Source organism: Zootermopsis nevadensis, unplaced genomic scaffold, assembly GCF_977971745.1.
Source record: "Zootermopsis nevadensis isolate Lab colony 2312 unplaced genomic scaffold, Znev_1.0 Znev_ptg000018l, whole genome shotgun sequence".
Taxonomy (NCBI): domain Eukaryota; kingdom Metazoa; phylum Arthropoda; class Insecta; order Blattodea; family Termopsidae; genus Zootermopsis; species Zootermopsis nevadensis.
In genome coordinates, this window is record NW_028259150.1 from 4409818 (window position 1) to 5563250 (window position 1153433).

Consider the following 1153433-nt stretch of genomic DNA (forward strand, 5'->3'; position numbering starts at 1 on the left):
ATGACAAATGTAAAAAGGAAAATAAAAACCACTTAACTAAAACAAGAATTAAAGACTATTTACAATAAAGTTTTGACTTGTCTGCCAGACTCTATTATATCTATCTTAATTGTATTGAAATAAAATGTATGAAGATTATTTAAAATGAATACACTATTTAATATTTTTATGCAGAAAATTGTTTCTTAAGGGTGGATATGTGTTTAATAGCAGTTTTCCCCTCCATTAAACATAACCTACATACGAAAAATGTACTCATGCATTATTAACTTTTAAAACCTTAAAAGTATGGATTATTTGGCAGGCCTATGACATTAAAATGATTGAGAGAAAGATATAATGAACTGCAATTTGTAACAAGAATTCAAGCCAATGAAGTTTATGAAGATTTCTGCAAACTAGGTCCTAGTTTTGTAGCTTTAAAATGTGATGTGCAATTATGTTAAATAAATATGTAATTCTCATACTGATAAAACAATAATATAATCTATTTTATACTTACAGATTTTGGGCAAGTTCCTTTATAAATTCTGTAGTATAAAGTACACAATATACAGCCCCTTTTCAACCTTTCTTTAAAAATGTTATGTTACACAAATCACCTCTTAAAGCAATATAAAATCAAGTACCATGGCACATTTAGGTTGACCTGAATGAAAATAACATTGTGGTGAAACAATGTAGAAAGGAAACGTTTCGTTAGACATATATAAGAAATGTGTGAATTACTACTACCTTCCAGGGCACAGCTCAAAACACACTTTTAATACCAGTACATAAAGGAAAAATGTTTTACTTATCTGACTGGTGCCCGACAACATATTGTAGGTTTTTATAGTAAAATACTTCATAAATGGATAGTTTCGTACACTTAAGAACTTCCAAGTTACCATGCTTATGCGCTGATAACCATATACACCACAATCATTGCTTCAAAGACATAAAATACAATCAACTGGTTAAAAAGAAACTAGAGAATAACAATTATATTGCTGGTGATATATACAAATGCTGCAAACCATCACATTCAAGCTGCACCTTGATTTTTGTAAAACTGTTTTTCCTTGAAGTTACAGGACAGGTTTTTCAAAAAAGAAAGAACTCTCATTATTTTTGGTTTACATTATGTTTTAGCAAAATAACTTGTGCCTAATAAACTAAACAAACCAGAATCTACATTTAATGTCCCTTCAGAACCTCATTTAGGTATCTAAAGAACAAAATATTCTATCCATTATGTAATAACAGTAGATAAAACATCATTCAGGAAGCATACTGTCAGCATAACCAAAAACTCTTAAAACAGTTCTGGGTAAATAAATGAATCAGCCTAAAAGTATGAAATGTTAAAACATTCCAAAATATATTGTCACACTTTTCATTATATTTCAAAATCAGTTTAGAACTTTTTTTCCCACTTCATGTTTAACCACCTTCTGTTAAGATGACATACAATACACATCACAAAATTCAAGACTTGATTAAAAAGAAAATTTCTTATGCTGCAGTACATATAAAAAACTGATCTGAAAATGATAAAACTTGTTGCACTATCTCCCAATAAATTGATTCCTGTGCACATTTTAGCATGTTATGCAGCAGACATACAGAAAGTAGCTGACATCATTTGAGCCTGGATCAAATTTTGCATGTGTCTGGCCAAAAATTTCTATGGCGACTGTTCATAATGTAATAAACTGTGAAATCAGTGGTGCAGCTTGAATGAGTAATTAATAGGTAATAATATTTAACAGATGACAGGAGGACCGTAAATTGAAAACTACTATTATCAAATACCCACATTTAATAAAGAAAACAGTTTTATGTGAACTTGACTGTACATAAAAAGTTGGTAATGAGTAAAACCTTGTACTGAGATCAGTTTGACAATACTAAAATAAAAATACATTGGATTCTGGTCAATTGCAACACATCAGGACTAGAACACTTTGACCCAATTAAATGCCTGCCCCAATTATACAAAGTTTCACGAAAAGAGTTAAAAAGGTTTGTTCTTTAAGATTTGTCCCAAATAAACAGCTGCCCCAATTAACAAATGGCCCAATTAGCCAGAATCTATTGTACACCATTATAGAAGTTGATTTCAAAGTCTCCTCTTTCAATCCCTATAGGACCAAAAGTTTTTGACAATGAACACACATCAATGCTTTTATTCTGTTCATGTTAAAGTAAGTATGTTGCCAAGAATACTCGTAATTTATCAGTGACCTACTTTTGATTTTCTTTATATCTTAACATCACCTCACTCAATTTTGAAACTGTTAGCCAAAATTGAAGTACTTGTTATAATGTAAGAATGCATACAATATTGGACAAGAAGTTTTTTGTAATATTTTATTTTATTTTTGGCTTTGGGCCAAATTGTTAATATTAATATGATTTGAAAAGTGTTACATATGACTACATGATAATTTTGCTATTTCTACAGAAAGAAATTAACACTATTTAAATTTGTATGTAATAATATTAAGCATCTGGGCATATTTCTCTAGGCTATTTTTATTTACATCAGTATTTTGAGCAATTATTATTATTATAATTACTGTAGTTTTAATTTTAAAAAAAAGTACCTCCACACATTTAAGTGGAAAGAAACATCTGGCCAATGCATGCTTTCTTTTCTGACTAAACACACAAATTTCTGCTCACTTTCTGAAAATGACTCACTTTCAAAATAGGAATAATATTTGTAATGCCTGTGCTACATATAATTTTGATGTTAATATTAACAATAGAGACAATTCTTGAAAGAAAACAGTTGTTTGCCTTGTGCTGATTAGGATCCCTAAGAAGATATGAAGGAAACATGTATTGCTGGTTAATTTAAAACAGAGTTAAGCAACCTGTAACCCATGGGCTGCATTTGACCCTCACAACCTTTAAATGCAGCCCTACACATGATTTGGGAATTAGCCAGAGTGAAAACAATTTTCTGCTGACTCACTGCCCTGATGATTGAGGCAGCAAGAACATCTGAAAGGTTCATAAACTTCTATCAGACTACACAGTGCTACAACCCAGAAGACAGTCATCAAGGGTACATTGTTCTGTTGTTAAAACCATGTAACATTTCACAAAATAACATGAATATTATTGTGGCATTAATAATTGAAGTTTTATAAAATTAACAGTGACTTGAAATCAAAATTGTCTGAAAGCTAACAAATGTCTTTACATTATATGCAGTTGTATGGAGAAATACAGTAATTATCTATACATTTTCAAGTAACAATTATGCTCTTTAAGTTTAAGAAATACAGTTTCACTTACTGCCCACAACAGTATCAACCGTTTTTCCTGCATCCCTCAACACAGATATGAATAGCCAATGAGGTCTACAACAAAAATTGCTGACCCCTGATTTCAAATATAAAAGTAACAATATGCCATCCTAAATCTGCCACAGTTACCTTAGATACAAAAAATTACAATTCTGCAAGTTGTGTGGTGGTGTATGATAACAGTCCCAGTATTTTGGACATCAGAGTATGAAGACAATTTAATTTTGAAACTACCTGTAAGAAAATCATGCTACTAACTTTCTACAGTAACATAAGTTTTATTTAAATAAGCCTAAACAATAAAAATAATGTAGTATGCAATTGTGCCTTCAACATTTCGATGCACAAACCTGGAAAGTGAACATTTAAGGCATGTAGCCAGTTACTTTATGGATTGAGCTATCCCACCTCGTAAGTTAAACATAACTGTAATTGTGTTCATAATTGGTTGGTGAATGTTTGGAAAATTCATTTTCACCACTGCATCTGTGCATATTATTACATGCACAGAAGCAGTAGTACTATTCAGCCACATGTTACATTCCACCTTAAAAAAATTAATGGGAGACCACTTTTTTCCTTCCAATTGATTTCAACAATTCTTCCACCAGTAATAAAGGTTTGCATGTAAAATATGTGAGTAATATTATTATTAATTATACAATAAATTGTAATCACACTAAAAAGTTAAACCATTCAAGTGATACTGAAATCTAAGACATTTTGAATTATGCCAATATATTCTTATCTCAAATACCTTTCACTGTTTTTCATTCCAAGAAATATGACTGACAAGTAGAAGGTGGTCAGGATAAGATAATGTGATGTAAAGTACCAATTAACAATAGCAGCATAAAATGTTCTAACAATGGACACACTCCAATGTTAATATAAATTCTGCTGCTGTTAAAGGTAGAGATGATCTTCATACTATGTAAAAGACTAGTATGACTAGAAACAGTACGATGGGATCTGGAGATTCATTTATGAACACCACCTTGCAAATTCCAGTCACAGAAGATTTGAGAAAATATTAATTATTTAAAAGTTAACTTTCTCTGCTCCAGTAATATATATTTCTACTCATTTCTTATGCAAAATTACACACAAAATATTACAACATAAATAAATTAAAAAGTAAAAAATAAACAAAAAAATAAATTACACAAAACAAATTACTTTACACCCAGTAATTTTAAATAAAAATAATGCACAAAAAGGCTCAAAATGTTTCAGCCAGAAAGTGATGAGAAATTTATGGTGGTGGGGTTATCCCCAGAACACATTATTTTCAGTACTATATACAACATTTTTATATTAAATTATATTCAATTTATGCTTTTTGCAAGACTGATACATGAATTAAATTTTGATTCATCATAATTTTCAAGATAAATTTAACTTAACATCCCCATCTGCTTTTAGTATAAGGAGGATTAACGTCATTCAAACACTATTTAATGTTGGTCTCATAATTACATAAGACCACATAATATCAAACATCACTATTTAATGAAAAATTATTTTATTATTGAATTATTACCAGTTTTTTCAGTTTAATATTACACGTAAATATGAATTGATTTTAACTACTTTAAATTTCAGAACACTTCATTCCAGACGACGGCATCTTGGTGGTTTATTTCTTATTAATGTATTTAAGGGTAAAATAAATTGCAATTCCATTATGAACACTGTTGGTATTCGTGTGCAGTCAAGGCAAATAAGAGAATTTTCTATGTTTTGTGTGTGCAGTGCGCTTAGACATAGCCCTTCAGCCAGGTGTGTCATTGCAGCAAATGATGTACGTAAATTTTTGGACGTATTTGGCATGAACATTGTTTCTTTTGAGGGCACTTTCTCATTAATAGAAATGATCTAGATAGTGACCTAGATTGGATCTAGCTTGGTTATTTGTTTCAATTTGATTATTGCTTTTATTTTATTTTTTGTATTGTTTTAGTACTATTTAGTGTTTTACATTTATACTAGTGTTTGGTAGTTATTTGTTTTTGTACGTAATTTGTATTTTTTGTTGTATTTTTGTTTTAGTGTTTGCCTGTCATAGGCTCTTTGCTGTTGGCAAACACTGTAATAAAGAAATTGAATTGAATTATGTTAACACCAAAATGTCAAGGATAATGCATATTTTTAGATTATAACAAAAGCAGAAACAAGTAGGAGGAGAATCAATAGTAAAAGGATGGAAAGTTGAGTCATGACCATTAAACTTCATACAATTTTATATAATTCTCCAGATGATCATCTCCACCTTCTAGCTGCTGAACAGAAGTATAGCATGTTTCTAGTGAAAATGTGAATAAACTTCTTTAACACAAAAGCATGACCAATGTCTCTACAGAACACAAAGTAAGGTTGTTTCTTCTTCTCCTTCTTCTGAAACTGACAGATACCTATCTAAATTCTACACAGCTCTGTATACATATTCTCATGTTCCTGCTTGCTATCAATAAAACAATGATTTTTTTTAACATCGTTCTTTGGCAGTGACTTTTCTTTTAAATATTTTCTTTCAAAATTGTTTCATGGTTAGGAAACAATTATTAATCACATCTACATATATTCTATATACTAAACGTTCACCATAATATGAACCCAGTTCATTAACAGACTGTGCATGGTGCCATAAGGAAAACTTTGGAAATAACTCCATATCAATAAATATCCTTAAATGCATTAAGTGATCACAGCCAAAACTGGAACAAAGGTTTGATGTCACCCTGATTTAAACTAGTTACCAACTGTTAGAATTCAACCCCTCTTAAATATTATGGACCCACAAGGAAAATATATTATCACTTTCTGAGTATCAAATACAAGACCCTGATCCAATATGAAAGATTGCTTTTGGCTTATGCCTATCAGTCTGGAAACAGCATAGCAAACCAAGAGCACTAGGAAGCAGTTCCATTTTGCTTCACAGCATCAATTTCCTCTTGAGGACTTTAAAAATCAAGCCTCAGCTACATTATTTTCTTTGTAAGTGAAAATGACAACTTATAATGGTTCCACAACAAGACTTTCAAGTCAGCTATTCTTGTTTTGGGGCCCGAGAATTTAAACATTCATAACAACATCCATAACAGATTTCAAACTACTATGATACGATGCACAATCTTTTACAGTTATTCCTGGAATCCAATCACATTTTCACACTGCTGCTAAAACAGGTTAGGGATCTACTAAATTACAACATGCAACAATGACTTCTTTCATATGTATCATGTAATTTGATTTGCAATTATATAGTAAGTGTAACAGCCAACTGGAGTTAATATTTTCCATAAGAAGCAACCAACAAGACACAAACTGAAGACACGTGTCTTCAGGTTGTTGTGACATGTGATCTCATAGACGTTTACTGAAATTTCAAAGGTCCCTGCTGCCTTCATCAACAGCACTCAATGCCCTGATAACAGAGGTAGCAGATACCTCTGAAATAATGGTAAACTTCTAACAGACTACATAGCACAATAACCCAGAACACAGCCATCTTTTTACTCACCGCCATGAGAATCTCAAATCACAAGTTACGTACTGTTCCTTCCAAATATGAATGTAGCTTGCGGGAACTGTGACAGCTTTTCCAGCTAAAGTAAAGTCCTTGAATGAAAGTATATACAAGTCAAGCACGTTGTAAAGCAAATGATTTCCCAAAATCATTTTAAAAAATCAGTGACTGCAGGTTTAGCTATTAATACTGTCTATGCTATGCTAGCTAAATTATTTCTATTAAATACAATTCAAAAAAGCACCTTGTTTTCTGTTTCTAGGTTACATTTAGTTTTCTTCCATTCCTTAAAATAAAACTGTAATATCCAATGAATTAGAATACATTACTTGAGTTAACTTTGGTGTCTGGCCTTATTATGAAATTTAAATGTTATATACTGTGTTTCAACTATTATGAATAATGTGAGGTGATGAGTTTGAGATAATCTTGGCACACAGTTCATGAAATAAATATCAATACAGCCTACATAACAAACTAGGCTTTAAAATAAAAGGAAGATAAAATATGAAGAACAAAATAAATGAGAAATAAAATGTACTTTTTCATCCAAATGAATATGTATAACAGTTTCTGTTAATGCTTGATAATAAAAGAACTACTCCTTCCTGAATGGTACAATAACCAGCCCAACAACTCAACAATCAGTAAAATCAAGAAAATGTAACTGTGGAAAATAAATAAAAAGATGAAAATAATCTAAAGAACATAACATTTAATGTGATCTATTTTAGCCCAAGCAAAATTAAAATTCTCAGAATACACATTCATGATAGCTCACTCAGACTCTAGATCCAAACGAGTTCATTTGCAAGCTTCCACTGGCAGGAGCATGAACTTGTATTAAGTAATAAATAACAAATTCCAACCAGGGCAATACATAACAATGGAAATACTTCCAAAGTCAACAAACATTTTAAACTGGTCTTAATAAGTCAACAGCATATGAGTAATGCAGTGATAGGCCTCTATCATCACTTAACTGTTCTGTGCAATTATTTTTGCTTTTGCAAAAACATAATGTACTGATCAGCTTTTCTAATAATTATTTTAAATTGTTCATAACTAGCTATAACAGGCTATCCCTCAAAGCAAAATAGTTATTAGCATCCCTTGCACAATTACATTAACATGTTGTCCCACATTTTATTTATATCAAGGGCCTCAATATGGTGCAATTCAGTACCTGCCACATAATCTGAGGCCAGACTATACATTAATAGATGCATGCAGCAGCTATACCCTTTAAAAATTATCTCCCCTTTATGAGTTTTTTTATTGTAACAACACTTCATAATTTTGACTGTCACTCTTAAAGTCTTTGTAACAATATGATCTGAATTGGGAATTGCTTATAGGTTGTGATGGATCTTTAATATGTCATAAAAATGACTAAACAAGTTGTATACTGCAAGGTATGCCCTTTCTAAATGCTTTTTAAGCCTTCTACTAGCTTCTGGAGTGTCTCCAATTATCCTGGTGGTCTGTAAGAGGTTGATGGGAAGCCACAGCTGTCCTCTTAATTCTCACATATGCATCCTCTTAGTTTCCTCCTCCACCTTGTTTTGGTTGACTTTGCTTCCTCTGCTGCTGCAAGTGTTGAGTTCTTGTTTCTTGAACTGCAGCAACAAGTGTCCGTACTGCCTCCTCATGTCCTTCAAAACTGTCCGCCTTCTTTAAACTCCCCACTTCTCCCCTCAATGAACCCAGAGCTCCCTGACTTCCAGACTGAACTGGTCGAAGCTCAAAACCACCACGAAATGCATCTGGATCTCTGCAGAATTTTCCAAACCCTTCACCCCGTTCATCTACTCCTACACCCCTTTTTTTTGGTGGAAAGGTCTCCCATGACCGCTGCTTCTGCATTAACCTTGCTTTTGCACCTTTACTACTAGTACCAATCACAACAACAAGAGTTTTTCTATCTCCTAAATCAACAGATGACCGTCGACTATTTACAGAAACCGTACTAAGAGTCAAACTCTCACATGAATTCTGTTTTCTTGCTTTATCTGCTGTCCCTTTTTGATTTTCTGTCATATAAATAACACTGTCCTCAGTATCTGAAGCTGGGTATAACCTCACCATCTTACCCTGTTGTTCACCACGATGCCTATGTGGTGATGTAGGTGTACTAGCAGCTGTGCTTGGTTCCCGGTGAATCATTGCCCTTACTGCTTGTTTTGTAACACCTCCCCCATCTTGTCCTCCTACAGGGGATGTTGTAGCTTCAGATATGCGCTGATACTCACTTTCCTCTGCCCCTTGACTGTCAATACCCTTTTCTCCTACAGAACTTGGCTGAATTAACCGACGTCCAACAATTTCATGAAGCTTTTCCTTTAATTGAGATTCAAGCCTTTCTCTCACATCTAGGCATCCTGCAACCTCTGACTGAATATCTTCATGATGAGACTGTGGTCTGCGAGATGTAGTTGGTGGTGGTGGAGGAGGCAAGTGGTGGTGGCTAGTACTGGGGCCTTGTGCTGACATCTCAAGGCCAGGAACAGTGTCAGCCCGATCAGAAGACTCTCGAGATCCCAGAACCTTTCCACTGATGGTATGATAAAGAGATGCTACTTTCGATGAAGAACTATCTCTTGAAGAAGCAGCAGAGCTGTAACGCTGAGCAGATGCATCGCCTTTGCCTACAAGATATATCCCCAGTCACAGAATACAGCATCCTGAATTCTGAACTACACAAATGGGATCATCAAGTTATAGAATTACATGAGATTGTGGGCAGCAATAATGTTGTCATCTAATAAACAAATAAAGTGAGTGATACTAACTGCAATCATGACAAATATTAAAGGCAGATTAACTATCATTTATTTGTTCCTTTCATACAAAGACTGAACTTGCCTGTTAATCAAAACTTGGACTAACTTAAATATTATTGTTTTTTTTAACTAGACCTAGAGGAAAACAATTTTCGAAACAGATGTACCTTATTCTTAACTTCAAAACAATGATTCACCTTAAATTTTCCAAGTGAGAAATATAAGACATAATATATAACTGAAAATAAAAAAATGTATTTCAAGTTTTGTAATGTTTACATAGTTGAAATGCATTAAACACATTATGTGTCATGCATATCACCCCAACTCTCACTAACTATATGGAAGGAATCCTCCTTCAGAAGATGAGTCACTCACCTAGTCAAGAAATTCCCTACCTTTTTGGAACCCAAAGGTTCATTACAGTTTCCACAACAGCCAGCCACCAGTCCCTATCCTGAACCGGATGACTAGTGAATACCATCTAACATTATTTCATCATTTATCAATGCAATTTTTAATTGTAAAAACAACTATGAAACTTACTTGTTCTGAAAGTAGCACTCTTTCCTCCTCCAACTGCTGCTTGAGGCTTGGTTTCATCTACGTGATGCCCCAATGCTAACTTGGTTCGACCACCTTCAACTGCACCAGAACCACCACTGCTCCGTCCATCTGACTTACTTCGTTCTCTTCCAACCAATACCCTTGCTTCTTCCTGGACTGGAGATTTCTTGCGATCCTCTTTTGTACGAACCTGTTATTCAAAAGAAACTATGTTATACTAGCAAGAAGATTATGAAACCAATGGATGATTACCAAAATAATACTGCATAACCTCCAGAGATACTATAGAAAAAAATATTTTAAGCCTAAGCTATAACCTTTTCAATGCTATGCATAATACAGTATTATTCATAATTCCCTGACACATTATAAAAAAATGCCAGACTTGAATGGTGCAAAGGATGGTAACATGTGACATGCCGATAGAAAGATAAACTCTTCAAATTTGTCTGTACGTGCCACAGGCGCTTAGTTTTGTTGGTGGCCGCCAGGGAAGAGGTTAGTATATCACCATATCGTATGGGGTTTAGTTGAGTGAAAATGGTGATGCTAGCAACAGAGAAGCATTTTGCGTGCTTGAGTATGTTCGGACAGAGTCAATCGTTATGGTGCAGCAAAGTTTTCGAACCAAGTTCGGAAAAGACCTGCCGGTGAGGAACAGTATAAAGGAGTGGTATGAAAAATTCTGGCGCAAAACGATCAGGCCCTTCGGAGGAGACAGTGGATCGTGTGAGGGAGTTGTTTCAACACAGCCCCCGTAAGTCCATTCTTCTTTGCCGAGGCAATTGTCACTGGCACGTCCTATCTTGAGATGATGCAGGAATGGCTAATGCTGCAGCTTCATGAACACAGCGATAACTTCATTTATCAGCAAGATATGGCTCCGCCACACTACCACCGCCTCGTCAGCCCACATCTACCTCAATCAGCATTTGCCACAACATTGGATTTTTTTAATGTGTCAGGGAATTATAAATAACCCTGTATATCTTTAACGGCTGAAACCAAAGTGTAGTGAAAACCACTTTACATGTCAGAAAGTTCACAAATTTCCTTCTAACATGAATTATTGTAACTTAGTATTTTTCAATCATCATCAATCTCCCAAGATGGAAAATTGTCAGCACAGTAACTGAAACAGGTCAAAAATGTTTCCTACCACACATATTTTGCTACCAACTACCTAACTTACTACCCATCATACCATAATAAAATTAAATTTGCAATAGTCATTAAACACGTGAAATACTGACAGAACTAGAATGAGGTTTTGTCCAGAATAAATTTCTGACTCCTATGCTAAATTCAACTGTTTTCATTACTGTTATGTATTACAGTTCTGTTCAATGCTTTACTCAAACTGCAGCCAAATGCCAGGTCAGGGGCGAAGTACCAAATTTCATTATAATCTAATAGCTGATAAGACTTAAGGGTGATGTATGAGCATGGAGCATTGATGACAAGATAACTCGAAGCAAAACAACTGTCAGTCTCACTTCATCCATCACAAGCCCTACATTGCACTGTCATGCGATTGAATCAGTGCCTCTGTGGCAAGAAACATACATCTAGCCATATGAGCTATGTTTACAGAATGAAAATTAAGAGCATGTCACTAAATGAAGAAAAAATACAAATTTAATAATCTCTTAACTACTTATCAATCTGACTGAATCTGATCCATCCCTTTAACTTTATTGCAATGTGAGATATCATATAATGATTTGCCAAACAAGCTGGTGCTGATAGATCAAAATGCAGGAGCATACGGTTCCATATATCTGTACATGTTACTCTCACTGACCTTCTCGATTAGCTGACTTAGAACACCTCGTTTCCCGTCTCTTCCTGTTTCAACATTCTGCAAACTCTGGCTTAATGCAGAAGCTTGCTGCTGTCGGCTGGCATAGATGCCGGCACCACTACCACTAACATCCAATGTAGCTGCAGTTACTTGCTGCTGTTCCCGGCCAGATGAACTTCGCACTCGAGACACCTCCCTTACTGGTACCTCCTTTCCATCCACTGTGAAGGATCATCTTAAAATAGTATTCTGTATATTTTGAAATGTCAGGATTTCTTAAAAAAGAAAAGAAAAAAGAAATGCACTTTATCATCACAGATCACACACACATCAATTCAGAAACCAACTGAATTAAATAGCCAAAAAAGTGTAAGTAAATATTGACACTGATTTCATTTCAGGTGATTTATGTTTAGCTGAGTAGAGCATATTCCATTCTGAGAATAAAAAGCCTGGATTTTTCTCCCCACATTCCATTCCCAACAACAAAGATAAACCTTTTGGCAACATTAACCCAACAGACATATGAAGAAGTGCTCAAATCCTCACTTCCCAAACAAAAATGCTAACAAGTAGAAGATTAAATGGTCTGTAAAATTTATGAACAAAAGCATTAAGGTCTTCCATTAAATTTTCCTTTTCAATTAAACATTACTAACCTTTCATATACATAATATTTTCAGCGGTAGGAGAGGTAATTACTTGACCAGGATGCATGCGGCATTCACCCTTCTGTGCTCCTAATGAATCCAACCTGTAACTGGTTTCAATTAAAAGTAAACATCATTCACATTTGTCTATTAACACGTCCAATATCATACGAGGTGAGATCGGAAAGTTTCCAGACTGCGCCTATAAAAACCCGTACACTTATCTCAGGTATTAAATTCATCCATCACCCTCGAAGTAGTTCCCCTGGGAGTGAACACAACAATCCTACGCTGCTGCCAAGCCTGGAAGCATCCCTGGAAATCTTTCTTTGTCAGCCTGTCAAGCAACATCTGCGATTCTGCCTGAATATCTTCTATCGTCTCAAATCTCCTTCCCTTTAGCTGAATTTTCATCTTTGGGAAGAGGAAGAAGTCACACGGAGCTAAATCCGGCGAATAAGGAGGGTTCTGGATGACGGCCATGGTGTTTGAGGCCAAACACTGCCGAACTTTGAGGGCAGTGTGCGCTGGCGCGTTGCCATGATGCGTCGCATGTGGAGTTCTTCCTTTAGAATCAGCTGACAGGTCCCATAGCCTATCCCAACAATGTCGCACAAGTCGTTGATGGTACGACGTCAATCTTCGTTAATGGCCTGCCGAATCTTTGTAACATTTTCGGGCGTTGTGCTCGAAGATGATCGTCCAGAAAGCTCGTCATCATCGACAGAGGTTCGGCCATTTTTAAAACGTGAATGCCACACAAAAGTTTGTGCACGACCCATTGCGGACTCTCCAAATGCTTGCTTTAGCATTTCATAGGTTTCCGTAGCCGTTTTGGCGAGTCTTTGGCAAAATTTGATGCACACTCTTTGTTCATGAAAATCCGCCATTCCGAAATCGCAGGAGGGTCGGTGTAATGCACTACCAAAACGCCCGTAACTAAGAAACAAATGCTAATTCGATGATGCCGGCTGGCACACTGATTCGCTATGAATGTAGGCCGCACCCCCTAGCGGCAGAAGCTCGTATTACATCCGGTTCGCCCTCTATTGACACAGTCTTGAAACTTTCCGATCGCACCTCGTACATCCCAGTCGGGATTTAAATAACCTCTGCCAACCATTTTACAGTTTAGGAATGTGTCTTAACATAGGTTGAAAAACCTAAGTATCTTAGAAACTAAGTGAAGTAGAATAATTATATGGAATTTTCAGGTTTCCTTTATTAATGCTGTAGAGTGTGATATTCTGCATAGCAATTAACTTCCACATAAACATTTTGCTTTTACACACTTTGCAAGTCATCTTTGTACACTGAGGAAACCACATGTTTACATGGGAACAGGAATCTGTTTTGCAAGAGAATATAAATTGTGAATGCATAAATTAACACATCAAAGCTTCCTTCATCATTTGTGAAAGTTTGACTGCATTTGCGTGACATCTGTAGGAGATATGTGTACATAAGCACTAAAATGTTAATGGATATATTTGCCATTGGTGACATGAAATAATAAAAATATAATTGACACATTTGGCAGTAAACATGTTAATTTTTATTATATGTTAAAACAACTTTCAAGTAAGTCAGAATTTGAAATAAAATGATACTACAATATTGCACTTAATTTTCACAAAAGTTAGAACTTCTATGGACAACTTTAATACCCATAAAAATAATATCTGATAGGTGGGACTTCATATCATGCAGAACACTCTTTGATCACAACATGCGGTTATGAGTTTTGTACTAACAAACTGAACATACCTACATATGATGCAGACTTAGCTGTAATGCAGCCCTGTGATATGGGAACTAATGGAAATTTTAGAGTAAACCTTAGCACCTTGTATTAAGTGGCTGTTCCTTTAATATAAATTCAGTCTTCTGTACACATATTAAAAATTGCATGATGGTAAACTGTTTTGAAGTTAAATAAATGAAATTTATATCTTTTCATAACTGTGAAGCAGATGTGATCATAGTACTTTCATACAAAAAACCCACTTTAAATAGGTAGCTTTGTCATGATCTTGTCATTTTTGTTTCTTTTAAAACACTGTCCATATAGAAAACATTTTCTATTAGGCTAACATATTCAGAACAAAACATGACAGAAACTTACGAGGAGGCTGCATCAAGCTGTAGCATACTGATATGTTCAAGCAGGCTCTGAAGCTGTTGATGTGATGAAGTTGTTTCATGTTGATGCTGCTGCTGTTGTACTGAATCAGTAGGAGTTTGATTTCTTTCAGCTGCAGCCAATGATTTTACATATGGTTCCAATTGATGTGCTATAAGGCTTAGATGTTTTACTTCAGCACGCAATGTTAGGATATCATTCATCTAGAAGGGAAATGAAAACAAACACATCAAAATCAATATGGTACAGTGATGGTTATCTTGTGGGTTGTAGTGTCATTTAGTCTGGTAGAAGTCTACCAACATTTCAGAGGTTTTTGTTGCCTCCATCATCACGGCGGCCTGATAATGGAGGCAGCAAGGACCTCTGAAACATTGGCAAATGTCTACCACACTGCATGGCACTACAACCCAGAAGGCAGCCATCTTTGTACCCACTGCCATGAAAACCTCACAACCTACTTAACATGATTAAGTGTTTGTAAATCAGTATGAATGCAGTGATAACAAATTCATAGTGATTACACAGTATATAACAGGATTTCTTGATTTTAAAAATGTCTTTCAGTATTCTACATGTCTGTTTGTAATGCACCACAATGATCAATACACAATAAATCATCACTGCCATATGGAATTTTCTTACATAAAAGCATGGCCTCTATCACTGGACCTTGAAGAAAGGTCAAAACCACTTTCATAAAAAACCAAATGTATGACATTTCACCATAGTATCCTACATTTTTATGCAGTGAACATGACCCATTATTACCTGTGACTGGAAGATCTCTTGCTCTACATGTATTCTACATAACTGTTCTTCCCAGAGAGTATCAAAAACATTCTTGAGTCTCTCCAGTTCCACCTGATGTCGTTCCAACTGTTCCTCCAGAACAGCACATTCTCTTGTCACGTGCTCATAACGTGCAGATAATGGAGGAGTATGTGCTCTCCGCAGCAGTGTTACATCACGATGAAGTTCTCCAAGACGTTCTTTTACCCCACAGAGCTGCTGACTCAGTTCCTGAATAAATAAAATGTATTAAAAGTACTTGCTTTTGGCACAGTGCATTTTAGGGTTCTGAAGGATTATAGTGAAGATTTCAACTAGTAGCTATTTTTGTAACATGTCACCAGACATGTTTTGAAGGAATTTAAATTTTTCATCTTTAGGGCAAAGTGACCAAATCTTAAAATGTTGGCACTATGCAGTTGGAAAGTGCATAGTTCAACATTCTGATAAGTGGATCCAAAATGATGCATCTACCAATGAGAAAACATCTTGAACCTAGAACCTCTTTTGAGGGCTATAAAATTCCACTGCCCAAAAACTTCATAACTGCAAACATGATGATTAAGTTCAGCCACTCTTCCCTGGAAATATAGGCTACTGATTTACCTGAAACACTGATAAACCAGCCCACAACATGGTTTCATCATCCACAACAGGAAACATGAGTCACAGACACCAGAGTGGAAATTAGATTTCTTTCTGCCATGGGCTGAAGAAAGTATACAAATATTGCACATATTTTCTTACATACTTTCTGCAGACAATTTATACCTTAATTTGAGTATCAAAACTACGGCAGTGGTTTGAGAATGGCCCCTCTCCTTCAAGTGCTTTTGCTCTTAGTGCTGAGTGCTGTCGTCTGGAGGGAGGCGGATGGAAATGTGTGGCAGATGGCTGTGGGCCAGTATGTTGCTGTTGTGAGGGTTCATACAAACCAGGTCCTGCAGAATAATGTTTACCATAAGATGACTAATCATTTGCTGGGCCAGCTGAACTTATACTGTATTATACTGCCAGTGGTACAGCAATTCAGAACCTTACCCTTGACTACTGAGCTCCTGTTCAATGAAATGAAATGTAAATGCAAATTTATATGAGGCATTTCAGAATAACACACCATGTTTTACTAAAAAGAAGAACATTCATAGACAGTGTGCTTTTCACCATGAATTTCAACAACAAAGTGGCACTCCTTAGAGGGTGGTTTTTCAAAATATCCATGCTGCAGTGTTGTTCTTAGATTAATTCACAAAACAGGATGCGGCAAGTTATTATATAAAGATTATTATACTGCCCCTAGGTGTCACTAAGTAAGAGAGAAATATGTTTTATGATGTAGTCTCCCATCAACCCTGAAATATCTAGCATCATATTTATTTTACTTTCAACAATATTAATGTATGTTTTATAAAAATAATCTTATGATCATGGCAGTAATTCAGTATTTATGTCACCCAGTAAGGGTTAAAAGTGCTACATCTTTCTTGATGCTTATAAACATTTGTAATATAGAAAAGTGCATAATAATTTCTCATTCAGATATGTTTACTACCCCACGTTTGATCTAGACTCCATAGTCACATCACATCCTGTAAAATCCTGATACATAAGTGTATGTTGTCTTACAAAAATGATTCAAAGACTGTAATTTCTCTATTAAAACACACATACTTAGTGACAACTGACTATGTGACTATGGTGTAAATTCTGTATGTGAACTTCATCTTTATCTGTATTATATAAAAAATCATAATTTGAAAGTTTATGGCACTATACACACCATATTAAGGGAAACATACCAGAAGGGCATATCAATATATTTGCATAATTGGAGGTATTCGGTCTGACAAGACAAAACAATGGGATGTCATGTCAAAAGGGCTTAATACTGATGTTGCTCTACACATAGATACAGTTACATTTGGGCATATAAACATTAACAATGCACATTTAACAAACCAAATAGGCATAAGAATTTAGTAACCTGTAAATCACCCATTTTGCTGATATATCCATCCAGCATGATGCTCTCAATATGATGTTTGGCTTGTGTTATACCATATACTATAGTGGAAGAAGCATATTTAAAATATTGCTGAAGTTATTTAAAAGATGAATAACCAGACAAAACAATTTACTTCTCTCTTATGTGCATTCCCAGAATCCCTTCACAGTGTATATTAGGTTCACTATATATCTGCCTGTCCATGTGCCCATATACATCAATGACAATGGCTGAATGGATTTTCATTATGCCACTGAAGGTTACTTCAAATTCATAGTTTTTACTTATAGTTTTTTTTGTGATGTAGGAGAGTGATGCTGTGATGAAATCATTCCTCGTGATCATCTGTACCCATGATTATGTTATTGCATGTGATTATGTCATCAGTCATAATGAACTCTTCTCCCTGATGATGACATAAAGAATATGTATAACTTGGAAAGGACTGAACAGATTTCCATAAATTAGGTATGAATTTTTCTACCCATAATTCCAAGTATAAACGTTAAGTGACAAGAGCATGGAGTATGCGAGGAGCACGAGATAGCAGAGCTAATTTAATATATAGAGGTTTATGAAAATCATTGGGCTTGTTTCCTGAGAGTGCAAATTCAATAGATGAAAATCATGGATTTAAAATTAGGCAAGTTATGACTTCAGACTCCAAATAAAGACTAGACCACCATATTATGGGTCATCATCCACCAATACCAAAATCCTTCATTATCTCCAAAAACACTTTAAAAATGTGGCTTACAGAATAACAACAAATCATATAAACATTTATATTCAAGCACTTTTCAACATAAAACATGCAACACAGACAAACCCCAATACAGCACTTCTGTGTACACCACTACCCTTGCAGTGTGCCCAAGGAAGACTCAGACAAAAACTCCCTATAATATTGCAAAGGGAATCTCCTGATAAAGTGCCATCCACAGGAGATGCCAACAACCAACATATGTGGCAATAAAAATGTTTCACTAGGAATTATAAAAAAGTCCAGTACAACACCCCACCCCCCCTCAACTAGCTATACACACAACTCCATGGAATATTCAACAATAAAAATAACTTATACAAAATTCTATGTTAAGAAATAAAACATATTCAAGTAAGAAATCAGTTATAGCATCTTGGGGAGGGAGACAGGTTGTTACTTGTGTTCAGCATTATAAATGGCACAACTCTAGATCCAGGCAGTTACAGTAAATTAACCTGCTATTGAAAGAGCTACTGATTTGAAAACAGAAACATTATCAATATTAAGCTGCATACAGTAACAGGTAAAATTCCATGAATTCTGGTAGACCAGTTATGTGCATGGGAATAAAGAAGGCATGTGACACATAAATCAAATCTTTGGAAAAGTGGAAAAAATAAGCAGGATTTGAAGTTTTCATGGTGGTGAGTCCACAGATGGCTGTCTTCTGGGCTGTAGCACCACATACATGCTGCTAAAACCCAGAAGGCAGCTGTCCTTGGAAAAAACTGTTACTATGTTTAAGAGAAGTAAAAAATCAACTAACAATCTTTTTCAAGCTGCAATAAACAAGAGTGGTACATTTAAGTTACATTGACATGGCTTATTTTTTAATAGCCCAAAGAACATAACTTTTATGGCTTATTTTTTAATAGCCCAAACAACATAACTTTTGCCTTTAGAATATGTTAGTTATGAAAAATAGGAACAGAAGTTGATGAAGTCATTAAAAAACAAGCAAAAGTATTTGAACATACTTCATACAAAAACTGGTATTTTGCAAAACATGATATTATAGTAGATATAAATAGACCTACTGTATAAGATGGTATCATTACAAAGTACAGATATATACTCCACAATTTTGCATTTGCTTTGGTCCTCAAATGTAACAAAGTATTTCACACACCATATGGCACAATAAATAAAAGTACACCCAAAATTAAAACATGTCCATTAACCACCATCCCTGCTTTAATGCCAATACTGATGGTAGACAACAGTGGCACTCTAATGGGGTTTGACTGTATACATATATAGCAAGTACATCCTACATAATGATGACAAAGGTTTTGGTGCCATATGGATTTATTAGCAGACGCCAACATATTAGAGAAATGTCAGCATCTACTTACGAGTCTATACAGTCCCAAATCCAGAAGAACACTGTCATCCTCAGTGGCATGAAAACCTCAAATCTCACCTCCTACATAATTTTCTTCAGGACAAAAGTGTTGCTCCATGATAGATTTTACAACATTCCACAACATCTCACCTGGCACTGGTGGCCCCATTTCCCCACCTGCTTGCTGCTGCTGTGTAGCTGTGATGATACTTTTCCCAACCCATGGCTCTAAAGCATGAGAGAATTCACTACGATAGTTGGTGCGAATCTGACTTGACTGAACAGGCCTGAAAACACAGATTATCTAAATAGGTCAAAGAGAAAGAATTCTTTGCATTTGGTACCTGTTTACTAAAGAACAAGAAGTTCTGGAAGAAAGTTAAAATGCCTGCATTCTTTCAAATTCTTCAATCTATATTATGAGAGCAGAAAGAACACTAAATTAATAATTATCCATTTATATACATAATGTCCATTAGCAGATTCCCATTATGTTTGAAGTTCTGAACAGCAGCCATGTCTGTTATTATCAACACACAAAAATGATTTCATATAGAATTTGTAGGTGACCCTACACAATGTCATGTCTGCCTCCAATAACAATTACTGTTAAATCAAATGCTAAATGTGAATTCCACATCACCATAATGTTGTTTTACAAACTACACGCCCTCCCCAACAAATGACTCAGCAAAAGTTACACAACTTCCAGAGATCTAAAACTACACAAAATTCCTGAACCCTATGTTTAGTGACGTTAGTATCACTCCCACCTCACAAGTTCACATGACAGCCACATTGTTATTAATGGTAGTAGAAAGACAGTTGGGTCTATAGTGCCATGATGTTCAGACAAGTTTCATGAAAACTTGTTAATTCTTGGAAAGTTATTGGGGGGACAACATTATAAATACATGCCAAAATTAAATTCATTGAACAAATTACAGTGCAGACCTCCACACACATTGAATTTTATCAAAACATATCAAGTAGTTTCAGAGATGAAACACATGGATGGGTACACACAGTCACTTCTCTAAGCATTCATCTTGCAAAGAATGTATAAAAACTATGGACAATAGTAAAATTGGACAACAAATTGAATATATTTCCATAACTTATTACATGACCATCCAAGAATCTTGCTACTACCTCTGACTTCCCACAGCAGCACCACTCTTGTAACTGACAATATGTTTTGAAAACCGAATTGTAACTTCCATGTCCGAATTCATTTCAGCCCTTTTCATTCAGTGCTATTTCATATTATATGACAGACCGCAACATAAACGTTGTTAATGATGGACTGAAATGATTTACAGGATACAAAGTATTTAGACCTCTTTTGCTGCAAAAACCATTTTAAGGAGTTTTAGAATGGGTCTGGTAACTTGGTCTAACCTAGGTGGTTGACTAAGCTGAGAAACAGCTGCTAGTCGATCCATCATTGGGAAAGCCAGATCCAGGAACTGATACTTATTAGCTGCTGAGGAGAACAGTGAGCACAGAAGCAAATGAAGCTGAAGAAGTGGCAGAACTGTACCCAGGTTGACCAACTGTCCTCGAAATTGACGTTCCTTTGTCTCAAACTGCCTGCAAAAATACAAAGCTACTATTAGTTCTAGTCTTTATAATAGAATTCTCACAGCTAACAGTAAATTCACACTACAAGCACATCACAGAAGTCTTAAAATTGTTCTATAGGCCAGAAATTAGCAACCTTTTTTGCCTGCAGAATTCGTATGGACTCAACAAATAGTGACCAAAACTTAAAATATTTCTGCTCTATGTATTCTTGAATCAAACTTTAAAAGAAATTCATAAACTAAGTTTAACAGATTATAACTTTACTGCAGAATCAGAAGTACCATATCTTCCCAGAATACAGGATACACTTTCTTTCCTGAAAATTTCTGCCTGAAATATCAGGGTGTTTTTACAATCTAAAGTATTTCCAAATATAAGATATAAAGAATGCTTATGAAAATTTCCCCTCTAAAATCTGAGTGAATCTTATACTCCTGTGTTTCTAACAGTCTGAAAAATAAGCAATTCCAATCATAATCCAGTTCTCTTACCAGTTTTTGCCTCACTGATATTAGAAGTTTTTGGTTCCAAAGGCAGAGCATAATGCAATGAATCACTTAAATTCTATATAATATGAGATTGCAAAGGTATAACAAAATACACAAGTTTCCACATGCATTATTTTAACCTTTGTATTCTAGATGGTCCTAATTGAAAAAGAAAACTACAGTATTGCATATGGGCCTAATACACAAGTGTTATCATAAGTAGTGTCCACATAAGCATAGCAATTGATCACATGATTTAAGAACATATGCTTATGTTTTTAATGTAGGATACAATTTATTCATAAACTCTAACCTACTTAACTCCTTATTCACAAAAGAAACTGAAGGGAATTTAACACACATCCCACTACCAATACCAGAAGTACATAAACACATTTTAAATGTAGTTTTCTTTCATCTCCACTGGTTAATTCATTTAATGGAAAATGACTGATGAGAGAACAGCAGTTTCAAACAAAGGGCTATGACTTTGTTTTTACCCTACATACTATTAAATATAAGCAATATATTCAGCATACATCAAGATTTATATTAACCTCTGAATTTTTAAAAAAAAGTATTCAAAATAAAATGTCTATTACCTTACTTAAACAACTTAAATTTGTAACTCTGCAAATCATGTGCTCTTAATGTCTCAATAAATATAAATGTTCAACCCCATTATACAATGTATTTTCTGGCAGTCAGAATATATATTACTGTTTCTTGCAACAATCATGTTGTTTTACATTGTACAAAGTATTATCAAAGCAAAAGTTATATATTTTTCAAAGATCTGTTATATACATCATTTAAGAGCCCTACATTAAGTGGTCCAAGCATTACTCCCACTACACAAGTTCATGCATCTATAATGTTAGCATTACCAATTGCAGGAAATTAGTAGACAGACTTATCAGCACTACTTGCATTCTTTTCATGCACACTGTGGAAAGAATGCATAATGAATGAAAACCTCTGTCTCAGGCTCACTTTCCATTTTTGTTACAATTAACTACAACCACAATGTAACCATAATTCTCACATTCCAAGCTCTCAGACCTGAACTCTAGCTTGAAGGGTTTGTCCACAAGAAAAACATATTTTGAAACTGTAATTTTAATATAAATTCTATCATGAGAAACATTTTTATATGGAACTTCTGGAAACTAGATGCAGAATCTCGTATTCCAGAGAAAAAAGTTTTGAAAACAATTGCTGTAGCTTAATATCTGGCTCACCTTTGCACTTCCATGATCATACTAGCATGAGTCTTAGCTATAGCCTCCTGCATCCCCTGGCAGAAACTATTGATGGTATGTTTCTCGGACTCCATGTTTTGTCGCAGCTCCTCCAGGAGTGTCTTGAACATAAGCAGGCCTTCACGGACTGAATTCTGCAGGTCACACACTGACTGCAACCAATGCCAATCAATAAGCAAGAACTCTTCACATACCATATGATATGATGACTCTTCCTCCACGAGGAGCTGATTTGCTTCCTTGCATGCATGTATGATCATGGGACTGATCCTTACTTGGGTCATGTTATTCCTTGTAAGCTAGAATGTTGCAAGGAAAACTGAATCTTATAGCAGCAGCATATCAATGTCTGCAAATCTTCACTTTCAATCAGAAATACTGATTTGATTATACCAAAGTTTGCATTTCTAGTGACAAACTGAATAAAATAATGGTTTGGTTTATAAAAACTGTGGAGTTCAGTTTGGTTTTCAGTTAGTGATATGGTTCAGTTCTAGTACATCTATATTTGAACCAACTTAAATAATGGATTAGTTTGTTATGGATTAAAATTAAATAATTTTCTGGATAGAGTTCCAAAGAGTTGATAGTGGTACACAATCATACCTTTCTATATGCCTTCAGCAAGATTTAATATTGCTTACACCACTCTGTCTTACTGTGGATCTTATATAAACATCCTCATGCTCATGCACAGCACCTTCAAGACCGAATAGAGTTGTCATTAATGCAATGTTTCTAAGCATGCTTCAATATAACTTCATATACTGTAACAACGATTAGAAGTTTCAGATCTGGCAGGAATTCACCCACATTGGTTAAATTACCTTCAGCCATCACACAAAGAAAAAAAGGGTTATAAAAAATGAAGTTTGATGTATTTTGGTTTCCATTTTCTAAATAATTTTAACAGCATAATATTGAAGATATAATTGGTGAATACTAATACAGCAAGACACCATGAGCATTTAAATTCAAAATACAGTAAACTCTGTAATTATCTGCAGTAATGGTGAGCAAAACCAACACAAATAACACAACAGAGAATAAATAATAATAACAAAAAATAAGAATAACAATAAAATAACAATGTGATGATGGAGGCAGTATGACCTCAGAAACGTTGGTAAACATCAACCAGACTACACAGCGCAACAACCCAGAAGACAGAAATCTTCAAAATAACAGATTAGTAAAATGAAAACAAGCTTGACAGATCACTTCTTTAGACAGGATGTGTACCATAAAGACTATGAAAAAGTTTACAAACAAACAAACAAACAAACAAAAAAAATAAAAATAAAAAAAAATAAAAAAAAAATTAAAAAATAAAGCAGGTACACTAATTGTTGAATGCATTTTCAAAACACAGAAAAAAATATTCCTGGTGATTATCAAGGGGAAGGGAGAACAATCTCTATTTTCTTGTAAAATGAAATCTGCAAAAAGCATGGAACATCAAATTTAAAATAAACTAATTGTTGAATGTAATTTAACCTTAATCAGCCATGTGTCACAGCACAGCACAGTCTAGCTTGCCACATGTCACAGCAGCATACTGCCAAACCCAGAACTTAAAAGTCTGGCTGGCATCCCTATAGTATGGGGCTTTACATGTTCTATTCTCATATGACAGAGGCTAAAATATGGAAAAACATGCTTTCTAGAATAGCTAATTTGAAAAATTATAATCAATCAAGACTGCTGGCAGGTGTGAAGTTACAGAGAGAAAGAGAAGGCAATTAAGAGACTATGGTACTTATTTATGACTGTAGAAATGTTCATAAATATCATTAGCAAAAATTGCTGGCCTTAAGAGAAAATCAGTGAGAAAATTTCAGACACTGCACTACAATCAAGAACTAAAACAACAAAGTATTAAATTAAATAACTTATGTAACTAACAAAGCACTGGCCATAACAACTTATTTTTATTCTAAAACTACAGCAAACTCTTGATTATCTGGGCTAATAAAGTGGAGAAGACACACAAATAACAGAAAAACATGAATAATGAAAAACATTCAATTCGGTGAATTCATAAAATGTCACAAATTACTTTACATTTTTTACACAATAGCTATTTATTATGAGAAACAGTTTGTAATGGTGGCTTGTTTCTGTAAACTGTTTAGACTCCTTCTTACAGAAGCACAAATTTTTCTGGCTGCTGTAATGTCACTATATTCAAACCCTCTGACCCATGTAGTCTATTAGTGTCAACACCCTGTAATGCCAAGCTGGGATCAATGAACTCATTACTTTCCCCCTCTTCTTCAAACCTCATCCTCCCCATCCTCTTCTTCTCCCTTTTATTTCATGGCAGCACTAGACAATGTCCATGTCCGTCATGTGCTGGAAGCCCAGTTCACAAATACATCATTCTGTAGCTTTCTTCATTACCATTCTGAAATTTCTACAGCACACACCATGCCAAGAATTCATACTAGCTGAAATCTTAGTTAGGAAATCACAAATCATCTTCTTCTAGATCTAGAAGAAATTTCACCAATGATTAAACCTGCATTACTGGATTCACAGAAGGCCATGCCCAAGATACACTGTATATAGCACCCAACATTGTCATTTTTTCCCACAACACTATTATGTCATCACCTTCATTGGTAAAAATTCTGAGAAGGTCAGCCCGGTAGCATATTTCATGGACACAGTCACTCCTTGGTCCATGGGTTGTATATAAGCTCCAAAGGTTGTAATAATTTGTAATTATGAACAGAAAAACTACCAGCTTTGACACCCTTGAGTTTTTTTCTCTTTTGCAATTACTACAAGTTTCTGTTTGTAATTTTCAGACACATTTTCACAATATATATGACCATAATGTGTTCTGCATAGGAACAGACAGATGTGCCTTCTGGTTACTTCTGATTGAACCATACTCTTGGGGTTAGAATGTCCAGCACCATTATCACACTCCCTTACAAATTTCATAAAAATAAATTTTGTTATTCTTCACGTCACACGCACTTTGCATCCCTATCCCTATTTTGTCTCTGATTCCCTTTTCCAGAAATGTTCAACTAACTCAAGCTTTTGTTTCACTTTCATAATAATTTTATGTTTTTCAGCCACTTTACTCAGGATCCACAAGTGTTATGAATCACTTTCAACTGACACACAGTACTGACTGTAAGACACAAATATTGAGAAAAAAAATCAAACACCTGAAGCATTCCCTCTCCCCATCATCATGACCAATGAAACAAACCTCCTGGCCCTACTGCAACTACTGACCACAATGCAACCCCCCTCCCCAAAAGACAGAGAAGTACTGGAGTACAGAGCAGTAAGAGAATGAACATTTAGTTCATATGAATCAGCATTTGAGGGGGGGGGGGGGGGGAAGTTGTGCACATGAACAATCCATAAACCAGATAATCCACACACAGACAATCAGGAGTTTACTGTGGTATACAAGCAATGACAAAAGAATGTATCTACTACTAGCTAAATATAAGGAACACATGAAGGATACCACCTATGGCTTCCATAATGGCATATGGCAGCAAACTTACCAAAACTGCTCGATCAAGTTTTTTACATCCCTGTGTATATGCAGTGTCGATATCAACACAATGTAACCTGGCTTCTGCTGGTGTATCCCGGAAGCAATTAACACACAGCATATTCTTCTGTGTGTTGGAAAACATAATGTACTGCTCCCCATGAACTGCACACTGAATTACAGAAAAATAAGGCATCCATTACCAATACAGGAAAAGAGGACAGCTTTGAAGAAATTCCAAAATCTAATTCCTAAGTTTTTTCTATTTGGTGCCACATGTTTAAACATCTTAGACCCATCATCAGACACTTTCAGTGTGACACAAAGCTTAACATTTCTTCTTACAGGTTATGTTATAACTGGTACATAAAGCATTAGTAGTTCATAAAACATGTACAAATATAATGTCTCGTTGAAATACTGACATTTCAAACTGTGTTTGAAATGTAAATGAATTGTAAAAACTAGCTTCTTTGGTAAAACATAAACACTGCATGAATGCTATAATATATTTATGGTCAGGTGTGGTTGTGTTAATACTTTGGGCCTGGAATTTGTATCAGTGCTAGCTATTTCATTAGCCAAGATTCCAGAGATTGTACTAGTACAACCTCAACTTTAAAAAAACAGCTATACAAAAACTAACTACAATATTGTCATGAACTTTTCAGTGTCCTGCGGATCAATGCTTCCAGTATGACTTAATCAATGTGAAGTGATGCCACCCAAGGTAGACCACTACCAATGTACTGCTTGTGACTCAACACTCAATAAATATTTGTCTTCCCTATGTTGTCTTATAACCAAGGCCAAGGGAATGATACACATCATAACAAAAGTTTATCATGTGAGAAAATAAATCACTGAAGTTAAACAATAGATCATGTAGCGCAATTCATGCAAGACAAGCTACGTCCAAGAACCAGCAAAACATATCATCTGAGACTGAAAACTAGGAATACTGATGACAGTGCAGTATCTAAATTAGTGAATGAATCTTATACAGATCAATATTAAAACTGGTAAGTAATGAAACCGTTGATAACCTTGAATATTCATCTAGCAGCAGCAGTGAAGAACTAATGCGAGTTTAACTTCATCAGCAGAGAGGGCAAAAGTGAGCACAACGTTTCACAACAACAACAACAAAATGTCAGAGAAAAACAGAGAGAGACCCATAGATGAAATTTATTTTACTCATATGCACATAAAATAAAAGAATGTGTAATAGGAGTGCTAGAATTGTGACAGAAGTATCAACTTTCACAGCACTAAATTTTGTGGAAATAATATACAAATACTCCATTCTTACCACTCCTGAATATTTCTGTAATACATATACAGTCAGGAATGAACAAATATTTTTACAAACACAAAACTCACAAAAATGGTGCCATGTCTATCATATTATTTGATTTCCTGCCATTATTTAAATGTCCGGGATAAAATTTCTGGACACTTAATTGTCTGGGAACAAGCTGTTAACTACAGAAGAAGCAGAGTCCTTGAGAAGCTACTTACTGTGCCATTAAAACATTTGTGCAACAAATCTCTTCTAAACAAACAAAATCTGACTTGGCAAGATCCAATACAATATACTTACATATGCTATACCATCTCCCACATAAATAAAAACAAAAACAAGTCCCTAAATTTTGCTGTAACTTAAGAAACCATGAGGCAACATGTTTTTAAAAAATTATTTAATATTTATGGGATTTAATGCATGTATAATACCACATTCTTCAGATGGACACTGTCTACTTTGGCTATATACCCACAGAATCAATTACCATTGGCCCACTTGACACAAGTCATAATTTTTAGTAAAGCAAATAAATTCCAATCCTTTGCAGAAGAATGCAGCAAGTGTAACTGACAACAATAAAATATAACAGCTATTATCTTCCATCAGTGCCTTAACAGATCTTGTGTAATCCTTGCTGATCAAGTATCTTCTCCTCTCCCCTACAACAAACACATTTAGGACATGTTATTACAAGTTTCTGAAATGGTTGCTGCCCTATGGGATGTGCTGTACTTGTTCTGTGGTTGTTAATAAATGTCTGAATGACATTAATTGAACTTACCCGACGATGGCCTTCCTTTGAACACTTAGACATGTGGACAACTTCATGTGTAGAGAACATCTTGGCTCGATGAGTGTTCTCACGACAGTGGTTACATAGCGCTTGGCCTGATAAAAATCACACAGCAAGGTTTTAATCATTTCATAGTAATTTATACAATATAAACAATTTATTATGATATATTTTTCAATTAAATACCAAACAGTTTGTTCATATATGCTGTATGTAACAAGTATTAAAAGGTACTAAGGTGCTGAAGGAATGTCACCATACAAATGTCATGTGTTAATTTATAATGTATCATCAGGTACCATCAACAAATGATACTTCACATTCATGTTGATGTTATTTCTCATTTTATTAAAGAATGTTTGTAACAATAATATTTTTCAAGGATCATCACCAAACAATACTTTTGGATTCTATACTGAATGGCATCAGTATTGTTCCACCTCACAAACTTTAGTATTTGGTATTGTTGATAACATTCAATTAAACTTTACCAACTTTTTTGTTTCAGAACACTGTGATTCCTTTCTTCTGTCTACAAAATGATATCCTGCACACTTATGTCACTGCCTGTACTTTTTGTACACCCTGCATCTATTATTAAGATACTTCCTTTAAAGTACTACTGTTCACTACAATTATCAGATGCCTTAAATATAAAGAACTATGATAGAAGAGAGCCAATGAAAACAAGTTCTGTGTGTATATAAAATATTTGTTCAAACATTTCTTAGCAACAACGAATTTGTTCTGTCCTCTAATATATTCATATATATGCCCCACAAAAATTTCCCATTTCTTAAAATATGATACAATTATTTTGTTTTGTTTTTTAAATAAATAAAATTCAAAAAACAAAACAAACTTGGCAAAAAAGGGTCAAAGATAAAATTCTATGTACCTTCCATTTGACATAAATAATGTCTTTTTAATATTAATATCTTACTACTTTAGCAATTATTATGCTAATTTACTAGGGATAATTATTTAATTAATAATTACAAAAGATAAAATGCAAAACTTCAACCAGTGCTTTAACATTAATATGCATAAGTAAGATTTGAGGTTTTCACAGCAGTGAGTTCAAAGATGGCTGTCTTCCAGGTTGTACCACTGTGTAGTCTGGTAGAAGTTGACCAACATTTCACAGGTCCTTGCTGCCTCTATCATCAGGGTGACAATAATCATCATCATCAGGTCTCATCGCCCTGATGACGGAGGCAGCGAGAATCTCTGAAATGTTGGCAAACTTCTACCAGACTACACAGCGCTACAACCCAGAAAACAGCCATACGTATTCTTGGACTGGAAATTTTCCTTTGCTTCTTAGTTGTCTATATGATTCTTTAACAGGGATATATTAAAACAACAGAATGGAAACTCAGTTTTTAACAAACTGCATGAAGCAGACTTATTGAAAATATCAGTGTTGCTCAGCTAGTAAAAAAATTCCTTGACTTTTATGGAACCTGAAAGTTCATTACTGTACCTTTATCACATCAGTACTATATGATGTTTTAATTTATGTAATTTCAAACTTGACTTTCAATTTGTCTTGAGATTTTAGAATAATTGTAAAGAAAATATTAATTACTATTTAATGATGGCAAACAATCCCATGTGTGTGTGTGTGTGAATTAATTCAGGAACCCACAATTGTAAACTGCATCTAACAGAAGTGGTACTACGAAAAGAAAGCCTAATAATGACACTGTGTATGTTGAATCATGTAGCTTACCAGAACCAAAATAAATAATTCACAGTTTTTTGAGTAATGCTGTGTACTAACTTAACTTTAAACTATTTTAAAGTTTAAATTATATTTTTCAGTTCCAATTGCTACCACTTCACCTCTTATTCTGTATCAGTGACAGCAGATGGAACTGAAAGATATAATTTGAATCATAATATAGCTACACAAAATTAAACAGACACATGAGTGCTTGTGTAGATGTTGTTTATTACCAATTAATGGAGCACTTTGTTACATAACTTTCTGTATCTTTCTTTTGATTTTTCTTTCTTTCTGGTCAAAATATTAGTACTCTCCATACAATTTTGTTCTAGAACACACTCATTCTTTAGTGCAAGAGACCAAGTACCCATTTTCTTATATATTGAATATTTAATGACAATGTCAACAGCGGAGACTACATTGTGTCAAATGATAGGATGATTAATGAGTAATGAATTGGGAAAAATATGAAAGGAAGTGGTGTGATTCAAAACTCTGACCTCCCAAATACAAAGCAGGAGTACAAACTATGCAGCTGCAATGTTTGGTTCACAACCATTTAAAACAACAGGTAAAATTATACAGTGAGATTATTTTCTGACATATAGCTAATCACTGAATCTCTGAAGCAGACCCATAATACTGGCCCCCCAGACATTTAAAGTGCTAGTGGAACTGACAAACCTACAGCCTAAACACATGAAAAGCAAAACTTACCCCAATTATAGAAAATGCTGGAGACACTCTGTTGTACCTCACATATTACTAACATTACCATACAAAATTTGCATTCATCATAAACAGACAAAAGAATCCAAATATGAAAGATTTCTCTGCTTGCAGGATCATATGGTTAAAATTCATGCACTGCTATTGTCTTAAAATGTTTCATTTTCAGGGGGTCTTATGACAGTTTGTGCTGACAGTTGAAACTCTCGTCTCTATTGCGAGGCATATGAGAAATTTCTGGAATATTCAAGCCTACAATCAATTTCACACAATTTTTCTTCAACAATCACAGTCATAATATATCAAAATTCTATGAATAATTCTTCCATGAGAATCAAAATTTACACCAAAATCTTTATCTTGTTTTTATTATAGAACATTTCACATGAACACTCACTCCAATGCTTATTACAGTGGTCAAGTACAGTTGCGGAAACTAAAGCAAAATGGGACCCAATATTAAGGATATGGCTGGCCCATAATGCATAGGCCAATTTCACAGTAGTTGTTCTGAGATTTGCTATGGTGCTCAGGAAAAATACCTCACTGCAGTTTAGTACATATTATTTGTTTTTAGATATGAGACAGCAAAAAAGACTTTAAACTCAATGACAGCACTAGAGTCAAAATTTTATTTGCTCTTTAATTTATTTGTAAATGTAATTTTAATTTGTTACATTCATTATTATGTACTTTAAATCATCACATTTTCAGAGGAATATTAGCTGTCTTTATATTATGTATTCTGGTGGTCAGATATAAACATATACTTAGTTTCCTCTCAATTTCTTACTAGATCAACTTTCATATTAAAATCTAATAAGAGTTCCAGTACTTTGTAATGGTGTATTCCAAAAATTGAAAATCAATGGTAATAAAAACATCCCCTTGTTTAAGATATTCTGAAAGGAAATGCATCAGACAAATATCTGCTGCCTATACATGCCTTACTACAGGTTTTACAAAAACATGTTTTAATTAGAGTAACTTGTGAATAATTACTAAATAAATAAAATATGCACAACAAAAAAATTAAAAACAAAACAAAACCTTAAGCAATATCATGCAATATGTCCGCCTTCATTCCATTTTTCTTCATGTCACACCAAACAGCCAATTCTTGGATCTAGTCAGTCTAAAAAGAATAAAAATATACAATTACTACAATATCACATGAAAATATTCAACTTAACTGCACAAATTTACTACCAAAATACACCAACTGTAAACAGGCCACATAGCATAAGAAGATAAAAGGCACAATAAAATGTACACTTAACCTTTCTACCATATTTAGAGTGGCACCATAACATGAAATGCCTAACTGTGAGTCAATTACAAAAGTTTCAGTGTAAATAAATTTCTGGTTGAATTCAGACCATAATACAAAATTAAATGTAAGCCAGATCTTTCTATCATAAAACATAGCCCATAAAATCTGACAATAAGTACCACATATTTGATGGTATAAAGATTAAACAAACACATTCAATGAACAAATGGAAGCATTACTAATGTAAAATTCCTACTACAAAAATTAAAAAAAAGTAGTGGCTCCAAAAACAGCTACCTTTGCTTTGTAATAAACTATTTTAAATGCTGAAATAAAAACCCAATGACCAATTCATCTTACTGCATTTCTGAAATAATTCAGGCTTGCAATATCACAAATAACATAGATTAACATACCAGCACACTGATGAGTGGCTGACACGTGATAACTTGGGAATGTACAAACTTACGCTTTAACATCCTGTTATGTGACAGTTTTAGATTTGATAACATTATTTATCCTTTCATCTACATAACTCTATTCAGTACAGTTTCAAGGTGACATGTTTCAACTATCATCTTCAGGTCTCCTTTGTATGAATTAGCATCACACTACTTTTTCACAAATCATGCACATACCACACAACAGAAAGCACACTGCACACTGAAAATACACTTAATTGTTTCTGGCTAGGGTTTTACAAGGTTAATAAAGATAATACTAAAGGATGAACATGATAGCAACAATAATGTTATTATCTTTAACAGTTAAACCAAAGATTAGACTTACCAATTAAAATACATAATTAATCTAAATACCCACTATTTAATTTTAGTGAAACTCACCCATGTACACAGTGAAGTGTTGCTTTGTCTGCAGCAATTAAAAGACAAAATGTCAAATGGCTGCTTCTGTATAACAAAACTTCACTAATTGTCTTTGATTTGTTGAGAGGCAATGCAAAAATTTCTCACACACCTACTGAGAAACAGTCAGTAAAATTCATCATGACTGCAAGTTTATTTAAAAGAACAAGTACAAGCTCATATGTTTTAATTTTGCACTTTTGGTGACATAGAGCATGTAGGACATTTCTGTATCCATTCTAAAAGTGGCTCAGTAAAAACTTTTAATATGATAATACGAGGTGCGATCGGAAAGTTTCAAGACTGCGCGTATAAAAACCCGTACACTTATCTCAGGTATTAAATTCATCCATCACCCTCGAAGTAGTTCCCCTGGGAGTGAACACAACGATCCCAGCGCCGCTGCCAAACCTGGAAATCTTTCTTTGTCAGCCTGTCAAGCACCATCTGCGATTCTGCCTGAATCTCTTCTATCGTCTCAAATCTCCTTCCCTTTAGATGAATTTTCATCTTTGGGAAGAGGAAGAAGTCACACGGAGCTAAATCCGGCGATCCGGCAAGATCTTTGAGCTCCTGACAAACGAGAAGTCGATTCTGCTTCTGGTACTCAGACAGGAGCCTTGGCACAAACTTGGCTGCGATGCGTCGCATGTGGAGTTATTCCTTTAGAATCAGCTGACAGGTCCCATAGCCTATCCCAACAATGTCGCACAAGTCGTTGATGGTACGACGTCGATCTTCGTGAATGGCCTGCCGAATCTTCGTAACATTTTCGGGTGTTGTGCTCGAAGATGGTCGTCCAGAACGCTCGTCATCATCGACAGAGGTTCGGCCATTTTTAAAACGTGAATGCCACACAAAAGTTTGTGCACGACCCATTGCGGACTCCCCAAATGCTTGCTTTGGCATTTCATAGGTTTCCGTAGCCGTTTTGGCGAGTCTTTGGCAAAATTTGATGCACACTCTTTGTTCATGAAAATCCGCCATTCCGAAATAGCAGGAGGGTCGGTGTAATGCACTACCAAAACGCCCGTAACTAAGAAACAAATGCTAATTCGATGATGCCGGCTGGCACACTGATTCACTATGAATGTAGGCCGCACCCCCTAGCGGCAGAAGCTCGTACTACATCCGGTTCGCCCTCTATTGACACAGTCTTGAAACTTTCCGATCGCACCTCGTATAGCAAAGATGAAAATTAAAAACATTGTCTTAAGGTTACTTCAGCGTATTCACAGATCCACAGTTAATCTGCAGGCCTACTTTTGTGTTTTCTAAAATATTCTGTAGCCCTTTTTCTTAAGACCTGTCACCTCTGGGCATGTACTTGAACTTCATGAAACTACTTGTTTTCTAACCAAACAAAAATGTCTCATTAATGCCTAGATCAGCATTTCTCAACCTATGGTATGTGCACCGCTGGTGGTATGCGAGCAAATGTTGAGTGGTACGCGACTAAGTAAGAAAATCAAAAGATAATATTAACATAAATAAGTTTTCCTTAAACACATTTGGTTAGTGGTACATTTAATGTGTTAAATTAGAATTAGTGGTACACCAGCGAAAAAAGGGTGAGAACTCCTGGCCTAGATGATTCCAGTCACTACCTTTCAGTAGTAATTTACCTGGTGTTTCTGAGCTGTACAATCTGCAGGAGAAGCAAAATATGACACCAGATTTCTCAGAGTAAATTAGGCAATTTCTATGAACCCTCTCTCTGCTTGGCAACCTCCTCCTATAAAAGTCATCAGGAAAGTGTCTGTTGCCAACATTCTATAGAAAATCATAGTCTGTGCCTAATATTTGCATAAGTACCCTTTCCAGTAATTCCTATCATCTGGTAGTCTAGTCATGTGTCAATGTGACCAAGTGGATGTCGTTTTCCAATTTCAACAGAAACATCAGCCCTGGCATCAGAACTGTTTGTTTCAACTACTGAATTTTCATCTTCCTTTGCAATGACACAATTGATTAATTCATCACAAAGAGTCTACATGTAAGTGTCCAACACTGTCACACAACCAAATGTTCTAAATTGCTCATATCTGGTTATGTTCTTACTGTTAATTACAGATCTGATATTTGATGACACTGAATATCATTCATAATTTTATTCAGAAGGTCTCAATTTCAAACCTCAGCAGAGAGACAGGATATCCTTACTGAGGACTTTTATAATTTCCCTGTGACCTACCACCCAAATAACAAGGAAGTATCCTAAAATAGGTCATGGATGCTTCCTCTGAAATCCTTACCAGTTCACAGTGTAAAATAAATCTAACATTTGATGCTATCCACATTATGCAGTTCACAGTGTGTTAAAAAAAATAAACTTCTGATAGTGAATGAAAGAAATCACAATACAAGTATAACTCAAGTTCAGTTATGTGTTTCTAACTCTATTGTATAACGCATCAATTATACCTAGAGACTAATACTTCCCATTTTCCATTGCTTAGGTCATTCCAAAAAGTCTATTCAATACTTACACAACATAAAATCAAAACTTTAGTTTTTTTAACTCCACTGTGTTCACTCTACTGTGCCTCTGGCAACAAGTTTATAAACAAACTGCCCATAGCCAATTAATGCTTGCCTGATGTACAGTCCTAATAACATAACACTGAGTTTCAATTCTTTTCTTTCATTGATACATATAATGAGGTGGAACAAGGTACTACTGATGAACTTTCAGGCATTCAATATTTGTAGTTTTGAAGTTACAGTCAGATGTCACAATACAAATGGTATGGCCATGAAACATGGACTAATGTTTTTCATACAGCACATAAATAAGCTACTAGCACCTTCCCAGTTCTTTTCACTTCCCTTATATGTGACATCACATACTAGCATAGCTAGACTGAAAGTGGAACAGGTTATGTAGAGATTATGAAACGTCAAACTACTGACCTCCTGCCATAATTAATAAATTTCTGTGAACTACTTTTCACAAAATTTATTTTGTTTTGATGCATTCTTTTCACAAAATGAGAAAATAATGTACAGGTCATGTCCATCTATATGTTGCAACTCTGAAACTGCAAGAGATTTTGATTATATTTAGTTCTAAAGATATGCTCCAAATTTCAAATAGAAAATTTAATTTTGGTTCATACCAGTCCAATATATCACCTACCTTACATAAAACTGAACTCACATAGCTCACTGCGCAAAAAATGTATATGTGACAAAACACCTGTTAATTTAAAATCTTTTTACATAATGAATATTAAAAGAAATATAAAGAAATTTATTTCTATGCAGTGTGAACAGCTTCACAACAATGTACTAGTATCTGCAGTTTAATGGGATGAACTACTAGTGTTAATTTTGTTGATAAAGAAGATGCAAAGATACAACATGGAAAGAAGTTCATAATAGTGTCATGATAAATAACTTACTGAAAGGAATCAAACACAAATTAATATCAATACCAATTATGTTTTACAAAAAATATATTTAAATATGATGTGATTCAACACAAGGATTAAATACTACCATGTACCATGAACAATGGTAGGACACTGCAACAAAAAAGTAAATACAGAAAACCAATGAAGAAAAGAAGTCTGACCTACTTCGGAGAATTATCTTACAGACGATCTGAATTTTCCTACTGCAAAATTTATTTAGTACTAAACAGACATCAAGGTAAATGATGCATGCAAAATCACAATAAATGCACATAGAAAATATGTGTATTCCAATTCAGAGTACACATTCTACTCTCATACACATGCTAGCTTTTAAAAATGTAGTGTTTGCCTCATATGGTTTACAAGATTAAGAAGGAAATGCCATCTACGTTCCATGAAAGATATGTTTATATATATTCACAAAGTACACATACTACTGCAATATGAATTTAAATGCCTATATTTGTCTATTAAGAGCCATGATAGACTGGCAGACTGTAAACAAATTTTTGATTAAAAGCAATAGGTAGCACGAAAACTGCATAACTGATTCAGTGTGTAAAGTTGTCACAAAATATACATTTTATTCATTATTCTTGATTCCACTAGAAAATTCTCAAATTTATCAGTTTGGGAGGAAAATGGTCTAAGCAAAAACACCCAAACTATAATATGTAAGCCACAAGAAATTTCTTTAAATTCTGGTAGGCCATGACATTAAAACAGTTGAAAAAAATGTTGTGTAACATATACTCTCTTTCTTGTTATGTAGTTCATGAACAAATCAGCAAAAAAGACACATTATTTCAAAGTAACTGAAATTCTATGTTACTTCATACAATTTAATTGTCAGGAGAAGCTAATTACTTCTAAAATTAAGCCAAAGCAAACAACTCTTAAGTTCACACAAGCATAAGAAACCTACCACATGTTGAGCAGAAATACATTGAAGCCTTGTCTCGCTTGTCACAGTTGGCACAAGGAGGATTCTCAGCATTGGACAACTCAATAAGCTGCCGCATCAGCATATCCACAGGTGGAAGGGAAGTCCCTTCTTTTAGTGTTGTTTGCTGCCTGGAAATGAAAAACTGCAACTAAATTTGATAATTTTAATACACATTAGGCCATTTTTTATTTTCAGTTTTCCATATCTACAGTACTGTATCGAGGTTTTAAATAAGTATGTTTTAGGTATCAACCTTCCCTAATTCAACACACTCCACCCTGCAACAATGTCTGTTTGCATGTTCAGTTTTTTCTGAATATCCCATAAATGACTATGATATCCAGCAGATTCACTTGGATCAAAAATATGCAACACATGTGAGATGGTTCAAAAGTATTTTGAACTCTCATTCATTTCAATTACAAATGATCTATTTACATATTAACAAACCCTATTACAACAAGATAAATATGTATCATGAAAAAGTAATCAACTTGAGTTGTTTATTACCCTCAATACATTCTTCTATATTAAAAACAGTGCCCTATTAGCAATCTTAACTATTATTGAAGCTATGATGATGTACACTGTGGAGGAAGGGAATACACAGCACAGTTTGTCCACTACTGACATTAAGTGTATGTATGGCCCAGAAATCAAACTTAGAATTTGTAACATCAGAATTCTATGATGCAATATCTACAATATCCCTATCATCCAACCAGTACTACAAACTTCTGTATAAGAAAGGAGGAAAGAGCACTTGTCAAGCAAGGATTAATTGATAGTCCTATGACAAATATTTTTCAATGAAAAATTCATGTATCCTATGAAGAAAACTAGAGTACAACTTGGATTATATAAATTTTATGAGCACATCTGAATTTGATTATTTATTTACTGGAAATTATGTCCATGCATAAATGTCAATTACCAACATTTGGTTAATTGAAATTATGTTACATACAATTATTGGTTAACTGTGTGCAAAAATACAGAATATGACTCTTTGCTAAAGAATCTTCATCTTTTGTTTTTTCTAATATCTTCATGTAATGCGAATGTTTAACAAGATAGCATAAATAGTATTTACAGTACAATAAATTATGTAAGATCTATTAATGTAATAGCCCGGAAATGACAAATTCATAGCTGTAGCTAAGGCAAAGGAGGACCTCAACAGTAACGTTAAAGCAATAAATATGTATGATTTTGAAACATGATATACTTAATTGCTGTGGGTTATATTCCTCATCCATCAAATCTATACTCAAAAAGTCAGCTATATACAAAAGTAACAATATAAGCAACACAGAAAACAACAACAGTACTTGACCTAAAGAAATTTCTGCATTGTATGACTATCATCTCAGCTTGTTACAATACAACCTGTACAAGGTTTCAAGGATTAATTCTTCCAAACATTCTGAATGGTATACTGAAGACAGAACCCTTGACATAGGAATAAACAAATTTCCTATCATAAAAAATCTTATATCTGTAAATATGGATATCTTTTGTGTACAAGATAAAATATCAGTGTCAGTAAAATGAGTTTACAAGTAAAAGAAATGATAAAGTAATATGCAAAAGAGTGAAATACTACATACCCACATAGTGGACAGTTTAGCTTTCCATCGACATCCCTCCCTCGTAGACACCGAGCACAGAAACTATGGTAACAAGCAAGTAAACAAGGCTCCGAATAGTAGTCATCACACAGGAAACACAGCAGAGGATTTCGTGGCTGAGAGGCGTTCTCCCCCGGTGCCCCCTCAGCCCCAGGGCCCTCTGAGGGGTGGTATGCACCCCCTGACATCATCCAGAAACCTCCACGCAGTCACCAAAGGTCACTTCAACCGACTATCACCAGCAGAAATCATCTTACCATGAAAACACTGAAATCGACCAAATGTAAGAAAATCAAATAAAAATACTGCAATACATCGAACTCAAATGAAACAGTAAGGCCCTACCTTTGTATTTTAATCATTGAAGTACTATAAAAATTGAGGGGCAGATGCTACCACCGATACCATTGCTTCACAACACATAAATAATAAAAACTGTAAACAGGAACGTGACCTTTTACATCTGCAAGGCCCTTGGCAAACCCCTGAGCAAGCACCAGATGATTATCGATGAAATTAATTCTTACTCGGTATCCATTTTATGTCTAAATTTCGGAGCTGTTTCTATGACTTCATTGGCAACTTTAATTCATATCATGCTGCCGCTAAGTAAAGTAGTTCGTGGATGATTTTCAAGCAAATTTTCATTCCTTATTTATAACATAATTACAAAGCTGCACTATACATAAAAGAAGATACTGCAGATTGTGTTACTCCGCTGTAACGTTATCTACACCTGGAGAAATGTACTTCCCTGCACTGTTGGCGTTATAAGTATAAGCAATTATAATTTGGTTTTTGTATTTTAATGTACAAATTGTTCATATACATGGTATGACATGACCCGCATACTTTGCTTGTACTATAAAGAATCTACTTCCGTGTTCGTATCTGTGCTGAGTAGTGTCATAATTCCCCATATTACAGGTTTAACCTTTATTATTAATTGATTTTCATCGCTGGTTTGATTTAAAATAAAATATCATGTATACTATTACAGGTTCTACTAGTCCCGCTTACAAATAATGACTAATCCCAACCTATATTGTGAAAAACTGAGATCTAGACAAAGGTGTATTTCATGGTAGCCATTTTAAGTCGAGGGTGTAATTAATTCTACATGTAGGTCAAAGGTCGAATGTCTCTTGTGACCCGACTTGACCCTTGGAGAATTACCACTGATGAACTTACCAAACTGGACATCCATGTAGTAAAAATTTGCAACTTTCATATGAAGATGCAAAATGCCTGGTGTTTTTTTAATTTACCATTTCCATATATAATGACTCGACACTTTCATGGGTAAATAGGGTTGAAGTATACAGAACCAATAACACAGTTTTCAGTTTTATACAAATATATTATCTCATAACCACAAGATATTTAACATCATTGGTCGGTAATGCACAAATTATGCAGTGATATTGCACACAATTACATGAAATTCCATTCAAAATTGGACTGGGATTATTTTATCGAATCACAAGCAATATATCTCACAGAAACTTATCATATACACAAAATAAAATTATTAGAGCCATTTCCTGTGCATCTACAGGTTAGAAAGTTTCCTATAAGATGTGAGCAGCAATTCCTATGTAATAAACCCTTCATGGATAATTTAATGGGAGTAGTTATACAAACGACAAATATTTTTGAAATAATAGCTGGTCATTATTCAATTCCTACTAGCATCAGTGTCCTGAATTAACAATGATGCTTTTCTGATCTATCATTACCAGACACACAAATTAATCACTCAGCTGAAAAGTAACACAATCAGTCCCACAGAATGTATTTGTTGGCAAATGAGTGGAATTCATTTATACCACTTTCACACTTAGGGACAGGAATGACTACAACATACAAATGAAGACTGGTTGACGTCAAACTTTGGAAATGTGAAAACATTTGGAAATTTGAGAAAAACAAGTCTTTAGCTCCATTTTATATGTCTTATAACACTATTTTATGCTAGTCAGTATAACAATACAATTCCAAGTTAAAAGTTAAACTACTTTTTTTAACAACCTGTTGAACCCTGAATGTGATATAGCTGTCATTGTACTGTCTATGTTTTAACATGAGCAACAAATGCAAATGTTACAGAAAAGCACCTCAGAAAACCAACAAAGACTAAACGTAACACCGCAAGTGCATCACTAAACGTTGAAAAATTATATCGCTGTAATTTTAGGCTCTAAAAGAATTGAGTCAGATCACAAGTGACATTCTTCATTAAATCACTATAAATGGTTGCCATCAAATGAAGGAAGAATGTTAAGTGCTGAAGCATTTTTGCCATAAGTTCATCCTTCTGATACACACACCTCCATAAGCAGTATCAGCAAACTCTTGATGTTGACTCTTCATACATAATATAGGCGAACTCTTGATGTTGACACCAAAAGGTCATCATCAAAAAACTTAGTCTCAATAACAACATTTCCACTGTAAGATAAATGAGGAATATTCTATTACAATTCAGTTGCTAATAATCATAATCTTATTTTAATATAAATGCAAGTTTCAAGCTAAGATCAATTTCACAGTTCCAGAAAATATTTATTTTATCTTCATGTATCAGAATTAAACACTTTTGGTAACAGAAGCTCTTGGAAAACAGATGGTGATGGAAGGATAACATTAAAATGGATCTCACGATACAGATAGATGGAACTGACTCTACATCAAGGCCAAAATATGCAATGAATTTTTAAGTATCTACACCACAGTGTTAATTTCATAATATATTTTTAATTATGGTGAGCAGGAGACCATTATGAGTTATTTTGCTCTGCTCTAAAAAAGAACACTACCTAGCCTTTTACTGTGTCCATAAATGAGATAAAATAATCCATTTGACGAGATGAATTAACATGATATAATCCTGCAACTGATAAAACATTCATAAATAATCATTTAATTATTATAATTTAACAAAAACACAAGAAAATGTGTTCTGAAGACATATTTGGTAGAATGATGCTAAAAATATAAATTTTACACAATTTCAAACTGACCATTTTCTTCTTCTAACAAGAAGAAAAGATTTCAAATTCAAATACGAATTTGGGTATTGTCAGTTTCCTTTGCCACTTGCTGAACAAAACTAAGAGTAAACATACACCAAATCAAACAAAGGAAGAAACAAAGAGAGCATAATTGTTGAAAAGAACTTGGGGCACCTACCTTTTATCAAATGCTACTTGTACATGTATATCCAAATGAGAATGCAATATCATATGCCATAAAGTAATTATCTAGTTATACAACAGACAATTGTTGGTTGGAGATGATTTTTATAACAACTATTTGGACTACATTAAATGATGCTATATTTGTTAATTACACACAGATAAGCAATGATTTTAATTTTGAATTTCTTTGCATTCCAAAATTCTTTAAACAATGTAATAAAGAAATATTTTCTATCATCCTGTATGGAGTCCACAAACTCTTGATCTGCGATCTGCACACTGGATACTATGTTGATGTACCATACTTTACTACTATATATTTTCCCATCATTTTTGATGGGTAATTTACTAGCAAGATAAAAAAAATCCACATCTCAAATTAATTCCTTGCATGCAGCTTACTCATTAGCCTAATAATATTTTATACCAGAAGCATACTACAATTCCAGGACTTCCACATTTATAAAACATAATTTGTATGTGTAGCAACAACTTTCTTGCTGTTATTTCTCTAGGCTAAAGTCAAGAGAGATGCTGCACATTTCTAAACTACTGCTGAAAACTAAAGCAGACAGCTTACAGAAGTTTTAATACTAAGTTTACTGGTATATCACACATACATTCTTATAAACAAGAAGAAAGTTAAAATAAAATGATATGCACTTAAAAAAAAGCAATTCATTGAAATTTCTTGGCATTTTCTTTTTTTCCTTTTCCAGTCTTCTGTAAACTCAGCACATTTGTGGATGTAATGTGCATGTCTCACACAACCACCTGAGGCATACAACACACTGAATCCAATCTGCTGTAGACTTAGTTTCCTCATAAAGTTCCAAACATTCCACACACTTGTTTCCATCTGAAAATTCAGGTTCTCCACTATCATGTGGAAGAAATGTGCCATCATTTGATGAAGATAATTATATTTTCCTGTTTAGAGGATATTCTGCATTTCATAGGTTTCTTACTGCTGTTTCTGGTAACAAGTAGAAGCCTGTTTTCCTCATCCTCACTGAAATCAGTCTTGTTATGAATGCTTGCTGCTTGCTTTCTGCCGACATGCACTGCTTTGGTTATCTAAAATATATGGGCGATTCTGGTTGAAGGACCTTGTTAGGAGTGAAAGGATTTACTTGATGACTGCTTGTTATGATGATTACTCAACACCACTTGAAGAAATAGCTGATTTGTTGATTTTTCAGGCTTATTTGGACAACTGACCCCGAAGAACTATCTGGAAATAGAAAAGCATGATCTGAAATTGCTGGCTTCTCTAAGGGATAAACTCCAGTTGCTCAAAATCCAGACACTCCAGTTGAAATGGTTGCTACATGTGACCAAGCATAAAAAAGGAGCTTACCAAAGTGCAAGCAAGTTATCTTCCATTTCTGATCTGTCAGTATCAAATGTTGGCAAGCATGACATATACTTTTTAGTGGTTTATAAAACAAAAAAGGAGTAGTTTACAGCCTGAAAATAATGTGTCCAGACACAAAAGGATTGTCTTTCTTCACCGCAAATTCCAAACATTCCAGCAGGTTTTCATCATGTGAAATAATTTTTAAACCAGTCCATAAACATTTCAGAAGTGACATTCTGATTTTCTGTTCATTGCCACAACAGACTTCACAGGTATCCCATCTGAAAATTTGGCTTTCTCAGTCAAGCCCTTGAATATGCAATATATTGGAATGTATTGTGATGTCAAATTCCAGTTTTTGAACTATTTTTCTACTTGGGGTAAACCCTGCTACTTGTAGTCTTCCATTGTGCATCAGTAAATGCCATCTAGATCCATCATCAAGTTTTGAATCTGAAGCAGTGTGTAAATTAGTCATGTTTTCTTTTTAAATCAGCCATCTACGAAGAGTTCTTTCTGTAATATTAAAGCTTCTGCTAGCTTCCATAATTATCTTGTTCAACTACAGCATTCATGCCCAGTTGTAATCACAATGTCCAGATACTTTTTCATATGTACACTCAAGATATCTTCATTGAAATAAAAGTAAATAATACAATTTTACTGCTATGCTGTGTTGCTACTCTCTCCTTCACATCAGCTACAATGAAATGCAGCATCTATCCACCTCTAAGGTGTGGCATCTATCCTGAGCCCAGATGATGGATGCTGTACCAAGCCACAGTGAATAACACATGCCTGATGGACTTAGAACATAAAGCACATCAAGAACACTACGTTATAAAACCACAACAAATGTATTAATCATATTGTTTATTTACATTTTACTGCATGAAAATTTTATGTTAAACATTTTTGCTGCTTGTCAAATAACTTTTGACTCACAAATACAGCTAACTCTTCAAACTTTGCTTGTGTGCCGAAAAAAATTCAGTATTCCAGAACCTTCACTTTCACCACTGCCTATTCAACTGGCAGTGCATACATTTCCTTGTGACCTTCAATCTAAATCACAGTGTGGCAACTCTCCCAATGCATCATACTTCTGGACTTCACCTCATATATGAAAGATGTTCAGTAAGCAACTTCCAAAGATGTGTTTATAACCTTCAAACAGATGTCACAAAGAACAAGGAGTAATAGGCAAACCCTCTATTCTTCCATACAATGGACACTGCAATTAAGATGTCTGTCTTCGCAATGTGCTACCTGTTCAATTTCAGCATATAAGTCAACTCTTTCACTCTCCAATGTACCTTTTCCTTCAAATCATAAAAACTGATTTTCTTGAAAGTGGTTCTTCGGGGCTCTGCTCAGGCAGACGTCAGGTGCAAAGTATGGATTGTATGGTAGATGAGCATGCATATAGGCTATATAGCCATTCCCAGTGAAACTGTTCCTGGTGTTGCACTGGGTATATAGGAATAGGCACTGTTCTTGAGGAAGATCACATTCTCTGTGAGCAAAGTACAGTGTTTCCTCTAGATGGCATCCTTCAAGTACACAGTGTTGTGCAATAGCAGTCTGTATTCACTCTTGCCTTGTGGTCCAGGAACTCAAGGAGAAGAATGCCCCTGTGCATCCCAACATGTCATCAATACCTTCTCTGCAGAGTGCATGGTTTGAACTTCTTTTTCATGGGGATGTGGTGTTTTCACTCCAGCGATAAGCAGTGAACCCATGTTTTATTACTGGTGATGATATGACCAAATAACTCTGAGGGAAATAGGGAACAGTGAAATATTCTTAAGTGGACATAGTGTGTTGGCTGATGAGGTGTGCAATGACAGGCTATCAACCTCCAAGGGCTAAAAAGAATGTGATTTTCACCACAAGATAGACTCTAAAGGTCTTTATATGCTACATGTTGTACTAAGAGAGTATAGAGGTGTGCATGTGCCAAACTCAGTGACAGATTTTGGTGGCCAGACAGCAGCTGCTCTGAGGATAGCATCCCGATTTAAGCCCCAAGGACTTCTTCCTCTGGGGGTATATAAAGGACCATTACTCCATAAAGCATTGACCATGCAAAAGATGGCAATGCTTTCCAGACATTCAAATACTGAATGGACATTTGCATAGGCAAAAAAGAGGGTCCAGGTTGAAGTTTATTAAGGTGAAAAAACTCCAGGAATTTCTCTCAGGTGGTTATATTGATTTTCACAATAACATTTTTAAAATGTCAGTATTTCTCAGACATACTGAATTTTAAAATTCTGTAACTGTTGGACTCCATTCTCATATGACCACTTTCAAATATAAGGGGAGATCTTGTGATTGCTCATACATATGTATCAGCACATTTTTTAAAATTACACAACTTGTAATTTTAAACTACCATGTGCTGTAAATGTTAACTTAACAAGATTTTTAAACTGACCATTTTGTTTGACATGAAGAAAAGATTGTAAGTTCAAGTGAGGACTTTAGATTCTGTTCAACAAGTGGCAAAGCACACTGTCAAGCCCTGTTATATCTACATGCTCACTTCAAAACGTTTGCAGGCATCATTTGTGATTCTGGTGCTGCTTCTATTAATGACTGCCATGTATTTGTAGAATTTGGTATAACAAAACCAAATTCAAAGAACCATTCTTCAAGACATCGTCCCTGCAACAGAAATATTTCTGTTAAATAACAATCAATACGCTATATCAAGAAAATATTTTTCATGCTTTCTTAACCATACACAGTCATTATACAGGGTGATTCTAAAAGGACATTACAACTTTGAAAGTGTATAGAAATTTATTCAGAAGGCTTACAGAATCGGTTGAGGTGTCATTTTGTAGCAAAACAAATCAAGTTTTACCTCAAACAGTCATTTTGGTTTGATGTGATTGCCATTGGTGATACGGCAGACATCCAACCTGAAATCAATTTCTTGCCAAACACGATACATCATATCCGGTGTCACTTCTGCAACTGCGGCGGTGATTCTAGCTTTGAGCTCAGTGAGATTGGCAGGTAAGGGTGGAACAAACACACGACCTTTAATGAAAACCCATAAGAAAAAATCGAGAGGTCTGGAGAACGAGGTGGCCATGCTATCAGCCCTGTTCGACCAATCCACCGACCTGGGAACGGTTACTGAGGAAATCCCGGACTTCTGTGAGGTAGTGAGGTGGTCCGCTGTCTTGATGGAAGTGAATGCGTCCTTCTTGGTCATCTTCATCTAACTGCGGTATGAGGAAATTTTCGAGCATATCCAGATACACGATACCGTTGATGGTTCTCTCATGGAAAAAGAACGGGCTGTACACTTTAGCTTTGCTAAGGGCACAAAGCACATTCACCTTTGGGCTGTCACGAACATGTTCCAGAGATGGACGTGGATGTTCGCTGCCCCAAATCCTGCAGTTACAGGTGTTCACCTTACCACTGACATGAAATGTTGATTCATCACCAAAGATTATGTAGTCGAGTAATGTTTCGTCTTCCCCTTTCCGATGCAACATTTCTGCACAGAATTCCTGACAAGCCACTTTATCTTGCACAATGGTAAATCTGTATGGCTTTAAGTGGAAACGTTTCGTAACACGCGCCAAACGGTCGGTTGTGGAATGCCAGTCTCACAAGACGCACGTCGCGTTGATTTCGCAGGACTACGGACAAAGCTCTCCCTCACTCGTTCCACATCATCAGAAACACGCGGGTGACCTGAAGATTTGTCATGGCGAACAGAACAACCAGTCTCAACAAAATTCTTGTGCCAAGAGTAAATTGTAGGTCTTCTGGGAGGATCCTTGCCATACTGGGTGCGAAAATTCCGTTGAACCAGTCGCACATTTCGTTTCTTTAAATCAAAGCACACAGCGAGCGCGCTCCGCACCTGTGAATGTAGCCATTTCAAAATGCACTGCCGCTTGCGCTCGCGGTGACGGAATTCGGTACTACAGCACAACATGAGTCAAACTTGATTTGTTTTGCTACAAAATGACACCTCAACCGATTCTGTAAGCTTTCTGATTAAATTTCTATACACTTTCGAACTTGTAAAGTCCTTTTAAAATCACCCTGTATTTTGTTATATGGTAGCCAATACATGTTTTGACATAATGTGTTCTATTGTTTTTTAGCTGTATTTATATTTATTTCTGGATAATTTTGTAATGGTTTTTATTTTAATTTCCACCCAATAAATAAGGCACCTCAAACATAGGTACTCAGGCTTCTAGCACTTGCAGCTTCATAATACATGTGGCTAGTAAGCAGAGATATGCAACCTTTACTGTACTTGTGTCACATATTATATGCAGTCCAGCTTCACATGTATTGAACTAGCATACTATTAACCTGTTAAACAAGGGGTTAAGATCCAGCCAGCAGTCCTGCCATACTCGGGTTTAAATCACCTATTTTTATACAATAAGGCCTAAGACTAATATTTCTATTTATATTATATTATTTAGTGTTCTGTCTGATGACAGGTCCATATGAACAGGATCCTTCCATCCTTTTCTCGGACTGGGACCTGTTGTCAGACAGAACACTAAATAATATAATATAAATAGAAATATGAATGATTAACTACAAACAGTAAAGAGAAACTTACCTTGGTTTCTCAATTCAGAATCAGATATTTTTATTCTGTATTAAATTTCAAACTCAAACTTTCATAATAAAATTACAATTCATTATATATATATATATATATAAAGTATGAACTAGATATTACCTTAAATAACACTTTCTGTTCCAGTCTAAACTTTTCCATTGGTTCAACTGAAGAGAAGTTTATTTCTCTTGACACTGCTCGACATTTCAGCACCCTTTTTGGAACCCTTGCTTCATGCTCAATTTCAGGAACAGACCTGGGAAAATTTGTTTCCATACAAATAGACATTTTAAATTCCATAAATTCTAGGCTCAGTAATAGTTACACAATTGGGCGCAATATACAATTAACCCTCTAAATGTATTATAAGGCCTTGCAACACTATTTTATAACTGCTTTACTACTCACAGGTCTTCGTTCAATTGCCATAAAATTTTTCCAGTGTCGGCATCTCGCAAGTTCATCCAATTTCTGTATTTATTCGTTAAGACACGTACCTTATGCGTGCGTTAATGGAGACAAATTAACCTAGCTATAACAAAACATGAAAAAAGGTAAGCTACCAAAGGTAAATAAATTGTTATACATTACTACAAATAAAAGGATACACTTGAAAACCTTTCAAAATATCTTCACCCTTAGGTGCCATTTTAAAATCACTATTTCACTTTTAAAACGATACTCCAGGCCTTAGACACGGCCGTTACCACAAATGACTCCTTACTTCTGAAAACACAAACTGCTGTATGTCCTAAAGGATTACCAACCACAAATACCAACATACCAATTTAATGTAATGTACTGTAGTATTTGTATTACGACATATTATACATTCTATATATAAGTAGCTGTTAAAACAATGTATTTCACCGATTGTATTGTATTTGTATTATTACATATTCTACATGATAACTTAGGCCACTGAAGGATCTATGGAAGGAACATGAATTCTATTCTATACCAACATACGTACACATACGCCATAACAACATAGGTACCTATGTTGGTATTTCCTGTACTACACTAAATTGGTTATTATCACATTGCAGCGTTTGTTTGGATTTAAATTTAATTATTATTCACCTAATAAAATTATGAACACCTTAAACTTCCAGTAAAATTTATAAACACAATATGTGAATACACCAATAAAGAGAAATAACATTTCAATAATATAAGTTATTAGGTTGCATAACTTATTTTCATTATCTTGATTCGTATAGTATCTGTATCTAGCAGACGACAGATGTTATCACGTCAGTTACGTTGCTGAGCTGTGAACATAGATTATTTGGCTTAGTATTTTTGTAGTTTCATTTCTTCAGAAATAATTACAATAAAGTGAACTTTCAGCTGATATATTTTACATAGTGTTATGGCTACTTCAGATGCAGTTGTAAAAACCACTGATGCAAAATTCAATATTCGTGTGGTACATGATACTTTTTCAGCTTCTCTTCTCGACGATGATGATGTCGAAATGGATAATTATTTATTAGCATACAAAGAACTGTATAAGTGAGTGTGAAAGTTTTCAAAACTACTGTTTAAAGTACATCCATAATATAATGGCTTTTTATCTTGTATGGTACAAAATGTTGAGGTTGTTGTATTCCTATCATTATATAGGTAACAACACTGAAAGACAGATCTCACACATAGATGTCAGTCATCATAAAATTAAAATGATAAAATTAATGGTGGCATCAGCAGACTGAAATCCTGTGTTTCTTCTCTGTTTAAAAGAAAATACCACTTATTAGGTTTGGTGTAATGATCCCACACCCAAGACGAAGTTTCTCTCAGGTGCTTCAGTAACAACTAAATTGAATTGTATTAGATCTAGTAGGTTGAGTATAAGAGAACTTTTATTCCTCACTCCTTATTGACATACTCTTAATAACAGCCTGAATAATTGGTTGTGTGTGCAGCTACAATCTGGATAATTGAGGTTCATTTCTAGGTAGGAGTAGACTTTTCTTCTGTCCCGATCAGAACTATATCTGGGGTTTACACAGCCCTTTATCTAAGAGGTATATGGGGCCAAAGTATAAGTTTTATTATTAACCTCTATCTAGTGAAGAGGTCTGGAATATATAGTGCTTTATTTTTTTACCATCATGCTGCAGTGCACAAAACCTTATGCCTGTAAACTTTACCATTTGATTTAAAAGTATAAGTTTGGTCATTTAGTTCATACTTGTGCAATCTATAGTAATGTTTAGTAGCATACATTATTCTGAGGAAAACCTTTTCAAAAGATTTTTGAACATGAGGCTAGAAAGGGGTCATAATATAAATGACCTTCCTCCAACAATAAAACAAATATTTTAACAGAACCCATAATATTTGCTGATGACACAAGTGTCATAATTTCTAATAAAAATTGTGATGATTTCTGTTCAACATCAAACATAATTCTGTCTCATATGAGCAAATGGTTTACTGCTAACAAGCTGCCCCTAAATCTAGATAAAACAAATATAATAAACTTTATAACAAATAACTCACCACAATATGTCTTAAGTATTGGTTATAATGGAAAGTATATACAAGAGTCAATAAATTCAAAATTCCTCGGTTTGAAAATTGATAATCACCTAAATTGGAAAAATCATGTTGATAAATTGATACCTAAGTTAAGTGGAGCATGTTATGCAGTTAGATCTCAATTGCATGTCAGCAACACTGACACACTCAGATCAGTATATTTAGCCCATTTTCACTCTATAATGAAATATGGAATAATTTTGGGGGGTAATTAATCAAGCAGCAAAACTATATTTTGATGTTTGTCCGCATTTTTCTGTGTTGTGCTGTCTTGTGTACAAGTAGAGGCCTTGCGACGGACCAATCCCACGTCCAAGGAGTCCTACCGAATGTCTATAGATCGAGCCAATGAAAAAGTTGGGTACCGGAAAAATGTATAAACATTGTGAAACTGGAAATATATATATAAAAAGATACTCTCTTTACAAAAGAAAATTGTTAGATTAATGGCTGGTGTCAAACCTAGAAGTTTATTTAAGAGATTAGAGATCTTAGCATCATTACTTTAGGTGAACCCTTTGTTTGTATTATGTGAAATTTATGTAATAGTATGAATTGTACTTTATAATATGTATTGTATTATTATTATTATGACTTTTTCCATATCCTGTTTTCATCTGACTATCTTCTGGATCCATGGAATGTAATAAAGATGTATGTATGTGTACATAGTCTAGGGTGTGGTCCTTGATTGCTCAGACACTGGAACCATGTGTTTGAATCCCACTCAAGGCATATACAGTATGTGTGTGTACTTATAATACAATTAAAAATATGTATTTTTTCCAGTTTTTTCCAGCTTATGGGAAAAGTATTTGGCTTTGTTGCATCAGATGTGAAAAGCAAAATAGAAATTCTTGAAGACCTCCGTAGAGGGGAAAATGGAGAACATTTTTCAACTGTAAAGAAAATGATTAAATATGAAAGTGAAAATGGGCTTTTAAATAAATCTGACTACACTTCTGGTAGCCGTACCTTGCTGCGACTACACAGAGGATTAGGTATGACCCTGAAGATGATGCAAACTTGAGTAATAGTAAGTTATGAATGACAGCTGACCAGGTTTTACATTATATATATATATTACAGTTTCTGAAAGAAGAAACATCAATTTATTATTTAGTTTAAAATGATTGTAAAATTGGAGTCAATGAGAAATCATTCAGTGATTTGATGGCTAATGAAAGAACATAACATCATTTTGAATCTGCCTTTATCAATTCTTTAAATTATGTCTGGCAAATTATTATGTGTTACTTGCATTTCTATTAAAGATTTCATCAGGCTATTCCTGCAAAAAGTAGGTGATCTTTGTGATGAAGATAAGACATGTGGTGTTTGTCAAGAAGCTTACAATTCTACATTAGCCAATTTTCATCCTTGGATAGTACGTAAAGGAGCAATTATGGCAATGTATGCTCTTCCCACCAGGGGAGGCTTACTGCAGAAGGTTTGTTTTACATATCAGACTAATTTAGTTAAGTTAAATTTGTGTTAATATGTTCTAAAACAGTTTAAGATTGAATGCTATCACTGACTGGTTAGCACTTCTGCATGCTGTGTTAAGTTCACAGCCCAGAATTTTTCCCCAGGTCCCAGGTGTTAGGTTAGTATGTTAAAAAAGTCATGATTGCTTGTCTCCACAGAATAAATTAGTTAGAAAACCTTGTGGTGGCTCATCACCCAAGGTCAAATTACATACATTTTAAAAAAAAAATGTTATCATCAATTTTACGAACTTATTAAAAGTACTCAAGAACAGAGTAATCTTCAACTATTTGATATCAGTTTAACATATAAGTAACATTTTATGTATTTTCACAGACGTTAAACTCCTTTGCAGGTATGTGGTCCTGATGAAGTGCAGCATGCAATAGATATACTGCCAAAAATGTTACAAGTGACTGATGATGCCTATGATCGCACTCAAAGACATTATACTGAAAATGATCTTCATGACTTGCCTTAGCTTGCCCATCTGGTTTACTGACATTCTGTAAAATGGGTTATTTGATATGGAACAATGCAATAACAGAATGTTAAAAGCTGAACCCTTTAAAGCCAAAGCTCATGAAAGTAATATTTAAAAATTTATTCTGTATCACAAAGTAAATACAACACTTCACCATTACAAAGATCAACTGGTTATTGCTGTGTGAGGAAATATTCCTTGCTTAAAGTGACAGTTATACAAAACCCATAAATACAAAGTGAAGTGTTACTGACTTTTAAAGCAGATGGTACATATAGTTACCATTCAGCTTTAAATAGTTAATTGGGTTATTTGTGTGGAAATAATGAAAGCAGGATTGTGAAAAAATTAATATTTTAAGCATTTATAACAAAATTAAGGTACAAAAGATTACTTTAATTAAAGATCTATACATTTTAATTAAGTTTTTATTCATCTTATTTGGGCAGCTTTGAGAGAAACAATGGGGAAATACCCAGTAACAAAATCTGTGTGAAGTGAAGGACTTTAATTTATCAGTAAGCCATGAATTTTAGATTACAAAAATAATATAGTTCTTTTGCAGAGGGACCACAATTTCTGTATTAGATAGTCCTTAAGATGGTTTCCTTAGGTTAAGTAGAACAATTCACCCAGTTCATGAATGCTCAAATATGTTAATTTGCTTCTTAAGATTAAAAGAGATGGAAAATAAAACAAATAATGGAACTATTGAGTTATGAATTTTGGTGCTCAAATAAGGGGTTGTAATATTTAGAGAGTTAATTTTAGTGACCTTGGAGTTCAGATATATTCATAACACTGACATGGGTCATAATAACTGTAGCTGTTTATCCTGCAAGTAGTTATCCTTCTGAAAGCTTAAGTGATTCAGTATTTCTTGAGACAAGTAACATTTAAAAGGTTCTTTCATAGGTGCAATATATCATATGCTATAACTGATAATCCACCATTTTTCAGATTCTTGGTATTTTAATATTACCCAGTTTCTCTTTTTGTACAACACCTTTAAGAGAATAGCATGGTATACAGATTACATTAACAAAAGTAATTATAAACTTGTCCCTGTGCTTGTATGAAATATGGAAGAGTGAAGGTAAAAGTCCATACATTCTTAACTTCAGCATTAGATGGAGATAATGTTCAGCTTCACATTCCAACCATTATGCTCTTGAGGAAAGGTTACCCATTAGAAAGGAGGTTAGATGTATCCCCATAGTTCATGTGCTTGCAGTTTAAGGAGGGAAAATTCTTGCCCCTGCTTAGTAAAAATTCTGCTTCCATGTGAGCATTTATCAGTGTGGGCATTCATCCGTGTGAGCATTTATAACAGTGGGCTTTCTTCTGTGCTGAATTTTCATGTGAGCTTTTATCATGTGCACATTTATCTGGTCACCTATTTTCTTATGTATGCCATGTCATGAATGTCTCTCAGAACAGCAAAAGTGCTTGTTACAAAAACAGAAATTCCCTCTTTCTTATCAGTGAAGTGGTATTAGTACTAAAATAAAAAATGTGCAATTGTTGGTATTATTTCCTAATGTACATAACAATTTATAATATGTCCTTGGAAACATCTGTAAGAAAATTTTAACAGCTTTAAAGTAATGATTAGATAAGTAGAGAATATGGTTATCAGTTACCATATCACATGGTTAGTAAACAGTTATCAAGGTACTTTGAAGCTTATATATTAAATTAATTATTACTAACTGTTAAGATTATATTTTATCTGTATGAAACTGTACCTGGAATTACTTAGTGAATGTACTTGCTTCCTGTATTATGATTTAGTATGCCATTGCAGTTTATAAAGACATTACCTAAAACACCTGATTTTAGGTTAACTTGGGGGTTATGGTGAGATTGCAGGAAGGAAAGAATGCAGTTCCTATCTTATATGTATGGTTTCAGATATAAATCTGGTTTTCATGTGCCTGCCTGTAATATTTTCAAACATTTGGTTGTTGAATTACTTTAATACTGTTTGAGTAACACACCTGCCATATTTTTCATAGATTTTTGTTGAATATTTAAAATCCCTCCACTTCCCTTTCAAAAGCTAGTGCATTTAATTTTTGTGTATGGGAAATCAACATTCTTGGTAGTATTTTTTGTTATGCAATACCAAAATAAAATATTTGATGTAAGATATATGTGTGTGTTATTTTCTGCTGTATTTACGTTAAAGATCATTGGTAAACTTCTACCAGACTACATGGGTCAACAACCCTGAAGACAGCCATCTTCAGACTCAGCACTGTGAAAACCCCAAATAGTACAATCAACTTCTTACTTTACTCTTCCTTTTCATGGTTTTCAATCAAAGTGTTTCATATTCTTGTTCTTTTTATTCATATTCAGTGAAATGAAATTCATTTATAAATTATGGCACTTCAGTTGATGCATTATGAACTTGCGTAGTGTTATCAAGGACGTAGTGACTTGGCATTAGCATTCCTGTAAATAAAAAATAAAATATGTCAATACTGTCTTAGGTCTGCATAGTATGAAAGTAATATTTTGCATTCACTTACATTCTGTTTATATATACACATACATGCATGTGTTTGCATGCACGCGTGTGCGCACACACGCACACACACATCCTCTCATTTACTCTCTTACATAACACAAAGGTTGCACATTGTCATACATGTCATTATCAAGAAAGGAGAACAGAAGTTAATGCAAACCTTGCAGGAATGTTTATTATCTACTATACCACATAGGTGGTCCATAATTTAACATAATTGTCAGTTCAGGGGATTTAAACTAATGAGTTGTGATTACATAACTACAATATTATTTATTTCACAATCATGTTTCATATTCTATTGAAATATCACTGTTTCACCATGACAATTCAAGAAATAAGTATACTTTGTACAGTCATGTTCATGCTTTAAAAGCAAGGATTCATGTAGACAGTCACTGAAAAGATACTAGCCATTGTGTAACATTAGAAGTCTGTGTTAGGATTGTGCATCCTTACATCATTCTGCACTGTTGTCATGAATATTCTGCTGTAGACTAATATTGAAGTAAAATTTTCCTTCCTCCCTTTCTTATTTACTTTGGTACAATTTTAAGGAAGTTTGAACATGCCACATTTCTACATAAAATAGTAACATTGTCGCTATCTCCTCAAGAGTTCATAGTCACTGAGCTGCTATTAATGGTTCAAGCAAAGAAGCCTTGAAAATGTCCATGATGCCTGAAGAGGTAATACACATGCTCCTCAGAACAGTAATGTTGAAGATAGGGAGTTGGGTGGATAAAAGTAAGTAAATATGAATAGTGTCACTTAACAGTACGACGCTAATGTAAGGGTGAGTTCTAGACAGCATTGAACATTGGTCTGCCTTGTCAGAAATTTCAGTAAGGAAAAAAGGTCTGTAACTCAGAAAGAAAGCTTTCTCATGCATATTTGCCAGACCTTAACTTACACCCTGCATAGAATAAATAAAGTGAATTAATATTATTCTGTCTAGGATGGGACATGTTCCACACAAAACTAGGATCAGAAAATGTGGTTTAATTTAAGTAATATTTGCTGGTAATTTAAACTGGATTGTGAACAATATATAAATTTAAGCAATTAAATCCTGATCATATACCCAATGGAACACTATATAAGAAATAATTACATTTGCAACGTACCAGCTATGCAAGCAGTAAGAAAGCAGGTTGCACTGCCCGCAATGAAAGCTCGAAATGCTACTTCAGTTATAACTTTCCTCTGACTGGGAGCCAATGGTATCAAAGATCCAATTGAAATAGCAATTGCACCAAAATTTGAGTATCCACAAAGAGCATATGTTGCTATCATTTCTGATCGTGGCTGCAATAAAGATTAATTTTATATCAGCTCTCTTAATTCAGTATTAAAAACCTATAAGCAACATTCAAATTAGATTCACACATGACATAATTTTCAATCTTAAATGTTAACATTATAAGAAATTCAGAAAAAATTTTCATTAGCAAATCAAATGGGAGGAGAGCATTTGGAAGACCTAAGCACAGATGGGAGAACAGCATTAATATGGAAAATACATAGAGTTTGAAAATGTGGACTGGATTCATATGGCAAAGGATAGGATACACGTAAGCAATAACATACTTTATCTTACAGGATTCAATTCAGTGCCTACTGATGCACGAGTTCAACATGGTAATGAATAAGATAAATTGCATTTTTCAGTCAGATTACAAATTTGAATTATGAAGTACAGAATAAAATTAACAACATAAGATTTGTAGTTTTGAAAGTCCATGCAAGAGGAAAGCAGGTTTTATGAATTCAGCACTTATCACCTTGTTGTTAGTTTTATTGATGTAAAAGAAAATAAAAAGTTAGACGTGACGCAAAGTTGTACGGAGATCTAAACAATAAAATGAAGTTCTCTCTTACCGAAAGTTTCTTGTCCAACTTAAGTTTCCCAAGCTGCCCATAAGCTACAAACTCATTTATTGCAGTCTTCACTCCAATGAGTTGAGCGACATCCTCACATTCTTTCCATTCTACACCAATCACCCACGCCAATGGGATAAGAACTTTCCCCATAAGATACTGAAACCAAGATTTTCATATATAATCCAAAATGTTTAAGAACAGGTTTTTAAATTTTAAGTATTTCTTTGGTACTAAGAAATAAGTTGTTTTGAAGCTAGAAAAGAACATATTTATATAACAAGAACAATATGAGTATGTAACTGTTCCTTACCTCAGACGTTAATCCTTCTATGCCCACAAGTATGCCAAGCCAGGAGAGAACACCATTCACGAATGTAATAAATGAAAGAAATCCAATAATATTGGCAATAATTGCTAGCACTAGTTGGAGAGCAGTCATTGTTCCTTTCGTAGCTGCATCCAGCACACCATATTCATCACTGAAATAAGTTACCATAGTCACTCATGCTCTGAAGTATGTATTCAGGCACTCAAATCTGGACAATTCTTTAAGCATATATATTTTATAAACTTATGATGAAAGAATTTTTGACCCAATGACTGATAGTTAAGACAATGTTATATCTTCCATGCTCCCTAGTGTCATGTTTAGATACATCTTTTAAGGGAACCATATTCAGCAATCTGTTATAGCATGGCAACTTCATTCTGAGCCCTGAGGGCAGGGCTTTTGCAGGAGAATCCTCGCCCCTGTCAGGGATTAAACCCTGATCACCCAGCCTGTAGCCAGTCACTATACAAGTCTGAGCAAATCAAAGTGCCATTTTACAAGGAAATTCTAAGATTAATGGAAAATAAATATGGTTGATGCATACTGTTTCTATTACTATATATTTATATCCCAGATTCATTTTTATAAAATGTACTGCCTGTGGGTTTATAGACTTACCCCTTTTCTAGTGTAATGTTTTCAGCTTTGTTCTTGCTCTCTTCTGTTTCAGGATATAAGAGTTTAGAATAACACAGGGCAGCTGGAGCAGACATAACTGATGCTGTTATGAGGTGAGCAGATGAGATTCCATAATTAATATATGCTGCAAAAACTGTACCTGAAATATATGTATAGATATAACTACTGAACAGATCAGGAAAATTCAAGACTGACTCTTGTCAGTCCAATATATCCCATACTTTACATAAAACTCAAATTTTCTTAAATTGTTAAAAATGGTTCACCACACATAAAGTTGGTACATTATACATCACAGATACACAACTTTTAGTTCTTTAATATAGTGAATATTTAATGAAATACAAGGAAAATAATTTATGATTAGGAAGTGTGAAGACTATGCAACTATACATTAATATCTGCAATGTAATAGAAACAACTAATATGGACTAAGTGGTCTTCTGGGTTCTGACATGGTCTGAAAACTTTGATATGTTCCTTCAACACACCATTAACTATGTACATGATTTTATGAAGTTACAACTTGTAAGACCACAATCCACATTTTTACTGCCATAAAAACCTCAAATTTCAAACTAACTACTGCTTCTCAGTTGTACTAGGAGATCCAAGTCTCATCACCAGTCAGTATTTTTCCAGAAGCTCAACATAATCCAACACCTTGCTGAAAGGTCTGAGCAAATTTCTTTTCTTCTCATGTTTTGCTTGCCACTGACATTCTTCACCATTTTATCATTAACTTTCTTCATGTTCTCATCACTGTTCAAAATTAGTATCACAATTTCTTTATTCATGTTCAATTATTCTGCTATTTTTCAGAGAGTCAATTGATGACCATTTCAGTAACTTTTTCCATACATAGATCAAATCTTGAAGGTCTAATGCCGCCAGATTCTTTTTCTATAATACCTTCCCTACAGTCTTGAAATCAGTTCACCCACAAAAACCTGTGTCCCACTCATTCTTCCATTTCCATAGACTTGCTGTAACATTTTATAAATGTAATATTTTTCTCCAAATTAACTGAAAATTTAATGTTGATTCTCTGTTATAATAATGCATTTGACTGTCTCCAGAAAAAGTCAATTTGTTCTCAATTTAATGAACTGACAAACACCACTTACAATAATTAAGTCTTGGTACTGTGTCACATGGCTGCAAGGAATGCACAGCTGTGGTTCTGCAAGGCTGTAGTTTTAATAATTTTACTAGAGCTCTCATGATCTCTTGAAGTTCCCACTACCTGTGCAAGGCATTTAAGAGGCTTATGACGACAATATTCAATCCAAGCTCTGATACTCGAATCTTTCTCCTATGAAAAGTCAAATTGGACTTTTTTGTTTCCTGGCTAAAAGAAAAACGTTTGTAATTGACATGAATCTCAATAGTGTTTCTGTGGGTAACTTGAAACCTAAGACAATCTTCTGAATTTTCTATGACCTTTCTTATTGGTTCTCATACCTCAGATTAGTGTATACTTGTCCATGTCAAACACAAAGGAGATCTTGCACATACTGAACCATAAATGAAAATGACAAGGGAGTACAAGAGACCACAACTTCCTATTGCCACTGCAGCTGACCAGGAGGAAAGTCAGCAAGCCATGAAGTGACTAGTGACATAGGCCAAAGGCCATGCCTACAGCATGGCCACCAAATAACCTTCCTGTACAAGATACAATATCAACCATCTCCCTTGCCCTTTCATTTCTACAGTAAACAAAATCTGGCAAGGTTAGATGACATGTTCTAGGGATTAGTGTAAATATGATACTAATTGTTTATTTCCCAATGGTACATTCACTTGTGAGAGACTGTCATTATTTAAAATATTATTTATATACTGACAAAAGTTTTTGTTCATATAAACCCTATGTGTTTCTATAAAACTTACCAGCAATAGTACCAAAACCTGCTGTCATTATGGCATGCATCTCAGACTTTGTAAGATCGTTGAGATATGGTTTCAACAACAGAGGTCCCTGGGACTAGAATAAATTCAGAATGCAGAAAATTAACTCCATTGATGCATAATTAATTTTCAGGACTGTTTTCTAAAATATGATATAAGCATAGCTTAGAAACTGGTGTGATGATGGTACAAGATGGTAATGAAGTGCTATCAGTCCCTCATTTGAGACTAGCTTGGATCTCTTGTAGCTAACTTATTAATCTACAGATTCATTTTTATATTACCATTCCATTAATAACCTTTTCCCCAAATCCTTTTTTTTCCAAGCTTGCAATCACAAATTGGTATTTACTTATAGTTTCATCCATGCCCACATCAAGTTTCTTGATTTAATAACTGTACTAATACCAGATGACGAATGCTAATGCTAATGCTCCTCATAATGTAATGAACAACTGCTTGTAACAATATACTTACTATGCCAAGAAAGACAGATGCAGCTGCGTTGACTGATTCACAGACAGTGGTTCCCATTAAGACTTGAATAAGCCATCCAATCTTTATGACAATCCATTGCATGATACCGTAATAGTACAAAATATGCACCACTAAGCTCAGAAAAAATACAGATGACATTGACTGGAATGAAAGAGAATATGATAAACTGCGGGAGTTCATGGACACATCCAACTGTTATTAAAGTTGTTAAATATATCTGAAAATGTATAATTGACTGGATAAATTTCACTACCATCAAAATCTGTTTCAATGTAAAAGTAAACTTCATGTCTGGCATCTTTAGACTTATTTTGTAAACATTTACCTTGATATCCTTACCAAATATGTTAAGTCAAAGATAAGTCTGAATGTTTCTATCCTGAGTTTAGTATCATCTTTAGATGGGAGTGAGCAAATGTTGTAATTTATGAATGTGGACCTGTGAATGTTGAAACACTTTAGAATACAACAAAATGTACATTAAAGAGGGAGAAAATATTAGTAAATGAAAAGATTAATTTAAATAAAACTTATGTTATAACAGTGCTGATTATTGAATCAAAAGATGCATCTATTAAAATATAAATGGCAAATAATCATAAACATGTGGAACCAGATTCCAAGCCGCTATTGTCACTGTTAATTGTTCTATCTACAGTTTGTTGCTGTAATGCAGTAGTGTTATTTATCATGCGTTATCACTAACATTCTGGAAGACAAGTAATATCAATGTGCAGGTTTTGTTCAACAGAGCATCTGTAATTGGGAAGCACTCAGGTTATAACTTAGCCACAGACTACCTATTCTGAGAGGGGGTTCTCACGCTTCTCCTTAGTTATATTCAGAAAATAGCTGGGATAGTATTTTAGAATAAACAATAATCATGTCCATATATCTTCCACCCAATAATTTATATTCAAATTACTATTTCTAATTAAATACTAATAACCTCTGTTGTGACACAGTTGTTATATAAGTGAAAGCAAATATTTCATCAGTTTTATCTCTTCTGTAATAATTTACTGTAGCAACTATAAATTTATTCAAACTCTAACTTACATTTTTCTGGAAATTTTAAATTTAATTTAATGAGCTTGATAAAATTTATCATTCACTACTTTTAAACATGTGCCCATTTGTATCCTTTATGAAACCAATATTAGTATTTACAGCAGCATACAATATGATAAAGGAAAAACTAAAGCTGTCTGAAGCATACTCAATGGGACTATCAGAGGGCCTGCCACTCAAAAGGTTATCTGTACAAACCAGGATTAGCTGATGATTCCATTTGCAGTAGCTGCCCTACTCTAACGAAATGGCCATACAGGTATTATGTCAATGTATGACTGGTTTTGTCACTTTGGTGCTTATTTATTGAAACCCAGTGACTGTAAGAAGGTCCCACTGGGCAGAATAATGCAATTTATTCAAGATGCAGAGCTGCTGAGAGAACAAATTATTAAACAAAAATTTGGAACTTTTTCCAATTGAGAAAACCATGTCTTAAATTCATTACCATCTTAGTAACCACATTACAGATTAGGGCGAGAAAACAAAATGGAAAATTAGATTCTGACTAAAATTACAAGCCCTCAAAATGAATTCCCTTTACTTTGTTACTGTTACCACAGGTGGCACAAAGACCTGGTCCTTAACGTACCCCCATAAGAAAAAATCACATGGTGTCAGGTCAGGTGATCGGGGTGGCCAACAAAGCAGCGCATGGTCATTGACAGTCATGCGTCCAATCCAACGTTGTGGCAAATGCTGATTGAAGTAGCCGCAGACGAGGCGGTGGTAGTGTGGCGGAGCCCCATCTTGCTGATAAAAGAAGTCATCATTGTAAGTTGCGGCATTAGCCATTCCTGCATCATCTCAAGATAGGACGTGCCAGTGATGGTTGCCTTGGCGAAGAAGAATGGCCCGTACACCTTCTCTTTGGATATGGCACAGAAAACGTTCAGTTTCGGTGAATCCCAAATGTGCTCAATTGTGGCATGTGGGTTTTCACTTCCCCATACCCGCACATTGTGTCTGTTCACCTTCCCATAAACGTGAAACGTAGCTTCGTCACTGAAAATATTTTTTTCAGCGAAACCGTCTTCCTCCAAGCGTTGCTGCAAACTTGGAGAGTTCCTCTTTCTATCGGCATGTCACATGTTCCCATCCTTTGCACCATTCAAGTCTGGTGATTTTTTGTACTGTGTCAGGGAATTATGAATAACCCTGTATGTTATAAAGTAAAACTTCTTGTAACCCAAATTATAACATATATAATGAGAGTGAATCTACAAAGGAAGTCAGTGTTTCCTACACAGAAACAGAATACACATACCTGAAATGCAAATATGCCTTTATCAATGAGATCACTGCCATAAACAAATCTTGCTCCCATATTGCTATAGTCAAGGAATACAACTACTCTGTCACCAATACAGTGGAAGATATTGCGACCAATAGACCAACGAATGGTGACCAGACCAAGTAAAAACTGGATAAGTAGACCACTTAAGACTGGATACCATTGTATCTGCAACATTACATCACATTTAATTCACTAACCTGTACATTTGCTGTTAATTTTCAGTTGCCAATAAATCCATATTCTTGTTTATTAACCACCTAATGCCATGGATCATAGTCCACCTTGAAAAGCTTATAGTATGGTCAATTGATCAAAAACTGTCCACCTTTTATGGAACCAAAAGGTTCATTACCAAGTTCACAAGAGCCCACTGCCAGTCTCTAAAACCAATCCAACCCTTATTTCCCTAGTATACATTTTATTACCTTCCCATTTATGTCTGTATATATTGTGATGTGCCAAAAGAGCATATGGCTTGCAATGAAGGGGAGGGGCTGCCTAACTCCCCTCCCTGGCTAGTGGATGCAGGCTGTAGGTGTGGCCGCAGTGGAATGTTCCATACAGCATATTCCCCTCCTTAAAAGTACCTTCAAGGAAGCGAATCTTCTAGGTCCTAGGCCTGGAACATTTCACGGATGAGCCAACGGCTATAAAGAGTCACCTCCCCGAGTGCTAGTGGTCTATGGCGAATGAAGCGAAGAGTGTAAAAGAGTGAAGTCAATGGTGGGACAGAAACGAAGAGCGTGAAAGATGAAGTCTTAAGTGAAACAGAAGTGAAAGCAAGAGAGTGCAGAGCCATTGAGTGGTCTGATGTGGTGCTGAGGGCTGAGAAAGGATTGTGCATGTGTGAAGAGCACTGGGTTCATGGACCGGGGTGATTAAGGAGCCAGTGTGTCCAGTGGGTTGCTGAGAGCTGAAAGCTGCGTGCGAAGAGCACTGGGTTTGTGGACTGTGGCAGCTGAGGAACCAACGTGTGTTCAGTGGGGGTGCTGAGAGCTGGAGGCTGCGTGTGAAGAGCACCGGGTTAGTGGACTGTGGCGGCTGAGGAGCCAGCATGTGTCCAGTGGGGTGCTGAGAGCTGAAGGCTGCATGTGAAGAGCACCAGGCTCGTGGAACATAGCGGCTGAGGAGCCAGCATGTGTTCAGTGGAGTCCTATGAGCCGAGGGCTGTGTGTGTGTGTGTGCAGAGAGCACTCAGCTTGGGGACTAGGACAGCTCGACAGACAGTGTATGTGAGCGGAAAGTGTGTGCAAGTCACATACCGGTGGAGAGAGACCTAGAAACTGTATTAAGATAATCACCTGAGTGGGTAGACTTTGTAAACTGATTTATTCTCAATAAATCAAGGTTGACATAGAGTCAATAGTTGATAGACGATAGGCATCAACATCACAATATTGATAGGATAATATTCTGCCACAATATTCTAAGGAACATACCTGTGAACGAGATTTTGAGAATATAAATCCCAGACCCATGATCACAACTATACCAAGACATGATATAAGTCTTTCACTGTCTCCAATAGTATCAATACCAAGAAACACACCTATTGCAATGAATGGCAAGAAGCATATCACTGTCTTTCTGTATCTGAAACAGAATACAATGAACAATTAATTATACATGAATACTAAAAAGAGTTAACTGTCTAGGTATCTCCAATGTGAACACAAACTGCAGTGGTTGAATGGTCAGCACTCCCACTTACCATATGGGAGATTTCAGATTAAATTTATTGACTTGGAGGCCAGCTGTCCACACTAAGACTGTCCTCAGTCCACACAAGTAAATGCTAAAATAGTGCCTTTAAAACATGTCATGACTGCATTCTCTTTAATCTTTCCCACCATTCATTATCATTTTCCCATTCAACATTACAAGAAAACATCTTCAAATAAACATAATAAAATCCAATGTGGATCCCCAGTGTTTCTATGGGAATAATGGTTTCAAACAATAATGCTTTTCCTGGCACACTCAACATTAATTTAAATTCAACCCTTACTTCTCAAGATTTATGACAAATACTTTATCATTACAAATGAAATCAATTTTAAAATATCAAAACATCTCCAATTTAAAAATAGGACTATTTTCTATCTTTACTTTCACACTGTTATTGTTTAAATACCGAGTTTGACATGGCAGTATCATTTAAAAAATCCCCTGAACTCGTGGCATAAAATCATGCTCAGGCCAGGAGGCTAATGGCCACACTTTGGCATGATTTCATGCAAAGGAAATTTCTCATGTTCACTTACCTATGTTCCATTGCAGGATTCAACCACCTATGCACTAGTTTAAAAACATTATTATACAAGGCATTTCCATAATGACTTTTTATGTGGAAATATGCAAGTCCAGAATATATAAGCACCACAATAATGATAAGCATCCCTAGTCCATCACACCATTTCAAACAACGGTCCTCTGCAATACAATAATTCTAATTAGCCTTCAAAATATACACTTAATTATACTGATCTTGAAAAGAACATTTCACATAACAGTTAAATTTAATTTGTGTGTGTTTGTCTTTGCCTTGAAAATAAAGACAAACTGGTTCTCAGAAACAATGAAAGATAATCACAACAAAAAGTCATCACCCAAATATGGAAATAAGATTAGCTAAAATATGAATATGGTTTTGTAAACATATTTTACTACTTCTAAGAGACAAATGTGGGGTCCATAGGGGCAGTGAAGTGTTGCTACTAGATGGCTAATAGAACCTCTCCTCCCCGAATATCAATCCCACCTTCTTGTGGTGGACCCTGTTATCACAAACGAGGCTCTGGTGACCAAGTATGGGTGGGATAACCTTACCATATAGTGTGGAGAAAATGCCTGCTACAATCGGCAGGCCTGGTGTTGAGTGAAGGTGGCAGCCCCACCTCCAGGCTAGGGTGTGTTAGGCCAACAACCTGACCATTCTGAATTTAAACATGTTTTTATAATGTCTACAAGGAAAATAGCCGAATCTGTAATTTGTTGATGACTCAATGCTCACGTAGAAGGATATGAATAGGACAGTACAATGTGAGGACTTTATATCAAAAGGGTAGGCTGGCACAACTTAACAAAGAAATGAAGAGATACAAGCTGGAATTTGTTGGAGTAGGGAAGTACGCTGGAATGGAAGTGGACAGACAATAACTACAAATGGAAACTTGTTCATATATTCTGGAATGCGCACATTAGGGGGGTGGGGATCCTATTCAACAAAAGAATTAGAGATGACTTGTTGGACTGGAACCCTGTGTCTGAAAGGATTATCACTGCCAGAATAAAAACAAAATTTAGAAAGATGTTAGTTGTTCAATGTTATGCACCAACCGAAGATGCTGAAATTGAGGAGAAAGAACAATTCTATAGTCTACTGGAAAGAACACTGATTAACATACGTAAGAGTAATATAATCCTCCTGATGGGCGATTTCAATGCCAAAGTGGGGAATAATAACGAGGATGTTGAGCACATTATGGGGAAGCATGGTCTACCTAATCATAATGAAAATGGTGATTTGCTAATAGAACTGTGTGGGAAACATGGCCTGGTTATAGGTGGCACACTATTTCCCCATAAAGATTGTCACAAGGTGACTTAGGTAGCCCCTGGATCGGGAGGAAACATTCAAAATCAAATAGATCACATCTGTATCAGTAAAGGATGAAAAATGTCACTCTTAAATGTTGGAAATAAGAGAGCTGCAGAAATGTAATTTTATATCCATTATAAAGTAACTTAGAAGTTCAATGATCTTTTAACAAGAATTATGGTCTTGTGATTAGCACTTCAATTTTGTATCTGGGAAATTTGTGTTTGAATTTTAGCTCAGAGAATACCTAGTATGACTGAGACACTACAATTTAATACGTCACAACTGCTTCCTTCCTGGTTATTATCAAATCATGACCATCCTATTAGTCAACTCCACTATGCAGGTGTTAACGCATTGTTAAATCAAAATAAAAACTTCAAGGCTATTTATTTTTAAAATTTAAGCTCATAGTTTACATGTGAGATTAAAATTCTCTTACCTTGAAATTTCCAAAATATAATTGCAGATATGACATAAACAAATACACAAAGATGTGACATCCAAATCATGAATCTGTGTGCAGCACTTTTATAGTCTGAGAAATGGCAATTCCAGAATCCACTACCTCCGTTTTGTGACATACTTGCAAAGTTATCTTCGCCAGGTTCTCCTACAGGAATTTCATTATTCTGAGGATGGAAATATAGAAAACATAAATTACTTGATCTACAAACTGTAATTCATACATTATGGCAAGAGGAATGTTAGAGCTAGTAACATTAACAAACTTACACATATAAAAGTTAATGAAGTTCATAGCATATCACAAACAAATGAGTTTCACTAAAATATATTTGAAACATAAAGTTAAGCTGAGAGATGTTCATGTAATGCTGTAAAATATACCAAAAAATGTCAAGTATATGTATGAATTGTTTAACCCTTGCTGACAGTAGAGTACAACTAATGCGCAGTCCAGCTGGTCATGTATCACAGTAGCACACTGCTAACTGTTAAATCCTGGCTAGAAGTCACATAGTAAAGGATTCAAATCCTCCATCCATACAACAAAGACTGAAGTGCTTGCTCTACCTTAAATGACATCTGTTCATTAAATTCTGCTTCATTATTGTACATTTCAGGTTTCAATAATGTAGTTCTTCTATGATGAGCACTTATTGTGGGCTGGTCTTTATTTATTCCTATGTGATGGTCACCAGAACTACTTCCTGAGTTTAGTGATTCCAATGATACAGATTCTGACATCTTCTGCAAAAAAGATTATAAATACTTCTAAGTTCCTAAAGTCACTTAATGACACAGTTATGCTGTCAGCACCTGGATGATGGAGAACAGAACGCAGGGCCTTATGAAAACAAAGCAGGAGCCCTGACCACTCATTTAAAACATTCGGTCTTGATCTCTGTTCCTCCCTCCCACATAAACCAACAAGAAAATTCATTTCTTTATACACTTTAATCTTTGCCAATAGATGGTGCACAGAGAGTAAGTTATGAACTGAAACAAGGAAACATTTCATTACAGTCATACAACATATTTTACAAAAATATGTTTTCTGATGCTTACCTCATGGGAAGAATTTAGTTCACCAGAGCTTATTTTCTTTTCACAAAGTTCTTGACCACTTACAGACTCATCTGTTTTATCTCTGTTTATTTATATGTTGTGACCACCAAAGACAGAATCTAAGTTGGATAATACTGGCTGAATTGAATTCTGAAAATAATACACACTAGATACAAGGAACGTGATAACAGAGTGGACACAACAGATTCCAGTATTTCTTCAGCCATAAATATAAATCCAACACCAATAGGACCTAACTCTCAGACTCTCTAGAAATTTCTCAGTGTTAAAAAAAGCTCTGTTTACCTGTTGGCAATCACAGTACCATGTAGGTGACCTGGTTAGTCCTGTAAAACTAGTCTGCATACAGGTTTAACCTGTTTCTCAGTAGGTGAGAGAGAATTGAAAGCCTGACAACTGGTACAAACATTCTTACGTCTACGAGAAATGAATTGTGCATGAAACAAAACAGAGAGGGAAAAAATAAAGCTGTACAGTTATCATTGGGTGGCCATACACGCTGCGAGTTACCGGAAGACTTACGTCTGTGCAGACCAACCTTCCGGAAAACCGGAGCGTGTGTGTTGAATTTATCCGGAAATCGAGCCTCCGATAAATCTGCAGTCGCTTGATTTTTTACCTGGAGGTTTACAGAATGTCTACAAGTCGTAACGTGTGTGGGCAGAAACGAGGGTAAAGGCAAGACTTGTAACATTTAGTCATCTCAATCAGTCAGCACAGCACTATACAGCCCTGTTTGTTTCGTCAGTTTCTAGATTACCATTTTTGGCGTGATGGCTGACATAAGATCGTGGCCGAATTCATTCCAACAAACACTTGAGAAACTGCGTATTTGAAACAAGATGTGGATAGTACTGCAAAAAAGATACTGTAGTAAAGAGGATAAACAATATGCGCAGTTCTTAAAGAAAAGAGTTGAAGAAAGTGGCACAGTGTAAAACAAGCGGCGCGAACGAAGTATACGATCCATCTCTATGCTAATTCCACGTTGGATTTTCTATACGACCAGGTAGTTATGCCAGTCCGTCGGCTCTAACCGAATTCCATTCAACACATTTATGCGGGAATGTTTTGGTCTATCTAACAAACTTCTAACCCACTTTGAATGTTTTAGCTTTCTTTTGTTTTTTGGACATTAAAGTAACAGCAAGACCGATTACAATCGTATCGACTTCACTGAACATGTTGTAACATAAACTCAAGAATGAAAGACTGAGCACAAACCTGCCACAAAGTCTCTACGTGTGTGGGCTCACAGAGGTTTGAGGCTTGCCTTCCGATTTTAATCTTCGAAGGCAGGCCTTCCGGTGAGTCGTAGCGTGTATGGCCACCCATAGACATATAATGACAGGCTGCCCTTGAAAAGTACAATTGCGTTCACTATAACTTGCGACCATTGCAAAACAATGTTCGGCTTGTTCATACATTCAAAACAGCATAACACCGATTTCAGTTTTGATGCAACATTCAAAGTGTGTCTGTTATTTGTATACAGTACCGCTAAATTAGATTTTCCTCAATAACCAGAATTACTAACATCATTATTAATAATTCAATCTGAAAATTAAGAATGCATATATTATGAAATTTGGATAACTACGTATTTTAAACTTTTCTTGATTTTTCACTCAGACAATACTAATTTCCATGAGTTATTTTTGAAGTCGTCAACAAAGTTGGTTTGATCTGCGTGCAAAACAGGGTCCATATTAAGCCTGTAACTAATGAATTACTAACTCCGTGGAGCAGAGTTCTTCTTATGAAGCTGACAGCCATTCATCTAGTCAAGAAATTCCACACCACATTTGAACCCGAACATTCCTTATTGTATTCAGAGGAGCCCACCACTGGTCCCTATCCTGAGGCAGATAAACCCAGTCCACAACACTGCGCCTTATTTTCCTATGATACATTTTAGTATTACCCTTCAATCTATACCTATGTCTTTAGAGCGATCTTTACCCTTCAGGATTCCCAACTAAAATGTTTTTAATTTCTTAACTCCCCATGCAAGCTACATGTTCTGCCCCCTCATCTCTCAGCACCCTGTTCTGTTTTTTCCCTTTCTGTGAGAGACCAAGTTTTGCACTCATACAAAACAACCAGTAAAATTATATTTTTGTACATTTTAATATATAAACTTTTAGATAGCAGGTGGGTAGACAAAAGATTCTGAACTAAATGGCAGCAAGCATTCTCTGGATTTAATCTCATAATTTCTTTGTAAATTCAATTTTGATTTGTTACTGTAATTCCTAAATATGTCAACTTTGCCATACATTCAAAGGATTTTTACCTTTATGTTATCATTTTGTTTTGCAGTCTGGTGACAAGTTGTAAACTTATTTCTACATTTACTTGTTTGATATTTTTTTACTAGGACCTTCCTAATGGTGTATTCTAAAGTAACGTTGAAGAGCAAGGTGTCCCACTGCCAAATCTCACATAAACTGCCCGGAAACAAACATGGACCTCAATGGTTGGAAGCTGGTCACAGCTATGGCATGGCCTATTCTGATACATTTTAATCATCCTAACTAATTAAATCAGTATTCCAAATTCAGTGAGAATGCTGAGTAATACTTCTTTGTTAACCAAATCGTAAGCTCTTTTGAAGTCTATAAATAGCTGATGTATCGTACTCCTATTTTTTATCCAATAACTGTTGAATACATATCCTGGATATATGCGAATCAGAATGAAATTCAAATGACATTTTTGGTAAAAACTCCAGATACCAAATGTCATCAAGTTGTGTTCATTCCAGAGATATATAATATACAAAATGACACACAGACAGATCCTCCGTCATGCCTTCATTTTACACAAAGGACACACAAACACCATCAGAAATTCAGTGTTCTTGTAAATAATTTCAGAACTATCTTTACCTAAATATGACCAAAAATTACAACATATATGTAAAGTACATCCTGTAATAGAATGTAACATGACCCAAGATACAAGTGCATCCACAGATAAGTCTCATTAATAAGGATTCAAAAGACCATAAATTTGTCCCCTTTTTGTACAAAAGTCCCTGCAGTGTTTGTCATACTTTATGAATCATTAATTGATACAGTTCCATGTACTTAAAAATACACTAAAATTTAAAATATAAGTTTTATCAACTAACAAATTTTATGGTGGAATGCATGAAAAATATATCATGATACAGAACAATGTAGTATTATACAAATTATTTAAAAAACCATATTCCTAGTTACATAAATTTTCATATATTGAATAGTTTTTAATACAGCACTTCTCATACTATCATATTACCAATAAAATGTAAAAATTACAAAACTTTATTGAAATGTGAAATGTTTTTATGCATTTACTATATCAGATTGTAACAAGTATTAAAAGAGTGACTCACCATTAATGTGACATTTAGAATTACGCCTTCATTATACAAAGAGGTGGCTTGCTGATGATGAGGCACAGTGAATCTTCAGCATCCAGTCTGCTTATCTGTGTACTTTAAAGTAGGTCATTATGGCAATTTCACAAAGGTATGTGGATCCAAAAGGATGGAGTACAGGTACTTACTGTGTTGTCACCAATGTTCTTATATTCTCTTCTAATTACACCTAGCCAGAACAAAGCTCTCATCTGTCAGTTGTGGCATGCACTTTGTTGTGTATTTCACCTTGACAAAAGTACTTCAACAGTCAATAGATTTTGTCACAGGGTTCATAACAGTTAATGTCAGAACTGGAAGCCACTTCTATGCCTCCTTACTTTACAGGACAGTGTTGTCTTTATCCACCCTCATGACATGTGGTAACACTGTATGTCCAGTCATCTAGCTCTCCCACACTCGCCCACGCGCTCCCATTGGCTCGGGGCAGGCTACACCTCTCACATTCCGGCCCTATAAACCTAGCCCCACACACCCTATTGGCATATTCATCACCCTGATGACGGAGGCAGTATGACCTCTGAAACGTTGGTTAGCATCGACCAGACTACACGGCGCAACAACCCAGAAGACAGAAATCTTCAAGCTCTGTATTCCTCACTTTTGTTACTTGTCTCATGACCAGTTGCTTACCCACTTCTACCATTATTACTGCATGAGTGCAGCATTACATGCACATGATTGAGGAAAGACTCTCGGATTACGGGCCACATCAGGTGGTTGAGTGGTGAATAAACCATATCTTCCGCCAACGTTTCAAGAAAAATCTCTGCTCTCATCCTCGGGACTGCTGCATAACAAATATAAACCCTTGTAGTGCACTCACGAACTGCAGTTACCATCGGCAAGCATGCTACAAAGGATCAGACTTATTACATAGCAGCCCTAAGGATGAGAGCAGAGATTGTTCTTGAAACGTTGACAGAAGATATGGTTTATTCACCACTCAGCCACCTGACGCGGTTCATAACCCGAGAGTCTTTCATCAACTTCATTTGCCATGAAAGCTTCACTTTATACATTACATGTACATGCTTTGAAAAGCACAAAATAATGAAATACTAAATCCTAAAGCACACAGCTCATATTTCAATATATACATGTATCTATCTTCAACTTTTATATTTTATGGTTATTGTATTTTAATGGGTTTTTATATTCCATGTTTTAATGTTACTTCTAATACAGTACCTCTTACTTCTAATGACCAGCACATCAGACCACACATATGTGATAGGTTACATATAGTACTGCATGCTACCTGAAGATGGCCTATAGAGGCCAAAACATGTCATAACTATATGTACTTATATTTGTATCAGCAGCAATTCTAATAAAGTTGGTGTTAATAGTGGTATGAAATATATTATTTTTGTGTATTGATGGACTATTGAAGACAATGTTTGACAAGTCCTGTTGTTGAGAAAGTTACTCAGCATAAGAGGAATAAATTTATTTTTTGCACTCTGTTAACTTTCATATCTAAATTTAGGTCTTAATGATATACACAAACATACTTAGCAAAACATTTGACATTTAAGTTTCATGTAAATAAGATGGGTATTCAATTGAATTTAACCCACCAAACTGAAATCTTCCTAACATTTAGTGTGGACTCCAACAACAAATTTCACTTAAATGCAGAGTAGCTCATTCCTTTCTTTGCAACCTTATTAATGTGTGACTGTAGTGCAAGAAACCACCAGTTAAGAGTTCACTTCCATAATATAATCACAGGCTACTGCATAATATAACTGATGTACTGTCCTCATTCAGAAGGTGATTTCAGTAAAACCAATTTACTTGCCTGATATTACAATAACTTCTGAAAGTGATGTCCTTAAATATCCTAGAATATTTCACACCATGTAACATATTCTGTGGCACAAACTGAAGTTCATATGAGTTCTATAATAATACAACATATATTGATATATAAAGCTTCCAAAGTGTGTATGTTATTTATGCTTAAACTTTATGCACAGATAAAAATCACACACATTCAGCCATAGTCCTTTTTTACTTATTTGTTCACTGACAAATTTCTGAAGTGCCAACATTAAATGTTTTTTAATGTGTGCTAGTGTAGTGTCCTTCTGAAAAAATATATAACTGTTTTCTTCTTCAGTTATTTCTTCGAAGGGCTCCAAATTACTGTTCACATATTGCTCTGAATTGACAGTGTCAGAACAGAATATGGAGTCTATAATTCTTATAACATTTACAGCACATTATACTTGTCATATAATAGGATCTTGTGAATAATATGAGGTTTTCAGTATCCCAGTGACATGTGTGCTGGGAGTTTATATAACCAATGAGATAAAATCAGGATTCAACCATCATGAACAGAAATGGACAAGTACAGTACTGTGAATATTTCTAAGTAGCCAATTAGAAAAGTTAACTATTCAAATTAGGTACGTAAATTGAAGATGGTGCACCATAGACATTCTCTGTGGCCAAAATTTCAGGATATTTATGGTTCAATTTTATTATGCTATATCTGAATCTCACAGTGTCATAATCTGGTTGATACATCCTCATATCAGCAATAAACCCATTTCATGTCACTTCTTATATAATTTTGAAACATATGGTTCACTGAGTAATGGTGAATCCTGATGATGCCAACAAAATTTACAACTACATGACGTTTTTTCTAAGGAAATCTTAACAAGAAGGTACCTCACTGTAAGTGAACACAAATACAAGAACCCTCACAGATGACTGATCACTAGAACAAATCACAATATTTAATGAGAATGATGTATATGTCCAAAGTTGCGGCAAACTCTTTGCCCTATGCAGAGACTTACTATGCTGTGGCTAATGAATGTCCAAGCAGTACCTTTGAATAAAATACCATGAACTAATCGACGAGTCACTCTGTGTTCTGTAGAGTCATTTCATGCACCTTGTGTGAACACTTAATAAAATTCTCCATTCCCACCCCCACACTGAAACCATCACCATATGTGGTCTCAAGCCATAATATAATCTCTGCTGTTTTAAAATATCTATTTCACTATGCACTAAACTGTTTATTTGATTTACCACTGATTTCTACTAGTTGCTTCAACTTCATTAAAATATTCAAGTATGCAATACAGTACAATCTGCAGTCAATTTAGGATCCGAGGTTCCCACGACAGTGAGTACGAAGACGGTTGTCATCTGAGTTTTAGCACTGTGTAGTCTGGTATAAGTTTACCATCGTTTTAGAGGTACCTGCTGCCTCTGTAATCAGGGCTACCAGACTGCATGGTGTTATAACCCAGCAGACAGCCATCTACAGCCAATGTGACCACACAATCTCACCTATAAAACTTATGTATCAAAAACAGCCATTGTTACAGGTGAGGATAAGAGATCTTCATCTGATGTTAACATTCCTGGAAAGGAAAGAGTCAGTCCAAGTACAGATTAATAATGTTGTAAATGGATTTTGAGAATATTATACTTTTATAAATATCCCTATTGTAACTAATGAGTGGAATTCTCGGGATATATTTTGGTTGACATGAATGTGTAGGCTTTGTAGTTATTTTGCATCACTAAAATGTATATAAATATTTAATGAGAAATTACTGTTCACACATAATTACTTCTAGAAATTCAAATAAGCTAGAAAAATAAAAAAAATAACAAATGTTTTGAATGATTTGTTTGACTGCTTCAGTCTGTACTTATGAAAAAGAATATGATCAAAGGTGTCGATATCACATTACCATGAGAAATACGTGCATCTTTATTAAAAATACAGTGGTATCCAGAACATAATTCATATTTTCTTGTAATTATGTATATACACATATTCATGCACACCACAGTAGCAATTAGATTGTAATTTGCAAACAGTATTGAGAAAAGCTGAAATGTTTAATGATGAATAATACTTTTTAACGTTTCCTGAATTAATTATTAATGAAAAAGGAAAGTTAAATTGTTTTTAGAAACTGCTAAGTGTAACTACAGTATAAATGTAAAGAATGTCTTATAATTTATAAGTTAGTGATCTACTTTGTCACAGAAGGACTTTCTTTGGCCATTACCTGTTGCCTTGATTAATCATGATGCAATATGTTTCAAAGGTTATGGTGAAAGGAAATTACATCTAATTTGTCAGGCCAAGAAAGAGCCCCTCCTTAATTTTTTTTAAACTATCTATCTATTGATCTACTATTTTTTAAAAAATGTATTGAGGTTAAAACCTGTTCACACTGGAAAGACACTAATACATCCTACACAATGATTCTTACCAGTTTTTACCCTCACTTTCCTAACTGAACACAAATAATGTATGTTCATCATGAGAAAAATGAACAAACAAACTCTTTCAGAAGCAGTATTGACACAAGTTAATAAATCTGACTTTTAAATTAAACATTAAACAGTATTAATAATACATAATTATTGTGACTTTACTAGACAAGGGTTTTTCACATGATTTCATTAAAACTAATATTCACTCTTAACTAGTTGAAGGAAACAGATTTATTCTATACTGTATTAGAATGTGGGCTCAATCATAGTTTTATTCCCTGTATTAAATATGTAATTTAACTTGTAGCCAAGAAGGATTGCCATTCACTTTTATAACACTTGCAGGATATGTTTTGTTTGTACAGAATCCAATGCAAAAAGAAGACAAGATGAACACATCATTGGGAAATTCATTATTTTCATAATTGTTTCTGAATTACATTCAGATATAGGATAAACACATACAAACAAATTCCAATATCAATGAGTTAAAAATATGCTTAATGAAATTTTACTCCATATATACAAAGTAGATAGACAAATAATGGAGCATTTACAAGAATAAAAGTGCACTCATGCATATAATAAAATATGGCACAAAATATACTATTGACACAAAGGAACTTTACACTTTCAAAATGATACAGAAAACAAAGAACTTCACACCCACGTCAGGCAACAGAAATACTCTCAAAGTTTTGTTTCAAGGACCCGGGTGATTGTTGTTGCACATCTCCACTACAAACCAATAGTTTTGAAAATGGTACCCCACAACAGAGGAGTTGGTGTGTTCTAAAGGCAGCAAAAGAAGAATCTGAAACAGCTGTGCAACATGCACTTCATACACAATTTCACATGGAAACACCCAGCTAAGAACCAATTTAGATTGCAATCTTTAGCAGAGTTGAGGCAGTGAATCACAATTGTCATAGCTTTGATCATAAGGGACACTGCACAAAGTTTGGGATGGGTTGGATTATTGTCTCGACATCTGCCACGTGACTCATGCAGCACATACTGAGTGCCTGTGAGTTGTATACAGAACTTTGAGAGTTTTTCTATCAACTGACATATTTGTAAAATTCTAATTATATCACTTTTTTTCTGTATCATTTTGAAAGTATAAAGTTCTTTTGTACTCGCCTGCTATATACTGCCACTTTCACTGTGTTATCCAATTTGCATATGATGTGTACTTTATTCTGATAAAAATCAATAAATGGGCATACCTTCATAAGGAATGTTTTTTGATACTATCATGATTAGTGACATATGTGAATGGGATGTGGACCTTGATACAGGTACTCTTAAATTTAAGTCACAGTTATATTCCAAATTAAAGCTGTAGAGGGTAAATTCACATAAACTGAAGAGAGAACCTCCCTTCCATCAGATAATCCTCCTCAGCCAAAAAAACAATATTCTACTCCCCTTCCTCACCACTTTATTCAATTGGTCAGCAAGCAATTCAGATTAAAACGAGTTCTATTAATTGAAATCAATGTAGTTAGTTGCATTAAAATGAAGCATGCACATAACAAGGAGTAAATGTATATATGTAATCGTTTCATGAATTTTGTAATAATGCCTCCTTCCTCACTCATTTTCTTCATTAAGCTGAATATAATTTCCAAAGCAATTATTTTTCTGTTCAATATACCAAATAAAAATGGTAATGAAATTGGTGTTATTATTCTCTTTCCATCTTATGAGCCGGGATAGCTCAGTCAGTATAATGACTAGCTACGGGCTGGACGACCGGGGTTCGATCCCCGACGGGGGCAGAGGATTTTTCCTCTAGCCTCTGCGTCCAGACCGGCTCTGGGGCCCACCCAGCCTCCTCTACAATGGGTACCGGGGTCCTTTCCCGGGGGTAAAGCCGGCCGGGGCGTGATGTTGACCACTCACCCCCATCTAGTGCCGAGGTCAAGGAAGAGAGGAGCTATACCTCCACTCACCCCAAACGCCTACAAGGCGTATAGTGGGACAAACTTTACTTTACTTACCTATCTTTCTTAAAACAAAAAACAATGGGCACATAAAAAAAAGCTTAACTTCATAAGATGTTGCCCTGGTACAACAATGAGGTGTGGGCTGAGGCAGACACTGACAGGCTGCACAAGGATTATATACTGAGAAACTGTACAAAACTTGCAAAATACATCACAGAAAGTCTTCTAGGAAAAATTGTGATAATGTATTGCTGCGACCTCAGTCACAAATAAATAAAAGGGTGAATAGTAAATTTACAAATATGGAACAATGACTGTTGAAACAACAGAATCTGAAACCTACCAGCTATGCTTGCAGTGAGGAAACAGGTTGCACTGCCTGCAATGAAGGCTCGGAAAGCTACTTCAGTTATTGCACCTCTCTTCTCAGGAGCCAGTGTTATTAGTGCTCCAACAAAAATGCCTATAGATCCTGGGTTTGAGAAACCACAGAGTGCATATGTTGCTATCATTTCTGATCTGGGCTGTTGGAAAAGTGCATTATGAGAGCATTACTCTGATATATGCAACATGAAAATCAACTGATAATCCTTTTAAGGCTGATTCACACATTCATGAGTTTCTTACATTCATCTTCACAAGCAGTCTTGTTTATACTCTCTCCATACTATCTTTCATTCTTGCTAGCTTTCTCATGCATGTACTCACACACACACAGACAGACATCTGATTAAGTGCACAACAGTAGCAGCAGAACCACCAACACATACTTTCTCTTCCTTTAATCACATGCAATTTGAGTGCATATGTCATAACTCACAGTATGTTAAATTAAACAATAATGAGATCAGACAACACTGCAAAAATCATTAAGAACTGATAGAAAAATATATTAAACTAACTCCATAGTACTTTCTTCAGTAATTCAGTTAGCAAGATATTACTTGCTTTTATAGAATGTGAGAAGTTTATTCACTTTCATGTTAACAAATGTATATTTCTGGACTACATTCTGAGTCAGACAAATTCAAATGTCACTGTATATCTCTTAAGATCCTACCATCTATGCCTAAGGTATAAAATTCTAAGGCTATGAAAAGAAGCATGTTTACAGTGAAACTATAAGTTGTAAAATTCCTGCTGCTCACATGAAAGATTTATTTTACTTGGAATTGTGGTATATATATTAAACTCTGATTTCATTATTTTACACTGATATGGACATAATATTATACTTCAAGACACTAAAGAAACTGCACAATAGTTATGTGAAATCTTAGTTCAAAAAGATATTGAAAGGCAGTCTATCTTAGTAAAGCTTGCCTTATGCATGAAACCTTTAGGATTTTACCTACATTGTTTTCCCTAAATATTTTAAAAATTACAATACTTACTGACAGCAACCCAGCACGTTTACTCTCACCCATCTGCTGATAAGCGACAAATTCATTTATTATTGTCTTGATACCAACAAGTCTGGCTACCTCATCACATTCCTCCCATTTAACACCCATTATCCATGCCAATGGGATGAAAACTTTCCCGGTGATAAACTGAAGCCAATCATAACATACAATTAAAATCACTTCATAATGAAAATTATTGGCCTTTTTCTTTAAATTCTGGTCATAAAGTTAGGCTAATAAGTGATCTACTTTTGTCTCAACATTATAATCATCAGGCTTTTCAATGGCCATACAGGACCTTTTTTTTCTGATGGTCAGAAGTCAAGAAGTTGACTAAATGCAACTTCATGTCAAGGCTAATGAGTTTTAATCTGATTGACAATGACATATTAAGAACAGTATCTGAACTATGAAGACATGGACATGAAAAGATGAACATTTATTGTATAGAAGTTGAATTTTTATTGAAATTCATTCATACTGATAAAAGAATTATAATAAATGTTTTACCGAAATGATCTGCCAGGCTAGAATGGGATTTATACACCCATTGTACTAGGACAAGTGATACAATGTTTACAATGGCATAGCACATAGTGTTTCAGAAGACTTGGTCGCCTGAATATTGTAAAGTGATTTGTTTTTTCTACTTATCATATTTTAATTATAACGTTTCCACTTTTTCATATTAATATTGGTTTGGAAGCCTGAGGGAAAGATACCGCTGGGGAGACCTGGACGTAGATGGGAGGATAATGTCAGGCAGGATCTATGGGAGATATGAGTTGAAAGAGACTGGAATTTGTTGGCCCAGGACAGGGTCTGGTGAAGGGTTTTGGTTAATTTGGTGATGAACCTTCAGGTTTAGTAAGCCATCTAGTTAGTTAGTAAATATAATATAAAAACATTTACAGACAAATGAAAGTGGACTAAACAGACTGTTTAAACACATGTAATTTCTACAAACTCTTCTTGGAATCAGATGAACATAAACTTATACTTGTTTTCTTCAGGATATGTAACATGCAGCTATCTTTAATTATTTAGTGGAACTGAGACTGTACAAATTTCTTGCTGTGAAGTAAGTAGAACAAAGTACAAAGTACAAAGTAAGCTATCAATGTCAGCACAAAGAAAATTAAGAAAACTAACCACTGAAATATCTGTGAAATTCTTACCAATTGTCAATGGCTGATACAGACAATGTTTAATAAAATGTTCTGTACCAAATTTCATTACATTTATTGAGACAGTCATAATGTGGGGAAACCCCAGTCCCTAGAATATGGAGACATGACAATGAAGTGTTAACTGCATATCAGTAATGGTGGATGCTTACTCAGCTTGAAGCCTGAACATATTTTCATGTTACAATTCATTGTTGGGTTTTAAAGTTAATGTGGTTGTAGAGCACTATAAATGTGGATTATCATATTGTACTTTCCATGATAACATATCCAGTCAACATAATTGTACACTTACAATATTTACTACAATAAAAGTGTATTCCTTTACAGTTATTTGAGGTTTATTAATTTTTCCTCATAAATACAATAGGATTAAGTTCACTCCTAGCAGTTTTATAACTCACCTCCAATGTCAGAGCTTCAATACCCACAAGCATGCCAAGCCAAGAGAGCACTCCATTAATAAATGCAATGAATGACACAAATGCAATAAGGTTGGCAGCAATTCCAAGCACCATCTGTATCCCTAGTAGTGCCCCATTTGTTGCAGCATCCAAAACACTGTTTTCATCGCTATGACATGGAATGCATAATGAGTGTGCCAAACAGGATCATTAGTGTTATAAATGTAATACAAATTAGTTTACCTTTGGACAAATTTTGCAAGATTTTGAAATTGTTTTTTAATTCTGTATTTCATAAAATATGTTCCAGCGCAACATACCTGCATACTGTCTGGAAGAAATTCAGATTTTTATATGCTCCCTTTTTTGACTCAAATTATTCCTGCTTTAACAATTCTGAATAAAACTATGCAATGTGTATCAATAAAAACAAAAACAAAACTCAATACCCTTCCAGAAACTGGCACCCCAGTCATTAGTCAACTTTTTAACTGTTTTAGCTATTATGTCTCTTCTTTATCCCCACAAGGTTGAAGGTCTTCACGATCACTGCTGCAATATCATCATCATTCACAAACCACTGCCCTGATAAATTTTGTTTCAGGGACCCAAAGATGTAAAAGTCTGAGGGTACCAAGTCAGGACTATGTATACAAAGCTGCAGCACCTACAGCCTGTACTGATGGAACCATTTCTAGGTCTGAATTGGAATGCTGTGCACCATACAGAAACTTGTTTCTTGCTCATAACGCATTTCCCATAAATTCCTGATGAATTGGCTTTGGTTTGTTGCCCTTTGCATGCAGAAAACGTATCAAACTTCTCACCTGTATACTTGTCCAAATCTCCACTCTTGCTACCATTTTGATTTGGATGTCACATGTGCATGCACCAACCTAGTATGCTCCTTTCACTGTTCAAACAAGTATCCATATTTCTTTAGAATCCATTTATACTTATATATGCCAAGCAGTTTCTTCTCTTCAGGCTTTTCAGTAAAAATTTTTGTATGCAGTCTACATTTCTCCCATGCATTCTACATGTTATTCCCATCTCTTTGATTTGATCACCCTGATATTTGAATATTTGGGGAAGAGTACAAATTATGATTTATTGACAGAATACTGACTTACCCTTTCACTGCAACCATATGTTCTACTGCTGTTTTACTCTGTTCGATTTCTGGATAGAAAAGTTTTGAAAAACAGAGAGCAGCTGGGGCAGACATGATAGATGCTGTCAGGAGATGCATTGGTTCCACTCCAAAATTGATGTATGCTGCCATTACTGAACCTGGAATGTGCACACTGAATGTTCACATAGATACAGCAATAATCACGAAGTTTCCAACTGTGATAATAAATACGTATATGGTGTTGCCATATTCTTTGTTGCATCAAGGAATAAACTTATATGATTACTATAAAGAGAACATGAAATTTGTATATTTAAAATTGGAAACACTGACTTCGTATTAGAACTATCTTTTTAATGAACATACGAGGTGCAATCGGAAAGTTTCAAGACGGTGTCAATAGAGGGCGAACCGGATGTAGTACGAGCTTCTGCCGCTAGGGGGTGCGGCCTACATTCATAGTGAATCAGTGTGCCAGCCGGCATCATCGAATTAGCATTTGTTTCTTAGTTACGGGCGTTTTGGTAGTGCATTACACCGACCCTCCTGCGATTTCGGAATGGCGGATTATCATGAACAAATCAAATTTTGCCAAAGACTCGCCAAAACGGCTACGGAAACCTATGAAATGCTAAAGCAAGCATTTGGGGAGTCCGCAATGGGTTGTGCACAAACTTTTATGTGGCATTCACGTTTTAAAAATGGACGTACCTCTGTCGATGATGACGAGCGTTCTGGACGACCATCTTCGAGCACAACACCCGAAAATGTTACGAAGATTTGGCAGGCCATTCACGAAGATCGACGTCGTACCATCAACGACTTGTGCGACATTGTTGGGATAGGCTATGGGACCTGTCAGCTGATTCTAAAGGAAGAACTCCACATGCGACGCATCGCAGCCAAGTTTGTGCCAAGGCTCCTGTCTGAGGACCAGAAGCAGAATCGACTTCTCGTTTGCCAGGCGCTCAAAGATCTTGCAAGAACCGATCCCAACTTCCTTTCTAAGGTTATCACAGGTGATGAAAGCTGGGTTTACGGGTACGATCCGGAAACTAAGCAGCAATCTTCACAATGGAAGAGCCCATCGTCACCACGACTGAAGAAGGCAAGACAGGTCAAGAGCAATGTGAAGTCAATGCTGATCTGTTTTTTTGACCAGGAGGGGATCGTCCATAGGGAGTTTCTTCCTGCAGGTCAGATGGTCAATGCTGAATTTTATTGTGGGGTCCTGAGGCGGTTGCGTGAAGATGTGAGATGGAAGCGGCCGGCAAAGTGGCGCAACCACAACTGGCTGCTGCATCATGACAATGTGCCAGCACACACCGCCCTCAAAGTTCGGCAGTTTTTGGCCTCAAACACCATGGCCGTCATCCCGCACCCTCCTTATTCGCCGGATTTAGCTCCGTGTGACTTCTTCCTCTTCCCAAAGATGAAAATTCAGCTAAAGGGAAGGAGATTTGAGACGATAGAAGAGATTCAGGCAGAATCGCAGATGGTGCTTGACAGGCTGACAAAGAAAGATTTCCAGGGATGCTTCCAGGCTTGGCAGCGGCGCTGGGATCGTTGTGTTCACTCCCAGGGGAACTACTTCGAGGGTGATGGATGAATTTAATACCTGAGATAAGTGTACGGGTTTTTATAGGCGCAGTCTTGAAACTTTCCGATCGCACCTCGTATGTGTTCATAAAGGGATCAGTCAATCCTGACTAAAATCTCAGTGTTTAATTTCATGTTCTAACCAGGATCATTCCTACTGACTTACCAGCAACTGTAGCAAAGCCTTCAGTCATGACAGCATGTATTTCTGACTTGGTAAGATCCTTAATGTATGGCTTGAACAGTAATGGAGATTCTCCCTGTAACCAGTAAGCCACAGGAATACTGGCTGATAATTTACTGTGGATTCTTTGCACATCAAGCATAAAATGAACACATGAATACAGAACACGTTTCATTTCCAGAACTACTCAGTAGATTTTGATGAAAACTTGTATTTTGGATCTGCACTAAAGACTGTTGGGAAAATTTAATCTTGGTCAATAATTAGTATAATATAACCACTACTTTACATGATGCAAATCAAACTGCCATTTTCCTAAAAATTGCTTCAATGTATGAAACACTGACACAACACAAAGTGTAATGTAATATTTAAAACCTTTTTATGTGGTATATACTAGTACTTAATAAAATATGAACACAAATGGTTCATAATTATGTTCCACAATGCATTCAGTACTAAAGTCTGATATGTACATTCCTGAAAATATTAGTTACAGACATCAAATTCATGATGATAAGGTTAATAATATAAAAACATCCATATTACAAGACAAAGTGAAATGCTGCTAAAAATAGCCTCATTATTCCAATGTTATTTACTTCTTCATGTTTAAATACTTGCCATGCCAAGAAAAATACTAGCAGCTGCATTGACAGATTCACACACAGTTGTCCCCATTGACTTCTGCAGTAACCAGCCTACTTGCATCACAGTCCATTGCATGACACCATAGTAGTACAGAATCTGCACGATGAAGCTCAGGAAGAAAATGACTGAAAGAGACTGCAAAACATAAGTATATTTCAGATGTGAGGAAAGAAATATTCAGATGAAGGAACTGTGAAACTATGATTGTTATGTATTTTGCCACTATCTCCATACATTCCAAAGCAAACAATTAGAAACAACTGAAACACCATTTTGCACAGTACTTCAGTACACATGTTAACTTAAGTGTGTATTCATAAACTAGTCACTAAGTTTCATGCCAATCACTTTCTTTACTCATAGATTTAACAATTAATGTTATAACTGTTGATGTTATTGTGGACTCAACTGTAAAACACAGAATTCATACATTTTCTCTAATAAATATAGCAGATAGTATTCTCTACCATGACATCTTCGAATGTAAGCATTTTATTACAAGATTCTTTCCTAGTGGCATGCAGTACCAGCACCTGCATAGAACAAACACACACACACAAACAGAACAAAAAATCTGTACCAAAAAGAGTTCAAAATAATGATTCTTCTATTTTAATGCAAGCTTTTAACTTTCATTACAATCTGTTATGAGCTTTAAAAAGTTTGGATCCCTGAGTACATTTTTAACATTATGCCCATTTACTTACATGCACACAAATGTTATACTTTTAAATTAATGTATATATGTTGACATAAAATAAAACAGCTATCTTTAGTATACATACCTTGAATACAAAAACACCACTGTCAATGAGAAAATCACCATACACAAATCTTGATCCTGCATCACTGTAGGCAAGAAGTGTAGCAACCTTGCCACTAATGCACTGGAAGATGCTACGACCAACAGACCAACGAACGCTGATCAAGCCAAGAACAAATTGGATGCCCAAGCCACATAGAACTGGCCTCCATTGAATCTGAGACAATGATGCATAATTTTAATAATCCCTTACTACAAGATACATATACTTCAAGACTGCATTATTCAGAACATAATAATCAAGCCGTTTTTAGGTGAACCCTCTGCTTATTTTCCTTTCCTCCTTGTTATATTTTTGTTTTATATTTATCAACTATGTTAATTAAAACTATATCACTGTCATCAAAGCATTAAGATGTTCAATTTATTTTATAATTATAATTCAGTAGGCTTACTACAATGAATTCCTAACATTTATGCAGAAGTTGCACTATCTTGGAATCAGCAATAAACACTTGAATATTGAATGATATGAAATCTACCTGTCCAGGATGCCGTGAAAATGCAAATCCTAGTACCATGATCACAACCACCCCAATACATGATTTTAGTCTCTCAGTGTTGTCAGCTGTATCCAAAGCAAGGAACACTATTACTGCTATTAATGGCAATAAATATATTGTTAATTTCAAATACCTGTAACAGAAAGACAGAATAGTTATAAATTATTAATATGTTTTGTTGCCAAAACAATTTCATTTTTCTTAAAAAATAACTTTGAGATACTGATTAAGACTTTATCTGAAAGCTAACTAGTAAATTGACATGTATCACAACAAGAAAGGACAAATTCATCCTTTTGAATGACATTATAAGATGTATTTTATTTACACATGAGGCTTGTCTCCTCTCTGTATATGCATTCTTCTCACAGTAACAGCAATTTCATAGTCTTTACTCATGAAATAAAAAAAAAGGTAACTCTTCTCATTTATTTATGATTATGGCCTTAAGCAGAAATTACTTATTTAATATATTTCAAACAGCCCATTGGGTATTCACCAAGTCTTCATCAGCTGGTGTAAATGGTAATTCAAATGTAGCAGCTTGGTCAATGTTTTCAATATCACACATGTTATTATCATCATCATGATCATACTGATAGGTACCATGATAGACATGATGAAACTAATACATGCTGTAAGAATTTGTAAATACAGTGAAAATATATTTTATATATGCTTCGCCTTTCTTTAGGGTGTAAGGAGCAGTGATGCATCATATACAGCCTCTCCTGCTTTAAAGTCAACCTTGCCTGCTCTGAGGACCGAGTATTGGGCGGTATAACCATAACACTATTAGGGGAGGAAGAAAATGTCTTTCCCTGCCATCAGAGAACATCTTAGGTGGGAGCCAGTGCTATTGACTCTGAGGTTGCAGCCTTACCGTAGCAATCAGAGTCTGTGGGCCAATCCTCTGCAGCTCTTAAATTTCTATGACTGAAGTAACCTTCACCTTTCTTTATTTCTCCTCTGTCATAGTAACAAAATAGTAGCAAAATGAGTAAGGAGCTGAGAAATACAATGTACACCATCTTGTACAGAAAACTGGGATTTACAAGGTCTGACAAATAATCAGTCTGTACAAATATATATATTGTGACTACCTTATCTACATGTCTCTCTGCCTACACAGGATGACATAGAATAATGCAGACAGGCATTTATGCCATTACCAGGATTCAAACCCAGGATCCCAGTGATCAAGTACTTGAGGTCTCTGTAATGGATAAGCTTTAAATAACCTGTGCACTACAGAATATGCATGATCCAGTTGGCCACACATTACACCAGCATATTGTCATACCATTCACCCCACAGTTAAAGTCCAGACAGCAGCCATTTAGTTCAGGGTGTTTAAATCCCCTATTCATGTACAATAAAGTTTAAATTGCATGGCTATTTGAATTGACTTTAAAACTTGTTCACCTGTATGCCATAAGCCTGTGCCACTGATTATGGATTGGTATCAATATGTTCCTTTCTAAGAACATGCCAAAGAATTTCTTGATGATGTGATAATATAGAAGTCCCAAATATACAAGACCTAGTATTATGATGAGGATTCCCAGTCCATCACACCATTCTAAGTCACAGTCTCCTGAAAATAAAGCGAAACTAGTTTAGAGAGAACCTTCTTTAACATGACTGACTACATTTTATAACTTATTCTGGAGACTAGTAAATCACTTCCGTTAATTCGAAACACATTTTAAACTTGTATCTGGACTCAAGGTAAAATACACATAGCATTCACAGCTCCCTTTTCTTTTCTTCAAAAATGAATCTTATATGTTCAGTAACAGATATTTCTCTGGCAGAGGATGGCAGAAATACCTGTCTGTTTTGTCAGCAGTGATCTTCAGCAGCAAGATACTTGAAAGAAAAATCAGAAAAGTTATTGAAGGGATTAGAATTTATTGTGATATTAGGAACAGTCATGCCAGAAGTAGGACTTCTGAATGGCAGTGTAGCATGTGTAGAATTGCTGCTGCTGTTCTTCTGCCACTGCCTAGATTTGGCCTCTCCCCCTCATCACTGCTGTCCTCAGTGTCCAACTGAAGTGAGAAACATCATCATAATTGATTTTCTCTTACAATGACTTCATTTTCCAAATTAGAATCTCCTTACAACTGATGCTTGATTTGGTGAGATTTCAGATTCTCACACCAGCGAGTATTAAGATAGACTGTCTTCTGGGAAAATGCCATGTAGTCTGCCAGAAATTCACCAATATTTCAAAGGTGCTTACAGCCTTTTATCATTACCCTGATGATGGAGGTAATAAGCACCTTCAAAGCATCAGTCAGTTTCTACCAGACTACATGGTGTAACATACAGATGACAGTTATCTTTATTTCTTCTAACTTCTAGCTTCAGCTCTGTCTTCCAGCTTGCTTTTCAAGAAGTTTTTCCATCAAAATTTTGTGTGTTTGTCTCTCTCAAATAATTATTATATTTGTTTACCGTCAAATCACAATAAAATAGTAAGTTAAGATAATTAAAATGATTAAAATATCATCTTATGTTCCATATCGAGCATTCGATTTTCATCGGAACATTCACAACATGTTTCGGTTTATCAAACCGTCATCAGGTGTAAATTATAAACTTTTAAACTCAAATTACAATTATTTATAGTTTTTACAATTTTATAATTTTATCATCTTTCTCAGTATATTTTATGAAAGTTGTGTCTAGATATTATTAATATAACATTATTGTAACAATAACATAATAAACATATTAAATAAAAACCATATCCAATATTATAGCAGATACGTAGATGATATAATAATAATTTACAATACAAAAAAGACAAATATCCAACAAGTACTTAAAGATTTCAATAACATAAATCAAAATATTCAATTTACATTAGAACCTGAACAAAACAACACACTAAATTATTTAGATTTAACTATAATAAGAAAAACAAAAAACTTTGAATTCAAAATTTACAGAAAACCTACAAACACAAGCACCATAATTCATGCCTCATCTTGCCACCCCTTTGAACATAAACAAATGTCCATCAATTACTTACTAAACAGAAAAAATCTATATCCAATATCTACAAACAACAAACAAATAGAATTAAACATCATCCAACAAATTCTTAATGAAAACGGATATAATAACCACAAACTAAATAAAAAACCTAATAAAACAACAAAACCTAACGAAAATGAAAACATACAAGATAAATGGGCCACTTTTACATACATAGGTAAAGAAACCAAATTCATAACTAAACTATTTAAAGAAAACAAAATAAAAAATTGCTTTCAAAACAAAAAACACAATAAAAAACCTCCTAAAACAAAAACCACCAGTAAACATAAACAATCAATATAACTTACCGGGTATATACAAATTAAAATGTAAAGATTGTCCATTAACATATATAGGTCAAACAGGCCGCACTTTCACACATAGATACAAAGAACACATTGCAGCCATAAAACACAATAAAGACAATTCTGCATACGCAAAACATATTCTAAATACAGGACATGCATATAATACAATAAATGAAACAATGGACATTATAAAAATAGTAAAAAACAAAAGACACAGAGATACAATAGAAAAATATCACATACAACAAACTTATAAACAAAACATCTGCCAAAACGACAATAACATTTTTCTTAATAACCCCATTTTTAATGCACTCCAGTACCTTGACCCCAACCCTGACAAACCACCTTTCACCCACTTACACCGCAGTCAATAACGAACCTCGTTCTGAGATGATAACACTTCTGGATCTCTCCTCTGAATACATCTGAACCGATTGCTATTTCATATATGGTATGTTTATTTGCTATTATTTATTATTTTAGTTCATTTTGTTTTCTATATTCAATCATATTTCATTAATGTTTTCGAATCTTTTACTTCACAGACTGGTATAAACATCAATAACACCACCTCAACAATAATGTTATATTAATAATATCTAGACACAACTTTCATAAAATATACTGAGAAAGATGATAAAATTATAAAATTGTAAAAACTATAAATAATTGTAATTTGAGTTTAAAAGTTTATAATTTACACCTGATGACGGTTTGATAAACCGAAACATGTTGTGAATGTTCCGATGTAAATCGAATGCTCGATACGGAACATAGGATGATATTTTAATCATTTTAATTATCTTAACTTACTATTTTATTGTGATTTGACGGTAAACAAATAAAATAATTATTTTAATTAATATCACAATATGACGCATGAATAATTGTCTCTCTCAGTCTGTACCCCAGCCTCTGATAACTGCTCCCATTATTCTGAGTCCCTCATCTTTCATAGGCTGAGGTTGGACCTTGTTGTGGGAACAGCTGGCCATGAGGTCTGAGGACTGAAATTGTTATTCCTGGCCACTGTACTTTATTGAAAATGTAAATTACAATAAGTGATAAGGTATATTAGTCCTTAAATAGATAATTTCATACGTTGATCATTTCTTCCCTGTAGTCTGTGCCAAAGTCAACTGGTTTTACTGACCATGTTGCTGCAGTTGTGCTTGATGCATGTCAGGTGTGCTGGATGTATGAAATAGCATGAATTGACCTCTTTTACTTCTTGCCTTGGGCCCAGCAGGTTGTCTAGCATCCTAAAAGCTGGGAAACTGACAGGGCCATCCTGGGATGGGGTGCCTGGCTGCCACTCCAGAAGTTGGGAGCAACACCAACAAACTCGTTGGTGCCTTGTTGGTCATAGAGTAATGTAATGGACCAGCCTTTGGTGATGGCATAGATGATGTGTAGCACAGTGCTGAGCTCGTTCAGTAAGATGGGACCAATGCACCAGCAGGTATAAGATTGCCTAAACATTATGGAGATCTTGTACAGCAGTCACGAGTGAAGCTACACATTTCACTTCCTGGGTCAAAGGTTTCTAGCAAGAATTTTGGTGTCAAGTGCAGTCCAAGAGGGAGTCCATCCTGTAATTCTGTGTGTCTGTCCCTGAGCCTCCAATGACTGTTCCCATTGCTTCGAGGTCCCCGCCTTTTATAGACTCAGGTTTGACCTTGTTGTTTTGGGAAGAGCACACTGTGAAGTCCAAGGCTTGAAGTGGTTGTTCTTGGCCACTGTACTTTATTGAAATTAAAGTTACACTATTATTATGATAAATTATAATGGCTATTAGACCTTAAAAAGACAATGGCATAATGTCCTCATGTCCTAGCTGCATGTTCAGTTCATCGTAAGATTCTTGATTAAATTATCCTAATAATATTAGAACAAGATACAAATAAGAAACTTCACCACTGATTAATTTTTTTTGTATTCTCTATTGTTCAGTTCATGTTTATTCGTCCCTATGGTATGAGGCCACAGACTGCTTTGTAAGGCACAATTAGCTGCTTTCAAAATGTTTCCATATCAAAAGTTTGTATGTACTTCATATGTTTTATCCATATCAGTAACACATTCAGCCCACCATCTTACTTAAGTCAATTATTTTCCTTAACATTTTGTTATCAGATACTTTCAGTTCACATTTTCTCCCAGAATACATGACCATATTTCACCATTTAAGATTTTGGGAAAAACATAATCTTTTGTAAAAAGTAGTGATTGCTTATGAGACTAGTATCACCCATAAACAAAACACCAAGACTCCAATGGTAAAGTCCAGAGCCCTACAGATCATAAACTGCAAACATCAAAATACTGCTTATTTCCTTTTTTGAGATCAAAGAAATTAATCCTCATGAATTTATTTGCTCAAAACAGTCAACTGAGCATTCTACTTTAAGCTTATGAATGTTTATGGCAGCACATTTATTAACATGGACCAAATCTAAGTTGACCACAACAATTTTACATTCTACAATACTATCAGTGCATCAATCTCTAGAAAGAAAGAGAAGGGGGGGGGGGGACACAGACATGTAAAATTTGAGGTTTTCACAGCGGTGAGTATGAAGATTGCTGTCTTCTGGGTTGTTGCGCTGTGTAATCAGGTCGATGTTAACCAACGTTTCAGAGATCATACTGCCTCCGTCATCAGGGCGATGAATATGCCAATAGGGTGTGTGTGGGGCTAGGTTTATAGGGCAGGCTACACCTTTCACTTTCCGGCCCTATAAACCTAGCCCCACACACCCTATTGGCATATTCATCGCCCTGATGACGGAGGCAGTATGACCTCTGAAACGTTGGTTCACATCGACCTGACTACACAGCGCAACAACCCAGAAGACAGCAATATTCACTTACAGACATGATTTCCATGGCTATTTACAGGCAATGCAGAAATATAACAATGCATGTAATGCAGTCAAAAGGAAATACATTGAAGGTATTCATATTCGCTAAATATTAATGACAATGTATACAGATTTAATTCTTCAAAAACAGTCCAGTTACTTGTAAAGTCTTGTAAGATGCAATAGAAGCTTAATTTGGTTTATAATGTTACCACCATTCACTGTAGATACACTACATTAATTTTTGGTACAATATTTAGTATTGTAAATATTATTAGCTGTCAATTCTAAACCTATTTGAAAACTGAGAATTCATGTTGCAAATACAATATAATATCGAGTATAATATAATATGTTCGTGATATTGTACTTCAAATGTCTTACCTTGTGCTTTAAAAAACATTACAGCAGTTATTAGATAGCCTAATATACATGCATTGAAAATGACAATGAAGACTGTTCGTAATGCATTTGTATGCTGTGAAAAACATTTGCTCAATTTGCTCCAAAATTCTGCATATCTGGTCTTTTTGTCACATTCTTCAGAAGTGTCCATCTTTCCAGAATTTCTTACTGAATTCACAGGTTCCTGTGAATTTGTAAATTGCAATCAGCTCTGAAACTAAAGTGTAAATTAATGTGTCACAGAATTATAAAACTAACTGTAAGCTGGCTCACATTATGGTCTAGTTGTGAAATGTTGTGAATATGGTAATAATAATTGGATTCTTATGAGATGAGAAAGATCTTAACCAGCTAAGTGACTATCAGCTTCTCATAAAAGACTGTTCAATAGAGTTTTGATACTATAGCGTTAAGAACAGTATGTATTGTCTAATGTGCTTTCACTTCCAACACTGCAAGCATACAAAATCAATGTTCCAATCCTGACATTGGACTCTTGGTTAAGTTCTATAATATGATAATAGAAGTGAAATCACATTTCTTTGTTCAGAGAGAAATCACAGTTCCTTGTTCCGAAAACAGATTCTTTTTAGCTTTAATAATAATGTATTTTATTTTTACTGCACAGCTTGCTAAACATAACTTGTCTACAATGTCGTTCAATTCTCTAACATGGCCAATGCAATGCATGACAAAATACGAAAAACAAACTTAACCTCCAAACTGAACTCCACAAACCTCACATCATGGATTACCTATATTTCAATGAGAGATCGTCAAGGAGAACAGTGAACAGGTACTCTTTCAGACAGATCAATACGGATTCCACCCTAAGGGGGACAACTATCAATAAAAATATGAAAAAATTACACACTTTTGTTTCCTTTTGCCACAAATCCAGAACCTGTTGAATTGCAATGAAAAAATTCCGGTCCAATACATATAAGTTCACATACCTTCTGCCACATAAGACTTGTAGAATTTCAAACCAGTCAAGAACTTATATCAGCCCCAAAAAATCATTAGATTGCTTCAAATGGAGGGAAATTGTGAAACTGTGTGTGAAAGTACGAGTCGGGAGAAAGTACACCAAAAAAGGAAATGTGTCAACAGAACAAAGTGCAAGTATATGGCAAAAAAGTAAGTAAAGTGTGTGTATAAGGGGCTGGAAAACCAGAAATAAAGCGAGCACAGCAAGTTGAAATCGTTTTTCAGTATTATATAACCTCAAAGAACCGACAGAGCAATCAAAAGATCTGGGGTAAATGTGGAAGGCAAAGAAAACAGAAAACCTGTTGGAAGGAAGGGCATAAAATAATTGTCAGAGATAGCCATGCAAGAGGCTGTGCTGAAAAACTGACGAAAAACCTTGGTAAAACCTTTGAAGTTGCAGTGTTTACAAAGCCTAAAGCTAGTTAAGAGGTTATTACTGCCCACCGACCACGAGAAAAGCCCTGCGGGGTGGAAGTCGGTTCTGATGCTGTGCAGGGGGAATGTTTCTTATCAGGTGGACTATAGGGCTATTGGTGGGATGTGTGACATGCCATGCCTAATTATTATCATTGTACTGCTGGTCCATATTCACTTATATATTATCTGGGGGTTGAACAATGGGCTTGTTAGTAACCACACTTGTATAAGAGATAGTCATTCCCCTTCACAACATTAACAATATGTAGGTTTCCATATACATCACTCTTGTAGTCTATGGACATTGCTTGATAAATGCAGTTGCTGCCTTAGAATATTTGTTACCTGTGAAGTGTCAGTCACATAACTTGTCTCATCCCTCAGTATGGTTGCATCATTAGATACATCAAGCTTTGTTGGAGCATGTCTTCTAAGAAGTACATTTGTTGACATCTGATTATCACTTATTTCTGCATGACATTTATCTTGACTGAGATTATTTTTTTCTTCTGATGACCCATTCTGTATTCCCTATAAGAAAATATTAAATTAGAAAAGCAAGTTCTCAAGTGCACTGCTGGCTTTGAATAAAAAATTAAGATGGCATTCATTTGTCAGCATACTTTGATCAGGTAGTGGTTTACTAGTAATCTCATCTTTACTAGATGTCAACCATCAGCCACATCTTCTCCACATGTCCCAGATCCAGAAGAGTCCCAAACATTACATGAGGTTATTATAAAAAAGGATGGGTGTATTAATGATCCTTGCATGGTGACTGTGGTAAGTCTGGATTGAACCCTCTAGTAGTCACTGAAGGAAATGCAATACTTTTTTTCATAGAGCCTTGTGGTAGTCATATGGTTTCATAAAGTGGGTTTCCAGGTGATGCAATTTTAATTCAGCCAGGGCCTCAATATTGTACAGGATATGCAAGGCCATTTCTTCTTCATTGTCACATCTTTCACAGGTGGGGCTATTTACTAGTCTAAAGTTGAATAGATGTCCATTCAAGTGACGGTGACCAGTTAATAGCCCCATCCCTTGTTTCATTTGCCTGAAATTCAAGCTCATTGGTTCCCTTGTTCTTGCAGCAGAGGGTACTTTGCATGCTTTTGTTCAGGTATTCCTGTGTTTCTTGTTCATCCAGTCATTGGTGGTCTACTTAGATGTCACAGGATTCATGTTCCTTGAAGGTCATTCAGAGCTGATGTTGGACGTGATACATTCATAACTTTGGTAACCAACTTCAAGAATACACAGAAGACCACAGTAAAAATTATGTTTGTTCAGTGTACAACCTGAAAGGGGACACACATCCCTAGATAGATGGAGACATGCACAGTCTGCCAGCATAAACCTATATTTCTTGCACTTAGGAAAGGTCAGCTTTTTTAACAAAGGAAGCAGCAATACATAAAATGGGATACATGTGAGAAGCCATCTTAACATATATCAAACCACGCTCTATGCATATGTGTTGGACTGAGCTATTTTTTAAGTAAGCCAGGCCCTGGTTTTCTCCTAATGTCTTTGCCAATGGTGTCAATGCATAAAGTTCAATACAAAGAAAGTAGTAAACCAGGCCTGGACTGAGAAAGTTCTGAAATACACTAGAGTTTTAAACAGTCAAATACACAAGACTGAGCCATTCTTCATTGTCTTCCTCAGTCTACCTAATAAAATGCTGGGAGAGTACTTCAAAAATAATCTATGACTGCTTCCTGCAACATCCTTCAGAATTCATCATTCATAACAGTCCTCCCACTTGACAGTACGAGGTGCGATCGGAAAGTTTCAAGACTGTGTCAATAGAGGGCGAACCGGATGTAGTACGAGCTTCTGCCGCTAGGGGGTGCGGCCTACATTCATAGTGAATCAGTGTGCCAGCCGGCATCATCGAATTAGCATTTGTTTCTTAGTTACGGGCGTTTTGGTAGTGCATTACACCGACCCTCCTGCGATTTCGGAATGGCGGATTTTCATGAACAAATCAAATTTTGCCAAAGACTCGCCAAAACGGCTACGGAAACCTATGAAACGCTAATGCAAGCATTTGGGGAGTCCGCAATGGGTCGTGCACAAACTTTTATGTGCCATTCACGTTTTAAAAATGGCCGAACCTCTGTCGATGATGACGAGCGTTCTGGACGACCATCTTCGAGCACAACGCCCGAAAATGTTACGAAGATTCGGCAGGCCATTCACAAAGATCGACTTCGTACCATCAACGACTTGTGCGACATTGTTAGGATAGGCTATGGGACCTGTCAGCTGATTCTAAAGGAAGAACTCCACATGCGACGCATCTCAGCCAAGTTTGTGCCAAGGCTCCTGTCTGAGGACCAGAAGCAGTTCGGCAGTTTTTGGCCTCAAACACCATGGCCGTCATCCCGCACCCTCCTTATTCGCCGGATTTAGCTCCGTGTGACTTCTTCCTCTTCTCAAAGATGAAAATTCAGCTAAAGGGAAGGAGATTTGAGACGATAGAAGAGATTCAGGCAGAATCGCAGATGGTGCTTGACAGGCTGACAAAGAAAGATTTCCAGGGATGCTTCCAGGCTTGGCAGCGGCGCTGGGATCGTTGTGTTCACTCCCAGGGGAACTACTTCGAGGGTGATGGATGAATTTAATACCTGAGATAAGTGTACGGGTTTTTATAGGCGCAGTCTTGAAACTTTCCGATCGCACCTCGTACATTAACTTTCACAGTTAATAATGCAATTTTTTTTAACAAACTAAGAAACTAAACTGAATCAGGTTGTAGCACAAACCTTTAGAGAATGATTGTTTTTATTTTACAATATTATGATACTACCCAGACATATAGAACATGTTCATATAACTCACCTGTGGAATTTGGCTTATTTCATCCTCTGAACTAAAAGTAGGATATATAGTCGCTTCCATATTGTGAACTGTAAAAACAAACAAGTAGGCCTACTGTTATATCAAATACATTAACTTCGTTTTGTGTATATCGTTTTCTGTGGCCATATTGCTTTTTACTTATGAACATCGTATGAATTTATTGAAGTTTGAAACGAACAAAGAATGACATTTTAGGCTTTTGATTGTTAGCCAGACAGAAAATGGTGGCTAAAGGGCTGTGCTCTGTTTTAAGCTGTTTTCAATCTTAAAATCCGTGTAATGCATATTATTATAGCAGAAAATATTGTTCTAGTTGATAAAAGTCTTCCAGTGTTTATGATTAAGTACTCCTCATCTAAGAAAAAAAAATTCCAAAACAATATTTTCTGTTCAGACTATGAGGTAAATGAGAAAGTCCAGAAACCAAGTGATATCAACACTTTACTGTAATCATCAAGAATTATGCAGGATTTGGCTTACTGCATATTATCAAAATATGAATGTTTACTTGGTATTTCCTTCTATTCTTTGGGTGTCCAGGACCTATGTGTTCCAATGGTTTATATTCCAGTGTATGTTGTTATATTCTACTTGTCTTCATTCTGTGTATGATTCTAGTTACTTCTTTTGGTAGTCCTCACTATCACATATAATATTTCAAACATTAAAACTGTTTCTGATGCCAGAATTTCATTCTTCTAATACCCAGTAAAGTTCATACAGACCTTTTTGTACTGAGTATGATTTCACGTTCTCATGGCAGCAAGTATAAAGATGGCTGTATTCTGAGTTGTAGTGCCATCAGGGCATCTCTGAAACATCAGTAAACTACAGCCAGGTTATATGGTGCTACAACCCAGAAGACATCCATTTTAATCCTCATCTGTGCCACTTCAAGTGTTTCTGTGTCAATTTTCCAGTTTAATACTGTAAAACAAAGGAATAATACCTTAACACATATAAACATTCTATTATACTTACAGTTTTTCTTTAGTGAATCATTATATACTTCACCTGCTTCAAAGTGTAGTATTAAATCATGAACAACACACCTAGCACAGTATCACCACACGTTATCTAATCTGACTGATGATGATATTACGTAATTGTCAGTAAAATCTAGGAATGTTTATTTTGAAGATATTCTATCATGTGAAGGCTTTAGATTAAGCTATCTGCATTATATGTTTCTTTCTTTGTTTCCTTGTGTGTTGCATGCAGAATGGGCAAACATGTATTGTTAGGTGGCTTACATATTCACTCAGTTCTCTTAGTCAATCTTCTGATCATTTAACTTGTTCAACATAAGATTGGACTTACTGGGTGGGAGATTTAACCATAATCGATTAGGATAACACAGAAAAATATGAACCAACATCCATTCTATTTTGGATTTGAGTTTTCACAGCAGTGAGGCTGAAGATGGGTGCTTCTGGGTTGTTGCACTGTGTAGTCTGGTAAACTTCTACCAGACTGCATGGCGCAACAACCCAAAAGACACCCTTTTTCAAACATCCATATTCTAAATATGATTGAGTGTTCATATAGTTCAAGATTATGATTTCCCTGTCATTGGCTATGGATGTTTATATCTGGGACATTTTATCATGCATAATCAATATAACAGTATGAACAACATCAGTGACAATGGTCAGTTAATAGCATTTATTAACAATAGCAAAACAAAAAATGAAACAAAAATCTTCTTATCTCAATGGATTAGGGTCAAAGCCTGTTCCAGCTATACAGCAACAACAAGAAGAAAACAGAAATATGAGGAAAAAATATTAACTTTATTGAAATATCAAACAAATAAAACAAACAAAAACAAATAATAGTGAAACAAAATTACAGAAATCAGCATAAAACATAACATAAAGCATAACAGAAAAAATCAAAAAGTTTTGAAAGATCTCATACACCATTGTAAAAGGAAGTTCTTTTGAAATGTATCATATGACTAATATTCAAAAGCTCTTAAGTAATCCCATATGCTGCTTCAACAAGTTAAATATGTGGGTAAGACATATCTTAAAATATGTTTATTGTACTGTGACTGTAGGTGCTTGGTGTTACTGTCTGAAATAAGTTTTTTTTAATTTATTTAGGCTCAAAAGTTGATCCAGCCTCCCAGCTAAGCAGCAAAGGATTTTTTAAATGTTCAGTGTGTAAACAGAATGGTTGAGTTAATAACATCATCATAATGAAGGATGTTGCAACAGGTGTAAGCTCAAACACTGAAGTGAAAAAATATTTACTGGTTTCAGACTTCTTCAGAAAACAAGTGTCAAAGTAATCTACAGTAAAACAGAAGCATACTGGATACAGAGACATCATTGTAGGGTGGAATATGTGCTGGCTTACAAAAAATCTAAAACATGTGTTATTTTTCTGCATTAAGTGCCAAGAATGTATTTCCATAAGCAAATGAGCATCAGTCCTGCAACGTGCACTTAACTCTATGTGATGCAGCAATACAATGCACAGTACAGATTTTCATGTAAAATTCCATTAATGCCAAACCTGCAGTTTCCTACCTTTTGTTTCTTAAAATTGTATATTAAGGCCGTGAATTGCATAACATAGTATAACACATTACACTTTGCATTCTATACATGAGATAATGTGGTTATAAACTTTTCTGGATTTATTTGGTGGAAAGAAATCTCTGAATAGGTGAAGTTACCTATTTGACACTTTTCATTAGTATGATGTAAATGTATTAAGACATTTTAAAATAAAAATGGCTAAATGTAATATTACTGTAGCTTATACATGTTTTTAAGGAGAAATGTAATATTTCATACTGCAAGAAGCTGAAATTCTAAGATGGGAAACTAGAGCTGCCAAATTGTTAATCATGAGCTCTAATTGAACATTTAATCACTTTCTCTGTCTAAAATTATTGCTATAGCACTCCCTTGTTTAAGCAGCTGTTATGCACACTCAAACTAATATGAAGGACCCTTACCTTATGACAAGGTTAATGCCAATTAAAATTATTTGTGTATGTTAGGTCAATGAACTTCCTCACATTTGTTTGAAATACTGGCATGTTCTTTAGTGTCTGGTATAAATCCAAAGTTGTCAGTCCCATTCTTGTCTTGTATTGTCACCTGCAAAGAATATTTTAAAATAATTATTATAAATCTGAAACTATTCATTATGAAAAACTGTTAACCATTAAGTACTCAGGTCTGGTCTATGAGACTGTAGTGGTTTGTCAAACTGTATCACATTATTGTTTCAGCTGATACCTGATTGATTCTGTTTATGTAATTATTTACTGCCTCACAATAAAATCACGAAAACTTTATAGGTGCATACTGCTTGCTTATTAGACTGCATTGTTATGCATCAATAATAATGACAAATATACAATATGAAACTCAGCATAATTAAATAACATTTACTTAAATCTACAAAGAACACTACATGCAGTATAAACTGAAAATTGTATATAAATATCCATTGTACTTTATATACTGAAACTGGATAGGACCACAAAGAAGAAACAAGGGCCTTTTGTAACATAATGCCAGGTATTTAACCCATGATATGAAATATCAGTGAAATTTAGATTAGAATCATTCCTTTGTAGCATGGTGGTGTTTGGAATTAGTTTAAAAATTTAGTATGAAAGTTATGCAAAGTTGTTTTATGTTATTTTCTCTGAACTCTTGTTGTGTCAGTAAAATTACTATTTTTTAAAATCTTCATATGCATGACTGGAACCATGGATGGTACCAAATATTTCAACAACCGATGTTTTTTAATTCTGAATTATTTTAATTCTTGTGAAAAATGACACAAGCCAGTATGGTATGAAGTATTATAAGCACAATGAAAATTAGTTTTTAAGCCATATTTGAGATATATATTCATGCACATAATAATTCTTCAGATGATGCAACTCAAGGTTCAAGTCTTGGCCAGGTCATTGGATATCTCAAGGCATTATATAATTTTCCTCCTCACTCCAGGCGAATTGCAGGACAGTACCTTGAAACAGGTCATATCTGCATCCTGACAAATTCTTACTTGCAATTCATGACCTCCAGCCTACCTCATTTGTGCTTTTTTGACACTGCAGTTTAAACAGTGCTTTAGACAACCTATGAATCAATAAATCAAACATGGTAATTTTGAACCTTGGCAATGAACAAAATAACATATAATTACTGTGCCCCTATTATAATGAGGGATATAGTCTGTTTCAATCATATCAATCACTTTACAATGGAATGGCTTGCTTATGGTAAAAGCTTATCATAAGCAAGCCCCGTTGAGAAAACTGTGTACTTACCCACATAGGAAACGACACTGATTACTGGCAGGAAATACAAAATGCTTGTGGCACTGGACAGAAACAAAGACTAACACAAATATATAACACAAGGTAAGAAACAAGTGCTTTACTTCCAAGGATGTCAACATCTACAAATTAAAGTTCAACATAAGACAAAATAGTTACAGGTATGACATAAAGCAACACAGAATACTTCAACATATGGTTTTATGCATGTGAAAAACTGAAAGGAAGCTAAGACACAGCATACAATGAAAAATGAAATGCATAACTATGACATTCAGGGATTAGGTGTATGGAATTTTGAAGGGTTTCTACCATTTCAGCAAACACTGCAGTTATCATCTTAAGGGTTAATGTCTTTGTCAGGATCTTGGAAGCCTTTAAATAGATTTAGCAGTGAGCAATGAGTGGCATGGATTGGACAAACAGAGCAGTGGGGGTGCAATTTAATAGGGCATGATCACATAAAAAACTGATGAGGCTACATATTTCCATGCTGAGAAATATTAGCACTTCATTTTTATATAAGCAAAGTCATTTGATTTTATATATATATGTGCATGTGTGTAAACTATACAATCATTTCTTATGAATTATATGCCACATTACCTATCTGCATTTCTGAAAGACATTTTGTTCGCATAAACTATATGTAAACTAATACTTGGTGCTCTAAGATGCATGTATTTACCTTGAAGACCATAAATTAAATATCATAAAAATAAACCTTGTACATTGCAAATAAATCACACTGGATGTTGAAAATACCCACACACTCCGAACTATGAACACGATTTTAAGCTCATTCTTATTTCTTCAGATGTGTATAGCTGGAACAGGATGGAATAGAACAAAAGAATAACAGGATAGAATACACTAGAATAGAACAGAATAAAGTAAAACAGAGTAGAATAGAATATAACAGAATGGATTGGAACAGACCAGAACAGAAGAGAATATAAAACAGCAGAAGAGAAAAGAAAAGATAGAATAATTTGTCATGACTGAGACTCAATGGATTTGTTCAGATGGTAATAATACTAAAAAGATTTCTTCAATATTTCAGGTAAATATACCTCAACTCCATTCTCAATATTAAATTTTCTGAAAAAACATTGTGGCCCTAAGAGCAACAATTATTTATTTGTACCATTTTCCCCATAAAATTCTTGTATATATAAAAGTCTCATAATCTCTTTGGAGGGCTAGTAGCAGAGAAAAATGTACACCAACTTCCATGCCATAACAATATTCATACAGATCATCATGTGAGTCAGAGTTGGAAATATCGTGCGTGTGTGTGTGTGGTCAAGCCTACTACAGCTGGCTGCAAGGTCATGCCTATATATTTATATGTACTACATTACTAAATTACTGCTGTGTCTGAACACAATTAAAAAATACACATATATCACATTCATTTAAAAATTAACTGAACAGGGGAGGCATATGCCAAAACATGAAAGTACAAGTTTTCTCTTCCCCCCCCCCCCTTCCCGCCGCAATGATCAAAGATTTGCCCACCTATGAGTAATATGATGCATCCATGAGCTTCCTTCCTTAAATTTTAGATACTTTTAGTGTGGCTGGATGAATACACACCAATACTATAATTTCATTGTAGGCTTCTTGATACTATATATTCTGATGAGATTATATAGTGTCAAATTTTTGGTCTGTATCCATTAATACTTGCAGAAATCACCGTTAATTACACTAATATTTAACAGAATTAAAAAAGGGAAAAATAAATATCATGTCGCTATAAAATACTGTTCATGAAAGTACAACAGTAAGTGTACAATATATGTACAGTGCACATCACGCAAGGACCTACCAATATGTCATTTGTTTCTTATTGTCTACATTTAATACTGTATAAAATGTGATTATATATAACCTCTTTGGACATTAGTGGAATAAGAGGTAATCAATCATAGATTGTACAGGTATATTTAAAATACTGAAACTTATAGAAGGAACAAAATACTGCAGAGTGAAGAGTGTAATAATCTTCACTTCACTTAAAAATACTTATGAACTATGTAAATTTTGTAGTCCATCTCATGGGCTTAAAAGGTATTCAGGGGTTCATATGAAAATTACTGAAAAATGAGAGACATACTTGTCTTGCCATAACATTGAAAAGTCTTGTTCATTGTTATAGTTCTGTTTCATCAGAATTAAATAGGGGAAAATAAAAATTCAAACCTTTCTTGCTTTAAATTTTAAACATAAATCATACAATAATTCTTTAAAAAGTCACTCATGGAAATTAATACATGCAGTTTTCTCAGAAATGCATAAATATGTTATTTTATCTCATATTTTGAGTTTTACTTGTGCCATCATAACAGTTTGATGAAAATAATAGAAGTTTCACAGTTCCTGTCTTAATAGTGGCAAATAATGGGCATTACAATATAATGATCTACTCGAGAACTGGTTTCCTAACCTTTATTTTACAAAAATTGGGGTTTAAACCTTCATACTACAGGGCTTTAATTCTGGAGTTCCTAGTTTAGCAATGCTCTACTGCAATGCATATTATCTGGACAGCACATAAGCCAAGATGCAAGATATATGGTCAATGAAGGTTACAGTTTCTGTCATTGTTTTGGCACTAAACAAATTTCATCAACTTCCATTGTTGTCATTATTATCGGTTTTTCTGATGCCATCATTATAAGATAACTAAATAAACAATTTATACTTCATTTTCATCTTACAGGGGCCATCTAATGGTCTTCAATGCACTGATGATGAATATTGAATGGGACTTCTCCTGACAAAATCTAGGGTCACAGTAACACAACATGAAAATAAACCCTCTTCAAAGTAAAGGTCTCCATTGTAAATTCATGTAGAATAACGTTATTTGTAAGACATATAGAAGAAGTTATGATTATTTCTAACACAAATTTGGTTACAGCACTTTGTTAACAGCTCCAGTTTGTGACACTGTATGCACTGCAGCAATGTTTCTCAATGGCAGACCATGGATGCTGTAAGTACACAGCCAAGTTTCTGTTCTGCAAATTCTAATTCATGTTATTTTACTACTAACTCTATGGTGCAGGAATTTCTTTGAAGAGTTTATTGTATACTTGGCTTGTCAAAGAATAGCCTACTTTTTTTAAGGAACCTGAAGGTTCACCACCATGTGCAGAAAAGCCCACCACTGGACTATATTCTGAGCTAGCTGCATCCAGTTTGCTCAATCGATTTCTATCTCCTTAAGGTCCATCTTAATGTTACATTCCCGCCTACATCTAGGTCTTCCCAGTGGTCTCCTCCCTTGAGGCCTCCTAACCAATACCCTGTAAACACCTCTCCCCTCCCTCACATGTGCTGCATGTCCTGCCCACCTCATCCTCCTCGATTTAATCTCCCTAACAATATCAGAAGTATGGGCTGTGAAGCTCATCATTATGCAGTTTCTCCATGATTTGTCTCCCTCCCTTTCAGATCCAAATATGTTCCTCCTTGTTATTTTACCACAGCTAAAAATTGCTATTTTACAACTAATAAAATTTCCCTGTTTCCTCTTAGTGATTAAATAGTTTGTGTTAAGCATCACTACACTGTTAGCATAGATTCTCACTAGGTAAGTAAATTGCAATTACTTCTCTTTCAGTCATATACCACTGGGAAATTCTGGCAACTTATATTTTTTTCATATATCCTCATGCATAATTTTCAATTATGAATGTTCATTGAGGTAGAATATTGTATTTCTTTGATTCTAATACAACATATGTCAGTTAAAAGCATCAGTAACATGTTAACTGGTAATAATTTAAATGACAGCTATCCAAATATGTTCTATTGCATAACAGCTTTTTACTGTAAATATTCAGTAACTTATGTATAACTTATGGGTAAATTTTTCTTACTTACCTTTCAGAATTTCAGCATGCATATATTTTGAGGTAAATTAAAATCAAGCAAATACAATCAATTCTGAACACAATTAAAAACAAGCATATCTTCACCTGTTATGATGTGCTACAAAATTGTTACAACACAGCCATGCTGAAGAGCAAATTATTGTTGGCAAATACATTTAAAAAATGAAAGTAAAATGAAAATTATCATGAATGACAATGTAAGAGAAATGCCCATAGAGATAAAATCACTGTGAGTAAGTGTAGCCACCAATTTACATTCACATGTACATGAACTCATACAAGATTGTATTCAAAGTGATATATTTTAAACAATAAAACATGTTTAGCATCACCATATTTTTAAAAACATGTTTATTGAGCAGGATTATGTATTAAGTATTATGGTTTACTAATGTATGTTTTCATAAATGTATTTACCAATTAACTTTCAACTGAATACTTGCTTTATTGCGTGTTTTATTAATATATTAATAGTTCAGTAATAATTTTAGGGTACCTTTTGAAAAGCTGCCATTATAAAGTATAATCTCCCCACAATGTTTAAATTTCTGAACAATTGGGTTTTGATTCTCAGTTTGACAATACTCTTTCTTTAACAGTATCTACAGGCTGACATAGAGGCACACAAAACCTTCTGTAGACTCTTTCCTTGGGGGTGAAATAATTGCATCACGAAGCTGACCACTTGAACCCATTTAGTGAGGTTAAGAATATGTAGAATTTTACTTATACTTTCCTGTATATATTTATGATGTGGCATTTCAGCATAAGAACAACTTTTCTTTTACTATTTCTTTGTGTATAAAACTATATAAGAGCCTTCTAGTTCATCTGCCATACTTCCAACTCAACAGCTCATATGTACATTAAGTCAGTCACAACACATATAACATAGCACACCACCACCAACACCACACTATACATCCCTACTAGATAACAGCACTGGAGGAACTTTGCCCTTAGAACTAACCTTTACTGCATTCTCATCCTTCATCTCTGCTTCATTCAGAAGCAACTTGCATGCTCCTGGATTCATGCTGATGTTCGTGACAGCTGTTGTTAGCTTGAGCACAGGAGTACTGTGTGTCTGGCTTTTCATTTTGTCTTCAGGTTTCCTTAATAGCAAGCTATACAGAAAGCTGATCAGCATTCCGACTCCCACAGTTAGAACAAGGGACAACAGAGAATACCACAAGAATGACACTCGATACAAAACAAATGCAAGCTGAATGGGCCTAAAAAGAGATAAAAGAGAAAATTGTACATATTAGTCTACATGGGTACTAATAAACAACACCCAACTAGAAGATAATGACTTGAATGCTCTCTTAAAAGGTTACTGGATGACATGAATGCTGAAAATGAAATAAGCGTTTCTAATGGCCTAACTTCACAAATTTATGATGTTGTTAATACATGTAATTTGTAACTACAATACAGAATTAAACCCCTACTTTCCTGTTTCTATAAACTATTTAAAGAGATTTGGAGATGTTCTTACTTTTTTAAGTTTAAAAAATGGTATAAAATGTGTCAGAGATGAAATTTTATTTATACTATTTCTAACAGTTGAAACTGTTGGGATACATCAATTAAAATAATACATACAAATACACATGGCACTGGCTCTAAGTTTGGACACATCTGTTTAAAAGTTTTAACTACATTGTAAATTGTATTATTATTTATTTTATTAGTCCTCAGATACACATTTTTAAGGTGAAAACAATAGCATAATTACTTCTGTACCGAAAAGTTAAGTGGAGGGACAATGTCAAAGCAGCCAAAAGTAAAGATGTGTATTCTAGTTAATGTAGCAGCCATTCTTTTATGGTTTTACTTTCCTATCTTGTAAGATGACCTCTATGCCACTAAAGAATATTCAGTCTTAAACAAAGTCAAGAATAGTGCCTGTTTTGCTGTGGCTGCCAGAGCCAGTTTGTCTACAACTTCACTAAACTGAAGATCTTTTGCCTATAGAAAGAGACCACTGAAATGTAGGTACCTACATTCTGACAACTTCAACAGGGATATGGGATTCACTTAAGTTGATCCTGGAAGACAGTCACCAGCATACTTCAAAGAATACAAACCATAAGATAAAACAACCAATAGGATCCACGTAAAGAATAGTTAATGCCTGATAACATTCACAGACTTTCCCAAGACAAGCAACACTTAATGTTGTGTAGGTTGGCCAGTCTGCCTGAATCTGTCCACTCCTACTGGCCTACCCCCAGACAAGGAGACTGGTTTCCCAGGAATAATTTATTGTAATTTAAATGCCCTTTATATATTACATTTTAGTACATTAATTTTGCCAGGGGACATACTCTATTTTGCATGGGAGAATGTTAATATTCTAGTAGGTCTTCACAGTATATACTGAAAATTATGCTTCAAATTATGGACAACAACATTAGTTATCCTCTTGTAGGTAAGACATAAGGGTTTCAGTCATATGATGGACAGGTCAGCTGAACAGTAACTATTGAAGGGTTAAGCAATAGTGACTCACTTGCTGTCATCTGCTAACACTGTTGTGTTCACAATGGAGCAACCCTCAGTTGATAGTGGCAGAGGTGTGTAAATTGCCTGACCCTTGTCTGACATCATTTGGGCTCCAACAGCCAGCCAACCAACAGCTCCAATTCCGACTGTCAGGCCACACGCTGCGCCCTGTCACAGAATATACATATGTTCTGTGTAGTGCAGAGAAACTCACAACTGTAATCTCCAAAGCACTACACTTAAACTCAACATTAAATTGAAGGAATCCTTAAATGGAGGTATATAATGGGACTATACAAACTGATCATGAAGTGGATGAAATCATTAAACAAATATGTACTGACAGAAGTATATTTTGGTACTTACAGCAGTATTTGCCCATGGAACAAAAATTCCCAATATAAATAATCCCAAGAAAGAGCCTGAGAAAAAACTTGACAAAGAAATGGCAACCTGGAAGAAATTAATGCACAGTTATAAATATAACATATAATAATATGACACAATATTCACATTAAACAATACTTTCAATTACTACCTTTAATACAACTTACAGGAACTAGGCCTCCCATATATGGCACAACATATACCAGTGCATAAGAGAGCAATCCAAAGAACAGCGCCAGGAATTTGACAGTAAGTCCAGATCTGCGCTGAGAGAGAGATTCTTTCAATGCAGTTTCATCTAATTCAGCCCACCATATGGCAGCTAATGAGTTCAGACCTGTTGACACAGTACTGAAACAGATGAGAGGAGTGACAAATTTACTGCTATAATCTACCTCTTTCCTATCAGAAAAGTTTGCATATTGAAACTAATCACAGGTATCATCACTGAAAATGAAATGGTATACGGAGAGTAAATAGGACTGCCACACACTGATTAATCAAGTAAATTAGAAATCATGCTCTGTTAATTTTTCAAGATACATGACATTATTTCCTTCAGTTTTGAAACTTTGAAACAAAACTAAACCTAGAATGTTTGGTACATCCTATCTGAGATTACTTTAGACACTGGTATAGATGGGATGATAATATTAAAATGGATCTTATAAGATTAATGTATTGAGAATGTGTACTAGATTCATCTGACTCAGAAAAAGGTACAGTGGCAGGCTCTTATAATCATGGTAATGAACCTGTTCGGTTCCATATAAGTGCAGAATTTCTTCAATAGCTGAGTAACACTTGCTTTTCAAGAAAGACTGCTTCTTTGTTACGTAAATTTCCTATTGTCATTTTTAGATTCCACATTACTAACTGTATGACTTATCTTAATATCTGTTGATCAGGATCTAGCTGTATTGACTAAGCAGGTTAATTTGACAATTAATGAAACAACTAAAGGTAAATATTTTATTCACTGGAAACAGTTCTAGTAATAAGAAATTCAGAATAAAATATTTTAATACCGTACTCCTATTAGGATTTCAGAAGGAACTCGACTAACCTCAAGCCTGCACTGAATATTCCTGCCACAAAAAGACCTGGGAAACCAACATAGTCTCCTAGTGAGTCCATGACATACAGAGGAAACAGTTGGTCTGGTTTACTCAGAACCTAATAAAATATAAATACATACATTATTTAACTAAAAACTATATATTTCGAGAGTCACCTCTCACATTCATGTTTACATACAATATAGGTCATGGCAAAATAAATTAATCCGTCCATCAATCAATCATGTAACAAATTACTATTCAATTTCATTTAAAAGATGAACTATACCCAAGAGTTTTACCATGAAATTCAATTTCATGTTTATATAACCTAAAACAACTTGAGAGACTGATTGTGCATCATGAACTAGAAAGCAGCAGGAAGGAATTGGATGTAGTTTAATTCTAATAACTAAGCTTAGACTAAGTAGTAGTTAGCAGTTTTAGTCTGGAGGCCCCAGGTTTAAATCTTGGTCAAAAGACCAGCTGTGCTGACAGGTTTCTTTTAGTTTTCCTAAGTTTCTATAGGAAAATGCTGGAATAGGACATGACTGCTTCCTTCCACATCCTTTCTAATTCATCATACATGCTATCATGCTGTCATTCACTGCTGCCTAAATCAAGCATTTGAAAAATGTCACTAGAAACTAATCAATTAGTCATTTGTTTGGAATGAGGAAAAACACAAAATGTCTCACTCCTGCCAGTGTTTTGGTTTATATTAAAATCAGGTAGGCCCATTGCTCAAACATGAAGCAGCAGTGAAACATTGCCACAACATTTGATGTCACTTTAATTCCAGTATATTAATGACTGAGTGAGAGATGAAACCCACACATGGACTGACATGCCCCTGGAGCAGTGACAGATGAGCATGGAGCATCAGTGGATTAGTGATTACCAGTGGAAAACTGGTCTTCATACAGAATAATACATTTGAGTGTCGTTTAGTGAATTCAATAATAGAGATAATACATATTACATGTCCATCTTCACACAACAAAAAGCTGTATACTTCACAACTTCACTCATTTCACTTCACACTTCTTATTTGTTTATAGTTTACTTAATGATGCTAAATTCAGTAGCTCAAAATAACATCAAATGAGAGAATGACAGTAAATAATGAATTGGCAAGGATGTGAAAGGAAGCTGTCATGAGCTAATTTAAGGTGCATTCCTGGAATTTGACTGGAGAGACATTCGGTGTTCACACTATTGTGATTTGTGCTATGATATGTTCTACATCCTTGACTTGGAGATATGAAGGATCTATAAAATGTAAATAAGTAAATAAATAAATAAATTCAGTTTTATTCTATTCTACTGGGTGACTCATTAGTCCATCTTTTGGCCCCTAACGATATAGTCAATTATATGTTTTATTAATATGCTAAGGGCAAGAAAATGGACAAATGAGTCCAAAATATGTTGCCCAGCAGTGTGAAGTGACTAACCAACATAGTGACCATGAAGATTTTTCAAAATTAAGAAAAAAATTTAATTTAATAAAATATCTTTACTCACACCACTTGAAAGAGGATCACAGTCATAGTATCGTGCAAATATCAGCATCCCTGCGTATACTGTAAGAATCACCACCACAGTCCAACCAAAAGTGTTGATCCAAATCATCCTGTGAAAGACATTTTGTAAATGTACAGACACATGCACTTCTTCTATTAGCCCAATGAACATTAGAAATATAATTCAATGTCTTAAAATATTCTCAAAAAGTAAACAAATAATGTAACTAATGATCTCACTCCACAACACAAATTATTTCATAAAACAATGTTCTTATCTGCTTAAGAAATTTCACACTTTTATTGAATGCTAAGGTTAATTACCATACTCACAAAAGCCCATTAATTAGACCAGTGAGGTCAAACAGGAAAATTATTCTGGCCCGAGCGAGGAAAAAGTTGGACCACCCTGAATTAGACATTACCTTGGGTTAATTCAGTCTTGTCCACACCCTCACACCTTATTCCTATATATTTAAAAACCACAATATGTGTTAAGTGTCTGTCAATTCTGTGACACTGTGGAGTTTGTACTAATTACTTTTCCACAAACTGTAGATGAGCAAACATGATGGAAAGACATTATTTGCAATTGCTTAAAGTAGCTGGTATTCAATATGTTAAGTCTTGTATCTATACAATTGAAAGAAGCTATAACAGCTCAAAGAGTAAATTGATTGGACATGGATGGTGGATTGTTTGTTTCCCAGTAGCGACAAATGGAATCTCTCTTTTTAACGTGATGTCCAGAATGGCTCTAAAACTGAACAAATCTTCATAATAATAAGTATAACAATGAAAATACTGACCATATGCTCTAGAAACATAAATGTTTAACAATGTCAGCAGAGATATACTTTTCTTACCATCTTTCCACATTAAAGTAATGTGAATATTTTACACATTTCAATCACTTAACCATTACAGTACCAACTGTGCATAAGAAATATCATACACAATAATTTTTAATATGTTATCAAGATACTATACTAAAAGATCAATTCTTCACTTACTGGCGTGCTTGCTCAATTGTGGCCACTGTGCGATACCTCTGAACTTGCAGCTGATTAGCTCCATACACTGATACATGAAGAAATGCAGAACCAATTAAGGAACCCCACAGTGTATACCGTTCTGTAGGATCAATGGACCAACTGGAAGAAGAATAATCATATACCAGCTAAACTCAGTTTAACAATAAATTATGATAAAATGTATGATACCTACTTTTCCTCAAATGTTTCAGCTTATACAAAGAGAAATTTCTAGTTTAGGATTAAAACAGTATCCTAATCACAATATTATTTCATGCTCACAGACCATTATATATATATATATATATATATATATATATATATATATATATATATATATATATATATATGATAATTACTTTAATTCCAAATTTACAAATTGTAGCTTTAGGAACATACAAGATCATCATCACAAGTATGTTCAATAACTGGACAAATCTGTCATAGTGTATATGTGTGTGTGTGTGTATTCACCTTTGTAAGCAATGGCTATAGTTAAATTAGTAGCATCTAGTACAATAAATCAGAAACATATGAAGTCAGTGAGTGAGACAGACTGGCAAAGATGCACCTCCAATTCTGTCTTTATAAAATGTATTGCCACATCCTACGTCTGACTCTTGTCACTGTCTGTATTGCATACATACTGTTTCTGATACGTAAGATTGTTTATTTTGATGTAAATACGTCTATATGGAAGGGTCATTCGGCTAAAACAGCGTTACGAAGATGTGTTAAGATCCATACCAACAATGTGTAAATATGGACAGACAATGGTCAGCTTTTATATGAACTCCTGCGTGCATAACAATGCAAGAAAAGGATTTGAATTTCTAACACACGCCTGCAACAATATTGGCTGAGCATGCCGTAAGGCTCTTTTCTCATTTTTTGTTTCCTTATTGTTCATTTCTGATATTGTAGGGACTATTTACATGACAGTTACTGATTTTGATGCTAATTAGAAAAATAACATCAAATGACTGAAGATGGTGGGATGGGGATGTGATATTGAAACGTGAAAGCTTGCCACCAGTTATTTCACCAATAAAAACAGAAACCACTGACTCATGCAATATAAACAGCAGTAGGTTCTAATCACTTACAAACTTGCAAACTGGCAAAACAATATGAGGGTGGCAGAAATTATTATATTTCTCACTTGATCTGAGTGTAAAGAACCACTAAATTGATATAACATAACCTCAGAAATTGATACAGCATTGGTAAATAACCTATGAATAAATGTTGACTATATGCTTCATGAAACGTTGATGGGTAGGAGTTGTAAGATTCAGTTTGTTCCTATGTCACTGTGAAAGGTCTGCAAACAGGATAGAGTGAAAACATTAACACTGTGCTATAAGCTATACTTTGCATTTTCATGGATTTGTAAAATTTTGGTAAAAAACTAGTGCCGGTCTGTGAAAATGTAACCGAGAACACAAACAAAACAGTACTGGTACAACACGGCAGTATTGATAGATAGCTTGATTTTCAAGTTTTTATAACACTGTTTCAATTGCAAAGGTTATACAGCATTGAATGTGATGGGAATATGATTATAAATTATAAATAAGTGAAGATTTGGAATGATGTGATCATTTCTTAATTCAGTTTAATATTCCATTCAATCAGAATTGCCCATAACCCAGCCAAGATCTAAAGAAAATACATCCCAAATACATGTCTATAAACATTACTGCTATACCAGCACTGCAGTGCATGAATACCATTGATTGAAACATTGATAATCTGAACAGAACTAGATACTGGATTCTTAACACAATGATGATGTGGACCAGAGGTCACATTCATTTGGCTAAAGAAGTCGGGGTGACTATCTGATTACCACAACGTACTTGAAGAAATCTGAACGTCCCGACTGAACATTGCGTTCCCAGACTACGGCCAGTCCGCCAACATCTATAGTTCCTTTCACCAGCACACCAAACATTGATGAGTAGAGAATCAGAACTTGGAAACAGTCTGTCCATATCACGGCTTTTATTCCTCCCTGTCAGTAACATAAGCAATATTCAGTTTTATCTACAAGGGGTATAAGAGTGTGATTACAGAGAATTTTCAATGAAGTCTTCTCAGGCAATCCTGAGCCTCCAGTACATTGTAAACTAAATTCATGCTCATTAAGCTGATCAACTTTAAAGGCTTCTCTTCACAAAATCTGTCACAACTACAGGGAATAATACATGCTCCTTACAAAACAATACTCACAACTGTTGTGTATAAGATGACAACAATATACATCATGGTGACAACAGTATTAGTATCAAGACCAGTCACTGGAACACAGAATAATTCATTTGGTAGACCATTCATATAAATAAGCTCAAAAAAGATTAAACACATAATTATATAGATATAGATATAGAACCACCACGGTGGTCTAGCGGTTAGAACGCTGGCCTTGTAATCCTGGGGTCTCGGGTTCGATTCCATATGCAAATAGGATATATTCTGGCTGAATATGTAAGGGGGTTACTAAGAGACTGGCTGAAAGGGTTTCTTGTTACCCATCCTACAGGAGGCTCAATGGGTCCTGCAACTGGTCCAAGTGTGAAGGCAAAGTTAAATTTTTGGCTGCCCAGGAATCAAACCCCATTTAAACAGAATGCAACCAGTTACTGCTCTGGGTTATTTTGGCTTCTTCAGGAGAACTTGAGTGCCTCATCACTTACCTTGCTGGAGTGCAAGGGCTGGTGCATACAGAACTAAGGCCAAGTAAATAACCATTTGGATGGAGAACATTGCAGACGCAAATAACTGAAGCCAGCGATTAAAACGCTGTCCAAAATACTGAAACCAAACACAAAGAATATAATGAATTAATAATGAACCTATTAACATTTTGAGAAGTATAACAAGGTTTTTCCTTGTTGCATGGCCAGTCGTGTAAAAGGCAAAGATATTTGACAACAATGTTGTTATCAAACAAATAGAAGAATTTTTTTAACAATTTAAGAGTGGAGTGAAGTGCAATTCATGAAAGAAGTAAGAGATACCTTTCTTAACGAAAGACAAGAGGCCCTGACAAACTGCATAAGTGGAATGATTTACACTCAAAACAAAAGGCTTATTAACCTGTGGAGAAGAAGAAAGTCAAAGACAAGGAGTAAAATAAGGGAAAGAATAAGTAACGTGTGGGTAAGTCCAACATCATGCACTTAGTGACATCTACTGTATTTAGATCTGTTAAAGATCTGAAGTAGATATAACAAATAACATCTTGACAAGTACCAACCTTATAAGCTGAGGTGTACTGCATTTTATGGTAGAATGGAATGAAGATATAGCCAATGATGGGAATGCAGACGAAACTAGATAAACCGAACATCCATAACTGTGGTCCAAACAGATATACTTCTGCAGGTTGACCCATAAGAGTTATAGAAGACAGGAATCTGAAAAACAAACAGTAACACAAGTCTTGTAAATAAAAAGGCACAATTTAATGTAGCATTAAAAACATACTTAATTACACACTCCTTTTACACTGTCAATGAATTTATGTTGTTTACAAATAAGTGATAAATTTTTCTTGTGTGTAATGGGTAGATCTATTTGTAATTTATCATTACTTTCGGTGAACCCTTTGTTTGTATTATGTGAAATTTATGTAATAGTATGAATTGTACTTTATAATATGCATTGTATTATTATTATTGCTACTATCGTCTCCTCCCCCAAGTGCATTACAGCTACACTGATGCTTTAGAGTATTTAAAACTCCAGACCCTGCGTAAGAGAAGGCATTGCAGTGATGCACTGTTCCTTGCGCAGGTTTACCGCGGTTTTAAATGCTGTCCTTCCCGTCTGGAAGCTGTCGGTATCCGTGTCCCTGCTCGGAATCTGAGAGATTTTTCTATGTTCAGTTTTAGCCCTTTGATCAAAAACAGTCCTTCTGCTAGATGCGCATCAGCTGCTAATGTCGTCTGCAGGGATTTGGACATATTCGAGACGAAAATTGTCACACTTTAATTTACTTAATTGATTTAAATTATTATTACAAATATGCTAATATATTTAGATGCAATTTTCTTGTGTATTATCGTCCTCCGTATTAGTGTAGTTTATATTCTGCTTGTTTTGCCTTTTGTTTTTATTGTTTTCGTGTGCTCATCTGTGTGCTGTATCTGTAATTGGCATTCAGGCTGTTGATACAGCACACAAATAATAAAGAATTGAATTGAATTGAATTATTATTCGTCATCTGACTGTCTTATGGATCCATTGAATGTAATAAAATATTATATTATATTATTATTATTTGTATATACCAGTATGAATGAACTTATGTTAGAAAACAGATCATTTTATGATGCATAGCATAATTACTTTCCTTTCAGCTAAACGATTGGCTCTTGAGAATAACATAATTTGAAATATTTCAGCCAAATTGAATATGGCTTCAGGAAATCCGTTTTTACGTAATTTACTTTGCACACTAAAACGTCACCAGATTAAAGTTGTGGTGGTTTATTTACTAGACCTTAACTAGACCATGGGCTGGACAACTGGGGTTCAATTCTTGGCAGGATGGTTTTATTTATTTCTTTGCCACAATATCCAGATCAACTCTGGGTCCCACAGCCTCCTATCCAATGGGTACTGGGGTCCTTTCCTCTGGAGTAAAGTTGCTGAGGCACTGCATCTAGTGCCAATGTTAAAAAACTCTGTTCCACCATATGTTTGCATGACGTGGTACTTAGGTAAGCAACCAGGAGCAACTCTTCCTTCCACACACTGTATGCCGAAGTTTATGAATTTTGGGGGATTTGTTTCAAAACCTTTGGATTAATTTTACATAGCGGCAGGTATTCTGAGCAGACAATTGGCCTATAAATAATATTCCTGCGAGTAACGGAACAAATGTGTGTTTAATCTGCAAAACCACTACAAAACAGGTTGAACAGAATTTTACTTTCACGTTTTATTACACACGAACAGTAACAAACTGAGGTCTACGACCAAAATATAAAATGACTTAACGGCCGATTTTGGTGGTAGCGTGTGCATAAAATTTATTTCATTCAAACGGAAAATATCGAATTACTGGTTAGGAATGCTGCAAGACCAATACACCACATGGGAGCACATTTACACACAATTCATTCTATTCATCTGGTCTTTTTGCTTTAGGCTGCCGGTTTCTCATGTCTGAAGGTTCTTTCTTCTCTGTTGGCTGGACGAACGGACGGACGAACGAACGAGCGAACGTTGAGCTTTGCAGTTCTGTATATCGGTCAAGCCATCTGACACATGGTTTAGTTTATTCATTAAACGGTCCAATCCATTTATATGAAGGATTTGAGTGACGGTTAAAGAATGTTAAGGTCAAGGATGTCTCTACCACACAAACCAGAAACAGCTTCCGAAACAAACTTTCATTAACTTCCACGGATTATGCGCTCGAGCCTAAATCGACTCAGAATTAGTAAGAGCCTAAAACTATTTCAGATAACTGACAAGATTGCTCGTGGTATGTCTGCTTCCTAAGAGTAAATATTTCGACATACACAGGGCGTAACATTTGAAACGCAACTCAACATCAATCACATATTATCGTATAAAAATTAAATCAGAAGCAGGTCCACCCTTGTGTGATGAACTGTCCCAACCGCCCTTGTAAAACTCGAGTCAAGGTCATCCGTATTGCTAGGCCGCCACTCACACCAGTTGTGCAAAAGTTGTGCAGGTGCAAATACGGTGTTCATTATCGAACATTACTTCGCATCAAAATCGCTTGCTACTGTTCGTGAAGCATTTAGCAATGCGTCTTACACCGAAAGTTAGCAAAATCTGGGAACACAGGATGTCTGGCGTCAGACAGTGTCGACAGGTGAGACATTCCGAAACTCCACACTGGGAACACAACTGCTTCGCTACAAAAGATCATTGGTAAGAATAATTTTCGGTGTGGTATTCAAGGCTTGACTAGTCTTCGAGAAGGCAATGGACATTTTCAGCATCAGCTGTAAAGGTGTTCTGGAAGTTCTTCCTAACAGAAAACTCATTTGTCTTGTTATACTGATGTAACAGATAGGCCTAATTGGTTAGGGTTGCCTTTTAAATTAAACGCTTTGTATGTAGGATCTGAGGTTTTCACGGCGGTGAGTTTGAGGATGGCTGTCTTCTGGGTTGTTGATGATGGAGGTAACAAGGACCTCTCAAACGTCGGTAAACTTCTACCAGACTACACGGCGCAACAACTCAGAAGACAGCCATCTTTATACGCTTTGTAGTTTACTGACGAAAATTTATCAACTCCCTCCATTTTTAGCGAATGGCAGGATGGTCGCGAATGATAAATTCTGTAGGAGGAGACGGCCGTGGTCTACTTTAACTCTGTGTTCCAGCATTTGCCTGGGGGTACTCTAGATGATTATGAAAACGAGAGTTGTTACAGACGAAGCAGGAGTGCTTAGCACTTCACAACGAAGTTCCATATTCCTAACATTGCGAAGTGCTTCATTTAACAACTTTTATCAACTTGCATCTTACATAGCATCGGACAGTATGGTGATCAAGGGATGGACTGCATACTTTCCATGCAGAGGCAAACACAGCGGTACAGTGACTAACAGAGTTCCACCATGTTTTTTGAGGTCTGATATACTAGTACTGACCGGCAAACCAGAGTCCCTGATTTGTTCACGATTGTTTAATTTCTAATTTTTATATCATTAGCGAGACATTTCATTCGTAGCCCAAAAATGGTTAACGAGTGTTTTAATATAACGTACCAAATTTAATAATTAGTGTTGGCTAACAGACCTAAAGTTGAAGATTTCTGTCTTCTGGGTTGTTGTGCTGTGTAGTCTGGTCGATGTTTACCAACGTTTCAGAGATCATACTGCCTCCGTCATCAGGGCGATGAGTATGAAGATTTCTGTCTTCTGGGTTGTTGCGCCGTGTAGTATGGTCGATGTTTACCAACGTTTCAGAGGTCATACTGCCTCCGTCATCGCCCTGATGACGGAGGCAGTATGATCTCTGAAACGTTGGTAAACATCGACCAGACTACACAGCGCAACAACCCAGGAGACAGAAATCTTCATACTAAGAATCGTCCTGATGACGGAGGCAGTATGACCTCTGAAACGTTGGTTAACATCGACCAGACTACACAGCACAACAACCCAGAAGACCGAAATCTTCATACTCACCGTTGTGAAAACCTCAGACCTAAAGTTTCTACTTTTTATTCGCTAAGTGTCATATTGCACTTACCCTGCCAACATGGATACTGCTACAGGGATTGGACCCATCTGCCCATTGGCCGTCAAGAATTCTCCAGAGTCGCTCCTTGTTGGTCCACTGTTCTTGTCACGTGTGAATCTTCCGTTGCATCCATGGTAAAGGCCAATAGCAACAGAACCAAGTAACATGGCGCCAAACACTGTGTAGTCTACCCACGAGAAATACCGCACCTCCTGAACTGTTTCCATGTTGCATATGCACTATACTAAAAATCAGACAAGTCTGAAGGTAGACAGAGAGATCAAACAGCGTCCATCAGTATATTATTGGTAATACTCATCAACAAAACTAATTGTAATAGGCAATTATTTTAATTCATTGACGGCATGTTTAGATATTACAGAAATAGCTTCTGGGTTGATGGTTGCAACGAAGCGAGCGAAGCGGCCAAGTCCGAGATCAAATATTTTGATATTTTCGCGCGAGTCGCTGCGCTGGCCAGTAAGGCGCATGCGCAACAAAGCTCTGACCATGCAGTACACGGAAGGTGCATTCTCCGCTTCATATGACACCCCATGCTGCTTATGCAGCTCGCATAGCTCGCTTGTTATCGCTTACGTAGGACATTGCCTTATGCTGCTGCTTCTTGCGAATACTCCAAGTCAAAAAGTCATACTGAAGGCCTGATATCTTGGACCTGTGACAATGAAGCGCGTTTTTATCGAGAGCAAATCTGACTAATTCTATAAATGCAACAAAAATGTCATGGGAACACAATCCGCTGCACTGTGCTTGAGAAATCGAATGTAAAACCGTCACTCACCAGCACTGGCAGCTGGCATTCCTTTGGTATTCGGTAAGAAGGGCTGAAGTTGAACGTAATTTGTGTTGACTTGAGTTCTTATTACCGAACACCAAATATTTAACGGCCTTATTTAAACTGCAGACACAGAGAGAGTTTCTGAGAACAAAATACTGCGATCAAATCTGCGAACTTACATTGTTTCTCGCAGAATTAATTTTCATTTAGCAGTGAAACATTTTATGTTCAAATACATATTCTAAAACGACGGTGTAAAATCGAAATTACATTCAGGAAGAAATTATGAGCAGATTAATCCAAGGAATGCTTGATACCGTTTAGTTCAGGATATTTTGTCTTCCCGCCTACTGTTTAAAGAGAAGACAAGCACATGCCATCTTGAAGTAGCCTCAGACGGCATCTTTCCCATCATGGTCGTTCATAATTAAATATTACCAGTAGTTGGAAAAAATGAAGTCCGAAATCGAAGTTAGTACAATGATTAACCAAAATATTAATCTGTCAAAGTTAAAAACATAAAATACCTTCTTATTTTACACATCAAATAGACTACAGTCGTAACTTAAATCGTATGTTAAAGAAATTGTAAAACTTTAAACTTTAAAACTTTGTTGCTCATGTCAGAAGTAAATATTACAGCATTTAAAATCGTGATTTTACTTGTTGTTCTTGTACGCCTGTGGAATTTTTCCCACTGGATTAAAGGAAAAACATATTCTGTGTTCGAGAACAGAGGTGGTGGGGATAATAATTATTTGGACTTGAGTAGGAGCAAGTTTGCAGAAAGTTGGAGAAAACTGCATACTGAAGACCTTTAGAACCTTGTTCGTCTGCTATTATTAGGATGAACAAATTAATACGAACGAGAAGGGCGGGATATGTAGCACGCAAGGAAGATGCGAGAAATACACATAAAATGTCTCAGTGCCAGAATTTCAACGAATGAGATAATTTGGAGATCCCAGCTGTGGATGGGAGTTTTATATTAAATTAGATTTAAAATATGAAGCACGAGGTTGTAAGGTAGAATAATTTCACTTACAACAGAAATCATGGCGGCCTCTTGAGAACACTGTAATGAATTTCCTGGTTCCATACAGGGCAGGGTATTTCTCGACTAGCTGTACGACTATCAGTTTACCGATAAAGATTCATCTCCATGGTAATAAACACGTAATTTTGTAGAGGGCCTAATGGCATAACCTATAAAACCCTTACTCGGCAGAAATGAATGTCTTCAAAGACAGAGTTATTAATGTCAGGGAACGCAATCTGCAATGTAGGTCAACACGTCAGTGCCGTGAAGGTCGTGTGTATCATGTTTGAAAAGGCGTATATGCAAGATTATAACTCTCGCAATACAATCTAATTCCATGCTGTGAATATGTTACGGATGAACCACATTTTCTGACTGGCTTATCCAAATAATTCATTCCTCGGAGTAGCGTTTTTGAGAAGCTGAGGCTTTCTCAGTTGCATAAGAAAATCCCCAAAGAACCAGACGGTCCATTGACGTGTCCACAGGGGTTCAACTGTGAGCCCATCTTTGCCTAGTCTAATTTAGTTCGCACACTTACGTTCTTTCTAACTACAACTTTGTATGCATTCATAATTTCAATGCGTGCTACATGTACCACAACTGTATATGATTTGAGGTTTTCACAGCGGTGAGTATGAAGATTTCTGTCTTCTGGGTTGTTGATATATCGCCCTGATGACGGAGGCAGTATGACCTCTGAAACGTTGGTAAACATCGACCAGACTACACAGCGCAACAACCCAGAAAACAGAAATCTTCATACTCATCGCCCTGATGATGGAGGCAGTATGACCTCTGAAACGTTGGTAAACATCGACCAGACTACACAGCGCAACAACCCAGAAGACAGAAATCTTCATACTCACCGCTGTGAAAACCTATTTAACCTTTTAAGTTCAAAAAACTTCGTTAAATTAACCAATAAGCTAGAATCAATCATCCATGAACACCCGACGTTCTGCTTATCAGTTACGTACAAACCTTAAAATTAGCTACCTGTCAATACATACGTATACAATTAAGATTAGATCTGTCGATACTGGTGTTCTGGGTTGTGGAGATGAATGGTCGTGTACGCAGATACCAACACTCTGGAGATAGTCTCCATCTTGAGCCCTGACGACCAACACTGACATCTTTCCCTCCACACATACCTACAGTACGCGGTGCAAAGGCGTCGAGTAGGCCGTCACTGACTCGCAAGTCTTACTACTGGCCGAAGCAAATGCAGTCGTTTTAATTTTCATGGCTGGAGATCTTGCATCAGCGCCAAGATGCTACTTTATTAACTAAGTTTGTTTCAATGCCATTTGTATTTACTCTGCTTACGGGATACGAGTCAGGTGGTACTGTTCTCACGAATTCCGTGACAAATAGAATATGTAACTGTGTACTTGTAAGCAAACCAGGGACACCGTCAGTGTGGCGGATATTAGGGTTCGGAAGGATGAAAGGACGCAAGCATTAAAACGTTACAGTTTCTAGCCAAATACTTTTTCTTCTGCGACGATCAGTTTTAACAAAACGGAGTGGGTTGGCATCCAAACACGAACGTCTGCTTTTCAAGTCTTTTTTGTGTAAATTCACAGTTATAAAAGGTAACAAACCAATTCACAAAAATATTTTATACACACTTTCTATATTTCTGAAAAATGCCAGCCTGCAAATATCACAAATCGCTTTAACAAGACTTCTTAGTCAAATGGGAGAATTCTGTGAACGGTGAGTGAGGAAGGCGAAGGTACTGACCTGTTTATGTTACTATCTTTCCGCTTGCCTGGACGAACTAAAGAAAACTTCAGTCAGGATAGTTGACCTCGAGGCGAGAGTTTCTTTCATGTCGTCATTAACGTCAACAACATCAATCATATAGTTTCCAAAAAAATCATTAAAAACTACAAGCTTTCCAGAGATAAGTCACATACAAGACTTTATTTTGGTCGTGATATTTCGTATTACTCACTGGGCAGTTGAAAGTCTAGAAGAATAACGGAAACACTGAAGCAAGTCATTGTTTATAGGCGTGTAACTGATGTTGTAGTGGAGTGAGACAATGGATAAGCGGCGGCTAACGCACCCACTGCTCGTCCTCCGGATGATTAGTGAATATAGAGCAGCGATGGAATGGCACTGACAGAGAAGCAAGTTCTGTTATGTACCCCACAGGGAAATTTCGCGGACCTAAAATTACCACACCTTCATACTCTCTATCCACACATTTCATTAATTGTCATCACGAGAAAATACTTCAGCAAGAATTTCATCTTTGATATCTTAGAATAATTCAGCTTCAGAGTGCAGTACCCATATACAGTAAACCCTCCTCTAACAAGAGTTCGTCTGACGTGGATTCGATTACAAATAAATTAGATTATTTGCCGAACGCGGAAAATTCGATTATACGCTGCTGTCTAAGAAAGCTAAAGACGGTTTAGCTTGTGCATATGTATTTGTACAACCAACTTGGTTTGTTTTATTCAGAATTTGTAAGAGTGTAAATGTTCAGCTCAACCGTTATACCGCGATTTTTTCCTCCGTCTTTCATCCCCTCTTCGTCTCAAAAACTATATGAAACACGCAATTCTGTCATTTGCCGTGTTGACTTGTGTGGTATTTTATAATTTATGATATAACCTTTGGACAACATTACTGAACCAGAACTTAATTGTAAAAGTGATAATGAAGCAAATAAAATAAGTATTCTAGGTTGTGTGGTGGTATGAGCGCCACAGTAGTTGACCTAGCATTACGTTGACACTTTAAGGTCGAAGTTTCCGTCGATCTAATCGTACCTGCTGTCCTGTGTACAGGCAGGGGCCTTGCGACTGGCCGATCCCTCGTCCAAGGAGTCCTACCGAATGTCTATAGATCTAGCCAACGAAAAAGTTGGAGCCCGCAGTGCTCAGGCACTTGAAGAACGGGTCATCTCATTATCCCCAGTTCTGAATTCAACTGAAACCGTTATTATCCCCAACCGGGCTTCAGATTCGTCCTTGGAACCTTTCCAAGGTCAATGACCTAATTTTCAGGGAATGATGTTCTGTGTTACAACGGGTAACATTTAAATTGTCTCCAAATGCAATTTTAATTGTCTACACGAGAATTATTTCATCGAACTTAGAAAAATATAAATAGTTTTCTATCGAAACACGAAGTGGGTTTGATTTGTAACTAAATTTATTTTTCAACGTAGGCCCGCATATAGGATTTGTTTTTGCATTAATATTTGGAGTTTATTACTTGCAAGAGGGATCACTGGAAAGATTCAGAATAATTTTCAACTGCAATTTAGTTAAATTTATATCGTTCGTGTTTTGTGAAAATTGTTTCATAACATGTACCACATGCAGATCCCAGTGTTGTCTAGACAAACGCAGTTTGTGTACGACAGATAGTGTTTATTCTCCTTATGTTACGTCACATGCTATTGCATCGTGACGTCAGTAAGTCAGAGCAAAAAATCTTAAACACATAACAGATCCTAATCTCACAATAAGGAGCGTCCCCCATAAAAAGTGGAATAAACGGATATTCCATTCAGAAAAACACACACACACGCACACACTTTCCAAACAATTAACTTATGATTTTGCTTAACTTCCTAAGCCTTTACGATAATTTACTGCACATATATCTTTTGTTGAAAAACTTACCACACTACAGATACGACACTGAATACATTTATAGCTCGCAGATTTCGTTCAACCCTTCGAAGCACAAAGCTCATGTAAATCGCATTTACAGAATTCAGTTCCTACTACAAAGAGAACTCAGCGTTCTCCAGTACAAAGATAAAGTTGATTAAAGCTATCAGATAAATAATCGTTATTATAAAAATAAAGCGTTACTGGATGATAAATCAGGTGGTACTACTGCAAACACTGTGCTTTGGGTTAGGAATAATAGACCACTATAAGTCATAGAAAATTATCGTGGACCGTAATTTTCTTATAAATATGCATTTGTCCGGTGAACAGTTATTGGCACAAACCGACAAATGGTTCAAAGTGGGCTTCTTGTAAAGTAGGGGTCATACTGAACCGACAAGGATAAAAATTAAGAACGTTTAGTGTAAATACTGAATACCACATTTCGTTACGATGCAATGGGTAGCAATTTCTCAGACGAAATTTATTTTATGACATTTGTTCTAAATAATATTTAAAACGAGTACCATCAAGGGAGAGAAAATCTTTCTTGTGTGCCCAAGTTATGACGAATCCAATTTTCAACACAGCCTATCCTTCACTACTTCTAAATTACTTCTATCTGCTACAGAGTCGAAACACGTCATCATGAATTATCTAACTGTACAAACTTATAACGCTGCACTGATGAACGAATTTTGACGGCTTTTGGTACTACAAATTCTTAATGAACTGCATCTACAAAACGGAATTCGTGCCCAATCTGAACAATTTGTTCTACCATTTTACTAAGAGGCCTAAATTTACACACACACACACACACAAATATATCATAGGGCATTTACTAGACTGAAAAACGTTCGTGACAAAAATTTTAGCGCTTACCGGGTGGAACGTTTTATGTTAATCATCTTATTAAAATAGCGTTATTTTCTAAATAAAATACGAGTTTTACAATTTGTTCTAAACACCTCATATTATTAGGGTAATTAACAGAATAAGATGAGCTGGACATGAACTTCGCAAAAGACAAATATATTATACAGAAGGTTCCTAACCCTAAAGCCAAGTGTAACTTCCCCTATTTCCGCTTCTTCATTTTATCCTCAACTCCTCGTGTTATATGATTTCCCTGTTGGTCCCTGGGCGGCCCTTCCTTGCAAGCACCTGTAAAACGTCGGTAAACTTTTGCCAGGCTTCATGGCGCATCATCCCAGAAGACTGTCATCTTGCTAAATTTTGTTTTCATTATAACACTCAACCTCAATTTAAGAAATTTTGTGATAACACCTTTCCGAAAATATTAAATTAGTCTATATAGGACTATTATTTACTTATTTCGAACATGTGTTAACTAAGTAACACGACTTTGTAGAAAAGCTCTAGGACGGTTTAGAAAAGCAATAAGTCGAGGCAATGCATCATTTTTTACAATAACTGAATAAAACCGCGACAAATCCTCATAAGAGCCGATCTCCCTGTCGGAATCGAACTGATGGCTTACCATAAACAAAACAAAATTGCTAAGGACTACACCCCACTCTTCAGTTATTTCACCTAAAAAGTAAACACACGTAAGCTGTGTGCACTGACAACAATACACAAGGAAGTATTGTGTGAACACACATACCTACAGCTACTTTAAATACTAGTTACGTAAACAGAACTTCCAAAAATGTTGCACAACTTCGACAATGTAGGGTCTTTACTCACAATAGTTCAGTTTCCTTGACAGGATTGCGTAAGTACGACGACATGACGCAGGGTCTTCTTTGAAAACTTTCACTTAGACGGTGAAGGAATTTCGCTTTAAATGATTTTCATTAACGAGAACACAAAAGCCCGCCAGGAGAATTTACCTGAACCAGTTCAATAAAGTCACAACCTTCACACTGTATTTACAGAAAATAAAATTTCTTATTATTCTCCAAACTCCGACTTTCCCTTAAAAGAAAGGACGAGAATAATAATAATAATATTTACATTCTCTAAAGACATTAACTCCGGAACAAATTAATTCTAATTTACAGTCTTCGACCATACAGCTAATGGAGTGACCACTGTCTTGAACGGTTTAATCAGTTTTTGCTTTCCAAAATAATTAAGTCTTAGTTACTATCCGATATATATGAAAACCACACAATTTGAAATCATATCACGAAACAACCAGTTCCTAATACCATAAAAGAAAAATAATATCATTCGAAAGATTTGGTGCAGGGCCTACTCTAACAATGTCTGCAGTATGTTTCACGCGATGGTTGCATTCCGGTCTAACAATATAATGGTTACAAGCAGTCTAGAGGCATTGATTTATATTGAATAAACCTCAGATAACGAATAATTTCGTAAGTAATTATAAGCACTGACACATTTTTGTTAATTAAGTAACTCGTTAATGTCTCTATAACTACGCTGTAGCAGAAACACTGGATGCGATACCGAACAAGTTCGTTCCATCTTACAGCCTCGTAACCTTTATCCCTTAGATGCATTTTAATCTTATCCTCCTGTCTTTTCTTTAGTCCTCAAAGTGGGAGTTTGTTGAAGACGTGCCCACCACCATTTTATATCCTTATCTCTTCCATCTGAGCGACATGCCCAGCAAATCGTAGCCTAGATTTTCTACCCTAACAGCATCAGGTGACCTGTATAATGTAACGTTTCGTTACAGGATATCCCTTGGCTTTGGAGTTAGGCCTGTAATCGAGTGCCCTTCCCAACAAAAATTTTGTGGATTGCAAAAAGTTGCAAAGGTATCAGAATTTTTTTATAATAATTAAAAATAACAGACGATGCTATACCCTAAATAATTTCGTAAATGTTTAAGCGAGGATACTGTCGAAAATATGTTAGTGTTCATTATACTCGGATATGTTACAATAAATTGCATTCTAAATCTATTCAGGAACAAATTTATGAATTAGATTGGATATACATTAACAATTTGAAGACATTAAAGAATTTAGTCCATACCAGAAAGAAAATAAATCACTTCACAATCACAAAGACTAACTGGTCAATGCTGTTTAAGGAAATGATCGCTGTTTACTCTGAGAAAAACACGAAACCCATAAATACACTCTGCACAAAATGCAGCTACTGAACGTTAAAGCAGACGGTACATTTGATTACCATTCAGCCTTGACAGGGTGAAGTACTTCAGTGTGGACATCAATAGGGAGCTTGAAAAGAACTGCTGGCGTTAGAGAAAGGCGGTTTGCTTTACAGATATGCATAAATCAAACTTAAATTACCTTACTTATCTACAATGATACATTTCGGCGTATGGTGAAAAAAGTCTGATACTGAAGATACAGTTTAAGTACATTAAACGTACAGAATGAAACGCAATATATTTTATCATTATAACAATGAGTTTGATCAGAAACATAGTAGGTGACTTGACTACAGCATGTTCCTTCCGCCTCACGTTTATATGCTGGTTTCAGTAGGAAGTTTTACTGCTTAGGGTTCGATCAGGGTTTTTCTATCCTCAAACCACTTTCTCTGGACCGCTCACATAGCGGGAACTAACATACCGCAAGCAGGTAACTTATTTCCTGTGGTGAAGTGATTATTACTCCAGTTACTTAATCGGAAACTCCAAGGTTCTATCTCCGAGGTTGGAGGTTCCGAGTTTTTATGCAAGTGTCCCACATATTTTCATTTGAATACGCTAAATTTTCTAAATATTCAATATCATTTAGCTATTTAAAAATATATTAATAGCATTTAATAATATCGATTACCTCACATTGACTGAAAACATCGATTACTCTATCCCTTCATTCGTTCTGGGCAGGGTCCACATTTGAATCTCTGCCCACAGGCTCGCTGACTCGGTATTTTATTAAGCCTAGATAACGTAGGATTCCATTCAAATAGGCCTACTTCCAAGTTCAACATTCACAACTGTAAAACACAGTATATTACCCGTGCAGGTGAGAAAGACTGGTTAAATAATCTGTTTATCTTGAGCAGAGTTACAGAAATGACAAGTCAGTAAATAAATAAAATTTAGACTTCTCCTGAACACTTATGTGGTCTGATAATTCAAATTCGGTGCTTAACTCTTTAAAGCTGAGTGGTAACTACGTGTATCTCTTCCGTTGACAATCAGACTATTTAATGGTTTCATGCGATTATCAGATTAAATAGCGATTTCATCCATAAACAGCACTAACCAACAAATCATTTTTAAAATTATATATGTAAATCAGTTCTACATAACCACTAAGGATTACTTGTATCATTAAAATAATACACAGACAAAATTATTCTCAAAATTTTTTATTTGTTTTAACTCCAAAAATGATTCCTTGTGAAATCATCATGGCACTGAATCAGAACGTACCTAAGCGAATCATAGGCTAAATCTAATTAGTAACTGCTTTCAGAATGCATACTGATATTAGATATAAATCGAGTGATTTGACGCTTAGATACAAACACACCGTCACAATAGTACTCTGAAGAACAGACAGTTTGCAATACACTTCATTTCTTCTTCTTCTTTTTTTGCAATTAAAAAGGCGTCGATGGCCTTGGAGTTTATTACTCACGCAAATGTTGTAACAGACCAATTAAAACATTTTCACGATATATTAAATGTTTAATGTTGTCAACTTACGTCCTAGGGGGTCACAGCAGGAGCGTTAAATGTCGCGGTCCCGATTGAACCCATGTACTGATGGATCGTGAATCCTGCTAACCACCAATGCACACCATGCTGAATAGTGTGTACTGGACACGAAATAAAAAAACTTACGTCCTTTATCTCTCTGAGTTAGGCTGAATCTTCTTACTTAAGTAGTGTTCTTTAAAGACTATTTTTGTTATCGGATCTTATCATCATTCTAACGACGCAATACTTATCCACTTATCTCTTTCTTAGAGGTGTAAACTACTCTTTATATCCAAGAGTACTTTAATGTATAAATTTAACTATATAAGTGACCGAAATTAATTAATTAAATTCAGCCTGTCGCACACAGGTTAATCTAACCGATGTACTTTACCAACCAGAAAATAAATAACAGTCCTCTCCACACAGTAACACAACGTCCTTACCCAGTCATCAATCACAATTATCTCATTCTTGGATTGCAACACAGAAACAATTAAACCGGCATAATATAGAATAAAAGAGGAACTTAAGTCAATTAATTTAACACACAAATTAAAAACAAATTATACGCACAACCTACGCTGTCACCCCAATGACTGCACCAGCCTTGCGATGGAGTCGAAATGAGGAGACGGGACTGGACTTGCCCTATTTATAAGGAGCCAAGAAGTGGGCAATTTCAACGACAGTGTAAAGTACAGTTGGATCAATCCTTTCTGCATCCATCAGGGACAGATGGATGCTATTGGAAATATTCAGAGTGGGGAAGGGGGGGGGGACGCATGTGGACGCACCAACGATCCTTCTGATAAACTACAGGACGTTGCAAAAATCACTCTGCAGTCAACCACGACTGCCAGTAACTGAAGGAAGACATAACCTTTTTGGAAGAGCGACCTTGGCACGTCAGTGACGACAGTCGATAAGCAGACAAAGATTCGAATCCAGTACTTGCTGAATACATGTTACGAGTGTAATCGCTACATCAAGCTGCTAAGTGTGACGTCGTCATTTACGTAAATGTGAAAGGCCTTGTTCAAACCTTGCCGCCCTAGAACCCAACCTTAAACTTGGAATTCTCTTTCACCCTCTGAGATCAGACATCCAACCAGCAAGACAAAAAAAAATTCCAACGTCTGTCATTGGCGAAACAATTGATTCGTGGAAAACGCAACTTCAGCTGTCGACACGCGAGGGATTTTGTCACGTAGACCACTCCTTTGTTAACTTTTCATTATAAATTGTACTGCACAATCAGAAGCAATAATAGCGTCTAGTCTTATTATTATTATTGTTTTTGTTGTTTTTGTTTCTGTCTGTTGTTATTATTATTCCATCTTAAAATTATTCGTTGTCAGGACTTTTTTCCAGTGACAGAGACTAGCTCTTTCTAAGGGACCCAACAGAGTAGGTACCTCTCACCTGAAGACGGAGACAGAACCAGCCTCCGAAACGTCGTGATTTTAAAAACAGACGATGGAAAAGTCCTGACAACGAATAATTTTAAGTGTAAACTACCGTCGTCAAAACCCTTTAAAATTTAATTATTCCATCTATTCACCACTTTATAGAATATTTATAAACCTTGCCCTTAAGGTACAGACTGCAGCAGCTATTTCCGAAATACATTATTATTATTATTAGTACTACATGTCACGTGATCCCTTTGTCACCACGACAAAGACATCGGGGCGCTTGCTTGCACGTAGTTCAGAATATTCCGTCCTCTCGTCTACTATCTAAAATCGCGAAAACTAAAATATGCAAGCCCACAATTTTATCTGCTGCACTGCATGGGTCTGAACCTTGGTCTCTCATGTTAAGGGGTGAATACAGTTTGACGGTTTTGAGAACAGGATGTTTAAGAGAATATTTGGATTTAGAAGTAATGACAGGCTGCACAAAAGGGCACAATGAAGGAGTTTCATAGTTTGTACTCTTCACCAAACATTAACCAAGGAGGATAAGACAGGCAGGGAATGTAGCACGCGTAAGGGAAGACGAGTAATATGTACGAAATTCTGGCTGGAAATCCTGAAGGGAAGAAGAGACCACTCCTAAGATCTAGGCGCAGATGGAAGGATAATATTAATACAGATTTTAGGTAAATCGGGCAAGGGGGTTGATTGGACTCATCTGTCTCCGGATAGCGAACGGAGGCGAAATCTTATAAACACGATACTGAACTTTCGGATTCCGTAAAATGTGGGAAATTTCTTAATTGGCTGAGTGTGATCTATGTTTCTCCAGACTTCACTCACTGCAGTTGTTGTTGTTATTATTGTTATTATTATTATTATCATTAGCATCATCATAATCAAAACTTACGTAAGAAGAGGCATTGCATTGATGCACTGTTCCTTGTACAAGTGGTTTTAAATTCTACTTTTCCCTTCCGGTAGATGTTGGTCTCCAAATTTCTGCTCGGAATCTGAGAGATTTTCCTATGTTCAGCTACAGCGCTTCAATTAAAAACTTCTGCTAAATGTGCATCACCTGCTAATGTAGTCTGCAGGGACTTCGATATATATATATATATGGAACAAAAATCTTTTCTCTTAATCACATTCTACAATAACCGTGTTGCTATTCATAAATTACCTATTAATTACACTCAATATAAATGTTTATACAGTGGATTCCGGTTAATTGGGACACATCGGGACTAGAACACTTTGGCCCAATTAAGCGGCTGCCCCAATTATGCGAAGTTCCGTGTAAAGAGTTAAAAAGGTTTAAAACAAAAGACAAAGTCCAGTTTATTGAGATGATTTATTGAGCAACAAATATACTGTAAATGAATTCTGGAACAAATGGTGCAGATAAAAGAAAAATATTTGCGCTAAAAACAATTTAAATTTAATGTATGTATCAAACACGCATGCATGTAGTACTTAACAGTTAATGATGTTGGGGGAATTTATCGAGTGTGCCATGCCGTGTTCTCTTGATTGACTGCAACTGAACAAAACACGCGCAGGTACCTAGTGCATATATAGGACTGCCTTCTGCCTTCCTGCATGCAGTAGCGTCGTAATCCAACAACAAATTTCCTTGCATCCTGGTTAGTCGCTCGCTTAAGCTCAGGTGTGTCGTCCTCATCACTTTCCTGGTCTTCTGGAGGCTTTTGGTGTTTTGCTGCAATTTGTTCAACAATTGAGTCCTCATAATCTTAATTTTCATTGTAATATTGAAGACTATTGTCGATGCATGCAAACTCTACATAGTTTCTGACGTGTTGCGCTTCCAAAATGGCGTCATAACCACTATCGGTCGTATCTGGCATGTAAAAATGTTCCCTATACTCATGTAAATTTAAATAATCTCTTTGTTGTCACCATTCTGTATTTTTATCGTGTTCTTATGTTCTTCTCTTGCGATGGATCTGTAATTGGCAGCACACTAATCATAAATAGATGAATTGAACTGAATTGAATTGAATTGAATAGTCTATATATTACACTGGGTTTTAATGTGCATTTGTAACCAAAGTGACCCCACATGATTTACAGATTGACAGAAAATTGGATTAAATGCTTCAAACAGTACATCTTTCCGAAGATGGTCCTTGGTATGACGCACACTGACGAGCTTTGGTATGACTATTACAAAGGGAAATACTGTCACAGTTTTCCTGCCTACCAGTTTAAGTACTGTACCTACCTCAAACGCTAAATCTGCATTTTTCCTTATATTTATAACACAGGCCCTAGTTTTCATTACGTCATCCAAAGGTATCTATTGTAACCATCGTCATCCTAATAATATGTCTCAGATATCTGTGAGTGTGGTTTATATCAACTGCCTTCAATTGAGCTACGAGTTTATGAAGAATGTTAGCTGGAGTACAGCTGTCATGAATGAAGGTTGTTGAATAAAGTGACGTACGTAATAAGTGTCTAATATTTCGATATTGCTAAGTAAGCCTAAAATCTCTATAGTTTATAGTATAAGCGAAATATGTACCTACATATTTTCTGATACCCAAGGTTTTTAAATTTATTTCATAGTTACACAAATGTACAAACCATTTATTTTAATTTCACTCGCATCAAGTCCACATGTCTAATTTTCTAGAGAGTGTCCATTTTACGGAAAAGTGGGTCTTCGGAGAATTCTGTCTTCCTCATATTCTAAACCGAAGTCGGCGAGAAATATAGTAAATGACAAAAATATTTATTTTTGCCATCGTGTTCCACTCAACGTAAATAAGCTGTACACTTTCATTAGTAAGATATGATGGCAAAAAAACAAGTGCCGAAGAATATTAGGTCCATACCCTAAAATGAAAACCGGAGAAATTTTTGAATAAAACAAACTGTTAATTCTTTTCTTGTGGTCTACCTAGTTATGACACAGTGTAGTCTTGCACCCACCTCCAGAAGTACAGGTGTCACAACCCAGAACACCACACTCTACATTTTTGGCGTCGTGAAAACCCCAGATGTTTAAAATTTTATTCACCTAAAACATGCTAAAATTGTTCAAGTTGTAAAATCTGGCAGAAAACCTTAAAATGTATTTACAATAAATTAATCTTTTACATGGTGAATACAAAAACAAAAAGAACAAACATTTTAATACTTATTTTATCGCTGCTTGCAAATTTTAATTATCGAGCTTCCTACAGACACAATATGTATATTACAAAATTCAATTCAAAGGAAGATGTTTAATCCGTAAGTGGGGAAATGGAATGCCTTTTAAATTGTAATCAAGCATAATTGACCTCACCACCTAGAAAACCTGAAATCATGGAAATTTTCAGATATCGTGCCACTAATTAAATCTTGTGCGATCTTCCTTCAATAAATTGAATCCTTCAGTTCAGAACTCCTATTTACAGTATATTCCGCATATCGACTCATCGTTTATAAACATAAATGACCGTTGATGATTTGTTACAATTATCATATGATGTTGATCTTCATGTACGATACAAATATTAAACTACTTACCTTCTTCCCTGAAAAATTTCCTTCAAGACATTTAAATATCCCGTCGATAATAAGTGTAAAAAATGAAAGTTAACAAAGTTCCATTGTTTGTTCCGTTACAGACAGAAGGTTAACACGAACGTACATTAGTATTAAACTAAAACAGTTAAAGAAACAATATACTGAATAACGGGACCTATTTCGACCGTTTCCGCACACACGTAGTACATTGCGTAAAATTCTGCAAGGATATTTGTAGGTTGTAGCAATTCAGCATCCGCCCGCGTCTCCAGACTGAAAATTCAGGCCACTTAGATCATGAGCCTGATGTAACGCCGATCAGGCACACAACTGTGACTGTTTACTCAGCCTTAGCGGCACAACATAACGATTTTCGGCCCTAAAGCCAACAATCCTGAGGATTTCCATGATTTTTTTTGGCAGATTCGCTACTAAGAACTACAGAAACGCGAGAAAGTGACAGGTTGCTCTGGTTATCATGCTTACCTGTACTACAGTTGCCTTGGTAACCATGATGCTGAAATTATCAGAATGCCCCTAAAACAGAGCAAAACTGTTTACAACCATTTCCTTCCCAAATCGTCGATTATAATCATCGGAACATTCGACGCTTTCTGGTTAAAAACGCGCAGTTACATTAGACAAACAACACAACTCATGGTATGTGAGATAAGAACAGACATAAATGGCCTGGCGCTTGTGAAGTCTTGTCATCGCAGCTAAGGTTCGATTATGTGCAAGACTTTTTTATTCCTAAATCAAAACATACGAATTATGTCTGGGTGGTACAGACCCCGATCTCATGTTCCCTAAAATCTATGGCGGTCGATGATTTGGACATTTAAAGTTGCTAGTATCACAATGCCACTGCTGTAACTTACAAGCCTAGCCCGCAGCACTGGCTACCTGTTTTCTTGGCTTGCCTGCACTAAATACAGGCTTGCTTACATTACACGTGATGTCACATGTCCTTATCAACATGAAAAACGCCGACCTGCACAACCTTCCTCAACATAACCTTGGGAACAAGCATTTTCATTAACCAAAACCAGTTAGTTCATTAAATTTTTCAGAATAAGTAGACCAGAATACATACAATCATAAATTTAGACTCGGTGTAATTGATGTGAAGAGCTCTATAAAATGATTTTATGTTTATCGCGAATAATCAACAGAACCATAAATCTGAAATTTTATTTGGTGTAGGATATAAGAATTTAATTTCCTAGAGAGAAAGAGTAAAAGTGCGAGAAATCTCTACAGCACAGTGGCATGTCAGACTAGTTTTGAAGGTCTTGCACCGTATAGTAACATTCAGTTCTATGCGTAGTCGTTAATTATTCTCTTCCGATGTGTAACCTGCTGTCCTCGGACAGCATTTCAGTGCATTAAGCTGCATTTTTAATAACATTGATTATATAATTTAGCAGGCTAGAATTCAACAAGAAGAAAAGGTTTAATGAAGAAGAGAGAATCCCTAAACTACTAAGTCAGTGAGCAAGACAATTAAACAAAAGAACACCGGACATTTGTATGACATACCAATTCAATTAAGAAGTTATACCAATTGGTGAACACTTCGTTTCGACGGGAATAGTTACGTGCTTGCAAACTCTCAAGCCATTATAAAAGTGCTAAAAAAATTACCTGAAGGTCACTACTAAATATTCACGCAACTGACAAGCTTATGTACACCTACTGCTAAAACGACAGTCACAAACTGAAACGTTACAGACCTCGAAGTATATATTCAATTCCATCTGAGCTACCCAAACCAGATGGTAGGACACTACACTCTAAGATCGTAAACTTTCAATGGAAGGTATAAATTTTTTGAGGTATGTTCGTACTTTGGTATAGATGTAAGACAGTAAAAGCGAAAAAAGTCACGGATTCGACCCAACCACAGCAATTCTTAAAGTACTCTGCTTAACAAATCTACAACTTCTGCTTAAGCTGTACGTCAAGTAGTTTATAGATTCAACCTAGACACAGCCACTCTCTAAGCCTTTACCTTGGACGTCCAGAACGGTAGTCAGCGAAAAATTAACTGGGTCTAGGTCGAGATCGAAAATGTTTTGACTGTACTGAAATGGGAATTAGCTGCAGTAATTTAATTAGAATCTCCATTTTCTCAACTTCATACAAAATTGTATACAATAACCTTCTAGAATCGTTAGCATCATTCGAACATTATATCATCAACGCGTATTAAGATGTAATAAGTAAAATATTTATTAAAATGTTTGAATTCCAAAAACATTAAAATAAATGTTGAAATAATAGATCAGTACATCAGATGTTTATCAATTTTAAGAAAGTGTGATTCAGTTCGGGAACTCTGAATTGTAATACATGTATTAATTGCATACGTAATACCCAATCAACGTGTTAGCATGAGTACGAACGATGCGCCCACTACATGTGAATGCCTATGTTTCTAATTCCTGTAGGATTTGAGGTTTTCACAGCGGTGAGTTTCAAGATGGCTTCTTCTGGGTTGTAGCGCCGTGTAGTCTGGTAGAAGTTTACCGACGTTTCAGAGGTCCTTGCTGCCTCCATCATTAGGGCAATCATCGTGTAACATATGAGTTACAAAAGTAATGCCTGGCATTTACGCCGTGTTATACGGTACTGGCAATAAAACGCTTTAATTTCCCGTGAAAAATCTAAAAGTTCACATTTTAGGCATTTAAACCATTCTCAGTGACATACCAAGACGGAGAACGTTTCAAGACCTGAGCACCTGAGAACAACATCGACAAATATGAGTGAGATTCATTATGAAAGTATAAAAAGAATAAATTCTGATGAGTATTCAGATAGAAAATTCGTCTACTTTCAAAAACAATGAAGATCGTGATATACAAAACTAATTTTGTCAGAAGTTTTGCATGACTGTGAAATTTAGATTCTGTTTTGATGGGGAAAGATAAATTACAGGCCATTAGAAATAGACTGCACAGGAAAATATCTGGCCTTGTGAAGAACTGCGTGAATAGGTTGGGTGTTACGTAACGAATGACTTCTTTGTGATATATATACAGGCGATCGTGACTCAAACCTTCTCGTCCCTTATTGTTGGGGCAGCGAAGTCAATGCGGTTACGATGGGATGGGAGATACAATAAATAGATCTAAGATAATATAAAACGTTCAATTGGAAAGCCGAGAAGGAAAAGGTAGGATAACATTCAGACGTATGTTAGGGTAATAAGTTGTGAGGATAAGAAACGGATAGAACTGGCTCAGGAGGAGACGTTTAAACTTCGGAGTCTGATATCTATCACAGTGTTAGTTACTTAGGAACTCTTGAATTAGCCAAGCTCAGCACTGGAAGATGGCTTTTTCCATACTCCGAGCGTGAACCGAACACTCTACAAGGGATTCTGCTAAAATTTTAAATCGTAGATTTTCGTTTTAACATTTAAGACGAGTGCGAGTTTAACGATGTGACTGTAGATAATTATGACGATAACAACAACAATAAAACACTCCTTCACCTTCAAGATTTGGAATTTCATACCCGAAATAATAATATCCCTATATATTATTATTATTACCATCATCATTAACATCATTTTGTTGTCTGCAGGGACTTTGATATATTTGAAACAAATTTTTTTCTCTTAATCACCTTCTACAATAACCGTGTTGCTATTCATAAATTACATATTAATTACATTCAATATAAATGTGTATTTTTCCCCTTCTCTCTTCCTCTACTCACCACTGACTGTGTGTTATCACTCTAATGACATAAATTCTCTGATCTAGTTCTGACCTTGCTTGTTTTGAATATTTTCTTATCATTTTAATCTAATTGCTTAATTTATTGGAAATATTATTTCGACGATATTGATGATTTCAGTAGCAAGTTGTCTTTATGTACAAATGATCCTTACACTCATGTAATTTTAGATAATCTCTTTGTTCTTACCATTCTATATTTTTATTGTGCTCTTTTGTTGTGGTAATTGACCTTCTGGCTGTTGATGCAGCACACTAACAGTAAAGAATTTAATTAAATTATTGTTATTGTTATTGTTGTCGTCATAATTAAGGTAAATCCGGGAGAGATGTCGCGGCGGGAGAGACGCCGCATTTTTTAGTTCGGTGGGTTCCGTTAATTCTAGGCCGATGTCAGTACATGTCCTTGTTCAGTGAGCCAAGAGAAATGTTGTGAGTGGACGCAATGAAAATCAGCGCTGTTTTGCAAGAGTTATAACTGATTTTATGCGGTGAGTTTGTTAATTTTATGCTCAAAGTTATTTCTATTGTTCATAAAATGTGTCCAGTCGAAGTAACTATGAAATCACGATACATTAGAGGTTTCCAGCGTTGCTGGTCTTGACTTCGCACGACGTGGCCGCCATGTTGGTCATTGGGTAAGGCAAGTTGGAGGGCGCGGCGTCTCTCCCTGAAGATAAGGAGAGACGCCGCAAGAAATTAAGGGAGAGATGCCGCACTTAAAAAAATACCACATCTGATTGAAAACATCATACACATACATTATAGAGTTCTCAAAAATGCCTGTTCTATTGCATTATCTTATCTTATCTTATTGAGGAAGATTAGTCCAGTATTGAAAATACCTAGAAAAAACTCAACTGCAAGGAGGCGACTGGCTTTTGTCCTCACTGAAGCAGCCAACATAGAGGAAAGGCGAAAGAAGCAAAGAGGAAATGAAGTCAAAGAGCAGAGGAAAAAGGCAAAGGTGAACAGTCCGAGTACTTCAGGTCTACAAGGTTGAAAAACTTTTAAAAAAAGTTCTAATCAAGAGACCCCTGAAAACTGTAACACCAACAAGTGCTGTGAGTACTGGGAAAACTGTTGCAGAAACTGGCTGCATGAGTTCTGCTCTCCGTACAAATTTCATTGACTAACGCTTAGACTAAATTCACTGGTTTACACTTAGACTCCAAGCAACCTCTGGAACATTTATCTTTTAATTTACTTGATAATTTAACATTCATTTGATATTCATTAACTTTTCAATTTTTATTGGTATTCACATATTTTTTCCATGTTAATGTTCACATTAATTCATTAGTTTGAATGAAGTTCATCAGTTTTCATTTACATATGTTTCTCTTTGAATTCAAGGATGTTTTCAAAGAGCGGCATCTCTCCCGGCATGTCCGGGAGAGATGCCGCAAAGACAACTTTTTTTTATCGCCCTGTATCTCTGAGAATTAATTTGCTTGAGATATTTTGTTTACGGATTAGTATAATAGAGATCTTAAATATAATATCTCTGAATTTTCAGCCGTTTTGACCATTTTCGGATTGAGTTAGAACAAATGTTGCAAAAAGTGCGGCATCTCTCTCGGAATTACCTTATCATCATCGTCACAGGTTTCTATTTTCCTGGTATTTCTATTCTTTGGCCAATTGTAAACCCCACGACTCATACTTCAGGTTTCAGAACGTTGCATTTTCCTTGTTATGTGCAATGTTCCTGGTACGGCAGGCTTTTGAACGGAATCTTCCAAATGATTTCCTGGAACTGTTTCCAGATATTTCAGTAATAAGATTTAAGAGAAGGTATTGCATTGACGCACTCTTCCTTACGCAAGTTTACCTGTTTTGAAATTCTGCCTTTCCCTTCTGGAAGCTGTTGGTCTCAAAATTCCTGCTCATAATCTGAGAGATTTTTCTGTGTTCAGTTACACCCTTCAATTGAAAACTCTTCTTCTATTACAGCTCGTTGTTTGTAACGAGAGTCGTTCACAGACGCCATTTTAACAGTTCACTACAGCTCCGCCTAAGTAAAGTAAAGTTTGTCCCACTATACGCCATGTAGGCGTTTGGGGTGAGTGCAGGTATAGCTCCTCTCTTCCTTGACCTCGGCACTAGATGGGGGTGAGTGCTCAGCATCACGCCCCGGCCGGCTTTACCCCCGGGAAAGGACCCCGGTACCCACTGTAGAGGAGGCTGGGTGGACCCCAGAGCCGGTCTGGACGCAGAGGCTAGAGGAAAAATCCTCTGCCCCCGTCGGGGATCGAACCCCGGTCGTCCAGCCCGTAGCTAGTCACTATACTGACTGAACTATCCCGGCTCATACAGCTCCGTCTACTGTTGGAATCATTTGAAACTCCGTACACGAACGCGGGAAACATCAAATTTCAAGCATGTAAAAGTACACTTTTCTATCTTCATTATTGGCTGAGAAAAAATGTGGGCATTATTTAATGAGCGTAAGATAGCATCCTTTACTCATAGAACTAGCGCTGATAGCTTTAATTATAAATTGTGTAACTTCTTGTATCACGTTCCCTTGTGCATCGAATATCTCTGGTTATATTTTCATCATATCAACTATTTTTTTTTCTCTCTCAAGATTTAAAATGTTTGGTTATATTCGACACGTTACGCCTTCCTTCGCCCCACTACTGACAGACCATGCATGCTACACTGTTTTACACAGACAGTCGTGCGGTCAGAAGCCGACTAAGCATCTGAGGGCTGCTACCTCAGTTACACTGACCGTTTCGTCTAAACCCAAAATAATTGAAAGAATATTTGCAGTCTTGTGCTATAGCAGATTTTGTAATGTTCATACATGTTAATATATATCATAGGCAATTTTTTCGGCATTACATTTGAGGCACTGGCATAATTATTCTGGCATTCTAGTTTCGGCTAATGCACGCGTTTCTAAAGGTTCAGTTGAGACTACTCTATTTGTAATGAATACCGCCACTCCAAGGCCAGTCCTTGAGATATATGAGTTTTTGCTGCTTATGTAACTTGCAGGAACACTGACATGTTCAAGTATTTAATCCAGATACTCATTTACTCTATATCGATTATAGAAAAACTTTTGAACGAATCATATTCCTAAGATTATGGGATGTATTAAAGAACAACGGATCCCTTACCAATTAATTAATGCACCCCGAAGTTTAGATCGAAATATCCGAATGGTTTATACAAAGAAACAAGTAGGAAAAGTGGCCACAGAAAGCAAGACAGGTGTAAGACAAGGTTATCCCACCTTCACCCCAGTCTTTCAAATAACAAAAAAATTATATATGATTTTTTTAAGAAATAACTGAAAATTCAGAGGACCTACTTTAGAATGCTACAAACATTATAAAAATAAATTAATTTAACTTAAAGATAACGTCGCATAATGTTAAACCAATGCCACTTACAGGAGCCCATCCCAAAAGATCCTAAATAGTCACAGGATCTAAAGCGATTGACCGAATTAGCAGCTTTAGTTACCTTGATACGTATATTACATCATACTTAAAAAACACGGATATGAGAAGATGGTGATTGTACTTTGAATTACGAAATTTGAGGGCTAAGGAAGGAACTGATCGACATACGTTACTATTCCGACATCTGCCAGTAGGGCTAAGGAATACCACGAAGAGAGTCATGCTGAGAAAAGAGGCTCCCAAATCTGGGGCGTCCACAATAGTAATAATAAGCGCTAACGATTACATCCGAACTCAGATTTATTTAATAAGGCATAAATTCCTCCTTACTACGAGTAAAATAGTCGCTATAACACATCCGCGCTTTCTCGACATTGGAGTGAGTACCTTTATCATGTGGTGCTGACCGCAATTAAATTAGTTACCTTCTAATATATTTCGGCCAGAAAAATGACTGGCTACACGCTATATAACCGGGTTTCGACTCATGGCAGGATTAGTAGTTACCGATAAAATGTAATTTTGACAGAAATTGTGACAATGAAACTCGTAATCTACATGCAGACAAATCCAAAGAGAAACGAATGCATTTGTTAGTCTTATACACACTTGAGACAAGGGACAATGACGACAAAATTATTGTGAAATATTCTTTAATCACTCGCTTTCCCCTTATGGTAATTTCACAATTCCGTTACTTATAGAATGTCTTTGCCACATACTGTCTCAGAGGACAATAAGCAGACAGTGAGAGAAACGAAGGACAAATGGGTAGAACGGCAAAAAATAAAAATTAAACAACAGAGCATCATTACTAAGCATAACTCTTCCCAAATTCCTCCTTTTCATAATAAAGTTTCATTCTGTTTTCACTTCAACTTAGCGTGCTCTGTTATAGTTCAATTTTTTAAACCGTTATAAGTAGTAATCTGGTACTGACAGGGCTGCAAGGCGTAGAATAGACAATATTAAGTTTATCGTACTTTAATGCCAATTTCATCTTTACATAGCCGTCCGCGTTTACATGAATCGGAGCTGGATTCATGTAAACGCATAATCATTGTTTCCAGTGCGGATAAAAATAATGCATAAAATATAAAAGGCCGAGTTTTGGCAGCATAAACATTTCATCCAACGTGTTAGAAATGCAGCTGACCAAAGCAGGGAGAATCACAGCTACAAAACCGACTATCTTGAATTAAGCTTTGCAGATGAGAAGAGGCGTTCACGTAAAGAAACGTGAGTAAGGAAGACTTAATCATGGTTGAATAACCGTTATAACTGGTAGGCCTACTGAGAAACTGCCAGTAATAAATTCAAGATAAACAAACAGTGCAGTACGACAATTAAGAGTGATCAAAAAACGCCAATATAAGTGTGCGTCCCTTAAATCCATTAAACAAACAGAACACTGAATAGTATAATTGTGAATCAATGATGATTCATTAGTTGCACCTGTGGTCATAGTTCCAGAAGTATTTCTACAAATTACATTTTATATAACATCCAAAGATCATTTTATAAATATTTAAATAAATTCTGAGTAGATCGAGATTTGTTGAATAATTAGGACAAACACTATACATTAAGTGACATTAATATTTTATTTCATTTAATGTTCTTCAGATATGACCTTCGTCTGAAATAATAGTAAAATGTCTGTCCTGCCATTATTTTGAACGAAGGACATACACGAAGATCAATAAATGAAATAAAATATTAATGTCACTTAATGTCTAATATTTGTCCTCAGTAGTCGACAAATCTCGGTCTACTCAATGTTTATTTAAATACTTCTAATTATTATTATCATCATCATCTTTATGGTTCGATTCTGACGAAATTTAACGCCTAATTTCAATTCAACATCATAAATATCAAACTTCTGTTTCCAAAATTATGAGCATAAGTGACGGTCTTTTCAACTCATGTCTATTGTATAATTTATTAAAGTCTACTCCTTCCGCAAAATTACGAATAAGCGTTTAACAAGGAATTAATTAACCTAAACGTTTTCCCTGTGCTCAGGTACAAGTGTGTTTGCCCACAGTCCATCTACGATATTGTGTGCTAATTATCTAATATTTATACCTGTTCTTATTGGCTACCTACCTATCTAGGTACCCATTTCATTTAAATGTCCACTAATACCAGGCAGCTAGTGCAACTCATTGTCAATTCACCTCTTACGATTATCTAAGATCCATTTTGAAATTATCTTCCCATCTACACTTACGTGTCAAACGTGGACTTCTCCCTTAAAGGTTTTCAGACTAAAATTTTGTATACGCTCTTATCTCCCTATTATTACATTCCCCGCTGTCATAGTTCACCATTTAATTACTGTAGTGCACAAGCAAAAATTAAAGCAAACAACGACCCAGCTAAGGCCCCGCGTGAGAATCCAGGAGCTAACTACTGTTCTTACGAAGGAAACGGCCGACAGCCAATAAGGATAAATGGATCCAGTGAAGTAAAATCATCCTCTACTATGAATAGCACTCGCCAGGCCAAGTATGGTTGAAGGTCAAACCATTAAATCACTCTGTAAAGTCACAACAGAAAAGGCGATCTTTTAATGATGATGGCTAAAGACAATGAAACTAGTTTTGTAATGATACACAAGCTTATGTCAACAGTTAGATACTCCTATGAATTAACTCTAAAGGTTTCTGACGATGGTGGATTACACTTAAAATTATTCATTGTCTAGACTTTTTCGATCATCCTTGTTTAAAAAGAAGAAAACCACGACGTTTCGGAAACTGGCTCTGTTTCCGTCTTCAGAGAGGTACCTACTCAGTTGGGTCCGTTAGACAGAGCTAGTCTGACGCTGACGCTGTCTAACGGACCCAACTATGTAGATGCCTCTAGCCTGATGATTGTGGTTATGTTAATGATGGCAATGGAAATTATTAAGAAAAAATAGCCTGGTAATTCCTAATACAAATGTTTGATGCAAAATTCAGTAACCTATAAGCCCATATTCAGTACAGTAAGTCTACTAACAAAAGTAAAACTACATGAGTCACTGTCAAGCGCTACAGCATTTCGATACGATTCAATTATCACTCCTTAAAACCAAAAACATGAACTTGCCTATGTTATGAGATGTTTTGAATACGCTGTCCCTGCATAAACACACACTCTCTAGAACTCAGTACCACTTATTTTTGGAAGCATCAAGTGACCCAGTAAACCTGACTGTTTTTTTTTTTATAAATTTAACCGTGCAAATGAAATCACGCCTCATCAGAACAAGGAAGGCAAATCAGAGTCAAATTCACCATCATGAAGTGACTGAAAATACAGTTTCAGAAATTAATCCTACTAACCAGGGCAAGCGGAAACAAAGAACTGAAGTGGCCTTGTACGACCGAGGTTAAAGCAGCTATGTCGCTTTGTTTGCTGAAGACGATTTCCGGATGCCAGTTTCTTGTCCAAGGCATCTACGATTAGTGCATGAAAACACACTTTTTATGGGTCTATCGAACCATATCCGCACAAACACAACAATAACCAGTAATTAACACTATGTTAGATTGTTGCACTGGCGTGTGAACAATTTTAGCGGCACTGCTGTTATGGATTTGCGGTGAGTCATGCAGTTACAGGCGGGAACCGAGAAGTGACAGTTGCATTTAACTTTGTTAGTGGACACACTACATTTCCGAACTGCTATAACACTGAAATATAAATACTACTATATTTCGTATTTATGCCAACTGTTTTACATTATACAAAAAATATCTCAGTTGAATAAAAATTTCCTTGGATATTATCCATCGTCTAGTAAATATAAAACGTAAAACGACGTTTCGGAGATGGGACTCTATCTCCGTCTTCAGATTCCTACACAGTTGGGCCCACTAGATAGAGTTAATCCCTATCTCCGGAGATAGCTCTATCTAGTGGGCCCAACTGTGTAGGAACCTGAAGACGGAGATAGAGTCCCATCTCCGAAACGTCGTTTTACGTTTTATATTTACTAGACGATGGACAATATCCAAGGAAATTTTTATTCAATTGACTCTTCACCATCGTCAAGAAGTTTTAGATTTGATAAAAAATATCTCAATATAAGTTGAATATTTTTCAAATATATATTACCAAACAAAATATCAAGACCCTACACTGTGTGACGATGCAGTAGCTCCCTTTTAATAATATTCACGCGGTCGCCATTTTACTTCTGGCTGTGAGAGCCAATTAAAAGTGCAATGATGAGATGGTCTCCAGTTTCATGGTTTTGCACCTCGTTTTATGAAGATACAATTCGATTGGTCCAGTATTTACTAGGTATGGACAGACCTCTGAACACATGACAAATATTTTCATGACATAAGCCTGGTTTTCACTATAAAATACGGGAAATAGGCTATAAATGCAACTCTTTAAAGCGCTGAACACTGAACTTCCACATAACAAAAAGTTGTGCACGTCAGGAAACGGTGGATGGCAGGATGGATAGACACTGCTAGGCAACAGCTTTGCGAAAAAGGACATAAGAACAAATTGCTTAAAAAATTAATTTATCTACACCTAATATAACAACCAATGTCCGTCGGACTTGGCTGTACGAGTGCGTTGTCCGTGCGATACAGAACAAATTTAAATTAATTTCTGACGGTGGCGACTGGAAGCCACAAATGCAAACGAGGCTATGGCGGCGTCTATGGAGGGGTCTGGCGGAGTATGCATTTGGCGAGAGTCTGGAGGCGGATTCAAGCGGTCGGTTTTATGCTGGTGAGTTTGACAGGCCACCATTTAATTAAAGAAAGGAATTTAACAGTTTCACAGTTTGATCTTTAAAAGGCGATAAACTACAATCACAATATTTCTGAATTCATTATTACGTTTGCATAGAACAGAATGGCTGACCTTGGCCTTGCAGAATGAATTAATGGACCGTGCAATCATGGATCCCCACTAACGTTACCACATGCCTCTCACCAACAAAACGTGAGTGTCAAGGCTAATGAATCAGGAGATGACGCGGAGCGTATGCAGGTTTGACCCAGAAGCGAAGCGTTTATGCATTCAGGTGCTCGCCGCGAGCGTTAACTTCGACAATCTGACCAACGATGCGTTTTATCTAATCAGTTCTACTGTCCTGTGCATGGAGTACCACTGAACCACAAAAGCGATACAGAAGACTTTTTAGTTTTAGTTTTTCAAAGTGTTAGCCAAGCTAACACGGTTAACATGAATGTTTCGCTCTAGGTTGATCCTTTAATGTGTTTATCAAAGATCTAATATAAATCTCTGTAACTCTAAATACAAATATTCTTCATATGTATTATTATTATTATTATTATGATTCCATCTGTAAGACTTGAGGTTCTCACAGCGGTGAGTATGAAGATTTCGGTCTTCTGGGTTGTTGCGCTGTGTAGTCTGGTCGATGTTAACAAACGTTTCAGAGGTCATACTGCCTCCGTCATCAGGGCGTTGGTTAACATCGACCAGACTACACAGCGCAACAACCCAGAAGGCAGAAATCGTCATACTTATCGCTCTGATGACGGAGGCAGTATGACCTCTGAAACGTTGGTTAATATCGACCAGACTACACGGCGCAACAACCCAGAAGACCGAAATCTTCATGATTCCATATATTCACCATTTTCCAGGGTATTTACTTCTATGTACCTGAGACAAACGTTGCTCCTGAGGTACATAGTGCAGCAGCTATTTCTGAAAGACATTTTGTTTTTTAATACGTGTTACGGGCATTAAACAAATTTCGCGTGAGGCATTAAGTATTTTACATGAGCGTCTTTCGAATGATGTATGATATTCCTAGAATGGCGGTTTTCCGAAGTTCCCTAATGTTGTGTTCGCCCGAGACGTTGGTCAAATATTTTTGAGTGACTTGGAAACAGTTCCAGTTGCTCTTACAATTATTAGAATTACTTTTACTTTTACTTTACACATTAATATTATTATTATTATTATACTCTTAGTTGCTAAACAGGTACATTACATACATATACACGGATTTATGCCAAGTATCCTTATCGTTTAAGATGGCCGATTAGGATCGGGTAATGATCTTCTCATCATGCAACAGATTATAATTATAATAGCAGGATATTTATTAGTTCTGAGTGGCTTCATTTGCTCTCCCATGTATCTACGAACAGCACAAGATGATGAAATTATAATTGGTCTGGAGTGTACAGACTTCAGTACCTGTTAATATAGGATTTGAGACTTTCGCGGTGAGTACAATCAATAAAATCTTCTCGGGCAATCAGCCGCGTTAACTGGTTACCGTAGTAAACCGACGTTTCGGGAACCAACTCTGTCCCCATCGCACAGGCGACTTCCGAGGTACCCAGTCACATCAGAACCCTGATGATGGGGACAGAGTTGGTTCCCGAAACGTCGGTTTACTATGGTAACCAGTTAATGCGGCTGATTGCCCGAGAAGATTTTATTCAGTATCTGTTTTAGGCCTCTGCTACTTCCTGTTTCTTAAATTGTTGTTAAGTGGAACTGCGATATCGATTGACTGCACAACCATCTTGATCTATTGTCGTCATCGTAATCGTCATGCTATTGTTACAGCTGCATACAAGCCCAAGTATCACCGATGCTATTTTTTTTACCATTCAATCAGAACAAAAATGATTTTACTCGAACTACTACATTCGGAATATAACATTTCGCTTAAGATCATTTAAAAGTCTTTTGCCTACCAAACACTAAAGACAAGACCTATGGAACAATCATTATATTACAATAATTTTATTCACCGTCTTTTACACAAGCTTATAGATTGTTAAAATCACATAAAATTATAACATTTCAACATTTGATATTGTTACATTTTAAAATGACGACATGTTTCGATGTTCATTCCATCATCGTCAGGTCTATCAATTAAAATTAAAAACTGTTGCCTGGAGCTTAAACAAATAAAATCTAACGGGTAGAACAAATCAGTATACGCAGGGCAGCAAGTGCAACAGTTTTTAATTTTAATTGATAGACCTGACGATGATGGAATGAACATCGAAACATGTCGTCATTTTAAAATGTAACAATATCAAATGTTGAAATGTTATAATTTTATGTGATTTTAACAATCTATAAGCTTGTGTAAAAGACGGTGAATAAAATTATTGTATTGAAGAACACAAGCATGACGCAATTAAGATATAAATCATTATATTGTTGCGTGTGTGAATAAAACCCAAGGGCGTCAAAGAAACCGGTAAGTGAAGGGAAAGCAAATTGCACGTACTTTAATACAAGTTATAGGAATCAAATATAAAAGAAAATATCGTGCGCATGACGAGAACCTTCGTGTATTACACAGAATTATTATTGGAAAATTAAGAACCGCTCAGCGGATAGAGAATCTGTCCACTTTTATGGAGCCCAAAGTTTCAATACCGTGTTCACAACAGAATGCCGGTGGCTCACTGCAAGAAACGCTACGTAAGGCCCGTTTCACACATACACGGCGACCGTCCAAACGGCTCCGTTTACACGGTTAAAGGTCGAAGATTATACGGGAGCTTACACATGCACCGGTGCCGTCTATACGGTAACGGTCTACCGTGAAGTCGCCGTGTCTTCCCACTACAAAACCCGGAGCCGTGACCGTCCTAACGGCGCACCACTTGGTATTCTAGTGAACAGTTTAATGGCTTCCTTCACACGTGCCGTGTATAATGCCCGGTTTCGTAACTTATGTACCAACTTTGTGAATTTATATCACGCAATATGACAAATGTACATGTTGACATTGATTATCTAATTTCTTTAATTGAAGCGATGCCAGTACTTTGGGACAAAACAAGTGTTTTGTACAAAGACAGAAACGAAACGAAAAATGCTTGGAGGGAAGTTTTCCTAGAACTGAAAAGTGATTTTGAGGAGCTGGAAGACAAAGAAAAAAATATCTTTGGTAAGTTTTATTCTTTAGTTTATTGTTGTTTGAATTGAAATGTAATGAAAAGTTTTATTACACAATAGTTGCAATTTGTTAACAATTTTTTATCATTATGTTGACCATTGTTAAAACTAAACTTTCTACAATGAAATGAATTATGAATTGTTCTACAATTAAATATAGGTATAGCTATAAAGATATGATTAACGTTCATGAAATTAAATCTTTGAAAGCTGCCATTTCAGAGATCCAACAGGTGTTAAGAAGTAGTCAGGTAAAAGATTTCTCACATTGTTTGCTGATATTCCTCAGCACACTACGTCTTCACCACGTATTTTATCAAGTCCTGTGATTGTCAATGTATCCTCTGGCTCGTAGTCGTCTCTCTCCTGAACAAAGTTGTATAAAACAACACAAGCCTTGACGATGTCTACAGCAAAATCAGGTTACAAGTTTATAGCTCGATGAAAGATCCTTCATTTATTATTTAATATTCCAAACGAGCATTCTATGTACCTTCGGGCTATAGACTTTTTGTTTTACTGTCAAGTTATGTTGGCAACAAAAAACAGAATAACCGGCTCCGGGTATGATCAGTTGTGTGTGAAATGTTCACCGTTCCGTGTAAACGGTGCCGTTTGGACGGTCGACGTGTATGTGTGAAACGGCCCTAACAAACGTGCACTCGGACCGGCTATCCTGACAAAGGGTTTCGTGCACCTCAGCGGTTTACCTCCTACTTACTTTCAAGGACAAAATAAAGACAAACAATATTTTCAAAAAATACTTATGTACTTCATTCCTGGAAAGCCGTTTCTGCTAAGTAATCAACTAGAACAGAATACAATTCAAAAAGCTGAACGACTACAACTTGCTTTGCCACTATACACAAAGCTGCCCTCCAGAACCAAAGGCTATATTAGATTTGTACAAAGGTAACCTTTATTTTAGATTCGTATAGGAGAAGAACTTCTATTATTCGAGTACTTTAAAATTATTTATATTACTGTTTTACAAACTTCTGGCTCCAGAACCTATCTGGTTACAATAAAATAATGATAAACAGCCACGCGAAAATAAAATAAATTGTGAAAGAACATATGACGGCATCTGTACGCGAATACTGGTAAGAATTATAAATTATCAATCTCATAATTTTGTGATTCTAACCTAACCTATCCTAAATGTCAAACAAAATGGCCGCGCAGTCTATGGGCATGGAAGGGGGGGTGTCTATCGAGTAATGACATCGTGGGTTCGAGAACCACTCTAACCATGACTTATGCCCACAACACGTCAAGCATGAGCCATCGGATTCCATACAAGCCTGACTGAATTTAACGCTACTCATCAGATACTGCTGTTATTATGCACCCTATAAGTGCTACTCATTGTCCTATAAGTTTCGGCCACTGCAGGAATTCTCAGGCCCCCTTTCGGTCAGCTATGCGTTCACATAAAATTACTGATCTTACTACGTCCTGCGTTTTATATTTTTGGACGTACAATGTAAGATAGTAATTTTATGTAGGGCAATAAACAAAATTTAGTGTACGTAACAAATTTGTAACTAATGATTCAGCATTGGTTTTATTTAAATTATGTAAGGGCATAAACCACAAAACCAATATTATGGTAATTTCTTGCCTAGCTGAGCAACTGTTAGCTTGACAAGGACTCTGTTTCGTGGAATTAGGTTAAAAATTATTGACTAATGTCTTCCGGTCTGTGTGCTCGTAACTGAATCACATGGATCTTCCTTTTCCCGCTATCCCAACTACAAAAGTTATAAGGCGTCGAATGAAACAGCAAACTAATTATCAAAAACAAATAGGGAAGTATCAGTTTTGATAAATTGTCAAGGATTTGATTGAAAGGACTGAGAAATACCAAGAAACCCCTTAAAACTGCTGGTCTTTGGGCAGAGAATTTGACCCTGGAGCTCCTAAATATGAAGCAATAGTAGTCTATTTTACCACTGGTTTCGGTGTGATTCAGGGAAATATCAAAGGCTAAGTCACGTGGTTTGGATACAGCAGGCGCACTCCGGATGAAATAGAGAAAGTAAAAGTAGGATCAAGAGCATTCGTACGCATTGAAAGTACTTGAAATTTAAAACAAATTACTTATGCTTTGGTAGAAAATTATGATTGTATTCATCTCAATTTGTGCTGGATGCCTTAAAGTTTGTTAACACCTGCAATGGGATTTGACACAGGGAGCCACATATCTTCCAGGTGTCTTTATACACCCCTGTTTGTTCATAAAAGTATCAGATCCTTTCACATTGTCACAGCATATAATTCAATTTGATGCGTAAAACACTTTCAAATCTTGAACTGAAGGTCGAGAATGTTTATGTGATTTCATTACTTAAGTAATAAGTATGGAATTTTAGTTCAGCCTGCAGGAAATACGTAACCGATAGAAATAACCCTTGCGCATGAATATGGCAACATTGAAAAGTTATTGCTTTAAAAATATTAGTTTCTACCACGAATATTGATTTAATTATCACCACTCGCCTACCGTTTTACAGTTGCTTCTGTCAGAAGTATGTTAAGTAGCGGATAAAATACAAATATCGGGTCTAACTTTGTGGTAACAAGTTTAACCTGTTAAATTTTGCTAGTTTTCTGGACTCCATCCGTCGTTTAATTTTCTGAAACAAGACACTACGTTTCGGGTGTTGGCTCTACTTCCGTCTTCAGGTGAAAATCCATTCTGGACCAACCCAATCCCTGGACACTTCAAATCAACTAACTGAAACCTGATAATCACTGAAGCCAAGTACTGTCAGCAAGAAATCATAGGACCTGGAGCAAACAATTATGGTGTTACGTAAGAAAACATAAAACCAGACATACTACACAAGCATAATTACATAATCCAATTTAATTTCTAGCCCAAACCCCATTGTGGTTATCAGGTTCCGATAAATTTACTTAAGGTGGCCAAAGACTGGGACTAACCCTTTCTATCTGACGCACCAGAATAAGTTTTCCACCTGAACGTGGGAGCAGAGCCTGCTCACGAAACGCATTAGTCTTGATTTAGAACACTGAACGAGGCGTGAAGTCAATAAAACCAGAAATGTTGAATGCATTACAACATTGTTTGAACCCTTGAAAATTTAACTTGTGTTAAGATTAAATTTTGGCCGATAAACCGGCTGGCATTACTTACGGTTCGCACAGCTGTCCTCAAAAACATTTAAAGTTATATTAATATGTAACAAAATATGATTCCCGACATTCTCATTCAGTAATATTAAAATAAACCCAAATTACTGCAGAGTAATAACACATTTGAGAAAAGAAACTGACTGTTTCCTTAAACAAAAGGTCCAAATACTAGGCCGAGATACGGTTAGTTCTGATTCGTATTCGGGAGTACTGGATTCAAACCAAAGGCTGGTGCCTGGCTATCCTAACAGGCATTTAGTGATTATCCTCAACGCCTCCTGGAAAATGTCGAAGAAGTACTTCAATGGAGTACAAATCTGCTCTAAATGCATGATTTGCTATTATTATTCATACAACATGGGGCTTGATGTTCATTTACTGCAATTAAATTTACTACAAAACTAATAGCAGTTGCAACAATACGAAATCCATAAACACTATCGCAAAACGCACAGTTTCTGAATTTTCGAGCAGGTGACACATTTAGTTATCAGTATTTCAACTACAGGGTTCTGACGATGGTGGATCACACTTAAAATTATTTGCTATCTAGACTTTTTCCATCGTATTTGCTTAAAATAAAAATCACGATGTTTCGGAAACTGGCTCTGTTTCCGTCTTCAGGCGAGAGGGAGGTACCTACTCAGTTGGGTTCGTCAGAAAGAGCTTAATCTCTATCACTGGTCCAGTGATAGAGAGTAGCTCTTTCATATCGGAACATTTTTTAAATACAACTGTTAGGAATTAATTAGATGTTTTATGGCTTATACTAACTTTCGTATTTGAGAGAATCGATTAAGTTCGATTTCAGTTTAAATTAGGAGTAATAATGGATGTATATTAATAAAAACTTGTAAAGTCAATAGATTTCATGACTGGATTTAAATTAAATCCATTCAATATTTTGAGATGGGCAGACAGGCAAACATTACGCTGTAGAACTAAAAAGAAGTCATACACTCACGCAGCAACTAATAATGAAACTGATTACACTGCGATTAATAATTTCACGGTTAATACCGTTCGTTCACTGTATATAACAAATTTGGTTCTATATCCTGAACTGATTACTATACGTGTAATAGTTCGTCTCTTCGTACAGAATAAAACTGCGATGTAGGGATCCAGAAGACGCTGAACAAAACGCTACTAACAAAAGCAAACAAACAAAACATTCAACCACATATAAACGTAAGAAAACAATTTTCCGGACTATGCCGTGACTAATTGCCAAGTTTGTTATAAGAACACGTACCTACTAAATCAAGGACACTGACAGAAGCAGAAACGCTCAAATCCGGTGACCTTGAGATATACAAATCCGCCAGTCGATCGGATAGCAAAGTGGATTAAAATAGACGAGTTCATGGCCGGACTCATAAAGCCTATTTTACTATTCTACAGACTTCTGGTCATATGATAACTTACCTGATTAATTTTATATTTCAGTATTTCAGCTTTATAATATAACAATGTAATTTAGCTCTACGGAGATGGTCATACGATCGAAACCGTTTCAGTGCAAATCTATACGTGCGTTCGCAGCTAGGAGTTGCTGTACTTTTAAACAAACCCAAGTCTATAGCCTTAAGAGCACGAAAAGTCTACTGAATATAATTTGTACTGATGTGGAAGAAAATTAGTTCAAAAATTCACTTAACAAGAGACATAATCTACACTGTTCAATTGTGCGCCATTATGTATTAACTTGCTTACAATTAGGTCTATAAAAATATACAATTCCATCTTGAATAAGTATTCATATCAGTGCATGACTTGATCTGAATTTGGAATTAAACAAACTGTAAATAATTTATGTTACAAACGTCTTAAATGTGACATTCGTGCGTGAAGGTTGATTTTACAGAAACGTGTTGACATTACAAAATTTTTGATTCTCTTCAGACCAACAGGTATGGCGAAACAAAACTTGCGTGTCTTATAAAATATGGAAAAAGGTTGTAAATGGAATGCCGGTAAATAAACAATTTGTACTTCAATAACCAATACTAAGTCTGAAAGGAGTTACGTAATACGGGAACACTAAATAGGTTACTTCAATGCCTTGTATTTCTTATGTTCCCCTTATATGAGAGTTTTATCACACCCTGCTTTCATTTATCAAACTCTTCCCGTGCCAAAAACTATAACATATCAGATATTCGAATGAACTTAGCATCTGAAACAATTATCTTATTCGAAGTTATAGACTTTTCTTATAATGGCCTTTATGCTGAACAATAAGACGACAAATAAAACAAATTAAAAATAACCCACCTCACGTTACCGGGCTATCTTCAGTACTGCACGGAAGACGTAATGAGAAAAAGTATTAAGTGCTGGGTGGGATAAAGTTCACTTTCCTAAGGATAAGAAATATCCTTGAAATACGAGGTAAATACATTTAAAACTCCTCTGAGCAAAACCATTATACTCAAGGAATCGTTTTAAGTAACGGCCATTATATAGGGCAAATTGTATATATGTGCACTACTTACATGATTCCTGGAGGGCACTGTGATCGAATCCATGCATTCCACCAGATTCCACCCTGAAATTAAAGAAAATGTATGTAAGTTGCTTACAAAACACGAACTCCATACGGAACTTTCTACGACCATCACGCACACCCCAATTTTAAGAGTTAAACAAACCACAGGATCTGAATTCAATTAACGCAGGAATTATTTGGGCAGAGACGTAAATTCCTAAGTAAAAATACTGGTAAAAGCCTGTAACTAACTTCTATAACCCTCCATTCACCTACGTACCGAATCAACGGACATGCGGCCCTCGAGTAGTCGATGAAAATTCAGTGTGCATGCAATTCCCTTTTTTCAGGAGACCATAATCTTTATCGCAGATTTACTAAAAGGCCACCAGAGAACATGTTCTGAACTAGCTGAATCCACGAAGTTGGCTTCTGGAATACAGCGCCGCGTAGTCTGGCAAATTACCGAAGCTTCACAGGTACTTCTTGCCACCATGATCACCGCGATCAAGCTACCAGACTACACGACGTCACAACCCAGACAACAAACAACTTCGAATTCGCCGCCATGAGAACTTCAAATCAAATTTAAATCTGTAAAACCCTGCCGTAATAAATTTGAAAGTTAAGACTCGTAGACGTTTAACTTAAAACGTGGAATTACATTACAGCGAGGTATACAAAATAGTATCTGTTTCTAAAATACGAACGCAATAAAAACAATTAAGGTGTTTTGAAACCACTACGTTTGCTTCTCTAAGCCACTGTATAACATAAATACAACGGTTCCGTTATGTTTTAAACTTTTGTAATTTGTGACTGAGAGTGGAAACAGTTCCGCGGATCTCAGTTTCAAATTCAAATTCGAATACAGATACCAAGGTATGTGTCCTTCGACATTCGTGTTCTCCCGTCAGTATTCCTCTAAAACGTCACTGCCCTGAAACCGTGCTCACTCTAAAATTCAAACTGAATGGGCGTCACTCATTCCGCGAGCCGGGAAATTACAGTCGCATTTGATGTCGTCAGTGTACACAATGTACAAGAGTTCTCTGTTACACAAAGCCAATTCTTTCGAGACAAGAATGTAATTTACAGGAATATGAAAAGAATATGAAGTATTTTGATGTAGGACGTGGGAAGTAAACAAATGATAAAGGACAGGCATATCAAGCATACTCAACTGGCTGCCCAGTAATAGCATTTTATTGAGTTTAAATCAATGAAGTTTACAATGACCGAAAACTATAGATTAGCTTGGTGCAGTCAAGGCAGATAACAGAATTATGATGATAAACATGTTGGAAAGCAGCCACAACGAAGAGGGAAGAGGAAATGGAACAATGACATTAAGACATCCTATGATGCAGACTCCGAGCGAGTACGTGTAGTATTAGGTAGGCACTGGCTCAGAACTGTGTTCAGTACTGAAGCACCGAACAGAGGCTGAGAGTGTTCGAGAACAGGGTGCCTAGAAGAATGCTTGGAATAAGATGAAATGACAGAAGGTTCGAGACAAATTCTTCGTAATTTGTGCCCCTTAACAATTTTCAGGGTCATCAAATCAAAGAGGGTTGGATGGGCAGGACATGTAGCACATAAAAGGAATAAGAAACGTGCACAAAATTTTAGTCGAAAAATTTAAGGGAAAGGTGAGAGGTGAGGGACTTGGGTGTAGATGAAAGGAAAACAGAATCAGTCTTAGTGAAATAGTGTGGGCGTGTACTGAACTCTTCTGGCACAAGACGCGGACCAGCAGCGGCCTTTTGTGAGCATAACAAAGCTGCTTGTTCCATAAAAAGGCTGGTAATTTATTGACTAGCTGAGCGACTATTAGCTTCTAAGTAATGAATTTTAACCAAGTTGAAACCATTGTGTTTCAAGGTAAACTGCAGTTAACGTGTTTATTCCAGGAGTTCTAACTCCTCTCGTCTATTCCTTACTCTTTCAGCGAAAGTAATTTCGCTTATCCAAGACGTGGAGAACAATGGGCGTATTATATTCGGTTCTGTGAACGATGCGAGGCGACAAACGTCCGCAACATAACCTACAAACTGATGTAATAAACGGAACGTTTTAAAACCTTCAGTGGTTGACGATGCTTTGGAATTCAATCTATCAAGTATTTATACGATAGGCATTTTAAGTAGAGATTAAAAATAAACTGATAAGCACACAGAAAAAAGCAGCAGACAACTAATGAAACGAATTTTAATAAATAAAAATAAAGGGAGACAGAGATACTGAAAAAAAGAGAAGGACGAAAAAGGGAAACAAATTAGGAAGTGTACGCACGGCTTAAGTTTGGCGCGCTCCCCATAATCTGACCTTCGTAATAACAGGGGGAATCTCCAGCTGGTGTCACTTTCCCGCAGAATAACAGGCGCTCTACAGAGATGCCAACGCGCCTAAAACGCATGTAGGTCGTTATATAAATCCTCTTCATTTCTGTCTGATCTTTACCAAAGCTGAAATGTGTCAACAATTTTCAGTGAAAGCCCCCAATATCAAATTTCGCTAAAATACATTCATCCTCTCTAGAGTTGTTACGTGCGAATAGACAAAGTTATTTTGTTGGCTGTTCTACAAGAAAAGAAGAGAAGGAAGAAAGATCAGAGAGAGAAATATATAAACAAAAAAACAAAGAAAGGGAAGATAAAAGACTGAGGATCCAATCATTGCAAGAAGCCAATTGTGATCTACTAATATGTATTAGATAATTACATGTGTATGTTCCGACTACAGTTCGCCGTTTCTAATACACATCTTACGTACGGCATGTACAGTCACAGGATAACCTTTAGTGCCTGTCTGTGCGGCAACTTCTCCTGCTCTTGCGTAGTGCGTGTAGTATATACTCTTCTCGTAATTTTGTATCTTCACGTGTCAGCTCGGTGCCTAACGCGTTTAAATCGCATGTTTACTGGAGTCTTTCCACCGTTTAGGTAAACACTGCAACATCTCTGTTAGAAACTTGAAGTAATGACTCACAATGCCTTGCACATTCCAAGTTTTCGCTGTGAATGTCTTCTGGTCCGTATTACGAAGGATATGGGTATGTTCTCCTTCCCTGGAGACGTCTTTGAGATAAAGATTCAATTTATGGTTGCAAGCAGACGAGCTGTTTTAGTTATGAGATGATTCTATTCATTAGATCCAAATATTAAAACATATTGCAGATTTTCCTCTTTTCAGTATTCATATAATTATAAGTCTAAGCAATAAGTAATTTTATTTACTTTTATTTAAAAAGAAGTGAAAATCAATAGATAAACTGCAGATAATAACTCATAAACTAAACAAATAAATATTAAGGTAATTATGAAAATTTAAGAAAGTAAAAAAGTAGTGGCATTTTGTGAATCAGAACCCAACAAGAAACAAAACAGTAAAAGAAAAAATAAACAATATATTAATACAAGTCATTATAGTTAATTTAATTCGGAAGAGCAATGTCATACAAATAAGAAAAGTTATAAAGTTAAAATTTCAAATTCCTAAAATTCACAGACTTTATGAACAATTTTTTAAATCATCAAAATTCCAGAAACACTCTAAATTAAGAATGTACAATACCCTAACTTTACTGACACATTTATATCGGAGTAAAGACTAAAAAGTGAAAGCAGAAGACAACCAGAATTAGAGACGCTAAAATTAAATTCACTACTTTAGCTAAATGCACTTGAATGTACAATAAAATAAATTAAAAGAACTAAAAATACTGTTTATACTGGGCAAGATATTTAAACCAGTAAAATTATGCATTTTGACAATTAGGACCCCGACATAACAAAGCTACAAAAACTTAAAACCATATGGATTAGGAAGAAAGGGTGGCCTTCAGAAAGTTTTTTGACGAACTAGACCGGAACGGGCTCAATGTGATCTAATTCTTGGTCTGTTTTATGATGATGATATACTTTAACAAAAACATTTCGGGAGGACATTCTGACGCCTACTTGTCTTCAAATACGCCCATCTGTACAGAGACCGCCAGGAATTACAACTGACTAGTTAGTAATGTAATTGTTAAATTCGAATTTCATTAATTTTTCTTAACGTCGCGTCGTTAATTTCAAAAAGGTGGGCGAAGAGGTGATCTTCGCCTGGTTTAAGGTATTACACCAGCATCTGCTTCAAGGCTAAGAAAAACCATGACGAACTGCAATCGCGATAATTTGGGGACATTTACTTGAGAAAACCTGTTCAACAACGATTTTCATATTTTGATTCCTTACCGGCGTTTAGGGCAGAACTGTGGAGTCGGAGACGGAAGCAACTTTAGGTAGAGTCGGAGTCGGTAAAAACGTCCCGACTCCGATTCCGACCTCGATATAAAATCTTAAGAACAATCTCTATACAGAGTGAGCCGCCGGCGGCCTCATGCTTAGGGAGATTCAACGACGCGTTGAGCAACATGGTGTGGGAATAATGCTTTGTAACTTTGGCTCTGGTACCTTAAGAATACAAACTGTCTACAAATCAACCGATTTCTGCAATAACCATTAGACGTATATTTAAATATAGGTTAAAATTCTAAAAAGTAGGCTGATGATTCACGTGGTGGTGATGAAATCTCTTATGGTGCTATTTACCATTTTAGTTGGTTTACCCTTATTAATAGATATACAACTTTTATGAAGAAGTTGGGGTCGGAGTCGGAGATTTTAGTACCTACTCCAGTGAATTCTTGATGAGTTTGTCTGCTTAGTTTACCGGGCGGCCTTTCACTAGTGTTGTTTTTGTGGATCAGAAAATTTAATTTTGCTTTTTATTTGTTAGCAGACTGAATGCGATTCTGATCGATAGTAATTGTAGATAAGCATTCTTAAATCTAATAAAATAGCAGCGGAAGTCCTAATAATTACCTGTCTAATAAAACATAACACAATTTATAAGAAAGAAACAGGCTTGTGTCACTAGTCCCCCGCCTACTACAAGCTGACCGTAACGTCACGCAACCCATATTAAAATATTTATTGATGATTGCAATTCTATAACATTTGATTAGATTAATAAAGAGATACATCGCTCAAACTATATAAGAGCCTGCGCAGGTCAGGTCATGTTGCAACCTGCTCGCGCCAGTCCGTCAGTTGACTTTAACAATCGAAATGCAAGGATGTATTTTTCATAGGCGCAAAGAGGGTGCACTGTCAAACACTACCCGCCATATTATTCTCACTTAACTTGCCAGAATAAGTTAGGGGTATATTTCCCGATTCTCCTGAGTCAGACAAATGGACAACCGCTCGTCTGGTGAGCCGTTTCCGTGACACAGAACTCTTCAGGAGGTAGCATCAAACACGAGTAAAAGAGTGAAAGCTTCACCGAACGCGGAGAACATTTCAATGCTTAATATACGATAAATTTTTGTTTTCTAATTTCAATGTAATTTATTGTTTGACAAATATAACATGTGTCGGGAATGGGTTGCGTGACTTTTCAATCATCATCCTATATAACACAACTTTAATCTGTTATTATTTTATGTGAAATCTGAGACCCCTGAAGATGATGGCGATGCGTTGTTGAATTGCTTCGTAACGCCGGTAACTGCTTACAAGACTCAAAGGCGTCACATACTAGAAGGCCACACAATCAACCTACTATTTTGTGGTTCTGCCAAAAAGGACACACAGAAGTTCCTATTTATCTCAAAATAAAATAAGAAACGTTCAAGGCCTGTGTAACCAACAAATCTGGTTTGTGCATAGTTCCTGGCAATCTAAGTCTCTGTACTTTCATATGAAATTGTCAACAAAACTGATTACACTTACTTAACTGTACCCAACATTTAGAAGAAGAAAAAAACAACAAATGCCAGGTTTGTTTCTTGGGTTATTTAAACACAGCACTTCAACTGTATAGATTATAGTGCCCAATGGAATGGAAAAGGACATAAGTAGCAAGTGTTAATAATTTTGAGGCAGGACATTTCCAGGGGAGACTCAGGAGTATTACGATAAACCTCGGTCTGAATTGCTAAAAAAATTCCTCTTAATCCAACGAGGTTGTTATAAACCCCTTTTCCGATAACAAATAGATCCATGAAATAGAGTAATTACTTATATAGAAGCTGATAGTTGCTCAATGGGCCAAGGCACCTACCATACGTAAAAGAACAGTCAAATTTCGGCTGGTAACAGAACAAAGCGAATAACCCGTGGTACTGAATAATGTTTTACAGTTAATGGTTTTATCGTACCTTTTATTTGCCTCTTAATTTCGCTGTTGTTGGCACTTTGGTGGATTTTAACGAGAGGGAAATCGTGACACGTCATCTCACCGTTAGACTGAAATATTTCTAACCAGAACAGATCGGTTCGCCGAGTCAAGGTGTTATAAAACAACATTCGGGCCTTCATATAACGTGTTAATCAGATTAATAGTCTGCAGAAGGTGATACAGATCACAGACACATACTGCCTTAATCAACTGATATATTACATAAGTTTATGTGGGCGGTCCGTGACGAAATATTTCAATACAAAGCGGAGTAAATTATATTATATTAATTTTCAAGCTAACCTTGAAGTCTACATTCCCTCAAAGCGGTATTTTTGTTGACTTACCAAAATCAGAGCGTGCAATTCTGCCAGTATCTGCTGTTGCGTAACTGTGTATGTTTATGTCATGTACATTTTATCAAATACAAATCTATTTTTTAAGCAGCTAGTCTCACAGGAACTGTATATGATTACTGATTATACAGTCTGTTACAATCAACTGTAATTCATATAGTAGGGGTGTCGTGTGCAGTGACGAATTAAATTAAAATTGTCCCGTTTAAATTACGATTTTAAACATGCGCTGAATTTTAGAAGTACAGGATAATAAGGAATCTTCAATTCGGTTGAAGAGATATTTTAATATCTCGTGTGGTTTATGAGGAATAACACTTTAGAAACAGGAAGTAACACACCATACACTCTGTACACTGTATTCGAGAATTTATTCTGTACGAAACTATACCAGGTCAACGGCTGTTCTGAAAGTTTTCGTAGTAACTATAGTTTCTCAAGATCAACCCAGAATAATATCTTCATATAAGCCACGATTGTCCTCACCATTCACTAGTGCGTTTCCTATTCCATTCTACAGTTTATAAATTCTGAAAATTAATCAACGTCATGAAAAATGCATCTCTGAGCGGGAAAAAGAAGAGTACTGATCATATACCTACACCACATCGCTGAGATATACAGGTGAGTCAGAAGTATGTTTACAGACTTTGTGTGCGTCTTCCGGGATCAAAAATAAGACAAAAATGTTCCTATGAACATGGGCTCGCAAATATTTCATTTTCGAAACAATAGCCAAAAATAAGTTTCAATGAACGATTTTATATCAAAGTGAATCCACCTTCCAGCAAAGATTTTCAATTAACGTTTGGGCAGGAATTGTTGGCGACATGCTTGTTGGTCCACACTGCTTCCATCGCACTTAAGAGGGCCTTCATATCGGCGATTCTTAAGAAGACACTTGCCATGTTTCCTGGAAGATGTACCACTAAATACAAAAAACAAATGTGTTTTATGCACAACGGAGCCCCAGCACACTTCTCCCGACACGTCAGAGATCATCTCAATGAAGAGTACCCTCAGCGATGCACTGGACGCGGTGGCCCAGTAGCATAACCACCGAGGTCACCGGACATGACTCCATTGCTACCCAAAAGTTCGGGGAATTTGAATTCCACGCGCGAACCGGTTATGGAATGGCCTGCCGCCGCTAGATGGGGCGAGCAGTACCCTTTGTGAATTAGTGTGCCAACAGCCATGAAGGCGAGGCCGCGATCTTGAGTCTCGTGCGTTTTTGTAACGTTGTGTTGTAGTGGTTCGGCGATTTTTTTAACCGCAGATTTTAAGGAGCAAAGAATCTGCATCAAATTTTTGCTTTAGGCTTAAAAAACTGCTGTAGAAACCCACCGCGTGCTTGTGGAAGCATTTGGTGAGAATGCTATGAGTCAAAGTAAAACTTTTTTCTTGTACAAACGCTTTAAGGATGGACGAACGTCTGTCGACGACGATGAGCGTTCAGGACGACCATCGACAAGCACAACACCGGAAAACATCGCGAAAGTGCGAGAGACTGTGGTTGCAGATCGTAGACGAACAATCCATGATGTTTTGAAGTGGCTACGGGATAGCATTAGGCTCCAACGTCCGGAAAAGTGGGAGAACAGCTGGATTCTCCACCACGACAACGCGCTCGTTGTTAGGCAGTTTTTGGCTTCCAAAAACACGACAATGATTCCCCACCCACCCTATTCGCCTGACCTCGCCCCCCTGCGACTTTTTCCTGTTCCCCAAAATGAAATTTCGATTGAAAGGCCGTCGTTTTGACACAATTGCGGAGATCCAGGCAGAATCGCAGGAGGTGCTTAAAACACTCACACTTGAAGACTTCCAGGGATGCATGGAATCATGGGAAAAAACGCTGGGATCGCTGTATCCATGCCCAAGGGGACTACTTCGAAGGAGACGGTGTATACTAGGAGTTATGATAAGCATTTTTATGGGCAAATTCCCTGAAATTTTGGGTCACATGAAGTCCGTCGTTCATGCACCACTCATAAACAATGAAGACGACCTAAGGGAACGTGTGCAGAAAGCATGCCAGATGATTCGGGGAAACCCTGGTACGTACGAACGAATCCGTCAGTCTTCTGTACGTCGTGCTCGGGCATGTGTGGAAAATGTAGGAACAACCTTTGAGCATCTGTTATAAAGAAACATCCCTGTCCTTACACTTGGCAATAAAAGCATTAATTTAAACTTATTTTTGGCTATTATTTTGAAAAAGAAGCATTTGAGACCACGTGTTCAGAGGGACATTTTTTTCTTATTTTGGATCCAGGAACACGCACACAAAGTTTGTAAACATATTTTTGATACACCTGTATATTACATTTTCATAATTTGTTTTAAATAATACAAGCAATAATTCAACAAATGCCACTGCAATCAATCGTAGGCTGTTTAACTTTCTTAAAATCATTACTATTATTTCAGGATGGTCCTTGTTCAATATTTTTTTTTACATTTGTCAAGGAATTCCGTATTTTTGTGGATCTGAAAAGTTTGTCAACATAAATAGGCCAGAGTTCTGGAATGACTTTACAGATGAATTCGACCCATAGGCTATATGCAAATTATTAGGTCATTTAGTATTCAGACGAATATCTGTCCCATTGTGTATTTAGATTACTAAGAATTCAGATTCTGAGTAAAAACCTTCAACTCAAGTTAATACAAGTTTAACTGTACGTAAAAAGTTGACTTGCTTGTGGTTTCACTGAAATGATCGTAATGAGTATTTTACGTAACCAGATGAGTACCAGACCAGTCAAGTATCAACTACACCAGTATCCTGATCAAATGGTTATGCTGATGGGCAAATTCTGGGGATTGCATTTTCTCCACGGTTTTTCAGTTCGACAACTGTAAATATTTTAATGTACGATTTATTACATTCCAGAACTCACTCAATAAATTGTTGGATATGACTTGGCGACCGTAATTCGATCCATGGCATGAACCATCTGTGTGGCTTATCCAGCCAACAGGCATCAGGAAATCCTTTCCCATGGGTGATATGCCTGGAGCTTGAAGCTATCCACTCAATTTCAACAAGTACCGAGACCTACAATGCGTTAAAATTTGCCTCCACGCTATCTACAGACTGACCTAAAAACATCGTGTTGATGGTGTGTCGATAGTGGTCGTCTGGCTTATTAGAGCTGCTCCATGGCATGCACATGCTAGCGATGCAAGTATGTCCAGAAATCGCCCCATTCTTACTTTTCTAAAGCACTCTTGATCTATGCTACTGACAGACCTTCAACTTCCGTATTGGCGGCAGAACATCACAACATTGTTGCTCGAAAGATGGCACCACTAAACGACATAGACTATCAAGACCTTACTTTCGGCAACAGATGGCGGACAATGTATTTTCTGCCTGCGAGAGAGTGTTGATGACGTCATTATATCGTCTCCTTCAGACAACCAAATAATGCACGGCATAGACGAAACAAATTTGTTTGGAAACTGAATGAAAATATGTACCCGGTGGCCTTCTTTGTACTTTAAATTATTTAACATTTAAATATAGGTGGTTCAACCTTAGAAAAGTCCAATTATACATAATTACTAGATAACTTTGTCGTCGATTTTGTTCGTGAGAAAACTTCATTGTTGCATAATTAAATTGTCGTTTCAAGGAAAAAAAATTTCTTAATTCTTTGGCAATGGTATATTTTATTGAATCATTCTGTGGAACTCCAACACTGCTGCCAACTTTACACCCACCAATGTTTCTATGACATTTAAATATTCACCTGCATTATATTTGGACAGCTCAGTAGCAGTGGTTATTCAAATCATCGCACACAATCACATACGGCGTTTAGTTTCAAAAACAGTTATACGATAACTTTGATAACATGTCCTCCTTAATGGTGTATATCTCAAAATTATCATCAAATGACTTGAGACCTGAGATTTTTTATAAACGTAAAAAACACGACATAAACTGGGTTTCTTGGGTAAAAATGAAGTTCTGGAAGAAAATTAAAATCCCCTAATTTATAAATAAGTATGCAGTCCTAAAGAAATTATGAATGTATGAAGCGTGCAGTTTAGCCATCTTTGATACAAGAAACATTATCCAAAAGCAAATAATACTGGCTTGGCGTTGTTAAATACGTAAGCGTTTCCTTCATATGACTGATATGACAGGTTTCCTAAAATTGCTACTTCACAGCTGCTCTGGCAGTGTTCTAATGGCGGCGGGAGGCAACACATTTAAAAGGCGAGCAGGGAAATTTGATGCTCGCGTGCGCAAGAACACAAACACGCCCGCGCAAAAAAATGATCCTTTAAAAGTATTCCGATAAGTTTCACCACATGCCGAGATTCATCACCTAAGAAACAGACTAAACTTGCAGATATAAATAAGTTGCTACATAAACAAACATGCATACCTAGTTGTAGTCAAGATAACATCCTACACTGCTACAGAGCATTTTTCCAGCAGAATTTAGATACAGGCTCACCTTAAAACGACAAATTTACTTCGCCGCGATAAACTGACGCCTCCAAGGAAAAGAACGTGAGTAAAATTTCTTTTGATCTTTCGCAGATTACAACCAACTGCCAGCTTATTAGAATACGTAGTATTGAATAAAGTGAGAAGAAAGAAAAATAATAAAAGAAAGAGAAAGAAATGAGCTAATGAGTAGATACAGAAAGAAGGAGACAGAAAAGAAGAAAGAAATAGAAAAGGAAGAAATATACGACGAATGAAAGAATCAACGCCGAGGCGGAAGAAACCCCGAAACGTCGAACAGAGCTTCGAGACATGGGAATCTTAAGACACTTTGCCTACACATATTACTATTTGCTACGCATTAGTCGTAATAAACTACCCTTGGCACGTGTTGTGTGGCGAAAGACAAGTGACATATTCGGACCATCCAGCTGGAAAGAAACAGTCACTATTCCCAGAAATCTTACAGCATCAATAACAAGTTTGGAAAACCCGCAGGTTGGCACACTCAAACTTACTTTTCAGGTCCAACAGCTTCGTCTCAATTGGCCTGTCTTCTTAATTTGTTCCGCTGCTCTTGCTAAATGCCCTGACATCATGGCGTAATGGCTGGAGGTGTCCCGGCTTCGAATCTCTTGGCCCGGAGACCAACTACCGTGACGGAAGATTTTCATCGGTTTTTCTTTCAGTTTCTTCAGGCGATTTTACATTGTTTCTAAACAAATGGCGTAGGTGCGAGGTGTCCAGATCCCTTTTTACAGAATCCTATAATCTAATTATATTTCACAGTATTGTATAGAAACTTCCTCCAACACTTTATATGTGCTCATGCATGTATTGTACTTACAAGCGCTTCAGCTTCCCGTATTATTTCCACATTTCGACCATTTCGTCACCCCCCCCCCCCCCCCGGTACCGTGGGCAAAATTCAGCGTTACTGACCATTAAAGCATGTGGTACACATAGTTAACACTGAGTTTCAAAGGGTTGTTTAAACAATTATTCGCACTTATCAGTACACTAATCTTCTAAATACGAAAGAGCACACATTTTCAACTTGGCGCTGGATGGTGATAAGATTACGCGTTAAGTTGCTTATTACTAACAGCCGTTGGAATGGTTTGCTTGTACATTAAAGCTGACCGGTTGCTAAGTAGCGAAACAGGGCAGAAATTGAATACTTTATACATTAAAGAAACCGCATGATATCGTAGCACCAACAGGACGGCAGGAATATTGGGGGATACTGAGGGTTTGTTTATAACACGCTAGATTCTGTGCACTTCCTCTGAAAGCAGAACATTCAGGAGAATAATCCGTAATTTGATATCAATGTTGAGGAACATGTGGAAACGCTGGTATTCGGTAACGTGAGAGGGCCGAGGCACAAGATGCAAGTCCTCCGGAAGAAATGCACAAAGATTTCATCAAAAATGCGTTCTGGTATACCCGAATGTCAATTTTTTTTAGCGCTGCCTTAAATGTAGAAAAAAAGGAAGGTCAGCTAAGCGGAGTCTCGGCTGACTCTCATTCCGAGAGAAGATAACTTTGCCCATGTACACATGCGTTACACCACAAGGCACGTGTGAAGATAAAGCCCAAAAATGCTTTTCTTCCGTGCTAAATGGAGGTAAATGGTTGACTTCACGCTCTGACCAATCTTCTGAGGAAAAAGCCTGAGACACCGACTAGACAGCGCCCAGACGCCATCTGGGCACGGCGAAGGAGACAAGAAACCCCGCCATTTTCTTCTAGTACCAATTGTAGTTACTGGCTAAATTAAACCGTCTCTCCACTCCGAGACTACCGGTCCGTATTGTTTGTTAATTATTAATAAACGTTTATTTAACCGTGTTGTACAGGCCGGTTTTGGGACCCACCCAGCCTCCTATGGAATGGGTAACGGGGTCCTTTCTCAGAGGTAAAACGCGACCATGACTGCTCGCCCCTATCCAGTGCCTAGGTTAAGAATGAGTATTTACGAGCTATTCACGGCGGTGAGTCCGAAGACGGCTGTCGTCTGGGTTGTTGCGCCGTGAAGTCTGGTAGAAGGTTACAAACGTTTCAGAGGTCCTTGCTGCTTCCATCATCAGGGCGGGCGATCGCCCTGATGATAGAGGCTGCAAGGACGTTGGTAAATTTCTACCAGACTACGCGGCGTAACAACCCAGAAGTCAGTCATCTTAAAATTTATTATAATTAGGATATATGAGCCGCACATCGTCTGTAATTCGAAAACTGAGTCAGACGCGTTAGGCGTTCCTGCTATACAGTGTCAAATGCTATCGCATCATTAATTAATAATAAGTAGGTATTGATATGGATGGAAGCGGTCGTGGCTTAAATTAAGGTACTATTTTCTGGGCGTGAATGAGAAAATCACAAGAAACCTCACGCAGAAGCCGGTCGCCGGGTCAAAATTTAAACCCGGCACATGCCGAATATGAGGAAGGAGTGGTATCCACTCAGCCGCGACGTTCGGCTCCGGCCATCTTGAAAAATGTTTTGTGGTTTGTGTGAATGCGACAGAGGATTTCCATTTGAGTCGCAACCGAGTTCTTCATTCGTTATGCAATCTGCAGCAAATCGCATAAGGTTAGTGCTCGTATAGTAACGAAATAAGCGAACCACGTGCAGCATGAATGTCATAATAATGATCATGCTTAAGATGACAATAACTTGAATGCGTGCCAGGGTGCACCTTGCAGCATCCAACACCAATGTTTCTAATAGACAAGGACGTAACCTAACAAAAAAATGTACTACGTTACAAAATGAAATCATAAACAGGCCCCACTCCCGTGACACTAGAGTCAAGGTCACCTTGTTACTAGGCCGCTGCTCACGCCAGTTGCGCTGAAGCTTTAAGGTACAATTTGGCTGCACGCGACAGAGACAAGCGACCGAGGCAGGCTACAGAGTTACGAGACCGAGACTGGTCGCTTCCTGTCTGTTCTCTGTACAATCGTATGAAGTACAATTACGAGCGCGAGACAAAGCACAGGAGACCGCTCTCGGACCAGTAGTGTCTCGCGACGGGCTCAGGCAGCACGTGTGTTGTTGAGTAAAATAATGGCAGAAATTAAATTTTCTGGTGACCAAGATGAGCAACTGGTAGAATTAGCACATCATCATCTTCTTCTTCTTCGAGTGACCTTTTTAGAAGCATTTTTGTACTCATTTTTCACAGAATATGTGCACGTATGTCTCAACAAAACAAAGAAAACAAACACTTTGCCGCATGTCTCGGTCGTCACCCCAAAAGTGTGTGGCGACTAGCTGCGATGTGTCCGTCTCCCGTCTCTGTCGCCTGCTTCGGTCGCTTGTCTCTGTCGCGTGCAGCCAAATTGTACCTTTACAGGTGTGAACATGGTGTGCAGAACACTGCTTCACGACGAAATCGTTTGCTGTTGTTTGCGAAGTATTTTTGACAATGCGTATCCTGACCCACTACACCGAATGGTAACAAGTTTTGGGACACAGGGAGTGCTCATTGAGCGAGAAAACAGGTGAAACTACGGAAATATCGATTTTAAGCAGTGCATCAGCTGCAGCAACAGCTTACGGCAACAAGAATATAATATTTCCATTGGTTTCGTCGTTATGGGCGTGGAAGTGTTCATGTGTAAAAGTTAGGGCTGCGTTTTAGATGAAACACCCTGCAACATACTACCACTATAAAAGCCGATCCCAATGAACACCTTATTTAAGACCCACGCACGGCCGAGTCTCGGGTTTGAATCCCGCTCCGAGCGACTATTTCCATCTGTGTTGTTTTGCGCCGCCATAAAGATATCCCTTGCCAGGAGTTAATCGAAGTTAGTCATTCGGAACAGAAAAGGAAGTTTCGTGCATCAGAAAAGAAGAAGTAGACATAAAACATCAACACCGTAAAGGAAGGAATCATAGTGTATTAATTTTTGAACCGAAGATAGATCTTCAGCTTCTGTCTCGACCTCCTCAGAGATATTCTGCCCTAAGTATGAATCACGTTTACCCAGAAATGTGCGTCAGTTTCTGACACGCGCAGTGGCTTAATATCTGTAATTTCCCAAACCCCTGATGTAATTTAAGTACTAACTACTGCAGACGAGTACTTCGAAACTAAAAGGCTTTCAAGTAATCAAGAAATTCTCTGCCTTTTCTTAAACCACAAATTCAGTACCGTGTTCAAAAGAGCCGGCCACCGGTTCCTATCCTCAGCTCTACAAATCAGTCCATGCCTTATTGCTTTAAAATTAATTTTAACGTTTCCCTCATTACATTATATTACATAGCTACAAACTGGCACCAGTCCGGCCTCGTTAGCTCATACACAGTTTGAGTAATTGTCCGTTAAATTGTGGCACATTTCTCATGTTTGTTTTTTACAAAGTTCCAAAACTAATGAATGTGGTGAACAATCATAGGACAATTGTTTTGTAGAGATCAATTTTATTTGTAAAAGTTCCTCACATCACAATGAACTGAAATACCAAAAGTGATTAAAATATTCCTTATAGTTTAATGGCCAGATGTAGCCGAAAATTAAAATATTGTGGAATTTTCCTATACTTTGAAATGTTGAAAATATTCATAACTTCTGAATGGTATGACATATTTTCCTGATCTTTTTTGTAAATGATAGCTGTAAATGAACTTAATAACTAGTGCAAAAAGGGGAAACTTTCAACCAAAAGTTTGAAACCTGTGGAAGGTTTACTAAAATAGCATGGTGGTCTTAAATTTTTGGTTGACACTGTATTACAATTCTGGTGAGCGTTCCTAACATTATAACTTTCAATTAGACGTATTAGTCTTTCTGGCGTCTTTCGATTAGGAATTGACTCTGAAACAAGAAATCTTCAGACATTTGACTAGACGTTTTGAACGGGGGAAAAGCCTCTACCTGCACAACACCACACAGAAAAAAGCCAAAATACGTCCACACATGTTATAAGTACTTCTGAATTCTCTGTGCAGAAAATTTGAAAAGTTATACAATATAGGTTTACATGCGTATAGAACGTACCTCCAGAAAATGCAATGTAATACTTTCTAAAGTCAGTTTAAATATTACGGTCTCTCATTTTGATGGGCGGTCCTAAATTACAAGTGTCTGAAAACAGAGTAACAGTGATAATGTAAGTTGAGAATTTGTATTACAAGGGTGTAAAATACGTAACTTCGATGCTTGTACAGGTCACCTATTCTTATTATTACCAAGGAGGTTGCGAAAAGTGGGACACACAGCTCTTATGGAAAAGATGACACACAGAATTTTGGTGTCTAAACCTCATGGAAAAAGGAGACTTGGAAGACCAAAGCGAAGAAGGGGAGATTATTTATGTATACTAGGAAATTGTAAGAGCCGGATGGAGTTGACTATACCGCGTCCAATGGCGAGGTTTTTCATTTGAGCGGTTTTGAAACTTTAAGTCATATATAGCCACAGTTGTTTGCTGCCTTCATGTTCTAATCTTTTGTATTAGCAGCTAAGGAATCGATCCCTTTATATTAGTTACGTAATTTAATGAACGTGGGATTAAAAATATTATGGTGTATAAGACAAAGACGGAAAATAAAAAAAGCATAAATAATGCAGTTCTCATGCACTCAGTTGAGAAATAGCGTTTGATAACGTAAGTATGTATTGGCAATTCACTTTGCAAGTAGAATAGCATTAGCATAGAAACGAGACATAAAGATCTTGATAATGAAGTTTTCTGCTAGTGACTATTTTTCTTTCCTTTACGTAATCGTCATCAGAATGGCATAGGCTATCAAGTTTCCTGGTTGCTGGCTATACCTGCCAGCCAGACGGCAACATGTGTGTCTGCTTTCCCACGCTCCGTCTGTTTCCTGCTTCAACGCATTCAATGCATTTGTTGCTATCTCTGATGATGGTCTGCTGAGTCTAGCGAGAATTGTTCGTACTTTGGTCTATCACTTGTCTTCGGAAGGTCAACTACGGTTTCATTTTCCATCCAACTGAATTTATTTCCCTTGTTTTGAACTCATACCAATCAAGTACACTCATCCCTCGATTTACGAACATAATTCGTTTCATGGCAACTGTACGTAAGGCGACAATTCGTGAATTGAAAATAAAATTCTCATTGATTTCAATGAAAATTCTGATTCCTGACGCCCAGAAAAGTCATCCAACAATGTTCCCACGTTACAATATTATACAATCATAAAAATAACAACAGTATTTCTTTTTATGTTATTACCTATTTAACCCTGTAAAGCATTATTAAAAGCGTTACACCAAACGTTTACATTGTACAGCAATTAATGTAGTTCCAATATAAACATCAGAACTTACGTAAACAAAGAATAAACAACTATATTTATTAAAATATTAATAACTGAAAATATTTAAAGATATGTATAAACTGACATATTCGTAAATCAACAGACAGGTGTGCTTTAATCATACTCAGAATTAAAACATGAATGGAAAGTGCACTACAATGAAAGGTTAAACTGAAGTTATTGGTGGTGGTGGTGGTGGTAATTAAATATCACGACACTAAGATGTGGTGATTAATTAAGAACAATGCAACAAAGAAGTATGGGAGTGTGACTATATGGTTCCATGCAATCTTAACCTCTGAATAAAACAGAGGCCAGTGGTCAGCTTCAAGCCCCGCCCGTATCACCGCTGGGGAAAGATGCACGACATTTCAGAAATCGGTCTTTGTTATTAGAGCTTGATGTCCATTTATTACAATAGAAAATTACTGCAAAATGTTAATGATGATGCCGTAGGATGCACACTGCTTATAGCCTAAAAATATTTTGCACTGCACTTCGGTAAACATTTACCATAACCAAAAAGATTTAAATAAACATTATGGGATCTATATTTTATGACATTCTGTAGATACATTCGTGTATTATGTGCATAGAACGCATAAAATGATAAATGAGAAGAGATTCGACAAGAAAAACTCGATCTTTCGATTTCATCTAGACACCTGTTTCTACAAAATTCTGCCCCCCTTTTCAAACTGGGAGGTGCGATTACTGTGACATATCCAAATTGTTTCTTCTGTTTTCAACCCCTCATTCTCTTTAATATTTTTGTATTAAAGGTACACGTTATTAAACATTTAACATGAAGGCATAATGAATAACACAGCCTCCTTACGCCGAAGCGTAAGAAACAGTTTTCATTTTTTGATGCACATTTAATACATGCCTACACCATTACTGTGTTCACAATGGCCTGGAACTAGTACCTATCGTGCCAGCTCACATCCTGTTTGTCCAAAATCTATGTCAACAGTATCCTCCCAACTAAACCTAGATCGCGCAAGTAGTCCCTTCCCTTCACGTTGCTGGCGAAACTTATGTTAGCACTTTTCCAGCACTCCAAACGTGCCACATTCCCCGCTCCCATTTCATCCTCCTTAGTGTGATCAAATTACGTATATCCTCTTTATGCAGTTTCCTCCAAGTCCTTGTTATACTCTCCCTCATAGGTTCAAACATTCTCCACATCAGCCTGTTTCCAACACCCTCAAATTGAAGACAAAGTTTCGCACCCATACAAAACAGCACCTAGTGTTAATCTAGTCCCTTCGTTTGTAGACGGGATGGGACGGGAAGACAAAGATTCTAAACTGAACCGTAACAGCATTCTGCAATTCAATCTGGTTTTAATTTCTTTGCAATTATTTTCATATGTCAATGTCGTTCAAACGTATTTTAATTTTGCCACATTTTCGGAAGATTTGTTACTCATTTTTATATTACTTAATTATTCATAACAACTTGATTAATCTGCCGATGCTGAGTATTAAATTAAGTGTACGTATAAAAGCGCCTTTAAATGCACCGAGAACAAACCAACTAAAACATGTGAAGTAAACGAAATGCAGCAAAAGCATATTTAAATATGGTTTACCGACGTTTCAGATAACCTTTTTGCCTCGCCCTGATTATAGAGGCAGAAAGGACCTCTGAAACGTCGGCAAACTTCTACCAGACTGCACAACGCAACAACCCAGAAAACAGCTATCTTCAAACACATCGCCATGAAAACCTCAAATCCTACAAGGTTTATGGGAATTTTACCGAGTTCTGGAGCATTTTCCTGAATAACAATATCTCACTGTAAAATATGTAACACTAAGCTAAAAGTTCAGCATCAGGCCATTTACTTAGAAACCCTATATTTTGCCGGGTAGCTTTCATTACTTAAGCTCACAAGGGATAAATAAAGGACAGGCTTAGCGACACATATTTGAATTTTCTGCTTAGTCTTACAGTCTGAAGCTCGTAAACATGAAACAATACAGGAATCTGATACAGCAGAAACACGAGAGCTAAATCACATATATCTAAATTTAACGCTAATTCAGAGCCTAGTAAATATCGTGTTGCCACTACAAAAATACAACATCATTCTTTTAAATTCAATTCATGCACTAGTGTCAATAATTTACCGAAGAAGCGACACTTTGATCAAATACGAAGCCACAATAGGCTTTAACAGGTCTAATACATGATGGAAATTAATTATTCCTATTGGGATAGTAGTTTGAAATAAAACATAAGCACTTTCTTCTACGTCATTTCAGATTCATCATTCTGTCATTTGAAAATACATTTTATATGATGAATGCAGTTGATAAAACACCATTAATAAGTTAAGAAACAAATAGTAAACATTTTTTTTACAAAGGCTTTATCTGAGCTTCCAATACAGAGCGAAACGCGCAAAATAACAAAGTTATTTCTGATAGATGTAGGCCTACTTCATTTCGCGCAAAATACCGTCTACAACGGTGAGCAACTTTGTTTGGGCGGCAAGCCAAATCAAAATAATAACATATATGAAGATTTCTGTCTTCTGGGTTGTTGCTCCGCGTAGTATGGTAGATGTCTACCAACGTTTCGGAGGTCACACTGCCTCCGTCATCAGGGCGATGAATTCAACAGAAATCTTTATACTCACCGCTGTCAAAATCTCAAATCATACAATAATATATATATAAGTATATATATATATATATATATATTTCACAAAAATTAGTTTCAAAATGCATTTCCAATTAGAGTACAATTTAACAAAAATTTTGTTTTTGTATCTTGAAAAATAAAACATGACAACAAATACTTCTAGAGCCAGCCTTTTAATTTCATGGATGGAAGAACGTTTTTAATGGTTTGTTTATACTGTTATTTCACTTTTCTTTCGTGAAATCAACACAAACGACAAATGCGGTCTGAATGTAGATTACAAATGATATAATAGATCAGGGGTTAGCAACCTGAAACCCGCGGACCACATATGGCCCTCTTAACCTTTCTATGTGGCACATCATATATGATTTGGTAAAATGGTTCTGCTACCAAGGACAATTTTTTCAAACAAAACATATTATCTAAGCCAAAGGTAAACAATTATAGAAACATATAAAATTAAACAAAAACATTAAATTTGCTGTGGTATTAATACCTGAAATTTTGACAAATTAACAATGACTTTAAACAAAAACTGTCTGAAAGCTGACAAGCAGTGTCTCAGCTGTATGGAGAAATACAGCTGTTATCCGTTTTCAAGTGAAAACCTGCTATACGCTTTAAGTTAAATAAATACACTTTCGCTTATTGTCCACGATGTTATTTTTTTCCGCGATCCTCGACAAAGATACGAATAGCCAATGCGTACCGTAACAATAAAAAAGTTGCCGACCCCTGTAACAGCTGAATATAATTGGACTGTCACCTTGTTCTGCTGAGACCAGACAGGCAAACGAACTGATTGAAGAATTGACAGAGAGACACAGAGACAGCCGGATGGATGGTTATTTAGTTAGTCGTAATAATCTGAATGTAACATAGGCTAAGCCTGTTGTGGAGAGAAATCTGTAAGAATTTCTAGTTGTTCGTTTATTTACCACTATAAAATAATATAATTCAACATGTAAATGTTATCAGTTTTCTTGAACATAAAGTTAGATTTATAGTATATTCTGAGTACACTCAAGAAGAGTCGAGAAAATAAAAAGTGTCCTTACGAGATGTACAGTGTGTACCATTTTAAAAACAACCCAACATCAACGACGTACAATGGCAGACAAATAAAATCAGAAACAGGCTATCCCCCGTGACATTCGAGTAAATGTCGCTTTAGTTGCTAGGCCGCTCCTCACGCCCGATGGGCAGAAGCTGTGCAGGTGCGAACATGGCGTATTCACGAGCACAACGCGTATTCATTCTCGAGCATTTATTCGCATTGAAATCGTTCGCTGTTGTTCGTTAAAGCATTTAGCGTGTCCTGAGAAGGAAATACAGAGTAAGACAACACACGACGCCGACTGCTTACAGTTTCGGGTGGATCCTTGTCTTCGAGGCGGTGGTGGACATTATCAGCATCTGTTGCTAGTTCCGTAATTTTCCCCAACAAATAAATCAAAACATAAAACAACTCTTTTTGTCTTTTTGTGGTGATATCGCGAAAGCTGACAAATACTGTTCTAGTTAGGATTGAATTTCAAATGGAACATTCTGTACTATTAAGTGCGTGGTGGCACTGTTAGATGACGGAAATGAAACGTGAAGGAAACTGCCACTTAATACTGGAACAAGTCTGTCATAAAGAAAAGAGAAAAGTTGTGACTTGGAAGACGGCCCGAAGGAATGAAGGAGTAGACGGTCTCGGGTTCTCTCCCAGACAGGGTCAGGAATGCGGAGTGCACCTAGACAACATGTATATTTTAACATTCAATCACACGTGCCAATTCTGCAACTTGCTATTAAAAAAGTGGCATAAGTACGAGTAATCTCACATACCGTGCATACTTTCAAGCTCCTTGTGATAGAAGCAACAGTGGCACACGTCTCTTCCAGGATTAAAGATGAGTGAAACTCCCTCTGTGCTTTAATACAACTCCATGGAGAACAAAAGCGAACGTTCAAGTAAATAACCACACATTCTAGACCACGGTTAGTGGTGAGCTTCACACTAAGGCAGTCTTATACCCGAAAAGAGTCCTCAGTATCAATTGGATGAGTGGTTTCGTGAGTTACAGAACCCTGGTCACTTTACTATGTTCGCAAGTACTGAAGACAAATATATAGAAATAAACTAGCACTAATATTTTACATAGGCCACAGCCCCTAGCAGCCTTGCCCTCCTGAAGCTACCGACACCCTCTATTACACGTTTTAAAGAGGGGGGGGGGGTTTAAACCCGTCGCAAGTCCTCTACCTACACAGCACAACATAACACAGAAAGACTCTAGCGTAAATAAATGCTGGGAGAGGGATTCGAACCCACGGCTGGAGTGTTAGAGCGGCCACTGTCATAGGTACTAAGAGAAACATCGGTAAACTTGTGTATTATAATACACGGGGCAATAGACAACCATCTTAAAATATTACAGTTCACCGCAAAGTATAAATACAGATTTGGAACTGAGACCGTCCACATTAACGTTACAAAAATTCATTTTACAGCGAATTTATGGCATTTCGTGACTAATGAGCGAACAGTTTAGTTTCTCAAAAAGGACTCTTGAGGTCTTATGTTGATTTTTCTCTGAGACATGTATGTGTGTCACAAATAAAATGTCGTATAAAATACACAAAATTAAAATTGTATGTGAAAACACAATACCGGTTTGATTTCTTCGTTGAATCCTAATATTGTAGAGATAAAAAAAGCGTTTCTGAAAAATTGTGTTTATGTGTGTGTAAATAATTACTTTACGATCAAAATAAACGTCTTTACATATAATATGTCAAATTTAATACCGCGTTCTTATCAACCCAAACTATAATAAAACCAATTCAATGCAAACAGCAAAGAATTTAACAATAGGGACTTATGAATCACAAATAATTACAGCAAGTAAAATATACAGTCCAGGGTTTTAAAATGCACCACACTGCACAGAAGTTACGTTCCTTTCTCATGTAAGGTGACTAACACTGCCATTTAAAAGCTGGTTAAGCACTGCTAGCACACGTCTCACTATTCATATAACACAAAACATTCACAACCAGCTCTCACGGCTTCATCAACAGAACCAGCTTCTACAATTTTATCGCATCCATTAATTTGAGACGAATATATTTATGATTTTATTTACCGATGCTGTCAGTATAGAGCGGTAAATGATAGGATGATTAATGAATAACGAACCGGAAAGGCTGTGGATGGGAGCGATTTTGGCACAATTTTAAGGTACTGCCCCGACATTTTCCTATACACACAGGAAACCAACAAAGACCTATCAGGATAGCCAGTCCCCGGGTCGAAATTTGAACCCAGGGCCTCCTGAATAAGAAACAGGACTGATATCCACTCGGTCGTAACGTCCGGGGGTTTGAGCTTTCGATGCATATAGTAGATCTTTTACTAATTTTATTTCAAAATCGATATAATCAGATGTGTGACTTCCGGTGATCGTGGGCCAATTCACAATTTAAAATTAGGATTAAATGAGTATTCATGTAGGAAATTTGCATTCCCTGATTCACATCTTTTGTCTAGTCTCTCTTATTTAATTTTTGTAAGACAAATGTGTCTCTTCCTATGCTTTTCAGCCCTTCGTGCCGTGCAGTTTTGAAAGTAGTCATTCCACACACTAACAATTCTTACTGCGTCTTCCTCAGTTCTGTTACATTTTATTAAAAATGTATTCTTTACAGTATTATAAACACTGGTGTTTTATTTTAAGTTCAGAACTTTAAAATGAAATATTGCAATTTTCAAGTTTATAAATTTAATTTAATACTTAGATTTTCAAGTACGAAACTTAAAAGAAACATCTAATTCTAATATCTATAATGTTGTCAAGAATTAGTTTTTAACCAAATGTTAAAGCACTGAGGAAGACTGATTGATGGCCTTATGAGGACTGAGACGCGTATGTATAATAAATATGGCACTACAATTACTATAAAATGATTTTGGTATGTGGAGTTACTATTTATATTTCTCTTTACATTTACTCAGAGTACTTAATTTCTGGTAACCACATGAAACAAAGAAGAAGTTCTGCGCAGAATTAACAAGATTAATATTCACTAAGCACTTCCATCTGTGTACAGATGCTAGAATACATTACATATGAATCGCTATACAACACAGCGATGTATTCCTGTGCATACAAACGAGTAACGTGCAGCTTTATAATTTGATTCTGCTATTCCTTTTACCTCAAAGTTGTCAGACAAACGCAAAGTTATGAACCGTCGCCATGTTTATGATTTTTAACATACAATACAAGCACGTATAGTTCGCGACTGTAATCTTGAGACTTGCGGGGTGAGGCCTTTAACGCTTCGGACTCCCTGTATTCCTTGCAAGTCTCAAGATTACAGTCGCAAACAGTACATGTAGGTATGTTTATAATCTGTTTTCACACTACATTTCACGGGCTTGCCTGCAGCAGTTCACCAGTTCATTATAAAAGCAAAGTCTAAATACACATTTCGCGAACTGCAAGGTTATTTGTTTACTTGTTCCAAAAAAAAATATATATATATATACTTATCAAAAAGTGTTATATTTTTTTCGAAAATCGAAGACAGAAACTTTTTATTTTAAGAAGTAACATGAATGACATGTTAGTATTACTTATGACAGATAATTACGAACTACCAGCTTAGGACGTCTTGAACAATAACAGTTCAACTTATTTTTCATGAAAATCACATAAATCATTCCAAAGATATTAGGTAGTATGGATACACGGTATAAATCACACTTGCATACGGTACATGATGATACTATTAATATAAATCGGATTAAAATAATTATTAAAATTGACACAGACTTTCAAATCCAAAGCATACTATACTTCGTAAGGGATGATTACTTCTATTCCCCGTGTTTAATATGAGAAAATTATTAATGACACATATATTAAACATTTAAATACATTGGATTTGAGACTTTCGCGGCGAGTACAATCAATAAAATCTTCTCGGGCAATCAGCCGCGTTAACTGGTTACCGTAGTAAACCGACGTCACATCAGAACCCTGAAGATGGGGACAGAGTTTGTTCCCGAAACGTCGGTTTACTACGGTAACCAGTTAACGCGGCTGATTGCCCGAGAAGATTTATTGATTTAAAGACATTGTCATATGACTTCATTGTAAGATGCGCGTATGAACTTTCGATGCAAGCATAAAATCTGCATTCCGATGAATAGGCTACCGATCTCTTCCCACTGCGTTTCCACTGCACTGCTAATCAGACATGCAAATATCCCAACATTTTCAATTAACCGGTGTCTGTTGCTAGTAAACTGAAGGCAGAGGACAGTAAATATGCCATGAGTGTGGGATTATCCTGTACTTCTTCAGCATGTTTATTTAATGCAAACTAAATAGAAACATCTAACCTCTTCCTGTTCACTGTGCAGTAACGGATTTTCTTACAGGTTTCATGATGATCTTTGACGTTCCTGATAGAGGTGACGCGACAGGACAAGTTAGCGACTCCCATCACAAAGGGCATCTTCGGGAACCGAACCTTTGTGCCAGTTAACAGTGTGACTGACCTCAGACTGCCGTATGTCATGATAAACAACTTCTACCACGAAATAAAGATTTCCGACTAAATATTATAGGTGGTTGGTGGTTTATATGAGAGTGTATTAACAGTGGAAAATACTTCAAGGGTACGCTTAAAACCTCGATTTAAGAAAGGCATACGTTGTTACTTAAACGGAAATTGGACTACCCGTACCTAGAGGCGCAGCAGTGAAGGATTCTTTATTCTGTCACCTGGTAAAGGAAATAGTGCCAATTTCGGAAGCGTGGACGATGAACAAGTTGAAAAATTTATTGTTACACCAGTCAGAAACATTTAGGCTTCGAATTCAATGTAGGTCTCAAGAAATGAATATGGACGTACTCTGGGATATTGCACCGTATAGTCTGGTATATAGTGCCTAACGTTTCAGAGGAACTTGCTGTCTCCACCATCAGGGTGATAATTACCCTAATGGTGAAGGCAGTACGCTCCTCTAAAACTTTGGTTAGTATCTACCAGAGTATATAGTGCAACATACCAGAAGACGGTCATTTTCACAGTTGCCCTTAGAACCTCAAATCTCACCTCGGCTTTAAAATTTTGTATTCATTTACGGGGTCCGCAGTGGCCGCGCGGTCTGAGGCGTGAGCCTTGTGCCGCTTGGTCCCTGGGACCGTGAGTTCGAATCCCACTCAAGCCATGGATGTTTGTCTACATTTTTCTGTGTTGTGCTGTCCTGTGTACAGGTAGAGGCCTTACGACGGGTCGATCCCTCGTCCAAGGATTCCTACCGAATGTCTATAGATCAAGCCAACGAAAAAGTTGGGACCCGCAATGCTCAGGCACTTGAAGAACGGGTCGTTCCCAGTATCCCAATATTCATTAACATTAATAGTGGCAAAATTAAAACTTATAAAGGCAAATCTTTCGGAGACCTAAAATACAACAAGCAAGAGGTTTGATTCTACTTCGATGTGCACAAAGTTTTGAATGTTACATGCACTAACAGCGATGGTGATGCACTGGTCACCCACTGAAACAAAGCTAAAAGAGAACACAGCGTTGTGCTTTTATATAGGAAAAATTGTTTTAATCAGAAAAATACACAATATCATAAGCGAACTAAATGTTGTTTTTGTCGCTCACGAAAAAACATAACATAAACCGAGAACTATCTCAAAGCGAAAAGTAACAGGAAGGCGATCTCATTAGGTCCATGAGAGTGACAATGAAGCAGCGAGCGAGGCCGGTTAGCACCATATATCACTGGTAAGCAAACTTCTGACGTATATTTGGCACCAGGCTGAGAAGATGTTTGCCATCCCCGACCTAGGGTGGTAACTAAAATTGTTAACCTATGTACTAGCAACAGATAACATCAGTTCTTTACATGCCAGTATTTACAACCCACAACACTGGACTATTACATGGAAGGCCCTTATCTTGAAGCTGTATACAAGACAGTATCAACAAATATTCTAATTTGGGTTGTGTGCATTATCAACTCGTCCAACTGCCTCAGTAACTGATAAAGTGGTAATGCAGCCGTTAACCAATAGGATTTGGGCATAAACTCACTCCATCTTGGCAGACAGAGATTCTGACAAGGAATTCCGACGGCAATTGTCTAAAAGAGGCTGCGCGTATATTGTAATCGTGGGCAGGGGAACCTAGGAAAAAGTTCTGTAGTTCAATAACTTTAAGATTTCTTATAAGCAATGTTTGAACATACTTTATAACCAAACAGAGGTGTTAAGACAATAATTAAGTGGAATTTTGATATGGGAGGGGGGAGGGGTTAAATTACCTTTCTCATACCCGATTGTGGACACGGTCAACGTAATTGCCATTGCACGTGAACACAGAAATACCTCGCCAACGGCATGGACTACATTCCTGTAAAACACAGTGGCTGGTAACACCAGGGCATTATGGGAAACTGGGGGTTACGGAAACAGCGACCGCTCTTAACAATTATCAACCCAAAGAATGAACAAGCAAATAGACCAATTAAATCACGTGTTCCTATAAACAATAGACACATTTCTAGTTTACGTCTAAACTGTCACAAACTGGCTCTCTACAATAGGAAAGTGAAAGCTAGAAAACTGGTTTCAGATTACATTGCAGTCTTACTCCCAACAAACGTGAATCTCTTTATGCGGAAGCCACCGTCCTTAGGGCTAGAAATGGAGGCAGTACGTTCCTTCAAAAACTTGGCATAAACCCAAGATACTACACGTCACTATAACCCAGAAGACGGCAAACCTAAAATTCTACCAACATGAAGATATTCAACTTCTTAACACAGTGAAGTACAGCTTCATATTTTTCACCTTGGCACGGATGCAGTAGTCGTGTCATTCTGATCCCTTTATCCATTATACAGCCGTCTAGGTTGGCCCTAGAACCATTCAAGAGGTAATAGTATAGTGAAAAATATCAATGACCCACATCCCGAGTTTTCACTCCGTAGACTGGAAAGTTAGAAAAATACCATGACAAATTACGGACACGATGTGTAATTTCAGGTTCTCACGGCGGTGCGTCTGAAAATGGTTGTTTTCTGGGTTGTTGCGCCGTGTAGTCTGGTAGAAGTTTTCCGACGTCTCAGAGGAACTTCCTGCCTCTACCATCAGAGCGATCGTAACAACCCAGAAGACAGCCATCTTCATACAGATACGACTTTCAACTCCTCGAGTAAGAAGTGCAGAGGGAGGAGCGCTCCAACATCAATTACGAAACTGGATGTCGTTATGTAAGATCCCAAGGCAATCGTCTGAAGTCATCACAGCAAAAGGGACCACCAACACTATAAATATGATGGAACCATCTGAAATAGAAATAGTAGTTTCATTGGTTTTCTTTGGCTTGTATTCAGGTGAAAAGTATTTTGGCCTCACAAACTCTGTTCAAGTGCACGAATTTTGATGAGAGGCCAACAATATAGAGCTTAAACACCACACGGCGGCCAAACAACAGAAATGTAAACTCACGTCTCAGTTAAGAAGAATCAGACAAATTTGGGTGGTAATAGGTTATTTATTTGCGCTATAGTAATGACTATAACAAGGTATTAGTTACAGCATGAGTAACACGCATTCCTTATAAGTACTAAAATTTAACTGCTAGATAACGCATTCAACAGACTTACTAGAGGCCTATGTGTTTACATAAATAAGAACAGAACGTGCATTAAGTAAGCAGAACTACAGGTCCAATAAATAGTTTATGTAAGCAAACTATTTATCAGAAACCTGCCGTTTGGCACAACTTCAAGCAGGCTCTATACAATACCCAAGCACGTAGATCCGTCTTAATTCTGCTCATTTCCTTCTAGGTCTTGTAAATAACCGCTTCCTAAGATATATTGTCGCCAAAATTATGCATGCATTATATTATTCTACTCTAGCTACATAACCAGTTCATCGTCGTCTACTTGCTTTAACTAATAACAAAACTACGAGGTCTGTATATATCACACTATTCCTCGTTATGTAATATCATCTTTCTGAGGTACAAATATTCTTATGGGTAATTTATTTTCAAACACTTGTAAATAACGTTCTTCCCTCAAAGTGAGAGGCCATGTTTCACACCTATTCCGTATGCCGAGAAAGAGAGAGTAATTTTTCAAATACAATACCGCGAAAATCCATTAATTGAAAGTTAAAAAAAACGACAACTTATTCTACGTTATGAACGAGACCAATGCATCTTTTTTGAGAAATTCTACAAAGTAGACTTATTATTATTATAAAGGACTGAAAATACAGCAAAACTGTTGGACATGAAGATGACGCAGCCTTACATATTCACAGATCAGGCGAATAAAAGGGGACATTTCTGTCAATCACCATTATTCTCAAACTGACTATTCTGCAAAAGATATTCGAGAAGTTCCGGTTATGAACGAGCATCTCTTGTTTCCAAACAGTGGTTAATCTGCTGGCAACACGCAGTCTAGCCATAGTCTGCATACTCACGTATGCTGCTATCTTTACACTTGAAATAAAGGGTCTAGCTCCGTCTCTCTCTGTCATCCTGTAGACGGCGATAAAGCTGAAACGGAGTGATAGTATCCAGTGCTACGGTGTGGAAGCTGTGCCCAGGACGCTAGGCAAATGATAAACGTGCTTTAATGAATAAATTGTTTTTGATGTATTCAATTTAAAAAATTACTAACAAAACGTACTTTCGAGGCTTTTAAAGGTTTCAAAGTGGTGTTCACTGCAAAACCTTCTACACATCATACCGATTCTGAAGAAGGAAGCAGCACGTTCCTTCGAAACGTCGGTAATGTGACATTTCAAAGCGGTGCAATACCGAGAAGGCTTTACAATAAATATGAATATTGTTTGTTTGTTGGCTTATTTAACTACACTTTTCAACTGCAAGATAAAAGGCTACATTACACGTGGTTATAACCGATGCATTGGAAAGATTTGATGAGAAGGGGTCGTAACCTATTTTACCGTATTATTCCATAATATATTGGAGGGAATGAGTAACAAATCTAAGGAATCAAGTAGCCGACCTCTGGGTCTACTTATGAATGATACAATAAATCTCAAATCATTATATACATCATCACATTTAATCAAAGCCACACAGTTATTCTATGGTCTACGAGAAGACGAAAACCTAGATTGTCCAAACCATTTATTATTCCCTAGACCCGAAAAAAAAGCAAATCGCCAAGCCTCGGTGGGCCATTTTATTCAATTTTGTGTAATTGTAAGAGTTGCAGAGTTTAAACAGCATTCGATGGGATATGAAAATGAAGAGGCGCGGACTCGAAAGCAAGTGACCGTGTACTATACGACGTCGTACTATTTCCGAATTCTCCGATAACAAAATCGGAAACCTCACAAAAACACAAGCTAATTATCGCACAGATAAACGTGCTTGGCTATGCCTTGAGGGGACATAAAATATCGAATTTATTAAACATATTTACTCTTTTGAAATTGTGCGTAATTTTGAAGGGTGATGTCATACTTCTGTTTGCGTCAAACAAAACAACAAAGTAGTTAATGGCCTCCGATAGAGACTTCGTCAATTAAAAATGATCAGTAGGCCACTACTGTCGCAAACCCAGAGGGGATAACCATTTAACTTCTTGGAGGAACGATGCCCTCGAAAGGTCATGACCTGTTCATCATACTGATGTGGGGCCACCAACTTTCATTCATCGTCCTACCAAACTGGTCATCTTCACATAACAAGAAGTTCCAGAAAAAAACTTATGATGCCTACATTCCTTTAATGTTTTCATGTGCCTTGATAAACAAGTTTGGAAACGTACGCAGATCGTAACAATTCAGGCGCGTTCGCCTCAGTTTGACCTTTGTGAATGGCGACAGTGACGTTATGTTTATTTGGGATCAATGACCATTGACCCCCGTATCATAGTATCTACGCCCCTGCCAGCAGCAAACAAAGTCTCATTTTTCGGTCAGATGTAAGTATAGGATTTCGACAAATTAATTTTGCTTTACAGATTAGTTGCACCACTACCTTAACCATTTGGCAAAAAGGACAAAGATTTTAATTAGTATGAATTAGGCCCTACTAAATCAAAATCTCAACTTAAAGCCTGATAACTGAGGGAATAGGGTGCCCAAAAATATGTGCTGTATTATAGAGGAAACAAGCTCTATAATGTGCGCTTAGGCTACTTACCTTCTTACGTAATGTAGCCGCTTAAAACGTCGGACACTATTAAATAAAAATAAAATGGTTAAACTTTTTTGTAAAATTCTCCAGTTTCAAATTTAATAAAATCAGGTTTACCCGCTCCCGAACTATTTCAAGCGTACGGAATGATTATAATAGGCGCTCCACAGAGTGGCAAAACGACAGAAAGGGATAAATTATAAATTAGTATAAACCTCCTACGATTCATAACTCAGCGTGCGGATGTTGTTCCGGCCTTAGCATATTTTCCTTAATTTTATAAGGAAAGATATTCACAGCATCTGTTTCGAAACAACTGACGGATTTTCACGAAACTTGGTACAAAAGTAATATCACTAGAGGCCATCTGAACTTCATAACCTACCTTCAAATTTATTATAATCAGTAATATCGACATGGCGTGTGAAGGTGACAGCAGTGCCCCTTAACGTATAATCTCATAACTGTACGCCTATGTAGCAATACACTCTCCAAGAACATGAGACTACTCTTCAGATAATTATTTTCACAATTAATAACACGGTATACAAGCGAAATATACATCAACTTTTGAATTGACGGTAACAACTGATGAGACATGGGGAATTTGGTACGGAAAGAGGTCAAAAACGGTAACTACTCCTTCTGAATTTAAGTACATGTAAGGAGTCAACATTTGCAAGCATGGCACAAGCATTGAACTCTGAGGTTATATGTGACAAATGTAACGTAATTGAAATCTGAAATTACGTAAAGAAATGGATAAATAAATAGTATAATTATTAATTTATGAATCTTGCGTATCAAATCATAGGCCAATACAGTGAAACATTTGGAACTTCTTATTCCGTGTTGTTTTGTCCTGTATAGATAAAACACTTCAAATGGACAAAACCCTTGTCCAATAAATTGTACCAGATATCTGAGCAATCGAATTTGAGGTTTTCAAGGCGCAACAAACCAGAAGACAGCAATCTTCCCGCTCGTACCTACTTTCAAAATGGGCCTGGAGGTGTAGGCAGAGGGAGCTGATGATAAGAGTAGGAACAAGACAAACTGCCACCGCGTTACAGTCGATGAAGCACAAGAGACATGTGAGATCATGAGGTTCTCTCGAATCAACGCGGAATGCGGGAGATGTAGCCTTGTGTTACGATACAGCGGTACGAAGTTACAACGTTAAGTGCATGCCTGTATTTAATGCTTAATAACTTCATACCGCTGTATCGTACCACAAGGCTACATCTCCCGCATTCCGCGTTGGTTTGGGAAAAACTTTATGCGTGTGCCTGGTAGTAACTACCTAAGATGGTTAGAGGGAGAATATATGTTATTAATTAAAATTAGATTCTAGTATGGATACACACAGCTAGCTTTAATTGACACACTTTGATAACAGAAGTTAAATGATAAGACGATTAAATCATTTGTGGCCGAGTTATAAATATTGTGAACAGCGATAATTATAAATACATTATAATGCATTTACAATCTATCAGGTTGAGTTATTGAATAATAAGTTAACCCTTAAATACATGCATCTAGTAAATGTGGGTTTAAACAGTAGCCTAATTACGTTATGATAAATCAGTATTAAAGATTATAATAACAGTATTAATTTATTTTCCTGAGGAAAACTCTCATATCCGGCACACAGTTGATGAGCATAACTCAAATAAATACTGTAAGTGTATCGAAGTTGTGAATTTTAGGATTCCGATGGATATAGCGTTTTAGGTTTCGACACCTCTGGTACTAAAGCATGCCACCAGAAAAATGTCAGGTGTCACGTGACAGAACACTTTGCAAGGTCGGGATACTGTTGATGTCTATTTTCAAAATAATACTTTATCAAAAATTTATAAAATTTAAAAAAAGGCTGTCACTATACAAAGCTTCTGGATCCTGCACTAAATGGCCCTAGTGTTATTTTCACCTCAGAAGTTTACAGATTTGGCACGTTAGTAATGGCAGTGATAAGATATACAGTCTATAAACTGTGCGCAGAGAGTAAAAATTCTGACGCATTCTTTACTATTTGGTATTTAATAGTCGCGAACTGCAGAGGAACTTTTAACGCAGAGAAACGCATGTAAGTCTTCACACAGAGCGCCCATCTCCGGTGTCCAACCGTAATCAAAACTTGAATGTGGCACCAAATTTTAATAAAATTTTAACGGAAATTCTTTCAGCCGTTTTCCAGTTGTTGCTTATTGATGCGTAAAGACGGAACGAGTGATTTTAATACAAGCCCCACAGGGATGCAAAAGCGCCTAAAAATTATCAGCTTTCAGTAACTCCAATGGTATTATGTTCATGTTTAGTTCAACAAAACTATGCCAGTTTGTGTCATAATTGTTTCAATGTTCGCCTGCCCAGTGTCGGTCAGTGGTCAGCGGTCAGGTCATTCCTGGTTCATCGCAGGATACAAACCAAGTAGACGAGCTAGATTATTCAGACAAACTATCAACAGTATTCCACTTTATCGTACAGGTCTATAATAAATGTTCCGTATTTTATAAGTCTTCTTGGATACCGTCAATTTTACTCTTTACTAACACGTACTGTATTAACACAGCAGAGAATTACATAATTCGGAAGAATTAAACACAGAAAGATTTACAACAGCTTGTATTTATAACATAAGAGCCCGCTACAGGTTCCTATCCTAAACCGAATAAATTGAGTGTACACCGCCTATTTCCTTAAGAGCCATCTTAATATTATCCTCCCATCTATGTCTACGTATTCTGATTGGTCTGTTCCCTTCAGGCTCTCCAACTTTATATATATATATATATATATATATATATATATATATATATATATAATTTATTGCATCTCTCATTCTCCGCCCATCTCGTCCTCCCAGATCCTATCATCCGAACAATAAGAGCACAAATTACGAAACTCTTCGTTGTGTAATTTTCTCCAGCCTCCTGACATCATTCTTCTCAAGTGCAAACATTCTCATCAGTGTAATTCCATGCATCCTAATATTTTCCTCCGTCTCTTTCTCAGTTTACCTTGTGGCCGTTTTCCAAGAAGTTTGCACTCCAAAATTCTGTACTTACTTCTTATCTCTCTTATCCCAGTTACATGCCCAGACCTTCATAACCTCATAGATTTCGCTTTCCTAAAAGACCAGGTTCTGATGACAATTTGTTGTTATAAAATATTTTAAGTTATCCACATACTTCATTTCTCTTAACAAAGAAAAACTGTTTGTGATATCGATATCTGCAAATAAATCGGGACACGGACATACAAAACATTTCATTGAGAGAGTCCCGAGTTAATTCCCACCTTGAAGTTGGCGTGTTCAGCGAAAAGCTTGCGCTTCATATTTCGTCGGCATGACAAAGCCCTCGTTCGTTAACAGACTATCGAAAACAAACCCCGTTAAGCGCTACATATCCTAATTCTCGCCGACCATGGGACGCATGGTCCTGAACATTATTATCTGTACCATTAGTTTTGTTTTTGTTTTTGTTTTTGTTTTTTACTGTCTGGACGGAAAAGACAGGTGAGGTTCAGCGGACTCGACTGCCCTCTATGAATAAGCTAAGTAATTCTATTAACATTGAAACGACTGGGAGTAAAAGTGTTCTAAAAGCTGTAATCTCTATTGACGTAAATGTATGATTAATAATTTGAATCCATGCATACCATAAGTTGCAAACGTTGTATAATGAAGTTACTGGTAGTGGCCTGTAAACTTACAGTAAAATCACGGGTTTGTATACGAATACTTCACGTGAAAAATGGGCATTGTAATTTACACTTGGAATGCTACTTGGATCATTGTGGTCCAGAGGCGAAAATGTTATGTGACCGAATGACTTCAATTTTCTTGTATCCGTTCTATGAATAAGTAAAGTCACAAACATGTCAACGTATGGCAATGTAATTAGCAGGTGTTCAAATTAAAAAAAAACACGCTGCATGTCTGAGTAGGTCGGAGACTGGCTCAAAATATAAAAGATTCCTAAATCATAGGCCTACGTATATTTTGTACATTATTTTCACTCAGTGCATAATGGGAAGGCCAAGTATATTTATTTATTTATTTATTTATTTATAGTTTATTTAACAAGGCTTTGAGTATCTCAGACAAAATACCGTCGAATGAGAGGATAACAGTGAATAGTGAATTGAAAAGGATGTGAAAGGAAGCGGTCGTGACCTAATTTAAGGTAGTATCCCGGAATTTGCATGGAGGAACTGAGAAAAACCACGAACAACTCAGTGAGGGTAACCGGGATAATATTTAAACCTGGGAGATCCCGAATACAAAGCGGTAGTGATAACCACCCGATCACGACGTTCGGGGGAGGGGCCAAATCGTCTGTCTTTCTTCCCATTCGGGTGTTTCGCCAACAGATTGCTTTAAAGGGTTTCTCTAAAGCTGGGAATGATGCTCTACATTAACAGCTCAGGAAACCATGGTTTTCAGCCGTATCGGTCTTCTATAACTCTAATTTTTGACGATGTAATTAACATTTAAAAATGTCTCGGCCTACAGAAAGTCAGTGTGTGATATAAATTACATATTTCAAGATGATTAGATGAGATTTGTATTATTATGAGTATCAGTACTAGCTCGTTTAACCAATTTTAATAAAATACAAGGAAAGACTCATTTATACCTGTAGATTAAACATCGTACTGTCTACACTGTTAGGCTCACGGATCGTTTCAGCGCAGTGTGTCTGCTGTTGACGATCTTTGTCAGACAGTAAAATATTTGTATCAGAAATAAAGATCAAGATAACTGAGGTATACAAAATCGCAGAGAAGGGCACCGAAACCCTGAATTCTCCAATTTGAAATGCCCTACGCTATCAACGCCTCGCAAGACGAACGGTCGGTTAACGGATTCTTGAGTTAAGACGTGTGCCGAGCTTGCGTTACAGGGAACCTCAGCCACCAGCCAACTTCTGAGGGTAATTCAGTCACTGCCCATCAATGTCCAAAAGCATCTCTTCCTTTTCTATTTTCATTTTCCGTTCATTTTTATGCAGCAATTATTAATTACTTCTGATCTTCTTAAATAAATTACCATTAATTATGATAAATGCAGAGGCTGTAGGCTGTGTGTACAAAAAGTCATAATGGAGCGGCATGTTTTGCTCATAAATAAATTATTATTAAGTAGCACCTTAGGTTTATTATTATTATTATTATTATTATTATTATTAAACTTAGAATCTTAAATTAGGCCAAGACCGCTTCCTTCCACATCCTTTCCAGTTCACTATCATTCTCTCATTCGACGCTACTGAGCTACTGAAAAAGGCGTCGTTAAATACACTATAAGCAAATAAATAAATACAATTAATATAATTAACTAGACGACAGATTTCAGAGATACATGCATGTAAGTTTATGAGTACATGAGTTTACTCAGAATTCTCCTGAGGAGACTCACAATTTAATAATATGTGCACTATGGTCTACACTTGCCTTTACTGTTATCTACATAAGCACTCGTCCGAGGGAGTCCTACCAAATGTCTAAATACATCAAGTGACCTCCAAAACAGGCGGCCAAGACCCACAATAGTTTGTAGAGCCAGAGATGATGAGATTATCCAAATATGAATTATCCCAGGCCACCGCATATCGAATTTATTGAGTTAAGCCTTAAAGAACAACTTTCATGAAATACAACCCTTTCCCAAAAAAAAAACCTTTCCACTTCTGTTCCATTACTAACCACACCGGATTACTGCAATGGCACTAAAGAAATGAGGAAAGATCCAGCAGTAATAAATGTATTAGTATTTCACAACTCTTTCCTACCCAGCAAACTTGTTTTGATCTAAACAAACATCCAGTTATTTAATCTCTACCGGGTTCTATACTTTAGCAAACGGCGTCTAGAATGTAAATAAAATTATGACTTACAAGTACTTTTCCATTAAAATAAATTATTGGAATGTATTTTTCCTTTATTTCTGCAACCCAGCAACAAACAGGTTCGGGTTCATATTCTCTAGATTGGCTTGCTGTATCTGGCTGGTCTTTGACGTCATACTGACGTAATAATATAGGAAAGTCCACTAACCTTCATGGTATATGAAGAGTATTTACTTGAATAAAATTGTACCGTATAACGGGCACATAATATAAAACTTCATACGGAATAAGAAGTTGGATTTTATGTTTGTGTCGTCTTTACTTCATGAAATAAAAATGAATCTTGATGTGAAACGCTGAAACACAACTCAACTTGAATTAGGCCATGTAAAATGGCAATCTAAGTATATAAGAAAGGAAGAGTCAGCTTATGAACCATTAATATTCCGAGTCCTTATTTGCGACTTATATAGTTGTAATATTCATATTTATATATGAAATTAAACCTCTGAGATCTGGAAGAATAATATTAAGCTCGATTCAAACACGTTACCGAAAACTTAAGATGCTTCATTGCATAAAAATATCTCTCTCGTGATAAACCAAGTAAAGGGAGTATAATACTTCACGGCTCATTTCTACATGACTGAACAGTATACAGGCGTATAAACTGCAATTATATAGAATTTCACACATCTATGCATCAATAATTTGATAATGAAACTCCTTCGCCAATCCTGAATTCGTCTGTTCATATGAACGTAAAATTAAATATAGAAATGTAATCCATTTTATATACAAATCCCACATCTTGTATGAAACAGTGATTATGTAAGATCTGAGACTTTCACGGCTACTGAATGCTATAAAATCCTCTCGGGCGATCAGCCGTGTCAATATTGAATTAAAAACCAGCGTTTCTGAGACTGACTCTGTCAATGACCCTGATGATGGAGACAGATCCAATCTTCGAAACGTTATTTTTAACTCTACTTTGACACGGCTGATCGCCCAAAAGGAGTTTATAGCAAATAGTTATTATGTCTACAACATTTATAGGAATTATAATTACATAAAGTTTAATATGTAGTGTACTTTTGAGTGAATTACTTTTACACAAAACTGTTAAACACTGTGTTTTCCAGAATTAATCTTTTACTTATAACCATGCCACTAGAAATATTAAGGACTAAGTAATTAATAAAACATTACATGATTAAGTATGTATATTCCACATTCCAATAATAGAGTTTACAAAGGTAGAGTTCTGTTTTAATAGATCTGTACAGTAGAGACTACTCCATATAACTGTGCGTATTCGTAAATGATGCCGTAACAAACGAGATTTGTACCCCTCACACATAACGCCATTTCTCTAGCACCCGTTTCATGCGGCAGCTTTCCTGGAGCGTCTACAACCAAACCTGAATATGTATGTAGACTATTTCGTGTTTCCCTTCAATCGTACCAGCGTCCTATGGAAACCCCTCTGGGTTATCATTCTAAGAATATTACATGGTGAGTACGATTCATAAGACTACTTACAATATGGAGTAAATGTGATCAGGCAATGCTGATTTAATGTAAATAATTAGCATGAATGTCCACGTTTTCGGTACATGATGTTGAATATTTCTAAGTGGCAATCTGTGACAAAGTCTTTTTTATATTCCGTAGAACAGAACACATTTTTATCTATGGATGTTATCGGCTTTTAGGAATTCTAAGGAACCGATTTCATGCATCGGAACCATTGTAACGATCTGAGTTTCATCCGCCCCGATTCAATTACGGACATCAATATAAAATACATCATCAATTTAAAGGTTCTCATGAAACGTGGTAAAAATAGTATTCCAATGGACGCTAAGCTGGTCTGGATGCTTCAGTCAAACAATAGCAACAGTATCTGCCGTATGAATTTGTAAATGTATGAATAACACTGGCGTCATTGCATATTTCCATGAAACGTTTCGAATGTTATAAAGTAAACCATTTTCTCATTCATCTTGCGAAAATAAACTTTGTGGGATATTTTAAGTAGTGTTTTGGGTGTGTATGCCAACTAACGTTTGGAAGGAACATAGTGCTCCAGCCCTGAAGATGGAAACAGCATGCTCTGATAAATCGTTGCCGCACTACAAGACGCAACCACCCAGAAAACCAGCGTCTATACTAAATAAACATTTCTGGTCTCGAACGTCTTTCCTTAGCTGTGCCGTTTCTGAGTTAAGAAGTATGTGGGGCTGCCCGAAGAAATGTTCCGAGATTCATACTCACAAAACTTTCCATAACTCAAGTTGTCCTGGGGTTTCGTAACAAAACCCATAGCAATTACTAAGCTATTCAAGAAACTGTAAACTTGAATGACCACCGTGTTAGATCCTTTTCTAAACAAGCAGACTCAAGTCCTCATCCTCAGAAACTGTTTCTCCAAGATCTTCGATATTTCATACATTAGGCATAAATCACACCTGCAAGGCTAAAGAAGGCGTGGCAGACAGACAGACACTTGTAAATCAATATACAGACACATTCGTGCCTTCAAAAGGAATAATCATTGCTCGTTTCAATGACTAACATTATAACAGTAGATTTAGCCTTTTAATTATGAAGAAAAAACGTGAGGTATAAGCCATTTCCGTTCGAAATAGCAATACTCAGTGCAAACAACGCAAGGGTGTAGAGCCAATAGCCTTAATCCTAACCTAGACGTCGCGACAGTCTGAGTACATTAATATACTTAGAATAATTTAATAAATAAGTTGCAAGCCTACTCAGTCATGCGCATAGCGAAATGAAAGTGATTCAAAATTAAGTTTTAGGCCTGTACAAATAGTGTATGTGAGAGTAATAAATTAACCGTTGTAACCGTCCACTGCTCAGCTTCGAAGGTGCCGCTGGTTGAACACCGTGGAGTTGTGGGTGTTTGCTTCAAGGATAATTTTTTAATTTCGGAGCACTGGCGGAGGTTGGATATCTCAGGGTGAATATGTTGTTGGGTCCTAGCTCGTCGGTAGATGGACTCTGGATCTCAGGTGGTGTTAACGGCCTCTTCGTAACAACTAATGATAACACTGGATTGATTTCGAGGAAATTACCACTATTTATTCGCACACGTACAACACTGGAGTTACAGATAACGATCGGTGGTAAATGATAAATTTATAAAATATATCAGTGGAGCTATTAATCACTTACGTTGCTCTTGGTAGCTTCGATACTTTAAATTTAGTTGTGTTTGGTAAAGTTTTCTAATTAAGTTTCCAAAATGTGCCAAGTGACAATTCGAAGTGAGAAGTCGAAGTGAAGTCTGTCATCCCCACATTCACAATAAAACAACTCATTCCTGATTGGATAACAAACTTACAGACTCCAACAAAGAATGATACAACATTAATTTCAACTGGCGTAAAGAATCACCCCTTTCTCATGAAAGAGAGAGACTCTTACAACATCTGTGGAGTAATCAACAGAATTTAGTTAAAATCAGGGTTGTTTAGATGTGAGATCGAAAAATAAGCAAATCCCCAAATATGTTTTCTGCACACGTAGCGTAAGGGTTACTTCTAGCACTTAGAAGCGGATGTCCGCTTCCGTTCTAAACATGTGGTGCTAAACCTCCAAGTAGTTGTTAATACAATAAACAACTTGAGATGTGTACTGCAGAAACAAGGGCTAAATTGAACAATCGTGTGGTAATTAATGTGAAATATAAAAATATTGATAAATTGATACAAAAGACTAATAAAGAGATAAGATTAAATATACAAAATTAATTAAATAAAACTAACCTAAAGTCGGATGAGCGGTTACACAGTTGTCATTAAATACAACACAGTGTTCACATTGAACTCGTCAAGACATGTTAACTAAAGTAATAAAAACCTAGACAGAATTACATTTCTCTATTTCCAAAATCTCCAAGAGATATTCGAAATTTATGCTATTAAATGGTTCCATCCCATGTTTCTTATTCTCTTGGAATTTAAATATAAGGCAAATATGTATATTGATGTCATATCTGTTAACAACTCGTTTCACTTTTGACAAAATGCAAATTATCACTAGACTTATGTCTGTGGAAAATAACCCTATATTCTTTACCACTAATGCCATAGTCCGCAACATGAAGTTGTTAATTTAAGTCAGGATAATGGCGAGGCACCACTGTACGCTGTAGTCATAATTGTGTGTTTCATGGTGCACAAGAAAATAATAAAACACTGAATTTCATATCTTACAGTCAGTTTTAATTAAACAAATAAATTACGTACGTTATGCGAAACAAGATGCGTATTTTTCGAAAATCTGTTAAAGCATTCCTACACTAAGCACCGCTATTGCCACATAAACCTTCAAAGTTTGTAATGCCTCCATTTTGATATTACTAGTACAGTTCTATAACGTTTATACGAAGCGTCATATTGTGACGGACAAATGATCAGTCTCGAGGACTTGGTATCACATTCCTAGGCCTACCTTCGTTCATGAAATATAAACTGTAGTTTACAAATCGGCATAAAAATATTGAAATATAGATTTCAACTTGTGTCCTGATTTTAACAAAATTGTACTACAAAACTGAAATGCCATAAAATAAGTGTTTAGGGAAGACAACAGAGTCACTGGTAAGAGTTAAAATACGAACAGAAATGTCGTTGACTTTTGAAATGTATCTGAGTTTAATTAAAACGTCCAAGTAAATGTAAATATTACGACAATATCATTATACACAACCGTCTCCAGACGAAATAAACTTAGTATGAAATTTGCAAGTGTCGGAAGTCTTCAAGAACGGATCAAAACAGTGGTGTCACGTGGTCAAATAATTTGACCGAGCTATTTGATGTAACAAGTTTTGCCCATGTGTTAGTAGACAAGGAGCTTTGGAATGCAATTGATTGCATTATGACGTCACTATAACGTTCCAGTTATTTTATATCACTTTAAGGTTATGCACGCGAGGTTGTGCTAAGCTACGACATTCAACTTAGCTCAAGATTTGTTTATTCTACACAAAGCATGCAGGTGTTGTTTCCTCCTGTAAAACACATTTTCCACACGTTACATTTATTTATTTATTTAGTGTTCTGTCTGACGACAGGTCCATATGAACAGGATCCTTCCATCCTTTTCTCGGACTGGAACCTGTTCATATACGTTCTTGGCAGATGATCCAGAAGTGGTTTGCCATTGCCTTCTTCTGTGTGAGAATGGAGTAATTGTTGGGATGCCACGGAGGAAAACTCCGTGTTGCCTAGACCACGGCCTTGCCCAACACAAGTTATAAATTCGGGCACCGCCGGGAATCGAACCCGAGACCCCAGGATTACAAGGCCAGCGTTCTAACCGCTAGACCACCGTGGCTTACACATATGGTGTAATAAATATGTCTGTTACTGCAGATAACATAGTGAAATAAATCTGCAACAGTTGTGTTAAGACACAAACAAACGAAAGTAAACTCGTCCAAAAATATTTAATTTCCTCGCTGTCGTTCAGCAGTTCCCGACCTGTAACACATGGACGGATGGACACACCCCTCTTGATCATGACGGATCGTACGAAGAGGATAAAAGAGCTTTAAAAGTTTTCATGAATGTATTAGAAAACGAGGTTGGCAACAGCGAAGAATATCTGGCGGCCCAACCGGCAGTTTCATGAACTGGAATTTGAGGACTCTGAGAAAATATCGGTTTATTACTGAAATTATGAATTTATAAAAATTATAAACAACAAAATCACTGCAGCCTTTCCATCTGGAGCTATAAAGGTTAGATTGTTATCAGAAGTAAATCAAGATTTGGGGGTAGATTCTAGCAAGTGCCCGGATTTCACAGGCAGATCTGTAAATACAGTACAGGCCTAAATATTCATTGAAAAGGGTTTCAAACAGCTGTGACGTGAACGATTTCTCGAGTCTCGCTGAATACTATTGATAAACATATTCAGTAATTGCTCAGTGACTGTCTGCTTTAACAAATATTCAACTTTGACAATAAATATTCATATTCAAGAAGCTAAAAAAAACGGGATATATAAAATAATATTTTTGATATTTGCGTCTTCTTTCCCAGGAGGTAAATTATCAGAACGCGAAAGCTAACCACTCACCTCCATCTGAGCAGGGGTTAGCTAATCTATGGTATACCAACGTTCTCCCCATTATTTTAGGACGTCGTGCTTAATGAAGCACAGAGACAACTTTTTACATTAGACCTTTCTATTCACCGTCTTACAAAGCAAGCAATAGTCGTGGCGATTACTTCTGAGGGTTGGCTTTGTTTAAGTTAAATTAGTTTCTACTAATATGATGCACGTAATGTGTCAGTCAAAATGATGCTTTCTTTAACGGTTCGACAGTTCGTGCATGCTATGCTAACCGCACAGATTTCTATGGTGTGTCCAATTAAAACGAAACTTAGTATTTCACGTGTCCGTGTGTTAAAGGCCTGATAAAACTCTAAACATCGACCAGCAGCGGAAACGCAATAATTGACATCGAAACAAACCAATAAAGGGGGCGGGGTTCAACCCCAGCCCCTTAGTCCAAATAGTGAATAATTTTAAGTGCAATCCACCATCGTCAGAACCCAAGAAAATTTAATTTACTTCATTAAGAAATGTCTGGTGCAGGTTATAAACTTCGTAAGGCTGGATTATCAAATTAGATGCTTATGTTGATCAAATGTTTGTTGGTATTTCTGTGGCGTAGTTTCGTCCGTGTTAGGAATTGATGCTGTGTCGTGAGACACTTTCCTACTGACGCCCTACTGCGTGAGAAATTTCGCACCTTCTCGCTCTCCACAACAGAAAGACAATAAACCTATTACAATTTTAAATCATCTGGATTCTCCTTTGAATTGTCCTCGATCAGACTCAACAGCTGGATGCATTCTTAGAATTATTCCGTGACTTTGTTGAGCGGTGTGTAAGTTACGCACTTGTGCGTCATCATTTTTAAATTCAAATTAGGTTTAATGAATTCGTGGAACAGGACTTTGTTTTGTTTTTTCTGCCACGACCGCTAACTTGTAAATCAGATGGATTTCAGCTGACCCCAGTTATCAACATATTACCAATTAAACAACGGAGACAGTCAACAGATAAGTCCGACTGTGTCACGGGAAAGATTCCTAATGCACCGGTAAGTTTAGTGTGGTCAATGCATTAGCAACCCACTGTCTAGGCTCTCTGCTTGTTTACACATCAGAGCAACACGTTTTATAGACACGAGAATACCGTCAGAACCTAGCATTCGAACAGACCTTGTGGGACCGTGGGTTCTAATTCCGCCCGAGGCAAATACATTGTTATGTGTTGTCTGGTGATTAGGGATGTCAGGCGTCTTGAGTACAGAGGAACTTTTTGGGCCCAATTCAAATCGCTTCACAGACCATGACCATGTGTGACCCTCGGCTCGTGAAATTTCCCACCATTGGCTTATATAAACTGAGGAAACCCTCGGACAACCACTCAATTGGGATACCCAATTGCAGCTAAGTTTCAAACTAAGGACTACTTCGTTCTGACATAGTTTCGTTCACATCTGCTCCTACACAACGTACTCTGAATAGGGGTTTCCAGTGTAAACTCCCAAAACAAGATGACTCCGTTTATGGTTGCACTGTTTTACGGCGTGTTAATAGAGCAGTAAATTGCATGAATTACCGATATTATGAGTCGCCACTGACAGGTTTAAAACTTTGAAACAGTCGAACCTTTCATTAACTTTTCTGCTTTTTCTACAGAGACAACATTTGAACACACACAACAGATAAAATATTTGACACTGTTTGATGGTGGATTTAGAGCTAGCTTGCTCTGTCGAACACTTCGGGGTAATTACCACGTTAAACGAGCGGCAAAGATAGCTTAAGTAGACAGTAATATGAGCAAGTTTTAACCTTCGGAAGTCAATTTAATTTCGTATATGAAAACCTTCTAGCTAGGTCCAATCTGTCTGGTCCGAAGTTTGAAATTATTGCAGTCTGGTTCGAAACTGCAGTGAAGAACTCAAGCCAACTTGCTTTATTACGTACCACGAGCTACAGATTGGGATGGGCGATCAAAATCCATATTGTGACTGGCAGCAGATGGATGGCCGGGGTTTGATTCCCGGTAGTTTTCCACCAAGACCAGGTGTGCTCTGAGACCCACCCAGTATCCTATGAAGTTGTTACGGGCATATGATGTCCGAGTTCGAGTCTCGTGGAGCCAGGCGCTAAAGTACAGCCGATAATAAGAATGTATGGCATTTGAATTTCACTCCTCATAGACGCTTTCATGACGCAGTGATAACACAGAGCGACAACCTTAGTTTCTACAATTACCTTCTTCTGGTACGAAAATTAATATTTTTTAACATTTTATTTTGATGCTCCTGTCTTACAAAGTGCTTCTTGTATTTATACTTTCCTGACGTTGAGTGCAGACTTTGTCCAACCCTGAACTAGACATATATTCTTTGTTTGTTTTGTTAACTGGAAATGATTCATTTCCGGTAGCAACAACAACAATAGTGTCTGGAGTTCGATTCTCGTTCAGTCTGTAGTCTTATAAGGTTCGTCTGTTCTATTAATTCCATTTAAGATTGACATGCACAAACAGTACATGCCTTCCACTGGATGACCGAGAATGACATCTGTAATAAAATAATGCTTCACGTCACCCTTTGAAGTTGCTTCTGGAAGTTTCAACATCCTGCTCTTGAGGCCGACTGTTTGTACTTGTCTGCTAATGACTATATTTGCAGCCAACGCAGTAGCGCAATGCATTCGAGAAGTAATGGTAGGCCAAAGTTTTGGAGGTAATTTTATTTGTGCTTGCCTACTGTCTGAATAAACATCATATGCGACGTTTCGGAGTCTGCTTCTCTCTCCGTTTAACGGATCCCACAGAACAGGTAACCTCTCCTTCTACCTGAAGACGGACACATTCGCCGAAAAGTCGTTTGCGTAGTTTAACAAGGCAGTGGGTACAGATCACACACAAAGTTCCCGTAATGACACTAAATCATTGTCACAGCTCTTTCAAATCACAAATCAACAGAACTGCTCTTCTAATATCTTTGTAGAGACACCAGTTATCTGAAGACTGTCCACAGAAAATACATTTCATAAGTCTCATATCACATACACTGTACGAAACATAAAATTGTCAAGTTACAATGAAAAAAAAATCTACTGACGCACGTGAGAAATTTAAGGTTGAAAATATTTTTGAGTGAAAGGCCTTAAACATAAAATGGGTAAAGACAACTGACCCCAAATAACACAACCTACAAAGTAATGTAAAGAACGAGGAGACTGAAAGATTATTTCGAAGCTGGTACAGGCATTCGGTTTTCAAACCAGCGAAGAAAAGACGAAAATAATTCAAATATCATTACAACGGTATATAGCGACATTACCTCTACTCACGAGTGTTTGTCGCTTTTATTTACGAACTTGCAGACAGTTGCACTTCCCGAGGTCAGCTTGTTGGACTTGTTCACAACTGCAGTACAGAATGCATACGTTAATACGTTTTCACAATCAATACCAATTACGACATATTTCGTGTCAAATATTAGCCTACAAACAATCTTTATATGATTTCCGCCTTATTCCTCAACATATTCAACATGGAAATTAACTATTACTAGAAAAACGATCTGTTCCGGATTTAATTTAAATATATGAAGTGATTTCGTTAAATCATTCTCTGTAAGCTAAAGTTGACGAGTTTTAGCATTCAATAATAAGGGAGTTCTTCTCTGATCGGGATCGGAAATAACTCGGTTTACAGGATCAAAGGGAATATGTGCGCCCTCCCCAATTTATAATACCCGAAGACTAAGTAATCTCCATCATTCGAAACGTATCGATTGTTTAAGGTTTCATAGTTTTCCACAACTTTTTAAAAAACAGACTATGAATAAATTCTAAAACAAACAAAATAATAACGGAACATGTCGTTTTATGGGGATGAAATATCTCCAGTAATAAAGAATCAAGGCCGCTAGCACCGAAACACACCAACGGAAATAATCTAATTTAATATTAACTTTGGAGGATTTAAGGTTTTCACGGCGGTGAGTCTGAAGATGGCTGTCTTCTGGGTTGTTGTGCCGTGTAGTCTGGTAGAAGTTTGCCGACGTTTCAGAGGTCCTTGCTGCCTCCATCATCACCACATAATATTAACTTCACACACTGTTAGGCTTACAGGGTTCCCAAACAATTCGTAAACATTTTTGTTTCCCAGCCAAGTTAAGCAATACTACGTCAGCTGTGGAAATAATGAAGATCCTTGTTATGTGGGCCAACATAGTCCATTATCAGCTTCATGCCCTTGGTACAGAATAATAAGTGGGGCCTGATGTTTATGTTTCTTCGGGTCATTGATAATTGCACTTCATTGATTTAATTCACGATATCAGAAACACTCAAAGGCAGGGAAATTATTTACCCCAAAATTCCCTCTACAACAGGATAAGGTGTGGGGAATCCTGCAGTACTGCACTTGTATCATGGAAGGGGTTTTTTCGGACACTGTCCATTGTCAGGGAAGAGAGACTATACATGACGTTTCGAAGACCGACTCTTTGAAAGTCTCCAGGCAGAGAGAAATGGCACTTATGTAAGATTTGAGGTTTACACAGCGGTGAGTATGAAGATTTCTGTCTTCTGGGTTGTTGCGCTGTGTAGTCTGGTAGATGTTTACCAACGTTTCAGAGGTCATACTACCTCCGTCATCAGGGCGATTCTTAGAATGAAGATTTCTGTCTTCTGGGTTGTTGCGCTGTGTAGTCTGGTCGATGTTAACCAACGTTTCAGAGGTCATACTGCCTCCGTCATAAGGGCGATTCTTAGTATGAAGCTTTCTGTCTTCTGGGTTGTTGCGCTGTGTAGTCTGGTCGATGTTTAACAACGTTTCAGAGGTCATACTGCCTCCGTCATCAGGGCGATTCTTAGTATGAAGATTTCTGTCTTTTGGGTTGTTGCGCTGTGTAGTCTGATAGATGTTTACCAACGTTTCAGAGGTCATACTGCCTCCGTCCTCAGGGCGATTCTTAGTATGAAGATTTCTGTCTTCTGGGTTGTTGCGCCGTGTAGTCTGGTCGATGTTAACCAACGTTTCAGAGGTCATACTGCCTCCGTCATGAGGGCGATGAGTATGAAGATTTCTGTCTTCTGGGTTGTTGCGCTGTGTAGTCTGGTCGATGTTAATCAACGTTTCAGAGGTCATACTGCCTCCGTCATCAGGGCGATAGAAGATTGCTGTCTTCTGGGTTGTTGCGCTGTGTAGTCTGGTAGTGATAAAAATAAACTCAACCCCCCTGTACATAAAGATGGAGACAGTCACCTTCCCCGAAACGTCGTCTAATCTACATAATGAGCAATATTATAACAAAATACTCATATTCCACAAATATTCTACAGAGATAGATCACGTGGTGTAGTGGTGATGGGTGACAGGCTTTTCTCCACTTAATTTCCTTTCCTTAAACAGAAAATTGTAATTTTATTGCATTTTAAATTTGTATTAGTGCAACAAAGATTACTCTCGGTAGCAGCTGAACAAGTTTTTTTGCATTTATTGAGTAACTTGCAGAATGTTCGCAATGTTACTGCAGTAAAATTCAACAAATGCTTTCATTTCTTACCGGTCTTTCTTGATCGAAAGTTTGTCCGAAACGTATCGTTCAATACCATAAGAAAAATTATCTCAAAATCCAACTCTTGACTTTACGGTAATATCTGCAGTAATTAGTTTCAAATATATTTGTCACCATTTGGCCCATTCCTTGTCTTTGAGTAGAAACAGCAGCTGGGCCCGTTCTTCCTCCTCAAGGCAGTTGCACTATAAATTTATTGAATTATAAAATGTATTATATAGCAGCAAACTTAGAGAATAAATTAAATATTCACGCAGTAGTTTAATTTATTAGAACATTTTTGGAGGAGAAGGCTGATTCTTAACACAAGAGACTTTAAAATCAATTATTCTTGAGAATTCAAAATTCGATCGTCATACGTTCTTATGACCAAAGAAAGAAGGAAAAACAGTACTTCTTTTTCAATTATATTTGTTGTTTTTCCTACCAATATTAATGGGACCCGCGGTTAACTGCACTTTTATTTAAAAATAACATTAAACTGCGAACCGGTCAAACGTCTATATTTTCCCATTTTAGCCTCAATGGAATCAATAGACTTTCATTAACTCAAATCATAAGACCAGGACTCCCTTAACGAGATAACCATGGCAACGGTATGACAGAAACAGACAGTCCTACAATCATTATCCTATAAGGTCGAAAACCGCTTAGCGGCGTCAATGTGGCAACTGCTACAATAACAGTACACACGAGCGTGGCAGACATCGCTCATTATATTACATGTGGATGACCTTCATTTGGAAGTGCATTTTCGTTGATATGAATGCACATTTGCTTATTTCTTCCAGAAGGCCACCTGGTGGACAGCGTAACCCTGCATTGCAGAGAAATGCAAAGCCGCAATATGAAAAAAACTGCAAGAATGCGAGTGGACTCGGTAATGTTCGTACAAGTTTTTCTCAATGTCGAAGAAACGGTACCAGCTATAAAAATAAAAGAGTTGTTATATTTTGTGCGATCCACTCTTTCTTCGCTGTTGCCCTTGAATGCCTCGTTGTTTCGTAACATTAACTGATAATTTAAAAGACACTAGAGCCAGACTACATCAGAAGCGAAATTCCGAAGGATATCACACATTACCATATTTTGAAACCTTCTGCTGACATTTTACGTAAGTTCTATGAAATAATTGAATCAATACATATTTATGCAATACAATTCTGGAGGTCACACCAAGCACATCACCAATATATTTTTTTATTCCTGCAGTAGAGTTTGATTTTTTGGTCGCGTTCGCAACCAAAAGTTCTGTCTGTTCGTCCCCGTGTGACAAGAAACTCGATAACCGCTGCCTGACACCTGGCACAGGGAAAATGCCAATGCCATGTTTATGTTCACATTATTTCGTGTCTTATAGCATTCTTAAATGAACATGCAACCCCAGCAGATAACTCGACCGTGTGCCCACCAATCGAAAAATTAACCACTCACTTCACATGTACGTCAGACGCAGGTTAGTGGGCGGCTGTACGCCCCGCTGCCAGAAAATTCTTTTGAATATAATCTTTGCCTTTTAGTAAAAGGTTATATATTTCATTCAGGTTCAGTCTGTATAATGATGAAATCAAGTAACAAATGCGTAGATAAGAATAAAAGCCATAGGCGATATAATTCACTGAAGAATGTGTGCAGTTACACCTCCATTCCTTCACATGTCTTCAGACGGTCGTGCATAATTAAGTACCAGTGGCCTTTGTATTTCTTTACCTTACTTCCAAAGAAATTCGACAAAAGCCAGTGGACATCTAGCCTATGAGGAATCTGAAGTCTGCGGCTAATAAACAGAATGGTGTGATGGCACGTGGACACATTGCTGAATGAACAGTTCCATTTTTCGTACCATAACCATTCGCCTTGGATGGGATTGGGTTACATCGGCGAACATTCTGATTGATGTCACAAAAATGTACCGCTTTTTAGAAGAAAAAAGAAAGGATGATGGGAAGGAAGAGAGAAATAAGAAAAAAAGACGGGAATGAAGTGGCTAAATAATTGCCGAACTACATTCGAACGGGAGGAAAATGGACGCGTGATGTACAGATCGATTGGTATGCGAAATACAACTCGCACGTCTTGACTCACGACGACACGTTGTACGTGCTTCTTAACACACGTCAATTAGCTGGCGCCCGATTACCTGGTAATTCGCGATCATACTAGTTAGGCAAGTAAAATGACTGAGCAGAGTTTTTACACTGTGCTGGAGCGTCTACCGGACATCTGGCAGAACAGACACGCTTGCACCGTTCAGTAGCTTCACTGACGCATAATTTGTCGCCGTCAGGAGTAATTGAGCCGGTACATGACTCAGAGGTTCGGTGCTTATTATTAAGTCTCACTTCTGTCACTCGGAACAACGTCATTAAAAGTAAACATTCATAATTGCAATTTGTGCATTGAATTCACTGTTACATTTGTTCATCAAGGATGAGGGAATAGTGAATTTGATCAATGTAGGTTTTCGGACATTTGAACCACGCATACATTGTTGTGAAGGGACATTTATCCTAGAAACAAATAATTAAACTAACTTATTTCTGTCTGAAAAGTATGCAATTTATAGAAACCTCAATATACCAGTACTAAGTTACAAAATGTACGCACAGCGTTACAAATTCTGAAGCGTCCGCCAGAACATGGCCTATCGATTTTGTGAACGACCTGGCAGTCACCCGGCTGAGAATTCCCCATCTAGCAACTTACTCGCAAGAAAGGCATAGGTCTTTATGTAAAGTATTCGTTACTGTTGACCGATCTGAACAAAAGTTCAAAGGTTTCGATTTCAAATCTTAGACCAGGGACCGATAATTAAGACTCCTTCATTAGTTTCCTTATTTCCCCCATGCAACCGCTTAAAATTGGAACCTTAAAACAGGCCACGACCACTTCCTGTCACACATTTTTAATACTTTATAAACTGTGCCACCATTCGACGCTAGTCGCACAGGCCTATTAAGGCCGTCAAATACAATACGAATCAGAAATCGGTAAAATGAGAATCAACGATAATTAGAGGAAGAAGAGGAAAAGTTACTAAACGGGCCTGCTGTCTGCAGATGAATTTGTAGAATCCATCGATCATCTATTAAAATACGTAGGACAAACCCCCTCCTCTCCCATATACACACTCTTGGCGTCTTGGCGTTTTTTCACGCAAAATCATTATCTCTACCCTCTCCAGACACGCGCCCTACCTGCCGTCTCATAAAAAATCGTCTGTTGCTTCCCGCCTACCCCCACCAACCCTTCAGAATTTTCTTCATTCCTTTCACTCCGAACCAGCGAACAGACGAGAACAAATTCAGACAGACAAGGGTAAAAAATTTGTCTGAGCAGGAGAAACGCACAAGCAGTCTGCAATTTTTGAGACAGCATCGTAAACTGCTTTTCTATTCACTTCCGAACAGAACAAATACCTGATATTTTCTAAGTGCAATTCTTTCCCCATGAGACACTGACGGAAAGCAAGGCTTTCTTTAATGACTACGCACATGGAAGAGTGACGTACAGACGCACCTTTCCAAAGCCTCTTTACCAAGAAATAAATCTGGGATCAGGACAAGGAAGCGTTGTAACGGAGGAAGTGGAGCACACAGTGAGTCATACGAGCAGAAACACGTTCAAATTTAACGTGCTCATCCACGTGAAACATTAAATCAACATAAACGTACCTGAGATCGTGACACTGAACACTAAACTATGGAACAGCGATACACATTGTATATTGCATTGCACTTGCGATAAGTTATGAATGAAAGCCAACGTACTTGTTAACGTTTCTTTGATTGGTTGTTGGGTTATTTGACGTTTGTATTAATTCTTCACAATCTGTGTACCATCAAATTTGTGAATCTTGTTGATGATTTGCTAACTAAATGGACTCAAACAGTTACTGTCCTATTTCAGAGGTCGTCGAACTTTTTTTAGGTGAACGAAATTAGGAAAATATTTCAATTCAAAACTGACACGAAGAAAACCTATTTTGGTCTATAACAGCTAACAGCAATATATTTCCCCATGATTCAGACACTCAAAAAGGCGGAGGGTCAAATGAGTTTCGAGCAACGTGAATTCACTGAATGTGTGTATACATCATTTTTGGGACACTCTGTATAACGTAAGAATTTTGCATATTTTTAAACAACCCGGCTTCCCAAATACAGGAAATGGTTCGGTGCAAGTGTTGACCGAACTTCTTCTCTCGGTTTCTTACGTAAATTTTCTCGTGGACGGTCGAAAACACTCCGCAAGCATAGGGCTCGCGATCCCTAGCCAATTTGGAGAACTATTCCAGCATATTCGTGACGGGCACAGCGGAACCAAGAATATCTCAGTCATGGTACCCGGACTGCGAGTCTAAATTCGACCACACACCTTTCAAATATCAAGGAGGGTGGATAACTACACAGCCACTACGTCCGTGGCATATGTAAAGGTACTAATCCGGTGGTCGCCTGAGAAAAATGAGAAATACCACGAAATTAGTTGCCAGGATAGGTGGTAACTTGGCCAAGGGCCTAACAAGGTCTATAGCATCACAGCCTACGCTATGTTATTGCTAACGTGCCGTACCCAGTATGTTTCCTGCTGTGCCAAAACGCGTCCCAATTAAACTGTAGCGTATTATGAGATGACGTGGTAAGGGAAATTAATCAAATGTCGATGTTGGTGTTCTCGGTTGCAAGTCCATGTGGACATAAAGGTAATAACCAACATTTCGGAATATAATACTTCCTCAAGCTTCAGGTAACAAAGCGCCGTGTCATGCAGACGTACGGGGGAGTAGACGTATAGCACCCAGCGTTCTTAACCTATGCACTAGATGGAGATTCGTGATTCGCTTCACGCCGAGACCGCTTTACTCCAAGGGATACGATGCTGGGAGGCTCCAAAGTCGGTCTAAACATTTTGCGAAGAGGAAAATCCTGCCCTGATAGGACTCGAACCCAGGTCGTCAAGCCCGTAACCTAGTTACCAATATCCCGGCTCCTAAAGACACGTGCAGCAAGAAAATACAGAGTGTCTCAAAAATATGTATACATATTATAATACGGAATATTATCCTTGTTATTGATCCTGCATGTTATGTTTACTAAAGATGTGGACGGTGGTCATTTTGAACACCTACACTAGAATCACTAATTCATTAAATGCCAATGCTGACGTATGTAATGGTTTGGTATATTAAATGTATTTATTTAATTCATTGAATGTGTATATACTTCCTTTTGGAACACACTCCATATCCAAAATAAAAGGTACCGAAAGGTCATACTTCCACAGCCATGTAACAAAGAATTTACACTGGAAACTTGTAGTAAGCCTATTGAGAGGATGTTGATTAGAAACTGTCGAAGTAGACAAGCGTTGCTTTCCCGAGAATTTCTTTACCCTTGACTGTGAAAACGTATTTGCTAAACTTACTGATGTCACAGATTACAAATGTGCAACAAAACATGAGCTACCAGACTGTCTGTAGGCCTATACCCCAGCCAAGGCTAACGACTGTGTGGCTAGAAACGTAACTATTCATTCAGCAGAACGTGTTGCTATGCCACCTCATCGTTACGTTCATTAGCCAGACTTGAGCGCCATCACACGCTACAGCAACTGTCCTTTTCCGGGATATAGGCCCAAGCGTTACCTACGACTCTGCTACGTCTCATGGTGCGTTCTTGCCACTGTGCGTGCAGACTGAATGCAGTGGAAAGGCTGGTCGTGTCTTTCCGCATGTTTCAACTCGAGAATCGCTGGCAGGATTTTCATTAAATTTAGTATAGACACTATACAGTGGTCAGCCCTATGTTCCCAAGAGGAATAAAAGGAATTAACTAACTAACTATAACAGTGGAGGCCACCCCAATTAATTTCCTACCAACGGAAAAACCAACACGTAGAAAGCACTAGCTTTTTAGGTCGGAATGACATCTAATATAGGATCACGAAATGATATCTGGTCTTAAAAATGTTTGCAACCATTTCTGAAGTTTTTTCAGAATGTACAATAACATGTAATTTGCATGAAATCTACATAGCATAATTAAGCTTTCGTTTTGATGGCGATAACTAATAAATCATTCGACCTAGGCATTTGAATTAAGTAAAGTGACAGTCCCTGTACGAATTTTTAGAAATGTGGCGAGTGTGCGAATATTTGAGATCGTAGCCAAAAATTTAACAAAGTCAAAGGTTTTTGTCCACTTAAAAAGTTCTTCCCCGTAATAAAGCAAATGGATGATGATGATGATGATGATGATAATAATAATAATAATAATCTAGCCTAGCATAAAGAAATCTGGGGTTATATCCCAACCTTTGCCAATAATAAGAAGAAATATTACAAAATCTGTCAGTACAACGAGATGGAGTACATCCAACAATCGAAACATCATGTTGCATGTGTCGTATGTACCTTAGGCAAGGCGCAATGTTCAATGTAATATTGGCATAATGAATCAATCACTGTCACCAACCTTTTGAGAATCATTAGTATTCATACGCAATGATTGTTGACAGGTTATACACCTGAACATTGCGGTCAGCAACATGTGTCATTAACAACACACAGTCATCATTACAATTTTACTTTTGTGTATGTCACATGAACTGACATTTAGATCAGTCATGTAAGTCATTATTAGCAGACCAGTATTTAAAGCGAATTCCACTTGTACTTCATAAATGTCGAAACTTATGCTCTTCAGCTTAGCAGTTTTGTTGCTACAACTAAGTTAATTGCAATATGTAAAATTCTTCTTCTTACTGGATTCTGCCATCGTCTGCAGATTGAGTAGCCTCGGGTTACCAGCAGTTAGGATTCCCCTTTTTACCTGAAGACGGAAGCAAAATCCAGCTACCGAAACGTTGTAATTTTATTATTTTATAATTCAGACGACGGACAAGTCGAAAATAATAATTTTTACATATTATAACGTACCATCGTCAGAAACCTTCAGACTGTGACTGCAGTTAATTGCTTTAAAATAAATCACAATCTTCAGCAGAAACACGAGTAAGTCAATTAGTGATTATCAATTTACTTTCATCTGTCTAAGTAAAACTACGATAAGATAAAGAGAAGTATTACTAGCAGGCTACTGTTTAAAATATAAATAAAACTAAGATTACCAGGGATGGATTTTATAAACCATAGGCCTACTTCTTTTAGCACAGCAATACAATGACTGCTTGACATGACAGGGTATACCATTTTTCGTTTTCTGTCATGGACGTGCTATAAATAAAGGAGGACGAAAGCAGAAAAAAGGGGTAACATTATTCTGGGGCAGTCTTTGCTAAAGGTCAATATCTAAGACTATATAATTAAAGAGATCGTGTGTGGCCACTAAGGGATGGAAGGACGGACAATTGCAATGAGCGATTGTGCACAAAAGTGTAAACCTCTGCACATACTTCGCCGGATAAACAGTGCATTTTGCCATATCTCGCAATGTAATAAAGTTACCATCACTATTATTCTGAGTTCGTGCACAGACAGACTGAAAACTGTAATGACTTTCTTGGAAAGATGTCTGACTTCACACGTACAGCGCTAGGCTTGTCATGACTATTAGTTACATGCATGTGATGCAGACTTTCCTGGGGATAAAGCCTGAAATTTATTTCAGTCTAACAGTTAAAAAGGAAAATGATATATTCTTGGGCTGCTTCAACAATGGATCGTGTGTTCGAGTTCCGTTCCTCGCGTGTTGCTCTACACTGGTAGAGGTCTTGCAACACGCCAATGTCCCATCGAAGGAGTTTTACAAAACAGTTTATGGATTCATAATATCGCATAATTAATTCTAAACTAGAACAAGGCATAGCAACCGGCGTCTCGTGCAACATTGTATAAAACCGACAGGCAACTAAACTGAGAGACACTTAAACAAGTCCAAAATGGAAATGTTTACTGTATTTTATTAAGTTTCATAAACAAAACTACTTCTACGGCTTTCAACCGTATATTTAAAGATATTCTTTCATCGTACGAACAATCTTCACACCGCTAGGACCTGATATTCCTGTGGGTATAATCAGTTACGCGTAATCCCCACTACCGTTACACGCTCCAGAATATACTGTTGTCAGCACCATAAACGTTTTCAATCCTAAATCATAGGATTGATAAAGACCCTATCAAAACAAGTTTCCATATTCGATTTGAAACTTTCAGAAATACTGTACTATTTTCGGGGGGGGAAAGAAGCCAACCTTGAAACGTAATGAAATAGTAAAGTATTCTTCTTGAAACCTCGCCAGTTGTAGACGAACTACTTTCATAAAACGAAATAAAAAAGTTTTACTAGCCGAGTGAGAATAAAATTCTGTTATTTGTTTTCTTCATTTGTATTATAATATCTCCATTATTAAAATGCGCTGACCTATATTTAGGTAAACAAATAACTTGTGTACACGAATAAGAAATTTATTTGGAGATTAAAAGATCATTCAAATAAATTAAAGTCCCAGTTGGCTTTGAACCAATTATGGCCCAATCTGTTGGTCATTCTATGACATTTCTTCGTTGTTTGTTCGGCATTCACTTCGCCGTACTCCATTTATTATTTTTTAATTTTTAAAGTAATTGCGTCGCTCATTCCTTCGCTTGCTGTTCAATATTACCTGTGAGGGTGTTAGTATCTTGCAATGAGTGTTTAAACAGTTTATGACGAATGCAATTCGTCCCCCGAAAACTACCATCAACCAAAAAACGGTGACAGGCAAGTCAAATAATAAAGTTTCGTTCGCTCTTTTAAATTATTAACAGTTTTGTGTAAACAATTAATTTCATACTGTGGAATGTTAGAATATTAGGTATTTAAAACTGATTCAATTCGACATATATGAAAAAAGTTTTAAGACTAAAACACAGATGTCAAAGCAACTGCCACGTACTTCGAAATGGCTTATTTTCTATTACTGTTCTTAACTATAAGCTCCGTGAACTGCGTTTCTAAGTAACTTCACCGTGGAGCACTTATCCTGACTGTGATACACCCATATGCATGCGCCAATATATAAAATAGTGATGTTTATTAATTCCAGCCCAGGCACTTGGGTCGAACTAATAGCATTTCCCAAGAAGGAAAAATAGCTCATGGAAACATCATTGAACTAGAAAAAGGACAATCAAGTTACTCAGGTCTGCTGAACCAACAGCAGCGAGTAAAACTCTTCATTACAGTGTTAGTGTTAGTGGTAAATATGTTTTACTCTTTATTGGCTGCTATAAAAACACATAACGTCATCAGTAATATACGCAACTGGAATTCTGTTTCTACTAGAAAACTGCCCGTTAAGAATGACGGAAAAATAGTAAGCAGTGAACATTTACATTGTAACATGGTTATCTCGTTCTTTATACGACCTTCGAATCCTTCAACAGACGCGTCTGAGGGTAAAAGAACTAAAAATAGTGATTTTAAAGAATCATCAGCAACCAACCAGCACACATTTCAACCTATATCACAGGCTACGCATTGCACTACTTGTTCAGTTTCTAATACGACGTGAATGTCCTCTGAATCTCTGCTGTTCAGTCAACAATCCGTTTTCGATAAACAGAACTAGCAGAGAAGAAAGAAAACAATGTTTAAAACGTACGTTCATTAATTTTGGTGAAACATATAGAAAATACATACATTACGTTGTAATTCGCTCGTTTACTTTGTTAGTAAGAATATAAATAGGTAAGAGTCATTAACTATCTTACGTTGAAAAGATACACTTATATTTCTTGCATTGCTTGCAACCCAGAAAAAACTGATCACCAACCAATTTTTCTACAAACCAACTAATTTATAAAATTATTATATATCGATAGCGAAGATTGCTGTCTTCTGGGTTGTTGCGCCGTGTAGTCTGGTAAAAGTTTACCAAAATTTCAGAGGTCCTTGCTGCCTCTATCATCAGGGCGATGATGGAGGCAGCAAGGACCTCTGAAACGTTGGTAAACATCGACCAGACTACACGGCGCAACAACCCAGAAGACAGAAATCTTCATACTCACCGCTGTGAAAACCTCAAATCTTACATCGATAGTGCCCTTCAGGGTTGTGACGTCGTAGGTGGGTACGAACGTTCCGGAGGAACATGCTACCACCATCCTCGAGGCAAACGTGAGAGCTGTTATGAATTGGAGGGTTAGAGTTAGGGTAAGGAGAGGTACATGGTCAGAGGTGACTAGAATAATAAACGTCAGTTCCCAACCAGCATCGACAACTTCACTGCGGTGAGAATCTCGAGGATCATTTTTTCCGCTTTCTAATTTATTTTTGTAAGCTCAAGGAGATATTCTACCTCAGTACTGAGTAACTGTCTTTATGTGAATAATAGCTATTACACAAAACTTCAATGAATTCTACAGTAGCGTGGAAAATTTTTAATATTTCGAAGAATATGGCATTGTGTTTATAACATGGCAACCATTTAAAACGGAAGCTAAGTTACAATAACGGATCACTTACCCCCATCAAACAAAAATAATACACGCTGCCCCGTGTTTGTTCTTCCTCTTTCATAAAAATGCAGCTAATGTAATAAGGTTCCTCAAATACTTTTCAAGATATGTCCTCGTACGAAAGTTCAAGTCCCTGCACTAAATGATAGTAACGTTGGACGACGGCTGCCTTCTGGGTTGCTACGCCCTCTGAAACGTTGGTAAACATCTACCAGACTACACAGCGCAACAACCCAGAAGACAGAAAGCTACTATCTCTTTACCAAAAAAGGAAAAGTGTAGGAGAGATAAGGAACCATGTAATGTGTGAAATTTCAGCGTCTCACGGCGATGAGTATGAAGATGGCTGCCTTTGGGATGTTGCGCGCAGCAATGAGAACTTCTGAAACGTCGCTCGTTATGTACCAGACCACGCGACGTAATATACCAGAAGACAGCCATCTTAAACTATTTAATAGGCCACTCACACCCTCACCATATGTGGGGGCAGTCATAATGAATGGAAGGGTGTGTCCACACTCTGCCCGCCTACTACTCCGTCATCACCGTAGTGGTCGTCAGTCTCAAAAACCAAAAAACCGTCTGAAACCAAGGTCGATGGCCTGGTAAGTGCCTTGCTAGCTGGCTGGCTGTGTCTGTCTGTCTGTCTGTCTGTCTGTCTATGTACCCCTACCCCATCTGTTTGTCTGCCTACCTGCCTACCTACACGGTGAACGTAAAGGAAACAGCGAGTTTTATGGTACTGGAAGGATGAAGCACCTTCAGTTTTACGTGCTCTGACTGGAGAGTGGGTGTGATCTAAGTGTCCAAAATTCCCGATAAAAGCACATAAATTTATGCTTTTTATCATGTCTTCTTTTACAAACTTTCACCAACCCAATTTCATGCAATTCGGTAATTAAACGAACTACGTATTTAAAATATGCGATTATTTCTATTGATTCAGTAGTATCTTACTTATATCTTCATTAAACGCCAAACAAGTCTAAATTAATTATAAAATATTACGCTATTTTCTTAAGAACTCGACTGACCTACAGTGCTAAGTATAAAAGGCTTATCAGTACAATAATTTTGAAAGACCAAAACAGGTCATTCCAATTACTGACATTTTTCTCAGAATATTAAAAGACGTGACAGTATAGTCGAATGTGTCGACTATTAGCCTTGTAAGAAACAATATCTTTCGTAACTCACTGCCACTGTTTGTCGTGTATGCATACTATTTAGTGGATGTGATATGACAATAGTTTGTAACTGTTAATAGACCTTCATCTTTTGGAACTGATGACAAGCGAAATGAGTTCCTTGCGATATGTTATACATCACTGACCTTAACATTACTTTATTTTATACAGAAATCTATTGCAAATAATAACAGTCATTGTAAACAGTCAGAAATCACTTACTGTTTCAAGGGCTTACAAAATACAGCTACCTCACCACACAGATCAATAAAACAATTTTTCTTGTGTTTAAGTAGGCCAAAGACTTCAACAAGAAACGTTTAAAATAAAAACTGTGGACTATATGTTTCTGATTATGTTATCACAAATATGGTTATGATTTTAGATACTGTCCATCGTCTTAGTTATTACTTTAATCACGACGTTTCTGAAACTGAATGTTTAAGTCTTCAGGTGAGAGGAGGGGGGAGGTTCCCACTCCTCTGGACCCCCTAGAAAGATCTAGTCTGGATCTCACAGAAACAGATCCAGTTTTTGAAATGTCATGTTTTAAAATACACAAGGCGACAGATGTGTCCAAAATAATAGCCGTGTATCAAAGGCTGTGGGTCTTAACGAATATGTATTAAAATTTCCTGGTTTGTAGGAACGTGCCAGCAAATAGACCCGCACAAACCGCTCGTTGTTTGCAATAAAGTTCTGCAGCAGAACAGACTGCATGTTGTATATGATAATGGTTTCGTCTGTTGTGATATGAACCTACGCTAAAGGAGTGAGTGGCCGGAATCGGGTCTTCGCGATCCCAATTCACAGAGACATTTTCAAAACTTAACCATAAATTAGGCTATTAATGATACTGCACCAGACGCTTGACAAGGCGTTCTTGTGTTATAAAACTGAATACCTGATCAAACCGAGAAGTTATGATGTATGCTTCAATGGAATATAAACGGTTTTAAGGGCACAACTCGTTCTGCAGTACGACGCTTACAGTTGGTGTTGGGGCTAACGGAGGCGCCAAAATGTCTATCAGATTTGATCGAGATGGGCATGTAGCCTACTTTAATCAGACTATGCAAGGAATTAATCATGAAAAGCATGCCGTTCAAACAGTGGAACAGCGGGTTCGAATCCCACTGAGGGCATGTTTGCTTCTTCTTGCGTTATCTTTCACTGTACAGCTACATGAAACCACCGAAGAAGCGTGACAAATATCGAAATTAATTACTGTCTCAATCTAAACACCATGTAGACAGCTGAAGAGAGATCCTCTGGTTACTGCAGATTTTTAGCATTAAGAAAAAATCAGAGGATCACAATAAACAGTAATTTGGTGAGAATATGGCAGACAGCTGGCGGCGTCTATTTAAGGTAAAGGCAATACGCCAGTATCTGTCTGGAGGGACTGAGGAAAACCATTACAAATGTTACTGGTTACAATCGGTCTTCCTGCCGTAATTCTAAATATTTCTGGACCACGACGGTCTGTTCTAAACATAAAACTCATAATGTTATTAGATTCTTCCTTTCAACAGCTAATAGCCTTTAAAAGTTAGAAATTGGCAGTTCATTAAGGAAGGCAAGGAAAGAACATGTATTAATAGAATATATTCAAATTTTCAGACTCTGTAACCACCAAAACAAAATATCGAGATAATTTTATGTCCTAATCCTTCGTGGCTTCAACCCAATTTACTGACGTCCTCACAACACGTGGGCTCGCTCGTCCAGTATCACTTGATCACTCCAAGAAACCTTCCTTCGTGCTGGTATAATCATGGGCAATTATGAGGAGACGTTTATTCTATCGCAGACAGTATCAATCAGGTGTGAGTAAAATCAATGCTTTAAGAGCACGATGCATTCCTTGACAAAATGAACAGGAATCGCGCGATCAGTGCATTGGCTGAGCTTACTTTCTTGCCCACTGATTTTCCTCACAGGTCTCCAAGACTCTGTCAGCCAGCCAACTGCTTCAGTGTAAACACAGTGGCTGTGGTCGTGTAGTAAAAATAATATTTGGCACTACTTTGCTACAGACACAACAACATTCTTGCAATTTTGCAGCTCGCAGTAAGCGAGACGCGTGATCATGTGGGGTGTGAAAGCTGCCGGTGGAGGGCAGGACTAGTTCCTTTTCACCTCCTAAAGAAGCATCAAGCAACCTTTTTGTATGAGGGCCCAAGGGTCGCAAGCCGGTTTACAACAATAACATTTTATGTTAATGAATACATTTAAACGCCTCCTAACAAATTAATAAAAGTTATAAGTATTTATCACAACAATCTCAATTTCAAGGATTTAGTCCAGTTCCATTCTCCGCCCCAATAAAACGTCGTTCTTCTAGAATTATTTTGTCGTCCATAGTTAAAGAACTGTATCTATAATGTGGTTTTGTTCAATCTTTTCAACGTGTCAACACCGCTTAACAGTAAACCTCATTCTAGAGTTTCAATTTCTGGCTTCCAATTTCTCCCTACGTCTTCAGCCCTCTTTTGAAATCTTGAGTGCAAATCCTGCTACGTAGCTCAGAAAAATAATTTCTACAGCTTCAAATATCCCTATATTATCTTTAGTTATTATTCGTATTTCCGCCCGAAAGAGCATGTGACAACACAAAGAACAATTACTACAGCGAACATTCTATTACGATTTACAATTTTAGTGTTACTGATACAAGAAAGTTTGTGACAAACTTGGCCTGCAACTGTCTCTGGCATCAACTGCTTAACATCTAGGCGTCTTTAAATATTAATATGTCATTCGCAACATTACCACAAGGGCATGCTGGAAGTCCCGCGTCCCGTGAACCAATGTCGTAAAGAAATCTTTACGTGGCCTTGTTACGCTATGTGCGATTTTTGGCAGAAATTCATTGTAGAAATCTGTTGTGCAAAACTATATGTACCTAGCACATTTTGTATGCCATAAAAAAGTAACGGCAAATTTCTAATAATATTTCTTAGTAGCATAAACATACTTGGTATTAGGGACTAAACGAAACGAGACAAAAGTAAACTTATTCCTGATAATTAACTATGTACCGCGCCATGCAGACGTATAGGTTGGGGTGAAGGTGGAAGAACAGCTCCACAAATCCTTAATCTCGGCAAGAGGAGGTAAGAGGCCAGCTTCACGCTCCGACTGGCTTACCCCCGTCCCTGGATTTAAATGCCGTGTGGACTTGCAGGTAGACACCAACTTTTGGAGGACTATGTGTCTATCTTCAGAGCCGAAAATGGAGACAGTATGTCGGTATTACAACTCAAAAGACCAACATCGACGCAACATAGTTCACGTTCCAAAGAATCCGTCCATATTTGAGGACCTGTGTCACATTTCGTATTATGCTGAGACGAGGAGTCCTTAGCTCTACGCCCAACCTCTAAGTTGGATGACTATCCATTGTCGGCTGTTCGCAACTGCGTTATATTTGCAGCTGTCGGCCGTCTCCCAGATCGCAACCTGGGGACGAGCCATGCTCTGTTCTTCGAGGTATTTTATTCTGTTCCGACGAATAAGAGTACGTGGCAGGGGACCCACTTTTGTGTTTATTAAAAACACCACAGCAAGTGGAGGTACGCACCCCGCTTCTTAACCGTGGCGGTGAAATCCATTAAAACAACATACTTAAAACGGGCGTCTGAGATAACTTTATTCTGTAGGCTGTACACTACGCCCATCTACACGGCGGAGTGTCTTCCTTGAAGCTTTGGCAGTTACCCAGACCCACATTTTTATAAGTTTTTTACTATGCTCCGTTTTAATATTATCCTCCCGCCTACGAGTACGTTGCCAAGTTGTCTCAACTCCTGATATCCGACTGGGTGACGGTCACAAAACTACGTTTCTTATGTTCTAGACCTTAGGCAATTGTACTGAACGACAGAAACTGAACACTTTGTCCCCTCCTCACCCTTCCCGACCCATTAATAATATTCGTCTTAATAACCTATGTCCATAAACCTCACAGCGAAAGATTTGATGTAAGATTAAGACACAAATAATAATACGAGAGATAGTCGATAATTATTTTTCATGGCTGTTTCCATTCAATACGTTGATTCAGAGAGTCATTCCTAAAGCGAGACAAGCAGACAAGCACCAAACTAGACTAGCCATAGACCACGCTGTTTTTACACGGGGCAGTCCAAACGCGACAGGTTAGGAAGGGGGCACCAGACGGCCAAAAGTATCAAAGACGAGGGAAATCTCTATATACCTCCCTCACCCAAGATGTTGTTGCTACCAAAAAGAGCAAACGCCTCACAAAATTCCCATATACCTGGTTCCAATGTCGGCCTTTCTTTCTTTCTTTCTTTGAAAACGCATGAAAGATTGTTGGACGGTTCTATAGTATTGGCACATCGACCCTCAACATATATTGGTCGTTGTTAAGGGGTCGTGGGGAGGGGTTGAGGATGTTCGCCATTTTAACCCCCCGTCTAGACGTAGGGGGTAGGTTTTATATGTCTGCTCAGCAAACAGTCTAGTTGTCTGGTGGATACATGGGAGTGTTCCAGTCTGCACAGAATATCGAAACTTTCGCGCCACGGGTAAGTCAGTAACAACATCATTAAGAGATTAAGCTTTAATTAGTCCCCTGCAAATGAATATTGAAGCCAAAGTGTTTTAAGAATCGCATGACAGAAATTCAGATAAGGGTAAGTAACTAATATTTAGGGAGTAACATGAAATCTGTGTTAATGCATTCCTTTATTCCTTATTTGTGAACAAATTAAAAGTGGTCTAAAATGTGTGGAATGTACCTCCACACCCCTACACAAGTAAACGCGTTGCGCTGAAGCAAAGGAGCGGCTGGACCTCTCCAACTCTGGAGCAATTTAGAATAATTTATGTGAGGTTAGAAGTGTTTAAATATTAGGCCTATATGACAACACATTTATAACCGTATTAGGCTTCGGCCATGGGATCACTGGTGATCGTGAGGTGGTAATTTAAAAACTGATTCGTTTTAGAATAAAACAACAAAATTCTGTACACAACAGTTTCCAGATTAGAAATACGTCTGAACAAATGTCTAAGGCGAAATTCAGTTTATGGTGTATGGGCTGTAGAACTGTAACGTAGCATTTTTTGAGGAGGTTTGTGACAATAATTGATTCATTACATAACTTGTTGGACAGTGAAGATAACTGTCTTCTGGGATGTTTCACCGTGTAGTCTGGCAAAATGTTACTGGCGTTTCAGAGGTACTTGCTGCCTCTATCATCATGGCGATCACCCTGTAACGTCATCTTTCGTATTCTATCTGTAAACGTTATGATTACAAACTAACTATTTGGTAAGGGCAGAGCACAGATTGTTTTAAGGCAAGTGCTGATGAGAATATTTACGAGGTGCGATCGGAAAGTTTCAAGACTGTGTCAATAGAGGGCGAACCGGATGTAGTACGAGCTTCTGCCTTTAGGGGGTGCGGCCTACATTCATAGTGAATCAGTGTGCCAGCCGGCATCATCGAATTAGCATTTGTTTCTTAGTTACGGGCGTTTTGGTAGTGCATTACACCGATCCTCCTGCGATTTCGGAATGGCGTGTGCATCAAATTTTGCCAAAGACTCGCCAAAACGGCTACGGAAACCTATGAAATGCTAAAGCAAGCATTTGGGGAGTCCGCAATGGGTCGTGCACAAACTTTTGTGTGGCATTCACGTTTTAAAAATGGCCGAACCTCTGTCGATGATGACGAGCGTTCTGGACGACCATCTTCGAGCACAACGCCCGAAAATGTTACGAAGGTTCGGCAGGCCATTCACGAAGATCGACGTCGTACCATCAACGACTTGTGCGACATTGTTGGGATAGGCTATGGGACCTGTCAGCTGATTCTAAAGGAAGAACTCCACATGCGACGCATCATGACAACGCGCCAGCGCACACCGCCCTAAAAGTTCGGCAGTTTTTGGCCTCAAACACCATGGCCGTCATCCCGCACCCTCCTTATTCGCCGTGTGACTTCTTCCTCTTACCAAAGATGAAAATTCAGCTAAAGAGAAGGAGATTTGAGACGATAGAAGAGATTCAGGCAGAATCGCAGATGGTGCTTGACAGACTGACAAAGAAAGATTTCCAGGGATGCTTCCAGGCTTGGCAGCGGCGCTGGGATCGTTGTGTTCACTCCCAGGGGAACTACTTCGAGGGTGATGGAAGAATTTAATACCTGAGATAAGTGTACGGGTTTTTATAGGCGCAGTCTAGAAACTTTCCGATCGCACCTCGTATACCTAGCAGTAGGAAGTAAGGGGAAGTCTGGGAAAATTTCCAAGCGAGCATCATCATAATTTCTATTCAAACAAATGTTATAAGGGTGTTCAAATAATAATTATTAGACGGGTAGATGTAGAACAAGTGGGGAGAGGAGAAATGTATTTTACATTACAATTGTACATTTTAGTTCGAAAACCCAAATATAAGTGACCAACTGGAGACCTGCGGGCTGATAATATTAAAACTAATCTTAAAGAAAAGGGATACGAGGATGTGAGCTGGATTCATCTGATTCAAGATGGTGACCAGTAGCGGGCTATTAAGAGCAAGGTAATAAACTTTGTGGTTTCGCAAGACGCAGGGATTTTCTTGACAATCCTAGCGACTATCAAATCAAAAATAAGTCTTGTCGATCACTGGTTTCGTGGACTGAAATCCACTCGAGGCACGGATGTTTGTACAATTTACAGCCATATTTACTTCCCAAGATGGCTGTCATCTGGGATATAGCTCGTGTAGTCCGGCAGATACTGGGTGAAGTTTCAGAGAAGCTTACATTACCCAACATCACTCTGATGATGAGGGCAGTAAACTCCTTTGAATTATCATCAGTATCCACCTAACTACAACGTGCTCCACCCCAAAAGACAATATTTACAAGAGGCCTAGTTATAGAGAAAATTTCTTGTGTACGCCGTATTCATTTGATAACTACACGAGCGGATTTTTTTTAAAAAGAAGCTAGTAGTCATTCAGCTAGGCAAAGAATGTTCCATAGATTAACGACAGGATATTTTAATTGGGACGGAACAAATCATTGGTCTAATCCTTGAAGCTGGTATTGCTAAAATAATAATTTTTATTCGTGTTGTTTTTGAATGTGAATTGCAAAATCCCCCCCCCCCCGACCCTTAGACAGTTTTACGCACAGCATTTATGAAGACCACCTTGAAGTTCCACCTAGACCACTTAACCTTTCCCAATGTAATATAAAGATAATATGAGCGTATTTACGCCATCTGCTGGCGAGTGTCGGTTGTTTCTGTGCGCTGTCACATTTTACGATCGACACACACACACAGACACAGAGAGAGAGAGAGAGAGAGAGACGCAATACCGTTAGTGTAATCAGCTCGATCTGTGGATTCAGGTTGCCAAGTGAAACGCCCAGACTGCCTGTGGATCACTTCAAATGGACAAGGGAAAGAACGTAGCCCCCTCAATTTTGGTTCTAATGAGAAAGATTTATAGTGATTTATAAATTCCAATAAGCAGTCCTTTTTCGCCTTCTTCAGCTTTTACGGATTCAGAAGTCCTCCCGGCAACTACGTATCTTCTTCGACATTTTGTAGGGATCCTTAGTGTTTACCTTCACTTTACAAATTCTGACAGAAGAGGCCCAATGGAACAGGAAAAAGGCTTCTTATTAGTCAAAGATTCTTCATACTTGTTAAAAATAAAATCCATACATTTTGTACAACTGTTCTGAAACGTAGCCCTATCACACGAAAAGAAACCTCTCCAGAACCTCTTTCATAGGAGTTTCCCGAAATCATTAATATTCTTATTTGTATTTGTCATCGAAAACAAGGAGTGGCCCAGAATTTGGTTCATGGCTAGGTGTGCCGCCAATAAATGAGATGGGTATCACCGTGTTCATTCTGTCCTTTCTAGACCGCGCCAGAGAGGAAGAGATCACGATCCATTCAAGTTTTCTTTTTTCGCTTTTCTAATACATGGTTAGGATTTTCTCTAGATGCAACCGTATGTAATACATTCAAGCGAGTCTCCGTTCAATCAGTATAATATGCTTAGCGCGTACTGTCTGCGCCGACGTCACAATTCGAAACGGAGGAGCCGGATTTGCTTATAAGAAATGCATAGTAATGTCCATGACTTTTTTTCTTAAATTATAAACCTACGCACTTTCTCGTTAATACGGAGCACGTGACGAAGTAAGTAATGTCAGTAAGTCTCACTAAATCGTGAGCGGACTATAGGAAAGTTTTCAAATTTGTATAGGAATAAAAAGATTCTACGAAGCCCAATGATCCACTTTTCAGTCTTGCACTTCATCTACATAAAAGACGAATAACAAAGAGTTTGAGATTCTCCGAAGATGGCTGTCTTCTGGGTTGCGGCACCGTGTAGTCTGATAGAAGTTTACCCAGACAACACGGCGATACAACCCAGAATAATATAAATTCTTACGTTGTTTAACGACGGACTTTCAACTATAGAAAATATATAACTTACAATGAGGTGTCCAAAGGAATACAACAGCATTCTGGGATATTCCGCATGTAGTCTTGCAGAAATTGACCGAAGATTCAGAGGTGCGTACTGCCTCAATCATCAGGGTGATGACTCATCGCCCTCACGATGGAGGCAGCTAGAACCTCTGAATTGTCAGTAAACTTCTACCAGACTACAGGGTGCAACAACCCAAAAGGCAGCCATCTTCGGACTCACCGCCGTGAAAACCTCAAACCCTACTATCAGCTACACTGCACCCAAGTCCCGCGAGAGAATAAATAAATATCATCCTAGAAATAAAGGTACGTATGGACTCAAGAGATAAATATCAAATTTTTCAATTCACTGCCCACTTAGGAACTGACAAACACAAGGTGCAGTGGTTTGCGTGCAATTATACTGCTCGGTGAATGAGCTGTATTAAATGTTTAAATGTTTATTAGTACACTCCGGAATTACCAAACAGGCTTCAGTTTTACTGAAGAACCAAAGTGAAAACGACAGTAGGGCTGCACGATAATCCAATGGGTTACATCCGAGATAACCTGCCTACAAGAAATACAATATGGATTAGCCTGGAACAGAGCCCAAGTGAATAATAATACTTAGTTGTGTGTCATATACGATTAGACTAATCAACTAAATCATTGAAGCAGAGTCTTTCTTGAAAAGCTGGCAGTCGCGATTTCACATCTTTTATGAAAATCGAAGGTTCAGTTGTGTGTTCACTGGTCCCTACTCAAATCCCCGTTTCCTTTTAATAAAGTTCCTCCCCCCCCCCCCCCCCCCCACCGACCTGGGCGTAAGGTGGTCTACGTGGTCTCTTCCCTTCAGGCTTTAAAACCAAAATTTTATATGCAGTTTTAACTTTCCCCATGCCCCATGCCCCATACATCTTATCTACCTTGAGCAATTAAAAACGTTGGTGCAGATATCTTGTATATTCACCCCAGAGAAAAATATTCTGTGCGCAAAATACATGTTACATCTAATATAATACATTTGTACGCTAACTATTTTCGAGAAAATCATTAATACAGTAACTGCATCTACCTATCAACACTTTAAAGCCCAGTGGTAATTACATGTCCCACCTGCTTTAAAGATCTGTAACTTCATTTTGTATTTATGTGTTTTTATGATTTTCAGTGTTAAAGAAACTTATTCTCTTCAACGGCTTTAACAAGTCGATCTTGTAATGGCGAGGTGTTTCGTTTTCTTTGAGGAAACTGACTGGATTCTTAAATATTATTTAGATGAAATGCCTGTGAGCCCGAACATTTTATCTGCCCTCCATCCCCCGTTAAATGCAGCCGGTGTGTCTCACTACTCTCTCCCATTTTCTCTTCTGTTTCATTCATTCGGCTTTTTAAAGCGTGAAGTGTGGACTATGGAATCCATTTCCGAATGCACTGGGATGCATGTAACAGTCGCCTTCCGATTTACATGACTTGTGATTCAAAGACAATAAACAGACACCCTTTCTAGCACTGTGCTCAAGGGCGCATTAGAGCACTGCTATTAAAACTACTTTCACAAAACAACAAACAGTTCTGGCGGGTCTTTCTTATAAAACTCTGATATTTCGTGATTTTTAGTTTTATTTCCAAACTGTTATTTTTTAAGAATGATCTGAGGTTCTCAAGGCGGCGGTTGAGTTCAAAGATGGCTGTCTTCGGGGTTGTTGTCTGGTAGAAGTTTGCCAACGTTTCAGAGGTTCTTGCTGCCTCCATCATCAGGGATATAGCCTACATCGTACGTGTTCATAACTTACTATTTACAGTACACCGACCGGTAACTTTTAGGGTCACTGGAAGTGTTTTACAACTCAGGAAAGTAGTATACATCGAACGCACGTCAGCCAATGGGGAAGGCCCAACAGCTGTGGTTCAACTTCTCTCCGTTATAGAAAATGGGGGGGGGCCTTGCATGGCGAAAAGGGGAGATGAGAAATACATAACATTTTGGTTGAAAATACTGAACTGATAAGACCACTCAAAAATCTTAAGGAAATTGGGATTTCGTGTGTGGATTGGATTTACGTGGCACAGGATAAGAACCGGTGTTGGGCTTTTGTAAATACGGTAATGAAAATTCCGGTTCCGTAGAATGCGGTAATTTCTTGACTAGCTGAACGTACTATTATCTTTTCAAGGACTCTGCTCCAAGAAATTAGTAAGTTAGTATAGTGTAGGAAGTTCGGAGTTTCAGCAAAGCCTGAATTAAACAAGCAGGTGTTTTCTTACTACGTATTAACATATCCGTGTATGTAGCAGCAACTGGAAAGCACTGACTATGCGCCACTCTTCCCCGCATGTTTTGAAGCCCTTGCGTGAGTTGTTTGCCGATTGGAAGTAAACGTCAGTGATACCGAAGACCCAGACAAGCATACAGGAGTGGCTAGTTGTGAACTGTTCACAAACCAGTCTGGAATGTCGTTGAATAACGAAAAAGAAAAGCATAAACTTTACAACTCAATTATGTTTTTTACAAATATTTACATAATATCATGTTCAGCTAATGGGGAAAAACGTTCCAGCCATTATCAATGGGCAACTCCCTTTCAGTCTTTCTGAGCAACTTACGCACTTGAATAGGACGATTTCCAAAACGTAGCAACTAACCACAAAATAAAATAAATCAACCAAAGACACCTGAAAATTCAAACGATGTTTACGTAATCTGCATTATTTAAGATGAAGACTATACTTAAGGAATATGAAATTTGAAAACAAGTTTCTTTGATTCGTTCATCTGAAAATTCTATAATTTTAACAGACCGGATCTGTATTTTAGTTTCAATTCAAAACGATATTCTGACATCTTTCCTATAGAAAATAAAACCTAACAGCTACTTGATTTCAGAAATCTAGACATAGTACCCGCATTGAAATATCGGCGAATCCCGTGATTACTGGATCACTACCTCCCCGAATTCCATCTAAAGGGAACAGACGGGACATAAGACGATTCTCGGGCCATTTAACGCTGTCTTTCCAGTTGTGTAACTTATATATTGTTGAATGGTATGATGACTACGAATGATGAATGCAAAAGTATGCGGAAGAAAAGCGGTACAGAAATTTGCATAAAACTTTTGTGGAAAGCAACAAAAGATACGTCAGAATAACGGGTCACCGGAACGACATTTAAAATAGGAATGCAACTTAACCGCAAAGTCCAGTAGCACTACTATTTGCAGAACCCGAAGGATCGAACTTAAAGTTACTTATAGGTGTCCTTAACTAGTACACTGTAGTGATGGTCCAAACGCTTGTGAGATTATCGGAGACTATCTCTTTATTCATGACCAGGGAGTTAAGCGCGTTATTTAACAAAATGTATAAAAATACATCACCGGTAGGTAGCATCTGTATCTCACACCTTTTGTGCACCAGTCCGTATGTTTCGTCCCCGAGAATACTCAACAAATTTTAAATGAAATTTGTCCCATCAGAGATGGTGGAAATCTACCAGACTACACGGCGCAACAACCCAGAAGTTCTATTTTGGTACACCATTTTGCGATATCTTAGTTTTCCCCACCAATGTTTCGACAGTCTGACAATAAAAATGCCAATGTTAATGTATTTCGTTGTGAAAGATATCTTATAAGTGACTGAATTCCAAAGATTAGACCGTAAGAACAGAATATTACCGAGTGCAACAGGATTTCGACGACAGATATCTACACCCTTCGCAAATTGAAAAACGTCGTGAAATGATTTGAATTTAGGATTGTGCATTCATAACTGATTTAGAAAAACTCATATGTGTCGCTCTTCAGCTTTCATTTTTCAACCTCAACACTAAAACTCTCACAGCTAAAGCGAAGGCGCATTGTAAAGAAAACAAATCTATTTCATGTCAAATTGGTTTTCTTCTGGACTTTGTCCATCGTCCAGGTGTTATAAAACCAAAACGTTTCGGATGTTGGTTATACTTCCGTCACCAGATAAAAGAAGGACATAACTTAATCTGTTGGGCCACCTGACAGCTATTCTCAAACCTGGACTTCCGAAATGTTGTAGCTTTAACAACACCTGGACGATGGACAAAGTCCAAAGGAACAATCCAACATAACGTATCGAACCATCGCCACAAACCTTCAAGCTTCAACAAATCTACTGCCTGCATAATCTCTCTCGTCTTATTCAGGAAGTCTACTGGGAATGGTTCCAAAAGGCGTGAAACGCTTCCAAGTCGTAAAGACACGCTCACAATGTATCTAGGAATCACGACCATTTCGTGTATTCCACTTCAAGAATTCGGCGTCATTTATTACAATGACATGTAAAAAGAACGCCTCGCCTGTAACACTTTGTACTCAACCTGAGGACACAGTTTTCAGAACAAGATGGCGATGACTGTGGTGTTCTGAGGTTGTCCCACTTCCGCCGTCCCCTATTAACAACAGTCTTGATCAATAAAATCTTCTCGGGCCATCAGCCGCGTTAACTGATTCCGTGGATCCAGTCACATCAGAACCCTGAAGATGGGGACAGAGTTTGTTCCCGAAACGTCCGTTTACTACGGTAACCAGTTAACGCGGCTGATTGCTCGAGAAGAATTTATTGATTGTACTTGCCGCGAAAGTCTCAAATCCTATAACAGTCTTGATGTTACAATCACATATCATGCAAAGTGTTTCTGAAATAAGTAACCTCTACTTGTATTTTTCAGTAACGCTGGAGGTTCCAAACATCTGGCCCATGTCCCCCTCTCAACGTCTACAACCATCGAGTAACCTAATCCCTGTATTCGTACTAGGTCTATATCGAAACAAACTGTTGGCCTTTTAAAATAAAACACCAAGTATTAAAAAATGGGCTATTTTGCTATCTCCATAACTCACGGCTCTAAAGTACCATCTGAAGTTGCACAAAACATTCTCGACTCCAATATGATTGCCAGGCGATCGTAGCTGGTTTAGCGCAAACGGGTTCTATATGCATCGCGTTTCGACTGTTTAATGCATAAAGCGATCAAGACAGAAGTAATGTACATGTTGTAGATGCCAATTTTTTGTCGGCTGGTATAATCCTTTAGGGTATATTTATAAGATTAATATAACAAATGAGTAAATTAATTATGTCAGTATAATTTATTTCAAGTAAAAGCCTAAGCGTAAAAAGGGAGCGCCCATTTTCATGTCGCTTACACGTGGCCCAGATCCTTACAAAAAATGCGAAGCTGTTGTACAAGTTTTGAGTCACAGTATATTTCACGGTAGAGGCTGATGAAGAAGCCCTGTGCCCAATCGACAAGCTGCCCCGCCAGCTGCTTGCGACTGCTTGTTCAATACATTTGCACCTACCCTCTACATCTGGAGGAAGCCGTCTCCTCCATCCACCCGCTAGCCCCATTGGAAGAACAGTGGAACCTCTGAGACTGTCATCGACAGCTCAAGAATAATTTTTTTTACTTATCTTTATCCTCAAATCAAAATTGCGTCTCAAATATAATCAGAACACATTAAAGTCAGAAAGTAATTGCTAACATTATCTTCCTCCCACCTCCCCAGAGCCGATAACAGTCGCATCCAACACTGTAGCCGGTTATTTCTGAACGATGACTTTTAGGTGCGTGTGCAACAAACATGTATAATGCGCTTATTAGCTTCGCTTTCTCTGTCTGTCCGCATACAAAAACTCGAGAACTGCTGAATGTTTTTTTTTATAAAATCTAATTTTGAAAAATTTTGCACAAATTCATCGACACATTACAAATTGATAAATATTTTACAAAAATAACGGTCAGTTTACATGAAGACCTACATACATTTTTGCATGGATCAAGAATGTGCCTGGATAAATATTTATAGCAGGAAGTAATATTCGAAACAAAAGCTGAACACAAAAATTTAACTTATGTTACGTCTAATACATCTTTCCCCTATGTCTTAAGACTTTCGAGATAATTAAACAGAAGGGATTTTTAGGCTGTGACTCGAGAACGACTGGACAGATTTTGACAGTTTTATATTGGAGGTAGCTGCTGGTTTTTCCCGCCCGTTTAGTGCGATTTATAAGATATAATCAAAAGGTAGCATTCACGAATTGAAGATGTAAAGGCAAATAACACAGTGAATGCACCAGACTTGTTACGATATGCGTAAATTTCCCAAGTTGTTGATCTGGTCCTTCGAGCTCCGCCGAATGGGTTCGTAACTACTCGTACACAAGAGAGGTATAGGTTATTGCCAAATACATGTTTAAATCCTTCAGCTCCGTAACACTGTCACAAGTTCTCTAGCAGCGAGGTTAGTACAACTGTTGTGCGGGTTTAATTTTGGTTGACCTGGACAAAACCCTCGAGCTGCCGCCCAAAGTTCAGTTATTTTATAATTCTAATCTAATTAATACCCTAACAACCGAACAGCTATTATTCTACCTAGGTAGAAGTCTCCAATTTTCGGAGTGGTAATCACTACTGCTTCGTATTCGGGAGGTCCTTGGTTACTATGACTGGAATTTTCGAGGTTCTCCCCAATCAATTAGGTTTTCTGAACCAGTATTTTGAAATATGCTAGAACTTTCCTTCCATGTCCTTGCCAACTAATCATTACAGAGCCTATTCAGTATGTACCAGGAGCTCATTATCCGGGTTAAGGCGATGGCACTGTGAAGCTAGCCACTCAGATCCATCCAATGCCGTGGTCTCCTATACTCCTCAGTGACGTGAGACAGCTTTGTAACCAATTCCACGTCAAATTGTCAGAGTGATTGGGATTAAGTTACTAAGCCAGTTAAGAAATTCCTTGATCAAAAGGCACCTGAACGGTCATTACTCTATTCATAAAGCCCAGCCAACATACCACATCCTGCGCAAGATAAACTCAGTCCCAGTAGCTTAATTTTAATGATCGAAATACTTTATCAAAAAATACGTGGGTTAACATGACTGCTCGGTGGGGGGGGGGGGGGGGGGGGGCAAAAAGGCAAGCATACGCCTCGTTGTGTATTTATTACTCATGTGAAAAACAATATTCCAAGTGAAATTTGAATTACGTTGTGAAGGCAAAAAGATTTACAGCCTTCATGGCACGCTGGTGCGAGAATCGCCAAAGTTTTCGAAATTTTTAACCGTTTGCAAAGTGAGGCGAGTTTAGCGGAGTATGTGGTCGAAACTGCACCATCCATTCTTGAAGGGTTTTTTCCTGGGTTGGAACCGGCCAACGTTGCTCTAAGAAGCTGTGCCTGAACTATACGAAAGACAAGAAAACAGGAGTAATACTTCTCGTACATAATTTCTTCAAGACCCATTTTAATATTTTACTCCCACCTACGTCTAGATCTCCCACACAGACTCTTCCTCTGAGGTTTTCCAACAAAGAAGTGATATAAGTAACTCCGTGGAACAGAGAAACTAACAGTTCGCTAGTCAAGAAATTTCCCACCTTTTATGGAATCAGAAAACATGACGTACATTTCTCACTTCGTCCATGTTTACTGCACACCCGGTCTAACTAATAGCCCTTGATTTAAACACTCTAACAATACTAAGGGAAGATTACAAGTTAGAAAATTATTCATGCTTTTTTACTGTTCGTTTCATATTGTAATATCGCCAGATTACAAGCTAGACAAATACTCTAAAATGTTAGCTCCCTAATCCTGTCGCTAACACACAAATCTCCAAATTTAGTGTCGGTATTGCAATGTAATATGATTATTTGCTAGTACGTATATTTTTGAGAACGAACTAAAACAATGTGGACGGTTATTTTAGCACAACGAGGTGTGACGTCAAGTGCAAGCACACTGCAAGAACCACGGCACATCTGGTGTCTCTCCAAACTCTTTTACAGCTGTCTGCTGCATATATCAGAGGTTCACAAATGATCGTTAAGGCCAGTTAAAATAAGGTACGGTACTTTAAAACATTCGACTCATGCAATGTCTGACTGACAAGCTAACCGGTACAAACATCGAAGTGAGATTTTAAGTTCTCACGGCGGTGAAAATGGCTGTCATCTGGGCTATTGCGCCGTGTAGCCAAGTAAGAATCTAACGACGTTCCAGAGGTCCTTGCTGCCTCCATCATCAGGTGATCGCCTTATAATGGAAGAAGAACCCAAAGTCCAGTAGCTTTAATATCCAGCTCTTCCAACGGACACAATACCGAGCCACTTCAATTCACATTCTCATAATTCATTTCCCTAGAATCCACCAAAATCTCCTTCTCGAACATCCACGATGTTGCTCAACGAGGGGTACCCGGAAATACGATCTTTATGCTTTCCTTGTCTCCCTCATCAGACGTAAATCTCCAGCGCATTGTAAGTTCTTTGATTTGACTAAGCTAGTAACAATGGCGAGCAGTTCCTTATGCAATAATCTTCTTCCCACATTTTATTTATCATAAAGGCAAATATGTCCCTCAAATATGAATCAAACTAAGAATTAAAATATTTAGACTACAAATTAAGCTCAGATGTGTTATAATAAATAGTTATTTAATTCAAGCAAATAATAATGTTATTAATCCAGAACATGATATGCGTACTGCATCAACTGAGAATCTATCTGGACACGGTCGGTCCGTTATTGTTCTCATTTGCATTAATAAATTATTTTTATATTCAAGAAGTAATAATGTCAAACATACGAGTGAATAAATTCTTGATATTATGCTGGACAGGTTAAAATTTTAATGCGCATTCTATCGATTACGGAGATAAACAAAGGTAATAGCTGAGTCGAATCTGAAGTCATATCTAATATTACTTTACTCTGGATTATTACTGAGGTGACGAATAGCATTATATATCGCCCATAAGCCACAATTCATCGTATTATTTTGCAGCTCAACACGCTTTAAATAACAGGAGACATGCACGGATACAGTTTACTAAAATATGTCATATGATGTTGTTGGAAATGCGAATTCAAGACGTAATGCATACATATAAAATGTCAACATGGGTTAGCCTATAGTTCCATATCACATCTCTCTAACACGACTTTATTTAACATTTCTACACGATCATTATCCAGGTGCACACCTAGAACCTAAAATCCCGTGACAACACTGTGCCGAGGCACAACGGTTGTGAATCATTGTTCTAGACTAAAAAGCCATGGCAATATATGGCATTACCTAATTCTAAAGTATCAAGTCAAGGAGAAATTTCCATTCCATCTGCTTTGGGGAAAATGCAAATACCTTAATAAGACGGCTACAGTCGCGGCGACAAATCTGTATTTGATAAAATGCCGCTGCATAATTCCAGTGTCCACGTCAAGTCACCGTGGCGTGGATACTCTATTTTATCACTACGCTTACACCTGTATTGGCGCAAATGCCTTACGGCTACAATTTCGAGCGGATTCCAATTATTTGATGTGTTTAATAGCCACGTGCAATTAATTCTATCCAGTCAATATAAATCAGTAGCAAAAAAAAATATATTATGCATCTGTACAAGAATAAATTATACCAAGACAGGCAAAAGAGAGAAGCTTGGCTGTTTCCATCTCTATTACTCTTTTAATTTGCGTCTCTTCTTTGTAGTTTTCGCTTGGTGTCGTACATAATTATGGCATCAAGGACTTTCTAACTCGTAGAACTGGCTTTACCCGGCCCGTTTCAGTTTTGGCGGACCACCCATTTAACTACAAAATATATTGTAATGCATTACTACATATCAGCTTAAATTAATGAGTTCTCGCAAAGCGAAGTTTGGAGGCAAAACCAATCATGTGGGAGCGATATGATCAGATTAGACTGTGGCACGAACACTGGCCATATCACCGACATCTACAGACGTTTCTTCTCAAGCAAAAAACCTGATTCTCTAAAGCTGGAGTTCTTAGCAAAATGAGCTCGCTCGACGCACAGCGAAAGAAGGAATTCCAATAGGAGACAAACGGGCGGATATCTCTGGGTTGGCCAGTGGTAGGACTAAGAGGATACGAGATATAAATTTGTGGCAATGGAGATTTGGCCTACCTTGAAACTCTTCATGATCACTCCCTCTCAGCTGCATCGCAGAGAAAGCATGTGGCGACACCTGCGGAAAACAATCGAAATAACTATAAAAATACTAAAACTACAATATCAATAATAACATAACTTCATAACTGATTTATCTTAATGCATGTAACTACTTTTTATAGTCGCGTTCGCATCCGTTGAGTGCCTAAAATCGCTTCGTCCGTCTGTCTACCTGTCTCCCTGTATGTCAGAACGAAACAACTAGAACTCAAACTTCAATTTAAATTATACAATTCTAACAACTATTTTACCTAACAGCATTTTTTATGTAACGATATTTAACAACTAATCTTCGTAATTTTAACACGTTGTTTAGTTTCAAGTAGAACTGAATTTTTATTTAGAAATTCTAGTTGCTATGACAACGTCAAACAGTGAAAACTGAACTGAAAGGACGTGGAAACAACCGGTCATGGCTTCTCTTAAAGTACCAGTTCGGCATTTGCCTTGAGGGGGAAAAAGGAACAACCTCTGTCATTAATAATTTGTACTCTTCATTTAATGGTGTAATGTTAGATTAATGAGACAATGCAAGATGAAATGGGCGGGACATAGTCTATCAGTGCAGCTGTAATCATGGGTAAATGAAAAATCTACTGGTGTACAGTTCTGTCGGGAACCCTCAAGGACAAGATTACGTCCGAAATCTCAGCACAGGCTAGAGGATAATACTAACAATGATCTTAGAGGAATGGGGTGTAAAGTTGTGTCATATGGCGGACTTTTATAAACAAGGCACTCTAAAATTTTTGGTCCCTTAAACGCAGAGAATTTCTTAACCTAACAGACAACTTTTCAAGGAAGACGCTGCACCATAAAGTTACAGTTTTTTGTCCCTGCGCAGTGAACACACACAGAAGTAGCGGATGAAAATATTCGTGAACTCTCACATCAACAATGAATTTAGGTGGACGGTCAGTTTCACGTTCCGGTCGTCTTACCCCTGTTAGTATTGGTCTTGTGGCTTGATATGCGTACAACTCACCGTACAATTCATAGGTAACTATTCTGAAACTTTCGATAATAAACCTCATATAACACACACTTAAAACTCTGCACTGAAACATTATTACGTTCTCACCGTTGTGATGATTGTAACTGCTGGCTCACAGAAAATATTCCAAGAATAATTTGTAGGAATTGTTACGATCTATCTAAATCTTCAACGGTTCATTAGTTTGCTGTCAAAGAAAACAATAAATAAAATATTTTCATAGCCGTCATATTGTTTTTTTTATATTCTATAAATAAGTTGCGGTTACTTTAACAAAAGATGCACATTTTTCAATTATCTATTACCATATATTATTTCACGACTCTATATTATGTGGCAATGTCGCTCCCACCTCAGAAGTTAACGCGTCCGACGTGTTATAGATAGGAAATCAAATTAAAATATACGAGGCTGGGTAGTCTCAGTTTCATGCCTAACTTCTTGAAAATCCGTCCAGCCGTTCTCGAGTTGAAACATGCGGACAGACACAATCACCCCTGTATGTGTTAATTTAAGCACGTAGTGCAAAAATACATAATAACTATACGTATTAAGAACAAGCCATCATAAATGATATAAGATCCTATGAGCTCCCTGCCATCTAGACGACGCCTCCTGGTTTTGCAACACACGGCAGCCTAACCTAATGTCACATATGCCCAAAGAGCAGACAGGCTTCATGCATAAACAAAACACCATATTTTAATGTCACCACCAAGGACGTATTTGCCCTTTGTTGTTATTTTGTGGGTCGGGCATACGCTTTAAAATCTGTAAAGCTGGCACTGTCGGCATTTCCCGTGCGGGTATATCAAGAACCTTTACAGCATGTGCGTTCATCGACTGGCTGGATGACGTTGACTGAGAGTCGTAAATCAGTTTCCAACGTTAATTAATGCCGCTGATATCCTTATTGTGAAGAGAGAACAAACACGGAATATGAGACAGACAGAAACGCACGGAATTCATGAAACGTATGTTGGTAACAGATTTCGAAGTAAATTCAGAGATTCTCAAACTTTTACACCCAAGCTTAAGACATGGTAAAGTCAATAAGCGTAATACTGATCAAAAATTATTGCGGTAATCAAATATAAAAGGACAAGATTGGCGGGGCATTTAACACGCATCAAAAATATGTGAAATGCGCTTAGCATTTTAGTAGAAAAAACTGTAATGATCCAGGCGTAGAAGGGAGAGTCATACAAAAATAAATCTTAAATAAATTGGATTCATCTGGCTTACGATCGAGACCAGTGACGCAGAGTTCTGAGGATATTAATGAACATTTGGGTGCCACAATAAGTAGTAAATTTCTTGACTAGCTGAGTGACTATTAGTTTCTCAACAACGATACTCTTCTTCGCTTCGTTAGTGTTACTCCCGAGGTAATTCAATATGAACGTCAGATCGTTTCTACATTTAGTCCAATTATTAATGGTAATAACATTTCAAAATATACTTTCTCGAAGAATATGTATTGTGCAAGCATACATATGCGAATAAACAAGGCTAGAACTGAAACAAAGAGAAGGGAATTATTGTGGTGTCTGCAAAAATCTTTTAAGAAATTATTCCTGAGTATTAAAAATTATACAACTACGGCAACAGCGCGATTTTATGAGGTTTGGTCTAAAATTTGTTTGTTTAGTGAAAACACATATCCAATTAGTGCAAGGCATTAATTATTAACTAGTAACTTCCACTAACTAATTTACCACATGAAATTGTTCGAGTTCTGAGCTAATTTATGAACTAGACCTACTTGATAAAAGAGAAATAAATCTCAAGTATATATAAAGCGCCATCATTCCAGAAATATTGACACATGTTGCTCAACTGCCAGAAAGGAGCCAATGCTCGTCTTAAGATGAACAGTTGCCATATCGAAAAGCAAGTCTCCAATAACAGAACACCAAAATTCAGTACTGCTAATACAGAAGCCTGTCACTGGACTTGATTATAGGCCAGTTCAGTCCAATTCACAACCTCACAAGGCACATTTTAATATCTAACTACCTTCTTCTTAGTGGCCCATGTGGCTGCTTTCAAACAAATTTATACATTAAGATACTGTGTATTTATTGAATCGCAGTTCGTGCATTTCTCGATTTGACTACGTTAACAGTACGAAATGAGGCGTATCAATTACAAACAGCCAACGCATGTAGACATAATATTCTTAATTCAAAACCTACTTGTTCCTTTTTCTGCTCACTATTTTCCGGAGTAGTTTGTTTTTAAATGAGCCGGAATAGCTGATGAATTCGAGCCGAACGTAGGCATGTATGGAAATTATTTAACATGTCAAGGTCGACGACTCGAACAAGCAGAGCGACGAGCAAAATTAATAAAAAGAAAAGATCCAAACGTTAGTTATTTTCTTTCCCCGAAGCATCAAAACACATTTAACGTCGAAAGTTGTTTATAGTATGTATGTATGTACATGTACGAACTACTCCGGCAGATCACTTAAAGACCACGGAACTGGGTACGGGAACTACGCACCAGACACCGGCGGCTGTCCACACAGGGCACAGGAGGCGTGTTGCGAGGCATAAGATTCTCAAGGCGGCGATAAATCTCTGAGCTTCATGCTCAGTACGACCAATTTCATCTGACGCCATCTCGCTCTTCGCAGAAGAAGACAAATTCTTCAAAAGAGACAGCAAGTGGGACTCATGTCTCTCTCTTTCTGAGATTTGAGATTCTCACGACAGCGAGGTCGAAGATGGCTGTCTTCTGGGTTGTTGCGCTGTGTAGTATGGTAGAAGTTTACCGACGTTTCAGAGGTGACTGCGGCGTCCATCATCAGGGTGATCGCCATATCGTACTACACGGCGCAACATCCCAAAAGATAGCCATCTTCATATTGACATTTAATCTGTAACGTACATAATTAAAATAACCAGTTTCGATTTCCTTCCATGTTTTGTAGTCGCGTTCTCTTCTATTTTTCATGCCTTGGCAACTTCACAAATCTTCCCCAGTTTCTAAGAATCACTTAAATCCCCGGAAGCATGACGAAATATGTTAATGGTAAAGTATAAAGGCGAGTCTGATGTCTGGAAACTCGAAAACAAATGGCTCTCCTCTTTTTCCCTATAACTACAACCCGTATACCTACAATTAATGGACTGGTTTTACCTAATGATTACTTTCACAACAGATTATTATTTTAGTACAATAATCCGTAAGCAGGAATAACATTTTCATATCTAGAGTAAATAAAATGTAAATAGATTTGCTACAAACACAGTCAATGGAGCAATATTTCTTGAAAATCTAGTAGTCGTTCAGCTACAAGAAATTTCCCACGTTTTATGGAATCAGAAGGTTCACAGTCATGTTCACAGTAGCCCGTCAGTTGTCCCTATCCTGAGCCAGATAAACCCTGTCTACATTCCCACCCCCTAAGTAAGCAATAGTTTGTACAGGCCTAACTAATACACTCATTGGCACAAAAGACAGGCCTTTTCGCTGGCAGCGGCGATCTGATGCTGCCACATCGCGCCCCTTAGACTCGGTATTAACACGAGTAGGAGTACGTCCCAAATAATTATGTAAGATACCTGGTACCATGGCTCAGCAACGTTTTAACACGTCGAAGCACGAAGCACATTTTGAGGGAGAGACATTTGCTGCTACATCAGATGCACTGCTTGACGTTTCCCAGGATCTTAGCAGGCTTAAAACTCTGAGTTTAAAGTTAAAAAACAAGCTGAAGACCCCGTTCTTCGCGCGGAATTTCCCTAAAGAGTACTACTGATCGTATAACGAAATCGCTTCCTCATAATACACACACATAAACTGACATTTATGTTAAGCGCATATGATTGTTACTAGATTAGTGTGTTCTATATGTTTACTTAATAAGCTTTATGAACAATGTGAGCAATAACGAGACACTTAGACTCTTCAACGAATTCATAAAAGTTGGTGTACTGCAAGAAACACCGAGCTATCCTTCTCTGTCACAAAATAGAGGTTGTACATATGAAATAACGTGGTTGCCTAGAAACGAAATCGCTTTACGGTTTAACGCCGTATAAGATTTCCCGGTAACGATCAGGCAGACAGGATGGAAGGAAACGATCAACACGGAAGAACTGTGTACCACACAGACGGAGACACGTTAAAGGCGTCGCGAAGTTGGGGAACGTTTGACGTTTTAATGAATGACAAAGCATGGGGAAGAGATTCCTCTTTTAGTACGGGAGTTTATATTCTCAAGGTCGTGTTATGGAAGTACAAGAGAGGCCTAGGCCTGCCTTTCGTCACTCATTTACGTTTGCAGAGGTGCAGGCTTATTAAGCAGGAGATCTAAAATATTTTAAATTCGGATCGTACGTCCGAGAGAGCATTTCCTCTTGTCTACAGGTCAGTCGTTTACTAATAGCTATACTCAATAAAATAGTCACTGCGTAGTCTATGAACGATACCACACTAATAAACACGCTACGTGGACTAAATTAAGAGTACGTTAAACAGTTTTGTGGTATGAAGACGAATACTCACTCTTTCGCTTAACATTTACACATTAAGAGTGATTCATAATTTAATTCTTAATACAGGAGGCAACTTTGTGAAAAATTTGGGGACTTGGTTGATCAAATGTTGGCATGTTGCGACTGCATGTGTGTGTGTGTGTGTGTGTGTGCGAGATCCCACAATTCCTTTACTTTCCAGTGCCTTAATTTCTTGTACCTCAGACATTAGACTGTCAGTATGTATGAAACAAATCTGCTGGGCCTGAAATGTATTTATGACAATTCTTACTAAATTTATCACCAACTGCAACTGGGAGGACGTTACTTATGAGCCTACAGAAGAGAGCTGATTATATTACGTGGATCTTACGGAAATGGACTATGAGGTGCCTCAGGACAGCTGAAATGCGGCGTTTCATGGCAACAACCTGTATCAGTGACATAGTCTCGGCAGCCAGAGAAGGCGGAGGGTCGAGATAGCTACACAGATTACACGGCGGCGGCCTGGTCTCGTCTCCTACTTAGAAACCAAAAGATTGAAATATACAAAAGCGCAATGTTAGGCCCACCTCTTTCTGTGTGGATATGGAACTCTGTTTTTCTCCGTCCGGGAAGAACACAGACTGAAGTGTTTAAGGAGAAGGTGCTGAGGAATGTATTTGGACCTAGAACGGAGAAGGCAACAAGCAGGATGGAAGAACCCATACAATAAGGAGTTTCATAATTTGTACTCTTGGCAAAATATTACAATGATGACAATGTCAAAGAATATACGGAAAGTAAAACATGTCGCACGAATGGAAAATACGGAAAATGTGGAAAATATACATCAAATTTGTCGGATATTTTGAATGGAAGACACCCCTTGTTAGATCTAAGTGCAGATGGAAGGTCAACACTAAAAATATAAGGAATATTTAAAAAATACTACGTCATTATATAGACTAGAAACAACTGGGTCAACACTGGGTCCAATGGCGGACTGCTGAGAACACGGCGACAAATCTTCGACTATTTTACGGGAATTTCTTGACTATCTGAGCGACTATAGCTTCCGAAGAAGAGATCTGCTCATTGTCGTTAATAAAACTGCTAACTGCCCATCGGCCACAACAACTACCCTTACGATCGGAGAAAAACACAGTTTATTTACATATCTCACACGTGTGTGCTGATTCTAATGTTTCTACCGTTAAATTTAATAGCGCGGTAACAGAAGTAACAAGACTCACTTAAATTATTCACATTTTATAGCCTATATACTTCGTTACATACTCTGTACTATTATAAAGAACTCAAGCATAAAAAACGTCCGACAATTCTTTCCGTGAACTGGTATTAACGAAGTAAGTAAAAAGTTTAAACAAATTAGTGGCCCGACATTCTGCCTCATGTACTTTGGGTAATGACTCCGGGCTGAGCCATAACACAATACGAAGTCGTTGGACCTTCTTGTATAGTAATTACATACTCAATTACCGTCTTCTGGCATACCAGACAGATAACTCAACAGACCAGACTTATTTATGATGCGCCCAAAAAGTAATAATAAAGGAGCGTATAAACCTACATGAATACACGCGTAGTTAGTGTACAAGACACTTGGACTAGACCAATTTTCTTCGTAATTTACATAACACACAAAGTCATTGTGGAGATATCGCGAAAAATGTAGAGGCCTATGTACTTCCATTCGATGTTGAAAAGTTGCATGATTATATGCAGTGACACCCATAATATATAACCTGAAGCCAAGAATGGAATAATTAAATAACGTCCCTTCACTGAATACATTGTGGTGGCTGTCTGCCTCATCATAATTAAATGGGCTGGGGATTTCGAACATAGCATTATTACAATCCAGCATATTTAATGTAAGTCCAATGGAGACTAGTAACACATGTTGCAGCTAGCAATGTATTCAAAAGACACGCCTTTCCAACAGAATTATTCAATTACATAATTTATCAAGCGTAAATATAAGGCTCAGATTAAAGTCATTTAGAAGTAAACATTCTCTTAAACTTCCACCGGTATAAAATATGGCACACTAATTTCTAGTTTAGGACTTCGAATATTTTTGGGCAACCTATGTCAGACGTTTCCATTTGCTGTACTCGTGAAAATAAACGATTTGGTTATTATCTGCGTTCTTCATACAAAGTTCACATAATTAGCACACAGAGAGGAAATCGTGTCTGTTGGACCGAATGTTTCATCACCGAAACTACTAATCGGATTGCGATTAACTTTGATACTGGACGGAATGGCCTTATTCCTCTTCAATTTTAGTTGGTAGCCTATGGGTCAGATATAAACCCTGCATTCCATAAAGCTCAGATCGAACTTAGGTTGCTTCTCAGCGATGACTCGAAGCAGAAAACGTTTTCCTAAAACGTAAAGTACAAGTCTCATCCATCTCTGCAGCTTTTATTTGAAACGCTGGCAGAAAAAGCCCGTTGAAATTGTTTCTTAAGTATCTTCATCCCTTGCCACTTTTCTTCCTTTCAGTTATCGCCTTCGTACCTTTGTCTCCTTAAATTAGAAATATAAAAATATTTGTTGCTTTGAAGAAGATAGAACTTGGTCTCTCACGTTGTTGGCAAAACGCACATTGAGGGTGTCTCAAAAAAGACAGCTGAGCAGAATATATAAACCTAAGAAAAGTGAAGTGATAGGAGGTTGGAGGAAATTAATTATAAGGAGCTCGGCAATTTGTATTTTTCACTAGATATTACTAGGATGAGCAAGTAAAGAGGATCAGATCGGCGGAGCTTGTAGTACGTTTGAGAAGATGAAAAATGCGCACAAAAGTTTGGTTGGAAAGCATGGAGGAAGAGACCATTCGGAAAAATCAGAAGTAGATGAAAATATAATTTTATGAGATGATAATGTTGCGTCATATTGTGATGATTATAATTGTTTAATATTAACCGTCTAATCACAATAAAATATTTTATTAAATATTAAAATATTGTTACTACAATTAACATTTAATATTTAAAATATATTAAAATGATGCTCTTTCTATCGAAATGTTCGATTTACAATTAGAGCGTCATCTTTTTCACGACATGTTTCGGTTTTCAATGAACCATCTTCAGGTGTATAATCGATATAAATTCAAATGTAATATTCTAAATGCAATCCTTTGTCAGATGTCCATTAAATATTAGAAAGTTATCCTCTTCTAGATCAATTGTACTTTGTTATCACATTCAATGTTGTTTCGTAAATGTATGTCGCGTATAGCGTAATCTTGCGTGGGTGAAATGTTTGTACTGGTTTTTTATAATCGGTCAGATATGAAGAGTGGAGGAGGTCAGTCTAGAAGTAATGTTGTGTTGTTAATATTAAACAATTATAATTTTATATAGAATGGAAATGCGTGGAATTACATTCATCTGGCTCAGGATATGAACCACAGCTGGACTGTTTTGAAGACGGTAACGAACCTTCAGATTTCATAAAGGCGAGGAATTTCTTGATCATAATACTCACCTGATTTGATCCTATGTGACCTTCTAAGCTCTCAAAATTACAAATATATCTGAAAGGGTGTAATTTTAAATCACTTTAAAATATTCATGGTAATGCGACAGTGGCGAAATTTACCATTCGATTTGTTGCCAGCAAGGTTGCCATGCACGGCAAAGACGCCAAAGCGGGTGAATATAATCCAAAGAGGACGACGAGTATGCAAAAAGCGACTGGCCACACTAATGCCTAAAGTTTAGAAGTTCAGTTCATTATGTACAGACCATACATACATACTTTTATTTATTTATTTATTTATTTATTTACGTAACCGTCTGGTTACTTAACTAACGAGCAGTTTCATAATTTATATTCTTTACTATATATTATTAGGATAATTAAATCAAGGGTGATGAAATGAAAGGCGTCTATAGCAGTAGGAGAAATTCAAAATACATACAAAGTTCTGTGTCGGAAAACCAGAAGGGAAGAAACCATTTGGAAGACCGATGCTTAAACGGGAGGATAATATTAAAGTGAAGCATAAAAATTGGCATAGGAGGGTTTGAACTGAATTAATTTGGCACAGAAAAGGAACCAGTGATCAAATCTAGTGAACACGACAATTAAATTTCGGCTGTCATAAAAAGTTGAGCGACTATTATATTGCCAAGAATAACTCTAGTCCATGAAGTTAGTTGTTTAGTCAGCCTATAACACAACAAAGTACTTGCGCACAAAAACGGCATAAGATAGTCAGCCAGGAGAATTCAGCACAAAATAATCGTGCGCTATGGCGTCGGAGAAAAAACAGGAGTTTGACCTGGAGCTGGTAGACGCGGTCTGCCTGTCATATGGTCATTCCGCAGTAGCTCATACATATTAAATTTTGTACATTTTTGAAAACAACTGACGTAGTAAGAAAGTTCCCGTTCCTTGCCCGATTTAAAAGGGTCAAACAAAAATACGTGGGAATATACAGCTAAATCTAGTCCACGACGTAGTATCTCTTACGTCAGAAGGGTGAATGATAGATGATTTCAAGAGAAGATCTAGTCCCGATTTGAATTTCAAAGCATGAGTGACATATGTTTGCTACGAGACAATTCTTTTGTATTCCCATGATCTTATGATGTCAGGGATTTTACACAGTCCACACGTGGAACTCTGGTTATTCGGTCTGGTGATAAACGTCTTTTTCAAATGTCAGCATAGCCGAGATGCAGGTTGAAAAACGACGCAAGTCAGTATCCCATGAAAATCATTTTCCTCTCAGCAGGATAAATGATAAAAGTTAATTGCTTTCAATGATTTCAAAAGCGTGAAACAATGACAGTGAAATCCCCATCAAAGTATCTCACCTGCGAACGCAAGCAAACACACCCACCCACAAAAGTGAAACCAACTTTAAGTAACATTTTCAGAATTCAAAATTACTTCAAGGTCACTGATTCATAAACTCTGAAAATTTTATTTCCTACGTTATACTGTTGTAAATTTGGTCACCTACACTGAGGTAAAAACATACACTGAAAATCTTTTAGAAGAATACCGAGGAGCACACTTCTGCTATGTTGAGAAAACAGTTGTCATCAAACATCACTTCTCCGGAGGAGAAACAACTTTAAAATTTATGCTATGATGTACTTACCTCAGTACTTAACTTTATCACTGAGTGAAAAATTCTGTGCTTAATTATGTAACGCGGAGTTCACTTTATCCTTTTTAAAAAAGACAATTTTGCAATTTACATCTAATTTTTGCCAGTTTCTCACTTGACTCCATTTTCGTATCACGTTATATTATAGCCTAATATAGACTTAACAGGGGAAAAGGAAATACTACGTAAGGAGCAGCTTCATAATTTGTATTGTCGATGGAAAATTATTCGCGAGGTTAAGTTAAAGAAAGACAAGCGCGATACGTAGAATGCACAAGGAAAACAAAGAAAATAAGAGCTCAGATGAAGAACCTCATGTGACAAGGCCACTTTGGAAATGTACGCGTAGGTAAAAATGTAGACCCTGCTGTTAATACTGATCATCCAGAAACAAGAATGGCTCAACTTACTCAGTATAAGTAAAAACTGTTTGCTTTTGTGAACACGGTAATGCGCCTTCGGTATTCATAAAAGGAGGGTAATTTCTTGATTAGCTCAGCGTACTATCAGCTTCTCAAGTTTTCTAGTTAATAAACTATAAACTTCTTTATAAACCCGTAGTCGTTCTTCTGTAAAGTTAGATTTCTGTCTTGAATATATTTAATCCGTCATCAGGACGATTCATCGCAGTATGACCTCTGAAACGTTGGAAAACATCTACCATAATACACGGCTTAACAACCCAAAAGACACAAATCTTCATACTTACCGCTGTGAAAACCTCAAATCATATATTTAATACAAATTATGTTCTTGTAAGGCATACCAGTGCCACGGTGGTCTAGCGGTTAGAACGCTGGCCTTGTAATCCTGGGGTCTCGGGTTCGATTCCCGGCGGTGCCCGAATTTATAACTTGTGTTGGGCAAGGCCGTGGTCTAGGCAACACGGAGTTTTCCTCCGGGGGCTTCCCCGGTTTCTCCGTGGCATCCCAACAATTACTCCTTTCACACACAGAAGAAGGCAATGGCAAACCACTTCTGGATCATCTGCCAAGAACGTATATGAACAGGTCCCAGTCCGAGAAAAGGATGGAAGGAACCTGTTCATATGGACCTGTCGGCAGACAGAACACTACAAAAAAAAAGGCATACCACCAACATTTTTCCTAACTTTCCAAAATTAATAGTACATTCATACTCGCAAAATATTTAGCGAGCTTCAAAAGGTCCTAGCACTTCAACCAGGTTCTGCAAGGGACAGAATAAGAAGCGTAAAACCCTTTTTATCTTGGTCACGTGGTAGACCACACCTCGTTATCACGAATGAGGGTGTGAAGACCGAGTCGCAACATTATAACTGTACCTGCCACAGATTTCATCTCCTAATTCAAAAAATTAAGTCATGGCATAATAATCATTAAGCTCTATTTCTATTGCGAAGAGAATGTTGCTATTTCAACGTAAGTCAAGTCTGTTTCAATTTGAGGTTTTCGTTTCCGTTTCATCAATGTGTTTCGACGAACTTTTATGCCGCTGAAGAGACATGAACTAAGTAAGCAGCTAGACGCACACTGACGCAAGGGTGTGCAGTGTCAGACTGGTATCTCAAGATGCTGATTATTTCTGTTGCTATGAAGCGCATAATTTATATGAATACTGGATCGGGAAGGAATTGAGAGGAAGAGACTAAATTTTTAAGTACCTACTACCAAGGAAATCGCCAGGAGACTTTAATAAATATTACAGATACTCATTAATAGGATTTTAATTGGACCACACACATAGAAATTATCAGAAGAGAAGACAAAACCATAACATAAGAATTATTAACAGCTAAATAGTTTGAAAATGTGGAAGTGTTTAAAAATGTGGAAATGTGAATAACATAAAAGCATTATGTGCATAATGAGGACATTAAATTCGGGGAATTCATGCTATTATCACGGCAAAATCTTCTATCTTTGTAATCCCATCTTAGAAGCCTACGATTAAAGTGTATAAACCTATCATTTTACCAACCTCACATGTTCAAGAGAAACAAGGAAATTCTTGATCAGTTTAAGACATCTGAATTTTCCAAGTAAGGTCCTCTAGCGTGCAGTTAGTCACATGCGTTTCATATGTGCTGACCTAACACGCTCGGCAGCGTTGAGAGGTTGGCACTCCTGCTTTGTATTCAGAGACTAGACGTTAGATTATCGACCCCAATGGTGGTTATTTTTACTGAATTTTTTTCGTGTTCTCCCTCAGTCCCTCCAGACTATTTCTAGGACAGTGTCTTAAAACAGAATATGTCCGCTTCGTTGCACAACTTGCTTCTATCACAATTAACAATAAACTACATATTTGACAGTGTATAAACTTAAGTATCAGAAAACATCGGTAAAGAATCAAAGGTACAGGACGTACCATTTACGAATTCGGCTGAAAGGAAATGGAATACACTATAAAGCACAATCCAGATACCCAGAGTCCTGGCGGAGATTCGAACCGGACAACTCAAGTCATTAATGCTAAGAAAACCTCCTCACTAATATAAAAAATGGTCAATTCTAAATATCCAAGTTTGCAGTTTGCATCCTTTGAAAAATTTGAGGCAGCAGGTCGATTTGTTGAAACCACATATTATCTTTTCTTGCCTTGAATCTAGCTAAAATCGTTGACATTTGAAGGATAATTTTAATTTTCAGAGTCCAATGCAAAATGCAGCCGAAGTGGACACAAACCTGAGTTCCTACTATGAATAAGCCAAACACTTCATTACAAGACAGCCTATTATGAAAGCAGAAGACATAGATTCGTATCACATGTTCTCGTTATCTGTTCGAAAAAAAAATTGTTTGTGTAAAACCGTTATTGCATTTGTTTTCCACGCAGTGAAAATACCGAATTATATTTCATTAACATACAAAGACCGAAAGAAAACATTCTCGTCATTTATTTCTGGAATGCCTACAGTCTGAATATGGAGCGTCGTAACAAAAGCAAAACACAGGCTAGTTGTTTCGTAAGCCGTTTACGCATGTATAAACCGACTTGCATACGTCATCTCAGTTCACCGAAAGAACACAAACATCTACACGAATTACGTTAATACATTTATCTCATGTCTGCATCTTCTCTATCATAGCGCTCCCAGCACTAATGCGTTATTTATTTATAGGTTGAAGTGGCTCATCATATATTATTAAAATCAATGTCTGGACGACGACTGACTGTGCACTACTGCAGACAGACATTAATTATTAATGATGAGAAAAAGAATAAATTGTTTCCACATAACATAGGTCATTACCAACTGCAATGTTTATCTCTTTCGGTATCAGACAGCGGTCGATTTTGAATCGATTAAAATACTATAAATATTAGTCTATTAACACTCTGAAATTACTTCCTTTCTTAATAAATAAGGTCAAAGTTTGTTACGCTGATCGCTTGACAGTTGCTACGATGGAAGCAACAAGAAAGTCATGCAGAATTTTGCTAGGAAAACAGATTGGAAGACCGAGAAGGAGGAGGGGTGATAACATTAAGATGGATTTCAGGGTGGTAGATGGATAAAACTAACTCAAAGATAGTGGCCAATGGCAAGTTTTCGTATTGACAGCGTTGATCCTTCGGAGTCTACCACCTCATACTTATGTTTTAACATCATGCATCTTACTGTTCAAAGACAAACTATGGTAATGTAACAAGAATGAATAAGAGCATAAATGAACAAATATAATTCGGAGAACATATATTTTCAAACTACATACTTTGTTACCGGCATTTCTAATCTCTTTCTGATCTTAATCTTAATTTCCTGCATATAGGAATGCATTTTCACAGTTAGCAACAACAATCATTAAAGTCTTTATACAGTAACACTACATAAAGTAGAGTAAAACCGGGCTATTTTGTCTCATTAAAATGATTTTAAGGAATTACATTTTAATAGACAAAATTACCTACCAAAGAGGTAACAGTGGCGTTTACCATTATAACAGATTCTATATTAAATAGTGACTGCTTGCTTCTAAAATGCTAATCATCAAAATGTCCTTTGAAATGCTGGGTTAAAGTTACTCACGCATGAGATTTCATTGTCCCACGCACACTTTTCTTTACAATAAACTCAGGGAACATTGCACTAGGCTAAAGTTATAATATGCCAATTAGTAATTAAAGAACCGTAACTGAGGTTAAGGCTGAAGTACCATTATTTTTAATTGGTAACAGCAGAGTACGAAATTAATTGCTCCCTTATTTCCTCAAACATATTAATGACATCAAAACTGAAAATTAAACCACTGCCAAATAAATAAATATGTGAAATTAATGCTGAAGAAAGTCAATGTGACAAGATCTGGCGCCCTGAAGTGTATGCACACAGAACAAGGGGCCTTACAGTAGCTTAGTATTTGTCATGCTGTGACGTGCGGTTCACAGATGCAGAATGAAAGTGCATGTTCCGTGTTCACGCATTGTCAAGTTCTATGTTTATTCACGCTGGCTGCAAAGATCGTAGGTACGAATGATGAATTTTCATCTTTGGGAAGAGGAAGAAGTCACACGGAGCTTAGAAAGGAAGTTGGGGTCGGTTCTTGCAAGATCTTTGAGCTCCTGACAAACGAGAAGTCGATTCTGCTTCTGGTACTCAGACAGGATGCGTCGCATGTGGAGTTCTTCCTTTAGAATCAGCTGACAGGTCCCATAGCCTATCCCAACAATGTCGCACAAGTCGTTGATGGTACGACGTCGATCTTCGTGAATGGCCTGCCGAATCTTCGTAACATTTTCGGGCGTTGTGCTCGAAGATGGTCGTCCAGAACGCTCGTCATCATCGACAGAGGTTCGGCCATTTTTAAAACGTGAATGCCACACAAAAGTTTGTGCACGACCCATTGCGGACTCCCCAAATGCTTGCTTTAGCATTTCATAGGTTTCCGTAGCCGTTTTGGCGAGTCTTTGGCAAAATTTGATGCACACGCCATTCCGAAATCGCAGGAGGATCGGTGTAATGCACTACCAAAACGCCCGTAACTAAGAAACAAATGCTAATTCGATGATGCCGGCTGGCACACTGATTCACTATGAATGTATGCCGCACCCCCTAGCGGTAGAAGCTCGTACTACATCCGGTTCGCCCTCTATTGACACAGTCTTGAAACTTTCCGATCGCCCACAGACTACACTACACTACACTTTGGTCACTCCGGACACATGGCAAAGACAATTTTTTGTCGATAGTTTAAACTGTTGCCTTTTAAAATACAATAGTTCGAAAGAACGGGGTCCTTGGGATTCTAAAAGGCACTCAGCCAACCAAAAAATTACCCGTCTTTTATGGAACCCGAATGTTTATTATGACATTCACGAAACCCCACGACTGAGCCCTATAATGTACCAGATAAATCTAATTCCTTACATTAGCATTTCTCAGCTCTTCCACGCGTGCTACATGCCTCGCCCATTTCATCATCCTTGATTTGGTCATCCTAATTATTTTTGTTTGTTATAAATTACGAGGTTTCTCATTATGCACTTTTACTGGTGTCATGCTGTAAAAAACATAAAACGTTATGCGGTTAATATTGTCCGGGACAAATTAAAACCAAATTTATATTTCAGACCATTTTCAACGTACGGAATCTGATAAAAGTGACCATAAAGTCTTTTAAAGAAAATGAACGTTTTAAATAAAATATATTATAAAAGATTATAATTTTTTTAACAAACTGTATGCAGATGCATTTAAAGTTCATGCAAATTAGGAGTCATGTTAGAAAACACTGTACATGCATGCAATTAAGATATTACCATAAAATACAGATATAATTAAGTTCTACAACTTTCATTTTAAACATTTCATTAGTAAGTAGTAAACTAAATACGATTGAAATAATTTCCGACCTTATTAAGTGTGATCAGCTTCGCAACAGTAAATATGCAATTACAATAAACGAACATCAAGGCCAATGACGTATATAAAGTAGTGACAAACGAACATGGCACTTGTACTCCTGCTTTCACACACACAGCGTCGAAACTTTGAGACAGACGGAAGGCAATATGTTGTAAAAACAAACCTAGACTTATCCTTGAACTTGTCACTAATATATCTCTCGCAGGTCCAGTATTAGCTGTGTCGGCCCTTCTAAGTTACACAGTATTTATATAGTAAAACCATTAAGAAAGTGCGGCCCCTACCGGAGGGCTTTCAAAGAGCAAGATTGGTCCTTCAGGGACCGACTGGAGTTCGATCCATTCGGACAGCCGCACATGTAGGCTTCTGCTGACAGAAATAAGACTGGAAAGTTTAATATCTGTGTACACACATGCATTCTTTGCAAATTCTGAATGTCTCTAGATGAAATAAAGAAAATCACTTCACACAAAAACAACGTAAGCGTCACTTTCAGTATCGTCCACATAAGAGTAGAAACATTGTAAGCGACGTAGAAACAAAGCGTATCTCGTCAACAAAACATTTACTCACTTGAAGATGGCTATCTTCAGACTCACCGTCGTGAAAACCTCAAATCCTACATTTACTCATCTAAATATTAAAAAAAGGAAACAAGCAAAGTGCAATCTGGTTGTGACTATATGTGTCCCACAACTTTCACCAAAATTCACGAGCTTTAAATGTCGTTCTCTTTCTTCTCTTCTGATTCATGTGTTTATCGAAAACTGACTATTGACAGAACAGCATAGATTCAGACGCCCTTCACGTTCTGTTGCGAAGTGATCAACAAATGCAATGTATAGCCTGGGATATGAGTTGAAATATCTCTTGACCTGTTAGTTTTTAAAAAAACATTAATAAAAGATAACGTCAAACAACATTAACATATGTGCGGTAGCTCTTTGGTAGCGCAATCAACTAGTACATACAGGATCAATGGATCGAATCCCGTTAAATATTTTCTTTTGTTTAATAATGCCTCCGTGTTGTTATTTTACATTATACAAAGAATTATTGTACTAATGTTTTATATTTTCCGAAAATCGTTTACCATACATCATTGTAAGACCGTAATGCAAGTGGAGCTAGTGTCAATTCCACCTCACAAGTTCGTACGTCCGCCATGTTGATACTCCGATTGTAGGAAATTGAAAAGTGCGATTCTAGAGTAGAATCTAACGGCATAGAGTTCATGTCAAATTTCGTCCAAATCCGTCCAGCGGTTTTCGAATTCAGTCATGCAAAGAGAGACTAAAGGACAGAAAGTCGTGGTTTATTTCATGCGCATTTTGCAAAGAACGCATCATAACAAAACACGAGGTGGGTGTGGCTTAAGTCAAACAGGCGCGTGTATTGGAACAAATACACATGAAGTACGTGATGCATAGAAGTGTTATCACTTTGCTGTGATTGGAAGTCATTTTTCAATGTGGAAAGAATGGGAAATGACACTAAAACAGCCGCGTCATATTTCACTTGTAAGCTTTAATATTTTCACTGTGCCAGTGATTTTATTTCATAACTGGTTGCAGATTAAGTATATTTATTTCCGAAGTTCTTATCCGGATGGACTCAGTTACACTTCTTTCATCCAGTGTGTTGTGGTTACGACTACAATTTGAACCCATTATTTAACGCTATCAACTTAATCCGCATTCCGTATAACCTGCAGTCCCTTAAGTCACGTCATTGTCAAAAATGGGAGTTCAGAAGTTTCTAATGTTCTCAAGTTGTTAGGGTGAACGAAACAAGGATGTGGAGACGAGAAATTAGAAATGCATACACATTTGTGCATGGGAGAGTGCTTACTTGAAAGATCAAGTCAGATATTGAAGATGATAATAAAACTGAAGAAAGGGACATGAATTATATTTAATTTCATCGGAATAACGTACAATGGTGGTCCTTGTGATGATGCAAATGAACTAACAGGAAAATCCTTGAAGATGTAAAAAAACTATCCACTGTTCTGGGAAGATCTCTTACCTGGAAATTTGTCTGAGCTACTTTCTTCAGCGGAAGCTGATAACAGTCATAGCCTTGACCATTCCATGAAATGGTTACGTATGATATTTCCCTATATTTTTTTAGACAAAGAGTTGAAATAGTACGATGGTACGTTTTAACTGATTTCAAATAAATCTGTTACACAAATCTAATAGCAAACTAGGTGACCATGAGACTAAGATTTTATGATCATCTGGCGCTTGTTAATAAAATGACGACTGTCGTAAACTTTGTAGGTGAAACAAGGACACCTGTCGACAATACAGACTACCTTGTCAGCGTGGCCATAAGTCTCTACTGACCGCATAACAATTTCTGATCAAATTATAAATGTCGATAGATACATATGAATGTGTACTCGAGACAAACTTTCTTTAAATTAGTCACTGTGCGTAATGCTATTAATTATAAACAATTAATGGAGAAAAGGAGAAAGAAAGAAAGAAAGAGAGAGAAAGACTAAAGAAAAAGTGAAGAAAGTAAATTCATAGCGCTGCGCTCAAATTCTCAGGTATGTTTCACAAACTTAAAAGGAACCACCTGCTTGTCATAAAATAAATTCTGAAGCGATGGGCGCTAAACACTGCTATTTGGGACAATTCTTTCAAATAAAAAAAGTAATAAAAATCGTTATGTCAGTTTTCAATAAACTTTTCTGAGGACATTTTGCAAAGTAGTTCTGTAGGGACAGAATGGCAGCCATGGGAAACAAAGAAAGCAACGGAAATTCTTCAGGCAATATAAAATGTTTATGCAATACCGTATAAAAAAACAAGTATATTAATCCGTAAAATGTACATTCAGTACATTTACTCTCTCAGGTCACAATATAGTGATGTACTCGAAAAAATGTACGTATTTAGGTCATCAAGTATGATACTATAGTTGTTACAACAAATTAAGGCTTCAAGTGACTCGTGTATAACGTAAGTGACATGTATCACGTTACATCAAAATCTGTCGAAGGTCTCAAAAGATGTTAGACCTAATGCAGTTCAGTAGAGGCCACTGCAATAAACTGAAGTGAAGGAGACCTGCGCATGCAGTAGAATTTTCATAAAGATTCTGTCAAGGACGCAAACGATAAACGTAAAGGTGCGTTTAGAACCTTATGTAAAGTTGCCTTTAAAGCGGGTTAAAGTGAAATAAACGTACGCAAGAGGACAGGCTTAAGTGTCGTACATTTCAGTCTTCCCTTACCAAATCACGTCACATCTGTGTACAGACAATCAGAATGCTTTTAGGTACTTTATATCACTTTCCTAGCGTTATCCGTCTGCTTGCGTCTTTTCTCAATGACGCGCCACGAAACAACGTGATCTCCCTATGCTCAGTGTACAATAATGAAACAACTGAGGTGTTCAGGGCGGCGAGTATGAAGACGTCTGTCTCCAGGGTTGTAACGCCATGTAGTAAGGTAGAAGTTTGTGAGCATTTCAGATATCCTTGCTGCCTCCATCATCAGGGCGATGAATGTTGATGGAAGCAGCAAGGACTTCTGAAACGGTGGTAAACTTCTACCAGATTACATTCCGTTATAACCATGCAGCAACTAGTGGCACAGCGGGTTATTTATTGATGTAATTCTATACCGGCATATGCAGCATTTTGTTAATTCCTATTACCTTCAAGATTTTACCATATACTTTGTCCTATCCAAAAATATATTTTATAAAAAATACTTTTGCTTTAGTGCAATATCCTAAGTTTTCCTGGACCTCGTTGTCCGGACACCCAAAAATAAATGGATGCTAAACTTCTCATTCTTGACTAACATAATTCACAGCCCACTTAAGTTTTGAATAAAAATTATCATCTCTTAACAAACCACCGAAGCTTGTAAATAGTTTTCATCGCCCTTTGTTCCTATATGTCCATTTGTACCCAGCGCAAATTTGTACTTTCCGAAGTCCTCCCTTTAAATTTGTACTTACAAAGCAAAGCGTCTGTTCTGTCAATAAAACCAACTCCAAAAGAGCATTCATGAACAGCAAACGCCAATTCTGTTGTAAAACACTCATGACATGAACAATGCCGACCGAAGCATATCCTAATGCACTGAAACAGTACGCATACAATCAATCACGAAAGAGCTGAAACTTTTAAATAAACACAGGTACCTTGTAATTAAACGTTTTAATTCTCTCATTACAATAAACCTATAAAAAGCGACGTTCAACGCGTAAATCATGTCCAAGTGAGAACTGAAGTTTCTAATGAAAAAGCTCTTTGCGTTCTTTGCAACGTGCTTAGATGCATTATAACCGCCTTATTCGACAGTTGCCACTTTGGCCACCAGATCGCAGCACCCCAATGTCTACCCCACGACTTTCTTTATCCATCATTTTATCGTCACCGCTCGTAAGATATTCACAATAAGATTTTGAGGTCGTGCAGAATAGCAACCCACCCACATCAAATTTCATTCAAATTCGTTCATTGATTCTCCAGACTGTTGAATCCGTAACTATTCACATTACTGACAGTCTAAACAGGATGACTACAGAAAGTTAAGTTTTCACGAATTATATCGCTCATATACAGTGATGATATTTGGCGGCTGTGCCACTAGGTCTATGAGACGCGGCAACCGAAGCAATAATAACGCTAAGAGGAAACGCCGTGCCATACCACCGGCACAGCCGCCAAATACTATCACTGTAGGCTTAACATTGGTTATATATCCGTTAGGTCTACTATTACTGTTGTTATTGTTACGATGGGGTGAGGCTACGTTTCTGTGGAACTGAGCCGCTAATAGACCTATTGGCCAATCCCCAGATAATATAGGAGTTAATATGGAGCAGCGGTGGAATGATAATGACGGAGAATAATTGAAGGACTCGGAGTAAACCCTGTCCTAGTGCCACTTTGCCCACCGTAAATCCCACATGAAATGATTAGGGCGCGAACCTGGCCCTTTGCGAGAAGTATAGAACTAAAGTATATGTAGCTGGATAAAAAAAAAGTAAATGAAAACCTGACTTCGACTGGCGGTTGTAAAGAAACAATTTAGACATCGACGGAATGGAAGGTACGGGAATAGGTTTATGCGTGTGAATCAGAATGAAGTGGTTGATTATTGTGTCTGGTGGACAGCTTATCGTCAATGTTGAACTCGTGAGCTCCATTACCAGAGTTAATAGTTAATCAAAACAGAGAAGGCACCGAGAAATGTCGAGTAATATTCTCGACTATCCCTCAACCAACATTCATACGAAGTTTCTATTAGGTTAATTCGGAAGATGACTGTCCTCTTGTATGTTGCGTCCTGTAATCTCGTAGAAACTGAAAGGAAATTGTCATCATCGCCCTGACAATGCAGGCACTAAGCACCTTAGAAACGTCTGTCAATTTCTACGAGATAAACGGCCCAGAAGACAGTCATCTTCACATTCGCTGAGGTGAGAACCTGGAATCTCACTCTGGCTAATTTTGTTTGCCTAATGATATATTTGTCACAAAACAACAGAAACATCGTAATTAGAAGTATTTCACTCAATGAAGCATAAAACCGACATAAGGAGACAGTAACTGCCACATATCCAAAGTTCGTTGACCTTAATATTGTTCCGGAATCAGTAGGCTATATTAACGAAGGCAGTTTTAATGATCACTTTATGTAGTACTGCCTCAACGCCAAATTCTGTTTTCATCAGAGGAACAGGAGCGTCATTATGAGAATACACACGCGCAAATTTTGATCTAAGGGTTTATTTTCGTTTCGTATAAAAACCCAACAGCATATGCTGCGAGGAAGGTTATGCTTTAAATGAATTAGGTATAAAGTTTTCATTACAAAGTTCCAATCTCAAACAAACATACAGAGCAGACGTCTTACGACTGCACATAAAAATCGTATAAAAGTGAATAGGCCTACAAAAAATTACTTATTGGCACGATAGTGCGTCCAGATTTTCATTACGGAAAGAATTTTTAAAAATCGATCAACAGAAAAGAAGTTATATTTAAGTTTCACAAATCAACTAAGGTACTGGGACAGTCTCTTCATCGAAAAAATTACCTTCTGGCTACATTTTGCAAAACAAATAGTCTTATTTTCTGACGTCATACCAGACATTTTGAGAGAAATTTTATAGCGGAACGTTTTCGTCGTTTGATTTATTTATAGATCTATATTTACACATCGACTATTTTCAAAGGGTCTAGTTTTTGTAAGTAATTTTTAATGTAGATTTCGTAGCAGTGGAACAGTTTGGTCAGTGTCTTGTTATTCAGGAGGGGTTCTTCGCTTGAAAAGTTTGTTATTTTTCCCCCTTCTCTCTTTTTTAATTTTATTTCTAGAAATTTGAACCCCGCTATTTGAATCAGCTGTACTCTTCAATCTGATGTGCAGTCCGTCAGTTTATCTGACTTTCGCGAGACTTAAGTGAGGACAAAATGAATATGTCATATATTATCAAAAGTGCCTATCAAAGGAGTACAAGCGAATAAACTGCGTCTGGTGTACTGGATCTACTTTCAAACATCACGACAGAAAACCGTAACTTGAATTTTTAATTTAATTTATATACGTAGTCATCTTATAGACTGAATTCGCAACCCTTCCCCGCTCCCATACTTTTGTTTAAATACAGCTGTCCTGGAAGATGTTCGCATAGGAAATAAGACGCAGTGGTTTTTTAAAGTCTGTTCATTTTCATGTATGAGAGGAACTGACGCTGAGTGCCAGGAATTAGGGCTACATTTAAGACATCGCGTTCTAATTAGCCCAGGTGTTTCAGGAAGAGAGATTTATCATTACCCAAAATGGGTCTCCCTGTTCAGTCGGACTGTCTACATCTTCCATCTCTTTGTGTCTGGCCTTGTTTGTCTGGACACTGTCTCGTCCGTCTCCCGAGAATTCGACCGAACGGCCGACCGCCTTCCTTCATATCCGACGTTGCGCCTCATGAACAAGCAATAGGTGTGAGAGGAACCACTACTCCGCCTCCCATCTACAAGTTGTAGGGAGAGGGGGGCCGCCCGCCCCGTGACCCCGCGCAGGGGAGGGCGGGGAGTTACATCAACATCCCCCCAGCGTTGAAGGCAGGCTGGTAGACAAGGGTATAAATTCGTTGCACCACTGGCAAGTACCGGTATTGGAACATTATATGGCGACTTTCAACTACTGCTGTTCTATTGGGAAGAAGCTGACTGACGCACGCCAATTTCTTATATGAGGGGGGTTCGCTATTTGTGCAAGTTGGTATTTCGAAGACAAAGTAAGTGTACTACAGAGTATTATAATTTCAAAATTGGAAATACAAAGTATTTTAGAACATTTTGTGCAAAGTACTTTTCAGGTAAAATATATGTAGCCTGTGTTCTATGAGTCAACGCTGATAGAACATATTTACTGTGTTACGTTTACAAAAAAGCAAGAGCATTGTTGTAATTAACAATACTAGTAAAGAAATTAGTACAATATCAAGTCTAAAGGTTTCTAACTATGGTGCGTGATCAACTGTAATTCTTTTCGTCTTTGTCCATCGTCTCAGTTACAAATGGAATCAAACAAATCGTTTCGGAAGCCCAATCTTCCTCCGTCTTCAGGTAAAAAGGCTAGCTCAACCTGGGGGCCCAACAGCTAGGGTTTCTGTCCTTTCCTTTTTATCTGGACGGAAGAAAGTACAGCTTCCGAAACATCGTGTTTTATTCTATTTGTAATTCACACAGACACAGCAAAAGAAAAATATATTCTCTCAGAAGTCAACACAAATTTCATGTGTCAACCTGGAAATTCGTTGGCTTCAATGGCGCGTCCACATTTAAACGATCTGGTACACAGGAACGCAATAGTACCGATCGGGGGAAAATAATTAAGTGGGGTGGGACTCACGTACTATGAAATTTAATGGTTGTATTTCAAAGCATTCCTAGGTTAACAGAGCAAATCAATCAGACTGAGCGATTTCAGTATTTGCTACGAATTTAGTGCAAATACTGTACAAATCAGTTTTAAAGACTATACAAAAATTGGACTGGCAGTTCACGTGTCATTTTTAAGGTCGTAATTGTAAATTTACGGAGGTAAGAAAAGAACACAACGAAGCTGTAATTGTTTTTCCGCCAAACATAAGGAGCAGGTTCGGAAATATATTCACCTTTCATCATCTGTTAACCCTTTCATATGTTCCTGTCGATCTCTTTGGGAGATGCCATTATGTAGGCCTATGGCTGATCCCAAATGAAATCGCTTCATATAAGACGATCGGTACGGAGTTGCGGAGTCAGGAATAATACAGCGCGCGGAGCGAAAGCCTGCACGCACGCACACTCAACACACGTATATACATACATACACAAACTCATTTTCGACACTATCTACCGCAAGAGGGCGGGAGACAGTGAGCATTTGGTGGCAGCGCGTGCGGGCGGCAGACAGACAACTTGCGAAGTAAATCGGTGTACATATATAATCATAAACCATTATTTACTCTGATGCGTGTGTTCTTTTCAAAGTGCTGTAGGTTCAGTTCTTGAAATATACATCAAATAATTCGACTAAAATAATTCATTTTATACTAAAATTCTTTCTTCAAATAATCATCATTTAATATTATTTGATTTTAGAATCATAAAACTAAAAAGTGTAAAATAAATATTTGATATTTCTTACAGGTTATTCGAACTACCAGGTGAAGGAAGTGACAATCACATTATAAAGAATCCTATCAAATTCTGAACTGAAATCGGGCTGTTGAACAACATAATTAAAAACAATAAAACTTGGCTACTGTGCTGATGTGAATAAGTTTTGCTTAAGTTGCTAATCCTTTGCGTTAAATCGCTTACAAAAGTGCAACAGCATTCCAAAAATTGCAAAGAAATGTCTATAAAACCGCCTTTTATCATTCCAAATCCTGACTTACAATTCATGTTCTTTGCCCTCATGTTGTTACTTTCATTTACCACATGTCCTGTTAACACGCGTCCATCACCAGTCGACAATCCTCACCATCACCACGTTCATCACGACAGCACAGACATTCTGCTTCAGCAGTCGGAAGATATGAGCAATGAAAGCCAAGAACAATTTCTTACTGAAATAAAAATATCAGAAGAGCAAGATTTTCAAGATGAGTTTGAAGACGTCGACAATGACCCAGCAGATACTGAGGACTATCCACAGCAAGACATGCCTGCTGAAGCAATGGGCGATGCTGCAGGTATCACTGGTGGTCGGAAAGGAGAGACGAAGCTCCCCAAGACGCATCTTAACAACGGAAAAAGTGGAAAAAGAAATGCCGCGGATCATTCCGTCGCGAAGCCTGTACCAGAGGGGAACGACACTAATGACGGGATACCGGAAGACGTGAACTTGGACGAGCTCAACAAGACTCTCAGCAACAGCAGCGTATTCAACACGACCACGAGTGACGAGAATTATATCAAGCTGTCGAAGAATAACAGAGAAAGGTAAGATCTGTCACATGTTTTGAAATGTTTGATGTACAAATTATCTGTCATAGTCCTAGCACATAAGAGGGTGCGCCATACCTTTGGAATCGACGCCTTTTAAAATTTAGAATATTTGTAAAACACACTGGCTGTGATAATAGTAATAGGAAACAACAAATCTTTTCTTTTTTCAAATGTTACAAAATGTGAACAAAGATAAACTATGTATGATTTGAGGTTTTCACAGCGGTGAGTATGAAGATTTCTGTCTTCCGGGTTGTTGCGCTGTGTAGTAGATTCGTCGCCCTGATGACGGAGGCAGTATGACCTCTGAAACGTTGGTAAACATCGACCAGACTACACAGCGCAACAACCCAGAAGACAGAAATCTTCAAAGATTAACTAAACAGGCCGACGACTAAAGACGTATGGCTGTTTCCAGAACAGAGTTCTTGAAATCTTTGTACCTGTCAGTATAAGTTAATTAAGTTAACTGACGTTCATCTTAAGCGGATTAGCTCTCGTCTACACTGAACACACTCATGTGTATGTATATTAAATATAAGTCGAATGCAAGTCTCTTACAGAGAAATGATATGGCACACTCTTACGAACTGCAAAGTATTTAATAAGCAATATTTCTATTATAGCTCTGATTTTCTTCCGTTCTTTGTGTAAGAGACATAACTTCCGCCTAAATGCATGACAGAACGAAACAATTTCTTGCAGCACCTTTCTTCTGATAAGTTCACTTATAATAGCCCATTATTATAACAGCTCTATTAAAGTTTATTGTTACGCGTCGCTATAGTTGAGCGAGCACAGACACTGGTTACGTGCTGGAAGTCTATGGTTCGATTTCCAGCTAAAGCAAAGACTTTTCTCTTCCCACCACGCCCACATAGGCTGTGAGACCTGGTAGGACTTCTCTTCAATACGTACCACGGTCGCCTTTCCCGTTAATAAATCTGCCAGATGTTCACCAATCACTTCTAATGTGAGGTTTACCTCCGATGCCCCTATGCCCCGTATTAATTGCTGCTCAGGCACAGTGATAACATTTTTAAGGGTTCGTTATTACTCCATATAGCAGTGTTGGTAATGAAAACAGGAGACAAGGAATTTTGCTCATTATAACAAAACACTATAAATCTCTTTGCTGCTCATTAGAGAATGCAAGATGATAGCAATTTCCAGCTCAACAGGGTGTCTAGAACTATCAATGAGAGTAGAAAGAAATACGAATTGAGAGTTTGGTAATGGAAGCCGAAAACAAATTATGTTTCGGATTCCTTGAGGCCTGTGATTAAACAGGCTTTATTACATTTTAATCATTAGAGTTTCCATGCCACTGAAGACCGACGGGTATTCTTTCAAAAACTGTATCTAACTAGACCGTTCGCCACTCATTTTATTTGATGATGCTGTATCAAATGCTGAGATTAAGTACAGTCGAATAAAGTATGGTATGAAGATTATAAATAATTAATAAGGAGGGGTATAAATAAAGCGGGCATGACGAATTTAAACTGCAGACACCATAATATTGACGGGGTCCGGTGGAGGGCTTTGGTTAATTCGGTGATGAACCTTCGGGTTCCGTAAGCCATCTAGTTAGTTAGACAGCATAATATTAAAATAGCCCGGAAAGAAAAAAGATACGAGGGTGTGAACTTGATTAATACGGGTCAGGATAGATTACCAATGGTGTGCTCTTGTGAACACGCTAATTTACATTTGGGTTCTATATAAGCAGGGACATTTATTAAACAGATGAGCAATTATTAGCTTCTCGAAAAGAATTCCGCGTACTTGAATAACATTGTGACACTACTCTGGAAATAATGAAGAAACGAGTAAGTTCCAGTCATGACATCCGGCACTCAGCCAATACTGGAAATGGTGTGGCACAACGTCGAGGCAAGCTCGTCACAGCTATGCTAACGTGTTCAGTTCATTAACTGCATTTCAAACTTTACGGCATGAAACCGACCAGCTACTCCCTAAACTTATATTCGGGGGGGGGGGGGGGGGGGGGGGTTAATCTTTGCAAGTTTTCCATGAATACAGACAGTTTTCTAGTCTCTCCAGGAGAATGTTGAGATAGTACACTGAAACAACCACGACCGTCCCCGTTGAAATCTTTATCTTTTCGCCATTCATGACCATCATTCGACACTAAATAATCCTTGCATCTTCCAGATGCAAGGATAGATAACCTACAAGGCAATATAAGGTAAATCCAACTGCTACTTGTGACTACCGCTTCAGCTGATAAGTGTTTCTCAGACTGTGCCCCACAGATTTCACGGTTCGGCAATGGGGCGACAAACCTCTGCGCCGAAGGTTACACAAATATGCATCCTAATTGTTAGTTGAAAAATTATTACATAAATAAAGTGTTGTACGCAATCACATGACATACCATTTATGGCTGACAGAGTTTGGTGGATATGCTACAAAAATCATCTTTCACTTATCACTTACAAGTCATTTGTAGGGAGATCAACACAACGTCCTGGAAGTCTTAAGGCTACAAAATTGGTAAATTATATCGTCGATTACCTAACTACGTCAAATCAAGTGTTGAGTTTATGTAATGCCGAAATAGTTCAGGCTACGTGTACAGTGAACCGAAAGAAGTAGTTTGGGAGTGGGGGAGCCATCTTCAGATCCACAAAAGTTCGAACAGATGGGAATCCTATTTTAATTCATCAGACTATAAGTGTTTCGTGTTTTCTTCAAATCAACACTTTTAACCAAGATTCCACTGAATCCGAAAGCTACAAGATTGTCCAATCGGCCAATAACTTCTTTTGTGGGCCAGACTGAGGTATTTCGAAGTGAAAAGGGGAAGTCTAACGTAAAAATCTTAAGTTAAAAAAATACCTGAAATGATTAACACTTTACAGATATACCAAAGAAGCCTATACACAAATATTAATAATTAATGCTGAATCAGCATCGTAAACTGTACGTGTTTAGGTAATCATTAAACCAATTACAGAACGGATGTTACCGTGTGCTTCGTATTCAATTCGTACCGGAGGCTCTTTCACTGTGCGCAAAGTGGCCGAAGCTGATCACTCACCCCCGTACTCAAGGCATGGAATTTAGGCACCAAGGAAAAGTTACATTTATATCCCAAACTTCTTCAATCTCACAGCCATTTATGTCAGGAGGGTCGGATTAGACCGGAAGGTTTTACTTTCCCAGCCTCACCGTCCGTCTTAACTTAAAACCGGCGTTGTCTTATTGATGGCGTAGATAAATGAACGATCTTACAATGAGCGTAATATGGAACTGGGATGGGCAAGACAGTAAATGACTACACGAGAACATATACACAAGGTCGATACAGGTTGTGGGCCTAAACTGGATTGAACTGCTTCATGACAGCGTCTAATGGCAATATTTGTTGCAAACGGTGTTGAAATTTTAGTAAATAATTACTCAACTGATTATTTATTCACTTGCCTAAATAGTTGTTAGTAATCTTTCATGAAATAGTATTAGGGTAATCAAATCAAAAAGAGTATGAGATGGAATGAGCATGGAACATGTAGATAATAGAAAAGCACAAATTATTTTAGCAAAAAATCTGAAGACTTGGGCGTAGATGGGAAGATAATATTTAAATGGACCTTAAAACAATATGGTGTAAGAGTGTAGACTTTATTCATCTGGTTCTACGTAGCATCTAGTGGTGGACTGTTGCGAAAGCCGTATGCACGGGATTTACTGAATAGTTAAGCGACTATTTTATTCTCAAGGATTCTGCCCCATGGAGGTATTAATTCAGCAAGATAAATACGAATATTCTTTCTTAATACACGTAGAATTTATTTAATTAGTGGCAGATGTGATGATAATTATATTAGTATTAAAGCTAGATTCCAGATATTCCAAGAATATACCCAACAATTATGTATGCGCAAAGCGTTTTAGAGGCTAATAAACCTCAAACTCCCATAGCAAATCGCGACAGTATAATACATAAAATTATAATTTTACCTGTTGTTTTGTTCTGTGTGAAACCTGGTCAATAACGTTAAGCGAAGAACACAGATTGAGGGGGTTTGAAAACAGGGTACTTGGAACAATATTTGAAGTGACGAAAGGGTGCAGAAAACTGCATAATGAGAAGCCTATAATTTCGGCCCTTCACCAGGTATAATTAGGATAATCAAATCAAAAAGGGTGGATAATGTAGCGCGCATGAGGGAGATAAGGGATGTGTATGAAATTTCGGTCTACAGATTCGAAGGAAAGGAACCAATCAGAAGACCTAGAATAAATGTTAGGATGGATGTTAGAATAACAGTGTGGGAAGGAGTTGATTAGATTAATCTGGCTCAGGATAGGGGCCGATGTTAGGCTCTTGTGAACATGGTAGTAAGCCTTTGTTTCCATAAAAGACGACGAATTTTTTGATCGTCTGAGAGACTGGAACTTTGGTGGAGAAACCTGTCTGAAGGCGTTCAAACGGGAGATCGAGGAGACGGAAAAATAACATCAAGACAGATTTTAAGAGTCAGGTTCCATGTTCAAATCTTGGCACGGATACCTGCTATTCTGACTAAATTGTTTCAATATATTCCTCAGTCCCTCCAGACAAATGCCAGAATATCTTAATTGGATCACGACCACTTCCATCCAAATCTTTTTAAATTCGTCAATCACCAACCAATCATTCTTCCATTCGTCTTTAAGAGTGTATAATCTTAACAATTGAAAGTTCGTTAAATAAATAAGGAAATAAATACATTAAAGAAGAAGTATTTTCCATCGTGTTCATGTTATCTAAATAACACACAGTTATCATAATGATATACATGTTTCGGCTCTACATGTATCATCATCAGTACTTACGTACAGTCATACCGAATGTTTGTTTACAATTAAATAATACAGATTTTTATTATTACAGTACTCGAACAAACTGTCCGTGTATGTAATATGCTATAAACGTGGCCTCTTTACATCTGTAGCACTTTAAATAGAAAGGCATTTTCAGTCAATCAGTCGACATTTCATTATGATAATGCCTCTTGTACGCTGCTCATTTAAGGTTGTGGAAAGTATTCGTAACATCCCAAGTAAGTCGTAATGCGAAAATTGTCCAGTGACGGGATCTCTGTGAACTTTCCGGCAGAGTTAATTCATTTTATATGGCTGCATGAAGTACTGATGCTATGATGTGTCAAATGACAAATAACAGAGTAATTATATATAATTCACTGGAAGGGTTTATGTACATTTCACTTATTTTCCTGGAGGTAAATCACGAAATAACAGAGTAACAGCAGTCAGCAGGCCTTCCCTACATAGATTACAGCCGGGCACCTCGCAAATAAAATCATACAACTTATTCTTAACTCGTTAGAGCCGGTTTTGACTCAATTTTAATCGCGAGATACTGAATGGGGGCAACTGGCCGAAAAGGTGAACCTGTTTTCTTCAAGAATTAGATTTCCGGTGTAAAATTCTGATTAAGTAAATTGCATAATGCTTCACAGAATGCCCGCGTTGAATGATACAGAGAACATTCTAACAACTAAGAAACAAGGTTGGAATTTTAATATAAATTAATAATATTTCCCACAGTGAACCTGTGATAGGCCTAAGGATAAAAAGTTTAAGACATCCAAGCAACGGGAATTGAAAATCTGTTGAGCAATGTAGTACTTTGGACAGTCCTGAAAATGGAAACATTCGGTAAAAAGATGAACAGACGCGAAAGGAAAGTAATCTACCTTCACAGAACACGCAGTAAGAAGACTCTTGACTATAAAGAAAGCATATAATGAGAGAATAAGACTACTCAACAGCTGGCGAAGAAACCGGAATACGCTCGAGCCTAATTTAATGGAAGGAAGAACAAAAGTGTCCTGTTCATTGCCAACTGAAACAGTACCACTACTCCGAGAAGAGCCTATAAAACTGATACAGTTTTTCAATGGACAGTCAATATGCCGGTCACGCCGTGAAGTTCCAAGATGATGATGTAAGCTCTCGAATGAACAGCGTCATATGTTCTGTCTCTGTCTGACTCTTGCGCGGCCGACGTAATAATTTGGTTCAATCTGTGAGTGGCCTGTCTTGTCAATAGGTCGCAGTACTGATTTCGCCACCCGAAATCAAGATCTCCTGCCTCCCACACGCGTGGCGGATCAAATCATAACGTCACTACATCATTTCCTTTCACAGTCAATTTTATTCCTGCCACGAGGGAGCTTCTGCAACGCAGTTTCTATAAACGACGTCGCAGTTCATGAGGTTCGTCGCAGTAGTATCTGAGGATGGCATTTAATAGGTTTGTTCTTCGCGTGTTTGACGAGCGTTGTCAGATGCGAAGGTTACAAAACCATCGCATGAGAAACAACACGGTGATGATGAAAGTCCAGTTCATGGTACTGCTTCAGATAAATTTCAGATTTATTCTCAAATCCAAATGATTGGTTTATTTAATTACGCGTTCTCAGCTGTTGTTATTCGACGTTGAATGATAATTATGATGGTTCTCGGTGATGTAATGAATAGGAAGCGATGCGGAAAGGCGCAATCATAGCTTATTTTCAGGCAATGTCCCAACATCTTCATCGAGGGACTTAAAAACAAACACGAAGAATCAGGACAGCCGATCCTCAGACCGAGAATGCAATCTGGAACCTTCCGAATACAGAATATGAGTGATCACTGCACCTCGACGTTCAGAAACAATGTTTCACCATCCTCTTTACTTAAAAACTATTTATAACACAGTTATTAGTAATTAAATGGGTCAAGATTAATCACAGAAGTATGTCAGTGGGCGGTATATTTTGATATATTTGTAACAAGATAATTAGTTGTGGCAACGAATTTTTACCTTCAATAAAAGTGCAATACTCGCGAATTAACTTGTGTCGCGCTCTGCGCCTTGTTACAGTAAGAAGGTGAATATTTACAAACAGAGCTTGACACATCATGCTTCTAAATATAGTCTGTGGAGACATGGATGATGTTGGTGTGTGAATTATGGTGCGAAAATTCTTCACTTCTGAATCTCTTGTTTATCTGTGTCCTACTTAAAAATTCGATGAGTAAAATTACTGTAACGTGATTTGCCAGGGTCGAAAACTTCGTCTCTCACTCTAAGAGAAGAGTGTGTTCAGAGCAAAGTGCTAATGAAATGTTCCGTTTCAAGCAACAAATATGTATAAAAATAAGTAATAAATTTCACGATTTGCACTCTTCTTTTAATATAATTACGGCAATTAAATCAATAAGATGGGATACATGTAGAACGCACTGGAGAAATGAGTAAATATTCACTTTCAATCAGAAAGCTTCAAGGAAAGTCGGTGGTAGCAGAAGGCCGGAAATAATGCAACTTAAAGAAACAGAGCTTGAAGGCATGAAATGTAATGATCTTGCTATGGACAGGATCGTGGGTTTTTGTGAACACAGGGTATTGCTTGACTAGCTGAATACTACAACTTTCGAAGAAAGACCTCGCACTGTAAAGTCAATGTTAACGAATAACATTTTCCTATTCTATTAATAGGAAACTGCGACTTTTCTTTCAGTAGGCGAAAACATAATGAACCCTAAAAACGATAGTCTACATCTATCCCTACGTGATCATGACTTTCCTAACACAAACACGATAGTCGATTACTTTCCATGCTTCGGTTATAATCAAGTTTGAAAGTTCAAAGAGCAGCAAGTTCCATTGATCCGAGAGTCGGGGTATAAATCGTACATTAGTAACAAAATACTGGCACAAATCCAGTGAAGTGGAAGACTGGGATTCGACACGTTCTTCTGGTGGGTGATTTATGCGATTCTCTAAAGGTTTGTGTCGATGGTTGATTCATTATGCTTGTACTATGTTGGACATTGTCCATTATCGAGTGCCACACAAGTAGTGGTCTAGTGATAGTAACGAATCTGTTAATATGGCAATCAATCAATCAATCAATCTCCTGAAGACGAAAACAGAACCAATCCTCGACACTTCGTGTATGTCAAATGTACCTCAGACAATGGACAATGTCCGAGACAGCCTACCGGTATAATAACTAATAAGAGTTACCTGATTATTAATCCAACGACGTTCATAAACAAAGAAAACTGAACTTGAAATGTTTTCGAGTCTTTGTCTTATTGGTTATTTAATGGCGTCTTCCAACTGCACAGCGTCGATTTGTGTCTAAATTACGATGGCTTGGAAAAGTTGTGAAGGAAGCGGTCGTCGCCTATTTTAAGGCGACATTTCAAATTTTTATGAAAAACCCGATTAGAACATCGTCATAGCCTTTCATGTCAGGAATTCGAAACCAGAATATTTAGATAATTTTGTAGTCATGAGTGTAGAAATTATAAGCACCACTGCCTTAAACCATACTGGTATTGACCGTTACACTTCAGCAGAGTTCGACGTTCTCTTTATCTTAAATTCTGCATAATTAGCATTGCCTTCGCCTGAGGAAGTACCGGTGAAATTCAATAGTGTATTCAAAAGCAATCTAAGCACATTTATAAAAAGAAATGTCAATTCGGCCATGAAATTAGAGTTGTTTTGTCTGTAACGTTATACCCAATCAACCAACGTTAAGCGAAATGAAAGATCGGTTGATTTTCTAAAACTGGCTGAAAAGTTGCCGAGAAATGTTAAATTAAAATGAAATACCTATGAAGTTTGGCTGTATTCAAGCAACAATAATATATTTCTGTTGTTCTTATATTTATAGATGATGGTCGAATGAGGGCAAATCAAATACATCATTTCTTGTTAATAACTGTAACTAATACATTCAACATTTAACATCGTACTGTGTGATCTAAACTATTTTGGCCACAGCCCCGGACTAATCTACTCTGGATAGAGCAACGAAATCTGGTCGAAGTGCTGGTGTGGGTAATCAGGTTAGCGTATACAAATTCTAAATCATACGATGCAGGAAAATTAATGCTGAGTTTCTGTTTTCGCGCTTCCTGCACAGAGACGTCTCTCGAAAGCAGTAGAAGTAGTAGTCTCGCCAACATGAATCTTGATCAAATTTACATCTGATTAAACTGACACTGCTTTTAAATTCAAAGTTCGATCATCCCGTTCTTGCTTAACCTTTGATCTACATTTCTGCATAGCCTTATTATGTGCCGGTATCAATTTTTTTAAGCGACCGGTCAGGTATCTGATTGTACAATAACTGTCGCCGTCGACTGACTGACTTCTCATAAAGCGAAGTTTAAAACAGAACCTTAACTTCGTTTTCGATCTTAAATACACGCTATTTTGAATGGGTAACTGGCCAATTTTCTACTAAAAATATCGTTTATATAAGCCCATAAAACTCAAACATCAGTCATTTCTCGCTCTTAGAACATTTGCCTCTGAAACACAGAAGCCCTCTGGAAAACATATTTAGGCCATTTTTATGTTTTCGGTCAAATTGTAGATAAATGCATATTTTGGTTATATTTTGAGGATAAAATTCATATTTTGGTTATATTTTGGGTATAAAATTCTTACTTTTAACTACGTTTCTCAGGCATTTACGGTGAATCCTTCAGTTGGTTAAGATGCCGAAAGTGAAGTGTTCTGAAAGTGTGAAGTTAAGAGGTTTAGTTAAAGATTTTGGCGAGGAATATTTTAGTTCTGATGGAACAATTCTGTTCTGTAAACTTTGTGAAGTTAAAGTTAAAGCCGGTAAGCGATTTAATGCGCAACAACATTGTGTTATGGCAAAACATAAAAATAATTTGAGCCGACAAACCTGTCATTAAAGCAAGCAGTGACTTCTGTTCGATAACACTGCAACAACTTCACCATCAAATAAATAATCGGAATTTTCAAAGGACCTGTGTGAAATGATGGTGTCTGCCAACATACCACTGAACAAAGTGAACAATGGGCAGTTCAAAACTTTCTTGAATAAATAAACGACTCAGTTAATTCCAGACGAATCAACACTGCGAAAAGAAACTATGTACCTGCCTGTTATGAAGATGTTCTAAAAAGAATTACATGCACTGTGGGCGACGATAAGATTTGGGTTTCGATTGATGAAACAACGGATGTCTGCGGCAGATATGCAGCAATGTCGTTATTGGCACGCTCTTTGCTGACCGACATGGTGACTTATTCCTTCTTGAAACAGTAAACCACTCCATCCTCTATCGCTGTACTTTTCGATAGCGCAATGAAACGTTACAAGACCATATTGTGCGACAATCTCAGAAGATTTTCGTTTGAGACCTTGAAATTGCACATCGTTACATACTGTAATGCTGCCAAGAAAGGTACTTAATATTTTGAATTTTGTTTATTTATTTATTTGTAATTAATGAATTTGAAATGCTCGAAAGGCTGTTTCTTAAAATTTATCATATTTTCATAGGAGCACGTATTCTCAACATCTGATGCTGATCCAAAACGAGGCACTTGCAACTTAAATGACTGAGGTTTTTGATTAAAATTACTAGGAAATCAAGTAATGTAATAGTTGCACATGCATATGTAAATAAATAGCATGATTGAAATACAAAACGCTTTTTTTAAATTTTAGCGAATGGTCATCACCAACATGGCCTCCGGTCGGCTTTCTCTTGTACCAGTCTAGAAAACAAACGCGTCGGGTTTCGACAAGGGGCTTATCCGCTTACAACCTTCTAACTGACTCAAAGAGCATCTAACTATCAGATAGAGAAACCGAAGGTTCAACAGTGCACGTCACTGGACATGATCTGGGCCCACTTCAATCGACACAGCATCCTCATAACATAAGCCAATTTGAATAGAAATCTACCGTCGCAAAGTACCTTTTACCTGGTTGAGAAATCAGGTTCTCAAGGCGGCGAGTATGAAGATGACTGTCTTCTGGGATGATGCGCCATGCAGTCTGATAGAAATCTTCCAATGTTTCAGAGGTGCTTGCTACCTGAGGGCGATTCGCCCTAATGATGGAGGCAGCAAACACCTCTGAAACGTCGGCAATCTGCTACCACACTACATGGTGTAACATCCCTTATGACAATCATCTTCTTGCCTCTTTCATATTTACATTCTGTAAGCATTGATTTCTTTATCAGTGTTCAACACATCGTAACCGCCTTGGTTTAACTAACTGCCTTAATTGTGACAGGTAAGCTATAGGTGATGCATTAATTCCTCTTGAATTAATTAATCTCATGTCCCGCAGTATCTCCTTCATTTAACAGCCCTAACTCTGGCAGGCGCTATATAAATATCACGGGGCAGCTTGCTATGAAATGCCCGTATCCTATGTCGCACTCAATGCATAGCTCTCAGGGCCAGTTAGTCCCCTCAACTTCTTTGTTTTCAGACACTTGCAAACATTTCCCCCCTCATAGTAAGAGGTCAGAACAACAAAACTATTATTTTTATGCCTTTATTTCACATAGTACATAAAATGAAAGCATAATAAGAACTGTTTTACGTCACTGCTGAAATATAAAATTGCTAGCATTCACATGATTTAGAACCTTGCAGACTAATGCTGAAGAGGTACGACTCATCAGTGTAATGGCTGATAAACTAGAAAGAGCTCTTGTACGTTCCTTATATTCAGATCACAACATGAAAGCCTAATGTGGAGGTCACGTGTGTCCATCTGCATGATTTATCTCCAAAACCAGTTTAATAATTTCCATTAAATTCGTCAATAGAGGTCTACGTGAGAAGTCGTCAGGTAACTTCAGTTTGGTTTGTAAGGATTAAATTTCATTTCTAATTTAAGTAAGTTCAAATTAAATGTAATAATATTTATCAAAAATTGCTGGTTGTACACTAATGGTAGCATTATGAAAATACACATCTGTGGACAATTCGGGAATAGATCGGTCTACCGGAACCACCAAAATAGGCGTGTCCCCTACCCTCAACTCTTTTTACCTGGAGACGAAAGAAAATGTATTCTTTGATACGTAATGACTTTTCAAGTTTTTAAAAAATTTAAGACTTTTTTAAAATTTATGATGGATGAAGTCTAAAACAAAGAAAGTAGTACCACAAGACCACTGCCGAATATATTCGTATGATCGCATAATGTTTTGTAAAAGAAAATGTCAGTACGATGTAACCTAGCAGATTTAAACAAACACAAATAAAAAATAACGACCGACTATTGATTAGCTTTGTGGACAATAAGATTTAGGGCACTGTGCAGTTGACAAGCTATCGACGTTTTACGGAGAAACGAATTCACGTCATACCCAACAAGAGTCGGAAATGACAAAGAAAACGTTTGGGAATATTGTACACTCCTGAGTGAGTACCCTTTGCCACTCTTGTATTCTGCCGATATAAGCAGCGATGAGTCAACTCGTCACAAAAATATATAATTAAATCGAGCCCTTCACTTGCTGGGGCGGCGACAAGCGTTATTCTCTCATTGAGTTACGGCGAAGCAGCGTCAACACTTCGAAGTAAAAATAGAGCTAAGGCGGTAGATATCTTGGCCACAAAGCTAATAAAATTATGTCACATTGTAACTCATCTCGTTCTATATTGCTTAATACAACAGTCGTTTGTGACATCAGCCCCTTTTCGTCGTAGCCAAGTTTAACTGCGTATGCTCTCAGATAAATTTTCCATGACATTTGGCATCTAGCAACGACACTTTTTTTCTTGCTTTACGCATTCTGTGAGTTGATTCTTAGTTTAACGAAGCTGTTTTAACTGCAACTGTAACACAGTGTGGATTGCGAAAGTTGAGTTGGTAAGCATTTGAATGAAAGTTACGTTGTCCTCCTTCAATGTATTATTTTGGCATTTGCCTTCAGGAAGTGAGAAATACTGCGAAACAAGTAAGGATAGAGGGCCTCCGAGCCGACAACTGAAACCAGGGATCTCCCGAATACGAAGCATCAACTGACCCGCGATTGCATATTGAACTAGATCATGCCGTACAAGCACACGGCACGTTAGTAATCTGTATTTATATACCAGTATAAACCCCAATATGGCGACTATGCGAACTTCTGACGCAGAAGCAACACTAGCGTCGAAATTTAATAATGTATATAATAACATATTTTTAATAATGTGCAGAAGCAGTTAAAGTAATTTTAGTGAAAAATAAAAATAACATGATGACAAAAAGAATCCGTGTTTGTTGTCGGTTTGATAACGATAAACAGATGAACTAAGAAGTTATGTACGAGATGTTTTCATGTTAAAAATTATAAACATGGTGACCCAGAGTGGTATTCAACCTTTTTTGTTAGCGTACCCCCAAATATAATTCCTCTTCAACTTTGTACCCCCAAAGTTGTTGGTGTATAATTCAAGTTATACATAGTGTATAATCTACATCTAAAATAAATTAAATAAATTACATTACTGATTATTCAGTGTTTATCACAACAATTTTTTTTTTTAAATTTCACTTACCTACTAAGATGTATTCGCTTACCCCCGGGGGTACGCATACCCCAGGTTGAATACCACTGACCTAGAGAACCTCTGAGCTTACGCGTAATAACTTTCACACGTTGATAATCTAGTCACAGATTTCTTTTTAATTTTTGTAGCTACCACCTCGCAAAATGCGATTTGGATGTCATGCATACCACAAACTTTACTTGAACATTTTTTTTTTAATTTAGACTTACTAAGGGGCAATAACGACATGAGGCGACAGACATCAGAACACGATGTCTCTTATAATAATAGACTTTTCCATACATTCTCCGCTGTTTCAAGCTACACATCCTGAAGTCGACACCAAGGCTGTGTCCTGATATGAGTTCTTGTTGTGAAAACTCTGTGTCGCAGGAGTGCTTAAATACTGCGTCCAACTAGCACTCACCGTTTTGAATATCGATATCCTTAAGAACATATGATTCTAGCAACAAATATAAAATCTAAAGAAAGGAATACAATGTTTTAACCAAGCCGGTGTGTAACATTCAAAAATCCCGCAATATAAATGTCTCAGTGATTTAAGTGTTCCGCTGAGTTAACTTCATATTATGCTGTCTTCAGACGACTGGAATCAATCAATATGCCAGCCAGCATTGTTTAAACAACGCTCGTAACACAGAAAGAAACCAAATTTATGTTCATATCTCGTAACCACATTCCTATATCAAATCATCATGTAATAATATCTAACAAATCCTTTCAAAATATGACAATTCTACTCGCACTTAGAAATAACAGTAAGAAATCGGAATGATTTTCTGAAAAAGAAGAAAATCGGGAAATTCTTAATACCATTCAGTTCAGAATATTTATATTATCGTGTCCTATCTACAACACTAAGGATTCAGATATGAAAGACCATATTCATAATTTCACCTTTTGTTTTACGCAGGTCTAGGTGCATGTGAAACTAATCTCTTACACTGAGGCAATAACATAAATTGTGGGCATTTGAGAACAAGGTGCTGAGGAATGCATTTGGACTCGAAAGATGAAATAATAAATGAATGAGAAAATTGCACAATGAAGATGTTCATAACGTGAACTCTCAATTTAATATTGTTCGGGTGTTTAAATAAAACAATGTGAGTTGGGCTGGGCATGTATAATTGACGGAAATGAGAAACATACATAATCTCGGTCCTGAAACCTCAATGGAAAAGGTCATTTGGGAAACATAATCGTAAACAGAACGACAATATTAAATTGAATCTTAAATAATGGGCCGTGAGGATGCGTTCAAACAGAATTTGTTTATCACATGAACAAATATTAACTGCAAAAAGAAAAAAAATCATTGCGAAGGAAACAATACATGATTCAAATACCTTATAAATAGAATAGTGTAGTTCAAAGTACGACATTCGAACATGACCCCGCTGTCTGGTGGCCTATTATAGATATAAAACTCTCACTTCTACAGACACACTTGACACTCCTAGCTCGTCCTAGACGACCGCTACTTCAGCTAGACAGACTCGTCGGGTCAAGGTACTTTTCGTCTAGGACTATCACGCACGACCTACTCTTGGATTTCATGGGGGAGAACACAAGCGCAATCAGCAATCTACCCCATTTCGTCCAAAATAGACCGCACTCGCTATATAAATAACTGCGACGATAAATAGTCATATTTATGCCTAGCAGCACGCTATAAACCGGGCGTGAAAGAAAGTAATGCATTTTCAACCTTGGGATGTGATCACATCGACACTGCGACGGCTTTACTTTCCACGAAAGAGTCCCCAATAACTTCATCTCCACTCCCTCTATGCGCCTTCTTGTCATGGTTCTCAGACACACGGACACATTTTACCGAAAATAATCATGTCTAATAAGCACGACTAATTGATAGGTACGTATTCAACAATGTTTTAAGTAGATGTTGAGGTTCTCATGGCAATGAGTACGAGTATGTCAGTCTTCTGGGTTGTAGCGCCGTGTAGTCTGGTATTAGGATGGAAACGTTTCAGAGGTCCTTGCTGCCTCCATCAGCAGGGTTTTAAGCTCAGATTCTCTCTTGGCCCGACGTAAGAACGAAATAGCCTCATCCGGCCACAGAAAAAAATCATTGTAGGCTGCATCACAATTTTATCCAGCACAACCTGGGGTCCAATTGGCCCGTTCCAGCCCCGGCCCCAAGTTTTACCCATACCCCACCTAAACCCGACTTCCTTTTATTCCAGCCCGAATGAAGCCAGATCTATTTACAATCTGCCCTGACTGTCGTATCAATAATAAATGTTACTTTTAATGAATAAATGCTAGTAATTATTGAATAAATTATTTAATGACTTTCTAAAACATCTGAGGTAATTTTGGCGTTTGAGGAACGGTACAAAGATACTGGATGCCAGGTTTGCAAGGCGTTATCACGAACTATTTCTAGAGCGCGGCTACAAAAATCCCCTAGAATATGAAGTCAGAAAAATTTGATTCTGGAGCCCGACTAAGTCACGAGCATAAAATGAGCGCAACTCTTTGCGAATAACAAACAGCCCGAGTAAGCCCTAAATGTTACATATAATGTTCGATTGCTATCATATAAACCAGGCCCGAACCCAGTCCTGACCCGAAAATTGTGTGTACCAGGCCCGGTCTAGTGCAGACCTCTATTACCGCTCCTGACGAGAGAAATCACAGTTATCACGGTGACTGAAGGTGTGCGAAGAAGAACATTGTGTCCGAGAGGGTAGGTGCAGAAATGTAACAAAAAGAAATGATAGGATGTCACTTGAGGTGTTGCATACAACAGACAAGTCTGCTAACACCCGCTGTGTGGAAGTGGTACAGACAGGTTAAAGTACACGTACACACACACACACACACACACAAAGTGCTGACGTCATTGTCACAAATAACGTCCCGGTTCCGCAGTCTGTTCATTCTGCTCGGTACAATTCACAAAAATATTATATTAGGGCGGTTTGTAGTTCATCTTGTTCTCATTCTTAGCGATGATATGCCATGCTGTAAACTGCTTAACCGAAGTTTAGTAGAATCTGCCAGTCTCCGTCCGTCAAAGTGAAAGAAAGAAAGAAAGAAAGAATGTACTTCGTCATTCGTAATCTTGTGGGTCATGACGTCATGTGGATTTGTACGTGGTTACAAACGTTTCACAGGAATTTAATGCCTCCATCTTCAAGGCAAAGACCACAATCGAAATCTTCAACATCGTAAAAATCTCAAAATTCAGACTTCGCTAGATTCTCCGAAATGTCTGAAAATCAGTCCATCACATCATGGCATCATGAACTAAGAATACAAACAACGGCGCATTAGTCGCTGTGTAGTGGTTAGCGCGTCTGTTTCTATCAGGACGTCCTTGCTTAGAACTCCGTCGGGGAATGGCTTCCCTCACTACGATTTTTTGTCTTTATCTTCAGCTCATCCATGAGAATTCCGGGATATTTTAAAAGAGACTATCAACTGTACCGCTCAAGTACCCGTTCGCATTTCAAAAAAACGTTGCTATTTATCATTCGACGTTCTGGCCTTTCAACATCACAGCTGATTAAACGCTGTTAACAAGAAATTAAACAAACTCTGCGAACTTACTAAGCAAAGTGACTGGCTAAGCGACTGATCAGTATTCGAATCCGAAATACGGGATATTTCTCTCCGTCCGTGACCGTCTTGGGCCCAAACACTCATAACTAGTACCATCACCAGGAGTAAAGTGGGCAACGCTTGGGGCTTAACTTCCACTTCCCCACACGCTTTCATGGCGTAGTACTTAGGAACAGGGACTTTTCCGTTCGTTTTACATATTACTTTTAAACGTTTCAAAATGGGATAGGTATGAAACAAATAAAACTACGCTTTCTTCTTCGGTTACTTGGAGATCTGCATCAGCTATAATAGTTGTTCATTGTCACCACTGAAGATAAATGTGAGTGGAAAGGAGGGGGATGTCTGAAGAGACAGACAAGACAAATTATGAAACATCTGAGAGAGTAATGCAGGTTCACCGGCCAAGATTCGATCGGGGTACGTTCAAGATACGAATCAGACGCATTATCATTCAACTAACCGACTCGATGTCACGCCTTATTATCAGATATCGAAGGAAATTTTCTATTTTGTATCCTTATTAGAATTAGGCATTATGATTCTACTGGGAAATGTGAACTAGCACTTCTCGTGATTTCCTGATTGCAGCTGTGTAGTTGATTAAAACAGTCCCTATGTGTAAACACCACGCCACGTAGGTGCAGACTTACTTACATACAGGAGGAGGTGAAGGTCCATGAATGTTTAATCTCGGCGCCTCGTCAACTTCACACCCGGGCGAAAAGAACAAATTAGGAAATGAAAAGGTAGCGTTTACAATTCGGAGAGCTCGCCAATATTGGACCTTTGTGAATGATGGGATTTCCTCATTGGTGTCGAATCTTAGAAAAAACTCCAATGTGTCGACAGATATTAGTATAATTCCCCCCAAATCTAATTTAATAGAAATTCATTCAGCTGTTTTGTAGTTGATACATTCTTAGATACAGACGTACCAACGGACGGAAAGATTTTAACAGGCATTCCACAGGGATGCCTTCGGGCATATATATGCCGCGATTTCCGTAAATCGAACTTCTATCTTCCAACCGAAAGCCAATCAATTTACTAGCTGAGTAATTCCGATCCTATATGGGCATATATGAAATTACGACTGACACTGATGAAAAACATTTCTGACAACTGTATCTAAAGCATTTACAGATGTTTAAGTTCTTGCTTTAGAGGCGACTAACTGATGCTGGCACAACCGAAGCGCGACTGTTCGAGTCATACCTTGCGTCTTGTTAATCTTTCTTATATTAGAAAACGAACGGGTGCACAGGGAAAACAAAAAAGACGCATCTCTGTCAGCGGAACTCGAACCCAAGGCCACAGTGACTAGACCAGGGGAAATGTTGACCTTACTGGATAGTAATGCGCTTCGTTTTAGGTTTCAGTGATTGGAACACGTACATTGGCTGAGTTTCCTGTTTCTGTAGCACAGTTTGTCGTTACTGGTACAATTCTTAGTTTATTTAATGACGCTGTCACGACTGAAGAGGTTATAAAACGCCGATGATTATCGTGAGAAAGTAAGAATTTTTAAGAAAATTGTGGTGGCCTATTTTAACGTAGTTTTCCGTCATTCGCCTGACAGTCAGAGAAAAACCACGGAAAACCTCTGCCAGTACAGTCTGTATCCGGTCTAGCATTTACCCGACACCTCCGACATGCGTATAGTGTCACTGCTTCATCGACATAATATGCTCGGTAATAGCAGACGATATTTATCAAAAAGAACAAGATAGTGTGTGAATGGCGAGCATGTAAGCACAAGCCTCTTTAGATACCAACTCAGCATTTGTCTGGAGTGACTAGTGGTGGAACTGAGTAACGCGTGTTCATGCGTAGCTGACGTGACGAAAGTGTGATCATCAACAGTACGCACGAAAGGACTAGAGAACGGACAAACTGAATTCAGTAAAATACTGTATTATATTGGGAAATTTTACCGCATCATTTCTATTTTAATTTAGATCTGACAATTCTGAGGACTGCTTTACACAAGAGCATGCACATATATCTTTAACTAATTTCAAACACTTGCGAGTGAAGTTGCGTAAACGGATTTTAGTTCATTTCCACAAACAGTCGCTGCACTACTACGTATTTAACTGAAACTGATCATTACGGTCAAACGGTGACCTCACACGCAGTCCAGCTAAATTTCTGACCTCCGTTTGGATACACCTTATTTATTTCTACCACGGGAAACTGGGGAAAATCTTGAAGAACCTCATTCTGAATAATGGCTAATCCTGCTAAGATTCGAACTTGGTACCTCGAGAATACAAGACGACAGCATTAGCGCTACACCAACCCACTCGATAATTCTTAGCAGACCACATGCTGAATAGCTAACACTATCGTTATCTGTCGACTCATACTCACGGTGTGTTTGCACTGTTACGTGCTACACAGACCGCTGATAGGGCACACACAAGATATAATTGAACGTTATTTCACTTTTAAAACACTGAAATTTAAAAAGACTATTTACAGTGGAATTAAAGACACGTCACAATTTTTGTAATGTGGAAGGCTGACTAATCCAGAAAACCATCTTTCAAGCCGTTGTTCTTCTACTTTCGTTATAATAAACAGGTTTACTCATTTTACACCATAATCCGTATTACTGATAAATCATAAATTAAAAAATCCGAAAACTGTGATCTACAAGAATATCCGAGTAAATGAACGCTACATACAAACAGTAGTGACGCATTCGGTAAAGTTGGCATAATTGTAGAAGAAACAAATCGAAAGTATATATTTTTACCAAGTAATTTACTTGATTCAAATACTCCCTTTCTGGGACTCGTCATCACTAAAAATAAAGTCCGTCTTGAAACGACGATAGTTACCTGGTAAAGAAATCCCCTGCTTGTATGGTACTCGAACGACGTGCAGTATGTGCGTAAGTGTGAATGGTCAGGACGGATAAAAATACGACTCCAGCAGCAACTATTTAAAAACACGAGGTCTTAACCCTTTGAAACACGAAGTTCATCTAAATATTTAAAAATCCAGTTCTTACCCCAAAGAAAACACGAAGCGTCTATCATAAAGATCAACTGGTTAATGCTCTTCGAGAAATAATCGGTCTTTATTCTGAGGATCGTAGGAAACCTATAAATACAATCTGTGGGCAACATGCTCAGCTACTGAATGTAACAGCAGATGTTATGTTTAGTGACCACTGTACTTTAAGGGCTGACACGTATAATGGAGAATCAACAGCCTTGAAGATCGTTGCAAATTGTTCACCCAGTTGTGTTACCCTTCCCTAACTACCCCTTATAAGAAACCTGTTCATTAAATTAACCAAAGATACTCGATTAACTGCTGTACGCTGTTTTTTTACGTGTAAATGTTTTCTAAATAACTTCAAATACTTATTACATCTTTCATGGAAATAAAGATATCAAGCTACAAATGAACAAACTGTAGTTATATTATCATGTATTATGTTTCTTAAGTAATATTTGGTTTTATAAATTGCAACACGGGAAATTTTTCGGATTTAATTTACATGATCTTTACTTTTTGCAGCCAAGAATTCGACCATGCCGACAGGTAAGGAGGCGAATTTTTGAAGTCTTGGCGTGCTAGGAATGTTGTTTTGTTTTGTTTTGTTGACTTGCAACTCGCCTGCATTTGTATTATAATGTTCAAGGTCATGCTTACTACCTTCTTGGCACCATTTTGTTTTGTTTTTGTAAATTTTTTTGTGTGTTTAGTTGATGAGCGCGTCCATATCACTGATGACAATCAAAGCAGCGCTCGTACTTACACCTGTCTCGTTCTTATTATTCGAATTATCAGATGTTGGCACATGATACTTTGAAGCTCTGCTTTCTCCCTTCACGAAATATCCTCAAACATCGGTCCTTAAGATGGATTTTTATAAACTGAGAAGCCTGTAATTTTAAGAGATGAATAATGGTTCAAATTCGTAACGCTCGCAAATAAAATGTATTCAGTGATCAGTACCGTGTGCATAATTCCATTTCGAGAAGTGAGAAGTCATTATTAAACACAAGTTCGTAAGATATTAAAAATCTAGCACTTTAAATTACATTCAAGATTAACTAATACAAACAAGTATTAACAAAAACTAAATGTTATTACAAAGGCAAAATCAGCACTGCTGTTAAAAAACGTACGATCTCTTCAATGCCAAATTGTTTTTTACCTTCACTTGTCAGCAAATCACACTTCTGTGTCATCACAAACGTTAAGACGAACCCATAAACTGTCCTATAACATAACATGATAGTTCGACTTTTTCTCTACGTCTCCCTCTGTGTCTATTTTTACACAAGGCTCACACACACCTCAATGTTAACTGCTATTCATACTCCAATATGCGAGGCTTCTTTATATTAATAGCTGTAACGTCCATACTCTGCCTTAGGACTATCGGCCGTCCATTTATTCGAATAAATCGCACATATGGGCTCATTTCCACTTGCAATTTTAAGTAATTGTACGCAGAAATCTAAAATCAGTTTTTTGAAATACAATATTTTGTAAAGTTTGTTATTTACGATTTCCACCAGTGTGGACTGGATAGGATTATATATATATATATATAGATAATGCAATAATAATTTTTTTTAATACAAAACATTGTTTAATTGCCCTTTACATGTTATGAACTTAAACATATCACAAATCTGTCTGCATGCAAATGATTTCAAAAAGAAATTAACCGAATACGCTGAATTCTTACACAGGGTCTATACTTTAACTAGTCCACAAAGAAGTTGTCTCGAATCTATAGGGTTTATATAATCGTAGATAAAATATAAAGCCTTTAATTCCCAATTTCAAAGCAGCTATACACATATCAAAGCCTGTCAAAGTTTCATAGCTCCTTGTAAGTAGGAACTGGGGCGGAATAAGTGGGACAGCTGCCGAGGAACAGATAAAAAGGGGACGCATTGACCACAGACATGAAATATCGGGGCATTGTTAAAGAGGGGCGGAAAACAACTTAACACTCTTACATTATACGAATTCTTATCAATATTTGTTTCATATTCCAATCATCCTGAGGGCCATGTTTTAAATTTATCAATATTCGGTAAAATTTCTTAAATTAGTTTCTCCTGACTTGTAACCAACAGGGCGAATATTTACATTCAGAACTCAATATAACTGATTCGTATAAATAATAGCCAATCACTGGTTACAAATGTTCATGAAACGTCGGAAGTAGTAGAAAAATATCATTCTTTCCTAACGCGTCCGAAAGAATTAGTCTAGACCTACAAAACATATGGAACTACACTTCACTATTTTACGTCACAAATTCACGCAGAGGTAAGCATGACTTCATCGAACACAGCTTCGATAACGCACGATAGTAGTACAATTTTCCGACGAATGTTGTGTCGTCATTTGCACTGTATAACTGAGTTGTTGCTCGAGTTATGTTAATGTATCTTATGTTCATGTTGTGGTAAGATGTAGCTATTTGTGCTTTACTAATCAACTTCTCTTTGAGGATCACTAACCCAATAGGATTTGCACATTGTATAATTAACTATTAGTATGTTTTGTTCCTTAACTTATATTTTCATAGCAATCTTCGGCTGTCTTAGATCATTACTAATAAGTTTCAATCAGATTTTTATTTGTGATAATATACAATCCTGTTCATATATGTTTACAGAAATTGTTTTAAATTTATTAATAGTTAATACGAATTGTGTCCATTAAAATATAAAAAAAACAATTCAATGTTCATTGCTTTCCATTAAAGCATTGCCATATAACGATTGAATATCCACTTCTTTTTCATGAACATATTCCGACAGACGATTCTATAGTTATCGCTTTCTATTGAAACAGTCCGACAAATTATTTGTTGCCTAGTAGTTTATATTAAAATATCCTGATAAAATTATCAAATATCCTTTAGGTTCCATTGAAAGAGTTTGATAATTGATTCAACAGTCTACTTTTCATTCAAATACGGTATCCGATAAAACGATAACACCAGCTTCAACTGAAATATTTTGATAATATCGTGCGATATTCACTAGTTTCTATTCGAATTTTTCGATAAGACACCTTTTAACATCCACAAATTTCGACGTAAATATTCTAATAAATTAGTTTTCGTTTTAGTATTTCGATAAAATTATTCCACACCCATTAGTTTCCACGGAAACATATCAATGCCCATTTTGACCTCCAACAGAACAAATATTGGCGTACACCACAATAACAATGAACAATAAAAATTGAGTTTCCAGCTGTCATATATTTGAGACAGAAAACGCCATTGCCGAAAGAAGTAGACAGATACATCATGCGATGACAATGTTGCAATCGTAGATGAATCATTTGGTGACTCCATGCCAAATATGCAGTCGTTTCTCGAAAAAAAACCTTTCGATTAGTTTCTTTCCTTTAACATTAACTAAAATGTTGACTGCAGTTCAGTGTGAACAGATGTTACAGATAATAGAAACTATGTTATATTTAGGCATCACCTTCAGTTTGCCACAAATGCTTCAGCAAGAAATGACAAACTGACAATGAATTATGTAACCTTGTATTTATAGAACCCACGCGAATAGTTTCTATAGGCCAAACAGGAGAGACAAAGCAAAAACATTACCTAAGGAATCAACAAACTTAATTGAGTAATATTGGTAGAATCACACGACATCTCACGTCAGAAAGAAAGAACGTAAATGCACTGGAAGCAGCGGTACAGTGTATTTATTCTTTTGCGAGTTTTCAAGGCATAAAATTTATTCCTGGGTCGATCTATTTAATTTCCATAGCAGAATCCTGTAAACGGTCTTAATTAAAATATACCTATAGAAAAAGTCTACATACAGAAGATAGGGAAGGAAAGACGGCAAAATCTTTCAATGAGAAAAAATTGTAAACGTGTATTGTCTTCATGTTAGTTCCTTCGATGCATTTTAAAATCAGGCTTGAAGAATGCTACATACCACAGTGAATAGAGCAAGGACGTTGGAGCCAGGTTCTGAGCGCAGCTAGCCAAAGGGTCCAAACCGAGTTCGTCCACCTTCCTTGTAACAGTAGTTTTACAATCAAAACAAATATCTTAATTCTACACGGACACAATTGTCATCTCCAATAAAGATTTTTCAAGGCAAATTAACTATGAAGTAGCCGGTGGTAGAAAGAAAGTCCCAGTGAGGAGAAATGCAATAGGCCTATAAGGGACACAGATCCTTTTTTCTCTTACATGTGCAGTTTATGGAGTGTGTGTGTGTATGTATTTGTGAATATTCATATACACATACGCCCCAATATACATACGGGGATTTCAAGATTGGAAAGTACACATATGGTCTCCAGATAAAACACAATAAGGGAACTTAAATGAATTTAGGTTTTTAATTCATCCATGTCAATTCACTTATCGAGTGAATTAGCTACTTTATTTTTACCGTTACCTAAATACACATAGGCTTAGTAACTACACTCAGTAAAAAGACAAGAACCGAAAATGATACTTTTGTAGCATGGTTTGAATATTATTATCATTTTAATTTATGATATTAGTATAAACACTGGTTTGGGATACGATTCAACGGTGAAATTTTGTGTGCATTGAGGTACCATACGAGCAGGAAAGTTTTTTATTAGATGAATAACTATGAACTGCTCAAAGATCACGAATCAGTGAGTCAGTCAACTGACCTGTCGTCATGGTTCACATGTTGGCGCTACTGTTTCGCAATTTGGAGATCGCAGGTTGTTAAACAAACTAAGGAAATTGTTATCGTAGTGTTACATCAGTAATAACATCCTTAATTCTATTATACTTTCCCATTTGCTATGCCATAAAAGCTACGTGGTTTCGTTTAATTACGCCAAGCTCATTAGAAGAACACGACAGAAGGTTTCTTTTTAACTCGTTCTAATTACAGAAGGAAACATTTCTTTCAAATAGAACTGCAATCGAGTTTTGCGAGACTCGTTCTTGTACCTATCTGACTGATGCCTGACAGGAATAATGATTCTATAAATAACTTAATAGCACCATCTGCCTCTTCCCCAGGAGAATCTAAGCCGCCCACTCCAAATTACTTCAGGCCTGTTTCACAAGTTCCAAAAGACCTGTACCGTAATTCTATTCATTCAATTGAATCGTGTACTTTGCTACAACTGTATCAATCGGTACGGTAAACCTAGCAAGAACTCTACATACCAATGTCATGAATACTCGTCCAATTCAGCCAGTCAGTTTATGCCTAATTTTTATCAGTAGTCTGCAATCACCGGCACGTTATACTTGTCACGCATAAGTTCAGTTTCACACCGTTGTCATGTTTGTTATTTTTAACTATGATTTTGTTGGAATGTTTAAGATCATCTCCAAACAAAATTGTTCCTGCTAGCTGAAGCTGTTAATTATTTATGGCCATTGATCGATTTTACAACGCTTGCATAATTTTTAAATTCAATTATTGCACATAATATCAATATTCTGTATTGTTAAGTTTGGTATTGAAACCTACACCTCATAAGTTCGTACAATCGCCGTGTTTAAATAACAATGTTGTTGTTCTGGGCTGCGACGTCGTGGAAAAGCGTAGGTGGGTACTAAATTTTCGGAGAAACATACCGGCCCTGTCTTCGGGGCCTCGGCATCTTCTTAGCAGCCGTTAGAACCTCAAGTCTCAGACACGTACATATTACACGATGTTCTTACTGTTGCAGTCAAACACAACTTGTTATAAAATAGTACTGTAATGTAGTATCGAAGGTTAGACCCTACATGTTTCGGTACCCACTGCACGCCATCATCAGACCTTCTTCAAGAATAACATTTGGTATGTAACATAATCACATAAAGTGCTAAAATATGTAGAAATCCCTAAATGTATTGACAGTAAAACATTATATATTAAAATTATAGCTGTGAATGTGCCGATAAGCTATTTTCCACATATATGTTCTTTACGTACGCATGACCTAGAATTTATTACTTTTCTTGTTCGTATGGAAACTGGCCCCAAACTGTGATTTCTGAATGTGGTTTGTGCACTTCTATTGGCATGGATTTTATTAGCCTACTCTATAACAGTAAACGGGTTTGTTTATGCATTTTTAAAATACTTCATATTATGATGTTGTTTGTGTGTTTGCTAGGTGCACATTATGTTGGTGCTGAGTCTTTATGAACGCAAAGGTCACTGGCTCTGGTGTTCCAGCGTGCTGTTCGTTGTATTATGCAGTGCTGTGACGTCTAAGCTACATTAGCAAAACAGACTACGTATTATGTAAAAGCGTTAAATATGATGTTCTGAGAGTTCTTCGCACAATTTAAAGTGAATACATATAGAAGAGGCCTGTCTCTCTGTCTGCATGTTTAATCTGCAAAGCTACTCTTTGGATTTCAATTAAACTGTCTACCATCTGGGATGTCTGTATTATTAGCTGCTGGGAGAATTTAATGTTTAAATGTCATTAATATCTGAAAAACATATTTAAAATATCTTTCGATGGGGTGAATATTTAACGAAATACAAAGACAACTAATTTCTGACTTTGTGCGGGACGATGTCTGAAATGCGGTTAGCTTTGGAACAATAAATTTTACATGAAATAAATTTGCACAAAGACAAATGAGATATTCATACCTAAAACATAACGTATACTGAAAGCGCTCGTAGTATTACATTTGAACATACCTTATAGCTCCTGTTAAATTCAGACCAAAGTTGTCGATATTTAGAACTATATTATACTAAAATTCAAATAAAATTAAGTAAATGTTTTAAATTAAAGAGCAAAACAACTATTACACCTGTAAACATGATATAAAATCGCACTGCACAATACAAAGTTTCCCAGCTTCCGCAACGAAATAAAGTAGGCCTACTGTTGTTCTCTGAGCGGAACCAATCCTGGATGACAGAGTGGAATCCTAATCCGATAAGAACGAATAGCAAATGGCTTAAAAAATGGTATTTACACGAACCTTTAATTCTGCTAGCAAAACTCACTGCAGGAAATAGAGTGACGACCCAATAGCCACGAATCTAAGGCGCTACGGTTCTGGACCTCTGGCACACTGGAACTGCAGTTTCCATTCTCAAAACTTGAACGTATGTACGTCCGCGTGTCTCTGAATTGTGACGTAATGGCTCTTCAAGATGTCGTGTCAAATGTCTAAAAACGGTGATTTCAACCCTTCTGATATACTACAGTGGGCGATATTCTGACAGAAACAATAACCGACCGAGCCGAGAATTGTGAAATTTCAGATTCTCATGGAGGAGTGTGATAAGGCTGTTCTCTGGGTTGTTGAGCCGTGAATACTCATCACCCTGATGATGAAGACAGCAAGCACCTCTGAAACGTCGATAAATGTCTACTGACTCCATCATCAGGTCGCCCTGATGATGGAGGCAGCAAGTACCTCCGAAACGTCAGCAAACCTCTACCAGACTACACGGGGCTACAACCCAGAAGACAGCCACCTTCATGTAATTAAAGGTTTGTGGTCTCACATACATCCTATTTCAAATCTTTAAAGAGAGACTGACTATCTGAAAACGAAAGTGTTGTCCGTCTGTCTGTTCGGCCTGACCGCCCGTGTTCCTGGGTAATGAGTGTATCCGCGTGTCTGTCCTCTGTATAATAATGATATGTCTGGCTAGCAAGGACGAGCGAGCTATTATTGCGTTACATCAGTGCTAGACACACTGGAGCAGTATTATTGTGTAATGGTGCATGTCTAGCTTTCTCCATCTCTGTCTCGTAACGTCCGTCTACCAATTAAATATTGTCCTGCATGACAAGACTCTTCCGTAACCAGATGAAAATCGTAGGCCGAAGATATGAAGCTTTCACGGCCAGTGAATACAATGAAGTTCTCTCGAGAGGTCAGTTGCCCTTCTCTCACGGCTAGGTGGTCCAAGAAGTCTGGAATATAAGCCTACCTTGCTTCAAAATATATTGTTTATTGTATAAAAGGCAACTCACCAATGAACCTCGACAGAATGTGCATAATATGCACATTAACACATTAAAAACTTCGGCTACATTGTATTTTGAGTGACAGGGTTATGCGGCTAGGTTCCTGAAAGTGGGGTCGTGCAAACTTACTCAAAGTTAGAGTCGAAATTATGTAAATCACTGAAGGCAGGAAATATAACATTTTCAGTGATCTATCAAAAATCAAAATCACTACGTTTCACTGAAAGTGGCCATTCGTCGGTAATTTTCATAATCTATCAGAACACCATGGGCATCTAATTTAATTAGGCCTGTATCCAATAAATCAAACGTGACTTGAAATTCCAAACTAATTTGATTTGCAAAGCAGTCTACTGCTGAAATCATATTCCTGTTGAATTCAATCTATATCAATCATTTCCATGCATCATAATTCACGAGTAAGATATTCGTGGAATTGTGCACTCCAGTGGAGTAGGATTACAGACACACGCCATACTTTGCTGTTCTGCATACTTCATTGGACTTGAAGATACAAATACACTGTCGCAAAAATTAATCACAGCTGCCAAAGTCGCAACTTATTTTCTCTTACATTTTGTAACAAATTAACCTGACCTAAAATCATCACAGAACGTTTTAGTACTTAAAATCGTTGTAGAGAAAATCTGTATAATTCGATCATCACGTAAAACAGGTGACTTTCTGGGGCTATATGAGACACAATTAAATTCGTAAGATGATTATCAGTGTAGACCCTAAACGCCAAATTCCATGCAAATCCGTTGGATAGTTTCGGAGATTGGACATGCGGACAGACAGCTCTGCGCGACCTACTGTATATGGGTTCACTTCATGCACACTTAAATAAATTGCATGTCGTAATACAGTAAAGGACATGCAACGTGTCAAAGCGAGGTAGACTACTGATGATTAATGACTTTCACGGGCTGCATCCAATTCTGTGACATCAAGCTCCAAATAAGAAGTGTGCTTCACGTCAATCAAACCCACAGACCCATGTCTCAACTATTATATGACCGCACAAATAATGAATCCCACTTGTCCTGCCTGATATTTTGTATTTTTAGACAAGTGCGCTCACGCAAACGTCCCAGACATTGAAATTACATGATCGGCCGTTCTGAAGGAACACATTCGTCATGGGCATTTCTTTGACAGTCAATAAAACGTATTTTATAATCGCGCCTTATCAGTATCGGAGACCCTGGACTTCATTGTAAACTTCGGCGTTTTGTTCCTAGTCGCAGTGGACGACCACGTCTCAGAGCGAGTCACTACGATATTGCACAAAAAAATCGGGATCTTCTTACACTCTAGCTAAAGTTTTGATCAAATTTATTTTCGTTTATTTTTTGACTAACAAGTTAGCAAGCAAACAAACAAAAAAGACGCCGCGCTAATAAAACATTGCAGCCACAAAAACCGAACCTCAACATAACTAATTGAGACAAAAGTGCTGAATCATGTAGTCACACGCTCGAGCACGCGCCAACTCACCAGTGTTGCCAGCTGCTGCACAAAATGTCAGTCAGATTATTTAGTTATCACATCTCATGTGTCGCTAAAAATTGTTTAAATCAAATGATAACATAAAAATGATTTATTTTTGCCAAGCAAGTCTTCTTTACTTGGGCTCAATTGGCTACAAATTTTGCAAGAAAGTTCTTTTGTTACCACAATTTAGTATTCCTTCATCTTTTCCAAGTATCGTGCAGTGTCTGTTATTCGCTGGCAGCAGGCAATGCCGTCGCCCTAACGTATTGGTTCCCGCAAATTTAAAATGCTCCTGACGTCACTACTTGTCAGTACGACACATGGTCTTCCCACTACACACATTTAACTACGTTATTACCAACATAAATATGTCCTCGGACAATGCACCATCTGACGCACAAGACATAATTAGATGTTGAGGATCTGCCCTCACGCAGTCACACCCTGCAAACTGTTTCCTTAGATTAGTTAGAGCTATCTGCTGTACAAATTAGACCATCAACATGGGAAATCTTTATTGTGAAAGTATTTAGATACATTTAAGAAAGCGCGTGTAGAAACCTCTCTTCAGAACAGGGTCCAGACCCATGTAGAAGAGGGTTTTACAAAAGGCAGGCCATAACATGAGTAGCTAAGCGATTATCAGCTTCTGAATAAGAACTTTACTCCGTGAAGTGTGTTAGAAACTTGTTAAACACATTTTAACCTTTGGCTTTTTTATACTCGGGATAAGCAATCACTGTCGTAAAGATTGCGTAAAATGTCAAAAGCCCCTTCCATCCTTATCAACTCTAATTCAAAACAACAGCTCATCGTAATGTGTTGTCGTCTTCCATTTACCTAATGTTTTATTGGGCATTCGCTATACGATACATCAGCAAGCAAATTAAAACACTCATATAAGGAATTCGTACTCTTCATCATTGCCGTCAACACCGTACAGCCAATTATAAGAAAACACAGTCCTCTCCATTTGTTTAGCAAAAAGAACGTAAAATGCGAGGAGCTTATCTACGGCAGCCAAAAAAGCAACGAAGCTCTTGGTAGTAGCCGTTATAATCCAAAAGGTTCAACATCGCTAATAACAAAGCCGTCACTGGACACGAACCTCGGTCTATTGCATCTACCTTTTACCCTTGCGACCCATCTTCCTAATAACAGTCTAAAAGTTAACCTCGCATATGTCCAACTTAGGTAGAAGTGTTTACTTTAATTATTATTACATCTTCTTCTTGAACTGACACTAATTAGACTTACTAAGCCTGTGATTCTTCAACTCTCTTCCAAGAACTGGTCTTACTGTTACAAAAGAATAAAATTACTACAGGCTGGAGAAAATTACGTAACGAGGAACTCCATAAATTGAATTCGTCTCCAAATATTATTAGAATAAAAAAAATTAAGGAGGATGAGATGCGCGGCACATGTACCACGCATAGGGGAGATGAGAAATTAATACAAAATTTTAGTTAGAAAACCTGAAGGGAAGAAACCTTTGGGGAAGGCTTGGGTGTAGTAGGTGGGAGGATAATATTAAAATTATATTATAGGGGATTTGGAGGTTGTAGAATGGATTAATCTGGCAACAAACTTTGAGGTTGTAATTTCAGGCTCTCATCGCGGTGAGTACGAAGATGGCTGTCTTCTGGGTTGAAGCGCCCTGTAGTCAGGTAGAAGTTCACTTATTCAAACAATTAACGTATGCACCAGTTCAAACACAGCTCCTTAGAAACTGCTACGGAGAGTCCTGGATTATAAACCGATAGTTTCTCAGCTGGCCACGAAATTACCATGGTCTTAGTGGAACCAAAAGTTCCTTTATCGTGTTCAGAAAAATCCGACCATATCCTGAATAGCTGAATCCAGTCCACATCCAATCAGTCAATCTCTTTAAGATCAACTTTAATATTTTACTCCCGTCTTCTCAGGTTCCCCAAACGTTATCCTGCTTCTCACTTCCGTATGCCTTCTAGAGATCACAACCCATGTTAAAGTGTACATTCTCAGCATCTGGCTGGAGAAACCGAAGAAAACAAAACTTTCTATCAGTAGGCCCAGTTACATTTGGTAATCCGATAATTTTTCACGGGTCCTTCATCAAGTGGCGGGCACAGCCTACTATTTCCAAATCTTTCACTCGATATGTCTGCAGTGGTTGATGCAGTATCATTTTGGTTTTCGGTTTTCCTCAGTCACTCGGACTAAATAATAGAATGTAACCTTAAAACAGCCGATGAACATTTTCTTCTTCGTGAGATTTCTGGTTCTCACGACGGCGGGAACGAAGATTACCGATTGCCTTCTAGGTTGTTGCACCGTGCAGTCTAGTGGATGTTTACCGACATTTCGGAGGTGATTGTCGCCTCCATCGTCAGGGTGATGAACGCCCAGACTACACGGTGCAACAACCCAGAAGACAGTCATCTTCTCTTTCACAGTTGTCCTTGTGTCGACGCCGAAAAGCGTCGTTAAATAAATACAGAGACAAACAATATAGTTAAAGTATTGGACTGTTGTTGCACAAAGATTCTACATGTGGTAGTGGTCGGCCTTGGACTACTTGGGGTTTGAATGACCAGACTGTCTGGCTGGACAGACACACATGCGGTGTGTGACGTGTCTCCGGCACCATCAATGAATGGAGCCGACCAGACTGCAGTAGCAGCAGCCAGAGATGAATGAATTGAGACAAGAACAGAGACAGACATACACACAGACAGGATATCAGACGAAAAGTCGCCACTGGTTCATCCCCCTTCACGGATGAGGTTTTAGCAGATTAGACTTTATTACTCAAACGTTAGATGTGTAGCCAATAGGGTTGCAAGGCTGTTACTGTAGCAGACTATGATATTTTAGCTTTAAATATACGAAAAGTGCATTTCACTTATCTATGTTTTTTTTTAAACTGCTAGCAGCTCAGATTTAAAAATATTTAAATTTGAGGTTCTCAAGCTGGTATGAAAGCCATCTTCATACTCGCAGCCGTGAGAACCTCAAATCCCAGGTCTCCCTGATGATGGAGACAGCAAGTAGCTCTTAAACGTCGACAAACTTCCAACAGACTACACGGCGCAACAACCCAGAAGATTAGCTATCTAAATACAGACTGTTAAGATAACTAATAAATAATTAATTGGGAAAGATATGAAGGGAAGCAGTCGCGGAATAATTTAAGGTGTTTCTTGGGGGAATGAATGGAACGACGAAAAATCTCACCCAGGCTAGCGAAAGGAGCAAAAGCATCAGTTCTGCAGAGCGTCGGTGTGTTGTAGTTTTATTCGGTTCTTCGTTGTCACGGTAAATATTGCTACGTGGTTCACTAATAGCAGCACACGATTTTGAAGCAAAGAAATGTTCAAGAACGACAACACGATCTGCTCGTAAACACACTAATAGCATTTGCACAGCTTTTGCGCAACTGGCATGAGCAGCGGCCTAGAAACCAGAGTGACCTAAACTCGTGTGTCGCGGGGGAGACTGGGACAATCTATAATCACAAGGGGTGGACCTGCTTCTGATTTAATTTTGTGCCATAGTACAATTTTGTTGTTTGGTTACGTTTTAAATGGTACGCTCTGTAGAAACCAAATACAATGTTTACATCGAACGGCTTGTGAAAGCAGAAAATATAAATTTAACGAAAGTTACCTCAACAAAACCGGAGCGTCTCTAGGCTGATACCCCTGGGGCAAATTATATGTACAGACCACAAACGTAAACATTAAAGTGCTGATACTGCAGCTATGAGCCTGGGGCTGCAGTCTTTCGCCTTAGACGTGACGAAGAACCTGTACGTTCCATATTAACTTCTTAGAAGCTGGTGTTATTACTTCTTGATCCTATTCAAGCTCCAAGAATTGCTGATGCGCGTAGATGCCATTGGCACGTATTACATTGCATTCGTATGGTATTACGTCAACTGCAGTACTGAATTACTGAATAACAGCTTCTTTAATGACGATGTATCAACTGCTGGGGTCATGAGATATGAAGGTCTTTAAAAAATTGGAATTTTGTGTGCGCGCGCGTGCATGTTCGCTTATAGCTCCAGACTTAGCATGCATATTCTTTGAGAACAGGAAGAGATTTTAGAAAGGTCAAACTCGGAAAAATTGCCCTGAGTTCAAGTCCCGTGAGGGCGTTTCCTGTACCTCGGAAACTAAGCACGATAGAAGAACGGTGCCAAGAACAAAGTTGTCCGTCTCGGGGAATAAGAGCGACACATCCGAAAACTGCCTTAGATTCGAGTATCGGTAAAGATATCATGTTTATGGATGATGATGATGTTGACTATTTCCTGTGATGTTCAACGATATGTATCGAATGAGCAGACCCATGGTAATCTTTTGGGCAAGGAAGACTGATAAGAAATGTAGCCTACGCATTTGCCGAATTTCCCTATAGTAACAATGCTAATATGACTACAAAAAGACTGTCAAGGTGAAGGGCATGCCCTATTTGAACAGGTCTTTGAATATATGTGTTTGTCTTACAGGAACAAGGTGCTGCGTATTAATGCAATTAAGGAGATGATACAGAATTATCGCCAAGGATCAGTACCAGTCGACCCTAGACCTACTAATGTCCCAATTGATGAATTAGTAAAACTGGTAAACCTCAACATCTCTCATCCATCGCCCATAGATGCCTATCCCATGAAGAGACGAAGCTTTCATCCATCATGTAAGTTCAACTAAGTAAATAAAAGCCAGTATCCCACCATCAATCATTTTCTGTGCCAAAACAAGAAGATAAACTTTGTAGAATGTGTACATTTAATATATAATTCTTAGCTCGCTCTCAAGGTATAATCGCGGGATCAAATCCCGAACAGAGCACGGCTGTTTGTACTCGTTCTTCTGTTGCGTTGTGGCGTTAAAGACACTGCAATTTGTTGTCCCGGTTGGGACTAGGTGATAGGGGCATTACCAATGGGCACCCCCTAGGAGTCGATTCCCCCGAAGTGGCCTAGTCCCGTGGATGGCGAAGCCCCTCGTGGGTAGTCTCGGTCCACCTGAAGTCTGGATAATTTAACCTCAGATGGTAGAGGCAAAGGGGTGTCCAACCCGGCGAAGGCAAAGCCATGGAATAACATTGACAATAGGGATGATAATAATAATCCGTGGCGTAACAGCCCTCTGAGAGCCAAAGCCGACTAGCTGGCTGCTGGCCTCACGTTCACATGCCTAAGCAGAGGTGAACGATCATCCAACCAGATACAGAGTGACGTGTGGTCAGCACGACGAACCCCCGGCCATTGCTAGCTTTCCTGACCTGATTACGCTACCCATTGTAGCTCCCCAATTTCCTCACGATGCTGGGTTGGCACCGATCCCATACACCGGTCGAAAATCTCATGAGAAATTTCTTTCCCCGAGAATATGTACCCGTTGTTGGGCAGCAATGCTCCCTTGTCATGCAAGCTGTACATCCAAACGCGGCAGACAGCAAAGGCGGACCGATAAGCGTTCTTCGCTCCGCTCACGCTTGAGCGTGAGGAACACCTTAATACCTGACATGAGACCCTAACCCGGGTCAGTTCAAACCAAGTCTGATTTCACAATTTCTTCTCAAACATTCGCTTGAACATTGTCTATATATACAAAATTAAAGCGTGTTAAAAATATTTATTCCTTCAATAGACGGCTGTTGAGGGAATGAGCATGTTTCGTTTCAGGCAATCTTCCAAACAACACCGACGTTGACATGTGGGTCGATGGGAACTCAATGAACCTCTTGTTCAACCTGACCTACCCAGCCCAGCAGAATGTAACCATCACCATTATCGCGGCCACTCTGCGTCTTTACAAGTTTACTCAGGTAAGATTATTTATTTGTCTGCAGAATCAGCGGCAAAATGCTTTTGTTTGTTTGATTTTCTTTTAAGTGGACAACATCTATGTGTCAACAGCGATTCTTACACAGTGTACATTAGAAATGACAAAATAATACACAACGGTTATTTGGTGGGGTATGCGGGGAGTGGCCATCGTCTTATTTTAACACACTGTAGGCTTACCATCCCAGAATTTGCCTAAGGGTACTGCGGAAAACAAACTTTTCAGTAAGGACAGCCGGTCTCTGAGCCAAGATCCGAACCCGCAACCTTCTGCAACGTGACTTTATAAAAACTGCTCGCGGAATGTCTCCAGACAATACTTGAAGCGCTTGTTAAGGTACTAAAAGATGTAGTGCTCAGAAAAACACAGCTGTAAAGCTGTGATATTACGACGGCTTCCAATTGACTTCGACTGCCACCAGCAGCAAGTTCTTCCAGCATCGAAAGCTACGCGCAGAACCACGTTTCCTGTCTCTAACTTGAAATAATTAGCCACCTTAAAAATCATATGCTTATATTTTAAAAACGCAGCAAATAAACGTCATTAAAACGAAATAACCACCTAACACTCTGTTTTCATATGTACACAATTACGAACGCTGAGAGATAAAGGGACTAGTATGAGTATCGAAGACTGGCACCACGTGACAATCTCTGCCAAACTAATCACCATTCTCTGTTTTAATCGATCCTTAGTGTACTGTAAAAGAAGTCTATTAAAATACTGATACGGCTTGTATTAACGCGTACACTTTAGTTATTCATCACGAAATTCGTAAAATATTGTTTTTTATCATCCAAGAGATGAAACTACTTGTCCACTAGAGTAGTAGCTGCTGAATAATATTTACAGCATTGAAGTAAATACGAAATTCATACTGTTAATATCTATTACATATGTACAAGTAACTGCACAAAGTACTTACCATTTTCAGGGTAACCACACAGTAGTGGACCACTCTTGCAGTGCTGAACATGAAAGTGAGGAAGAACAGGAACACCAAGAAGACAATCCTGTTGTCGCGGAAGTCCCTGTGCTTCCACAAACACCAGGAACCGTCATGGCAGACGACGACAAACAAATACGCGTGTCCGTGTACTGGTACACACGGTCCCTAAAGAAAAATAAAGGTCAGTCATAACACATACAACGATAATGATGATGACAGTGATAATAGTAATAGCAATAAAGTTTTCATCTTTATAGAGGCGTACATGATGAACAACATGGGGACCCGCAGACCTGTAGTTAGCTTTGCAGTCTCTCAGATTTTGGACCACAGTCTGCTGAAAATGAGTTTTGTCTCTTTACTCTGTCAGATTTTGCAAAAATTTTGGAATGTCTATATTATCTGGCCCCTTACGTTTTGCTGCTTAGACGTATCAACAGCACAGGTTAGATAATTGTAGTTACGTCTGCAATAAAATGGAATGTTTTACCATTTTATCTTCGTTAAGAGATATTAATATGGGCCAAATGCACATAAATGACAGATACATCTGGCCGTAACAAATCAACACATAACACATACTGTTTTGACAGCAATTTTTATCCGGAAATAATGGCTTTCATCAGTGATCCTCGACCTTTTTTGTGGGTCACAGACCGGTAAAAGAGTAACAATTTTCCGAGGACCTATACAGTATTTGCCTCAAACTGTACAATATGTAATAATCTTATAAATATAATTCTGAGTAGCATGTCTAAATGCGTTAATTTACACTAATTTTACAACGTTAAGTAGTATCAATATCTAAGAGATGTCACAGAAGCCAAAGAATTGTTGCAATCACGCGCATTGAATATTGTCACAAAAAATTATGCAAATAATGTCAGGAATCTCCCATATTGTCACGTTGGTACACAACGGAAAGAAAAGTGTGCTCGGTTCCTAGTTTAATAAACTATAGAAACCTCAGTCTAAACAACGTCAAAACATAAAAAAAATGCTACTTGTATAACAGTTATTTTTTAGACTGAATATTTATTACGGTAAAATGACCGACAATTATTATTAATAATAATTGGCGATTATATGTAATCCCCTACAAGTGATTCTGTATAATGACCAGTTATTATTCCTACAAAACATTATGCCGACTACAATTTGCAGGCTGACAGCAATCATAAGACGACTGGCTGAAAAACAGTTTACACGTGGCGAGACGATGGGTTATTAGCCCACAGAAATCTTCCGATGTTGGAGATTGATTTCTTTGTCGTAAATAACAGATCAATTCCTGTCGTCCAAATTATTAGTTTTAGACAAAAAACAGCTTTAGGTAAAACTGCATAGCTGAAGACCCTGGAATAAACGTAGTCTTGTCAAGTATGTGGAGAAACAGTTTGTGCAAAAGTAAAGCTTCATTATTCAAATGGTAATATCATAACAATGAGACTACCATTTTGAGGACATAATCCCTAACGTCAATTTTCTTTTATTGCTACAAAACTAAAGATAAAATCAGTTTGCACAAATCTTAAATTTATCGAGAAATTTAAATCACATTAATCATTTATCGTTGTTTCACATACAACAATTTGTAATTTTAAATGACAGTGTAAAGGAGAATATAAACCTTTTATATATACATAAACATTTTATGACAATTTGGAACATGGGCCTATATTTGCTACAGACAGAATTCTAGTGTTGTCAGAGACAGTAAGCGGTACAGATACTACAACGTTACACAGAGTTTTAACACCTTTAGTTGGTAATACAGATACTACAATATATAAACATTAATTAATATACCTTTTATTTTGTTAAATATTTTACATGTTGAAAAGTTTTTCAAATAAACTTGGGAATCTTAGTAATACCTATACTGTATGAAATGAGTAGGCAATCTTAGCTCGTACGAGCAGTTACATTCCTAGAAAGAATTCGTAAAGCGAAATTTCTTACAGCAAATCGATATTTCCCTTCAGCATTGTGTTATAACTGGGGCTTACGTTCCGGAACGACTGAAGAATGACCAAAACAAATTACTACTCGTAACTACTTGCACAAATGTTTCCTTTTATCAGCCATGATTGATGGGGTGTAAACCACAAAATTGTTACAGAACAGCAAAATCTTTCACAACTTGCACGCCAAAACAGATGGTAAGGCGAACTGACTCTGTCCTTCCCTGGTTTTTCGAATTTGAAATGTGTTCAATTTTATTCGGCGGATTTCGGATGAGCCCGTTCGGAGGAGGGTGCACGCTTCATTATAAAAGTTCGTATGAACTTAAATTTCATAATAAAGCGAGGACTGACCCTACTAGTTCTAGTTCACCAAGAAACTTGAAACTTTCGAGATGTGAATTATGATTTTTGCGGGTCGATCGAGATCATCCGTCTTTGTAGACTCCCCTAATACCAAAGTTTATCGAAATACCTCGAGTTGTTTTGTAGTCGAATCGTTCGGACGGTCATTACATTCCCTTTTACAATACGTTCCTTGTGTTAACAGTGAAGCGAAAGCTGCTGGACTCTAGAATGCTGCCGATTTATGGTAAGGGAGGATGGATCGAGTTCAACGTGAGGCACGCCGCCCGTCAATGGCGTCTACTGGGCAAGAACTTCGGACTTGTGGTCGAGGTAGAAAACGAGGACGGAGACCTGCTAAAGGCATCAGATTATTTCACCGCCATGAACTGCTCTAATGAGGCATGTGAGTGAACGACATTTGCAACCCGGAGTTTTTAACCATTAACAAGCACTTTCCGCTCGACTGTTCCAGCGCATGTGCTGTTTGCATTGAATTCGAGTTCCATTACCAAGTGGTGGCGCCTCATTAAGCCAAAATGGATGTTGAAAGGCAGAACATTTTACATTATTAATTCTACAATGTCGAGAATTCTGGTCAAGGTACAGCGCTGTCAATCGCTTCGATTCAAGCCGTGCCATAGCTCAGTCTTCTCACCGCGGAAGCTCGGGTTCGCGCCTAGGTTAGGCCTTACTGAATTTGTGGTAGACAAAGTGGCACTGGGGCAGGTTTTCTCCGAGTTCTTTGTATTTCCGATGTCAATATCATTCTATCGCTGCTCCATATCCACTCATACATTACTAGGAATGGTCAAGACCCATTTTCACATAGACATAGTCTCACCCCGTCACAATGATGATAGTAGAGGCTTCAATGTAGTCACTTGGTAATGGTGCGTTGTTTTACGTTTGCATGTCTAATCTGCTACGTTGTAAAATTGACAAATCCTTCAAGATTACCCTGTGTGTCTTCACTTCGCCTCTTCTAATACGTAACAATTCAGGCAGATGACGACCGAATTCATTAAAGGGGCAGAAAACAATTAGATGCCATATGTGTGGTCAACTTGTCTTTTTGCGTGTATTTATACTATTAATAAATACAAAGGGCGGTTTTTACAAGACTGAATAAAACCATTATGTGATTCGGAGTCAATGTTTGATATGGTGTAAGATCTGAAAAAGGAAGACATATAAGTGATACGGATTGTACTGCAGAACCATCTAGCTTGTACCACCCACAGTGTGCTTTAAGAAACAATTTCCGACGTCTCGGTATGAAATGCCGCCGAATCTTTCAGAAATGTCTTCACACATCTTTCGATGGTGCAGTTGGAAGTAACATTGTATCAGCATCAACTTAAAACTTAAAATACGGTGTATTTAGCTTCCTTTATACCACACGGAAGGAAACGTGGTTCTAAACATTTATAACCGGACGTCACGGCCGGGTGATTAGCAGTCCTGTTTTATATTCGGGAGGTCCGGGACTCAAATCACGGCCCGAAGATCGGCTATCGTTAATAAGTATTCGTGATGTCTCCTCGGGCCCTCCAGACAAACGCCGGGATAGTATCTTAAATTATGCCGCCACCATTTTTTTCCATACCGTTTCCAATCATTATATCATTAGACGCTAAAATTTGTCTGCTGACTTTGACGTTAAATAAAACATAAATATATGAAGATTTGTGACAGTGGCCTATTAACATCATGAGCGTATTTTCGTTCGACGTCGTCCAGTGTCTGAACAAAAAGTTATGTGACGTTTCGGAGTCAGGTTGTTAGTGCCTTAGTGATAAGGACTAGCTTCATCTAATTAGACACAGACATCAGGTAAGTCTGTCCCATCTATGTACCTGAAGGCGAAGACTGAGGCAGTATCTGAAAGTCCGTCTACTTTTTATCCAGACAATGGACAACATTGTCCCATAACCGTAGGCTATACAAAACACTAAGGCCTCATCATAAGAAAATCACGTATACGTAAGAAACATTACAATACACCATACCCGCAGAACGAATTTGGATTGTGCATGTTATGTTCCGGCTCCACTTACCACTACATAAAATTTATATCGTAGTGAAGCATGCTTCAATGTTAATCAAATTATTTGACTCACCAAATAGACTAACAAAAGGAAGTCTGCCACTCAGAGCACAATGCGCAGTTTGGCATTAAATCTGTTAATAAGTAAATAATAAAACAACTCCAATCTAGTCAAACAGTAATACTACCAGCATTACTACAGATTGTCTGTTATGCCCTGTAGTTCAGACGCAGACTGACAAAATAAATCTTAAAATAAAACTCCATAAACCAAATACATTTGTCGCAATGTATTGCTATGGAAAACAATTAAATAACGCAACGCACCGACGTCACGGACGAGGGTTTCTGTGGTTTTCCTCAATCACTCCAGGCAAATTCCGGGATAGTACATTCAAATACGCCACAACCACTTCTTGCCACATCCTTTTCAAATCATGAATCAACCTATAGGCTACAGTCTGAGCACCTAACAACATCGTTAAATAAACAGCAAACAAAAAAGTATGTTTGCGAATTTATGGGTGCCTAAACGTTTTAATAATCGTAACCAGTTTCATAAATGTTTCTCTCGGTTATGACGATCATGAGAAAATGATGGTCTGTCAGCAGAACGCGGCTCTCGAAAAGTTCTTGGCCGGATCATAAGTGACCTGTACAACAATTATCACTCAACACAACAGTTCACGGCTATTATCTTTATTCCGAACCGTGTAAAATTTTGAGTCCCACACTGAAAATGTAGCTATTTATGGCGTTGACCCTACACGCATCAACTCTGCTATATGGTAATAAGCCATTCTATGATCGTGTTAGACCTAACACCTGACCGTGGAAGCCCGGGTTCAGTATCATAGCAGCCCACTTGGCATTTGTGATGAATGAAGTAGCACTGGGACAGGCTTCTTCCTCCTAGCATTCCACTTTTCCCCTGCCAATCAATATTTCATCAATGCCTCACTCTAATCTACCACCGCACCTGAGAAGTACGGTGGCCCGACTGTCACCACGGCCATTAGCTGGAGCATCGTCTCTGAACCAAAATTTGACCGCACTAAGAATGAGGACGTCTTGGTTAATTTAATTTAGTAATTTTGTTTCCATCAACAGCGACAGCCCGACCGCTCCCTGGAGTACTCTTGCAAGCAGCACAGACCTATCTGGAAGCCAACTATGCCTCAGCAAGAGCAGGCTTCGATATCATCGCCAGTGGGCCAGAATTCACTTACACCAACCCCAACAGCAACAACAAAGGAGAAACCGACATCAGAGATGAAGACGATTCAAGAAATACTGGTAGTTCCACATATGTTTATTCGTTTCTGTTTCCCGTGATCGACATGTGTACGATTGAAGTGTCGGCTCAAGAAGCCGCTAATGCAGCCTTCCTTCAACACGCACAGTACCTACTAACACAACAGTTGGCAGCTTGCAAAAACAGAAACACGCAAAATCACACAGATCTCATACTAATGCACGGGACCCCGATTCATACAACCCAAGTTTATCCTATGACAATTGAAGAAAACAAGACCGGAACCCTTGAAGTTAACAATAAGACTGAAGAAGTTGATAACATTAGCCACGAAGGCCACAGGAAGGACCATCGCCACAACGGCCATCATGCATCTCGTCTCGACACACCGGAAGAACTACTGCCCTCGATGCAAGACTCACCACCACGTGCTGTTAAGATCCGGCACTCGAGACATCATCACCTGGACGAGAAGCACAGGCCGAGGAATCAGAGTGGCAGCCATCATGTCGAAGATACGGTGAAGAGACGAGTAACAAATGGAGAAAATGAGAAAGAAACCGAAGAAATCAAACAAGTAACATGGGCAGATGAAAGCGGCCGTGAATTTAGTAAAGAAATCATCATTCAAGAGGTTATCCGTTCAGCAAATCCCCTTGACTCCAGCGCGTTGCCACAGCAAGACAGTGACAGATAAAATACGAAGAAACAAAACACGCAGATCCAACGACGTTAATTATTTATCAAAATTCTGCTTCAGTACACATGAATACTGACATTTGTTTATGAAACAAATGACGTGAAAATACTTAGGAACAAATCGCTATTTTAATAATGTAGGGCCTACTTATCAACAGAGTCTTCGAACATAAAATCTGGAACTGAGAGTATTATAATTATGCACAAATAATAATGACGTTGGTTCGTCAGCAAAATATCAAGGGCATAAAATCAAAGAATCGCCTCGGGTTTAGGGTGAAGGGATGTGTAGGCAACTGCACTATAATAAAATGGCGAAGTTCAGCGAAAACCTGAACGATATATTCTGTAAGTTTATATAGTACTTCTTAGTATATTATATAAAGAATCAAAATAAGAATGTAAGTCTAGGGAAAGAAGTCGTACAAGAATGGAATTCAGACAACACATCTGTGACATCCAAATGCGGATAAAATATTCTGTAGCATAATATGAAAACATCAACTGAACTTAAAAAGTTCAATGAAACAGTGACAGAAGACTGATTAAAATGATACCATGAACTGTCTTAGAGCTACTAACATCGTTAAGGAGTTTTGAGTAAACAGTATACAAACTGAATTCTTTAAATAGATGGTAAAGCAGTGCTGGAAGGACCCAGAAGTATCAAGGATTAGGTAGTTTTGGAAATCATTTTGGCAGAAATATAAAAACAAATGGGGATAAATTAGTTGTGTAAGATATAACATTACAATACCCTAGCTGGCAGAATTATTAAAACTAATGTTATTTTATGAATAAACGGTAACATGTACAGCTTCTACCAACCTAAAAAAACTTTGTTTGAAATCGGGGTTACCGGCGAGTTCTTTCTACTGAGAGAGAAGAAACACCTACATTGTTGTCATTAGTGCTATTACTTTATGTATATACAATATTTGCAAGTAATTATTTTTAATATTATTATTAACTTATATCTAGTATTTCCCTTTATTTTGTTATATAAACCACGTGTTGAGGCTATGAGAAGTCAATAATGTGCACGATACTTCTCTCAAAGTAATTTAATTTTCTGAATGGTTGTAGCGTAAATGCATTTTAATTTGAAAACTGGTCTTGTATAGGTATAGATGATAACGGGCTGAGTTCAGCTTATAATTTTAAGTGTATGGTATAGAACACAACCACATGGCAAACCTAAAAATGTTCCTCTGTTAGTTTTATAATTTTGTAAAGAAATTTACACAGCCATACTAAGCTTATTAGCTAGGAGCCGAGGATTTGACGGTAAAAACAAACTCTGGTGGCAAACATATTTTCAAAACCAGAACATGATAAGATGCTTTGATTTCTCAAAGCTTGTTTTATGATCTATGAAGGTTTTGCAGAAACTGGATGAAGCTACTTTAAGAAACCAGCAAATGATCAGAAGTAGCTGTGACATCACAAGCTGTTACTGAAATCCTTGAACGTGCTTTTTTATGTAAATTGCCATCTTCGGTAGAAAATGTGTTAAATGAAAAACTCACATGATCACTTATTATAATTTAGGGATTGTTTGGCTTAAATGTGTGAGGACTTATATGCAGGTTCAAAGGCGCCTTACGAACTGTTCTCAACACATTCATGGCGGACCACAATAAACATTTAATAACAAGTGTAAAATCGAAGATTTCTGTCTTCTGGGTCGTTGCGCTGTGTAGTCTGGTCGATGTTTACCAACGTTTTAGAGGTCATACTGCCTCCGTCATCAGGGCGATGATGACGGAGGCAGTATGACCTCTGAAACGTTGGTAAACATCGACCAGACTACACGGCGCAACAACACAGAAGACAGAAATCTTCATACTCACCGCTGTGAAAACCTCAAATCATACAAGTGTAAAATCACTGATGGCGCCAAATTGTAATCAGACATATCATACGACATACATATTAGCTGTAAGGTTGATTCAGAAATGTGTACAAGTTTCACTGCACAGAAAACTGATAAAATTTAAGTTGTTGTAACAACAATTTATGTTAGACTGAAACATAACAGGGATGATAACACAAATGACTGTTAGAGGTTAGAGGCTAGAACTGTTCTGTAGTTTAGGAAGTGGCTGATCGGTAGTGAGAAGTACAAAACCTGTAAATATGAAACATCTCCCTGCATATAATAGTGTAATACTATTTAAGAGGAACGAAAGTGGAATCTCTGCTGATGACAGAATTTGGATTGTACAATTCACTTTAGCTTTATTGTTTCTTGTCCAATGATTGTAAATAATGTGTACATTTTAATTTTTGTACTTTTGCTCGTTTTTCTATAACAAACGAGAGAGAATTAATAAAAGACGTGACTGAAGAATCTCTGTGTCCTGCTAAGCTATCCAAACTGACATTCCTCCTTCAACTTCTTTAGATGTGACGTGTTTTGCGTCAAACACAAATTGCACGTGTGAAAACCACTGGATCCAGAAATATACAGTTTTTTTTGGAGTTAAGTATGTAAACTTTGAAAAGTATAGCCTCTGTGAAAGATCTCGTTGATTTGCTCAGAAGCATAAACTTCTTCACCATTTGTATTCAAACATTCTGTATGCAACGTATTTACCAAAATACTTCATATATATATATATATATATATATATATATATATATATATATATATTACTGACCTTGAATGTGTCATGTGTTAAAGAAATTAAGAAAGATTTGGGGAATGTTTAACTATCAGTTCAGTTCTCTCTGTCTTACATCTAGGAACTTAAAGATTAAAATACACTATGTGTATAATTTTATAACTAGGCCTGTCACCTGGAGGGAGGAATGTAGCAGTGTTTGAAAATAGGGCGCTAAGAAGAATATTTGTACGTAAAACACAGAGAGTACCAGGAGGTTTGGGAAAACTGCAAAATAAGAAAATTCACAATTTGCATACTGCTCTTCGCCAAAGATTATCAGGGAAATCTATTGAAAGAGGGTGAGATGAAAGAATATTAAATGTTACTATAGAGGAATTGAGTATGGTGATGTGGTCGATTGAATTTAAGGGATCCACAAAAGCCGAGAGGTTCCCTGACCAGGTGTGCAATTATCAGTTTCTTAAAGTGAATGTTCTATCGTGTTTATTTTGGTTAAACATGGCTAACAAAGTATAATTATATTTATATTTAAATTATATTTATAAAAAAATTAACGCAAAAATAAATATGGAGTTTTCTTTCCAAACTTGTGTTTACTTCAAGTAAGAGGCCGTAGTGTCATCATGCTTGGGTGTGTGTCCGAGCTCACAGATTTTTTTAAAAAAATGACCGACTTTCAAGAAAAGTATCCGAACGTCTACCGTTTTCGGACTACCCTTTTTGGTCTTCAGCCTTCTGCTGATAGATTCCGAATATCTTATCTACAATAAATAAACTTACGTTCTAAATTTCAGTTCTTCGTTGAAAATTTTATGGTTATGCAGCTGGTTAAGAAATTCCCTGTATGGTATCCGAAAGTTCACCACACTTTTTCGCAACTCAACTTCCACTTTAACCACTTTAGATCGACGTTACGTTCCCCAAGTCGTCTTTTTATTTGAAGCTTTCTAACCAAACTCGTGTTCTTATCATTTCCCCAAGGGATATAACTAGTTCCATCCATCCTGTCGTCCTTCATTTAATCACCCTACAGTTTTTCTATATTACAAATCATGACGCTTTTTATTAGTTAATTTTCTCCATACTGCTATTCCTTCCTCTTAGGTCAAAACAAAACTTATCTTTCAATGAAAGTTCTACTTTCTCACCACATATAAGACATAATTTCTACGTTTAATAGTTTGTTTGTAGAAGGGATAAAATATTATATTTGAATTAGTGACATTATTCATAGAATTTATTCGTTCATCTCACATGAATAGACCATAAGCTGCCATCTTCTGGTTACATGCAAAACTACGTCACTCCGCAGCAGTGAAAGTTCTAGTAACCATGCATTGCCATCCTTTACATAAGTAAATCATAGTTACATATATTAGAGTCAACAACCAATAAGACTGTTATTAAGTTGCTTTACGAACATTACAAAATTTAAAGATGCAAAACGGCTTTACTAATTGGGATGTTCACTACTGACAAAATCTATATTCCAAAGGAAACCATCCCCCACCCAAATCAGTTTGGACTGATATCCACCGACACCTATTGGAAATAAAGGAATACAACTGAAGTTTATAGTAAACAGTGTTACGCACAGACGTCAATTTCTTATTGTCAAAAGCACTTGATACAAGGTAAACAATGCATGCATTTGATACAGTGCTTCGGATGAGGTTTCACTGTGAACCCAGTTTAATAAAACTGATGCATGACGTGGGGAAAACAATAAACAACATTACTTACTATTTCTGAAGCCATCTTCATTCTTTGCCTGACAAGGTCAACAAGTCATTTGAGGTCACATGCCCTTTTACGAAGCTGGTGTATGGTTTTTAAAATGTTACTGTTATCTAATACTGTTATTCACACACTGTTTAAAAGATAAAAATGAAATGTAACAGTCCTGAAATACTGTAAGGTTCATGAAAATATACATTTCTCACATTTTTGTTTACATATTTTCATGTCAGCATTCAAAGTAACGGCATATAACAGTCTTGGACTACTAAGCAATTGCCAGAATCAATCTTGTTTCCAGCAGTAAGGATTCGATTTTTTTAATTCAGTCAAGGATTGCATTACCAGTAGTACTGTAACTGGCTGTATGGAAGTGCAGTTAACATGGCAAACCTCTAAATAGGATTTCAGAGGTTAAGAAACAAAATTAATCTGTGAATACTAAAAGCAGTAGATACTAAAATTTGCAAAATACTGCTACAGTATTTCTCAGATTGTGGGATAATGTAATGATTGAGAAACTGCCTGTTTTCAAAAGGAAAGTGTTTTAATATAATACCATTGGCATTTTACTTTATACTAGAATATTCTAATACGTATCCTCTCATTTACATGGATGCCAGTTATGTAGATATGTAGGCACTAGAAAGGTTAAAATAATGTACTGTTGCAGCACATAACACAATGCTATTTTGCATCTGCCATTGTTACTTATAACGAGGAAACAGAATCACAAATATATCAGCACTGAATTCTATATCTGTTCTCTTTGTAAATATACATGTTACAGTATTAGTAATATGCACAAATCGAACCAGGAAGGAGAAATTGAGTTTGATACAAAAAGTGGCATGCAGAGTGTGGTGGTGAGGGGACAGGTACAAAAATATTGCACTTTAACAGTTTCTTTTATGCTAAAACAAGCTATGGTGAAATTAACATTATGAAATCATACTGTATGCTTGAACAGTCAAACGTTTACTATGTATACAAAGGACAGCATGTAACATATGGTTCTCTTGGATGTGTTCTTTGCTATTTTACATGGCATTGGCCATGGTTTTTATTTTATTACAGATACAAATTGGCTGTTACAAAGCTAATCACACTATAGATATCAGACTGCGTAACAACATATTATATCTTATGTTAATGTTAAACATACTAAAATTGTTTCAAATGAAAGGTATGGTCTTAACACCATGTATAACTTTTTGTTTATTGAGTCATTTCAGTGAAAACTGTTTAAGTCTGATCTGAGCTTCATGTAAAGTAGGCATTGTATTGGACAGATCTGGACCAAAATTAAATTTATATGGCAACTTTTAATATAGCCTCCAATACCAAATCCGAATCTGACCAACACTTTTGGAAATGAAGCATGTATGCAGGTGGACATACAAAGCTTTACCATTGCATTAATACTTTGCACATCCTGCAGATAATAAAAAAAAATATATACAAGGTTTCAGATTCTGTCTCTATTTTCAGATTAAAAAATTTTTACTAACTCTGTAGGAAGTGTTATATAAATAAAGATACTCATTATTAGGCCTAATGGCAATACTTTAACACTGTCACAGACCTTTTCAGCCACACATGTTTACAACCTCAACATTTCCATTGTGAAGTGACTTTCACATCAGACATATGTACTTGTGTACACACACACACACACACACACACACACACACAAAGAAACATACAAAGGCAGTCAAATTCATTAACACTTTTAGGGGACAGATGTAAAAGTGGTTCCCAGTGACAAAGAGTTCTGTTAGATTAAGAATTTATATTGTTTTTGAAGGGCCTTTAACACTTTCAAGGTCTAATTATTGAAAATGTGAAGATGGTATAATGATGGAATTTTATTTTTTTCCATAACCAAAAAAATAGGTAGTTGCTATTTATGATGTGGGTAAAAATTTAAAAATAAAGTTAATGCTATCTGGTTTAATTTGGAGGCATTTAAGTGACCCAATAACCATCCAGGGTTTTGATTGCTGCACATAGTACTTCATAATTGCACTGATGATAAAACTGACTCAACTGAACAGCCCTTCAGATATACAGATATGGAATAACTTACGAACAAGTCAGAAAATATATGTGCAGTGTAACAATACAGAAGATATGACATGCATATGACACAAGTGCATTATTGTTGCTTGCTATGGTGTAACTGACAATCCATTATGAATACATTAAATTATTAAAACTATGTCTCAAAGTAAATAGACTCGATGGAAAATGTATCTGTAAAATTATTTGAGAAGTATTGTGGTAGAGAAAACAAGTTATAGAAAATAAAATAACTTAAGCTAGGTCAGACTAGCCTAACCAGAAACCACTTGGATCAAAATACACCCTGGTAACTTTGACATTGTGTTGGCATCCTCGGGTACTGTCTTGGTTTCATATGCTGTCATAAATAGATGGCATGATAGGGGCAGAAGTGAATTTTGCCAAAGCTGAGCTTCTTATCATAATCCAACAAATTATCCAGGAGTTATAAAACTAGGATTTACAATAAGATATTTATCTTCTTAAAATGCTCTCACTATGAACACATCTTCTTCTTCTTAAGGTGCGGTCTCCAAACAGAGGTTAGCTATCATTAAGGCAATTTGATTTCTTGCCATAATTTTGACTAGGGATAATAATGAGGTAGTTTCCTGTGGCTTTTCTCGTGGCAGTATCACAACCGGTTAAATCAAGATGTGATTACCGCTTGTGAGTATCTGGTGTCTAGCCTTTAGGGAAGTCATTCTTCAATAGCCTCAGCCCAGTAATACATAGCTACTGCCCTATGTTATCTACCGTAATCCTGGTAGAGGAACCCTTACAGGTTGCTACCCCTCAGGTTAAGGGGAACCTGGAGTTCATGTGGGCAGGGGCTCTCACTTCCCTGAAGTAGGACTGTCTCCAAGGAGAGTTCCTACCTGCTGCCAAATGTGAACATGTGTATAAGCCTAAATAGTTTCTAATACAGAAAAGTACATATGGTCAAAATTCCTTCCAGGGGGGAAAAAGTCTCTTAAAAGGAAAGTATGTTATTGTTTAATGAAAAATAGTACTTGATGAATCTTACCTTCTAAGTCATGAGTTCTGCTGAAAGGTCTCTTATTCAAACTATTAACACTATACTCCACACACTACACAGCAAAGTGATGTGAATTGCATCTTCTTAGCACAGTTTATTTTTGTGTATCATGACCCACACACTGTGATATACAAAGGACTGATTACATTTGTATGTACCCACAGTAGAAAATCAACTGTGTTTACATACTTCACAAGCACGAACTTTTACTTGTTATTTGCAGTGTTACCACACAAAACATAATTGCCTGATAAAATACCAGAAATGAAGGCACACTTCTTATGTAAAAATGTAAACCCACTAAAACACTTTTGGAAATTTAAATGAGTAAATTTAATTCCAAATATACTTTTTCTGATTCACTATGTCACAGAGCCAAATGTTATGTATGTAATGTTATTTTATGTGACTGATAATTACCACATTAAACAGCTATTCTGGGCTCTTACTCAAAACTGCGTGCGTTTTTCGGAACACTACAAAACAGTCCGTACGTTTAGAAAACTTACTGGATAGCCTTACTTTCAAAAAAAGTAAAACGTACTATCATGTAAAACATGATTGATGGGTGAATTTGTACGAACACATTCATTACGTAGGCCTAGTAGAGTGGGCTTAGATTGCATTACCTATTGTGCGTTCCGTGGATCGCAGTTCAGGATGAACAAGTTAATGTTTTGTTTTCTGAACGTATTTCCAGAGGTCGCCAGACCCTTGTTCCCAGGAATACTGAAAAGGTGGAAGGTGAGTTGTGACGATGGATGAAACAAGTTCGGAAAGTGTATTCCGTACAGGAATACACTTATCCTCATGCTTCTTTGCAACGTGCGTTTAATTTTTTTTTTTCCGTACGCCATGCTCAATAGTACCCATGTTGGCCTCCTGATTGCAGCACGTCAATATCTACCTCACTACTTTCCTCATCTGTCATTTTGTTATCGCCGCTGGTAGGGCTTTCAACAGCGTGATTTTGAGGTCGTTCAGAATTGCCGAACCTCCACATCAAATTTCATCCAAATCCGTCCAGTGGTTCTCGAGTTGAATCGACTAGACGGACACGACCAGCCCAAAAAGCGTTTTCGCTCTGCACTCCATGCAAAGTACGCAAAAGAGCGAGCAGAAAAGTTCTAGGTCGACATATCCGTCTTCGTTTTCGCTTACGGCTGCACTTTACCCGCACGGCCATTGGGTTCGACAGGGTTGTATACTAACATGAATTGTAGGCAAATTTTGCAACAATATAAGGCCTTGCTTCGTGCATATTTTGGTCATTGGCAAATCCTGATTTAGGTCGTGCGCAAAATGAAATATTAACCCCTCCCCTTACAACAGTCGCGCCACATGGAGATGAAGTCATTGTCAAGCTCCGACTGCTTTGTTTTCTGATCATTTTTCCTATTGTACGTGTACTGACTGGGTTAAAAATATGTTTGAATTTCCCACTGCAGTTCGTTCCAACACAGTCCAGCAACCTGAAAACTAAACTAATGAAAGATACATTTCAGACAAAAGTTGTGTCCTATAAAATGCAAGCATTTTGTTTCTCAAAGCGTGCCATCATATACTTGTTATCCAAACAGCTGTAAAACACTTAGGTATACTTTGAGAATACAGTAATTATAAACGAATTTTCTAAATTTTTAGGTGTTATGTCTTGGCGTGACCAAAGAACATAATTTGGGGCAGTTAATATGTGTATGTCACGGTTTTCAGTGGCGATCGTTCTGCCATCTATCGGTGTTCTTACAAACTACGTGTCATTGTAAATGGTAGAGCTTTCGCGGCGACCGAAGTTGATGAAAGACTCTCGGGCAACAACTCGCGTCAGATGGCCGAAACCATTTCTTCCGCAAAGGTTTCGAGAGCCATCTCTGCTCTCATCCTCAGGGTAGCTGGTAGAAACCTATTAGATGTAAACAGAATCAATGCAAAATGTTGGCCCAGAAATTTGGTATGGTGACATCTTCAAAACATGTAGTTTTTATTGGGATATCATTTTGTTTTGAATAAATAAAAAAAAATTTGACCAGCATAAACTGTTCAATGCTCCCTAACTGATTTCTGGACATATACATGAATTTCGTATAGCCATAGAAGACGCTCACAACTAAGAGTTGCAAGGATGTGCCTGTTAGCTTCACCATGTTAGTCTGTGTGAATGCAACAACTCGAAGAACCCCAAACCATTTTTAGGAAATTTGGTATATGAGAGGTTTACTAGAATTTGTTGACAAAATCCAGTTTTGTTAAAAGTATCTGGTACTTTACATGAAGAGCTACATGTATTTCTGTAACAGAAGTGGGGAATCAACAGATGGTAAATTCCAGCATGGAGTTTGCCCAGTGAGCCCTGCAACCACATGACAGAATCCCTGTATTAGCATCACCCAGACAGATGCTGGATGCCCTAGACAATGCTTGACTGTCACTACCACTACCTGTTAAGACCAAAGGCCAAATTCTGGCAAAGGCACCTGACTTATGTTATGTTATGCATACATTTTCAAACACTGATGATCCACATTTTTTATCTTTTAGTTAACACAGTGACAATGGTGGATGATTCCTCATACAATAAACTTCAACTATGTCTCACATGGAATAGTTTCACTGACAACATAATCAACTCCCTCGAATCTTCTTATGGTGATGGTGACTTTGTGGATGTCACTTTGGCTTGTGAAGGAGAAAGCATCAGAGCTCACAAACTAGTTTTGTCTGCTTGCAGCCAGTACCTGAAGAGGCTACTCAAGGTTTGGTACTATTGTCAATATCAGTATTGATTATCATATTTCATAAGCACAGTACCAACATTCTGACATGCTGTGCAGGATGTGTATTACAGTGATATACAGATTAAGTTTAAAATAATATCACTCCTTATCAGAATGGACTGAAAAGTTGTTGATTATGTGAAGAACTGCTTACATTATTTTTACAAAAAGTGTTGGATTAATGTTAAGTAGTTCGGTGCTAATTCCTTTGTTAAGAGATGTTATAATAAATGTAAGGAAATTCTATTATTAACATTGGTGGGCCTGTAGTAGGGGTAAATAAATGTACTTATTCTTTGGTTCTTTAAATAATACTTTCACTTTTTTATAGGAAAATCCATGTCCACATCCAATTATTATTTTAAAGGACGTTGGGGTGGCAGAATTGAAAGACTTGCTGGTTTATATGTACCATGGAGAGGTACGGGTTGAACAAGACAGAATTGCCAAACTACTTCACACAGCACAGATCCTTGAGATACGAGGTCTGCAGGACATCAACCAGAGACTTGATCAGGAATTGGACAGTGGAGTAAGTACTCACTCAAGTTGAGACAGCAAAATATTGGTCTTTCAAGCTGGATGTAACAGTACTGTTATATTTTTCCTGCTCCATTATGTCATAATAGTCCACTGTCATATTTTATGTAAGAAGTTGAATCTTTTCTAACATTTTTAAGTTCCAAATTATACCTCTAACAATATAGTTAAAAATTTTCAGCTCTGTAAATACTCTTTGGACTTTTCCATCTTATGTATTTATTTACATGTATATAATGAAATTATATTTTGCTGTAACAGATAAATGAAACAAGCAGTTTAATTACACCTATGGCTGAAGGGGCTCAGAATCAAGATACAGCAGCATGTGAATATAAAGGCAGCCAACAGAACAATGCCAGCAATGTAACTCTCCTAGGAAAATCAGTGTCTCTGACAGAGAAAACTGAAACAGCAGTACAAACAAGATCAGTAATGAAATCTTCACTTGGAAGAAAGCCCAGACCCATCCCAATGTTACAATGTATCCAGCAGCCTGGAAAAGTGGATGGTAATGTTGTTATGCCCATGGCAGTAGACAGAGATGAAGATGATGGTGGAGGAGAAGAATCTAACAATTCATCCCTAGCACCAGATCATGTGAGTAAAATAAAGTAAAGAAAACCTATCCCACAGCACACCACGAAGGCACTTGGGGAAGGATATATATAACTATTATTCATCCTTGACCTCAGCACCAGATAGAAGTGAGTGGTCAGGCCCAAAATTCAGTCTGGGTGGCAGAGGCTAGAAGAAAAATACTTTGCCCCTATTTTGGATCAAACCCCAGTCATGCAGTCCATAGTTAGACACTATACTAACTGAGCTATCAGCAGCTCATAGAACATGTGAATGAATATATTTTTTTGAGTGCACTGTGTTATGTGTTCTTTGGTATGCATTGCTGACAGTCAACCAGACTGAAGTTTATCAAAACGCAGCTCTGTTTATGTACACTAAAATCCCTTTACTGCAGAATTCACCAGATTGAATTCTTTTAATTTTGTTAAATGTAAATCTCATAGGTCATTTGGCAAAACACAAAAATAAGTAATTCTGGCTTAGAACATGAAGATTCAATAGCACTAATACCAAAGCCTACCATAGGACACATTCCTGATCTAATTCCATCCATCATCCATCCTCACCATCTTAATATTAATATGCTATCTTCTTGGTCTTTCCAAGTGGCTCTTTCCAATGGGTTTCACTGTTAACATTCTCTATGCACTTGCCACTTTAGGTGGCAGAACCAAAGAATCTGAATGCTTAACTTCATACTACAATCCCAAGTCTTCAAGGTCATTAAAGTCCTGAAGGAGCTTATATGCTTGCAAACAGCCGCTTGCAGAAGTGAAATAAATTGAATGGTACCATTGTTTCTGGAGGTAGTTCAGGAAAATGGAACTTTGCATAGAATGAGGAAGACACATGTATTGAAAACATGTAATTGTTGAAATAAAAATATATCAGAACTTTTCTAGTTTTATATGTAGATTTCTCTATCCAATGAAATCTAAGAAGTTCCAATTGACTTGGCCTTTAGAAGGAACTGAGGAGTGGGGAGGGTACATTATCACTCACTCACTCTTTCATTGAAGTCAGTTCAGTCTGTATAGATTATTCCAGGATTCAAACAAGGTGGTAGGTGTTAGCTTGTTGTGTGGCAGCAAGGACTCTCAATCATCTGTGATACACGTGCCATATGATTTCCCTCATAGCTTCATACTGTTAGTATAAATTGTAGCTTTTTTGTACTTATAATATTTACAATTTATGTTAGTATCCAGTAGTAGTGTGCATATATAGCCCAAAACAAGTTAATTAATTAATATGAGAATTTTATTATTTACCTAATGCCTAAAAACCACTAAACTTTGTATTCCCCACCTGTCCTGGATTTTGCAGTCAGTCTTCCTAGATGATGTCAGAGTGAAAGAAGAGACCACAGATGTTTCAGAACAGTTTGAAAACTTTGCAACCAATCAGTCATCAACTCTGGATGAAAACTCGTCTGATACAGATCAACATGATTTCAACAACGGCTATGCTAATCCCTCAATGATCCTGACAGCAGGGCCTGGAAGGGGATCTCTAGGCATTGGTCTTCTGGCAGCACAAATGCTGAAGAGAGTTGCAACCAGAGCATCCAGCAGTAAGCTTATATTTTCACACAGCCCATATTATATGAGATTTGAGGTTCTCACATTTGTGAACATGTCAGTGTCAGTTTTCTGGGTTGTAACATGATGTAGACTTGTTGATAGATGGAGGCAGTATGTTCAGCTGAAATGGTGGTATCTACTTACAAGTCCACCCGTCATTACAACCTAGAAGACCGATGTCGACAGCCTGTTTGTGTTCTTGGGTAAAGAATTTTGTGCCGACAGAACACGTCACACATTGCAGAAATAAATGTATACAACCTTTCGATTGGATAAACTTGAGGTGATAGGTTAGTAATATTTCTGTTAGTATTAAAATAAGTGTTACAGAAATTAACTGTGAAGATGTGAGCTGGAATGCATTGGCTCATGATAGGATCCACTGGCAGATTTTGTTATCTCCAGGTTTCATATAAGGGAATTTCTTGATAAGCTGAATAACTACCAAATGCTCAAGTAAGCCCCTGTACATGGAGTTGGTTAGGCATGTGCTAAGTTATTAAAGTGTAAAATTTTGGTCTCTGGTCTTTCAGTTGTGCGCTCCAGTCGCATTAAGGATTCACGCATGAAATTGTACGAAGTAAAATAATCAATTCTTGTTATCAATTGCTATAACTTTTAATTTAAATATAATAAACTGTGTTGTCTGTGACTGTTTAACTTTTTGCAGATGAAGGAGTATCAACAGGAAAGGAGGCTCCTTCACTGGGAAACATACTTCTGAACTCATCTGAGGCAGATCAAGGTAAAAATATATGACTGTTACATATTATTTGTTGCACATTCTTTTACTGCTGAGTTCAAATATACTCTGGTCTACAGGACCTGCATAAACTCGTTGCCACACTATTGAAATTCGTTCCATCTTAACACTAACAGATTACTGGCCCTTTCAATTCAAGTGAGACGGGATTTTTAATTTTAGTATACAATAGATTCTGGTTAATCATGGCAGCGGTTTATTTGGGACAAATCTTAAAGAACAAGCCTTTTTAAGACTTTATGTGGAGCTTCGCATAATTGGGGCAGCCGCTTAATTGGGCCAAAGTGTTCTAGTTCTGATGTGTCCCAATTAACTGGAATCCACTGTATTTCACTGCATTAGATGTAGCAAAAGCTTACTGTATTACAAATAATGCACATAGATTGCCTTAAGTTGCAGAATTCTACTGTCGTTGGTCAGTGGTATAGTAACAAAAATGCCATAGAAACAATCACACTCTCTTTACCATAAAACAGGAATGTGAGAATGAAGAGTCATGTATATACAGTTCCTCTAAAACTTAACACTGTGCTGGTACAAAATCCTGTTGCACTACCAACACCATCCCACACTGAAGTCATCAGTGATATTAGACTATTCATTCATTGTACATTTACAAACCAATATGCGATCATGGAATCACAAATGGTTATCCATTCTAATTAGAAATGTTATTTGTAATGATGTAATAATCTTATATGATTCTTGCCAAGAGTTTTTACATGAAGTTTGTAAAATAAATACATAATGAGGAGGTCATGCCTGTCCACTTGTTTCATTTTCAAAACTGTTCACTTGATTTCAGTGATATTTGATATTGAATGTACACAATAAAAGATATTTTGCAGATTTCATCAGCCCAGTATAACATCTATTTAACAAGAAACTGAAATTCAACTGTGTAATTTCTTCTCAGAAATGATTTCATGGCTCTATGCAGTGTAATTAGTTTTGCAGCAATACATTATATTTACCATTTTGAACATAAAAGCCGATCAGGTATGCAAAATTGTAGGAGGAAATGTGATCTGTTCTTTCTATGCTTGTTACAAAATAAATTAGATCCATGAATGCATAGACTCCACATTCTTAATGAACTGACAAGTAACAAATTATATGTATAGAAGCTATCATTTGGTTGGTAATTGTGTTGTGGATTATTTCTTTATCTGTATCACTTTTTTACTCTGATGGTATTCACTCACTGAAACCCAAAAGTTTTGCTGATACAACCACTTCTCGGTCCTATTTAATGTAGTCTGAAATGTGGTAACCAATAGAAATTGCACATTAACAGGTAAATGCTACAGTACATCAGCAGGAAGCTGTATTAGTACTGAGTTATTTAAAATAGTTTTATTATTAATTATGTATATTTAAAACATAAAACTATGGCTTTATGACCACAGGTGTTAAACACTGTTTCAGTGATCTAGACACATTTGCCCTACCTGAATGTACAGTCCAATGATTCCACTCTTACTGAAACTGCTGTGAAGATATTCAACAGCAATGAACTTATGTCAACTGTACCATTTAAAAGTATGATCTACAAGATGTCAGTTTACCTTAATAAAACACTGCAAATTTACAAAGATTGTGTATATCCAATCCCTCTGCTTCCATATCCCAATATATAGGTTGAATAATTTAACTGCCAGTAGCATATGATCAGTTACAAGAAAAAGTAACTTTGTATGTCATCTATTTGTACTAATGAAACCAATTATTTGTTCCTTTCAAAAGTCTATTCCAACCATATGGCTCTGACACTTCTATTTTGTCACATATTTTCAAGAAAGTTTTGCTTTTATCATTTAGAGTAAAAGTAGGTAGTACAGGGCTATGAATACAGTAAAATAATAAGAGCTGAAATGATAATTATGTATTCATATATATGTATAGTCCATGAGGTTTGAATTATTTTATAAAATCTAAGCCCATCGGCAGATGACGTTTTAAACCTAATAAACTATTGTACCTCGTACCACACTTCTTTCAAGTGGCAAAATATACAGCATTTACTAGCCCTGGAAAATAGCATCTGAAAGGAACCTTAGTTTTAATTTTCATAGTGCATTAACAGCCATCTTTAAAACTGAAAAATTCAGTTCCTCTAATTCAATGTGATATGCGTGTCTCTTGAAATAACCTTAGAATTATTTAGATTTACTGAAAGCAGTGTCATGCACTAACTCAAGCAGTTAGATTATGATTTTTCACCATGGAAACCTAGGGAAATCCATGTATGTTTTGTATTGGACCAAGTTGTAGAGGATATGTTTCTCTCCACCATCATAATTTTAATAATGCCCGATACTTATTTGTCGCTACATGCGAGGTATGTGTTAGGCCCATCCAACCATTATGTTATAACAACTTTAGTCTGCAAACTGGGACTCTCCAGCTAATCAGACAGATGCCTTGATTCAGTATGAAAATTAACTTTAACACAATAAGCAACAGATCATGTGATTAATTCATATTGGTGCAAAATTAAAATGTTAGATGAGATTCTCCTAAGCCTGTTGTTGGATGTCAGTGTGCAGCTTTTGCTTCCCAGCTTTGTTCTGTAGTTTGTAAACAAGCTGTCGTAGTGCTGCATTTATTTATTTATTTTGCCATATGTAAATGTGTTGTACTTATTTTTCTATAAATGCAATAAAGTATGATTTGCATTGATATACTTTTAAAAGCCATATTTGATTGATAAAACACAGCTATCAAAAGTTCTTCCAAAGTAGCATTTTGTTTTAAACACTTTATTTATGATTTATTTTTTATGTGAAAATGTTATGTTTCATTATTTAGAAGAAAGCTTGGTTGAAATATAAATTCAATCTGGAAACCAGAAGCTACTAATTACAGTAAGGTAAGTGTTCTTTTGTGCATTATTATTATTATTATTATCATCATCATCATCATCATCAGTCATCACCATGTTGTCATTGCCATTATCACAACCTTCTGCTTCACATTCACATTTATTATTATTATTATTATTATATTTAGTTTTGTTCATATAATATTTATATTTCTTATTTTATACTTCTGAATTTTTATTTGCATGGCTACAGTACTTTCTTAAAATTGTAAAGACAATCAAGTATGGCAATATTAGAGATGTGCAAAATTCTAAGGCCATAAATCATATTTACTTCACTATAATCTTTTGTCACACTCTGTTTATAAATTTCAAATGTTTATTTCTGCTACAAAGTTAACAAGACTTTTAGTTACAAGTGCATGACATGAATAACAGGGGTTGATATTATACAGTGATCAAAAAGTCCCTTTTACCATAAAAAATTTGTACAGAGACATTTACATCTTAATCCACAAGTGAAATAAAGTATTATCACAATAACCATAATCCATAGTCCAGGTTGTTACCAAATAAAGTGATATCTATCTTTTTCCAAATTCTTCTACATGTACATTCATTTGGTGTCATGTTTGAAAGAAGTTTACGGTTTTGCACATCCCTAATAATAGTAAATGCAAATCATAAAATTTCCCACTGCAGAATAATTCTAGAATGATAATCAGATTGATTTACTGTATTAGCAGGGACAGTCACCAAAACACAAGAGGACTCCAGGTCTGATGAAGTGACAATATCATTATTCAACAACAAAAACCGACAATGGAAAATGTCATCTGGTGCTACTGCTCAGAGTTCATCCTCATTAGGATCTGACACACAAAATCAATTGAAGGGTCTCAAACCATGGGAACAACTGAAATTAACTCATACAAATGACAGACAGCAAACTGCTGTAAACAAAGATGTGTCTTCAGACAAGTCTCGTGAAAATCCTACAGAAAATATGGACTTGGATGCTGCACAATTTTTGAGAAAAGATTCATTCCCTCACAACAGTGACCAACACACATACAGGAATTCAAGACAAACATCAGAAACAGAATTTATGAGGCCAGGAGAATATGTGCCAAAAGAAGGGAAGACATCTTCAAGATTCCAAGGCATTGAGCATATGATCAACATATCTCCACAACTTCGACTCCAAATGTTAATGTGCAGAGAATATAAGAAATACACCAATATATTGCTGGTGGCCATGTTTGGACGAGAGATGCTGGCAACACATAGTCTTAATGGGACTGGAACTTCAAAACCAAGACTGGACATTCAGAAAGTTAATCAAATTATAGGTAATATGACCAGCTCAGTTGTCACCTCATACTGTTATCTATTTAAGTATAATTGCCATATTTCATTATAATTTTTTATGCAAATTATAATAAAATGCAGGTTCCTTCCATTCTTCCCATTTCAGTCTGTTTTATTGTAGATTTTATTCAATAAAAATATATGTAATTCTTTTCTTAAACCTTCATTTCTTATTCTATTGTACTACAATATTTCATGTATCCTAAATATGTCATTTTTTTGCTTGTATCTGTTCTGATCTTTCATTTTTACTGTCCCATGATTCACTACCACATAATATGGGGCACCACCATAACTTTGTAGAATTTCACAATTGTTTTAATTCTAGTATCTCTTTTTAATGTGTTATACAGTTCTACATTTGTATTGAAATTAATGTATTTCATTATTTGTATCTGCATCATTAGTGTATGTCACATCACAGCCAAGTTGTATAAACTTTAAGTATCAATGAGTGAATACAGTTTATTGTCTTTACATTATACTTCAACACAGAAATTAAATTAGCATAAATCTACCTATTTTTCAAGTTTGACAGATAATTCATTTAATTTTGATTGAATGCCTAAGACAGTTTACATTTTCCCTTTGCTTTGCAGATGCTGTGATGACCAAATTTGGTGTGGATCAGCATCATGTCAAGGAAGCCATAAGAATAAAACTGAATAATGAAGACAAGCTGAAGAAAAGACTAACACAGAAAGCATCCACTGGTATAGGTGGTCTACAGTGATAAGAAAGATCAACTGTGGGCCAATACTATAGCCATTTAAATTAGACTTGTGACCTGTACAAACATATGAGGATAACTATAGTAAAATGTATTAATGAAACCAGCTGCCACTCAGTAAATAATTTTGAGGATCTGGAGGTTTATTACTTAGTAATCCAATCAGTTTCTTTTATTCTATCAAGTTAATCTATTTCAAGGAGTGCCTTGACATCACATTTTTCAGAGGGAGTGATGACCAAGTTACACCTGCTTCCAGATAGTCTATTTGATGTTAAGACTTCTGATAGTTTATGTGAGTCAGTAACCCAGAATAAATTAAATGATCAAGTAGAATGTGAAAACAGTGCCATTAGATTTTTTCAACCTTTTAGATTCACACTTGGTCACTCAAATGCTTCAGTTCAAAATGTGTCACTCCATAATAAACAATTGAGTGAGCATTTATGAGTTACAAGATTGATGCTTTAAGATCTTGATACATGCTTCAACAAGTTTTCCTCCAATTAATGTAATAGATTTGGGTCATACACTGAACCTTAATGGTTAGTCACTTTTTAGAAAACTTATCTTCACACTGGTATTACTAATGAAATATGGGCAGCATGGGTCAGTGATAAAAATTTAACATTGCTAATACACAGTGATCTACTGATATTACAAGAGTGCATCTTGTTTATTGGAACATCCTCATATGTGTCTTTATCTTATAGAAATATTTAAACAATAAAACCTCAATCTTACTAACTTACCAAACTTACTATAACAAAGAAAATATTGGGCCCTTACAGCATATAATGTAATACATTAATACTGGGTGTCACTGAGTGATGTGCCATCAATGATGGTGGAGTATTATGACCTTAGAATTCAATTAAGCAGGTCTGGGTAACACAAGTACAAAAATTCTTCCTTGAAAAGTCCATCCATCTGTAGGTTTCATTTACAAAACTGCTTAGTGGGAAATAGCCCCACTGAAACACATGAAATGTTTTGAACAGCTTATGGCGATGAGGCTCTGTCCTCAGCACAAACATTTCGATGATTTAAGAATTTTCAAGAAGGCAGAGAGGATGAGGAAGATGAACCTCACAGTGAATGATTGAAAATGATCTCCAAATTAGTGGACAAAGTGAGCAATTTACTCACAAGAGACCACGAATTAACCCTCTGAATGATGGGAAGTGAACTAAATGTGAATAAGGAATTGGTAAGATCCATACTTATCACAGACTTGGAACATTCTGGTTGGTGGCTTTTGCATGACAACACGTTGGCTCATACAGCGATCAATGTAAGGACATTTCTGACCAAAAAAGGGATTGCAGTGCTCAGTCACCTCTCATATTCCTCCAACCTGGCTCCATAAGACTTTTTCCGTTTCCCAGGTTGAAATTGAGACTGAAAGGTAACTGATTTGATACTATCAATGGCATTCAGAAACACGATGGTAAAACCAAATACCATCACAGTATCTGGATTTGCCAAGTTATTCCAAAGTTTATATGACTGCTGTAATAAGTGTATTCAGTCTGTTGGGGACTTTTGTTTGTGTCGTTACTTTTTGCCACACTAAGATGGACATGTAGCATGCATGGAGAGAATAGAAATGCACACATTTTAGATGTAATACCTGAAAGGAGAAGAACACTTTGGAGACTTAAGCTTGTGTAGGAGGTTAATTTCAAATTGAGCTTACAGAAGTGGGTATATTCAAGTTGACTTGCTTAAGGCAGGATACATCAGCAGACTTGTGAAAACAGTAATGAGGCTATTGGTTTCATAAAGGCATAGAATATCTTGAATGGCTGAACAGTTAATAGCTTGTTATGAAAGATTCTGTTCCTGTCAGATATAGGCCTATTATCTTTATGAAATTTACTTGAAAACTTCCAGTGGAAATTTCATTTCATTGTGTCAGTTCAATAGTTTTGGAGATAAAACATACGGATATATGAAACTTTTAACTTAAACCATAATGTCTTTAATCCCCTTTAGTTTCACTGTATGGAGGTTTTATTGTATGTTAAACTAGACTGCAAAGAAGTAGCATGTATAATAGGAACTTTTACTTTTAAATAGTGCTTAGCATATGATATAATTATACACTTACATTTTTGTATATCTTATATGTGAAATAAATATAACCAAGTATGATGAATTAATAAATGCTATGGTACATTATTTGTACATAAATATTTGATGAAATTATAAAGTGGATTTTCATAAAAAACAGACTTGTTTAAAAAAAAGCAAGAAAGTTCTGTGTAGGATTTGAGGTTCTCATAGTGATGAGTATGAAGATGGCTGTCTTCTGGGTTTAATGCTGTCTCCATTGTCAGGGTGATAATCACCCTGATGATGGAGGCAGCAAGGAAAACAATGGCATTTCAGATGCTGGTTCTACTCCCATCTTCAGGCAATCAGTGGGAGGTCAAAACCCTACTTTGTTGGGCCCCCTGGTTGAGCTAATCTTAACAAATTGTATAATTAATGGAACAATCATGTATTATGTGTAAGACCAGATTGTCAGAGTGACTTTTCCAAAGGGAGAAGTTATCTGTGAGATGAAATAACTCATTCTGGAAATAACAGATTATCATCAGTCTGATAACACAGAATTTGGTTTTATGTTCACAACATTAAATTAACTTAAGGATTATTTATTGCTGGATGAGATGAAAAGAATGACTGTATTTGGTGAAATGGAAAGGACTGCAGAGGATGCAGTCATGACTTATTTTAAAATGTTATCCTGGTATTCACATGGAGGAGTTGAGAAAAACACAAAAATTACCTGGCTGGATAACTGCCATCAAGATTCAAACCAGAGACTCCCCAAATATATGTCAAACACGTTATTATCTGCTCAGTTTTATAGGCTGCATGTGGACTTTGACTTTCTGAGAGATATAATTCTGAAGATAGGTGTTAAATTGTGCCTTACTACTATGTGCTTGTTAAATCTAAAGGAAAATCATGATCCAATGACACACAAAAGTTCACTGATTTCAGTTAAAGTAAAGTGAGTATCTTAACAGAAAGAGATATGAAGCAGATTGAAATTAATTTTTCTTCACAAGAAGACTAGGAAATCTGTGGTGGTATAAGCACAATTTTACAATGTAGATCTTTTCTTTGGGCCCAGATTAAAGGGTGATGAACAGATGCTGTGCATACACTTTAGCAGCCATTACTGCAACAGCAATGCTTAAAAAATAAGACAGTGTGTAAAGAATTATCAGTTTTGATTAGGATGAGATGAGTAGGAAACAAGAACTTCACATAACATTTTGGCCTGTAAATGTCATGGGAAGAGCCAAGTTTGGAGGCTTAGGAACAGAGAGATGATATTAAAATGGATCTTGAAGACGAAGGCTTGAAGGGGTGAACCGGATCTAAGTGGCAAGCTTATGTGATACCAATTATGAATCTTACTGAGTACAAATTGCTTCTGGGAGATTCTGCATCATGAAACTAGTAAAAGCTAACAAAGTTTCACTAACAAGAATACTTATGAATTGTCTACTGCCACTGCCAGAAATGTTAAGAAACTCAGTTTTACTGAATGTCTTACAGCAACATGGATAAAGTGACCACGTCAAATGTCACACAGGTCGTTACAATTTGTACTAAAGGAATGTGACCAATCTTCCTCACTATTGATTATTTTCAATTTCAATGTATCTGTGGTTACATCCACAAAACCAGATCAAATTTTCAGTGCTCTATGTGGTATGTGATGTGATATGCTCATATGACATCAATACCTCATGTTATTACTTATCAGTTTTATTATGTTGGTTGAGGTGTAGCATTTTCAGTACTTTCTATGATAGTAAGTTATTTAGCCTGGGAATATTTTCTTTGGACATCTAAATAACAAATGATATAACACACTGCATAGCATTATCTTTCTCCAGATAGAAGGAAACAGTGGCTATATTCTGGGATGTTGCATCATGTAGTCTGGTAGATACTGACATTTCAGAGCTTACTGCCTCTACCATCAAGGTGATGAGTGACTCATCATCCTGATGATGGAGGCAACAAACTCCTCTGAAACATCAGTCAATATCCACCAAAATACATGGTGCAACATCCCAGAAGACAGCCACCTTCGATTCTAGCTTGATCTAAGGTTGGCAGTGCCAGGAAAGGTCCCTGGAGGCATTAGAAATCAACCAGCCATAAACAGATGTTATGGGAACTGATTCTCAGAATAAAGAATGTTTAATGAAGGATGAATTTTATTTTTTCTTGGAGATATCCAAGTTTTACATATTAAATATTACTTGTAGTTCAGACTCTTACGGTAACTTCATAGTTGATGGTAACTTTCAAAATGTTCCACTTGTTGGCCATACAGTAACAACCAAAGAAGGTACATAATTTGTTCTGTAAAAACCTAAGATAAGAGTTGAAGTCACCTTAAGCAATTTACCAGTCCATCCTTAAAGTCATTATGTTATTTTGAAAATAATTCACACACTTCATCACACCACAACAACCACATGTTTATATTACTTTTCAAATAAATGTACACAGGCATAAACATGTGCTGTCATTCCTTCACACTGTTCCAACCAATTCTATGTATTTGTCTTTACAGAGCCTAGAAGTGGAGGCAGTCATAAGCGTAAGCTAGCATTTCATGAACCACGACCTTGTCCTCAGTGTCGGAGGATTTATCGAGATGCAGCAACTCTCAGGACACACGTTACCATCATGCATAAAGCTGGTGCAGAGCCTTTTGTTTGCACCTGTGGAGCCCTTTTTGACACAAAGTACCATATGTATACTCATCGCAAGAATGGTCACAAGTAACGACAAAACAGAAGCTTATCACACAGATTACTGAATCTTAAATGAGGTAAGAAGGTAAACTGTGCACAATGGCCCAGACAGAGAGATGCATAGCGATAGACCACCAAGAAATGCGAGACAATCAAAACAAAGTATTCTCATTTCCATTTCCATGCTACACATAAGGTATCTTGCTTAAAAGTGCAGGCCCTTCTGATCAGTAATTTTTGGTGCCTGAGATGTGTGAAAGAATTGTGTCTTGGAGTTAAAGCTGGCTATTTGCAGCCATTCATCAGTACAAATTTTGTGTTATCTTAAACACTTTTGGACAGAGGTTTCTTTAAATAAAAGCCAACATGGAAAGGCTTTCAAACACTTCAATCTTTACATGTATATTTAATGAAATACGGTGCAATACAATGCATAAACTATGCATCTCTCTAATATCTGTGCTGTTGATTATCTTTGTCAACAATAGAATTTATGAGTAATATTTCTACTGTTGTAGCCCTTCACTTTAAATAATGGGTTATCTTGTAACAGACAGTCAGTGCCTACATATTCAAATACTTCAAGAAAACATTATTACAACCAGAATAGTTTCAAATTAAAAAGAGAAACACATATTTACACAGTAAGCTGGAAATATATTATATAATACAAATAAAATGTAATACCAGAAACAGATCCAATTTGTGTGTCCTCTGTCCTCATCAACGGGAGACATTAACAACACATACACAGAAACACTTATTTGACTTTAATACAATACCTGAACAAGCATGTATAAGAACAATAACCTGATATGACATGTATGAGAAATGCTACTGACAAAGAGATGTGCTGTTCCTACATCAGACAGAGACATGATAGCATTTTCAAGATTTTCTCTGTGGTAAACTTCACAAACTTTACCGCTGCTTTTGCCGTAAAACATCATCTCTGTCGTTTTTTACTTCTCATACATGGTCCCTCACCAACTGCAAGCACTTAACAGAATAAGAATCTCTCATGTTCTACTTAAGTGTGCATGGAAGTTAAGATAATGCAGGTGAAGATATCAGATTCCAGCCATTGTGCAGATGACCTTAAATATTGTATGTAAATCAGGATCACATGCATGCTATTACTCATGGATAAGATATTGACTGAATTAGAAATTAAAGTTTATTGGACTGAGAACTGACACTCTGTTGTGAAATGATCTGTTTTCCTCAAATGCTTTGTACATTATAGAATGAAATGTGATACTTTTCTGTAAAAACTACATGACAACAAACTTTTATGTGATAATAGTGAGGGCAATTAATTAAATTTACACTAGGAAGACAAATTCAATAATAAAACTTTGTGACTGATTATTTACATGTTTGTATAGGTATCTTACCAGCAAAAATTTTATACTGTAAATGTTATATAACATGTATTTTTTTATAAAAACAAGATATGATATTTTTGTAGATTTTATACATTATATAATTTACCTGTTCATATTACTCACGAAACAATCTCACTGCAACAGTTCCTGTCCATTCAGTAATTAAGTTATTATATTTGAACAATGAATTCTCATTTGTCTGTATTTTTCATTTCCATCTTTCTTACTGAAATAAAGTCTAGAATGCAATATCTACTTAATCTAACAAAGGAACTACAGTACTCAGAATTGTTTAACTGTACAAGTAGGGATACAAGATCTAAGAAATAACTGAACCAATTCTGTAAACTATATATTGCTGCTATTTATAGCGAGTGTGGTAACCTTAAAAGTACTCATCTTGTGACCTTAAACATGAATTCCAACAGCTACGAGATGTCTGGCAACAATGTTGGAAATCATTCCATGTAAGTCTTTTAAGTTCTGTCACAATTCTCTGAATGTCTTCAAGTGAGACCATTTCTAGAAGATTTGTAGTTTCAGGATCATGAGGAAGTTATGAGAACAAATCATATGTTTAATGAACTGAATTTGTACTGGATGGGGGCCAGATCAAACTATTATGGTAATTGCACTGAACGTTTAGAGATAATCATGTTTATGAACAAGTTTACGAGTTGCATTCTGCCACTGTGAAATGAATCTTCACATTCTCATGTGTATCATACAGCAGTAGGGGACTAATGAGCTGCTGGTTGGACTCCTGGTTTAATGGTTTAGCAGTAAGCTAGTATGGCAAACTGAGTAGTGCATGAGTTGTGTGACAGACAGTAAATGTTAACTGTATTTATCTTATTTATGTCTCCTGTTACCCACAAAACCAGACAATTGAGAATATATTGCATATCATGTCAAAAGTCTGACTTCTATAAGAATTTAGACTTTGTTGGCCACATAATTATGATATCATGTATATTTAAATAAACTTTCATTTATGAAATTATGGATATTTCTGACTACAATTATGTTGAAGTGTGCATTATTAATGAATATATATTTGGGAACTTACATTTATAATTATGTATTTTTGTATGTATTTTAGATTTATACTCAAAATTAAATACTTCTAAGATGTTATTATCTGTTTCCATCCTCTATCCTTTAAACCGTTCCAATTTGTGTGCCCATTTGTTTAAAAATACCACCATTTATTTGTGTTGCACCATGCCTGGAGAAGATTTGAGATTTACATCCAAGAACAAAACAAACAAATCAGTTTATTGAAACAATATAATAACAAATAATCATTCACAATGCCTTACAAAAAAACAACAAGATTTACTTCAAGAACAAACAAACAAAAGTTTGTTAAAACAATATAATGACAAATAATCACTCCTAATGTCTTACAAAAAAACAACAAGATTTACGTCCAAGAACAGCCGAGAAATCAGATGGGACTGCACTCGCCCAAGCCAGTTCCGACCAAACTCTCCAATACAAAAAAAAATTTAAAGAGAAGAAAAAAAAAGCTATAAATATATAAAATAAGATCAATAACTCGTTTTACCGGAACAACTCCAGGCCAGTACGCAGAGCACCTTGCTCTCAAGCTTGGTCAGAACAGACTGCCCTCCCCAATACCGGTAAGATGACACAGAAAGGAATCGGGGGAAGGGGGAAGGCCGGCGAGAGTAAGATTACACTGGGGGTGGGGATGGCAGTACAAACCAGTCTTGAGTCATACACGGCTCAGTGTACTGACATATTTTTGGTCATCAGCCAGTGGTGAAGTGAAAGTTCTGTGAAAAATTCAGTACAAATGGCTGGAAGTCTAGATCATGTACTGATGTGTATAGATCAGTATTCTGCCTGGTTCCATTATGAAGTTTAGAAATATGCTATCAAGACACAAATTACTGAAATAAAACCTCAGGTATCTGGAAGCAAGCCATATAAGTGGCATTATACGCATTGTAATTACACTCTTATCCACCCATAACATGTGGCTTGCATGCATGTAACATGTTCTGAATAAGTAATTAACCTGCCAAGTTAGATAGTTACCTAGATTTTCTTCACTACCATGAAATCAATAATTTCCTTATAGGGGCAAATTTCTTTACAAAGTTATCTGTTGCCATGGATACAGTAAGACTCCTAGAATAAACAAGCTTATACAAATATAAGTAACTGTAACTTACACCTGCTGTCTAATATGGATGAGGAATATAATAATTTTCTCCAGAAGGTTGAAGAAATTAGTAAGTAAACAGCACTGTGTGCTGTATAAATTAATGTATTCTTATGCGATACAGCTAAGATAAAGCTTGTGAACGCTTAGGTGTGCTAACCTTGCACAATTACTACATCATTTTATTTATGACTTGCTATGTTAAGACCTGGAGTCTAAATGTAATCCCCTTGTACAGAATATTAGCCTCATCAGGCATTAATATAAATACATTATTCTGTCACAAGATGATGATACTATCAAAATGTCACAGACTAGAACACTGATGCAGAATCATTTTGTTAATTTCACTGCTGCAAAACTAACTCTCTGCAGTCTACCAGGACTTCATGTCGTTATTGTGTTATTTGTATCATGTTCAACATTGACTTTTATTCATTATCCGTGTTACATATACAGTACTACATTAAGAATGAATGCATGTAACTCCAAGAGTGCAATCAAAATCATTTTCAGAAATGCATGTGGATACTATATAATCATTAAAAGAAAAATGTATGCAGGCACCAGGACTTGAATTCACAAATGCAATCTTCACTTCAACACTTGTCCCCTACACTTGTGACTTGCCTACAAGTTAACTTGGCCAGCTCAGCAAAAAATATCTTTCAGCTCTACTTTTTTGTCAGAATTTGTCACACTATTCAGAAAAGTCATTAACATTAATGCACATTTTTCTTAAAATTATGCAAACATATTGGTGTCGTTGCTTCATATACTGGGATACTGGGAACGACCTGTTCTTCAAGTGCCTGAGCACTGCGGGTCCCAACTTTTCGCTGGTTTGATCTATAGACATTTTGGTAGGACTCCTTGGATGAGGGATCGGCCCGTCGCAAGGCCTCTACCTGTACACAGGACAGCACAACACAGAAAATCGCAGACAAACATCCATGGCTTGAGTGGGATTCGAACCCACGGTCCCAGCGATCAAGCAGCACAAGGCCAACGCCTCAGATCGCGCGGCCACTGCGGACCCCGCTTCATATACATCTAGCATCAATCATCAATTGTAGTTAATGGAAGGCAGAGAAAAGCCATGTACAGACAAATACAAGAAGATTATAAATGACTGGAACTATGCTTACATCACTTCCAGTTTGGGATTTAGAAAATTTGAAGTGCTTGATTTTTGTTGCACTGAGTGTATATATATATATTTCATTTTCAGATTCTATCTTAAAGGGCATGAAGTCAGAAGATCCAGCTGTAGTTGTAAAGGCTACCCAGAGGGCTGACCTCTTTCTTCATAACACAGAAGGAAATGTTACATTTGATTCTGATGGTCTTAGAGTCAAGATAAACAAAACCATTATAAATAAGAAAGCCTCTGAAAGTAATCCATTGCAAAGTGAAGATATTTCACCTGGTAAGACATCTGGTATATTGATTCTGGTTACAGTATTACAGAAGACCCAATTATATGTTCATCAATGACAGACAAGTTAAAGAACCACGAAAACAAGGAGGAAGTGTAAATAAAGATAATATTGGATGAAAATAGAGATACTATAAATAAATAAAAATTCTTTTAGATGCTAGTAAGAAGATTGGTTCAGAAGTAAATGCATAGAAAACTGAGTATATGTCCACTTCCTGTCAATAGAATGCAATGCAATAAAATCACAATACAGAGTGTACCATTCACGTGCAAACCATCAACCATGTATTGCGGTATGAAAATTAAATCAGAAGCAGGTCCATCCCTGTTACACTTGAGTCAAGATTACCCTGACTGCTTGGCTGTTGCTCATGCAAGGTGTACAAATTTTGCACAGGTGCAAACACGGTGTATTCAAAACATATGTTCATTCTCAAACATCACTTTGTATCAAAATTGTTTATTGCTGTTCATAAAACATATAGTAATGCATATCCTGGAAAGGAAGTGCTGAATACAACAATAATACATCAAATGGTAACAAAATTTCAGGGCTCAGTAAGTGTATGTCTGAGATAAGTGCTTACTGAGTGATAAAACACCTGAAATTATGGCCTTAGCAATTTCAATCATCAGCTGCAAGAATTAAATATTGCCACGGACTACTTCAAACTGTGCATGAAATGCATCGTGCAAAGTATTTACAGTTGCATTTTAAATGGAACACTCTGTATAAATGAATGTTGCAAAGTTAAGACTGGATTCACCTAGCTCATGATAGGGACTGGTGGTATGCAGTTGTGAACAGAGTAATGAACATTCAGATTCCATGAAAGGTGGGAATTTGACTAGCTTCTGACAAAGGACTCTGCCGAAGTTACCAACATAACTGACAATGTAACAGTGTTGAAACAGTCAGGTGAAGAAACAACAGAAAATGAAGTCATTCATAAATTAACTGTAGAGGGACTCCTCTAAACAGCTGATAATTATTCAGCTATTCATCATAAATTTTTTATTGTTATGGAAGCAAGCAATACTTCATATATTTTTACACACACACACACAAAATGTAGTTTTCTTCCTCATCATATGAATTATAAATGTCTTGCATGCTTTGCAGAAGCATTCATGGCTTATGTAGAGAAAGATGCAAGCACAAGAGCAGCTGACAGAAGAGAACGGAAGGCAATTGCTGATGGCTATAAGAAAAAAGCCAATGAAGCCTTCAGGGCTAAAGATTATGAAAAGGCACTGGACCTCTACAATAAGGTGGATTTTAAAATACTATATAATGCATAACTTAAATGTCTGGAACAAATTCAAGGGAGATTCCTATACACCAGAATGATACATGAAAATATGTCTGGAAAAGCCTCCTTTCCAAGCTGCAACATCTACTTGTTACTTCCCCTCCACACTTAGAGTGGAAATTTCATGGCAAAAGCTCAAAGTGTCATACATGACCTCTTGGCTTCACTGCTGTTCTCATTTGCATTCCCATAATAGAAATCTATATCTAGCATTTCTTGAAGAGAATAAACTTTAATTTTCACAAAATGTCAATCATAAATTGATTTTAACACTGATTCAGCTAGTGTTTGAACAGCGTTTATCATCAACGTGCTTAATCTTTTCCACTAACTAAGATTAACAAAATGAATTAAATTTACAGAGCAGAGGCAAGGAATTTGAACACTGTAACCTAAATCACTAATGGCAATGGTGATACTGAAATGCAATGCCAAATGTTTGTTTGATTGCTGTGTAACCTTGGCATCACACCCTTATCTTCCTCTCTTGCCTTCACTGCAAGGGCAAGAAGGTAACAACAAAAGTATGATGCCATGCCTGAGATTTCAGAAAGAAAATAATGGAGAGGAGGCTTTTTTTAACCCATATTCCAATGAACAAAACCCACCCTTATATTTGTGCCAGACCTATAAATTACACCATGCATATTTTAAGATAACATCTTTATCAAGATACACCTTCAAGTTTTGTAAAGCAGGCAAGGATATGTAACTGTGTGTATGAACCAGGCCAAGATGTCTACATACACGTCAGTTAACCTCAAATTAAACATTATATTGATTTATATCTTAATTGCGTCATGCTTGTGTTCTTCAATACAATAATTTTATTCACCGTCTTTACACAAGCTTATAGATTGTTAAAATCACATAAAATTAAATTTAAAATTATAACATTTCAACATATGATATTGTTACATTTTTATTTTTAAAATGACGACATGTTTCGATGTTCATTCCATCATCGTCAGGTCTATCAATTAAAATTAAAAACTGTTGCACTTGCTGCCCTGCGTATACTGATTTGTTCTACCCGTTAGATTTTATTTGTTTAATACGAAAAACCAGGCATATATAGGTTAAAATGCAATGATTGCCCGTTAACCTATATAGGCCAAACCGGACGCACCTTTAGTCAAAGATACAAAGAGCATATTACAGCAATTAAACACAATAAAGATCATTCAGCATATGCAAAGCATATATTAAACACAGGACATACATACAACAAAATAGAACAAACAATGGACATTATAAAAATAATACAAAACAAGCGACATAGAGACACCATAGAAAAATATCATATACAAAGAACACATAAACAAAATCTTGCATTAAACGACAGTAACATCTACACGAACAATCCGATATTTAACATTCTACAGTCCATCGACCCAACCCCCTAAACAACTTTCACCCAATATATATAGCCATACACGATACTCACAGCTTAGTTGCAGTCTACAGCTCCGTAATATCGGACACGCACCTCACACACAACCCGGTATGTTATAATACTTTAAATATTTTGTGATTACTTTTCTTTTGCTTGTATTACGATATATTGAGTAATTCTTTAAAATTATTCCATTTCCTATGTCAGTAGCCAGGATCAGGATATGAAAATTAAAATTGATTTTGCAGATTTAAGACATCCAGGCGCAGTCTTCAAAAATTAAATGGAAGAAGCCTGGAGGTTAAACAAATAAAATCTAACGGGTAGAACAAATCAGTATACGCAGGGCAGCAAGTGCAACAGTTTTTAATTTTAATTGATAGACCTGACGATGATGGAATGAACATCGAAACATGTCGTCATTTTAAAAATAAAAATGTAACAATATCATATGTTGAAATGTTATAATTTTAAATTTAATTTTATGTGATTTTAACAATCTATAAGCTTGTGTAAAGACGGTGAATAAAATTATTGTATTATATTGATGTACACAATTTCTTGTGTGTGCTGAAATACAATGTGGTGACTCCCACAATTCCTGACATTAAGCATATAAACTGCTGCTTTCACATTATAAGGGAGTTAATCATTATTGAAGAGTGTTCCATAACGAACTGCCTTTACTCAGGCCAGGCAAATGTGAAGTTGCAGATAAAGCCCCTAACTTAGGACTGAGGGTTCGATAATGTGCTGCTTGATCAGGGTTATTATGACATGGGGCTGTGATGGATAAGGATAGAGCAATGGTGAAATGATGATTAGGAGGGGAAACCCACAGAACTTAAAAGAAAACCTACTCCAGTGCCACTTTGCCCATCGTGAATCTCACCTTGGACTGAACCTGAGTTTCCACGGTAAGAAGCCAGTACCAGCTACCTGAGCTATGGTATGGCCAAATAATACACACATAAATTCACATATTTTGATTAACCAATTGGCTAATGCAAACTATATGCCATAATGACATTTCCATAACAGAAAACTATCAATATGATTAACTCTGACTTAAAATTTTAAATTATATTTGGACAAACCTTTTTAATTCAAGACTGAACTGACTTTTTTTATTTTAATTTAGGCAATTGAACAAGTCAAGGACTGCTGCTTACTTTATACAAACCGAGCTCTGACATGCCTCAACTTACATCTTTACTCTCGTGTTATTTCTGACTGTGAGTTGGCACACAGATTAAATAAAAACAATTTAAAAGCTTGGCTGTATAAAGCTCAAGCTTATCATGAAATGGGAGAAGAAAGTAAAGCTACTGATTGCCTTAAAGAAGCAGAGTCACGGAATCCTGGCAGCAAAGCACAGATACAAGGTACATTATTTATGAGACGAAAATTGTCACACTTCCTCACATCCTATAATAGTATAATTTACTTAATTGACTTAAATTATTTTTACAAATATGCTAATATATTTAATTGCAGTTTTCTCGTGTATTAACGTCCCCCGTACTAATGTTTTTTTTTATATTCTGCTTGTTTTACCTTTTAAGCTATCTTCAAATACTGAATGGTCTATTAAGTTCTTTATCACTTAACAACAATTATGTGCCACTAATGGAAGTTATTAGTGAATTCATTAAATTCAAATTCAAGCTGTCATGAAAACAAAATCCAATCTTTAGAAGTAACAACAAAATTACAGATACTTCTATTCAAAATTCAACTATTCTGTAAACAATCACCCCCAGTTAACAAAATCTTTATTCACTGTTACATCATGTCAACTTATGGCTAATTACATTATATATTAAAAAATATGCTAAATTTCTCCCCTCATTTTTATATTATAATTCTAACACAACATAAGATTCTGCATGTATGTTGTATATTTCAATATGCTGAGTTATGAGTGGATGCACTAATTCAGTATCTGTAACTTACTGGAATGGTAAGCTTGAGCAACAAATATAAGCTAAATCACATGAAAATAGATAAGTAACAGAGCTTGAATTTTAATAAACAGTTCACATACCTAGTAAAATACATGGAATATCTGGCTATAACATACCTTTAATTTATTAATTACACTTTCATTTATGTTTTATTTTTTACAGAATATATGTCTTTTGAAGCCACAGCAACAAAATGAGCAAACATTAAATTATTAACCAATAAATTAAATATGACCTATTCATCTTCTCAAAGCTAAATGCACTGCTATCTAACAAGTTAGACATATCAATCCATAATAGATATTATCACTTCTGTATCACTTATCTTTGAGACAAAGAGTTTCATTACAATTGCAAGAAAGAAAATACAATTTTTCTGTTTTCAAGGAATGCTCATTTCTTCAAAAGTGTTGTACTACCTCCCCCCAAAGAAAACCGTCAGATGTCTGCAAGGTAAAATATTAGGCACCAGAAGAAACGCCATAGTGTATCTTATAATTTATGTACCCATATTTTGCACTAAAATGTGATTTATTTTTGTGCAATGTTTGTCTCTGTTTATGCATGAATGTGAAAGAAATTTGTTGCAAAAAGTCAGCTTGAGTAGTGACTTTATATAATTAAGTCTCATGTAATGTGTCAATGAAACTTGAAATAAATAAACAAATTATACATTACCTCTGTCACAATGTTAATTTTCTGTACACTAATAACCTGTCTCATTTGTAAACCTGAGCCTCCTCAACAAATTACATAATTTATTCAACCACTTTAGAAAATAATGTGGGAAAAATGCATAAATTGTGAGAATATATGGTACTTATACTAAAGAACATTATTAAAATTGGAAGCTGGAATGCTGAGACTTACAGCTTCCACTTTAATGAGCCTGACACCCATAAATTCACAGCCTTGTACTACATAACAATAAATTGCATGTTTCATGTTCTGCAGTTAAATGTAGCTTCAAAAAGTACTAATACAACACACAAATGTTGATCCCTACCTTGGTAACAAGTATCATCTTCTGTTCACATCGGAACCAACAGGCTGTATTTTGGAATCACATGTAAGAACCAGAGCTCTAGCATCATGCTCCTTTCCTTCGGTAAGAGCACGGGATTCATGAACAAATACAGCAAATTCCACACCCTGATAAAATAAAACAAGAACCTCTCTAAAACTGCTTGCAGCCAACTTGCAGACAGCAGCAGTTGCAAGTTTATGAACTTCATGTACTTCAGATTCAAAATGAAGATTACATTTCACTTGTCTTATGAAATCCTTATGCAATTGCCAAATAACCTGGATATTCCATAGCCATACATTAATTTATGTTCCATCATATTCATGGCCTGCTCTGATAATGAGTACTATGCAAAAAGGCAGTTCAAATATGAACCAGTTTTGATCATAGCAAGTCAATATAGTAATATTCTTGGGGTACTCTCCTCCTACACACAATGACTATGATGCAAATTGCAATTTGAGAGAAACAATGCAATTTCTTTGTACTGGTATGTAAAAAGGTATATTTCCTAAAACTTCCCAATGTATAAAATAAATGTACAGCACAACATACTTGCTTCACTAAAGTTCATAACATCTATCAACTTGTAATTTTTGCTGTGTTGAGTACTTAGATATGCATAAAAATTTATTTAAGCCTTTAAGAAAAGTACAAACCTGTCTGGGCACAGTGAATATAAATCTACTATATTAATGGAGTTTTCAGTATAAAATGTAATAAAATTCTCTTAAAAATGCCAGTGGTAACAGACCGAGAAATGAGGAATGACTTTCACTCAAAGTAAACTTCAGAACCTTGCAGTGTGCAATCCAAAATTTAGTCTGTTTCATGTATGTTAGTAATAAATAAAATACTTAATGGTACCTGCACCTTGTCGTGGTGGTAGGGCTCGAGTACCTCAGTGATCCCAAGAGCTATGCTGGCGGTAGCATAGCTACTGGTAGGGCCTCCCTAGCCAGATTGGTCGAGGGGGAGAGGTCAGACTAAGACAGGTACCCTGGTCCTCCAGGTTGGGGGTTGGTCGCAAGGCTAACAACCTTGCACCGTAAAAAGGAAGATGTTTCGAAACCTCAACCTCAGACAGACGGACCTAACAGAAGGACCAAATGGAAGAGGAGAATTGAAGAGGCCATGGACCAAATATGGACTGGAGAGCCATAGAAGAAGAAGAAGAAGGAGAAGTAATAAATAAAATGCATTACTTTATATGTATTTACACAAACTATGTGATGGCAAAATTCTAATTACCTGGCATTTAGCAGCACGAACAAAACCTGCGTTTGCTGAAACAGTAACAGCCCTGACAGCATCACCAGTTCCAAAAACTGCCAAGGATCTCTGTTTGATTTTTCCACCCAATTTTAGCTGAGCTTGAGCACGAAGAGATGTCATGTCAGGAATTACTGTGATGCGGGCCAGCAACTCATTTGCTCTGCTCACTTCCCCAGGACCTCCGAGTGTTGATACAATGGACTGAAAGTCTTTCACTGCTGATTCACAGCAAAACAAAGATTTTCCTGTCAAACCATCGAGAATACAGTAGCAACAGTTCTCCATTCTTATTTATGCATGCAGCAACAAACATTAATTTTATAAGTAATAGTACACACTTTAAAAGTAACAATTTTTGCTATGATATATTTCAACAATAAAACATTGTACACTTTTCTCATTTCTCCCATATATATCACACCAGATGAAATAAGAAATGCTTGTTATAAACTCTAAAGCAATGAGACCATAGGAAAAGAAAATTCTAGAGAAAGATTGTAATGGTGTGGACTGATATCAAATTGTTCAGAACTGCGTTTAACAGTGGGTTTTTTGACATGGTCATAAACCATAAAAGCAGAGAACTTCTTTACTAGCCAAGAGTGTCTTTAACGTATGCCAGATACAGGCATCTAAAGTACTTCAGCTTCAGGACATGATGTTATTTAGTCAGTCGATGTGAATCTTGAAACTAATCCAATTACAACATGTATACTTATCTTCATTAAACCATTCATATCCTGTGTGACTGTGAGGCCTTCGCTGAATTAGGATTTTGCACCTTAGCAGGTATTTCATAAGACCAGGTGACTATCATGAGATCCTGCTAGGTAAGATACTGTACTTGGCTGCAAGTATAAGGCTACTAATGGACTGAGAGAAAGGAGACACACAAAATATCACTTAATGGTTGTGATGCAAGGGTCACTTTGGTGCCCACCCATTTACATTCATCAGTTGTCATACAAAATATTCTTTCTGCCATACAACAACTGTCTGCAATTCTTCTTAGAGCTATTTCTACCTATGAACATCTCCTCCATTCATCTTTATAAACAAGTAGTTACCTAGGTCTATGAGGAGAAGTCTATTGTTCAATTAATAACCTGCCTAAAATTAATTTCATTTTAGTTCAGTCCCTCAATCAGTCACCTACCATTCCATACCTTCAAACAGTTGGTCCAGCACTGGTTTCACAGGCTTTGCTCTTTCCCATTCTGCTTGCTGGGTAAGCACTGGTTCCTTGAACTTAAAGTTGCACCTTCCATTCGTCAAACCTGACACATATGCCAGCATGGCTGTGACATCAAGATTCAGCTTCTGATCATCATGATTGCAGTTAATCACAGAACTAGTTCCTGAATTTACAATGGAGCAATGGACATCTGCATATCTCTTTGATACACAAGTTTGCAGATCATCATCATCATTAGCACTTACACAGTCACCTTCCTGAAGTAGTAACTCACTATTTCCAAGTCTTCTGCCAGACACAATAATACCCAATGAGTCAAGTCGATCAGCTAAAGTCTTTTCAATACCACATGCAAACTGAAACACAACCTGCAAAAAATTTATATCAGTAAGTTTGTATCTATAAGCATTGTTACTGTCATAAATCACTACAGCTGAAGTAACTGTTTTCCAATATAATAAAATTTTCATGCATATTCATGTATGCGAAGGTACTGTTCATTAGTATATCTTGCTGCACACACAAATCGTCATTATAGAAAGGTCTGCTAGAAAAACGTTTTATTGCATCTTAATAAACAACATATGCGTACAAAGAATCAGTTAGAAAATCTCATGAAAAGAGGCCACCTGGGAAACTGGTATGAACTTGGTAAGAAAACATTAATACATATTTCATGGAAATAGGATGACAAGATGTGAAATCTACTGAAGTGGCTCGGGACGCCCAGAATAAAGTCAAAAATAAAAGTTTTATACGGTGATAGTGTTGAACATTCCGTAACAGAGATTTCTTTAACAACTCAGTATAAGGTGGTCAATATGGCCCAAAGTATACTACGTTTTATAAATGAACCACATTTACAGCATGTCACTGCTTGACCTTGAACTACAGCATGACCAGACTGCCAATCATACAATTAAAATATTCCAATATTGCCCTCACCTACTAAATTTCCCCTCATATAATAAGTCATTTGAAATTCTTCCACATGCCTCTCGTTGTACCATATTACTAGCTGTATTTTTCTATGATACACACAACACTATAAAACATTCCACCCTAGTGGAACAGTGGCAGTGTAACAAATTATTCTCTCTCTCTCCCCCCCGCCCTTGCTGTTACACAAGGACAGCAACTTGCAAGCAAAAACTTGCTGTGGTCACATTCATGAACAAAAAATCTGAATAACTATAATAATCATATCACATCATGAGTAAACACAAAAAGATAGTGAAACTTTCTGCTTAGAATAACTTAATATTTATTTCACAAAACCATGAAAGAGAAAAACATACATTTATTACCTTGGGAGTTTTGAAAATATGAGGATGCTGATGTGCACATTCAGTATATTCTACTGCATGATCTACAATACTTCGCTGTCCAAATTCCCCTTCACCTAAAACAAATAAAAAATAAATAAAATGAGAAAACAAGTATTAACCAAAATCTCTGTGATACTAAATCAATCAGTGTTTTAGTACAAAGTTCTGCACTAAAGTGAACCATGTTGTCAAGTATTCCAGTGTATGTATTCTCATTTTATAAAACAGTCTCAAGTTTATAGGTATAATGTTACTAAACACCACATAATTATGCATTCCTTGTACAAACACACAAAGTAAATGTATAAAGGAAGGCTGTGTCTGTCAGTCTGCACATGTTTGTTCTAAAATCAACAGAGAAGTTTCAATTAAACTTCATATTGTCTCTCTTCAGTAAAGCCTGCCAAATTAATTAATATTGGCTCATGTCAGTGCAATATCTTTCCTATTTTATAATGAACTTAAATTACACTTCACTATGTTTCTATATAAATGGCTCATTGTACAAAAATTGTTACATAAATTCAGAGTTCAATTTTTCAACAATTTTTACTATTGATGACTAATTAATTACATACACGAGGAAGTAGTTAATTATATCCAGTGTGATTAGATTCATAACAATAAATCTGTTTATAAAATAAATGACTATTTAGGTCAATAAGGTATGTAAAATAGCAAAGAAAATCTATTTGGAATATATGTACATTCCACCACAGTACAATTTTCATTTGCTTTACTTTCAGTTCTAATGCACATGCTTACCTGTTGAGAGTTGGGATAAGGCTTTTGGATTCCTTGCAATTACTTTGATCCATTGCTGGCCCTTCTCTGCAACAATATCTACACAAATTCTCTTTGAACTTCCATCTGATTTTGTAAGAACAAAGGTCTGAAGTACAGCAACGGGGTCATAACTTCCAACAAGACACGATACCAAGGCTTCAAAGTGACTGAGGTTTGTACAGAGCAGGTGCTCCTTTTTGGCTTTTTTAGATTTTGTTACCTGGAGAAAAACAGAATTTATTTTAATTTCCATTTTACATAGTTTTAAGGCCTGCATTTTCCAAAACATTGATCAACACTACGCAGACTACAGCTGTGCTAGCATTATAGGGACACCAGGAAACTAGTTCAACAAAAAAAATTATATTCTTAAACATGAGTGACAACATATGGAGTGTCTCAAGTGCAGTCACCTTCTATTTTAACTAATAACCTTCTTCTTCCTAATAAGTTTCCACTCTGAGCTGCCTGACAACCATTTCTCAGTCTACCCTTCCTTCTGCATGACATCTCATCTTTCCTAGCCATGTGTTCCCATCTTAATGTCTCCTTCTTGGATGTATTCCAATTCTCTTCTTGCTCATTCTTCATGTGTGTCCATACAATCATATTCTGTCAAATGGTCTGTGGTCATCCAAGGCATTTATTTAACTTAGGATTATAAATTTTGTTTCATTTTCTATTCTCTGTTTTTCCTTCTATACTTCTTAAAAATACTCATCCCTTTTGCTGTGCTCTTCATCTGCTATTAATATCTGCCTTTGCCCATGACCATACCATTTTAATAAATAATTAAAATAAATTCAAAAGTAGCCAGATTTAGATGCAATCAAATTCTGTTCAAGTTTTGGGGTTTATTTCTTTCCATGTAAAATATATAAATTCAGATGCTTTTTTACATACCTGTAAACTGAAGCTCCTTACTAAATGAAGTCACTGAAAATATTTTGTTCAGTAAAGTTACCTTAAATTTCTGCTGTTAAGAAGACTATCTAGGATGACACATTCCTCAAACCTACGTTACAATTAAAACAATGCACATTCCTCTGATGCTGGAGATGCCGACCATCAGATTTAACATTTCACATCTAGAAGAGTGGAGAACAGACAACTGCCCATACTGCATAATGATATGGCATGTACATCAATAACTAAGCCCCAAATATATAAACTATTTCATGTTACCTTCAACAAGAATTGTATTTCTTGCTCAAACTTTTTCTGAAGTTTCTCTATTCCGTTGACATTAATAATGGATACGGTCGTTAACAATTTCTCGCCATCCAGAATTTTTTCCTCCAACAGATTTATTAATACGTCTTCATGAGCCATTTGTGAGAGACTTTTTCAACATATCGTACCCACGCATTAGACAGGCCTATTTGATAGAATTATTTCAGTTCATCAAAATGTTTCAGCACCCCTAACCACACAACTCACCAAACCATTTCCATACTTCTCACAGAACCAACCGCCTACGACAGAGAACACGAACGTACTGCCATGCATAGTTAACACCATAGATAATACAAACGTAGCCACGCAGTATCTGTAGGATATGAGGTTCTCACGGCCACAGAATACAGCACAAAACTTATTAGAACACTTCACCTGCACCACTTCTACATATGTATTTCACCTTCAAGCCGTTTAACCTTCTGACCTAATATAATTCCGTCTATTTTTATATGCAAATAATGTCTGCATACAATCCATACGAAAGACAATGTTTCTTATTTTTTATATAGAGTTTGAAAGATTAAGGAAAATTAAGACACGACTTTTTCTGTGCGTTAATTTTTAATTAGGTCAGATTAGGATTTTAAACTTTCATCAGGTTAGGTTGGTTACTCAGTATCAGTTCTAACACGGAATTTTAATTTTTTATTAGGTTATGTTAGATGAATTTGGAACATTGGTTAGGATTTTAGTATGGTACAGCAATATAAAAATCATACTATTGTGCTGATAATTTGCAATATATTAAGGAGCTATAATTAACAAATATTTCCGACATCCCAATGAAATTTGTGTTGTCTTCAGATCAATTGGGAAAAGAATCTCTCTATTGTCACAACTGTAATTTCCATCGAGACGGTGAAAACCAATACTCGTGAGAATTGGAGTAGATTAAAATGTAGTCACCGAAGTTAAATATCTCTAGGTGATAATACAGTCGCAAACTTGACGTAGAAGAAGTTAATACTGGTGAAACGGCTATATGGGAAATTACACGGAACCGTTACGCACATTTGCATTGATAATACCAACACATTTTACGCGTTCTCTGCTCTTGTTTTCTGTGGCCCTCTGAAAGTGTCAAAGATGTTGCCGGTTATATGTCCATGTTACTATGTTCAGTTTGTAATTTTATAGTTTTATGGAGTTATGAGTGACTAGCTGCTAAATTTCATGCTGTTTTGGTAGAAAAACAGCACGTTTTAAGAGTACCTTATGAAAAGAAGTATCGTCATAGTAACTTTTCAGAATGGGATAAAAATGGTTCATTTCAGCATGATCACAATTCGCAAACTGTGACGTCATAAATATTGACTGAAAATAAACACTGTATGGAAGCTGGCAATTTTATTTTATTTTAATGTGTATATTTCGGGATGAAAGTTAGCTACACATAATTAGCGTTGCAGGAATGGCAACCAGAATCCCAGGTAAGAACAGGAAGTTGATGGTACTATTCCATAACAAACTGTAATTTTATAACCAAAAAACTTGCACCAGTAGATTATTAATCCTTCTCTTAAAAGTGGCTCTTATTACTTCAGCTGATTTGCCTTGCCTTGGGTTTATGATACACGACAGTAAACTTTTAATATCTGTACATATGTTTCACATCCATTACCTTTTGTTGGCAATACCTTAACTGTTTATTTTTTCCCCCCCAGGTATTCGGCCATATCCAGGACCCCCACCTTTAATGGGGCAGTCTCCCCTCCCACCTCCACCACCACCTCCTCCCCCTGAATACAGTTGTGGTGGCCCTCTCCCATTTCGTCCAACATATGACCCATACTTTAGATCAAGAGGACCCATGAGGGATCACAGATTTGGTCCTCCACCACCATGGGTATCCAGTGGAAGGGGCAGAGTTCCAGGAAATATGAATAAAATTCCAGCACCAGGAGGGCTGAAAGGACCATGGCAAAGTCTTAATCAGCATCAACAAAAACATCAGCTATCACAACAGCTATCAAAACTACAGCAACAATCACAACACCAGTCACTACCACTGCAAAAACATCCACTGCCAGTACAGCAACATTCACTGCCTCCACAACCCCATCACCTTTCACCACCCTTACCACCACAACAGCAACACCCATCACCACAGCAGCAACCATTACCCCCACCACCACCACCCCCTTTGCCACCACCACCACCTCCACCTCTTCCACATAAGCAACAAAATGTCCAAGAATCCAACCCTGAATCTCAGTTGAAAGATGGAAATGCTAATCAGACACAACCAATGCAACAAAATTCAAATGGTGCTGACTTAAATGCAAGAAAACGTGCACTGAATCAAAATGGCAAGTTTCTTGTGTATTTTATATTGGAATGATGAAAGTCACTAGGTACAGATTTCTTGAGGGTGTTTCCACTTGTTTAAAGCTGTTTAAGAAAAGTAATTGTAGTAAATTATTTATGAATTCAAAACAATCATAACATCTCCTTATTACTGAAATAAAAAAATACTTTTTTTTAGATTAAAGAAATTTTCTTGCATCCCAATATGATTATGATATTCTGTTGAGTTTTACATGGACACACATTGCACGAGATTCCTCAAAATTCCATTAATGTCAGGTATACACATATTTATTATTGCTGAATCTCTCAACTTTGTCCAATGTCTGGTATTCTGAAAAGAATAAAGTTTCTAAACTGTATCTATTTCAGCCCTGAAGTTAAAAGATGGGGAGTACGTAGTTCAGCCCAATTCTCTAATATTGAAAAAAATTCTGCAACTTTTTTAGTTCCTTAATTATGTCTGAATGCCTTTTCTGATCAGTTTGTAAACCTGTTTAGATATAAACAAATTAAGTCCAGGTGGCAATTAAATCCTTAAAAAATGTAGTAAGGTTGAAATATATAGGGACAATAATAGCAAAATTTCATCCATATAAAGTTAAGAACAGATTAAATTCAAATTATATAATACACATTTTGTTTTATATGGTTATGGAACTTGGTGTCCCACTGAAAGGGAAAATGTAGATTGATTGTAACTTATAAAGTGCTGAGAATATAGTACTGGACACCTTATCTGAAAAGCCTGGAAGGTAGAGTTTTTGGATTTTAGGATTTTCTGGATTTTGGATATTGCAGAGGAATTTTAATACAAACAAAATAAATAATAAAAATTATGTGTTGAGGCATGCTTTTCTACAATTCATAATTTGTTTTCCATTAGAAATATATATGTATAGTTTTTAAGTAGTTCAGACTATATAGTGTCGAATCGGAGGATGGTAGCGAATAATGAAGTGGAAATGATGTGGAAGGAAGCGGTCATGGCGTAATTTAAGGTACTATCCTAGGATTTGCTTGGAGGGACAAAGGAAAACCATAAAAAACAGTCAGATAACCAGTCTCTGGCCAGTATTTTAACCCAGGACCTCCCAAATAAGAAGCAGGAGTGCTAAGCACTCTACTACAACATTCAGTCCATGAGAAATAGAAAAATTTCTAAACTCTGGGTGGTATCATCTTCATCACCTAAAAACATGTAAAAGCCCAGAACTTATGCCATCCACTGACTAAACAAGTGCAAGCAAGCTGCCTTCTGCTAGGGATAAGAAGATCAACAATGGCACCACTTGCACATGGTGGTGAGTTGAAGAACAGCGAAGCACCAGTTTTAAACATGACAATTTTATGAAAATGCTGATTTTAGGTCTTCCATGTTTTTGGGTGCTAGATATGTGGTCTGACAGTATATTTGGATGTAAGAGAGCAAATAACAGGAGGCTGAGATTTTAGCTTCAATTATGACTCACAAGGGAGGTATCTTTGGTCAACCATGCAAAGTTACGTGAAGTGCATCTGTTGAATTGCAGGGGAGTGCAAGGGTGGTGGTCACACTTGTGCCCTTTGCAGCCTATTTTGATTTTGGTTTCATTGGTTAGTTTCAAGGGTTTAAATTAACTTTTAGTTTATGTCTTTTTAATATAAAGAAACTTCATCTGTAACCTTTCTGTTTTATGTAAATTTCATTCATTTTAAGGTCACCATTAAGTACATTTTTGGACACTTCAAATAAGGTGTTTGCCTTGAATGAGAAACATTTAAAATAAATGTAATAGGTATTCATAACATACACCTTACTTGATCACAACATTTGATGCTCTCTTATTGTGAGGAAGAATATTTTGATCAGTAAAGTGGTTGCATGTGGGCTGGAAGAACAGATATATATTTGTGACAGGGACAGGTAGTTTTCCCTCACCATTATGACCCCACCAGCTCTGGTATCACCCAGACTCCTTCCAGTGGATACTGGGGGGACTCTTTCCTTGGAGGTAAAGGGGGCTGGAGCATTATGCTGGCCACTCACCTCTATCTCATGCTAAGGCTCAGGAATGGTAAATGTTATTAAACCAAAAAATAATAAATGTGTTCAGTGCACCTCTTTGTTCCAATTTATGGCATTGTGCTTGGACACAAGGTCAACTTCACCTTACCTTTACCATTTTTTAATTTATTTTGTTCCAGCACCACCTTTGTTTATACTTTGTAGAATTTTAATTATTTCATAATTTAACCACTGCTGCTGATTCTTTACATTATAAAGCACTCCTTTCTATGGAGGATGAATTTCATGGTGCAAAGTTGTAATTTGATTCTGTTAGTCATACTGAACATTTTTGATTTCAATTAAATTTAACTTTCTGATCAATAAATTGGTTTACATTTTTAAATAGCAGATAAGGATATAAACAAATTTATTAATTCAGTATTGAATGTTTATTTTGTTGACCATTTCACCACATCTAGAACCTTGAGGTTTCGCAGTGGTGAGAATTCAGAATGTAGGATTCTGGGTTGTGACACCATGTAGTCTTGTCACTGGTTATTAATGTGTATGAGGAACTTAATGTCTCCAGATTCACTTCTACACTGAAGATGAAAGCATTATGTTCCTTGGAGACATTGGTAACCACGGAAGACTACACAGGGTCATAGCTGAGCTGAACACAGTCATAACTGTTGTTAAATATTGGTGTTTCTTAAAAATGGAATACAAAAATTCAAATCCTGAGCTTTCTGGTTCAACTGAAAAGTAAATTTGTGTTTGTTTCATGTGGCCATCATGTTGCTGTATTACATTTTGCAAAAGAATCACTGAAACAGAAATTGCATACTATGTGAAGATTTATTGCGATACTGAAGTTTAGTACCCTGCATTAAGTGTCACTAGTGTTATTCCCAATTTACAAGTTCACAGCTGCCCTGTTGGTATTATTGATGGCAGAAAATTAAGAAATACAAAGAGGGATGACCTTAAGTGGCATACTGTACATACCACATTTCATGAAATTCTGTCCATTGATTGAAGTGCTATAAAGTGCAGGGTACAAGTAGACAAACAGCTGGATGTGATGTCATAAGCCCATCTTTCCTTATTTTATAAGGAAGTCAGTCTGATATGTTCTAGTCATGATGAAAGATATTTTGTTTTCAGGTGGAGGTACTGGATCAGATCTACCAAACATTAAGAATCCAGTCTTACCAAAGGAACTAACCAATAAATTTGGTCCATTAAAATGTGATCTCTGTAAAGTTTCGGTAAGAACTTGAAACTTGAACTGAAGGTATTCAGTATTTTTGTTATGGGAACAGGGTATTTAAACTATGCTACTGTGACACATGGTCATCCAGACCATACATAAGTTGTGACACACTGCCTGTAAAGGTTAAAATATTTTGGGTGTTATCTTTGTTTCAAAATTTGCTTATAAAAAATGTGCCTTAGGCTGTGGGCATTGTCCGATATATATATCACACAATGAATTGATCAGTTACAAATATTTAAGAGAAACATTAACAATCAAAAGGGAATATCTGTTCCATATACTGTAAATAATGAAGGCATACAGTTGTAGTGTGATCTTTCATTATCATTCTGTGCCCAGATGATAAAGGTTATGATAATGGTAGTAGGTGGGATGTACAGCAGCATAATATGAGATTTTTAACCACAGCAAGGACCTAGTATTCCTCACATACACTAATTAGAGTTTGAGATGAAGGAAGGAAGGCATGCAGAAACATCCATGCTGAATCACTAATCTTGAACTCAGGACTTTCTGCTAGGAAGGTCAGCACCTTACAACTGAATCCCCAAGTCTCCTCATTTATGTGGTTTTAATGGAATGGAAAGAAAATTGTTAAATGTCAACTGGGCCATTTTATGACATTATAACAGTTTTCAGCCGAATTGGCGGCTGAAGCATGCACCAGTCACATGTTCTGTGCGATGGTAGGAAGTAGTGGTGGGAAGTGGATGGGCAAGAAAGTGAGGAAACAAAGTGGTGCCAGATGTAGCATCATGGAACATTGTTTTCCATTGAATGGTTACAACACTACGCAAAGAGACGTGAGAACTGGCAACAATGCAGTGCGGCAGCTGACGCTTCCATCACACAGTTTCTGAACAGACTGAGGTCTAGCTGCTTACCAACAGACCTTCTTTGCGCCGATTGGTCACTCACAAAGAGCAGAACTCAACTCAGCCTCCAATTCCACTGAAAAATACTATAGTTGGTTAGCATTACAACTCCTGTTTTGGAAATTATATTTAATAAGTATGAAATGAAATTCTAAATGAGTGAAATTGTGTGTATAAAATCAGGCATTTTTCCAAGAAACTTAATGAAATTTTCAGGTGTCTGAACTCCCAACTCAGGACGCTTGAATAAAATTAAAGACTCCACCACTGCTACTTTCAAGTTCCTCCTCACGGGCCATTTACATTCATCCCAATGTTTAATAATGACATAAGTTGCATTAAATCCATTAGCACACAGTACTGCTCTTACTTCTGTAAACAAAATATTTCATTGTATGTGAGAGTTAATCTAAGTAGTTTCAAATTTTATTTTTAGGTCAATTCAACAGTTCAAGCAAAGATGCATTATACTGGGAAGCAACATGATAAAAAAGTGACCCATTTCCTTGCCAATTGGAGCCGTGAGACTGGCGAACCTATTCCTCTCAGACTGAAAGATGGGACTTCTCCAAAAAAGGTTCTGTGATAAACACTCTGTATAGAATTCAATAATAAGATGATTAATGATCAGTGAACTCTAAAGGATGTGGAAGGAAGCAGTCTTGGTCCAATTTAAGGTACTATCTCAGCTTATTCTTGAAGAAACAGAAATATTGCAAAGCACATCGGTCAGAATAACCAATTCCCAGGCCAAGATTTGAATTTGGTACCTCCCAGATATGAAGCAGAAGTACTAACCATTTGGCTGTGACATTTTGTCCATTTTATATTGTAGAGTGGACATAAATAAGGCCTCAAATGTGAAATTCTTAAAACTGATATGCCATAATTAAAAATATATGTTGTTTTGTGATGAGGAACAATGAATAAAACATGTCTTGGTGCACTTGTTTTGTTATCTTCTTTGCTCAACTCCCAACTAGGACACCAAATATGCCACTGGGGTTTCTGTGGTTTTCCTAATTTGTTTTAGTCTTGAAATATGACATGACTGCTTCCTCCCTATTTCTTTTAAATTCACCAAATGTGATCATTCTGTTACATAATTTGGTTCTAATAATCATTACAGTTGATACAGCATCATTAAACTATCCATTCATTACTTTATTTAGGAGGTACCCAGTTCAAGTGTTGGCCGTGACACTTTCTTTATAATTTTCATTCCAGTTTCAGGTTTTCAGATTATCAGAATTACAGTTAAAATTCAACAAATCTGTTCTCTTATTATTATAGATTATGGTTGCAGTGGGATGAAAATTGATTGGGACGCTTGGTATGTAGTCTCATATATAGGAATTGTCTCTAATTTTGTTTAGGCACTAGTGGATCCACATGATCTGTATTGTTCGGTATGTGACTTGGCACTGACTTCACAACAACATGCGCAGCAACACTATATGGGGCGAAACCATCAACGTGCTTTGGAAGGACATGCCCCTCTTAAGGCCGGTTACTTTAATAAGGAAACTGGACGTTGGCAGAGGTCGTAAGTAGACATTGACCTTTCAAGGTTGGTTTGTTTGCTATCTTGCACAAGGACTTTCTTTATATGCATCATTATTGCCTGAATGGTAACGCAAAATGTAGATGCTTGCATTTCTTTTTTGTGCATGGCACATAACCTCAAATTCAGTGCAGCAATTATATCAGATATGTACGAATGTTTTAGGAAAACTTGTGCCCTTCTCATGAGATGAATGTTCCAGTTATTGTACTGAGTATTTATGACTGTTAATGCATTGTACAGGATATGTCAGCCTGATTTTTAGACGTCATAATTTGATAATTGACAAGTGAGAAGCCGACTGATAACCATAAAATAATTTTCTCATCCTAACCACAATTAGCTGTATGTAATGATAATGCATTTGTTATGGCTTATTTTGTGTGTACTTGTTTCAGACCACAGTCTGAGAAATCAGACCCAGCAACTGATCCTTTTGGTCTCATAGATTCCTTAACAGATCCACCTTCTGCCAAGAAAGGAAGGTAAAATTTTGGTTTAATGATTTTTGTGTTACAGTTCACTAACTTATGGAATGGATCAGAATCCTTCTGAAGGAGGTGAAACAGGGCATGGCTGTCTCCTTCGAAACCATTACCTATCTACTATTCATGATCATCATCTCATCTGACACTGTTGTAACCTCTGCAGTTGAAACAGTAAATGACCTAATTTGTGGTTAACATATGGACAGACATAGGTTTGATACCCAGTTGTCCTGTGTTCGTGAAACGGTGGACAAAGCCTTCCATTGGCTATTTCATTTCCCTGTCTTTCTACCAAATTTTTAGTGAACACAGTATCAGTGATGCAAAATGACTTCCCAACTAAATGAAAGAGAGCCTTTCTTAAAAAACTGATAGTAACTTGACTAATCAAAGGATTCCTTGCCCTTAATGGAAACTGAAGATTTGTTACCATATTCATGAATCTGTAACATGGCTTGTGACTTAACACTCTCTTGGGGCCAGTCACATCCAGTCCACACCCACATTATTTAAGATTCGTTTTAATATTGTCTTCTCATGTGTGAAGGTTGCCCAGCTGATGCTTTTCCCTCAGATTTTCTAATCAAAATGTTGCATACATTTTTATCTGTCCCATGCAAAACACATGCTCAGCTCATATCCTTCTTGATTAGATCACCCTAATTATATTAATTTGGTGTAGAGTACAATTATGAAGCTCCCACTTATGCCATTTCCTCCATCCTTCTGGTTACTTTCATCTGTCTTCGATTCAAATAATCTTCTCAGTACTTTGTTCTCAGATGCTCTTTAGACAAATTAAAATTTATTCTGACGTACCCATCACATAATATCTTAGAAGCAAATAAAGTTACGGATTTGCATTTGGAGAAAAAACAATTTTTAGAGCTGTTGGACGTCTTAGTTGAGATAAAAATTTGCGGCACCCTTATCAGGTACTGAGTCTCTGTTCACAGAGCCTTAGTGAAATAACATTTTTTATTCCAGAATCCTTTGTACATGATTGCACCATTTATTTTTACATTCAATAATTATGTCGAATACTTATAATCTATAATCCCTGTCTAATATCTTTAGTCCATCCTTGACATCAGAGAGTGATTTCTCCTGTCATTCGGAAAACATGAATATCATTCAGATTTTATCTTGTTTTCTGTAATTTTCTTCCCATTGTCTTATGATGGGTAATATTTGCTATATTACATACAACACATAACTAAATTCAGATTTCAATGTTTAGTGTTAAATTTCATTGACGTACATCAGGTAGTTTTTGAGTCGGAACAGGTGGATGGATGGACCAATCAGCACGTGACCCCCTCCATTGTTGGCTCATTTTATACTATTGGTTGAAAGAATGCATTATAACATTAAATATTCTGCTCTCTTGCAGGTTTTTCTGTGAGTTATGTCAAGTGGCAGCTACGTCTCAGGACCAGTTGGACATGCATTTTAATGGTGCTAAACACAAGAAAGCGGAAAAGGCAGCAGGTGGCACAACACCGGCTGGAATGTGGAAAGTACCGACCACTGTGGCTGTACCAATCCCACCTCCAGGTATTTTTCTCAAGTTGCGTTGCAGACTATCAGATTTTTCAGTAATCAAGCTCTGCTCGAGGATGGTCTTTTATAATTTATGGCACTTCGGTATGCTGTGAAATCCCCGTTGTTCGTCTGAGGAACACTGAATTCAGGCAAGCAGGTTAACTTGTGTTGTGCACTTAAAATCTCATCCATGATAATGAAGTCATTGTTTTCCTTGGTTGCTCTAGGCAGCTGCCAAGATAGTACCTTGATACAGACTGCTACCACTTTCAAAATTTATATATGATCATTGTCTAACGACTAAATAAGCTGTGCCGTTGATACACTAATAGGAAATAACCTGTAAAGCAGTAGTCCCCAACGTGGTGCCCGCGGGTGCCATGGGGCTCGCCAAGCCTTTGTTTGGGTGCCCGCGTTGTTACGGAAAGAGGTTATACTGAATAATGAAAGCCGTTCAACCATGAACATTATAAAATCAAAGCGCAGATCTCCCATCTTGACGATTGTTTGCGAGCAGCAACATTATCCTACACTCCCAAATTTGAAAAACTGGCCGATGAAATGCAGTGCCAAACATCACACTAACTCCACACTTGAGTAATAATAATTGTACTTATTAAACTACGTATTTTTGATTGCATGGTTTCTTGTATCATTAAACGTTGTGTTGTTTTGTGTATTATTTGGTGTCCATATCTTATTTGTCCAGAGAAAATAAAATTTGGCTTTGTTAATTGGTTGGTGCCCGCCACGATCTCATAAACTCTCAAATGTGCCCGTAGGCACAAAAAGGTTGGGGACCACTGCTGTAAAGCATCTGACTATTACACAGTGAAAATGTTTGAGAAAATTTTACATGTGTAGTTGGGCTGTAGCCTTGCAATTTGAACACTAAATGAATAAATCTTCTCAAATATAGGAACTAACTGCTCAACGTAGTTTACATATTTAATATTTTTCCTAATTGATATTAATTCATGTAACCCCAGAAGCTAAGCATAAAAAAGAAACGTTTTTTCAAAAAATAAACAACACTCAGGGACTCACAATAGCTTTACATGATTTTTTGAACAAGAAAGATTTTTATGTGTGGGTGTTATCTTATCAACACTTCTTAACAATTATTTTCAGCACCAACAGATTCCATTCTGGCAAGTGTTATCAAGACTGAAGATAACACATCTCGTAAAGCAGGGATCAAAGATTATTCTATATATCGGACACCTTCAGGTAAGTAGAACATGTTTTCTACTTATAACATGTGGAATCTAGCAAATGTTTATATTTTATACTGTAATATGAAAATTCATGAAGAAGTCACCTGGATTTTAATTAATAAATTCTTCAGGTTTGTGGGACTTCTTTGTTATGAAATTTCCCTGTGTAATGTATTACTGTGCTCTTAATTAATTTTTACTTCAAGCACTTGACATTTGATAATGTTGTTTGCAGGCCAGTTCTACTGCCAACCCTGTAATCTTACGTTAAATTCTGAAGCACAGTTTGCGCAACATTGTGAAAGCAAGAAACATAAGTTTAAGTTGGCAACTGTGAAGAAGCCAAATCTTAATAAATCAGTGGGGAGAATTAGTACCTAAAGTCAACACGCAGATCAAGTAGATGGTCAAAGATAAGAAAGTGTTTTATCCTGGTTATAAGTTATGAAGGCACTTTTGTGTAATTGTCAGCTACTTTATTAGAAAATTTGTTTTAACTCTCGAAAGTTATGATTTTCATCTTCGACGATTAATTTATGTATATATTATTTTAGGAAGCAAACTTTTATACAACATACGAGGCTCGTACACAAAGTAAGTTTCCCTGGGGCCGTTTACAGAAACAAAACACAATTTCATGGAAATATTTATTGCGCACAGATACAGCAAGTGTCCAGCTATTTTTCAACATATTCGCCACTGGAATTGAGACATTTGTCATACCGTGGGACCAACTTTGGATACTTGTGTCGTAGAAGTCTGCCGCCTGGGATTGGAACCACTGTGTGACAACCATCTCCGCCTCTCTGTCATTCTCAAAACGCTGACGCTGACCGGACAGGAATTTCTTGAGGTGTAGGAAAAGATGGAAATCACTGGGAGCGAGGTCCAAGCTGTAGGGTGAATGATTAAACACTTCCCAGCTGAACTGCAGGAGACTTGCTGTTCGTCGAGCCGTGTGCGGCTTAGCGTTATCAATGACCGCACTTCACAGTCGGCGGGAGCTGGAATAAGAACCTCCATCTTCAACAGCTGCAACGATGCTACTGTGAGAACGCGGGAAGTACCGTTAGTGCATGCGCCATGTTACGTCATTGCTCTATCACGTACGCACAGTCGCTTCGCGCAATATAAGGTTTGCTAGCTGTGGGACGATTGGGAAACTTACTTTGTGGACGTCCCTCGTATTTTAAATTGTCAGCGCTGAGAATTTACGGTGTATGAATTTAATAATTGGTGCTCTGCGAAATTATTATTTTTACACAAATAGTATTATTTTACAGTAGCAGAAATTATTGTGATTGTGATTTTAAAATGTTATTTTTATGTTTTGGAATTTGTCACACAATGACGTTCCTTCCACTTCCGGGTGTTTTTAACATTCAAAATGCTGTCCATCTAAGCGATGGTGTTTTGATCTCAGAGCTGTTTTCAGCTTACGTTGTTCTTAAAGACATGTCTGTTGAATTGATTTACGTATAGTCAAAATGTGTGTGCGTGTATATAGTTTTAGATAATAATCCAAGAGATGCCGCTTGTGCAGTGATGTTAGTGTATGTTTCAATTTGTAAATAAATAAATAAATAAAAATGCAGCTTTTAAAGTTTAAATCTCTGTCATTGTAAAGTATGTATGAACACATCCTTGAAAACTTTCCTTTAATGTTTTATGTATTTAATTTAAACTACTTCAGGAAAAGTTATGGCAGAAATGTGTGTGAGTGATTCTGATAACTTCATGAGTTTAGAACAAGTTGTATGATTTGAGGTTTTCACAGCCGTGAGTATGAAGATTTCTGTCTTCTGGGTTGTTGCACTGTGTAGTCTGGTCGATGTTTACAAGCGTTTCAGAGGTCATACTGCCTCCGTCATCATCGCCCTGATGATAGAGGCAGCACGGACCTCTGAAATTTTGGTAAACTTTTACCAGACTACACAGCGCAACAACCCAGAAGATAGAAATCTTCTTAGAACAAGTTCATTATCATGCTGTAGAGGAAGTGTCTTGCCAACTAACTTTTTATTAGTTCCGTACTGTCTTTGTATTTGCTTTAAATGGCTTCCTTCACGTGGCTTAATTTTTTTAGCTTCGGAATAGTGTGATACTATACATTAAACGTATGTTTATTTGGACTTGCATAATCTGTATTTTTATGAAATATAATATTTTGTAGAAAAAGTAATTCTGGTTCTAAGTAACATTATTAACCCTTTCATAGTAATTAAAATGTGACCTGACTCCATAAATTTGATACAATTTTTTGGTAATCACGCACTTTTCTTGCGATAACAGTGGCATTAAGCAGGGGAGAGTAGAAAGAAATATTCTCCCTCGTTGACAAACTTTTAAGAATATTTGCGACTGAAAGTTGCTTTGCCATGTCTGTCTGTCTGTCTCTTGTAAAATCTTGAGAACTGCTAAACAGATTTTCTAATTTTTGATACTGGAGAATTTTACTAAAATTTGTTGATGCATTCAGATTTTAATTAAAATCGGAGAACAATAATAGGCACTTTACATGAAGACACATGTAGATCTGTGCCCAGAAGTGACTGGGTAAGGAATCCCCACCATGCTGCATAAAATGTGGGGAATCCCCAGTGGTGTCAGCAGGTACAAGCTGCCACTCTGACCATTCATTGACCTTAGACAGTTGTTATTACTGGTTCCACTCAGATGCCATGCCAGACTTGTTATGCTATGCACACATTTGCTAACTTGTTTTTAATACCCTCATTTATATTTGCTTAGTTATGTGCACTTGATAAGTATGAAGGTCGATTGCTATCAAGTGATTGTAAACCTGACCCTCTCACAGTAAATTTATGCAAATCATTACAGGGTTGTGTCCAGGTCCTCGAGATCGCTCTGCCTGGTTGCAGCCTTCTTGTCGAATTTCGGTAGTCTGAATCTTAGCTGCTCCTCCCTTCGGAGTCAAGTTCAAATAGTAGGTTTTCTTGGGCGTGGGATATATATAGGCTGCCTAAGCTGTTTGTGGGTAAGACTGGTATTACCTCAGGGCGAATACAAGGATTGCTCTGGATCGATCGTGGGTCAGAGGACGTGAGGGCGTGTTGTTGAGAGACAATGACTGATGTCGCGGGAGGCAGTTGCGATTATTCAGCTCTGCAGTGACACTCCGTCACAGTGAAATCTGTTCACTGTATTATTAGAACACACACGCTTTATACACACCGGTTACACAATAAACGAATTTTCATAGTATTTCACAAACACTTTACTAAGAATACACAGTTGTTGCTCGTGCGATCGCGGTTTAGAATGGACTGATTGAAGCTGAAACAATTTGTAGATGGAAAAAGTTTAGATACGCGACTTGAATCGAAACATGGTGGAGAGAGCGTGTGATATGAACTGCGACGCGTAGGAGATTAAAGTAGAGGCCACTATGTTTGAAAAAGGGTAGTTCATAGGAATATAGACTCAAAACATCTTTCTAATCGTTCGACAATTGTGAGGACTCTCATTGGTCGTCTGCTTGTACCGAGGTTTGAACTGGTCGACTTTGACATTTTCTACTAATTTCTGTGGGTCTTTTCCGACGTTCCTTAACCAGAAATAAGGAATCCACACTAATTGTCGGTCCTGGTAACCTCCAATACACCACTAGTTGCTAGAGCTGTACGTGACCTACCAATAATTCTCAGAACTGTTAGGAAACAATCTTAAAAGCTAGGGTAAGCCTGATTGTCACGTAGGCTGCTGTCACACGTAACGGGACTAACTGTCCAATTGACATCACCACTTGGATGCCGTTCTAACCCGTCCTCGGTTGTGAATCGGGCTGGTGTTACAATGCAAAATGTTATTGCATGCAGACACGGCGAAGCTAAAAAGAGTTGAACCACGTGCCGATTAAGTGTAGATGTGAAGAGAACAAGAGTGAAGTATTTCCATTGTTTTATTTTTAATGCGTATTTATCTTGGGTTTGCTCATAATTATGTACTTTCAAGTCAGTCTTAGGCTCATTTGAGTAGCTTGCGTGTGCAGAAATATGGCTAGGTGCGTACCATTAACGAGGCCATAAACTTATCTCCTCAATACATATTTAATTTCAATTCCTTGATTAACCATCTTCGCCATAATGTTATGTGATTAAAAATATTTGTATAGGCCTATTAGGATTATTACATCAAGGAAGGAGAGGTTTTGGGATTTGTGCCATTGATGATGGGAATGAGAAAAACACAAAACTCTGGTGAAGAGACGAACTGGAAAATGTAAGCGTTTCGGAGATGGCAATAATAAAACGATTCTTAAAGAAATGATGCGTGATTAAATTCAGTTGGCTCAGTATATAGAGTCCAGGGGTGGGGTTTTGTGAAGACAGTAACGAACAATCCGGTTCTATAAAATCAGGAGGTTTGTTGGACAGCTTAGTAATTGTGTGTATCCTACACCACGAAATTAATTTAAGGAAGGCCCCTTTGTGCATAAGACGCATACAAATAAAGCCCATCCATGTTTTCTCTTTCACATTGTGATTTATAATTCAACAAGTTAAGCTGATTATCCTCCCCAGTGCGTTCACCCAAAGTAACTCTCCATTTCCATACCCCGAGATTAGTCCGCGACTGTGACCAAATGATTAATGTAGGTTATAATACACAGGCTAGTTACAGTCCCGTATAGGACGATAAGCAGTTCCTAGACATTCGCTACCTTGTGGACCGGTACTCATATGTCAACTCGAAAACGGCTGGAAGAATTTTAATGACATTCTATATTGACGAGTTTCACGAAAAATTGTCGAGCCATCACAATGTCGGTTGAAATACGCTAACAATAGCGGGACTTTACATATCGACCAAAAACACCTATTTTCTTTCTTCATAATTACCAAGCTACAAACAATGCTCTTCTGTTACAGGTACATCCATGCCTCGATTTACGAACTTAATTCTCTCGATGAAACTGTTCGTTAAGGTGAAAATTCGGAATTCCCATTAGTTTTAATGTAACAAATGATGTATTCCCACCCGAAGAAAAATCACTCAATAATTTTTCCCACATGTTACAATATTATATCATCATAAAAATAAGAACTGTGTTACATTTTTGTTGCGGTTATTAATATTTAACCCTGTAAAACACTACTGGAGTGTTATATCAAACGTTTACATTGTACAGCAGTGGCTTTAGTTCTATGATGATTATCAGAACTTCCTGTATTCCTCCGCGTTTCTACTTACGAAACTGACACTCAGCCCTCAAACGAAGGTGTGTTTCATCGTCGTAGCGAAAATAATGTTCGTAAATTTAAAATAGGTACAAATTTATATAGTTCATTGTAGCAAAAATTTGTAATTCTGAAGTTCGTAAATCCAGAAATAGGTGTATTTCATCTGACAGAAGTCAAATCCTGGCGAAGAGCCAAAACTGTCATGCTATGCGAACACTTGCTAACTTGTTTTATGAACTCCACTGCACCAGCGCTCAAAAGTAAGGTTTGTACGGTGCAGGAAATTCCTTGAAAAGTCGATGGTGTACTCGGCTAGTCAAAGAATAGCCCTCTTTCTTTGTGGAACCCGAAGGCTCATAACCGTGTCGACAAAAGCCCTCCACCGGACTTTGCTGAGCTAGCGGCATCCAGTTGGCTCCATAGATTCCTATCTCCCTAAGGCCCATCTTAACGTTGACCTCCCAGCTACACCTAGGTCTTCCCAGCTGTCTCCTTCCTTCAGGCCTTGAAAACACCCCTCCCCTCTACCATGCGTGCTGCATGTCCCGCCGATCTCATCCTCTTGGATTTAATCTGAGGAGTTTATGGTGCTATATCACGGAGCAAAACTAAATTCGCTCGACCACTTTATAGACGCCTCCAGCTTTAACAAATTTTTAATTTTCAAATGCACGTCAAACAGCCCCTCATGTAACGATGTGTTTTTTTTATTAAATAAAATGGAGGTGTGTTTCGATGAAATTCACATTTGTGTATCCTTGTGGAAAAGAAGAACGAAAAATGTGTCCCAAGCTTAAGCTTGGAATTGGCAAAGTAGGCGGTTACGATTGTCCCCATGTGATGGCCCCCGGAAGTCGGGTCTTTTTCAGGCAGCTCTTTGCAGACGTTGAGTCTGACATTTCTGCTGTACGCATGGGACTACTGGGATCTGGACTGCATCCGGCTGAACGCTGCCATGTTCAGAAACAGACAGACAATATTTTCCCATTATTTCCCTCCCTTTACCCTCTTGTCATTGTTGTATTTCTGTCCTTTGTACGTCACCCGCTAATCATTAGCATAAGAACAAGTGAATACTACACGGCGCACAGCGATTCGCAATTATTGGCAATTCATTCACTCAGATACGAACAGCACATACCCTATGTACAGTCCCTTCTTCTTAAAATATTAGAATCGAAAAACATTTATCAAGTCGAGTTCAAGACTGCGTCCGCTTAACATCGATTTTGTTAGGTTAAACATTAAACAGTGCTCAAATGCGAAGCGGGATTTTCTTCGACTGGTTTACTCTTAGTGACAATGTTACAAGTACGGAGCAATAGGAGTACATTAAAAGAGGCCACGGCTACTTCCTTCCAAATCCATGCCTTCTCAGAATTCATTAACATCTTCCCACGTGATTCGACTCTGTTTGACACTGATTTCTTTGTTGTGAATCTTATCCATATTGTTTCTTTAAAAAAGTCTTTAAAGTCTTGAAGCCTTACACAGTCGCTACGTTTCGATGGCTGAAGGATGGAAAGGGGGGGGGGGGGGGAACTATTCTGTTGAATTCTGCCGACAGCTGTTCCCGATCTGTGTACCCTGAGTACTGAATTCTCTGGTCTTCACGCATCAGTTAGGAGGACTTTCATCTGCTAGAGATAATAGGCTTTCTGTTATAATTACAGAGGCGTTCTGAGCCATAACCAATTTTATTGTTCCAAAACACTTATTCTGCCATTTAGCTTCGAATAATGCGAAGTGACCTACTCGAACGATGACGACTGAGTTTTAGACGCTTCTGTGCATCTACTGTCACGTGACCTCGTGATCCAATCAGCTTCAGAGGTGGTATATAAAGTATTCAGTTACTTCAAGCGTCAAGCAGACGCCGTTTGTAATTCTCTCTCTCTGCGCCATCTGCCTTCGTTCGTGTCCGTCACTTATGGATATGAGAATAAATCACCACGTTACCTTCAGAGTACTTCTCATTTCATGTATCCTCGGTCTAAACATTTCCATCGCACTTTACCGACGTCCATCATGAATGTCGTCACGGATAAACAGAACACATAGGCTATACGAAATATGACAATGCAAATAAACACAGGCATGGATCAATCAGTTGAAAGGTGTTAATCTTTTGAAGTCGCAGCTCATCTCAATAATATTTAATAGTTCATTTCCTACCGCGAAGAAAACACAGGTCGCCTCCATTAGAAAGATCAAATAGTAAAAACCTAAGGGAAATGACTTTCTGTCACAGACAAACTGTAGAACGCCTAGTTTTGTCTCTGAAATACATGACACCCAGTTCTATGACTGTAGTTCAAAAGACACAAGAGACTTGAATGTTTACAAAATTCATGCATTTCGACTAGGGATGGAAGAAACGACGTTATGAACTTCACGAGACTTGTGTTTGCAGCTAACCAGCAGGACTGGGGAAAAATGCAGTGCGTATGGCACAAATAAGAATTCATATAAAATTGTTGGTCCAGAAACCTCACTGGAAGAGGCTACGTGGGACACACTGGTGTTGATGCGAGGATGATATTAAAACCGATGCTCAATAAATAGGGTGTGAAGATGGAGTCTTGATTGGACAAGCTCATGATAGGCCACAACTGCGAATTTTTTGGTCGGTAATGAATCTTTGGAATCCTTAAGACCAAGGAATTTCCTGGCTGGCTGACTCTAAATTTGCAAAGAAGTCTCTGTACCATGGAGATAATCAATTTGATCGTTCAGATTCCCTTAGTTAATTAATTAATTAAGTAGATTCACAGATAGTTAATTAGGTAGTTAATAGTAAGTTATAATTGTAAACAATTCCACCTGCGTACGCACGGTATTAAGTTTCCACTTGGTTTGAGACGACTAGGCAAACGTGTTCCTTTCCACCCGCCTGCATTAGTAGTGCTTACAAACTTTCCTAATTATCGTCTTTCGTCCGAGAAACGTTTTACGTTTTGGTGTTCAAATACCCGCATTGTCTACATGTGACAATGCTTTAAGCTCAGAACTCTTGCGTTTGCTTCGCCCTGCCAGCTTTAAGAGACTCGAAACTTCCTACTAATTCCGTGCCTACACCGTGCCGAGCTAAGAACCTGAATGATGGGAAACAAAAAGGTCCTTCTCACTGCCAGCAGCCTCGTCATCACCATCGTCACTCAAAATCCCGGCGCGACTCAATTTTCCGACTTGGTGATCACAGCCTCAACCCCTTTAACCCGGGGGGCGCTCGCAACCGAATTACGGCAGGGAGAGAGTGGTTGGCTTCATCAGAACCCTCGCCATCCACGTAGAACCCACGGGACATACTACATCAATGAAGAGCAGCGGTAAAGAGGGGACCGCGACCTATGCGACCCGCATGATCTATTTCTCAATAGGCCTGGTCGGATAAACAGAGACTAGGGCGAAGGCTTGTACTGCAGGAGCTCAGTGGGGCTCACGCGAGCCCTTTGTTAATTTCTGGTTATTTATCCGAGCTCTTTGTTATCGGCACAGAAAATATCAAATGCCACAGGCGACACACCAGCATCACAATATCGATACAACCATAAGTACTATGTTTTATTTTACTGATTTAAAATCATTTAAAAACGTAAAACGAAATAGGTTGCTGGTGAGAGCCCCTTGTTGATAAACTGTTAGCACACCCATGCTCTATATTAAGAAACAGATAAAGCGCATATTAAAGAGGATGAAGAGCATGTAGACAAAAGCGAAACAAATTTTCCCATGTGGCGACATACTAAAATAAACAATAATAATTTAACAATACCTCACATCACGTACTGTTGTTATTAAGATGTGTATGTGTATACATAATATATGTTCGTATCATTGTACATGCTTCGTTATGATCTTCATTTGTAATATTTTTCTGTTATACAGTACGCATTATAGTCCATTTGCATTTTTAATAGATTAATGACATTTGAGGAACGAGTATAATAATAAATTATAGTACTAAGACAGGTACCCTGGTCGTCCAGGTTGGGGGTTGGTCGCAAGGCTAACAACCTTGCACCTTAAAAAGGAAGATGTTTTGAAACCTCAATCAAAGCCTCGGACAGACGGACCTAACAGAGGACCGAATGGAAGAGGAGAATTGAGGAGGCCATGGATCGAATACGGACCGGAGAGCCATAGAAGAAGAAGAGTGACAAAATATTAATGTTAAAAATTACCACTTTAAAGATAAGTAGAATGTAACAGTATAAAGAAATATGCATAATAATCAGGCGGTAATAATTTAACTATAAAACAGATTACAACTCAATGGCGTAATAAAATTGGGTTGAACAAGAACTCACCGTCATGACCACAGTTTTTCGACTACTGTTAAAAGTGTTAGCACTGAAAATGTCGGGACAAAGTTGATCCGCGTCGCGGTACACCGATTCAGACACAATGAAGAAAGATGGATGAATTACAACTATGGGCAATAATGGGAAATAAATAAAGAGTCAAAGAGAAGGGGAAGAAATTTTGTAGAAGATATAATAAAAATAATTAAAATGGATACATTGAAAACGAAAAGGGGAAGAGCGAAGAATATTCTTGCAGAAAACATACGTGCGTTTAAATAAATGGAAGGAATTTATGGATTACGGAAGAGATACGTGGGGCGAAGAATAAGAAAATAAGTTTAAATGGGGAAATAATACAGAAGGAAGAAGAAAATCGTACACGGAACGGTACGAAGCAGAGGGAAGCAACGATTATTTCTCAGAAGAGAGAATTAAATAAACCCCGCAACCTTTCAATTCCAACGCTAGACAAAGAGAATTTGAAGAAAAGAGTCCGAACTTCAAAGAAAAGACAACGCTCTGCCATTACAAGGATCAGATGGTCTACGTTTTGGAAAACAATCTCCGTGTATTTTGAGAATCACACGAAACCCATTAAATCACGTGATCAGAATGCGTAATTTCTGAATGTCAAAGCAAGTGGTGCATACAGTTACTACAGAATTGTAACGGTTTAAGAAGGAACTGGGTTAACGTTTGGAGGAGAAAAGAGCAAATTGTACAGAGGACAGAAAATTCAGATGCCACAAACGAGTTAAGGACATAAGAGGTAACCAAGCGTTTAAAGATTAAAAAATTTGACCGAAATTGAGAAGATTCGTAAATAAGAATCGGGAGAAGTCATTTATTACGAGAGGAACTGGCTATCGAGCACTGCTCCCAAACATCGAAACATGCATTTATCTTATAACACGTTTATACTTATTCATATGCTTTTTCTGAGCAAATTATAGTGTAGCCTAAGTTTTTCTGGAGTCTGTGATTACATGGAAGGTGTTACTTACATACAAAGTACCGTTTCTGAAAATTCCGTACTGATAAACCGGACTTCCTGAACAAGTCACGGTGTGCGCGCTTCGCCATATCTCAAAAGTCTGTTTAAAATTTAGCTGCTTATGACATTAACAAATTAACATATATAATTAATTTCTAAATAGTGACACAGAGAAGCATAAAAATGCAAAGGCCTGCAGCAATATGGCTGTGCGATAATGAAGTTGGATTGTGTTAGTGTACTTTTCGTTATTGTTTCATGGCATTATTATATAAGATTTGAGGTTTTCACAGCGGTGAGTATGAATATTTCTGTCTTCTGGGTTGTTGCGCTGTGTAGTCTGGTCGATGTTTACCAACGTTTCAGAGGTCATACTGCCTGTGATGAATCGCCCTGATGACGGAGGCAGTATGACCTCTGAAACGTTGGTATACATCGACCAGACTACACAGCGCAACGACCCAGAAGACAGAAATATTCATGGCATTATCACTTGCTGATCGAATCTGCGGAGCTTCCATTGACCCTTGAGCAAAGTGGATTCTTAAATGACATTCGAAGACAGAAAGAATGACCTTGGGGAAAGTAATTTGAAACTGAACCAACAACACATTTAAAACGTAAACCGATTCAGAGAGTTATATTCAGCACAGTAGTCTACTTCCCCAACAGTGTGAGTGATGCCATAAACGTTCATTTGCCTGGAAGATGGGCAAAGAGTAGAGGAAGTACGAAGTATCCACCCCGATCTCCTGACCTAAGACCATTAGATTTATGCTTGTGGCGACCATACCAAGAATCATAATAAATAACATAAATCTGGTAGCCATTTAACAAAACCCACTCGCCTGTTGTGTCAAAGTACGTTGTATAAAAATTCTGACATATCTACTTGTCACTGGTCTCCGGTAATTCGCTTGTGAGAGTGGATTATTGTGTTTCTAAGGCCCAATGTACAGTGTTTTCCAAAAATAAGTATATACACATTAAATAAATGAAATAGATACTAAACCATTACATACGCCAGCATCGGCACTTAGTTAATTAGATAATCTCGTGCAGGATTTCAAAATGACCACCGCCAATGTCTTTCGTAAACACAACACACGGAGATCGATAACAAGGTTAATATTCACTATTATAATCTGTGTTCATCTCTCTGGGACACTCTGTATATAAAATCCGTTGTCATGTTCATCTGCTATGACTTGTGGCCTATACGAAAATAAAAGCACGCAAAACTTTGCTGAATGATGATAATTAAATGTGTTGTTTCAAAAATTACGATAAAAATTAAATTTCATTACTCTACAAAGGTAAATCAATTTCAAAATCCATTCAGTAAATAAAGACAACAACAGACCAAATTAAAATCAATATATCAGTACTTACCTCTCTTCATATTTTTCAGATCGCCAGTCTTCACTTATTTTGGGGATAAAATATCTGAAAAGAAACATATTTGTAAGTTTCCTTTTTCAGATATTTTCATACAAGGAGCTAAACTACTGATTGTTACGTATTGCAAGTCAAATTTCCCATCCTTAGGAAACAGTGTGAATGCTGTTTTGAGCGGTTCTGAATCCAATTGCACGGAGGTGATTGTTATTTCTACGTGGATAGTAGAGGATGCACCAGAAGTTTGCCGACCAGAGAATTTAAACCGCAGAGGTTGAAGGATTTGGGGAGGCCGCTATTTTGGCTCGTGGTTTTCCTGGCGGGAAGGAAAGGTTACTGCTACGTAGTGTTTGCTGGAAAACTTGAAGTTTGAGGTAAATATTTTATCAACTCAGGAACAAGGGAATGATACAATTCCCATAAGAGTGTACTATATGAACCAAAATCATAAACTATTGACTTAACGGGTAGTAGAAATGTCATTTCAGTGAACCTTAAATTGAACTGATAAACGCACTTTCACAGGATTTCTCCGCAAAATTTATTAAATAATAGTTCTCAATATCAATATCTATGAAGTAATTACTATTAGTTACTTTTGCTTATAAAATTACGAAACCCATCCATCCATGTAAATCCTTAAAGCTGAAACTGGCGCACCAGAGAGGGCTGTAAAGTCTGAAACGAGTCTGCAGCTGTAAAGCTCCATCTTTGGTTCTGCCTTGGAGACCGAGGACACATCAAAAACAAATGAAAGGCAAAGTTAAAACACGAAGTAAAAGGTAAAGTTATTCTTCTGAATGTGTTTGGCGACGGTATTACGTTATTTCTTTCTTTGTTTTGGACTTCATCCATCGTCTGTCCTTGTGCCTAACTAAGCACCACGCCATGAAAATGTATGAGGAACTGGAGTTACTGCTTTACGTGTTCTTAACCTCGGCACTACATGGGAGTATGTGGTCAGCTTCACGTCCCGGTCGCTTTACTCCTATGGAAAGAGGTCCCGGTACAAGAATACATATTGTACATAGTTTAGCCCTTAAAGCTAAAGCTCTTCTAAATAATGTTTAATAATTTAGTCTGTGCCGCAAATAAAACACTACATTTCACCATTACAAAAATCAATTAGTTAGTTTAGTTTAAGAAAATAATCCCTGTTTACAATGACAGTCATACGAAACACGTAAATACAAAGTACAGGATTACTGATTGTTAAAGTAGGTAGTGCATAACCTGTAGTAAACACTCGGCTTTAAAACCTATGCTAGAGATTAGCACAACATAATCCACGATCCTGAAGCGGGCCGCTAAATAATCAACCACATGCGTATTTGTCTCAAATGCTCGCATTTAGCTCCTCAGTTAAAATGTCTATGTCTGTCCTAGAACCGCTCTTTTAATGGTTAGGCCAGTAGTATAAACTCCGTAACAGAAGTCTTAACGTATTTGTGCAATGTTGTAGTTGCACACAAACTTTCTAGGCAAAATTCACGACTAGATCTAACTTGAAATACGAGCGAGCTGCAAGAGTACTTCTGTACCGCTAGCCAGGATCTGAAATTTACCTTCACGAGCCTTAAATTCGACAGACTAGAGCTGAAACATTCAAACCTGCGAATAGCGAACACTGCCCCTCAACTCACTCACCCCTCCATACTGAGTACAATAACTCAAGCTGCTAACAATTTCGGTCACGTCCGTATTTTGGGATGAGGGAGCCATTTCTTCCTTACCTACCCTACTACTGTCCCTTACTTTTCCCATATTTCTCTTATGTACCCCCGAAACACCCCCACCGAAACGCCACCCTCCTTCCTTCATTCCTAATTCGTTTCCCTTCACTCTGCACTACTGTATTTATTAACTTTCTTCAACCCCCCCCCCCCCTCACTTCATTCTGCATCATGATTTCTCTTTCTGTCCCTCGTCTTGTCATTGTCCCAAGTCAGCCCTCCTATTATTCTTATGCAACCCCATCCCCTATTTTATTCTGTACATCTTCCGCAATTCGCGTATTTATTAAGTTTATTCTTAATTCTACGTCTACAAAACCTCTAAGGGGCTTGAGTGTTTCTTGCCAAGTGAGTTTAAATGCAAATCCGACCAACTCGCTAAAGAAGAGAGATATCGACGTCACTAGTTTTATTTGGGTTTCTGCCAAAGTCTGTTAGATAAACAGCTTTCCTAAGAGCATTAGGGAATCTAAGTGTTGGCACTAAGTAAATGGAACGAAGAGTAAAGAACTGTCCTCTGGAACATGGGCAAAAGACTTTCGGAATCCTTATATGTTCTTAATCTGACCTTCACGTTGCAGCCATGACAGGTCTTACAAAGCGTCACAGGTAGGCTGGACTCGAGCTAAGACAAGGTCGGAAAATTACGCTCCAGCAGAGTACAAGTAGAACTGTATCCACCGATTATGGCCGCTGACCTTCTAGGGAGTGCCCAGTATGCGGACCACTCAATGAAGGAAGGAAGGAAGGAAGGAAGGAAGGAAGGAAGGAAGGAAGGAAGGAAGGAAGGAAGGAAGGAAGGAAGGAGTTTCCGTCGGTCAGTACAGTCTGTGTCAGTGCAGCAGTGTAGAAGCCTGATAATTGTTGTCTTCTGACTGTGCTGTGTTATCTACATGCCACCTGTTCGTTGCAATCTCCTTTCTGGTCATTGATAACTCCTCGTATCACAACACTCAGACAGATAAACCACCGACGTCTTAATCAAAGAAGGGCGAAATGAATGCCTGGCTATTGGAAATAAACATACCACTTTGTGACAACCTATTGAAAGCTCAACTGTTTGATTTAACCAAATTTAAAAAAGTCAAAGCACAAATATTATGTGATTGATCAGATTTTAGCAGACAAAGGGAATATTGCGCTGAGACTTCCGCCCTGCCATCCCGATTTAAACCACATTGGACTTCCTTGGGCAAATGTAAAACAATGGCTTGCAAGCAAGAACACGACATTTAAAATTAAGGACGTCGAGCATCTGTGTCGCCAGAGATTCGAAGAAATTGGACAAGAGGAATGGGATAATCTATGTCAGCATGTGGAAAAACTAGAATAAATTTATTATGAACAAGAAGGCATAATCGAAGACGCTATTGAACGTATTATAATTGAAGATAATGGAGTGAACAGCAGCAGCGGTAGTGATGAATCGAGTGATATGTCAGAAAGCGATGGTCTGCGAGGAGTGGAAGAATTGTAAGAGGACCGAAGAGTTGTGAAAAAGGTAAAATTATCGAATACTCTCTGCAGTGTTAATTTTCTAGTGATGTGCAGTGTAGTGAAATCGACTTTCCTGTGTTACATACCGTAGTGATATTTTATTTGGAGTGTACTGTACGCGGCCTACTGCCATCCCTTTCAGCAAACTTCTGGTAAGTGACTCGCTCCGAGGTTCCAATTCACAAAGTTCAGCGGCCAAAAACGCTGGAACGCAGTATACCTTCAGGAATGTTTCCTTTGTGATCTTGCATCCTTCATTGGTCTAAATGTGCATTCATTTAAAATACGTACCTACATATCGAGCCTGACAATGGATGCATAGAGTCTACGAAACGTTAAATCGTACATAGAAATCGCTGTTGCTGATGTATTACATGATGTTGTGTATGATTATAATAAGGACTGGTTAATAAATTGCACAACGAAATGCGCGATAGTAACACCGTTCTTTGGTGACGTGTGTTTACAGCAATGTGTCTCTCATTACTCTCCATTGGATTTGGCCTGTTCAAAATCGCACTGCTTTCATCCAAGTCACATTACAGTGAGGCAACGCCGGTCTGTGACAAATACAGAGCCTATTGGTGAGTTGGCTATATAAGTTTCCGGAATTGAAATCACCTCCCCATCCCCATCTTGGGAAAGAATCTTATTTTCAGTTTTTAAAAAACAAGGTACAATGGAATCGAGCAGGTAAGCACTGTGTTCGAATATCGACCGACCTACTGACTAGCCTGAGACATGTTTACCTTTGGTTTATCAGTACTTCAGGCAAATTCCGAGACTGTGCTTTCAAATAGGCCACAACTGACTCTTCTATATCTTTAAGAAAGTTCGGCCTAAGTAACGGAGAACAGGTTGAGAATGACGTAAAACATCAATTAGAGTACTTATTAAGAAACTAATAGCAGCTTAGCTTTTAGAGAAATTCCTTGTTTTTATGTAAAATGACGGTTCATCACCGTATACACAATAGCCCGTCACTGAACCCTCTCTAAGTCACATGAATCCCGTCCACACCCTCACAGTCTATTACATTAAGATTCATTTTACTACCGTCACTTCATCTAAGAGCTGAGTCTTCAAATTTCCAGACAAACTTCATATGTATTTTCCATCTTCCAGTTACAACTGATAAAGAACCAATATCGTCATTAATAACAACTTAACGTCACCATGAGCTGGGACGAGACTTCCCCCGGACAGTACTTTGTCATTCAAATGTAGGCTACCGCAAGAAATGTTTCCAACCTGCGGAAAAAACACAATTAAGACTGTGGTCACGTTTTGAAAGGTAAGGATCAATGCAGTGCGTTGGGCTCTGGGCTTTAACCGAGTAATAGGTACGAGATACAGACACGAAGTAAATTCCATGACAGTTGTGTTAATGAGGACTAGAGTATGGAAAAGAAGAATTTCCAGAAACCGTACTGCAGACAGTCGCACCCTTGTAGATGTCTGTAACACGTTCCACTCTGCTGAAGGGATGAACGAGGGAGGATGGTGGCTGGAGACTTCCTGCGAAGCGTAGCAGCTAGTTCCAGGCAATTAATTCATTTACGTCCCTGCCTTCCAAGATCTCGACACGGTTTGTGACTTTATGACGTATGGAATCCGCGTTGGAAATACAAACTCTCATTTGCATTTTTAAAGAAATGGAAGGTTTTTTAAGCGCCCAAAGTACCAAATTTATACTCCATTAAACAAGGTACTTTTCAATTTTACAGACATTATAAGAAACTCCAGCGAATCTTAAACTCGTCTTATTACAAAATGCTGGCGTAATTCATAGTTTGAAATAGGTCTCTCAGACTTATGGCCTGTACGCTAGTTTCAGTAAATGCATAATTTGATACCTTGTCAGGTTTCGTTTCTTAATTGAAATCATCCATGGCTCAAACATGCTAAGTAGCCTCGGTTTCAAGATTGACGTATTTAATGGGGCAGAAAGAAAACAGCGATATTAAAGATGCAGAACGTTTGAAGTTGGAATTAATGAATTTTGTAACGACGCGCGCTGGAGGAGACGAGTTGTTAAAAATTCTCATGTTTACAGAGCCACGACTGCCCACATGCACGTAAACATTAGAAGTATCCCCCAGGTTACAAGGCCAACAACATCCCTTTCCGAATCTCAGTCGAACTGCATCGCCCTTCTCCACGTCACACCCCTACCACAGTTTCTGATTGGCTATTGGTAGGGTGATGGTGTTGGTAATGGTGGAGAAGGGCATCAGGAAACAGGAAGTGAGGTCACGTCCACAGCAATCTTCAAAGTCGACGTCACTTCCTTCCCCCTGTACCACAACTACTAGCAGAAGAAGGAACCTCCTCATCTCTTGAGAATTGCAGCCCTTCCCGGTCTGTCTGTCCACACATCGTGATCTATCAGGTGGGCTTATGACGGGAAGCTGGAAGACTTATGACGGGAGGAAGTGGAAATGATTTTTTCCACGCCAATAAAGAAAAAGGTTGGACCATTAGAGGGATGGTTATCCCTCTAAGAAAAAGCAGTCCTTAATCTTCACGTCCCGCAATGATTTACGCGTTTTCCAATTCTTGTGGAGTCCCTGCTGAATCGATGCAGCCTGGGGTCAGACCGAAGAAATAATTAGCATTACTGCATTGAATATTCTATTAATTACTGTAGCATGAACCGTCCAATTTGACTGGAATGAACATTACTTGTGTTAAACAGCAATACAAAATTGGTCACAGCGTTATCTTTGCAAACTGAATTGATAGTAGGCAACATTTGTGAAGTAAATTAAATGTGCAAACATCTTCAGGGTGACTGAACCGACATTCTTGTCAAACACAAACATAAAACCGTCCACGTGACTCCAGACTTCCTACAAACGCAGACTTCGCCAGACCCCACCACAGACGCCACCAGCGCTACCAAAGCCTCGTTTGCTTTTCATGCTATCGGAGTCGCCACCGTGAGACCTCCATTTCAATTATTTCCGCATCGCACTCATATACAGTCAAGTGTAACGGTGAATGGCTATTATATTACGGGTAGACCAGGCACTTGTAGCTAATGAAAACTGCTACAGTTCGTATTAATGTGGGGAAAATTGGTTAAATAGAGCATTTCGCATTCTAAGCATCTGGAGTTCGAGATTTGCTTATCAATTATTCAGTTCAAAACCCACTGAGTTGCTCCATATTACACACGATCAAAGGTATCTGTTTCATAGTTTTATCATCCAAGATGATTTACTATTGAAGTAATATAAATATTCATGTGTAGGGATGACATACTCATACTTCTTTTGTTTCAACCTGATAAATTCAAAAGATTTGGGCATATGAATTTGTACTAAGTTTTGTCGAGAGGCTTAAGTTAAGAGTTCCATTACGTCTAAATACATTGTTATGTATTCTTTACACAAATAGCATCAAATAAATGCAAAGTGTAAGTCGTGTTTCAACTCAGACTTATTTGAAAATGGCAACCGAAACGCATACTTTCACTGTTATGTTAAAAATAAAATTAAGACCTTCATGCAAAGAATGATATACGTCATTTCCGGGCTCATTATCGGTTTTAAACTGCAATGATTCACTGCGGCGGAATACGTGTGTCTACAAAGAGCATAATTTGATCGTGTCGATCAGCATGTTTCATCTCCGAAACTTCTGGACTGATTTCAATGAATATCTACATTTATGACATGCACTAAAATTTCTTGTAGAATTAATTTAGAGTCTTCAGTGTAACGTCTACTTCAAAAGGAGTTCAAACAGATCTCTCACAAGCCTGTCACTTTACTCAAAAATGACATCATCCAAACGTTTTGTACATTTTGTACAAAACGGGCATATATCTAGGATTTTGGTCTGAAAGGCATGTAGCAAAATATGAAATCTATTTTCTGACTGTGTGTAATGTGAATATTCTTGCAGAAGTCGGTTTGTATCTGCAACAAATGAGGATGTAAATATCGCAATGAAGGATTTGAAAATCGTGTATTCGAATTTAGTGCACCAAGCTTCTAAAACATCATGAGTGTTCCAGAAATGTACACTGATCGTAACATGCATTTTTATATAAGGACTTAAACCTTTATCTGCCGAAGTGAAGAAGAAAACTAGGAAGACCCGAGAAATAATGAAAGGGCCAGTTTTAAAACATGGAGATAGAACAGGTCAAAATGCCTAAATGTTATTAATGGTAAGAGTGTTGATAATGTTGATGCTGATAATAATGCTGTCTCTGAACAAAATACTCCCATTGAAAGGGTTACATTCAGTCAAGATTGTCAAAATATCCGATAAATATAATTAACTACAGACATCTCAAATATTGTATGATTGAGGTTTTCACAGCGGTGAGTAAGACGATTTCTGTCTTGTGGGTTGTTGCGCTGTGTAGTCTGGTCGATGTTAACCAACGTTTCAGAGGTCATACCGCCTCCGTCATCAGGAGGCAGTATGACCTCTGAAACGTTGGTAAACATCGACCAGACTACACAACGCAACAACCCAGAAGACAGAAATCTTCATACTAAGAATCTCCCTGATGACGGAGGCAGTATGACCTCTGAAACGTTGGTGAACATCGACCAGACTACACAGCGCAACAACCCAGAAGACAGAAATCTTCATACTAAGAATCTCCCTGATGACGGAGGCAGTATGACCTCTGAAACGTTGGTTAACATCGACCAGACTACACGGCGCAACAACCCAGAAGACAGAAATCTTCATACTAAGAATCTCCCTGATGACGGAGGCAGTATGACCCCTGAAACGTTGGTTAACATCGACCAGACTACACGGCGCAACAACCCAGAAGACAGAAATCTTCATACTAAGAATCTCCCTGATGACGGAGGCAGTATGACCTCAGAAACGTTGGTAAACATCGACCAGACTACACAGCGCAACAACCCAGAAGGCAGAAATCTTCATCTCAAATATTGACGACGTTTCCCGCTCTGCTTTTGCGATCTCACACCTCACATTCTGAACCAGAACCTAAGTTTTACGACTTGAGGTGCTGCTGGAGGTGGAGGCTTTTTAAAGCCGCTGTAGACTACGTTCACAGCTGCGTGGGTCCGGAAATCACATCCTATCTTCTTTCAAGTACGCCATATGGACGCGCGACTCTTTGAACTCACAGATAATACCGTGCATTAACCTCATCCTGCCGCTGAACACTGATTTTCCCAAGTCGACATCACGCTTCAAAAAGTCTGTTTACATTATCTCAGGGTTAATTGGGTAGGACCTACCAAAGTGGATCCTGTACAAGGAGGATAACATGATGATAATCAATCTTGTAGCTATATCAAGAAAGCTTCAAATCTAGCAGCTCACTAGTCTTCATTCTCGTGAGCAGGGGTGGGCAAGTATTTTGACTCAGGGACGAATAAAGGGAGATATTTCAAAATGACCGCGGCTCAGATAACCTGGTGAGTAAACTATTTTGATAAAACTGCCCATTTAAAACTACGTTATGAATAACAAATTCAGTCTACCATTTCAAATCGTATTGCTGTGAGATCCGTTTTAAAAAATAATCTACTAACTACATCTGGGCATCAGGACGTGTCCCTAGATCTATTTGGACTTTTGTGAGTTCGATTATGAACCTTCGTATTACATAAAACAGAATTTCTCGACCATCGGAATGACAATAAAGATTTCGTGAAGACTCTTCACAGTGTAGTTGGTTACTGACTTGGTAATTACTTCAGACATGATATTCTAAATTCTAATTGAAGCCCTCTGAATGTTTAGACGCGAATCTTTAGTGAACCCCCAGTCAATTTCCGTATACTGAGTTTCAGGAACAGCAAATTAAAATATGTGTCCTAAAACGAGGCAGTGGCACACGATAGAGGCTAAAAACGTATGAAAACTTTAGTCGAAGAACCGGAAAAAGTGACTACTTCAGGAAGTCCTAGCCCTAGTTATGTAGATAATATTAAAGTTGATCTACGGCCTAGATTTCAAAGTGTGCAATCGATTCATCTATTTCAGATACAGGCCGGTTGTGAGCGCTTGTAAATATGGTCATTGCCATCACGTTTTCAATATATATCGAAGAATTTCGTGACCAGCTAAAAGATTACCAGTTTCTGAGGAAGAACTCATTCATGTTATTGGCTGGGGAATGTAGCACTTGTATTTGTATCAAACCATAAATTGTTATTGATTTGTGAGATTACACTATTTCATATACTACCCACGAAGAAGCAGGCCTACGAGTTGACAAATATCAGGATCATTAATATTATATCTGAATTCATCCAAGGCCAAATTAAATGTTTTGGCGGTCCCTATTTTTCCCACTCTTGTCCACGAGGGTGGTGTGATTTCTTACAGCAGTTTCGACGTAGGAAGAATGAAGTTCTGTGTAAACTTCCTCAGGTTTCTTAATCAGCTTCGCTACAGCCCACCATAAGAACATGAATTTCTGAGAAGCCCTGCGTACAAAACACGTTACGTTAATAAACTTCAGAATGCGTAAGAGAAATAACACATTGGTAGGCAAAATATGGCTCCCGCCCCGGAAGCGGCGGGTGTAGACGGACAATCACTTTATAAATGTTTACATTCTCGTATCTGTTTCGGAGTTAACCATTGCAGTCGCAATAGTGAATGAAGGAAATTACATTTTAACACAAATTCTAACTTTCGGTTATCTAGTAAAAGTATTTGCCATTAACTTACTACCTTATATCAGCTACTGGCCATGCGAAAATATACTAAACCCACATCAGATTCAGTTTAATGTGTCTTGACACTCTCAGACATAAATCAGAGTTCAGGGAATCGTGTTGAAATCATCATCATCATTTATGCCGAATTTGGAGTGCGTGTAAGTAGTCAGTGCGAATAATGAATACCCATTTAACAATTTTAAATACAGGCATTTTCTCGGTGCACTCTCCGACATGTGATCAATTTGAAACAGCCTCATTCGATCTCGAACAAAAGCTATTCCGATCCCTGCATTAAGGACATACTGACTCTCGGGATGTCGTGACCAGAAAACTTGTACATTCGTTGGGATGGGGGGGGGGGGGGGTGTTCAGTTCCTAAATAGACTGGGAGACCGGATGCTTGGACTGGCTGAGTTATTTCATAATTTTCTTCACAGCCTCGTCACAAATGCCAGGAGTAGATTCTAAATTAAAACAGATCACGATAACGTTCTCATACGTACTTCCAGATCCCACATTCGTTATGATACTGTCGTTCATTGTTCAATATTGTGCTGTACGTTGGGTATGCACTTGATACTGTATAAACAAACATTTTTAAAGCTGCATTTAAATATCCTCCCATCTCCCAAATGGTCTCTTCCGTTCATGTTTTCCGAATAAATTTCTGAATTCATTTGCTTGTCCTTTGCATGCGTTCTACACACCCCATCCATCTCACCCTGTTATTACGCATATTTCGTAAAAAGTTCACATATTATTCTGAAGCTCCTCATTATGCAAATTTCTCCAGCCTCCTTTGACCTCTTCCCACGTTTGTTCAAATACTCTTCTCAGCATCCCGTTCTCAAATACCCTTGGTCAGTGTTCTTCCCTTCATGTGAAAGCCTGTGTTTCAAAACCATACAAAACAGGTAAAATTATATGCCTCTGCACATTTTAATATTTACGTGCTCAGGTAGCAGACGAGAAGACACACCAGAATTCCCATACATGTTAAAAAATATTTTAAATTTTAAAATTTATAAAATATAGTCTATTTGCTGTTTTAGGATTTTATGTGAAAAATATTGAGGTGGATATAATTCAAGAAATTAAAAGCAATTTAATAACAAGTGTTCACAAAACAATCAAATCAAAACAGTAGTCAGAGATAATATGTATTTTACGTAATCGCTCAACGCTTCAATGCATTTAGTTCTATTATCCCCAAGTTTCCTCATTCTGTATGAACAAAAGTTTTTTTTCTTCATTTGGGTCTTAAGTCATTCTTGCACCGCTTTTTTCCGTGAATGATACTCATTTCAGATGGATGTGAATCAATTTTGAATATTCGGCTGTACCGGATAAGCTCACTTATCTTCTTAACCTCAACGCTTTACATCGAAGCCTGTCAGAATGAACATCAACAATTGTCCTTGCATTTTTGTAATTCTCGTTCTTTCATAATTTCACTAATTTTCTGACCACAAAACTCGCATCACTCATAGTTGTTCCTTGGTGCAGTCAGTCAAGATAGCAGTCATATTAGCCTAGGTGTCACACTATTATCACTACCCAAAAGACAAAGAAATCAGCCATGTGAAAACGAAAAAAGGTCCATGTTGTCTAAATACACAATTTTTTCGAGTGCTGCCAACATCACTTTCGAGATGAACTGAACTTGCCTGTACTTTTGACACACACGTTATGTAAAATAAGTTGAAAGTGACTCGGTGTAATAGAAATGCAGCTAAATTTTAATAAAGAAGTAGTTGGGTGAAAGGTACAATGTTTATCAAATCAAGCAAAAAAAAGTATTAAGCGGTAAAGGTGAACTTTCTCCTATCTGAACACCACCGTATGCAGACAAAAATTTATCTTCATGCATTCGATACTAGGAGAAGGTGAGTGATGAGCGTCACGCTGAGTCCACTTTGTCACCTTGCCAGAAACACTCGTTATACCTCAGGGTAGGTCTAGACGCGGAGGCGGAAATGTACCCCGATCGTCTAATTAAAATCAAATTTACTTCCTCTAACATTAATCTGCTTTAGCCCTAAGTTTAAACCACAAGAATAACCTCTTTAGAGAACTTTTTTCTACATGGCAACATGCTCGGCTACAAAATGAAATTTGGAACGTGGAGCGCGCACGTACGACACGGCGTCTTGCGTCTAACTGTACGGGCGAACAGCGAAAATAAAAAAGGGCATTTGCTTCAGAAGAGGAAACAACAAAAAAGTTTTTAGAACTGAGTAGAATGAAACTAGGAAGTTGACTTCGGAAAATAAGAGGTGAATGGGGGGCGTAACTGACGAATCGCACTGAACAAACGAAGTTTTCTATCCGCGTTTTTGTACAAATTTGTTTCGAAGCACAAGCGGCTGGCTTACTTTATCTCAACTAAGTCCTAACACCGGTTTTATTCTGCAACAAAGGCTCATGTCTCTATCCTCGGTGACAAAGGAAGAACACTAACTTTCAAACTACACTTGTTATAGTCTCTTCTGATATCTTTTTGTAGTGTTGTTCATTGATGATGGTATGATTAAAGAGAGTCAGAACGTCATATTCTCATAATTAAATTTGATTACCTCATGTCCCCATTAATTCAGGTAGGGCTACTTGCAGAGATATCATGTTTAAACTTTCACAAATATTCGTTCGCATATTTATCTACATTCAGCTAAAGAGATAAGATTTTTGATTTTATGTATCCGGTTGTGTTGTTTTCGTTACTAGTAGGTTATAGATAATCACGGATGAGGTGAGTAAGGCAAGTACCACGCATGGAGGATATGGAAAATACGCACAAAATTTTGGTTGGAAAGCCTGGAGAGGAGAGAAGAGAACACTTGGAACTGCTGGACTTAGATGGTCGAGAAAATATTAAAATGAACATTCTAAAATAGGACTTGAGGAGTGGGTTGGGTTAATCTGGTTCAGAATACGGACCAGTAGCAGGCTCTTATACGCACGGTAATGAACTTTCGGGTTCCATAAAAGGCGGGAAATTCTTGACTATCTGAGCTTCTGAAGAAGGACTCTGCCCCATGGAGATAAATGTGGAGTCATCAACACAACGTATAATACGTTTATAAATATTGTTTTATTTTAAAACAGACATATGAACTGAAACTATTGGACATGTAATCCAAAAATAACATCAATGTAATTTATCCATTCAATTTTGATTCCACAGGAAATGAATACAGTCAACATTTAATTGAATACTATAGCCATAATCCTTGTTAATAATAATAAAATTCGCATGTTCGTGGTGACGGTATAACATCATAAATATTGCTGCAAACATTTCGCTGAAAGGTATTTCCTCTCTCTCCGATCAACAGTGGCGCCAGATGTCGCCTACGTTCTCCACGATGAAAATAGTCTATCTTCCTGCGAAACTTTTATATAGTAGCATTTTTTAGTGTTGTATTGTTGCCAAATATCTAGATATTTTAGTATTAATAACGGGGATTATGATTGTAATACAGGATATTCAGAACAAAACACTAAAATGACTAGTGGGAAAAGTAAAAAGTGGTATCACTGGAATCGCGAATGTATGCAGCTGTGTAAACCGTGCAAACTGTAAATGGTGGCGCACGATGTGGAAGAGTGTGTGTTTATTGTTAAAAGATTTTACCAAACAAATAGTTCTATCACAGTGCAAAGACAGTTTCGGAGCAAATTCAACAAGCGACAGGACATGATACTAAATTAATCCAATTCAAAGCGATATTTTTTAAATCACATGTTCAATAATGTCTTTCATGCGGTATACCACCTGATGATGACATTAGTCGAAATATGTAGTGTCTTTTAAAAATAAAATAACATTTTTTATATACTGTACGTTGTGTCGAAGGATCTCTAGTTATCTGCAATACGTAAAATTACAACAACAAAAACAGATGATTTTTTTAAAAAAATAATAAATTTTATCCCAGAGCTATTTTACATAGTTAATTTATTCATAATAATTTTATAAGTAAATGTATCACACAGATGTTTCACTGTAAAGCAATAAACTTATCACATCGTGGTGAAAAGTATATAAAAATAAAATAAATTAAATTAGTACACATATTCTGAAAAAAAAAATAGTAGGTCATAATAACCTTTAACTGGTGTAATGGCGTTTACTTTCCATTCAGATTGTCTGTCTAAAAATACATCCTCACAATCAAGCATTTTACTAACGAGAATATACAAGAGTAGTTTGCATGTTGTGAAATGTGGAAGCCAGATGGCGCGTCATTGGTGGCTCCAAAAATTACGAAATAGCTACTTGGCAAACAGTATTGTTATGAAACAAAGAACGCTGTTTTGTTTCTCTTTTGTGTCAACAAAAGAAAAACAAAGACAAAGGTTTCTAAGTAAAAAGTTTTGGGAACACTAGGTGCCGGTTCTCTACAGACCCCTTTTGGTTCCTTTACTCGATTTAATGTTAGCAAATAAGATCTTCCGCATGGAGTGGCAAACCGTCCTTCCAGAAACTTTACGAGTGCAACAGTTCCCTACGTCTGACCCAGTTCTCTCTATTTTCATCTTCCGCATGATGCCAATTAATTTGTTAAACAGAGGCGGGTTTTTTTTTGCGAGTAAAAGTTTACATCTTTCATACTTCTGACACAAATTTCAAAGGGAGCCTTCGAGAGAATCAAATGACGATCTGTAAACATGGGATAAAAAAGACGAATTCATGATTATGGAAAACGAGATAAAAATGTTGAACACCAGGTGTGACCAACTAGCGGCCCACGGACCGACCGATTACGACTCGCGAACTAATTTAATGAACAATGAACTAAATACGTTGATATTTACATGTGCCAGGGTATAGTGTAGCAAACAAGCAGTTCCAAGCTTCTCACTGATGTCCCTTCATAAAAGAAATCCTAAGAAGAATTAGATATATCATATAATTACCTCACGTTATTTCATAACGTAAAACACACTCAATAACACAGGCCTATGTTCCTTCTTTTCGAGTAGAACAGAATTATCAACCTTTTTCACGGCGGTGAGTCTGAAGATGGCTGTCATCTGGGTTGTTGAGCCGTGTATTTTGGTAGAATTTTACCGACGTTTCAGAGGTGCATGCTGCCTCCATCATCAAAGCGATATAAGCTCAACAACCCAGCAGACAGCCATTTTCAGTTATAGGTCTACTGTTCGATAACGCTATAATTCGTATTCGTAACATTCTGAAAGTACGTAAGATATAGGAATACTGCACAATGTTTGTGCCGTATGTTGAATGGAAGCCTCCCTGAAACGGAAAAGATGTTCATGTCTGTTGAGATGACGTTATAAATACGTTCCTTAGTATTTACTTCTGCTTTCAGACGCATGTCTTGTTTCCCCGCGTGTGTGTGCTACATGTCCGGCCCATATCCATGCGCATATCAAAGTATGAAACAGAACCCTTCATTACTTGGTGACGTCTTGCATTGAAATGTTACATGAACAGCCTTGTGTGTTTTGATTGGCCATTCAGATTAAACACTGAGCAGCGTGATTATGCCACTTAAGCTTTGAAGTCTGTAGTAAAAAAAGGAATAAACAGCAAAGATAGATGGACGACAAAGACTGGAAGATCTACAAGAAAGTAAAGACGCATAGACGGAAGGAAGGCAGGAAGAAGTGGATAAGAGGATTACACGTAAGTGTGGAAAATACAGGGGAGGAGTAAGAGACAGAAAAGAGTTCAAGGGTCAGGACAAAACGCGCTCGTGCGAGACACATAGCAGTCACCCGACGGCATTAACGTTAGTGTAACAATGAACTAAAGTATTAAAGCTTCTCAGCATGCGAACGCTTGTCCTTTATAACACATTTCCTTATACATATCACCAAACAAAAATGTCTGCTTGCAACGGAATCCAAACGACATGAAAAGTGTTTCGCCTCACACAGGATTCCATTCAGTAAATGAACTTAAGCCTCTTTTTCTACTTCTATTCCGTTCCCTCTGTCGCTTTATTCTTCAGTTGGCGTAAGGTATTCTGTGTGCCGCGAGTTTCTATGAGAAATTGTATATTCGCACATTATGGATAGAAAAAGGCAACATCTTGCCTTTCGTAATCAGAATTTTCACACACACTGGTTCTTCATCGATGGTTTTATTCAACATGTGTTATGTTTTTTTTCATATGCCTACATTCATCCATATGTAGAAAAACACTTACGGCCGTGTTTAATTTCGTACCCCCTTTCAGTGTGGCGAAAATTTTGGTATGTCCTCAGTGTCTTTGACAAATTAGGATCTGTCGCGGGTGAAGAAAATTGAGATGTTTACGAGAGGAAGAGTATCAGGACCTAAATTACAAGATCATAAAGCAAACTTTCAAGCATTCCCGTCTTAAAGAGTTTCCGTTTACATAAGAAATTTTAAGCTAGTATAATTTTAAACTCGTATTATCAGAACCAACGAAATTTTCAAATAATTTTCCTTTAACCCGGTATCCTCTTCAGACAGATTTATTTTGTTTTAGACTGAAATTAATTGTCGGCGAGTCGATGGCAAGTTGTTTTTTGTTCAACTGACTGACGCTGTATATTGATAGATGAGTGTCGAGCAGGTTAGTTGACTGATAACGCATCTGACATGTATGTGGAAGGTACACGATTATTATCTCGGCCTAATTAAGATTTTCTTTGTTTTACTCTCATACATCCATCCCACTGAGATTTCACTCTGCCATATCTCATGGGACAACACGTGAGTTACGTGGATTGATACATCTTTATTAAATGACCTAAGAATAAACAGGCAGACCATACGAAATACAGAAAATAATTATTTCTCTTTGTCATGTTCTTTCTTTCAGACGCATTAACTTTTACAGTAGTGGTAAACATGAAGTTTAATTTAAACGTAACTTCCTCTTTAGGAGCTGACACTAAATAATCAGCAACGCTAAACAACAAAGCCGTTATTAGACACGATCACAAGCCATTTTCATCCTCCTCCTAACCCAATCCGCTAACATCTACTTACTATCCACCCAGCTAAATAATCTTTATATCTCTCAAAGACAATTGTCACGGTACAAAAAGGCGGTACATGATACAACATACATAAATAAAACCCGTAATTCTCATTTAAATATTTTTCGATATGGTTAATATTTAACTAAATTAAATTAATTTAAGAATTTATCCTCTTGTTATCTTATATTTGGCTAGAATTTTATGCTGCACCGTACAGTTGATTAGACAACTTGTAATTAGTCAAATTTCAGACTTGTTACAATACTGTAGAAGTCTCTAATTACTTAACACGAATCCCACGTAAAATAACACAAGACTCTCTTCTGAGAGATGCAGTCTGTATTTGTTTATCCCGAAGGCACCAAAGGAATCAGACAAATACGGCCCCATTCCGTCTCTTTTATCTTGCTGATTGTGTTTTCGATATATACTTTGTATGCATTTCCTGCGTTTCGATGTCTGCTCGCTCCCTCTGCGACAGTCAAATCGAAGACAATGTTGACATGTGTTTGAGATGTTTCGTGGTTTTCAAAATTATTAAGAGAAGTCTTTCAATATATATTGTACGTGTTCTAGTACACAAATCCTCACCTCCAAATAAAATACACTTTGCGATTCCGTGTTCAGAGAGACCCTTGTCACCATAGCTCGTCGTCTGCTTGTGGATGGAGTACACTGCCTACAGGTGCAAGGAGTAGGTGCGAATACGTTTGAGCAGTTGTGGACAGCCGACAGGTGGTGGTCCTAAATCGTGTGGGTCTTTGCGTGGGGCTAACAACCACTCACTGTAAAGAAATATGTTGCAATGGGCGTCGGACTTTGACGGACACTGACACAACGCGACTGGAATAAACTGGCTCAAGACAGGTTGAAATGACGTGCTTCTGTGAACACGGCAATGAAACTTCGGATTTAATGACTTGATCGAATAAATGACTACCAACGTTTCTAGAAGGACCCTTCAGAATACAGTATGTGATTAAAGAATTATATAATAATATACATTTGGATGTTACCCGAAATGCATCAATCTGCTGCTGTCTATATGAATGCTAGGAAACTACCTAGACCTTTGAACATAGTCGAGACAAATGATTTTTAAATATTCTACAGGAAGTATTTAGGCTGTAGTTCGTTCAATTAGTAAAATTATACAGTAGGCCTATAACATTTTTATATTATTCAGAAAACGTAAAGAAACTTGTTTGTTCAACTGAGATGTGTTTGCAGTAAGCATGACGCGTCCAGAAGAATTAGTTTGGGTAAATACTTCTTTATCTTTTGAATTTACAATTCAGAATGCGCCAAACAAAACTAGGGCGTTGCTTTCATTATTCCTGCTTTTTATGAATTGTTTGAAAAAATAAAATAGGATCAGCGCGTATAGAAATCTGTGTCTGATCATTCGTTATCTTCGATATTCGACGAATTTTAATTAAATTTGCAAAAGGGGTTTACAATAAAGGTTATTGAGAATTCTTCTTCGTACCGATCCAGTATTTTACATCGAACTTTTCTTAAAAACTATTCACTGCAAAGAAAACAATGCTTAATATAAAATATAAGCCTGTATTTTTTACTATAAACATTATTTCTAATGTAATCTGATATAGCGGACACGCAAAAATTCAAACAAAATATTATTGTTGGCCCTTACGTAGGGCTGCAAACTGGCATAAACATTTTCACTCTTGTTCATTTAGTGGTCTAGTACTTTCCATCTAAAATTCGCATGTTGGTGAGAAATCAGACTAAGATTTTATTATTGGGGTAAATCAACTCTGAAGCGGCTAATATCCTGGGATGATTTTAATGCATTCATCCACCACTAAGTTTCAAGTATTCAAGTACTCTTCCATACACTTGCATCTGAACAAAGCTTCTGGCCGAGTGTAAGGATCGAGGCTTTCTGAAACTCTCACACGCCACTGGCGCTCAAACACGCACAAGCGCATTGCATTCCATCAGAAGCCTGGACCATGGACACAAGCACTGGACGCCTAGCCGTGCTGTTCGCATCCGAATCGGTTTCACGATAGTTTAAACACAGACTATTGGAAAAGTATCCTAACACAATCTCTGTGGTATCTTGAAAATGTCGAGAGAAACAGTCATGGAAAAACACGGACTGTTTATAGTACGGGTACATTGCCTGTTTAAAACCGAAATATTACGGAGTGTGAAGTAAAGGAAGCCATATTTAAAGCGTAATATTTCACTTAGTCCACAATAGTTTATTGTGATGATACGTAGTCTACATCACGCTGGACCTGAACGTATAACAGCTGTTTTCTGTTTTATTGAATTGGGTAATAATGTTAAGAAAAGTACAAGTTTTGTAAATGGTGTTTGCGTTTGAGACGGAATATCCTTGACAAGCGCCTAGAACATATTTGCCTTCCCACTGCATACAATTCGTGATAAACCACTGCAAACACAGGACATTTCATACCCAAAATAGAAAGGTTTGTTGCCGTTATCATCAGGGCGATCACCCTAAAGATGGAGGCAGTATGCACCCCAGAAAGGTTGGTCAACTTCTACGAGACTGCACGGCATAATATCCCATAAGCCTGCAAGTTTCCAAGTGATTTATTGCAGCCTAATTATACTGGCAGATTATTTTGTATTTATGTTTTAGTAACAAATGTAAGTATCAAATCCAGGACATAACCGAAACTATTCTTATAGTTAAACAACCCTCAGTATAATGATCACCAATCATCTAAAAACGGGAGCAAAATGAACTCCCGAAACGTCATGTATATAAAATACACCCCACACTAAGGTCACTTCGTTATAACAGATCTGTGTTTGTAATGGTTCGTCACTTATTTTTACGTAATACAAAGGCAAACAGGTCGTAGCTGCTTGTCAAGGATGTTCGTCCCAGGCGCAAACACCATTAAAAAAACTTGTACTTTTCTTAAAAGTATTACATAAGGCATTGAACAGAGACCTCCTTGATAATCTAATGGTCTCTCAGCTTACCAATTAATTCGTTGCCTTTCATGGAACCAGAAGGTTCATTACCGTGTCCAGAAAGCCGCGACACTTGTCCCTATCCTGAGTCGGATGAAATCAAGTCCACATCACCTATATCTTATATCCTTCCATTCAATCTGAATACTTTTCCACGTACGTTTACATCTCCGAAGTGGTCCATCCGTATTCTTTGCTGTTCCCAATTCCAAAATTAACAGGTGGCCATGTTGAATAATAGAAGTATTTATAGTAATGTTAAACAACTGGTTGTGGTGTCGTTAAGAGATTTATGAAACTGGGTCAGTTGAGCTACTTCTTACATGATTATGAGAGATATCATATTGGATAAGACTAGTGTCCCCGCGGGCATCATCCTAGAAACGAGAAACTGGAGACATTTGCATATATAAAGTGGGTATGTCTCCTGGAAACAGCATAATTATTAATATCAACATGTAATTGCTGTAATGTGGCAGTCAAGATTATTCTTCAAAATGGTCGTTACGTTGAAAGAAATAAAGGAGAAGGGGGGAGGATGAAAGTTGTCTATCCAATTAGCCCTGAACAGCCTCAGGACTTTGTATTTTAGTATAATTGAATCTGTTTCGGTCATCAGTACGAAAGAACTTGGAGGCATCAGCAAGAAAGAAATGCAAGCCACTGTGGCTGTCATCAAAAGTCGGTCCTTGTAAACACTGCAACAGCTCGATTGCTGGACACAAACGCAACGCAGTCTGAATGAAGCAAAATGCGCTGAAGATCCCATAACCGCTTTGAATTACGAGTTATAACTACAGTCTATCTCAAAACGAATATAAAATTACACAGAACGAACTTCACAGCCTCTTTCTTGTGGTCTCGCTACGCGACGTCCGCTCGTGGGTTCAATTTTTTAAACCACTTAGCGGATTTAAAATAAACCGTTAGGCCTGTGGGAGGTTTTCGCGTTAGTTGTCTGATGAATTTCTTTCGAGTATATACGTGAATGTGTCACTGTATAAAAGTTCATAATTGAAAACTAGTCATAAACCGTAATCCTCGATCGAGGCTGGTGAATAAACCATTCCCTTCTTTAGTTCTTAGAATAATTAACCAAGCAGGTTCTTGGATGTTACAGTATCATGCTTACATTGCGCGCACTGCATTTTGTTGAGTTACTTATTCCCAGATTATCCCCAGATTTAGTCTGCAGATCTTGTTCTATGTTTTATAAATAAAATGTTGCCTTACCAAAAAAAAAGTATAAATTTACAAGATCAAAGCATGAGAACCGTTTCACTTCAAACAACACAACACAAGAAGAGGAATTTTTCACGCCACAGAACAGAATATTATAGTAAGTCTGCAGCTATTCTGATCCATAGTATTCGATGTGGCTTCGCGGCTCGCTATAGATACGTCTGCCGTTCTTTACCTTTCACTCGTTCTTCAAGTTCCTTCTACTCGCCCCTTGTCATGTGAAAGTTGTGAAGTTCATGGGGTCTAGAAGCTACGTAGAATGAGGGCAATTTAAAGGAATTTCGGAGATCGTGGGATGAAAGCAAAGAAAGGGGAGAGGAGGGAAGGGAGATAAGACACATACACAAGAGAGTAAAAGGAAGAGGGAATTCCGGAAATAACATAGCGGAAGTTAAAGGTAACTGCAAGAAGGTAAATGTGGAAGAGAAGAGTGTATTATGTTTATATAAGGAAAAGACAAAAATACGTAGAAAATTACTTTCAGCAGAATGGGGGCCATAGGATAATAGTGCAGGGATTTGTGTTGGTCGACGGCTTCCCTGCGTAATAAGAATATGCGTCCCAGGGTTGTTCTTATTTCAATACAAAGGAGTTGGGATCGTCTGCTCCACGACTTCGAATAAGTAAGACTGCGCGTACACTGTAGTGCAAATTGTAGGAAACACTGAATTTTCCGAAAATTTCCCTCAACTAAGACGGTTTCTTTGAAATACGTAAGTTTAAGCCTTCATTTAGACGTTCTTCAGATGCAAGTCTGAAAACGACAGGAACGTTCACATTAACCTCTAACACTTAACAAATATTGCATATTTGCAATGAGTAAAATGCAAAAAAAAGTCTCCACTCTTTTTCACACAAAATAACGATTAATTTAAATAAGGCTATGCCTAGTTCTACCAAGTGCCATTTTAGAAGCAAAATGTTGTGTGCATTTATTTTTTCCTCCGTACGAATGTTACATGCCCATTCGTCTCGTCGTTCCCAAATTAATCAAACTTCCACTATCAGGAGAATACAAAATCTTTTAATCCCCGTTTGTACATTTCCTCTGCGTCTGATGCAACGTTGTGAAATATAAAAATAAGCAAGGATTCAGGAGGAGGCGGTCGTGGTCTGTTTGAGGACACTATCTCGGTGTCAGTTTGAAGATGCAGAAGAAAACTCGTCCGGATTGAACCGAGTATCTCCGGCTGCTCTAGACTGCTCTGTGCAAGCCTGCACATAAAAGAGTAAAGCTGAAAGATTTGATGTTTTCACAGCGGTAAGTATGAAGATTTCTGTCTTCTGGGTTGTTGCGCTGTGTAGTCTGGTCGATATGTTAACCAACGTTTCAGAGGTCATACTGCCTCCGTCATCAGGGCGATTCTTAGTATGAAGATTTCTGTCTTCTGGGTTGTTGCGCTGTGTAGTCTGGTCGATGTTAACCAACGTTTCAGAGGTCATACTGCCTCCGTCATCAGGGATATTCTTAGTATGAAGATTTCTGTCTTCTGGGTTGTTGCGCTGTGTAGTCTGGTCGATGTTAACCAACGTTTCAGAGGTCATACTGCCTCCGTCATCAGGGATATTCTTAGTATGAAGGTTTCTGTCTTCTGGGTTGTTGCGCTGTGTAGTCTGGTCGATATGTTAACCAACGTTTCAGAGGTCATACTGCCTCCGTCATCAGGGCGATTCTTAGTATGAAGATTTCTGTCTTCTGGGTTGTTGCGCTGTGTAGTCTGGTCGATGTTAACCAACGTTTCAGAGGTCATACTGCCTCCGTCATCAGGGATATTCTTAGTATGAAGATTTCTGTCTTCTGGGTTGTTGCGCTGTGTAGTCTGGTCGATGTTAACCAACGTTTCAGAGGTCATACTGCCTCCGTCATCAGGGATATTCTTAGTATGAAGGTTTCTGTCTTCTGGGTTGTTGCGCTGTGTAGTCTGGTCGATATGTTAACCAACGTTTCAGAGGTCATACTGCCTCCGTCATCAGGGCGATTCTTAGTATGAAGATTTCTGTCTTCTGGGTTGTTGCGCTGTGTAGTCTGGTCGATGTTAACCAACGTTTCAGAGGTCATACTGCCTCCGTCATCAGGGATATTCTTAGTATGAAGGTTTCTGTCTTCTGGGTTGTTGCGCTGTGTAGTCTGGTCGATATGTTAACCAACGTTTCAGAGGTCATACTGCCTCCGTCATCAGGGCGATTCTTAGTATGAAGATTTCTGTCTTCTGGGTTGTTGCGCTGTGTAGTCTGGTCGATGTTAACCAACGTTTCAGAGGTCATACTGCCTCCGTCATCAGGGATATTCTTAGTATGAAGATTTCTGTCTTCTGGGTTGTTGCGCTGTGTAGTCTGGTCGATGTTAACCAACGTTTCAGAGGTCATACTGCCTCCGTCATCAGGGATATTCTTAGTATGAAGGTTTCTGTCTTCTGGGTTGTTGCGCTGTGTAGTCTGGTCGATATGTTAACCAACGTTTCAGAGGTCATACTGCCTCCGTCATCAGGGCGATTCTTAGTATGAAGATTTCTGTCTTCTGGGTTGTTGCGCTGTGTAGTCTGGTCGATGTTAACCAACGTTTCAGAGGTCATACTGCCTCCGTCATCAGGGATATTCTTAGTATGAAGGTTTCTGTCTTCTGGGTTGTTGCGCTGTGTAGTCTGGTCGATATGTTAACCAACGTTTCAGAGGTCATACTGCCTCCGTCATCAGGGCGATTCTTAGTATGAAGATTTCTGTCTTCTGGGTTGTTGCGCTGTGTAGTCTGGTCGATGTTAACCAACGTTTCAGAGGTCATACTGCCTCCGTCATCAGGGATATTCTTAGTATGAAGATTTCTGTCTTCTGGGTTGTTGCGCTGTGTAGTCTGGTCGATGTTAACCAACGTTTCAGAGGTCATACTGCCTCCGTCATCAGGGATATTCTTAGTATGAAGGTTTCTGTCTTCTGGGTTGTTGCGCTGTGTAGTCTGGTCGATGTTAACCAACGTTTCAGAGGTCATACTGCCTCCGTCATCAGGGATATTCTTAGTATGAAGATTTCTGTCTTCTGGGTTGTTGCGCTGTGTAGTCTGGTCGATGTTAACCAACGTTTCAGAGGTCATACTGCCTCCGTCATCAGGGATATTCTTAGTATGAAGGTTTCTGTCTTCTGGGTTGTTGCGCTGTGTAGTCTGGTCGATATGTTAACCAACGTTTCAGAGGTCATACTGCCTCCGTCATCAGGGCGATTCTTAGTATGAAGATTTCTGTCTTCTGGGTTGTTGCGCTGTGTAGTCTGGTCGATGTTAACCAACGTTTCAGAGGTCATACTGCCTCCGTCATCAGGGATATTCTTAGTATGAAGATTTCTGTCTTCTGGGTTGTTGCGCTGTGTAGTCTGGTCGATGTTTACCAACGTTTCAGAGGTCATACTGCCTCCGTCATCAGGGCGATTCTTAGTATGAAGATTTCTGTCTTCTGGGTTGTTGCGCTGTGTAGTCTGGTCGATGTTTACCAACGTTTCAGAGGTCATACTGCCTCCGTCATCAGGGCGATTCTTAGTATGAAGATTTCTGTCTTCTGGGTTGTTGCGCTGTGTAGTCTGGTCGATGTTTACCAACGTTTCAGAGGTCATACTGCCTCCGTCATCAGGGCGATTCTTAGTATGAAGATTTCTGTCTTCTGGGTTGTTGCGCTGTGTAGTCTGGTCGATGTTAACCAACGTTTCTGAGGTCATACTGCCTCCGTCATCAGGGCGATGAGTATGAAGATTTCTGTCTTCTGGGTTGTTGCGCTGTGTAGTCTGGTCGATGTTAACCAACGTTTCAGAGGTCATACTGCCTCCGTCATCAGGGCGATTCTTAGTATGAAGATTTCTGCCTTCTGGGTTGCTGCGCTGTGTAGTCTGGTCGATGTTCACCAACGTTTCAGAGGTCATACTGCCTCCGTTATCAGGGCGGTGTGTATGAAGGTTTCTGTCTTCTAGGTTGTTGCGCTGTGTAGTCTGGTCGATGTTCACCAACGTTTCAGAGGTCATACTGCCTCCGTCATCAGGGATATTCTTAGTATGAAGATTTCTGTCTTCTGGGTTGTTGCGCTGTGTAGTCTGGTCGATATGTTAACCAACGTTTCAGAGGTCATACTGCCTCCGTCATCAGGGCGATTCTTAGTATGAAGGTTTCTGTCTTCTGGGTTGTTGCGCTGTGTAGTCTGGTCGATGTTTACCAACGTTTCAGAGGTCATACTGCCTCCGTCATCAGGGCGATTCTTAGTATGAAGATTTCTGTCTTCTGGGTTGTTGCGCTGTGTAGTCTGGTCGATGTTCACCAACGTTTCAGAGGTCATACTGCCTCCGTCATCAGGGATATTCTTAGTATGAAGATTTCTGTCTTCTGGGTTGTTGCGCTGTGTAGTCTGGTCGATATGTTAACCAACGTTTCAGAGGTCATACTGCCTCCGTCATCAGGGCGATTCTTAGTATGAAGGTTTCTGTCTTCTGGGTTGTTGCGCTGTGTAGTCTGGTCGATGTTTACCAACGTTTCAGAGGTCATACTGCCTCCGTCATCAGGGCGATTCTTAGTATGAAGATTTCTGTCTTCTGGGTTGTTGCGCTGTGTAGTCTGGTCGATGTTTACCAACGTTTCAGAGGTCATACTGCCTCCGTCATCAGGGCGATGAGTATGAAGATTTCTGTCTTCTGGGTTGTTGCGCTGTGTAGTCTGGTCGACGTTTACCAACGTTTCAGAGGTCATACTGCCTCCGTCATCAGGGCGATTCTCGTTGGTAAACACCTACCAGACTACACAGCGCAACAACCCAGAAGACAGAAATCTTCAGTAAAGCTGAAAGTTTCCTTCGTCAAATGACCTAATCAGTACAAGCAATGGCTGACAAGGAGAGGCACACACTGTAGGAAACGTGGGGAGAAAGCACGAAATGTGGCGACGGTATGCTTGATTAACGTAAGGTCCAGCCGACCTGCCGCTGTTGACTCCTACGTTCCAAGAAAGTGCTTCCGGACTTCGGCAGACCTTCCGTACCGACTGATCTAACGGGGTCGGTGACGTCTAATGTACGAGCCTATTAGTTGGTATTTAAGTCACATTGTATGACGTAGATGTTGCCGCAAGGACTTAACATTCGTCAAATATTTCTTCTGCATTGTGGCAAGGAACATTGCTGTTAGTCTTCATTTGTGAGAAGTTAAGCAAATTTAAAGTTTTCCTTCTCTTGGATGGGTGATCATTTTCAGTTGATTCAGTTCCGCTTTTCTCCGCTGCGTTGGTGAAGGCTCAGTTCATCTCGAAGAGGTTTTTTCTTTTGGCAATCTGACTACATAGTGGGTAATATATATGCCTACGATTTACTATATCGCAATAGTAATTATGTTTGACACATTAGTGTTAAAGCTATATTTCATGAATGACATTTTGGGAGTTTGTTCTACTGACGTCTTATACTGGTTGTTTGTTACTGTATGGACATTTTAATATTTGTTTTATTTTAGGGATTAGTGACTACGGTAAGGATCGATCTAGGCACTCTTGCGCGCTAACTAACGTACCACCTGCGTTTTATGTCACAGAAACTAAAGACTTTATCTTCTACGCTAAACACGGATAACGAATGAGAAATATATTTCCCTAACACAAATTAAACTCATTTCTCCGGCCAGCGTAATTTGCAGTCCACTTTGACACGGATTTCCGTTGCCACTACATCATCATGCCAGCTGATAGTGCAATAATTCAGACATGTGAATGAAAAACAAACATTTATTACGGGAAAAAATATAAACAAAGTAAATCTGTCCCACTATACGCCATGTAGGCGCTTGGGGGGAGAGAAGGTATAGCTCCTCTCATTCTTAACCTCGGCCCTAGGTGGGGGCGAGTGGTTAGCGTCACCCCCCCCCCCGGCCGCGCTTTACCCCCGGGAAAGGACCCCAGTACCTATTGGATGGGAGGCTGGGTGGGCCCCAGAGCCGGCCTGTATGCAGAGGTTAGAGGAAAATCCTCTGCCCCCGTCGGGGACCAAACTCCGGTCATCCAGCCCGTAACTATACTGACTGAGCTACCCCGGCTCACCTTATATATGGCTTATTACTTGTTTATTATTACTTAACAAATGTAAAAAAGATAAATCAAGCAACATATGGAATTATAATTTTACAAGGAGAATTAACATTATTTGTAGGAGTGGAAAATAAGTTGAAAACTACACATTCAGAACATCTATTGTGCGTTAGTAGATTCTTTAAAAGTAGTAACTATGTATGCCACTTGCTTAAAATTCAGTAGTCAAGGTTTATCGGTATTATAACCGGAAGTACTTTTGAGCATAACCGATTGGTGGCCTTTGATATAGTATTCGCCTGTGCCGCAGTATAAAGACATTGTGTCCTTAATGTGAGGTTCTTAAACCCTACTATCGTGCATAGCAAAGCTATCACACGGAATTTGAAACATGTTATCCCGTTCGACGCTTTGTTTTTTATGAGGTTATGTTAAAAGCATAAAATCATTCTAAGTTACAGGCTGTAATGTGGTCCCACTAGTTTATCTGTTGGAACGGAATAGTGTGTCAGGCCGAGTGAATGTCCAAACTTCCGACATTAAGCAGCCATTTCATTCTGGAGTGTGGTTCTTGCACTTTGGAAAGACTGGGTGTGTGCAGCTACTTTTCTTCAACAGATAATGGCGGTTAAGGGTGCAGCAGCAAGGGTGGCTAAGCTGTCCCAGACCGCGGTCGCGTTGTTAGTATCGATACTATTTAATTCCGAACGAGCGGTTAGCAATACAGTAGATTCCGGCTAATTGGGCCATCGGTTAATCAGGTCAGCCATTTATTTGGGACAAATCTTGAAGAACAAACCTTTTTAACTCTTTACGTGGAACTTCGCATAATTGGGGCAGCCGCTTAATTGGGCCAAACTGTTCTAGTCCCGATGTGTCCCAGTTAACCGGAATCCACTGTACTGCTTTGTATTTTGGAGTTCTCGTTTCAAATCTTTGAGTTGAGACCGACTAGCTTGAAGATTTTCATGATTCTTCCTGTCTCACAAGGCCTATTCTGGGATCGTGTCTTATACATCTTAAAGACGGCGTATTCACCATATAATGTATAGGGCACGATCCGAGAACAGGCCTTAGGGGACTGAGAAGAATAATGAAAATCTTACACAGCACAAACATACATTAATGATACACATTCTACGTCTCAGCATCTACTGTCTACATTACTACAAAAAAATCTGCATTAAGTCTTCTTTAATTTAATTATTTTTATCTTTGGTCTTATAATATTTCTATAAGTAAGCGATTTTTACTTTAAACTTAACGCTGGTTAGTTTTAGATTATGACTAAATTTGGGCAACTTTTACTTTTAGAGGTTTAACTTACCGATATTCAAGAGAGCAGCAATGCTACTGGGATGTACTGCAACATACAACTTAATTTCATTTTGTAACAGTCCACGTACTTAGTTATTTTTTGTTTGAAGTGAAATGGTAAGGTAATAAATAGGTCTTCAGTATGAACACATCCTTTCAATACTGTTCACATATGCTAATCGTTACTCGAACGTTATATTTTTGCAATAAAGTGAATCCTTTTCAATTAACACAATGTGAACCGTAATGTGAACAATTCACTCACTTCAAACACGCTTAAACATTGCCTGTCCGCTCCTAATTAGTCTTAACTTCTTCGTTATGGAAGGCCTGTCTGTCTGATGACACACGCTAAAAGAAAGGTAGTGACAGTTCACAGAATCTCCCCGTCCTTCACAGTAAAGCTCACGGTAGTTGGACTTATCGTAACAAGTTTTTGAGACCTATTGTCAAAAGGGGAGCCTTTGAAATGCATGCCTTCACCAACGTCTACCGCTGGGATTAATATGTAACGTAGACTTCCCACAAGCACTCAATTCGAAGACATACATCGTGAGTCACTGCCATGAAAAACAATTTCAAAGCTTGGGAAAATATATAGGCCACGTGATGGTTAAGATCAAGAAAAACTCCAGACTCTATTTTCCATCTCAAATGTAAAATCTTACGTTCTCAAATGACTTAATAAGCATATTCTTAAAACAAATTTCCCGGGGGACGATTCACGGACCTCCAGTCACTAGCTAAGCCGTGCTGGAAAACACTGAAAGGAGATGGAAAAAGCGAACACACACACGCGACCTTCACATTATGCGGTTTCTTTATTTCATGCAAATAACTTTCTTTCCTTACGCCATCCTCTCTGGGGTTCTCTTTTTCAGTCTGTTCATTTTCTTCATATGAGTGGCTAACCACAGTGAAGATGGCTGTCTTCTGGGTTGTAGCTCACAGCCGTGAGAACCTCAAATCTTACGTACAAAGCATTACGAATTTTAATCGATTACCACTGCTACATGCCACAACGCAGGTACATCCTTGAACGGAAGGTCGGTGACACGGCAAGGAATCCAAACACTAAAAAAAGGCGTAAGTTTATCAACCAGCTACTTGTAATTACGTGGCAACGCCATGTTATCCACGCGCACAGTCCGTCATGCCTACATTCAAAAGCAAATAAAGAAGTTGGGGGGAATGGCACGCAGGCAAAAGACACGTACAAATCTTTCCATTATCAAACAGCCGTTTGTGGCTCGTGCCATTTCCAGATCCAGACAGACCAGACTTCTGCTTTGAGAAGAGTCTGTTACGTCCGCTAATCTTGAAAAGGAGGCCGCGTAAATAAACCAGACCCGACCTGCGTCGGTCGGCGCAGCTTAGAAGCAGAAGAAGAAATAAACTTCACGACGCGACGTCAGCAGAGAGCAACAGGGTGGCTGGGGATCCTCGTTACTCTGTCTGAACTTCTGCTATTGATCATACACAAATCCTGGATTCCTTACAGAAGCGTGCAGTTGTAATTGAATTGAGGTTCAAAGGCTGAGGCGCGCGCCACTATCGGATGATATTCAATTGGCAATCCCTGTGAAGGAGATTAAATGCGGAAAGCTGCTTCCATGCGGACAAAAGCATTGCTCCCGACCCAACTTGATTAATGGTTAATAGTAACAGTACCTTGCTTTCTGTTTTACCTATTTACATACTTAAAAGCCCACCCATCCCGCGTCCTTTCAACTGTTTCTCAAACCTTAATTTACAAATCTAAGTCATGCCAAAAAGCCCAAACCATGAAAGCTGAAAGAGAATTAAGCGACCAAAGTCTCGAGCAGCTGTGAAGTAAGCTTACTAATGAAGGGACGAACTAAAACGCCACACGGATCTAAACGAACTAACCAACCAACGAACTAAATTGCTAAAGAAAACCTAATTATTTAATAAATTGTGTGAAAGTCGAGGTTTCATGGCGGTGACGATAATGATATTCTTCTGGGTTTTGGCGCCATCGATATATTCCAGCGTTTCGGAGAAACGTCATATTTATCTTCAATTAACAAACTGACTGAAGAACTAAGAAACAAACCAGTAACTGATGTATGATGTGAAGCTTTCACGGCGGCTTTCATTAATAAAGTCTTCTCGGGCTATATTAAACCAGTAACTAAAAACGGAAATGACAAACAAACCAACTACAGCAATCTAAAATAATAAAACTAAATTAAATGAAGTAACGAACGAATCTCCTGAACAAAATAACGAAATCTGGCAACAGAACCCGAAGGTTAAATTACCTCTCGCTATTGAACACCGTTGTTGACCGCTTCGTACCAGAAAACAAAAAACAATAGACACATATCCACTTAGGCCTATGTTATCGATTTCCTGTCCTCTAATTTTCGTACCACCGCTGAATCACTCAACCTTGACTGGGAAGTTAGTGGTAAGAAGCGCTTTAAGGTACTAGGCATATCCTCGACTTTGCTTGCGGGGTTGAGACAAACTTTGAAAATCCTCAGTCAGAACAGCCTACCATGGGGGTCGGGAATCGACCGGGACCTCTCAATTATAAAGGAGGTGTGCTACCACTGGGCCACAACTTCCAGTACTTTCCGTGTTCTTGTACCAGTGTTTCAGAGTTAAGCATGAAGAAAGGTACAACGCCACAGACCTAACTCGTAACTTCAGCAGGTAACTGATGTTTAGGCTTTTGCCACACATAAATTTATCTGTGGAATTCCTATAAACTTCTAAAAAAAGTCTGTGATTCCGTTGTACGTACACAGGATGGGAAGAACGGGTTTATATCGGCATCTGGACCGTACAAGACTTATAGTATTTGCACAACTGTTTAGGTGTTGGTAGTAATTCTTCAAAGTTCCTCTTATTTTTCCAAACTCATGGAAGTTTCCTTTTGTAGAATTTGAGGTTTTCACGGCGGTGAGTCTGAAGATGGCTGTCTTCTGAGTTGTTGCGCCGTGTAGTTGGTAGTACTTTACCACCAACGTGTCAGAGGTCCTTGCTGTCTCCATCATCGCCCTGATGATGAAGGTAGCAAGGACCTCTGAAACGTCGGTAAACGTCTACTATACTACACTGAACAAGCAGTCGCGGACGGACAACAAGAGATGGTCCTCCACAATGAAGGCTGGGTGGGGGGCAAACATCTCATCATAAAAAATGCAGTGTGCTCCGGAATGTTACACAGGGCAATGAATCTTCGGGTTCCATAGAAGTAGGAGGAATTTCTCGTCTACTGAGCAAGGTATCAGCTGCTCCAGAAGGATTCACGGAGTCAATTAGCTTGTCAGTCATACAGCCATTTGCTTAGACATGCACTGAAGAACTCTAAACATATTTTGTTGACAGTTGGGCTTATCACGCATTCTTTCTCGTCTACGACAGACTTCTTCCTTCTCAGATAAGTTCCAGGAAGTACAGAACAAACATTACGCGAATAACAAATATAAGTACTGTAGCAGAATATTTTTCGTTACATTCTTATTTTCCTTGTCTTTTTAGAGTCATAAAGTTCTATTTATTAAATGTAATTTTATTTTGTTTAACTTCATTTTTCAGCGACTATAGAGATTTTCCGATAACGACAAATTTCCTTCGATCACATCTGCATTTCAGACATATTTTGCTCTAACAATCGCTTCATATATTGTGTGAAACGCACAGCTGAATCTCTCAGACACATGATATGAAGTTACTGCAGCAAATCCCGAGAGTGGCACCAGTCCTTCTTACACGTCGCTTATCTGAACGATAAAACTGTGTAACCTGAGATGCAATTTACGTAATACATCGTATGTAAAGATTTGGGGCGTTTAATATTTCAGTGGGCTGAATATTAGCAGGTCCACTCATTGGCCACCCTCTTGTATATTTAGATGCTAAAATATTAACTACGTTTCAAGTATGCATTATGTTCACAGTTGGCTAAAACGGAAGGAAAGTTGGATAGGATAGTGTAGTGTAGCTCCCTCTTGGGGCTATGTTGTAATACATGTTTCATAGCAAAAATAAGCGCTTGCTTGGGGGGTGGGGGATGTTGAGGAAGGGGAGGTAAACCGGGTTGCATAGGAGAGGAGATTTGAGGGATCTTCTTCTTCTTCTCCTCTCTCAAAAAGGAGGAATATGCAGATTCAATTTACCGTTTTCAAAGGATGTGCTATTGCTGCTGATGTTACTGCCCTCAAGCGGTCGTTTTAGTTTTGATGTCGACTCAGACCCGAGAAGGGATACAAACTTGATCATGTTTATTACAAGAAGGAGCTAAGTGAGTTTCACTTTCATCTTCAAGAAATAGTGAAAATAAGTACACTAAACACCAACAACATCATCATCATCATCACTCTCGAATTTGCGTGTTTCAAAAGAATTAAATGTGGAGTTTACGATGTTATACTGGAGAAATGTTTCTGAAATTTCATACCGCCGTCTAATAAAAGTACCATTCTGAGAGTACTGTTGCCTCCTCAGCTGAAATTAAACTGGTGTAACTATAACGTAGGACTATTTGTTGCATTACCGCTGTATCAATCGGAGTAAAAATCGAGTGTTGCTTTCGACTTTAGTATAGTTACTAACATAATTATTTTGTTATTTTAAAGACTGAGTTCTGTTGCTAATTATTGTAGTAGTTGATTCGTTAATATCCAAGGAATTTGGAAGGAAAGAAAACAGACGTAAATATAATTTAATACAAATCTAAATTTTACATTTCAAAAACTGGTGGAATCTGCGGCCAGAACACGACGGAAAACGCTAAACTGTAAAATAAAGCAATTGTTTTGCCTGTTTTTGTATGGATGTTAATCAAGTTTTATTACTGCGAGGAAAAATTACAAATTGAATGATATGATAACAAAATACTAACAATATATCTGAAGCAAAGAGAAATGAAATGATACGGTTGTGAAGGAAGTTAATTATATAATGAGAAAGTTTTTAAGTTTCTATTATTTTTAAATACTTACGTTTACATATTTTATTTCGAACTAAGAATTATGTTTCAGAATCATACAAAGCTGTCGGTGAAATTGTCATTCTATTCTGTGTTTCAGTCGTCAGTGTTTTGGAAAGCAGACCCGATGATGAATGTTTCTTGCAACCGTAGATACTCAGTCTGCAGCAACAGACGTTATTTTACAAATTTTGACTTTGGACACTAAATTTTTTTTGACAAAACCGTTCTTTATACATGTCTGCCTTAGGTGTAACAACACTTCTCACAACGTCCATTGTGCTTGAACGGTATGCAATTTTACTTATTGTCGTCCATTTAACGACGTTTCTAATAGCTCAGATTATACCTATATAGCATAGAATAATAGAGTGATTAGTGAATAATGAATTCGAAAGGTTGAGAAAGGAATACGTCTTGGACTGATTAAAAACACTATCCCAGGATCTGCCTGGAGGGACTAAGGAAGATAACGAAAAACTTCAGTCAGGGCAGGTGGAGATTTGAACCCGGTACCACCCGAATACAAAGCAGGAGTGCCAACCACAGCATCCCATTAGGAGCTTAAACTCTACGCGTTCTTTATCTGGGGGTCAGGTGAAGGTCAGTATGCTCCGCTTTGCTTACCACTTATTTTCCTGGCGTGAAATCGAGTCTCAGTCGTCCAGTCTCTTTACTGAACTAGAATCGATATATCGCTTTTAAGTAAATTGAAAACAGTGAAACAAACTAAATTATAAGTGAGTTGAAGAATGTTTGGAGTAAGTGAGATGGCGGTGACATTTATATACATAGACCTGGAGGCGAAGGAAAATACATCTTAACCCACTCTTGCTCGTCAAAAAGTGTATATGCGCTAAGGAAATTGATGCCGGCCCACAGAGAATCTACGCCTTGATTCGGTTTGAGCTTGGCTGGATCTGCGTGTTTGCAGATCAATCTGCATCATATAGGACATGAGTCTACGATACGAGTCCCAAATACATTTAAGCCTTCTTGTGCTTACTTAAAATGTCTTTGGCAGTTTATGCACGATTAAACACACGACGTTCAAACGAAGGCTATATAGCACCCACATTATGAATAATCTTCGAATGACTAGCTGTACCACACACTACTGTAAAATCTGTCTCAGACGTAATCTGTATTATACGGGAATATGTATTTTATCTTAAAATATCTTTGGTGCCAGTAAAACAGAGCACAATTTAATGTAATACAACCTCCAGTCGTTTAAACGGTCTCCCTTCAAAGCATAGCTATAACTATGATCGCCTTTAAATTCTATAACTCTATATTTTGCCCACAAAATGTATTTATTGGTTTCATACTTTTGGCAAAATAAACAGCTAATATTTCCATAAACAGCATTAACCAGCTGACCTTTATAATGGAAAACCTTTGTGTTCTCCCTGAGGAAGGGACTAAACATTTGAATATTATTTGGAAGAGCTTGGACTTGAAATATTAATTAAAACATGAAAAAAGAAACAATAATTCGAAGGTAATTGCCACGGATCAATAATGCAATTTTGTTCCCGTGCTGAATTTCATGGTACTTATCCAAAACAGAATATTTCCGTCAAAAACGTGAAAGAATTACTCCGGAACCTCCACAAAGAAGGAAGGAAAGAAAGCGACCACTGGGACAAATAAAAGAGACAGAAACACACAAAGAGGGAAAATAAAAACGTTGTGCGTTTAGTAATAACGCAGTACGAGTATATAATATGTATCTTAACTATATTAGTAATGTATATGCGTTAATGAAAAATATTGTGTCCCTCGAACGTGTCCGGATCTGGAGGAAGTTTCTGTACTTTCCACCGACAAGCTTATCTGGCGACTACTCTACTTCAAATAGGCTACGACCACTTCTTTCCTTATTCCCTTATATTCGCCATTTACGGTCATCCATACATCCGACACTGTATAACTCCTGCAGGTGAAAAAGCGCTGTTAAACAACCTAAAACTCAGTCATTTGTGTTTGATAATTTGACAAATCTTGTGGGGTTTCACCATGGCAGTCATAATTCCGCTATTATTCCATACCCTTAATACCCTGCAACTGAGGTGTGGGACAGGCCGACATCAGTCTGCACCTGGGCTTCACCTTTCGCTCGACAGGCAACCAAAGCATCAGGATATGCAGACGTTCAGGGAAGTAGTGGTAAGGCTCCAGGCGTTCTTACTTCAACACTAAATGAAGATAAGTCAATCTCACGCTCCAGTCGCTTTCATCCCGGGGAAAATCACAACATTTAGATGTTTCGTTATGAAGCAAGACAACATTACCAAAACTAGGACAATTAATTTTGGGATTTGACCTGAAAAACTAGAGCACGCCTATAACTTTACACCCGCCATGGTTCAATGGCGTTTCAGAATTTTATTGTTTTGGGTTTTAATTGCCTTCTACTTCGTCTGACAAGTTGATACACAATTTTATATTCATTGGAATTATGACCAACAGCGACCGGTGACTCAGTGGCCCGATATCTGTGGAACCCACGAGTGAAATATGCTTATCTGTGAGGCCGGAAGTGGTGTAATTACTAGCGTCGCGTGTTGCACGCATTACTTAACAGCGCACTAACGCGGCTTGTGTTCGGAATCTTCGATAGTTAAATATTTCGAGTAATCCTAGTGTTAGCATTTAGTGTTGATACCAGCCTCAATATTAGTGATTTAAAGAATGTCCATATACAAATCTAAAAATTATGTCATGATTTTCCAAGACAGCAGCTCACTATAGAATTCCCCATCAAGTTTGGCGTATTTTTTCTGGTAAAACGAAGTATTACCTGTAACTTCATATAGCCCCAATTTTGAATGAGGTTTTTCGTGAAATTTCTCCGTCCCTCCAATTAAATGCCGGGATAATAATCCTTTCTAACTCATTATTCATTTATCATCCTATCATTCGACAGTATAAGTTATGGTTAGTGAGGGCGTTTTTCTAGCGGTTACATAAACATTCGTCCTGTTTTAAGTATTTTGCTATTGTCCTTTTATAAGATTCTAAATAAGGTTCAAGATTATCGTTTTATTTGCAGATGAGAGCGATAGATGCTATTTTCTTCGTTCAGTCAATCATTTTATTATCCTTGTGCATGAAAATAAACATGAAAATTGTAATTTAGTCAGATTTTTCTCCCCCACGACTTGTTATACACAATGAAGCAACTCTTCCTTTTATCAAAGAGAAGCGTTTCTAAAGAATAGTTCGTGAAGCAAAAATTCGTTAAAGGAAAATTCATTTCCCATTAATTTAAGTGCAATAAAACAGCTTTCGGTCCACGTACCACATTTTCCCACCCTGCTTCACCCTTAAGCTATTCAAGTGGGCCCTGGGAAAGGCTGTTTGTCTTGAGTACAATGTGCTTAAAGAATATAAGGCGGGGTTTTGTAAATTAATTCTAGGGAAGATCAACTGTAATTTAAAAGTGAAAGCCAGACTTTTCATTTATTGATAGTGGTTTTCTGGGCTGTTACACCGTGTAGCATCTCCTGGGCTGTGTGCACACAACCCAGGAGATGGAAGCAGAATGTTGGTGTCTGCCTGTAAGTCACACGGCGTTAAAATTCAAAAGACCAACATCGACTCGATCTGAACACAATTTAGTGTGGCAGCTTCTACTTCAAAGAAAACACAATGTGTCTCCATTACAAGGATAAATCTATTAATATTGTTTCACCCTTTAAAGTCTTGCAGTAATTATATATTCTACCTATGTTTTGCCCACAGAGTTTATTTATAGGTTGCATATGATTCTTAGAGTAAACAGCGATTATTCGATTATTTCCTTACACACTTTTAACCAGTTAATCTTTGTAATGAAACACTTAGAGGGGTTTGCGGTACGAACTGCATTTTTAAATATTACTTAGTTGAGAATCGCCTTCATTGTTAAGGAAATAATTGCTGTTGATTCCGAGAATAACACAAAACCCATAAAATATTTTATGAGCAAATTCTGAGTTGGTGAAAGTTACAGTAGGTGATACACGCAAGTTACCACTGTGCCATATAATTTCAATATAACAGAATGGGTTTCTGTGTCCCTCAGAGACTGGCAGTTTCGGTTACGGTATGGAACCCTGCGATGTGGGGTAACACCGCAAACCTCCCTGGGACATGGACCTAAACCCAGGGATCTTGTCGATGTGCATTAACGAATGATTTGAATAATATATATTGTTTTGCATATTTTCCTTATTTTTTTAGATTGATGACTAATCAATATGTAATTGGAATATATTAGCGCACCTTCCACTTTTCGCTTCATATTTACATATCTGCCTGTTTGAGGGGAAATTATCTGCGTTGTAGTGGCAACATTTCTCAAATCTAACATACATCCATGCTGTAAGGTAAAGTTGTCACTGTGCTTAATAAATTCCCACGTCACTAATACGCATTTCTGTACTTAATTAGGCACCATGCCATGAAGACACCTGGGAAAGTGGAGGTGTTTTTTATACGTTCTTTATCTCAGCACTAGATTAACGACTTTTTTAAAAGGTGTGGGGAAAAAAAACATTTGTGCAACCCTGAACATGGAGGCAGTGTGTTCCTCCGAAAAGCTGGTATTTACATACTCGTAGATGAATTTAGAACTAGACATGTACTGCAGCAGATCATCAGACAAGATTTGTTAAGTAAATGATATCTCGTTCTGTCCTTCCATCTTTTCCTTTCCATATTTCTTTCTCTTTCCTTTTCCTTAACTCTATTTGTAGGATTTGAGGTTTTCACGGCGGCGAGTCTGAGTCTTTTGGGTTGTTGCATCTTGTAGTCTGGTAAAACACATCGCTCTGATGACGGAGGCAGCAAGGTCCTCTGAAACGTCGGTAAACAACCAACAACACCCAAAAGACAGCCAACTCTGTTTCCTTCTTGCTTCTTCCCTTACTTTTCTCCCTTCCTTTGTCTCGTTCGATCTTTCTTCATTTCTTTCAGATATGTCATTCTTAAGTACAGGACCACGATAGCAGGCTCCTGATGACTTAAACTGCTAACGCACAAGCCAAGTGCTCGTTCTTAACAGCGTCATCAGCCCAATCAGTCACAAGCTTCAGGCCAACCTGACCCAACCATCGATTCTATGCAGCGGAAGAAATTCGAATTTGAATAAATTGCAAGGTGCGTGATCATAGGTTCTGATGCAGTGAGTTAACGACAGGAAGGAACATGGCTGTCTTCAGGATTGCTGAGACACGTATTCTAGTAGAAGTTAACGACATGTAACGAAAGCGTATTGCTGACATGAATACTATGGTAAAGCAACTTATTTTACACTGAAAGGCGTACCTTCAAACAGGGCACACAATAAGTTAAAATATACACAAATAATTCATGAAAAAGTAAATTATAAAGTTCTTATTAGAAAGTTTGGAAACTATAATCATCTCACCTGCTGTCAAAAACAATGTTTGTTAAATTTACAAAATTATCATTTTTCCTGTTATTCTGCATGGTTGCGTGTTGTGATACCTACCGTAAGAGAAAGACAAAAAAATTAAATATTTTAAAATGAACAGATAACTAACGCTCTTATTCGATTTGAGAGAGATGAAGTAAGTTGGAAAGTTAAGTGACCAGGAAGTTCTTCTTAATTCGCTAGGCCTAACGAGACTGAAACTGAGCCATCGGCGTTGAAGTTACAATAACAGGGACTGCAGACGTCGAGCAACTCAGAAGACACGCCAACAGCGAATGCGCGTGTATGAACGTTGTCGTAACTTATCGCTTCTGGAGCATGTGTGGGCGTTCGCCAGAATGTGCCCCGTCTCGTCCACATATGACCTCAGTCTCTTGATTAACGCGACGCTGTGACTTTACTGCAGAATGCGTATAATTATGGTACAATGAATCAATCTTGTTTACATGCCATTACAGAATCACAATAATCGTATTAATTATTTGTTTCGTTTTCCTTTCTTCTTCTTTTTCTTCTCTTCTTCTTTCTGATATGACGCACCTAATCTGTACAGGTGATGCTGCATCGTAACACAGCAGATTAACTACCAGTTATCTCAAACCTGTTGGGATTATCCATTGGTTTATCATAAAGAATTCAAAATTTTACACAAAAAGAACCTGCATTTTCACGTATGCCACTTATGCTCGCAGTTAGAAACCTCACCCCACTTCGTTCAGGGGCGACGATTTATTACACAGAGCTATGGCTGCCGTTGTCCAGTGTCTGCAGCTTTATAAAAAGGACGGTGAACATGACTTACGGGGAATTGTTACGGATTAGCGTGAAACGGGGTGAGCCACAACTTGTGGACCCCTCTTCAGTGATATACGGGGCTCCGAATCGAGATCACCAAGAATCGATTCCCGTGACCTATCGACCTTTCTCGTTTGATTTTTTTTTAAATCCTTGAAAGAAGTATCCTTATAGTACTTGAAAACAAACTACCACAGCTTCCAGTTTGGTGATGGCTACAACACCAGACTGCAAGCTTAAAGATCGCAGCAACACCGTATAACGTTGCAACACGAACAGCGCACCCCAGGCGAGTGAAGACAGCTCAGAACTAGCAGCGTTGCAAAGCAAGCAACTCTGTGCTTTTGACTTCGTGCCTTGCGGTAAGTGGGGATGTAGTCCTTGCTTGGTGACTGCTACTGTAATTTCCTTTACTTTATTTTATGATGTTTAATAAAGTACAGACGTTATTCTGTATAGGATTTGAGGTTTTCATGTCGGTGAGTCCGAAGATGGCTGCTTTCTACGTTGTTGCGCTGTGTAGTCTGATAGACGTTTACTGACGTTTCAGAGGTCCTTGCTGCCTCCATCATCATTACCAGACTGGACGGCGCAACAACCCAGAAGACAACCATCTTCAGACGTTATTCTGTACCAAGTAAGACGAAAGAATTGTTAGTTACCTGAGGAGTATCATCGATTAAAGAATCGTAGACAAATCCGATAAATCTACAAGTGCACACGGATAACTTGAAACTACATCAGAGTTGTCAGATAAGTTGAATGTTAGTAAGAACTGCAAAGCTATGCGTTGTATTCTGCAGCACCGAATGCTGAAGCAGAACTGTGACGGTCAACCCACAAGACAAGAGGTGGAAGTGTTTAACTTTGACACTTTTCGGTGCTGAGAATGTGAGTGATCGATCTGTCTTAGATCATACGTACATTCAGACACCGGCTTCTAACTTATATATATATCTGTGTTGGCAGAGGTCATGGTCCATGAACGATGGTCTCATCCCGAGCCCAAGAAGTCCTTGCGAAAGACGTAAAACTGAATTATGAATCGGAGCATGTCACGAGTCCTGATTCATAAACAATGCAGAGGAAAAGAGATAATTGTTTCTCATAACTATTCGCTGGGAAGTATAATCAGACAGGGGACATCTTTAGTCATAATATCCGAAAGAACTGCATCTTGATCACCCCTGAACTAGGGTAACATTCATTTCATTACGTCACGTTAATGGGAGTACGAGACTACATAAGAGCAGGCACCCTTGAAGGATGGCTCAATTGTGCCAATGGTTTATCTCAGATACAGCGAGTGGATGGATTTAAAGTGTCTTAATAAATCTGCGTTAATCCTTGCAGTTTTCTCGCTGAATCCATTCATTCATGCTCTCACGTTAAATCTACTTTCATATTAAGGAGGGAATACGTGAGAGATAAACTTGGCTGACGAAACACTATGAAGGACATGATTTGGAAGGCTACAAGTTCGACGTTCGAGATAACTATCCTAATTGCATGTGTTTGCTTCAAGTTAAATAAAATTCTTAGCCAAAATGTCTAATCAGAACAAGCCTAGGTAGGGCCAGAGGCCAAGACCAAATTGATGACCTTGCTGACCGGTATGGCCTATTACAAACTTCATGGACGGTGATGAGTAGCGCAGGGAAACTGAAGTACGTTCTACGAGATAAACCTTCCCCGGTCTCTCTTTTCAACCAATGCACTGGAACTAAACGCGGGTCTCCGAGGTCAGAAACCCCTGTCTAACCACGTGAACGAAGATTCATGTTATCCTGTCTCTGGCTGTGTGCTTCCGAGGCTTGATTTAAGTATCAGTTCCACTCTAAACACCTGAATATTTACAAAGGAATCAAATTAAGTTCCTAGTAGGATTTGTGAGTCTTAGGGTGGCGAGCATGAAGATGGCCTGATGATGAAGGCAGCAAGTACCACTGAAAAGTCGGTAAACTTCTACCAGGCTGCACGGTGCTACAACCCAAACGACAGCCACCATAAAATGAAGTTCTTGCTTTCATAAATTTAAAAATGTTAAGTCATCAGAATATTTGGTACGGTATCACAATTTTGAGACAATTCGTATTGTGATTAGTTATGTATGTGACAAGCTACTAAAATATAAATTTCATTGGTCATTTTCAATGATGCATCAGTTTTTCGTGAACATATCTAAATAGTTTGATATGTCGCCATATTCTTATATTAGATTTTTAAAAAATTAAGAAGAATATGTATACTCTTTAAGGTCGATTACTACTATACTTCAGCAGTTAGTTGTATGGCGCTGATATCATCATATCGACGTCATGATAATATTTTTGAAGAAAATTTGAAAGTGTGAAGAAGCGGGAGATGCAGAATGGTAAAATTAATTACAGGTACGCGATTGTCAGATGCAAGCACAGAACATTAAGTGTTTTAAGAGATCTCTGAACGAAGCAAATTTATCGCATGAAACTGTTAGGTGGGTCTGAAATGCTTCGAAATATAAGATCAACAAAATGTATCCATTTGTTTCTAATAAGTGTTGATTTATAAGTATCATTTATCATTTATGCTACAAGATTTCGGATAAATAATTTATTTGTATTTTCAATAAATGAGCATCCAGACCATAAGCAATCGAAAATTCGCAAAGACCGACTTTACGAAATGTGTATACAGCACTGGAAAGGAAACAAGTCTACATCATCAACAAGGCTTTCAATAAAACAAGGCTATTTACTGGTAAAGACCGATGAAAATCCTGAATAACAGAATGAAACCTTCAACCTTTTGAGTTCCAGAAAGATTTTAGGACTGAAACCAACCCCCGTTCCCAGTACCCGACCACCATCCACCACATTGTGGCAACGAAAAATTTCTACACACAGACGGAGATAAGGAAAGGACTGCAGGGAAGAAAAGAGAAAAATATATAAATAGTTCTAAAATTTGAAGATTTATAGCAGAGAAGCTGTAAAGCTATAATACAAAAAAGTATATAAGCTATAGTATACTTTTTTCCTATCTTGGTTTTGAAAAGATCACAGTTCTTTTGCTACATATACTCTCATTTTCATCCTCTTTTTGTTTCCATTTTGTTCTTCTATTCCTTTCTCTCTTTGGTCCACGAAAATTCGAGATTCTTGCAGCCTTCGAGTTTAATCAATAGCAAAACGCCGCCCATGAATGTATAGTTCGACAAACCTATCGTGCCCTATACCAGGGCCAGTAATTGCTTTTACACGCGAAGTAGGTAGGGAGTATTTTGGTCCGCATATTGTGCATAATTCGAGAACTGAGTCGGACTGAACAAAACATCGAAGAGGATCGCATGTTGCCCGCGGACCACGGCTTTTCATGCCTGTTGTAGGCTGCCAAAGGCTAAAATAAGCTAAATTTCATTCAGGCTATAAGTAAAGCAACCCCGAAAATGAAATAATGTGTCAAAAACACAAGAGAAAGACTGTTTTAAGAAGACACATCTAAACACTTTCTATTTTTTTTAAACGAAGCTCTGAACTATATGGCTCAGACATTCCAAAGAGAAGGACGACGTCAACTTTGAACACAGACACATCATTAGTTCAATCACTGGTCGTCGATTACCGGGTGATCAGTTGTAAGTAAAAGTAAAGTAGAGTTTGTCCCACTATACGCCATGTAGGCGTTTGGGGTGAGTGGAGGTATAGCTCCTCTCTTCCTTGACCTCGGCACTAGATGGGGGGTGAGTGGTCAGTATCACGCCCCGGCCGGCTTTACCCCCGGGAAAGGACTCCGGTACCCATTGTAGAGAAGGCTGGGTGGGCCCCAGAGCCGGTCTGGACGCAGAGGCTAGAGGAAAAATCCTCTGCCCCCGTCTGGAATCAAACCCCGGTCGTCCAGCCCGTAGCTAGTCACTATACTGACTGAGCTATCCCGACTCATGATCAGTTGTAAGTAGTTGACAAATTATTTTACATTTGACAGACCATGTTTGTAAAGGTCAACTGAATCTTGTCATGAAGAGAGATGCACATGTACTCATTACGAAACTCCATTTCATGCTAACAAATCTAGTTCTGTGATTAGAAACGTAAAATTTTCAGTTTGTTACAGAACAGATTTTACATCAAAAGGTAATAAACATGACATACAACCCCCTCCCCCCCCGTTTTTCCATTATGCGTCAACATTTATTTCAATCCCGATGACCGTAAAAACTTTGATCAGCGTAAATGAAGCCTCTGGGTAAAATGCTGTTCACTGATCGGTTCCGCCTTTCAAATTCTGACTGAAACTTGGGTTAGCTCTGGCGTTCGGCACAATAAAAGAGGAAAGCATTAAAATAACTTTTGTCGCGTTCAAATTTAAAACGTTAAAGAATCACATTCAAAACAATGACCTTCCACACTGGTTTCAACTTTCTCTTTGAAGCGGCGAAAATAGTAAGACTCAGACGACCGAAAATAATTCCAGCGTAAGTCGCAGTAGTTAACCGGTTCGAGGCCTGTCTGCACCTGATCCTCTAAATTTCCCGTGCATACCCCGTGTTTCTCCAGATTAATTCCATAAAAGTTCCAGCTTTATTTAAAAGTCAATATAACTTTGACCGAAAATGAATAGGGCGGTGTTTTCTACATCTGTACTAATGAAGCACGCCTTCCCTGTTCGAATTTCGACTGCTGTCCCGACAGAGAACTTACTGCTTGTGATTTTCCGCAGTCTCTCTTTGCAGATGTCAATGACTGTCTTCTGGGTTGTTGCACCTTTTAGTCTGGTAGAAGTTTATTGGTCTTTCACAGTGCTTGCTGCCTCCATCATCAGATCGCGAGGAAAAGGTTTGATACACCAGTGGGGAAAAGTGTGAGGATCGAACGATCCTCACACGGAGTGAACATGGAGTCGCAACCCAAAATACCACCACACACAGAATTAAATTCGCCCAACAAATTTTAGTCTAGTAACAATTTTTAAAAAATGTAATCAATACTTTCTGATATAAAGCAAACGGAGAAGCAGAAGGACGGACACTACCACTCATACATGCATTAACTGCGTACTGTATGTGCTAAGAAGACGTAAAAATCGAAGAATATTTGCAAATAAGTGGGCTGACACCAGAGACTCACATTTCGTTGATTGCGCCATAAATAAAGGGCCGAAACACAACACAAAGCAGGCTGAAGCCACTTTGACGCTAATTCAAAATTAACGTTTTGTCAGCACTTTAGACTCATATGATTTTTACCGGCGACAGGCAAGTGGGTGAAACAAACGGGAATATCCTGAGCTAAGCCGTTCTGCAGTGCAGGTTCCCATTTGAGCCACTGCTCATATATAGACCTTTGCATAATGGATAACTCACTTCCACGTACGTCACGAGAGCCAAGCTATCTCTACCGACAAATGCGTCATTTTTAGCGTGGCCGGAGATCAAAATGCGAATTTGTATAAAGTGGCAATTTTTGTAGGAACGATAAAAGTACAACCAAGTATGTATGATTTGAGGTTTTCACAGCGGTGAGTATGAAGATTTCTGTCTTCTGGGTTGTTGCGCTGTGTAGTACGGTAGATGTTTACCAACGTTTCAGAGGTCATACTGCCTCCGTCATCTGGGCGATGAAACGTTGGTAAACATGTACCAGACTACACAGCGCAACAACCCAGAAGAAAGAAATCTTCATATAGTTATCGGCCTGATGATAGAGGCAGCAAGGATCTCTGAAACATTGGTGAGCTTCTACCAGACTACACAGTGCAACAACCCAGAAGACAGAAATCTTCATATAACGAAGTAACTTAAGCCCAGTAGGATTTGTTCTCACGGCAGCAAGTATGAAGATAGCTATCTTGTGGGTTGTAGGGCAGTGTAGTATTATCGGTCTAATGATGGAAGCAGGAAATACCTCTGAAACGTCGGTAAACGTTTACTACACTATACTAAACTACAACCCAGAACACATGTTCGTAAATTACGCTTGGTTGCAGTAAGTGGCAGTATCATTGGACATGTAGAAGGCTGGAGTGAACACATATTAAGCAGCCAAGTTGATGTGCATGTATGTGTGTGTTTGTAAGTAACATTCAGGGTGAAGGAAGGTAAAAACACTGTAAATAAATTATCCGTGCGGTTGACTGCGATAATATCCAACACACGCTACATGCACACAAAACTTGAAAATCTGTAACAAATCATAATGATGAAATACATTTTTCCCGACGACGTACGGTTGAAAGGAGGTATAGGTCCACGAATTCATAACCTCTGGCTTAACGCCCCGACCGCATTACCTCTGAGGAATAGTGTATAATAAAAATATGGTGTCCAGATAAATGTAAATTTAGATTTTTTTGTTGTTGTTATGATGAATAAGAAATTTTGTAAGACAGGATGTCAGGAAATAATCGTAACTTTCTTTGGGTATATAAGAAGTCTAACACGACGCGAACTTTTGCAATTAGCAGCAACAAATAATAAAGCATCCGTTTTATAACATCGAATCAAAAAAAAAACATTCGTATAAGTGTATGTTCATTTACACTTTTCTCGAGGATTTGCACGGAAAGATATGTTTTCTTTTGAGATATTTCAGGTTACTTCTAATAAAATGGAAACGGCCTTTTACTAGTTGGTTTCTGAGTGAATGAATTATTGGAATTATTTAACTACGGTGAAAAAAGAATCATGAATTTCTAAATCAGCAGAAAAAATGGTTTGGCTGTATTAGAACAATGAATAAATAGGGCGAATCCCCTCACGGATTTGCAGCCAATTCAAACGGTCAATCCTCTTATGTCAGTTGAGAATTAGCCTGCCATGAAGAGGCACTCCTCTAACAGATGTCAGGAGCAGCGCAGAGACACTAGGATGCAGTCAAGTGTGTTTATTGAGAAGGGATGATGAATATATAGTGTTCACGTAAAGCGAATAAAAAATCGATCGCCCATATACTGGTAAGGTCTAAAAACATTTTTAAAATGTTTGTATCGCACAAGCGACAAATAAAATAACTTGATGAATGCTCTGACCTCGAGACAGTATCAATTATGTTCACGTTTGCATTGTTATTACAAATCACACTTGTGTTATTTAACGATACTGTGCTAACAGCAGAAATTATGTTGCGTCAGATTCATTTAAGACAGTCATAAATACATTTTAAGTTGGGACGGGTTAAAATACGGCCAGCGAAAAATATTCAGTTTGAGACACATTCATGTTCTGCTGATAAAATGGGGCCCTTTAAAAATCCATACTTTATTCATATATATTATAAAGATTCGGTTTAATGCGTCTCTATATCTTCAGAAAACCAATCATGGTTCGTACCGGTCCAATGTAACTCAGCTTTCATTTAAAACCGTAATTAAACTAAATTCTATTAAAAATGTTCATGGGGAAAAAATATTGGTACATTATAGAAAATACAGGTTTATAATTTTTATGCGAAGTACTTTTCACAATGGTAAATGTTTAAATAAATTATCAGACAAAGAGGAATTTTTATCGATGTGCGTAATACGAATAGTTTTGCAACAAGAAATTCTTATTAGCACTAAATGAAGATCAAAGTCAATGAGGCAGGCCTATGTAAAGCAGTATAGAACGCATTATCTTATCTTTAATTTAGTGTAGATTAACCCCTTAGAGTGCAGTGGTGAAAATTTGTACCGCCTGCTTTAATAATCAGTAACCCTGCATTTTGTATTGACGGGTTTCCTATAATTCTCAAAAACAATAAATAAATTGTTTCCTTAACCAGTTTATCTTTGTAATGGTGAAGTGTTCTATTTTCTTTAATGTTCGGATAGAATTCTTATTTATTTAGTTAGACGAGCTTCGGCTTTAAAGGATTAATTTGCGACTGTCCATACACTTCCTTCCTGTAATTTCAACCCAACATCCCGTAGGCTTGCAGAAGCTGACAAAGTATCATGTGTTGCTACTGCCCGACTACCACTCAACAGTTCACGGATTTTATTTTATGTTTTTAAAAGCGTGACAATGTTTTCGACATTAATAATTTAATTGTCGAGAATAACAAGTACCTGCCGTGAATAAAGGCACTCATAAAAGGTCTGTGTCGATGGCTACATGGTCCTTGTGGAACTTGTGCTGAACTACAAAAACAGTTTCCATTGCCGTTATGAAAAGCTCTTTCCTGATTAAAAGTTTTCAATTACAAAGACTCGACATTCAGCATGGCGGCTGAATCACGATTTGCGTATTTACATGTACGTCTAAAATACATTATAAAATGGCGTGTTTTTTGCTCTGAGAGTCTGTTATTCCTGGGACTGTTGTTATTTTTCGTTTTACAGATAATCACAGCTCTATTTAGTTACAATTCCCACAAATCGCACATATTCTTTTGTACGAAAATTGCAAAGCGGAACTCAGAATGGCGTCCAGTGGCGGGTGATGCAGGAAATTACACTTCTGACTCCATACTGGAAGGGCTTTTCATTTATTTATATTTCAATGTGATGACGCTTTGAATCATTATAGTGTCAAATAAAAGGATTATTAGTGAATGATGAACTTGAAGAGATGTAGAAGCAAACTGGCATGGCCTAATTTAAGGGAATATCTAAGCATCTGCCTGAAGAGATATTAACAGGAAATTAAACCATTTAACGAGGAGAGTTCTGTGTTTTGTAGTTAGAGAAATGCACAATAAGTTCCAAGCTATTTTCAAAGCATACTATCAAAGAAATTTCTCTGAGATTAATATACAAACCAAACAACAACAAAATTAAATAATAAACCTCCAATAGCACAGTCCGACACTTCACACAATCTTAAGATTCATTTTAAGTTGCTCTCTAGTAATTTTCACACCCATGCAAAACAGCAGGTAAAATTATAATTATATTATTTTAATTTTAACGTCTTTAGATAACAGACGGGAGGACAAGAGATTATGAACTGAATAGTAGCAAACTTTCCCTGAATATAATTAGTTCTTCATTTCTTTTGATATTGATTTCTTACCACCTTTCCCAAATATATGAACTTCGCCATATTTTCAAAGGAATCATTAAGTCCCTTTATATTATGATTTTATCCTCCAATCTGGTGACGAGGAATGAACACATGCGATTGGACACGCGGCCTCCTATCCAGTGGATAACGAGATACTTTCCTCGGGGTTAAAGCGGCCGTAGCGTGAAGTTACCTACTCACCTCCATCTAGTGCCAAGTTTAAGAATTTTGCAGCAGTACCTCCACCCCCCCCCCCCATACGTCTGGCGTGGTGCTCAGTTAAGCCTTAGAGACAATTTTATCTTTATTTTCACAATACCAAATAGTATATTACATTAGTCTGACAACTCGTCCTTTTTGCAGTTAGAACTACCACGTTTGTGGACCTCCGAATGAGCAGCTCATGTAGCGATAACGCTCCAGAACTGGATTCGGGAAGTTAGAAGAACATTATCATGGCAATATAACTCCTGGTTCCACACAAGACGAAGAATTTTTCAAACAGATGAGCGCGACAAATTGCATCTGAATTAGGACTCTTTTGCATGGTTATGTCCTACCGATTTCGCACTAATTCCTTGCAGACGCCTAGAGATCAAAAATATTCCATGGCGACACATGAAAACTGTATATATTCTTGAGCTACTGCGTTAAATGTTTAATTTCAGCAGAACATTTTTAGTCTGTCCCTGTATTTTGGAATGTTATTAATTATATTTGTTTTATTTCGCTTCTCTCCTGTTAAAATGTTTCTCACAGAAGTCCAACGTTTCTACAATAGTTCGCAATTAGCCCTGCTTCTATCCACCCTCCTTGAGCCTTGGTACAGCGACTTCTGGTTTTAATTATCAACATACAAGACATCAACCGTCCTTTGCCGTGAAATAAAAACAGCGTTTTATCTCTCTGGAAATCTTGATTACACCATTGTCTGACTATTTTATAAACAGGAAGGTCAGTGCTGTAAAAGTTTTTTTTCGTATCGATATAAATGCATGTTATTACAGTAAACATTTAGGATGCCTTGCCTTAAACTACTGGAATTCAAGCATGAAACCTTATCAACGCCACCCACAGCACACGCTTACTGCAACCCATGCAGCTGCAACAATGATTGTCGTGATGAACTTCGTCACTGTTGGATATGCTCTCATTGGTTCTTTCTAATTCCAAAGCCCCTTCTCTTCTCCTGCCCCTCTGGTAAAGTTCACCGCTGCGCGTCATGTAAAAACAATCGATGGACCTGCCTGTCTGTCGAACCGTGAAATGACAAAATTCCATTGTAATCAAGCAAGCAGGCCGTGTTCAACGGCGGCAACAGCTCTTCCCTACACGTTACGCTTTTAGAAAATAACGCTTCCATTATTTTTATTGTATAGAATATACCTCTCCCTCAAAAAAACAAACAAAAAAACGTAAAGCCTAACCAGGGACAGTGTTTTCAAAACGGTTTTACCTGATTGCATGGTCAATGATGAAATGGAAGGATACGGCACAAAACTTGTTTTGTCATTAACCAGTCCGGCACTTGACACAATAAGAGGAATCCAAATGACGCTTCGCTCTATTTTACGTGTTCTGTTCACGAAGTTAACCCATAATGCAGAGGTCGTGTTAGTTTCTTTGCTTCATGTTTGTCAAACCGATGTCTTATCTTGCGCGAAGAATTGAGTTGGTTGAAATTTCCTTTACTCACTCTACATTGATACTTTGCTTCATCTAATACAGCAGAACGAACTTAAATTAATTCGTCATGCTTAGCTTAAATGTTAGAACGCTGTGTATAAACAATCATATTTGGGCCGATAGTAACACATCAAAATAAACATAAGTAATTTGAAGAAAAGTAAGCTTGGGGAATGCTTAAAAATGTTTGTCTTCCCATCTTTTATATGGAAACTAAAATTAAAGTGTCAACTACTATCATTTTACATGTTCGTATAAGAAGTTAAACTTCGGTATGTCACACACACTAAGGATAACAGGGCACTGAAGAGAATATATTGAACTAAAATAGAAGAATTAACAGGAGACTGCATAAAATTGCAAATTAAGGAGATACATTCTTATACAATTAACCAAATGATATGTTAAATCGTATGATATGGGCGGAACATCTAGTACGTATGGAATAGATGACACATACAACACTTTTGTATGAAAACCTTAAGGAAAGAAATTATTCAGGATAAACAGAAGGCGTGTATGAAGTGATAATATTAAACTGACTTTTAAACAGTGTGTATGTGTGAAGATGTGGACTTTATTCACCTTGCACAGAATAATCAGCAGAAGTGAGGCCTTACGAATATGATGGTAATTAACTTTGGGGTTTCATAAAAGACGGGATATTCTGAATATCTGAGAGACTATTAGATTATAAAGAAGTGATTTGTTCCATTGGGTTAGTTGCTTCGACGTTGCTGAAAAGATCTGTGTTCTGGTGTGATCACACCAAGTTTAAACAAAGAACGTTTTCCAGTTAGTTTTGGAGCATAATCGTGTCCATCGAATAATGTATGAACAACAAGAACCAAAACTACTGACAAAAAATTCGGCTTGAAAGCTTACTTTTCCAATACACACAATTAAAGGACAAAAGTATTTTTACAAAATTATAAATAGGTATATATCCTTGACATTCTGACATAAAACACAAGCAATTTTGACATGAAAGAGCATAACAAAGGCAGGCCTATATAATATGCTACAATTTTCTATCACTTCTTTGTGATGTTCTATACTTTGTGGTTTTGTAGCCTGTCACAGGTAATTGCGCTTCTATCGGAAATCACGTCCAGTGGTCGTCATGAGCCAACGCCTGTTGCTGCAGTTGACCGTGGCTCACAACGAGCTCAGTCCTTGTGAATTCGCGGCAAAAGTCAGTCAGCAGGAACTTTTTACGCCATCACAATAAGAAACCGGCCAGCAAACCTCACGTTCTTGCTAGGCCGTGTGAATGATAGTAGCCGCCTTAAGTACAGGAGCTAGGGAGATGACTGTCTTCTGCGTTGTTGATGATGGAGGCAGCAAGCACCTCTGAAATGAACGTAAACATCTACCATTTTCATACTTGCCGCCGTGAGAACCTGAAATCTCAAAACTGGCTATAAATTTGAGGGCCACAATTCGTATTCGAATAAGACAGCATTTTTCTTTTAGCCCTTTAAAATATTAGTTAGTACCTCAAAGAAAACACGACGCGTCTCCATTACAACGTTCAACTGAGAAAATTTAGCTGTAGGAATAATGCAGAATATGTAAATGGTGCAGTTACATTTTTAGACGTGGCTGCTAAGCAGCGCATGAGGGAAAGATCATTGATAGATGGATTTCTAGGTGCAGTGGGTTAGTTACGCAGTAGAGATTCAGCAACTAACATCTATGCCTCTTTAATTCTTTGGCTTTCTGGCCTAGTCCATATCTATGACTCATCTTATATGCAGCAGCCATGTCTAAAAACTTGAACTATAGTTACCATGTTTTAAAAGAGCTGACCATCACATCCAGACCAGCTCTGGGTACCATCCAATCCCTTACAAACTGTCGACTGTTTCCTGGCGAATAAGCCGATCACACATTTCGAATTAGTGTCGTAGTTAAGCAAGTGAGAAGATTTACCGCGATTGACGTATTTATAAGGATGTTTCGTTGTTGTAAAGAAATGTCCTCTCTTTGCTGTATATGATGGCCTTGAAAGTGATCATGTTCATTCACTTCTGTTAATTACATTGCTACAATTATGTATATATTACGATTTATTATAAGCTTAACGAATATTAAATTGCGACGGGCTGATCACTCGTCCAAGGAGTCCTACCAGATGTCCGATTACCGAAACCTCTTAAAAAAGAGGCCCTATGCTTCACTTACTAGCGAAAAGGATATTTATATAACGAATAATAAACGTACCACGAGATAGGTGTGATTACATTGTCGTATCATATATTTTGTCACCTTCTAATCTATTTATTAACTGTGTACAAATCCTTTAAACATTCAGTTATGCAATTTCTGATTCGTTCATTCTACATCTTGATTTACTTAGATACCAATTACAATTCCTCTTCCCTACATATCACTTTGCTTCGTTTTATAATAATTTACCGCTAATTTATGATTTACCGCCACCGGATTTTTGTATTTGCTTTCCTGTTTCCTACTCTTCTTCTACCTTTCCATTTTAAGGGACATAAATAACGATTCCGTTCATCTGAGACTCCAAGTACAGAAGACAAATTCAAAAGGCAGGCTATATTGTAACTTTGGTTTCTCATTCATTACTGTATCCAAAACATGAATCCAACCAACCGATGAGAACACCAGAGATTTGTCTAATATTTATGTCCTTGTCTGTCGTATTTCTCGCACTAGCATACCCAAAACGGGGAATGTTTACTTCAGTTCTCCATATTTTTATTATTTTCACTCTTTCTTGTTAGAGAAGATGTGAATAGGAGGGAAGGTGGCGTCATTCCTTTTATTTTATTCGTGCTTACTTTTCTATTCTTTTAGTATTTTTTTCTCTCATTCTTTCAATTCGCATTCATCAAGCACCAGTGCTCAGAAACAGGCCTACATAAAAATATATGGCTTCTCAGATGCGTCAAACCTCATTCTAATGTTACTATATATATGTTTTATGCTTCTCTGCCTTCTCTTGAATATTTCTGAAATAGAAGTTAGTTTGCTAGCAACAGTGGACTAAGCCAATCCTAATAAAGTAAAGTAAAGTTTGTCCCACTATACGCCATGTAGGCGTTTGGGGTGAGTGGAGGTATAGCTCCTCTCTTCCTTGACCCCGGCACTAGATGTGGGTGAGTGGTCAGCATCACGCCCCGGCCGGCTTTACCCCCGGGAAAGGACCCCGGTACCCATTGGATAGGAGGCTGGGTGGGCCCCAGAGCCGGTCTGGACGCAGAGGCTAGAGGAAAAATCCTCTGCCCCCGTCGGGGATCGAACCCCGGTCGTCCAGCCCGTAGCTAGTCACTATACTGACTGAGCTATCCCGGCTCGAGCCAATCCTAATATCCCTTAAAAATACTGAGGAAATTTCGTCAAAAGAAGACATAACTGCTTGATTACTTTTTAGAAACGACGAGAAAGATATTTTGTCCAAGAACGACAGAGTATCAGAAACTTTGGTAAATTCTGCAATGAGGATTTTCATAATTTTCAATGTAATCTTTATTAATGTTAGGGCGATTAATAAAGGACGAGGTAGGTAGAACATGTAGAGTAAGCAGGGAAAGAGAATGGATATACAATTTTGGTCGAAATACCTCACGAACAGAAACGACATCAGAGAATAACACTTACATAGAAAGATAATATTAAAAATAGTCTCAGCTTAACAGGATGTGAAAGTCTAATTGAATTTAAGTGATTCTGAACAGGGATCAATAGCGAGTTGATGTGACCATATTTATGTACATTCAGTTCCATAAAAACTGGGGATCACTTGACCGCCTGAATAACAATAAAGTTTTCAAAGAAGACCATATGTCGTGTAATTAATAAATGGACCAGTCTATCGGGTATATGCAAAGTTGGTTAGAACTCCTTCCAGATATACTATCTGCTTCATACTTATAACGTTATATAGTAGGAACCGCTAGTTTTTCAGGTCCACTTAGTGGGAAAAATTTAAGGAGAAACAGAGCGGAGTACAGATACAAATGTAGGGTACAAAGATTACAAAAATAATTAGAACTAAATTCAACGTACAGGCCACGTATTTGAAACTGACAGCTTCTGGGTGCATGTCACTCGCCAGTCAAGGAATTATTTTTCGCTCATTTTGTGAATCATTTGCGGATCACATTGCCGAATAAAAATATACTATTCTATATTAGGCCTGTTTAAACTATCAATATCAATAAACCTAACATCAAAGCAAGTAAAACACAAGTTTCTGCAGATAATTTAATTCGTAAACAGGTCTGAGTAAATTATGTAGCATCACGGACACGCTCGACATTCTCCTAACTAAAATACATTTGAATGTATATTTTATGAAGCGTAATATATAACAAACATAAATACACACAAACAAAGTAGCAATAATTTACCAACGAAACAGTAGATCAGGTGGATGCGACGACAACGCATAGAAATATGGCTTTACTTTAAAACTTTTTTTTAAACAATTGCTATAGAATCCGTCACCAAACTGCATGTTTCAAGATCGCAGCATTACTACGAGGAGGAAAATGGTTTTAAGATAACTACTTTACAAGCTTCTAAAGATATGAGCTAGACTGAATTGCCTCAGGACAGGGTCCACTGGCAGATATTTGTGGGCATTTCGGCTCCGTAACATAACTTCTTGAGCATCAGAAATATTAAGAAAGAACAAAGTTAGTGGCAAAATGACTTCTAGAAGCAAGTCTCAACTATCGACCGCACGAAAGAAAGCAGAGCGACTTGGGAAAGTTTAACATCGTTCCTAAAAGCTTAGAAACGAAACAAACTGTTGGCTTCGTGTGGAGAAGAATCATACAGACGGAAAGCTACATCGCACTCACTGATCTTTTACTGGAATACTTCCCACTCTATTCTTTATAAAAATTTTCGATTTATTTGGTATTTAGAAGATGCCCTATATTTATCTTAGAGCACTGAGACAACCAGGAGGGCCAATACCAAGTATGAAGGTGGTCGTCTTCTAATTCACCGCCGCGAATACCACAAATCTACAGTACAGGTATACCTCGGAGATATTGCGGGTTCGGTTCCAGACCACAGCAATAAAGCGAGTCACACGAATATTTTTTGGTTTCCCAGTGCATATAAAAGTTATGTTTACACTATACTCTAGTCTATTAAGTGTGCAATAGCATTATGTCTAAAAAGAGAAAGCGAGAACATTGCGAGAATTACCAAAATGTGACACAGAGACACAAAGTGATGACATGCTGTTGGAAAAATGGCGCCGATAGACTTGCTCGACGCATTGTTGCCACAAACCTTCAATTTGTAAAAAAACGCATAATCTGCGAAGCGCAATAAAACGAGGTATGCCTTATTAAGTATGTTAATTCTTTAGTTTTCGTATAGTAGTTTGAAAACCTAAAATGTTACTGTGTAGTGGTTTGTTTTACAAACTTAACAGGCACTAAAACACAGAAATTGTAATGTAAGAGTTAAAGCTGACAACCACAAATAAAATTTAATTTACCTTAATCGCTTTCAGTGTACCACATTTTATGGGATTCCGCTCAGTACTTTTGGAGAATAAACAAGCAGGCGGGAAATGTTACCGCAGCAACTTCTAAGTAAGAGGAACTTCTCAAGGTTTGTTTGATGTCCTGAAGCTCTGATGTCATTTTTTGACACAACTTTAGGGAGAAAACGTTATGCAAAAGTTAGCAAGTATTGAGAACTCCTTGCTTATAACTACGCGTGCAAGGTAGCTGGCTGAGGATATGATATTTCGATTAACTTGCAAACAGGTGGTGGTCGCCACATACAAGTTCTTGCTGAGGTGGTCCACGCTCATAAGCCGATTGCAGCTTGTATCCGACAAATTCAAGATCTAATTTCCGCTTGTAGATTACGTTTTGGAATATTAAAACATATTCAATTTAGCTAAGAGAAGTCTAGGCTTGTTTATTTATGTATGCAACATAGAACCAAAAGATGGGATTAAATTTAAATAAGTGGAACAATTTTCTTTGTATAAGCACAATACGGTCTGGCGGAAGCGATTGATAGCGTAACGAGACAGAAGATTCGGGGGAGGGGCGGAGAGGGGAGGGGTATTTGTCTTTCACACTGGGAATCTCATCAATAGGAAAGAACAATGGGCTATCCCAGGCGGCTTTGATGCAGGTGACGTCCCTAGAGCGACGCCCCAGGTGCCAATGTCTAGACACAAGTCAGGCCTGGTACAAATTTAAAACACGCCTAACATCATGTTGTAGAACTTTTAATTTTTTAACCTAACCCCAGCACTGGCTGCGGTGAGCTTCAAAAACCGGTCGCCTTAACCCCCACCGTCTCCATCTTCAACCCTGAAGAAGGAGACAGTATGCTTCTCTGATACGTTGTTATCTACCTATGAGTCCACACGTCCACGGCGCCACAGCCCAGAAGAACTTCACTGGCGGGATAACCTCAGATCTCACAAAGAAAAAATACGATGAAAATCATTGTCTCTGCCAAATTCATATGGAGATTAATATAGAAGAAATTTGAGAATGTAAATGGAAACTTAAAACTTTGCATACCGTGTAGTGTATTAGAATATAAAACAAGCAAACAAACTATTGACACTATAAATGACACTAGCTCCATTTATAGTATTAATTGTTTGTTTGTTTACTTATTTTATGTTATAAATGGAAACGACTTTACGACGGTCTCCACGAGGCGAGGCGAGGCTCAGCGCATTTAACGCAAATTCACGTCTTCTAAGCGACAGGCGAAGCCTTCATCACGTCGCGCCATATCATTACAACTTGTGCAGAAGTTTTTACGACGGACTGCGGCCATGATGAACACACGGACAGCCACAACGAATCAGAGTAACTTCAAAACCTGTAGCGCTTAATTCCTCTCGTGATCTGTCCGTGCGTATTTCACCGTTCAACCTTTTCTAACCTACCAAATGGAGTCACTTAACGATACAGGGGATTTTTAAGGCTACTGTAAATACTCCACTGTAACTAAGAAGTCAATGATACGGAGTCGGGATCATTACTAAACCTTAGAAATGAACAGGATTTCCAGACCAATAATAAATATTTCGGTCGGGCTAACTAACCAACTTTCTCAGTAAATCAGTGAACACAGCAGGGTTTCTCAACAGGCGGAGAGCCGATGTAATTTTTGCGGCCCGCGTAAATGTTTAAATAATATTTAATCCTGCATAATGAATTACAGATTTTTAAACCGCTATCAGAAAACACATTTTGAATGGCCTTTATATTTGTCAGTAACTATCGCAGTGAGAGACTGTTCAGCTTAATTATGGAAGTCTTATAACCACTTTAAGGCCGACCTTTTTAAAGAACGTTGTTAACAAATATGTGAACCTGTTGTCAATTGTAAGCTCACTTTAGTATCAATTACAATAAATTGACATGAGGTTGCAGAAAATGTCCTGATTTATAACATTGCGGTCCGCAAGTCTATAACCAAGGATAAAGTGACAGTTGTTCTAGGAAGCCGGGAGGAAACACCTTCAGCGACTAATATGATTGGATGCAGTTTCACAAGGGCAGCTACAACATCAGTGCATAAAACAATAATTTTATAGCTGAATGTCTGCGGCCTCTAGCTACAGCATCTGCATATTAACGCAAGTAAGGTGGAGGAAACGTTCTGTATCTTACCATAAAAGCGTGTTCCGTCAAATGTGCACGCCGGCTGGCTATACTCACAGTTTTTCAGCCAAACTATAGAATCAGGCCTTAAATTAGACTCGCTACTCCTCTTCCTAATCTCTTCAGTCAAAATGTCAGACTTTCGAAGAGCTGTCATTGACGTTCCGTCATGCGCATCTTTTTGACACACTTTTCCACTGTTCTTTCGGACAACTTAAAATAAATTACTGATGTTCATCGGTCTGACCTAGATGACATGAAGTCAAATATGGTGCAAGGAGATGAAGTTCCACATATTTTTAATCTGAACATTAGATGATAATGTTGCGTCATATTGTGATGATTATAATTGTTTAATTTTAACCGTCTAATCACAATAAAATATTTTATTAAATATTAAAATATTATTACTACAATTAACATTTAATATTTAAAATATTTAAAATATATTAAAATATATTAAAATGATGCTCTTTCTATTGAAATGTTCGATTTACAATTAGAGCATCATATTTTTCACAATGTTCGATTTACAATTAGAGTATCATCTTTTTCACGACATGTTTCGGTTTTCAATGAACCATCTTCAGGTGAAAAAGATGATGCTCTAATTGTAAATCGAACATTTCGATAGAAAGAGCATCATTTTAATATATTTTAATATATTTTAAATATTAAATGTTAACTGAACATTAGATAAAACTGAGTATAACTGTCACCGCTTCAACCATTTTACCCTATGGAAAACATGCTCGCTGTCCAATACACACGAGATACACAAGAAATGACGTTTCAATGCCCTTTCGTGTACCGAACACTAAGAACCCTGTGAGGTCGGATCTTGCAGGGTTCTTTGGCCGGCTCTGGCTTCTGAAATCCACATTTGCCTCCCCCCAAAACCCGGAGTTGCAAATTAAGTTCAGCGTTAAAATTATTTCTGGCATCGATCTTGTCACGATCACATACGTCACTTAATGATAGGCAAAATTCCGGTGATTATTGCTGTCATCAACGGCACAGAAGCCACAGAAATTCAATTTTATATGGAAATAGAGCCCGAGCAGATTTTAATGCGCCACACTGAACGTACTTGACAGCCGACGTGTTGGCACTTCATGCTTCGACTTTGAACGCATCGACTCCGTTCTTTTCGTTCGGGCGCAGATAATTTCTTCACTTGTCCGAACATTTTAATTACATCAGAGACGGACCTGGTCATTTTTACGACCGGAACAAGTTCAAAGACAAAGAACCGAAGCTCTATAACAACAACACCTGTGGCATTTATAAACTACTTTTATTATATTACTGTTTAAAATCGATTTGTTAAAAATTAAATAGAAATGATTAAACTTGTCTGACGGTTATCACTGCGAAAATTGTTAATATTGATCTTCTGATTTGTAACACCATCTGAACTTGTAGTCAAGCACAAACAAACGTTTCGGAAGAATATGTTGCCTCGATTGTCATAACTTAGTGAGTTTTGTTCTTCTGAAGGATTGGTCTCTGTCTACAGTGCGTTCACTGATAGACCGGAACGCAACTGTCACTTCCCGTCTCTTGGCTGGAACTGCATGACTTATATCCAAGAACTAAAATGTTCTCCCGATACGAGTTAAGTATAACTCCATAAATGCAATAAAATCAACTTACCAAGTTTATAACAGTTCTTGTCTGGAGCCTTATGAATGTAATTTGTGGAACATTTCATTTCAATAACCTGTAGAAAAACTCTACGTAACGCACTAACTTCGTTCTAAAATTATTTAAATATATTATTTTAGATGCACAGGATAGCCTCAAATAAGGTGGCGAATATTATTATGAAAGGTGAATGGGTAATGATTTAAAATGAGGTGGTTGTTGTCCGTTTCAAAGGGATGTACATACCAGCGTTCGCCTAGCGAGACCCAGTACAGCTGCAAACACAGTCAAGATAGCCGATAACAGGTCGAGACTCGAACTGTGTCCCGAATACAATTCTATTGCGTATCGTGATGTTTTCCACAATCAAGTGGCATGACAACTGCAAGCGTGTCATACTCGTGGGCGTGACATCGCATAATGTTGAATTCTACCGCATGAAGACAGATTTTGCTTGCATTTTAACTAAATTTTGTGCCTATACAGGAGCAAATATTCTTCGACGGCGACACACTCAGAGGCAACCGAGAGAACAAGAGGCTCGTAACAGCGTTCACTGCCAAAAATAATGAGACAGGTTGTACAAGACCTGGTCCTTGGCTTCCTCATTAGGGTTAAAAACCTGCAACCCTTTCTTTGGAACGTACCTTATGCCACTTCCGTTTTCTCCCTTTTTTTTAGATGTTTGGAATAATCTTGAAGTATCTGGGAGAAAGATACGACGCATTGGGTCTTTACTCTGTTCTTAATCCACCCACCAAAAATCTCAAGTTTTTTGGCCTCGTACATAAAAGAAAGGAAAAGAGGTGGGGAGGTCCTTAAAGAGCCCGGTTCATATCTTAAGACGTTGTTCCATAAGGACACGAAGACAATAGCTGAAGGAAGTCTCCGTCGCTCCCACACAGATCCAGCGTCACACCCTCTCTGTCTGTTAAACACTCCAGCTCTGCTAAACAAGGCGGTTCTACGATGACGTCTTTCCTGCTTTCTTGCAGATTCTTATACATAATATTACCTATACCATGCTAGCACTCTTCTGCGTTGTTTGACAGTATGGCTGCATGACATTTTATACAGCTGCTGTCTTCTCAAGACACGCATGCATCTTCAGACCACTTCGAATCTTATTCTGTTCACAATTAAAATTAAGGCACAATTACCGAATTTGATTGAAGGGACTGAAGGAAAAAATAACTCATTTTGCTTTAAATCGTATTGCCGTTAATATTTTATAGCCTTATAAGTAATCATCTAACAAAGGCTTAACCTTCTTTACAAGCATTATGTATAAAACATGAAGATTTCATCGCCCTGATGACGGAGGCAGTATGACCTCTGAAACGTTGGTAAACATCGACCAGACTACACAGCGCAACAACCCAGAAGACAGAAATCTTCATACTCACCGCTGTGAAAACCTCAAATCTTATATACATATAACATCTTTCACACGTCATCAGTGGTGACACGCTTTCTTAATTAATAGCATTTTCGGTGCAGATATCCTCCTACTACGCCTACCCGAATTGACATAATTCCAAATTTAATTATTATGTATTTATTAAACTTACGTTATTTATAAATGTTACTACAGCGAAGACTCGCTATTAAAGACAGCTGTTACGTTAAATCATTTATGATAAAATCCAATGTAATTACTAGGGTTCGGATGTTCACGATCTAGAAAACCGAGAAATATGCATGCAAATATGTCCCCAAAAAAGGCAAAATGACATTGAAAGTACAACATTTGTGAAATTTCTTTAAAAAGTAAATTAATGAGAAAACACGTTCACGGGGAGTGAGGGCACATTCCTGTCAAAGTCACAAAAATAAACCCGAACGCCTGACTACAGACTCCAGAATCCGGCCAAATACAACTCCGCCAGACACCTCCATAGCTTCATTAGTATTTCTTGCTACCAGAATCGCCACCAATTTCGGTATTTTTTCCGCATCGCACGAACGACGAACTTGTCGAATGAAGCGCCACGGACATTGGCTGTTATATTAGGAACAGATGTCTGCTTGCCTTAATTGGTGCCCGCGATCTCCCAGTACAAAGCAAGAGTGCTACTCACTGCAACGTGCAGCCAAGGCAGAGGTTATATGTTCACTGCAACAGCGAAGCGTTGATCAGCACAAAGCCTCATCTTTTCTGTGAAAAGGCACCAGATCCAGTGAATCATAACATGGAAACGATCAACTTCAGTATGAATATTTTAAAGTCTGTGCCGCTCTGCAGGCCTGCTAATAAACAATTTTACTGCAGCAAAGTTATGAAATAATACCCGAGGATTTATGTTTATGAAATGAATAGTCCCCTACACAAGGGAGTTTGTATATAACACTCGGTTATGTGCATCTTCGTAATTGTAATCTACCTACTGCATGGTCGTGGCCGAAAGAGACGGAGATGATCCCTTACATATTTCATCTAGCGCTCTCACATATGAGTGCACTTTATAATTTTCGACAACTTTTGTTTCTTTAGTTTATGATTCCATAACAGAACGACATAGATAAAGTTTTATCCACTTAAAATGTCGCTGTGGAGTGTTTAGAACAACAGGTTCATATTCAGGCGGTACCGAATTTGATTCTATGCCGGATAAAGTTTTCCTGTGGTATTTCTCAGTTACTCCAAGCAAACAGAGAGATAAAATAAAATAGCTAACGATCGCTTCCTTCCACGTCAGTCGCAATGAATCAGTTCCATTCGACGTTATATCTTTGGTGCTCAATAAGAAGTGCTAATGTCAACAATAATTGCCATTAACTTGGGTCCTTATTATTGAGCTTATACCATGTTGCTAAGACAGCGATGTTAAATAAAGCAGCATTAATCAGCACGCCAAGAAAGCATTATAATAGACTTAAAAGCCATAGAGATACTTCTCTTCTTTTTTTAGGCCCGGAGCTCCTAACGTGTGTTTTCTGGACTCAAAATATCTGCGAGCCTGAACTACGCCGCAGTAAGAGGGTAGGGGAAGATTATAAGGGCTGCCATATGCTACGACGTACCTTCCCTCCCCGTACCACAGTTGGACAGCCGGCTGTCACTCAACGCGTGTATTTGTAACGGTCAACGAAGCTCGGCGATATCTTGCGACAAGTATACGTAACGGATTACTGACCTTTGGCGAGCGGAGCACTGAACCAGCGGTCCAGCACCAAAAACACCCGGCTGTGGCGAGGCTGCTCGTCTAGCGAACAGAAATAATAATACCCATCTCCCCCAGCCCCGATAACATTAGTATATTATTATAAATGTTTATAGAATATTCGCCTCTACGAGTAAAGTATGGAAGCACACATATCTCGTTCCAAAGCGAGTTTTCTGGTTTTAATTCTAGCTTCATAATAGACACTGAAGTATCCCGGATCCTATCAAGGAAGATGTATTAGGAAAGGCATAGTCCTATATTAATTTAACTTATATTCTTTATACACAGAAACAACATTAAAAGAACGAACACGACTGTCATGGAAATGTAACCAAAGAACAGAACTTTCATTTTAGTTACTCAAATATTGCATTAAATTCTCGAACCATGAAATTGCTCCAGCGTATTCCTTCTTTTTTATTTTCATAAATCTGCATGTAGTTTAATCTTTCCTTTTATTTTGACGAGATTATATCATCTGGGGAAGAAAAAAAGATTAAGAACTTTTCTTTATAGGAAGAAGAATGGAAACTCATGTCTTATGAATATTTCTCTGTCTCATTACCACTTTCAGTTATAAATCTAATTTCAAAAACTTTTTACAGCACAAAATTGCAAGTCGACACAACTCAAACAGACGTTTCCTTGGAAACAGTGATTTCTGAGCAGAAGTTAGGGTGTGTATTACAAGGAACTACTGACTTAAATACAACGAAACTTGTTTCAAGGCGATGATAGAGGCAATAATATCCTCTGAAACGTCGGTAAACTTCTATCAGACTCCACGACGCAACATCCCATCTTCATTATTGTCGCGTAAGAACCTGAAATCTCACATCAGTGGATTTTTATATTATATTATATATAGTCTTCTAGCAGCCACCACTAGACAGACAGGACGGAGATAAAGGTTTCATATTAAGGTGACTTAGATGCCTGTTGCATTACTTCAGTTATTGATATTCCCTACAGTAGAAGACAGGCGACCTGAATCGTGAAATTGAATGGCAATTACATTCATATTCATGTTTGCATGATTTGAATACAAGTTACCGCAACCTGAAAGCTGTCAGACATCTTGGTTTCGTCGTTACATTTCTGATAGCAGTTGGTGCCTTCATAAGCATGTTGCTGATACTGGCAGGATTTAAATACTTAATACCGCGTTTACGATACGTAGATTTTGTTGGTAGGTTAAAGCAGTTTGTGGGAAACCCAAGGGAATTTTGGAGTCAATAAGTGAGTGATAGAGCACCCTTGTTTCAAGAGTTACAATACACAAGGGTGCAATATTGTCTGCACTAACTTTATCAGAAGCCTTTTCACTGCCTATTTCAAGGGGGTTCTTTCGTTGTTTGGCTTGAGATAGGAACATTTTATGTGCCGGTAATACGCCATAACGAGTTTTATTAGTATTAATCATTTTTGACATATGGTCGCTAAGTGAAAGCATAATAAACTTCGTTAAGTTATATTTATATGTCAGTTCTTCCACAAGTTTAATCTCTAGTAACCATTTGATGGCTGTAGAAGAAATGCATTATTGTTTTAAGTTATTGTCACTTTGGTTATTTAACGACACTGTCTCAACATCACGGTTTGTGTAGCGTCGAGAGAAAATAGAAGCTGACCAGGTCAGTATTGAATAAGTAAGACCTGTTTGGTGGTAACAAACCAAGAATTCCTACAGACTGTAAACAGAAAGAAAGAAACCTCACCCAAGACAGCCGGTGTCCCCACGAGACTCGAACTGGGTATCTCCAGGACACGTATGCGTTAGTAGGACGCTGCATGGGCCCCATAGACGTCCTGTACGCGGGGGTGATGAGGAAAACCCTAGCGGCCCCTTCGGAATTTGAAATCCGACCTTTGCGACCGAGTTGTTAACATCCTAATAAAGTATTAAGGATTACAAGGGTTCAAATTTCGGTTCATATCCTGATAGGCTTTCAATGTGTTCCTCAGACTCTCCAGACAAATGACAGTATAGTATCTTAAATTGGGACAAACGACCTCCTTCTATATCCTTTCCAATTCATTAGTCACCATATTCAACGCTTTATAGTCCGAGCTACCAATAACACAACATAATAAGTAAAATCTTATTGGTTCGGTCCTCAAACAGCAACCATACAAACCATGCCTTCACATCTCAAAATTCAAACTGAAATTTTTCTAAGAAATACGTAGCTTTAATTCTGTTCTAGATACTTCGTTGCAAAATGTCGACGAGTGCCAGTACAATGTGGCAGTAACCCCTTTTGTACGTCACGGGGAAACACACCGCCAGCACTCGCGTTACTATGTCCCTAAGGCATCCGTTCAGACGGAGCTGTTAGGATGCACCTTACATTACACACATCACGCATGCGTCCCCATGGGCTTCCTAAACCCGGAGCCCAAAGAGCAGTATAATTGTTATTACCTCTCGGCCTGAGCTAGTTGCCCCTGCGATATCAGCAACCCGACAGCTCTCGTTAAAACACATACAGACGGCTTTCCTCCATAAAAATAAGCACGAAATGGACAGAAAATTAATTCCCCCCAGGCATGGGGATGCAACCCTCCGTTTCCACGGAAGATCAGAAGCGGCTCGCAAGAAACAAAATATTTTCTTCGATACATTAAAATTACGATAGCGTTGTTGTTTTAGATATGTCTAATAAGACAAGCAAAAATAAACGTCTTAATTTATATATCATTAAGAACTAATAATAGCATCGTGTCTACTGGGCTTAACATTTTAGATATGATCAGTAAAATTAATTCACAATGTACAAAAATGTTTTATAAAATAAAAGACGACAATAAATCCAAAATAAATTGAAGAGATAAATATTTAAATCTTCATTAAAACCGCGGAATTTTAACTAGCAATTATGGCAGATCATTAAATTAGCCCTCATTGTCCACTTTTCACACAAAAGATATCAATGGACTGACACAGCCCAAGAGAAAGTTCAGATAAGAATTAAAAATAAAAATAATCAGTATTTTGAAAAAGATGGAAAACACGCTGATAACCCTTATCAGAGGGCAAAGCAAAAATGTGGCCTACAAAGATAAACTTGGCAGTGGCTCCTGTGAATGTATGATAATGGAAGTAGAAATAATTCAATTACTTTATTAATTTATTTATTTCATTCTTCTGTTTAATTCATTTCTTTATTCATTAATAATAATTAAATTCCTGTATAAAATTGTTTGCCAACAGCAAAGATAGATTCCATAAAAGCAAACCGTTAAGAAAATAAAATCACTGTTGATAAAATTATCATACAAGAAAATTAGTTCAATTATAAATTAATACAATAAACATGTATCAAGCGAAAGTTCGGCTTTGTCGGAATATTTATCCGTTTCCGTGGGTTAACTAGTTAACTAACTCCAAGGAGCAAAATCCTTCTTGAGAAAATGACTGTACGCTCCATCTTTTATGGAAACGGAAGTTTCAGTACCGTGTTCACAAGATCCAGCAAACCGGTCAATATCCTGAGGCAGCTGAATTCAGTCTATTCCCTCGCTCCTTGCAACCCTCTCTTCCTATAATACATTTTAATATTATCCTTCCATCTACACCCAGACGTTCCGAATTGTATCTTCCTTTTAGGCTTTCCAACCAAAACGCTTTACATATTTCTCATTTCTCTCAGGAGCGTTACATGACCTACCCATCTCATCCTCGCGCCCGTGAAAGTCGAGCGAAAACAAATGCATAATTACACCTAAAACAAATAATATTTACGGCTGGGCTTTAAGGAAAGTAAAACAAACAATGTAATGGCTTCTATCCTTATTACCATCATCATTATAAGCAGCAGCATTTATAAAGATCATCTCCTATCTTTTTAAAAACAAAATAATTCTGCAAGCCCTTAGGGGAAGTTCGCTTGCCCTCATGGTTTTGCGGAGTGCCGGCTGAAAAATACGGTTAGGCCCTCCAGATGGTTATGGAAACTCATCTCTTCTGTACATTCCACAGTACCAGTTCGCAGTAACTTGCACCCTGGTAGGAATAGTTCCTCATTAAGAAGAACTTATATACAGCATGAATAATGACAGTTTCAAAACCTGCACCGCTTTCAAATTGCAATCTGCTGACCATTAATTGAATCTCATTGGTAATCTAGCCGGTGAAACGTAACTCCATTACGGGCCAATTTTAATTTGCATGACAACATTGAACTGGCTCAATTATCTTTGCTGAGTGCGAGTATGAAAGCGAATTTCTGTGCCCCAATCAAATGAGTTCCCTCTTCACTGTCAAACAAGTTTAGTATGGGGTTTTATTTACATTCGACTTGCAGGACCCAAACGTTACGTGCCGGTGCGTGGTATGGAAAGTATTTGGATCTAAGAGGGACGAAGACGTTGAAGTAAATTCATCAACTTTGATTGTACATCGAGAAACTTCGTGCGTTGAGCAGACAACAGACTCTCTGAAGGCAGATTTCAGGTTCTCATGGCGGCCATCATAAAGATGGCTGTCTTCTGCGTTGTTGCGCCGTGTACAAAACAAGTAGTCTGGTGGATGTTTACCGTAGTTTTAGATATAAAGAAATGTTCTATGGAAAATTTGTAGGTGCATTTAAAATGTATTTCCATACCAAATTTTAACTCCCAAGACTTGACTTCACAGATCAGACAACTTGATATTTAATATGGCGCTACAGATATATGACAACGCTGTAGCATTTTTACGGGTGAAATTACTTTGAGCGTTGTCCACCGATTTATTTATGGTTTATTTGACAATAACAGACTACGTAATAAATAATAAATTGTAAAATATAACGTAGTGGAAACCTAGTGTAAGGTACTACCGAGAAATGTGCTTGGAGTAAAAGCACGAAAATCTCCTGGCTTAGATCTGAACCCGGGATCTGCCAAATATGAAGCAAGAGCGCTTATCACTCGGCCTGTACGTTGAGTGATAAAAATGTAAGAAATATGGTCAGCCACGGAAACGTCGTTTATAGTACTATCCGGACAAACGACTACGTCCAAAGTAAATTGTCTCATAACTTGCATCTGTACTGGCCTAAAAATATTTTTACGTCACAGCATTGAGCCTTATCTTTCACTTCGCCCTACAGGTTTATTATTCCGTGTAATCATTGGACCAACTGACTTCATCCATTCTGTCTACACGATACAGCCATTTCTAACTGTTAGCAGTTATCTCTTCAAATACATTAAAAATGCTTTTTCTCGTACTAATGTGTCGGTGCTATAATATACGTAACACATAATATATGTGTCAGTATGTATTTATGTGTTGTAATACATAACTTCAAATTGGGTCTGACGTATTCCTACACAGAGATACATTTTTGCAAACCTGCCAGCCATGACGTCAGTATAATTCGATTATGTCCACCCCTTGTTCCAGCTGCAGTATGCAAATGCTAAAAAATTGATTGTAAATTGGCATGAAAGTCTGCTATAATTCACCGTGACAATGAAACACATGTTTCCAGCGTTTCATACACATGATTAGAACATATTAGAAACAGGGGCGGAGCGTTCATGTTAACCGTATTACCCATGCTAGTCCGGCTAACACTTCGAAAATTAGGAATAGAACGTCTTCTATTTTACTTTCATAGATTAGTGGTACTCCATACACTGAAACACAACAGGTTCTGTTCAACGACGAAAGTAAGACAGAAGACATTCTGCCATATTCAAAGTTCCGCTGCCTCCATCATCAGGTCGGGGGTCTCTGAAACGTTGGTAAACTTCTACCAGACTATACGTTACAACCCAGACGACTGCCATCTTCAGTTATAATATGATTTGTTACCAGTTTTCCGGTCTGTGGTGCCGTGTGATGAACGTGCAAATGGATACCGAAATTTCGTAGGAAGATTCTGCCTTCATCTTAAGCCATGACGAAGGACCACGACCGACATCTTCACCGCCATGAGAATCTCATAATTCATAAAGGAGTTGCGGTTTACATTTACGCCACCTATAGGCGTTTATAGCTTGGTGCTTACGAACAAAGACAAATTTATTCTTACTGATAGGATCTGGGATAAAATGTTAGTTTTCGGGAATAAATACGTTCTTGTCCTACTGTATAGTTATTATTCCTCTATACTGTTAATGAAAGAAGAAATTCGTCGAAAAATTTACATAACAGGTGACAATCATGTCCTTGCTGTGGAAAAAATGAAGAAGAATTCAGCAATTTAAATTTTACTTTGTTCAAGTGAAACGACTAGCTACAGGCCTTTCGCCTTTAGGCTATAGCTCTTCATTTGAATCACTAATAATACATGTCATTTTGGAGAACCCGCTTTAGCAAAAGTCAACAAGGTTGCAGGTTGTCTAGTTAGTGGGTGCCTATCTTAGCAGGATGTCCGTACCTACAGTGAAACACCCGACCTTACTTCCTTCATAATAAATCCTGACACACAAGCAAACTTCTATTAATGCTGTCGGCCTCGCGCTGTTTAGTCAAGATTCCACACAGCGATTGCGATCATCCCCGCTACAGTGTGTTACAAAACTACGACGCCGTGAGAAGATCTACTTTACACGTGACTAGAGAACAGCCCGATGCAGTCAACGGGATGAAGATGGCTGTCTTCTGGGTTGTTGCGTCGTGTAGTCAGGTAGAAGTTTCAGGTATGCCTGCTGCCTCCATCATCTGCGATATCACCCATGTTTGAGACTTTTCTGGCCCTTTTTACATGAAGACGGACACAATTCAGTTTCCAAAACGTCTGTTTAATAATTTTATAATTTAGACGATGGACAAGTCTAAAATAACAATTTTACATATTATAATGCAACATTATGAGGAACTTCAGAATTCAACTCTTATAGCTCGTACCTTGAATTATTTATGCACAGTTATCAGTTACAGAAAATATATGTATATAGAATCCAGTGAAAAATGAGAAAGTTGGCAAAGCTGTCCATTTCTTGTATATTTGCGATGTTGCATCAACTATAAAGTTTACATGGATTTGGAATTTAAGTCAGAGAATGATTATATATTGTGAACTGGAATGCTGTGGGAGAAAGAGTTGGGTCTGTTTTGGGGCTTTCGTCTGGTATACATGAGGCAGGCCATCGACAGGATAGGAGATATTCCAAGAAATGTTAAAATTAAGTTGATATTAAACGAACAGGCGATGATAGCTGGCGCAATGTATTTTAAGGATTGCATGTTGGTCTGCATTTAAACAAATCTGCTCTTAATGTTTCGGATAATTCTCAACGCTCGACGCTCGTCCTCGAAAGCTGAAGTTGTACATTGAACTCCAGCAGCGAAAACCGAAACACAAAGAATCTTCTTCTTTCAGTGGTAACGTATAATTTCCATTACTTCACGAACAAACGAACACAGGTGTTAACTTTAAAAATTGACATGTGGCAGGACACTTTTTTTTTCATTTCCTCAAGACAACAGATTTATACAGACCAGGAGGTCTGTTTGTTTCTGAACGAGATATTTCGTGCATATCATCAAATGGATTAATAACACGAACAAATCAGCCCCTTACGGGAATCGAGTCCCGACACGAGTTCCTAGTACGTTGTTTTACTAACTCAGCCAGCTATCATGACTCAGTTTCTCATTTAAACAGTTGTTTAAATTAAACAAATTAGTTTTTCTTGTAAATCTGTAAAGTCGCGCGCGTTATTATTCACAAATTACCGGTTTCCCTTGAACCTTTGAATGTCCGGGGGGGTGGGGGGGGATGTCTGGCGGCCAAAGTAAAATTCAAGGTCCTGTCCAACTAACAGATAGACAACCAAAGGTAAGTCAGTTTATCCTGCTCATGACGTCATCGCTGGACACACGTGACTGGGAACAATGTAGTTTCTTGTCTTCTAGCTCCTTCACTGCGCAAACAAGGTTTTGTTCTACGGTGTCAATTGATCTATCGGGATTGTTTATCCATTGCAGACACTGGACATTCGATTGAGTAGGTCAGAGCATTATTTATTAAGCCAATTGACAATATTGTGATGTTTGAATCCCGTACTGCAAGGAAGTGTACAATTAGTCATCTTTGATGTATTAGTTTCAGCTACACGGTATAAAAACTACAGAATAGAAAAGAGAGGACCATATTTTCGCTAGACATTCATGTCTTCACGCATCTTGTAGGACTGTCAACTCGAGAATTTTGGATTTCATTACCTGGACCAGAAATTTTATTTCGTGTTCCGGACTGAAGGTTCTTAACGGCTACTATTTCTGTTAACAACTGAAAATGTACTGCATTCCTCTGCACGTCCAGGGGAAAAAAAAAGAGGGAGTTCGACTGAAGCTTCACATTCCGGCCGGTTTACCCCCGGTGAGAGGGACCTCGGCAGTGGTGGGACAGGAAGCCAGGTACCTTCACAACCAGTCCGGATGTGGCCAAAAAGAAACACTTTTCCTCATTTCGGGAGTCGAATACCGATCTTTTACACTGCAGCCAGTTGTTTACTGGACTAGCCTGACTTACACTTTATAAACTGTTAGTAAAAAGACTTGTGAACTTTTGAACTGAGGAAGGGTAGTGTCAACAACGTGTTTAAACAGCCTTGTAAAACGAAACGTTGGCGTAAAGTTTTTTGAACTCCCATTGCTTCTTGCCGCGTGCTGCTTGGCCCATATCGATGGCTATCAAGATTAAAACCTACCGCTGTTGAACCTTCACCTAAGCGATCCTTTTAAATAAACGTCTTTCTGTATCGTCCACAGAATCCTCCGCTAATGACTCCGGCTGATGAATACATTAATTATTTAATGAATGGAAATTGAGAAACATTTTTAACGTCGCTTGAACTGAGAGTTGAGTCGGCACGTTGTCCACGGACGTGGAGAAACATAATCCAGCATTTGTCCAGCTGTCCCCATCTTCCTCACTGAAAGGTAACTGCAATAGTTTACTAGTCCCTCAAGTTTTATGACAATGTTGAATTATTACATCACATTAATGATGAACATTTTATATTGCCCGAAATATATTTTGTATACTTAACTATCTAAAGCTTCCCTGCTTTCGTTCGATTGGTTACCAAAACAATGTCAGATATTCTTTTAGTTTCTATACAAGGTTAAAACTAAAGGGTTCCGTGTTCGACCTCGACGGTTGTTACCAATCCAGAAATTAACATGAGCGATATAATTCTGCTAGTTTAATGGAAACCAGTCATTTGAGAATGGGAATAGAACGAATTGCGGAGAAACTGTAAGCCTGTTGTTCTGCATAATGGGATATACTTTCCGCAAGATATCTGCGAGCTTCGTTGGTGGTCCGCCAGTCGACGTAAGGAAAAACGGGGGAAGGGATTAATGCACAAGACGACCCTTTCCATCTTCTCTTACCCTCTTAAAGTGACGTAGCTCGTGCTCGCATATATTTTGCGTCCAGTATACTTATATCTACGGGCGTCTTATGCATGGTTGACAAAGTCCTCAGCAAAGACGTAAGATGGCAGGATGTTTTATTTTTACAAGTACTGCTCTGAAAAAATAACGAAGTCCTTAAATTCATTCTGTACGAAGAATTATTTTTTGACCGTCAAAGCAGGTGGTGCAGTTACTGCTGCCCTATAACGAATTTAAAATACCGGTATTCATTTTTATAGGCATTCCATCTGAAAGTTATCAGAAGCAAGTCCTTGGTTCATATCGTCAAAGGCATGCGAGGAGGAAAAGTTTATGAACCCAGTAAATAAACTATAATTTCTATGAGAAGTTGAGAGTTGTTTAGCTAATCAAAAAATTACCTCGTTTCATGGAACCGAAACGTCCATTACTGTGTTCACAAGAATCCGCAAAGCAGCTTGTCACCTGTCACTAAAATTCAACCTTCCGCATGAAGAAAGCTCCATCAGAAAGCAGTTATAAAACATTGAGCAAGGAATGAAAAGTAGTAATTTCCTAAGTACGTGGTTTTTGTTTTCCCAATCTTTGCTAACTTAATCTCTGAAGGTCCAACGCTACTATGCTACAAATGAATATGGTATTGAAGGAAGCAGCTCTGGGACCCCAGAAATAGTTGTTTGTTTCTTGCCCCATGTACAGTACATCGACTTCAGCGTCCCGCTGTTTGAAATACGCACTGTTGCTTTATCTGACTGCATATGCATGCAACACAATGGCGTACTAATGTTAAAGTTTTCAGATACCAGACAGGGATCTACTTTCACTGGAGAAAAGAGAAACAAATAGAAGTAAGTAATAATTTGATACCTTGTTTGGAGCGTGTTTAACATCGTAAACCAATTTTTAAAACCTGTATACTGTTTGTAAAATAATAGTGGGCTCAGATGTGATTTGTTCATCCGAGTGGCTAATAAAACACAAGAATGTATTACGTTATAAAGATGTCACATGCACATAATAAGCGGCTCGGCCGACTTTATTACAACGCTGTGGCAAAGAACTGCCTTACACACACAAACAGTCCACCGTGAAAGATTTCCAGACTATCCGTATGAGAAACTGTCCCTACTAGAATCTAGCCCTAACCAAACCTTACGGCCCCCCGTCGGGACGACTTTTAAGAAGACAAATGAAAGTCGGCCAGGCGCAATAAAACAATATTCCTTACTGCCATCTTCTTGTTTGGCAGTCACTGAACAGTTAAGACTGTAAACATTCCAAACTACCCTGAGCCTATCATACATGCCTTGGACCACGAAGATGTTCCACTCTGTGGGATGCGTGGGTCCGTAAGTGTGAGTGAAGACGCAAGTGAGAGAAAGAAAGAAAGAAATAAATAAAAAATTAATAATCAGTACATAAATAAACAAACTAACAACGAATATGGCTGTCTTCTGAGTTGTTGCGCCGTGTAGTGTGCGACTCGCCCTGATGATGGAGGCAGCAAGGACCTCTGAAACTTCTACCAGACTGCACGGCGCAACAACTCAGAAGACAGCCATCTTCAAACCCACCGCAGAGAAAACCTTAAATTCTACAAATGAACAACGACTCGATTAATTCGTCATTAAAATACCTCTAATTCGTATCTACTGTTGGAGAAGTCAATCTGCAGAAAGTGGTCGAAATGACCTCGTCCCTCACATCCCTGCGGTAACGCGTGGGAGGTTTTACCTTCAATCCTCCTGAATGATTTTCGTCTGTGCACAGGAAGGAAAATTACAGCAACAGATGACACCAGTACGAACGGAATGCCCCGTTTCACAATGCGAAAGAACCGAACCCTGTGTATTTGCGGTAGACTTCACGATGCTAATTGGACACTCGTCACTCCTTGCTTATTCCGTATATGAAATCAGTTCAACGGAAGAAAGGGCAATATTAGGATCGGAATTTCCTGTCATGTCTCAGCATTGTGGGTGCGGGAACTTTATGCAGGAGAGATCGTTCTGTAGTTTTCTTATTGTACACCGCTTTCTACTAATGAGATCGCTTTTCATCTGAGGAGAGACCATTACCGGCTAGAGGGAAGAATAAATTAATTCAGAAGACAATAATTAGTGTGAACTGAGTGTGACATCATTACCATTTCTGGTGTGTCGCCACACTGGAATTCGGTGACGAATTTTTCCAACAGATGATTGCTGCGGGAACACCCTGGTCTTCTATTCGGGAAATAAACGGTTCGAATCTTGGCCGGGTTATCCACTATCCTGACAGGACATTTGGGTGTTCCTGCTTTTCCTGCGCGAATTTTTCTCTGTGCCTTGTGGCATGGGAAGATAACGCGGGAGCAATGTTTAACTTTGCAATAGGTAGAGGTGGGCTTTGAGCTACGCTACTGAAAATTATGTGAACCTGTGTGTGGAGCACCCGTAATATTTTCGTGATGTCCTAGTAACTTGTCCTCATTCAAAACCCAGCGACCAAGTCTATACGAAAGGACGAATGTGGTCCCATGTATCAAAAGAGGAAGATAGCTAGCCGTCCCATCAGTCAATAAGTTGGTTGGTTAGTCTTTCATTCAGTCAGTGAACCAGTTACTTAGCTACTTAATCAAGCACAGAAACAACAGCAGTTAGCTAACTACACAGCCACTAGTTAAAGAAACAGGAATGTTTTCCAGCAACCACGGAATCCCTGTTAGCTGACTCCAAAACGCTTCTCCGATCATCACAGCGTCAGGCCTGCTAAGGTCATCATTTATTGCCGAATACTATAGTCCCCGTTTAGCGTTCTGTAACACACCCCTTCCATTTCGTATTTCTTGTGTTTGTTCTTTGCCCTGGCAATCTTGTATCCGACTAACACACTGACCGTAGTCTTGTCCTTTCCATACAACAGGACACTGTGTTTAAACACAATTTGTGAAAGGACTCAATTGTACCGTCAATAAAACAATAAACATGGCTTCACATGATTCCATTTCTCAGAAATAGTATTTTAACTCCTCATCCTTGTACACAAGAACATTATTATCTTCATGTCTCTTTTTGTGAATTTTCTTTCGACGTTAATTTATGGGCACATTAAGATTCACCCACCGGAAGCGTATAAAAGGTAGCTGACATTCTTACCGTATTTCTTAATTTTATAGGCGCCATTTATATATCTTTGCTTGACAAGCTCCCGTTACATGTAATATATAGATCCTACCAATCCCAAAAATTTTATTTCTAGCATTTCGGGTTCTCACGGTGGCAAGAAGTAAGAGTACTGAGGTAGAAAATAGCTCTGAAATGTCGGTCAACTTTTACTAGAACACACGGCACAAGAACCCCGAAGAGAGCGGTCTTCATACTCGCCGCCGTAAGGTCCTAAAATCTCACTAATAATTTTTCTATTTACTATTAACAGTTCGCGCTATAAAATACTGTCCACGTTTTGCAGACGCTGTAACTCGGGTTTAGAAGGATGTATATAGGTTACCAATGCGTAAATCGTGATGATACGAATGGCGATGATTGATTGGATGTTTTGTCAGTAGCAGTCCTCCGTCCGATAAAGAGATACACTGTCCAACCCAGAGCGGACCACATTAATAAATTACTCTCCAGAGCGCCACCGCCCGGACTTCGATCAACTTCCTCGTCCGCGTCCCAGCTGAATCGCCGTTGTGGTTTCCGACAAAGTTGGCTCAAAATATCTGCGTGCCTGAGTGACGTCACACCAAACGCTGTTTTCGAAGCAAGACGTGCAGTGAAAACTCATTTTAAATACACTGGCAAATAAACCATTTTTTATTTCAGTGGCCTAGCATTTAAATCTACCAGCCTGTAATATTAAATACGGTTTAACTCCTGATTTCTCCGTTTGACGTAGTAGGACAATTAATGTATCAGGCCTACTCACGTCAAAGACGCAAAATACCAAGAAAAGAAAGGACACTAATTTCAGTTTCCGTCACGCCACACTACTCCATGCTGGTCTCGGATGAATATTGTACCGCCATCTTAAACCATGGAGATGGGGGCTTGGAACACTACGGAAGAGTGGAAGCGTTATAGATAAATTACCTGATATTGCATATAGAATTTCAAGCTATAGAAATAAATGTTCGATTTTTTTCTTAAATAATGGGAGAACAATCGTACGCCAATGTGAATTCAAAATATAGCCTACAAAGAGAAGGAATGTTGGTAGACAAAAGAATGAACAGATAAATCATCTTTTTACTAATCTAGCCTATGACCCTTCAAAGTTTACTGTGTTGAGCACTAGTACAGTTTTTTAAGAATTGTTTTCAAATCGCATTTAAAGTACAACATTTATAAAATTTCTTTATAAAGTAAATTAAATGTGAAAATATGTTCAACGGCGATGAAAGGCATATTCCTTCCAAAGGCTTCAACACAATATCAACAACCTGACTCCAGATTCCAAACTCCCGCGGAACGCAGACTCCACCAGACCCCATTATAGGCTCCAGCATAGCTTCCTTTGCATTTCTTGCTACCAGAGTCGTCACCGTCAGAACTTAATTTCAACTTTTCCCGTATCACACGAACGGCGCACTCGTCCAGTCAAAGTGGCGGACATTGGCTATTACGTTAAGAGCAGACAAAACACACCACCATAATGATGATTATGAATGTGAAGAAGAAGAAGAAGAAGAAGAAGAAGTTTCAGTAGCAGTAAAGGTAAAAAAGTAATTTCCCTTTGCCTTCACAAAGGCATGATTAAGTTACATTACAGGGAAACAGATTTATTGTTCAACATCCAACCTTGTTTTGTCGTGAATAAATTTTATATGTATTTAGTACTTCAAACCAGATGGTATTAAGTTCTAATGCCCTATACAATTTTGTGAACGTTTTGGTAAATACTTTTAGTACATTAACTTACATCTCGTATTGTACCCAAATTAGGAGTGAACCGGTATGCTGCAGACACCCCTCTGCCCTGCTTCCTAACGCATATTCCAGAACTTTTAGTCCTCGGGGAAATTTTCTCGATACCAGATTATGTCAGTCTGATTTGCTTACGGACGAAAAGAGAATTGTGTGAAGCAAAACCACTATTCCCAAGCCTAAACCGAACACCGATTTCGTTCCAACTTCGATATGGATTGTGTTGTTTTACAAGAATAAACACAAAATGTTCGATTATTCTCGTACAAGATGAATGTGTAATGTTACTGGGTGCTGTACAAGACCTTAAAATCGATGTTGCTGGTGTTCACAGCGCTGCAAAGAAAGTGTTCGCGAGTAACTCCATCGGTAGACTCAGCTTTGTGTAAATTACGTAAGTGCACCTAGAACCTTCGAATGGACATTGATACATGGGATCATCGGTCTGGCGTAAAGTATAAAACATCAGGAAAATCGACAAAGCCTCTTGAAGAACAGTGACTGCTGTGCTAGCTAGTTCGAAATGATTGTGATACAAAGTTCATAGGATGTAACAAATGATACAAACAGCTTGAAAACCTTTTAGAAATAAGTTCAAGTAAAATGTTTATGTAGTAACTTACAAAATATAAAAGAATTACATACAAATGTATAACATTTTTAGTCGTATTGGCCGAAAGCCTAGATGGATGAGTCATTTGAAGTGATCGATTCCACTAGGAGCAGGGACTTTTCTCTTCCCCACCTTGTCCAGACTGTATGTGGGGTCCACTCAACCTTCGAGGATAAATCAGTCAGAGCGCGAAGCTGACAAATGATCATCGAATTTCGAGGCATAGAATACATTTAGCTTTACTCTCCCGGCCCTGTACGCCTTCACGATGCCACACACAAAGGCATTCCTCAGATTTGTTTGTTTGTTTTAATATTTATTCTGCTAGAAACTTCATCACAGAAACAGTTTATTAATTTCATAAATAAGCACCCGCTAATCCACTCATTAAATATGAGTCCGAATGACTATCTGGGGGGCAGCACGGGGGAAAGGTACTATAAAGAAGACCTCGGGATGATGTCTAATTGCATAATATTCGCAGTAATCTTTTTAATGAAAGTCGGTCAACTTGTTCAGAAGTTACAAAGGGGACAATCATACATATTAGATGCGTTTCTATGTAATACTCATTTCAGTTTCGAAATTCAACCTCACATATTACGTAATGACAATGGATAGACCACCCCGGGCTAAGCTGCTGTGTGTTACGAACAAAGATGAAAGCCTGTAAACAAAGTCACAAGTAAATCATAAACGATATGATCGCCATATTCATATTTCTATCCGTTAATTAATCACAAGCTTGTGTAACTAGTCTATCAAAATGACTGCAGTTCAGTTGCCAGCAGGGTCAGGGATCAGTCCCTTTGGTCAACACGCCCAGCGTCCCCGAGGCCCACTTAAGGTCCACTGAAAACACATTCATGTGAGATTTAATGTTTTCACAGCGGTGGCGACAATGATGGTGTTCTTCTGGTTTTTTAGGCGCCGTTGTGTCTCCATCTTCAGTCTTGAAGATGGAGACGTTTCTACGAAACGTTGGAATCTACCGACCAGTCGTCACGGCGCCAAAACCCAGAACATCAGAACACCGTAAGATTTGAGGTTTTCACAGCGGTGAGTATAGAGATTTCTGTCTTCTGGGTTGTTGCGCTGTGTAGTCTGGTCGATGTTAACCAACGTTTCAGAGGTCATACTGCCTCCGTCATCAGAGTATGAAGATTTCTGTCTTCTGGGTTGTTGCGCTGTGTAGTCTGGTCGATGTTAACCAACGTTTCAGAGGTCATACTGCCTCCGTCATCAGAGTATGAAGATTTCTGTCTTCTGGGTTGTTGCGCTGTGTAGTCTGGTCGATGTTAATCAACGTTTCAGAGGTCATACTGCCTCCGTCATCAGGGCGATTCTTAGTATGAAGATTTCTGTCTTCTGGGTTGTTGCGCTGTGTAGTCTGGTCGATGTTAACCAACGTTTCAGAGGTCATACTGCCTCCGTCATCAGGGCGATTCTTAGTATGAAGATTTCTGTCTTCTGGGTTGTTGCGCCGTGTAGTCTGGTTGATGTTTACCAATGTTTCAGAGGTCATACTGCCTCCGTCATCAGGGCGATTCATCATCATACTACACAGCGCAAGAACCCAGAAGACAGAAATCTTCATCAGAACACCGGCTTCACATCCATGTCCCCCTTGCACATTTCGGACGTCTTATCTTCAGCCCCCTCATTAACTCTGCTTCCCTTCCGTTGGTTTTCAAATGCGCGTTCTAGAACGTATTCGGCCTTTTCCCCGTTTACTTCTATGTCTTACACCATTATATTTGAGAGAGTGAAAGAAGAGAACGGCCTGAGTGATAGTAGTAAGCAGAGTTAAGTGTGGCATCGTTATAAGACAATTTTAGAATCCCCCTCTCACCCCTCCCACCCATCTAGCTGTCATGTTTAAGCAACATCTTCTGCCGACTGCTTGAACGCACCAATGCGTCGCTAATTTTCCAGCATGCCATTATCAGTAAATTGATCTTTTCTTCTGTGCGTCTTGCCTTCTCTGTCTCCTTCCTCGCTTAATTGCTGTTATTTAATGCAATTTCCTCTTCCCGCCTCTCCCCCGGCACTAAGTCTTCAGTTCGCCCATTCAACTGAAGGTAAGCAGCCGCTCGTATTTGCATGGACGTTTCAGAAGAACAGACATTTTGCAATACGCACGCATCCATGTATTAATAAAGCATTTTAATTTAAATAAACCAATGGTAGGAAAATCATATAATTTTCAGTACTTCACCGATAATGTTCAATATAAATGCTCAAATCTTTGTCGTCTGAAGACATTAATCACGAAAGTGTAATTCTGTGGGCTGTTCACGGATGATTCACGACAGTGCGCAAATTCTAGTTCGCCTTACTCCGTGTTTATTTTACCAAAGCCGGAAAACTGATATTTTATAACCATACTTTTTAGGAGTAACTATAGACGGCCTGTAAATACAGAAGATAAAACAAGTGTGAAAACTAAAAGTATAATTCACAACAAGCCGACAACCCCGATACAAATAACAACCAGTACACAACACGAAAAATGAGTATAATAAATAGAAAATATTTTCATACAAGAATTATTAATTATACCAGTGCCAGTGAAAGGGTTAAAAGACCTTTTCTTATTTCAAATGTCTGCGCGGGTATCATGTTGCCCGCGAGCTACAGATTGTGCGGGCCTGTGTTAACACAATGAATAATATTAAAATATATAAATATTTAAAAATAACCGTCAATCACAATAAAATTAAAAGATTAAAAGATTAAAATATCATATTATGTTCCCTATCGAGTACTCGATTTACATATGGAACTTACACAACATGTTTCGGCTAAATGTAGCCATCTTCTGGTGTATTATATATAAACTTTTTACTGAATTACTTTTTACGATTTTAATGATTTTTAATGATTTTTCTTCTGATGTTTTGTCCTTTATATTGATTCACCATTCGTTGTAGTACCATTTGTTGTGGTATCCCAGGTCGCAAATATGTTAATTTTGTATTACGTATTGATGTCGAAGTTCGTATATGGACCAAGAAGTAATCTTGTAATCTTATTTGGAGAGATCGGAGGTGTACGTACTGCATTGGATGGTGGCTGGTTACTGACTATGATATTTTAATCTTTTAATCTTTTAATTTTATTGTGATTGACGGTTATTTTTAAATATTTATATATTTTAATACTATTAATTCACAATATGACGCATCTACAATACCTTACAATGAATAAATTCAACAGTCGTAGTAAGTTGCTAGCTTAATATGTTCAAAGGTAAAAGAGTGCGAGATATGAATGTATACCCATCACAGATCTTTACGTAAATTTGTCACCGAAATTTTACTGTAGGCTCTCTTAAACCCTGGTTTCTGTCAATAGTTCGTTTAAAAACGCGACTTTAATCTTCACTTTTCTTACATTCTCATAAATTAACCAGTTACCAACAGCAAGAAACTAAGTTTTATTTAAAATGAACTCGAAATCTTCACAGCCTCCCTCCCCCACACACTCAACACGCCTGTACTTTGAAATGTTCTGTACATGAGTCACTGCTCCGTCCATTCATTATTTGCTCAACATCAAACAGTGAGCCTTGCAGCATCCAATTAACAATGACGTAGAAGTGCTTGGAAGTAAGACCGACAGCAGACCGGACCGCAGCTTTCGGATGACATCAGTAGAAATCAAATCAGAGAACCGTTCACAAATGAGGATAATACTTGGAATAGACCGCGGTTCTGAAGGTCTTGTCCATCTTTGAAATGTATGATCCGATGATCCGCCTTTTATTTGAATTCCTATGTCCCACATCCGTGTCCAAACGGCTAACAATCGAATCGCATGAATCAGAACCCAGTCTTTTTTTTAGATGGAGTATGCCTCTCCTGTAGCACTGTTTGGCGGATTTCCGAAAACAATAATTCCAGATAAAAATGAACGTTTCTCCATCTCTTTCTGTTTACCGTACCAAGCCTGATGTGACGTCACAATGTGAAAAGAGGGCGGGGTATTCTGAGTCAGCAGATATCGATTGTTGTTTGTGATGATGAGGGGGTTGACTCTATCAACGGATTTCCAGCAACACACAATCAATTATCTTATACCGAACACTGCAACTATAGCTCACCTATGTATGTACAGTGATACAGTCTCTACCCTAACGAACCTGGCTATATTGCAGCTTCAAGCGACATGGCACGGCAGATTGTTATTATTTGTCAAAATAGAAGGCTGTTCACTAAATGTTTGTGACTGGTTGACTCATAAATCTGTATTTATTTCAATCTCTGCCCGCATTCTGAGGTAGAAGACCTGAGAATTTTCATATATATATATAACTAACAAAAAGGACTGGCCCTTCGTTTGGACTTACAAGTAATTGGTGTTTGGAAATATCGGTAAAATAAGCGTATCCTGTCATATATCAAAAAGTAAAAGGGTTTTTAACAATTTAAATTGTACGTTACTGTGGAAAAGTACCAAACATTTGAATATAAACAGCATCCAGCATGGAACGCGTTATGTACACAATGTCTCTGGAGAAGACTTTGACTCACCTACTCCACACCACTTCGTCATCAATCGCGGTCAATCGATGTAACTTGCATTCTTTCCTCAGAGTCAGAAACCGGGTTTCGGACCCGTATAAAATAAAAAAAATGGTAACATACGGTTTGCGCATTTAAAAATCATGTTTTCAGAGCATTCCTGCTCGCAATGTAGCATCGTCATTCTCCACTACGCCAGGAGATTCAAATCAAACAAAACTAAAGAGTAAGCGGAATTTCAAATTAAGCTTTAAAGTTTTGTGCCATTCAGACACAGTTATTATATTTGTATTAGTCTCTTTTTCGTAAGTAAAGTCAGCTGGTTGAGAGATTCGTGGAAGATTACTTCCTCCAAGAAACATGCAGGAAATCTTTTTCATTGACAGTTGATGTAAAACCGCATTCTATACAAAGCTGCTGAATGAAGTCATGGTGTTTGTAGCTGAGTCAGAGTTTGATTAGGTCGAGCGAAATCATTCAGCAACTCTGTGTCACTGATGGCGAATAAAACCTCATGAATGATTGCACGCCTTTAGTGATGGATTTCATAGCCAACGTGGATCTCTGTAATCCTACCTTTATGACCTGTATCAATCAACTCTCTTTCGTATTGAATACATTTAGATTCGGTTCATGGATTTTTCAGTTCAGTCAAATAATGATTTGAAACGGACATTTGTCATCCTGTGTCTCCCCTTTTATAAAATACGGAGTAGTTAAGTAGCACGAACATTATCTTTGTCATTAAAGAAGCTAAAATGGCGGCCGGAGCACGGGTTCCGTGACCACGTGACTAACAGCACCGTCATAGTTTATAGTAAACCTGTCAGTCTTGATTTGCATGAGTAGCAGGTTTACAAAATGGTCAGTATCAAAGAACGCGATAGAACAGATACGTCTTAATCTTTAGAGTGATTCAAAATAAAGTTTGGAACTTGAATGAGAAGCTCCCTTTCCGTTTAGAGCAATGTCATTAAGTCGTATTAGGGCTATGGAGGTAAACTATACATATTCTTCCGTCAAAATGTTTTCTTTGGAATAACTGACCTGAAGAAACAGTAGCCTTGTGCTGTAATGTGTTACAGAACACACGCGTTTACTGTCTAGCACCACTCCAAAACGGGATTCGCGTGTTTAAATGCTGCTCAGCTCATGGAGGAACACTCACATTTTCTACGCTGTCCTGTGCAGGTTGGATACCTTACCAGCGGCCTATTTACTGTCCAAAGGGTTCAACCAAAGTTAGCAAGCAGTAAAGAACCCCTTGTTTATACGTAGTGCCTAACAAAGAACGTGACAGTTCTCAGCTTGTCAGGAATGTGGAAGACACATATCAAACATTGAGAACTGTATTTTCATTTTGCAAATTCAAGAATAATTCAACATGAAAAACGTTATCGTACGTTTTGGCAGGTTCTGCAAGAATTTCCATTGTAATTTTCTTTTACAACGGTAATATATAAACGGGATGGTCTACTAGTACGGCAGACCGTTGGAAAGTGTCAGCATAAGTCCTGCTAATAATACTTAGTCTACTCCCATGTATGAAAAGTTGATGTCTTACTAAAAACTTACTAATTAACCGTTCCATTTCGTTTTAATTAAAATCATTATTAAGCCTGAAATTTATAACACGACTCGAAGAGATAATACGAAATTTCGTCAACGTTTTGTTTCTCGGTTCTGCGAATTTGTACAATGAGGTAAGGAGATAAGAAATTGGTCCGAGCGTAAAATTGGGTGTTTCCGCCTCCATCTGGAAGGGTACCTTAAAAAGAAACCAAGTCCTCTTATATCCACATCATTACATACTCACCATCCACGGTTATATAGTAATATAATATAATTTTAAATAAATTTACCTCATAACTTTGCGGACCACGAGTCAGGAACCAGGGGCAAATGTGTCCCTAGACCTGAAAAAATTTGATCTGCGGGCTTGAAGCTTCCCTACTATTCACACGGCAACAACAAAAGCGAGTTCAGTGTCAAGCAAACATGTCCCAATTGGTAAACTTCATGAATCACGGGTTAGAGGACTCAATCCCCCCACACCCCCACCAACAGTTAGCCATCAGTAGCCATCGGGGATTTGTGGTGGGCCCAGGAGCAATCTATAGTGGGAAGACTGACATCTGTTTGACAGTAATCGAACACACAACCCTTCGGCAATGAGTGCAATGTATTGTCCACTCAACAGAACACTCCTGAACACTTTACATGAAACAGGGGTACTGAATGTGGTCTGTACCAGGGTGTGCTTACTGTTTAGGAAACATGATAAATATTGCTAATTCTAGACAATTTCTACATCGTTATAATCTTTACAGTGCTAAGGAGGTATAGGAAATGCAGGTGTATAAAATCCCAGGTGGATCACATCAAAACTCTGTGTCTCACATGTTCGCGACTTTGAACTACGATTAATTGGAGAATAATACGCGTTAAGAGGAGTTGTAAAGAGTTACGCTCGCTTAGGTTAGGTTTGGTTGGATTAGGTTATGTTAATTTAGTTTAGTTTACTTTAGTTTCGTTTAGTTTAGGTTAGGTTAACCTGACTCAGCCTGCCGAGGTGTGTGTGCTAGGGTTGTGAGTGGGGTGTACCAGTCTGTGTCCTGTGTTAAAAGGGTGCATGCGTATTAATGAGGTGTGTGAATGATGAGTTGCGATACGCGAAATATGTTGGCAGGTGTGTGAGGGATGTGACAGGAGTAAACGACAGGGTAGCTACGTGCCGTGTGTCCGAAGGAGCGAAAGAGTTGTGTGCTTTGTGTGTGCGACTGGTGTGCGGAAATGCAGATTTAAAGCCTGACGGCTATTGGAGATTTATATTAAATAGATCACACTAAACTAGGTTGTGACTATGTGGATTGATTTGAACTTTCGAGATATTCCATTGATAAACTCCTGGGTTTTTTCCGGTGTTAAGACTTCAGATGGGTGTGGGGAGCGTTAAAATGTATCTGTCCGCTCGTTTCAGTGCCCCCCTCACCTAAGCTTAGGTTTCTTGTTTTAAAGTTTTCGACCAGAGTGGTTTATGTATTTTTATTACCCTCATACGCATTACCGTACGGCTGATTCCGTCCTCCTCCATACCAATATGCACTCAAACGGTAAGTTCATCACTGTGTAATTTTCGTCATTCTCCTGTAACTTCCTCGTGTGTACGTCCTTGACACCGACGTCCCTTTTCATAATTCTTAATATTTGTGTGCTCTCTTTTGCCTAAGGAGTTACTTCCACGCACAAGCTCCAAAATGGGGACCAACCCTGTCGGCTGTTAGCTACTGCTTATTCCCATATTCGCAGCCCCCGCCTCCCAATTGTGGGCCATCACTAACCTACGGGATTGTCACACCGTCGTGATAAGGGTCAATCATAAAATGTGGCAAAGAGAGAGACGTTCTTCAGCGCTTATATTTCGACCTTTCTAAGAAAGGGGGAACGCTTTATCACAAATCATCTTAATCGCTACTTACTGAACTTATCTCGAGGAACCATACTGACTGTAACAACCGTGTCGTTAAGGAAGTCGGCTGCGGGGGTGAGACTGCATTGAAATTGCCACAGAAATCTCGAATGCTGTATGAATCATCACACACACTACACGAACAATTGAAAACTTGGCCTCCATATCTCCCTTCGTCCCTTCCGTATTAAACACTTTGCTCAGTGCTCTTTACTTACCCTTAACCCTCGAAAAATCTCACCCCTCTTCCTTCATGTGACACTAAATCCCGTCACAGGACAGGGATTAATGTCAAACTAAAAAACTACCCCCTAACACATCACATAACTTTCCTCCCTTCATCCCCTGTCGCATTTTTGTTGGCTGTTACATTCGCTTGCTAATTCGTTCCAATTTTAAATGAAAAAGAGGGCGTCCGGGAGGAAAGAGGGGCAAAGAGTAGAAGTTTGATATGAGACAGAAAGAGAATTCATCTTGGCTGCAGTGCATCATGGGAACTAATCACGCTCAAAGCTTCACGCCTGTCAGCTGTCTTTTTTTTAAGGCTTGAAGAAAAAAATTGCCTCTCTCGTAATGCTTTGCTCCACATGGTTTGTGCGATTACCGGTCCAAACATCGCTGCCATGGGATGAAGCCTCACCGCATACACACTAAATATCGCAGTTAAGCCTTTATGTAAAATACGAATAGGCCTTCTATTGTGTGCCTTGGGCGACAATGCTACAGCAGTAGGTCTGCATTATAGGAGTATTTACAAACGGGTATGGTAAACTAATCTGTCGTAAATAATTCACTTTTTCTGGACTAGTAACAATGGTAAAAAAGGGGACCGAGTTCCATTCTAAGCTGTACCGATCCACATTAGTATCAATCCGACACGATATCGCTAACGCATAATTAGATGATTCCAAAATATGATTATTTTGTAACTTAGAAGAGAATGTGGAACATCACATGCTGATAAGCTTTATAATGTGTATTAGCCAACTGTTACAGATGAATGGACTGACTGATGATAAATAAGAAAGAATTTGAAAGGTACCAATCATTCGTCTGGAGAGACTGAGAAATTCCACGGATAGCTCTTAACATGGCCGAGACTCGAAATATAAAAAGTGTCCCACAAGTCCCTGCCCACAAGAGAATTCGGTTATATGGCAAAATAACAGATTCATCCAATGGCCTCAGACTTATTGGACACACTGTATTTATCCCAAATACGAGCTTATAATGTTAACGCAACACCAAGCCGCTCTGTTTATAGTTTGGATTAAATTTAGAGGGATGAGATGGATGAGATATATGATAAGTATTCCCCTATAGCGGACACAAGATATGCTTCCAAGATTTTTATTTTAACTTTTGGAAAGAAGTCAGTAGTACTTAGCAGGATATACACCAAAATGGATCTTGATAAACCAGTTGTGAAGATGTGAAATAGATACACTGGCTCAGAATATGTTCTAATAGCGAAATTTTGTGATTCAGTGATGAACTTCAAAGTTACATGACAATAAGACATATACTAATCAACCGAATAACTTACTGCACACCAAAAATTCTATACCATGGTTAATATTACGAATGAAGTTACCTCATTCCGTACAGACCCTGCTCTCTGCTCTGTAGAATTACTTTTTGTGAAAAGCAAGGGGTTTCAGCTAAACCGAGTGTTGGCTGAGGTATGCGATTGTCCAAACCAAGTCACTTATTACCTGATTTATGACTAAAATAATTAGAACAGGGGTAAAGAAAAGATGTCCTGTAAAGTCATTTAAAACTTCATGAAATGATTTTAAGATACTTCTTATAATACTGTCCTTTAAAAGTTTTGATGCACTCAGACATACCAAGTCATATAAAAATGTAAATTAAACAAACACAAATGTGGACTTTTTCGAAATGAATATTTTCGGGCCCTGGAGCACGTTTACAATTTCAATTTATTTTAGTTATAAATGGAATATAAAAATCGCGTGTAATCCACACCGGATACATTTAAATGCGTTTATAAACATCTTGTGAACACTCATCACGGCGAAGCACATTCTTTCAAAATTAATTATCAATGACACTTTGTAAGTTCAATCAGTGTGTGAAAATTACAGGCATTTAACATTTTTTACTACAGAATCTTTCTCTCAATGCTCCCTGCCTCGCAGTCATTTCGAAATATCTCCGTAAGACTCACAAGCAAAATCAACTGCCCACTCTTTCACTAGTAATGAGTTGTGTCATCGTACATTCCACGGAATGCCCCGTGTGTTGGCACAAGAAGCTCTTCACGCTTTTCAGACCACTATCAGTGAGGCAGAAACTTTTAACTAAGTTACTTAATTAACTACATGACACAGAGTCCTTCTTGAGAAACTGACTGTCGCTCAGTCACGAAGTTATCTGCCTTCTATAAAACCAAGTATTTAATTATAGTGTTCACAACATCCAATACTGGACTATGCTGAGCCGGTAACATCGAATTCGAACGCTCTCATTGTATTTCACTAAAAATTAAACCTGAAAAACAACAAATATAAGGCATATAAAAAACAACATTTGTTGATTCATTTCACTACACCACCAATTCTTTTGTACACTGTGTATTATCTATGGTACTCTTATATTAAAATATGCCATATTTCGAAATGTTGCCACCCCTGTGGTCTAGTGTTTAGTATATTGTTAGTCAGTCGTCTTCGTTGTTCAATAAGCTTCGTGCTCGATCCCTAAAGTTGCCACTTCATTAATAAATAAATGGCGTATCTTCCAGTATAATAATAAGCAATCACGCAAAAACAATTTCCGAGATACCGTGTTTATTAAATATACCTCAGACAATGAACTATGAAAAAAAAAAAAAATCGGTGAAATACTTGATTCGAGTCCGAAAGCAAAGAATTACACTGGAGTTCACCACAATAACTCACCTGTAAACAAGAAGTCTTGAGAAGAACTTACAATACAACATTTTCATTAAGTGCTTCGCATAGTCTAGTACCGAGATTCTACTATATTTACAAATTAATAATTATATATGCTAGGCCTATTTCTCTGCATGCGTTAAGAAAACGTAATTTCCAGGAGTCGCAAGTTCGTCAGACAACTTGTATAAATAATTTTTAACAGTCGAAGAAAATATCCACACAAACTTTGTCGACATGATCGTGTTCTTTCTCTGTTCCACGTTGCATATCCCTAGCTCCAGTGGTTAATCAGTTATAATTAAAGGAAAGCGTAAATATGATGTCGCGCGATCGCCATATGATTATTCATCGATCTACAACAGATGTCGTAATAAAAGAAACATTTGTTTCAGTGTCTATAAATGTCGGTGTCTACAGTAAATTGCGTTAAGTCTCCCTCCAGCTCAGAATGCTGCACAATCGCCATGTTGGCAGTATCGATTGTAGGAAATGCTATGGTGGCCACCAATGACACGGTGTCGATGCCTTGTCTTCTAAGCTGTAACGTCGTGTAAGCATTTCCACAGCCGTGAGAACCTAAATTCTCACATACGATGTTCATACAGAATTTCGTAAAAATCGCTCAGTGGTGAAAGTTGTTAGGGGAAAATAAACGCCAAAAACTTTATCTTCATTCATGAAAAAAAGAAATTAAGATTATTTAAATAAAAAATCTTATATTTCTCTCAGTTGACTATTAAATTAATTTTGTGGGAAAGTTAAAGGTGCTCACCACGAAACGTGAAAACACAGGAGAATTTTCACTAAAATCATATATCAAATGTGCCCGGGATGAAACAAGACAATGTAGCTCGTTCATAGCGTGGGATGGTTTCAGACACAACCGATGTATTGGTATAACTCGTCCCACTATAATCGTTGTGGATCAACATCATGAACTTCACCGGAGGCGGGTTTTGTGTTTATGTCATGTGCAACCGATTTGCTCTGATTAGTAAGTGTCTAAAAGAAGCATGGAATGTTATGCCTAAAAAGGGAAATACACAGACAAACAGGAGCGATTTGCCGCACACCAGAGATCAAAAGCAAAATTAATCAATGAACAGCACACAAAAAAGACACAATAACTTGGTCTGAATGATGAATTCAAATGAGGTCAACAAACAGGTTATTACAGTATTGACGCATGAATTTGCTTTTGGGGTGTAGCTGAAATTTCGTTCACTAATCAGTCACAGACCTGCTAAGCTTTATAGAAATTTTCTTTAGTCCTTGAATTCGCACGACGCGACAGTTCTTCAAATATACCACGACCACTTCTTTCAAACCAGTCCTTGGTCACGACCTTCACAGTTTTAAATTTCACAATCTACTCCATCTGCAATCAGCCTCCTACCCACTAATTATCCTTCGGGTAAAGAACACATCCCGATTTGAAACACATGTTACTCACGTTTAATGAAATTCAGATGCACAAAATTGGTACCGATTGAAAGAGAAACTCTCCAAGTTTATGTTGGTATACTTCGCGGCCGCGTAGTAACACTGTTCGCCGCCAGGGGCGATATGAGAGAAAATGGCTGCCATCGAAGACAGGGGAGCCTTTTGTGTCCTGGATTTCCACGTTCACCGGTCTGTTATTAGTGTGCAGCGGCATTTCCGAACCAAGTTTGCGGCAGATCCACCCAGTGGGCATACAATTCGTAAGTGGTATTCCGAATTTAAGAAAAGAGAAAGTCAACTGGCCGCCCGATCATGATATGCTGCAACGTGTCTGGGAGGAACTCGACTACAGGCTGGATGTGTGCCGAGTTACCAAGGGGGTTCACATTGAACACCTGTGATATACTGAAACAAAACTTAGAGAGTTTCTCTTTCCATCGGTACTAATTTTGTGCATCTGAATTTCATTAAAAGTGAGTAGCATGTCTTTCAAATCGGAAACATCATTTAGACTAGCCCTGTATACCCAAAGTTAAAATGCAGAGCTTTGCCTTCATGCTTTCTAAGCACCTTCACTGTTATTTACTATTCGCGTTGATGCATTCATATTTAATATGTAGACAGTTTGTGTTACAGTAAGAGTCACGTGACGTACAGCAGGCATTTTATAAGCAGACGCAACGGTCGTACCTTATAATAGGCTAATATGGCCTCCTGCTGCTCTGTTATAACCAGTTTTAACATAGAATAATCTCAGCATTGTCACAGTGACTGGATTAATAAATCAGTACTAGCAACAGAATAAGTAAGTTGACGACTATTCACGTACGTTCGTACGTGCTTTCCTACGTACAGACGTGCATTTATACACGCAAAACTTGCATACTTACGTACACACATAGTGTATATCTACATCCTGCATATTGTGAATAACTCATTGTTTATTACACTACTTCACACTACAGAGACCGCAAGCAGGCAAAACGCTAGTCACTCAATCACTCAGTTACTTAGCAAGTGACGGCCAATAAATTTACTCACAGGTGGGAACACTGCCAATAAGCACATCAAACAGGTAGTATTACATCAACGTTTTAGGATATTTGCATATAGATGAACATGTTATAGCCTCACTTGTAATAATTACGTATTTGTTTAATATTATAAATGACGTCAAAATTGGAGACACACCGCCGTGAAAACCCCGAATCCTACTGACGTCATGATTTTTAGTCGCTTCACTTTGTGGGAACTGTATCGGAGTCCTTCTTGACAAGCTGATAGTCACTCAACTACCCCAGAAATTGTCCGGCTTTTATGGAAACCGAAGGTCCATTACCGTGTTCACAAGATACTGCCAAAGGCCCTATCCCGAGCCAGATCAATCCAGTTCACATACCTCCACCCTATTTCATTAAAATTAATTTAATATTAGCCTCCATCTATGCCTATGTCTTCTAAGTGATCTCTTTCCTTTTGTCTTTCCGACCAAAATTGCTTACGCATTTCTAAATCCCTAGGCGTGCTGCATGCCCTACTCATCTTCCCGTACTAATAATATTTGGTGAAGAGTACAAATTTTCTCCAGCATCTGTTTTCGAACCAAATAATCTACTTCAATACTTATCTGAATGTTTCCCTAAAGATCCTTGCTTTCAGACTGCCAACAGCAAGGTGTAATTTTGGAGTCTATCGGAACGCGATGAAGTGTTATGTAACGCGTGATTTCCCAACATTAAAAAGATGACATCAATTAACATATCATAATATACATAATGTAACGTTTCGTCCGTTCATTCGTCCATTTCACTGTGTAGCTGCAGAAGTCCTCTTATAACCTTCACCACCCTCCAAATGGCCCTTCAGAGCTTCCCTCTACGTACGTCATCAACCCTTTTGCCTTTCGAGCCATAATACGAGTTGACAATAATAACCCCACTACTTAACGCACGGAGCCCGTGGAATGACCAAGTACATGCTAAGTGGCACTGGGGCGCCATTCACATCTGTTCCTACTCTACTGTATGACTACACTTAAGACCCTTTATTAGATCACTCGGAAATGCATTGTTAATCTTTATCAGCATCTAACAAATATGATCTCATTCTGCGGTGGTTTTGGTAATACAGAGCACTGTAAAATACAAGTTTATGAATTTCATAATCGTGAATAAAACTCTTAATTGTTGTTCTTATCTTGTAGATATGAGTTACTTGCATAAATTTGAATTTCAAAATATTTTATGTTATGGATTTTGACAAAAAATACAGCCATAAAGGGAAATTTTAATCTACAGTACAAAAATTTGTAAAGACCCATGCGTTGAGGTTATGTTAGCAGATTGTAGATAAAGAAAGAACATTACACACATTCTGAAATGGGTTTTTCACATTCAAATTAATCACCACGCATACAGTTTACTGTTGTCGTGTGTATATAGACTTACACGGGTCGAAACTTTCAGTTTTAGCGACGTATTTCTGAAAACTAATTCTAAAACTTTATTTTTATTGACTGTAGTCTTCTGGGTTGTGATAATGTTTAGTCTTGTAGGTTTATCAACGTTTCACAGGAACGCATTACGTCTTCCCTTTTGGTAAAACTTTGCAGCAATGAAAAACTTAAAATTTTAGTTATTCTTTGATTGTTAGGATTTTAGACATTGTCCATCGTCAGATGTGGGGTCCGGTGTAATCACTGGCGCAGTAATTGGGATTAGCTCATTCTAACGGGCCCCACAGAGTAGGTGTCCCCTTCACTAGATCTGAAGATGAGGACAGACCCAATTCTCGAAACGTTGTGTGTTTTATAACATCAGACGATGGGCAAAGTCCAAAAACCAAAGAATCCAGATTCTATTACACCCGCATTCAACACACATAAGTCCAGTTGGCTTCTCAGGTGCAACCATATGTTAAATGCATTGAACTAATATAAAGAATTGAGTACGAAGACGGTATTCAGCAACTCTTGTTACTTCCATCATGAGGGCGATGAGTACTACACGGCTCAACAACCCAGATGACAGCCATCTTCAGACTATCAGCCGTGAAAACCCCAAATCCAAGTACACACAAAGCTAGAGAATTCTTTCTTTGTACCGTTCCGGTTGATGAGGATTTCCGAGTAACGTCCCTCCTAAAGCGTTACATTAGGTGATCAAAAACGCTGCCATTTTAAGTACATGAACAGACAAGAACGGACTCAAAGACAAAAATTGCCTCATGACCTAACAATTGCTATATGAAACAGCAGTAGTCCTCATATTAAGCGTTATCTGTGCGAAGTGCAGAACATTACGCATTGACATTAGATGAAGTTGCCCGTTGGTGGCTTCAGATCCAACATCCCCAGTGGATTTTGATGAGGATTTGTGATGGAAGTATGATATAAGGATCGCCTGGCGAACTTTACTGTAGACCTACATCAAGCATATATTATATTCAGTTCAACGTACATTAAATTGCTCAAAAATCGGTTTATATTACGAGAATATTGTAGACTTCTATGTCACAAAATATACATCCCTTTTTCGACATGAGTACATTCAGTGGAATATTAGAAAAGGAAAAGGTAACTTCCGCCTTTCTTAAATTTAGCATTTCTATCACACCGTTGAATAGATCTGCAAAATTATTTCTAAAATCTATTAACGTCAAAGAACAATGAGAAGTGTTTTCCAATCTGGACCACACATTTCTGTTCTTTCTTCCTTAAGATTTATTACTTGTAAACCAATATGGAGTCAACGGAAAAGTGTTCTTGGCCTTTCAAGTGGACGACAAAATGGCTTTTACGTGCGAGTAGATAAAGCAGTTAATGTCATAAAACACTTTGGTTTAACTTTCTAGCCTTCCGAAGGAATTCAATTTTAAGGTTGTGACTTCTGTTGGCGGGCGGCTTGTACACGAATCAATACAGTAAACACACTAACTAATGTTTCTTGATCCCCTCTCCTCATCTGTGATTGTGAACTGACATGGGATTAACATTTTGTCTTAATGACCAGCAATTTTACATCATAAACAGCGTACGTCAAATACCATTAAAAATACTGCCCTACAAACGTAGAAAGTTCTGACAAGCGTTGAAAGATGTACGCCATTATTTCCTAAAAGCATTCTTTGCAATTTTCGATGACGTTTATCTGTTGATACAAGAGAAGTTACCCACACTAACATCAAAGCACGTACGTACTTAAAACCTGAAGAGCCTATGAACGAAATTACTACTGCAGGTCATTTCAGATTTTTTTAAAAATTTAAATATCACTAACATTTGCGTTTTATAATACCAGTAGATACAGCAAATTTAATTATTTACGCTACACGTTTCGGCGTGACGCCATCTTCAGTGGCAATATCATACTACGAGCCAATCTACCGAGTTTTCATGAGTGCGTGTCCTCAGTTCCTTTACGCGTACAGAAGTTATAAGCCTTCCCTACAGATTTTAATCTCCCATCCAATACTTAATACTCACAACGATCGCATGGATTAGGTGCGTGTGTGATTTACCACCTAGAAACTGAACTCTGAACATCAAGATAGAACACAGTGGTTTACCGATAACTGGCAGGTGCTAGAAAGCCGGACTTCGAGAAATAAGACGTGTTAGAAAAGTCATGACAAGTACTTACGTCCATCTCCTCCTTGCCGATGTCAGAAGAAGTGATCTGGAGACCTCGAACCTAATAACAGAAAAATAATATGTAAGATTTGAGGTTTTCACAGCGGTGAGTATTAAGATTTCTGTCTTCTGGGTTGTTGCGCTGTGTAGTATGGTCGATGCTAACCAACGTTTCAGAGGTCATACTGCCTGAATCGCCCTGATGACGGAGGCAGTATGACCTCTGAAACGTTGGTAAACATCTACCAGACTACATAGCGCAATAACCCAGAAGACAGAAATCTTCAGAAAAATAATAAATTATTTTCTACATTTATGTAATTTTTTGTTGTTATTCTGTTATAATTCTTATTGTGTTCTTCTCTTGTGGTGTATCTGTAATTGACCTTCTGCATGTTGATGCAGCACACTAATAAACAGATTAAATAAACTACTGGCTCGGCAGTAGCAGTAGTAGTAAGGGGATTTCAATCGAGGGGCACCGACTATCATCAGTCATAATAAATTTCCTGACCTGACACATACTCTTCCTTCTACGTATAACCTACGCAGTTCACAACGCCATTTTATAATATATAGGCCTAAACAACTTTACAAATGAAAAGTCCCCTAAAGGGACCTATTCTAAGATAACAGAAGCCAGTTCACATTTTCATCGTGTATTTCTGTAAGTTTGATTTGAATATTATCCTCCCACCTACCACTAGATCTTAACCAAAATTGACCCCCCCCCCCCCCCTTCCAGTAGGTCTTTACTTCCTGATCATGAACAAAAATTGTGAAACTTCGATATGTGATATGTCTCTATTTATGTTTCTAAAGTCGCAGGGAATGACAGTTAAGAGAAGAGAAGAGAAGAAATATTCGTATTTATTTGTTACGTTATCTTTCAAAGACAACTGTTAATGACAGTAACAGAAATAAAATTCATGACCGAAGAAAGAGCAGAATGAACCCCTGAATCGCATGTTACCATTCAGTTCTCCGAAAGGTGTCTGATCCCGGAAGGATACATCATGTGAGTGCATTCAGTATAAGAAGAAGGCAATTTTCATCCAGATCTTCTAGATAATAAGACACTGTCGCAGTCGTTGGATATCTGTAGAAGAGAGATCGGCTTTTCTCAATATTGGCATTCTTTTTACACAGTTTTAATTCCTGCAATTATTTACAATACCACAGGCCCGTAACATACCTTTCATATGTCGGTAACTTTGTCACACATTTAACATTCAGTTTGTCAGTTCCAATATTATTAATTGCGATAATTCTCCCATTTCCTTTGCTGTCTGTCGTCTTTCTCCTTCTCCATACTGTTTTGTAAGGCAGATCTTAGAATTTAACCAGTTGACTGTGAATTCAGTTCTAGTTTATGTTTTAATTTAGACAAAGGAACAAGTGTAGACTAACAAAACCCGCAAAACCCATCCACAAAACAAGAAATTCTCACTATCTGACAGCCTTAAAGTTCTGTGCTATGCAAATTGCAACTCCCTAGGCAGTAAAGTTACTCCCTCCCTTTTAAAATTAGTGTAGTACTACTCTTCCTCATTATTACCTACACTCAAGCCCAAACCCTCCCCTTTCATCCCCATACACGACACTTGACTTAGAACGCCTCTTCATGCTACCACATCGAACAGCAGAACAAGAAACCCTTTCCACAAGTCGATGCAAAGTGAAAGTGCCGTTGCGAATGCAAAAGAATGACTTCTCTCGAAGTTTCTTTCAATGCGCCCAATTACAATACTAGTAGCACTAAAACTCCCTTTTAACAGCATTAAAAGGTTTCAAGAAGACTAATCTTCCTAGCTATCATTTTATGACTGCGGTGCTAGGCTATATAATAAGCTACAGTGTTTCAACACCAAAGACGATATTTTCATATTTTGATCTAATGCGTAGCATTTGTATCTTCTAAACACTTTACCTTGTCGCGTACACAAACATCGACACCGCTAAAGTTTCTAGTTTCCAGATCACAACCACGCACCAGCCAACTAAATTAATAAAACGCGGTGTCTTCTGTGAAGGGAAAAAAACAGTTCAGTTGTACGACGACGTCCTTTATGATGCGGAACCAGAATTTTCAGCACAGTCACTTGAAACCTGAATAAATAGACTTATAATTAATCGTTAGTTTACATCTTCACACGTTAATGTCCGCAACAGTTCACTTGGCGAATGCACTCCACAGAAGTGATTTTTGCGCTACTCTCGGTATGATTAAGCAACGGGACGGCAAATCGGATATTCACCGATCAGTTAACATTCTAAACAGCGGTATTCGCTACATTCTTAGTGGTGCATGCAGCGCGTTCTACGGAGAAAAGTAATTTTGATGGTAGCACTGAGCAGAGAACGTGCTAAGCGTTTCATACTAAGTTTCCTTCCTCCCTCCCGGTCCACCGTCCTTAAGACACAAAGATAAATCCATTCTATCCATTTTAAAATATTTTCCATTTTAATAGTATCCTCCCATATAGCCTACGCCTGATTTAACAAATTATGTTATGTGAACTAACTATGTAGCATATATCAATCTCAGTAGAGGAGACAGAAATAAAATAATAAAAAGATTAAAGAATATAAAAAGGGGGGGGGAAAGATGGAAACGAATTGGGAGTGCGTGCTATAAACAACATTTCTGTCTAAGATCATAAATGGGAGTTGCATTCAATGCTATAGTTTGTTCTACTTTTTGGTGGGAACTATATAGCTTCAAAATCAAGGGAAAGACGCAATTTATGAGACGTATAAAAGCTACTGAGAGGGTCATAATGGGCAGTGCTTCCATTACAATCCGCCCGCCACAGACCTCAACATTCATAGCCCAGATTGCTTTTTCAGTCGGCAACAGCCAAGCCTCGTGTATGCCTAACAGGCTATTAAAGTGAGACTCAAAGAAATGGATTTTGACCAATCGTAAGGCCATTGTCCATTCATAACTTGCCATCGTTTTATATTCACGATTGAGGGACGAAAGAAAAGGTACACTCACGTTCCGAACAAAAGTGAATCACCAGATCTGCAGTTCTTTAGAGCAATTACTCGTAATGAAAATGGAAAAGAATTAGATTAACTGAAGGGCTGAGTAAAAAGGTGGCCAAGTTACAAGAGTAGAAATGTTGACTTCAGGTGTTATGTGTCATCTTAAAAAGGCAAAAAACTAAGAATGTTCTAGTCTAGCACTGATTGTCGCTGCTCTGTTGGTCTAACGTTGTTTCTTACAGAAAAAAGTCGTATTTGCTGACGGTCATGCCGTGTACGTTGAACATCAAGCTACATCAAAGAGCAGTCTTATCAGTTGTGTGCTATGGGTGTAAAATGGTGTGCGTCACTTAAAGAAACGCCGAAGAAAATGACTGAAGTTGAAGAAATTAAATAAGTAGTTCTGGATTCTAAACGAAGTTCGTGATTTATACACGTCACATGGTAAGACAATCAAGGTTTAGGATCAGCTAAACACGAAACTTGGGAACAGGATACAATAAATTGGTGAAGAATTTTGGTGGGAAAACCCTTTAGAGACCGGTAAATTTCATAATTGAGAAGGAGGGGGCTAATATTAAACTGGACCTTAAGAAAGAAATATTTAAAAGTGGGAGGCTCAGGGTCTTTTCCAGGAGTGTAGCATTCGTGTTAACCGTGTTAGGACTGTTACAGCCAACACTTTAAAAAAAACTAAAAATTAAATTGCTTCTGTCTTACGTTCGTAGTTCAGTGGTACTTCATATTCTGTAACACAGCAGAACCAATAAGATAAAATACATAGCTAGCCAGATCAGGCTTCTCAAATGTATTTTCACAATTTTATAACTTGTCACAATACATCTGTCGATTATCAACATAGTTTTATTCAAGTACTCTCACTGCACAATTCTATTTGTGTTAACTTATTTAGACATCTTGTACATAAATTGCAGTTCTCAAGCAACACAACAAACAATTTCAAGACACTGCGTGTATTGATGGATTCCCTCCAGAGATGATGATTCAGCGGCCATAATGACATTCTTCGCGGCAGTATGGGAGAATTAAAAAGATAGGCAAGTCTCCAACGCCATTAATGCCTAACTATGTTTCAGGAAAATCAATCAATTGCTTCTCGTGGAAAATAAGAAAATGACGGAGAGCTTCGTTCTTTCGGAATCCTGTCAATAATAGTCGCGTATGAATATGAGCATTTGCTCGTAACTATCTAGTAAGCGAACATTAGCCATAAATAACTGGCTAGGCTGTTAGTGAGAGACAGACATGAGATGAGTTGAGGGAAAGAGACAAACGGTGAATTGAAGCAGTAGAATAGGGATCTAGCCCACAGGATGAGGTGTAAAATACGGCCAAATGATCGCTGGAAAGATAATTCTGAGACCGGTACAAGAAATAAGAACTAGTAATTATCTCCAATGTGTTCAGGAAACTGAAGATAGTGACACATATCAGAGCTACGACTGTGCAAACAGAATATCGACGATGGAACTTCTTGCACGAAGACCACTTAGAAGGCTAAGAAGTGGATGCCAACATAACATTGATATTCATCCTTGGGAAGCAAATATCGAGAATGGGAGGAAGGTGTGTCTCAGAATCGTGTTCAGTGGCGGTTATTTTTAATTATGGGTGAAGTAATTAGTTAAAGAAAAATAATTTAATATGATGTTCTCTGAAGATGTTGGGATGTTGCGCCGTTTAGATTAACAGACGTCTACCGACTTTTCAGATATGCTCACTGCCTCCATCATGAGATCGCGCTGATGACGGTGGCAGCAATCATCTCTGAAACGTCTGCACACTTCTACGAGAATACACGGCGCTACATCCCAGAGGACAGTCGTCTTCACACTCGCCGCCGTGAGAACCTAAAATCTCACATATTGTTCTCTGTTTTCAGACATTAAAATTTTATTGTAGTGTCACCGATTATGAACGTCAACCGAACAAAGCCCCTATACTCTTATAGCGTGTCTTGCTGTGTGTTTCGTGGCAACAGAGAACAGTCTGGCAGAAAACTGTCGAAACGACCCGGCGAACAAGAGAAGGGAATCTTCGCCTACCACGGAAAATACGTTACTTTACGTGCAATATTGCGGAGTCGGAGGTACAAGGAAACCAGACTTTCTGGACGAGAACCGATGTAGTTCACTTCTCATTCCTTGCGACAATCGTTACATCTTTTCCATAATAAATGTGCACATCTTTCGTTATGACACCAGACTGTATGGGTAACTGTAACCACCGGAAATATGAGAAAGAATTGAGTCGTATATAAAATCCTTTATATGCTGTTCCAGTTGGCACACTTACATGCAGCAACGACATACGTGGGGTCTCTTTTGAAGATATGCGCTAAATCTAAATTATGCTTTCATTATTCTAAAATTTTGACGTCCTTTTTTACAGTTGATAAATTAAAATTTGTTTTTCTTACTATACCATTGAGAATCAAGTGGGCGAGATATGTGGTAGGCATGGTGAAAACGAGAAGCGCACGCAAACTGAAGAAAATATACCGAATTGCCAATATATTCTATAAATAACATGTGAAGGTATTGTCTGGATTCAAGTGATATCCACAACAGGTAATTTATTGACGAGCTAAGCAACTATCGTAATTTCAAATACCTTCCTGCGTCTGGAAGCAATTTCATTTACAAAAAATAAAAATTTAAAAAAAATTGATATGCCAGGCATTGTTCGAGACAACGGTGTTATGGAAACATGACATATATTCGTGATTCATTTCAATCGCTCGTAAACACATGAAATCTTGACTGCATCGTCAACAGAGAGCTTCCGTCCCGAACATACGCACCGCTGCGTTAATCATCAGGGCGACCCAAGGACCTCTGAAACGTCGGTGAACTTCTGCCAGACTACACGGCACAACAGCCCAGAAGACAGCCATCTTCATTTTTTTATTTAATATGTAATCGATAATTTTGGTTATATCGATTTAAAATGGAATAATATACCGATCTAATGGACATGGTTTCCAGTTTAAATATACATTACTTGTATAAAACAAAGATTTTGTGGAAGATTTCGTAAAGGGCTTGGATGGAGTTCGTAATGGTAAACTCGCATACACATTGTTTATGTCTGAAATTGTTACCACAAGTAAGATTCATGCAGACGAAATAATGCCTTTCAGTTTTGACCCGGCGTGGTACACAGTATAAGAACATTAAACGGTTCGTCGCAATCTCTACGGAATTCAGAATCACGCTGTATCTCCTTTTTGCTTTCAGTCGCCAGCATATTCTTGTGTCGTCAAAGAAAGCATTAGCTAAACTGTGCGGAAAAGTAGCCCACAAATTCGTTCATTTCTTACCTAGAATGCGAATCTTTCAAGATTTATCCCATTGTACGGATGCTCTTCTTTCTGTCTTTATCTGCTACTGCAGCCTCCAACTCGCATCCCATTCGTCCGCTTCAATCTTTGACTTACTTCTTCTACTTTTAAACCATTCAGAAAAAAACAGGGGAACACGTTTTCAAGTTCAAAGCAAAATACTAAAACCCATCCAGAGGTCCAAGTGAATCCTTTATGCATGTATATGAATGTTCATTAGGCAAAAATCTGCCGAGGTATAACGCTGTAATTGCTCCAACGCACATATGAACACAAAAAGCAAGGATCGCTGTAGCGGGTGTGCAAATAATGCTACAAAACTTTGTTTCAAATAGTATGTAGAAAAATACTGTTCATTAAACTTTCTGAAATTGTTTTATTTCGGATAAGTCGTGGACATTACTGACACAGGACTTGATTCGTGTATGCAAAGAAACGGAAACTTCTAAGTCTCGTACGTCTTCACAGAGGATGATCAAGGAACAATTATCATCGTCTCGTATTTTTCTTTGGAAGTCATATCCTTATGATTCTAACTACCATTTTATTATAGTTAAGAAAAATGAATGCAATGAAGGAGTATCTAAATATGTAAAGAGGTTTATCACTACCAGCCAGAAGGGTGGGACATGTAATACAAATGCGGAAAGACGAAAAGTTCCCATAATACTTGTTGGAAAGCCTAGTATGATCAGGCTACTTGGAATTATCTGATGGCAGTTACAAACTTTCAGGTATAGAAGATGACCGTAACATGATCAACAAGACTGACTGAATCGAACCCCGGACTATCCGAATTATATCAGCTATGCAGACAACCGCCACTACTTGTAATCAGGTGGTGTAACCGCCGGCTGGTCAGACAATTGGTCATTTAGTCAGCTGGAAAGACTATGCTACGTTAGGAACATTTCGACAACAGTGACTGAGGTGAACTATGGTGACTGAGTTTTGGACGCTTCTACCGTCACGTGCCCTCGTGAGCCAGTCGGCTTCAGTGAGATGGTGTATAAAGTATTCAGTTTCTCCCAGCGTGAAGCAGGACATATTGTGCAGTCACTGAATCCACATTTCAACACACTTTTTTCTAGCTGCTGTTTGCTCCAATTTTTGTTTTAACTGCGTAGTTTAGGAAAGCGGGCCATTAGTATATTTCACATACACTTATAATTACTTAATGCGCTTTCAAATTCTTATTGTCGTAATTAATTCCGACAGCGCGCATAGTAGTACAGCACAGCTTTTTACAACAAAACACACAAAAAAATTCATTCAGAAGACCGTGATGCAACACAAACACGATGATGTATGGTATACAAATATAAAGCGCTTTTTCACAACCTTTTAAATGCCCTCTCATTTCAATTGTCCTCGTAATATATTTTACTCTTACATTTTAATTTATTACAAAATCATTTAGGTCTATGTAGCAGAGGGAGAAAACAGAGGGACAAGCCAAATTAAATTTTGCTGTTACTTCACTTTGATTAAATTGAGCAAGACTTTCAAACAAATGTTTTCACACACACACACAAAAAAATCCAAAACAGTGAAGTTGCGTAGAGGAATTTTTCTAGTTAAAACATTAAATATTTACATTGTTGTAAAATTAAAATTCGGACTGATAAATTTCAACTGAGGGTTTTAGATGTAAAACACAAATTTTCCGTCTATCAAACTCGAACCTCCATTTAACCTCTTTTAATTTTTGAACAGGGTCACGAGGTGAGCTGCATGCTTTCTATGTTGGTCATGGGTCAGAATGTAAGTACAAGGGGGGGGGGGGGGGGGTAATATCGGTGAGAGCGGAGAATACGTTTTTAAAGGCCTTACGCACTTCTCACTAAAAGACTGCTTGCTGAAATAAGCTACTACTCAGTACGTAAATGGCCAGCCAGGGCTGCGGCAGTGAAGTGACTTTCATCGGACGCGACACCATCCACGCAGACAGCAAGAGGTGGTTTGTTGGTGAGGGATCTACATCCCTTTGTTTGAAAAGTCGACCACTGAAAACTTTTAACTTTTCATGTACAATGGAAATTAGCGGAGACAGGTGAAGTGGACATTTTTAATTCTTGCAAAATGAAGCGTAAAATGAGATACATGAGGCTTGAAAGGGATAAACAGTGACGCTGAACTATATAATAGTTTCTTAGTAGCTCGACCGTTATTAACGGCAGTCAATATTCGAAGGACACGGATTGTGATCATTAAATGGCCACTAAAACGGTATCTTAAAACTACAGTGACTAAATAAATAAATAAATTTTGGCCATCTCGGTGATAAATCTAAAATGATACGATTGGCGGTGTATGTAATATCAACGGATAAATAAGAACTGTTTCCTTGCTTTTAGTTGAAAATCCCGAAGAAAAGATAAATCAAAAGATCTGGGCGTAGAGAGGGTGATAATATTAAAATGATAATCAAGGAAATGAAATGGGAGATTGTGGACTTAAATCACGTAACTCAGGAAGGAACCGTTGAAGGATTTTGTGAACACGGTAATGAACCTCCGGGTTTCTTAGAAAGTGGAGTATTTCTTGACCGTCTCAGTTAAGCATGAACTTGATCAGACACTAGCAGCTGTTTCCCGTTGTCCTACTCCGGGAAGATATAGCACGTGCTTGTACATTCAGCACTCATTAATTACACCAGTAATGCTATCCATCTTGCTTAATTAAATCTGGAAAGAGACAGAGATACTAGAACGTTCTAAGCTTTCTATGTATTTAGTTCAAAATATACGAAAAGGCAAGAACATGGAACATGGACATCCGTCTAAAACAGAAGATTCGCAGATTGCAGTCTGCACATTGCGCATTCAGAATAACTTCGGCGCCACGTGGAAATTCAGAAGCTGTTCCAGAAATAAAGAAAACGCGCGTTATGATTTATTGATATTGGAATAAAAAATAGAAATAGATATCATGAAGTCCGGTTCCATAAAGTGAGAAATGTATCCAACTGAAATGGTGTATGAAAGACACATTTGGCTCTCGAAGTTTGGCATTGCAATTTTTATTAGCTTAACAACGTTCATGTACAAAATTTTCGTTCTACAAAAAACTGCTATGTGGGAGGTTGGTTTAAGAGGTCTTGAAGCAAAGCAGAACATATTTTATTATCGCCAATGAAGTCTTCTTGGGCGATCAGCCGTGTCAACTAGACAGTATGGAATGGTCTGATCCCCCGAGAGTACTTAACGGCAACTCAATCGTCAGCGAAAGATTCATTTTTACACAGAAAATATCTCATTTTCCATACCAAATTAGAATATTTCCTTTCTCTTCCTTCAGTGTATGTTTATTAATAATGTAGCTGGCAGAAATCAGTAGGGTTTGAGGTTTTCATAGCGACGAATATGAAGATGGTTGTCTTCTGGGTTGTTGCGCCGTGTAGTCTGGTAGAAATTTAACGACGTTTCGGAGGTCCTTGCTACCTCCATCTTCAGCCCAGACTGCACGGCACAACAAAGTCGAAGACACCCATCTTGGCAGAAATCTGATGGTCTAGGAATGTTATTCTCTCTTCCAGGAATGCCCAATTTAAAATGTAGTAGATCGATTTGATCTAAACTAAATGGAAACCTGTCTTTAACATAAAACTTATATAGTCCAGAGAATACAGAATTCCCTGTAATAAATGAAAATAATTTAACACGAAAACTAAGAATGAGGATTTAGCAGAAAATATTCTGTTCGCACATCTGTTTTCTGTTTAAGTAATTTGACTGTGTTACGAATTAAAGCATTTATTGAACTTATCTGATAACGAATATTCCTGACATGAATGGGACCGAACAGATTTTTGCCAAAATATGCAGAGAGTCATTTAAAGGGCGCCACTGGCAATTAAAGGCAAGGAAGTCAAACTGAAAATGTGTAGGCCTTGTGCCTGGAAAGAGTGCAGTGAACACACGAAGTATAGGCTTAGACACTACCATCTGAAGAAGCATGGATTATTCCTTACATGTAATTTATATCATAAATACATGAGATATGTCCTACATAATTCCTTTTATTCAGTAACAAATAGGCTTTTCTGCCTTAAATCTATCTGAAACAGAAAGAAGTTGAAGTCCCTTGATATTTTGTTATGAACAAGCTTTACTTTTTCTATTATTTTAAAAGATACAGAGATACGCGAGGCGAAGTTTGCGAGGACACTCATTGCACATAACCTGGAGTTTGTTCCAAGAAATGTTGCCAATACACACTCTGCAGAACGAAAATATAAACACGCACGTTCTGGTATAAGTTTGTGAAATACTTTACGTCACAATTCAGATCAAACAGAGAAGAAAGAGCCATTATATCGTACTGAAGGATGGGACGAAAACAAAAGAAAATAAGAAACCCCATGAACCAAGCTTAAAGATAGGACACAGTTTTCAAATAGAAGCCTCTTCTTTATTCTTAAAAGATATTTCAACACAAAAGTCTTGTGTAATTTATATAACGTGGATAAAAGGTTTCCAAATACCCTATGGAGATATATTAACTATACCAAAGTTGCAATAAATATAGATTAAAAAGTATATTCGAAAATTAAGACTAGGACTTCGGTTCTCGCTGTATAAATTTCTTTATTACAAATCACAAAACAACCCCCACAATAATGCCCAGCTCATTGAACAAAAATTGCCAAAACGTCAACATAGAAACAGGATAAGAGGATAAAATGCCAACTTGGTAATAAATATAGGTGTTTGGCTTGGTCTGGCTTGGCTGCTAAGATTGTAGAAGGGTATGTGGATTGCCAAAAGAGTATAATGCAGTTTAAGCTTGATTGATAAGGAAGTGTGGAGGGTAGGTATGGGTTTTGAGTGGGAGTCTAAATCCCTGGGGTAAAGTCGGGAGCACGTAGGGGCTGCTTGGTGACAAATGAGAAATACTTTTCCTTTTATCCGATATTCCCTCTCTTTCACACACACTCTATAACGTCACCTACTCCAACGTTGCTTTTGGATGTTCGACGTCAGGTTTTAAAACGGGGGTGGGAGAAGATCGCTTTGAAAGGATGCAGTGGGGGTGTTTCATTGTTGAAGCTCCATGTACTCGCAAGATAGTCTTCTTTCCCATCTTGACAAAAAGTCGGGGAGTCCACTATGCATCGCTTTATATTTTCCAGTACCACGTCTTCTGGGAGGAATGCGACTTAAACCGAATATTTGAGTTTCCAGCCAGCAATCAGAGCGCAGTGAAATGGTATTCATTCTTGTCCATCTCGTAGTCTCTTCCCCTAGCAAAAGACAACAACCGAGTAAGTCCACGAAAAGAGAATGGTTGAATAAACCCTCTTCACCAGTGGTTTTTTGCCGAACGTTGCGGTACAGTGGGTTGCATCCTGCTACGTTTTCACGACATCCCGGGTTGAAATTCAGCCAGAATACCAGCTATCCCGATTGAGGCCATTCGTGGTGTTCCTTAGTCCCTCCAGACAAATACCGGGATAGTATCTTAAATTACGCCACAACTGCTTCCTTCCATATACCTTCCCATTCATTAATAATACCATTATTTTATGTTATATAGGTTGTGCTATTGAAAGAGTCGTTAAATAAATCATATAAAATAATGGTTTCCATACCATTTCTGGTTCAAGAATCCTCTCGTATTGTACGGTGCAAATATATATATATATATATATATATATATATACACAAAAAAAATTATTGGTAGCTCATTTAACCACATTTATTTATAATATATATGTTAGCACCTTTATCCTATATTAAAATAAAATACATCGTACTGTCCACAATGATTTCTAGTTTTCATCGGAAACAGCGCGCGGTGTAATTTAATGCGTCTCCCGAGCCTCCAGGAAGTACAATTTTTATTCAGAAGCTTTACTCAAAAAACATAAACAAGGCGTTCTATAATTACAAATGCGGCATATGGAGTACTTGTAAAACGGCCCGATGTGCACTGCGTTCTGTAGTCTTATTTTCTCATACCATAATTTGTTCTATTTATGTCTGATTACGAATCATGCCCAGTAAAAAAATAAATTGAAATAAAATAAAATTTGCATCGCACATGTCGGAAAGTTTATAGGGAAATAATAATTTTCCTAATTCACTATGTGACTTTCTAATATGAAATCAGCCTAGATTTGTATAGTAGGCACTGCATTTAAAAAGTGTTGTCCGAACGATCAACTTATGAAAAAGTTCGGAGATCCCTGGACGCTATTTTCAGTAATTCATAATCCAGTTCCTTTCGACAGAATTTTAAAACGTCCCGCAGTTTCATAATAACAAAACCGGATTAATTTTCCTACCATTTTCCCTTTTAATTGTCAATATATCATGTGTCAATTACATGACGAAATGTGCTTGGAGATACTTTTGAATTTTTGCTCAGGAATACTTTGTATGTTTGTGTCGGTCATGTATCACAGTGCAGTTGTGTTAGTTATTGTTACTATTTTGACCACCCTAGCGACATATGACAACACACATGAAAGGACACGAATAAATACCGCATTAAAATATTTGTATGGACAGGCTTAGTAGGATGAACATACCAGTCAGACAGTTGACTTATATTTAGAATGGCGTGTATTTTTATTTCCAGAGTCAAAATATAACAAAACTGTGTAACATTTTTAACTTCCTACCAATTAGGTACATCGTAGGGGATAAATAAGAATGGAGCATAAATCTGGCAATTCACCGCCAGCTGTATGTTGATTCGTCGGTTGTTTAATGAATGTTTCAATTGCACAAGTTATGCACAGTCTAATCATACTATAAGGTAATGTATTATGAATATTATACAGACAAGGAAGGAGGCGATACTACCCCGTCAAACACCTTCATAGGCTGAAGTAGACCACGAAAATAATCGCTAAGTACCGCCGGTAATCAGGCTGAGTTTCAAATGGTTATCTCCCGGTTACAAGTCCAGAACGTACCACCATCTTGTGCAGTGTTTCTGCTTACATTCTTACGTCCATGTCGTGGCGCTGCGCACAGGGTTAACATTGCGATGTAAATCTGTTCCAAGAGTCAGGAAGAAGTACTGAACGCCACACTCAATGTTATTTTAGACATCGTCAGTGCAGCGTTGTTTCAAATCCTAACTTGTTGACATATCAAACGTCGCGGTTTTCACAGCAGTTCTCCTCCTTCGTATTTTAGAGGTCCCGGGTTCGGTTCTCAGTAATTAAGCCGGATAAAGTGAGACTTTTTGTGGGAAATAATAAAAAAAATCAAAAAGAGTACATTTTGAAAATAAGTGTCAATACAGTACACCTTTCCATTCGTGTCCAGTCTTATTAGCAGGCCTGAAGATTCTGCCAGTGAACTCTGCAGTCTGCTCTGAGTCAAATTCAATTAACGTACACCCCACAGTTAAATTACCGACCAGAGAAACTCAACTGTAGTTCAGCAATCTTGCATTCAATAGGCGCCCGACTCGAATGTGGGGCTCGAGTAGGCTACCCTGACGAAACTTTTCCAGGATAATAACTCACCCTACAAGGGCTAGGACTGGCTGCCCGCCATTTCCTTTCTCTTGCAGCATCATTGCACACCTTGCAGCGTTCCTCCTAACTGATCTAATGCCGTGGGTTATTACCAATTATTTCTATTGACCGATCCAGTAATTACAACAATTCTACTCGTGCTTTGCAGAAGACATTGCAGGCCGTGGTCTGGTTTCCACTACAGAACCATTGAAAGATTGAGTGATGACACCGAAATACGAAGACGTCACAATCTGCTCTCTGAAGAACATAAACTTATCAGTTTGAAGCAATTCAAAAAAAAATGGAGTTATAATGTAGGGTACAATGTGAAAGTCCGAAAGTCATGAGATACGTGTATTCACATACCATCTTCAAAACACATTACCCCAAGTCCCATCTTAATATTATCATCCAGTCTTCTTTATTTCAGAAGTGGCCAATATCCAGAGGGTTTTTGCAAATATTTCGTACGCATTCTTGCCTCTGCATCTTGCCGAGCTACATGTCAGTGTTTTGTAACTCCAATTCACTATCGTAAGAATACTCCATAAAGTTGCGGAATTATCAAGTTCCTCGTTACATGATACCCTCCATTCCCAAAAGATTTCATCCCCGCTAGTGAAAGCACACGCCTATTTGAGCCTCACCTCAGATCTGTCCACTTGATGCGCCAACCGAAACAACAGAATTACGGCTACTGAAATGGTGTCAGCTTTCAGCAGCTTCAGATACAAATAAACACTAGAAGCTTTAGTCCTTCCTTCTTTTAACTCCTGTTCCTTCTATCTTTTTTGGTTTGTGGTCACATGGCGACATAGCTTGAAGGTTGATCTTCTTTTTGGTCCCATGAAACAGTCTCGTGAGACCACTCGACGTAGTAGCGAGTGCTGTCTCAGTGCTTCTGGAATTACGCTTCAAGCAGCCAGTACCAATAGCCAGTTCACTTGGGAAATCTTTCTCATTTTCTTATCCCGTCGTCTTCTTTCTTCCCGGTTCCCCTCCCCTCACTTTTTGCCTTTCTCTTTCAACATGGTTTCCAACATACGTGCTCATTGCGGATCTCGTGCTTATTGACTCAGCGGATGAACAAGGTAAGGGAGATTCTACTTTCTGGCCGAACTGCGTTTCCTGTCATGTTTGCTCCACAAAGAAAAGAAACGAAACCCCAAGGATTGATCAAAGACGAACTTTTTGAAAATCTGGAAACATTTGTTTTGCTACGTACGTGCGTTCGCCCAAACTAGAAACAAGACTTGTGGTTTCATTGCACTCTGAACGAATTCTGAGGTAATGTGTCATCCCAGAATTGTACTTGCGCCTGTACGTAACCTTACATTCTTCTGTATTCTTCAAGTTACGGTTTGATTTAGTTTATTCTTACAGCGGTTGAGGTATTACACCAGGATGGCGTATATTTAATGCAAGACGTTTCGGAAGTTTGCTGTGTTCCCGTCTGCTCCGTTTTCAGGTGATTGGTTGCTGTTGTACCGATTATAATAAACTACAATCAATTAAAAAACATCTATATTAACAGATAATAAAATAATTAAACAAAAAATGTTAGACAACCAGCTCTCTGAATTTCAGGGAACAGCAAACTCCCGGCACGATAAAAGTTCTTCGGACGATGGGAAACATCCAACAATTGTGGCGTTCTGCTATAAAATTTATGCTAAAGTCAAAGTTGTCCATGTGTCTAAGGACGCCACTGAGACCTATTGAAGAACGCAGTTAAAGTTCTACGCGTTCATATGACTTGCACTAGATAGAGGTGAGTGATCAGGTTCAGGTTACACCGGGGAAGGAGACGCCGGTCGGCTTGTGGTGGCGAACAATTGCCACTGCCACCGACGACTCTTCACAAATTCAAAATTATAAAGAACTATTTGCAACACACTCATCTTATTATGTACACAGAAATTCCTCCGCGTCGAAGTAAAGTTTTCAAGAGTGCCATTAGCAATTCAGTGATCCAGCAAACGTTTCCCAACCTGTCCATGCAGCCCAAGGAAATAGCTTCACGGTCATAATCACGTCCTTGCGTCAGTCAAAAAAATGCTCAAGCGCTGTCCACCTGCCGAGGTAACGTGATGCCCAATACGAACATCATGCCTCTGGAGGCAACATCGTCTTTGTCATAGGTTTCCTACCAATAGCAATATGAACACGGGTTATCATGCAAACTTCTGAAGTAGGAGTAGTTCTTGCAAATGTGATGTAAGATCTTGAAATTTCGTGTGGGAAAAACATTCCGCTTTCGTTAAGTCTTCTTTGTGTAAAGTGTGAACCATGTGTGGCGGGTGCGTGGAATATACGCATTTTGAATTACTTCATTTCATGAGCTAACAATTGCGAACATGGCGGAAGCTGGAACTTAAAGTTGGGCCTACATATAGAACATTTAATGTTGTCAATATCTGTATGGGTGGATTAATAAACCACTAAATTGCGTAATTACTGATCTAGAGTCCTTTCTAGTATACTTTTATATTCACCGAATAATATGAAGCGAAGTGAGCGCCATGTTTTTCTGACATTTTGTACAAAGAATAATTTCGTGTTTTCGAAAAACTTGCCCCATAAAACGAAGGCATCTCTTGTGAAGCAGAGCACGTGAGACAAACTGTACCCCACGACAGACAGACAGACAGACTGTAAGATAAGTGAACTTTGCGTGGGGAGAGAGAAATCCCAACTTTCAATCTGAGTTCAGCGATCTGAAACTAACTTCAATAATCGAACTGTAATTCCCCGGGATCGGAACGCGTAGCCTGTCAGATATTGGGTATAGTGATGATGCACCCATGTCATCAAAGTGGCTGCATAATATTACACTGGGGGCAGAAGGAGGGGCAAAGGGAGGGGGAAACCCATCTGTATTCTGCTGCCTTCACGCGGATCAACTATTGACAGCACATCGCCGACGAAAAGTAATTTGGCTTATTTATAAAGTTGATTGTGCACAATTGTTAGTTATTTTCAGCTTCCGCACACAATTTTGTTTAAGTAAATATCTTAACAATGCAGTGCGTTACAAAAATCCACACAAACACTAACTCCGCGATTTACGATAGCTGTTGCTTCATTAATCATCGTTTCGAACTTAAAATTCGTTAACGACGATAACGAGAAAATACACAGGGAGAAAATAAGAGGAGTTTATAAGAAAAGGAGACTTCTTTATGTCATCTCCATTCTAGTATTGTTCAGAAAAGACACCACAAAAACTACTTTCTCCCTGACGAGTTGAGAAGCTGAAATGATGAATTTAAACGCAACAACAAAACATACGATTAGTTGAAGTAAAATGTGTGTGTATGTATGTACACAGAAGTAAATGGGCAATCGACCGCGACAATATTGAGTAAAATGCCAACGTTTAGAAAACTATCTCTGTCTCCATGATCATCTTACCCTGATGATGGAGACATGGAGTCTCAGAAACGTTGACATTTGACTCAACACTGACGCAGCTAATCGTCCGAGACAATTTTATAACATTCACCCGCCATGAAAGCCTTAAATATTATAAAGTAATATAAATATTTTGCACACACATAAGCCTGTATATATTTACTACAATCAATATACAATAATTAAAATAAATTAGGCCTCTAAATCTATGATGGAAACAAGTTACTTTGTTACAAACAAAAAAAGTTTTTAATTCACCGTGTCCGGAGGCATCATGCACAAACTAAAACCAGTGACTAGCTGTACAAGGGCTGGGCTGTCCATATAACACGCATGGCTAAGCTTATGTTCGCTTGTTTTAGCGAAAATTGATTACGTATGATGAAAACGGGATATCAATTTTCCAAATACGTTGACTACAAAATCTATTATCTGAAAATTTGTAAAATGAATATGCCGTCAATACACAAGTTCTGTGTCGGATGTGTGAATAAGTCTGATAACGTGATTATATTCTTGGCTTGTAAATTAGTGATGACAAATTCGCGGGATGGATTCTGATCGACAATGCACATGAATATATATCACAGAAATGTTAAACCTACCGTTTTAGACAGTCTGAACCTGATATTGTCCTATCTTTGGGCAGCTTAAACTTATTCTACATTAAAGCCCACTCACAGCGATTTCTTACTCCTGACTAATGCAGTCACTTCTCTCTTCATAAATATTTTAACAAGTCATTGTAGCACATATGTTTGTGTGTATATAATGTAAAACAGAATATTTGTATAAAAATACTAAATATAATAACGTGAAGAGATATATAAACTTTGTCAAAAAAAGAATGTGAAGTACGCATAATTAGGACTTCATTTCATGCTGTGTTTTGAAATATCAATAAGCACAAATTACAAACTTATACCATACCATAACTATACCATACCATAACTATAAGGTAGTTCGGTTGATGTTAACTGGCGTACTTTTATCGTGAAACATATTGCATCTAAACAAATTTTGTCACTTTTCTCTCATATTTAAGTAGGGAGCTATAATAAAAACAAGTTATTCCTTTGCCTGAATTTACAGAAACTGAATTGTAACTAGACGTTGGCAGAAATCTATGCTAAACGAGGAAGATTTCTTATGCTATGTTGTAAACCTCCGGTAGTTCAACGAACCGTCGACATCCGAATTGGGCGTCACAAAGTTAAGATGGGTAATGGACGAAATTACAGGGTTACCTGTGCTTAATGTGTAATAACGCTCCCTGCCAGTAAAATTACGACACGACTGCCCCGTCTTCCCCCAGGCGTGCTTATCAACATTATGTTACAATCAGAAGGGTCACACTAAATCAACGAACACGAACCCGGCCACCGGCTCTACACTGGAAGTTTAGAATACCTTCACTAAACACATTAACGTGTCAGGAACCATGAGAAATTATCTAGAAAAACATTCAGTTGTTTGTCGCTAACAAAAGTGTTAATAAGAGCATTTTGCAATCCTAACATAAGAGCGCACTGTCTTCGTCTCTTAGCAAAACCGCGTGGTGTAGCAATATCCGTCTAGACTTGGATGGATCTGGGAGACACTAAATCGAATCTCGACTGAGACTTTTCTTTTGTTTGTTTTTTTCAATCCCCTGGCCAGTGCTTTGCAAAATCTCACAACCTCCTCCCCTCAAGATGTTCCTCGTTAAGTAAGCAATGATTCTGTAATCTACACTTCCTCGACTTCCCTTTGAAGCATGTCCACTCCGGATGAATTTATTTTCTTGAAACATGATGTGACTTGGGACTAAAGTAATCCAAATTTAATTTCGTTTCAAACTGGATAACATAGAATATTACATTACACAAAAGCCAAAGTATGTTATATGGCAAGTTAACTTCTTCATTAAGAAACTCTTAAATGATGGGCCACAGCACACTATTTGTGCGTATAACAGCATCACCGTAACCTGCTTTTCGCACTACACTATTCAGCGAGTCTCGTCATTGTGGTTCTTAGTGTCGAATGTCCAGTGCTAAATTTTGTAACTTATAACCCACTGCCTTCAAACAGACTTTGGAGCATTTTCAGCTTTCTGTCCTATGACACCGAAGGAACATGAGGAGTAGTAGGTATAAATTCTCGTGCAGACCTATCAAAAAATCATCAGTTGTAAATATATTTTCACTTCACCAACAAATTATTAACAAATATCCAAGTAATTAAAGAGGATTGAGTCAAAATTACCACCGAAACAGTCTCAAAATATCAATACGTTATAAGTTAATATATAAGAAGCTGAATCGTTACTTCCAAATTCCACTTCCATATTTATTTAATAACTCGTTACTCTTCATGACTGGGTAGAACCTGAAGATGAACTCGTTGGTAGCCTACCCGAGTCCATTAACATAGTTTAAATGGGCTATTTCATTCCTCGTATCAATGTTCATAGTCTATGAAATCGAAAAATTCAGTTATAACGCTTCATTTCTTTTAATGATCTTGGCCATTTCTGAAAAAGAACTATATTTCTGTCGCTATTAAATCCATTATCCCATTCCCCCTGGTTTTATTTCGTCGCTCGCTCTTGCAACAAAAAAACTTTTTTTTCTTACAAAATTCAATTTATTGTATAGTTACTTGCAGGTAGAACGTGAGTAAAGTCGATATATCAAGAAACTTCGTGAATTGAAATTCGAAAATTAAATTATAACGCAAGGCAAAAGATGGTTCCATCACATGCCAGCAAGGTAGAAAGTTACTTCATAACTCAATTCTGCCAACTCAGTAAGGCCACTACCAGCCAGTCATGCTGTTCCTGGGTCACTACGTGTTCGTTAGCATGGATGTAGCAGTCTGGGGTGCAAGCGCTGAATCTCTTCTGTAGCACAGAATCCTGTTGCGCCAGAAATTAATTCTCACCCGACTACCATCACTTCACAGAATCTTTTCCGGTTTGTTTCATTCCTTACACCGTTACATCATATTTTATTTAGAAACTCACTATTGGTGTCCTCATCCTTATCTACGTGTTTCAAATGAGTCACTACACCATTAATGAAAATAATACGATTTCATCACCTATTTTAGTGCTTTAAAAAGAGTATTAATTTTATTTGTGTAGGATTTGAGGTTTCAACGTCGGTGGTGGAGGTAGCAAGGACCTCTGAAACGTCGGTAAACCTTTACCAGACTACACGGCGCAACAACCCAGAAGACAGTCATCTTCAATATTATTTGTATTCATGGCGCAGTAATTCATGTGCCAGGAAATGTACATTTTAAACCTGGTGATGATTAAATTTTATTTGAAAGACGTAGTTCAAAATAAGGATATTAGTAGTCAGCTTCTAAATAAAATGTGATATAACGGCGAAACAAACCGGAAGAGGTGGATGAAGACTAACGTTGACTTTATGAGGAGCCATCCTGACAATGACTTAAACAGCTTAATTACCTTTAAATGTTCAAAACAATTGTGTAACTTAGAGATCCCTTCCCTTGAATAAGTTCCACTAGTATTAATTCTTTGTACACGGAAAATCTGTTATACATGACTTCATTATATTTGTAATTTTTAACTCATAGAAGTATTGGAAATGAATGTGTTAAGTCGAAACAGGCTTCACTGTCTACACCATGATATGAAGAAGAAATGTTTCATGCAGAATTTGTGAGCATGTTAATGATCTATCTCCATACCAAAATGCAAACATCTAATGGTTTAATAATTATCACCATCATACCGGGAAATAAACACAACTTTCGTGAGGCCGCCATTTTATATTTTTTACATTATACAAAATGCAGCAGTAAATTTAGCCAGGCCTATTTTTAGAAGATCTATTATCACACAGACATTCAGGACCCTTCACTAAGAAGCGCTGTGTTGGTCACACCTCAAAAGTTCGATCGACCACCATGTTTGTATCATTGGCGGTACAAAATTAAAATTGTACAACATGGAGTGGTGTGAAGCATAGATTAATGAGAAGTAATAAGGAACACAACTATTAGAGCAAAAGTGTCACACCAAATAAAATAACGGTCACAATCCGTAGTGGTTCTGTCTCTGAAACACGCAGTTAGACAAAGAAGGAAATGATCTCCTTATGAACAGTCCTTTTTCTAACTGTAGTGCTCCGTGACACTAAGTACAGCAGTGTCGTCAAGACAAGTCCACAACTTCAGCCAGTTCAATCTAACCAGATTCAGTCAATTTTTAAAAGAACTCAATTACGACTCTCAGAATAATAAGGTTATTTCTAAACTCAGGGATAATTTGATTTCTATGAGTTAAGTTACATTTACAGTCACACGAGGTAACAGTAGTCGTCTGTAACAATAACAGTTACAGACACACAAGCACCAAACCAAATATCAATACATCATATCCATCTACTTGATCTTCAAAGTAAACTCTACACATGGTTTTCCTACCAAATGTGCCACGCAATTAATTTTCTCCCTCGCATGCTGTGTGTCCAATAAATCTAACTCTAACAGCAATAAGCATTTATCAAGCGATTTTTATCAAGTGCTAATTCATCTATCTTATGTTCAAGTATTCTCTCATATAACGCATGACACAGTGAGCTGAAGATGGATGTCTTCTGGATTGTAAGGCTGTGTAGTTTGGTAGAAGTTTACCGACGTTTCAGAGGTCCCTGATGATGGAAGGGATTCCTTCCTCTGCGTAAAATGGCCGAATTGTGGGATTCTTCCTTCCACAAACAACATCTACCTTTATGGCGTTGTACAAGATGACCCAAGTAAGTTGAAATCCGTTTACTAGAACGCGACGGCAGTGCCCTGCGTCGTGACTGACTCGTAGCTGCGGCATGCTGTCCTGGAAGGTTCCACTTCACCGTGTACATACCATAGGAACAATTATGATTTACTTCATATTAAGTTGTGGTGGTAGAGTCGTTGGCAGTCCTGTTTCGTACTCTGTGGGGATCCGTGTTATATTCTCTGCCCGGACGCCGTCTACACTCCATGATGTATTTCGCGTTTTTCCTCGGTGTCTCCAGGAAAATTATCTGAGTACACCTTGAAAAAGGCCAGGACCGCATCCTTTAATATAACCTTTCCAATTCATCTTCCTATTTGACGCTATAGTTTCTTGTATGTAGTTGAAAAAGCGATTTTAAATAAATCAAGAAACCATGACCTTCAGTTTGAGATCTTCCTTCAGAGTGAGGCAGGAAGAAGGATCCTGTTCTACAATCGAAGTGTCTACTGGAAGAAAGTCCTGGCACAGTAAACAGTCACTTGAGTGATTATTCAGATAATTACTTTCGTTCTCCTTCCGCAGAAAGCAGTAAATTAAATCGCAGACATCTGACCGGGTAAACGCTTATTATTTGTGACTGCTAATGGTGACGAAGGCGGAACACGGATAATCGCCGTGGAAGAAACGGTAATGTTACAGGTTATTATTCCTTGAGCCATAATGAATATACCGTAGTCAAATGTTATTTAACTTTTCAATAAAGTGCAAAGCCAACAAGTTATTTTAACATTTTACCCCCAAATGTCATGAATTTAGTAGTTTAAAACCTCAATTATGTGAGACATGTTAAACATTAGAACATGTTGCATAAATATATAAAGCATATAACCCCTGTAAACCTAATGTAAATTACGTAAGTTCCTTGCGGAGTTCGTCAGAGAGTCGGTCAGATCGAAGAATTCGTCTCCCAAACTACTGTGCTTAAGGGATATCGATTAAATTTGGGCATACGAAACCTAAACAAAAATTTATGTTTGTGCATATCGGTCTACTATAAGCCGAACACCCATTTTACAGTAAGTTAGGTTAGGTTAGGTACGGTACGGTCGTGTTATGATCTTATGTAACGTGTATATCACGCTTAGATCACGAGCTTATTTCTAGGCTCTGCTGACTTGAACCTCCCCACGTCAGGCATAGATCACACGCGTATATAAAATTTAGATCAAGCTCATATCACGCTTAGATCAAACTTGGACCACGCGCACATGTCGCGAATAACACGCTTAGATTTCACGCATATCAGGCTTACATTACGCGCAAGTGAAAGTATGAAGAACATAGTTAGCTGAAGATGGCAACGGCGTTAGAATTAGCGGACAAAGAGTAAGGATGGGACGATAAAAATAGATAGGAGATGCACGTATCTAAATGCTTAATCCCTTTACACAAAAAGAACAAGTAATGTTGCAGGTAAAATAATAAAAAATAACATTCACACCAAAACCTGCTATAATTCGCGCATGAGTGTTGTGTTTCATCAATATCCGCCAAGTGGTTTCCGAGATAAAAGATATTAATATTAAGCCTTCGCATTATGAATTCATCTGCTTAAATAACGTGCAAAAACAGTCAGTTTTAGATGGGTTGGTCACATCGATACATCCTTATTGTCATCAGAGGTATTGTTGCATGCTTGTCGAGGGAAGGGCAGAAAGAGAAAAAGGGGTTTTGGGTGGAGAGAGGAAGAGAACGTGTATGAGAGAGACGGAAATTGCAGTGAATGTATGTGTGTGAAGGGTGGTCTATCGAGCAGGGGCTGCGTTTGACATGAAGTACTTCCCAACAGTCTTGGTATATATATGTATATATATAGCCCCACAGCCACATAGAGTTATAGGGGGCAGTTGGTTCTCGCCGACAAAGCGTTCCATATCTGTCACAAAGAACTCATCACCAACCCGCCAGAGGACCCCACGTTTTGTTTATAGAGTGCCGCGCAATGTTGATCGATTGGGAATTGAGGAGGGGGCACTGCAAGGGAGGGTACCACTATTTATTTTAATTAAATAATATGCCCCATATCACAACTAGTGTTCCACTTGAAACAATTATGTCTATTTCCCTTGTGTACCAGAACCCTTAGGCGTGTTTTCTTTGAATCAAGGTTCAAATAATTTGTGATGTTGCCCATTACCACAATAATTTAATATAACGTCAGCTTTAATAATATGCCGATAATGGAACATTATCTGATTTGTGCATCAATCCCGAACTCCTCCCCGTCAGCCCGATTACTGTGCAAAGTTTTCTAACTTGTAATTTTTCCCCTCTATCTTCAAACTTCCACCACGCACATTCTTCATTAGCTAGTAATTCGCTTTTAATACCACAAGAGTTCAATATCAGCGCAGAGTTTCACGTTTCGAGTAAAACTGGATTACGTGTATGTTTCTTGACCTCGGACTAAACGCACTGAACACATCACAACGCGAATTGTCTACTGTCGTGTGAGATGAAGAAATAATATCAAATGTATAATTTTTAATCACTCTACGCATTTGGTGCTCCACGAGTCGAATCCAGTGCCATAAATTGCAAGGTCTTCGCTTAATATGAAGTGGAATGTTATTTTCCCATAAAAGTTTACAGCAATTTTAAAGAGCAAAATTTGTTTCCCATTTGTAATAGCAGAAAATAGTTTTGAAACGTTATGGTTCAATCCGTAAAGATTCAATATAGCTAAATCAGCGTGGGAAATATATGCTTCAGTAAGATTAAAATAATCCACGGCCGCTTCCATTAATTCGTATTTATTCATAATCACATATCGATTTGTACTCAGTGCCATGTCTTTATCGCATGACAAAGCGCTATTCCGAAACGATCCCGACGTAGAGCGTTGAAATTCGTTATGTGCATGTGTTTGCGTCAAACTGCTTTCTGAGTCTCTCCATTTAACCATTCTCTCAATTCATTCGACGCTAAATAACTTCTGCAATCGATATAGCGTTATTGAACATCTATAAAGCATCACTAGGAGCGGCGCCGGTGCGGACTGACTGAGAGTCGATATATCTACACTGAAATGTTCGTTCCTGGTTGCGTACGTTCACGTTGAGGGTCCATTCATGATGAAATGTTTCTCCGTCACAAAAAAGCGAGAATGACCATCAAATACACAGCGACCAAAGATGGTTTGTCATCCATAGGCCTATTTTACATAAATGGAAAATTATTTAATTCAAATGTTAAATGTTGGACTACTATTGTACAGTATACAATGACATAAATGAGAATGAGGATTTCATACTAACCTGAGTTTTTCGTGTTTTTCCTCAGCCCTTTAGGCAAATGGTAGGTGACTAACTTAAATGGGGCGACTACCGCATCACTCCACATAATTTCCAATTTGTTATTCATGCATAAAACCAACGATATACGGTCTGAGCGATTGACAGCGTCATTAAACAAACCACAGCCTGTTTCATAACTGCAGTTATTTGAAGACCAGTGATACGTCAAATGCCGATCAATTTCATTTTTAAAATGTAAAAGTTTCATTATCATGCAGTTTTTATGCGTTGTTTGCACGAAGTGCAAAGGGTGGGCGCATTATGGGCTGGTCCTACATGTTTTACGTCTGTCTGTCCGTCCGTTCGTCTGTCCAGTCGATTCTACTGGACGCACTGGGATGAAATTTGTGTGGAGATTGTTATCTGCAGAATCCAAAAATCAAACTTTTTAATATCCTACGAGTGGAGAAAACAAAATGACGGATGTCAGATGAATATTAAGGTGTTCCAATCTAGTGGTCAAAGTAGGTGGTGGATTTAAAACCTTTAAATGCACTGTATAAAGAACACAAGAAGATGTTATGTGTACTCCGGTAAGGAATACACTTTCCCGAGCTTCTACATTGCAAGCAGTTTCCTTATATGTAAGATATGATGTTTTCACAGCGGTGAGTATGAAGATTTCTGTCTTCTGGGTTGTTGCGCCGTGCAGTCTGGTCGATGTTAACCAACTTTTCAGAGGTCATACTGCCTCCGTCATCAGGGCGATTCAGGCAACGTTGGTAAACATCTACCAGCCTACACAGCGCAACAACTCAGAAGACAGTAATCTTCAGTTTCCTTATAGTTTGTGCATGGCACTGCACTAGGCTGTAAATAAAATGGTATTTCAGGGGTCAACTGGTTCAGTAGGGGAGACTTATTCAGTTTATGAAGTAGCTAAACCGACAAGAAGAAATATGAAAAATATCTGGAGAGATAAGAATCCTTTGCACTCCAGTGGGGACAGACAAGTCAGTGAAGTTATTCACATTCACCACTTGGAGGCATGAACGTCATAAGGCGAAACGCCTCACCGGAAACGTGAACAATGAGAAGCATGTGTGGAAGAATGATGACTTTTGCATTCTCCCCCCTCATACATTTTCTGTCAGCATTGTGATTCACACGGGCCGATTATTACTATTACGCGTGTGTTCAAGACCAACGATTCTTATAGTAATTGTTTCAAAACTATAAGCAGACTATAGTATTATTTTAAAATTCTGTCCAAGTACGAAGCCCACAACACATTACAACATTATAAACCACAGAGATATTTATATGTCCCACCTATATGAAGATTCGGTAACTCTTGATTTCTACCAAATGGATGAAAATTAGGGGTTTCGTTACTAGTCTCAGAATAGGCAACTATTAATTTCTTATACAATAAATAATTAGTTTAAGTAAAAGAAACGAGTTATGTTTTCTGTGAGGTACAAAATGTATTTTAAAATATTATTTAAGTAAATTTCGTGCTTCAAAATTTTAAATGTCGTGGGGAGCCAAAAGAATCCTGAGGGAATATTTTAATAGTAACAATCACATTATGCTGCCCTTCTGCGCCCGGTTTTGTCTGAAATGAATCAAATTATATACTCAGAGAGTCTTGTGTGTTTGTATTCACTCTGACCCAAATGCCAAATTTCTTAATAGTTCCAGAGTAATATATTAAAGCCGTCAAATAGAGCATTTCTTCTGCAGTCCTCCCTACATGTTTCAGTCATTCATGGCCATCATCAAAGAACTTCAGCTTACATCAACTATCATCTACTACGTATTCGTTTCTCGTTATTTGTTCTAAATTTTCACGCTGTGTCCACCTGTCCCATTTGAAATTCTTCTGCATAATATGTACCATATCAGTTAGTGTTTTAAACCGATCCTACTTTATTTCTGTTGTCATTTTAAGTGCGTTATTCAGGTCTTACCTGTGCTGCTCGTACCTGCGTACATTGCTTCTTTCCCTGCCCACAACAGAATAAACGCCAGTCATACCTGAGCAGTTCACGTGCTATGAACTGCGTCTGCGCATTTATGTCTACTTTATAATGTTACGGTTCTCTACCAAAACTTCAAATACACTGATATTACTATTTACATACTATTGTTTTGAATTACTGCTCGGAAATACAACAGCAATAAGCACTAATATTAAAAGTATTTCTTTTTTATATCAGCCTTCTGCAATTCCTCTTTATATACATTACTTGAATATCTGTAGCTTTTTCATCTAGGGCTCTACGGGACAAACACAACAGTAGCTTCACCTGATATCAAGGATTCTAGTACCAAATAGATGGTTTATGCATTAAATCACATATGGTTACCTGCTGACAAAGCAGGGCTCTAACTTTGGTCCGTCAGCATGCAGATAACACATTTCATTCTCTTCTTAACATCAGTTATTCACTAACGTTAACAATAAAAGTATGAATATACAATTTACGGACCAACAGGATGCTTGCCTACAAATGACTAAGCAGCGTTTCATATAGATCGTTTTATGCATTATATACTTAGCCTACATAATCTCCGAACAAACAGACAAGACAGTGGGAGTTTAATGAAGTAAAGTTGGATTCGTTCAGACATTTTGACAAATAGAAAGTCCGATTTGAGATCAACACCGTATCTAATAACGCCCTCGATTCTTGTAATTCGTCTTTGCAGTTTACGAGTCATATGGCGCAGGATGTTTTCTGATTCATAAAGGAAGGAGAGAGGGTTCACATCAAACTGTGACGCTCATCTCCTGTTACAGTCATAACGTACAGGCCTGTGTACTTTTGATGCCGAAAGAGTTCAACTGTGATGGAACAGCCTACGATACGATGACGCGCCTTTCCTGGAGGCAACACTTGTGAGTGACAAGAACTAGCAGCCTCGACCCCAAAACTTTTGTGTGATCCGCATCCCTTTCTGTCCTAACATATCTTGTGCAGTGGACAAAAACACTCAAAATAGGAACGTTATATTGGGTTGGATTAGATTACTCATCTGACGATCAAGTTACTGCTCAGTTGTAGCTAATTACTTTAAAGTTCATACACGCGTAAGATAAAGTGAGTTCTGCCAGTTCAATCTGACCAGAAGACCTAAAAATGCACGCGCTACATCCATAACATTGCACTGAAGCCGATTACGATTGAACCAAAAAATTCCTACATTTTAAGATACAGAATGTTCATTGCCGTGTTTACAACATTCCTCCTCCTGACCCGATCACCGATCACTTGAATACAGTTAGCAACCTGATTTCTGTTTGGTATTTTAACATGATCTCCCCATGTATACCTAGGTTATAAATAGTAGGCCAAGTTTTCCACTAGCATCTATGAACATTTTTCTTCATCTATTATTACTGTATTTAAAAACAGTGGCGTGCAAATGCGAAGATGTACTAGATGGGGACAGTAATCTGTTACAAGTCTATTTCAAGTTATATTCTGCAGCGCGACCGCTAGCAGACACGGCTGCCAGAACAATATTAATTTCGTAATCTTTTGCCTCACGAAACACCACGAGCGACAGCTGAGAGGCGTCGGAAGATGTTTGTGACTGTCATGGCAGCTATGTTACTTTTATTGTTTCTAGTTTTCTTTTATTATCAGGATTGTTTTAATGTTATCTTTAGTTCTCATCCAAGTTCTATGCGGCGCTGTCTCGTCATGCCGTCAAGAATGGTGACAAATGAAAGCCGAACCGCGTATGGAGTGGGAAGGAAATAATAATTATAGTCGCTAGTCTCTACTTGAAGGGTATGGATCCTGAGCGCAAGAGTGGATTACTGGTTCCTAGTGTATGCAAGTCATGAATATGCATTCCATTCCTTTAACTAGTACAATTTCGATTTCAAAGGCCAGACTGGATATCTCAATAACAACTTAAGTCCTCACGGATTTAGAGCCGTCAATTTTTGTCGGTGAATGTTTTGGAACTAATAAAATATTAGTTTAACCCAAAGCACGTACTCATAATGGCGACAATGTTGGAACTAAATGGGGCTGAGTTATTCTTGAGAAACTGGTAGTCGCTTACCGACAAGGAGACACAGTAACGCTTCTCGCACAAAAACTTCATATTTAGCAGTGAAAATATGCCACTCCTTTTTTATTTAATTTTAAAGCATACAGTAAAATGTAGCTAAAGCGAAACGATCACCGAAAATGTATTTTCATGAAATGAAACTTAATTAAATTATAAAAGCCTGGATAATATCGGATGGTTCCCGTAAAGAAGACTCACAAGCCATGCTACGAGAGTACGTAGCAGCTCTCGCTAGCCACACCGCCATCTTTGAATGTAACAGTAGAGTTTCAGAGCACTGACCTGCACTACACGATCGTCAAACACGTCACATGTGCAGCCTCACCTGCGGTGCAGCTCATCGGTATGACGATCGTCAGTTAGGTTCACAGAACTGTGGAGCGCGACCCAATGCAGCACAGGTGCTGGGTGGGCCCTTCATGCTGACTAAGGGACGAATATGACTGCTTTGAAAAATATTTCTTTAAGTTAAGAAGCACACACAGGAGTGACCATCAGGCACTACAACTTTAGTTTATGAATCATTCTTCGGTTGCTGTATACTGGGTTAGGTAACACAAGTTTTAATTATTTCATCCTGAGGGTGGAGAAAACACTTTAGTTCGAAACGTTGAGACCTACAAGACCACAGGCGTCACAGTCCATGCATCCATCATAATCATATTCAAAGTCGTGAAAAACTGAAATCTCAGAAAAATTTAGCAGAGTTTCTGTTGAGTTTAGGTACAGGTTAATTTGTGTTTATTCTGCTCTAATTAACATAATTATCTTAAGAAACGAACAAGTATATAGCAGATGTCAAAGCATGCAACTGCGACCTGTTTATTACGATGAATAAAGTCAATAAATGTACCCTGTTATTGCTGCTGGTCTTGTGATCAGAAGTTTTCCCACTTCACACGCCTTTTATCCCCACCGTTTCGTCCCACTAATTGTTAATAGGGATTTATCGCACCGTTCCTTCATCCCGATATTAATGTTATATCAATATTTTCCTTCGTTCTTCGTTGTTCTTTTATTGTTGCAAAATATCAAAATGGACACTCGTCGCATCGTAAACTCTAGTGTTACATAGGTCTTATAACGAAAACTAATAAAAGCACTAAATCAATTATTACTAGTCCCTGTTACAATGCTTCTGGTTGCATACATGTAAGACTGGTCACAATAAATCCTACCCCTAAGCCCTTTATCAGGGAAATAAATATAGGGAAGAAGCCAGTGTATCACTCGGGCCTGGGTAACATTATATCGGTATGAGTCATCCCTACAGCGGTGTTAATTCTGGCAATTTCAAGAGGCAATCCATCTGTCATAGCAAAAGATTCATTGTGCAAACCAAAAGCCTATATTTTACCAGAGATATTAACGAAAGCGAGAAACTGAGTAGCAGTGTATCCTGAATGATCTCTTAACTGATGCAGTGCATCCCTTTCAGCAGCGTCGTAGTACAAATGATTGGTCCGTACAGAGCTGGGACTTCCGTTGCTTTAGACCAGTCATTCCCAAACCTTGTTTCGCAGGACCACAATTATCCGCATGTAATTCTCAGGGGTTCCACCGATTTCATTACAACTACTAATCATCGTCCTGTCAGTTTCCACTTCCGAGTCGGCGGAGACTGAATACTGGTGGCATAATAATCTTTTCTGTCTAAATGATGACAGAGAAAACTTTCCTCGTAAAGCAACAAACATTTCAAATGGAGAAGGCTTAACTTCTTAAATCTCTTATCTAATTATGACCCTATGACTACAAACTAGAAGATCAAACATTTTAAAGAATTTTTGGTGTACAAACGTAATGAATCTCCAATTTAGCATTCAGTAACCACGCATTTCAGGAGCTGTTGTTAGCCGATTAATCTTTGAAACAAAGACGCGGATATTTTCTTGTACATAGGGAAGGAATGTTTAAGTATAATTTACTTGAGCGCATGAATTTATATAAGATGTAACCGTTTTGGTAACATCATACACATGTCTGAAGATGGCTGTCTTCTGAATTGTGGCACCATGTAGAATGGTAGTTTTTAGTCAGGGCCTGATGATAGAGGCAGCAAGGAGAAATTTTACCAGACTACACGGTGCTACGACCCAGAAGACAGCCAGCTTCGTACCTACCGCCGTAAGAACCTCAAATCCTACTTACGAACGAACGTTTGAGATTTTGTCTGTAACATTTCTGAATCTGTACTGACTGAAATGGCACACCAAGTGTATTTGAAACTCAAATGTTCTGAGGTTTATGCAAGAAAGTGTTTCTGATTAGGTAGTTAATATTTGCTGAGCACAAAGCGTAGCCTACTCAATGTAAAGTGTGGCAATTTTCAAATAAGTTGTATTTCAGGCGACGTTAACACATCAAAATTACATCAGAGAAGAATAAATTAAGGGATTAATTTCGGGTAATATCTGCTATCTCTAATTTTTTAACCTTTCATCTTCTTTCTCACAGAGAACCAAAACTCGAATTTTTTGCCTGTTGTTTTGTGCGGGTGTCTAAATTGGTCTCTAGCCCAGAGGGACTACGTATTTTGAAGGGGCGGTTGATAATATCTGGGCGCAACAGAGAGAAGTGAGAATACATACATAATGAGGAGCTTCGTAATTTCAACAGTTAAATTACCCGGTTTAAGACCGCAAATTAGAGGAAGAAAACTCATGAACTAATTCAGAAAGAATGTTTCGATGCAGTGGGTAGAGTAAATCGATTTACCTCAGACAAGCTGAATAGTTGTACTTATCATTCACCTGCACTCACGCTGAGCTCTAAGAACAGCGTAGGAAACTAAGACTACAGTTTGGACTTATATATACCACAAATAATAATTTAATTAGCTTCTCAATAAGGACTGTATTCCACAGAATTAATTTCCTGCTTCACTCGTATTTATGCATTTTGAACATTCGTAACTTCGTAAGTTTCAAGAACGGTACACATCATGCTAATCAGTGAAAAACCGATATATATCGAGTGTTAATGATTCGAGTGGATAGCGGAAAGAGTGAGGTGACAAATTTGGATATGAACAAGACTGTCCGGTAATGGAGTCACAAATGTTTTACTCACTCGACGCTCGGAACAAACTCACAGCACCAAAAAAGTATATATATTTTATATAAAGACAGACAAATGAAGATCAAGGAGAGGGGAGAACTTCAGAATTGAGGAGGGGAGAAGATGATGGATGAGTGGCCGTCACATCCGGTGCGCCATCTCATACGTCTTTTGTTTCTGCTGGTGTATCAGAACTTTAAAAAATTCTAGATAAGGAAGCATGTTCCGTTGGGAACACCTAGTAGGTATGACATAATCAACGAAATTTGAATCGCTTAACTAGTGTATCGCCCCCTTACTCTAAGAAAATATAATTTAAATATTCTTTTCGCTTTTCCAGAGCTGTACTTATTTTACTTCCTACGTGTTTATTAGTTTTCTTCGTTTAAAACTAAAATCGGTGGACGAACCGACAGTACTGTTCATAACACAGAATCTCCATTCAAATGGACAGCGCTAAACGATCCGTTATATATTTCCCTTGTAATATTTCTCTTCATATTAAATAATATGGGAGACAAAGATTACGTGTTTTGCATTTGTTGAGTTCCAATATGAAGGGGCGACATATTTTAAGCATGACTCGAGACAGATCAATGGCGGCAGGCCATGGCAGAGAGAGGGAAACTTCGACAATAATGTGTTTTGGATATGCTGCTATGAAGTATCGAGAATGGCAAATCAACTGTTGCTCACTCGTGATGGAGTGCAGTAGATTGGGACGAGAGGCAATGTTACGAAATAACATCAGACACTAATGGAACACAAAAGATCATACGAAAACTGGTTATCAAACACGACGGCCTAAATTAACAAATCTATTACGATTAATCCTGAGTCTGTCAATCTGTGGAAACAGCCAATAATTGGTCAGGATGGAGTTTCATTTAATCTGTTTAAACATGCGGCTAAATAACTTCATGCTAAGGAATCTTAGATGAGAAGTTTGTAGTTGTTAAGCTGGTCAGTGAGTCAGCTTTCATGGAACAGAAATGTACATCACCGACTTCACAAACGCTTACAATTGGATCCTGAGACAAGTAAATTCCGTCCACACTCTTCATATAAAATTTATCCATTTTAAACTTTTAACCCGATATTTGCTCACGTTGTCTAAGTGGTATCTTTCACTGAGGCTTTCGAATCAAAATGTTAAGTGCCTTTCTTACTTCATTCGTGCATGCTAAATATCCTGCCCATCTTACATTCCTTTGACAGCAACCAGGACAATGTAAGGTGATAAATATAGGATATGTTAAACTTAAAACAATAAATAAAATAAAATAAAAATATCAACTAGGTTATAGATTTTCTTTTCTTATGATAGTTAATAAGTCACGCACTTGCTTCATTCTGGCAATGAATTAACGAAAAGAATGGAACGGGAGATATTTTCCACGATGTATCTAAACATTTAGGAGGAAGAAGAATTCGATGACCAAACATGCTGACATAAAGTGGATCAGCAAGACATGAGGCATATTTAAAGTATAGACTGTAAATGTGTATGAACATAGTTCAGAAACACAGTACAAAGTGACAGATCTATAGTCGCACATTATTTTCCCTAGCCGATTTGATCAGTCCGCGTAATACTATTCACTTTCCAATTTCAGATATAGGTCAATAATAATATCGCTTAACGCTTCATAGGTCACTGGTAACTGTGTAGGCCTACATCACCTACTTTTATATTCATAACAGCGTGTCGCAAACAGATTTCATTTGGCACTCAGAACAAAGAGCTAAAATATATTTATATAACAGTGATGTGGTGTAATTTCTTCGAGATAACACTCACGTTTTAGGAGCTTTCGCCACCAAAAATTGCAAAAATGCGCCTAATAACCTCGTTCTATCTGTTTGTGATTCTGTTGAAAATCGAGAACAGCTGAACGGTTTTTCTCATTAAATTCTATATTAGGGAATCATACGAAAATGTGTGTACACATTCCAGTTTTTTAGCGGGCACTTTACATGTGTTTCTGTGAGTGAAAGTGAGTGAGCGGGAAATCCCCAGGCTACCTTGGTTAGCATGCTAGACTGGAATACGGTCAAAGCGTCCACACACGTTGAAAAGGCGCTTCAGCAGCTACGATTATCGCGCTGGATACCTGCATTTGCGTTGAAATTTCAACGACTCTCCTTCTAATAGGACGAATACCTTATTTATTGTTTCCGTAACATGTCTCCAGTTCATCGCCGATTATTTAATTAACCAGAAAATGGCCCGTCAATAATTATGGGAAAATATTGCTTAAGAAGCACATTTTTATTGACAAGTGTAATAAAACAGCATATAAAATATACATCATTATTTATCTTTCCTTTATGACGAAACATCTGGTTTGCTGCTTTGCTTAGAGGTACATTCATGTAGTAGACCATAGATGAGTTTATTATTTCCACGAAGAAGTATATAACAGTTAAAACTAAGTAATGATGTACAACAACAAAAATAAAATAATTACGTCCCACTTATCTTTGCTTAATTAATATAAGGTTTCTAATGTAACACAATGTCAAATATGATGTAAGATTTGAGGTTTTCACAGCGGTGAGTCTGAAGATTTCTGTCTTCTGGGTTGTTGCGCTGTGTAGTCTGGTAGAAGTCCACCAGCGTTTCAGAGGTCCTTGCTGCTGCCGTCATCAGGGCGATAATCACCCTGATGACGGAGCAGCAAATTATTACCAACCAAAATACCAGCACTTGCCAAATAGAAGCAGTCTTCTTGTTCTTAATTACTGATACATACAAGAAAAAATATGAAAGAAAGAACCATTCCGTATTGTAGACCTACAAATCACACAGAGTGCAACTTGTACACCCTTGCAATTCTTTCCACTAGAACGGGGCTACTGATAGAATTGTAATTTAAAATAAATTGCATACTATTTACTACACTGCTGTCCCAAACTTAAACATGATAATGGCGTCAACTGCATCTGACAGCTGAGGCTGTTCGTTTTACGGGTCGATGCATTCAGGAGGTGTCGGGATAGCGAAGTGGCGGGGAATACATATGCTTTTTGCAAACGTGTCATGTACAGTACTAATACGAAATTTTAAATCAGAAATATTCGACTTCGGGAATGTATGTTTTGCTGCTGGAATTCGTTTCCACTCAGGACACTAATATAATAAAACAGTGTTTTCTATAGTAATTTACCACAGAACTCTATGGGTTCCTACAGTATCAGTAGAGATATTCTTATGGTGTTGAAAAGTGAGAAACAGGATATGACACTTCTTTCAGTATGTACCTACAGAGACTGAAAGACAATAAACATAGCACAAATTTTGTATGGAACAATTTTGATGTTAAGAACTGCGCGTGTAACAACGGTAAATAATTCTAAGGACGTCTGGCATCTTTCAAGTAGTCAAAATTCTTACTAGAAGAGATGTGCCAGAAATAGATCACAAACTTTTTCGTAGCGCCTTTGAAAATGGAGAACCAATTTTAAGCGAAATAGCTGGCGTTCCTTCCTGAACCTTTGTTTGATGTCAGGACAGATCAATGTGGTCTAATTCGTGAAGAAATGTAATCATACTGAATAACATGAAGGCTATCTGTGACGGCACTAATTTCGAAAAAGGACTTTCAAAGGGAACCAATAAACAAAGTGAGACGTGTTCTGTAAACAGCAAGCTATAGCATAGGAAGCCGCTTAAATCCGTTTTCTACAAGTCCTTATGTGCATCTCACTGTATCATTTTCGGTTAGGATGTTACAAGACGTGCAGAAAAATGGAACGGGATAGGCAGTGCTTCTTTTTCCTTCGACGTGTCAAATACTTGAGCGTATCAACAGCTGCGTCTGAAGCCCTCGTCCTCTAACACGGCAGTTGTCATTTTGCTTCTGAGAAAATGGAATAGCTTCCACTTACGTACAGCTTCTATTTTAAGTCTGTCAGTAAGCTATACGAATTGTATCAAACACAAAAGATTGAAAATAGCTTGCCTTTTGTGTGTGAAATCTTTACAGAATGTGCTGACAAACACTTTATGACTTCTGCAAAGACAATGAACCTATGAAACAATATATATACACACACTTTTTTCCTCTTATATTGTTGTGTCTTTTTGAGTAAATCGTTCGGGTTGGCTTACCAAGCAATGCAACAGTTGAGAAGTGTTTTGCGCAGAATGTTCATAGAACTTGTCCCTTCTCGTAGGCCTGACTACTTCTTTGCGGTTTAAACTTGGTTGTGCTCTCAGTTTCTTGTGGGACTTCAGCAGGCGGGAAGTTTACTACAGTCTGTGTTGAAACATATTTCCTTCATACACAAATCAGTTATAAACATTTCGAGGTACGAAGATGGCTGTCTTCTTGGTTGTAGCGCCGAGTAGTTTTGTTGAAGTTCACAGTCGTTTCAGAGGTCCTTGCGGTCACCCTGAACGTGGAGGCAGCAAGGACCTCTGAAACAAACGTCGGTAAAATTATACCAGACTACACGGCGCTACAATCCAGAAGACAGCCATCTTCGTACTCACCGCCGCGAAAACCTCAAATCCTACTAATTCTGAAGTAAATTCTGGAAAGAATGTTTCCATATGCATAGAAATTATAAAATAATACTTATCTACTTTATTGTATAATTTCCTTAGTACCTTCAGATTAATACTGCTTTAAAGCATTCAGACACAACTACAAATAATCCATGTTGTCACTTTAATTGTAATTTTAACATTCAGAAAAAGTTCTGGCAGTATCTGTGGTAGAAAACTCAGTCAGCGATGCGACGTGAATGCGTACCGATTACTTCACTGAATTCCATTGCTACAACGTCCTCTAGCCACTAGCTTCGAAGTCCAACCGCTAATGGAATCTCTTCCCCTAAGAGGTAAAGTGGCCGGAGCGAGAATCTCAATTTATTATCGGATTTAGAATATGTGGCGCTTTCGTATGTTGGGACTCAAGCAGAGATATAACTTTACCGATATCATCATCATCATTATCGCCATCATTAGTTACGTTCTTATGATGGGAGGGGAAGCAACCGAAGATCCAAATGAAATGAGAAGTTTGGAAACATCTTCCATATATGGTGATATAAAATTTAGTGGGTAGGATATTTATTTTGGGAACAGCCTACTAGTCATAACCACGCGAGAAAAAGCTTGGTACCGCATGACCGCCCAAGACGTAACGACTATCAGATCACGACAGCAGAAGTATGGATGCTCTCGCAGCCACAAAAATAACTTCACCTTCCAACCAAAATGATCTTTCATGTCCAGCGACACAAAATGACATCGGCCTCTGATCCTGAAGTACAAAGATAACTCATGTTTAAATACTGAGATGGACAGTGGTAAAAAGCAGTTGTTGTTTCAGAGCAATTCTGCGAAAGGAATTTAAGAGTCTAATGACGCTACTGCATCCAACCAACGATGGCTAACACGGATATTTCTAAACAAAAACGTCACTCATAAAAACTGAAACAATGTTAACTGGAGCCAGAGAATTCAGAGTTCATATGAGGAAATATATTGAGAGGTAGGAAATTAGACCAGAAACGATTTTAAAAAGACAAAACTTTTGATTTTTAAAAGAACTGCCGAACGCCTATAAAAATTCATAAGAGTCAAATGTGATCGAAAAGCTTCAGAATGACGGAACATCTACTTGTTTATTTCAGTAAATAGGCTATGAAACTTGCATTTAAACTGTGTGAAATGTTTCTCAAACGTTTTCTGACTGATCCTCACTTAGAAATTATCATTTATGATTTATGACCGGCATTGGCACAATCAAAAATGACTATGAAATTAACACTTGAAGATCCAGTCTAATCTTGTGCCAGTAAATACACGTTTCACGATCAACAGCACTAACAGTACTAGCTTCCTGTGAACACTACGTTATTGTATTAAAACTATCGACGTAATTTTAATTTAAAATCCGCTTTTGTATAAAAAATTATTTGTAGTCGGAGCAGTTAAAAATTTTACTAGTTGCTCAGATGGTCAAGAAATATTTTACTTTTATGGAACCCGAACATTCATTACCATATTCACAAAGACCCACCCTTGGACCCTATTCTGAGTTAACCTGATGCAATCCACAGCGCCACCCATGTTTCTCTAAAATCCATTTTAATATTATCCTCTAATATGCGCTCAGGTCTCCAAAATGGTCTCGTCCCTTGAGGGTTTGCAACTAAAATTGTGTATGCAGTTCTGCATAGAAACTTCAGTTCCGTTGATCACCGTTCGTTACTGAGTTACCTAACAGAACGTCGAAACGAAGATGCGAATGCGATTAAGCGTCCACCCCAGCCACTTCATCTGCTTACGTAAAGCAACGTGCACTGCCGGCCATTAGACTCGATACAAAAAATACTGCGATGAACGATAAAACAGAAAGAAATTAAGAATCTGTCACCGAAACCATTAACCTGGAGCAAAAACAGTGTCTTAAAACAAAAACATCCTGACGACAAAAAATATATAACAGGATCGGATGCTTCTATTTTCTTCTGTGGATGTCGGTAATGACAATGTCAGTCTCGCATTGTGCAACATAAAACAGACTTTGAAAACGAAATAAAAGTTTGTATGAAGGTTAAAGTCTTGGAGCTATACGTCTGAGTAACATTATACACAACAGCTATAGCAAACTTCGTTGAAATATCTTCAAGTACAGACGACGGTTTTACGACTTAAGAATCGTGGGGCAGTGACGAGAAGACAGCGCCGGAAGACGTGGATAAAAGTAACACTTTGCAGTGGCCCTTTATTGTCCGGGTTGAGAGAGACTGTATGGAACAGAGGCCTCTAATGGGTCCCATACACGTTAACATGAATGGATATGGAACAGCGGTGGGATGATATTAAAAGGGGAAAGCCGAAGAATTCGGAGAAGAACAAATTTTATCCCAACAACAAACTGATGAACTTACTGCATCGTCATATTTCAAGTGTTGATTTAATACAAATAGAACTATTATGTACGCGGGCTGTAATTTCTAATAAAATGAATAAGATTGTGTGAAGAATAAAAATAAGAAGCGGAAAGTCTGAGGAACTGGTGGGGACGGTCAAAGACCCTGAGCCAAGTTGCCGGCAGCAGACACAGAAGGCTGTTTGCGTCAGGACAAGCAGCAAGCGAATGGACTGAAGGTGTGATTGATGAGGGCGATGGAAGATGATGCTAGCCGATCGGAGGCGACCGCGCTTCTGTCTTCTTGTCTGTACCTGCAAGCATGGCTCCATGTCCGGTGTCCGTTGTAGAAGTAGCTTGCCCGACACCTGCTGGCGATACGAACTCACAGCTGTTCTGCTGAAGATATTCTATTTCCTCTTTAGGGGTCTCCATTGTTTTACTCTGACTCCAAGTCCCATAGATTCTATTTAATTCCTAATATTATTTGCAGTAAACTGTTGATAAATTTTGTAAAGTTGTCCCTGTACTAAGAACCACGCCACGGGAAGTAAAGTTGGCCTATAGAAAAGAACAGAAACGTATTACCAAAATACGTGATTCATCATTATACAAGAAATGCTAATAATGAAAATGCAAAGTTGACCCTGATCTTAACCAAACATGACGCTTTAAATGGGGAAATAAATATAACTCCACGCATTTTTAATTTCGGCTCTAGGTAGAGGTGAATGGTTAGCTCCACGCCCCAGCAGTTTTACACCGAGCAAAGAACCCTGATACCCATCGAATAGGAGGCTGGCACCTGATTCAGTCTGAATGTTGTGGAATAGATAAAATCTTCCCCTCCCGGGAATCAAACCCCGGTCGTCCAGTTCGTAGCTTGGTCACTAGGCTGTACTGACTGAATTATCTCTGTTCGTAAGGAAATCTAATAAATATATTGATAATAACTGGGATCATCTATAGTACATTCATGACTAAATTAAGATGAATTTAAAGCCAGAAAGCATTTACTGTCGTTCATTTAAGAATCTTACCCTTCTGTACCTTACTTGACAACAGTGGAAAGGTAAGTATAATTTCCGAACGTGTTCTTTACGAAGCTCGCAAGCCTTGATGTTCAGCAAATGCTGATTCGCTTTAAAAAATATCAGGTTATATCTGCGCTGCATGCATCAGACACATACGACCAAAATGAAATTCGCCAGACTAATTTAACCTATATCCGCAACACGAAATTTAATCCTAATACGTGAGTAGTTTCGTATGTGAAACCAGTGAATAGACATGGCCTGGCTCCCCCACTTTGCGTGCACTCAGTGCAGAACTCTACTGTCATGTCCTGTCTGGTATGCAAAGCAGTAAAACGAAAGACATGACAATTACTTTGTCTACTGGTGTGTGTGGTTGTATGGTACGTATATGATGTGAAGCTTTCATGATGAACAAAATGAATAAAATCTTCTCGAGCTATCAACCATGCCAGTTTGTTAGAAATCGGATTTTCAGGGACCAGCTCCGTCCCTATCATCAAATCCTGACGATTTACGTAACTTATAGGCCTACAGTGTCGAATGATAACATAACAAAGAGTAATGAACAGGAAGGACTTTTGTAAGCCGCTGCAGTGGCAAATCATTTTCCAGGAAGGAATGAGGGCGTCGTGGGAAGAATAAGGGGAGTGTATACGCTGATGTGACGTAAGCGTCATCATCTGCCACCTGTCGCAGGAATCAGCATGAGAATGAATAATCCGATTTTAATTAAACTTCATATTAGAGAGATTTAAGAAAAGTTACGAAACCATTTCAATTTCTATTCAAATGTGACAATTTTAACAATCACTTTGCATACCAGCATAAATATATTTCAGGGCTCATCTAACATATTTGGGGGAAAAGCTGCATAAACCTATCTTTTTAGCCTAGTTTATTTAGCGACGCCTTTAGTATCTGCGTCGGATAAAAGGATGACAAAGGAAGCGGTCGTGGCCTAATTTGAGATACTATCCTGGAGAGACTGAGGAAAACCACAAAACCTCAGTAAGGATAGCGGGTCTCCGGGCGGAAATATGGAGCCCAGGACCTCCCGAATACGAAGCAGGGAGCAAACCACTCCACTAGGACGTGCGGTGACTGCGTGGTAGTCACACAGCACTCACCACTCGTGACAATGTACATATGTATGGTTTTGAACAATGTTCCTTGTGTGATATGAAGGCAGGTCTACTAGCAAATGTCATTAACTGTACTTCTGAAAGTCTTTTGTTCCCTGCTTTGTACGTTTAGTTACTCGTACCTCTGTACCCTTTGCAGTAATTAAATGACAAGAGAAAGTTTGGTATTTCTCAAACTTTCACTCCGTAGGGGCGACAACAGTGAGGCAGATGTTCTGCAACAAAGCCACGTGTTAAACGGAGAGACACCGGTGAAAAAATGGTCGAAAACATGAACCCAAAATGCGATCGACTTCAAAACCTAGATTGAACGAAATCTGCCTTTATCAGAAAGCCTTGCAGATCATGAGAACAGTGTGGAAACAAACGTAAAATAACTCATAGTACTCCGAAACTGTTTAAAGCCGAAACGGAAAAGTAGTTCAGTATCGGCGTAGTGCACATAATACGTAAAATGAAATTCTGAATTGTGTTTCAGGTCATAAATGGCTGCACGTAGTATGTGCTGTCCTGCACTTTTCGTCTAGAACAAATTGCATGTGTTAATTTAAAGCAGGTATGTATAAAATACAAATATGTGTATGCACATGTATATGTTGAATTTTTTTACGGAAATGAAAGTTTAGATATCTACGGTGTCAGTATTCACCATTTAAATCTGTTTATATTTTGTTTAATGGACATCAACGTTCGTCTCAGCTCACCATTCATCTTGTCCTTCGACAATGTACAGCCTATGCGATTAAATAAAAGTCATTAAATAAACAAATATAAGTTATCACTGCCACCGTTAACGTTCACCTTACACATATACGAGGTGCGATCGGAAAGTTTCAAGACTGCGTGTATAAAATCCCGTACACTTATCTCAGGTATTAAATTCATCCATCACCCTCGAAGTAGTTCCCCTGGGAGTGAACACAACGATCGCAGCGCCGCTGCCAAGCCTGGAAACATCCCTGGAAATCTTTGATAATTTTCAACTTTTCATTTCGCGGTTTAACATCTAGGCCTATATTAAATTTTACAGTTTCATTCCTAATTTTGTATCTTAGAATATAGTCGTTTCGCTTCCTTTTATTTTCTCTCATTTGCGACTACGTTGACACACAGACATACTACTTGATACTGTCTTTCGAAATATATAAAATCGATTCAAATATCATTATCAAGGAACTTTGGCTTAGTTGTATGTATAATGTATGTATGACACGTGTTCTGTTGCCCAATATGTAAAATATTCTGACGTTCATTTATTAGCGTTTTACACACATAGAAGTAGATACATAAATCTAATCGGAATACGTCCAGCAGTGGTCAATATATCCCAGATGGTAAAGGAATGGGAATCTGTAGCCACGGCATTGTATCTTAAACCGTTTCCAACACAGAATTCAATCACCGGGCGCCACAAAGCTTCCTCAAACCTAACTAGTCCTACCTGCCTACAATGCAGCCACATATCCAAAAATATCATAAATATCTAATCATATCACTAGGACATGAATAAATAAATGCAGGCACACAAATTCATAGTACTTGTACAGAGATGGTCGTTTAATATGTTTCCTGTCTCTATCTTCAGGTCTGATGAATGAGGCAGTATGTTCCTCCGAAACATCGGTGTCTAGCTGTAAGTCCCCAAGGCGTTGTAACCCAGAAGGCTGACATCGACATGTTCACCGCCGTCAGAACCTCAAGTCTCATACGGCTATAGGAAATTTTACCTTCTGTCTACTTACATCTTTTAACAACACGGCAGACCTCTATCACCTAACATGTTGAAGTCTTCTTTAATACAGACCACACACCAATAACAAAACGCCGTGTCCTTATTGCATGGCGACGGCTGTTTGGCAAAAGAAACAGTAAACGGATCTAATGTCTCCCCAACGTGTTTCTTGTTTCATAAGGAAAAATAAGCTTCTGTATCATAACACTCACTTGTGCGCCTTTGTGTCCGTGTGTGAAAGACTGTACCCTTCTTTATAACGTACAGGAAGGTCCAAGAAAAAAGGATAAAAATGGAAGTGAAAGACGGAAGCTGAACTGTACATGACTGCACTGCTGTAACCCTTTAAAGCACAGTGGTAAGAACTGTACGAATCTGGGTGACATTGCAGACAACATTTAAATGTCATGGATAGGTCAAGGTCATGTATAGGTCGCAATATATAATCAGTGCCAAAATTGTGTTGGGATAGATTACGTTAGGTTGGGGTGGGTTGGGTTAGGTTAGGTTATGTTAGATTAGGTTAGTGTGCTATGGGTTAAGTTGGATTAGTTTAGATTAGTTTAGTTTAGGTCAGGTCAGATCAGTGTGTTGGATTAGATTAGGTTATGTACCAGAGAGAGGTCTTTAAAATTCTCAAGGTCATATATTCTGACGCTTATTTCTGCCAAATCGTAAATACCTGGTTGACCATACTCATGTTAAAATGAGGCCATGTATAGGTCAAGGTCATATCATAGTCACAACAAGATCGGCAGAATAGTTTGCGAGATACAGTTCTTTAAAATTCTCTAGGTCATATCTTTTCACGCTTACTTCCCCCAAACCGTAAATACCTAGTTGACTATACTCATGTTAAAATGAGGTCACGGATGGGTCAAGGACATGGCAAGACCACGACAAGATCACACAAACTGTTTGAGAATAAGGGGCGTAAAGCTTTTCAAGGTCATTCGTAGTACAATTTTCTTGCGCATATATATATATATATACCAACTGCTTTAACATTCAGTAACTCGGCGTTTTGTATTTATGGGTTTTGTGTGATTGTCAGTGTAAACAGGGATTATTTCTTTACAAGGCATTAACCAACTGATCTCTTTATGGTGATGTATTGTGATTTCTTTGCGGTACAGAATGAATTCTTCGACATTATTTTAACGAGCTTCGGCTGAAGTGAATTAATTGTCGTAGTTTTTCCCGATCACAGTAAGTTCCACGTATCTACCTTGACGTGTTCCAATTGATCGATTTTTATGTAATTCAGTACAAACTTCATGATAGTGATGGCGGCCTTCGCCTTCACACTTCAGTGCTCCACCACAGTGACAACCACACCTTTAACATCCTACATCCAAGTGCCAACGTATAAATCCATCGAAGATGGCTGTCTTCTGAGTTGTTGCGCGGTATAGTATGGTCAAAGTTGATCGACGTTTCAGAGGTCTATGCTGCCTCCATCATCAGGGCGATGAAGACAGCATGGACGTCTGAAACATCGGTAAACTTCTACCAGACTACACGGAGCGACAAACCAGAAGACAGCCATCTTCAAACTCACCGCCGTACAAACCTCAAATCCTTATAAACCCATCACAATAGCGTGCCTACCAGCCAGAACAGTGTTTCTCTGAGAACTTACGAGGTGATAAATACGTGTTAAAGGGAAGGTAGTCGAAAGCATCAGATATAGAACCAGATACAGTTAACAACGGCCGAAAGGAGGCAAACTTTCAGTTACGACACTTGCAAATAAAAGCTTTAACCCATGGATTCAATCAACGAGTTTGTCACTGACGCGGATTTCACACCATCTCCAAGACTGTCGAGCTTGTTTCTGTAAGTATCATATCCGTGACGGCAATCCTTGCTGCCTCCATCATCAGGACGATAACTATTTTTATATGAATATTTCTGTCTTCTGGGTTGTTGCGCCGTGTAGTCTGGTAGATGTTTACCAACGTTTCAGAGGTCATACTGCCTCCATCATCAGGTAAACATCTACCAACAACAACCCAGAAGACAGAAATCTTCATAATCACCTCTGTGAAAACTTCAAATCATACATAAAGTGATTTACCTGGCGAAATATGAATGTTATGTGGCATAGTTTGTAATCGGTACAAATTAGCGGTATGTACCTGAAAGCGATCATTATGAATGCTGCTGAAGCATTCAGCTCCATGGATAGCCAGGAGTGGGGACGCCCCATAAAGCAATTGGGAATGTTTTGCACACCTGTCCGTCATATTCATGGACGGATGACAAAGAGTCATAAACCGTAGCCACACGGCGATTACCCCATAATTGGAATTCGAAACGCGCAGGCTGTTTTCCAAGTTCAATAACAACGGCTTGTAGGCAAAGGAATTCCGTTGATAGTAAAAACGTCTATAAAATGCCAGTCCCAGGTACACTAACAAACAATGGAGTTACACTAAGCAGGGTTAGAGATTCTCATGGCGGCGAGTAAGAATGTAGCTGTTTTCTGAGTTTTAGTGCCGTGCGGAAGTTTACAGACCTTTCAGATGTACTTACTGCCTGAATCATCAGGGTGATCGTCGGTAAACTTCTACCATACTACAAACTAAACCGCGCTCACTTCCAGTTAATCTACAGAATCACCGAGACTGTATTCGATTCCACAGAATTTATATTTTAGTAAGGACCGTCCCTTTGCAAGGATATATCCATATTTTGGTTGCAAAACTGTCTTTTCGTGACTAACGTAACTGTAAATTAACATATACGTGTCTGTCTATGTACACTGACTGTTTAGCCATCAAAAGTTTTCCTGTCTTATATATATGCAATTATTAAAATAATCCTCGGCAACTAGCCTATATAGTACGCCATGCGACTGACCACCAGATTCAATTACGTAAAAAACTGTTTCAAAATACTAGTCTCTAGTTAAAATGTGCCATTCTGAATCAGTTTAAAGTACGTAAAAAACGAAATATAAAACATGGTTTCAAATATTTTCCACACATTTCACTCTTAATTAGTGACAAACACTGTGAACAAGGGATGCCAACTAAGCAGAATCATGACAAGAATCAATTACAGGCACGACTCTACAATACATGCAGCCTTATGTAGAGCCTATTGACAGTACATCGGTGGTCCGCGAATCCGTAACGTTTTTTAAACAAATAATTTGTAAACAGTTTATTTAAGTTTCACTATATATTTGAGGGTGTATTGACTGAGGAGCCAGATATTGAGAACTAGAAAATTTTCAACCCAAATATGAATAGCAGCTGCGAAATATTCTATTGGATAATCAGAAGCGGACACTTTATACATCAGTAGCGGACAGCTGACATAGACTGGTCTTCTAGCTTGGGACTTAGGCGCAGGGTTAACAACCTTTCACATTAAAAATATTATTCGTTTAAAAAACTTCCGAGGTAATCTCGTACATGGCCATGATCTCACGACCGGACAGAATGTTTGGAACGTATCGAATGGCAGAATTTAGTAATAACGGTGTTAAACTTTCGAGTTTTGTTGTCAGATTATAACACAAAAATGTTCAAGTTTACTCTCGGGTGGAAAACGAAATAATATTTCTATGCACAAGATAAGAAAAAAATTATGTAACCTTCAAGATATATAAGCCCTATAAACAACTAAAAAAAGCCGTCCCGCTATACGCCTTGTAGGTCATTTTGGGGGAGTGGAGGTATAGCTCCTACTCTTTCTTGACCTCGACACCAGATGGGAATGAGTGGTCAGCATCACGCCCTGGCCGGCTTTACCCCCGGGAAAGGACCCCGGTACCCATTGTAGAGGAGGCTGGGTGGGCCCCAGAGCCGGTCTGGACGCAAAGGCTAGAGAAAAAAAATCCTCTGCCCCTGCCGGGGATTGAACCCAAGTCATCCAACCCGTAGCTATCCCGGCTCCCTATAAATAAATGGAGGACACAAAAATTACACTGTAACTGAACACGTCCATCAAGGTGTAAAAGGGAATGAGTATAGCACGACGTATTCCGACACAAGATTGGGAAGGATCAGCTTCTAGTTCTGGCTATTTTACTCTCCGACCCCATTGGACATTCAGCTGGGTAAGCATAGAGTCGGTGTAGATTTGCTGATAGTGGGCAACGAACAAATCCTTTTCCTGGGATGGCTGCCTTCTGGGTTGTTGCGCCGTGTAGCCTGGTAGCCGTTTACTACAGTTTCAGATGTCCTTGCTGCCTCCATCATCAGGGCGACGAATTCATCGCGCCAAAACCCAGAAGACAGCCATATTCGTAATCACCGCAGTGAGAACCTCAATCATCCCTTTAAGAACACAGATGGCCAAACAACTGATCCACAGGTCACCAAATGAAATGATGGTTAGATGGAATTCAGAAAGCGACAGGACAGAAGAAAAGTAGACTGGAGTGATGAACAGTCATGGCGTATGGGAATGGGGAAGCTATGAAAATGCGAAAGGCAAACAAGAAGATACGATATTCTTGTAAGACAAGTTCTTAAATTTATTTTTACGTTTTTGAAACTGTTGAAGAGTTGACGCTGAATTCCTATTTCTTGTTGAAGGGTCTCTGAAAGCTTCCTATAAATTATTTCCAGCTCGGGTGGCGTTTTTGCCCATCAACTTGGAAAGTTTCTTTCAACTGTTTTCATTGAATGGTTATTGCCGTTATTCCAAAGTTGTCTCATCGACCAACGTTAAAGAGCAGAGGTAGAGAGTTCTAATGTATTTTATGGAATATATAACATTTAAATGGCGCCTTGCTGAACAATCGTGGCATAATTAGAAATGTCTAAAGAAACACTTCTGAAGGTAACGCAAACTCCAGTGTCAAGTTACTTTTTGTATTGTCTCGTTCCCTCGACTGTTAATCCAGTCTTCATATCTGTGGCTGCGTTTTCACTCCCATCAGATGCAATTTGGCACAATGCCATTTGTCGACTTCTAAAAGTCTTTTACTTGAAAAAAATAGGATTAAAATTAAACATCAGTTATTAACTACTTTTATGATAAATGTACTTCTAACTCGATATGTCATTAAATGAAACAACAGTGTGATAATCCTTTCAAAACAGACTAAAACATAGATAACTTAACCAAGGAATATAATTAATGCATATGAAAAGCTACCAGGCTTCATGGTGTAGAATTTAGCGCTAACAGAGCTCATTTGAAAAATATCCTTGGTTCAAAATTCTACCCAGGTGGTTGGCTATTTTTCCGTATAAGTAAATTGGGGATTACAACGGACCCACAAGGACCAAATTAAATTCGTTCGACAGCTTTAATGTACATCCCGTATACGAAGGACATGCGGGCAGACAGACCAAAGGACATGGCATACACTTTATCCTCTCATGTTATATATAGCCAATGTAGATAACGCGTGAAGAGTAATCTGCTGACTCCTCCTCGTATGTTATTTTCGACGTCTACGCAGAGGTTATATAGCGTCGAATGAGATGTGGGAATGATTAAGAAGGATACGTTTTTAAGGATTTGTACGGAAACGTCCTCATAAAATTTAAAGGTACTTTTGTGTCTTTGATGTGTAGAGGCTTGGGCAAACAACTAACAACCTCTATAAAAGCAGCTGGTAACCACGCCGGGATTAAGTCGGGTACGTCGCAAATACATGTCTAGCGCTTTACCACTAGACCAACCCGCTCGGCGCCAACTCCTTACAAGTTCTTGTACAGATAACTGGTCTTACTGCCGGACCTATTTCTTGTCTGCTTTCAGTGCCTTTTATAATGAAATAATAGTGAATACAAGTAACAAGTTGAGGCAGGTTTCCGCCAGATGGCGATAGTCAAAATGGCAGTTGAGTCTTTGAAGTTTGTTGTGAGGGTGGAATAGAGGAGGTAAACTGCTCTGATGAGAAAAGTGGGACGAGGAAGGGGAAGGCCCTCAGGGTGTCATAAAGTGCCCACTAATTGGGTACGGTCCGAACGAGAAAGTTGTATCGGAGGGTTCAAGATACTGCAATATTAGAGTTGGTAAGTCTGAGAGAAGATCCTCGGCTGCTCTGGTGGGCGACTCACTTCCAACAGGTACATGTTACACGAAATTGCCAAGTTATGGAGCGGCCACAGAATCGCTTAAATTGAGTGAATTAACCAACAAAGTGCTCCTTCCTTCTACAGGAGCAAGAAAGTTAAGTGCGATCTACCTTCGGCCACTATGCTGTGCATTATAAACGTTTGACCTTGAAACTAAGTAATTGTGAGTGAACCTGATTATTCATGGCCGAGAAGCACTGGTCTCTATATTCAGCTGTGGGAGTACAAAATTTAAGAAATGTGGTGTCTTCAATTTTCACTTTTTTACCTTTCTATGTCGGAAAATTTTAAAAACTGAATTCGGATTTTAATGGCTGTCACCCCTACTTAAAACTAAATTTTAAAGTAGAGACTTCAGGGTCTGCATTTATGCTCATCATTACTACTTCAATTTTATAATAAAAAGAAGAATTGACGTCAATTCTTTAAAATACAAATTAATATTATTATGTTCAAATAATTCGTGTGGCTTAACCAAAACACAAAAAATTGTGACTGGTACGGAAGTGCTTTTCCAAAGCATAATACAGTACTTCGTAATTAATTTGGGAGTGAGAAATACAGACAATACATCAACGGCTGTTTATTCCTCTAAATGAAGGAACAATTTCTTGTTAATAATATTTTGTAAAAAATAATTCTAACGATGAACGAAATAATACTGGAACTCTGTCACTACATCTACACTACTGCTGGTTCAGAAAAATAAATTCTATTCACAACAGAAATTGCTGAGTACTATCAGTTTCTTCATGAAATATTCGAAAAACGTTCACCAAAATAAAAATTGTTTAGAATTATGACCTATCAGCTGCCTTACGAACAATTCAAAATTTTTAGTCTTGTTTGAAAAATTAATTTCACTTCGATATAAAATTACTTCAGGACTACCAATTTCCTTAAAGTATATTCTTATTAGCTCAAAACAAGAAATATAAACTGAGAGAAAAGGATGCTTCGTTGTGTGTGCGTGTGTAAATCGACGTCGATAATTCTACATGATACGATAATTGTGATAATATATCGATACAGATTTTTCGGTTCTCTACCATTTCCGATTATATTTTCAGGTCAAACGTTGAATGTGTGCACGAGAAAAGTTTGCGGGCTAACTTACATTTCTTTTCATCACAACCAGTCTCATACACATTTCGTCTCCAAAAATCCCAAAGTTCTGCCAAAGGGGAGCAGCCCCCCACCCCCACCCCCGAACCCCAGAAGCTGAAACACATATGATTCCAGAATCTTCAAAAGAGATTTGCAGCATTAAGCAAACTTGAAAAATCAGCAGGAAACCTCTGAGAAAAGTAATTGAAAAGAGCAAAATCTGTTCGATATGAAAATTGCATGATCGGTGCCATAAGAAACAGAAATAACAACAAAAGTGTTAATAATTTTTGACTAAACAATGAGCGATGAGACGCCATTTTTATTGCTTGTGACATAACAGTCTTGAATGGCGGTAAGGCAATTTTTGCGAAGCAGTGGAGAACTTCATAACATTACTGAGATGAGTACGTGAAAATGAACTTAACAGATCGATTTCCACACCATCACCCTTGAGCCATTCCATTCCTCGAGTAATCGAACATATTCACGGGGTGGGGGTGGGGGGGGGGGGGTCTGGAGATCGAAGTGGACACTTGTGCATCGAAAGACATTTTCAAAAATTGTCCAGTTATCTGATAGTGTGGTATTGCTCTCGGCGGACCACTGAAGCGCTCATAGCCATCTTGACTGTGATAGGTACATACTGCATACGGGAGGAACTGTAACTCTGTCCAGCGTAGATTTGGGTTGTATAGGCGTGCCCACGGAGGACTACTTGAACAAAAATTAGTGCTGAAAAAAGTTCTGAAGGCTTAGTTCCTTATAAACAAAATAATGTAATGTTCATTGATTAATGCGCATAAAAAGACTACCGTTGATATAATCGTCATTTATCGTTTCTTGACTTTGCACTAGAAAGATCAATGCCGTATTATGAGTCATCGCCATGATGATGTAAGCAGCAAGGACCTCTGAAACGCCGACTACACAGCACATCTCAGAAGACAGCCATCTTCAAACTCACCGCCGTGAGAACCTCAAGTGTGTACTGATCAAAATTTGAGCCGAATAAATGGGAGAAGAGTTAGCGCTAAGCGAAGACGCCCGCCATCTTCGTCGTCACCATATGAAAATTGTCGTCAACCACAGCAAAAAGTAAATAAATAAACAAACGAAGCAAAATAAAAACGTATAGATACCGTTGTAGGCAGATGAGCTGTCCGAAGACGATAAATTGCCATCACGCATTCCCAATGAACATCTTGGAGCAATTTGCACCCCGCTGTTCTATCATGAAACCTGCACAGTTGACTGCGCCGAATCAACAGAGACGTGTGCTCATGTCCCGGTCCGCACCAGGGTCATATCAGCGTTCACCGCGCGAAATGCTTCGCCATGCGTTGCAGTAACGGGAGCCAAGGCGTTTCTCCTCTCTTTTATTTCTTGCAAATGTTTTCTTCCTACCATTCTACACGCAACAATCATCTTCCATCGCTTCATCATTCATCTTCACCCGAGTTATTTAATTTTTAAGTGTTGTAAGGCATTTCATATTTACGTTGCTATAAATGCAAGCCTTCCAAGATTTTTTTAACTTCGCTAATGGCAGAATCATTTTAATATTTTTAAAAATATAAGCATCTGGAAAGAACACCAATAAATATAGATACGGCTCATTATGAAATTAGGACACGAATAAATTCTGGAAATGCTTGTTATTATCTATTCGAAAAACATCAATCCGATGATCAGTATAGCCTATACAACGCAATAATTTTGGTATCTGTTTCCATAGTTCTGACGCCTGCACGGTCTCCTCTGAGAGACTGATGTGCTCGAACAAACAGTTGGCCCTAAGAATAATAAAACAACTGAAAAATTTAGAATGTAGGATAACTCGGAATTTCGTAATATAGACAGGTCTCCTTGCAAATTTTTGACAGAGAATTCTAAGAGGCTAGGATCGACCTGGAATATGTAACACATGTGGGAAACAGCGAATGCATAAACAATTTTGGTAGATAACATTAACATATACCACTGGGAGGCGGGTTTAAAAATGATGTAAGTAGAAGGAACTGGACGAAATAATTATGGTCTATGACGACCATTGTAATTAAACATTTTTGTAAATAAAATAATTTTATAAAAATAATTGTGGCGGATGAGATAAACAAGACATGCATCCTGAACGTTTTTGGCGAAATGAAGTGGAGAGTGGCGAGTTTGCAGATCACGAAGAAGAATGGAGAATTGCATTACGTTTCTTGATAAAACGTGTTGTATCCTGTTTATTTAAAATAAAGTTCGCACGGCAATAGGCCTACTACTAGACTATAATGCACTGTATGTTAAGTTCAATCGAAATCTGTCAAAGGACTCAAAAGAACATGTAAAAGTAGTTGCCTACCAATAAGCCGGCCCTTAAAATAAACAAAGTAATTCAAGAACCACGTGTCTCCTCAACATTTAGCATATGTCTACTACATCGAGTCTGATCGAAATCGGTCAGCTAATCTAAAGGTGATTACGTGCGGACAGAGAGACACGATGACAAAACTAAGAAACAAGCTATAAAAGCGCAATCAAAACGCTTCTGGACCCCACAGAGTTCCGCAATTAGTAACCTCTGCAATAAGCCAACGATATATTACAGGCGAGACAGAGCTCTACTGAAATTAACAAAACTTAAGAACGACTGTTACTGAGAACACTAAAATTTCGTGCATTTCCTTCGAAGCAGTGTTCTATGAAGAAATCGTATAGTCTGGCTAAGCTTATTTCTGTTGCTTTGAAGTCTCTCACTCAAAACGAACTCGCCGCTGTAGCTGTGCAGCCAGTCCGATCCATCTGCCAACCATAACTGGATATCAACCTATAAATTATCATGTCCTATTGAACGCGTGTCTTTTCTAAGCAAACATTTATCGCCCACACTGTCAGTCATTAACCTCGGATGGTCTTAGCAACTTTTTATGTAAAATGCATTTTAAATTCACCACTGATTAATGTCCATAATTATCCAGCCACTCCAACAAGTTACCGGTTATTTCAGTTAGGAATCACGTAGAGTTGTGGAAATTATGCTACTACAGAGTTTAGATCCGCCATTTTGCCGGGAAGATAATTGTGATTACGGTTATGTCCATATTATGAGATAATAAACTGGAGGATTAAGTTATTCCTAACAGACATCACATCATAAGGGCGTAAACGGCAATGGTGATAAAACTCCAAGTATTTTTTTATCCAGGATACAACATGCAGTGGCGAGCTTCACGCTTCGATAATAGTTTAATGGAAGGTTGTGTGAACCTACAGTCGCTCTTGACACAGTGGCAAAGTAAGACAAGAAACGGGGCCCTTGCTGCGAATAACTGGACACCAACACCTCACACACTTGCGGAACCGCTTAAAAAGTAACGTCATAAATCGACCGGAACAGAAATTCACGACCTTCATTCTGGTCAATACAAGCTTTATTCTATTCATATTAGAGAATGAGACATCTGCCCTCGGACCTGGATTTTTGGACAAAATTTGAAACGTCATGATAGATAACGTATAATTCAGAATCGAGTAGGAAATGGCGCCTCCCACGGAATGAACATTCAAACTTTCCATCTGTTACCGAACTGATTTTTTAGCCTACTTTACTTTCTTAGAAAAATAAAGTAGGCTTATAAGATCACAATCCTATCAGTGTTTGTGTCTGTGTGTCCATCCTTTCAGCTGGATCAGCTCACTGATGGAAGCCATCCCAACCTAATACGTACAAATTTCCTATTAAACAAAATTGGGGACTTGTGAAAAATTCAGCTTTCAGTTTGACAAAGATAACTAATGGACCACTGAAGAAAGGAATATAAAATTATGTGTGAATATTGTTTATAAATCATCCCCAAGGTGAGTGGCTCATGGCCCAGCCTGAGAAACAGTATTCATTGCAATTTCAATAATGAACCTCGGAAATATTTCTGTACGGCCATCAGTAATACAGAATTCATCCACAGTAGATGTGGATGGTTATCCTAAAGGTAGAGATTAGGTTATTGCATGGACGTAAGGCGGATCCAAGTGTGGTAAATTTAGTTTTGTGTCTTTTGGAAACATAATTTCAAATATTAGCAGTCTTTTGTAACCCAAAGAAATAATTAGTAAAAATTGTAATTTGTAGCTATAATATTGTGTTTTAAGTTACGACGGTATAACTATTACATCCGCAGTTGAAAACATTTCAATACAAAAATATAAGTTTCTACTTTAAATTTAAGGTCAACGTATGTAATATTACGTCGACGAACCACTTTTAGATCTATAAAACAACCAATACAGCAAGTGAGTCAATAATGAACGCAGAACCCTGAATATTAGCTTTCCGCGCAAGTTAATATATTATTAAGTATTCCATTACTTTATTTAAAGTACTTGAATGTAAACCTCACATGAAGGCAGGCCATAACATCTTCCAATACAATAATAAAATTTGTCGCCATTTTCTTCACTGTTTACGAGGTTAAATAAAAGAAGTATCCTCAACTGGAATCTTGGAGTGTTATGCAACAGAAATCAATCAGAGCGAAACATTTTAAATTTCAAAACGTAAGCAATATTTTCCCACACGAGTGACGAAAAGCTTTTTTTTTAAAAAAAAACATTTCCATCTTATTACAGCGTGAATTCAAGTCCATGGTTTCGGATTTTATGGGCGTTTTGTTATTAGTACCAAGAGGAGATGAATAGCATTACACAAACTTCACCGGCAACAACTCTGATGTACTCGTAAAACGAAAATTATACAGTGACGGAGTTGGTTATGTACCTCTGAATGCAACACTGACATTAATCCCTTCATTATTCAGTTTTAATGTCCAAATTAAAGCTTAATACACCAGTCGTACGAAAATTTAAGTCGCCGGACATTTCCGTCATAAATAAATGTCGGCAAACAACTGATAAGAACATTGGAAACGTAGTATTATCGGCAGCTCTCAGCAGCCAACACGTGTCGAAACAGCAGAACCGAATCAAAGCTAACCATAACTCGATTTGGTCCATGTGCAGATGCTGGTTTTCATAGGCTTAGAAGCATATATTTATTTATTTATTTGACGACACAGTTAGAACTTCAGTCCACATGCGTCGAATTATATGATTGCAAATAATGAATAGATAAGGGTATGAGAGAAAGAGGTCGTTGCCTGTTTAGGGTACCATCACCGCATTTTCTTGGAGGGACTACGGAAAATCATGAATACCTCAGTTAAGATAGTCGACACACGGGTCGAGATTTGAACCCAAGAACAACCGAACACAAAATATGAGTTCTAACTGCTCAGCATCGACTGAACAATCGATCAATTCATCTCAAGGCCTGTGTCCAAATGGGACAAGAGAGCACAAAATATTCTTCAAGCAGGGTTTGAACCCGCGATCCCGATGTTCGAGCGGTCCAAGACTGGATGGGCCACTTCTATCGGATCACAGTAAAGTAATTACATAATTGGTTTTACAAGGGTTGCTTTCTAATGTTTCCTAAAATGTTTAAGGATCTACAGCACACCATCGGTTATTACAGGTACACGGGTCACTGATTAGAAACCATTACACAAGGTTGTCCACATTAACGGGTTAAACGATAAAAGACAATCATTGGCGACAATAAATTAAAGGAAACAAATGATCGGTTATGTAGGACGAATGGGAGACGTGAGATTTATGTAAAATTTTAGTTAAATAGCCTCCAGGACAAAGACAAATCGTAGACGAAATGACAATATTGAATATGATTTTGCATAAATTTAGTGTAAAAAGCAGGACTACATTGTATTGGCTAAAAACAGGGTCCAATGGCGGAATTTTGCGGATACGGTGATGAACCTTCTGGTTCCATACAAATAAGGAATCCATAGTGTTCTTTATTTTCAAGAAAGGCTCTGTACCGTAAAGTTATTTAGTTAGCCAGTTACTTAGTTTGTCAATTAATTAACAGACTGATGTGTCGAAGCATAACACTCCATTCCCGATATATTCCACAGAACAGACTCTAATGTAACGTAATGCCTTTTTTCACGCAACTACGGGACGTGCCGCTATCTGATGTGAACTGCTCGCGCCGGTTATAAGGCGTAGCTGCTCACTGTTACAGAAAGCTTATATAGCTCCCGGTTTCCGCAATCCAAGAATTCGCTAAACCGTGGAAAATATTAAGTAACCAATTGCTTTACACTTTAAAATTATTTACTGCTTAAACACACTGTAAATTGCATGTCACGATACCGTTACCCTGCAACCACACGACGTTACCCCAGGGCTGTTGTGTCAGGTCACTTGACAATGTGCTCCGCCAGAGTTCGTAAGTACGCTATCGGGTGAAAGAATGTCCGATTCCATGTAAAATTACCCGAGCACCAGATCCGTTTATTATAGACCTAGGCCCTAATTGGAGGTGAGACTTCAGCTTGAAGCTTCAGCCGCTTTAGCCCTGGGGAAAGAGAAGCATTATGCACACTGTTTGAAGTCTGGTAGAAGTTTCCTTACTGCAACTCTGCAAACTATTGACAATAACGGCTCTGCATATAAGATAAAAGCAACAACACTTAAAATTTCATTAACGGTAAATGAACATAGCCGGCACAGTGGCCACGCGGTCTGAGGCATGGACCTCATGCGCCTGGCCGCTGCGACCGTGGGTTCGAGTCCCACTCAAGGCACGGATGTTTGTCCGCGTCTCCTCTTCCAGTCTGGTGGGTAAAGACTGGCCACGGAAGGCAAGGCGAAACCACCGTGGTACTTTCGCAAGAAAACCCCGAAAGGGGTCACGACGGTCGAGCTGACCATAGACGATAAAAAGATTGCCCTTTCAGCATTGTTAGACCCTGCGCGCAAGAGCGGTTTGGGCCGCAGCGCTTTTCTGCAGCATTGATGGAACGCAGTGTTTCAATACGAAGCGAGCGCATGCGCGGTAGGTTTACCGCTGCGGATTTTCTGCCGCAACCTGCTTCATTTTCGATGCGGTGCGGCTAGAGACGGCAATAGAACACGAAGAACCCTACCTGTGTGGGCGCAACGAGCGGTGAAAAAGCCGCAAGGCGCCCATTGTTTGTCCGACCATGGTGCAACTGAACAGGAGAAAACTACGGCACCGTACAGTTCGGCCATATCGGAGTACAGTAAAAGAAACTAAAGAGAAATATTGGATAGAGGTCTGTGAAACTCTACTCAAAAACTCGAAGGAACTTGACAAAAAAAATTATCTGAATAACTTCTTAGGCTACATACGCAGGTCCTCATATAACTTGTGGAATTGGGCTTTCAACAACCTTTGACTTACAAGTGGAGAGAACCAAAATTTATTTCTACGTTTTGCCCTTGCTCTTAGCAAAAAGCGCACACAGCGACAGTCTCAACAAAATCCATATCTCGACTTATCAGCTTAGAGCACACGCCAACTGTCACCACAAAATCCAGCTCCCATCTGAAAAGAAAACGCACACAATGCGTTTATTTCACCGTCTGTGTTCACAGGCAACAAGAATATGAGGTTGCGGTAGTTTTACCGCTGCGGCAGAAAAACCGCTCGTGCGCGCTAGCCCATAGTGTTCATCCTACGATAACAGAATTAACTACAGTGTTCATGAATCAGGTTTGCTCATTTTGAACACCGGCAGTGTGCCGTACAACCCAATAAAATCTGCGAAGGAAATGTTCCTACTACCGCTCATAGCGAACACCACTAAACCCATTTGCTTTCCCTCACGCTTTCGCCCTCTTTTTCCTGCTTTGCTCATCTCTGATCAACACTCTCACCCTTTCTTGTTATTTTCCTTTATTGTTACTGCCCCTACATTGCTAGGTAGAGTAACATTGGTTTCTTTCCTCCTCCGCCCCCAGGGCTGCGGTGTTGGATAAATGGAACTGAAATTGGTCATCTCCTGTTCTGTGCGAGATGAAATGCTTCAAAGCCGCGCAGCAGTCTCCTAGCAGAAGTTGCACAGTTCTATTCTGCATCCGCGTAGCAACGTCGTTCACAGACCCATGGATCTGAGGAACGTGCGTTGGTTCACGTAAATCAGCTTTTGCTATGCAAGAAGCAAGACATTCAATACTTGTTCCGGAGACGGCCGTCTTCCGGGTTGTTGCGCCATGTAGTATAATAGAAGTTTACCGACGTGTCAGAGGTGCCTCCATTTTTAGGCGATCGCCCTGATGATGGAGGTACAAGGACCTCTGAAACGTCGATAAACTTCTACCATACTACACGTTTCAACAACCCGGAAAATAGCAATCTTCAGACTCACCGCCGTAAAATCCGCAAATCCTACTTAATACGTGTTTTGCTTTAAAACTCTTTAATCTTAACAGTAGATTGTAGATTAATCTACTTACATGTAGAGTAAATATGTGTCACCACAGTTTACGAACAACGGTTAGAACAGTTGATACATTTTCATTACATTACTCTGTATTTTATTATTTTAAGAATTTTCACAATATGTAGTAAACTAAATGAATAACAGAGAGCTTCTGTCTGCCCTGTTGTATGTTTAATCTTCGACGGTTTCAATTATTATTCCGGTGTCTGGTCAATTTATTTTTTGTGCGTTATTTTCGCTGTCAGTAGCTTTGTCTACAGAGCTTCGAATGACTGGATAATCAATAACAAACTGGAAAGAAGAAGGATGGAAGCAGTCGTGGCCTATTGAGTGACAGGCCTATGCCTACTACCTGCGAATTTTACTCACGGGACTGAGGATAACTACGAAAGACCCCAGTCAAAATAGAAGATCTCCAAACTGCTACTTTAAATTGGGACCTCTGTAATACGTAGCAGGAGGTCGCTCACCTGCGACGTTCGGCATTCGAGGAAAGAGTCGAACCTAAGGTGTCCCGAACTGGAAGCATACGTCCTACTACTCCGACACGTTTAGTAAAACTTCGAACTAAAATATATGTTTCTATATTGATCTTATCGCAGTACAAATTACTATTTAATAACGATTTTAAATGTCTGGAGACTTTAGTGTTAGAGACGCGTGTTCCTTAGTTGGTGGAAAAGAAAATAATTAATTAATTAATAGATAAAAATGTTTAATTAAATCGCTAATAATCCAACTACATGGTAAATTTCGATGACAATTCTCTCTTTTTTTAAATAATTAAATGTAATTCTACCCTTACTACTCATGTACGAGGTGCGATTGGAAGGTTTCCAGACTGCGCCTATAAAAACCCGTACACTTATCTCAGGTATTAAATTCATCCATCACCCTCGAAGTAGTTCCCCTGGGAGTGAACACAACGATCCCAGCGCCGCTGCCAAGCCTGGAAGCATCCCTGGAAATCTTTCTTTGTCAGCCTGTCAAGTACCATCTGCGATTCTGCCTGAATCTCTTCTATCGTCTCAAATCTCCTTCCCTTTAGCTGAATTTTCATCTTTAGGAAGAGGAAGAAGTCACACGGAGCTAAGGAGGGTGCGGGATGACGGCCATGGTGTTTGAGGCCAAAATCTGCCGAACGTCGAGGGCGGTGTGCGCTGGCGCGTTGTCATGATGCGTCGCATGTGGAGTTCTTCCTTTAGAATCAGCTGACAGGTCCCATAGCCTATCCCAACAATGTCGCACAAGACGTTGATGGTACGACGTCGATCTTCGTGAATGGCCTGCCGAATCTTCGTAACATTTTCGGGCGTTGTGCTCGAAGATGGTCGTCCAGAACGCTCGTCATCATCGACAGAGGTTCGGCCATTTTTAAAACGTGAATGCCACACAAAAGTTTGTGCACGACCCATTGCGGACTCCCCAAATGCTTGCTTTAGCATTTCATAGGTTTCCGTAGCCGTTTTGGCGAGTCTTTGGCAAAATTTGATGCACACGCCATTCCGAAATCGCAGGAGGGTCGGTGTAATGCACTACCAAAACGCCCGTAACTAAGAAACAAATGCTAATTCGATGATGCCGGCTGGCACACTGATTCACTATGAATGTAGGCCGCACCCCTTAAAGGCAGAAGCTTGTACTACATCCGGTTCGCCCGCCCACTATTGACACAGTCTTGAAACTTTCCGATCGCACCTCGTATGATGTGTATCTAGTTTGGTAACAACATAACATGCATTTTGTTTATGCAACGCCATACGACGGTTTGAAGGAAATTATTACTTTTCCAGCTCTGTTTCCTTTCGGACGTGGGATATGCAAATTAGAAAAGACATCATGTCAAAAAGAATTACAGGCTGTTTTATTATTCCAATGCAGTAGCTACAAAAATGTATATAGAAGTAAAATATATTACTTCCAGAGATCCACCCCGCTTTTTTCGTCATTTCACAATCGAGCAATCCCCATGTATGCGCCTCATCACTCCTGACGGAAGTTTCAGAATTCCAGACGAGTACACTTCGCCACGTGTTACGATACCACAATACTGGGAGAGGTGTTCCCCGCATTTCCCCCAGCGCTACCTCTCCTATTCTCCTTCCTCTTAGTCTTATCATCGTTTAGTTTAGATCCTTCACCCTCGGTCTACCCTCAATTTTCCTTCCCTGTGTTGTAATGATTCAGCCGATCTCAAACCCCTCGGAACAGAAGTAAGATAGAGATGAGAAAAAGCAGTGTTTCTACCACCGCCCGGGAAATTGCATGGGGGTTTCAGGGTCCAGGATCAGGGTCAGGGACAGAAAGAATCCAGGGAAGACAAGGGAACAAAATACAAAAGAGGAAGATATACTTAGATAACATCTTGGAACTTAACTAGGAGTAAAATTTAGTTGTTCTCCCTGCCTTGGCATGATTTCGTAAATGAAGATGTACAAAACTATGTAGACATTTTCTTACAGTGGATGCTACATAACTGCTTTGATTTTGTAGATGTAGATTTCTTAATTCAGAAATAAATTATGATAAAAATGAGGCAATTTTTCTGACGGAGATGGCTGTCTTCTGGGTTTTAGCCAGATTACACGGCGCTACTTCCCAGAAGACAGCTATCTTCACACTCACCGCCGTGAGAACCTCTAATCCTACTTTTTAACTGGAGTTCCAACATCGTTGGTTTGACCCCGATTATGGGCATAGCAGTGAAAGTCGCGAGGATGACCAGCAGAGGAGACTTTCAGCTAAATGCGGGATCCGAACCAAGCAAGCGGTTTCTTATTCTTCACATTCACAATACGTTCATATGACAGAGGCACGGGGAGGTAAGGCATGCAGAACTCGAAAATTTCTGAACTTTCTGCACGGAATACAAACGTCGTATTTATATTGCTCCATAAGAGAAAATAGTTTCTTAATACAATGTACCAGAAAAAAAATCAGTTCGATCACGTTAAACTATCACGTAAAGTTTAACCATAACAGTTCAACTCGAAATGGTAAATACATAACAGCAATTTTGCGAAGAATTTATAAAAACAAATTTTCCTTCTGATACTTTAATCTGTGTCAGCAATAACTACACATTTAATAGACCAAATTCTTTACTGTTTTCACTGGTCAACCTACACATTCATACTACTTTAAATTTTTATCATATAATCAGTTTCTCGACGTTCACGTTCTAGAACTCCATAACGTGCATATGGACGTCATATTTGTATTACTGATAGTAACAAAAGTAGAAGATATAAGAATGGAATAATCTCTACTAGCATGATTTAAGTAAAATACTTCAAGACAATCGGTCAGTTTTCAAAGTTTATAAGATAATCAATACACACGAACATGGTACTCCTTTAAATACGGAATCAGGCTTTACCAATAATGCAGCAGTACAGTGATGCAGTGCTTCATTAAATCTCTACAGAATCGTAGATAGGCAGTACTTTCAATTGGACAGGGCATTAAGAGAAACCACGAAATAAACAGGCCAGACCGGAGGTGAAGACTGCAAGAGAAAGGAAAAAAAGTAGCTAAGCTCTCCGTGGCGAAATTGTAGCCACTGGTCACAGTGTTTAAACAGGAAAGACGACTCAGAAAGTAAGTTTGAAGGGAAAGTTTGGAAGAAGGTTCGGCTCTACTGGGATGTGAGAAAACTCGAAGCAGGTTTAGGATAGACGAAGACCGGTTAAAAAGAAATGACTAAGGGTAATCGCTCAAGGACAGTGGCGTAACCAATCACAGATGAATTCTGGTAGTAAAATGTGACAAATTTGGGTCCATAATTCCGTACACTGTGAGACTAAATTAGTGATGCCTGAGATGTAATTGAATTAGTTTCCGACACCAGGAAGAAATGTAAGTTAAAGCGAGACGGCCAAATCAGGTCGCTTGGCCACAGGTACTAACCTGTGGCCAATATAAATCGAAACTCTTGGGTCTTAGCTCACTTCATAGCGAGTTCGAATGTTGACATGATCTTGGAAACTGGGATTCTTGATAGGATATTTAACGACGCTATATGTACTGCAGAGATATGTTTGGTTTCAAACGAAATTATTAAATGCAGTGAATTGGAAGGATTAACAAAGAAGCAGTTGTGGTTCCGCCCATTAAATCAATACTCATAAATTTATAACCCGTACGTTTCATAATAATAATTTTGCCTGTTGTTTTGTATGGGTGGGAAATATGGTCTCACTCTCAGGTGTTTGAGAACAGGTTGCTGAGGTGGATATTTGGGTCTAGGAGAGAAGAGAATGGGGTATGGAGAAAACTGCATAATGATGAGCTTAAAAATCTGTACTCCTCCCCCAGTATTGTCAGGGTGATTAAGTCGAGAAGAATGAGATGGGCTGGGCATGTAGCGCGCATGGATGGGGCAAGAGGTGTGCACCGGGTAATGGTTGGGAAACCTGAAGGGAGACCTAGACGTAGATGGGAGAATAATCTCAGGCGGGATCTATGGGAGATAGGAGTTGGAGGAGACTGGATTTTGTTGGCTCAGGACAGGGACCGGTGGAGGGCTTTGGTTAATTCGGTGATGAACATTCGCGTTCCCCAAACCATCTAGTTAGTTAGAATGTTTCATAAACAGTCAGTTACTGCATTCAAGGAAACGCAGCACTCAGCTTCAAAGATCGTCCGGTTAATGCGATTAATGGCGTTCATGCTGAGAACTAAATTAATTTTATAAATACATCCGTACACTCAGTAGACCATATTCCGAGTTATTCAATGTTAAAGCAGGCGGTGCAAAAATTACCAACGTTTTATAACTAGTCAAATTTTAATTTTCTAGGACCTTTTGTTGTGGAACACTAACATTCATTAATTAGGTCTTATCTCGTAAATGTTCCAAGGAACATTAAATTTTAAACTTGTAGGGTTAAAGGCACAGGGAAAAAGAAGTGTGCCCTAAATATAATCCATGCTATAATAGTAAAATTCTATTTCATTGGTCTGATTTAACATTAGGTCCAAAGCAAATTCAATTAACAATAATCTGCTCTATACCATAAGTGCCGATTAGAATGACTAAAATTCCATTACGTGTACAGAGACTGAAACAGAAATTTTACTTGTGACTGCTTCTGTTTTTCATTTCACATACCATCTAACTCCATGCACTACTTGAACATCTTGGCTGTCCCTCAGATTTATTAATTGTAGCGTAGTATTGAAGGTTAACACGGCGGTGAGTCTGAAGTTTGCTGTCCTCTGGGCTGCAAAGCCGTGTAGTCTGGTAGAAGTTTACCGACGTGTCAGAGGTCCTTGCTGCCTCCAAGGCATCGATATACTTCTACCAGACTACACGGCGAAACAATCCAGAAATCAACCATCTTCCAACCCCATTTTCACGACCTACTTCTACAAGATCTACCTGTGCTAACAATGGTTTGTGTAAATTATGGAATTCCTTGTGTCCATAATTTACTCTTACTGCACCCACCTTATGTCTAAATACGTACTTTCCTCATCATTTTATTTTCAAACAAATATAATTTAAATTCTTTAACGGAAGTAAGATACCGTATTGACTTCAGTGTAGGATATAAATTATATTTTACCTGTAATTATTATGCAAATTAATAGAACCACCTTAAGATTTATGTGTTATATGCAATTTTGAATATAATAGTAGCTTTACTTCCAAACTTTAATATGCGTATGATTACTTCAGAAATATGTATGCATCCTTTATTCTTCAAGTTTACTATGCAGACCTTATATTACGTCTGTGTTGTATTGTGGACGCTACCATCTAATAATATCAACATCTACTGTATTTAACGTACAATTTTTAGCCATACAACTCAAAGGATGTGGCACTGTTTTGTTTACTTTAAACTTGATTCTTCATCATTTCTTCGACAACGAAACAAATGCATATAAAATATTTTAAAAATGAAGAAAGAGTACGCATATATTTCTCATCATGCTACAGGTTTGTTTTCGTCGCTAGAAAATGTAAATGTGGCAGCTGAAAATCCTCATAATTTTTATATCGTATAGCATTTATAAGATTTATTTTCTGATATTTCATATGATATCGCATTTACCGGAATATAATACAGGTATTTTTTTAAATGTCTTTCCAAATAACACTGCGCATAAATAGTGACATTTTCGATGGCAGTTTCTAGTAAAATACTGAATTTAAATTAATTTGGGTTAACACAGAACTGTGTCGAGAAAATATGCGTGATTCGAACAAACAAGGTAATGATAATGACCGAAAAATAAAGCCACACTCAAAACGTCAAAGAAACTTTACTTTCTGGAAAGAAATAAGTATGGATGGATAGAGAAGATAAGTCATATTTGATTAAGTTATTTGCAGTGTCTGTTATGAACATGGATTGCAGCTATCGCTAATTGCTTGTGATTTATTTCATAATTGCATCCTGACTTTCTTCAGTGTGTGCCTACAGATACCGCCACTCTCTGCAAATACTGTCTCTCAGTTGAGGGGAAAGAGGGGCGGTGGGTGGTTGGGTGAGAGGGGTGAGAATGGCTAGGAATGGAGTATGTTGATGGTAGTAGCAAGGGGAGTAAACTGCCGACCGTGAGGTAAAATTGATTCGCCCTTCAGGACTCGTTATTACAGAAGCGAAATCTTCTCGCAAGTAGACAAGACTAGTGGTGCAATGAAGGGGAGGCGGGAGTCCCCCAACACACACACACACACACACGCTTTAACTGGGAAGAAGAGGGAAATTCAAGTGAAAGTGTGAGGAAAATTTTGTGTTAGCTCTAACAATACCCGAGCGATACGACGAACTCACTGAAACTTTCAAGCAAGAACGACATTTAGGATGATACTACATTTCCCTTTACAAGTTTTAGAAAGCACGGTTGTATATTATCATTTAGAAAGTATGTCAACTTATTCTCCATGGTTTTCTTCCGCTATTCCAGATAAAATGAATCAGCGTCCCAATAGGCTGCTTTACAGTGCATATGATTTATGATCCATAATAATGTTACAAAGAATTCCCGGTGAGTAATATATAACGTTCACAAGAATTGTACGTATTTATCCTCACTTATACAACGTGACTAATTAACTATGAAACAGGCTGAGTACAACTTAACGGTGTAACTGTCCGCATAGTTGGTTTAATGTCCAACCGACCCTTCTCACCAAAAATAACCGTCATACAAGACTTCTCTTCTTTAATTACCCGAGCTCGCCAGAAAAGTAACAAAACTCTTGTGGAGTTGACGAGAATAAAAGCGACGGAAATATGCTGATATATGATCAATCATTATTTGCCAAAATGTGGTTCTGTTACCAGCACGCACAAAATGTGTCTATGCAAATAATCTAATATGAACGGAATTGCAGTAAAAGTCACAAAGATTGCAAAAAGTCGCCACTAAACAGCTTCCCTCATTAATTCAAATATAAAATAACTGGAAGCATGAATAAATTAAGGTCAGCGCAAGTTACTCTAATGCATTTCTTAGTGTTCATGGTTATGAGCCGGCGCAGTGCAGTCTGTCAAGTCAGTGTGCAAAAGAAAGTAGGTAAATAATTTTAATCATAATAAGTAGTATGATTGATCGTGTACTATCCAGAGTAACCTGGAAAAACAGATGCTTTATTACTCTCGCTGACCAACTTGCTTTAGAATTCTCCATTTCGAAAGTTTGACATTATAAGGAGGGATTGAAATTAAATAGAATATATGGGTTTAAAACCCATGATAATTAATTTAACAGTAATCTCCCCGCCGAAAGAAAATCTTTATTCTTTCGTTCGTTTGACGTGATTAGTTACCGAGCTATAGAAAACATCTTCGGAGGTACTCAAACCCAGGAAAGATTTTTAGGGCTACGGCCTTTAATCCTGCAAACTCCAATTTTAGAAAACCATCTGTGGTCTTGGCACCGTTATTCTATCGAGCCTAGTATGGGACTCAGATCCAAGACAATTCGTAGTTATGATTTTTCTGAATTTTCTTCTGATTTCAAAATATCGGCATGCCAAGTTTGGTGTAAACTGGTTTATCTATTCTTGAGATATAAACGAGCATGCATACACGTGTACACATAAAATATCCTGATGATAGTCTTCGATTCATACGGAATTCTGAGTCGGCAATGGGACTACAGACCTCGCGACGTTCGGCGTCGGGTTGCTAGTTTGGTATCTCGTGGCGTAATTAACTTGGGTTAAGTAACAATAGACTATCAAGAGTTTGGCCCGTTTACGTTCGTCTATTTGAGCTTTTGTCTTAGTTCCGTCTAGATCCATTTAGTTCAGTTTGGTAAGGTTCGTTGTGTTGTTCCGTATTGTATTGAACTCTGTTAAGATAACTTGAAAGAGAAATGCTGACATCTGGATGTATCACAATGCTTGTTGTCGGGTTCCCAGCTTTTTTCGAGCTTATCTGCCGAGCTAAAGAAGTCACCTTCACCGAGGCTAGAATCCATGACATTTTTTCGATGCTTTTGACTTTTCTCCTGTAATCTCTCAGGGGAAAAGAAAAAAACTTTGTTGTTTATCCTGTTCTTCTATCATGCCGTTTCCGAGTTAAAACATCTTTTTCGCCGGGACTCGAAGCCAGCACAGATATTCGGGGTTGTGGTGTTTGTTCCTGTAATCTTTGCGGCAAAACAAAAATATCGGATTCGAACTCAGGGCAGCCTTTCATTGTTCTGTGATCTCGTAGAAGCAAACCATCTTAGTCTTGACGTTCTTCGAACGTGCATAGTTTTCACGTTGTAGGAATCGCCCTCACAGGGAATAGAACTCAGGGCACTCATCTGAAGTTTGACTTTTCCTTTGTTCTATTTCTCATATTAACGAATAAACATTCCAGGTTTGGTGCAAATCGGTTTATTCGTTCTCGAGCTATAAGAGAAGTTACAAAAATACGTGCCTACAATTTGAATTTTGTACATAAGATACGTATGAAGAGAAATTGTACTATTATAAAAATAATTCATTCAGGTTTTTTATTTATTCGTGCTAACTCAACAATTGCAGAAGTCAGTTACAGTCAGCAGGAAAAAAGCACACAATATTAATAATAATACATGTTACCAATATATTTTATGTATAGATGTTTTGGGCAATATTAAGATGTTTGGATTTAAAGTCTATGTCCTGCTCCTATCAAACGAAGGAGTAGACGAAGAATGATGATGATGTGATGATGATGACTGTCATCGTCGTTATGAAGTTCATGCAGAAGAGAAAAGAGGTGATGAAGGTTAAGGAAGAATGGATTTGTCGGACTTGCTCGGTGTAACATAACAGACAAACTGCATGTGCTATATTCAGGAAGAAATAGCCTGCTTTCAATGCGTCTCTCGATTCCCATCATGCTCTGAATTGTCAATAGAGGCTGACGGATCACTTCCCCAGTTCATTGCAATAAATTCAGGTGTTCGCATTTCAATAACATTCAGCTGTGTCGAATCCACAACAAAGTAATTCGGCTGCTGAATGGATAGGCCTATACAATTGGAACTCTCTCTTTCAAAGAACACTGAAGATTAAGACACACAAAACAATAAGATATTCTGCACGGCTATGAAACTCAGTCGGTTACTCTAATGAAAAAAAAACATGCGCTGAAGGTGTCAGAAAATACACGAAGTGATATTAAGAAACGTATAAGCTGTATGTTGTATCGAGAAATTCTTGTTGCTTGTTCCTTGCACGAAATGTAGAAAATGACACCACAATAGATTTTTCTTTGCTTCGCTTGGCGTCGGCTTGCTAAAATTTTGTATGAAACAATTGTCAATCTTCTCTATGCGTCTCAACGCTAGTCGTCGGTTTTTTAACTTAGCGTGTAGTGTCATTTCGAGTTTCATCCGCACTAAATAAATCGTGTCTTGTTGTCGTTGGGGCGTTGGTTTCAAAATGTCGTGTCTGAAGGCATTCCGACTGCCATTTTTGCCAAATATGGCGCCTTGTGTGGGTGTCGCGACTTTCGGAGTTGGTTTTCTACCTCCGTGTTCAAAGGCATATGGTTGGTCATATGTGCTAAATATGGCATCTTTTGGCGGCGTCGAGGCGCTCGGCATCGATTTCTCAGCGTTGTTTCCAGTTGCATACTTAGGTTAATCTGCAGCAAATATGTTGTGAATTGGAAGTGTCACTATGATGTTCATTACGATGGTTTCCGTCGATATTCCATCGTGTCCAATGGCATTCTATCGTTCGTCTGTTCCATACATTGCGTCTTGTGGCGGCGTTTCGAGAAATGGCGTCGTTCATCTTTGCTGGGAATCGAACCCAGGACAATTTTTCGGTGTTCTTGTGTTTGTTTCTGTAATGTCCTCTTCGAAACATACAACTTTGGTCCACACGCCATTCGTCTATTGCGCTAATTTTCCGAGCTACAGGAATTGGTCCTCACTGGGAATCAAACTCAGGACATATCTTACGGAGTTTTGACCTTCCAATGATCTCTTTCTGGTTCTAAGAAAAAAGCATGCTAAAATTTGTGGAAATTAGTATATCAGTTTTTGACGGATAAGCGAACAAATACGTAAACCCAGAATTTAAACTTTTATATGTGGAAGCTTCGGCTTTAAGGGGTTAGTAAAATGCCATTTTTTGATTCTTACTGCCTGATTTAAAACGTGCTTAAAGAATAAAACAAACGTGATGTTATTATCAATTTATTTTACAGGCAGAAATAAGTGATGGTCAAAAACATTATTTTACATTTAATAGGTCTACACGGTTTAATTATGTTCGAACAATGGAACATATAACAGAGTTCCACATGGTAATATTCAACAATGGATCTATCTACTTGAAGGAAACGTAAAGCAGATTTGTCACAGTGCACGCGGCTGTCACGCCATGAAGGCGTAAAAGGGCAATGGAAGCAAAGCCATCCGCATTCCTAACCTCGGTACAGTTGAAGATGAGAGGTCAGCTTCACGCTCCTCAGAAAAACCTTAGCTTTTTCAAGCGGCTGGTTGTGGGTGGTGCAAGAGTCTGTCTAAATGCCACCGCGAAGACAAGAATTTTGACTGTACTAGAAGTCAAACCCCGGTCGCCGTTACGTTACCAACAGCTGCCCCCGGCCCACACCATTTGTGGGAAGCAGAATTTTTTGTGTGATCAATATGCCTGGTCAGTGTAATTTAGCAGCAATTCGGTATTTGATTGTAATTTCAAACGGCGTACAGCGGAGAGGCTATTGTTGGGAAGTCATGTACCTTACACCTGTTTCGCACGTGCCGGGCGGCCTTACACCTCGATAAACATCAGAGCGGCCGGTGCGCTCTAACGACAGCGCAGGGGCCAATCCAGGGGGTGACAAAACAAAATTGCTATTCGTATTACTATGGACGAAAAGAAGAAAGTGATAGGGGAGGATTCTTTTGTTTGCCTGCAAACGACACTTTAAAATCTAGAACGGTATTAGACGTTTGGAAATTCAAGCTTTGTGACTTTTCTTTACGTCGCAAGACAATTTATTTTTACGTCAGTACTCACTACAAAATGCAACACATGAAATCTGTAACTTCATGTTCCAAGGTATCTAAGATATTAAAATGTATGCTATCCAAATAGGTTTAAAACTTCTGAACAGTACTGAATTCGCCCAAGGCAGGGCCCAGTGGTGGACTTTAGTTATGTCGGAGACGAAACTTCTGATTCAAAACTTCTGAGTTGGGAACGACACATAATATACCGTTTTTTGAGATATAATAGGTCCTGAAACGTATGCATCTTCTGTTAAGGTAATCTTTTAACGTAAGAATAAAATGACGGCCGCACGCACTGCAAATTTCGTCCTCGTGATGCTGAAGAACTGTTCCCTGAGGACGAGGATGAAAATGGTTCTCGAAACATTGGTGTTTTCTACATTCAACCACCTTACACGGCTGGTAGCCGACAAGAATTCATTATTCTATGTACATACTTGCCAACAAATTATGTGACTCCATAGAACAGGGTCCTTCTTGAGAAGCTAATAATGGTACGCTCAGCTGACCAATAAAAATTCCGCATTATATGAAATCCGAAGGCTCATTACTAGGGTTCGGCTGTTCATGACCTAAAAAACCGAGAAATATGCATGCAAATATGCCACCAAAAATAGCTAAATATGACCCAAAAAAGGCAAAATATGACCTAATTAGTTATGAAAAAATATTCGCCAAAATTTAAGAAAAAGCGTTTTGTATTTCAATCATGCTATTTATTTACACATGCATGTGCAACTATTACATTACTTGATTTCCTAGCAATTTTAATCAAAAACCTCAGTCGCTTAAGTTGTAAATGCCTCGTTTTGGATCAGCATCAGATGTTGAGAATACGTGCTCCTATAAAAAATATGATAAATTTAAAAAAAAAACAGCCTTTCACAAAGTTTACAGAACAGAATTGTTCCATCAGAACTGCAATATTCCTCGCCAAAATCTTTAACTAAACCTCTTAACTTCGCACTTTCAGAACACTTCACTTTCGGCATCTTAACTAACTGAAGGATTCACTGTAAATGCCTGAGAAATTTAGTTACAAGTTAGAATTTTATAACAAAAATATAACCAAAATATGAATTTCATCCTCAAAATATAACCAAAATATGCATTTAACGACAAATATGACCGAAAACATAAAAATGGCGTAAATATGCATTTATATGCAAAATTAATACAATCTAATTGTGATTAGAATAACCAAATTAGTGTTTAATTTCAGTTTAGAATGAAAATAGAAGCCCCAATAAAAATATGACATGTCATGAATATCCGAACCCTACTCATTACCGTATTCACAAGATTCCACCACCTATCCACACCTTTATTCAGATTAATCCAATGAACATTCTCAAACGATACGTACTAAGATCAATTTTAGTATTATCCTGCCATCTACGGCCAGGTTTTCATAGCGGTCTGTTCCCACCAAGTTTTCCAACCAAAATTTAGTAAGCATTTCACATCTCCCTATGCGCCTAACATGCCTCGCCTATAACATCCTTTTTGGCTTCACTTGACTCGTCTAAGAGCACAAATTGTGTAGCTTCTCATCATGAAGTTTTCTCCGGCTTCCTGTCACTTCACCCCTCTTTTGTCAAAATTGAGTAGCTCAACAAATTTAAAATTGTATAGCACAAGAAACGTTTTACAAATGCCCGGATTATTCAAGTCGAAAATCGTTTATAATTTTCCGTAATAAAAGTCATTTCCACCGGAATCCTAAAGGAAGCAGATACCGTATTACTTTAAATAATCTCAAATTATTTCAAAACAAAAAGGAACATAAAAAGACAATATTGAAATTTTCCGCCTTTGTCATTTTATTCTATGAAGGTATGACTTCTATACAGTAAACTGTCTTGTTGAAGATTCAAAATTTAAAAGTCACCGTTATTTATTTTTCTCTTACATTATTTCCTTTTATCATGTTGGTCTCTAATGAAATCCTCAGTAAACCTGGTTGGTCCTGAACGTTAAACAAATTCAGTATCGATTTACTCTCACTGAGTCAAGACGAAGCGATCGACTTTCGTAAGTCGCGGCAATAATTGTTGTTGAGAGTGATCGTGTGCAGTTTTCAGCAGCAGACTAAGACTGTCCACTTCAACTCCGTCTTTCTCTGTCCTGGCGCTTGCTACAGATCCAGGCACACAGAACACATTCGGAATTCGAATTCAAATGTTTTTTCGTCTTCAGGAACGAACGTGGAAGTTGCGTAATGAATAATACATTAGTCTCCTCTAGAACATGGCGCTCCTCACTATCTGCAGCCTAGTGAGATTGAGGATGAATCACATTGAGTCACATCCAAATAACAGTAACCAGTAATCTTGTCTAAAACGGAAACTAGACGAAGTAGAAGCAGAATTACCGGACCAATTCTTTCGTTCTGAAAATATGAATTGGATTATAATTCAGAATTACGTGTAAGTCTGTTTTACATCCAAACAAATGGGAAAACAAAAATTGAATTAAATTAAAGACTACCTTCTTTTATATTTTTTTCCCGTTGATATAACTCTGCTCCGTACTGTGCGTTCTGAAATCCGTGTAAAAAAGAATTATTGTCGTAAATGGGAAAGAATTAAGCCCAACAGTTGATAAAATATGTTGTTACACAATATATTAACAGACTACTGTTAGAAGAAAGAGAGAATGATACACGGACAGAGAGAAAGCAAACAACAAAACTCTGTACATATTTCTCAGTAACAATGTAGCGTATGTACATTCGTAACATAATTTTCTGGCTTATGTTATAATCATAAACAGTAAGTATGTATCCTACAGTTCAATACACTTCACGTAGAAGAAAACATTGGTGTTAAACATAAACCTGGATAAAGCGAAAAAGATTCAGCTCCTTCAGCATGGCTTTAAAGGTAGGTTTTGTTGTATCAGTCAATAACTTCACACTGCAGTACTGTTGTAAGACATTTCAATAGACTTAGGTACATAAAAATGTTCTGCAATTGACTAGAGTTATCAAGAGTGCGATTTTAAGCACAGCATGGGCTATTCCGTGTATGGTAAGCATGAATCATATGATACACGAGACTGGTTTGCTCTAAACAAAGAAAACATTAAACTTCGACTTTTTTCTCCTCCCTTTCATCTTAAGAAGGAAGAGGAACCTATGATGGGCTTTTTGGAGGCCGTGGAATGCAGAACAGCCAACACACAAAAATGTTTTATCGACCTTTCAGGTTCAGACGAATGACCATTTTTGAAAAGTCGCTATTTTAAAAATTTTTGCTGATAGACAATAATTATGCAGCTCATATTGATATGATTTTTCCGCCACTGTAGTCTTATTAACAACCCAGAAATAACAATATTTATTATAATCTAATCACTGTTTAATTATATGTTGTGGGATTTGAGGTTTTATCGGCGGTGAGTTTGAAGATGGGTGTCTTCTGGGTTGTTGCGCCGTGAGAGTACTCATCGCCCTGATGATGGAGGCAGCAAGTCCCTCTAAAACGTCGGTAAACTTCTAGCAGACTACACTGCGCAACATCCAAGAAGACATCTTCATATTTACCGCTGTGAAATCTCACTTAGAATCAGTAAGCTTGTGAGGCTCAGAACGAAATATATTACCTTCTGCCTGGATTAATTTGCCGAAATTTGGTTGATACTTCGGGATTTATATCGTTCCACTAGTAGCAATCTCAGCCTTAAAAGAGCTGGACCCAGATACCAATAGCTCCGCTGTATATATTTCAGTCTGCCTATCATCGTTAATCCCGTATACATTAATAGCTGGAAAAAGTAACCCAAATGGATTGAATACTCTGAAGGAGATATTGTTTGTTGTTTATATGGTTTTAAACTTCTCAATATGATTGAATCTCAAGTCACTTAAATGCTGTTTCAACTTCAGAGGTTATAGACTGACCTAGGCGTGAACAGGATTTTATTATTAAAATAGTTCTTAGAAAAATAGCTTATAAAGATTAGAAATTAACTAAACCGGCTCACGAAAAATAATAATGATGAGGCCTTAATATGAATCTTCCGAAAATGTAATGAACAATTCAAATGAGATCCTGTCTTATGCAGATAGTACAACATAAATTTGTGACTGAGCTGGCTCAGGACGGAGTCCTAATAGCAAATATTTGTTTTTTCCTAATCAACTCAAGAGAGACCTTGAAGTACAGAAAAGTGCACACAAGGTGTGTAGGTCTATATGTGGCCTTTACCGTAAAACATTATCCATAAAATGTAAGTCCCTAATTTTCCATAACACCTCCTGATGTTACGCATTTGATACCAACTTTAGGTGACATAAAACCCGTATATGATTGCTATTAAATATTATTTTATGTGTAACCGCAGTAACGCAGATGCTCTGAGCACATGCTAGCCTAAAAAAGGTTAATATATTTTGTCATGTAGTGTTCGTCTGAAATAACGAGGCCGTTTGACGGTCGAGCTGTTTTTGCTTTGTTTGCTTGTTTTTTCGTCTCTACAAATATTTGCGAAAGCATTCAGCTGCGCACTGTCCGACTGATCTGTCCGTCCACTTCAAATTAGTATCTCCACTTTAATGAACGGGTTTTTATTAAACTACTGACATTTAAAGCACAATCCTTCCTAAACCTATCCGTCAAACTGAATCTTGACTTAAAGTGGACCAAACAGATTACCAGAAAGCCTAATAACCGCATACGTAGGTCTGTTTCAATAAATTATAAGTAAAGCGTAACACGTTTTAGACAAGAGTTCCTGGCAAAAAGAAACTATTTTTCGTTACATGCAACTTCTTCAAAGGTACTCGTTTTGAAATAATAATGATGACTTGAACTACATGAAGAAGTATATGTCATTAAAATATCAATATTTGCGGAATATTTTCGTCGATTAATCGATTAAGTACAATGATTTAACCCCATGAGTTCAAGAAAATAAAATTAAAAACTAGTATTGAAACCACACACACGGTCCTTTTGGCCTTCCCGTGTTTATTATTGTTAACGACAAGCTCAGACTAAGGCCTGAAAACTGTGCCCTTCTATCTTCTTAAATTCTAATTTAAGTAACTCCTTAATCAACCAATTCTTTTAAAATTTAGTATGTTCATTATCCCTGTAACAAATCACTTGATAAGAGATTGGAACTTTTAATAGGATATGACAAACAGCATGAACTGAGGAAATCTAAAATGACTAGTCCTAAAATTTTGGCAGAACCTCAAGGGAACCGACGTCATGGGAAATCATGGCGTAGATTGGAGTATTATAATAAAATGGATTTAGTGATATTAGGGTGTGAAAGTTCAAAGTGAATCGACCCGCCTAAGAAAACATCCAATGCCTGGCTCTTGTGAACACGGTAATACACCTTCGACATTCTCTAGAAATATGGAATTTGATAACCAGCTATCCAAGAAGATCCTGTACCACGGAATTGTATTACATTACATTAATTAGGCATTAATCAGTTAATGGTAATAAGCTCGTTTATTAATATTTTAACCGGTTGATGGTCATGGTTTCTTTTAATTCATAAAGTCCGTTGGTCTGTCTACAAACATAAAAGCACTCAACAAGAATAAAGAATACATAAGCTGTTCCTAGAAATTCTTGCATTGCATTGAGGACGTAGATCTAGACCCTCTGAGTCAACAAAGAGCTTGTTTCATTATCACCTTATTCTGTTCCTTTAAAGCACTGTCTACAGAACAATGCAATCTCTCGACATTACGTAATGAAGTCTGTTTGCCCATTTTTAATGTTTGAACGTTAGAAAAAATGTAAATATACAAATATGACTATTAAAATGACCTTTTCTGGTGCACACATTAAATAGATGGCCATGCACACTCACTATATGACGTGTGGAACACGTTCGGTTCCTCATGCCTCACTAATTTACACAATGGAGTACTCACAAAAGAATTTATTGGCTGTTTTGTATAACTCACTGGCTTTGATGTTATTTCAGATAAGAGTAAACTGAGTCAAAATTAGTCGCAATATACAGTAAGAAAATATCCATTGTATTTATTTACATTTGTATTCATCATATCAGAAAAATATTACAAATGAAATTTAGAATCTTAATGAAATGCACATTTTTTAACGTAAGAATATTTTAATAATGAGCTGTTTTCACAAAATGAATAAACTCCTTTTGTAATTCTGGGTAACACGTATTAGACCATGCACGCCATAATCAAATTTGTCCGACAACTTTTATTATATAGCTGCAATGCCTAATATAATTACGCTCCGTTTATTATTAGTCTCGAGATGAATAGTGCGGACGGACACGACTCCCCCGTATGAGTTCATTTCGTGAAAATAATTAAAGACAAACAAAATGGAATGGATGTCACCTACAACTGTGCTGACCAACATAAATGACAAAAAAAAACTTGTCCGCAGCTCTTCCAAATAATGTCAATGAAAAAATATAAAAGTAACTGAAAACACGGAAAAAATACAAGGTAAACAACTGTACTTGTTTTGTGCAGCTGAAACGAAGCGGCTCTCGAACTAGGTCCACGCACTGAGAAAAGCCACTAGATCAGAGCGACAGTTCGTGCCCGAGGTATCGGACTTCAACGAACACGAAAACGTGTAATGAGATAACTGGAAGAGATATTGCTATGATTCGCAAAGTATTTAACGACTTTCTATCAAGTGGCGGGTGCAAGGAAGATGCTCAGCAGATTGTTAAGCCAGGGAATGCAACTGAAAATTACCGTCAAATTAAGCTGGAAGAAGCAAAGGACTTTATCTCAGTGGCTAATCTTGTCTTAGGAGTCAGGTCGAGCAGAGATGCAATATTACTAACCCCCTCCCCAAATAAACGTACCCAGTGCTAAGAATTTTAACAACAATATTACTATTTTTATAATGCCGATGTGTTATACAGGAAAGCATTCATATCATATTCCTTAAGTCGTGGTGCACTGACAGACAGGTAAGAGGATTCACCAGTGTTAGGTCCAGGGATCTTTCGAATGCAAGTATGATACTTCAGCAGTTAATTCTGTTGATAGTAATATACAAAGTTTTATCATTATTTGGCTCAGAGGAATGTGGCGGACATTTGTATAAACCTATGTCAATGACGTGAAATCAAAGGTGCTACGTTGGGAAGGACATGTAGATTGAATGGAAATAAGACGGCACATAATTTCTGAATTTTAAAAGTGGCACTTCAAATATTAGGATGGATCTTGAATGAAATGAGTTTTCATAGTGAGTGGTGCTGAAAATTATGTCCCAGGACATACTCTGGCATTGAACGACTGGCAATGAGTGAGATGAAAAGTAATAACTATTATTATAATTTTAAACACGAATACAAAATGTTTCGACATGAAATAATTTTCGCGGAAGAATTTGAAGTCCATTCGTAATATTTGAAGGATGAAAGAATCCAATTCAAGTAACAGGAGTACAGACGTGTAATGTTTAATAAAGAATAACATGAAAAAGTAGAGACTGGAAAATCACTACGGGGGAAGACTTACGACACATAGACCTACTTTGACAGAAACATTTTCTCTCTGCTCTCAAGTCGTAAAAGGATATTTATAGAACTGATCCATCCTGTCCAGTATTCAGCATCTACAAACAGCCTTACAATTTCAAACCATTACGATGATTACGATCAACACACATACGAAACAACAGGATACAAAACTTGTACATACTTTTATAAGCTACCACCATACCCAGAGGTGGTAAGAGGGAGGGGCGAGTGGGAGGTGATGATAATTGCATAATGGCATCGCCTAGTTGGAAATGTTCTTTAAACTTGAGAGTGAAACGTTGTAGGCTACTGCAGTCTTGAAATTGCGTGTTTTACAAATGCACTCTTTGCGATATAACATGCCCCACTGACCGTGATGCCAATTTATTACGTGCTACCAAAACGTAATCTCACATTCTAATTTTATAAAGTGAGGATGCACAAATTTATTCTACCATTGGCCTTAGTGAGAGGTTGCATTATGAAAACAATATATTTTAGGACTCTGTATCAACGATCAAGTTTATACAACGTTGACACAAGACTTATTAACAAATAAATCATGTTTACGAGGAAATCGGAACTCCATTCGGAAAAGTAAGGTAAATTTTAAAACAATTAGTTTTACAGAAAGTATAAAATTGCATTTTAATATGAATTTAGAAAGGCCGTGTCGTAGGTCAGGCGGCTTGACGCTGGCTGCTCCCAGCGGAGGACCGGGTTCAGTCCCTGAAAACTTCAAGTGAGATTCGTGGCGAATGAAGTGTCACTGGCGTAGGTTTCTCTCCGAATCCTTCGATTTTCCTCACCCACGCATATGAACTCACAAAAACACGCGTACGTAAGGTCATGATTCCTCTACAGGCCTTCATTATAAAGCAATGGGGCTAAAATGTGATTTAACTATTCCACGGTACTAACTCTTCCAAAAGCATTGTGCTACTCAATAAATTCTCTGTTTTAGTAGAAGCGGAATGTTCATATGATTGTCACGAATGACACACTATTAAATCCTAATATGTGAATCTGTTCTCTTGGACTTCGTACATCGTATAAATTATTAAAAATCTACAACGTTTCGGAAGCTAGAATACGCTTCCGTTTTCAAGTAAAACAAATGGTAAGGCGACAGCAAGCCCAAGTGTTGGGCACCATGGTTGAGCTAGCCTCAGACCTGTTGCAGTTTTATAATTGTATAATTTATATGATGGGCAAAGTCTAAATTACATTTTTTTGCCACTGTCATAAACCTTCAGACTTCGACCATCAGAAACTATCGTGACAAAGTCAATCCAAGTCACATCTTCAGACCTTCTTTCTCTAGTATTTATTTTAATGGATCTTCCCATCAGACACAATTCTCCAAGAAGTATATTTCTTTAAGATTTTAGGATCGAACTATACAAATTTATATATTTTTTAAGCGTGCAACATACCTCAGTCAATCCCAACCCAAATTATGATTTCGGATGAAAGCATTATGATTTGATTATTTTGAAAACAACAATTTAATAAATTAACGCGAAAATGTATTTTGTTACTACAATATTTTACACTTCTATTAAAATTATTCATTCCAACGCTAGATATATTAGAATACGAGAGAATTGTTATGAAACTCGTTACGTACTTATTATCTCGTCTTATTCATAATCCTTGTGTCCAGATATTCTCTCCAGAACAATGTTCTCGAATACTCTCCAGTCCTTCAGATTTACGAGACGAAGCTTCTCTTCCATGCATGATAGCAGGTAAAATTACAGCTGTCTATATTTTAATCTTTAAATTCCGAAGTATTACACGAACAGATAAAAATATAATGGACTGAATAGTATTTGCGTAGCAAAAACTTCCACTTTAAACAACATGGCTTTTATTTTTCTTTCACATCGATAAGTTTGCCTGCTCCTTCTCCTTGCATATTCCTTTTCACTTTGCTCTGGTGTGATTGTTTCTATAGAGACGGGAAACTCAATTTCTGAAGAAGCAACAGACTTCCGTATCATTCGTGCGCTGTACTTCAACAGAAGTGCTGGAAAAGTTGTACTTTCTTCTCCTTCAGCCCGAAGACTTTTCTACCGAATTCGCAAATTTAGTTTTCTACACGGTAACACAGTGAATGAATGTCTTTCGTGTGAAACAATTCAGCATTCGATACAATACCTTCTTCCTTCAGAGAACATTCAGAATATCCAACTACAGATATTCTTCAGCCTCTTTTAAGAACTGATTCACTGTTACGATATTTAACAACGATTTTTAAAGATGTAAGTTATAAAGCGTCCAATAAATCGGAAATCGAGTCATTGATTAAAAGTTGATGCCTGCGGCCTATTTCAAGTTGCTATATGACATTCATATAGAGAGACTGTGTAAAACTACGAAAATAAAAATGCAACTGCAATGTGGCCTGAAATATGCTATAACAGGCTACTTCAAACGTCTTACCTACTTTTCGTTCAGTGCTAATTTAGGATAACACTGATCTTCCTTCTTTCGGAGAATAAGAATGAAACTTATTTCCGTCTTTATTATTACTACTAGTTACTATTATTATTATGTAATCGTTTATCCTGTTCTTAGGTAAGATTATGAGATCTCTATTGCATTATAAAATGCAACAATTTTATTAGAAAAAGATTATCAGAAAATTATTAGTGTTGTCATTCATGTTTGTCTGTCATAGGCTCCTTGCAGTTGGCAAACACTCTAACAATGATAATGAATCATCATCATGTGGTCTATAATTATTTCTGCAAATTTAAGCAAAATAATGTGCTTATGGTCAGGTAACAGACATCTTTTGCGCTAAAGCAAGCCACCGGTCCCTAGTACTTACTCGTTGAGGCATGCCCCAAAGATCCGATCCTCATGCAAAGGAATGTTTCTTAGCCGGTGTGCCGCGGCACTGTGATGTTTCGCGACGCGAGCGTACGCGTGTCGCGACATTTTGATTTCATGCGTGTTCCTACACTTTTAAGAATGTTTCTTAAAGACCGATTAACAGCAGAGGCATCTTATTAACTCTGCTGCTGTTTCTTCGTTTGAATTTTATAACTATTAGCAACGCAGATTACAAAGTGATTCAATGTTTACAGATGCATTATCTTTCACATTTTTTCTTACTTATTACGCAGTTGGGTTTTCAAAAAAAAAAAATTTTTAATCTTATAGTCTTACACAGACGTATGTATATCACTTTTGTGCCAGTCCTTTTATTTATTGGACCAACTACTCGTTAGTAAAATGTTGTTAACTTGTTACATTCTATACTCATAAACTGATAAGAATATTATAGAATTTATAGTCTATAAATTACAAGAAATATGACAAAGTCTAAAGAATTATATATCCACAGTTTCTGCAGTACGTACAGAAAAACGCATGGTACATACATACACACACACACACACACACACACACACACACACACGCATGCTCGCCTGCGTACGTACACATAAGCCCATACATACTACGATAATACGTAATTTGGAGCAGTGAAATATTAAATTACGTAGCAAAGTGCCGCTACATAGGAAAGATTAAGAGACTGGTGTAATGTAATGAACCATCTCATCCGTTAATTTGTGTGACTGAGCCTAGAACTTCCGCGGACAGCCTGTCAGTACACTGGCCTACACTACTATCGAGCCTCTACTCCCGACTTAGATCAATCGTGCTGCTACATTAGTCACGACTCTCTGCTGCCCCTTCTATTCTCTGATAGACACGAAAGCTGCCAGAGCTAATTAGCAAGCCACAGACCCTAGAATTAGCTGGCAGAGTTCATCTTAGAACGGTCGGGCTGTCATCAGATCGCTGCGGTGTGAATCAAAGTACAGAAAAGTTTTATGCTATCTCTGTTTAAACCAGATAAAATGAACGCATAGCCGTGTCCATCCGTGTGTTTCATCCTCGATATTACCTAACGGATTTTCATTTACTTCGGTATCGAGAGGTCCACACAAAAAGGTGTCAAGGCGAATTTCATTTTAGTCTCTTTTAACGCTCGTCTACCATGAAGCTCAAAACAAAATTTGCCAGTTTTCTGTACATAAAGTTGTAACAGTACAAACAACAGTTTAATACCTTATTATGCTCTGTAACTCTTCATTTAAACGCTTATCGATATAACAAGCAAACGTATTTGATGAAATACAAGGAAGAAACTTTTCAGACTGTGCAATATCACATCCATACCCCTGTAACATGGGGTTTCTATCTGAAGTAAAACAACATCAAGAACAATTATGCATGCAAAATCAGAAAGGAGGCTTATTAAAAACATTAAAAAAACCGTGTGGAGACGCGAACTGGAACGCAATGGGTCTGTTCTACTCAGCGGCGTCCAAGAAATGGTAGAAGCTGAACTACTGACAAATTCGTGGAAGCCATTAGCCGTAACTACTACGTGGTCAACCAGCGACGGCCGCCAACTTTCAACTCAAGGAACCCTCAAATTATCACACATTTTAAATTAAATTTACTGACAATTACTATCAGTGTATATAGCATATGTTGGCACCCATCAAGTGTGTTTTTTGAAACACCGAAGACCTATGTGTAGCTTGCATGTAAAAACAGTGATGCTGTCAGCTGGTCTGGGCGGATGTGAAACGTCTCACTTTGAGGGAAAAAGTGGGATAATTTAGGATAATACACAACAAAGAAAATAATGATGTACACAGTTCACCTAGCAAACTACTGAATTACCGGTTGTTGAAGCACATGCTTCACAGTTACCCTTACACTTTAAAGAGTTAATTTCTTTTGCGACCAAAAGCGGTCTGAATCCTTTCACTTACTCTTTTGTTATCACAAGTTGCTACTCTGCATTCAGCAACTATGATGGGTCATATTAAAATTAATTAGACGCCAATTAGTAACTATCTACACACAAAGATAATAAATAACTGAAAAAGCTATGGGGTGCGGAATCTGTGACATTTTTGACCTTGAAACTTTAACCCATGCTAACATTTTTAAAGTGTAGGCAAATGTAAGGATTCTAGATGCTCTTTATTTTCCTTTTTCACGTAATGGACAATTGATTCCTCAGTATTATTGACGAGGTGAAAAAATAATTTCTTCTTGTTCCATGCAGTCCTAATTAAAATTTATTTAATTGTGTGCTGATTAACGATTTTAAATTGTTAAAATTTTGCAAAACTAAGCTTTATCAACAATCCCTACACTGAAACAACCAAACGAACATATATAAAGATAGTACATTGTCTACTTTTAGAAATTTATACTTGCGCACATGGCTAGAAAACTCCATAGCTTTTAAATAAAACCAAAAATTCACCAACAATGGACACTATACTGAACCAGTTGAATCTATCCTCCATTCTCTCACCCTACTTGTTTTGGGTCCATTGAATTGAATAGAATTATTATTTTATACGTATGCTACACTTCAGGTCACTGCATCTCTAACTGTAATAAATGTCTTTCAATTAATGTAAAATAACTATGCATTTGATTAACTTTCGTTTTGCAAGTGACTTTCAAGGGAGACAGCATTTCCAAAAAACAACCATGAATTAAATTAATCTCCAGCGCTGAGTATATTGAAAGCAATGTTTTTTTAAACACAAACATTAATCTTCAGAGGGCAACTTGCTACAAAATTAGTTTCGGAGAAGAAAATGACTGTACAGTGGAATGTTTATAGGTGCAACTGTAATTTTCAAGTCTGTATTTTACGACATCCTGTCATGTACAAGGATGAATTAAAGGCGGATGACAACAGATACACGAACGTCACACTAACAATTGTTGACCATGAAACGACAAGAATGTCTCAGATGCTGGTCGTCACCAAACGAGCTCTTTACTTGGCCTATAATCCACACAGCTACGTACTATCATCGGCAAACATCTGAATAATCGACATCAAAGTAGGCGTGGAAGTATTATAAGAATTGTACTCACCAAGCAGCCTTGTAGAAATAAACACTTATTCTTGCATGGGTAGACCATTGGCAACACAAAATAATAACCTGAAAAGGTAATTATATTAACATGAGTATGAATAACATCAAATTAAATAGAATTTAAGTACAGACATGTGATTAGAATGCATGAAAAACATATCCTGGAGAAGGCATAAAGGCTTAACATCACATGATGCGCCTGATTAGGCGGCGTGGAGTCAAAAGTACCAATTCATTCTAACGTTGTCACCGGATAGAAACCAGTGGCCATCCTGACTGAGTGAAACACTGAGACGCAACTGATCTGTTTTCCAAATGAATTATTTGTAAATTTTCCCACAACCTTAGCATTGCATCGATATTAGTATTACTGTTACAAGCACAGTTATGATGTTGCAAAGCTAGTCACAATGCATGTAAGCACAATTAACAATCACACTGCTCACGATACTTAAAAATGATTTATTTTATTATATACTCACCAGATACAAAAACGTTTTAAATAGAAGTCATGTTTTCTACCGACATGTTTTTCACATATGCATTTATTATACCAGGTTTTAATATTACTATAGTCTGTGTTAAAAATTAATAAAAATCGATTTTAAATTCAAGTAGGTGTCATGTCACTAAAATACGACGCGTTCTCTTGTTTCGAATGTATAAGACGGCCTCCCGATATGAAAAGTAGGTGTGGACAACAATACCTCAAAATAAAGAAAACAGCAAGTTATAGATTAATACACTGATCTTCGGGCCGGCTGTTGTAAACACGGTAATAACCTCCCAGGTTCATAAAAAGGTGTAGAATTTCTTGACCAGCCATGCAATTATTAGCTTCTCAAGAAGAACACAAAATATTTGTGAATCCTGTCCAGAAAGGGCGACTAAAAACGTTATTGTTTAAACAATTTTGGTGCATTTCATGTTCTACCGTCCTATCGATGAACTAAACAGGACACACGTGTGTTAGTGACATGATTATACACGTATGACACTTCGGAAATGTTACCCGAGACGTCTCCTGCCTCACAGGTTTCTCTGTGTTCTACCTGTCGAAACTCTCCTTTGAATCTTACACATTCTGACTAGTTTTTATTAATTCAAAGTTCGCATACGACAGGCGTCTACGTGTGTTCAGTAAGATTTCAAGCAGAGTAAATGAAACAAGAATGGAAAGATTTGCTGCTCTTTGTCGAAAATGTATTTATCACTAAAGGATCTACATTATGTTAAAAACTTTTCAAGTTAGAGTTAAACTTCTTAATTTCTAAAATACTACACTAAATAAACCACAGAAAAATGGTAGCTTTTACAGGGAACAAGCGGCCACTACGGGTTTATTACGGAGGTACCGCGTGATGATATTTTGTGTCCTGGTAGTTGACACTGTTTAATGTAGATTACAGTTTATAATAAATATGGCTGATGCCGACCAAAATTAATTACTCTTGACAGCTTTTGGCATAAACCTACACCTCCCATCTTAAATTTGGCCTTGTGCCATAATATATAAATCAATTGAATATCACTCGATTAATCACGGCAGCTGTAACATTTATACGTCCTTAACACTTGCCTACACCCAGACAATGCTTTTATGGCTGGTGCCTGAAAACTGACAAATAAGATAAAAGTAGGTCTTTATACAACTGAGGAAAGGCGATCAGCCTTAACAATTCGGAGCAGACGGAGAGGAGAAGCACGTCTCCGAAAAAGGATAGATGTCTGCTCCGAACTGACAGGGCAGATCGGCCGGCACCTTCACCGTTGTGAGAACCTCATATCTTGATTTATTGGTGTTCGAATCAAACTTTTATGCAGTATCATAAAGGCCTAACGATATCAAGGCATAAAATTGTTCAATTATATGTATATATATATATATATATATATATATATATATATAAACACACACACACACTGGCGATTTGTTTGGCTGTTTCGTAAGTTATTTAACGATCAAATCAACAAAACCGAGCACCGAAAGGCACTAACACAAAACCAATGAAGGAACAACAAACCATGACAAAAAAAACGTAACTACGTCGAATGGCCGTCAATCGTGCGTACGTATCGACATGCACGAGTTTGTTGTCTATTTGCATCCGATCGTCAAAAGTGAGAAAAACTACGTAAAATCTTCGAGGACACAGCTGGCAAGCCGGTCAACATTCAAATTGCGTACCTTTACACAAGCCGGGCGTCTGGAGCTTTAACGCTACACCAGCCTACTGCGTTTGGTAGTTTGCTAATTTTTTATCCTGTTCTGTTTCTTTTCGGAAGTTCTTACTTAGGGAACAGAGCCTTGCAGCAGTTGCCAGTACGCAGCAATACAGCAGTCTGCCCTCGACGGGCCCGTTAGAATCTTTTTAATAAACACTGGCTGCACCATGCAGTCTGCAGTGGCTGACAACAGCGGCAAGTGCTTATTGTCGCTGACGCGGGAAGAGCAAGGCCTTTTGTTGGAAATCCCACCAGGAATGCTACTTCCCGCGATCTGCGATTCGAAAGCAGCGGGTTGCCACTCCAAAAGGGTGACTCATAAAACGACTTCGTCTGACATATTGTAGGATAGGGTACTTTTGTGTGTAAAAGGGTGATGTAGAATTAGAAGAGGCATAAGCTCATTAAAACCATTATAAAGTAATTGCAAATCACCACTTACAATATGACAGGATCATTTAAGTCTATCTGTTTCAAAGTGATATTCGTTTCTACTTAGCGGACAGAAATCCAGGAAATATGTAGTATCATGGAAACGTCTATGTATCTAGGTGAGATTTCAGGTTATCCCGACAACTAATATGAAAATGGCGTATCTTCTGTGAATATTTGCCGTGTAGTCTGGTAGATACGTTTTATACGAGAGTATAAAACTGACGATGGAGACAGTAAGTTCCCCTGAAAAGCTGGACAATGTCTATCAGACTATACTGCAAAATATCCTAGAAGAAAGCCGTCAGCCGTCTTCGTCTATGTATCTCTTTACAGTGAGCTAAGATAGTCTAGTCAGTGAGGGAAACGACTGGTTAAGGGCTCAGCGATTGGGATCCAGTTCCAGACAGTGCCAGAAGCTCCATTTTGACATTCTTCACCTAGTACTGCTGATAGAAAGGTTATTTTTACACATACCAATTTCGGCCTCATCCCAAAGTGATTTTAATGATTCCCCACGTCAGCTCGCTGTTCTGTTTGAGGAGATCAATTAGTGAGTCTCATCTGCGCAGGTTACTGGCCGGTAGGTATTCTAATAACAGAAGTGATAGCTCAGGGCTACTAGGCCAACCACATCGGCAAAAGCCGCTTCCTACATTGCTGATTAAACGGTTCTAGAAACGTGATTCGGTTTTCAAGCGAACTTTACTTCGGGTAGGAGAAGGAGCCTCTGAATATGGAAACCATAAATTACATTTCCTTATTCATTATACCGCACGATCATTAGACCACCATTAATGACATTAGTAGGTTTAAGCTATCTCACACACACACATGGGGGACACAAGAAACGAGTAGAAGATTTCGATGGTGTACACTAACGATACTTAGTCGATATGGCAATTCAATAGCCTGCTTACTCTCGTCGGTTCCCTCTTTCCTCTCCACATCTTATTACTGTTGCGATGGGGTGAAACTATGTCTGTGTAACTGGGACACTAACGGGCCCTTTGTCAATTCCCCACATGATGTATGTGTGAATATGGAGCAGCGGCGGAATTATACTGACAGGGGAAGGCCGAACGCACGGAGGAAAACATGTCCCATGCCAATTCGTCCACCGCAAATCCCACAGGGACTGCACTGGGCGCTAACACGGGCCTCCACCGGCGAGCCATGGTACGCCCTTCTCCAGAGTTTTAGGCGTTCATTTCACAAAGGACGAAGAGAAAGGGAGTTTTGTCTGTCCGCCCGCCCGTCAGTCTCCATGCTACATCTCTGAACCACATTAACAAATTTCGATTAAATTTAGTTTTCGGTGCCTTCATTGAAATATGGTCGAACCTTATTTTGGTCACGACGTGAATCTCGTATCGCAAATAAATTTATTCTAAAAAAACCAGCTCGTAGCAACCAAACTAGCACATGACAAAAAACTTACAGGCCCAACATTAAACCTAATCCGTAGAAGGATCGTCGCATGGTTGAAAGTAGAGGGAGGCCAGCAAGGCATTGTTGTATGTCATGAGATTCTCACAACCATTTCTCAAACCTGCGTGCGCTCGGGGAAAGAATTTCAAACTTTTAGTTCCGTATAGAAATTTTTCTCAATACATTCCACACCTACTCCTCAAAGTATGACCGCTGAAGAGTCTGAACATGTACACTTATTACACTGACTACGTAGTGGATTTGTCTTAATATTGCCATATTCCAGGTTTAACAACGTAAGTCAAAATTAACTAATTCAATGACAAGGGCATATGGGTTTCCTAGGAAACACGATAATTTGGCTGATCAAAACAATCTCTACCTCAGCCCAAATTCTATCAAGACTACAGGCTACATAGAATTAACCCTTTGAAGTACAAAACGCGTCTAAAATATCTAAAGGTACAGTTACACATTAATATTAAACATACCTGAGACAACAGAGTATCTCCAGGACACCATTAGTAGTAGCCCGTAATGAATCAGCCTCTGTCACAAGTCTTTAAACTTTAAAGTACCATTAACTAAATTAATGGTAACTCCTACAGAGTTTTCCTTGAAAACTTTATATTAGAAGATTCACATTCAAAACAGTAACAAAACCTATATATATATATATATATATATATATATATATATATATATATACACACACACACATATACTGGTGCTTTGTCAATCGCGATAGTTACAGGACAGTACATATTATAAATTTTTTCGTTGTGTGTTTTTCCCATTCGCATTGCTTAAACATTAAATACATAAGGCTGGTTTTGTAAAGAAACAAATTTAGTGGACAAAATTCAGAGTTATTGATTGTTAAAGAATGTGGTATAATATCACTGGGTTTCAAAGGACTACTAAGTGAGGAAAGTGGGAATCTGAAGGCCCATATACAATTTTACCCCATCAACTGAACACAGTGCTGTGTCTTTTTAGATAATAAATATTCCTCGCCACTGTAAGCATATCAACTAACGATGCATTTTTACATTAATATGACTGTCATTTAGTCTGTCTGTTTTTGTGCTGCCGTGAGAATGTAAGTGGTTAGATGGAGGGGGGGGGGGGAGAAGGTGGGAAGACATATTGTGGAGTCATGCTGGCCAACCTCAAGCGTCCCGCAATATAAAGACGAGAGAACCGCCTTACAAATGATTGAGCACTGGTGATTTAAAACTTTGAAAGAACACATACGATCTAACTCCTTACGTAGAGCTGTATTCTGCATTAACAGACTGTATTAGCTACGTTTTGTACGAAAAATAGTTGGAAAGAGAATAACCTGTTCTCTTCGTTTCTTCTGTCCATTGGCTTTCGAAGATTTGTAAGTGGAAAGTAACACGTATAAAAAGATAGTCACCGTGGCCATACCAAATTCAAGATTACCGACAGCCGGATTGACTACTCACTCGTCTGTAGGTAGCTTCACCAGCCATGCTGCTCAGCTGAATCTTCTAGGCCAGGGGTTCACGACCTGAGGCCACATTCACTCTTTATCACGTTGCAAGGCGCCGAGCATAAAACGACAAATTACTGAGACGTGTCAGCTCATTAGAAATACTTACATCTTTCTATCGCAAACAAATTTATATACGAAGATTCCTGAATCGACCTGATGGCGGAGGCAGTATGACCTCAGAAACGTTGGTAAACATCGACCAGAAGACAGAAATCTTCATATTCACCGCTGTGAAAACCTCAAATTTTACAAACTTATATACACTATTTCTCAGTAATTTCGATGTAGAAATTTGTTGACATTTTGTTAATTATTCACTTAAATTCAACATTTAATAGCGTTTTAACTGTAGATGGAGAGAACAGATTTCTTCGAAATGTTGCCTACCACGTATACGACTTCACAACGCAACAGTCCAAAAGACTACAATTTACATGTATTCCAAACTCTATCAACATTTATCGGGAATCATGAACATGATAAGGTGATGGCAACTTCTGAACACAGGAAGGCGCTAACATTACCTGGTCCAAATACATTTTTGTTACTTTTCTCTAAAACGTAATATAGCTCCATATGGTACGCAGGAAAACTCTAAAGAAATGCAAAAGATATTTTGGTCTGAAAACGTGAAGGAAAGAGAACATTTGGAAGATCTAAGCGTAGATGGAAGGATCATATTCAATTTTGTTTTAAAAATATAAGGTAGGAGGGTGCTGACTGTCTGTATTCATTGTGTTAAATACTAGTAGAATGTACCTGCAGTTCATTCGTACCATCTTCATTTTAACATGATCTGATACAGTACAACCCTTAGTGCAGAATGCAATCTGTATTACCGACATGCGATCCCATAAACGTTGGGCAATTACATTTCGTTGTTACAGCAAGAACAAAGGGCGAGGAAATAAACATAGGGAGATACAGGCTTTTCGAGGTAAATGTTAGAAGTTATTAGGGTATACAAAGAGGTTATATGTTTTCCCTTCACAATACACTTCAAGATTATAAGACAATGCCTTTGTTCTAATTTAATTTAGAGCTTAAACGACTGAATAAAAGTACTTCGCTTGATATAATTTAAGACATTTATTGTCCCCAACGTCAAAGATATATGTCCAGCTCATCGAATACACGAGCTACTGTTTGTATAATATCTTATATTACCGAGTTAATCTCTTTTTCGTTCAGATATTTTGCTGAGAACTTTGGTTTAATGTAGGTTCCTCCCTTGAAATAACGGATTAAGTTTCACAACCACGTGCAGCGGGGCATGTAGCATGCATGGCAGAGTTGAGGGAAGCGCACATCAGTCATCGCAAAAACTGCTTGGAAGCCCTAGATAAAAGAGTGATACTAAAATGGATCTTAAGAACAAGGTGTGAAGACGTGTAGTGGGTCCTTGTCGAACACAACGGGACCCAGTGGCAAACTGTCGTCAACATGGTAATGAACATTTTTTCCATACAAGGTTGGCAATTTCTTTGACTGGGAGATGTAACGATTTATTAGCCTCAAGGGGCGCGTTGCTGCATGGAGTTAATTAAACATCGTCGATTTGTTGCAGACGCCATGAAGGCACACAAAAGTCGTGGAGACAAACGTTTACGTATGCGTTTCAGATCTCGGCACTAGATGGATATGAATGGTGATTTGCATAATGTTTTGATCGGATCTTTGAAAGGACATTATTCCATTTTTTAAAGTCCAATCCATTACTGAAAAGTACTGGCTAAACGAAACAATTTTGTTCTTTAGCATTTAGCTATAGCATAACGCGTGACAAACACAACACTTGAGATGCGAATTTTAGGCCACGTACACGAACATCTGAAAATTCGCTACAAGATGCACGGAAAACAATTTTAAATTGCATTCAAAGAACTGAAATTGATACAACGGAATGAAATTAAAATACAAACTTTACAGAAATATATTATAACCATTCAAAAATTGCCCCTTTTATTAATTTTGTGCGTCTGATCTCACATAAAAGATGAGCGCTGTTTGCCCTTCCCGTTTTCTGTCAAGCGTCCTTTGATAATTTGTTCGTTTGAAGTAAAGGATCCCACAACAGCAACGCATTGTAGCAGACTAATCAGGGTGCTACACTTTCAATTTAAGACCCAGTGGTAACTATATATAACACCTGATTTAACAATCAACAATTGTGCATCACGCCCACACTGTTTATTACGGGTTTCCTATAATACTCAGAGTAAAAAGCAATTATTTTTTTAAACAGCGTTAACAAACGATCTCTGTTTTCATGGGGAATGTAAAGAATTCGTAAATATCATTTAGACGAGCTTCAGGTTTAAAGGGTGTTCGTAGCCAAAGTAAAAAAAAAGAAAGTATTATAATTTACTATGTCTTTGAGAGTCATCCCTGTTTCCACAAGATGATCGTAATTATTCATACTTAAAAAGAAACCCCTCTTTCATAAAACAATGCGGGAAAGCTAGATTTCGGAAGCTTCTAGGCTCGAATCTGTTTATATTAAAAACATTTTAAAACAGCCATCCAATCTACAATTAAAAACAAACTGTAAACTATTAGCAAAACAGCCGTCTTTGTGCCGCATTTGTCGAGATCTCGCTGTAGGCATCCTGAAGGTAGGCACGACTGTACGCACGTCCACATACCACTCCACTCTTACCACAATAAAAATATAATAACTGCTTGTGACTAAAACACAATTTGAAAACATTCCCTTTTCTGCGGGTTTTACGAGGTTGCCTTGTGTGTGACTACATTATGCAGTATCCGCTTTTATTTTCTCACGATTTATGCCTGAGACATTCAATCGGACTCTTTGAATGAGGGGTCTGTCTAAGCGCCTCTTCAAGCACAAGACACTACACATGGACACAGATCATATCTCGAGTTTAAATTCTAACCTGTGTTTCCAGTTTTTGTCAGAGAGGCACAACATTTAATTTGTGAGAAATTTTAGCCAGCAGCAGCAAGTGTGAAAAGTGCAGGGCTCACTTGACAGAGTAATGGAGACTGACTTCTGTACTACTAAACTATCCTCACACATTCTCCCTACCTAATCGTGCATCACAAGCTGCAACGTTTTTAAGCGAGACGTTAGCAGATCAGTAAGCAACTTAATAAAATGGGAAACTGACATTACCTGAATTTTATGGAGAAATCAGGAATCAAGCACACGATACGCCCGTTCATCCAGTCTTCAGCCCACTGATCAGACATGATTATGGTAATTAACCTTAAAACAAACGACTGGGTCGCGCGCCAAATCGAGAAGATATTGGTAAGCCTGATGGCCCTACACACGTGTGCGTGAGTGTGTGTGTGTGTGTGTGTGTGTGAGAGAGAGAGATAGAAGGAGCTCAGCCGCCATCGCGCAGGTGGTTGTGCGCAAGTGTAGAGAGGGGCCCGGGATGGTAGGCACGGGGTCGGTCGCTCGCACCAATGCCGCTAGCTAAAAGCCGAGCGCTTGGTAGGTAGCGATCTCGGCTTCATTCCACCTTCCTTTAGTCGATGTTTGAGAGTCGCGGCGGTAGGATTCATTGTGTCTGTATATGCTTACCTGAGGTCACACCATATGTTCATGTGATAAATGGAAGCATTTCAAAGTGTTTATTACTGAGAACGTATCGTGTAAATTTTCTATCGAAAACACCATCTTTATTAGTGATTTTGAAAAGTACAATCTAACCTCTGTCGTGAGGTGTTTGTCTGTGAAAGTATCTGAAGAAATTATTTTGTTTTGTGAACATCGAAAGAGGAGAATGAAATATTCTTTTTACAAATGAAGAACGGACACCGGTATTGTCAGACAAGTCGGTCCTCCTCTTATTCTGCGAATCCGGTTACAACAAAATGGCGGTGGCCTGTGGAGGAGTTTGGGATGCCCCAGCGCCAAGAAAGCAAGATTCCAGCCTACAGATGCAGCTCATTCTGCTGACGTGATATCCCAATTGAAAAATACAATCTCACCTGCACAAAGGAAACATTCCTTCTCTGACACCGCCTCCAGATGCAAAATATTTAATATTTTTATCTTTGTGTGGTTGTTTTGCACTGTTGCAAACTTTCTGGTGGAGGTACAAGTTACTTTCATTGTTGGAAGTGCGATACTAGCGACAATTTCGCCCACCTGTGATATATATGGGAATTAACATTTAAGTATCTTTTTTAAGATCTATTTCGGACATCCATAGCGTGATATGAGCTGTGTGAGTGTGTGTACTAGGATTGTGGTGTGTTTAAGTACAGTCTGACGAGTTATTGATAATTGTATTTTTGATACAGACTGTAACGGAAATAACAAATTACATACAGGATATGAAAACGATGTTCAGGGTGATTGTTATCGCAGCGGTCCAGACTTGGTTTGTGTAGAAATTTCTGCAGATTTGGAAGTCGCTTGTACAGGTAAGGCCAACTTCATGTTTTATTACAAGTAATCTGAAAACTTTCTTGTTTGGCATGTTCAGAATTGAAATTTGTAGATGCAGGTTAAGTGTGAAGAAGGGCCCCCGACACCCGAAACTCCAGGTATTTCAGAATGCGCCCACGATTTAGTCTGGGTTATTGTTTCTGCCGTAGATATTCCAAGGTTGATAACCTGGGTGTGGTGTAACATTATTTCCATTATTTATGGCTACGGTGCGTCAGAAATAATTTTGAACCTTTTCTTCGTTCAGAACATATTTGGCGGGTTGACCGGATACGGTCTCGGTTGCACATTTTAAATATTTTAATTTAATTAAAGTACTGGTAGTTTTTTCATATAATGTTTGTGATGTGTTTCCAAAACTTATAGGATTTTAACATCAAACCGTCTGGAAGAATTCGTTTCTTAATAGTTCAATCTTCAATTTGAAGACAGACCGTTACAAGACGCAGGGACTGTAATTTTACGTGTTGTTTGGTAATAATATGTAACGTGGTCTGTCAGCCGAGGGAGGTACACAGATTGATGGTGTTTGAGAATATGGTGCTGATGAGAATGTTTGGCCATCAGAGGGTGGAAGCAGCAGGCTGGAGAATATCGGAAAAAGGCGCTCCATAATTTTTGCTCTTTCGCAAATGTTAGGGTGGTCTTACAAGGAGGATAAGATAAGTGCATGGGAGGGATTAGAAATGTTTGTGGAAAATCTCTAGGAAAGAACGAAGCGTCAGCTGGTTCTTTCGAAACGGACCGCGAGGAAATTGTGTGAAGGTCTGGACTTACTTCACCTAGCTCAGGATACTTGCCACAGGTGCGCTTTTGTGAATACGCTAATGAAAGTTTGGGTTGAATAGAAGTCGGGGAATTACTTGACAAGTTTAGCCACTTTTAGCTTCTCAAAGAGGGCTTAGGTGGAGTTCGTTATTTACGTATGCGTTTACACTTTCATCACGGACCTGTATATATGAAGAAGAGTGTACGCAAATGTGCCTGAGGTTTCCTCGACTATTCTGTTTCTACATGGATGTGCAGTGTTGTTTTAGGCATAATGGCGAAGTATTTATTTTTTTGGATTTACTATTTTCGAATCACTTGATCGGCTGTTTCTCGGGAGGTTCAGTACTTCTTTCCTCGGTCTCACGCTGCGAAATTAGGCCGCAGTCTCTTTTCTCAGACCTTTAATATTTTCACCATTTAATTTTGCGTCGAGTTCTGAAAAGTTGTTTATTTAAGCTGTACAAAAATATAAATACACTTTTGTGGTGAACATAAATGTGTTCATCAATAAACTTTATTTGAACAGTTCAAAAGATATGTTATCAGATTTTGCTTGATATTTGCGATTCTACATATATAGATGTCCAGATAGTGTCTATACATATCGATCATTTTTCTTCATACTTTTAATTATGACAATTGAAGTTTACATTTTTTCCCCAAAACAAGTTATTGTACAAGAAGTTGACCTCATTAAAGTTGATTCTTTCATTAAAACCAGTCTGTATGGTGATTATTTAACGAAGTAATTCAATAATTGCAGTGCGATAATTGTGCTGTTGTTCCTGCGACAGTACTTTGTATCTGCAGTAAATAAATACATATTAATCTAAATGCTGTGTGAAAAATCTAGCAATGAAGAATTTGCTCGGAAAGACGTGTGTCACACTTTTCCACCTTGTTAATTTACCAATAATTTTGTCACTAAACACTTTTTCATTATTTAAGCGGAGTTGAACCTGCAAACCCTTCTTTGAATACGGGAGTCGCCATTTTTATCTTTGAACCCAAGAAACGGAAGTACTGACACGTAACTTCAAAACAACTGAAAGACGATGTTCGTAACAAAGGATTTCATTAAATCTAACGTATCTGGTGTATTCAAATGATGTAGTGTTTAACTGAAAGAAACTTTTTCCCGAACAGTTTTTGCCTCGAAACCTAAAAGTAATTTGTTCTTGCTCTGTTATTTCGTCAGTTTCTTTTTTCAATTCTTACCTGCAAAATAATGAACCGAGATAAAATTCTAGTTTATACCCTTATATACAATACATATTGGGACCCATTTCCTCCGGTAAAGCAGCCGGACTGTAAAACTGATCACTTATCTCTATCTTATATTGAATTTAAGAATTCGTGGAGCTTTATTTTCATTGCCCCGTGCATTATCAAGCTGTCGTTCAGCACAGGGTCACTTTTAGTGGCGAAGGGAGATGACATTGCAGTACATTTTAATGTATTTATTATTTGTCATATTCTCAGAACTGAAGCCTGAAAAATTGAAGTCCTGAATTGTACATGCAGCACGCAAGGACAGCTCCCCATATTTCTTGCTGAGTGCAATTAACGTTATTTGTAGGCATTTTTGTACAGTGTATTATAACTAAAATGGGCCTTGAGAAAAAGATGTTATCTCTTGTAATCTAAACAATTCCTCGCGGTGCGAAAGGAAACAAGTGTAATAATGTAACTGGTTATAATGCTTGTAATTAAACGTTAGGGGATTGTAAATTTTTACACACGTTTCTCTGCACACCATATTTATACAGCTTTCATATATTATTACGCAGCAAATATTATTTTTTAACCTGTTATAAATTGCTGTTGGTACAGTTCTCGTGAGGCACTTTGCTCTCGGAGCAGTGTACAAACGCTCGTTGTTTGTTGACATTGTTACAGGTTTTGAAAACCACATCCAGGAACAAGAGAAACAGTTTTGAATATTATTATGAAAGTTGTGTTTGGAGATTACGTTTAAAAAAACGTGGTTGGTAAGTAATTGTAGTCCGCCTGTGTAGCCCACAGTTCATATCGGAAGGATTTTGGCGCTTTGAAACAGTTTACAGTACACGTGTTGGGAGCGTACCATATAACAATTTAAGTTGTGTGATAATTTGCCATGAACATGTAGGCAACAAACATGCACTGTACACCCTATTTAATTAATTTATTCATTAATTCTTAGGATATAAGTCATTCTTTAAAGAGAGCTCTGCCGGCTTTGTGTTGTACGTCAAGACCACGTTCGACATACTATGGGTCTGAAGTTACAGTTTATGTTGTTATGAGCGTACAGTCGATACCGTTGTTCTAATCTTCAGCAGCAGGTGGTATAAGCAATTAGATAACCTTGCGACGCATAATAAAAACACTTCTTCCGTTTCGACCCTAAGTCATTGGAATGTTGCGATGTTTGTGCCCCAAGTTCTGGGCCGTGCCGCGACTCATGCGCGGATAGTAGCCGGTTTCACACCACTGAGGTCCAGGTTCGCGCTCAGTCATTCCCTCTGGGATTTGTGTTTGAGTAGTTTCACCCAGAGTCCTTCGGTTTCCTCCTGTCAGGATCATCCCACCGCTATTCCATATTCTCTCTTATCAGCTCGTTAGAGTCATCGTCACACCCCATGGCAAAAATAACGGTAACCAACGTCGCTAATCCAAAAGCCCGCCGTTGGACATGACCTTGAACCATTCCAGTGCACATTCCATTCTTGCAACCTTCTCTAAGACTCATGTTAATGTTATCCCTCTTGGTCTTTGCGAATGGGCCATTTCACAGGAACTTTGCCTATCAAAATTGCATGTCCCTTGTTTTTCCGAACGTAGTTAAACTGAATGTCCAATCCATCGTAGCCTCCAAGATTTCCGTATTCATGTGGTGTTCGTTGAGATATTGTAATACGACTGTGCTCTCTTCTTTGAATCCTTTAAGTAATTCTAAGTGACCCGATTAACCCACTAAGTTACTCGTTATGTAATGTAATGTACAAGTTTTGACGGAGAGGATTGTGGATGACTTCTAATCATTTAGAAATCTGTTTTCTTTACTACCGTTGGTCCTGAATACAGTGAGAGTACCAAGGGAACAAAATGCCATTAACAGTGTCTTCCGGTCGTGTTCACAAGAATTTCTTGCAATTTTTTGTATCGAGCCCACTGGCATTTTCCCTGTTGTGGTTTGCCCTAGAGTTGGAAGCCGTGTCTTGAAGGAATATTTCGTGTTAGCACGTACGTACTTGGAAATACATTCTTGTATTCTTTTTTAAAGTAAGTTTAATTTCCTGAGGTAGTAACAAGATTATTGAAATAATGATTAAAAGCCTAAAACAACTGTACCAATGGACAAGATACAAAATACTAATAAGTATTGAATAAAAATTTTCTTGGATATTATCCATCGTCTAGTAAAATATAAAACGTAAAACGACGTTTCGGAGATGGGGCTCTATCTCCGTCTTCAGGTTCCTACTCAGTTGGGCCCACTAGATAGAGCTAATCCCTATCTCCGGACAAAGTAAAAAAGTGAAAGTCCCGGAATAAAAAGACATCACCACACCATCCATCCGTGGGACGTAAAAGAATAAATAGTAGAAATAAAATTCGTTAAACACGATAAACCCAAACAAACCATCTCCGAAACGTCGTTTTACGTTTTATATTTTACTAGACGATGGATAATATCCAAGAAAATTTTTATTTAAATGACTCTTCACCATCGTCAAGAAGTTTTAGATTTGATACTAATAAGTATTGGTTTGTGCCGAAGCACTTTATTGAAATTATAGTAATATAATGTTGGATTCAGAAATTCTGTGTTGTGGCCACCGCGTGTTGTAATGGCAATAAAAATCTCGAGTGACAAGTTATAAGGTGGTGTAAAGTTTTCGTTTCTCCTGGCATTTATTTATTTTTACCGGCGTATTCTGAATAAACGCAGTTCACAAATATCTTCACGTGCGGTGTCAGAAAGTACTTGTGTTGTTAACTTATATTCTGAAACGTCTTATATGTATTATCGTTCTTGGTTGCTGAATATCATCAGTACAATCGTTTTACATTTTGTTAATTCGTCTGACAGCTGCTTTTAAGTCGATTCCACAACGGTAATGGGGTTAGAATTTCACTTGTGTGACACTGACAGTAACGCGATTCCCAAACAATTTTAACCGTTTGAATAATTAAAGTTGTTTGTTTCTCCATTTCCGCCCCCTCTCTTTCCCTGATGATTTTTTTTTGCAAAATATTTGAACTTCAATTGGACATTCCATTCCTCGTTGTTAAAATAGTCCAATGTGGATTGAAGGGCTTACAGGTCTGTGTAAAACACTTCCTTTCCTTGCTGAAATCCAGAACCAAAGGCTGGTCTGAACCACTGTCTCTTACTCAGTGTGCTGAACTTGGAATTCCTGGGTTCTAAAACATTGAAGGTTTAATTCCACGCGCGCGTGTGTATGCATGTATATAGGACAGTACGCGATCTGCAATGTATTTAGTCGAGTATTTTCTGCCTGGACTATTCCGATTCACAATTAATTCTGAGACAGTTAGTATTTCAGACATTTTGATGGGACTCTTAGGCGGAATATGTGATGTAAACCCATGTATACAGGACAAACATTCGATTTGCGAGATCGCAGCATTCTTGCGGAACAAGACCGTACGCGCGGGCACTGTCATCGATTGGGCCTGCATCCAGAGCTACTGGTAATAATAACAACATTTAATTGAATTCCTTGGTTACCAAGATAACCTCGAAATCTTCATGCAGTTTAGTTATGTACCAGTATATGAAAATTTGTAAAAATGCTTAATGTCTTACTAAATAGTTATGCTTAAAGGTGCTATCAAAATATTTACACATTACAAACATTTAGTTTTCAAACGAATACAAATTACGTAATTTGAAATTACCTTACGGCAGGCCAGGACAAATACCGGTCGCCAGGTCGGTATGGCGCCGAAAGGTTTTTATGATCGCGTTTGTAATTGTGTGCATGTTATCCTGATCTTTGCATATTAATATGTAACATTTTCTTATAGCTGTGTTGTAACATTTGACACTTATTTTTAGTCGTATCTGTTAAAAGAACATTTCTGGAGGTTGCTTTTAATTTTATAGGAAATATGTGCGGGTTTTCCTTACGGCATTGAAACTGCTACAGCCTTGTTTGCGAAATTTTTAGTCCAATTTTAAAATCATACATTTATTTGTATCACACACGATTAAATAGCTGCTGCTGCTTTTGAAAGCCTTCTTTGTTTGTAAGATACGATCTAATGTATTGTAGTGTAAAGTAGCGAATTTTATGGAATTCGTGTGACACATTACAAGCCGTGACGTTCAAAATGTGCGATACATTAGAATGAGGAGGGCTTTAGATGCGAATTGTAACTGCGGTAGGCAACTGTTCCAAATAATTCGCAACAGCCAGGTCTCTGTTGTTAGCAGCAGATAATTAGCACTTTCAGATTCTAACTGCACAAATTATTGAAATAGGGTATTTGAACGATCTTGTTTGTCTTCGCGTCAGCAAAATTAGTTTAGGTGTTGAATGTTGTGGGCAGTTTGTAACACTGAGTAATGTGATGTACTGATACTTCAGCATTCCTGTGTGTGATGCCACGAGGCGTAACAGATACGAGTATGAAGTCAGATCAGTGTTAAGAGTCGAGAAGTTAATGTTCGGACAGCCATTTTTTGGAATATGCTCTTGAAGGTCATGAATTTTAACCTTATTTGTGGGTATATATCCAGAAAACATTCTACTAGCAGCGGGATGTCAGAACCGCGCGATGTCATGTGTTTCTCTAAGTGAACGTGTTCACGCTTTGCGTATGAGTACCCAGCGGTCGAAGTAGAAGCCATTGAAGTGCGTGTAGAGGGAGGATCTATACGACGAAACCGAAATAGGCCTACATCGAGCCGTCAGGAATTTAACCTAGGAATCAAATGTACTTCGGGTAAGAGGAAATACCTTGTGGCTTAAGTGCTGACAGACGTTGCTCATGATTCTTTCTCCAGTGGACTGTTCTATACACCGTATTGAAAGTAATAATGCGCTTTTGTTCTTTCATAAATGGTAGTAATACAAGAAAGCAGGGGGCCCAAAAGGAGGAAGAGACCCTGTCTTATCCGGACTTTGCAATATCCTTGATAAAATTGAGGTTGGCCTGAACTGCACACAGTTTCCACTTATCTGATGAAGGCTAGAACTGTATACTTCTAATATATTTTGTAAACGTGGAGGAAGATTACGAAATGAATAGTAGCCTATAACAGTGCAGATTGAACTTTAGAGATAAGCTATATGTGCTATGGGAAGCCATTGTTTTGAATCAACCCGAATATTCAGCATCGATAAAATCGCAGACCACCGTTGGAGGACAAGATTCTGAGCCAGTTCCAGCCTTATAACCTATTTCCCCAATGCTCTCCTCCCGCCATCGAAGTGCTGTAGTTTTGTGCATTTGTTGAACCCACTCGAATTGCAGGTCTGTATATTTCGTCCATGGTGACACGTACAAAATCACGAAATTTCTCTTTACGAACAGATCTACTTCATCCAACTTTGGTACAGGTACAGGATTTGAGACTTTCGCGGCGAGTACAATCAATAAAATCTAATCAGGCAATCAGCTGCGTTAACTGGTTACCGTAGTAAACTGACGTTTCAGGAACCAACTCTGGCCCCATCATCAAGGTTCTGATGTGACAGGCGACTTCCGAGCAACACTTGCCTGGTCGCGGAATAAAAGTAGTTTTGTTTCTCTCGCATTAAGATATACAACTTCTATGTGTAACGGGTTTTGATATGGTGATTATGCTGATTATGCAGTGTGATTGATTTCTATGTGCAATATTGGAACGTCATGGGTAATGAAATGTGCAAAATCGAAAAGAGCGCACATAGAAAACGTGTGCTTCATTCAAGTACGTCTTTGCTCATCTTATCCTCGGAGGTCTGTTTCAATATTTTCGACGATCGTAATTTCCTTACCCTAGTAGCTATCTATTTTTAGTGAAAATACGAAAAAAAAGTTTTATTGCTGCTTTTTAAAATCATGAAATTTTAATGGAAAAAGTTTTCGGATTGGCTTCTGTCTAATTTAACTAATTATAGAAATAACTTAAAAAAGAATTCTAGTAAAAGTATAAAACAGTTTTGGTTCTAAATGTTCATGTCTTCGCCTGTTTATAATGACAGTATCTGAGCAGGTAAATTCAGTCAGAATTGAAAAAGGCCTTGCACTTTTATTTCATAGGTACTCCGGAAGGCATGAAATGGATCTCTTCCAATTAATTTCGTCGCCTTCGTGCCTGCAGTTGAAGCGAGCCATTCCGTCGTTTCTGCGTGTTCTTATCCGTGTTGCGGACACCTCCTTGCAAACAGTAACCCTTTTGCTCTGTCTTGTCGAGATCTAAATTGTCAATATACTAAATGAACTTCATATCAGTTGTACAACATTACGTCTATTGAACTCATGATAAAAAGTACAGAGCCGCGTAACACAATACACATTCATTACCACTCGTTACTCCACATCGAAGTGCTGGTAATTACTACAAATAGATAGGGTTGTCTCCAGACAGCTGGTACACTAAAATGTACATAACTTTGTGGTGACAATCGTTCACCTGTTTATAGTGTCTCCATCCAACTTCCGACAGGTCTTATAAATATTAGTGAAGCGGAGTATAATGTGGTCTGGATTCAACTGGCTCAGAATAATGAGAGGACGAAGTTTCTCGTACTTTGTAAAACTGACAGTTTATCAGCCGGCGCATTTAAGGAATCCGAAGTGCCCTGCAAGGGTTCATATTTATGCGAGTGGGACTCGAACACACTATCCCAGTGTTCATACGACCAAGACCCACGCTTCATACGACCCTGCCACTGTGATCGGCCCTTTTTGGATCTCCGGTTAAAATTTTATGTGCATTTTTCACTGTCCTTGATCTATTCACTGTAACGATATTTGTTGAAGGGTTCTGCTGCCCAATGTTGCGTTCATTTTTGGGTAAAAATGTTCTCAGCGCTTTGTTCTTGGACGTGCCCAATCTGTATCCTTACCTTAGTATGATTCCTGGAATAAAGTTATTTTCCTAAACTATATTAAGCTGTAGGTCTAACAAATGTGTTCTCGGGTAAGAATCGAGTTTTTCAAAGGGTTAAATGTATGTGGATAACATTTTATGTCTTACTAATATTCCTAAGTGCATCAACTTTGTTACATTTTCAACCGTTGTATTTAACTGAGATATCGTTTCTTGAAGTTATTATGTGTACACTTTGTTGATCTCTACGAGGAACAAACTCTATTGAATAGCACAATACAGCGATTTAAAATACTGATCAATGTAAATATTTGCAATGCAGAGAATGAACATGTCTTCCATTGTGAGTGGTTGTTACTAAAAGCATGTCGGTCTTGAATGTGAGACAATATTTGCTTTCGCTTTCTTATTCAATAAAAGATATCTGGAGAAGTAACTGCTCTTGATGTTAAACATAGCCGTTAGGCCTTGTGTCCTAGGTATACTTCCTGTATGTGAACATACATGGACACACATTCCATGTGGGACTTTATAATTAATTCAAGATGTAAGACCGATGAAACGAAAACCCACTATCGAACAGGATCTTGAGCCATTTCCACTGACCTCTCGTCCTCACAGCCTATTTCTATGTGATCAGTCATTGGTCGCGTTTTCTCACCGACGTTTTGTACGTACTTTGTGTTACACCGTATTATCAGCCCATCGTATGCTTGGCGGTACTATCCTAACAATACTGAGTGACCCGTATAAATCACGAAGCTCCTTGTTACGTAATTAATTTCCTCCATTTAGCATTTAGTTCCTTCTCTGTAGGCTGAGATGTTTTCCTCAGAACTTTTTTCAGCGTAGAAAAATTGCTGTGTGTTTGGAAACGTCAGACGAAAGCTTCTCGAAGAACGAAGCTTCTGTTTCTAGCATATTAAGCTTTTTCTCTGCTTAAATTCATCAAGCTCTTGTTACACTTGTACGTGTCCTGTGACTCTGAAGATTTCGCAGTTTTTTTCCTTATTACAAAACCATGTTCTTTCTTTAGAATTAATTATGTTCTTAAAACAAGCGAATAAATAATTTAAATTTGTCGAACAGTTACGTTTCGATCACCGAGTCTTCCTGCTTGTACCTGCATGTATTAACGGAGTATAATTCAGTTTGCTTAAATGGGAATGGGAATAAGAAGTAAAAACAGTGGATACATCTTTATTAATAAAATCTTGTCTGGCAATCAGCCACGTTAACTGGTTACTGTAGTAAACCGACGTTTCGGGAACAAACTCTGTCCCCATCTTCAGGGTTCTGATGTGACTGGATTCTTGGAAGTCGCCTGTGTAACTGCCTGCTCGGTCCGGACATGTGCACTGGTCCCGAGCAGGTATATACACAGGCGACTTCCGAGGATCCAGTCACATCAGAACCCTGAAGATGGGAACAGTTTGTTCCCGAAACGTCGGTTTACTACGGTAACCAGTTAACGCAGCTGATTGCCCGAGAATATTTTATTGATTGTACTCACCGCGAAAGTCTCAAATTCTTTCCATCTTAATTGTTTAGAATGACTACATAATTTTAATCCAACTCTAAGGTGGGAGTAGATTTAGGAAGCGAATGTTCACTCCGTTATCATCGCTGTATCATATTCATCTCAAGTTTACAGTCCATGACTGTAATCTTGTGACTTCCGGGTTGAGGAAGTGGGGTGAAGGAGGAAAGATAGCGTCTGCCTTTAACGCTAAGGATTTCTGCATTCCTTGCATGATTCAAGATTACAGTCGGGGACTGTAGTTGCAATATTCTGGGTTTTTCGGAACCTCTAGAACATAATTTTCTTCTTTCGCGTAACTCCATACGATCTGCTACATTAAATGGCCTTAACAGTGGTTTTTGAATACATGTAATGTTTCACCCAATTCATATTTCCGCGCCTATTCTACTGCAGACGTGTTGATCGGCTGTGCTGTTAGTGTTGGTGACATGGTCATGTACGTTGGCAGCTGCAGTCACACAGGCGACATGATCACTCTTGACATCAACGGCAGTTACGCCTATCTGTATGACTCATTAGGATAAGAATGGAAGGTATTTGTTTTATGTATCGTTTGTTTGACGACGCAATCCTTATCTCAGGCAATATAGTGTCGAATGACATGATAGTGAATAAAGAGTCGGAAAGGATGTGGAAGGAAGTCGTCGTGCCTAATTTAAGGTACTAACCCGGAATTTGTCTGGCGGGGCTGAGGAAAACCACGAGAAACCTCAGTCTGTATGACCGGTCTCCGGGACCTCCCGAATACGAAGCACGTTTTGCTAACCAATAGACCACGACCTTCAGTACAGAACTATCTTTAAATTTGAAGTATTTTATCGGATTTGAACTACATGGCTATGTAAATCATCTGTCCTCTTCAGATTAGACGGAAAGGCTATTTTTATTTCAAGCCACAAACGCTTCGTTAAATAATCCTTGAATTAAATTTTGTGTGCTTAGTAGATTGTTTAATATTTTAACAGACCCGCTGAAGGTTAGAGAATCTTTTTCATATTTTCAAGATGCATTTCATCAGCTTCAGTCGCCGCGAAAGCTTCACTTCACACAACACTTTATTGGCCTTTGAGTCCCCTTCCTTTGTTTATTATTGTTACAGTTCTATAAGTGCGTTTAAATTTAGAACGCTCTTCACTATTAAGTATAAGTTAATTAAATCAGTTACGTTGCGGTTCATGATACAATGAATCATTGCTATTACAAATTACGTCTCGGTTAGATCTGAACATTGAAGAAACGTGACACTGAAAGACTAAAAACAGCACAGTTAAAATTTGTGCCACCGCCAAAGTAATAGGCCCATTTAAAACTTTAGTTTATACCTCAAAACAACGCTTCTCTACCTAAAAGATCGATTGGCCAACACTTTTGCTGTTTTTCCTGAAAAATCACATGAAACCCGTAAGTGCACTCTGTCAAAAATTCAATTACTGGGAATAATGTTAAAGCAAGTGGTATGTCTGTACAGCTATGCTTTAAAGGATTAACATTACTAAGGACCTCAGGGCTCTCCATCTCATATTTCTGCCTGTGCCATATGGGCACTAATAATGAGTCGGAACCACTTTGTCGTTGCGTTTCTACAGTGGAAATGATTTATTGTTATCCATTTGTTACCCATCACGGTGCATTCATACTTATCGTTCCTGTTGGACGAGGTTATTATGAACAAACAAAGGGTCATGGTTCATCGCATTGGTTGCTTTGGCAATAACAAGATTGCTTAAGAGAGACTGTAACAAACGGTTTTGGAATACGTCTTTGAGTTTAACGGTAGCACAGAAGTGTGCATTAATGACAAACTGGAGGAATGTCGTTAACTCACAAAACAAAATGAAGTAAGGAATTGGAATTGGCGAACGAATAACGATTCAAATAAGTTGCCTTTCAACGTAACTGCACCATTACCACATTAATTCATTCATAATTATGGACGCATTTCGTAGGCGTAGTACATGTCGATATTCCTCCTGATTAGGGGTCGGAAGCTCTGGCTGTAACTGATGACGTAGGTTGTTTACCCCGTGTGGACTTTGGGCAAATACCAATGTTTCGTAGGAACACAGTAATCCATTTTTAGCCCAGAAGACGGAGGCAGAATGTTTCTCCGAAACGTTGGTATCTACCTACAAGCTCAGAAGAGCAACATCGACACTGATTGATGATGTTGGGAAGCGAGTGGCGATGAGCATATTCGACTTCAAAGCACAATTATTTCTTGTTGCAGTATTTATGTATTTACGTATTTATTTTCACTCAGCATCCACTATCTTATAGATTATATTTGTGGGCGTCTTCTTGAGTTTACTTAACGACGCTGTTTCAACTGCACGGATTGTATAACTCAGAACGAGATAATGTTTATGATGAGTTGGGGATTTTCATGAAAGGTAGTGGAAGTGACGTATTTTAATTTGGAGGGACTGAGTAAACCATTAATATTCAGCCATTGTAGCCGGCTGTGGGCCAGTACTCGAACCAAAAGCGTCCCAGATACGAAGGAGCATTGCCAGCCACTCAAAAGCAACATTGTGGGCCGTAACAGGTAGTGGTTAACAGTGGTAAAGGATTAATGGATTTCCGAATGTGTTGATGTGACGTAGCATCTGCGATGTTGCTATTTTGAAAGATGCAGTCTTTACTTGATGTTAATACTGTATCTACCTGATCTTTTCTGTTGTAATAAATACTTCTCTGTGTCTATTGGACTTTAATTGTCACGTTACTGCTGGGAGGCACTTGTTATCAATCAGGAAACCACGCGCCTTTTTCTTATCTTGAAAGAAGATAGGGAATTCTTTCCTACCGAATGCTTGTAACTTAATATTAGACTATTAATAAATAGCAGCACCAACGGAAGTAATGGTAGTAGACGTGTTTTAGTGGAGATTTACCTCCACGCCCGTTGCACCCTGTCATGTGTTTATGTATGCAAATGACATTTTTATATCTCGGCATGTGTAAGCACACGCCTATCTGTAAATAATACTCTGTAATTGGCAATAATTGATAGCTGCTTAACAGTTTATAATTACGCAATTTTTGTCTCTCTTTTCTACCATCTCTTCATAATAATTTTATCTGTCCCCGAAGAAGAAAATTTTCGCCCAGCCTGATACTGCACCAATTAAAGACACCGCGGTGTTGTCTCGCTTTGTAACATATGTGCGCGTAGTCTATTGAGTTCAGGTCGGTTTAGATCGCTTCACCATTCCCAATTGCTAATTAAGTAGTGCTGTCGCGTAAGATTTCCCACAAAATGCCCTTCAGGGGGCGGGCTGAAGTAGCTAGTCTCGACATATACGATACAACAGATAGTCACCTAGTCCGTACCACAAAAACTGTAGTCGCATTCTTTATATAGTAGTTAATTTTATTTTTAAACCATAACATGTATCGTGGCAAAATTACGCACTGTTATTGTTGCAACGATGTGAAATTATCTTTGTGGAAGTGTTCCTCTAACGAGCCCATTGTCCATACCACGTCATACACGAGTGAATATGAAGCAGCGGTGGAATATTGACTTGAGGGACCTGGAGAAAAACCTGTTCGCTTGCCACATTGTCCACCACAGATTCCACAAAGACTGACCTGCGCGCGAACTCATCCCTCCGCAGAAAGAAGCCAGCAACTTGGCCTAAGAAGTTTGCATAGTCTCCTGGTCACAATCTTGTACTTACGGGACACAAGGATTCTACACAAAACTAGGAAGCCTATATTTGATCGTTTGGTTACAGGAAATTAAGTTCATGCACCAACTCCAGAGAGCAGGGACCATGTTGTGAAGAAATTAGTCGTTCATTGGCGAATAAATTCCCCGCTTTTTATGCAAGCAAGATTCTGTTGCCGTGTTTCGAAGAGTTAGCACAGAACCTGCTGAGCAAATTAAATACAGTTATCATCACCTATTTATATGATCTGTTTTAATATTATCCTTCCATTTACGCCAAGGTCTCGCAAGCGGTGAGCTCTCATCAGCTGTTCCGACCAAACCCTTTTGCGTATTTTTAATCAAAAAGAGATGTGTGTGTGTGTGTATGTATGTGCTATTCACAAGTAATCGATATCAGTTCGTTTGGCAATTACTTTGATGTAGCGTAGTGACAGTATTATTTGTATTTGAGATAAAACGATACAGGGTCTGTCTATATCCAATTCGCTACCCACAGCAACAATTTGAAGGGAAATGCAACTGTGAAAGATGGGTCCGCAGGTTAGGTTGTTGTAAGAGTTCAGACCCTCGGCTAGACTTTGTCCAGTCGACATTCTCACAGCTTTTTGTCCCCCCTCCCTTTTCTGCAAGATCCGTTTAAATACAGAATCGCACGCCTATTCTTCAAAATGAACTCTTTCCATAAGATTTCCCAATCGCAGTTGTTAATAATAGTTCATTGTTCCATCCCATCGTAATTCTCACAGGGCCCTACCCATACTGGATGGAGGTTACCCATGCCACTCCTATTTTGATGATTTCTCCATTCTCTTTTGTCATCCTTTGTTTCCTGTGCTTTCGGGTCAGGTTAGTGGACGGCAGTAACGGGTCTTTGTACGCACCCGATTCGAATCCCTGCTAGGGACCCGATAACGTGACATCTGCTGCCCGTGGTGTTCCTTAAGGCAAATGCCGTGTTAGGATCTCATAGTATACCAAGACCGCTTTATCACATTCTTTAGATTTATTATTGTCAGTCACACTACTAAAGGGTAAATCAGAGGCTGTCAACATTTTCCAGGCCGAAGGTCAAATTCGCACTTGGTTATCTACTCTCGGACCACACAGTTATGAATGAGGAACAGTTTATGGAAATTTCGTGGCGATTTATTAAATATGTTACTAACGTATTAAGACGTTCACGTATCTATGAGGTTTAAAAATCTTTCTTAATTTCTGTTGTTGCTTTACGGATGCATCTATCGAAGTGTTCGTTACTGAGATACATTTGCTCATGGTTATAGTTAACTGCCAAATGCGACATTAACGAAGGGTGTTTCCTGATAACGGAAATATGTGGCATCATGTACTGTCGCAGTAGGCATGTTACGACAAATGTACGCGGGCCGCACAAGACACAGGAGGGAGGACCGCGAGTTGTGCATCACTGGGCTCTGCTTTGCCCTTTGAAGCACGAACTTCAAGTAAATAATATTTACATTTCATTTCCTGTCACAAAGAAAACAACGCTTTTCAAAATTAAATTAATAAATGGTGTTTTAGAAAATGATTGGTGTTTTTTGTCAATCATGAGGAATCCATAATTACAATATGTGGGCAAAATGTTGAAGCAGGTGGTACATAGAGTTCCCGCTGTATTGTATAGGTGTAACGAACGCAGCTGACATACCATCATAAAATATCGAAATAACCATTCGGTAACCAGATACCTTCAGTCTTTGTTCTTCCTGGGCCAGGACGTGCAGGTACTGTGGGTCGTCGTCACTCGAAGTAAGCAAAGGGTTAACCGGTAGTGTGCAAACCGATGCCGGCCCAAAAATTTGGTATTGTGTGTGTATGAGCGGCAGTTTTTTCTTTGTAAGTTATTGGTTTGAGTAGTTTTGTGATGTATGATTACAAAGACACTCCTGGGATATTGTTCATCGTCCTAATTTGTATTAAAACGACGTTTCAGAGAGTGGTATCTGTCTATCAGTCAGGTCCAACCTGAGGACGGTTGCATTCCAGTCTCCGAAACATCGTTTTAATAACATTAGGAGCACGCATAATGTCCAGGAAGTTTGTCATTTCAACTGGCTCTTTTTTCTTTTAGTCTTTGACATGGATTCCACTCGTGAAAATAAATCATTCTGCCATATAACACCAAATTCACGAAACAGCATTATGTAGTTGTTATGACTCTTGACTGTCTCACTGATTCACATAGGCCTGTATTTTTCCTGCACTTCAAGGGCTCCACTCGAGTAATTGGGCTTATCGGTACAGACTGTCTGTCCTGCTTCAACGGAGATACCGCACCTGAGGTGTTTGAGATGATTAATGATATCAAAAGCGTCCGGCCGGGGGTGTTGGGGTTGGACGAAGGCCCCCCCACCCCCAATATGCGTGCTTACCAAAGCAATGCAACGTACTGGGAAGACACATGTATTTGGGTTTAAAACGCAATGCGTGCGAATATAAATCTTTGCTTAGGGTTTACAGAAATTCACAGTACAGGAACTACTGTGCCTCGTCTGTAAGAGAAGTTATTTTTCCGCCAAAATATATTCGTACAGCTCGGCTATTTTAGGCAATTCATAGGGTATTTAAGGGCAATTTCAACTGCTGAGGTGGACGTGTGTGGTCAGCCGTATGTCCTGCCCAGAGTACTTGTAAGGAGAGGAATCCCATTACTCGTGAGGCTGGGTGGTCCCAAGGGACAAGGACGTCATTTGAGCGGGGAGAGCAGTACGTCGTCCCGAGACCCTGCGCTTCTGGTGGGCTCCCGCATTGGCATCACGATGTATGAAATATTTCCAAGAAGAACAAATGTAACATAAAGCATTTTAATGCTGCTATATTAATTTCATTGCAATCCCACAACAGAGATACGAACAGGCATACACTCTTTAATCGACATACAGCTTGGCGCTAGTTACGATTTTGAATTTTACAAATTGTAAGGACGGGTCCTCATAGATTGCTTTACCCTGGGCCTCGCACCCCGCTGGGAACTTGGTAAGCAGGGTTCCAACTGGCCCGTATGCCACATTTCAACAAACGTCCCACTTCATGTACGCCACCAGTGCTAGTGAGCGCAGGTGGATTGTAGTCATCGTAAGAGGTCTGCGTATGAAGATTTCTGTCTTCTGGGTTGTTGCGCTGTGTAGTCTGGTCGATATTAACCAACGTTTCAGAGGTCATACTGCCTCCGTCATCAACGTTGGTTAACACAGCGCAACAACCCAGAAGACAGAAATCTTCATACTCACCGCTGTGAAAACCTCAAATCTTTCATAAGTCTGCGTATGAACCTAGTGTATGTAAAATTAAATCATTATGATTAATGTGTCTTGTTAAGCAGTAATAGGGAAATTAACATTTTTTTCGTAATATAGAAAAACATGCTTCATGGAGTAAATTTCGAATTAAGAAAATTTGGTTCCCACTGTTCATAATTTCCCATCGTACACAATTTGTATTGATATTAGTGCCGTGATCGCAGTACTGTTTATATTATAATAATAATTAAATTGGTTTGTTAAAAGTTTACCAACAGCAAGGAGCCAGTGGCAGGAAATATTTAAAGGAATATAGAATAATAACAAACGAAGTTCATTTCCGATTTGTTTACAGATCATTGCAAGGCATTACTGCGTTCAGTTCGTATTATAACACATTCATATTAACAACATTCCCCCTAGTGTCGGCTTACTTGCTTTCGTGCTATTACTCTAAATTTTAAATTTGGAGAGGAGTCTTACACAAGGCACCGATGTGGCTGGGACCACAAACATTTTATGAGTAATGTAAAGTATAGTGAACAGATATTGAGTAATGCTTGAAGTATAGTCAGAAGGGATCGTTTAAAATATTTTAAGAAGTGTTTATAAATACAGCAGATTCGACAGAACAAGAAAGATAGTATGGTCGGAACTAAATATTAATTTAATGAATGGAAAAAGTAAGTGATTACAGAATATGGTTAACCCACTTGAAAATAATGTGATGTGGTGACGTTGAAAAGTTTGCTTGGAAACTAAAGAAAGAACGATGTAGGGACAATTAAAAATGAACATACTTGGAACAAGATCAGCGGAGTGCAGGTGAAAATTATTTTGTGTATATACTGCTTATTCTTTTGATTAATGAGGTACTGATTCGGTTTTATAGATGAAGATTATGTGTAAGCTGCCCTGATCATATGTACACAAATGCATGCAATTCTGAAAAATAAATTTGAGCACGGCAGTCTCTGTGTTAGTGTATAGTTTTTGCCTCCAAGGTGAACTAATTAACCTTATTTCCTCATGAACATCGCCACTTCGTCGCTCCCGTCCGTTTTTACACACACGACCAACGCTAAAGGTCAAGTCATACGACTGACAGGCCTATGTCATTTTAGTTGGTGTTAAACCTGAAGATAGTAACGTCGCTTGGAAACCGTCGCCTTGTGAATGCTGCCGGGACAACATTTGCAAGATTTCTCAAGAGAAACTGCGAGTAAGGGACATGATTTACTGCGAGGTAGCAGACGGAGTAAGCGAAAGTCTTATCAGATGTTAAGTGCTTGGCGGGAACACTTCAAACTTAACAATCATGGCGGAGAATCACGCATTCACCAAGTTTTACCAGCACCGTCTATAGTACCCGCACAGCTCGTCCAGGTTCCGTGTCGGCGCGTGCAGGTGTGGAGAGGCACTGAGCTTTTATTAGTATTCATTCAATTCAAGGATGCAGTAAAGCATGATTCAGCAGCAAACATGTCACATAAACCTGAACCAAGTGGAAAGTAGGTGAGATTTTAGGTTCTCACATGCCTACGTAATCTCTTCATTGTCTTCCCTCTTACCAGAATCCGAATGATTCAGGGATAATGATATGGGCTTACGCGGACCAAAGTGAAAGTGAGGTCACATCCAATTAATTTTCCGTTGGCGCGGTTGAAGTGGCGTAAGGCGAACTGTAAAAACTACCACACACGTCGGACTTCTTAATAATTTCGTTTGTCGGCATACTAGCCAACCAGAACGACAAAAATTCCTGGAGTGTTCAGTATTATCCAGTACGAATTCAAGTCCATTCCGGGGACTTCCTTGGATCATATGAGCTGTCGTACGTAAGTACCCCATAGGGACCTACAAAGCAATTAAACAATTTCAACCATTCGTGATATTAAATCAAGGAAGGTGACATGATCGGGCATTTAGCACGCATGAAACAGATGATAGGTAGTTACAACAATTATAGTGTGTAAGATTTAAGGTTTTCACGGCGGTGAGTATGAAGATTTCTGTCTTCTGGGTTGTTGCGCTGCGTAGTCTGGTCGATGTTAACCAACGTTTCAGAGGTCATTTTGCCTCCGTCATCAGGGAGATGACTACACAGCGCAACAACCCAGAAGACAGAAATCTTCAACAATCATAGTCTGAAAACCTTTGGGAAAAGATCACTTCATACACCTAGACGTAGGTGAAAGATAATATTAAAATGGATCTTAAATAAATAGAGAAGTAGGCTAGTCTGTGATGGTGTTGACTGGATTTATCTTCTTCATAATATGGTGTAGTATCGGCTTTTTTGAACACAGTAATGAACGTTAGGTTCTATAAGACGATGAATTTATTGATAAAATGGGAGACTGTTACCTTCTAAAGAAGAAGTTTGATCCATGTTGAAAGTTTAATTACTGGTAAGATTAAACGTCGGTGTAATTATGAGCAACGTTTTGTGTGTTGTGTGTGTCCTTGAGTAATCTAAACTATCGATCTTTAAAATATAATTATTTAAGTATACGGATAAGCTACGGAATGAAATTATACGTAATAGGTAACCATTACTTGCAACAAACTGTTTAAGAGTTGTGATTTTTATCTAATAAAAATATCAACCTTGTTTGTCAAAGCGATCATCGACTGTTTATTACTTTTACAAATCAGTTACGGAGTGTCCGTTAAGCGACCCTGGGATATGCAAAACAGAATGAGGTAGCAGGACGGTTTCAGCGCTGTAGCGAAATACCATGACAGTTGCCTCATCGCTGTGAAGGCAAAGCCGCCTTCATTCTTTCACAATTCTATTGAAGAGTTGCTCGTTTGGAGGTGAGATCTGGTTGATGAGAGGGGGATAAATCGAGATAACAGGCTGCACAAATGAGATTTTTAAGATAAGTGACTGACGTGACAGGAACTGGTTAAGGATTGAAATGAATGGGCTGTACATTCGCTCCATGTTACAGTTTGAATAAAGCCCTAGCGAAATAATATGAATATCTGACAGAACACGCAAAGAACTAGAAAAAAGAATTCTGAGTTACGAGTCCCATAGGGATGGCCGAGAGAAAATGGATAGATAGACCGCGAAAGACATAATACTCGTACTTGAAGAAGAGTGTGTTGAAGTCGATAGCAAGACTGACTGTGTCTTACGCGCTGCAGCATTGAATTGATCGTTACGTAACCTCAGAAGCTGATACAACGTCGTAAAACAACCAAACACTAATTCGTGTTTGAGGTTTTAGTATCTCACTGAGGCGACTGTGAAGATGGCTATCTTCTGGGCTGTAGCGCCCTCATGATGGAGGCAGCAAGCACCTCTGAAACGTCGGTAAACTTCCACTAGACTACGAGTCGCAGCAACCCAGAAGAAAGCCTACTTCATCAGGTTGCACACTCCAGATGATGCCGTCTGGAGACATAGGCATATGATTTGAAATGCAACATAAAATGACGTCCAGTCATTAAAGTTGAGGTTACCATTTATACTTTGTACTCTTTAGGTAACGGGTTCGATTCTTAAAACCAGAGTCCGGTTATCCTGACTTTCATTTTCAGTCTTGTCATCATCGTATAGTTCAAAGCTATATGACAAAACATGTGTACTTCAGAAAGCGTAGTTAATTGAACCAAGGAAGAAGAACTTCAGTTTCACGTGGAAGAGATGACAGGCTTTAATTCATGCATAACCTGCAACATACAGTACAGACCTACTTCTAAACTTACCGTTGGCAGAGGCTAGTATATAATGTATTTGTTTATGAGTCTGATTCCTGTAAGTTATACCAAACGGATTTGAAAACAAGTTACATAAAGTGCGTAATTTCTTTATTTATATAGCTACTTGTAACCTGTACATTAAAATTAAAAGTGTTTCATGATTACATACATGCAACCGCTCAGAATGTATAAACTAGTTCAGTAATTAGTGGTTGCCGATGGTTTGAATAACAACCTGAGCAGGTAAGTTATCAGTGTTTAGAAATTGTTACTCAGTGCCACAGATATCTATTTACCTATAGACCCAAATCAAGGACTCTGAAAACTGAATAAACTAACTGATAGCGCGAAAATTATCAGTTCACAAGTAAGCAATTCCTCAGTCACTCTTGGATTGCACACGAGGAGACCATGGTCTCGGTCTTTCTCTGCCATTCCTTCTACCTACTGATTCATTGTTTTCCTTAATAAGTGCATTCAGACTTGGGATAATGTGGAAAATAGATGACGATCATTTCCGTACACATCCTTCCTAATTCATCGTTCAAAATTTGGTGGAAAGTCAGAACAATTGTAAAATCCTCATAGGCGTAATAGTTATCTCCTCAGTGGAGATCTAACCTTCTTGGCGAGTAGAATGACTCTCTGGGATTACCCACAGGTTATTTTGGAATCAGAGTGGAGAAACGTGATTTAGTCGCTGTAGAAGTTTTGCATATGGTACGTGTGTGACGAATAGAGAACGTGTCATATGTGAGGACGTCAGCGCACAGAATCGACACTAATGAGTTACTGATACTAATGAGCAGTGTTGCCCGAGTTTAAAATGAGCTTTTAAATGTACAGAAATAAAAAAAATATTGACGCTTCATTTCCTTCCTTGGTACCACCGTCTTCAGGCACTTCCACATTTTAACATTGTCTAAAACTTGGCCTCCCAACTGATCGTTTTCTAAACCACAATTCTGTGCACATCTCTTGTTACATAGCCTCCGCTTTTGTTTCTGTTTTATCCTCTCGGGTTTAATCATTTTAGGATGGGGTGTTTTGTCTTGACTCAAGTCCAGGCCGACTGGGGCCCGTCAAGAGCACAATTCTGCTTTCCTAAGCAACTTGCATCGCTGTTAGTGTCCGGAGCATGAAGCTGACTGTTCCAATCTAGTGCCCAGGTTAATGAGTGGAGTTTTATCTCCACTATCCATACACCAACACGGTGTAATACGTAGACACAAAAAAATTATCCCCCTTTACATTAACAAAACTGAAAAACTTTACGGTACAGCGGTCGTTAACAGACATCAGTACTCGACGAAATAAGCAGATTCTTAGTAGCAGACTCAGCACGAAACTATGAAGTGGGATCGATGCGTTATACGGGTGTCTGTTTCCACACTCACGTTTCTAATTACCCCACGCAATAGGCGCGTTTTTCTGGGTTTCCCTTGGCACGCCATTTTTCTCTCCCCACTGTTTGCTTCTGGAAGAAGTCCACATTAACGAGTTTCGGCCGCTGCTAGAGAAAGGAGAGATACGTAGTGAATTTCATCCTCAACAGATATGCCACCTTATGTCGGCCGCCTTCAGGAAATTGGTCAAACAGAGTAAAACATTACAGTGATACAAATCATCGTTTTAATCATTAGGCCATTGATTGCTGGTCATACGTAATTAATGGTGTTCAGGCATTCTTTACTGCACTTGTCAGCTCACTGTGAAGTAGGCTTTCTATATGTTACATCCATTGCCGTACACGCCTTTGTATCCACTCCACATTCATAGTGAACGAAGTACAATTTGGATTCCTCGAGGTCTGGCATGTGTGGTGTTGTCTTGTGTTGTGTTGTAAGAGAGGGCCTCATCTCTTGATCTGACATTGTTGAGCTCGAAAGTGCAAAATGTGCGGGGAGGGGGCGAGTCGAAGAAGCAGTCGTGCCAAACCTGTCGAAAAGGGCGTGGACTGCAGCGCAGGACTGCCACCTGTCAAGTCACATCGAAAGTTTACTGAAGACTTCGGAGACTCCCTTATTGCGATAGATATGTGGCCCGACTGCAGGGCGGTTATGAAGTAGGCCTTCGTGAAGGCGAAGTTACCGTGCCATAAACACGGACGGTGGTCTTGGACGCAGGATTTATTGTTTTCCGAGCATATAAGTTGATACGTATTAACGAAGGTAATGCACTGTTTCTCAATAAAGTATTAAGAATGTTTATAGTGTCCCGCCGCGTGAAGAAGGTAGAACAGCCGGATGCTAATGTGATGTAACACAGATGCAGCATTTGGGTGCTTTCCGTCGCTACCTTGAAACTTACTGGTATCTTTGTCCCTGAAATAAACTTTCTTATTGTTGCGATGGGCGAGACTGCCTGTGAGGAACTACGGCCGCTAGGAGGGGGGGGGGCACCTCCGCTAGATGAGTGATTATGGATCAGCAGTGGAATGCTAATGACAGGGAGACCGAAGTAGTCTGAGAAAATCCTTTCTCAGTGTCACTTTGTCCACGATAAATCCCATTTTGACTGATCCGGGCGCAAACTTGCGCCTCAACGATGAGAAGCCAGCATCAGTTCTAAGCTACGGCACGGTCTTGTGAGAAACACGTATTCCCTGTAACTCAGATTTACAGAAAGGCGTAGGAGAGTGCAAATGTATGGTTGACATTGGCCATCGGTCAGCACCATGTAGCAAACAGTCAATACAATACCTCGGCAGTGACTCACCTCGTCTCCTTACGCCAAGAAACAACATTCAAGAGCTTGCCTTCGACCTGAACAATAAACTGCACATGCAGTACATGTAGGTATAGCTCACCACGCCAGCCATTGTAGGTGGGAAATTATTAGAGTATTGTCTCTAGGAACCGAATTTGAAGACATGCCTAAGCCCACCCTCGGGGTCCCAACATTTGTCTTCTGGCGGAGGAGAAGAATCTTAAGTTGAGGCATGTTCGTTTCAGGAAAGAATTATGGCATGTTTTTCTTCACTGCAACATAATAAGAAAAAGTTGTTTTAATCGTGTATACGTGGTTACGACTATCCACCCATCCGCCCAACCGACACTCATAGTATTGTTGCATTGTATTTTTAGAGATAAAAAATGCATCATGTGAACGGTCCTCCGAGGTGAAAATATTTCGTAATGTTTAAGGACTGCGGCAGTAATTGTCAATAATTTTAATAACAGCACAGACTTCCAGCAGTCTTCAAAACATATTTCGTCTGGAGCCTTGAATTTGTCCATCTGCTCGGCTTCTGGATCAGGCTATAAATGTTGTCTTACCAAATAAATAACCTGCCAATTTGTTATATAATTTAATGCAGGACGTTTACTTTACTACTGTTATAAATGTTTTAAGTGGGACTTAGGCCCCTGTATGTGTACGTACATTCTTTTTTTTAAAAAAACAACAACTTTTGTTTGTTTCCTTCGTTATACATTATCAGTCGGAAGTGAGAGATGGCTTGTGTGTTAAATGTGTATTGCTGTTTTGGTTTGAAGTAACAGAAGGGTTTCGACATTTATACTTTGCTATTTATTCATACGACTTTGCAAGTATGCTTGTAACTTGAGATAATCTCTAAAAGGGCATTTGCCATTAGGCCTGTTCATAATTTTGCCTCTGGGGTTACCAGTTACAATGTAAACATTGTTAACAAGGAATTTATTTTTGAGGATTAGTATTTTGACGATAACGGCCAATTTTATAAACCTGGTGTGTAATGTGGGGAGATTTGGTGTAGGACGTACGGGAAGATACATACATTACTGCAGATGTAATAAATTTTATAATGTTCTAATCTCTCATATTTTACCTCGTAATTTATTATAAATATATTGTCAATGTAGTTAGTTAACTCGACAGTGACATTTATGGCTTTTTTTTTAAATTTTTCTCATGGACCTAGGTAACAATATCGAATGTAGGTTTCCCAATTAAAGCTGCGTGTGTCCGTTATCTGATTTGATAGCTGTATTGTAATGTTCTTCGAGATCTTTGCTGTATTATGAAAATTTTCATCGTGGATACTACACTTATGTTAGTTACAATCTAACTTGATGTCCTGTTAAAGTATAACTAAATTTGTTATATTTTGATGATTTTTCAAGTAGTACTGTTTTATGACACCCAGTCGTTAAGAACTGCTTACATTGTAATTTTGAATTCATAGTTGTACAGATAAAGAGTTCTTTGCACAAGGAATATTTGGCAGTAGTTGAACTGCCTTTATCTGCATTTACTTAATACTGTGCTATGTTTACTTCAGGTAGGCCTAAGCGTTACGTACATTCGAACAATGGTGCAAAAACGACAGAGAAGAAAAAACGGTTACCACGAGTATTTTCCCTGCAAACACTGACGGAAATCTGCGTAAAGCTGTGTCCAACCTAACCAGCACTCCGTTGGGTTTACTGCATTACAGTTTAAATTTGTTCCTGCGTTGAGATTATCACGAATCTGAAAAATTATTGGTTTTTGTTTATATCTTACAAATATCGTATTTTACTGGTTAGAACAGACAGAACTTTAATTCAGTTACATGCATACTCATTTTACAGAGGTGGGCTGGTAATCTAGGTGTCTGTGGTCAGGAAATCAAGAATACTCATGACTTCATGACCCTAAAGAAATACGAATTCGCGACCCTTTAAAGAGCTGAACTACCTGGATCATTAGCCTGTAGCGAAGTTGGACCTGTATTAGATGAAGGAAGCGGTTGTAGCCTGTTCACGAACCCTCAACATGGAACGGAGAATTGTCCAGGTCTCTTGGGGATTTCGTTCATCATCACGTTTACTTATACGTTTAGAAAGTTTTTGACTGCAAATTAAATATTTTTCCCGTGGTTTAATTGACTTTTGATGTTACTGTGGGATATATGAATTTCACACTAGGCAGAACAAACACCAATGACGAACCTGCATTGTATTGAATTTATTAAGTACGGGGTCTATTCCTTGAGGCGTTCTCACAACACAAATTTTCTTCTTGAATCGTCATTCAACATACGTGGGAGATTCGAGTACTGATTGTGAGCCAGTTGATCACTTCCCGGGCATTGTAAACTATTTTTGCAAGCTGCTTACGAGTCTCTGAATATACGTTAACTAACGGCATCGTATGGTAACAAATTCTCTTGGTAATACATCAGTAACTATCTCCCTTGACCAGAATTCGCACCGTTTGCTATTTGACAGACAACTGGGAAGGGCTTCTAAGCTTTCACTTGTAATACCAGTAACAGTCCAGGTAGAGAGAGGCCTGACATAAATTCAAACAAAAATCTGGTTGGGTGTGGTTCTTGTTCCTGCACTTCTGGCTGATCTGTATCTTCTTGGTCGTGACGTGTCGTCGCAGTAATGCTCCTTGGACGCTTGACATGTTAAGTAGGATGGTTATGAAACATCGTCTCTTTCTCAAACAGAAGAACATGGATTGAGTGAGGTATTTGTGAATAAAGTGCTCAGGAAAATATGACTTCGGAGAAATGTCGTGACAAAGAAATGGAAAAATTACACAATGAGGAGTTTAAAAATGTTAAAATCTTCTATATTTTTATTTTAATTAATCAGGAAGGATGAGACCGGTTGAACATGCAACATGCACGGAGCCTTTAAATTCTCTAGGGAAAATATGAACTGTGCGATTATGTGTTGATAGGAGAATAAAATTACAGTGGGCCTCAGAGGATTATAATGAAGTATGGGCTTGATTCACCCTGCTGGTGGTAGTCTCCGGGAGATGGCTTTTGTTAACACGGTGATGAATTAATTATGAGGCTGAAAGTGCCGAAGTAATTGTAGAACGTGAGATGTTATGACACTTTTTTAAATGTAAGCAAAATACTGAGTTAGGACAATTCCCCCTGTCCTTCAAATGGCTTGAATTTTCTTCTTCTGGTTAGTTGTGGTTATGGAGGATTTGATTTTGAGAACTGCGTTTGTATCAACAACTTTGGTAATCTGTCTTCTTTACTTCACTGATGCCTGTTCCGACCTCACCCATGTTATTTAGTCTTTTTCAAGGTCTGCCTTGGTCTCTTCGTCTTTTTGGTTTATGCTGTTGAATGTTTTACGCGTTCATCAGTCATTATATCCAAATGGTTTACCCAGCCTGTCTTGTGTACATGTATTTTATTTTGTACAATCTGGATTTTCAGTTTTTTCCCTCAGTTTTTTCTTATTATGGTCTCTTCTAGTATTTAACCTTCCTCAAGTGTCGCTCATCTGTATTTTATTTGTCTCTAACTACCCAGGATTCACTTCCTTTAAAAGCTTCTGGTACAGACACTTTCTTACAATTCCAAAATTGTTTTTAGTCATTAGATTCTTCTTATGGCGTGATTTGTGATGTTCGTAGTAAAATATAGATTGTCTTATTGATTTTTAGGAACATAATACTAATACTAACTTAAATCATGTTCGTGAGACTCATCCATTGCATATCAGTACGGAAATCAGCAATAAGGTGTTTTATGTTTGCTTTAGCTTTAGTCGCAGTCGATAAAACTTCTGTTCACTTGTTTTTTTACTACATTCAGGGCGCACAATGCAGGACACGTTCGTATTTAACACATACGGTTGTGCATCAACCAAGCAGTAAAGAGTATTGATTTACTGATACGTTTATCGTCTGCTACAGTGTGTAATAGTCCATAGATAAACATAAATGGATGATGAGTTGCAGGGAGACGCAGCAAGTGAAATTTCCCGATAGGCGTACCCTTTAAACGTATTCAAAATCTTAATCGAATACCATTTTGAACGAAACGGAACATAAAGATATTAGGAAAAAGAAGGCTTTTTCATTTACTGCTACCATTAGGAAGGATAAACTAAGGATATACTATCAGCTAGTGGCCACTATTCATAAGAGTCCTCTTTTATCACTATTAATAAGACGTAACGTACCATTCTGTTCACATTATCTATCTAACCTCCTCAGTGGCGTAATTTAGGGGAGGGATTGAGGGCTAACTGTCCCTAACTTCCTTAACTATAGCCGTCCCAAGTGGGGCGTCTGCGCATAGATACCGAAGTATGCAATACTACAGAACGATCCAAAAGTCCCTCAACCCATTCCTCACACACGTTTTATTTGTTAAACAATAAATTATATTGACATCATAAAAGAAAAACCATGTTATATCATTTGTTAGAAACGTCCACAGCTTTCAGCTATGTATGTACTCACTCTTTTCCTCATGTCTGATGCAACCAGGTGAAGAATTCTTGTGTCATGAAACGGTCGTTTTGTCTGACACAGGAGAATTTTAGATGTATTCACAAACTCATTCTGGCAAGTTAAATAAGAGTGAGCCGCCAGGTAGTGTTCGACAGTGCACCCCCATTGCGATCATGAAAAAAGGCATCCTTGCATTTCGATTGTAAAAGACAACTGATGGACTGGCGGGAGCAGATTAAGAATTCGCCTTAACTTCGAATGATAGTTTGCTATACGGAGACGGTTTGCCTGAAGCAGGCCTGAACCTTTGTTTGTTTAAAAATTTAGAATATATTTTTTACACAGATTGTGGAGTGAATTGTTTATTGACGGTTTTGAAAATGTTCTGGAATGAAGTGACGAACGAATGGAGAGAATTACACAGTGAGTAACGCCATAATTTCGAAGTTTTTATCGAGTCTTTGGAGGTTTAAATTAGGATGGGTTGGCTGCCTATATAGCAGGTATGAGGGAAGTATATCGTTTAAAAATGCAGTACAGAAACCCACTAGGGAGAAACAATTTTGGGATGCTAATAATTTTATCAGGAATCGATAATGTCACATGACTTAAATTTTAGTGTGGTCGAAGCAGTGTTTTGTTGTTTTCATTCTGGGAACGGATCGTCATGGAGATATTTCGAAAAAGTTTAAAAGGAGAATGGGTTATAATTGTATATATTGCTAAATTTAGCTATGAAACTAATTCGTGAATGCGGTCACTAAATAAACACCCAAGACAAAGAAATGGAAGAATGTGCTAATGCTGGGTGCACTCCTGTATGAGACCAAGTGTACAAAATTATTCCAGAGACATCTAGTTTGCGTGCTTTTTTGTACGGAACTCATGTTTCCTGCTAGTCGTGTCCTGCGGAAAGCATACGGATGGATAGTTTTCTGCAACTTTTCACGTGACTACGTTTTCCACATCCATACCACTCGCCATACATTTTTTATGTATGTTTCATGCTACAAACTGTCGATTCCTGATTTTCGCCAACTTCATTTTCCTACGCTCTGTTCTCTTCTGTGTTTCATATATACATTCGAACGCTGTTATGCATTGTCCCATGCATGTGCCGCAGGTGATGGCCACAAAATGACATGCGAGCGGGGTCTTCCTTGGAGCCACAGGAATCTTGTTGCCCTGTGCGCAGAAACGCAACACTTAAACCATCAATATTTCGCAAGGGGTTCGTCGCAGCGGGCTGGATACGTCGGAGTATTTTTTCATTTTTTATGGTCTCCACCCGTTACCAAATCCTTGTTACAGATGCAATGCCTGTGTATTTGTGTTTGAAGTAACTGTGCATTGCCCGGATAGCTCAGTGAACAAAGTTACAGGCTGGACGACCAAATTTCAACTCCTGGCAGGGGTAGGGATTTCTCTTTTCGCGAACCTCTCTGTAGTCAGGGTATCCCATTCTAAATACTTTTCAGGGAACTAAAACTTTGGCGGCCGCAGAATTATTTTGGTGTTTTTACCAGTATATAATTTTACTGTTTATAATATTACGCTTAAATGCCATTGTGAACTTTCACTGCCTGATGAAATTTAGAAAATCCATTAATATAAGAACAAATTTCAGCTTGCCACCACGTTCACGTTCCTTCTCAAGGAACACTGGGCTTATCAAAGATAATGAATGACGTGTGCGATTTGGTTCAAGCACACCATACTGTCTGGTATACGAGCGTATTCTGTACGCTTCAGTCTACATGTTTGTGGGATCACACAGGCCACCCATATTTGCAAGATAGTGATGTTTATCTTTCGCATTTTATACGAGCTTTCTTCATCACTGAGTTACGCTCCGTATCCTTATTAGCTTTAATTGTACTTAAGAGCATCAGCTGCTGAGCTTGGCCTCTACGGTATGCCGGAGCCACAGTTATTTCAGAGCTTCACCGAAAGCTGTGGTTTGTCGTTATGAAAAGTTGCCACAAGAGATAGTGTTATAACAGTTATGGAAATGGGCACACGGATCTCTGTCCTTTCGGATTTACTAGGACAAAACTTTACGCATGAAATTTCTGTCGAGGGAGATGGTGGCTTATCACGGCATGTAACGAGTGCTTACACGGGCATGAATCTTTGTTGTAAGCCTACAATAAAACTCCTTTATTCGACGTAACACGTACGTAAAGTACGTTTTTTTGTTTTATTTAGATACCATATTTATGGTTTGCAATTACGCATTCTTACTTGGAACATACACCGGCGTCCTTCATACACAAACAGCTAAAAATACATTGCACAAACTTTCTCATGTCCGTTTTACGTGTCAAGAATACGGAGATCTTTTCCACTCCTTGGGAGACATGTTCGTTCAGCTCCTGCTGCTTAGGCCTAGATGTCTCTATCGTGAACCCTACATGTTTGCAGTTCGCCGCACGCAGTCTTACGTCATTCGACCACGCAAAATAACCACCGTAGTTGATGCAACATCTGTAAATAACCGAAATCAGCAACAAGGATTTTCTTGAACCCCTCCCCAATTCCTGAGTGGAGAACATTTGTCTTTGTTGCTTTCTGCTACTCCGCTGTTTGCAGTATTGCTATTTATTTGCTTATTTTATTACTACTGAATATTTTACAACTTCCAGTGTTATAAAATTATAACCAACAAAGTTTATATCAACGACGTCTTTCGGTCTGTTTGTCTTGCAACACGTAACTTCCCAGGCCGCGTACAACATTGTCTATACCAGTTTTGTGGCCATCGCCAAATTGCATGTATCAGGGTCACAGCAAAACGCACAACGTTGCAACGCGAACAGCTGAGCCAAGGCGAGCGAATGCATCTCAGAACTCACTGGGTAGCAAAACTATCAACGCTGTGCTTTTGACTTTGAGCTGCGCGTTAAAGGTTGGGGGGAGGGGGAAGTCCTTCCGTGATCTTGAAGCTTGCAGTTTGGTGACGGCTACTAAAGCTTTCACGATGACTATAGACATTGAATAGAAACATGCACTGGGCTAATGGTGACGACGAAATGCCGGCTTCACACTGGACACAAGTTTCCACAAACGCGGTTTGAATCGTCTACTGTGGTACAACACTCGATATGCATTCATTGATACGGTTTAAGACTTGAATTGTCATCAGGACAATGACTGATGATCAGATGTGATAGTGACGTTCAGATTTTCACAAGGGACCCCGTTGACGATAGCCCTGCTAATGTGAACTAGGTCTGACTTATTCTCGGTCCATTTTGCATTGTCCGCGTATTTATAAAATATGGCCAGCTGTTTCAGTTACAAAGAGTATCGAAGATACTAAGGTATCTCGCGTTTTTGTAGACACTTTTTTTCAACCATAGTTCACGACCTTAGATAAGGCGGGCTTCAGACCATTGTTATGGAAGCCCCGAGCTTGTGTCATGAGCTCTGTGTGTATAATAAGAACTGGTTATTTTTTGTAACGCGTTACAACCATTGTGATGTGGACCTGTTTGTTGCCACATTTGCATTCTGAACGGCCGCATGCATATGTTTAATACTGAGGTACTTTTAAAGTGGATTTACTGATTTTGTTCTAAAAACTTAAAACACTTTTCCTTCAGAAAATTGGCTTCCCCAGCGGTACTGTTCTCGCATATTTGGTACGAAATACCACATTAAGGCTTAATAAATGCTGTTCTTTGTGTATTTCTCATGACTTTTTAAAAAAATGAATTCATTGAGGTAAAAATACATATCTGGGTCATCTTCGATAGACGCTGGTTCAGAAGCTGTCATTATTTCACTGTAAACGTCGCAAGATTCAAGATGGGAACAAATTGATCCTGAGGTGGAGTTAAGGGAGTGAAGAATTTCCATAGGGACGTAATATTGATTTCGTTGAGCAGATAAGTAAGTGTCTTTCGACTGTATAGCAGCTACTTTCTTCCTGAGAGTTATATGAACATGCCAAGACACGTTTGTTTAGCGAATTTCAGGTACACACACACACGTTGGTTAAGTCACTGAACAACGCTGTTTCAACTATAACGTGAAGTCAACTAGGAAGATGATCTGAAAGGAGTTGCAAGGATGCGATCGGGATGTATCTGAAACCCGACCTAGATTCGAACCTGGTATTTCCCTTACTAGTTACCGCTACACTAATCTGCGCAGTGAGAATTCTCGTTTCCACGGTTCGTGGATATCTGCATGATGTTCTGTCGCTTGTAGCAGATCAGGAATTCTGATCGACAAAGTCGCAAACGTTCATGACCTGACGGGATTTCGAACCGAGAACCTGCCAGCAAAGTTCAAGAGCTCCATCGTGCCTCAACCAGGCACCACGATTCTGTTATGGCGTGCTTATTCACGAGGCGGAAAATACTCGGTCGCAGCTTCCATCATCACGTAGTCTACGTCATCTGTAACCTACATTAAATTTTAATTTTATTGTTTTATATCATGTTACATGAAGTTAAAGCTTGCAGGGTTATGACCAGCAATTCTTATGGAAGAATGATGTTTTTATCCACTCACATTACTGGATGTTTAAATTATATATTCTGATAATTCTTTCTAAGTTTATCACACTCTTATGTGCTCCTTTCCCCAATGTGATAAGTTAAAGTAATTAAACCAAGTAAACACATCGGTAAGCAGTTTATCACATGACCAACAATGAGGCGCTTCGTCCATTACGCTGAGTTAGCTTCTATTTCGGGAGCGTCGTGTTAAGTTTTACCGTACCTCGTAAACAGACCGAAGTATTAAAATAGTTATTATCTGATTAATGATGTAATTAGAGAATGAATCCTCGAGCTTCCAACTGATCCAATTAACTGATTAATGGATCGTACAGTAGGGGCCTGCTATATACCCCGTTATAAAAGCTCTGAATTTGGGCTGTGTTGAAGATCTACAGTTTATGATCTCTTAAAAGTTAACTTCCAGGGTTTAGTGTTTATACCCTTTGAGATGTCAGGAATGTTGCACGTTCTGAATCGCTCAATTAATTTTTCTAAGAACATAGCGTCTTCCGTGCCAATCACGTTCATTCAAATAGAAAGAGTTTACAGAACTAGTCTTCCGTGTATGTTCTGTATGCGCACGTTTTTAATAACCCGGTACCATGTTAAAAAAGGTAGGATGTATATCCATTGCGTAACAGTTCTGGCACATTCGCCCTGTTACTGCTTCTAGGTCTTTCAGCTTGTGGGTACACCAGTTTTTAATGCTGTCTAGTAAACCTCTCGGAGGGACGGGTGAGAATATTCATTATGAGATTTGAACAAAATCAGTCCTTACTGTTCTTGAATTTAAGATGAGCAACAGTGTACAGTATTTAAAGACATGACGTGCCAATAGTTTTAGTTTTATTAATATATATCGCAGGGGATCCAACAGAACAGACGTTGGTCAGGTCGTTGCCATGACAACCATAATTATCTCAAAGAAACTAACCCGTTACCGTTTTAAAGATAAACTGATCAATAGTTTTACATCAAGACTTGCTCGCTGAAACCGATCTAAATTATATTTGATATGGCTGAACAGTCTATAAAACTTTACACTATGAAATGTTATGAAAATTCTTGCAGTCGTTTTAGATTTCTCACGTGCGTAAACAGACAGACAGACAGACAAACTGATGGACAGTCGGAGTGACTTTAGGCTCTCCGCAGTTTTGCCAACGCACCAGACTAGTGTTCTATTCGCAATTAGGCTTTCATGTACACATTCGGGAATCGCACTTCTGTTAAACTGTAACTGTAGTGAACATGTAAAATTTGTTGTGATTCTAGGATTTGAGATTTGTTTGCTTTACTTCCATTTTGATTTGTGTTTCGCGATTTATGACTTCCTCCTCTCAGATAAGTCTGTAAACTCACAAAACGGACCGACAAACCACCGCTGGAAACACCAATCCTACCTCCTTTGTCATGTCCAGTCTGAAGAGAAAGTGAAACAAAAAAGTGATAACAGTACGTTCTGTTATTCACTTAGGATGGGAGAATGTAAGACAATAAAGGCCTGTTGTTAATTCAATATGCATGCTAATTATACAGTTACTAAAATCTTAATTCAGAGACTTGAAACATAATGGCACGCCTCACTTGCATACACAGTTAAGTGAAGAACAATAGCAGAATTGTTTCGTACGTACATCTGGGAGGAAACCACAGCAAACGTGGCGTAATATTAAATGCCGGCATTTTAATTAATTAATCTTCTGAAGAAGGAAATTAAATGCAACAAGTCATTCAGCATGTCTCATCGTGTACAGCCACTGGAGCAGACTATTGGTTGGCTGTCTGTCCGTGATTACACACAATGTGGGAAGTGATGTTTCGATTTGCATCAGACTTTCACAAATACCCCTCGATTCCCTAACGTAGGTAAATAAAGCAAAATACCATGAGACGGAGTGTTGGTAGAGAGTTGGTTACAGCAAGGATTTGCCGTATGAGATCCATTCAGAAAGTACCCGCTCTTATCTCAGTAAGAGAATAGCATTTTCTAGCTAAAGCTCAGTTTCTTTTAACAAATACAGAGAAATTATAGTATTTAAATACGCCACGACCGTCACAATCAAACCACTTTCTTTTTCCACACATATTGAAGCTATTTTAAAGCTTTTTAGTCTCAGTGGACTATATAATCTTGAAATTTAAAACTCAGCAAGGAACCAAAAAGTTCATGCATCAAGTCTAATAGCAACTTTAAGGTATTACAAGAAATCGGTATATTAAAAAGGCACTTTTCTGTCATCAGAATTGCTTTAGAAGACTTGGTTTTCATCCATATGTACACGAGAGTGAGCTTTTTCATAACTTCGAATATAAAATTTAAGCCAATGCATCAATCATGAAAGTGGTCGATGTATAGCACTTTTGAAGATTTCTGTGTTCTGGGTTGTTGCACTGTGTAGTCTGATGACGGAGGCAGTATGACCTCTGAAACGTTGGTAAACATCGACCAGACTACACAGCGCAACAACCCAGAAGACAGAAATCTTCATACTCACTGCTGTGAAAACCTCAAATACGTATTATATAGCACTTTTTATCGAACCTGTCTGTGCTGAATTCGCAGTGATTCGTATCTGGCAGACTGCAAATATGTGGCTGTGCTAAGTTTCTCGCAACACAATTTAATATCGCGTAGATATTACAAGTTGGATGACAGTCTAAAGATCCTGCGAGTGATTTCCAGTTACCAACACGCTTTGATTTGATGTCAGTGGCGGCGATTATTTTCAAGAATGTTACAAAAGAAAGCTAGATGCCTGTTTATGGCCTAATCTAGCATTACTCCAATGTTAGTGTATATTTATGTGCATGCCAAGAAATCACGATATCAAGAAATGTACCTGTACATGTCGTCCATTTGAATTTTGGAACCTGCGTTAAAATTCAGTCTAATACTTTTTAGTGGACATAATAGTGCTGTATGTGAATGCTGATTTTGTTCCTGGTTACAGCCGCGACAAATTTTTGTTCTGACAAAGCTATGATAGCTGTTTTATTGGATGGGGCCCGGGAAATTTTGTGTTTAGTGTGGCCAGGGAAAACATTTTTTTGTTTATGAATGTGGCTGCCGCTGAATCGACTTCATATCGAATTAGTCGAGATGTTTATTTTTTGATTAGAGCATATATTTTAGAGCTTATATGGACGAACTACACTTCCAACAGTCGAAGCGACCCTTACCAACGAGTCCGTGAACAAACTTTATGAAGAAATCCTTGAACGCGACAAGACACACTCACGGGTCGAACAAACTGGAAATGAAGGAGATAATCTGGTCACGTCTCGGAACGTTCTTATACTGCACAACAGTGTATACCTGCCCGGCTCGTTTATAGCAGGCTGTGGTGTAGCTGGCGTTCACATAGCCTGGCAGATCTTGTTCTTTCCTGTCTCATATTTGTAACTTATTTTTAACGAATACGACCGTGAGTGGCATAAAGAAGCGAACTACATGCTGTGAGTGGCAAGGGCGGCGTGTCCCTACTCCAAGGCATAAGGGTCACTGTCCAAAGGCACGTACAAAATGATTCAGTTCCATTCTTACTGCAACACGAAGGGTCTGAGCGTAGCGTTTGAACTTAGCTACTCGTCAACACGACTTATTTGCTACCATATTTAGTTAGTAAATACTTTAAAGTAAACTACATAGTTCTGCCTATAACTACATGCATTGTAAATAAATTGTGTTGACATTTTACTCAATTCCAGGCACCAACACCAAACAGGATGCAGAAGTTATCGATAAGTCTGCCTACCCATTCGTTTTTATCTTGTATAATTAAAAATTGTACTAATTGAAACACATAATACATTTCTTATTCACGCAAGAAATGACTGTTCAATTAACTGAATTGAATTATAGTTGAATTAATCACTTTATTGATCAGTTACGGTTGACAAGTGTGACTAAAACGCCAATTTTTTATTTAGCCTTGTCACTACTCCCCTGAAACATTTAACGCCTACTTATTTTCCACACGCCTCAAACCTAACCTACAATTTTGCCCTGTATTCCTGTTGATATAAGAGACATTTTGCTGGTTACTCACTTGGTTATAAATAGAACATGTATAAGAGATGACGGACCGGACGGAGTTGTAAGTTTCAATGGAGATACCTAATTTTTTGGCCGAGTAAATTGTTCAAAACCTAACGTTCCTCGTGTGCCCAAAACAGTGCGTATGGGGTTAGTGGGGGTTATACTGTACGCATTCTTAACCAGGCCATCGGATGGTTTCACGTCTCACTTTACCCATGGGAAAGATGTCATGTGTCCCCATTGTTGGAGGCTGCGTGTGTTCCACGGTTGATATGGACGTGATGTTAAGAGAAAAATCCCACTTGCCACTAATCGAATCCGGACGTCATGATCGTAAATTATTGATCAGTCTATTCCTGCTTAACCATATAACCTGCCTCGATTACTACACACGTTGATATTATACAAATTTGTACTGTATTGTTACTACATCGTAATGTAAAATGTTAAAACTATTGTAAAGATATTTAGAAGTGTCCAAACAAACAAACCACTATTGTAGTTTGTTTCTAAAACAACGAAGTTCGTACCGATACTGAGTAGTATTATGTCCTGCTCCAAGGTATCCGTGAGTAGTGAATACATTTTCTCGATACGAACTCGTTCTAACAAAGCTTAGCCTAAGAAAAATTGCGATATTTCAGGTGAATGAGGGCTGCAGGAAGAAGTAATTTCAGTCTGCACAATATTTGTCAATTTATTCTTTGCGTTTTAGCTGCAGAGGAAATTTATCGTGGATTAAAATGTGAGGCTAGGTCCTGAAAGCAGATGTCGTGGCTTATTTCACAGTGTTTTCTCTCTCGGTATTTTGGAGTCAACTTGGTGGTACCTTCTGATTACAAGCCTAGGGAGATAACTTTACATCAGACTGCTTATTACAAGGACTGAAGATCTCCAGGCGATTGACCAAAATTCACTTCCATTTACGCGAAAAAATACGATTATGTAGTTTCTAATATTTTTATTGCACCGTATCGAATGCTCGTTCTGTTCCCCTGTTGATGCCGCCCTGACAGATCACTGCACATACAAGTTTACGAGCCAGGCCCAAACACCGGAAGCCGTATTTAAAGTTATATGCACAGACTTCGGCTTCGAATTAATTCACCTGCAACAGTGTTCTGGATCTCTCAGTGTGTCTGCAGACACCCGCACGGAAGGGAGCCGAGACTCGCGGTAATAAAGTCGGGTGGAAGGCGATGTTAATGGGATAAATACGGACCTTTTAAGGGCTGTGGCAGTTTCAGATTACGAATTCGTGTTTCAGAGCGTAACAGTGAGGTCCTGGCGGAACAAGGACAGTGGGAGGATGAAATGAAGGTCCTGTGGCAGGCAATTAGTGGTAATGCAGGTGGAGGTTGTGGGCGTGGCCCCTGCCTCCTGGCCTATTGCTGGTGACAATTTAAACGTACCTGTGTTTGCTTACGTATCATAGAGGAAGTGTGAAGACGTTTCACGACGGCGTAGCGCGGCTGCTGTGTAAAAACATTGAATCGGAAACATCTAGAAACCCGCTCTGTGGGTCGTGGCATGGAATATAGCCTCCTACCTGATGCAGAAGTGTGTGCTTATCCTTATTTAAGTCGACCATGATGATATGTTCCGTAATTTATGGGCAGTGTTTTGAGTACCAGTCTCATTTACTTATTTCTCTCTGTATCTTCTAAATATTCATTTCCGATTTCACAAATAGTTTCATTATCGGATATTAATTTCTTGAGATTGGATTTAAAGTAGTCTTCTGGAGCTGACCTTTTAGAAAAGTAAACATTTTGGCCATCCATGTCTAACAACAAGGTAGTTATTAGGAAGTAAGCAAGTGACCGCGCCTTGGTTGTATTAACAGATCACCTTTTGTAGTTAATTACTAACAGAAAATCAATAAAGCCAAGATTAAGACGTAAGCTAGGAAAGATGGAAATTGAAAGCCGAAAAGGAGTATGCAGATTTGGAAAGCTTTCTTTACGGATTTAAAGTCTTTCAGTCACAAGAGAACGGTGCAAAACGGTCAGATTTAGTAGTACCAGACTGCATTTATTGCTTTCATTACGAGGAGTGAGGTCCTTGGAGTTTGTCCCCCTTTTTTATGAAGCACATTAAGGACGACATGCATTCAGTAGTATTTCACTTGATACCGGAACCAGCTAAATAGACGTAATAGTTCCCTACCTGCAGACCTTGGGTACTCATGACAGTTCGCGTGGTTCTCTTTTTGCCGCAGACAACTATAACTTCAAACCTTCTCTTATTTTGGTGACTGCCGTTGTGTTTGGCTTGGAGTTTAGTAGCGACCCAGATGAGAATTCTTAAAAAGGTTGTTTGCATGTAAAGAGAATTAAATCCATATTGTGATCCCATTAAGCCTCATGAAGGCGCAAGAGTTAAATCGTATTCAATATTAACATTGTATATTAATTAGGGGTAAATAATTCTGCTTTGTTGTTCACACATTTGGATTCAGGGCAGTGACAGTTATTCATTTGATGTAGAAGTGTCTTGATGAAGCCGAACGTCCGTGGTCGTTACCGAAAATCTGTTAGCCGTCGTCATTGTGCGGTCCTGTTGTAAGTGGCGATGGTGTCAATCCAGTCTTCCCCAGGTTATTTCGTCCGCTATGGTGGTATTACCGATTATAAGAGAGTAAAAGAACCATTTTAGGCTAGGCTCCAGTTGCATAACGTTCATATTTAATTTTCATCGAAATCCATCCGGCGGCTCTCGAGTTAAATCGTGCGGACAGACAGACGTGGTCGGCCTGTAATAGGATATATGCTACGTGTTGTACGATGGATTACTTTTAAAATATGAAGTTCAGTTACAGCTTGCTACTTACGTGCTTATTAGGACGATACGGGCCAAAATAAAATTTGTAGGATTTGAGGTTTTCACGGCGGTGAGCCTGAAGATGGCTGTCTTCTCGTCTGGTAGAAGTTTACCAACGTTTCAGAGGTCATTGCTTTCATCCATCATCAGGGCAATTGCGCAACAACCCAGAAGACAGCCATCTTCAAAACGAAATTTGTTTGACTGAACGTAATCGAAATTCGTGGGCAGGCTCGATTATCTGTTTCGCATTTTATTCATGCGCGTGTGCAAATAACGTATGAGATGCCAGGGCAGAGACATTAAATCAAATCGTTCCTTAGATTTCATGCACCCGCCGCCTATAATGCGGTGCCGCATTCAACCTCGAAAACGTTACACCGATTTCTGTCAACAGCGAAATGTATTCCGTAACTCACTTGGTGCAAGTACAAGGATTGATTATTCGCGCTTGGTGGTTAATTGTGAATTCAGAGAAGTTCCAAAAATTACTGTTGCTTTGTGATGGATGCACATGCATATTCATGCCGTCCTGTTAATACAGTATTCGTGGAATTCATTATCTAAAGAGTAGGCCAACACCCTACTCATCCGTGTATCCTCTGCGTTGCTGCGAGCGAGTTGTAGAGCAGAAAATATTCGGAAAACATTGAAGTATGATTGTTTGCAGTTTAATATTTAAAACTAGCTAATGACTGATTCAAGTTCTGCAAAATGTCACGAGTGATTCATGCCATCGTTTGCTAGACAACTTACAATGTTTCTAGAGTAGTGGGTAAAAGAGCGTTGGACTGGCGTGAGGATTAATTTGTGCTAACTGACTGTTTTCTTTGTTAACCAGTCGGCATTTTCAATTACAATTCTTAAAGCAAATAATTTTAAAATGGTGTAAAGAAAAGGAGTTGCTGTCTAATGAAACTTTAGGGTTCTTTGTCTAGGGACTGAAGGAAACGTAGTACGAAAAGATTAGTTACTAATGTTCCTGTGAACTCTCGTCAACAAGAAAAACAATTTAGACCATGAAAGCACTCCCCGATAGCAGCGGGCACAATAGGGTTCCGAAGATTCAGGTTATACCTTTACGTTTAGAATACGAGACTTGTAACTTTTCTCTCTTCGAAGCGGATACCGTTTCCTTCCAGATTCTTACCTACTTACCATTTATGATCGTAATTCCAGTTAATTACATGGTACATAACAAGGTTATTGAAGAGAATGGGCGTTACGCAGAACATTCGTGTACGAGGTGATAAAGTTTTTGACTGCGTGTCCGAGTTCATATTTAACTTGCAGATGACGTTAATATGCCGGTCATATTATCTGTCGGTTATCGTCAGGAGGTCAGAATATGTCACAAGGCTGTCCTGAAATTTTCTCTAAATTGTATTTGGAGGTGCCCTATTAAGCACTGCAATTGTCCTTCATATAATGAATGAGGAATAGCCGCATACTGTTAAAAGTTAAATGTAGGCTTAAATTTGAGGTGGCCACCAGAGAGGAATGCTGATGTTTGTAGAAATTGGTCAGTTAACGCCAGTCACATTTATGTCCGTCCGCAGTTAAACTGGTCATGAGGAATCTCATGGTTAGTGACGACGAGCTTGTTGTTAGCGATGTCCTCTTTTATCAGGCTGGATTCAGTACAGTACATGGGACTGACACTTACCACTCAGCAGAGGATCCAAACGGTTAGGCGACGAATAATTGCATCGCTCGATAGGCGCGTCAGAAGTCACTTATCTTTGAAACAATGTGACGCGATGAAGGAACGTTGACCCGTGCATGTCTTACTGAAAGTTGTTACAATTTATTGGCACATCGGATGGGCCATTGGTTAGTTGAGTGCGTTGGTTTCTTTGTATGGTTAATTAGTTATAGTTGGATGATCAGTTTGTTGAGTATGTCGGATGGCCGGTCGCTAGCTCAGTTGGTTAATTCGCGACGCTATTGCGTCGATTGCCAGTTAGTACAATGAAACTTAGACGAGGGGGCTCAAGTAGTTTACTGCCTCTATTTTCGACTAGAGGGACTTTAAGGTAAGTAACCTTAAGAAATTAAAAATTATTATTCCACGGCATAAGTCGGAAGTTTACGTGTTGCGCACTGAGTGCATTTTTCTATAATGAATTCCACTGTCTACTGACAGTCCTTATTGGCTGGAATCTGGAGACACTAATGTATCTAGACATGTGATAATTGTAAACATTCTTAAATGTTCTTTGTCGCGTGATGGTTTGCGGTCGGTCTGTAGAAGACGGTCGCAGTCCAGAAACAGGCGGCGTACTATTTGAAGTTACACAACTGCTTGGCGCTAATTGCTTTCAAGATACAAAAATTATGATCGCAAGAAATGCAGCTAAAAGTATCTCCGTGAGACCAGTCGCTACTAGGTTGTGCAATGTGAAATGTCCTCTTTTAAGTTGCACGAAACGTCATAACCTTGTGCATTTTATTTCTTTTATGTTTTTATGGATTGAACTATTATCTCCTTAGATCAGCCGCATTTTTTAACGCGTATAAGATGATTCTGCTAATTATACGACACTAGTGAACTTAGGAAAGTGACATTTTTAGTCCCATACAATTACCTAACTACATTTATGCTCCTGACAATAAGTCAGAAATTTGCTGCTACACATGCTTGCGGTATCGATACTGAAGAGTAAATATCTCCAGCTTTAGACTTGCCCTTTCTTTGCTAACTTTTGCTTATTTCAGTGGTTAATTAAATACTTATTTTCTGAAAGACTGGTTTTAAGTACACTATTCACGTAAGGCGGGGAACAAAATGGTATGAACACAAAACAAATATAAAGCAGACTTATTTCCGTTGAAATGTTATTTTTAGTTACTGTGTTAACAGTTTCTTTTATCTATATGAGGTAATTTCACATCGGATGTAACCGTATATTCTGGGGGCCAGTGACATTTCCAATTTGTTGAATATTTTGTTTTAGACCGTGTTTACTGAAACCTAAATGTAGCCTAGTCACTTGGATTGTCTTAGCTGCTTTGCTGTCGGCCAGTGTGGAATAATGTTTGTGTTACCAGCATTCAAGCCAGTCACTGGGTGAATTCGCTTGATCTTACCCGTCGAAACGTGTACGAGGCGGAAGCATTTAACGTTCCACCTTCGTTGGTCATCAAACGTCGATAGAAGGCACTATTAGACGTCTAGAAGTTTAGTCTGTACGGAAACCGTTTATAAATTATCTTGGTAAGATTATCGCTGTATAATATGATGCCTTTACAAATGACGGCGCGCGTTCGCAAGTAATGTCTGTCGCAGAGTCGTGGCGCTGGTCAGTGTGGTCAGTGTGTGTAGTCGCATGGCGTGGCCATAACCGGATTATTAGCTCAATGTCTCTAGCACAAATGTCCGCGTATCGCCTGTAGCAGCCGTTCATCGAAGGGCAATGACTAGTGGGAAGAGAACACTTGCTTCAGGCTACTCAACTGATTTTCTTCTGTATCACTGCTTCTGAAGCTTTTTTCATAGCAACGTACTTCAGGCGCCCCTAAATAACGTGTTATTGTTTTGTTAATACCTGCGTTTGCTATTCACCGTTAATTTAATTTATAGGCTTGTAACTTTTGACAGTATAACATTGTTTCGGCAGGAGCTGATGTGAATATTGGACAAATAAAATATCAGTATTAAACGTCGCTACTCTGAGTACAGTGAAGCATATGCCTGTTTAATGTACAGGCAACAGCACTAGAGGCATATGAGACGACAGAACTGGATAAATAGCTTACTGCTATGCAGAGATGCATTTGGATTTAAAATCTGTAAACCTGTTGAGAAGTACTACAGCTGGATCAGTGGAATCTGAACAACTGTAATTTCACAAACTTCTTTGCTGAGCGTGCAGACTACGTGTGCCAACCTCCCCACTGAAATTTGTCGAGATACAGTGAGTGGCTACGCCTTCTTTACATGATTCATAGGCATAAAGGCGACTCATCTGTGCCTCTTTATTCCCAAGTGTTCAGATCTGTCTGCGTGCAGATAGACATATTGAAATGCGCAGTTCGAGGATATCCGGCCTCTAGATCGACATGGGCCCAGAACCTCCCGAATGCGAGCAGACCATTGAACCCAGAACCCTTTAATTATTGGTGCTCAGTACGCAGAACTTACAGGATCAGTAGCCAATATTACAAACCGTGGCTGTCTAGGCAAATACAGGTGCTTGTCGTTTAAAATCAATTTTTTTTTCTTAAAAATAGCCACGTTCAGTACTTTTTTGAAGTTCTTGAATTGCGAAGCTCACGTTGTACAGGCCCGTAAGAAAATAAAGTTTTTCTGATTGAATGTTGCATCCTTTACCCAAACATTGGTATTACACCTATCTCACGACTAATCTTTACCTGCCTTTGCACGAGATGCTTCGCTCGGAAGAGAAGTTAGAGTAAGGAGACCTCTCTGAACGGTTTCGTTGGCTATTGATGGCTGCATTCTGGATTGTACCGCCGTGTAATCTGGTAGAAGTTTATCATCGTTTCAGAGGTCCTTGCTATTTCCATCATCAGGGCGATGAGTACATCTAAAACGTTTGTAAACTTCTATCAGAAGATGGCTGTCTTCTGGGTTGTTGCGCCGCGTAGTCTGGTGAAAACCTGAAATCCTACACAAATTTTTACAATTTTACACGGCGGTACAACTCAGAAGACGGCCATTTTCGAACTCATCGCCGTGAAAACCTCAAATCTCACTAACTATTGGTAGTTTTCAACAGTAGATATTTAAGTTACCGTGCAAATCTATAACATGAGCGTTTCTTTAAAAAAACCCGTAGATTCGTCTGGTGCCTCAGAGGATTGGTTTCTTACTTCGACCTACATGGACTTAACTTAATGCCAAAACTGTAATCTGAAATATTAAAATATATTTTTCTATATATAAGTTGTGTTTGGCGGTACAATTTAACAATCTAGTCTTACTCGCTAGATGCTGCAGAAGTATAATATGGCCGGGGCTGAGATTGAAGTTTTCTATATCCGGTCTGCTCCCATCTGTCGCCAGATTCTCTGTGGGCGATATTAATGGCTTTCATTTGAACACACTTTCGACAAGTTACAGTACAGGTCACTTTCCGCCCACGCACTTCCTGTGTTAAGAATACAAATGCTCTTCATGAATTCTCAGAAACTGTTTGGTCCTACGCAATCTATCATTCCCGTTACGTAACTCCATTGCAGAAACAAAACACGTATGGTACTGCAAATATTTATCGTCAACCGTCTGTCGTCGATATTTTTCATAATAGCTCAAGCTGTCGGAAGGCAGAATACAAATTGTTTCTTGCACTGTGATGTACTCCAGCTGCAACTTTCTCATGAGAAACATGTTTAGATTTTTAATTGCACGACGATGGTACCTGGGAAAATTAATGGCGTTATTTGCTCAAAAATTGTTTTCTAAAGCAACGGAATGTCCATGCAGCTCGCAAATGCTGCATTTGTTCGCTTCTTGCTGTACCTACACCGTTGAGTGATCGTTCTGGGTGACTTAGCGAATCAACTCCTGATGTGTACGGGACAACGCAATCGAATATAGCCTGCAGCAGACACTTCATACAGCAATTGTTAGATTGGTTTCTTACTCGTTCCTTTTGTTTCTTCGTTTAAGTATTGATTAATTTAACGTAGAGACGTTAGGTGTTCAACCCAATAAGGACATCCCTTTATCACGTGGCCCTCAAAGCCTCTGTTTCACGAGAATAAGGTTCGACACCTTAATTCTTTATTTCGTTAAATTAGATAGGTGGGATAAGCAATTTCAGGAACAAAACTAATTTAGAAATGTAAACATACATTACTGAGGCCTCGGTTATCGGCAGAGTGATTTCTGGCCCGTTGTGTCTGAAAGATTTCTAGTAAGTGTATCACTCAGTCCGAATGTTTTATTTTAACTTACAGTAGGCATGTGTATATACAGTGTGTATAGGCTTATATACGCATTCACGCACTCACTCACGCGTATCCGCCTTTCGTAAATTCGGAAGGACCTAAAATTTGTATTTTGCCCCAGTCCTCAAGCAAGATGTAATCACTTATAATTACGAGGTACTTTCGGAGTATACAATGTTATAAAATTGGTAAGGACCAGAAAACAATTTTTGTTTTATATAATTTTGTAGATAAAGAATACCTAAACACGTAATTTATTATTCATTTTGTCTGTGTTTAAATTCCTCTGCCTTCCCGGATGAGGAGGGGCCCGCAATTGTATGTGTGCTAACCCACACATGTTATGTACCGTTGAATGAATTTGTTATCCATCTCGGTATAGGCCTACGAGTGTCTGGATGATCACTAAAATGTTGGACTTGGAATAGGGGGAGAAAAATCTAGAGTAATTGTTTTGTAAACTATGAAAGATACAAGATAACATTTTAACATTAAGACAGTTGAACAGCCAAGTTAGATAAACTCTTAAACAGTTTTGAGAGGAATGCAGTTTTTTGCCCTTTGAAAAGATTTAAGTGTGACGAAATAACATGTAAGGAACGCAGAACAATTAAGCCTTTGAACACGCACGTATATACAAATCAGATTAGAAGTGGAATGAAAAATACATAGAGCAAAAGCACTAATGAAGGCGGACAGAAATATTTACAGAACGTTGCTGTTCCGCTACAGTTCTTTTACTGGAGTGAGAGGTGAAGAAAGGAGACGAGTTTAAAATACCAATAATTTTAGTCAGGATTCCATACTCGAAATTCTGAGCCCACGAAGACATGCAAACCATGGGACTAACGCTTGTTCTACGAATCTAAATTGTTTGAGGAGGTGTTGCTACAAGAAAACCGAAAATGTGTTCCATAAATTCCTTCAAACCAACTGGGAGCAGTGGATATCTTTTGAATACTTCGAAGCGTTTAGTGTGTATAAATACTTGAATTTGATACCCCCAGTGTCTTCTTGGAGATGGCTTGGCAGCGTTGCGTAGCCAAGGTGCATTGCTTATCCTTGCCGGTTGCCGCCGATTGCAGGAGCAAGGCAGCCAAGACAAGGCTCGGACGGACGGTCGACTTGCCGCAGGGCATCACGTAACATTCCTGCAACCTCCTGGTCTAGCCGGACCAACACAGCAGAAGCAACAGCATCAAGGCGAGCTGTGGGTCGGATGGACCCGTGCATTGGCAAGAGATCACTCGACCAGAACTCGCAGACTTGTTCGAGCGACCAGCACTGCTACTGCCCTTAACTTAAGTGTGCTCTGGTTAACATGTTACAGATTTTCGTACAAAAGATTCGTGTTTTTTACAAGGTGTACAGCGTTTATCTCAAATATTTAAACGAATTACAAAGGATATTAATGGCGTGTGATATCTGCAGAGATATTAGCTTTGCAAAAACTCAATTTAATGGCAGTAAATCACCTTTAGACGAGGGTAGAGCCAGTGTACATTCAATGGTAGAACACTGAGTACGGGGTGAATATTTTACTTACGAAGGATATTGAAGTGGCGGGAAACTGGTGAAAGTTGTTTCATGAAGATCTCCATAATTTGTAGCCTCCAAGTATTATTAGCATGATTAAATCAAAGACGAGATAAGCGAGCTCTGAGGCACACAAGGGGAAGATGACAGAAAGTACAACATTTTTGTTGGAAAATCTGAAGGAAAGTCTACGGAATGCGTGGGAGGTGGGTGTTTGGTCGTGAGGATTTAACCTCAAGTTAGTTTAGAACGGCAGTATTAGCGATATCCAACTGGCGGGTTATCGTGTTACTCAAGTAGCCTGTTTGTCACTAAGGTTGTTAGTAGACCAACTGTCAAATTCGTTAATCAGTCGGTCAGTTATTTTGTCAATTTGGATGCAGAAGTGGAGGCTGTGATCACCTCAAAATATGCTTAGAAATTCAGTTTGTTTTGCAGTTTTAGCTGTAAGTACGGACGGCACATCTGAGGTTCGCTCCAGCCTTGAACATTTACACGAAAGAGACATACCCTCGCCATAATTGTGTTGCGTAATTTTGGTTGTCACAGTAGATAGGATTACACGGACAAACGACATAAAGTTATAAAGTGAAGTTTTCGCGGCAGACTGAAGTTGATGAAAGACTCCCAGGTACAAGCCCTGAGGATGAGAGCAGAAGTTGTTCTCGAAACGTTGACAGAAGATAGGGTTTATTCACCATTCATCCACCTGACGCGGCTTGTAACCCGAGAGTCTTTCATTATCATAAAGGTACGTCCCGAAGAATATTTACTCAGCGTTATTATGCACGTACGATTATTTCGGGATGTGGGTGCACTAGAGGGTGAACGTCTGAACTGAATCCAAGGCGAGGGACAGCAAATTATGACCCACCTCGCCGTGGACCACAATTACCCATGAGGATCATTGGACCGGAACCATCGGCCTACCACACTTCAGGGGCATCAGTGAACAAGGCCAAACGAACAGATCCAGTAAATCCTTTTCTGTGCACACTGCAGACAGGCCAGTTACCCAGCGTGGCGGCGGGGCACAGCAGTTGTTTAACTTGCGGACAACAGTGAGCAAACGTAGTATTTCACCTGCGAGCAGTTCCCGATTATCGGCGCAGTGTTCAGTACTAAGATTTCTTGAAACGCTTTCAACTACATAACAGTGTCAGCAGCAGTTACAAATTTGGGAACAATAGTATTAAAATAATATTACGAACTTTATTATCTATATAGCTCAGTTTTTGGCCGTCTGCCGCTCTCATATCCTGATATTGATACGAAAGACCGTTACGACTTCGGTTAAGATCTTTCGGGAAGCGCCCTGTTCGTCTGTGCATATAATCAGGACCACGATTGAACAAGATGATAATGGCAAAGACCAGGAGCAGAGCTCGTGTTAACACGGCTGATAATTTAAAAGACGAAACATACTTTCGCGATTGTGTTATATTTCATACACGCGAATACAGCAGAACCTATCATATGAAGTTCATCGTTAGTCGGGTAGTTGAGGCCTGCGCTCGCCGCGTTTCCTCCCACCTTGCAATCCCAGTCCTGTTTTCTTTATTTCACTGTTGTATCTAGGCTCAGACAGATTGGAAACATGATTTTGGCGGGAAAGAGTATCATGAATGAAAGTTACTTCGGTTGCGCATAGATTTAGCAGTAAATAATAGTTCGGTCGAGACTCGTTCATAACTTTCACCCTCCCCAGCTCTAAACTATTTGTGGGTTTACAGTTCTTAGCTTTTAGGCCCCTGGAAGTTTAAGTATTTTCATAATTGCTGAGAACTATAGGCACTCGTACGTAGTATGAACGCCTTGGGCAAATAGAAGACTGCTCTGAGGAGATACTTTACATTTTAACTAAACATGGAATTCACTGAATGCAGTTGCACACAGGCGGCGACGCCAAAGAGAACTGTCATCGCATAGTAACTAAGCAGCGGTGGTCTTTCTAGGCATGTTGGGGCGCAGAAGACGTCACGCATAGGCACTCCACCGTGATGCCTGTAGTGGGCGGGCCTAAAGCTTTATCGACCTCTGCACTAGATCCAGGAGGTCGGTTTAGTATTCCGAACGGCTCTGCTCCAAGGCAGACAGACTTGTGTTTCGTATTTGAGAGGCCTTGAGTTCGACTTCGGTAACTCATACAGCCCCTGCAGGCAGGCAAATGCTGGTACAGTAATCAAGATTCATCATTCTGTCACCATATAATTCTGTGATACACAATGTATGCAGTCGAAAAAGGCCGTTAAATAACCCGGCAATCAATCATAAGCCTAGGAAAAACTTCTTCCAGTTCGACGTCTTATCAACCAAGAGGAATGTCGCGAAAATCAGACTTCGAAAATTCGTGGCTTTGGATTTAATAGTTAAATTATGTTCCAACTTATCACCTATATTTGATTTTTGTGGGCTTTTGAAGTGGCAAAAATTCGCCTATTTGTCATGTCTGCCCGTTCGTCTGCATGTTACAATTCGAGAACCGCTGAGCGGATTTTGATTTTTGTGATGGGACAGGGAATGGAATGGAATAGACCACTTTTAAGAATCAGGCGTAGGTGGTAGGATGTTATCAACGCGGATGTTGAATTAAGTATAAGGTTATGGACTGAATTCTTCTGGCTGAAGTCAGATCTTAGTGACGCACACTTGTGAACATAGTTTTGAACTTTCAGGTTCCATTGAGGGCAAAGACATTCTTAATTACCTGAGCGATTGTTGGTTTCTAAAAAAAGACTTGGTTTCATGGACTTACGTATTCAAAATTGAGAAGGAAACGAGCACTGGGAATTCTGGGAATGGTGGTAGGTGTTAAAGAAAAACTCTAGAACCATTATCTTTATGAACACTAACATTTAATGAATTTATGGCTGTGATGTCGCGCTGAAATAATAGGCTACTGGCAAACCTGAGTATTTACTCGTAATACCTCGCCCAGAGAAATTTCCAGGCTTTGGAGAAGCTTTACGTATCCATAATAAGTTCGTGGCTGAAGACCTTGATATGGAGGCAAAACGTACTTACAAGCCCTCCACCTGGTGTTACAACGTAGAAGACCCAGCAGCAATTGTTTGTTTGGTTGTTTCCAATAGAGTACTTTGGGGGAGGGGGGCACGGGAATGTTTGTATGTTTCGCACCAATTTCAGAATGGAGCATGTGGAGTTCATCTCCCTGAACGATAGTTTGAGAACCCACGAATTCCATTTGATACGATTTTCAAGTTGCTGTACCGGGGACAAAACTGTGCGTCTCGCCTACGTGACTACCTTGTGGGTAGAAGGAAAACAAATGCATATATTATGTGAACCAGATACATTATCAACACAGGAAATGAGGCGGCAAGCTACAAAGTATCGTCGTTGGGAAACAGTGTTTACAGTATGCACCGATTATATACTTCCATGTCGACTGCCCCTCCCAACCTCTCCGATCGACTTGTCTTTTATCTCTAACGGTCATTAGACGTGCAGATTCGCCCCAGTTACAGTAAAAATGTAACTGGTAACTTCGTTTCGCCTTGAAACTGAATTTGCGATATGGACAACAAAATTAAGTTGGGCCTACGTGGTTATGATATTCATGATTGGAGAAAGGTTCTCGTCTGGCTCCCATGACACGGGCTTGGTTGAGTGTTCAGCGAAGCTTGTTGGACAAATAGATCTCGGCGGGACGTCGTAGACCGGTCGGTCCGGCTTACTCCGTTCCCCTCTGACAAGGAGGCGAAGGAGAATCCACGGCAATGGCTGTCGCACGTTATAAGGGATGCAAGCGACGTCATTCTGCCCCCAGTACAGAGGGTGGGCCGCGAAACCTTTGCTTATTGTGACTAGTGTCAAATGATTCAGGTTACGCCACGCCGCGTCCTTTCATTTTGACAGCGAATCTCGCGATGGATGGCAGCGATGGAGTGACACAAATATTTCTGATCTGCAGGATTGTCTACTCCATGGTAGGTGATATTCGGATTCAGTATGGCGCTTTATCAGCCTTTGTCTTCTTATCCTCTACAGGAAGCAATTTAATCACAAATTAAAGCAGCTAAGTAATTATCCTGCAGGAAATCTGAACGGAACGTTGTGGTCGAGTGGTTAGCACTTCTGCTTCCTTTCCGGGAGGTCCCGGATTCAAATCTCAGCCCGGAGACACTCCATCTAGGAAAATGCCAGGACAGTACCTCAAATTAAGTCACAGATGCTTTCATCCACATTGTTACTAAATCATTATTGACCAATTGCCCTGTCTTTAGACACAATATAGTTTGAGCTACTGAAAAAGCGTCGTTTAATATTTATTTATTTTTATTTAGTGTTCTGTCTGACGACAGGTCTTTTCTGGGATCTGTTCATATACGTTCTTGGCAGATGATCCAGAAGTGGTTTGCCATTGCCTTCTTCTTGTGTGAATGGAGTAATTGTTGGGATGTCACGGGAAGCCCCGGAGGAAAACCCCGTGTTCCCTAGACCACGGCCTTGCCCAACACAAGTTATAAATTCGGGCACCGCCGGGAATCGAACCCGAGACCCCCAGGATTACAAGGCCAGCGTTCTAATCGCTAGACCACCGTGTCGGTCGTTTAATATACCACAAATAAATATAAAATCTGAACTTTGGCGGAAATGCATGTTTTGGGGTCTGATGTTTTATGGTAGTGTATTTGCTGTTATTTACTGCAATGTTTCTTGGTCTTTTCTGGCAAAAGGACCCCCTCTTAACAGTAATCTCACAAATGTCGATGATGATTAAATAATATATAGGTAGGGCATATATTTTTGAAACGTTTTATTTTAACCCCCAACGCTAAAGTACAAAAATGCGACAAAAAGCTTGGAACATAAAGCAGTACAGCTTAAAAAAGAGCACAGTTTACTTTATTCGCTGACCCCCTGTTGATAAACACTGATTTATTACACACTCAAGTTGGTATGAGATGCTCGATGGGAGCCTACTTTAGATTTATTTTACTTGCTGCGTGTGTTGAAAATGGAATAGAGTGTTAAGGATATATAATACTTCGGTCTAGTACTATATTTTTTTATATATTTTGCTATATCATCCGAATACTTTAAAGCTATTAACAGTTTATGACTCAGAACTTTTCACTGTTGCTTTATTCAACACCAGGGACAACTTTACCTTCATCACTAGATGACCTGGACTATATATCGATGAGCTTCACGGGTTTATAACTTATTAGTCGCCTACCACAAACTGGTAAAACGAGAGTTCCACGGAGCTTCACTTAAGTCTACCGCGGATGGGGAACACTTTGGTTCGAAAATATAGCGGAAAAGTTTGGTTCATTTGACAACGCTTTATGAACTGTCTCGTTAGATTGGTTCGAATGGTTGATTCTAAAGTAGGTATCTGTAGAAGGACGTGACCGTGGCGTATTTATTAATTATCTCAGTGTTTGGACGGAGGAAGCCACGAAATACCGCACCGAAATATGGGCCAAGGATGTCCAAAACACAAAGTAGGAATGTTGTCCTGCACACTACGACGTTTGGTCTTGGACTACGGAAGGGCCAACGTCGTAGTTCTAACTGTGCATGGGAAGATCACATTAGACGAAATAGAGAACTGTAGATCGACTGTGAAGTTGCGAGTCCCAAATGGTAGGAGCCAACAGTGGATGATTGTGATAACGATTATGAATCTTTGGTTTTTATAAGGAGATTTTATTTCAGATTTGTTGATTAGCCATCCGTTGCTGCAGGCCTACCGTGGAGAGTGTTCCATATGACCGACTTATCGCATTTAAAGTATTAAATGAAGGATACTAAGTATGAATAAACTAAAGAAAAGTCTACCGTAGTTTGAAATACAATTTTCTTCAAATACGTTATTTGACATTGCCCGAATGACGTTGAGATTTTTATTGCAAATGAACATTTACGGGTATCACATAACTTAAGTGAGAGAGAAATCTCGTCAAATATCCAGCACACTCGGGTCTACGATTGAAGTTACCGTTTCTTAGATAGCTGTTTCGGTAAAAATTACAAACGTTTGTTTGAATTTGAGGTAAAGTAGCTATTTCGGATGAACATGAAAATTAAATTTGCCCTATACATTTTAGTGAAGTCCCCAATATCAAATTCAATCACAATCTGGCTGCTAGTTTTGGAGATTAACTATGCAGACGGACAGACAATCTCTCCGCTGTGTTAGTTGTATGCTCTTTGTGAACAGAATACAAAGTGATTGTCTTGAACATAACAGGAAGTTGAATGTGTTGCAGTTCTTCTTGTAGATTCCTCGGAAACGTTACAGCGTGCTGCATTCTGCCGTCTCTTTTGCTCGGCCTCGGTTACCTTTCTTAACCGGACTAAGAACAGCGTAATGTGTTCCAAAATAAGAACGTCACAGTGCAGCTGTGAAAAAGCAGAGATTGCTGGCCTCATTATACAGATGTAATCTTCCATATCAATTTTAATAAAGTCGACGACTAGTCAATCTTACATTTTATATGCCAATGCAGTCAATGTGGAAGAACACAGGGAGCAGTGGTATGCCCTCCCGTAAAACACACACTTTCGAGGAGCTGCCCAACTTCACGGCGGTTTCGTTAGCATTCAATCACTCGCCGATCGATCACCACGACGCAAAGTACACTGCAGATGGATGAATCTTCGTGGTGGCGAGCTCATGCTTAATCGCACCACGAAGCAGTTTTATTGCTCGGTTCAACTCTATCCAAAGTTTCGCTGCCGTGAGAACCTCAAATTACGCTTCATTAGTTTTTATTTCTACTTTTGCCTGATCTCTCTTGTTCGTCTTTCCTTATCTACTGTCTTTATGGGACAAGTATATTATGATGTCTGCCTGTGATTTTTCTTTTAAGGAAACTCATACAATTGCATTTCATTGCAATCCTAGCCACGTTGTAAGCGTACATCTTCCTATCTGAAGTCCATCGGTGACAAAGTTTCTTTTATAAGCTCTTTTCTAAAGCTCTCACGCAGTGAACGTTTCTTGCCAATGCCCTTTGTGTTCTTGTCATGAATAGTAAATTGTAAGTTCTAGTTGCAATCGTGTAAATGACGCTAATGTAAAAGCACATTTCCTGCAGTGTGTACTAACATTTTTATTTACTAGAGCAACGCGCTCCTTCCGGAGCGCTGTCTCTATCTAATATTCTACTTCTTTACGTCGCTGTTCAAAGATCTGATGTTTTAGTTCTTTACGTCGCTGTTCAGAGGCCAAATGCCAGTCAACTTTCTACGTCCAAATCCACATTAAGACAATCATATTTCCATATGGGTGAAACAGACTTCAAAGGTGAAACAATGGATCAATAATTTAAATTTCCAAGAGTTGAGAACGTAGAACTTGGTTTGTGGCAATGCCGGGCAACCCAAGTTTTACAGTGTGTTGTATCATTTCTGGAATTATTCCATAACATGTCTGCAAAATTGTGAATGTTCGCATTCTTGTAATTACTTCATGAGCTGAAGGAGCTCCCCCACTGCGACTTGTTTCCACTTCCAAGAACTACGTGTGTTTGAAGTTTTCCTGCTATACATACAAATGATGTTACGGGCATAGAATGAAGTGACGGATGTGTGATGTTGGACGTCGAATAACATCGTGATTAGCCAAATAACTAAGCAATTAAGAATTTACTCCATGGAGTGGAGTTGTTGAGAAGTTGATACACAATACTCTTTGCAAGTCAACAAATTCCCCCTCTTTTATGGGATCTGAAAGTTCATTACCGTGTTCACAAAAGTCCGATATTGCTCCCTACGAGTCCAACGCATCAAGTCTTGTTTTTGTTTCGATACGTGTTAATGTTAACTTTTCCATATACTTCTGGGTTTCACAAATGGACCCTTTACTTTAGGCTTTCGTACCCAACTTTTTTTAGGTATCTATCTCACCCAGCGCGCGTTAAGTGTGTCCTAGTTCTAGATTTGGCGTTCATCACTTCCCCACGGCGATAGGCGGGGCTGCCGACAAATTGTGATCACAGCGTGTTTCTCATATCAGATAACTTTTACAGTGTTAAAAATGTACGCGGGCCGCAGCTTGACAACCCGTTGTCTAGCCCATTAGATAAGTCGTTAAAGTGACTGTCTAGGAAATCCTGGATGCGTCTGGGCGAGGCGGAATTTTTCTATTTACATTCACCTGTGTCAGACAACCTGTAGATTCAATACCGTCTTCATAAAAGCTCGCAACGTCAACCCAGTTCGCACCTACTTACTTATTTCTGCAAAATTCATTACTCTTGCTCTTATAAGTGGCGTCCCGACAGAAAAATTGTATCGGCAAGCAGTTCTCATTTTCTCCGAGCTTATTAATGCCCTCGTCTTGTCATCCCTGATTTCTATTACCGCAATGGTAAGTGAAGAGTACATAGTTTGAATTTATCACATTGCTCTCGTGTAGTAGTTTTAATGTTCTTTCTAACCCCGTAATATTTTGTAGCGCACAAAGAATGGATTGTGAGTGATTGCAGCATTTGATAAAATTTTGCAGAGGCTCCTCAGTCCGAGGCAGAATTTCAGCGTTTCGGAAACTGGTATTTTCTTCCTCGTTAGATGTTTGTGTGATGTTTAACAGCAGTTCGTACGCATCTACAGATCCACAGGGGCTCCACCTTCAAGGTCAACCATTGACCTATGAAAGAGTAGCAGGCGGAGTCAAGTTTAAAGCCACGCCGTTCTCTTTTGCTGCCTGGAACTGTCTTGACTTCAGTGTGCTTTGTCCCACGATCCGACTTTGTCCTGTCAGAATGCCATTTTCTGTAGCTTGATGGTGAGCGGGTACCAGGCCCGACTTGGTCTTGGAAGTGAATCTACTTGTGTATTGTTTTATTAATTTACGGTTTACAAAATAACTACGCTGTCAGCAGCTCAGGCTACATGTTATCGAATGATGGTATGATTAATGAATAATGAAGGTTATTGAAGGAAGCGGTTGAAGACCAGTTTCAAGTACTGTGCCGAATTTTGCCTCGAGGGACCGAGTAAGAGCATGATAAAAGTCAGGATAGCTGGTCTCCGGGCTGAAATCGGAACCATGTATTTCCCGAATACTAAGTAGGGTTGCTGATCACAGCAAATCATCGACATTTTTATGGCCTCTTTTTGTATTTTGTTCCGCTGTAGTGAATTATTCGCCCTCGGTAGATCTACAGATCTAAGTTCTACGAGGTGCGATCGGAAAGTTTCAAGACTGTGTCAATAGAGGGCGAACCGGATGTAGTACGAGCTTCTGCCGCTAGGGGGTGCGGCCTACATTCATAGTGAATCAGTGTGCCAGCCGGCATCATCGAATTAGCATTTGTTTCCTAGTTACGGGCGTTTTGGTAGTGCATTTCACCGACCCTCCTGCGATTTCGGAATGGCGGATTTTCATGAACAAACCAAATTTTGCCAAAGACTCGCCAAAACGGCTACGGAAACCTATGAAATGCTAAATCAAACATTTGGGGAGTCCGCAATGGGTCGTGCACAAACTTTTGTGTGGCATTCACGTTTTAAAAATGGCCGAACCTCTGTCGATGATGACGAGCGTTCTGGACGACCATCTTCGAGCACAACGCCCGAAAATGTTACGAAGATTCGGCAGGCCATTCACGAAGATCGACGTCGTACCATCAACGACTTGTGCGGCATTGTTGGGATAGGCTATGGGACCTGTCAGCTGATTCTAAAGGAAGAACTCCACATGCGACGCATCATGACAACGCGCCAGCGCACACCGCCCTCAAAGTTCGGCAGTTTTTGGCCTCAAACACCATGGCCGTCATCCCGCACCCTCCTTAGCTCCGTGTGACTTCTTCCTCTTCCCAAAGATGAAAATTCAGCTAAAGGGAAGGAGATTTGAGACGATAGAAGAGATTCAGGCAGAATCGCAGATGGTGCTTGACAGGCTGACAAAGAAAGATTTCCAGGGATGCTTCCAGGCTTGGCGGCGGCGCTGGGATAGTTGTGTTCACTCCCAGGGGAACTACTTCGAGGGTGATGGATGAATTTAATACCTGAGATAAGTGTCTGGAAACTTTCCGATCGCACCTCGTAAGTATTATAGAACTTGAAGGATAAGCCAGCTTTTCTTAAACGGATTGTGGGAGGCGACTATAAGGTGTCATGGCCCTTAAAAACCAGAGTTAAATATTCTCCGCCTTTAAAAGATCACAACCGACAGTGCCCGAAATTTAGCCGTCTGCTCCGAATTGACGTGATTAATCGCTCGAAAAGACGTTGCCATGAAAGCCTGAAGTTTTATACTTCACGGAATTTACATCCCAGGACTTCACCATAAGTCCAAAGCTGTTACCAAAAATTATTGCGGACTAATGGTGCGTCTCTAGTTGGGATCATTGTGTCTGCTCATGCAAAATAACAAGCAACACGGACAATCAACACGCCTCGAGTGGAATTTGACCCTGCGTGCCCAATGTTTAAGACCGTTTAGCAACCTGTATCACCGTCCTGAAACTTAACGAAGGAAATAATTGTTCAATGCAGCAGACGTCAGTTTCAAGCAGGCCGCGTCTAGCAGTCATATGATCGACTTCGTTTACACGTGTTTGTAAACCCCTGTTACAGAGTCAATATTCTAACGCTTGCACAGTTTATTCGTCGAACTAGAGGTTGCCTGTAACACACGAGCACACCAGGAAGGCTTTTTTCCAACTTGCCATGGCGGGGTTGTACCTGTGTTTGCCCGTTTGTTCTTCATGATTAGATCGACCTTGGCAACGCAAGTAATTAACTCACGAAGCTGACATCCGTAAGACGTATCTGCTTCCTGGTTTGAAACCAGATTACACTGTGGTTGTTTTTCACAAGAATTTTAATTTCTGAAAAGGACTTGTCACGACATTTAGCACCTTAGCCCTCTAAAGCACATTGGAAACTTAAATACCTATATAACCCCCTTCCGGTGATTAGTTTTCATATTAATGACTCCGTCTTTCTGTTATTAGTGACAACGGTCGGGTTTGACTTAGAATTTGTTGATTACTTTTATGAATCCTCAACCGCGTTTACCAGCAGGATCTAACAGCACTTTTTTACGAGACATACAGTAGGTAGTTAGGCTTAAAAAGACGACTGACTTCTTAGTTCTCGCGCCTTATAGTCTGGTAGACGTTCACTAGCGTTTCATAGGTACCTGCTGCTACCATCATCAAGCCTTCTATACTTCCACCGCTGTGAGAACCTCAGTTCCTAAATAGGCAGTGCAGATATACTATTCGGAACACACGTGGAGATAGTAGACGGTTCTAAAATTGTCGGAAACGATTCGTAGTTCCATTGTAGTAGCTTACAAAGCACTTAAGTAATGTTGTACTAACACAGCTGTAAGCCGTAGCAGTACCGGATTACTGACGCCGTGGCGTTATTGGACATTCGTCGGTTGCTACACACGATTTCGATTCTGCACGAATACGTCCGTAGCCGCCGTTCTAGCTACACCAACAAAACAATAAGATTATAATGTTTAACGTAATCCCGAACACCACCACCATGACGGGAAGAAGTATCTACAACGGTCTGGTGTCGTCCTAATCCGGCAGAATGCGCTCGACAGTTAATCCCTAGCGCGCGCGTGTGTGTGTCTCTACCACTTTTCACGGATTGAAGAAGTATTTTTTAAATCTCTGATTATGGATGTAGAATAAATCCTGTAAAATATATCAGGATGGGGAAACTATGACACACGGATCCCATACGGAACATGAAACTGTTAAATTTAACTCCTTAAAGCTCAGCGGTAACTATATGTACCATACGCCTGAAAAGTCGGTGACGCTGCAGTTTTCCTATGGGGCATCTATATGGGTCGTATATGATTATTGGTAACGGAATATATTCATATGTATGACTGTACATTTGACTTTATCCACAGTCTAAATTATAAATTTGCAACAGTGCACCGTTTCGGAAGGTTGATTCTGCGTTCGAGATCAGGTAAAAATTGGTTAAGGGGACAGAGAACATATCTGTTGGGCCCTCTGTCTAGGGCTGAGGCTGTAATTACTTTGTAAAATTGGCAATGTGTTGATGTAGGCCTCTTTCTTGAAGACAATAATGATCATGCCTCCATATGCACGTGGCTAACCAGAATGGTCGACTTGGGTTTGTACTTGTTCGTTTTAGATTCGCTGCTGGGCAACGAAAGAAACAAAAACAGTATGATTGCACGTGGAAAATGTTTATGCAACCACAGTTCATGAAACACGCGTTATAGTTATTTGGAATACAGTGTGTGTTCATCTGTTGAGTTATTAACCGGAAATGAATAGCTTTGGTACAGCGAAATTATCGTTGCCTCGGTAACCGCCTACTTTGGCAGACAGAAGGCACGTGGATGCGTCACTGCGTGGGAGGCCCTTCAGGCTGAACCTAGTTTGCTACTATCCTCAGTTTGAAAGAGTTTGTCCCTTTTGATTTAACTTTCAGCGGCAGTTGACGGAATCACAAACCTATTAGGTTTCTTGTAACATGAGTCATTGAATTCCGACTTCATTTTAAATCAAGTGTCTATTATTCTTTGTGCATAGATGGAAAATTGGTCCAGGAAAGCAAAGAAATTCAGTCTTCCGGAATTTTTTTTATGTATTTTATGCGTTTGGGAATATTATCTTGACAGCGGATTGTTTGATTTCATTCAGTCTTTCACAGTTTGAACAGTTGTGACCCAGAGTGCAGAATCATAAAAAGTTTTAATTACGGTTTATACATGCAGCCAAATTTTGCTGTAGATGCTTGAAAAGTTGACAGACAAATGCACGTAACATATACCCTGTTGTAGTAGGTTCTTCTTATAGTCGTTGTTAGCTACATTGATGAATGTAGGTTACGAGTATCTAAATCGTCCTTATTGTTAACCTCTGGGCTTGGTCGTGGCAGCGTCGGCCAACGAGGACGTTATTATCACCGGAATACCCTAATACCCGTATGAAGCTTGTTACCAGAGAATATAGCCAATGTCCGCAATTTCTTCAACGGAGACGCTTATACCCCATTCCGGACTGCTCATACACATTTTATTTACAGGAGTACAAAGCAGAGAAATACATTTTCAAGTATATTCATCTACATTTCGGAGTGAAATGCGTCACTTTCTGACCTTACTGCGTGCGATTTCGATTATGTTACTCTTGATCGCACGGCACCACATTTCCCACACCTGTCTAGTAATATCTTTGCTAGTGCTTACCTGTGATTGGCGAGGTGACCCGAATCCGAAATTCCATGCCTTCTGTTTTCTGTCCACCCTCCAATTTCCTTGTATTTTCACCAACTGCACCGTGTCACTGCTGATTATCTACCTCACTTTCCTGACTCTTGTGTTGTATCTGAGTCAGCATTTGTCAGTTACTAAACCACGCTCGACTACTCGATCATTTCTCCACAGTCACGTGTATAACCCGTTTTGCTTCTTTACAGAAAATGTATTTGCATTACCTGCCATTACAACTATTTTCTACGTTTTATAAACATTATTTTTAAATATACGAGAACAAATGTGAATGATCACTGCAAAGCGGGATTATTCCAAGTGATTGTTGGATTTTGTGGAAAATATTTGTTTCCCTTCACTTGTGTTGGATTCGAATTGCCGGATCATTTACTACAAAATAAAAAGGGAGTAACTTTCGATTTCCTGGTCACAGTCACTCATTCTCAGGCTTTAAGTGATTCAGTTATGCGCTCATGTAAGTGCTCGTTAATAGTTTCGGCTTAAATAACAAATGTAAAGACTCGCCAGACATTCGTAAAATTGTCTAGTATCAAATCATATCAAAAGTGGTTTATTCGTCATCGACTTCTTTCATACGGATGGCGGACGGACATTTTAATGGGCGCTATGCAGGTCTACGAACACACTGTGTATGGTTAGCTATATATTTTAAGCAAAACTATCGTCTATTCATATATTTCAGTGGTTATGTAAAATCACTTTTTTAAAGCCACGATACTTGGATTTAATTCTTGCGGGATGATTGGTACGTTTTTTCCACTGATCATTTCAAACACCGACTAAACCCAGATTATAGTAACCGTCACCAAAGTGCGTGTTTCAGTGTCGCAGGAAAATCGCTCGATGTTTCAACGTGTACAGCGGAGCACAGACAATTGAAGACATCTCAGAATTCGCTGTGCCTCAAAAGCTAATTAATAACGCTGTACTTGTGAATTGCAGCAACGCGGTGGGGGGGGGGGCGAAGGGGTGCAGTCCTTCCGCATTTTGTGGTGAGGGCTACGATAGAATGTCCAGTGCTTTTGGAAAAGATTTCTCGTGTGTGGCATGCCGGTGGTTATTGAGCGCAAAATGATGGGGATTGATTCGGCCTTCTTGTTCCGGACCGGACCACACAGAAAACTGCGACTTGCAGGTGGTGAATGTGTGACTTACGTAGTTTTTTCATGAGATTGGCGAATAGCTGAAACTAGTTTATAATATAGTAACTGAACGAATTATATCATGCAACATATATTGACGCTTCTAATATGGATACGCATGCTGGTATTGCTCATACAGCTTTTGTGCTGACAGTCCACAGGCGATAAAGAGACACGTTTGTTCTCTTCGCAGACCTTGCCATTTTGTTAGACGTGCTGTCATTAGCTTCATGTAGAGTTTCATTCTTTTAAATGTTTATACAAATCCGGTACTAGACATTAATACTAGTTCTGACGTATTGTCCTGCAATTTATTTTTTAAGGAAGAGAACACAATAAAAAGTGGAAGAAAGAGTCATGCTGGTTCTATACAAGGCACGTATTTCTAAAGGCTAGTTGGTCCATGCGGCTAATAGGATTCTTACGGGACTAATAGCTGTTACAGTCGGTTATTGGTATGTAAACTCAAGGGAAGGAAACCCGTTATAAACAGGCAGAAAATAACCAACAAATATCATTACCGACGGCTGGCAGTGGTAACACAACCGAAGGAAATTCATCGTGGCCTGTGTGTGTCTGTAGCGAAAGCGGGAGAAAAAAAGCAAAATAACTTTATTGCCCACTTACTGCATCAAAGTAGACTGAATATATATAAAGGAACTGAACTTTTTTTTAAATTTAATGCACGAATGAAATAATTTCAAATTTACGAAACTTCTCATTTCAGGAATATTATGCGAATTTCAACCAAATGGAATTACAGACGCAGGGTATCCATTGATGGGACAGACAAGTGGGTTAAATGTGCAGATTTTGAGATTAGACTTTTTTTTAAAAAAATCGTTTTTACTTTTTAAAATTCTCACAATGAAATCTCAGCACGTCATTCGGAGTCCACCCAGTAAGCGGCCTATTCCACTGTGATTATGTAGACGGTAATGGTGACAGTTCTTTTGGAGTCTGGACTCTGTTTTGCGACTATTAAATATTTAGGACTTGCTCGATACTCAAGATATCCAGGAATCTAGAGGTATCTTCAAACCCGTTTGCTACGAAGTATGACAATGCCAATAATAGCTCGGGCTAACTGAACGATGGCAACAGTCAGTTTAGTTAGGGATATTTCCATTGTCATGAACTGTCAATGCCAGATTTCGTGGCGTATGATATTAATCTCTCATAATAACCTGTAAAAACCCATTTACTTTTTTATTCCCATTTCACAAGTCTCAAGAGAGTTGTTAATGCACACACATAATGGAAACGAGGCGTCTGTTGTGGTGTGGACGGCCTCCACAATTTTCCGAAACAAAACCATTAAACAATACCTGGAGTTTTCACATTTACAGTCAGGCTGCATCGTATTTATCGTTCGAAATAAAAAAAAAATCAAAATTGTGGAAATCACAGCCGGCACACGCTGATGAGCTACGAGGTGAAAAGCTATCTGACGCTACGGTTCATCCAGGTAACTGTAATATTAGTTCTTCTCCGTTTGGAAAATATATAAAACAGTCGGAGGAACTATCAGTGTTAATTATAACATCAGAATTGTAACGTTGCATTCTCAGGCGGAAAGCTCGTTGGACTCACGGATGGAAAGACTCATTGATTGATTGGTTTGCGGAGGCTCCTAAGTAAAGGCCCTGTCTGGCTAATGGCATATGGATAGCCCCAAATACCTCACTGAGACTGTATTCCATTCAAGTGCGGTTAGTTCAGTATCGCCCAGCTGTCAGTCTGGTGCTCTGAAAGAGATATTTTGGAGCCATGTCCTTAGGTCTCACCTTAACATGGCTGCCTGTTCGTACAGTCCGACACAAACACAACACAGCACTTAAATTGATCCTGCGCCTCAAAATTATCAATAACAGCTGTCAGTTCTTTTAACATCAGTGAGGTCATTGGCCGATTCATGAGACCCGCTGGCGAGTTATAGAATAAAATAAAAACACTTCTTACGCCAAAACACATACCAACGTGCAAGACATAATTGTGTGGTGACGTAAAACGTGCTTCCGGAACGGCTAGACTCACAGTTCTTGAAAATTTTTGATATAAATACGCTGAAATCGACTTTTTTTTAAAAAAAAACAAGCCTATGAAAGTCGAAACGGGCAAACTCATCAGGGCTTGTCCACAACTTGTGGTTGGAGGGCGTCAAGATTGGTAATCTGCTTATGTGTTGAATGAGGAGTCGGCGTGGTTCTCAGAGGTTTGGTTTGGACGCGTGCTTGTAACCCCTCACAGTAGGCATGCAACAGTCTTAGTAACGAAAAGGAAATTTTGCTTGATATGGTCTGGGAGAGAAACCGGAATTATTTTCACGCGTGTGAGAAACCAGTCATGCTCGCAGTCTTTTGTTTCCTAAACCTCAAGGGAAGAAACACTGGAGATATACGAAATATAGAACGATAATATTGAAATGGATGTTAAGGGATGTGCGGAGGGTGGACTCAAGTGACATTGTGGTCTCGATGGATGTTCTGCTTACTTAAAAACGGAACTTCTTGACCGGATGAGAAGCTTTCAAGGAAGGTTTGGAGCCCGACTTCAAAAGCGTACTTACATTTCCATCAGACTGTACATAAGCCTTATTTCCGATGGACTTGTTTGTATCTATCCAACCTTTGGGGAGGCTGAACTGAAAGCCAGAGACAAAAACTAATGGTCTCAAGGAAAATATGTCCAAGTATCACAATTGTCAGCAGGCCCAGCAGAGCGGCAATAGTTTTTATGACAGACACTCCTACCCAGCGGCTGTTAACTGTAAGTATTAGGCCATTACTGGTTAAGAGCAATGGCCCCTGGACTTCCACAAAGTGAAAACAGGCCATTGTGCAGATGTGTTTTACCTTTAGTCCCCTAAACCATTCGATTGTCTGCCGGCAGCCTTTCGCAGTGGTGAAATGGCAGCAACATATGCATAGTTTTGAAAGTTAAGGTTAGAAATTTCACTTCAGTTTTTCTGCATAATTCCAAACATTTGTGTGCACCAGAAAGTGGTAACTTGGAAACTGCGTGCATATGATCCCGGTTTAATACAGCACGTCACATCATTTTACCAAACGGTAAAATGCTATGTCTGCTACATGTTCCTGATCACAACGGCGGACAAACTTAAGCATCACAGTTTCCCGATGCAAGTAGCTACACTTTAATTAGTTGGCATGTTTATTGGCTCTTTGAAATAGAAGTTCATCTCAATAATATTTTAACTCTGAGAAGGGAATAATGATCCCGTGTGCCAGGTCAAGACCTCGCCTGAAATGTTCTTTTACAGAGCCCATGCTGTAATAAGCGCACAAAATGTCGGTTTCCGATACGCTGTGCAAGAGTGCGCAAAAGAGAGAAAGGTTACAAGGGTGGGAGACGAACTGACTCCTGATCATGTACAGTGTCGGTTAGAATTTTGGGCTTTCGTGGGCTGTCCGTTTTCCGCAAAGGAACAGTTATTCGCAGATGCGCTTATTCTATGCACGTGACCCAATCGGGGGCTTTAGAAACAAATTCCGCCTGTTTCATTTTTCGGGTATTTTCGTTGCTGACCCATCCAGTAGTAGTTGGAGATAACACACTACAGATTTCTCATCCGACATCTTTGTACCGTCCCTCAAACGCCAGAATAAATCCAATATGCCTGTACGGCGAATTTAATTTCGATTCGTGTCTGTGTGATGCAACCCCTAATTTTATTTTGTCGACATTCTTGAAAACGTCTCTTCGTGCAAGATCCGGTATATTTCATAAATTACAAACGTTATTAAGTTAAATTAAATTTATTCGGAAGCATGCAGGTGGAACTGACTACAACTAGGATAGGACAGACGTGGCCACACTCAGTGGAGACGGGATGTTGGTTTATTGGTGAAAGAGAACCAACATATGGCCATTCAGTCCGCTAGGGTGTGGAATGTAGGGCCTCCACCTGGCGGCTCGCTCACAATACCGAATCAGTTATACGGCTCAGATGAGAAACACTGAGCAGGCGATCACTAAACATTATATCAGGCACCTCAATGTCGAGACCCATACGGAGCTTCGTGGACGTCATCACGTTTTTGTTTAATCTTTATAAAATATTTAACTTCGTCGTGAGAACAGAGCATTACAAGGCGGAACGAAATTTGATGGCAGATCTGGTGTTGTGGAAATTGTAGTGCTTTTTCCGTCTGTTTCTGGCTTTACGACCTCCCCCAAGTGTCTTATATCGATATCAAATTTATTTTTCTTTCTAATCATTTTCAAGTTCTAGGACAAATGTTTCGTAAGAAAGGAAAGTAAGAGTGCAAAAATGAAAAGGAAATTAACAAAACAGAGAAGGAATTAAACAACGGAGTAATGGGCGGAAGTAAAACAAGCAAAAGGAAATAACAGACGAAATAGAAACTGAAATTGATTAAATGTGAAAAAGACGGAAGTGAGTAAAAACGTAGGAATATGTACGGTAAAAGGAAATGGGCAGACGAAAGAGCGTGGGAAGGAGAGGGTGACTGAAAAGGAGGGATGGGCCAAGGGGAAGAAAAACAAAGAAAGGAAAATACCTGGCTATTTATTTGAGCGTTTGCAATTCTGGATATAAAGCCCCGCAGTACAGCTCCGTTAATGCTCATGTAGCCTATTCAAATTATGTAAACGCACTCACTTTTACGGGCTCACGTGAGTATAGTTCTTATAAAAAGATTATTATAAGGAAAGGAATGATGATGATGTAGAAACGACATCTCCGGCTGTGTTACATGGAAACCACGAATGATACGATTCGAAACCGCATCCACGCGTTTCGTTTGGTCTGTAAGAATCACATAACCAGCTTCCTGAAGGACGTGATCTTCAGCTTTGAGCGATCTTCTAAAGTGGGAGACGCGAAATATTTCAGGTTAACTTTACGGTGGGTCTCTCGTGAGTCTACAAGACCGGAAGAAAAGGAATTTCTCTTTCGAACAACTCCTTCATTTCTTAACGCTGTGGATTGTGCTATGCGCATTCATTTTGGGACAATTTGTCCTAGCCGTCACTTAGCGGTTTCAGAGGAGATGAAAGGAACTAAGTCAGCATTGCAATTGTGAATGGCGATTTTCAAACGACTATAATTGTGGGAGAAACCCAATAGACTATTGACGACGTGACACGAATAGGAAATCTGAGCTGTGGACCCCTTTCGATGACACTGGAAAATGTATTTGAAAGAAAGGGAGAAAAAAATGTCTGGCGGCTGCTCTGGCAGTCCACGAATCGATCGAGATGGTTTATTTTTTTAAAGGCATCTGTGCACTCATTTTTTCGACGATATATCGAGTGTAGACTTGAAGATGAAGGATATTAGAGAATCACAATGAACGCATGAGGAGCGTCTGAATACAACTACGAGAAACCTGAGCCTTCTGTCTGTTCATTCTCTCTTAAATCACAACTTAGACAAACCAGTTTGTGTCCTTCCGCATTGCGTTACTGTCATCAGCACTATTGCTTACAGTTTCTTAATTCCCACCGAGTACAGTACTGTGCAATTAAAAGATAGTAAAGATACAAATGTTCCTTGCGAGTTTAGGTGAAAGCAAGACTTACAAAACCATTTATGCAATCATATACGGCAGTGATAATTTAGTCGCTGTCGGGTGGGGGACGGATGCGTTCCGTGTCTGACCACCTTCCTCCTCGCTGGTTGTTTCTGCATCGCCTATGTCGATAAGCCGATCGACCACGTTATCGACGAGCCCATCAGCCTCCCACATCTTTCCTTCCTCCTGAATGACGTGGTCAACAGCGACTTGCCATCTCTGAGACGTCAATTTGTGATAACGCAGAAGTGACAAGTTAGGAAGTTTGAATGTTTTGTTGTGTTCTGCAGTGTAACCCATTATCGGGCTAAAGATTCAGTGATACGGCGACAATGTTGCGACCACCTGACCCGCTTTGTTGACAAGATCTCCAGTAATGAATCTTGTCCGTCTTGAAGACCCGGAAACCAACTGGTTGTTCATAAGGACAGAATTAATTCGCTTGTGCACGGTGTTACCCCATTATTATAGGTTCAAATGTAAATATCACTTCGGCGATTTAATAGTGAACGAAGTACGGGCATGATCGTTAATGCATACGTAGTTGTCTTTTTTTGTATGCCTTCAAACTTATCAAGACATGGTTACAAAAAGCGGGTACAATTTCTTTAAGGTGACGTATACCGTACAACTGCTCAGTGAGAACGCCCTCAAACGTGTTCAGCTATGTCTGTTCTGTGTATATTGACATTTACATCACACGTTGCAAACAGACTTCAGATTTCTACCCCACCCCAGGATTGAATTAGGGTGACGTCGCAGTTTTACTAGTAACTGAAAATGAATATGACTCTGGGACTCGACTGCACGACTTGAATTGCTATCCAGAACTGAAACCAGAGGTAAATGTTTTCAGAAAGACTTGTACCGCGACAGTTTATTGCTCACGAACTAAGTTGTTAGCCCTTAACTGCAAAAATGAATAGGCACTGCAGTGTATCGGCTGCACTGCGACCGAGACTCTTGAATGCGGTCTAGACCTTCATTTTTGACGGTTTTCTGCATGTTTCAGAATTTGTAGAGGGAGGGAATTTCAACCAGAAATCACTTCTATTTATGTGGGCGTCGGTACAGGAGGTCGTATCCGTCGAACACAAGTGAGTTCCGATTCATTTTCCGATATCATTGGTGTACACTGAATTACACAGCAGAAAACTGCAGCACTACGGATTATTACATGGTAATCATTCTACGCTTTATCATATGTGTTTGATCATAGGATTATTACGGGTGAACCACGTTGATTCGAAATTGTAACTATTTATACATCTGCAAAATTTATGTTTTCACGGCGATTTCAAAACGATGACAATATGATGACTTTCGGATAGTGTCGATGGAGTTGGTGACGAACAAGCCAACGTTGGCGTCTTCGTCACGAAACCGACACGGCTGACTACCCGAAAGTCGTCATATTGTCATCGTATTTATACACCTGTTTCAAAGACAGTTTTGTCCCCAGACTGGGGAATAGATTAGTGCATTTACGTACAGGATTTAGTAGTTCCTGTAACACCTGGTCTGGATGTAACGAAGCCAAAACATGTACTCTCCAGAACTGAAACAGTTCATGTACCGGTAACCTGTCAGTTTTATACATATGACGACTGTTAACAATCGCCAAGAAGATCATTTGTCAATTCTGGTTTCGGAAACAAGTCTTTAGATAAGTAAAACCTTCTTTGGTGATTCATCCCATTCCTCCTTCCCTGTTGCACATTCTGCTTGCATGTTATACAAGGAATTCGAAGGTAAAAGGGTCTGTAAACCCACAGGAAATTGACAAACCTAGAATTGTCATGTCTTTGAAGCGAGGGCTCCCTCTTCTCGTTTTCCGCCTTCCCCTCTAAATACCTTACAGACTTTTGGGAGTTTTCGTTTCTCAAAAGAAAATGTTTTCAATGCTAAATGCGACCTTTGTCACCTTTCTTTCGGTGTGTGTGTTAAACTATCTTGCGACTCGACACCTTCCTGAATGAATTCTTAAACCAGATTTTCTATTTCATGGACATATCAGGGTTCACAAATCGGCGGGTCAGATAGAAATTTGCAACCGAAAAGCTCCAAACTCTCGTGCAATGCACGGACCGACAATTGTGTCGTCCCAGGGCATATTGGCGAGGTTGAGGCAGAGCCCCGCCAGTGACACACGCTCGCCTTTGAGCTAGGGGCACTACCATAACAATTCTGGGCGCATTCATCCATTGTCCGGACAGTTCTTACATATTCAAAATGCGTGAGTGACTGCTGTGTCTTGCCGACTGGAATCAGATCGTTATATGGATGTAGGATTTGAGGTTTTCACGACGATGAGTCTGAAGATAGTTGTCTTCTGGGCTGTTGCAACATGTAGTCTGGTAGATATCCACTAACGTTTCAGAGGTCTTTGCTGCCTCCATCATCAGGGCAATGAGTGGTGATGACGGAGAGAGCAAGGACCTCTGTAACGCTGACAAACTACTGTCAACTACACTGCGCAACATCCCAGAAGACAGCCATCTTTGAAATATACCTTTAGTATGATATGACATTGTATTTCTTTTTTCTGAGAGAGAATGATAGCACCATTAATTAGTACAGTTGCAACGTCCGTTAAAGCAGATTGAGTGCAGTACTTACTCTGGTTGCCTGCTCACTTCCCTCCCCTGAAATGTATTCCCAAAAGGTGGCAGACTACCACACACTTTCATCGCAAGCCTGACAATCCGTCTTCGTCACCACGCATAAAATGTGCTGTTAATTTGAAGGACGTGCAAAAACGGAATATCTCGCTTACAGAGGTATCAGCCGTGCTGATGAGATCGCTTAGCTGCCGAGGATATTTGTGGACACCCACAATAGTTAAGATATGTGACTGTTTATAAATGGAATTGAGACATTTCTGTGTTTTATAAATACTTCACTTATTTTGCTAATATGTTCGAAATGTGTTTGTAGTACGAAAAATACTGTCAGATCCATCAAACCTTTAGCCATTCTAATTGGAACAAGAGTCAAAATGTTTTCGAATTTATTTCCACATAGGCCTACTTTCAACTTTTTTTGCCATTTCATTACCTAATTGACCTTGACGTTGGCTTACCTGAAGAACATTGATTACTATTAATACGATCGATGGTGATCACATGGACGTGGCTTGTGGCACGCAGGGAACATGAGAAATTCGCGCTAAAATGGGATTGTAGAGCTTGAAGGGAAAAGACCACTTGGAATACGTGGATTCAGATGGATTGGCAATTTTAAATCGGATCTTTGGGGGATTGAATGAGAGGATGTGTACTGGATTAATCTGGCTCACGTTAGGAACAAATAGCTCCTCGTATGAACATGGCAATGAACCCTCGGTCGCAAGAGACTGAGAATTTCTTGATAGCCGAGCGACTGTAAACTTTTCAAGGACTATTTAACAGAGTGAGTTAGTAAGGCCTAGGCTATTTCAAATGGTACAGTGCAATTTCTTTGCTTTTGGCCTCAAGCTCTTACTGAGTCGTTATTTTAAGAAATGTTTCTAGAATAGTGAACAGAAGTATCTTAACGCGGACGCATGTTAATGATGCTTCAACACGCGTTGTTATGCAACCCGATCACTGACAGACATACTCGGGCACACTGTGATCTCAGAGAACCTTCTTCGAGACATGTCTGGAGCTTGATCGACTGTTCGGTTAGGAATCTGCGACGTCAGACTGACGTCCCTTGTTGCCGTTTTGCACCAAAATTCTGTCCACACAGGTGAACAAAACACTGCCACATACGACAGTACATTCAACGCTATAAATATTGCATTTCTGCAGTGTGTTTGTCCCTTATATATTCATAATAAAAAAACACAGATACACAAGTGAAATACAGCTTCCTGTATTTTCAAACGAATATATGAGTACTCTGTTTCTTCTTTCCTTAATAACAAAAGCAATTGTATAGCACGACCCACTCCTGTTACTGGTAACACCTCGGCCGGTCTAACAATGGTTTGTATAGCTGAAGGTGGGGAGATTGTCTGCCATTATCCGGCCTAGTTTAGCTTCCACTGTAGGCAGCTGTTCGACCATTCGCCATGCAACCCGCCTATTGTGTCCCCCTGTTGGCATGCCTTACTACTTGGTCTTAGATTGGTTCAGTTTGCTGTTGCTCCCGTCTGCCCTATCAGGTATTTAGTGCTCGGGAAATCAACTTTGTATATCCCTCCGTGCGCAAGATTTTTTAATAACGCCTCATAGACGTCAAATCGTCCGTGCAATTCGGATAAGATTAAGGCCGGTCCGCAAACCGTGAAATTGGCAGTTGCAAGTTTCCTTTATTAGTGTTTTCCATCTTCCTCGCCCTGTGTACTCCCCAGAATTATCAGTCACCACATCGTATTACGTCTGTGCTAGTAACTGAATATTGTTTTTGATGTTAAGTTTCGGCATTGTTAATTGTAACAGCTAAAATTCCGACTTTCATTGGAGCCACATAACATTATGGTACATTTCGTAAACTCAGCCTGGCTGTCTTCTGGGTTGTAGCGCCGTGTACAATGGTAGAAGTTTGCCAACGTTTCAGAGTTCCATTATCTTTACTCTTCGCCCTGATGATGGGGGCAGCAAGGAGCTGTGAAACGCCTATAAACTTTTACCAGACTACACAGCGCTCAACCCAGGAGACAACCGTCTTTATCATATACATGCTTACATGCAGCTGTACCGTGCAGAATTCTTAAATAAAAGTATCTTAACGAAACCTGACTGAAACAGAAAAAGTCCAGTTCCCTCGAGATTCCGTTTGATGTATATTTTACTGTATGCATTTACTTGTTATGCTTACCAGTGCGTAGTGCGTCGTTAGGTATTCAAAACTAAGGCTTCCCCTGCCTCCAGTATTGCTCCATGCAACTGCCCCCTACATAAGAACTTGACTTCCCCGTTGCCTCTTTAATTAGCACCATGCAGCGTTTATATATAGACGTAAACAGCACAAGGTTACCAGAATGTCGCACTTAAACAGGTATTTTTACGAAGGGCATGAAACTTTGTAAATTAATTTTTCATTGGTTTATAAATTTTAAATTGGATCAAATAAGTGAACTCCAAGTTTTAAAACTTGTTTAAAATATAGATTTTTATGGCTCAGCAGGTAAATGACATGAAAGTTCAAAATCTGTCTAACTATTTGTACGACAAGAGAGATCCTCGGTACCGTGCTGCTCTTTTTTTCTGGTGCGGTAAAAAGTAAAGTCGATTAGACATGGCTGCCAAAATACGGTGTCCACTCCATTCCCATTAAAAAGTTAGCATCTTCCCCTGTGCAGTCCACACATTACGTCATAGAACACGTGCGGCTCCAGAAAGCTCTCGGTTTTGTACACCATCAGCTTCCATCTCTCACAGATTTTTAAGACCTTCGTCGAACCGAGTGTAATTCCAGATTTGATCCCTTTGCTGCAGAATTTTATTGCCATATGACGGTTCCTAAGCCAATTTGACACTTGGAAGGGAATACGGTAAATTTCGTGGAATGAGACTTAAGCGTTAATGGAAAGTTACAAGCAAGTGATGTAAAAGGAGGTGAATTGATTGAGTACTGTGTCTGCACCAACTGCGGTAGCAAGCTTCTGTAAACCAAGTTTTTTTTGGGCTTTTCTGGCAAATCACACAATGGCTCAAAATTTTAGAACACGGAAAGCTATGCCACTTTCCAACAAAAATCTCACAAGTTTAGTTATAATAATAAAGGTGGGAGCATATTCTTGAAACTTTTATTTTTCAAGGACAACGTATACGTAAGAAACCATTGGTGAAGAAGTAATTATTATGTGGAGTAAGATTGTAAACTCTGAATTCTTTGTTGCGTCCGTTCGTAGCAGTCAGTTTGACATTCTAACCCGCCATACAAATCTGTTAATTTTTTCTCTGTATGGTTATTTGTTTATCTTTCCTATGTAACTGTCCTGTCAAGACAGCAAAAGAAACCGCGTTTATAGGGAACTGTGTGAACCCTTTCTCTGGCTATCCAGCCTCCTTCCTCTACCAGCAGTCCCGTTTGGTCATCGATTTGCTAAATAACCTTTTCAGATGCAAGGTGCCTCCTATATACATAAAGGGTTTGATATGCCATACCGCTTAGTAGAACTGCGGGGGGGTGGAAGTGAAGAGACAGCTAGAAGAAGCTCTTCTTCCAGTCTGTTCGGGAAACTTTTAACATGTTTTAACCCTTCAGGGAAGTTGTAGAAGGGAGTGTATTAAATTATGCCAAGGCACGTACACTTTGGCTTACCAAGATGTCTATCTTCTCATTTTTTTTATCAAGAGAGTTCTCAAGAGTGGAGTGTGTGTGAGAGATATACTTCGTGACACAGTCGGGATACAGAAATAAATCCCACCGATTTAATTTATTGGGGATTTTCATAGCCCCCCCTCCCCGAAATATTTCGAGATAACACGCTACAAACTGGGCATCCGATATCTTTGCACCTTTCATCAAACGCCAATATAATCTCGTCATAAAATAATTATTTCTAATGGTTACTGGCATTAATGATACCATATTTACGGCAGATTGTAAATTGATTGGGCTTTATTTGAGCTGGAATAAAAGAAATTGGTCTCAGGTGGGTCAGAGAAACATATCTGAAGATAAACTTCGGGTAGATGAAATGGAGGAATGTCGATTGTGATCTGTCTTACAGCGGTTATAAAAGTTTTGAAGGAACGAATTGCCTGCATCTTCAACTCTGAAGATGGAGGCAAAAACGTTGGCAAGTACATAGAAGACTCCACGGCATCACGACCCAGGAGACCACAGTCGAAATCTTCATCGCCGTATAAACGTCAGATCAAAGATAATTGGAGGGGATTCCGCAGTAGAATATGCTGTGGTCTGCACTACGTCCAGACAGAAATAAATATCTGTCAAAGATGCTCAGGTGAACGGAACATCACATTACAGACAAGGAAGGAGGAAACTAGAAAGTCAAACGGAATAAGACATGCGTAATCGCCCTGATGATGGCGGCAGCAAGCACGTTTGAAACGTCAATAACCCGCCGCCAAGAGAATCTTATGTCACAATTGTTACCGTAGACCATTCCTGGTGCTGGACGGATATGCACTTCGCCGGCGGCTATAGGGAGACGGCCGAGTGTGCTGTGGTGTTTCTTCTGATAGTATCGGCTCCTAGAATGGTGAGCGGATCGACCTGTCCTGTCCCACCACACGCACCTTTCTCTGGCGTTATCTAAATGAATGATTGCTTTGGTGCATCGTGCAGCAGAGGAACAGGCTTGATGCTGATTTGTCGATTCATTCACTGTAGGGCTATTTACGTACTTACTGGTTCACGCCAATCAAAGTTACATGACTAATGTCCCACACAATCTAGCCGGGAAGACTAATGGCAATCTTGCATGCCCATTATCATCTTACGAGAGTCTGTTACACAAAAAAACTTGGAAGATCTTCATTAAGGATAAGTTGGTAGTTTCAGACGTGATGCTGGTCAGGACTTGCAGCGTCACAACTCTTTGCCAATGGCAATTACTTTATACAGTGAATGACGGCAGATGCATTTTGTGTGTGTGTGTGTGGGGGGGGGGGGTACAGCGACGCAAAAGTGCTGCAGTGGAGCCTGCCTTTTGATTAATTTACCATGCTGAAAACTTCCCATTACGTAAGGTTTTTTTTGGTACAGACCTCACGATTTTTTGGGAAATGGCCGTGCTGCCATCTTCGGGCAGTTGTGATTTTGAAATGTATTTTGTTTCGATGTTCCGAAATTAGTGACAATAATCGTTATCGAATACGCGTCTTTTGAATACCGGAAGGGCGACTAATTTAATGTTTTTTTTATTAAAAGCCTCTCAGATGGAATAAAACCGAAATGACAATGAAGTAATGGGAAGTATTGATTTATTTGTTTATTGCACACCACATTGCTTACACAAGAAACGGTCAACTGGTTACTAGTTCTGAATATATCAGAAACTGGAAAACATTTTATTTCCCAAATTAGGTAGGTACCCATTGATTCCTAATTAGGAGAAGTTAAATTTCTCTCAAGAAATAAATATCAGTTGCCTTATTGTTGGTTTTAGTTTTTATCTTTCTTTAGAATTACAGAAACTGCTTAATTTATGAGCCTATAATCTGTGTGTCCAATTCTTGCACATGGCACATCTAATCCAATCCTGACAAAACCAACATGAAAACACACGTTTACAACGACTGGTACTGGCAACGAGTGCCATATGTATTTAGTCTCTTGGCTTTTCTTAGGAAGACTTGTACATATCGGATACCATGTAAAACATTTTACACGGTTATAGAAGATGTTCTGTGTGCAAAATTCGTACTCTATGTACCTGATACGTGGCCAAGATTAAAGTTAAGCCAGATGGAAATTTTACATATGACTGACCATGTATAAACAAACTCTCGCATTTGCGAAAATGTGTTGGATGTCACTGCTTTCACCGTCGGCCCATAAGACTATTTTCATCAAGGGTTAAGTCATGATGTAACTCAGCGTTTGGTTATAGCGTTACAGGTGGTATGTCTTGGTACATATATTAATTTTGAGCTGAATATTATATTTTCAAAAGTGGTTTTGATTCCTCGTACCTTCTTTTAATTTCCTGAAGATTGAAAATTATCTGAGTGAACTGTTGAGATAGGCATGAGAAGTTTCTTCCGAAATCAACACCTATCAGATGATTTATTGAAGGCGATATATCTCGTGCGTTTCATTGTAATGGTTAAACACATAAATAAGTACGTAGTCCACAACGACGACTTAGGCACTTTCTTTAACTACCATCAAAATTTATACTGAAGCTTCGGGTTTGTATCTCGGCCAGCTGTTCTTACTGGGGTCATTTGTGGTTTACCTGTCTGTCTAGGTATAGTATCGGCAGAAGGACAGCTTCCTTCTCCATACCAAGTTAATCGTACATAATCACCCTTACAGGACATTCCAAATCACACTTCAAATAACAGGTTCAGGCCCAGTTGAAACAACCTACTAACCAATCATAGATATTGATACTAATATTACAGTTTGTTCAAGGCAGTGCTTAAAAACTTGTGATGATTATAGTGACTGTGGTGTTGACCTCTTGCACACTGTCAGCCGCGGTGTCACATTTTCACGATGGGCCGAATTAATTTTGTAAATATTTTCTTTTGTTTCAGGTAAGTGTAGTGCCAGTATCTGGAACCAACAGCTCAAAACATGACTGCCTCGTGTAAGTTGCCTTTGTATACACGTGGTTAGGTTTTTTCCGAAACATTCTCACGAACCAGTGATTAGTTATTCTTTGTTTTCTGTCATTATGTGATTCTAAAACACAAGTTCCTATTCACTTATGTTTTTACGTACTTCAGAAGTGAGTTCTAGTCAGGCTCGGTACTTTACAACATTATTCTACCCACACCACACAACAAGGCATTTCTTGGACATTTAAGTTTATTATGATCCCAGATACCGCGTTCAGTCTGGGCGACTGGGGTTCGAATTCCGGCAGGAATAGCATATTTCTCGTCTTGTCTTTCAGCCATCCCACAGTGATGTAAGGGTTACATGAGGGGGTAAATCTTCCACAGCGTGAAGCCGATTATTTGTCTTTATTTTGTACCCATGTTAAGCATGCCTGGTGTTTACTCTCTGTTCCCCTAGTGCATTTTCCTGACGTGGCGGTCAAGCATGACATTTACTCAGTTCCTTATCATACCAGGCTTAAATCGCCCTCCTGAACATTATCTATCGGTCGGATTTAATGACTGCATAAAAGGCCTTTCAGAGATATAGTTCACGTTCCCTGCCCAGATACGCGGGGTTGACAAAGGTAGTTGGGTGACTATGCAGTGGTTCTGAAGAAAAATTTACCGTCTCTACATTCACTTATGTCTTTCCATTCTTATATGTAAAATATGTAAGGAGCTTCAGTCATTGAACCGGTAAAAAAGTACGGATTGATACAGGGCGTTGTGAAAGACGAATTTCATTTTCGAAACGAAGGTTTTAACGCATTAAAAAAATTATTTAAATAGATTTTTTAAGTATTTTAAATAACTGTTTACTGGCTTGGACTGTTTTTCACTTGCTGGCTTAGTACGATTATCTGTAGGATGTCTTGTGATAAGAACGACCCTGTCTTTACGTTTAAGTAATGCTATTAGTTCCATATATTTCTGGAAACAGCATGTGTATTTAGATGTGTTGTGTAATTTGTAGCTAATTGTCGGCTTAGTATTTAACGTTTTCATATGTGCAGCCACTATTGAAGAATGTGATTCATGATTTTATAAAATCATTATTTTAGTACTGGAACAATATTTCCAGTTCCTTTGTTTTGAATTTCGATTTCTTCACCAAAAGCGTGCGGAGAAGCGATCCCCCGAAATTTAGTCTGAAATTACTCTGACGGACCGAAACATATGTTATCAGCGTTGTTACTTTGTGTGCCTTTGCAATAAAATGCAATATTTCTGAATTCTTTTTTTCGAAACAGCGAACACTACGAAATTAAATTAAAATTTGTGATGCGGCACTGTATTGCACTTGTTAATGCATTACGTCTCTGGAGAAAATGTGGTACCACTTCAGTTAAGATCACCCCAGTCATCGGAGATGATATAACGGCTTGCAGACCAATTTTGTGGATTGTTGCTATCTGCTGGACGACGGTGTAGCCACAGCTCACAATTCCACACCCGAGAAAACAGAAATCTCATCGATGATATAAAATCACCCTTAATATTCTTAGGAAGGAAAGTTTTTGTGTGAACAATTACGTGTTATTTTATACCATCCTGGGTAGCCTTTGGCAATCCGTCCTCTGTATAATGGTTTTCCCAAGCGCCCTTCGTGTTTTCTAGTTTATTTCTTTTGTCTCAGTTTGGTCAGAGTTGGTCGGTTGTGGGGGCTATAAATGCTGCTGGCTAGATCCCTCAAATCGACTTTCTGTGCCTACCAAGTCTGTGTAATCTGCCGAGCCCTACTTTTTGTGGTGCGGTTTGGGGGGAGGGGGAGAGGCTGTCGCTCAGGTGTGTAGTTCTCAATCAGCGTACCGCGACCTGGATTCTAACTGTGGTGAGGCATTTTGAATTCAAATACATTTCCGCGCTATAGAGTGAGAAAAGGAATGCGATTTTATCCAGTCATATTTTATCATCTCATCGTCCTTCATTAAATTGTTGCTGCCTTACTGTTTTTATTGTCTATTTGTATTTGCTATTTAGCTCTTTTAACAGAATAACCATTTTAATCTTGGAATGCTCCGTTGGCTATTGTAATTGTTTTCTGCTCGTTACTGTTAAACTGTTTAAATTTGTTTATGGACTTTCGCATATATAATTACACTTCATACCGAAGAGCTAAGAGAATGCAGAATAATATGGAAATGCATGTAAACGTGCACATAAGCACAGTAAATAATGAACTATTTTTAATGTTTTGTCACTTGGAAAATGTTACGAAGCATTCATTTAGTTACCCACACAGAAATGTTTTGTAGCTGCGCACCGAAATGCAGTAGAAATTCTCTGAATACATCAAACTGGCCCGGGAACCATCCACATTCTTGCGACATCACCGCGCATATGACTCGCATTGCGTTTTGTAACAGGCGTTCGCCAGTTGAATAAACTAGCGGCAGAAATCTGTGTAAGGTGATAATAGCGAACTGGAACAGTTGTGTGGTGTGGAGGGATTGCTGGAAAAATTAACCCCGTCACTGGATGTTGTGTATTTCATCGTCGCTGTAAAGTGTGTGTTTGTGGGGGGGAGGGCGGTCGGATTTCAGTACATATTCCCTCGGAATTATAAAAGCAGTTTCAAACACAACATTAGTTATATTCCAATGGAGAGAAACGTGTTCTCATGGTTCTATTTCCATTCCCACCTAGTAGAGTGCGCTGGAATGTTTTCAGTTAACGTGTTATTTCTCTTCGCTAGTCGTTTTGTAAATGTGGAACAAACACGTTTCGTCCGAAAGGTTCAAGAAAACATATAAGCTGTTAAAACTATTTCATGGCGAAGAAGCATGCTAACGCAGAGAAATACAATGACTATTAATTGCAGTGTTTTGTGAATGTGTAATGCGTGTCCCGTAAGAAGTTCCTCTTTTAAGCCCCGGTAAATGATAAACGCATTTTTGTAGCATCAGTCTCCTTCATATTGCTTTATAATGCAAATATTTTCAGTTTAATTCGACGGGACCAAGCACTCATTTGGGAACCTAGCAAGCAGAATATCGCGCCCCCTTTCTAAAAATTTCCGCGTGGATTCAGGCCCAGTACCTGTGCACTAACCATTCCAAAGCAACTCTTCTGGTTCCCACCGCCCCGTATTAAAAGGAAGTTGGGGCCAAATTCCTCCGGCAACTGCACGAAAATAGTGAACATGTTTGTAATTCCTGCCCCTGGCTGCAGTTAGCGTGTGACACACAACAGAATGTTAACGGCCGCTAGATATTGCAGCGCCAGGGGTGTCCAACGATCGTATACAAATCGATTCTACGAAGGACTAATATAAATGACAATACGCAGTTGACTGCATGCTGTCATTTGTGTTACAGACTCAGCTCCCGGCAGTTTGTTAAAAAAGGCGCAGAACACACTGAACTATTCTAAGTACAAATTATATTTGCGAACGGTCTATCAAACCAAATTAACCCATCTTATGCATTGGAACTTTTGTGAATTATTTTTTGATACTGTTGAACTAAAGGTGTCATTGGTTTGACTGAGGTAAGATACAGATTGATGAAGCTGGAACAGTTTATGAACCCCATTCCTAAAAAAAAAAGCAGGCCCACTAAAAATAATGTTTAAATACGTCCTTAGCATTAATCAATATCTTATTTTATAATGTGTTCTTTCCAGTTATCCGTATGATTCATATAGGCTGTAGGCCTATTGGCCCACTGAAATAAAGATTCAGTCTTTCATTCTGAAATTATGATCTTGTTTGGGTGAAATTCAGCAAGATGATGGCAAACATGCTGTAGGCTATGTGTCATTTTATATCAAGCATAGACAAATAAAAAGAATGTATATGGAATATGACCATCGACAGCTAGACAAAATTAACATTTTGCGTAGGTAGGTCGATTTTTCAGCACTTCTGTATGACGCTGAGAACAAAATGGCCTCAGCAGATCACGCTACGCTGAGATTAAATTTCTGTGTAAAGAAAAACACTGCTCAAAGTCGGATGGCACTGAGGAATGAATTACAAATTCTGTTATTAAATAACTAAAACGGCTACAGGATTACAAAAGAAATTGAAGCAGCAGGCACAGGTAGCGAATGACGATGGAATACCGATGCGATACCGAAACAAAAAATATCAAAATGTAATCAAGGGACGAAGAACTCTGGGACGTTCAAGGAAAAGGTGGATTGTTGAGTGAAGTCGGACCTGGCAATGCAGAAGAAATATGAGCATATGCATTCCATGAAGCAAATTACGTCACTGAAATCAGCAACACAGAAGTTTTGCAGACTGAAGTGGCGAACGAAACTTATGGAATTCGTACAGGGAACAAGAAACAAGTTTGAAATTTTATTCTGCTACACGGATTTAGATGTCCTTTGCTTATTTCGTGAAGGATGGTTACGAATGACCAAATTAATTAATGTGGAAAGACGAGGAAGTGACCATGACCAGTTTTAGGTTAATATCCTCTTAGTTGTTGGAGGACTGAGTCCGGGTAGCACGTCCGCGGGACGAGATTTGACTCCAGGACTTGAAGAATGCGAAACGAATGATAACCACTCAACGGCGACGTTTGTCGAAGCTGTGAACATGCAGATAGCTTGCTGTGTGTTTGGAACTGTGATGTCCGACAGTGATTGAGAGAAAGATGCACGCAGTACGTGGAGGTGCGTCCACTTCTTTCGGTTAAGTTTTTACTGCATTAATTTCGGCCCCAGCCAAGTAAAACATGAACAGCACGCCTTGAATATAGTTGCCATTTGTCACGAATTGTAAGGGGGGCTTCTGGGACAAAAGAAGGTGCGTCTTAGAGGTGAGAAATATATTTACGAGGGTGTGTGTGGTAGGAGCATAACCACACGACTGCACTTCTGCACAGGTAGTGTAAATTTAATAGGTTATGTGACGTAAAGTACAATAATTAAAGCGCAACCTTCGTAGTGGATGTCGATTTTAGTCCCACGAAAACAACTGAGTTTGAAAATGCCGTTGTTTTGTATCTGAGACTAGAAGAAACCACAGTGAAGAATCTGGGCGAATCTATGCGTTCGACGTCCGTTTCAAATGGAAGGCAAGGATATCAGAGCGGTGGTAGGGTAGCAGATAGGGACGCATTTTCTGTCGATTCTTTTATCATTTACCAGCGACAGTACTTTGTATCATGCTGTCTCAGTTCCTTTGTCTGCTTGCTTACGCGTAAACTAGTGACGTAGGCGAAACGCAAAAACTTTAATCTTTTTATATTGAGTTTGGCACAGTTATTATATCTAATGATTTTTCTTAGCATTAAAAGGTGTAGTGGAGGGGACACTGAAATGAAAGGATATTTAAGAAAGAATCTGTTTTGAAACGTAGGAAGTGATAATGAAACATGAATATTAAATACAAATCATTTAACCTAATAATACTTTCAGACATGTAATTGATGAGCTCACTAATACTAGATGTCGAGAACTACAAACACTTGTTTTAACTGTACAATAATTGACAATTGAAGACAGTGGATTGAATAGCTAGAGACAGTGACAAACGATACCATTTCTAGACTTTCTTGGAATTTTAAACAGAGGAAAATCTTTTAGGGCTAATAAATGAAGCCGGGACATTTTGATTTACGACCTAATTCGTGAGCGTAGTAAGTAAATAAACATGCTCTTAGAAAGGAGAATACAAGCTGCAGGTTTCTTATTGCAATGCAACTTCGGAAATCTCGGCCTTAGATTGATTGATTGATTGATCGATCGATCGATCATAAGAGTAAGTGAGACTGGGTCGCTTGACATGGCGGTTTCAATCACGCCTACTGCAACAACTGAATGGAAGAGAATGTTGCAGAGGTCCTTGCTGCCTTCATCATCATCAGAGGTAATTGCCAGAAGACAGTCATCTTCGTACTCACCGTCGCGAGAACATAAAATCCCGCTGAATTAGAATTGACTTGTTTCGGTACTATCATAACACGCAATTGCGGGAACTGTGGAAAATCGCCTGAAACATCAGGATAGCCGACCTCCTGGGCCAGATCCGAAACCTGGTTCTCGGGATTACGAAGCAGGCGTGCGTGCAAATCCACTCGATCGCGACGTTATGCAATGCTGGCCATGAAACAGTAGCCTCTTTGCAGTTTCTTCCCTTTTCTGATATCGTGATGTTCAGCCATGTAGTTCTGTGTTCCTGTCTACATATAACGGAAAACGAAAGTCCTTTTGTGTTACTATAAAAGAAGGAAGTTACCAATTACTGATACAGTTGTTAAAATTCGTCTAGACACGACAGTCTGTTGCAATTTGCATGCATCAAAGTATGGTCATGACATTGCCGAGTACGCTACTGTGTTTTTATTTACAAACGAGAAAAATTCAACGGATCTGGTCTCGCAGTTTGCGTGTACCAGGGTCAACAAACGGATCGGTATCGCAGCTGTCTGTCATATTTGGCATTATGCATTGTTTGAGGCATGTTTAATGCATATAGCTTCTTGTAAGTTGGCTCTACTCCAACCGTGGTTGCCATATACGTACAGGTCTTGATATTTTATTTTAAAATTAGTGGCGACTGTTAGGATCGAACCCGACACCTTCTGAATACTAGACTAATAGGACGGCAAACACTAAAATGTGTAAGTCTGTGCGTTGTCATGACAACCTTTGATCTGAAGGAACAATGTATTGGCGTAATGAACCAGCCATTGACAAGTATACTACTTTTAGATATGTAGTTCATAAATATTAATACAATTTGACAACAAATTTCGAAGTAACACATTTTAGAAAAAACTTTGCAAACATCTTTTCGTGAAGACCGGACATCACGAAGCTTCTTTCTGCACTCGCGTTTTTGAAAACCCAGGCGGAAAACATGTATCTGATACAGAGGCCGAGTAGAGCTACCCGCCTGGTAACACAAATCCCCACGTCCGCTTCTCAGTTTTTTCCCCTTTTTGGTTTTGAAAGACGCCTAGCTTCAAAAATAACAGTTTTTACTCCCTTAAAGATAGACAGGTGTGATTTAATTTCCTGCGTTTCTCTTTTATAACCCAATTTTTATTGGGTTACCAACGTCTTTTCTTTTTGGCCATATTAGACGGTATGCGCCGTGTAGTGAAATATAAAAGCCGTTTTTCTTTGATGCCACAGCACAGAGAAGCACGTCCCGCCCAATTAGACAAAATGCGCCCTAAAGGGATGATAAACCGAGTATCTGGTGCATAAATCTAGAAACTCGCAACAAGAAAGAAACGAAAGTGTAATGAATATTTAAATTGCGTTGGGCCTGTGCCTTTTTCAACAGTCTTGTGCTGTGATGTGATTGGACGCATTTTTATTTCTGTAGATTTGTTCAGATTTTTTTGAACACGACATGTATATTGTAGTTTGAGGCACAGATGTACGGCTTCGGGCTCGGAATTTTAAAATCCGGTGTCTTGTACCGCATGGACTGTCACAGTCTGAAGTCAGGATTTCGCGGAAGAAAGAAGAATAGTTTAACTATGGATAGCCTAAATCAGTATCTGTTTTTGTGTTGCAGCACTGAGAGAGAAGTGGACTGCTTGCTCGTGCTGTGTTCTCCAAAATAATATATTTATGGAATTAGTGGGAGGGGTCATGAGGTTGAACAAATAACGAACAAAGGCCCATTAAATATGAAATTTTTAGTCTGTATAAAAATACTAGAATCAGTTTGGTTGCGTGTTGGCGTATCTTGATCTTATTATTGAATCATTCGTAAGTTACTGAAAGAGTTACAAATGCAGATGCTACATGGGCCCACCAGTGAAAAAGACACCGTATACGATTATGAAACAAGAGTTTGGAAAGAGGTGGTGCCACATTATATGATATTATCCAGGCACTCACTTGGAGAGACTGGGTAAAATCGCGAGGTACCGAGGCATCTCACGATTAAACGTTTCCCATGAAGAAAGGTATGATGGCAGAAAGCTGCTCTGAAATGTAGGCCATTATCTGGCATGCCCCATCTTCATGATCGTTGCTGAGACGTCGGTAACCCCCTACTGGACTGCACTCCGTTCCAAGGCGAAGACCGTATTCGACATTTTCCCCACCACGACCTCAGATCTCACAGCGTTCAATTTTTTATTCACTTAATGCCAAGTGTGCCTAGTAGAAACGCCGCTGAATGGTTTGTGCCCAAGGCAGCTGCCCCACTCCCCCGTCCACATCAGTTGATAACCACCAGTCCAGGTATTTTGCGACATGGCTTGTGTCTAAAGAAATTACAACGCAAAGAAAGTATTTGCGAACTGGGAGTTCGTTATACTGGACGACCTTTATATGCAGACACGCTTCTAATTTGTAATTATTTCATCAGTAATATTCGTCTTAGTATAAACGAATATGATGGGCCACTGCCCACACTTTACAAACCCATATGTGTGTGTTACTGGAGACGACGAATTTAAGACCCCCAAAGCCGTAGGCCATTGTGTTCTCCCCTAAGCGTATTTCTTTCTCGACCTGCATTTCAGTATTGTTAGAATTGAAATATGGGATGTAATGGTTTCAAAACGCTCTTCTGAGAACAGAACGTTCTATTCTTCTCATCCAGGTATACTGCTGCTGGGAGGATACGAAATTGAACCTTACAGTCGTCGTGATTTCCTATTTCATGTACAATAAATGGCTTTGCTTTTAAGGGACGTTGTTTGTAGGTTAGAATCTCAAACCGCCGGACCAGCATTCAACACCCAAGATCTAGAAAGGACCCCCTATTTACTGTGTAATATATCGTTTGTTATTGCATCAAGGTGTGTTTGTATAATAGGTGCTGAGCCAAAATGACCCTCAGTGAATAAGGAAGGTATCATTTGCTAACAATGTTGAAGGTCATTGTCAATAAAGCACACAGCATGGCTAGGAATGAAATCGGCCGAGATAAATAATTATGCTTCAGTCAGAATTTCTTTTCAACATAAACAGCTGATAGGTTGACGTTAGGAAATTGAAATTTATCGTCTGCGAAGCAGGATATACCAATTTTGCTAGGGACATTTTTTTATGAAAACAATCAGAAGGAAGGAGGTAACGAGAATATTTCAGGGCGGTGGACTTTCAGTGGCGGCAAGTTAGTTGGAGTTGAATGTGGGGTTCTCATGACAATGAGTAGGAACGTGGCTTCTCCTCTTCCTCTCCCCCTCCCCCCCCCCCCCAAGTCACCTACATGGCGTGTAGCGGGACTGCTTTACATTTTAGTTTTACTTTTCACCTGTTAGCCTAGTTATCACGGTTTAACATGAACGCTCAGCCCCTGGATCGCATCGTCTATATATCGCCTTTGCTCTGAGAAAACATCGGCTGATTTTATTTCGCGTTTTATTTTCACGTAACTTGAATTGTTAACTGAATACGTTACATGTGTTCGGTAACACAACACAATAATTTATAAATGTGTACACATAGGAGATTTTCCCGAGAGGAGATTACGGAATAAAGCAACATTTTACGCTGTTAATACCATTTGCTGTATTTACAATGCAACAAATTACTAATTTGATCATTTATTGTAGGTTTAGCCGTATTTGTATACTAAACGTTTCTAACGATATTTTCTGTTCCTGTTTGAGCATCCGGAACTGCAGTCGTTGCAACTGGGGCACGTGTTGATGTCACATGTTTCGTTCGATATAACTTGATTAATAGCCTCCCAAAGTTTGGTCGCTTCCTCCAGGACACGTGTAGGCGGGTATCTGATGGCCTATATCCTTTTGAGCATCTGCAAATTGTGGTCATCGCATACCTTGATTCGTTTTGAGCTGACTCATCTTTTGTGGTTATATGCAAATATTTGTTCATAAAATAATAAAAAAGAGTTAAGTTTAACAAGTAAACGTGCCAAGGCATGACGTGATGGATTGCAGGCGAAGTGAATTTGAAGATTCACACATGAAGCCTCGGTATTAGATTGATAGAAAATGGCTGGCCTCACGTCGTGGCCATTTCATTTCCAAGGTAAGATACCCCAGTATGGTACCCGGAAGAAAACTGAGTTTTGCCTACGTCACTAGCTTGTTGGTAGAAGGAAGACAAACGCACGTACTATATAAACCAAAGACATTATCGGCACAGGAAATGAGACAGCGAGCCACAATGTGCAGTCGCTGGGAAAGAATGTTATATGTAGTATAATATGGTAATATTGTCCTTGTGACTGACAGGTAGAATGAAGTTACATGTTTTGAGTTGATGGTCTCTTTGAAATGTTTGTAAATGCTAATTAAGATTTAAGGTTTTTACGGCGGCTAGCTGGGTTATAGCGCCTTGTAGTCTGGTAGAAGATTGTCAGTGTTTCAAAGGTCCTTGCTGTCTCCATCATCAGGGCTGTGTGTGACTGGTACTCATCGGATAGGAATACCAACCCTTTCGGGAGCAGACTGCCTGCCATCCAGCACTTCACAGTGAGAGCTTGAGATTGTTTATATATTGGATTGATTTTTCGGGAGGATCCTGCAATTTTCGGCCCCTTAAAGCGCAAATGCAGGTCAGCTTGGACACAGTCGTGCACCAGAATTTGTTCCCGTCAGTTTCAGTGTGTTTTCTGAGTGTACTGCTACAAAGTGCATACAATTTTCTGCTCAGCTGGCCTCCATTTCCGTGCAGAGAATCGTGCATCGGCGTGTTTCGATGCGACTGCATAACGCGGATGTGCGGCGCGCCTCTCATGCTCAGCTGTAACGGGTTTCCTTTAATTATAATTACACAGTGCTGATTGTACCGAGTTTAAAATGAATGGGGTCGTTTTGATAGAAATGTTGAAGCACGTATGGATTCAATTCGGCGAATATTAAAATGATCGTTTGCGCTAACTCCATCTGCTGCGTTTCCGTAAAACCCGCACTTCCGCCCAGTGACTTTCCGCAGGGGCAGAGTGCTCGTTCCATAGATTAAACGGTTTCACGCCAAATGTCAGGGCCTGATTGATGTCGCTACTTCGTTCCGATAGATGCCTCGTGCGCGCGTCTCTCTCCCAAGTAACTTTGAATCAGTTGTCAGAATTTCATGTTGGTTGCTGTGCATCTTGCCAGTGGCGCCGATCTGTGTACATTCCATCACTAATAATAATAATAAATTATAAAATTATATAATACATGTATCACTTGCTAAAAACTATGTATACCGGAAATAGCTGCTGCACTATGTACCTTAGGGCCAAGGTCTGTCTCGGGTACATGGAAGTACATACCCCATAAAGTGGTGAATATATGGGATATAAAATTAAAATTAAATTAAATCCGTGGCGTAACAGGACTCTGAGAGCCAAAGCCGACTAGCTTGACTGCTGGCCTCACGTTCACATGCCTAAGCAGAGGTGAACGATCATCCAACCAGATACAGGATGACGTGTGGTCAGCACGACGAACCCACAGCCATTGCTAGCTTTCCTGACCGGATTACGCTACCCATTGTAGCTCCCCAATTTCCTCACGATGCTGGGTTGGCACCGATCCCATACACTGGTCGAAAGCTCATGAGAAAATTTCTTCCCCCGAGACTCGAACCAGCGCGCATTCCGTATCTCCGGTCCGAAGCATGATGCCTCAGACCGCGCGGGACATATGTGATATAATAATAATAATAATAATAATAATAATTCAACTCAATCCATTTATTAAAGTGCTTGACAACAGCCGAAAAGGCCAATAACAGCCAAGCACTAACAACAATACAAATCTTACAATACTAAGGAAAACAAACAATGAACTGAATATATAAAGTACAATATTAATTTATTGCAAAATAATTAATAAGTAAATGAGCTAAATGTTATGGATAAGTAAATTAAAAATTAAATTAAAATCAGTTCAATTTTGGATAAACAACATACAAAATAAAATATTATACTAAATAATAATAATAAAGAACAATGATTATTGTTTAAAGAGCTGACTGACTTCAGTAAGCAAAACAGGATTTTTGTTAAAGATGTCGATGCTCCTACAGACTGCATTGGCAGCAGAAACACGTCTGGCAGAGGGACTAGCCTTGAAATTACGTTGTACAGTAAAGGTCTCTGATAGACCTAGTGAGTACGCAGAGACTAACTGTATCAAAAAAAAGATGAGCAACTAATAATAATAATAATAATAGTCGCCCTGATGACGGAGGCAGTATGACCTCTGAAACGCTGGTTAACATCGACCATACTAGACAGCGCAACAACCCAGAAGACAGAAATCTTCATACTCACCGCTGTGAAAACCTCAAATCATACAGACCTAATATTGTTGCAAGGGCAGTTGTTTTTATAAGCCCACTTCAAACATACTTGATTACCTTTTTTTAAATTAATGTGAAAGGTCCATGAAACGCTGTACAGACTATGCAGGAGTTCTAACCAAAATGTTCCTTTGTAAAGTCTGTTGATTTAAACTTGAAATTAATTGTTCAAAGTAATTCTCTCTCATTTGTTTAGAGTAGTGCACAAGATTTCATATGCAAACAACGACGACTGCGCAGAAAACACTGCCAGCTTTCGTGCCAGATGAAGAGATTGTGAGAGTAAGAATGTTATTGCTGTATGGAAGTCTGTGTTTTTTTTGTAATGATCTATGTGTTTAAAAATACTGTCGACCGAAGGTCAGTGTTGAGTGGTTATACTTCTGTGAATTAAGAAGGTCCCGGATTTGAACTGTCCATTTAACAGCTTGTCTAGCGTTAGGTTTATCATATTTTTCCCCAGTTCATCCAAGCGAATACAGCTATATTGCCATAAAATGTCACATTCCGTCCTTTCTAGTTCTCCACTCGGAATCGTTCCGTTCGACACTACGGGCTGGCAATATACGCCAACCCTCTGGCTCCTCTGCGTCGAAGCTGGCGGCTGTGACGTTCAGCTTCCATGTTTTAATACACCAGTTGAAACTCTAACACTGTTTCCCAACAAATTCATTTACGAAAACAAGACATTAACACAATATTTACACCCAACACGACCAACACTACTACCCGAGTAAGTGACTGAAGCTGATTGGCTCACCCACATCAACTCATTACAAACACAATAAATAGATGTAAGATTTGAGTTTTTCACGGCTGTGAGACTGAAGATGGCTGTCTTGTGGGCTGTTGCGCCGTGTAGTCTGGTAGAAGTTTACCGACGGTTCAGAGGTGCGTGGGAGCAATGGCCTCTGAAACGTCTGTAAACTTCCACCATACTACACGACGCAACAACCCAGAAGACAGCCATCTTCAATACAAATAATCAAACTTTCCTGATCATTGAGATGCCTGTTTTGCGAGGAACAGCAGCGTATCGTGTTGCGACACTAATCGATTTTGAAGACAATGTTAGGCTTGTGAGATAGCCTGCAGAGTAAAAGGAGACCCCGAGCCATTTCCGTAAGAGTGTGACTAAACGATGCGACGCTTTCACATTCGTCTATCTGTCCTTATACTTTTAAAGTGAAAGCGAAACCACTTCGGCTTTCTTTAATTATTGTAGTCGGATAAGCCAGTCATTTGATTACATGTCTTTTTATTTCTGATTATATTCACCTCAGTCGAAAATCTTTTAGTAGAGCGTGAATAATACAGATTTCTGTTTGTCATGATTTAAAAGTAGACAGTGGTTAGCGACTAGATTTTATAGACTGGTCAGTTCAGAGTGGCACTCTATAATTTTCGAGAGAAGGGGACTCGGATGCCTTATCTAAAAATGTTATGTCCTCAAGCGAATGTACGGGTATCTGTGTGCAGTGCGGAAGAACAATGATTGGTTCACCCCAAACGCTTTCTTTCCCTGGCGTAACAGAATTGCTGATTTCATTTAATCTTGTAGTATTCGATTCTTAATTTATCAGGGTATTCTTTGTTTTATAAATACTTCTGTATTCAGTATACATCACTAAGGCTACTTTCATAAGTTTTAAATTTCTATTAAGGGTAAATATTGGATTTGACTGGTTTAAAAGTGTTAATAGAGACGTGATTGCTGGCTCTTTTGCAGCATCATACGGATGTCAAATGCAATATCTTCAAGCTTGTTTATGAAATTTGTTTCATAATCTCTGCGATAAAGTTACAAAGTAGCCGAATCTTTTGCTCGTACTTTTAGAAGCAGTATTTTATCACTGTGTACGACTGTTCCGGTATGGATACTGCACTTATGCAGCTGTTGTGTGATTGATTTGGTGGTGGTAACATTTTATTACTTGGAAATTTCAGTCTTCGTGTTGGGCAAGTTGTATAAAGCCACATGTTCAAAAATAACTTGAATCAGGTGTAGTATGTCTGCGTAGGGAAGATTATAGATTAAAACTAAGTGTGGTTCATCGTAAATTTTCATGAGACTCCAGTTTCTTGATTTGGAAGTTTAAAGCGCTAAGTTTTATAGTAGTTTATCCAACCATAGCGTGTTAACGATACTTAGTATTAAATACAAACGTTATATGACGAAGAATGAGACCCTCCCCCCACCCAGAAAGATAAATAAAACGAACGCAGAAGACTTTACTGTGTAGATATAATTAATGGCGAATAGGGATATTATATTATTTCTCTGTCTCTGCCAATCATTCCTTCTTTCTTACTTTTTATTACTCCATAGTTATTTCCCCCCTTTCGATTGATTTACGTCTGATCACACCTCGCGTTTCCTTCTGTGCGCGTACAGATCACGTCTTGCATAGTCATATTTGATGACTGGTCAGCGAACCTTCTGTGGCCAACTTAAGTCGCTTTATATTCTTTGCCGTGCTGTGGCTGATGGAAATATTGGTTTTACTTGGTCCGTCAGTTACGAGGTGCGATCGGAAAGTTTCCAGACTGCGCCTCTAAAAAACCCGTACACTTATCTCAGGTATTAAATTCATCCATCACCCTCGAAGTAGTTCCCCTGGGAGTGAACACAACGATCCCAGCGCCGCTGCCAAGCCTGGAAGCATCCCTGGAAATCTTTCTTTGTCAGCCTGTCAAGCACCATCTGCGATTCTGCCTGAATCTCTTCTATCGTCTCAAATCTCCTTCCCTTTAGCTGAATTTTCATCTTTGGGAAGAGGAAGAAGTCACACGGAGCTAAGGAGGGTGCGGGATGACGGCCATGGTGTTTGAGGCCAAAAACTGCCGAACTTTGAGGGCGGTGTGCGCTGGCGCGTTGTCATGATGCGTCGCATGCGGAGTTCTTCCTTTAGAATCAGATGACAGGTCCCATAGCCTATCCCAACAATGTCGCACAAGTCGTTGATGGTACGACGTCGATCTTCGTGAATGGCCTGCCAAATTTTCGTAACATTTTCGGGCGTTGTGCTCGAAGATGGTCGTCCAGAACGCTCGTCATCATCGACAGAGGTTCGGCCATTTTTAAAACGTGAATGCCACACAGAAGTTTGTGCATGACACATTGCGGACTCCCCAAATGCTTGCTTTAGCATTTCATAGGTTTCCGTAGCCGTTTTGGCGAGTCTTTGGCAAAATTTGATGCACACGCCATTCCGAAATCGCAGGAGGGTCGGTGTAATGCACTACCAAAACGCCCGTAACTAAGAAACAAATGCTAATTCGATGATGCCGGCTGGCACACTGATTCACTATGAATGTAGGCCGCACCCCTTAGCGGCAGAAGCTCGTACTATTGACACAGTCTTGAAACTTTCCGATCGCACCTCGTATATGTACGTTTATTGTGTATTCCGATTTTTGGTGTTGTAAATCTCCAGGATATTATGAATGGAGGTTGGTGGTTCCATTTTTCTGTCTCAGTAGAATTCTGATACTACACTCGTATCGGGACAACGAATTTACATAGGCCAATCAAATTAACTGTTCTCAGATATTTGTGACGCACTTCCCTTCGAGTCACAAGGTAAAACAGAAACATTTCGTCTCAGGATGCAGATAACTTGTAGCTACAGTCGATAAACACATTGGTGAGGTTAGTAGTTAAGACCGTGTTACTTATGTGGGAAGTATTTCCCCAAAGTTATTTATCCGAGATGCAGTCTGGCGCTAGGCTTTTTGTTCCAATATAGGTGGTTAAACAAAACCGCTCTGAACAAAATGGGCACAAGCCGCTGTTGCTAATTTTTTTTTAAAAAAAACAAAGTATCATGTTTTATTCAAGACTTACGTTTCTTGTGTTGAATGAAATATTACAAACTGACTTGTTTTACATTGCACGGGGGTTTCTTACGACATTATTATTATTATTCGCACGCTTAACTAAACAAGTTCATTCGTGTGTCATACTTACGGTGATAAAATAAGCAGGCCTACTTTCCAGAAGCACACCGCACAATTGCATACCTAACGAACGGCAGGACATCTCGTTTACGATAGACACGAAGTGTGGGGCTGCGTATATATCCTTACCGTCTTTTCTCTCGAAATTTACCCGCGGCCACTACACTGCATGTGAGCTACTAGGCTCAGGCTGAGATTGTCTGTTCTTTTGCTTCCTTAACTCAAGCGCCACCAAGGCACAAAGCGAAGATGGGATTTTGACGAACTTCACAAAACTAGACAGAGAGAGAGAGAGAGGGAGGGAGGACGAACACCTTTTTGTGAGTAACGAATGTTACAGATCTATTGGGGAAGTACAGAAGTTAGTCGCTGCCAAAAATTATCTAAAATATAGGACACGTGTTTAGATTTTGTTGTATAAACGACCTGATACATTGAAGGCGAAATGGGGCAAGTTACGTAACAGTGATATTTATGAAGGCTGCTGTCGTCTGGGTTGTGCGACATGTATTCTGATAGACGTTTACCGACGTTTCAGATGTGTTTCTTGTTACCATGAGGAAGATGAGTACTTATCGCCCTGATGACGGAGGCAGCAAAATCAAGATATCGATAGGAGAATTATATGGTGTTGAGATGGTTTAGAGGATACACTATGAATTGTTGATTGACTCCAGGAGCCAGTTCTTGTGATCCCGGTGATGAGCTTAAGTGCAATATAACAACTTAGAATTTCTTGAGAAGCGGAAAAACTGTTGAGTGCTCTAATGTTTTATCCTGAAGTTGGTACAGGCTCTGTTCAAGGAGATAAATACTTCCTCAAAGTGATATTCAGAGTGCTAAACTACTAGAATATGGTATTTCGTAGGAAGCTGACTGATGCAGGTATTGGGCCTAATATATAGGTCGCTTGTGTTACATAACACGTGGAGCGGTAAGTGTATCATTAAAACGACAAGTTAAGAAAGATAGGAAGTCGAAATTTTATTACATAGGTTAGTTTCTGTAGTTACCGCTCCCTGATAAAATTCATCTTTGGCCAAGAGAAACAAAAATGTTTTTAACATTAAAAAATGTCAGTGGATGAAACCGGCAATAAGAGCAAAGGGTGGCCTACTCAGCCAGCCTACGGAAGCAACTACGTATCGTGCTGACCTTTACGAGGCCGAAAATAGTAATCCGTATTCCTGAAATGCACCCATATCTCGGGGATTTGCATTCTCCCGTCATGAGATGATAATAGCTTATGATGAGAGGGAAGCTGCAGATTGGCTTGGGTTTGACCTCAGTGGCCGCTTGGTATTCCACCGGTCAACAGAAGTTTGTTTTTGTCAGAGAGACTAGACACACCACAACACCGAAACTTGTTAAGCTTCTGATATGCCATCCTTCGGAACTCTAAGACGCTTCATGCTGTCGGCGATTATTGTTAATTTGCGTAAAGATTTTTATATATAAATATATTCATATATATTCATACTAAAACGACGGTCAAAGGATACAACTGTCATATTCTGCAAGGGCAAAGGTTAATTATTTAAAGCGAGACGCGGTGGATAACGCGCCTATGTGTATGGTATTCCAAGTCTCAAGATCGCATTGTTTGTTTTTAGGATTGCATTGAATATCAAGCGGAATACGGCAACATGTAAACGTTAGGGATGGACAAACCGCCAGAGGCCGTCATATTTTAATCCTACTTTGTTGCCGAATTTGAATGGTTGGAGCTTTAGCCACACTCTCATCATGTCGTAGTGCTTAGGACCAGAGACAGCTTTGGCTGTATGTATGTCCAACCATAATCGGCAAGTTTGGCTGCGGGGGCAGCGATATGAAATCTCTGTAGCTGTTTAATTCTTCGTGCTGTAGTTGTGTTGGATGTATCCCTGCTGTTTCACTGACAATAACGAATTACTCCGTCATATTTTTTATGCATTTATGGGGTGGAATACCCATTATCAGAAAACCTGCTTTGCGTCTCCCTTGCACGGAAATGTGAACTAGTCAGGTGAAGCTATGGTAGTGGGCAGAGGTAATGTAGAGATAGGGTGTAGATAACTTAATGACTTCATTAGCAATGCGACAGGCGCACGGACGAAGGGACCCTTGTTTCACCCGTGCAGTTTGACTTTCCACCCCCCCAGATCTGCTACCTGCTGTTAATTCAGCTTTGTCACATACATAGATTATATGCGCCCTGGTCGGTCTTGTTCAACAGACTGTACTAGTGGCGTCAAAAATATGCACCCTTCTCGTGTTATGGGCGGTAATCGACAAATCTATGTGGTTGTCGTACACGTTTATTGTTCAGCTAGTAGAACCGTTGGCTTTAAATTACATTTATGGATCTCACGTAGCTGGTCTGAGGCTTACTGATGCATTTTATAGGGATGAACACATCAGCAGTATGATGCAGAATGTAGTGCGTGAAATTAAAATAATTTTTCCCGAGTTATTGAATATATTTTATACGTGCTGTTTTTTTGTTTGTCATGTTACTTGTATCTGCTGTTTGTTACTGCACTAATGTTACCTCAAGAATAAGACACGTAGATTCTTAACATTTTTTTATTTGAAAACTTGAGAGGCGTATGTGTGTACCCCTTTAAATCGTACTGGTAACGAACTGATCTTATAACGGAGACGCGTTGCGATATCTTTGAAAGAGGAACTGAATGTTCAATATTTACATGAAGTTTCGTGCTCTAACTGACTTCCCTACGGGCATGTTTTGTGTCCTTCATCCGAGATTCATGTCAAGCCCACCCTAGCCGTCTTAATTTCGTTACCTGTGAAATGCTAGATGACCCGTATAAATCAAGACACACGTGGATGCACAGTATCTTCCAGTCCTTACTTACATTCACAGTTGACCGTTAGGACTATAACGCGTATTCAGTAACATATGTAAGATTAGTTTCAAGCATGTTTTATTGTATATGTAATAGGCATATCGATTAGACTTCGACCGGCGCTCGAGACTATTTGATTATTACTTTATTTAACTATTCTTTCTGAATTGAACGGGTTAAGGAGTGTCCAAAGAAAGAATGGACTGATTGTAAGTTGAGAAGGGTATGGATGATAGCGGTGCTTGATGGGACTGGGAAACATCACGAAATCCTTGGGCAGACCCCGGGCTGAGAATCAAACGCGGGACCCCAAGCCATGGAAACAGGATCATGAACTGGTCAAACATGCCGCTTGGTAGGTCAAAGTGAACTGATAGGACCAAACGGTACAGGTGTGCTGAGCAGTTGTCTGTCTCTGCGCGGGAAAACTCGCAACAGCCTGGGAACGGAACGGAACGGAATGGAACTTCCTTTGCGGTCTTGGTAGATGATTACGGGCTTTAAGGACCCTGGTCCTCGAGGGACGTACGGCACAAGCCGTGAGCTGTACGTACGACATGCTTTAGTGCGCAGGAATGTTCGCTTCACATCGAGTTATTAGTATCCCCATTTGAGAATTGCATTATCTTAATAATATATCCCGCACTATTATTTGTATAATGCGCTGTTGTTTAAGAATGCGTCGGTCGCGTTGTTGCCCATGCGTTACACACAAATCGTTCACCATGAAGATCCATTTAGTTTTAGTTAGTTAACTTGCTTAATGGGCCTTTGTGTGTGAGTGTGCAGCCATGTAACAAAATGCATAACTTTCGACTTCCTAACTCCGCATGAGATTTGTTTCCAAGATTGCAGAAACTGTTTCGGTTAAGTGACTGATAACAGGTACGGAGGAATATCGTGCACGTGGGGTGGGGCACAGACTGATTTTTAGGCAAGGCCTATATGGAACTCACGCAGTGATGTTCGGAAGAATTAAAACACACGATGATGATGACGGAGGCAGTATGATCTCTGAAACGTTGTTAAACATCGACCATACTATACAGCGCAACAACCCAGAAGACAGAAATCTTCATACTCATCGCCCTGATGATGGAGGCAGTATGACCTCTGAAACGTTGGTTAACATCGACCAGACTACACAGCGCAACAACCCAGAAGACAGAAATCTTCATACTCACCGCTGTGAAAACCTCAAATCATCATTCTAAACTCTTTCATACAGTTCGGGCATGTATTTGTGTCGTTAAGTAACCAGTCAGTTGACTATTGAGTCTCTCATGACTGATGCTATTACTAAATACAATGTTTAATAATTTTTCACCGGTGTAGCGCATGCTGAGGTTATCTGACATTGAAGATTTTACGGTGAAGATAGATAACCCCATGCACAACTCCCAAACTGGAGGACTTCCTCCGTCGACAGTTTTGCGCTGTCTGTTGTAGTAGATTTGCAGCTATCCACCATCTGGAGGACATATCCTCCTTTTGCGATCCGTTAATGTTCTGACAAAGCGACATATTTAGAACATTTTTAGTTTTTGTTGAAAGACTGCCATCTAAACGGTGGAACGTACTTCGCTAATTCAGTCTTCTGCTTCGTCATACATATTTTCTGATTTGCCGTTGCTCTGGTGAGGACATTCGGCGGCTGTGCTGGTCGGATTAGGAAACTCGGCGGCAGGTCGCTCATAGCGGAAAGGCTGTGTTGTGCCTCCAGAACAGGCATCAAATAACCTAAACGTCGTGTCGTATCTGACTAATTCATTATGTTCTTTTCAAGTGGATGATTGTTGACAGACTTCTCCTTTGCTGTTAGGGTCTTAATTGCTAGAGATATTATCGTCTGTCTTTTATTAACAGTTTCCATTTATGCTCTCCGATTTTTATACGTCAAATACAAAATCCGATAGTCGTGTCGTGGGACAGGACACAGCTGACAGACTACCTGCAGCTGCAATTTGCGGACTCCTGCTGTTAATGTAAACTGAGAAATAAACGATAGTAATCATAGAAACTGTAACTGAATCGTACATTCAGACATAACAGTGTTCTCGAATTTCTCTGTGGGTGGCCAGAACATGGCAGACCACCCCTCAAACACAGGGGATAGGCGTATTACGGCGATGATTGACAATATTGAGAACAGCGCACAAACACCCCTGCCGTTGGAGGGATTAGAACCTGCGACCCCATGACTACGTGATAGATTTATAGATGTGCAAGGACGGTGTTTCATCTGCAGAGGTTACACATTTTTGGTCACAGCTTTGTTTAATTTGACGGAAAACCATTAAACTTTTAGGAAATTCGACTCAGATTTAAACTCGGGCCATCTGATTACGTTTGTTCTCGAATATCACTTTGTATCGAAATCGTTGACTGCATTTAGAAACACGTATCCTGATTAGGAAGTAACGAATACGTCAATAGACCGGCTGGTAACATCATTTCGGAGCGCAGAAAGTTCTTTTGTGTAATAAGTGCTCAATTAGCGACTAAAAAGCTGAAATTTTGGTCGTGCCAATTTCAGTCTTACAATTTCAAGTAGTGTATCGACTGCAGCAACGGGAAACAGTTTTTGCGTGAAGAGGTTTGTGTGTGCTTGTTAGGGTTCTGTTTTAAGTGGAACAACCTGTACCTCTACACAGTTAATTTGTCATAGACTATAATTCAGTGTGGCACAGTAACGCGACTCTTTTTATCCATACTCATTCCTAGGTGGTCTTTGTTACAGTTTTTGTCCTGATAATGAATGCCACTCTCAGTTCTTGTAATGATCTCTGTTTTCTTTTCTGATGCTAGAATTTACTGAGATATTGTACGGAACAAATGATCTGCATTTTGCATCAGAATGCTGCCATCTAGGACATACAGTGGTAAACATTTCATCCTTTAATGATGGGAGGGCAAGATTCATGGCTCTAGGATAGTAAATGACGTTTAGATGTCTACAGCGTCGTTTTAAAAGTTAGTTTCTTGGCTTCTGAAGACATATTTTCGTTTTGTGTCTTCTAATATGCCCATCAGTATTCGTGATCGTACTATATAGGATACTATTCATTTAAAGCGGCCGGCTAAAATAATGGTATGCTATTGATATGGATCTTAGACGTACAGTTGACGAATGAAACTAATTACGTTTTGTGCCTACCTCCGGGTTTTCGTGTAAGTGGTGAGCCATAAATTAGAATAATTCGTTTAAAGGACTGAAGGTGATGATTGTTATTTAAAGAAGGCATTTCATGTTTAGGGGTTACACAAAACCGATTTAAATGATTTTGAGCATGTAGGATTTTTGAACGATGCGGTCATGGCCTGTTACAAAGTTCTATCTCATCATCCGAGAAACTGGGGATCTGTATGAACATATCTAGAGCAGCCAGTATTGAACTACGTCGTTCCGAAATAAAATCTTGGTGTTAACCGCTACACTGCTCAGTAAGAGTTGAATGAGAGAGCCAGGTGGTAACTAATCTGACCGTCGCACCTGGCTTGCTGGTTTAATGATCATTGTTTTCCAAGACAAGAGATAGCTAACTGGCCTGGGTTTTGGGGGGCTGTTTTAGTGGGTGAGGAATTGTAAAGGGAATAAGAAGGAGAACATATGAGTGTGGTGCATTATACGAGATTTAGGCGTGTATCACATTGAACTGAGGAAGAAACTCGTCCAATCGAACCATGCTTACTGCCGTTATTTAGGGTGTACCCAGGACAGCTGCTGAGCTGAACTACGTTTCTGAGCTGTAAGTACGAATCGTGTGAGGAGGATACATCTCGGTGAAGACTGGGCACGCTAGGAATAAATGTGCATGTCTCTTGTCTGTAATCTTGGAATTGTGGACGTATGAGAGTTGGAAGGGGGGGGGGGGGCTCCTACATCCCTTTGCTCACCGCCACACCGGGGACCTCCCTCACCCAATTTATCCTTCCCCTACCCAACTGTCGCGGTGGTAGGATCAATAACGCGTCTAAGTAACGGGGCTCTCGCACGAACCCCCCCCCCCCCCCCCTGCACCCCCTGCACTACCAGAGAACAGCAGACACCTCTGAAGGAGTAACGACATGTTTAAACCAGATTGCTATTTTTATTTTACTGTTATTAAAAGAACTTAATTTAGACTCCATTTTCAGTGTAGACATGGGACTGCCCCATAGTCTTTTATTACGACACTCGTCCTCACTTTGAAGCAATGCAAATAGCGGGGAGTTACAACTCTTCAGGATTTTACACGTCCGAGATTGCAGTTCAGGGTGGTGTTAAAAGTGATAAAGGAAATTTGACACGTAACTACTGTAAAGTTATATAATACTGTTTGTTATTAGAATTTACTAGGTATCTCATGTTTCTTGGGAGTGGCAGCCAAGCGTATAAACTCAATGTGTCCGGATTAGCCTTTCTCGGGATGTTTCTTACCAGGATGACGGAGCTACTCGAAACACCCTTGCCTGGAGATGCAGTAAGTTGCTGGGACACAAATTGAAGTGGGTTCTGTTCTTTATTAAGGACTACGGTTGATTGGAGGAGTGGAGGTATCACCCCAGGCAGCTGATGGAACGGCGAAAGAGCTTCTGGTACCCAGTGGACGGAGCATTTGGTAGACAGGGCACAGATCTGGCCTCTATTTGATGGCGGAAACAAGAAAAAAATGGAATACGAACCCCGGTCATCCATCCCTTTGCTACTTAATATATTGACAGCTATCTCAGCTCGCTGGGTGGGAGATGCGATGCTGTTCATGCTCTTTACATGAACATAAAAACATTCGTTTAAAATTCAGACGAATCCAATTTTGAACTTCACGTATGAACCGATGGCCTCTCGGGCCAGAAGTTTAGCCGGCATAACCGAAATGTTTTTCTGCTTCTATTTCCCAGTGTTTTCAAGGGGAATGTTCTTATGCCGATGGAATACTCTATGCAGTACCGCAATGCGACTTCGCTATCCGCGTACTGTGCGTCCGTCCCGCAGTGCGTAAGCCACATTTCTCGCCACCTGCATACCTTATCTATGTGTGGTGCACAGGCTTTTTTTAAAAACCAGCTCACTGACATTGAAGAAGTCCGCAACTAAAGTTAACAGGAAAATATCCGAGCAATTTTGCATGATAATTGGTTTGCTAACTGCATTGAGATTGCACATTGTTACGAACAAGATGGTCTTGCTGCTAAAGCAAACATGTGATCCTTTTTTTCCACACATAAGCATTAAATTACGGTGATAATGAAGTTTGCAGACATGGGTTCACAAAACCACACGCACAGACGACACGTTTTATTACTAGAAAAGCTCTCTATCTTTGCACACATGCAGATTCATAGCTGCCCGTAATATACGCAGCTTGGGTTCTCCATGGCTTTTATGCGCAATCTTGTAGTTTACCCACACTCGTGGGGATACTCTCTCTCTCTCTCGCTCATTCCACCCGCGGGTGTGTAAATAATTATGGTCATTCTAATACTTTTTTGGAATCTTATGCCGTTCTTAGTATGCAATCCAGATTTGAATTTGCAAACGAACTTTGCATTTTTAGCATGTTAGTTTGGTATTCTTGGCGTGCTAAGAACAAGGGGAGTCGTACTTCTTATTTGGCGGGTCACGTGGCGTCAATGGCAGAAAGATAGCGAATGATGAATTGGAAATGTCGTATGCTCTATTTTATGGTCCTGTCGCAGAATTTGGCCGGCCGGACGGACAGAAGACCATCAAGAAAACGAAAGGACAGCCGGTGTTCGAGTGATGTTGGAAACCGGGACCTCTTGGAATAGAATCTGGATTCTTAACCGCTACAGTGGAGCGTTCTGTAACATGATGCAGACATTTGACCTTCGAGTACAGTTGAACATTAGACCTACCGAATGCTGAAGAGCACCAAAAACTAGCATAAGAAGTTTTCAATACCTTTGTTCAACGCAGGGTTAGTGTAGCGGATGACACAGTTCTGTGCATCATCTACTTGGTGAAACTGGAATTTAATTATTAGCAATATATTTATGGCTTAAGCAGTGTTCATCAGCTCGGGGGGTGGGGATGTGTGTTGTTGGACTCGTTCTGAAGCTCCGGACGTCTCCATGGTTCGAACAGAGGAAGACATAAGATAAAAAGGATAAAATATTTTGTATTTCTTTCGTCTAAAAATGCCCTGTCCTCAACCAACGGTCATTAATTCATCACCTGTATACATATTTTCGAGACGATAGAATGGATTTTAGTTTCGTGCTGGAAGCAGGGTATGTAACCTCCTCGGGATTCTGACCCCCCAGTTGTCCCGGGAGGGGGGTGGGGACAGCTAGCTAGTCTTCGCAATGGCGATGATTTTCTTAGAGGGGCATAGTTGAAGTAGTTACTCGGAGGGGCCACAGAACGTCCGCGTAAGGGGCTCGAAGTAACGACAATGCGACTGCAAAGCCGTTCTAGCTGGGTACGTTAGATAAATTAATGAATTCTATATTTGTTGTTTTGAAGTTTATTGTTTTCCCCCAAACGGCGGTATAACCTGTGTTCTTATTTATTATTTCGGTTCGCTTCCTCTGTTCCCATCCTCACTAAAGATCTACCCCGTGTCTTTGGAGCCAGACAACTCCGATGCTGGGCTAGAAGTGTTGTGTCCGGCTGCTTTTGGAAAATGGGAGCTGTAAAAAATAACGAGACGTGGATACTTGACACTAAGCGTTACATTTACCATGCAGCCACCAGCATTGCCTTGTCCTTGTTGGTTTTGTTAGGTTAGGCCTTTGTCAGGGAACGCGGCAGATACATAAGACTTGATAAAATACGTCTACCAAGCAGGATGAGCTAACTAAATACCCTCTCATTTTCTCTCTTCCCAGTTACTAAGAACGATATTCTTGTTGAAGGCCATCGTTAGAAATACCAGAATGCCCGTGATGTAGCATTTTTTAGGTTTATGGAGGCAGTAAAGGTTTTCATTACCTCTGGTTACAAATATTAACAATTCCATGTCGTGAACAGGATACACCTATCTCTGTTCGTATGAACGTTTTTGGAATTTGATGGTGCCAGTAAAAATATATCTTGTCCTTTTGCTTACACCCCGACTTCATTATCTATTGTTCCGTTTACCCCCCCCCCCAAATGAAATATTTAGCTATTTATACATACACGCCCTTTCCCCCTCGCCTGTAACATCTCTTGAAAATTCTTAAACATTTTTATTTCCGTTGGGTGAATTTTCCCGACAATTCTCTGTGGCACAAGCCACAGTTTTGTATAAGGCAATTATACAAAACTGTGGAAACTTCAACGCAAATTATTTATTGAAAATAGGGACTGATCCTTCAAATTTGCTGTGCCATCCAGCTAACACTTTGAAAAGCGAAAAATAAAAACTTTTGTCTTACGTTTGTGGTTCAGCAGTACTGCCACATAGGAATAACCGATTAGATAAAGTGAATCGTTGGCCACATCCACAGTATCCAGGCATCTGTTTGCTAGTTGAGGGTTACGCTCCCGGCTTCTGGCCTCTATTTAATTTTGGTAAACAAAAATCGAGGCAATGACATAACATTTTGCGGTATTTTAAGGACAGAGGTTTTAGGGGTTGGCAGGTGGGTGGGTGGGACTCGTGTTCGATAGCAGGATTTTGTATTAGTGCTACTGAACCGCCGGGTTCTATTACCAGGGCTCCAGTTTTTGTTTTTATTTATTTTGAGGTCAGTGCGAGACCTCTTCTGCCATTTCAGAGACATTTAGTAAGCGTACTGTTTTATATGGTTTGTTAACACTTATAACTGTGGGTAATTATACTGCGAAGGTAACGTAGTGACAGAAGTTTATATGTGTTCTTTGTATAAAGTGTGTGGAATGAAGAGATAGGTAGCCAAACTGGGGGGGGGGGGGGGGGGGCTCTCTATCTGGTCTGTTTGTACTCACATTTATCCTTATGGATTTTGACGAAGTTTTGTGCTGCTACCGTAAGAATTGTCGAACGATAGTAATTCTGGTCAGTATCATTTCAGAATAACGCCTTTCACGAAATTGAAACATCACCTAATGAGTTCCCCTAAAAAGTATTCATCGTACTATAGATTGTTACGTTACTTTAAATGAAGACTTACCTGTCACGTGCTCTTATTTTAAACATTCTTATGTGGTGAATATTTAATTTTCTCTCGGGAAATTTATTTCTGAATTACGCGATCGGTCTAATGTACTATGATTTGATTCTCAACAAAAGAATTACGGAGACCGCCAAAATAGTGTTATGTTTTTGTCTGCAACTACCATTCACTGTGTCTAAGTGAATGAAGTTTGCGATGCGCCAAGGAACGAATTTTGAAATCACAAATATTGCATTCAGTAGGCCTACACACGCTGAAATAGGGCAACCAGCATGGGACTTACTTGTATCCAAGAAACACGCACAGGCCTGTTACGTGATATTTTCTAGGACGTAACGTATAACGTACTGGAAGAAGGAAGTGATTAGCAGTAAAGAGCATGTGATAGTAAGTTGTGTGGAACCATCGTTCATCACGAAATTTCTTCTTGCGGAGCGTTGCATTGTTTGAGCTGCTTCTGGATTCAGCTCTTCTTGTACTGCTTCCAGACACGCAATGTCTCGAGTACTCAAGGAGATTGATACAACGGTTTAATTTCGAGCTACGACGAGCGGATCGGGAATATTTGCTTTAGCCTTCTCTCTGTTGGACACGAACAGACTATTAAAAATACAGTATTGATCCTACAGTGCGATTCGTCTGAGCTGACTGCCAGGCAGCCCTGTTGAATATTACGCAGGGCACGTTTGTGTAAGAAGTGTCCTTTCCCATAAGTAGGCTTACTTTTCTGTCCAATCAGCACAAAAGTGTGTAGTCGTGCCTTGCCGCGTGTAAAAAATTGTAAGTAGAGCGGTCCCACTACACGCCATGTAGGCGCTAGGGGAGAGGAGTGAGGACTGCATGCTCACTTTCAGCACTGAATCATCTAGAAATACGCGTGTGTAAATGGGAGAATAATACGTTGTAATGAATCTTGGATAAGTAGTGATTGGTGCTCATGGACTTCATTCTACTGGCTTCCTGTAATAGAGTTGTTTTGAAAGTGCTACTTCACAGTCTTATAGCCCAGTGTCTGTTGATCGTTAGCTCAAGGAAATGTCTGTCCTCAATAATCCTGACAGCGTACGTGATACAAAGCAAAGTAATCGACAGAAACTGATATCACAACTTCTGAAGTTGCATGACGGTTATTTATTGATCCTGACAAATAATTCAAGACGCTAATGAATTGCGTGTATTTCATGTAAACTCCATACCAGTACAGAATAGGGGCTGCTGCAGTTGTAAAGTATGTCGTTTTTTCTTTGTTTCTGTTTATAGCGTTTAAGTAATGAATCGTTAGATTGTAATGACCGTACCATTAAAACGACCTAAGCACATGCAAATGGAGACTGCCAGTTCTATTTGAAAATCTTCTTACGGCGACTTGTATTCGACCTTCATTCCCTTTTAATCGATTGTCAACATTTGTCGATGGACACTTCGTCTCATCTTCCTATTGTATTGACTCTCAACCCTTCTTGCCGAGATTTATTAAATAGATATTTAACGCACGGTGCTTAGGGACGGCTGTAGATGTCTAAGCGGCTGCCTCTCAGATTTAAGATTCTCACTATGGCGAATATGAAGATGGCTGTCTTCAGGGTTGTTGTGCCGTGTCACCTGGTAGAGGTTTGCTGACATTTCAGAGGAGCTTGCTGCCTGCGTCATCAGGACAATCGCCACACCAGACAACACAGCACAATCCAGAAGACAGCTGCTTTCGGCCTCCCGTTGTTATGGATCAGGGATGGGATATTTTGATTCGGGGGTCAGAGGCAGTGTTACGTAGGAATGACTGCTGGCTGGAGAGATTTGAGAATAGTATTATTAACACCAACTGAGACATTGTATCCCAAACTACTAGGCCTAGGAAATGGTGACTTGTTTTCTTCATTGATTATTATTCGAGTTACCGCTGTGCTCACCCGACCCTAGTTCGTTTGTTTTTCCAGGCGCGCTACACCCTTCTCTTCCCCATGCACAGACTATAAAACTAAAACTCTTAATATACGTCGAGGTCAAGGGATGAAGGAGGCGTTGAACAAAACACTAAAACGGCAAGCAAGAAAGGAGACAAACTTTTCTTTTATGACGGCAGTGACCATATTTTTATATGGAAACTTTGTTTACAAAGAACAGAGACTGCAGTAAAATTCAAGCAGCGGGGTTTAAAATTTTAATAAGTATCAGTGGTGGTCAAAATTAAAAACTGGGGAATAAGGAAATAATTTAACAGACTGTTTGGTAAAGAGTTGACGATTGCGTGACACAACAGATCTGAGAACAGCATTCCTAAATTTGCAGTTTTTGGTACAGTGAAAGGGCACACGTGTGAAGACAGACCTTTTAAAAGATCGTGAAATGGAAACAGGTTTGCACGTGACCTAACGAAGGCAGAATGATCAAAGGGAAATAAGATTACCGAATTCGGAAATCGAAAAGGAGAGTTAAACTGTGACGCAGACAGCTCCCCAATCTGTTCAAGAACTCCGTCCGTGAAATATATATTACGCGCCCTCTTCTGAAATGGTATTTTTCCGACAGTAGGACTTGAGGTTATCACGGCGGTGAATGGGAAGATGGCTGGTAGAATTTCACCCAGACTACACGGCGCTACAACCCAGAAGACAGAAATCTTCAAATATCATTAGGTTGATAACTGACGGAGGATGCCATGAGCTGGGCTTGTGATATTCTCGGAAACACTGGGTCGGGCAACCTGCAGGGAAGAGAACACTTGGACGAATGTTATGTAAGATCGGAGGATAATACTAAGATAGATCTTAAGAAAATGGTGTGGGAATATGTGGACTAGATTTATGTAAGCCAGGATAGGGATCGACGTTGGACTCGCTGTGAACACGGTATGAACCTTAGGTTTTTATAAAATGAAGGACACATGGTGAACTGAGCGACCATTAGTTTTTAAAGAGGGACTCTATTCAGTCGACTTAATTTTATCATTGTTTTTGTCAGATGGGGGGGGGGGTACATGTTTGTGAATTGGATCAGGGGGACTGATACCTAGTTCCCCCCGTGTCAGTCTATCGTGAATGTGGAATTACCTTACGCCAGACTTCGGTTTATATCCGATAAATGCTACAATATGTCGATATCAAAGAACGCAGGCGTTTCGCTAACAACCATTCGGAGTTTTGTTTTCCAGTCATCGACGCTTGATGAGTACTAATTCAAAAGCACAAAGCAGTCTGAACATAATCCTACACATGCCATACCATACTCAGAGGAATTATCCAACTCCAAACTAATTTAACTTGGAAGGTTTTATTTCTGTGTTGCTCTTATCCTCTTTTGTACAAAACTATGTATGGTTTAGCCTTATGGATGTTCAACGCTACTGTCTAAGGTAATTTTGCTCCAGGCAATGGATGAAGCCTGCATTCAAGTACCTCTACGTGTAACTTGCATAACTGGGCCCATTTACAATTCTGAAAGTAACATTCTTTAATCTTGTAACCTTGCAAACCGTGAAGTGTATTGATATATAAAATCATGCATTCAAACAAAACTGTTTACACTTGAAATGACACTTTGTGCCAAACGCGTTTCGACCTCATGAGGTCATCATCAGTGGCAAACAAATTAACTAATATTTAATCATACAATTCCTAAGACAATGGTTTGTTATAAAGCATAAAAGGTTGCACTTTACAAAAACCATACTTTATGTAATGCCACACTGGACGTTATTTGCGCAAGAGTTGTTGTATTATCTGAATGGAATACTAAGCCTAATGTCCACTGGCCTGATTTCCGTTGTTGGTCTACCGTGAGTCGTGGTTGCGTTGTCTGAGCCTGTGCACTTCGACGTTGCGTGGGTATTACAGTAATACCCACGCAACGAACTTGACCTAGGATCATGTTTGTTTATTTTCCTTATCGAGTTTCTTTAACACGTTCGCTTGCATGGGTTGTTGCCGTTGGGTTCCCTGGGAATGAATTTCAGTACCACGAAAGATACCGGTGGGTCATGGGACTTCGTTGTTTATATGGAGGATCAGTCTTCATGGGATAAAAGAGCGTGTTTCTAACACCTCAGCGGGGGCAGGAAAGATGCTTAGATTTTGAGCGCCACCAGAGCGTCACGCGGTTCTGAATTTTTGTTACCAGGTGGGTCATGGGCCGAAATTTAAATCTGGCATAAATCGGTTTGGAGACGACGTGATAAAATCCAAATACTGAGTTGAATGAGAAACTGGAGGGAGATTTGAGAATGTGAGATTTTATCTCGGCATTTCTCCGATGCTGTTGAAGCGAGTCACGAAAACCATCATATCCGTCGCCTGGCACAGAGACATGTGAATACGAAATGATCGTAGCCCATTTCAGGGATCTGAATAGGTGTACATGCTACATGTGCATTACTAACGTGAGCGAAAGGCCTGGCCGAGATTCGAATTTCAGCCACTGTATCTCGACTCGCTAGCACTAACATTCCCTAACAGTCTTATGAATATTGCTTTCTTCTGGGTTGTTGCGCCGGGTAGTCTGGTAGATTTTCACATAATCGTCTTATGTTTGCGATAAGCGAGGTATCGACAGATAGCGTACAGTAGGCTGTGCATGCTTATGTTTAAAATATGAAGTTTGCATTTCTTATTGGAACGAGGCAACAAATAGGTGACGTTGAATTGTGAATTAAAATAGTGGATGTTCTTCGTGTGCGTTGTGTAAAATGGAATAAAAGGCGGCAACACCGATATTTAGTCTAAAATATGATGCTTAGGCCTACTTATAACTTATTGTGAATAAGCTGTACACTTCTCTGAGAGGAAATGTTTGTCGTGCTAGAACTAAGTCCAGTTGTCATTGGTGGTGTTTGCAACGCTCTTCATGTAGGTCATGGGAGGGGTATAGCACCTAGGCATTCTTGACCTCAGCACTAGATAGGGGTGAGTGGTCAGCGTCACGCCCCGGTCGCACTTTACCCCCGGGAAAGGACTCCGGCACCCATTGGATAGGAGGTTGGGCGGGCGCCAGAGCCGGTCTGAACGCAGAGGCTGTAGGAAAAATCCTCTGCCCCCGCCGGGGATCGAATCCCAGTCGTCCAGCCCGTAGCTAGTCACTACTATCTGAGCTATACCGGCTCCACTACAGTTAGGCAGTTTTTAGAAATACTTTTAAAGGAGATAAATATGCGAAAGACACAAAGGAAATGAAGCGGCGATGAGGGATGAAGATACTAAAAAATAATTTGCTGTTGCATTTCAGTGATCTTTTCCAAATATTTGCTGGTAATATTTATTTAATTAACCCAGGGAGCTCCATGCTTTGGGTTCGCAATCAGTAACGCTCACTGCCGAACTGCTTCAACTATAGACGATAATATGCAAATGGGAGCTCAGTATCAATTCCTGCACCATGTAAATCAGTAATTTTAAACTCCGTAACATCTAAAGCTTTCTGAATTTTCTCGTGGCAGTCAACAATTTCTACAGTTGCACGATCTCCATTTAGAATTAAACCTCCTCCTACATTTGGTGCATCAAATCCTGCACAGTCTGAGTGCCACTTATCGAATCGTTAGTTGTATGACTGGGGACGATTATGGCGCGTAGGTGCAATTATCAAATTTCTGGGCTTGTAATAACATAAGTTGTATGTAATGTGTGCTACATTGAACCATGCACCAGTTCCAATTAATTACTTTGCCATTTATTGCTACGAAAACCATATTACTGTAAAATCATTGTTAAATAAACCAAAGTATTTGAATTGCCGTGGTGGATTGAAGCAGGAAATATTCCATCGTCACATATTAATATTTCGGGAAGTAGGACGCTGATACACGAAAATTACAGATTGCATCAAATGCCATTTACATATTTGCAAATAAAATATTCAGATATATTTTTTCTAAATCAAAATAGACAAAAACAAATTCAGTGTCAGTGTGACTTTTAGTTCTATATATAAACAATGCCTAATTTAGATTTTTTTGAACATAAGCATGACACGTCTGATTTATAACACACTTGTGGCCTGAGTTAAAAATGACAAGACAACGTTTTTAGATTATATATGAACTGCCTGTCTTTGTTGTAATCCCCACACGGCGACACATTAACCGTTTCTCCGTACGACCTTTGAGGACCTGTGTGGGCAATATGAGGAGGTTTGAAGCTCTCATTTCAGTTTAGAAAAATCGTCTGCGAGGGAATGGGGTAATATTTCTCTTCCTTTTGTATTCTGTGACGCTTTCAGGGGAAAATCAAAGTACTTTTTACTTCTTTCAAATTCAGAGCGCGCCGTACTCGCATTCAACATCGACGCTAAAGGCCTAGATGCAAAATGGCGTGTCAAATTTTCTACCCTGTTGGTCCGCCACTGGCACGTGAATTCACTAGGGAAGTAGGAAAACAAGATAGCTAATACGGATAGTGTGTGACTTACATTCGGGATTGCGAGTTCATCATTCTCGCAGCGAGCCATGCCACTTTTTCATAGCTTTCCTGAACCCATCTAGAGAGCAGCGAGCTTGAAAAAGACCCACGGAGTGTTTAGTGCAAGTTTATACACGAAACCCAATTTCGTATTTGTTGGCTATTGTATTTACACCAGCACCGTGCACATAGAAAATGACACATAATCCACTTTTTGTTTTTAGACAGTCGGTACAACCGCCATTTCCTAAAGTAAAGCAGAACATTTAAATGCGCCAGTTCCTGCTGCCTTATTTAGACCGAAACAGCGTTTTTTACTTGATACAATCAAAGCTTGCAAATTATGCCGTTTTGTCTAATGCTAAGAAGGTAAAGGTAAAGTTGACCCTGGTACTTTACTAGGCACGACGCTGTGCAGAGGTATGGTGAAGTGGCTGTATAACTCCACGCATTTTTAACCTTGGCGCTAGGAGGAGGTTATGGAGATTATATCAAAAAGGATGAGTTGGATGGATCATTTAATGTGGAAGGCACAAAGAATGTTTATCGATCAAACTCCGTAAGACCTAGGAGTGAATAGCTGGATAATATTAAAATTAATCTGAAACAGTTGGGAGTGAAGTTGCGAACTGGATTTGATTATATCAGGATAGGGTTTAATGGCGCAGTTTTGTGAATACGATAATACGGTTCCATAAAACCAGAGCATTTCTGTCCAAGGAGATCATTTGTCACGGAGTTAAAATTTCATCGTTCATTCATGGCGTTGTTACTGCATACGGACATACGAGTGGAGGCTTTAATTGACTGTTCAGGAAAGCGCTTAAAGAGACGCTGGTACTTAATTTTCAGCTGTCGTTGGATAAAATTATGGCATGCACAATCTATCTTTGAAAATCCTGTAAGAATGAACGAAAATCGTCAAAAGAGTAGATGTTATGTTACTATTGCATATTTCTGATTCTGGTGACGGACGGTCCGGATCTCTGACAATGTGCCGAAGGCTCCACGTACTGGCCACCGGCGCGGGACAGACGAGTCCCTCGGAATCGCTTCAACGCTGTCTGTTGCCTGATCAATACAAATTCCATCGAGGCGTCTTGTTTTTCAGTTCACGAGCAATTCATGCGCTATGGGTGTATAAACATAAGCGTACTCTTTTGGGGATTTATCCCTCATCTGATTGCAGTGCACCAGACGTTAAAATCTTCCCATCACACACCATATGCCGTGGGTTCAGGTGAGATTGTCTCTCTCGAAAAGTCTCTCATCATCCCTAGTTGTATTTCAAACTATTTTACCGCAATATTTTAAAATTCGCTCGTTTTTGATAATATATTCACACCGATCTTTTGCTTGCTTGGTTCAGTGTCGTTTTACATGATCAGCCTGTTTATACTAAATTTAAGTTATTTCCAGAACGATTGTTCCTGCACTGCCAGTTTACATATTTTATATTCACATTAATTTGATTAATTTTGAATTATCCCTTATTGCATGAGTTAGTTTTCAGAATAGGCTTCTTTTACTAAACTACAACGTTCTCTTTTCTACAGGTACGTGTTCTGGAAGCCGATGTACTGTGCTCATGCCAGCGAAGTGGTGAGTTTGCAACGAGACTGAGAAATGGACAGGACGGGGGGAAATAAGTAAGCGCGTAGGCGGCATTCATATGATGCTTTAACGCTTTATAGACTCCGATACTTGATAAATGTGAATGGACAGTTTCATGATTCGGCCGCATTACTCCAGTGAGTTAAACCAAGGCACCGTTAGGTACCTGGATCTCAGAGAGTTGATGACGAGCAAGAAATTCCCCGAGATTTGTGGGATCCAAACGTTGATTGCCGTGTTCACAAGAGCCCGCCAGAGGCCTGTATCCTGACAGATTTCTATCTTCGGTAAAATAAGCCACACAAAACTACGTTAATTAAATTAAATAGCGTCTACAAGGTTTGCACAACACTTGTCTAATTCAAGAAGTTAGTGTCAGCAAGACAGACAACTCAGTCCACGGGGTATGATCGAGTTACATGCAGGAGTAGGTTCGAGTACCCTTTGTACGTTTCTTACCTTGCTGAAATGCAATTTGTTCGGAGGATCACATGTCAAAGTGTCGAGATAATGTTTGCTACACGAGGATGCTCTGGAAAGCAAATAGGAGTCATTCTGAGCTCTCGTCTGATATACGTGTGAACGTAATGTCCAGAAAGCATCGCAATTTAAAGTAAACACAAAATAATTGTGTACCTTTCAATTGATGATGGGATACGAGGGTTATTGTGTTTGCATGTTTCTCTACTACAAAGGAGAAACCTTCTTGTTTCTCCTCTATGATTGAAACAAAGTGGACGTCTCGTAAACTTGATTGCTAACATTAAGCGGTCTTTAAGTGTACAAGCAGTTAAACAATGCACCATCTCACGTGTGAAGTAGCTCGTGTTTATTTAAACAGGTTGCACCACTGCTCGTCACCTAATGACGGTACTTTTGATGGACGGAGAACGACCTAGCCCGCCTTGGAGTATGGTTCAGTCCATTGATTATAATCATCATTTATCAAGAGTGTTCCGCATAACCCCTTCCGAGGCTTGGTACAATTTTTCGTAATCATTTGGGTTAAGGAATCCATAATTATTCCTATTTATCAGAAGAGGGACAAGACTGAGTGTGTTAGTTACTGAGGAATTTCTCTTCTATGAACCTCGTACAGAATTCTATCAAACATTCTGAAAATATCGGGGAACATCAGTGTGGGTTCAGACGTAACAGATGAACAGTTGATCAGATCTTTTGCATCCGGTAGATACTACAGTAAAAAATGGGAGTACAGTGGGACCGTACATCAGTTATTTATAGATTTTAAAAAAGTCTGTGGCTCTGTGAAGAGAGAAGTGCAAACCGCTGAGAAAAAGTTGTAATTTATGGCAATCCTGTCCCCAGGACTGCTAAGTAGTTGAACGATAAATACTACAGTGGACTTAAAAAATGTAGCGTATGTGAAGGTAAAGGTGTTTATTTGCTCAATTAACCGTCGCGTCGTAAAGAAGTGTTTCGCTTGAGCAGCGGCAAAGATCTATGCATTCTTAAGCCTGGAAGGCTACTTGATTGATTTGCCTGGCCAGCTTCATGCTCCGGCCACTTTACCGTTATGGGAGAATCTCCTTTGGATAGAGGACAGTCCAAAGAATCGTTCTGAACTTAGTGACGAGGAGTGAAATCCAACCACTGCCGGGAATCGAAGTTTATGTGCAGTTCACGTACTGACACAGCCACAGCGGCTCGCGTATCACAAACTAAAATAATTATCATAAGCAAAAGTAATTCCAGTAATTATAGGAGTAACCGGAACTGTTTCCAACCAACTCAAAAAATATTTGGCCAACATCCCGGGCGATCACGAAATTAGGGAACTTCGGAAAACCGCCATTCTAGGAACACCATTCATCATTCGAAAGACGTTCATGTAAATTATATAATGCCTCACGCGAAACATGTTTAATGCGTTTAACACGTATTAAAAACAATAGCTGCTGCACTATGTACCCCAGGAGCAAGGTTTGTTTCAGGTACGCAGAAGTAAACTGTAAAATGGTGAATAGATGGAGTGACAAGAACAACGATTATGATGATGATGATAATAACAACAACAACAACAACAACAACAACAACAACAACAACAACAACAATCTTTCTAGCGCGACACTTGTTGGATCATTTCAAGGCGATTGATTCGTCAGCCGACGTTTTTGTCTTCACTGTCGTGCGTACACGCTTATTGACCAGAAGAAAACGCAGTGCAGAATTATAAGTACGGCTAATTATCAGAAATTATCTAAACGTCATGCGCCTTTTTATCCAGCTGTTTGTCTATAAAACACAGGCAGTAAACATTTCAGAATAAAGCACACATCTCTTCGTGCAAGTCCATTTATAAAAGCCTGAAGCTTGACTGTTGGCGCAAGAAACTAACAGCACATCAGTATTTTAAAACCAGAGTCGTTTGTTGTTCGCTTCCCCGTTACCGCGACCTTGTAACAAACGACAGAAGTTCTGATTTATAGTTTCGATGTCCCATACTTTTCCTCACCAGATGACCCTTTGGCCCCAACCGACGTTCCTCGTGTCACTGGGAAGTGCAGTGTTAATGGTTCGAGAGGTCGAACGAACAGTCACCAAGTTATCAGGATATATTCTTTGGCCCCGTTGGGTCTCGTTTTAAATTACCCCCCACGTGTGACTGCTGTTCGAACCGCGATTGCTGGGTTTATTGACAACTGTGAACTGGGCGTAACCCGTTCGTCAGCTGATGTGAAGAGGCTTACTGTGGTGGACTGCAATACGCAGAGACTGTGGCCTCTCTCTCTTTAGATACTAAAGTGTCCATCAGCCTTGTGCTAATCAAGAGACAATTCACTCTAACGACACAGCTTAAAAGATTTTTAAATGTATTTTCTGTAACGTCTTTCGCATTTCTGTTAGTATCATTATTTATTTCAATATGACCTATTTTAACCTTATATATTTTAAAAGTATTCTGACATTTCTGCTCGCCGTGATTGGGTTCCGTGTAGTGTTGTTTGAGATTCACAGCAAGAAGGACGTTTTATTGTGCATTAAAAGTTGTCCTCCGAAACGGAGTCTGGCTTTAACACGAACTTTATTGAAAAATAATTCTGTACTCCGATGATTCGAAGTGAAATGTATTTCTGAAGCAAGATTGCAGGAAATAATGGAATGTGATCAAACTTAAAAGAACAAGAGCAGTTGAATTGGACTATTTTTCGTGAATTTTTTCGTTTTGGAAATAGTTTAATTTTATCCCGAACTACGCCTGCTGCATTTGCCACGGAAAGGAACCTTCTTATCAAGCGTGGTAAGGAGTGAAGCTTTGCCGTCGAGCTAGAAGCGTTTACGTTAAATGGATATCACGTAAAGGTTTCTTATGGTTCCGTTATGAACAGGAATACTGCATGTTATTTATAATGCAGGACTGAAAGAAAGGACAAATATCTCGCATACTTTGAAGTGCAGGGTTCCTACATGTACCACCTGCTACAGTATTCAGTAACTCTGCATTTTAGCAGTAGAGTTCATTTATGGGTGTCGTATGACCTTGGAATACGCAGGGATTATTTCCATAAAGACCTTTACCCAGTGATCATTGTAATAGAGAGACGCGTTTTCTTTGAGGAATAAACTCGGAATGTTATAAATACCATTTAGGTGGACTTCGTTCTTCAAATGGTGAATAGGTAATTTCTGAATGCAATACCTAAATGTAAGAGAAATTAATTAGTCGGCCATACTAACAGACACAAACTTGAACCCCATCTTTGTACTATCTTTCTTCTCTATCCACGTATTGTGAATATTTTCAGACGTTTCGGAGAAGTGGAGCTCTAAAGCCCCCATCAAATGCATTTGGACACAGTAATTTGTGTCTGACTCCTGGGCCACACGCGTGTACGCGCTCCACACATTGAATATTATCGACTTGCTTTTACTTAGTGTCATACTCTGTTTCTACCGGAATATAAGGCTGCAGTTTTATTAATTTCAGAGACGAATTTAACTTCCTAGACGAGACCTCCTCAAGATATTTAACCAACGGAGCGAAATATCGAGTCAGACAGTTCTTCCCAAACTGTCATTATGTTTTTTAAAAAGATAGGAAAATGGCTAATCAACAACTCGAGAAAGATGTCATTTGACACATTCAGCTTCTGCGACATTAGCATCTGTTTCTCTGATAGGGGAGTCCTTCTGCATGCACAGAATCACATTATTTCCGTGTTACGAACACTCGTTCGGACAAATTTATACAGTATAAGAGACAGAAGCGCGCAACAAGAAATTAATTAATTAATTATTTTTAAATGAAATGCTAATTACGTCAAACGTATAATGAACAAACATACGCGAGTATGAATTAAATATGAACTTTTCAAAATGCATGTTAAAAGTCTAATGCTAACAAGTAACTAATTACCTTGTTTTAACAACGGACTTTAGTTATTTCGAAATTTACAGTGATGGGATTTTGTGAGAGTCGGTTAAGTTACAAAGAAGGCAAGTAAGTGGCACACATTTCAATTACAAATTTTACATTTCATGTAGTGTAATTTACTAATATATTTTCTTTACCTTTCATTTGTGAGCCTGTCCGTTCCCGCTCTGTATTCCGAAATGCCGGTCAATAGTGATTCGATCTTCAGTTAGTCGAAGATACCTTGGTTCGATTTCATCTTTGTCTCCGAAAGTAGTCCACACAAAACAGTGTGGAATGGCTGTCATTGAAGCTTCTCCGAGCGTGGCTTAAGAAGAGTTAGGCGTAATCGTTCAGCATTCCATTTTCATTAACATGTTTTTACATTCCTCCGAAACAGAGGAACACAAATTGCTTACAGCGAAATGTAGACAATGTAAGCCCACGCATTCCATTGCTCTCCAATTTAGTCTTCACGTCCCACCCACTCATTTCTTAGGGTTTAAATTATGCGAACCGAACCGCACAAGCAAAGCAGTTTATCATATTTATAAACATGGCATTAAAAAATCACCATGTGCCATGCAAACAGAAACATTCTCCTCCCGCTATAAATTATTTCTTCTCAGAATTCCAACTGTCACCTTTTCTTAACTGCATCCCTACCATTTCTCCCATTCCAGCATCTGCTGCTTGTGTTACGAACATTCTTATTTTGATGAAAACAAAAAAAATTCGAAAATGAGTTTTTTTGTCAGTCTTTCCTCTTTTTATGACGATTTTAGACAGTTGGAATGGAACGACATGGACCAGTGAACCAACATTATGTTCGCTTACTCCAGACGTCCCTCATTAGGCATCACGAGGTCCTGACAAGAGTGGCCTAAGTAAGCGTGGGTTATGTTGCTAGCTGACTACTGAAGATACGACAGCGGCTCACGTAACAAATGAATGGAAAACGAAGCACTCTGGATGTTGCACGCGCCTTTGCTGTTCACGGAACACATTGCTTCGTATTCGCGAGGGGAGAAGTTCGAATTTAAGTCCGGAGATGTTCTGAAATAACTTCGGTTTCTTCTGGTCTTCCAAATATAAATTATAACAAGCAGAACTATGCCGTTCAGCATAATGAATGTTAGGTTTCCGAAGAGTTGGACATCTGATAGGCTGGTCTGATTATTTTTATCAAGTATCTTTTAATTTGTCCATGCACAGGAAACAATTTCAGTCGCATTATGTCCTAGTTTATTCGTCACAAGAGTTGCTGGCTTATAAAACCGGATAACTTTTATAGGCATACGGCCTTTTGCAGTACATATATTGTTTTGAGGAATTGTTTCAATGACGGGAAAGTTTTATCCGCAGATGAAAGCAGAAACCAATCTCCGAAATGTGTGTCTCTGTTCGTTTTTCTGTCTGTCTGTGTATTCCTTATTTATACGACTAGCATGCCCAAGGAAAAATTCTCCGTAATCTCATATCAGCATGTACGAATTGAGATTGTCACGGCAGTGAGTCTGAAGATGGCTGTCTTCTGGGTTGTTGCGCCGTGTAGTCTGGTAGAAGTTTACGACGTTTCAGAGGTCTTCGCTGCCTCCATCATGAGGGCGATGAGTACTACTCACACGGCGCAGCGTCCTACAAGACAGCCATCTTCATATCAGCAGTTAAATGACACTGGTATTTCAAACATTCATGCTCTTGATCTCTTTTGATTACAGTTATTGTCTTCATAGTAATTCATTGTTCAGCTTAAGTTTGCTTCTTCCGTATTCTTTGCCTAATGTTAATTCATACATTTAATATTTCTGTATTTTAGTATGTGTGTTAGATATTAAGCGACGCTAAGTTTTTTAAAGTGAGTGATGTTTTAGTAAAAGCCATTAAAACACGAAGTAGCATTATCTGGAACACGGAAGAGGCGTAAAGGTTGTAGAAGATCACAAGAGGGCTTCGAAACGTAGAGAATTAAGAACCACCGCGTTAGACGCTATGAGACTTCTGCGGATGTAATAGCTAAATTAAATATTACAAAAACAACCTCCCTGATAGAATACGCGATAAGAACTAGGCTTGTGCCTGGATCTTGTGGTTGATATTACCAAGCTAATATCAGTGACTGTTGTATGATGTGGTTTCATTTTGTCCAGCGAACATTTCTCTTCGTGCCTTAGTTACACTGTCAAGTCCTAGCGGTTCACTTACTAGCAGGAGTGCGCAAGATGAGAAACAGTTGCAGCCACAGTCCTGTGACAGGTAGGGCCACATTTGCTTTATGTTGTGCTTGAAATAAGGGCGTGCCGTCTGAAGCCCCCGCAGTTCCAGAACCGAGGGTCAAAGACACGAGTTTCGTGAGAGAGAATGTTTGCATAATAAATTCTCATCGCGTGTTATAATAACCCTTTGCGGTGCAGTGTATTCAGATAGCCTTCCACTCTGGTGTCAGAGATCGTGGTCTGGATAAATTTATTTGCCTACTTGAAGTTTGTCCAAAGCAAAAAAAGAACTCCATGATGGAATTATCCCGGAGGAATAAATTCGCGAAATGTTTGTTATTATCAGTGTTCAAACTGCTTCTTCGGCAATTTCTATAGTCTCGACAGTGTAGCGAACTATGGGTTTGGGCCTGGCAGTTTGTTGAAATCCCTGTTTTTCCCCCACAGACATTTCTGTTAGAAGGATTTGACGTCCTCGCGGCGGTGAGTACGACGTTGTCTGTTTTCTGGGTTGTCGCGTCGTGTAGTATCGCAAACGGTTACCGACATTTCAGATGTGCTTGGTGCCTCCTCCGTCGGGGCGATGAGGGGTGAACGTATACCAGGCTTAGGGAACGGTACAAGAAGGCTTCATGAGGGGCGGAGAGGAGCAGGAAAAATCAGTGATTAGATAATGTGCTGTCCCAAGTCCCGGGGCTTGGAGGATATTATACCCCATTGCGACATATCCCTGAAGATGGAATTTCCATTTTTCTTCTAAGCACTGAAGAGATTCAGACGCGGTACCGTGCGTTTGACGCCGGCTGCGGTATAACTTTAAACTTTTTTTTAACCAGATGTGCACGAATTCTTCACCCATCTGCAGACATGACCACCCACTAGTCTTGTGTCCAGTCGCGTGAGCTAACTTTTTGTTCCTGCCTGTGAAATTATCAGCGGCAAAGTAGTTGAAGACAGGTGAAATTTCAGGTTCTCACGGCGAAGAATATGAAGACGGGTGTTCTGAGCCGTGTAGTGTGGTAACTACCGCTTTCATCATGGCGGCAGCAAGCACCTCTTAAAAGTGGGCGTACTTTTATCAGACTATACGTACGTCTTCATACTCACCGCCTTTAGAACCTCGTATCTTATAAAGCTATAATGGAAAGCAAATAACTACGCCGCGGCCCGGAGCACTGGAATTTGTTACAGGCGACGAAATGGCGTCATCCTGCCGCTCCGTCTTTTGTCAGAAATGAGAATGAAATTATTGAAATTGGGATTTTCGTGAAAGTGATCTGTTTTATGACGATTTTGATATTCGATGACATATCTTACAGTGTTTGTTGATATTCGCATTAAAATGAACTGTAATTGATCTTTCCGTCTTATGCAGGCAATATCTTTAAGTTATATTCGGCTGTGTGGAGTGTATAGAACAATTGAAATAATAGTGAATCGTGTTGTTTAGGAGTGTAAGTGAAAACTGTCCACGAAATATTGCTTCCAATATTCAAAACTTAAAACCGAATGATCAAATTTAAGACAAAGCAACAAGTCAGGGTTAAAGATGGAAATGCGTGGCATTGGCTTTCGGACTTGGGTCGCTAGGCCGCTTCCTTCTTTTATTTTCCAATTCTTTATTCATTAATTCGACGGTACATATTCTGAACTGAAAGTGTCGTTAATCAAACTAATAATAGCGGGACAGACGTTATGAATGAAATTGTCAGGAAAGAGAAAACCTTCGAATGTTTTCATAATACGTAAAACAAAATTTCCACCCAGTTCAAGAAATGAGACATCACAGTGATGTAAGACAACCCATACACAAATCTTATTTTCTCATTCTCCTTACCAGCTTTCTAAACAATGCTAATATTTCATATGCATTGATGTAAAGCTATCCAATTTATAACAGCTTTCTAATATTGATTCTGTGGGCTATCGGTATTCTTTAAAGTGACGCTTCTTTAATTTTTCATTCTTGAATTGTCCGTTTTGTCTTGGGAATGGTGCGATCGATTTCTGTGCCTCGAAAGGAGAGTCAAATGACGTCTGTGTCGTAGGGGGTGACATCAATCAGGTCTGCTCGCTAAGTATAGACCAGTGTTCGTCACCACGTGCTGGTTTCACGCGCAATTTCGAATGAGTTGAGCTGTGTACATTTCCTGGCCCTTTCGTATTCCTCTGGAACCTGAATATGTCCCGGTAAAAATATTTCCCGTTCGATGTGACTGCCTATCGGCTGGGTGGTTAGGGTTGTATTCCCGGCAGGGGCGGAGTTTTCTCTTTTTTTACTACTTCCAGAACGGATCAGATGCCCAACCAGACTCCTCTCCAGAAATCTTCATACACACCGCTGTGAAAACTCAAATCATACGAAGACCGTATCCTCCCTTAGGGTCAAAATGGCGAGGGGGTTACTTTACTTATATAGTTTATCGCTAAGATAATAAATTGCCGGTGAACGACAAACTTCAGGAGTAACTACTAAGCTCATGTACCTTACAGTAAGGAATGCTGTGTGGCCCTGTACTCTAAAATGTTTGCATGACCCAGGTTCACATCCATATATCTTCATCAGGAGACGCGCAGACATGCAATTCAGGGATTTTATAGCTCGGAAGTTCCATAGTATATCACAGTGTTAATCCGAAATGTGGACGTGAGCCACTTTCATGCTCAGTGCCTCATAGGTTGAAGTTTGTGTAACATAAGTGGAAGGAAAAGAGGGCTGCTTCTAAATTGGACCGGCAAGAGATGGCGTGTCTCAAGTGTATGAGGAGCGAGACAAACACCCCCGCCCCACTTTCCTGTACCATAACACACATCAGTAATTTTTTTATCCAACGAAAGATGGAGCGTGCTCAGTGGAGTGTGTGATCAGGGTTATGTGATAACTGCAATTAAGACACTGATACACACTTAACTGTAAGCAGAGCGGCAGTTGGTACCGATTAATCTCCAACTCTGCTCAAAGGGTTCCGAGGCTGGGAGTCGAACCAGCAACTTTCCACACGTCTTTCAAGTTTTCTAACGGCGGCTTTTCTACTGCCAAGATGACACAGAGTAGAGCAGGCAACCACTTTCTGCAACCGGGTTTAGTTCAAAGACCTGCACCCCCTCCCATTCTTCAGCCGATCGTGCCGGCAGCCTGTTGAACCAAGGGACCTAACTATCGCAGCATTCTTGATATTTGTATTCAGATCTACGTAACAAGCAAAACCTACTGATTATAGGAATATTTTATTGGACATTGTCTATTCCTGTAATGAATCATCCAGTATCAGAAACGGTAGAAAATCATGACCCCCCTCGCTTCGTTTACATTTCGCTATGCGTCTAGCACTGGCGATATTCAATTGTCATTTCTTATACATATTTAACCCTTCAATCGCTTTTCGTGTTGTTGTGTGCCCCTGGCACAAGTGACGCACTCGGTTCGCTTCAGTTCCGATTCTGATTAGTAATAAAATTGTCTCGAAAAATATATATCCAGCTTAAATTAATTATGAAGTCTTTCTTGTTGATCTGTATTTACATTTAAGCTTAATACCTAGCAGGTGGTTACAGCAGTATCGCACTAGGCTTGGATTCGAACTAGGTACGCTTAGGCCCACAGACCTTACAGCTACACCAAATTATTTGGTTTAATTAAGATGGCTAATGGACAGAACTGTTACACATTGTAATTGTTCTGCTCGTAATGATGGTTGAAGTGCAGACAGTCGCTAGGAGCTGACTGTGGGTCACGGCGTTTTAAACATATTCTGAATACTACTTTCGGGGCTAACCACTAGCTAACACCGTAATAAACTGTAGAGGAGTCGGTCTGCGATGGTGTTGAACCTCTTTGATCAGTTGTGGGTATAAGGCTAGAAACGGTAAATTTCAATTGCTGTCTGAACCCTGCGGCTCAGTCTGGTATAGAACAATGTTGCGATGTGGTCTCGCTTGGCACGCGTTCGGCGTGAGGCCGCTACGCAGGCGTTTATCGGCGTCAGTTTTATTATTTAGTGTTTTGAAACACCCTATGCGCGAATAGAAGAAAAGTGGCAAATGTTAAAAAAAAGGGGGACTCTTTATTATACCTGTTAATAGGAATTGCATAATAAAGGAATATAATTTTCCTTCAACATGTTAGTTTGATTCTTGGTTTATTAACTTACCATTTCCATGCCATCTCCTTTAACAGCACATAAATATTTGGATTCTTGTCTTGTAGGTTATGACGCTGTGGCGAATAAAAGCGTTCCCTACCGTAGTTGAAAAAATCCAGGAACAGAGCGAAGATAATCGAAAAATGAGAAAATGAAACAGCTAAAAGGAGGAAACTTGAGCCACCCACTCAAACTTGTCAGAACATGATTTTAAATATTTCCTAGAGTTACAGAACTTTCACGGATCTGTTTTTGAATTAACATATTGCGGAAGGCCTATATTGTGTTCTCGCCCAGTAGTCTGCTCTGTCTACACGAAAAGTGAAGGAAGTTTTAATTGGTGTGTACTTTACACGAGATTTAAATTTGTCTCAAAACGGGTTTCATTTCACCTGTACGGCGGTGCTTTAAACGACATTTTGTTGTAATCTGCTGCTTTCTCTGTTTCACATGCATTGCTCAGCACGTGGGGAAGGGTTACGTAAGTATACAAAAACGTAAGAACTGCTGTCTTGCGGGTTATGATGCCGTGTAGTCTTGTAGGCGGTGTTTCCGAGGAACTTTCTGTCCCGTCTTAAAAAGTGAAGTAAATTTGGCGGCGATGCCTTCCTCGGAAATGTTGATGGCCGTGTAGCAGTCTACCGCGTGGTGCATCGCGGAAGAATACAGTCCGCGAACGTGCACACCGCCGCGGAAACCTCAGATTTCATTATGTAATTATTTCTTTTTACTTCTAGATATGTTTTTTCATGCTTTTGGCCCAAAATCTTCCGCTCTTTGGTCTCTAAAGTTATACCTTCAGATTTGAGAGTTTCCTAGGAAACGTTTTGGCGCATCCTGAGTTTCCTCATTGTCGTCTTTAGGAACTAATATACTCGTGTACATTCAGCCTTGAAGATGAAGGCAGGATGCTCGAAGACACAAAGGTTATAAGAAACCCCGTCAAGCTAGTAATTCGGACGAGATTTGACGAGGATGGAGTGCTACTAGTAAATAGTGCGGCACTTACGAATTTTATTGAAAGTTTAGTATGCAGTTAGTTGTCGTATTCAGTAGCCTGCCCGGTAGTTATTGAACACATTCGATCTACAGGTTCACAGCCTGAGAAGTTTTTTAAATACAAATTCACGAATGCAGAACGTGCGGCTATATTTAGCTGCCAAGGCATATATTCAGTATGAAATATAGAATATCTTGCTTGACAGAAAACATATGCATCCAATTTCAAGGGTTCATGAATGTGACAGTCGCACCTGGCAGCTCATCGTCGAAACAGGCAACAACCCTAATTTCTTTTACGAAAAATTCTCTTTATAATACTCACATGCCCGTTCCTCCACAGTCTGCATCGTGCTACATGCACAGCGACGCCAAGTGAAAACAATCGTAAAATCAGTTACACTTGTGGTAGTTTTGATGATAAAGACTTTCGACGTGCAACGACGTTTGTTAGCGTCAGTCAGTCCCTGGCTACTATGCGCTGCTATGCATTAAGCTAGTCCCTGGATAGTGTGTGCTACTGTGCATTAAGCTAGGAGCAGACCGCTCGTCCCTGGCTACTGCGTGCTGCTGTGTTATGCTGGCGGCAGACCTCCAGTTCCTGTCTGCTGTGTAGCATACTGTCCGGCGACCCGTATTATAGTCATATCACCGGTTCAACCCTATCGACCTAGTTACGTCTGGCAACGACATGATGAATGCTGCATCGCGCCATCTTGTTCTCGCCCTTATCTGCCCACTTCATTGTTTCGGCCTGCCGGAAATGAGATTGTGTCTCAAGGGCTGCAGCATGACCGGGAGTCCATATTACAGATCGGACATTCTGGTTCTCTTGCTCTGTCTCTCTCTTGCATTGCGACTTCCAACACAGAAGACTTTACTGATCGGGATGATGATCAAAATGATGCTAGGTGGCAGTATCATCTAGCAGGTTCACACAACGCAACCCGCTATGTCGCACCAGGAGAATAAATGTACTTGGCTCAAACGATGGCGAGAGCCAGTGCAATGCTCGTGCAGCAGAACGGTAAACAGATTTGATAGAAGACACGCTGAAGTACGGTTATGTGATATAATATGATTGGTGATTAGCTGTATTTAGTGCCACGAATAATTTCGAATTTCTTTCTCCGCCTAGCAAGAAAATATTCAAAGAGGCCGTCGTGTGGCTAAGAACTACGTAAACTACTTACCGGTCCTTGTTCTTCGCCTGTGTCTGTGTAAGTAACCAACAGCCCTGGATGCTATTCAGTGTTTTACCATATCACTGTCTAACCACCTACTGAGCAGTTTGGTGAAGGGGCAACGCAGTAAACTTGCTTTCGGGAAGTACAAAATCGAACATCGCCCTCAGTGAGTTTCAGTTCTGTTCGACCCGTCCAGTCGAATTCCGGGTTTGCAGCTCCATTTGTACAAAGACCCCCCCCCCCCCCCCCCTCCGAGATCCCGTTCGTGAATTACATCACCTTTCCATCACACACGATTACATGTTCCCTCTGTATCAAAACAGCGTTATGAAATAACCAACTCCAGCAACAGGGAAGTTGGAACCCTCGATCCTGGTATGTGTGCCCCGGGTCATCGTACCATCGGGATCAGAATTATTCGAAAATTCAGTTTTCAGATTCATCCACGTTCAAGAGAATGTGAATTGCAATTTTAATTTGTGGTAATGGCTTTAATGAATCCAAAATTAAAAGCCGTTGGATTTGATGGCTTCACTTCTGTCGACTGGCCGGTTGTAATAACTTCAGAAATTTGCTCTGTAGTATTGCAGTCGCAGCTTTCACACTCTGAAGTTACTTATTTATTTGTACCTGGGCTTTTCAGCTCGAAACGTGATTTACAGCGAACCTATAATACCTATATTTTACATAGTGCAGTAAAGACTGTACGGCGAGTGTAGGTTAATTCGGTGCCTTTGAAACATTACAATAGTTCCAGCTTTTGTGCTTCATGCCATAGAATTAACAGTGTTTCAGACAGAATCGATTCTCCCCTACCCCACACACACTTTGGTGTAGTTACAATTTAAGCACAATGGCGTTCATTTCCTTTCCTATCTCGTAATTAGTTTTACTTTATACCAGAAGTCAAAACGTACACAAATGAGAGCGTTTTCCGTCTGATCATTGTCTGTTTGGCAGTAATTTTTTTAAACATGCACGCTTTATTATTTTCAGAAGTATTCGTGGTGTTTATTAAACATTTAAATAGCACGCGCTAAAAACATAAACTCCTCAGTTACGTTTATGTTCAAGTATAAAAGAGGGAGAGAACTCCATATTACGTGCCTCCCCATTGGATATTACAAGTTTATCGCGTTGTCCTATTGGCTAGAGTAGCAGTGCTGTTGTTCAAGGTAAATTAAAAGTAGAGTTAATTATTTCGGTCTGTTGGCCTCAGTCGCAGAGCACCCCTACACCAAATGTGCTGTCGTCTGCGAACAACAGCGGACGAAGTTCAGTGTTGCTGCTGCTTTCCTCACCGCAGAAACTGCAGAAATGAGTGGACCCTCTACCTGGTCACAGCGCTTTGGGCTGGACGACCAGGGCTCAGTTGTCAATAGCAGGGATTTTTATTTTCCGCCACCAGGCCTAGTCCGCCAACCTGGCCTCCTATCCCATAGATATGGGAGAGTTTTCTGACGGCATTAAGCAGCGTGGGTGTCAATGTAGCGATCGGTAGCATTCTTCAAGTTTTCAATCTAAGAATTTGTGGAACTTCGCCTGCATTCCCCCTGTACACCTATCGGCATGGTGCTGAAGCACTCGCGCAAATTACCTTCCCGGATTTCAATTTTTTAAAACAGTGATCAGTCCTACGTAAGACGCCAGTCGTAAGTTAGGATTTGGTTTATGGAGTGTACCGTTTCTATATTAGTAACATTATTTAACCCCAATAAAAATTTAATCAACGTTTGGTTCTTCGGTAATAAGTTTACGTTTCGTATGTCTTAACGATTTACACTGACTGGCTTCTGAGCCGTCCATCTAGGCCTACTGTAGGTAGCTCATTCCGTTTGGTCGATTTGGGGAAAATGTTATCAGAATGGGGGTTGCAGTTAGAACTGGCTCTGGAGCGTGTCCAGTGGTACGGTTTGGTTTTAGTATTAGCTGACCTTCGAGATTTGCTGCCAGAAAAATAGTTTTGATTGTTTGTTAGTTGTAGATGCGCGTATTAGATATCGCCAGTGTTGAAGACGAGCAAAATATGTCAACTGCTGAAGGATATGACCTCACGAACTGGAATTCAAAGTTAGACAAACGGTGCAGCAAGTCACAAATAGCCGGTTTTTAGAGCCACTTATTTTTCATGCGATTTCGTTATCACAACGTGGTGGGTTTTTCAAAGGTGTATACGTCATTCATAATACGTAGCATCGAGACAGTTAAATTTGTGCCCATTTCCAGTCATCATACCATAATTTGACCCCTTTCAAGTGCAGCACTTGATGTATCATCGGTACATACCACGATGATCAGTTGATGTCTGTTCTCAAGTACGAAAAGTCCTACACGATGTAACCCGAGCTATGTAGGCGTAAGTAAGTCACTCTTGTCCAGAAACGGGGCTTGGATGAAGCTCGGTTATGCAGGCAAGGCCTCAGAACTTTGTGTGCGTTATTATAAGCGTAGCGGAAAGTGTGGGGTAGTTGGGCTCCACTAGCGTGTACAGGGTATATCCAGACGTACCAGCTTTAGAGGTCTTCCTTTTGCCCTCCTTCAGCCATCTACTTCTCCGCCTCTAATTAGGTTAATTAAAAATTAATGGAAATGCACCAGCAGCTCAGCAACCGCGCCAAACCGTGCAGAGACAATGGCAGAACCTCTCAGCATTTTGTTTTTGCTTTTGTTTATACAATGTGACGAAAGCTATACTGCCCTTCGTGCTGTGTGCGCCGTTCGCATCAGGACGTAATGCGAAGAGAACAAATCTAGGTGAGAGAGATATACATATGTTCAAGGCCTCATTTGATATAGAAGACTTTCCGTTCTACAAATCATCGATCTCCAGGGAGACAGAAATGTCAACCGAAACGTCAGTCTTGTTTAGCGCGTCAAGACGGTGCGATATTAAAAGCGACTCTTACAACAAATTATTGGTGAGGTTTCTGGTTCTCACGGCGACGAGTACAAAGGTCGCTGTCTTATGAGTTGTTGCGCTATGTGGTCTCGTATAATTTTACCGGCTTCTTAGAAGTGTTTGATGATTCTATGACGGTTTGTTGAAGACAGTCAGTCGTCTTCAACAAGAATCTAGCACGGACGTCGTCCGCGTTTATTATTCACACGTTTCTAAGTTTGGGAATTTTGTAATTCTTTCGCTGATATGCAGAGCAGTTCATCGTCAATATCTTGTGAAAGGATTATTGGATCATGCACTGTAATTAATTTATGGTATTAAAACAGGCCAGTGGACGTAGAAGGTTACAAATTATCTGTCCTTCGTATTAGGACTATACTGGCTTCGATTCTTGGCCCCGAGGCCTTTTGTCCTAACCGAAGTCTTCCGCGCTGTTACAAAAAGAGGCTACTACCGGTTTCTTATGCATCATTCACACGCATCCCATATCTGTATTCAACGATACATAAGGTATGTAATCGATAAAACTTGTTGAAATAAATCAAGCAACAGAGAAACATGGCTCTTCGTCATGTGGCCCTATTATTAAAGAGTATGGAACGAATATATAAGGTTAATGTGGAATGTGTGCATCTCTTTAAAATTCCAGTTTGGTTATTCCGACATCGAGCACAGGGGCGCCGATCTGCGAAGGAAACTTTAACAGTACAGTTCTGGCAGTTGTAGACGTCACAAGCCACATTCCCGATCTACCTTCGTGCGGTGATCAGTTACCCCGATTGCATTTTACTGCCCTCTTTCTCAAGACCCGTTATTTTTGAGGTATTTATGATAGCTAAAATTCTGTTAGGTGGAATGGAAATTGTACATTATTTGTGCGAACTGGGTTAAGGGTGAATAATTTAGATGCAGTTCCCATTCACGTAGTCATTTTGTATTTAAAATCGACCAGCAAGACACACAGCCTTTTGGAGAATACAAATTTAGCTTTAAAGTATATTATTGCCCTCAGAAGTGGTGGATATTTAACAACGCTGTTTTATCTGAAGATTTTACGCCTTCACAACGAATGATACAACGTTTTGACGTTAAGGTTTGAATTCAGCATATTCACATTTACTGGAATCGCCTACTTTTGTTTTGTAGAGGAAATGCTTGCTTTCTTGTACGGTGTAATAGGTTCATCTGCAGTGGTTTATTTGGGTGAAGCTTTAATAACAGTTCAAGTTTTTTAACTGCACTGAATGATCCCCGGATAGAAAAAAATCCTGTACTGCTAATGAGCATTATGAAAGGGCATGTGCGTCTCTTATGGTGTTTGCGGACTTCGAACCCGCGATATAGCAGTCCTGAGACAGATACCACCGTGAGTTTAACGACCTTGGAAAGACATACAAATATTTGATTTATGTAATTGCTTACCGAAGACTGCAGGCACATGAAAGTATCTTCAACCAATGCAGCCGATGCGTTTTAATCTCCTTGCGGTTATGAACGACCCCGATCAAAGGTTTTGATGTCCACGCTCGAAAATGATTCGACTGTTTTCTGTATGTCGTGTGTCGCACACACATCACATGCCGGTGGATTCCGAGTACAGTCCGCGGTCGAAGTTCTTGGGGACCGTGTACCAGTGGACAGATGGCGCGGCGAGGTGTCGTAACGCATGCTTCGGCTATCGAACCACAAGTGCCCAGTTCGTAGCCTTATAGGTTGAAGACGGGAAATGCACTTACTTACTCTCCTACGGAAAAACACACTGACTTCGTGGGGCCTGTTCACTTATTCCAGTTACAGTCAGTCTTCTGGGCGGTTGTGGAAGTTTACCGACGTTTAAGAGGTCGTTGCCGCCTCCATCATCAGGTCATTTCATCGCCCTTCTACCAGACTACACAGCACTACAACCCGACACACCTATCTTGTTTTAGAGAAATAAGGAAGACGAATTTGAGTTTCATTTAGAGAAAGTAACACTAAAAATAATAACTAACTGCTTATCAAGTTCAGCTGGCAACGGGTAGTGCATCTCTCCATTATCAAATTTAATAAGATATTCATGTTATTTTATAGGCCTGTTTAACACACGGGCAGACTGTGCATTCGAAACGTACTTCGTTCATTTGTTTCTTTGCTACAACGTTCAGTCCTTTTCTTGGGTGTAATGCGACCGATGCGTGAAGCTAACAGCCACCTTTATCTGTTGCCGATATTAAGAATGCGTGGAGCTATACCGCCTCTCCACTTCCCCATGTTTTGATTGCGTGTTACGTAATTAAGCACCTGGGACAAATTTACATTTTTACGTATGCGTGCATTCAGTACGGAAAGGATAAGGCGTTCCGTTCTTGAAACCACAGAACACAATTTATTTAATGAATAATAATAATAATTATAATAATAATAATGAAGAAGAAGAAGAAGCCTGTTTGCAGTCTTCCGTGCAGAAACAACCTTTCATTTTTAACCAAATTTCATTGAATACACTCACGGAGTCAACACGCGCCCTTGCCTTATCTTGAAATATTTTGCAATTTGATAAGTAGGTAGGGACAAGGTTTACCGAACAGAGCTTCAGGAAGAGCTTATTGGGTACAGCGAAATTCGAAAACGTCATATATGGTGAGGTTCCTCATAATATTGACAAGGTCCAACACAATAGCCTACTTTCAAACGTAGCGAACAGTATGTCGAAATTTACAACGGGACAGTGCTGAGTCGCTAAGTTGTCGATATCGAAACGCTGGGTGGTAATTGCAAGTATATGCGATTATTGCTGGCTTATATGCGAAATATATTTCTCCTGTATCCGGCTTAACTCGGTGGAAACTTATATACAGGTTTAAAGTATAGAAATGCCTTGTATCTTGCTTGTCCTAGATTAAAGTGGACTGTCTGGGGCTTAGGTTATCTTCTTAGTGCTATCAACGACCCACCCAGCCAGCAAGTCAGTATATGCAATTCAATTTAGACGAAACAAAGATGTAAGGAAAGTCAGCCCTTTTTGTCTGGAGATCCGTGGCTCTAATCCCAAGCTATATAGATGCCGTGACTGGAGCTTATCGTGGTTTTAATGCTGGATAATACTGCCTGCGAGGCCAGGAATGTATCTTGCCTAATCCCTCTCGTGCGATTGGCTAATGGAAGTGGAGCGTACATATGCACTTATCTTTGTTCTCTTGATTTTAATGTCTTTTATCCTCTCTTAGATGATTCCGACAGCAGTTGCAAAGGGTTTTAAGGCATAAGTTGAATAAGTAAGAAGGCGCATTGTTACATGAAGGTAATCCAGTATGTTACACCGAGGATGTTGCATTTCGGAAAAGCTCAGTTTGAATATCGTCTAGTGTAGGTTATCTTACTAGGGGGTATCAGTTGATCTTTCAAGGCAAATGAAGGGACAGTAGGCCTGTAAAGACAACGGGTCACAGTGAACTTTCAACTGGATTTTCTCCTTTCTATTTCGCGTCATTGCATCTCCTAAACATCTAATTTCCTCTCCACTCATGACCACAAGGAACTGATTAAAATATGCGATACGTTATGTCTTGTTCTGACCACGTGTGATACTTCTTTCACAGCACGAGAACAAGATTTCGGGCCAATGTTGGTGATATGGGTATTAACGCTATGTGGCCTTGTGGATAGATATCAACAGTTCGGAGGAAAATTTTGCCCCCGTCTTCAATCCGGGAGATAGAGGACTGTGATTTGAAATTTTTGTTGCCTACTGTTACATCAGTTTCGAACGATGGCTTCAGCCTCGATTGTATTACAAAATTTGTTAAAATGCACAAAACGACAGCTGAAGAGACGCGAATGAGTGCACGTTGTGACGCTCGTGGAGTGTTTTAAAGCGACACTGCGGCGATTGGAGGGAATGCCCGAGAAAAAACCCTCGTGTAACATGGGATACTCGGTAGGCGTACCCAACCGTTTTCTAATAGTACTACTCGTCTTTTGCTGTGCTGCAATATTAAATGCATTACGCTGTTTTATATACGGCGTAAGACTTTGTGCATAAAGCCTCATTTTCTGCCTAAGCAAGAGCCGCCACACTTATTTATTCTTAATGTTGAAGCCACAGTTGTCCCTGGCAAAACCCGGGGGAAGGTACAGATCTTCAGGATAATGCTAAAGCCGTTTTACTTGGTGAACAGCCGTGCGGTAGACTGGGTGGGTCTGGACGCCGTGGCGAAGATAAATTCGCGCCCCTGCAGTGAAATTCACTGACGGTATTTTAATTACCTTCATTCATTATTTAGAATAAGTGTAGGGCATAGCGTATTTGTGTTTTTAGATGAGGTAAAGACTAACAGCGCTGTACACATAAATGTTCATAACTTTAAAATACGTATGTTTTCTGTGCGATATTGTGTGTAGGCCTTTTGCAACGCCATTTAGATTTAAGTGTTTATAAATGTCGTTCTAGACGTCGGGAAACAGGTTTGGGACCAAACCCATTGCCAGAATTATTACCGGTAATTTCATTAGGTTTTACATCCTTTGAAACACGGATCATTGTACAGAATATTTCTGGTACTTCTGTTATGATTATACAAACTATACATTTCGATACCTACCATTTCAGATAACCGAGTGCTTTCTGTTGTGCCATTGGTTATAGAAAACAACGTTTAAAATCTTCTTTCTTTCTGCTTCTACGCGCAATACTTAAAAAAAGAATCTTAATAATGAGTTCGTGGGGATCGCGAGTTGGGGTTTATTCGGTGTTTTCCCGTTTATTTCCTGACAAATTATAAAGTACACACCTCTGCCATTAGCGTCAAATGGCAATATGACTGTTGATGGTGACGTAGGAATTTTATGCATGAAATCGGTTGTCGCTTGTTTCACTTGCAGGATCCAGGCGTCTAGCACTTCATTCCCTCTCATTTGTGTCGGACCTCCAGGTGTTCTCTTTACACTAGATTTTCTAATGAATTTGTCTGTGTTCATCGCATCGTTGCATACTTCCAGGGGCAGGGTGATTTTGCCACTGATGCTGAGGCTTCAAGCAGTTTCATTTCGCTAAATTTCCAACCAGAATCTTGTGACTGTTGTGTGTCTTCCCGTCCTGAAGGGGCTGAGAGATACAGAACTTCTACACTCGCGTGTGTCCCAAACAGACTTTTCCAATCAAATATTTTGTGTGCAGTATTTTTCCCCGGCCTTGTGTAACATTCGACTCAGGAGTGGTAGCAAACAGGAGCGTCACCGTACATTGATTGCTCGGTATAAGCTGTTGAAGAGCTTGGTTCAGTGGAACGAACCCGGAGACTGTACGCAGAACACCTGCCGTCGATTATTACTTTAACCGGACCTGCGGTTTTACAATTACGGCACCTTTTTTGTCGCACATGTAAAGCCAGAGAGTACATTTCTATGACGGACTAACTTCTTGCAAAGCCCGCCACCCCCTTCCACCCAAGAATCGTCAGGATAGTACGTTACTACGGTCAATTTTCTACATGACCTTAATTTTGATCCTCCATGTGCCTGACCCTGGTTTTGGTCGACAAATAACTTTCAGCGGAATTCAATAGAAGTGTGGTCCTGCACCACGGGATCGATCAATCGATTGATTGATTGAGGGATTGATAGACTATTAATGGCATTTGGTTATTTAGCAGTGAGTCAGTGAGTGTGAAGAGACTTTAAGCAGGTACCTCCGGAAACTAGTCTGGAGCTTTACCGCTACACCAAGCAGTTCGATTATTTTGCTGAGCATCGAGTGAATTACCAATTTAGAGATGAATAGCGAATGGATATTTCGTTGTTGCTGACTTCAACTCCACCACCGTCTTTGTAATACCCAGGACAGACGGTACGCCTTTCATAGACCGTGCTGGTAGTAATCGCTAGAAACGCTATTCGAAAGATAGCCACTTTGAAGTTCAGTCTTCATTCAGTGTAGGGCGCATTATTAATCATTTTAGCTTTACGATTTGTACTATGTTTGCGGAAGGCATGTTCCAAATATGACTGGTAGCGGTGCAATCAGACAGACAGACTTTATTGCAGAAGCTTTCTTTCTGACAGGATTTCCTGAAATCGAGAAGCCCGTTGAAATAAGGAGACGACTTTATTTTATGATGTCTGTCTTGTACGCACATATGTAAGCCGGCAGACATCCTTGCACACAGCAGTGGTTTTCTCTTTAACGCCCCGTGAACGTCCCTACGTCGAAGTGGTGGTGCCTGTAACGTAGGAGAGGGGGTAATTTTGTGTGAGTAGCATCTAGTAACTATGTAGTAGGTCCATGACCCAGGTGCTTCTTTCTCTGTTCCCATTTCTCTTCCTTTGGCCCATCCTCCCACATTATTTGTTTGCCTCTTTCTGCCTGCCTTCCATTCTGTGTCGCTCATTCCTGGTTTTTGTATTTATCGTATTTGTCTTCCCGTTTCATTCTGTTTTTCTTATCCATCCTTCCGTCCTTTTTCTTCTTTTTGCCATTCTCTGTTAATATATTTGGACAACGAATATCTGTGTCATGATCTAGTCTGCTGCTGTTTTATATTTTACAAAAATTGCAGAAACATCACGTTGCGTGTTATACTCTTGACGCAAGAGTGACTCAGGAGCCATCCATTTCGCGGCGCATGTTCGTAGCGGGAGAGTTGAAATGCCTCTTGATCCATAGTATTATAGTTTCTTTTGGGACTGTACCGTAACCATATAATAAGAGTACAGCCGGCCCTTTCGCTGTACAAAGCAACAGAACATTACGATGAGAGCTAGACTAGGCGCTGCTGAGGGAATGAAGAGCCGCTGGAAACCCATGACGATGATCCTTCCCTGCTGCTGCTGATGTTTTTGCAGAATCACGCTCCTCTCATTACACAGCCAGCAAGAAAGAAGGAAAGTGGTGGACGTAGAAGGGATTTTTCTTCATCGTATTATCTTATAATGATGAAAAAGAAGGAATAATAAGAAGATTGCTCCAGTTATGATTCTGGCCCAACTCTTCTGTTCAGACCACAACGACCCACCCTAGCAGCGGTTTCACAGTATATTGAAAATGCTCGCTTTGTTTTATGCTATTTCGAACGAACGAGTTTAATCGTTTGCTTTTTTGCCTAAAACTAGTTACGCAACATCTTTGCGAGTCGCGAGCCGTTGACTAGAGATTCGAACTGAACGGCTGGAGTTCATATTCAGGTGAGAGCACTGTGCTCCACCTCGTGCAGAACTCCTGGGTTCATTCAACTTTCTGTGTTTTTTCGGGAGTAAAGCATGCAGACCGTGACCATTTTAATTCCAGGCGAGATGGCGCGTCGTTTCAGAGTCTAAACATTAACGTGTATGAATCACGATGGCTCAATCAGTGACGTGGCGGCCGGTCAAGTTCTTATCCCGGCAGAGATGCAGGTGGGCTCTGGACTTGTGTAGTGGCGAGTTTAAAACTGTACAGTTTCACTTTTCCGTACTTTGTAAGATAGAGGCCCTGCACCTAAGTGTAAGAATTGTTTACACCTATTATGTACATTTTTCACTGCATTGCGTAATAGTACGCGTAGTTCCATTATCTTGTCGTGAGCTGCTGTATAATAACAGTCGAATAATTTGTAACAAGAAAAACAAGTTAGGGAAGTGGCTATGGAGGTTGTGAACTGCATTTCATTTTTTGTACTTTCTATCTCTTCGACATTCGTCTTCGTTTTAAACATCATCCTTATAATCTTCAATCCGCATGAATTATTTATCTTTACTTTCTATTCATTTTCATTATACTTCTTTCTCCTCTTATCCTCCTTTCCACTTCATATTCGTCTACTTCATCGTTGCTATGACCGTTATACGACGCAACCGACACAGTTGCCTTAAAATAGTACAAGACCGCGTCCTTCCACATCCTTCCTAGTTCATTCGCAATAAACCCTGCTGTTCCATGCAACACTCATTTAGAGCCAGGTGTCGTCGCTCCTTAAATTTCTTGGGAACTGTTCCGACCTTGTGAAATTATAACCTACTTTAAGGCAGGGCGATTGCGACCTAACAGAACGACTGTGATGCGAATCTACCTGCAGCCACATGGGCCCTACACGGAGATTCGAGCCCTAAGACCCATTGAACTGAGATCCACACCCCACAACTGCCGTTTCTGCAGTTAATGACTTATTACTTTAAATCATTATGGTAACATTTTTTCCCACACGCTTTAATAATAAGTATATTTGCATTTTGCGCACAGAGTATTTACGAGGTTCGCATTATTGTCGGAGTGAACAGCGAATATTTCCTTCACCAGCACTAACACATTTATCTTCAAAAAGGAGACGCCTTTTTTTTGTGATAGAAGCTGTATTTTTAGACATTACTTCGATGCGCCTCGGGCTTCAAAGAATCAGAATAGATTTCGGAATATCAAATAACACCTGCCAATTAATGTTTGCTTATTAAAATTTGCAAGGTGGTTGGCCACAGAATTACGTTAATTTGAGTTTCGTCCATTTGGGTTTGGTCACAGAAACCGGCAATGTCTGTTCATAATTTTTTACTGATTGGTACCAGTTATTCCGTACATTAATAAAGCCTACCAGTCTAACTGAACATGATGAAGGCGTTTCATTTATTCTTTAGTGGGATTGGACAATTATTCGTACTTGGGAGCCTGGTGGGTGTTGTTTCGACTTGACCGTGGGCTAGAGAATCTCTTAAGGAAAATTCCGTAGTTCGAAAACTGTTAAGTAATGTCAAGTTATTCCCATCGAATGAACATATTTTATAGGCGTACGAAAAACATATAAATAATACGTAATAATTAATTCTGACACGTTATCCCAACTCTGATTGGTGTTCTCAAGGTGAGCCAGACACAGGTCATACCTGGAGTGGGCCCTACTAGAGTTTATGATGCTTATTTATAGTTGTAGTAAATTAAAATTGAAAATAAGCATACTAGGTATCTTAAATCTTTGATTTCTGTCAAATTCAGATTGTTATTTACATGTGTTAATGTTTGTGTAATTACGTTTAAGAAAGTAAATTTTTAAAAAACCACCAAAATCCGGTGCCGAATTATTCAAAATAAATGCCTCATTGTATGATATGAGGTTTTCACAACGGTGAATATGAAGATTTCTGTCTTCTGGGTTGTTGCGCTGTGTAGTCTGGTCGATGTTTACCAACGTTTCTGAGGTCATACTGCCTCCTTCATCAGGGCGATTCTTAGTATGAAGATTTCTGTCTTCTGGGTTGTTGCGCTGTGTAGTCTGGTCGATGTTTAACAACGTTTCTGAGGTCATACTGCATCCGTCATCAGGGCGATTCTTAGTATGAAGATTTCTGTCTTCTGGGTTGTTGCGCTCTGTAGTCTGGTCGATGTTTAACAACGTTTCTGAGGTCATACTGCATCCGTCATCAGGGCGATTCTTAGTATGAAGATTTCTGTCTTCTGGGTTGTTGCGCTGTGTAGTCTGGTCGATATTTACCAACGTTTCTGAGGTCATACTGCCTCCGTCATCAGGGCGATTTTTAGTATGAAGATTTCTGTCTTCTGGGTTGTTGCGCTGTGTAGTCTGGTCGATGTTTAACAACGTTTCTGAGGTCATACTGCATCCGTCATACTACACTGCGCAACAACCCAGAAGACAGAAATCTTTAAATGTCTCATTCATTGGCGTATTTCCATGGTAACTCACAGTTTCCACAAACATTTAATGAGATTTCAGGTTCTCACGGCGACGATGTACGAAGATGGCTGCTACTTGTGGCGCAGCAGCCGAGAACAAACTTTAAGTTTCCGTAAATCACAATTCCCGACAAACACACGCTGAAGAGAATATTATTTCGAATTGAAATATCTCTGCTCTAGTAGTTAAATGGCTAATATAGTAATTTATTCATACGCTGGCTGGATTTCATTGTTTTCATGTGCTGTTTCCGAATCCTGAAGAGAATCTTTCTTACTCTTCATATAAAGTGATTCCATGGTGTCAAAAATGTCGATGGCGAGCGCTTTATTTGTTGACCCCTGCTGTTCTTGACTCTTAGTCGTCGATCCGAACAAAGGACGAAAGGAAGAGACACGAAGAAGTGTTGCTCCAGAGCTTTGACGACATACGCCTAGCGGTGGTAGCCAGTGTCTTGTAAAGGCTGCATGTATGTTCCGAGACTTCAAGGCAGCTAATTACTCTCTTTCACTCTTCTATAACACGGTCAAGCCCGACACCATTGCGCCATGAAACATGTGTTCAAGAATCGTATTTATACCCCAGGTGACATTCCTAGGAGGAGTGCGATTGTTTTCCCAAGAGGTTGGCACAACTTCCTTGCGCAACTAATGCGTCTTTTGTTTGTTCTTGACAAGCTGTCATCAAGTAGGAATTGTTAACTCTTTGTCCGCGCGAATTAATTAGTTCCAGTTTTAATTGATTGTCCTGTGTGACTTCGTGCAACGATATCACGCCAGATTTTCTATTGTAAAAAATAAAAGACGAACACTGAAAACCGTTATGCTACAGCTGATGAATTCTCTTAATATTCATGAGAAGTGTTTCAATGCTTCAGTCAAATTTCACTGCACTTTCTTTCGGAATTGTCTTTTAGGACTACGTCTTGGTCTCTAGTTTAGTTACGTTATCCAACGAGATGCTGTTTCAACTGCACATGTTGCGTATCATCAGATGACAATGGCCTTGCGGTCTCGTGTCTTTTGGTGTCTGGCATGTTTTTGTTATTAGGGTCTGCCATGGAGTGTCTGGTAAATAAGTGGGCGGATTCAACTGCAGATGTCGTGCCACATAAGCCTCATGATAAAATGACCCTTGCAAATCCCGTTGTAATTTTTTTTCGTGCACATTATTTGCCAGGTGCACTGCCTTGGCTTCTGGTCTCTTTGCTGAACATCGCTGTTTCAACTGTGCATGTTACATAACGTCGAATGTAAATGCCCCACCGAACAAGGTAGAGAAGTTACAAGCCTGTATGGACTATCGAGGGATTTCTTCAGGTTTCCGTATTCTACCACAGTTCCTGTCGCATTGTAGTATCTTGCGCCGTTAATTAGCTGGTTTGTAAAGTTTCGTTTTTAAAGTAAGTACCGGCACCGATCTTGAAATGTCTTTTGAAAAGCTGACTTCAGACTTTTGTCACGCTTTCCTCTAGCAAGAAACGTTTATACAGCGTAGGAACAAGCTCCCTTCCATTTCTCCCGCATTCATTGTCTTTGTCCTAGAGAAGTGTTCAGTGTTTCTAAGACGAGCAGAAGCACGCGCGTCCAAACCAGCTCCTAATGCGAGGCAAGGTCGACAGAATGCGCTGTGGTAGGGAAGAAACACGTACATAGGCCTCACATAGTTGAGACAGTTCTGGAATCCTGGGCTTTTTATATACTTCTTGGTCTATAATGCATTCTGCGCACATTGTGTCTGAACTGAACGTGCAGTCCTGAGATCGAACCTGCCCGCGTGTTCATGTCCAAAATTACGAATACTTTTTTTTAAATTAATTTTTGTTTTGAGAGTGGGGGCTCGAAGTAAACTTGTCAGACGAATTTAATTTTGGTTCCTTCAGGTCACTTGTTGACACCTATCCTGTATCCCAAATTTGACGTTATTAGATCTCTGTTTTAAACTGATAGTTCACAAAACAGCAAGCCAATATGACAAAATAATTTTTAATAGTGTGTTGCCTATCTTGGACTATTTGCTGTTGATGAGCACTCTAATAAAGGTATTATCATCATAAAATTGGCGGGTTTTTTTATTTTCAAGAGACCCAGAAGTAACTATATCTTGCACGGATTTTGAACCCAGATGTATAAACTGCTTTTTTTTGTCCAAACGTGCTGACGGGCATGCGCATTTTAACTGTGTCAACAGAGGCGGTATGAGAAGGCGGAAGAAACAAGATTTCATAAGAACAGTTTTTATTCGCAAAACATAGTTTGGTATGTTGAAAATTTTTAAAGAGTAACGCTTCGTTCTCTCCTTCAGTGTATGTTATGAATCTACTGAAAATATGTGCTGGATCTAATGGAGCTAGTAGTGAGGGAGATGAGAATTGATGAATATTGTTCTGCAACCGGTATGGGGGCGATATGAACATTGCCAGAAGTTCATCTGCGGAGGAACAACAGAGGAAACTGTTCTCAACTGTGCCGTAGGAGGCGGGGGTCAATTGTCGTAGTCGGGCGTTAGAAGCATAAGCGTCTGTTATCTTCCTTCGAAATATGATGCAGTGTCTGTAAGCGCAATTTTGCAATTTATGTAACAACACTACACACTAATCTTTGCTTCCAATGAAATAACTGTGTGACTTGGATTGTAAAAGTGAATGTATGATGATGGGGGCAGAAGTTATGACTGTCTACACGTCTGAAATGAAGCCGAGTAAATTAAGCTGAATGTTATGATGAAGCTAAGAGAATTGAATTTGGACTAGCTGTTGGGCTGACTGTCCTGAAATTGAACCGCGTTAAAACTGACGTCAGTTTTCACCCTCGATTTTCCTTCCTGTCGTCACATCGCGTCGAAGTCTCGGGGAGATCCCGTGTCACATCGACTGAGGGCGATAGCTCGTATTTGCATTTGGAAGAGTTTTGGATCGATTCCAAAGTCAACTTCCTGACTGAAAGTGTTTCTTATGTTGTGTTCCTCGTTTCATAAGGACACATGCGGCATCGCGTTGTATTCTCGCGTGTGCAATATGACCCGTATCTTGTTTCACTTTTTGTTACCTACGTTCTACCAGCTGGTTAGGTTATGTATCTTCGAATGAGATGATAATGTGCTTTGAGTATGAAAATATTAGATGGTCCGAAGACAGAAGAGAAACGACCTCTTTAAAAAACCTAAGCGTAGATAAACATATTTAATGTGATTCTTAAGGGTCGGAAGGGTCGACTTCATCTAGCTCAGTCTAGGTGAGGGGTTGGGCGGACTCTTTTGAAGACAGTAGGAAACTTTCGGGCTTAATCTAACAAGTATCATGTTCCGAAAAAGGTCTTTATCTATAAAGTTGTAGAGTTGTTAAACGGAAGTAAGTATTCGGGCCTGTGTATTTTGTGAGAGAGATGGTCACAGAGAGAACTGATTAATGCTCTGAACTTCTGTTAATGTAGAAACATAGTAGGACCACTCATCTAAGGTAGCAGGGAACGAAGATTTCTACTTACCTTGACCCACTGGATAGTGATTAGGGGCAGAGATAGACTAGATCTATCAAGTGAGTAGGGACAACCCAACTCTGATACCTAGTGACGGAAATATTCATTTTCCAAAACGTCGGATTTGGAAGATTTACGACGGTAAGCTGTGGCAAAAAAATAACCACGCTTATGACATTACACTGTCGTCAAAAACATTCAGATTTAGTTTACTCAATAGTTCGATGAGGCTTGAGTGTAATTCCGTGAGGGCAGGGGGTGAGGATTAAAGAAGGATGGAGGAAGCAGCCCTTGCCTGTTCGAAAGTACTAGTCGCTATTCGCGTTGGACGGCGGAAGGAAACTTTGTAACACCCGAATCTTAATCCGGAAATGGGCAAACAGGGCTAGATGCTATTGTACAGTTAATCAACGCGCTAAATGTGTTCTTTTAGTACCATTCGCATGCTTAAGATTTGCATTGGCTTGTTAGCACCGATGCAAAACTTAGACTTCCAGGGATGAGCCGCGTCAAATGTTGAAATTTCTCATTTCGGACACATTGCAGTTGCTATCCTAAGGGTGAATTTCATGAATGGATATTTTTGGAAGCGCTGCTCTTCCGCTCCGTCCATCAGCACCCATCAAATCTAAACTCACCGCTCAACCATTACACATTTCCGCTGAAGATGGCAGCTGCGATGTTTGCCGAAACGTTTGTAATTTTCATCATTTGACGGGGCTCATCCCAGAAAGCTACTGATATTGCTTCTGGCGGAATCTGTGCAATGGAGGATGAAAGCAAAACATGCGACGTAGAACGTAGCACACGAGTGTATGTCCTAAAAAATAGGGGAAAAATTAATGTGTGGTATGCTGGAATGCAGCACTGCGGTTCTCATAATAGGCGTTGGTAATTTATATTTCTTCACAAGCACCAGATGATTTCTACTATCCAGAGAATTTCCTTCCTGCTATAAGATCAACATTTCATATCGGGCTTTCGGTTTGGTCGATAAGCCGTTTTTCAGTTCTAGGTAAACCTTTTTGCAACCAATGGACTGCTGCGAGTGCCCTCTCACTGTTGCCAAATGTCATTTTATTTTGTTTTCGTCATTTGGCATTAGCGCCAGGAGAGAGAGAAAAAACGTTTGTAATAAGTGACGAGACTCCATTCCCCCGGCAGAGGAAGCATAATTTTAACCCTCTGAATCCTGAATGTTATTGTTTCTTTTCATTATTTTACTATGATGCGTGTCTATCAGCACCTAGGATTATTTCGCGCCAAATGAGACCATTGACCGAGAACGAGAAGAGGTGTGGGAGGCGGCGGAAGTAACTTTCTTTAATGACCTGGACGGACTGAGAAAAACCACGGTGCTGTTATGTCAGGTGCTCTTCCTACTTAACATTCGGAACTCCGGAATATGGGGGAGGAACAACCATGAAGTGCTTTACTTAGAAGCACCAAGTGAGTTTCAATTTAATGATAACTAATTACCTGGAGGAGATGTTGGAGAAGTTAACAGTCGCTTAGCTAGTCAAGATATTCGCAGCATTTCATGGAATCCGAAGGACCATTACAGTGTTAACAACAGCCCTGCGTCTTCCTTTGTAATCCTGAGCCAGACGAATCCAGTCTGACCTATTTCCTTGTGGTCGGTAGATGCATAAACACTGAACAAGCAAGCCGTCGCGGCGGGCTCTTAGATTGGCGGTTGCGCGAAAATACCCAGAATATTACACAGGACCTCGAATCTGGACGATGCTTTGAATCAGTTCAGTTCAATTCAATTTATTTTAACATGCTAACTCAACAGCTACACGAGTCAATTACAGAGCCAGAAACAAAGATAAAAATAAAAGGAACAGAAAACAAAACAAACAATATACACATGATGTAAACAATTAAACATTCAGGTTTAATCAAAAGAAACATTTTTATGTGAAACATGTTTCAACTACAAATGTCATTGGCAGTTAAGGCGCACCGAACTGGGCATTTGTTGTATGAAGACGGATTGCAGAAAGTATTGACGCAATTTAAGGATTTAATTGGAGTTGCTAAAAGCGAAGGACAGATGATAAAGCCGTTATCAGCGTTCCTTTTGAATAATACATCAGAATAACGTCATGATAATGTTTATTGATGGTGATTTAATTATGAAGTTAGCGCGATGTTATTCATTTCTAAAATACACGGAGTCAAAATTGATGGGATTATATGACAAAGTTGCAGATTGCCTCGAAGGGTTAACATTCTAACAGTTGTGTCTTTTTTTGAAGTACTGAAATATAATTTTTAGTAGTAGCTTCTTGAAGAAGCTTTATCTATCCAGATATTCCGCCGTGTGCCTACCTCGATAAACTGTAATGGAACACTTAAGAGATCCAGCTCACTAATCGCATTGAAACTTGAGCGCGAATCAGAAATGTCATTAGCATCTCCATTATCTAGCTAAGCCATTCCTCTTCTGTGTAATTATCTTCAATTAAATCGACTACTAAACACGAACTGGGATACAACAGTTTTCAGTTTCTCGGGAACTCTTCGAATTTCTTAAGACGAACCATGAAACTTTTAAACCTAAAGTCTTCTGTGTGTTGTGTAGTCTTCGCATACATTGATGGCTTGCAGCAATGAATTTCAGGCAAAGGGACGCCTTTCCATAAAGTAGATAATTATTCTCGTGCCTTGTGTTTGTCGGCAATAATGTGAGATATTTTACGGGTTCCTTTTAAGTAATGTGCAACGCAGAGCTGGCATTGCTTTATCGTTGTTTACGATTTCTTAATTGCTCAGTATCTGACAAGCACTCAAAGGGAGAATTTGTAACACCAGGGACGCATGCCTCATTAAAACTCTCTTGTTAACTTCAAAGCTTTTTATTGTTGCCGTGAATACACATACTGCAACACTGCTTTCGTGTTTGTCATCGACTTTATTTGGCAGGTATTACACGACATTGCTGTTATTCCGAGCCTACCTTCCTTGTTTTATGGATCTTTCTATGTTTCTAACAACGGAGAGTATCCGGTAGTGCAACGACCACTTCAAATGTGGCAGCTATGGATTGTGTTATAACGGCTGCATTTCTTTTAAAAGTAAAATTTTCGTTGTGACTATGGCTGTGCATTAGCCGTAGCTAGATTCTGAAACAGCCGAAGCAACGATTAAAATGGCGCGTTGCACTGCAAAAGAGGAGCAAGTGACATTACAGTTTAAATACGGAAGAGGGCCAAATACGACGTCATTGAATTCTTACAGGATGAAATACGAAGCTGGGGGGACTAGTGAATCAATTGCTGTGGTGAAACGTAATTAGCAGCGCATTTACACACATTACTACGAATTTGAAATTTTATTTCTTATTTGGCTGTAACATTTTGTCTATTCCGTGTAAATGTCTGACAGCCAGCTTCATTATAAGCGTATAGACTTTAGCACTCCTTATGCAAAATAATTTTTAATTTTTATGACTTATACGCGTCATACAAAGGGCAGTGTGACAGCCGCTACTAACAGACGAGAGTTTATTTTACAGTCAGATTAGTTTAATTGTTTTTGTGGCATTCTTTATCTAAATTAGGCCCAATGGCTACACGATGGTGAAGGCGAATTAGGAAGACAAAACGGTGGTCTGCTAGATGGTCATGCTGCTATATATTTCCCGGAAGGATGGAATATAATCGTTCACAGATTGGCCTCCAAATCAATATGTTGATTCTCGAGACGGAAGAAAATCAATACCGCAAATAGGGCGTGAATTTGTGGAGGAAGGCTAATTTTAGCCTGATATACGTAATTTAATTTGGAGTATGGCTTATTGTATCGTGCCAGCATATGTGATTCGCAGCTTTTTAACCAGCTCTGTGCGAACCCCGTACCATCGGTGGTCTTTCCTAGGCCCGTCCAGGCTTCTCAGGTAGGATTCACACTTGTACCCATTGCAGTGAAGATACCAAGAAGTTTATTTGGTTATTAATTTTTGGAAAGGAAATGAAAAATTAAGGTCAGTGCTCATATTTGTTTAAATGGAAAATCAAGTGGCAGCAGGGGCGATATGATTTGCTCTTAGATTTGATTGCAGCAACTGATTAATATCAGCTGTGGTCAGACATAAATTTTGTGATATATATAGCAAAAGTATGTATTTATGAAGCTCTTTGCTTATACGGTCTGTGGACCTGTTATATGAGCGTACAAGTCTACGGGGGGGGGGGGGGGGAACTGCTGAAAGATAAATACTTTATATATCCTCTTTGGTGGTCTCCAGTGGCAGCATTCAAAGAATACTAGATGCCATGTGTTCCCAGATCTTGTTGTTTTGCATTTATCTTCGTTATTTGAGTCTTGCGTTTACTGTTCATAATGCACTAATTATCACTGTGCTATGAATACGATATGTTATGAAGAAGAGCATTCTTTATTCTGTATGTTGATATCAGATAAGGCGGACAGCCCAGAGTTCCCAGAGCTAACAATTCTGGTGTGACGCATGCTTCATGTTTAATCGGTTTTATGTTTCAGGAACACACATGACGATCTTGGCTTCAGACCCGTGTCCCCTAATTGCCGCTATGCTATAAAACGAGGCAAATTGCGGAAGGTGGAAGTGTGGACGATGGGCGGGCAGTTGCTGAGGCTGCTGCTTCTTCTGTACGCCGCCGTAGCGCTGCTGTGTTCCATCGCTTCAGCTGAACAAGGTAGATTACGTACGAACACTACATTCATTCCGCCGAAATGGGCGATTATGAAATATGTTACATGACGTGGGCATGCTGTATCTGAGTACATGAGCTTTTTAGACTAATTGCTAGTTGTTTGGTTTTTATCTCAAGTGCCAAGCTTGATAAATCAATTTTCAGTATCTTCCCTACCAAACAGAAGCCATTAGCAAACGGCACAGTATCTGTGTGGTAATTTATTTTCTGGAAGAAATGCAACAATTTAACTTATCTTTCTTCCGGCAAGATGTTCTACGCACTTTCCATGGAGAAAACAAAATTGCAGCAGAGAAATGAAAATCTTATATTTTGTAATTAATGACCAACATGTCCGTGACCTTCGCAACGAGCCAGGTGGAGTAGCGTCCTTCTTCCACCGCTTCACACGGTCCCGAAAACCGTCCAGCTTTCCGAAACGTCGTGTTAGGGGTGGGACTGCAGACGTTGGGGAGAAACAGTTAAGAAGCACTGGTACACACTGACTGACACGCTGAATAGTCAAGCGAATCACTTCAGTTACCTCATCCTGCTCGTTTAATCTCCTCCGAAGTCTGAAACTGGATGGGCTATTTTATTGACGTAAACGCCTTCCACATTTGAAAAGTTCGCGTAATGCTTTGGTCTGTTGGCGACAGAAGTTGAATAATCGAAATGTGACATGTCACTTTGTATTGTGATAAGCAGCACAGTGGATCTGCTAGTGGCATCAAACCCAAGGGATTAATCTACACTGAACTTTATCAGAAGATCTTGAATCGCCGAAATTAAATGTTTCGATATTTTGCTGGATAAAAGGAGATACGTCGTCTTCAGTGAACTAAATTATTTTCATTTCGCATGAAACAAGAATTGAGTAGAGAACCGAATGGTAGGAACACTAGAATGCGAGACACTCAGTTGTGGTCTGTGGGTAAATAAGCCTTGAGTTATAAATCTAATAAACTAAAATAATAAAGAACAGGATGGCTGGGACAGGACTGGGGCATCAGTGGACTTTGTGTAGTCTGAGAAATGTTTTATAGGTGATACCTCACAAAATGGGCAGTGTCCAACGCAATTGTGGTGTAATGAATCAAGCTTTTCTACAGATCGTTAAGGAACCATTAGCTCGAGAGACAGATTTGTAGACAGACACAAGGAGGCAGATGGCTGGACAGATAACACGCAAGGAGAGGCAAACAAGGCAATGCGGCAGACGGATATGATTATGATAATATCGATGACGACGATGGTAATGTGGATAGTGAACACTTGTTTTTCCGCTTCAGATATAGCTAAGGCAAAGTCCTCATCGCAGGATGTCTTCGTACGTGACAGTTTTTATTGTGAACTAAAAATACTTGTTTGTGTGTGTGCACTGAAAAAGCTTTTGCATTTGGAGGTTGGTTTCGACAAGGGGTCTGAACTCGAAATCATGTCGTGCTTTCTAGGCTATAACGTCGTGTGGACTTGTGGTAGATAGCAACGTTTCGGAGGAACATACTGCCTCCATCTTCAACCCGAATTGTTTTTATCAGCTGCAATTCCACACGACTTTGCATTCCAGGAGGCCAGTATCAACATGGTCAGAGTAGTAAGAACTTTGTTGTACGTAGGTGACCAGTGAGAGTTTTGGCTCGTTTGGGAAGAGAAGTGGATGATTAACTGGGAGCAGGACCCGAAGATTTAATACCACAAGCACAAAATACCGCCACTGGGCATTATTTTAAATTAGTTTCAGCTATTTATGATGTTTCCCCGCCGAAATTCGGCATGCATTCTTGTACTCGTCATCGCAGCCGCGTGCCTCACACATGTAATCGCCGTACGCATTTACCCGAGTACTTAATTTAAATTTCCAAATTCATTTTCGTCTCTCACACCCTGAGACTTTCACTCCCATACAAAGTGATTAGCAGAACTATCCATCGTTTTGGTGAATATACGGAATGCTTACACAAACCAAGTTCTTGTTTATCCTGTCGCCGGCGATTTGTTAGAGGAGAATACTTAGGTAACTATCTTACAACCTACTAAAGGAGTTGTCCTGTAAGGATGTAGATAAAACTGAGTATAGGCTACGAGCATTAGGCCTATCCAAAAACGATAGCTGCTGAAGTCATCAATCATCTGAGATTTTCTCAACGCCTGTCTCGGAAAAATAACAGAAACATGTCTCATGATGCAATTAGAAGAATAAATTCTAGTAACGAGTAATGACGAAGGTGATGACTGTTGAATAGGTGGGCTCGAAGCAAAGGTACACGGGGAGGCGTACAAGTTTTTAGGCCTGGTATGAGTCGTTATATTTCAGCAAGTGAAGTTGGAGGACCGGGTTTGCATCTCCACGTCCGACTGATTGAGAGAGGATCATTGTGAGGCCAGTGGGTACCGACGTCCTACGGCCCTTTCAACGAGTTTAGCTTCGGGGCATGAAATTGACAGTTTACATCCATTCTGTGCCATTGTCTTGTGTGGTTTTGGCTTCCTCCCACACACTTCCGTTGCGCGGGGTGTGTCACACGGCACTTCTCCATTGCATTTGGCCAGTACTTTAACGTACTGGTGTTAACATTTCCGTAGAAACAAAACCCACAGTTTCTTAGAGCAGTGACAAATTTTGTGCTTAGGGTTTCATTTAGGATTTGTTTCGCATGGAAAATGATCTTTAAGGTTTTAGAATAAACGACGTTTACGCATTTGGTCACATGAAACCCGGAGCGCATGCAAATGTAAATGAAATAGTGAGGGTCTGGAAGACAACGCGAAACCACAAACAGAAAGCTTGAACATTCAGAACACTTCCCAGCCAGAATAAATGTCGACGTAACCAGAAAGTCGAGGTGTTGAACTATGTCCACTGTAGTGAATGGCGAATGACAAGTGCTTTCATTGCGCGCGGACTCTTATGACGGAAAGAAACCAGCCTACCATCGTGGTGCAGACTGCCTTCTTCAGAAACAGCAGTTTTTTTGCAACTTCGCTGCGAACGCGTCTAGCTCACAAGAGTCTCTAAGATCTTTCCGTGTAGAATGCTTCGAAAGCGGCCAATTACAGACACATTTAGACTGTCGTGTTTTGTTGTTTCCTACTAGTCGTGTTGAATAACACCCATTTTGTTAAGGAAAGGGGAAGAATTGTATAATATAGGAAACAAACCCAACATTTTCAAGGATGAATGAATGAACGCCAGGATTTGTTTTAAGCCTGTGTCTGGTATTGCTTTATATTTCTTATTAGCTATGCTGAATTTATGTTGTGTCGTTGGGAATTTGGTTTTGTTGCGGTTAGGGTACCATTGTTTCCACGTTCTTTGTTTCTGTTGCACACACAAACAAAGGGACGGTCAAAAGGTTTTCAATTATGATGCAGTGATTCGTCCTGGACGATATGACAAGCAACCGCCTCATTCGTTTTGCAGTGGCATACCAATTACCATAGCAACGACTGCTGTTGTGACCGCAGAACGTTAATGCGAAATGGTGATGACACCAAAACACGGATGAGAGTTTCATTGCATTAGCTTCAACAAAAAGTTCACAAACTCATTCCGGGGGAATGTTGAATGTGTAAATGAGAAAGAGGATCGGAGGCTGTGTTAGCAGGTTGTATAGAAGGTATAATTACTGCCAGACCTTTTAGAAGTGGTATAGGCTATTTACATTGAGCCATGAAGGCTGTTATGATTAGCACACGATTATTTGGCTAGGATACTCTGAATGTAGTTGATTTCATTACTCTTCATAGGGTTTAATGTCAGTTGCGTGTTATTATGGATAACATAATATCTGGAATTAACGTTTTTAATACACTTTCACTGACCGTTCATCCAAACAACGCGAACGTCATCGTGCATAATTGTGTTCATTCTCGACAGATTTCACAAAATCGTCACGTGTTCAATGTGTTATGTTAAAATGATGCGTTATTCTTCACGTGTTTTCATCAGGGATACACAACCATTAACAGTTTAAATTTCAAACATTGCATCCTACAGAAATCACTGAGCTGTAGTTTGTTGATTAAATGAGGAAGTGGATGGGCCGAGCGTGTGGCTCGTATAATTTATGGTTAACGTGGTCGGAAGTAATCGATATCATTTGGTAGAGTGGACCATCGACGTGGATGTAAGATAATATTAAACCTTATCGTAAGGAAGTGAATTGATTTGGATTGAAATGGCTTAGCTAACATGCAATGGTAGGCGATTTTTCAGTTGAATAATTGCTCAGGGTGATCAAGGAAGATTAGCCATTTCCAGGGATCAGATGTAATTGTTTTGTAGGTCTCTGAGTCAGGTAGCTATATAAAAGTCGCAGCTAGTGGAAATAGTTTCATAGTTTGCACCGCCGAAAATTATGTTCATGAATTATTATACATTCGTTCGCGAGTATTACAATTGAAATTCGAAATTTTCCAGACGCCGAAAAAAGCCTGTTTGCTGTGTAGGATATTGGGATAAGTAACTAATCAACAAACTCTAGAAGGAGCTTATAGTGTATGATCAGTTAATGAAGAAATATTGTGAAAGCCGAAGAGTCATTGTTGTGTACACAAGATCCGCTGCTGGTCAGATAATTTCAAGCAAAATCCTCCCAGCGTATTTCCTTTGGATCCATTTGAATATTATCCCATCCGCGCATAGGTCTTCCAATTGGTCTCGTCCCTTCAGATTTTCCTACTAGAATTTTGATTGCATTTCTGATATCCCCATGCATGCTACATTCCCCGCTCATCAATCAGTGAAGGTTTATATTTTGAAATCACATTTTAATGTCTTCTCGCCAGTAACAAAGAGGCCAGTCCTTCGAAAGCAACACTAAAGCCATTACCTGAATTGATATTTGGTCACACTGATGATGCTGAACGTCTCTTGTGAAAAGCGTACAGCGGGCAGATTTAGGTGTAAGCCTACAAAGACGGGATCTGCTTCTCAAACAGAGACAGTGATTTATGCTCCGCAGCCAATTTATAATTGTAAAATTACCGTCATCTTGACAGCAGCCATGCCAGTACAGGTGGAGCGAAAACAATTGTCCTCGCGCCCCGTTTGCTTTGTGTGGCCTGGCCAAACAATTCTGAACTTATTAAGTTTAGACGTTGTCAGAAATACGGTTTTTAAAGGGTCGAAGAGCACGTTTCTGCGGAAGAAACCGGTACTTAGTAGTGTTACTAAGTCTTCCTGTTGCGTAGTAAAACATCGTTTATTTTATATATAAAGCGGTTGTAACTCTGATTAAATATTGAACGAATATTCCTACTTAAATTTAGTCATCTCCTTAATTTACTCTTCTTGTAGGCTATTGTAGTTTCTTACATATCGGCGTATACTGATAATTTACTGACTACATGGGGCAGAGTCCTTCATGAAAACTGTAGTCAAAAAATTACCTGACTTTTATGGAACCAATAGTTTTATTGCCGAGTTCCATAAGATCCTGTCACTGATCACTATCCTGGGCCAGCTTAATATAATCCACCTCCATCTTGTTTGCCTTTAAATAATTTCTCCTAGGTGCTCCTACCGGTCTTTCCTTCAGGTTTTCTAGCAAAGAAAAATTGCGTAAACATTTCTGATCTCCCCATGCATGCTGTGTGCCCCGCCAAACACGTCCTTCATTTGGTAGACCTAATAACATTTAGTGCAGAGTACAGGTTACTGATCTCTTTGTTCCGCAGTTTTGTCTAGCCGACTGCCACTCCACCCCCATTCTTCGTATATTGATAGCAGTAATTAATTATACGTTACAGTTACCAGCACAATACACGAAAACACGTATTCAAATAATATGGCCTATTCCGTATTTTTCAGTACTTGGGCAGTTATTTGTGTTGTTTCTGACACACTGATTCCTTCCATATCGTAACTAGTTACATCTCAAAAGCACATGAAAGAAACAGCTGAATACCTGTAGGCCTTTTTCTTACGTTTCGATGTGGAAAAAGCCTAGGCCCTGTAATGGTATTCATATTTTAAGACATAACCCGTATCTGACCCGCAAAATACGTTTTTATTTAATACCTTACATTAATATGTATGAAAGCGACAAACAAAAACATTCCTTTCCTTCGCCTTATTTCTGAGAACATTGCCTTAGTTAAACATAAAGAAGTCCATATTGGTAAGGCGGAATGAAGCATCCGCATAGAAAATAAAGGAGACGAGAGTAAAACAAAACGAAGGCCTCCAGAGAAAGCGATGTTGCAGACCATCTGGTACCTCAAGATGGATAATGGAGGTTGTGGGATGGGAAGGCTTCCTTCTAGGTTCGAACTCTAGCTCTAGAAGGTGGGAAAGACAGACGACGAAGCCGCCATCTCGTCATCATAACTGCTAATTGTCTACAGAAAGTAAAAACCAGGACAAAGAACATCTCTTAAGGCAGGAATTATAATCAACGCTAGAGACTGAAATAAAAACAACCAAGAAAAACCGCGGCTGAAAAGAAGTGAACGAAGGTCACAGGAGATGTAAGATGGGTAATGTTCATGGCTAGAAAGCGCACGTCACCCTTGAATTTCAACCGTCAAGTTTCCACTAACTACCCTAACTGGCCTTTGCCTACTGAGTGTGTACCCCCTTTACGCCCCCCCCCCCCCAAACACACATACACGCAACGGGAAATCTTTTCTTTTGAATGTTCTACCCAGCAGCGAAGAAAAATAGTTCATACAAATTCTTTTCAGGAATGGAGCACGGCTTCTATGTGCAGGAGCCAGCAAAGTGCGGTCTTATTATTTTATTATAGTGTACTGAATTGTATGCCTTCCAACTTTTTTCCACGTTGTTTGAAGAGGCGGAGATGTAATACGACCAGGGCTAACCGGGCCAATTGCTGCAGTACCCTTGAAACACATTAAAAGCAAAGAAAATCTTGCAGAGGTGTTCGACAATGAATTCCCCCCGCCAAGCAAGTAAAAATTTTATAAACTAAAGGAGAATTGAGCTGTATACCAAAATTCAAAAAATTCTTTTTCGAAGTGATGCCTAGGAAGGTTTTGCTTGACTTAGTGACAGTGACGTTAATTTATTGTTCATACACGTACAGTGCTAGTAATACAGACACTTATCTTGTGTGGAAGGCTACTTACATTAGAAGTACCAACTACATAGCCCTACATTTTTCCTTTCCACCTTTAAACATGCTCCGAATTACAGGCGTGGATCTGAAATCTACAATTCGTACAAAGCGCTTCATGTGAAATAAAAGTTACATTAGATCAATGAGTATGAAAACTCATTTCGTACGTTTACCAAATTAACTCTTAATGCGTGTAATAATTTCGAGTATTGAACATAAGAACGGAAGGACAGGCGAGATGATTTCTGACTTTGTGCACAAAACACTTACGATTTGAAACATCAGACGTGCACTCACACACACTTGTAAGTACGAAAACTTGTAAACCATCTTAATCTTCTCTTATTCTTTTATTGACCGTGTGCGCTTGCTTGTGTGTAATTAACTAACGCCCAACCCCTTATACGCAAATGGTTCGAAGGGAATTCTAGTCGGAGGATTTTCTTTCCAGTCAAGTTTCGATATTCTCAGTTTGAAGTGAAATATATGAACGTAACACTTGCTGGTAACATGTTTTTCACAGTAGTCCAACTGCAAACAACTTGCGTTCGTATGATTTAAGGTTTTTACAGCGGTAAGTATGAAGATTTCTGTCTGGGTTGTTGCGCTGTGTAGTCTGATCGATGTTTACCAACGTTTCAGAGGTCATACTGCCTCCGTCATCAGGGCGATGAGTCGGCCTGATGATGGAGGCAGCAATTACCTCTGAAACATAGGTGAGCTTCTATCAGACTACACAGTGCAACAACCCAGAAGACAGAAATCTTCAACTTGGGTTCGGTTTTAATTGGCAGAACAAGCTGAGCAGCGCCCCGGCGATAAGCTTCCCCGCACAGCTGTGTTGCCTCCAGTGGTCATAACTTGTGTCCACGAGACACAATATAGAATCAGTTCGTTTGCGGTTACCCCACAGTCGACAGAGGGAAATAATTTCGAGCATCCGACAAGTTGCGGCCTTCTCAGCTTTATTTCGTTTTACACTTCGTTGGCATCTTGCCTGCACTGTAGTTGTAAAAAAAACCTTAATATTCATATTCAAACGTAGATGGTTTACGCATGTTCTGAGAATGTATCTTGCGATTTTACATACGTCAGTGGTGGTGGTGCTTTGTTTACTGCTGATATAGATTCAATCACACTTCATGCCGCTTGGTTAAAAGCTCTTTATTTTTCGCAGTATTTCCTAGCACGCAATTGTATATCTAAATCTTGTCACGTGGTGTTTTTGTACGGCAAGACTTTTTGAAAAGGAAATTATATTTTTATTCGAACTTCGTATTCATATTAGTTTGTACTGACCCGACATGGACCTATATGAAATTGGGCTGAAACTTCTATTGTGAATACTGAAGACCACATTTATTTGAAAGTACATAATTTCAGAGGCGACGACAAATAGATATGACGTCCTCATTATGCGTTTGTTTCATGTACTTTTATAAAGAACGCACTGCAAGCATGCTGGGGCTTACATACTCACGATACAGGCCCCCTGATCATGTGTCCAGAAAATAACGCATTCCGTATAAGTGAAATTTGTAAGAGGGGACCTCATTGATGACATGTTTTTTTTGTATTATTTTTGAGTCGAAAATTCGATCCGATTATCAACAGTAAAATGGCAAAACGAATCCTTCCTGCAAGCGACTTACGAATACAGATATGTTCAGTGTTGCAGAAGCTCTCCATTTCGTCGACTCACCTTACCATTGTGGGAGCTTTACAGTATCGCCTGTGATTTCCAAAGTGTTCCTTAATTCATTCAACTCAGTTTAGATTAATTTGAAATACAGCATCATCTTCCACTTACCCAACGATGTTGCTAAACTGTTTCACATCTCAAGCCATTTCTGCCCCTGCAAAAAGGAAAGCTGAATTAGCGAAAGTTATGTCACTGCGTATTGTGTGATATGTGCACAATTAATGTATGGCTCCGGGTGTATAGGATGTCCTGTGATTACAGATAGGGCACACCACATTTTAGTCGTCACGTGACGGGGTACCCGAATGAACAGTTCCCTGGCCGTTGGATTGGCCACTGCGGCCACCGGATCTCACTCCCCGAGATATCCATGTGTGGTGGACGATTGCAAATTAAACAGAACAGAGGAACTACATCATCGAATTTTCGACGCCGTGAGAACCACGAATGACGTTAATATTCTACGAAAGGTTCATTTCCATATTCGCATAGTTCCGTAACTGTTGAGAATCGAACCTATGTTATATGACGTCCCACTAGGAGTGGCCTCAGGAATAAGATCGTGGAGCATTGACAAAATAATTTTATAGCACTTCATCTCTGCTCTCTTCACTACGATTCATATCGTTCTCCAGAAGTTCTGTAGAAATAAAAATATGGTTCTGGATAAGGGGCATGGAGGTGAAGCTCTCTACATTAACATGTTTTCCGTCCTCTGACTCCATTTCCTTTTGAAGTTTACTTCATTTTACCGCCACATAAAATCATTAAGAACACGCTTTTTGATATGAGGTTTTCACGGCAGTGAACCTGTGGATTGTGGTCTTATCAGTTATGACGTCATGTTGTCTTGTAGGTAGTTACCACAACCTCGGAGGAACCTATCGCCTCCGTCTTCAGAGCATATAAAATAGAATCGATAGATCGATTCGTTCGAAACACCTGCAAGGCTGGAAGTCGTAACCCATAAGACCACAATCTGTGCTGAGTTTTTTCTACCTTAAATGTTTTTCGTTCGACGTGAAAACGGCTGATGTTTTTAACGTGTTCCTGCATCTGTGGGCATTCGAATCACTACTGCAGTGTTATGTGACTCGAAGGGACCTCTTGTGGTTGAATTAATCTCGGTCTGCATTTGATAACTTGACACATCATTTCGAAAGTTAATTTGTCGATCGCGTGGCACTCCATAAGCACGGAATGCCTTCACGTTTCTCTCACTTTACCCTTGATAATAAGTCCATTAGAGAGCTTCTGTACACATAAAAAATAAATACCTACTCTTACGCTGACGAAAGATCTAAATCCTAAGAGGGCCTGGAAAGAAGTGGACATGTGAGTATATGAGAAAGACGCAAGATACGTAGAATATACGCTAGTACACTGTTTATCGAACTTTTTGGATCACGAAAGCCTTTTAAAGTGTTTGTGCTTGGCACGGAACATTATGATTGTTCTTTATTCATTCACACGAATTAAGAGATTGACCAATATAGTACTGTGAAGTAAGATATTGAACAGGGCATCGGGCACATGGCAACGCGTATGTTTTATGTTCGGGATGTACCTGGTTCCCGACCGACGACCGACTGTCCTGATGAGGTTTCCTTGTTTACTTTAGCCCCTCCTTGTACTTTAATAACCGTTCTGCCGCATCTGTTTTGGTGGTGCATAACGTCGGCAGTCAGTACAGCTTCATAAAATTGCCGAATGACCAACTATCCATCTTAGATGGCAGACGTGGGCAACCTCTCGGTACAGAGGATCAGTTCATGTACGTTCGTATTCTTTGTTGTAATGCAATATGGAGTTGTAGTCACGTTGTCCATTTCAACCTGTATCTGTCCGGTAACCTTGACGCACTAACACGGTAGTTTACTGTAGTGACTGAGTAAAACAGGCAGTTAATTGATTATTAATGATACAGTTTTTAAAATTTATTTGTCGTATCTCAGCGGATTTTCAAGTAGTGCTAGAAATCTATGATTATTTCGTGTTTGTGTTGAAAGCACAAAATGTTTCTCACTATGGTCTTTGACCCGTGGCCATTTCGAAATAAATTTGCTGTTTCCGACCCCGAGTAAAAATAACTGCTGTAACTGAGGAACATGTCTCAAAAATGAAAACTATTGTAAACTTGCAACACACACCTAGAACTCAGAAATCTACCAGCTTCACAACGTAGCCCTCCCACATTGCCTTGCAGTGTTCTCCCTAACAAACATTTCTCCACCCGCAAACGGTCTTTGTCAACTTGCCCGTGGCGAAATGCTTAGTGGATCTCCGTACCCTTCTGCACATAAGAAGTATGTGCTTATACTCGTAGCAAAGGATTTGTCTACTCTGTGACGAGGTGCCATGCCATGAGGACACTCAGGGGGACTTTAGGTAGCTGCAGTTGACAATATCTCGACCTTACTACGTACTAGATACAGCTAAAATGTTTCGGTCACTTTATCCTAGGGTATCACTAGATTGTCAAGCAGTGCCGTAGATTCGTTCTGCCGACAGTGGAGGAATCGAATTGTGCAGCTCGTTGCCAGTTTTCTGACCGAGGCACCGCTGTTCTCGGTACATCACACAAGTTGGTAGCTTTTCAGCTTTTGATTCGAGTCTAGACGTTCCAAATTTTTCATCAGGTTGTCCACACTGTTTCTACAGCGCACCGTTCTGATATGGATGAATCTAGTCCTCGCATCCTGTTCATTTAAGATCTATTTAAATTCTACATGTACTTCGTGATCTTGCGCTTTTAGGCACAGCAACAAGAATTGATTTTCTGACTCAGCCCACTTCTGCATTAATCAATAAGTGTACAATATTTGTCTGAACGGATACTTGGCTACACGCTATGCACATTCCTTGTGACGCAAGAGGCTTTAAATGCAGAAAGAATACAGCAAGTGATAGCAAGTCCTGCCTGTCCCATAGCGATGTTTGGTTATGAGTGCAACAAGTGTGTTGTAGGTTCTGACAATAAAAACTTGTCGAGAAGTTTGTTTCTCGTGGTGTGCTACGTGGCAACATTGTGTGCCAGTGGCCCAGCAAGTTTTAGTCCAGCTCCAGCCTCGCTGGAATGCAGTGTGCTGGACCGCCTGGCTGACTGGCTGTTCTTGTCTTATCTTTTGTCTCTCTTCAGGTCATGACGGGATGTACGTAAAGTTTTACGTCTGCCAGTTACAAAATTCCTCTCTTGATCTGTTTATTAACATCAATTAGCGGTACGTTATTAAAGCGGGCAACACAGGGGAGTGAAGGAACAAAATGGACACCGTTTTATTATGTTCAGCATTGACTACAGCAAGCCTCGTCTCATATGTAACATTTTCCTTTACAAGACATTTGTGTTTCTATTCAGAGGCGGACCTGAGCCATTCTTGCCGCCGAAACGGTTCAGAGATCCTCCAGTCTCTCCACAATAGCCGAAGTAAAAGTGCAAAACTGTGATAGCAACTTGTATGACGACTGTCTTCTGATAGCTGCAGTGATGGGTGCTGTAAAAACCTCTGAAACTTCGGCCAGTTTACACCAAATGGCACGACTCAACACCCAGAAGACAGAATCTTCATTCTCGCCGCCGCCAGAACCTGAAATTTAAACTTTTATATGAGGTTTATAATTTTCTCTGGGTCCCGATTCACGATGTGCACCCAAGTGTTTAATTTTTTATTGAAACAAAACCCATTAATTTTAGTTCGTTTTACTTAGTTACTTACCGTAAAGGTATTTCGGTAGTCATTTCTTTATGTATTCATACAGAGGCTGACAGGGCAAGATGAAATCATATAACTGGTCGGATGAAAGTTTTCACAAAAACTGCGGTCATGTGTACTGATTTTATTTTAAAAATAATATTCGGCCTTGACTTTATCACACTTTCTGCATTCCTGTTTGCCTGACGACGGCGCCTGCCCGCTGCGATCCTACAGTTTGTTTAACAGCGTTTTTTCACAGCAGTTATTTTCAAGTTGCGGTGTTAACAGACACTCCGATATCTTAAGAGTTGGCATGTTTGTGGAAGAATTGGCCCTCGCTTTGCTGATTTTCCATTTCCAAAACCAATACAACGTAATTAAACCCAAACTTAAAATTTAAACTCCTGAAACTGCTGCCAAGAAGCACGACCTTTCAGGAGCAGAAATTCACACCCCGAGAGTAGCGTTCAGTGGCAGGCGACTGACTGGCGCTGATCGATTTACATTGAGCACGTGATAGTTCTTGCCACCCGCTAAGTGTATGTGAATCCCCGTATGGCAAATATGTAATTTCTATATTTAAAGCGTAACTAGTTCGATGTGATCAGTTAAATATCCCGTAGTATTTTTTAAAAATGTAATGATGTATTTGACTGACTGGCTGGCTGAGGCGAGTGGGGGCTGCAGCCCCCAGCCACCTCGGTCGTTTGCCATCATGATAGATAACACTAGCACCGCTACAAAATTCCTACATTAATTTAATATAGGAGCCTACAGTATTTTACGGTAACATCAGCCAGAGATGAGATCCCATCTAATACTTGCCAGTTTTGAAATTTATTAACATCATAATCTTTCGTTACTCCTGCAGTAATGACAAATTATGGATTAAAGAACGGGGACTTGGGTTATGGTGGGTCTGGATTAATGAATTTTAAGTTAAATTTGCCAACCAGCGCCTGCAGACATAATAAATCAAAATTACGCAGCGTAGTTTATGAAACCCCAGAGTTCATAATCGAATTTAGACAGAATATTAAAGCCGTGCGCCTCGTTCAGGGTTTTCGGATCCTGGACCCACCCTGCACTCGGTAGAAAATTTTTGAATTGCGGTCGGACTCCTTGATGTTTACGGCCGGGTGCTGGTCCGAGAACGCGTTTAGGGCGCAGCGCGCAAATGTTTCACCACAGCTGTTTAAATTTTTATTCTTCCCCGCCGGATACACTTAATAGCGCAATGTGCAAGGCGTAGTTCATATTTTGCAGATTGTCTCTTCTTGAATTCTGTTATTCGATCGAAATGTTACGTTCCTATTCACGCCTAGGTCTTCCAAATGATCTGTTCCATTCTGCTTTTCAGATTGAAATATTGTAAGGCCTTTTCTAAAACTTTCCCATCCTCACTTTCCGCACCCCAGCGATTTGACCACTCTCATACTATTTTGTGACACTTATATGTTTTGAAGCTTTTAAATATTTTAAATTCAAATTTCTCACGGCCGTGAGGATATCATTCTTATGACGCCGGAGGAATTTATATGTAGTTACCAACATGTCTAAGAAACAACAGAAGAACAACAGCGTCTAGGTGACTAGGTTTTTTAAAATAAAATTTCACCTGTAAATGGTGTTAAGTAGGGGTTATAACTGGCCGAAGTGCACCAAAATTTAAAGACGCCCGCCCCCTGTCGTTTTAAATTTGACACCGGTTTAGTTGCTTGTGCTTGCTGATAATCAGTGCCACCTCACTCATTTCACGCACTTTGTACAATAATCGCTCGTTAATAGAAAGTTTGCACTCTTGGGACATCTAGAAATTCTGAAGCTCTACCTGCCACGTTTCCCCAAGTGAATGTCAGCGTTGCTGTAATTCAGCTGTGTTTTCAGACAAACACTAAACTGCGGACATCTTTGTCTCCTTATATTGTTGGCATCGGTTGAAACCGGAAGTAGTCGTTGACGATTAAACATTATGCACCACTCACCCCTTCGTGTATTTAATATCTAGAATGGAGTCGTGGGAGTATTAAAAGATCAGTGCAGAGACGTGCAGTTGTTGGGATGCAAGCAGGTGGATGGGGGAGGTATATATATCAACTATATAATATTGAAATCCACATGCAAAGTCTTAACGTACTCTCAACCATTACCTCACTGTGCCCATAATGCGTAAAGTATTTCAAACAAATCTTACATATTTGTTTAAAACAGATTACGTCATAGGTTATGAACTAACGTTATGACTTCGGAGTACTTCAGTTTCGAACCTCTCCTTTATAGAGCGGGACGGGAGATTTCTGAAACTTGCTGTACGCGCCCTTTCTAGTTATGTTAATGTTATTGGGAGCATGCAGCATGAATCCGTAATGCGATTCACGTGCCAACTCACGTAGCTACCCGACAGAGGATCGATCTATCGTTCAGGAACGGGTTTACAAGTGTGCGACGCCTGACTCCCTAGTGTTTCTCGCCGAACTTTATGGCTCGGTTGTTGGCATTCGTGCTTTAACTCCAGAGGACGCTGGATCGAGTCTCTACCGCAGAACGGCTATTCTGAAGTTCTCCTGCTCAAATACTGGAAGAATACCTTTTCAAATGACAAACACTTCCATGTTGTTTTGCAATTCATCCTGGTATTTGGTACTTCTTACGCTCACTGTTTCAGTGCTCTTTGGACCGAAGAAAATACGCTTTCGGTCGTTTCATCTTTTCCTGGGGCTTCTCAGATCTGTCCTCGAGGGTCTCAGTATATTCCATACCCATTCTGGATGGACGATGTGCTGACATCTAATGTAGAGGAGGATAACATAAATTTATGAGGAAGATAAAACACATTTATCTTATATAATAAGTATACTTTCACGCCCGCTTTACATGCTATTTCAATGTCTGACAACAGTTTCGTGGGCATTTCTTCATGCCGGACATAGCCTCTTCTTTCCTACTATAACTAAGGTCTTGGGAATCTCATTAAGCGTTCCTCTGTTTTGCCCCAAAGACCACTGTTTACTGCACATGGCAGTGCTGGCTTGCTTACCACATCATGAAACGTCCGGAGTACGTTATGTCTTTCACCAATTTCTTTCCAATTCCCTGTTTAACGTACAATTTGTTCTATCGTAACTTATAAAGACTGTCCACTGTCCGTCCGTCTTCTATCAGCAGCTGTATATTTCTTTGTTAGACGTGTGTGAAAAGTTTGAACTTACTCAGTTGTCGATATTTCTTTTCATATTACACATTTTGGAGAGGTCAGAATGTTGGAGGAGAGTTGTAAAGGCTCTCAAAGCTATATAACGAATACAGTGGAAACGAATAGTTAAGTAAAGTGAATTAGAAATAATTTTTCTCAGTTTTTACCAAGTGACGGCACACACATATTTCAGCAGTATGACCTCTGAAACGTTGGTAAACATCTACCATACTACCCAGCGCAAAAACCCAGAAGACAGAAACCTTCAAGGTTAGTAGAGACAGTCTGCCTCAGCCTGGGTCAGTTTCATGCTGCAGTTGCTTTAGACTAGAAGCATTTTGTTTGAGGGACTGAAGACAACAACAAGAAAGCTCAGAAGAGTATATCTCCAGACCGAAACTCGGATCTGGGATCTCCCGAATACGTAACGTGGGTACTAACCACTGCGTCCCAACGGTCTGTGAAACATACAATACAGGAACTTGGAAGTTAATTTCAATTTGTGAAACCACGCGATTTCATTGTACTGCATCACACAAGACATATCCGGGACAAAGGGAACCTCGCCACAGCTCCGAGATGTTAATTTTAAAAGATGACGCCCATACCTCGAGAGGTTATACATCTTGGCTAAGTGTACGGAATGTATGGATTTCATCAAGTAACTTATGTAAAATTCACGAAAAATTACTCCCGCCCCAGTGTTTCAAGCCACGCCTCTGCCGTACAGAAACAATAGACAGTCAGTCGGGTCTTTTACCTATCAAGTATTATGTGCGGTTATTGAACTCTTCAGATCTTGCAAATCAGCTGCATATTATAACACGACGTTTTATTAATAAAGAGCTCCGGTGCTGAGAGGATCCTTATTTCTTATGATAATGATTTATCTTATGACTTCATAGGTGGCAAGGAAAAAAGGATGTGTGAATTTCGATTCTTGCCGCTAACTTTTCTAACCTAACAGCTAGTGTTTGTCACGCTTGACAACGGGTTTTCCTTCCATGCATTGCGGAAAGAAATTGAAATTATTCACTGACTGAGGGGAATATCACAGCAAGAACTGCAGACGACGCTTGGTGACGCCTACGGCGGGGTGTCGTCGAGTCCATGCAAAATAAAGACATACCATTAGACATAATGGGACCACAGTATTCTCGTTAGTTTGCTTGTGTTATCGGTAGGTTCACTCATTTCTTGAGCACTGTTTATGCTACCGATTCTTTGACGACTATATACTATACCGCCAATGGCTGCTAATGCACTCAACTGTTTCTTTGTGGTGGAGTCGATATGCTAAGCGTATCGCCGGCGGGAAATATGTTTATTTGAAAATTAAAATAAAAAAAATCCAGTTCGCATACAAGTTTAAAAGAATTCTTCACAACAGAGCAGATATTAAAGTGGTTAAATTCTGAGGACTGGACGGAGGCAAGTAATAATCAACTAGTTTAAGTCGTTGTTCAGTGACACCAGCACATTGAGAGCCACGGAGAAGCTCTGTTTGGAACCGAAGTCCGGAATAAGGAGCGTATTTTCATTAATTTTCTCAATACTTTTAGGTCGAAAGGACATAGGTCCTGTAATAACATTTTCTGAATATCAGAAAACGCTGTTCGACGAGATATTCCTTTCTACGTTAGGAAACCAGAAACCAACCAGTAATCAAACACCCGAATCCAAAGTCCATAAACGGGCAAAATAAAGTTACGAAGATTTCTGTTTTCATGGTTGTTGCGCTGTGTAGTATGGTAGATGTTTACCAACGTTTCAGAGGTCATACTGCCTCCGTCATCAGGGTGATGAATCTTCACACCCACCGCTGTGAAAACCTAAAATCTTACAAAGTTACCCTTGTTTAAGCACCACGACTCCCAGGTTTGTAGGGGACGTCGGTTAGTTCAATGCTCCAGCCGTTGTACCTCACGGTGAATGTCCCGCGGTTCACATGGGCAGAGGCTGGATTGACGAAATGGCGAACCGAATTTTTTTTCATCCTTCCTGTAAATCGAGTCACGCCTCGTAGCAGTGAGCTGTCCCTCCCCTGTTTAATGTTCGAAAGAATAAGAGGTCCCATAATACAAGATTATGGCGAAGAAGAACTTCCGCACGTACGAGTGGTAGGTCTAAATGCTGTATATGGGAGCATAAGTTATCCTTTTAGCGGTTTGTAGACACTGCAAATGGAGCGAAGCCATATAAATGCACGTAAGAAGCTCAAAACAAGAAGACGGCAGGAAACCGTACTGGGACGGACTTTTTCCTTTGTATCTGCAGTACAGTATTGTGTTCGCAGCCGCATTGCAATTTTTGACTTAAATTGTTTTTCTTTCTCATATTTCTTGTCTTGAGCAGCAGGCGATAGAAATTTGGGTCCGCTCGGACAGGGATCGCTAGTTCGTACTCTTTGCCGAAGACTAGATGGCTGGCTGGCTCATTCACTTTCCGCAGAGCTGTCCTGTAATAAACTAATAGCTTATCAGCTAGTCAATAAATCCCCGCTTTATGAACTCCGAATGATCATTACCTGCCACTGGTCCCTGTTCTGAACAAAATCTCTCACACCCATGCACCCATCCCTTTAAAATCGATTTCAGTATTATTCTTCACTTTAATGTTGTTGTACTCTCAGGTCTTGTAAGTGGTTGTCATGTTTTATCAGCTCCCCTATTAATTATAAATTCCTCGTTCAGATCACTGTAAGTTGTTGAAGACTACTAATTACGCCGATAATTATTTTTAAAATTTTTCCAGCATTCTGTTATTTTGCCCGTGTTCGGTCGAGGGGCCGGTCAACGACAAACGAATCCTACTAGATGTCTGAAGGATTCCATGATTCGCGAATATTTGTGGAGTATTGGGGCTGACGCCTCCATTGAACAGACCAAGAGGACGACCCCGAACACGTTCACGGACTGAAGTAGTATTACCTCAGTAAACCATGTTTGCGCTCTACGACGTTTACTGTAAAATTGTTTTTATGTCACGCATGTGGTGGCAGATGAAGGAAAAAGTACGTTTCGTAACATGAGTTAACATAACCAAGGAACTACTAAACTATTTGTTACGGGACCAAATAATTCGGAAGTGAGCAGTTGTAAATACTTGGGAATACTCTTAAGCAGCGATTTAAGCTGGGCTGATCAAGTAAATTATACGGTGAAGAAAGCCTGGAAGGCACTTCATTTTACAATGCGTGTTCTCAAAAAGGGGAATAGTAACACTAAAAGTCTAGCCTACACATCACTAGTGCGTCCGATTCTGGAATATGGGGCGGCGAGCTGGGATCCTTACAGGGAGGGACAGATAAATGCGTTAGAACGGGTGTAAAAGAAAGCATGTAAATTTGCATATCATAGGAGCGATTCGAACTGGGAAACCTTGGCACAGCGTAGAAAGATAGCACGTATATGTGCTCTCTTCAAGGCGTACACGGGAGAACGGGCATGGAAGGCTATAGGTGACAGATTGCAAAGACCATACTATCTGAGCAGGGTAGATCATATTCGGAAAATTAGGAGCAGAAAGCAAAGAACAGATATCGGAAAATATTCCTTTGTAAATAGGACCATCCAACTCTGGAACCAGCTACCTGTGGATGTTTTAGGGACTCTCTTCTGTAAACCAAGTACTTTTAGGAAGAAGGTTAGAAAAGTGATAAATGAGGTGAAGTGAAGGGAGGTAAATGGGGGTGAGGATGGGAAGGCTTCATAAGTGTAGAGAAGGTCCTGATGAAATGTGCGTGCATCAGTTCATGACGTATGTAATTCATTACTGTTATTGTCTTATGTCTAGTTGGTATTAATTTTCAAGTTATCTACTTTAGGTCATCTGTTGTGTTTAAATACTTGTGCCTTATGGTTTTGTAATCTTATAAGTTGTTTTATTTTGAGTGTGGTGTGTTGTTTTGTTGTGTCTTATTGTAGGACCACTGGCACCGGGTAAAAACCCATTTGCAGTCAAAAATAAATAATAAAAATAATATCGTCTGAGGTTTCATGAGGCATGAGCGCAAAGAACATATTCCTATGTGCCTCAGATCCTTACCCTCATCCCATTTACCCGGACGTTCTGTCTTAGAGCCTTGTGATTCTGTTCTCAGTAGACTACGGATCCCGTCATAAGCTACTGAGCTTATTCGTTTTGGTTTCCCCAACGAATCCAATTCGAAAAGTCGACGCTTGTATTTCCAGTGGGACAATTCTTGATGTCTCAGTTCTCTTCTTACGATTGTTTCACATCGATATGAGACAGACGCAAACCATCATCGCGCAAGCCAGATCTTCATAAAACAGAAGAAGAATTTCAATATGGATGAAGGTTTTCAAGCGACAGCAGTCTTAACCGACAACGAATTGGAAAGGAGAAGAAGGTATATAAAAAGTGAGGCACGGTTCGCGAAGTTTATGTTCTTGCATCTGTAAAGGCCGTGCGTTGAGTTGAGCTGTGGCAACCTTACCACAAGAGCCAACTAGGTATACTATATAGAGAGAGAAGACGAAAAGGTGATGCTGTGCGGCTTCCTGCACTAGGCCTCCCAATATTATTACTGAAAACAATTTCATAATGTTAAGACCAATTAATAATGTACATGAAGAATAAAGTTATAGGTCTGCTTATACGCTGTGTGTGCTTTGCACCAAGTATTGTCGGGCTAAAGTTATAAAATCCAGTGCAGGAAAATTATTTTTAGGTTATCAGCACTTTCATCCCCGTATGGTGTATATAGTTCGAGTTTCTTTTTTTATTCTGAAAAGACGTGCTTACATGTACAGAAATATTATGTAAGTTGGATGTCTGATGCCTTTGTATTAACGATTAAAATACGTTACACGTAAGATTAAAAAATTACGAAGGCCACGACTTTGTATTATGGAAGAAAGAACCATAGTTCCCTGATTTCGACGTGTCGTTTGCGCGTATGATAGTTACAATTTTATTTCACATCGTGAATTATATATGCATGTTTCTTTATTGATGAAATTCTATGTGCATTGTCTGTATTTAGGCCACTATGTGCGTCATGCAGAAGGAAGTTAGTAAAGCTGATGTTCACCTGATAATTGTCTGACTCAGGGCATTCTCTATTGGAAGTAGCATACTTTTCTGCATGATGATGGCACGGAAGAGAAAGTGTTTAAATACTGAAGTTCACTGCTGCCCATCTCTGGCTCAGTTCGCCCTAGGATTTCTGGTACAGCTCGTTTAGTGCAATGCATGCTGCAGAAAGTCTGGATCCGGATTATCCACACGTACAAAGTAGGTTCTGTAAACTTTTAATCCCTTGAGGCAGTTCAAGATAAATAATCTTCATGAGATCTGAGGTTTTCACGGCAGTGAAGATCTCGATGCGGGGCTGTAACACCGAGTGGATCCGTTGCTGTCTCCGTCTTCATCCGTACACTGGGTCACCTTCGGGGGCGTCTTCTTATAGTGTACACCACAAAACGTTTTACAGTATTGCCCCATTCTTCATGATCAGTGCTTTCTGAGCAACTTAACTAGCATTGCATTGTTTTGTTTAAAAATATGGTTTAGTAATTACACAATTAAAGTAGTCAAGTGCAGTTGCAGTTCACATATACAAATGTCGTAGTGTTTATAATCTCCGTATATTGCGAAAATTTTCATTTTCTGTTCATGTGATTTCCTTTCGCTTGTGCCTGCTTCTTTAACTCGCCGAAGAAGAAATATTACTTTCTCAGATGCGAAAGAATTACACCCGGCCGTCGACGTAATTGTCGTTGTGTGTGGAGAAAACTCGAATGGACTGCTGCAAGTAACACTAGAAGAATAGACTAATAAAATGTAAAAGAAAAACCCTGAAATTAAGTACGACTGCAACTCATTAAGTATGCAATAGCGCCCCTTTTCTTCGGCAGTAGAGTTTGGGCTAGCTGTAGCACACATTTATCTCTTGGTCATGAACAAATGAGGTGTCTGCTGTTACATTTCTTCGTCTACAAGTAGTATTCTCGTTAAACTGGATGTTATCAAATCAAGGGGAGAAAAATGAAGTCCATTGGAATCCCTTTATAGGCAGGACTTACAACATTTAACTAGACAGAATAGGACAGGTTGCATTTTGTTACAGTGACCGCTTTTGTTTTGACTGAGGTTTGTGACCTCTGATTTGTAAGACAGTATTGTTATGTAGAATTGTGAAATTATACTTTCTATCTGCTCCACACGGCTTTCATTCCTACTGTTTGAGACATGAATCTTGCAACAGCGGGTTCCATTCCTTTTCAATATTAACGTTATCTGTTCGGTTCAAATCTTCTTATCCGCGTCATCCATCTCTTTCTGCAATTGAATCTTCGTAATTCTAAACAATTCTTCGTTTTTATTATTCCATCTTACTCTTCGTGTATTTCGGTGGTCATTTATTCATACATAGTCTATTCAACGAGGGGCCAAGTTATATAATGCCTTGGCCTTCCCTTTTCGGTCTAGATACAGAATGTCCGGCGTCTCTGCGTCGACACTTCAGAATCTTATTTTCGAGCCCAAGCTTTTACCGGAACTTTGGATAAAAATTAAAGATGATTTGAACCGCACAGAAGACGATTATAGCTGAACTTCTAGATTTAGGTGTGGCACTTCACATTTGTGCCGGCACGTGACGGGAGTGCCTGAATTAGCAATTTCCTGACCCCTGAGTCGGTCGTGGTGACCCGCAGAATTGGCCACTACGGTCACCGGACCTCACTCACCTAGATATTCATTTATGTGATTACATAAAAAGAACATGGTGTATGAACAAATACTAAACAGAAGAGAGGAACTACATAATCCAATTTTGAATGACCCAAGACGTAGGAATGACACCGATTTTCCACGTAGAGTTCAGATCATCGTGGATTTAAAATACCGTAGGTTGGTAACCGTTGAGAATCGGATTTATGTTCGTATGGCATTTCTAACGGGTAATGGTCTCAGAAATAAGCTTCTGAGCACTGGCATGGAAGTCAACTGGCATTCTGTATGTTGACTTTCCTCTCGGTGACTGATTCGCCATGGCAGCGACAAAACTTAGTGGACTGACATTTCTCTAGTTTCTTATTTTCTTTGATGCGTTCACACCCATGAGTTACCTTTTGTTAGACTGAGTGTAAGAGCCGGGATAGCTCAGTCAGTATAGTGACTAGTTACGGGCTGGACGACCGGGGTTCGATCCCCGATGGGGGCAGGATTTTTCCTCTAGCCTCTGCGTCCAGACCGGCTCTGGGGCCCACCCAGCCTCCTCTACAATGGGTACCGGGGTCCTTTCCCGGGGGTAAAGCCGGCCGGGGCGTGATGCTGACCACTCACCCCCATCTAGTGCCGAGGTCAAGGAAGAGAGGAGCTATACCTCCTCTCACCCCAAACGCCTACATGGCGTATAGTGGGACAAACTTTACTTTACTTAGACTGAGTGTATGTTTCACGGACAATGGGCCGCGTCAGGAGGCCATAAAAAGCGACGTTTCGAATGCCGTCTCGGTCCTCATCATCAGGGATTTTGTCCGCGGAACTGAGAGTGTCCCATGATGAAGACTTCATTGAGTTTCGCCACCGCAAATGCTGCAGGTAACACTTTTGCTAAACTGTTGGAATGGTTTCTAACGAATTCAAGTGCTGCAAAAGAGTCTGAGAGCCGTGAGCTAACTGGACATCAAATCCGGCCACAGATTTTAATTAACCTTTTACCCTAGAGATACATAAAGTAGTGTGTAGGAGTTGTACAGCCTTCGACTCCCCGTAAGAAACCCATTCTACCTGACTGAACTCTCTCTTGTTTTTTGTAATCACGTTTCACTTCTGTAAAATCCAGGAAGTTCTTCCACTTCATATCATTTGGGATATTGTCTATTTTTTATGTTAATGCAATTAATGTGCTGTGGCTTCAAGTGAGTTCTTTGTCTTTCCTCTATCTTTGCCGGTTCCCTAAAAACATGGCAATGCAATCACAAGATATCTTGGGGGGAAAATGGTCAGTGTGAAATGGTCATTTTCCGGTAAATAATTTAATGATGATATTTGACATCTGCACGGACATTTTCGTTACGGGCTGCTTGTGGCACATAAGGTGTAGAAATCTATTTTAAGGAAAAACAAAAAAATATTCACTGTGCATGGGCAGAGACTGGCTGTATATGGAACCACCATGCACAAAGGACACAGAGTAGTGTCTTAAAGTTTAACGTTTGCTATTAAAATGCATTGACAGTGTTCTGTACACTATTACCGAGGGAGACCAGCTTCTTTTCTTGGTGTTGTTAAATAAACCACAAATAAAATAACGTTTCTGGTTTTTACCTTTATCATATTCATTACCGGTTTTCTACTACCACCCTCCGTGTTAAAAAAGAACCTCAAAGAACTCATTTTCTTAAACGTGCTTTCGAAATGAACATCAAATTCATGCTTGTTCTTTCTGCTGGTGTTTTAAAGAAAATGTGTTTAATATTTATATCTAGGTCATGGCGTACAAGTCGACTTGTGAGAAGGTAACGATGGAAAAGGAAATCAAAGATACAAAATTTCAATTGTTGATCTGTGGAGCAGGTTTTTCGTTTCCTGTACAGGGGCGATAAAAACAATGGGCTTAAGCTTGCCTCTGTTTAACCTTAAGCTGATTTCGTGTGTGGTGATAATATCTACCGTATCCTAACATGAAACTAAAAATAACTATTCGACCTGATGATGGAGGTAGTAAGGACCTCTGAACGTCGACAAACTTCTACAGACTACGCGGCACAACAACCTAGTGGACAACCATCTTCAGACTCACCGCCGTGAAATGTCAAACCCTACTTAAAAAATTTGTAGCTTATTTCTCGGTTATCGAATGGAGCATATTCCTTCTGTTCGGAGCCCCCCCCCCCCCCAAGTTGCTAAGTCTAATCCTCCTTTCTTTAATTCTTTCTTTTCTCCTTGTTCTTATCTGCCTGGAGAAGCCACGGGAGAAAGAAAGAAAGAAAGAAATACATGCACGGAGATTTGGAAGTCAACTGAAGGAAATGGATCTACTACTTCAAATAAATTTGTTCTAAATACAGTACCGCTGACCTCGTTTAAAAAGCGAAAAGTTAACATATGACACGATGCAGAGGCTTCTGTATCAATGCTTCTTTGATGTCTCTGCTCGTTCCTGCCTGCCAAAGATCCATAATATAGAAGATTAAAGCGTTTGTTTGGCATAAGCCCAGCGTCATTCTAACTTCGACATGCCCAGTATTAACTGCCTTTCATAGGTTAGCTGTCGCAACTGTTTTATCATTTTATGTTTTTGTGTGTATTTCTGACAGCCGTCTATATAAACCCACTGCACACTGACGCCTAAAGCAGCGTGCTAGTTAAGGTGGCGGTGGGCGCTGTCGGTTGAGAGAAGTAGAATCGTTGACAGTATTGTAATGGACTTGTGGAATTTAAGTTAAGGAAACGAAATTTGTGCGTGCGTGTTTTGACCAGAAATACAAACTGCCAGCAAGCTAAGAATGATCTGTGTTCTGTTTCTCTGGGCTGTTGTGCAGCGCAGTCTACTATAAATTGACAGATGCCTCTGAAACGTCAATAAATTTCTACCAAACAGCGGCGAAATATACCATAAGACAAATCTTCAAACCAAGCCTAATTCCAATAACGAAAATAATTATCTTAAGAATTAAAATTCGTAAATATACGAAGTTGGCTCAACCGAGACTTATTACATTTGTTGGCTGAGAACAAATCTTGCTGATCGGGAAAGTAAAACGAATAACTAAAACGTTCTCCGTGTTCAAACACTGCGTTGATGATATCTGGGTCAAGCATTAATTTGAAGCAATGAACGAAAACCATTAATGCGTTATCGAATACGATTCCGTGAACCCAGTCATAGTCTTGATATGTTTACTTACCCTAAGTATATATACCTTCAGTTCTGTGTAACTTGCGACTTGAGGACTTTGCACTATTTGAGATTGAAGCCATCGAAGACGGTAATATTAATCCTTACATTTTGGGACCTTCTAGACTTCTTTCCTTGTGAGAAAGTATGTACTTGTGCTATTGTATCCGCGTGGCCGATCTCAGTGGGGCCCCCCCCCCCCCCACTAGAAGTACAGAACCAGTGACGGATTTTATGTAATGGTCCTAATTGTTGCTTACTATCAATACTTTTGGTGTATTTAATGTTAATTACATCAGGGCTATTTTATTGGGCCGCATTTTTTATATTTGGATTTATGAACGAAAGCGAAGCGTTTACTTTTATCATTATTGGATCTATAATTGCATCAGCATGGAAGCTAGTTCAATTAATATCTACTTTGGTGATATACAGGAGTCTGCCTCACTCCATGCCCCATTAGAAACTCGTCCAGACAGAAACGTGAAAGACTTAGTTCAATACCCGACAGGATTCATAACAGGATTTTCTTCTTTGTATTTCTGTCGGTGATCGTAACCAGTTGTTTCTAAAAATAGACCTACATCCAGAGAATTATTTGGAATCTCAAACTTTTGTTTTCTCTCTCTTTATTTCAGATTTCAAGGTTCAGGGACTGCGTCCGAAATGATCGTATATTCTTTATATGTCTCCCACTATGTTACTAGCAGTTTTATATGTTTTATATTTTAAGGCACTGAGGCAACTGCTTCTATCTATAGATCTTTGGATCGTTTTTCCGTGAATGATGAGTCTAAAATAGGGTTATAGGAGGAAATGACGCTGTTTCACGGTTATATTTTCGATATCCGCTTCATGCGAGATTACATACGGGACAGGGACTATGAGGTGTAACCCCTGTAATCAGATCTCGACATTGTTTACCGTAGTAACAAATATTTTCGAATGAGGCATTTGTTTCCGCGATCGTCAACATTCAGAATATCCCCCACGGGACATCGCGCCACCCTCACATTGAACGGGGCGAGCGGATTTACAGACTGCAGTCAGCCAAATTGCGTTAAATAATCGAGAAGCCACACGTGGCTATTTAATGACATCATTTTAACGTTCGGATCTTGTGAAAACCGTAATTTACCTTTTGGGTTCATTCGGGGTGACTGGAAAATTCAGACTAACTGAGCGACTATTAGCTTCCCAACAACATTTCTGCGCCGTACAATTCATTATTTAAACTTGAATGGGATGCAACAATGAATGTCGAGTGGGTAAGGGTTTTAAAAGCTATAGTCTCCTATTTACTAATTAATTAAATAAAACAAAAACACGCCGTTTGAAGTACATGTTTTGTCTTGGCAGAGCCATGTTTTATCAGATCATTACGACGAATTCCCGTTGGGCGATCAGCTACATTGGTAGGGAGTAACAATTGGCGTTTCGGAGTCACAGCTCTGTTAGATCTATTTAAACAGGCCTGTGTATCAGTCGGTACTACTGAAGATGTGATACGAAACGGCACACATTCTGTCCGTGTCGTCGCGTGTGATCGCCCCTGACAGACGACCAGTTGGCTTAGCCACTGCATGTACCTGGTACAAGATTACACCCTATACAACCCTGAGGATAGCGTGACAAAATGAACTTGACAAGCCTCTCGTAATAAAATTGTCATATTCTAATATTTCTCTCCCCCTTTAACCAGACACTGTAAATGACCGTCATTTGATAACTTTACCCTCTTCAAAGCTTGGCGTAGATGGTTTTCTTTCCCACCCCGTCGAATAGCTATTATGTTAGAAGGGGTCGTATTATCTCCGAATGTATCACCCCTTGCAGTTCCGTGTGTAAATGTGGCACCCCAATGGACTGGAAAATGCCTGTGGAGTCCCCCGAGTGACGTGAACAGACAAGTGGCTGGTTTGCAGGTCCGAATTCGGACATAGCATGAAATATCGTGTGACTTTTTGTGTATTTAACGATTTTGATTTCGGGACACCAAAGTTTTATGCAGTCGAATGGAAAGGTGATGGTCAAAGTTGATTGTGACATATTCCCAATTCTAGCCTCGAAGCCCAGGCACGAGCGATCTCGTTTAGAAACGTTATCAACTTAAAATACGTTGGGTTTGATCTTTCGACATTTCGTATTGAACTGATGGAACTTGCGAGTACACATGGAAGAATAAATGAAAGTTTTTGAAGAAAAGTCTGCAAAAAAATGCTTAGAGGACACATCGAAGGCAGGTGAAAATGAAGTCTCAAACGTTTACTGAATTTCAATTTGATTTTAAAGTTTTTAAAATTGTAAACTGTTTGCAGACTCCAGAAGGCAGTAAGCGCAGATTTGGTCGGTGCTGCTTATCTTTGGTTGTTTAGGAAAATAATCGCTGCTTACTCTGAAAATTATAACGAAAACTATTAATACTCTTCTGGGTATAATGCGGAGTTACTGAGTATTGAACTGGGGTTTAAACAGCGCAGTTATGAGCATTTGTACGGGAAAGGGGCCTATCGTGTTGTTTGTTATTAGTAATAAGTCTGAAGATGTCAGTATTCCGTAAATTAATTGCGTTTATCGGAGGCATGTAATCGGCCTTATGAAACAAGAAGCGGTTTATACAGCGTGGCAGTTTGAATTTACCCTCGGTACTCTCAACAAAGTTATTAAACGAATGAAAGATTTAGATGCTAATGAGAGTTGTCTTTCGACAAAGTTTACCTCAAACTGAAATACTAAATTTTATCAATAGTTTTGAAGATTAAACGCGCGGCCAGACGCCACTATCTCCCTTATGCCCTAATTTCGAGGAATCCGTTCAAGCAACTTCGCGTTCATTCTGCTGTTCTGTTAGGAGTAACTGGTGTTGGCTTCTCTTACAATCGGCCCCATTTCCGAGTTTTATTGAATTGTTTCCTTAGAGGTTATTTTGAATTCACGACTCCAGGAAGACGTTTTGCTGGGATGTGCTCAGCAATCTACACGGAATGGTTCGTGTCATGGGAACCTGCAGTCTTTCTCATCTCATTTTGACCATATTACATCAGACGCACCAGCATGCAACATTGTGATTCAGACTAGGTCATGACCCGACACATAGACAATTATGGTACGGCATTGTGTATCTCATAATGAACACCTAGCGACATTTTCATGATGGGCCTTGGATCTGAACGTGCCTGCACGTGTTTTGCAATGCGCGGCAGAGACTGAACATGGCCTAGATCGTTAGCACAGAATGTGAGCATGTCGCATTTCGAATGTAGCGAGCACATCCTGCAGTGGCAGCCAGTTCCATGGAGCAGAGTCCATATCGAGAAGCTAATAGTCTCTTCACCTAGCTAGTCATCCATTCCACCCTACCTCACCCCATTTCTTTGATATAAATTTGAATAATATACTTGCATCTGCTTGGGTGTTCTGAGTGGCCTCTTTTCTTCAGGTTTTCCGACCTACAATTTTGTAAGCACTTCTCAGCCTCCACATGCGTTTCTGCAAGTCCCTCCCATTGTATACTCTTTGTTTTTTATTGCCCCGATGATGAGGTAGGACCTAAGGTTCTCACGGCGGTGAGTACGAAGATGGGCTCCCTTTTGGGTTGTAGCGCCGTGTAGTCTGGAAGAAGTTTGCCAACGCTTCAGAGGTCCTTGCTGCCTCCATCGCACGGGCGATGAGGCTCTTGGTAGGTAAACTTCTACACTGCGCTACAACCCAGGATTAAAAGAATAAACCGTGACTTTGCCTGTTGCTTCGTATTGTTTCTCTTCTATAGTTGTCTGTGGTGTCACATTCTCTGCTGCTAATTTGGCCCTTTGTGTCAAACGGGCAGTAAGCAATGCAGCACTCAGGGGGTTATGCTGCTACTGGTAAGGTTGTGCAAGTGATGTCTAATCATGAGTTGACTGTACTTTTCTGCTAATTGACATTGCGACGGCTGATCACGTGATTTATGGGATTCCACCACATAACCGCCTCCCACTTCAAAGAGTCAGTGGCCATTGATATCCAATACTACTAACGCGAAACCATTCATAAATGTCTACTCATACACATAAATCGTGTATAATATTACATCAACTTACATTGAGTTTGTGAATCACCAATTTTTGACGTAAATACGTCTATATTTTAGGGTCAGTGTCATTCGGCAAAAAGTGGAACGAAAAAGTGTAACTGCATTGTTATGTTACCTAAGGAACATCTATTTACTCGGCACTTTTGTTACCTAGGAAACGTCATCTGTTTACTCGGCATTGTTGTTACCTATAAAACATTTCATTACATTACCTTACATTACATTCAGCTACCACAGACCCATCTTAAGCGTTACTAATTCAAGTTAAATAAACAATGTCTTAATCAAACTTATCTCAAATGTAAAGCATGTATGAAGGAAATATTTAGAATAAAGCCAATATATAAACTTCCTTTCCGTATAGACGTATTTACGTCACATTCTCCGGAACCGTGGTTCCACTATCACTTTTTATGTTTTAATTTAGTGTTTATAATCCTTGTCTAATACCTGATTTTTGTTTCACTTTCCTGCATTTCTGAAATTTGGTCCTGACACCCCCCCCCCAACATATTTAGACCTAAGATGTAAAAAGGGGGGAGGGGTTTGATAGTTTCCTGTGTTATTCAGTGTGCCTAACACTCGTAACAAAACTGAAACCCAAATATTTATTTACGTTAGGCCGCACATGTAGCTTGAACGAGGGACACAGTTACAAAAATTTGGTGAGAGACCTTTTGGGAAGCCGGAAAGAGATGGGAGCACGGCATTAGGTTCGATGTTAAGGGAGCGTATCCCGAGGGAGAAACCCGGACGAAACTTCCTCAGTTGTCTTTAGTATATTCGGTGTCGAGTCTTTATGTTTTACTACCAGAAAGTTGCTTCCCTAACCTCTGTTTGAAACAATTGCAAATAATTTTTCTACACATGTTTTTAAATTTCCTTGCTAGTAGAATTTGAACCCGCGAGGTCCAGCATTTCTCCCATGCAGTCAAACCATAAAGTAAGTAAAGTAAAGTAAAGTAAAGTTTGTCCCACTATACGCCATGTAGGCGTTTGGGGTGAGTGGAGGTATAGCTCCTCTCTTCCTTGACCTCGGCACTAGATGGGGGTGAGTGGTCAGCATCACGCCCCGGCCGGCTTTACCCCCGGGAAAGGACCCCGGTATCCATTGTAGAGGAGGCCAAACCATACGTGGCAAAGTGACGTATGTATTTCTGGCAGACAGACAATAATAAGCTAGTCGTTTCCCACCCACCGCTCCTATACGACAGCAAATTTAATGTCAGACTTTCACGCTGTGCAGTGGCGAAACAGATAAAAAAAATATTGTTTACCATAATCTAGCCGTTCGTTTTCCGTAGAGTAAATATATAGTTCTAGTTTCCATATTTGGTACGCCACTGTTTTTAGTTTCGTGCTTGGTACAGATGAAGGGCAAATATGCTATTACAAAAGTAAACAATTTGTTATTGTTTTACCTGCGTATACATATATGTACTTGAGTCCAGACGGACGGTGGGGTGATTGAAAAACCTGAATTTTTTAAACAGGCTAAAGGAAGCGATACTGACCTACTTTAAGGCGAAGTATCAGCAGCTGAGTATGAAGATGACCTCTTCAGGGTTGCGCCGTGTAGTCAGGCAGAGGTTTTCCGACGTTTCAGAGGGGCACGTTGCCTCTTTCTAAATTTTGTCTACTTTATAAGAGTAATAAACACAATTTGTCGTATTGATTAGTACTGTTTAAAGTTTAGTAGGAAGATCGCGATAGTGTACTTTCTCCGCGGATGGCTTCTTCTTTTGCCAATTTCGTCTGACTACAGTTATACATAATGAACGATATTTTTATAGCATCTGTGACTGTAAATTTTTACTTGTCGCCATGAAAGGCAGAGCCATCCCGGTCTTCTTTCAGGACAAAAAAACAGTCTCTGAAAACACACAAAGTAAACTAATCCTTTACACTGGCTGTGGAGGAGTGTTAATGCACCTTCACCTTGAAGAGAGGGGGGCGGGGGGGACGACGTGAACGACATAAAATGCACAGTGCACCAAGTTAGACTAGTTCTGCTCAAGTCTTCAGCATCAAACTGCTTGTTATTTTCTCGCTTCCAGACTGCTTTCACAATACAGTTGTCTCTTAAACAGTTTTCTGCGATCCATTCTTACGTTTTTTAACATTATTGATCCACTATCATATTGAACCATAAATCTTGAATAAGTAGGCCTAAGGATTTAGAAGGAGACTGTGATGCCGTGTTTCATGGTATATCACTGAATTTACATAAAATATTTATTTTTTCGAACTTCCTTCTCCATATCAGAATGAACCGAATACTTAGTGTTGTGGTCGCTTTTTGCTGTAGGCTTATAACCCAGCATTTCCATGGGGCACTCGCCTTTCGGGATACCGGGACATAAGCCTACATTAATACCGATCTGTCCCCAGTCGGATTGGAATTCGACTGCCCAATTTTTAGTTGAATCGTTTTAGCAAAGCAATCCCTCGATGCCTTTGTGGTTCAGTAAAATTTTCATAACGTGATCGAACTTAAGCAATTTGTGAAGAACTCGTCTCTGTTGGACGTTTTGCAGGAAGCAAATGAATCTCAACTGCAAGGTTTTGGATAGTGTTCAGTTCCAAGCACTGACTTATTCTTTTTCTATGTTATCAATGCGAACGCGTTGCTTGAATGTTTCTTTGTTGTTTGTAAGAGTGCCTTTACCGACTGAGAAGACGTGGTGAGAATTAAATTGTGACTTTACTGTTGTCACTGCAATGCCACTTTGTATAGCGTCGATATGTCGAAGAATGGATAACAGTACGTCGGAATATGTTAAGTGGGTTCTGATATGAGGTCCACTCGAGGGCCGGATGGGGTCGTTTGTAAGTGAACCTCGCGAGAAAGGTTATGTACTTGCAAAATTACCGAATACCTAACCATTATTTGGATTAGCTGAACACACCAAAGCATGTGGACTGAACTTAGAATTATTAATAATTTGGATGCTATACCCTGAATTTTGGTTTGTACTGTGAATGTTTTGAATGTGCATTACCCGAGAAACGAGCTCGCCACATTCGATTTTTTCATGCTCAGAACGGGTTTAGCAAATGGATATTGTAAATATATATATGTGTATGTTACATTTCCACTCTATATTTATATAGGCCTCTTTCTTTTTTGGTTGCAATACTTTCTCTGTATGTTGTATGGGAACTAGGTTTAAATGCTGATGTTGAAGGCAGTAAGCACATCTGAAACGTCGGCCAGTTTCTACCAGATTGCAAAACGCAACATTCCTGGAGACAGCTTTGAAAGAATTGTATCACTGGGCTTACATCTTCGCTTCTGAATGTTTTCTTTTGTTATAAAAATTTAAATTTTGCCATTTGGTAAAATTCTGTCATAAAGGATGCGGCCTTAAGTGTATAAACCTGAAAAACGCAAGGTGGGAGGAGTTATCGACTGCCGTTAACATTTACCGACCTGGCACAAAGGTCGAATGGACCAGGGGGGTACCTAATTCGAAGTTAGAGCTCATTATGGGACGTGCTTATGCAGTAGGCTACTTTACCGTCACAATGAACACACTGCAAGCAGATATTCAGCTTTTACTCTTTTGTGTGTTAGTCCATCATAATTTGTACGTGGTGGAAGTGAAAGCGTGTATGTGTTGAAGAGGGGGGCGGTTGTAATCGTAAAGCTGTCTACTAATACGTACGGCTGGTGATGATTTCAGAAGGCACTTTTACTCTCCTATAAATCCGAAAGAGATATGACTAGTTTTGTCTCCAATCCTCGATCTGCTGGTAAACATTGAAGTAGTTTCCCAGTTGTGTGTTGCATTTTAAAAGCACGTGATTTGATTTAATTTGGGTTTTTAACACTCGCCCGACACTTTTATTGCATAAAGCAAATCAGTAGTACATTTAATAAAGTGTGTTTTAATGTTAGCACATCTAAATAGACCGGAGTAATCATTTTTGAATATCGAAGTTGCGAAACTGGATAGTGTTGTTCGTAGGCTTTAATTCTGAATATTTATTATTAAGAAAATGCACTCGGTGACAGCTCAAATGTGTAGTTAGTTACGGGTTAGAAGATTAGGATTAAAATTCAGACAGCAGTGACGAGTTCCTCATTCCCCGTCATCTCGTCACTGTGTTCCCATCGGCTTTGAGCGGCGACCCACCTAGCGCAGTGTCAACGCCGCTGGGCAATGGCGTTTGTTTTCTTGCCATGAGGTGAGAATGTGCCCCTGTGGAACTTGACCTTGAAAAGGGGCTCTTTGTGCAGCCCAGTATCTAGTGAATACAGAGGGTTCTATTCTAGGGGTAAAGTAATTGAGCGTTAAGCTGGTCGGTCACCGATGATCACCTAGCGACGAGTCTAAGATAGAATAAGATGCAGTGCATATCACCGTTAGTTGTACGGGCTGTAATAAGTGGTGTTCACTTCAGTGTATAAATTTCTTTTCTGGTATATTACTTGCATCTAATATTAGGCTTGAACAGTGGTAATGCATAGTGTTCAGTATGGAACATTATTTAATTTGACGGTATAGTTTCAAGGTTCTGAACAGAATTTTATATTTGGAATGCCTAAATAAGTCGGCAGTTTTAAATATTTCTCAAGGAACGATGTAAGATTTCAGTTTCTTATTGCGGGGAATATGAATAGCGATAGCCTTGTCGACAGGCTGCAAGCACCTCTGAAACGTCGGTTAAATTCTACCTGACAACACTACCCAACTTCTCAGAAGACAGCCATATACAATTAACTCTGAGGAGTTATATAGGTCACCTATTCTTATGGTAGGGAAGTAAAGAATGTTACGATGGACCGGGCATGTAACTCGGATGACTAAGACAAGAGATACGTGGAGTTGGTGTTAGGCATTGGGAAAGGAAAAGCAGAGAGACCAGTTGGATGGTCGAGAATGAGGTGAAAGTATAACCTCTAGACGTCTCTTACGGAGATCGGAGATGACGGTGGGAACTAGCCCCCCAATTGCCGGTGTGTGTCTGTTTTGTACTACGAGCGAGTTATATCGTTAAATGTTTTAATAAATTTCGTGTAAAAAATGCAGACGCAAGTGACTAGAATGTAACTATTTTTCACACAAATGTTTATTGTCATTAAACAACAGAGACGCAGTGTGAATATGAAAGTATGAAATTCGCTAGACACACGCTGTGCGATCTTGCAAATATATCAGTTCAACGGTACATTTCGTGGCGTTGGGGGGGGGGGGGGCACTGTTACAGTTAGACAGCCTGGTCGCTGGCTACCGAAGGCTGCAGGCTACAGGAAATAGGTGCATGAAATTGTCTGTTTACTATCTAGTTTTTATGTCGGATACAATTGTTATGTTGTGGATCATGACTTCGTATAGTATGAAAGTATCTTAGCTGTTGAAGGCAGGTTTTTGCGAGAGGGTTACGCTGAGAACAAATTAAAGCTACGAGACTAGACTAGACTAGACGAGACGAAACGGGATGGGGCGAGACCCGACGGTCATTGCTACTGAAGAGACCCCTAGCCTCCTTTCCTTAGGAAATATTCCCTCTGAAACAGCGCAGATTTGTGATTATGACTTTTGCAATAATGTGGAAATGGCGGTGATACGAATTTCTGTGGCGAAACACACTAGCTAACATGTGGAATAAGGCCCTGATATATTGTATAAACACACGTTCGGGAAATACGCAAGACGTTTTTGGTAGAATGTGCAACAACCAGGCGTACGTGCGAAATTTATCCTCAAGCTCCCGTTTAACTGCGATAATTAATGCACTGTAGTTGGATATGTAACAGATCGGATGGAATTGGCAAACGCACCTACTAATTTTGCATGAAACTATTTTATGTTGAATTTTACAAACGCGGCGATTGTGATAGTTGCAATGCAAAATATGAACCGGTCAAGAAAGTGCCTTAAGACAGCGGTCCAGCGGAAACATATTTCCCTAAGATGGAGCCATTAGACCTGAATATGGAGATGGTATAGGCGCATATTTTACAAACAACGTTGAGAGTACTATCGGGTTTACAAGAAGAGATACGCTTTTTACAGACTATTGTCACGAAGACTTGTTTTCGTTCTTGAACCAGAGATTAGTTACACTGAAAGTACCATCCGAACACTGTTTAAAGCCTTACGGTTTTAAAACATCCTTCGTCTAAGCCTGTATTGGCCTTTGCTATTAAATTAGGAATGAAGTGTCTGGGGAATGCAGATGGAGGATATCAGCACTGCAAAACCAAATTATAGCCTAATAACAGTTTTCTGAACATTTAGTGTCCACTTATTCTCGAATTTATTATGACCCGATTACCCCGGACAGTAAAGTGAGCGCCTCTGGGTTTCAAGAATGGGAATCTGTTCGCAATAGGGGCATCATTTGTTTTCAACACCAGGTGCAGACCTTCTCTGGCCGCCACCCACCCCGTTGTCAAATAGCAGAGCCTCGAACGTCTTTGTCCGTGGGCAAGGATGCACGGTTCGTTACGTCGCCACAGTGCGCTGTTCAAGCACATGATATTAACGTGTCGTTTTGTCGAGTTAATATACTGATTTTCTATAGCGTATCACTCGCCATTATAATGACTTACATTATTTATTCCGACCATTTATGAACGAAAAGCGATTGCATTGTTAAGGAAACGTGGTTAAGACTTCGTTTGTGACTGGATGCCGTTCATGATTTAGGTCTTGCACGAGAACACGGAATGATCCAATCACGTAGTCTACAGTGTGAAAATTTAGAGTCACAAGTTTGCTTCGTGCGGTATTCGGGAGGTCTGCACATCGAGTTGCTACCGCGATCCTTCGTAATGGGATATTTCATGACTTGTCTCTTGCAGGACTCTGGCGCAGACGTAATACGACGATTATTTACGATGAAGAGTTCTGTCTTCTGGGTTGTTGCGCTGTGTAGTCTGGTCGATGTTAACCAACGTTGATGACGGAGGCAGTATGACCTCTGAAACGTTGATAAACATCGACCAGACTACACAGCGCAACAACCCAGAAGACAGATATCTTCATACTAAGAATCGCCCTGATGACGGAGGCAGTATGACCTCTGAAACGTTGGTAAACATCGACCATACTATACAGCGCAACAACCCAGAAGACAGAAATATTCATACTATGAATCGCCCTGATGACGGAGGCAGTATGACCTCTGAAACGTTGGTTAACATCGACCAGACTACACAGCGCAACAACCCAGAAGACAGAAATATTCATACTCACCGCTGTGAAAACCTCAAATCTTACGTTATTTACGATATTTTCGATTTCAGGGTTCCAGAGTTCTTGATATCATACGAAAAATATTTGAAGTATTGTGTACTAAACCTTTGAGGATTATTTCAGGCCCCGCGTATCTTATTATTATTGAATTTATTCAAAGGCATTTTGATGTTGCACATAAAGATTAACCTAGAATTCGAGCAAACCAAGCAAAATCTCATACCAACCGACCCCCGGCCAAGACTCGAATCGTATGCCTATTAGAATCAGTGGGTTTTCCCCCTCTCATTCATTACGCCCGTCTTTCTTTCCTTCCCTCTCTCTCTCTCTCTCTCTCTCTCCCCCCCCAGCCATTGAAGTCAGGTCACTGGTTTTATTTTTGCCTGATGTATGACCATCGATGGACATGTATCATCACCAGTCACTGATGTGCTCATCTCCCACGACAATAATGGTGCTACGCGCAAGATGATAATACTTTAACGAACTGTAAATTGTTGGAAATTACAGAGAAGCTGTTGTAACAAAATTTCAGGGCACACTGTGCCGTGTCTCACTTTCCACCTGTTGTATCGTAGTATAGCACACAATAAAGGTTAATATCTTAATTCATATATAATGTATTGTTTCGCATGTCGTGATGCTATAAAATTATAGTTTAGAAATCACAGCATTTTATCACAAAGTCTAACATTTACCTTCTGTTCACAGATTCCGAAAAGTACAAGGGACTGTAAAATGTAGGCTCGTGTCAGATTTATCTAACGACAACACTTCTTTTGACAGTATCTTTGGCGATTGCATTACATTACTAATTTCTTTATTTTGAACTGTGTCGTTTGTCTAAGACTGTAATATATCTTAAAGCACGTTTCTATTGAATTTGGTAGATCGATAGAGAAGTTTCTGGTCTCTTGGACAGCTCCGTCTGCTGTCTGTAACTTAGCAAGTGTGTCTCGTCTTTCGGAACGTAGTGATTTTAAGACATTAAGAAACTCTCAAAAGACGACGACAGAGTTCAAAATAAACAAATAGTAGCTTCTGTTCTACTTCTTTGTTCTTGTGCTGTAAACATGATTTCAGGCTGGGGGCGACAGATAATTATGATTTAGTAGCGAATATATGTTTGGCAGGGGTACACCGAAGGAGCTAGACTGTCTGGGCGAAAACGCGACCTCTCGTAGGACCAGCCCTTTGTTTCCAAATGCGTTCAGTATTCGATTTCTGCTTGGGTTCAAAGTCAAAGCTTTCCTCGCTTACGAAATACACAACGTCTGTATATTTTTTTAGTTTCTTGTTTCCCTTTAGACCGTAGTGGTTATTATATGCTACATCTGATTTAGCATTCCTGAAGTTTTAATTTTTTATTTGTGTGTTTCGTGTGATTGCGCAGACAGGGATTATTGACTCCCAATAAACAAAGTGATATTTGTAGTGGTGATGTGTGGTGTTTTGTTTGCTGTACGGACTGAATCATTAAATATTATTTACGCGAGCTCTGGCGAATTCTAGTCGAAGAACTGGAAAGGATTTAGGAATCAGTTGTGGTCCCTTTAAGATTTTGTTCCCAGCATTTGCTTGGAGGGACGGCACGGCGACGAAAATCTACAGCGTGGATCGTCTTGCTTCGTCTGGTAATGGAAACGGAGTCTCCGTATCATGAAAGAGTTGGCTCTCAACCGACGTGTGAGGTTGCTTTACAGCTTGGAATCTTGAAAATTACTCACACGACGAGTTCCATAATTTGCACAATTCCTCTAGTATTATTATGGTCCCTTCGTCAGGCAGAATGATGTGGGTGGGGTATGTAGTTAGTACACGTGGAAGAAGGAAGAAATACATTTACAATTTTACAATGATATTGATTGGCTGAAGAGAAGGTAATGCGCGCTGTTCTTATGAACACCATGACTGATCTTTGTCGAACAGAAAGACATTTCTTGACAATTCGTGTAGTTTTCGACTACTCAAGAGGATAGTGTAGCATCTCGAATATTCATAGTCATAGTTAAAACGCAAGTTATATCACAGCGCAAAGCTAACACGTTTAGTGATGTGACAGTTACCTGATATCGTTGCAGCCAGTTGTCGCAATTTTCAGCGTTCTATTTCAACTTTCACGCCGTCGTTTGCCCTCAAGTTATCGATTGGTTACGACATTAATAAATTCCTTGATAACAGGTGCAGCTAAGAGTTGCACTTGTGGTATCCGACTACTGGACTCGGTTTGTGGACTTGTGATTTGTTGTGCCACGTGAAAATGGTTGAAATGCAGATCGTGGGGAAGCAGTGACACGGGGCCCCATCTGCTTAACTGAGAGGCCGTGCTCTAGATCGAGCAGAATACGTTACCTCTATACACTTATGCGTCATCCTTAAACAAACTGCGAATGTAAGCGATATGGCCACCCCTGTATTTTACAGAAGTGGAAGCTCAGGGATGCACAAGTGGTGTTTTAAATTAGCATTTAGCGTAATGGATCTGTTAACACACAAAGGCAGAATGAAATCAATTGATGAGGTAATGAATCATTTACTGACTGGCCGAGCTAACCATTTCTCTTTCGTGCTGGTTTCTAGCGAGAGTCAAGTGGTTTGAATCAGGAAATCCTAAGACATCATAATTTTTTTTTTCGTTTCATACACTTGTCGATTTCATGTATGCATTTTTAAACAAACTATTCTGTAATATATACTACTTATGGTCCAAATCAATGATCACTGGTCCAGTGAGTCGGAAATCTAAGCTATGTTTGACGAATGTGGTCATATGGGTACTGACGCCCAGTAGTTTTTAGGATGAACATTGGCAACTGCCCACAAGACTATACTACGTCATAACACAGAAGATCGCGATCAGTCGCCTCCTTCATGGCAGTGATAAAGTAAAATCTTACCCAGGCGTTGTATGTATAAGTTAACTGTAACAGAGTAAGTTTGTACGGACTTGTAATATGCGATTTCAGGTTTCAGATCTTTCTTAATTTTATTAAATATCCTGTTCGTTAAGCTTCCATTCTCATTATTCACGAAAATCTTTTAATTCTTTTAATACAGTTCTGTATGAAGTGATGTCATGAGAATGTAAATCAACACGAGTCAAACATCACACAGGGATCAATACTGTGCGTGAGTTTCGAAATCCGGAATTCGGGAACTCGTGCCTACAGCGGAACCAGAATTTTGTACTCGGCCGGAGGGGGTTTGCGTTCGTGTGGCTGTTTCACGGGCTGTGCACTTTGACTGCCCTTGTTGGCGTAAATGGTCCGTGATTATAGCAAGCCCTATCGATTTTGGGACACCGCCTGATGCTGTACTAACCGAAAATTATATATAAAACAGGCTTTTAACGATAACAAAAGCACAACCAATCCCTTTATTCCGTTTACTAAAATGAGGAATTAGTAATATTTGATGGCAGTTGGTATCGTGCATTCATGTTCGTGCGTTAAGAGATTCAACGCTATGAAGTGACTAGAAGTGATATCCCGACCTACACAATTATGGGTTTAGGGCCTGAAATTTACATAAGGATTCTGATGTATAATTTTCGAATAAACAGTTCTTTTACCGTGATAGGATCGTTCTTGGTCTCGTTCAGGGATCGACTGCACATGTCGAACAATGAGATCATTTTAGTGTGAGGTTATGCGAATATAATAGGCTAGAAAGCAGACGTGGCCTATTTCAACAATTGATTATTGTATTATTTGACGGCTTTTTTCAGATTCATGATGGGATAGGAAGATTGTTATTGTCAGTAGGCAGGAATGCTGATGATTATGATCGTGCTCTATTTTAATGTATAATTTTACGCCAATCATCTGGAAGGTCTGAGCAGAACCGTAAGACGTCTCAGGATAGCAGGCAACACAACCCAGTTTCGAACTCAGTACCTCCTGAATATAGGGTTAGAGTATCAACCCGCTGAGCGCCCTATTTGAATACAATAAATCAGCGATCTATAAGAGACCAAAAAATGTACGAAAACATTCCAGACTGATCCTCCGGAAGGAGTGTTGTGCAAGATATCGAACAAAGTCTAAATAACCTACTCACATGATTCAGTTGCTACATTAATTAACGGCATTTATTAACTGCAGACGTTTCGTCGTCTCCATTGACAGGATAAGGTGTATGCAGGGGTGGGCACGTGTATAATGAAAGTGTATAGCGTAGATGGTCATGCCCCCCACCCCCACCCAGCGGACCTCTGGCGGCGCGTTATTCTGTCACCAGCTTCCGAAGGGTTGGTTGTTACCCACGTTCTGTAGATCGAAACTTTCACAAAAGCCTCTGGATTGGCTGGATTCTTTGGCCCAGTGATATCAGGATGTTGCACATTGTAGCCAGTATGCTAGGGTGTAACTGGGTTGGTTAAGGCAAAGAATGTATTCGGGGTGTTGATCTCTTATAAAACGTACAAACTGAAAGGAGAGACGTAGAGAAGGAGAAAGGATAATAACATTAAGAAGGGTTTCTGGGGAATAGGTTGAGGGTGGGAAGTGGATGGATGTGGCTCAGGATCTTGGCATACGGCGCACGTTGTTATTAGCTGTGCTGAACGTTCGGGATCTATTACCAAAGAGCCTGGCATGTGATTCTACACGCGCATTCGGCTCGAAAGACAAGGGCAAACTGCTTAAGCCACTCTTCTTCCAATAGTTTTTAAAATTATGTCAAAATTACAAAATCGACGTGAAGAAGAAGTGACACCTCGTTTATTTTCGAAAACATCGAGCCCCTCAAAGGAAGGCCTCGTTGCGCTGCTCAGTTACGTATTAACGTTTCATAATCTCTCTTACGATAAATCAAGAAGGAAGGGATTGACGGGGTATGTAGAATGCCTTGGGTAGGTCCAAAGTCTTGTCTTAGTGTTTGCCGAAACATTCGTAAACGCCAAATATCCGACGTTATTCTCACCCGAAATTCGGAAGTTGTTCTTGAAATTATTGTTCGATATATGGAATATATTCACACATAATATAAAAATTGTGTAATTTCTATCAGTTTGGGCTGAACAGATAAATCATTCGCTCAGTGCTTTACTCAGTCGCAGTTGGCTTTTATCAGGTGCCCTGATGTTACTGTAGGGCATATGAACAAAAGCCCAGCACATTAACATATTACCAATTCTCTTCGTCAGCTACGATTTATCACTAGCGCATCCGTTTGTGCCATACAAATGATAGGCGTTGCTGTTGATCCACATAAATACGTCTATTTGGTGCGCCGTGGGCCTGTAAGTGCATAAGGCCGTGGAATATTTATAACTGCGCGTGTCTGTTGTGTGCTATGTACATAATTTGGCTTTTCTATCCTTCTTGTTTTCCCATTATGGAATGATGCGTATTTGGTTTGCGCGATTGGTAGGCCTGATTAATTATGAAGATTTCTGTCTTCTGGGTTGCTGCGTTTTGTAGTTTGGTCGATGTTTACCAACGTTTCAGAGGTCATACTGCCTCCGTCATCAGGGCTATGACAGAAATCTTCATACTCACCGCTGTGAAAACCTCAAATCATACTGATTAATTATATTTAACAGTAGATGGCTTTCTTTATTGTGAAATTGTAGCGTCCGTCAAGACAAAGCCAGACTCTTCTAATCTGTGCAGGCATTGCGCACTCTCGTGAAATAAACACAAACATTTAAGAAGGCTTCCTAATGTTCCAGGCAACTTCATAATGGTAAGCCCGTATCGGTAAATATTTAGTGGACTTTACAATGAGCGGATTAAAAGATATACATAATACTTCCAAGGCTTTTTAATATGGAGTTGAAAAGAACATAAATAATTTCGTTCACGACTCTGTTAAATTTACTTCCGTGACGTGTCTATTTTGATTGGCGGATGAATGTCTTGATTGTTTTGTATAAAAGTATGATGCTGTGAATATCAGCGATAAGTGATTAACACTCACAGAAATATCTTCAGAGTAGCAGTGTGTCCCTTTTAAATAGTTTATGATGTTAAAAACGGCACACAGTGATGTGTGCGGAACATGTGGTCCGCAGGATGTATCGGCCTGTAGCCAGCCCGGACCTACTTGGTTCATGTTTCTGGGCGTAACTGTCTGTACTTCCAGATCAATACCGCCATTTTGCTAAAATTCTCTCTAGCAAAGAAAGGGGAAGAAAAACTAAATGGGACTGGTATGATATTTATTTATGGCTTATTTATATCGCGTCGAGAACTGAAGAAAGCCAAACAGATTGGAGGAAAAGAAAGAAGGAAAGAAAGTGAAGACAGAAGGAAATAGAGACAATTATGAAAATGCTGGCAATCATTTACTTGGAATGAGGCACTTGCATGCCGTTTCTCCAAAGTAAGAAATGAAGTCTTTTCGGCTCATGGTGCTCGTATCTGCCACTCTCACGTGGCATAATCGATCGCTGCCTACTTCTGTTTGATCTACGCCTACTAACAACGAGAAACAATTTAGTACTCCGAATGAAGTTTGAAGTCGTTGTGAACGGTCACAATTGACAATCTTCAGCCGCTGAGATATCACTGCTATACGCCTTGTCCGTCATGTCTACTACAGAAGTAACTTTTTTCTCTATTTCGGAGGAAGCTATATTAAAAACATGTCAATATAAGTAATGAACACGTTGTATTTGTGTTTATTTCACTATTAAGCTCGAAATGAAATAGATTCTGTGATGTTTTAGGTTCTCACGGATGTATGTATTAGTCACAATAAAATGCCTTTGTGCCTGTTATTCTGCAGCCCACTCTTGTTTAGAACCCTGTCCGCAGAACAGGATCTTCCTCAAAACGTCGACAGTTTCTCAGCTGCTTTTGTGGTACCCAGATTCGATGCCCCTCACTGGTTCGGACCACTTCAATTCTTCGACACTCGCACGATTTATCCCCTTTTCCTGAATGGTTTCTGTACTTCAGGAGTACCTACAGAATTTGCCATGCACATCGAACCGTTCCCACGCCTTCTTGATCTGTTTTCTTTACTTTCAGAAATCCAATGTTTCACGGTCATTGTGCAAGACTGTATTTAATCAGTTTTGCAACACTGCTCGTCTTGTGCACGTGTCTCACAGCGCACGTGCATAAGGATGCGTGTACACCCCTGGTTGGAGGGACAGGATTTTGAGCAAGGTTGCTGCTGCTTTGCAGGGAGAATAGTCCCTTGCTTTGGCTCTGGGTCTGGGGAGGGTTAGAACCCTGCACCACCCCCTTCTCTCTTGCATCCAGCCAGCCAAACCCTGCACAGTGAGCAGAGTTGGAGTGGTTATCGATTCGGGGGGGTTCCATCGTGCACAGCGCGAGTAACTTTACAGTGCTCGGAATCCACAGATGAAGAACCATTAAAGCAGTCAAATATTCCGAGAATTGACATCAGCCACAAGAACAAGGGGTAGAATGCACGGAATCCCATGGCGATGGCTCCAGGGTAGATCAAAGGCGTTAACGCTGTTGTAGGCATCGCTCTTCAGCGCGATTATAGTGACCTCTTGCAGGGCTCGTAATTCAGCAACGCGCGGTCTTCCTCAGTCCAGTTAAGGACGATAGTGCCTTGGATATCATTTGCTGACTCAACTGGAGTCCAGATTATATTTTAGTTTTCTCGGTTATCGACCATGCAGTCTAGTAGGTTCTGGGAACCCGCTGCCTCTGAGCAATCGACTCTTAACTGGAATTTGGATACTACTCCTTGTTACAGCAGCCGGATGTTCGTCATGGTCAGCAAAGAATTCATCTAGTGAGTCTTGTGTCCAGGCAGTGTATTGAAGTTCACGTCCGTAAACACTCTTTAGCGATATAGTTTTCCATGTCGCTTGTTAATTTATATATTTAATAATACTGATTCATATTATATTTTTTAGTGCATATGTTACAAGTTCTCAATTTTTTCCATTTTTTATGAATGGCCGGGTGATGCGTAATTGCGAACGTAGGTTTAGAGTAGGTTACAATAATGAGATTTAAGTTTCAGGGCAGACATAAAAAGAGCTATCATGATTATAATGATGGTGAACTTTTCCAAAGACTTTGCAGTGACAAATTTTTTGATTTGGCTAGTAGAATTTGGCACAGTTTTTCAAGCTCCGATGTATTTTATTTCTTCGTTGGTCTCCTTGGTGAAATACTATCAAGCCAACCTTACTACTACCCCTACAGCTAGAAGCGAAAGTTCCGCTCGTAAACAGATCGCAGAGTTGAAATACAGTTTAATAATTTGTGTCAGTTTTCGGGAAGAAAACGCGGAGGTAAGATAATTAGATCTACTTTGGGTCCTACATAGTACCAGCGTAGTTCAGACCGATTTTCGTATCCATAAATGAGTTGCTGAATGCACCTAGCTCTTGATGGTGGGTGCGAAAAAGTGTAAGCCCGATGTGGAGACGTACAGATGTGTCAATCCGGGTAAAATATACCAGTTAATTCAGACGGTACAGTGCAAATAAAAAGAAAACAGTAACTAAGAAACGAAACCATGCTTTCTGCGTGTGAATGACATTGTAACGTGAGGATTCATAAAATAAAATAAAATGAAATATTTCCGTATTTTTCTGACTAATGATTTGAAACCGTTCGTTATCACCTTCGTCTTTTCTACTGTAATCGGCATGTGTCTCGAGTGGATACGTCCCAGTTCATCCGATGAGGAGGATGTTGGCTTTTGACGTTTGCGTGTGTTAATAGAAGGTAATATTTATTTATTTATCTATCTATACCTATCAGGGGCAGCAGCCACTTTACCGATTGCGCTACAGAGGCTCGAACACGCACATCCACACGAATTGTACATGTACTTTGTATTAATGCATACAGTTATTAATCTTGTAGATTGTGGATTTGCTACTCATATTAAAAATTTGTGTTTACTTCCACATTTTACGCGCCACCGTGAAAAATAGGGTAGGGTGGAATCGAACCGTGTATTTGAAAGTGTTCCAGTATATCACAGGATTCATAAACTAAGAAAAGGTTGAAAACCACTGACCTATTGAAGGGAACGCTGGGTGACATGCCATTTTGGAAATGGCAGCGAAGGGGGTAATTTCTGTCTTCCCGCCGAGTCTAGAGTTGCAGCGTCTTATTCAGTGCAAGTTCTCGGGGTTGTTGAGGGGTTCGCTCCCTGCCTCTCCCCTCCTTCCGGCTTTTGAAGCTAACTTCGACTTCTCCACAATCATGTATGCAAAACATGGCGCGAATTAAGTAATTGTTCCCGTCGTCGTTAATTGTGGAATATCTTTAGGGTCTGCCTTGCAGCTGCTGCCCTACTCTGAACATCGACGCGTTGTCTCCTCTTGAAGGCTTATAGGTGTATGGAGGCAAACCTCCATGTGTTCTCAATCTAGCTGCTGTAATATAAAACTAGATCGAGCTGAGTGATTGGTCACCTTCACAGCCCCGTTGGTTTTCCCTCGGAGGATACACCTTGCTGGGAACAGAACTCCTGGTTGTCTCTGCGCCAACATTAGTGTATCGTGGAAATATGTTGTCGTTTTAGAGTAACACTGAAAAATATTGTGGACCCTACTGTCTGTAACTCTGCAGATTCTTGACGTTGTCGTCATGCGAGCTATGTTTCGCCGGTGATGATGAGATCCGAACACGGCATACGCGCATCCCATCACAATGGAACAAACTCTCTGGGAGAGATCCCGAGGGTTCAGCCCGCTCTTGGGTCCGACGAAGGGGGTCACCGTTCACTTTTCACCCAGGCAAAAGACAATGAATTATACCCACATGCATTCATTATCCAAGTGACCAGTGTAAATCACGAATTTCCTCAATTTTCTTAAGTTGTTAATTTCATCTGCCCCGGTTCCAACTGTTTTTCTGAGCAGTTTGCATGGTTTTTTTAACTTTTTGCCATGTGGGGCCATACGAAACAATGGAAACATTTGTTCTATATGTTCTGATAATTTAGTGTGTTAAGTGTGAGTTGCAGCATTGCTTGCGTGGTAGCGGATAAGTGAATTCAGCCCCGTTAATGAAATTATCATTACTTCCATGTTATTGATTGACTTTTTATTTATGGCAAGTACATTAATAAAATAATTACCGACTAGAAAATACATCATAATCGAGGCACTGCCGAAACGAAAATAAACTCGTCAAAATTCGGTACTAAAACCAAACAAAATATATTCTCAACTCCCAGCAGAATACTGATGGAATCATTGCAAGAGGCCCAATAGCATTATCATTAGAACCAGTCTTAAAAAGCAGTAAATTCCTAAATAACAGACCGACATTGCACTGTAAACACCGTCAACACACTTCATATTGTAGCCTACATCTCGTGTCCATCAGACCCGTTTTCTAAGGATAATAATCTAATAGTAGTAAAAATTTTCCCGGACGTTTATCTGAAACTTGAGAAGAGGTGGTTGACTCCCGGACAAGAGAGGTGCGATGATGTACCAAGAGGAATTTAAGTTAAGATGTGTGGTGATGTATATTGAGACGCGCTGGGGAACAATCAGCTCCAGCAGCCCGCGGGCTACTGTTTGAGTACTGATGTAGTGAAAATGATGGTCCTTACTGTGGTTTAAGCGAATGTATTGTACAAGAGCTTGTCGCTACACACCAATCCTTTCCTTTCATCTGCTAATCCGAAGCCTCCCAAGTGTCGGTGGGCCGTGTTTGTGATATCAGATTTCTGGTGAAAGGAGCTGTTTTGCGGTACGCCTTCAACGCTCATTGCTTTCCGCCCGAATCCTATACCGGGCCCTAACTGCCGGCGCAGAAGCAATGGACGCGGTCTCCAGCCACGCACCACTCTCTTGGACACTTGGATGCTGCATGTACACTGGCGTGACCTTCGGATACGCCTCTGTCTGCAGTTTGGCCGATTCACAACGCCACTGGTTTTATAACCGTTCGTGATATAACTATGACATCGTGTAACGTCGACTTTCGGGTGTGAGTCACGTCGGACGTTGAGAATTACCCAACGTTTCGGCAAACATAATTTTTATGGAGCGATGCTTGACTCGCATCCGGAAAATCCTGTTCCAGCTGGGAGTTGGGAAGTGACAGTTGCTTTCCGGTTTGTCAGTGAATTCACAGTATGTGAATATCATGAAAAAAGTTCCTCTAACTTCAAAATGTTAATCGACCTGTGAATGGTTACGGTAATCTGAGGGCGAAAATTTGTGAGACTGTATTAGTCGATAGGGAACCATAGTAACTGAGATTTACCCGTGGGATCTCTGACTGAAGAGGAACGGTGGCCGTTGTGCCTGTCTGCATACATTGTTCCTTTTTCTGTTACACAGCGACCACACGCGCGCCAATATCATAATAAAGGTTTGCTCTTAACTGGGAAGTTTGAATGAAGTTTGGCTGACGGAAGACATGCCAAGTTGCACAGCTAACCCCGCGTCGCTTGTTTTGTGTTCCTGTCTTAGATTTTACAAGCGTTGTTGATACACAGCGCGAATGGACATCTCTGTGTAATTCGAAAGTAAATACGAAGAATCATTGTACTAATTGTTTGGATCGTGAATTGAAGTGGCGATTTGGCACAAGTGTTCTGCATTCCGTTAGCGAAATGTGTTGCCAGGATCTCGTCACGGTTCAGTGGGCGTGCCGTCTATTTTTAAAACATTCCACGGCGGTTAACAATGGAAAGTCATTCTTTAATTGTTTTTGGCTCTTCAGTTCCCGTGCCCAAGGCGTTCGAGAGGCCTTTAAGTAAAAGTTTGTGAATGAATCGGAAATAAATCTTTATTTTTCACACACAAAATGTAGGACAACGTTTGTTCTTGTTTGTTTCCCACGAAACAGATAGTTTGCTTATTTTCGTCCTCAGTACGCTTTTTAAGGTTTTTGAGGCGAGTACGTTGTTGATAGACGTTTCTCGGGGTTGATGGCTTAAGGACAATGCCACTTATTTGTCTGTTCAATCTCGAGCCCGTGTACATGCCTAAATTGTTTCTGGTGATAACATTTTCCCTACCCCAGTCCTATTTTCATCACGATAAAGCAGCCTACGCTATGATGCCCGCCGTAGGAATTGTTGGTCACCAAGTGGAAAGATACGAATAAGTGCAACTTCTTTTGAATCTATGGCCAGTGGACATTTCGACAGCCCGTCGTCGGATTATATCAATTTTATGAATCATCAGTGAACCCTGTTATTTATTGGGTTTCATGAGAGAACACGAAACTGGTCATGAAAATCTGAACGGTGCCAACTAGCTTTTTATAACACGAGGATACAAACTAGGTAATCAGTAAACGACCAACTTTAAGCGCTGGCTGCCTTTACCCCACATGGAAGGAGCATGTCCATTCACGTGGGATCCAGAGGAGTCCTGGACATGACGAAGAAAAGGTCACGGTAAGAGGACCAACTGAAATCCTGAATGCATGTTTTTTTAACGAACCTTTATCGACTGCTTATATTACATAGTAGAATAGTGCAGGCCTGATTTACTGAAGAGACTTTGAAAATAAAACTGGCGATAAACCTATCAGGATTACCGACCATTAAGTGTCTCAGTTTATTTTCCGACTGCGTATTCTACACAATGACGAATAGGGGGATTACTTGTTCATAGATCCATTCCGCTGTGGTCTCATCGATTTGAGTGTAGGATCGAGTGGCAGAAAAGTGTAAGCATGGTGCTATCTCATCTAGTGTGGTTACGCCACAGGCAAAGCTTTCGTGACTTTTAATCTGAATCAATGTAGAGACAGAGAGTGGATAAGTTGTTTTGTACTAGCAGGATCGACAAAGCCAGTCGACCTAGCTATTTTATTGTAAGGCGGGTTGAGGACTTTGCCTATCCGTAGCACCGTGATGGAACTTCGAGTGGCTTATTGCCAAAGCAAGGCCTGACTGTGGCCTAACATACACTGGACTATGATTTACTGGCCTGGTTTCTAGCCTTGTCCTTATTACGGAGCAGCCCGGGCTTTGTAGTTTCAGGAAGTTAAGGGTGATGAAAATCCCTGCTGATGGACAGTACACAGGAGCCTGCCTGTCCCTGCACTATAAATAACGTCACTCAGGCCACTACAGCAAGACCTTCTTACAACGGAATTCCAAAGAACATGAACATTTTTTCCCCGTTTCAGACAGGAATCCGTTTATCACAGGTGCTCAGACCTGTATATGAAATGCTGCCGACGTGTATGTGGTCAAGAACACAGGCTGCATTCGAATGAACGCTACTCTGCTGTTCGGCAGTGCACTCCTTTCGGCTTCGTATCTCTATCTCTCTGTGTTTACGTTTGACAAAATATTCTGAACAAATTTTTACCGACAGTTGGACTTAATTTCTTTCCCATTTGTGATAGGAATGTCGTCTCCTAAATGGACTCTTAGTAACAGGAGTGGCCTGCATGAACAAAAGCAATTCCGTACTCCGGCAGAATATTTTATATATATATATATATATATATTTGCGCGTCCGTATTAAACAATTCCCTTTTATTAGCGATATTTTTCGTCAGCAGAGAAACCTTCCGATAAAGGCAAGTTCTTGTTTAATTTAGGTTCAGTTTTACACAGGTTTACCTCCACTTAACTTTCCACTGACAAGGTGCTTGGACACAGAGGTCACAGTTTGTGTTTACTCTATCCTCAGAAGTCTATTACACAGGAAAGTGGTTGGAACATTTCATTGCCAACCACTGATGTAGGCTATTAATAATATTTAACGGATTGATAACAAACGCATTAGTTAAAAGGCTTTACGATGCTGGATTAGCAGAGCAGTTATGGAGCAGTATTCGTTAGTAACTTCAGGGGTGAAGGTTAGAATCCCGAATGTTTGAGTTAAGGTGAGGGTCTGCCATCTACAGGACGCTTCCCTGCTGTTACCTGAAGTACTGTGTGTCGGTTAAGCCTGTGGCATCCAATTGTATCACCATGGCCTTGTTTAACGCAGCCATACACACACACAAGCTTTATATATCGATTAGTCCGCTTTATTCATTCCAGGTGACTAGTAGGGGAATAGCTGATTGGCCAAATTAGGTAAAGCTTGTCCAGCAATCCGCTCCCCAGTCTATACATACCCACATAATATTATTTTACAACATACGCACATGTAGTACTCTGGTTTGTGAGGCTTTTACTCTGGTGGGATGCTGGCTAATTAGTGTGATGCTTTATTGCACATTAAGAGACATCTCTTGCAATAAAATGTGTATCTTGTGCACCGTGTACAGTCATAACCAATCTTCTTTAACACTGCATATTAATATTTATTTTGTTCAGCATTCGTCGGACAATGAACGTTTAAAACATCTCGATGTCATGATACTAATCTCATTTGGCGCTAAGCTAGTTTAATTCGACTTCGAAATGCAAAAGTGCCGGCGTCTATGAGATCGATTCCCATATCTGGGATATCTTAGCAGTCCTGTATTGCCATAAACAGCTCTTCTCTGATGCTGGGCTAGAGACACACGAAATCAGATTTGAATATTAAATGTGTTGTTGGTTAGTTATGTGAGCAATAGAACGTATGGATGCAAGTTACCCGCTGGCGAAAGTATTTATATTTAGAATTATTAACACGCAAATTTGAATAACGCATCCAATCTGAAGTGGGGCAGGTAATTCAGAGATAAGAGACTGGTTACGGGTCAGAGGACCGAGGTTCGAATTATAGCACTGGTAGCTGTTTCTGTTTCCATCACCACTCCAAGGGAAACACGACTCTCCTCTATGTTGTACAGATTTGTAGAACGTCTGGAGTCTTACATCCATGCCCCTTGTCCTCATGCACGTGCCTGGCTAGAGATGTTTGTGCTTGGGGCCCACTTTATATTACCTTTCTCCAGACTGGAGCACATCTTTCCACCGCCTTCAATTTATCTTTCCACGTTTCTGAATTTCAAGTGGGTGCTTTGCCGCGTCAATTAATGGGCGCAGACAAAGGGGAGGCTTCTCCTCCCTTGCCGCTCATGTCTGTACAGACGAATGTATCACTCGCCTCGCAGGATCTTGATAGTAGCGCCACCTGTCTCCTTCAATAACTTGGGGTGAAAGTGGTTTACACAGGCACGGCACGTCATTATTTGAACTTGATTCTGTTGTTATGAATGTTTAACTTTCAAAAATGACTGTTCTCTTTGTGAGCGGCTATAGTAGGTCAGGGTCGCACTGCGACAAGCGCAGGGGTAGAGGCAGTTGACTGACCGTAGGGCAAATCGGAGTTGGTAGGAATCAGTAGGGTAGAGTGGCTAATGCATTATCTAATGCTGCAAGAGATTGTGACAATTTTTGGAACCGAACACGACAGAGGATTGAACTTTGCCTCTCCTCCCGCTTCTCTTTGCTTCTTGCTTTATGTTTTTCCCCCTTTGCCGTATTTTTCTCTTCTTTTTATCTATATTTATTTACTTAATGCTTGCATTTTTCTTATTTCTCTCACGGTCGTCTTGTCTACTCCATCGTGTGTGTGTTCTCCTCTAGAGAAATGTATTAATATTCAACTTGGACGTCCTCAGCCCCCTGTGGGTACTGTAATGGTTCATCTTACCATGCTGGTTTTTTCCATACTGTTTTGTAAATCCAATCATTCCGCAGCGGGACATTCTTCAGCTCTACGCATTAGGCTTATTGAATCTGCTAACTCCGTCTCATCAGTCTTTTTCGTGGTCTTGCTCAATCCTCTTTTCCACGATACTTTTTATTACAAGACTTCGCTTGAATTATTGTCGGCAGTATGGTGGACAATATGTCATTTGAGCCTGAATGGGGTCACAGGTAAGCCGTTGTTTCAACTTCGGCTAATGAACTACAAGCATGAAGAAGCAATGGAAATATGTAACTGCTAAGATAGTTGGGCGGTTTAGTGGGATGGGTTAAACCTTGTTTAAACTTTCATTTGAAATATATACGTGTCTGAAAGCAATTCGTTTTAATCACAACTAGTGTTTACAGGCAGGACTGTAATTTAGGAAACCGTGGTTAAAACGAAATCCCTTTCGACAGTTCTGGACCGAAATAGTGTTGCATCAGGTGCTATATAACCATATAACCCCGTTCTTTGGAAAGTTTGTAAGTCACTCAGCTGGCCAAAGAAATTCGATGCAAGAAGAAATTTCATCAATACGTTGGACCCGATCGGCGCGAATTTAGTCTATTTGACATCTCCACACTCCCTCTTTACAATAATAAATTTTAATACAGTCCTTCTATGTACCCTCCCAAGTAATTTCTTTTTTACCCTGAGGTTTTCCGACTAGATTTTTGTACGCATTTTTTGTTTTCTCTGTGGGTTTCTTGTCCGTTATTCTAATCATCCTGACAGTATTGGACGATGGATTCGAATTGTGAACTGTTTAATTATGTATTTTTCTCCATCCTCTTGCATCAGTTGTATTCACTTAACTGTCGAAGGTAAAGCTGTTACGAGAGAGAAATTCCCTGAGAATGGCGGCGAGACTCGAGCGGCTCACAGGCCCTCCAGACATGTACGTAGTGTAACTACGAGTTTGATCTGTAAAGTATCCTGATACATCATTGCTGTTGTAACGAATGGGTAATGAAAGAACCAATGGCAAAGAGATGATGTCTTAATTAGGTTTCGTATGTGGAGTCATACGGTTTGGTTTTTATGCATACAGCCAGACGAAGGAGAAACTCCCATTCTTACCCTAAATTACACATCGCGGCCCCCGAAATTGTGTAGACTACTTAGAACCTTTAATAACCACAAGGATAGAAATTTCTTCAGAGCGACAAGTTCGGCGTTACATGTCGGCCCCTGCCTGCCGCCTACTTCTGCACCTCGTTCTTACGTTTTGTCTCTCTAGAGTTTAAGTTCCTCACCCTCTGGATCTTGGAGGGAAGTGTCTGAAACTTCGACGCTCAAACACGCAATCCTGTTCTGATCACTTCGCTCACGACACTAATTAGACTTGGCTTAAAATGTTTTACGGGGGTGGGGTGCTATGGAACCAGGCGCGGAGGAACAACTTTGCTGCTTCTTTCTACATCTTCCTCGACGATTCTTATAGTTTCAGTCGGATTTGTATTATTAATTATAATTCTTCAGTTTAATTTCCCTGGTATGATCACCGTTACAGTCAGGTTAACACAGCTCAAAGTATAGTCAGAATTTTGGAATACAGAGCCTTATGAAAGGTGTCACAGCGTAATTTTAATGTCACAAATTTACACAGCATGAATTATCATGGGTTCGAATCGTGCGAATGGTACTGAAATTTTTTCGCATTTTCTTGTACTTCCGTGTGGAAATTGGGATTGGTGCTCCCACCTAAGGAGCCCATTTGCTGCTCGGTGAAGGATGGCGAAAGCGGGTACCCCTTCCCCATCGAAAGCTGGAAGAACTCTCATTTTCGGCTGTCCTCGACTGGTTATTCAACGTGCTTACAGATACAGATCTACATACTCCTTATGTTGAAGGATCCACACTGTTGAACCAAACGGACATAAAATTCTAAAACCTGAATATGAGGATTTGTACTGGCTTCATCTGGCGTGATTTTGTGACCACGGGTTTCATCGAAGTCGGAGGATTTACTAACAAACTGAACACCTATGGATGTCACAAAAGATTGATACACGTTATATATAATACGGAATATTAACATTGTGTGTATGCATGTTTTTGAGACACACTGTATTATATTAGGTTCTCACGGCCAAAGCTTAATGGACCTAACACCAAAGAATTGGCATGTTTTGAAATTGTTTTAAGAGTAGCTGTTGTCATTCGTCAAAAGCCTCAAGTATGCAATCCACCCTTCATCGGCGTTACGTGACAGCTCAAGCATGTAAACTTGCTCCAAATATGTACATTTATTTCGTAATTTCTTCCAGGCACTTGGTAACTGTCAAGAATTGCGTTTTATTAATATCCATACCCAGTGAAACAAAGCGAAGGTGTTGACATGTTACCACGGCTGAGTTGGGAATTTCAGCACAAATTTTTAATTTAGAACAATTGTGTTGTCTGGTGAACGGGTTGCTTCTCGGTCTGATTAACTGGCTAAACAAACGATAGAGACCATTTCGTTTACTTTTATATGTTATTTGCTCAGAGTGCTTAAAATGAAAGCGACACGGGCAAGCAGTGTATACCAATTTTGTTGGAAACTTTTTCAAGTCTTGTGGTTATTACTGAACGAAACTCAAGGAAAAATTTCTGATTCTAAGGCGATGTAGTATCGCTTTTGCAACAGAAGGCATGGACCGGCAGTAAATGAACACAGGCCGAAGAACCTTTCCACTATTCATTGTTCTAAAGGACATCGCATTATTTTGTTGTTAGCATAATGAATGGGAATCGAGATGAAACATGTTTTATGAATCATTAAGAGGAAGCAGAACAGTTCCACTTTGTACTTACAGTTTCAGTTTGCTGATTTGTATTTTAAAAAAAAAGAGGTCACTTTTGAAGTTGCACAAACCTCTCTCCCTCCCTTTCCCCCACCCAGCTGGCAGGACCATTACAGCTCCAAGCTTGAAACACACGGAAAGTGCATTAAGAATTAACATGCAGTGGGTCACAGATATATCTCTGAATATTTTGCTGACCTGTTCTGTTTGTTGTCAACCCTTTTATAGTCTGCTGTAGCGCAGTTATTTTTTTGCAGCTCTCAGAGCGGTAGATAATGTTCTGTGTTCTAGTCTTCGTTTTTAACGAAATTCAATTGCAGCTACAATAAAAATTCCCAGACTTGTAATGCAGTATTTTATAATGGGCAGTGAAAATTATAAATACATTCCAGATTCTGGTCTTCTCGTGTTTCTCGGGCCGGATAACAACCCTTTCTTGGTCGATACATTTAAAGTACTGTTTATTAGTAACCGATTTGTCTTGCAACCAGCTTTGAGAATACAGTGCTCTGTCTTATCGGCGCTTACTTCCAGCGGCTCCACAACCACTGAGGAGCCAATACGGCGTTCGTTTTCTCAGACGGCTGTAATGTAGTTACGTTTCTTCTGTAAGACGGCAGTGAAAGCAATTCACAGTTTACTTGTTTGTACGAAGGTCGTAAATTTTCCTTTAATAGTAATATATTGTTTTTTGAGACCGTTACCCTACTCGCGAACCGTGTATCGCTCTCCTCTGTTGCAGCCCTTCATAGGAACTGGGTACAGTACGTTCAAAAACTGTGAACACTTCTGTTTGCGGCAAAGTTCACGATGTCTCTAGAATGATCAATATCATGAACAAGTGGTAACCTTGGTTCGAAATGAGCCGAGGTTGTGTTTGGGATTTGCTATGTTCTGAGCACTGATTGTCATGAAGGGCAATGGACATGCCTTCCAACTTGACACTGTGCGCATATAATTCAGCCTTTTGATTTCACAGACTCAGTTCTTACACTGCATGATCCGAGGTAACGGAAATTCCCCACCTGTCGGTGAACTGGAGGTCTGCATTCCCTGCTCTCCGCAGAGAACGTGGTCGAAGTATCGCAGTTTCTGATTGTTTTATATGGCTCGTATTCGTTGCTGATATTCCGAAGTCAACTTTCTTGCTACCCTGACAAAGGAACAATGACGTAATCTCATTAGATGGTAGACGGGGGTAGCGGAATCTTGGTGCGCAATTAGAGGCAAGGTAGTGTGTCATCCCACGATGCGTCACTGCAAGTAGATACTAACATTCGCGGCGCGTCGGAATAGATCAGTTTATTTGCCAGCACTGGTTTGTTATGACATAAAAGCTGCCGGTGTTTTGAGAGGTTAAGAAATGAGTGTCATGATGAATCCTTTGGGATTTTCAAGCACAGTTTTCGGCCATGAAACTTCATTGTATGAAGATGGCTGTGTCTTATGTCTGTGTAAACAAAATATTCCAATTGATGCGAACTGTTTGAAACAGGAACAGCTAATACGAATGGAGACCTCTGAAACGTCGGTAAACTTCTGCCTTACTGCATGGCGCAACAATCCAGAAGAGAGCTATCTCGTCGCTGCGAGAACCTGAAATCTCAACGAAGTACGGTCATGTTTTTACACTGACCCACTTTGTTAACGATTTTAAAAATGGTTTTGGTAACACAAATATGAAATTCTGTTTGAACGAGGTGTTGTAAAATCCTGTTAAAGTGCTTAAGTAAGGCGATGACTGTGAGCTGTTGTGCTTACGATGAAGACAATATAATGGAGAATTAGATGAGGCTTCATATGCTTGTACAGGAGATGTCGAGTCAGCTGCAAAACAATGTTCCCGTGGCCTGAATGACACGGAGAGGCGCTGCTGTGCCCCTATTGTTGTGCAAAGTACCCGAACAAGAGGCATGATTCCGTCAGGCGATTGTAACCTAAATTAACACTGGAAAATTATGCAGATAGTACTGAATGAAATTGACATATTTTACGCTGCAAAATTATGCTATTCAGTTGTGCGTAATTTTGCATGCCATGTCCTGTGAATTGGCCAAAATGTGCTCTGTGTTGAAGCCACAAACAGTTCTCGTGGCGCAAGTGTAAATTAATTGGCATACGGAGTGCAACTCCATAATTCAGAACATTGACTTATCTTCTTGAGCTTGATGAGGCTGGCGAAACAGCAGACGGCTGAAGCAGCATTACACCTCATTGTACGGTCAGTACGCTCTATACTTTGTAGAATAAAGATTAATGACCTTAGACGTAATGTCGTCTGCAGCCAGAATGGTCTGAAGGAAGAATGGACGTGACATTATTTTGGACTTCGTCCATTGTCTGAAGTACAAGATCGTAAAATCACGACGTTTCCAGAGAGAAAAAGGTAGAAAGGATGTGAGGACAGTACACATATCTACTGGCCTCCTGGTTGAGCTAGCATGAGACTTGGACGTCCAGGAACGTACAAGAAGTCAAATTTCTGTCGCAAATGAGAAGGAGTTAGGTCTGGCCATCGACAGTTTTCGTACACAGTAATTCAATAAATAGGCTCCTGGGTAAACGAATTAAGGTACAAAAATGGAGGAGTAAATAAAGCCGACTGTTTCCTGTATCTGGCTTGCTATTTGGGTCATACGGGACATAAGATGGACACCTGCCCGAAACTGAATTACGTGGATGACCCTCGTGATCCATTAAAGCGGACAGCGGTTTGGAAATGTTTTATCATTCGAAGGGCTGGACTTCTCCTCATCAACCGCATAACCACGAGAGTTACGGCGATTTGTAGCGGACACCAAGTGGGATTCGTTGCTATGAACTTTCTGTAATGTGCGATTCATCAGTCTGTGTGCAGTGTCCGTTAAATTGAATGTGAACGAACGAACGAACGAACAAACAAACGAACGACTAGACGTGCGCTGGCTCAGCTGATAATGCTGCTAAGCGGGCCGTGTTCCTTGCCCACCCTATGAGACTGCCCCATATCAAAGACTCGGATGTTTCTCGAATACGTGGGTCTCTTCAGGTGAAATATACATGGAATTTGCTTCAGGCGAGCGATTGCTGGTTCTGAAGTGTGCAGACATCTTCGTTATTAGTTTGTGAACACTGCTGTGTATCTTCGGATATCAGACATGTTTCGGCTTCTCGTCTTGGTTATGGAAATGCGGCCGCTAAGACGTTTGTTTCTTTGCTTTCCATGATGTAGTTTTCCCGGTTTTAAGGCGGCAAATGGTCTGTTCCTGTGCATGAGACCATTTAAAGGCGCCTCACCCGGTATTTTTCTTGCTTTCGGAATATTTAATTCTCAGCTGCTTAGTGTATTTTGTCAGCTTTTACATTTCATTTTATTCCGTGAATGAAGGGCTCCATTGTAGACTTGGTTATCCGATTTCGTGACAACATTTTCATTTCCTTTAAAATGTGTATGATGAACAGTCCTTTCGGCCGTGCTGTTTAGGTTTTCATAATACTGCGACATTAATTCTAGTTTCACTGGGGAAAACTGCGGTTGCGAATTATGCACAAATGAAGTTAAAGAATTAAGATTTTTGTCTTCTGGGTTGTTGAAGACAGAAATATTCATACTCACCGCTGTGAAAACCTCAAATTATACAAGTTAAAGAATGTTTGTCCCTGGTTTTAGTGTTTGACATTAGCGAGATATCCAGTTTGGAAGAACTTCCCTCTTCAGATTTTAATATGATTGTCGTTAGATTTGAAGTTCTCTCGGCGGCCAAGTTGATGATGCAATATCTTTTGTTCAATAGTGCGAGGCAATTAAACACCTTATCATTTTTCCGAACTTCAAATTGAGTAATTTGTACCCATTCTAAAATGGCTCTCGTGGGTTACTGTAGAAATGCACAAAGTAATAACGCATGTCTACTTGTTACTTAAAATATTCGCGTGGAAGGTTTATTCCGAATAAAATAATGCAGGCCAATCCTCTACTCTCAGTGTTATCTCTGCGAATTTTTCTCCCCTCTCTGCAGAGTTCGGCTTTTAATTTTCGAGGGTTTTTTTTCCCAAGGGATAATGGGAAAGTGTGAAGCTTGATAATGGTGAATTTACAACGGTTTCTACTAGCCACCCTCTTTAATTTTCTACGAAGCACGATGCAATTTTCTGCTTCTCACACACAAGCGTATTCAGAGGATATGATATGGTGCCGACATTTCAGAAATGTCAGACACATCACAAAGGTTTAACTTTCGAGTGAGAATTTCTCCGAACCACAGAACGTAACTGCTGACTGTAAGATGACATGTAATTGGTTAACAAAATACAATAATCCAGTACGATTACGTAAGTTTGGAAGCAATTAATCATTTAAAGTCCATTATGAAATGACACCCTTGCCTTTGATGAAGTGCCGCTTACAGAACTGAATCAATCTTCAGAATGCCAGCAGTTTACTAATTTAAAGTATCGGGACAGTTGTTGCCAGCTTCGAGTTGTGACTCCTCACTGTCAGGTACCACCGTCCTCCAACCTGCCTAAAAGCTTTTGTGTTGTTCGGTAACGCTACTCGGGAGTAAGCTGCCTCCATCTTTTACTTCAGCAGTGATTTTTCTTTCACGCCTCGGTCTGTGTTTTGCAACTCAGAAAAGAGACAACAAATAAGGAACTCTTATTTTCTTAATCTTCTGTTGAGTTCTTTGTACAACGGACTTGTCGGCTAACCCCGAGTTTATTCGTCTGTTACAAGGTATATATTTCTATGATGACGTATAGTTAGTGTTCATGAAAGCAATAGGCCTTGGACACGTAGCTTTAATTGTTGACAGATGGCAGGAGACGCTTCTTTCGTGGATCATCTCACACGCTAAATAAACTGAGATGTAGCGGTCCAGTAAATAGCATGGAAAGGGTTAATGCGTTTCGGCAGTAACAAGACTTTCAGGATGTGAAAATCAGCCACCGGCGTAGTCTCTGTTGTTGCAAGACTACGTAGTGTTGAAACACGTGTGCTTGGAGCAGGATTCAAACCAGTGACCACCGAGTCCGAGCTGCAAAGACCGCTCATTCATATGAATGTAATTGGTGTTAATATACACATACCAGATGTAACATCAGTGTTCTGAAGACTCGGAGAAACAGCGATGTGATTTAATTTCAGGTGAATAAGTGCATGGGGAAACAAGCGACATGTTCTTACAAGCGGAGAACTCACCGACGGCTGGAAACGTTTTCTGCCCTTTCCCCAATCGAAATTTAGAATAAATAAAATAGCATCGAGCTCGTTAAATCCGATTTTGTGCTGTTATAAACCAACTCCGCAAAGCAGGAAAAATGATTATAATAATGGGAAAAACAGATTTTTGATTATTGTTTAAAATGACTCGCGGGTGTCACGAAGAGAAACAAAAATAACAGCAGGGCGTAGTTTGCAAAATCGATGCTGTCATCAAAGTCATTTCCGGGAAAATGAAGGCGGACACCGAAAGCGACTCACGAGGCACGCGAAGATGCAATGATCCGGAGACTGACTCCATAGCGGGACGTCGCGGTTGGATGCTTCGTATTCGGGATGCCCCAATTTCGAACTTCGGTCCGCAGACCATCTGTCCAGACGGTCTTCGATCCCCGCGGGCAGATTCTGCTCGGTTCCTTTCCAATTCATCATTCACAATAATACTAACATGCGAAACTGTGTACAGGCTTGCACGTCTCAGTTTGAAATTAAATAACGCAAGAATTAGCTATTCATTCTTACAGAGCAGAAATAACACATTTCTTTACTGTTTAGGTCTGGACTACTTATTGATATTGATACATTATATGTAAACTTTAATTAGAATTAATCGTATGTTTGTAAATTTAAAATTCGCATGAGTCGTATTATTTGTTTTTCAAAGCCACATGAATCGTATTATTTGTAAATTTCGAATTTACATGAATCAGGAACCCTCTTTAAACTCAAATGGAGATACGAAATGGAGTTACATATAAAGAATTCAGGAACCGTGTTGTTATTGTGTGTGGGGGGGAACGTATGCATATTTCAGTACTCCCACCTGTCATCTTCTGTTGGCCTTTTTGCCAAGTTTTCAATACATATTCGTCCTCCAGCGACCTGGGATTTGTAAGACGACTCTTCCAAATTCTGAGGATGCAGCACCGAACCCAAAATTCGGCGTCTTTTTAACAACCTGGTGGTCACACCATTCAGCACCGGGAAGGGAAGAGAATAATAAAGTAGTGATGTTTAATACGAAGTGTATATTTGCTAAATGTAACGAAAAAGGAAAAAGTAGCTAATTATAAAATAGCATTCTCCCCTTTGTGGTATAATACGTAGGAAGGCTAATTAACGTTTGTGGAGGGCACAAATTAAGCTGCTGGCTAGTCACTTGAATATGATATCTGGTCTGTAGTTCTGTGTACGTCGTGCGTTATCACTTTCAGTTCCTTCCATGTTGGCAGCTTGACCTCATGATTGTCAGGACCAGTATTGCATTTCCTACATTCACACTGTACTTTAAAATGAAGCAATGCTCTGTTTACTGGCAGGGAACTTAAAGCAGTGTTTCATGTCACTGCTTACGATTTGCGCAGTAATTGTGAAAAATGACAGCGCAGAGCGAACTGTAATGCTGAGTCTGCTTTGAAGCAAGCTACCTGCAAGGCAAATTCCTTGCGCCTTAGTGCTTCATGTGCATACGGATTTGCCGGCGTCCATGTGTGATATTCAAATGATAAATTACACAAAACCAATGTCGAAACATGTTTTATTTTCTACATAGCTGAAATTAAATACCCTGCCCCCTTTTTGACAAAATAAATGGATGCGACCTTGGGGAGGGGGTCCAGGAGAGAATTATCTTCATAGTTTCATCGTCTTCGACGCTCGGACTATAAACCCTCCCGACTCCGCTCTGGTATTTTATCACGCCATATTTTTACTGGTGTTTCTACTTTCATTTTGTAGTCGAAGAATGATGCCAGGTTTGTTTAGGGATTCGGGCATTTGTCCATTGTGTGCAGTTTTCTCTGTCCTAATTATTTTGCTGTTTTAGCAGAATATATCCAGGACTGGTGAAATTCAACGGGGAATATCTTTCGTGCCTTCATGCCTCACCCGCTTTCTTCTGTTTCTTTCGTACTTTTTTGTCTCTTTCCGATCTCTCGTATTTGTATCCAGTTTCATTTTTCTTGCCTCATATTCGTTTTACCTTTCTTTCTTTCATTTATCTATTCCGTACTCTATCTCCTTCCCACCGAAACACGCCACTACAGCAGAACAACAACGAAATATTATCCTTGCTACGTTGTTTAATTTAATATTTTCAGTTAAATCCGCTACTATTTAAACAGTGCGGGAAAGCATGATTGGTTATCAGTGTTTTGAACTATAAGGAACAATTTGTAACGCGGCATCAGTGATGCAACACAGTAAGAAAGTACAAAAATAATGCCCGCAGATTTGTTGTACATTTACTGGAAGAAATTTTATATTTTGATCTCCGCATCTTGGCGTCGCCCACGTTTCACATCCGCATATCTGAGCGTTTGTAAAATATATCATTGTAGGCCAGTTTTGGATTTTGTGCTTTGACCATGATTACCAAACATTTAAACAGACGTGTCAGAAGAGGTTATGTTTCTACTTTGTAGCATTAAGTTACAATAAACGACGAGTTTTACAATTCTTTAGAATGCCGTTTTGTTTTGGACAGGCAGTATTGACGGAGAAGTGATTCTAACCCGGGCTGTTCCCTGTTATTAAAATCCCGAGACAGTCTATGCCAAATAAATAGCCCCGTTTACTATTTCAAAACCCTCGTTACAAATTCTACAATATTAACATTCGCTTACTGCAATTAATTCTGGACTAGTTAGCCATATTTTTTTTTTCTTATTATTTTATGGTACATTGAAGCTACTTTTTGAGACAGAGAACCCGCTTCTTAGGTCAGAAGCGTAACCTGTGTTTCTCCTTAAATGTTTATTTTATTCATGGACACTGCGCTTTCAGTATGTTTTATGGCTTATCCTTGCCCTGAATTTATAGACTCGGCTATGCCTGAGCAAGAAGTAAATCGAGAGGAGGTTTATAAGTTGAAGAATGGTATTGGTTTCTTTGAAAAAATAACTTCGAGATATGAGTTACCATCCAAAATTTCATTTGTAGACATTTGTAAACTCCCATTCTCCTTTACCTCTGAGCTGCATGCAGTACATACTTGATGGTTGCGAAATAAGCACCGCTCCATGTAGACATTTTGGGAAGGGAAGACGTATCTTATGAACTCAGTACCGTGTGTTTAGCTCCCGACCCGGCCGCTTTATCCCAAGGAAGAACACCGGTAGCAATTTGACAGGTGGTGGTTGTGCGAGACATAGAACTGGGACGTTGTGGCGAAAACGAGAATCACGTCCTTTGAGGATATGAAGCCCGATCTTGGCTCCATATACATGGCGATTCATCGCCCTGATGACGGAGGCAGTATGACCTCTGAAACGGTGGTAAACATCGACCAGACTACACAGCGCAACAACCCAGAAGACGGAAATCTTCATACTCACCGCCCTGATGATGGAGGCAGTATGACCTCTGAAACGGTGGCAAACATCGACCAGACTACACAGCGCTACAACCCAGAAGACAGATATCTTCATACTCACCGCTGTGAAATCATACACGCATACAGTAATTTGTAACACGTACGTCTGTGGGTTCGAAGGTAATTTCGCAAGGACATGGTGTATGGGGTAACTATAGAAACTGTAATCTGATAACGGAAATCATATTTGAATACGTAAGATAAGATTTTAATTGCAAAGTGAAAGTGACTGGGTGGTAAATTCTTATCTGTATGAAGATCATTTCACTGCTATTGGTGGGAATTCAAAATAAGAGAAAGAAAAATACGTGACTTTACCATCACGGTTCAAGGTTTATATGACAGATTCAGCAACCAATCACAGGTTTAAGTGATAGCCTAAGACCCAATTCGAGTTCTGCCGTAGCACAGCAATCGAGAACACTGCTTCTCGATCATTTACTATCGAGGGTCAGTTCGATGCCAGGTGACACAGGCCTATAACGAAACGAACAGCAATAATGACTTTTTGTAATTAGCGAATAAACGTTTTTTTAATTACGCTAACACCTGTTAATTACAAGGCCGCCGATATGATTAGAAATATTGATGCGAATCTGGGAATGGTTGTCGGTACACGCAACGCTCCTATGGACTCGCAGAAAAATATGATTTATTCCTGTTTTAATAACGGGGACGAAATTAAGTGGCTAAAAATGATGTGTTGGTAAGACCGGACGGAGGCGGTCTGAGTTTGAGGTACAATGCCGAAATTCGTCTGGAGACACTGAAGAATATAATTACGATTATCCGATTAACACGGAAAAATGCGTAATAAAATTCGGAAATGTACTATCATTAAACACGTGGAGTTGCCTAGTTCTTCACCAGTTTCAATACCAATTTTCATTTAAGCTAAAAAGTAAATGTATATTTTTCCAAATATACAGCATAAGGCAGATAGGTCAGGGTTGTGTTCTTATTTATACCAATTCTGCCTTGGTTCGATAAGTTCGCACCTCCACCATGTTGGTATTATAATTGGATATTGAAATATTCTGCGGCGAAGTGACCATCAGTGGCATGGCATGCATATCTAATTCCATTAAAATTAACCAACATGTTTAAACGTCTTTAAAATGGTTTTGTAGTAAGTATATTAGATTATTTCCTTTCGGAAACTAGATTTAAATTCACGTCCCAGTTTAATAATTTTAGTAACCTCAGCACTGACTTGTGTTTCCTGTACAGCTGAAATATAGCATAGTTTACGTAGTAGTTTTTCATTGTAATTATGTAAACCCGCGTAGATGTATGTAAAAACATTTGAGTTTATTGTGTCACGCGCCATTCGTTGTTTCTTGCCGCACATCAAATTGCATTTTTTCTGCCTTGTTATCATTTTAAAAGATTATTTCCTTTTCGTTAGAACATTTTCTCTACTTTGTGCCAGGCCGAATGAAGCTGTAAGCAAACGAATGTATGATGTATCCAGACCGACTCAGACTATAACCAAGCACCCAATCCCCGCGGGCTTCAAGTTGGAAGTGGGATGTGAATTAAAGGAAAAATCTTTTTCTATGGGAACCAATTTGCAATGGAAATTGTATCATTTCGACTACTACTGCAGTTGATGGCATCTCCATTTGTGAGCATGTGAGATATGTAGGCTACATGCACTGCTCTGCCCTTCTGTCGTCCCTCATTCAACTCACACGCACGCCTGCTCTGTACAGGCGAATGCGCACAGTGGGCCTGCATTTTCAGGACCCCCCTCCTTCGAAATTTATGTAAATTCGGTTTTCGTTTTCCATCAGACTACGCAGTTAGAAGAGGTAACTTTATTTTTGATGAATATAGTAGTTGGCGCCGGCGTGGGCGTGAGAGTGCCGGGCCTCTGTGTGTATCATAAAGTGATATGCATACATTTCCGCACTCACTAGGCACATGCAAACCAGCGAACGACTGGTTTCAGTAAAGGGCGCAATAGAATATATTACCATGACTCTGATAACTTGTAGGCCGTACCCAGTTCGGTAGTTGATGTAAATCATGACACGTTTGTTTACTAGGAAGTTGCTTTACAGTAAAATTGAAGTGATTTTCCTATTAAATGTATTTTGCTAACCACACAGAACAGAATCCTTCCTAAGAAGCTAATAGTCGCTAAGCTAGTCGATATAATCTCTTATTGGAAGCCGGAAGATCGTTGCAGTGCTCAGAAGGTCTCGTCACTTGATCTTGTCCTGAACCACTTCAAAAAGGCATTGATTTGTCATTCCTGTGAATTTCTAAACGGTAATTGAACAGAAAGCACTGCGTGGTAGTTGGTTTCGCAAGGCGACTCAGCGTACTATTTGATTACAGGTGAAAAACATGCTTCAGCCCCAGAGACGGAGGTTTAGGCATATGAGCCCATATTGACATGCCGTAATAAGAGTGTATTTATTGTAAATAACCAGACTCTTTGTTTTCCAGTTGTGTTGCTGGATACGACCCAAGAGGCCACTCTGGAATGGACCCGCTACCCTTACGGACCACAAGCCAACACACCGGGGGTGAGTGACCAAGAGAAATTACATATTTAGTTTTGATGCTGTCATGACTCGGATCCTGTTAAACTGTTATTGTAACGATAAAATTAAACATAGTTAAGGCATGTGTTCCGTAACGAAAGGTAGTTGCATGACAGCGTTGATACAGGACATGGGGGTAACGCGTCTCTGGTAGCCGAGAAAAGCACTAAAAATTCATGTGTCTGGGTTCATATTTTATTTTCAGGAAAGCAATTCCACACACTTGGACTCACATGTTGCGAATTATAACGAAATGGAAATTTTGGAGATAATGGGCGGTTTTAGGTTTTGCATACTGCCGTAGCTATGCTGATGAAGGTTCGGTGTGTAAATTTCATTATGCGTTTAATGCCAGTGTCTATTGCGCCATCATAGCTGGGCCTTAAATAAGTTATCACACGTTCCAAAAGCCATGCAAAGGAAATTGTTTTGTTTTACATTCATAACGCGAAACCGTGGCAGCCAGCTGTAATAGGAAATTAGTTTTCATTCCAGCGCAGTAGATTCTAGTTATGGAAATAGAATTTGGGTTCATGACTCTAATGCAATACTATTGAACTTGCCATATACTTCTTGTAACAAAGTATATAATTATGCATTTATAATTTAGGGAAAAATATTCAATTAAATTTCAATATTTCCTGACTAAGCTTGGAACTATCTAGCCTCCGTTAATATTTATTCATTTTAATTGAACCAATATTTGCAACTATACAAATGGTCGACTGTAAAGTAGTTTATGCTGACATTTGAGAAATCGCCCACAGTAATCTGCAGAGGACATCTTTCTGTAAGATTTGTATCGGGGTTTCTCAACATTTCCAGACGTTGGGCTTCATTAAGTCTTCGTCATCTCGCGGGCACCATAATTATAAATGAAGGCAGCATACCAAAAATAATAATTTGCCGTTGTGATACGCAGGAAGTAATTTATTTCATACCACTTTTTACCAGACTGAGCATTCGATGCTGACATTACTCAGTAATTTCGTCACACAAAATTAATCCTTACTGAGGCATTTGTTACTGTTTCTACTAGAGGATACAAGGTTTAACATTTGTTACTGAGATCTGCATGCATTCTTCGAAATTTTCATTAGTAAGATGCGCCCTAGTTCTCGAGTTTACTTTGTTCTTACGGTGATAGGTCGTACGTAGTGACAGAACGAAAAAAGCAGCAACAGCGTGTACCTACTGCATTTATGGCATGGCAGTGTCGTAAGGTTTTGCAGTTGTGTTGCTGTCCAAAGCGTATCACATTGGTGTGTGACAGTTTTACACGCACGACGCCATGATGATTATCTATAAATTGCTTTCCACTATCACCCGATCGTTTACCATTAGATCAGGGAATGGATATATCGAAATGAAATCATTGTGGCCTCCTTATCTTCAGGACAATACCGCTGTCATTGTGCAATGTCGCTTACAGAACAAAGGCAGATAATGTAACGGTTTCGTTCTTAAGCCCATTGCTTTATGCGTGAAAGCATTATAACCAGGGTTTCCTAAGCGCTTACACTTTTAGGTCGCACACAACAGTTTTGTGTGTCATTTTCGAGTGATTTATTGATTGTAAGGTTTTTTTAAAGGCACCATATCAGCTAGAGTGTTTATAGGATGTCTGTAGTCTAGTGATTGTGGTTAATGCTGAATGGACAAGGATTTAGATGGAGACACCTGTTACAGTTTCGAAAGACTGATAAAGTAAATTGCCGGTTACCTCTCGTATGCAAATCAAGAGCTTTTGGTTCACTGGTCATTTACTGCTCTGTTTTCACTGCATCTGTTATTTGGCGTCGATAGATTCGCGTCTGTGCTTTTGATATGAACACGAAAGGAGAATAAGTGGATGTGGCATGTTTATACATACTGACCCCAGAGAGAGAGAGAGGAATCTTTTGTTGTTTTCCTCCGGCTTTCAATGCTTGATGAAGGATGCATGTGAAATGCACCAACTAAAAAAATTAATGCTGGTGTCGAAAGATTATTCAAGCCAAAGCAGTGTCAAATATCTCTCTAAAGACTGATTTTGTTCCAGACAATTATTGTATGATTTATGAACCCGTTTGTAATAGGAGGCATACTTGTAGAAGAATTTGAAATACATTGCCTAGACGTATAAATAAAATGTCCTCCTTCATAACCCTGTGGCCCGCGAGTCGATAAGGAACAGCGAATGTAGCCCCAGGACTGGTTAAGATTAAGGGCGGCTGATGGAAACTAAATTAATTTGACTCGTGTGTTCTCGGCCAGCTGCGCCATACACAGAGGTAAATAGTGCAAGAACTCTTCGGAACGTCGGTGTCTTTTTATTTAAATTCGAACGGGTAAAATGACCTCTTCTTATGAACAGGTCAAGGATTAACCTATGTAACACTTCGAATAATGGATTTCCTCACTTAATAATGTTAACGAAGGGCCTCATCTGAAATGAAATCACAAAGAAAAGTCCATTTTGAAAAGGTACTGCCATGATATGAAGTGAAAGTTGTGCGGGAAAAGGGGCGATGGCAAAAGACTGAAGTTTCTGGAGTCTTAGGACCAAAGGCTTCGAAACTACTACATTTAACCCAGGTTTCTCTCACAGCAAACTTCTGTCTTAGTACTTGAGCTGTTTTCTTAACGGAGAGCTGTTGACAGTGTTACCGAAGTGAAATTACGCCAAGGGCTATCGTACTTTCTGTAAGAGTTGGTGTAGTGGATTAAGGAGTTTGGATCTCAATCTCAGCCTTAAATTTTTGAAAAGGGATCATCGAGAGACAGGGCAAGAACAGCATCAAAGTTTAAGCGCTATGCTCAGAGACCTGATCAGTCTCTAGCTTTGGTGTGTCAAAGTTATCACATAAATGACAACAGACTGACTGCATGTTTACCACTGACTTGCACGATTTATACTGCCTTTGATCTCAAAACAATTTCCCAGCTAAAGGAAGGAAGGGAAAAAACCACGCACACACAACATACGTATTGGTGTATCTTTCCGAAAGACTTCCGCAGTTTTCCTCGAGGAACAATGAGCGCCCCATTGCTGTTTTTTCGCTACGGACCTACCCACTTCTAGTAGCAGTTGGTCATAAAACTTCTTCTTAAATGAACACCTGCATTCTAATCAACCAATCAGCCAGCCAGCCAGTCAGCCACCCAAACAAATGAACTAACAAGCATGTATGTAATACTGAGCTACCTCAGTTCGTTCTGTTCAACCGATTAGAACATTATTTTCTTCTGTAGTCGTCAGAATAAAACCTCATCGTAAATAAGTCATAGAAAACTTTTTTTGCGATATGTCACGAACGAGATGGCTGAGACGTACTAGGCGCTATGACAGAAGAAATGCACACACAACATTGGTTGGAAAACTCCTAGAGAAGAAACCACTTTGAGCAGAGTGTTGACTGGCAGTTTGAGAAATCACTGATTGTCCTTCACATACCGTTGCCATGAACACCGGCCAAATTGTGACCTGCTGAATAATTACGAACAGTTTGATTAATCCTGCACCATGGAATTACTTGTTTGCCTATTCATTTAGTTTAAATTCGGATTAAATTACGAGCCGAGACAGCTCGGCCGGTGTAATGACCCAGATTTGACTGCCGAGAGGAGTTTTGTTTATCCCTTTGTCACCACGACCAGACTGGCTCTGGGTCGCTCCAGTCTCGTGTTCAGAATGTACCGGCGATCCCCCTGAGGATGAAGTGGTCGAAGTGTGAAGCTGACCATTCACTTTAGTCTAGCGCCGCTACTCACTTGACCAACGCCGTTCTTGCAGAATTTGAAGGTTCGACGTCCCTTATATCAAAGTCTGCCATTGTCCACGGTCTTGAGCTACTTCCACCTCCTATACATTCAGTATAAACTACCTGAGATCCATCTTTATGTTACCCCATCTCCTTTGTCTTCCAAAAGGCCTCCCCTCCAAATTTTGACTGCATTCCTTCTCTTCCTCCCCCTCCCAATTTAGCTACATGCCCAACTTATACCGTCTCAATGGAACTACTAGGTGACGCATCTTTCACGAAGTGCTTCATTATGTGCTGTTCTGCATTTATCACTTGGTGCATTTTACTGGGCCCTTTTTTCAAACACTTTGTCATCTGTGTTCTTCATCCATACAAAGCAAGTGTACATCCTAATATTTGGCTTTTCAGAAAGCAGGCGTGTTTAACGATGAGCAGAGTTGTCATCCACCTTTTTATTGGGCGGTGTTTTAAGCATAAGGGCGTCCTTACCTTTTTCCTGTACCGTGTATAAATACGGAGCGCAGTTGCAACGCAGCCCGAAGTGCCTTTTAGTAATCGGGGTATTTATCTACAGTGACCACTCTAAAGATTGAGCTATTAATTTACAGATATGAGCGCATCGCAGGTGAGCAGCTGTTTATAGCTTGTGTATGGGTATTGTTCACCCACTCATGATGGCCAGCATGTCCGTGGTCGGTGGGGATTACCCGCTCTTCCGACTGAGAGGTCAAAGTGATGATCACAGTTTCACTTGCCTGCCGAGTTGACACAATGCACCGCTGTCAATATTGTGTCTCTGAGATTGTCACGCTCTTTAATGAGTGCAGTTTCCGACCTGACACTGCTCTAATTCTGTACACTATGGGATGAGCGAAACACTGATTTGGGCCAGGGAATGTCCATGCGCGTGCCGGATTGTCGTTCGTAACCCTTTCAACGCCAGTAAGAATTAATAAACCACGTGATTTATTTCGCTTGTACTTTCCTGTGGCACTTCAACGATTTTCAGCGATAAAAGTTTCATTTTTTTCATAACACGCTTACAAGTTTTATTGAGCCGACTCTTACGTGATTACAATATTCCAGGTTGGATGTCAAAGCAGTATGTGATGTAGATTAACGTGTTACTATGTAAATTAAGCCATAGAAATATAAAGCTACCCTAAATATGATCAATAACCCATCTGCTACATGTTCAGACGTTATTCCTTATGAACATCAAGACACTCGAGGTCATCCTGACCTTCGTACGTGTTAATATCCCCCCGGAAACATGGCGTTGGCGCGAAATTTGTATTTAGATTCCAGTTTTGACGTCCATAAATAATCAACCATTTCACCAAAATTACGCGGTCTCGTTTGTAGCTAGATCCATAGACTTGTCTACACATTAGTAACAACGCTACGGTTCGAAAATGTCAATGCAGAAAATTGCAAGCTCACCGGTGAAGTTACAGAAATTCATCACTCAATTGAAAACTTGTGATTTATAATTCTTGCTAGCATTAGTATGTTTGAATTATTTTTAGAAATTCGTGGAAGCTCTTCCCAGACCATGTTACTGGTCAAGAACCAGTAACCCCGTTCCTATACGACTGGTTGCCCGAGAAAACGTTTCTAGTTTTATTATATTACGTTGTGTAAACTGTGTGTGGGAACGATGCTGCCAAGGGTCATTGAGATAGCCTGAGTGGAACGCGGGTCAGCTGTCAAGTAGCACTTTCATGAACTTCTTAATCATTATAGATCTTGGGAGAATTGAAATACTAGTGGCTCCGGATAAGTTAAGTGTAAGCGGCGTGTCCCAAAGGGCACTTCTGGGTGACTTAAACAGATTACAGTCGTGTCGTCATAATACGAGTCTGTCACTGTGAAGCGTTTATGCGTGCTATCTCACCCGTAGGAACTCTATGGCAACAAGATCACATTTAAACGTTAGTTGGTGTTATAACAAGCGTGTTTGCAGAGCACTTGTCCTTACGGTAGACTAATTGATTTGGAAGCGACTGCAAAGTCACAAACGAACTTGCGATTAGAAAATGTAGCAAAGTTTGAAAACAGCAGCTGAAATATACTCAGACTTCAACACTTGCAGGGCAGCGATCAAATGGACAAGTATTTTGAGAAAACGTGAATTTTTATGAAGAGGAGGTTACCTACAAAGTTTGCACAGTTTAAGATATCTGGAATATTGTCAGTGTGACATCAGGAAGTGGCCTAATGCAACGATATTAAATCTGTTAAGCTTGGGGCATGCATGCAGGACGCATAGGAGAAGAGAATATCTTGCAAAATTTAAGTCTAAACCCTCGAAGGGAAGATATCTATAGGTATAAATGGGACGAGAATATTAAAACATAATTTAAAGGAGTAAGTTGTGACGGTGTGGTGGTGTTTCACCGGTAAATTACTTATTTTTGACAATCACCAATTTTATGCTCTTTTTAAATATCCTCGTGAGTTAAATTTTGGTTAGTTTCTGTCGTGTTTTCGTTTGGACATGTTTTGGTTAACGAAACTGGATATAGCGAATTCTATAAGAATACTTCTCAGTACTTCTCTTCTAAGGGATGGGTTGTCTTGAAGTCCGGATAGCTGATTCATGATTTGTTTGTGTGTGTAATGCCCACTGTTATAGATTTATCTTACATTTGCAGTCATCTTTCATTCGGAGAAGGGAAGTTATTACGTAAGGCACTTCTTTACACTAAACGACGACCAGGTTCTGCGAAAGTGTTAACTTGTCATAATATACGATACTGAAGCAATAAACGCTTTTCATTTGTAACTGTTACGCGCCCAGGGTGAAGATCGTAGCGCTGCTTGTTGGGAACAACTGAAACTCTTGAGGGCACCCGGGCAATGGAGAGGCCACCCAGGATACAGATAAAGCCATTATGTGGATGAGCTTTCAGATGTAAGTTTATCGTGGTCCTTTTATTTATAAACGTATTAACTAACAACCATACTGCTTCTGTCTAAAGACTGAACAGTTGGCGTTACGACCAGCGTACAGACCTCCCAAGAACTGATCCCTGGGTTCAAGATACGCGTGCAGTTCAGGATCGTCGTGCAATTTGCAAGGGAAGTTCGCATGGTTCTAACCTGTTTGCCACTCAGTTTCACTATTGATGCAGCACTGAGCCGAAAACCTGTGCTTGCCACTGGCCTTCACATGGATAGTGAAACCGAAGAGCCGGATATTTTTGGCCACTTGTCCCGTGACCATCTTGACTCTTTCACTAGAAGCACACTTGGTTTCTCATTTGTGACTGCTACTATTTACACGTTTCTGCATGCATAGAAGTTTCCAGTCTGACTTTACCTCTAACTCGCGAACAAGGAAAAAAAAAGCACGAAACGGACTTCATACGTTAGAAGGCAGAAGGCTCGAAACTATTCTCAAGTGGATGTACTGGCGGATGTTCGCGTACAGAGTGTCATTGGCCAAAGTACAGTAGGGCAATTGAGGCTTCAGACAGATACTCGTACCACAACACAAAGTTGATTATCACAGGCTTCTCCCCGGGGTTCCTGGGAAGTAGGCAACACGTGATGAAACTTCATACAAACGAAACTGTTATGTACTGAAATGAAAAGATTTATAACTGACAATTGAACATATTGATGTGTAAATAGAATATGGATATTAACCGGGTTTCCATTTTCGTATTTCAAACGTGGCTAAAGAATATTGCTGTTTCACCAGGCCTCTCTGTAGTTCCGATACTGCAGTACACGAAAACAAACTTTTGTGTTCAGCCAAAAGCATTTCATTGCGTGATTGTTGACAGGTGAACAGGACGCATCCTTTGGAATTTCAACAGCAAACCTTTAAATCTATAAACTATATAGTATATGTATGTATCCAAAACTCCCATTGCCACAAAACGAAAATACTTCTCTGCATCAACTGTTATCAGTTCTTGAATTAATATCATCGGGCTGTGAAACCAGAAATGGCGAGAGAGTTCTATGTGTGTTGGTTGTAACGTAACAGATATATGTAATGTGTCCACAATTCAAGCTCGCCTGTTGGCATTGGACCTGTATGATAGAATAAAAAACCTGTATTATTTGAATTAAGCTTTTCAAGAACTCTGCTCCAAGGAAGTAGTTTTGGCAGGTATTAGACCGGCTCTGGGGCTTACCTATTGGTTACCGGGGTCCTTTCCCGAGGGTAAAGCGCAGCCGGGGCCTGACGCTGACCACTCACCTCTAAATAGTGCCATGGGTTAAGAATAAGTAAGAACTTTACCGCGTCTCCCCCATGCGCCTACATTGCGTATAGCTGGACAGCTTTATTAGGCGAATAGTAACTACCAATGCCCATTGAAATTCAGCAAGAAGTACAAAGCGTAAAATTTCCTACGATGCACCGCTGAGTACTGTTCCGTTTTTGAAAGAAAATTACCCCCCCCCCCCCAGCTTAACGCTTATGGCGTATGCACATGATGTAATGAAGATTTCGGATACGCAAAGTTTGACAAAATACAAGGAGAAACGTGCAATATGTCATTTTTCATAGTGGGCAATGGGCTGGTATGGGAAATACGAATGAACATCATTCTGACTGATGTATACAAGATATCAGCTTGAAAGTTTTGAAAAAAAAATTCAAGTTATTTGTGTTTGTTTTAAAGACGAAAAAGTTCATTATAAAACTAACTAGAACACTGAATATTAAAATTATTGTTGAACTAAGGTAATATTGAAAGTTTGACAATTCTCACGGTACGAATTATGGGGTGAAGTAATGCATATTAATGTTACATGCTACACCTAATTTCGAAAATCGCTAGATCCGTCGGCCCTTTTGCTTCAAGGTTTGTGTTCCAGAACTAATCATAGTGAGCCTCGTTTCAAGTGAACATATGCTCCCTAAACCACACTTCTAGTCTTTTCTTCGCTGTAGTAAAATTTATTTGGTTTAGGTTAATTTAAGACAGATGATCTTCAATGCTGTATAAACTTCACATCTTAGTTCTTCAAACATTCTGGGGGAGGTCTCATTCTGAGCCTTTAACCCCCCAGTAAGTTTTTCTCGAATATTTTTAGTAGTAAAAGCCAACTCCGTTCTGTTTTTGTTTAATGCACGTTGTTTGTTTCCCAGAATGTCTGCTGCTTTGTCATCACGTGACGAAAGAAGTGACACATGGATAATGTTTGTTTTATGGATGTTTTAATTGATACAAATGACAAAAAAGAGGGTTAGAGGTTATTTTAGATAAAGAAGTCGTTTTACAGTTTACTGAGGTCAGAGATTTGAAGAAATTCCACGGAAATAATCTTTTGTACACGAAAGACTGATTTAAGTCACGCGTCGCCGTGTCTTTCCAAAGTTTGTTAAAATTAGACTTTGACTTCCGGCCACATATTTTGAGACAAAAGATTCCAATTTTCGTTCTGTGTTTTTTTAGTTTTCCTTATTTATTTTATAGAATGCAGTTGGTGCATGTGTGTCTTCATCTTAACGAAATTTTAATCCACGACCGATGTCAGCTATTGAAGTCCACACCTCGCCCGTGTATTTCAACACCTTACAATCGATAACATGAACATGGCGGCCACGGGAGCTTGTGATGGGGGAAATTCTGCATTTAATGTAGGACAATGTTCTCTCATATATATTAAGACCTTGTATCTGTATGATACTCCGTGATTTTTTTTGTGTTGAATTGAAATAGCACACCAAGACAGACCGCCGGAATGTTTGTTATATTCACACATTTTATCCGTAATTATCGTACGTTTAGAGTTGTGAAGAGAGAACCCAGAACCTAGGGTACTTTATTTGTATTTTTAATCCATTTTAGAATATGCTTCTTTATGCACCACAGTAAGATTAACTAGAAGTATTGATGTAGATGTACTTCAGGAAAATAGGATTAACCAGATTAGCCACGCGAGAAATGAAATTTCTCAGGAAAACAGCTTGATACACATAAAGTGGTCACAAAACGAGAGAAAAATACTGGAACTACAAGTTACACCAATTTCACACAAAATCCAAAATTACAAAACCAGATTGATACAGCATATTTCAATTATGGATGACCAAAGATATCCTTAAAATGCTGTAGTACCAACTTAGAGGACAAAGAAGACCCTTGAAACGACTTTTAGACGACGTTCAACTAGAGGCCGAAACAGGTGGGTGTGACTGAACAATAAATCTTTACGATTAAGACCTAGCATCTGAAGTGCGCAGTATGCAGTGCATACGTTATAGAGGAAGCAGCAGTTTCACCGAAGATACATGAGCACGGTCTGACGAGGCGACAAAACAAGAGGTCACGCTGTCACTACATCCTACGGAACGCTGTAAAAGATGGCTACGGGGCGGATGAATTGTCTTATTCGGCGTAATGTCGCTTATTTTCCTGTGCATGGGTAGGACAGCTTTCTTAATTTTTAGACGTTTTGGCATAACTTATCAGACACTTCTGTTCTTAATTGAATTAGCTCGGAAGGTTCCAATATCGACGAAGCAACTGTTAGTTTAGGTCCAATGTCGTTCCGATGTGCATACAAGGAAGGAACCGTCCAATAACGGGTTTAAACAAACGGCCTAATTGGGTATTTTAATAAGCAGTGGCTAGCGATTCTGAAACACGCAAGTTTTTTCTTTGTCAAACGCCCGCTTTATTATGTCTGTGGAACATTGCTTGTTAATATTCACATATGCCTAAATTTAATGAAGCCTCAGAAGCTGAAACAAAGTCAACAAACCAGCGACGTTCAATAAATTAAAAACAAATGACACAAGATGGATTTTAAATGTAAATAAGTTGGGAAATAATCCTTTACAAGCACATTCCAATAACAGTTTCTTATATTTTGTATGAAGAACAAAAACGATTCAACTCCTACTTTGTAGCACCTTTTGATACAAACCATCTTGTACTCATTTTACTTGCCCTTTGCTACATTGTAAGAAATGTCCTTCACCTCTTTAAGAAAACTTCAGAGGTATCAAAGATCAAAGGAATCGGCCGTGGAAGTAATTTATTTTTATCGTCGTTACGCGACAAGTAGTGTCAGTCATGACGGAACGTTGATGGTAACACATCCTATGAACCTGGCTGTCTTCTGGGTTGTCGTGCCGTGCGGGCATCGCCTTGAGGATGGAGGCTGCAAGAACCTCTGAAACGTCGGGAGAACCCAGAAGACAGGCATCATCACACTCTTTGCCGTGGGAACCCCGAAATTTTACAACGTACCTTATGTGTCACTGACGCAGTTGTGTATTTGGAATTTAATTTAATGGTTACAGTATCGCACGATTTTGTTGGTTCTAAAGAAATATGGATATATTTAACAGATTTGTAATCCTGAGAACTTGGTGTAATGAACTGTGCTGCAATTAATTTCGATACGGGTGCGCATTGTCAGGTTCATTGCCGAAAAGCTCGCTGTGCTGTGCTCTGTAGCCAGTAATCTGTGGTGCTTACCTTTGGTCTTCCTGTCTGCGTCTCCTTCCGTATTCGGAAGTAAGGTCGGAGAATTGTGCCTCGCGTCTGCTCTGAATGGTGACCTGCAAAGAAAAGTTACGCTTTGTGACTTGAAAGATGCGAACATTCATACGGGACAGACGTAGAGAAAGGAATATTTTCAAACATGTTTTAATATTGTACTATCGATTATGAGGAGAAGCTATTTTAGCCAGTCCAAGCTGGAACATGAAGTTGGTACATATAAAGTACAAGTTATCACTGGCCTATGTCCCAGCTTGCGAATCTCTGTGCTGTTTACAACTCGACTTCGAAATGAGTTTCTCGTCCCTGAATGCAATGTTTCCCTGACAGAAAGACCAAGTTCGGCGCTCATGAGAGCTGTGGTATGAACTGTTTATGATATGAATACAATAATGGGTAGGTTTAGGATGCAGAAATGGGAAGAGACTAATACATGAACGAATAATGATATTTATAAAATCCCACGCTGTAAAACAGGTTATGATTTATGCTGATTTCATGAAGTTTACATTGCAAGAGTACACACACGTTTGACCTTCGCGGACGTGGCGGCGTCATTGCTCGTCTTAAGCTGTCTGCTTAGTGGCCATGCCACAGCTGCGGCCATTACACGGCTGCTTCTTGCCTAGGAGATCCGAGTTTTTATTTCCCTCGACTTGTGGCTAGAAAATGACACAGGACCAGATTTCCCTTGCTATGCTCCTGTCGGTGCTGCTCAGATGTGCGGTAGATAGTTGGAGCTTTACATCTGTTCCGGCACCGCCTAGACCCACAGCAAGCGTGTCTTGCTCGGATTGAAGGTCTGGCTCAATGTCACAGTGCATCTTGGCACCTGTACCGATATTTATGTCCATTGCCATTTTAGTCTACTTTGGCTACGGGGCTAGAGTAACGGAGTTTGATTCCCGACACGCTCTGGGATCTTCTCCACTTCATGCATACTGTCTCCAGCCCACCATTTTACGTCTGTGGTCTAGGGGATAAACCGATCGAAGCGTGAAGCTCATCTGTCATCCCTAACTAATACCGAGGTGTAGAATACTTTGGGCTGTAGCAGGGGCGACAGAGAGAGTGAGTTAACCCACTCTTTCTTTTCATGAAGATTTTGTACAAGCCAAGACTGAAATTACGTTTCGTCAAAAGTATAAAACAAGAAATGTACAACCTGACCAGAGATCATTAGCTAAAGAGCTACCAATTTATTTTTAAGACCGACAACTGAACGTAAATAAAATACGAGTAAGCATCAAAGCGTCTTTGGTAACGCAGCTGAATAGCGTAAGAGCAACATGTATGGAAGGGACCCACCTGTTTCGTGGGATGGAGAGGCAACAATATTAAAATATTTAGAATATTTTAACATGATTCTTACACGGTTGTCGTTTAGTTAGATGGATCCCGAGAAAACACATAACAGCTGAGGACACTTCTTGATGTGAAGAAATTCCAATCTCAGGTTTTTTCTGTCGTCGATGATAACAGCAACATTCTTGCGTCATGCTATGCCATCGCGGCTCTCTCGTTACCACACTCAAGCAAACATTTCCAGAAAATGTAATTTCGTTCTCATATTTATAGTAATAAGCTCAGTCCTTTGCTCCTGAGAACTGGTTTGCGTAATTTAGGCAAAAGCTGTTTACTAGGTATAACTTGGGAGTTAGTCTGATAAAGTCAGACCGATTCGTATTTTAATGAATACATTGGTAGGCCATGCTATATTTCAATTTGTCAATAAAAACATTAATATTTATACAATGAAGGAGAAAATTAACATCCATTCTTACCATGTCCTTGTTGAGAATGGATGTACCAGAACCCAAAGGTTTAACACATTCACCAGTGCATCCTCAGCCCACTAATGTTATCGTCCCGTCTTCCTGTCTAACTTCAAAGTGGCTGTAAGATTTGAGGTTTTCACAGCGGTGAGTATGAAGATTTCTGTCTTCTGGGTTGTTGCGCTGTGTAGTCTGGTCGATGTTTACCAACGTTTCTGAGGTCATACTGCCTCCATCATCGGGGCGGTGAGTATGAAGATTTCTGTCTTCTGGGTTGTTGCGCTGTGTAGTCTGGTAGATGTTTACCAACGTTTCAGAGGTCATACTGCCTCCGTCATCAGGGCGATAAGTATGAAGATTTCTGTTTTCTGGGTTGTTGCGCTGTGTAGTCTGGTCGATGTTAACCAACATTTCAGAGGTCATACTGCCTCCGTTATGAGGGCGATGAGTATGAAGATTTCTGTCTTCTGGGTTGTTGCGCTGTGTAGTCTGGTCGATGTTAACCAACGTTTCAGAGGTTCAGAGATTCGCCCTGATGGCGGAGGCAGTATGACCTCTGAAACGTTGGTTAACATCGACCAGACTGCACAGCGCAACAACCCAGAAGACAGAAATCTTCAAAGTGGCTGTTATCTTACAGCGTTACACCTAGAAATTGTGTACGAACGCTATACAGTCTCCATTCTAGCTACATTTCCAGCCCATCGCCACTTGTTGTAGAAATATCTCTGTGTTTAAAATTGTTAAACCGTGCATGTTTTTATTAATGAACCAAGATCACGGATCACCTATGTCCTCCTGTCCTTGGCTATCGTGCATAGTCGTGGAAGATTTTATTAAACGCCATGGCTACAATGGTAGCCTTTGATCAAGTTTGATTTTTCTTATATGCTTCAAAGTCAGAATTAGCGCCCGAGTCGTTTTAATGCCTCTTCCATTTGGGCTAATGTAGTGTGGGTTTTCCTAGAAAATGGATAAGTAAAAGCGGAAAAGTGCTCGTCAATCGGGCCAATACCAAAATGTAAATATTTGGTTTCGGGGCACTTTTCTGTTCGGATTAAATTTCGAATGTCGTCTTCGGAGAATATGCGGTGATACGTAATGCCTTCAAACAAGCAAGGTTTTAAAATTGGTATGAAAGTAGCCATATTAGACTAGAATGTGCGCTTCTTTACGTCAGCAGGGAAATCCTCAGAGCCGTGATATGTGCTAACTTTATCGGTATTTTCAGCTTCAAACTTCACATTGTTAAATTGGGAACGTACAAAAGAAAATAATTGGCACTTTCGACAGATCAATCGAATAAGCTCAAAGGTGGCAAAGTTTTATGTGTGCAGTGTGTCTGTGCATGATCTTTACGATTTGTCCAGGGGTTCCCACATTCTTCCTTCCTTATAGAATCGTGTGCCGCCAGGTTGTAAATGAGGACAATGCATTGGAACTGTATGGCAGTTTATTACCATTACCATTTAAACAGGTACACATTAATCAGTCACAAAATCATTTATTAGGTGTGATATCTGCACTAGTAATCTTTCAATGCCGGGCTCAGTTTTTGTTACTGTTATTCGAATGCATCCAAGTGTGCATCAGCGAGACTCCTCGCATCCTTACGAACTTTTATCCCCAAAATCCGGCTGATATATAGACGACTCATTCGAATCACTGAAGGGGGTTTAGATTTTCCTTTTCGAATCACGTCAAGATGTGGTGTCGCGCTCAGTTAGTCTCCTGTCCGATTGGCATCGGGGTATAATGCTAACCGCTCACCTATACAGTGCCCCCCCCCCCCCGGCCATATGATATGCTGAGGATGAATTTTATTTGTGCCCGAACATTTTCCTCTTACCCTCCATACACAACGCTGTTCATCCTAAAGAGTGAAAAGCCTGTGGGAATCGTCCTCAGGGGTTGAATTCCTTACCTCCAGAGTGTGAATCAGGACTAGCACGTCACTCGTTTTCGAGCTGTGCCTGTAGCGGTCGATGGGGGGTTGGGGTCTGTAGTGCGAGTATGTAGCCTAGCCTACTGCTGTCTTGAAATGTTTCTGCTACTGTCTTCCAGTGCTCCAGAACATGACGTTGCCAGTGATCGTTTGTCTTTGATAATCTGAGAGAGAAGTGCAGGTTGGAAACCGCCATTACTTAACAAGTGATTATGTCTGCTGTCTGTTACTGGCAATGGTCACGAACCTGTACCTGACGGATCACTACTGGATACCACATTAGTGCAGGATTAGTTTGCCGTACCCGTTGCACTGCCAAAGCTGCCAACATTAAACTACAAAAAATAAAATGATTTTCAGATCCCCAACCAAAGGAGTGTGAGAATATCAGACGAACAGATGTGTGTGACAGTGTCTTGTCATTCAGACTCCAAACTCGAGACTCAAATCCATATCATCCTCAGCTAATATAATCGTATCCTGGTCTCTGTCTATTGTGTTTGTTGCGTAAATCTATTATAATAATTATAAATTATTTATGAATCCGTGTGTTTTGTGGTTCTGGTTTTGGACTGGACCCCCGGAGTGCGCCGGAATGCCGACTGGGTAGTTGGTTCCTCGCAGTTGTCTCTCCAACAGCGCGCAGTTGAAGTGATCTTTGACTCGATTCCTACCGCCCCATGTAACATGTAGGTACAGTGTGTCTCGACATGCAGTCACTCCTTACTGTATGATAATACTTCATTCAACGCCTTATAATACTTTTTTAAATTAATTTTATATACCCGTATGTGTAATAGACAAGTGCCGGTTGGTTATTTTTTAAAATCCCTATTTGCACCACATTAAATAATAATACCCTCTTTATTTAAGTAAAAATGAGAAAGGATTTTAATTTTGTGGAATTTTCACATGTATTCTTTTCATTCTGAAATTCTTGAATTCCAAATGTACTAAAACACACCCCGTCATTTTGTTTGGGGTCCATGAACCGCCCATGTATGACACGCTCATTGGATACTAATAATCCGTTCTGTAAAACATATGTTTTCAAGAACTGTCGATTTCCCGTCATTCTCGACGGGCAGTTTGCTAATACCTACGCGTACTTCTGATCATCGCAACGCAGTTATTATATATAACCTTCGATATGAGATTTATTTGAGATTGCGGTACATATGTAATTAAGATAAGTAATGATATTAATCTTTTGTTACACCATTACCTAGCTTTATTTTTAGTATGCTGCTTTAGAAACAATGCACTGGAACAAAACACCGTTCACTCATCCTTGGCCTACTGTTATAGACCGTACGTACAGTTCTATGCAGCGTAGAAAGACGAACGTTTGCATGTTAACGCTTCACAGCTCTCTTAATTACGCAAAGAAAAAGTAATGGTTTTTATTTTTGTATGCTGTTCTCTTAAACGTTTTAAATACAAGTGTGTTTTAAGTAAGACTTTCCCGTCATTCTTAACGGGCAATTTTCTAATGTCTTATAATATACCTACAGCAATCTCTTCTGTTAACCACACACCTCAAGTATCCGCGGATATTAATTTATATATGCGTTTTGGCCTTTAATACGAGCAGAGCCCTACACGGGAAGCATCGACGGTTTCCATACCAAGATATCCACGTGTGCTGATAGTAGGGATATAATGGCTTTCAGATTAGTCTACTGTTAGCGACGTTTTATTTCATACGTTATGCGCCAAGAGTGTACTATTACCCAGGTTGGTTTTTAGGCCTGTTTAGATTTAGTGTTGATAGCTGTCACGGCCCACTTGACCCCTGCCAACGACTATGTTTTCCTGGGACGCAGCCGTTGGGCTGGTGGGAGGTTGCTGGAACGGACCAACTGATGCCACTCCTGATGGCCGAGGGGTCACTTAGACACTGGACTCGAGAGTTCGTATTCAACCCGCGGCTTCTGTTGCCCGATGATGATATAGGGTTCGTTTTACGTTCAGGGAGTTCCTCCACAAAATATTTGGAAACATCTACGGTTGTCGCCCACATCTTTATTGTCTTGCAACACCAAAGAACTGACCAATCGATGCTGTGTCCCGTGTTTTAGTACAGTTCTCACTAATACCGAAGCTGGCCCGTTAAAGTGGCTTTTGCACATGGAGTGACTCTACGAGTCAGCTTTCAACCCTCCAGTTTCTCAGAAATTTCCTTTCCCTTCGTGTCCTGGTTCTATGGTTCCCAAGGGATAACTACCAGCAACCACCCCGTCAACGTTGCAACATATTCCGTCTCTCCCTTATTGGAACCTACAAAACATACACGAAGTATTGTAGGGCGTGGATGAGGAACGAAATGGAGGGGATTTGGCACCGTCGCATTGCGGTGTGCAGGGGAATCCCTCCTTCCTGCTTCTCTTATCCCCCGCCTCGTTCTTTTTTCGGCTATAATTCACAGATCCTGCTCCCCCACCCCCCGAAACGCGGTAACAGCGTTGAATTCAAGTACATTCTCAGCCAGAAAGATTAAGAAGTTACCGGACAAACTTTTAATTTAACTGCTGACTTCCGCGAACTGTTCATTTACGGTTCACTTTTTCTACACTACTCTTGTTTCCTGTTTTGAGAAATATCCTAATCGTGTGTTTAGAATTGGACATACAGCCGATTTGCAATACACACCGACCCGCTACCAATTTCGAATCGTTGATACTGACCTGTACTTATTTTAGTGTTTATTTTTGAGAACTTTCATTGATTTGCACATTTATTTTTATTATTTATTTAGTGTTCTGTCTGACGACAGGTCCATATGAACAGGATCCTTCCATCCTTTTCTCGGACTGGGACCTGTTCATATACGTTCTTGGCAGATGATCCAGAAGTGGTTTGCCATTGCCTTCTTCTGTGTGTGATTGGAGTAATTGTTGGGATGCCACGGAGAAGCCGGGGAAGCCCCCGGAGGAAAACTCCGTGTTGCCTAGACCACGGCCTTGCCCAACACAAGTTATAAATTCGGGCACCGCCGGGAATCGAACCCGAGACCCCAGGATTACAAGACCAGCTTTCAGTTTTGCAATGGCTGAACATTAGTTAACACCTCACTTCGTGTTATTCTGTACATCTACGGCAACGCAAAGTGAAATCATGCAAAAGGAGAAACACGTATAGTAATTAGTTATTTCGTGTATGCTCTCCATACACACACGCGCACACTTTTTCAAGAATATTGGCAGACATGTTGGGATAAATTCGCCAGTGCTCCTGCCCGCCTTTCTTCGCGGGCAACTGCAGATTGCGTTTGACGTATTTTCTATCAGAAAGTAGTTTTGACCAGACATGCGAAGAATCAGTATGTGCAGTGTTCCAGTGTTTTATGAGTAATATTGATTTGTCGGCAGAGGAATTACATTGAGCTGTACTCTGAGAGGCCAGAACATGCCGACATGCATAACTGATTCATAACACGAAACACACATTGTAGGTTTCAGTATTTTGTCTTCTTGATTCCCACCTGAATTGTTTTGTTTTCTAAATTAATTAATCTAATCGTTGCATACGTCAATGGCTTTCGTGTTCGCTTACTGCAGAGCGCGTCACACAACTATTACCAGTGTTGCCAAAAAGAACGTTTCACTGTATTTGCATAAACGATCAGCGATATTAATGGAGCCCGTATTTTGTGCGAGCGTCTTTTTTGTACGATGAACTGCTTTGTTTTAATCATGACACTCAATTTGAATTTCATGTAAAGTACGTGCTACATTGAACCTAACTCGTAGGATTCGAGGTTATCACAACGGTGAGTCTGAAGAAGGCGGTCTTATGGGATGTTACGATTCATCGCCCTGATGATGGAAGGCAGCCAAGACCTCTAAAATGTCGGTAAACTTATACCAGACTACACTTCGCAACAGTCCAGAAGACAGCCGTCTTAAGACATTTACTTGGCAACTTTCGCATATGAGACTTGGTTGTCTGACATGACACACACAGACCCCCCCCCCCCCCAAATATATATCTTGCACATTGTGGTCAGGAAGCGATAAGACGAGACTGTCAAGTGGTTAGACCAGAGGTTCCCAAAGTGTGGGGGTGGTTTTTGTATGAAAACATTTTTTTAACGAAATATGGAGAAACATTTTTAACACCTTTTGCTTGGTTGAGGCAGTTCAGCAATGGCAGCCATCAAAACAAAATATCGTTCTACGATGTACCTGGAAAACCACCTTAGAGTGACCATTTCAAAACTCCAACCTCGGTATGATAAGTTATGTTCACAGAAGGAACAACATCCATCCCACTAATCCAGGTATGAAGCGTATATTTAATTACAGTTTTTTAAATTAAAATTAAATACACTGAATAATATATACTAATTATAAAAAATGTATACTTATAGCTAAATTTTATGTCACATCTGTTTTCTTGTACTTGTTCTGGAAGAGGACGTGAAATTTATGAAATGATTTAAGGGGAGGCGCAAGGTATAAAAGTTTGGGAACCGCTGGGTTAGACGAATGAGAAGTTAGGTTCCTGGCAAAGGCGAATCTTCTTTCTCTGGCATCACGTGCAGACCTGCTCTGGGTCCCACCCATCCTCTTGTCCACCGAAGACTTTCTCTGGGGGTGAGTCACCGGTAGCTCTTTCCCCAGAGAAAAGCTTGCTGTAGCGTGGGGGATGATAACATGTTTATCTGGCACCGCCTGACAGTGTGGAGTTCTGTGCCTTCATGACGTGAAAGTTAGGCACAGAGATAACTTTAGCTATACCGCTGTCGTCATAAGTGTCACAAGTCTATAATTTATCTGATGCCATTGATTCAATAACAAGTATCTTAATGGCGACTTCTGAATATCGAATTTTTATCGGTGAGTGATTGGCTGGACGATTGAAAGTAGATTGTCTTCTGGGTTGTTGACCAGGGTACGTGTGAAACGTCGGACACTTTCCACGAGACTGCACGGCGCAACACACAGTCTCCTTCATACTTGCCGCCGCGAGAACCTGAAATCCCACTTCGGTTGAACGACGCAATCTCATCGACTGTCGGTCATAACGCCAGTAAGCACCTGGTGGCGATGCTCAGCCTTCTTCTTTTTTGAACCTGGATGTAGGTGGGGGCATTCGTGTCCTCCCTCCTGCGGGAACAGGGCCACTGGATAAATAACCGGTAGGGGGGTCTTTTGGAATTAACTGATTCATTAAGTAAAATCGGTTATGTGTTATGTGATGTTAAGGGCGAGAGAAGCTTTCGGCATCAACCCCGGACGAATGAAGAGGAAGGTCTCAAATTCCCAGTCAGAATAGCCTAGTCCTGCCTGACTTTCGAACTAGGTTGAACTTCTTAGAGCTCACGTGGTTTAAGTAAAATTAATTTAATGTTATCGTAACGCCAGATTAAGGTGCAGGACAATTTGGCGTGCTTACTGGGAAATTGTATTAGCTGCAATACAAACCCATTTTCATAGATTACAGTGAATACATTTAAAACACGCGTAAAACATTCCTTCCAAGCCTTTCTTACATTATACCACATTAGCGCATATAAACTCGATCTATATTCATCTCCAAACATTGTTTGGATTAATGGTCTCTATCCTGAGCTAGATTAATCCCAGTCTTAATCCCTCATAAACTTATTTACTTAAATCCGTTTTAAAATTATCCCAATTGGTGTGCTCCTTTCAGCTTTTCCTGCGTGCCACAAGCCATCCACCTCATCCTCCGTGATTTGGATAAATACCTTACAACTGCAAGAATTTTTACACAATTCAGAGTCTGCTACCGACCCAATCCTTTATAATATTTTAATTCAACTTCGTAATAAAATTATGTCTGTAAGATGTCGGGGTTCTTCACACAAGCCAAGCATCATGATGTTTCTCCCACACGGCCCTTGCACCACGCAGCGCGCAGTGATTAGCTGTTAGCGGCGGCCATGACAGTATGAGTAGCTCACGACGAAGTGCCTCATGTAAGAGGCTGTGCTTGTTACATGCAGTCAGAGAGATGTAAATAGCCTCGTGTTTTGAGGGACCTTGCATGTTAACCCCAACCTACCTAACCACACTCACCAGCAGAAAGTTTGCTGCTGCAGAGCGGGGGGGGGGGGGGGGGAGTTTCCCTGGACAGTACTTGTAAACTAGAAAGAGAATGGTGCACCGTAACTTTGTTTTTATTTTAGAGAAACTTGTTTGAAGTGTACTTGATATAATTACGGGGTATTTAGAAGATTCTTTGGCGATCTTCTTGATCGAGTAATTCTTGAGTGCCTCGTTCAGGGACACTGCATCAGAAATGGAACAGCGAAAATATTATTCCACTTTTTTAACAACAAATCTTGGGCTTTAAGACGACCATTAAACAGCCTAGGAATTACGATTATCATAAGCAGTTTCCAGAGATGATTCGTAAATTAGAGAAAATATTGGAACATCTAAACAAGGATTAGGCTCACAATAAAATAAACCGAGGATTACGAAAATAGGGACAGAATTGTAATTGCAATGGCGATTCCATGGGGTGTTAAGAAGTTGGTCTAGCTGAGGGGCCCAAAGGACGCATTAAGTGTACCAGAAGAGAGACTGCGCAGTGGGCGTGCGTTCAGATTATAAGGACGGTCCCGGGACACACCACTAGATTACATATCTTGACCAACGTAAAAATAGTAGTTAATGGTAAAGTTAGCGTTAATGCCGTAACTCAGGTTTGATTTTTGATAGAAATTAGATCCCACGTTGTGGTAGTTTTGAGTCGCGTATTGTTACTGAACTGAATCATTATTAATTTGACCCCGTAGGGTGACTGGGTTAAGAGAGACAAGTTTAATCAGACAAGTAAGATGCATGAGAAGAGACCGCGCGCACGTAAACAATTTGTTTGAAAAATTCAAGGGACGATTTAACTAGCGATGCCTAGGCATAGACGGGAGGGTAATATTGAAATTGATCTTAAGTGTGTGCTGATGAAAATTTGACTGAACGAACGAAGGTCCAATGGTTAGCTTTCGATTTTTGTTACAGTAAATCTTTCACTCACTGTATGGTGCTGGATATTCTTTGAGAAGTCGATGGTGTACTCGGCTTGTCGAAGAATAGCCCTCTTTATTTGTGGAACCCGAAGGTTCATAACCGTGTCGACAAAAGCCCTCCACCGGACTATTCTGAGCTAGCGGCATCCAGTTGGCTCCATAGATTCCTATCTCCCTAATCTTAACGTTGACCTCCCAGCTACATCTAGGTATTCCCAGCTGTCTCCTTCCTTCAGGCCTTGAAAACACTCCTCCCCTCCACCATGCGTGCCGCATGTCCCGCCAACCCCATCGTCCTCCATTTAGTCGCCCTTAACAGTATTATGTGAGGAGTACAAGCCGTCCGTTGGGTAATAACAGACAAATTTCTTCACCACCGGAGAGAGAACATTCAAACGTTTCAGCACAGAACCTCGACCACGGGATTATTTTGTGTTTGGTTTAGTAGAAACGAACGCCAGTGTTTTGCCTCGTTCCCGAGTGAAATTAACTGTGGGAAAACTTATGAATGGACCTTATTTCCGGTAACGAAATTACTTCATACTGTTGTTATTTGTACGTTTTCCACGTGATTCGGGTGGTGGAAAATGTCTACAGCTCTAACGAATTTCACTTAACTGTCATGCGAACTTCATCCACAGCTGAAGGTACGCAGGTGGTTCTGATGTGTAGAAACAATTTAAACTGAACTACACTTCCACGTATTATTACGTCACTGTAATTTTGCTTATGTTCCTCTCCGGACAAAGCTCAGAGACGGGCATTTTCCTGTATGCCGTCGGCTTTTGGTTCGCACGAGTATTTGCCGGTAACTGTCTTGAAAGCGACATGTTAGGTTAAGTTGCAGAGAAATGCTTTAGTATTGCTGAAAATACGAAATGCCATGTAGCCTCGCCTAGTCTGGTAAAGGTTTGCCGACGTTACGGACGTGCTTACTGCCTTCATCGTCATTGTGACGAGTAGGCCGCGCGTGGCTTGCGTCGTTTTCCTCTTTAATCGCTCATACCAAATACTGAATAGCTTTCGCGTTTGTTCGAACTCATAAGCAGAACGGAGTTATTGACCGGAAGAAATAAGAACGCAGGTGAAGTGTATGAATGTCCAGAGCGACAATCAACAAATGTTACAGGTAAAATCACGTTAATCGGTATGATGAATTGGGAGAACGTTACATAAAAATGGGCACGATTGTGATTTATATTAATTGGCTTGTTATAAAAGTAATGCATATCCCAGAAATTAACAGAATGGTGTCGAACATTTCAAACCAGAGATGCGAGGCGCATTTCACGACCTGCAATGTCTCAGACGATGCGTTGCTTTCATTTTCATTTTTAATTTTTATAAGTATTGCTCTTACGGCAATTTTATGTTCGTCCAGCGAGCGAATGAGTGAGTGGGTGTTCCTTCCTTTCCTTGTGTTTAACAAACAGCAATGCCGCCCATCCTGCAAGGAAGAGGTTTAATGATTTATCGCAATTTAAATGGGGCAATACACTGGCCTGCAGTTCCTTTGTCAAGCCGACTAACCCGGTGTGTGTGATGTCTTAGAACTATTCTGTCCCATCACTTGTGCGTCCCCATGAGAATCCACAGTTCATTGTACTTAGATTTCTGGGTTGTTGCGTTTCGGAGGTCATACTGCCTTGGGAAGGATTTGGAAAACACTCGGTCGCGGACGTTTTAAGGAACTGCTCCAGCATTTGCTTTCGAAAAACCTGTCAGACTTGGTCGGGAACCGAAACCCGCTCCTTAAAGTGTGCTAACAACAAAAACGCCACGTTTGGCTTTGACCTATAGTAGCAGGTTATATGCATCATATTTTATTAACGCCCACAGCAGCGTGTCTGTTTACTGCAGTATCACATGGCAAATGAAATCCATAGTCAATATATGCCGCTTACAATGGAATTCTCAGAACGTGACAACATTTCCGATCTCGTCACACAGCATTTGTGGTTGTCGAATCAAATAATATTTGGCAAGATTGTTATACGACGACCACACACTTGAACCTGTTAATCACGCACTCACACGACTTCACTTACCTCTGCGTTTATCGCGAAATTTATTTTCCTGTCCAACTGCGAACGTCTGTTAGCAATTGGCGCGACGGTGCGAAAGTTAATGCGAGCGACAAACTAAGAGAGTCATCTCATTGTAATGATAGGCCTACAGGCTAACTGGACTGTTTGCTGATTTTATAGGTCCACCAGTTTTGTCGGATTAGTGTCTGATCTGCATCTAATACTAATCTTATTGTACGGATGTGCAATCAGTAGTATCTGTGCTGATTTTGAGCCCCCGCCCCCAGAAGTTTTGAGAGGTTTGAAATCTTTGATCTGCACGTAATACCGCCCACCAGAATGGAAAATAACACAATTCTTGATTTGTCCACGCACCAGAAACGTGCTTTCCTCCGCGTCGTACCCAGTGCACAATCATTTGATCCGTCTTGCTGGTCCTGGGTAGGTGGGGGCTGGACCTCAAAACTAGATTAGTACTCCAACAGAGCAACTCCGCTCGCGCGGGGTGGGGGTGGAGGCATAGAATGCTAAAGTAATGTGACGTGTGGCGTGTAGTTGGGGTGGCTTGTTGCTATGGGAACAAATGAGGTGAAATTGTGAGTGCGTTTGTTGGTCTTGCTGTCGAATTGGCACGCAGGGACTCGCTGCGAAGGAATTAGGGCGAGGTTTTGTTACACGATATGAATGTTCAAACACATCTTGCCAAGGCGCTGATTTCAGGACGGTTTCCTGTGAATTTAGACCACGGAAACGAGCGTGTAATAATTCTGGATCGTCAACCCAGACTATTTATTGTATGATGCAGACGAGAATAGCCTATTGACTTGCTTCACCTGTTTCAGAATTATCTCCATTACTGGACTTCTGTCAACAGAGTGATTGGAAGTATGGATTTCTATTGCACTGTTTCCTCTGAAATCACTACTATACTCCATAAATCGAGACTGATACGTTAGTCACCGTCGGCAAATCGTAAGATCGAGGTTTTATTCTTGTTTGAACGTTGTTATACCATTGCTGCTCACACAGTCGTTACATATATGCATATTACAACTACAGCCCCCCCCCCCCATCACAAGAATTTCTATTTACAATCAGACGTAACCAAAAATAATGCATCATTTAATCTCTTGATAAAATTTTCAGCAGTGAGTCCTGCCTGTCCTGAACGCGTTCCTCTGCAGCCAGTGACAAACTTCAACACGAATGTTGTTCTTGGCACAACAAATAAATTAAAATTACAAATTCGATCTACTGAATTCTACATGCGCACTTTGTTGTAATACCGAAACTTCATTTTTATTCCTTTCATGCAAATATTGGGGAATGTAATTGAACCTTGGAAATATGTTTTTATTTTGAAGTGAAATTTGAATGAATTGGGGGGTTGGAGGACGTTCCGCGCCGTGTACTCCCCCTTTGTACGTGGTTATTCAGGGGTTGGCAGTCTCGGGCAAACAGGGCGGACACGCGCGTGTGCTGATGCTGGCTCCAGAACGTCGAAGGGGGGAACCTGGATTAAACGGGCCCGTGCGGTTACCGAAACCTTAAGCGCGCTGTTTGTGGAAAGGGCAACGGAGATAAATGCGTGAATTCTCTTTTCTCTTTTTGTTCATACTTTTTCTTCCTGGAATTTTGTCTGAGTAGGAATACTTCTAAAACTACGATAAGCATGACATTAGAAAGGTTATGGGCAAATCGACACCTGAAAAGTACAGAAAAAATAAAATAGCCGCGAATGCGTGCTGCATGGTGACCAATCACGAATTTGTGATTCGGATAAAAGATTCACACCGGATTTCACCCCGTTATCTCGCGGCTGTCACCAGTAGCTTTGCTACTGTGCGAGTTCTGAGTCGTCTTCATTCGCCTAGGCACAGCTGTTCGTGTTGCAGCGTTGCTACTACAATCTGTGTGTCTGCAGTGATAAAAAGCCACCCGGTTTTTCCTCAGTATTGCCACTGCGTAGGACGACGTTCCGGCTGTAGATCTAATGAAATACTGTTATCGAACACGCATGCGACTGGCCAAAGTTTACAGCATCGTGTAGCAAGACCTCGGGTAGTTGGCGGTTGAAGGTGGCCGGAGGGAAAGCACCACCGTCGAATGCGCTACGTGAGCAGGCTGCAGAATCACCCTCTCTGTGGAAAAGTGATGCGCCCTTCAGAGAGGGGAACTCGCCTTCGCCTTGCATGTCGTGCGTTTATCACTTCTTCTGCTTCTTCATAGCATTCCACGATGTACGATCCGCGCTGGGTCGTGCCGCCCATATGGCCTACTCTGCTGAATCTGATCGCCTCGAGGGCCATCTGTACTATTGATTCGTCGGAACTACTGTTGTGCATATTCGTTCTTTGAACAAGTGACTCCATTTAAAGCCTGTAATTTGATTTTGAAAATGGTTTAACTAGATTGTGTTCACCGAGCAGGCGTATTGGCAATGTCTGATTGTGCTGGTCCCTCTCGTTCATGGGGAGGTGTTTTGAGCAGGCCACCAGGCATATTGGGGCTGCATTCGGCTGCCATTACCTTCCTTATGCCTTCACGAGGCTACAGTCACTGACCCTTACATCTCTTTTCTTGGGCTTATAAGTAAATCCTTTAATTTAGAATTATAAGTTTTTTTAATTGATGCCGTACGGCCTTAAACTCGGAATCGGATTATCGGAGGCTTTATGCAAATAGACTAGTTTGTTATAGTTTCCTTGGTCCGTGCAGCAGACTTTTTATGACTAGTTGCCAGTTGCAATATATATTAACAGTTTTGTAGTGATTTGCTTTGTTACCTACTTGACTTTTTGGGGTTGTACTCTGGTGTATCTCGAGTGCCGATATAAAATGTGCTCTCTTCTTCGTACGAGAACATCATCAATTGAATCGACACCTTTTATTACTTCTAATCAATTACGTGTCATGCGCTCTAGAATATATTGACTCATTTTAGAGAATTGTTTATACAATTAATATGAAATGTCATGTTTCAGTGACGTTTTATTATTCTTCCAGGTGAGTATACTATCTTCATCTCAAAGGATTCCTTTCATCTCATTGTCATTTATACTATAAGTGAAATATTGAGAACGAAATCATGCCCTTCGATCAGGTTCTTTAGCGTCGAGTGGTTAGTACTCCTGCTTTGTATTTAGGATCTCTCGGCCCGGTGACCAGTTGTTCCGACGCTATAGGCCTATAATCTGAGCGACTGATCTTTTCGCCAAATAAACCAAGAAACGAGGTGCGCGTATGTCTGTGTAGCTGTTTACGGAAGCTGCTGTCGTCTAAGAGTGAGAAAGTCGTTTTACTGCCAGAAACTATACCATTTATAGATCTCTCTGGAACATTATCGAACGACGCTACGAACCCAAACTGTCCAGGTTCTGCTAATCTAACAAAATCAACCAAAATGTAGGCATGAAAAGAGTGAAGCATTAACAGGAACATCTACCGCCGCCGGAAACAAGGCTAACACCTTGTGCGTTCTTGCACAAGAGCACAAAATGGACGCTTATAGCGGGGGTGGTGTATGTGCATTTGTCCCCACGTTTCATCTCGGCCACTACTGAGTGGATATGATTGGGGGGGGGGGGGGGGGGGGGTTACGCATCGATCCAATATCGCTCCTGCTTTACATAAAGATCGTATTGAGCTGCATAAATAACCTCGAACGCAGATCATGCTACCTAAAATTGGTGTTACATAGATCGCCTAAAGGCGAGCAAATGTTCTGGCACCAACGCGAAGTCGTTTCGAATACTCAGTTCTTGCCTTGCTGCCATTTTTGCAGACACCTAAATCAGGGGAAAATAATACAAGAATAAACTGATATTTACATTAGGCGCTGTGATAATAAATACACGCCGAAACATTTATTGTTTATGAAAATGACAGCTCTCATGGAGTACTGCGCCATGTAGTATCGTAGAAGCTAGCCGTCGTTTCAGAGGTGTTTACTGCCTCCATCATCAGGCCGATGACCAACTCGACCAGGGATCCAAACACATAGACTCAGTGGTCATAATGAAACCAGCAGTAGAAATTCCCAGAGTCGCAGATTTTAACAAGTATTTCTATACATTGGCCATGCTATAGGCTGTCTCCGAAGAAGTATGGCCTACTTCACCACTCCGCTAATTGGGACGCCACAAAGCCGTATACATGCAGGTAAAGCTGCAAAGAAGAGATTTCGCTAAAGCCGATCATACTACAGAGGAGTATTGGATTATACGGGCCAACACGACCTTTACTACGAACCATCCACGCCCACTCCACAAACCCTAAAATTGTAAAGACAGAATTTAATGGAAGTGCGTATTTCTTTGCAGTACTGTGTTCTACTCCACACGAACAGATATCACCAGTTCGCGACCCTGGCGAGCAGTTGCGTGAAAGCGAAAGTTATTGGGAAAATGGTTTGACCTAGGAAGGGCGGAGTGGATATTCAATATGCCTAACTTTTGATTCATACAGTGAAATCAAAGAAATTACTATGCGTTTGGATGCGAACACAAATTCGTACAGTACGGTGGACGAAGAAACTTCTTGGAAAACCGTCGAGGAGGAGAGGGGGAAGAAGAACAAGAAGACAGGTAAAAGCTTGTGCCTGTATACATTCTCGGGAGAGTGCAGGTCTGTTGCATTTTAGGAGAAAGGCTCTAAAACTAATGAAGGCTGTTTATTGCTTTCCCCACAGTAACTTGCAGTTTATTTTCATTATGCCCCCCCCCCCCCCCCAAATAAAAAAAGTAAATTACAAGTTGGGAAATGCAAGCATGGTATAATACTGGCGCTGTTTACGGACAACATGACAAAGTCGAACGGCTTTTTTACGTTTTTAGTTGCAAGGTTCACGACAAAATTAATAGTACGCTCATTTCCTTGTAGTTCCGAAACAAAACGAATCCAAAATAAGCACAACCAACGCGATATTTCGATGACTGACCGTTGTAGCTTAACCTTTTGAACTGCCTCTACCACGTACCCTCTACCTCCACAGCTCTCTCTCTCTCTCTCTCTCTCTCTCTCTGTTTCCTCTTTAGGGCATTATAGGTCAGTTGTTTCGCGATGTTTTGGAGAAATTCAGTACTGCTAAACGGTAATTATATCACATCTGTTGTCAATAACACGCGGTTACCAAAATCCCTTTTCCCTCATGTCATGATTTTTTGTATGAAGAATACGGCATCAGTTTTAGACGTTCTGAAGCAAGTCTGTGAGTACACTAATAAAACTGTTTTAATTCCGTGCAATAACACTGGCTGATATTTAACATGCGTTTGCTTTTATTTACAGGCGCATGTTATAGCAACCCTGCGTGACCATTCCAATATACTGTTTTCTAAGACAGTCATACCGTGGTCCCACGAGGCAGAAAAAAAACTCTACTAGTAAACGTTATTACTTCATCTTCCAGGCAAATGGAATTTGTCTGTGATGGTTCTTTCGTTCTTTTACCGTCTTCAGTAATTAACATCGCATTGCTAGAGGTTTCAGAACCTAATATTCCGGAAGAAAAAATTAATGAAGAGGCTAAGAGGGTTTTAAAAAATTAAACACGAGCATCTGAAATGCCACTGACACCCTTAAACGCGGAAGGGAATTTATTTCATAATAAAAACCCTCTTAAATACTTCCGAGGGATTTTCCATCATATCACTTTCTAAAGCAAAGTGCAAAGGCCGGGGGTGGATTTGAAGAAACCCCCTGAGCTTAGTTCTCATATACACACATACAACTAGCAGCGTGTGTGCCTTCAGCGCAAGCATTGGCTGCTTCTGGGGTGGCGGTGGTGTGAAGAAACGTACAGAAAATTGGAATAAGTCATCGGCTGTACACACAGAGAAAATAAGTTCTCTCAAAGTCAAACCTCCTCCACCTCCCGCAACATCTCTCTTCCCACTTTCAAGGCAACCCCTAAAAGAACCAACTATCCCCTCTTTCAACCACCCCATTGCAATTTCCATCCCTTTTACTCCTAACTCATCTCCGAGTCAATTTTGTGCTAATGTTGTCCCATTACCACCACCACCAACCTCATTCCACAACTACCCTCCCATCGAGGTTTCAACCCCGTGCTCCTTCACTACACGCCCATGCAATTTCATCCCCCTTGCTGCAAGCACCTCGAAGCAACGTTTGGCGCTTTCCTATGCAGCTAGTCCTAAAACCCACAACATTCACAGTGTTTGGGGAACAACGTACGTATACTGATTAAGGGCGTCGTTTGACATACAAGTCAAGTCCTTGATGTAGCAGGATATGGCACTGCACTCCCGTAGGTCTGAATTGTTGGAAAACATTGTTGTGAGGAAATCTTGCGTCACCTAAGTAGAAAATGCAGTCCGCACGGTCGTCTGTCTTACCGATCCACTTGCGTAGTTTAACGATCGCAGGACATATGATTGTTCGGGCGGCAGCTGTGAGAGAAGGCACCGAGGTGAAGCCGCAATTGTTTACTAAACTGGACAACAGGTGGCGTGATCCAAAAATGTTTTATTGTACGAGTCATTTATTCTGAACATTCGAACTCTTATGCTGACATTGAGGAGACAATGCCAAGCAGAGAAGTAAGTCGAAAGCTGTGCTTCGGAACCCTCTCGCGGCTTCTGCTTCAGAATTAGAATAAGACATCGATGACGAGTTATCGTGGTACCGGGCAACGACAATACCGCAGCGGCGAAAAACGGAAACTAAAGTCTTCTGCCTTACGTTTGTGATTTAGTGGTACTCCGTGCACCGGAACACAGGAGAACCAGCCACACAAGTCTCATATAACTGGCTCACAACGCCTAATTGAATGTAACTGGCTACCCATGAATTTTAACGGAGAGGTTCTACTGTGTTACTACGTGGATTAACACTGAACCATGAATGTGAGACAAAATACAGTCCACGACTGTAATCTTGAGACTTGCAAGGAATTCAGGAAGTCCGTAGCGTTAAAGGCAGACACTATATTTCCTCCTTCACCCCACTTCCTCACCCCGCAAGTATCAAGATTACAGTCGTGGACTGTACTTTATATTTGTTGTTTTTCAAACTGTCGGTCGGGCTAACACGGTAAACATTACTCCACAAGTCGCAATGGATCTTGATAAAACCAGCCCTGCGAAATTACTGAGGTGGTGTAACAACACCAGTGCTATTCAGAACATCTTGTATTACTTAACGACGCATATCGTGATGCGTAAGCAATGTAGCGTTGGATGGAAAATTCTGAACGGTAAATTGGGAAGAACGTGAAAGGAAGCGTTTGTTACCTATTTCAAGGTTCTGTTACAGTATTTTGTTGAAGGGACTGAGGAAAACCTAAGGAATCCCGTTAATATAACCGACCTCATATTGAAGATGGAATCCGGAAGTAATGAATGCGAAGCAGGGATGCTAAAAACTTGACCCCGACGTTCGGATTCAGAAAGGTTCTCCAGGTTGTCTGTTACAGTGGATAGCTCCGGGTATGTGAAAGAAAAGCTTTTTACGACCAGAAGTGTCTGGCTCCGTAACAGTACATGTAGAATGAAAATGGACTGAAAGCACATGAGATCAATTTCATACACACAGAGGACATGGAATCACTCAGTTATTAAATACGTTTCTGCGACTAGAAACAACTCTTAATAATGATTCTTTTCGTTTATTTCTGTGCATTTAGTAGTAGACATAATAGACGGAGTGCTCCATAAATATTCCGTGTTTTCTTTCTTGATTCCGCCTCCCCACGTTCGTTGTTCTCTTACTGTTAATTGCAGTTCCTTATTTTTGTCCTAGAACAGACTTTGCGTTACGTTCTAGCGCGAACTTCGCCGCAACAAAGACAAAACTACGTATTTTTCTGTGTGGGAGTTAGTTACGCCACCCACAGGAGATATTCAGACGTCAGAAAAGAAATAACGTGTTTTGTTATTATTACATTGTGAATGTAAAATTATCATTCACATTTGCCGTCATCTCGAGATAGCTCAACAGGAGAAGCTTGGTAAAGTAGTATTAAAAACGGCTTCGTGTCCTGAACGCAAAAGCATGACGCCCACTTTCACATTTCGTCTCACTAATTTCTGCGATTGTCACCCCGCCCACTTTACAAAGCAATAAATATCAAGCGATAGTTGTAAATTATAATTTTGCTGATTATTTTATATTGCGTTCTCTGCTGTGAGGCGAGGACGTATCAGCTTACTTCGGTGACAGAGTCATCAGGGCTATTCATCACCCTGATGACGGAGGCAGCATGACCTCCGAAACGTTGGTAAACATCGACCAGACTGCACGGCGCAACAACCCAGAAGACAAATCTTCATACTCACCGACCTGATGATGGAGGCAGTATGACCTCTGAAACGTTGGTAAACATCGACCAGACTACACAGCGCAACCACCCAGAAGACAGAAATCTTCATACTAAGAATCGCCCTGATGACGGAGGCAGTATGACCTCTGAAACGTTGATAAACATCGACCAGACTACACAGCGCAACAACCCAGAAGACAGAAATTTTCATACACACCGCCCTGATAACGGAGGCAGTATGACCTCTGAAACGTTGGTAAACATCGACCAGACTACACAGCGTAACAACCCAGAAGACGGAAATCTTCATACTCACCGCTGCGAAAACCTCAAAATCTTACACAGAGGAAGATATTTGGGCACACGAAAAATGAAACAAAGTGGATATCGCAGGCGATCTTCGTGATTTAGGCCGACGGGCCACAGAGTGTTGTTAGGGCAGCGAAATGGAATTATGATGGTGTGGACATGTAGCTCGGAACATGCGACCACTCTGAAGACCAAGCTTGACATGGGAGGATAATATTACTGTGGTTGTCGCGTAAGCAGGATGTGAGATGAATGCAAGTGACTTAACGTCGGACCCCTGCTTTGGTATTAGTGGTCTAGCACCTTCGTGTCCTGCCGCCCGGGAGTTTCTTGATTTCTCGGGTAACATTGTACCATTATGTGAATTTCACAATTTTCGAACATGGCAGCTTCAATTGAATTCAAAGCAGCGGTCTCGGATACAACACCGCAGGTTTCTGCTGTCAGTTAAGGGGAATTCAAATTTACTGTGTGATGCTGTTCCTTCCAGTAACGGTACCAGCTGTTCGAGAAATGTTGTATGAAGCTGTCCGAATGTCCATCACTTTCATCGCAAGAAGCCGTCTCAAGTCATGTGAATGAAGCCAACACCTCACACTTACTCTTAAAGATCCATTTTAATGTCCTCTTGTCTTCCAAGGGATCCCTTACCTCGAGACATTCCAATCAGAATTTTGTATCCGTTTCTTTAGTTTTGCTCTATACGGTCAGCATACTTCACACATCATCCTTCTTCGTGTTTTTGCGAAGTAACTTCAGGTGTAAGCATGAATAGTGCTGCTTTTGTGGGCGCTTGGTTTATCGTCTTGCATTGGTGTACCTCACTGAAGTAATCTTCCTCCAGCAGTTTGGGTGGACGAGCGAGCGGTCCTGGGTCGCTCTGGAGGACACATGGCGTTTGCATTGGCAGATTGACCTTTTCGACGTGTAGTAAAAGTTTTGTGTTCCTTGAGAGACGTTTACAAACATTTAATTCTTTTGATACCACATGATCGAGCAGAACCTTTGCAATATGAAACTTTGAGACCACATTTGTTTCCACCAAATTTTACTTTTACTTAAAATGCTTAGTACTTCTCTCCAACTCTGTAGTTATTGGTGTGTCGATGGTACAGATAACTCCGTTAACCATTGTGTTTGAAACAAAACAAATGGAATTCCAAAATATTAAATTATTATTGTTGGATTATAGCAGAAGGACATAACAGACGTTTTGCTGAACACACAATTATCCCATTTGCAGCAAGAATGCAAATTTAGACAGCGTGGATGCTGGTTTCATACCCTTTGTCTAACTTCGTTTTACTGATGATAAAATGTAACTTCGGTTCCCTTTGTGGCACAAGATTGACCGTCAATTTTTGCGCGTTGTATTGCGTCTACATAGTCCATTGTTTCAATGAAGTCAGGGCACCAGCCCTGTCATTCTGCATGTATTAATATCAAGTGTATTTCATTGCAATTACACACCGCTACACGTCCATATTTCATCAACCGCCCTACTGTTGATGCATGCACAATGGCTAGCTGCACTACTCGTTATACATGTTAACCGTGGTTTATTGTGTAGATCTGACCCACAGTTACGTACTTCATTAGCAGACGCTCTGTGCATCTCTGTAAGCAAGGGCAGTGTGTCCATGTGGCCAAACAATAAATATTGTTCAGTATCTCTTCACGAGTTTATGCTTACGAGGTGCTACCCAAAAGTTCGGGGAATTTGAATTCCACGCGCGAACCGGTTGTGGAATGGCCTGCCGCCGCTAGATGGGGCGAGCAGTACCCTTTGTGAATTAGTGTGCCAACAGCCGTGAAGGCGAGGCCGCGATCTTGAGTCTCGTGCGTTTTTGTAACGTTGTGTTGTAGTGGTTCGGTGATTTTTTAAACCGCAGATTTTAAGGAACTAAGAATCTGCATCAAATTTTTGCTTTAGGCTTAAAAAACTGCTGTAGAAACCCACCGCGTGCTTGTAGAAGCATTTGGTGAGAATGCTATGAGTCAAAGTAAAACTTTTTTGTTGTACAAACGCTTTAAGGATGGACGAACGTCTGTCGACGACGATGAGCGTTCAGGACTACCATCGACAAGCACAACTCCGGAAAACATCGCGAAAGTGCGGGAGGCTGTGGTTGCAGATCGTAGACGAACAATCCATGATGTTCTGAAGCGGCTACGGGAGAGCATTAGGCTCAAACGTCCGGAAAAGTGGGAGAACAACAGCTGGGTGCTCATCAGAAAATTAACAGACTTGGGTAATACCTAAAAAGGGTAATAATAGACGACGGGCCGTGATGAACGAAGTATTACAATTAAAATGCCTACTCTGAAAAGCTCAGGGTGAAGAAAAGAGGGATGGAACGTGAAGGCAGTCAGGCGAGCTTGTACCTGAACAAAGAGTGAGGTGCTCTTATATCTGAAGACAGACATAGACTTAGATGCCATTTTATTCTGCCTCAAGGCGGAGACAAACAGGCACATGTCGTTTTGTCTTAACGAGGACGAAGGCAGTCAGATACCATTTACGTTTACCTGCAGATGGAGGCAGAACATGGTATCCGTTCATTCTATATGCAGGCAAAGACATATTCTTCGATTGTACCTGACGACGGAAACATCTTGGTTTAGAGCTTGTGTATAATTTTATACAGACGGTGAACAGTGTCTAAAGAAAATTCGAAGCTACCAATCCACTGTTACAGACCTTTACAATAGCTAGTGTATGTATTCATCTAGATTTCCGAAACTAAAATGAAATTAGTATATTTATATCATTGCATACGGGCATATTGAGGGCGCGAAGTTTAAATTACTTCGGTACGGGACTGATATAAGAATCAGCTTCACGCTTATGCCGAGTTTACTCCGGGTGTCACTGGTTAGGGGAGAGGCTGCTCCCCCAAGCCGTTCGGGCGTTTTGGCGAAGAGAGTCCCAATGCCACTACACGACGCAAGACCTGGCCGATCATGTTACCGAGCCATTACGACTTACAGAACAGCATCACGCAAAACCATATTTTGAATGAGTTTTAATAAGACATGTTATCCGGCCCCATTACAAGAACACCAATTCATAGGATTGCGAATGCTTCATAAAGGGATGCTTGCTTTTATGAATTGAATTATGGACACAAAAAATTAAGGAGCCTGTACAATCATGTATGTTCATGAAAAATGCATCGTATCAATTATCCTTACCGGATGTATTTATTAAAACTTCAGGTACCTGTATGAAATACGACATTAAACCTTTTTCATTCAATCGGATATCATTTATGTTTTCCATCATTTACAGGAAGTCTGAAATGATCGAGCATATTCTTTTAGTGGTGAAGAGTAGCAGAATACTGAAGTCCATTGAAAGATAATGTTGCATGTCATGACATTGCCATAAATTTGTTTCTAATGAACAGTTGAACGTCAAGCGAAGATTAATGGACGCACAAAGCTACAATATGCCTGCAATGGGCGAATGTACTTAATGAAATAATGCATAATACATTTGTTGTATAACTGTGTGTTTGTTCACATATTTTAGTAACTGCAAGTATTTTTTCGTAGTTCGAAACACATCTGAATTCACTTAAATTCATTTTCTTTCTTGTGTAAAGCATGGCTGCATTAATCTTTGCGTAAATTTGCATTTAATGTACGTACCGTAATAAGTCCGATAAATTGCACTACAGCTCGTTTTAACTGTCATCTGTTTTAACACATAGAAATTATGGGCAAGGCATGTACCTCGCATGGAAGATATAAGAAATGTATACAACATTTTAGTCCGGAAACCTGAAGGAAGACCACCTCGAGGCAAAGCATGCATGGGAGAATGATAGCAAATCGGGTTTGCTCAAGACATGCCCAACTACGGATTCTTGTGAACAGAGAATCAGTCTTCGGGGTTGATTAAAGAATGTAGAATTTTTTGGCTAGCATAGTTGTCAGTGCTCCATCGAGTATGTTATGAAAAGGCAGGTTTACGGTACCACCATTTCTGTGCCGCCCCCCCCCCCCCCCAATAAATTCTAAACAAATCGATGGACTGACACGAAAGTTCACACGATCATCAGGTTTCTAGGGTCCATCGTGCAAACTGTTCTAGTGTACACAAATGGATCACTCTGGTGTAATTACTGGGGCGAAACGTTCATATTAACCGTGTTGGCCAAACAATAAAGCGTCTTCTTTCTATCTATCTTTCGTGGTCCAGTGGCACTAAACACTAGAACCGATCAAATAAGATTTATCGTTTGCCAGCCCCAGTCAGCCAGGCGTTGTTAGCCAGCTAGCTGAGGTTATTACCACAGACAATAAAAAAAAATAGTGTTTTCAGCAACCAAAAAGATGTCGTTGAATGCGTCTGTATAGTCTTTCCTTCTGTCGCGATATCGCGGATCCCACACAATAATCTGTGTTAAACATCCCCACCGCCACTCCAAATGCTTTGTGCAGTATTTTGCAAAGGCCAAGGCGAGTTTGTGTGCTACAGCATTTCCGATTCGAGTAGTGGCTACTCGTTTTTGCAGCCCCACAAAATGTGATAACAGTGAGATGCTATTTATTCCGGCTTTATCACTGCTTCAGCCTTAGCTGCTGTTTCTTTGTTAAATTGTGGATATTCCTTGCCTGCTTATCTGATATTTTTTCTTTAGAGTTGCCGTTTTAAAATTTTAGTATTAATATCTGTCTCTCAGTCTCTTCCTCCTTACTCATTCTTCAAATGTTGTGTTAAGTTGAAATATGAACAATTACATATGACGAAGTATTATTATATAGGGGCCCCAGTGAAACCATAATGAAACGTGAAGAAAGATGTGAACATAATTTATGCAAACGTACATGTTCAAAACTTTCCACTTGTACGAGATGGTTGGTGTGCGGTCAGGCACTAAATTATGTTTTCCGTAGCTTGCTGCCATGGAAGGAGTTCAGAAACACTTTGTTATATTGCTAATTGAATTATTTTTAATGCATTTTCTGCGGTTACGCCACTGATATTGTACACTGTACGTATCATCAGCATTCTCCTCCTCTGCGCAGGAGATGAAATACCACAGCACTAAGTGAATTTGCTACACCTCTCTGGAATAACGAGGTCTAACCAAAGTAGGCTGCATCATGCGCGCGGCTTCTACTGATCTCAGACACGCATATCAGGCGTGGTCCATGTTATTGTTGTTTGTGCCCTAGGCCGCAAAAAATGTCATTCCATCTCCCGCCTGCCTTGAGAAAGGGGAATTATAAAACCAGGTAACGGTAAGGTGAAAGGGAGGTAGGGGCTATCGGAATAGTTCAGTTCCTAAACGGCAACTTCACGTCTTGAACGCGTTTATATTTTATAAGATAAAGATATCGATGTTGGTCTTACGGATTGTGTCTCCGTGTGGATTAAGTAGACGTCAGCGTTTCGGAGTTGAGTCCTGAAGATGGATGTAGCATGTTCCTCCAATATGTACTACTTTCTAGTCTGCCCTGTTCGGAGGACAGCTGGGACGCTTTCACAGGGTTTTCCCAAGCGATAAAAATTAACAGAGCTTTGCCTCCATGCCCTCAACACACCCCAGAGAAGTAGGGTGATATGACGTTGCACAGGTCACAGGTAGGTTATTTTGTTATTTGATTTCTGAACATGATTCAGAATTATTTTATTTTTTATGAACCACATTTCAGCCAATTATAATGGCTGCCCGATGCAAGGCACATAGGTCCTTGGTCATTGGAATGCTTGAATCGCGGGTTCGAATCCCGCTTGGGGCACGAATATATGCAATCTATTTTGGAGGGGGGCTTGCTTTGTATAAGTACAATTTACAAAATTCTGTATTGGAGATATGTAGAAACCATAATCCGTTATTATATTGACGCAGACGAATCGAATTTTGCTTGAAATTGAAATGAAGGGCTTTCTTTCTCTTGCGTAATCCGCAGCGTAAACCTGTCAGCAACGTAGCAGTCGCAGCTGTTGTGATATGCTGACATATTTCACCGTTTTCATACACGGGACCGACATTTGTGACCATAACTTTGTGAAGTTTGTTTACAAATGTAGGCAGGCGTCAGTGTTGTATATTACGAACTGTTGAAAGAGACTTTGCTTCCTGGGCTATAAAATATGAAGTGTTACTTGTCCTCTGTCGAATGATGACCTGGTTAGCATTCTCGTGTCATCGGAAACAGAACAATAGCAACACCGAATAAAACTCACTAGTTCGTCGTTAAGCAGGGAGATGGTAAGCGAGTGATCTAGATATCCTGTTTTCATTTTCCTTGCTTGGGAGGGAAGGCCCGTGGCTGTATGCGTGGTGAGGTCGTGTACCGTTCCTCGTTAAACCAATTTATATTCTATCGGTTCATGATGTGAAGCTTGGGAACCAGTGGTTGGGGCAGAGCCCTTGAGAAGCTGACAGTCGTTCAGCCATTCAAGACATTTCCGACTTTTGAACCTGGGGTTTCATTGCCGCGCAGACAAGATCCGCCACTGGTCTATTTCGTGAGACAGACAAATTACGCCCATTACCTAGTGCGCTGTTTCTTTAAATACTCATTCTAATAATATCCTTCCATCTATGGCTAGGTCTCACAAATGCATTTCTTATCGTTTCCATTCTGTATGTCCGTCTGTCAGTCACCCCAATACTTCGTGAAGGGTACAAGCTAAGAATTTCATCATGAAACTCTCCAGTCTTCTATTGCTCACTCATTCTCATTAGCATCCAGTTGTCAAAAACCTTCATATTGTATATTATTCCCTTGATTACAAAAACCAAGTTTCGTATCCGTTGCATGGACAATTATAGTTTTCTGTATTTTAATCTTTAACGTCTTTAGACAGAAGATTCTGAATGAATGGTAGCAAGTAGTCCTCAAATCCAGTGTGTCCTGAAGTCCCTTCCTGCCTACAACTTTGATTTGTTGCTCCGCCGTGGTCGCGAATGAGCCCAGGTGTGTGGCAACCTAAAGCACTCCATGCTGAGTCTCAGCGCTGGTGTCACAAACGGAAAAAGAAACCGCTGTGTGTGGTTGGAATAGCCACTTCTCTAAAAAACATGCGTTTGCAGAAAACACTTTGTTTCTGACGAACACTAGATTGTCGCCTTGGCCTAAGTACAAATGGTTTGCATATCTCTGTTCGTGCGTTGGTCGTAGCCTGTTAATCGTATCTGCAGACAGTAAGCTCCTCACACAGGTCTTCGAATGAAGAGGCGCTGTTATAAAACAAAACAGCAGCAATAAAAAACCCCGGTCTTGTCGGGCCGAAGCTAGGTTTCTTGCACACTGATTGTTTGACCTCGCCCGGCCAATAAAATTCCAGTGTCGGTTGTTAGGGCGCGGGTCAAATCCATGGCCAGAGTTCATGCGAGGTCCCAGAAGAACCGAGTTTATTTTCGGCTGGTCCAAGTGTCGTGAAGTGAATTGAGAAAGGAAATGAGAAACGGTAACAGAAAAAGCAACCAGCATGAAAAGGATGGATCATCGGCTAACCTACCGAGATGGCTCAAGTGGAATGAATGGAGCAAACCCAAAAGATCAAAATAAGTAAACCGCTGGACGCCACGTAGTGGAAAGCGGATACCAGTAAAAACAGTGGCTTTAAGGAATCGCCCTGATGACGGAGGCAGTATGACCTCTGTAACGTCGGTAAACATTTACCATACTACACGGCGCAAGATCCCAGAAGACAGAAATCTACATCTCAAAACTCCTTCCTTGCTTCCTTCGCATTATCTCGCGTCTTGGCTAAATAGCCGAGAGAAGATAGAACATAGAAAGAATGAAATGATGATGATGATGATGCTGTTGCTCCATCAGGTGAACCAAGAGAATAGAAGTGAGCGGTTCAACAGGGACGTTGACCTGCAGAGAACATGTTTTGCATTGGAGCAACAAGGGCGTACATCGCGCCGCTGTCCACCCACGTACAACAAGGTGGGTAGCGGGCCCTTTTGTGCATTCGTTTTGTGTCTTTTATATCGGCGTTGGAGTGCGTGGATAAGTAAACACGTGTTCTTGATAGGACAGTAAAAGGGAACGACTCGGTCGTTTTGAGGTGTTGCTCTCATCGCGTCCGAGATGAGAATCTTGGAATTGCCAGCGATGCTCAAACGGAACCGACTACGCCAGGGATGGGCAATTGTTTTTATTCCAAAGGCGGATAGCGCCATTTTTAAGTGACCCTGGACCGTACTGAGTAAATGTCTGTACTTAAAAAGAATGGAAATGTATTCACAGAGCTACTCAAATCCGGAGTACTCCACACATTTTCCAATTACGTTCTGTGCGATATTCCATACCTTATAGACCGTGATGCTTATTTATTATTACAGGTACTAATCAGTCCACAGATATCACGTTGTATAGGACGAGAGGAAATTCTCTTTGTACATCGTTACGTATTCACCAAACCGAAAACTGTTTCAAACCACATGGCACTTTTGTGCGGTTAATCGTTCTTGGGAACGGGGGAGGGGGGATATGTATATGTCGACTTGGGCTTAACGTAAAGCTGTACTAGGCTTGAATTCCCGAACCTGCAGTCCGAGATCGCAATGCGTCATAAACCGCGCGGACACGTTGAACGTAGGTCCATATTACACGAAAATGGTACTACAAACGCCTCTTAGACGCCCTCTAATTTGTAATTCAGTCAAAATGTTCGTGTATTTTATTTGTTCGATTACAAAAGTGACTCTGTACAACGGAACTTAAATTGTCGAGGACCACATCTTTAATAGCATTAGAACATGTCTGCTAGCCGTATTTTGCACACCCATGACCTGCCCAAAGAAAATTCATTACGAGAAGTGAGAGTGGGAAAGGTATAAGAAAGTAAAAACATGCGGGCACTGAAAAATTAATAACTAGCCTAAAACAATAACTCTTCTCAACTTTCTCCACAACACAGCGCGTTTCGGAGTTCTTTCATGGAAAGAGCTTCCAACGCTGTTGGAGTCGTGCTTCCCCATGTTACCTTGAGACTTAAGAACCTCTCTTGCTGTTGGCAGATTTTCGTTTAAATCGCACCTGAAGTCACGCCTTTGCTGGACCCAACAGTTTGAATTTTCTAAAAACGATTTACGGTTCCTGGAACTTCTATGGTAATTGATATATTGTAATCATTCATTTAATTTAAAGTGACATGTCTTTGGACCTAAGACAATTACATAATCAGGAATTTCTCTAGATGTTACCCTCATTTCATCAAGAAGGTTAAGATGAGTGAGACAGTGGGAAAATAAGGAATGAACGCTGAATTTTATTTTGAATTCCTCGGGGGTGTACTGGAGTGACGTAAGCGAAGACAGGCTCGTGGTGAAGCAGGGCGTGGACTGGACTGGATTGAACTGAATTAGTGTAATAAGGTCAAGAGGCGACCTGTGGACACTACGACGGACTTTCGGGTCGCATAGGAGCGAGGGATTACTTGGCCATCTTTTCAGGGAAGTGTGAATGTTACATACTTATAATGAATTAACTCGAAATGTTACGGACAGTGACGATGGGGTCATAGAACTGTATGGTGATACATAAGTGATCCTCTGCGCAGGCGAGTTTGAAATCAACTTATTAAAAGTTGGGATTGTTGCCAGACCTGTCCCGAAACTCTTGCAGTTGAATGTAATTTAAGTAGTTTGAGTCACTCTTACACTCACAAGCATGCACAGAGCTGAGTCGGCTTTTTGTTATAACATTTAGCATAAGAAAGAGTAAGGCCAGGTTAAGGTGGACCGACCAGCAATCGTCAATACGGCTGAGTGTGTCTTGTGCCCAGTCGCGTGTGAGATTCGAGTGATGCCCCCTTCTTGTTAGTGCTGGGGCGGCAACTGCGTTGCCACGGTGACACCGCTTTATGAATCTGAACCCGGGTTCAGGCGTTTGTGTGTTTTTCATCAGCTACTTATTGCAATGCCGAAACTGTAATTGTACATGCTGTTGTATATTCATCATGAATTGTGTTATGCGGGGCAAAGCTTCATTTACCTGCTGAGGATTCTCAACCACACCTGGGGTCGCTGTTCTCTTTCTCTCCGACGACTCCCGGGCCGCAAGATTATAAATGAGGCCATTTATTGGAATGTGTCTTCTGAATTGTAGCTTCGTGTAGTCTGTCAGAAGTTTACTAACGTTTCAGAGGTACTTGCTGCCTGCCGTCAACAGGGCGAGCTTATTGCCCTGATGATGGAGGTTACAAGTACCTCTGAAACGTCGGTTACGTAGACTACACGGCGCTACAACCCAGAAGATGCCATCTACAGGCCCACGTACTTAGGTTTCTTTAACAAAATTGATCGTTACTGAGATATTGAGTAATTTTTCAGAATCGGTTTTGTTGCGACTCACATGCATTGGTCCAAGTGTACATCAGAGAGACGAGTACCAGTTCTTGGTTCAACGCTCTTTGCCAAATACTGACATCAAGAAAATTCGTTTTCTGTTACGGGCGAATACGACTACTTTTTTATCATACAGAGTGCCTCACTAAATATATCGGCGGGCCCCGGACTGAGAACCATTATATCAAACTATTGACGGTTTCTTAGTCTGTTTAACAACTTCTTATCAGCTGACTGCATTGTAAGCAACTAATAGAAGCTCTCCTATATTTGAATAAAATCTTTTCGGGCAATCAGCCGCGTTAACTGGTTACCGTAGTAAACCGACGTTTCGGGAACCAACTCTGTCCCCATAATCAGGGTTCTGATGTGACTGGATACCTCGGAAGTCGCCTGCGCGGCTGATTGCCCGGGAAGATTTTATTGATTGTACTCGCCGCGAAAGTCTCAAATCCTGTATCTCCTATGTTTGTTTTCTGGACACTTTGTTATTCACTGGACGTCTTTTCATTTTATAAGAAGACAGACTAGAAGGTATTTACTAATACGAAATGTAGGTTCTTCGATTACGATTTTCACTTTTAGACTCTGCTGTAAACTAAAATTCTGGAGGAGGATGATTTTTATCGTGTTTTTTTCTTTTCACGAGCCTCTTAAAACATTTATATTCACGTCTACTGTCAAGGAGCGCAGAGCAGCCTACAACCCGAGGGTTAAACAGAGTTCTAAGTTTGTTTATTTTGTTCTAATGGCGATTTTGTCTAAAGCGGTCTTGTGTTTGGTTACATTTTAGTATCCCTCGAGGACTTATATCTCCCAACCAAGCTCTCGGATTGCCTGAACTAAAGCAAAGCAACTTGTGCTGCCCGGCATCCTTGGGTCAGAGGTGGAAGATGAATGCTGTAAATTCAGTTTGCATCTCTGTGACGGTCCGTTAAAAGCATTTTCTTTATTAATGTGACGCTGGCAAATATCCATCATTTCCTAATCCCTCATCACTGCTCTCTCTTTCAGTTTAATCCTTTCTCTGCCTTCACACTGTAAAACAAGCAACATGATTGCATGCATCTACGCCCTGTTCAGAGAACATCTTCATTCCTCAGAACAGTTAACGAGGAGATAGAATGGCTTAACCATTTCTCTTTGAAGAAGTCTCACGTCAATGACAAGACGCCTCTATAGACCATACAGTATCATGAACAGGTGAAGCCAGTCCGATTCATTACAAACCGTACTGCAAGAAGGGACTACAGCGCCTTTCTGCATGGTTTCTACACTGACCATTAGTTTTTCAAGAATAGATTTGTATCTTACGAATGCATTTGAAATCATTTCCTTTTCTATAAACATGTTTACGTAGTAGTCTTCACTTGCTGATGGGTTTAACACCTTTTTCTCCATCGTAACGTCGTTTAACAGAGCTTTGATTTCTATTTAGAGCTGTAGGAGAAGAAACGGAAAGTTTCGCCATCAAAGATTACTGTAAGGACGCACATCTCCTTTGTTCTCAGCGATATTTTTAAAAACAGATGACTCTACTTGGAGCGTTAATGTAGTAATTTCAAGTCCTGTGCTCGGTGTCGGAATGGGCGAAATAATTGATGGTCGTGTCTCTGGAATCGTTATTGCGATAAATGGCCCAGCTCAACTGGCTACGTCCCAAGTGTCTGTGAGAATACTTTATGGTTTGCTTTTCTAGTCGAGAGCTTACAAATTACGCTGCAATTAATGCAACTGTGCAGTATGTTTGTTGCCGCGTGGTCTGCGACTTCATCTATCAAGTATTGGGGTCGCGAGTTTGAATCCCGATCACAGCATATGCTTTTATTTTATCATGAGACGGAAGCTTTGATACGTGGCGCGGCCGTAGCACTCATCTCCGTTTATTGCGGAACTTTATGCGTGAAGCTTCGTCTCCTTTTCTCGCCACCATGGCGTGCTGTTTATGCGCAGGGTCAGCTGTTACCTTACTGCACGTCCCGCTTATACTTTGTGATTTAATAGCCGAAAGATTATTGTTGGAAGAACAAAATTTCTGACTTTGTAACTTTCTTGCGTTATCTCGTACTTCCTAAGTGTAAATAAATGTTTTTAAACACCACCAGCCTTTCTTTTTACGTTTCAGCAGTATTTTTTAAATCAAAGGACTAAAATGCAGAATAATATAAAATATCTGAAGTATCCGGAGGAAGTTGCCTGCGCAAGATTGCACAAGAACAAAATCTTCGCATAACTCATTTCAGTACACGCTATTCCACGGCAACAGAACGTAGACTTGAAGTAAGTGACTCAGCTCATCAACAGCAAGGGGGCGTAATGAAAAGTTACAGTAACCGAACTGCACCGAAATCTCGATGTGCATCGATTCTTCCTGTCCAGTTTTCTCCGTTTCCCCGCCACTGGACTTGCTAGTCGACGTAATCCGATTTTATACTACATAAGCGATCTGTTACAGTACATGGAGACGGTTTAATGCATAAAACGGTCATCGCGTCGTCGCGAAAGTGTAAATGTTAGAGGAGAAATGACACGCTTTCTTATGTTCCGCACCACCGCGTTTTCCATTTGGTGGTCAACGAGAATTCATGTTCGTAAGATTCCCAATAAATACGCAGTTTAATTATTTAAGAACTAGTATATTTTAAGAAAAATTTATTTAAAAAGCGAAACGCGCTCTCACTAGAATAGTCTGCATTTTTTAAAATTCTGTTCAAATTGCTTTCCACTTGTTCCGATATGAAGATCGTGCTTTTGTTTTACAAATCAAGATTCAGGTACAGCATCTGACATTTTACATGCATCCTTATCGCCGTCAGTTTACATACTGGACCCATTTGTCCCGCAGTGAACTCTGTAGAAGCCTGAATTTTCATTAACCGCTATTCATGGCGGTTTAATTACATGTGCTAATTTGTTACGAATTTATAATTCAATTCAGGCTAATCTGTGGCATGGTAACTGACCTGTAAATTGTTCATTATGATAAACGGACCGTTAAATGTGTTTTTCTCGGTTGTAACCCGCGGTGTGCGTTGCCACTATTTATTATTGGGGAAACAATAATTGTAAGACCATGATATTCGCTATTCTGTTGCCTCGGGCCTGAAAGGTCCTCAATGCAACTAAAGGAAAGCTGTGCACGCGCTCTCTACATACCTTTTCGGTCTCAGTGTTCATTTACTGCAGATACACATCTGCTGTTGCTAGACTAATCGCGTCACACAACACATTGCTCAGAGTTGGGCACTATTTTTCGTTCGTTGAACACTCACACACCACACGTAAAATGTTTCGAACAAAAGTTGCACACCTTATGATATCTAGGGCATATGGCCATTGAATAAAGCCTGTGGCAATTTTTTTGTACAGTGCAGTGCAATGACTGTTTCCTGAAGGCAAGCTTCATATAGAGCTCGGTTTATGTCACACATGTGAAAAAAAAATCGAAACGTTCTGGCAAATTCAGCTGCGGACACCCAGAACCGAATTCATTCCAATCAGGTCAAAATAATCGGCAGTGGATCGTATGTACACACGACTGCGTAATTTTACGCATTTCATGCGAAGAACTCGCGACAGTTTTAAAGTAAGTGGCCAAGACTCTGTAACCAAACTTCCTGCGAAATCAAAATCTTCAGCATCTATTGTCGTCTTAGCACGGTCAGAACTTCCCCTCTGTTTAAATAACCGGTAAAATTATAACGCAAAATGTGCCAACATGGATTTGTATTTATCCTGTATTTGTTTTCTTTCTCAAAAGCATTGGTGCACGTGCCATTAGGAGTCAAATTGGTATCTCCATTTGCTCGTAAGATATTTTTGAGTTTCTGTTTATGACTAAAAGTTAATTTGTATGCCATTTATTATATTATGTTTATAGTTTGCAGTCCACTTCTTATTAATTTGCTGGCAATCTTAAAGTTACTCCCAGCAGCGGTTCTATCCCAAAATATTTAGTCTATATTCTTTACAGAATATAACTTCTCGTTTTGGCCATATTTTTATTTCAAACAGACTAAATACACGAACGCTTAATATCAAGGCATTGGACACGGTTTGGAAGGGGGTAAGCTGCTTCTGCAATAAAACTTGTTTCTTACGAACAATAAAAGCAAGAACCGGGACTTCTCCGCGGGATATCATACGAAATGCCGATCCTGATGCCTTATTAAACGCGTAAAATTATAATGCCATATAAGTTAATTTAAGAGTAACTACAAAACACGGAAGTAAAATTCATGTGTTCTGCTCTACTAAACCAACAGAATGCCTTCTCAGTACATAAACACACTCGCATTTGAAATGGGAGCACGAAAAGACTTAAGACTTTCCTCTCCCCCCTCCCCCCCTCGGGAGACGGCAGAAAATTACTGTTACGAAGAGGGAGAGAGTGCGTGTATCAATAACAACAATAATGCCGCTATTTTAAAGTAAATGTTTCTTCAGTGCGGTGCAAGTATCTGAAGAAGGTAGTTCTATTACAACCCTGCAGATAGCACTATGATCTGGCGTATGTGAAACAAATTGTAAAAAAAAGTATGCACGTCTCCCGGAAGGGCGGATTGATACATTATTTGTATAGCGTAAGTCGTAAACATTCAGGGATATTGCTGCTGCCAACAATAGTAACAACGCCGAATTGTCATGGTTTAGAATTAGAATACGCCGAACCTTATCCCAACATCCTCAAAGCCTTTCTTTCTTATCAACTGAACTAGTTGTGCAATGTCGAATACTTGATTGGTAATCGGAGAACATGTTTAAAGACGCGGTCATGGTCAGTTAATAATACATTGATCTAGGATTTTCCGAGTGAGAACTGAGAAAAACCACGATAACCCTGGCCTCCCGGGGTGCTAGCCGAGCATTCACCACTGAGTAGCAAGATAGTTGTCAGCGCCTTGGACGAATATAAGCTTTACTGGCGTAAACAGAGTGTCTGAACACACCCAAAAATAATGTTCCAGACCCCACACACATTAAAGGTGCTCGGCGTGTGAATGGCTTTCCTCAATGTCATTTTTTCCCGGTTACGTTCCCTTCTAGAGTTTTCGTTCTTATCCTTTTATGCGCAGGCTCTTGGGGTATTTTCATCAAGTATAACGTAACCAGCTCTACATCTGCTAGAGTAGCTGTTTAGTGAGGATAACTAAACAGATCCCCAGATATGAACTGATTCAGATTAGGGCCCAGCATCTGGCATTTGTGAACACGTCAAAGGGTGTCCATACTTTTGTGTTATTTAAATTCAGAGATTATGCACTGCTATGTTTTGTTACGCTGAACAGTCTGCTAAGTTAATCATGAATTCTTCGTATGCAAGGAATCGGAATGGTGCGGTCGTGGCCAATTTTAAGGGACTATACCGCCATTCGCTTGTTGGGACCGAGGGAAACCACGAATCTTGATACAGCCGGACGAGATGCGAAACGGTCGTCTCTCTCTACTCCGATGTGCTGCGTATGCAGTGGTATTATACTGATTGGTGCAGACACAAGAACCTCGTAAGAAATATGAGCACGCCGATCAGTGTTCTCGCGGTCCTGCCTCTCGAAAACACCGGAAGCGTGGTCTCGAATTCCACTTGGGGCAATGAAGATAGAGGCCGTACGGCGGGTGGTTTCCTCGTCCAAGGAATCCTACCACGTATGTAGATGACTCAATGTCCTGTCATTTATTCAGGTCGGAGAAGGCTGAACAAAAAATGATCATCAAAACTCCCGTGCGGGATGCAGACAGTGCAATTCTTCGGAAACAACGTAACTGTAGTGGAGAATTATTTCTCAACCGGTGGCTCGCGATGGACATTTCGCGGCTTCATTTATGTCGGCCTTCAAAATCTAGTTCTTACGAAGTGGGATTTGTGGTTCTCACTACGGTGAGTACGAAGACGGCTGTCATCCCCTTGATGATGGAGGCAGTACGACCCTCTGAAAAAGTTTGCAAACTTCCAGACTACACGGCGCTACAACCCAGTAGGCAGCCATCTTCACGGTAATTACCGCTACACTTAGTTTTCCAAGAACCGTTCTTTGTTGCTTCTGCCCCCCCCCCCCCCCGTCTCGTTTTCAAGAAGGACCCAAAGTAGTTTGCATTGAAAATGTGTGTATTTTGTGTTGCGTTTTTCGCGATGTGCCCGGTCTAGAGGTGAGGGAAAGGGCTCATTTCGGTCGCGGTGTCTCAGAAATTGATGAGGATGATACGTAGGCCAACTGCACTGATTCTTCACATTCTTCCAAGACTCGAGGCCCTTGGAGCGGTAAAGCTGTTGATGGTCTGGTGGATTCTAAAGCTTCATTTAACTGTAAGTGCGTATCGACGTTTCGGAGAAACATACTGCCTCTGTTTTCAAGGTTGAAGGCTTTCAGCGTACCAGTGTTGACATTGTCTCCATACCGCTGGCAGTGTGTCTGCTGAGAGTGATTCTTAACAGGGTACAACCCGATTAGCTTTCTATTACTTCATGTTCAGGAGAAGTCAATAAATAAACGATCGACGAACGATGGTTCTGTGATCTCAGCGTACGTCTAACAAGTACAATAACACAAATGCAGGCTGTGAACGAATTTCCGTCGGGACTTGCAGTGTACGCAAAGGTTGTATTTCGTACGACGTACGCCACTTACATTTTCAACGCCTCATTTAATCCAACTCCATGAGTCAATAAGGCCGGAATGCTATGGCGATGCACGTACTGAATACGCACCCTAAAATATAACGAGCCCTTGAAAAGTTATTATTATTAGCTAAACATTAGTTAACTTGCACCCGCTATTTGCTTCCCGTTGACGTATGAATGACATCCCCTTCAACACCCCTTGCATCCCATTAAATCCCTTCCCCGCAGTAGCACACGCCCTAAAATAAGCTGGTCGCGTGTTAAAATCAGTTTCTATGCACCCCTGTTGCGACATTTATTAGTTGGAGGAGGCAAGCCACTGTGAATGCTCGCGGGTCATAATCATCATCAAACTTCCTTGCTTATTCACAATTTGGCTAACCGTTTACTAGTCCCTAGTCGAACTTACTGACTGCTGAATAGAATAGCCATCACGTAGCATAGCAGGGGCTACTTAGTCGATAAATGAAAAGAAAATGGGTTGTACAAAAGGATATTAGTGCCGATTTTTTACCCCTGTTAACAGTTGCAACAACCCCTTGATTTATATTTAAGTTCAAAGGATATATTCAATGCGGAGGAAAGCAGAGTACATGCAAATCATCTCGGGGGCAAGTTAACTTTACGATTATTGGTTTTTGGCGACATGTGATTGTTAATAACGACGAAATTAATTACCGTTAGTTTTGTGAAATGCCGGGACGAAAAATTATTTATCATGAGGAACTTTTAAGACTGTGGCGAGCAAAAGATTGCTTGGAAAATATCGACCCGGCCTGCAACGATGTTCAAATATCAAATTATAAGACTTTTGTCATTTTCATGCGTTATTTCTATGATGTATGCACGAAATGAAGGCATATAGCTAGGGCTGGTTATGTCTTCATGTTTCTCAGCATCTGACTGGTGAGTAGAAAAACAAGAAACCTAGATTAGAACCGTTTGTCTCCAGAACACAAATCCATTTGTTCAGTACATTCGAAAGAGGATATGCAGCAGTGTTTTACTCAGTACATGTTTTCTGTTGTGTACATATACAGAAACTGAAGACATTTGTTTAACTGCACAAATATTTGCATCATCCTGGAAGAATACTTAAGGATATTGTGGTCTCCTGCGTTATTATTTATGATTCAAATTGAACATTTCTTCTTGGCCATTACAAACACTGGCTACATTCTCGGTTAACTTCGTGGCAACCTTCAAGGCGGATTCCATTTTACCTACAGATATTGATGCTCTTTGTTAACTATTTAAATGGAAGTCTGAATTATAAATTGTGTAAATTGTGATATTGCTGGATTTCAAAAGCCCTGTATAATCCTTGCCCATATGGGCAATACATAACGTACTCTCTGTGGTGAAAGCAAATTTTTATTTTACACTAATTAGTCCCTCTGTACACCATGGTCCATTTGTTGTGTTCTATAATGTCAACCACATTAAACCCATGCTGTCGATAATGCATTATGCTAATACTAAAGTTATGGCACACATCATTAAATATAGTGCATCCATTTGACAGGTTATCCAAATGTCTCTGCCATCCAAGCTTTGTGTAACCCAAAGGGAAAGTTAAAATGAAACTGATTTGCAGTGTTCAGTTATTATGTCACAATGCAGTATTTTTCACCCTTTGAAATACCTCAGGCACACTAATACAAAGATTCAGCATTGTTCAGACAAAAGCGCAGCATCGGATATTGCATGCGCTAGTTCAGTAACTCCTCCCCAAATTCATTTAGGGCATCTTTTTAGGGAAAATATTAAGTGCCAACATATCATTTCCGCCTAATATCTGTTTTATTAATATGTGGAGGGTCGATAGGAATTCCTGCGGCATGTAAATAATTGGCAGCATTAAAAAACTGGCGTATTTACAGTTAATAATGATGACAGCAACAACAAACTAAGCAAAACAAGGAAGGCACACAAAATTCTGAAGGGAATTACAACCTAGTTATATATGAGAGGATGATATTAAAAAGGCTTTTAAGGGTGTGAGGGACGTACTGGATTCAGCTGGGTTTTGTGAAGACAGTAGTGAGTCTTCAGATTTGATGGTAAAAGGTAGGGAATTTCTTGATCAGCCGGGCAACTGTCACTCTGTAAAATGCTTCGTTTTCTGAGTTATAGTTTGTATTACTTTGGATTCATGTTCAATATCTTCATCATTATACATGTTCTGATTCGGCTTGCATTTTTCTAGGAGTAATATCTCCTTATTTTTCAAATATTTAATTAATAATAGCTTTGATACATCAGACACTCTATTTATGGATTTATTTTATGGTATGTGATTGATGTAAGGATTTGCCCATTTCGATAAAATGCTAATTTGCTATTGGTTCCTACAACTCAGAAAATTTTACATTGCCCACTCTTGCATGAAAGTCCCCAGTTACAATTAAATAATCCCTTATATTAGTTTGTCAATTTGAATTTGCAGTGTTGTTTTACAGAATATGATTCAGGTTACAGATTAAATGTTATGGTAGTATGTGCATCTGTCCACTGAAAAAATTCAGTAATTAAAGAACAAAAATCGGTGATGGGCAACTGTTTCACAAACACAATTCCCCTGTAAGATTTGTGAAATACATCTTGCTCCAGTAGCTATAATGACATTTTGAAGTATATGTAACACATAGGTGTCTGATATCTGTCACAATTACAAAAAACGGAAGATAATGTCCTGGCAAAGGTTGAGCACACTTGACATTTTAGATCCGAAGTGAGGCACTGAACAAAGGCTGTAAAGAATCTCAGGTACAGCATGCTTAAAATGTAACATGCCTCTTGCGAGTAGTATTAATAACTTGTTTTATTTTAAAAGATAGAATTATGAATTAACTACCTACAATCACTTCATAGCACTCATTAATGTATTCGTGTCACTACTTCTGTGATTGCAGTGGATCGAGGAGAGTTTCACCAACTTTGATAAGGGCATCAACTGGAGGTCATATGTTGTTTGTGACGTAGCTCACAACAATGTGAATAACTGGCTGTGGACTCCATTTGTGGAACGAGGGATTGCAAATCGCATCTATATTGAGATCAAGTTCACAATCCGGGATTGCTCGTTGTTTCCGGGCAATGCTCTATCGTGCAAAGAAACTTTCAGCCTGCTGTACTATGAATTTGATGCAGCAACAAGAGAACCTCCACCGTGGGAACCAGAGAGCTACAAGCTCATTGGTAAGCTTGCATTGTTACTGTTACAATACTTGTTCTTGTCTTTGCAGACCAGGTGGCTTAATGCTTAAGCCAGAACTCTTTCCAGTATCTGTCTTCCTGGATGTTTATAATTTCCATCTGTCTTCAACTAATATACATACAAGTCTTATTATTTTCTTCTAAATGGTTGACCTCTTTCTTAACCGTAGTATATGACCTTCAAGTTCCTCATACATATCAATATTTATTTTTTTCTGGTCATATCTGGCCCAGTGTCTAATTATAGTTTGTCTGCCATTTCTGTTGTCATTTATCTCTGCCACCTTATGTTCATATTTCACCATCATGTTTCACTATTGGTTCAGCCAATATTGTGTATGATTTCAGCTATGTACTTGGGACACTACTATATTCAATGAGGCACCTGTACATTTCATCCAGTGCCGGCCCCATCAGAACTATATATATATCTCCATTACGTACCATTGGAAATTAAGTACATTTACCACCGCTGCTGGCATAGTCTTTTTGCCTTATCAGGGGTAGTTACATGTAGGAATGAAAACTAGCAGACATGTAGTTTAACTTCTTCTTCTTCTTCTATGGCTCTCCGGTCCGTATTTGGTCCGTGGCTTCCTCAATTCTCCTCTTTCATTCGGTCCTCTGTTAGGTCCGTCTGTCTGAGGCTTTGATTGAGGTTTCGAAACATCTTCCTTTTTACTGTGCGAGGTTGTTAGCCTTGCGACCAACCCCCAAGCTGGAGGAACAGGGCACCTGTCTTAGTCTGACCTCTCCCCCTCAACCAATCTGGCTAGGGAGGCCCTACCAGTAGCTATGATACCGCCAGCATAGCTCTTGGGGTCACTGAGGTACTCAAGCCCCACCACCAGGACAAGGTTCAGGTACCATTAAGTTTAACTACTGAAGTTTTATGTAATTCCTTCTACAATCATTCTTTGTATTAACAGGGGTTTAATGATGTGGCAGCAAACACTGAGATTCTGAACACTGATGGCATCTATGATACTGAGTAGACAATGACATGAATTACAAGTGGAAGAACAACATTAGTATTTGTTCTAACTGCAGTACTGTTTACTTGATGGAATGTTTGTTTTGTAGGTCGAATAGCAGCAGGAGAGGGCAGGTTCAATACAAACAGTGAGGTGATCATCAACACTGAGGTCAAATCCATTCCTGTCACAAAGAAGGGGGTGTACTTTGCCTTTCGTGATCAGGGAGCCTGCATCTCACTTCTAGCCATTAAGGTACATATTTTCAAGCTCTTGAAGTTGATAAAATAGTTTTGGGATGTACCAAAACATTATATCTTTCAGTGTGTTGTTTCTAAATTAATTTTGCTAAATTTATTTTATGATGGTGAGTTATTACACGAGATGTTCGAGTTTGTGAATCCGGGGTGAAGACTGCGTTGTGTTACAACAAAACTTCTGACTTCGTATCGGGGAGGGCATTTCTTAATTAACTGAATGACTATTAGCTTTTGATGAAGGGCTGCACTTCATGGAATCAGTTGATTATTTTTTTGTTTCATTTTCCTGTCATTGTAAGGGATGATGTTTCACAACCACCGGGAGACAGGTAATTGAGTTCATGTATATCTTTACTGTTTTTGTAAATAAACTCTTGTTTTCAGGTATACTACATTACGTGCCCTGAGGTTACAGTGAATTTTGCCCACTTTCCGACGACTCCAACAGGGCGTGAGGTGACATTCATTGAGCAAGCAACAGGCCGCTGTGTGGAAAATGCAGAGGAGGTGGACACTCCCACTTATCTTTGCAAGGGTGATGGAAAGTGGTACTTACCCACTGGTGGATGCAAATGCAAGGCTGGTTATGAGGCTGACCACGAGAAGCAGACCTGCAATGGTAAGCATGCTTTACTTTCAGAGTATAATTATTCTTAAAATTTATGTTTGTAATGGCCTATCTGTTAACAGTTCTTGCAGAAAACATGGCTACTCTTCACTGTAAGTAGACATCTTGGGACTTTCAGGCTTTTGTCAGGCACTGGTATTATGGTGAAAGATTTTGACATATATGTACTCACAATTTCCTCCCCATTTTGCTTGTTTGACCCAGAATTAGAGACTAGAAAATCTGCAGGTATTGAGTTGTAATTATAAAGTTATGATGCTATCATTTTTTGATTCATGATGCACAGCACAGTGGAAACATCTGGCATTTTAAAACTAAGGGTGGTGACTGATTATAGCAGAGGTTCATCTAAAACACACTCTTTATGCCTGTAAGGAAAAATGTAATATGTATTTTAATTTTTGTGTTTCATGATATGAAGTTGTTTCAACACAGGAGAGAGACTTATTCAAAAGGAATTTATGTTTTTATCGGTAGAATATATATATATATTTCTCTTAGTAATAGTTCAGAACAAATGATCGGTTTTAACATCTTTAAATCCAGTAATATAGACACTCCAGGATAACCAATTAATGTCATCTGCCTTTCCTGTTGTGAGTATTACATAACAGAATTCCAGTTAATGTAAAAATTAATATTGTCAGAAGTAAGAGAACAGAAATTGAGTAAAAGTGTGTGAAGGTGTCACACAACTTCTTGATGTGTTAAAGTACTCTTATGCCTTATATGGCAACATTTATTGCAGCACATTGTCAGCAAAAATTAAATGTAATTTATCCTACTTCAGTACTGAAAATTCAATTTTCCTCCTTATCCATGTTTATTGTTATTGGTCTGCTTATGGACACATTTTATTTACAGTTCTCCTGTGACTGCATTTGTTGATTTGTCAGTGTTTAAGTGATCTGTTTAGTCTTTGAGTCAGTTTGTTAGCTAGTTCATCAAGTATTTACAGTGTTTGAACATCATTAACACATTAGCTGCCTCTGTCACAGCATGGGACATGCACTTAGTCGTGCTTATTACTATTGCTGAACACATCCACCTGTCATTGCAATCATTCATTTAAGTGTGTCTTTTGCTTTTAGATGGCTGCATAATACAATAAAGTTCTCTGTGCATATGTCGATATTCATATTAACTTTCAGGTGATATAAATTGGAAATTAATTAAACAGATTTTTCGTCATCCTGTGCTTAATATGAACATAATTTCCTTAGGTTTTTGCAAGAAGCATACAAACTTATATTTTAATCCCTTTCCGTGTTTCAACTCAGCTGATGGTTTGGAAGTTAAATTGCCTCTCACATATTTTTGAACATTCTTCGATAGATATTAGAATTTCTGGAATAGAATTGTTTAAACAATAGCAGACCAAAATCTGTGGTAGCTTGTCATATTATACTAATTATCTTGAACTGTCCTTTCACACACAAAGCCATACTTCATCTTAATGGAACTGGCATGACGACTAACAACTGTGTGATTTGCTTTTGTCTTCTGAAGTTTGCCCTCCAGGTAAATACAAGCATGCTACAGGAGATGAACACTGCCAGCCTTGCCCAGATCACAGCAAGGCACCAGACTATGGCTTCTCTGAGTGCCGCTGTAATTCAGGGTACTATAGGGCAGCCAAAGATCCCAAGAACATGCCTTGCACCCGTAAGTTAATTTACTTCTCAACATGTAGATTGTAGATGGCTATAACCAAAAAGACAGCAGCAGTCTTCAGACTCAGTGCTGTGAAAACCTCAAATCCTACTATGTAGATTGTAGTTGACATCCCAAGAGCACAATTAAAGGTGAAGTTGTCCTTGTGCTTAAGCACAAAATGTATAGAATTTTCACTTTTTTTTTTTTTGAGTACGTGATTCACTTAAATGCTTCTAGAAATCGTCAATTCTTAGTACTTCAAATTGTTAGCAGTTGTTACTTGGGAACACTACTGAAGTGAGAAAATGCTAATTTATTCTCAGTTCACAGTCTGTTCTTTGCATAAGTACACCAGTTAACTCGTGTAGAGGCCATGTTTGCCTCTTCAGGTTTCATACCATATTATTTAACAACATTTGATTAAATTTGGTGTCAGGGTGTAGACTAGTAGGCAGATTTTATTTTGGTAATATTTGTCCAATGTAACCCATATTTTACAAGAAGCTCAAATGAAACATTGTTTTTTTCAAGAATAATTTGATACATAATATAAAATATAGATTTCAGTAGTATCTACAATATGTATTTGAAGCATTTGTAAATATAGGAAATATTTAACAAAATGTAATAAAACGTTATATAAAGTTTGTGCACAGCTCATCAACAAACGCTTCTATGCTGTAGAGAATTAACAACAAAGCAAAATAAAGGTAAGAAAAGCTGCAAAACTACACGCCATGGTGGTGTCGGGGAGGAAGTGTAACTTCCAACTCATTTTTGACCTTGTCACTCCTTGTATTTCAAATACAAATATATTGCTGCAAAGTGATAGTCATACTACAGATATTGCACTACACATATATTATCAATTTTATTTAACTATTCATCGCATCAAAAATTATTGAAATATAAATTGTCTATCTTGCATTTTAAACCATTCACAATTTTTTTTGGAGCCATTAAAGAAATCAAATATTTTTGGAGTTAAAATAACGCATGCGACCAATACATAATGAAATCTTTTCACTCTAAGGAGAGAACACACACTAATATTTAAAATTTTTATCGCTTAGCTACAACTCTAGAACAATGCTAGTTTTGCTGGTACTAATTAACAATTCAGATAAAGCAGTTATTATTCTTTTGTATTGAAGAGAATTCAGGCATTAAAATATCAAATTAATTTTTCAAAAGAAGCTGTAAGGGAGAATATAAAATAAGAACTACGAAGTTCAGACACCTCATTTTCTTCTGTGACTTGTAAAGCATCTAGTGAAGTAACACCATTAGTAGGCCAAGCTATTGCTTGCCTCATAGCCTGAGACTATTGAGTGAGTAAGGGAGGAGGTTGGATGGGTTAGTGGGTGGATTTTGGAAAGATGAACCAAACGGACAAGAGTCAACACCCACCCTCTCATTAGCCAGTTGGATGGGCGCATCTATCGTAACCTCTAGGTAACTACACCTTACAGACAATAGCTGTCACTACCACTCCTGCTCCTTCAGACAAGACAGTTCATTAAAAAAATATTCTGGAAAAGGTATTTTCAGATTCCAAGCACTTCTGCAAGCATCTCATTAAGACGGCCGACTTGATATCTCTATGCTTTTCGCGGAGAAAGAAGTTGTGCTTCCTGGAATTTCTAAGGAACTGTATATTCAGTTCAGATTTAAAAGTAAACTTCTCTATGCCGAGTTCAACCTAGTACCAAGCCAGAGATGAAATCCCAAGTGACAATCAAGGCTGTACTAAATGCTACTTGGTCAGGCCTGTCACATACTTCAGATGATTATACTTTGTTGGTGGAATGTTGATTGGCGGGGCTAAGCCAAAGTGCTTGGAGAAAACCTGTTTTAGTGCCACTTTGTCCACTGGAAGTCCCATGGATTGCTCTGAGACTGAATGCAAGCCACCTCAATAAGATATCAACAGCTTATCTTCTGAGTTCTGGCATGACTTCATTTCGTATTAATTAAATTAAGTGTATTTATGTATGTCTTTTTATTGAGTTCTCCTACACAGCTACACAAAATGTTTTGTGTCTGTCGTTAACTCATGATGTTTCTGGCCATTGATACCTCATGTTAAATTTATTTCCTAACCCAACAGAAGAATATGACGGTAAATGCGAAAGGAGGGTGTCATAGTTTATTCAAGTAAAAGTGAATGTGTGTGATCTGGAGCTTTCACAGCGACTTGATATAATAAAGTTTTCGTGGGTTGCAAGCCATGTCAGATGGTTAAAGGAAAAATAACCACCATTTAAGCACCTGACAGCTTGTAAATTTAAGAGAACTTTATTATAAGAGAGAGGACATTTTGCGATTGTTAAAACATGGGCTAGTAGGCCCTCAGGCTGCAAACTTAAAAGTTTTGTAATAAAAGGATTAGATGGGTACTGAAAATGGTAGTATTCACACCAGTACCACAAAATAACCACACCAGAATAAAGTGCTGGAAGCCAATAAAGGTGACAGAAAATGTTATCACACTTGAAAAGAAAAGAAGAAACGGCAATTCTTGTTTAATTTTATCCAGCCACAATTTAAGACTAAATCATATCCTACAATAACTAGTGCCAATTTGTTCTTATGTGCAGAACCTCCATCAGCACCACAAAATCTGACAGTAGGATTTGTGGACCAGTCTACAGTAATTCTGTCATGGACACCCCCTCACTTTCAAGGAGGAAGAGTGGACACTGTATACAGAGTAGAGTGTGATTCCTGTGGACCCGGCGTCTCGTATAGTCCCAGCACAGTGAGTATACATTGTCATAGGATGCCTGTATCACGCAACATGTCAACTGAGAATAAGTGGGGGTGGGGAGAGATCTATTTATACTAGAATTTTAACATACTGATTTATGTACCAGAACAATTGGGAATCGATATAATATAAAAGTTGCTGTTGCTTTCTGTTTCTAAGAGAGTAATACTAACATGAAGTTTTTGTCTTATGAATTGATACAATGCCAATGCAATTAATTAATCGCAACACAACTTTGATGATGGATGTGAATTTTTTCAGGCAGTTTTCAATGACACAAAGGTGACCATAACTGGACTAAATCCAGTTACAACGTATAGGTTCCAAGTTTTTGCAGAAAATGGGATAACAGAATTGGCTGGTGAAAGTGATTATGTTGATATCACAGTGACCACAGAGGCCTCTGTCCCATCCAGTGTTATAAATGTTAGAGTGACATCTGTGAAGTCCACAGAGATGTCTTTGGCCTGGGACCCACCACACACCATTGATGCCACTGATACAGAGGGTGATATTGTTGAGATGTATGAGGTGAGTGCCATTTGAATTATATAAATCTACCTACATGTTTTGTTCATTATTTTGGTTTCCTTGCATAGTAACCTCTTAGAGCCCAGTAGTAAGTAACTTTATGGTGATAACCAGTTTTAATAATTAGCTCTGCATTTTGCCCACAGAGTGCATCTGGAAGATCTTTGTCAAGGAAGTGTGTTGTATTTTCTTTGACATACAATACTTTTTTAAAATTAGCTTAAATGAGCTTTGATTTTAAAGGGTTAAATATGTTCCAAACTCTACAGGTTCGCTGTTTTGCTCGCCATGATGATGGCAATGCATCCAGTACACTAACTAAAGAACAGCAAACAACATTCACGGGGTTACGTCAGAGAACAGAATATGGCTTCCAGGTTCGAGCTAAAACAACCCATGGATGGGGAGAATTTAGCCCGACCCTCTTTAAAACAACTGGTCAGATTTTAGGGACAGGTGAGGTAGAATGGATTGTACCTACTTATTATTGAGTGTTCTGTCTGACGACAGGTCCATTGTTCTGCCCAAAAAGAGCTCGCCAGTTTTCCCTATTCTCAGCTTCTCGTTTTAACTCCTGAAACTTCATCTTCTTTCCTTGTTTAAGATCACCAGTTAACTGTATCAGTCTTCTTCCCAGTCCTCACTTTCCTTCAACCTGGCCTTCGATGATATCACTCATTAATCCATTCCTTCTCATAATATGTCCCAGCCAGTTAGCTTTCCTTCGTGTAATCGCCTGCAGAATGCTTCTTTGCTCGTTGACTCTCCTCTATACTTCTTTGTTGGTCACTCGATCCGTCCACCTGATCTTCTCTATTCTTCTCCAACACCACATTTCAAAACTCTCCAGGTATTTTTGTTCCTTCTTCCTGAGTGTCTAAGTCTGCTCCATACAGCGTGACACTCCATACGTAACACTTCACTAGTTTCTTCTTCATCTCCAAGCCCAACTTGCTAGTGAGAAGTATCCTGTTCTCGACGAAAGCTGCCTTGGCCATGGCTATCCTTGCTTTTACCTCCTTGGTGCATAGAGCATCCGTCGTGATTATGCTTCCCAAGTACTTGAAGTGCTCCACATTCTCCAGCTGTTGGTTTCCAACTACAACGTTCAATGGTTCTGCTCTCGGTGCTATCCTCATTACCTTTGATTTTTCAATGTTGATTTCCATTCCATACTCTCTACCTGTTTCCACTAACTTGTCCATCATGTTCTGTAATTCCTCCTCTTCCTTCGCCAATACTACTAAGTCGTCTGCATACTTTACAGTCGTTATGACTCTTCCTCCAATTTTGAAGTCTCCTGTTCCCTCCAGAGCTTCCTTGGCAAGCCATTCCCCGTACAGGTTAAAAAGAATTGGTGATAGACAGCATCCCTGTCTTACACCTCTACCTATCTCAACGCTGTTGGTGTTTCCTGAGTCAAGTCTCACTTTGACTTTTTGCTGCATGTACAGGTTTTCGATTAGTCTTCTATCTCTCCAATCAATTCCAATTCTCTATAGGATCCTCATTAATTTCTTCCATTTTACTCGATTGAAAGCCTTCTTCCAGTCGATGAAGCAGGCACATACTTCTTCCTTGACATCGAGAACTCTCTCTGAAATTATTCTCATAACTCTGATGGCATCTCTGGTTCCTCTTCCTCTCCTGAATCCAAATTGGTCTTCTCCCATCACTTCCTCTATCTTCTTTTCTAGTCTTTTAGTCAGTATTCTAGTCATTATCTTCGCCGCATGTGAGATTAGGCTGATGGTCCTGTAATTGCTGCACTTCTTGAAATTCTTCTTCTTCTGTAATGCGATCATTGTTACTTCCAGAAAGTCCTTGGGCCACTCACCGGAGGTGTATACTATCTAGAAGAAATTTTCCTTTTCCCTTCTGTATATTAAACTACCATTTTTACATTGTTCATTTTACTAAAACAATGTCTGGAGTTTTAAATTCAGTTTTAATATATCAGAAATGCATGTAATATGTGACAGTTCATAGTGTCATAATTCTTTTAATATTTTGCATTCATTTTAATATATTTTTTCACTGCAGCAATTGTGGGCGATGACGACAACATGCAAGTGAGAATTATTGCAACAGTGATTGTTGTGGTTGTCATGTTCCTAGTTGTAATCATCATTGTGGCTGTCCTCTTCTTCCGAAGGTACGTTTTGAAACATAATATTTATTCAAAGATGAAACTGAGAATTTCATCTTTGTGCCTTTTATATTTTTATAACGCTTCACTCCTATTTTGTGATGTCTAGTTGATGTTTGCACAAGATGAGGATATGCTGTGTATGATGAAAAAATAGAACGAGAAGAATGAAAAATTGGTATCAACATCAAATAATTTGTATGCATAAAATGAAAACAGATTTGAATATACAGCTTAAATTATATCTAATTTAGAAACATGTGATAAGTAATTTTCAAAACAATTTTAACAAATGGAACTGCAACAAAACTCTACACATAATTTTATAGGATAGAATAGTTTCGATAGAAAGGAAAATTGTGTATTCAACATCATTCTGTTATATGGAGGTGAAATATGGCCAGTAACTGAAAAGTGATTAACAAGATGAAGATTAACACTTCTAATGCCTATATCCTAAGATTGATGCATTTTATCCAATTTTTTAAAACCCTGATTTAAATTCCATTTATACAATTTCAATTGTTCCTGATGGACATGTGTGATAAGGAAGGTTGATGCGATTGGCACTAGCGCTTCATTATTATTTTGTACCAGCAGACATGTAATTGATAAACATTATTTGGTATGAAGTTACAAGTTGCTTATAACATGTCACTGTGTTTCAAGGAGGGGTAGTGATGAATGCAACAAGAAACAGCCAAGTGATTGCGACACGTTGGAATATAGAAATGGAGAAGGTGAGTTGCTAATTATTAATTTTTAGACATTTTACTATTCGTGTGCAAGTAGCTGAAAAATAACAGTTAGTTATAGCCCACACTCAGTTTTGCTTTCAAACCTTATATTACACAACACCTTTGCAAGAGATACAGCTATTTATAATCAAAATTGGGGCCCTGAATTTGTCACCTTATTTAAGCTACACGCATTTGGGCCACATATGAAAGGACAAAAGAAAGAAATGTTTAAACCTACTAGTATAGCCCAGAGAAATTTTAAACATTGATGTTCATGAATTTCAATGCAAAAGAACAACAGTATGCTCATAATTTTCAGTTTTGTCAAAGGATATTATATTATCAGTGATGTCAACATATATTTATATGCATAAACATGTTATTAAATGTACCAGTGTATTGGGACCTGCTGCCTTTCTCACCAGTCACTACACAAACTACTTGTCAGTGACATTGCTGTGTGTTCTGAAATGTTCTTCATACTCAGAAGAATCTGGTAATTATTATCGTGGTAAAGGACTAACAAAAGGCAGTACCAGTGGAGTATACAATTACATACCCAGACACTAGCCTGAATAATTTTACTTTAAGCATGCATTTGAGGATTCTTAAACAAATTCTTATATTTATCAAAAATATGGTTAAAGATAAACTGTTATAGTTTGAGTCTTAATTATACCATGACTTCAATTTGACTCCACTAGAAACTAGTACACTAGTTTCAGTTGCTAGAGAAACTAATATCAGTCAGGGGAAAAAAGGGCACATACCATCTTGTGACAGAAACTGAGAATTTTCCTAGAGATAAAGGGACATTGCACATAATCTTCATGAGGAGATTTTAATCTGGCACTCTCTCATTTTTACATGAGTCACGGTAGCTCAGTCAGATGTGATGACTGAGGTTTGACCCCCAGCAACTATTTATGTGCCTGTGATACAGGAGAATATCACAGTACTGTACTGTTTTGTTGTGCTCCACTGTTTACTTCCTCTGGTTACCATGTTTGATTTAGCTGCCAGGATGACTTTGGCACACCTCAATATTTGATATACGTGCAAATTGGTCTGAGGCAATGTCACTTTCAAGTGATATCACTGCTTAGTTATAGTCAGTCTCACTTGTAAAATGTTCAGTCTCCTGTCTCATCTATAATACTGTTGAGCACCCATTCACTGCCACTGCTACCTTTGTCATATCTGTTGCTTGCAAAAATGACGGTCTTGTATCACTGTTGTAAAATATAAGTAGTCATGGTGGCCACTGCACAACCTTTGTGATGAAAAAAGTATATTTACTTTCAGCACAAGGATGTTCCAAATTTCAGGATTAAACATTGCCTAGGCTTAAGTATGGTTGGTGGAGGAGAACAGTATTTCAAGTACAATAGTGTTACGAACAAACAAACAAAATTAGGTTATTCCCTAAGGACTAAATTTTTAAATTCTTGGTTTTGCAGCTGTTGCCACCTTGACAGCCATAAGTGTTCGATCTGAAAGATACAGCATAGCTGTGTTGTTTGTGGGTTGTGTAAATGTCACCAGAAGTAACATGATGTATTTTAGCAAATGCACCACAAAACAAGATGTCTAAATGCAACTTCTCACCATACACTTAATAACACACTTCAGTGCAATATTTGCCAGAAAGGTATAGTGAAGGGAGCGCAGATACTAGGACAAAAATCTAATGCCCTAGTAGCATCTAGAATACCTGACTCAGTATGGGGTGGATGACATGGATTTTATTTTTGGCAAGGCACGATTTTCCTCTTTTGCACTTTGTGTCAGGTTTATAGCCTGCCCATTTCCCTAGCCAATCATCACCAGGAGTTAAAGCCACCAGAACATTAAGCTGACCATTCACCTTCGTCTAGTGCCAAGATTAAGAATGTTTGGAGCTATAGCTCTTTCCCACCTTTGTGTTAATGGAGTGATACTTAATAATTAAAAATACCTAATGTAGTGTTTCTTATATTTTATTTTATTTCCAGTTATTGTATTATTAAATTGTCCTGAGGACAGGATTTGATCACATGGGCCCATGATTAAATTTCCAGCAGTTTATTCACAGAAAAATGAGAATATGTGTATTTATACTTACACCTAGACCTTTTCTTTAGGAAGATGGTGTCAGTACACAGATGTGACAAAAGGAGGAGTTAGAATTCTTTAACTTTTTAACCAAATGAACCTTAAAAATTAGAAAAAGAAGTGTTATATTTTCACACGAGAAGTTACCTCAATACAGTTAAATGTTGGGGTACAATTTTTATTTTAATTAACAGATTTCATTTTTTCTGAAAATAAAAAAAATTAGTATGACATTTTCTAGCATACCACCAAAAAGAAGCCATGTTTATGTTGTTTACACTCAGAAAGTATGTTTCTTAGACCTTAAGATTTTGTCTTCATTAATGGTTGGCATCTGTTGCCCGTCCCTTATATACAATTGATTCACAGTTATTTTTGACTTTGCTAAAGAATGCTATTTATTGAAATTGATAGTGAAATTCCAGCTCATTTAAATGTTTGTATTATTAAACATATCATAAATATTTTTATCATTACATTTATGAATACTGAGTCATGCAAAGTTGTGGACATCTTCTTCCTAACTTCTGTTTGTGTTGCATTTGCTGGTGTATCATTCAACTTTTAATGTTGCTTATACCATGCATTCATTTTGTCCTTGTCTATTAGCTGATTTCTTTAACACACCCTGCCTTTAATTATGTTCTCTGTCTCTATTTGTTTTTATCTTTTACATGCAATCAATTCTCACTCCTGCCAACATTGCCAATGAACCAACAAACCAATCAAGCAGGATTAGTAGTCACCTACAGTAAGTTGTTCAGTTGGTGCACCTGCTAATTTGCTCGCTAGCTTGCTCGATTGTGTGTTATGCAATTTGGATGTGTAGAGTAGATAAAATATTTGTAGTTTAGTTACTTTCAGTTTATTAATTCTGTCCCACATCTTGTTATTTACAATTTGTCTATGGAGAAATTGTAATTCAGTATTTTTACCATTTATCTACCATGTTGAATTGTTTTCAATTCTGGCATGCATTTTATTAAATTAGAATGGCAACTGCAACTAATGGATTACTTTGCTGTTTCATGTTACTGAATATTATGTTATTTGCAAATCTTCTAGAAACTGTTAAAGCAGAATTTTGTCATATATTTACTAATATATCAAAAGGACATGCTCAGGGCTAGTGCAGTTAAATGCCTAGTGTCTTAATATGAGGATCTGTTTTCAGATGTCAGCAAAAACCCACTGCAGGCTCCCCCCACCCGAAACCCCAAGAATTTAGAATTTCTCTGCCAGTCATTATTTCACTGACATTACTTGTTTTTCATCATCCCTGATCTATGTGATGGTTCTGACCAGTCACCAAGTTATAACATCCATTGTCTTTAGGCGGGCCCTCTCACCTGTTACTCGGAGTTTGGACTGATTCATGGGTTATTTAAAGATGCTTTTTAATCTGTATAAGTTACATGATGTAGAATGGTGGAATGATTGTGAGTGATAAGTTAGGAAGGATACAGAACAAAAAAAGTGGTCGTGATGTGCTTTGAGGTACCGAACGCTCAAATATTAGGTTGGGGGCTGAGGAAGCAGGAACACTTCAGTCAAGATGCACACAGTGTCTGAGATGAGATTAAAATGCATGCTGAGTGTTCACAGTTGTTTAAGTTTCCTCTTTCTTCATTTAATAAAGGCAAAAATTTGTGTTTAATTCAGTATTCGGAGGACCGATTTTAACATTATGCATATTTACAGGTAGTTACACTCCTATGCATTATGTGAAAATATAAATTCTGCCTTGAAATAATCAGATGTTATTCCATAATATTCTTAATTCTTTATTTATGAACTGCTATCACTGAAGAAGACACATAATTAATTTGGTTATTTTATCATACATAGCTTTGATCATTTATTAGTTATCATCTACCACTGATGTCTGTTATCTACAGTATTTTCATCTTTGGATTGTTTATCCAACTCTTTCTACTCTTTTTTCCAGTCTTTTTCTTCTTCTTATTTTCATTAATTATTTCCTCAAAACAATAATTCATTATATCTAAGAAAATGAGAGAAATAATGCAGCATATTGAAATAGTCAGTTATGAATTAAATACATTTCCACTAACCACAGCCTTTAACGTTTTATTTTATTGCTTTCCAATTACTTATTTTGTACATTTTTTTGCACAATTCTTGCATTGTTGTCTGTTATTGTTGCATCATTTGTGTTTGGTTTCATGTGTGTCCCCAGTCCACTGCAACTTGGACAGTCCTTCTATTGTAACCACACATACCAATGGATGTAAGTAGCACGCAATTCTGCAGTCGCACATGGTTCACATATTTATTTCAAAAGCATACCATCTCATTTTAAAAACCATCGTCCTTTTCGCACTCCATTTATGAGCCCTGACACCATACTTATCCAAATATAAGAAAATCCCCTGTATCTGAAAATGTTTCATTTCCAGTTATATTACTTAGTCATACTTATTCACAGTTAGCATTAATCCTAAGTGTTAAATAGCATCTGACCACTTCTAGCTCACATTTGCTCAATAACTACCCTGTATTGTATTCAGAAAGTACCTGTAGCAGAAGACAGCCCACTCATGTTATGCCTAGTAATGCTATCTGTACTGAGAGTGCCAGATACTTTGTAATACTTCTGATTAAATCATCCTAATTAAGTACTTTTCTTTATTAATGATCAGAAATGAGCCCTCACTTTTACTAAATTAGGAAAAGGAATTTGTCTTACAAGGTAGATAAATACAGTATTTTTGCTTGACACAGTGGCTTCCTCTTTTATAAAAATGTTTTATTTTTGATAGTTTTATAACGTGTGCAAGAATATGTGCTAAATGGAGACCATGTGGTCTGGTAAGTTGCTGAATGTGGGTCTGTGGTCTATGTAGGATTTCAGGTTCTCATGGCAGCAAATATGAAGATGGCTGTATTCTGGGTTGTTGTGTTGTGCTGTGTAGTGGGGCTACTATACTGTGTGGTGCTACAAACCAGAAGACAGCTGTCTTCTATGGCTTAAACCAGAGGTTTGAAACCAGGTAGAATCGGTGTGGATTTTTCATGCAAGTCTGTACCTGAGAGACTGACTCTTCATCATTGCCAACGTGGGGAGAGGTTGAACAGACATTAATCATAACCCTAAGAACAAAATTCGTGATGTAAGGATAGGGTTGGTCCAAACTGATAAAATTTAAAAACAGGTTATACATGCACCAATATGGAAGCAGAAAGGATTTTTATGTCCATATCCTTTTTGAGACCAAGGCAATGAAATTTTAAGATGAAATCGCTGGGTTTGAAATGTGAAAAAATGTCACGGTATGCAAACTCTGTGCTGCAAGCTCATTCATTTCATTCTCAGGGCCACAGTTTTCTTTCCTGTTATCAGTCCTCCATTGGCTCTACTAAGTCTCAAACTCTTAAGGGGTCTGAAGTGCCAGTATCTTGCTGCTAGTTGAGAATTATGACAACTCATATACCCTGACAATGGAATAACATTGTTTAGATCAAGGCTTTTAGGAATTCTGTTTGGATTGACAAGTTTCTGAATGAAAAATGAAAGTATATCTGAAATATTCTAAATTATAATGTTAGAACAACACTTAAAATAAAATATCAAATATATAAAAACAAGTGTTTTTTTCCAAATTGTTTGTTTTTCTTCATTACAACTATTCTAGTGCATTAAGGCTGATCTCATATGATTTTTAGTTGATTTTAGACATACAGAGTTTAATAAACACAACTTTACTCTTCTATAGATGTTAACTTCCTGTTCACCCAATGCCATTCAGAATAACTTTATTTATTATGAATAACCATTCCATATTCTTGATTACCTATGATTACATTTTGGAATTTTTCAGGAAAAGCACCCCAGTACAATATTTTAGTACTTTTGTTAATAGTGACATGAATTTGGAGTTGGTATGTTTTGGAAATACATCTGTTAACCAATGCTTGCTATGTGTCTATATTTTGATGTAGCATTATATCCCTCATAGCCAAACTATGCTGTGTTTTTCCATGGGAATGAAGTTTCTTGTCATTAGATCTCTAATGTGGAGCATTTTGTGTTTCAGAAGCATGTTGTCAAAAGTTGTATTTCACTGTGTGTAATTATGTATTTTATTTTATTTGAAAAAAATATATTTAAAGTGTGAAAATAAATACCTGTTCTAGTTAAATTAATAGAACGCATAGTGGGTACGCATGTCTTATTCTTAAGGGAAGGCTTCGAAGTAGTTTGTACATTGTCATATATGCATATGCCCATTCATATGTTCATAATTGAGAGTAAATTATGAGAGATGTAATTTGAAAGAAATTTTGGAAGCAAGATTTCATTCTGGCATGTTTTAATAAATTATTCTGTGTACATTTGAACACTGATACTACAACAGCTCTGTTTAAAACATATACTTAGCTAATCAAGGTGTGCCACTCTTGCACAGAGAAAGTAAATGAATGAAGTAACTAAGAATGCATTGTAAGACTTGAGGTTCTCACAGCGGTGAATATGAAGATTTCTGTCTTCTGGGTTATTGCGCTGTGTAGTCTGGTCGATGTTAACCAACGTTTCAGAGGTCATACTGCCTCCGTCATCAGGGCGATGACGGAGGCAGTATGGCCTCTGAAACGTTGGTTAACATCGACCAGACTACACAGCGCAATAACCCAGAAGACAGAAATCTAAGAATGCATTGTTCTTGCTGACAGTAGTACTTTTGCTCAATCAGTACCCACAATAGTGATTTTTGGTAGAGTGTAATGGAGATGTTATTGGTTGAAGATACAATGTGACACACTCTCTTTGAATGTGCAGTGACAACACCACTCTTCACCGCAGTTGGCGCATCAAGCCGAACCTACATCGATCCCCACACATACGAAGATCCTAATCAGGCAGTCAGAGAGTTTGCTAGAGAGATAGATGCTTCATGCATAACTATTGAAGCGATCATAGGTATGGAAATACAATTTAACTCATTATGTAATTCTGTTAGCTGTATAATTTCAGTTTATGTGCGTATGATATCATGTTAGAACCATATCATCAAAGGCTCGTTTATTTATTTCATGTATCATAAGAACAGTTATAACTATTTATATACATTTTAGGTGGGGGAGAGTTTGGCGATGTGTGTCGAGGAAAGTTAAAATTGCCACCAGATGGTTGTCGAACAGAAATTGATGTTGCCATCAAGACTCTGAAACCAGGCAGCTCAGACAAAGCAAGAAATGATTTCCTTACTGAGGCATCTATCATGGGTCAATTTGAACATCCAAATGTGATATTCCTGCAGGGTGTTGTTACAAAGTCCAATCCAGTCATGATCATCACAGAATATATGGAGAATGGCTCTCTTGATACATTCCTTAGGGTAAGTGCCACTTCAAAGCTGCAATATCGCAAATTCAGTGACAGCAATCGTTTTTAGGCTGTAATTATTATTTTATCTGGATACTGAAGAAATGTAAAAGCACTACTGACTGCAATGGGGACCCATACTTAATGAGACAGCATCAGATTCTTTGTTCATCCCATGAACATGAATGAAGAAAGTGATGGGTATGCACGTTTTACCCATGGCAGGCCAGACACCCAACTACCAATTTTTGTTTGTTTTGTTAGCTTAGTTTGAAGATATATTATTGTGATGTGATGTTTCACTCCACATGCTGAACAAATGTGAACAATGCCTTTAATTAAGATTACTGTTGATTAGGCTAATGACGGCAAATTCCAAGTCATCCAGCTGGTCGGGATGCTGCGAGGCATAGCCTCAGGCATGCAATATCTGTCTGAGATGAACTACGTCCACAGGGATCTTGCAGCCCGTAATGTGCTGGTCAATGCTCAGCTTGTTTGCAAGATTGCAGACTTTGGGTTGAGTCGTGAAATAGAAAGCACTACAGAAGGGGCATACACAACAAGGGTAAGATTTTATTTTGTGTTATAATTACAAAATATATTGCTACAGCATAGCCCAGAACCTAACTTCAAATGAGTACAATGGAATGTCCATTTAAGTCTGTCTGTTTGATTCAGTTTAGAGTTTAAAGATTGAAGAAATGCATCTTCTTTCATGTAAATTTGTACACATGAATAGTTCCCCTAATAATATGGAATTTGACCCTTACTGAACTTGATAGTTTGGTCTTAATTCTGACATAATATAATTTGGACTATGGAATTCCAAGTATGCAAGGTCTTCCAGTATTTTCTAAGATTTTAAGCAAAGAAGAAAAACATTAGTTTTAAACCATATTCAGACAAGAAATATGAGATAAAAATGTCAAAGTTCACACTAAACAGAAGAATATCTTTTAACTGAAGAAACCATAGCAACCGAGCTGTAAATGGAAAAAAAACAGAGTTGATTCCATTGCATATTAAGAAGTAAGATACTGATATTACACTTTAAAATTCACCAGTTTTTTCTAATTCTGTATCTTTACAGTGAATAAGGACTAGCATATTTTAAGATATATTATGGACAAAAGTGACTATGAAACTGAAAGCAAGGTTTTTATTCAGCGTATCTGTTTCTGTGCTCCTTTAATTTCTCTGTTTGTGTTACCTTGCATAGTCTGTAGGTGGAGTAATTTGCATATACAATTTTTGTGAACAAGAGAAGTTAAAACCAAGAAAATGTCATTTTATTCCATATGCATTTTATTTTGTCATGAAAATTAATATTAATGTGAGAAGAACAGTATAGTTTCACACATTCTCTTGCAGACTCTAGTCACCATAGCAGGGTTATGTTACACAGAACCATCATGTTTTAGATTTTTGTGTGCCACATTTTGGCATGGACTGGAATATCTCTGAATTCTTTAATTTTATAACTGAACATGTTTGTGTTGCAGTAATGCTCTGTGTTTGTATTATCGTGCTAATCAGTTCAGCTACCCAGCTCTCCTGACTGATATGTGTCATGGTTTTCCCTAGCTTCTCCACATAAATGCTGCAGTAGTACCATTTAGCCACATATTGTAATTTATTCCAGATCCTTTTCCACTCTGTGTTCATGGTCTGGTCACCAGTCATGATCCCATTACCATTTTTTCTTTTTGACTCTTTTGAAACTATGCATTTTAAAAGATGTCATTAACTAACCCATTTTCTAATTACATAATGAAGTTTTTTTATTTTCTGCATGCTAACTGTGGTTCTGTTGCTTGTAGTACACGTTATTTAGTTCATTATGCATATTTTTGTTCAAGGGGGGCAAGATTCCTGTGAGATGGACTGCACCTGAAGCCATAGCATTTCGAAAATTCACGTCTGCCTCCGATGTATGGAGTTTTGGTATTGTATGTTGGGAGGTGATGTCATATGGCGAGAGGCCATATTGGAACTGGTCAAACCAGGATGTCATCAAGAGTATAGAGAAGGGCTACAGGTATTACAGTGTTTTTTGTGCCCATAGCTGATATATTGCTGTATTTTGCCTAAATGCTTTGCACACCTGAATATAACATACCTAAATTTTAAGAAATTTCACCAAAGACAAACTTTACTTTTACATATTTTACAAAATGTATTGAACATTTTGTAATTACAATAAATAGCTATTGACATAATAAATTTTTTCATATAGATTCTTAATGTTTTTGCACTATTTTTGCTCTCAAATAATGTACAGATAATTTCTTCAATGTTGAGACCATATCAGTAAGTTGAAGGATATATTTCATACTTTCTTATCACAGTTATATTTTTAATCTTTGTTGCAACTCAGAGGAAAACAAAACAAAAAATATTGCTAGTTACAGCATCTATTAACATACCTAACAGATGCGTGTTTGAGTATAAAGCAGTCGGGGGGGGGGGGGGGACATTTGATTTACCATTTTCTCTGTTAACAGTTCCCTGTCCATCGCCAGTGGTTGGTAGACAGCTTGTTTTGTTACACATTAATAGCAGAGAAAAAAATCTATCATGGGAGTTCCAGTAAATGCTTATAACTTGAAATTTTGAGGGTCCTGAGTTGGTGGAGGAATAAAAGTTAATCAGCCATATGTCCGTACAAAAGTGATTAATATGAAATAAATTTTAGTTGGTAATATTCTGTTACTGACTAGCAAGTATACTTCCTAAGGTGGGTTGTAGCACTGTGTAGTCTGGTTCAAGTTTACCAATGTTTCAGAGGTCCTTGCTGCCTTCATTCATCTAATGATGGAGGCAGCAGGGACCTCTGAAAAGCTGGCAAACTTGTATCAGACTGCACAGTGCTACAACCCAGAAGACAGCCATTTTAGGACTCTGCTGTGAGAATCTCAAATCCTACTTAGGTGTACTTCCTCTTTGATTCATGGGAAGAATTTAAATAAAGCATTAAACTTCGCTATCTAGAAATTGCGGTGTTTAAAGCATGAACATTTGATCTTGTTTATGCTTTTCGATGGAATTGTTTTAGCACATTGATAATGGTAACACACTATTTTGCCACTATATACCAAATTTTCTTCTTATTGGGAAATATTTTCTAGTAAATATTTCTCTGTGTTCATCCTCAGCAGTAGAACTAACCAGACAAAATTAAAGACACCAATTTAATCTTGATTTTTCTCCCTTCAGTTATGGCATTGTTCTGTGGCAGTACTAAATGACCATTACCAAGGCTTGTTTGTTGGGATTAAACATAATGTGGGGAGGAAAAGGTATCAGTTGTACTTTCAATACATGTAACAAGAGGAGGATATAAAACGTGAAACAAGCTCTATCAAAGATGCGTGTTTAATATGCTTTTCTGAATACAATTTTTTGTAGGTTACCAGCACCAATGGACTGCCCAGAAGCCATCTACCAATTAATGCTGGATTGTTGGCAGAAAGAAAGAACTCATAGGCCAACATTTGCCTCCATTGTTAAAACACTTGACAAACTCATTCGATGCCCTGACACCTTGAGGAAAATAGCACAGAACAGGTAAAAGATAAATACAATTTTCGGTCAAGCCAATTGATATGTAAAATATGATATCAAAAGCATCTTGAAATTGAATGAGTCAGTTTGTGAATTCATACTTTTCACTTTTATTTGTTGCGTTATGATATTTTCCGTAGTTCTGAAGTTGTTCTGAATGTGAATAGTTGAAACTGCAGTATCTATATGGAGTCTGTGTTCTACAGCACATTGCTTTAATGGTTAATTAGTATTATAGAAGATGTAATTGTAAGTATCCTCTAGTATCTACTATTTTAATTATACTCAAAATCCAAATTATCCTGTTTCTTAAAATATGAGTGCACAGTAATATGAATTATGTTAGTCAGTTTTTATAGTTGTGTTTTTCTTCAGTCATACAAATTCCAGCTAATACCACAGGGTTACATAGAATGAATTTAGAATCTGACTCATTGAGACCATCAGTATGGACATTATTCTTATTTGTTAGTGCTCTTAGTGGAATAAGAGTTCATTTTTGATTATTGAAAATACTATAAGATGATGTTCAGATTACTTTGGCTTCTACAATTCTGTTAAATATTTTCTGGATTTAGTAGCTGCTTGACAACTCTGGGCTGAAAATTGGTTTGTCCTGTCAACTGTTTAATGTTTATGTATATATGTTTGAATGAGCATCGTTTGAGGTATATACTTTATGGCATACTGTATGGTTTTATGACATGATTTGTGCTTTGTTTTGGTGTAGTGCTTAGATGTTGGATATTTTCCATAAAATTAAAGAAACTGCTGTAGAATTTTCCCTTCTTTTATGATTTGGGACTTTGATTTTTGTATGAGCTTTTGACAACTGTGGTATCTCATCGTATTACGGGTTTTATTGCATTCTTTTTAGGATTCAAAAGAACAAAATTCCTTTTTATTTACCTGTTTGTCCTTTGTTACAACTGGTGACTCCAATTTTATCAGGTATAAACGGATGTTTCTTTGTAACTTCAGCTTATCATGCAATTTAAACCCCCTTCATTTTGGTACTTTTTCCCTAACTTTTTGCCACAGAAAATGAAATGGTAGCCATGTTAACTTATGAGATGGGAGCAACAGCAGTACATTCATTGCAGGTTTCAACAAAATGTCTGACACTAAGGTTAAGCAAGGGAATATTTTAATACAAGATAGCTGGATTGCACATTTTTCTGCAAATCGTTCCTTTCTTATAAGATATTGTGTATATTTCATAGGTTAAAGTACAAAATTTTCAGCATTGAAAATTAGATTATATGTTATATGCAACTTGTACATAATGTCAAAACATTGTACAGACTTATTATGTCAAGAGAGACACTCTTTGTGTGATATATTTATTTTTGGGGTTGAGTGGGTGCACATGTTTTTTTTTGTTTCGTTTTTTCCCCCTCAATAAATATATGGAAATAAAACTCAAAGGGATACTTGTATAAAATCATAAATCTCCATTCTGTGTTTCAACATTTCTTTCAACTGTGGGAAATTTCTATTATCAGTTTTTTTCATTTTATGGACATCATTAAAAATACTGTGGCTACAGAAAAGAGGACTTTTATACAGCATGTTCACAGGGCTGTGTAAAGGAACATTGTTAAGGTAATTTTGTATGTATGGCAGTGCTCATTTAGTTTGGATTATTCAGCATTAAACCTGCCAAATATTCTGTTACTGGATTCATTTATGGTTGGTTATAGGACACTTGCATACTGTAGTATGCCTTTCTCTGTTTCTCTGGAACTTGCATATTTTTAGAACCTTATTTGTGTCCTAACAGCAATTCCTACGGTTAATTACAGTACACTCTTGATTATCCAAATTAATGGAGTGAATATTAAACACAGATAATTAAGAATTATTTTATTTTCAGTGTATTATGTTGTATCAAAAATTACTTATGCTTGTGTTAAACCATAACTGTGCATTTGCATTAGTAGTGTAGCCCAGTCATAGGAAAGGTTCACCCTTCACCTCTGTCTGATGTGGCACATCCCCCAACAAGCTACAGAATGTGAAAGTAGAATACATAACATTAGAGGTGGGAGAGGATTGAATGCTTGGTGTAAAATTATGTGCAATTTTATCAACCTTCAGTAAATTCAACAAATGAAATTTAAAAAGAAAATGTACATCTGATCTGCAAACTGAATAAACTTCACATGGGCAATCAGAAATATATTGTATTGCAAATAGTAATATAATTCTGTATGTTCTATTGACCAATAGTATATCATTCTTCTGTGCATAATAGTAACATAAAACTGTTTCCCTATTTATAGTAACATTTATTACCTATGAATGCCTCAAAATTTTATTTTTAAATCCACTGATAATGAATAGTTTCACAATTTTTCATAATTTCTTTAGCACACTGCGGCAAGTTTTGGACATTTGCGAATAACCAACCATTAAGGATGAAAACATGCACATTAACATCGACAACACTGAACTTTATATTTACTTTCTCAGATAAATGAGGTAGGTTTGTGCTTGTTTAATATCCAGCTTTTACAAGTGCGCAGTGCACCTCTGATGCATGGAGGAAGTTGTCACAGATCTGTGGACATGTCAAAGGTAAACTGCAGCATGTAGCTTGAACATTGAAATTTTCTTAAAGTTTGCAGGTTTGCTTTGGTAGTTTAATTTACTGCTTAATTTTGGTCAGTTTAATTAATGTGGGGGTGCATCTCTGTTTCTGTCTCCCTTGATTGCCGGGGCTGTGGTTGCAGGCGCCCACCATCCCATAACCCTTATTACGTACCCGCAGCCATTCGGACACCTCAATGGGTCGTGTTTAACCAACTGCCGCCTGGGGTAGAGTAAACAATATGCTTTGGTGATTGGTTGATGGGTTCATTGGTGAAAACATTCCAAGAAAGAATGCCAGGTAGGGAATACACCCTCATGTGACCCCTTCATTTTCACATTGTGTGTGGATCAGGAGGAAGCACGTTGACTGTTTCAAGAAAAAGGACTAAAATTTACAATATGTTTTAGGATCTGACTGTTCACCTCCATACCTCTTAGTTATAAATAAATATGTGTGACACAGCAGATCCAAATTTAAATATAATTTATTGTTCACTTAAAACCCACATTCTCCTTTAGATAAAAACTTATTATTGTTTTACAAATAAACCTGAAAGTAAACTTTTATTTCTTCTTAGAGTAATATAGTTGGTTAATCCTTATTTTGTGGATGAGGTAAACTGCCAGCCTGCTTCTTGCTGCAAATCAACTATCATTATATTGTAGGAAATGTTTCATTGTGTTGCATTTTGGTGATGTGGTTGTTGTGTACGTTGACTAAGTAAAAACCATTATCATGACCATGTTTTGTATTCTTGCTCATGAATTAACAAGGAGTGGCACAGTATCAAGAGATACAAATGATTTTGGTTTAGAATATGCCAGCTGTAATGTACAAGAAATTCAGGAGGGGTTGGAATTGAATGGGACATGTCAGCTTCTGGTCTGTGTTGATTTTATTAATTAGGGTAGAAACATGAATACCATAAGGAAACTCGCTGAATCTCAATTAGATGCTAGTGAGGAGACTGACTTTAAAAGTAAATGCAGAGTAAACTGAATACATATTATTCATGTCTTGTCATCAGGAACCAAGGAAAAATAATATAAGAATAGGCAACAAATCCTAAAAAAAATATGACATTTGAAGTTCTTTGGTAAAGTGTAACAGATAAAAATTACATTCACGCTGAAGTGAACAGCCGATTAAGTTGAGGGAATGCTTACTAACACTCAGTTCAGAATTTTCTGCCATTCTACCTGTTGGCTAAAACAGCAAAGATTGATATATACCAACCTATATTTGTATATTTTATTTTGTATGGGTGTGAAATTCAGTATTTTGCCCTAAGAGGAACACATAGAGGGTTTTAAGAACAGAGTGCTGAAGCTTCATATTTGTACTCATCAGATATCTGTAGGTGATCAAATGAAGGAAGATGAGAAGAATGGGGCACAGAAGAGATGGGAAGTACTTGAAGGGAAGAGACCAGTTGAAAGACATAGGCATACATCAGAGGATATAATAAAATGGATCTTAATAGAGTCTGAGATGTGTTTGGGATTTATATAGTTCAGAAGATAGAAGTCATGACCTCTTGTGAACACAGTAATACACCTTTGGGTTCAAAAAATTGGGGGGGGGGGGCTTGACTAGGTGAGCAATTCTTCTCAAGAATAATTCTGTTCCAAATAGGAAACTGTAAATATTAAACACTTCTTGCTTTACCAATTTTTTTATTGCAATGGAGAGGGCTGTGAAAGTTCTTTCCCCAATTCAAGTCTGTATTTTATTGCATATATAATAGTTTTGTAACACAGGACATTTTACACTGAAGTGTTGTTAGCCTCATGCCCAACTCTCAAGCTTGATGTCCACCCTTGTCAGTTGTTTGCGACTATTTAATGAATGTATTAGCATCTACCCTTCCTATCATGATGCTGTAAGAGGTTTCAATGTGCTGGGCTTGGGAAGTGTCTTGTAAAATGATCTTGCAAATCCAAGAGGTAGAAGTATATCATTATAAGGATCTTGGAGAAATGGGTTATGAGAATGAGAGGTGAATGAAATTGGCTTAGAATCATGTCCAGTTGCAGATATTGGTATTCATGGTTTTGAATCATGTTTCTACTGGCATAGGGTTAGTATCACAACTCCCAGCTGCCATAAATATTGACAAACCAGCATACAGCACAAGTACCACAAGTGCTGGTAAAACAGGTGGCTCAGGCAGGGTACTAAGTCAGTCTCTTCTAGTGGGCTTAAATGTTATTGAAAAGGTTGAATTTATTTATAGTGTAAATATATCGGGTGCTACTGAAAAGAGTCTATGAACTATTTAAATTGCAAGTTATACTAATTTAGCAGCATGAATAACAGCTGGTTACTGAGCAAAGAACAGACACCAAGTGTTGAATGTGTAGGTCATTTTTCAGACTGATGACCTACATGCAACTTACTAAATGAGCAAAACAAAAGCGGGGCATAACCACTTCAACATTTACAGGTTTGCTGACATTGCTTTATTGTACTGCATGGTGCAAGAAGTTGCTTATCTTTGTGTGCTCATGATTGTGGCTTATCAATTTTAGGTGCTCACTTGTTTCTGGCTATAGAAGTTTTTGTTCTAAAAGGTCGTGTTTTTTTCTTTTGGTGTTCTGTGTCTAAAAAAATTGAACTTCTTTATCTAACCATGAAGGTCTGCCAGGGCCTATCATATGAATATTTTATTTATTGAGTAACATTACAAACTATATTTCTGTGTGTGTGATAGATTACAGCAGTGGAATGTAAACTGATGAGTGGGCTACTGGCCTTTTGATTTTTTTGTTTTAGTGTTTAGCGTATGTAGTCTTATGTAAATATTTGATGAATCTGTCTTTCTCACAGTTATGGTTATATTTCTTAAAATTACACTTTCTTAAGTCATTAAAAACCTGATTCTAACAACAGTGACCAGTGTATGCAAATAATAGAGTTGGTCATGCAGTTTCCTGAATATTATTTAAATAATACTGGTAAATACCAATACATGTAATAACCATCTTTTGAGTGGGATTTTAAGTTTTGTTGCAACTAAAGTCCTGACATTCTGTCACTTAACAAACCATTGTTCTCTGTCTTGATACCATCAGAAATGAACCTATAATATCGTATGAACATGAACTGATATATAGTTATGTAGTAATTTATCAAACTAATGTTTATGTAGGGAAGTAATTACATTAAAATTATTGCAAAACTCTTCAGTGTCCATATGTGGTCCATGGAATACACTTTTTTATGACCCTTGTCTAGAGTAAATTAAATCCAAGATGAGTGTACTTGCTGTTTGTTAACTTGATAAGCCTTTGGTTTATCATTGGAAAAATAAAATAAAACCAATTTTAAGTTATATTTTATTGTCTTTGTTAAAAATATAGCAGTGTGAGGCAGGAATCATACTGCTAAGCTCTGTATTGGTGTATTCTTACTTCTGGACACAAACTATCACATATGGCAATGCCAACACTTATATTTCGTAACTGGATGAAAAGAGTTTAAAAATTAATTAATGTGAAGTAGCTGTTCTCTGTTATCTGTTAAGATTGTTCCTAATAATATTCTGTCAGTTTCCATTATAAAAGAATGAAATACTAAGAAGATGATTATGTTGTTTCTCTGGATTCTGACATCATTTAAACTCTGAAGACAGAGAGCATGTTTCTCTGAAACATTAATATCTACCTACGCAGCATCAAAACATAGGAGATTGACATTATAATCCTCAGATATTGTGAATTATTGTGACCACAAGAGTCCTCTGTAGTATTTCAGTGTCTGAAAACTAATTTAAAGATACCTTTAAGAATATACTGTCACTGAGTTTTTAACTTTATGGCACAAGAAATGGTCTTCAAAAGAGTTATGATTTAGGGAAGTACACTGTTAAGGTGTTTTGCATTTCGGCATGAACATAAGTTTCTTAAGATGAAAACATCACTTATAACAATTTTCCTCAATTAATGGTTTAATATTGCATCAATATATTTGTGTCATTGTTGGACATGAGATCAAATTGAAATTATGATCTAGAAATCTGATCTGTCATTATTTCATCCTATTCCACTGAAACAATACCATAAAAATATGCAATTTTATTAACTATATTTACACGTAATTATTAAACTAATATTGGCTTATTCTTTTAATCAGGACTGGCAACCCATTAGCACCAGATGCCCCAGATATGACTCAATTCAATTCAGTGGAAGAGTGGCTCAACTCTATCAAGATGGCACGCTACCTTGAAAACTTTGAGCGTGCAGGAATTACGTCCATGGATGCTGTAGTGAGAGTTACAGTGAAAGAGCTTACTGCACTTGGTATCACACTTGTAGGTCATCAGAAAAAGATAATGAACAGTGTGCAAGCGATGAGAGCACAAATCACAGCTAATCTCTCAGAAGGGTTTCTGGTTTAACCTTGGCTAATCTTGTGTTAGTGTTTTTCCTGTTTATTTAGTGGACAGACTGAACTGTTAACTAAGGCAAATATGTGGACATCTAAATGTGATATTTGGCTTAGAGCATATATCAAATTTTTTAAACACAAATGCCATGTCAGAAAGTAACTGCAGATCCTTGGTTTAAGTGTAAGCTATTTTCTACTGGCTGGTAAGAAGGTCTTTTTTCATGTCCCTCCATATATAAGATATGCACAGGCAGTGTTTAAACATGGTGAGTGCGATATTAAAGAAGCTTCACTGGTGTTGGAAAAAATGGGTTTGGTTTGCCAGCCAGCAGACTTTACGGCAGTTTTGACTGCATGCCTTTACTTTCGGTAGCTGTGAAAAATCACACAAATTGAAATATATTCCATTGGGAGAGATTTGTGAATTTGTCTTTGAAATGTGAATCATCTCAGGTGTGAAGCAATGACATGTCTCATACCAAAGGGGCAGAAAGAAATCTGTGTTATCCGATTTAAACTAGGAGCCTGATAAACAGAAGAAACAAACTGATGTACTGTGCCCTGTGAGTTGCCCATTCTTGGAAAACTCATTATTAGTGTGTTGTGTTTTTGTGTCAGTGCCATGAGAGTGAAAAAAGACTGTGAAAGAAATATTTCAATAAAATTCTATGAATAGTTTCCTCTCTCACCGTGTTATATATTTCATTTTTGTGTAGAAAATCTCTGCATTGGTGAAAAAATCAAATGCTACAGTTTCAAGACTATTGAATCAAAGCAATATTGTGGGTGTGGATGCAAGATGTGAAAAAGCTTCAAGATCTGTTTTGTAAGTGCGTCTGTGGGTGTATACCATTCATTACTGACATAACCAAGTAACTTCAGAAATATATGTAACCTACTTTATTCTGTGCTGATAGTGTCAGCAGTTTATACTACATAATGGTGAACCTTAATGGGGCTGATTTGAAAAAAGAGCCATTCCTTATACATAGATGGTACCCTTTCCTGTAATCATTTGAAAGGACCTATGCTGAATGATGAAACAGTTTATTAGATATCTTTAAACATGTCTTGGTTTTACAAGAGAGAAACATAAACACAGAGTGTTCATAAAGTAAAGGCACAGTAGAATGAATATACAAACAGAGAAGAATATATTATTTTACTGTTAATTTGACCTTTATGAACATCCTATACACTTATTAGTAGTTAATTTGTATATTACTTCATCTCTGATAAACATCTTTGTTCAATTATTATATGAATATTACATTTTATTTTGTAAGAAATCCTATTTTAACATGGGTCTCATGATACTGCCAACTCATAAATGTGTTTCCTCAGAATGTATCTATGCCTCTGTGCCAAGATATTGGTTAGATACGGCTCTGAAAACATCCTGGATTATGTCTTATTTTTATATGTGTGTGTTCATCAAAGAGTCCAGATATTAAAACAATAAAACGTCCATTTTTATTCCTATGGTATGGAAAGGGTTTTGCAAATGGAATTTCACAAACAGCAGGCTTCTAATGGTTAATTGCAAACTACTGAAGTTGTTATATTTTTGCCTATTGCCAGGAAACCCATATAGACCTCCTTCAATAAATTGATGTATTTAATTCAGAATTACAAGATATGTTTTTCTTCTCCAGCATCCTCTGATTGTTGTGAAAACTAACAGACAATATTAATCTGACAACCCACAGGAACATTTTTTCTGGATCATGATTTAAGGGCATGTCTCTGTTTTCCTGATAGCTCAGTATAGTGACTAGCTATGGACTGGACGACTGGGGTTCGATCTCCGACGGCAGAGAATTTTTTTCTCTGGCCTCTCCGTCTAGACCATTTCTGGGGCTCACCTATCCTCCTATCCAATGGGTACCAGGGTCCTTTCCTGGGGGTTAAGGGTGGCCGGGGCGTGATGCTGACCACTCCCCCCCCCATCTAGTGCCATGGTCAAGAATGAGTAGAACCTGTACCTCCACTTCCCCCCAAACAACCTACATGGCATGTAGCAGGACAGCTTTACTTTTGCTTTGTCTGTGTTTCCAAGATTTTTGACATTACTGTCAGTGCCATTCCATAATTCTTGACAATCCATCAGTAGCCGTGGTGTATAGGTAATTGTTTGCAAAAATATGGTATTAAAATTCCCGTTTTTATACATTCAAATCAGTCATCCAACTGTTGTGTATGATTAAATAATGCATTGCATAATTATATAGAGATATTCCAGTTTGTTTTCCAAGTCATTGATGCTTTTAAAATGAAGAAAAATATCTTCAAAACATATCATTGTAACCTCCTGTTTCTTCAGTAATTGTTTATAAAAATAAAGAAAAACAGATGGAAATATGCCTGCATTTCTGTCCCACATTTAAAGATTCATATATTATTGGCAGTGAATTAGCTTCATAATCTGGATATTGCATTATTATTTATTTTACAGGAACTAGACAGGTTCTGTCCTTCACATGGTGTGTTGTGTGGTCTGTAGTCTGGATTGTGACTGTAAATATGAAGGTCATAATGGCAGCTGAAATTGGTAACAGTGAACATTATTCAGAACACTTGTAACTGATCTGAGACATTATGTGTCGATCAAGACTATTTAATCTTTGTCGGCAGTGTGTCATGGCCCATGCACTGTCCACTTTGCTGTGCTTCACAGTAGCATACTGCTTAAGTGTGAACCCCAGAGTTGGAGTCCATCTGGCAGCCCCTTCGTGTGGGTGTGTAAATTCCCCAGTCCCACAGAATAAAAGATAACCTGAATTAAAGAATTGCCTGTAGGAAAATAATTATCCATTCGCAAATTGCATTGCTTTTCTTTTCTTATTACATATTTCAGTGAAACTGTTGTCTCTACAGCAATATGAGAAACTATTGCAGTTTTTATCCAGACTTCATGGATATAAATTGCATTGTTTCAAAATGTCTGTAACATTTGTCTAGTAACATCATGTAAGTACTTTTTTTGGACATTGCCATTGTGTGTATAAAATGGTACATATTAAGAAGGATTATTTTGTAGTAGGATTTGAGGTTGTCGTGGTGGTGGGTCTGAAGACGGCCATCTTGAGGCTTAATGTCTTCAGATAAGAGAAAAGACAATCTTTGCAACATAATACCAGTATATATTTTTATCCAGACAGAGGGCAGTATACAAGGAAAGTACTGTCATTACAGTTATATTGTTGCATTGTCAGGGTTGCAGAGTTATAGAAATACCATCAGATAATATCAATATATTGTTTTGTTTATACCCAGGCAAGTGATATTCAGCCACTATTGCTTATTAACAAAAAAAGTCATTATGTATGAACAGACTTGATACCAAAAAATTTGGAAAACCCAAAAAGTGGAATCGTTAATCTCATGAGAGGAAAATGGTAATGCCAGAAATATGTATGTCACAAGTTATGACCAATATGTTTTACATCCACATACAGTTTGGAGTGGGAGTCGTAACATACGGATGGCCATCACCTGGTTTCAGTAATCCGTTCTTAAAGAGAGATGAACAATATGTTAATTAAGAATTCGTCTGTGAATAGTTACTGTGCAACATCTTGTGGAGCTAATATTGTATAAAATGGACAAAGAGGCAATAATTCTGGTTAATGGTGGGATAAGAAGATTGCAAGATTTGTGCAGAAATGTTCTTAATGTTTGTGTGTGAATATCTGAGTGTCTTTATTTTCTATTTGTGTATTCAGTCGAATGGATGCATTAGTTTTTAGACTGAAGAAAAGATTTTCTTTTGCCTAGTAACAACTAAATGCAATGAAAATGTTACAAAAACAAGAATGTTTTATAAATTCTGTGACTAAATTGCAATTATTTTCATGTCACATTACATAGTCCTATCTTACCAAACTATTTCTGTGTTTCTGTTGTTAATGATAATTGGGCACTTACATTGCCATTAGTCTAGTAGTCTAGCAACCAAGATGGATAGCTTGGGGGGAGGGGGGGCAAGTATTGGTAGATGTGAACAGTCAATACTGTTATACTTTGGCTGTATTCAACTGTTCTACTTGTAATATTTCATATGCAGGAGGTACAGGAATTTGAATTGTGTGTGATAAAAAAAAGACCTCATGATACATGGTGTTTAAGCTACCTACCACCTTGATCAAGCAATTATTTACATTGGAGGCAATTTATAATCATTCTAATTATGATCTGACAACTTACAAGCTGATGGCTGTGATAAATTTCATTGTTCTTGAACATGTGTTTTTAAAGTAGCATTTCCAGAAAACACTGAAATTCAGGCAGTGTTAATATTCTGTCTATAAAAATCCATTGACTTGATTTTAAATTTCTTGCCCTCGTAATGTTCCAATGGGAAAATTCCTCTGCACTAATGTCAAGCAAATTATTTAGGTCTATCGGCCAGTAACCATTTATAATTTAATAATAATTAATGAGTTGAATGTAAAAGAACTGGCTACTAGAAATTTTTTTGTCATAATAAACTAACCATTTTCTTATTAAGTGAATTATGAATTTGATGTATGAAATATGAAGTGAGAAACTGTTTCTGGTATTAAAATGTATTGATTTTAAGAATTTAGTATCACAACAAATTCCAGACAAAAAATATTTAAAAAAAATGAGCACATCACTGTTCGTTTATACATACATGATTTTTAGTAACATTTTGTATCTCAGGATAAAACAGTAGTGACATATCATGAATCTTAACTTTGCAACCAATGAACAAAAATTGCTTTGTGATCAAAAAGTTAATTGAATATGTGGACAGATTGATTATAACAACCCAAAAAGAAATATAAGAAGAACAGGGAAAGCAGTAAGTATATCATATGACTGTGCCCTGCACGCTTCTTTTTGTCGCTGTGCTATCATACGAAACATTGCAATGGTGGGAATACCTTTTTTTGTTGCCACAGAGGGCTATGGATTAATGTAAGTGCCCAATAAAAGTGGAAATTTCTCAAAAATAAATTTCATCAACAATATTCTGGCCAAGTATACCACTTTGATTTTTATATAGCATTTGATGTTATTTCATTTTTTCTGGAGATTGATATATTGGTCCCCATTTTAAACAGATATTTATACGACTACTACTATATTTTCAAGCAAGGTGACACACCATTGTAACAAGCGTTTTATGTTTCTTTTGCTGTTGGTGAGTGTTAAATATTGGAATAGTGGAAATTAGTTCAGAAAGCTTGAGATATATTATGGTTTTAGTATAAAACAATATAAATGGCATTAAGTGACTAATATTTTTTGTCACAAAGGTTTCAAGAATTTCTTAAGAAGTCACCATTGATATCAGTGAAACAAGAATCAACTTCCAATAAATTATTTGAAAGCAGTTGATACACATCAGTGCACAAAGTGATACTGATAATTTCTTGAATCACCTTTCTGTGGTATTGGTCTTGGCTTCTGGGCCTGAGGTATGTTCATTGCTTAGATGTATCATACAGTTCATCCATCACTTATGAATAAATTTGTGACTGGCTAGCTTTCATTTCAGGAAATTACCCAGTCACAGGCTAAATCTTCCTTCACACAATCCACAGATAATTCAAGACACTTTTGAGATGCTACGAGTACATTTAAGCAACTGATATCAACTTAAACCCAAAGGTGTATAATAAACAGCAAAAAGAACCTGCAATCAAGAACACCTAAACATTTCAAAACATATTTTTGAATCTTGGTTAAAGGTGTCAACCATTTGTCTGCGAAGTGTTCTGTATGGTTCTGGGGCTTATCATTTCCATAATCATCACCATCCATGCATGTTTCCATTGCTGCACCCACATTCATTCTTTTCTCTTGTTTTTGTATTCTGACTATTCTTTATCTCTCTATATCATGTTTCACCTGACCATGTAATTTCATTTTAGACCACCGTACTGTGTGTAAATCTGTCCTTGATATTATATTGCTCTTAAATTTAGATAAATGGCGAGATAACTCCAATCTTAATTTCAGCAATATTTCTTGTAAAGGTGTGCTTATTCTTAGGTCCATTCTTCTGTTTGTTCCAATTATACTGTTCAGTAATATTCCAGCAGTCTGTTAACCCATTGTATTTTGATGTTGCACGATATCTGTCCATTCAGGTGGTGATTACTATTTTAATGGCTGTGAAACATCACTGGATAAAGGGCGAAACAGTTTATTTACTGAAGAACAGATATACTTTATCTAGAAAGAAATGTTTTGATAAACTTTTGGAATTTATTTGGATGTTTTAAGTTGATTTGGAGTGGGTGTTTTAGAAGACAAAATCAAATAGTATTGACTTGGGTTGTGTTCGTTGTGCACTGTGACTGTGTCTTCATGCCGTGGCAGTGATACTAAATGTATATTTTCCATTTTTCTTATATTCTCTACTTCCATGATATAGCTTATTTAATAAAATATCTCCTTCTTCTATGGCTCTCCGTTCCGTATTCGGTCCATGGCCTTCTCAATTCTCCTCTTCCATTCGGTCCTCTGTTAGGTCCGTCTGTCCGAGGCTTTGATTGAGGTTTCAAAACATCTTCCTTTTTACGGTGCAAGGTTGTTAGCCTTGCGACCAACCCCCAACCTGGAGGACCATTCACCATTACTAATTCTTTTTATCTCATCTTGCATTGAGGCTAGTAAACCTCTTGAGAATGATACTGAGTTTCATTTTGAAGAACCACTTTTTATATTATGCCTAGTGTTTTATGGGAAACACATTTTGGAAACTCTTTTATTATTTACTGCTGCATATATCTAAAGCATTCTGGACTAGAGAAAGAAGCAGGTAGAAAGACACTGTACTTCCAAGATGCCAAATCAGCTAATATTACACCAATGCAAAGGGCAAAAATAATTATATTATTAAAGTGGAGAATGTTGACAAATCCAGCTCTGTATATTTCTAAAGTTGTGAGAAATGACGGCCGCCAGCATCAGAACTAATTGTCGTACTCTTACTGTGGTTAGCCGGATTTCAAATGATAGCAAGATCAGTTTCCAGTGAAAGGAGTTTCACATTGTATTCTTGTTTCATATTTCTTTATACAAATATTGGAAAATCCATTACAGTTATTAAAGGACGTTTCTTTAATACGGGAATATAATCCTGCCGTGTTTTGTTGTGTAGTTTCGTAAAACACGACCATACATTCTATTGAATACAGTTTGATTTCTTTTAAATTTTGAAGCTCTTCCTGCAGCTTAAAAATAAAAGTATTGTACAAATGACAGTATTTATTTATAAGATGTACCATGCCGCAGATGTATATAATATGCCTTGATTATTAAGTAAAATAACGAAAGCAATAATATAAATGAATGATGTGGAATGATTGTTAACAATCTGTTAAATGTTTATTGCTCCGTTGGCATTTATGCAGTGTCTGTGCAGTCAGTGTGAGACATAAATAAATGTGGTGTCGGTGTTTACATAATTGTGACTAATCTTTGAAAAATGATGTTTCTCTTTTAATGTAGATTTTCATTTACTAACTTGTTTTTGAAATTTCCTTTCATTGGGTACTGTACTTGCTCACTGTGTGATTGATATGGCTGCACCAAGAACATTCTCACCCCGTGATAGGTATTCTACAGCAGTGGTATTCAACCTTTTTTTGTTCGCATACCCCCAGATATAATTTCCCTTCAACTTTCTACCCGCAAAGATGTTGGTGTATAATTCAAGTTATACATAGTATATAATCTACATCTAAAATAAATTAAATAAATTACAGTACTGATTATTCAGTGTTTATCATAAAATAATATATATATATTTTTAAATTTCACGTGCCCCCTAAGATGTCTTTGCGTACCCCAGGTTGAATATCACTGTTCTACAGGGCAGAGGTCATTTCTGATATTACTGTGCATATCGGGTTAACCTCAACTTCAGAAAGAAATTATATTCTGCTCATGCTTGATATATTTACCAAAACCTAAGTAGGACTATATTTTGCACAAAAGAAGTTCCGGTACATTACAGATTACCAGGATAAGTTCCGCTTTACGTACTTATTTAAGGAAGAGGTTGTCTGCTATGCATATCTTGCTATGCCCTGCTACTGAAGAACTAACGCAATACTAGAAAATTGAACAAAGTAATATTGTAAGTGTACTTTTTTATCGAAACAAAAAATGAATCATGTAAAATGAGAAAACATGAGAATTGAGATGAAATGTTCTCACGTTAAGGACTGATCAAGTTTAAAAGAGTGAATTTCAATTTTTTATTGTATTAATCATTAAATGTCAGCTGGTTTCATATTAAATATATATGATAAATACTGTGTATAAATATGTAAAATATTTGTAAAAAATATCAATTCAATAGCTTACAAAATGTTTGTATGTGACTTGTCAGTATTTATTTGAAATTATTCTTTCTTACTTAGAGCCAATCCTGTGATCCACAGTTTCCTTCGCATCATTGATTAATGAATGGTATATGAGAGTGCAGTCTTTTCCGTAAAGGCAGTCGCTACTCATCACACGTTAAGCTGTTCACTGTTTGCAGATCATTGATCTTTCCGTGCACTAGCCAGAAACATTGAGATGAACTTCGATACGACTCATAACTGCTTCCAAATACAATATAATGGTCTTAAGACACATAAGGTGTTTCTGTTTGGTTGGATTCAACTGGCTTAATGTAGGGTCCAGTGGCGGGGTGTTTTGAACACCAACCTTCAGGTTTAAAAAATTGTCGAACATTTTCTTTATCTACTGAGCGACTATCAGCTTCTCTCTTGACAATTAGATATTTTTAACACGATAAAGTTTACTACTACAACTCTATTATAATTAAATGCTTGTTTCATGTAAAACGTTCGTCACCTAATGTAATCTGTCACCACTTAGCGCTGAAGTGTCAAAGCACAATTTTCGTTTTGTGTTTAGTTTCAAGGTCTCATTATAATGGGGAAAATAAGAGATTAGAAAGCGTCTGCACAAGAGGAGCTATTTTCGGAAGACAACTAAAAATAAAGAAGGGTTTGTTACAAGAAACCCACCTTGATAACGACAATGTGACGAATTTTCTATAAAAGTCATAATTGCACTGCTGTCAAGGTAGCTGAAGATACAGTTTATAAAGTCGTGAGGAGAGAGATTCGTGCTATATTATGTAGTTTTACGCTATTTAGTGACGTTAAATTAACTACAGAATGTAGCATAACGATTTCAATGCTACAGATTTCTTTTTCCGTGACTTCATGAATAAAATTTGAATTCCTTAGACGTCCTTAAAATTACGGTTATCCGCGCGATGTTTCTTGTGACGAAGCAGATAGAGACAAACATATTTTCTTAGCCGGAATTTCATTTCTGACAAGAGAATCTTTTTTCAGCCACCCTTAAAGAAAAGAGCTGTTGACACTTGCGGACAGTAGACGGCGCCTGGCGCCTTCTGCTGAAATGCGTCCTGTTAGCACTCGGTCTCTTCTCGCTACTTGGTTCACATTTATTGTGGTCGTTAATTAACAAGAAAACCAGTCCAGCGTGTACAACGATTATATACTCGAGCAAAACAAACAAAAGAAGATCTAACAGAAGAGAGATGACTAGAGACAGCGGCGATGAAGCTGATGGGATAATCCTCTAATAAATTATACGGCGAACGAAATTCAATTGTTCATCCAGTTCTTAAATACATTTGCAACATTATAATCAACGCTTTTCTGAATCGTCGATAAGTTACAATAAAGTCAGGGTTTGCGATGGAAGTAGATACCGTCTCCAAAAGTTTGGATTGCAATGTCATTCACACACGGCTCATGAGATCGAGAAGACTTTATAGCGTTCGGTCAGATTCTAATCTTAACAACGTTGAATAAATACACGTATGTAAGCCGTTTAAGAAATAAAGACTAAAAATTCAGGGCTGTCCTATACCTGACTAAATGCAGTGGTTTAGGACGAATTGTATACAGACCTACAGATAGAATCTGGATACTGCTTGAGCGAAATCAATGAACAGATTCCGTGGCAGGCCAACAGAATTATCCTTGAACAGTTCACAGTTATTTACCTGATCAGGAACTGCCAAGCTGCCGCGAGACATAAGATTCATAATCGTTACCACAAAATCCCGACCTCAAATTTAATTAGGTAGTTCAGTCCAATTCACACCGTCACAAATTATTTATCTCAAATCCCCTTTAATATCTTACGTTCAGCGCTTTGGTCTTCCAAGTGGCTTATTTTCATAAGGCTACGAATCAAAATGTCTTGCCCCCATGCCTCTCGCGTCTCGTCTCCCTTGATTTGTTCACATTAACAATCACGGAGCGTTGAGGCAGAGTGCCTACTTCCTATTCGGGATGCCTCTAGTTCAAACCTCGACTCGACTGCTTCCTTTCAAATCCCTTAAACTTCATCGAACCATTCACACCATTCGACGCTAAATAACCGCTGGGCTCATACAGCATCATTAATAAGCTAAACAGCGAAATTCTATTTTCCTTCATAAAAACAGAGTTTGTTTTTGCATGGGTGACATGATGCTCCCCATTTCTATCAAGTATGTAAGATCTGAGGTTTTCACAGCGGTGAGTATGAAGGTTTCTGTCTTCTGGGTCGTTGCGCCGTGCAGTCTGGTCGATGTTAACCAACGTTTCAGAGGTCATACTGCCTCCGTCATCAGGGCGATGAGTATGAAGATTTCTGTTTTCTGGGTTGTTGCGCTGTGTAGTCTGGTCGATGTTAACCAACGTTTCAGAGGTCATACTGCCTCCGTCATCAGGGCGATGAGTATGAAGATTTCTGTCTTCTGGGTTGTTGCGCCATGTAGTATGGTCGATGTTTACCAACGTTTCAGAGGTCATACTGCCTCCGTCATCAGGGCGATGAGTATGAAGATTTCTGTCTTCTGGGTTGTTGCGCTGTGTAGTCTGGTCGATGTTTACCAACGTTTCAGAGGTCATTCTGCCTCCGTCATCAGAGTATGAAGATTTCTGTCTTCTGGGTTGTTGCGGTGTGTAGTCTGGTCGATGTTTACCAACGTTTCAGAGGTCATACTGCCTCCGTCATCAGGGCGATGAGTATGAAGATTTCTGTCTTCTGGGTTGTTGCGCCGTGTAGTATGGTCGATGTTTACCAACGTTTCAGAGGTCATACTGCCTCCGTCATCAGGGCGATGAGTATGAAGATTTCTGTCTTCTGGGTCGTTGCGCCGTGCAGTCTGGTCGATGTTAACCAACGTTTCAGAGGTCATACTGCCTCCATCATCAGGGCGATGAGTATGAAGATTTCTGTCTTCTGGGTTGTTGCGCCGTGTAGTATGGTCGATGTTTACCAACGTTTCAGAGGTCATACTGCCTCCATCATCAGGGCGATGAGTATGAAGATTTCTGTCTTCTGGGTCGTTGCGCCGTGCAGTCTGGTCGATGTTAACCAACGTTTCAGAGGTCATACTGCCTCCGTCATCAGGGCGATGAGTATGAAGATTTCTGTCTTCTGGGTCGTTGCGCCGTGCAGTCTGGTCGATGTTAACCAACGTTTCAGAGGTCATACTGCCTCCATCATCAGGGCGATGAGTATGAAGATTTCTGTCTTCTGGGTTGTTGCGCCGTGTAGTATGGTCGATGTTTACCAACGTTTCAGAGGTCATACTGCCTCCATCATCAGGGCGATGAGTATGAAGATTTCTGTCTTCTGGGTTGTTGCGCCGTGTAGTATGGTCGATGTTTACCAACGTTTCAGAGGTCATACTGCCTCCATCATCAGGGCGATGAGTATGAAGATTTCTGTCTCCTGGGTTGTTGCGCCGTGTAGTATGGTCGATGTTTACCAACGTTTCAGAGGTCATACTGCCTCCATCATCAGGGCGATAAGTATGAAGATTTCTGTCTCCTGGGTTGTTGCGCCGTGTAGTATGGTCGATGTTTACCAACGTTTCAGAGGTCATACTGCCTCCATCATCAGGGCGATGAGTATGAAGATTTCTGTCTTCTGAATTGTTGCGCTGTGTAGTCTGGTCTATGTTAACCAACGTTTCTGAGGTCATACTGCCTCCGTCATCTGGGCGATGAAACGTTGGTAAACATCTACCAGGCTACACAGCGCATCAACCTAGAAGACAGAAATCTTCTATCAAGTATATTACGAAGGGATCATCCTCGATGTAAAAACTTAATGGATGTCAAACAATACATCATTTCATCGCACGGCGATTTTAACTGTTGTCGGCTATTGATTGGTTTAGTTCGCGGGAGAAGAAAAGGAAACCTTGAAGAATTGGTACACTCTGTGCAAGAAAAATGAAGCGCTTAATATTTTGGAAGTCCAAAACCTTAAGTGATGCGAACGCACAACTGGCGTCATAATTCAAACAAATCTTCATTTCCTTATACGTGTCTCATGTATCTTTCTTTGTACCTTCCATTAATTACAGTCATGCCACACATACGTTACGCAAAAGCACCAAAATATCTCTCTGGCTTGTAGAAATATATTAATACATTTTAATAACTTTTCAGAGACTCCGCGGCAAAACGAAGGTGAAGACTTCCTCGATGGAGGATCCATATTCTTTGGTATCGAAGTGGTTAGCGTTGATCAGAAGGTTAGCTGTGCGAATCATGATGTCGTGGGCAGATGAGAGGGGTAGTTAGTTACCCAGACTGAAAACATATGCACTTAAACATTAAAAAGAACTGTATTCTCAATGTGAAACAGATTTCTTCCCTTCACCCTAACACCGACGACTGCTTCTGCAGAAAGAGGATTTAAAAGCTGGAAACAGTGCACAATGAAGTTGACCTTGTCCTTCATCCTCCTGTCGCTCTATCCTCGGGAATTATTATAGGATCTATTAAATAAGTGCAGAAGAGATGCGAGGGACAGAGGGGAGTTAGGAACACATGGATTTTCGTAGTTTCATCCTCAGGGAAGACATGGGCGAAGTTGGGACAATAATATCAAAATACATCTTTGAGAAACGGTGTGAAGACTGGGACTGGATTCAACTGGTTCAGTCGCAGAATTTTGTGAGCACGGTGGTGAAACTTGTTTCGTAACAGAAAGAACCGCAATTCTTTAGCTGCCATGACCAAGTATTCGACCGTTCGTATTGACCATGGAGAAACAACATCAGTCAGCAATGGCTCTGGTGACCTCCGCAGCATCAAGCTGATTGTCTGTCTTTGATTTCCGCCTCGCTCCATTCCGAGTCCTTGACGGGCTTTTTCACGGAGACAATAGCCCGAGAGTGCAGCTACATAGCGAATAGCACTCAACTGAAATGGCAGAGAAAACATAGATGGGAAATCGCTGTGGCGTTTGACACTTGACATATAACGACAAGGAAAAATCCTGGCAAAGAGTCAGACTGGGGGCGCGGTTTAAGGGGTCGTGTTTTATACTGGGGTAAACTCATACCAAAAGCGTGTTCCGCCAAACTGCCTCCTACCTTTGTCGCCCATAACTATCTAAGCTATTGTCTGATCCAACGTAGTCTAATATTATAGTGTCTAATTTAATGTGATCTTACCTACTTATCTATGAATCTACGTTACTTACTATGCGGCACAGGGACTTTACTGAAAATTTAACAGGAACTAACTGGTCAAGAAATTCAATTTCTTTATGACACAGACTGTTGCTACAGATACATAACACCGCCACTGGACTGTGTTTTGAGTCAGCTGAATCCAATCGTAACCTTCACATCCTATTTTTCTGAGATAAAAGTATCTTGCCATGTCCCAAGTGGTATATTCCGAACTGAAACTGCGCAGGCCTGTGCATTTATTATCTTCTTTCTTATTTTCTGTTAATAATCAACTTCCAGCCACTTTCGATGTTACCTTCCCTCTGCAGTCGATACAAAGTCGGCAAATAATCTGAGACTCTGTCAGTAACATTATGTGGACAGTTCACTTCTTGAAGCTCCTCACGATGCATTGTCTGTCTTGGACCCAAGTGTTCTTCACAGCACAGGTTTTTCTTCTGAGTTTGACTTAACGACTGAGACATATCTTAATTAAGATAAATTGTTAGGTTTTCCCCGGGGACAGCGACCGATGCTTGAAGTGGATTACTCACCTCCATCTGTAGCTGAGGTTAAGAATGTGTGGAGTTACACATTCACTCTCCCATACGTCTTTATAGTTGGGCGCTTAATCAGCCACAAAGATGTCACTACCATGTTAATTCTTCGCTTGTTGTAACAAGGTCTAATATCTATGATTTGAGGTTTTCACAGCGGTGAGTATGAAGATTTCTGTCTTCTGGGTTGTTGCGATTCGCCCTGAGGACGGAGGCAGTATGACCTCTGAAACGTTGGTTAACATCGACCAGACTACACAGCGCAACGACCCAGAAGACAGAAATCTTCATACTAAGAATCTCTCTGATGACGGAGGCAGTATGACCTCAGAAACGTTGGTAAACATCAACCAGACTACACAGCGCAACAACCCAGAAGACAGAAATCTTCAAGGTCTAGTATCGTTGCGGGAAGACGTTTTTTGGACCTTGCCCAATTTCTGAATAAAACAATAAACACGACGTTCCTGAAGGTTCGCTCTGTCTATTGTTACTCTGCGGAACCCGTTAAATGAATCAGGCCTTATCATTATCAGAATAAATAATATAAACTCTATGTGACGTGCAGCAAATGTACGTTCAGGATGAAAAAATAAATAAACAGCAGTCTTAGACAGTTTTGACAAGCCACGCCATTTATCATATTTTGATACTGCATCACATTTAGGCGTTGAATATTTTATTATGCTTTTCGCAGTTTAGCTTGTCATTTAAGTATGGTGAAGATTTACAATCCGTATAAGCAGTTTACTTCTGCTTGATGAACCTGGACTAAAAAGAATTCTACTTGAACAATCTTACAATGTTCTGCCTGAGACCATCACAACATTTAAGACCACTGTATATGGCAATAAAAACTGAAGTAAAACTCGTGCAGAAAAGGAAAACAAGGAATCTGGTCTCATCCAGGAACAGAATGGATTGTCATAACGGCACTCAATTATTCTGTTTTGTCGCAAATGGTTAATGAATTACTCAAAAAGTAATGATTTGGAAGGGCAGTCGTGATACATTTTAAAGTAAGGAAACCCACAAAAATCTCGGTATCCGACTAGGGATCGAAGCTTACAATTACCGAACCCAAGTCAACAGCACAGCACTGCCTACTTTGCTGTGCTGCAAGCTGCGAGCTGTCTTCACTCGCCTGCACCACTCCAGTATTCTTTTTACAAAGTTGTGCCACTTTGCTGAGATGTTGAAGCATGCAATTTGGTGACTGCTACTACAGGCTGTTACATGTGTCTATTGGTAATAAATACACCAATTGTAGTTTATTCCTAACATAGCATTATATGGCTAATTCGAATAAAAGTATTATCACAAATCAGAGTACGCTGCTACGCATAAAAGGGCTGATGAATGGCAAACTGTCACTCGCCCGTCGTTTTGGAAATCAGTAAAGAGACTGTAAATAGTAGCAGAGATCACTGTTTCATCAAATGCAAACTGACTAAATCGTATCAATTTGTTTATTTGCAGAATGAACATTTAATTTTACACTGGTTACTTTATTTGCATAAGTAGGAGTTTAGAGCACAAAAATGCCGGGGAAGTTTAAAAAGCAGCTGCAATTAAAAGAAATGGACATGTGTCATGCAGTTTTGAAAACAAGATTGTACGTTAAGTAGCTCATAGACAGACTATGTAAACAATTTCGTATTTAATGTGGTTTTTGTACTACACAATTGTCCCAAGCTTTTTGGAGAGACGAGTTCCTGAATGTTGTTAGGTTTTAACATCACTGCTTTTTAAATAAGCGCCAATCTTGAGCCCTGGCACTCGAAAATCACCACGAGCCAGCTCCGGATTGTTCTAGTAGCTGTACAGCACTGAGCTTGATGCAGATCCGGAAAAACAGGAAAGCCAACTGCAGTCGCTGCCCAGTCTGTTAAGAGGATTATCGCAGCATTAAGAAGAAGTCAAGCTGGAGATAGCACTGTGTGTGATGATGGATCAGTCCGTCATCAGTGGACTTGAAACTGTCTAAGACGATGTTCAGAACAAGCAGACAACAAAGACAGCGTAGAAACGACGAGTGGGGGACAGCACTTCAAATCCTTTCTCTCTCGACATATAATAAAAGATGGTGCATGAAGGATGGGGAATAGCGAAATCTAAATGTCGCCACAACGTCCAAGTTTGTAGTAAGATAAACTGGGGAAAAGCGTGGGAAGGCGTTGGGAACCATGAAGAGGGTTGAGTGATGGTTGGATGTTGTCCAAGTGAACCCCCGGTCTTGCAAACAAGCCGCGGAATACGAAGTTTACTTGAAAATCAGCAGCTCTGCATGCACAACAAGATCGTGGGTGAAACTGATTTCATTTCTCATCAATATCACATTTAAATCTTCCTTCAACCTGTCTTCATCGTTATAATCGCCATTAAAACTTTAATTCGTTTCAAGGCTTCAAAGAACCTGGGCCCAACCAACATGAGAACGGAGTTCGTGAGGGTGTAAAACCCTTGACAGATTCCCTACACTAGAATTAATTTTTAGATGAATGTCTGGGTTTAGTGGTTAACTATCCTGATTGGTATTCGAAAAGACCAATTTTCGAATCTCGAAGACCGTCTATCCTGACATGTTTACGTGATTTTCGTTTGTCGGAGAAAATCCGATTTTCAAGAGATAATCTGAGGTTTATAGCAATTCAGACAAAGAAATTACATTTTTTGTAAGGCAACCTTCACACAAATAAATTACTCCAGTACTGAGGTTAAAAATGCGTAGGCTGGAGTAGAAGCGGCAATTTGAACTTGTATTCGATAGAAGCCCAGTTCATTCTCGGCTGAGTTACCAGCTATTCTAAGGGTTTCGTGGTTAACCTCAGACAGTCCAGGCAAATGCCATTCAGTGGCGGTTGGGTTAGGTTAGGTCCTCTGAAACGTCGGTAAACACGTTACAAATGCCGGGGTCAACATCTAAATAAACATAGAACCTAATGTGCTTTTAATAGTACGATAAATATAAATAAATAACTTCAAGAAAGCTTTATAATACCAATAATTAATATTTTCATGTTGTAATATATCACCTTGAACACTGAAATGTGTCTTACATTTAAGCTACTGTAAAATCAGAATAGCTTAAGATGTAACAAGTGAACAGCAGAATAGCCCCGATTATGAAAAATGTTTCCAGTGTTGGAGCAATCTACATGATACTTGATATTATGGGTGTATTACTAGTGACCCGACTTTTTTTTACAAATTATGCATGAACTATGAAATGCTAAAAAAAAAATGAGACGAACAGTAGATACACTACAAGGCTAGTAAAGTGACAGAGAACTAAGAATCAGCTGATATTTCTATACCGCGTATTAGAACAGCTGTGCGTCTGCTCAGATGGATATTTCTGTTTGAAGGTCGAGTCAATTCTCAGCCCAGACAGACAATACTCCCAATAGATATCCGTTTTCCTTTTTCGTGGCACTATTTCAGTTCTGCCATCTAACGTAGAGCAGATATTCTCTTTTATTTTTTCTTGGTCTAAGGCACATCCAACTTTGAGTGCAAAAGTTTTGATGAAGTTCATCTTCACAGTTTCCCCCTCCCCCCCAAGCCAACCTCCCACGTCTCCGTCATCGTTTCGTCGTCTATCTTTCTCCCATCCGCCCAACTCTCTTCCTCTGACAAGCGCTTCAAAATTGATGGGGTTTTCGCGAACTCAAATTTAGCGACATGACGCTGCAGATTACAAGGGATCTGAATTATCTTTTACTGTCACAAAGAGTTCGAACGTTAAAGAATTCAAGATGAGGATAAGGATATTGTTGTATACATCCACAAAACGAGAGTTAACGAAGAAAAGAAATTATGCATTTTAGAACGTCGTATTCAGACAAAAAAGAAGAGTAAAGAATACAAGAAGATTTACGAAATGCAGGAGATTGTTTGTTGCTGTTATTTATTGCTGTTCATATAAATCTCAGTTTCGAAAATTATGATCAATAAAGACGACGACAGTTTTCTGGGATTTTTGCACCCGTAGTCTCGAAAATATTGGTCAAAATTTCAGAGGAGCTTAATGCTTCCATCATCAGGTAGAAATCCCCTGATGATGGAGATAGTAAGATCCTATTAAAAAGTCGGCCAATATCAACCACATTACACGGTGCTACATTCCATAAGACAAGCATCATCATACTTATTGTTGTGAGAATTTGAAATCTGACCTGATTAATATCCTACACCCACTCAATGAGAACTGCACTCATAGAATTTTGAAGTCAAAATAGCTGTTCTAATTATCGTTTTCCGTGTTGTGCGTTTATTACTGCTGTTGTTGTTGTTGTTGTTATTATTGTTATTAATTATAATGCGAAGATATTTTACTACGCTGCATCAGCTACTTGGGTTATGTAGCACTGAATCAGGTATGGAGAGTTAGATTGTAAGTCAGTAGGGAGGTGAGACTACGAATTTAAACTAAACGATGTTCCAAATTTAGTTCCTATTTCAAAAAGAACATATAGCTTCTTCATTGCAGAGATCAATTTGTTAACGCTGTTTATATATCTAATCGCTGTTTATTATGAGAACCACACGAAATCCATAGAGTAAATTCTGTGGAGAAAATGTGGAATTACACAATGTTAAAATTTGTGGTGCGTAGGATTACCAATAAGCCTTAAGGGGTTTTAAGAACGATTAACGAACCAAATATAACACATAATACTGTAATTGATTCGTAGATTATTTAACCAGGCATTACCACCTAAATGAACTTGTTAAATCAAGAGTACTGATTCTGCTTTAATTCATCAACATCCATCAGTCGTATTATAAAACTTAATTGTGCACGTTTTATTCATTGCGTAAGATATTACCATAAAAATACTAGAATTACAGTCGACTCTCATATCGATATAGACTTCGAGACATTATAAAAAACTACAGAGCTATCAAAATTATTTATTGCACTATACCAGAAATTTATATGGCTGCACATATACTGCATTTTACGACTGAAGAGTGAAAACATTGAGAGCAATAAGTAACCGGGTCTCTTGGCTGATGTCACCGTGCAAACCCAGGCTCTATTGCCAACGTTTCGGATATATTACTGTTTCCATCTTCAAAGTAAAGTGACAACACAATGGTCCCTGCCGATCTTATAGAACAGATCCACAGGGATAATGCCAGCTTTACATTGAAGATGGAAACAGTAATATCTCCGAAACGTCGTCAATACAGCTCGCATCTACAAGGCGCCCTCACCCACAAACAGTGTTCTTAACCACTGAACCGCCACGAAATTACATCTTCTCTGACAAATGTAGGCCTACTGTTTGTGTAGCCTGCGCACATTCCGGTAGTTAATTAGGCCCTATACTCAGATTGGGAGTGCAAATTCTAGTCTAATTCATACAAAAACAAAAACTGTTACCCTTAGATAGACAAACCTGAGATAATTACTGATGTATTTCTATTTATAAAATTAAGCACAGGGTGTTGCATAACTTTGTTTCCAGTATTAACCTGGATACTGTAAGTGGATGATACATAAACACCAGTTCCTGCACACACATTCGAAAGTTGTTGTCGAAGCAAGTAGATTTAGCTTATATGTGCATATGTATAATTTATTTTACCAGATCCACTCAAAATATGCTCTTAAGATATTTCAGGCACGGCCATCAGACTGGAAGGGGGATTTAAGTTGCGGGGGTTGGCTCCGGAAGTAAATGGGTAGACAGAGGACTGGAAATAAGCCCCCTTCACTTCACCAACCCCCTGGCAAACCCAGGACGCAGGTTTGAACTGAAATCAAGACTGCAAGGACGGTCGCCTTCCTGGCGCCAGAGTTGGAGACCGGGAGACGTCAGGCGTTCAAATCCTGCACGCCTCCTGCCCATGGAAAACGAAAAGGGGGGGAAAAAAGTTTCAATTTGTACCCGAATTGAAAGACCCGGTGCATTGTTCTGTAGAAAGAGCGTAGGCTGTAAGCCACAGACCACAGACTGCTTCTGTACGGAATGATAGCCTGAAGCCCTTATGAACCAAAGCACAGATAAAAGCATGAAGATGTCTGTCTTGTGGATTGTCATCCCCATGATGATAGAGGCAGGAAGAACCTCTGAAACGTCGGTAAGCTTTTAGCATACTACACGGTGCTACAACCCAGAAGGCAGACTTGCACTCTCCTCTTTTTAAACACTACTGGTAAGTTGAAGAATAAGACAGAAGAAAAGAAGAGTGAAAGAAAATAGAAAGAAATTAGAAGAATATTATGTGAATATAGGTAAAAATAACTATTAAATAAACTAAAAATATGTACTGAGATTACTCATCTAGGATCTGATTTCTCAAACTTTCTGCTCTTAAGCATTTCCTAACTACTACGAAACTCTAAAAGGCCTCACCATATACGGCGCCAAGAAAGATCTTGCTTTAAACATTAGGGGAAGAAATTATTGTTGGAATGTCTTTATAAACGACTTAAAATTGGAAAATATTTTAACACCGCTGACATTCTATTGGTGTCACAGAAGTTATCTAAATACGCATATTATGACTTAACACAGTAAAGTTGGCATTAAACTGACAGTAAACTTACATCATTACTACGGTTGTCTGTCAGAACCTCTGTAATCAAACTTTGCCATAATGTAAAGAATTTACGTACACGGCAATTATAGAATAAATGAGTCGTAGAAATGATATAGCATTCCATTAAAATGGTTCATTTACATTATGCTTTATTCGCTAGTCATAAGATGTGTTTAAAGACTGTCTGGTATTGGAATCCGAAGGTTAAACAAAGCTACGTGACGCCAACCATAGGATTCAGCAGTGAGTCAGCAACATTGTGGAAAATGGCTTCCTTATATGTACCTTAATTAACACTGCTATCATTTCGCGACCATTATCAGCCATTCTTCCTCATAATAATCATCTGATTGATAGTGATTGACGTTCATGTACCATCTGATGAAATGTAGTGAATAAAGAAGCTGAAAGAGCACACAACACAAAGATCTAGTGATTCAAATACAGCACAAGTGGCATATGAAGGCAAATGTAATACCGATGATTGTTGGTTCAGATAATATAATTTGATTACTCTTTATAAAGTTCCCTATCAATGCCGAATTACATTAGCTTGTACTCATATTGCCCAATACATCCCACATCAACACGCTGCCGTCACCTGAAAACATAACCAACGTCCGACTGCCTAAAATCAACATCTTATTGGGCATTTTCTGTTCTCTGTGGCGCATTTAATACTCCTCAGAAACAGGGTGTTCCCCAGTCCTCGGGTGCCTAGCTGATATAGCCTAATATCAAAAGGCCACGGGTTCGATCACAACTTCCGCCACTAGCCTTAAAATGAAAATAATGTCTGTCGGTACTAGCGTACAGAGTGCCCCGTTTAAAATAACCCAACAACAACCACGCAGTAGCCCACTGTACAGTAATGAAATCAGAAGGAGGTCCCAGCCTCCACCGCGACACGCAAGTAGGGTCATCCTGGATGCTAAGACATTTTATAACATGCTGGTTCCTTGCGGTGAAGATTTAACCCCTGGCTTAATCCCAAAAATGAAAGACCACCCGTTGTCGGATGTCCATGAATATATGCAGCTGCCGTCCACATATGGAGGCATTTTCTTTAATCCATAAACTGCAGACACTTCATATCGTGGCGGTAAGTAGTCTCTAACCTGGACACCATGGAGCCTTAATTCTGGAATGGAGGGTAGATGCGCTATGTTCTCGGAGCTGTAAGGTAACAAATCTTCATGTTTCATTCAGTCTGATTTAATTTCGTTTTGCATGCAGATGTCTTCACACTTTATTCCCGGTTTATACAAATGTATGTGAAATCTTTTCTATGTAACCGGGCGTGCGTGTAGGAAACACGTGATACTGTCCCATTATCCACCAACAAAAAATTATTTCTGGAGCCAGTTCATTTGGATTCTGCAGGGCTTCCTTTCCATTACATTACAGATTTTCGCACTATGTAACATTTAAATTGTAATGTCGTGTTCTGAAAAACAACAGCAGAAGTAACACGAACGTATTCTGCAAACTTGGCGTTTAGCAGGTGTGATGAATGCGGCGCCAGGACACAAAGTGACGTCACACAAATAACCACGCCTCTCACTACTGACGTCATACATCTCTACAGTGCTTCGTTCTGGACTTTTTGTTGCAATTTTTGGCAATACTGCAAGAAAATATTACACGATCACTTATCTGACTAGAATCCACGATGAAAAAAATTTACGAGTAAACATTTTCGTTAAAATAAACTTTTACTCACAGAACGCCTATAAATTATTTAGTATGAAGATTTGTGTCTTCTGGGTTGTTGCGCTGTGTAGTATGGTAGATGTTTACCGACGTTTCAGAGGTCATATTGCCTCCGTCATCAGGGCGATTCATCTTCATACTCACCGCTGTGAAAACCTCAAATCATACAATTATTTAGTAGTTTTCAGAAGAAGAGAATACCTACAATTCATGTTACAATACCTGAGTGTGCATTTATTTCGCAGACGTGTGAAGCCCAAAGTTCCCAGTCAATATATTAGCCCTCTCTAGCCGATCCAAATAGATATCCCTCACCTGAACATGACAACAGATCTAGCTTCGGAAACACAGTGATCTCTCTGCAGGATATACGACGATGGACAACCGAAAAATCTTTGAATATAAACTGTGATATACCATCATCAGTATCCTGTAAGGTGCATACATTTTTTCCTACTTTCGTTGTAACATTATTATATAAGTCTCGGTGCAAACGATTAGACGAGTAATACATTTATAACAATAAATGGTTTAATTATAATTTTCTTTATATCTGTTTCGGAGGGTTTGACAAATTTCCATCCCTTTCAACACAGTCTAACTATAATGAATGCTGATTCATTACTTAAGTTAGTTAGTTAGTTAGTTAATTCCTTTTATTCCTATAGGGAACATAGGGCTGATTACCTAAGTTATGAAACAGATAAATCTATAGAACCTGATACGAGATAAACTATTAAAAAATATGATCGTGTAATTGTAATCCACCACTCTCTGGCGTCATCACTGCATTGTTCACTTCCCCTCATAGCCCACGCAATCACGTGGAGTTCTAATGCACCCCCACCCACCCCAAGTAGTCACCCCTTATCTGTTTTACTGGATTCCATTCTAAGGGCTACAGAATCCTGCATCCCCACCCTCAATGGATTGTTGCGTGTTCCATTGATATCTCTTGCACCACCCCTATACACCCTTACCCCGAAAGAGAAACCTCCCCTTTGCTGAGACGTGTAGGTTTGGTCTCGTATATAAGATAAGCGCAGGCTTTCTTGAATGGAGATCCCTTACGAACTGTGATTACAGCTTTGTTGAAGTCGTCCAGAGAGATCCACCCGAAACTCATCTTTAAGGTATGAATATAAGATGTGTCTCATTATTTGTTGTACAGAACGCGTCTAGTTATGCATGAGAGCTGCCTATAGTTTATAATTAGAATGCTAAAAACACTTGTACAATACCAGCAAAACAGAAATTAGTTAAGGCTAGAGTTTTACTTATTATTAATTATGGACACAAAATGAAACTTGCCGTACGCTTTTAATTGGACGCTTTAAATATTTACAGCTCAGTAGTAATTACGTATACCACCCGCTTTAATATTCAGTGACTAAAAATTCTGACCCGAAAGTTTATTTATGAGTTTAGTGTGATTCTCAGAACAAACAGCAATTTTTTCCTCGAACAGCATTAACCAACTGATCTTTTAAGATGGCACACTATGTCTTCTTTGCGATACGAAGTAAATTTTAAATATTATTTAGATGAGCTTCTCTTTAGAAGCGTTGCCAGAAAAGGGGCTTGGATTCCGGTGTGCATCGGAATTCATAAGCTAATTGACTCAGGTGTTAGGCAGGCCTACTCCAACTTACCATTTTGATTTATTAAGCATTTGATATTTTAAACGTATTCATTCGTATTTAGAAAGAAAAGCCGTTTACACAAGTTATCGAACATCTCCAAATTCAATAGATTATACTGCCTAGAATATTAAGCTACTTTAAACGCTGGGTTGGAATAACAATTTGTTATGCAATAGTAGCCCGCCATTAGCACAGGAACTGTTTAAATACACGTGACCAAGAAGGCCACTAAATATTCGAAGATATCTGTGTTCTGGGTTGTTGCGCCGTGTAGTCTGGTAGAAGTTTACCGGCGATCGTCCTGATGATGGAGGCAGCAAACACCTCTGAAACGTCGGTAAACTTCTACCAGACTACACGGCACAGCAACCAAGAAAACAGTCGTTTTCATGCTCGCCGCCGTGATAACCTAACATCTTACATGTAATGCTTAGTGTATGGATATTTTTAGTTAAACAAATGATTTAAAATTATGTGTGATTACATTCCACGAACTAAAAATACATACTGAATATGATAAAGAATTTCAGAATTTGTTTACTCACCAACTGATGTTACACTTCGGGAGAGGCACTATTTAGAACAGCCGTGGCTCTGAAAAAAAAATTAAAATCAATAATGTTTGTTATTTCAAAGCAAGTAAGTTTATTTAAACCCACAATGCTCTATCGTAACTATGACTGTCCTGATTTCGAACATGTCTTCGTTACAACTTAGAGCAGATCTATATTTCACGAGTTTCTGTTCCCCCTAACAAATGTGTAATCGTTAAGTAGTTTATATTATTAGTATTAGTTAAGCATTTCAGCTACCCATAAACATATTATTATTATGATGCAGGATTTATTATTATTGATTAGATACAAATGACAGTTAATTTATATAATAATGACAGTCAAGTGACTTTTATTTAGAACTTGCTCTATTATTTATAATTTAAATTACAAACAATTGATATGTCTAGGCAAAAAAAAAAATATATATCTTTATAGAAATGTAAAATGATAATCACAGATTCGTTTTCTTTTACCCATAAAAAGTAAAGTTTGTCCCACTATGCGCCATGTAGGCGTTTGGGGTGAGTGGAGGTATAGCTCCTCTCTTCCTTGACCTCGGCACTAGATGGGGGTGAGTGGTCAGCATCACGCCCCGGCCGGCTTTACCCCCGGGAAAGGACTCCGGTACCCATTGTAGAGAAGGCTGGGTGGGCCCCAGAGCCGGTCTGGACGCAGAGGCTAGAGGATAAATCCTCTGCCCCCGTCGGGGATCGAACCCCGGCCGTCCAGCCCGTAGCTAGTCACTATACTGACTGAGCTATCCCGGCTCATTTTCTTTTACCCATGCATGTCTATAGAACTAGGTATTTAAAAGCACTGTTACAACTTTCTTACATTCTATCTACAGTACTTGCTATGAACTAAGTATATAACAAAATTTATCGTAAAAATGCTGTTTCTGGTTATAATGTTTTGTAAGTCAAATGAAAGTGAGAAAGAGAGGTGAGTTTTCCATGTTTTATTTTATTTTGATTCCTCTCTTCGTCCTATCCCCCCCTCCATGCCACTGGTTCAGAGCGTTGTAGGCCACTCCTCATTAGCTCTGCCACGATATAATTAATAAGAGTGGTGATGATACGGCATTAATAGGCACGTGATCTGTTTTTTCACTACATCTTTATTACTGAAACACTAAAACGAAGTAATTGGTTTTATTCCGCCGTATAATTTATGTAGGTCATCACCATCAACATGGCGTCGGGAGCGCACAGATTTGGACTCAATCCAGGCGCCAGTTTCACTCTATTTCTTTGGCGCCATCAGCACCCCCACCCCACCCCTCTGCTTTACTGTCTTCATCCGTGATCGTTCATTCGAAGCACGGAGTTAGAGATAGAAATAAAGTTACACACAAAATTCATCCTTAAATTTGATGCATACAAACATTGTAGTTGTCCCTAGTCATAAAAAAATGTTTTATGCAGAATGCGAACAATTGGTAGTCTTGTAGTCTTTAATGCATTTCTATGGGAATGTGACTTTTTTTTGGGGGGGGGGGGTTGAGAAGGACGCAGTGAGGAAGATATTTGGACATAAGAAAGATGATGCTTGTTACTTCTCAGTTCAAAATATTTTGTCTTCCCATTTGATTTCGAAGAACCTGAAAATTAAAGTGTACAAAACAATAATCTTGCCTGTTGTTTCGTATGGTGCGAAAGATGGTCTCTCACTCAGAGGGAGGAACACAGATTGCAGGTGTTTGAGAAAAGTTTGTTGAGGAGAATATTTGGGCCTAAGAGGGAAGACGATGGGGCATGGAGAAAACTGCATAAAGATGAACTTAAAAATCTGTACTCCTCCCCCAATATTATCAGGGTGACTAAGTCAAGAAGAATGAGATGGGGTGGGCATGTAGCGCGCATGGATGGGACAAGAGGTGTGTACCGGATACTGGTTGGGATACCTGAAGGGAAGAGACCGCTGGGGAGACCTAGACGTAGATGGGAGGATAATCTCAGGCGGGATCTATGGGAGATAGGAGTTGAAGGAAACTGGATTTTGTTGGCCCAGGACAGGGTCGGGTGGGGTGCTTTGTTTAATTCGGTGATGAACCTTCGGGTTCGGTAAGCCATCTAGTTAGTTAGTTAGTTAGCTAATGAATGTGAGCGAAACGTTGTCACTCGGTATGTGCGTATTGTAATGTTTCCAATGGACATCAATTGATTTCACGTATTGTTGGGTTAATAATGTCTGATTTGCATGAGGCTTGTTCTGTCATGCTTCTTAACTCTCATGACACGACATGGTTTGATGGACCAAAATACACGATATTATACATGGTGGACCATATGATCATATGATACGTTAAATAGATAGGTCTAGGATAAGATAGATAAGCAGTGGTGTGCTATATGAATTACATAATACGATATGATACATGCTGTTATGAAACTAATATGCTGCATAACACAGACTGCAATACGATTCGATATAGGCCTATATGGTATACAACATCTGAATTGATTGCAGACATGATCTTATGTTTATATACGAACAGAATACTCGCACATGGCATTCGGTCATTTGCGTCAGCCTGTTATTAATTTTATGACCGTAATAAGTTATTAATTTTTAGAAGATCATCAGTAGATTATTAATGACGCTGCATCATCTTTTTTCACCATATCCTCGTGTCAAGTGGTCTGAGAGACGTCTCTCTCAATATGTCTTGCCAAACCAGCAATTATAGCGCTTTAATACTACAGATTACATATAACACAGTGTATTTTCTTATTAATCATTGTTTACCTGCACTTGAATGACTGGTGCACAGAACGATTTAGTGGTTAGCATTCCTCATTCGTGTTCGGCGGGTTCTAATATTGTACATGGTTTTCCTCTGTCCCTCCAGTCGAATTATGATACAGCATCTTATAACACGCCACAAATAATGTCTTAGACATCTTATCCAATTCATAACTCATCTTACAATTTAACTCTATACAACACAGGCAGTTGATAGAGCGTTATTATTAAATAAACTATAAAACGTGCCAACTAACTAACTGGTACAGAATATTTCCTGAGGGACTGTAGATATTCAAATAGTCATCACCTTCGTCTTGGGAGGGAACTAGAAAATCAGTCACTACACCTCGACAATGGATAATATTCTATGCCATGTCAGATGGGTTCATAAGCAAGCGACTATCTTCTTGTCTCGTTATAATATTATCCTCTCATCTGTGTCTCGGTAATCCAAATGATCCCTATTCATGGCGCATACTAATCCGAATATTGTATATATTTCTTGTTTCAGTTTAGTTGCTCTAAAACAGCGACTGTCAACCTATGATACGCGTACCACTGGTGGTACGCGAACTAAGTAAAAAAATCAAAAGATAATATTAACATAAACAAGTTATCCCTGAACGCATTTGGTTAGCTGTACATTTAAAGTGTTAAATTAGAAGTAGTGGTACGCCAGCGAAAAAGGGTGAGAACCCCTGCTCTAAAATATCACTATACGAAGCACAAAACACGTAACAAAAACTCTCTATCCACTTGTTACGTGCCTTCGTTCATCTGGTGGGGATTACGAAGCATCTGGCAGTCCGGTGTTCTATCTTCGCGTGCACCCCCCCATCCCCCTCAAGTACGACAGACGAGCGACCTGAGTTTTTCGTAGTGACCCAAAGGGAAGGCGGGGGAAAGAATTTCCTCTTTCCTTAACCTTTGATTCGACTCATCGATAATGAAGTCAAACCTTTGGTCAGGCAAATTAAATCTGACACCAACTCAGTATTGAGTTAACTCGGCTCTGGAAATCCTGAAGAAATAATTTGTATGACTGTTCCAGATGTGCTGTCGTCAGGCTGTTCTTTTGGCTTTGATGCTCGTTGTTATGTACGCCGCAACAGAAGCCCGTTATCTCCCCACCAGGAGTCAGGATGACCGCCTGGACAGGCTTCGAGAACTTCTTAGAGATGTAAGTACTGCGTCTTACATGCTATTGGTTACAGTTCCGATATTGAGCCTGAATGTTCAGAAGTTTTAACTTACTGTCTGCTGGTCGAGGAGGACATTATGGTCTATTCAGGATGTGCACAAACACTGGCCAGGGAGGGCAAGTACCGGGTAAATACCTTTGAAGGCGGTTCACGTCATGAACTTTGCCCCTCGACTTACCACTCTGAGCTTAATCACATAGAGCTCGTATGAGCTTTGATTAAAGCGCCGTCGTGTGAATGTTAACTACGCATGTCTGTACTTGTTCCTCGTCTGTTTACTTCCAATCCATGCACATCTTGAACAAAGCATAGTTCTTAATACAGTAACTGAGTGAGGAGAACTGACCTGGAGCACACTTTGAAGCCACAAGGGACTTATAACACAGGTTGTGATAATAGCTGGTAAAAATTCTTCGACTGTTGGGTGCTTCAGAGAGCGAGAATTTATCGCTAGCAAAAATAAGTTCCATTTGGAAAGACTTGATCCTTATCCTGCAACGTACGTTAATCGAGTTCAACACACAACAGATAAACTGTAAGAAATATATGTATTCAAATGGGCTTTACATCAATGCTGCTTCTGTAATTAGACTAGAATATATGGAAGTAACTTCAAAAGCCTACTCACAGCTATTAGAGTTTTATAGCATATAAAGCTCTTACTAACGTACTCCCTATTATCTATTTTAAAGTTACTGATGTATCTCTGGTGTTTTTTTCTTCGCATGTTTCTGTATTATATACAATACATGCTAAATTTCATTAAAGTTTCTTCTACTGACAATTGCTGACCATAACAGTAACATGTGACTAGCATATTTTGAGAAGTGATACAACTCTAATGAATCCTACTATAAAACAAACACACAGTTGGGTCACGATCAGAGCAGCTTTACTTTTACGAATATTATCAAGGACTGAAGACGTTTAGAGCAAAAGTAATCGACGATTCCGAACAAGATACCTCGTTCGTAGCGTCGAAATATGAAAGTGTTCATAGTAGAGGCATGTAACGTTTATTAACAGATGAACAGGAAGTTGAGACAAATTAGGCTAGCCCGACCTAGAATCACGAACCGTAATTCGGAAAGATTCCATAAGCCTACACTGAGGGCTAGACAGACAGTTGCAGGTCAATTAGCAGGCCGAGAGAAAGTTGTGATGGTCACGGCGACGGTTTTCACGCGATCTGAATATTTATATCATCATGCTTCTTTTTCATAAATAGACTACGTGTGTATTCCATCGTTGCCACAGTGAGTGGAAACCTACGGATGTACCTAACACAAGTATCGCTTATCGTAATTTGTTTCGGACGGCAGAATCACTAAATAATTTATGTTGTTTTACAAATTATAACTAAGTACTGAATAACTAACAAACCAGGTAACAAACTGGCTGGCTAACAGTCTGTATAACTACGTCATTGTAAAATAAATTGACCCTCTAACAAACAAATATGAATGTCTTGATATTTTAGTATTGCCAACACAGAATTAGATACTTGGAACTTTACCTGGGCCAATTAAATTTCGACACATTAGAGTATTTGTCATGGAATCAATTTCAATGTTAGACCTGTGGCTGCATTATTTTCTTTCAGTCAATCCTGCCGCCTTCCATATGTCTGTGGCTTTGGGTAAGGAAAAACTTCAGGACGACAGCTCTGACCCTTAATTTGCTGGACAGAGAGAACAAATGTGGCTGAAGTAGGAAAAATTTACCTCTCGAGTCACATCACAGGCCAAAGTAATATATATATATATATATATATATATAATGCTGGCATAGAAGCACAGCTGTGTGCTCTGCACACTGTAACACATCCGAGCACAGGATAGTACTGTTTAGCGGCGGTACGCATGGGAGTTCGCGGTCGGAATCCTGAGGAAGACGGATTGCAATGTGAAGTACTGGTGAAAGTGAAGCGACTCCTTCAGTGTAAAAACGACACACATTCTCGCTGATTTGAATATGCATTGCGAGACAGATCTATTCTAAGTTGTCTGACGATGGTGTATCAATGCAGCCTGGGTTTGTGCCGCTTAGTATTTCGATCAGAATACAGCGTTTCGAAAACTAGATACGTTTCCGTCCTCAGGTGAAAAGGTTTTTGTTCAATGGCTTAGTTTGTCCAGTCATGAGATCAGCTTTTTGTAATGGCTCTGATGAGGCACTCCGCAGGATTTTACATGAGGATGGAAATTGTTACAGTTTTTGAAAACTCTTGTGTACACTAGACTGTTTTGATTATCGCATCTGGCAGATATACTTAGGGATATCCATTGAACACAACACTACTTCAAACGGAAGCAAGCCCGGGAATGTAAACATACAAAAGTGATCAGGCTGTCAATCGATAGATTAGTTATCATTAATCGATAATTCAGTTAGTATTTATGTTAACGATTATGAAGTTCGGATTCCCTAATAGTTAATTTCCTGTCTGATGTAGTTTTTTGCTATAGACTTCTATTCGGAAGGTGATAAGTTCCAGTCCCCACTGGGTTACCAGCTTGAGATCATTCATGGTTTTTCTCAGTCTCCGAGAAAGAACTGTTATCTGAACTAAGAGAAAACAAAGTCACATTCCTCATGTGATCTCCCATGGAATTTCACAGTATTCTGGGCGCGACTAAATTAATCCCTTCGAGTAGATTGACTTTCTCCGTAATTTTATGTTGGCCCCACACAATCATTTTGCTAAATGGGATCAGTAGTTCTGAGGCCCGTCTAAAGTTTATCATATTGCATTAGATACATGATATATTTCTTCTGTGGTAACGTCATTTGCAATTGGTTGGAAGATGCATTTAATCTGTCCCGAACATTCTAATGAGCGATCCGGTTAGCAGCACAATCGGGAAGTACACGTTCTTTCTATACAAAACTTAGCTCACTTAATTGTTGTGCTTACATCTTCTCCTTTCTTCTTACGTGTTTTATAAATCGCATATTCATCTAACAGCGGCAAGGAATGAGATAACTATTAACGTATGGATCAGTCGCTGCTCTATCAAGAAGTTCCCTTTCTTTCATTGAACCCGAATGTTCATCACTGTATTCACAACAGCCTGTCACAATTACAATTACAGCGATAGCTTACCATCCCGTTAAGAAGAACCACTTTTAAGACCGCTAAAATTTTCTTCAATATCTGGGCTATGTAAATATTAATGATCATAATTATTTGTTTGTGAAATTATTATGCATTAAAATGACGTGAATGTTAAAAGTAGTCATTTTAATATCTCAACAAAAGATATACGCCTTAAATTTCCCTCTACTCTGACTCCAGCTAAGTGATGGTCAAAGGTGAAGTCCCAGCTGAAGACTAAGGCTGTGATACCTACAGAAAGACTTCTCAGATCGGACACGAACTGCCCGCGTTTCTCAGTGCTATGTTCTCTGAAGGTTCAAGCCTAGCGCAGGAGTGATCTCCCGTCCAAAAAGTTGTACCAAACGTTGCAAGTATTCATTTCTAAAGAACTGGTTAGGAATTGATAAAGTCCACAGGACCAAATATGTGCAAGCTGAAGAAGAAATCTCTTCCGGAACTTACTAATTTGAAGCAGTTCAGCTCCGATAAAGATAAATATAAGTTTATTACAGTCCTTTATACCTAAGTACTGTTAGACTCGCCAGTGAGAATCTATTATGAAGATTCACTTGTACTAGTTCATCGTCTTACCACTCGAAAAGTGAATAAAGAGCCTTTGTGAAGGAAGGAAAAGTTGGCATGAAGGCAGGCAGACGACCTTGCTAGCAATATAACGATAATTAACTTTTCTTCATCGTCTCTTCACACAGAAGAGTATGGTTCACGAAAAGAGTAAAAAGAAAAGAAAACGCCATCGCATCAACTTACAAACACGTAACAGGAACGACTTTCTCTGAATACAAAACAACGGTAGCTGTGGTACCTTTCATTTCAAACCGATGTCAATATGAATTGTCCATAACTGAAAAGGGTCGTCCTCTACGTGTCTAAAGAAACTGGTACTTCAAAAAGTTGTTTGCGTGGAATCAGCCATCAGTAGTCTTCTGAGTAATGCTTAGACGCAATTTAAAATAACGTCCATTACACCAGCTATGAAGAGACTATAAAATTGGGTATAGAGAATCACTGATCCAAGGCGTCAGAAATGATTGTCTATCAGCCATGTTCCATTTCTTGAGCTACTTAACAGTTTTAAACATTACTTTACATACCTACTCTGCATAGTTCCTATATAATCTCACAAACAACAGAAATTGGCATGGACATAGTTAAGGGCTATAGATTTATGTGCTATATGTTTTAGTCCAAAAGATAAACATATTATATTTGTGAGTACGCCGAGTTACGTAATACACTTTGCAATAAGAGATATGTTTATGCAATAAAAGGACATACTGAGATAATGCTGTATCGAAAGGAACGCATATAGAAAACACATGTGTACCCAAAACTGATATTTTAATTTGGAAAATACTTGTTATTTAAAGACATACGACGGTAGATAACGGGAGTCTTCGAGAATGCATATGGAGGAATGCGTTGGCTTTGGGTGACGTTCCGAACTCCTTGCGGTCCTGTAGTGAAATTCCTACAAGCACATAAAAGAACGGTGAGTTGTTTGATTCCGTAATTAAATGAAGGAAATAAAGTGCTCCAATCACGGCCACATTACCTCCCACTTCGAAGAAATCTATGGAACATCCATGACATTGAGGATTGACCGAAGGATTCCCGGTTCATTTTAATTAATCCTCTGTCTAAAATTTATATTTCAGACATTTTTTTAATCCGAGATAGTTGCATCAGACTGTGTTTTATTCGAATAGTTTTTATAAACATAAACAGATTAACTATTTCGGTTACCTTAAGTAATTCATTCGAATTATCGATCGTCCAGGCCAAGCGGTTATATTTCTGCTTTGTATTCGGATGGGCCCTTGTTCAGACCAACCATCGTCATTGAGATATTTAATGAGTGTCCCCAGGCCCTCCAAATACCTGAATAGTACAAACAGTTAGGTCACAGCCGCTTCTTTCCATACATTTTTAAATTTTCTGATCATCATTTGACGCTATATACTCTGAAAAACTAACAGCATCGTTAAATAAACCACAAGTAAGTAATTCGTGTGAGGTTTATTATCATATTCATGAAACAAAGAAGTCAACAAAATACATAACACTGAGAAAAACAAAATTGGGTCATCAGAAGATAATATAATGAGACCAGCTGTAGATTTGCCTACAAGGTTAGGCACTTAGGCACAAAGAATTAGGCATAATAATATTAGACTCAGGAACAGAGAACTATCGGTAAAACAAATTACACAGCTGGTGTTATCTAGTGATAATATTTGGACGTATTGTTAAAGGAAGTGTCATATCACGACGTAGCTATTGTAATTTTAGACTTCAGTCGACCAAATGCCTGAAGGGATTCTGACATCCTGGAACTTAGGGTGAAACTAGCAGAGGTGAAACTTACGATCTGATTTTACATTCAAGCCGGAAGTCCTCTAAGTTTCTTGCAAGGAGGTCATGGATTTGATTTTTAAAAGTAGGAACAATAATTTAATATTTGACTGGCACGTATTTCTTTTTCAATTATCAAAAGTAATTTACTGTCCTACTGGAACGCTTTCTGTTAAACACAAGCTACATGTACAAGAAATCAATCGAGACAAAAAGGTGCCTTGAGGATTTACCCGCAGCAAAAGATCACAGTCACGCAGGCGAAGAACAGAAGAGTGGACCGAATAGCATCGTAACATTCCACTTTGTGCCACGTGTGTGTGTTGAAAGAAGCGTGCAGTAGAAAATCATAATGTGCAATGGGAAAGAACATATCTGAAAAAAATATACTAAAATTAAGATATTCGTTCATCACTTAACGATACTTCATACTTTCAGTCATAGGCTATTTAACAACATTATTCAACCACAGATGTTACATATCGCCGGTTGTTATTGGGAGACGTTCTTGGATGTTTAGTTGGTGAAGATTTTGAAGGAGCCGTCTGCTGTAGTTTAAGGTATTATCCCGGATGGCATTCGCCTGGAGGAACTGAGGAAAAACACCAAAATCTTCACTATGAAAAGCCGGTAATGTGACCAAGATTCGAACCCGGTGACCTAACTTCTGAGTACTAGTCTACAGCGTGTCTGTTACACTAGGGTGATATATTTCACACCATGCCAGATCCCGGGGTTATGTAACATGAAGTGGTTGGTATCTTTTCCGTCATCAGGGCGATGAGTGAAACGAAGGCAAACTTCTATCAAACTACACGACACCATCTTCATACTCACCTCACATCCTACCATTTACAGATATTCTATCAATTACACACGCAGATACGAACAGAAGTCATGTATTCTTCAAAGATATCAATAAATAAATCGATCAATTAATCATTTATTAAGCTGAGTTCTTTAATAGCGTATTTTCGACTCCATTGTCCCAGGATTCGCCCTGATGGACCGGGGAAAACGAAGAAAAAGTCCTCAGTCGATATAAGGACCAAGATTAGAACCTGTGCCTCCCGAAGTAGAGACGTGTGTTGTTGTTGAGGTAACTTTCTGACTGAAATGACAAAGAAGAAAGAAGGCTCTGAACTGAACAGAAGCAACGATTTACGCGTTATTCGAGAACTTTCTTTGTGCAGCGATTTAATTGCAAAGTACGTCTACGGCACCAGGATTTGCTAAGCACATCCCTTCTTTTTAATTAGCAACAGATATGCATTACAGAAGAATTAACATGTTCCAGCACGATCGGAACACAAAAGAGACGTGACGCTGTATACCACGCCAAGTTGCACCGGCACTTCGTTCGATACACGCTAGGGCGATCAACGGTGAAAATCACACTGCAGTCAGTGATGAGCGGGGAGACGCACGATCTATCTCGTGTTTTATACTCGTTGCCCTGGGTACATTATAAGAGTCCCAGCTACGAAAAGAAGTGCTGAAACAGGCAAATCATTCCCAAAAAATGAGTGAAAACACGGAAAGACACGGGCATGCATACTCTGGAATATGGCAGATGTAGATGATATTTCAGGTTCTCACATCAGCCCTATGATGGAGGCAGCAAGCACGTCTGAAACGTCGTTGAACTTCTACCAGACTACAAGGCGCAACATCCAAGAAGAAGCCTTATTCATGAGAGATGTAGTTTGGTTGTGAGCGATCACTGACAGTACAAGTGAGGACTGTCCACATTCCTCGTATTCTACAAGCCTAAACTTTATGAAAGTAACATATACAAAGTTCCTGCCTTTTAATACCACCTTTCTATTATTCTTCTTACCTACCACCCATTTCCCATGTCTCAGTTTCGTATTATACAGCTTATTTAATTTACAATTACAATTCACACTGGTGCTCAGAAACATTTAATCAAATTGCACGCAAATTATTAGGCGATACTCAACTTATTCGTTTAAATGTTAGCCTTCTAATTTCCAAATTTCTCTCTCTATATGATCTTTTAATTTTTTATCAAGTGAAATGTTAATGTCAAACTTTCCGTCATTCAAGTAAACAAATATTGATTTTTGAACTCCCTCTTTTGGTACGTGTATAGCAAAGGCTGTCCATTCTTGCTATGATTTTCCAGACAGTTTGGAACCAAAGACCATGATGAATGAATCAAGAAGACAGAAGTTCCCACGTTTTTCTTTTGGATCGACCTATTATTCAAGGAAGGAGAAAACGTATACAAAAGAGTGACACAATAATGTACAGAATATGATAATAGAGACAGCGATTATCTGTCCAGCCCAGTCTCTCACAAAGAAATTAGGTAAATTTTCATGGGACATACAATTGTTCAGAAATTGCAGACAGCCCGAGTTACAGCAGGGCTGTGCTACGTGACTTCCCCTGTCTCCGGGGAACAGAATCATCAAGCAGCAAAACAAGATCCGTTCGTTATTCTAACTTCAAATAGTAAGTGGCGTCGCTGTCGTTGAGATTAAATATGACGTTTGGTGAAAGTTCAACAGCAATTACTGGTGTGAGTGACAGAACTAGTCTTCAGAACTCGAACATATGATCAAACTTTTCCGCTCTGTATTTGCCAGATCGCGATTTCGAACGTGGGCAGAGAGATCAACTGTTCTGAGTTTTCTGTATGGTTATTTTACAATACTGTTTCTACTGAAGAGGTTATATCAAATGAATGGGAATATCCTGGAAGGTGTAAGGAAATCACGAAACACTTCAGAGTCGTTCATAGCGTCATCCTTCTTCTATTTCACGACGCTGTATGAAGTAACTGAGATGATACGGTGGCTATGAATGGTTAAAGAGGAGGAATGTCTTTCATTTTAAGGCAACATTCCAAGGAAATACCAGAACACATTTTTCAGACTTTTGAACGCGAGTCAGCCCGATTGGTACTGATATTCTTGTGGCCGCCGCCAACGTGCTAATTCACAATCATCACGTCATTTATCTTTTGACGTAATATAAGCTCTGTCGGTACCTAATACTTCCTGAAATTCCTTTTCTAATGCAGTCAGGTGTAGTTAATTTGATATCAAGCTAATGGAATAATATGATTTCTTGTTTCAGCTTCTGGAGAGCGAAGTCGAGAAAACAAACGTCAACAACAACAGCTATGACAGGCGAATGTTGTACAAGCGTCAGGTGCCAATGATTACCACAGAGCAGCAGCAGGCGCCACTAGTCTCGGCACAACAATGAAACAACAATCGATATCATGGCAACAGACATACATGAAAAGGAAACGAGAAAGCTTCTTCTCTTGAAAACAGATATTTTAAAAAATATTTTTAATCTCTGTGTTAAAAAATGTAGACTGATAAATTAAGCATATATGAATGGTATCTTTAAAACTTTTAAATACCTTCTTATAGGGTCTGATTTCTGCGTTCTATTCGAGACTTGAATCAAAATTTCACGTCAATGAAACTGTCACAGTACTTCAAAACAATTTTGTAGGGTACTGAATAATTCTTGGTATGGAAATGATGGAAATCAACGAAATTTACTAACAAATTAATATTTTGTGGATTTAGATGAATGTGTATCAAACTATGCAACAAAGGAACAGGATTTGAATATTTACATTTATATAAATGAGTAAATAACCGTCCGATTATCTTCTAAATTTACTTTGGGCGTGTAATTAATTGGTTATAAAGTTCAAGTCAATGCAGAATATTATCTAGATCTGTGCGATGGACAGATTGAGTTTCCATAAGTGATAACTTTAAATATACTACCTTGAGGTGCTAAAATATCAATGTCTTAAAACTATTAATACTTGAATATAATAAAGTATACATGTTTAATTTCATTCTTTCACATTAAAACAAATATATTCCTAAATTCCTGTTATAAAAAGTCATATCAGAGAAAATTGTCACATAAAGTAAATCCACTTTCAATCTAAAGTTTCTAGAAAAATGAAACACACAACAGATTTCCAGTAATTGTATATTTATGTATTTGCTTACATTTCGAAAACGACTGAGCGCGACTAAACGGAACTTACGTCGTTCACATAATTTTTTTTTACAAAAGTAAACAAAATCATGTGATCGTAATTTTCGTAACTCAAGTCCAGTTGACAGCGCTATTTAAGGGACATACCTAATCGGTTCAGTCCCTCAGACAAATTCGGGACCTAACACACAGCAGCTCCGACGATGCTTATACCACGGAAGTACACGCGTCTACTAGCGACGTCTAAAGATCGACGTGGTGTGCAGACGCACATGACACAATGGATTTCATATGTCTATACCAGAGGCTACAATATGTGGCCCACGTCACTCGTCGGACTTTATACATTATTCAGAGTATATATATATATATATATATTTGGGGGGAATTAAAACACAAAGGTCACTTTGTTCACCGAGAAATTTTCGAAGGTTAATATGAAATTATGTTAAAACTTTTTATACGAGGAGTACTTAGCCAGTATTTTATGTTTCGACATTTTACACTTTTACGTGGTCAAGATCTACAGTTGCTACCAGTATGAATATGTGAAAGCTTCACAGCTTCTCGTCAGGAACAAAGGTGAATACGTGAGGGCAGCATTCGTAAGTCTCTTGCAAGTGTAAACATTCATGCAGCCATCCACCTATCCGTGTCTGCGTCACCCTGATCCATAGATGAACTGCTGTGAATTATTGCAAACAGATACGGCGTGGGATACTGCAACACTTTCTTTCACCGGAAGGAAATTCTCTTTCTACATGCTTCAATACGTAATCGAATTAACGCTTACAAGTTAATATAATTAGCGCGATGCCCGACCGGAGTCCATTAGCTACTTCTGGGAGAAAGTCGCGAGAAAGAGAGCTAAAGCTTAGATTGGCTTCGTTCAGTGTTGTGATCTCCGCTCATTATGGATCTTCATAATTACAAATTAGCAGAGGAGCCGTTAATTGTATGTTGAAAGCGGGCAGCGGGTTTCCCCATAGAGGGTAATGGAATGTGTCTATTAGGTTAGGTTAGGTCACATGAGTTGCTTAAAATCCAGTTTAAAAACAAAAAAAGTTTATCCAGGCCTGTATTTCGAGTTACGCAATAGTTGCATTTCTCGGAAGCTCTCTGAAAAGGCGCAAATCAAAAATCTTTATCTGCATAGATATGAAGCAATGCAAAAACTTCAGAAATTATAATTGGCCTACTGAAACCAAACACAGTCTGAAGATTATTTCATGAGCTACGTGAGCGATGTTATGGTTTGTAAGCCTCAGTTAAATGGAGAACACTGAGGCAGTGCGAAGACCTCCTCTTTCGGCAGAACTTAGTCTGTGATTTGTTATATGCAATACTGCGTCTCCCGAACTTCATACAGCCATGTTTCACTGTTGCCCCCTCCCCCGTTTCACAACGGTTATCTGCATTTTTATTCATGTGCGATCACTCACAATGTATGTTTTACTAGATCTTACGTTCTCACTGCGATGGAACCATCCATGTTGTACTTGCGGACTCTAAGGCATTATGGTGTTGCACGTGATTACCAACGTTTTGGAGAAAAATACTGCCCCTACCGTCAAGTAGTAAAGACTTCGTTTAGGCGATTAAGCAATTGAAATACACAGTTACGAGGGATACGCTCTTTAAACTATAATGACAATCTTGCTTCGTTGTTTATGTTGTTCTTTGCGAACAAGAAGGTTAATGTTTTAGGGAGGTTTTCCCTTATCAAACCTCGTGGCTGAGTGGTTGACACTCCTGCTTCTTATGAGATTGTTCCTGGAATCAAATCTCGAAAGGAATACCGGCAAACCTATTTTTAGTGGTTTGCTACAGTCCCTACAGGAAAACGCTAAAAATATTACCTTTAATCAAGCCTTGACCGCCTCCTACCAAACTTCTGAATGGTAATATAACACAAGCGTTTCTTTCACTTTGCCACGTGGTACACCTAAGCAGAACATTTTTTTACGTTGAACCGGTATGGCATATAAATTCGTGACCAGTTTGCCTAGCTGCTGGCAAGTATTACATATGAAATTCCGTTAAACAGTGGCACGCTATGACTCCAAACATTAAATCCTCTTTTGCTACATCCACCTACCATTAATCAAGAAATAGCTCTCTGTATTAATTACGACAAACGTATGTGCTAGAAATTATTTTTATTAATCAGATAAGAAATTACTTTCTCCACTTCACTTTTGAAACACTGAGGATCAATGCATGTACGTATAGGATATCCCTCTTAACACGGGGAACCCCCCCCCCCCCCCAACAGCAGTAGCAAGTGAACTAACTAGAAAGGTGTTAGCCATAACGCAGAACACAACTGTCGCATGCTAGTACGTGGATTACGTGGGGCTCTCTGTACGTATATATATGTATCTTTATCTAAATCCATAAACCACAGTTTTATTAAGAAGCTAATAGTAGTTCAGATGGTCAAAAAATTCGTTACTAGTTCCTATCCTAAGAAATATTAATCTGGTCCACAGTCCTGACACTATCTTTCTTAAGATGCATTTTAATATTATCCTACTATCTACGAATAGATATTCCAAGTGGTCTATTCCCGTCAAGTCTTCCGACTAAAATGTGTGCATTTCTCGGCTTCCATTCATTCCACATGTCCAACTCAGCTCACAGAATAGCTGTAAACATGTACAGAATGCTCACACAGAGCATTCTGTAGTCTACTGTAAAGAAGTACAAATGAGTTCTTTGCTATTTTGCATTCATCAGTACTTTACTCTGATGTCCATTTACTGCAGATACAAATATCGTTTTAAAAGCTATAGCCTTCCAGATAACTTTTCATATTTATGTTAACCACATCGAAAAGTTTTCAAATTAATGTTACTTAGTCCAAATAAATTTTAATACGTCGGAACGCATTATTTCTTTAATTTTCAATTAAAATTACTTTTTAGCTTCAGTCACTAACACGGTCTTAAAAACCACTTTATTAAAAATCTGACTACAATAACCGGTCGGAATAAACTGTGTCAATATGTACAATTCTAGTACCAAATGTGTTTGTACAAAGTTCACCGTTACATGTCAACCCCAATTTCGGAAAAGTGGCGAAGGGGTGGACCTACTTTCGGTCACTAGGATGCAGAGAGGGATGAATCCCCCCACCCCTCGCGATGTTAACAGTGAGTGCATATACCTATATATAAGACAGTATCAATATACATACACTCGTTTAAACACTTTTATTTTGGTGAAGAGGGCCAAAGAAGTTCGTCAAGACACCGCCGTATGAGTGGCATGGTATGTACTGAAACGGAGTGAACACTTCTTCATAATTTGCATGCATCCGATTAAAATAAAAAGTTCTTTGAATATTTTCCATCGTCTAGTAAAATAATAAGATAGAAAACGACGTTTTGGAGATGGGGCTCAATCTCCGGTCCGGAGATAGGGATTAGCTCTATCTATTGTGCCCAACAGAGTAGGTACCTGAAGACGGAGATAGAGCTCCATCTCCGAAACGTCGTTTCAATTTCATTGTGTATTTTATTATTTTAGACGATGGAAAATATCCAAAGAACTTTTTACTTTAATAACTCACCATCGTCACGAACTTTTAGATTTGATATACATTCGATTGTTTAAAGGCTACTAAAATGAGATGAAAAGATAACTGTGACAGGTTGGAAGCAAGAAACTGGGAAGGAGGCGGTTGTGGTACATTAAAATAATATTACAAGAATTCGTATGAAATAATGAGGGAGATCACAAAAATTCTCAGTTACGATACTCGGCACTGTTTAATTTTATGTATTAATAATAACAGACACAGCATTTTCCACAATTCTCTATTTTGATTTAATCATCTCGCTGTAGTGTAAAACGATGGTAATTAGTATTTCATGAAAAAAAGGCATTTTACATTTTATGGTAGACTACCTGTGAATTTACGCGAAATTTCTTTGTTCTTCAGTTTAAGTTAACGTGCATATTGAATTTATATTAAGAACGAACTGTTATTATTATCATCAGAAATGGTGAACAATGTGACAATCTGATTCTGTACAAGGCTGGTAAACTGCTAACTTCGTGAAACTCAATAGTAGCAAACCCAGAGTTAGTTCCTTCTCTAGAACAAGTAATGCATTTGTCCAAGAGTATAAATAAACGTTGTCAAACCTCTATAACCAGTTCCGACTCTGTCAAGGACCAGGAAGTACTTAATGATTCTAAATTTCAACTTTATAATCATGTTGACCACACATTTTCTCAGTGTATGAAGTTGTTGTATCTTGTTCGCACTTAATTAATTGCATTCTCTACCCTTGATTGCATGTAGGACGCTATATTAACCCTTAGTCGTTGTTTTTTAATTCTATTACGACTACTGACGCCAACAAACTGGAACATATTCAGCAGAAGTTTGCAGCCATTTGTTATAATCGTTTCGTTTTGCATCTGACCATTTCCATTACAGCTGTGCCAACGCTTTAGAGTATTTAAAACTCCATACCTTAATGAAAGACAAGGAATCACCTTGATGCACTATTCCTTATCCAAGTTTACCTTCGTTTTAAATACTACCCTCTGCTTTTAGAATCTGTTGGTTTTCGAGTCCCTACTCGGTTTCTCAGAGACCTTTGTATGCTCAATTCCAGCCCTTCAACTAAAAATTGTCCTTCTGCTATACACATCAGCTAGTAATATTGCCTGCAGGGACTTTGATGTATTTGAAGCATAAACTGGTTCTCTCAGTCATATTTTACAATAACTACGACACTTCACATTCGTTATATATTAATTCAATTTAAAGTAAATTGAAATACATATTTTCCCTTTTCACCCCATACTCCTAAATCTGTCTCGTGGCATTGAGAGTGTTTGCATTATACAAATTATATAAATAAAGTTTCAAGGCTTAAGAACGAAGGAAAATTAAAATTAAACCAGCGCCGAAGGTCCATGTCATGAAGACGTATAACGTGCAGTGCGTGAAAAAAAAAACTCCACACATTCTAGATCCCGGCAATGTATGAAGAAAAGTAGTCGGCTGCTTTTAAGTCCGACAAATAGTCCCGATTCAAATGGGCGGGCCCCAGATCGAGTCAGAATGTGGTACTCCAGGTAGAAAGCAAACCCCAACCGTTCTCCATTCACCCTTCTGACTTGAAACTATTGCGACTATTGATTTACAGAAGCAGACACTTATACTGACGAAAATTAAGCACAAAAACAAATTACCAATTTGTATTATTATTAGTAGAAGTACGAGTAGTAATAGCAGGAGCAATGGTAGTAGTTTATAAACTTTTGCGCCTTCATTAAGCAGACGGAGATACTAAAGGATGTTTTAGCCCGTCCTTGAAACTTGCTGTCAATGTCAATAGTAGCGTGTGATATTAGCCTACAATTCACAATACTGTTTCAACGTTGCAGGGGTCACTACGGGCTTCGTCAACGTTTCTGTTGCTTCTGTTAGTTGCTGGGACAAAGACTGGAGAGGTACCCAATGACAACTACAATCAAGAGAGCAGTGACGTCAGAAACAACCTGATAGACCCTCACGAGGAAGATCCAGTTGGCACTTCCAGAAGTTCTCTCGGACTCTCTACATACAGATCGAGCAAAGAAGTAATTCCAGTAGAGAATTCTTCAGCTGTCTCAAAGAAACCTCAAGCTCGAACCTTATCAATACCCTCATTTCTGGGAGGAGAAAAAGAGACAGAGGATAATCAGGCCGCTTCTACGTCTGCCATAGGCGAAATTGCACCTCTAAATGATCATCCTCTGTGGAAAGTTCACAAATACCAAGGCATAGATTTTACACCTGTGGCACTTCCAACAGCTTACGAGTCACCGTCAGAATCATATGGTCCTCCCGCAGAGACATATGGCCCTAATGAACCTCGAAGTCCTACAGAATCCTATGGTCCTCCTAAAGACACCTACGGTCCACCAGAATCGTCTGGTTCTACCGCAGGAGATAGTTCTGCTGCGCTCTCAGCACTGGATAATCTCAGCGGCTTGACTAGCATACTGCCTGAAGACGGATCATCTATCACATCTCCTTTGTCGTCAATTAGTTCTCTGGCCAGTCTTCTAACCCAAAAACCAAACTCAGTTTCTTCTACTGCGGGTCTGAGTTTCGAACAACTGTCCGCATTGGCATCTTTAGTAAGTCTTCTTCATGCGAAGTCTAATGGCGCACCTGCAAGTACATATGGTCCACCTTCACTGCTATCCAACATTCGCGGTACTGAATTGTCTTCCCTCGCGTCTTTAGTAAATCTATTTCCAACAGAAACGGCTTCATCATCCGGATCTTTGCTGACCAGGCTGCGAAGTTTCTTAACCAGGAGACCCGCCATCCTTACTAGCCTGCTGAACGCGTTGAATCTCAACAGCCCTTCGAAACCTAAAGGTGCGTTCCCTAGGTTTCTGGAATCTAACATTGTTTATCCACTGTCTACAACAAAGGACATTAGCAATTTCGCTTCACAGTACAACACTGTTGCTAAATTTAGTGGAAATGCAGCTAAAAGCGACATCGGAATAAAAGGGAAAGTTACCAAACATGTCGTGCTAGGTAAGTTTCTATCAAAGTCAGGAAAATTAGGTAAACTTGGGGTTATAAACAGCCATCCGCTTTTTAAATTCAATACAGCACTGAAGGGACATGCCATTTCAAATATAGGAAAACTGGGAAAGCTTAAAGTTATAACAAATAAATTACCATGGAAAGTAGTCGCTGCAAGTAAACCTGCGTTATTGAAAGCTGTTTCAGATTTAGGGAAACTAGGTAAGCACCGCATCATAAAAGGACATTTTCCACTTAAACTACACCTTGTGAAAAAATTGGTATTTGGGAAAAAGCATTCGCCACTGAAGGCTGCAATATTCTCTATACCATTCAAAGTTAAGAAACACTTCTTTTCAAAATTTAAAAAGTTTTCAAAAATTGGAATTCCCTTGAAATTAAGTGTTTTAGGCAAGTCAATTGGATTAAAGGGTCACATTCTTTCAAAATTAATTAAACTTGGAATTCTTAAAAGTTACATCCCACTGAAGGTATTGGGTAAACATGTGGCAATAAAGTTAATAAAATTCAATACAGGCGTAAAACGTATCAAATATGGCATTCTTGTTGCACCTTTCTCTGCAAAGAAACACATTATTTCAAAACTGAAGACGCTAGGTAAAGCTATTGAGAACATTAGGAGCTCTCTCCCTTCGAAATATGATGTTTTAACCGCGCCTCTCAAATTGAAGTATAATCTTATTTCAAAACTAAAATCAGGTGGTGATCTTAAACATTCTAGTTTAAAATGGGGATTATTAAGTAAAATTCCAGGATTGAAAGGCGTAGCTGAATTCAAGGAAACAAAGTTTGGACATTCTTTATTCAGCAAATCTGGCGACAGCAAAAACGCGGAAGCATCTAGAAAAGGTGATCAAATAGAAAAAGGGAAGCCTATTCGGGGAAATGATGGATATATTCTTAACCACATTCCGAATTCTTTTCTAGGTACTGCTCCAGAAGCTGGTGTAGCAAATTTATTAGACCTACCAAACCTTCCTCCCATCTCAATACCATCCAATTACAAATTCCAAGAAACCGGAGTGGGGCGTCCCTATGTTTTGAAGTATTCCAAGCCAGGGCCCTCTACAGTGCCAGATAACACATATGGACCACCTCCACAGGACGCGGTACCGATATACGAGGTCCCCCAGCATCAGCAAGGAGAGCCCGTATATCCTGCTTTAAATACAGCTTCGACTTCTGGCATCTCAGTCCCAGTATCCCTAACATATGGACCTTCGCAAGATGCAACCTCATTTCAGCCATCACATTCCCTGTCACAAGAACCTTTTAATTCGTTTCATTCACCCATGGTTTCATACCCAAGTTCTATTCAGGAGCCACGTAGTCCTATAAATTCATACGGCCAACCGACTTCACCATACTCTGCTGTGTCATCCGAAACCAACTATGCAAATTCAGGGTTCCAAACAGAATATCAGAATCAGTTTTACAACCACGCCGCACTGACACCTGCCGCAGACACGTCTGCAAGTCAAAGTACATATTCGCTCCCTCAACAACATAACATTCAGTCTCAGCTAGATGGAACTTCACTTGAATACGCTTCATATCAATCCGAACAAACTGGACCTTACTCACATCACATATATCCCACTTCCCACAGCGGCCCGTTTCCTGACACTTCCAGATCCGACACAGACGTCCCATCCGATGACACTCCTTCCAAACAACGCAGCGATTTCTTACCGTCAACGCTGGCGGCAGCGACTGGTGCCGGCTACTCCAGGGTCGTCTTTCAGCGATCTCAACCAGAAACACCACCTCACGACCACGAGCCGGCGAGGCAAGCAGAAAGCGAATTTGATCTTTTGGCCACTTCCACTTCTGATGTCGCACAAAGCACTGGCTCGTCGACATCGTCCGCTGATGAGTCGGCTTTGTCTCCCAAAGATTCGCAGCTTCATAAAGGAAACGGATTACATCGAGAAACAAACGAGTTCCTTATGGGATAGCGATAGGATGAACAGTGGTTTTGAGCTGAATGAACATTGCCCATTTCGTACTGCACATGCTTAAGTGGAAGTGACAATGCAGAGAAGAATACGGGAACACTTCCTACTGATATTTGAATTCAGTTTCCACAATGAATCTGTGGAAATTCGAACATACTGGGATCTGCTTTTATATTGAAACTGACACTTAAAACGCGAATAATTGCTCATTCTTAACTCCATTTAAGAATACGATCAGCGGTACTTGTTCTATTGATGTTATAAAGTGACGACAGTCAGCATTTCATATTGTCGTGTGATGGTCTCAGCCTATGTTTAGCAATCTTATTCTATTTACGGCCATGTTTCATCTCACGGGCAATACATGATTAATAAATATTAATGCATGGCAACTAATTGTAATGCTGTATATCTATACGTATATTATAACTGTTATAATAAAATACCTATTTATGTTTCCCTCTAGGCTTCAAATATTGATTTTTCTTATATATTTAATAAGACACATTACTTCACTGTGAATGAAACAATTTCTTGATCACCTTAATTTAAAAATTTTATATCTCGGTCCTACTAAAATGTTAGGAATTTATGACCTCCCCTGCACGTTTTTACGAATGCGGAAGGTAGGCTACAATACAGCAAGGTGTTATTGGCTGCTGGATTAAATCTTACGTAGGTCTGAAAGCTGTATAGAATATAACCATATGATAAAGTTCCAATATTATCATTAAACAAATTTCCACATTCCAGTAACATATGCTTGCAATCATTTTCTTCCTGCTCTAGATACATTCCGATATGGAGTCCATCATGTAATCGTAACGGATTCCGTGCTCTTCTTTTAATAAAGCGTATCACACGAAAGCATAATGGAAAGGTTGTTTTTGTCCGATCCCAAATAATCTATTACAGTACTGAACAGATTTTGATTAAGATACGACACATCGATACACTTGTAAAAACTGCGAATATTTACCAGAACATAATGAATAAATTTACATATTCCAGAGGCAAAAACTTTGCTGAATTGGCTAGCTGAATAACGAAACATTTTATCTGATGATTCTGCTGTTTTTCAGTGTATGGAATACCACTGAACCACGAAACTAAGAAGTTTCATTTCTTGTTTTTCAAAACGCTACACACAACAGTCCAATACATTATTTAACGACGGAATTCTGTTTAAATTGGCATGCATATTGAAATCTGTGTACAAAGAAATTAATCTAGGATTTTGTGAACATTCTTGTTTAAAAATGTATAGAATGTGTTATTAAGATATTAAATATTTTCAAACAGCATAGGAGAAAAGGTAATAAATTTACGTTATGAATTATGAAAAGAAAACTTTAGTCAGAATAAACTAGCCCCATGATCAAAGATGATAGTCCAATATCGTCGTCCCAGGACACGTTAAATTTTAAGACAAGTTTGCCTGACAACACAGGAAAACAGAGTATTGCAAGATTTATTTCATCAGTAGACAAAGATCAGATTCACATTCTCACAACCTATTTGACGAAAATCTTCACACCGACACTCTATTAACTGATAAATTGTTACTTGCCGGCGATGCTTTAAGAGGTAACACAGCGTCGAATACAACAGTCAGCTGGTATGTACAAATTTGGAAGTAGGCTGTTGTTACCTCCTTGAAAGCAGGCCTACTATTAACCTGGCATTTGCTTGGGCAGAATGAGGAAAACCATTAAATGTTTAAGTTGGTGAAGCATACAATTTGACTGACACACTAACCGTGTTATTCCAAAATTGTGGGTCCTTGTAAAACGGTAATGAGCTTTGGGTTTGCTAGGAACGACTACGAGCTTCTCAAGAAGGGTACTGCTCCCCAGAGAGGGTCAATGCTGCCTGAAAGAGGTTCTCCGCAACTCCGATAGGTACGACTTAGTCCTACTGGTCTACGTACTCTCGGCGGCCAAATACTTTATTTTATTGCGTTATAAATAAATTTGTGTTGGCTGACACAGCAAGCTCGATGAATCACTAATTTATTCTGAAATACGTTTCTGGAAGATTCTTGTACTGAGTGTAGTGACGGAACATTCGGACGGGGACAATCAGTAAATCTATTCAAATACGACATAGTAACATTAAATCGAAACCTTTCTCTTATTTTCTGAGTTTTATATTTCTACTTTCGTATTTCGTAAGTCCAATACCTGTTTTCCGGCTCACCAAAAGAAACAAATCAGAAGAATGAAAGCTGTCAGGCATCGAGATAGAATGCTTCTAACATGCAGTAGCATCTTTATTGAATCGTAGTTAACTTTTACTGCAATTAGCCTGGGAACTTGCTGAAGCAATACAAACTAGTTCTATCTATACTCGCCACATCAGCATAATTTGTACTCCCATGCCATCTTCACAGTTGCGAAACATCACTTTGAAGAATTACGTAAGATTAGTTTTTTATACGTGTTCCTCAGAAAGAAAGCGAATCTTTCACATGATTTCAAAACTAGTATGCGACCGTGCATGAATGTAATTTATTCTGGCAATGTCGCCATTGTAAATGGCAGGTGTCACTTCAACATAGGGATCATATTTATTTCTGCTTGTTTGGTCATGTTGAAGACGTTGAGGTTTTTGTAATCATTACTACTTCCATTTTATAATGCAGTGATTTCGATATGATGCAATATCTGATCCCGGAAGTAACCAGATTTAGCGCCAAGTTATGTGTAACACTGAACGAGGGGATTTTTGTAAATGATGAATTACGAAGGACGTGGAAGGATGTGATCTGCACCTAATGTTACTTTTTCGGAATTTGCCTCGAGGGACTACCAAAATTACGAGGAACCTGAATCGGAACACCCGGTCCTTACGCTGACATTAAAGCCCGAGGCATTCGGATTACGAAGTAGGAGTACTATCATGACATTCGGTCGGAGTCTATAATCCAAACAAATCCTTATGAACCGAAACACACATAACGCTTTCACAGCTTCTTCATGCATACAGCAACCCGCAATCACTAGGAGCCATTAGTTCAGTTTCATTAAAGTATAAAATCCGATGCTTTCTCGACCACGAGAAAACATATTCCATATCAGAGGAGCATACTTCCCCCATCTTTAATCCAAGACGTCGACATCTTTCTACATGACACGTCCACTCGACATTAAAACCCAGAAGACAAACATGACAAAACTCTTACTCGGACGTCATGTAGGACGAAAGGATTTAACGTGAATCACCGCCAGACTATGGTGTTTAACACACAGACACAGAAAGTTAATACCCTTTCAGGAACTGCTTCTTTGTGGGGGGGGGGGGGGGGGGGTGTCATCCACTGTCGGAAAAAGACGCTGTACTTGTTAGAATGCGAATCCCAGCATTGAGACTGTATGTCCCGTCTCCCGAAATAATCCCATGGTAATCTCCATTGTCAGTTCAGGCCGAAGTTTGCCAGAAAAAGAATTCTAATGTATAATATGCAATGCGAAACAAAAGTAAAAGTAATAACATACTAGCACATGAACAATCTCTAAAAGGAGACTTGTAGATGGATGAAACTTGCGAAGTCTTCACCTTCACGTCTACTCGCGCTATTGTACGAGGTGCGATCGAAAGGTTTCAAGACTGCGCGTATAAAAACCCGTACACTTATCTCAGGTATTAAATTCATCCATCACCCTCGAATTAGTTCCCCTGGGAGTGAACACAACGATCCCAGCGCCGCTGCCAAGCCTGGAAGCATCCCTGGAAATCTTTCTTTGTCAGCCTGTCAAGCACCATCTGCGATTCTGCCTGAATCTCTTCTATCGTCTCAAATCTCCTTCCCTTTAGCTGAATTTTCATCTTTGGGAAGAGGAAGAAGTCACACGGAGCTTAGAAAGGAAGTTGGGGTCGGTTCTTGCAAGATCTTTGAGCTCCTGACAAACGAGAAGTCGATTCTGCTTCTGGTCCTCAGACAGGAGCCTTGGCACAAACTTGGCTGCGATGCGTCGCATGTGGAGTTCTTCCTTTAGAATCAGCTGACAGGTCCCATAGCCTATCCCAACAATGTCGCACAAGTCGTTGATGGTACGAAGTCGATCTTCGTGAATGGCCTGCCAAATCTTCGTAATATTTTCGGGCGTTGTACTCGAAGATGGTCGTCCAGAACGCTCGTCATCATCGACAGAGGTTCGGCCATTTTTAAAACGTGAACGCCACACAAAAGTTTGTGCACGACCCATTGCGGATTCCCCAAATGCTTGCTTTAGCATTTCATAGGTTTCCGTAGCCGTTTTGGCGAGTCTTTGGCAAAATTTGATGCACACGCCATTCCGAAATCGCAGGAGGGTTGGTGTAATGCACTACCAAAACAAATGCTAATTCGATGATGCCGGCTGGCACACTGATTCACTATGAATGTAGGCCGCACCCCCTAAAGGCAGAAGCTCGTACTACATCCGGTTCGCCCTCTATTGACACAGTCTTGAAACTTTCCGATCGCACCTCGTACGTCCGTTTTACTTTAAACAATTTAATAAAAGTTAAATTTGCCACAGTACACCCGCTGAGAATTGTAGGAACATTTATTCCAATTCAAACAGCACGTAACGTTCACCAAGCTATGTGAGATTTGATGATTTTAGAGCAGTGAGAATGATGATGGTGATGATGATAATCTGGGTTCGCGAAGGTAGATGCCAACATTTTTCCGAAACTCTGGCATCTACCTACTAGTCCACATGGCGCCAAAACTCAGAATAACAACAACATCATTCAACACACTGTCTCGATCTACGTTTATTGCGGAATTCCCTAAGTAGGTCAGAAAAATGCAGCTGAAATGTGGCCAGTAAATAGGCAAGACAGACAATAAAATGTCTGAATCACTTTTGCTGTACACGTTACATCGAAATGATGACTGTTATTTCCTCCCTTTGCCTTAGAATGGTAATGTTTTGTTCTATATTTCTCATACTCCTGGTCATGCCCACAAAGTCCGTTATATAACATGAAAAAGAAGCATTTGCGAAACGGACGACGAAGATGTGAGAATGCGGTCAAGAACTCTTAAAGCGGAAGCAGAGATTTGTTTCATTTGTGTATGTATTTATACCACGCTTGGTATATCAGACAATAAACATTATTCCACAGGAAGTTATATTTATTGTTTCTTTATTTTTCTGTACATTAAAGGATTGTAAGTAAGAACATCGCATTGAGAAACGGCCTGATTATTTTCACCTTTACCGGGACGTACAATTTCTGCAGCAGCCTACTTATGATGTTATAACATACAATTGACTACACAGGAAGGATGTAGTTTCGTTCATCACAAAACGTACACTATTTATGGGGCAACGATCTTCGTGCTGAGAAGTTCCGTTCTTCCGTTCTTCGACCTGTATCAACTGCTGGTGCTAGGACGAGCGGTAACTTTATTTATTTACACCGAACAAATGTTTTGGACTGGCTACTGGAGGCAAGCAGGCAGATTACTGGTTGGTAAATTTAGCTATGAGCCCTATTTTAGAATATTTGTAGAGCAGATGTTTTCAATCTGTTTTATTTTTCTTGAGTCCAATTATTCTTGCAAGCAGAAACATGGATAGAAATTCTTTATATTCTATCTCATCAGTCGAAACTTTCTTTATTGTGCCTACGGTTTCTCTTCCATTCGCCACATATTATTAATACTTCATTTCAGAAGAAAAAGGGCGAAGGAAGTTAACGAAATTCTTCCTGTAACAATGAGACGATCATGGAATTAGACTATCTGCAGTAGGCCTACCTCCGCGTTCCTAGATTTGCAATCATTCACATAAAGAACATTAAGTAAAATCCATTTATATCCAAGATACTCTGTACAGTCCGCGTCGTTAACATCAGATTTTGAATGCAATTCTTGGACATTCTTTCTTTGTGGCTTGGAGAAAAAGAGACACGCGTACAAGTTCTTATTACTCTCCAGTTACATATTTTGTAAGAGGCGCAGTAAACTGCATTAGAAACCACAGTAATAACCCACATTACGGTAATATGATTTTCAGTTTCTTCTTGCTATCTTCCCGTCAAACATCAGGAAGAGGAAGATGAGGCTGCAATGGAATAAACGAAATAATTGCGAGTTTCAAAGTACCAAATGGATCATATTAACCACAAATAAATTTGCAATAATTACCATACATGCAGGAAGTAGAAAGTAGTGCTACTCCTGAGAAAGTAGCGTCTGGGATGTAATTTATCCCAACGTGCACACTCCACGCATATCTGTTGTGCTTTTGTTTCGCAACAGACGCTGTGTAAATTACATCAGCCATCTCCCTCTCTGATAGCGAGAAACATATAAAACCGCCAATTAAATTATGGTCTCATCACTTAATTTCTAAGTCCTTAAACTTAAGTAATTTAAAGCACTGTCCAGAAGGCTCTGTATCTGCTAAATGATGAGTTGCAACACGAAGAAATGTCTATTTTAGTATGCATAAAAATATTAGTTACTATTGTTGTAATTATCTTAGTTTACAATATTCTATAAAGATTTTTTAAGCTCTCTATATACTACAGGTCAGTATCTTGTGTAGGCGAAGAAAGAAATTAACTATGTTTAAACAAATTATAAATTCTATATTGATCTGTAAACAAAATGCTGAATGGTGCAACGCTGGAAAACAGGAAAAGTCACTTAGCGATTAAATTATGGAAAAATTACTTCGGTGAACAATCAATTCATCTGACGGATTATGTAATTACAATTCAGTATAATCTACACGCAAGAGCGCAGGATCATAAATACATAAATTCTCATGAGTAGACGTGGCGACTCCAAATACTTTACAAGGTCTCATAAAATAAAAAAGCAATGTTATATTAAAAGTCTGAAGTGTCCACAGAGTTCAGCGATGCATGCTTTATCGTCCAAACAATCGCCACTAATCACTGAAGGTCGACCGAAAGGGTTTCTGTCCTGAAATCTTCCTGTCTCACGGAAACGGTTCACCAGACTAGACACAGTCTATTTGTTTGGCACAGGAGAACCAGGAAATGTATCTCTAAACACATTCTGGCAAGTTACGTAATAAATAGGTGCTAGGTAGTGTCCGACAATGACCACTCTCTGCGCTTGTGAAAAAGACACCCTTGAACTTCGACCCTTCGAAGATAACTGAAAGACTTGTGAGAGCAGGTCCTAATTGGAGGCACTGTACTGTGTTAAATAATATGACATATAGGAGGAAACATGAAGAAGAATTCCATGAACAAAACTTCAAGAATTCGATGTCGATCTTCTGGGTTGCAACACCGTGTGCACTTGTAAGTACGTACCAACGCCACGCAGAAACATACTGTCTCCATCTAAAGTGCTGAAGACCTACAAGTCAAAATCCAGAACAACATCGTCATTTTCCCATCTCACTTTTCACTATTCAATCTTTACTGTTGAAATAAAAGCGGCCAGGGTCTTAGAATCAATCAATCAATCAATTAATCGACAGATACACCTTCAGACTATCGTCAAAACCTCTGTCTTTATAGGATAACACACACAAAGCAGAACAATTTCAATGGTTCGACTTATTAATTTAATTTCAGACAGTTCGGATACCTAGATAGGTAACAGACCTAAATGAACGATAAGAAATAAATAAATTTATTCTCCTACGATGTTTATATGAACTGCATAAATGGACTCACAATGGGGAAGTACTATCTGTCTATCTGCATGTTTTAACTTCTAAAAAGTTCTAGATGGATTTTGATGTATGTTGTGTGACAGCCCACTCTGAGTTCGATTCTCGAGCAGGCGGACCGGAGATGGACTTAGACTGGACTTTTGGCGATTACTTCAGTTTATACGCAAGGAGAGGGGCCTAAGTTAGTTTTGTTTCGGTAGCGCCTTCCTTAATCGGAATTTATAATCAAATTTTATTGAATTTTCCCGAGTTGATGGTTAGTATCGCTAGTTCGGGCCACATTTTGGGAGACTTGTTTGTTCCACCGGGCGACTGCCTGGCGCCAGCTACGTGACTAGATGAATGGGTGATTTTATGATCGGTGGCTCGACTTGATCGAATGAGTAAGATCTTCCAGATGTGTTTTAGCCGTTAGAAGACTTAGGATAAATCACGTCACTAACCACCAATGGATTTAAAATAAGCTATCGGCGGCAAATTTGTAAGGTTAGGTGATGAACCACTCAGCCAATGAGAACACTCTCTTCAGATTCAAAAGTCTTGCTGAACGCGGTGTGCGTCCAGCAAGGGGCTTCCAAAAATCACTTACGTAGCAGTCTCGACCGCGGGTAGTCCTGCACTCGGCGAGGAGAGAAGGAAAGATAAAAAGTGAACTAATACAGAATTATCGGACTACATCCCCTCGTATCCCACCGCCTCGCACCTTGCTTCTGGAACCCTTCATAGCCACCACGTATATTCCCTGAAGGCGAGAGTCCATGCCTTGAGCTACCAAAACGAAACCCAACAGAAAACCCCTTGTAACCAGCCGGGCGTCCTGATGGAAAGTTTGGAGTGAAAGGACGGTTACAGTTGGTATTTGAGGGCACAGTTCCTACATTAAAGCTAAAACAACCGATTTTAATGTCTGTTTCTATCAGTCCAATTAGGAACCACTAAGAAGATAGCTGTGTTCTGGTTTGTAACGTCGCGTAGTCTGATAGACGTCCTTGCTGCCTCCATCATCAAGGCGAAACCAGCAATATTCGTACTCATCGCCGTGAGAACCTTAGATCCTACAAGGAACCGCTAGTTTAGGTAACGCCGACATCCATTTATTGATGTTTCTGAAGATACTGAATCATGCATAAAATAACCCCATAGTTCTTGTGATTCGGTTTGTAACAACAGACCTATGATGCAATTAAGACTAATTAGACATGCAGAGCCACAAAAGAAAATAAATGCATCTAAAACCATCTTTCCGCTCTTTGTCTTTCACCGATATGTGGTCGCCATGCGTTAAATGAACACGTTTTCTTACTCATAAATACGATCTCGGATGTCGACATTTTGCGGTCATTAATTATGCTTGTGATAATCCCTTTCCCTAATTAAGAGTAACTGAATTCCTCTTTTCCGTTTTCCTCATTTCTATTACTGGGCAGACGTCAACTACACCTTCTAATTTATATACTTATTCCGTTATGGAAACATTTAAGCCGGTAGTGAGAAGAAGTTCTCGGCGTATAATAAATGCAGGCCTCACTATAATAAGAAGGTTAGAGTTTCTTATATTAAAATGGTCCCTTCTATATGAACTTCAACGACCCTCGAGTCCACATCTCACGGTTGGTGAAGCATTTTCAACATTCACTTAGGTTCTTCGAAGCGCACATCCAACGGACTCTCCCCACTCTTGCTTCACGGAATTAAGAGCAGGTGTAATTTACTTTTTGAGTCATACTAAGCCATTCACTTTCTTAAGCGCTGTTACATTTCTTTGTTATCTGTTATTCTGTTTAAAAATGTGGTAACGACAACAAAATTCTTTCAAGAGAGATTACACTTTTCTGAAAAGAAGAGTGAGGTGTGTTTGCATTTGCTTTTCTGTGGCGCGTTAACCCGATTTGAACTCAGCTCGGTCCGGAAAACACGAGTGACTAGGTTCGGGACAGTAGACCTGGGTTCAATTTCCGGCAGACACCCAGCCTCCTATACAATGGGCAAAAGGGGTTCTTGGAAACTATATAACAAAGGTGCTTGAAGAAGCGTCATTAAATGAACTAAGAATCAACCAATAAGCTACGTAACAACATAGTTCGGTAACCCCCGTACAGGGGCCGGAGCATTCATGTTAACCATGTTAGCCCGGCTAACACTATAAATAACTAAAAATAAAAATTCATTTTCATTTTCGTGTGTCACTGGTACTCCATACACTGAAACAAAGCAGAAACGATCAGATAAAATGCATCGTTAGTAAGCTACAGTCAGGGTTTGTCAGAAATAACTCTTGGTCTTTAAAATTACAGCATATTAATGCTACTTATATATCTTTATTCTGTTATATTTATCTATGTAAAATGTCTTCACACATAAAGTTTTGATATGCGGCATAACTCAGGGATCATATAACTTGTGACGCAGAGTCATATTGAAGATAAAGGTAACCTAAAACAATTTTTTTCCTGCTTCTATGTGCCACGCCATGAAGACGTATGGGGGAATGGAAATAAAGCTCCACGCTTTTTAGACCCCATCACTAACGATGGTAGTGAGACTCAAGGTCCGGTCGCTTTATTTCTGCAAATGAACCCGACAGAACTATTGAAAAGAAAGCTGGACGTGGTAAATAAAATAAAAATTTCTGCTGGGAATAGAACCTAAACAATACGGACTCAAATGACTGACATAGATGAAGAATTATAAACCGCATACTCACTACGTATTTAGAAATTATTTTCCCTTGTATTTCGTTAAACCCCACTCGACGTTCATTTCACGACTGAGGAAATAACGAAAATTCTCAATCAGGAGGGTGGATGACGGACTTGTCTGGTACAACTCTAGAACGTTACCGCTACACCAAGCTGCTCGGCGCAATAAAACTGCATCATGACCATTTACAAATGCTAAACTTTACAAAAATATTTTGAAAATATGAGAATGATGAAGTGAATTACATGTTACTATTTGTCATTGTTCGTCACTGAAAGCCTGCCTCAAACAATGGGTGATACTGCGAGAACTGTCCGGTCACAGTGGTACTTGTCATGAGACAATCTTCAAATTCCTGTTCCATGTAAATAGCAGCTTGGAATTCGTGCAAGATATTCGTATCATGCGTACTTTTTCATCCGTCAATTCTTTGTTCGAGAACTTACTAGTAGTCTTGGCTGCTTTCATTCGTTTTCATTTTGATTGAATTATTTCGCATTCCAGACATGCTTTATGATCGTATATTTCCCACCGGGGCATTTATGCCCTTGATACATACAACACTTTGGTCAGAAGAGAGACATGGTAAGGTTGAACTGCAATAACAAAAGTAGGCCACACGTTCAGGCAGATGATCGCAACTGCTCATGACAGCGGAATAGTAATAGATGTTTACCTTGATTATGTCATCAGTATTTCGTCAAGTATCACTTAACGTATATGTACGGAATTCCGTTTACCATCAGCAACCGACGTCATTGCTCCTGAGTCTTCAGTGCGTATGAAGGATGTTACATTTTACTAGCATACTTTCAGCATCCAACTTGAAGAAAAAAAAGGGTTTACTCAAAAGTTTTTTTAGCAAATCTGATAACAAAAGAAAGATATAAAATCAATTAAGACAAGACAGGCGGGACATGTAGCACACATGGCGAAGATGAGAAATACGTGCAAAATTTTGGTTGGAAAATCTGGAGGGAAGAGACTGTCCAAAAGATCTAGACGTAGGTGGAAGGATAATATTAAAATGAATCTTAAGGACACAGGGATGGAGACTGTGAATTGGATTCACCTGGCTCTGGATAGGCGCAAGTGGCAAGCTCTTGTGAACATGGTAATGAACCTTCAGCTTCCACATAAGGCGAGCAATTACTTTAGTAGCTAAGGACACTATTATCTTCTCAATTACTTAGTGATCCTAGCATTTGCCAGGCAAAACCGAAAAACGACCAATCACTGTTTGGGCGGCCGGTCTCCGCGCCAAGATATGAACCAGCACCTCCCGAATAGGAAGCAGAATTGCTGAACACATCACTGTGCCGTTCGACTGGTTCAAGAGAAGTGAAAAGTTTTTTTAATGGTTCTTAGCAGTTAAGACTTTCAGCCCTGAGTGATCAGAAATTGTTAATTCCCGAAGGTTACTAATTTTTTAAACAACAGTCTACAAATGTTCAGCAAAATTGTAGTGCTCATTTGTACCACTTAAAAGTGCGTCACAAACTGGAGAAAAGATGTACAAGAAAATATTTAATGACTTATTTCCTGGCGTAAACCAATGCCCCTGCATGGTAATATTGGACTGGCTTCAAAGGGCATGTTGCAATATGGTGAGAAATCACCATTATCCTCATTGCAAAATTATAAGAAGCCTCTGAATTTTATCGGGTGGTCCTTTAAGTGGCTAACCTTTCGTCTTTGGCAGTTCCCTGATAGTTACGTTCTATTACCTTACTGCCCGACCGTGCAACTCATGCGGAATCACTCCGGACAACAGAAAACGTTGCCGATATACTTTTTCAGAAACCTGTACTGATCCAGTAATTCCAAAGAAAAGAAGAGCGATATAATATGTCACAATAGATGCGATAATAAGAGATACGGATCTGCAATGAGTAAGTATTTAAGCTACCGAACATGTACAGTACACGTGATGGGAGAAAACTGTTCCCTTCCTACCCTGGATCGTCAAATTTTACACTCTCACTCATGTCCCGGTCGTTTAGTGTTTGCCCCAAGAATGAAGGCTGCGTCCCAGGGAAAGGAGAAGAACCTCCTCATCCCCACTAATGGTACTCTCACTGATTATGTGGTGTAATAGTGACTCCATATATAAAGGAGTGCGCTGGAGAAAGGTAAACGCATTCGTAGTCCAGTGAAAACAACAAACCAACGATTTAAGTTAGGGAACAGTGGTTCTCTTCAAACGAAGCCATGAGAGTGTTTGTGGTAAGTAGTGGCCGGTAATATGCTTGAACACAGAATGTCTTTACTAATATCTGCAGCACGAAAACCGATGGAATGTGCGAAGAAATATTATTAGGAAGCAGTGGAAAACATCAAGGAGCATTGCTTAAATTACACAGCATTCACAGAGTACTTGTAGTGGATTATTTATTATTAAAGTGTCATGCGTTAAGCCTTCTTGGTCAGTTGTGGTTTAAAATGGACTTCTGAAAAGAATTTCTTTTTAGAGTTTCGTACGACTTCCTTCATGGAGGGTCGACCAGCCGCAAGACATATATCTATTAAGGATAACGGAATACACACATCCATGCCCTAAGCAGTATTGACACTCGCGTCGCGGCGTTGTGTCACAGACGCCTGCAACGCATTCTGTCTATACAGTATAAGACAAGTGAAGACTCATTCGTTATCGTTTTTTAAAGTCACAATTTTCAGTTATTACAACCTAGATATAAGATCACATTCTAAACTGCACTACATTAAATCATATTATATTCTTTAATTTATCAGAGATGGGTAATGATTTTAATTGTTTTGTTGTATGAAATTGCTTAATTTTAACTGAATATTTTTAAAAACACATTTTTCGTTAAAAATTTGTTTGCAAATTCCTAGTGATACTAAATATAATGTTTCTAAAGCAATACTGTTGATTTTCCCGTCATTCTTGACGGAATATTTACTACAAATAACAAATAAATTAATAAAAATAGGTATACTGCACTTAAGAACCACGAGTTCAAACGCACTGAAGCGTAAAACTCAGTGCATTCATAACTTAGGCATTTGCTGGAATTTAGTTATATACAGAGTGAACACACATGAGCTGAGCTTTTTCACATATTTATTTAACAAAATATAATGACATATGAAATTAAACCCCCCTGAAGGACAACTTCACAATTTAAAATTATTCATTGTCAGGACTTTTTCCATCGTCTATTCTTTAAAACCACGACGTTTCGGAGGCTGGTTCTGTCTCCGTCTTCAGGTCAAAATTCTTTATGTAGCATGCGGGAGAAATGACGTAATTCCAATAATTTAACAATGGCCACTAACTGCTAACATGGAAGTAAAATGGCGACTGAACCCAGGAACGCGTTGTGTGTTGAGTTTCATTAAACAATATATGCGATCTCTGTTCAACGGAATTTGTTGAGGAAGTTCTATAAAAATGCTCCACGTAAGAATCAGTCAGCTTTCTCAGTTTGAGTCGCAATTTTGCTGCCATATCAACAGTTGCACGCCTAGACGCCATTGCTGGAGTTACATTACTTTTCCCGCATGTTAGAAAACTTTTTTGAACTTCCAACGACATAATATTCATTTATGTGTGCCATTTAGGGGTCCGCGGTGGCCGCGCGGTCTGAGGCTTGGTCGCAGGGAACGTGGGTTCGAATCCCACTCAAGCCATGGATGTTTTTCTGTGTTGTGCTGTCCTGTGTACAGGTAGAGGCCTTGCGACGGGCCGATCCCTCGCCCAAGGAGTCCTACCGAATGTCTATAGATCGAGCCAACGAAAACGTTGGGACCCGCAGTGCTGAGGCACTTGAAGAACGGGTTGTCCCCAGTGTGCCGTTTAATTTTTGTTAACAAATGTTTGAAACCGCTTAAATAATTTGCGTTCACTCTATGTACAACTCAGCTTTCTAAATCTGTAACCGAGTTTAATGATTAGTTTGAAGATACAAAGAGAAATGTTTGTGGCGTTCTTGAAATCACTCTCTGGGCGCCTCGTAACCGCAGGTGAAGGAAAAGAACGCACAGGCTCTAGGTAGACGTGCGGTCCGTGGAAATGTGTAATTAGACTACTTGTTCAAGCAGGTCGGTGGTGCAGCATGGCCGGCAGTGCGTGTGGGACTTCCCTTCGCAACTGGTGCAACACCAGAATACGTTTCTCTCATTTGTTTGTGTTAATTGCGTGGAAAGATACATTTCGCGTTTTCGTACCTCCGGTAATTGGCTTCTGGGCTCAAGCCAGTCGGCATAAGACTCTCAGTAAACCTAATCCTTGGAATGGTAAAACTGTCCTTGTTGCATCACAAAGAAACACACAATACGCCTCTTGTGCGCATGCCTTGTAATAAGCGTCATCATAGGATCTGAGGTTTTTAAGGCGATATAAATATAAATGGTCTTCTGAGATGTATGAGCCATGTATTTTGGACGAATGTTAACATTTCTGAGACACATACCGCCTCCGTCTACAGGTACCATAGTTTAATGCCTTTTGTAGCTCAGTTGTAAAGCGTTAAACAACTTCTGGACTAGTGAAAACAGCGAATACAGTTCGTTTAAATGATGTAAATCGCTCGGCGTGCTTCTTCTGTCATCGCTAACCCATTGGGAAACACTGACGTAGCTTCAGCGATACAACCTGCTCGGTCAACTACATTTGAACCTCCTTTACCACTACTCATTAGTTGGTGTCAATAAGCATAACAATTACAAAATGTTGCAACACAAATGTTAAGTTTATATTTGAAAAACAAAGGCCAGCGTCTTAATCATTTTGAAGTTGCGAGTAACATACGTGCTCCAAATACAGCCACATCCGCCCCCGTCCTACGCACACGCCATTCCAAATGAAATCGACACAACAGAGTGAAAGCAATGTCATGACGCGCACAGAATCTCCCTCCGCCCTCATTAATATAAAACAATAACATATCGGGGCGCGTAATGAGGAATGCTTTCGCTCCCTCTGTGACTTGGTCACGGGCAAGGCCGTCCGCTTCCACGCGCTTTCAACTCTTCGATTGTTCCTTTTTGTGGTTTATTTGCATTCACCAGTGTTACAACAGGACGCACCTAACGACAGGTAGCAAGCGACATTGAGCACTCGACCGTTATTACACGACAATGAAAATTTCGGCTTTCTAGCAATAAAAAGAAAGAAGAAATGCTGGGAAAAGCAGGAAGTATCAAGGTCGCTTGCACTGCTTTCTCCAATTACAGGCTGCAATACCATAACAAAGGAGCCTGATCACGACGTCAACGCACTGCGCTGTAACTGATTACATGCAAGTCGTCCCGAACATTGCGAGATACGAAGTTTTTCTGGAAGGTGAACAATTCTACTGCGGTCTTAACAGGCTTTTCCGTCGTGTAGTCTTCTATGTGGTTACCAGCTTTTCGGAGGAAATTAACACCTCTGACTTCGGGACAGTAAAATGCACGTGCCAGTCACACAATACAGTTCACACATAAAACAAATTTCCATTTTTATAACTTTTATTACATTATTATCGCTCCGGAAACGTCCTCAATGTTCTTTCCTGAAGGGGGTAGTAATACGCGACTGTGTTCTTTGAAACTCTTCTCAGTTACAGAAATCTCGTGTGAAAATCCGGGATCTTATTGTTTCCATGTTGATATTGCTAACATTATGTCCTCTGTCCCCTACGCTATTTAATATGTATATACATGAATTAAGTAATTATTCAGTGAAATAAAATATACAACAAAGTAATCAGATTCCAAAATAACACAAAGTTAAATAACTTATTGTATCCAAAGAGGAGTATATTTGTTAAAAAACATTTTAAAAGATTTCGGAATGAAAATTTCTTGCAGCAAATCCAAGACTGACTTTCTTAGGACAATCACCTGTACACAGCAAAATTGTAATTGAGAATAGCATACCAGAACAGGTGAATACGTTTAATTATCTTAAATGTCATTTATCATATAAAGGTGAAAAAGACGTTCAGGACAAAATTACTGAATTTCTAAAAAAAAACACCAGGTTCATTAAACAATGTACTGAAACCAAATCAAGTACAAAAGACATTCAGGTTGAGGTATACAACACATTGACAGTTCAAACACTAACATACAGCAGCGAAATATGGAGTTAAAGAAAACATGATAAAACCAGATTAACCACATCAAAAATGAAATTTCTCAGGAAAACAGCTAGTTACGCATTAATGGATCACAAAACGAATACAGGAACTACAAGTTACACCAATTTTAGACAGAATCCAATGGACACAGCATGCCTCAAGAATGAATGACCAAAGGTACCCTAAAAAATAATGCAGTACCAACCTAGAGGAAAAAGAAGACTTGGAAGACCCTTGAAACGACTTTTAGACGACGTTCAACTAGAGACCGAAAAATACCACTAAGGTCTTCATGCGTGAAGTCGTATGATGATGGTGATGGTGATGTTTAAAATTGCGATTGAACTCTCAAATATATTTCTATTACAATATATAATTCTGGATATGGCAACATTACCAAACTAATGGGTCTACGCGGAATATTCTCTACGGACCAATTATAATGAAGATTTCTGTCTTCTGGGTTGTTGCGCCGTGTAGTCTGGTAGAAGTTTACCGACGTTTCAGAGGGCCTTGCTGCCTCCATCATCAGGGCGATGAGTAAGTATAAAATAATTCATTATGCAGCATCTTACCGGACTTCACACAGAGGACACAAACATATCATTGCTCCCGTCTGCAAGGTTCCAGTTTCCAGATGAGAAGTCTCTCGTCCTATTACAATATTTCCAGCCTATGGTCACTAGAAGTTGATAATTCACGTCTCTGTAACTGATTCTGTTGCCCACAGCTGTTCGCATCACTCGCGGCTATTGCCACTGCCCGCCCTGGCAACAATGGTGGTGGATTTGGGGGTGGTTTTGGTACTTCTGGATTTGGAGGAGGAGGTGGAGGACTTGACACATACTCAGCTCCCCACATTGGGGGTGGAGCCCCATCGGGTGGATACGGTGCCCCCGCACCACAGTACGGAGTACCAGCACAAGCACCTGTAATCCACAAGCACGTCTACGTGCACGTCCCACCCCCAGAACCCGCATACTACGCGCCAAAGAAGGCTCTGCCACCCCCTCCGCCCCCACAGAAACATTATAAGATAGTATTCATCAAGGCGCCCACGCCGCCTCCACCGACTGTGCCCGACATTCCGGCCCTCCCGCCACCCGACGAACAGAAGACTCTGATCTACGTCTTGGTCAAGAAGCCAGACGAAGCACCCGAGATCAGCATACCCACGCCGGCGCCAACCAAACCATCCAAACCTGAGGTCTACTTCATCAGGTACAAGACGCAGGTAAGCTCAGCAGTCTGAACAAGGCAACTCGGAATAAATGCAACGAGAACTTCATTTGAAAAAGACACAGGCACTCCTTGATTTATGCGGCAGTTGTGAAATCGCATAAATCGAAAAAAGAGAAAATCACTTCTCCTCTCACATTTCTTCTCCTCACTCGATCGGCCAGCAAGCTATTCACATTCAAGCGAGCATTGTTGAATGAAATCAGTGCAAATTTGTTGAGCGCATTTTTCGAACACGCGTATAACGAGGAGTGCCTGTAATTGTCTCTACTCCCAAGGAAACCAAAAAAGCTCAATCACTAATTGTCTATGGAATAGAATATGGTTCGACTCCCGGTAAGGGCAAGTATATTCCTCTTCGCCACTACGTTCACAACGGTTCTGAGATCTAACCAGCCTCCAGAATGGGTAAAGGAGTGTCTTTCCATGGGGATAAAGCAGCCTGAGCGTAAATCACATCACTCATATACAGCCGCCAAAATAATGCGCACCTTCATATGTGGTTATTAGGCACAGCCAGAAGTTTACCTTACTTGCTCCTGAGAATCCACCTATGAGACGTGGAGATTACCCTCCACATTTACCTCAAGACTTCGTGGAGATTAGTTCACTCAATTAACACCATAGGAAATGATTCTCCACTGTGACTCGAGTAGACAGGTGGGCGGGAGAAAATGCACTGTTGTTACAGCGACTAAATTTTTAATAAATTTCTATTTCTTGCATACGCCCAACTTCCCGTTCATACTCATACAAATAGCTTCCGGTATCGTAGCTACTGTAACACTGCACATTTAGAGCCTGAGGCTGAATTCAAATACGTTTAATTTACCACGACAGAAAGTTGTGAAACGTTTCAGAAGCCAGAGATCGCTGTTTTACTAACTACTTAATTTGTTGTTCAGAAACAGGAAGGCTACGCTCCATCGCAGCCCAGTTCCGGGTACGGAGCTCCAGGGCCGGCCCCTCCGGCCCCCGGAGACAGTTACGGTGCACCGGCTCCAGCACCATCAGGTCAGTACGGAGCCCCGAGTGGAGGAGGACCGTACTAAATTCCTTATGCAACACACAACACACTGTTCGAATGAGTAAACTGATACGCCACTCAGTTACTGGCATTATTCGGTTTTCAGATGATACTGTTGCGGTGGGAACAGGAGTGACATAATTTGCAATGGACATTGTTCTTTATGATAGGATCAGGAAGGAGAAACAACAAAGCTATATTTGATGTTTGGTGTTGCTGAACAAGCGACTTCTTCAAGCCTTAAATCTGGGTTCAGAACGATAAACTCTTACATTTTTTTAAAAAACAAAAAGATATAACAATTTAACCGTAAGTCAAAAATGTAAATTGTTACGATTTTCAAAAAAGGGAGGGATTTTCTCCTTCTTTCCAATTATTATAGTAATACAATCACATTTAGGCCTAATATGTTAAAAAAATTCCTGTTCATGAGACCCTGGTGATGATTCTGGGATAATAAGGAATTGTAACAGCGAAAGAAAGGTTTGTGTCATTTGTGGTCTTCTGGGCTGTGACACCATGCAGTCTTGTAAGTGGCTGTCACAGTTTCGGAGGAACGTATCGTCTCCGTCTTCAGGTAGGTTGAGAAAAACGTTTAGAAGGAGCGTCGGTAATCAGACAAGACTACAAGGCGTCATGGCAGCCCAGAAGACCAAAATCGATATCTTCACCGTCGAGAGAAACTCAAATCTCAGATACCGGCATAAATAAACTACTGTAAGGGGCCTGTAAAAACAGAGAATCATGTAAGCGTTATCAAGGTGGATAAATGTGAAGTTAAATTTAAAATTTATATGTAATTTGGTATGACTGCTTTTTGATAACGTAAAAGATTCACCTTCAAGTAATGGAAACGTCTAGTTGCATAAAACGAATTCGGATCTTGTTTGGAATAGTATTTCTGGAAGTATCTACTTTGGGTTCTAGTGAAACAAAATCTTTCAACACTGGAATCCTAATTACTTTTACTTATATTAAACACTGTTAAAAAATCGTACGCTAAAAATGTATTTTCCAAAATGCACCGCCATGCTCTGGTTCTTTAGATATAATTCTATGTGATACTTGGGTAATATAATGACCACCCATACTATGTCGGAAGTGTTTTGATTCTGTACACAATATTGTTTGGTCTAGTACAAGCTCATACCTTAAAATACAATAATTTACCAAATACAAACGCTCAAAACCAGAAGGTTTACAGCACTAGTAACAAAATAACATAACAGCGTTATTGGCTCTCTATTAATGGGACTGATTTAATTTGTCTCAGCTTTTAAAATGCAACACAATACGATTTAATTCGACTGCATTCTGTAACCATGGAATAGCATATTGAAGGCATATTTGTGTTCACATGGCACAGGGACTTTTTTTAACTTTCCTCGAATTTATAGTTGAACTTTTCCTGCTTCGTATTTACAATATCCTAATAGTAGGTTATCATTTTATTAGCGGGATATTTCGCACAAGCTAACCAGAAAATTTGAGTACAAGCTACATGAATGGGATATTCCATTGTCTTCTCCGAAATTTCAGACAGTTCTGTGACAGCTAAAAGATGTACATGCTCTTTACTGAAAACATTCCATTTTTCCACATCTCTGACGGTTCATTTCCGGAGTTCAGTGGCAAATTGTTTCAAATCCTCAAAATATAAGAAGTTATTAAGCATTTATTTATAATAGACAGTACTTGATGTGTTAGCGGCTTCTATCTTTGCTACAAATTCTTCCACTAAAACTTTTCTATTATTATCTTAAACCCGTTTTCATTTTTGGAATAAATAGACAGACTTAAGCTTAGTTCATTTCTTGTTATACGTTGGGGCTACATGCCACAGTCGGAAGTTAAAGCTTAACGCCACATACCGTCGCTTAAATTAAACTCCAACGTTGTGTGGTACTTATGAATTACTTTATTGCACTCATTTTTTGGAAACAATTTTTAGAAAAATATGGTGATTTCAAAGTATGAATTTACCTGAAACACGAACAGAAGTGTAGCTCTAAAAATTAATATGGAGCCATCTAGTTTGTGTGTGTGTAAAGAGGTTTTCAGATTCTCGATGTATTATTTTTACAAACATTATTCACACTTGTATTATAGTTTTTTGTAGCTTTTTGTAATAATATGGAAAAATGTAATAAAAATATTATTTTTATATAAAACTTAATACATAACTTTCGTGAAATGATTCTACATACAGCAGAGAAAGGACCAGTGGAGCAGGTATTTTTCTGACTTACCGTGTAGCAAAGCACATAAATCAACCTTGAACTTCCATTTTCTAACATTTGTTTAATTGAGAATAACTTAACTTTATCCTACTTAAATTTTCAAACTTTATAAAATATTACAATTAAATAAAATAAATAGCTTTCTTTGGTAATGACAAATACTTCAATAACATTAGACAAATATTAAGTATCTAATTCATGTGATTTAATGTCGTAAAATTTGAACGCAGTCTGTAAAGAAAACAGCTGAACAATAGAGTATATCATAAGTCAACACAAATTGTGTTTTATTAAGTCCTTCTCATCGAACACCAAATATATTAGGTTGTGTGGTGCAATAATGGCTACCGTATATGATTTACTACGTCCCACGTGGAAATCACCGTTAATTTATAAAACAGATAGCTGTACCTTTCCAGGACGCTAAATAAATTATCGGGCACACGTGGAATTAATTTTAATGCAGTAAGCACTTGAACTGAAGATCGCTTTCCTGGTCGTACGATAAAAGTAATTGCCGACCAGACCAAAACGACCTGATCGGAAGTCCACTTAGCTTTCGAACTATAGACTAGTGGTTAAAGAGGACAAAATGGCAGGAGTGCAGAACTGAATTTCATCCAACGGCACCTAGATGCTGTAGGGATGTACATCTATGCAGAATGCATGCCTTCATGGCGGAATTCTTACGCCCAAAAGCACAAGCATGCGAGGTAAACCGTCACGTAATTTATAACCTTGGTTTCTAGCCCGCCTCCGCGACACACAAAGAGATCGCTGTCTGAGCAATTACCTTCTCAAGTGATATCGTTATGACTAACTTTCAAAATGAAAACATGTAATTTCCAAGTGTTTTAAACTGCATACGATGACTCTCGAGAGGAGAGAGTTCTTTAGAGGAAATACATTCTCTGCTGCACACATTACACACTCCAGGATGTGTAAAAACATTCTTAAATGGATTTGCAAAGTAAGACGTAAATTATGCATCAAGTGAGCAACTTAATCGCGTTGTTTTGTATAATGCTTCTCCCTTCAAACCAATTCACTAGTACATTAAGAAAGCAGATCAGCTTCCTTGGTGATGGGTGTACGAGAGGTTATGAATGGTTAACTGAGTACCTCCACCTGAATCCCAAACCTGCCTTCCGACAACTGACAATTGTGCGGCGCTTAGATTTCATTAATATTAAGACTATAATTCGTGCATCCTGTTTCTAACCTTCTTTTTCAGGAGATATACTTGTGGTACGTAGCAAAAGACACTACTTGTTTTTATTACTCGGATGAAATCTCAAAAGCAAGACATTATATCCCATTGGATTCTTCTGTTGATACTGAACCATAAATATACTCGCTAAAACTCTGAAGGAAATTAATGATTATGCTGACGAGGAAGTCTCAATTATCCATTGTATGAATCAATATTAAGACCGGCCCATATTTTGTTGTCGTTTTAGTTTCATAGCACTTATTTTCTTTCTAAGAAGACTTCCGGGTAAATTGTCGTTCACGTTCTCTTTATATTAAGACAACGACGTATGAACAATCGCGCTGCTGTGGACGAGCATAATTTTTCCGTCATAATATTGCTGGTACTTTCCTTTGTGTATTGAAGGCCCATAGGGCAAGTATGCGTCATGGTTTCCTAAAGAATAGACACCTGGATCTGTCTCGTCATTGAGACAGTTAGTTGAGCGTTTCTTATCCATTTCAGCGTGGTGTTAGACTAGAACATAGTTCAATACACTGCACTAAATATACTGTATACGAAGTACATATTAAATATACAAAATTATTACTGTAAAAATGTGCATGGATGTTCATATGTATTTTAACTATGTTCTTATTATTCTTCAGCGTTTATCATTTTGTCATTTGTATAGGACCATATACGATATGCTTCACAATTTTAAGAAAATTTTAACAGATTAAAAGCGTTCATGGATCAGTTAACAAATGACAAACAATAAACAAACCAGTCAGAACGAAAACATAGTTCTATGGAGTGCAGCACGTATGAAGCAAGGAGTAAATCTATGTGAATGATACCAAGGCACCAACAATTTAGCAAAGAAACACATCTAAACCGATTGGATGAGGTAACAAAACCTTGTGTGTTACTGTTAGAGTGGACACGATCGACGTTCAAAGATATTCATTTCCCTATTTGACGTTGCAGCAATCATGGTAAATACTGTATGATCATCATGTAGGACACAATACTGGTTGACTGGTGAGCCCCTCTGAATAGGACTGTAACGACATCAATGTTGTTGTCGGTAATATTGTCAAATGGAAAAGTCTAATGAAATCGAATATAAAAAAACCCATTCAACATTGAATAAGGACCTACTGTTGATTATTATTGATGACTTGTAATTTACAATAATTCGTATATATATGTTTTAAATAGCACGTAAAAACACATTGTCCCGAGGGAATCTACTTTCTTCACACAGATAATAACAGTAACTGAAAAGTCAAACAATTTAATATGCGCTGGTAATTTGTTTAAAAACATACCTGCCATTAGTCGTCTTGAACATGTTGAATTTGCCTCTGGTTTCCCATGTTTATGAAACAGATTTAAATTAAATTCTCACATTTTCACACTTGTAGTTCACCACAACCAAAAACACCGAGATTCCCTCAATTAATTGCATGATCTAAATTGTTTAAAAAGACTAGAAATGTGTACCCTTTGAAGGGCACAGAAATTCCAAAGGTGTTCTTTACGCCAAATCATGGGCGATTACGACAGCAGGGCAACCAAGAGAATAACAAATCCAAAAATGGTTCTAAAGAAAATAATGCTGTTGAAGTTAACTGTTGCAATGTGACAAGATGTCACTGTCGCAGCAATACATTCCAAAAATTATCTCGGTTCACATTACCGCATGAATATGCCTCGATTCAAAATTGGTTAAAATCAGCAGACAGACTGGTGTTTATCTCGCAAGAACGTAAAGAACACCTGAAATACTATTTACTCAATCACGTGGTTTAAATTTTTAGGTTAACTCTTTACCATTTTAGAACATCTAATATGAATCTTATCTATTCGAAATGTACTACTTCTCTAAAGGGAATTAACACAACTTATATTATAACGAAAATTCAGCGTTCACTACGACACATTTCTAAAACAGAAATAACTAGCTATTAGCACAAACACCAACGCAGAAACCGATTTAACTGGAGACATCCCACGCACTAACTGTAGGATCATGAAGGGATTGAAGATATCCCCCCTCTTCATTACTCTTCCTTCAACAGAGATTACTTTTTGTGTTCAAACACATTTAATCTTCCAAATATATGTACTATTTAAATTACAAATTATATATATCCCCGGTATAAATATGCTTGGCATTCTCCTACAGCTTCCTACTTTTCACAATTTTATATATGTCATCAGTCACATGCTTACTCATGCATAATAATCTAACCTTTCCTGACTAGAGTAGTACAGCCTAACGGAAGGTTAAAATATGACAAATTGACAATCATAATGTTCGAACAGGCCGCATCGCTGCGATCTGTTCCAGTTCAGGGCAGACTGCGCCATGAGAACACACACAGACGTAGCTACTGCAAAGCAGCCCGCCCCCACCTTGCTTCCTGCCACGAACAATTTCCTACTCGACAAGCGCACGGGGAAAAATATTTTTGCACAGTCATCAGATTTCAGTCTCAGCATATTTAAACTAGAGAAACTACGGTGCAAAGACAAACCAGGATTTAAGAGTTTTATGTGCAAACACGTAAATCTAATTACAAATCATTCTCAGATAGGCATGCTCACTGGCCATTGAAAAATAGCTTAATACCGAGAAGAATGGAGTATCGGTAATAGTCTGGATTAACATTTTAAAGAAACCTGTTCGATTCTCGTCCAGGCCAGTTTTCGTGGTTTCTTTCAGTCGTCTTTCCAGGCGACTATTCGGACAGTCCTTTCAACAGGCCATGACCAGCTCATTCCAAAGCCTTACTCGCCATTCGCGTTCATTTTATTATCTTACGCCACATATTACAAACTACATATCGTTTGCAGCTGCATCGTTGTCGTTAAAGAACTTACCAAACAATCGCTAGATGGCAATCCTATACACTGAAAATGGAAATCAGTAATGGGTGACAGACAGCATTGTGTACACTGAATTCACTGTTTGTATTTTCTTATAATAACGAGGAGTTTCCTCATTAATGAGTGTCCTTGTATTTATAGAGCAGTGTGCAGTGGGAGCAAGGACCTTTATCCCAGGGTTAAGTGGGCAGGATTGTTGGAATTTCAATTCACCCCACCGAGTGTCTTGTTCTACAATGCGTAGAGCTTTGCTTCGACGTCTCCTGAACCCGTTCATGGCATATGCTCAGGACAACATTTACCGTGTAGTCAATAGTTTTCCTTCTCGAAGGTATCACCACCTTGTCGAAGGCAATCTGCCGGGTGAGGAGGCTTGCGTGCTCAAATGACCCTTAGGGCTATGCCGGCCTGAGCTTCGGCTCATGGTAGGGTCACCCAAGCCGGACAGGTCTAAGGAGATGCGCTAGACTAAGAGTGATACCCTGGTCCTCCAGGTTGGGGGTTGGGTGTAGGGCTAACAACCTTTCACCTTTAAAAAAAAATATGTGTTACGAAAAAATCAACCAAGCCTCGGATCAGGACGGACTCTTTGGCACGACCACGGCAATTGAAAAAGGACATGAGATTTGGTACCTGGAACATTAGGAGCCTCTATAGGGCTGGGGCACTGAAATCAGTGTGTAGGGAATTAGGGAATTATAAGTTAGACTTAGTGGCAGTGCAGGAAGTGCGATGGGAGGGGGAGGGCACGATCCCAGTGGACAATTTTACATTTTTCTATGGAAAGGGGAATGACAATCATCAGCTAGGGACGGGTTTTTTTGTTCATAGCAGAATTAGGGCAGCAGTTAAGAGAGTAGAATTTGTTAGTGACAGGTTGTCTTACGTAATTTTGGAAGGACGTTGGTGCGACATCATTGTCCTTAATGTTCATGCCCCAACTGAAGACAAAAGCGATGATATCAAGGATAGCTTTTATGAAGAATTGGAATCAGTATTTGATACATTTGGCAAGTATCACATGAAAATTCTGCTAGGAGATTTCAATGCAAAAATTGGGAGGGAGGATGTCTTCAAACCCACAATAGGCAGCGAGAGTCTCCATGCACTTAGTAATGATAATGGCGTCAGAGCAGTGACCTTCGCTACGTCAAAAGATTTAATTGTAAAAAGTACAAAATTTCCACACCGTGATGTTCATAAATACACTTGGACTTCCCCAGATGGCAGAACACACAATCAAATAGATCATGTTTTAGTAGATAAGAGAAGGCAGACAAATGTAATTGATGTGAGATCATTCAGAGGAGCAGATTGCGACACTGATCATTATCTGGTGGTAGCAAAAGTGAGGGAGCGGCTTTCAGTAAGTAGACGAACTAAACAAAATTTTGACACAGAAAGATTTGATTTGAAAAAATTAAGTGAGGGAGAGGCAAAGGAACAATATCAAGTTGAAATTTCGAATAGGTTTCAAATTTTAGAGACAAATGAGGATAATGAAAGTGTGGACATCAACAGGGAGTGGGAAAATGTCAGAAACTGCATCAAAATTTCAGCAAAAGAGAAACTAGGATACTACAGGAGAAAGCAAAATAAACCGTGGTTTGATGAAGAATGTTCAAAATTAATAGATCGAAGGAAGCAAACAAAATTTCAATGGTTGCAGAACCCAAACAAAACAAATGCGGATAATCTATGTAACGTGAGACGTGAGGCTAGTAGAACCTTTAGGACTAAGAAAAGGGAATACCTGAAGGGCAAAATTGCTGAACTTGAGACAAATAATAAGGAAAAAAACATCAGAGACCTGTACAGAGGCATTAATAACTTTAAGAAAGGATATCAACCCCAGACTAATTTGGTAAAGGATGATAGTGGCAATTTGCTTGCAGATCCAATAAAAATTGTGAATAGGTGGAAAAATTTCTTTAGCGAGCTCTTAAATGTTCATAATACTGGTGATATTAGACAGATTAAAATGCATACAGCTGAACTGTTGGTGCCAGAACCTAGCTTAGATGAAGTGGAACTAGCCATTGGGAAGTTGAAAAGTTATAAATCTCCAGGAATTGATCAGATTCCGGCCGAATTAATTAAAGCAGGTGGCAAAGGGTTGCATATGAGGATCCATAAGCTTATTCAGTTAATTTGGGATAAGGAAGAGATGCCACATCAATGGAAGGAATCCATAATTATTCCTATTTATAAGAAGGGGGACAAGACTGAGTGTGGTAATTACCGAGGAATATCGCTGCTATCAACCTCATACAAAATTCTATCCAACATTCTTTTGGCAAGATTAACCCCATATGCGAATGAAACTATTGGGGATCATCAGTGTGGGTTCAGACGAAACAGATCAACGATTGATCAGATCTTTTGCATTCGTCAGATACTAGAGAAAAAATGGGAGTTCGGTGGGACTGTACATCAGTTATTTATAGATTTCAAAAAAGCCTATGACTCTGTGAAGAGAGAAGTGCTATATAATATTCTTATTGAATTTGGTATACCAAAGAAGCTAGTGGGTCTAATAAAAATGTGCTTAAATGAAACCTGCAGCAAAATTCGAGTAGGTAAATATGTATCTGAGACATTCCTCATCAAGAACGGTCTAAAACAAGGAGATGCTTTGTCTCCCTTGCTCTTTAACTTTGCGCTAGAGTACGCCATCAGGAAGGTCCAAGGTAGGCAGGAGGGTTTGCAATTGAACGGGACACATCAGCTATTGGCATATGCTGATGATGTTAATTTATTGGGGGACGATATAAATACAATAAAGAGGAACGCAGAAGTTTTACTAGAGGCTGGTAGACAAGTGGGGCTGGAAGTAAATTCAGAAAAAACTAAGTACATGTTAGTATCTCGTCATCAGAAGACAGGCGGGCAAAATTATCTTAGGGTAGCTAATAAATCCTTTGAAAGGGTTACAAAGTTCAAATATTTGGGAACAACAATAACAAATCAAAATGATACTTGTGAGGAAGTTAGGAGGAGACTAAATTCCGGAAATGCTTGCTACTTCTCAGTCCAAAATATTTTGTCTTCCCGTCTGATTTCTAAGAACCTGAAAATTAAAGTATACAAAACAATAATCTTGCCTGTTGTTTTGTATGGGTGCGAAACATGGTCTCTCACTCAGAGGGAGGAACACAGATTGCAGGTGTTTGAGAATCGGGTGTTGAGGAGGATATTTGGGCCTAAGAGGGAAGACGATGGGGCGTGGAGAAAACTGCACAATGACGAGCTTAAAAATCTGTACTGCTCCCCCAGTATTGTGAGGGTGATTAAGTCGAGAAGAGTGAGATGGGCGGGACATGTAGCGCGCATGGATGGGACAAGAGGTGTGCACCGGGTACTGGTTGGGAAACCTGAAGGGAAGAGACCGCTGGGGAGACCTAGACGTAGATGGGAGGATAATCTCAGGCGGGATCTATCCGAGATAGGAGTTGAAGGAAACTGGATTTTGTTGGCCCAGGACAGGGTCCGGTGGAGGGCTTTGGTTAATTCGGTGATGAACCTTCGGGTTCGGTAAGCCATCTAGTTAGTTTAGTTAGTTAGTCAATAGTTTTATGTAATATATAAATCTCAAAATTTTAGTCTTTCGCCAGATTGGTACGTCTTAACACCCAGAAAATTTTAACAGAACGTCTTTACATCTTCACATCAAACGCCATTTGCCTGTGTCTTCTGGAATGCTCTTGCATGCAATCTGGTAGAAATTCGCGGACGTTTCATTCTAAATTAATGCTTCCATTATCAGGGCTTGAAAACAGAATAAAAACATCTTATAGACCTTCTCTTTCCTGTTTTACCTCAACGGTTCCTGTAATAATGTTCAGGATCCCACATTCATTGGCTGAAGAATTGCTTTCGGCTATGAAATTAGCAGAGCCGCCATTCGAAAATTCATCGGGTTATACAGCAACATTTATGCATTGTGAATAAAATTAACGCAAAATTAGGAGAATGTTTCTCTTTATCTCTCTGCGCCCGCCAGCTCTATCTGCGAGGGAATTCGATTCATTTTGATACTGGGATTTACATTAAGTATTTATTAGCAAAAATAATTATAAGTCTTATTGGTTTAGTGTAATCCTTATTTTACATTAAAGTATAATATAACTTTAATACGTTTTCTCAAACAGCCCGTTAAATAAAAAGTTAACAGGCCTACATAAGAAAGTTTATAATAGATCTTATTGAAATTACAAGTTTTGTTTAAGACATATTATATTTAAATAAATAAAATGAAGAATTGCTTCTAACTGTATGCAGTTTTATATCATTAGTGTGGATTAGCTTCAAAATGAGATTTATATCTGTGTTTCCGGAAATACTCGTGATCTGTGTGAGATCACTCACCCGGTATTTGGCTAAAAAGTCAACGATAGAAGCTTTGCCAGGAAAGTTCTATCACGATATAAGGCGCAACAACCCAGAAGACAACCATTTTCATACTCGCCGCCGTGAGCAGCTAAAATCTCACTTAACTAGTTTTATTCACAAAAGATGGCAGTCGAAAGAACTCTGACTTTAGAGCCATCTATACAAGAAGAAAAAAACCATCTTTCTACACACGGCAAGACGTGTTCAGTCACATCTTCACCTTCTTCTGACACGATTTCACCTGGTTTAATGTTGTTCCCTAAATGACGGAAGAATACTGCGGGACTTGTATTAGATCAAGGGCGTAAGACAGAACAATATCCATCTCGATCTAGAGACATCAAAGTTTAGAAAACTGGAAAGGTGTACCATTTTTACGACACTAGCATTCCAAATGTATTCTTCACGTAACGTCACGTTAGTCGTTGTTGCGCTTATATTATTTGAGTTCATTGTTGTGTCTCAGGTCTTTCTTGGCTTCCCAGGGCATGTAAGTTGAATATCCCCGTTGGAACATTGACTCCCAGGCCATGCAGGTTCAACGCGACAATCAGACTTATCCGGACTTCTTCAGCCAGTTTTTATCCTCGTAAATATATTAACGAAGACGAAGATGGCTGTCTTCTGGACTGTTTCGTCGTGTAGTCTGGCAGAAGTTTACCGACGTTTCAGTGATAATGATGAAGGTAGCAAGTACATGTGAAACGTTGGTAAACTTCTTTATATCTGAAACATCAAATATTTTAACGAATAATAACTTTAATATTACCTTCCCATGTACCCCTAGGCCCCCCAGTTTATCAGAAGTCTACTATAAAAATTTCTGATTCCCCGTTGTCGTCAACGAAGGTTCAGATAGAGATTAAAGGAACGTGAAATGACGAATAAAACTTGAGGCAAAGTGAGACGGTAAAAGTAGAGTTTTGGTTTTTCAAATGGAAATGTGTTTAGTATTTTAAATTTGTAAAAGAGTGAGGTTACTTTAAAGGAGTAAAAAGGAAAGCGAAAATAAAATATAAGTTGCGTGAAAAATTACCCGAACTGAAACTGTATAACGTGGAAATTGTTTAGATCAGAATATGTTTACGACTGAAATTATTAAACAAATTCAGTAGGAATGATCATGAAGGAGAACGAATAATGAAACGTAGAAGATTAAAAATAATAAGGAACAGGATTTAAAAAATGCCGAGTTCAGAAAATATGAGATTAAACCCGCCTGATAATCTACTATAAAAATTTCTGATTCCCCGTTGTCGTCAGCCAGTTTGTCGTCAACATATTTGTCGTCAAAAAATGACGTCATCAACAATGTCAACAGAAGATATTTGTTTACACCGCATTGTTGTGAATGCCGAGTAAACAAATATAACGCTTCACAACAAAGAAGTTAAAAAATATCAAGCCAGTCGCATTATCACTGCTCCAGAAGGAGCACTTTGCGTTCTTGAATATTGACTGACAGTTGGCCTAAAACATCAGAAAGTGAAAGAAGACCTTATCAAGTATTTGAAGTACCAACTCCAACAACTTCAACAAGGTAAACTGATACTCATTCGAAATATTACGATTACGAAAACTATTATAAAAACTGACTTTATGATCGATTTTAAGACGAAGATTTGCAGGGGTGAAGCTGGACGTATAAAGTTGACTGAACCAGAACTGTTGACCTCTGAACAGCGACGTAAAGAACTAAAACATCAGACATATTTAAGAAATAAAGTAAAGCGAAGGGAGAGTTACATTGATAAACATAGAAAAACGTATACAACAAGAACAGAAGAGAAAAAAAATAAAAATAAAAAACAGACGAAGATTAGCAATGGTGTTGCTGGACGTAGAAAGTTGACTGATCAAGAACAGATGGCCTCTGAACAGCGACGTAAAGAACTAAAACATCAGAACTATTCAACAAAAAACAGAAGAGAAAAAAAAGATTTGCAAGGGTGGGGTTGGACGTAGAAAGTTGACTAACCAAGAACAGTTGGCCTCTGAACAGCGACGTAAAGAACTAAAACATCATATTACAGGAAGCGCTCCGAAAGGATTAGCCATCGTTGTCGACAAAAAATGACGTCATCAACAATATCACCTTATATTTGTTTATACACGGGTGTTAGTTTAGTGTCTTACTCAAGATTTTAATAGCAACCAACCCCCATCGGGGGGTTGGTCAAGTGTTTAAATCCCCCATTCGGGGGGGGGGGAATTTAGTTTCTTACTCAGGGGTTAAAACACTTGAATGAGACACTAAACTAACTCCCCTTTGGGACTAACCAAGGTTGGCTCTAGTTATTAAAAATTGACTGACATCTGGCCTAAAACATCAGAAAAGTGAAAAAAGAAGTTATCAACTATTTGAAGTACCAAATCAAACAACTGCAATAAGGTAAAGTGATACTAATAATACTACTCATATACTCTATATATTACGATTACGAAAACTATTATGATCGATTTTAAGACGAAGATTTGCAAGGGTGGGGCTGGACGTAGAACGTTTACTGACCAAGAACAGTTGGCCTCTGAACAGCGACGTAAAGAACTACTACATCAGACCTATTTAAGAAATAAAGAAGAGCGAAAGAATACTTACAATGATAGACTAGACCATATGAACGACACACGTAGAAAAACTTATTCCCTAAGAACAGAGGAACAAAAAAAACAAGACGCTGAAAAAGAAGGGGGGTTGGTCAAGTGTTTTAACCCCCATTCGGGGGGTTAGTTTAGTTTCTTACACAAGGTTGGTTGCGTTTTACAAACTTGACCAACCCGCCCGAGGAGCTCCGAAAGCTCTGCTCTAGTAATTGAAATTTTATAAAGTTTAACAATGGTATTAAATCAGAAGTGTCTGAATGCTAACAAACGCCTATGCAATAAACAATGTTGTATTCAGCAATACAACTGTTATTTGTTTTTTATGTGATTATCGGCTATATTATTCAAGTTATAGAAACACATTTTCACTTACTGTCCACAACACTGTTAGTGTTTTCTGCTGCCTTCGGCAAAGACATTAATAACCAATATGGTCTGCTGAAATGAAGATAATAATTAAAATGATTTTCTTCTGTTAAGCTATTTATTTAATGGATCATGATGATAATAATAATAATTCAATTCATTCATATAATAAGAAATTAATTTATTTCAATAATAATAAAAGTAAAACAAAAAATGAAACTAAATATATAAATGTAACATATTAATAATAATAATAATTCAATTCATTCATATAAGAAGTAATTAATTAATTTCAATAATAATAAAAGTAAAACAAAAAATGAAACTAAATATATAAATGTAACATATTAATAATAATAATAATTTAATACAATTCATTCATACAATAAGTAATTAATTTATTTCAATAATAATAAAAGTAAAACAAAAAATGAAACTAAATATATAAATGTAACATATTTATAATAATAATAATTCAATACAATTCATTCATACAATAAGTAATTAATTTATTTCAATAATAATAAAAGTAAAACAAAAAATGAAACTAAGTATATAAATGTAACATATTAATAATAATAATTCGATTAATTTATTCAATCATATTTCACAAATAAATGGGCTAAATACAATACCTAAGTAATATAATTCAATTTAATAATTCTAAATAAAATAAGTAATACCAAGTAACAACAATATTAGTTCAATTTAACAATAATAACAATAACAACGACAATAATCTCAAATATTAAACAGCCATCGCAAGGTTAATTTTGTAGCAAAATTCCCACTTCCTTCGTGGATGATTCCGTAGACTCCACTTCTTAGGTCACCAGGTTGTCAGTGTCCTCCAGCGTAACCATCGAGTCAGTCAACTAACATCGCCAAACGCTGATGTGCCGGTGGTCTCCTGGGCCAGGGATTAGTTCAGATGCGTGCAGAAGGCAAACGAATCTCACGATGTGCGGCCTCACGTGTCCCAGTGGTTGTAAACTGTAGACTTAAGAAACAGGAAAACGCGAAAGTAAAAGTAGCATTAAAAAGCATTTATGAGAAAAATACTATAGAGTATCTCAAAAAGATGTAAACACACATCAGCTGATTTAGTCTACGTGTTCAAAATGTTGAGCGGATTGCAGATAATTAACACTCGTAATATTCCGTGTTCCATCTTTTAGGAACAGCTGTCAAGATAGCTCGAAGCTTTGATTTAGTGGACGTAAGCGTACCAGCCATGTCTATTTAACCAGCACTGAGCAGACACATTGTTGAACACGACGCGTCTAAAACCGAGAACAATGGGAAATGTAAACACAAGCCAGTTTTTTTCTTCTTTGTACGATAAGATACTCAATGTTAACATAGCATATTTCAATTTCCAGCAAGATTTGATTTGACAGTTGTGTCTTGTGAGCATTCTAATTAATTTTACTTTAAAAACTGAATATCTCCGAACAGTTAACACAAAACTAAGCTGTTTGTTCTTTCCTAGCAAAGACATCCACGTGAAACAGTTGATTTGTGCATGAATTGATTTCGAATCTGTTACTCACCTGCACTCCAAAACTTACGTTTGCGTGACTAGTGATTGTTGTATTTCTGTGCTGTTTATGAAGTTGGTTAAATCGGTAAGGATGTGGAGTGGGAAACAAAGCTGTCGTAATTTTTTAAAAAATTACTATTTAACATTTTATTTTAACGAGTCATTTTAAACAGAATTTTACGAAATTTAAGCCAAACAAATAAAGTAATTTGTAATGGACGATGGTGCTGATAATGACCAGTTTATATTTCGAGGCCTGCAAAGGACTTCATTCTAATTTAACCCTCGTTTTAAGGGACTTCCAATATTATCTGTAAATAATAAGTCTCACTCGATTGCCTGAAGGGAATTTTATTTTCGTGGTCTTCCTCAGTCCGCCTAGGCAAATGCTGAGATGGTACCTTAAATTAAGCCACGGCCGCTTCCTTCCACACCCTTTCCAATTTAATATTCACTATGATCCACCGAAACGTCGTTTAATAAACTGAAAATAAAATAAGTCAGTAAATAACACAGGTAACAATGGACGAAAACTACAGAAATTTGTCGTGTCTTTTCAGACCTTCTGACATTTATACGGGGACAACAATGAGAAGTTTCCTTTTAAAACTTCACAGATAATTTTCTAACGAAAGACATAAGTTCACTTAATAAATATCTAACCTGTTATTGTCCCTTCCATACTCAGTTCACTGACTGACGTATGTCGCCGGAACATTACAGCCGGTGTTCTCTTTCCCCGGAACATTCCTTCCGTCGTCTGTTGCTTCTCCTGTCACAGAGACCTCCTTCATTACGCGGTGACCCCAGAAGTTGGCTTTCACTGGGTCCCGGTTCCTGAAACAATCCACTCAGAGACATGATTAGTTGTGAGGGCGAACATGCCTCGGTAGGCGGGCAATAATATTCGTCTTGTCCTCTCGTTCAGGCAGAAGTGTCCGTGCAACTCTGACCCAGTGCAAGTGTTGATGCGGTTGAATTCTCGAGGTAAGGATGGGCGAGTTGTTCTCTGCCGTAACTGCCACTTCGTAGGTACTCCATTTCCAGGACGAATTCGATAAAATCTGCTCCTTCTGCTGCACACGAGTAGTTCTCCGTGATTTTTGTCATCTGTAAATCGTCAAAGATCGGTGGAAATAGGACGATTTCGTCCAACTTCGTCAATTTCGGGAACCTTTTCCTCGCATCACTGACGTATTCGTGATCGTATTTACTTGTCAGGGGATTTCCCGCCAGCACCAGTTCTTCTAGAGGAAGGCCCTTCAACCAATCCAGTTTCCTCATCTCAGGTAACATGTTCCTTCCGAGGTCAAGGACTTTGAGGTTAGGAAGTTTGCTAGGAAGGGCGCTGAGGTTCTCGAGCAGGTAAAGTTTGTTTTTTGACAAATCAAGTGCTTCCAGATCGGGAAAGTTCTCCACGACGACGTCCACCACTGCCAGCATCATGCTGGGTACGAACAATGCCACAGGAAAGTTGTCAACGAGGTCTGCATCTGTGTGTAACCGAGACAAGTCCAGGGATTTTGAGCTGGCTTCGTGTCGCCTCGCTATGACCGTCTTTATTCTCTCCATCGCAGTGGAATCGGTCACGACCTGCGGCAGTCCGGGCCTCACTTCCACCAACAGCGTTTGTCCTCTTATGGCGATCTCGTCCTTCAAGCTGGCCAACTTTTCTGCAGCATTGCAGTCGTCTACGAAGAACGAAGAATTTCTTCCCGTGACTCTGTAGCAGATCGGAATGAATTCCGTCGGCCCAACATTGGCCATAACATTCCTCAAGACGTAGTTCTTTCTGTAGTTCCCTCCGTGATGAATCGTAACTTGAAACCACATGGCTGCTTTACGTATACTTTTTTCAAGACCGAGCACCAATGGTACAGAGCGCCTGAGACGCTTTAATATCCTCCGGTCACCTGAATCCATGCTTGGAGTTTTGACGACTGTACCACCAGAACTTCCTGTCTCTTCACGGTGTTTCGGATTGTATAGTTTGAATCGCCTATTACATTTTCCACTCGAGCCTGGCTTGCTAACCTTACCACCACGTCCAACACGGGCATCCACACTCAGATGTTTTTTTCCAGATTGTCCGTTGAGGTTACTTACTCGGACGCCCTCGGTGTTTTCTGTTTTTTCTGAATACCTCATTCTGGTGTTGTTGTTAAACACAATTCTTATTGCTCTGATCAAATGAAAAGGTTTTAAAACGCCTTTCTTAAAAATTCTGATTAACTTCGTGAAATGGTGCGACACACGTCTAGTTCAGATCACTCACTCAATCAGAATGGCGTCCCTGTGGCGCAATCCTGCAGATGTGACGTCACAAACCGTCGCAAACCGTAAAACAAGAAAATGTAGACATTATTAAATTAAAATTATAAACAGGATTTTTTTTGAATTGTTTTCATCGAAAGAATCGGATTAATAAAACTCTTTTCTGCTTTTTTAGAATTGTAACTGAAAGTCGGCCTCATCTGCATTTCCTGTTCTTGATTGTCAATTGTTTAGATTTGCAACTCTTCAGAAATCCTGCCACAAGGGTTAGAATCAGAGCCATCTGTAGTCTGCCCCGCGAAGCTTCTGTGTCACGTTTTGTTAATAATAACTTGAATATTGTTTATTATTAATCAAATTCTATATTAAATTACATTTTCCCAAGTCTTTTTGAATATGAAGCATCAGTATTACGCCGTACGTACACCTAACCCTTTAAAATCGAGTGGTAACAATAAGTACTGTTTGCTTTAACAGTCAATAACACTGCAATATACATTTATGTGTTTTGCAAGATTCTAGTTCTTGAATATTGACTGACAGTTGGCCTAAAACATCAGAAAAGTGAAAGAAGACGTTATGAAGTATTTAAAGTACCAACTCCAACAACTTCAACAAGGTAAACTGGTACTCATTCGATATATTACGATTACGAAAACTATTACGAAAACTGACTTTATGATCGATTTTAAGACGAAGATTTGCAGGGGTGGGATTGGACGTAAAAAGTTGTCTGACCAAAAACAGTTGGCCTCTGAACATCGATGTAAAGAACTAAGACATCAGATCTATTTAACAAATAAGGATAAGCGAAAGAAGACTTACATTGTTAAACGAGACCATATTAACAACACACGTAGAAAAACAGACGAAGATTTGCAAGGGTGGGGTTGCAAGTAGATAGCTGACTAACCAAGAACAGTTGGCCTCTGAAAAGCTACGTAAAGAAGTAAAATATCAGATTACAGGAAGCGCTCCGAAAGGATTAGCCATCGTTGTCGTCAAAAAATGACGTCATCAACAATATCACCTTATATTTGTTTATACACGGGTGTTAGTTTAGTGTCTTACTCAAGATTTTAAAAAGCAACCAACCCCCTTCGGGGGGTTGGTCAAGTGTTTAAATCCCCCATTCGGGGGGGGGGGTTAATTTAGTTTCTTACTCAGGGGTTAAAACACTTGAATGAGACACTAAACTAACTCCCCTTTGGGACTAACCAAGGTTGGTTGCGTTTTACAAACTTGACCAACCCCCCCTAGGAGCTCCGAAAGGAGCGCCCTGCTCTAGTATAATAAAAATTGACAACTGCGTCCAAATGAGCAATAGATGGACGGCTCAGCAATAATGCGTGACACTTTTACTTTCGATGTATGTGTACTGGAACACATAATAACCGATCAGATAAAATGCATCGTTAACCACCTAGTTGTGGCTGACGCTCGTTAGTGAGCGTAATAAAGTGTGGCTGGCTGCAGCAATCTAACAATGAATTTCGTTTGATCGGTTCTGCTGACCTACAAATTACTCGCTCCGACCCGAATCAATTGCTCTCAAAGAATTATAACCAGTAAGTAAAGAACTAAGACAAATACCGTAAGTAAAAGCATAAGGCATAAACCACATAGGACCCAAAGAGAATACCACAAAACGTAACTTGTTCTCCATTTGTATCGAAACAGATTAAAGTCATTTCATAACCTTGAACGAAACCTTGTGATAAATATATTCTATTGCGTTTGTAACTTTAATTTTAAGCTACGTAATGTAATGTAGAATTTGTGGTTTTCACGGTGGTGAGTCTGGGTTGTTGCGCCATGTTGTCTGGTAGAAGTTTACCAACGTTTCAGAAGTCCCTGTTGCCTCGATCATCAGGGCGAGTTGAGTTAGTTAAGTTAGGTTTTGTTATTTTAGGTTAGGCTAGGTTCCTGTAAGAACAACGCAAGAATTAAAGTTGTTTTGCATGTTCTTTAAAGACGATTTATCAACTTTATATATTAACAGTCGTCCAAGATTTTAAAATTACATGTGGTTATCTGTCATGATTTGACTCTCTGGTGATCTCCTGAACTACAGTCATGGTCATTGGTATCACAAATACTAACTGAAAGACATTCATAAGACTTCACATGAAGACAATGTATTTAAGAACCTTCTTCGCTTAGGAGTTCCGTGTTCGAAATTTGAGCTCAATCTAACTATAACTTTTCTGTAATATGGAGACATTGTCCTGAGGAAGGCATTACCACTTTCTTAAACATCCACCCGTCATCATTATCATAATCATTCCATCATTCGATTATACACATACAATGGTTACATATGGGTCGTAAATAATTTAGAAATCAATCAATTATGAGGCTTCCTTTCCGTGGTATTTCTATGTTTGTTATTGATAATACTATCATGGCTGCTACTCAGACTTGTGAGGTGAAATGAATAAGATCTTGTGGCTTCGTAAGGCGATGAACCTTCGAAAAGTAAACCAATTCCATGAAGCCGATTCGATCCTAATCTTAACGAAATTTACTGCCCTTTATTGATCCCAAAAGTTTGTCACCGTCATCACAATAGCCTGTCACTGGTTTGTACTCTGAGCCAGATAATTCTAATAAAAACTCTCCCAGCCGATTTCCCTAAGATCCTCCCACATGCACCTACATTTTCCAAGTAATGTCTTCCCTTCAGGCTTTACAACAATTTTGTTATTTTATTATTTATTTAGTGTTCTGTCTGACGACAGGTCCATATGAACAGGATCCTTCCATCCTTTTCTCGGACTGGGACCTGTTCATATACGTTCTTGGCAGAAAATCCAGAAGTGGTTTGCCATTACCTTCTTCTGTGTGTGAATGGAGTAATTGTTGGGATGCCACGGAGAAACCGGGGAAGCCCCCGGAGGAAAACTCCATGTTGCCTAGACCACGGCCTTGCCCAACACAAGTTATAAATTCGGGCACCGCCGGGAATTGAACCCGGGACCCCAGTATTACAAGGCCAGCGTTCTAACCGCTAGAGGGTAAGGAGACTTAAATTTTTTGCCGAGGTTAACAGTACACCGAGTTTTACATTTAAGTCCCTAAACCGCGTTCTAACCGCTAGACTACCGTGGCTATTAACAATTTTGTGCCCATTTATAATCTCCTCCCTGCATACTATATAACAATTATTACAGTATATTTTTAAACAAACATAAGCTAAGAACACAGCAACCGAGCTTATTTTAATAGCGATATCTAATCACAGTCGCAGGACGCGTGAAATCTTTATAATACCACTTTACAGGTTAACTTAACAGTACGCGTCTATTAAAATGCGCAATGCCAATTCTTTGGAAGCCTGAAATGCACCACGCCGATTGCAGTTTCAAACTTGTATGCAAGCTTTTGGGAACGGGCAAGATACTTTCGTGTCGTTAAGAGTAAATACGTGTAACCTCAATTCCACTACCAAAATCAGAATGAAGGAAAACAGCACGGCAAAAGAAGGGACACGGAAGAAGATTTGTGACGGTGAGATTTTGACTATCGCTGTGAATTCATCTATGCATGACGGAGGTGGAAATCTCAGCCTGGAGTAACAATGAACAATTAAGTCTTTACTGCTAAGATACTTCTTTAGATTAAAGTGAATGATTAATTACAGAAAGAAGTTCGTTTGTTTGTTTCCAGCAAACATTAAATTTGCTTAACCATGCATAATTTATGATAATCATAACCAAACTACTTAAGATTTCCATGGGAAAAGAAACATTGCAAAAATTCACACTGTCATAAACTTGTAGAAATTTGTTTCACTAGTTCTTTTGTTATTTAGGATCCACATATAAATGATTTCCGGGCAGAACTCATAAAGCCTACTTTCCTATTTGTAGACGCACAAATCATGTGTTGCATCAATTGTAGGTGATGTAGATTGACAGAACAATATAATACAATGCAACTTCTGGGTTAGCGTGCTCACCTGGCTCTCTCCTGGCAAGAGAACGGACAGACAAACAAATACATTTTGTTAACAAGGCAATTTTCGCAACCCCAAAATATTATTTCCCTCATGGTAAGCAGATGAACATTTTTTGAGTCATGGCAATATAATCTATATATATATATATATATATATATATATATATATATATCGACTACAAATTATCTCTTTACTTATTAACCAACCTAACACCTAAAACTGCCTTTGAATTCTGTTTTCAGTGTTCTTCTGGTCTTCCTGTTATTTTAATTTCGCTGTAATTGTTGTCATCTGTCTTTGCTCATTCTATTTTACTGTCTTGTCATATCTTTGTCTTACTAGAAATTTTATTTTCGACTTTAATTTCTCACAAATTTTAGTATTCCATTTCTGTCTAGTCGTAAGTAGCTTTATCTAAATAACGATCTAAGTCTCATTTCAGCAATATGTGACCTCCATTTTGTTTCTTTCATTTCAATTTCGTGTTTCGCAGTTGAATTTTAACGCTGGTTTAATATAGGCTATACTGTATCTACGTGTAATTTTAAACAGCCAATGTGATCCAGCTTCATATGAACTGAAATATAAGCAACCAACACACTCGTAAGCACTTTCCCTCTGTAGTAGGGAGACTAGTTCCCCTGTATCTTACGTCTTGTCAAGAGAGGTTTCCCTTCGTTCTTCATTCCGAATCACACAATTCTTTTTACAATGACGAAGATGTCTGCACGTGCGACCTTTCTCTTCATTGTCACGTTTGTAAATAGTCTGAATACAGTTTCAGCTGATTAAGTGCAATTTCTCCATAACCGTTGAACTACATTCGAGTTTATGCACGAACAGGATGGACACCAAAACAGCCGTAAGATTCTGTTGAATGCGCGACCAACAAAAGGGCGTAATTTTTATTTTACAGCAAAAATTATCAAAGGTTAACGCACCGACCTTATTCCTAAGATGAAATGGCTTTAAAATTTCCCGGTACAGAGGAACGAAAATTTAAATTACACATGTACACTCGCAAATACTAACTCTGCCATTTACGGATGTTCATTTGACGAAATTGCACCACAGTTTAACTAAAGAAATTAACACTTCTTTTATGTTACGACTAAAACACTTTTCTTACAACACACGCGAAGAATCACAGTTATAAAATTTTACCAGCGAAATCTTGGCTGTCGAATAGCGGCATTTGTTTAATCTAGTTTCGGTCTCGCCCCTTCGTTCATGTCGGATATTGGTTTTTATCAGTACTGATTATTCTTACTAAGATTTCAAGGACTACCCCCTGTCGTCTGTTGTGGCTAAGAATTAAGTCTAGAACGGTTTCTTTAAATATTTGGAACAACTTCCTAAACTGGATAAGTCGTTATTGATTATTATGTTAAATAAATACATATCTGTATATGTTATATATTTAGTTGACTTTATATCATTTACATGGTTTTACCAGCCCTATCTAGCGATTGTCTTTAGGTCCATACTGTGATTCAATTTCATTTAACGTACGTAAATTAGAAACTGAATTCCAATTATTAAAAGCTGCACTTAGTATTAAGAGGCCATCAACTAATATATCCGCAAGGGTGACTAGAAATTTTGCAGACTTCCTTAGATAGAACATTATCCGTTTATCCGAGTATCTTATTCATAATAGCATTTGTCTCAGTCATGTAGGATAACCCTAGATTAAAGAATTATAACAACATTGTCAAGCAGTGTTTTAAATCTGAACCATTGACCTCGCCTTCATCTGAAATCCGATGTCATTCTGGGTACGTCTCGCCCGTTCTCATTGAATACGTTTAAAAACCCCTGAGGAAGACATCAAATAGCTGATCAATCTGGAATCGTACCGTCTTGTACGAACCCTGAAGGAAAAGGCGTAGTGGCCAAGTGTGCTCTGTACTCCTTGAACTGTAAGCTGGATGTATCCCAGACGATGGTAACGAAGAGGTTATCATAAATACACAGTACATTTATGAACAAAAGGAGAAAGGAGACAACTTAGGGGATTCTTCAGGTGGTATAGTTGTGAGTGTTAAAAGTAAAATACGGTTGTATAAAAAATACATTTATTGCCACCGTTTTCTTGCAAAAATATCACTAGGTAAAAAATATATTACAGAGTATGAAAAAGGTATGACAGTATGTGTACAGAAACACAAGTCCCGTCTGAAACACATTTTCACTAATGCAATGGTTGGGCACGAGATGGAAGTATCGTGCAGAATTAGCAGTTCACGTTCAGGCCAACTTCACGTCGAATTATCCATGTACATCTCGCTGGTATTTATCTTGAAGAACAGATTACAGCCCGTAGGTACCCGTAATATAATTATGAAGCCATTTACCCTTCTACTAATTTATTGATGCTCAGTTCCTTGAAAGAGTAAGTTTTTCGAAGAAAATCTCGAAAACTGGACCACCTACCATGATCCCATGGTACCCATTTGGAAATAAAGTAGAACGTTCCCTGTAGCGTTTTCGTTCCTGAACTCCGGTTTATTCCTTTTTGTTTATCGACGATAACAAGGGAGAAGAACGTTCTGTTGAGAGGGGCTTGTCGACAAGAAAGTCGATTTCAGGAGTCGACATTTGGCTTTCCTGGTCTCGTTGATGGATACGTCGTTTTTAAAGAGACCAAGCTGGTTGTTACAATTGACTGAAGATGATGCACGCATTCATCCGTTGTCGCGATGGGCCGCATAACGTTCTCCCGCTTAATACGGACCACTGCCTCCTGGAGGCCCATAGCTGGAAGAAGGCCCCGATGGTCCAGTACCACCAATGACACCACCGCCGCCACCGCCATGGCCTCCACCAATACCGCCTCCAATTCCACCGCCATGACCTCCACCAATACCGCCTCCAATTCCACCGCCAATTCCTCCACCAATACCGCCTCCAATTCCACCGCCATGACCTCCGCCAATTCCACCGCCGCCTGCTGCCTCCTTCTGTGTCTTGTATCTGATGAAGTAGACCTCTGGTTTGCTGGGGGCGGTAGGTACTGGAGCTGGTATGTCGATTTCTGGGGCTTCTTCTGGTTTCTTGACCAAAACGTAGATAAGTGTTTTCTGTTCATCTTGTGCAAACTGTGGAATAACAGGAGCAGTTGGGGTTGGTGGTGTGGGAGCCTTGATAAAAATGATTTTGTAATGTTTCTGTGCGGCAGGAAGTGGTGCAATAGGTCTGCTAGGTCTCTCGAAATGAGGTTCTGGGGGTGGTACATGGACGTAGATGTGCTTCTGGATCAGAGAACCTCCTCCTCCGAATCCACCACCACCGCCTCCTCCGAATCCTCCCCCAAAGCCACCACCAAATCCCCCGCCGAATCCGCCGCCGCCGCCGCCCCCATGACCTCCTCCGAAGCCGCCGCCGCCGCCGCCACCTCCACCGTTTCCTCCGAATCCACCGCTAAATCCACCGCCGCCGCCGCCTCCGAAGCCGCCGCCGCCGCCGCCTCCGAAGCCACCGCCTCCTCCTGAAGGAGCGCCGTAGCTCGAGGACGGGGGGCTGTACGAGTAGCCAGCTTCTGGCCTGGCGTGTGCCAGCACTCCCAAGGAAGCCACCAGCTGGAAGTAAACAATTATTTTTCTTAAAGTCCGGGAACTGATCTGCTCTGACAGAATATTATTCATTTTCCGCATGCAACTAAAGGCATTATAGCAACATCTGTGGACTAACGAAAGCGTAATTCATCTACGACCAGTATTAAAAAATGTAAAATATAAAAATAAAGAATGTAAACGCTTATAACAAACTGTGCTAGGACGTGTGTATCTTTCACGTTTAAGAGAAAATCCAAGTTCGCGCGATCAGCATTAAAGAATTTGCCTCAAATTCCAGATGCCTGGATGATCTGCTTGAAATGTTTTACAGTTTCCTACAGTCCATCAAAAACGACGAGAGACAGTTCTTTAACCGGGACACGACAGCCCACCTTCATATCTCTCTTTTTCACCATTGATATCAATTATCATCCCACACTGCATAACCACTGACGATGGTACAAGGACTTAAAAGAACGTTTCACCTGATTGTGCCATCATTGCCTCAGTTTCGTATTTAAACCAGTGGCACTGTCTGCACATTGTGTCTCTGCATATGATTAGTCAGATTTTGTATAAACAATACGAAGTCAAACAACTCTACTAGAACCTACTAAAATTATGTACATTTCCAGTGGAATGGTTGGTCACCAAAATGCACTTAATTTGCTTCTTATTGAATTAAGTTTATAATCTGTTAACAGCAAAATGATGTTCATCTCTTAAGCTCACATAGATATAAATGTTACTTACACGACTTAACGACATTATATCAACTACAACGGTAGTATGTTACGTTCATAAATTTGAATAAATTTAGGTTTACCATCACATTAGTAATGTGAGGTTAAACGGTGTGTCCTATGTAATTTGTAGTCCTATACAGGATTTGTATGCAATGTGGATTAAAAAGAGAAGGTGTGACCTCTATGTTTGAAATTTCTCCAGAATTAGCTTCATATTTTATAATGACGTCGACACGGACAATGACGTTTTCAATCCTCGCAAAGGATTATGAATAATGGCGTCATTCCTGACAGTCATCATCCGACATCACGACTTTCAGCATCCATCACATTGGATGGGGAGGAAGATGAGAGCTACATGTCATGAACTATAATCCAGGTTTTGTTATTAAATGGCGTTGAGTTCCGTGAATAAACTGGATACAGGGCTGCATATAAATTGAAATGGAAATGATTCACCGTCCAAAGCATTAATCTAAAAGAAGCCATCATTTCTTTTTCTTTCGAACAAACATCGTAACAAGGCTGCAAATGCAATGATCACTACTTACAGACTTACGTGCATTCCATGTACGTGTACTGATGAAGGTCGAAGGTCAGTACACTGACAAAACACATCGCAAAAAATATGCAATGGGCCTACATAAAATAGTTTTGCTCCACATTTTGTCGCGTGCTTTTAGTTTTATTTTCAGTTCATTTTGTGCGATGTTGCAGAATGAACAATTGATAAAACTGCAAACGAAAGAATTTTGTTGCAAGTTGTTGGCCAAAGACATTTATTTCCATTATAAGACTGTAAATGACATTGTTTTAATTTGCAGTGTTCTTAAAATCTTATATTCGAGCAGCCTCCGTCGCAGATAGGTCAATTGCACATTCAGACCGTCATCATACTACATGCACCTGTCCTCAAGAACTGTAACTTCTCCGTGTTTCGGAGCAGAATCATATTAAACGTTCTGAAGTTCAACCGGTCTCGGGACTTACCACGAGAAGCTTCATGGCTGACGTGTGCGTTCTCTGCCAACAGCTAGATCCCTTAACGATGATCCTTGGCGGACGGATTGATGTAAACTGATGCTTTAGTTGAGAACCGAGAGGATTTATAAGGGCTCCCCTTTCCTTATGAATAAGATGCAAAGTGAGAGATGCCTAGCAGTGGGACTGTTAGGTGGCAAGAAGGAGATAGTTTGGTCTCAATAGCAGGCCATTCTCCCACTCTTTCCTTCTCTCTTTCTTTGTACTCGTTTGACCACAGGCAATGCCTATAACAAGCTCCATTGAAATGAAGTCTCCAAGACTCCCTTTCTATACATTTTTTCCCTCTATTTTCTCTTTCTCTCTGCCCTCCTACACTTGCAATGGACATGCGGTGCTTATGGTTTTCTATTTCCTGTGTGTACGGTTTGAACATGTATTCGATCAACCATGAAAATGAAGGCGATACTATCCTTCGAAACGTTGGTAATTACCTACAATGTTAGCACAAGATTTGAAGTTTACCATTTTAATATTATCACCCTATCTGCTTCTAGGTTTCCTAAGTATCCTCTTCTTTTGAGGATTTCCAACCAAACAGGTCTATCTGTAAGCATTTCTTACGTTAGCCAAGCGTGCCCATCACATTTCCCTTGATTCAATCAGTTCAATGATCGTACGTTACAAAAATGTTTACATTCCTCCATATGTAAATCTACAGTTTTACGTAGTTACTGTGCTGGCACTTTTCAACCTAATGATCAATTTTAATTACTTAATACTGTAGTACATGTTCATCGAAATAATTTAAATCCATTTATAAAAGTGTTATTTACAGTTTTACCATAAATCAGTTTACGTAACATTAATCTTAACTGTATGAGATAAGCTCAAAATACATTTATGCTCTTATGCAAAATAGTCGTTAAAATTTTCAAAAATAAATTAAAATTGTAACTGTCCTACAAATATTTGCAATATTATCCTATATAAAACGCAATTAAATTCGGTTTTACCTTTCCCGAGATTTTTCACGCGTACGGTGGAATATGATCAAGCCCTACGTCACTTCGGCTGCTCATGAAGTCACCTTACTTATTCCCAGATCGAGACCCTGTCCTATCTGCTCAAGTAGCCTACTGGTAGGTTCATTTCTGTGTATTTCACAACCACATGCTGCTCTGCAGCAGGGATTAACAGTCATTCAGATGTCCGTAACTAAGTTATACTACATCTGACATTCGTTTGTTATTAGAAGCGTTAAAATGAGATGAAAAGGGCTGCTAGTTTTTTGATTCTATGTCAATGTTAGCCTACGGGTTCGATTTTCATTAAGCTCGATATGACAGACGCTCAGTAAATTTTGTCAACCCATTCTGATTTTTGTTTAATGTGATTCATTTTAAGTGTCGTCTGTTTGAGGATTAACGATTTACTTACAAATATCCCTTAAATTACAATTTGTTAGCTACTGGCACAGTAGTTTACATGTGACACCATATTCAGTCAGATGTTTTCACTAACATTTGTTCGAATCCATAGGTTTTTATGAGCTAACATCTTAAGTCTACTACAAACTAGCTATGGGGGGAAACTAAATTTACTAAACTAATTTACTATTCTTTGCAAGGTGCCGTTTGAGTACTTTAATGAATTTTGTTTTTGTAAACTATAGAATATATGAGGCACTAGTATTTTAAGAGTGCCGAAAACTGTAATTAAGTTTCGTTACTTTAATTCATTTAAGGATCGTTTTACAGAACGATAACGAATGTAATTTGAAGATGGCTGGCATTTGGGCTGCATCACCATGTAGTCTGGTAGTCTGTTATAAGAGCCTGATGATGGCGGCAGCAAAGACTTTTGAAACAATGGTAAACTTCTTCCAGGCCACACTTCTCTACGACCCAGAAGACAGCCATCATCGGACTCACCGCCTTAAAAACCTTAAATCAATGCAATGCAGTTTGTTTAAATATGAAAATGATAAAAAACTAAAATCCTAACATTAGCCTAGCCTCCAAGACACTAAGCAGTCCGCACGCCTACAGGAAATACATAACAGGAAGGAGAAAATTGTTCATTTGCATTGATTAAATAACAACTTCGAGCAAAGAAATAATTACCTCTCACTTGGCATTTCCGGCAATGGGTGGCTTACATTCAAAACAATTCACACGTTTTCATGGCAGAGTAACGTAATTTAATTTCTAATTAAACTCCATACCAGAGGTCTTTTTTGAATAGTTGATATACAATTGGGTAAGAAATTTCACACTTTTACGGAAATTTATACTTTATTATTTTGTTTAAAAAAACGTACCATTTAATTCCATGCTGCTTCAGTTCAATCTAATTCACATCTTCTCTGTATATTTGAATATTATCCTCACATCTTGCACTCGGATTCTTAAATCCTGCCCACTCTTGAGGTTTTCCAACCAATATATTATAATTCTTGTCATTCAATGCACACTGCATGTCCCGATCAAATGAATTTATTTTCCTCACAATTCTATTTGAAGAATAAAGACCATGTCTCTCAACTTCCAATTAAAAATTACGCCCGTTCTTTCCAGATCTAACTAATATTAATAGAAAAAAATAAAATCTACGTGACTGATGATTCAGATACTGAAAACACATTAAAGCGTCATAAGTTCAATCAAAATTATAAACTTATCTGTAGAGATATAAACGTTCTTCAAAATGTTTTACTTTCTGTTCATTCTTTGTGTAAAACTGACAAAACAAAGCATAATGGGAAATTTACGTCTGTATTCTCTCAAACTTCATCTCCGAAAGTGCTCGGCGGATCTCTATTAAATTTGGTACAGAAGAGATCTACAATGAGTGCAGCTTTTCACTCACTACTAACCGAAATAACTGAGTACTGTTCAGTTGAAAATGTTTGACGTATAGGGCTTCCACCAGACCCCCCCCCCCCCCAGAAAAAGATTAACCAAAGTTTTCAGAATGATTTATTACTCATTTTTTACAAAACATTTACTCTTGAATCTTTAAAGCTGTTAAATGTTAAAATGCTTCTAAACTACGTCCATTTATTTAAAATGAATGTCTTCTGAGATGTTGCATAGTGTAGTCTTGTATATACAGGGAGACGTTTCAGACGAAATTACTGCCTCCATCATCAGGACCAATATCTACCACACTACTCGGTGCAACATTTCAGAATACAACCATCTTCATATTACTCGCCGTGAGAACCTGAAATATCAACAGAAACACTCTAAGCAAGCATTGGGGTGCGAAAGGGTTGTTGTTGTTGTTGTTGAATTTCATGAGACGGCTTCAATTTGCAAACAAAGTAAAAGGCTTTAATGCAGAAAATGGAGTTCAGTTGGCTTCTCTGTGGTAGTCACGTAATATATTATACGTAACCGAATGGCCCAACCTTTAAATATCACCTCCTGGAGGGAACACGTCTGTATACTGGACCATGTAATTTTTAAGAAAACTGCCATCTGGATGGTAATAATGTACATAAATACGGAATAAAAAACAGGGCAACGGTGTTCATACGGTTTCATGTAGGACCGCCGTCGGGGTACGAAACAGAAACACTAATTTAAGGAAATTCGTGACTGCTAAGTAATGATATATTTGCATTAATTACCATATTCGTGAGATCGAAAAACTCTATGTACGTCTATGTTAATCTAACACACCAAATAATGCTTAATGCCCATTGTATTTGATCAATGTTCATCTAATAACTTCCCGATTATAGCATTTATTATACCAACTTGTGACAACGTCTACCGTTATCTGAACACGATGGTAGAAGTACTATATAAGTAGTCAATTAAATTAATAAAAAAATTAGCATCTTAATTATTGTAATAATGTTTTACAAACGGTAGAAAATAATAATTTTCAATTTACAGTAATAAATTATTACTGAAAGCATATAATTAGCGCCATTAAAATTCACTCATAAAAGCTTCATGGGTAAACTAAATTTTGTGATTGATAAAAGGAAGAAAATGATCTTAATCGGTGGACAAAATAACTGAAAGAATAAGAAGAGATACACGAGAAGGACAAGAAGGAGTGGGAAGAAGAGAAACCAAAAACGGCAAATTATTTCTTCTACGTTTAAAGACATCAGACTTACAGAAGTCATTATGATAGACTTGCGAAACGCACCTGCATACATAAAACAGAGTGGGTTAGTTTAAATGCTCACTTCTGTGTATGTGTACGCTTATAATTTATATTAAATTATCACAATTTAATCAGTTGTCTAAAGTAATATGCAGACTGTAAAGTAGCTCACAAGTTTCATGAGGTATTCCTTCGTATTTATTAACACCCAAGTGTGTGGTAAGACAACATGGAATAATATGACACTTTGTTTATTTACAGTTTCAATATTTTTAACTGTCTCTAATGAGTTGTAGCGCCGAGTAGTCTGACTACACGGCGCTAAAATCCAGAAGACAGCTATCTTCGTGCTTATTTCCATGAAATCGTCAAGTTCTACTTTTTTCAGATGGGTTTATACCTCATTTATAAAGGAAGTCTTCTCATCTCCGATACCCAACAATTTAACTAAAATTATTTTGTTAAAAAGTTTAAGTAAAACATTTTAAATTCTATAGCATGTACATAAGTCACGATTTGGTGTGTGAATTATGATGATGATAATAATAATAATAATAATAATCCGTGGCGTAACAGCCCTCTGAGAGCCAAAGCCGACTAGCTGGTTGCTGTATGAATAGGCTTATAAAAGTAATTTATTCTCATTTATCCCATGAATATAGCCACTTCCGACGTAATCATTACTGTACCACAGAATGTGCACTTAAATACATTATTTATCGGGTCTTGCTCTCCTTCTTATCAGTATTTGTAGTTGCTTTGAAGAATCAAAGAACTTGTCTTCGTTAATGTTGGCATACACTGTCTGTCTGTCAGTCCGCAAGTCCATTCAAAATTCAGTTCATGTCTGCCTTACCTTTTCATTTGTTCTAAGTCGAGCCAGTATATTTGTATTACTTGTAGTTTAATTAACGGTGGTGGGAGTATCCCAGACTAGGCTATATGACGTCGAATGGAAGAATGATTAATTAACAACGAAACTGGAAAGAATAAGGAAGGAAGCAGCCATAGACTAATGAAAGGTAGGCCTACTGTCCTAGTATTTGCCAGGAGAAACTTTGTAAAACCACGAAAATTACTCAGTCAGGGTAGCCGGATTTCTGGCCTCCGGGGTTTCCCGAAAACGAAGCAGGGGTGTAACCACTTGGACGCTGTGTTCGGTATTTCTCGTCAATCAAGAGTTAAGACTCCTGAATGATGCAGTTAAATGTGATATGTGACCATAAAGAATAATCTGTAATTGACGATACAAGAATATGAACTGTTTGGACTCAATTCCAACCTAACGAAGGACCCTGTCTCGGCAGTAGCATGGACTGACCAGGAAAGCATAAAACGTCAAGCAGGACATTCGGTAGCTCCAGTGATTCTCATGACTCTAGATCGAAGTACGCAGCCTTGCTGCTATATGGTACGACGCTGTTTCAACTTTAGAGGTTATATAGCTTGAAAGTGGCCATAAATTGTGAATTGTAAGAATTTGGAAGAAGGCGATTGTCAACAATTTCAATTCACTGTCCCAAGACATTCAGAGTAATGATGAAAACTAGAGACACTGAGGAAGAACCTCGAAGAGCCTCACGCAGTTAATACGGCCGAATTCGAAACGAATACTTCCTGATCATAGTCGCTTCATTAAAGTGCTCTGTGTCAACTCGTCAGACATTGGTTTAACACCAATTTCGGTACACTCAGCAAAGCTCCAGTGAGTTGGAAAAGGCGTACTTGCGCAGAAGAACCATGACGTCTCCTGAAATAATGGATAATAAATGAGAATAGGAAAGATGCGGTAAGAGACGATTATTATCACTGTGTGCGTTACAGCCGAAAAAATAAACTCTACTAAAGATCTGGTAATGTGAAGTTAGAAAGGACGACAATACGCGGCCTGTCAGAATGCTGATGGATAGATGGGTGTGTGACCTCACAGTACTGAGAACTGCAGCCCCTAAGGTTCACTTTCGCTCACCGTCACGCCACAACACTCACAAAACAAGAACCACGCATATCATCAATTTCGGCCTGCAAGAGATGGTTTGGGACAATGAGCCAGATATTAATTTCAGGCCTGCGGTTTTGCTTTCATTTCTCACACGATTTCCTTTTAAATCTCGCTCTTCCTGCCCAAGGAGATGCATCAATCCAGTCATGACACTCGTCTGCATGACTGAACTGAGGGAAAATGATGGCATCAGTAGGCTGTCTTATAAACTGCAATGAAACTTTTCTGGTGCATACATATTTGTTATGCAAAAGTGATACTGGTAATTATAACACATTTAACTGCGTCCTTCGGCTTTTCTTCTCACTTTAAACCAAAGCTCGCAACGTTCAATCTAGTCTTCCTCGCGGACAGACTCTCTTCTCACATATTTAATTTGTTCAGCCTTCAAATACACAACGTTTTATCAGCTATCGGCTGTAGTTTATCTAGCGTAGAATGAACTGAACAGTCACATAAGGTAAATGAGAGTTGATGAGAAAAACGATAGTTGTGTATTTTAGATACGCCTATACGTATTATTCCGGAATTTCCCTGGAAATACCGAAGTAAAACAACGAACCACCAATGGCGGTGCGTAACTTGATCAAAAGTTTTAGTCAAATCCCAAGGCAGGGATCGTGAAAATTTTGGACACTGATAATGTACACCATACTTCATATTTCGTGATGCATAATAACAAGTTACAACAACATGGCAAACGCGTGCGACGAAGGTTACGCAACTATAATCGCTAGAAATAGTTTTTCAAAGTGTTAGCCGGGCTAACACCTAAGCGCGCCGCTCCTGTTGGTCACCGGTACTCTGTCGATTACATTCGCGGCACGTTGCCGCTAATGAGTCTCTATAGGTGTATGACAATGCTTCATTCATTATCAAGAAATGTTGGACATCGTCCATTGTCCGATATGTATCTAGTATACAGACGTTTGGGGTCTTGACTTTGCTTCTATTTTCAGCTGAGATAATTTTCTTTTATTTTCGTCATTAAAGAAAGCAGTAGGGACCCAAACCGGAATCACTAAACCACCAGGATGGCGTTACCACTGAATTAACCTCCTCGGTTTGTAACATCATGCAAGTTGGTTAGCGTGTCTTTCAAGTGGTTAGAGCAGAGAAAATCTAGGGTGGATGTGGCTTTATGGTAGACATTTAAATAATTGAAATAAATATCTCTAGCCTTTCGCTTCCTCAACGCCAGGTCTTTCTTTCAACATGATCACCGTTCCCAGTATCATTTGGTTTCCCTTCACTCCTACGTCTTTCAACAAGAGCTGATTGCACTTTCGGTAACTCCTGCTAGCTACAGAACAAGCATCATCGGTCTTTATTTAAGTAATCAGTTGACATAGAAAAGCGACCGGTCTAGAGTCTGTCATTATTATCTCCGAAAATGTTTTAAAAGCGAGATTCTTGGTAGACCAGACACCAAGGACAGTTACGTGTGCTATAGTAAGTCTCGCTACTGACACCGTAAAAGAGCAACATTACCGAAACGTCGAAGATGAGTGATCCACACTCCTGCTTCGTATTTAAGACGTTACAGGTCCAATTTTCGATCTATACGTCGGCTGTTTTGGCTGGCACTTTTCATGGTTTTCCTTAGTCCTTGAGGGTATTAATTTGAAATACAAAACGACAGCTTACGTGTACGTCTTTCTACACTCGTCAAAACTTATGTAACGTTACCTAGCCAAATACAAGGATAAAGATGGTTATCTTCTGGAATGTTGCGCGGTGTTCTTTTGTAGAAATTGACCGACGTTTCAGAGGTGCTTATTACCTCCATCATCAGAGCGATGAGACTGTAAGTACGGCGACAGAAAACAGATTTAAAAGTTTGAGGCGATATTTTTAATACGATTAACATCATCACGTGGATCAGAATAGGAACCGGTGGTGAGTGCCTTAAAAGACTGGGACCTTCTTGACTAGCTGAGTGTACTTTAGATTTACAAGAAGGATTCTGATCCATTGCCTTAGTTATATTTTATTAACAGCTATTAAGCTGCCTACCTTGGAATGGAGTTGCTCTTTGAATTTTCTTAACCTGCGTATATTTCCTTACATTTTCGTGTTCCAAACACGAAGACAATGTTGCATGTGCACTGTTTCTGTGGTATGTGATTGGACATCAGTGAGGGTGTGGCGTTTCCGCTTCCTGCGTGTGGTTAACGTACGATCTACGGCAGTTAGTTATTATAAATCAAAGAGCGTTTACAGCTGAGGCATCAGCAGGAACTGAAATGGAAAGTACGTATCTCACGGCGAGCAGAAAAAATTCACTGGGTCATCACTCCACTGCTACTTTGCATTTCTCATTAGCTGACGGTGAAGACCAGACTGAAAGGCTGAATGACTTCCGGTTCGCAATCAGCTCCCTGGCATTCTTCTTAGCGCCATCTCATATATTGTTTATTCAGTGCAATTTCGTACATATTTTGTATGCAATGCTCATTTCCCCCATGCATGCTACATGTTTCGTTGATATTATCATTCTGAATTGAATCATTCTTCCATTATTAGGTGCCAAGAACAAATTATGAAGACGATCTCTGTTCCATCATGACTTCAGCTTTCCATTTACTTATCAGATGTCGCCCAAGGGCCCTCAATGTATCTTCCGTCAGAGCGCAAACAAAATTTTACGTCCATGTAAAGCAACGGGTAAAATCATTAGGTGTTCCGGCAACATAATGATAGACAAAATTTACTGGACTGTGTTGTAATCAGCAGCGCCCAAATTTAAAAGTTAGACCACTCTATATTTCACCTTTAATATTTTCTTTCGATTTGTTACTGTCGTTCTCAAGGTTTCAAACCCAGTAACTAGAATCTGAAAAAGAAACCACGTTACATGGAATAGTGTATGTCAGCATGAATTTCTACTTGGATTTTCCTTAGCTTATGACTGCAATAACTCACTGTTTTAGAGTCAATGATGCTTGTTTGAATGTCTCAGTCGGAGAATGGCACAGTAAATGACATGACTTGTCTTGAAAGACCGTATAAAACATCGCTTATCAAATTTGACTTGCTTAAAAATGATCCAGACAGCCTACAAGTTCTGCGTTTAATCTCGGGTGATATTTTGTTATTTAAAGGCAGGAAAGCCTATTGAATAATTTAGATCAGTGGTAAATGTCTGGCTTGTAATTGGGAAGTTCTTGGGCGCGTTAGCAACCAAAAGCGTAAAACAAAAATTACGCCCATTACCTCCGCCATGCATGTCTGTTTCTCTGTCGGCTTAACCGATTTTCATTAAGTCTTTAGTCTGGAAGAAACTCTAAAATTTGTCGACTTTCGAGTTTCAGTTCAGGTTGTGCCAAGGTCAGGCACTCATGAGACTAGGACAATTTTAATTTTATTTCATGTTGTTACAGTTTTTAGCACAGAATGAGAATTACAGGATGCAATTCGGAAATTAAGTTATGTTGGGCCGACACGAACAAAATTAATTCACAACAACGTCAGTGTAAACCCTAATGCCAAATGTCATTTAATTCCGTTCAGTATTTTCGGGGAGAGACAGACGGACATGACCCCACATTTCTCAATAATTTCATGGCCTTCGTTCAAGTCACACATAATAATTGTAGTGGACTGAACCAGCCATTGCCATAGACCCTTCAGACTGCCTTGCCCCGACACAGACATTGGGATGAGCGCGTGTGGGTGGCGGTGACCTGTGGCAAGCGGGTCTAGTCTCCGTGTCCGAATTCCAAGTGGCCTTCATTTATTTACAGCGCGTTTGATAGCTAAACTTTCCGCAAGATATATCCAAGCTTCGGCGGCCGTTACAAATACGCACGCTAGCGGCCAGAGAGCTAAGGTACGGGGAGGGCGGAGAAGCGAGATGGGAGGCAGCAAGCATTTCTGAAACGTCGGTTAGCTTCTACCAGATTACGCGGCGCCAACAAGACAGACATCTTCATACTCGCCACCGTGAGAACCTTAAATCTCACACAAGTCAGCATGTTGCATAGTAAATCTTACAATCTCGGATTTTTGTATAAAAATTGCCTTACGCACTGTTTCCCACATCGTGCAAGATGTAGTAATGCTTGTGTGAAAATGTACAGATTATCTTTGTACTAAATGGAACAAGTTTTCAGATCGTTCTCATGTTTTCTTTCATCCTTTCCGCATTTCTCCATCGTTTGTTTACACATTACTTACTTTTCTTTAACCGAAGATTCGTTACCCCATTCACAAGAGCCCCCACGAGGGCCCTGTGCTTCTAGAAGTCAGTTTCCGATCTCGGGTAAATATTTTGTCGTGTCACTTCATTGCTGCTATTTAACAGTGACTTCCAAACTGTGTTCTACGGATACACAGAGAATAATAAATTTCTGTAACTCGATAGTACAGTCTTCTCTGAAAACTTCATAATTATTCAACTGGTCAAGAAATTTCCAGCACTTAAGGAACCGCACTGGCAAAAGTCGATCATTGACTCGGCTGAGCCAGTTGAATTCGATCTAGCACATTCCAACACCAACAGTAACAATATCATTTCGTCTACACCCATGCCTTCCAAACGGTCGTTTTAATCGATATTTACCGACATTTTCCTTCCTGGTTGAATTCCTCTAACAATATTAGGCGAGGATAACGTATCAAGCTTCTCACTGTATCATATCTCCACGTCCCATATTACTTCGTCTTTCTGAAGCCAAGGCATTCTTCTCAGTCGTCGACGAACAAGCGTCAGTGATCAGAGTCTGAGCGTCCTGGGACCTCGTGTGGTTGAAACTGCTCGAAAATCAGGACGCGCTTTGGACTTACTGTCTGGCGAAGAGAAAGATCTCTGCCCCTTCTAGGCGTCATGCTGTTGGGTGCAACACAAAAACAATCGAAGAGATGTGCACAGACTAATTATTCTGGTGCACTTTATTCATCCAGTGTTTGTAATTAAGATCACAACGTTTCGGTAATTGATTCTTCTTCTGTCTTCAAATGGATGGACATGTCAATCTAATTTCCAAAACGTTGTGATTTTAGTTTAAAGCATTTATATGGTAGATAATTTCCAAAACAGAATATTTACAGACCAACATATCGTGTCACATTGTCGCCAGAAACGTTTAAAATTCGTGTAGATTTGTCTGGAACTAGATGGAAGACGTGGGAGAAAATCTTACTTCCTTTGCGAGATGTTCCTAAGCCTGGACGATGTGAATGACCAGTCCGGGAAAATATGTAGAACCGATACTTGTCATGTACAAGAAGTGCATACGAGGCTCATCATTAATGCAAAGTGAATTATTAAGCATGTGCTCAGTACTATAAGCAGGCAGGGTCAACTTTCCCTCGTCAACATAGAAATGAAACCTGTTTTCTGTCACACAAGTGGAAAGGTGATGTGAGAGAAGAAGATACTTGTGACTAAGAATGTGGGTCATGTGTACGACGGATCATGTCTGGGTAATAACAAGTGAAACATTACTGGCCTCACACGGCCGTATTCTCGTCTGTCACCCAGAACCAGTCGGACACCTTCTGTGGATACGTAGTTCCTCGAGCACAGAAGACCATCAAGATGATACAGAGCGTCCTTGAGTCGCGGTTGGGGGAAAGGGCTTCAGATATTGAGGGCAGAAGTGTATAAGCTGAATAAGAAGTCGCAGACAGCTACCAAGGGACTGGCAGCCTAATTATAACCCCAGACTGGCATTTCTTGTTCCCTGTTAAAAAAACCAGACCCAGACCTTAAAATTATAGAACTGTAATTTTTTACTGTTCATTTGTGAAATTGGATATGCTACTCTTAGGGAAGAATATAGATTGTGTTGGAAGATGGGGTACGTTAGGACATGTATCCAGAATCAAAATTTGCAAAGAAGGCTTTTGCAAGCAGTCTTGCTTAGATGAGCGTCGGCTTCAAAGGATTAATTAAACATTTTGTACGTTACAGCAACTGTGAGAATCTTTGAGAATATATTTGATATAAAATTCGGAAATCAGTGAGGACTTTCAAAGGAAATAGACTGCGGATATTATTAATTCATAATTTCTGCTGCTCCAAAGGGGCGCCAACTCTTCGTAATTAAAGAGATTTTCTTGCTTCTACATGAAGCAACAGACTGCGTCAGCGTAACTACAAATAGGGCCCCCGCCCCCCCTATTAGCCGTAAAGCCTAATTTTGATGGTACCACTGTAAGTCGAGAAGGCAGCTAGATGGTGGACCCACTACAGTACGCCTGAAAGTTATTGCAGTTGCTCCAAAACCACTCAAGATTGAATAAATAAACAATTAAGATTAATCCGGTATATTTAATTTGTTTCTCAGCTTATTGTTCGTTTAGTTTTCGTTTCTGATCTAATTGATGCCGGAAGCTCTATTTATCATCAAGTAACATCTACACTCATCTGAATTTAATGTTTAAATCATGGAAACTTGGATGTATTACAAAATACATTCATCAAGTCGTGTACGGTTTATAAGTATAATGCGGAGAAGTGAAAAAGAATACAATAGGTTGAAATAGGAAATGGTAAAAGTGTATAGGATATTCTTTCAGAAAAAGAAGTTATGAGAAGAAGAAGAGAATGAACTTCTTTTCGTAGGATCGCAGTCAAGTTATGAAGGGAAGTTTGTCAGGTGAACGATACAGAAGATGTATCAGCAGGAAAAGTGACGAAAGCCTCTAACAACATTGAAATATTTGTTTGGATATCTCCCATAACGTCTTCCTCTCACTCAAGAAAATTATAAATGAGTTCTTCAAGTGAGTCACTGCAACTTTCTGTTCCTGTGTTACAAGTTGCATTGCATCATTGCCCTATAAACTCTTCAAAAACACGGAGAAGAATGGATAGAGATTAATCCAATAAGCTACTCGAGTATTATAGGGTTCCGAAGTAAATGAGTTTATTTTCGGATATTCTACTAGCGAGCTGTATGTCTCTCCATCCGTCTGTAATGAATAAATTACGACAGACATCATTATCATAGGCACTGACAGACTGATTTTCCTGAAACTCGTTATAACATCGTACATCCTATGCTTCCAGTTGCCTCGTCACTCTGTTATTGCCTCCAGATTTTCAGTTTGTGACTGATCTCTTGTACGTAGTGCAACATGACAGTTGCAAATTGCCCTACTAACGTCGTGTCTGGCGTCTGTCTGACAGAGTGATAATGTCATCACGGGGATTCCCCAGAAACTTCCCCAAATGGATGCAAGACTGAGGATTGTCCAATGTCACTTACGCTCTCAGAAACATGTAGGGATATTAATGTAAATTGTCATTTAATTGTTTTAAGATTCCAATCAAAATTTGAATGCGTTGTCCAATTTTAATAAAGCTCACAAATGTCAAATGTCATTATAATCCGTTCAGCGGCTGTCGTGACAGACGGTTCACAGAAAGGCAGCATAGAGTCGGTCATGAAGCAGTCTGCACGTTCCGTAACGACTGACGAGAGACGAGGATGCGATTGGTACGCGCTAAATCAGCCGTAAGTGGATTTTGCCGCCTCCGCAGAGGCTGCAGGTCACAGCGAGGGCCAAGCTTTTCTATAAGATAGGTGATCTGAACTTTCTTCGTGCAAGTGCACAGTGACATACTTCCGCCAGCCAGAACAAAGGATCGCCCCATCGTGACTGCCTCTTGCAGCGGCTGTACGTGACGAGAGATATTAAATGCTGGTTCGAAGAACAGCCAGGTCTGCAGGCCTATTTCATTTCTAGGGTATTATTCATTATTTTCTTTCGTTTATTCTTTCCTTCTTACAATAGCAACATTCTGTATACACGATGATAAAATTATGGTTCCTAAAAGCAGATAATTCTTTACTGGCTGAAAACCTTTCGCTTTCAAAGAGGTTTCCCCACTAAAATTATGTATCCACGCCTTTCACACTTCACATTACAGCTTGACTATACGTCCAGCCCACGTTAATCTCCGTGAGTGAACAGACGTAAAACACGACGTAGAAAGCATGATACAAGAAACAGGCCTATAACATCCGATGAAGCTCGTTCTGAAATTCTCTTTGTCCCTTTCAGGTTCAAATACTTTTCTAAGCATATTTTATTAGAAAACTTTTAATCTATTTTCATGCCAAATAGATGCCTTACAGTTACACAAAACAGAGAGTAGAATGATGTCTTCGATTTCTTAACGTTTTACGTTTTGGAAAGCGGACTAGATAATAGCAGACTCTGAACTGAATAATAATGAGTATTTCCAAGTGAAATTCCTAGAAAATTATTGCAGTCAGGTACAGAGACCTACGAAATTTGTACGCTAGTGACACCACCACATTCAAATACCAACAGTCAGTAACAGACTGCATTAAAGAATTAATCTTCTTTTCAAGATTACGATTCTTTCGCTTTTCGACACAACCCCGAATAAGGTGTTCGTTCACTTGGCAACGACCGGGTTTACTCATCCTGAGCTCGTCGCTTCAGACACTGAATACAAAACTGTCTGGCTCAGGGCGAGAGACGAGGAGGGGATGGAAGGAAAATAGGAATAAGAAGAAAGGAAGATGGAAACGGAAATAAGAATAAAGAAGAGAAGGAGTGGAAGACGGTGAAGAATTTTGGAAAACAAGAACATCAGGTGGAGGCAGACAAGCTCACAAACGTTCGATTGTAACTCCGTTTTTTCTATGCATCGCTTATCGCCCGAGAAGACTCCATTGAGTTCAGTTATGTGTAAGAATCAATCTCATTGCATACATATTTAAATTATAAATACTGGTCATATCGATTCAACTGTGTCATTCGTAATAAACGAAGTGGCACCGGAGAAGATTTTTTCCGAGTTCTTCTATATTCCTCTGCTACTTACAGTTCCACCACTGACCCACACTCACTCATCTGTCACCTTCTCATGAGGTGTTCGATAGTCCTGACCAAGCAGCACATTGTCATACAGGAATCGTTTTAGCATTTAACAGCATTATTAGCACAACTCCAAACGTGGTTCGCTCTCTGGAAATGATGCACACTGTTAACTAAATGGTAGAAAAGTATAAATTACTCAGTTAACATTTACTCTTTATTTTAACTATAATTAGCAGTGAATTGTTAACTGGTGTTAATGGAACTAAACGAGCTAAGCTTCGAACGAAGGCCATAAGCCAGTGGTTAATAAATTCTAGTTATTTATAACCTAGCACCTGTGAAGACTGTGCTACTTTCTAACCTTACTTTTCGAAAAGTTCTTACTTTCACTGACACCACAAATATGCCCCAATTAGCATTTCAAACCCCTCTCGCGTAGTTCAAACGTTTGGATCTATTCAACGCGTGTTTTTGCTTAGCCCGTTCCACACTTTTTTAAGTTGTCGGTGTTGGATACTGTAAATGAAGTGGTGCATAGAAAGTTCGTGAAGCGCTATCCATCCACTCGAGTATGTCCTTCACCTTCAAAGGGGAAAATGTCTTTTTTTTGTGTTCGATCGAGTACGATTCACAACAACACGTTACTCACTGAAGCAACTCAGATTTGTCCTAATCGCCACAAACTGGAACGCAAAACGACGGTTTTATGGAATGTGCACCTTTCGAGCATCTGACAATTGTAAGATTTGAGGTTTTCACAGCGGTGAGTATGAAGATTTCTGTCTTCTGGGTTGTTGCGCTGTGTAGTCTGGTCGATGTTAACCAACGTTTCAGAGGTCATACTGCCTCCATCATCAGGGCGATTCTTAGTATGAAGATTTCTGTCTTCTGGGTTGTTGCGCTGTGTAGTCTGGTCGATGTGTACCAACGTTTCAGAGGTCGTACTGCCTCCGTCATCAGGGCGGTGAGTATGAAGATTTCTGTCTTCTGGGTTGTTGCGCTGTGTAGTCTGGTCGATGTTTACCAACGTTTCAGAAGTCATACTGCCTCCATCATCAGGGCGATGAGGTTTTCACAGCGGTGAGTATGAAGATTTCTGTCTTCTGGGTTGTTGGGCTGTGTAGTCTGGTAGGTGTTTACCAACGAGAATCGCCCTGATGATGGAGACAGTATGACCTCTGAGACGTTGGTTAACATCTACCAGACGACACAGCGCAACAACCCAGAAGACAGAAATCTTCATACTAAGAATCGCCCTGATGATGGAGGCAGTATGACCTCTGAGACGTTGGTTAACATCTACCAGACTACACGGCGCAACAACCCAGAAGACAGAAATCTTCATCTGACAATTGTTTTCCTAACAGGAGGCCTACAAAATAATCTTGTGTCTGTTCCTGTATGATGACCCGTGTTGTGTGCTGATAACATTTCGAAGAGCTTGACTGACTTCATACTCAGGGAATAATAACTAAACAGTAGCTAGTCCCTGATGTAGTTCCGGGTCATGAATTAATGGGGAATTCCGAGTACTGACGATAAAAAGGTTCCGGACCGCCCATAAACCAACCTACCACAAGCAGGAGCCATCGCCCACGAATATAAACAACATTAGACGCAACGCGGTGAAAACCTGCGAACTTCTAAAGCAAACAGCAGTTTACGTACAAAGTGAGGGTATAAAAAGTCATTCGACGATAACTTCATTTCAGCTGTTTACTTACCAATGTCGTACAAGCAAATGTCGGTCACTCCATCGCTAAATATATTTCTTTTCTAACTGAAGTTTGTCAGGGCATTTCCTTCTCATCTCGTTTGGAGGAGAAATTACTCCAGCTATAACCCCATAGTCTTTAATTTGCGAGGTATCCAGTTCGAATCCGGCTGTTAATTGGTTGTCATGATTGTTGGAATTTTACTGAGTATATCAAGGTGAATGCCTTGAAATAAATCTATGCCACAACAGCGCCCCCTTCCAAATATTTACCTACTCGTCGTTCATGATATCTTAACATTTATTCGACGCTGCGATAAAAGGGCGATGCGAAATAATCATAAAGAATGACGGGCAGACAGTCTTTTTTTATTACAACTAGAGTTAATCAAAATGGCGCCAGGGTCCCTGCGAGTTGTTCGTGATGGTACTGTGTCCATGTTATGATCGTAATTGCTCATTCGGGAGAGTGTTGATGCATTGTGTCTAGTACCTTAGAAATTCGCTGCACGCGAAACGTGTTCGTAAAACTTCTCCAAGAAACCTGGCAAGAATTAGTCGTGGAAACTGAAAGAAAGCGTCTGTGGAATTGAACAGAGTCCATTCGGCTGTGAAAATTATCGGGTCTTATTGTTAGTTATATACATAGACCTACTAAGCATTAAGTAACGAAACTAATTGAGCTTTGTATTCGGGAGGTGCCGTCTACAAATCCAGAGGGTTTCCGTTGGCAAAATCCATAGTTCTGTAATTGTTATTTTAAAACTATTGTACTAACGTTTACCGTAGTACTTTACACTTACGGAGGTATTTTCTATATATTTATATAGGAGAATATCTAACGACGTTGTTTCTTCTACAAAGGTTATTTAATGCCGAATGAGATAAGAGGAGTCATTGTATGGGCTGAAGAGATCAGACGATCCCGAAATTAGCCTCTAAGGACCAAGATAAATAAAGATGTCGCCGACAAAACACGATGTCCTGACTAGAATTCCAATCGGTTGGTTTCTTAATATATGTCAAATCTAACTAGTATCATCCGTGGGAGAAAGTACTGTTGATTTGGTCATAGACCTTTAACATAACAACTGCAAATTTATTGTAACTTAGAAATGTAGTGCCGTTTATTTACATCTTGAAGCAGACTTCATATAGCGATTCTACTTGAATACGGTGTAATTTAAAATCTGGGAATGCTACGAAGTCTGGGAAATTACTGTAGGAGAAAGGAGAGAGGATGAATCAATTTCTGTACTGTACTCTTCTCCCATGACATGCTAGTAGTTCCATGTTCCATGTAGGCAATTACACAGCTAACAGCGAAGAAGAAACTCGCCAAACAGCATAGAAAGCGCATCATCACCCATTCGAACGACTGAAAATTTAAAAGTACGTAAAGTGATGAGACGAGGAAGGCTCCAGGTGATGATACAGTCGGCATAAATTATAACTTATATAGAAGTACGGAAGAAACTCTGTGTGACGTAAGTGTCATTATTTGTACTTGATCATCTCATGTCCCTTATTTGTGAAATATGTAGGGGAAGGGAGCGTAAAATATAAAAAAAAATCATATCCGGCCCAAGGCAATGTTCATATTTCAACAATAATAACTCCATAGAGCAGAGTCCTTCATGAAAAGCTTATAGTCGCTCAGATAGATAAGAAATTCTCGGATTTTCATAGAACACAAAGATTCACTCCCGTGCCCATAAGACATCAGCCACTGGTCGCTATCTTCAATCAGAAGACAGCCCAGTTCACATCCTGACACCTTTTCCCCCTTAGCATCCATTTTAATATTATTCTACCTCTACTTTCCAACTTACATTCTATACCCAGTTCTCATCTCTGCCAGGAGGGTTACAAACGCAATCAGTGTCGCAACAAATTAACAACTGGTGAAAAGTACAAATTATGAAGTTTCTCGCTGTGAAATTTTCTCCAGTCTTCTGTCACGTCATTCATTTCAGATCTAAATATTCTCCCAGCATCCAACTTTCAAACATCACACCATTAACAACATGCCTCTTTACTTATTTATGATTTATTTAACGACGCTGTCAGTAGCTCATACTACGCAGCGTACAGTGACAGAATGAATAATGAATAACGAATTGGAAAGGACATAAAAGAGGCGGTGATGGCGTACTTTAAGTTACTATCAAAACAGTTGCCTGGAGGAAATGAGAAAAACTACGAAAAACCTCAGCGCCGTGAACCCGGGACCTCTGAATACAAAATGGCAGTACTAACTATTCGGTCACTACGCTCGTTTCGAACATTTATGAGTTTGTACTTTGTCATAGGTCTGCAATCGCGAAAATATACACAAACACGATTATCAAGAGTTACGAGGAAATTTAAGTTTCAGTATTTCGACTTAATATATACAACTGAACACGATGACGTCGAGTGCAGCCGACTCCAGATTCGGGTAAATGTGTTATATGTTGACAGCATTGGTCAGTTTGGGGTATAATGTCCAAATAAATTAGGCATCCTTTTCCGGATTCATTAGACCATGCGTGGCTAGTAGTTAACAGTTTATATTCAGAAGTCCTGGTTTCGAATATCATCGTAATGATCGGCTATCCTGAATATTATCGTTGTTTTCTTCAGTCCCTTCAAGTAATGGTATGGAAGTCACTACAATTCCTTCACATCATAATTTTTAGCAAAGCTGTGAAAGGTTAAGGAGTTTAAATGCACCATGCAGAGGGTTTAAATTTTTCTGAACCACACTGTAGTTCGAAACTCACTCGCAGTGACCCAGCTGATCCAGTGGTCATTTCCGACAAGAGCCTCGCTGTCAGTCTGACAGGCACACAACTCCCCTGATTCTTAATTTAGGAAACACAATGTTATTTATAGTAAAAGTTAGCAATACGAGACTGGGTAATGTATGGATTACGCAGTTTTGAAGTCAAACTTTAGAAGAGAAAGGCGTCTCTTATCCTTAGATGCGTAATGCCCTCAATACACAACACAACACGAGTAACGATGTGTCTTTTTAACTGAAGTTCGTTGTTTCGTACTACAAAACAGTGATATCCTATGTATCATTTCAACCAACTAACTAGTAACAAATTCATACGAATAAATTAGCCAACTTAAAATACTAAAGCACGTAATCACGAGAAAGAACAATAAAGGAGCAGAAGACATGAAATTCATAAATCGTTACTAAATAAAGAAAAATTACGAAACAACTGCAAACTACAAATAAGATTACATTAAATATTATTATAAGTTAAATTTTAAAAATATAAAAATTCAAGAAGGCAGGATCCCTTAATTTGTATACGTGCCTTGTACGTAGAGATATTTAAACCATTTTCTTGCACGTTTTCGCCTCTGGTCTAATCGCGAAGCGACGACATTAACTGGCCGCAACGTTTAAGTACTTGAACGTATCATTGCCATGACATTAAAATTTGCTAATGCAAACGAACAGACAGCAGCTGTAGCATGTTCAGCGCAATGCGATGGGTCGACCGAGTTTCGAGAGATCGTTTCCCTCGTCGTCCCATGCCCACATGTCAATTATGTAATAACACAAATGCTGAAAATACCCTGAGTGTTACAAACACGTCAACATTTCATGCAATATCGCTGAGTTTTCATTTTTGAACTTTTCACTGTTACAAACACAGCGAACAAACGGTTTCAAAATGTTCGATAATAACAGAGGTGCTTAGCGCCTCCCTCTTCGGGGCCTGATGATGGCGCACGGCGCAACATCCCAGAAGACAGACATCTCTATATTCTAGATGAATGTCTTATGGGATGTTGCGGCGTGTAGTCTGGTCCAAATTTACTGGCCCAGACAATACAGAGCAATAACCCAGAAGGCTGTCAACTACATACCGTCGTGAGAACCTGAAATTTCACAAAATGGACGACACACGTCATAACATCGTCTGACCTTATAAAAGATGGCCAGTAACTTAATACCAGTGCATAACTGTGTAAATGTTGCTACATATTCTTACGTGAGTCGCGCGTGTGTTCCGCATCGTTATTCGCACAAATAACAAAATAGGAGCAATATCCGCGACTGTACAATCATAATGTAATATTACATTCTTTAAAGAGTCTTTTAATTCTATGCCTGTAAGGAACAAAGGAAAGTTAATAACGCCTTTTTGTTCTGCCTTCACAATATTCGCTTTTGTAAACATGATGAGCTTCAAGCCATGAAACAGTCGTCCTGAGACATATCTGATGACTGGTGGAACCTTTTAAAGGCTATTCTGTAGATACTAAATAATTCGGTTCTTGTGAAACGTCGGTGAATTTATACGAGACTACACGGCACAGCGCAACATCCCAAATGAGCTATCTTCTTCGATGCCAAGTTTTACTACAGCTTTAAAAGTATAAATAAAACTCACATCTCCTTGACATACGTCGTCCGTAGATATTCTCATGTTTTACAAATCCAGAATTCAAAATTCTTTTCGTATATTGAAATACATCGGAAAACAGAGTCAAAATTAAGGTCTAGTAGACTGTTCTAAATAACCCCTTACCACACCTAACCACCAGTTAAGTGTCCTCAAAACATGAACCGTTATCACATGCGCTTTTCTATATTAGTTAACGGATTTTCTGACCGCCTGTTTCTCATCTGTCCAACAGCGGTCAATATGAGTTCTGTTTTTACCTATGTGCTCTGTGGCTGCTATTACTGTATAGACATCATGAGTATGACTTCTGTAGTATTTTAGAATTTTATACTAATAATATATTTCCTCACATATATTAATATTTTGTATGGAAATAGAACAGTATACATAAAATAAAATAAAAGGATTTTCACTGAATAAAGTCTTAACGTATCACGAGAATGTATCCATGTGTTACCCGGCACATTTCCCTGCGTTGTGTTTAGAAGCAATTGCATTCCTCAAGCATTATGGAGATAAATATTTGTCTTACTATGTACACGAATATGTTAAATCGCTAAATCTTAAAGAGCAAACCTGTGGTGTATCAGATACACTACTTCCACTAACAGGCCCAGGACAATCTCAAGATTACTTTCTACAGCTGGAGGTTTCACATAACCTCAATATGTCTTTCCAATTCAATTATACTGAACTCTGATGTTACTTTTCTCATCATTTATGACGCACACATCCTCGAATAGGAAAGCTCCTACAGCAAAGAACTGGATTAGTGCGAGATGACGTAAGGGAAACAATCCGTCAGCTGGTCAGTGATGTAAGGTAAATACAATAAGTACAATGGCCTGGATTATATCAAAAAGTTTCTTGTCTCGTTATGTTATAAACTCCGTGATAAATTAATCCCACTTGGATAGAAAAATATTACTTAGAAGGCCTACTTCATGTAATAATGTTTTCACGTAACTGTATTCGATGCATCACTGTTTAACAACGACGTCAATCCAAGAACATAAAGAGTATCAATGCAGTAACGTCTCGGTCTATCAACAGTACATAAAAATTTAACTCCATCTCTATGGTATTACTTCGCTTTACACAAAGTGAACAAAAACAATCCGTATATGCAGACCGTATCCGTCCGTCCGCACACTGTATCTTCAATATTACTAAACGTATTTCGATGTAATTTGGTATTAGAGGTCTACATTACACCACGCTACACTTCACTGTAAGTAGCCTAGAGAACTGGATTTCCAGGAAGCTTAAATAAAACTTAACCGGTTTTCTCAAAACCGGCTTGTTATAACAAACTGATAAATGGCATTTAATAAGATATAGGCCTACAACTTTTCGATAAGGTAATGCATATTTAACAATAATATATAAGGGAACATAATTTCTGATTAATAGTTGTCTACAATAAGTGGAAAAAATGCAAAATAGTAGAAAAGCGTTAGCAATATGTGTCCTGCTCCAACTGCAAAACACATTTTAATTTTTGTTTATTCCACGACATGGATATGTCTGATAACGTCTTAAGTTTATCCAACTAGCAAACAAACATCTGACTACTAAATTCTGTTATTAACTCAGCGCATATTAGAAACGTCTGTGAATTAATAATATTCAAGAAGTAGATAGGCTATATTCTAATATTTTCGTATACATAAACAAACTTTGTATCCAACTTTAAGTTTCAACAGTAATAACTATTCATCAAAACCAACTTCTACTCACATAAAAAGGTTCTCTCCGTTTCAAATAAGTAGATAGCAGCGCCACGAAGAAGCATTTTTATCACTGGTCTGTAAAAAAGGAGAAAGTTGTATTCTTACTTAGTTTAAGCGCTAATCCATTAATGACTTCATTTATAGACTTCGTTTATTGTTTTATAGATTCTCCCAACCCCTCACTTACCACTAATGAAACGAATTCTTTGGCGATTAGCAGCTTAATACAAGACTGAACCAAGACTCGTTGTGACACTCAAAACTGATTAACTGAGGTACTGAAAGCAAGGAGCGTGAAAATTATTTAGAAATCTGATTTTAAAAATGCAACTTTTCACGGAATAGATTTATCTAAGTCTGAACACACGGACATCCCAGTCAAAGTAGCGAATAAACCAATGCAGATTCAAAGCGGGTACCTCTCGGTTACAAATCTACAGTATTATTTCCACACCGATTTATTTACTTCAAATTTATATTTTATATAATTACGGGCCCATTCCTTCGCAACATCATTATAGGCCAATGTTCGCCTATCTTTCTAGTACACGAATATGCATTAACAGTAACGTGCACATTGCCTGTTTGGTGATGTCTGAAGCGAAATGCAAGGCAATCTGCCCCATTCAACCTTCGTCGAAAGTTGTTGCTGTTCGCTCTGAAATAAAAGATAATTACAAATACGCGCTCTTAGTATCTGATGGACATCATTGGTATTTATTTTCATCTTTGACCTCAAACAATTGAAAACATTTTAAAACCCATAATTATGTTGGACAAGGTACATGTATCGCGTGTATTTCCATTACTGTAATAATAGCCATATCTGTTCCTTTTCATTGGAAGGAGAATTAAGCCTGCACTCACTATGGAGGTCACTTTCTCTGTACCTTAGAGTCACCGAGAGAAGGTAGTGCATAGTATAAGGTTGAGGTCACGTTTCTGAAGGAGCTATAAACAGCATTATGAAAGTGGCGTATGTATTTACATTCTTAGTTCAGTGACATCTAGAAGGTTACGATGAGGCTTAAAGGAAGCTCGGAAGGAGATAAATGCCTGTGAATACGCCTCTTGGAAAGGGACTACTTGGAAGACAGAAATAAAGATAACAAATAATATTAAGGTAAATAGATGGAAACTAAATTGTATCGGGGAGTGGACGTATAGATCCGAACTTTAACCTCAGAGGCCAGCTTCATGCTACGACTGTTTTATCCCACTGCTGTATGAGGTCCTCCAGTCCAGACGTTATGGCGAGAGGAAAAAATCCTCTTTCTTGAGGATAGAACCACAGTCGTCCATTATACTTCATGACAATTTCCGTATAAATCATTTATATGCTCGTTAAGTGAGAAGCAACGCAGAAGTGAAGTCAACCCTGCTTCGTGCAATTTGCATCTGTAGTTGAAATGCATTACGTAACAATACAGAAAATAATCACATAGAAATAGCTGTCAGTGTGCCTAGGTACTATGTAATTAAGACATATGGGGGTAATGTAGGTAAAGCTCCATGCATTCCTGACTCCGGCACTAGATTAGCCTCACGCTCCGGTCACAGTAATCCCTTGGAAAAATCCCGCAGCGCAGAACCCATTGGGTGAGTACCCGGCTGTGTCCAGAGTCCACTCTGCTCGTGGTAGTGAAAATAAAAGTACCTGTTTCTGTCGGGAACCGAACCTGTGTTACTCGGGTCTTGATCAATCACTCTAATGACTGTGCCTAAGACATCTGTCTAATATTTTGGCTTTGTGGGGCTGACAGTAACAGTGTAAAAGCTAAACCAGTTTTTCGCTGCATGTTAGCTGCTTCTGAAACTGCACGTCGTTAAAGAATCTCTTTCCACAACATAGTTCGTACTAATCTAAAGATGTACCGGCCGATCTAAGTTTGGAAACTGAGTACAGTAAAACAGCAGCGCATGTCACTTCCTCGTTCGAGCTATTATTGCTGTTTCATGATTACAGTCATCTAGAGTGAGTGACCACTTTCATCAGGATAATTCATCTGTCATTCTGTCTACAGAAAATAAACGCGGCAACAAAGTGGCTAGACAGTTTCATTACAGTGATTCAGAAATTAGTCCACTATCATCACCGCGTTATTTACACCACAGAACAACTGCACGAAAAGAGTTAAGAAACATAACAGAAGGAATGAAAGCCCTTACTTTCCTATGAATCGTTCATTCTGCATGTCTGTACAAGGCGGTGGCTGGAAAAATGTCTCTTTTGCGTACACGAGTTTTGGACGCAGATACGTTACAGGCTCCGTACAGCCAATAAGTTTCAAAAACGGTTACCAGATGTGAGCACTGTGTGAGATTTGAGGTTCTCACGGCGGTGAGTCTGAAGATTTCTGTCTTCTGGTCTGTTGCGCCGTGTAGTCTGGTAGAAGTTTACCGACGTTTCAGAGGTCATACTGCCTCCATCAACGTGGCGCGTTGTTAAATTCACACTTTAATCTTCGTGAAGGAAGCAGGCCCATACTCTATCTCTGCGCAGATTTAATAGGCCTAGCAGAATGTAGACATTGCAGGAACCGACCTAGTCAATTTAAATTTCCGTTATTATAAAATCGATAGAATATTTCCCGTCAAAAATGACAGAAAAAATCTTACTTAAAACACATTTGTATTAAAAGTGTAACAAAGCAGCATATAAAAATTAATATAATTACTTGTCTGTGCTTAATTACGTAAAAATATAACCTCAGTTGTTTCCTTCACTTTCGTGAAAAAACTTCCGAATACAGCGAACGCTTCTAAGAATCGATGTTTTCTTCCCTAAGCGTGAAAGACGAAATTTCACATATAAATATAGCGATACATTTATTATTATTATTGTTGTTACTTTAAAACTAATACGAAAAAATATAATATTCTGAAATTTATTATAATATGTATTTCCTGCGTTTATTCTCGCATTATTTTTATGATAACCTCATTTGTTAGCTTCCTGAAACTACAATTTCTCTTAAATTCGTTTAAATTGCACAATGAGGCATGCAACATGCAACCCACATTTCAGATACAAGGCGGAAGAACAGTTACTCTAGATAAAGCTAACCAGATTGAAGTTAGTCCATACAAAACTTTGCTCTCAAGTCAAAGGATTGTACAAATATAGCTCCTATAAAACATGTACTGTACGTATTAGAACGCTCAGCAGACGAATGGGTTATGAAGTGGGGTGAAATCGTGACCGGGTGTGGTAGGAGCATAGTGTTGCTAGAGGCTGCAGTGTACAAATGGAACAGCTATTTCGCACGTCTTTTAAATGTCTGACCTGTAGCATTCACGTAGAAAACCAGGATACTTTATTGTAACCTCAGTCATCTTTCCGCGTGCGATAACTCAATACATCGCGCGATAAATGTATTAGGGGCCTTGTTAATGCGAGTCACGGCTTAGGAAATCATTTTGCGGACGTGAAATTGCCTGTTTAACGTATGAGTGATGTTTTACACTCGTTAATGGTACCGCAGGGAAGCAAATTAAGCTAATTTTGAAATCCCGTTTTGTAAGTAATCTCCTACATTGTTCCTTATGCTTTTCCGTTGAAAATTAACATGGTACTTGTCCATAATTATTCCATAAACACTACAGCCACTTGATTGACTTTCTTCCAGCATGGAAATATGGAGGTTTCGAATTCCAATATAACAAAGGAAAGTAACTGTTATTATAAAAGTGATAAATGATAAAGCGCACATTCACTTTCTTGTTTACATTGATTTTTTTGCGATAATGACTGTAGGTATACTCGATTCTTGTGTTGGGGAGATGTAACCTATAAGAACAATAATTATTAACTTCTGAGGTTATTTTATTCTCCTGTATCAATGACTGTGGTAATGTAGTGGCCAGTTTGTGGCAGTCACAGTTCGTAGATAAAAATTCTGTGAAGAAAGCCTATTGTGTGCTGAATTTACGACCTAAATCACTGACTACAGCCAATTTCATCTTATTGTTTCTGCGTGATCAGCTATTCTTAACGTAAAGATTACTAATTGCTGGCGACTTTCTTATGCTTCAGGAATATAAGAGAAATTGTAGATAAAACGTAACAAGACAAAAGGGTTTAAACCGCGATGTTCTCTGTCGGTGTGCATGGGAATGTCCCATTTCTCACAACTACTAGAATGATAATTTGACAATGGTCTTAAGAAAATGAAAGTGATACGCCTTGTCTATTTCCTGCCTACTTAAATATAATTACAGGAGATAGTTCTATGTTATAAATGTTTAAAGGCTGAATACATTATGGTGCGTCTTCAGACGTTGGAATGCCTTCGGGAAATCCCCGGTTCGAATTTGGCCTGTGGGCCCGACTATTATGGATGTGAAACTTTCGTTAGTATTTTCGTAAAGTCCGAACAGACGACAAATTCCATAAGCCCCCATTGCTTTCTACAGAATTTTTCTGCAATCCTTCTCAGGTCATAACTCACAGTCATCTTTCCATCACGGAGTCAGCAGCGAACAAAGATACGAAACTCAGAAGATCTTAATGAGTATTGTAGTAATATTCAAATACTTCCATTTTCAAGTTCATAGCAGTGTTTAAACGAGCCAGAATTCCTTGAGTTGTATTGAACAATTCAAATGCATTCTGGTAGCAGAGCTCGAGATTTGACACAGTTAATTCCAAAGCCTTCCCCGAACCAGTTCCATCCACTTTCCAACCTCAAAACGTATCTGCCAAATAAACGTCATAATGTTACACTCCATATTCTTCCAAGAAATTTCCCTGCCAGAATTCTGTATACATGTTTTTCCTCCCCCGTCCAACCTAAATGTCCAGCTCACTGAAACCTCCTAGATTTCAATATCCTTACAACACAAGGTGGTTATTCAAGTTTCTTCGATCCCCGACGGGAGCAGAGGATTTTTCCTCTAGCCTCTGCGTCCAGACCGGCTCTGTGGCCCACACAGCCTCCTGTCCAATGGGTACCGGGATCCTTTCCCGGGGGTAAAGCACGGCCGGGGCGTGATGCTGACTACTCAACCCAATCTGGTGCCGAGGTCAAGAAAGGTTAGGAGCTATACCTCCGCTCCCCCCCCCCCCCCCAAGTGCCGGTATAGGCATGTAGTGGGACGCTTTTTTTATATTATAACCTATATGAAATTCTTTTCCAATAAGTCACATTTTAGTAAATCAGTAACTCTGACTGACTCTGACACGATATTATACTGAAACCAAAATTAAACTATATCCATAAATTTGGTTTAGACTCCCACTACCTCCAAATTCACTCACAATCTTTTGAGTACATTCAGAGATAAGATATGAAAACAAATGAGTAGAGAACACACAATAATTATAAGGCTGTCATTAAAGCAATGTAAACTGTGGGCAAGCATTATGGTTTGAATAAGAGAAAGGTATCTCCTTGCATTATGTGATGGTACTAGAAAAACGTCTAATCATCTTTGAAATTGGTTCTTGTTTCTTCTGGGTGTAAGGTCCAGTCAGCAATTCAAATAGTGTGGTCCAGGATGTGAAAGTTGTTTCTCTGTGATGATGCTCTCACAGAGATGATGTGCATTACCAGCTATCCTCTAAAAGTCCAAAAGATCATCATAATATATCTTCCTCTTTCCTTACTTTCTCATAGCCTGCAGCTACTTTCTTACTTTCTTCAGATACTTAATAAAGTATTACCATATTGGCACACAGCTCTCATGGCTTAGCTCTGAGACAGTATTCTTTAACCCTGGTCCACTTGTCAGACGTACTCACAGGTACAGTCAGAAGGGTAGTATTAAAACACATCTTAAGGAAAAGCGTTTTTGACTTCATTAAACTGGCTCAGGATAGAGTCCATTGTTTGGCATTTCTAAACCTTCAAGTTCCATAAAAATACCTCTTGACCAACTAAGCAACTTTTTAAAGTTTTCAAGGAAAATCCAATACTATGGATTTACAAATAGCTGGTCACGCAGAAATGAATGAGTAGAGTAGGATGGCTGCGATCGGATCACAAAGATGACCACACGCCTCCATCTAGTACCAAGGGTAAGACGGCGTGGAACATAAATTCTACATATTCACATTTTAGTGTAGCACTTAGGCATACAGACTTTACCTTTTACCCTTTTATACATCAGAAAATTATCACATAAAAATAGTTTCAAGTGCATTAAAATTACGTATTATGTGGAAAGTTATTAAAACACCATTCCTTTGTAATACTGTTAGAGGAATTATATAGATATCATTTTAGGCACATTCTGAAACAGTGCCTTAATGCCACTTTTCACCTGGTTGACCATACTCATGTCGAAATGAGGTCACGTGTAGGTCATGGTCACATGGAAGGCACCACAAAATCGACCCCCTAGTTTCCTAGATACGTGCCTTTAAAATACTCAAGGTCATATCTTTTAATATTTATTTCCACCAAACGGTAAATACCTGGCTGACCATATTCATGTTAAAATGAGGTCACGGATAGGCCAAGGTCATGTGAAGACCACAACAAGATCAAGAAAACTGTTTGAGAAATATTGGCATCAAACTTTTCAAGGTCATTGGAAATAAAATTGTCACGCATATACAAAGAGAACTGTAGAAATCTGAGTGACATTGCACACATCATTTAGGTGTCATAGATATGTCAAGGTCATTTGACGGTCATATTATATACTCGGTGCTTAATTTGTGTTGGGATATATTACGTTAATTTAGGTTAGGCTGTGTTAGGGAGACAGAAAATGAAACTATAAGCCCTTTTTCCTTTCTGAAATGTAGGCTAATAAAAATTAACTCTGTTATTCATATTTTGAAAGTTTACTTACATATGCATTTTCAGGGCAATGCAAATGAAAAAAAAATGGGGCATATTAAGATTTCTGCCTTCTGGATTGTCGCGCTGTGAAGTCTGGTCAATGATAACCAACATTTCAGAGGTCATACTGCTTCCGTCCGCCCTGATGACGGAGGCAGTATGACCTCTGAAACGTTGGTAAACATCGACCAGACTACACAGCGCAACAACCCAGAAGAGAGAAATCTTCATACTCTGATGACGGAGGCAGTATGACCTCTGAAACGTTGGTAAACATCGACCAGACTACACAGCGCAACAACCCAGACGACAGAAATCTTCATACTAAGAATCGCCCTGATGATGGAGGCAGCAAGGACCTCTGAAACGTTGGTAAACATCGACCAGACTACACAGCGCAACAACCCAGACGACAGAAATCTTCATACTCACCGCTGTGAAAACCTCAAATCTTACAATGGGGCATATGTTTAAAAGCTGTCTTCATTCTACCTTAACTAACATGAACATGCTTGTAATATGTAATTTCCTTAGACAAGTGAACAAAACAGGAAATACAGAAAGCACAGTCATAACAGTGAATCTTCTTTCCTGTTTAGCTATAAAAACAAGCAGCAGGAAAAAGAGCAAGACAGAGATAAATATGTAGGTCACAGCAGTTGGTAATGATGCGGACTGTGGACATTTCCACCATCTGTCAGCTGAAGTGCAATAACTGACCACTTTCACCATGAGGTTTACTTATTTGACCTTACAACCAATACATTCCACACAGTAAAGTGAAAATACTTCAGTGGCTAACTGGGAATCATATGAACTACCACGGAAGATGTCTTTAACAATTGAATCTCCATTTTGAATTTAGGAAAGTATTTGGTCAGTAAATCTCATGGGAAGACACAACTCGTGAGACCCAAGTTTGGAACGACTAATTCTTAAATTATACAACAATGCTGTTTCAATTACAGAAGCTGTCCCATACCAAGCAAGTGAGAGGATAATCATGAATTGTGAGAGGGCAGTGATTATGGCCTATTCCATGGGACTATGCTAGAATTCACTTTGAGTGACTGAGAAACCTCAGTGGAGACAGCCAATAACCAAATGAGATTGAAATGGGTACACTCTGAATACAAGTCTACAGCATTACTGCTCAGTTCTATAGCTTGTAAAGACATAAACTGGACTGAAGTTGCTTAGTAAATAGTTCAAAAGTGAGTGGGCTTTTGATCTGAATTTTTCAGCTGTATTATTGATTACGCAAGGAAAACCTGAAGAGTTCTCAAAGATTTTGTCATTACAGAACATTACACTTCAGAAATATTTACAACTCTCACCATTATATAAAGAACTGAACTATCATGGAGTTTTCTCTCAAAGTTCTCAATAGCTTTTTTGCTATAGTTCAAATTTCTGAAGTATTCAGGGCTGCTATGAGAAGTGAATTAATTTCCATGCAGAGTTCTTTAATAAATGTTGCTACAATTCATTTCAGAATCATTCAAGATCCCAACCTTATTTGAGAAATGAAGTAAGTAATTATCAGTTTTTTCACTGGATTCTCAATCATTTCATTGCTGGAGCAAATTTCAAAATCATTCAGTACCAAAAACATTACATTATTATAGGAACTGGTTACAAGCCAACAAAAGACAATTTCTGGATTTTCAAATAAAAACTTGGTCTTACAGTAAAGTCAACAGTTGCTCTATAGATTGAAATATGCTGGTTTATACTGTTCAAATTTATTGTCTTCGGCGATTTCGAAGATAAAAACCGACGCATGACCCAAAGTAAAGGTACAAGATTCATCCTCTCTGAGACAATATCATGAAATGTAAGCAGGTAAGGTTTGGAAGGAGTTACTTGTGTTTCTAGTGTATGTCAAGGTCAAATACTTGGGGATTTCCAGGAGAAAGTGAGAAAAATATGAAAAATCATACTTCACATATACAAGTCTACAAAGTTATCACTACACCAACCTATTGCATGAGATAATGGAACACAACTGGAACCATCAATGCAGGAATCCACATAACATGGGTGTAACTTAAAAGAACTCTACTGCATTATATTTACAATGAATGTTGTGACACAAAATTACATATGTTGACTAACATAACATTTTCACCTTTTTTTTTGCACTTGTCTTCTGTAAGTTCATGATCCACTTGCTGGGAAGCACACTCAAGGGCTCCATCACTAAAGTGACTGGTTATAAGCTGGATGGTCAGGATTCAATTACCAATATGGATACTGAGAATATTCCCCTTTACATTCACATCCAGGAAGGCTCTGGAGCTCATCTAGCCTTCTATCCAACAGGAACCACAGGCTCCTTTCCTAGGGATAACACAACTGAAGATTGAAGGCAATCAGCGACTTCCCCATCCAGTGAAAGGTCAAGAAACCATGGCTGGAGACCATTCTAAAATTATAAACACAATATGTGCAGCAATTAGTAGTATTAACAGTAAACAGTTTAATAATAAATCAAATGCATTCAAAATAATTAAATCAAATTTATTTTCCAGTTGTTTAAGTTGCAATTCCTTCTTAGACACATTTTCAACCCTGCAGAGAGCCTACGAAAATTCCTCTGCCCATCTGTCTGTACGCATGAAATAACTTGAAGACAGACACACCAATTTTAATGGACTGGGGAAATTTACAAAAAAAACCCTGTAAAGTCATTTCAAGTTTCATTTGGACTGAACAATTTTAACCACCATTTTATATAACCACATAAATATTTTTTTAAACTTATTTTGTTACACGGAGGAATTCACTTGTCTAATACAATACATAATTTTACCATTGGTATCCTTGAAATCCACTGTTATAGCATGAAATATTAGAAGTTTCTTGAACTGACAGACAGTCATACAGATTTTGAAGTAGTACATAAAAACAAATTTTCTTTCCTTTGCAAGTGCAGTGTTGTACAACTCTCTTAACTCTATTAAATCTGTGAAGAAAAATGCATTTCTCATAATTTTCATCCAAGGAAAAAAATCAGACATTCAGAGCTGCACCACTCATAAAGATCAAAGGTCAAATTCTGGTGAGCACACTAGAGTTGTTACACTATGCACACATTTCCTAACTTGTTATATTAAATAATACTGTTCCAATTTAAGGGGGTTATGTCCTTTCAAATTACATGGGTAAAGGGTCATGAATAATGTGTAAGGACTTGTCCTTAGATTCAACAGTTACAATTTCAGCTTTGTACATTCTTACCACCTACGCATGCAGCACATAATATCCCATTAAAACAGAGTAACAAAATGTTCATTTCAGCCACAAACAAATTAAAAAGGCAGTAATTGTTTACACATCAACCCTGCTGATATAGGCAGAGACAAGCTTCAAAACATTGGAGTACACCATTTTCACATGGCTGATCATAAGAGAAGACATTATTGTATTCAGTCACCTTGAAAGCTTCAAATCTTCTAATGATGCACTATTTACTTGCAGGTTCCTTAATCTGTCTCTATTGCATTAGGTTAGGTGAGGATGACAGCTCAGGTAAGGGTAGTGATAATAGTTTCTTCCATATAAATACAGACTTTACACGGTGGCTGGATTACAACTTTTCCATTTCTCCATATAAAAAGCCAATAATAACGAAATTGTGCTTTTAAGAATAAGAATTTGAAAAGTATCATCACATATTAGGTTTGCCAACTATACTTATATTAGTTCCAAAAGATGACATTAAAAAAGTTCACATACATATTTTAAACAATGTCTTTTTTTAAATGGTACTTATAACACTGCAGAAAGTAGCTCCATTATCCTGAACATCTACATACTTAAATATTTAAGAAGTGCTTGTTTGTTTAAATTATTTTAGTCATGTTTCCATTATATCTACATTAGCCAAATTATTAGATTGGGTCAGGTACATGTTTTCTAACATGCCTATATATGCATATATATATATATATATATATATATATATATATATATATATATATAAAGTAAAGTAAAGTAAAGTTTGTCCCACTATACGCCATGTAGGCGTTTGGGGTGAGAGGAGGTATAGCTCCTCCCTTCCTTGACCTCGGCACTAGATGGGGGTGAGTGGTCAGCATCACGCCCCGACCGGCTTTACCCCCGGGAAAGGACCCCGGTACCCATTGTAGAGGAGGCTGGGTGGGCCCCAGAGCCGGTCTGGACGCAGAGGCTAGAGGAAAAATCCTGCCCCCATCGGGGATCGAACCCCGGTCGTCCAGCCCGTAGCTAGTCACTATACTGACTGAGCTATCCCGGCTCTTTATATATATATATATATATATATATATATATATATATATATATATATATATATATATTTGTCAATGGTTTATATCTTTGGTGCTTGTTAAGTAGGACTCAAGTCAATAAGAATTATATGACATAAATCCTTCTTACCGAGCACCAACATAAATACATGCAACACAACTACAGATACTAGTGGGAGAAGACTGTGATACTGGCATTAATTTCAGCTGTTGGCTTTTGTAACTTCAAGCACCAGACGGCTGCTGCCAAAAACAGAAAATATTGGGTGTCAGGAAAATTAGCAGTAAGTATACTCTTCAAATTAAAATTAAAATTTTCTTCTAAAGTTGCCCATTAAATTTAAAGCTCATCTATAGTCATTGAGTGTAACTCCTAATTTACAAGTTCAAACTAAAGTTTATTAATTTATACCCAAAACATCTGCACATGACATAAAACTCAAATCACCTTAATACCTGCAAGATGTGTTGAAAAAGTTTTGATATACCATTAAATAAAATACAAAGACAATTTATATCTCTGTGTAGTACAACTTTTCAAATGTTATGCAACAAGAGATTTGCATGTATTTGCAATGAATATCAGAGCCATCACATGTATAAAATCATAATGGAATAATATATGAAATTTAAAATATGAGTACAACTTTCCACTTTCGCCCTGTAATAGGACTGAAAGCCAGTAGCAGTGCCAAGCTGTCTGACCAGGCTTATGCTACATTAATGCCTTAATAGAACTCATTTAAAAAAATCCACATCTTTCACTTAGGTTAATTTCTCAAAAGCTGAGAAATACTGCCTAATAACATAACATATTTCAAACTAGAGTATGTTTATAACATAAAGTTCATGAATGAATTGTTGGTGATATTGCCATCAAAATTTATATTTTAAACTCCAATAATTTCATTTATAACATATTCAGACACATGGTCAGTATCTTATGATATCGCTTTTCCCTCTGTTAAATGTTGGTGGTTACAAGTTTCTGGTGTTACAAAGGTTCTACCACTTATTCCTACAGTTTAAGCCACGGCTAGCAGATGGCTTCAAACTGCATCATCAAAGGGGAACAGTTTAGTCAATGAGCAATATATATACAAACATCTCTCTCTAATATAGGATTTGAGACTTTCGCGGCGAGTACAATCAATAAAATCTTCTCAGGCAATCAGCCGCATCAACTGGTTACCGTAGTAAACCGACGTTTCAGGAACCAACTCTGTCCCCATCATCAGGGTTCTGATGTGACTGGATACCTCGGAAGTTGCCTGTGTATATACCTGCTCGGGACCAGTGCTCATGTAGAAAGCAGGGCCAAACAAACCGAGCACTTGACTCCACCCCCTAGCTCCTTGGGCCTGGGTCCGGACATGAGCACTGGTCCAGAGCAGGTATATACACAGACGACTTCCGAGGTATCCAGTCACATCAGAACCCTGATGATGGGGACAGAGTTGGTTCCCGAAACGTCGGTTTACTACGGTAACCAGTTGATGCGGCTGATTGCCTGAGAAGATTTTATTGATTGTACTCGCCGCGAAAGTCTCAAATCCTATATTAGAGAGAGATGTTTGTATATATATTGCTCATTGACTAAACTGTTCCCCTTTGATGATGCAGTTTGAAGCCATCTGCTAGCCGTGATGGATCTCTCTCTAATTTTAATATCAGTTATGTTTAAATGATTATAAAAACTTGCCCCTCTTCTTATGTTGGGTATAATGGCAGTACTGTCTGACATGGCAAATACAAAGTCAACAAGTACACCTTATAATTATGCAGAATGCACTAATATATAATGCATTATTAACCCACTGGTCTATTACCTTTTTACATTTCTTCACCAAAATGACTCTTTATCCTTCGAAAGTGTTTACTATTGGCACTTAGAAACTCATACAGCATAAACATTAAACTACGTTTACTTTCAAAGGATAACACATAACACCTTACTTTCTGCAGTTTATGGCCAATATGCCATCTATTAATGTTTCTCTGTAACAAGCAAAAGAATTCAAATATATCATATGTAAGTGTCCCGTTGTGGAACTAAGTAATGAGATGGGATTTCAGTCACACACAGCGAAAACCGTATTTTATAACAGCAACGCTGCAATTTTTGTTGCTAGGTATATATGATATAGCATAAACAAAAATGATCTGAGCAGTTTCAAATATTCACTTAACAAAACTAAATAGCACACAGAAACAAAACGTACATCACTGGATGGAGAACTTCAACAAAATGTTGTAGTAAGTGGGAGAAGTGATGTAACTACAATGATGGCAACTAAGAGTGCTGTTGATATGACAGTAAAATAATAACTAAACCCAACAAAGTATTTTGTGTCCCCGAGTTCCAATCCAGAAAATCTGCAACCACCGTTCAACATCCATATGTGAATCCAATTTGCCGAGTGACCAATTTACTATCACGTCAACAGTTGTGCTCTTAGTTGCTATCATTACAGTTACATCATTCCGCTGCACGCTACATTTTAAAGTTCTTCCTGTAAAGTTGCCTTTTTGCATGATGTTTAATTTTTGTTACATAACTGTTAAATATTTTAAACTGCTCAGATATCTGTGTTCACTTCAATGTTCTTATCATATATACTTAGAAATAACAATTGCACTTATACAAGACTGTTTTTAGATGCTAGCAATGTTACAATCAATCATTATTACATGTCAACAAATTTATCATTTTTTAATTATAATTCTCAGCTTGTCTTACTTTCTCTTTCTTTCATACGTGCGTACTTTCACATGAACACACGTCTCTAAATGGATAAAGTCCATTTATATGAACTGACTGACCATCACTGCATTACACTTGCAGTGCAGTAAAGTATTTGTGACAACCATTTGACTGTCTTTAACATAGTAAGTTGATACTATAATATATACTTCAATTTTGGAAGTATTACTGCACAACTTCTCAGCAATCATATTTCTCCAAATACATCATACAACATAAAATGCAACTGTCTCTGTCCCAAAGCACTGCCATGAAGGCAAGGAGTCAAGGTAACCCCAACACATGCCTAACTTTGGCATTAGGTATAGTTGATGAGTCAGCCACTTTAGCCTCGGGGAAAGAACTCCTGATACCCTAATATTCAACAGAAGCGTGGATTGGCTCCACAGCCAGTCTGAAAATGGTGGCAAAGGGAGAAAACTCTGCCTCTGGAGGGGATTGAACTCCAATCATCCTGCATGTAGTCAGAAACTTTACTGAGCTCATGCTACACAGAATATTTTAAATTAAACGTGTCTCGACGCCAAAGAGCAAAGTGGCTCCACAACACAAACTAGAAAAAGATCTGCAATGCTATATTCTTATATAGATTTATCCATAGAAGACTTATAACAAAATCAATTTCTTTCACACAAACTGGGTTTAACAAAATTACAAATGGTGTATTTATTGAAGAGACATGAACTTCAAATGTATTACAAAGAAATGTGAGATCTTGCATTTTTTACTTTTGAGGTTGTACAAATTGAGGATCCTGAAAAAATCAGAAACTATAAAACTGACTACACACTGCTGTATTTAAAATGATCCAAAGTTATTTTATAGCAGATTCAAATTAGAAACACTACCAATGTAATGAGGAAGTTTTAAATGTCTGAATTCACTGAACTAAACAAAATAATTTGATGATCATTTAATTCAAAATATAATTTGATCAAAACACACATATCACTGTTAATGGTGCTTGGTAAGTAGAGGCAGGGTATGTAGAAACTAAAAGACATACAAAATACAAGGACATCTAATGTAATAACACATGACCTCCAGTTCAATCACTAGCTTAATGAACACAATATCAATTCTCTTGCTGTAGTTGCTGCAACAGTAACAGTCGCCGTTTCTCAAGTTCTCCTTCACTCAATTCTCCATCCTCCGACTTGCCAACAGCCTTCATGCTGGCAGATAATGGAGCTCCCATGTTGGCAGATGGAGGAGAGATGTTCTCATCAGACCGGCTTCCTCTGGCTGAGCGCTGTTTGCGAGACTGCTTGTGGCCTGAATCTGACCCACTAGAGTGCTGAATAGGTGGAGGAGAGACCGGCTGAAAATTAGCATAACACCAAGTCTGTTAATATTCTAAACTCTGAGAAAAAAATAAAGGGTAAAGTATGCACATGTATGTACATATACAGGTAAACCTCAATTACTAAAAAATCTGTGAAAATCTTACAGATCAAATATCATGATAAGATGATGGTGATATCATATGCATCAAGTTGATTATGTTGATTTAAAATTGTTGAAAAGAAAAGAATAGAAAAGAACTGGCTGCATGCAGCAGGTGGTTCAAAACCTTTTGAATCAAATGTTAATTATACATATACATGTTCCAAATGCAGGAGAGTTTTTTCCAGGACTAGAAATTATTAGAATTATCAGCGTTCTATAGCTCGGAATAAAACAATGCAACCAACATTTTAATCTCTGGGTACACAGTATGTAAAAAGGTGGTATGTCATAACTTCATTGTTACCTTAACTTATAATACAGTGTATCCACTGAAAATGTTAAATGTAACTGTCACTTCAGAATCCCAGCAGGAACTGCATGACTCACTACCAAGCAATAACAGCAAAAACCTCTAAACTTATTCACCAACAATGCAACTGTGTCTAGCATCGTGTCAAGGACAAGTTATTACTCAATTCTAAAGGGTTTTGATGACAGTAGTTTATACTTAAAATTATTCATTGTCAGGACTTTTTCCATCGTCTGTTCTTTAAAACCACGACGTTTCGGAGGCTAGTTCTGTCTCCGTCTTCAGGTGAGAGATATCTACTCTGTTGGGTCCCTTAGATAGAGCTAGTCTCTGTCAATGGACACTAAAGACGGAGAAAGAATCAGCCTCCGAAACGTCGTGGTTTTAAAGAACAGACGATGGAAAAAGTCCTGACAATGAATAATTTTAAGTACAAGTTATTACTGTGTGTATGTGGATTCATTTCAATATACTAATGAACAGAATGCCTTTCTGTATAAATCATATGGTGTAAATTTGTGGAATAAGAGTACCAAGCACAAGAGGCATCCACAAATGTATTAATAAAGTCAGGTCTACTGGGTCAATTCTGGACAAGAAACCTGCTAAAAATGCTGTGTGCTTACCAAAGAAGTATACAAAACAAGGTCTAGATTAAAACACACACCACTGGAATCACTCAAGATTCCTTGCACAGAGATTAGCATCTCAAAATCATCAGTAGCCAAAGTGATGAAGCTGCTTAAACTTCAACTGTACAAGACGAGTCCAGTTCATGCCGTGCAACCATGTGACTTGGCTAGTAGGATTTGTTTCTGTAACTGGTTTTTGCAATTGGATGGTGAAGTTGACCCTTATTTTACTTTTATCTTATGAAAAATGGTTTTATTTGCAGTGTTAATACATCCCACGCTTCCAAGGCCTTTTTCTTTCACAGTAAAATCAAGAAACTCGTAACTGTTAATTCATACAACTCAAAATTACTTTGCTATCTACTATGCCAGATATTGGTAACATTCAGAACCTGACTCATTAAACTGAGGTAGAAAACAGTTTTGATGTTGTACAAAGTATCATTAATACAAGTAGTACCACCTGCACCACTAGTAAGAAAATTCATGAAAATCCTTCCGGGATTCAAACCAAGCAAAATCCTAACATAAGGCAAAATATTAATCATGAGGTCAACATGCTCAGTCTTACACCTAGTGAATTTCCCAAAAGACAAACCTGAAGGGCTGTACAGGCTTGAGGTAAGTCCATGCATTAAAGGTTAATTTGATCTCCATATTATGAACGTCACATTAACATCTTCAGCAAGCCCAATAATGCTGTTCCAAAATCAAAACTGTAAAGAAGAAACCCAGCAAGTTGTCATAATTCAAAATTATGACAGACAGTACACACCGGAATAAGAGCCTAAAAAGGACGTAAGTATAGGGAAACAGAATTTTAGTGGCCTTATTCAGAAAGAGAACCAACACATTCCTCTCCATAACAGATTAACAAATACACCTAAACAGCCCTTATTTTAGCAACAGTTCTTACTTTCGACCTTCCTACAAAATGTTGTATAACTCACAGATCTTGAATGTGCCTTCTTCCGCTTGCTCTTCTTATGCCTTGTCTTCCTCATAGATGAATACTGGCTATCAGAACTATCCACAGAGCCAGCCCTGCTAGTGTTGCTGGGAGACCTGGAAGTACGGTGCCTTCGCTTCCTGCTACGAGAGTGGCCACCATGATCATCATCTGATTCTGACCCAGCAGGCTGAACAAAACATTTCAAATGTTTTCTAATTTTCATCACCATCATTACCACAAACTAATGACCAGTATCACTAGCTTCCAATAACTTAACCAATAATGAAATGAATTAAGAACATTTACAACAGCACAACATGCCTGCTTTAGAATCCAAACACCTAAATTTTTTTGCAATAACATAAGGCTTTTTGTAGTCACAAATATGTATGATTTAAACTGCGAGTTGTGGTCTTCCAAGTTTATATGCTGTGTAATCTTGAAAGTGGTTACCTACAAGGCTAGACAGCAACACCATATCCCAAAAGAACACAATCCACATTAAAATTGCCAGTATGACATGAATATAAACAGCATAATGCAAAATCACCACCAATGCTGATGTTATGTAGTCACAGGACAGAAATTAAGTTTATAGTTCAATGAGAAAAGAAAGAAGAAACAGAAGTACAGGGAACTGTGTTAATATGTGGTGGTAAGAACATAATGAAAGTGAAATTTATATCACTGAAAAGAAATGAACACTCCAGCAGGCCAGAAATTTCATGACAATTACAGGTCATGTTTCACTGTAATATATTCCTCTTTTATAAAAATATGGGTGAAACGTACATTACATTTGTATAAATGTGATAATTTAAGTAATAATATCATTCAAAAGGTCTGACACACATTCCCACAATTTTTCAATTCAGGAAAAAGTCATTCTACTCTGGACTTTTCAGTCTCTTTATATATACACTTTTACAAATGCAGTACAATTTGGTGAAACCAATTTTCTTTATGTTTATTATATGTTGACATGTACAAAATGGAAATGAAGCTTAAAAATAGGGGGGGGGGGACAGGCTCAGAATACAAGGATTTTACTTCAAGTATGTTTTATGAAGTTGGAAAGGAAATATTATCCCCATGACAAATATATGGTACGCCTAACTTCAATATGATACTCTACAGTACCTGGCTTTGGGTCTGTGTAAGGTTAGGATGCAAAGTCCCAGAACCCAATACAGAACTTTTCTGGCAAAAACAGGAAGAGGCCAAGTAATCTTTACTGATGTGATCCCAATACACAATTCACCATGCAATTTAGACTTACAGATCGTGATCTTGAGCGTGTTCGTGACCTTTTCCTTTGCTTCTTACTCTTCTTCGACTTCTTAGAACGGGAGTGATGATGGCTACACGCTTCCTCATTTTCATGCTGGTATTCCTGCAATATAATAACAATTGATCTGTTACTTTATAATAGCCCTTAGGTGACACAAGAGGGAAAAACCAGAAGATAAGAACAGTGATGGAAGTGAAATAAGTTTCTATGCAATGGCAGAGCAACTACAGATCTGAGAGTATATGTTAACTTTTTTTACCACAAAATATGGCACCAACATACTATTAAACACAATTGTTACTGTTGTTTCACTATACTTATCTGTGCTTGCTAGTATCACATAGCAAAAATCTCAAAACTAAACCTGCCTCAGGAGCAGCTATACGCAAACTGACCCATACACCTCCTGAACAATACAAGTCTGTAAGCAGACCCAACCAAGTACACAGTGCAGCGAAACCCCAAGGGACAACAGACCAGTAACATATTACTCATTATCAAAATAAGTATATTAAAAAACATACAGAAAATTTTAGAAGATGAAACTTCTCTCAAAACTGAGAAAAGGAAGTAGCAAGGAAAGCTTGACACTACAAATGTCAGTTTTCAAAAAGTAAATGTTTTAGATTGTATTTTCTGATAATTAAGTTGACATAAACCACTGCCAAATTTACACTACCACTTATGGGATTAATCCGGTAGAATATTACACATTAAAAGAAATCCATAAATAAATTTCCCAGTACCTTAAATATTCTAACTCGTTCTGACTCTAGTGTGATTGCTTCAAATGCTGACTGTCCTTCCAATTTGGCTCGGACATCATCCCAATTTGACATGTAATCTACACTGACAGCCTTTAATAATGATTTGAATGATGCCTCAAGTTTCTTTAATCTTCGAGCTTCTTCCTTGAGTCGTTCCCTCTCACGAGCCTCTGCCTGTAATCACCACCAAGTTCAGAAAAACACAAATTCAAGATGCATTATCAATTAAGCTAACAATTTTTCTTTTAAATATTAGTTTAATATTTAACAAAGTAATGGGAGATGACTGATGTACTGCTACATGATTTATGCAAGGTTTAAAATGACACATGTCATACCACAAACTTTACCTTCTCAAGGAAAGCATTGTAAGTAAGCTTCACATTTCCAGCATCCAATGTTGCTGATCGCCTGTCCTCACACACAACAGTTGCAAATTCTTCAAAAGAAGTATTCACCTGGACCTCAAAACCTTTCTCCTTTAGTATTTCTTTTATGATTTTCTTTTCATCATGGAAACGAGATTTCAGATCTTCTACATAAAACTTGAATAAATCCAGTGGTGTAGAACCTAAACAAAAGAATATAGACTGAATTATTTTATTTCAACCAGCTACATACAAAACAGCATATACCTGTCTGTTCGCCCATAACTTTGGAATATCAGATTTCACCAGATCTCATCCAAGATAATCAGCATAATACATTTCATGGATAAGAGTGCACGTTTTGAGCAGAATGTTAAGCAAAAGATTATCATGGAATACTCCCAATGTGAATTTTTCTTTCAGAATTTAATTCCCCCAGAAATATAACAGAAGGAAAACGTTTTATATCTTGAAACAAAACATAATGCTGCTACAACAAAATAATCACTCAAATAAGAATAAAAAATAAAATCTGGTAAATATTCAACTTAAACGAATCATGCAAGTGGTGATGTTAAATGCAACACTGTGTTTACAGGTCTACACAAAGTTTCGTCTGCGACACTCTGCCAGAATTTTTTTTGATCGGACTAATTAATGAAACTTTATTAACTGCTTAAGTTATGTACAGTAGGGCCCCGCTTTTCGGCGCTCCGCTTTAAGGCGATCCGCTAATACGGCGCTCAACAGCTGAGTCAGAGAAGTGTGTCCGGCGCCATTTTCTCGTCGCTGATTCAGTCTGTTTACAGCTTTTGTGCGCTCTGCGTCTCTCTGTATTTCTGGCAATTTTTCAGTTATTACAAACTGTATATTTATCTAATATTTTTGTGTTACTACAGTGTAATTACAATGGCGTCTAAGGGTAGTAGCGATAAAAAGAGGAGTCGTAAGCCTCTTATTTTAAATGCCAAGTTAGAGATGATTAAACTTCGTGAACAAGGCATGTCTATGGCTTCCAAACCATCACCAAAATGAATAAGATTCGTTGAAGAGTCAGATGATGAAGATGCGCCATCTCCTTCATCCTTCCTACTATAAGCATATCAATTTTCAAATTTATATTCACCAATCACTATAAGCTGAGGACAATGTGTGTATTACTGATATTCATTTAACTTTCATATCATTTTCTTAGGCCTAGCGCTATTGTGCACTTACTATATGATAGTGTAACATCTTATTAGGCTTTGATATGCATTTGCAAGTGAAATAAGGCAAAGATCCGCTTTTCGGCGATTTTCGCTTTACGGCGGGGGTCTGGTCCCTAACCTGCCGTATAAGCGGTGCCCTACTGTACTATCAAATCAAAACCATATAAGGATTATTAAGAGTGACAGATCAGCAGACTTGAATAAGGATTATCCTGACATCCACTTGTAGAAGACCCCATCCCAAAACACATATAACAAGAAGAGAGAGACAGAAGATAATAAAACAAAGAGAAAGAAAACCTTGAGGATATCTACTACTAGATCTAAATTATGAAGGGACAGTCACCATTACTACTCAATATTTGGAAATATATGATAAAATATTACTGTACATTATTTATAGACAAAAATAATAGGATTTAAGATAGTAACTATGAATACAGTGGTGAAAATTGTAAGGTGCCCTGCTGGAGTAGTTAAATTAAGGTATGTTAAGCTGTACATGTAGCACAGATGTAAGAAGCAAGAGAAACATACTGAATTTGGCATAGAAACCCCTTCAAATGTGACAAGTATGGAGATCAAGATGAAGATTGAATGACAAATGGACCTCACAGTCACAGGTCAGTTAGTGTTAGTAATCTTCAGGCTGTAATGCAAGAACACTTAGTTAAATTGAAGACTGACCTGACTGGCCTAACATAGCAGAAAACCTGAGATCAGCAGAGATGATAGGATACAGTTCTACCCACAGTGACATGGAAGTTAATTTCCCTTGTTCATGAAGTTCATCCAGCAGTGTCACAAAAGAATCTCTGTTCTTCCTATGCTGCCTTTTAAGCCTCTTCTTTTCTCTCTCCTTATCTTCTTCCTCCTCTTTTTCAAGTTCCCGGATATGTTCCTCAAACACTACCAATGCATCCTCTTTGTCCATACCTGTAAGACAAACGGACAACTATCAAACCACAAAATAAAATTCACTTAGAATATTCATACACACTCAGATTAATATGGGCAACATGATAAAAATTTAAGTCTAGTTAAGAAATAAAATGTGTCATGTTTGAACAGAGGGACCCATTAAACATTTTCCACACCATTCAAATGAATTCCTAGTAAACCAGTTATTTAAATAATATTTCAATTCTTGCACCTTGCAAAGTGGAGTGTGATCTTGGAAAAATATTCTTTTCTCAACACATTCTATTTCCTTGGACAAAGACTTTGTGTGTGTGTGTGTGTGTGTGTGTGTGTCTGTTTATTCAATATTTTTAAAACACACACTAAGTCTTTATCCAAGGAAATAGAAAGTGTTGAGAAAAGAAGAAGTGTGGAAGAACAGGAGTTAAAAAATCAAAGTCAAGTTACGTACCCAACAAGTTGGCATCATCTGCAAAAGCATGGTTATCTAACAACATCTGCTGAGCCTCCTGCCATGTAGTCCTATGACCAATATTGGTCATGGCGTCTAAAATCTCAGCCAACTGTTTCATGTTACGTTTCTTCATTGTCTTTGCTTCCTCTTTTTCCCGCTTTGCCAAACTAAACACCACATCTTCATAAATGTCCCTGCGGTCAGCTTCTATCACATTTTTCCATACCTACAAAATATGGTCACAAAATTTTTTAAAAATCCACGTGTTGCAATTTATACTGGTTTAGCAATCCAAGAAACTAAATAACCACATCCTAAAAAAGTGTGGAAAGGTAAAGTCCATTTTAGAGTACACATATTTTTCACTTTCTTAATGCAAGGTTTTTGGGCTTTCATAGTTACTAAATGCAATTAAATTAAACAGTCAAACTTATTTAAAAAATGTAACTTTCTCAGCAGCATAAAGCTACTCCAAACTCACATCCATATTTCCAAAAAGGTCCTCACAACGATAGTATTTAGTTGTAGATGTGATCTTGTCAGATGTCATAAGAAATTCTTCCAGATCTTCCCGAGCTTTTTTTGCTCTTTGGCGTTGTTCCTCCCTCTCTTCCTTTTGTCTTTGTGTCTTGTATGCATTAAATGCTTGCTTCTTCTCATTCAATTTGCGTAGTGTTGGATAGCGTGGATCAGAAGAAATCAGTTTCACAGCTGCTTCCCAACTCACATTGCTTGGTACATCCTGGAAAGGAAATCATTCTGCTGAATCATCCAAATGAAAAGAGAAAGAAACCTCTTGATCACATATCAAGAGAAAATGTCAGTATGAGTGGCTTGACTAATAATGTAAACTTCATTGTACCTAATAATGCACAATATTATAAAACTCTGATGTACAAACAAAATAATTACTGATAATTTTCACTGTAATGAGTATTTAAAAATTCACTGAGACCAACACTCAATTTTTTCTTCAAAAATTTATATCATCTTTATCAATATTCACTATCCTTTCAATTACCATCCATGCTTTAACCTCCAACTGTTATCAGCTAAATTTTTCAGAGAATGGAAATATTTGTATTATTATTCCCAAAAATTAATATTTTATAAATACACTATTCACTGAATATAAAATAAGCAAACAAACAAACTATTAAGACATAGTTATAGTTTGTTTGTTTATTTCATATTCTAATACACTACACGGTATGCAAAGTTTTAAGACCATTCACTGAACTTACGCAACATTATAATATTACGAGTAATACTTAGACAAAGAAACATTACTAGCAATAAGATTTTTTAAGTAGAATATAATTATATAATTCCATAAAAATGGAATAAAGAATGATTCATGTTGATGATACATGCACACACAAAAAACCTTTTTTTTAATGAACTCCATGGAACAGAGTCTGCCTTGAGGAGCTAACACACATTCGACTAGTCATGAAATTCCCCACCTTTTATGAGACCTACAGCTTCATTATGTAACCACAAAAACCCATCACCAATCCTCATCATGAGCCAGATGAAACCAATTCAAACCTTCCCACAGCATTTACTTATAATCCATTTCAACATTACCTTTCCATCTATCCCTTTGTCTTCCAAGTCATCTCCTGACCTGTAACCTGTAAATTTCTTGGGAACCCACTAGGTTATATAAAAGAAAAAGTTAAATATATGTCACAACAACAAAAAACTTGAAAATGTAAGGTATTTTTGGAATGTGAGGTACTGTATGCTGACTTGTCCCAAAGCCCGCTTACTAGGATCTACACAACGAATCTATCCACCTAATAACGTAACCATCCATTCCTCCACTCACTCTCTTGAAATATAAAATGAAAGAAAATACTTTTAATATCTTACTCTTTCACGAAGAAGATCCTTAAAGGCTTCAATGGCCTCCTTCTTGTCTTTAAATATAAGTTTAGGCTCTGGTGTGCTGGTACGACTTCCAGGTGCTGAGTCCTTATTAGAGCTGCTGTCTTCATCAGCTGTAAGGCCCAGACATGCAATTGAAATTGTACTTGTAATATAAATACTATGACCTATTTTATATTTAATATAATCAAGTTAAAACAGGCACACACAACAAATTCACTTTTCAATGAAAAGGTAAAAGGTATTTACTCCTGCACCCCACACACCATAAAATGGGGTGCATGGCTTACAGGAGTATGAGTCATTGTGTACCTAACTGTATGTCTCTACCTCCTCTTTGTCCTTTAAAAGCTGGCTTGACCAAAACCTGCTTCAGTTACTATTTGAGAAATGAGTACAAAGGGTATGAGATTACAGTCTTTCACTGCAAGTGAAAAATTGAAGATAGTTCGAGTGGCTGAGGAAATTGGAAATTGAACTGCCGAGAGAAGGTTCGATGTCAGTGAGGCATGTATAAGAGACTGGAGGAAGAAGAAGGACCTTCTAATGGAGACTACAAGTAATCAAAGAGCCTTCAGAGGGTCCAAACTGAAGTTTGAGGTAATCAAAGAGGAGCTAGTGAGCTTTATTTGTGAGAAGTGGCAGTTCGGATAAGCTGTATCGATGGAAATACGCCGGATGAAAGCACTGGAAATAGCTAGGGCCAACACTTTTTACCAACATAAGCAAAATCTAAAAACAGTTAACTATTTAGGTGACATAATACATAATGAAATGAACACATATTTGAAAATATCCTTGCTGTGATATGTGTTTTAAGGCTGAGCATTCACCATTGGTGACAGTATCTGCTCTGTCATGACATTATTCATCTTGGGTTCAGCCAGCAGCCTGAGATCACAAAAACATGTGCATTATCAAAAGAGAGTCATGTTCCTTCCATCTCTGATGTGACAACACCAAAATCTGCAACTACCACCCTCACATTTTACTGTGGTCAAGTTGACATCCTGAATGGAGAAAAATGAAAATTGCTTTTTCCTTCACTCCACAGGATGTAATGTGGTGGACATTTCTTAATGCCTAAAACATGGAGGGAGTAAGGTACCTGGAGTTTCTGTTGCATCAGGTTTTTTTCCATGCACTCAATATTAATGATTTTGACTTAGCTTGTTGTGATCTGGTTTATGCAATATGATGGAAAAGCAAGCATTCAACAATTAAAGAACATTCTCTCTCTGTTACACATGTGTACCTCTCATATTATGTGTACAAAAGAAGTGATTTTTGTTTACAAACTGCCAGCTGTATATATTTTTCAAAGCAAAACTCCAAATTCATTTAATGCAAACAGTTACAAAAGAAAGCTTAATTCACTCATTATTACAAAGGACATAGTACATTTTTCATATGTGTAATATTAATAAATTAAGGTGATTATTATTTTGTTTGCTTTAATGAACTTCTCATCATACTTGTTCACATACCTGTTTTACTAGGTGGTGTAGGAATGCTTATTGCTGCTAGGGTAGCAGCCATTGCTTGGTCCATGGCTGATGATGCATTTGAATTCTTATTTGCTGTTGATGAAGGAGGTGGAGTGCCTTGATGAGTAGGTGGAACTGCAGCAGCACTAGGAGCAACAGCTCCTGCAGAAACTGGTACTGTTCCAGGAAGAATTGGAACAGGTGGTAAACTGATGCCAGGACTCAACTGACTTGGAACTCCAGCTACCGGTGGCCCAGATGTCACTACAGATGACAATGGAGTCATCTGCATGGGCTGAGTTAACACAGGGCTTGACATAGGAACTGAAATACTTACAACACACAGACAAATAAATTATTAACAAACTGTTAAAGACACAAGACTCTTAGATGACAATTTTAACCTTACAACATAGGATCACTTTTATGTATAATGTGCACTTAAGTATGTGCAGTATCTGGCACTCCGCACTCCATTAAGGTGGTCCAAATGTCCATTCTGTATATTTCACAGCACTCTGTAATAAAGGTTTAAATAAACAGCAAAACCATTCTATATTATTATCATGGAAATGTCTGAAAGAAACTTCATAGTAAAGTTCATATTTATTCATTACTGATATAACCGCTGCCACCATCACCCTTCACAGGCCTTCTTGAAATGAGGCAGGAATTACAAAACAGAATTTTTCCATCTTTTCTGAAACAATTCTGCCTCCAGATCATGCTTTTTAATTCTCTAGATCCTATCAGAGCTCATTCTTCCAACATAATTTATTTTTCAATTTTCTCTGTGACCTGAAAAATATATTACTTACTGTCAAAATTTGTAATCCAGTCATTATCAAATGTGTTCAAGTCTTAAAATTTGAGTTAAAACATCCCTTTTTCAGATATACATTCAAAGACCTTTCTCAGTTTCTGGGAGCTGGACAATGGCTCATTAGCAGTTGCAATTGCAGTTCCACAGAAATACAATCTCCCCCTTCCCAACAACAACAATAACAATAATGTCTCCTAAATGAAACATTTTACTATCAGTTTTAACATGCCATCTCTTGAATTCATAAACAAAAAAAGTGAGTAGCAACAGAACAACAACAGATATACCTATCCAAAGCCAAAAAGCACAGTTTCTTTGGAAAAGGGGAAAGACATAAAAACAGACACTGCATCACAGTCTCACCTGTTTCCAGGAGGAAGGACAGATGCAGTACCAGGAGCTGCCGATGCTGCTGTTTCTTCTGCTGCAATTTGAGCCTTCAATTCCTCTAATTCTTTAGGTACAGTCCATCGTGACTCTTTGGTGCTGACATTGTGATAATAAGTTTTTCCATTTTCTGATCGATATTCTTTCCAAGGGCACTGTGACAAGAGAAGCTGAAAGAAAGTAATCAGATTATTTGATCATCATGTGTTATAGTTATTACCACAACAATTTCAATTTTTATGCATGGAAATAAATGGAATCATACCTCAGCTGGAGTTTTCAATTCATCTGGCTTCTCCCACAGACTCTGCTTTGTCAATGAATTATAATAATAGGTCCTTCCATCTGGAGCCTTGTGCTCTGTCCAATCTGACTGACTCTTCGCCTCTGTACCATCTCCAATATGCGAAGCATCTCTGTAAGGGGGGAGAAAAAAAATCAGACACTAGAAGTACCAAAAAGCAAACAATCATTGTTTAACTAACAGCATACAAAAATCTAGGTTGCAGTACAACATTTAATTTTCCAGAAGGTAGCCCAATAGGAATTCAGATATAAATGTTAGAAACGGATGTCTTTATGGCTTAATCCTTTTATACTTACTAATGATAAACAAGAATGTAACCATGCATATGAATGGCTTAACTCACAGGTATTCTGTTGCTCCAAGAATGGTATCAAGTCAAAACATGCAGAGTTAAAATATAATACTGGAACTAGCACAGAATGTGTCTTGTATCTGATGACTTCGTAAAACTTGATTACTATATTAGAATAAATACAGCACTTCTAAAGATAAATGTATTTACAATAAGTAGTACATATCAAAATTAATAATAAAAAAGACAGCCATCTTCATACTTGCTGCCACAAGAACCTCAAATTTCACACAAAAAATTCCAAGCCAATAAAAATAAAAATAATAATAACAGTAAATGTCTTCACCTTTATACAACCTTCTAGAAAAAGATAAAAAATAATAGGTCTGTATATAATACTGAACTATGTAAGAGTACAAAAGTTGAAGCAGTAAATGAAAGAAGGATGGGAAACACTATTTTAGGCTTGTAATGACATGAAATCTACTGCCCTTTATTTATATCTATGATGATATAGTTTTAAATATGGCCTATTACATTAAAGGAGAGCAGGCATACTGGTACACAGTATAGGAAAGGAAACTACTGAAATATTATTTCATCCATAAATACCTACCCTTGCTGTGGTGCAACAGATCCTCCAGGACCAACATTTGCTGCATCTGCTGAATTTGATGTACCACCAGCAGTCAACTGTGGTCCAGCTGAAATGGCAGAACCACCACCCCATAGTGAAACATTTACAATCAAGTATAAAAAATTATTACTAATTATAACAGCAGTGTATATTACTTTACAAAATTCAATGATAAAGATAATTACAGGTTATTATGAGCAATGACTAGTACTGAATTCTATGCTGACAAGCAGAAAACATCTGTTAAGACATTAAAAGGGTGTTTAAAGTGAAAACAATTCATCTCTTTACAGTAGGAAGACTGATATCACCTTATTAGTTGTGATGGACAACTCTTGTAAAGCATACATCGAAGGAAGAATCCCAACACACATCCATAACATATGATATTCATTTCACAGTGGTGGTGTACGTCAAGTCATGCACCAAGTTACAAATGAGAGTTATATCTGACTTTTGGTGTCATATAGCATACAACTACTGTCCACATACCAGGAGAAAAGCCCTGCGGGGGGAAGTCGTTTCTTTGGCGGTGCAGGCGGAATCTAGTGGTCTAGAGGGCTGCTATTGGTGGAAGTGTGATATGTCAGAGTTTTACACTACTACTACACACAGACTGAAAACATCAAGCAGTTAAGAGTAGCGTGTAGTGAGTGTACCTCTAATGTGTTCTGTGGGTGTTGTGATAATATTCTACATTAAATCACTGTGCTACTGTGAGTTAATCTTAAAGCTGTACCCATCATATCACATGAAAGCCTGTTGTCTGTTGTTCGTTCAGTGGTTGTGGAACGAATGCTTTTAGGATGGGTCGTCACTTACCACGAAATCTTGCGCATGCGTGTATATCAAAATCCTAGCAGGGCTAGCAAATTCACTAAACAACGATTTCCAAGGTTTAATTTGCAAGAATGTCAATAACGCTTGTGCTCAGGTCAGTCATGTCTTGCCAGGTGTTGCCACACTTCAGAAACTGGGCCACAGCAAACAGTGATGAGGTTATTTTTACATGTTTTTTACTCTATTTCAGGATTATTACAAACACTGGTTGCTTGTAAGAAGTGAATGTGCACCTATATTCTGACACAATGTATCTGGGACTCATATGTCTTCAGAATAATATGGCCATAGGATATGATATGGTAACAAATGACAAAGTTCGTAAAAAAAATTTCAGAAGCACTACAGATCCTTTTCTCACATAAATTTAGCCCAGTTAAACCACACAATCAGGCTTCTACTTTCAACAGAAAAACTCTGACAATATATTTAAATGGGTTTCTATATTTGTTCAACAAATATGACAACAAGCAAGGTTTGTTCACATTAAATTAATTTACTCACTTGAATATTATTTTCCTTATATTAAGAACTACAGTTAACAAACAGAAAATCAATCAACTCCCCAAGTCACTAAGAAACCATATCTCTCAGTTCTGAAGCTTTACCCAAAAGTCCACCATGTAAGAATGAACAACAATGTCATCAAAGGTGATACTGTTTATAAAGCCCCAATGCATGAATACACATGCTTCCTTACTTACTTAATCCATGGAGCCAAGTCCTTCCTGAGAAGCCAACAGTCACTCAGCCACTCAACACATACCTAACATTTTATGGAACCCAAACGTTCATTTCTGTGTTTACAAGAGAGTGACATTGGTCCCTTTCCTGAGCCAGATGAATCTAGCCCACATCACCCCATCCTATTTCTCTTAATATCCACTTCAATATTATCCTCCACCTATGACTAGGTCTTCCTAATGGTTCTTATCCTTCTGGTTTGCCCACCAAAACTCTGTATGCATTTCTCTAATCTCCCATGTGGGCTACAAGCCCTGCTCATATCATCCCCCTTGATTTGATCAGTCTAATTATATTTGGCAAGGACTACAACCTATGAAGCTCCTCATTATGTAATATTCTCCAGCCTCCTTGTAATTCATACCTCTTAGGTCCAAATATTTTCCTCAGCACCCTGTTCTCAAACACCCTCAGTCTATAATCCTCCCTTAGTGTCTGAGACAAAGTCTCACACCCATACAATACAACAGGCAAAATTATATAGTTTTGTATGTTTTTAGACATCACACAAGAAGAGAAAAGGTTCTGAACTGAATGACTGCAAGCATTACCCAAATTTAACCTGCTCTTAATTTCCTCATAAATCAAGTTTTGATTTATTACTGTCACTCCCAAATATCTGAACTTTGCCACATTTTCAAAGGATCCACTACCTATAATTATGTTATGATTTTCCCATGCATTCCGGTAACAAGTCATCAACATATACTTAGTTTTCTGTGTTTTTACTTCAAGACCAACCTTCTTATTAAAATAAATAGGACTTATGTGTTTTATTTTGTGGTATTTATGTTATCCCCCAATAAACTTACATCATCAGCATGGACCTGATACTGAAGTGTCCCATTCTATTTCAGCCCCACTTTTTTTTTGACATTCTTAATGGCATATTCTAAAGCAAAGTGGAAAAGCAATGGTGATAAAGCATCTCTTTCTTTTAAACCATTTTGAACAGGAAACAGGTCAGACAAATTTTTATCTATACATACTTTACTACAGGTTTTGTTTAAAAACATTTCAATAAGCCAAACTAGTTTGATGGGTATACCAAATTCAATAAGAATAATGTACAATACTTCCCTCCTAACCGAATCACACACTTTCTGTACAGTCTCATTGCACTCTCATTTTTCTCTAGTATCTTAGAAACACAAGATAATTTTAAATGCCAAAATGGAAGGTGATAGAAAAAGAGGATGCCCAAGGAAAAGATGGATAAATAATGTAGAACAAGATCTTAGAAAGTTAGGAATACATAAATGGAGATCAAGAGCTGGGGATCGTCAGCAGTGGAGGGCTGCCGTGAGAGAAGCCAGGACTGTACAGCTGGAGATCATCATCTTACAAATTCAAAAAATGTGACCACTAGTTTACCTATTGCATCGAAACCCATACTGATAATCCCAATAATTTTGTCTAAGTATGGACTTGACCCTGAGAGAAAAATGTTGGATAAAATTTTGTATGGAGCTGAAAACAGTTATATGCCTTGATAATGAACAGTCAATTTTTCATAATTTTTTTAACCTGTAATTTTCATAAATTATAAATAAATATTACTCGACAAATTACAATACCACTGTGGTTAGGAGGCGCGGGAGGTCCTCCGAATCCAAAACCCGGTGGAGGAACACTAAATGATGGTATGAGCGGCGGTGGCAGACGTATATCTCCTGGACCAGCCCCAATCGGAATTCCTGGAGTAGGTATGAATCCTGGACCTCTCGGTGGCATCATCGGTGGTGGAACATTAACAGGAGTGTAGCCTGGCCCAGGAGGTGTACCACCCATACCAGGAGGGCCATACGGCCCCGACATAGTGCCATTGGGAGGGCCTTGTCCACTACTTGCAGCCTTGAATAATCAAATTACCGAAATATCAATACAATAACTGGTTGTTTACATCCGTATGTTGAACTCACATTATAAACACACTTACCATTGTATTTAATTAAAACTTAGATGAAAATTCACTTCGAAAATATAACCTCACCTAACCGCAGTTTCATTCTCTGCCATATTACCATGCATGTAACTCTACAATAAACCCGGTGTTTTATATAATCTGTGCATTGTACACATCTTACCGATAACCAATTCCTAGTAACATATACCAGTTGTCACCACGGCGCTCGGATCACCCGTGGTGGAAGAAAGTAAGGTGTCGCCACACGAAGGACGAAAATTGAACTGAAATGAACAGCCGATGTCGTGTTTCCATCTATTGGTGACTTTGCGAACTACATTTTCTGCAACATCACAGCTCGCGAATGGTTCCGCGAATTTTGTCCATAAGTTTACTTTTACTATCCTAAAATTGGCAATACAAACGCGATAGGTTCTTAGCGTCGTGAAGGGTACGTTAACGACGCCTTTCCCCATAATGATCTGTGAATGCGCGGTTATCTTCGCATTGTTTCCACAGTGACCACTGGTATTCTTTTCGTTGCTCTGATCACTGATATCAGTCTGTATTCATGCGAAGAATTTGAACAAATTTGGTATGGACGTCATGACATTGGTGTCCCCTCTCTTACACTGTTTATTTTTTTTCAATCGTTTATACCAACGTGATGGTTTGACACTTCATTTATTCCCACCACGAGATTAGCTACACAGAATAACGTCATCTGTGCCTTTTCTGCCATCAGCGAAGAGGGCTGGTACTTTTATGAAAACTCGTAAATACCATATAACTATGACAAAGAACTTCCGAGACCTAACCTCTCATCGGAGAGGGCGTCCGACAGAGAAAGAATGCAAATGTCAAGACTCAGACTACTAAACTGAGTCAGTTGCAACGTAACTTCGACTTGGACCGTTCTGCCACCTATCCATCAGAAATCCCCAGTACAACACGACGGTAGTGTTAGCGATAGCTTAGAGAATAATAACGTTAGCAACTGCTGCCTTTGTCGAATGGACAGATTTTATGCTCCATATTCGCACAAGTGAAATCCAGGACATGGATCCTTACTTATGCCGAACTGTGTATGCTTGCGCTGAAGAAGTCTTTATTAACGATCAAGAATGTATGTAACAAAGTTACGAAAGCCATGCTTCATTGCAGGGAAATTCAATTCTGTAAAACTTCTACGAGGTGGTAGACAAGGCCATGTAGAGTCCAATTCGATATATCGTTCCATATATTGTCCACCTGGTCAACTGTCATAACACGATGATAGTGTAACAGATGGGTTTGTTATGAGTACGTGGGGTAACTTTTTATTCTTGTAATACCGTAATACCTTATGCCAAGTCGTCAGTTATTGGTATTTAAGAAAGCTTGTTCGTCCGTTCTCTGCACAAGGTAATTATTTACAATAATTTTAACGTTTAACTTTAAAACTCGAATCTCATGTTCCCCAAGATCTGAACCAATTGCAGTGTGATAAATGTGAGTATTGTAGGATTGCGTGCAAAGGAACTGTTAAAAGTTTGTTATACTTTGGTAACTTGCAAGTAAGTTTATTTGTATACGTCCCCACCACTCGAGATGCTCATAACACAAGACTTCTGTAATGTGGTTAAATATCTCCTGATCAAGCATGCTTGCATACAGTCCACTATAATATTAGGAGTTACTGAATTCAATCACAAAAGATCTGAATCATGAATTCAGATATGCATTCAACGAATCATTTCATGTAACAAAGCAAAACATTTTGATTGACATATTTATTTTTCATATTGTGACTCTGTCACATAAATCTGATAAAGACAACAGTAATGTAACATTAATGAGAATAAAATCTCTAGATAGGACATTCCATTTTGTAAAGGTTTTCTTGTAAGTGCTTCATTTGGAAGTTTTGGTTAGAAAGAAAAATATGGAATTTTCCTGTTCTCACAGAAAAATGACCTGTCTTTCAGAACTTTACCAACACAGTGAGCTCAAATTCATGCTCATTACCACACAAAATAACACTTAATTTTGCCACAAGATTCAGGCCTCTTTTCGCATAGTTACAGGTCAATCAACTGTTGTCACATCATTCAGTTCTGTTACAAGATAATGCTTTACCTAGGATTTGGTTTTAGCATTTGAGAAGTATTTTCCATTATAATTACTAGCACTTAAATACTATTTGATAGCTAAATAAAATTAATACTATTCATAATGTTGCTCTGAGTATGCATATTTTAGTTGGATGTGGTATACTCAGATTAATGCGCTGCAATAAACATATGTGATGATAATTAAAATAAAAAAGTTATACTTTAAAATAATGTGAAGTCACAAGATTGTTTTTATTCTTTTGTATTAACATTCTGTAACCAGTGCACATGTGCTATGGAAGATGACTACAGGTACATGTGATGTCACAGTTACAAATTATCAGTTTATATGGAATCATGCACTAAGAAGAGATACATTATATTATTTGACTTCTGGTGGCTGAAGGTGACAAACCAGCATATTTTTATTTTGGCGTAAATACGTCTATGCGGAAGGGTCATTCGGCAAAAAAGCGTAACTAAGTTGTGTAACGAAGCTGTGTAAGATCCATATGAACAATGTGTAAATATGGATCGACAACAATGGTCAGCTTTTATATGAACTCCTGCGTGCATTGTTATGTTACCTAAGAAACTAATTGTTATGTCATCTGTTTATTTGTCATTGATGTGTTATATTACTGCTGTCAACAATCCGCTTTCGTTATTGCGGAAAGAGCTGAGCTGTGAATCACTTGTAGAAGAAGTGCATCGTAGAGTAGATAATTTTGTGCTGGTAACAACGTTTTAGAATATCACAAGTAATTATCTTATATAAGAATTATTACATTACATTTCATTACATTACATTACAGAGACATATTTATGTCAGATTCTCCGGAACTGTGGTTCCACTGTCAACTTTTTATTCTTTCTTGTTGTAATAGTTTTGCTTAGTACTGATATAGAAATTGCTCTCCAGACTCTGATAGCCTGTAAATAATATTATGAGTAATTTATTAGAGCAATATTCCTATTATTCTCAACTTTAGGTTTGTTTTCAGTTTAACTGAAACCAAAAGGAAGATTGATATTGATAATAATGTAAATGAAGAATTTAATGTAATGAAAGAGATGTTCAAATCAAGTAAATTTTGTTTGCGTGGCACCTGAGTAATTTAAATTTGTTGTTTATATTTGTTTCATATAAAAGTTACAGTCTTTCATACACTGTACTCAAACTTTAACATGATTAGTATTCAGCATCATGCTTTTACTTATAAACAATTTCAGTAAATGACCAACATAAACACATAACAGTATATAACAAAAATAATTAAAATATCAACTTTGTTGACTAGTAAAACATGAAGAGTATTCACAGAGTCTAGTTACCTGATATATTGTTTAATAACTTGAAAAGTTTCTCAGTTTGTTAGATCAATCACTCTTCTGCAGATGTTTGATCCTACATAGTTGTTGATTAAAGTTTGTATTTCTTAGGAATACAAGCACTTAGGCCCATTATGTTAGGTGGCATATATGCCATGGTATGACTGTTGCAGAACTTTTCAGGTAACTTACTGCAGATTTATAAGAATCTTATAACAGATCTTGCCCAAGATTATTTAATTTTAAGAAACACAGTAGTAGCATCGAAAAATGTGAAAATGTTTTTGTTGCAGTTTGATTTGTAAAACCATGCCTGGCGTTTTGACACAAAAGTAATGTTATGTATGTCGTTTTTAAACACGAATCTATCAAAACTTTACATAAATTATTATATTCTTATTTATTTCGTACAGGTATCTAAAAAGAGCTAATCCGTTTTGTACTGTAAATTTGAATTGTGAATGTGAGCCAGCAGCTTAGATACCAGTCATACATGATACTATCTCTTAATACGCCTTTTATGGCAAATTAATACAACTATACACATTTTAGTTTTGTACTAATGAATAAGGAATATAATCTCGTTGAGCTGTGATGGGAAAAAGAGGAGATGGTCCACGCACGGCGTCTACAACCCCAGTTTTCCCACCACCTGTCAGTAATTCGCTCATAAAGGATATATACGTAATGGCCAACCTCAGAGTCTCAATACGAGATAAACGTTTTTCGTAGGCGAAAGTCGGCACTTTGCGACGAAGTTTATCAAACGCTTCGTTCAAATTAAACATACGACGACGCTCGCGAATATTGGCAGCCCGCCGCTGGGCCATTGTTGCTACCCGGCGTCGTGGTTTCTTATGACTGCCGCTTCCATTCTGCGCTGTGCCTCCTGTTCTGGGACCAAACCTGGAAAATAATATTTTTCGCGTCAGTAATATTCCCTGTCTGCTGTCCGCGACCGCTTATTCAGTGTTCGCAGCTACACCGTACTTGGAGTCTTCTCCTCAATCACCATGCCTGGTGTCAAGGGAACACACAACGTGGATGTGACATTAATCGTGTAATATTGCTGTTAGTTTGATTCACATGCGCTAATCCAATAACAGAACCAACAAACTTTATTTTTAGTCTCTCTCACGTGCGTGAGATCAATAGTGAAAACAGCGAACTGGGATTGTTATAAAGAGGAGCTTCATTATCAATTTCACGGAGCAGAGTCTTACTTCAGAAACTACTCGTCGCTCAGCTGGTCAAGAAATTCAGGTTTTTTTTTATAAAACTAGACGGTTCAATACTGTGTTCTCAGGAGCCCGCCATTGGTCTCTGTCCTCAGCCAGATGAATCCGGTCCACACCTTCATCGTTATTACTTTAACCGTTTGAAGCTGAAACTCGTCTAAATATTATTTAATAAATCAGTCCGTACCGCGAAGAAAACACAACACTTCACCATTACAAATGACAACTGGTTGACGCTGTTTAAGGAAATAATCCCTGTTTACACTGAGAACAATCCGAAACCCATACATACAAAAGGCAGAGTTATTAACCGTGTGAAGCAGGTGGTACATATAGTTACCACTGGTTCTTAAAGGGTTAAGATATGGGCCTATTTTTTATCTTCGCATCTACGCTGAGGACTTGCATGTGGTCTCTTCTCTCTCTCTCCCCCCCCCATTTTTCCGACGAAAGTTCTGTAAGCATTTTATATCTCTATGCTGCATACACCTCCCATCCTACCCATCTTAATTTTATCACCCTAATCATAATACCTAATTGCATTGTGGTCCCCGTGTGTGCGTGTGTTTTAGCCTCTCCAGCGCGTTCCTTTAATGGTTCTCGTCTTCGGTGCTTTTTGTGCCTTCTTCAGTGTCTTTTAATATAAAAAGTTCACCCAGAAAGTTGGCCTAAAATTGGGCGGAAGGGGCCCCTGGGAGTCCTAGGTGAAGAATGCGGTAATACTCAAATTAAACAGGGTTTGTGGCTGTGGAGCGCGTACCCCAGTGGCGGGCTGTTTTGAACACGGTAACGAAAACATTAGGATTCTAGCTGAACGATCTTCAACTCATTAAGGACTCTGTTCCGTGGCGTTAATCAGCCTCTTCACGGAGCTTTAAGAAATGTTGCTGGGTGTTTGAAAAATCAATCTAAGTATAAAACGATATACAGTTAGCGAAGTATGATGTAATGTTTGTGTATATGGTATTAGAATATCCCATATCGTTGTAGGGTGTCAACTTTCTTATCGGAATGTGAAATATTGTGGGGCGGCAATAGAATATCCTACTGTGGAAGAAAATATAACTGGATAGACGATAAATTCGCTATCAGCTTATGTATAGTTACGTAGACTTGAGCTACAAGCTTTCATACCGGTACAGAGAAATGGCGAATGCTGATGTGGGTATCAAACGGAAGTGCTGAACTGTAACTTTCGAGTTAACAGCAGTAAACACAAGTAGAGTTTACAAGGCAAATTTCAAATCCGTAAAAACTGTGGGTGCAGTAGGATTTCTGTAAAAGCACAAAGGTAAGGTATTTCGACTTGAGGTTCTCACAGCGGTGAGTATGAAGATTTCTGACTTCTGGGTTGTTGCGCTGTGTAGTCTGGTCGATGTTTACCAACGTTTCAGAGGTCATACTGCCTCCGTCATCAGGGCGATATTCATCGCCCTGATGACGGAGGCAGTACCTCTGAAACGTTGGTTAACATCGACCAGACTACACAGCGCAACAACCCAGAAGACGGAAATCTTCGTAAGGTATTTCGTCGCATTTCATCAGACGAATCTCATTTTTGAGACAGGCCTAAGTTTGTAACACGCTCTCAAACCAACAAAATCCATGGTACAGGATTTTTATGTAAAAATTCAGAATTATTCAAGTGTTGAATAGATTGTTTGCTTTTATATAACCCGAAGATCCATCACCGTGCTAACAAAAAAATTCTGTGGGATTCCCATCCTGATTCATTTCAACCAGTACGCATCTTTACAAATTTCTGTAGAATATATTTTGTTATCCGCCCAATTACGGGATAGTCTCTTAATTTTTATCGAAGCGTTTGTGCGTATTTGTTGTCTGCATGTGTGCTACAGAGTCCGATCTATCAGCTCTTCTGTGATAATTGCCTTTACAGTATTAATTTATGGGCATCAATTATAAAGCTCCTCTTTATGTACTATGCAGCTGAAACCGCTGGTTATTATGCGTTCTTTGCACGATGTTCAAGAAATGAACGCAAACATGGCTGGTCCTGTCTGTCTGTCCACATGATTCAACCCGAAAACCGTTGGACGGATATATTGTAGATGAAATCTGGTGTGTACGTTATATCATTGGTGACTACCCTAAAGTCGAACATGGCTGTCTTTCGGGTTGTAACGCCGTGTAATTTGGTACAAGTTTACCCAGCGTTTAACACCTTCAATTATCATCACTCTGATGATGGAAGCAACAATGACATCTGAAACGTTGGTAAACGTCTACCAGACTACATGACGCTGCAATGCAGAATACAGCCATCTTCGTACTCGCTGCCGCGAGAACCTTAAATCTTACCCTAAAATGCTTTTCAATTTTCTACAATAGGTAATACCAACATGGTGGACGAACAAACTTGTGAGATGGAATCGTCACTAGCGCCACTTGTAATAGAACCATATAATTATGTATGGTAACAGACTTTTGGAAGATACGGAACTTTGGAGAAACAAATCTTTGTATAAAGATTTCCGTCTTCTGGGTTGTTGCGCTGTGTAGTCTGACTACACAGCGCAACAACCCAGGAGACGGAAATCTTCATACTCACCGCTGTGAGAACCTCAAGTCTTACAAATCTTTGTATAGTTTAAAACAAGAATATGACCGCTGCATGAAAGGAAAAAAAAAGAGTTTATCAGGATTTGATCTCGGAACCCTGTGATCACGAATCCCGTTTGGTACCACAGAGCTAAAGCGCCATATAAGTATCATTGATTTACGGTTCTTGAAGGAGACTAAGACCACGTGATTTGTATAGTCTTGAACCCAGAGCTGTCTAAGTAAGATAACTGGTAGTCTTTTATCAACATTTCAGAATTTGCAAAGAACGCATGTGTATATTCCGGTACAGAATACGCCTTCACAGACTTGTTTTTCGATAATTACCCGTAGACTAATTTTCATTCGAGTTCACTGTGCATCTCGCTATTAGCGGTAACGATTATCCGTATTCCCATGTAGGATTTTAGGTTTTCACGGCGGCGAGTTTGAAGATGGCTGCCTTCTGGGTTGTTGCGCCTTTGTAGTCTGGTAGAAGTTTACCGACGATTCAGAGGTACTAATCGCCTGATGATGGAGGCAGCAAGGACCTCTAAAACATCGGTAAACCTCTACCAGACTACAAAGGCGCAACAACCCAGAAGGCAGCCATCTTCATCCGTATCCTCATACCAGGAAGCTCTGGACTGCTAGAGAGCATTGGACTGAAGCGTTGAGGTACCTTTGCTGAATCATGCACTGGGCTCTGGTGTGGCCGTTGTTGCTGTGGGGCGCTGTGGACCACAACTCGCTAGCGAAACCAAGCAGCTCGGGGTGTGTTCCGTGATAACCCAGGGCGGTTCCGGGTCCGTGGTGTTGGTCCCACAGAGATGAGTAAGAGGTCAGATCCCCATAACTGGGTACGCCAATGTCCGTCGTTCCTAACGTCTGGGAATATACACAAGAGCTATTAAGTTGGGCACTGCACGTGACGGGGAACAGATCCGTCAACAGTGACGAAAGAGCCGATGTACCGCGTGCTACTAAAAAATTTGAATACTATCCATTCATATAAATGGATCGTGCTTCAGAAAAGAATTAGTACCGTTAAAATAAACGCTGCGTGTGACGGGAAATGTGAATAAGAGCAGATAACAGCTGCAGCATCTGACGAGAAGGTGGAACAAAAACCAATACAACAGCTTCATCATCTGGCGGTAAATAAAACGTCTTCAGAGTAACTCTTGTGTGGGGCGGATGGCAGAGATGAGTTGCTAAGTAGCTGTGCCGTGTGATTCAGCAAAAAATAACAAGAATCACTAAAAGCGATAGACTGTGTCAAAGAACACAAGTGAGCAACATGAAAAAGCATCAGATTATGAAGGATGGCCTGTTGAAATAATAAACCGAATGAAATGTCACTGTTTATTCACGTTTATTTTCTCACAGAAACAGCCTTCTTTAATTCGGTTTGTTTTAGGCTGATCCTTACCAGCTTGAATTTCCGTATCACCCTCATTGCTTGCTTAAGCTAACTTCTTAATAAGAACGTTCGTCACTGAAAATTAATTTAGTTTCGTGATTGGTGTTCACAGACAAGGGAATGCTTACCAATGTGTGTTTACTGAGGATTGCATGTGCGTGCTTGAAAACCAATATGCCAAGCCAGCAAGTTCCTTATCTCGTAACCGACGAACACTTGTCTTTGTGCTGTAGTGGTGGAAGTTTGCTGTCAACTTATGCGAAAAAAGCTGTCTTATTCATTCTTCGTTACTACACTTCTGTGCCATACTGACATATTTCTTATATTCATCATCAAGGCGATGTGTACTCATCGCCCTGATGATGGAGGCAGCATGGACCTCTGAAACGTCAGCAAACTTCTATCAGACTACACGGCGCGAAAACTCAGAAGACAGCCATCTCCGTTCTAAAATATGTTAATATTTCTTTGGATAATGTTAACAAAATTTAAGAATCGAGCTTTCGACAAATGATCCGGTGTATTTTTCCTCGACCTAGATTCATAGACTAGGGTTTGGTACTGTTTGGAGATTGGGTTTAGCAGGCCCCGTAAACGTGTAACTCCGACTGTGTGTTTGGAGATTCGGGCCCCAGGTGGAAGTCTGAAGAAGAGGGGCATTTGGCACTTAGGATCGACAGCAAATGTAGGAGTTTATAACTGGAGTGAAGGTACCATAGCTAGAAAGGAGAATAGACTGATATTCAGTGCCCATACATCCAGTTATATGTGTAACGTAATTAATAAACAATAGTCCAATTTAAATTAGTCGCTGAGGGTACCGTCACAGTAATAAACTTGTACACTTGAACGGAATGAAAATGTGTTCTCCATATTATTTTCTGTCGTAGAACAATTGTTAATTTATTTCTGTTTTTCATTTAAGGTTATTTATTATTTTGGTTACTTAAGAGAGCAATTTACACGACTGTATTATTCATAAAATATTTGTTCACGTAAGAAAGTCAATGCCATTTAAATAAGTTCATTAGATTTAATGCCAGTGACAGTCATACAGAAGCAGGTGTAGGGTATTCTTCACAGGCTTCCTGCGAATCGGATATCGTATTGCCCTCGTTTACATTGTTTGGTGAATTACTGTATGTGACGTTCTTCCTACAGCATAGTTAACACTAGTGTGAAAACCACTAAGTATCGTCAACAATAATTTGTTCCGGGAAATATTTCGACAAAATATTTTATAAGTTCAAGTGTCTAAGAAATTCAGCGTAAACAACTGGCAGATATATTTTAGTCGTTAACGTACGTTGCCCGCTTTGCCTGAACAATTATTTATTACAGGCAAAGACTTGGTAACTGTATCAGTCGCTGAACCGGTTTCGAAATACCCAATTCTTGCGATGGCGCAGGGGGAAAGAAGAATATTATTTATTGACTTATTTACAGTTTATTTAACGACGCTGTCCGTATCTCAGACTATATAGCGCCATTAGCTAATGATTCCTTATAGTTCGGACGCTCATACTGCAAAATTCGGATAAATAACAGTCACATTCACTTGCTGTGTAAGCAGCCCATTTCACTGTCAGTGGTAGTCTTATATCTAGGTTTAATGTTGATGTTTGTTATGGAAAGTCAGTGTACAAAAACTATACTTTATTAGGTCATCAACAAATCAAAGCGTAACAGGATTCCAAAAATATTTGTATCTTAAAAAGAGGACGTAGCAGGAAGACGAATAAAAATGATGAAGAACTTCATAATTTGTACTATTCGCCTAGTATGCTCAGGATAGAGTTCAGTAAACCAGACTCATGTGCCATACGAATATACGCCCTTTGAGTGAAACGAATTAATGAAGGTTGAAGCATGTGGTCCAAATAATTATTGCAGTGCTGTGAAGAATGTTTCTGTGGTTAAGATTTTAAGGTACTGGCATAATGAGATGTATAAAATTATCCAACATGGTACGTACCGTAGCCGGTGTATTGGTGGTTGCAGCTGGTAGTTCCCACAAGGGTTGATCCCCATTTCCAGCTCCTAGACCATGCACAAAACTGGACATAGCAGTACTTTTCCCGGATTTTTTAATTTTTATTACGTGTTCCTAAGACAACTCGAAATGAACCTATTTTAAAATGTCATTTAATTACGCTTTACAAAAGCAGTTTAATGACTAGAAGAATTACATAAATTTACGCGAAATTATTAAGTTTCATTAAATTTCCCGTTAATCGTAAGCATGCCAATAATACGGAACTGTCCACACTGCTTGACTTAAGTCTAATTGTAAATCTAGGAAACTGCCGTGTGACAGTGATATATATAAGCCTATGTAAGAGACTAACAATATATCCCGATGTTTTGACAACTGTGTAGTACACAGGCTACTGTGTTTCACAATATCTAATCATGATTTAACCACGCCTTCAACCCCTATTATATACCAACCCTTCATTACATACGTAACGCCATTGGACCATCCCCTGAGTTTGCGCCGTACATAATGATATGTTTAACCAACCCCTGCGATCTTCATCTCGGTTGCCATGGTTACTGTGTTGTAATCTTAAAGCTTTATTTTATATTTGAGGAAAATGTGACATTTATTAGGACGTACTTAAAGATTCTTTCGAAATTTTTATGGAATAAGCGACGCGACTTATTCTGTTACCGTGGTTATATATAGGCCTAGTGTTTCTTGAATTGCCGTCGTCCACCTGTTCGAGAAATTCCCTGTTGTTCTGCAAACGGAGGCCCGTCACCGTCATTACAAAAGCCAGTTATTGGACCCTACCCTGAGCCATCTGATTCTTGAATCTCCTTGGAACTGAGACCTGCTTAAGAAGTTAACAGTCGCTCAGTTATTTAAGAAATTCTGCGCCCTTTTTGTAACCAAGAGACTGCCGCTAATTTCTGTCCTGGCCTACACGAATCCTTTCTAATCAAAATGTTGTGTGAATTTCTGTTTCTCCCACCAGAGTTGCATATTAGGCCGAAGTCAACATAACGTACGTACTAGAAAGGGGCCTGCAAGCTCTGAAATCCATTATTCAACGTTCTGCATTTCCCTGTTGGTTAATTTGCAGTAGTTCTGAAATTTTGAAGGGTTAAGGCGAAGAAAAAGATTTTTAAGCACAAGTTTTACAAATATAATTCAATGGTTTCCAAACACACAAACAATTATAAGTTAATAAACATTTTTTTAAAATCTTTAGTTACATTTTTACGTACAATAGACGCATCGGCCTATGTAGTAATTTAGGCCTACGGATGTAGTTTGTAGTAAATGATCTGTCAGAATTAAACTTTCACGCATGTAGTGCACAGTTCATAACAACAGCATATTAGTAACGTTAATATTATGTTCGACATTTCCCATTACCTGAGGTATATTTAGATAGGCTGTAAGGCGTTTCGAATCTTGAGCTCTGCTTGCGTCTTCATGAGTCTGATCGTCATACTTACAGATTTTTTTACGTTTTAATATTAATGGCCGCGGTTAGAGTCTAACCCGGGATATTTGAATATTTGGTTAAAACGCGAAGCACGACGACCCTTCAGGCGATATTTTAAGTCCAATCAGTTTTTATGAGCACAGAGAAATTGAATTTGTTACAAACATGGGATGAGAGGTGACTGTCTCATACAACGTACGTAATGTATGTTACTAACTGAACACCCCTCCTGACAACTCATTTCGATGTGCATTTACATAGACGCGGGTTTCGTGAATGGTATATAACTGATGTGTGTTCTCTTTCTGGGCTATGGTATGGTAGAGATGTAGGCTGTATTTCCGACGTTTCGCCTTCAAAGTGAGACAGAAATTATCTCTGAAACATTGGCAGTACAGCTTACATATTCATGGCGCCATCTCACAGAAATAAGATGCACGTTTTGTGGGATTTGAGGTTTTAACGGCAGTGAAGATGCCGATGTTCGTTTTCTCTCAGCCCTGAGGATGGCGGCAGTATGTTCCTCCGGAACAGTGGTACCCAGCTACAAGTCCACACGTCTTTACAACCCAGAATACCGACATGTGCAGGATCCGCAATATCTTAGATTTATGAACGACAGAAAATATTGTTATAATCTGTAGGATGATAAACGCTTTGCTGTCCTGTAACGACAAAAGTTCTGAAACGGTCGACAGATTACGGTTCGAATCGTAATTTAGGTTACATCAGTGCACTGTGAAAACAGATTGTCGTTAGAATATAATCCGTAACACTTGCAGGCGGATATGAACGTCGCAACATATGGTTCAGTTGTTAGCTACGCAATGTATTAAACGCCAATTATGGAAATCGCTGCCATCCAATACGCATCACTTTATTAATATGGAGGGAAAGTTCCATGGAATCAAATTTGAGGAGTGAGGGAGTACAGTGTCTAATATAGGGGATGAAAAGCTGGAATAAAGAAGGGGCAGTTACAATATTGCTTCACAGGCTTTTGGAGGGACATGTAAGGTCGCAGTTAATTAATATGTGGAATATTTACGGGGGATTTGCCTTGCTTGATGAGAGACATGTGAACGGGAGTGTCAGTCAGTGACTGACAGGAATGCGGTCTGCGATCTTGGACGAATCAAATGCCATGACCACGGCTTCGAATCCCGCATGGATATGTTTTACGATATCCTGTGTAGGTAGAAGCTTTGCTTAGGCTGATACCGCATCCGATAAATATACTACACAGTCGAAAAAGCCGGCAGGCAAATGCAAAGGAAGAAGAATGGTATAAAATTTTGTAAGTGAAGTTGAGGTAATGTTTGTAATTTCTGTGTTCGGTGAACGATGTTTTTTGAACTGGATAATTTAGGGTAATTATGAATAACGGGTCGCGGTCTGTTTGAGACACTACCATCGCATTTTCTACTCGGGACTGAGTAAACCCCCAAAGCCCATCAAAACAAGCTTGTGAACTGGGAATCGAATCTAGGATCTTCGAAGTAGGAGTACTGACACTGCGCCTCGAAACAGGAGACTCTGATGAACTTACTTACACATGCAAGTATAATGAATGTATGATTTGAGGTTTTTACAGCGGTGAGTATGAAGATTTCTGTCTTCTGGGTTGTTGATATATCGCCCTGATGACGGAGGCAGTATGACCTCTGAAACGTTGGTAAACATCGACCAGACTACACAGCGCAACAACCCAGAAGACAGAAATCTTCATACTCACCGCTGTAAAAACCTCAAATGAGAGTTAATGAACTTTTGGTCAATACCGTATGCTAAGTATAGAAGATTGTAAGTTTTTTTGAAAAAAAAACATGAACTTGTAACTGAAATATAGATTGAAACATCTCCTTCAGGGTATATTAAAAAAGGTTGTCCGAAGCTTTCATTTCGTAGTTTGCTGTAATGTAAAGAGGATGGCCCGCCGCCATTTTGTTGGTTAGTAGCAGTGCTGTAAATCATAAACGCAAGCTGTTACCACCGCCCAGGTTCGTGGATCAATGTTGCGAGGCTGTATGAGCAAAACGCCCGTGAAAACATCTTCGGCGTATATTCTGATTCGCGTTGGGTCGTTTGAGTCGCTTCACACTCGTCTTCATTGTTCGCGTAAATGTTGAAAAGTTGCGTGTCTCTGCAAAATGACAGGTGAAGTCAGTTTTTATTTGTTTATTACTAAAAGGATTATAAACCAACAGGCTTACGATTCTAAATTCAAAGTTAAGAAACTGCCTCTGTCCGCAACAGCACGATGTGAAGCCGTGCTTGGCCATTTCTAACTTGGCACTGAATGAAAACTAATTATCGACTAAAAGATGATTATTTTCTCGGATGTTGCGTCGTTTGATCTCGTAGAAATTGGTCAGCGTTTCGGAGGAGCTTGCAGGGCAAAATAACCAGATACGCTGCACTGCTGAATGTTGTGGAGTTCTTAAAGAAACGCCAGTTTCAAATATTTCAGATTCATTCTTGGATTTTATTATTTTATTTAGTGTTCTGTCTGAGGACAGGTCCATATGAACAGGATCCTTCCATCCTTTTCTCGGACTGGGACCTGTTCATATACGTTCTTGGCAGATGATCCAGAAGTGGTTTGCCATTGCCTTCTTCTGTGTGTGTGAGTGGAGTAATTGTTGGGATGCCACGGAGAAACCAGGGAAGCCCCCGGAGGAAAACTCCGTGATGTAGACAACGGCCTTGCCCAACACAAGTTATAAATCTGAGCACCACCGGGAATTGAATCCGCGGCCCCAGGATTACAAGGCCAGCGTTCTAATCGCTAGACCACCGTGGCTGTCATTCTTGGATATACTACATTTTCGAAACACTGTTATATTAATTAATACATCGCTAGTTACTCTGAAAGTTGTTATACTTCCGTTTCAAGGCTTCCTCTTTCCTTATATTGCTAATGCGAGATAATTAGTCATAAAAGTCGCCCCATTAAGTTAGCACCAACACCATTATGCATAGTGAATTTATCTAGGATCAAATGCACGAAGAGATAAGGATGTCAGTGGTACCAATTAGACGTATTTAAGGTTACACTAACACAACATAAATCTTTTTAAATAGCATAAACACGATGAATAGTGTCCTAATTAAGATAATTGTAGAACGATGAACTTTGGGTTGAAGAAAATGAGCCAACAGTAGAACGTTACTGGCCGTGGGCTGTACGACAGGGGTTCAATTCTCTGCGTGGACAGGGGTTTTCTTTCCGTCCAGCCTGTGTGTTACCCAGCCCACTATTTTAACGAAAGAAGTCCACGTTATATTCGGGAAGAATATGCCGTTTTTTAAGAACACGGACCAGCACAAATTCTAGATACGCTTCTGGGTAATTTTTTCTGATGACAAGGCATTTTGCATCTAGTGAAAGTAGAAATTTTGTTTTTCTTTTCGTGTCAATGATTCAGACGTTACTGGACGAAAAAATATGATGGACATGTAACCATGAGAAATCTCACTAGCAGGTGTAGCAATGTGGTTCCTCAGCCTATTCTATTAGCCCCTTGCTGTTGAATAATACATTTCTCGTATAAATGAGCATAAAACTGGAACACGCAGGGAGAAATGATGAGTGATGACATACGTAATATATACTAGATCATACAACGAAATGAGATTCGGAAATGTGTGTTAATGCTACAGGGATGACCAGGGTGGAATTATATAGGCTTGTTCGTACATCCCATTGACGGCGATGATGTGACCGGAAGTCGTGGTTGAGTAATGCCTCTCCTGCTTCGTACTGGGATGATCCTGGGTTAACATTTTTGCGCAGTCCGTCTAGACACATACCAGGAAACACCTTACACAGCTTTCCCAATTCATCGTACCATTCGAAGCTTCATAACTTAGACGGTTGTAGAATGTCGTTAACTAAATAACCGGTGTGGGAGTTGCGATAAAGTATTGCGGCCGAAATATCTGTTACTGTAACTTGACATATTATAGCATCATCAGCAACAGAGGCCCAGTGGTCTGTTCGCTTTCACATTCCTGTTTTCTCACGCGTCATAATTCGGAATTTTCTGTTGGACGTGATTGTCTTGAGGTGTGAAAATAAATCTCCAAGCATTCTGAACCTTGGCACTAAGTGAACCGAATGGTCAGCCTCACGCTGGCCCGCATTATATTATTGTGGGCATGAGCATATTCTTCATAAAATATAATTTTCCAAAACTGAATGAAATGACATTTATTTAATCATATTGAACTTTCTGATTCGTCATTGGGCCCAGGGCTGATCTGTATGGAATGTCCAAGAGAAAAATCCCTGCATGTACTGGAAATCGAACCATGTTGTTAATGTATACGTATTTTTTAGAAATAGTATGTTAATAGTCCCTTCTCAATCGGATATCGATTTGTGTAGGATTTCGGTGATTCCCGATTTAAACGTTGGGTGATAAACCGGTTATCGTGACATGTTTTAGATATTTTTCTCTTCTGTGAGATCACATTTAAATATGGCAACTGTTGCCCCTTCCCATGTACTTCCAAACCCACTGTTCATAATCATCCTCTGTTTCTTCAGTCGAAAGAAATGCCAGAATTTAGAATATTTAAATATTGAACTCATTGCTACTGTAATAACACATGCGGCTGTATTTGGCAGTTATTCTCTGTTCGGATTGGCAATATAATTAAATTTACTGAAAATTTAAAAATACAGCATAGACCAATACTGACTTTACATTGAATTTAATAACTTGAAATGGCTTTTTAATTCAGACGTAGTGGGCGATGTTTGTGTCCGCATTCTCATTAGCATTGTTCCATTATGCGCTTTGCCACCCCTGAATCTGCACAGCCCCAAACTTGAACAATGCCAAATGAAAGTCCGGCGGTTGTGAAGCAGAAAGAGAAGAGTCAAACCGGTTCCAATCCGATTTTCACGCGGTTACAACTTCTAATAGAAGCCGTGGAGGCGGAATTATTGCAATATACGGGGCCAATCCCAGCTGGAAAAACACGATAGTTTAGATTATGGAAAATAGTTTCCTTCAACTGTAAATAAGCTACACAACGTGTTTTATTACACATACGAATGGATGAGTGACAGGTGGGAGTCACCGATCACTTCGTTGTTTTATAGAATGCAGTTAATTTAATTCTAAGAAGAATATAGCTGTGGCATGACTTGATGGACTCCTACATCAGAATTAGGTAATGGCAGTTCCTACACACCTGATGGAATGGTTAAAATATCATGACTCAATCACCAACGAGAAGTATCACAGAAATAAAAGGTCAACATTGAAATAGAAGAGACAATAAAATGTTTATCCTTAACTTGCATTTCCTCCTCAATCTCTGGACAAACTAGTCACATGACTTTCATTTCAAGCGCGTAAAGAAGATTCAATAGAAGCACACCCAAGGGAGATGATGAGGGTTCAAGCAAGATTCAATATAAACCCATCTGAGAGAGTGGGATTTGAGGTTCTCATGGTGGTGAGTATGAATATATCTGACTTCTGACATGTTGCGCTGTGTAGTCTGGTAGACGTTTATCGATGTTTCAAAGGTGCTTGCTGCTTCCATCATCAGGACGATGAGTGAGCCGGGCGCCTACCCACCCTGATGATGGAGACAGCAAGCACCAGTGAACTTCTGTCAGACTACATGGCGCGACAACACAGACATCTCCATCTGAAAGAGATTATAGTGGATCAGGATGCGACAGAAACCTACCTGAGAAAGATTATCGAGATCAAGATTCAATAGAAATCAAGCTGGGAGACATTACAGAGGATGAAGATTCAATAGGGAATTGTCTAGTGATTATGAGAGATCATAATTAATAGAAAAACTGGATATGTACCACTCTTACATGGGAGAGTAGTAGTCTTATGAGATCAATACAGCAGATAGGGAGGGTGTCTGAGAGGAAGGAGGGGTGCACATGGGTGTGAGTATTCTTTCCCCTAGATATCAGGAGCACAGCTGGTATCATTTCTGCACATGGGAGATTAAAGAAACACATTTTTTGCATTAGGATGATTGACAGTATATGGTAGAGGTGTATAAGAATCAGTGAAGAATTGTAGTGTGCTATTTGTCAGTGTTACTTCGTACAGTATGTATATGTTAAATATTATTATGCTTGATTCCATATGTTTTGTTTGACACTGAAAACTTGGCTGCCTTCCAAGTTTGAAGATAGTGGCAGCATGGCAGAACTCTGCATTTTAAATTCAGTTATAATTTTCGTATAAATGTGTTATGTAATATATGTGTTTGACATATCTTGAGAAACAGGCTTCTGAAGTGAGATTTTAATGTCCGTAGAAGCTTTAAATATAGTGAGTGATAGATGAAATTACAGCTTGCTAATTCAGTCATATATGTATTTCACAATGTTGGATATTTTTAACTGGTGAGATTTATGTTACTGATGAAAAAATAAAGACTATCAAATGATTAAAATAACTAATCAATTAACTGTTTATTAATTGTGTTTTTTCAGTAATCAGAAACACAAAATTACCAAGTGTTGTAATTATTTTTATGAAGTTACAAAAGAATTTTAAAAAATCTGAAACTGTTTTATTCAAAAGTCTTGAGTATTAGTATCTTCTCTTGATAATCTTTACATAAAGAGGAGCTTCACCAACTAGTAGGTTGATAACATCAAAGATAATGAGATAGGCAGGGCATGTAGTATACATTGGGGAGATGAAAAATGCACAGTTTTAATCTGAAAACCTGCAAGAAAGAAACCACTTGAAAGACCTAAGTGTAGGTGGGAAATAATAATATTATAATGGATCTTGGAGAAATATAAGTTATGGACTGGATTCATTGGCTCAGGATAAGGTCTTGCTTCAGGTTGGATGAGATGAATTTCTTGACCGGCTGTATGACTGTCATCAGCTTATGATGAGAGAAGAGTTTGCTCCATCTAGTATGTTAGCTATTCATATAAAGTGGGCACATTGTTATTTGGTTGCTCAAACACTGAGGGAGTGGATATAATTCAAGTTGGGATGTGAATATACATTTGCATTTTAATATTATTGTTGTCCTAAGTATTAATAGTTAGAGGTCTTGTAACAGGTTGTGCCTGCTTAAATGGACCAAGGAATACCATGAATGCCATAAAATATCTCAAGATGCTCCCCCTCACACTGGAAAATTGAATCAGGGACTTTTTGAAGCAGGAGTGCTAATCACCAGACTGTGATGTTTTACAATGGCAAATCCTGGTCTACAAGTCAGGTCATGCAAAAATGCAATATTGTTACCCCCCCCCCCCCCCCCCCCCCCAAACAACAACTGCATCATGATGCTAAGGTATTTTAATACTAACAATTCAGCAACTTCATCATTATTATGCCACTGTTGTGTTATAATTATAGTGAAACAATTATTTTATATTCCTCCAATTTGGGTGGTCTGGTGGTGCACTACTAGCCAGACCTGAGCATTCACCACTGATGTTTAGTAGAATTTTTTAATAAACTGCTTATTGTATTAAAACTATCATAATCTGCCACAAATTACCATTACAGTCACCATGCCCTAAGACTCAGATAAACAATAAATTATCACTATCATCAGCTTCACAGTCTGCTCTAATGTCAGTCATTCATCCTTGACTGATATCTCCTTCTGTTTGGCAACAGATCTCAGCTTCTTCCATCTTGTAATCAAGTTTGTTGATAAGCTTCCAGTGTTTTAAGGATGTGTGTATGGAAACATCACCAGTCTTATCTTGCAGTACATTGGTAGTCTTGGTAGTGTATACTCACAAGCTCCTAGACGGAATGGAGGATTCCAACAAGCAGGGGCTGCATCATAACAAGATCAGTTCATATACCCCATTGGACATTATGCAAGGTTGTCGGTGTGTCTGAGAAATGGGAAAAGCTGAATCAGGATTTAAGTGTGTTAAGATAACCAGTATATGTCAGTGCTATCATTGACTCACTCACTAATTAACTAGCTAACTTTATTGTACAGGATCTTGCTTCAGCAGATGGTAATTATTTGGGTGATCAGGAAATTTTATGCTTTCATGGAACAAACAAGCCTGTCACTGTGTTCATACGAGTCCATCATTTCACTCTATCTTGAGGAATTTCAATTAATTTATCTAAAATACATTTTAATATTATCTTTCCACTATACCTAGATCTCCTAAATGTGAATGTTGTGTAAGAATGAACAGAAGCATATTACTGTCATCACTTCTTTATTTCCATTTATATATGCTCTAAAGAATGTGCCTGTTGCCACAAGTAATTTTTCATCATCCATTTTAATACTTTTCTACCATCCATGCCTAACCCTTTCAAATGTGATTGTTTTATAGGACTAAACAGAGGATTATTCTCGTCAATTCCCCTTTTCTAGATGTTGTAAAGCATGAGTCTATGTTGCAGGCAGCATGGAGATCCCACCACAGCATCTTGAAGGCTTCACTACAGTATTTGGCATGGCCCAAGCTGTTGGTGCACTGACGGTTATCTTGGTGGCTGTTTGGGCTGGACATTACCGTGGAGGCTTCACATGGCGCTCTAATCCGGACCATGAGTTCAATTGGCACCCTGTCCTTATGACATTTGGAATGATATATCTCTATGCAAATTGTAAGCAATAAATATGTTTAAAATTTGCCTGCTTTCATGTGGATATAGTATAACATAGCCTCATTTTCTTAACTTTGTGTTGTCTTGTGACAATGGCTGATTCAACAAACTGCAGTTATTTCAACATTGTTCTTTGTCTTGGATACATTTAGCATATATGAAATTTCAGGTTCTGTCTCTACTCTCATCTTTATATGACTTATTATTCTTCTAGATATCCGCCCACCCATTGTACCATCACATATTGACTCCATCTCCCAGATTAGTGAAAAAGATTAGGATTAAACCTAGGACCCAATGAATGCTAAATTTGTATCCACTAGACTTCAGGGGTAGGATGGTCAAGTCCTAGTGGTAAGCACAAAATTTAGCATTCAGCGTGTCCTTGGTCTGATTCCAACCTTTGCCATTGAGGCTGGGTAAGGAATATAAATGTCGGAATTATAGAGGCTTATATAAAAACTATTAGCATTTCAAGGAAGGTTCTGCATGCTACACTTGCTGTATAATGAGGTCAGAAGAATATCTGTCAATAACAGCCTCAAGACAGAAGTATAGCAATGTCCCAAAACATTATTTGTGTTAAAAGTACTTCATACAATGGACAGTACAAAATATAATTACAGTATAACAAAATGTACTTCAGTTATATTACATGTTTTCACTTATACACACTTACTCTAGGCATATTTATTAAAGTGATGTTAAAACTTTACCATCTGACCTTATACATATATAAAATAATAAAAGTTGTGTCATAGTGTTGAATAAGCATGAACTACTCAGACAGTGCTACAAGAAATTTACAATACAGGTGGAAGATTAGTTTCATCTCACTCTTATTATTATTTTGTACTTTCTTTCAGATTGTATTATGACATGAATAATTTCATATTTACATAATTTTTGTGGAAGGTTTTATCTCATTATCATGTTACAATGCATAATTTTTTGATATGAAAATCTACAATTTATAGACACAATAGTAATTTTTATGTGTGAAGATATATTGCAGACATTATGCCACCTACATATTTAATACCAAATTTCAATTTGCTTTATTAATAAAATAAAGGAACGTAGGCTTTAATTAATGTTTTATATTTTGCTTGCAGCTATTATGATTTATCGAGCATTTCGAAACAACCAAAAGCGCCGACTGAAGTTGGCACATATGCTGATACACTTTACTACCTTCATACTTGTTATTATTGGTCTTGTAGCAGTATTTGACTCTCATAACCTCAAGAATCCACCTATGCCAAACCTTTATACATTACACAGTTGGATTGGACTTTCAGCTGTTATCCTGTTTGCTTGTCAGGTAAGATTTTTTCTGTGGTTCTAAATGTCCATAGAAAATTTCAGTGATCACATACATATCTAATAATATGCAAGTATAAATGCCAGGATAGTTAATTCAGTAAAGTTTCTGGCTGCAGGCTAGATGACCAGGATTTGATTCTTCATAATGGCAGCTATTTTCCTTCTTGATACAGAGACTGTACAGCATCATATAAGTTTGGAAAATGATCATCATGAACAGTGTAAGAAAGCAAAGATTGGGGAGTATGTGCTTATAGCCAATATCATCATCTCATTCATGATTCAGAGCATGTTCCAAAAATGGGGTTTCCTTTTTTAGGGTCTCTTTCTTTTTCCTTCCTTTCTTTCTAAAAAATTTCTGGACCATCCCACACCAGTTTATCAAGAAGTAAAAGGCCAGTCTGTACAGAGTAGTCTAAATGAAACAAGGTTCACTTAAAATTTCTAGTTCTTTCAGTCTTTCAAAGTCTTTAAAAAATCATAATAAAATATTTAGCACTCAGAGTATTATACATACACATTTTTAAATATTATACACATATCATTGAAGGAAGAATGTTTATTGACAGATTTGAATCCAGTTACTGCATGTAAAGTAAAACTTTAAATACGCGAGTTCAGTTACAGACTGCAAACTCTGTCTTTATATAAATGTAATAATCATACTTTGGCTCCATACATTATGTTATGTTTTTATGGCTTCACAGTGGGTTTCTGGGTTCATCACGTTCTTCTTCCCTGGCCTTCAGTCACCTCTGCGAGCAGCTTACATGCCTGTACATGTGTTCTTTGGCCTTGCAGGCTTCATTGCAGCTGTGATTGCTGCTCTTCTAGGCCTGACAGAGAAGGCTTTATGGGTTTTACAAGAGTGAGTACATTACTATGTCTAGTGGGTGTGTCTGAGAATACAGATGTTTTATTTTGTTTTGTACCTGTTCTTTCATTTTAAATCCAGTTGTATTTAAAATGTGTCATTATTTGGTTCTCAGGAAGAACTCTTTTCTAGGGAGCCGATTTGTTAGTTGGTCTTTTATGGAGAAAATGTGCCTTTATTTGCAATGCAAGTATGTCCCCATAGCTCATTTGATATTTTATAATTAGTGGAAAATAAAAATTCCATAGCTTGTTCAGTGAGGTTATGTCACATTCTAAGGTTCTTATTCATGGAATATTAATTAGGAAGCCCCTATTTTAAAAACATTTTAAAATGTGATGAATGTCTGAAATTTTATTCTTTACTTGTCCACAGTGAGTACAGTAAACTACATTCTGAGGGAATCCTGATAAACTGCATTGGAGTGCTGCTGGTTGCATTTGCTGGTCTTGTGATGTACCTCGTGACTGAACCTAGGTTCAAGAGGCAACCTCTACCTGAGGACAAGATGCTATTAACATCTGGTCTAGAATAACATCATTCTCAGATAAACCCAGATATGACAAAGCTATGTGTCTATAAAAGAAATCCTAATTCTGTTATATGTATTTATGGTGATGCGTGTAAGTATAATGAATACCATAGTTAACATCTGTTTTGCACAGTCAGAATGAAGAACAATTTCAAGTACAGGTATGAACAGTATACTGTGGATTATCCAGACTGATTGAGGGGAGAGGGAACACAAATGATAAAGGAAATGCTAATAATACAAAATGATCTTGTTTTCTTAATATAAATTCAGTAGTAACACAGTTTACTGTCATAACAGGGAGAACATTGAGTCCATACCCCCCACACTGATTTTCCAAATCCCCTAACAACTGGTTGTAGATTGTGAGGGTGCAATAGAACATACTGGATGATACATATGATGGAAAGTGAGAGAGTAATGAAAACTTTCTTGTCAGTGTTTATATGTAAAGCTTTGTGCATTTTTATAAATTTACATTAATTTCAGCATATAATGTAAATTACATTAAAACAATTCACAAGATAAGCCACACATTGAATAATCTGCATACATATAGTTATACAGTATACAGTGTATAGTATACCTCTCCTCCATGTTCACACTGTATGTCAGATTGTGGTGGCAAGTATTAGTTGTCAACTGGACTTACTTCCATTCAGGCACATAAGAACACTACAAGATTAGGAAGATGCAAATGTGTGGCATTCTAAATATTCTTTAGACTAAAATAAATTATACCAAAATTTCTAAAAAATGTCACTTTGAATGAAAAGTGTTTACATTACATAATATATTTGTCTCATTTCTCTGTGGTGATGTGGGGGGAATAAGATAACAGTAAAAGTTAAATTATATATCAGTATGCCTACATAACACTTTAATATTTTGTAAAAAGGGGGTTCTTACTAGTTTATCAGGAGTTTGTTTTTCTGAGATTTTTAATTAATAGTCAAAATCATTTGTCCATACTCTTGACAGATATTTTACTAGGAAGAGAACCTCATTAATTAAACACTGAGTTAATACTTCTATGTTGTATATAATCACATGACATTTTAGGAATTTCTAAATCATATTTCAATCCTAGTGGCAATGATATTTTTTTGTACTTTTACTTTGATTGAAATGAACAAATAAAATAAAGTTACTTGTGGTTTCCTTCTAAATATGTTCCAATCAGTATACTAAGACAGTAGTACCATTTGCTAATTACTGTGACCAAATGCATTGTTGAATGGCATGTACAGAGAAGGCTTTTCATGTAGGAAAACAGTGTCTTCTGCTAATGGCAACTGAACTAGCAATGATCTGTGTAAGCTCACATTTTATCTCCTAGTTGCAGCAGAATACAGTAATGTTTTCTTAACATAACGCTGAAAACTGACTGCAGAATTCAGAACTGTTTCAAGTAATTCTGATATCAGGAATAAGTTCACACAGTATTAAATTGTCTAACTGTATGCAGAGAAACTTCTTAAATTATATTATATTGATAAAGGTAAGGGTGCTGTTTCTTTTTAGGTTAACATGTACAAAAGTCAGCATATTTAATTAATTAAGCTACATTTATATTACAGAGTAATATGTAATGCTGTGCCTCATATAAGGCTACAGATTGAATTATTACATTTGTGATGATTGTGAAAATTATGAACTGTTTTGTTTTTTGAGGACTAAAACTTGATCCAAATGTGTCACATATGCACACATAAATTTCTATCCTCAGGATCATATATGTGTGATGACAGACTAGTATATTCTTCTCACTCTCTCAAAGGGGTGAATATAGCTATGATGAAAACATAGTACCCAATATGGGGTCATGTGTGATAGATCAGGCAACACTGACAAAAGGGAATATTTGCACACAAAGGTTAAATGACTGAGAAATGTACACTTCATATAACGCTTATGTATTGTATTTTAATGTATTTCTGTTTCCCTCTTTTGTTGTAGCACTTCTAAAAAATATTAATAAATCCCTGTTTCTTGTCCATTAATTTTTTTTGAAAATAATTGTGTAACAGGCCTAATTTGTATACCATAGCCATGTAGTTCTTAAAACAATAGTCTGTTTTTTAAGATTAAAATAAAGGAGTTGACTTATATCTCACACAGCAATTATAATAATTAGATATTTGTAATATTCTGTTCAAATGTTTATGGCATTTCATACTGACAAGAAACTTCCAATGACCACATATATAAATTATATTTTTATACTGAGAGTTCAGTTTCATGACTTCTCCATTAATCCCCAATTCTTATAATATATGTTGTTGGAAATTTGCTCCCTAATAAGCATTATTAAAAGTTGACTGTGAAACAAATCATTGGTTTGTGATTTGCTGCTGATACTTCCACACCAGAATGACCATTTAATTTTAAAAGATCCTTACAATTATTTCTGTCTTTCCACAGAAGCATAGGTAGCAATATTACGTGTTTCAATTTCACACAATTTGAAGCTCATATTTAAGGCTTATTTGCATCCTACACTCAAAATTTATATTTTAACATAAGTCTGAAGGTTTCCATTTGTTAAAAACTTAAACAGGTCTACCACATCTGAGTACTGGCATGCTTTGTTCTACAAATGCACACACACACAGAAAACCTTGGTTAATTGTATTTTTGTCATTAAGACATGTGCTCATAGACTGGGGATGTGCAAATTTGTTCTTATTTTAAAAGGAAAGTTACCTGTTAAGATAATTATTTACAGAATTGCACACAAGATTGTAAGCTTTTCAGCTAAGCATGTTTACATTGTACTTAATGTTATGAAATCTATAATAGATGATCTTGAGAAAATAGTAAAAGTAGCTCAGAAATGTTACAGGCTGTCCAATAATATTCCTTATGTTTGTACATTATAAGTCTTTAATTTTCTTTAATTGGTGTTTTCATGACTTGATAATTTAGTATTTGTATTGTTGGATAATATACATACTCTGAAGCATCATGAATTCTGAGCTTATTCTATATGTATATATACCCCTCTCTGTTCGTGCAGGAACAGCTATTGATAGTTTAAATTTTTTTTTGGTAAGTCGCTTATAAGATTCTGTATGTTAAAGTCACAGAATCTCCTATGTCACTGCATTATAATCCCTGACCAAGGTTTTTCTTGGTTTTATTCAGTCCATCATGGTAAATGCTGGTATACTTCCTTTGCCCTGTCCTTGTTAAGTGTGCATTTAAAAAATTTGGATCTATTGAAATTATGTTTTAAGCACTAAATTTCACTCAGTTAATTCTGCTGATTTCATGTAATAATTGTGGGTCTGATGTGCTATAAGCTGCTGTTGAAATTTTGTTTTACTGTAAAAACTGTATCATAAAATATACAATAAAATAGACATATTCTCTCTTCCATTAGACTTCGCTAAATAAGACAAACCAACCTTACGGGAAATACAAAGACCAATTTTGTGAGACAGGTGGTGGAACAAGTTTTCAGTATTGCTGTTGGAAAACAGGAGGAACCATTTTACTATTTTAATACCATATGGACTGAAAACAGTAACTGAATACACTCCATCGAGCATGCACAGTAGGACAATTATTCCTTTACATCATTAAATGAGAAAAGCTGAACTCCATTACTTTGATTGTCTTTAGTTACAGTATCACCATTCACATGACATAATAATTAAATCTTGTATGAATATTAAGTATGAACTGCATCACATTAAATTATCAAAACTGATTAATAATTACATTTCAGCTACAAATTGATTGTTACTAAGCTATTCACATTACTGAGCCAGAAACTGCTTTCATTATTTCAGTCAATATTTACTATATTAACAAATTATTTCAAATAAAAGTTGTAGATCTCAATGAAATGTATTTATTGTGTTATTTACAACTTTTTCATCTGTTTCTGAGAAAATTTATAAAGCATGAATCCCCGTAATGTTGTGGCTATATATGACTGGTATGAGCCAAAATTACATTTGCTTGACAACTTTCAGTGTAGACATGTAATGCCTCATTTCATCAAAATCTGATAAGTGATTATGGAGATTAAATATATAGACAGGTAGAAAAGAGACATCCTCATTATGCATTCTATGAACTTTGTGTTAAGAATACTTAATAATCAGAAAATACACGAAGAACTTATTTAATAAAACACAAACAAAGTATGTTTTAAAATATTCACTGCAATACAATGAATATTTTTCAACAATTCACAAGTATTAACAGACATTAATGCAACTTCTAAAACATTGCTTTAATTCCTTTTTATTAAGCATCGGCTGCAAACATGTACAGTACTTGGAACACTGTTCTGTGGCAAGTACTGTATTATTTCAAAGTGAAATATAATTTGTCCATAAAAAAGAACAGCAGTTTATGCTGTAACACAAAGTACCTACTCTTTGACATATTCTTATATATTCATATAACAAGTTTAATAACTTTCATGGAATACAATTCAGAATGAAACAAATGCTATACGAAAGGAAACAAAATTTCCCTCTGTTTCACAGCAATGTTCTTCCCAGTCTGGTATTTACTCCTTTTGTACCAATCACTTATACAGAATTTATACTTTGGCCACACAGATACAGTTATAGCATTTACTTCTCTCTTGTGGAACATGTTCCACTGGCAGTGATTGAAGGTAAACTAATAAATATGTATACTGTTATATATTCAAACCTACTAACAGCTCAATTTCTGTTGTTCATATATTTGTTTTACACACAGAATTGTTAAGATTACAGAAATGGCTGTTTGTACAGTTCAGAGGATGGGTGGTGACATAGCTGAAAGTTTAAAGACAAATTAACTTCTACTATTAGTATATGCAGTGAATGGAAACTTTAATCAAAAGCCATTCAGTTGAGTACCACATTTTTTCAAGTTCAAGTTGTTATGTCCATCTAAATTGGATTTAGCACACTTACAAAAATAAAAGTGAAAAGTAATTGCACTGTTTTTGTCCAGGATCTGATCTGTCAGGTAATGAATCAATAAGGAAGTTATATAGGAGATTGTGGTGATGATTAACATAGTTTAATTAATTCTGCTGGATGCCAAGTCTTAGGTATAGCAAGAAGTGGATAATTTAATATTGAAAACCTGCTACTTCATTGTTTTCTTTGTAGTATCAGTCTCAAATATATTTATCTCATTAAACCAAAACAATTTAAGTATGGAAATTACAGGCACTATAAAGAATGTGTAACATCTTCACATTCTACTTTCCTCTAGGTTGGTGCAATGTCAAGGTAAGGTTGTTAAGCATTCTGTCAGCACTGCTGAGTGGTGTATATCTAGGTATTGCAGTAGGTGATGGTGTTTCTAGGTCATATCTATTTAAAGGTGAGAATCTAGTAGGTTCAGGAGTGATTGGTGTTCCTGGAGTTGATGGAGTATTGGGCTGTGATGAATACTGTGTGTTTGTTCTATACTGGGCAGAGTAGTTAAATGTGTTTCGTGGAGTTATTGGTGAAAACATCGGTAAATTAGTATTTCCTAATGAAGACGAGCAACTACTTGGCGAAGTCACTTTACGTAATGTCAAACGCCTTGGAGTTATCCAAGGAGACATCTGTGATGCAGAAATTTTAGAGCCTTGAGAAAATGTAATCCTGTCTGCAGGTATCTCTGAGTTCATATTAGTGAGTGTGGGGGCAGTAGCTGACTTCATCTGACTTGGAATCACATTAGGTTCACTTGACTTTGAGCATTGTACTTGAGAGTTTATGTTGCTGCTGCTATTACTGTGAGTAAATGATGCCATTCCTCTTTGTAGTTTCTGCTTCAGAAACATATTTTGTTGTTTCAAATCTTTATAATCTTTTTCTTGTTTTTTAATAATTCCATTCAATCTCATTATTTCCTGCTTGGCAGCTTTGTACTTCAGGACAACATTGTTAAAATATGCAGTAATTCTGCTACGGTGGCCGTCCTGAAAAGTCATAATTTGTAGTGCACGTTTCAGTATGTCCTCGGGAGTTTTGAAATATTCCTGGATATCAGCACTAAGTTCAGAAGTTAATGGTATCATATTAAATGTGTTTCCACAAATTGCACATTTCTTTGTATCATCAGGTTTAACACAATTCTCACAGTACACATGCCCACAGCTAGTTAACGAAAATTTTTTTCCTTTCGACTGCGTTGGTAATAAATAACACGAATTGCAGTGTATCCAATCCATTTTAATATGGCAGCACACAATTCTAATATCGAACTTACCTCGCAAACCCACGTGACAATCGGGCTTTATTTAACCCTAGATGGCAGTGTACGTCATAGATTATTACCAACATTGATGTAAATATTGTGTGATTTATTGACTGAAATATTGGTTTGGAAACTGAAATTATTTAGTAGAAGACAATGATCAACTGTGCTGTTATTGTTCCTTTGTTATTCTTTTATGTATATTTGCACGTTTGATAATAATATTTTACAAGGGTGGTATTTTCGAAACTCTTAAAGAACAAGTGTTATTGCATTAAATGTACAGATATGGAAATTATGAATAGTGTATAAAGGATATGGATCTAGGGCAGTAAATATGACGTCAGACAGTAATGTCAAACAGTAATTCCAAGTATTGTAAATTTAAATCTTCTTTTTATTTTGGAATATTGTAAAGAATGTTCAGCGATCGCCAGTTGCCTCATGCAAGATACGAATTGCTCATTGAAAATAAACGGCAAGTAAAATCACATTGTAATAGAGCAATATAATTGAAATGACAGGTCATCGAAAACATTAATATATTTGTCTTTTTATGTGATTTTATTCTAGAACCGGATTAAACTACAATCGAGCCATCAAAGCAGGAGGCATAATTGCAGCAGTTGTCATAATCACATGTTTAACTGCTTATATTTCTTGGAAAAGTCTGAAGTCATTTCATGACAGAGAATTTGTGAAGAAGCTTTGGGAATTAAATTTAAATAATAGTGACTCAGGTAATCAGTCTGAGAATAACAGGAATACTAAACGTTTTTATAGAGAATATATGCACAAAATTAGGACACTTTGTACTGTACTACAAAATATTCCAGGGTCAACAAAACACATTGAACTTCCTCTTGTTCAATCCCAGCCTTATAGTGCATTAGATATAATTCTTCTCCTCACTACAAATTATGACAAGGCATGTCCTAGTCTCAGAATAGAATATTATATACAAAGAAAAGTAAATGAAGAAATATAAATAAAAGCAAATAATCCACCTAGGAAAACACTAATATAAATATAAAATGCTAGAGAAATACAAAAAACAAATAACCAAGCTAGATCATCTATCAAGACAACCTATCTAGATCATTTCCCTTATTGAGAACATGCCCTCAAAGGAGACAATGTTTATGCTAAATATGTCCAAAGATTTACATATGTCATTTGCAGCAATGACGCACCTGGCTGGAGGACTATGTCTTGGCGTACTGCTCACACTAAAAGTAGAAAATTATCTTATTTGCCTTGCTGGCACACGTATACCAATAGTGTACATAATGGAATGGTAATTTATTTTGCCTTTAAAGACATTAACAAGAAATAATGTATCGAGATATCGTTGTCTGGAATAGAGTGTTCTAAGATTTAAAGTAGATAAAATCAATTCAGATTTATTACCTAAGTATTAAGTTTGCAGTACTTCATATACCAACACCATAGAGTACTTTGTAATAATGATGATGTTCAGTCATTATGATGAAGTATTTTGTGATTATAAGGTTTTGTTTCTTTACCATGTGCTAAATTGTGAAGAAATTACTGTCTTATATTCCAGTAAATATGTTACATTATCGCATGTTTGCTTTATCATGTTAGAGTGAATATTGTAAGGTATAATTCAAAATTTTAATGTTATAGTTGAATGGCTGAAGCAAAGAGCTGAACTATATGGGCTTGCTGTGAAGCAGTACTTGGATTCCAATCAGTCTCACACATTTACAGCAGTTCCACCAGTTATAACCAACAAATCACCATCAAGTAATATAAAAGCAAAAACATTCAGACTTGTTTGCTATTATTCACTTCCAAACAGTGGAATTGGGGGTGATCTGATGCCAGAGGAGATCAACCCATCATTGTGTACTCATATCAATATAGCATTTGCTCAGATAACAAATGGCTCTTTGCAACCTGTTAATTCTACGATTTTGGGATTGTACAATCGTGTTGTTGCCCTCAAGTCTGGTAACCCGTCTCTCAAAGTTTTACTGAGCATAGCAGGAAATTCAGAGCCAGGAAGTTTCTCCACCTTGACTGCAACTCATGCCAACAGAAAGCAGTGAGTCTTTAATTTTTTTTCTGGCTGGTAATTAGCAGTGCTTTTTTTCCTGCAGGGAAATATGCTGGTACTCAGATGTGAGCAGCTCAGTTCATCCTTTATTTTACATCTGCCATACACTCATTTCTATTAACAAATTTTTAATTTTTTAACTTTTTTATATGAATGTGGTTCCAGTTTGAAATTCTATTACATATTGTTATAAAAAGCACTGGTAATTACTATAATCAAGGGAGAAGAATAAGTGAGAGAACATTTGCTTGTTTATGCATAAATGCAAGTCTGAAAGAAGATAGTCTAGTTGGCAGTTTGTAAAAAAAATATATGAAGAATCTTGAATTAATAGTAACAGAAGTGGCATTTGAAATGCTGATACAGTGTAGCCACATTGCAACATTCTCACTTTCTATCACATATACAGTATTTATTTTTCATGGTTGTTATTAAATTTAAACAATATTATTATCTTCCGTAACAGTGTATGTTTGCTTACTGTTCCAGTCAAAATCTATAGTGGTTACACTGTTCAGTGGAAACATTTACATAATCCAGAATGCGGGAAACTGCTTCTTGCACCGTGACATGTTCAAAAGTTTGAATTTAGTTTATTTCCTGATAGTTGCTACAGAAAATTGATGAATTAGGCATCATAAGAGAGAAATTATTGTACTTATTTTAGGAGTATTGACTAAGTTATATTTTTCAGATTCATCAAGGACGTACTTGCTGTCTTGGTTCAGTGCAAATTAGATGGCTTAGACTTTGACTGGGAGTTTCCTGCATGGCAGAGTGACAAAAAGGAGCGTGTCCACTTCACACAGCTGCTTATGGAACTGAGAGATGAGTTGAACAGGAGACATTCTAATCTACTTGTTAGTGTGGCAGTGGCTTCCCCCAAGCCTATAATAGATGACTCTTATGATGTTCCTCAGATGGTAGAGTAAGTTACTGCTATTACAAATAGTAGCACTGACACCAAACATCATTGTTCACTGCAATAAAGTGTAATCATTCCAAATAAATGCTAAGAAAGTTCATTAAAAGAAACGACAATGCTTCTTTTCCTGTTTTTTTTTTTTTAGTTTTTCCTTATGATCCATGCAGTTAATTAAGAGTCTCTGACCATTTTTATGCTCTACATGAAGGCCTAGGTGAACTTTATATTTATCTTACGAAATGATCACATCTCGGCTTTCCTAAATAACATTTTTTCAGGTGTTCCACGGTGCCTATTATTCCTCCAAAGAAATCACGTTTGATTCCATCTGCATCCTTTTCAATTTTTCATTCACAATAATCCTGCTGTTCAGAGTTGGGTTTAAAAAGCATTGTTAAATAGACTGAAAAATAAACAAACTTAGTAAACATTCAAAAGATTAAATAAATTGTGTAGAATATAAGTAAAAACACCATTTGGATTTTTCTGAAATGCCAGAAAATATATATGTATTGTAGTACATTGTAAAGTGGTTTAGTTTATGTTCTACTTTGTGATTTTCAGATATGTGGATTATGTAAATGTCATGACATATGATTACCATTTCTATGTATGGTATCTTCCGATGACTGGTTTTAATGCCCCATTATACAAGCACTCTGATGATATTGGATATTTTGCAACATTAAATACAAATTGGACTGTTTCATACTGGGAAAGCAAGGGTATGCCCAAAGAGAAAATAGTAGTGGGGCTGCCAACATATGGACACTCCTTTACGTAAGTTCACAATGTATGGATAAAGTATACATGTATATATACTGAGGAACTAACAAATAGCATTAAAATAATAATGAAAATGTACCAATTAAAGTTGAAATCATCAGTTAAACAATGGATAGCAAAAACAAAAATTGTTGATGTAAAAGTAATGTTTGACCTTTGATATGTTGTTTAAATTGTAAGATGGTTTTATTATCAATAATAAAGGATAGTAATTTAAAATACAAAAGAGGTTCTGCTGTCCTACAATAAAGTATCCGTAACATTTCTGTTGAAATCTGTAACATCCATGTAAAATGCTGAGAAAATGCTAACGGTAATGTGAGAACTTCAGCAGAAGAGCATTTCTCATTACAGGAAGTGTTGTAAGTTGGCATCCATGTAGGTCACTCTTGCCTTGTAAACATAGCAGTGAACCTACCTTTAAGGGGGACATACAATTTGTAGATGTACTCACGGATTTCCTAGAACTCTGTAGCGTGAAACTACATGCCAGGTTTCATGTTGGTTACTGAGATTGTTCATTTTGTTTCTAAATTGTGATTTGTTATTTTAATACTGAATTAATTTCAATTTTTTTAGGCTTGTTAACGATGCCAACCATGGTGTTTCAGCACCAGCTTCAGGCTTTGGTCTGCTGGGAAGTAAAGGCTTTGTTAGTTATCCTCAGACTTGCCAGTTTGTAGCTGCAGAAGCCGCTACTGTATTTGATCGAGACAGTCGAGCGCCATATGCTTACAAAAATACACAGTGGATTTCATATGATGATGAAAGAAGTCTGGCTTATAAGGTGTGTACTAATTCTTGAAGTGTTTGTCTTCATGAATGAGGTGTTCTGCAGTAGATTGTAGTGGTGATATGAAAAAAAATATTTTTTTGTAATTATAATGGTGGAAATCTGCATTTACTTAATTTATGCTGATTAACTCTGAAAATTGAAATTGAGTAATTAGTCTCCTGCTTCATATTCAGGAAGACCCAGATTTTAATTTTAGCTCAGAAATCAGCTGTCTTGACTGAGGTTTTCATGGTTTACCTCTGTAAGTATTTCTTAGGTTTAAGGAATTTATCTTTGTCATTGAGACCAGAACTGTAAGTGTAAATTTGCATTACAATGTCTATACATATTTTAGAAATAACAAAAACAGGCAATTTGTATGTGTTCTTTCAGTTTAGTTAATATATAGTATTTGCTGAACGTGAATTATAAGAGGCTTGGAGTCAGGATGTGGTGTAGTGGTGGGGTTTTATGAACATAGAATTGAACTTCTGGGTTCTGTAAATGCAAGATATTTATAGACCAGCCATGTAACTTTACACTTTGCAAGAAAATTCCTGCAAGATGGAGGTAATACAGTTTGTATAACAAATCTTGTTCTAAATTATTGTTTTAATTACGGAATAGTATTTGTGCAATACTTGTAGCTTAATTACAGAACTACCGGTACTTTAATTAACTGTAAACATTTTTATAGGCTGAATATGTTGCTAGTGGTGGCTATGGAGGAGCTATGATTTGGGCTCTCAACATGGATGACTTCAAGAGTGAATGTTCCAACTCAGGGCAAAACTGGTTTCCTCTCATTACCAAAGTTAAAAATGTTTTAGAAGATGATCAATTATGACAGATGGAGCTGGGCTTAACCAAGGCCCTTGGTATCTGATGATTTTTTCCCAACACTTCACCTTACAGAACGTCATCTGTATTCAGAGACACAATTTCTGAATGTAATATCAACAGAGTTCTGGTATATCTATATCTTGTTTGCACTTTGCTGAGCAATTTTTCAACTCTGTTGACAGTTACAGGCTGTGTTAGAACAACAACCTATAGAAAGAGAGGCTACACTGTTTACAAATATAATTATACAATAAGGTTACACTTGTATTTGGTTGCACATTTTTATGTTGTATCCATGCTACTGAATTGATTGTGTTCTTAATGATTTCTAAATATATATGAAATGTATTTTATGTCCAAGTACTCTAAAGTCCTATTTTCTTTCCTCTCCCAATGATTCCACAAATTGAAAATATGATGGGGCTGGTGTATCACTTTTCTTTGAATATGGCCTTTGTTTCTTTATTAATGGTCATGCAAAGCATTGGAAAGGAGTACAGTATAAAGAAACAAGTTTTAATTCCATAGAATCTGTCCAAGTCCAAAAACCCTGTATAACATTTTGTAGCATGTTTTTTTATGCTGAGCAGAAACAGGCATCCTAAATTTGTTGAGTATATATTAAATCTTGTCCGTCTAATCACAATAATTCTTATTAAATATTAAAATATTACAATAATTAACATTTAAAATATTTAAAATATTAAATGATGTTCTTTATCGAAATATTCGATTTACATTAAACCATCATTTTTCATGTTTCACGACATGTTTCAGTTCCTGCTTTTGTTGAGTATGTTTTGTTAAAGTTTACCTGTGTCATTATTAGACTTTCACTGCTTCTTCTTTCACTTTTATTGCCTCTATGTAGTATTTTATGCACATTCCACCTGGTTATGTGTCACATTAGCGTACCACTAAACTGTTAACCACAGATTTAAAGTCTAACCAGCAGGCCCTTATTGTGGAGGTTTGATTTAGTTTTTCCTGTATGATAAATGTTAAATGTCAGTTTAAACCTGAAGGCTGAATGGACATGGTGAAATGGGCTAATATAATAATTTTTGATTGGAGAAACAGTTACATGTACCTGTAGAACTGTTTGGTGAATACATAATTGCTATCTCACAGATCATGAATTTTCAATTGCTGCTTTTAATAAAATATTGCTTGAAGGGCCTAGGATATACAGAGGTGTCTTTGTATTTTGTGAAAGCTGCCTTCTGCTCTGTTCTTGATTAGCATTGCTGAAACAGGCAGAACTCTTCAATTAAGTATACAGTATTATTATTTAACATTTAATTGCTGTTTGGGGTAACATCTTCTCCATAAGTGATATTTAAGTATTACATGATAAACATGGAATTCCCATTACCTTTTCTTTCTCGGGCCAAAAATTATAGGTTTTACACAGTTTTCTAGTCAGAAGAAAAATATATTTAAGAACTCAAACCAGTTTAATTGAAAGGGCATGTTTTGACTTTTTGATTTGCTTTGTTTAATACTATAAATCATGATTAATTGTATTGTTCTATAAACTGTGATTTCTCTATGCACTCTGCCTGCCCCACTGTGTAATTTTAACTGTTTATGTTTATTTTGTGAATATACTATATGTTATATCAGGTGCCAGAAAAATCATCAAAACTTTGATCTGTGCTCTTACAATAGCTGCACTTAAGACAGGTTCATTGTATTTTGTGTGGAATTCACTTTATTATTTTAATGTGAAGCAAACAGTATATGGAAAGAGCCAAGTACTTTCATATGATAATGTGCATATTCACTGTGCAGAAACAGTATAGGAAATTAAAACCTTTTCTTGATTAATACATGTTTATCTCTTAGATAAACCAATTTATATTATTTTAGGCACACAAATAAGAAGCACAGGTAGGTACACAAATTTACAGTTTTTGTATCAGAAAACTTACATAATTTCAAAGTTGTCTGTTTGTTTTAAAATCAAAGTACTGTGCCCGCCAATTTAACTAACCACTTCAGTAATATTTCCATATGAATTTAAATATATAGGCTGTAGATCTTGTGTTTATTAACTGTAATAGGCACTATGCACAAATCTTGCTGTTTTTCCATTGTCAACCAGACATTATTTCAGTTCTAAAGGGTTCTGACAATGGTAGATTAATTATTCACTATCTGGACTTTTCCATCATCCTTGTTTAAAAGAAAGAAACCACGACGGTTTGGAAACTGGCTCTGTTTCCGTCTTCAGGCGAGACGTACCTACTCAGTTGGGTCTGTCAGAAAGAGCTAGTACAGTGATAGAGACTATCTGTTTCTGATGGACCCAACTGAGTAGGTACCTTCTTGTTTGAAGACAGAAACAGAGCCAGTTTCGGAAACATTGTGGTTTCTTTTAAAGACGATGGTAAAAGTCCAGATAGAAATTAATTTTAAGCATACATTATTTCCTTTGCCTTCAATATACACTGCAGTATTAGGGTGTAAGTATAGTGTATTTTTATTTTGGCATGAGAGAATGTACTATTGTCTTAAAGCTATCAGTAGATTAACTAAACTGTATCAGTCACACCCCGATACTAATAAGTGCTGATTTGTAGACTGGTTAAATAGAGGATGTGTAATAAATATACCCATTGATGGATACAGTATTTATGTTTATATAGAAATGTTTCAGATGTGTATGATATTATAACCATTTAGAGCAATTTTATGTATTCATTAGTGCTAGTTCTTCACTTTTGTGAATAGAGTTGAAATTTTCTGTTTAAAGGCCTTGTCTCTGATCTAGCACTTGGCTGATATCAGAGTATGATAGTAGGGTATTTATAATAATTTAGTGAATAAACTGTTGTTTGTAAGTTCAATGAAAATCTCCAAAAGTTATCCTATTTTATAACATTCTACAGCATGTAGTATCCTCTGTTTCATAATAAGGGTTTTATATAGGTAAATTAGATGAATTCTTTTTATGACAGACTTGTAGTTATTTATTCAGGCATCTATTTTTATGCAGATATTTCATTATATATTCTATATCAGTTAAAATTACAGTGATAAATATTTAAATGTTTGTATTTAGGGATGTATTTGTGTGGTGATGATTTTTTTTAAAGTCTAAAGCTATTTTCAGCATACTCTGTGGTTTGAATTGCTTGAGGGAATGAGAATACAAATAATGATAGTCATTTAAAAATCATACCTTAGACTGTGTAATTAAGACTAAACAGAGTGATAGCATACAAGCTTTATTTTGCTATATATTTATAGTCCTTTATAGGTTATAGGTATGATAAATCCAAAGTGTTGATTTATATGTGAAATAATTATAATAATTGTTGTATTAAGATACAGATTAGATGTCCTGTGGACTGAAGATAATGTATGAAATTATAATGTGAACATCTATGCATACTATTGTGATATAATTTGCCAGTAGAGTATTTCTTTTGTAACTCACATAAGTAGATATAGATTTTAGTTTCATAAATATCACTGGATATTCTTCAGAAGAGCATAATACTATAGTAAGTGGATAGATACATGTGAAGGAATTCAGGCTACTATTAAATTTGATCTGTGAACAGTGTTAATCATTAAGATCAGTCCATGCATCACCTTGAAAGTGATAAAAGTCCTGCGAGATGATTCTTGACCAATAAGTGGCAAGTCTATCAGTATTTTTCTGAGCCTCTGGACAGATTATGTGAGCTAACATTTCCTCCAGCAGTTGTCCCATTGTTACAGCTTCATGTATGAAATGTCAACCCAGAATAAGAAAATGCTTGGGAAGTCAAAAAATATTGATTCTACTTAGAGTTATGAAAGACCTGGAAAGAATGATCATGATGATAATTAGTGGTTGGCATGATGAATTGCAGATGTAAAGTATGAACTCTCACTGCCATTCATCACCAGAGATTGAAGAAGTTTAACAAACTTTTTAATCATACACTTTCCAACTGTAGTTGTAACTTTTGGGTCAGTTGGTCTGAAATGTTATAACAGTAGTATAAAAGATTACTATTTTATTCTAATAGTTCCTCTTCTTACTGTCTTCCATTGTTCACATGGGCAGTGTCAAATAAAGTGTGTAAAGATAATTACTATTGTATTTTGTTACTGTATTCAGAGTTTATTTCATTATTGTTGTAGAACTCAAAAAATGCACATCATCTTTTAGATTGTCATGCTGTGTAGCATTTTAGCTTCATGCCAATATTTTGGAGGAACTGTATTCCTCTGAAACATTGTCACTAGCCAAAATGTTACATGATGCAACAACCCAAAGCCTACCATTCATGTTCACATCACTGTGAAAACCTGAACTCCTACAGACAACACAAGTAATCCTTTGGTAATAAATACCTTATATTACAATGAAAGTAAAAGTGACAAATTAAAGAGAGTTAAAAATGAACACTTTGATAGTGTCTTCAAAGTAAAAATTTGGCCCTAAGCCCACCAAGCTAGGCTGAATAAATAAATCTCTGCTTTACGAAAGTAGCAACCTGCAAAGTTGCTTATCTTTACTCATACTAACTGAAAGGAATGAGCAAAATGTGGCTGGTCCTAGAACTGAATTCAGATCATGTATCTTGCTGTTCATAACACTATTATTTTTACACACACACACACACACACTTTTCATAATTGTTTAATTAATCACTGCAAATGGAAAATTAGGAATAAATAAAACTAATTAAAATATTTCTGCAGCACACAGAAAAATCTTACATCACATCAGCACCAAGCATTAATATCCACTTCACAAGAAGAAATCAACAGTTTTTAGTGCTTTCTCATGAAGTCAACTATAATATGGTTTCTTCCTTCAGTGTTTTCTTAAACTTTCTGCAGTCTCATGATTTCACCTTTTCAAGTGTGGGTAACAACAATGAACATCCCCTGGTGTGATAAGTCTTGATTGGCTTTAATTTTGCCTTGCATTCATAATTAAATTAAAATTAAATCCATGGTGTAACAGCTCCAGAGAGCCAAAGCCGACTAGCTGGTTGCTAGCCTCACGTTCACATGCCTAAGCAGAGGTGAATGATCATCCAACCAGATATAGGGTGACGTGTGGTCAGCACGACAAACCCCCAGCCATTGCTAGCTTTCATGACCGGATTACGCTACTCATTGTAGCTCCCCAATTTCCTCACAATGCTGGGTTGGCACTGGTCGAAAGCTCATGAGAAAATTTCTTCTCCCCAGAGACTCGAGCCAGCGCGTATTCCGTATCGCCGGTCCGAAGCATGATGCCTCAGACCACGCAGCTACAAATAGTGAAAACAAATTAAAGCCATGCAGTGCAGTCCCCCAGATAATTTCCCAAATTGCCTTTCAAATGTTGATTAAAACAACTGCTACCAAAAGGAAAGGATATACTGGGTGAAAATAAACTTACCCAAATAAGAGTTTCTGAATGTTCTTTCTCATTCTTAATTAAATTAATTAAATCATTACAATAATTATCAATTACATTCATACATTCCATTTAAAAACTGAGTATATAATTATAGACTGTACAAACACTGAATGAAATCATATTTACATGAGAAACAAAGACAACAACAAAAATATACCAATGTCTATTATCTCACAGTCTAACTGTAGCAAGATTATGACCTACTTAATTTTAACTGGGCAAGTTAAGAAACATTTGGTGAATAAAACCGTTTCCTAGCAATTCCATGAAAGCAGTACATTTTAAACAGGCCCTTCACCAGCTATGGCCTTTACATATTCATTCCTATGAAAATATCTGTTATTAAAATTAAAACACTGTGGTGCTTAAAGTATATTTTTTATAATAAACATATCCAATACTCTACTTCAATTAAATATGCTTTGAATGTATGGTCTAAAACAGGTTTCCTAATTCTTCTGGGAATGGCCATTTCTTGTCATCCAGACTGTCTTCTTACTATCAGTCATTATGAAGTATGCAGGTATGGTATACACATATGGGTTGGATTCAGTTATAATCTAAAAGGTTTCATACTGAACTGAATTAGGATTTTGGCAGATGCGAGATATCAAGAAAGCAAATCTGTTAACTAATTTTCTTCATATCAAAATAATAATTATTGTGTCTAGTCCATTTTAAACTTTTGAAGTAACTAAACATACCTGTACACATACACAAACGTGTTTGATTAAATTCATGAAAGTTAAAATATATTATTGTATTGTGTATCATGGTTTATTCAATTTTATCATTAAACTTGTATTTTCCAATTTTATCTTAATCCATTTCTTCCACTCAATTTTTTCCTCACATGATTTTAAATTTCTATGAACATTTTTCAAAGATATTACCATCATCACTATATTACAACCTGTAAACTACCAAAAATTAAAATGTAAAAATAACTGAACATACTATATCACATAACAAAAGAAAAGAAAAAGGAAGCTGATACCAGCAGATATCAACAGTATTGCAACATATTGTTTTAGGTTTCCCATCCACAGTACACATATGAATTAAGCCTTAGCATATCCAGTGTGAATCTCTCCAAATGATTTATTTTTAGACCTCTTGGCAACCCAAGTGAGTTAGTGTCTTGCTGCTACTTTTAAATTAAAATATTATTGAATCAGTTAAATATAGAAGAATTTCAATTACATTTTCTTTCTATTGCAATCTGCTGTGAGATGCATACAGAATATTTTATTATCCTAATGTGCCAGCCATAGCAATTGACTGCACTTCTTGTCCTGCTCATTTCCAATTAAGCCCTAAAATGAGTCAAACTATTTATATATTTGGGGTGTAGTGTAACATAATATTGAATTACTTTGATATTATGAGGATGAAAATCACCAAAATACAAAGTTTTATGAACAGGTTTACCAAATGTAAACTAAGGAAATAAATTATCCCTGTGATTACCACCATGCCTTGAAAACATAAAGCAGACATGGAAGTAAAGTTACTTTCTGACAATAATATGAAAATGAACCTGCATCATGAGAAGTAATTATTGAATGTTTAAGAAATAAGCAGAATGTGTTCCAAGAATGAAAGTATGGTGATGATGATGATAAAACATTAACTTTGTATAACAGGGATTAGGGTCACAAAAATTAACTCTCATTTAAAGTTAAAATACAGTATATCCTGATAAAACACAAAATTGTGATTACATATTTATACATATAAATATACCGCTGCCCTATGGAGTTTGAGTGGAGTCGAGGTGATATTAGGTGTTCAAAAATATGTAACTTTTGCTAAGGAACTATTTTAGAAGAATGTAAATGTGACAGCCACACAATATACGTATTTAATTTTTGGTTTGAAGGCAATTATGAATTAATAACCATTGAAGCTAAGTATGTGAAATCTGGTATGAAGAAAGATCATAAATACTACATCCAAATTCTGTATGAAATGGTATTTACATGTCAACAATTATAAACATGGCAATGGTGATATCACACAAATTTCATGTAGTCAAAATTTGTACTAGTGCAGATTAAGTACAAACATCTGCCACCAAGTCACAGAATTATTAATTTGTGATACTCGCTAGACTTGCCATACAGACTGAAGAATCTAAAGGCCAAGTACAAATCATTAGTTCTTCCCAGAAATTATTGTTAGACCAGCAAAGCCTGGTGTAGTAACACATGGTGATTTTCGGTCAGTTTAGACATATAAATTCTATGCATGTAAGATTCAGTTCAAATTTAAAGTAATGAAACATAAATAATTTCACACAGAAGGATAAACTTAAAAAAGGAAAAATAAATTAAACTCTAAATATCGGTGCTATAATGGATCAATGAAGTATAAATATCTTTGTTACAGGATATGTCCAACAGTTTATGCATCTTTGTAATTCTATTATATACCAGAAGCCCTCAACACTTGAGCAAATCTATATATATAATTTGTAAGATTCCTTCCTTATACTATACATGCATTGCCTTTATTAGACTCCCATCTGGATATATTCAACATGTTACAGTTTTATGCTCTGTTATGCTTGAAGTTACACGTCTTGCGATCTGAAAGAATAATATTCTTGCATTTAGTGTACGGAGACATCACTCCTACACAACTCCCAACTGCCAAGTGGTTAATACAACTGCCATGGACAGCTCTTTCAGGTACATCACAGTTCTGTCTTAGTCTTCTTGTGAACAGCCATCAATCACGTAAGTATTGACAGCCTTGTAGACTGTACTCTAAAGCCAATCCTAACATTTCATAAACCAAGTCTGACAGAGGAAGGCTTGTAGAAGAACCTCATTCCAACTGCAGGCATGCCTGTTTTCTTAATTATGCATTCACTTGTTCCTTAGTAGATGCAAAATATATAAATATTCTACAATCTTTCATCTGCCAGTTTTCTACAAATGAACTTCACCATCTTCTTTACTTACAGAATTCTGCAAAACTGACTCTGTTCATCCAACTACCTTATTTTACGTAGCAAACACAAAAAATTCCTCATTAGTTCAGTGATGGTGTAACACCAGACAACCACTGCACCTCTATATTGGGCCACTTGGTTTGTAGACAAGTCAACATTGGATTACTTTCTAGTACACATTTCATGTCGCATTCCAGTAATACTGCATTTCCTTCTTGATACACAACCTGCAACATGCACAGCACTTTCCTTTACCAACAATTACATATACACTTAAAATGTCCAGCAAATAGTTGGTAAACATTTTACAGTGAAGAAAGCATATTTAATAAATTAATCAAAATTTCATTCTTAGAAAACCAGAAATATATTGTTACTGGTAGTAGCATGTTTTAATAATGGTGTAGCATCTAAAATGAGGTCTACCATCTACTGAAACATCCATCAATGTGGAAGTAGGCAGAGTTCAAACTGGCACTGAAAAACATTACATTTATGAATGTCTATATGAACTGCAGAAAATTACACAACACAGAGCTCTGTAAAGTGCTTTTTCACATTATTAGGAAGATGAAATTGAGAATACCCAATTTAATGTTATCTTACCATCTCCATCTAGGTCTTCCCAATGATCACTTTCCAAGAAGTTTTATTACCAAACATATGTACAAATTTCTCGTTTGACTGATTTTGACTTACATGTTTAACTCCTCATAATCTCACTGGTGTAACTCCTAAGAAATTTTGCATTTATATTATTTCAAAGGAAGAAAATGGAAATGTACTCAAAATAAATAAAACACACAGAGAGAGAAAGAGCACATAAGCAAAGGTGGTAAACCCATCCATGCCAACAAGCTGTCAACACATACAGAACATGTAGTGCACTCTGTGAGCAAGGAAAACTACTGAAATTTAATATCTTTGTTTGCTTGATTATAAAATATCTGTAAGTATCCCCTCTTCTTCACCCCACGTGTACATTCATGCAAAATTATAGTAAAAATATACTTTGATACTATCTGCAAATGAAGAAACTCATTAACAATTATAGACCACAAAAATAGATGTTAGCAGAACTCTACAACCATCCACCATGGCATTAAGTCAGGCACAAATTAAGTACACATGAAATGTCACATAAGTTGAATATTTCTTGTATTTCCCCACTATTCCTATTTACTTACAAGCTGTCATCAGTGTTCATTTCATTTGGTTACAACATTCATATACAATTTGTAACATTAAAAATGGTTACAAATTAACATGAGCACTGTAGACAACATACAGCTGTGACAGCGAATAAGTAAATATGATAGTTGTTCAGAAATGATTGGAACTCGCTTGGAATACAGGCTGAGAGATTATAACAGCTGCACAATCACACTTCAGCACACTCCCTCACTGAGATTAATGCACCATCTTTCTAGTAACTTCCTGATGCATACAGCAAACCAGTCTTTTAGGATAGTATGCACCAACTCATGGTCACTGCTCTGCAAGTTACTATCATCAAGGAATCAGTGGCTGTGCAATGGATCCTCCACCTCGTCAAACAGGGCACAATCAGATGGAGCCAAATCCGGTGAATATGGTAGGACCGTAAACCCAATGGATACCAGTATCTGCATTTACAGCTGGTATGAGGCCTGACATTGTCACTCGGCACTAACATGTTCTGCGCCCATTTTTCTCTGCACTGTTGCTGGATTTTTCCAACAAAGATGGTGTGAGTATTTCAAATTAACAATGCTGTCCTAATGACAACATGCACAATAGTGTCCATGATTTGGCATGTACTTTCCTGAAAGATTAGTTAACTGCATCCATCAGGAAGTTACAAGAAAGACTACAATGGTGCATTGACCTTAGTAAAGAGTATGTTAAATGTGCTGAAGTGTGACTGTGCAGCTGTCATCATCTCTCAGCCTGTATTCCAGACAGATCCAATCATTTCTGAATTACTCTCGTAGGAACAGTAGAGGATTGCAGGAAATGTATAATGTATATGTTATACCTAAAGATCAAAACTGGCTATTGTCAAAACTAGCCAGCTAATGACAATATTATCAAACACCAGAGGATAACATTCAATGTTAAACAGCTAGCAAGTACATTTAGGGCATCTTCCAGATAATGAAATTAACCTAATTTAACATAACCAAAATGTACTTCTTTAATGTTGATTTCTTAACATTACTCTAACCTCCTACCTAAAGTCAAGAATATCCAGTTAATATTGACATTAAGTGGATTTGTCTTTAGCTGTAACAACTACACACTTAAGCAATGAAGGGATGCAACATTTTAGATTTTTAACTCCATTAATATGACATAACTAATGATAGCAATATTACATATAGTTTGTACCAGGCATAGGCTATAACATATAATCTATACTGGATGTACTTTAAAAAATTAAATGTAAAGTGAAACTCATGGATCATGTTAATGTACATGTACTAAAGATGACTTAAATGAAATATGTACATAATAAACACTAATATGAAGTGGTAACAGACCAAAATACAAATTATAATTATAATTTTAATGGTCTACAGTTTGAATTAAGATATTACAATAAATACAGCTTCAGCCTTTAAAACACAAATGTAAGATTACCCTTAAGCCTTGCATCAAGTTCTTAATATATCAAATGTATATCTTGACAGCTGTGTGCTCTAACTAAAACAAAATTATAGCGTTCTATAAAACTGAAATGGATTTTAACACTGGAACAGAACTGCAACACCATATTTTGACTACTAACCCCAATCCTATACTGGAGAAGTGAACAAAAATTATGTTATACACAAAATAATCACATATTGGAAGTATGGGTGGAAAAGTAACAGGACTGAACTTATCAGCTCATGATTGCTTTCCTGACAGCCATCATCTGTTACTAAATGTCTTGTGTACATTTGGTTTAGTTCAATAAGGATATATCATATTCAAGAACAAGGAGTGATCAAATACTTTTAGACTGGCTACAATGTGACATAACTGAACTTAGTACACATTTCCTCTGCTAGATGACAATTGCATACAATCTGCTTTATCATTTGCCATTAATTCACTGTCTACAATCTCACCCTTCCATCAGGACATGAGCGAGGCTGGCCATTGTAATGGAACAGAGTGAATGTGTCTGGTGTCGATTGCTTCTGTTCTGGAAAAAATTCTTCCATGAAGGCATTAAGTAGAATGATGCCCAGATTCTCTGCATCAAGCTTCCTTGTCATGATTTCCACACTGTAACAAACTTACAGTTTTAAAAACTACAGGCAAAAATACACACAAATTTCAAAATTGGGTAACAGTTACCACATAAGAAATTACACTAAACACAACTTACTATTCTGCCTCTGAAACTAGTTCCAATGCTCTTAACACATCTTGCAGTAACACAGCTGAGATGAAGTTATTTCCATCAGGGTCAAAACTTTTAAAAACACGTCTGGCCACTTCACTGGGGGTCTCTGGGCTCACCAAGCGCTTTTCCAAGGAGAACAATACTGTAAAGGTTTGATCAATTTATTTTTATGCATTTACCAATCCTGGATACTTCTGAATTTGTACCCAACCCATCTTGTTATGGTGTAAGGTTACATGGTATACATTTAAAAATTATCACATTTTACAACAGATATGACATTCCATACAATTTAAAAACAGACACTAACACACAGAAAGTCAGAAGATATAAGAATAAATACATATACAATATACAAGAGAAACCACATGCACTTACCAAAACAACTGCCTAATGAGACATTTCTTGTTCTAAAGCCTCTGATTACAATCATTTTGAACTTACCAGCCTTTCCCAATCTTGCAAGGGTGAAGGAATCACAGTGAGGAGGGAGATCACACAGGATATGACTTTGTTTACTCCTGATAAATATGATGATTAAGCAAGAAGGCTTAATGGCATGTCAATACTGAATAATGATGGAGCCTGGTAATACCCATAATACTCACAAAGCTGACATTGTCAGAGCGAGGGACAAGGAAAACATATGGATCTACTCAGTCTTAAACCTGTTTTAACACTTTTAATCACAATATAAGTACCAAGAAATGTATATATGTTAATAAGAAAGTACACAATAGAACCACTGTAGGATTGTACCAGTTTAAGCATGTTTTAGAGTATATACTGAATGCTGTACCATATAGCAGAGACTTAATGATGTCTCAATAGTTCACATATCCTGCTATGGTAGAACAGTACACATAGTTGTTTTGATGTAATCAACTTAAACCTTTGACTGTTCACATGGGAAACCAGCTCCTTCACACAACACTGTAACAGGTCCCCTTCTACAGAGACATTAAGAGAAAGAAAACACCAGTGTTTTGTGCTTTGTAAATTTTAAAAAATGTTCTGGTAAGTGTTCCTCTCTAACCAAGATTTACCAAGTTGTTTTTCTTCTTAATTGTTTTCTCAGAAGCACAAATCTAATCACAGACTGAATCTGCATATTCAAAAAGATACTTAAATGATGATGATGATAAATCTATTTTATTCTATGGTGCAACAGCCCGAGCCAAGCCTTAGCCTCCTCCCATATGGGAGGTTTCTTTGTCTTTGAAATGTGCACAATTTCTACTCAATTCTGATTTGTCTACTAGAGCCGTCTAGTATTGAATCAGGGGAGATTTGGGTGAGAAATGGCCGCTGAATTTTGCTTATGAAACATCTCGTTCATTTTCATAAGGTTCTTTTACATGCAGTAAATCTAAGACATGGGACTGCCAGCTTTACTTCCCCTCCAAAGGAAGTTGTGCTACGGATTTTTATCACCCTCAAAAATCCATCATCCTCGGCCGGGTTTGAACCCACGAACCTTGGGTCCAATGGTGAGCAAGCTATCCACTAGTCCACCGAGGGCGACGATGATGATAAATACATTAAATGATCAGATTTTCACAGGGATGGACATCTGGATTGTGATCTCACTGGTTAGACAATATATATATAGTCTTCAATGTGGTTACCACTGTTTCAGATGAAATATCGCCTCCATCTTCAGGGTAGAAATAAGTCAAGATGGAATGTGGTAAAGTTATATAAGAAGGGTGGCCAATAAGAACAGGGAAACAGCAGATCCCTGCTGGTGGTGCTCTCTAACCCTGATTATAATTCAATGTCCTTTTTGTTCAATTTATACCATCCCTCACTCAAAGGAGATGTTGATGCCTGGTATATTTAGACAGGCAACCCTTGATGGGTCAAACAAAACCAACAACATTCTTTGGCAGGAGGCCTAATACCTTACCTTAAACTTGATGTTGTGCTTCAACAGAACTATACTAATATGATGAAAGGTCACATTAAAACATTAAAAAAAAAACACTGATGATGGACTCCCTCTACAAGCTGTAACCCTTTCAGGTAAAATGAGAGTACAGAAAATCTTCTTTGTGGAGAATGTCTTGATCATGGATGGCTTTGATCCTGTGTACCAAGGCAGAAAGCACAGCCTGCTCATTTGCTGGACAATGGTGTGACCAGGCATTCTGAAAGAGGTTGGAGTGGGTAATCTACCCACACTCACTTTATTGTGATGAGATACAAATATTGCAAACTGTACACCATAAAAAAGGAACAACATGCATGCTTTCACATCACATAACATTTTTGTTATAAAATATCAAATAATATGATCAAATTTTTGAATTCATGGTATAAAACTAGGAAAAATTTGCCTCAGAATGCAATGTGTATTTGGTAAGATTATATTTTAATCTAAGATCAAGTACAAAAATGAGTGCAAAAATTCCAGCAGAAATCCAATGATCCTCTTCAGCCAAGCCAGTCAGTCACTTCATGCAGTCTCTCCTGCCAGTGTCTCGTGAGCATTGATGATGATTGGGCAGGATCACTGTGGAATACTCAATGTCTACACCAAACACGAATACTGGCTCTGTGTATCACACTGCACAACACTTGATGTTTCTAAATTTCTGCACTCAATTTTAAACTCAATCTGGGAACAAAATACATCTCACCATAAAACATTACAATTCTGAACTGAATATGCACTGGTTTTTCACCTTCAGACAGAAATCTGCGTGGATAGGTTACAGCACCAATCACTATCTGTGCCAAGTCACAAATGAACTGGTTGTGCTTTTCATCTTCACATACAGGGACAAAGCCACCTGTGGTTAATTCTCACAATAAATTGATACTTCTCATGTGCACCTTCAGACAGAATGGATTCTACAGGCTCTCAACTCAACTGTAAGGGTCACAGCATTTGCAATGATCTAACTTCAGTGCCTTTTTTAACCCCTGTTGGCACGATCTTCAATCCCAATAGCATGCTGCTTTTCAAGCACATCTAGACAGCTGACCTCTTTTCAAAAATATCCCAGTTTGTTTGGCCCATCAAGAGCGACTTCCATCAAAATCAACCAGGTTAAGTCAGCCATGGCAGAACACAGCATAAACCTGAGCTACAACATCCAGCTGCAGGATTACAGTGTCCTTGCTAATCTTCAAGCACAAATTGGAAAGTCAGGGAAGCGAAAGAGCTCATGCTCCATCTCCAAAATCATTAACAGAGCAGACAGTTACTCCCGGAATAGGGCATGGAAACCTCTCAATCTTATGATAGTCCTTGTAAATTGACCTTTTCAGAACCTACCACTTAGGGTCTCCTGTTTCCCTGTTCCAATTGGTTACTCCTACATTACCCAACTACCTCCCAAATCGACTCAATTTTACCCTGAATATGGAGGTGGTAGGTTCCTACAAACGGTTATTAATCACCTAGACTACCACACTGAATCATAACCCAGAAGACCCTAATGAAAGAAAGTATGATATGATTCCTGAAGTTAACATGTCCTTAATATTACATAACACATGCACCACTCTCAAATACCTGTTAGATGCGTTTCACTGCCCAGGACCCACACAGGATGCTTGGGATTCTTTAGAAATGAACCAACCTCACAATAGCGTAGGTGCTCTAATAATGCTAAGAAGCCAACTTCACTCTGGCAATCTATGCCGCGCAATTCTGCAAGTGAATATACAGAGTCAAGATGTCACAAATTATGAAATAAAATATTGTTATCTAAATCAGATGCTAGAACCAAACCAAACCTTTAGCAAAAATTCATCACTTAATCTGTATACTATTTGAAGACAAACACCAGCTCATCTATATTCTTGGGCATATTCTCAAAAGTCTTGTGACTGTGCACTTACTTCAAACATGAATGCAACAAGATGTAAAAAATAAGTAGCTGGGTTTCTCATAATCTCTATCCTCAATTTCAATATCTCATACCCATCTTTTTCATTCTCTTCAACATTCATTAGAAATCTGATATGGAGTATGCCAATGTGATATACTGTGTGGAGATAAGATCAAAAGTAACAAACAATTCTTTCAGTATTGTCAAGTGGATCTAGAAATCAATGGCCAAATTCATGAAATACACTATCATAATTCAAATAATAAGTCAATGGTGAGTTTATATGAACTTCAAAACCCATCACTGTGTGGTTTCATACATTCATAGAAAAATTACAGCAAATCATCTTGAAGCCGAACAGAAAGAACATGCCCTATTTAAACTGGGATCACGGTTTGCAATTGTAGCAGATATAATTGGATTGTTAAATGTAGAACCTATAACTGGAAACAAGATATATAATAAACCTTAAATTTAATGGATTTTGGATTTAACAAACACTGTCTAGTATTGCCAAATGTTTTCTGGACATGAGGCATTAATGGATGTTTTCAGTTTTAATGGACAAAGTCCAATGGATTTCTTTGCACTTATCTCTTTACGCTGTAGTGTTTTAATAAACCTTCGTCATTGTAGGTGTCCAGTTCTTATTACTGATCTCTTTAATGATGTTCCTAATGGAAATTATGGTCAAAGGATGCATTACTGGCATTTTAAAAAGAAACTGTCCAATTTACTAGACAAAGAATCATGTATATGACACACCTGTAGCATGTCAGGCAAACTTTCCAGATTCACTCCATTGTATAACTGGTTTCACTCCATTTACTAATTTTTTTAACTCACAAAGTTCATCATATTGTACAGCAGTTTCAATATGGGCACAGAACAAATAATCAATTAAAAATTGTTAATGAGTTCACTTTGTAACATAATAACATAACATGACTAGGACTTACTAAGACCACCAACATCTTGGTCATGATCCCACACATGCCCAACTGCTCGTCCAGTCAACATCAGATTAATTAAACTCTGGCTCCCATACCCATATGTACCATCAATCAGTGGCTCTGTTGGATCATTCATTTCACTCCGGATCTGCTCCACACCCTGCAAGTCAGTTTTATTTCACACATTTACAATAAAATAAACTTACATTTTTTAAACAATTCCTTTGTTCAAACAGCATTAATGTAATAAGATTCAAAATTACTGTAACAGGTTTTAATCACCACTGTACCAAAAGAGAAACTAACTTAAACAAAATTTTGATACTGGCATTTCTACTACCATTCACTTTGCGTTCATACCAACTTCAGTCAATTAGCAGAGCCCAATAAAGTAGGGAGCACCAAATGAAGGTGAAACTGGCATTAAAGCACAAAAAGTGATGCCATGTAGATGGTTACTAACTTTACAGAGGAACATATCACCTTCATCTTCAGGTATTGAACCTGTAAGAACTGGAGAACAGTGCTGTAGTCCAGTATCTCAGTAAGGACAAGAAAGAACAGAGACCCTGAAGATGGTGGTGATAAATTCCCTTGAAACAATGGCAGCCATCTACAAGACTACATGGTATCATAATCCCAAGAATCGTAATCAGCATCCACCACAATCTGAAATCTGAGAATGTACAACACCTAAAACTCAATTTTATTCAATGCTGACAACTTGTAAGGTCAAAAGAAACATTACAAATTTATAAAAGGCAATGAAGCACTGCAAAATGCAAATAAATAATAATAATGCTTGACACAAAGATCAAGCATGAGACCACCATGTACCACAGGGCATAGAACCAAAACCAGAAATCAAGCAGGAGAAAACTGATTTCCTTAATCTGATTCCAGCTAAGTGCCAGGACAGGTACAGCCAACTGAAGACTGAGAATGTGTTAATGTCAGTTGGGCAGTCTTATTATGTGCCTCCGGAATGGTGGCAAACAAGTCTGAAACAATGCACCTGAACCAAAGCTTGCCCTGTTATCAGTGCATCAATCACATATCTAACACACAAAGTCTTGGTATTGAACTCTGGCCTATTGTCACAACATAGGTACTACTGTATAAATTGCACATGTACATTCTGAGACAGGCAGCTGTCAGTATAGTGAATGGCTGTGGGCTGGACAATCAGGGTTCAATCCCCAACAGAGGCAGAGGACTTTCTTCATGCCTCTGCATCCAAACTGGCTCCGAGGCCCACCCAGCCACCTGCTGGGATCCTTTCCCAGGGGTTAAGCAGTCAGGGCAAGCCAAGGTTGAGAATGAGTAGGAGCTATTCCTCCTCTACCCTAAGTGTCAACACTGGCATGTAACAGGATGGCTTTACTTTTTTTTTTATAATAACTCACAGTTAACTATAATATATTTGTAAAAACTATTGCCCCACAGACACATGGACAAAATTGACGCTCAAGTAAAGTTACAAGACCAACAGTGTTGTAGTTCAAGGAGTTTGATGTCAGCATGGAGGTAATAAATGGAGACAAATTCTGCCCCAAGGCAAAATGTGTTTGGTTTATAGATTTAACATAACTTCACTGCAAATTTTATTCACAGATGTTAACATGTTAAACAAATGAAACTGAAACATAAAGCAAACCTTAACTTAACCTAAATTTTGGTAATGACATTTTCTGAGTTGTTATATCAACATGACTTTGATATTAATAAAAATCAACTAGTAATATTTCCCCCCATATAGATATAATTGTTATTCTGCCATGACTCAGATCGCCATGTAAAGACAAGGTTGGCATTAAAGTGGGAGGCTTTCAGAAGAGTCACACTGCCCTTACACCAGAAATTGTGATTTCCCAGTTTTCCCCTACCATTTCAAATAAATGCAACATAATCTCAATTCTTAAAACTACAATATACTATTCATAAATCATTCATTCAAACTATTAACCCTTTAAAGCCCAGTGGTAACTATATATACCGTCTGCTCTAACAATAAATAACTGTGCATTCTGCCCACACAGTATGGGGTTTCACATGATTCTCAGAATAAACAGTCCCGCGCGGTCTGAGGCATCATGCTTCGGACCGGCGATATGGAATGCATGCTGGTTCGAGTCTAGGGGAAAAAAAAAATTCTCATGAGCTTTCGACCAGTGTATGGGACCGGTGCCAACCCAGCATCGTGAGGAAATTGGGGAGCTACAATAAGTAGCGTAATCCAGTCAGGAAAGCTAGCAATGGCTGGGGGTTCGTCATGCTGACCACACGTCACCCTATATCTGGTTGGATGATCGTTCACTTCCGCTTAGGCATGTGAACGTGAGGCCAGCAGTCAAGCTAGTCGGCTTTGGCTCTCTGGAGCTATTACGCCATGGATTTCATTTCATTTCTCAGAATAAACAAGGTTTGTTTCACCAACAGTACTAACCAACTGATCTTTGCAATGAAAAACTGTCATGTTTTCTCTGAGGTATGAACTGAATTTTTCATTATTATTAAGATGATCTTTGGCATTAAAGAGTTAACCACTTGTGCTCAAAAGAAACTCAAGAATGTCAAACTGTGGAGACAAATTAGGCAAATTATACTTGTGTTACTGTGCTTATTTCCATGTTAAACACTGAACATGCACACTGACAACATGTATATTTATCAATTACAAAAAATGCCCATTGTAATAAGAACATTCATGTTATAATGTAAAAGAAATTAACTTAGTAAACACATAATACCTTTGTGGAAATAACAGAATATAAGAGAAGTAAGACTCCAAATGTTTCTCTCAAGATTGCTATCCTTTCAAAGTAAAAGGCTTCCACATCTTCAACACGTTCTAGAGACAGTAATCTGGAGAAAAATTAATAGAAGGTTATACAACTGTGCTAAAAAAGCTATCACATAAAAAGACAGCAGGTAATACCATCACAATTTGTATGAATGCATTTTCAACAATAGTGGAAAGGTACATTTTAGTTTGAGAGTTCAGATTTTGCATTCCTCCCTGGTTTTAAATTTCATGTGGTGGATATTAATAACAATATTAATATTTTTGCCTTATATTCAGAAATAGTTCCTGGCTCAAGGTGGGTACGTACTGTTTCAAGTGATTACCATATTAATCATTACATAAAAGTACTTGAGCCAGCACTTAAAGAATCTTTTATCTCACTCCTAGTCTGTAGAAGAATTTATAGTTATATTTGTATTGATATTGTCTATGTACAAACTGTAGGTACTTGTATTAAGTGTCTCACATCCTTGGCTTTTACCATGAAAGATATAACGAATATAAGTAAATTCTATTCTATTCAGCATAATATAACTTACCTAAGTTGTGTATGGAAATGCTCATGTTCTAGTTTCTGCCGTTTAGCCGAGGTTTCTATCAGCTCTGTTGATGGATTCTCTAATGGTTCTTCTCCATTTGTTAGAACACTGTTAGGTGAAGTTAGACTTCTCACATCATTATTCATATGAACCACTATGTAATGCCCTCCATTACGTTCACTAGCTTGCGTTAAGATATCACATGCAGCCTGAACAAGCAACTCATTACATTTATCTACATCAACCTAATAACATGAGGAAAGACACCAATTAGCTTTGATAATTCTGAATGCAAGTCCAAGATCCTTACATAGTCAGGGGCATTACTGAATATAAAGACTTTAAGTACCAATACAACAAATACTTCCTAAAAATGTATTTCATTAAATAAGTTTTCTTACCTCTCTCCAATTATTCCCCACTGTTTCAGATAACAAAGATTTAAGTATAAAGGCTTGAACAGGCGCCAGTACAGCACAAGGACCCCCTTCACATTGAACGAGAGCTGTAGGCTCATCCTTGCTAAAATGGAACCCTGTATAAAATTTACATACATAAATGACGTGTACAATTCACACTACAAATATGACTGCTTGTTTAATACAACTGTTAACTCGCCTTGGGCCCATCTTCGAAAAACGTCCTCTTTGACGTATGGGCCCCATAATAATTTCCTAATCTCTTGTAACTCACTATACGATGATGCACTTGAATGGTCTGCCATTATTCTTAGTCAAACGTTATTGTGTGACACCATTAAAATGACAAAATTACAACTATAACATTACACAGAACAAATATTACGATATGTGACAAGACATACAGACGCCCTGAAGAAATTCGCTCCGCGGCCACGTTGATTTAGGTCGTAGTGCAAATCCTCCCGCTGTTATTCCAAAATAATAAGCTCTTTGGAATCGCATTCCGATGGTAACATAATAAATATATTTGTTGTTTAAGGGTCCTTATTCCGAAGCAAAATATTAAATTATACATTACAAAAGAAATAGGAAGCGGAAAAATGATAGTGGGATTAACACTATGGATATCCTAATGTTTGCATTATGTGAGATTTTAGTTTCTCACGGCAGCGAATATGAAGATGGCTGGCCTGCGGTGTTGCCCAGCATGGTCTGGAATAGAACAGAATTTATTTACACCACACATCCTTCATAGGACCAAGCCAAGGATGTAAAACATGTCATAGCACGAATACAATACTTTTTTCTAACTAACTAACTAGATAGCTTACGGAAACCGAAGGTTCATCACCGAATTAACGAAAGCACCCCACCCGACCCTGTCCTGGGCCAATAAACTCCAGTCTCCTTCAACTCCTGTCTCCGATAGATCCCGCCTGAGATTATCCTCTCATCTACATCTAGGTCTCCCCAGCGGTCTCTTCCCCTGAGGCTTCCCGACCAGGTACCTGTGAACACATCTTGCCCCATCCGTGCGCGCCATATGACCCACCCATCTCATTCTTCTTGACTTAATCACCCTGACAATATTGGGGGAGGAGTACAAATTTTTAAGCTCATCATTACGCAGCTTTCTCCATACCCCATCGTCTTCTCTCCTAGGCCCAAATCTCCTCAACATCCTATTCTCAAACACCTGCAATCTATGTTCCTCCCTCAGAATGAGAGACCATGTTTTGCACCCATACAAAACAACAAGCAGAATTATTGTTTTGTATATTTTAATCTTCAGGTTCTTAGAAATCAGACAGGAAGACTAAATACTTTGAACTGAAAAGTAGCAAGCATTTCCAGAATTTAGTCTCCTCTTAACTTCCTCATGAATATCATTTTGATATGTTATTGTTTGAACTTTGTCACACTTTCAAAAGGATTTATTAGCCACCCTAAGATAATTCTGTCTGCCTGCCTGCTGACGGGATACAAACATGTACTTTGTTTTTTTTAATTAACTTAAACCCCACATGTCTATTAGCTTATAGTAAAACTCCTGCCTTCCTCTTTATTGTATTTTATATTGTCACTGAATAAATTAACATCATCAGCATATGCTAATAGCTGATGGAAACAAGTCAGTTTCTGGATGTGAAATAATAATATTACTATCATCCACAAGAAGTGTGAGTTTAGACAGCTTACTCATGGTAACATAAATTGTACAACATATATTTAAATAGTAAAACAAAATAAAAACATGTTAATCATATTATTACAACCACAATAAAGACTAGAAATATTTATTAATATTAAAATACAATTTACACAAATCTATTTATTTTGAAATAAATTAACTACTGGGAGTTAAATAATAACTGGAACTATAATTCTATTAACTCTGAAATAAATTATAACAATTGAACATGAAATTAAACTGACACAGGCACCAACATATATCATGATATTGTTTCTTCATTGAGTCTTGAGAAATTAAATGTTAGATTATAAAACAGTGGAGAAGGATAGGAACAGTTTTGCGTGTACATATTTGCTGGAGATTATAACACAGCTAAAAAACATTTTTTGACATAATTATGTGTATAATGAATTGATTTCATTTCTGTTAACATGTACATTCCTTAATAACAAGGGATTATCTGTTCTAAAATTACCAGACTATTTGGTGCCAATATGAAGAAGCTATAATTTTTAATAAAACAAAGTGAAATACCATAAATGCCTTAATTTTAAAGTGAACAGTACACAAATAATATGTCCACAAATTATAGTTATTTTTATAATTCTAGACCTTTGTCCTATAATAAGAATCTTCACAACTCCCAAAGCATGTTCTTTCATTTATTAATCTATTTTGTATCACCTAAACACAGTGATAGTTAAAATATATATTTAATTCGTAAAATATTAACTTGCATCTATATCTTACTATGCCAATTATTTTTTAATCATAGGTGATTTCAAAGCATTTATCTGTTCACTTGGACCTTAAAGTTCAATCCATGGTCTAATACTCACAACTTATCAGTAAACAATATGTTTTATTATATTATTTTATTATCTCTAGGCTTATGAAAATGACACTGATTATAGGTAGATATTTTATGATACAAGGTTCTACCTCATATTTTGTATTTACCATATTTATATGACACTAATCATATTTTTATTACATATTTTATGATCAAGCCTAACATTTTATAATAGGTCTGTTGAAAGACAATTAGACATTTCATAAGTGAAGATTTACTATACTTATCCATTTATAAATATCACAAAGAATTTATTTTTTCTCAAGAGAATTTTATGGTTTATTCCTTTAGCCCAACCAAACACTGCACTACACAAGAATGTGCTGAAATTACATTCCAGTGTATTTTAAGAATGTTAGCCTTTCAGTATTATGTGCTAGTGCAAGACATTTAACTCTCAAATTTGACCTGCTATCAATATTGGTCCCATGATATACTGATATATTTCTAACAATTTGTAAACCTGTGTTATGATTACAATGTTTCAATTTCCTTGAAGTTTCTCTTACACAAAGTTATTTAAAGAATTTAGTGTTTCATTTATATCCATATAAAAATAGCACTTAAACAGATGTGGTTGTGAGTCCCTAGGGGATAGCAGACAGAAAGCATGATATTGTTTGCTTAAACTTACAGTTGCATGCGTAGATTTGAAGTTTAATTTTTAAAATTAAAAAATTCTTGATAACTACAATACTGTATAAAAATTTATGAATATTCTGAAGGAATATTAAATGAGTCATATGAAGATATAGAGATAAGAGTGATTTGATAATTATGACATGAATATTACCAATTACTATGTCTCGAATATCACATGATACTTTATATTCCACCAAAGTATGGAACTCATAGCATTTAATGAAATACCCATTGAAAAGTCAGCAAACAATTTTAATGTAATCCCATGCACAGAGTAATTATAGTTGATCAGATTTCAATTTCTCTTGGCGATGATTATAAAGACAGCTGTGTTCAAATTATAGCTGGATTATATGTGAATTTCTTCTGATGGTATATGAAGGTCTGACACTTTGTCCCCAAAATCTGAACAGTTTTGATATCACATAATTTTCTTTATCTTGTTTTGTTATATCTGTTTGTATTAATATAGTTTGCACTTTCTCTTCTTTGAATGCTCTGATAATTTACTTTCATATATGTCTCTCTTTTATAAACATGTGCTGGAATCTACAATCATTATAAATCAAATCCTTTATTGTTTTAAAAAGACTAGTCAATTCACATTCATTTTAATATACTTTGACTTGATTCCTTTCATCTAAGCCTGCTGAATGTCCTGCATTTCGTACTATGAAATTGGAGCCATCATAGTGCATACGACGTTCTCCTCGTCTGACAAATAAATGAGCTGTTTTACCTAAAGATGCTGTACAGTAAAGGAATGGTGTAGTCAATGATGCTGTTCCACTGGCTGGACTTGTGTGTACTTTATATTTGTTACTGTTTCGATAAATTCTGAAAAATACAATATTTTATTATGGATGCTTCTTTAATTGTGCATATAAGAAATTACCTCATCAAACTCTGTACTAGTTCATACTGTAAGTGAAAACAGATGTGTTTTCTTTTAAGTCTAGAAGTATCAAGAATCTGCAACTGAAAACAATGAAATAGAGTTTCAATATTTTAAACAGTTGTTTATCTGAGTTTCATCTGGTTAGTAACTTTTATCAGGAATGATGTTCCCAGGCCATGCAGTATATAATTTAAAGGATCACAAAAGAACTTATGTGATTATGAAATGTGGTTAGTTTGAAGGATATTTAATATCACTTAATAAGCCAGAAAGATTGTTCAGCATAAGATGGTGATGGAAACAGTTGTGAGTCATTTCAACAGATGTCTCTGACATTTTAATATAAGGATTGAGAAGAAGCATGAACAACTTTGGCAGGAAAGCCAGTAAGATATAAAACAGGCAGCTACCAAATAACAAGTGAGATATGATATTGCTTGAGCGCACTTAATTGGTTTATGAGATGTGGGATGGAAAATTAATTTCACATTCTTCCAGGAATTCTTTGAAAAAGTACAAGGCATTAAAAAAATATGTAATGTATAAAAATATTGTGGTTGTAAGTGTTGTCTTCTTTGTAATCTGAACTTATATATGGCAGCTGATCTTGAGAGATTATGGGTACAGGCTAATTGCAGTCACTTTATACAGCAACTATTGTTGAAACTATAGGTCTATTCAAAATGTGTGCTTACTGCTTGTGTAAAACAAATTTATGATAATCATTATATTAAACTAAGACTTTTATTGGCTTGATGTCAAAGCGCGGGACTCAAGACAGTCATTCCAATTCACCAAGCCCTAAATATAGCATTTGTAGAGATACATACATTTTCTTTTAATTTTTTAGACTGTAGATTTAGCACTTCAAAATATGTGGTAAGTGCTTCAAAGAACAAGCTTTACTAATTCAAAATTTAATATCAAAATATTAACCATCATTTCACAAGCTTAATAAAACCACAAACATATAAAATACAAATAATGACAATAACAAGTCCTTTGTGATCAATTAAAAGATCAAGCAACATAAGAACACATCTAACAACACTATGCATGCTATCCCTACACGTACTGAACTAGTAAGTACACAGTAGCCAGTATATCTGAAACTCCAAAGAATATATGAACTAGGAGGGGAGATTTCACTTACTCCCCTCTTTTGGGCATATCTCTTCTCCCTCTGCTATGCTACATTTCCTCTCTTCTACAACTTGTTGCATTTCACTCACACTTGTCAATATTAATGCAGCTGGGTGAATTATATGCAAGATGGTATATTAACATTTCATAGTTGTTCAGAATGGGATAATAAACAATACTGTATAACAGTATGCACAATAATTTTGCAGAGCATAGTAAAACCATAATATGATCCACCATGAGTAAAATGTGGCTTATTCTATCAATACTGGTACCTCCTTACTGGAGAAAGGTGGGGGAGAATTCCCAAACCTGTTAAAATGAACACAATGCTGTGAAGCCTACTGTGGGATAAGATATGTTTATCCCACAACACAGGGTATGTAAGATAAGAATTTAACTTAAAAATGACTTACCTAACCAATCCATCAGCAGTCTGTGATATACGCACATTATTTATTATCCAGTTCTCTGTGCCTTCATCAGTAATCCAGTACTGAGATGCCTGCAAAATGTAATTGGCTTCCTGGACATGAGACTGACCATGGTGTGAATCATAATAGAATACAGACAATGGGAAATCCTGGCTCATGTCTGAGAAATTGTGAGTTGTTGTCCTTATGCCTGCAGCATCAACTAGGTAGACAAGTGCACAGTGCTCAGCTGTGAAGCTTACACCTTTGTGCCACATCTCGGCGTATCTATATATGAATAAGAAGTAGGTTATATGTCTTAAATTAATTTTACAAACTGGAAAACATTTGAAGATTTGAGGTATAACAGTGGTCAAAATGCCAATTATAGCCTTCCAGATTGTGATACTGTTTAGTGTGGATGCAAACTATCTGTGAGCCTAAGCTACATCACAGTATGATGGGAAGAAAAATGGAATGAGCTAAGGGGGAGCATGATGTCATATGTGCTATCACTTCCCTTCCCTCCCCATATCTCGGCTGTTTGATCACCAATATGACTATTTGTAACAGTCAACAAAAGATCAACGATATCTTGTAACAGATAAATTAATGTTTCAGAGGAAATTATGCACTTCATGTACCATTCACCTCAGCGTCACTGATTTAATCACTTTAAGAATATGGATGAAGAGTAAAAATGATGATGCTCTTCATTAAGTAATTCTCTCCATTCTGCTGTTGCTTTCTCACTCTCAGGACCACATATTTTCCTCAGCACTGAGGAATCTGTTATGTTTCTGTTGCATGATATACCAAGTTTTGTGCTCATATAACAGGTAAAGCTAGGATTATTTTAATAGTTAAGCACTTTGACAGAACACAGGAAGGTAACAGTCTAAAACACACAGTAGCAAATTTAATATACTTTTAATTTCATCACAAGTATAATTCTAATTAGTTCAAGTTAGTACAGAAATTAAGAACTCAGCGTGACTTACTTGTTATTACCATGAACGTCACATACTAGGATTTCTACATGACTGCCATGTTGATAAATACGTCCATTGGGGTGAAGCAATGCAGCTGCAGATCCACTGCTGCTCAAAGACATTACAATATTATTCTGCAAAAGATTTAAAATTTTGGATTAAAATAACAATTTAAAATTAGTATTCATAAGTTATTATGAATTTATTACTTTAATGAGAAAACAAAATCTTCATTCTCACGCTCTACAAATGACACAAAACTGCCCATAAAATTTCAATCCTTACATTCTGCTGATATTTTCTGAAAAATAATGAATACAGAACAATTTACACTCATCATGAACTGCATATTGCACAAAACTTAAATGTCGTTAGTTGGCATTAGAAATTCACCAGGATTATTTAAAGGTTTTAACATCACTATAAGCAAAAATATCCACACATCAAAGATTTATGTTGTAAACTCCTTCCAACATATAAATCAAATAATCTTTATGGCTAACATATCTTTGTTGATCCATAAGAAGGGCTCAAGTTAAATGTAGTTCCTATTGAATCAAGCCCATTGATATGTTAAGATTCAGATCAATTACTGTGAATTGTTCATTAAATAATCCAATCAATAATGAAATCTTCAAGCACTATACTTCAAAATAAAGTAACCTAAAACATGATAGTGGTATTTCCTTGATTTAGACATATTCACAATTTCACCACGAGTCTGTTTCCCAGAAATACATAGTGATGTTTCCTCCACCACAGAAATAATTATTATACTTCAGTGTTCAGGTATATTGGTAGTTCCTGGGCTGCACTTATGGTATATTAGTTAATTATTAATCCCCACTTAATGGTACCTGCACCTTGTCATGGTGGTGGCGCTTGAGTACCTCAGTGACCCCAAGAGCTACTGGTAGGGCCTCCCTAGCCAGATTGGTCGAGGGGGAGAGGTCAGATTAAGACAGGTACCCTGGTCCTCCAGGTTGGGGGTTGGTCACAATGCTAACAACCTTGCACCATAAAAAGGAAGATGTTTCGAAACCTCAATCAAAGCCTTGGACAGACGGACCTAACAGAGGACCGAATGGAAGAGGAGAATTGAGGAGGCCATGGACCGAATATGGACCGGACAGCCATAAAAGAAGGAGAAGTTAATTATTAATACCATATGATAAGTAATTTTTCAGGAATAGTTTTAAAGCCTGTTTAGATTAAATGACATATATATTAATATTAAAGTTACTTTTAACTTCAGCAACTTGAAATCTCCAAAGTGAAGATTGTGGTCTTCTGGTTTCTGATACCATGAAGTGTAGTAGGTGGTTAAATAATAGACTTTGAACTTATTAGTATTTATTTTACATAGTTTACTCAGTGGTACTATCAGCAGCACAGAGCAAAAAGTAAACAAACATGGAATTAAAAACTGCAAGGTAATAAGCATTGCATAGCCCACTTTATGAAGAGCATCTACAGCCAGATGTACTCCAGTGTGGAGGGGAATTCTACTTGTTTGCCACAGAACAAAGTTGAGACATAAAAGATAAAGATAATGAATTTCTAAATGATATCCAAATATTGGTGTTCTCCAGTTGACCGGATTGTATAAATTGAAGTTATTTCAACAACAAAAACATGAGTTCCAAATTTTCTGCATTAGGCAGTCAATTAGTAGTGTCTGCGCTTTGCGAACGCTCAGCCCCGGTTTCTGGTTTACCGTTTGTTTTTATCCTTATTTAACTTCAGTTGCCTAATAGTGTTCTAGGTCAAATTTTCTACTTATAATTCAGTGGCGAATCCTGGTGTAGAAATCAGGTCATGAAAAATGAAATATTAATAAATCCACCCAACATTCGCACCACAATGCTAAGGAGTTATTATTGTTACTGTGCCGTTATTTTGCATATTAAAACATTTACTTTATATTCCTCCAATTTCAGTGGTCTGACGGCGCACCACTGGCAGTAAGTGAAACTACATCATAAAGTCTGGTAGAAGTTTACCAACATTTGAAAGGTCCTTGCTGCCTCCACCGTCGGGGCGATCATCGCCATATTCATATTCAAATGGTTCAGTTATTTATCCTTAACATTCTTCCTTTCATCAGAAATATACAAACAATACTAATAAAATCTATAGAATAATTACAACAAACATTTCGAGGACGACATGTGAACAGCCAACCTCCGAAAGAGGAGTATAACTTCCAAATAACTAATTCTCGTGCAGTTTAAAAAAGATTTTTTAAGAGATTACATTTATATACCCTTGAACTTTAAAATTATTATTTATGATGAAACACATAAAGGTAGTGGAATAATTTTTAAAATAATATGTCTACAACTGCCTGCAATTATAATGCATTTGGAAAATTGTCTTATTTATTAAGGGTTGAAGAAACGTTTACCTTGAAATTTATTATTCTAACAGCTTGGTCAATCGTCATATCGACACGTACTCGGTCACGCAGCCAAAGAGATATAATACCATGGCGTGTAGCTAGGGCTGCTGATTGACCTGGTTCTCGGGTATGCTCACACCAGTTTTCCTGCGGACAGACCCACTTTATTCTCTGGTAATAATTTACAGTCACTAAAAACCCTGTCTTGATTATATGCATATGTACCAGGGGCGTATAGGCATTTAGTAGGTACACTATACTGTTTTTTATTATTATCTTTATAATTATTATTTGTTAATTTAACCATTCCAAATTGTGGTTATATATATATTTTTTTATTATTATTATTTAGTGTTCTGTCTGACGACAGGCCCATATGAACAGGATCCTTCCATCCTTTTCTCGGACTGGGACTTGTTCATATACGTTCTTGGCAGATGATCCAGAAGTGGTTTGCCATTGCCTTCTTCTGTGTGTGAATGGAGTAACTGTTGGGATGCCACGGAGAAACCGGGGAAGCCCCCGGAGGAAAACTCCGTGTTGCCTAGATCACGGCCTTGCCCAACACAAGTTATAAATATTTTATTTATTTATTTTTATTTATTATTTATTTGACTGCAAATGGGTTTTTACCCGGTGGCAGTGGTCCTACAATAAGACACAAAACAATAAGACACAACAAAACATAAGACAACAAAAACAATAAGAAACAACAGAACAATGAGACAGAACAAAACAATAAAAAAACATAAGACAACAAAAACAATAAGAAACAACAGAACAATGAGACAGAACAAAACAATAAGACACAAAAAACATAAGACAATAAAACAATAAGAAACAACAGAACAATGAGACAGAACAAAACAATAAAAAACATAAGACAACAAAAACAATAAGAAACAACAGAACAATGAGACACAACAAAACAGTAAGACAAAAAGACATAAGACACAACAAAAACAATAAGACACAACAAAACAATGAGACACAAAAAACATAAGGCACAACAAAGCAATGAGACACAACAAAACAGTAAGACAATATAAGTTATAATATCCTGGGTTATATACAACCCAGGATATTATAGTCCTCTAGTTGCATAAATAAATAGCTTTAAAATTATATTTCCAACTGATATTAACTTTTACAATAGGCCTATATTACATCCATGTTTTTCGTAGTACATGTGCCTTTTAAAGAATATTTCCTCTCTGCGGTTCCTTTGCAGACTGTGAACAAAGCATGTATGGAAAATTTCATTCGAATACAGCAGGAAAATAAAAAAAATACTGTTGATCATATAAAAACTGCGGTTCTGAATACTGGGAAATATTTGGGATCCTTTCAGTATTCAGACGTGGACAGAAACAGAAGCTTCAAATGGGATGTATAAGTAAGATTCTACACAAATTTCTCACAAGGCAATAACCGGAGAACAAGGTTCAACGGATTCGCGCTTATGGGTTTCAAATTATTTACGACACCAAAATCAAATTAAACCTCGATATTTTATGACCGATCTCAACTTCGTTAAAATAATAACATGTGTGTGCGTGTATGTTCTTTGTACTATAGTTTTATTTGGGACTATCGTCACCTGGTCATCGCATAGCAATAAAGTAACAATGGCATTAAAGTCAATTTGTTAAAGTCATTAGTTTTCAGCAACGATCCACTCTTTTTGATACCTACTACAGGCCTATAGGAGCAAAAATCTTGGGTAGCGTAATAAGAGGCTTCCGGTGTCTCGAGTGGAGCTCTGGGCTGGCGCCAGATCCCAACGTCTGTGGCAAACGGAGTATCTGCTGGGAGAGTCATAAACTCCCCTGCCCATTCGGATGACGGGGCACCAAACAAATTGGCAAATTCATTGCGTTTCTGTCAACATGCAATTAGGAAAGTAGAGATTAAATCTGTAAATCTGGCCCCTTTTTACCTGCTTTTATGTACGGTACAAAATATTTACAAACTGTGGGTAACAGTAGATGTGTAAAAACTAAATTAATAGTGGAAGCAAGCAATTCAACTGATAGAATATGTTTTTAAATTTCACCACTATTTTGTATACATAATTGACGTTAATATTCATTTATTGCAGACACCAATATATTGCTTACAAAGCTGTTCGCACGACAGATATTACATTATAAAGACAGAAATCGCAGTTTTGTAGAAAATGTATAAAGTTTGATTTTAGGTTCTTGTGAAAATTTGTTACAATAGACACATAATACGCACCAACGCTCAGTATCTCTGTAAAATGTTATTCACATGGATCAGTAAATATTCTTAGACTAATAGAAACAAATTATGTATGATTTGTTTCTCCGAGACTGTCTGTAAAAATAAATTGTTTCAGCACAAAAAACATAGAATGTTTAAATCTTCAATTTCTCTCTGCAGAGCAGAAGCTTTACAAAATCAGGACTACTGGGCTGATTAGTGGCATCACCTATGACGGATTAATGTTTACAAGCAAAAGGATATACCATTTATATGTCCAGATATATAACAAAGTTTTGCTTTAATTTTATAAGCGTAAATGAGCGAATGGTTAAATTTCAAGATTTACACGCCCTCTGCGGAATGTTTTCGAAAGGCTGATAACTGAATAACCTTCATAATATTAAAATAACAACATATCGCCAAGCCATCAGTCCACTACACCGGAAGATAACTGAAACAATACTTAAATGAAAGTATACTAACATAACCTAAACTAAGTTAACAGCGACATTTACCGTAATCGCAATACCGTCAGTTAAAAAGAGCTATTATTTATCCTACGGCATACTCGTGTATCAAAACGATTACAATTTTAAAGACACTCTAGATACACATAAGATTATGTACAGCAGTAACAGGACAGTAAAATAAGTTATAATAACTGAATGAACTATAAACATTCCGTTAAAATCTTTCGTACATTGAAGTAACAGACACAGTACAATGATAGAAAACAGAAAACATTTCGTATTATAATTTCGCTTCTTCAATTTTTGTAGCCATTACCTGAAAATTATTGTAGTCCCCTTGTTCGTTATAAGAATGCACCAAAAATATACTCCTAGGAGGTGTAAACAATGTCGTGGCGTGTAAATTGTACCTCCTACACTCGATGTTAAATATATTAGCCATGGTTGAAACACAAATTTGTATGTGTCGAAAGAACAAGACCGATTATATTCTTACAACAGTAAACAGCAGAATGCTCGAATGTGTTTGTCTCAACAATAAGCTGTTCGTCCTACCATTGTTGCGAAAAATGACATTAAATGATGGAGACACAGAGTCGTCAGTTGTTTCAGACTGTGCGTAAGCAACTTCCGATTGCGAAAAAGATCCGGCTCCCGTTCTGCAGTTGTTTAAGACCATTATGTTAAAGTATTTCCCTCAGACGCTCAAAACCCATGTAGGAAATAACGTTAGTGATATTACATATAAAAGTTACATCGTGAAATATTTAAAACAAGCAGATATGTAGCATGTAAGAGATTTACTGCAATGATAACAATTTAATAGACATTTCAAGTGATGTCTATAAATTCTAGAAGTCCTCTTGGTATAAATGTTGTTCACCAAGTTACATAATACTTCATTTAAAAGACTGTACAGCTTTTCAAATCGCACAAAGGGCATTGATTTTGAGAGAGATTACATAACGAAAATCTTTATGATTTACACAGGTCACCTATTGTTGTTAGTGTAGTGAAACCACAGACGTTAGACGGGGCAAACATGTACCTCGGATGTGGAAGAACAAAATGAATGCAGAATCTTGGTGGGAAAATCATTTAGAAAGAAGTCATTTGGAACACCGGGGACGTAGTAAGTGAACCTTACGGAAACACTGTGACAAAGGGAAGTAGACGGATCCAAATCAGGATCGTGTCCAATGGTGAACTTCAGCATTAATGGTGTCGAATCTTTAGGTTCTGCTACCATGCGAGAGATGAGAATTGCGTATAAATTTTGATTTTAAAATATGAAGGAAAGAGGCAATTCGGAAGGACAGTATAGATTGAAGGATAATATTAAAATTGATCTAAAGTGAAGTGGGAAGGCGTGGACTGGATTCACCAGGCTTAGGATGAGAATAATCGATGTTCTACCTGCATGGTGATAAACAATCGGATTTCATGAAAGGCGAACTTAAGCTGCTCTTAATTTCTTCTTGAATGCATTTGTTATTTCTTACCGTCGTTCCCAAAACTTGAATTTTTCCGCATTTTCGAATGATTTATTAGCCATATCTATAGCATGATTTTTTCCTGCAGTTTGGTGTCGATATATGAATAGATTTTTTCTATGTATTTACTTCTAGACCAAATTTATTATTTGCATGCAATACCGCTTCGTATTTTTCTTCATGATACCATGTTTTCACATGTCTGACAACCGTAATGACCACTGTCCTAAAACACTTTCAAGAAATTATCGTGGTACTTAGGCACAAAAACAAATTTGTAGTTTATCGTACAAAAACAATAACAATAACTAAAATAAAAATTATGTTGAATTATTATTATAATACATTTGTATCTGCCTTAGGTATCTGATTCAAACGCAATTAGATTCTAGCTCCAACTAGTTTCCACCTGAACGGTTCCTTGCACGTAATTTCTTGAAAGATTGACATTAATTCCTGCAACGTAACTAACTTCACCGAGCAGTCCTACTTGAGAAATTAATAACCTCTCAGTCAGTCAATAAATTCCTCTCCTTATTGATACCCGACTGTTCATCACCATATACACAAGAGCCTAACGCTGATCCTAAGCCAGATGAATCCAGTCCACTCCCTCTCATCCCACTTATTTTAGATCCATGTTAAATGTTCCTTCTAATTCAGGCCTACACCTTCCAAGTAGTCTCTTTCCTTCACATTTTCTAACCCAAATACTTTATTATTAACAATCAGAAAACTTTCAAAACTGTGCTATATAATACCCGTTTTTAGTATGACCTGACTACATTTTGCGCTACTTTCACTTTTTTGCCATTAATTCGACTACAAAGTCAGAGATAAGTACGCAACGTTATTGCCATTGTGTCTCCTATGCCCACATAGCATCAATAAATAAATTATGTTGATATTGTCAACAGTAGCTTATGAAATTAATATCATCACAAACATAAAGTAGCAATACTGATGAAGTTGGTGGCCGTGATGGGCAGAATCATGTCGGGAATTAAATAAAATAGATATTTAATATTTCCATTCATATTCTAGGTTTTTTATATATATAATTATGCGTCAGATACAATAGTATGGCATCGAACACAAAAGCTTAACTACCGGTTCGCGTGTCCAATCATCAGTCAGCAATTGCTGCAACGCTTTGTAGCGTCTGGCAGGCTTGATTTTCTTCTGGGGCACTTAGTTAGCCTACTGTTAACGTAGAGCTCGAGTGGAGGTTACAAAAAATGAATACAGATTTATGATTGAAAGACCCCTGGAATGCTGTTATCATCTGTCCGAACATGAAAAGGAATAATAATATTAATATGGATCTTAGAGAAATGTGTTTTAAAGTTCCAAACTTTATGGAAGTGGCACAGTATCCTGTTAAATGAATTAATATATTAGTAATGCTAAAAATTCGAGTTATTTACCAAAGAGTATGTTAGATCATCCCTTATTCTCAGATTTCCAAATTTATGTTTGGCAAAGTTCTGAATGCACTTCGTGCGCCCCCCCCCCCCCCAAACAGATTACATCTCTGGTTCACGACAGTTTTCGTGAGTTTGCCACCTGTACTTAGTTAGCTGTATATACCATGAAGTTCCTTGTTATATAATGTCCTTACCGTTCCACACTTTACGTAACAAAACAAAACATGTGACAGACAATTAAAAACGAATCTTTCAAAGCCTATATTCCAGAAACTGAGGCCCTATGGATACAAGAGCGAAACAGGTGCCACTATTTTCCGTATAATTTCCACTGGTCCCATTTTTATTGAAATTTCCAACCCTAATCTAATAACCTCTCCTTAAAAGTGCTGAAGGACGCTCTTACTTCTGCCATCTTATTATGCAACTCATGGGAGGAGTTATGGCAAAAATAATATTGCCGACTAGCTTTCGTACTGTCACAGTAGGGCTCAGTGCTTTCAAGATGATCTTCAGAGAAGTATGGTCGTTGCTTACAATGTTTCAACAAATATACTTACTATTTGCATCGCCATTTTCAGAGACGGAAACAGAACTTCAGCTTGTTCATGTAGTAAGTCTATCTTAATATTTTTAAACAAAGTAGTCAACAAGGACAATGCTAAAAGTGTACAGTTGTCATAATATCCGAAATGGCATTGCAGCTCTAGTCGACTCTGAGCACGAATGAGTAATAGGTGTCCATGTGGGGACGTGTGTACAACAGCCTAATGACAACAGTTTTGGGTTTCAAAATTATTAATTCCACCTGTCGAACATAATATGTAATTATATCAATAAGGGTAACAATGTTAGTAATTAATTAATGTATAATAACCTGAATACTGACTGGTATTTTCAAGGCTTTGGTAAACTACCACGAGACTACACGGCACTACAACCCGGAAGACAGCCATCTTCGGACTCTGGATGCACTTGTTGACCTATCTCTTTGCATCTTTTATGTTTAATTGCTACATTTTCATTTTTCCCGTAGTATGTGTGTATGGGGAGGTAATCTACTATAAAAATTTGTGATTTGTCGTCGTAGTCAAACAATGACGTCACCAAACAATGTTACGTTCTATTTGTTTACTCGGCATTGTTGTACCAAACACAACAATGCCGAGTAAACAAATGACTTGAGTAAGACATTAAAGATTTAAAAACTTGACCAACCCCCCCCCCACTCGGAGGGGGTTGGTTTAGTAATTAATAAAGGGCATTGTTACAAGCAGCAACTCAACATTGCGGCAGGCCTGATTTTTCTCAAACCTCGTTTGGAATAACCCTCATTTCCGTTTCGCAGTTCCTCCAAAATCATTGCTCCGTAAAATAAACTCGGTCAAACAGGGAAATGACGGGTTTATTCGCGTTTAATTCGTATGCTGTTTTAACGGACAGGCACACATTACTATACTAAAGTGAGGAACTCATTAAGGTTTGCACAGTAAACTATGGCAGATAAAAGAAAATTTGCGTTGAATTCAAAACTTTATATTGTAATTCTAAGTCCTATTTTATTAAAGTATGTATATTTTCGCAGCTTTAATACTCCCACTTGCATTGCTAACATCGTCAGATTTGCTTTGGCAGTCATGTGTTGCTTTAAAAGTACCAAATACTCCAAAACAGTGACGGGCGGACTTAGCGAATGACGAGTGTCTAATGGCTGGCTTTTGTGATGACGATGCTTAAACTTCGGGTTCAGTAACACAGAATTTCTAGATGAGCTGGATAACTACGCATACATACACCGTTAAATTAGTTAATTTACTGATTTTTAGATCACGTAATGACGCTCTTTAATCTGCAAGTGTTATAGTAAATAACGTCGAATGAGATGATAAAATAGTTATAAACAACTATGGATTTTGAAGGAGACGGCATTGGTCTTTACTTACTGGAGTAGGCCACAAAATATCTCAGTTAAAATAGCCGATAAGAGACCGAGATTTATACAGAGTATCTACCGAAAACAAACCTGCCTAACTACTACAGTACCTGATCGGGCCTTATTTAAATATGTCCTGTTGAACGATTACTGTAAAAATAATTATAAATCAAGGAATCCTCAGTATTCACGTGAAGAATTGGGTAAATTCAGTTGTTCATTGTTCCTACGGTGTATCGCATAGTACTTTAAATATCACCGTAATAGTGAAAGTGTATACATGTAACAACGGAACACGAATCAATTCAAAGCAACTTACAGTATGGATCATGGAAACGATATATATTATGATAACCTATTTGGATCTGTCAAAGCGTTAGTGTTACAAGGTTCACTGTCATGGTTTTGTAAATTGACGAATGACGACGTACGCTGAAGATTAACTTAACGTCGCGGTTATCATGTAGGTCAGAATCTCAGCCACAAATGAATATTTCACTTGTTATCTCCCAGACATATTCTTATATGTTGCCTTTAAAATACGCCACAAATCCATCCTTGCCAATTCACCATTTGTAAACATAGTATTTCTTGTCAAATTATATAAAGATTAATAATATTGCTTTCCAAAAGCGCTACAACCCGAGAGACAGCCATCATCATGTCCAGCCTTGATGTAGCTGTCTTCCACACACACGTAGCTAAAGACTAGCACTTTAACAGCGGTTGCTAGGGATTCTTCAAGCATGCCACGAAAGTGATGCAGGCATAACATCGTCGTTGTACATTAATATGAATCGAAAATTGAATTACTGTTAAGTACTGCAAGTAATTACTACTGCAGCATCGTAACTCCGTTCCCAAGTCGTACCATTACCACTGTTACGCCTGCTTTGACGTCTTGAGAACAAGTATTAGCCAATGTGATGGATGAAGAACACACTTTCTTTATTTAACTAAAAAATAGGTAAACAAAAACAAATATACGATTCACAGCCGGTGTTCAAAATGAAGACTAGGTGTCCAGAAGTTGAAGAAACTTTCGCCAAGGACAAGATGCATGTCTGCATATTCCTCGTTGGTGTAGTTCATTTTTCTGGCTGTTGCGTGGAAATACTCTCCTTCACCTTCTTGTCTAAACTGAGGTACATCTTGGATCATATAAATTTCCTGTCCCGTAGTTCAGTAACCTTCTAGTATCCGAAATCATAACAAACTATAGCTCATCAGAGTAGGCACTGAAAAGTGACATACTAACCGAGAAATTTCCAATAGGGAATCTCTCAGCACGTGCTATGTATAAACTACAAGTCAAATCTAGCCAAGTCAAAACTATATCAAACTAGAGACGTTTCTGGACCAACATGTACTTTCAATTTTACATGTGCGATCTGAGGTTATCACGGCAATGAGCGTTTCGGCGCCGTGTACACGTGTTGGTCGGTGACGAGACTTCAGTCTTAACGATGGAGACAGTATGCATCTCCGTAAAGTTGGAAGAATAACAGTATCATCTTGTATTCTTAATTTTTATGGTCACATAACGTACCCCAGATTTACTAAAGGCAATACTGAATCACCATTATAACCTTTGCAGTCAATACAGCATCATTAAACAAAGTGAAATTTACGACTGCCTCGTTCGAATGTCTTTGGCGTACAAATGCATTAGTAATTTCCACAGAAATCCAAAGAGTACTTTCGTAGATGAAATATGGACAAACGAACAAACACGACCACCTCAGCAACATGCATTGCCACATGCCCTTCGGCGAAGAATGCATCCTCAAAGCAACGTAATAGGACGTAGACTGCATCTGATTAACAAGGCAACATATGAACAAAAGTTTCGTCTCTCTTTGTCTCTTCATTACTAGAAACGTGTTTTGCTTTAAGTATGCAGATTCCAGCGTCACTAAGATGTGTAAGACGGGAGAAAACTTCGGTAGAGGTTTTCGAATACCGTCCTGGGCATGGATATTCGCGTTGCCCACCCATCGCTTTGCCATAGTTCTCCAGAATGGGGGATTCGAACATGAGATAGTCCTGATAGAAACAAACAGTTGCTTAATTATCAAGACTGAGTGAACTACTGTAAATCCGTGTAATCTGTAATATTGCTTTCCTCATCGGCACTGATTTTTATATTGAACTTACGAATCTTTTACAGAGCACAGAAACAAAGTAGGATTAAACAGACGGAGTGTGAAACAGGCTACAGTTTATTCAATATATTTATTTATAACATTATGACATAATTGATGAGATGAGTAGTGGGTAGGTAGGTGGAAATCCAGTGATACAGGGGGTGCTTACACCCAGAAACATTCATTTTCCGCCTTCTTTCATTTACATATTTCTGTTGTAGTTATTTCGCCACGGACAGCGGACTCCGGCGGACACTTACCCCACGGATCCATACATTAACTACACCTTTGAACCTGTTGGCTGGGGCCAACTTACCAACGTAAGTTTGTTTGTCACTTTATTTTTTGTCATGAAGTTTGGGAAGAAACTGTTTAGGTCTTCTCTTGAATCTGCTGAGAACACGAAATATGAAACTTGAGTTAAAATTTTTTTGACATTATCCATCATCCTAATTTAACTGAAAACAATGTTTCGGAGACTGTAATCTGTATCCGTCATGAGGCAAAACCTATTGTGCTAGAGTAGTGAAATCTATACATTAAGAATGACTAGAGAGACAAACTGCTTGAAAAGTGGTTACTTGGAAGACAGAGAAAGAGAAGGAGATTAGCGTTAAGGTGGATATAAGGAATGTTGGTTGTTACTGGGGATACTGGGAACGACCCGCTCTTCAAGTGCCTGAGCACTGCGGGTCCCAACTTTATCGTTGGCTTCGTCGATAGACATTCGGTAGGACTCCTTGGACGAGGGATCGGCCCGTCGCAAGGCCCCTACCTGTACACAGGACAGCACAACACAGAAAAACGCGGACAAACATCCATGGCTTGGGTGGGATACGAACCCACGGTCCCAGCGACCAAGCGGCACAAGGCCCACGCCTCGGACCGCGCGGCCACTGCGGACCCCATGTTGGTTGTTAGGAAGAGTAATCAATGAAACTGGCTCAGGGCCATGTACTTTGGTGCTGAACTTCTGGGTTCTACTGCAGGAGAGCTAATCGGTTTAATTCAGTTTAGTTTAGTTAGCATGTAGAAGATTATATTTCTGAAGTGTTATATTTTGTTGGATTCGTTCCCAGTCCTCCAAAATATCTGGTAAAACAGAAAATAAACTTCTTTTCATATATTGGTATTCAAGAAAATACAAATCTTGCAATGTAAAACCAAATTGAACTGTAGTTGTTTTGTGAATCATAGCAATTTAATCTTTATTCTTTGTTCAGTTGAACTCCCCCTTTTGCAAAATTAAATTATAGACATGACCTCAAGGCTTTTTATTGCCATTTTCTGATGGTGCTGAACATCTCTGACAAAATACTGTTGTATCTTGCAACAATAATGAAATAAAGGGACCAGATTCATAAATATTCTTTCCTCCTCCTCTTTGAAACCCTAATTCAACTGATTTTTTGTAATACATAAGCATCAATACATCAACTTCACTTTTCAGAGTGGGAAACTTGCTCAGTATCACCAAGGTCAGTATCTCAGAGCTCGATATAATAAGTTCCTTGGAGCTCTATACTCTCCTGAAATAATTGTAGCCCAGTCTACTGATGTAGATAGAACAAAGATGTCTGCACAGCTGGAACTTGCAGGACTTTGGCCTCCTGCACCTTCACAGCAATGGAATCCTGACCTTCTCTGGCAACCTATTCCCTTGCACAGTGAACCTCTTGAAAGAGATTCAGTAAGTATGTTTGCTATATCAGTGATCTCCCTCGAATGTTTGAAATAGAGATATATGAAATCAGATGTAACATAACACAGTAAAGGCTAATATCTACTTATTTATAAACATAAGTTTAAAGACTTATGTTTTTACCATGCTAGTAACATTCAATAAACAGGAGTTAGAAGTAATTATATAAACAATTACACATAGGCATATAATAGATTAAATTGAGTAATAAAAATATATTTTAAAACATTTTTGTGCGTAATAGCTCAATTTTTGAAATGTTAAAATGCTGAGTATTTTTTGTATGTGAGGAAATACAACTTTGAAACACTTCTACATGTGCAAGAGAAAGTAGTCCCAGCACTGACTGAGTCTGTTCAGCAAGTAATGAACATTTGCTGCTTAATCTCGAGCAACAGTGTGGATGCATTTTCAAACATACACCATGATTATGTCTGATTATTGAAAGATATAAATATAACTGTATCATTCTAAGTAGCTAGACTCAAATCTAAAGCCCCCCCCCTTTTTCCCCACAAAAGAAATTTTTTAATTACCCACAGTTTTAAACTTATGGAAATAGAATAGGGCATTTAAATGTACTAATAAAATGTGACACTGCTGAAGCTAAAAAAAATTATAAAAGCAAATGAAATAAGTCCTGATAACTGAATATGTTCTTTTGCACACCAGCTGCTGTTGGTAAGAGTGCCATGTCCAAAATATCAGTACGAAAGGAACAACGTGAAAGCCAGTACAGAAGTGCGTAATATTCTAGCTGCTTACAATGCCACAGAGTTGTATCAAGTGTTAGCTGAAAAGACTGGTACTACATATCAAGATCCAGATGATGTACAGTCCCTTTACAGCACACTCAAAGCTGAGGTAAGAACAAAGATGAATAGTCAGATTGTACTATATGTGACAGTGTCTTTAATATTTTAAAAATGTGAAAGTAATAAGAGCACATTTTGTTTAATTCTATTCTAATATTGTAATCCTTTGTTATCTAAAATATATCTGTTGTTTATTTAAGGGTAGTCAGTAGTGCACACTATGCAGTATCAGATAAAAGGACTGTTAACCCTTTGAAACCAAAAAACATCTAAATAACATTTAATAACTCAGTGTGTATCTCAAAGAAAACACAACATATCTCCATTACAAATATAAACCGGTTAACACTATGCAAGTAAATATTTTATATTTGTAGTGAGACCCATATTAAGCCCATAAGTACAAAACGCAGAGACAATGACTATTAAAGCAGTTGGTACATACAGTTAAAACTTGATTTTAAAGGGTTAATGAATCATGAATTGGAAAAATATTAAAGTGGACTGAAGAAAACCATGAAATAAATCAGTCACAATAGCCTGTCTCAGGACCAAGATTTGAACCTGGCAACTGATGAATAAGGAACACAAATAATGAGCACTCGGCTGTGTTTTTCAGTATATACTTCTGGTTTTATAATTTCAAAAAGAAGATGGATAATTTAAATATGGGTCCTTCAGTACAATTTGGAGTATAGGTATATATTTTCAGTTCACCTTTCCCATGATTTAGGTTTCATTTTTAATCCTTTCGAGTTCATCACATATTATCATCCTACCACTACATTTTGAGTTAAATAACCTCTACATTCATACATAATAGAACTGGATCCACAGATTATGGACGCTGACTTTATAGGGAGAGCCCAATTTGTGGACCACTCAATAAAGGAAGGAAGGAAGGAGTTTCTGTCAGTCAGTACAGTCTGTGTCAGTGCGGCAGTATGGAAGTCTGATATTGTTGTCTTGTGATTGTGCTGTGTTAAAAACATGACACATGTTCGTTGCAATCTCCTTTCTGGTCACTGATAACGCCTCTTACAAACAAACCACAGACGTCTTAATGAAAGACGGACGAAATGAAATCCTGGCTATTGGAAAGAAACATCCCATTTTGTGACGTGTTGAAATAGGATTTAATTTATTTTATTTTATTTATCACAAAGGCTGCATCTGTATGTTAGAAGTTGATTTAAAGCAGTGTGAATAATTTTATTTTTTGACAACTAAAATATGTTGTTGTTGTGATATGTTAATATTATTATTATTGTTGTTGTTATGATAATCATAATCAACATAACAAATTTACTCCCCCTCAGCTCTTTCATCTACAGGAAATTAGCTGCATGGATTATATTTTACAAAAAAAAAAAAAATCTATTTGGCAAATCAAGTCTTGAATTGAATGTTTCAGGAAGATTTCAATCTAACTCTACCAGAGTGGACAAATGGAATTTATCCTAACAGACTTATTCCACTCACAGTTTTCAGTTTTGTACTCAATGCCTACAATACTGAACTACAGAAATTGAAAGGAGGTAAGTTATCACCATGCAAACATTTGGTGAATATGATCAAATTCAAAATAGGACACCACCAGAAATCCCTTTTGGACACTGGTAATAAACAATTAATAAATAAACTGCATGTTAAATATAATTCACAAACCACCTACTGATGACAGGCATTCCAAACTTTCCTTTATAACATCTTTATCTTCTAATTAAACTTGGTTAGAAATGTATAACAATTTTACTGCCAGGCCATGACTTTTTCTAATAGTTTTCAAAATAATATTCTAGCACTACACAACTGACAAAGTCAACAATTGCACTTCCAGAAATCTCACCTGTCAAAAAATCATAAGTTTCTGCTTCATTGACAGCAAAGGAAACCATATTTTGGTAACACGAATTTGGTTGGGATGATTCAGGATCAGGTTTGGGTGAGCATTTATATAATTATAAAAGACGATCAAAAATGTAACTTTCAACAAATGAAAATGCTCCTTTCAGGCAATGCATGTGGCATCAATAATAAATTTAAAGACAGAGCTGTATCATTTGCATGCAAACCCTGTAAAAAAACACTGACATAAAAAGCATAGGTAGCTACCCCTGTCCTTAAGCACTATGTCATGGTGATATATGGGGAAGTGGAAGTAAAACTCCATGCATTGTTAGTCTTTGTATTGGATGGAGGTGAGTGGTCAGCTTCATGCTCTGGCCAGTTTATCTCCTGCTCCTATGTCCCCTATACCCAATGGATAGAAGGCTGGCTGAGCATCATACTTTAATTCATTTGATGAACATTAGCTAGTATTATCTTACAAATTCCTTGTATGTCTGATTTATTTTTATGGAAGAATTATTAATATTTTCTCACTCCTTAAATAACTTTTACTATTAGCAAATAAATTACGTTTAGTAAGTGTTTTATTAAAATATTAATTATTCAATGGATTAAGTGGAAGAGAAAAATTCCTGCCCTACTGGGAATCTAATTCTGCCCATCCACTTAAACAGCCAGTCAGTTTACTGACTCAGCTACCAGCTCCTACATATTCATGTTCGCTGATGAATATTACTTTAAGCATGAATCTTACACAGACTACCAGAATACATGTAGGCAAGTCTTTCCAGATTATTTGGTTTAAATAATAATACATTAACTGATTATGTGAGACATCAGCTAACCACAATCCAAACTCATCTCTGCAAAGAAGCTAATTTGTAACATCATTGGGAATGCGTATGTTGCTTATCAAAACAATTTAAAGAATTATATATAGTATATATAATTTTAACTTATATTTTTCTGTGTGCTGTATTTAACCGACAAGGTATTACTGTTAACATCTCAGGGCCATTACTAAAGAAGATCATAAGAGACACAAAAGAAAAAGTTGAAGGCACACAAACTTCAGTACGTCGCAAAATGTTCATGTATGCTGGTCATGATTCCACTATCTCAAACCTTCTATCTGCACTTAATGTTTGGGATCCTCAAATTCCTGGCTATGGTATTATGGTTCTGATAGAACTTCACCATAATAAGGAAACCGGTCACCACATCAAGGTAAGACATTTGATGATAACTACGCTTACTCAATATGACCATAACTAGCAGCAAACTGTTAGTTCAATTAGTATAGTGGCTATGGTATGGGCAGCCTCAACATAACTCTTTCCTCAAACTTACAGAAAACAGGTTAGGGTCCACCCAATACCCTAACCAATAGGTACAGATAGGGGTCTTAGTGCTGAGCTTGAACACAACTGCCCCTAATGTATGTCACAGGGGTAACTTACATAATTTATTACACACTTCAGGTTCCAGTTCACTTGTTATGCTTCCCGTCAGAACTGAAAAATACTTTTCCACCCGCATCAGTGCTCCCTACTTCACAGCCACTTTTCTAACTTGTTAACTACGCCACAATTTCTATTCAGCACTAATGGCCATCTGCATGAGATTCGCACACCATCTGGTAATAGCAAGTTGTGGACTGTGGTAGTGTTAAATAAAATAATTTTGTTCTGGTAACTAATACAATAAATTGTGACCTTATTGTACCAGTCCTCAACATTTGTCTGCATTATGAGCCCATCCAAGTAGCACGACAAAAGCCAGATTTCAGAGTCCAAAAAGGCTGCATAGTACAACACAATTACTGAGGATTTTTATTGTTTTTTTTTGCTGTTACATCAAATGCTTAGCACGTATTAACTCACTTTCTGAACTGCAAATTAATAAATTTTCCTATTAATGTACTTGAAAATTAATACATTTTCGTTACAATGAAAATGTGCAAATTGCACAAATTTTCAATACTGGATTACTTTTCAATGAAAACATCCCTTTCATAATGCAACATTTACAGTAGTACATTAATTTTTATGGGGTGAATTCAATTGTAACACTCAACTTTGCAGCTGTTCCTGCGCAACACAACAGACCACGATCCATATCCTCTCACAATACCAGGTTGTGATACTGCCTGCCCACTGGACCAGTTTAGAAAACTCACTGATCCAGTTGTGCCTAGGGATTGGAAAATCAGCTGTGTAGTGGATGATCCTAACTACAAACCACCACCTCCTGCTGCAGCTCCCTAATCATCTTTCACAGCATTTGGTAACATATTTCAAATAAATTTGTATTGTTATCGATAAATTCAAATGCACTTCACACATAATAATATATGGGGCAAAACTGTTCAAACTCCTATTTTAATCATTATGTCCAGACTGGAAGTCATTTTTATCCATCACCAAATATTTGCCTGAACTTGTTAAAAAAGCTACTTGTTTCTTTATTATCACTTTAAACCCTTCAACTTATCAGGTTGTCTATGTATAAACCAAACACACAGCTGACATGTATTCACAAACTATTATTAGAGTGGGTAGGAACACAATGTGTGGGTCACCATTAACCTGAGAAACAGAACATTCTGCACCTGCATACTGCCATTTATCAACCACTGGGACAGCCAACCACAAAAGAACGAGCATTCGATGTAATGCACACATTTGTCAGGCATAGTTTAGTGATTTTGACATACAGAATATACGACCTTACAACCCCCTTCAGTTTCCCAATCTGACAGCTCACCTGTGCAGATATAGCATGGCAATTTTGTACCAGATTTCACTTTTTCCAAAAATTTCCCACATGGTACTTTTCTAACACTACCAAATCCTGAGCTATGTTAACTAGTGAGGATTTCAAGTGATGATCGAAGACATGTGTGAGACACCAGTCTTCCTTGAAGAAAATTAGGGAAACCTTGACAAACTGGACTTCAGTCAATAACTTCCAAAATATGAGATATATAAAACCATAAGGCCAAGCTGTACAGCATTATTCAAGGTGTATGGCTAGGAATAATTAATTTTTAAAGTCATTACTTGTGTAAGATCCCATTCATACTCATCTTTATCATACTTTCTAAAATGGGTCAAGTGTTCTTTCCACGAAGTGTTGTGGGTTTGTTATATGAGTCTGTTTCACCACATCTTCAAAATTACTGAATGAATTCAGGTCTCTTCCATTGTCATCAAATATGGTCAGTCCATAATATGACCAAAGATTCACTCTCCCAGCTTCTTAGAGCATAAATAACATTTTAATAGTTTTAATGTATGTAATATTAATCTCTAACACTTTAATGCAATTGTTTGTAACAAATGTACCTATTTATAACCAATGTTTTAAGGTACATCAAAACAGGTTTGCTAATAAAATTAAATCTGAATCACTACAAATTTCAAAGTAATTCCATTCGGAATGATTTTAGCATCACAGTTAGTACACACATTAGTTCTGTGATATGATTGGATGGATACTTTACCAAAACATGTTGCCAGTTAAGTTCAAAATATAATAATCAACTAATAAACTTGTTTTGTAGATGGTATAATAAATAATATAATACTGATTTTGTTATCTTGCTTTTTATACAGATCAAAACTTTTCTCAAAAAGAAAAGCACATTTAAAAAGATAAAACACAATTTGAAAGCTTGGTGAATATTTAGCAAAATAATTTTCTGAAGCTGTAGTGTGATTAGCTTTGCAAGGTGTCTGCAGAAACAAATGCTAAAGCCAGTGAGACGAAGCTGCAATGGACACATTCAGAAAACATGTTATCTGAACACTCCTAATTAGAAACAAATCCCTTGTCAATCCTCCAGATATCTGCTGTACAATCTGAATGGTACAGCAACATTGAAGCAGAAGCACATCAAAGTTCCAACAGTCAAGTCATGTATCCAACTGAGATCTGAATAGATAAAATGCACTTACCTGTCACCATATTTTGAAAAGATTCATTTACCAGCAAAATTCTGTAATCCAATGTACACAGATCACAGATTAAAAACTACTGGGAAGAAGGAGAAGAAGAAAAAAACTACATAAGTGTAATGAACTTAGGAATTGATCCACACCAAAACTTTTCACGATATATCAAAATGGTATACACAACTTCCTTTAATATTTTATTTGTGGCATGACTTCCACACATTATAATAGAAACAATGAGAAATGCATGACAATTATTTCACTATACATCCACTAACGTGCAATGTAAATGTTTAAATTCCTACCCAAAAACTCAGATTTTCTGCAAGTGTATTGTGAAGTTCAGATGTACAAATAACAATAAAAGGAAATGTGTGTTACAGTTCTTCACCTATCAGCTTCATCATGTAATTTAATCAAGCACACCTGAACACGTTTGTAGTCATACACTATTATGGACTGGTAATGTTCTTTCATACTATACAGTGGGTAATGTACACAAGGAATTTATTTATTGGCTGAACTCTTACAGAAAACCTTAATTTGTTGATTCTGCAAGTTTCTCTGCCTTCTGAACCACTTCCTCAATAGGTCCAACCATGTAGAATGCAACTTCAGGTAAGTGGTCATATTCACCATGTAGAATTTGTTGGAATCCCTAGAAAATCAAGAAAATGCTGAAGTAAGATCAATGTACATGCCATTATACAGTAAAATTTATTAAACATAAGCCGAAATTAGTTTTTTATAATTAACACAATTATACAGAACTCATTAAACGTGTTATTGATCAAGTTGTCTCGCTTTCCAAATAACATGGTCCAGCACTGCACAAGCTTTTAGGTGCCTTCAGAGGAAAATGTATTAGGGCATTACACCACTCCCTTCAGCTCATTGTCATCAACAATATGACCTCTTAATGCATTTTTGAGGGGGTCTAAACAAATAATTTGCCAGAGATACGTAAGGGCTGTAAGCCAGACATTCTTGGACTTGCTTCTTGCAGCTGCTGGAGTGTCTGAAGGGTACATCAGCAGTACTGGGACAGGAAATGTCATGCAAAACATCGTGACAACTGTCCTCAGCATTTATTCCAAAATGTTGCTTCAGCATGTCACTGTAACATATAGTGTTTATCACACCCATATTCTTGATAATGCCCAAGAACTGGCCTTTCAGAATCCCACAAAATTGTAAGCACCAACATTCCTGCTGTTGGTTGATACTGGAACATAGACTAACTTGCGCACACATGCAGATACTTTTACTTATTTAAACTGCATTACTTACAAATAACCTCAGCTTACCAACTCTACTACAAAGTCATCTTTGAGCAACAGTTTTCTTTTCTCTATACCATTCTCATGAGTAGCACCAAAATATCATCCTTTTTTTGCAATCAATACATACAGCACAGCATCAAGCTTTGACAACATTGTACAATAACATGACACAATGGAAGCACGCACACTGGGAACAATGCCACAAGATTGGTCAAGTACTGGAAATGGCTGGATTAATGCACAGTGAACTTAAAGTAGTTTCCCATACAGACGCAATTATAAAATGGAATTGACACTGCTGCTGTCATCAGAAAAAGTTAAAATGCAATTTCAATTACTTGACTACCACAACCTACTACCATTACACAAAATTTAAGAATGTTTCCTTAAATTCCTGGACATGAACAACGAATACACAAATGCAGTACATATTAATTTCACCCACCTTCAAAGAGAAATGGGAGAGACTAGCTGATGACAAAACAATATATTCAGAACAAATGCATGCCTCGGAGGATGTTATTAATTATACAACACACTACTTGCCTTAATGGTTTCTTCCAATGGCACCAGCTTGCCTGCATGACCAGTGAACACTTCAGCCACCTGGAAAGGTTGTGACAGGAACCTCTGGATCTTACGAGCACGAGCTACAGTCAACTTATCTTCTTCAGACAATTCATCCATACCCAGGATAGCAATGATGTCCTGAAGAGACTTGTAGTCCTATTTTAACAAAAACACTTTCATAATGATTACTTCACAAATTATAACCCAGAATTACTGGAACATAATTAATGGTAAAGCAAATTAAACCAATTCAAAGCAACATTCTTATCTCACATAGATTTTAATATAACAAACTTGATTTTGAAAGAGATCACCCATACCTGTAGGATTTTCTGCACACCTCTGGCTACATTGTAGTGCTCAGCACCAATGATGTTAGGGTCCATGATACGGGATGTTGAGTCAAGTGGATCCACAGCAGGATAGATACCCAGCTCAGCGATGGCTCGTGACAACACAGTTGTAGCATCCAAGTGAGCAAAGGTAGTGGCAGGGGCTGGATCAGTCAAGTCATCAGCTGGCACGTAGATCGCCTACAAGTGATTGAAAAAGCTGCAAACATGTCTAAAGAGTCATTCTCAAAAATACATTGGAAAAAAAGGAAAAACAAAGAAAAGAAGAACTTCAAACAAGTGTTTTGGAATCACATTTTGACTTACTGTTCTGGTGCAAGGCATTTACAGACCTGTACTGATGTAATTGATCCCTTCTTTGTTGTGGTGATTCTTTCCTGCATGGTACCCATGTCAGTGGCCAAAGTTGGCTGGTAACCCACAGCGGAGGGGATTCGGCCCAGCAAGGCAGATACCTGCAAAGACAAGATGCGTTGTTATTTAGTTTACAGGACAATAACAAGTTAAAATACATGGCACTTCGCAGAAGAAATAGAAATAAACTGAAAAACAAATCAATAAAATAAAGACCAATGGTTAACACTGGACATATCACCCATAATCACAAAAATAGTGTTAGGTGGTGAGGTATATGACGTTTATAACTGTTAAGATCACACTTATATCATGTCCAAAGTGACTAACCTCTGAACCAGCTTGGGTGAACCTGAAAATGTTGTCAATGAACAGCAGCACATCCTGTCCTTCTTGGTCTCGGAAATATTCAGCAACAGTGAGGCCAGTCAGAGCCACTCGAGCCCTAGCACCGGGGGGCTCATTCATCTGGCCATACACAAGTGCTACCTATGATAAAATTTATTTCATGTAAACAAAGTATTTACTTCCTGACTCATTTATCAATAAAATATAAGTTAAATCGGATGACAACAGTCAAGTGCAGTGGATGCCACCATTGCAAACAGCATTAACAAATGTTTGCACAATAACTACCATGTAAAAAAGACAGGACATGTTCAATTGGTATAGTAAACATTGCAAAAGGGGAATGAAGGAATAAAATTTTATTTTACTATAACTAAAAAGTACCGAGCCTTTAGTAATATTTTTCCAATTTTTTTTTTAATATTCTTGGCATATATTATAGTATTTTTCAGCGGAATTTTCGGCTGGGTCAAGTTCTGCTCTTTCTGAATGACCAATCAGTGCAAAGTAGGTCTGCTGGTAAGCAGGGAGACCTCAGTCTGTTAAGAAACCTGATGATAGTAGCATCGGCAGCTGCACTGCATTGTTGCCAATTCTTACATTTTCTTTGCGTAGTGTTGTAACCATTCATTTGAAACCAATGTTCCACAATGCTACATCTGGCACCACTTACAGAAATTACCAAGGAGAGGGTTGGATATGATTCTCCACATAATTCTGTGCATACCTGGTCGATAGATTGTAAAATGTTAACCATTTCACCTACCATCTGCCATTCACCTTAAAACATTCCACCTTGCCACTCTCAGTTAACTCAACAGAAACTGGTCTCCTCTGTTCATGAAGTCCACTGATCATGTAATACTCACTGCTCCATCAAGAAGCAACCACAACTCTGACTGCCCAAACTATGTTTAAATACTAAGATGACCGTCTTCTGGGTTGTTGGACAGCCTAGTCTAGTAGAAGTTTATTGAAATTTCAGAGGTGCTTGCTGCCTCCAACATCAGGGCAAGAAGTTAGAGATTAATGATCTTAATTCATAATTGAATGGTTTGATTATTAAGAATATGTCATAAGTGTGCAGTCAGCATAATGTCCTCTCTTCCTTGTACAACCAATCTGAAATCAGCTGGGCCACTCAGCAAATTGAAATTCCGGTACGTGGAAAAACATCATTCCTTTAATTATATATATTTTGTGTACAGCTTAGTACACATCCTATGAAGATGAAACAATATAATAATCTCAGCTTTTAAGATAATATCTACTCTCATACAGAAGTTGAACAGCCTATTTTTATAAAAAAAAAGTCATGGACTGAAAAACATAATTATGTAACGTAATCAAAATTCAAAACATACACTTTACCTTGGAAGTCTTGTCCTTCAGAGAAATGACACCAGACTCAATCATTTCATGGTATAGATCATTTCCCTCACGTGTTCGCTCACCAACTCCAGCAAATACTGAGTAACCACCATGGGCCTTGGCTACATTGTTAATCAGCTCCATGATCAATACAGTTTTACCAACACCAGCACCTCCAAACAACCCTAAAAATACGATTTTTAAAAAATAAAATTATCTACTACAGTCAGATTCAAATTTAGTGCCAGTTTCTGATGACCAAAGTTAAAATGTCCTGAAGGGTGAATGCCACAGACTCTGTGCTCTTACCAATTTTGCCACCCTTTGCATAAGGAGCAAGAAGATCCACGACTTTAATCCCCGTCACCAAAATCTCTTGCTCAACACTCATGTCCACAAACTCTGGAGCATCTGCATGGATTGCAGCATACTTGGTGGTGTTAATTGGACCCCTCTCATCTATTGGCTCACCTTAAGGAAAGCAAACGCAAAATGAAAATAACTCCCTTGACATACAACACAAAAACTTCACTAATAAAAACTATGACATGCCCTTACCAATTACATTGATGATCCTCCCTAGTGTTTCTGCTCCCACAGGTATCCTAATGGGAAACCCTGAATCCAGAACATCCTGACCTCGGACCAGTCCCTCAGTGCCATCCATAGCAATGGTGCGTACTATGTTCTCACCTACATACAAAATAAAAACATAATTACAAACATCAAAATAAATGTGGAAAAATACTACTTACTGTGTTACAAAACATTATGATAGCATGCAGCCAATGCAATATTAGATACTACATAGTTCTAAAAAAAGTTACAAAAATTATCACGCTGCAGCTAGGAGACTGCATGTCTAATCTTCTCTATTCCTATGGTTCAATTCAATTCTTTTATTATGCTAATAAGTACAACATAGAAGCATAAATGAAGTCCTTTTTGCACTTGTAAATGCATCTTGAAACAAATACATCACACTACAAACCAATGGTTGCCACAGTAATTCCCAATGTTTATAGCTCAACCAACAAACACCATCAATTTTATTTGAAATATTTTCAGACTTGACATGTAATGAAATGAAAAATTCACTGAGCTGTTGTAAAATAGGACTTCTAATTGGCCAAGTGGAAACTAAAATAACTGATGGTATCCAGCCTATATACCAGATTTCAACTCTCTATGAAAGAGTATTTTATTGCAGTGTGCATACAAAACTGGAGTTTCTGTAAATATGGTATTTCCATATGACCAATTTTCATGATAAACTGTCTGTTACTCAGGATAAAAAAATTGGCCTTGACAGTATGAGCAGACTTTGTGGGGGAACATACAGATGTTACCAAAAATAAGAGACTTCAATACAGCATAATTTCTCTATCTTTTCTCCTGTCTAATTTGTTCAACGGTTGCAACCAATACTCCAAAATAGTTTGTTGTTCTTTTGTCTGCTTGGCAAAAAGGCAAAATATAACTCTTCTATATTGCTTGTCTATACAGATGTTTCAAATGACATCACCTACCTAGCTTATCAACAAATGATTTTACTCTCCTTTCAACTGGTAACCATTTGTACTTCCTTCATACCACAAACATATTGAAAACAGAAAATAATGTTAAATTAACTTACAAATAGAACTCAGCCAGTCAACAGCAATGTTTTCTCAATTGGAATACATCAGTTTCTAGCCAAAGATTTATTGTGACTGGACTTCCAAATGGGACTGTACTGCCAAGGTCAAAGATTTTCTCGAGTAACAAATAGTACATAGCCTACACACAGCATATTTTTATATGCAAATTTTCATGTTCCTAAATTTTATTTCGAAGTTAAAGCTTCTTATGGCATATTTCAAAGTACAGCAGCAAATACAACACAAAACAACATTTATATAAAAAGCAAACATTGGTACTAAAAAAGAAACTGGCAAAGTGGATTCGGTAATTATGCAGTAGAAATTTGTTCCTTTCTTGCTCACTACCACCAACATCAAAGGACCTTGCTCAATTACAAAGCTTAAAAAAGACACATTTAGGAAATGAAAAAAACAATGAAGAAAATACTTTTTGTAGCATAGAACATTCTGTAAGCCATCCTCATAATGGTCAAAAGATACATCACATTTGACTAAAAACTTCAACCTTGTGGAATGAACACATTAAATAACTTTGAACAAAGCTTCTGTCCTCTAATAAATCACTCAATAATATTTGTTATGGTATAAATAATCAGTACTGAACTTCTCATTTTGCATGAAGAGTACCTTTGAAACTCAAAAACCTTTGATACTGAAGGTCGTCTACATATTTAAAATTCAGTTTTTATAGGTTGTGGTAGAAGTGTTGGCACTTGCGCAATGGACTGATTTTGGCCATATGAGATGGACCTGTCCAAAGCACACACTAGAGGGGTGACAGCTTCAGCATTTAGGTGCCACCACTACTAGCACGACCTATATCTGAACGAAAACTCGTCTCCATTGCAAAGATCAATTGGTTAATGGTGTTCAGGGAAATAATTTGCTGTATATTCTGAGAATTACAGTATGAAATTCACATACACTATGTTGGCATAATGCAGAGTTAATGATTTTCAGAGCAGGTGGTACAGTATTCTGTGAAATGTAAAAGCACAAAATTAAATGTCCAGGGATAAGGATTCAGGGTAAGACAGAATTTGAAACACCCATATCACAAAAGAAATATTAGGTTTTACTATAACCTTATACTACATTCTTTCCACATCATGTGGATGTGCAGGTTTAAATTTCTGTACAAACCTTCCTTCATTTTATACAACATACAGCAAGACACCTACCACTTTCATTTCTGTATAAATTATCCAGGATGGAACTGAAGGTGAAGAGATTCTTAATGGATCACATTATCAACATTAATTCAAGATGCACACATGACAGAAAAATTCATTGCTCAGAGGAGTTACAGAAACTAAAAGAACTTACCTTACCCCATGAAAAACACAACTCAATTCTTTCTGACTACAAATGTGAAATGATTTCCGACATCTTTCAATACATGACGAGGTTCTTATCAATATATAACTGATGTTCCCAATGTAAGGAAATTAAGCATATTTTTAATGAGTTCCTTTTTCACCATGTACATTAAAACCACCCTGACATAATGAATAAATTGTATTAATAAACTTTGGTACATTACTCATAATATATTACATGGGAAAAATAATCAAAAAATTATATGGTTCTACTGCTGCACAGACGGGGTCAGGTATTTACAGCTGCCCATCCAGACTTACCCAAGTGCTGAGCAACCTCAAGCACAAGGCGAGGCTTCCTGTTCTGAACTTCAAGAGCATTTAGAATTGGTGGAAGATTGTCTTCAAACTGTACGTCAACAACAGCACCAATCACAGCTACTACTTTCCCAGACGCTCCCTTTGTCTTTGCCTGCGGTGCAGTTGCATAATTCACCTTACCTGGAAAATTACTTTACTAAAAACTGTGTTGCATTCCTATGAAAAAAAGTAAACTATAAAATGAAGTGTTGCCTTGCAGGTACTTGGCATGGAAAGCGCACCATAATAGAACACTAATTCTGTAACAGATTAAGAAATTGGGATGGGTTAAAATTCCAAGGTCATTCTTCATAAAAATATATATTTTGCATAATGACTAAAACGGCCAAGCTTAGTGAACATACAACGGACTAATCACCCAACTTTAGACTATTACACCCTACTACTCCACTAAATCACATTGTGATACACAATGGCTGCCGTACTGAAGGGTCAAACCTTATCCTACATTCGCTTAAAATTTCGATCAATGAAATAGATTTACTGAAGTCCGAAGAAATATTTACTTACAATTACGTAAACTATACAGTCCACTTACGAAATTAATGTACGAAACTATGTGACTTATTCAAAGGGTCACCCTGTGTATTGATCATGAATTACGTATCGGATCGAAAAATTTATATACTCACTGTTAATGGAAAGGACTGAAACAATTTTTGCGCTTTCATTCTGAAAATTGCTTGGTGTTAGAGAGGTTTTAACCCCCCTGAGAACTGCAGCCGAAGCCCTCGATACTGCACCCAACATGGTGACCAGAGTTGTAAAGGGAGGAGTCACGTGACCAGTTCTTCCTGCTGCGCAAAGATACCGATTGTAGATCATCTGGCGCGCATCTGAAAGCAAATATGGTGGAAGAAGTAGATAAATAAAGTGAGTTCATGCGCATACCTCCCTGCTCGTGAGCTGCTGTGACGTACAACGTGAGTGTCATACATATTCAAACCATGTAATTAAACGTTATTACAGTTTTCTAATTGTTTTTCTGTGTTCGTGTATGATTGACAGGGATATCAGTTAAATTTCAGCATTTTCGGCTTGCATGTTATTCCATATCTAAGTTTTCATAAAAGTTCATTGTCCGATTGTATCCTAAAATTTTCAATGCCTCTGAGGCATAGATTACTTACGATTTCAGGGTTTCAAAATTATTCGTGGTATATGAGTAGTGTTTAGATGGGGGAAGAAAACATTTTGAAGGTTGGTGAGTAGTTAATGTTCTTACCGACTGGGTGCTGTCACATCGCCGTTGCGTATTTCGGAATCGCTCACAGGAACAACACAATGTGCTCGGTGCTGCGTTACCCTCTGGTAGCCACGGAGCTTTGCATCTGGGTTAATCTGTGGTGAATACTGGTCTCGAAACTGTCAAGATTATGAACATCGAAGTCACTGATGAGCACTATATTGTGTAGGGTGTACAACCGACTCTGTGAAGAACAACCTGTTTTGCTGTTCAGTGTATTTTAATAAGGATATATTTATTAATATGGATGAATTTCGTTACGTGTAAAATATTTTAGAGAGAGTCTTATGAAACTTCTTACTGTTGGATGAGAATGAAATGTGAGAAACAAAACACGGTCCTTTTAAACCATAATTACTGAGTATATCGATCTAAGACATTAGTCGTTTGACATCAGTGAAGTGGTGTGAAGAATTGGGAAGGTGAAAAGTAGTTAACTCTTTTATGGACTGGGCTTACGGTTACGTTGATAACGTCGACGTTATGTTTGTCGTATTGATTAAAAGGTGACAGCAGAAGTCCGCACTGTGTTGCCCATAAATATCTTTGGACTTCCAGCGTCTATGGATTTTTAGGACTGGTGTACACACCCAGTGGCTGCAGTCTTCGTTTAGGAAATAAATATTATAATGTATGGTAGGTGTTTGGTGTCCATTAGTAATTTATTCTAGAATGCTGATATTTGACATTGCTGATTATTTTATCCTTCTGTGTATCTGTGGTAGTGATTGAGTTAAGTAGGATTCGATTTGACAGTTTCGACTATTTTGCAGAGAAAATCTGATATGTATGTATTTTAGGTTATGGTGTAGCATTAAATTAAATTAAATTTATAGCGGCAATTGTGTTATTCCTCCGCCCCCGGTCACACCTTCTCGTTCTCGGTGAATCTAACCAAACTAAATTTCTTGGCTTACAAATTTACAGCAAATTTAACTGGAAAACACGTTCAGTACGTTATCCCTAAACTAAGCTCGGCATGTTTTGCTATAAGGGCAGTTGCTGCACTCATGAAAACAGAAACTTTAAAATTAGTTTATTTTGCTTACTTCAATTCCATCATGTTATATGGAATCATTTTCTGGTGAAATTCAACGGACAACAAAAAAGTATTTTACATTAAAAATAAAATTATTAGAATAATGGCAGGCACTTAAAGGAGGGCCTCTTGTAGGGAATTATTTAAGAAGTTTAATATTCTTCCACTATCCAGCAAATTCTTGCTCTCACTATTATCATTTGTAGTGGATAATACGGAAAAAATTCAGACAAATACAGATATCCACAATATAAGAACAAGATACAGATACAACCTTTGTGTGCCAAATTCTAACCTCAGTAAATATCAAAAAGGAGTTTACTATACTGGAATTAAGTTATTCACTAATCTTCCACCTGCTATCAAAAGTTTAAATCACAATATAAAAATGTTTAAGCCAGTGTTAAAAGAGTATCTCGTATCTCACTCCTTCTACCCAGCAGAAGAATTTTCATCACCCACCAACAGCCTGATTCTACTATACTGATTATACTAGTATTATTATTTATTATCCTGATTGTGATTACTTTCAAAATTCCATTAGTGATATCTTTGCTGTCCTGAAGAAATTGTACAAAGCCAATAAACTAACATCAAATTTTGTCAAAACAAACTTTACAAAATTTACTACTGACAACAAAATATTTATGTTTAAATATAGGCCATGAGTGTACAATAATTGAAATATTAACAACTAAATTCCTTCTCCTACAAATTTATATTCACACCTGCAGTCATCAAAGAGATGAATGAGCAAACTTGTACATTTAATGTCTCGCTAGATCATTGTATATACCCCAACTTTATCAAAAATAATTGAAACTTTCAATATTAAATTTTTTTAAGTTCAGATGTTAATTTGCTTTCGTGATATCATATTTGTTTTTGTTTCAGGTATGTTTGGTTTTAATCTCTACTAGGGTTACATATCTTGAATTATATTTTGTTTGGTTTTCTAAAGTTCTTTGGTGACAATCCCAGGATGTTCTTTAAAGGTTACAATTGCTTCATCCACATCCCCCTAAGATTATCAGCACATTAAGAATTAGTAATTTTATTTCTGAAGTACAGGAGTCATTACTGTTATTTATGTGAAACATTCTTAATGTGGCTTGCATTTAACAAATGAAAGCTAAAATAGTCTCTTACCAGATTAAATTTCAACTATATACTTCTCATTATGTCAGATGTGTTATGACTTAGTTAAACCCACTCAGTGTAATGTAAAATAAACTTAAATTTTACTGCACTGCATTTTGTTCTTTTCAACAGTTAGCTGCTAGAAATTATGGATCCACAAGAATTAACAGTTGAAGATACTGAAAAACATCCACCAAGAGTTGCTGTAAGTTTCATAGATTGTTTTAGTTATGCACTGTGATAAAATGATTTAATATATTTTGTTATTGTTGTGATAAGAGTACCTATATTCTCAACCTTCTGTATATTCCTGTACATTGTAACATTGTACATAGATTTTTTATGTTTATTCTTTAAGAACTGTGCCTCTCTTTGGTCTTGATTGTCACTTATTGCAGATATAAATTACTGGCTGAGTCATTTTGAAGTTCAAACACTACACTGCATAGCATCTAGGTTCTTTCATTGATAAAGCTAAAGAACATGAGAGATATTACTCCACTCCAGTTTAAGCCAGATTTTGACACCAATACTTTTCAGAAATTATTCAGGTGCTGTAATTATTTAGGTGTTTAGTTTTATTATTATTTTTATTCCATAGGGAAGAGAGAATGATGCAGAAGATGATAAGGACAGTTTATCATCAGAGGAAATTGAACCAAAGTTGAAATATGTGCGTCTGACAAATGATCTTCAAAATATTCTCACTAAGGATGCATGTAGCTGTATTGCTGTGCATCCAAAGGTTTGTAACATTGGCGTATAGTTTTATTGCATTGATATAGGGTCATTTTAGTATGTTAAGTGCATGAACTCTTATTAGCATGTGAAATATGTAAAATGTTGTAAGACTTGAGGTTCTCACAGCGGTGAGTATGAAGATTTCTGTCTTCTGGGTTATTGCGCTGTGTAGTCTGGTCGATGTTAACCAACGTTTCAGAGGTCATACTGCCCTTATCCATACAACTAAACTCTACTTTCTCTCCCTCTCCCACTCTCGCCCACGTGCTACCATTGGTCCACTCCCATACCTGCTCCCATTGGCTCGGGGCAGGCTACACCTTTCACTTCCCTGCCTATAAATCCAACTCCTCACACCCTATTGGCATATTCATCGCCCTGATGACGGAGGCAGTATGACCTCTGAAACGTTGGTTAACATCGACCAGACTACACAGCGCAATAACCCAGAAGACAGAAATCTTCATGTAAAATGTTCATTGTGTTGTAGGCTGGTTAAAGTACAGTCAACACCCAAGACATTTTCTCTGCATTTAATGAATATAATAGCCTGCTGTTGGGAGCCATTGTTAGCCCATTTAATGTAATGACTAAGCTACAAACTGAATACATTGGGTGTGATTCCTGCGCACATATCCAGCCCAGCTCTGGGGCCTAACGAAGTTTCTATCCTGAGCTATGGAGCTATACCTCCACTCCCCTATTTATGTTAATGGCATGGTGCTTAACTAAGCATGAAGGATAACTTTACCTTCACCTTAAAAACCAACTTCTAGATTGTAAAGAATGCTTCTACCATTGACATATTATAAATTATTTATTTTCCAGTGTTTATTAGATGTTACTCCCCTTTAACCGATTGCTGTAGAATAATAGACTGTTTTAGTCATGCACTTGACCTGTATTATTGGCATAGTATGACTGGACTGTCACTTTGTGGCACTTAAATTAACGTAAAAAGAGTTCAGTATTTTTATTCATTAGTTTAAAAGGCATTTTATAACATGGAAAATAATAAAAAAAATGCTAACATTGTGCATTCAAAGTTATGAGAAATATAATACCATGTTAAGGTAAATGCCACTCTAAAGAGTGTGTATTAAATAAATATATAAGGGTAATAATGAAAACATAATGAGTGTAATAAAATTTTGATTTTCATTGTAAATGTGTTGGGAAAACACTTTGAATGGTAAAGAAATTTTTAAGTGATTAGAACAAAAGTTTAAATCAGAACACAGAATAAAATAAACTTGTGGTTCTTATTATGGACTAATTATGAAGTAAGCACATTGAAAACAAAATTGTTTTGAAATGTTTTACAGAAAATGAATCTACCATTAGAAATGTTTCATTTGCTTGACAAAATACTGTAGTGAAAGGTACAAATGTTTAAATATGGATGATATGATATTAGAAATGCCAAAAATACAATATCAAAGAAATGTGACAAGTAAGTATGAGTCCCAAGCAAGTGACTGAATGCTGTAATTATTGAGGAGGCTGAAAATGTTGGACAGCTTGCATTTTATAAATCATTATGAATTTATTGTGTAAATTTTACCGATCACGTGTAACAAGCTCTCAAAACAATAAAATTGTCCTTTGTTTTCAGTTTGTATGTGTGGGAAGTCACTGGGGTATGATACATTTGTTGGATCATCAGGGAAACAATGTACGCAACAAGGAGCTGCAAGCCCATACTGTTGCTGTTAATCAAATCAGTATTGACCAAAATGGTGACTTCATTGCCAGCTGCTCTGATGATGGGAAGGTATGTTCTTTATAGTAAACTATGTATGCACTTAATTATAGAAATGTTCTTATGTTGTTTGCTATCTGAATCTAGATTTCCAACCAAAAGACTATGTAATGATGACAAAAATATTGATAATATTTTCAGTCTTGCCTGTGCCATTGCCACTATGTAGTCTGAGCTACTGAAAAAGATTTGCTAAATAAAATATAAATAAATAAAAATAAATTGACTCTGCCATCTGAAAATATGCACCTTCTTAGACCACTCAAGGAATGGGATTGTGGATTCACATCCCACTCATGTCTTAGATGTTTGTACTTTTCTGTCCTGTCAGATGACGGTTATGGTCATGCAGTGGTCTGATTCTCCATGCAAGGAATCCTATTGCTAGTCTTGATAAGGATTGGGTGTAATGATGAAAAGGAAGGTCTTGTTTGTACAGCAGTAGGTTTACTTGTAGTTGTAAGAGCCAATGCAAAATGGAACTTGATATTTTGAAAATGTGTGCTTGAATGAAAATTAACTTGTGTGCTTCATCATTTACAATAATAATGCACTTTACGCAATAAACAAAGAAAGAACACCACATGATGGAAATGACCTTTCTTTCCTTTCCATTTCTCTCTTTTTTTTCACCACATGATGAAAATGACTGTGAAGTGCATAAACGTTTATTTTTTCTTTTTATGCACTTTACAGTAATTTTCATTGTGTGGTGTTCTTTCTTTGTTTTCTACATTCTTTAAAGTTGTATTAAAGTTGTGAGGGTGTGTGCTTTATTAGAATATTGTTCTACCATGCAGTCAGATTGCAACTACTCTTATGTGGACAGTTCATTGTGCAACATTATCAATAACTGGGCTTATATAGGACCATGCAATGATAGTTGATAATATGCTTTTCCCATTTATAACAGGTTTTCATCTATGGTCTTTATTCAACTGAGAACAATCACAATATTGTCATTGGACGTCTTGTCAAATCGATAGCAATTGACCCTAACTATTACAAGTCTGGTTCAGGACGAAGGTTCATTACAGGTGAGAGTGTTAAGCACTTATGTAGGACAGAACTTTGGAAAGGTTAGCGGATTGAGAGTTGGTTTTAAATCTGGTTGAATGTGACAAAAGATGTTTGAAGATAGTGTGTTTGAGTATGAAACTAAAGAAGAGTAGTGAAGAATGTTCCATGAGCTACAAGTGTAGAGAGAATAGGGTTATTCTCATAAATTAAGAATATTGGTATCCAGAAATAATTTTAGCAGTAGGATCTCATGTAAAGACATTTATATGAAAGATTTGAGGTTTTCACAGTGGTGAGTATGAAGCTTTCTGTCTTCTGGGTTGTTGCGCTGTGTAGTCCGGTTGATGGTTACCAACATTTCAGAGGTCATACTGCCTCCGTCATCAGGACCCTGATGGAGGCAGTATGACCTCAGAAACGCTGGTAACCATCGACCAGACTACACAGCGCAACAACCCAGAAGACAGAAAGCTACATTTATATGAAGTATACTGCAAGACTACAGGAAAAGGGTCTTTATGAAGTGGCTGAAGATTTAAGTTGTATTTATACACCCCTGGCTGAGAATATACAGATTGTTGAGTCAATATGGTAATGACTTAATTCTTGAAACAATTGTGATTACAGTAAACTGTTCATAAATTTGATGTGAAGGTACTCCTTGGTGTCTGTTCCTAATATTAAAATATTTTTGATACTGGCTTTCATAATAATAAAAATGCCATTCATTTACATATGGAAAAGAACTCGAACAATTTTAACTTTTGATTCTTTATGAATTAAAGATCAGTAAAATCACATTTTCTTTCCATTCTGTGTAGGGGATGAGCGACTGATTCTGCATGAGAAGACTTTCTTATCTCGACTGAAATCGACAGTGTTATATGAAGCTGAAGGTGGAGTACAGAATATTAAGTGGAATGGTCAGTTTGTAGCATGGGCTAGTGACATTGGTGTTCGAGTATATGACATCAATGCTAGGTGTTCACTAGGCCTCATAAAATGGAATAGAAATCCGAAGTGAGTTATCATTTCTTACAGAAATTAGAAAGCTAGAGCTGTGATTCCCAAAATCTTTCATACTTTTGTGAGGAAATTGTGTTGTTGCATCCTTTCACGTACAGCCATAATTACATTGTTTCTTTGCTTATTTTTTGACATATCTTGAGGTTTAAAATTTAAGCACTGTTGCTCAGAGGAAACACTTTGCTTGTGTTTGGGAGCAATCTAGTTTGAATCTTGATAGGGACACTAGATATCATGATTAAAGCCTTTCTTGTTTTCCTCAGTTATTGCAGGTATATATTGAGGTACTTCCTTGATACAGCCACTGCTGCTTCCTCTCTTATCCATTTCTACTCATACATTTTCTCCTTTACACCTTGTTTGTTCTAAACAGCCCTACAGTGTACTATGTGATTGTGACTAGAATTATTGAATCCATAGTTTATTCTTCCAAGACAGACTTATACCAGTACCTAAGGTTGCTGAATTTTCTTTGTAGTTTTACTCATTATTAAACAACACCACAAACACTCAAGTTGACATATTTCATTAGACTGATCTCTTATTACTCTGTTTGACAAATGTATTTGGTTATGAGGCTCATATATTTCTCTTATTTGTGATTCTAAAATGAATAAAAACATAGAAATTTCTTAAGAAATCTGCATTTTATTCCAGTGCATTACCAGAGAATTACCGGTGCAATTTGTGCTGGAAGAATTCAACTACCCTTCTCGTAGGTTGGGTGGATACAGTGAGAATATGTGTGATCCGAAAACGCAGTTTGGCTGAGCTGTCCAACAGAGAACTACCTGAATTTGTAGTAGAGCCAGGTGGGGCATTTGAAGTTCAGTGAACATTGCAGTTTTTATAAAAAATGGGTTTATGAGAATGATATTGATTTGTTAGAATACAATGAAATGGCTTTACAATGAACTTCAGTTGAATGTGGATGGGTATTTATTGTAAGGAAGATTTACTAAAGTTAAAATTAATGAAATACTATAGCATATAAACTCTTGTGCTTTAATAAAACAAAAATAATCTAAGATCTTTGCCCCTCATGTACTTTTGGAAATATTGATATCTGTAATATTGCTGCACCATGTTTTCTGAATTTATGTTTTAATCATATTTATTATGTGGGCCCACAAAAATATTATAAAATGGTGACTGGAAGATTTTTTTGTAGCATGTATAAGAGAGATAATTTTACCATGATATCTGATCAAAATAGAGAAATGAAGCACAGATTAAGATATTAAATAAGTGAGGCAGTTGGAAACTCTTGCTGATTATACCCTTCTGCTACAAAACTGTCTTTATATCTGAATCAAGATAGACATGCTGTTATGTGTGGATATGTTGTTTATCACATTGTGCTTTTAAATGGGTGATGTGAAGAAGTAAAAAGAAACCTGGGAATATAGGGAGTGATACTTACGAAATGCATCTGGAATTGAAATGCCTACCTTATGAAAACGTGAGTGGTTTCTTCCCTTTATATCTGACAAATCTTCTGTGGAAGGTGGTATAGTTTTTCATTCAAAATTTGTAATGAGAAGTCATTTACTGCCATTTGTGTTGACAAAAAAATTATAATTTGTGAAGTTGCCACAGAATTTAGTATTTTCTGCAGAACATGCTAGATAGCTTTAATTCACAGCATGTAAATGAGAAAGTTTACAAAATTTGTACCATGAGTTGTGGCCATATCTCACCCAGCACTCTGGATAAGGAATTTTAATTCTTGGTTATGTACCATCCACGTTTTCCCCAAATCTGTTTTTAATATATTTGCTATCAAGTATCTCTTCTGTTTGTCAAATTGTAGGACCCCTAAAAGGAAAGGATTTATGGTAATTCCAGAGATCATACAAATTGTGATGCAAAAATCAGATATATTCTTGAATAAAAATTAGTAATGGTGCTTTGGCAAGTGTCAGGGCTTTGTGTAATTTGGAGGGAGTAGATGTGATTGTTTTGGCTTTTTGACTTTCTCCCAAAAATTCAGTCCTAGATTTATTTGATCAGTCTTATAAATGTTCTGTATCATATTTTGCTTTAATATAGAATTCACTCTTTTATTTTTCAGTGTCTACATTTACTACCGAGTTCTACATTTGTGGGATTGGTCCACTAGACAACCAGTTAGTTCTTTTTGGCTATATGAAAGAACCAGACTTAGATGGTAAGGCTCAACGACCCCAACTTTATGTTGTGGAGCCTAGGATTGAAGATTACATAGAAATCTGCACAGACTCTCTGTCTCTGCGTGGTTACCAGGAATACAAATGTAATGATTATCACCTTGGTGAGTGTTCATAGTATATGGTACACAGTATTTATGTGTTATTAGCATGAAATCTTTAATGATTCACATTTCTTTTATCAACTGAAACACACGCTTTAAGGGGAAAAAAATACAATCGCACTCATTCATAACGATATGACGATATCTTGGCTATTGCAAGCAACCAGAGAAGACTTGGATGGAAATGATGTATTTTCTAAGCAACATTTCACGGTTAAAGCAATCACAGTAGTTGAAAGCTTTATGTGAAAACGAGCAATTCTTTAAGCCATTATAATGAGCAGTGGCTGAACTGCTATACAAGGGACTAAGATCTATTATTTCTTCACCTATTTATGACATTCTCCCCCTTATCTCTTTCAACATCCCTGCTGATACAATTTCTAACCCTATTAACAATATTTACAGTTGACATTTATAGTGTGTTTGGTCGATGATTTCCATTCTCAGAATCTCATGAGCATAGTCCTAGGTCCAGTGGTGTAGCGGAAATCCCTGCAGACCCTGTGTGACGGGTGCAGAGGGCCTACGGGGTCTGCAGGTATCAGCAAATGTATAGTGATCTAAATGGTTACCCATGACGGGGGAATTGCAGAATGATTCCACTGCATCATTTGAATAGAGCATGTCCTATGCTGTGGGTGCATGCGACATTGAGTTTTTTTTTGTTTTTTCCCAAGCTCTTGATCCTCTCTTCTACCTCTTCCATAATGTTATGGATTCTCAGAAGACCTAGGGAGAGAAACTACCTGGCAGACTAACCAATGACATTTTTTTGTATCGGTATGAAACATTCAGCTTTCATATTCAATCGAAATGAAGAATTCAGTGCAGTCATAAGTTGTGTTTATTCATTGTTGTTTTTATCCCTTTCCCATAAGTATATATATCTGTGTATGTGATAAAAGTAGTGAGTAACATAGCTACAGCAATGGGTAAAAAGGCAGCAGTAGAATAGCCATTTGTGCTGCAAATCAAATAATATTTTGTACATATTGGATACAAATAGAGCAAGCATATTAGCAAGCCAGGATAATGAAAGACATAGCAGTATTATATGACATCTCTTGCATGTTATCAGAGTTTTGAGAGTGAAGTAACATCACATTTACATTTATTACTTGAAGGAAATTTATATATCTACTAGAAACTGACTGGTCAGTGGGCTGGTCGCTCACTACTTACAAATGCACACTTCAAAGACCAAGAAAGGGGGGAGGTCATTGCCTGAAAATGAACTGAAGCACCATAGATGATGATGAATAGAAACTGACAAGTGTAAACAAAATTTCATCTTTCTGATTCCAACAAATTGATTTTGTCAGAGATAAAACCCCATTTAAAGATTGAAGTGGAGTTGATATGGTACATGGTCAAGCCTGTTGAAAGAACATCAGGGGCAGTATACTTGTTAAAGTGGCAGTATGAGTTGTTTTTGTTGAAGCATGGTTTCTATTGTGAAGTGCCATAAAAAAAGGTATTACTTAGAACTGGCTTGCTGCCGTGTTGTGCTGTGGTTAAGAATTTAACTTCATGCTTTTTATATCTATCTTGGCATGGTGATTAAACAGAGAGATGCTTGTTCCTGTCTTCATTACATACCAATGATGTCAGGATCTTGTTTTCAGAATGTCTGATAGAGGAAAGCAGGTTTTTCATTGTAAGTCCTAAGGACGTCGTGGTGGCAAGTCCATATGATGCAGATGACCGTGTCCAGTGGCTAATTGAACATTGGTGAGTAGTAAGTAAGGAAAAACGTGGTATGTGTAGCTTTATATAATATTTAGATATGGATCTCGTGTTGTCGGGGCCCTGCTGTTTGCTGTTTAACTTCAATTTTTGTAGCATAAATAAGACATTTATTTTCATTACAGCAAATATGAAGCTGCAATGGAGGCTGTAACTCAGTTTGAAGGTCGTGATCTAAAGAGGCACACACTATTGCAAGTGGGACAGGCCTATTTGGATCACCTTTTGTTTGAACAGAAATTTGATCAGGCTGGTCAACTTTGTCTTAAAATCCTTGGTGAGTCTTGATACTTTATAGTGAAATTGTTGAAAATAAGGAAAAACATATTTTGTTTAGTATTTCTGAAAGTGATATTATATTTATGATTAAAAAGCCATAAATAGTGCATATTATTAGGCCAGGGAAGGACTTAACAACATTGATCTCTTTGTATAATTTAGCTGCAGGATTTCTTTGTGTAATGCATTTTGATAACTGTTAATTTCATACTAAACTTACTGTCATGAATATATTGATATTAAGTGCTTCTATTTGTGATATGGCTTCAGCCTTTCCGGTCTTCTGTTGTATGATTATTAATACCTATTTTTAAGGATAGGTGACGTTTCTGTTATCCTAATCCTGTTTCCTTATATTAAGTGTATAATCTTTGTTAAGCAGGGCTGAAATAAATAAGAAATAAATTTAATATATTACATTCACCATTCTTTTAATTATCATATATTTTGGTTAGGTAAGGATAAACGTCGATGGGAAGAGGAAGTATTCAAATTTGCTCGATTACAGCAACTTCGAGCTGTAAGCCATTACCTGCCTCGTGGAGACAATTCACTTGACCCTCATATCTATGAAATGGTGCTGTATGAATTCCTCAAAATGGAACCTCAGGTGATCAAATTATTTTAAGACGATATCCATGTTAGACAAGCTTTTGTAAAGTGATTAGTTGCTGTTGTTTTTCATTCCCTCTTCTCCCATGATGCATTCATTCAGTATGTCTAATTCCTGTGACAAAAGTTAAGACAGTGTCATCATAAGTAAGTCCCATATAGCATTAAAAGCTATAAAATTACAGTAATGTTAAGGCAGATAATAAAATGTAGAAAGTATGTCCCTGAAATTAAAGTAGGTATGTGTGAGTAGCTGGAAACTTAATATGGCTCAGGTTCTGCTCAAATCTCAAAATTTTGAGCTCTAATAGTTGTGCTTATAATTTTTCCAGTCCATCCCTCCTCCTCACCTGCCAAAAAATTGTACAAGATTTTTTCCCAAGGTAGTTTTATTACTGAATGTTCATTTTTTCAATTTACTTTCAGGGATTTCTTCATTTGGTAAAGGAATGGTCATCTACACTGTACAATGTACCGGCTGTAGTTAATGCAGTTTTGGAACATTTTCTAGTGAATGATTCTGATAAAACTTTGTTACTTGAAGCTCTGGCAATTTTATATTCTCATGAAAAGAAATATGACAAAGCTCTTGCCATGTATTTGAAGTGAGTATTTTCAATTCTGAAAGACTTTCTATTCACAAGCATAAACTTATATGCACTATATTGAAAATGTGAACTTTTCCCTTAAATAAGATTATGGATGATAAAATCCACTTTGGAAATGCAAAAATACTGAGAAGTCTGGCATTAACTTAGTTGTGTATGAGATTCTCCAGGTTCCAAACCTGCTCATATCAATAATTATCTAAGTATCTATAATTGTGGGATAGATTGGAGGCTTTTATTCAATTTTTACATACATTTACTACTAAAAGCTGCAAAAATATGCCTGTTAGCTTTGCCATTTCTGTTTTTCTGTCCACCTGTAACATCTTGAAAACCCTGAACAGATTTTCATTGAATTTTATATGCTGGGGTTTTACCAAAATTTATCTACATTTTACTTCTGATTGAAGCTGGATAACAAATCAGGCACTTAACAGGAATCCCTACAACCGTTTCTGCACACAGAAGTGACTGTGTGAAAATCCACCTGGGGAATTCTGACATGGGGACAGCCATGCAAACATGTGGGGAGTCCTCCTTTATGAATTGTCAGACTGGCATTTTTCAGGATATTATTCATAATTATCTTGTCATTCTTCATTCAGAACTGTGCATTCTATGCACTGGACACATTGATAAGTAAACCATGGAATTAACTGTGGGGTCAGCATCACAAACAGTTTAACCTTATTTGTAAATGTGTAATTATTTTTACCACTCTTACTGTGGATAAAATCTTTGACCAAAAAGTAGAGTTGTGGCTTTGCAAAAATGCAGTGTTTCAAGGAGACAAAGAAGAGCACTTCTGTTGTCTAATAACAAACAGTTGTATGGTAATTTAAACATTATTTCCCAGCAGCAGTACTTTGTAGCTCGCTGCCTAATTTCCTGTGTCACTATGTCTGTGACTTACATAGTATGTGTGTTTGCATTCTTTCTAAAAGCTAGTGATGCAGGCAAAACTCACAGTTTGTTTCTTGGTACAGTACCTTTGGGTTAACAATATGAAGATGTTAGGTCACTCTTCTGAACACTATTTAAATTCTGAAGGCCTTTCCATGCATGTGTCCATACATAAACCTGTGTACAAAATTGTGCCGCCCTTATATTTCAGGTTACGTCACAAAGATGTATTTCAGCTTATTCACAAACATAACTTGTTTGGAGCCATCCATGATATGATAGAAGATCTCATGGATCTTGACGTGGATCAAGCAATCAATATGTTTTTGGAGAAGGAGCGTGTGCCATCTGAAGTGGTGGTAACACATCTTCAGAATAACCAGCATTATTTATACCTGGTAAGCTAAAGAGATTACCACTGCCTTATCTTAGTGTGTACTTTATGACCAAGTTCATCTTACATGAATCAGCCAGTGGGTAGAGCTGTAATGTCATATATGATATCTAAGGTACATATTAACATAATTAAAAGTATCATTGGAGAATTTCTTTGAACATTGTCCATTGTCTGTGTTAAAGATTGTTTTGGAGACTGGATGTGTCTCAGTATTTAGTTAGAAGACAACAGTGCCTACTGTTTGGTGGCTCATTGGATAAAACTAGTTCTTACTGTTAGGCACTGAAGCAGATCAGAAGCAGGGTTTGTGTACAAACTACAAACCTCAGTGGAGATAGCAAGAAATTAGTTACAGAACATGGCATGCCACAAGAACAAGAAGGTATAATTTTTTATCTTTTTATACTGACATTGGACACTGTAGGGAGAAAATACTCCTAAGACAATACTAGACAGGGATAGAGCCAGCCTCTGAAATGCTGTATACATTTCAATTCAGGTGTTTGACAACACCAAAAGAAAATTCTCCCTTGATGGTACTAAATAACTATAACAAACCTTTAGTTACATTAAATTAGATTGACCTGAGGGTGAATTTGATATAAAGAATGAAATCTTTCAGGTACATATGTTGGTAGCTAATTCCTACTGTAAAGGATTCTGTAGACAGGTTTGATAGCCAATGGACAGAATTCAGTATGTATCAACAAAATTTTACCCTGTAATGATGCTTCTAATCATGAATAATTGCTGGTGCAAAATAAGTATCTGTGGTGGTAGTAATTGAGTTTTCTTGTAATTGCACAGTACAAATAATTCTCTATTCAGATTTTGAACATTTATAGCAAGACAATACAAATTCATTTTATATTTTTTGTTGACCAGTTAGGCTGACTGAGTGCTAATGCACCTAAATTCTATTTAGGTGTAACACAGTTCATATATCTGATGGAGTACTCTCTATCCCAGCTGATTTTCCTTAGTCTTCCTAGGTGAATGTTGAGATGACATGTTGAAATAAAGAGCCATTTTCTCACCATTGTTCCCCATTTCATAGTGTATAATCATCCTCATGTCATGTGACTCCAGATCACCTTAGCTTTTGTTACCTATAAACCAAGCAGTGCTCATGTAATAAAATTGAGATTTGTGGCTGTAATGTACATATATTGTTATCCAGCTTTTAACTTGAATACTGGATGCAATGTGCTGCAGCATTTAAAACTGATTAACATACTTGTGCTTTGACTGTTTGACAGTATCTGGATGCGTTGGACAAAAGAGACATTCGGGAATCAGGACGGAAATACCATGGACTCTTAGTTCAGCTATATGCTGATTTTTCCAGAGATAAACTGCTACCTTTCCTTCGTCGTTCTGATCAGTACCCCATTCAGCAAGCCTTGGATATCTGTCAGCAGCGATGTTACTATCCTGAAATGGTGTATCTTTTAGGTCAGTAGCATATGTTCTTCATGGTACATGGTCTTGAGCAGTTGGTAGCTTTTTGATTTATCAAGAAGTTCTCCATTAAAATTTCTCAATGTGTTCAAAGCCTACAGTTACACCCTGTCTAGATCAAAATTTCATATACTTTTTGTGTTGCCCATTTAGTATCGTTCTTCCATCTATGTCCATTTCTCCCAAGTGGTGTCTTCTCTTGTTTTCTGGTTAAAAGTTTGTATGCATTTTTTGTATACTGTGCATGCTGTATGTCATGCCTAGATTGTCCTTGATTTAATAACCTTAACAATGTCCACAGTGGTATTTTGGGTTTTGAAAATGCAGGCTGTATGTTTCTCCAATATGTTGGTATCCACCTACAAATCCTCATGGCATCACAATCCACAAGATCACCATGGGCATCTTTACTGCCCTGCAGTAAGATGGTATTGAGAATAATATAAATTTTAAAATATGTAATAAATATTTGCGAAAAATGTTACGTGTTTGCAGGTCGTATTGGAAATACAAAGGAAGCGCTGGTTTTGATAACAGGGGAACTTGGTGACATTGAACAGGCCATTGCCTTCTGCAAAGAACATGATGATATGGAACTGTGGGAAGATCTCATACAATATTCCCTGAACAAACCTGGTAAGCTGTTCATTCTGTGCATGGTGTACAATTTCAAGAAATGGTAATTTTACTCATTGGTACAACTGCCATCTTGGTAATTTGACATTCATCTGGTTACACTAACTTGTTGGTGATGAAATGCAATGCATATGCAAGCCATTCAGGCAGCAAGATGAATTATGTAATATATATGGTATAGTGTGTGATGCAGTATAATTTTAATTTGCTAAACAGGTTGGTGCATTGGTGATGCTGTTGACTTGGATTTTGGAAGTACCGATTCTGAATCTCAGATTATTAATGAGTTGTCATGACTGAGTTTTTGCGTGTTTCTTAGTCCCTTCAGGGGAATTTGGGGATAGTAGCTTGAAGTACGTCATGATCAGCTTCTTTCGAATCCTTAACTGCTTAAAATTTATGATCATCTTCCCATCTCATTGAACACTATATCTATAGAGATTAAACAACATAGTTACATTTATTAAGAAGATTGGTGTAGTGGTAAAGCTGAAGACTTGCATTCATAAGGTATATAGTTCAAATCTTAGCCATATTACTTCTTTTGTTTTTCAAGTCCTTTCTCAGCGTTTCTGGATAACTGCCAAATTCTACCTTGAAATATGCTACAGGTGCCTCCTGCATACATCTTGCGTACTCATTTGTGTTTATTTTCCTGTCATTTGATGGTTTATAACCTGTGTAATTTAAACAGCATTGTTAAATAACTTGGATCGGACAGTTTCAATTTGTGACTAACATGTTGTTTGCAGATTTTATAACATTCTTACTGCAGAAGATTGGAACATATGTTGATCCTCAAATTTTGGTTAAGAGAATTGAAAATGGGCTGAAAATACCAGGTCTACAGAACTCTCTCGTCAAAATGATGCAGGATTACAACTTACAGGTATTTTCAATTTTTCTTATGACCACATCATTTGATCTATTTTCAGTCATAAGTTTTGTAATTGATATTCTTTAAATGTAATATTTGTAATGGTTATGTGAACTTCCTTTTAGGTGTCTGTGCAGGAAGGCTGCAGAAAGATCCTGGTATCTGATTATTTCAATCTGCATGAAAAGTTGGTCTCTATGCAACAGAGAGGCATTGCCATAGATGGTAAGTGAGCCGTTTAATGCTGTTAATCAGAAATCTGGTACCTGGGTTTCAGTAGATCTCAGAAGTTTATTTTATTTATATCATTGGCCTTTATGCTTATTTATTTTAGATTCAGTTATTTCAAGCAGTCATGCTGCACATGTTAGTGTATACAGGAATCAGAATTTATTTTTCTATATTTGTAATTGAATATGCACCATATTTAAAAATGTTTAAAGTAAAACATGCACCTCTAATAAGGTATATATTTTTATCATGCATCAGTGTTTTGTACAATGACATTGTTTTTTCTTTGGAAAATGATTACATTTTCATGTCAGTTTTAAGTAAAATAAATGTAAACCAAAAATTAAATTTTCTTGTGAAGTGTTTGTATATACTAGTAAATATTTTTAAACTTTTTTCATTTGAACATTTTGTTTGTGCCTGCATTCACACAGACCAAGTTGTTTTTTGTGCCTGATGTTAATCACGTTTTCTGCAATTGCAGATGAACAAGTGTGTGGAGCATGTCATAGGAAGATAATCGTAAAAGGTTAGTGTTGTTCTGTATGTTTTTGTAAGTTTTATTCTTACCATAATAAGTTCATTCAATTGGTACACTCTCCAAGGAAGATTATTATGTTAACAAATATTGCACATTTTCCAAAGATCTTTTACCACATAACATTTCAAGGCCTTATATTCTTTATTATATGGGAATGTGGGATTTAAAACCCTTGTATCTGTTGAAAAGTGTAAAAGCAATAAGTAAGAGAATTTTTAATATGTTCTTTCATAGATCTGAGTCGTGCCAGCAATGTTGTTATATTCTACTGTAAACATTCATTCCATGAAGATTGTCTCCCTACTTTAGATATTGCTGATGTAAGTAATGGATCCTCTTTTGTTTGTAATTAATAGGATACTCACATTCTGAATATGTTTAAATAAACCATAAACTTCTTCAAACTGTCAGTAGAAATAAGAAACCATCTTTCTGTTAACTTTTGGTAATGTGGCAGGTGTTCTAATTTTGTGGCAGATCTGGCCCAAAGGAGGGTAAGAACCATCTCTAAATGTTAGGCAATTCAGAGTTGATATGATACTTGATAAAATTGAAAACAAAAATACACAGCATATTGAGTTCTCTATATCCAGGTATAAGTTCTAGAAATCTACTGAAGAAGTGTATTATATTTTACATAGCAGTATTTACATCTGACTGAGCTATCCCGGCTCATAAATGAGCTGGGATAGCTCAGTCAGTATAATTTACGTTGAGGTCATTTATCTGTTTTGAAGTTCTTACTTCATGCATTCAGACCACAAGCATGCATAGGGCATTAATAACTGCATTAGATGATTTGGTAAAGAACTAGGACAAGAACAACATAACTAATAAGTCAGCAACTGCTGGGATGATACATTCCAGTGGTATTCAACGTGGGGTACGCGTACCCCTGGGGGTATGCGAAGACATCTTAGGGGCTACGTGAAATTTAAAAAATTATATATATATATATATATTATTTTATGATAAACGCTGAATAATCAGTGCCAGATTTAGGGTTAGCCACAGGAGAACCTGACGTAAGGACATTTGATTTGGGAGCTCCATCTCTCTCTCCTTTATGTGATTCTTATCAGGGCGGCAGAAACAAGCTCAATTATCTCATTAACAGGTTTGAACCACATTAATTAATAATTGATAAAATATTTAAACATATAATTTTACTTTGCTTTATTAATTTTTATATGATAGGTAATAATATATTTGTTATTTAATAGCTTGGTTCTCCTTTTTCTCATTTAAAACTTATTATTTAATACATTATTTTGGATGTAATTTATTTAATTTATTTTAGATGTATATTATATACTATGTATAACTTGAATTATACACCAACAACTTTGGGGGCACAAAGTTTAAGAGAAATTATATCTGGGGGTACGCGAACAAAAAAAGGTTGAATACTACTGATACGTTCAACAAGACCACAACTCCGATATCCTTTCCAGTTCAACATTCATACACACAGTTGTCAAAGCATCAGTAAATAAACCAGGAAACTAACAACAAAATCTTAAATGTCCTTCCTTTATTATTTTTATAGTTGAGTCTGTGTTATTAATCATGAGCAAATATATTGAAATATGAGTTATGGTTTTCATTTTTTTTCAGGGTAACTGTGTGATTTGTAACTCATCGAAAAGAGAAACCTTTGGTCATATTTCTTCTCCCAGCCACAAGTAATGCACGCTTATTGGTATAAGTAACGTACTTCAAGCAATTGTATCCTTTGGGAAGAACACTGTAAATATATTTTCCTGTGCATATTTCAAAGTTACAGTTGTTTCCATGACAGAGGAAATAATTTTTGTAAATAATGCATAAGTTAAAGTGTTACTTATGTAAAAATAAGTAATAAGTTTTGTGACATAATGTGAACTTACATATAAATAACAATATTGTAATAAAATTCTGATTGAAAACTTTCATAAAATACGGTAATTAAAATAAGAGTGTCATTGCCTACGCAGAAAACACATAGAACCCTGGAAAAATATGCACTTTGAGTCAGTATTCTTTTTCTACCCCCAATTTTGGAAAGAGATTGTTTTGTCTTTGCTGAGTTCCTCCCTCTCTTAATTTCTGCTGAAAATTATAAATACCACTTTGCAGTTATACTGTTGTGGAAACAAGAAAACAAAAACAAAAAATTTTCTGTTGATAATGTGCGATGGAGATTGTGATAATCACTGGACCATATTCAACTCGTCTTGGAGAATTATTAAACCATGTCTTTACAGTGTTGAATAAATTGGTATATCCCAATATTTAAATACCTTAGAAAATGGATAAATGAATATTTCACATGTGTAACCAGTTATCGGTACCTCAAACTGAACAACATGTGTCCTCTGGTAAGTTTTCGTCTTTCTTTCGATGCAGCTATTTCCCTTCTCTGGGTTTCAGCATTTTAAGCATAAGTGACATTTGTTGACAGACAGAGAATCGCCCATCACTGGTTTGTCTGACCTGTCAGGGAATCGGGAGATCAGTTACAACTGCTGCTGTTTGGTGCTAGGAATTAGCCACTGTAGATCTTCACAAAGCTTTTTTTCTGTACAGCACTTTTCAAATTGAACTGTAGTGAAGTGGATGAAATTAGTGATTTCAAGGGTATGTGCATGTCTGATGGTAAAGTTCTCTTTTATGTGAAAAATCTGTTGTTGCAGTACAGCTTTCTCAGGTTACACATTATTTAAATTGAAGCAACCATATTGCTGCCATTGTCTGCTTAGAAACAGGGGTCTCTTGAAAATTGAAAACCCAATTTGCCTTCCTGACTTGGTCACCCTAATACCTGAGTAAAGATTATGAATTAACCAATGAAACTCAGTGCTACACGATTTACTCCAGCTTCCGCTCTCTTAATTTCAAACATTCTCGGCATTCTCTTCTCAAATTTGTAGTTTATTTTAACTACTCTCTTTCATTAACTCAGATTATATAGTGCCGAATGAGAGGATGATAGTGAATACTGAAGGAAGCGGTTGTGGTGTAATTTCAGGCATTTGCCTCAAAAACTCCGGTCAGGTTAGCCGGTCTCCGGGCCGAGATTTGAACCCGGGACCTTCCGAATACGAAGCAGGAGTGTTAACCACTCGACGTTTGGTATTCTCTTCTCAAATTCCTAAAGTCTGCATTCTTCCTTCAAGGTGAGAGTCTAAGTTTTATGCCCACACGAAACCATATAATTTTGTATTTTATGGTTACGAGAAGATTAGGCATGGTGGTTCAAATTTTGAACGGGTCGGTCTGTAGCCCGGTTTTATACAAGATCGCTAGGCAAATGCAGTGCTAGTATCTTGTAACCCTTCCAGTGACATTGTTTCCTGGTTAAAAGTTCATACTGTTGCCTGACCAGAGTGTTTGACAGACAGTGGAAACATCTATACTTACATGTTCAACGTAGTTTTCCTCTGATTTGGATCTTCTGGTTTGTAACTCTGTGTAGTCTGGTAGAAGTATACCAACGTTTCAGAGGTGCTTGCTACCTCCACCATCAGGGTAATGCAGCAAGGACATCTGAAACGGTACATTTCCACCAGAGTACAAGGCACTACAACCTTGAAGACAGATCTCCGTACCCATTGTCGTGAGAACCTCAAACCCTACTTCTTTTACATTTATTTTTACGTTATATAATAACGATTCGTAGACAGACTATATGACATCAAATGGGAAATGTTAAGGAAACCGCGCATAAAGTGGGGCAAGATGAAGCGAGAATCAAGGGATATAAAAGAAAGATGCAAAATTAAAAAAAATTGTCAAACTTTTTCATGCCACTGCTCGGAATTCGTATATATCGATACAGAGCAGTTACTTGGAAGTAGTTCTTTATAAAGGGCGAAATACTGGTCATACAGTATATCTTTGGCTTGAACTAGTGCGATGCCCCACTCCACTGTGGGCGGGCGGTGCCTGTTTACAATCTAAGTGTTGTTGGATGCACGTTCCCACGCTACTAATGCAGCAAGGTATAGTCTTATCTACCCCCAGCTGTCTCCTGCTTGGTTTTCAGTTACAGTATGTTCTCTGGCATTAAGTTCCGATAGGGCAGAGTTCAGGGGAGCAACAACAGCTAATAAAAACACTCTGGTTATTAGTAACTATTCAAATGCCATTACAAACACGGATTTGAAGGTTCCTTCTACAAGCATAGCAACAGCGGAAGGATACATAGTTCTCGCATATGTACACCGGGTTCGTCACTAGGTCCAGCTGCAGTGGCGGTTTGTTCGTTTGACCGCGATTTACAGTGCGTAACTCCAGAAGGACAATAAAAAAAATCCTTTCCTTGAAAAAAGCTGAAATATTACTTTAAAATAGGCCACTATAAGGATTTGAGGTTTTCACGGTGAGTCTGAAGATAGCTGTCTTCCAGCCACTATAACGTCCGCGTTTTCCAATTTACTGGTAACAATCTACTGCCATTCGATGTTACATAATTTATGTAGCTGGAAGAGGCTTATTATATTGATCTTACTAAGCATCAGTTCGTGATCCTTAAGAAGGGAGCAAGGGTTGTATGTGACCGGAACTCAGAGAAATGGAGGCCAGAGCAGGTGCAGAACTTTACTGGCCTATTTGACCTTATGTGGGACAGAAAGTTGCGTAAACAATGTTTAATTTTTTAATTTCCGTCTCCAAGAAAACACACCGCATCAATGTGACTGATATTAGCCTTTAATTGTGCCATTCTGTTCTTGTTTATTTAAAGACTTTTTGATTTATAAGATTATACAGCTTAGAATAATATTAATAATAGTGAACAATGAATTGGAAAGGATGGGAAAGTGGTTGTGGTATACTTGAAAGCACTATCTCGGCATTTGACTGCAGAGACTCCCGTTCTTCGGCAAACATTCAAACCTGTAACCTCCTAAACACAAAGTTATGCTGTTGTCTCCATTATCTATCTCCATTTTTAAGACTAAACACTTTCCTCATCACTTTGTTTTCGCAGAGGTCTTCCTTTGTTCTTAACTCAAAATGAGACCAAATATAACCTAGCAATAATTATGATTTATATTACAATATTCTGTGTTTATTGGATTTTAAAATCCAAAGAGTGGGCCTACTCCCGATATTTAAGGACGCCTGTGTGTGTTACATTAACTTTGATCTTTGAACGCCACGCGTAAAGGATTTTTGCGATCCGCTACTGGACACAGGTGTATTGTAATTGGTCACAGTGCCATCTTACGGGTGAAACCGATTTTCTTACGCTGCAACGCGTAGTGATAGCAGAGAGACGTTGTTCATAGTGCGGTGAAGATGTGTGAATTTGCCTGCTGCTGTCGCCGTTTCAGATCGCATATATAATTTGTGTGGTAGGAACAGCATCCATGTTGTAAGTTGTGTTAATTAGACGACTTGCAAGTATTTGTGATTTCATATCAATCCATGCAAATTGAATGTCGTCAGAAACGTCTAGAAACTACCTTACTTTAGCTTGCTGCTTGAGCAGAAAGTAGTTCCTTGGACTTTTGCGACTTTGGTTGTTAGGAACTATAACGAAGTGATCACTATAATTTTTGGCTTGAATTGCATATTGCTAAGACACGAAATGCATAATTATTCTTCACTTATTCTGGCATGGAGAACTTGTTGTAAAGTGATAAGAACAACTCTTGTATGAGTTCGTAGATTCACTATTTTGTACCCTGCTATCAGGTTCCTGCCTCCAGCACATTGTGTGGAATGTTATTGCGAAGGATAGTGGGCCTAGTTCTGCCTTTATATTTGTTCAAAAACGAGGTCTGTCATGAAAGCATTTACTCGTATATGCATTTGAATGTTTAACTATAATAAACTTAAAAGGAGTTCGTTTACTCCGTTCTACACAGGACCGATAGCCGTGCCATAGATCAGGCAGTTTGATGCCGGCTTGTCACCGCGGAGGAAGTGATTTAATCCTGGGCGACTTAGAGTAAGATTCGTGGTGGACGAAATGGCACTCCACACGACATTTTTTCCTTCATTATGCCGTTGGTTGTATCCACATTCTGACAGCAATGACAATGATGTTACGTGTATTAAATATTAAAGTAACGTCAGAGTTTTGTATAAAGTTATTTTATGGCAGTTTCCACATATGAACTGTACAAATTACCAGTATGTCTGCATGATTAACACGCTAACATATCTAACGCTTCTTTGTTTCTTCCAGTTGTAGCATTTCTTCTGTAAGCATGGCCGGCAAACACTAAATTAACACACTTTGTACGTTCATATTTGTCCACTGCCGCCTTCTTGTTGTTTGGATTTACAAAGAATTTTAATTCCCTTTCTTGAAGGGGCTTAATAATGAACGTCAGAATGCACTGGATACAGAGGTTTTTCTTTCTGTCTTTCTGTAGGTATAGGTGCAGTTTGGATTTCTAAGACTGTCGTAAACCGCCTGTTGCTTAACGAAAAATGAACAAAATCCACTTTCAGCGTGTGTCGACGTTTCGGAAATATTACAAATAGCCTAATTTTTACAGAATCCACTTCCATTAAGTCAGTTTAAAAAAATTAAGCAACTCGCTACTCCTAGAGTAAGATACTGTACGAGAATTTACAGTATAATTTATTTATGATTTATTTAACGACGCTTTTCAGTGCTAAGACTTTTCAGGATGAGAAGATGATGGTGAATAACGAAGCGATCGTGGCCTATTTTAAAATAATATTTCGGCATTTGCAAGGAGGGACTGAGGAAAACCACGAAAATCCCTAGTCAGGATAGTCGGTCTCCGGGCAGAGATTTGAAGCCGTGACCCTCAAAATTTGAAGCAGAAGTGTACACCACTCGACCACGACGTTCGATAGCGCAGTCAAATGTTGAGCACTGCTTCCATGTAAAGTCTTCTGTTGCCATGAAGTCTCTCACGGGTTTGTTTAACAAGAGAAGTCAGAACTTCTTGACATATTAATTTACATGCTCTTGATGCTCCATTTCTCTGTCTCTCGGGACAGTACTTGAAGCTCGTAGATGAACACAGTTCCTCTAACATATTTCTCACGTTCTTACCGCATCGTTTTCAGGCATGCTCTCTAAATGACCGGCTCATCTGACCCATCTTGATTTATCTATCGTTCAGAGTAATGCGTACGGTTACAAGTTCTAAGTTTGTCAGTTTAAGTAGAAGTTTAATCTTTTCGATCACCAGATCATTCCTTGTACCACTTTGTTTTCAGATTCAGACAGTTTATAATCTGTGATATTCTCTAAGTGTACGCCACGGTGGTCTAGCGGTTAGAACGCTGGCCTTGTAATCCTGGGGTCTCGGGTTCGATTCCCGGCGGTGCCCGAATTTATAACTTGTGTTGGGCAAGGCCGTGGTCTAGGCAACACGGAGTTTTCCTCCGTGGCATCCCAACAATTACTCCATTCACACACAGAAGAAGGCAATGACAAACCACTTCTGGATCATCTGCCAAGAACGTATATGAACAGGTCCCAGTCCGAGAAGAGGATGGAAGGATCCTGTTCATATGGACCTGTCCTCAGACAGAACACTAAATAAAAAAAAATAATCTCTAAGTAGATGACCGTGTTACAAGATCAAAGTATAACCACTCATCAAACATGAGTAATTGCAGAATTAACAGGCAAATTATACCAGTGGCAGGCAGGCTGTCAATGTGTGATCCACGAGTTTCATGTCGTGTGTTTACGGGATTGAATACAGACTGTTTTACCGCGGACTTGTGCAACCATCATTAAAGAAAAGACAAGATTAACAATGTGAAACTATTTATGCTTTGGTGCATTATGGCGGCATTTTGCTGTTATAAAATGTTACTGGCTTTGAAGCGAGAACACTCATCGCCCCGATGATGGAGGCAGCAAAGACCTCTGTACGTAGGACTTCATAAAACGTAGCATTTATCTCTTGGTGTGTTTATATTCAGACTGAAATTAAAGGCCGTATTTATGCAATGTTAAAATTGTTATATAACGGATCTCAAAACAATGTAGTGATCGTATAGATTTTGTGGTGTTTGTGGATCTGGATTTCAAGAGAAGCCAAGTTTACGGATAAACTGTTGCAACATCTGTGATTTTTGTGTGCGAATGCTATTGCAACGTCTCTATTAATATTTGTGGTACGGTGTTGTGTTGTCAACGGCTGCAACGCTCCAGTGCAAATAGCAGTTGCAGACTTCGATGTCCAGAGTACTTCGATCTAGGGGCCATGGCATGAGGAGCTACGCGCAAAACATAACGTTATAACCAAACAGTGTCGGCCGAACTCTTAGCGGTTGAGGACCCATCCGCAGAAGGATGGGCTGGGTACTTACAGCAAATCAGGTACGCCATAGCATCGGCACGGTCTTATAAAGTCAGTCCGGCCCCAGGCTGGTCATGATAATAACATAGCACCGTGCCAGCCAACTCTGTATTTGATGCAGTAGCCGTCATGACGTATGGGCAACCCTGTGCATTTTATTATTGTTTTTATTAATTTGTAAGTTGAATTTGTCCTTCCTCCCCTCCCTGGTAGGCACACATGTTAGGGTTTGGTGTAGGTCATGTGAACGTAGCTTTTGTGTCCATGGCAAATTGGACGTTTATTTAGGACGGTTTAGTTTTAAGTATTTCTGTATGTTTTTTTTATCACAGGGTGATCAACTTGACAGGTTCAGTCGGCACGACCAATGAAATCAATGCGAGAAGGAGAGAGTAAAACAGAAATTTTGCAGACTCTACCTTTGAATAACTCACATTGCTAGGACAAAGATTCAGCAGAACAAAACCTAACTTAATTGGTCTTTCGCTTCAGTGTTGAAAGATCTGTCTGAATCTGTAAGGATGTCAGGATTTTATAAAGTGAAATGTTATGTATGTCTCTTGCTATGCTATGATTCCAGGTTATAAAATGAGCTCAAGATTCAACATTAGAGAAAAACATCTTAACTTTTTACTCCGAAGAAACTATGCTTGTGAATAATAAAATGCAGGTCGAAAAACACGGATTTGCAGCATTCCAATCTTATGTTTGTCGTGCCATTAACAACGTTGGGTTGCTTTTTCATACACAGACTAGCGTAAATAATTTGTAAATAATATCGTACATTTTTATTTGGACGAATTGATTTACCTGTCGGAGTTGGATGGTTCGTTGTCGCTAGCCGACAGGGTGTGTTCACACTAGGCATGTTAACACACCGAATTCTTTCCGTAAACATGAAGGTAAGTAAGAGGAACGTCATTGATTAGATCGCGTCTTCAATGTTATATTTTCGAATTCAATGTAGCGTCGTTTCGACACGATAAATCATAGTGCGTTTACAACAGAATAAACAGCAGACGTTCTAAGGGAAGAAAGGACGTCATTGATTGGACAGCGCTTGTACGAGGTGCGATCTGAAACGTCGGTAAACTTCTACCAGACTACACGGCGCAACAACCCAGGAGACAACCATCTTCAAATTCACCGCCGTGAAAACCTCAAATCCTACATTCGAATGATGAAATGTTTCATTTTAGTGCCTTTTCCATAATTGCTGTTCAGAATGTTCGTGGTTGCAATGGACGACACACGATTCATGAGCAATAACCACAGTCCGTAGACCTAGAGGCCTTTATCCTTTATCTTCTAGTGTGACAAGAGACTACACGTTCAACACGTCGTGTCAGCTAATTCCAAGCAATGTGAATGTATTATCATCACGGCCAGCGACTCGACCTTGTTCCACTCTCCCTCCTGTACAAATACGAGGTGCGATCGGAAAGTTTCAAGACTGCGCGTATATAAAAAAAAAAATACCGTACACTTATCTCAGGTATTAAATTCATCCATCACCCTCGAGGTAGTTCCCCTGGGAGTGAACACAATGATCCCAGCGCCGCTGCCAAGCCTGGAAGCATCCCTGGAAATCTTTCTTTGTCAGCCTGTCAAGCACCATCTGCGATTCTGCCTGAATCTCTCTATCGTCTCAAATCTCCTTCCCTTTAGCTGAATTTTCATCTTTGGGAAGAGGAAGAAGTCACACGGCGAATAAGGAGGGTGCGGGATGACGGCCATGGTGTTTGAGGCCAAAAACTGCCGAACTTTGAGGGCGGTGTGCGCTGGCGCGTTGTCATGATGCGTCGCATGTGGAGTTCTTCCTTTAGAATCAGCTGACAGGTCCCATAGCCTATCCCAACAATGTCGCACAAGTCGTTGATGGTACGACGTCGATCTTCGTGAATGGCCTGCCGAATCTTCGTAACATTTTCGGGCGTTGTGCTCGAAGATGGTCGTCCAGAACGCTCGTCATCATCGACAGAGGTTCGGCCATTTTTAAAACGTGAATGCCACACAAAAGTTTGTGCACGACCCATTGCGGACTCCCCAAATGCTTGCTTTAGCATTTCATAGGTTTCCGTAGCCGTTTTGGCGAGTCTTTGGCAAAATTTGATGCACACTCTTTGTTCATGAAAATCCGCCATTCCGAAATCGCAGGAGGGTCGGTGTAATGCACTACCAAAACGCCCGTAACTAAGAAACAAATGCTAATTCGATGATGCCGGCTGGCACACTGATTCACTATGAATGTAGGCCGCACCCCCTAAAGGCATAAGCTCGTACTACATCCGGTTCGCCCGCTATTGACACAGTCTTGAAACTTTCCGATCGCACCTCGTATTCTCGTTTTGTGTTCGAATTGAGTGGAGCGTCGTTCCAGCACGACTAATTTTGGTTTTGCATTTTCAACATAAGAAACCGTCGACTTCTTTGTTTTGCGAAGTGTGTTCAGTAACGAATTGAAAACGACAGTTTGGTTTCGTTGTGCCTTTTGTGTTTTAATTCTTCGTACTAGATAACTTTCAAGTGGTCTACATGTTAGAATGGATAACTGCGATGGAAAAATATAGACCTATTGTCAATTATAGGCCTATGCCTTCCATCCTCAGTGGTACTGAAACATACTGCGTTTTGGATAAATAATTGTGCCCCACATTAAAAAGTCGTGCAACAGAAGACGTATCACGAATAACAACAGTATAGGCAAGTGTTCTGCGTTCATTCCTTAATTACAATTTGTGTTCTGTTGCTGTTTTTATAAAAGTTTTTTCGTATGTTTTGTGTGCTTTCAGGTTCCCGCTCATATCCTGTGCCTCAAAGTGGCGAGCGGGTAAAACATAGAACGGTGCACACTTAAAATTGAAGTAACTGTTACACCGACTGCAAAACTCTTTGTTCTGGACACACTGTTTCATTTGTATATGGTTATATACATGATGTGAACATTTTGATCATATTTCATAACAATGCTTAAACCCCTATTAGTTGACTTGTGTTCGTCTGCAAGTAGAATTGCTTCCCATTGATTGTACTGATTTTAGGTAAATATTTGGTATTAATATTCCTTAAAAATCTATGCACCAAATTTCAGACATACTATCACTTTACAAATAATTTTATGTGCATTTTTAATACACAGATTTGAGTGAAAAATTTGTCAGCATGGCATTGGAAAAGGTACATTTTATAAGCACATGGCGTCTGATGCCTGGGTGAATTCAATGAACTGCAAATGGAATGGCCAAACAGGATAAATTTATTTAAATGCTGATTTCAACCAATATTCCAGTAATGGAATGCTTTCACAGCCTACCCTGAGAATTCAGTATTAACTGTCAATAACATCCCAGTTAAAAATCCTGCCTGAAATTAATTTTTGTGTGAAAAATTTAGTATGTGAATTTGCGTGACCGGTTGATTTTCGTATTGTGTACTATGTTGAAACCAAATTGTAGCCTTTGCTCATCAGTGGGTTATACTATGGATCCGGGTCAGTGTGACGTACTGGATGCGATAGTGCAGGGGTCTTCAACATTTGCAGACCTGGGGCCACATTTCTTATCGACTAGACTGCCGCTAGGTTATAAATGAACCCTATGGCAGTTTAATGATGATCTCACTAGCGTATGCTTATCATTGCAAACAGACTCACGTGGACCTGTTAGAAGACAAATTTCTTCAATAAAACGATTCATTAGTTAGGTATAATTTCTGTTTTGTATGGGTGCGAAACATGGTCTCTCATTCTGAGGGAGGAACACAGATTGCAGGTGTTTGAGAATAGGGTGTTGATGATATTTGGGCCTAGGAGAGAAGACGATGGGGAGTGGAGAAAACTGCATAATGACGAACTTAAAAATTTGTACTCTCCCCCAGTATTGTCAGGGTGATTAAGTCGAGAAGAATGAGATGGGTGGGGCATGTAGCGCGCATGGATGGGACAAGAGGTGTGCACCGGGTATTGGTTGGGAAACCTGAAGGGAAGAGACCGCTGGGGAGACCTAGACGTAGATGGGAGGATAATGTAAGGCGGGATCTATGGGAGATAGGAGTTGAAGGAGATTGGATTTTGTTGACCCAGGACAGGGTCCGGTGGAGGGCTTTGGTTAATTCGGTGATGAACCTTCGGGTTCGGTAAGCCATGTAGGTAGGTAGTTAGATAGTTAGGTATAATTTCTGTTCTGATTCGTACTCTTTCCGTCACGTGCTCATCAAAAGACACTTCCTAAGGTATTCATTCTAAGCTGGAAAGTTGCTCACATCGATAAGTAAAGCAAAGCTGTTCCACTATATGCCATTTAGGCGTTTGGGGGAGGGGAATGTAGCTCCTACTCATTCTTAACCTCGGCATTATGTGGGTGTGTGTGGTAAGCGTAAGGCCTCGTCTGCGCGTTACTTCCGGGATAGAACCCCGGTACCCATTGGATAGGAGGTTGGGTGGACCCACAAAAGAACTGTCAAATTATGTTGACAAAGAAAGCGTGTTTTATATCGGGTAACATGTTTGTGATCAGGGTAACAATGTTGCAAAAATGTACGCGAATCAGGCGAACCATGTCGGTGGGTCGAGGGATATTTACCCCTGTGAAGATTATTCGGGAAAGAACAAGATCCAGTTTGTGACAGCATGATGTTCGTTCAAACAAAACATGAACATTGACGTATCTTATCGTTATGCCACTAGGAGCAGCACGTCATGTGCAGTTAGAGAGTGTTTATAGTCAAAATATGTTTCCGTCAGAATGACGTTGAGTTTGTGTGTAGTGAAAACTATTTTTATTGATACTGAAATGTTGTGCTAGTGTAACTGTAGAGTTCTGAATAACGACAGTATTAAATTTGTATTTGTACCCTGTGAAAATGGCGAATTTTTTGTTTTCCGTTGCATTTGGAATGATTATGTTGGAAAGGACTTCATGGTACTTTTTCGTTTCGTCTTTGTCCGAAGACACTTCCAGTTTGGGGTCTCTTGTTTTCGTAAGCGCCGTGAGTATTAAATGTTACGCAAAGATTACTTTTAATATTTCTTATTTTAGTGTAATTTATCTAGTTTATAGAACGAACAACTACAAAGAAACAGGGGCATCTTGTCTTTTTAATTTGTGATAGGCCTGGATTACCAAAGCAGTGACGAGCAATGTTATGCTGCAGCAGTTAGTGATAGGGCCAGTAATCGTAAAACCAAAATTCATTATGTTAACAAGAGTTGTTAGGTTAGAATAAATTCGAAATTAAACAGCAGGTGCAAATGGTTACCATATTATAAAGTTTCCATTTACCTGTAAATTTTTTGTAGATACTGTTTTCCTGATTGTACATGCCCAGAAAGAATAATCTTGATGTTTACATCGATGGGAGATGCATGGAGTCAAGTGCCTGCTTCTTATATACCAGCATGTTCTACTTCAAGCTACTTATTTATTGTTCATATATTCATAATGATATGTATGAATACTACTTTTACCTGTGAAAACATGCATAAAGTAAACATAATTTATTAAATGTGTTCAAGGTATGTATACTTTCTTAAACATTTTTTCATTATATGAGCATATGTGGCATGAAAAACAGCTGCTGGCAGCGTGTAGTTGTAATATGTCGCTTTATATGTTGTAGATGCTGTAGAATTATATCTATGCTGGTTTAAATTTCCTATTTCAATTTTACAGTTATATCGCCATGGAGACAGGACTCCAGTTTCCTCATACCCAACTGATCCATATAATAACTTGAGCTACTGGCCTGTTGGTTGGGGGCAGCTCACAAATGTAAGTTTGTGTCAGTTTTTCATCATGATGACTACATTATTCTGCAAATGAGTGCTCATGGGACCCTATCCATGTTTTACTTCATTATATACTTCTATCATATTTAAATGTAACACCTTATTATATTGCTAGTAATGAAATATTTATTTGGGTTGTTACGGCTTCTCATAACTAACTCCATGGAGCGGAGCCCTCCTTGAGAAGCTAACACTGGTTCACCTTGTGAAGAAATTCATACTTTTTTTGGAACCCTGATTTTTATTACCATGTCCACAGTTTGAGGTCATTTGCCCTATACCCAACTGCTTTTCAGTTTTGCCTTAGAATATGCCATCAGGAAGGTCCAAGAAAATCAGGGGAGTTTGGAACTGAATGGGACACATTAGCTTTGGTCTATGCTGATGATAATCTGTTGGGTGATAATATAAATACTATAAAAGTGAACACAAACACTTTTAAGGGTTAGTAGGTATGCTGGTCTAGAAATAAATGTAGAAAAGACAAAGTATATGATCATGTCTCAGCATCAGAATTCAGAACAGAACCAGAATATAAGGATAGCTAATGAATTGTTAAAAAATGAATCAAAATTTAAGTTCTTGGGGATGACACTAAGAAGTCAGAATGACATTCATGACAAAATGAAGAACAGATTAAATTCAGGGAATGCTTGCTATTATTCAGTCCAAAATCCTTTGTCCTGTCTCATAAAAAAATTAGATTAAAATATACAAAATTGTAATTTTAGTTGTGCTGTGTGGGTGCAAAACTTGGCCTGTCACTTTGAGGGAGGAACATAGATTGAGGGTCTTTGAGAACAGGGTGTTGAGGATATTTGGACTTAAAAGGGAGGGAGACAGATCATGGAGAAAACTGCATATGATGATCTTCACAGTCTGTACTCCTCACCTGATATTGTCAGGGTGACAAATCTAAGAGGATGAGGTGGGTGGGACATGTTGCAAGCATGGGGGGAGAGGAGAGATGTTAACAAGGTATTAGTTGGGGGGCCTGAAGGGAGGAGACCATTGGGTAGACCTAGGTGTGGGTGGGAGGATAATGTTAAGGGAGCTAGGAATTGATGGCATGAACTGGATGCAGCTAGCTCAAGATGGAGTCCAGTGGTGGGCTTTTGTGAACACTGTGATAAACCTTCAGGTTCCATAAGTGAGTTAGTGAGTGCCCCATACCCAATCCTCAAGCTGATTGGCCATCCCTTGACACCTGCCAGCATTTATTCATTCAGTATATTCACAGCAACATTTAATATCTGGAGACCATTGCCATTTGTAGCCTATGGTTGTGCCATGTGGACACCATTATAAGGACTGATCTGAAAAATATTGGTCAGTTCAAGTTCTGTTCCTTTATGACAGATCAAATGGTTGTTCTGAAAACACTAATAAACTGTAGAAATTAAGTTAATGCATAATTTTTTATGTTTACTGGTTGTATATTGCCATAGCTTTTGGAATATATTCTTAGGAATTGTATTGGGAAGTTAAATATGGTTGAAATGGAAGTGTGTAGATATTTTAAGTCATAAATGAGATTTTACTATATCTGCTATTGAACTGGTTTAGTTAAAATTATGTTTGTATATGGATTTGAAACTTATTGTTCAGTCAAGGAATTATTTTTTTAATTGGCTGTAATAACTGCTTAATTGTTCTTGGATTGTAACAGATTGGCAAGAATCAGCACTATGAATTGGGTCAGTGGTTACGCAAGAGATACAGTGATGTCCTTCCTAAAATGTATTCTCGTGAAGATATCTATGTTCGTTCAACAGATGTTGACAGGACACTTATGAGTGCTGCTAGTAACCTAGCTGGGTTGTATCCTCCAGAGGGAGATCAGAAATGGAATAAAAATATAGACTGGCAGCCAATACCAGTCCACACAGTTCCAGAAAGTATGGATGAGGTAATAACATAATTGTTGCTTACTGCTCAGTTCTTCTGTAGTTTCAGAATTTCAACATATAATTCTGTAAGTGTGCCTTGGGCACTGTAGTCTGAATCTTCTGCATACTGCAATTGTGGTTCCAAATCCTGCTTGAGTTTGTCAGTTTGTCCTGTAATGTTAGACTTTTATGATGGGCTGACCTCCCCAACCAGAGAATCCTGCTACCTGTTAATAGATTCTAGAAAGTTTTTGGGTTGTGGCACCAAAGAAGGAATATATTTGTTACAGAAGTGTCTTCAGTTCTTTAACCAACGAGGACTGGTGATCTTGGGGTGTTCAACAGTGTATCTTAATTTTGAATGTCATTTGATTGAAAATAAATATTTGTAATTTAAAGGAGGTATCAATGTTTATATTCAGTTTTTCTAGGAGGAAATATGGCCTTATTTTTAACCTGTGTAAATGTTTCTTGTGTTGTACTGTTTAACATGATTTGATTTATGAAACGAAGACATGGCTGTGCATGCAATAAAGTAGGAAGGAATGACATTAAAAGAAAAATTCTGTGATAAATATCCAACTCTTGTTTATAAAAGCCATGAGGAAATCAATAAAAGTAATTGACAGTAAACCCCTGCTGCTTATACCTGCTATGAGGTACTGTACTTGTCACATTAAGGAAGAGTTCATGGTTTTTAGAAACAGTTTTTATTTACTGCCTTCAGGGCAGGCATACGAACTGAAAACCCTCATAAACTTGCTCTGTTTGCAGAATCAGCATAAAAACAGTGGGGCCATTAGAGTCCCATATGTCCTAAGCAATTAAATATTGCACTTTTACCATGTTGCTTTTCTAAAAGCAAGTAATTCCTCCTAAGACATTTCCACTCTCATCAGGTCATCCTGACAACATAATCTCTACATGTCTTCCCACACCTTCTCTTCCTCAGTTACTCCCCATAGTATTAATTTTATCATCTCTCTCCTAACATGTTTGTATCTTGTTCTCTCTCTTCCCTCTTGGTAATTGTTTCTTTCATGTTGAAAACCTTCTTTGGAATTCCCCTTTCATTCGTAATGTATGTCCATACAATCTCATTCTGTTATTTGTATGTTTTCCTTCCAAGCTGTTTGATTTTAGTTTGTCTATTTTTTATCATTTCTTGGTTTTGCTTCTCTACTTAAAAAAGTAATCTCTGCCTTTATCTATGTCCCACATTTCTGCTTCTTATGTTATTATGGGCATGCAGTACTTTTAAATAGGCATATTTACCTTAGGCATTTCCTATTTCCTTACTATGTCCCTCACCAAATGGTAAAATTATCTTGCATTTTTAACACTTACATTTCTTGTTACTCCACTTTGTAAGTACTTACTCTTTACTTTTATTTCATGATTACATTTCATATTTTCCAACCCCCCCCCCCCCCCCCCCACATGTTCTGGCTTATATTCTCAACCACACATTTATCTAAATTTACATTTAATCCAAAATCTCTATGCACTGTAATGCCCCTGAATAAATAAATATGGAAGGATGCAACTCAGTGTTCATCTTGTCTACTATGCTCACTATGTCTGTTTGTTGATAGACTTGAGGTTAATGGATATTTCAGTTTTGTGTGTCCTCTGTAAGCTTACATGGTGACTTCCATTACCCATAGTTCAATGTAACAGTATGTTTATTGACAGCACTTCCTAGGCACATATGCAACATTTCCTTCTTACATTCTTAAATTATGGTACTTCAGGGTGACTTTTACATAGAAGTCTGAACAGCTTTCTCTGCCCATTCTTGCATTTCATCTGACCTCTCCTACCATCATCCTCTTCTTTCTGTATCTATCTTAACTTGGTCTGCCCATAGTGTGTGTGATCTTCACCTGGGTCTTCTACTCATCTTCATTTCCAATGATTTTTAGGTATTGTATGCTCATCCAATCTTTCAACATGTCCAGAACATTTGTCTGTTTTTGTCATTTTGGTTCTGTATCTCCTCCGAGCTCTCCCCCTGATAATGTCTCAAATTCTACCTTTCCTGGTTTACTGACTGTTACTTAGGAATTTCTCTCAACTGCTTGTAGTTTGCTTTCTCTCAATACATTATCATGTATCTTCTCCATATAATGTATTTTTAAAATGCACATTGCACATTGTAATTTTACATTTTCTTTCTACATCTTTATACCAAAAGAACTTAGATAAATGATAGTATTGAAGCTTTTCCAATTCTTTAATTTCTCATTTTTTATCTTGCAATTTTTCTGCACCACACTTTCCATGTAAACAAAGTTATCAACTTCTCTCTGTTTCCCATTTATTTTCACTGCTGTGTTTTTTCCCTTTATTTCTCAAGATTTTTAACATTACCGTCTTCTCAAGGGTTATTTCTGGTCCATATTTCTTGCTTACTTTCCCAGTGCCTTTGCAACTGAATTATGCAAAAATTAATTAGCTTCATCATGTCTGTCTCCATTTACATGTGATGACTTAACAACTGAATATATTTTCATAAAGTTTTATATTAGTGAATCTTAACAAAATTTGTTGATGCATTCCAGTTTTGTCTAAAATTGAACAACAATAATGGGTACTTCACATAAAGATCTACATGTGTTTCTGTGACAACTCTTATGTCATTGGCACATTTTGCAAAGGTCATATTTTGAATTATGGCAAATGTACCATTATTGTTATGCTGTATGTGTATTTTTTAACTTGTAACACATTATAGGGCAAAACAAAAAATGCACTTCCTCTCTTTCAGATTCTTGCTGGTAAACGCCCATGTGCTAGTTATGATGCTGAACTTTTGCGGGTGAAGACATCTCCTGAAATGAGACGCTACAATGAAGAGCATGCTGACTTATACAGATACACAAGTGAGCAATCAGGAAGCAATATACATGATCCAGAGAGTCTAGAGTTTCTATGCAACACACTCTTCATAGAGGAGCTGTACAACCTTACCTTACCCAACTGGACAAAGAGTGTTTACCCACAAAAGATGATGTCTGTATCATCATACAGTTTCACAGTACCAGCTAAAACTAGGTTACTTCAAAGACTAAAGATTGGTAAGTTGGTTGGAGATTATCAAAGTAGTTAGGTATGAAAATTTTGTGAAGACTGCTATTTGAATTAAATTATCTTCTCAGTTAACTGTTTTTAGTAATGCTTTAAGACAGTATTCCAGCTAACAGCAATTCTACTTCCCCATTATTGTTTATTTTTAATGTGTATGTAATATTGGGGAAAGGATAAATTCATATAAGCGATAATATAAAAGTGGATCTTATAGAAATAGGTTGCCGCAAAAATATGCAAAAGTATGTCCACATTTTAGACTAATATTCTGTGAAACATGACTTTCAATTTTTTTTTTAAATATTGAAGAAAAGGTTTTCGAATATTTTCTGTAGGCTTCATTGTAGGCATTGTTTTGTCTCTTAACTATGTAGGCAATATGAAATTTCTCTCTGTACTCTGATCAGTTTATCAGAAGTAACTGTTAAAATGGCTACAGTAATTATTTCCTGAAAAAACACAAAATCATGAATATTGATAGATGATTGTGTTCTTAATGCATTCCCCAAAACAGGTTTCTAACTGGTTGAGATTAGTGATTTGTGGAAATTGCCACACAATTGGACTACATTTTCAAAGCCAGTGGCTAAAATATTTGACATTTAACACTTGAACATTTATACTGAAATATACAGAGAGGTTGAAAAGTTATGCAATCCATGTTAAAATATTTATTGATGGTTGCAATTCAGTACAATTTGATTGGATTAATAAATGCACAATATAACTATTACTGTACAATAACCCACACAGGTCATGCCATGTTGTGACCTACTTGTGCTAGTCCATTAGTTGTCTTGAAACAGTTGAAGTGCAACGAGTGTTTGTTGTCAAACGCTCTTTCCTACACAGCTTGTCAGAATGAGTTTAGGGATACATTTCCAGATTCTCTTGTGTCAGACAGATGGATAGCATCTTGTCTGGTGAACCTTTTCCATGTCACCGGAACTTTGAAGGATAGTAACTGTTCTGGTCAACCTTTGATGTTATGTAACAGATGATATCTCTCAAACATTGTTATACATACATGGAAGTCACTGAGAAAACTTTCTACAGAGTGGATTATTTTACCCAAATGTACCTAAGGTTACAAAGATTTTGAAACTTCGTCTTTGGCATGTGTGGCATGCACAAACTTGAACTTGATAAGGAAAATAACTTCAGTGGCCTACTACATATGGTTCACACACTTCATTTGAGAGAGTATAGACATTTTAAAGTTTTCTATGTGTTTTTGAGATTTCAGGTTCTTATTTTGTATGAAGTTTTTCTGAGTGGATTTGATTATATTATTGTTTGTAGGCCCTTTGGTGAGACAAGTAATAAGACACATGATGGAGAAACGAGATGGTACCATGAAGCCTGATTACAAGATGACTATGTATTCAGCCCATGATACCACTGTGGCCAATTTCCTTATGGCTCTGGGTATATTTGATGAGCAAAGTCCACCATATAGGTCTTTGGTTCTAGTTGAACTTTGGAAAAATGATCAAGCTGAATATCAAGTGAAGGTGAGAATTATTGAAATGGTTCTGCATTTTAGTGGGAAGGCAGGTGAACTTCAGCATAAGGAAGTCCTGCAGACCTACTGATGGAATATTAAGATTATTCCCATGGTTTTTCCAGTAGTTTCACCCATACTTCTGTTATGGAGTTAGTATGTCATGTTTTGTGTTTTTTCCCTAACATTTACATAACTCGGTTGGTAATTGTGCTAAGAGAGACGGTTACTAAAGTATGGCAGTGTCATAATGAACCACCTTAAAAATACGTTGGTGGCTTGTTTATGAAAAACTGGGATTTGACATTAGTGTTTTATTCAGACTATAATAATACACAATTAAAATCACTACTTCACAAACTATATTAAAGAAACATGTTTACAAATAAAAGTCCACACTACAAGAGTAATGTTCTTTAGCTACAGTCAAGACTGACTTATGCTTATTGGTTTAGAGTGAGCATGTGATAGTCCTTGCCACTGTGAATTCAATGTGACCTGCCAGGCCATGTGAAGCAGGCCTTGTGGGACTTGATTCTTTAAAATTTATGCCACTGAATGAAAGAGCTTGATTGTGATAAGATTAATCAATACTGTGTTTAAGGCATGCAGATATTTGTTGTGTAAAATTCAAAAAGCTCAGTATTCCCTAGAAGTACTTGTGATGCATATTGCATTACATTTTGAACCTGTTGCATGAATTTTTGGAGGGGTGGAAGGAAAAAAATTATAATCTTTCTGATCTATTGTTTAAAAATGCATTTACTAGTGTATGTCATTAAAAAGTGTTAGTTTTACCCCCCCGCTTCCTTAACAGAAACCTGTAAAAAAAAATGAGCATGATTAAATATGATTGCAGTGGAATGTGATTGTAAATTGTTTGATGTAAGTCAATATAGGAAAACTTCCTTGTTCTAATGTACGTGCATTATTATTGGTTTAGGTTCTGTATCGTAACTCAACGACACATGACCCATACAATCTTGCCATACCTGGCTGTGCATCCGTCTGTCCCCTTGAGAAGTTTGCTGATCTTCTAAAGCCAGTTATTCCTGTCAGTTGGGAGAAAGAATGCAAGATGGGTATTTTCTCTGATGATTTTACTTTCAATTCACTTGCTATTATAGGTCAGTATTATTAAATCCTACATTTTGAAATGTGATATTCTTATGGATAACTGAATTATAGGCTTTCTTCATGTACTGTCCCATTGTACTCCCATTTTCTTCTCCAGTATCTGATGAATGCAGGATGACTTTTTTATCTTATTTTCAGAATTGAAAGTATCTTGGATAGATGTTTCATTATATATGGAAAATACCAGTTTGTTGAATCATTATATTCAGATATTACTTTATTATTATTAATTAATTAAAAATTAATCACATGGATGAATAATAACAAGAGCAAAGTGTCTTGTAATATGAATTATATTCTGATCAGTTCATACTTTTTGTTTCCAGCTCTGATGGTGAGTGGTGTTTTGGCTGTGTTACTTTTATTTTCAGTGGTTTTTGGAATTGCATTTTGGAGGAAACAGAAGGTATCATCAAACTACTACTATCATCAACTTCAGCAAGATGTCAGTTAAACAAGCTTGCTTTTCATCCAGGCAATTTGCTGGACATGAATTTTGTATCATATGAAAAATTTTGCAGGATATTTGAACAGTTCAGGTAAAGTAATTTCAGTGCCTAACCCTTACTATACAAAATTTGTGCTATACATTGAATTTAGATAAGGTAATATAGCATTGAATAATTGTTTTTAAAAATGTTGGGTTACAACTGATTAATTTAGGTTGTGGAATGAACGTGATATCAGATCTTTGTTGCCAAAAATTTATACTTTTATTCTGAATGTAAATTGTGTAATTATAGGTAGGTTAATGGACCTTTGGTTATTTAAACAAGGAAGCTCTCTTGAGGAAAAGGATGAAGTAGATCTTGCAGCCATATAATAATATATTTGCTGACAATCACACTGTTTAAGTGGCACCATATTTGACTTGCTTTACTTCAGCTTTATCTTCTGACAGCATTTTATATTTATATGTGATGATAATCGGAAAACTGCAGTTTATGAATTAAGTCTGCTTTGAGGTTCTCACATGTTAACTAATACGAGGTGCGATCGGAAAGTTTACAGACTGCGCCTCTAAAAACCCGTACACTTATCTCAGGTATTAAATTCATCCATCACCCTCGAAGTAGTTCCCCTGGGAGTGAACACAACGATCCCAGCGCCGCTGCCAAGCCTGGAAGTATCCCTGGAAATCTTTCTTTGTCAGCCTGTCAAGCACCATCTGCGATTCTGCCTGAATCTCTTCTATCGTCTCAAATCTCCTTCCCTTTAGCTGAATTTTCATCTTTGGGAAGAGGAAGAAGTCACACAGCGAATAAGGAGGGTGCGGGATGACGGCCATGGTGTTTGAGGCCAAAAACAGCCGAACTTTGAGGGCGGTGTGCGCTGGCGCGTTGTCATGATGCGTCGCATGTGGAGTTCTTCCTTTAGAATCAGCTGACAGGTCCCATAGCCTATCCCAACAATGTCGCACAAGTCGTTGATGGTACGACGTCGATCTTCGTGAATGGCCTGCCGAATCTTCGTAACATTTTCGGGCGTTGTGCTCGAAGATGGTCGTCCAGAACGCTTGTCATCATCGACAGAGGTTCGGCCATTTTTAAAACGTGAATGCCACACAAAAGTTTGTGCACGACCCATTGCGGACTCCCCAAATGCTTGCTTTAGCATTTCATAGGTTTCCGTAGCCGTTTTGGCGAGTCTTTGGCAAAATTTGATGCACGCCATTCCGAAATCGCAGGAGGGTCGGTGAAATGCACTACCAAAACGCCTGTAACTAAGAAACAAATGCTAATTCGATGATGCCGGCTGGCACACTGATTCACTATGAATGTAGGCCGCACCCCCTAAAGGCAGAAGCTCATACTACATCCGGTTCGCCCGCTATTGACACAGTCTTGAAACTTTCCGATCGCACCTCGTATATTATACTTCAAGAGAGATTTATTACTGCAGTGAAATAATTACTTGATTTGTGAGAGAATTTTGTTCCTCCTTTGAATTCAATTATTTCTTCACAACTTAATTGGCAGATATTCCAGAGCCTTTACTGCAATAGTAAGGGAGCAAAGTCTGTGTTGGTGAAGTGTGTTATCTTGATTTGTCTTCATAATGAAACTGTGCAGATAAATATAATTGTTAGATTCTTTCTCAGACATGCTAGGAATTTGGAAGCTAAATATGCTGATTTGACTGCTTTATTCTTTAACTTCACTGGCTACATTACACAGATATCTCTGAAGTGGATTATTACCATCACAAATGGTAATACTTATAGGACATGGCTGCCCATCATGTTGGTTGATCATATAATGTTGATCATGTGCAAAGTCTGTTCCCTACTTCTTTCTGTTCCATTTGAAGTGCTTTGTTTATAATTTACCATTCTTAAACTTCCTTCTAATGTTTAATATTAACATAGTCTTGCCAGTTGACTTTATATGCGTAATGATAAGTATGTGGTCTGTATGGTCATACAAGCATTGATATTTTGAATGCAAAATAAACTGAGGACCACAAGCTTGTTCCATGGTAGAAAGTTAGATTAATTGCTCTTACCCTTAAGTGGTTACAGTAGTGTGACAATTTTCATAATAGGCTAACTGTAATCACTGGTCCATTGATTGAAATTAGCTGTTTCTGTCAGACCCAACTGAATAGGTGCCTTTCTCCCCATTTTTAACCTGAGGGCAGAAGCAGATCCAGCTTCCAAAACATGGTGTTCTTTTTAAAAACGCAGACAATAGACATAGTCCAAAAATGTAATGATCATGATTGTAACACACCATTGTCATAAATAGTTTGTGTTGGCAGCACAAAACCTCTTGACATTACAAATTCCTCCCAAATCAATTTATGTTCAAACCATGTAGCTAAGAAGAATCACAGTTCTGACCTACATTTCTTTTGTTCCATTCAGCTGCAAATGTCTTACAAGGTAAAAGTAGTTATGTAATATAATGCTTCGCTACAAGATATAGAATTCTATCAGCAAAAGGATAGTTTGACATTTAATTTGCAATACCATAAATTTTTAATCATAAGAAATGAAATTGGAAGTTCAGATATTTGTCTTTCATTGCATACCAGATGCACAATGCCTATAAAATTTGGTCATGCAAAAGTTACCCAAAAGAAGCAATGTTTGACATGCTGATTACATTGGATGGAGGGTTCGTGTGTTAAGATGTGTGTGCCACATTTTTTTTAACTAGCTTCCATTGCATTCCTTTGTGTGTGGCTGTGGAAAAGTGCAATGTTTCATGCTTGTAAAGGAATATTTTGGTGTGGAAATGGTACAGTGTTTGTTTATAAATTATTGAGAATTGAGTTAACTGACAGTGTGGTCAGTACATACGTATATGATGTTTTGAGTGAAAATAATGTTGAATAAAGGGATTGATGTATGTGAAGATCCTGTTTTATATCTAGATTGAGCATTTGATTCACAGCAAGAATGTTAATTTAGCTTTGAAACACATCTTCAACAGGTAATAACATTGAAGTTGGCACCGACTTAAACTTCTCTGCCACAATGTATATGAGACTACCTACTGAGTCCCTTCTCTCTCTCTCTCTCTCCTCTTCTTCATACTCCTGGAATGTGTAAGTTATTGTAACAGGTTGTTTTTCGATATCATTCCAAGTGTTTGACTTAGTTGGTCTCTTAATGTATGAAGTCCATGGTACAGAATCTTTCTTCAGTCGCAGTTAACACAGCTGGTCAACAGATTTTCATGGTGTTACAGAACTCGGAGGTCCACAACTGTTGTCTAAGTTAGCTGCTGTCGGACCCTATCCTGAGCTAGCTGTATTTACAACATTTCTTCAGATCCGTTTTCTTCTGTGATGTAATTTCCACATAAATATTTATGAATTTTTATTCTGCATGGGTTCTTAATTATTTTAAAATACAAAATTAGGATTACTGATTAATTCTTTGAGTTCTAGCCTCTCCTATACTATTGTATAAAATGTCATTGGTGAAATTTGTAAAACTCGTTAATTTTTGTTTGTGATTGAGAAGAGTTCATTGAATTAACTTTAGACATCAGGAGAACTTATTGGACAGGATATCGGCCTGTTGCATAGGACAACACAAAATAGACAATCATGGACACATCAGTGTTTCAACTTCAATCTTTGATCCCAAGCATTTGTATAGTCCAAGATCAGACACACACACACTTATATGTCATGGCCACTGTGATTGACATCTGGTTTGATATGTTGATTTTTTTGTCAATTCTTTATGCTGTATATTTCAATACCATATAGTATACATTTTTTAGCAAGTGCTTTTTAAATTTGAACCCCCCCCCCAGAAGTTATTTAGGATAATAGTTTGGACATGCACGGTAGCTTTGGATAGACAAAAATAACAAAACTGGCATGTAACAGGAAGCTGCTCTAGTAAAATGTTTGTGTATTGACCATGGTAGTCCACTGGGCAATTCATTAACTATCTTGTGCAACATAAAATTCTTTCATTCAGTGGTGGTTCTCTCCTTGTGGTTTTGTTAAATGTAATTTTATTTCACAGATTAAGTATACACTGACAGAATAGAACCTATGCAGGAAAACAGTTACTTGGGATATTTGTCAAAATCGATCTTTCCCCGTCAATAATTTTATTTGCTTCATAATTACATCAGTACATGCTGCCTTATCATTTAAAGATACTGTATACAGTCAGAAAGCTATAAAATTATGTCAATATCATTTACAAATTAAAAATCACCTCTTGGTGTTAGCTGTTGCAATGAAAGACATTCACTTGAAGTTACCTCACCAGCATATGTGATAAATTTACTTTGCAGTGCCGATTAATGTTTCAGCTCTTTGAATTAATTGACCTACTGATTTATTTTCAAAACAAATAAGAAACACACACACTGGAATTTATTATTTAAAAAGATGATACATATAACTTATAATGCACAATGAATATGTTACTGGATTTTTATCATGTACAGTGAATGTGTTATTGGATTTTGAAGTATAAGTATGGAATAATGTATTTGAATTGAATTTATTCTTCAATTTGGCACTTGATCTGAAACAGGCCTTTCATATAAACAGCTTAAACCTTGAGGTCTTCTAATGGGAGATAAAATCAGTAACATACACGTCAAGGCTATGATGGCACAGAATTGTGGATATAAAATATATATTGCACAGTAAGCAGGAAGAACCAGCAGATATAGATGTAAGAGTTGTGGACTGCTAGAGCTTGATGTTAGCAGACTGACTCATGTATAAGAAAACAACTCAAAATTTATGACTTCCTGCCCCAAAGAATAATACTTCTGTTACCCTCTAGAAACAAATTAAATAAAGATATGGAAGTTGAAGAGTAGGTATGTCATGTTGAAAAGTTTAAATCTTGGCATTGACACCCTTACATTTTAAAGGCATGCAGCATTTGTCTGCATTTACTATGTCCCCAAATAAAATGTGTACTCTGATTTTCAAGACTGAAATTGAAGACTTTTCTTTACACAGGTTACACAAAATCTGTTTAACAGTTTCTAAATGCAGTAAGCAATTATCAATGTGTTAAACAGTTTTGGAAATATTTAAATGAAATATTTATATCTTTGAATATGCATTTTCAGGAAATATCTGGAGGGAAGAAAATTGTGCATCATATTTTGGGAAGTAATGACAGTTAATTATTTACAAATCATTTAGTTGTTATTCTACATAGTTTTCATTGGCAAAAATATATGCATTAACTAAAACTGTACTTTCCTTTGAGAATGGAATTGAGGCTATTTAATCTGTAAACACCCTTCCTTGTACTTGATGAAGATGGATAGAGAATCTTATAAATGCACTTATAAAATATAACAATGACATCACAACCAGATGTATTAAGGATTCCTAATCCTTAAATAAATCCAAATCCTGCAAAGTATTTTTGTCAGATCTATTAGAGGCTCCTACCCCTGGAACAGATCTCTATTCCTTCATATACAAGTGTCTTAACATTCAATATTGTAGATCTATTAGGGGCTTCTACCCCTGGAACAGATCTCTATTCCTTCATATACAAGTGTCTTAACATTCAATACTGTAGATCTATTAGGGGCTTCTACCCCTGGAACAGATCTCTATTCCTTCATATACAAGTGTCTTAACATTCAATACTGTAGATCTATTAGGGGCTTCTACCCCTGGAACAGATCTCTATTCCTTCATATACAAGTGTCTTAACATTCAATACTGTAGATCTATTAGGGGCTTCTACCCCTGGAACAGATCTCTATTCCTTCATATACAAGTGTCTTAACATTCAATACTGTAGATCTATTAGGGGATTCTACCCCTGGAACAGATCTAATATATCATACACATTACATTAACAGATGGAAGGTGTTTCTGATTGATTAATTTGTATATCTGAAATCTGTATGGGTAATACTCATATGCAAGGTGTATTTTGATTAATATGAACAAGATAAGGATAGAATTTCAGTTGGATTGCTTTTGTAACAGGATGCCATAAGTTAAAGAATGGAGATCTAATAGAAGAGAGAGGTCAAAATGTTTCAGTTGTCTTGGGAAACAGTGCATTTGAAATGCCCAGAGAATATTTCCCATTTCCTTTTAAACAAATAACTTGTACAATCTGAATGCATCAAATTTCTCTAATATCAAAAGGTAATTCCTTTAAAAAATGTAATTTAGTTGTAAGGTAAGATTTGAGGTTCTCACAACAGTGAAGATGTCAATGATGGTGATCTGTTTTGAACACCAAGTTGACTTGTAGGAAGATACCAGTTTTGGGGAAAGTACTGTCTCCATCTTCAGAGCTGAAGATGGTATCTACCTACTATAAGTCCATACAGTGTTAATAATCCAGATCAACTTTGATACTGTGTGCCATATGTCCAGTTCTGGGCACTGATAAAGTTCCAATCAGTTAACTTCCCCTTCCATCTTAATAGCTTTGATTATGATTGCTTTTATATAAAATCTATGTTAGCACAATAAGCACTGAATACACTCGGAAATGGTTAGCTTCTGTTTACATATTGTCTAGTGAGAATGATGCAGTATGTTAAGATGATAATGTAATCTAATTAATTACCAAAATTTAAACAGTTTGTAAATGGTGTGATCTCTCAGGTTCTCATGGCAATGAGTATGAAGATGACTTCCGGATGTTGCACCATGTAGTCTCATAGACACTGACCAATATTTCAGAAGTGCTTACGGCTCTGATGATGGCCTTTATGTAGAATTCAGATAGCCTTTTTCTTTACTTCTGAACACTAAATGCAGCTGGTAAGACATTCCAAGTGTAAACAAGGCATGGTAAGAAAATCCCCATTGATTAATAATAATGTTAAGATAGTTTTGATTTAAATGTACAGCTACATAAATTAATATCACAGCGCTGTTGATTTAAACACCATCAATCATCAAAGAAATTAATAATAATAAAATGACGAATCAAGAGTGACATTCCATTATACGAAAATGCCAGTTTCAGTTTTTAAAAGAAAAGCATATTACACATGAATAAACAGTCTGAAAATCACAAAAATAATTTGTATGAACAATGCAAATAGAACACTTTCAAAATATGTATTACAAAACAAAGGTATTAAAATTCTGTATATAACTAATACCTAAAAAATTGTCAACAAGTTTTGTAGTATTAAAAATCAATTCTATTTCAGGGCTATTTTATGATGAACTTTAAATAATGATCACCTGCAGGTGCACATATTAATCCCTGGGATCACTAAGCAATCAGCAAAGGTGGTCTTATTTAATGTCTCTTTTTATCATGGTAATCACACTTCTTTAAGAACCTTTAAAATAATTAGTAGAAGTAAAGCTTCTTCAAATAATAGTTATGATTTTGGTATTGATAGAAACAGAATGGAAGCTAGGACATCTTGCAAGCATTTATGATATGCATATGTAATAACATCTTGATTATACTGTCTTACACTCTATCATGATGAGATGTAACTTTCATCACTGTTTTGTCTCCATATTTGGTTGAAGCCTGTTAGTTTCTTAAATATTCATAAAGTGATTTTTACTGTTTCAGATACTGCACAAGTAGAGATGGCCACAAATTTAAATATTAGGCTGTGCTATGAATATCCATTCATGATTAAAGCAGCCAAACATCAGTGAATGAAAAGCACGAAAACATTTGCATCTAAACCCTTTTAACCCCTGAAATCTTAACATGTATTCCTCTAAACAGCGAAGATATTCAATACAGTAAATAAAAGGAATCACCCATTGTTTTAGCAAGAATAACACAACAGTAGCTCAAGCTGCAGTTTTTGTTATGTAATGTAATTACTGTTTAAGTAACTGAAGTGTAAGGCATTTCATGTAGTCAAAATGTGACATAAATAAAATGGAATATGCATTTAATTTAATGTTCTGTAATTTATGTTATCCCTCACTCATTTAATTTCTGTAGTCCTAACTCCATTATCTCAATGTAAGAGGTTCTTCTCCCCTTTATTATTTGAATCCAATGTCCACTTAAGAAACATTAAATAAGAATCCACTATATATTTTAGTCACATTAAACCTTTTCTCTGAATCCCTTGTAATACAAATATATAAATTCACACAGCAGTCATTTCTCCTTTTATGCATCTTAAAATGTGTACTTCCTCATTTTAGTTCTAGCTTTAACATGGTTCTGCAGTCAGTAAGTGACAACATAGCAGATGATGGCAAGTGAGGGAGGCAAGGTCTATTAAAATCTGTATAAAATGAAACACAGTTCCATGTGTTCATGTTCGCTTGCTTGACATATCGAAAAAGAAAGCGAGATAAAGCTACAAAAGGGATGAAGATGCAAAGAAATCATTCCCAGTGAATTTAAACAAGCTCTTTACACTAATGTAAACATAACATTAGATGCAATTATATAAATATTTTAAATTAATAAATGCCAATAATTATTATCAACTGGCAATTGAACCTCCTTATGGGAAATTATACCTTTATTTATACAGCACTGTTCAGGAACACACATACTGCAAAAATTGAGAAATGACTATAATGTTTGCATCTCCATTCAGATGAGGATATTAAGCCCACCTTCAGTTGAGTATTTGGTACAGCTTGAGCCCTTGCATGTCCAAGTTACGGCTACAATTCTGTTTACCATTAATGTATTCTATTTCTTTGGTGTTTCCAGTGTGTCTTCCTGTATTGTGAATGATGATATACTGCTGAAAAGTAAACAAACAGAAATTTAGAATATTTTAATAGGTCTGTCTCTCTCAGGGCAACAAACATCACTCACCCAGTACCATGTTTAAATTTTACTGTTAACACCAGGTAATAAAGTAGAAGGTAAACTGCATATTAACCCATGTTTGAAGCATTGTGTTAAATTCATGAAGATATTAAAAAAAGGGTGGTAATTATAAATTTTAAAACCTCTCTAAATTTTGTATGATCTGAAGCTTCCACAGCAATCAAGTATAATAAATTTTTCTGAGGCTAGCAGCCATGTAAGGTGGCTTAATGAAGAAAACACCAACATTTCGAGAACCATCTTCATCCTCATCCTCAGAGTACTGTAGTTGTAGGAGAAAATGTCCTGTGCTCAGTGTCTACCTGACCCAGTTTTGTGTTATAGTAGTAATGTTGTGTCTTGTTGCTCTTCACAAATATAAAACTATTCGAATGAAACAGTCTGATGCAACTAGTTAATGTTACTTGGTGGTATTCACTTAAGACGACGTGTTTCGGAAATTATATTTCCATCAACAGGTCAAAGAAATAAATATTCATAAGATCCTCTAAGTTGCAATGTCAATTAGTTAAAACCATTAAAGGATAAAAAATATATAAAAAATAAGATTTTAAACTGTTAAAGAAATTAAAATAAATCAACAATCTATATGGGAAATGCCCCTTTTAATGGTTTTAACTAATTGACATTGCAACATAGAGGATCTTATGAATATTTATTACTTTGACCCGATGATGGAAATATAATTTCCGAAACACATCGTCTTAAGCGAAGACCATCAAGTAACATTAACTAGTTGCATCAGACTGTTCTTTCGAATAGTTTTACAGTTTCGTGTTACTGGCTGCATGTTAGCCAATCGGTCTGGTGTGCACATTGATGTGCTCACTATTTTTGGCCCAGCTTTCCTATTGGATAACATGTTCATTACTGGGTACTGGGTCTGGCTCAGTGAGAAGCTCTCTCTCTAAGTGTCCATGTGCTTAAGCACCATGCCATGAAGATACATGAGGGACTGGGGATATCGTTATACATATTTCTAACTTCAGCTCTACATGCACATATTCAATGTGTGCCATTTTCTGACATAAGCTACTGCATATTGGTCAATACATTATCACTTGTTTCAAATGACAAATACTTAAAATACATTCTTTTCATACTCTTTAAATAATTTTAGAACTAGCTATTAAAAAACACTTCAAAGTCATTTGAATTATACATACCATTAATTTGCTTCCAAGTTGGTTGAACCTAAATTCTTTGGATTTCTGTTATGTTCACATTGTTCATTCAAAACCTTTCACTTTTCTCTCAATAATTTCTTTCCTTTGGCACAAATATATCAATAAAAAGTCTCATATTTAATCAGCTGTAAATGTATTGGAAAATATGCACTTGATTCACACTTTACAATTGCTTTCATGCCGTTAATCTAGTGATTGTCTTCTTGTGCTTAGCTAAAAGAATGAAACAGTAGAGAAAGTTAATAGAAAAGGCCTCCAACACATACTTTGTGAAGAAATAATTCCAAGAAACAGTGCAATCTTTATATTTATTGATTATAAAGCATACATATTATGATAAAGTACGATATGAGCTGGTCTTAGACAGGATAAGCGAAGGAAGAAGTCTATGGAAAAATCTTACAAGAAGAAGAGATTGGATGGTGGGACACATTCTGAGGCACCCAGGATTGGTTAATTTGGTAATTGAAAAATTTTGGGGGGAGACACAGATTGGAATATGTGACACAGATTTTTGAGGACGTGGGCTGCAAAAAATATGTGGAAATGAAGAGATCGGCGAAAATGGAGGACCACATCAAACCGGTCGAAAGATTGATGACAAACAAACAAAAATTATGATTATGGAAGAAATGTTGGAAGGAAAAAATTAGCACATCCATGCACAGACAATTCTATCAAATTTTTTGATATTACCTCTAGATTTTAAACGTATGAATTCAATGTTTGAGGCTCTCATAAATATCATAAACAAGGTTGGGTTGATGGGCAAGGGCCTTCAATACGAAATATTATTACAGTCGGCCCAGTGGTTCTTAAATCCCTTTTAGTGTGTTACATGCAGGTGTGTAAAGTAGATGAATTTTGGGCTAATCATGTCTAGCTGTCCAAATTCTGAGTTGAGAACTGCTCAAAAGATTTTGATGAAATATGATATGTAGGCTATTCCAACTTTGTACTTTCTAATTTCCTACAATTGGTAACATGAGGTGGGAGCGACACCACCGCCATTTAATATAAGGTCCTGAAGTGGTATATAATAAGAGTCCTTTGAAAAAAAATGTCTCCACTATGGATATCTAGGTTCAATCCCAGGTGACTTCATGTGAGAAGTGTGGACAAAATGGTATTGGAGCAGCCCCCCACCTCCAAGTTCTTTGGCTTCTTCCTGCTAATTATCATTCCACCATTGCTCCATACTCATCTATCACTGCCCCATGAGTTGTGCAATAGCCCTGACAAAGCAACACATTATAATACCCTCAGTCCTCATCTCTGACACCGGCATTCATCTAATCACAGAGTAAAGATAGTTAAAGTTTTCATTTAATATTTCACACACTTTTGAAGTGGAATATATCTATTTTATATGCAATTCTTAATTGTAACAGTGATGGGTACTGCTTACCAGTAAATGACTGAAACAACCTAGAAAATTATAGATATAAATCTCCACAGTAATTGCATTGTATCATGAGTAAAGTATGATTTTGCGAAAGCTAAAGCTTGTAAGAAGTTAATAAAAGCAAAAGCACTGTTATAGTTAAGAAAAGATGAAGTTTTACCAAAGAAATGACTGTTAAACTCTGAATGAAAAGTATGGAGATATTAACATGCAATACAACATCCTGTCTGTAAAACGAATTGGAAATATTCCTTTAAAGCCTACTAGTAAAGTATTTAAGGCTTTAAAGGAATATTTCCAATGCATTTTACAGACAGGATGTAACTAGTACATTTTGTATTTATGGTTTTAGTGTGATTCAGTATAAATGGGGATTATTTTCTTAAATAGCATCAACCAGTTAGTTACCTCTGTAACAAAGCAGTGTTATGTTTTCTTTGAAGCATGGACTGAATTATTAAATATTATTTAAACTGCAGCTTCAAAGGATTAATATTCTCTTCCCAAAACAATTAATTTAGATTTATTGTCCTTTTAAATAGTGAGTCAGTAACTTCCTGCTGAGAAATGACTGAAAGAACATTTTATTACTTTTTATAAAATTTTTGCATGAAGCGTCAATGAATTTTGACACTGTAAGAACAAATAAAATATTTACTTCTGCCACATAGTTACTCCCTGTAAAATCTGCACAAGAAAATTTCTTTCACACAACCCATTCTTTCTCATGATGGGGAAATCAAACTTTGAAAGCTCCCGAGCTTGAATTCATGAACATTTAATATTTTTAAAAATGTCCAGTGCAAAATATGGAAATGACTGTTTCAAGAACCATATAAACCAGCTTTCTGCCAAAAATACTTCCAAAATATATTTGTAGACATTTCAGGTGACATACACATACTACTATTAATAGTAAAAAAAAAAAAGGTAATAGTAAAGCATCCCACTTCATGGCTATGCATGCCTGGGGGGGGGGGGGGGGGGCAGAGGTATACCTCCTACTCTTTTTTGACCTCAGCACTATTAATAGAATACATTATTTATATCATATAAACTTACCTTGAAAAGTTCTGTGTGCTAAGACCAAAGTCCGTTGCTTCTGGACACTTTATATACTTGGATACAAACTGGAATTCAACACAGAAGAAACACTTCATTACATGACATGAAAACAGTCTGAAACAATTTTTCTATGATCTAATCCTATACTTATTCTAAATGGAAGACCACTTTTACACATAGCAAGGAAAACATTTCTTTCTTTAACTTAACATATGTAATTTGTATATTTATTTAATTATATTTAGGGTTTAACAATGTCAGTAGTTCTTCTTTTCATATTATTTTACAAAAGAATATACTCTTTCAAGTGCTGTTCTTGAAAAGAAAAAATCACATTTTATATTTTCAGTTACAGACCATCTCTCAGGTGTTTGTCCTCATTACAAAAACTGCATTTCCCACTTTTTAAATGGGACTCAAATTTTCATTTCAAGTGTTACAAATTTCTGCACTCAATTTCATAATACATTCAGCTATTGACAATTATTGAATTTTACCTCACTTCTGTATTCTCTTTCTGCATGCAGGGAGCCAGGGGAGCAAGGAAAGGGTACTGAAATTCTCCTGGACATCAGAATATAGTATAGCATTATCCAATTAAAAAATTACTGCTGAGTGTAGTCAATGAGTTTGTCACAGTCTCTTTTGATGTACATTATTTTAAAATGTAGCAGGTCACAACAACAAATTTCAATACTGGTGTATCTTTTTTAAATTTTAAGACCATCATACTGAGCCTGACAGTAAACCTGGAAGAGTTAAAATAATGAACCTCAACACAATTACCTAGAAGACGAGCAATGTATGATTAATTCTACTTACCTGGTATTCAGCAAGTCTTGTATTACCCATACTGACAATCATGTGTAGTATCAAGTATGTGCACATAATTATGTAAAAGATTGCAAACACTGCTATTGCAATCCATATTCCCCATTGATGAGGAATGTCGTATATCACAGAGTGCACCACAAAGAATGTATTAATTGCAATAACCACTAATGATAAAGCTATAGCAACCACTTTGTTGGCTCTGAAATAGATGACAAAAACAATAAATGAAATAAGGACAGCTAAAATTTCAAATTCCTAGAACTCTGGTTTTTTCATGTGCAAAAATTCTACAAACATCTTAACTCTTCTTGCTCGTAATTTAATATAGCATATCTCTTGAAACGTACTCTATTCATGCACCCATGCACCTGTCTCATCTCTTAATTAAATATCACATCTCTCTTACTTTTTACTTCAGTTTTCTCAAAAGTAAATCAACCCCTTCCATACTGCGTTTAATTTAGAAAACACAATTTTTAATTCAGTCTGTTTCTTTGTTCAGAATAGAAGAGGCCAGTCATTGTAACCAAGACATCTCTTATGTAGTATGGAGAGGTAGTAAACATTACATTAAAATTTAAACAAGTAAGATTAATAGTAACTGTCATTCTAAAAATATTACTTACATGCCATTGACAAATTCTCCCATTATTTGCGCATTGCTTGTGAAGGCAATAGTTGGAATTGTTGCAAATGGTAGTTGCAAACTCATAACAGCATTCAACAAATCGTTCATACCAGTCAGGTTATCAATGTCCAAGTAGAAGGCCACAAAAAATGTTGGCACAATAGCAATTGTACGGGTGAACAGTACACGCTTCCATCTTGACCACTGCAGATTTAAGAAGCCCTAACAACAGACACATTTGTATGTTATGTTAGCAACTGCAGTGAAGAAATTACTCTTACTTTTAAGGACAAACACATAATAGTTATTACATGCTACAAATGCTTCAGAATATGATATGGTACTATAAAATAACCAGTAAGAAAGTGGACACTATGCATCAGCTTTTCTTACCATACAAAGAGAATATCAGTTAAATAATATGAAATTTGCTCTCCATATCACTGAAGTCTCTCTTAGTAAAAGAAAACATGAAATTTAGCTGTTCTCAGAATTCCACCAAATAAATCATGATGTAATGAATAGTGTATTAAATTAGTAAAATAAAGGAAACAGATTGGTTGTATGTTAGCAAACAAATGAGTGAAGACAGATACAGTACGCGAGTCCAAAATCCAAGGCTAGTCAAAAACTGAGCAATAAAGGGACCATCTAAAATATATGGGTAAGCAAGATGAAAACAAATAGTACAATGAAAATTTGTTGATGTCTGTATACAGGAAAATTCATTTCAGAATGGATGCAAGCCTGGTGATTTGTTTGCAGACTCCCATACTGTTATGCTAGATGGAAGAATTACATAATTTCAGTAAGCTACTAAGCTTTCTTGCAGGAAATTAACTTAGAAAACCTGAAGTCTATACACACTAGCCTACCATTACGCCCTGAACCAAATTTTTTTGTGTTGAAATTGACAATTTAAAATCTGAGATGTTACAAATCTCATGGTATCAACTAAATTTTGAGTATAGGGAAAGATGGTGCATTCACTAGATTCACTATATTTGAAATTAGAAAGAAATGGAAACAATGTAAAAATAAACACTACCAATTTATGAGAAATCTCACTTTTGTTAACTTTACACAAAATTTTATAGTACTTCCCTGGCATGATTAACACTATTTATAACTGAAATAGCCATCAGTGTGAAGTCTGTCATAATATGTTAGCTAATGATCAATCTTTTGAATTCAGCGTATGTTAAAGAGAAATGAGAGTATCATGGATAAATGTTTTGGAAAATTACAGATTTTCAAAAAAGGGTAATTTCTTTATGAAAAATGTACAGTATAAGCTTTTAACTGAATATAGAATATCCAAGAAACTTGTCAAGTAAATTAAAATATAAATGCCTGAGGTGTCTATCATAGTTTGTACAGTAAGCATTTATCGGATGCTTGTCAGTCCAGCCCAGCCCAGATAATGCTTTATCCCCAGAGATGTTTAGGTTTTTTTTTTGAATATGCCAAAGAGCTGGACCTGAATGACTAAAACCAGAAAATGTGGAGAAGGTGAAATCAATTATGGGAAATGTAACTGACAGCTGTGAAATAATTGCTGTTGCCACTTTCATAAACTTTGAATCCCATCATAGAGATGCACACATACCTACTATGGTTTATTCACACCTTACTACATAAAGAACTGCATACAGAATTTACCAATTAACATTATAATTTTGTATGCATGTTCATTAATCTGTGGAAACATCTCAGTGGTAATGTGCATGACAAGAAAGGTCACTGATCACTTACCTCCATCGCAAATTGTCCTGAATATGTACCAGTCATTGTGCTTGACTGACCTGCTGCCAGAATGCCCACACCCCAGATGTACATGGCAGCTGCCCCAAATGCACAGCCCAAGAAAACACCACCTTTGAAAAGATCTGCATCAACAAGTTCATTTTCTTCATGAGTCTGGAAAAAGAAGTATTAAACATGTTTCATATAGTGAAAATGTCTATGTCACTTGATAAATTTCAGATGAGCATTTAATTTTTTAATATCAGATTTCTGCATGACACATTCTACTGGAATTATAATCCTGTTAGCCTGGAAAATCAAGCACTGAATGATGATCAATCAATAACTTTAAATTTAACATAATGTACAATGTGAATATAGGTACTTACATCAAACACATAAGTGAATGTAGAATTGTTATCGACACACATTTTATACTGCAAAAGAAATGACAACCAACATTGTTAATATATGTGAAAATCAAAAGTCTTGAACATTCCTTCCAAATTATGTTTGGCCTTTCAGTAATTGATTCAGTCAATACAAAGTATTATATTAGTGGGATCTGTCATATACAGCAAAACCATACATATCTTGGAAATTAATTACACAGATAATGACATTTCAAACTAGTGTCTCATTACAAAATATTAGAAACTACACTACAGTGTAGCAGTAATGTCTAAGCTCCAGTGTCTGAACTCTGGATGCCAATAATGGTTCAATGTGTTAACATATCTGGATTAAGTAGGGGTGCGACATTGCAAAGTCAACATAACTTGTGAAATCATTTATGTCTATATCAAGAGCTGATGGAATAATGTTTCCCTGATTTTATAGTGCCTTGATGTTTTACTTAATGTAGTAGGTGGTGAAAATACCAAAAGACTTGGAGAATACAAAAATTTTGGTCTATAAGGAAGTTCTACTTGATAAATGTGATAGATTCTATAGCCATTAAGTTTTAGACAATAATGAAATTCCTGTTTCCAGATTAATATTTCATAGTTCATAACATAAACTGATATAATTGTTATAAATTTTTATTTCATTCATATATGTATCTTTGTCTGCCACCCGAAATACTCACCACCTCACCATTGGTCTTCTCAAACAGTCCATATGCAAACACAGCAACCACAAACACATTAATGATGAATGAACAAAACAAAGCAATACATCCTTCAACAAAGAAGTAATAGTTGGCCTCCCTGACTTTCTCAGGCTTTGTTCGGTCTATGTCTCGTGACTGAGGAGAAACAAGAAGTAACATTTTTACTAAACATCAACCAATATTAATTTACACCCCATGACAAACATTTCAAAATAAAAAGAAGCTGAATTTGAAGCTCCAAACTCTGTGGGTCAGTATTCTATTCAAAATTACATTCCGATATTATCTGTTTCATAGTATATTTAATAACACACAGAGAAAGAATCACACAAATTTCACACTCATCTTCTGTCAGAATATGACAAAGATAAAGACAAAAGAGTGGAAAAGTGTCCTTCAAATTGGGTACACCATTCCACTCTTTTGGTGTCTTCAAAGTATTCTTCTTTGTATTTGACTTATTAAATACTAATTGCACACTTATGTATACTTTATGCAGATATAGAGCATTCATGTTGACTGTGTTAGCTGAGCTAGCATAGTTAAGCAGCACACTCTGCCCCTGATTTTATGTCACAAGGAGCCATTTCTGGGGGCACTGAAAGTTTAAGTTGATCTTCTTGCAAAGTAGGCATTAGACAAGCATGTTTTGGATATCTATGATGTAATATCAGACATGAAATATGGATGGATGGATGGGTGGATGAACGGAAGGATGGATACAATCTCCCCATTGTGCACTCATTGAAACATAAACAAAATATTTATTGCAACAATGGAAACAATCACAAAAATACAAATTTCAGTAACTGAAACCAAAGGTCAAAAACAACCATTATTCTTCAATCAAGAGGAGAGTTTGACTATTCAGTCTGAGCTTAACTTTAGTCTAGTATGAACCTTCCATCTGCACAGAAGTTTAACTCTACAGAACAAGCTCCCCCCGTCTTCAACTTAAAAGCAATCACAACACACTATAATAAAAGAAAAGCGAACAGAAAAAGTATGTGTTTTGTAAGATTTTCTAACTTTGTTTTATTTTACGAAAATTTTATTTCCAGAAATAGATTTCACTGTCCATTAGAATTTGCTGTAAAGACATTTCATGACTATATACTCCATAAAGACTACTCAGTTAGCTAATAGTTCACTGCTGTGACACATTTACCTTGACCAAAGCTGAATGGAGATAAAGATTGTGAGGCATGATGACAGCTCCAACAATGCCAACAGCCTGCAGCAGTACTGAGCCTTCACAGTGTTCACACCACGGAAAGAACATGCCTTTTAGCACCTGACCTTGATCGGGAGATGCCACCACATACTAAAATTTAATTACAATCTTGGTGTTAAATGGTTGGGAATATAAACACCATAAAGAATAACACAAGTACTCCTAAACAAGCAAACAAAAAGATAAAAAATATGTATTACCATGTCACTAATCCATAATCTGTAACAAAGTCATGACATAACAATAGGTAAGAACATTTCTGAATGTGTTTGAAAATAAAAATTCACAATAATTAAAAATGAGGTTCTTGATGAAATTAAGTGAAAAATAAATTCAAGTTTTGCTTATTATTATACTATTCAAAAATGTATCCAATTACCTTCGCAAAACACAAATGATATACTACAAAATAATTTTGGCAGTTGTTCTATAAAGTTGGCCTCTTAGTCTGAGGGAAGAACAACATAATCAAAGCATTTTAAAACAAAGTGCTCAGGAAAAATATTTGAACCTAAGAAGAAAGTTCTCAGAGAAATCAGAATACTTCTGACAAGAAAATATGTGACACCAGTCATCAAGTACTGTTAAAGTAATAAAATCAATAGGTTATACTGTGCTGGACATGTAGCCTGGATGAGAAGACAAGAAATGCACACAGAATTATGGATTATGGGAAAAGCAGCCACTTGAAACACGGAGAAGGATATGGTAGGCTGAAATTAAACATCTCAGGATGGGAAGTGGTTGGAATTCACTTAGAATCATGTCTTAACTACTACCAGAGACTTTGTTCAGAAGAAGACAATATAAATATTACATACTTCATAACCAAATGTGACAGCCATTACTAGGATGAGGAAGCCAAAAAGTAACTCAAGCTTGCGTAACCCATATTTGTCCAGGAGCAGGAATGTGAATGTATCTACGACTGTGATGAGAACACCACCCCAAAGTGGAATTCTACAGAAGAAAAAAAACTCGTAATAATTTCATTTCAATTGTATAACAGTATTACTATATTTTTTACTATCTTCAATTATTCTGAAGAACAAGGTATAGATACTTACGCCATATTGGAGAGAAGCAAAATAGCTATGGCTGTTCCTATAACTTCTTGCATATCAGAACCAATGATGGCAATCTCAACCATTAACCAGAGAATAATACGTGGGACCTTGCGATACTGCCTGTAGCACATCTCGGCCAAATGAAGACCAGTTACAACCCCAAGGCGAGCTGCCAGTCTCTGCATCACAAGTCCAAGAATGGTAGCTGCCAGTAACACCCACAGCAGCTAGAAGAGAAAGATATATGTAAACCGTAAACATACAACTGAACATGGACTATCAACATGGAGGAAGAACATGCATTATAAGAATTCTAATGGCATCTCCTATTAAGAGCGAAGACAAAATTACAACTCAAGCACTGTCTCATATTTCGAGGGAATAACAAATTACATTCGAAACATAGTTTATCTGAGGAAAGTGCATATATGACAACTGTAACAATGTCTGTCATTCTGGAGGAGGAACATAAATTACAATTTGTTTCTGATTCTGAGAGAAGAAAATAAATTATATGTTCTTGATAATAAAGAACTGATAAAAATATATAGTCCTAATATAGCTGAACCAGTTGAGTGAATAATACAATGACAGACTGTGAGTTATGCACCTCACCTAGTTCTGTCAGGATATTTATAACCAAAGAGGTTGTAATGGGCTGGACCTATAGCTGGACTTCCTGATGAAGGAATGAAATATAACCACTCAGAATTCAGGCCTGTGATATGTGGAAAAAGTCACACAGAATCTGTGTAGAAAACATGTACTGGTACTCTAAACTGGAGTACACTTGTCTCGACAGGAGATAAAAAGCAACATCCTGCTGTCTGTCACAAATCAAATATTTATTGTTTTGACTAAATGAAGTCTTATTACCTTGTACTGTGCTACAGTGCCTGACTGAAGATCTGATTCAATGTTTCCTGGATCTAGATATGCAATACTCATGAGGAAACCAGGTCCAGTGAAAGCCCACAAGAGCCGGAAACTGAACCCATGCTGAAATAAACATAACACAACTTTAAATACATACAAATGTCAAGAAGAGTCCCTAACAATCTTGACAAGTTTGCATAGCTGCCATATTAGCATTAATAATTCCAAGAAATTAAGAGATATAAAGGTGAGGTATCTTCAAATGGCATAATGCTAATTTCAAGTTCCTTAAAAGAAAATCACTTGGTTCTAACATTAATAGGGGAGAACAGACATCTGCACACACATGAATATGTGGACAACATGGATATGATAATACAAAACGCCTGCCTCTTCTTATAATTATAAGTAGCTAAGAAAGAATTATTTGCAACATCATGACCACAAATATGACCATGATCTGTTTGTCATTCTTGTTTTTTCTGTGCCAGTGTGTTTTTCTTTTTGATCACAGCAAGTAGGATTTAATAGAAATTATACCAGACAAATAGTTGTAGCTGATATTTGTGATTTAATTACCACCTACAATTATAACTAGTTTCAGAAAAGCAGAGCCTTGCATATGTAGGCTTGTGTAACATGGTAAAAGTGAAGGTAAAGCTATCCCTGTGTCTAAGCACAATGCCAAGTAGGCATATACCTTTCATAACATGAGGTTTGATATGTATTTCTTTAGCCTTTTTTGTCCTTTTGAAAATCTTATGCACAGTCCAGCTTTATGTGCACAGCATTAACATACTGCTAAACTGGTAACCACAGAGTAAAATTCAACTGGCAGCCCCATAGTATGGGGCTTTAGATCACCTTTGCCCACAAGATAAAGGTTTAATTTGTATAAATCTATCCATGTAAACAAAATTTGGTCAGTACCTTTTAATGCCCATACTGATCTTGTTAGATGTTCCACTGACTCCGCAGTGGCAGACATGTTCGAGTAGAATATTCTAAACTGAGCTCCACTTAATCAGCTATTCCAAGTGTGTGATTTATTTCAGATTATGAAGACAGAACCAGGACCAAATAAATACAATATTGTGTTCATAATCTGAATCACACCTAAAAAAATACTTCATTATGTTTAACAACACATACCTTCTCTGTGTGAGGGATTTGAACTTTGTTCTCCTTGAAATATGTCTGCTTAGCTGTTGGTGAAAGAAATGTGTTTTCGGTAGAAATTACTGAGGGGGTGTCGGGGACGCCTGATGTACTGACATGGCATTTGTCATCTACACCATTATTATCCATTGTACCACTCATTCAGCCCTGAGTAAAAAACATGTTGTAATACAGTGAATATTTTAAACAAATAAATAAAGGATATTTCATGGCAAAACAGCAAATGAAGATGTCTGCTTTCTACACAACTGAACATTTGTACTGACAATGTCAAACAACTTCATTGCTTAGGAATGACACCAAATATATTTTCAGTTTCTTAAATTTTGTTCTTCACAGTCTTCTTATGTGCCTTGTAAACCTTGATCTGATTAGTGCAAACTCAAACAATACTAGCTGAAGACAGTAGTATTTTTCAATTAAACTGTAGAGAATTCCATTAAAGGTAACACCAGAAAAACTGATACTGATATTTGCTAAATGAAATGAAATACATAAAATAAAATCTGGCTTGGAGGACTTGTCATTGTTTTGAAAATAAGACAGTGACAAACATGTTACAAATGGTTATGCTTGGGTTCTGTAATAGTACCAGTTTGTCAGAAAAATAAAATTTAGAAACACGTACATATGCTCATCACCATACACATACAACACAGAACATTAAACTAAATAACACAACTGTCTTTAACCACTTTTACCAAGTTCATAATCCTGCAAATGTTCTCATTAAACTTAAACGTAAGACTGAAGTGGAACCCATCTTGACATCGATTTTTAAAATAATTTTTACAGAACTTTTTCGCCAGACGTCTGTTACAACTTATAAGAAGTGAAAATTTATGTGAGGTTAATACTTCATATCTGAAAATTATTAAGGTTTCAAGCATAAGCTTTGGCTCAAGGTTCTTCAAGTAACTGACAGAAATGTTTTCACCTTCTCAGTGTGTCTTCAAATTTGTTTTTTGAAACATATTTATCTTGCATGTATTTCTGAAGCAGTGTGTGAGTACTGTTTCTAGTTAAACTATTTATTTTTGATGGTACAGGCAGGTGAATTTGGGTATGACCAGTGGTTATTGTTCTACATGTTTCCATCAGACATTTAGTTTAAATTATGTGCTGCGAGAAAAAAAAAAGCCTAAGTAAATTTGCCATGGGATCCAGATCATTCTTCTTGAATTCTTTTCCACACAAACTCCTTTTACATTCGCAGGTCATATCTGTTTTACATTGCCTAAAAAGACATAGATAGACAGACAGACAGACAGATAAATAGACGTACATTTGTATACCATTATATGCAGTTTACAATTATCTGTACTAAAATTCACAGTTATGAGTCACCATAACCAGCATTTCTCTGTAGTGTTGCCAACTGACTGAGTTTTATGATGGTTATATGAATGAAAATGTATCCCTCAAGTATTAACAACTCTTCAGCTGGTAGTTGTCTCTCTAATCAGGCATTTAACAAATTCTTTACTTCAGTGATTATGAATGTTATGACAGTTACAAATTTCGGTACTTGTGGGTTATCCGGACACATCGCTTTAAAAATAGGTTAGGTTAGGTTAATGTGTGTGAATAAATGACATACTTGAAAGTTATTATATTTTATTTCACTAAATGACAACTAACCTAACCTAACCTATTTTTAAAGTGATGTGTCCCGATAACCACAAGTACCCAAATTTCTTGTGTATCACTATATAACACCATAGCCTTTCACGAAATTTGAGCTTTGTTGTTTCGCAATAAAATAAAAGTTGAATTGAATTACAATGGATATTGCTGTCATATGGGTTGTAGCATCATGCAGTCTGGTGGAAGTTTATCGACATTTGTGAGGTACTTGCTGCCTCGACCATCAGGGTGATAAGTGAGCCAGTGAACTTCTACCAGACTACACAGTGTTACAACACAGAAGGCAGTCATCTTCAAACTTGCAGCCATGAGAACCTCAAATTGTACTAAATTGCAATGGTATGAAAAACAAGAAGCCTTGAAAGAACAGGGCACTTTGGCTCACCTAATCCTTAACCCAGAAGAGCTTTAACTCCTGCTGTTATAGATGTAGTAAATGAGTTACACCAGATACTATCAGGGTGATCAAATCAAGGATGAAGTGACATTTCTGAACTGTGTGAAGATGCTTAGTAAGTAATTATTTTATCAAAACACAGAATGTATAGCTTTTGGAGCAATTGTAAGTTTACTGTATGGTGTCTAGTTGAACTAATTTTTTTCTTTATTAATTTTGAGGTAGAAACAATAATAATCCATTTAATGCTGTGTGAGGAAAAATAATGGCAGGTGTTAAGGTAAAAGTATCTTGCACAGAATTATTTAAGAAATTTCATATACTCCCCCTTGCGAGTAAATTCCTATTCTCATTATTATCTTTCATTGCGGACACCGTCCAAACTCTCTCTGACTTAAGGATAAATACAAGGTATAAGCATGATCTCAATCCACTCAGCACTAACCTCACAAGCGCTCCCAATGATTCCTACCCTGAACGACATTCTTATACCCTTATAAGACCAATTTTAATGTTATGTCCCTGTATGTGCCTATGTCTTCAAAGTTGTCTCATCTCCTTAGATTTCCAAAATTTTACATGTAAATGTTATGCAAAGCAGAATAATTGCACACTGAGCACAGCACTTTGGTGATGTAGAGTTAATAAAATACATATAAAATGAGATTCATTCACAAAATATTAATGGAGGAGGAATAAAAACCCCTTGCACACAATAATACTCAATGGACTTATTATTTGAATTTAATTTGAGGGTCTCTGGAAGACAATGCCCAAAAACCTAATACTTGATGCTATAATGCAAAACAAGTATTAAACACTCTCACCACTGATATGTATTTTACGGTTCAAAAGGATCAGACCATGTAGATTTTAACAGCACTCATATTACCAGTTATAACATTTCACTAAACAGATTTAACAAACATAGTTACAGTGATTAATCAGTTATATTGCAGTCATGCCAAAATGTTTAATTAGGTTTTATTTCTTTACAAAAATTACAAATTATGATGATTTTGGGGAGAAGTGTATCTATTGCTACTTGAAAAATTATTTCCTTACTGCTGTACTGTTTGTTAACATGTAAATCATGAAGTGACCCCAATGAATACCATGGATAAACTACTGTGACAAATAATTAATAAGGATGCAGATTTCAGTTAAAAAGCAATATGCCATCACTTCCTAGGATTATAAAGGGGATATTCACAAAGTCATTATCCCTGTAATAATTTTGGAAATTTTAAAAAAATTTAATCCATGTCGCATTGTAACATTTTGTACGTCACATGGGTAATGTAACAGGCACATCTTTAATTTTCTAAACTATAAACTGGTTGCAGAATGCAGCGTTTCGCTGGCTTGAAGTATTACCACTTCTTCGTCGTCACTGCAGTTAATGAATATTGTTATATAATTTCAGGCATTAAATTATTAAAACTTTTACAATTATATTTTCAATTTTTATGTAATTTGCATCAGTTTTATAAACAAGTATTATATTTATGCTGTGACATGTTCTACATCCTTGGCTTTGGCCTATGAAGGATCTATGGAATATAAAAAAATAAATTCAATTCAATTCTATTCTATTTCGTATACAGGACAGCATACGAATAATTTATTGCAGTGTTTTCAACGTTGGAATGTCTTAACAGAAACGTGAATGCCAATCACACTTCCATTCTTCAGGTTTCGAAGTTGCACTATACAATACACTAATCTGTTTAACGAATCACATAGTATGTGTAAAAACTTTGTAACTCACTTCCCACTAACACGGCACTACAGTAAATTCTCTTGCAGTGTCCCGTCTGCTGTACTTCACACTGATAAATCCCTACATTAGTCATATAACGGCTGGTCCTCCTTCTCTTGTTGTGGAGTGCCCCATTCCCCCATTCCTCCCCCCCACTTCACCGCCATGTATGAATGTATCGTCTTCAGTTTCCACGAATGAATTTCGTAAGTTAAATTCCAATTACTGTGTCCTAGAATATAAACTCTTACGAGATAAAAATCGTGCATTTGCAGGCACTAAAGATAGGAACGTAGACGGTTCGATAGCTCATCGCTTCAGCGGGTCGCATGGCGGAATGTAACTTTCACCTCGGTTCTTAGGAATTGACAAAAGTATAACATCATTTTTTCCCCTTTATTTTCTGCATTGCTACAAGGAATAATGTTTTCTTTTGTGGACAACTCTAAGGATGAGACTAGTTCGTTTACCAGTGACCACGTTGATGGTACCGAAAGACTGTCGCTTTATTTTGATGTAATTTATATTAGAAGATGGCTGTCTTCTGGATTGTTGCGCCGTGTAATCTTGTAGAAGTTTACCGACGTTTCAGGAGTCCTTGCTACCTTTGAAACATACGTTAAGTTCTACAAGGCCACACGGCGCAACAACCCAGAAGACAGCCATCTTCAGACTCATAGCTGCGAGAACCCCAAATCCTACTTTATGTTACTCATCCACTGTGATGTTCGTTGCCAGAATACAAATGAATGAGCTGTTTCTTCGTTTCATATGATAAGCATGCATCAAAGGAGAAACGTCTTAACTTTTGAAGCACCGAATTCGTTTAAACAGTATTTAAAAACTAAATTCCCACTGAAAGTAAACACAACACATTTCCGTACAAAGCTCAGTTTCTTAATCTTGTTTAGGGAAGTAATCGCTGTTTATTCTGAGAATCATTCGAAACCCACAAATTCACTCTGTGGGCAAACTGCAGACTTATTAAACGTTAAAGCACGTAGTACATATAGTTACCACTGCGCTTTAAACTGAAATTTTAAATGAGACACGTCATATACTGTCCAGTATAATTTTAGTTTAGGGAATTTAATAAATAGTATAATGTTATGCATAACTGAAATTTGGGTTATAAATTAGACGTCAGTTTATTTAAAATGTTACGTACTTGATATTGAAACCATTGCATAAGACAATGGCGGTTTACAAGCCCCTGTTCTAAAGAGTCGTATCCCGCCGGTATCTCAAATTTTATGTCGGAGTCCACCCTCGCCTTGCCCTGCCCTTATGTTATGCGGCCTAGTTTGTCACAACTCTTTGATAGAAGAGTCAGGACGGCGTCGCGGCACTCACAAAAGCGCCGAAACGCAGCACGCGCGCTCGTACGCACAAGGAGTTCGCATTACACGGCCCGCCGGTGTATTCTGTGCGGGCCGCATATACGATTTTTATGAAAAATTGTATTTTAATATCATAAAACACTTCGTTAACATAGTATTTGACAATACCTGTCGCTGTGAGCAACTTTAAGCTTATGCTTCGATCGTGTTGTCAAGAACTGTGATGCTTCATATATTTGGAGGAATGCATGAGAGCCGCTGTGAGATCGGTTAAACCCGATTTGAACTATTACTGTTGCGAAAGCAGCTTCAAGTAGGTCTATCTCACTAATGACCTACTTTGTTTTACAGAAGTAATGAGCAATAGGTGAACCTGTTTACAACAGAAGGCCTTCAATAAACTGCAGTGACGTTTCAAGAAATAGTCCTCGTGTATAACCACGCGGTGTACTAGTTGATTACAAGAGGTGATATTGGCCCGAGGTCTGCAAAACGTTGAGAACCCCTGCTGTACACAATGTGCCCTCAAATGTCCTATTTTCATTTCAGTTAGGTGAAGTGGAAATGTGTCTTTTAAATAAATTCAAATTTCATAAGATAGTGTAATTGCGTCATATTGTGAATATTATAACAATTATTTATTTTAATCCGTCTGATCACAATATTTAAAATTTCTTATAATTAAGACACCTATTCGAAGACACTAGTACTTCTGGACATATCGGGACACTCACTCCTACATCTTTGGCCGATATGTACATCTAATAACATTTAATAAAAACAACACCTTCGCCCAAAAATGGAAAAACAAACGTAATGAAACATCACCAAAAAACTACAGAAATCATAATTGAGTTTTAAGTTCTTAGATATATTTTACACCTGATGATGGTTTTATAAAAACCGAAACATGTTGTGTAAATGTTCCGAAATGTAAATCAATCAATCGATATGGAACATGAATGATATTTTATTATCTTAATTATAAGAAATTTTAAATATTGTGATCAGACGGATTAAAATAAATAATTGTTAAATTCAAATTTGTTTGTGCTTGTGGGAAAACAAGACTGAAAAGAAAAGCTTAGGCTAGAGCTTGAAGTGACAAAAGTAGACGGTTATGACACTCAGACTGACGTGCCTCAGCTACAGTTTTCCTCAAGGCTTGACGGTAACGAACAGTGCATGGAGTCTTTATTTCTCAGCTCGTTATCTCCAAGGTGACTTGCCGCTGATAACACGTGGACGGAAGAACAATAAGTTACAAGGAGTAGCTGAGGTGAAGGGAATTCCCTTCGACTTTAATTTCCACGACAGGCTCGCACAAGGAAACGGCCTGCCACCGACGCTCTCCAGGACTGTGATGTAATTAGTACCAGTTCCTATTATGCATGCGAGCACACGGAGTGCAAAACACATGATGCTGTAATTTAAAAAGTCCCCAAGAAAACCCTGAAACTGAAATGAGGAACACAGTTCGAGACGAAGAGACTGTTTATTCTTCTCGGTGTGGAATGATGTCAAAGTGGTAAGAATTACTGATGTGCCGGTAGTAACTATTGCTATGAGCAATAGTCCAGCTTAATGGAGGCTCGCGGGTCGATAAGTAAGAGTGAATGAAGCCGTTGAACTAGAAAGATTGTAAACTTCTGATGTATCGTTCAGTAACAGTAGTTAGTAGTAGAAGTGCGAGAAGCCATCAGTAGAAGCAGCAGTAGCTTCCACCCTGAGGAAGAAAGCCAGGATCCTCCGAATCGTCGGTAATTTTTAACACTGGCATGTTGCGATGCCCAGAAGAAACTAGATCGAATCTGGACCTCCGTGGAAAACTCATATTCAGGAACAGTCATTTACCTCGAGTACATTTGCCTACGTTGTATCACGCATGCAGGAATATTTGTACAGGAGGGAGAGTGGAACAAGGTCGAGTCGCTGGCCGTGATGATAATACATTCACCTTGCTTGGAATTAGCTGACACGACGTGTGGAACGTGTAGTCTCTTGTCACTAGACGATAAAGGATAAAGGCCTCTAGGTCTACGGACTGTGGTTAATTGCTCATGAATCGTGTGTCGTCCATTGCAACCACGAACATTCTGAACAGCAATTATGGAAAAGACACTAAAATTAAACATTTCATTATTCGAATGTAGGATTTGAGGTTTTCACGGCGGTGAATTTGAAGATGTTTGTCTCCTGGGTTGTTGCGCCGTGTAGTCTGGTAGAAGTTTACCGACGTTTCAGATATCCTTGCTGCCTCCATCATCAGTGCGATCGCCCTTCTTCTAATTCTTCGCTTCTTCTACCAGACTACGCGGCGCAACAACCCAGAAGGCAACCATCTTCTAATTATTGATTGATCCTTTGGTTATTTAATGATGCTCTGTAAGGAACAGATATTGCACAGCGTCGAATGAAGAAATATGATCATGAACAGTAAGTAGGGATTTGGAAAGAGACGATCAAGGTACTATCTAGGCATTTGCCCGGCTGAAATTCGAACCGGGTAACCCTAAACTGTGAGCCAGATATTTTAATACCTCTGTCAATTGGCACGGTTTGTTCCGTTGTTAGCAGAGGTCCAGGGTTCATTAACTGGTGAATACGCGTTTAGATTATAGACCGTTTGTTGACTTGTTAGCATTACTTTTTCTCATTTGTGTTTTTCTGGATTCTTCTCTCGGGATGGAGTCCTTAAAATAAGTCACGGTCGCTTCATCCTAACTCATCAATCATGATTGTCCTCCCATGGCCCTCTTAATTTGGGAAAGAGTGAATTCTATACAAAATAATTTCTCAGGGCTCCCATGTTTTCAGTGCAAAGCACGTTTCAGAGTTAATCGTGTAGTATTCTATTACAAGCGTTAAATAATTATAATTGGTGATTCATCAAGTTTTAGTAAACATTCCGGTACAAAAGGAATTTATTAAGTTATGTAATGTATTTACGAATGGTCGCCCTCTGATTACTGCTGGAAATATGCCAACTTACGTATTTGTATAGAATAAATGTAACATATTCGTCTTACTGCCCCGCAACTAAATAGTTTTCATCATTTTTAGTTCCGTTCGCGAGGAAACTGCAAAAAATGCGACTATTGGCTTTGCAGTGCCTGTCTGTCTGGCTGCATATAACAACCCGAGAACACACTAAACGGATTTCCATGATACTAAACTTTGTCAACACATTACCATTTTGGTCAAAATCGGACAAGTTTACTTTCCACGTGTGCTTTGCATCTTCTCTAAATGCTCATAGCTGTTACAAATACCTTTATCACTAATTGCACATGAAAATAATGTTTTAACGCTAATTTATCTCTTTTTGCTCTACTGTTCCATTTATCATAAACTAACACGTGCAATGTATATATTTTTAGGGGAACTGAGGCAAATATGAACATAGTTAAGAACAAGTTTTAAAAAAACATACTTCTAGTTTAGTTGAAAGGATGTAGATAAGACGGTCGCACACTCAAGTCCTTTACCTACTTCCAGTACCAATGTCATATACACTGACTTAAAGTGACTCGTTTTAGCACCGCTTAATGTTTACTCAAGCAACAATTTCTAGAATGTGTAAAGGAATACTGCTTTATTTGCCCATCAAAATAAAACAACCAAACATATTTTACAGCTTTTGTTTACATGTATTTTCTTCCTTGTGTTTCACAGTATTTCTACACTTCAAAATATTATTCGTCCCCTTTACATCACAAATAATCTACTAAATATCATTATTCATGATAATAGTGACTCAATTAAAATTCTTTTCAAAATCTTCAAAGACAAAATCCTTATGCTAAACTGTGTTCGTATTAACTTCGCACGAGATGATCATATTAACCAGAACGGTGATGTTTATTTTAAAATGTGGTGACACTACTAGCTTGAGCGACTGAACTTTGTAGCCAGAGTTTATACACGACATTAAACTTGATATCCAGTATTGAACTCGCATTACAACAGCACAAGTTCTTTATTCTCTAGTTTAAATTTACGAGCCAAGTAAGAATAAATCATCTCGTATTTTATAAAAACGTTAAGTCAGAATTCTAAGAAAACGAAGCAGGTAAAACAACAGCTTTTATTCCACAGTAGCCGTGCAGGTTGATTAGAGCTGCCAGCAGCATCAGCGTTTTTCAATTTCGACGACTAGGCCACAGATACAAGAAAAACTAAAGGTTCTACACAACAGCAATGCTCATATTTGCCTGAATTCTCCTGCATACTACGTAAAATATTATTTTTAGGCAATTCTTTAATACAGCAAAGGGTTTATTATGTCAGTTAGGCGAATCGAAACTTCACAAATCGTGTGTTGCTAATTTCATAATTAGATACTGCTAATAACGAAATGTAGTTTTAGATTAATGTTCTGGATTGGTCTGCATATGGAATACGGCCTACCTTCTGTCGATCCGAAATTAATTTAATTGCTAGTAATATTAAATATGTTTCAGAATATTGTGATTAACAGTTATTTTGTTCTTGGGAAGAATGTCTTTCTTAATTATGAGTTTTGTCTACGTTAACCTTATAGATTCGCATGGTCGCCACGTTGTTAATTGGTGAACCGTGCAATATAGTATGCAAAAATTTTGGAAATGTTCACGATATCACCATAACAAATTTTAAAGGCGTAATTCCAATGTTTCAGTAGTTGTTAGCCAGAAAAACGACAGCTTGCTATATGCAGTCGCCGTGTTGTTTTACATTCATATACGTATATATATAAAGTACGCAAAAGCATCTTCACTTCTTTCATCCATTCAAGTATTTATTAATGCAATGCAGTCTTCATTGCCAAACACCTTTTGCGTACTGCGCTACAGATTCTCTGCTTTAAAATAACCACGTGCGAGTTATTTTTAAGCTCTCACTGCGACATTTTCCAACTGTTCCAACTGTGGGACATCGAACCTGTTGCAATGCCCTTTGAAATCTTATGGGATGTCTACCATACGTGTGTGGTAGTCACGTTTTTCATCCAGTATCGAAGCATGTTCCAGAACTTGAATCAGTCTCAGAACGAACCTCCGACATTTGTGAGAGAAATTACACAATATCACTCGCTGTGCACGCGTTAGCAAATCCTTCTTCATGTTCGAAGAGTTGCGAATTCGAATCAAGACAGGAGACCGACGAGCTTGA

General features: G+C 38.3%; 30 protein-coding genes and 3 long non-coding RNA genes across 103 annotated transcripts; 15 read left to right on the forward strand and 18 right to left on the reverse strand.

Annotated features, from left to right (window-relative positions):
• Positions 1-464: 464 nt before the first annotated feature.
• On the reverse strand, positions 465-39441 carry LOC110837440 (RING finger protein 207). Of its 3 annotated transcripts, none has more exons than XM_087351143.1 (14): positions 39230-39441; positions 37599-37747; positions 28643-28749; positions 26563-26724; positions 23006-23178; positions 21091-21282; positions 19840-19976; positions 16345-16514; positions 15553-15804; positions 14764-14984; positions 12648-12748; positions 11989-12209; positions 10164-10374; positions 465-6926 (listed from the first exon to the last, which is right to left on the reverse strand). In XM_087351143.1, exons 1-14 carry the CDS (start codon positions 39439-39441, stop codon positions 6847-6849), a joined length of 2388 nt encoding a protein of 795 aa, XP_087207269.1. In that variant the 3' UTR covers positions 465-6846. The 3 variants fall into 3 exon arrangements, with proteins under 3 accessions (XP_087207269.1, XP_087207268.1, XP_087207270.1); XM_087351142.1 differs by having other exon boundaries at positions 465-9482; XM_087351144.1 differs by lacking the exon at positions 465-6926 and adding an exon at positions 9458-9530.
• A 1-nt stretch (position 39442) lies between these two features.
• LOC147873415 (uncharacterized) lies at positions 39443-44779 on the forward strand. The gene is made up of 2 exons (XR_015535748.1): positions 39443-39533; positions 43653-44779. It is a non-coding gene; the product is annotated as an uncharacterized LOC147873415 (long non-coding RNA).
• Positions 40590-49369, reverse strand: PrBP (Prenyl-binding protein). Of its 2 annotated transcripts, none has more exons than XM_022079466.2 (5): positions 49037-49369; positions 48837-48899; positions 48549-48684; positions 46359-46480; positions 40590-41701 (listed from the first exon to the last, which is right to left on the reverse strand). In XM_022079466.2, the coding sequence occupies exons 1-5, from the start codon at positions 49075-49077 to the stop codon at positions 41620-41622; spliced, it is 444 nt and encodes a 147-aa protein (XP_021935158.1). In that variant the 5' UTR covers positions 49078-49369; the 3' UTR covers positions 40590-41619. The 2 variants fall into 2 exon arrangements, with proteins under 2 accessions (XP_021935158.1, XP_021935159.1); XM_022079467.2 differs by having other exon boundaries at positions 40590-43684; positions 49037-49368.
• Positions 46487-48433, reverse strand: LOC147873416 (uncharacterized). Its single transcript, XM_087351158.1, has 2 exons — positions 46948-48433; positions 46487-46861 (listed from the first exon to the last, which is right to left on the reverse strand). The coding sequence occupies exons 1-2, from the start codon at positions 47326-47328 to the stop codon at positions 46784-46786; spliced, it is 459 nt and encodes a 152-aa protein (XP_087207284.1). The 5' UTR covers positions 47329-48433; the 3' UTR covers positions 46487-46783.
• Positions 49370-49651: 282 nt separating the features above from the next.
• On the forward strand, positions 49652-55104 carry LOC110837384 (ceramide-1-phosphate transfer protein). The gene is made up of 4 exons (XM_022079465.2): positions 49652-49946; positions 51768-51979; positions 52253-52428; positions 52822-55104. The coding sequence occupies exons 1-4, from the start codon at positions 49804-49806 to the stop codon at positions 52945-52947; spliced, it is 657 nt and encodes a 218-aa protein (XP_021935157.1). The 5' UTR covers positions 49652-49803; the 3' UTR covers positions 52948-55104.
• LOC110837380 (uncharacterized) lies at positions 53056-69481 on the reverse strand. Of its 4 annotated transcripts, XM_022079437.2 has the most exons (14): positions 68558-69480; positions 68252-68401; positions 67757-67933; positions 67164-67353; positions 65385-65553; positions 64560-64713; positions 63091-63285; positions 60732-60893; positions 60237-60330; positions 58320-58479; positions 57681-57849; positions 57368-57526; positions 56614-56794; positions 53056-55410 (listed from the first exon to the last, which is right to left on the reverse strand). In XM_022079437.2, the coding sequence occupies exons 3-14, from the start codon at positions 67928-67930 to the stop codon at positions 55337-55339; spliced, it is 1881 nt and encodes a 626-aa protein (XP_021935129.2). In that variant the 5' UTR covers positions 67931-67933; positions 68252-68401; positions 68558-69480; the 3' UTR covers positions 53056-55336. The 4 variants fall into 4 exon arrangements, with proteins under 4 accessions (XP_021935129.2, XP_087207275.1, XP_087207276.1 ...); XM_087351149.1 differs by lacking the exon at positions 67757-67933 and having other exon boundaries at positions 68558-69481; XM_087351150.1 differs by lacking the exon at positions 56614-56794 and having other exon boundaries at positions 68558-69481.
• Positions 69482-71390: 1909 nt separating this feature from the next.
• Positions 71391-97774, reverse strand: LOC110837382 (uncharacterized). Its single transcript, XM_022079440.2, has 14 exons — positions 97703-97774; positions 96701-96768; positions 94196-94381; positions 92420-92624; positions 87235-87406; positions 85789-85942; positions 85269-85463; positions 84457-84618; positions 83815-83908; positions 82048-82207; positions 80915-81083; positions 79312-79470; positions 78261-78441; positions 71391-75094 (listed from the first exon to the last, which is right to left on the reverse strand). Exons 2-14 carry the CDS (start codon positions 96758-96760, stop codon positions 75030-75032), a joined length of 1962 nt encoding a protein of 653 aa, XP_021935132.1. The 5' UTR covers positions 96761-96768; positions 97703-97774; the 3' UTR covers positions 71391-75029.
• Positions 97775-98495: 721 nt separating this feature from the next.
• LOC110837383 (sodium-coupled monocarboxylate transporter 1) lies at positions 98496-233411 on the reverse strand. Of its 17 annotated transcripts, none has more exons than XM_087351157.1 (15): positions 233372-233411; positions 154539-154591; positions 118712-118946; positions 114723-114882; positions 114160-114277; positions 113696-113763; positions 113323-113477; positions 111440-111580; positions 110428-110536; positions 108909-109018; positions 108010-108193; positions 107822-107908; positions 107463-107623; positions 105915-106179; positions 98496-99837 (listed from the first exon to the last, which is right to left on the reverse strand). In XM_087351157.1, the coding sequence occupies exons 3-15, from the start codon at positions 118927-118929 to the stop codon at positions 99739-99741; spliced, it is 1875 nt and encodes a 624-aa protein (XP_087207283.1). In that variant the 5' UTR covers positions 118930-118946; positions 154539-154591; positions 233372-233411; the 3' UTR covers positions 98496-99738. The 17 variants fall into 17 exon arrangements, with proteins under 17 accessions (XP_087207283.1, XP_087207279.1, XP_021935145.1 ...); XM_087351153.1 differs by lacking the exons at positions 154539-154591; positions 233372-233411 and adding exons at positions 122293-122521; positions 128824-129220 and having other exon boundaries at positions 118712-118963; XM_022079453.2 differs by lacking the exon at positions 233372-233411 and having other exon boundaries at positions 118712-118963; positions 154539-154558.
• A 12315-nt stretch (positions 233412-245726) lies between these two features.
• LOC147873417 (uncharacterized) lies at positions 245727-250693 on the reverse strand. The gene is made up of 2 exons (XR_015535747.1): positions 250049-250693; positions 245727-249520 (listed from the first exon to the last, which is right to left on the reverse strand). It is a non-coding gene; the product is annotated as an uncharacterized LOC147873417 (long non-coding RNA).
• A 6330-nt stretch (positions 250694-257023) lies between these two features.
• Positions 257024-304266, forward strand: LOC110837379 (uncharacterized). Of its 6 annotated transcripts, none has more exons than XM_022079428.2 (8): positions 257024-257159; positions 258559-259356; positions 279881-279904; positions 293307-293494; positions 294489-294631; positions 295586-295781; positions 298115-298315; positions 301070-304266. In XM_022079428.2, the coding sequence occupies exons 2-8, from the start codon at positions 258767-258769 to the stop codon at positions 301909-301911; spliced, it is 2184 nt and encodes a 727-aa protein (XP_021935120.1). In that variant the 5' UTR covers positions 257024-257159; positions 258559-258766; the 3' UTR covers positions 301912-304266. The 6 variants fall into 6 exon arrangements, with proteins under 6 accessions (XP_021935120.1, XP_087207273.1, XP_087207272.1 ...); XM_087351147.1 differs by having other exon boundaries at positions 298115-298311; positions 301070-301430; XM_022079427.2 differs by lacking the exon at positions 257024-257159 and adding an exon at positions 258187-258334.
• Positions 304267-305937: 1671 nt separating this feature from the next.
• LOC110837439 (uncharacterized) lies at positions 305938-322719 on the forward strand. 4 transcript variants are annotated; one of them, XM_087351161.1, is made up of 8 exons: positions 305938-306177; positions 311922-312136; positions 312489-312689; positions 312959-313297; positions 314606-314852; positions 315533-315607; positions 319193-319801; positions 320420-322719. In XM_087351161.1, the coding sequence occupies exons 2-8, from the start codon at positions 311936-311938 to the stop codon at positions 320551-320553; spliced, it is 1806 nt and encodes a 601-aa protein (XP_087207287.1). In that variant the 5' UTR covers positions 305938-306177; positions 311922-311935; the 3' UTR covers positions 320554-322719. The 4 variants fall into 4 exon arrangements, with proteins under 4 accessions (XP_087207287.1, XP_021935241.2, XP_087207286.1 ...); XM_022079549.2 differs by lacking the exon at positions 305938-306177 and adding an exon at positions 310087-310127; XM_087351160.1 differs by lacking the exon at positions 305938-306177 and adding an exon at positions 311178-311271.
• On the reverse strand, positions 307176-613701 carry LOC110837427 (UPF0415 protein C7orf25 homolog). 8 transcript variants are annotated; one of them, XM_087351166.1, is made up of 9 exons: positions 613572-613701; positions 543317-543384; positions 459713-459763; positions 340636-340876; positions 339841-339944; positions 338514-338910; positions 337324-337592; positions 336052-336197; positions 307176-311286 (listed from the first exon to the last, which is right to left on the reverse strand). In XM_087351166.1, the coding sequence occupies exons 1-8, from the start codon at positions 613606-613608 to the stop codon at positions 336066-336068; spliced, it is 1299 nt and encodes a 432-aa protein (XP_087207292.1). In that variant the 5' UTR covers positions 613609-613701; the 3' UTR covers positions 307176-311286; positions 336052-336065. The 8 variants fall into 8 exon arrangements, with proteins under 8 accessions (XP_087207292.1, XP_087207291.1, XP_087207290.1 ...); XM_087351165.1 differs by lacking the exon at positions 307176-311286 and adding an exon at positions 324783-331571; XM_087351164.1 differs by lacking the exon at positions 307176-311286 and having other exon boundaries at positions 324783-336197; positions 613572-613700.
• On the forward strand, positions 330177-335722 carry LOC110837438 (tetratricopeptide repeat protein 12). 2 transcript variants are annotated; one of them, XM_022079548.2, is made up of 4 exons: positions 330177-330357; positions 331493-331641; positions 334220-334463; positions 335208-335722. In XM_022079548.2, exons 1-4 carry the CDS (start codon positions 330177-330179, stop codon positions 335240-335242), a joined length of 609 nt encoding a protein of 202 aa, XP_021935240.1. In that variant the 3' UTR covers positions 335243-335722. The 2 variants fall into 2 exon arrangements, with proteins under 2 accessions (XP_021935240.1, XP_087207297.1); XM_087351171.1 differs by lacking the exon at positions 335208-335722 and having other exon boundaries at positions 334220-334749.
• Positions 342998-354770, forward strand: LOC110837426 (uncharacterized). Its single transcript, XM_022079531.2, has 9 exons — positions 342998-343325; positions 343560-344204; positions 347360-347463; positions 348783-348923; positions 349723-349892; positions 350309-350395; positions 351792-351955; positions 353075-353173; positions 353396-354770. Exons 1-9 carry the CDS (start codon positions 343307-343309, stop codon positions 353539-353541), a joined length of 1575 nt encoding a protein of 524 aa, XP_021935223.1. The 5' UTR covers positions 342998-343306; the 3' UTR covers positions 353542-354770.
• Positions 552398-853318, forward strand: Eph (Eph receptor tyrosine kinase). 11 transcript variants are annotated; one of them, XR_002545674.2, is made up of 21 exons: positions 552398-553333; positions 698080-698255; positions 764418-764497; positions 816945-817230; positions 818332-818477; positions 818867-819101; positions 820620-820775; positions 823367-823527; positions 823798-824067; positions 824337-824523; positions 826111-826222; positions 826886-826956; positions 829781-829801; positions 831251-831301; positions 833852-833992; positions 834148-834410; positions 834756-834965; positions 836260-836438; positions 837809-837967; positions 840700-840857; positions 844695-844826. XR_002545674.2 is itself a non-coding variant. In XM_087351159.1 (21 exons), exons 2-20 carry the CDS (start codon positions 698174-698176, stop codon positions 840501-840503), a joined length of 2838 nt encoding a protein of 945 aa, XP_087207285.1. In that variant the 5' UTR covers positions 552398-553333; positions 698080-698173; the 3' UTR covers positions 840504-840544; positions 844695-844814. The 11 variants fall into 11 exon arrangements, 8 of the variants coding, with proteins under 8 accessions (XP_087207285.1, XP_021935222.1, XP_021935215.1 ...); XR_002545676.2 differs by lacking the exon at positions 840700-840857 and adding an exon at positions 840338-840448 and having other exon boundaries at positions 844695-844778; XR_015535749.1 differs by lacking the exon at positions 844695-844826 and adding an exon at positions 842936-843005.
• A 7243-nt stretch (positions 853319-860561) lies between these two features.
• On the reverse strand, positions 860562-915591 carry LOC147873418 (uncharacterized). Its single transcript, XR_015535750.1, has 3 exons — positions 914918-915591; positions 869467-869515; positions 860562-860895 (listed from the first exon to the last, which is right to left on the reverse strand). It is a non-coding gene; the product is annotated as an uncharacterized LOC147873418 (long non-coding RNA).
• Positions 868267-882757, forward strand: Proc (Proctolin). The gene is made up of 3 exons (XM_022079512.2): positions 868267-868411; positions 873278-873406; positions 882010-882757. Exons 2-3 carry the CDS (start codon positions 873278-873280, stop codon positions 882139-882141), a joined length of 261 nt encoding a protein of 86 aa, XP_021935204.1. The 5' UTR covers positions 868267-868411; the 3' UTR covers positions 882142-882757.
• On the forward strand, positions 886088-892644 carry LOC110837437 (uncharacterized). Its single transcript, XM_087351172.1, has 3 exons — positions 886088-886179; positions 888316-889300; positions 890405-892644. Exons 1-3 carry the CDS (start codon positions 886168-886170, stop codon positions 891433-891435), a joined length of 2028 nt encoding a protein of 675 aa, XP_087207298.1. The 5' UTR covers positions 886088-886167; the 3' UTR covers positions 891436-892644.
• TwdlE (TweedleE) lies at positions 903932-912334 on the forward strand. Its single transcript, XM_022079511.2, has 3 exons — positions 903932-904019; positions 908616-909119; positions 910030-912334. The coding sequence occupies exons 1-3, from the start codon at positions 904005-904007 to the stop codon at positions 910174-910176; spliced, it is 666 nt and encodes a 221-aa protein (XP_021935203.1). The 5' UTR covers positions 903932-904004; the 3' UTR covers positions 910177-912334.
• An 8857-nt stretch (positions 915592-924448) lies between the features above and the next one.
• On the reverse strand, positions 924449-928037 carry LOC147873419 (nuclear RNA export factor 1-like). Its single transcript, XM_087351173.1, has 2 exons — positions 926050-928037; positions 924449-925870 (listed from the first exon to the last, which is right to left on the reverse strand). Exon 1 carries the CDS (start codon positions 927532-927534, stop codon positions 926311-926313), a length of 1224 nt encoding a protein of 407 aa, XP_087207299.1. The 5' UTR covers positions 927535-928037; the 3' UTR covers positions 924449-925870; positions 926050-926310.
• Positions 928038-933682: 5645 nt separating this feature from the next.
• On the reverse strand, positions 933683-937061 carry TwdlT (TweedleT). The gene is made up of 2 exons (XM_022079538.2): positions 936915-937061; positions 933683-935202 (listed from the first exon to the last, which is right to left on the reverse strand). Exons 1-2 carry the CDS (start codon positions 936927-936929, stop codon positions 934348-934350), a joined length of 870 nt encoding a protein of 289 aa, XP_021935230.2. The 5' UTR covers positions 936930-937061; the 3' UTR covers positions 933683-934347.
• Positions 937062-971162: 34101 nt separating this feature from the next.
• Positions 971163-991533, reverse strand: Prp40 (pre-mRNA processing factor 40). Of its 2 annotated transcripts, none has more exons than XM_022079471.2 (15): positions 991402-991533; positions 990892-991168; positions 987710-987797; positions 986760-986910; positions 986471-986664; positions 985285-985616; positions 983783-983910; positions 982386-982646; positions 981902-982130; positions 981217-981465; positions 979301-979521; positions 978930-979124; positions 978172-978285; positions 976891-977079; positions 971163-974870 (listed from the first exon to the last, which is right to left on the reverse strand). In XM_022079471.2, exons 2-15 carry the CDS (start codon positions 991130-991132, stop codon positions 974625-974627), a joined length of 2838 nt encoding a protein of 945 aa, XP_021935163.1. In that variant the 5' UTR covers positions 991133-991168; positions 991402-991533; the 3' UTR covers positions 971163-974624. The 2 variants fall into 2 exon arrangements, with proteins under 2 accessions (XP_021935163.1, XP_021935162.1); XM_022079470.2 differs by lacking the exon at positions 991402-991533 and adding an exon at positions 991254-991395.
• A 921-nt stretch (positions 991534-992454) lies between these two features.
• Positions 992455-1017642, forward strand: LOC110837390 (putative transmembrane ascorbate-dependent reductase CYB561 homolog). Of its 8 annotated transcripts, none has more exons than XM_022079474.2 (5): positions 992455-992624; positions 1011732-1011938; positions 1013054-1013262; positions 1013972-1014132; positions 1014514-1017642. In XM_022079474.2, exons 2-5 carry the CDS (start codon positions 1011737-1011739, stop codon positions 1014671-1014673), a joined length of 732 nt encoding a protein of 243 aa, XP_021935166.2. In that variant the 5' UTR covers positions 992455-992624; positions 1011732-1011736; the 3' UTR covers positions 1014674-1017642. The 8 variants fall into 8 exon arrangements, with proteins under 8 accessions (XP_021935166.2, XP_021935171.2, XP_021935169.2 ...); XM_022079479.2 differs by lacking the exon at positions 992455-992624 and adding an exon at positions 993592-994074; XM_022079477.2 differs by lacking the exon at positions 992455-992624 and adding an exon at positions 1009269-1009423.
• Fer3 (48 related 3) lies at positions 993547-1002319 on the reverse strand. The gene is made up of 3 exons (XM_022079481.2): positions 1001844-1002319; positions 999128-999333; positions 993547-995551 (listed from the first exon to the last, which is right to left on the reverse strand). Exons 1-3 carry the CDS (start codon positions 1001931-1001933, stop codon positions 995194-995196), a joined length of 654 nt encoding a protein of 217 aa, XP_021935173.1. The 5' UTR covers positions 1001934-1002319; the 3' UTR covers positions 993547-995193.
• Positions 1017643-1018177: 535 nt separating the features above from the next.
• LOC110837436 (uncharacterized) lies at positions 1018178-1020889 on the reverse strand. The gene has a single exon (XM_022079545.2). The coding sequence runs from the start codon at positions 1020852-1020854 to the stop codon at positions 1019889-1019891; it is 966 nt and encodes a 321-aa protein (XP_021935237.2). The 5' UTR covers positions 1020855-1020889; the 3' UTR covers positions 1018178-1019888.
• Positions 1020890-1020959: 70 nt separating this feature from the next.
• On the forward strand, positions 1020960-1030380 carry Cht11 (chitinase-3-like protein). The gene is made up of 7 exons (XM_022079489.2): positions 1020960-1021358; positions 1021454-1021620; positions 1022531-1022951; positions 1023658-1023891; positions 1024453-1024668; positions 1025254-1025461; positions 1026147-1030380. The coding sequence occupies exons 1-7, from the start codon at positions 1021300-1021302 to the stop codon at positions 1026294-1026296; spliced, it is 1455 nt and encodes a 484-aa protein (XP_021935181.1). The 5' UTR covers positions 1020960-1021299; the 3' UTR covers positions 1026297-1030380.
• A 1312-nt stretch (positions 1030381-1031692) lies between these two features.
• LOC110837398 (ubiquitin carboxyl-terminal hydrolase MINDY-3 homolog) lies at positions 1031693-1047152 on the reverse strand. Of its 3 annotated transcripts, none has more exons than XM_022079487.2 (9): positions 1047007-1047152; positions 1046585-1046718; positions 1046184-1046428; positions 1045589-1045703; positions 1042845-1042998; positions 1041567-1041704; positions 1038026-1038185; positions 1037763-1037922; positions 1031693-1034894 (listed from the first exon to the last, which is right to left on the reverse strand). In XM_022079487.2, the coding sequence occupies exons 1-9, from the start codon at positions 1047104-1047106 to the stop codon at positions 1034748-1034750; spliced, it is 1353 nt and encodes a 450-aa protein (XP_021935179.1). In that variant the 5' UTR covers positions 1047107-1047152; the 3' UTR covers positions 1031693-1034747. The 3 variants fall into 3 exon arrangements, with proteins under 3 accessions (XP_021935179.1, XP_087207305.1, XP_021935178.1); XM_087351179.1 differs by having other exon boundaries at positions 1046585-1046705; positions 1046802-1047057; XM_022079486.2 differs by having other exon boundaries at positions 1046802-1047057.
• A 1541-nt stretch (positions 1047153-1048693) lies between these two features.
• fest (wurstfest) lies at positions 1048694-1058984 on the reverse strand. Of its 2 annotated transcripts, XM_022079509.2 has the most exons (6): positions 1058656-1058984; positions 1057336-1057521; positions 1055647-1055787; positions 1053249-1053373; positions 1052251-1052535; positions 1048694-1050630 (listed from the first exon to the last, which is right to left on the reverse strand). In XM_022079509.2, the coding sequence occupies exons 1-6, from the start codon at positions 1058779-1058781 to the stop codon at positions 1050405-1050407; spliced, it is 1089 nt and encodes a 362-aa protein (XP_021935201.2). In that variant the 5' UTR covers positions 1058782-1058984; the 3' UTR covers positions 1048694-1050404. The 2 variants fall into 2 exon arrangements, with proteins under 2 accessions (XP_021935201.2, XP_021935202.2); XM_022079510.2 differs by lacking the exon at positions 1057336-1057521.
• Positions 1058985-1061712: 2728 nt separating this feature from the next.
• Positions 1061713-1073299, forward strand: LOC110837411 (venom acid phosphatase Acph-1). Its single transcript, XM_022079507.2, has 7 exons — positions 1061713-1061872; positions 1065561-1065659; positions 1066790-1067029; positions 1067714-1067905; positions 1069271-1069394; positions 1070720-1070934; positions 1071792-1073299. Exons 1-7 carry the CDS (start codon positions 1061765-1061767, stop codon positions 1071972-1071974), a joined length of 1161 nt encoding a protein of 386 aa, XP_021935199.2. The 5' UTR covers positions 1061713-1061764; the 3' UTR covers positions 1071975-1073299.
• A 548-nt stretch (positions 1073300-1073847) lies between these two features.
• ATPsynbeta (ATP synthase, beta subunit) lies at positions 1073848-1082075 on the reverse strand. The gene is made up of 10 exons (XM_022079501.2): positions 1081918-1082075; positions 1081226-1081405; positions 1078501-1078635; positions 1078252-1078413; positions 1077943-1078127; positions 1076554-1076712; positions 1076202-1076324; positions 1075837-1076049; positions 1075493-1075672; positions 1073848-1074321 (listed from the first exon to the last, which is right to left on the reverse strand). The coding sequence occupies exons 1-10, from the start codon at positions 1082033-1082035 to the stop codon at positions 1074202-1074204; spliced, it is 1575 nt and encodes a 524-aa protein (XP_021935193.1). The 5' UTR covers positions 1082036-1082075; the 3' UTR covers positions 1073848-1074201.
• Positions 1082076-1082118: 43 nt separating this feature from the next.
• Positions 1082119-1102117, forward strand: lt (vacuolar protein sorting-associated protein light). 2 transcript variants are annotated; one of them, XM_022079498.2, is made up of 20 exons: positions 1082119-1082208; positions 1084843-1084915; positions 1085312-1085455; positions 1087067-1087225; positions 1088127-1088250; positions 1089055-1089253; positions 1089917-1090071; positions 1091334-1091552; positions 1093181-1093286; positions 1093427-1093578; positions 1094036-1094190; positions 1094619-1094797; positions 1095915-1096101; positions 1097360-1097555; positions 1098057-1098197; positions 1098950-1099086; positions 1099200-1099299; positions 1099790-1099834; positions 1100081-1100166; positions 1101464-1102117. In XM_022079498.2, the coding sequence occupies exons 2-20, from the start codon at positions 1084859-1084861 to the stop codon at positions 1101533-1101535; spliced, it is 2613 nt and encodes an 870-aa protein (XP_021935190.2). In that variant the 5' UTR covers positions 1082119-1082208; positions 1084843-1084858; the 3' UTR covers positions 1101536-1102117. The 2 variants fall into 2 exon arrangements, with proteins under 2 accessions (XP_021935190.2, XP_021935189.2); XM_022079497.2 differs by lacking the exon at positions 1082119-1082208 and adding an exon at positions 1082652-1083167.
• Positions 1102118-1112340: 10223 nt separating this feature from the next.
• Positions 1112341-1129894, forward strand: Acph-1 (Acid phosphatase 1). 4 transcript variants are annotated; one of them, XR_015535754.1, is made up of 9 exons: positions 1112341-1113120; positions 1113804-1113902; positions 1115589-1115828; positions 1118579-1118888; positions 1120201-1120412; positions 1121346-1121529; positions 1121866-1122078; positions 1125235-1125336; positions 1129557-1129894. XR_015535754.1 is itself a non-coding variant. In XM_087351181.1 (8 exons), exons 2-8 carry the CDS (start codon positions 1113474-1113476, stop codon positions 1121991-1121993), a joined length of 1227 nt encoding a protein of 408 aa, XP_087207307.1. In that variant the 5' UTR covers positions 1113077-1113120; positions 1113431-1113473; the 3' UTR covers positions 1121994-1124898. The 4 variants fall into 4 exon arrangements, 2 of the variants coding, with proteins under 2 accessions (XP_087207306.1, XP_087207307.1); XR_015535753.1 differs by lacking the exon at positions 1125235-1125336 and having other exon boundaries at positions 1112343-1113120; XM_087351181.1 differs by lacking the exons at positions 1125235-1125336; positions 1129557-1129894 and adding an exon at positions 1113431-1113527 and having other exon boundaries at positions 1113077-1113120; positions 1121866-1124898.
• On the reverse strand, positions 1126100-1148571 carry Mvl (solute carrier family member malvolio). Of its 8 annotated transcripts, none has more exons than XR_015535752.1 (14): positions 1146949-1147265; positions 1143107-1143280; positions 1141955-1142077; positions 1141079-1141305; positions 1140833-1140971; positions 1139946-1140101; positions 1138754-1138912; positions 1138053-1138100; positions 1137673-1137837; positions 1135916-1136139; positions 1135278-1135488; positions 1134453-1134520; positions 1131965-1132198; positions 1126100-1130706 (listed from the first exon to the last, which is right to left on the reverse strand). XR_015535752.1 is itself a non-coding variant. In XM_087351175.1 (14 exons), exons 3-14 carry the CDS (start codon positions 1143272-1143274, stop codon positions 1130655-1130657), a joined length of 1743 nt encoding a protein of 580 aa, XP_087207301.1. In that variant the 5' UTR covers positions 1143275-1143280; positions 1145166-1145275; positions 1146795-1146933; the 3' UTR covers positions 1126100-1130654. The 8 variants fall into 8 exon arrangements, 6 of the variants coding, with proteins under 6 accessions (XP_087207301.1, XP_087207302.1, XP_087207303.1 ...); XR_015535751.1 differs by having other exon boundaries at positions 1126100-1130709; XM_087351175.1 differs by lacking the exons at positions 1131965-1132198; positions 1146949-1147265 and adding exons at positions 1145166-1145275; positions 1146795-1146933 and having other exon boundaries at positions 1126100-1130709.
• Between the last annotated feature and the right edge of the window lie 4862 nt (positions 1148572-1153433).

What these genes read in the sequence shown, in the direction of transcription:
- LOC110837440 (XM_087351142.1), bottom strand. Translation starts at nt 39,441, where the DNA reads ATGATGTCAGGGGGTGCATACCACCCCTCAGAGGGCCCTGGGGCTGAG. An exon ending in GTATTTCTGCTCAACATGTG is followed by an intron (nt 28,750 to 37,598) that starts GTAGGTTTCTTA and finishes GATTTTTATCAG; the next exon opens with GCCAAGCGCTATGTAACCAC. An exon ending in GAGTGCTACTTTCAGAACAA is followed by an intron (nt 9,483 to 10,163) that starts GTAAGTTTCATA and finishes TATATCTTGTAG; the next exon opens with GCAAAGGCGATGCATCTGCT.
- LOC147873416 (XM_087351158.1), bottom strand. Translation starts at nt 47,328, where the DNA reads ATGTTGCATCGGAAAGGGGAAGACGAAACATTACTCGACTACATAATC. An exon ending in TCCTCAGTAACCGTTCCCAG is followed by an intron (nt 46,862 to 46,947) that starts GTCGGTGGATTG and finishes TTTTCATTAAAG; the next exon opens with GTCGTGTGTTTGTTCCACCC.
- PrBP (XM_022079466.2), bottom strand. Translation starts at nt 49,077, where the DNA reads ATGGCACCTAAGGGTGAAGATATTTTGAAAGGTTTTCAAGT. An exon ending in ATTTTGAAAGGTTTTCAAGT is followed by an intron (nt 48,900 to 49,036) that starts GTATCCTTTTAT and finishes GAATAAATACAG; the next exon opens with AAATTGGATGAACTTGCGAG. An exon ending in ATGCCTGCAAACGTTTTGAA is followed by an intron (nt 41,702 to 46,358) that starts GTGAGCATGTAG and finishes TTTATCTTACAG; the next exon opens with TGGAAATGTTGTTATTGAGA.
- LOC110837384 (XM_022079465.2), top strand. Translation starts at nt 49,804, where the DNA reads ATGGCTACTTCAGATGCAGTTGTAAAAACCACTGATGCAAAATTCAAT. An exon ending in GCATACAAAGAACTGTATAA is followed by an intron (nt 49,947 to 51,767) that starts GTGAGTGTGAAA and finishes TATTTTTTCCAG; the next exon opens with TTTTTTCCAGCTTATGGGAA. An exon ending in GGGGAGGCTTACTGCAGAAG is followed by an intron (nt 52,429 to 52,821) that starts GTTTGTTTTACA and finishes ACTCCTTTGCAG; the next exon opens with GTATGTGGTCCTGATGAAGT.
- LOC110837380 (XM_022079437.2), bottom strand. Translation starts at nt 67,930, where the DNA reads ATGTCAGAATCTGTATCATTGGAATCACTAAACTCAGGAAGTAGTTCT. An exon ending in TCTCAAAATCTCGTTCACAG is followed by an intron (nt 63,286 to 64,559) that starts GTATGTTCCTTA and finishes GTAATGTTGCAG; the next exon opens with ATACAATGGTATCCAGTCTT. An exon ending in CATCTGTCTTTCTTGGCATA is followed by an intron (nt 60,331 to 60,731) that starts GTAAGTATATTG and finishes AATTTATTCTAG; the next exon opens with TCCCAGGGACCTCTGTTGTT.
- LOC110837382 (XM_022079440.2), bottom strand. Translation starts at nt 96,760, where the DNA reads ATGGAAGCGACTATATATCCTACTTTTAGTTCAGAGGATGAAATAAGC. An exon ending in ATGTGACTGACACTTCACAG is followed by an intron (nt 92,625 to 94,195) that starts GTAACAAATATT and finishes ACAAATTCACAG; the next exon opens with GAACCTGTGAATTCAGTAAG. An exon ending in AATGTTTTTTAAAGCACAAG is followed by an intron (nt 87,407 to 92,419) that starts GTAAGACATTTG and finishes CTTTATTTTCAG; the next exon opens with GAGACTGTGACTTAGAATGG.
- LOC110837383 (XM_087351157.1), bottom strand. Translation starts at nt 118,929, where the DNA reads ATGGAAACAGTTCAGGAGGTGCGGTATTTCTCGTGGGTAGACTACACA. An exon ending in GCAGTATCCATGTTGGCAGG is followed by an intron (nt 114,883 to 118,711) that starts GTAAGTGCAATA and finishes TTTGTTTTTCAG; the next exon opens with ATTCCTGTCTTCTATAACTC. An exon ending in ATATGGGAGGCCTAGTTCCT is followed by an intron (nt 107,909 to 108,009) that starts GTAAGTTGTATT and finishes AATTTCTTCCAG; the next exon opens with GTTGCCATTTCTTTGTCAAG.
- LOC110837379 (XM_022079428.2), top strand. Translation starts at nt 258,767, where the DNA reads ATGTCTATAAAACCGCCTTTTATCATTCCAAATCCTGACTTACAATTC. An exon ending in TCGAAGAATAACAGAGAAAG is followed by an intron (nt 259,357 to 279,880) that starts GTAAGATCTGTC and finishes TACTTTTTGCAG; the next exon opens with CCAAGAATTCGACCATGCCG. An exon ending in GAACTGCTCTAATGAGGCAT is followed by an intron (nt 298,316 to 301,069) that starts GTGAGTGAACGA and finishes TTCCATCAACAG; the next exon opens with CGACAGCCCGACCGCTCCCT.
- LOC110837439 (XM_087351161.1), top strand. Translation starts at nt 311,936, where the DNA reads ATGGTGGATGATTCCTCATACAATAAACTTCAACTATGTCTCACATGG. An exon ending in ACCTGAAGAGGCTACTCAAG is followed by an intron (nt 312,137 to 312,488) that starts GTTTGGTACTAT and finishes ACTTTTTTATAG; the next exon opens with GAAAATCCATGTCCACATCC. An exon ending in GAAAGTTAATCAAATTATAG is followed by an intron (nt 319,802 to 320,419) that starts GTAATATGACCA and finishes TTTGCTTTGCAG; the next exon opens with ATGCTGTGATGACCAAATTT.
- LOC110837438 (XM_087351171.1), top strand. Translation starts at nt 330,177, where the DNA reads ATGAAGTCAGAAGATCCAGCTGTAGTTGTAAAGGCTACCCAGAGGGCT. An exon ending in AAGTGAAGATATTTCACCTG is followed by an intron (nt 330,358 to 331,492) that starts GTAAGACATCTG and finishes CATGCTTTGCAG; the next exon opens with AAGCATTCATGGCTTATGTA. An exon ending in CACTGGACCTCTACAATAAG is followed by an intron (nt 331,642 to 334,219) that starts GTGGATTTTAAA and finishes ATTTTAATTTAG; the next exon opens with GCAATTGAACAAGTCAAGGA.
- LOC110837426 (XM_022079531.2), top strand. An exon ending in ACTGGACGTTGGCAGAGGTC is followed by an intron (nt 349,893 to 350,308) that starts GTAAGTAGACAT and finishes TACTTGTTTCAG; the next exon opens with ACCACAGTCTGAGAAATCAG. An exon ending in TATATATCGGACACCTTCAG is followed by an intron (nt 353,174 to 353,395) that starts GTAAGTAGAACA and finishes TGTTGTTTGCAG; the next exon opens with GCCAGTTCTACTGCCAACCC.
- LOC110837427 (XM_087351166.1), bottom strand. Translation starts at nt 613,608, where the DNA reads ATGGAATTTCGGATTCGGGTCACCTCGCCAATCACAG. An exon ending in GGTCACCTCGCCAATCACAG is followed by an intron (nt 543,385 to 613,571) that starts GTAAGCACTAGC and finishes TTACCTTTTCAG; the next exon opens with GTTATTATTTTGTGTTGCCA. An exon ending in TCGGCAAGGAGGAGATGGAC is followed by an intron (nt 340,877 to 459,712) that starts GTAAGTACTTGT and finishes GTTTTTCTCCAG; the next exon opens with GTAACAAAATCTAAAAAAGC.
- Eph (XM_022079523.2), top strand. Translation starts at nt 698,174, where the DNA reads ATGGGCGGGCAGTTGCTGAGGCTGCTGCTTCTTCTGTACGCCGCCGTA. An exon ending in TCTCGTATAGTCCCAGCACA is followed by an intron (nt 823,528 to 823,797) that starts GTGAGTATACAT and finishes GAATTTTTTCAG; the next exon opens with GCAGTTTTCAATGACACAAA. An exon ending in TGGTCAGATTTTAGGGACAG is followed by an intron (nt 824,524 to 826,110) that starts GTGAGGTAGAAT and finishes TTTTCACTGCAG; the next exon opens with CAATTGTGGGCGATGACGAC.
- Proc (XM_022079512.2), top strand. Translation starts at nt 873,278, where the DNA reads ATGTGCTGTCGTCAGGCTGTTCTTTTGGCTTTGATGCTCGTTGTTATG. An exon ending in TTCGAGAACTTCTTAGAGAT is followed by an intron (nt 873,407 to 882,009) that starts GTAAGTACTGCG and finishes TTCTTGTTTCAG; the next exon opens with CTTCTGGAGAGCGAAGTCGA.
- LOC110837437 (XM_087351172.1), top strand. An exon ending in CAGCCCTTCGAAACCTAAAG is followed by an intron (nt 889,301 to 890,404) that starts GTGCGTTCCCTA and finishes ATTCTTTTCTAG; the next exon opens with GTACTGCTCCAGAAGCTGGT.
- TwdlE (XM_022079511.2), top strand. An exon ending in TCATCAGGTACAAGACGCAG is followed by an intron (nt 909,120 to 910,029) that starts GTAAGCTCAGCA and finishes TTTGTTGTTCAG; the next exon opens with AAACAGGAAGGCTACGCTCC.
- LOC147873419 (XM_087351173.1), bottom strand. Translation starts at nt 927,534, where the DNA reads ATGAGGTATTCAGAAAAAACAGAAAACACCGAGGGCGTCCGAGTAAGT.
- Prp40 (XM_022079470.2), bottom strand. An exon ending in TCTGTTGCACCACAGCAAGG is followed by an intron (nt 986,911 to 987,709) that starts GTAGGTATTTAT and finishes CCCCCCTTACAG; the next exon opens with AGATGCTTCGCATATTGGAG. An exon ending in ACCTTTTTGGAAATATGGAT is followed by an intron (nt 982,131 to 982,385) that starts GTGAGTTTGGAG and finishes CATATTTTGTAG; the next exon opens with GTATGGAAAAATGTGATAGA.
- Fer3 (XM_022079481.2), bottom strand. Translation starts at nt 1,001,933, where the DNA reads ATGTCCAGTTTTGTGCATGGTCTAGGAGCTGGAAATGGGGATCAACCC. An exon ending in CCACCAATACACCGGCTACG is followed by an intron (nt 999,334 to 1,001,843) that starts GTACGTACCATG and finishes GTATATTCCCAG; the next exon opens with ACGTTAGGAACGACGGACAT. An exon ending in CAGTGCATGATTCAGCAAAG is followed by an intron (nt 995,552 to 999,127) that starts GTACCTCAACGC and finishes ATTATTTTCCAG; the next exon opens with GTTTGGTCCCAGAACAGGAG.
- LOC110837390 (XM_022079472.2), top strand. Translation starts at nt 1,011,039, where the DNA reads ATGGAAACATCACCAGTCTTATCTTGCAGTACATTGGTAGTCTTGGTA. An exon ending in GATATATCTCTATGCAAATT is followed by an intron (nt 1,011,939 to 1,013,053) that starts GTAAGCAATAAA and finishes TTTTGCTTGCAG; the next exon opens with CTATTATGATTTATCGAGCA. An exon ending in TTATCCTGTTTGCTTGTCAG is followed by an intron (nt 1,013,263 to 1,013,971) that starts GTAAGATTTTTT and finishes ATGGCTTCACAG; the next exon opens with TGGGTTTCTGGGTTCATCAC.
- LOC110837436 (XM_022079545.2), bottom strand. Translation starts at nt 1,020,854, where the DNA reads ATGGATTGGATACACTGCAATTCGTGTTATTTATTACCAACGCAGTCG.
- Cht11 (XM_022079489.2), top strand. Translation starts at nt 1,021,300, where the DNA reads ATGTTCAGCGATCGCCAGTTGCCTCATGCAAGATACGAATTGCTCATT. An exon ending in TTGCTCATTGAAAATAAACG is followed by an intron (nt 1,021,359 to 1,021,453) that starts GCAAGTAAAATC and finishes ATTTTATTCTAG; the next exon opens with AACCGGATTAAACTACAATC. An exon ending in ACATATGGACACTCCTTTAC is followed by an intron (nt 1,024,669 to 1,025,253) that starts GTAAGTTCACAA and finishes CAATTTTTTTAG; the next exon opens with GCTTGTTAACGATGCCAACC.
- LOC110837398 (XM_022079486.2), bottom strand. Translation starts at nt 1,046,907, where the DNA reads ATGGCAGACCATTCAAGTGCATCATCGTATAGTGAGTTACAAGAGATT. An exon ending in TGGGGAATAATTGGAGAGAG is followed by an intron (nt 1,046,429 to 1,046,584) that starts GTAAGAAAACTT and finishes TCATGTTATTAG; the next exon opens with GTTGATGTAGATAAATGTAA. An exon ending in GCTCATGTCCTGATGGAAGG is followed by an intron (nt 1,034,895 to 1,037,762) that starts GTGAGATTGTAG and finishes TGCATGTTGCAG; the next exon opens with GTTGTGTATCAAGAAGGAAA.
- fest (XM_022079509.2), bottom strand. Translation starts at nt 1,058,781, where the DNA reads ATGGCTAATATATTTAACATCGAGTGTAGGAGGTACAATTTACACGCC. An exon ending in GGGACTACAATAATTTTCAG is followed by an intron (nt 1,057,522 to 1,058,655) that starts GTAATGGCTACA and finishes GCATGTTGACAG; the next exon opens with AAACGCAATGAATTTGCCAA. An exon ending in TTTGCTCCTATAGGCCTGTA is followed by an intron (nt 1,055,788 to 1,057,335) that starts GTAGGTATCAAA and finishes GTCTGTCCGCAG; the next exon opens with GAAAACTGGTGTGAGCATAC.
- LOC110837411 (XM_022079507.2), top strand. Translation starts at nt 1,061,765, where the DNA reads ATGATCTTCAGAGAAGTATGGTCGTTGCTTACAATGTTTCAACAAATA. An exon ending in AACTTCAGCTTGTTCATGTA is followed by an intron (nt 1,061,873 to 1,065,560) that starts GTAAGTCTATCT and finishes TTTCTGTTGTAG; the next exon opens with TTATTTCGCCACGGACAGCG. An exon ending in AACCTCTTGAAAGAGATTCA is followed by an intron (nt 1,067,030 to 1,067,713) that starts GTAAGTATGTTT and finishes TTTGCACACCAG; the next exon opens with CTGCTGTTGGTAAGAGTGCC.
- ATPsynbeta (XM_022079501.2), bottom strand. Translation starts at nt 1,082,035, where the DNA reads ATGTTGGGTGCAGTATCGAGGGCTTCGGCTGCAGTTCTCAGGGGGGTT. An exon ending in TGAGGTTGCTCAGCACTTGG is followed by an intron (nt 1,078,636 to 1,081,225) that starts GTAAGTCTGGAT and finishes TTTTGTATGTAG; the next exon opens with GTGAGAACATAGTACGCACC. An exon ending in GATCAATTACATCAGTACAG is followed by an intron (nt 1,076,050 to 1,076,201) that starts GTCTGTAAATGC and finishes AATCACTTGTAG; the next exon opens with GCGATCTACGTGCCAGCTGA.
- lt (XM_022079498.2), top strand. Translation starts at nt 1,084,859, where the DNA reads ATGGATCCACAAGAATTAACAGTTGAAGATACTGAAAAACATCCACCA. An exon ending in GCTGCTCTGATGATGGGAAG is followed by an intron (nt 1,087,226 to 1,088,126) that starts GTATGTTCTTTA and finishes CATTTATAACAG; the next exon opens with GTTTTCATCTATGGTCTTTA. An exon ending in CAGTGGCTAATTGAACATTG is followed by an intron (nt 1,093,287 to 1,093,426) that starts GTGAGTAGTAAG and finishes TTTTCATTACAG; the next exon opens with CAAATATGAAGCTGCAATGG.
- Acph-1 (XM_087351180.1), top strand. Translation starts at nt 1,112,995, where the DNA reads ATGGCGAATTTTTTGTTTTCCGTTGCATTTGGAATGATTATGTTGGAA. An exon ending in GTTGGGGGCAGCTCACAAAT is followed by an intron (nt 1,113,903 to 1,115,588) that starts GTAAGTTTGTGT and finishes GGATTGTAACAG; the next exon opens with ATTGGCAAGAATCAGCACTA. An exon ending in TTCCAGAAAGTATGGATGAG is followed by an intron (nt 1,115,829 to 1,118,578) that starts GTAATAACATAA and finishes CCTCTCTTTCAG; the next exon opens with ATTCTTGCTGGTAAACGCCC.
- Mvl (XM_087351176.1), bottom strand. Translation starts at nt 1,143,274, where the DNA reads ATGAGTGGTACAATGGATAATAATGGTGTAGATGACAAATGCCATGTC. An exon ending in TCCATTCAGCTTTGGTCAAG is followed by an intron (nt 1,138,913 to 1,139,945) that starts GTAAATGTGTCA and finishes GTTTCTCCTCAG; the next exon opens with TCACGAGACATAGACCGAAC. An exon ending in CAAGACTTGCTGAATACCAG is followed by an intron (nt 1,134,521 to 1,135,277) that starts GTAAGTAGAATT and finishes GTTGAATTCCAG; the next exon opens with TTTGTATCCAAGTATATAAA.